This window comes from Lathyrus oleraceus, chromosome 1 (genome assembly GCF_024323335.1).
Source record: "Lathyrus oleraceus cultivar Zhongwan6 chromosome 1, CAAS_Psat_ZW6_1.0, whole genome shotgun sequence".
In the NCBI taxonomy this organism is placed as follows: Eukaryota; Viridiplantae; Streptophyta; class Magnoliopsida; order Fabales; family Fabaceae; genus Lathyrus; species Lathyrus oleraceus.
The window spans coordinates 211,097,012-212,250,444 of record NC_066579.1 but is presented as its reverse complement, the minus strand read 5'-3'; the positions used below and the strand labels follow the sequence as shown (position 1 = coordinate 212,250,444).

Below are 1,153,433 nucleotides of genomic sequence, written 5' to 3'. Positions count from 1 at the left end.
AGCTCACATAAAAAGTTATTCAAGGTGGAAAGAGAGGTCATTTGGCTTATAACTTAGAAACATTTCTAAGTATGTTTGATACCTCCACCTTCAAGGCAAAATTTCTCCATTTTACAAGCTTCAAATTGAAACTGTCACAACATCAAAGTTGTTTCTAATGATGATAGAATTCCAAAAAGTCCAAGATCACATCATTTGGATGAGAAATGAGGGACTTGTGGATGAGGTCTTTCCATGGCTTATTTTGGCAAGTTTTGTGCTCCAAGCAATGAACAACTTTGCATGGTCTTGTGCGATGATTTCAACAACCTCCTTTCATGATTTAGGGTGGATTATAATCATTAATTGGGACTGTAATATCACCCATGCACTCATGCACCAAGAATTGCTCATTTTTCATTCAAATTTGGAAAGGTGCACATATCAATTGCTTTCCTACAAATCAAACACCATTTACTCAGAAGTAGAGGAGGAGACTGCCCAAGCTCTTCTATCCATTTCCATAACCTCACACCATAGAATTCTTTGAAGATTTCTTGAGAAATCGAGTTTTTGTTCAATTCAAGTTTCTAAGCAAAAACTTCAAAGATTCATTCCCTTTTACACTTCATTGAGTTTCTACAAGCAAGAGGAAGAGAAAGCACAAAGAATTACATCAAGAATAAAGCTCTGAAGGAGCTAAGAGAAGGTGAATTTCACAAAACTTCCTCTCTTCGATTCTCCATCCATACTCCAGATCTAAGCTGAATTTTGTGATGGTTGACGTCCTACCAATGTAGGCAACATGACTGAGTTATTTTGGGCTTGATTCGAAGCAACTCAGATTGAACACCTCTGGTTTAATCTTCACTTTTCAAATTATAGAGTGAGAGATGGAAAAAATAGAGGTCATATTCGTGATCCTTGCAATTTTTCCTTTCAAATGATGTTAGACCCATCAATTTCTGGGGAAGTGTGATCTTGACAGTCCGGTGACCCTCACTGGAGCTAGGGCTCTGGTGGTGGCTCCGGAGAAGACACCCGTATGTTTGGATCATCAAATATGCACCTCAGTTAACGAGCGGTGATATGATGGTCCCTGTTTTTCCATTTTATTTAATTGATTTTTAAATAGCCATTTTTTTTAAAATTCACCATAATTTCATTTTTGATCCAAATATTATGGGACCAACACCAAAAAATCACAAATTTTTTCTTCTTCCCATTTATGATTTAAAATTAATTTTTGGATTAAGTTTGATATTTTTGGTGAATTTTGTGATTAATTGACTTTATGTTGACGTTACTTCTGTTTAACCTTTGTCTTGGTCGGATTGGACCTTGACTTGGTCAATACCATTGGATTTAGGAGGTTGATGAAGTTTAAAACTTCATCCCTCAGATGAATGAATGGTATTGATCAAGTGAGGTTAATTGATCGGTCACCATTTGCACTTAGTTTTCATCATCCATCCAGCATGAATCTTCAAGAATCGGTAACACTTTGTTCTTTCTTTTAGTTGATTTCCTAAGTTTTATCGCATTTCATAATTTCCTTCTTGTTTTATGTTGTATTAGTGGTTCATCTCTTTTTGTCGCATTTTATGCGTTTTCGTGGTAGTTCTATTTGGTTTCCAGGTTCAGCAATAAACCCGAAAGATGCGTAAGGGAAGAACGGGAGTCAAGACAGTGTGCAAAGCGAAATAAGGCAAAAACACGGTGCTGACACGGGTGCCCGTGTCAGCATTTGCAGAAGGGAAATGCAAGAAAAGCATAAACAGGGGGCTGACACGGGTGCCCGTGTCAGCTGACACAACCCGTGTCAGCAAAGGCTGAAGAAGAAGTGTTAACAGAGAGCCAACACAGGCGCCCGTGTCAGCTGACACGCCCGTGTTGGCAAATTCTCCCTTTTTGCTGATTTTTTTTGTTTTGGTCTCTTTTTAAGTCCGAAGGGAAGTCTTGGTATTTCACTATGCTGTTAGATGATTTGGAACTATTTAGTATACGATTGGTAAAGAGAAAGGGGACTTTTGATCGTAAGAAGAATACACAGAAAGGAGAAGAGAGCTTTCAAAGTGTTTGGAGAAGAAGGGATTTTAAAGATGGGAAGAGATTGAAGATCAACCTTCATCACCAAAGAATTGTAATGTCTCTATTTTGTAATTTGCTGTCTTTGAATACTATGAGAAGCTAAACCCCCCAATGCTAGAGGGGTGTCCCTGAATTGCTACTGTATGAACAATATTTCTATGTTTTTATGATCATCAGTGTTGTTCTTAATTCAAATTATTATACAAAGTTCTTAATGGTTTATTTTATCGTACAAAATGGAATTTTGATCTATGGTTAAGGTTTAGGTCGGACAAACCACCTTATCGCTTGTTGTATAATAATACTTCGGTTTAATCGCTTAGGAATAAGGATCAAACCGTAGTAGCCGTTAGTTCTTGATCAATTGCATATTTCTTAACATCATTTTGAATAGCTAAGGAATTAGGATTGAAACTAACTTTTAATGGTTTTCGGCTAAGGAATTAGAGAAAATAATTCTTGAGAATCGGCTTTGAATAATTGCAACGTAGATATTACATAATGTGGAAGTATTGTAGTACAAAAAAATTCACACATCTTTCCCTAGCATGCTTTCTCATATCGATTAACTGATTTTTATATGCTTTGTGTAATTTATTCTTGTTCTTATCATTTCGAAAACAATCAACAAACCCAAATTGGTCTTTTGTTCAATCAAATTATTGTAAATATTTGTACTTAACACGCAGTCCTTGAGATCGATACTCAAGATAACTCCCATTTTATTACTTCATCGGTGCAAATAGTACACTTGCTATTTTACCGATCATGTTTTTGGCGCCGTTGCCGGGGACTGCCAAAGTATAAGTTGAATAATAATTCAATTGAAATTTTGTTGCTCTGCAACCAAAATTTTATTTCTCAGTACTATGGTTTCTTTTTAGAAATTCTAATAATTGTCTAATCTTTGGATGCGAGGTAAGGCCTTAGCTGAATTTCTTTTTGACGCAGAACCAGAAAGATCATTGCGTGTAAGACCCTGAAAAGCTAGACTGGAACTATCAAAAGCAACCCCCATTGTTTCTGAGTCTGAAAAAGAAGAAGTTGTTTCAGTTCATTCGGAAGACTCCGACACCGTATCTGAAACGATGGCTGAAGCTCCACCTCCCGTGGAAAGACTTCTGGGTGACTATGGAGGTGCAAATTCTCCGACTGGAAGGTTAACAATAGTAAACCAACCGGTGAATGTTGATCATTTTTAGCTACACCCTTCAACGATTCGTCAACTCGAAAGGAGACCATTCTCCGGAAAAATCAATGAAGATGCCAACAAGCATTTGCAAAGATTTCTGACCATGACAACATCGTTGAAAATTTAGGGACACTCAGAGGAAGCTATAAAGTTGGTGATGTTTCCGTTTACCTTATCGAAAGATGCCGAAGAGTGGTTTTACTCTTTACCTGCTGGAAGCATTACAACTTGGCAACAAATGGAGACAACATTTTTGAATGAGTACTCCTTGCCTCTGTTTATATCCGTAAGTGATATGACATTGTTAATTTCAAACAGAAGGAAGGAGAGTCACTCGGAGACGCTTACGAGAGGTTCAAGCGATTGTTGGTTCCATGTCCTACTCATAACATGGATGCAACTGAACAAATGAAATTTTTTGTGAATGTCCTTAGAATGAAGACTAAGCAACTCATAAACACGGCTGCCGGTGGCTCAACAAATTTTACAACTGCCACTTGAATAAAGAAAATCATCGAAGCCATTGCAGCAAATGAACATCTGGAGCTCCATGACCGCAGTGTAAGTCAACCTGAAGGTATCATTGATTTGAAGCTAGCAAATCAAGTTATGAAGATGGAAGACCAAATAACAACTGAAGTAGAGCGAAGAATCAAGAACGGTGGCCCAAGTTCAACCGGTTCAACCAATTCAAGCGGTTAGTTGTGAAATTTGTGGGGGGCCTCACTTCGCCATGCATTGTGTGGAAACTGCATAACAGGTAGAAGAGATTAATTTTCTGAAGCAGAACAACCCTTACTCCAATACATATAATGTTGGATGGAAAAATCATCCAAATTTCTCCTGGAAGGACCAACAAGGTAATGTTCATAAGCAAGCGCCCAATTAATATCAAAGCCAACCACAACAACAGTATCGACCACAACAACAACAACCATACCAGTAACAGTTTCACCAACCCCAACAACAATCTCAACAACAGGTACCAAGAAAAGTAGATAGGGAAATTGCCATTGAAAAAATGGCGGCTCAAAGTTCCCAATTTCAAGATGAGACTAGAAGTAATCTAAGAAATACTGGTGCTTCGATAAAGAATCTGGGAGTGCAAATGAGTCAGATTGCTCAACAACTCGTGGGTTCTCAAACACCGGGTGCATTACCGAGTGCTACAGTTACAAATCCACGAGAGCATGATAATATGAGTGTTATAACCACAAGGAGTGGTAAATCGAAAGAAGTCCCCAAGAAAGATGACGACCAAGAAGACCAATTACTTGAAGTTGAGTTGGAAATAAAAGAAAATGAGGTTGTGACTGAAAAGGTGGTAGTGCCTAAACTGGTGGTTAAAGAAAAAGTTAGTGAGTCAAAGTCGGTTGTCAAACTCCCTTTCCTCACAAGAAATAAGAAGAAAGAGCAACATGAGAAGAACTTCGAGAAATTCTTGGAGATGTTCAAAAACCTTGAGATTAACATTCTGTTCTTGGAGGCACTTGAACAAATGCCCTCTTATGCCAAATTTATGAAGGATATTATTTCAAAAAAGAGTAGTACTGACACTGACCCTATTGTACTAATCGAAACTTGTAGTGCAATTTTGCAAGGTATGAAGATTTTGGTGAAGAAGAAAGGTCGAGGCTCGATAACTATCCCTTGCACTATTGGGGATAGATCTTTCAAAAATGCCCTTATAGACTTGGGGGCAAGTGTGAGTCTCATGCCGCTATCCATTTACAAGAGGTTGGGGATCGGAAAAGTGCAAGATACCAGAATGACACTTCAATTTGCTGACCACTCTGTGAAGAGACCCTATGGAGTAATGGAAGATGTTCTTGTGAAGATTGATAAGTTTGTATTTCTGGTGGAATTTGTCATCTTAGAAATGCCGGAAGATGAAGAGATATTGCTCATTCTTGGTAGACCATTTTAGGAGACAGGAAGATGTTTGATAGATATAAAAGAGGGCACCCTGACTCTAAAAGTTTACGATGAAGAGTTGAAAATTGATGTGCGAAACACCATGAGATACAAAGATGATGTGGCCACCAATCAACACATAAAGGTGATTGATCAAGTGGTTCTGCAAGAAAATCCTTTAGGTGAACCATAATTTCCCTTGGAGAGAGTTCTAAGTCTATCAATTTCTGAAGACACTCAAGAAGCTGATGAAAAGGAGAGGGAAGTGTTATCAATGATGGAAACACAACCACCCTTTAAAGGATCCCGATCACTCCGGTGGGAAAACTTGAGGGAACCTTAGTTTGAGGAAAAGAAAGATGAGACCAAGAAAGTAGCTGAGCTGAAACAACTGCCTGAAAATCTCAAGTATGTTTTTCTAGATTCTGAAAGGAGATGTCCGGCTATTATAAGCTCTAATCTAGAAGTTTCCCAAGAAGACAAGCTCGTTAAGGTTCTGAAGAAGCACAAAAGTGCAATAGGATGGGCGATAGAAGACTTGAAGGGGATTAGCCCTACAGTTTGTATGCATAAAATTCTCATGGAGGATGGTCACAAACTGGTGGTGCAACCCCAAAGAAGACTAAATCCCACAATGAAAGAAGTGGTTAGGAAAGAGGTTGTTAAACTATTAGATGCGGGGTTAATTTATCCCATATTCGATAGCTCTTGGGTAAGTCATGTTCATGTGGTTCCAAAGAAAGGAGGAACTACCGTGATAAAGAATGAGAAAAATGAGTTGCTCCCTACAAGGACAGTCACGGGGTGGCGTGTTTGCATCGATTACAGAAGGTTGAATTTGGCGACAAGAAAGGATCACTTTCCTTTACCATTCATCGATTAGATGTTGGAAAGGTTGGCTGGTCATGACTACTATTGTTTCCTTGATGGCTACTCTGGATATAATCAGATAGCGATTGCACCAAAAGATCAAGAGAAGACAACTTTTACATGCCCCTATGGTATTTTTGCTTACAGAAGAATGTCATTTGGGTTATGTAATGTGCCAACCACATTTCAAATATGCATGACTTCCATTTTTGCTGACATGCTTGAAAAGCATATGGAGGTCTTCATGGATGACTTCTTGGTATTTGGTTTTTCTTTTGATAATTGTTTGACTAACCTCTCCCTTGTCTTAGAAAGATGCCAACAGACCAATTTGACTCTCAACTGGGAGAAGTGCCATTTCATGGTGCGAGAAGGCATAGTCTTAGGTCACAAAATTTCCCATAAGGGAATAGAAGTGGACCAAGCCAAGAGCAAGGTAATAGCAAAGTTGCCCCCTCCAATAAACGAAAAAGGTATAAGAAGTTTCTTAGGGCATGCGGGTTTCTACCGCAGGTTCATAAGAGACTTTTCTAAGATAGCTAAACCTTTAACTACCCTTTTGGTTAAAGACAAGGCTTTTATTTTTGATTAAGAGTGTGCCGTCGCATTTGAAAATATAAAAAATAAATTGGTGACGACATCAATTGTCATTGCCCCAGACCGGTCTCTACGTTTTGAGATCATATGTGATGCGAGTGACATTGCAGTGGAAGCAGTTCTTGGGCAACGTAGAGATAAACTGTTGCATGTCATATATTATGCTAGTCATGTTTTGAACCCTGCACAGGTGAACTATGCGACTACCGAGAAGGAGTTGCTAGCGGTGGTCTATGCCTTCGACAAATTCATACAATATTTGTTGGGTTCTAGAGTCATTATTTATACTGACCATGCAGCTTTGAAGTATTTATTTGCTAAGCAGGACTCTAAGCCAAGACTATTGAGATGGATCTTACTCCTCCAGGAGTTTGATGTGGAAATTCGTGACAAAAGAGGGTGTGAAAATACTGTGGCCGATCACCTATCAAGGATCTCCCCTATAGAGGAGAATGAGTAAAAGCATCCAATAAAGGATGAGTTTGTTGACGAACACATCCTTGTTGTTATTGGAATGCCATGGTTAGCAAACTACGTGAACTATCTAGTAGGTGGGGTGATCCCTAGCGAATTTGACTCTAACAAAAAGAAAAAGTTTGTGCATGATTGTAGGTTTTACTTGTGGGATGACCCATTCCTGTACAAGAAAGGAGTAGACGTTGGTTAGAAATGTGTCCCCGAAGAAGAACAGAGAGATGTCCTGAAAGCATGCCATGACTGACTATGGTGGACACTTTAGTGGTGATAGAACCGCATCCAAAGTTCTCCAGTCAGGCTTATACTGGCCTATACTTTTCAAAGATGCTCAGCAATTAATCAAAGAGTGTGATAAGTGTCAAAGGATGGGAAACATCTCGAAAAGAAATCAGATGCCTTAGAACCCCATGTTGGAAGTTGAACTCTTTGATGTTTGGGGTATCGACTTTATGGGACCATTTCCACCTTCATTTGGAAAGAATTACATTTTGGTGGTAGTGGATTATGTATCCAAGTGGGTAGAAGCAGTTGCTCTACCAACGAATGATGCAAAAGTGGTAGTCAAGTTTCTAAAGGAAAACATATTTGTCAGGTTTGGAGTGCCAAGAGCTCTAATAAGTGATGAGGGAACTCATTTCTTAAATCACCTAATGGAGAAGCTACTCTTGAATTATAATGTAAAACATCGTATAGCCACTCCGTACCATCCGTAAACAAGTGGTCAAGTTGATGTGTCGAATAGGCAGCTAAAACCAATTCTGGAGAAGATGGTTAACTCATCTCGCAAAGATTGGGCAAGTAAGCTTGATGGTGCGCTTTGGGCATACCGAACTGCATTCAAAACACCGATTGCTATGTCTCCTTATCAGTTGGTGTATGGTAAGGCTTGTCACTTACCTTTAGAACATGAACACAAAGCTTTGTGGGTTTCAAAATTCCTTAATTTGGATCTTTCGAAAGCGGAAGAGTCCTGAATCCTTCAACTCCATGAGTTAGAAGAATTTAGGAACCGAGCATATGAAAATGCCAAAATTTACAAAGGTCAAACATAAAAATGGCATGATAAAAGGATTCAAAGGAAGGAATTTTGGGAAGGACAAATGGTGTTATTGTTTAATTCGAGGATGAAGTTGTTCTCGGGAAAACTGAGATCAAAATGGTCGGGACCGTATATGGTACACAAGGTATATCCCCATGGAGCAATTGAAATAAAAAATCAATCCAATGGGGACATTTTTAAAGTGAATGGACAAATATTAAAACCTTACAATGTGGAGTAAGAAGTTGGTCAAATTGATGTTGTTCATCTTGTCTGATAAGATGAACAACCGTCGAGCCAGACGACGTTAAACGAAGCGCTACGTGGGAGGCAACCCACACTTTTGTGTCTAATTATTTTCTTTGTTTTACTGTGTGTTATTGACTTGTAGGTTTGGACAATGTTTGCTAGAGGAGCCAAAAGTTTGTGTGCAAAAAGTCTCTGGAAAAATCGGAAGCAGAAGCCCGACACAAGCTTGAAATAACACTCAAAAGAAAAAGTAAATTAGGGGCCTGACACGGCTGCCCATGTCAGGAAGCAAGGGGAGAAGAATATTTTTCAGGGGTTGGACACGGGTGCCCATGTCACCCGCTGCTGAAGCTGGTTGAAAGAAGAAGGACACGACCCGTGTCAAGGAGAACCATAGCGCTCACCCAGTCGCCCGTGTCAGCAAGCGCGTTTGAAAATTTTCATTTTTTTTGTACCGTTTGACATGGGGCCCACCTCCAAATTTCTCCCACTAACTACATTTTATCACTCATTCACTCCTCATAAACCTTTTCTCTTACCTATTCTCTCACCTTCATATCCCTTTCTCTCAAAAACACCTAAAAACCTCCATTTTTCTTCACATAAAGCTTCATCCTTTTACCTCATAACTCTATCAAGTCTCCATCCACCTTCACAAAAGCCTTTCCATTTTCCATCCTTTACCTTCCTACGGTAATCTTTTTCCCTAATCTCTCTTTTCAGTTTCAAGTTTTTTTTCTTTGTGTGCAGGTAAGAACATGTCTCGCCAAGTACACAGAAGCACAAACGTGGCGGAAGCATCCCGACCACGTCAAAGGGCAAGAAGGACTCTGAATGAGCACGATATTGTGTTTGAAGGCTTGGAGCACAAAAAAAGGTATACTGCTCATCTTAAGAGAAAACTGACACCCACTAGATAGATGTGTGATAGCACTTTGCAGGAATTGGGATTGCAGGATGAAATTCACCGAATGTTCCACACCTTAGGTATGTTGGAATTCATGCAGTTAGAAGCGCCAACTTTTGCGCGTAATAATCTTGAATTTTTAAGTACCATTGAATTTAAGTTGAAAAATCGGTGGAATGGAACTGAGAAAGAATACTATGGTACTTTGTGTTTTCGTTTATTTAATACTAATCTAGAATTGTTTGTGGAGGAATTGAGGAGTATCCTAAAACTCCCAATAGTAGGCCCTGGAACGGTGCCCGATACTTTTGTTCTGGCGGAATTCTGGACCGCTATAACAGGTAATGCTAAATATATCTCCAAAGGGGCAAAAGCATCGGGTATCCATAACCCTTGTTTCAGGTACGCTCATAAGGCTTTGGCGTACACCATGTTTGGTCGCGGTGATAGCACCGATGTCGCCACCCAAAGGGAGCTTTTCTTTCTGTACAGTATGGCAGCACAAACACCTATCAATGTAGCAGCATTTGCAGCTGACTACCTAGGCAGAGTTTGTCGCGCTACTTCAGGTGACATTTCGGTTGGCGGAGTGATCACCCAGATTGCCGACCATTTTGGGTTTGGTGTTGCGCTTGCCGAAGCTCCACAGGTGTCGGGTAAAAATAAATTGGACATGGTCGCGTTGATTCAACAAGGCCTGATTGAGGTAAAACAAGATTATTATTCTCTTGTCTTCCAAAAAGCTCATATTCTTGCTTTACCCGCTTATGATTTCATTAGTATCACTAACAAAGGAAACTGGCTTTATGAGTGTCCCGACCAGGATGAGGGGGACGAAGATTTTCTTGATTATTTTCCTTTAGATGAGCATATAGAGGGTGCACCTAGCATTGAAGAGCAGTTTTACCAACAACCACAAGAAACGACCCAAGCTTCAGGGTCCTACTCCATGCCACAAGACCAATGGGGTTGGATTTAAAATGAGATCTGTCACCTTCGCACAGAGCAATCTAAGCAAGGTGAGGAGCTCACCAGGTTCGGAGTCGAACAACGCCGCCAAGGGACGGTTTTGGATGAAATGAATGCGATGATGCAACGCATGACGTTGCATTATCCGTATCCGCCCCCACCTCCTTAGTAAACATTGTGAGTACCCCTCTTATCTTGACAATGAACATTGCGGACAATGTTTGGTTCAAGTGTGGGGTTTTTTTTATTGTTTTGTATTTTATTTAAGTTGTGTTTGTTCGCTTTGTTTCTTTGTTTTGTCTTTGTGTGTCTGTTTTATTTCCATGAGTTACAGATAAAAGTGGATTCTATTGGATAAAAGATGGACTAGTGACTAGTGAGGGAAAGATGCAACCCCGAATTTTCTCCCGAGGCAACCTGGACGCAACTTGGCGACTCTAGACCGAAAGAGGGGATGGTAGACCCAAGCTGAAAAAGAAGTTGTTTGTCATGAAGCGTGGTTTGGAGCCTGCAAGCTTATCCAACATGGTGAGATTTCAACAAAACCAAACACAAAAGAGCACATTCAGGTATGACTTTATCTCTAATTTTGCATAAGTTCTACTAATACAGCACAATACAAAGACACACACTGAGGCACGTTGTTTGTTTTCACCCTTTAGCCTTTCTAGCCATTTGTAATGTTATAATTATCCATTGTTAACCCCGTTGAGTCTGTATCCCCTTGTTTGTGAAAACCATTATGTTAACCATAAGCCAAACACTTCCTACCTTCGCTCGGCATGACTATTGTAGTGCCGAATTCGTTCAAAAAGATAAGTTTGGGGTGGTGATCCTTAGAAAAATTGAAAAAAGGGCAAGTGCAACAAAAAGAAAAAAACAAGTGTGTAGAAACATCTACTTCTACCGAAAGAAAAAGAGAGAAAAGAAATTAAAAATGGAGATGAGGTATAAGCACTTGCCTAAGTCAAAGACTCATGCCATAATGAGATACTCAAAAGAAAAATTGAGTGAAAAAAGAGTCAAGTTGGACAACACCCCATAAAATAATTTGTGCACAAAGAAAAGCAACAACATGAATGCCGAGTTTTGAACCTTTGTCATACATTTTCTTGTCTATCCCCACCGTACCTAAGCCTCGTTAGAACCTGGAAGACCTCTAAAAGTTTGTGAATTTGGTTTGTGTAGTGAACATAGAATCTATTCAAAAATTAAGAGTTGATATTGCATACCTTGATATCATGAGTGCTAAACACTTTAACCCCGAGAGATTTTGTGAGTGGTGTGAAGAAGTTTGCAGGTGAAGGAACACTCTGATATGATAATGCAGTGGATAATTTGAATGGGTGAACTAGAAGCTTAATCGGGAATGAGGAAGATAAGTTGCGAATAGTATCAGTTGTATTGTGGAAAGAAGAAAATCCATGGTTGACCTATGTGTTGTCTCTTACATCACTTGAGGACAAGCAACGAGATAAGTTTGGGGTTGTGATCGGTCACCATTTGCACTTAGTTTCCATCATCCATCCAACATGAATCTTCAAGAATCGGTAACACTTTGTTCTTTCTTTTAGTTGATTTCCTAAGTTTTATCGCAATTCATAATTTCCTTCTTGTTTTATGTTGTATTAGTGGTTCATCTCTTTTTGTTGCATTTTATGTGTTTCCGTGGTAGTTCTATTTGGTTTCAAGGTCCAACAATAAACCCGAAAGATGCGTAAGGGAAGAACGGGAGTCAAGATAGTGTGCAAAGCGAAATAAGGCAAAAACAGGGTGCTAACACGAGTGACCGTGCCAGCATGTGCAGAAGGGAAATGCAAGAAAAGCATAAACAGGGGGCTGACACGGGTTCCCGTGTCAGATGACATGGCCCGTGTCGGCAAAGGCTGAAGAAGAAGGGTTAACAGTGAGCCAACATGGGCGCCCGTGTCAGCTGACACGGCCCGTGTTGGCCAATTCACCCTTTTTGCTGATTTTTATTGTTTTGGTCTCTTTGTAAGTCCGGAGGGCAGCCTTGGTATTTCACTATGTTGTTAGATAATGTGGAACTATTTAGTCTACGATTGGTATAGAGAAAGGGGACTTTTGATCGTAAGAAGAATAGACAGAAAGGAGAAGAGAGCTTTCAAAGTGTTTGGAGAAGAAGAGATTTTCAAGATCGGAAGAGATTGAAGATCAACCTTCATCACCAAAGAATTGTAATGTCTCTATTTTGTAATTTGCTTTCTTTGAATACTATGAGAAGCTAAACACGCCAATGCTATGGGGTGTTCCTGAATTGCTATTGTATGAACAATATTTCTATGTTTTTATGATCATCAACGTTGTTCTTAATTCAAATTATTATACAAAGTTCTTAATGCTTTATTTTATCGGACAAATGGAATTTTGATCTATGGTTAAGGTTTAGGTCGGACAAACTACTTTATCGCTTGTTGTATAATAATACTTCGGTTTAATCGCTTAGGAATAAGGATCAAACCGTAGTAGCCGTTAGTTCTTGATCAATTGCATACTTCTTAACGTCATTTTGAATAGCTAAGGAATTAGGATTGAAATTGACTTTTAATGGTTTTCGGCTAGGGAATTAGAGAAAATAATTCTTGAGAATCGGCTTTGAATAATTGCAACGTAGATATTACATAATGTGGAAGTATTGTAGTACAATGCAATTCACACATCTTGCCCTAGCATGCTTTCTCATATCGATTAACTGTTTTTTATATGCTTTGTGTAATTTATTCTTGTTCTTATCATTTCGAAAATAATGAACAAACCCTGATTGATCTTTTGTTCAATCGAATTATTGTAAAGATTTGTACTTAACACGCAGTCCTCGAGATCGATACTCGGATAACTCCCATTTTATTACTACATCTGTGCAAATAGTACACTTTCTATTTTACCGATCATTAATCCCTTGACCAATTTGGGATCCCTTTCATTTCATCTCTCCCTTTACATCTCATTTCTTCCCCAATCATCTCTTGGTCAATGACTTCTCATGGATCATTAGCTAATTGATTCATCAATGACCTTGTGTCAGATGAATCAACATAGGCTTGTTTGAGATAGGCTCACGCTTTCTTGTTTTTGTGTGTGGTGTGCTTTAGGAGCTTGGTTTTGGATACCTTGTATCTAGCATACATTAACACCAACATTATTATTGACCGACCTCAGATAGGTATAGCTTCTACATCACTTGACAACTAACATTTAATTTTCTTGTCATTTACTTTAATACAATTTAAATTCTTGCACTTTTTTCATTCCTTGTCATTTACATTCATGCAAATTGTTTATGCTTCAGTCATTTTCTCTTTGCTCACTTGGGCTTATGTTTATGCTTCTGTTATTTTCATTTTTGCCCACTTGAGCCATTATATTTTGTGCTTGTGATATATTTGTGCCTGTGATATATTTGTGCTTGTGATCATATTTTGATTATGGTCTTAAGACCTTAAAACACTTAATAAAAACAAAAACACTTAAAAACACATTGGTGGACTGTTGGATTTTGTCTGTGACTTGATTTTGACCTATGGACTTAGCGTAGGCAACATTCCTGAGCTATGGAAGAAAAACTTGGCCAATACCATTAATTTGAGACAAAAAAACATGGCCAATTCCATTCATCTGACACAAGCTTGAGAGACTCCCTTAGGTTTATCTGATACACTATTTCTCTTTGTCTAAATTGTTATTTTGATGTTATTGTTATTATTTGATGTTTTATCTTTGAGTATGTTTCAAGGGATTTTTCATTTGATACACATAAATGACATTGAAGATTTCTTGCTTTGGAGTGCTAGCATGGATGATTAGTTATCTTTATTTGATACCATTGGGTTTCTTATTAATTTCTTGGATGATTATGGCTTTGTTTGTTTGCTTAACAATCCAAAGGAAATTGTTTTCTATCTGACAATATTGTCTTGTGGATCCTTCACATGGGTTAGATCTTTTCAACTCATAACTCTTAATCTTATCTAAGATAGCCTTTTCATATCCACCTCTTTCTTCTTTAATTTCAAAATTTCCTTCTCATTTTCAAAACTTCTCTGCTTGTTGCTTTTCAACTTAGACTTGATTTAAATGAGTAGAAACCTTGGCCTTACGCCATTGATTTTCAAACTATTTTCTTAATCAAACTTGTAAGAAGGCTTAATCATATTGAATTTATTTTCAAAAGGAAAAAAAATAACTAATAACCTCATCTAATCATTTTGGCCACTTGGTGCCTTTTTCCTTGTAAGTTTTTTTCAGAAAGAAAGCATTTAAATTTGAGTTATCCTTGGTTGAGATGTAATTCTCCAATTCCATGATATGTCGAGTGTAAGACTTTCTATTTAATAGGGGTTAGAGGCATACTTGTTGATTTAATCTGAGTTGGAGCCCTACCTCTTAAATGTTGTAAAACCCTTATTATTGGTGGGTGTTTGGTTGAGTATTATCCCATTGATAACAAAAGATATTTAAGCTTTTGTTAAAATCAATCCACCCATCTTAAAAATTTTTACCACGAACTACGAGGTTTTCATCTCTCATTTATGTTGGTACATAGGCATAAGACCAAAAGTCTTATCAAACAAAAAATGTAAATAATGAATTCTTTTCTCATCCCCTCATTCTATTTTTTAAACAAACATCTTTTCAACCAAAACAAGTACACACAAAATGGCTCCCTAGGAGTACCTAGGACACTTTAGGTTTTAATACCTTCCCTATGTGTAACCAACCCCCTTACCTATAATCTCTGACATTTTATTAGTTTTGATTTGAAAACTTCTTAACTTTGGGTTTTGTTTGTACTTTCTCCCTTTTCCTTTGGAAATAAAAAAAGTGCGGTGACGACTCTAGTTTTATTGACGTTGAGTTAACCAATAGCTCAGTGATCATGAATTTAATGCTACAGAAAAAAAGTGGCGACTCTACTGGGAAAGTCCTTAGTGGGTTTAGCCTACTTATTGTGTGTATTATATTTGTTTATTATTGATGTTTGAATGTTTGTATATATTGCATGTATGATATTTTCTATCCATTGTATTTGGTGATCTATGTGTGGTGAGATAAGTCCTCACCCGGACTTGAGAGGACTTATGATTAGGATGGTGGGTATAGTCAATGTTGGCTTTGATGGAGTCATTCCTGAAAAAGTTGACTTCAGATCCCCCGCTCAGTGGAGCCCCATTTGATTTTAGTATTTGTCCAACGAGCCAATCGTGAAGAAATTACTACTTTCAACCTGGGAGGCTAAGAAGTTGAGAAAACAAAATGGTGTCGTTGCTAGGGATTGGTGTTTAGAAATTGAAAGAATAACAATAGTTTCTATATTTTTTAAGATTTGTACATTTGTGTAAAAGATACAGATACTTGTATATAAACTTGTCTATATTATATAGATACTTCCTTTGTATTGTTTTCCATACTTGTTTATATTTTATATATTCTGGTTTTTCATAACGTGTGTTCAAGTGTTTGTATATATATTTTTTCCCTTCACGTTTTCTCAAGTGTTGGTTAAGGGTAGCCGTTGGTGAACAACTAGCCACGTAAAAGAAGCAATAAGAAGGATTGTCTACTTGAAAAAGGCATCGAGCTAATGACATAAAACAAGCGCTTGTTGGTAGGCAACCCAACCTTTTACTGATCTAATAGATTTTAATTTAGTGGTATAGTTATTAAAGAGTGAGAGTGGATATGATGCTTGAAAAATTTGGAAATTATGAAAAACAATGTTTTGCTGATGTCGGTTAGCGCGACCAGAGGGTGCTAAGCACGCTCTGATGTACCTGGAAAAATATCTCAGCCACTTATCCCCTTTCACCCTGGTCTTTTGACCCATTTTGAAGTTATTTTGTTTTATGTTTATTAGTAATTTATTATTAAGTTATTAAGTTGTTAGAGAATTGTTTTGTGTTTGTCCAAGAAGCTTCTCTTTGATTAGCTTGAGGAGACATGGAGTGATTGTTTCAAGTTTGAATGCATCAACAAGAAAATTTTATGGTAATGATAAAAGTTTGAAATAAAAGTACATTATTAAGGTACATGTTTAATGCTTTCTACAACATAGCATGAATATGAAACTTATGCTTTGTACAAATATTATGCCATTCATTCTTTTGCAATAATTGTTCATGTTTGAATCACTTTAGATAATAGCCAAATGTGAGGATCCTTTCCATTGTTAACTACATGCAGAAGATATCAACCATTCTTGTTTTAACTCATTTGAATTATGTTAAATCTTACATTTGTGTTAATTTGTATTAAAGCACTAAAATGATCAAGGAATTTTGTTTGATTTTAAGCACAACAACTAAACCAAAAAGTGGCCTACCTTGTGAGTGATTGAGAATTTGCTTACCGCCTTTAAGCCCTGTGTTGGGATACATTTTGATGATAACTTTTGGATCTTGTACATAAATAATTAATTCATTGTTGATAAATTGTGGTTTGAATTTTTACCCTTGCCTTAGAAAGTTTGGGAGAATTCAGATTACAATGATTGGTTGCATTCAAGTTGGGGAGAAAAGGTTGGTTGCATTAGAGGTCGAGAAAGAAAAATAAAAATTTGGAAAAAGAAAGAGAAAAGTGAAAAATAAAATAAAATAAAAATTAAAAGAAAAGGCATTGAAAAAGAAAAAAAAATAGCACATAAATTTTGATAATAAGTTGTGTGTGATGGTCTAACAATTAAGCAAAGAGAAAAAGGTGAATGAAGTTATGAATGCTTGAAAATTTGAGAAGTGATCACTCTCATTTGTTTAGGAAACTTTAATTTCAATTACCTTTAGATACAACCATTCTTTGTTACCCAAACCACATTACAACCTTTTAAAGTCCTTAGTGATTTGTGCTTTTATACTCTCAATATGAGTTTTTTAGATGAATGCATAATTTGATAAAGATGTTAGCAAGATTGTTGGGTGTGAGTTACGTCCCTCATGTTTATTCTTCATCCATTGATGAAGTTGTGTGTAGGTGTGATTCATATTTGAAAATTTATTTCTTTAGAATTTTTGACATGAGTCTTGTATTTAGAGTTTGTTTCATGATCATGGTATCGTTGTAGTATAATGGTAAGCATTACTTTGATTGTACTCTTGAGAAATTTGAACCATGCATTTGTTTTCGTTTTTAAAAACTTGTAGATCATGATTGCTTGGTGATTACTTTTACTTTCTTTAGGGTGATTGATTCTCATTAGAGGATAAACAAGTTCTAAGTTGGAGAGAGTTTCACAGGTGCTAAATTGTAGTAATTTTGTGTGTGAATAATTGGCACTTATTGACTTGTTTCAATTGATTTTTATGCATAAACCTCAACTTATGTGTATATATTGTATAGTTTGCATTATCATGTAAATATCGCTTAGTTTGATAGTTTTAATCTTTTTTTGTAGGTTTTCTTGCATGGTTGAAGCATTGGACACTTAATGGTAAAAGCAAAAGCTTCATGATACATTTTTGGAAGGAAATAAAGTTCGTACTAGGGCTAAGCGCGGTCCTGGCACGCTTAGAAACAAAAGGCAGGGGGAAATTGCACATTTCATGCTAGGAGTATGCTTTGAGCGCACTTAGCGCACTTGTGCTAGGATTGGGCTAAGCGTGGTCCTAGCACGAGTTATGGCAGTTTGCTATTTTTTATCGTGGCCGCGCTAAGCGAGCACTGCACGGACTTAGCACGATTCCACTTTTCCAGCCCCTTTTATTCATTTGTGCATAAATTTTATCGTATGGTTTTGGTAACTTTTAACCCCAATTCCATCAAAACCATTTTTTCGTTAGGAGAGCTAGAGTAGCTTAGAAACAACAAGTTAGGATGCTTCTTGAAGATCTGGAGTTGAATTTTCCTCTATCGGTGGGAAACTGCGGTGGGTGCTTGTTCCTCTTCATTCTTCTCCTTGTAATCCCTTTCTTGTTGGGTTTGTGTGCAAGTTCACTTTTATATTATGTATTTTTATTATTCATGGTGTTATGTACGATGTACCCATAAACCTATATCGATGTTATCCTTGTTTACTTGTTTATCTATTGATTTTCAACAATTATTGAGAAATACTCTTCGAATCTAGATCTAGGATAATCATATGTTAGGTTATAAACTCTAGACATAAACTCTGTTGTGAGTGATACATGATGATATTCATGAATGTTTAGATTGTGCATAACTAGTTGGTAAATTACTTGTTCGTATGGTGGATGAAATATAATCATGTAATGCTCTCAGATCTCCACTGAAGCTTTATTTATTTATTCATTCATTTTACATAATTTAGCTTTTAAATAAAAAATTTACAACCCCAAGCTTAGAAACATTGAGACTGTTGAACGACATTTGATGTCGCACTAGTCCTTGTGGAGACGATAAAATAAAATACTTACTTTTGCTTGTTGCTTTACTGCAACCAACAAAACGGCGTTGTTGGTGGGGATTGGTGTTTAGATATTGGAAGCATCGCAATAGTTCCTATCTTTTTTAAGCTTTGTACATTTTTGTATGATATACAGATACTTGTATATAAACTAGTCTATATTGTATGGACCCTTTCTCTATATTGTATATAGTCATGTTTTTCAAACATGTGTTCAAGTGTTTGTATATATTTTTGTTTCAATTCACGTTTTCTCATGCGTTGGTTAGGGGTAGCCGTTGGTGAAAAACTAGCCACGCAAAAGAAGCAACAAGAAGGAGTGACAACTTGAAAAAGGAATCTAGCTAACGACTTAAAACAAGCGCTTGTTGGGAGGCAACCCAAACTTATAATTACTTAATATCTTTTCATTTAGTGGTATAGTTATTAAAGAGTGAGAGTGGATAGGAAGCTTGAAAAAATTTGGAATGTTTGAAAAACTTGTGTTGTTGATGTCGCTTAGCTTGACCAAAAGGCGCTTAACGGGACCTGCTGCACATGGAAAAATATGTCAGCCACTTATTCATTTTCACCGAGTTCTTGTGACCCATTTTGAACTTATTTTATTTTATGTTTAGTAGAAATTTAATATTAAGTTATTAAGTTGTTAGAGAATTGTTTTGTGTTTGTTCAAGAAGTTTGTCTTTGTTTGGATTGAGGAGACATTGAGTGATTGTTTCAAGTTTGAATGCATCAACAAGAAAATGTTATGGTAATGATAAAAGTTTGAAAGGAAAGTACAATGTTAAGGTACATGTTTAATGCTTTCTACAACATAACAAGAATATGAAACTTATCCTTTGTGCAAATATTATGCCATTCGTCCTTTTCCAATACCTGTTCGTGTTTGAATCACTTTAGATCATAGCCAAATGTGAGGATCCTTTCCATTATTTACTATATGCACAGGATACCAACAATTCTGGTTTTTACCTCGTTTGAATTATGTTTAATCTTGTATTTTGTTGATTTGTATGGAAGCACTTAAATGATCAAGGATTTATTTTTTGATTTTGAGCACAACCACTTAAATTATCAAGGATTTATTTTCTGATCTTTTTTCTTGAACCCTTAACCATAAATTATGGTTTGAATTGTTACCCTTGCCTTAGAAAGTTTGGGAGCATTCACATTACAATGATTGGTTGCATTCAAGCCGGGGAGAAAAGGTTGGTTGCATAAGAGGCTGAGAAAGAAAGAAAAAAACTTGCAAAAAGAAAGAGAAAAGTGAAAAAGAAAAGAAAAAGCCTTAAAAAAGAAAAAACTAGCAAATAAATTGTGCTAATAAGTTATGCACCATGGTGTAACAATTGAGCAAAGAGAAAAAGGTAATGAAGTTGTAAATGCTTGAGAATTTGACAAGTGATCACCCTCATTTGTTTAGGCAGTTTTTGTTACAATTACCTTGATATAAGACCATTCTTTATTACGTTAGCCAAAATTACATTCCTTTAAAGTTCATAGTGATTTGTGCTTTTATACTCTCAATATGAGTTTTTTTAGATGAATGCATAATTTGATCAAGATGTTAGCAACATTGTTGGGTGTGAGTTAAGTCCCCCATATTTATTCTTCATCCATTGATGAAATTGTGTGTAGGTGTTATTAGTCTTTGAAAATGTATTGCTTTAGAATTTTTGACATGTGTCTTGTAGTAGAGTATTTTTCATGATCGTGGTGTCGTTGTAAAATAGTGGTAAGCATTACTTTGATTGTAGTCTTAAGTATTTGAACCATGTATTTGTTTCCCTTTTTAGAAACTTGTTGATCATGTTTGCTTGGTGATTGCTTTTATTTTCTTTAGGGTGATTGATTCTTGTTTGACGACAAACAAGTTCTAAGTTGGGGAGAGTTTGATAAGTGCTAAATTGTAGTAATTTTGTGTGTGAATAATTGACACTTATTGACTTGTTTAAATTTACTTTGATGCATAAATATCTCTTAGTTTAATAGTTTTCAACTCTTTTTGTAGGTTTCCTTGCATGGTTGAAGCATTGGACACTTAAAGGCAAAAGCAAAAGCTTCATGATGCATTTTGGTAAGGAAATAAACATCCTGCTAGGGCTAAGCGCGGTCCTAGCGCGTTAGAAATAAAAGGAAGGGGGAAATTTCCCTTTTCATGCTAAGAGTATGCTTTGAGTGCGCTTAGCGCACTTGTGCTTGGAGCGGGCTATGCACAGTCCTGACCTGTGTTATTTTTTTAGCGCGATTCCATTTTTCCAGCCCCTATTTATTCATTTGTACATAGATTTTAGGGTATAGTTTTGGGAACTTTTAACCCCAATTCCATCAGAACCATTTTTTAGTTAGGAGAGCTAGAGTAGCTTGGAAACTATAAGTTAGGATGCTTCTTGAAGATTCGGAGTTGGATTTGCCTCTATTGGTGGGAAATCGAGGTGGGTGCTTATTCCTGTTCATTCTTCTCCTGGTAATCCCTTTCTTGTTGGGTTTGTATGTAAGTTCACTTTTATTTTATGTTTTTTTATTAAACATGGCGTTATATATGATCTACTCCCGAACCTATATCGATGTTATCCTAATTTACTTGTTTATCTATTGATTTGAACCGTTATTTGAAATACTTTTTGAATCTAGATCTAGGATAATCATCTGTTAGATTATAAACTTTAGACATAGATTTAGGTTTAATATTCATGTGGGTATCAAATCTTAATGCTCCATATTGTTTGATAGGCTTAGAGACCGCCGATTAAATAATACGGTAGAACTCTTGAAGGAAGTTGCATATATGAACTCTATTGTAAGCGATACGTAATGATATTGATGAATTTTTAGATTGTGGACAACTGGTTGGTAAATTACTTGTTCGCATGGTGGATAAAATACAATCATGTAAAGATCTCAGATTTCTCCGAAGCTTTATTTATTTATTCATTTGTTTTACATAGTTTATCTTTTCAATTCAAATTATACAAACCCATGCTTAGAAACGTAGAGACCGTCGAACGTAATTTGATGTCACACTAATCATTGTGGAGACGATAAAACAAAATACTTACTTTTTCTTGTTGCTTTATCGCAACCAACAAAATGACGTAGTTGTCATGCATTGGTGTTTAGATATTGAAAGCATCACAATGGTTTCTATCTTTTTTAAGCTTTGTACATTTGTGTATAATATACAGATACTTGTATATAACCTTGTCTATATTGTATAGATACTTGCTTTGTACATGTTTGCCATATTTGTTTATATTGTTTATATTATTGTTTTCCATAATGTGTGTTCAAGTGTTTGTATATATATTTGTTTCCATTAATGTTTGCTCAAGTGTTGGTTAGGGGTACCAGTTGGTGAACAAATTGCCACGCAAAAGAAGCAACAAGAAGGAGCGTCTACTTGAAAAAGGCCTCGAGCTACCGACGTAAAACCAACACTTGTTAGGAGGCAACCCAACCTTTTAATTATTTAATATCTTTTTATTTAGTGGTATAGTTATTAAAGAATGATAGTGGATGAGAAGCTTGAAAAAGTTGGAAAATTTGAAAATCCTAGTTTTGCTGAAGCCACTTAGCGTGACCAGAGGGCGCTTAGCGCGATTTGTTGCAAATGGAAAAATATCTCAGTCACTTATCCATTTCACCCAGGTCTTTTGACCCATTTTGAACTTATTTTGTTTTCTATTTAGTAGTAATTTAATATTAAGTTGTTAGAGAATTGTTTTGTGTTTGTCGAAGAAGCTTGTCTTTGATTGGCTTGAGGAGACATGGAGTGATTGTTTCAAGTTTGAATGCATCAAAAATAAAATGTAATGGTAATGATAAAAGTTTGAAAGGAAAGTACATTGTTAAGGTACATATTTAATGTTTATACAACATAGCATGAATATGAAACTTATGCTTTGAACAAATGTTATGCCATTCATTCTTTTGCAATACTTTTTCATGTTTGAATCACTTTAGATCATATCAAAATGTGAGGATCCTTTCCATTGTTTACTATATGCACAGGATACCAACACTTGTTGTTTTAACTCGTTTGAATTATGTTTAATCTTGCATTTGTGTTGATTTGTATGAAATGACTAAAATGATCAAGGCATCTTGTTTGATTTTGAGCACAACCACTTAACCAAAAAGTAGCGTACCTTGGGAGTGAGTGAGAATTTGCTTACCCCATTTGAGCCTTCTGTCAGGATCCATTTTGATGACAACCTTCTGAACCTAAAATAACTAATTAGTTCATTGTTAATTTTAGATTGGATTCTGAACTTTTTTCTTGAACCCTCAACCATAAATTGTGGTTTGAATATTTACCCTTGCCTTAGAAAGTTTGGGAGCATTCACATTACACTGATTGGTTGCATTCAAGTTGGGGATAAAAGGTTGGTTACATCAGAGGTCGAGAAAGAAAAATAAAAACATGGAAAAAGAAAGAGAAAGGTGAAAACGAAAAAACCTTGAAAAAGAAAAAATAGAAAATAAATTGTTCTAATAAGTTGTGTGCGATGGTGTAACAATTGAGCAAAGAGAAAAAGGTGAATGAAGTTGTGAATGCTTGAGAATTGAAGAAGTGATCACTCTCATTTGTTTAGGCATTTCTTGTTTTAATTACCTTGAGATACGAACATTCTTTATTACCCAAGCCATATTACGATCCTTTAAAGTCCTTAGTGATTTGTGCTATTACACTCTCAATATGAATTTTTTTAGATGAATGCATAATTTGATCAAGATGTTAGCAAGATTGTTGGGTGCAAGTTAAGTTCCTCATGTTTATTCTTCATTTATTGATGAAGTTGTGTATAGGTGTGATTTATCTTTTTAAAATATATTGCTTTATAATTTTTGGCATGTGTCTTGTACTTAAAGTATGTTTCATAATCATGGTGTCATTGTAGTATAATGGTAAGCATTACTTTGATTGTACTCTTTAGAATTTGAACCATGCGTTTGTTTCCGTTTTTAAAAACTTGTTGATCATGATTTCTTGGTGATTGCTTTTATTTTCTTTAGGGTGATTGATTCTTGTTTGAAGAAAAACAAGTTCTAAGTTATGGAGAGTTTGATAAGTGCTAAATTGTAGTAATTTTGTGTGTGAATAATTGGAACTTATTGACTTGCTTCAATTGATTTTTCTGCATAAATTTCAACTTATACGTATATATTTTATAGTTTTCATCATCATGTAAATATCGCTTCGTTTGATAGTTTTCATCTCTTTTTATAGGTTTCCTTGCATGGTTGAAGCATTGAACACTTAAAGGCAAAATAAAAAGCTTCATGACTTATTTTGGAAAGGAAATAAATTTCCTTCTAGGGCTAAGCACTGTCCTAGCGCGCTTAGAAACAAAAGGAAGTGGGAAATTGCACTTTTCGTGCTAGGAGTATGTTTTCAACACGCTTAGTGAACTTGTGCTATGAGAGGGCTAAGCACTGTCCTGGCCCGAGTTATGGCAGTTTGCTATTTTTTATCGTGGTCGCGCTAAGCGAGCTCTGCATGGGCTTAGCGTGATTCCACTTTTCTAGCCCCTATTTATTGATTTGTACATAAATTTTAGGATATGGTTTTGGGAACTTTTAATCCCAATTCCAATAGAACCATTTTTTAGTTAGGAGAGCTAGAGTAACTTAGAAATAACAAGTTAGGATGCTTCTTGAAGCTCCGGAGTTGGATTTGCCTCCATCGGTGGGAAATCACGGTGGGTGATTGTTTCTCTTCATTCTTATCCTTGTAGTGCCTTTCTTGTTGGGTTTGATGTAAGTTAACTTTTATAGTATTTATTTTTATTAATCATGGCGTTTTATATGGTCTACTCACGAACTTATATCGATGTTATCCTTGTTTACTTGCTTATCTATTGATTTGGACCGTTATTTAGAAATACTCTTCGAATCTAGATCTAGGATGATCATTTGTTAGATTATATACTCTAGACATAGATTTAGGTTTAACATTCGCATGGGTATCGAATCTTAATGCTCCGTATTGTTTGATAGGATGACATATCATCGATTAAACAATACGGTAGAACTCTCGACGGAAGTTGGAGACATGAACTCCACTGTAAGCGATACATGATGATATTGATGAATGTTTAGATTGTGCATAACTAGTTGGTAAATTACTTGTTCATATGGTGGATTAAATACAATCATGTAAAGCTCTTAGATATCTCTGAAGCTTTATTTATTTATTCATTCATTTTACATAGTTTAACTTTTAAATTCAAATTTTACAAACCCAAGCTTAGAAACGTAGTGAGCTTTGAATGGCATTTGATTTAACACTAATCCATGTGGAGATGATAAAACAAAATACTTATTTTTGCTTGTTGCTTTGCTGCAACCAAAAAAATGGTGTCGTTTCCGTGGATTTGTGTTTAGATATTGAAATCATCATAATATTTTCTATATTTGTTAAGCTTTCTTCATTTGTGTATAATGTATAGATACTTGTAAATAAACTTGTCTATATTGTAGAGATACTTGATTTCTACTTGTTTGTCATACTTGTTTATATTTTATATATTCTTGTTCATAACATATGCTCAAGTGTTTGTATATATTTTTGTTTCCCTTCACGTTTCCTTAAGTGTTCGTTAGGTTTAGCCGTTGGTGAACAACTAGCCATGCAAAAGAAGCAACAAGAATGAGGGCCTACATGAAAAAGGTGTCGAGCTAACGACGTTAATCAAGCGCTTATTGGGCGGCAACCCAAACTTTTAATTATTTAATTGCTTTTCATTTAGTGGTATAGTTATTAAAGAGTGAGAGTGGATGGGAAGCTTGGAAAAAATTGTAAATTCTGAAAAACCTTGTTTTGCTGATGCTGCTTAGCGTGACCAAAGGGCGCTTAACGCGACCTGCTGCACATGGAAAAATATCTCAACCACATATCCACTTTCACCCAAGTCTCCGGACCCATTTTGGACATTTTTTTTATGTTTAGTGGTAATTTAATATTAAGTTATTAAGTTGTTAGAAAATTGTTTTGTGTTTGTCAAAGAAGCTTGTCTTTGATTGGCTTGAGGAGACATGTAGTGATTGTTTCAAGTTTGAATGCATCAACAAGAAAATGTTATGGTAATGATTGTTAAGGTACATATTTAATGTTTTCTTCAACATAGCATGAATATGAAACTTATTCTTTGTACAAATATTATGTCATTCATTCTTTTACAATTCTTGTTCATGTTTGAATCACTTTATATCATAACCAAATTTAAGTATCCTTTCCAATGTTTACTATATGCACAGGATACCAACAATTTTTGTTTTAACTCGTTTGAATTATGTTTAATCTTGCATTTGTGTTGAGTTGTATAAAAGCACTAAAATGATCAAGGAATTTTGTTTGATTATTAGCACAACCACTTAACCAAAAAGTAGCCTACCTTGTGAGTGAGTGAGTATTTGCTTACCCCCTTTGAGTCTTGTGTCAAGATCCATTGTGAAGAAAACTTTTGGAACTTATATATAACAAATTAGTTCATTGTTGATTTTAGATTGAATTATGTACTTTTTTCTTGAACCCTCAATCAGAAATTATGGTTTGAATTTTTACCCTTGCCTTAGAAAGTTTGGGTGCATTCACATTACAATGATTATTTGCATTCGAGTTGGGGAGAAAAGGTTGGTTGCATCAAAGGTCGAGAAAGAAAAAGAAAAATTTGGAAAAAGAAAGAGAAAAGTGAATAAGAAAAAGAAAAAGCCTTGAAAAAAAATAACAAATAAATTGTGCTAATAAGTTTTGTGCGATGGTGTCACAATTCAGCAAAGAGAAAAAGGTGAATGAAATTGTGAATGCTTGAGAATTTAATAAGTGATCACTCTCATTTGTTTAGGCAGTTTTTGTTTCAATATACTTGAGATAAGAACATTCTTTATTACCCAAGTCTTATTACGATCCTTTAAAGTCCTTAGTGATTTGTGTTATTATACTCTCAATATGAGTTTTTTTAGATGAATGCATAATTTGATCAAGATGTTAGCAAGATTGTTGGGTGTGAGTTAAGTCCCTCATGTTTATTCTTCATCCATTGATGAAGTTGTGTGTAGGTGTGATTCATCTTTAAAAATGTATAGCTTTAGAATTTTTGACACGTGTCTTGCCCTTAGAGTATCTTTCATGATCATGGTGTCGTGTAGTATAGTGGTAAGCATTACTTTGATTGTATAGTTGAGCATGTGAACCATGCATTTGTGTCTGTTTTTAAAAATTTGTTGACCATGATTGCTTTGTGATTGCTTTTATTTTATTTAGGGTGATTGATTTTTCTTTGAGGACAAACAAGTTCTAAGTCAGGGAGAGTTTGATAAGTGCTAAATTGTAGTAATTTTGTGTGTGAATAATTGGCACTTATTGACTTGTTTCAATTGATTTTTATGCATAAATTTCGACGTATGCGTATATATTGTATAGTTTGCATTTTCATGTAAATATCGTTTAGTTTGATAGTTTTCATCTCTTTTTGTAGGTTTCCTTGCATGGATGAAGTATTTGAACCATTTGTGAGAAATACTCTTCGAATCTAGATCTGGGATAAGCATCTGTTAGATTATAAACTCTAGACATAGATTTAGGTTTAAGATTCGCGTGGGTATCGAATCTTAATGCTCCATATTGTTTGATAGGCCGAGAGACCGTCGATTTAATAATACGGTAGAACTCTCGACCAAAGTTGCAGATATGAACTCTGTTGTGAGCGGTATGTGATGATATTGATGAATGTTTAGATTATGCATAACTAGTTGGTAAATTACTTGTTCATGTGGTGGATGAAATACAATAATGTAAAGCTCTCATATCTCTCTAAAGCTTTATTTGATCATTTATTTTACATAGTTTATCTTTTAAATTCGAATTTTACAAACTCAAGCTTAGAAACGTAGAGACCGACGAACGACATTTGATGTCGCACTAATCCCTGTGGACACGATAAAACAAAATACTTACTTTTGCTTGCTGCTTTTCCGCAAACAACAAAATGGCACAGTTGTCGAGGATTGGTGTTTAGATATTGAAAGCATCACAATAATTTCTATCTTTTTTAAGCTTTGTACAATTGTGTATAATATACAGATACTTTTATATAAACTTGTCTATATTGTATAGATACTTGCTTTGTACTTGTTTACCATACTTGTTTATATTGTATATATTCTTGTTTTTCATAACGTGTGTTCAAGTGTTTGTATATATTTTTTATTTCCATTCATGTTTTTTCAAGTGTTGGTTAGGGGTAGCCGTTGGTGAAGAACTAGCCACGCAAAAGAAGCAACAAGAAGGAGTGCCTACTTGAAAAAGGCGTCGAGCTAACGACGTAAAACAAGCGCTTGTTGGGAGGCAACCCAACCTTTTAATTATTTTATAGCTTTTCATTTCGTTGTATAGTTATTAAAGAGTGAGATTGGATGTGAAGCTTGAAAAATGTTGGAAATTTTGAAAAATAAAACGTAATGGTAATGATAAAAGTTTGAATGGAAAGTACATTGTTAAGGTACATGTTTAATGCTCTCTAAAACATATCATGAAGATGAAACTTAGGCTACGTAGAAACCTTATTCCATTCATTCTTTTGCAATACTTGTTCATGTTTGAATCACTTTAGATAATAGCCAAATGTGAGGATCTTTTCCATTTTTTACTATATGCATAGGATACCAAATTTTTTTATTTTAACTCGTTTAAATTATTTTTAATCTTGCATTTCTGTTGATTTGTATGAAAGCACTAAAATGGTCAAGGTATTTTGTTTGATTTTAAGCACAACCACTTAACCAAAAAGTAGCCTACCTTGTGAGTGAGTAATAATTGGCTTACCCCCTTTGAGCCTTGTGTTAGGATCCATTTTGATGACAATTTTTGGAACTTGTACATGACTAATTAGTTCATTGTTGATTTTAGATTGGATTCTGAACTTTTTTCTTGAACCCTCAACCATAAATTGTGATTTGAATTTTTACCCTTTCCTTAAAAAGTTTGGCAACACTCACATTACAATGATTGGTTGCATTCAAGTTGGGGAGAAAAGGTTGGTTGCATCAGAGGTCGAGAAAGAAAAAGAATACCTTGGACAAAGAAAGAGAAAAGTGAAAAAGAAAAGAAAAATAAAAAGCCTTGAAAAAGAAAAAAATAAAAAATAATATGTGCTAATAAGTTGTGTGCGATGATGTAACAGTTAAGCAAAGAGAAAAAGGTGAATAAAATTGTGAATGCTTGAGAATTTGAGAAGTGATCACTCTCATTTGTTTAGGCAGTTTTTGTTTAAATTACCTTGAGATAATACCATTCTTTATTACCCAAGCCACATTATAACCCTTTAAAGTCCTTAGTGATTTGTGCTTTTATACTCTAAATATGAGTTTTTTTAGATGAATGCATAATTTGATCAAGATGTTTGCAAGATTGTTAGGTGTGAGTTAAGTCCCTCATGTTTATTCTTCATCCTTTGATGAAGTTGTGTGAAGGTGTGATTCATCCATTGTTGGGTTAAAGTATGTTTCATGATCATGGTGTCGTCGTAGTATAACGGTAAGCATTACTTTGATTGTACTCTGGATAATTTGAACCATGAATTTGTTTCCGTTTTTAAACACTTGTTAATGATCATGATTGCTTTATGATTGCTTTTATTTTCTTTAGGGTGATTGATTCTTGTTTTAAGACAAACAAGTTCTAAGTTGGGGAGACTTTGATAAGTGCTAAATTATAGTAATTTTGTGTGTGAATAATTGGCACTTATTGACTTGTTTCAATTGATTTTTATGCATAAATTTCAACTTATGTGTATATATTATATAGTTTGCATTATCATGTAAATATCTCTTAGTTTGATATTTTTCATATCTTTTTGAAGGTTTCCTTGCAAGGTTGAAGCATTGGACACCTAAAGGGTAAATAAAAAGCTTCATGACTCATTATGGGAAGGAAATAAAGTTCCTGCTAGGGCTAAGTGCGGTCCTAGCACGCTTAGAAACAAAAGGCATAGGGAAATTTCACTTTTTAGGCTAGGAGTATGCTTTCAGCTTGCTTAGTGCACCTGTGCTAGGAGCGGGCTATGCACGGTCCTGGACCGAGTTATGGCGGTTTGATATTTTTTATCATGGTCGCATTAAGCGAGCTCTGCACGGGCTTAGTCTGATTCCATTTTTTCAGCCCCTATTTATTCATTTGTACATAGATTTTAGGGTACGGTTTTGGAAACATTTAACCCTAATTCCACCAGAACCATTTTTTAGATAGGAGAGCTAGAGTAGCTTAGGAACAACAAGTTAGGATGCTTCTTGAATTTTCGGAATTGAATTTGCCACCAAAGGTGGGAAATCACGGTGGGTGCTTGTTCCTCTTCATTCTTATCCTTGTAATGCCTTTCTTGTTGGGTTTATATGTAAGTTCACTTTTATAGTATGTATTTTTATTAACCATGGCGTTATGTATGATCTACTCACGAACCTATATCGATGTTATCCTTATTTACTTGCTTATCTATTGATTTGAACCGTTATTGACAAATACTCTTCGAATTTAGATCTAGGATGATCATCTATTAGATTATACACTCTAGACATAGATTTAGGTTTAACATTCGCGTGGGTATCGAATGTTTATGCTCTGTATTGTTTGATAGGATGAGAGCGTTGATTAAACAATACGATAAAACTCTCGAGGGAAGTTGTAAACATGAATTCTGCTGTAAGCGATGCATGATGATATTGACGAATGTTTAGATTGTGCATAAATGGTTGGTAAATTACTTGTTTATATGGTGGATGAAATATAATCCTGTAAAGCTCTCAGATCTCTCCGAAGCTTTATTTATTTATTCATTCGTTTTACATGGTTTAGATTTTAAATTCAAATTTTACAAACCCTAGCTTAGAAATGTAGAGACCGTTGAACGACATTTGATGTCACACTAATCCTTGTGGGGATGTTAAATACTTACTTTTGCTTGTTGCTTTACCGCAACCAACGAAATGGCGTAGTTGCCAAGGATTGGTGTTTAGATATTGAAAGCACCACAGTAGTTTCTATCTTTTTTAAGCTTTGTACATTTGTGTATATTGTATATATACTTGCTTTGCACTTGTTTGCCTTACTTTTTTATATTGTATATATTCTTGTCTTTCATAACGTGTGTTCAAGTGTTTGTATATATTTTTGTTTCTATTCACGTTTGTTCAATTGTTTGTTAGGGGTAGTCGTTGGTGAACAATTAGCCATGCAAAAGAACAAACAAGAAGGAGCGTCTACTTTAAAAACGTGTCGAGCTAACGACGTAAAACAAGCGCTTCTTGGGAGGCAATCCAACCTTATAATCATTTAATAGCTTTTCATTTAGTGATATAGTTATTAAAGAGTGAGGGTGGATGGGAACCTTGAAAAAAGTTGGAACTTTTGGAAAACCTTGTTTTGCTGATGCCGCTTAGGGCGACCAGAGGGTGCTTAGCACGCTCTGCTGCACATGGAAAACTATCTCAGCCACTTATCCATTTTCACCCAGGTCTTTTGACCCATTTTGAACTTATTTTGTTTTATGTTTATTAGTAATTTAATATTAAGCTATAAAGTTGTTAGAGAATTGTTTTGTGTTTGACTTGTCTTTGATTGGCTTGAGGAGACATGAAATGATTGTTCCAAGTTTGAATGCATCAAAAAGAAAATGTTATGGTAATGATAAGTGTTTGAAAGGAAAGTACATTGTTAAGGTACATGTTAAATGATTTATACAACATAAGATGAATATGAAACTTATGATTTGTACAAATATTATGCCATTCATTCTTTTACAATACTTGTTCATATTTGAATCACTTTAGATCATAACCAAATGTGGGGATCCTTTCCATTGTTTACTATATGCACATGATACCAATAATTCTTGTTTTAACTCGTTTCAATTATGTTTAATCTTGCATTTATGTTGAATCGTATGAAAGCACTAAAATGATCAAGGCATTTTGTTTGATTTTGAGCATAACCACTTGACCAAAAAGTAGTCTACCTTGTGAGTGAGTGAGAATTTGCTTACCCCCTTTGAGCCTTGTGTTAGGGTCCATTTTAATGACAACTTTTGGAACTTATACATAACTAATTAGTTCATTATGTATTTTAGATTGGATTATGAACTTTTTCATTGAACCCTCAACCATAAATTATGGTTTGAATTTTTACCCTTGCCTTATAAAGTTTAGGAGCATTCACATTAGAATGATCGGTTGCATTCATGTTGGGGAGAAAAGGTTGGTTGCAGCAGAGGTCAAGAAAGAAAAACAAGAATTTCGAAAAAGAAAGAGAAAAGTGAAAAAGAAAAGAAAAAGAAAAAGCCTTGAAAATAAAAAAAAACAAATAAATTGTGTGCAATGGTGTAACAATTTAGCAAAGAGAAAAAGGTGAATGAAGTTGTGAATGCTTGGGAATTTGAGAAGTGACCACTCTCATTTGTTTATATAGTTTTTATTTCAATTACCTTGAGATAAGACCATTCTTTGTTACCCAAGCCACATTAAAACCCTTTAACGTCCTTAGTGATCTGTGCTTTTACACTCTCAATATGAGTTATTTTATATGAATGCATAATTTGATCAAGATATTAGCAAGATTGTTGGGTGTGACTTAAGTCCCTCATGTTTATTCTTCATCCATTGATGAAGTTGTGTGTAGGTGTGATTCATGTTTGAAAATGTAATGCTTTAGAAATTTTGACATGTGTCTTCTACTTATAGTTTGTTTCATGATCATGGTGTCATTGTAGTATAGTGGTAAGCATTAATTTTATTGTACTCTTGCGAATTTGAACCATGCATTTGTTTCAGTTTTTAAAAACTTGTTGATCATGACTGCTTGGTGATTGCTTTTATTTTCTTTAGGGTGGTTGATTCTTCTTTGTGGATAAACAAGTTCTAAGTTGAGGAGAGTTTGATAAATCCTAAATCGTAGTAATTTTGTGTGTAAATATTTGGCACTTATTGACTTGTTTCAATTGATTTTTATGCATAAACCTCAACTTATGCATATATATTGTATAGTTTGCATTATCATGTAAATATCGGTCAGTCTGATAGTTTTAATCTCTTTTTGTAGGTTTCCTTGCATGGTTGAAGCATTGGACACTTAAAGGCAAAAGAAAAAGATTCATGATGCATTTTGGGAAGGAAATAAAGTTCCTGCTAGGGCTAAGCACGGTCCTAGCACACTTAGAAACAAAAGGCATGGGGAAATTGCACTTTTCGTGCTAGGGATATGTTTTGAGCATGCTTAGCGCACTTGTGCTAAGAGCAGGCTAAGCACTTGTTATTTTTTATCGTGATCGCACTAAGCGAGCTCTGCACGAGCTTAGCGCAATTCCACTTTTTCAGCCCTTATTTATTCATTTATGCATAGATTTTAGGGTATGGTTTTGGGATTATTTAACCAAAATTCCATAAGAACCATTTTTTAGTTAGGAGAGCTAGAGTAGCTTCGAAACTACAAATTAGGATGCTTCTTGAAGATCCAGATTTGGATTTGCCTCTATCATTGGGAAATCACGGTGGGTGCTTGTTCCTCTTCATTCTTCTCCTTGTAATCCCTTGATAGTTGTGTTTATATGTAAGTTCACTTATATATTATGTATTTTTATTAATCATTGTGTTATGTATGATCTACTCACGAACCTATATCGATGTTATCCTTGTTTACTTATTTATCTATTGATTTGAACCGTTATTGAGAAATACTCTTCGAAACTAGATCCAGAATGATCATCAGTTAGATTATAAACTCTAGACATAGATTTAGGCTTAACATTTGCATGGGCATCAAATCTTAATGCTTTGTATTGTTTGATAGGATGAGAGATCGTCGATTAAACAATACGGTAGAACTCTCGATGGAAGTTGCAGACATGGACTCTGTTGTGAGCGATACATGATGATATTGATGAATGTTTATATTGTGCATAATTGGTTGGTAAATTACTTGTTCGTATGGTGAATGAAATACAATCCTTTAAAGCTCTCAGATATCTCCGAAGCTTTATTTATTTATTCATTTGTTTTACATAGTTTAGCTTTTAAATTAAAAAATTTCAAACCCAAGCTTAAAAACGCAGAGACCGTTGAACGACATTTGATGTCACACTAATCCTTGTGGAGATGATAAAACAAAATACTTACTAATATGATGGCAAGAGACAGAGAGGCTAAGATTAGAAATAATGTTTCCACTTTTGTCCCTCCACCTGTGGACAGTAACCCATATATGGGTTCATCTCCGATATCCAAGGTACTAAAGCTGATACCACCCAATTGAAAACATATGTCCCTCTTCCGGAAGGGTGTGGTCCTATTTTTTTCAAAAATGGGGCACCTCTTCCTACACAGATTCCCGTTCCGCATGAAAATTACATAGACTAAGCCAACAATATGAAGATGAAGGCCCAAGGTATATGGCTCAAGGGAATAAATCAGTTGCTCACCCAGTTACTTCTATTGGGGAACCATGGTTCGAGAACAAGTACAAGATACTAGAAGAAAGGCCGAGGGTCGTAAAAGGCTTCAATATCTTTGGAGTTGATGTTATGGAAATGTGTCTAGTACCTGATGTGGTTATACCTCCAAAGTTCAAGATGCCATAATTCTAGAAGTATAAAGGTGTCAGTTTCTGTAGGAATCATCTATGAATGTTTGTTAGAAAGATGGCCGTCTATGCTACAAATGAGAAGCTGATGATGCACTACTTTCAAGATAGCTTAAGTGGGGCATCCTTAGATTGGTATATGCAGTTAGAAAGAACTCATGTCAAAACTTGGGAAGACCTTGCTAATACCTTCCTAAGGTAGTACAAGTACAATCTGGACATGGTTCCTAACTGCATGCAACTATAACATCTACCTCAGAAAAGTAATGAATCATTCAAAGGATATGCTCAGAGATGGAGAGAACTGGATTATCATGTGCACGCTCCACTCTTGGAAAGTGAGTTGGTCGATATGTTCATGGGCACCGTGTAGAGTCCATATTACAAGACATGATATGGTCACTATCAACATGATTTGTAGACCTGGTAATAATTGAATAAAGAATTGAAAATTGTTTGAAGAGTGGCAAGATTAGAAAACCATCCGCTAGTTAATATAATTCTAAGAGATTATCCAACAATAATAACTCAAAGAAGAATGAAACCAATGTTGTTACAATTGACGGATATTCCCAGATACGTTACTACCCTTATGTGGCGGCGGTAAATCCTCGTCAATATCCATCACATGCATACTCTACGCCTCAAGCTCAACAACCTGGAATCCTGCCTCCACAATATCAGCAATAATAGAATGGGTATCCCCAAAGGGATCAACAGAGGCCAGGGTATAGGAAGGACTTTGATCCCATACCTATGACATATGCTCAGATCTTGCCTTATTTAATTCAAAAAGGATTGGTGGAGCGTAAACCTCTCCCTCCTGTACCAACACCACCTCCTTGCAACTTTGATGCCAATGCTAGATGCGACTACCATGCTAGCTCTCCAGGGCATACAACTAAGAAATGTATAGCTTTCAAATACAAGGTCAAAGACTTACTCAATCGTAAGATTATTTATTTCACTACAGAGAATCCAGACATAAAGAATAATCCAATCCCGGGGCATGCTGGCTCAACTGTCAATGTCGTTGAAGTATCAGAAGATAATATCCTAATAAGGAAGATAAATCAAGTGAAAACTCATATGACTAGGATACATGAAAAACTGATCGGTTATGAGATGTTTGAGAAGCGGCATGCTGATTGCGAAGTTTGTTTGCTCAATCTGCACAAATGTAAGAAAGTGAAAAAGTGTCTTCAGCTGATGATGGACCAATGTTTGGTTCAAATTGGATATTAGAAGAAAGTAGAAGATAGTTTAGCCATATAATCTCAGGGGCACTCGCCCATTGAGATCCCCTATCAAAGAAGAGAGGCTCAAGCACCATTTCAGATGTCTGTTCCTATACCCTTTCAGATTCCAATTCAGAGATCGACTAAAATATCAAAGATGCCGGTAGACCATATTGTCTTCCATGTTCCTCCATCATTCCCATTTGAAAGTACTAAATTAGTACCATGGAACTATAACACTGCATAGTATGTGGGAGAGAAACCACTAGTTCTAGAACCAACACTTACTAATATAGGTGGTATTAGTGGCATGACTCGTAATGGAAGAGTGTATGCCCCTGAACAACAACCAAAGAAGAACATCCTAGATAGTTCAAAAGGAAAAGAAACCATAAGCTCAGGGGAGGGACTCTCCAAGAAGACTATTCCTCAACAAGAAGCCGATGAGTTATTAAGACTTATCAGAAATAGTGACTATAAGGTGGTGGATCAGTTAAATCAAACGCCTTCTAAAATCTATATACTGTCTCTTTTTCTAAGTTTTGAGGCTCATCAAAGAGCTCTATTAAAGATCCTGAACAAGGAACATGTCACCAAAGACGTAACAGTGGATCAATTTGGTGGAGTAGTAGCTAACATTACTACTAGCAAGTGCTTGGGGTTCAGTAGTGAAAAAATACCTCTAAAAGGGCAGGCCCATAATAAGGCCCTACATACATTAGTCAAGTGTCAGGATAGTATCCTCTCAAGGTTATTAGTGGACACTGGCTCATCTCTGAACATCATGCCCAAAAACACTCTTATGAAACTAAATAGTGTGAGGACTTTCATGAAAACTAGCACATTGGTCGTCAAAGCTTTTGACGATTCGAAGAGAATGGTAATTGGGGAATTCGATCTACCAATAATGGTTGGGCCACATACGTTAATGACTACTTTCCAAGTGATGGACATTAACCCATCATATAGTTTTCATCTGGGATGACCTTGGATCCATGCTGCAGGGGTCGTCACTTCCACACTTCACCAAATGTTAAAATTCATAGTAGGTGATAAACTAATAATTGTCAAGGGTGAGGAAGACATGTTAATCAACCACCTCTCATCGTTTAGATATATTGAAGCAGATGGGTAAACTACGGAAATACCTTTCCAGGCTTTGGAAATTGTGGCGGTTAGTAAAAAACAAGGCACTGAAGTCAGTCTCTTCATAGTGGAAAGTTTCAGATCTGATTAAGAGCAAAGATACATCGGGTTGGGGAAAGCTGTTAGAGTTACCTGAGAAGAAGGATTGTTTCGGAATGGGTAAAAAACTAGTCAATAAAGAAGTACAGAAGACCAATTAGAAGAAGGTTCGCACTCTCCAAGAAAATTTCCACTATGCTGGATACAGAACTGAAGATCACGAGGCTGCAGTTGAAGAAGAAAGTCAAGAGATTCTCAACTTGGTATGTCACTGCTTACCAGATGCTACTCTCAATAATTAGAAGTCTGTCGAGATTCTTGATATGATTTCTAGTTCAAAGTAATTTATTATTTTCTAAATAAAATTATAATAAGTCGTTTGCTCTGCCCAAGGAAAATGGATAAGCTTTTTAGGGGCCCCTTTTGTTTCAATGACTTATTTACCAATAAAATTGCATTTTGTTTTCAATTGAGCTCCATTTTCTTTCATTTCAAAATTTCCAAAGATGGCAACATTCTTTCTTACACTCTTATTCCTAACGCTTCATTCAAAGAATAATAATAAATAAAAATCTTCCTCATGCAGGTTAATAAATGAACCTATTGAAAATAACATTGTTATGGTCCCTTACAACTTTGAATTCCCGATCAACCAAGCGAAATAAGGGGATGAAGACAATTATAAGCTTCCTGAAGAGTTAGCTAGACTGTTGAAATAGGAGGAGAAAGTAATTCAACCTCATCAGGAACCAGTCGATGTGATTGATCTGGGAACTGAAGAAAAAAAGAAAGAGGTAAAGGTCAGATCTTCCTTAAATGAGGAAATCAAGAAAAGATTAGTCGAACTCCTATGTGAGTACGCAGACGTGTTTGCTTGGTCATACCAAGATATGCCAGTACTAGATACGAGCATCGTCATACACAAGCTACCTCTCAAACCAGAGTTCCCATTAGTAAAGAACAAACTGAGAAGGACTAGACCCGACATGTCCATCAAGATCAGAGAGGAAGTTAGAAAGTAGTTCGATGTAAGATTATTAACCGTTGCAAAATATCCACTGTGGTTTGCTAACTCGTGTCAGTCCTAAAGAAAGTTGGTAAAGTCAGAATGTGTGTGTACTACCAAGATTAAAATCGAGCCAGTTGCAAAGACGACTTCCCTCTGCCCCATATTGATGTGTTGGTAGATAATACTGCTCAACTTCCGGTCTTCTCATTCATGGATGGATTCTACGGTTATAACCAGATAAAGATGGCTCCAGCGTTTATCATGTTTCTCACTCCATGGGGAACCTTCTGTTACAAGGTAATGCCTTTCAGATTGAAAAATGTCGGGGCAACATACCAAAAGGAAATGGTGACTCTCTTTCACGATACGATTCACAAAGAGATATAGGTCTACGTCGACGATATGATTTCCAAGTCACAAACAGAGGAGAACCACATAATTAACCTACTAAAGTTGTTTGAGAATTTGAGGAAATTCAAGTTACATCTGAACCCCACAAAGTGCACTTTTTGAGTCAGATTAGGGAAAGTGTCGGGGTTCATAATTTGCCAGAGAGGAATTGATGTTTATCCCGACAAAGTAAAGGCCATCAAATATATGCCAATTATGAAAATGGAAAAAGAAGTTCGGGGGTTCCTAGGGAGATTGAACTACATTTCTAGGTGCATCTCGCACATTACGACCACTTGTGAACGAATCTTCAAACTTCTAAGGGGGTCAAGCTATTGAATGGAATTAATGTTGTCAAAAGGCCTTCGATAGAATTAAGGAATACTTGCAAGAGCCACATATCTTAATACATATAGTTCCAGGGTGTAAGACCCCAATTTTGTCCCTAAGATCCCTCATGGCATCATAGCATTGCATTGCATAGCCTTAAGGATCATTGAGCATCTTGGCTCCCTTTCCCTTTGGGTAGGGATTTCTTGTGAGTGGTTTGAGATCACCAGGCATGCTTGAATTGTATATCATTGCTTTTCTTGTTTTATTCACTAACCAAAAGCACAAAAATATGTCATTAACATCTTTTTTCGTAGCTTAAGTAATCACCAGGTCAAGAGCTTCAAGAAGATCCTTTGTGCAAGAGATGAGCAATTCCATCAAATGGTAGAGGCTCAAGCTAATCAAGACATTTCAAGGTCATTTGAGGACCAAAAGTCAATTGTGCAGTCAACTAAGGGCTATGAGGTGGGAAAATGAGTTGAGAAACCTCAATCATGTTCAAATGAGGTCCATACATCATTTTAATCAATCATCTTGAAGATTCAAAAGTCATGGCAAAAGTTACTAAAAATGGAAAATGACCTGTAATTCAAAGTTTCCAAATTTAGCAAGTTTTTTGTCCACATTCAACTTGACTTGTCAATGTCAAAGAAGTTTCAAATTGATTTTTGGTGAACATGAAAGTTGTATATCTTTGTCTCCCCTTTCCAAAAAGTCCTAATTCATGTCCATATGATGAATGGTTGAGAAGTTATGGTCATTTGATCACAAGGTGTGCATGGAAATTCAAAATGACCTAACTTTTGATACAATGCTCCAATTGTATTCATTCTTTCTGCAAAATGTTCCTCATGTTCAAGGAATCTCAAAATGACCTCATTTGGCTCAATTATGCAAAGGAATCATGGCTTGTATTCTCACTATTTCACACATGTGCATTTTAAAGAAAATATTCATTATTCATTTTTGGGTTAAGGTGCAAGCAAATTAATCATCAAATCATGACCATTGGTTGATCTTGAGTGAATTCCAAGCTTAACATGGAGTTGTACACGTGGATTATGGCAAGGAAAGCTCAATTTGCATTTTTGCAAGATGCTTGAAATCTCATTAATCATGATTAGCATTTGGCTTAAGTGATTAGCAGCATCATTAGCATGGGATAAAAAAGCTCAAACCCTAAACATAACTAAAAAACAGAACCAATTCAGATCTGAAAATTCAAAAACTCCCTCCATTTTCTCTCTCTTCGAATTTTGATTTTCTCCACACAAACACCAAAAATTCTTGTAGATTCTTGATCCTCATGCTTCATTGAGCAAGAATCAACCACTGTTTTGAGCAATTCATCAAGATTTCAAGTTGTTCAAGAGCACTCTCATGTTGATGGAATTTGAAAATTGAGGTAGATCCAAGTGGTTTCAAGTGTTCCTTTTTGCACAAAGCTTCAAGGCAAGGTCAAAGGAGTAGATCTATAGCTTCATAGCCTGTGAGATCGTGAATTCAAGAAGCTTCAATTTCAGGTACCTTAGTTGCTTGCTTGCTTTTGCTTTTGCTTAAGCTTTGGATTGTGTATGACACACCACTTAGGTAGTTATCTTCTTACTTCATGTAGTCTGGAAGTCCTGTAACCTTTTTGGCAGGCATTTTGCTGGCAAGTCCTCCTTCAGAGGCTCTGTTTGTGTTTGTTTAAAATTTTGCCAAAGACCTCCAAGTTGAGGCATGTGTTACTTGATAAGACCTCCAAGAGTAGATGCAATTGACGGATAAAAGGGATTAGTATCCAATCCCCCGTTATTCAGTGAGTCATTCTTTATGCCCGCCCTACGTGCTGATGCTTCTGAACATGTACCCAAGATCTTTGTCCAGTGTCTGTCAAGTGGAATAGGATCTCACTTTCTGGATCCCCACGCTTTCTTTGTCATGAGCTCACCCAGGCCATGGTTAAGAGCATGAGGTCTCATCCTCATTACCATTTTGATCAGCTTCACCCTAACGTTCAATGTTAGTGGTTAATAGCTACAGATTACCCATTACAGTTTGGCTTATTTGTCGAGGTTGATATGACCCCTCTTGAATAAAGCCCACCCATTGTTTGAGCCTTTTGTATGTATATAGTGTGTGATGTTTGTTTACTTGTGAACTTTTGATGTGTGTGCTCTTGAACTAGGAGTTTTCGCTTTGAGCTTAATTTGAAGATCATTATCATGTTCATCCATGTGGAAGTTACAAGATACATTGAGGATCTCTTATGAGACTTGTTTGATTGCTTATGCTTTGTGCTTGCTTATTCCAAAGGATGGGAACCACTTGGATCATCTATATGATCTCAAGAGAGGAACTCCTAGTGTGGTTTCATTTCATAACCTTCACTTTTTGTTCTCCTTAGGACTTAGTCCTTCTTCTTCATTTCTCCATCCTAACCAAAGCCAAAACCTTTTTGTGCAAACATTTGACTATTGTTTTCAACATTAGAAACCTAAGCCTTATGCTTTTGATTTTCAAACTTTCTTTTCATAACACTCATTTTGAATTGAATCTTTAAGTCAACTTTGACCATTTTGTATATACTTCTAATTGGTAAATATAACCCATTCAAATTTCTTTTGTGGTTTCAATGTCCACTTTATTAATCAAATTTTTCCATAACCTTTAGCTATTAGGTTTGAGTTATCCTTGTGGTAGATGTAATACTCACCTTTATCCTTAGTGATGGACAATGAGTCTTCCATGCTTATTATAGGGTTAACCCCTCACTAGCATGTTGAAGCTATCCTCACATGGTGGATTTGTGGTTTTAGGTTGAGTTTTCTCCCTTTGATAACAAAAGACCTTAAGGCTTTTGGACCAATCAATCCACTCATTTGTTTTTTTGAGATTTTTACCCCGAACTACGAGGTTTTGATCCTAATCTTTTTATAAGAGGGTACGTAGGCAATGGGTTTATCCATCCAAACACAAAATGTAAATAAACTTGTATATTCTCTTCTCATCTCTTCAATCATGTTTGCACAAATAAAATTTCACAAAAACAATAACCTTGCAACAAGTGTGAAAAGGGCTCACTAGGAGTACCTAGGATGTTTTGGGTACCTAACACCTTCCCATTGGATAACCAACCCCCTTACCCAGATCTCTGTTTCTTTTACTAGTTTTGTTTGTAAAACTTTTAGGTTTTTGTTCGCTTTCTAACCATTCCTTTGGATAAATAGAAGTGCGGTGGCGACTCGACTTTGTATGATTTACCTTGGATTTAGTCAATATCTCCAATGGTAACGAATACCCCGCTACAGAAAAGTGGCGACTCTACTGGGGTGATGCAGTCCCTAGTGGGTTTTTCCTACTTTTCACCTTTGTTGTTGTATTATATTGTTTTATGACATATTTTTGTGCAATTTGGGATTATTGTATTGTATGTAATGATTGAATTGCTTGATATTAATTCCTTGTATGCTTGGTGATCTTTGTGGGATGAGTTCTATACCCGAACTCGAGTGCACTTAGGATAGGAGAATGGCGTAGTCTTGTCGACTTGTGTGGAGTTATTCCTTAGCAAGTTGACTTGGGACTCCATTCACTTGGTGGAGGTCATGTTGGGATCAATAATGTCACACAAGTAAGTTGTGGTTAGACATTACTCTTTCCAATATAGACCTTAGAAGCCAAGGACCTTAGTTTACCAAACCCGTCTTGGCCTATTTTTAGGATGTAGTGCGGAAGTCGTTCAAATGTAAGGTTTGATACGATTGTTACGCGATGCTACACTCATAAGAGTCTCTTTTGAGAATATTTTTTGAATACGAGTAGTCGTTTCTCCGATAATATTCGAAAGATGGGATGATGACTATGGGAACCTCTTGTAGAACATGTTTGGCAGGTTTAAACCCTAGTACATTCCCTTTGGGTGGTTCTTAACCGAGACTCCATGCTCGTGACTTGCAACAAACCTTTGATTCATGGTTGATCCGTTCATGCATCCTTAATATCAATGGAACTTGGGTGTTGATAAGGTGTAAACCATAATCCACCAAAATGGATGATTGATATTAAGGATAATATGATCCGTCCCATGACCTTTGTTTGGTGTGCTTTGCTTGATCCTTGAGTGTGATTGTTGCATTCATGCATTCATGCACCCATTTGCATCCATATCATCGATAATAAAAGAAATTTTCAAGGAACTTAAGGGGTTTATTTGCAAAATTTTCAGACATGGAAAGACAAAGAAGGAATACAAAGAAGTATAGCTTCAGACAGCCAGATTTGAAAGAGTTAAGGAATCTGACATCCTATGTATTAGATCCCTTGGGTTTCAAGGCTCGTTTTGGGAAGCTTCTTCCTTTTCTGACTACTCAGGTGGATGAAGGGTTGATGAGCGTATTGGTGCAGTTTTATGATCCTCTGTATCATTGCTTCACGTTTCCAGACTTCCAGCTTTTGCCTACCCTTGAGGAGTATGCTTATCTTGTGGGTATACCTATTCTGGATCAGTTGCCGTTCAGTGGCTTGGAGAGTATTCCTACTTCTCAAGAGATAGCTGACATGTTGCACATAGATGAATCTCTGGTTGGTGCTCATATGACTACCAAAGGTGGAATTCAAGGTCTCCCTTCAGAGTTCCTCATTGCTCAAGCTACTGTTTATGGGAAGGCCATGAGTGAGGATGCCTTTGAAGCCATATTTGTACTTCTCATCTATGGGTTGGTATTGTTCCCCAACATCGACAAGTTTGTGGATGTGAATGCTATTAGGATCTTCTCTGCTCTTAATCTTGTTCCTACTCTGTTGGGTGATACCTATTTCTCTTTGCATATGAGGAATGCAAAGGGTGGTGGTGCTATTGTGTGTTGTTTGCCTCTGTTGTATAAGTGGTTTATTTCTCACTTACCTCAAACGGTCGCTTTCAAGGAGAACAAAGGATGTCTACGGTGGTCCACGAGACTTATGTCTCTCACTAATGATGATATCTCTTGGTATAACCGTGTATATGATGGTGTGCAGATTATCGACTCTTGTGGTGAATTCTCCAATGTACCTCTTCTTGGTACATGTGGTGGGATTAACTACAACCCTGTTTTAGCACGTCGTCAGCTTGGGTTCCCCCTAAAGGATAAACCTAATAACATTTCGTTAGAGGATGTGTTCTTTCAGGAGGGTAAAGATCCCCAATGCTTGAAGGGCAGAATGGTTCGCGCTTGGCACAAGGTTCATAAGAAAGGAAGGAAGGAGTTAGGTCCTAAGATTGTGTTGCTTTGGAGCCTTACACTGCTTGGGTAAGGAAGAGAGCATCTGAGTATCTCATGCCTTACGAATATCCGAGACCTACACCTTTGGTTGTGGCTGGACCTTCAACCCTCCCTAACCAAGGAGTAGAGGAGTTGAGAGACGAAGACCTATCACGTGCCTGGATCCGTGAAAGGGAAGAGTTGCTTCAGCAGATTAAGGAGAAGGACGCTTTGATTGAGTTCCTCGAACATCAGGTTATTGATGATCCTAATGATGCATGGACTTCTCTACTTCCTCAGTCTTCCAAGTTTTGGAAGAGGAGGTATGACCGACTCGCCAAGGAGAAGGCAAATATGGAGGCAACTTATGAGAGAGAGGTGAAGAGGCTTTGTGCAACTTATCTTCCTTTGTCCCGAGCTTTAGATGATTGTTTCTAGGGATCCATAGGATGATTATTTTCCTTTTCTCTTGTATATAATTGACAATGTTGTACTTCTTTTCCCTGATGTTATTTGAGGAGATATTTCCATATGTGATAAACAGTTAATATTTCCAAAATTTCCAAATAAAACCCTAGAGTTCCTTTGAAATAAAAACAAATCATATGCACAAGCATTGCATGCATCATATGCATAAGCAGATTTTGTTCCCGGCTTCTGGTCCTATGGTCTAACTCTGTGTTCTTCATTTATTTTGAAGACAAGCTGACTCACCGGTACTACACTAGAGCCAACTCTTCAAGATTGATGGATCATCTAGAGCAAGAGAACCGTGAACTCAAAGAAGAAGTCGCCAGACTGAGTGCTTTGATGGAATCTTTCCTGGCTTCCCAGAGCCAGTCTTCTCCAACACCTTCAACTCCTCCCCAGAGGACAGTCATCTTTGAGATTGTTTCCTCAACTGTGCCTGCAGCCAGTGCATATTTTGTTCCGACAGCCATGCCAACCGGGTTTCTGTGGGGGATGCCTCCCAATTTCATGCCTGAGGGCCCTGCTCTGAATTTTGCTTCTATGCCGACATTTAGCCCGGTCCTTGCTGTTCCTCCTCCTGTCGTACATACCGTGCCTAGGGTAGATGACACCATCTATCATTCTAAGTCGTCTGAGGGCCCAGATGTCCATGAGAAGATGGATGCTATGAATGACCAATTTCTTGAGCTTCGCAAGGAATTGAAGACTCTTAGAGGAAAGGATCTCTTTGACAAGTCGGCTGCCAAATTATGCTTAGTTCTCAATGCGAAGATTCTTGTGAAATTCAAGGTCCCTGACTTTGAAAAATACAAAGGGAATACTTGTCCTCTCAGCCACCTGGTCATGTATGCCAGGAAGATGTCAACTCAGACTGATAATGACCAATTGCTCATCCACTATTTTCAGGATAGTCTGTCTGGTGCCGCTCTGCGCTGGTATATGGGGCTTGATAGTGCGAACATCCGATCCTTCAATGACCTTGGCGAGGCCTTCGTCAAGCAGTACAAGTATAATGTGGATATGGCTCTCGATAGGGATCAGTTGAGGGCCATGTCCCAGAAGGATAAAGAAACATTCAAAGAGTAAGCCCAGAGGTGGCGAAAGTTGGCAACACAGATCGTGCCTCCGCTAGAAGAGAAAGAAATGACCAAGATTTTTTTGAAGACCTTGAGTTCATTCTATTATGAGCGGATGATTGCTAGCGCTCCTTTTGACTTCATCGAGATGGTGAACATGGGGATGCGGTTAGAAGAAGGGGTTAGAGAAGGACGACTAACCAAGGAAGAAGGCTCTTCTGCCAAACGTTATGGGGCGTTTGCAAAGAAGAAGGATGGAGAGGAACATGCTGTGACCTCCCATGTGAAACCAAGAACACCCTCTGTGAAGAGGAAGACTTTGCGTCCTGCCAGTAACCAGCACTAGGTGGCTCATATAGCACCTGTTTTTAGAGACAATCAACAGTATCAGCAACATCGCAACCATCAACAACCACCTCAGCAATATCAACAGCAATAGCACCGTCCGCAATAGCAGGCCTATCAGCCTCGAAACAGTAATCAAACCGGCACGAGTTACGAGAGGAAAAAGGTCACTTTTGAACCGATTCCGATGACGTACGTAAAACTATATCCCTCATTGATAGAGAGGAAGTCGATTACTCCGAGAGACCCACCAGCTATACCTGCTAACCCTCAGTGGTGGTATAAGCCTGAATTGCATTGTGTATACCACTCTAGTGCTCCCGGCCACGACGTGGAGAATTGCTATCCTTTGAAGACCAAGGTTCAAGACCTTGTGAGGTGTGGCATCCTGTGTTTTGAGGACGTAGGTCCTAATGTGAAGAAGAACCCATTGCCCGAGCATGGGAAATCTGTCAACATGGTCCAGGGCTGCCCTGGCAAGTACAAAGTCAAATATGTCAGTCATATTCGACAATCGTTGGTCGAGTTGCACCGTTTGCTGTGCGAGTACAGTCATTATGAACACGATCATGATAAATGCCGAATCTGCCCTGTTAACCGATTGGGTTGTCGCCAGGTGCGTAAAGATCTTCAGGAAATGCTGGACGAAGGAGTTATTGAGATTCTAAAGAATAGGAATGTTGACGAAGATGAGCCTGAGGTCAACATGATTTCCCTAGTGTTTCGGATACCTGAACATGTTATTATCAAGTACGATGGTAGCAAGCAAAAGGTTTCCCCTTCCTTGATCATTAAGCCTGCCGGTCTTGAACCGTATTCTTCCGAAAAAGCAATTCCCTTTAGATACAATGCTATTGCTGTAGAAGATGGGAAAGAGGTGACTTTGCCATCCTCCTCTGTTATGAATATTGCTGACGTAAGTGGTTTGACCCGTAGCGGTCGCGAATTTTCTGCACCACCGAAGCCCCAGGCTAAGGCTGATTTTGTTGAACGCCCGATTGGGAATGCTATGAGCACCCCGAATCTGGCACCTGTTGTTAAACCCTCTTCTGTACTAAAAACTACTACTTCTGTTGGCCCTAGCGGCAATGTGAAAGAAGACTGTGATGAGATGATGAAGCTCATCAAGAAGAGTGAGTACAATGTTGTAGACCAACTTCTACAAACGCCATCTAAGATATATGTGTTATCTTTACTTCTGAATTCAGAACCGCATAGAGAGGCTCTGCAGAAAGTTTTGGATGTGGCATATGTAGATCATGATGTCACAATAGAACAGTTTGATATCATTGTTTCAAACATTACTGCTTGTAACAATTTGAGTTTATGTGACTCTGATCTCCCTGAGGAGGGAAGAGACCACAACTTTGCTTTACACATATCCGTGAATTGTAGAAATGACGCCATGTCTAATGTGCTGGTGGACACTGGGTCATCCCTGAATGTATTGCTAAAATCCACTCTTTCCAGACTGTCTTATCAAGGGCCTCCCATGAGGCAGAGTGGGGTAGTTGTGAAAGCTTTCGATGGGTCTCAAAAAACTGTGATTGGGGAAGTTGATCTCCCTATCAAGATTGGACCAAGTGATTTCCAGATTACCTTCCAGGTTATGGACATTCACCCATCGTACAGCTGTCTCCTAGGCAGACCATGGATTCACGAGGCTGGTGCCGTGACATCCACCCTACACCAGAAGCTGAAATTTGTGAAGAATAAGAAACTGGTAGTGGTAGGTGGAGAAAAGGCTCTCCTGGTTAGCCACTTGTCTTCCTTCTCATACATAGATGCTGAGGATGAAGTTGGATCTCCTTTCCAAGCTTTATCTATAGCTGAGCCTGTTGAGAAGAGAACTCCATTTGCTTCCTACAAAGATGCGAAATTGGTCATTGAGTGTGGTGCAATTGTTGATCTAGGAAAAATGATTGAGCTGGAAGACAATAAGTCCTGGGCTGGCATTAGTTTTTCTTCAGGAATCTTCAACGAGAAAAGATTATTCAAGAGTGGAGGTTTCATCCACACTGGTCAGGAGGAGGAAGCTGCTGCTGTCTTGGAAGAGGATACAGAGGACTCTGACAATTTCATCATCCCTGGCGGGATCTGCAACAATTGGGTCGCTGTGGATATTCCTACAGTCGTCCACAAGTCAACGTAATGATCACTTTGTTTAAAAACCCTTCTCCCATGCCAAAAGGAGAAGTGATGACATTGTTGGCATCATAAATACAATGATATTTTCATTCAATAAATTCATGTGAAATGTTTATTTTTCCAATTATTTTCCCTTTTTGCTTTTTGCATGAAAATGGTGATCACTTAAAACCCTAAAAATAGAATAAAATCAATCTTTTCATCTGCATAATGATTTGCCTTGATTGATTTCTAAAAAGCTTTTCATATCCAAAATCATTATGCAGGTTAATCAAACCCCTTAAGCATAATGATCCGACACCATCTCCCAATTTTGAGTTCCCTGTATTTGAGGCAGAGGAAGATGATGTTGAAGAGGTTCCTGATGAGATTACCCGTCTACTTGAGCATGAAGATAAGATCATTCAGCCGCATCTTGAGAATCTGGAAACAGTCAACTTGGGGTCTGAGGATTGTATGCGAGAAGTGAAGATTAGGGCACTCCTGGAAGAATTTGTTAAGAAGGGGTTAATCGAATTGCTACGAGAATATGTCGATATCTTTGCTTGGTCGTATGAAGATATGCCGGGTCTAGATACATATATTGTGCAACATTTCCTACCCTCGAAGCCTAAGTGCGTGCCTATGAAGCAGAAGCTCAGAAGAACTCATCCTGATATGGCAGTGAAGATCAAAGAGGAAGTCAGAAGCAAATTGATGCGGGGTTTCTGGTGACTTCTACATATCCTCAATGGGTGGCCAATATTGTGCTCGTGCCTAAGAAAGACGGAAAAGTCCGGATGTGTGTGGATTATAGAGATTTGAATAAAGCTAGTCCGAAAGATGATTTTCCTCTACCACATATTGATATGTTGGTAGACAATACAGCTAAATTCAATGTCTTCTCGTTTATGGACGGATTTTCCGGATATAATCAGATTAAGATGGCACCCGAGGATATGGAGAAGACAACATTCATCACACCTTGGGGAACATTCTGTTATCGAGTGATGCCCTTCGGTTTGAAGAACGCCGGAGCCACGTATCAACGAGCTATGACCACCTTGTTCCATGATATGATGCACAAGGAGATTGAGGTATATGTTGATGACATGACTGCTAAGCCGAGAACGGAAGTTGAGCATGTAGAGCACCTGTTGAAGCTTTTTCAGCGTTTGAGGAAGTATAAGCTTCGTCTGAATCCTAACAAGTGTACATTTGGAGTCCGTTCTGGCAGTTTTTTGGGCTTTATTGTCAGCGAGAGAGGTATTGAGGTTGATCCTACAAAGGTCAAAGCAATACAAGAGATGCCTGCGCCCAAAACTAAGAAGCAAGTCCGAGGTTTTCTTGGCCGCTTGAATTATATTTCCAGATTCATATCTCACATGACTGCCACATGTGCGCCGATATTCAAGCTCCTCCGAAAAGATCAGTCCCATGATTGGACCGAGGATTGCCAGAAAGCTTTCGATAGTATCAAGGAGTATCTGTCTGAACCTCCGATCCTGTCTCCGCCTGTAGAAGGAACACCTTTGATCATGTATCTGACAGTTCTTGAAGACTCGATGGGTTGTGTCCTTGGTCAGCAAGATAAATCAGGAAAGAAAGAATATTCTATTTACTACCTGAGTAAGAAGTTCACTGATTGTGAGTCTCGATACTCAATGCTTGAAAAGACATGTTATGCTTTGGCTTGGGCCTCTAAGCGTTTACGCCAGTATATGTTAAATCATACAACTTGGTTGATATCCAGAATGGATCCGATCAAGTATATATTTGAGAAGCCTGCTTTAACCGGGAGGATTGCCCGTTTGCAGATGTTGTTATCTGAGTATGACATTGAGTATCGAACTCAAAAAGTTATTAAAGGTAGTATCTTGGCTGACCACTTGGCACATCAGCCTATTGAGGATTATCAGTCAATTCAGTATGACTTCCCAAAGGAGGAGATTCTATATTTGAAGATGAAAGATTGCGATGAGCCTACACTCGATGAAGGGCCAGAGCCTGCTTCCAGATGGAGTATGGTATTTGATGGCGCTGTAAATCAGTATGGGAATGGTATTGGGGAAGTAATCATTACTCCTCAGGGCACACATATTCCTTTTACAGCAAGGCTAACTTTCAAATGCACGAATAATATGACTGAGTATGACGCCTGCATTTTGGGATTGGAAGAATGCATTGATCTAAGGATCAAGCATCTTGATGTTTATGGTGATTCGGCCCTCGTTGTTAATCAGATTAAGGGTGAATGGGAAACGAATCAGCCTGGTCTTATTCCATACAGAGATTATGCGAGGAGGATTTCAACGTTCTTTACTGAGGTTGACTTCCATCATATTCCTCGAGATGATAATCGGATGGCAGATGCTCTTGCTACGCTTGCTTCGATGATTGTGGTTAAATATTGGAATGAAGTTCCCAATATCACTGTGATGCGCTTAGATAGACCAACTCATGTATTTGCAGTTGAAGAAGTGAAGGATGATAAGCCATGGTGTTATGACATTAAGTGTTTCCTCCAGAATCAGGTTTACCCGCCTAGGGCATCTGTGAAAGATAGGAAGACTTTGAGAAGATTGTCAGGCAGTTTCTACCTCAATGGCGAAGTGCTTTATAAGAGAAATTTTGACATGGTTCTGCTCAGATGCGTGGATAGACACGAAGCAGACTTGTTGATGACTGAGGTTCATGAAGGTTCATTTGGTACCCATTCCAATGGACATGCCATGGCTAGAAAGATGTTGAGAGCAGACTACTATTGGCTGACAATGGAGTCTGACTGCTGCAAATATGTGAAGAAATGCCATAAGTGTCAGATTTATGCGGATAAGATTCATATTCCCCCGACACTTCTGAATGTGATTTCATCACCATGGCCTTTCCCCATGTGGGGAATTGACATGATTGGCATGATTGAGCCGAAAGCGTCCAATGGACACAGGTTTATTCTCGTAGCAATTGATTACTTCACTAAGTGGGTTGAAGCTGCATCATATGCAAATGTGACCAGGCAAGTGGTCGTGAAGTTTATCAAGAACCAACTCATATGGCGTTATGGTGTGCCGGATAAGATCATTACTGATAACGGGTCTAACTTGAATAACAAGATGATGAAAGAGCTGTGTATTGCACACCATAATTCTTCTCCTTTTAGACCCAAGATGAATGGGGCTGTTGAAGCTGCTAATAAGAATATCAAGAAAATTATCCAAAAGATGGTTGTTACGTACAAAGATTGGCATGAGATGTTGCTATTTGCTTTGCATGGATATCGTACATGTGTCCGCACTTCAACAGGGGCAACCCCTTTCTCTCTTGTTTATGGCATGGAGGCCGTACTCCCAGTAGAGGTGGAGATCCCATCAATGAGAGTCTTGATGGAGGCCAAGTTGACTGATGCTGAATGGGTTCAGAGTCGTTATGACCAGCTGAATTTGATTGAAGAGAAGAGGTTGACTGCCATGTGTCATGGTCAGTTGTATCAGCAGAGAATGAAGAGAGCTTTTGATAAGAAGGTCAAGCCTCGTGTGTTCCGAGAAGGTGACCTTGTGCTCAAGAAAGTCTTGTCTTTCGCGCCCGATTCCAGGGGCAAGTGGACTCCAAACTATGAAGGTCCATATGTTGTTAAGAGAGCCTTTTCAGGCGGTGCTTTGATACTTACAACTATGGATGGGGAGGATTTCACTCGTCCTGTGAATTCAGATGCAGTCAAGAAATACTTCGCCTAGAAATAAAAACAGAATGGCTCGCTAAGTTGAAAACCCGAAAGGGCGGCTTAGGCAAAAATGAGCGTCTCGGTGGATTGAAAACCCGAAAGGGCGATCCAGGAAAAAGTTAGAGACATAAAAAATGAATATGCATCCCGCTAGATTGAGTACCTCATCCTGGGGCAATCTAGGCAAAAAAATTAGGGATTTGGCAAGTAACTGCATCCTGACAAGACTGTGTTCTACAACTGTCACTCATCAGAGATTCTTGTTCATTCGTCGTCAACCAAAGCTTCGAATACATCGAATTCAGAATTGGTGGAGAAATGGTCATTATGTTCAATGTAGCCCTTTTCCAATATATATCACCAATTTCAAATTTGTAAAGATCTATGGAGACTTACCATTTGCAGGCTACCATTCCATCAAATAAATTTGAGCTTTTATCCAATTATTTGCACTCTTATTTGTTTCTATTCAACAAATGTTTTGCATATTTTAATTGAGAAAATATCATTGTTTTAAACAAATGATTTTTTCACAAATTATTTTTAAACAAAGTGAACATTCACAATGATAAAAGGATACTTAAGGGATCCCCAGTGCTCTCCCAAGGGTGGCATGATTTCCAACAGGGTAAGACATTTGTTCATATTCCTGACATGACTGTATCCTATTTCTCTAGAACCTTTTATAGTTTCTCCCGAGCAGAGTGCTTGTTGAGGTTATTCATCTCCCCTCCTTCAGCAGAGCAGTGGTCTTCCCTCCTCAGCAGATGTGTCCTCTTTGGAAGGTTCGGTATTTGGTGGTTGATCCCCAGTATTCCTTCATTTCCTTGGATAAATCCCTAGTAGAGTTGTTGGTGTGGTGGATTTTATCTGTGATGGTTCATCCCCGAGTGATATGCTTGTTAAGGTGTTCACCACTCTCCCCTTCAGCGGAAGAGCGATTTTTCTCCTTAGCAGGTGTGATTTCCTTGGTGAGTTTGGTACTTGGTGTTGGATCACCAGATTCCTTCATTTCCTCAGATAGATCCCCAGTAAAGTTGTTGGATTTTATATGTGGTGATGTTATCCCCTGCAGAGATTGTTGTTTCCTGGTATCTCTGATCCCCAGTAGAGTTGCTTTTGTCGCAGTTTCGGCCTGTGCATTGAACTCCTTTTCCCAGCTAAGACTGATGATTCATCCCTGCAGGGATTTGTTGTCTCTGATCCCCGATAGATTGGATATTCTCCGATGATCCTGGCTTTCTCTCTTGAGATGTAGTACCGGGTGGTTGATTCCTGGACCTGTGTGTGTTAGATATGTCTGTTTGTCAGCATTCATCAAACATAAATCACACATATACATGCATAATTATAACATTCAGATATTCATGTTGCATTCTTTGCCATATATCTATTGTTTGTTGTCTCCTACTATTTGGTGATATATATATTTCCCCAAGCAGATGTGTGTGTCTGATCTCTCAATATAGAGTCAGCCCCTTAAGCAGAAAGTGTTTATCTTTCCTGCCATTTCCCCACTGAGTTATATCCTCGTGGACGACGGTTGTTTTTGCTTCCTCCCAACACATATATTGGGATGGGTTCCCCTATTGAGTTATATCCTCATTAGCATGAGTCTTGATTCAATTTGCCTTTTTGGTTTGATCCTAAATTGGCCTCTTGTGACTGTCTCTGGTGTTTCCCTGTGGTAAATGAATAATTGCTCAGTAATCAATAATTATTCACCTTATCCTCAGCGGAGTTTGTGGCTTTCTACCCTTATACCGGTAGTTATAAGTCCTATTTCTTTGGTTTTCTACCCTTATACCGGTAGTTGTAAATCCTATGTTCCTCCCCTCGCAGAGTTAACCATTGTTATTCATCCTAGTTGATGACGGTTACTCTTCCGTGGTTTCCTACCTAGTAACCGGTAGGTGTAATCCCCTCCTTGATGGTTATCTTCATCCAGTATCCGATGTTGATATTCCCTCTTTTTCCTGGATAATTGCCTTGCGCTCGCAATTTATCCCCCGCGAGTCATCTTTCGTCTACCCTGTCGTTGTTGGTAACGATTGTTTCTCTCCTGAAGTTGGTCATCATTATATACCTCGTTTTGGTATCCCGATGCCTTTTTCTCTTTTGGTTGATTTATCCTTCATTAACCCGGTAACCGGTTGTGGATAATCTTCCATGCAAGTATATTATCTACGTTCTGTCGGTAATAGATAATATATCTCATGCAATCTTCGGTCGAAGCCTTTTGTTCTTCCCCAGTTGAGTAAGATTCATTCCCCCTTTGCAGAGTTAACCATTGTTGTTCATCCTAGTTGATGACGGTTACTCTTCCGTGGTTTTCTACCCAGTATCTGGTAGATGTAATCCCCTCTTTGACGGTTATCATTATCCAATTTTTGGTATTGATATTCCCTCCTTCTTTTGGATAATTGCTTTGATTAAGCAATTTTGTCCCCAGCGGGTCCTCTTTCATTTACCGTTTGCCGGTGATGTTTGTTGCTCCCCTTGATTGGTCATCATTATATACCTAGTTTTGGTATCCCGATGCCTTTCTCTGTCTGTCGATTTATCCTTTATTAACCCAGTAACCGGTTGTGGATAATCTTCCATGCGAGTATATTATCTATGTTCCGACGGTAATAGATAATATATCTCATGCACTCTTTGGTCGAAGCCTTTTGTGCTCTCCCTAGTTGAGTAAGATTCGTATCTCTGTTTTGGAATCGAATGTCCATCCCATAATCGAGTTTGCGTTATGCCCTCTTTTGGATGATGAATGTTTTGGGAATATTCCCCAATTAATGCTTTGGTTGGTCACCCATTATATGCCCAGTAACCGGTATCCCTGGTGTTCCTTCCTTCTGCTCCCTATTATGACTTTGGTCCCCTGTGGAGTCAGATTTTCCTGAGTTGAGATATACCTTTTAGGTCTTCCTCAGATGATTTGGTTGATTTATATCTCTCACCCTTATACCGGTCTTAGATATCCATTCTTCCCGAGCTTGTTGTTCTCTCACCCTTATATCGGTGATCAGATCACATGTCTTATTGAGCTTGTTACCCAGTAACCGATAACACCTCATCCTGCTGCTCCCCTAGGAGAGTCTTTTTAAGACATCCCCAGCGAAGTCCCTTAGTGGATTGTCTTTGTCCGGATTTTTATCCGAAGTATCCATTGCGGATAGTTTCGCTGTGTTGGCATATTCCCCAATACATGCATTTTCCCCGGCAGGGATATTTTGTTCAAATCTTTCCCCAACCTGAGTCTGGATTTTTATCCGAAGTATCGATTGCAGAGAGTTTTGCTGTGTTGGCATATTCCCCAATACATGCATCATCGAGTCAGTTCGAGTCTTTCCAATGGATTTATTCCCTTTGGAAACTCTTTTCCCCAGCTTTGAGTCGTGACCTTCTCACACAATTTATCTCCTTTTCTATCCCCATGAGAGTCCCCGGTAGAGTCTTTGTTCCCTAGTGAGTGTGTTACTCTTGTGGATTTTCAATTTCTCCCGATGTCTTTTCTTCTTTGTGGACAGATATCCCCATAGAGTTTGCTTGTTTTGCATACATACATTTGCATTATGAGGTCTCTTAGGGACCAAAATTTGTCTCTTTGTTATTATTTAATCCCATTCTACCTCGTCGAGACGAAGATTTTAACCTTCACTTCTCCGGCTAGAATGACCTTAAATAGGGGCATCTGTAAGACCCCAATTTTGTCCCTAAGATCCCTCATGGCATCATAGCATTGCATTGCATAGCCTCAAGGATCTTTGAGCATCTTGGCTCCCTTTCCCTTTGGGTAGGGATCTCTTGTGAGTGGTTTGAGATCACCAGGCATGCTTGAATTATATATCATTGCTTTTCTCATTTTGTTTACTAACCAAAAGCACAAAAATATGTCATTAACATTTTTGTTTGTAGCTCAAGCAATCACCAGGTCAAGAGCTTCAAGAAGATCCTTTGTGTAAGAGATGAGGTATTTTCTTGGGATGAGGACCACATGATTATTACAAGGAGGTTACATAAGCTAGGGTTCCATTTTGAAGCCATTTCATCAAGTGATAAAGGCTCAAGTTCATCAAGATTTTTCAAGGTCATCTGAGGACTAAAAGTCAACTATGCAGTCAACTGAGGGCTATGAGGTGGGGAAATGAGTTGAGACACCTCAATCATGTTCAAATTAGGCATATTCTTCATTCTAAGCTTCCATCTTGAAGATTCAAAGGTCATGGCAAAAGTTACTAAAAATGGAAAATGACGTGTAATTCAAAGTTTCCAAATTTGGCAAGTTTTTGGTCCACATTCAACTTGACTTGTCAATGTCAAAGAAGTTTCAAATGGATTTTTGGTGAACATGAAAGTTGTATATCTTTGTCTCCCCTTTCTAAAAAGTCCTAATTCATGTCCATATGATGAATGATTGCGAAGTTATGGTCATTTGATCACAAGGTGTGCAAAATGACCTAAGTTTTGATATAATGCTCCAATTTGGTCCATTCTTTTTGCAAAATGCTCCTTATGCTCACAATTCCTTTTTGGCTTATGGTACAAGCAAAATAAAAATTCCATGATGATCCTTGGTTGATTTTAAGTGGATTCAAAGCCTTACATGGAGCTGTACACGTGGAATTTGGCCATGCTAGCTCAATTTGCATTGTTGCATTTTGCTCCATATTTCATTAATCTTGATTAACCAATGTAAGAAGTGATTAGCATGGTGATTAGCAAGGCATATATAAACCAAAACGCTAATCATAACTGAAGAAATAAGCATTTTCAGATTTGAAATTTGAAACTACCTCCATTTTTCTCTCACTTCGAATTTCATTTTTCTTCACACAAACACCAAAAATTATTGCATATTCTTGATCATCATACTTCATTGATCAAGAATCATCATCTGTTTGTTGCAATTGAGCCAGAATTTGAGCAGTTCATGTACATGAGCATGGCGATGGAATTTGAAAATTGAAGAAGAATCAAGTGGTTTCAAGTGTTCCTTTGTGCACAAAGCTTCAATGCAAAAGCATAGGATTGGATCTGGAGCACTAGAGCTATTGATATAGCGTGTATAACAACCTTCATTTCCCCACTGAGTTATATCCTCGTGGACGACGGTTGTTTTTGCTTCCTCCCAACACATATATTGGGATGGGTTCCCCTATTGAGTTATATCCTCATTTGCATGAGTCTTGATTCAGTTTGCCTTTTTGGTTTGATCCTAAATTGGCCTCTTGTGACTGTCTCTGGTGTTTCCCTGTGGTAAATGAATAATTGCTCAGTAATCAATAATTATTCACCTTATCCTCAGCGGAGTTTGTGGCTTTCTACCCTTATACCGGTAGTTATAAGTCCTATTTCTTTGGTTTTCTACCCTTATACCGGTAGTTGTAAATCCTATGTTCCTCCCCTCGCAGAGTTAACCATTGTTATTCATCCTAGTTGATGACGGTTACTCTTCCGTGGTTTCCTACCTAGTAACCGGTAGGTGTAATCCCCTCCTTGATGGTTATCTTCATCCAGTATCCGATGTTGATATTCCCTCTTTTTCCTGGATAATTGCCTTGCGCTCGCAATTTATCCCCCGCGAGTCATCTTTTGTCTACCCTGTTGTTGTTGGTAACGATTGTTTCTCTCCTGAAATTGGTCATCATTATATACCTCGTTTTGGTATCCCGATGCCTTTTTCTCTTTCGGTTGATTTATCCTTCATTAACCCGGTAACCGGTTGTGGATAATCTTCCATGCGAGTATATTATCTACGTTCTGTCGGTAATAGATAATATATCTCATGCACTCTTCGGTCGAAGCCTTTTGTTCTTCCCCAGTTGAGTAAGATTCATTCCCCCTTTGCAGAGTTAACCATTGTTGTTCATCCTAGTTTATGACGGTTACTCTTCCGTGGTTTTCTACCCAGTATCCGGTAGATGTAATCCCCTTTTTAACGGTTATCATTATCCAATTTTCGGTATTGATATTCCCTCCTTCTTTTGGATAATTGCTTTGATTAAGCAATTTTATCCCCAGCGGGTCCTCTTTCATTTACCGTTTGTCGGCGATGTTTGTTGCGCCCCTTGATTGGTCATCATTATATACCTAGTTTTGGTATCCCGATGCCTTTCTCTGTCTGTCGATTTATCCTTTATTAACCCAGTAACCGGTTGTGGATAATCTTCCATACGAGTATAGTATCTATGTTCTGACGGTAATAGATAATATATCTCATGCACTCTTTGGTCGAAGCCTTTTGTGCTCTCCCTAGTTGAGTAAGATTCGTATCCCTGTTTTGGAATCGAATGTCCATCCCATAATCGAGTTTGCGTTGTGCCCTCTTTTGGATGATGAATGTTTTGGGAATATTCCCCAATTAATGCTTTGGTTGGTCACCTATTATATGCCTAGTAACCGGTATCCCTGGTGTTCCTTCCTTCTGCTCCCTATTATGACTTTGGTCCCCTGTGGAGTCAGATTTTCCTGAGTTGAGATATACCTTTTAGGTCTTCCTCAGATGATTTGGTTGATTTATATCTCTCACCCTTATACCGGTCTTAGATATCCATTCTTCTCGAGCTTGTTGTTCTCTCACCCTTATACCGGTGATGAGATCACATGTCTCATTGAGCTTGTTACCCAGTAACCGGTAACACCTCATCCCGCTGCTCCCCTAGGAGAGTCTTTTTAAGACATCCCCAGCGAAGTCCCTTAGTGGATTGACTTTGTCCGGATTTTTATCCGAAGTATCCATTGCGGATAGTTTCGCTGTGTTGGCATATTCCCCAATACATGCATTTTCCCCGGCAGGGATATTTTGTTCAAATCTTTCCCCAGCCTGAGTCTGGATTTTTATCCGAAGTATCCATTGCAGATAGTTTTGCTGTGTTGGCATATTCCCCAATACATGCATCATCGAGTCAGTTCGAGTCTTTCCAATGGATTTATTCCCTTTGGAAACTCTTTTCCCCAGCTTTGAGTCGTGACCTTCTCACACAATGTATCTCCTTTTCTATCCCCATGAGAGTCCCCGGTAGAGTCTCTGTTCCCTAGTGAGTGTGTTACTCTTGTGGATTTTCAATTTCTCCCGATGTCTTTTCTTCTTTGTGGACACATATCCCCATAGAGTTTGCTTGTTTTGCATACATACATTTGCATTATGAGGTCCCTTAGGGACCAAAATTTGTCTCTTTGTTATTATTTAAGCCCATTCTACCTCGTCGAGACGAAGATTTTAACCTTCACTTCTCCGGCTAGAATGACCTTAAATAGGGGCATTTGTAAGACCCCAATTTTGTCCCTAAGATCCCTCATGGCATCATAGCATTGCATTGCATAGCCTCAAGGATCATTGAGCATCCTGGCTCCCTTTCCCTTTGGGTAGGGATTTCTTGTGAGTGGTTTGAGATCACCAAGCATGCTTGAATTGTATATCATTGCTTTTCTAGTTTTATTCACTAACAAAAAGCACAAAAATATGTCATTAACATCTTTTTTTGTAGCTTAAGTAATCACCAGGTCAAGAGCTTCAAGAAGATCCTTTGTGCAAGAGATGAGCAATTTCATCAAGTGGTAGAGGCTTAAGTTAATCAAGACATTTCAAGGTCATTTGAGGACCAAAAGTCAACTGTGCAATCAACTGAGGGCTATGAGGTGGGGAAATGAGTTGAGACACCTCAATCATGTTCAAATGAGGTCCATACATCATTCTAATCATCCATCTTGAAGATTCAAAGGTCATGGCAAAAGTTACTAAAAATGGAAAATGACCTGTAATTCAAAGTTTCCAAATTTGGTAAGTTTTTGGTCCATATTCAACTTGACTTGTCAAAGTCAAAGAAGTTTCAAATTGATTTTTGGTGAACATCAAAGTTGTAGATCTTTGTCTCCCCTTTCCAAAAAGTCCTAATTCATGTCCATATGATGAATGGTTGAGAAGTTATGGTCATTTGATTACAAGGTGTGCATGGAAATTCAAAATGACCTAACTTTTGCTACGATGCTCCAATTTGATTCATTCTTTTTGCAAAATGCTCCTCATGTTCAAGGCATCTCAAAATGACCTCATTTGGCTCAATTATGCAAAGGAATCATGGCTTGTATTCTCACTATTTCATACATGTGCATTTTGAAGAAAATATTCATTATTCATTTTTGGCTTAAGGTGCAAGCAAATTAATCATCAAATCATGACCATTGGTTGATCTTGAGTGAATTCCAAGCTTAACATGAAGCTGTACACATGGATTATGGCAAGGAAAGCTCAATTTGCATTTTTGCAAGATGCTTGAAATCTCATTAATCATGATTAGCATTTGGCTTTAGTGATTAGCAGCATCATTAGCATGGGATATAAAAGCTCAAACCCTAATCATAACTGAAAAAGAGAACCAATTCAGATATGAAAACTCAAAAACTCCCTCCATTTTCTCTCTCTTCGAATTTTGATTTTCTCCACACAAACACCAAAAATTCCTGTAGATTCTTGATCCTCATGCTTCATTGAGCAAGAATCAACCACTGTTTTGAGCAATTCATCATGATTTCAAGTTGTTCAAGAGCACTCTCTTGTTGATGGAATTTGAAAATTGAGGTAGATCCAAGTGGTTTCAAGTGTTCCTGTTTCCACAAAGCTTCAAGGCAAGGTCAAAGGAGTAGATCTTGAGCTTCATAGCCTGGTAGATCCAAGTGGTTTCAAGTGTTCCTGTTTGCTTAAGCTTTGGATTGTGGTTTACACACCACTTAGGTAGTTATCTTCTTACTTCATGTAGTCTGGAAGTCCTGCCACCTTTTTGGCAGACATTTTGCTGGCAAGTCCTCCTTCAGAGGCTCTGTTTGTGTTTGTTTAAAATTGTGCCAAAGATCTCCAAGATGAGGCATGTGTTACTTGATAAGACCTCCAAGAGTAGAGGCAATTGACGGATAAAAGGGATTAGTAGCCAATCCCCCGTTATTCAGTGAGTCGTTCTTTATGCTCGCACTACATGCTGATGCTTCTGAACATGTACCCAAGATCTTTGTCCAGTGTCTGTCAAGTGGAATAGGATCTCACTTTCTGGATCCCCACGCTTTCTTTGTCATGAGCTCACCCAGGCCAGGGTTAAGAGCTTGAGCTCTCATCCTCATTACCATTTTGATCAGCTTCACCCTAACGTTCAATCTTAGTGGTTAAGGGCTACATATTACCCATTACAGTTTGGCTTGTTTGTCGAGGTTGATATGACCCCTCTTGACTAAAGCCCACCCATTGTTTGACCCTTTTGTATGTATATAGTGTGTGATGTTTGTTTACTTGTGAACTTTTGATGTGTGTGCTCTTGAACTAGGAGTTTTCCCTTTGAGCTTAATTTGAAGATCATTATCATGTTCATCCATGTGGAAGTTACAAGATACATTGAGGATCTCTTATGAGACTTGTTTGATTGCTTATGCTTTGTGCTTGCTTATTCCAAATGGTGGGAACCACTTGGATCATCTATATGATCTCAAGAGAGGAACTCCTAGTGTAGTTTCATTTCATAACCCTTACTTTTTGTTCTCCTTAGGACTTAGTCATTCTTCTTCATTTCTCCACCCTAACCCAAGCCAAAACCTTTTTGTGCAAACATTTTACTATTGTTTTCAACATTAGAAACCTAAGCCTTATGCTTTTGATTTTCAAACTTTCTTTTCATAACACTCATTTTGAATTGAATCTTTAAGTCAACTTTGACCATTTTGTATATACTTCTAATTGGTAAATATAACCCATTCAAATTTCTTTTGTGGTTTCAATGTCCACTTTCTTAATCAAATTTTTCCATAACCTTTAGCTATTAGGTTTGAGTTATCCTTGCGGTAGATGTAATACTCACCTTTATCCTTAGTGATGGACAATGAGTCTTCCATGCTTATTATAGGGTTAACCCCTCACTAGCATGTTGAAGCTATCCTCACATGGTGGATTTGTGGTTTTAGGTTGAGTTTTCTCCCTTTGATAACAAAAGACCTTAAGGCTTTTGGACCAATCAATCCACTAATTTGGTTTTTTGAGATTTTTACCCCGAACTACGAGGTTTTGATCCTAATCTTTTTATAAGAGGGTACGTAGGCAATGGGTTTATCCATCCAAACACAAAATGTAAATAAACTTGTATATTCTCTTCTCATCTCTTCAATCATGTTTGCACAAATAAAACAATAACCTTGCAACAAGTGTGAAAAGGGCTCCCTAGGAGTACCTAGGATGTTTTGGGTGCCTAACACCTTCCCATTGCATAACCAACCCCCTTACCCAGATCCTTGTTTCTTTTACTAGTTTTGTTTGTAAAACTTTTAGGTTTTTGTTCGCTTTCTAACCATTCCTTTGGATAAATAGAAGTGCGGTGGCAACTCGACTTTGTATGATTTACCTTGGATTTATTCAATATCTCCAATGGTAATGAATACCCCGCTACACAAGGAAACCACTTATTATGTGTATATATGTACTTGATAGTTCGATGGGTTGTGTCTTGGGGCAATAGGAAGAAACCAGAAGAAAGGAACATGCTATATACTACTTAAGTAAGAAATTCACGGATTATGAATCCAAATATTCCTTACATGAGAGAACATGTTATGCACTAGAATGGGATGCCCGACGCCTAAGACAATACATGTTAACCCATACCACATGGTTGATATCAAAGATGGATCTCATCAAATACATCTTCAAGAAACAGGATCTCACCGGAAGGATCGCCTGCTGGCAAATATTGTTATCTGAATACGACATTTAGTATGTTACCCAAAAGGCAATAAAAGGAAATGTATTTCCAGGATTTCTTGCCCACCAACCAGTAGAGGATTATTAGTTGATACAGTTTAATTTTCTAGATGAAGATATTATGGTTCTACATAAGGAGGATGTCACAACTGACGATGAAGAAACCAAACCGAAAGATTGATGGGAGATTGTGTTTGATGGTGCATCAAATGCCATGGGGCATGGAATTGGGGATGTCTTGATCTCTCCAGAGAATGGTTACACCCCTTTCATGAAAATGTTATGCTTCAACTACAAAAACAATATGGCAGAATACAAGGCGTGTAACATGGGTATTAAAGCCATTATAGATCTAAGGATCAAGATCGTAGAGGTGTATGGAGACTCGACACTAGTCATTTGTCAAGTGAAAAGAGAATAAGGAACTCGTGACCATAAGCTGATTCCATATCATGATCGAGTTTTGGAATTGATGGAGAATTTCTATGAGATTACCTTTCACCATATTCCTAGAGAAGAAAATCAGATGGCAGATGCTTTAGCTACATTATCATCAATGTACGAGGTGAATTCCCACGATGAAATACCGATCATAAAAATGAGTCAAACAAATGAACCAATATGATACGTAAAAATTGAAGAGGGAGTTGACCACAATCCTTGGTTCCACGACATTAAGTGTTACCTTCCGAAACAAGAGTACCATGCAGGTGCTTCAAGTGGGGATAAGAAAACCCTTTGAAGATTGCACTCCAATTTATTTCTCAATGATGATATACTCTACAAAAGAAATCACGACATGGTTCTACTAAGATGCATGGATAAACATGTAGCAGACATGCTCATCAAAGAGATCCATGAGAGATCCTTTGGAACCCATGCCAATGGACACACCATGTCCAAGAAGATTCTCAAAGCAGGTTACTACTGGTTGACTACGGAAAATGATTGTTTCAAATACATCTAGAATTGTCACAAATGTCAAATCTATGCGGATACAATTCATGTGTCGCCCAGTCCTCTGAATATTTTTTAGTCCCCATGGCCTTTCTCTATGTGGGGCATAGACGTGATTTGGATGATTGGACCAAAAGCTGCAAAAGGACACTGGTTCATACTGGTTGCCATTGATTACTTCTCCAAGTGGGTAGAATTTGCTTCCTATGTCAACATAACAAAACAAGTGATCACCCGGTTCATCAAGAAAGAGGTAATTTGTCGCCATGACATACCTAACAAGATTATCACTGATAATGGGATGGATCTGAATAAAAAGATGATGAAGAAGTTATACGAGAGTTTTAAAATTAAACACCATAACCCGTCACCTTATAGACCAAAGATGAATGACACCGTAGAAACAACCACCAAGATATCAAGAAGATTATCCAGAAGATGGTGAAAACCTACAAAGACTGACACGAGATGCTCCCTTTCGCACTACATAGCTATAGAACTTCTGTTCGTACTTTGACAAGGGCAACCCCTTTCTCCCTGGTATACGGCACAAAGGCAGTACTCCCTATTAAAGTTGAGATCCCCTCATTGGGAACCCTGATGGAGACTAAATTAGAAGAGGCAAAATGAGTACAAAAAAGATTCTACCAACTAAACCTCATAGAAGAGAAGAGTGTGACTTCATTGTGTCATGGGCAATTATATCATCAGAGGCTTAAGAAAGCGTTCGACAAGAAGGTTCGTCCTTGTCGGTTCGAAGAAGCTGACTTTATGCTGGAAAAAATATTACCCATCCACAAGGATTCCCGCGACAAATGGACCCCAAATTATGAAGGGCCATATGTCGTAAAGAACATGTTCTCTGGTGGAGCCTTAATCATCACAACCATGGACGGATAGGAGTTACCACTACTGGTGAACTCCGACGCAATCAAAAATACTATGCCTAGAAAAAGAGGATAAAAAGCTCGCTAAGTCAAAAACCCAAAAGGGTGACTTAGGAAAAAAATAGGGTGTCCCATTGGATCGAAAACTCGAAAGAGCATTCCAAGAAAAAATTAGGGAGTTATAAAAAATAAAAGCCGATAAGTCAAAAACTCAAAAGGTCTGCTTAGGCAAAAAAAGGTATATCATCCCGGTGGACTAAGACTAAAAAAGAGCGGTCCAGGAAAAAATTAGGGATATCTAAAAGGAATACGACTGCGGCTCTTAAGCCTATACTATAACAGGAACTCTGACAGAAGAAATTGATCCAACCATCGTCTTCATAAGCAAAGTATTTTATCCTCGAAGCCCTAGGGATAATATATTGTTTTAGGTTAGTAGGAACATGAATAATGTATTTATTGCCATTTTTCAACTTTTTGGTAATCTCCTCTTACTTGAATTGCTTCCTCATGTAATATGACACATTTACGGGTCAAATTCTGAATAAATAAAGTTTCTTTTTTTAGGCCTTATTCTTTGTCTTTCATTTTTCAGCTTGATTACAAAGTGTTAATTATTTTTGAATAATGCATTGAAACAACAGGTATAATAAAAAGCTTTTGAAAATGTATTTTACTCTGAAACATGAAAGCAACCGTAGTCTTCTGGCACTGCATCCCATGCAGGTCACGAGGTCTATAATCAACAACTACAACTTGATCAACATGAAGGTCTCTTCCCTTCAAGTCACAAGGCGCATTCCCAGACATAAAGAGCATCAAGACTTGTTCCATGGTCATATCAGGGTCTCAAAAATCGTAGTGTCAGATTGTTCTAAAACACCAGTTCTCGCAATTTCATGCATTCATTGTACATATCATAAAAAGAGGCGTCAACCTAAAGAACGCATCAAGTATAAACACATACATTAATTTAAAACATGTATCTACACAAACATGCATACATAACATAAATAAAGGATTTGTTACCGCATTTAAAATCCAATCCCCAGCTATACTACTAGAATTCCCCAAGTATGAATGCTTATTGGCCTTCCCCAACTAGTAGCACCTCACAAAACCTTTTCGAAAAAGGTTTTCCCCCAACAAGCTCACTTTACGAGAGTCTTTAAGAGAACCTCCCCAATAAAAAGTCATCCCAAATGATCACTGCCAACTAGTGAGTATGTTTTCACCTCTCGTAGCCCCAACTTATCCCTCACACATGATGAGTCCCATCATAATAATATAGGAGTCCCATCAAGACTCATACCAGATTAGTATAGATTCCTAGGAGATTGATATGAGTGCTACCTGTGAACGATACATGAGCCCCATCAAGAAATATTTGAGTCCAATTGGATAAATGAGTTCCATCATGAGTTTCATTAAAGCACCACTAGAGTCCTACTCGAGTTTCATCTAGAGTCTTATCAAGAGTTTCACCAGGAGTTTCATCAAGAATCATGCCTGAGTATCATCAAGAATGTTTGGAGTACCACTAGATTCCTTTCCCGAGTTTCATCAAGGAGTTTCACTAGAGTCCTACCTGAGTTCCATCGAGGGTGATCAGAGAATCATAAGAACCGTACACGGGTTTCGCCAAGAGCTATTGAAACCCATCAAAGGATCGGGTTCCATCAAAGTATTACATGGATTCCCCAGAGGAAGTGGTGCAAATATTTGAGTTTCATCGAGAGTAGTACACGAGTCCTATTAGAGCTTGAGTCCCATTGGAGTTCCATTAAGAGTGTTTGAGTATTACCAAAGTACCACATATGAGAGTCGTCAAGGGTTTTTGGGTTAAGATGATGAAGGTTTGAAGTTTCTTCCCGTCATGTGTCGTGAGCATCCTGAGTACATGTACCATGACTGGTGTTTCAACTCTACTGCATAGGATATCTGCAACATACACTATTTTATCTTTTGGTACCCATAATCATTTGTGTCCTTTAGGATTAGTTCTCCCAGAGTTTCTGAAAAGTTTGGATTTTCTAACATTGTAGAACTTCTGTGTCTGTGCAGGTGCATAATGATAATAAAAATGAGATTTTGATTTGTTTTCTATATAAGGTTTCAGATCATCTTCATCATATTCATAACCAATTCCTCTTTTTCCATTATGACTTACACCATAGAAAATAGAAGCCATTTTGCTTCTATATAGGTTGTTGTTCAGAGATTTTTGAAAAGCTTTTTCATATTTGTATATCATAGTGTCAGAAGTAGGTGGAGCTTTAGAAAGAGTTTCTTCAAGTTTTGAATATTTCTTAGTTTAAAATTCTTTTTCTCTTTCAAAAATAAAATTATTTTCTTTAAGTTCAGAAACTTCTTTCTAAAGCTTATCACACTCTTCGACAGTTTCTTCATGAACCTTTTTCAAGTTCTTGAATTTATGTCAAAGCTTCTGATACAGGCTCAGAGATTTTGACAAACAGGCTTCCAAATCAGAATAAGAAAAGTAAGAGAATACTTATTCATGTCAGACTCTGTTTCAGATGAACTTCTAGAGGTAGTTGCCATGAATACTACATTTTCCTACTCCTCTTCGGAATCAGAAATGGAAGCTTCAAATTCAGAATGATCCCATGTTGCCATGAGTCCTTTCTTCTTTGCTTTGAAAAAAATCTTCTTGAAGCTTTCTTTTCTAGAGCTATCCTTCTTTAACTTTGGGCATTCATTTATATAGTGTTCAGGCTCTTTGCATTCATATCACATAACTTCCTTATTGGGTCTTCCTTTGGAAGTTGAATTTGGACGGTCTCCCTTTGGTTTGGGCCTTCTAAAGTTGTTTTGTCTTTTTCTCTAGAGTTTTTTGATTCTTCTAGAAAGAAGAGATAATTCTTCTTCATCATCAGAATATTTATTCTCAGAGTCATCATCTTCCTCTCCTTCAGCTTGAAAGGCTTTGTTCCTTTCTGGATTTCTTCTTTCTGATCTAGACTTTAGAGCCACAAATTTGATTTTCTTCTGAGGTTCATCTTCTTCAAGCTCAATTTCATGACTTTTGAGAGAGTTGATGAGTTCTTCAAAACTTCAGAGCAGTAACCATAAGTCTCCACTTCTTAGGAAGACTTCTGATTATCTTCTTGACATGATCTGATGTAGTGTATCCTTTGTCCAGAACCTTGGGTCCTACAACTAAGGTTTGGAACCTTGAGAATATCACTTCAACAACTTAATCATCTTCCATTCTTAAGGCTTCATCTTTATAGATTAAGGCCAGAGCCTTATCTCTTTAACTTGATTATTGCCTTCGTGCGTCATTTTCAGGAAGTCAAAGATCTCTTTGGTTGTTTCCCTGTTGGTTATATTCTTGTACTCGTTGTATGAGATGGCGTTAAACAAAATGGTTATGGCTTTAGGATGATTCTTGAAATCACGCTTCCGATCGTCATTCACTTTGCTTCTTGGAATGGGAATACCAAATTCATAGTTAGGTATCTCATAGCCATTAGTAATCATATCCTAAATATCAGCGTCGTAGCCTAGAAAGAAACTTTCAATTCTGTTCTTCCAATAGTCAAATTTTTCTCCATCAAAAACTGGAGGTTTTTCATTTAGCTATCTTTTTCATTTGTGTTAGCCATGAGATTTTTCTCACTCTGGGTCTCTCTACACTGTTAAGTGTTTGATTCAAAAATTAATAGTAGAGCCTATGCTATGATACCAATTGAAGGTAGAGAAAAACAAGAAAGGGGCGTTTGATATGTTTTCATAGTAATCAAAAACTTATTTCAACACTACAGACACAAAAATAAATGCTAACAACACAAGGAGTTTATCCTGGTTCGCTTGAAAATCAAAGCTACTCCAGTCCACCCGGCCAAGGTGATTTCGCCTTCAATAAGAACTTAATCCAATAATCTCAACAAATTACAAAAATGTCTAAGAGTTTACTTAGCCCTCTCAAGTATACAAACCTAAACAAGTCACTTGAGGAATTACAAAGATTTTTGGGAATACAAGTGTTTGAATAAATGCTTCTAGGTAAGCAGCATAAACACACGCTTCAGAACAATGAGACAATGACCACACAATATGAGAAACAACTCTTATGTGAACACTTAATATTATAGTCAAAGATATGAATATATGTTGTGTATGAGAGTTATATATCGAAGTGTTGTGCATTCATAGTTTTCAGCATGTTTGATGAGGCCTTTATATAGTACTTTGCGATGATACCATTGGAGGTAAATCATTGGAGATTTCTGGCCAACAATGGGAATTAAAGGTATTAACTTTCTTGTCCTTTCCATAGAAGTCTTGGAACATAATCCATAATTTCCTTAAATAGAATTGTACTATATTTGGAATGCTTCTTGATTAAGTTTCTGATATGGTGATGTCAGATAGAGTGTTGAACGTGTATTAGAGTGAGCAGAGTCAATGTCTTTGATCAGAGTCTTGCAGTCTTCAGATATTCTCTTGAATAGTCTTCAGAAGTTAATCTTGAATAATCTTAAGAAGTATAGGAAGACAATTTTCAGATGTTATCTAGAGTGACCTTCAGATGTAGATTCTTCAGATATTGGAGTTGTACTGCAGCATCAGATTCTGTATGTGATTGCTTCTTAGAAGTGTTCATGTTCATAGTCAGATCTATTTTCTTCGTGTTGGTTCAACTTTTATGAACTATGTCAGATGCCATACATTTGTTTCCTCATTTCCTAAGATTCAATGCCCTTGAGAGAGTCAACATTTTGTCTCTCTCTATGGACTTGCTGACTAAGCGCCTAGGCTCAAAGTCTTAATGGGCTTCGTCTCTTTTCCTTTCCACACCCCCTTTTTAGCAGATGTTATCTGTAATTTCAACGCTCAAAAAATATATAAAAAGTCAAGTATAAAACTTAAGGAAACCTTTGAAAGAAATCCAAGCTGACTTCGACGTGAGTTAGGCAAAGCCTTTTCGACTGAAATTTGGCAAGGAAATTGCTATATTGTGGAAATAACGTTATAGGATTTAAAATTTTATGAAATGGTTTGAAGATGAGTTCGACGAAGATAATTCAAAATGATGTTAGCAACCATTTTTTTCCTTATCAGTTGTTTTAAAAGACGTGTGGAGGCTTATGAAAGGAGAAACACATGCAAGCAAGAACGTGTCATTTTCTAGGGAAAAGACCGTTTGTCACCGTTACTGTCGAAGTAGTATAAATATGAGTCTGAGCATTAGGATTTAGTGTGTTCAATATTGTATCAAACTCAAAACCACTCAAAGTATCTAAGTGTTATTGAGAAAAAAGTTTTTCGAGAATATGTACGTATTAAACACCATATTTTCTTTCAAGGTCAATCTATTTACATTAAAGTCATTTTTATGCCATTTACATTCCTTTCGAAATTATGTTCTTTCTTCATACTTTCTATAATTTTTCCTTGCATTACTTTTAATTGCAACATTATCGTCGAAGAACTTACTAGTAAAAAAACCTTGAACAAAAAACTATACACATATGTACCAAAGTATCAATTTTTGAAGACTAGCGCTTTTTTACCAAAATCCAAGGTAAACAATTTGGCATGCCTAGTGGGACCCTTGTGTCTAGTTTTTTTATTGTATTTGAAGAAAATTCCGCATTAGTGCTTCATACAAATTTTTCTTAAACTTTGTAATATGAGATTGAGAAATGGGACAATAGACAGAAGTAATGCATCAAGACCAAAAAGGAAATACGTTAGAAAGATGGTTAATCTGCCAAACAACAATGTAGAACAACCTCCTCATTCGATATGAGAGAATAGAACCACAACAAACATGACCGAAGCAATGCGTTATACAGCGAGCACGATGACAATACCATCGAGCATGCAAATTGGACCAGTATTATCATCCCCCGTGCGAATGCAGGGGAAACCAGTAACCCCAAGACTAGTAGGGCCCAGTAGTTTTAGGCCTTACGTGATTGGGTTTACAATGCCAGTGAATGGTCACGAACAACCATATGGCATGCAACTTCTACGATGGTAAATTTGCATAATAGTACGTCAACATTTATTGATCCAATGGCGACTATAATTTCTTTATTATAGGGGTCGGATCGGTCGTTAACAATTTGGGTTGAAATACCCAACCCTCAGGGGTGGGATTTTCTTCCTAATTACCCACTTTCACAACCAATTCTGCGACGGTATTAAGGCAGCAAATGGATAAAAGCAACCATGAGATGATTCATATGGTTGCCCAACATATGGGGACGATATTCAATCCTCTAATCCAAAATACTATCCAAACTAATAAGTAAAATGCTCAGACTAATCAGCAATTGGCAGCGTATATAACGCGAATTGGAGATTTCTTTGTCGCCCCTGAAGCGCCAGTTCGGCAACCTCGTCGAGAATGGATGGTAGATGTTGCAGTTGGAAAAATGACAGAGTCACCACCATCCTTTATTCATTCCTAAAGAATAGGGAAATAATAATAAAACCTAATAGTTAAAGGTGATAGACTAGGTTCGAGAGTCAGTTAAGTAAAGGGAAGGTACTAGGCATCCCATACCTCCATTGTATTCAATGGAATCCTCCTTCAGCTCTAGGGTTAGGTTGCATTCCTAATGTATTTTCTTGATTATTGGTTGATTATTCAATTTTTTATAGAAGATATTTTCCTTAAATGAATGAGAGTCCTAAAAAGTTTTTCCAGAACTGTACTCGCTAGAGTTTACAACTCAATGCCTACGTACCTTCGCATTAGGAGAAGGATCAGAGTACCGTAGTTGTTCTTGAAAATGTATGTTGGTTTTTTTTTTTTTATCCCTTGAAAATATCCCATGTATCGGGGACGGAGAAATACTCAATTTTAGAAAATTTCTCAATATAATAGGGTAGAGGTCTTACAATTTGAAGTGAGTTTGAATTGATTTTATTCCTTTATCCCTTGCAAAAATAGTATTTTAACTTATTTAAGAAAAAAATTAAGAGTCATATTTAGGTATTAGACATAACCCCTTTATCCCGGTTTTAATCCCGATTTAACCTTTGAAAACCTCCTTTTAACCTAAATCGTATCCCATGTGTTTATCCCATTTTATTTGAAAATATATTTAATTTAACTAGGAAAAATAAATTAAATAAGATGTACGAAGATATAACCCTTATCCCGATTTTATCCCATTTTATCCCTTAAAACCCTAAAAATTATCCCTGATTTTATCTCATGTTTCTTGATTTAATTAGCGCTAATATAAATCCCTAAATAATTAAATATAAATAGTATAATTAAATAGAATTAACCCTAATTTATTTAATAAAATTAAACTCTAAACCCTAAATGAAATAGTTACATAATTATTAATTAAATTCTAAAATTTATAAATTAATTATTAAGATTGATTAAAATTATAGTTATTAATTTAATTGAATTAATCATGAAGTTTTTAAGCTAATAATTAAAATTAATAAATAAATTAGCTAATTAAAAGTAGGGGGTACGTTTTGAATAGGATTAGCAATTGGGCTATTGGGGGGGGGGTGTTATCAACAATAGAGAGAGAGGCACATTAGGCTTGAGGCCCGTGTTGAGGGCAGTATAGGGAAGGGGAGAGTCAACTATTGACTCTCCCTGGATATTTTTATCAAGATCCAAAGGATCTTGTAGTGTGTGATCTCATCCGTTGATTAGCTTGACCAGTCACAGTACGTAAGATATGGGGTTCAGATTCATGGTCAACAGGGGATCATGATACACGGGCACGCACGTGATCCTTAGTTGGCCAGGGTGGTCAACTGATCTGAGTTCCTCCGGGGTGCCACTTGGCACATATTCAGGAAACGATGGTGGGGGTATGTAAACCAACCCCCTTCACAAACCTTCATTTTTCTCTTTTCTTTCTCTCTTTATTTCTCTCTGTCTCTCCTTACCTCTCTTTGCCCTCTCTTTTGTCTCTAAAATATCCCATATGAGCCACCCTTCTCCCACCGTGAACCACCTCCTTCAACCGAGGTCTTCATGTTCATCATGAACATGAAGAATACCCAACCCAGAATCGACCTTCCACCGTCCCGTTCCCTGAAATCGCCGGGAACCCCAGATCTCCGGTTGAAGCTCAACTGAAATCTTCAACGGATGTTCATCTGGGTGATGAACATCAACCTAGAAACACATAACCCTAATGAATCACAAACCCTAACCCCTTTTCTAGATGAACCCTAGACCAACCCAAATGAACCCTAGGGTTCATCACATGAACCATAACCCTACTTTTCCTATAAAGACCAAAATTTACCTAATTCAAACCTTAAACCTTGATTGATCCATATATCGGACTTAGACAAACCCTAATCAAACCCTCAATCATCGAAATAGAACCATAACCCCTTCTTAACTAACCTATTCCAATTACACAACAAGAAAACAAAATTTAAAACCCACAACAAATCAACGCAGGCAATAACTCAAAGCAAAATATGAAAATATAAAGGACAACCTACAAAATGGAGATTTATTTCGGTTAATAGGTAAATTCCATGTCCTTGCTTTTCCTTTGTTCGATCTAGTTACCTCCTCTTCTCCTTTAACTTCCTCTTTTTTTTTCTCTTTGATGCGAGGTATTGATGGATTTGAATGGTGGATAGCTCAAAAGAATTAGGGTTTCAATGTGAAACCCTAATCTCTGTTTGAATTCGAGCTTTTGTGAAGGTTATGGAGGCTGCAACAGTGGATTCGGGTCCCCTCTTCATATTTTAGATTAGAGTTTTTATAAATTAATTTTTAGGTTAGGATTTTTAATTAGATTGATTAGTTTAGGAAATTATTCAATTTGATTGATTCAACTTAACTGTAATTTTGATTAGATTTTGATTTAGTCTGAAAATAGAATTATAGTTTTTGGATTTTGTAATTTTAACAACTTTTATTTATGTATTTAGAATGATTCTGAATGTACTTTGCGATATTGATTCAAAAGGAAAGTTTGGATTGAAATTGAATTTTGCAGGTTTTTGATTTGTTTTGATTTCCATTTCTACGCGCCTTAGGATTTTGGGGTTGAAGATGATGTACTCAGATGAACACGGGTCGTTATTGACCCGGTTCCAGTAATGGATTCTAGGTCTGACGCAGTTGGGACTTGGGTGTTACATTTGACCCGGTTGAATGGGGATCATACTGGGCTAGGCCTAATTCCAAATTAAATCAACAATCCAAATACCGAAAAATAAAACTAAATAGTAAGCTAGTCTTAAAACAAGCTAATTACTCACTTGAACACCTAGTTAATCAACTTAATTTAACTAATGTCCAATTATCTTAATAATATAAGCTAATTACTCCAATAATCTAAGTAATTTTACCAAACATAAACTAATCGATTAGTTAATCAACATCAAATTAATCTAATAATTAAGATAAAAAATAATCATCCTACTAACCCTTAGGTTTTATTGATAAAATTCAAATAACTTTAGTCTTAATTTAATTAGCCATATTACCAAATCTTAAACAAAAATTAAGTTACTAATTAACCTTATTACTAGCCATAAACCATAAATTAAATAATCAACTAACCTTAGTACAGACCTGAAAATGACAATATTGACCAATTAGTATTAGTTGACTAAAAAAAATGGGATCAAGGATTTAGAAAAGTAAAAATGTTCTCCTTTGACTTTTCAGGTTACTGGGATTGACTAGTAAAAGCTTTTGGGCATGTTAACATCTGTTAAAAGAAAGAAATAAAAGGTGTCCAAAATTTAGGGTACGACAGTTGCCCCTATTTAATCAGCTCTAGACTGAGATGATGATGACGAAGAGCCTTCATCTTCTCCAGGAGGAGATGGTTTAATATAAAGAAGAAACCCTAATTTTGACCACGAAGTCAGTAGACACTGGGAATGAGTGAGGATTGGATAATCCATGACACTCTATTGACCTCCAAGCCAACTTATGATGGAAGCCTTGATGATAAAACCCTGATGAAATCCCATGGTAAACCCCCTACAAAACTATGATGAAATCCCTTGATAAGAATTTGGTTTAGCCCCTTGATAAAATTCTGGTAGAACCCCTTGATCAATTTGTGGTAGAACTTTTTTGATAGAATTATTGGATAAAAGTGATATAATCCTTTGATATAATCCCTTTTACTGGTGATGGAAACCTTGATATAATCCCGATCAAATTCTTTTGAGGAAACCCCTGGTGAAACCCCTTTCTAAAAATACTTTATAGAACCCCGTGATAACCTTGATAGAACCCTACGATGATTTCCCTTGATAAAAAAACCTTGAAAAAAATCCCTTGATATAATCCATGGTGTATTTGATGGAACGTATTCCACGCGTGGGATAAATTAGTGAGTTGGGGATGTGAGAGGTGAAACCTGTTCACTGGTTGATAACTGTAACACCCCGATAAAACAAGATAATTATTTAATTTAAGTTAATAATATATTTATTAATTTAATTAAATAATTGGAAATTTTATTATTATTGGATTATTTTATTATTATTATTATTGGAATAATAATTATTGGAATAAAAGTTGGAATTAGAAAAGGTCCCATTTGGTAAAAGGGTTATTTTCACGTGAAAACGAAAAAGGGGCAGAAAAGTGGAAAAAGGGCAAAGAGAACCAGAGAACAAGGGTTGGAGAGAGGAAGAGCTGAAAGCTTAAAGATTCGCCGGATTAACTCAGGTAAGGGGGGTTTATCGTCGATTAATGGGTATTATGGGATAACATGTACTGGGTAGTGATAAACCGTTGATTTTTCCCTGATTAGAATGATGCATGCTGAAAATTGTGAAAATATTGGATGAACGAAATATGGGTTTAATTGGAGAAATTCGTAGGAATTAGATGTAATAATGTTAGCAATTGTGAAATCGAATAAGGTATGATTCGTGTTAGATGATATGAACGATTAATGTGAAAAATTGGATTGTGGGAGGTTGGAATTGGGAGATCTCGTAGCAGAGAAAACCATAGCAGATCTGGAAATCTGGTTTCTGGTCATACGCGTATGGCACTAGGCAATACGCGTATGAGATGGTCTGGTACGCGTATGGCACTAGGCAATACGCGTATGGATGAGGAAGATGATGTTTTGAACGTGGTTTGGTCTCTGTTGGTACGCGTATGGGGAAGTGGTACGCGTAGCATACGCGTATGAGATAGGTGGTACGCGTATGGGATTGGCTGAGAATTGGGCCGTACGCGTATGGGACTAGGCAATACGCGTATGGGCAGGATTGTGATTTTTCTGTGCTGTTGTTGTGCAGTTTTTGGTTGTTCAGCTGAATAATGTAATTTAGCTGAGGCATGATAGAGTAGGGATCATTTCCCGTTGTTTTGAGTAGTATAGGTATTAGTAGAGTGTGCTAATACTATGATTGATTATGATGGTATGCATAATGTTGTGAATGTATCTATTGTGTATGAAATTATGAATGGACTGTTTATGGCTTAGAGTGTGAGCATATGTCCATTGTGGATGATTATTGATGTTTGCATGACTAAGTGATTTAGCTTGCATATTGTGGCCTTTATGGTGGTAGCTAATTCCCATGGTGAGGAATTAGTGAGTTAGTATTGTGGATTGTTGTTGATGTTTGCATGCTAGGTGATTAGCGTGCATATCATAACCCTTGGGGTGGTAGCTAATTCCCATGGTGAGGAATTAGTGAGTGAGTCACTAGGTCTCAAATGAGTGGGACTAGTGAGCTTGGTAGCCGTACCTGGATTTGGTCGGTGAGGTTGAACTATATGTTCCCGAATAGTCGGTACCGCATGCATGGAGTCTCATTGCATTATGTATGTATGTATGGCGTATAATATGAATGGATGTATTCCAATATTATACGTGTGTTTTATGGTTGTGTTGAGTTTGAGTATGATGATGATGATGATTATGAGTTGATATTGCCGTTGCTGAATATGTGTGATCTGATTAGGGTGATGATATGTGTTAAATTACTTAGCATTACATGATATTTTATAATGCTTATTATATCGATTGAGGAACTCACCCTTACAACTATGTTTCAGGTAACGAGCAATGATTGAGTAGGAGCTAGTGCTTGGAGTCTAGTGTAGTTCCTTAGTGGGTCATGCTCTGATAGATGTAACATCGGGATGGGATGTTTTTAATTGTCTTATTGTTGGTTGTTGAACCATTTTACATGTAATGTGTTACATGTTTTACAATGATTGATGAGATTTCTATCCGCTGCGTATTATGCAAATGCTTATGTTTTGAATTAATAAAAGAGCATGACAGTTATTTTGGCGAATGATGTGAAGTGATTGTGTGACACCCTTAATTGCATATCTACTCTGATATATATTTGTTGTTTTAATTAAATATTTGGGGTATTTTAGAAGGGTGTTACAATAACGATCATTTAGGATGACCGATTACTGGAAAAATTTTGGGAAACTCATGGTGAATGAGCTCGTTGGAGAATTCCTTTGTTGAAAAGGTGCTTACGGGAGTGTTACTTACTGGGGAAGGCCAATAAGTATTCCCGCTTGGGGAATTTTTTGGTATAACTAGGGATTGAACTCTTATGTCATGTATTATGTATGCATGTTTACGGGTATGTGTATTTTGAATTGATGTATGTTTTATGCTTGATGCGGTTTTTGGGTTGATGCCTCTTTTATGATATGTGTATGTGAGGCATGACTTTGTGGGAACCAGTGTTTTTGTGAAATTTTGACTCTCTGACCCCTTGAGACTTTGATATGTTCATGGAACAGGTCGTGATGCTCTTGGTATCCGAGAATATGCAATGTGCTTTTTTGTAAAGGAAGAAACTTTTGTACTTGTTACATCGTGATTGTTGATTTATGGACCCTGTGTTTTGCTTGAGAAGCAATGTTGGAAGAATATGATCCCTTTGACATTTTCAAAGTCGAAGTAAAATATGTTTTCTCTTGCAAACTTTTTTTATTATGCTCAACGTTTCAATGCTTTATTCACAAAAAAATGATACTTTGTAATCAAGCGGGAAAAAATTGAAAAGCAAAGGAAGAGATTCAAAAAACAAATAAAAATTGAAAAGCAAAGGAAGAGATTCAAAAAACAAATTTCATTAATTGAGATTGGTCTGTAAATGGGCAATATTACATAAAGAAGTAATTCTCATGAGGAGAGATTACCAAAAATCTAAGAAGATGTAAAAATGGAAATGGAAAACAGATTTACTCATGTCCCTGTTGAACCCAACACGTGTTATTATCCCTATGTCTTCGGGGTCACAATACTTCGCTTCCAACGGCGATGATTGAATTGATTACGCACATCTGAATTCTTGTCATAGGATGAAATAAATGATGTGGTCACATGCCTTTTGGATATCCCTAATTTTTGCCTGGACCGCTCTTTTCGAGTCTTAGTCCACCGGGATGATATACCCTATTTTGCCTAAGTCGCCCTTATGGGTTTTCACTTATCTTGTTCTATTTTTTATACCAGTCCCTATTTTTTGCCTGGATTTCTTTTTCAAGTTTTCAATCCACCGAAACACCCTCATTTTTGCCTAAGTCTCCCTTTAGGGTTTTCGACTTAGCGGGCTTTTTATCCTCTTTTTCTAGGCATAGTATTTCTTGACTGCATCAGAGTTTATAAATCGTGGTAACTCCGCCCCATCCATGGTTGTGAGAATCAAGGCTCCGCCAGAGAAGGCCTTTTTCATGACGTATGATCTTTTGTAGTTCAGGGTCCATTTGCCTCGGGGATCCTTATGGATGGGTAGAATTTTTCTGAGCACTAGATCACCTTCTTCGAAATGTCGAGGACGCAACCATGTGCATCTCTTTTATGACATTTAGTTGATCGGACCCGATTTGTTTCCATTCTGCTTCGTCTAATTTGGTCTCCATCAGGACTCTTAAGGAGGGAATTTCAACTTTGATAGAGAGTACGACTTCAGTACCATATACCAGAGAAAAAGGAGTTGCTCTTGTTGAGGTGCCGACAGACGTTCTATAGCCGTGTAGTGCAAAAGGGAGTATCTCATGCTAGTCTTTATAGGTTTTCACCATTTTTTGGATAATCTTTTTGATATTCTTATTGGCCGCTTCTACTGTGTCGTTCATCTTTGGTCGATAGGGTGATGAGGTATGGTGTTCAATTTTAAAACTCTCACATAACTCATCCATCACTTTGTTATTTAGATTCAACCCATTATCCGTGATAATCTTGTTAGGAACCCCGTAACAACAAATGATCTCTTTCTTGATGAATCGCGCGATCACTTATCTTATCACATGGGTGTAAGAAGCAACTTCTACCCACTTGGTGAAGTAATCAATAGCAGCCAGAATGAATCAGTGTATGTTTGCAGCTTTGGGCTTAACCATCCCGATTATGTCTCTACCCCACATGGAGAACGGCCATAGAGAAGTTAAAATGTTTAAGGGAGTGGGCGACACATGTACCTTATCCACATAGGTCTGACACTTGTGTCATTTCTTGATGTATTAGAAACAATTAGTTTCCATAGTCAACCAGTAATATCCTGCTCGGAGAATTTTCTTAGCGACGGAATGCCCACTGGCGCAAGTTCCAAAGGAACCCTCGTGAATTTCTTTGATAAGCATGTCTTTCTCATACCTGTCTAAGCATCCGAGGAAGAATTGGGAAGCCAATCTTCTGAGTATCTTCTTATCCCCACTCGAGGCATTTGCAGGATATTTTTGTTTCCGAAGAAGTTGTTTGATATCATGAAACCATGGTTTATTATCCACTTCTACCTCTATGGCTACGCAATAGGCAGGCTCATCCAAACGGTGAATTCTTATAGATGGCGCTTCGTTGTACCACTTGACCTTGAATATGGATGATAGAGTGGCCAGGCATCTGCTAGTTGATTATCCTCCTGAGGAATATAGTGGAAGGTAACCTTGTCAAAGTAAGTGGTCATCTTCTGGACGTGGTATCGATTCCATATTAACTTAGCATTATGGTGAAGGAGAATTTCCATCCAAGGCGCAGCGGAATTTAAAAATTTCTCCTTTAATGATCCTTACGAATCGGCATGATCAGTGATAGAATCGTTACCTCTTGTGGCGATCACGAACGTTGAACGATGACAATGTCTCTACTCAGTCCACACGAACGGATTCGTTCAATCTTAGTGCTAGCTGCTATGAATAAAGGCTTTGAGTGAGAGAGAGAGGGAAACAAAATTCCAATTAGAGTTCACTTGAGTTTAGTCTGAGTGACAATGCTTCTACCCAAGGGTTCTATTTATAGAACCACTTGTGTGGGCTTCAAGCTAAAAAGCCCACTTAAGTGTATTTTGGCCCATATCTTATAATATGCCTAAAATCACTTAGGCGTGTGGTACCTTACCATATTTCATATTCCACTTAAGTGCACCGTACCTTACGATGTTCCTTAGTTACTCTATCTCTCATCAATCCGTCCTTTGTGTGTGACCCTATAGGTTTTCGCGGCGTTGGCAATTATATTAAATCACGTATTTAACATATTAAACAGTGAGCGGTATCTAGCAACACATCACTGCTACCCAAGACACGAAAATGTCATGTGATCTGACAAGTCCTTCTGTGATAATAATTATGTGTATAATTACCCTTTTGCCCTTATGTCTATATTGAACACAAGGTATAGACCGTGTCATCCTTGTCCAGTTCAATATTGGGCCCATAGACATTTATCCTATTACGCAGGATGGGAAAATTCCATCTAGGTCACTAATGTCCCTCAGCATGCTTCGTGGAGTACCCATCAACTGTCTTTATGGTTATCCAGTTACGGACAACGTTGGATCAACAATAAAGCACTCGACTCTACATCTAGGATCCATAGTGGTTTCGGGTCGAAGAGTGGTATACATAGTGGTTTGCATAACTTTCTATATAGTATTCTCATAGCGGGTCAATCCGGTATAAATATTACTCTTAATATTCATACTTATGTTTAAGACTTGATAACTCTTTATCCATGACCCATGAGATATGATCATCAGTTTACAAACATAATAGTCTTAATGCTTTAATGTTATCCCGTTCACAATAAAGCTCGACTACGGATACTTTAAGAATATTGTCCTTATGTTTAATGTGATCTCATGATTAAGTCATACTTGACACATTAAACTGACTATCTATTCTAGGGACTTTATTAAACAAACATAATAAAGAAAAAGCCTTTTATAATTAATAAATAATTCGATACAAGTACCAAAAGTATTGGCCTCTAGGGCTTACACCAACATATGGGTTCCCCACTCTCCTTTGATTTGATTGATGACGATAGCTGAGTCTCCATATACCCCTAGGATCTTGATTCTTAGGTCAATGGCTTCGTCAATCCCTAGGATACACACCTCATATTCCTCAATGTTATTTATACAAGTAAATCATAACCTAACCATGAAGGGAATATGGTACCCTGTTGGGGAGGTTATGACGGCTCCAATTCCATGTTCGGTTGCGTTCGAGGCCCTATCAAATACCAATTTCCATCGTGATCCTGGTTTGGATCCTTCATCGGGACCTGGGGTCTCGCAATACCTTATTACCATAATATCTTTGTCAGGGAACTCAAACTGTATAGGGTGATAATCTTCTGTTGGCTGATGTGCGAGATAATTTGATAACACACTCCCTTATATAGCTTCTTATGTGGCATTCGGGATGTCGTATTATGTTAGCAACATTTTCCATTGGCCTATTCTGCCAGTTAATGCAGGGTTCTCAAAGATAGACTTGATAGGATCCATTCGTGATATCAATAGAGTAGTATGACACACCATATATTGTCTGAGTCTCCGAGCAGCCCAAACTAGGGCACATCAGTCTTCTCCAAGAGTTAATATCGAGATTCACAATCGGTAAACTTCTTTCTTAGGTAATAGATTGTGTGCTCCTTTCTTCCAGTCTCATCCTGTTTCCCCAGTACACATCCCATAGAGTTATCAAGTACCGTTAGGTACATTATAAATGGTCTCCCAGGGACTATTGGTACCAAGATAGGTGGCTCTTACAGATATTCTTTGAGTTTGTCGAAGGCCTTTTGACAACCTTCATTCCATTAAATGGCTTGATTTTTCCTGAGTAACTTGACAATTGGTTCACACGTAGTCGTAAGATGTGAGATGAACCTATAAATGTAATTAAATCTCCCCAAAAATCCTCGAACCTCTTTTTCCGTCCTTGGAGCTGGAATTTCTTGGATAGCCTTCACTTTATCGGGATCAACTTCAATTCCCCTCTGGGATGACTATGAACCCCAATAGCTTTCATGATCTGACCTCAAAACTACACTTTGCTGGATTCAGACGTAATTGTAACTTTCTTGGACGATCAAATAGTTTTTGTAGGTTTACTATGTGATCCTCTTCGATCTGTGATTTGGAAATCATACCGTCAACGTATACCTCTATTTCTTTATGGATCATCATATCATGGAACAGAATCACCATTGCCCTTTCATATGTTGCCCCAACATTTTTTAACCCGAAAGGCATTACCTTATAACAAAAGGTTCCCCAAGGAATGATAAACATGGTTTTCTCCATGTCTGCATGATCCATTTTTATCTGGTTATAACCGGAGAATCTATCCATGAAGGAGAAAATTGTGAACTGAGTGGTGTTATCTACCAGTACATCGATGTGCGGTAGTGGAAAGTCATCCTTAGGACTTGCTTTATTAAAATCTCGATAATCTAAACATATTTTGACCTTGCCGTTAGTATTTGGGACGGGAACAATGTTATCCATCCACTCTGGTATTTTAACTTCAAGTCCTCATTGTTCTCTATGTCGCCAACCTCGGTCTGGTACCTGGCTACGTGCTCGATGGTGGATTCTTCAGTATCCCCAGCGAACTTGGTAAATTTCGAGACTTTCCATCCCCTTGGCAATTCTGTCTGTAAGAAAAAATCTGGTAGAGGCGAAGACTAAGTCGGCCATTGTAGGCAACGACTTACTCCGTTTTGCACTATGATCCGTTCGAAGATAGCTTATAGGTTTTGTTCCCCCATGGCTGCATCGTGTCGAACTTGTCGGACCACCTGGTCAGGATCCTGATTACGGTTAACCAGTATCACGGGGGGCCTTTGTGCCACCCTTGGATTCTGTTTGAATTCCTAATATTCCTGTTCGACAGTATCATCTCTCATCTCCTCTTGTCGAACCGGTGTTTTCAGTCGAGGAGCAGGCGTAGGATTCCGACGGACCTGAGACCTTGGGGCTCCCAAAAAATATCATATCCTTGTAATTTGGGTTTCCAACTATTGGTAACTCTATGTCAAATCCTGGATCAATGGCCTCAATATGGTACCCATTTGCTGAGTTAGCATGTGTTCCATTTTATGGTTACTTTTGTCCATTTGTTGTCTCATAACGACGACAAAACTTGAAGTAAAAGTTGGGACTGACTAAGACGTCAATCCGAATCCCGGGGGTCGACCAAATGGGGTTGCCAAAGGTCCAAACCCCTGCTAGCAAGGGAATGGAGATGATGAGGTATTGCTGTAAGTCGAACCGAGATTCTGCATATTCGCCATAAACTCAGTCGGCATTCCCAACATTCTGTGGATGGGGACTGTGAAACTGGGTATATGTTGCCCAATAGTTACCATGATTGTTGGCGTCCACGTCTGTGGCTGACACGACATCAGAATTGGCCCTACAAACATTGTTGAAACCGTCGACGCCACGCTAGAGCCGATATCGGCAGCCTGGGGCGTCGGTGTATCTCCAACCGAAGACGCTTCTTTGTGGGGTCTAGGAGACGTCATTTTTCCACTACGCAATCGCATACACTTAACATTATCGAGGTCCCACCGGGTGTGCCAATTTGTTGTTTGTCAATAATCTCTAGCCTTCTATAAGAGGGTTACTTGCAGGACCGACTATAAAGTCCTGGACTTAGTGTTTGAGCGTATGGTTTTTTGGTAATCAATGTCTTTGAAAGGTTTAAAATGTGTAAACGTAAATCTTGATGAGTTAGGAACTTGGTAAAAGTAAGGCGAAAAAGGGAACGTATAAATGACACAGCAAGAAAACAAAGGTAAATTTGGTAAGATTAAATGACTTGTAAATGTAAAATGGAGGCAAAGTACATTTTTGTGAGGACATTGACTCTTTTGTCCTAAACGCTTTGATACTTCAAGTTTTACTCCTACTACAAATGTTCAAAATGCCACCTCTAGCATCTCACGTAACACTGGCGTAAATTCTAATTGAAAATAACCATCTGGAGGTTACAAAACCATCTCATGATGCCACGCGTCGGTCCACTTCCCCTATTTTGACAAATAACTACCCACGTTCTTTAAGTGCCCACGATTTCCTTCACCACTCAAACCCTTCAACTTCGACCAAAGCTTGCAGTTGTTGACTTATGGACGCACCCACCACCGAAATTGGTCAGCTAACACTATGACACATGGCAGTTAATCTCTTCTCTTCAATCAAATTCAACTGATCATATCTGGTCTGACACGATTCAGCTTCTGTCAACTTGGCTTCCATCAAGACACACAATGATGGAATCTCAAGGTGTAATGAATATGGTCTTCTCCATATCTTCAAGTTCCGTCTTGATTTGATTATAATTGGAAAATCCATCCATAAACGAAAAGACTTTGAATTTAGCTGTGTTTTATACCAACATAACAATGTATGGCAGAGGAAAATCATCTTTCGGAATGGCTTTATTCAAATCTCTATAATAAACAAACATGCGGACTTTTCCATCTTTCTTAGGAATAGGCACAATATTGGCCACCACTGCAGATATTCAGAGGTAACAAGAAAACCAACATCGATTTGCTTCTGCACTTCCTCTTTAATCTTCACTACCATATCAGGATGAGTTCTTCTCAACTTCTGCTTGACCGACGGGCATTCTGGCTTCAACGGCAATCTATGCTCCACAATCTTAAAATCCAAACCAGGCATATCTTGATAGGACCAAGCAAACACATCAGAATAATCTTGAAGAAGATCAATCAACCCCTTCTTAGCTTCTAGACACAATTGAGATCCAATCTTAACTTCCTTCACATCATCATCGGATCCCAAGTTGGCTAATTCAAGCTGCTCTTCAAACATCTGAATGGATTTCTCCTCGAGCTCAAGCAAAGGGGATAACTCATCAGATACCTCTTCATCATCATTCTCTTCCTCAACTTCAAACACAGGGAAATCAAAGTGTAGAAAGGGAGTATGATCATTATATTCAATGGGTCTAAGAACCAACCTGCATAATGATTTGATATTTTGATTTTAGAGAAGTGGAGCGCAAACAAATATTATGCAGATGGAAAGATTATTATTTATTTATCTTTTTTGTGGTTACCATTTTCAGAAGAAAAAAAAAGTAAAAATAAAACATCATAGATGTGGATGAATACAATTTTATTTCATTGATCATAATAAGGAAAATGCCCAACAATTTTCACTTCTCCTTTAGGTATAGGAGAAGGATTTTTCTCTAAAAATAATAAAACAAATTACTTAGAACGGTAAATAATAGTATGAACATCAACGACAACCCAGTTGTTGCAAGTCTGGCCATGCATCACAAAGTTGGCGCAAGCTTCGTCTTCGTCACCGTTGTCCTCAATAATGGCAACAGAGTGTTGATCATTCTCGTGAATGAACCCTCCACTGCAGAATACTGGCTGCATAACCTTGACATTGGCGTTAAATGGCCCTGGTTAAAATCCTATGCCTGCCCTGTTCTTTTTCTCAATGATTTCCATAACACGACCCCATTTATCAATACAACCAACTTGAATAGCCTTTTGTGCATATTTTAAAGAAGACATTGGTGCCCCATTTTTATTTAATTCCTCAGCAATGGACAAAACTTGGAACGGCGTTCCAACTTCCTCCTTAGCATCACATAAGTGAAAGATGACAAGTGGCTTACGAGCAATGCCTTCTCTCCACCAACAACAACAAGCTTGCCATTCTTCACAAAATGAAATTCATTGAAATATGTAATTCCAAATTGTGATTTCTGCCTTCCTCCGGAAGTGCCTCATCACAAAAGCTCAAGTTGTTACAAGAAGTGATGTTGGCAACAATGTGATCAAATTGATCCATAGTAACGTCGTGTTCAACATAAGCCTGTTCTAACATTTTCTGCAATGCTTCTCTCTGTGCCTAAGAATTCATCAACAATGACGACACAAAGATATTTGACGTCATTTAGAGCGGCTGCTCCACAATGTTAAATTCACTCCTTTTTATCAAGCGCAATACTTCATCATCATCGTTAGCCTTCAATTTGCTGGATTAACCAGACTGAAACATTTGAGCACTAACTGGATTCATTTCAGGAATATCTTCCTTCTTCCTTACGGAAACATCTTCTGCAACCTTCGGAAACACCATACTGAACACACGACCATTACGGGTCCCCTTGGCAATGTTTGCGATATTTACCACAGAGTCTGCAATTGGAAGAGGAACCTCTTGACCTTTTTCAATCATTGTGGCATTATACTGATATGGTACAACTTTATTGCATACATAGGGGACAGGGCCCGCTAACCGTATAACCAACGGCGATACCGATCTGTTGACATTATTGGTGTTGCTGCTATCAAATTGAATGACTACCATCTCAGGGGTCTTGAACACCGGAACAATGACATTCACATCATTTCCCATATCCTTTGACTGTTGAATCTAGATTACATTCTCATCCATCAACTTCTGAATATCCCTTTTGACAATCATACACCCACGAGGGTTCACACTACAAATGACACAACCATCATGGTCATGTTCACAGTCACTAATTAAACACAGAGTTCTATGCATTTCCACTAGAGATCTTCGGATACACCTGACATCAAAAACTCTAAAATTCCCTGGACAACTATCCACGATGTTGAAAAAAGCGTTACCATGAGCAGGCAACGAATTGGCTTCCACATTTCGCGCTCTGTCCTCAAAGGACATCATATTACTCTTTACAAGTTTTTTAACTTCATATTTCAGTGAACAAAAATTCTCTATAGCATGACCAGGGGCTCCCTGATGAAAAGAAAAATGTAAATCTGGTTTGAACCACCATGGTAGTGGCTCGGGAATTTGTAGAGGGTTTCTTGGTTGAATAAGATTCTTAAGTACCAAAGACGTAGGGTCAAAAGAGACCTTCTTCCTCTCAAAATTTTGCTGATGATGGTTGTTATTGTAGTTGGTTCTTTGTTGCAGTTGTTGCTGATGTTACTGTTGAATTGGAACTGATTAATTGTTGGAATTGTTGGAAAAAATCGGAATCACTGAAGAAACTTGGTGTTGATGCTGACGAGGTTGAGAACTTTTCCTCATAATAGGCCTTCTCTGCCTACCTGCTGACATTACATTAGCCTCTCCTTCCTTCTTCTTAGAAAAACTCCCTCCATACTTCTTGTTGGATGACGCCTCACAAATGTCCCTCACAGATTCCTTTCTATAATCTCATCCCCATGTTTACCATCTCGGTAAAATCATTGGGGGCACTTGCAATCATGCGTTCGTAGTAAAATGAACTCAGCATCTTCATGAAAATTTTGGTCATCTCTTTTTATTCCAAAGGTGGACTGATCTGAGCAGCCAACTCCCTCCATCTCTGGGCATATTCTTTGAACGTCTCTTTATCCTTCTGAGACATAGACCTCAATTGATCTCTATCTGGAGTCATATCGATGTTATACTTATACTGCTTGGCAAAGGTCTCGCCTAAGTCGTTGAAAGTACGAATGCTAACTCTATCCAGGCCCATATACCATCTGAGGGCAGCTCTAGTTAAACTTTCTTGGAAGTAGTGAATCAACAGTTGATCATTATCAGTTTGAGTATACATTTCCCTAGTATACATACCAAGTTGGCTCAACGAACAGGTATACCATTCGAATTTTTCAAAGTCAATGACCTTAAATTTCACCGGAATTTTGACATTGGGAACCAAACAGAGTTCAACAGCACTCTTTCTAAATCTTTCCCTCTCAGAGTGTTTAATTCTTTGGGTAGCTCAAAGAATTGATCTTTCATTTCATCCTTCTTATCGTATACATCCGGACCTTCAGACGACTCAGAGTGGTAGATAATCTCTTCAACATGAGGAAGATTATGATTGACGGGAGGAGGTACTAGCATGACCGGGCTAGTTGTCGATAGAGAAACAAACATGGGTGCATACCCCTCTGGCACGAAATTTGGTGGCATTCCCTAATGGAATTCAGCAGGCATAAAAGGAATGGGTTGGTTGGAAGCAGTCATAGTTACAGACGACGAAACAATCTCAAAAATGGAAGTCCTCTGAGGATGTTGGGTTGTAGGATACGGTGACGGCTGGTTCTGAGCAGCAATCACGAATTCCATCAGCGTCGTAAGTATGGTAATCTCATCCTTCAGATATCTATTCTCTTGCTCTAGATGCTCCATTCTCTTCAGCCGATTAGCACGAGTCTTGTAGTGGTGAGTCAGCTTGGTTGACACATAGAAGAAGAACTATTTAGTGGTAAATTCATGACCATCAAGCTATGGATAAGCTAGACGTCAATAAAACCAGAGTCGCCACTACGCTTTTATTGTTTCCAAGGGAAAAGGGAAAAGTACGAATAAAACCCCAAAATAAGAAGTTTTCAAATCAAAACTAATAAAATTCCAGAGATTACAGGTAAGGGGGTTGGTTACACAGAGGGAAGGTGTTAGCAAAATTCAAAGTGAATGAGTTGCTTTTAACAAAATTTTAAGTTTAACACAGGGACAAGAAGCCTTAAGAGGTTTGAATGAGTGTTAGTTCTTTTTTTCTTTTGAAATTTTAAGTCAAGTATAGTTAAATTCATTTACAAGTTTGATTAAGAAAAGAGTTTGAAAATGCAATGGCATAAGGCCAAGGTTTCTAATTTGCAATATGGTCAAAGTTTAGAAATCACAAACAAAGAAGATTTTAAAAGGAGGGAGAGATTTGAAATTAAAGAAATGGGGAGGAGATGAACAGACTAATCCTAAGCACAAATTTAAAAGTTGAGAGTTGAAAAGATCTGACCAATGGGCTGCAATCCAATAGAAAGAATGTCATATAGAAACCCAAATTTCTCTTGGATTTTAGAATCAAGCAATATCAATACACAAATAGCAATATGAAGAGCAAGGCATCAAATAAAGATAGCCATATCCAAGCTTAGCAACTCATGATCTTCTTCATAATTCCCCATGTATCAGATGACTTCAAAGATAAGCATTAGACACAGGTTCAAGATAACAACTTCAATATGTTGTAGATGAACTCAAATGGATCTTCAATACTTGTATCAGATGAAAGTTCACTTCACAAGCACTTGGTTTCATGAAAGTTGGCATTGGCCAAGTCCTTTTGCATAGGGAGTGTTGCTTAATTCTAAGTCCAATGTTTCAGAGCAAACCAACAGTCCACACAAAATGTCTTTTAGGGTTTTTTGTTGTTATTATGTACATTAAGGTCAAAAGACCACAACACAAACAAGTATATACAAACACAATATATTCACAAGATACGGCTCAAATGAGCAAAATGAAAATGGCATTAAAAGTAAACAAATTGAATGGTATGAATAATGGCAAATGAAATAAGACTTAAAATTAAAGTGCATAAAAGTAAATGGCTTGAAATTAAATGTTAGTTGTTAGTTGATTAGAAGTTAGTATTGCTTTTGTTTTTGTTTTGTTTAAGTCATTCTTTGGAGAACACTCAACCCACTTATCACAAACATGAATCCTTGAACCAAGACATCTTCCAAAGGAAGGAAAAAATGACATGTTTCCACAAAATACTTTGAAAAATGGGAGACTTACAATCTCACTTACTAGAATGTTATGCCTTTTGTGTCAACAATTTAGCGTTATGTTAAGCAATCTTAATTGGACTTATGTAGAAGTCACAACTATTTGAGGCCGGACAATAGAAATTTTAGTGTTAATGCATGTTAGAGACGTGGTATTATGAACCATGCTCCTAAAACATACCACACTTAAAAGAGAATATGCAAAAGGGGGATCTAATCTCATCCACACTCATGTTGATTTTTCAATTAACTAACCTTGGGATATGGAGATATCATAGGTCCATGATATGAATGAATAGATAAGGGGAATAAGAAGAAGAGGGAGAGGAAATGGGATCAACACAAATTAGTCAAAGGAGGACTTTTATCAAATTAAAATCATTCATTCATTTTGGGAGATGAAATGTACATTTCATCAATCCCCTAAATCCAATGATTTTAATTCAACAAAGTCAAATCCACCTTGACCAAGGCCCAACAACACAAGTCAAACTCAACAAGTCAATATCAAATGCTCAACACAATTTATTTTGCAATTAAAAAATTAAAATCAATTAAATAATGCATTAAATTAAATTATGGTTTATCAAATTCATAAAATCTCATCAAAACACCAAAGAAATGGCCATGAGATTTATCATAGGTCAAACAAGGTCAAAAGGCCTTGGAGAAAAAATTTCATAATTTTTGGAAACTTAAAACTATTTTTAAACAATAAAAAACATTCACAAACTCTATTAAATCATGAAAAATATAAATAATGATCCAAAAATTAATTTTAATTCAGAAAATGAAAGAGGAATTTATTTAAAAAAATTTGGTGAAATTCTCATATTTTTTGAATCAATATTAAAATTAATATGAATTAATGAAAATAAACCAAATAAAATGACAATCAGAAAATAAGAAAAAACGTGGACCACTTGATCTCCCTCATTAATTGTGGTGGCAGATCAAGTGGCTCTCATCATGCTTTCCACCATGGTCTGAGTCAGCGCGCCACACAAACGGTAATCCAAACCAACGCGCGAGGTTAGATTAAATCAAATGGATCCTGTGGTTCCGATGACTGCCAACTCACCACTGGAGCCAAAGCTCTGGTATCCTTCTCCGATGAGCCTCACTGGGCTGGTTCAGTCCCAACCATCGCCAAAATTAAAAAGAAGGATATAATTTAAAAGTAAAAATGGCATTGAGCTCGAATATGGCCTCAATTTATCTTGACTCCAAGTATATTGAGAGATACAAGGAGTTGAAATTTGAGGTGCACGATCTGAGTTGCTTCGATTTGACCTCAAAGCGACTCAATCTTGTTGTCTACATTGGTAGGACTTCAGACGAGCAAAGCTCCAAGAGAATTATGGAGAATTGAGTGAGAATCGAAGAGATGAAAATTTCTTGAAAATACCTTCAATGTAGGTTTGAATTCGATTGCTCTTGCTCTTGCTTGTGCTTGATCTGGCTCAGGATGCTTGAAGGAGTAGAATAGAATGATTAAAAGACTTTGGATACTTGGAGATTTAAATCTCAAAACAGTGAGATTCAAACTCAATTTCCAAATGGAAATTATCAAGATTATCCTTTGGAATGGGAGGGTTTGAATGTTTGGGATCAAAGCTGGCGCGCATGGTGCTTAATTCTGAGCCTAGAGGTCTCTATTTATAGCCAATTGATTTGATATTTGCACTTTTGAACATGAAATCCAAAAATAGCAATGAGTGATGCATGGGTGCATGGGCGTGTACAAGCCCATGAAATCATGTCATTTGGTCCATAATTGAATACAAACAAGTCTGAGATCATGTTGGAATGTCATGCATTGGTGTGTGCGAGTTTGAAGTTCAATCTTGCAAAATGATGATGCAATGTTCAAGCCATGCGCATCCCATTCAAATCTTGTCCAAAATGGATGAAATTTGACTTTTTATAAAGTTTAGATCAAGAGAAACAACTATCATGTTGTACACTTTTTCATTTGAAGCTTGGATCATGATGAATTTTGAGGTGGAAGTTGGGAAAACCAAACATGTAAAAAACATTTCTAAGTGTCAAGCCATATGTTCACTTATTCCACCATGTCTAACTTTTTATGTGAGATTCAAATGAGAAAGGTTCCTTCATTAAAGTTGTAGCTCTCTCAAACGCCTTCAAAATTGTGACAAAGATGACCTTATTTGGATTTAATATGAACGAGTTGTGCATTTTTTAACTTGAGGAAAATCACTTGTTCAATGGCATTGGTCCAAAATGACCTATAATGTATACTCATATCACATGCAAATAAAAGTTGAATTATCTCTTCCTCCAAACATAAAAGTTGAAGTAGACATCTTGAATTTGATTTTTCAACTTGTAAATCTTTCATATCATAAAAATGGAGCAAGTTATGGCCTTGAGAAGTTGACCTCCAAATTAGGGTTTAGACAAAATGACCTATAATCTTTGATTATAAAAAATGACTTTCCAAGAAAAACTAGCTCTATACCTCAACATGAAATTATTTTGGACTGTCATTTAGAGTAACTTTGCTCTTGGAATCATTTTCATATGACAAATATTGTAGGAGATAGGGTCTAGGGAACCCCAGTTTTGATCAGATGAATTCCTATGGTCAACCACCATTAACCAACTTGCTAGCTTGACATTCTCTTGACTTTTGGGACTCAGGGAGGATCATATATGCATAAGATGATGAAATTTGAAGTATCCCTTGAAACATTTGAACAATTGGTGAAGAAGATTGTTGAAGAAGTTATACAAGATACCCAGATGAGTTAAGGTTTCCAAGGCAAACCAACTCCAAACTCTTGATGAATTCTTGATCAAAATAAATGTGGCTATCATGGGGATCCATATATGATGCTTACAGCCATAGTAAACCATTTCTTTATTGAGCTCCTTGCATTGAGGGTCTTAAACCCTAGATGTGAGCGTGATAAATCAAAGGTGAGCAAATGCTCTACCTACAAAAGACAATACAGCTAAATTCAATGTCTTCTCATTTATGGACGGATCTTTCGGATATAATCAGATCAAGATGGCACCCGAGGATATGGAGAAGAAAACATTCATCACTCCTTGGGGAACATTCTGTTATCAAGTGATGCCCTTCGGTTTGAAGAACGCCGGAGCCACGTATCAACGAGCTATGACCACCTTGTTTCATGATATGATGCACAAGAAGATCGAGGTATATGTTGACAATATGATTGCAAAGTCAAGAACAGAAGATGAACATGTAGAGCACTTGTTGAAGCTTTTTCAATGTTTAAGGAAGTATAAGCTTCGTCTGAATCCCAACAAGTGTACATTTGGAGTCCGTCCCGGCAAGTTATTGGGCTTTATTGTTAGTGAATGAGGTATTGAGGTTGATCCTGCAAAGGTCAAAGCAATATAAGAGATGCCTGCGCCCAAAACTGAGAAGCAAGTCCGAGGTTTTCTTGGCCGCTTGAATTATATTTCCAGATTCATATCCCATATGACTGCCAGATGTGCGCCGATATTCAAGCTCCTCCGGGAAGATCAGTCTCATGATTGGACCGAGGATTGCCAGAAAGCTTTCGATAGTATTAAAGAGTATTTGTCTGAACCTCCGATTATGTCTCCGCCCGTGGAAGGAAGACCATTGATTATGTATCTGACTGTTCTTGAAGACTCAATGGGTTGTGTCCTTGGTCAGCAAGACGAATCAGGAAAGAAAGAATATGCTATTTACTACTTGAGCAAGAAGTTCACCGATTGTGAGTCTCAATACTCAATGCTTGAGAAAACATGTTGTGCTTTGGCTTGGGCGGCTAAGCACCTACGCCAGTATATGTTGAATCATACGACATGGTTGATATCCAGAATGGATCCAATCAAGTATATCTTCGAGAAACCTGCTTTAACAGGGAGGATTGCCCATTGGCAGATGTTGTTATCTGAGTATGATATTGAGTATCGAGCTCATAAGGCTATTAAAGGTACTATCTTGGCTGACCATTTGGCACATCATCCGATTGAGGATTATCAGTTAGTTCAGTATGACTTCCCAGATGAGGAGAACATGTATTTGAAAATGAAAGATTGCGATGAGCCTACACTCGATGAAGGGCCAGAGCCTGGTTCTAGATGGAGTATGGTGTTTGATGGCGGTGTAACTCAGTATGGAAATGGTATTGGGGCAGTGATTATTACTCCTCAGGGCACACATATTCCTTTTACAGCAAGGCTAACTTTCAAATGCACTAATAATATGGCTGAGTATGAGGCCTGTATCATGGGATTGGAAGAGTGCATTGATCTAAGGATCAAGCATCTTGATGTTTATCGTGATTCGGCCCTCGTTGTTAATCAGATTAAGGGTGAATGGGAGACGAATCAGCCCGGCCTCATCCCCTATAGGGATTATGCGAGGAGGATTTCAACATTCTTTACTGAGGTTGACTTCCATCATATTCCTCGAGATGAGAATCGGATGGCAGATGCTCTTGCTACACTTGCTTCGATGATTATGGTTAATCTTTGGAATGAAGTCCCCAATATCACTGTGATGCGCTTGGACAGACCAACTCATGTATTTGCAATAGAAGAGGTGAAAGATGAAAAGCCGTGGTATTATGATATCAAATATTTCCTTCAGAACCAGTCTTACCTGCCTGGGGCATCTGTGAAAGACAGGAAGACTCTGAGGAGATTATCAGGAAGTTTCTACCTAAATGGTGATGTGCTTTATAAGAGAAATTTTGACATGGTTCTGCTCAGATGCGTGGATAGACACGAAGCAGACCTGTTGATGACAGAGGTCCATGAAGGTTCATTTGGTACTCATTCCAATGGACATGCCATGGCTAGAAAGATATTGAGAGCAGGTTACTATTGGCTGACAATGGAGTCTGACTGCTGCAAATATGTGAAAAAATGCCATAAGTGTCAAATTTATGCAGATAAGGTTCATATTCCCCCGACACTTCTGAACGTGATTTCATCACCATGGCCTTTCTCCATGTGGGGAATTGACATGATTGGCATGATAGAGCCAAAAGCGTCTAATGGACACAAATTTATTCTCGTAGCAATTGATTACTTCACCAAGTGGGTCGAGGCGGCATCATATGCAAATGTGACCAGGCAGGTGGTCGTGAAGTTTATCAAGAATCAACTCATATGCCGATATGGTGTGCCAGATAAGATCATTACTGATAATGGGTCTAACCTGAACAACAAGATGATGAAAGAGTTGTGTAGTGAGTTCAAGATTGCACATCATAATTCTTCTCCCTATAGACCCAAGATGAATGGGGCTGTTGAAGCTGCTAATAAGAATATCAAGAAAATTATCCAAAAGATGGTTGTCACGTACAAAGATTGGCATGAGATGCTTCCATTGGCTTTGCATGGTTATCGTACATCTGTCCGCACTTCAACAGGGGCAACCCCTTTCTCTCTTGTGTATGGCATGGAGGTTGTGCTCCCCGTAGAGGTTGAGATCCCATCAATGAGAATCTTGATGGAAGCCAAGTTGACTGAGGCTGAATGGGTTCAAAGTCGTTATGACCAGCTGAATTTGATAGAAGAAAAGAGATTGACTGCCATGTGTCATGGTCAATTATATCAGCAAAGAATGAAGAAAGCTTTTGACAAGAAGGTCAAGCCTCGTGTTTTCCGAGAGGGTGACCTTGTGCTCAAGAAAGTCTTGTCTTTCGCGCCCGATTCCACGATAAAATGGACTCCAAACTATGAAGGTCCATATGTTGTTAAGAGATCCTTTTCAGGCGGTGCATTGATACTCACAACTATGGATGGGGAGGATTTCACTCGTCCTGTGAACTCAGATGCAGTCAAGAAATACTTCGTCTAAAAATAAAAACAGAATAGCTCGCTAAGTTGAAAACCCGAAAGGGCGACTTAGGCAAAAATGAGCCTCTCGGTGGATTGAAAACCCGAAAGGGCGATCCAGGCAAAAGTTAGAGACATATAAAAATGAATATATGTATCCCGCTAGATTGAGTACCTCATCCTGGGGCAATCTAGGCAAAAATTAGGGATTTGGCAAGTAACTACATCCTGACAAGGCTTTGTTCTACAACTGTCAATCCGTCAGGGATTCTTGCTCATTCGTCATCAACCAAAGCTACAAATACATCGGATTCAGAATTGGTGGAGAAATGGTCATTATCTTCAATATAGCCTTTTCCAATATATATCACCAATTTCAAATTTGTAAAGATCTATGGAGTCTTGCCATTTGCAGACTACCATTCCATCAAATAAATTTGAGCCTTTTATCCAATTATTTGCACTCTTATTTGTTTCTATTCAACAAAGGTTTTGCATGTTTTCATTGAAAAAAATATCATTGTTTTAAATAATCAAATTGTTCATAATTTGTTTTTAAACAAAGCAAACATTCACAATGATGAAGGGATACTTAGGAGATCTTCAGTGCTCTCCCAAGGATGGTATGATCCCCAACAGGGTAAGACATTTGTTCATATTCCTGGCATGTTTGTATCCTCTTCCTGCCGGAGCCTTTTGTGGTTTTTTCTACTAAGCGGAGTGTTTCGTAAGATATTCACCACTTTTCCATTCAGTAGAGTAGCGACCTTTCCTTCTCAGCAGGTGTGATCTTTGGTAGTACGGTATTTGGTGATGACCTTGGAAGCTTCCTGTTTAGTGGTTGATCACCACAGATCCCCCGTCTTCTCGGATAGATTCCCCAGTAGAGTTGCTCATGTGGCGAATTTTATCGGTGTAGTAACTCCTGCCCCCAGCTAGAATGACTGATGTTTGTTCCCCTGCAGAGATCTTTGCTTCCTGGTATCTCTTGCCTCATCAGATTGGATACTCTCCGGTGAACCTGGCTTTCTCTCTTGAGATGTAGTACCGGATGTTTGTGTACTTAGCCTTTGGAACTGTTTGTGTTAGAAATGTCTGTTTGTCAGCATTCATCATACATAAACCATGCATGCGTGCACATAGGTTTCAAACATTCAGATATTCATGATTGTATTCTTTTCCATATATCTTTGTTTGTTGTCCCTGCTAGTGGATAATATGCTTCCCAAGCAGATGACGGTGGCTGACCATTTGGCACATCAGCCGATTGAGGATTATCAGTTAGTTCAGTATGACTTCCCAGATGAGGAGAACCTGTATTTGAAAATGAAAGATTGCGATGAGCCTACACTCGATGAAGGGCCAGAGCCTGGTTCTAGATGGAGTATGGTGTTTGATGGCGGTGTAACTCAGTATGGAAATGGTATTGGGGCAGTGATTATTACTCCTCAGGGCACACATATTCCTTTTACAGCAAGGCTAACTTTCAAATGCACTAATAATATGGTTGAGTATGAGGCCTGTATCATGGGATTGGAAGAGTGCATTGATCTAAGGATCAAGCATCTTGATGTTTATCGTGATTCGGCCCTCGTTGTTAATCAGATTAAGGGTGAATGGGAGATGAATCATCCCGGCCTCATCCCATATAGGGATTATGCGAGGAGGATTTCAACATTCTTTACTGAGGTTGACTTCCATCATATTCCTCGAGATGAGAATCGGATGGCAGATGCTCTTGCTACACTTGCTTCGATGATTGTGGTTAAACTTTGGAATGAAGTCCCCAATATCACTGTGATGCGCTTGGACAGACCAACTCATGTATTTGCAATAGAAGAGGTGAAAGATGAAAATCCGTGGTATTATGATATCAAATGTTTCCTTCAGAACCAGTCTTACCCGCCTGGGGTATCTGTGAAAGACAGGAAGACTCTGAGGAGATTATCAGGAAGTTTCTACCTCAATGGTGATGTGCTTTATAAGAGAAATTTTGACATGGTTCTGCTCAGATGCGTGGATAGACACGAAGCAGACCTGTTGATGATCGAGGTCCATGAAGGTTCATTTGGTACTCGTTCCAATGGACATGCCATGGCTAGAAAGATATTGAGAGCACGTTACTATTGGCTGACATTGGAGTCTGACTGCTGCAAATATGTGAAGAAATGCCATAAGTGTCAAATTTATGCAGATAAGGTTCATATTCCCCTGACACTTCTGAACGTGATTTCATCACCATGGCCTTTCTCCATGTAGGGAATTGACATGATTGGCATGATAGAGCCAAAAGCATCTAATGGACACATATTTATTCTCGTAGCAATTGATTACTTCACCAAGTGGGTCGAGGCGGCATCATATGCAAATGTGACCAGGCAGGTGGTCGTGAAGTTTATCAAGAATCAACTCATATGCCGATATGGTGTGCCAGATAAGATCATTACTGATAATGGGTCTAACCTGAACAACAAGATGATGAAAGAGCTGTGTAGTGAGTTCAAGATTGCACATCATAATTCTTCTCCCTATAGACCCAAGATGAATGGGGCTGTTGAAGCTGCTAATAAGAATATCAAGAAAATTATCCAAAAGATGGTTGTCACGTACAAAGATTGGCATGAGATGCTTCCATTGGCTTTGCATGGTTATCGTACATCTGTCCGCACTTCAACAGGGGCAACCCCTTTTTCTCTTGTGTATGGCATGGAGGTTGTGCTCCCTGTAGAGGTTGAGATCCCATCAATGAGAGTCTTGATGGAAGCCAAGTTGACTGAGGCTGAATGGGTTCTAAGTCGTTATGACCAGCTGAATTTGATAGAAGAAAAGAGATTGACTGCCATGTGCCATGGTCAATTATATCAGCAAAGAATGAAGAAAGCTTTTGACAAGAAGGTCAAGCCTCGTGTTTTCCGAGAGGGTGACCTTGTGCTCAAGAAAGTCTTGTCTTTCGCGCCCGATTCCACGGGCAAGTGGACTCCAAACTATGAAGGTCCATATGTTGTTAAGAGATCCTTTTCAGGCGGTGCATTGATACTCACAACTATGGATGGGGAGGATTTCACTCGTCCTGTGAACTCAAATGCAGTCAAGAAATACTTCACCTAAAAATAAAAACAGAATAGCTCGCTAAGTTGAAAACCCGAAAGGGCGACTTAGGCAAAAATGAGCCTCTCGATGGATTGAAAACCCGAAAGGGCGATTCAGGCAAAAGTTAGAGACATATAAAAATGAATATATGTATCCCGCTAGATTGAGTACCTCATCCTGGGGCAATCTAGGCAAAATATAGGGATTTGGCAAGTAACTGCATCCTGACAAGGCTTTGTTCTACAACTGTCAATCCGTCAGGGATTCATGCTCATTCGTCATCAACCAAAGCTACAAACACATCGGATTCAGAATTGGTGGAGAAATGGTCATTATCTTCAATGTAGCCTTTTCCAATATATATCACCAATTTCAAATTTGTAAAGATCTATGGAGTCTTGCCATTTGCAGACTACCATTCCATCAAATAAATTTGAGCCTTTTATCCAATTATTTGCACTCTTATTTGTTTCTATTCAACAAAGGTTTTGCATGTTTTCATTGAAAAAAATATCATTGTTTTAAATAATCAAATTGTTCATAATTTGGTTTTAAACAAAGCATACATTCACAATGATGAAGGGATACTTAGGAGATCTTCAGTGCTCTCCCAAGGATGGTATGATCCCCAACAGGGTAAGACATTTGTTCATATTCCTGGCATGTTTGTATCCTCTTCCTGCCGGAGCCTTTTGTGGTTTTTTCTACTAAGCGGAGTGTTTCGTAAGATATTCGCCACTCTTCCCTTCAGTAGAGTAGCGACCTTTCCTTCTCAGCAGGTGTGATCTTTGGTAGTACGGTATTTGGTGATGACCTTGGAAGCTTCCTGTTTAGTGGTTGATCACCACAGATCCCCCATCTTCTCGGATAGATTCCCCAGTAGAGTTGCTCATGTGGCGAATTTTATCTGTGTAATAACTCCTGCCCCCAGCTAGAATGACTGATGTTTGTTCCCCTGCAGAGATCTTTGCTTCCTGGTATCTCTTGCCTCATCAGATTGGATACTCTTCGGTGAACCTGGCTTTCTCTCTTGAGATGTAGTACCGGATGTTTGTGTACTTACCCTTTGGAACTGTTTGTGTTAGAAATATCTGTTTGTCAGCATTCATCATACATAAACCATGCATGCGTGCACATAGTTTTCAAACATTCAGATATTCATGATTGCATTCTTTGCCATATATCTTTGTTTGTTGTCCCTGCTAGTGGGTAATATGCTTCCCAAGCAGATGACGGTGTCTGATCCCTCATTATAGAGTTAGCCTTTTAAGCAAAAAGTGTTTATCTTTCCGTCCATATTCCCCACCGAGTTATATCCTCGTGGATGATGGTTGTTTATGTTTCCTCCCAAAACATATATTGGGATGGGTTTCCCTATTGAGTTATATCCTCATTAGGACGAGTTTCGATTCAGCTTGCCTCTTTAGTTTGATCCTAGATTGGCTTCTTGCGACTGTTTCCTGCGCTTCACTGTGGTATAAATGAATAATTGCTCAGTAATTAGTAATCATTCATCTTATCCCCGACGGAGTCTGTGGTTTTCTACCCTTATACCGATAGTTGTAAACCTTATTTCATCCCCTTGCAGAGTTAATCTTTTACGGTTACTCTTCCGTGGTTTTCTACCCGATATCCGGTAGATGTAATCCCCTCATTGACGGTTATCATTATCCAATATTCGGTGTTGATATTCCCTCTTTCTTTTGGATAATTGCTCTGATTAAGCAGTTTATCCCCAGTAAGTCATCTTTCATATACCGTTTGCCGGTAATGTTATTGCTCCGCTTGAATGGTCATCATTATTTACCTAGTTTCGGTATCCAGATGCCTTTTTCTCTCGGTCGATTTATGCTTTTGTTCTTCCCAAGTTGACTAAGATTCGTATCCCTTTTTGGAATCGAATGTCCATCCCATAGTCGAGTTTGCTTTTAGCCCTATTTTGAATGATGAGTGTTCTGGGAATATTCCCCAATTCACGTTTTGGTTGGTCACCTATTATATGCCCAGTAACCGGCATCCCTGGTGTTCCCTCCTTCTGCTCCCTATTATGACTTTTTGTCCCCTGTGGAGTCATATTTTCCTGAGTTGAAATATACCTTTTAGGTCTTCCTTAGATGACTTGGTTGAATGATATCTCTCACCCTTATACCGGTCTTAGATATTCATTCTCCCGGAGCATGTTTTTCCCTCAGCCTTATACCGGTGGGATCACATGATCTCTTTTGAGCTTATTACCCAGTAGCCGGTAATACCTCATTTCTTTTTTCCTCAGCTGAGTCCTTAGTGGACATCTCCACCTGAGCCCGGATTTTTATCCGAAGTATCAGTTGCGGATAATTTTGCTGTATTGGCATATTCCCCAATACGTGCATCTTTGAGTCAGCTTGAGTCCTTCCATGGATTCATTTCATGGATTCTCTCCGTGTCTCTCAGCAAGTTTTATGTCGTGACCGACTCACACGTTTTCATCCCTTTACTCCCCGGTAGAAACTCTGCCGCATAGAATGAATTATTCATAGGGATTGTCGATTTCCTCCTGATCTTTGCCTTTGTGGACCTATCCCCACAGAGTATTACCGTTTGCATACATACATTCACATCATGAGGTCTCTTAGGGACCAAAATTCGTCTCTTTGTTATTATTTAAGCCCATTCTACCGTGTCGAGACGAAGATTTTAACCTTCACTTCTCCGGCTAGAATGACCTTAAATAGGGGAATCTGTAAGACCCAAATTTTGTCCCTAAGATCCCTCATAGCATCATAACATTGCATTTGCTTTGCCTCAAGGATCATAAGCATCTTGGTTCCCCTTACCTTTGGGTGGGATCCCTTGTGAGTGGTTTGAGATCACCCAGCATGCTTGAATTGTATATCATTTGCTTTTCTCATTTTGTCTATTAACCAAAAGCACAAAAATATGTCACTAACATCTTTTGTTTGTAGCTTGAGCAATCACAAGGTCAAAAGCTTCAAGGAGATCCTTTGGGCAGAGATATGACCAAGAGAAGATGATAGCAAGCATGGTAATGGTTCCCAAGGCTCTCTTCCATCAAATATGCCTAGCATCTCAATTCATCATTTTGATCAAAGCAAGTCAAAAGGTTTGAGGTTTGTTCCCCAAAGAAACCCTAATTCATCTGTGCACCACAATGCCTTACTCTTGAAGCAACCTCAGCCCATGGTCAAATACAATCAAGGGAAGTTCTTTAATTCATCATTTCATGCATTTTTGAACTTATTTGAGTGTCCTCAATCATCCATTCATCAAGATATGAGTTGTGGACTTGAGAAGTTGATCAGTCAATTCATCTGACTATTTTGAAATGCACTGAGACCTAACTTTTTATGTGTTGGTCAAATGGAGATGATCCCAAAAGAAACTATGTTCTTAAGGACAATATGAACAACTTTCATGTTCATAAAAAAATTATTTGAAGCTTGGAAGGTCATCTACCCATTCCAATACATTATAGGTCATTTTGACTGAAACCCTAATTCTGGGTCAACTTCCCAAGGACATAACGCATTCATTTTTTATGATTTTGAGGTGGGATAAAATGCATTGGAAATATTAAGATGTCTACTTAAAATGTTATGTTGAACAAAATTTCAAAATCTCAAAGGAAATACATGTGATAATGCAAGACATTATAGGTCCTTTTGGACCAAATGCATTAAAAGGCAAAAAAAGTCCAACTTCAAGTGCCCATAACTCTTTCATTGAAAATGCAAATGATGCAAAATATTAGTCCATTTTGATTGTCTTGAAGAGATATACAACTTTTTTGTTGGAGGTTTTTTCATTTGAGGCTTGCATCATCAAAACAGAAGGGCTTGAACATTGGCCAAATTTAGAAACTTTGCCTTTACATGTTTTGCACCTTGCACTTTAAACTCCAATTTCACCAATTTCCACACTTCAAATGGATTTTTGCCCAAAATAACAATTGTTCCTTACATCAAAACCTTTCCAACCATTACTCACATGCTCATGTTTGGATTTGACAAATGGCATTTTCGAAGAGGGGAAGTTTTTGGTTCAATTATGCATAACACATCAAAACTCCATGCACAAGCCAATTCACTCCAAGATACGCATCCAAATCATCTCACATTCATTTCAAATTGCATTTGGCATTGAATTTGGGTCTTTTGCATGATCATGCAAGCCCATGCAATGAATATCCAATTCCATGCACACGGATTGAATCACACTTACCTTGCCATTTCATCTATAAATAAGAGCTCCATTCCATTCAAATTTCATCCATGAATCAACCTGAAATGCTGCTGAACTGAAAACCTAACCTCTCACCAAAGGAGCTATTTCACTTTTCTTCATTTTTTTTAGATCTAAAATTCAACTACATCTAGTTGAATCTTTGGATCTAAAGCTCCTAGACCTTCATCCTTTAGTCCATTGATCTTCTGTTTGGCCAAAGGAAGCAAGGAAGCAAGCTCAAATCTCCAGAATCCAAGGTTGCTCTTCAACTGGTTTTTTCTTCGAAACTCACTAATTATTGATCTATTTGCTTGGATTTTGTGTTGGCTGAAGTCCTCTTCATAGAGGCAATTGTTTTGTATGCTCAATTATTGAAATCCATGATGTTCACTTGAACATCACAGAATTTCCATCTCTGATTTCTCTCAATATAGAGATCTAGAATGGAATTGAGTGATACAGGGATGATGTACATCATCCCAGCTTTCCAATGATGTATAGATCGTGTATTTTGATTAAAGTTTGGTTGTCTGCAATTTTGGCCGGAAAACACAAGCTCACTGGAGAAGACGGTGGCGCTGGCCACCGTCTCCTTTCCAGTTTGAATCTGGACCGTTGGATTGAGTTTCCCAGATCTAATCTTGGCCTTCGCTTGTTATGACTTATTTTAAGTCCTTGTGTTACGCGTGGACTTTGGCCTATGGTGGAAGGGCGCTTCTGGAGCGTATGATCTGCCAGCTCAATTAATGAGCTCAGATCTAACGCTCCTTGTTTTTTTGAATTTCTTATTTTCTGATTTTTATTTCTTTTATTTCCATTATTTTCAAAAATTCATATCTTCTTCATTTTAAATCCAAAAATTATGGGACCATTTGCATTCTTCTCCAAATAAATTCTAGTTTCTAATTTTGATTTTTAATATTTTTTATTTTGTCATTTGGTATTTTTTGTGAATTTTCTCTTTTCTCGTTATTTTTAATTCATTTTAAATAGTTTTTGATATTCAAAAAATACAAAAATATTTTCCTAACTTATTTGAATAATGATGAATCCATGTAAAATATTCTCATCAATTTTTAATTGATTTGAGATTTATTTGAGATTTTAGTTCAATTAGGTTATTTTTATTCATTTTAATTGATTAAAAATAGTTTCTAACTTTTAAAAATGCTGAAATTTTTTGTCAAACTTTGTTTGACCTTGTTGAACTTGGGATAAATCACTTGGACCTTTCAAGGTTGATTTGAAGTGATTTTGAAGTTTGACCTTTCTTTTATTTTTAATTCAAGTTTATTTAATATTAAAAATGCCAAAAATATTTTGCTTATTGTTTGATCTCCAATCTTCATCTCATTTCTGATTTCTCATTGTTTGACTTTGACTTTCAATGTCATTTGGTCAACACATATTGATTGGTACATTTGATTTCACCTTATGCACTTTATTCTTTCCATTTCCTTTTCCATTATTCATCTCTTTCTTCTTCTTTTTCTTTTTCTTTTTTGATCAATGAGTTGAAGGTTGATAAGTTCGCATTGATTAGGGAGGCTTAATCTTCCTTGATTCAAATCTAATTCATCTTGATCAATTGATCAAATGAATGGCTTTGCATTAAGGATAGGTTGTTTCCTAAATTATGCAAAGGACTTAAACCAATACAAGATCAATTATCTTCTTCTTTTTGGAATGGCAAGTTATTGGAACTTGGTTCACTAGTCAAGACTTCTAACTTGTGTTGTTGCCTACATTATTATTGACCGGCCTCAGATAGTTGTGACTTCTACGTAAGTCCAATTACGATTGCTTAACATAGCGCTAAATTTGCCTTATGGCACACTGACTACTAACACTAACCATTAACAATTAACATTTACTTTTTGCACTTTACTTTTATGCAATTTACTATTCTTGTAGATATCATTCATTTGCTTTTTCCTTTGCTCACTTGAGCACATGTTTATGTTAATGCCATTTGCCTTTTGCTCACTTGAGCACATAATCGTGTATATACTATTGTGCTTGTGCCTTGTTTTGATTGTTGTGAACCAAATGCAAAGAATTGGACAAAATGGACTTAGACTTTAGGATCTTCCCTATGCAAATTTGGAGTCAAAGAGCAACTAGGCATTGGGCCTTTAGAGTGCTATAAAAAGTCAAAGAGCAACTAGGCATTGAGCCTTTAGAATGCTTAAGCTTGAAGATGAACATTGAAAGGACCATATTCTAAACTCCCTCTTGTCCATTCTTTGATTGTGTTATAGAACTTTTTGATGTGTGTTTTCTTTGTGCTAGGAGTTCCAACTTGAGCTTAATTCAGGAACCATTACCATGAGCTTCTAAGAGATAGAGATCTAAGATACATTGAGGAGTCTTTCCAAGAGTTCATTTGATTGTTGATTGCTTGAGTTTATGCTTACTTGCTTGCTTATTCCAAAGGATGGGAGCTACTTGGATCATCCCTATGATCTCAAGAGAGGAACTCCATTGTGGTTTTGTTTCTTTTCCCTCACCTTTTTGCATTGCTTAAGACTATAGCCCTTCTTCTTCTTCTCTCCACTCTAACCCAAGCCAAAACTTTTGTGCAAAAATCTAACACTTGTTTTCAACATTAGAAACCTAAGCGTTATGCTTTTGATTTTCAAACTTTCTTTTCATAATACTTATTCTGAATTGAACCTTTAAGTCGACTATAACCACCTTGTATATACCTCTAATTGGTGAATATAACCCATTCAAATGTGTTCTTGTGGTTTCAATGGCCACTTTTTCTAATCAAAACTTTTTCATAACCTTTAGCTATTAGGTTTGAGTTATCTTTGTGGTAGATGTAATACTCACCTATATCCTTAGCGATGGACGATGAGTCTTCCATGCTTATTATAGGGTTAACCCCTCACTAGCATGTTGAAGTTATCCTCACATGGTGTATTTGTGGTTTTAGGTTGAGTTTTCTCCCTTGGATAACAAAAGCCCTTAAGGCTTTTGGACCAATCAATTCACCCACTTGTTTTGAGATTTTTACCCCGAACTACGAGGTTTTGATCCTAATCTTTTTAAGATGGTACGTAGGCAATGGGTTCATCCATCCAAACACAAAAATGTAAATAACTCGTATATTCTCTTCTCATCTCTTCAATCATGTTTGCACACACAAATTTTCACAAAATACCAACCTTACAAAAAATATGAAAAGGGCTCCCTAGAAGTACCTAGGATGTTTTGGGTGCCTAACACCTTCCATTGCATAACCAACCCCCTTACCCAGATCTCTGACTCTCTTTTACTAGTTTTTGATTCGATAAAACTTTTAGGTTTTTGTTCGCTTTCTAACCATTCCTTTGGATAAATAGAAGTGTGGTGGCGACTCGACTTGTATGATTTACCTTGGATTTAGTCAATATCTCTAATGGTAACGAATACCCCGCTACAAGCTCCATATCAACGTTGTACTTGTACTGTTTTACAAATGCTTCACCCAAATCTTTGAACGTGCGAATACTCGCACTATCCAAACCCATGTACCACCTCAGAACGACACCAATCAGACTGTCTTGGAAATAATGAATCAGTAACTGATCATTATCAGTTTGCATCGACATCTTTCTAGCATACATGACGAGATGACTGAGCGGGCAAGTATTCCCTTTATACTTTTCAAAGTCAGGGACTTCGAACTTCATCGAGATTTTCACATTAGGAACCAAGAAAAGTCCCGTAACACTCATACCAAAAAGATCCTTTCCCCTCAAGGTCTTCAACTCCTTTCGCAGCTTAAGGAATTGGTCTTTCATTTCATCCATCTTCTCATAAACATCCAGACCCTCAGACGGCTCGGAATGATAGATGGTGTCTTCAACACGGGGTAAACTATGAACAATTAGTGGTGGCACAGACATGACCGGGCTATCCGGCATGGAAGCAAAGGTAGGTGCGAAACCCTTAGGCATGAAATTGGGCGACATTCCCCACGAGAATCCAGCAGGCATGGCAAGTGCAAAGTGAGCAGCAGCAGCTGGAATGGTAGAGGTAGCAACCTCTGAAATGATAGTCCTCTAAGGAGTAGGAGTTGCAGGCGTTGGGGAAGATTGGCTCTGAGCAGCTAACACTGACTCCATCATGGAAGTCAGACGGGCAATCTCATCCTTCAAATCTCTATTCTCTTGCTCTAGATGTTCCATGATTCTTGAGTGATTGGCGCAAGTATTGTACCGATGAGTCAGCTTGGCTGAAGCACAGAAGAAATACCAATAAGACATATGGCGAAAGAGAAACATGATATGCAAATGATGCATGAAATGCAATGCTTGATTGTTTTTATTTTCAAGGAACGTACTATCTTATTTGCAAATATATATAATAATAACAATTATAACAATTTGATATGACCATAAAGAATCTTTTATTTATATAATTGGAAGGATTACACTGAGTACAATTTTAGAAACCAAAATACAGAATACAAGAGGAAAGGAGACTAGTCATCTGAAGGATCCCTAACAACAATATCAGAAGATCTGGCTGCAACCGCGAACTTCCTTCGGATGCGTCGACTCTTAGACTCAAAAGAAGTCTTCATTTGAGTCTTCTCAAGGACAAGATGATCAACAATCTTCTTCCAAGAAATCAAAGGCTGAATAAGTGCATCTTTGTCTTTAGACTCAAGCTGCAACTCCTCATGCTTTCTCCTCAAAGCATGGAAACGCTCTTCCCACATATCCTTCTCTTGTTTCAACTTGGCGAGTGCGCCTTCCAACTTCTCTACATATTGGTTAGGGAGAGTTAATGGCTCAGCCACAACCATAGACATAGGTCTCTCACAAGCATAAGGCATCTTCAATTCCAAAGCTCTCTCCTTCACCCAAAGAGTGTAAGCTCCCAAAGCTACACAATTGCACGGACCAAGCTCAGATCTTCCTTTCCTATGCATATTATGCCAAGCATGGACAATCGTCTGCTTCAAACGTTGGGGATCTTTACCCTCTTGATAGAAAAGACCTTCAAACAAAGTGTTATTAGGTTTTTCTCTCAAGGGGAACCCAAGTTGACGTCGAGCCAAAGCAGGGTTGTAGTTGATTCTTCCTTGTGTACCAATGAGAGGCACATTAGAGAATTCACCATAACAATCGATAATCTCCAAGTTACTCAATGAAGAATCATACCAAACTATATCATCATTAGTGAGACACATAAGTCTCTGAGACCACCTTAGACATTGTTTGTTCTCCACAAAAGCAGGCGCCTGAGGCAAGTACGAAATAAACCACTTGTATAGAAGAGGAACACAATAGACGATAGTTCCACCACCTTTATAGTTCCTTAGATGAAAAGAGAAATATATATCACCTAACAAAGTAGGCACGAGATTCCAAATCAAGAAAATTCTAATGGCGCTAACATCAACAAAACCGTCAATGTTAGGGAACAAGGCTAAACCATAGATGAGCAACACAAAGATAGCTTCAAAAGCATCCACACTACCAGCTTGAGCAAAGACAGTAGCTTCCTTGATGAGGAACTCAGAAGTCAATCCAAACAATCCTCCTTTCTTCATCCAATGAGCCTCTATCTCAGACTTCTTCAAGTGAAGGGCTTCAGCTATAATATGAGATCTGGGAATCCCTTCCAACCCACTAAAAGGAATTTTGTTAGAAACAGGTATTCCCAAGAGATGGGCATACTCCTCTAACGTAGGCACAAGCTGATAATCAGGAAAAGTGAAGCAATGGTAGAGAGGATCATAAAACTGAACCAACACACTCAAAAGTCCTTTAACCACATCAGCAGACAAGACATACAGAAGCTTCCCATGACGTTGCTTGAAGTCCAAGGGATCTAATACAAAAGATGATATCTTCCTTAATTCTTTTAAATCAGGACATCTGAAACTGTACTTCTTAGTGTTCCTTCGTCCATAATCCATGGTATAAAAATATTTGCAAATAAGACCTCAGTTCCTTGAAGTTTTCATGTGATGAATGTTATGATACGCATGAATGCATGAATGCAACAATCACAAATAAGGGATCACACACAAGGCAAACAAACAAAGGTCAAGGGATGAATCAAGTCATTTTCAAGATCAATCATCCATTTTGGTGGATTATGGTTTTCACCTTATCAACACCCAAGTTCCATTGATATTGACAAGACTTGATTGGATCAACCAAGAATCAAGGGTTTTTTGTGAGTCACGAGCATGGAGTCTAGGTAAGAACCATCCCAAAGGAGTGAACTAAGGATAAAAAACCTGTAGATCATGTTCTAAAAGTTCTGAGAGTCTTATTTCTATTTATCGGATATTACAGGTTAGGATGACTGACTCATCAACCCATAATATTCCCAAGAGAAACTCGTCTGAGTGTAGTATCGCGTAACAACTATTATCATGTCTACACTTGAACAACCTCCGCGCTTCCTCCTAAATAGGCCAAGAGGGGTTAAATGCTCTACGGTCCTCAGCTTCTTGGACTCCAAATCAGTGATAGTAATGCCTAACCACAAATGACTTGTGTGACATTCCTAAGTCCAAAAGGGTCTCCACTGAGTAGATGGGTCTCAAGCCAACTTGTTAAGGACTACTCCATACAAGTCGATCATGATTATGCCATCCTCCTATCTTAATTGCACTCAAGTTCGGGTTAGAACTTATCTCACCACTCAGAGATCACCAAACACAAAAAGTAGATTATATCACACAAACAAATATACATACATCAAATATACAAATATGTACACACAAAAAAGTAGGTTAAACCCACTAAAGACTACTCCCCAGCAGAGTCGCCACTTAATTTCTGTAGCGGTAAATTCGTGACCATCAAGCTATGGGTAAGCTAGACATCAATAAAACCAGAGTCGCCACCGCGCTTTTATTGTTTCCAAGGGAAAAGGGAAAAGTACGAACAAAACCCCAAAATAAGAAGTTTTCAAATCAAAACTAATAAAATGCTAGAGATTACAGGTAAGGGGGTTGGTTACATAGAGGGAAGGTGTTAGCATCCAAAGTGTCCTAGGTACTCATAGGGAGCCCTTTTTTGTGTGCATATGTGTTTTTTTACATAATGATGTTTGCAATAAATAGAATGGAGGGATGAGAAAATAATTTATTAATTATATTTTTATGTTTGACAAGACTTTCGGACTTGTGCCTACGTACCAACATAAAATGAGGGATCAAAACCTCTAATTCGTGGTATAACTTTCAAAGTGAATGAGTTGCTTTTTAAAAAAAAAAAGTTTAACAAAGGCACAAGAGGCCTAAAAACGTTTGAATGAGTGTTAGTTCTTTTTGTCTTTTGAAATTTTATGTTAAGTATAGTTAAATTCATTTACAAGTTTGATTAAGAAAAGAGTTTGAAAATACAATGGCATAAGGCCAAAGTTTCTAATTTGCAATATGGTCAAAGTTTAGAAATAACAAACAAATAAGATTTTAAAAGGAGGGAGAGATTTGAAATTAAAGAAATGGGGAGGAGATGAAGAGACTAATCCTAAGCACAAATTTAAAAGTTGAGAGTTGAAAAGATCTGACCAATGGGTTGCAATCCAATGGACAAGAATGTCATATAGAAACCCAAATTTCCCTTGGACTTTAGAATCAAGAAATATCAATACACAAATAGAAAGATGAAGAGAAATGCATCAAATAAAGAGAGCCACATCCAATCTTAAAAATTCTATGATTTCTTCATAATTCCCCATGTATCAGATGACTTCAAAGATAGGCATTAGACACAGGTTCAAGATAACAGCTTCAATATGTTGCAGATGAACTCAAGTGGATCTTCAATACTTGTATCGGATGAAAGTTCACTTCACAAGCACTTTGTTTCATGAAAGTTGGCATTGGCCAAGTCCTTTTGCATAGGAGTGTTGCCTAATTTTAAGTCCAATGTTTTAGAGCAGACCAACAATCCACACAAAATGTCTTTTAGGGTTTTTGTTTGTTATTAATGACATTAAGGTTAAAAGACCACCAACAAAAACAAGTATATACAAACACAAGATATTCACAAGATATGGCTCAAATGAGCAAAGTGAAAATGGCATTAAAAGTAAACAAATTGCATGGTATGAATAATGGCAAATGAAATAAGACTTAAAATTAAAGTTCATAAAAGTAAATGGCTTGAAATTAAATGTTAGTTGTTAGTTGATTAGAAGTTAGTATTGCTTTCGTTTTTGTTTTGTTTAAGTCATTCTTTGGAGAACACTCAACCCACTTATCACAAGCATGAATCCTTGAACCAAGACATCTTCCAAAGGAAGGAAAAAAGGCCAAGTTTCCACACAATCCCATGAAAGAGGGGAGACTTACAATCTCACTTACTAGAATGCTATGCCTTTTGTGTCAACAATTTAGCGCTATGTTAAGCAATTGTAATTGGACTTATGTAGAAGTCACAACTATTTGAGGCGGGGCAATAGAAATTTTAGTGTTAATGCATGTTAGAGACATGGTATTATGAACCATGCTCCTAAAACATACCACACTTAAAAAAGAATATGCAAAAGGGGGGATCTAATCTCATCCACACTCATGTTGATTTTTCAATCAACTAGCCTTAGGATATGGAGATATCATAGTTTCTTGACATGAATGAATAGAGAAGGGGAGTGAGATGAAGAGGGAGGGGAGATGGAATCAACACAAATTGGTCAAAGGAGGACTTTTATCAAACTAAAATCATTCATTCATTTTGGGAGATGAAATGTACATTTCATCAATCCCCTAAATTCAATGATTTTAATTCAACAAAGTCAAATCCACCTTGACCAAGGCCCAACAACACAAGTCAAACTCAATAAGTCAATATCAAATGCTAAACACAATTTATTTTGCAATTAAACAATTAAAATCAATTAAATAATGCATTAAATTAAATTATGGTTTGTCAAATTCATAAAATCGCATTAAAACACCAAAGAAATGGGCATGAGATTTATCATAGGTCAAACAAGGTCAAAGGACCTTTGAGAAAAAAATTCATAATTCTTGGAAACTTAAAACTATTTTTAAACAATTAAAAATATTCACAAAATTAATTAAATCATGAAAAGTATTAATAATGATCCGAAAAAATCATTTTAATTCAGAAAATGGAAGAGGAATTTATTTACAATTTTTTAGTGAAACTCTCATATTTTTTGGATCAATATTAAAATTAATACGAATTAATAAAAATAAACCAAATAAAATGAAAATCATAAAATCAGAAAAACGTGGACCACTTGATCTCCCTCATTAATAGAGGTGGCAGATCAAGTGGCTTTCAGCGCACTTTCCATCATGGTCTTAAGTCAGTGCGCCACACAAACGATAATCCAAACCAACACACGAGATTAGATTAAATCAAATGGATCATGTGGTTCTGATGACTGCCAACTCACCACCGGAGCCAAAGCTCCGGTCTCCTTCTCCGGTGAGGCTCACCAGACTGGTTCAGTCCCAACCATCACCAAAAATTAACAAGAAGGACAAGATTTTAAACGGCACTGAGCTCGAATCTAGCCTCAACTTATCCTAACTCCAAGTATATTGAGAGATACAAGGAGTTGAAACTTGAGGTGCACGATCTGAGTTGCTTCGATTTGACCTCAAAGTAACTCAATCTTGTTGCCTATATTGGTAGGACTTGAGACAACCAAAGATCCAAGAGAGTTATGGAGAATTGAGTGAGAATCGAAGAGCTGAAAAATTCTGGAAAATACCTTCAATGTAGGTCTGTATTCGATTGCTCTTGCTCTTGCTGGTGCTTGATCTTGCTCATGATGCTTGAAGGAGTACAATAGAATAATCAAAAGGCTTTGGATCCTTGGAGATTTGAATCTCTAAACAGTGAGATTCAAACTCAATTTCCAAATGGAAATTATCAAGATTATCCTTTGGAATGGGAGGGTTTGAATGCTTGAGATCAAAGTTGGCGTGCAGGGTGCTCAATTCTGAGCCTAGAGGTCTCTATTTATAGCCAATTGATTTGATATTTGCACACTTGAACATGGAATCCAAAAATAGCAATGAGTGATGCATGGGGGCATGGGCGTGTACAGGCCCATGAAATCATGTCATTTGGTCCATAATTGAGTACAAACAAGTCTGAGATCATGTTGGAATGTCATGCATTGGTGTGTGGGAATTTGAAGTTCAATCTTGCCAAATGATGATGCAATGTTCAAGCCATGCACAACCCATTCAAATCTAGTCCAAAATGGATGAAATTGGAATTTTTGGAAAGTTTAGATCAGGAGGAACAACTTTAATGTTAGACACTTTTTCATTTGAAGCTTGGATCATGGTGAATTTTAAGGTGGAAGTTGGGAAAATCAAATATGTCAAAAAAAATGTTGTGTCAAGCCATATGTTCACTTATTCCACCTTGGCTAAGTTTTTATGTGAGCTTCAAATGCAAAAAGTTCCTTCATCAAAGTTGTATCTCTCTTAAAATACTTCAAAACAGTAATACATATGACCTCATTTGGATTTAATATGAAGGAGTTATGCATTTTTAAACATGAGAAAAATCACTTGTTCAATGGCATTGGTCCAAAATGACCTATAATGTATCCTCATATCACATGCTCATAAAAGCTGAATTAGCTCTTCATCTTAACATCAAAGTTGAAGTAGACATCTTGAATTTAATTTTGCACTTTGGAAATATTTCATATCATAAAAATTGAGCAAGTTATGGCCTTGGGAAGTTAAACTCCAAATTAGGGTTTAAGCAAAATGACGTATAATCTTTCATTATAAAAAATGACTTTCCAAGAAAAACTGGCTCTAGACCTAAACATCAAAGTTGTTTGGACTATCATTTAGAGTAACTTTAATATTGGAATAATTTTCATATGACAAAAATTGTAGGAGATACGGTCTAGGGAACCTCAGTTTTGATCAGATAAATTCCTCTGGTCAACCAACATTAACCAACTTGCTAGCTTGACATTCTCTTGACTTTTGGGACTCATGGGGGATCATATAAGCATAAGATGATGAAATTTGAAGTATCCCTTGAAATATTTGATCAATTTGGGAAGAAGCTTGTTGAAGAAGTTACACAAGATACCCAGATGAATTAGGGTTTCCAAGGCAAACCAACTCCAAACTCTTGATGAATTCTTGATCAAAATAACATGTGGAGATCATGGGGATCCATATATGATACTTAGAGCCATAGTAAACCATTTCTTGATTGATCTCCTTGCATTAAGGGTCCTAAACCCTAGATGTGAGCTTGATTAATCGAAGGTGAGCACATGCTCTACCAACAAAAGAGTTAGTTTATACAAAGACATATTTTTGGTATTTTGGTTAGAAAAGTGATAAAAATACAAAGTATGATAGAATCACATGATGCTTGGTGATCTCTCCCAATGCAAACCCAATGGATGAGGGGTAAGGAGGATGCCAAGGTGTGATCCCAATGCTAATGCATATGATGAGATAGCATGAGGGATCTTAGGGTCAAAATTGGTGTCTTACAAACTGATAAGGCACCTGGCGGAAGAACCCTGTTATGAAAATGATTCATGAAATGCAATGCCTTTGATTTCAAGGAATATATGAAGCCTTATTTGCAAATATAATAATAATCAATAACAATAATTCAATTGACCATAAAATCTCTTTTTATTCATCAAATTTGGAAGGATTACACTGAGTACAAATTTCAGAAACCAAAGTAAACCATTTCTTGATTGATCTCCTTGCATTAAGGGTCCTAAACCCTAGATGTGAGCTTGATTAATCGAAGGTGAGCACATGCTCTACCAACAAAAGAGTTAGTTTATACAAAGACATATTTTTGGTATTTTGGTTAGAAAAGTGATAAAAATACAAAGTATGATAGAATCACATGATGCTTGGTGATCTCTCCCAATGCAAACCCAATGGATGAGGGGTAAGGAGGATGCCAAGGTGTGATCCCAATGCTAATGCATATGATGAGATAGCATGAGGGATCTTAGGGTCAAAATTGGTGTCTTACAAACTGATAAGGCACCTGGCGGAAGAACCCTGTTATGAAAATGATTCATGAAATGCAATGCCTTTGATTTCAAGGAATATATGAAGCCTTATTTGCAAATATAATAATAATCAATAACAATAATTCAATTGACCATAAAATCTCTTTTTATTCATCAAATTTGGAAGGATTACACTGAGTACAAATTTCAGAAACCAAAGTAAACATACAAGAGAAAAGGAAACTATCATCCTAAGGATACCTAACAACTAAATCAGATGATCTAGCTATGGGTGCATACTTCCTTCGGATGCATTGAATCTCAGACTCAAAGGATGTCTTCGTCTGAGCCTTTTTGAGGACATGCTGATCAACAATCTTCTTCCAAGCACCGGAAGCTGGAGGCATACAAGAGGAAAATAAATCCTTTGGCTCTCTCTGTCTCTTCACTGCACAGTCTTCAAGAATCTCAATAAGTGCATCCTTGTCTTTCGACTAAAGTTGAAACTCTTCATGCTTTTGGCTCAAAGCATGGAAGCACTCTTCCCACATATCTCTCTCTTACTTCATCTTGGTGAGTGCGTCTTCCAACTCCTCAATATCTTGGTTAGGGAGAGTTGATGGCTCAACCATAACCAAAAACATAGGTCTTTCACAAGCGTATGGCATCTTCAGCTTCAAAGCTCTCTTCTTCACCCAAATAGTGTAGGCTTCCAAAGCTACACAGTTGCATGGACCAAGCTCAGATCTTCCTTTCCTATGCACATTATGTCAAGCATGTATCATCCTTTTCTTTAAATGTTGGGGATCATTACCCTCTTGATAAAATAGTTATTCTAACTAAGTGTTATTAGGTTTATGTCTCAAGGGGAACCCAAGTTGACGATGGGCCAATGCTGGGTTGTAGTTGGTTCCTCCTTGCGTACCAATGAGAGGCACATTAGAGAACTCACCACAACTATCAATAATATACAAGCTACCCAATGCAGAATCATACCAAACAATATCATCATTAGTGAGAGACATAAGTCTCTAGGGCCACCGTAGACATTGTTAGTTCTCCATGAAAACAGGCGTCTAAGGCAAGTGCGAAATAAACCATTTGTACAGAAGAGGAACACAACACACAATGGTCCCACCACCTTTAGAATTCCTTAAATGCAAAGAGAAATATACATAACCCAACAGAGTAGGAGCAAGATTTCTAATTAAGAAGATCCTAATGGCGTTAACATCAACAAAAGCGTCAATGTTAGGGAACAAGGCTAAACCATAGATGAGAAAAACAAATATAGCTTCAAAAGCACCCATGCTACCGGCCTGAGCAAAACCAGTATCTCTACCAATGAGGAACTCATAAGTCAACCCAAGAATACCTTCTTTATTCACCAAATGAGCATCAATCTAAGATTTCTTCAGTTGAAGAGCTTCGGCTATGACGTGAGATCTTGGGATCTCCTCTAATCCACTGAAAGGTACCTTGTTAGACACGGGCATACCCAGGAGATGAGCATACTCCTCCAACATGGGCACAAGCTGATAGTCGGGAAAAGTGAAGCACCGGTAGAGAGGGTCATAAAACTGAACCAAAACACTCAAAAGTCCTTCAACCACATCAGTAGATAACACAGACAAGAGCTTCCCATGACGTTGCTTGAAGTTCAAAGGATCTAATAAAAAGGATGACAACTTCCTAAGCTCTTTCAAATCAGGACATCTGAAATTATACTTCTTAGTGTTCCTTCGTCCACAATCTGTGGTCTGAAAATATTTGCAAATAAGAACTTAGTTTCCTTGAAATTTATTTTTTGTGATGAATGTCATGATGCGCATGTATGCATGGATGCAACAATCACACACAAGGAATCACCCACAAGACAAACACAAACAAAGGTCAAGGGATGGATCAAGTCATCATCAAGATCAATCATCTATTTTGGTGGATTATGGTTTTCACCTTATCAACACCCAAGTTCCATTTATATTGACAAGACTTAATCGAATCAACCAAGAATCAAAGGGTTTGTTGTGAGTCACGAGCATGGAGTCGGGTTAAGAACCATCCCAAAGGTGTGTACTGAGGATAAAACCTATATATTATGTTCTAAAAAGTTTCCTGAGTCTTAACCCCTTCTATCGGATATTACAGGTTAGGATGACTGACTCATTAACGCGTAATATTCTCAAGAGAAACTCGTCTGAGTGTAGTATCGCATAACAACTGTTATCAAGTCTACACTTGAAGAGTCTCCGCACTACGTCCTAAAAAAGGCCAAGTTGGGTTAAATGTTCTACAATCCTCAGCTTCTCGGACCCTAAATCAGAGAAAGTAATGTCTATCCACAAAAAACTTGTGTGCCATCAGTAACTCTAAAGAGATCTCCACTGAGTAGTTGGGTCTCACGCCAACTTGTTAAGGACTACAACACATAAGTTGAGCATGACTATATTGTCCTCTTATCTTAATTTCACTCAAGTTCGGGTTAGAACTTATCTCACTACACAAAGATCACCAAGCACAACAGACATATTATATCACATAAACAATATATAAACATCAAATATACAAATATATACACATAAAAAGTAGGCTAAACCCACTGAGGACTACTCCCCAACAGAGTCGCCACTTAATTTCTATAACGGTAAATTCATGACCATCGAGCTATTAGTTAACTCGACTCAATAAGATCAGAGTCGCCACCGCGCTTTTATTGTTTCCAAAGGAAAAGGGAAAAGTACAAACAAAGTCCAAAGATAATAAGTTTTCAAATAAAAAATAATAAAATTTCAGAGATTACAGGTAAGGGGGTTAGTTACACAGAAGGAAGGTGTTAGCATCCAAAGTGACATAGGTACTCCTATGGAGCCCTTTTTATGTGTGCATATTTTTTTGGTATAAAATGTGTTTGTTAAATTATAAAGTGTGGGGATAAGAAAAGAATTCACTAATTATGTTTTTGTGTTTGACAAGACCTTCGGTCTTATGCCTATGTACCACCATAAAAATGAGGGATCAAAACCCTGTAGTTCGTGGTAAAAATTTCAAAGAAGTTAGTGAATTGATTTTGACAAAAAGTTTAACAAGAAAACGGCACAAAAAGGCCAAACATTTGAATGAGGTTGTTAGTTCTTTTTGTCTTTTGAAATTTAAGTCAATATGGTTAAATTCATTTACAAGTTTGATTTAAGAATTTTTTTAAATATTCAATGGCATAAGGCCAAAGTTTCTAATCATTAAAACATGTCTAAGTTTGAAATTACATGAAAAGAAATATTTTGAAAAGAGGGAGAGATTTTTGAAATTAAAGAAGTGAGAGCAGATGAAGATACTATCCTAAGCAAAAATTTAAAAATTAAGAGTTGAAAAGATCTAACCAATGAGATGCAATCCAACGGACAAGAATATCATATAGAAACCCATTTTCCTTTGGACTTTGATAAGCAATAGACAATAAGCAATGAGCAATATCCAGACATCATGAAGATCAAGGCATCAAATAAATATATCCATATCCAAGCAAGCACTCCAATAACTAGCAGTCTTTAGTGTCTTCCAATGTATCAGATAAAATTTTCCTTGATCAACTCAAAACAAAATATCAGACATGGACAATAACAAAATAACAATTAAGCACAAAGACAAAGTAGTAGATGAATCATAGAGATCCAGGGTCTTGCATCAGATGAAAGTCACTGTCAAAGATAGCTCAGCCTCAGATGTTGGCATTGACCAAGTCCTTTAGCATAGGGAGGATTGCCTAATTCTAAGTCCAAAAGTTCATATCAAATCCAATAGTCCTCCAACATATTTTTCAGGTTTTTTTTTGTTATTAGGTGTTTTAGGGTCCTAAGATCACAAACAAAACAAAAGGCAAGCACACAATATATACAATCACAATATATGGCTCAAGTGAGCAAGGTGAAAAGGACTTGAAATATGAACAAGTTTCATGAAATGTAAATGGAAATGAATTATAAAGGTACTTGAAATTTAAAGTCCATAAAGTAAATGAATTGAAAGTAAAGCAATAATGAATAAGAGTTAGTCAATGGTTAGTCAAATGTTAGTGGTGAATTTAAATTGATTAGGTCATTCTTTGGGGGAACACTCAACCATTCATTCACAAGTATGAATCCTTAAACCAAGACATCTTCCATGAGAAGGGCTCCAACATGGATAATTCAACAAGTATGCCACTAGCTCTCATGAAAGGAAAAAAGGTCAAGTTTACACACAACCCCATGAAGAATGGGAGACTTACAATCTCACTTACTAGAATGTTATGCTTTCAGGGTCAAATTTATCTCTAAATTAAGCAATCGTAATTGGACTTATGAAGAAGTCACATATATCCGAGGTCGGGAAATAAAAACATATGTGTTAATGCATGTTTGATATTTGGTACAAAGAACCAAAATCCTAAGACATACCACACACTAACAGAAATGGGAGGGACATGTAACGGTAAATTCGTGACCATCAAGTTATGGATAAACTTGACATCAGTAAAACCTGAGTCACCACCACACTTTTATTGTTTCCAAAGGAAAATGGCAAAAGTACGAACAAAACCCAAAGATAAGAAGTTTTCAAATCAAAACTAATAAAAGGCCAGAGATTAGAGATAAGTGGGTTGGTTACACTGAGGGAAGCTATTAGCACCCAAAGTTTCCTAGGTACTCGTAGGGAGCCCTTTTTTATGTATGCATGTGTTTTTGGTATAAATGATATTTGATAAAATAGAGTGTGGGGATGAGAAAATAATTTATTAATTATATTTTGGTGTTTTACAAGATCTTCGGTCTTGTGCCTACGTACCAACATAAAAATGAGGGATCAAAACCTCGTAGTTCGTGGTAAAATTTCAAATGATTTAGTGAGTTGGTTTTAATAAAAATTTAAGAAGAGGGAACAAAAAGGCCAATGTTTTGAATTGGGTTGTTAATTCTTTTTGTCTTTTGAAGTTAACTCAATATGGTTAAGTTCATTCACAAGTTTGATTAAGAAAATATTTTTAAAATTCATTGGCATAAGGCCAAAGTTTCTAATTATTAAATCATGTCTAAGTTTAAAATCACAAGCAAAAAAATTTTTTGAAAGGAGGGAGAGATTTTGAAATTTAAGAAATGGGATGAGATGAAGAGAGTACACTAAGCAAAAATATAAAAGTTAAGACTTGAAAAGATCTGACCAATGGGATGCAATCCAACAGACAAGAATGTCATATAGAAACCATTTTCCTTTGGACTTTGATCAAGCAATAAGCAATAAGCAATGAGCAATATCCAGACATCATAAAGATTAGGGCATCAAATAAAGATAGCCACATCCAAGCAAGAATTCCAATAGCTAGCAGTCTTTATTGTCTTCCAATGTATCAGATGAAATACTCCTTGATCAACTCATAACAAAACATCATACATAGGCAATAACTAAATAACAACTAAGCAGAAAGAGAAAGTAGTAGATGAATCAAAAAGATCCAAAGTCTTGCATCAGATGAAATTCACTTGTCAAGAATAACTCAGTCTCAGATATTGGCATTGGCCAAGTCCTTTAGCACAAGGAATGTTGCCTAATTCTAAGTCCAAAGCTCATATCAAGTCCCAACAGTTCATCAAATGTTTTTTTAGAGTTTTTGTTGTTATTATGTTTTTTAAGGTCCCAATACCGTAAATAAAATCAAAACACACAAGCCAATATATACAATCACCAGATATGGCTCAAATGAGAAAATTGAAAATGACTTAGAACATAAACAAGTTATATGAAATGCAAATGGAAATGAATGATAAATGACTAAAATTTCAATTGCGGAAAGTAAATGGCTTGAAAGTAAAAGCATAATGAATAAAAGTTAGTCAATGGTTAGTCAAATGTTAGTAGTGAATTTAAATGATTAAGTCATTCTTTGGAGAACACTCAACCATTCATTCATAAGTATGGATCCTTAATACCAAGACATCTTCCATGAGAAGGGCTCCAACTTGGATAATTCAACAAGTATGCCACTAGCTCTCATAAAAGGAAAAAAGGTCAAGTTTCCATATAATGCCATGAATAATGGGAGACTTACAATCTCACTTACTAGAATGATATGCCTTCTTGATCAAATTTAGATCTATTTTAAGCAATCATAATTGGACTTATGTAGAAGTCACAACTATCTAAGGTCGGGCAATAAGATATAGGTGTTAATGCATGTTAGAGATTTGATACAAAGAATCAAATTCCAGAAAACATACCACACACTTAAAGAAAATGGGAGGGACCTATCTCAGTCATGTAAGAACAAGTTTAGTTTTTACAAAGTATCTCTAAGATTTTGATGATAACAAAGGATGAAACAAAAATTGTACCCTAACGAAATTTTTCTAAGTATGCAGGACTCTAATCTAAATAGTCAGATAGACATTCATTAGATACGGAAACAAGTTCTGAGATATCACTTAGAACATACGCAAGCAAAAGCTCTAATTCTGATCAACGTAAGCGAAAATTAAACAAGAGATATCAGACACTCTGAAGTTAAAGAACGCCTCTAGGATCTGAAGCCTCACACTCTGATGAAATCAAGTGAAAGAAGCTCTGAAGACAATCAGCAACAAAGTATCTATCTGAAGATACTCTTGCTGAATAGAGACTATAATGTTCTAACCTTCTGACTCAAAAAGCTTAGTTATGAAGGAACTTACTTATGGAAAGAATCTATTTCAGGAAGAAGTTTATGGCGCCCCAAAATTGTTTTAGAAAGAACACATAGATTAATGACATTAATCATCCATCATTTCCAAAGATTCTGACTTTAAAACCATCAACGGTCTTCTCTTCACTCTTATATATAAGATGGAACGCCTCTCTAAGAAGATATAGAAAACACACGGAGATACAACACTCCTATCATTATTCATTCTCTCACACGAGCTGCTGTTCTAAACCGTGAATAACTCTTTTCTTTTACCTTGTGTAATCTCTGATTACCTAGATGCACTAAGCATTACTCTAATTCCATTTATTTGCTGAAAAAACTCCTCAAGTGACTTGTGAAGTCTGTAAACTTGAGAGGGCTAAGAGAACTTTATTCTCTTAGATGATTGTTTGTGTAATCTTTCAAGATTAGTGGATTAAGTCCTTTTAGAAGGCGAAATCACCTTGGCCAGGTGGACTGGAGTAGCTTTGAAAGCAAACCAGTATAAATTTCAGTGTTGAATTTATTTGTTTCTACGTGTGTCTCATTTTCAAAAAGTTTGTATTCTCTCTAAAACAATTCAAACCCCCCTTTCTTGTTTTTCTCTACCTTCAATTGGTATAAGATCTTTGGCTCTGTTATTGAGTTTCTAATCAAACACTTAACAGTGTAGAGAGATCCAGCGTGAGAAAAAAACTATAGCCAACACCAATGAAAGATATAGTTACAACGCTAAACCTCCAATCTTTGATGGAGAAAGAATTGATTACTGGAAAGACAGAATCAAAAGTTTCTTTCTAGGTTATGACGCTGATTTATGGGACATATTTACTATTGGCTACATACCTCCTATATCTGATGTTTGCGTTGCCATTGCCAGAAACAAGATGACGGATGATCAGAAGCGCAACTTCAAGAACCATCACAAAGCCAGAACAATACTGCTAAATGACATTTCCTACAATGAATATGAAAAGATCACCAACAGGGAAACTTCTAAAGAAATACTTGATTCCTTGAGGATGACTCACGAAGGAAACTCACAAGTCAAAGAAACAAAGGCTCTGGCTCTAATTCAACAGTACCAAGCCTTCAATATGGAGGACAATGAAGCTATAAACGTAATGTTTTCTAGATTTCAACCTTTAATTGCAGGTCTCAAGGTTCTGGACAAAGGCTACAGAATTGCAGATCATGTCAAAAAGATTGTCAGAAGCTTACCAAAGAAGTGGAGACCTATGGTCATCGCGTTAAAATTTTCAAAGGATCTGAACAACATCAGCCTTGAAGAACTCGTTAGTTTCCTCAGAAGTCACAAGATAGAACTTGAGGAAGATGCGCCTCAAAATAAGAACAAATCTGTAGCACTAAAATCTAGACCTGAAAGACGTAAACCAGAAAGGAACAAAGCCTTCCAAGCTGAAGAAGAAGACAATGACGACTCTGAAAAGGAAGACTCTGACGATGAAGAGGAGTTATCCCTTTTGACCGGAAGAGTAAAACAACTCTGGAGAAAAAGGAATAATAACTTCAGAAGACTAAGACCCAAGGGAGATCGCTCAAAATCAACTTCTAGAAGCAAATCAAACAAAAAGGTAACATGCTATGAATGTAAGGAACAGGTCATTACATAAACGAATTCCCAAAGCCAAGAAGGGACTCATGGCCACCTGGGACGACACTAAATCCGATTCCTATGAATCAGACTCTAAAGATCAGGCAAATGTTGCATTCATGGCTACCACTTCTGGAAACTCATCAGACGGAGAATCTGATCCTAAAGAGGTATTTTCTGATCTTTCCCGCTCTGACCTTGAATCATGCCTTTCTGAATCCTTGAACTCATATCAGAAACTTAAACAAAAATTTAAAGCACTAAAAAGAGTTCTCAAAGGAACCATCGAAGAATGTGATAAGCTTGAGATAACAATTTCAGAATTAAAAAATGAAAATCAAACTCTGACAAAAGAAAGAGACTCCATAATTAAACAATGTTTAAAACTTGAAGAATCTTTATCTCAATCCCCACAAAATTCCAACACAATGATATATGAATATGAAAAATCTTTTCAAAAGTTTCTGAAAAATGGGATAGAAAGAAGCAGAATGGCATCCATGATTGATGGAGTCAGTCAGAATAACAAAAGAGGAATATGGTATGATCCTAGCGAAGATAAATCTTCTACATATGAAAAACCCAAATCTACTTTTTCTTATCACTACACACATGCACAAGCACAACGTTTTACTAATGCTAGAAAACCGAAAGTTTTAAGAACTCTAGGAAAACTAATCACAAAGGACCTAAAAGATTCTGGTAACCAAAGGATAAGATTGTTTATGTTACAGATATCTTATGCATCAGAGTTAAGACACCAATCATGGTACTTGGACTCTGGATGCTCGCGACACATGACGAGAAGAAAGAATATGTTCCAAAGCCTGGAACTTAAAGATGCTGGCTATGTAGGTTTCGGAGGAAATCAGAAAGGAAGAATCAAAGGCTCCAGAACTATTGGTAATGGATCTCTTCCCTCCACATCTGATGTTCTCTATGTAGAAGGGTTAATGCATAACTTGTTATCAATAAGCCAATTAAGTTATAAGGGTTCTGATATAATCTTCAATCAAAAATCATGTAAAGCAATTAATCAGAACAATGGAACAGTTCTATTCACTGGCAAGAGGAAAAATAACATTTACAAAATAAACCTTTCATATCTAAAAGATCAAAATGTTTAATGTTTAATGTCTATACACGAAGAGCAATGGGTATGGCACAGACGCTTGGGCCACATTAGCCTGAGAAAACTCTCTCAGCTAAATAAACTCGAGTTAGTAAGAGGTCTACCTAAGCTGAAGTTTTCTTCCGATGCTCTGTGTGAGGCATGTCAGAAAGGAAAATTTTCTAAAACATCTTTTAAAAAGAAAAATGTTGTTTCCACCTCTAAGCCTATGGAACTTCTTCACATTGACCTTTTTGGGCCTGTTAAGACAACATCAATCAATGGCAAGAAGTATGGACTGGTCATTGTTAATGATTTTAGTCGCTGAACATGGGTAAAATTTCTAAAGCACAAGAGTGACTCTCACTCTGTATTCAATAGCTTCTGTTCTAAAGTGTAAAACGAATTTGACTCTAAAATCATCAGAGTCAGAAGTGATCATGGTGGTGAATTCGAAAATAAGTTCTTTGAAGAACTGTTTGATTCTAATGGGATATCCCATGATTTCTCCTGCCCTAGAACTCCACAACAAAATGCAGTTGTAGAGAGGAAGAATATGACACTCCAAGAAATGGCCAGAACCATGATCAATGAAACAAATATGGCTAAGCACTTTTGGGCTGAAGCAGTAAATACAACATGTTATATTTAGAATAGAATCTCTGAAGACCAATTCTGGAGAAGACCCCCTGTGAACTGTGCAAGGGAAGAAAACCCAACATTTCTTATTTCCATCCTTTTGGATGCCCATGTTTTATTCTTAATACTAAAGAACATCTGAACAAGTTTGATTAAAAAGCACACAAAGGCATTATGTTAGGATACTCAGAACGCTCTAAAGGCTACCGAGTATACAACACAAAAACCAAAATTGTGGAAGAATCAATACATGTTAGATTTGATGATAAGCTTGACCCAGAAAAGTCAAAGCTAGTTGAGAAACTTGCAGATTTGGAGATAACTCTTGCAGGTTCTAACAAAAAGACTAAAGAAATAAAAGAAGCTGAGAAACTCAATCCAGAAACAACTAAAATCTCAACTACCCAGAAAAGATCAAAAAATCTCCCAAACATCTTTGAAGATTTGATTATGGGAAACAAGGATGAACCTATCAGAACTAGGTCAACATTCAAAGTATCTGAAGAAACTCCTCTGGGATTAGTATCTCTGATTGCGTCTACTTCCTGTGATGAGGCACTTCAAGACAATGATTGGGTTCTGGCAATGAAAGAAGAACTGGATCAATTCTCAAAGAATGACGTCTAGGATCTTGTCCCAATGCCTAAAGGAACTCATATTTTTGGAACAAGATGGGTATTCAGAAACAAACTGAACGAAAAGGGAGAAGTAGTCAGAAACAAAGCATGACTGGTGGCACAAGGTTACAGTCAACAAGAAGGCTTTGGCTACAATGAAACCTTTGCTCCAGTCGCCAGGTTAGAATCCATTCGTTTACTTGTTTCATTCGCTGTAAATTATTCCATCAAATTATATTAGATGGATGTCAAGAGCATATTTCTTAATGGTTTTATATCATAAGAAGTGTATGTTCATCAACCCCTAGGTTTTGAAAACTCTAGATGTCCAGAACATGTTTTTAAAACTGAAAAAATCATTGTATGGTCTAAAACAAGCTCCTAAAGCTTGGTATGAAAGACTAAGCAACTTTCTTCTGGAACATGACTTTATTAGAGGAAAGGTTGACTCTACACTCTTATGTAAAAACATTAGAAATGATCTCATGATATGCCAGATATATGTTGATGATATGATTTTTGGTTCAGCTAACCCCTCCGTTTGTCAAGAAATCTCTAAGCTAATGCAGGCAGAATTTGAAATGAGCCTGATAAAAGACCTAAAGTTCTTTCTAGGAATTGAAATCAATTAAGCTTCAAAAGCTAATTATGTATATCAAAGTAAATACATACAAGACATTCTGAAGAAATTCAAAATGGCAGAATGCAAACCAGCCAAGACACCCATGTATCCAACCTGCATTCTGGAGAAAGACGAAGTTAGTCAAAAGGTTTGTTAGAAGCTCTATCTTGGTATGATAGGCTCTCTTTTCTATCTGACGACCACACGTCCTGACATTATTTTCAGTGTATGTCTTTGTGCCAGATTCCAATCAGATCCAAGGGAATCCCATTTAACAGTTGTTAAAAGAATCCTAAGGTATCTGAAAGGAACTCCTAACCTTGGCCTGATGTATGAGAAAACATCAGAGTATAGGCTCTCTGGTTTTTGTGATGCAGATTAGGCAGGGGACAGAATGGAATGTAAAAGTACATCTGGGAACTGTCAGATCTTAGGAAACAATCTCATATCGTGGGCCAGCAAAAGACAGTCAACCATCGCCCTGTCTACTGCAGAAGCAGAATATATATCAGCTTCACTATGCACTACTCCAATGCTCTAGATGAAAAATGAACTAGAAGACCTTCAGATTTTTTAGAGTAATGTTCCTATCTTCTGTGATAATACTGATGCCATTTGTCTAAGTAAGAACCCTATATTGCATCCCATAGCTAAGCACATAGAAATAAAACATCATTTTATCAGAGACTATGTTTAGAAAGGGGTAATATCCTTAAAAAAATTGTTACAGACCATCAATGAGTTGATATTTTTACTAAACCCCTCGTTGAAGATAGATTCTCATTTATTCTGAAACATTTAAAAATTGAAAATTTCCGAGAATAAACCAAATGTGCTTCTCTGGAATTGCGAAATAAGGCTCTGAAATAAACATCTGGTATCTGGATCTGACTCTAATACTTCTACCAGTTATGAGTCATATGAATCAGAAATCTTCAGGATCCAATACCTTGGTATTCCTGAAGATCAGATAGATCAACACGTGGGGCATCTTGTGTCTGACCTTGGATCTTCTAGACAGTTGTCTAGCAGAAATCAAGAGGCATACCTTTGAGATCTCCTTGAGCAGTGTGATGTTTTGGGGATTAGACTTCCATCATGGGTTGTAATCATGTCTCCCCTAAGTGTGTCAACTTGGTTAATGTGCATCATTAAATTTCTAACTTCTCAACTGCCTCTAACATTGTCGATTAGCATGCCCTCTTTTGCGTATTTATAATTTTCACAACTCACAATTTCACACTTTTTACACTCACTGCCTACACAAACCCCTTTTCCCTCTCAAGTTCATCATCATCTTCATCAATTCATCATCATCTTCAATAAAGTTCATCACCTAGTTCATCAAGTTCTTTATGGACGCTCAACAACAATATGTCTACAACTATTCTCAGCAAATGGAATCAACGGAACAAACTCCCATTTCTTCTCAACAAACAACTTCTAAAACTGGTGTTGTCTCTACCCCAATCTACAAAGAACCACATATTCTGGACCGTGAACCTCATATTCATCTTGCCACACCATTTGACAAACTTGAAGTCCTATGTGAATCGCTGGTAGATTTTGACAACATGAAGTGAAATGGAATAGACCTCATTGAGGAACTGAGAATGCAAGGGTGGGAAACCTATTTCCAAAGACTTTATGGTCCCGTCTACACCTATCTGGTAAAGGAGTTATGGCATTTCATAGACGCAAATGACAACTACATAGTCTCATATGTTCTGGGGGTCAAGATGGTAACCACTGAGAAATTTATCGCCTCCCTTCTGAATATGGAGAATACAAAAGGAAAAAGGATCTACAACATCAATCCTAGGGAAAAGTACATATCCCAGGAAATTGCCCCAACCATCTTTCAACAGAACGCTGAAGGAAATGTTGGTGTAAGCCCTAAAGGCCAATACTTTTGGTACTTGTATCGAATTATTTATTAATAATAAAAGGCTTTTTCTTTATTATGTTTGTTTAATAAAGTCCCTAGAATAGCTAGTCCGTTTAATGTATCAACTATGACTTAATCATGAGATCACATTAAACATAAGGAAACTATTCTTAAAGTATCTGTAGTCAAGCTTTATTGTGAAGTGGGATAACATTAAAGCATGAAGACTATTATGTTTATAGACTAATGATCACATCTCATGGATCATGGATAAAGAGTTATCAAGTCTTAAACATAGGTATGAATATTAAGAGTAATATTTATACTGGATTGACCCGCTATGAGAATACTATATAGAATGTTATGCAAAGTATCATAAGTTACTCTCATCGTGATAATGGTGTATACTACCCTTCGACCTGAAACCACTATGGACCCTAGATGTAGAGTCGAGTGCCTTATTGCTGATCAAACATTGTCCGTAATTGGATGACCATAAAGACAGTTGATGGGTACTCCATAAAGCACGCTAAGGGACATGAGGACCTAAATGGAATTTGCCCATCCTGCGTAACAGGATAAATGCCTATAGGCCCAATATTGAACTGAACAAGGATGAAACGGTCTAGTCCTTGTGTTCAATATAGACATAAGGGAAAAAGGATAATTATACACATAATTATTATCACAGAAGGATTTGTCAGATCACATGACATTTTCGTGTCTTGGGTAGCAGTGATGTGTTGCTAGATACCGCTCACTTCTTAATATGTTAAATACGTGATTTAATATAATTTCCAATGCCGTGAAAACCTATAGGGTCACACACAAAGGACGGATTGATGAAAGATAGAGTAATTGAGGAATACCATAATATACGGTGCCCTTAAGTGAATTATAGAACATCGTAAGGTACGGTGTACTTAAGTAGAATATGAAATATGCTAAGGTACCACGCGCTTAAGTGATTTTGGCATATTATAAGATATGGGCGATATACACTTGAGTGGGTTTTTTAGCTTGCATCCCACACAAGTGGTTCTCTAAATAGAACCCTTGTGTAGAAGCATTGTTGCAGTTGCAATTTCATTTCTCTCTCTCTCTCTCTCTCACTCTCACTCTCACTCACTCACTCAAAGCCTTCATTCATAGCAGCTAACACTGAGATTGAAGGAATCCGTTCGTGTGGACTGAGTAGAGGCGTTGTCATTGTTCAACGTTCGTGATCACTCTGTAGATATGCATCAAAGGCTATAATCGCCACAAGAGGTAATGATTCTATCACTGATCATGCCCATTCGTAAGGATCAATAAAGGAGAAACTTTAAATTCTGCTGCGTTTTGGATCGCCCTTCTCCTTCAGTGGTATCAGAGAAACTTACAAAACCATGCATCTAATAGTTGTTTATTTTCTGTATTTTATGTATTAATACGATTAAAAGACAGAATGAATTAAAGAATAAATGAGTAATTAAATTGAGATCGATCAAGTTATATATATGATGTAAGTAATCCTGATGCAAAATATGGTATATATGATATACTGTTTCTGTTTCATTCATTCGAACACTTAATAGTTGTTTTCCTTTGAGCGATCAATGGTCATTTGCTTCTTGATCCGACATTAGTATGGTGAAGCAATGACGTGTTGATCAATCATACTGAATCAATAATCGAGATGTGTTTGACGGTATGAAATTGGTGCATTAGGGTTAATGACGGCACAAGAGTTGTGTTGTCAGAGAGTTATGCATTAGGGTTAATGATGGCACAAGAGTTGTGTTGTCAAAGAGTTATGCATTAGGGTTAATGACGGTACAAGGGTTGTGTTGTCAAAGAGTTATGCAGTAGGGTTAATGACGGAACATAGGTTGTGTTGTCAAAGAGTTATGCATTAGGGTTAATGACGGCACAAGGGTTGTGTTGTCAAAGAGTTATGCGATTAGGGTTGTGACTGCGCAAGAGTTGTGCTTCAAAGTATCAAGTGTTGATGTGAAAAACAACGTCGATTTCAAATGAATTGTTCATTAAAATTTTCGGCCAGGGGCGCTTCCCCCTTGACCCCCGTCCGCTGAACGGTCAGCAAAACCACCGTCCGCTGACCGGGCAGCAGAACTCCCGTTCCCGCTGACCGGGCAGCGGACCCCCCGCTACCTCTGCGTAGTGTGATCGGTCGCCGAAATTTAATTTGGCTTTAATTAATTAAAAGAATTAAAATTAATAATAATAATAATGTGTTTATTATTATAGTCTTGTGGTGATCAGTTATGCCCTTAGTTTTCCTTTATTTTGTTTTGGGTTATAAAATACGACCTGCGTGTCGTGCCTCTCTTTTAATCTCTTAATGTAACTTTTTTTCTCATCTCACTCCCTCGTATGTAAAACGAGTTTCTTTTATGTAATGTAATGTTATGAAGAAAGAGAAGAATTCAATATTAAAGGAGGACAACCTTGAAGATCTTGCTTGGAGAAGCTTAGATCGTTATTAGGTTAACTTAGGTTCTCTCATTGGCTTGGGAGAACAATTGCGCTAGGGGCCATAACTGTTTCATTATGTATGTATGTTGATGCATGTGAATGTATGTTGATGCATGTGAGAGACGATTTATATGATAAATAAGCCGGTGAGATCAGAATAATTGCAAATTCCCTCAAATTAAATATTAAGTTTATGCTTTCCATGTTTTAGCACTCATCAAGACTAGTATCGGATAATGTAGGTTTCGCCTACGCGAGGTGCATGTTCTGTATTAGTAAGATGCGATGGGATAATTGTAATATCCAATTGTTAAAACAATGGGTCAAACTTAACTAAACAAATTATACTAAGATTATATATGTTTAGAAGCAAGAGTTGGAAATGATCCATGTGATGAATTGGAATAAGGAGTTATTCACCCAACTAAAATATTCGAGAGTTGTATTAGATACAATTGGAAGGAGTTCCTACCTAAATAACCTAGTTTTGTGTAATTCGCCTACGCGGACTTAAAACAAAGTGAAATATGGATCTCGACCCACAAGAAAATCTTCCAACGGGATTTTCCGAATCAAATGGTGAGGGTCATTTATTTTGTGTAAAATAGTGGGAGCATATTTAATTAAAGGCCTAATTAAATATGTTATTGATACTTATATTTCATGTAGATTACCATGACAACAAACACCTCTAACAACATTTTGCGATCAATCCTTGACAAGGAAAAATTGTTTGGAACAAATTTTCTGGATTGGCACCGAAATCTGAGGATTGTCCTCAAACATGATAGAAAGCTGTACGTCTTGGAGAAACCTGTTCCTGAAGAGGAACCTCCTAGTTCTGCACCTAAGGTAGAAAGAGATGCTTATAAGAAGCATGTCGATGATGCCAATGAAACTGCTTGTCTCATGCTAGCTACCATGAACTCAGAGTTGCAAAAGCAACATGAGAACATGGCAGCGTTCGATATGATCGAACACCTGAAGATGCTCTATGAAGAACAAGCAAGGCATGAAAGGTTTGAAGTTTCAAAAGCCCTTTTTCAAGGCAAGTTAGCTGAGGGAGTCCCTGTAGGTCCCTATATGCTCAAGATGATTGGGTATGTGGAAAACCTTGAGAGCTTGGGTTTTCCCCTCGGAAAGGAACTTACGACTGATTTGATCTTGCAATCGTTGCTAGATAGATTCAGTTAATTTGTCCTAAATTTCAATATGAATGATATGGACAAATCTCTTCCTTAACTGCTAGCCATATTAAGAACTGCTGAGCAAAATCTGAAGTCAAAAGGGAAGTCCATTCTGATGATCGGAAATGGAAAGAGACAGAACAAAAGGCCCACCAAGCAGGATGATAAAGGGAAAGGCAAGGAAGTTGCCAAACCCAAACCCACTATTGCTGCTTTGAAGCCTAATGGAGGCATAGCAAAAGAAGGTACCTGCTTCCATTGCGGTAAGACCGGACACTGGAAGAGAAACTGCCCAAAGTACCTGGAAGATAAGAAGAATGGAGTAGAGACTTCAACTTCAGGTATTTTTGTTATTGAAATTAATTTATCTACTTCTGCATCATGGGTATTAGATACTGGATGCGGTTCTCACATTTGTACCAATGTGCAGGGACTAAAAAGGAGTAGAGATTTGGCAAAAGGTGAAGTCGACCTACGAGTTGGGAATGAAGCAAAGGTTGCTGCTTTAGCCATATGAACTTATGTATTTACTTTACCTAGTGGTTTAATAATTCAGTTAGAGAACTGTTATTATGTACCTACAATTAGCAGGAATATTATTTTTGTTTCTTGTTTGGACAAGTTTAGTTTTTCATTTATAATAAAGAACAATTGTTGCTCAATTTATTTGAATGATATATACTATGCTACTGCATAAATGAATAATGGATTATATGTCCTTGACCTTGAAATGCCTATTTATAACATTAATACTAAAAGGATGAAACCTAATGAGTTAAACCCAACTTACCTTTGGCATTGTCGATTAGGCCACATAAATGAGAAACACATTTCCAAACTCCATAATGGACTCTTGGAATCTTTTGATTATGAATCATATGAGACATGCAGATCTTGTTTAATTGGAAATATGACAAAGTCTCCATTCACAGGAAAAGGTGAAAGATCTAATGATCTTTTGGCCCTCATACATACTGATGTATGTGGACCACTGAACATACCAGCCAGAGGAGGTTTTCAGTACTTCATCACATTTACTGATGATTTCAGTAGATATGGTTATGTGTATTTAATGAAACACAAATCAGAGTCCTATGAAAAGTTCAAGGAATTCAAGAATGAAGTACAAAACCAACTAGGTAAGAATATTAAAACTCTTCGATCAGATCGAGATGGTGAGTATTTAAGCCTAGAGTTTGATGACCATCTGAAAGAGTATGGGATCCTATCCCAACTTACTCCTCCTGGAACACCCCGATGGAATGGTGTATCTGAGAGAAGAAATCGAACCCTGTTAGACATGGTCCGATCCATGATGAGTCACGCCGATCTTCCAAACTCCTTTTGGGGACATGCACTATTGACAGCAGCTTACACACTTAACTGTGTTCCATCCAAAAAGGTTGAGAAGACACCATATGAGATATGGAGTGGTAAGAAACCACATATGTCTTACATGAAGATTTGGGGGTGCGAAGTTTATGTGAAACGACAAATTTCAACTAAGCTTGAGCCCAAATCTGACAAATGCTTATTTGTGGGGTATCCTAAAGAAACAAGAGGGTATTACTTCTACAATCCTTCTGAGGGCAAAGTGTTTGTCGCTCGAACTGGAGTTTTCCTAGAAAAGGATTTTATTTCCAAAGGAATCAGTGGGAGGAAAGTAGAGCTTGAAGAAATTCAAGAATCACAAAGCATCGATACACCTATGGAGGAATTAGAGCAGGAAACACAAGTAGTTGTGGAAGAGCAACCTGCTCAAGTAGAACAAGACCAGCGTAGGTCAAGCAGGATATGTCACCAACTTGAGAGATATGGATATCTCATAACTGATCAAGGTGATGTATTACTCATGGATCAAGATGAGCCTGTGACCTACCAAGAGGCCATAACTGGTCCCGAGTCTGAGAAGTGGCTAGAAGCCATGAAGTCTGAAATGGATTCCATGTACACAAACCAAGTTTGGACCTTGGTAGAGCCTCCTGTAGGAGTTAATCCTATAGGATTCAAGTGGGTCTTCAAAAAAAGACTAACATGGATGGTAAGGTACATACCTATAAGGCAAGACTGGTTGCAAAAGGATATAAACAAATTCATGGGGTTGACTATGATGAAACCTTTTCACCAGTTGCAATGCTTAAATCTGTTCGGATTTTACTTGCTATCGCTGCATATCATGAATATGAAATATGGCAGATGGATGTCAAAACTGCTTTCCTTAATGGGAATCTTCTTGAGGATGTGAACATGACATAGCCTGAAGGATTTGACATACCAGAAGAAGCCCAAAAGATATGTAAGTTACAAAGATCAATCTATGGATTGAAGCAAGCTTCCAGAAGCTGGAATCTTCATTTTGATGAAACGGCAAAATAATATGGATTCATCAAGAACGAAGATGAGCCTTGTGTCTACAAGAAGGTTAGTGGGAGCATGATCGTTTTCCTAGTATTATATGTAGATGACATATTACTCATTGGAAACGATGTCCCTACCCTGCAACAAGTAAAGTCTTGGTTGGGGAAATGCTTTTCTATGAAGGACCTAGGTGAAGCAGCCTATATATTAGGAATCAGAATCTATAGATATAGATCACAAAAACTACTTGGCCTAAGTCAGAGTACGTACATAGACAAAGTGCTGAGATGCTTTAATATGCATGATTCCAAGAAAGGATTCATACCTATGCAACATGGCCTGTGTCTATCAAAAACACAATCCCCTTCAACTAAGGAAAAAAGGGATCGCATGAATAAGATTCCATATGCATCGGCAATAGGATCTATCATGTATGCCATGTTATGTACTCGACCCGATGTCTCATATGCTTTAAGTGCAATGAGTAGGTACCAATTTGATCCTGGTGATGCCCATTGGGTAGCTGTCAAGAATATCCTTAAGTATTTGAGAAGGACTAAGGACTCATTCTTGATATATGGAGGTCCGGAAGAGTTGGCTATAACTGGATACACCGATGCTAGCTTCCAGACAGATAAGGATGACTTTAGATCGCAATCTGGTTATGTGTTTCGCTTAAACGGTGGCACAGTGAGCTGGAAAAGTTCAAAGAAAGATACAGTTGCTGATTCTACAACCGAGGCCGAGTATATTGCTGCCTCAAGTGCATCAAAGGAAGCTGTTTGGATCAAAAAGTTCATTAGTGAACTTGGCATAGTTCCTAGCATTGTGGATCCCATTGGTCTCTATTGTGATAACAATGGTGCTATCACACAAGCTAAGGAGCCTAGATCTCACCAACGATCCAAACACATACTTAGGCGTTATCACATCATTCGAGAGATAATAGATAGAGGAGATGTGAAAATATGCAGAGTACCTACACTTGACAATATTGCTGACCCACTGACAAACCTCTTGCGCAGCAGAAGCATGATGGCCATACTAGATCTATGGGCATTAGGGGTATGCCTGATTGGCTCTAGTGCTAGTGGGAGATTGTTGGTGTAAGCCCTGGAGGCCAATACTTTTGGTACTTGTATCAAGTTATTTATTAATAATAAAAGGCTTTTTCTTTATTATGTTTGTTTAATAAAGTCCCTAGAATAGCTAGTCCGTTTAATGTATCAAGTATTACTTAATCATGAGATCACATTAAACATAAGGACACTATTCTAAAAGTATCCGTAGTCAAGCTTTATTGTGAAGTAGGATAACATTAAAGCATGAAGACTATTATGTTTATAGACTGATGATCACATCTCATGGATCATGGATAAAGATTTATCATGTCTTAAACATAGGTATGAATATTAAGAGTAATATTTATACTAGATTGAACCTCTATGAGAATCTTATATAGAATGTTATGCAAAGTGTCATAAGTTATTCTCATGGTGATAATGGTGTATACCACCCTTCGACCTGAAACCACTATGGACCCTAGATGTAGAGTCGAGTGCCTTATTACTGATCAAACATTGTCTTTAATTGGATGACCATAAAGACAGTTGATGGGTACTCTACGAAGCATGCTAAGGGACATAAGTGACCTAGATGGAATTTTCCCATCATGCGTAACAGGATAAATGTCTATGGGCCCAATATTGAACTGGACAAGGATGACACGGTTTATGCCTTGTGTTCAATATAAACATAAGGGCAAAAGGGTAATTATACACATAATTATTATCACAAAAAGATTTGTCAGATCACATGACATTTTCGTGTCTTGGGTAGCAGTGATGTGTTGCTAGATACTGCTCACTATTTATTATGTTAAATACGTGATTTAATATAATTGCCAATGCCGCGAAAACCTATAGGGTCACACACAAAGGACGGATTGATGAGAGATAGAGTAATTAAGGAATACCGTAACGTACGGTGCCCTTAAGTGAATTATAGAACGTCGTAAGGTACGGTGTACTTAAGTAGAATACGAAATATGGTAAGGTACCATGCGCTTAAGTGATTTTGGCATATTATAAGATATGGGCCATATACACTTGAGTGAGCTTTTTAGCTTGCAGCCCACACAAGTGGTTCTATAAACAGAACCCTTATGTAGAAGCATTGTTGCAGTTGCAATTTCATTTCTCTCTCTCTCTCTCTCTCTCTCTCTCTCTCTCTCACTCAAAGCCTTCATTCATAGCAGCTAGCACTGAGATTGAAGGAATCCGTTCGTGTGGACTGAGTAGAGGCGTTGTCATTGTTCAACGTTCGTGATGGCTCCGTAGATCTGCATCAAAGGTTATAATCACCACAAGAGGTAACGATCCTATCACTGATCATGCTCATTCATAAGGATCATTAAAGGAGAAATTTTAAATTCTGTTGCATTTTGGATCGCCCTTCTCCTTCAGGAAACTCCTCCAAAAACAAGGAACTTCACCAGAACCTCCGAGTCTTGATGAAGATCATTCTGAGCACCATCCATCACCTCCCAGCCTCTAACTCTTTTGACAACATAAATACAAATCATAAGTGAATTCTCTACTACCTTCACAAAGGGCTAAGAATGAACTTTCCAGCGCTGCTATTCAAATACCTTAGAGACTCTGTCAAGGATACCAGAAACAACATGAAGCCCAGGACCTATATCCCTCTGGGAAGACTCATCTTCGACGTTCTGATAGAGAGTGGGTTGGTGGATCACCTGATCCATCACAAACTGATGGAGGATGTCACAGTTGACATTGGAAGATCTCTGAACACTCGCAATCTGAAGAGCATGGGGGTGATTGAGAAACCCAGGGTGAAACCCACTTTAGATACCTCTTGGGAAGCACTCAAGGATCAGAAGAAGATTCCCAATGGCCTTTACCTCTTCTCCAAGAATGATCCTCTAGAAGTGGTTGAACATTATCTGAAGGATATCACAAGCCAAGGAGTTGACATCTCAAAGTTCTCGGTGGATTGGCTGCCTGAGCATCCACCAAACTTCATGAAGAGGATGTGAGAGCCTTCTGAGAAGTCAAAGAAGGCCAAGAAGGCAAAATTGGGAGAAACGTCTGGGTCATGACCTCCTGTCCCTCTGACTAATTCACCAAGTAAGTCTCTGCCTCTTTCTTGCTCTACCAATTTAAAGAAAATTGCTTCTTCTCTTCCCCAAACCACTCCTATCTACACCCAATCTGAAACCCCACCCTCTACCACTAAACCCTCTAACACTCCAACCTCAAATCCCTCATCTTCCCCACTTCAAAAATTCAATCTCTCCACCACTACCTTACCCGTTTCTATGGCAGAAATGCTGAATAAAACCACCTCACCCTCATCCTCTACACCTTCCTCTCCACCCTAATACGTTCTATCATCAGACTCAGAATCGTCTGACCGTCAATCCCCCACACTAGTTCAGCTTGAGGCACGTGCTCTTGCCTCTCAACCACAACCTGAACCATAAACTAGCATTCCTCCACCTGAACCACAAATTCCACCATCATTTGAACAACCCCAAACACCATCATCTGAACAACCACAAACACCACCATCTGAGCAACCACAAAATCTACCACCTGAACAACCAACACCACCAACCTCTGCTACTCCCACCATACCACCCTCTGAAGACATCACCTTCCCTAACACCACCCAAACACCACCCTCATCCCCAAACTCTGACATAGATCATACCTTCCCCACCTTAGAAGAAGCAATTGCTTTATTTGTTGAGTCTTCAGTGGAGAAGATCAAGCCTCTGTCTATAAACTCGAGTATCAGTGATGATCCCTCTGAAGTAAGGATTCACTAGAACAGAGTGATCATATGGATGACCTCTGAAGCCTTCAAACTGAAAGGCCTCTCTGAACAAGTCTGTAACGACTTCGTCAGAGATGCTGGAGAAAGGTTACATGCACGTTTGGTCAGAGAGGCTGAGGAAAAGGCCAGAAGAGAAAGCTCTCCTGGAAGAGGAGCAACGACTTAGAGAAGCTGCAGAAAAGGCTGCTGCTGAAGTTGAGGCAAAAGTAAAAGCCGATGCTGAAGAAACAGCACGCATAGTTGCAGAAGAAGCTGCCAAGGCTAGCGTTGGTGCTCTGAGTCAGGGGGGGCAATTAAACTCTGACTTCGCCCCTCTGGTCTTGAAAACTCTAGAAGAACTGCATAAGGAGCAACAATTTGTGCGTGCAAGATTGGATCACCAGGACTCCGTCAACAACAACATTCAGAACCTGCTGACTCAAATGCTCCAAAGGATGCCTCCGCCTCCAAACCCTTAGGAACCTAGGCCTCTTTTGTTGTTTTCTTCTTATGTTTTCATTATGTCTTCTACTATGTGCTCTCTTTCTGAATTGCTGCCTATCTGTACCTGTTTTTCTCATATATATATATATATATATATATATATATATATATATATATATATATATATATATATATGTATATATATATATATGTTTCTTGCTTTATTTTCTATGTCTTTTTTAGTCTGATGAAAAGGGGGAGAACTAATACAACTCTGATGAAAATATATCTAAAACCTCTTGATCCACTGCGAACATTAATAACTTAATGCTTTATGAGAACTAAAGTTATGCATGACAACAAACCAGCTGCCACACAAGGAAGGTCTGGTAAGAACTTCTGAGAAATATGATGATCCAACTCAGGGGGAGTCCTTTGTTTTTATCTGACTCTGAGACATTATTTTGATCACATCATTGTTTCAACATCACTCTGATTTTATTTGTCATCATCAAAAAGGGGGAGATTGTAAGAACAATTTTAGTTTCTACAATGTATCTCTAAGATTTTGATGATTATAAAGGATGAAACAAAAATGGTACCCTAACGAAGTTTTTCTAAGTATGCATGACTCTGATCTAAATAGTCAGATAGACACTCATAAGATACATAAAAAAGTTCTGAGATATCACTTAGAAAATACGCAAGCAGAAGCTCTGATTCTGATCAACGTAAGCGAAAATTAACCAAGAGATATCAGACACTCTGAAGTCGAAGAACACCTCTACGATGTGCAGCCTCGTGCTCTGATGAAATCAAGTGAAAGAAGCTCTAAAGACAATCAACAACAAAGCATTTATCTGAAGATACTCTTGCTGAATAGAGACTCTGATGTTCTAACCTTCTGACTCATAAAGCTTAGCTATGAAGGAACTTACTTATGGAAATAATCTATTTCAGGAAGAAGTTTATGGCGCCCCAAAATTGGTTTGGAAAGAACACAGAGATTAATGACATTAATCATCCATCATTGCCAAAGATTCTGACTTTCAAACCATCAACGGTCTTCTCATCACTCCTATATATAGGATGGAACGCCTCTCTAAGAAGATACAGAAAACACACGAATATACAACACTCCTATCATTATTCATTCTCTCACACGAGTTACTGTTCTAAAGTGTGAACAACTATTTGCTTTTACCTTGTGTAATCTCTGATTACTTAGAAGCACTATGCATTATTAAAATACTATTTGTTTTCTAAAAAATCTCCTCAAGTGACTTGTGAAGTCTGTAAACTTGAGAGGGTTAAGATAACTTTATTCTCTTAGACGATTGTTTGTGTAATCGTTCAAGATTAGTGGATTAAGTCCTTTTTGAAAGCGAAATCACCTTGGCCGAGTGGACTGGAGTAGCTTTGAATTTCAAGCAAACTAGTATAAATTTTAGTGATGAATTTACTTGTTTCTATGTGTGTCTCATTTCCAAAAAGTTTTTATTCTCTCTAAAACAATTCAAACCCCCCTTTCTTGTTTTTCTCTACCTTCAAGTCATACATGTATTGATTCATCTGTCACAAGGTCATTGATGAATCAATTAGCCTTTAACAATTAGAGATTTCATTGGTCAAATGAGGGAATGGAAAAGAATAGGGATGAAGATGAATAGGGAAGGGGAAGTAGAAACACAAATTGATCATGAGAGAAATTTCATCAAATCAAAACCATTCATTCATTTTGGGAGATGGAATGTACATTTCATCAATCCCTTAAATCCAATGGTTTTTATCCAACAAAATTCAAATCAACCATGACCAAGGCCCAAACCGAAATTCAAACATCAGAAGACCATAAAAATGGCTCAAAAATATTTTTAAAGATTTAATCAATTAAAAGTCAATTTAAAAATGAATTAAAATACATTTTAATTTAGACAAAACCTCAAATCCATTCAAAACACAAAATAAATGGCCAAGGGATTTATCCTAGGTCAAACAACGTCAAACAACCTTAGACAAAAAATTTCATGATTTTTAAAAAGTCGGAAGTACTTTTAAACAATTAAACTAAATACACAAAAAATACCAAAATCAATCCAAAAAATAATTTTAATCTAGAATATGGAAGAGAATTTTTTTTTAATTTTTTGGTGAAAGTCCCATATTTTTTGGATTAAAAATGGATTTATTATAAATTAAACAAAATAAAACAATTAAGTGAAAAATTAGAAAAGATGGAAAAAATCAGGGGCCATCAGTTCTGATGGCCACGCGTGTGCGGTTTACCAAAGACCAAGTCAAACGCGCTGTAGGAGTGGTAATCAAAACCAAATGACGAGATTAAAACATAGAGAAATGATCTAATGGATATGACCTTGCCACCATACACCGGAGCTAGGGCTCCGGTCATCTTCTCCGGTGGACCTCACCGGGCTGGTCCACCACTAACTTTCACCAAAATGAAAACACAAGGACATGATTTCAAAGAAAAAATGATCAGAAGCTCGAATTTGGCCTCAATATTCTCCAATTCTAAGTATATTGAAAGATACATGGATTTGAATTTTGAGGATCATGAACTGAGTTGCCTATATTGGTAGGACTTCAGCAAACCAATAATCAATCAAAATGGATGACAAATGAGGGAGAATCGAAGAAGAGAAGTTTCTGAAATCTCAACTTCGGGGAGCTTCAAATCAACATGATCTTGCTTCCAATTTGGCTAGGTTTGACTCTAGAAGCTAGCAAGAGATGATATTGATGATTAAAAAGCTTGGACTCTTGGGGTTTCAATTCCAAATCAGAATGAGAATTGAAACTCGATTTCTCAAGAAATATTCAAGATTATCCTTTCAATGGCATTTGAGGAAGAAGGAGGTCGAAGCTTGGGCAAGAGGATCTCTCTTTTGAGCTCAAGGGAGCTGCATTTATAGCCTTGTTCATTGCTTTTCACACACTTCAAAACTTTTGCCAAAAATGGAAATATGAAGTGCATTCTTGCATGGGCGTGTGATAGGCCCATGAGATGATGTAATCAGGTCCAAAAGTGATCATGAATGAATCTCAAAGTCTAACATGAGGCCATGCATTTGTAATTGAGAAATGATCATGTGATTCATCAAAATGGAACCATGAAGAGTAACCATGCACAAGTCATTCAAATCTTATCCAAATGAGGTGATTTTGGAACTTTTCTATTTGAAGCTTGTATCATGATTCATTTTGAGGTGGAAGTCTGAGAAATCAAACATATTTGAAATTTATCTGAGTACCAAGTCAAATATCCACTTCTTCCACCTTGAATAACTCTTGATATGAGCTTCAGATGGAAAACGTTTCTTCATAAAAATTGTATCTATTTCAATTCTATTCAATTTGGTCACAAATCTGTCCTCATTTGGCCTTAGCATGAAGGAGTTATGCATTTTAGAAGTTGAGGAAAATTGCTTGTTCAATGGTAATGGCCCAAAATGACCTATAATGTTTCCTCTTGGCACATGCACTTGAAAGTTGAATTTTGCATTTCTCGAAGAGTCAAAGTTGGATAAGAAATCTTGAATTTAATCATGAAACTTGGATGGCCTTTATCTCATACAAATTGAGCAAGCTATGGTCCTTCGAAGTTGACCTCCTAACTAGGGTACAAACAAAATGACCTATAATCGTTCACCATAAAAAATGACTTTCCAATAACAATTAGACTTTAATGTTAACATGAAATATGTTTTTAATGTCATAAAGAGTAAATTTTATCTTGGAATTATTTTCATATGACAAAAAGTGTAGGAGATAGGGTCTAGGGAACCCTAGTTTACACTAGTCGACTTCCTCTGATCAACCACCTTGAACCAACCTGCAAACTTGAAGTTCTCTTGATATTTGAGACTAATGGAGGATAAATGTGTATAAGATGATATAATATAAAATATACCTTGAAATATTTGATAAAATGTTGAAGAAACTTACTGAGGAAGTCACACAAGATACCCAAATGAATTAGGGCTTCCAAGGCAAACAAGCTTCAAACTCTTGATAAATTCTTTATCAAAATGAGAATTTTAGAGAATGGAGATTCATATATGATGTCTATAACAAATGTGAACCATCTCTTGATTGATTACCTTGCATTTTGGGTTTCAAATCCTAGATGTGAGTTTGATGAGGCATAGGTGGATGCATACACTACCAACAAAAGAAATAAAGCTATTCATAGACATATTTTTGGTATTTTGGCTATTAACAATGAAAAAAAAGTATGATATAATTAAATATGCTTGGTGATCTCTCCCAATGTAAACCCAATGAATGAGGGGTAAGGAGGATGCCAAGGTTTGATCCCAAAGCCAATGCAAATGATGAGATACCATGAGGGATCTTAGGGGCAAAATTGGGGTCTTACAAGGTGTTTTTAGGTCCTAAGACCTAAAAAAACATCAAAAAACACAAATAATATATACAATCACCAGAGATGGCTCAAGTGAACAAAGTGAAAAAAAGACTTGAACATAAATAAGTTATATGAAATGTAAATGGCAATAAATGATAAATTACTGAAATTTAAATTGCATAAAGTAAATGACTTGAAAGATAAAAAATAATGAATAAGAGTTAGTCAATGGTTATTTAAATGTTATTGTTGAGTTTTAATTGATTAAGTCATTCTTTGGAGAACACTCAACCATTCATTCACAAGTATGGGTCCTTAAACCAAGACATCATCCTTGAGAATGGCTCCAACTTACATAATTCAACAAGTATGCCACTAGCTCTCATGAAAGGAAAAAAGGTCAAGTCTCCATACAATGCCATAGAATGTTATGCATTGAGGGTCAAATTTAGCTCTATGTTAAGCAATCGTAATTGGACTTATGTAGAAGTCACAACTATCTGAGGTCGGGCAATAAAAATATAGGTGTTAATGCATGTTAGATATTTGGTACAAAGAACCGAAATCCTAAAACATACCACACACTAAAAGAAAATGGGAGGGACCTATCTTAGTCATACTTGTATTGTTTCATCTAACACAAGGTCATTGATGAATCAATTAGCATTTAGACATTAGAGATTTCATTAGTCAAATGAGGGAATGGGAAAGGGGAAGTAGAAACACAAATTGATAATGAGAGGAATTTCATCTGATCAAAACCATACGTTCATTTTGGGAGATAAAATGTACATTTTATCAATCTCCTAAATCCAATGGTTTTGATCCAACAAAAGTCAAATCAACCATGACCAAGACCCAAACAGAAAGTCAAACATCACAAGACCATAAAAATGGCTCAACATAATTTTCAAACATTTAATCAATTAAAAATCATATTAAAAATGAATTAAAATACATTTTTATTTGGACAAAACCTAAAATTCATTCAAAACTCTAAATCCTAGGTCAAACAAGGTCAAAGGACCTTAGCCAAAAAAATTCACAATTTTTAGAAAGTTAGAAGTATTTTTAAACAATTAAAAATATACACAAAAACACTTAATTCATAAAAAATACCAAAATCAATCCATAAATTAATTTTAATTCAAAATATGGAAGAGAAAAATATTTTTTTTTGGTGAAAGTCCCATATTTTTTGGATTAAAAATGGATTTATTATGAATTAAACAAAAAAAAGCAATTAAATGAAAAATCAGAAAATATGAAAAATCAGGGGCCATCAGATCTCCCTCATTAATTGAGGTGGAAGATCTGATGGCCAAGCGCGTGCTTCCATCATGTTTTGCAGCAACACGTCTACACACGTGGTAATCAGGAAGGAGGGTCAGGATAAAAACATTTTGAATGGATCAAAGGGTTGGGAACACGCCAAACATATCACCGGAGCTAGGGCTCCGGTCATCTTCGGTGACCCCTCACCGAACTGGATGACCACCAACCATCACCAAAATGAAAAACAAGGACATGATTTTAAGGGGAAAATGCTCAGGAGCTCGAATCTGGCCTCAATTTCCTCCAATTCCAAGTATATTGAAAGATACATGGATTTGAATTTGAGGATCATGAACTGAGTTGCTTTGATTTGACCTCAAAGCAACTCAATCTTGTTACCTACATTGGTAGGACATCAGCAAACTAACAATCAATCAAAATAGATGAGAAATAAGGGAGAATCGAAGAAGAGAAGTTTCTAAAATCTCACATTCGGGGAGCTTCAAATCAGGTTGATCTTGCTTCCAATTTGGCGTGGCTTGACTGTAGAAGGTTGCAGGAAGTGAAATTGATCAAAGAGAGGCTTGGATTCTTGGAGTTTCAATCTCAAAACAGAAGGAAATTTGAAAATAGATTTCAAGTGAAATCTTCAAGTTTATTCTTTAATGGAGGTTAGGGAAGCAGTGGTTCAAAGCTTGTGCAAGCAGGGGTCCTTATTCTGATCACCAATGTCATGTATTTATAGGGTTTTGCATTTTTTTTCACACACTTAAGAATTTGGCCAAAATCAGAAAGGTTAGTGTATGCTTGCATGGGCGTGTGATAAGCCCATCAGATGATTGGAATAGGTGCATAAAATGATCATGAATGATGCTGAAATCTTAACATGAGGCCATGCAATTGTACTTGAGAAGTGATCATGTGATTCATCCAAACGGTACCATGAATAGTAACCATGCACAACTCATTCAAATCATTCCCAAATGAGGTGATCTTGGACTTTTTGGAAATTTTAAATCAAGGGGAACAACTTTGATGTTGAACACTTTTCCATTTGAAGCTTGGATCATGATGAATTTTGAGGTGGAAGTTTGAGAAATCAAACATGATTGAAATTTTTCTAAGTACCAAGTCAAATATCCACTTCTTCCACCTTGAATAACTTTTGCTATGAGTTTCAAATGGAAATTGTAGGTATTTCGATCCTCTTCAATTTGGTCATAAATTCGGCCTCATTTGGATTTGGCATGAAGGAGTTATGCACTTTAGAAATTGAGGAAAATTGCTTGTTCAATGCTAATGGCCCAAGATGACCTATAATGTTTCCTCTTGGCACATGCCTTTTCAAGTTGAATTTGACATTTATAAAAGAATAAAAGTTGGATAGGACATCTTGAAATTTATCATGAAACTGGGATGGCGTTCATATCGTACAAATTGAGCAAGTTATGGTCCTTGGAACTTGACCTGCTAATTAGGGCACATATAAAATAACCTATAATGTTTCACCAAAAATAAATGATGTTACATGCAAAACTAGCTATTTATGAAAACATTATAGCTGTTTGGAATGTCATAAGGAGTAACTTTTCTCTTGGAATAATTTTCATATGACAAATACTGTAGGATATAGGGTCTAGGGAACCCAAATTTTGACCAATTGACTTTCTCTGGTCAACCGCTTTGAACCAACTTGAAAACTTGAATTTACATTGATATTTTGGGCTCATGGAGGATCATATATGTATAAAATGATGTAATATGAATTATCCCTTGAAATAATTCATCAAATTTTAAAGAAACTTGCTGATGAAGTCACATAAGATACCCAGATGAATTAGAGTTTTCAAGGCAAACTAGCTTCCAACTCTTGATGAATTATTGATCAAAATGATAAAAGAATATCATGGGGATCCATATATGATGTTTAGAACCAATGTTAACCATTTCTTGACTGATCTCCTTGTACTGAGGGTCTCAAACCCTATATATGAGCTTTATGAGGCATAGGTGGAAGCACACATTACCTACAGAAGAAACAAGATTATACATAGACATATTTTTGGTATTTTGGTTAGTAAATAATGAAAAACAAAGTATGATACAACAAAATATGCTTGGTGATCTCTCTCAATGCAAACCCAATGAATAAGGGGTAATGAGGATGCAAAGGTGTGATCCCAAAGCCAATGAAAATGATGAGATATCATGAGGGATCTTAGGGTCAAAATTGGGGTCTTACAGTTGGCCCTATTTAAGGACATTCTAATTGAGGATGTGAAGGTTAAATCTTTGTATCAACTCAGTAGAATGGATTTAAATAACAACATCTAAAAATAAATTTTGGTCCCTAAGAAACCTAATGATGCTTATGATATAAATGTTAAAAATAATCTTTGTGGGGAACATATTGTCATAAAGGAAAAGAACCCGGGGAGACTGAAAGTCCACAGGAGCATAATGCATTCCATAAGGAAAACTCACTGGGAAGACATAGACTCTAGAGGATAAGAAGTTATGTGTAGGCCAGGCTACGACTTAAAAAACTGCTGGAGACATGAGGGATTTCCATGAAAAATAAATCAATGGAAAGACTCGGTTGGAGAACCAGGGAAATCTGCAGGGGAACTGGGTAGATTAGGACAAGGCTAAAATACCCAAACCAAACAGGCAATGGCAATTTTAATGAGGAAATACGCACTCAAACTCAACTAGGGAAGAATGAACTTCAACACAGGATTAAAAGAGATATATTATCTATAACCGGTTAGGGTAGGAAGATGATACACTCTGGCGAAGGGACATTTGTTACCGGTTAGGGTAAACATATCAAGGATGACTCGCTGAGGAAAAAGAGGTGTATCCATTACCGGTTACTGGGTAAGAATAACCTACTGGGGAGAAAATATTAAATAGGATTTACAACTACCGGTTACTGGGTAGAAGACCAAAGAGAGAGTATCTGTCACAGGTTAAAGTGAACATATCAAGGACAAACTCCAAGGAGGGATATCCGTCACTAGTTAGAATGAACATATCCAGGATAAACTCCAAGGAGGGATATCTGTCACTAGTTAGGATGAACATATCAAGGATAAACCACCTGGGGAAAGAGGAAGAATATCCTTTACCTGTTAGGGTAAACATATCAAAGATAAACTTCCAGGGAGAGATAGGAATTACGATAATCGGTTACTGGGTAGAAGACCAAAGATAGAGAATACCCATCATCGGTTAGGATGAACATATCAAGGATAGACTCAACAGAGGAAATGGGATTTACAACTACCGGTTACTAGGTAGAAGACCACAAAAATAGAGAGAATCCGTCACTGGTTAGAGTGAACATATCAAGGATTAACTCTGAGGGGAAAAGTAGGATTTATATCTACCCTTTACTGGGTAGAAGACCGCGAAGAGGAGAAAATTCGTCACCGGTTAAAGTGAACATATCAAGGATAGACTCTGTGAGGAATATAAGTAGGGATTACAACTACCTTTTTACTGGGTAGAAAACCAAAAAGGAAGAATATATGTCACCGGTTAGGATGAACATATCAAGGATTAATTTACCAAGGAAACATGAAAATGAATCCGCTGGGGGGAAAACAAAGGAAGTAGATTAAACTTTACCGAGTATTGGACAAAAGTAATGTACTCAACATCAAGAAGAAAATTACCAGTTACTAGGTAATAGACTCTCGGGGGACTAAAATATATATCTAGGCAATAACTAGAAAGAAATGGTCAAGCAAAGACTCAATCTAGTGAGGATATAACTCTAGGGGAGTGGTTCCATCCAGATAATTAACTGGGGAGGAAACTGAAATAACAATCATCCACGAGGAAATAACTCAATGGGGAATGAGAAAGGTTAAACTCTTTCTGCCTAAGGGGATGACACTCTACAATTGAGGAGGAAAGACACACCAAATCCGCATGAGAAAATAATATCACCAAAGCAGGGGATCAGAAGAAAAACCAATGCCATAAAATGCATAATGAAATATCTGATGATGTGTTTTATGCATGAGTATGTATGTGTATGATTATGATCATTCTGAAAAAACTACACAAAGGATACCAATAATAAAGATTTGAATCATCACTAGAACACTCGGCTAATCTCAACAAGATGGAAACACCAATTAGAGAAAATGTTGGGGATGAAAATAAATCATCTAGCTCTGAATAAATCAACTCTGGTTGGGGAGGGTCATGGGGAACATGATTTCAATCAATCACGACAAACTCTAAGGGGGGGGAGCACTGCTGAAGGATGATCACCTAAACATGTCGAGGATAGAGAAGGATCTGCTGAGGATCCAAACAAATCAACGCTTCAGAGGATTTTAAGTCAACGCCATATCAAATGGGAGACTATCTTTTCCGGGATAAAACTAAATCCTGCTCAGAATTAAATATTGTCGGGAACGGGGGATCTTTTATCATAAGATGAACTCCGCTAGGGAATACAAGAGATAAAACTCTGAGTGAGGAATCGAGCAAATTGCTGGGGATGCTGTGACAAAGACCATCACACTCCTTAATGATCAAATTCTTCTTGGAAATTGTAAAATAAACCAATTCCAAGACAAAGATAACTGGACCTGATTCACACAAAGGAGAAACTGCCGAAGTTATGCAATACAATCAAATACAAATGGGGATCTAGAAACCAAATAAAGGTTCTGGAGTACCCAGGGTACAATCATTAAATCACAAACTGGGGAATACACAGCATGAACACCTCAGCTAGGTAAGATGAATTTGCAAAGGGGAACAGTCATCAGGTCAACTAGGGATGAGACCCAGCAACTCTACTGAGAATGATGAATTACTTGGGGAGAAAGTCATCAACCATGTTGGGAACAAACGATGAATTGTTGGGGAGGAAAAAGTTACTGAACCAACTACTTAGGGAAGACTAACAATGCTTTGCACTTCGAGACTTACCCATTCTTAGATTGCTGTTGACATTCCTTGTAGAAATTGATTATTCCTAAAGTGAATGTTTTTATTATTTAAAAAATAATAAATATTCACTAATTTATTTCAAAATTATCATCATAAAAATTCAATTTTATTTAACAAAATTAAATAAAAGTAGAAATAATTGGATAAAAGCTCAACTTTATTTAATAGAATGGTAGTCCGCGAATGGCGGGCCTTAATGGATCTTCAAAAAATTTAAAATGGTAATTTACATGGAAAAGGGATACATTGAATACAATGATCACTACTCTCCCTATTAACTTTGAAATTAGTTGTTCTCTTGTCTTTGGTTGAGAATGACGAATTAGAACCAAATGACTATTCCAAACTACTTCAAAGATCGGGACCGACCAGATGTAGTTACTTGCCATAATCCCTAATTTTTGCCTAGATTTCCCCAAGGTGGGGTACTCAATCTATCTCCCTTTCGGGTTTTCAATCCACCGAGATGCTAATTTTTGCCTAATCCGCCCTTTCGGGTTTTCAACTTAGCGAGTTGTTCTTTTCTTTTTAGGAGAAGTATTTCTTGACTGCATCGACATTCACAGGACAAGTGAACTCTTCACCATCCATAGTTTTAAGAATCAAAGTGTCGCCTGAAAAGGCTCTCTTCACAACATATGTGCCTTCATAATTAGGAGTCCATTTTCCCCTAGCGTCATGTTTGAAAGATATAATCTTCTTGAGCACGAGGTCACCTTCTTTGAACATACAAGGCTTGACCTTCTTATCAAAATCTTTCTTAAATCTCTGTTGATATAACTGACTATGACACATGGCAGTCAATCTCTTCTCTTCAATCAAATTGGGTTGATCAAACCTGGTATGACACCATTTAGCTTATGTAAACTTGGCTTCTATCAAGACACGTAATGATGGGATCTCAACCTCCACGGGGAGCACAACTTCCATGCCATAAACAAGGAAGAAAGGGCTTGCCCCTGTTAAAGTGCAAAAGGATGTACGGTAGCCATGCAAAGCAAATGGGAGCATCTCATGCCAATCTTTGTACGTCACAACCATCTTCTGAATGATCTTCTTAATGTTCTTATTCATAGCTTCAACAACCTCATTCATCTTGGGTCTGTAGGGAGAAGAATTATGATGTGTAATCTTGAAGTCTTTGCGAAGAGCTTCCACCATGTTATTGTTCAAGTTAGATCCATTATCACAAATGATCTTACTTGGCACACCATAATAACATATAATATGGTTCTTGATAAACCTTACAATGACTTGCTTGGTTGTATTTGCATACGATGCCGCTTCAACCCACTTTGTGAAGTAGACAATAGCCACCAGAATGAGACGATGTTCGTTCGAAGCTTTTGGATCAATCATCCCAATCATATCAATTCCACATATGGATAAGGGTCATGGAGAGGAAATGAAATTTAATAGTGTTAGAGGAACATGAATCTTATCCGCATAAATTTGACACTTGTGGCATTTCTTCACAAACTTGCAACAGTCAGATTCCATTGTCAGCCAATGTAACCTGCTCTCAACATCTTCTTTGCCATGGCATGTCCATTGGAATGAGTACCCAAGGAACCTTCATGGACTTCTGCAATCAATAAGTCTGCTTCGTGTCTATCCACATATCTGAGCAAAACCATATCGAAGTTTCTCTTGTAAAGCACGTCACCATTCAGGTAGAAATTGTCGACTAATCTTCTCAAAGTCTTTTTATCTTTCAAAGATGCCCTAGGTGGGTAAGTCTGACTTTGGACGAAAATTTGATATCATAATAGCATGGCTTTTCATATTTGACTTCTTCAATAGCAAACACATGAGATATGGCCTTTCAACACGCATCATAATCAAATTAGCAACTTCATTCCAAAAATTCATCACAATCATTGAAGCCAAAGTTGCAAAAGCTTCTGCCATCCGGTTTTCATCTCGAGGGATATGATGAAACTCAACTTTTGTAAAGAATTTTGAAATTCTCCTTGCATAATCTCTATATGGTATCAAACCGGGTTGATTCATCTCCCATTCACCTTTGATCTGATTCACAACCAAAGTTGAATTTCCATAGACGTCAAGATATTTAATTTTGAGATCAATGGCCTCTTCAAGCCCCACAATGCAAGCTTCATACTCAGCCATATTGTTTGTACACTTGAAAGTTAATCTAGTTGTAAACGGAAAGTATGTTCCTTGAGGAGTAATAATCGCTGCCCCAATGCCATTACCATATGAATTAACAGTTCCATCAAATATCATGCCCCAACGAGAACCAGACTATGACCCTTCTTCAAGCAATGGTTCATAACAATCATTCATCTTCAAGTACAAAATCTCTTCATCAGGGAAATCAAACTACACTGACTGATAATCATCAATAGGTTGGTGAGCCAAATGGTCAGCTAAGACACTACCTTTAATAGCTTTCTGAGATCGGTATTCAATGTCATACTCAGATAACGACATCTGCCAACGGCCAGTTCTCCCAGTTAAGGAAGGCTTCTCAAAAATATACTTGATTGGATCCATTTTGGATATCAACCAAGTAGTATGATTCAACATATACTTGCGCAGACGCTTAGCAGCCCAAGCCAATGCACATCATGTCTTTTCAAGCATAGGACATCGAGTCTCACAATCAATTAACATCTTACTGAGGTAGTAAATTGCATATTCTTTCTTTCCAGATTCATCTCAATGATCAAGAACACATCCCATACTCTCATCAAGCACAGTCAAATACATGACCAACGATCTTCCTTCAACAGGCAGAGACAAAATCAGAGGATCAAGCAGATATTCCTTTATACTATCAAAAGCTTTTTTGGAAATCCTCGGTCCAAGCACTAGACTGATCTTTCTGGAGAAGCTTGAATATAGGTTCACATGTGGCATTTTTATGCGATATAAATATTGAGATATAGTTCATGCGGCCGAGAAAACCTTTGACTTGCTTCTCAGTTTTAGGTGCAGGCATCTTTTTTATTGCTTTGACCTTGGTAGGATCAACTTAAATACCCTTCTTGCTAATAATAAAGCCCAACAACTTACCAGAACGAACACCAAAATTACATTTGTTGGGATTCAAGCGGAGCTTATATTTCCTCAATCGCTGGAATAACTTCAACAAATGCTCAACATGCTCTTCTTCATCACTTGATTTAGCAATCATATCATCGACATAAAATTCAATCTCTTTATGCATCATATCATGAAAAAGAGTTGTCATAACTCTCTGGTACGTTTCACCAGCATTCTTTAAACCGAAAGGCATCACTCTATAACAGAATGTTCCCCAGGGTGTAATGAATATGGTCTTCTCCATATCTTTAGGTGCCATCTTGATTTGATTATAATCAAAGAATCCGTCCATAAATGAAAAGACTTTGAATTTAGATGTATTGTCTACCAAAATATTAATGTATGAAAAAGGAAAATTATCCTTCGGATTGACTTTATTCAAATCTCTGTAGTCAACACACATGCGGACTTTTCCATCTTTTTTTGGAACATGCACAATATTGGCCACCCATTGCAGATACTCCGAGGTAACAAAAAAACCAACATCAATATATTTCTGCATATCCTCTTTGATCTTTACTACCATATCAGGATGAGTTCTTCTCAACTTCTGCTTGACCGGTGGGCATTCTGGCTTCAACAACAATCTATGCTCCACAATCTCAGAATCTAAACCAGACATGTCTTGATAGGACCAAGAAACCACATCTGAATAATCTGGAAGAAGATCAATAAAACCCTTCTTAGCTTCTGGACACAGTTGAGACTCAATCTTGACTTCCTTCACATCATCATCGGAACCCATGTTGACTAATTCAATATGCTCTTCAAACGGATGAATGGCTTTTTCCTCATGCTCAAGTAGACGGGATAACTCATCAGATACTTCTTCATCATCAATCTCTTCTCCGCTTCAAACACAAGGAAATCAAAGTTTGGAGAGGGAGTAGGATCATTGTATTCAATGGGTTTGAGAACCAACCTGCATAATGATTTGATATTTTGATTTTAGAGAAGTGGAATGCAAATAAATCTTATGCAGATGGAAGATTATTATTTATTTATGTTTTTTGTTACCATTTTTAGAAAAAGTAAAAAGTAAAAATAAAACCTCATAGATATGGACGAATAAAATTGTATTTCATTGATGATAACAAGGAAAATGCCCAACAATGTTCACTTCTCCCTTAGGCATAGGAGAAGGATTTTTCTTAAAATAAATGAAAACAAATTACTTAGGACGATGAATAACAGTAGGAACATCAACAACAACCCAATTGTTGCACATCTGGCCATGCGTCATAAAGTTGGCACATGCTTCGTCTTTGTCACCATTGTCTTCAATAATGGCAGTTGAGTGTTGATCATTCTCATGAATGAACCCTCCACTGTGGAATACTGGTTGCATAACTTTGCCATTGGCGTTGAATGGCCCTGGTTAAAATCCTAGCCCTACTTTGTCCTTGTTTTTAACAACCTCCACAACACGACCCCAGTTATCAATACTGCCAGACTGATTAACCTCTTGTGCATCTTTCAAAGAAGATATGGGTGCACCAGTTTTCTTCAACTCATTAGCAATGAACAAAGCTTGGAACGACGTTCCAACTTCCTTCTCAACATTAACATACGTGAAAGATGACAAATGGCTCACCAATAATGTCTTCTCTCCACCGACAACAACAACCTTGTTGTTCTTCACAAATTTCAGCTTTTAGTGAAGAGCAGATGTCACAGCACTAGCTTCATGAATCCATTGTCTTCCTAACAAGCATCTATAGGCCAGGTGGATATTCATTAACTGGAAAGTAATTTGGAAATCACTCAGACGTATCTTCACTAGAAGGTCCACTTCTCCAATGACAATTTTACGAGAACTGTCGAACGCTTTGACAAATACACCGCTATACCTCATCAGGGCACCTTGATAAGAGAGTCTTGACAAAGTTGATTTTGGAAATACATTCAATGATGATCCTGTATCAACCAACACATTGGACAAAGCGTCCTCCTTGCAATTCATTGAAATATGCAATGCCAAATTGTGATTTCTGCCTTCCTTAGGAAGCTCTTCATCACAGAAGCTCAAGTTGTTACAAGAAGTGATGTTAGAAACAATGTGGTGAAACTGATCCACAGTAACATCATGCTCAACATAGGCTTGTTCCAACACTCTCTTCCATGCTTCTCTGTGTGCCTCTGAATTCCTCAATAATGACATCACATAAATTTTTTACGGCATCTCGAGTAGCTGCTCCACAACATTGAATTCACATCTTTTTATTAATCTCAACACCTCATCATCATTGTTAGTCTTCAATTTGATGGATTCACCCAACTGACACATTAGAGCACTGACTGGATTCACTACAGGAATCTCTACCTTCTTACCTACTGACATATCTTCTAGAACCTTTGGAAACACCAGACTGAACACACAACTACTACGGGTCACCTTCACAATATCTACAATATTTACCATTGAGTCTACAACTGGTAGAGGAACCTCTTGATCATTTTCAATCATTGTGGCATTATACTAGTATGGCACAACTTTATCGGATACATATGGGACAGGGCCCGCTAACCGTATAACCAACGACGATACCGATCTATTGACATTATTATTGTTGCTACTATCAAACTAAAAAAATACACGCTCAGGGGTCTTGAACACTGGCATAATGATGCTTACATCATTCCCCGTAGCCCTTGACTGTTGAATCTGAATGGCATTCTCATCCATCAATTTCTGAATATATCTCTTGAAAATCAGACACCCACGGGCGTTCACACTACAAATGACACAACCATCATGCTCATGTTCACAGTCACTAATTAAACAAAGAGTCCTATTCATTTCTACCAGAGATCTCTGGATACGCCTCACATCAAAAACTCTGAAATTCCATAGACATCCGTCCACCATGTTGACAGAAGCGTTATCATGAGTAGGCAACGAATTGGCTTTCACATTAGGCGCTCAGACCTCAAAGGATACCATACCACTTTTCACAAGCTTTTGAACTTCGTACTTCAGTGGATAGCAGTTTTCTATATCCTGACCAGGGGATCCAGAGTGAAAAGCACAACGAAGGTCAGGCTTGAACCACCATGATAGTGGCTTAGGAATTTGCGAAGGGTTTCTTGGCTGAATCAGATTTTTGAGTACCAAGGACGGGTATAATTCTACATAAGTCATAGGAGTAGGGTCAAAGGAGACCTTCTTCCTCTCAAAGTTTCATTGGTGATGATTGTTGTTGTTGTAGTTGGTTCTTTTTTGCGATTGTTGTAGATGTTATTCTTGCTGAATTGGAACTGATTGATTATTAGAATTATTGGAAAAAACTAGAATTATTGAAGAAACTTGGTGCTGATGTTGATGGGATTGAGAACCTTTCCTGACATGAGGCCTCCTCTGCCTCCCCGCTGATACTGAATTAGTTTCTCCCTTCTTTCTCTTAGAGAAACTTCCACCGTACTTCTTGCTAGCTGACGCCTCTTCTTTAGACAAACGTCCTTCATGAACTTCTTCCTCTAATCTCATCCCCATATTTACAATTTCAATAAAATCATTGGGGGAACTTGCAATCATACGTTCGTAATAAAACGAACTCAATATTTTCAAGAAGATCTTAGTCATCTCCTTCTCTTCAAGAGGTGGACTTATCTGAGCATCCAATTCTCTCCATCTCTGGGCATATTCTTTAAATGTCTCCTTATCCTTCTGAGACATTAACCTCAATTGATCTCTATCGGGCGTCATATCCATATTATACTTGTACTGCTTGACAAAGGCCTTGCCCAAGTCATTGAAAGTACGGAATCTTGCACTGTCCAGGCCTATATACCATCTAAGGGCGACTCCAATTAAATTATCTTGGAAATAGTGGATAAAGAGCTGATCATTATCAATTTGAGTAGACATTTTTGAGGAATACATAACAAGATGGCTTAGCGGGCAAGTATTCCCTTTGTACTTTTCAAAGTATAGAACCTTGAATTTCACTGGAATTTTAATGTTGGGTACCAAACAGATTTTAGCATCCCTCTTCCCAAACAAATATTTTCCTCTTAGAGTCTTCAACTCTTTGTGCAGCTCAAGGAATTGATGTTTCATTTCATCCATTTTCTCGTAGACGTCCAGACCTTTAGACGGCTCAGAGTGGTAGATGGTGTCCTCAACACGAGGAAGAGTGTGAACAACAAGAGGTGGCATAGACATGACTGGTCTAGATGCCTGTAGAGAAACAAACATGGGCGCATACCCTTATGGCATAAAATTTGGTGGCTAGCAGCAACAACAGGAACAGTTGAAGAAATGACAGTCCTTTGAGGAGGAGAAGTTGTAAGAGATAGTGACGACTGATTCTGAGCAATAATTACGGATTCCATTAGCGTCATCAGTTTGGCGATCTCATCCTTCAACTCTATGTTTTATTGCTATAGATGTTCCATTATCTTTGGTTGATTAACACGAGTATTATAGCGGTGAGTCAGCTTGGCTGATGCACAAAAGAAGAATTGATAAGACATGTGGTAGAAGAAACCTGTTATACAAATGATGCATGTAATGCAATGTTTTTTATTGTTTTTAATTTCAAGGAACATATGAAGTCCTATTTGCAAATATATATTGAAATAATAACAATAATAACAATTTGGTTGACCATAAAATCGCTTTTTATTCATAAAATTGGAAGGATTATACTGAGTTCAATTTCAGAGGCCAAAGCACAAATACAACAGAAAAGGAAAACATCATCCTAAGGATCCCTATCAACTACATCAAATGATCTGGCTATGGGTGCATACTTCCTTCAGATGCATCGAATCTCGAAATCAAAGGATGTCTTCATCCGAGCCTTCTCGAGGACAAGCTGATCAACAATCTTCTTCCAAGCACCGGAAGGTTGAGGCATGCTAGAGGAAGATAAATCCTCTGGCCATCTCTGTCTCTTCACTGCACGGTCTTCAAGAATCTCAATAAGTGCATCCTTGTGTTTCGACTCAAGCTGCAACTCTTCATGCTTTTGGCTCAAAGCATGGAACCGTTATTCCCACATATCTCTCTCTTGCTTCGTCTTGGTGTCGCAACCTGAAAAATGGAATGCAAAAAAAAAAACCGGTGATGAAAGATAGGAGAGTCGCCACCGTGCGTTATTTATCCCAAAGGAGGGAAAGGAAACGCTCGAAGTAAACCTGGAAAAAGGAAAGGACAAGACAGGGTCTCGCAACCAAATCTTGGGTTCGGGAGTCGATTATGCGAAGGGAAGGTATTAGCACCCCTACGCATTCGTAGTACTCTACGGGATCCACTTTTGTAGTTCTTGTCTAAAGGGTGTGGGTTTATCTAATGTGTTATTTACTAAAAAAAAGGGGGTCAAAAGATAATGACTCGCACGGATGTCGCATCCACTGCATACGTATCTCATCTGAATATGAGAATCAGAGTCTTCGTAGCTCGGATACCTAGGGGTTAAGGGTAATTGTGCTCGCTAAGACATCGCGTCTTATGCCTACGTATATCATCTGGAATGGGAATCAGAGCAAGCCGTAGTTCGGCTAACTACGGGGTTATGGATTGAGTTTTGGACGAACGACGTTACTCTGCAATCTACCGGATGCTCGACCTTTGGAGACTTACTCGCCTGTAGTAGAAGGAGTTAACGTGTTCTTAGGAGAAGAAAAATCAATGAGTTGGTAGGGTTAGGGATGCTCATGCAAAAAGGCAGTCCTTGACGAAGGAACCGCGCTACCTGTGGGGATACGAACACATACAAAACAAACATGTATAAAGTAAACGTGCCAACAAGGACATTAGAATAAATCTCCCAAATTGTATCCCACAAGAAAAGTGGAATATCCAGCGAGCTATCCCTGTAAAAGTCATGTGAGCCTTCACAAAAACTCAACAAAAGGGTTAGTGAAACAGATAAGCATTTTTTTCATGGATAACAGTATGGTTTCAGAAACCTCAAACCCTGTGGCATACACTTCAGAAATTAAACGATTAAGCATTCAAGGCATTATTTATACATTCATACATAATTATGAACCCGTGGGCAAAAACCTAATGAAATTCATCCATCATACCTCAAACATTCAGAGTATTCAACTTCAAAGCACAAAGGTAATGGGAATAAGGGCAAAACCTGATTGGAGAGATCGGTTGAAATCAAATGGCACAGCTGGATTTGCAAACCAATGATAGGGTTTGCTTGAGCTGGAAGTGTGTGAGTCAGAATGAACCTTTCAGAGTTGCCTGGAGGTTGCTGCAGATTATTTCTCACTCTCTCTGTCTAGGTTTCTCTCCAGGTTTTGTCCAGGGTTTTGTTCCAAGGAAACCTCAGAGTGTTTTTGCTTCTCTTCCTTTTTCTGTCTGTTCTCCCTCTTTTATAACCTGATTTTCATGGCTTTGTGGGCTTTTGAGAGAGGTCCAAGTCTAAGATATTTTCTTTTATTTATTTATTTATTTATTTATTTAATTTATTTTTGTTTGCATAACACGTGGGCTTCGCCTAGCGAGCATGACAGCTCATGAACAAACCTTTGCTCCTTCAAGATTAACGTATGGACTGACGAATAGACCCCTGTTGGAAGTAACTCAAGTCTTTCCCTTATGTTGACTGATTATCTAAATAGAACCCACAAAGTATCCTGGATGATGTTCAAGCTTCTTGGAGCTAATCCCGATTGACATGATGAAATGCAATGTATCTAATGTTAAATGACCTAAAAATGAATGCGTGAATAAGGAGGGCAAATTTTGGGGTGTTACAGCTGCCCCTATTCAGTCATCAGCTAACCCGAGCAGGATGAAAGCGAACAGCTTATCAGACAAACAGGGTGAGCTGTGATTGAATACCAAAGACATACCGAAAATTTACGCTCCGAGAACACCACAAAAATGTTGAAATACACCGCGCTGTTTATTTTTCTTTTGATCCTCCGGCTGAATCTGAATTAGTCTTCTGACTTAATCTGGAGTTTCGATCCTCTGGCTGAATCTATACTCAATTTAGTCCTCTGGTTGGATGTTAATTTTGATCCTCGGGTTGGATACGGTTTCAATCTTCTGGCTAGATCTGCTTCGATCTTCTGGATAGATCTTCTTCGATCTTCTGGCTAGATCTCCTTTGTTTCGATTCTCTGGCTGAATCTATTTTCTTTAATTCTCTGGCTAAATCTACTTCGATCTTCTGGCTAGAAATGAATTGTTTTGATTCTCTGGCTGAATCTATTTCCGGTCTTCGGGCTAGACCTGACTTTGATCTTCTGGCTAGATCTGGATTGTTTTGATGATAAATTCCCATCATCATGATCTCGCATCTGGGGCATGCGCTGGTTGACCCTCTTTCGAAATCTACAGTCTTCATGTTAGATATGCAGCTTCGAGAATATCCCACTTTTGGGCTTCGTACATATTCTTCAGGCTAGAACATGTTATAACGACTCTTCGATTAGACTTTGTTATTTAAATGGGATCCGCGGGCTGGGTCCTCTTGTAGGTTGATTTTCTATTGAGCTGTCAATCTATTCCTCCAGCTGGCTTGCTTGGGAAATAACGCTCGTAGTCGACTCTCTGGCTGAATCTTCAAAATGACCCTCAGGCTGGATCTCTGGAAAACGATTCTCAGGCTGAATCTTCGAAATGGCCCTCATGCTGGGTCACACACACACTTGATCCTCTGGCCGAATCTCATGACTTTGGTTGTAAAGTAATTTTTCAGTCTGCTTTGAAGAACCTGTATATCAGCTTATGTGTATGTTTGATATGCATGCAAATGCAAATGCAAATGTTATGCATCGTGCAAAAGAAAAAAGAAATCTGCTTGGGGAAGCAACTCTGGTAGGGAGCGGATCGATGTATCAATCCTTGAATTCTCTATGGAGCCACCGAAAATAAATCGGCCTTTTTTGAAAAGTTGACCTTGCTGGGGAAGTATCAACTATGGAAACTTTTCTTGGCGAGGCTCTGCGAGGAGAGTTTGTGAGGAAAACACTTCCTGGGGAAATGTCGTAGGAATCGACCTTTGCTGGGGATATGAACTTTCTAATCGTCCTCAGGTTGGGGATTAAAACAAATCTGTTAAAAAAATAATCTGTTGGGGACGAGATGAACACTGGGAACACCACCCTCTTGTCTGTTGGGAAGATACAGTCTGGCACTATCGACTCCGCAGGGGATATACAGTCTGGATACTGTCAACTCTACTGGGGATATACAGTCTGGATACTGTCAACTCTACTGGGGAACCTGCTCTGCAGAGGAGAGGCTTTGTCAACCGCTTGGGGGTGAGGATTCATGACTTGGCATCCGGTTCCTGTGACCTGTAACCAAAAAATACACGTATGCCCCGGGGAATTACTCGGTTTGAATTAACCGTCCGGGATTAAGCACATTCAAAGCAATTTTGACTGTTTTCCTGCGCAAGCCATCTGCAAAAGCCACCATTACATTCAGATGCAATATGTTTCCTCAAGAATTCAGACATCTTTTGCAAACAAACTGATAAATGAAAAGTAAAGAGGCTTTTTAACTGAATTATTCGACTTTTGTTGGTTGAAAAATTTGTGCCACGAATAGGCGAGTACATCAGGAAGCTGATCCCTGGAAAGAGGCGATCGCTATAAATTGAACAAGAGAAACTATCCTAATGGCAATGTGGAAACGGGGTCCCACCGAGTTTCGACTCTGCTATGGCTCGTATGTCCTCAAGACGCTATGCTCATCTTGCTTTCTGAAGTGGATGATTAGTTGATCTTTTACCTTCGAAGATTTCCGGATTGAATGAAACGGTGATATAACATGGATGAACTCAGATCGCAGTTATTCGCTTATTCCCTAAATTTTGCATGGACCGCCCTTTTGGGTTTTCAATCCATCGGGATACCCTTTTTTGCCTGAGCCGCCCTTTCGGGTTTTCGACTCACCGGGTGTGCATTTTGTTTTGATTTTTATATCCCTAATTTTTGCCCGAACCTCTTCATTCTTTTTTTTGGTTTGTCGGGATGCCCCCTTTTTGCCTGGACTATTCTTTTTACTGTCCAGCGGGTCTATTTTATGCGAAGTATTTTTTAACTGCGTCTGAGTTGACATGGGACGGGAAGTCTTCGCCATCCATGGTTGTTAGCATCAGAGCTCCGCCAGAGAAAAATCTTTTAACCACGTATGGACCCTCGTTGTTCGGTGTCCATTTGCCCCTGTGATCTGTGTTGGGAGGAAGAATTCTTTTGAGTACCAATTCACCGACTCGATACTCCCGAGGGCGCACTTTCTGATCAAACGCTCTCTTCGTCTGTCTCTGATATAGTTGGCCATGGCATATAGCTGCTAGTCTCTTTTCCTCAACTAGGCTTAGCTGATTGTATCGAGAACGGACCCATTCTGCTTCGTCCGACTTCATTGTTGGTGCAGGGAAAAGTTATTCTGGGACAAAATGGCATATGAACCCCCTCCGGTGTGATCAACACTGCATCAACTCCGCGACCATTGACGTTGACCGCCCCATCAAACATCATAATCCATTTGGATTCAGGGTCAGGCCCCTCCTCCGGGAGTGGTTCCTCGCAATCTTTCGATTTGAGAAACATGATGTCCTCATCAGGAAAGTCGAACCTCATAGGTTGGTAATCATCAATCGGTTGCGCGGCAAGATAGTCTGACAAGACACTTCCTTTGATGGCTTTTTGTGAAGTGTATTGGATGTCATACTCTGTCAGCATCATTTGCCACCTAGCAACCCTGCTGGCTTTTCAGAAATATACTTGACTTGATCCATCTTTGATATCAATAGAGTCGTGTGAGTCAACATATACTGTCTTAGTCGGCGAGCAGCCCATGCCAAAGCGCGGCAAGTTTTCTCGAGCAGTGAGTATCTTTGTTCACAGTCGGTAAACTTTTTGCTAAGGTAGTATATTGAATGCTCTTTTCGACCTGACTCGTCATGCTGACCGAGCACACAACCCATTGACCTTTCTAACACAGTCAAGTACATGATCAACGATCTTTTCCTCTCGGCTTGTAGACTGGTCCCGATCTTGATCTCTTTCTTGTCGTCTTTGGTACCAATGTTGATGGTCTCAACCACCTCCTGATAAGGTGTGATAGCTCGGTCCTCCTGTTTCAACAACCTGGCTAACTCCTCAGGCAATTCACAATCTTCCTCAACCCCTTCTTCGGCTTGATAGATAGGATTGTCGAAGTCATACTTGGCCATAGCAGTGTCGTTAGCAGTGAGATCCGGGTGATCAGTTTTACGAGGTGTTTTTTGGAAAGAAAAACGAAAAAGAAACATGAAAAAGAAACATTGTCGTTTTTGTAAAAGTAAAAATAATTGAAAGAAAGAGAACACAAAATTGTTTGCAAAAGCTGTCCTTTATTGATGATGAAAATAATTGCGAAATGTAACTAAATGGATGGCCCTACAGATGAGTCATTACACCTTGGTCAAAGTGTAAGACTTTGTTATGCATGTGATAAAAGGAAAACAATAAAAATTACTCCTTCAGTAGAGTAAACCGAAAGACTTTTTCAGACGACCAATTGTCGAGCTTTTCTCCTGGGACACACGGGCGAATCCAGCTATCTAAGTCACAGTCGTTGTCAGCCTTGTCTTCATCTGCAACATTGACGGTGTGGGGAGAAACCAAACCCTCGCTGGAGAAAGTACCGGCTTCATTCTTCTAAGACCCCGGAGTATACCCCAATCCAAACTTGTCTTCTTTTATGATTGGCTCCACAAATTTTCCCCAGCCTTGGGCATTACCAACCTTAACCACTTCAACAACTTGCTTGTATGAGGAGATAGAAGTCCTGACCTTCTCAGACTCAGGTGAAAAGACAGTTTCGGGCGCGACCTCACTGATGTTTATGGCTTCGAAGCCCTGACACAGCATCTCATGCATCTCGCCATCCATCTCCACATACTTAAATGTAGACAAGTGGCTAACAAAAATATCCTCTTCACCACAGACGGTGACGATCTGACCTTCTAGTCCATATTTGAGCTTCTGGTGGAGAGTAGAAGTAACAGCACCGGCAGCATGAATCCAGGGTCGACCTAGCAGGCAGCTATAGGCAGGCTGGATATCCATCACATAAAAGGTACTCTTGAATACCTGCGGTCCAATCTTAACTGGCAACTCAACTTCGCCACAAACAACTCGCTTAGAGCCATCAAAAGCCCTTACAACTAAATTACTCGGCCTCAGGATGGCGTCATCGCAATCCAACTTCGTTAAGGCTTTCTTTGGGAGAACATTCAGAGAAGAACCTGTATCAACCAAAACATGGGAAAACACCGTCCCTTTGCATTCCATTGTGATATGCAAGGCTTTGTTGTGATACCTGCCCTCAGATGTTAGGTCATAATCAGTGAAACCTAGCGCATGGCTAGTGTGTACATTCGAAACTACCGACTCCAGCTGGTCAACAGTTATCTCTAGGGGAACATAAGCCATATTCAGTATTTTCAACAAGGCTGCTCTGTGTGCCTCAGAGCACATCAATAGTGAGAGAATGGAGATCTTTGAGGGTGTCTAATTTAGCTGGTCGACTACCTTGTAGTCACTTTTCTTGATAATCCTCATAAACTCATCCACTTCCTTCTCGAATGCGGTCTTAGGAGGATCTTTCTCGATAGTAACCTCTTCAGTGGATACCTGTTTTCCATTCGTGCGCAATGTTGATGGTGCAAATAGGCGTCCACTGCGAGTGAAGCCACCAATTCCTCCAACATTATCTACAGCGGAGCTACCAATGTCAATGTCTTCTTCGTTAACTTTTTGCCCCTGGCAGTAGATATCAGCCCCATAGTGCCACGGGATAGCACTGTCTTTCTCATACAGAACAGGTCCTGGTACCGTGATGGTGACCGGACCAATCAAAGCCGGTTGAGGGTTGTCAGAGTAAATTGGTGCTGGACTTTCTGGGAAATATATTATTGTCGGAGCGGGTCTCTCGGGAACATATATTTCTTCAGGAGTGAAATAAAACGTTACTGTCGACACATCATTCTTCACTGGACGAGTCTGATCGAACTGAAGATAACCTTCATCTATCAGTTGCTGAATACCCCTTCTCAAACTATCACATCCGTTCTCGGCGTCTTGACAATTTCTGCACTCTTCCCCACAGCCCGGGAAAATCTGTCCTTTCAAGAGTCGGTCTTTGACCACCGATAGCGAAGTCTTCACTTTAATCACATCAGAAACTGTAGCGGTGTCTTCGTTACCATTGGAGATATTAACTAAATCCAAGGTAAATCATACAAAGTCGAGTCGCCACCGCACTTCTTATTTATCCAAAGGAATGGTTAGAAAGCGAACAAAAACCTAAAAAGTTTTACAAACAGAACTAGTAAAAGACAGAGATCTCGGTAAGGGGGTTAGTTATGTCATGGGAAGGTGTTAGGCACCCACAACATCCTAGGTACTCCTAGGGAGCCCTTTTCACGCTTGTTGCAAAAGGTTATTGTTTATGAAAATATTTTGTGCAAACATGATTGAAGAGATGCGAAAAGAATATACAAGTTTATTTACATTTTGTGTTTGGATGGATGAACCCATTGCCTACGTACCTTCTCATGAAAGATAAGGATCAAAACCCCGTAGTTCGGGTAAAAGATTTCAAAACAGTGAGTGGATTGATTGGTCCAAAAGCCTTAAGGTGTTTTGTTATCAAAGGGAGAAAACACGACCTGAAAAACCACAAGTCCGCCATGTGAGGATAGCTTCGACATGCTAGTGAGGGATTATGCCCTATAATAAGCATGGAAGACTTATTGTCCAATCACTAAGGACATAGGTGAGTATTATATCTACCACAAAGATAACTCAAACCTAATAGCTAAAGGTTATGAAAAAATTGATTAAGAAGTGGACATGGAGCCACAAAAGAGACACATTTGAGTGGGTCGCATTAACCAATTAGAAGTATGTACAAAAATGGTCAAAGTTGACTTAAAGATTCAATTCAAAATGAGTATTATGAAAAGAAAGTTTGAAAATCAAAAGCCTAAGGCTTAGGTTTCAAATGTTGAAAACAAGTCAAATGTTTGCACAAATTTTTTTTGGTTTGGGTTAAGGGTGAAAAAAGGATCAAGGTTAAGCATGCAAGAGGTGGGGGATAAAGGAATGCAATCACAAGTAGGGTTGCTCTCTTGAGATCATATGGATGATCCAAGTAAGTCCCATCCTTTGGAATAAGGTAACACTAGGTATAAACAATAAGCAAATCTCATAAGAGAACCACGGAAAGAGGAAACAGAATGCCAATCAATGGACTTACATCCAACTCCTAACAACAAAACTGGAAACAGAATGCCAATAGATGGAATTATATCTAACTCCTCAAAACAAACAGGAAAAAGAATGCCAATAGATGGACTTATATCTAACTCCTCAAAACAAATAGGAAACACAATGCCAATAGATGGACTTACTCCCAACTCCTCAAAACAAGCAAATGAGCAAAAGCAAACACATGCAAAGCAATCAAGCAAACAATGCATCACACTCTATATACAAACAAGAGGCTCAATCAAATAGGTGGGCATTAGTAAAGAGGGGTCATATCAACCTCGACAAACAAGCCAAACTGTACAAGTGTAGTTTGTAGCTCTTAACCACTAACATTGAGAGTTAGGGTGAAGCTGATGAAAATGGAAATGAGGATGAGACCTCATGCTCTTAACCCTGGCCTGGGTGAGCTCAATGATAATGAAAACATGGGGATCCAGAATGTGGGATCCTGTTCCACTTGACCGACACTAGACAAGATCTTGGGTGTTTATTCAAAAGCATCAGCACGTAGTGCGAGCATAATGAAAGACTCACTGAATAACAGGGGATTTATTGCTAATCCCTTCTATCTGTCGATTCCCTCTTCACTTAGGAGGACTTATCAAGTAACATGCCTCATTTAGAGGTGTTTAGCACAAATGTAAACAATCACAAACAGAGCCTCATAAGGAGGACTTCAGCCAAAATGCCTGCCAAAAAGGTGACAGGACTTCCAGATAACATTGAGTAAGAGAGTAGCTACCTAAGTGGTGTATCAACCATAATCCAAAGCTCAAGCAAGAGCTAAAAGCAAGCAACTAATGTACCTGTACAAAAGCTAAACAGTTAATATCTCAATCAGAAAACCAACAGACAAACAGTGCAACTGTTACACAATTCAATGAGCAATGGTCAAGCAATCAAATGAAGCAGTGAGCTCAAGCCTATCACTTAGAATCCTAAAAAATAGCAATGTGTTAGAATTCAAATCATTTGTATCTCACAAAGTGAGACCAAACCAATCATCAATGCTAAATGTCCAAACCTGAAACACAAAGCACAATTAGTTTATGTACAAAACACTAGTACAAAGACTAGGTTCAAAACCAAATCAAATGATGAAAACATAACTCAATCTTTTGCACAAAGCAATTTCAAACATGACATAAGATGTCCGCAAAAGGACCAGCATCCATTCACAAGGCAAAGGCATCAAATGATCAATGCAATGCAAAGGCAAGCAAAGGTGCACAAAATGGACAATCAAATTAGAAAATCCAAATCAAAACAGAAATGTATCCAATGATCATGAATTTTTTTTATACAAGCTACTCATGTTATGATCATACATCATGCAAAAAATTAGATCCAGAAGAGCTCAAATGATAGGTAAACAAAAATGCAAAAATGCAATGCACAAAATGTGACACAAATTATCAAAACATATCATCATGTGTCCAAAACAGTGATAGCATATGATAAATGCTATAAAAAACTAGAGATCAAAACAAGAATGTGAAAAAAAAATGGGATTAATTTGGATTATTCTACTATATTTAATGATTTTTGAAAGATGAACAAAATAATGTGAAATAATATGAAAATAATGGAGGGAAAAATGAGAATTCAAATAAACTCAGCCATATGCACCAGCAGGGATCGAACACACGCACGCCCAGTCCAGAATGAGAATTCAAAAATTAAATTTAGAAACATGCATACGCCAGGTATCGAGCACATGCATCCAAGGTTAACGAGCGCCTGATATGAAACACAACGTTTCATTAAGTTGCGTGGCAGCACACTCAGCGAGTCAAAGACACGCAGGCACGGTCAAGTGAATCGTAGCCAATGGAATAGCTACACCAGCGCACACGTAGCAGATGACAGGGCAAAAACCCTAGGCAGAACCAGACGGCGGAGCAACCGTCTTCTCCGGCCATCCAGGCGGCGGAGATCCAAAAAATTTCCCAGAATTTCATGAAATTGGTACCGTTCGAAAGATCTTTCCACCAGGATTCCAAATATCACATTCAAACAACCGAAAACCTCATGGATTCTACGGATCGAGCAAAAAAAATTTGGATCTCAAAACTTTAAATCAACATAACAAGCTCAATTTTCATCCATTTTCAAAACAGAACATATCAGCATGCTCAGTGTAACAGGCTCTACACAATCATGGCAAGAAATTGGCAAAATAAGAGGATCGAATTTCACCTACCTGAAATTGTAGTGATCCAAACTCGTGTCCTCAGATGCTATAGAGCTCCAACTTTACTCCAATAATCCTCCTATGAAGCTTTAAACCAAAATGCACGGTTGAAATCTCTCAGATCTTGTTCAATTTCAAGCTTCCATCAATATATGAATGTTCATGTATCTGCTCGAATCTTGCTCAATTCTTCAAACCAGGGGTGGATTTTTACTCAATGATGCACCACGATCATGATTATGCAAAGAAATTGAAGGTTTATGTGAAGAAAATTGAAAATCAAAGTGAGAGAATTTTGGAGGGAAATGTGAAATTTGATCTGAATTTGTTATCCTCCCCTTGCAAAACAGATATGATTTAGCTTATATACTCCTTGTTAATGATGCTGCTAATCACAATTTGCATTGGCTAATCAAGATTAAGGAGATGTCAGGTGTTTTGCAAAAATGGCAAGTGTGCTTAGCATGACCAATCCACACGTGAACAGTACCATGCAAGCTGGGATTTCACTTAAAATCATCCAATAATCATCATGGAATTGGTATTTGGCTTGTATGATCATCCAATTTTGAATTATCAAAATTCCCTCCAAAATGCACATGTGTGAACAAGTGATCATATGAGTTTCTTTCATGCAAGGCCATGATTCATTTGGAAAGTATTGGTCACAAGGAGCATTTTGCAAAAAGAGTGGACCAATTTGGAGTTTTGAATCAAAAGTTATGCTATGTTGAACTTCCATGCATGCTTTATGATTATTTGGTCATAACTTCCCAACCAGTTATAAGATGATCATGATATAGGACTTTTTGAAAAGAGGAGAGAAAAATCTTCAACTTTCATGTTCATCAAAAATTCATTTGAAGCTTCTATGATGTTGGAAAGTTAAGTTGAATATGAACCAAAAACTTGCCATTTTTGGAAACTTGAAATTACATGTCACTTTCCATTTTTGGAAACTTTTGCAATGAGTTCAAAATCCTCAAGATAGATGTTTGACATGATGAATAGGCCTTGTTTGAACATGAATGGGATGTTTCAAATCATTTCCCCCACCTCAAAGCCCTCTGTTGACTACACAGTTGATTCTATTGGCCCTCAGATGACCTTGACATGCTTTGATGAACTTGAGCCTTTACCACTTGAGGAAATTGCTTCAAAGTGAAACCCTAGCTCATATAAACTCCATATAATGATCATGTGGTCCTTATACCAAGAAATATACCGTCATCTCTTGCACAAAGGAATTCCTTGAAAACCTTGACCTGATGATTGCTTCAGCTACAAAACAAATGTTAGTGACATATTTTTGTGCTTTTGGTTAGTGATTAAAACAAGAAAAGCAATGATATATAATGCAAGCATGCCTAGTGATCTCAAATCACTCTCAAGGAGATCCCACCCAAAGGGAAAGGAAACCAAGATGCTCAAATGATCCTTGAGGCAATGCAATGCAATGATGTGATGCCATGAGGGATCTTAGGGACAAAATTGGGGTCTTACAGAAACCAAATTCAAAGTTTCCCCACTATCAACAACATTAATCCTCTGCCCGCCGTGAGCTGGCATCGGGTTTGTCTGATAGGTAAGGGACAGGGCCCGCTGGCTTAATTACCAAAGCTGGAGATACTTTCTTCTTGCTGCCATCATACTTGATAATAACAGGCTCAGGAATTTTAAATATGGGGGTGATAACATCAACTTTGTCCTCATTACGATTCTGAAGTATCTCAATCCTCCCTTCATCCATCATTTCTTGGATGTCTCTTCTTACCTGACGGCATCCTCTCTCATTGATAGTGCACACCTGACACCTATCATGGTCATGCTCGTAGTGGTTGTGTTCACACAACAGCTTATGCATCTCGACTAAGGATTGCCTTATGTCATAGGACTTTGTACTTGCCAGGGCATCCCTGGACCATGTTAACAGCTGCTTTTCCATGCTCGGGCAATGGGTTCTTCTTTACATTTAGACCTACGTCCTCAAAAAACAACATCCCACTTCTCACAAGGTCTTGCACCTTGGTCTTCAATGGATAACAGTTCTACACGTCATGTCCGGGAGCCCCAGAATGATACACACAATGAAGCTCAAGCTTATACCACCATTGAGGATTGGTTGGTACAGTAGGAGGATCTCGTGGAGTTATCAGCTTCCTATCGATCAAGGAAGGATAAAGCTCAACATCTCTGAAATCTTGTACCTTTAGCTGGAGAGCCTTGCAATTATATGTAGTATGGCCAGGTGCGTTGGAGTGAAAAGCACATCTGGCGTTGACATCATAACCTCTAGGCAGATTGTTGGGATCGACCGGTGGAGCCAGAGTTCTCAATGTAACCAGATTCATGTCAATCAGCTTGGGAAGTAATACAAAATAAGGCATTGGGATTGGCTCAATGACCCGGTCCACCTGCCTTGGACGTTGTTGATAGGGTCTCTACTGACCCGGATTACCTCCTTGTTGTTGATTGTTGTCACTGGGTTGCTGTTGCGGATGATACTGCGGTTGAGGAACAGGTGTTGGAATAGTGACTGCGGCCACTTGATCTTGATAATAATTAGGGCGTCCTCTGCCCCTGCCTCTGCCGGCATATACAACGCTCGTCTCACCTCTCTTCTTCGCTGACCGTTACCAGCAAATGGTTTCTTGGGAACGGATGAGTTGGAAGCATTGTTGTCTTGAATTCGGCCCATCTTCAACAGACTCTCGATCCTTTCTCCAGCAATCACTATCTCTGCAAAGCTGGTTGATGGGCAAGCAGCCAATCTCTCGATATAATTGCCTTGAAGAGTGTTCATGAACATGTCCGCCATCTCCCTTTCAAACATAGGGGTTGGACGGATGCAGCAATCTGTCTCCAACGCTGAGCATATTCTCTAAAGGTTTCCTTGGCAGTATGAGACATTCCTTGCAACAAGGTCCGATTTGGAGCCATGTCCAAGTTGTATTGATATTGCTTGACAAAAGCCTCTGCCAAGTCTTTCCAACTCTTGATGGTAGTACGAGACAAATGAGAATACCATTCACGAGAAGCTCCAGTTAAACTGTCTTCAAAATAGTACATCCACAGCTTTTCATCTTCAGTGTAAGCTCCAAACCTTCCCAGATAAGATTAGAGATGAGTGCGTGGGCAAGAAGCCCCGTTGTATTTCTCAAAAGTAGGGGGTTTGAACTTGTGAGGGATCCTTACTCCCTGAACCAGACCAAGATTGGTGACATCAAAACCTAAGGAATTTTGAGACTCCAAAGATTTGAGCTTCTCAGCAAGCTCATCCATACGCCGAGTGGTCTCGTGGGCCTCGTCGTGCAAAGAAAATTGATCATATTGACAATCTTCAGTAACGGGGAGCCCGTTAATCCGAATCCCTTAACTCACATTGTGCCTTCCGCAAATACCATTCCCAACATTTCCCGTGTTGCCAACATTACCCGGGTTTCCATCAACATTTGCGTTACCCGCGTTTCCAGTGTTCACAGGGTTATCAGCATTCCCAGGGTTACCAGGTTTACCAGGGTTACCAGGGTTAGCAGGGTTCCCAGGGTTACGAGGGTTCCCCTCAACACATGGTATTTCCACCTCTGGATCGGGCCTCGGTTGCTCAACCAATTCCTTTAGCTTCGCCTGGCCTTCTGCCATACCAGTCATCAATGTCATGAACTGATCCATCCTTTCACGCATATCAGCCAGTTCTTTCTGTATCTGGTCCATTGCTAGTCGTGGACGGTTTTCCTTTGTCGGGTACCTGTGAACTCGCTTGGGACCAATAACTGCCTGCAACAGGGCACAAACATTAGACACTGCGGTGACACCTGCAAAACAAACAAGGGTTAGTATGTATGGTATGCGATGCACTACTTATTCGATTTTAAGGCCCCCCCTTAAAAAGGGAATACCCTGCAAATGAATAAGCATGAGATATTGGATGCAAATATGCAGATGATGTTATACAATGCAATGGCATGTCAATCAGAATTGCTGGATCCGCTTGAACATTTGTCAGGTTGCACTGCCTGGAGAGAAATTAAGAGGATCAAGCAAAGCACACCAAACAAAGGTCATGGGATGGATCATGTTATCCTTAATATCAACCATCCATTTTTGGTGGATTATGGTTTACACCTTATCAACACCCAAGTTTCATTGATATTAAGGATACCTGAACGAATCAACCATGAATCAAGGGTTTGTTGCAAGTCACGAGCATGGAGTTTAGGTTAAGAACCACCCAAAGGGAGTGTACTAAGGTTTGAACCTGCCAAACATGTTCTACAAAAGTTTCCCATAGTCATAATCCCATCTTTCGGATATTATCGGAGGAACGACTACTCGTATTCCAAAAATATTCTCAAGAGAGACTCTTATGAGTGTAGTATTGCGTAACAATCGTATCAAATCTTACACTTGAACGACTTTCGCACTACGTCCTACGAATAGGCCAAGATGGGTTTGGTAAACTAAGGTCCTTGGCTTCTAAGGTCTATATTGGAAAAAGTAATGTCTAACCACAACTTACTTGTGTGACATTATTGATCCCAACATGACCTCCACCAAGTGAATGAGCTTGCAAGTCAACTTGCTAAGGAATAACTCCACACAAGTCAACAAGACTATGCCATTCTCCTATCCTAAGTGCACTCGAGTTCGGGTATAGAACTCATCTCACAAACAGAACCAGCAGATACGGCAGTCATATGTACACAATGCAATAAAGCAGGTAAATGCTGAAAGATAAATAATTGTACAAAAGAATAAACACCCAATAAACAAACAACCTATAAAAGCTAGGAGGGACTCTCTTAGGGAAATCGGGTCCCCAGCAGAGTCGCCAGCTGTCGCAACCTGAAAAATGGAATGCGAAAAAAAAACAACCGGCGATGAAAGACAGGAGAGTCGCCACCGTGCATTATTTATCCCAAAGGAGGGAAAGGAAATGCTCGAAGTAAACCTAGAAAAAGGAAAAGACAAGACATGGTCTCGCAACCAAATCTTGGGTTCGGGAGTCGATTATGCGAAGGGAAGGTATTAGCACCCATACGCATCCGTAGTACTCTACGGGATCCACTTTTGTAGTTCTTGTCTAAACGGTGTGGGTTTATCTAATGTGTTATTTACTAAAAAAAGGGGGTCAAAAGATAATGACTCGCACGGATGTCGCATCCACTGCATACGTATCTCATCTGAATATGAGAATCAGAGTCTTCGTAGCCTGGCTACCTAGGGGTTAAGGGTAATTGTGCTCGCTAAGACATCGCGTCTTATGCCTACGTATCTCATCTGGAATGAGAATCAGAGCAAGTCGTAGTTCGGCTAACTACGGGGTTATGGATTGGGTTTTGGACGAACGACGTTACTACGCAATCTACCGGATGCTCGACCTTTGGAGACTTACTCGCCTGTAGTAGAAGGAGTTAACGTGTTCTTAGGAGAAGAAAAATCAATGAGTTGGTAGGGTTAGGGATGCTCATGCAAAAAGGCAGTCCTTGACGAAGGAACCGCGCTACCTGTGGGGATACGAACACATACAAAACAAACATGTATAAAGTAAATGTGCCAACAAGGCAATCAGAATAAATCCTCCAAATGGTATCCCACAAGCAAAGTGGAATATCCAGCGAGCTATCCCTACAAAAGTCATGTGAGCCTTCACAAAAACTCAACAAAAGGGTTAGTGAAACAGATAAGCATTTTTTTCATGGATAACAGTATGGTTTCAGAAACCTCAAACCCTGTGGCATACACTTCAGAAATTAAACGATTAAGCATTAAAGGCATTATTTATACATTCATACATAATTATGAACCCGTGGGCAAAAACCTAATGAAATTCATCCATCATACCTCAAACATTCAGAGTATTCAACTTCAAAGCACAAAGGTAATGGGAATAAGGGCAAAACCTGATTGGAGAGATCGGTTGAAATCAAATGGCACGACTGGATTTGCAAACCAATGTTAGGGTTTGCTTGAGCTGGAAGTGTGTGAGTCAGAATGAACCTTTCAGAGTTGCCTGGAGGTTGCTGCAGATTAATTCTCACTCTCTCTGTCTAGGTTTCTCTCCAGGTTTTGTCCAGGGTTTTGTTCCAAGGAAACCTCAGAGTATTTTTGCTTCTCTTCCTTTTTCTGTCTGTTCTCCCTCTTTTATAACCTGATTTTCACGGCTTTGTGGGCTTTTGAGAGAGGTCCAAGTGTGAGATATTTTCTTTTATTTATTTATTTATTTTATTTATTTATTTTTTTCGTTTTTCGTTTTTTTTTCCGTTTTTTTTTGTTTGCATAACACGTGGGCTTCGCCTAGCGAGCATGACAGCTCATGAACAAACCTTTGCTCCTTCAAGATTAACGTTTTGACTGACGAATAGACCCCTGTTGGAAGTAACTCAAGTCTTTCCCTTGTGTTGACTGATCATCTATATAGAACCCACAAAGTGTCCTGGATGATGTTCAAGGTTCTTGGAGCTAATCCCGATTGACATGATGAAATGCAATGTATCTAATGTTAAATGACCTAAAAATGAACACGTGAATAAGGAGGGCAAATTTGGGGGTGTTACACTTGGTGAGTGCGTTTTCCAACTCCTCTACATCTTGGTTAAGGAGAGGTGATGGCTCACCATAACCAAAGACATAGGTATTTCATAAGCGTACAACATCTTCAGTTCTAAAGCTCTCTTCTTCACCCAAATAGTGTAAGCTTCCAAAGCTACACAGTTGCGTGGACCAAACTCAGATCTTCCTTCCTATGCACATTATGCCAAGCATGTAACTTCCTTTTCTTCAAATGTTAAGGATCTTTAGCCTCCTGATAGAATAGACCTTCTAACTGAATGTTATTAGGCTTATCTCCCAAAGGTAACCCAAGTTGTCGACGGGCCAATGATGGGTTGTAGTTGATTCCTCCTTGTGTACCAATGAGAGACACATTAGAGAATTCACCACAACTATCAATAATGTCCAAGTTACTCAGGGTAGAATCATACTAAACAATATCATCATTAGTAAGAGACACAAGTCTCTGAGACCACCGTAGACATTGTCAGTTCTCCATGAAAGCAGGCGTCTGAGGCAAGTGAGAAATAAACCACTTATTCAGAAGAGGAACATATCACACAATAGTCTCACCCCCTTTAGAAATTATCAAATGCAGAGAGAAATACATGTCACCCAATAGAGTGGGAACAAGATTCCCAATCAAGAAGATTCTAATGGCGTTAACATCAACAAAATCGTCAATGTTAGAGAACAAAGTTAAACCATAGATGAGTAGAACAAAAATAGCTTCAGAAACATCAATGTTACCCGCCTGAGAAAAAACAGTAACTTTTCCAATGAGGAACTCACAGGTCAACCGAAGAATACCTCATTTCTTCACCAAATGAGCATCAATTTCAGATTTCTTCAGATTAAGAGCTTCAGCTATGACATGAGATCTGGGAATCTCCTTCAATCCACTGAAAGGTACTTTGTCAGATACAGGCATACCCAAGAGATGGGCATACTCCTCCAATGTAGGTGTAGGACCCCAATTTTGTCCCTAAGATCCCTCATGGCATCATAACATTGCATTGCATAGCCTCAAGGATCATTGAGCATTCTGGTTCCTTTTCCCTTTGGGTGGGACTTCTTGAGAGTGGTTTGAGATCACCAAGCATGCTTGAATTGTATATCATTTCTTTTCTTATTTTGCTTACTAACCAAAAGCACAAAAATATGTCACTAACATCTTTTGTTTGTAGCTTGAGCAATTATAAGGTCCAAAGCTTCTAGGAGATCCTATGTACAAAGACATGGTCAAGAAGAGATGATAGCAAGCATGGTAATGGTTCCCAAAGCTCTCATCCATCAAATGTGCCTCCCTAGTACTTCAATGCATCATTTTTGATCAAGGCAAGTCAAAGGATTTGAGGTTTGTTCCGCTGAGAAACCCTAATTCATTTGTGCACCACAATGCCTTGCTCATGAAGCAACCTCAACCCATGGTCAAATATAATCAAGGGAAGTTCTTTAACTCATAATTTCATGCATATTTGAACTTATTTGAGTGTCCTCAATCATCAATTCATCAAGATATGGGTTGTAGACTTGAGAAGTTGATCAGTCAATTCATCTGACTATTTTGAAATACACTGAGACTTAACTTTTTATGTGTTGGTCAAATGGAGATGGTCCCAAAAGAAAAAATGTTTCTAAGCACAATATGAACAACTTTCATGTTCATCAAAATTTTATTTGAATCTTGGAAGACCATCTGCCATTCCAATACATTATAGGTCATTTTGACTGAAACCCTAATTATGAGTCAACTTCCCAAGGACATAACTCATTCATTTTTTAGGATTTTGAGGTGGGATCAAATGCATTGGAAAGCTTAAGATATCTAATTTAAATGTTATGTTGAACAAAATCTCAAAATCTCAAAGGAAACACATGTGATAATGCAAGACATTATAGGTCCTTTTTGGCCAAAGGCATTAAAAGTTAAAAAAGTCCAACTTCAAGTGCCCATAACTCTTTCATAAAAATTCCAAATGATGCAAAATTTAAGTCCATTTTGATTGTCTCGAAAATATCTACAACTTTGATGTTGGAGGTTATTTCATTTGAAGCTTTCATCATCAAAACAAAAGGGCTTGAAAGTTGGCCAATTTTAGAAACCTTGCCTTGACATGTTTTGCACATCACACTTTAAACTCAAATTTCCTAAATTTTCACATTCCAAATGGATGTTTGACCAACATAACAATTGTTCCTTACACCAAGACCTTTCCAACCATTACTCACATGGCTACTTTTGGATTTGGCAAATATCATTTTCGAAGAGGAGAACTTTAAGTGCATTTTTGGGAAACTTGATTCAATTATCATGCATGAGCTGATTGCATCAAAATTGCACGTCCATTTCATTCATTCATGATCTCAGCTTGCCAATCCATGTGGAATTGGGCCCTTCATGCGCCTGTACAGGCCCATGCATGGAGGGCCCCTTCATTCATCAAGTTTGATATCACACTTTCAGCATGGCATTGGCTATAAATACATGGCATGTGAGCTTCCATTGGACATCCTAATTCAACCTGAAATGATGCAGAATTCTTTCCCTAACCATCACTAAAGAAGCAAGCTCACTTTTCTCACTTTTTTTCAGATCTGAAATTCAACTTCATCTGGTTGAATTCTCAGATCTAGTGCTTCTAAACCTTCATCATTTAACTCATAGAACTTCTGTTTAAGCAAAGCAAGCAAGGCATAGTGCTCAAATTACCAGAACTCAAGCTTACATTCTAACTGGTATTTTCTTCGATTCTCCTAATCCATTGACCTTTTGGCTTAGATTTTGTGTTGGCTGAAGTCCTCTCAATAGAGGCATCATGTTTATGCATTCAATTTTTGAAATCCATTAAGTTCATGATGAACACCAGATTTTTCCATCTCTGATTTCTCACACTATGGAGATCTAGAGGGAAAATGGATGGCAGCTTTCTAAAGATGTATAGATCGCATGATTTGGTTAAGCTTTTAGTTTCTGCATTTTTGGCCGGAAAATCCAAGCTCACTGGAGAAGACGGTGGCTCCGGTGGCTTCATCATCTGCAGTTTGAATCTGGACCGTGTGATGGTGTTTCCAGATTCGATCCTGTGCGTCCAATGTTATGACCTTTTTAAATACTTCCTGCGCTTCAATTGACCAGGGTACACGGTAGGCGCGCATCTTTGGAGCGCGTGATCTGCCAGCTCAATTAATGAGCTCAGATCTAACGCTCCACGTTTTTTTTGCATTTTAATTTTCTGATTTTTATTTTCTTTAATTCCTTTTATTTCAAAAAATCATATCTCTTTCATTTTTAATCCAAAAATTATGGGACCGATTGCATTATTTCCCAAATAATTTCTAGTTTCTATTTCTGATTTTTAGTAATTTTTATTTTGTCATTTGATATTTTTTATGAATTTTCTCTTTTCTGGTTATTTTTAATTCATTTTAAATAGTTCTTGATATTCAAAAAATGCAAAAATATTTTCCTAACCTGTTTGAATGATGATGGATCTATGAAAAATATTCTCATCAATTTTTGAATTGATTTGAGATTTATTTGAGATTTTAGTTCAATTAGGTTATTTCTATTCATTTTTAATTGATTAAAAATAGTTTCTGACTTTTAAAAATGCTGAATTTTTTTGTCAGACTTTGTTTGCCCTTGTTGAACTTAGGATAAATTACTTGGACCTTTCAAGGTTGATTGGAAGTAATTTTGAAGTTTGACCTTTTATTTTATTTTAATTCAAGTTTATTTTAAATATTAAAAAATGCCAAAAATAGTTTATTCATTTCTTGACTTCCAATCTTCATCTCACTTCTGTTTTTGATTGTTTGACCTTGACTTTCAATGTTATTTGACAACATATGAGGATTGGTACATTGTATTTCATTTAATGCCTTTTAATTTTTGCCATTTTCATTTCTCTTATCCATCTTCTCCTTCTTCTTCTTCTACTTCTTTTCTTTTTGATCAATGAGTTGGAGGTTGATAAGTTAGCATTGATTAGGGAGATTTAACCTTCCTTGATTCAAATCTAATTCATCTTGATCAATTGATCAAGTGAATGGCTTTGCATTAGGGATAGGTTGTCTTCTAAATCATGCAAAAGGCTTAAACCAATACAAGATCATTTCTCTTCTTCTTTTTGGCATGGCAAGTTGTTGGGACTTGGTTCACTAATCAAGACTTCTAACTTGTGTTTGTTGCCTACATTATTATTGACTGGCCTCAGATAGTTGTGACTTCTACATAAGTCCAATTACGATTGCTTAACATAGCGCTAAATTTGCCTTATGGCACACTAACTACTAACACTAACCATTAACAATTAACATTTATTTTATACAATTTACTTTTATGCAATTTACTTTTCTTGCACATATTATCCATTTGCTTTTCTCTTTGCTCATTTGAGCACATGTTTATGTTAATGCCATTTGCCTTTTGCTCACTTGAGCACATAATTGTGTATATATTATTATGCTTGTGTATTTGTTTTGATTGTTGTGGACCAAATGCAAAGAAATGGACTTAGTTTCTAGGATTTCCCCTATGCAAAGAAATGGAGAATTGGACATAGATTCTAGGATCCTTCCTTATGCAAAATTGGAGTGAAAGGATCTTAATGATGAAGATGGATTAGAAGGACCAAATCTCTAAACTCACTCTTGTCCATTCTTGTTTTATTTCATGAAACTTTTGATGTGTGTGCTTTTGTGACTAGGGATTCTATGAGCTTAATTGGAGAACCATTACCATGTTCACCCAAGTGGAAGATGCAAGACACATTGAGGATCTCTTATGAGACTTGTTGGATTGCTTATACTTTGTGGTTGCTTATTCCAAAGGATGAGAGCTACATGGATCATCAATATGATCTCAAGAGAGGGACTCCATTGTGGTTTTGCTTCTTCATCCCTTCTCTTTTTGTTTTCCTTAGGACTTAGCCCCTTCTTCTTCATCTCTCCACTCTAACCCAAGCCAAAACCTTTGTGCAAACATTTAACTATTGTTTTCAAGCATTAGAAACCTAAGCCTTATGCTTTTGATTTTTCAAACTTTCTTTTCATAACACTTATTTTGAATTGAATCTTTAAGTCAACTTTGACCATTTTTTTTGCATATACTTCTAATTGGTAAATATAACCCATTCAAATGTCTTTTGTGGTTCCAATGGCCACTTCTTAATCAAAATCTTTCATAACCTTTAGCTATTAGGTTTGAGTTATCTCAGTGGTAGATGTAATACTCACCTATATCCTTAGTGATGGACAATGAGTCTTCCATGCTTATTATAGGGTTAACCCCTCACTAGCATGTTGAAGTTATCCTCACATGGTGGATTTGTGGTTTGGTTGAGTTTTCTCCCTTGGATAACAAAAGACCTTAAGGGTTTTGGATCCCTCAATTCACCAACTCATTTGAAATTTTTACCCCGAACTACGGGGTTTTGATCCTAATCTTTATATAAGATGGTACGTAGGCAATGGGTTTATCCATCCAAACAAATTGTAATTAACTTGTACATTCTCTTCTCATCTCTTCAATCATGTTTGCACAAACAAAATTTCACAAAACAAAAACCTTTGTAACAAGTGTGAAAAGGGCTCCCTAGGAGTACCTAGGATGTTTTGGGTGCCTAACACCTTCCCATTGTATAACCAACCCCCTTACCCAGATCTCTGTTCCTTTTACTAGTTTTTGTTAAAACTAATAGGTTTTTGTTCGCTTTCTAACCATTCCTTTGGATAAATAGAAGTGCGGTGGCGACTCGACTTGTATGGTTTACCTTGGATTTAGTCCATATCTCTAATGGTAACGAATACCCCGCTATAGTAGGCACAAGCTAATAGTCAGGAAAAGTGAAGCACCGATAGAGCGGGTCATAAAACTGAACCAAAACACTCAGAAGTCCTTCAACCACATCGGTAGATAATATAGACAAAATATCCACATGACGTTGCTTGAAATCCAAAGGATCTAATATAAAGGGCGACAACTTCCTTATCTCTTTCAAATTAGGACATCTGAAACTATACTTGTTAGTGTTCCTTCGTCCATAATCTATGGTCTGAAAGTATTTCCAAATAAGACCTTAGTTTCCTTGAAATTTATTCTCTATGATGAATGTTATGATGCACATGTATACATGAATACAACAATCACACACAAGGGATCACACACAAGGCAATCACAAACAAAGGTCAACGGATGGATCAAGTCATCATCAAGATCAATCATCCATTTTGGTGGATTATGGTTTTCACCATATCAACACCCAAGTTCCATTAATATTGACAAGACATGATCCGATCAACCGAGAATCAAAGGATTTGTTGTGAGTCTCAAGCATAGAGTCGGGTTAAGAACCATCACAAAGGAATATACTAAGGGTAAAAACTTGTAGATCATATTCTACAAAAGTTCCCAAAGTCTTAATCCCATCTATTGGATATTATAGGTTAGGATGACTGACTCATCAACCCATAATATTCTTAAGAGAAACTCGTCAGAGTGTAGTATCACGTAATAACTGTTTTCAAGTCTACACTTGAACGGTCTCGGCACTACGTCCTAAATAGGCCAAGTTGGGTTAAATGTTGTACGGTCCTCAGCTTCTCGGACCCCAAATTAGAGAAAGTAATGCCTATCCACAAATAACTTGTATGACATCGACAACTCCAAAGAGGTCTCCTTTGAGTAGATAGGTCTCAAGCCAACTTTCTCTGGACTACTCCACACAAGTTGAACATGACTATACGATCCTCTTATCTTAATTGCACTCAAGTTCGGGTTAGAACTTATCTCACCACTCAGAGATCACAAAGCACAGCAGACAAATTATATTACACAAACAAAATGTACAAACATCAAATATACAAATATACACATGAAAAATTAGGCTAAACCCACTGAGGACTACTCCCCAGCAGAGTCACCATTTAATTTCTGTTGCAGTAAATTCGTGACCATCAAGTTATGGATAAACTTGACATCAGTAAAACCAGAGTCGCCACCGCATAAGGCCAAAGTTTCTAATTATTAAAACATGTCTCAGTTGAAATTACAAACAAATAATTTTTTTGAAAAAAGGTAGAGATTTTTGAAATTAAAGAAGTGGGGGGGGATATGAAGAGACTACCCTAAGTAAAAACTTAAAAGTTAAGACTTGAAAAGATCTGACCAATGAGAGGCAATCCAACAGAAAAGAATGTCATGTAGAAACCTGTTTTCCTTTCGACTTTGATCAAGAAATAATAAAAAAGAAATGAGCAATATCCAGACATCATGAAGATCAAGGCATCAAATAAAGATAGCCACATCCAAGCAAGCACTCCAATAGGTAGCAATCTTCATTATCTTCCAATGTATCAGGAAATATTTTTTGATCAACGCAGAATAAAACATCAAACAAAGATCATAAAAAAATAACAATTAAGCACAGAGACAGGATTGTAGATGAACCCATGAGATCCAAAGTTTTGCATCAGATGAAAGTCACTGTCAAGGATAGCTCAGTCCCAAATGTTGGCATTGGCCAAGTCCTTTAGCCCATGGGAAGTTACCTAATTCTATGTCCAAAAGTTCATATCAACTTCCAACAGTCCACCAAATGTTTTTTAGGGATTTTGTTGTTATTAGGTGTTTTTAGATCATTAGACCACAAACAATATCAAAACACTCAAACAATATATACAATCACTAGATATGACTCAAGTGCGCAAAGTGAAAAAAAGACTTGAACAAAAACAAGTTATATGAAATGTAAATGACAATGAATGATAAATGACTGAAATTTAAATTGCATAAAGTAAATGACTTGAAAGATAAAAACATAATGAATAAGAGTTAGTCAATGGTTAGTGTTGAGTTTTAATTGATTAAGTCATTTTTTGGAGAACACTCAACCATTCGTTCACAAGTATGGATCCTTAAACCAATACATCATCCATGAGAAGGGCTCCAACTTGGATAATTCAACAAGTATGCCACTAGCTCTCATGAAAGGAAAAAAGGTCAAGTCTCCACACAATGCCATGAAGAATGGGAGACTTACAATCTCACTTACTAGAATGTTATGCCTTAAGGGTCAAATTTAGCTCTATGTAAAGCAATCATAATTGGATTGAGCAATGTTAAGCAATGAGCAATTTCACTTATGTAGAAGTCACAACTATCTGAGGTCGGGTAATAAAAATATAGGTGTTAATGCATGTTAGAGATTTGGTACAAAGAACCAAACTCCTAAAACATACACACACTAAAAGAAAATGGGAGGGACCTATCTTAATCATACTTGTATTGGCTCATCTGACACAAGGTCATTGATGAATCAATTATCATTTAGACATTAGAGATTTCATTTGTCAAATGAGGGAATGAGAAAGAGTATGGATGAAGATGAAGAGAGAAGGGGAAGTAGAAACACAAATTGATCATGAGAGGAATTTCATCTGATTAAAACCAGCCATTCATTTTGGGAGATGAAATGTACATTTCATCAATCCCCTAAATCCAATGGTTTTGATCCAACAAAAGTCAAATAAACCATGACCAAGGCCCAAACAGAAAGTCAAACATCACAAGACCATAAAAATGGCTCAACATAATTTTCAAACATTTAATCAATTAAAAATCATATTAAAAATGAATTAACATACATTTTAATTTGGACAAAACCTAAAATCTCTTCAAAACACCAAATAAATGGCCAAGGGATTTATCCTAGGTCAAACAAGGTCAACGGAATTTAGCCAAAAAAATTCACAGTTTTTAGAAAGTCAGAAGTACTTTTAAACAATTAAAAATATGCACAAAAACACTTAATTCATAAAAAATACAAAATCAATCCAAAAAATAATTTTAATTTTTTTTCGTGAAAGTCCCATATTTTTGGATTAAAAATGGATTTATTATGAATTAAACAAAATAAAGCAATTAAATGAAAAATTAGAAAATATGAAAAATCAGGGCCCATCAGATCTCCCTCATTAATTGAGGTGGCAAATCTGATGCACAAACTCGCACTTCCATCATGTTCTGCAGTCAACGTGTGTACACGTGTTGTAATCAGGAAGGAGGGTCAGGATTAAAACATTTTGAATGGATCAAAGGGTTGGGAACACGCCAACATATCACCGGAGCTAGGGCTCCGGTCATCTTCTCTGGTGGACCTCACCGGACTAGATGACCACCAACCATCACCAAAATGAAAAACAAGGACATGACTTTAAAGGAAAAATGCTCAGGAGCTCGAATCTGGCTTAAATTTCCTCCAATTCCAAGTATATTGAAAGATACATGGATTTGAATTTTGAGGATAATGAACTGAGTTACTTCAATTTGACCTAAAAGCGACTCAATCTTGTTTCCTACATTGGTAGGACTTCTGTAAACCAACAATCAACCAAAAAAGATGAGAAATGAGGGAGAATCAAAGAAGAGAAGTTTATTAAATCTCACCTTCGGGGAGCGTCAAATCACCTTGATCTTGCTTCCAATTTGGCTTGGCTTGACTCTAGAAGCTTGCAGAAAGTGATTTTGATCAAAGAGAGGCTTGGATTCTTGGAGTTCAATCTCAAAATGGAAGGATATTTGAAACTCGATTTCAAGTGAAATCTTCAAGTTTATCCTTTAATGGAGGTTAAGGAAGAAATGGTTTAAAGCATGCCCAAGAAGGGATCCTTATTCTGATCACCAATGTAATGTATTTATAGGGTTTTAAATTGCTTTTCACACACTTGAAAATTTGGCCAAAATTGGAGAGGTTAGTGCATGCTTTCATGGGTGTGTGATAGGCCCATGAGATGATTGGAATAGGTCCACAAATGAGGTGATCCTGCAATTTTTGGAAAGGTGACATCAAGGGGAACAACTTTTATGTTGAACACTTTTCCATTTGAAGCTTGGGTCATGATGAATTTTGAGGTGGAAGTTTGAGAAATCAAACATAATTGAAAATTTTCTAAGTACCAAGTAAAATATCCACTTCTTCCACCTTGAATAACCTTTGCTATGAGTTTTAAATGTAAATGGTTTCTTCATAAAAATTGTATCTATTTCAATCCTTTTCAATTTGGTCATAAATTTGACCTTATTTGTATTTTTCATGAAGGAGTTATGAATTTTAGAAATTGAGGAAAATTGCTTGTTCAATGGTAATGGCCCAAAATTACCTATAATGTTTCCTCTTGGCACATGCCCTTTAAAGTTGAATTTGACATTTCACAAAGAACAAAAGTTGGAGAGGACATCCTGAAATTGATCACGAAACTTGTATGGCCTTCATCTCATAAATATTGTGCCAGTTATAGTCCTTAGAAGTGGACCTCATAACTAGGGCACAAAGAAAATGACCTATAATATTTCACCATATAAAATGACTTTAGAAGAAAAAAATATATCTTTATGCCAACATTAAAGTTCTTTGGAATGTCACAAGGAGTAACTTTTCTCTTGGAATCATTTTCATATGACAAAAATTGTAGGAGATGGGGTCTAGGGAACCCCAGTTTTAACCAGTTGACTTTCTCTGGTCAACCTCTTTGAACCAGCTTGCAAACTTGAATTTATCTTTATATTTTGGGCTCATGGAGGATCATATATGCATAAGATGATGTAATATGAAGTATCCCTTGAAATATTCGATCAAATTTTGAAGAAACTTGTTGAGGAAGTCACACAAGATACTCAGATGAATTGGCGTTTCTAAGGGAAACTAGCTTCAAAATCTTGATGAAATCTTGATAAAAATGATAAATGAAGATTATGGGGATCCATATATGATATTTAGAACCAATTTGAACTATTTCTTGATTGATTTCCTTGTACTGAGGGTCTCAAACCCTAGATATGAGCTTGATGAGGCATAGGTGGAATCACACACTACCTACAAAAGAAACAAGGCTATACATAGACATATTTTTGGCATTTTGGTTAGTAAATAATGAAAAACAAAGTATGATACAAGCAAATGTGCTTAGTGATCTCTCCCAATGCAAACCCAATGAATAAGGGGTAAGAAGGATGTCAAGGTGTGATCCCAAAGCCAATGTAAATGATGAGATATAATAAGGGATCTTAGGGTCAAAATTGCGGTCTTATAGGACCTACCTCAGTCAGAATTGTATTGATTCATCTGACACAAGGTCATTGATGAATCAATTAGCATTTATATATTAGAGATTTCATTGGTCAAATGAGGGAATGGGGAAGAATAGGGATAAAGATGAAGAGGGAAGAGGAGATAGAAACACAAATTGATCATGAGAGAAATTTCATCTGGTCAATACCATCCATTCAGTTTGGGAGATGAAATTTATATTTCATCAATCCCAATGGTTTTTATCAAACAAAAGTCAAATCAACCATGACCAAGGCCCAAATAGAAAGTCAAACATCATAAGACAATAAAATTGGCTCAACAATATTTTTAAACATTTAATCAATTAAGAATCAATTTAAAAATGAATTAAAGTGCATTTTAATTTGGACAAAACCTCAAATCCCTTGAAAACACCAAATAAATGGCTAAGGGATTTATCCTAGGTCAAACAAGGTCAAAGGACCTTAGACAAAAAATTTCACAATTTTTAGAAAGTCAGAAGTATTTTTAAGCAATTAAAAATATGCACAAAAACATTTAATTCATGAAAAATACTAAAATTAATCCAAAAAATAATTATAAGTCAGAATATTAAAGAGAAAAATATTTAAAGATTTTTGGTGAAAGTCCCATTTTTTTGGATTAAAAATGAAATTTCTATAAATTAAATAAAAAAATGGATTAAATAGAAATACAAAAAATACAAAAAAAAAAGCCATTAGATCTCCCTCATTAACTGAGGCGGTAGATCTGATGGGCAAGCGCGCGTTCCACTAAAGATCTGAGTCAATGCGCAACACCAATGGTAATCAGAACCAAGGGCTAAGATTAAAACATTTTAAAAGGATTAGATGGTTTGTAAGGTGCCAACGCACCACCGGAGCTAGGGCTCTGGTCATCTTCTCCATAAAAAGGAAAACTAAGGACATGGTTTTAAAGAAAAATGCTTAGGAGCACGAATCTGACCTCCATTTCATCCAATTCCAAGTATATTGAAAGATACATGGATTTGAAATTTGAGAATCTCTATGAGTTCCTTCGAATCTCTATGAGTTGCTTTAATTTGACCTCAAAGAAACTCAATCTTGTTGTCTTCATTGGTAGGACTTCAGCCAACCAAGAATCAAAGAGAATGGTGAAGAATTGAGAGAGAATCGAAGGCTCAAAGTTTCTAAAAAATCACCTCCGGGTAGCTTGAATCTGGCCTGATCTTGCTTCCAATTTGGCTTGGCTCAACTCTAGAAGCTTGCAGAATGTGAAATGGATCAAAGAGAGACTTGGATTCTTGGAGTTTCAATCTCAAAACAGATGGAGAATTGAAACTCGAATTCAAGTGAAATCTTCAAGTTTATCCTTTAATGGAGGTTAGGGAGGCAATGGTTTAAAGCTTCGGCAAGTAGGGATCCTCATTCTGATCACAATGGTCATGTATATATAGCATAGCAAATTGCTTTTCACACACTTTGGAGTTTTGCCAATTTTAGCAACTTTGGTGCATGGGTGCATGGATGCATGGGCAATGATTTAGGCCCAATTCATGATGTGATCTCACTCCAATTCGCGCACAATGGATCCTAAAACAATAACATGTAAGTATACAAATGGAAATGGTCATTTGAACTCAAATCTTGCCAAAATAAACCCATGAAAGGAATCATTCGCAAGTAACTCAAACCTTGTCCAAATGAAGTGACTTGGACTTTTTGGAAAGGTGACATTAAGGGGAGCAACTTTGATGTTGAACATTTTTCCATTTGAAGCTTGGATCAAATGACCACTTATTTCACCTTGAATAACTTTTGCAATGAGCTTTAAATGGAGATGGTTCCTTCACCATAATTGTAGATATTTAAATCCTATTCAATTTGGTCACAAATTTGACCTTATTTATATTTGGAATGAGGGGGTTATGCATTTTAGAAGTTGAGGAAAATTGCTTGTTCAATAGTAATGGCCCAAAATGACCAATAATGTTTCCTCTTGGAACATGCCCTTGGAAATTTTATTTGACATTTATCAAAGAAACAAAGTTGGAGAGGACATATGTAAATTGATCATGAAACTTTTATGGCATTCATCTCATAAAAATGGAGAAAGTTATGGTCCTTGGAAGTTGAACTCCTAACTAGGGCACATACAAAATGACCTATAATATTTCACCATGAAAAATGACTTTCCAAGCACAACTAGATCTTGATGTAAACATGAAAGTTGTTTGGAATGTCATAAAGAGTAACTTTGATCTTGGAATCATTTTCATATGAGAAAAACTGTAGGAGATAGAGTCTGGGGAATCCCAGTCTTGACTAGTTGGCTTTCTCTGGTCAACCTCTTTGAACCGACTTGCAAACTTGAAGTTCTTAAAGGTAGAGAAACACAAGAAAGGGAGGTTTGAATTGTTTTAGGAGAATAAAAACTTTTTCGAATTGAGACACACGCAGAAACAAAAGAATTCAACACTAAATTTTATACTGGTTCGCTTGAAATTCGAAGCTACTCCAGTCCACCTGGACAAGGTGATTTCTCCTTCAAAAAGGAATTAATCCACTAATCTTGAAAGATTACACAAACAACCGTCTAAGAGAAAAATGATCCCTTAGCCCTCTCAAGTTTTCAGACTTCACAAGTCACTTGAGGAAATATCTTAGCAATATAGTATGATTACAGTAATGAATAGTGCTTCTAAAATAAGAAGAATTTATACAAGATAAGAACAAGAAATATTCTCACGTTAAGAGCAGCAGCTCGTGAGAGAATGAATAATGAATGGTGGAAGTATTGTATTCTCGTGTGTTTTAGGTCCTTCTTTGGGTGGCGTTCCATCCTTTATATAGGAGAGTTAGAGGACCATTGGGTGATGTTGATGTCAAAATCTTGGGCATTGTTGGATGATTAATGTCATTAATCTTCGTGTTCTTTCCAATTAAATATTTGGAGCGCCATAACATCCTTCTAAAAATAGCTTCTTTCCATAAGCGAGTTTCTTCAAGGTTAAGCTTTACTGAATCAGAGTATCCTAAATTCAGAGTCTTCATTAATCGATTGTAACTTCAGAAGATACTTGTTGCTGACTATCTTCATAGTTTCTCTTTACTTGACTTTATCAAAGCGCACGTCTTCAGATCCTAGAGTCATTCATCCACTTCAGAGTGTATGACTTCTTTAGTTTAGCTTGTGCTTGCGTTTGATCAGAGTCAGAGCTTCTGGTTGCGTATCTTCTGAGTGGTATCTTAGCGCTTGATTCTGTATCTGATGATATTCTATCTGACTGTTTTTTTTAGAGTCCTTCACACTAAGAAATATTTCGTTAGGGTACCATTTTTTGTTTCATCCTTTGTTATCATCAAAATCTTAGAGATACATTATAGAACTAAATTTGTTCTTACAGTTCTCTTGATCTTTGGGACTCATGGAGGATCATATATGCATAAAGATATGTTAAATTAAGTATCCCTTGATATATGTTGAAGAAACTTGTTGAGGAAGTCACACAAGATACCTAGATGAATTAGGGCTTCCAAGGCAAACAAACTTCAAACTCTTGATGATTTCTTGATCCAAATGATAAACTAAGAACATGGGGATCCATATATGATGTTTAGAACCATTGTGAACCATCTCTTGACTTATCTCCTTTCACTGAGGGTCTAAGCCATTAGTTGTGAGCTTGATGAGGCATTGGTGGATGCACACACTACCTACAAAAGAAACAAAGTTATACATAAACATATTTTTTGTATTTCGGTTAGTAAACAAAATAAAAGTAAAATATGATACAATCAAATGTGCTTAGTGATCTCTCCCAATGCAAACCCAATGAATGAGGGGTAAGGAGGATACCAATGTGTGATCCCAAAGCCAATGTAAATGATGAGATAACATGAGGGATCTTGGGGTCAAAATTAGGGTCTTACATGTATCATACTTTATTGTCTTTGTTTACTAACCAAAATTCAAAAATATGTCTAGTGTGGCTTTGTTTCTTTTGTAGGTAGTGTGTGTACCCACATGTACCTCATGAAGCTCACAACTATGGTTTGAGACCGTCAATGCAAGGGTTTGTGCCAATGTTATTATTTTTCAAGAGAAGGTACACATTGGTTCTAAGAATCATTAATAAATTAAGAGTTTGTGCCAATGCTATTTATTTTTCATTTTGATCAAGAATACATCAAGAGTTTGAAGCTTGTTTGTCAAGGAAGCCCTAATTCACCTGGGTATCTTGGATGCCTTTCTCAGCAAGTTTCTTTAACAATTGGTCAAAGATATCATGGGATACTTCACTGAACTTCATAATAAGAATATATGATCCTTCATGAGCCCTAAAGAGAAAAATAACTTCAAGTTTTCAAGTTGGTTCAAGGAGGTTGACCAGAAGAGTGAACTGGTCAAATCTAGGATCCCCTAGACCCTATCTCCTACAATTTTTGTCATGTGAAATGATTCCAAGAGAAAGGTTACTCTTTATGACATTCCAAACATATTTAATGTTGTCATCAAGAGATAATTTTGCTTGTAAAGTCATTTTTAATGTGAACGATTGTAGGTCATTTTATTTGTGCCCTAGATAGAATGTAAACTTCCAAGAACCATAACTTCCTCAATTTTCATGATATGAAGATGATCCAAGTTTCATGATCAATTTCAAGATGTATTATTAAACTTTTATTATTTAAGAAAGGTCAAATTCCACTTTCAAGGGCACGTGCCATGAGGAAACATTATAGGTCCATTTTGGTCCTCGTCATTGAACAAACATTTTTCCTCAACTTCTAAAATCTATGACTCCATCATGCATGATCCAAATGGTGTCAAATTTGTGACCAAATTGAAGATAATTGAAATACATACAACTCTGAAGAAGGAACCAAAGTCATTTGAAGCACATGGAAAAAGTTATTCTTCAAGTATGTTTGATTTTTAACTTAGAAAATTTTGCAACTTCCAACTTCAAGGCAAAAATTCATCATGTTCCAAGCTTCAAATGGAAAAAGTCCCAACATCAAAGTTGTTCCTCATATTGGTAGATTTCCAAAGAGCTCAGTATCACTTCATTTGGACAAGATTTGAAGGACTTGCCTATGGATTATTTTCATGGCTCAATTTGGCAACTCTTGAAATCAATTATTAAACAACTTTGCATGGCTCCATGTTATGACATCAGTGGCATTTGTACACTAATTTGGATGGGTTGCAATGATCATTTGGGTATGAACACATGCACATGCATCCATGCACATGAAATTACTATTTTTGGCTCAAATTTGAAATGGTGTCGAAATGAGTTCCATAACCTACAAATACTTGTGCATTGCCTATGATTGAAGGAGAACCCTTGCCCAAGCTCTGCCCAGCAATCCCATAGCCACACTTGAGAGAGTACCTTAAGGATTTCATTGATATCGAGCTTCTGGTTTAACTCCTGTTTGTGAACTAGAACTCCAAGTGAATTGCATCAAGGTCGAGCTTCAAAGTTGCTACCCGAAGGTGAATTTTCTCAAATTTCAACTCTTTGATTCTCTCTCATTTCTTAATATCTTGTCTTGTTTTGTGTATGACTGAAGCCCTACCAATGTAGGCATTGAAACTGACTTGCTTTGAGGTTGAATAGAAGCAATTCAGTTTTGGAACCTCAATTTCAACTCCACATTTCTCATTATAGAGTGATAGTTGGAAAATTTGGAGGTGATATTTGTAATCCTCGTGATTTTCTCTTCAAAATGATGTATGATCCATTTAATTTCATGACCTTATGATCTGAACCAAAGATGATCGGAGCTAGGGCTCCGGTGGTGTGCTGGTGCAGTCTAGAATATCTGATCCCATGACCATGCTCTAATCCGATCCCTTAATTCTGATTACCACTTGTACGCGCGCATTGACTAAGGCCCGTGATGGATGACATGCGTGTGGACATCAGATATGCCACCTTAATTAATGAGGAAGATCTGATGGCCCTTGTTTTTCTAATTTATCCTATTTTTCCAAAAAAAAATTTAAATAGCATTTTCTTATAAGACTCAATATAATTTCAATTTTAATCCAAAAATTAGGGGACTATAACCAAAATTATAAAAATAATTTCCTCTTCCTATTTTTGAATTAAAATTAATTTTTGGATTGAGTTTGATATTTTTAGTGAATTTTGTAGTTTTTGACTTGTTTTAATTGATTTTTAAATACTTATGACTTTTCAAAAATGCCAAAAAAATTAGTCAATGGTCCTTTGACCTTGTTTTACCTATGATTTAAAGGGATTTTAGGTTTTTGGTGATTTGAAGGGATTTTAGGTTTTTCCCCTTTAAAAAAATCATTTTCTTCATTTTAAAAATTGATTTAAATTGTTTTAATTGCTTTAATATTTTATTGAGCTATTTTATTGACTTTGTTTTGACTCAACTTCTGTTTGTCCTTGATCTTGGTTGAATTGGACCTTGACTTGGTCAATACCATTTGATTTAGGTGGTTAATGAAGTTTGAACTTCATCCCTCAAGATGAATGAATGGTATGGATCAAGTGAGATTCATCCCTTGATCAATTTGGGATCGTCTTTCTCTTCATATTCAACTCATTTCTTCCATAATCCTTCCATGGCCAATGATTTCTCATGAATCAATTGCTAGTTGATTCATCAATGACCTTGTGTCAGATGAATCAACATGAGCTTGATTTAGATAGGTTCATCACCTCTTTTTTTTGTGTGTGATATGCTTTAGGAGCTAGGTCTTGATACCTTGTCTTTAGCACCAAGATTATTATTTCCCGGCCTCAGATAGTTGTGACTTCTACATAAGTCCAATTACAATTTCTTAACATAGCGCGAAATTCTTCCCAAAGGCATTAGCATTTTTGTAAGTGAGATTGTAAGTCTGCCATTCCTCATGGTATTGTGTGAAGATATTTCCTCTTTTCCATTTGTAAGAGCTAGTGGCATACTTGTTGATTTATCTAAGTTTGAGTCCTTCTCATGAATGATGGCTAGGTTTATATCTTCATGCTTGTGAGTGTATGGTTGAGTGTTTTACAAAAAATGACTTAAACATTCTCTTTTCTTCTTCCACTAACATTCACTAACATCTCTTTACATTGACTTTATTTTAATGTCATTTACTTTAATGAAATTTAAAGTCTTTCACTTTATGATTCATTTTCATTTACATTCATGCGAATTATTTATGTTTCAGTCATTTTCACTTTGCTCACTTGAGCCATATTTTGTGCTTATATTATACTTTATGCTTGCGAATTTGTTTTGTTTGTGGTCTTAGGATCTTAAAACACTTACTAAAAAGAAAAACCTTAAAAAAATACATTGGTGGACTGTTGGACTTATGTCTGTGACTTTATTCGAACCTATGGACTTAAAGTAGGCAACATCCCTGAACTACGGAAGAACTTGGCCAATGCCATTATTTGAGACGTATCTTGGCCAATGCCATTCATCTGATACAAGCCTTGAGAAATTACCTTTGGTTTATCTGAGACACTCTTTCTTTGTGTCTATGTTGTTATTTTGATCTTATTGATACTATCTTATGCTTTCTCTTTGAGTATGTTTCAAGGTATATTTCATTAAATACATCTAAAGGACATTGAAAATTGCTTGCTTTGGAGTGTTTGCTTGGATGTTTGGTTATCTTTATTGGATACCATTGGTATTCTTATTAATTGCTTGGATGATTAAGGCTTTGTTGCTTACTTGACAATCCAAAGGAAATGGGTTTCTATCTGACACTATTGTCTTGTGAATTCTTCCCATTGTTTAGATCTTTTCAGCTCTAACCTTTTAAATCTTATCTGGGATAGTCCCTTCATCTCCTCCTCCTTCTTTAATTTCAAATTCTCTCCCTCATTTTCGAAACTTTATTTTTTGTTTTTTCAACTTATACTTGTTTTAATGAGTAGAAACCTTGGCCTTATGCCATTGATTTTCAAAATATTTTCTTAATCAAACATGTAAATGAACTTAATCATATTGGCCTTACTTTTAAATTGACAAAAAAAGAACTAACAACCTCATATAATCCTTTTGGACATTTTGTGCCTTTTCCTTTTAACTTTTTCAAAAGAGAGCATTTAGATTTGAGTTATCTTTGGTTGAGATATAATTCTCCCATTCCATAATATGTTGATTGTAAGTCTTTCCATTTATTAGGGGTTAGTGACATACTTGTTGATTAAATCCAAGTTGGAGCCCTCCCTCTTAAATGTTGTAAAGCCCTCATTATCGGTGGATGTTTGGTTGAGTATTCTCCCTTTGATAACAAAAGATCTTTAAGCTTTTTTAAAATCAATTCACCCATCTTTGAAATTTTTACCACGAACTACGAGGTTTTGATCCCTCATTTTTATGTTGGTACGTAGGCATGAGATCGAAGGTCTTGTCAAACACAAAATGTAAATAATGAATTCTTTTCTCATTCCCTCATTCAATTTTTTAGCAAACATCTTTTTCAACTAAAACACTTACATAGAAAAAGGGCTCCCTAGGAGTACCTAGGACACTTTGGTTGCTAATACCTTCCCTCTGTGTAACCAACCCCCTTACCTGTAATCTCTGACATGTTATTAGTTTTAATTTAACAACTTCTTATCTTTGGGTTTTGTTCGTACTTTTTCCCTTTTCCTTTGGAAACAATATAAGTGTGGTGACGACTCTTGTTTTATTGCCGTTAGGCTAACCAATAGCTCAGTGGTCATGAATTTACAGCTACAAAAAGAAGGTGGCGAATCTGCTGGGGAGCAGTCCTTAGTGGGTTTAGCCTACCTTTTTGTGTATTATATTTGTTGATTATTGATGTTTGTATGTTAATATATATTATGCATGTGATATTTTTTATCTGTTGTGCTTGGTAATCTCTGTATAGTGAGATGATTTCTAACCCAAACTTGAGTGAGATCTACGATAGGAGGGTGGTATAGTCATGTTGGCTTTGAAGGAGTTATTCATGAAAGAGTTTACTTGAGATCCCCCACTCAGTGGAGACCCCTTTGGAGTTACTGATGCCACACGAGTAAGTTGTGGATAGGCATTACTTTTTCTGATTTGCGAGTCCGAGAAGTTGAGGACCGTAGAACATTTAACCCAACTTGGCCTATTTTAGGACATAGTGTGGAGACTGTTCAAGTGTAGACTTGATAATAGTTGTTACGCGGTACTACACTCAAACGAGTTTCTCTTGAGAATACTATGGGTTGATGAGTCAGTCATCAAAACCTATAGTATGCGATAGATGGGTTCATGACTCTAGAAACTTTTTAGAACACAGTTTACATGTTTTTATCCATTAGTACACTCCTTTGGGATGGTTATTAACCCGACTCCATGCTCGTGATTCGCAATAAAACCTTTAATTCTTGGTTGATCGGACCAGTCTCTTCAATATCAATGGAACTTGGGTGTTGATAGAGTGAAAACTCTAATCCACCAAAATGGATGATTGATCTTGATGATGACTTGATCCATCACTTGACCTTTGTTTGTGTTTGCCTTGTGTGTAATCCCTTGTGTGTGATTGTCGCATTCATGCATGCATGCACTTCATAGCATTCATCATAGAAAATAACATTTCAAGGAAATAAGGTCGTATTTGAAAATATTTTCATACCATGGATTGTGGACGAAGGAACACTAAAAAGTATAATATCAGATATCCGGATTTGAAAGAGTTAAGGAAGCTAGCATCCTTTATAGTTGATCCCTTAGATTTCAAGGAACATCATGGAAAGCTTTTGTCTGTGCTATCAACTGAGGTTGTTGAAGGACAAGGATGCACTCATCGAGATTCTTGAAGAGCATGCAGTGAAGAGAGAGAGAGAGAGAGAGAGAGAGAGAAGAGAGAGAGAGATAGAGAATTTATTTTCCTCTAGTATTCCTCAGCCTTCTGGTGCTTGGAAGAAGATCGTCGATCAACTCATCATTGAGAAAGATCATATGAAGACCACTTATGAGTAAGAGATCATACTCATTCGAAGGAACTACACGCCCTTGGCCAGTTCATCTGACGCAATTGTTAGGGATCCTTAGGATGATATTTTACTTTTCTCTTGTATTTGTATTTTGGTTTTTGAAATTGTACTCAGTGTAATCCTTCCAAATTTTTATGAATAAAAAGAGATTTTTATGGTCAATTATGTCATAACCTAAATGCGAAACGAAACAACCGGCGAAAAAAGAAATGACAGAAGAGTCGCCACCGTGCGTTATTTATCCCAAAGGAGGGAAAGGAAACGCTCGAAGTAAACCTGGAAAAAGGAAAGGAAAAGACAAGGTCTCGCAACCAAATTTCGGGTTCAGGGACCGATTATGCGAAGGGAAGGTATTAGCACCCCTACGCATCCGTAGTACTCTACGGGATCCACTCTTGTTGTTCTCGTCTAAAGGGTGTGGGTTTATCTAATGTACTATTTACTAAAAGAGGGGTCAAAAGAAAATGACTCGCACGGATGTCGCATCCACTACATACGTATCTCATCCGAATATGAGAATCAGAGTCTTCGTAGCTCAGCTACCTATGGGTTAAAGAGGAGTGTGCTCGCTAAGACATCGCGTCTTATGCCTACATATCTCATCTGGAATGAGAATCAGAGCAAAACGTAGTTCGGCTAACTAGGGGTTTGTTTTGGGCGAACGACGTTACTACGCAATCTACCGGATGCTCGACCTTTGGAGACTTACTCGCCTGTAGTAGAAGGAGTAAACGTGTTCTTAGGAGAAGAGAAATCAATGAGTTTGTTCGTGTTTTAGGAATGCTCATGCAAAAATGAAGTCCTAGACGAAGGAACCGTGCTACCTTAATTGACATGCAAACGAGGGACTATACGAAACCTAGCAACCCTATGGAGAGACGATCACACCATACAAAACAAACATGCATAAAGTAAACAACCAACAAGGGGGCTCAAACATACATGGGTAGGGCTTTAGTCAAGAGGGGTCATATCAACCTCGACAAACAAGCAATGGAAAGGTAATCAAATGGGCTCTTAACCACTGACATTGAACATCGCGGTGAGCAGATCAAAAGGGTAATGAGGATAAGACCTCATAGCTCTTAACCCTGGACAGGGTAAGCTCATGACAAAAAGTGGGGATTCAGAAAGGTGGAACCCTCTCCACTGACCGACCGGACAAAATATCTTGGGCTTTGGTTCTAAAGCATCGACACGTAGTGCGAGCATAAAGAACGACACACTAATAACGGGGGATTGACTACTAATCCCTTTTATCCGTCAATTGCCTCTTCGTGGAGGTCTTTAGCACGGGTGCCCCTTCTCGGAGGTCTTTGGGCACAAAAGTAAACAAACAAAAGAAAACATTGCCTCGTATTGAGGTCTTCCAGCTAAGAAATCGGTAAAATGCGGGAAATATAAAGGGATCAAGAGATCTACCACACGGATAAAAATCCGAAGTAACAACAACTAAAGAAACAAGAAACCCAGAGGTCTTTCAAGCTAGCATCATCAAAGAAAGCAAGTCAGCAAAGCAATCAGAATAAATCTCCAAATGGTATACCACAAATAAAGTGGAATACCAAGCAAGCTATCTCTTCAAGAGTCATGTGAGCCCTCACAAAAACTCAACAAACAGGTTAGAGAAACAAGATAGGATGCAATCAAGAGTTGCACCAAACAGAAGAATCATAGCAACAACAGTGTCAGGTGAATAGTGCACGGATGCAATAGAAAGCATGTCATAACGAACACAACACAGATTGGAGAGCAAACAAAAAAAAGCTACTGTCGTGATCGCTACTGCTTCGCCTAGCAAAGGCTTAGCGAAGCGTCGCTGCAGGCTCGCCTAGCGATGGGCTAGCGAACGCCTGCGGGTTTTGGATTCTTCTCGGATAATAGTACGGTTTCCGAAATTAAGTGATCAAACATTCAAGGCATTATTCTATATATTCGTGCATATCTAAACCCCCAGGAAAGACCTAACTATACCCACTCTCCCGGATTCAACCATAATTCCTCATACATTCGAAAATTTCAAATTGAAAGCATAAAGTAATGGAAATAGGGCAAACCTGACTGGAGAGATCGAAAGAAATTGAATCACATTATTGGTTTGCAGAATAATCTTAGGGTTTATATGAGAGGGAATTGGTTCTTTACAGATGAGTTCCCTTCAGTCTCTAGAGGCTGCTCTGAATTCTCTAGGTTTTATTCCACTGAAACTTTAGAATTTATAACCTGATTTTCGTGGCTTGGTGGGCTCAAATGAGAGGTCCAAGTCCAAGATTCTACTGTTATATTTTTTCAAAAACGTGTGCGCTTTGCCTAGCGAAGAATTTGCTCTCCTAGCGAGCATGATAGTTCAGATTCGTTAAGCGAACCACGCTGCTCGCCTAGCGAGCATGACAGCTCAGGCACAGACTTTTGCTCCTTCGAGATTAGCGTTTTGAATGATGAATAGACCCCATTTGAACATGTTGGAAGTAACTCAAGTCATTCCCTTGTGTTGACTGACCACCCAGATAGAACCCACAGAGTGTCTTGGATGACGTTCAAGCTTCTTGGATCTGATTCTGATTGATATGATGCAATGCAATATGAAGTGTTAAATGACCTAAAAATGAATGCATGAATGAGGGGGGGAAAATTTGAGGTGCTACAGCTGCCCCTATTCAATCAACTGGAGACCCGAAAAGAAGAAAGCAACGGCTTTCGCACTTTCGAGGTATCAAGGGATTGAATACAATAAAAGCCTGAAAATTTTCACTGAAGTGAGGTGAAGTAACAATGCCTGTCAGAATCGGCAAAGAGGTTGTCTTGAAAGAAGAATCCGTCTGGTATGGTGAGAGTCGGTGTGAATACCGAAAAAGAATGTTAACCAGGATACCAAAATAAATGGTAACACAAAAATAACCATGGCCTGAATGCCGCTCATCAGTCTGAATACTGGAAATGACTTCGATCTGAGCATCGGAAGATACGAGCTTATCAAACATTGATCTGAACACCGGGAAACTGGCCTGAGCGCCATTTCGGTCTGAATACCGGAAACTGGCCTGAATGCCACTTCGGTCTGAATACCGGAAAAATTGGCCTGAATGCCACTTCGGTCTGAATACCGGAAAAATTGGTCTGAATGCCACTTCGGTCTGAATACCGAAAAACCTGGCCTGAATGCCACAAGTTGCGTCGACCTGAACGTCGGAAACTTCTTCGATCTGAACATCGGAAAATCGACCTGAATTCCACTTCGGTATGAATACCGGAAAATCTGGCCTGAATGCCACAAGTTGCATCGACCTGAACGTTGGAAACTTCTTCGATCTGAACATCGGAAAATCGGCCTGAATGCCACTTCGGTCTGAATACCGGAAAATTGGCCTGAATGCCACTTCGGTCTGAATACCAGAAACTTTCATGCCTGTCAGTATCGGCAAAAATAGGGAAAGATAATTGAGGCGGCACGTGGGGCAACGACCTATGCTGGGGGTAGTAGGTCATGAACAACCTTCAGTCTGAGCACTGGAAACAACTTGTGGTTTATCACTTGGGATACCGAGAATGTCTTACCCGTACATGCGTATGTTTGAATTTTCCAATGGCGTAATGCTCCATGAAAATGGAAATGCTACACGATTTGGGAGGATGCAATGCAATATGATTCTATGTGCAGGGATGCAAAATGCTAGGTTAGAGAGAAAGCCAAGCTGAGGCAAGGAATTCTACTGGGGAAATGATCACCATCTTCTGGACCCTAGCAAGGCTGTTGGAGATGCACAACACAAAGAACTCTGTGAAGAAATGACCCGCCACACGGTGTTCTAGCAATGACTAAATACCGAGACTCTGATTGGAGAGAGAATGGCATTGAGAACTTGCTGTTGAGGAAAGCGACAGTGGTTCTGGCAACCATAATTTGTGAGAGACGACTCGGCAGGGGAAACAAAAACCGATACGGTACCTAGATTCTGCTTCAAGGAAAGAGACCATGGGTCTGGCATTGGGATTATCAATCTGGCATCGAACTCTAAGGAGCAGCTGCTTCTGCTGGGAAGATACAGTCTGGCATTATCAACTCCGCTAGGGATATACAGTCTGGCACTGTCAACTCTACTGGGGAGCGTATAATCTGAAGCACCTGCTTGGGGAAGTACAGTAGTGATAACCTGCTGGGGATTGAAGAATCCAACGCTTGGACCAGCTCTGCAGGGATAAGATACCAAATTCTAACTGTTGAGGAAAACCATCCGCGATCATCTGCTGGGAACCTCAAGGAAATGCCCCGAGTATACCTGTTCAGAATAGACGATCCAAAGCACTTAAAATTTATAGCAATTTTAAATGTTTATTGAGCATGTACCTGTAAAGCTCTTATGTTTCATGATGCAATGTTTATTAAAAATTCGGACGTTATTTTTGCAAACAAAACAGTAAAATGAAAAATGGACACAGTGATGTACTGAATAACATGATTTTATTGATTGAGTGGCCTCTGAATAGGCATTTACATCAGGAAGCAATCCCTGGAAAGAGGTAATCACACAAAAGATAAAAAACAGAAATTAATCTAACGGCAATGTGAAATGGATTTCTATCGGGTTCCAATTCTGCTATGACTCGCTCGTCTTCAAGATCCTCCAGATGATCAGCTTTCTGACAAAGGTGATCGGAATGTTTCCTACCCCTCGAAAATTTCCAGTTATCGACACGAGATGAAATTCAGAACACAGTCATTCGCTTAATCCCTAACTTTTGCCTGGATCGCCCTTTTCGGGTTTTCAATCCACCGGGATACCCATTTTTGCCTAAGTTGCCCTTTCAGGTTTTCAACTTACCGGGTGTACAATCTTTTCATTTTTAATCCCTAATTTTTTCCCAAACCTTTTCATTTTCTTGGTTCGTCGGGATGCCCATATTTTGCCTGGACCATTCTTTTTATTGTCTAGCGAGTCTATTTTATGCGAAGTATTTTTTAACTGCGTCTGAGTTCACAGGGGAAGTGGAGTTTTCCCCATCCATAGTTGCAAGCATTAAGGCCCCACCATCGAAAATCTTGGTGATAATGTATGGTCCATCATAGTTAGGAGTCCACTTGCCCCTGTGATCTGTTTGAGGAGGAAGGATCCTTTTCAACACCAAATCTCCAACTTGGAAACATCGAGGACGCACTCTCCGATCAAAGGCTCTCTTCATCCGACTCTGATACAACTGCCCATTACAAATGGATGCCATTCGCTTCTCTTCGATAAGACTCAACTCATTGAACCTTGTCCTAATCCATTCAGCTTCGTCTAACTTGACATCCAACAGGACTCTTAGAGAAGGAATCTCCACTTCAACAGGTAGGACTGCTTCCATGCCATACACCAGGGAGTAAGGGGTTGCCCCGGTCGATGTACGTACTGAAGTACGGTACCCATGCAAGGCGAAGGGTAACATCTCATGCCAATCTCTGTACGTGACGACCATCTTCTGCACAATCTTCTTTATGTTCTTATTTGCTGCCTCAACAGCACCGTTCATCTTAGGGCGATAAGGGGAAGAATTGTGATGCTGAATGTTGAAGTTCTGGCACAACTCCTTCATCATTTTGTTATTGAGATTAGAACCATTATCAGTAATGATTCTTTCGGGAATCCCGTAACGACAAATGATTTCTTTCTTAATGAATCGGGCAACCACATGTCTGGTGACATTCGCGCATAACGCTGCTTCGACCCATTTGGTGAAATAGTCGATGGCAACAAGGATGAAGCGATGCCCATTGGAGGCGGTCAGCTCAATCCTTCCAATCATATCGATGCCCCACATAGCAAAAGGCCACGGCGAAGACATCACATTCAAAGGATTTGGCGGCACATGCACCTTATCCGCATAAATCTGACATTTATGATACTTCTGAGCATATTTGAAAAAATCAGATTCCATGGTCATCCAGTAATAACCCGCTCTCAACAATTTCTTAGCCATTGCATGTCCGCCGGCATGAGTACCCAAGGAGCCTTCATGAACTTCTTGTATTAACATGTCCGCTTCGTGTCTATCCACGCATCTAAGAAAAACCATGTCGAAGTTCCTCTTATACAACACACCATCTTTGTTTAAGAAGAAACTGGCTGCCAATCTTCTCAAAGTCTTCCTATCATTGTTGGATGCCCCTGCAGGGTACTCTTGATTCTTCAGAAAGCACTTGATGTCGTGATACCAGGGCTTGTCATCAACTACCAGTTCAACAGCGAACACATAATATAAATAAACTTGTATATTCTTTTCTCATCTCTTCAATCATGTTTGCACAAAACAATTTCATATACAATAACCTTTTGCAACAAGCGTGAAAAGGGCTCCCTAGGAGTACCTAGGATGTTGTCGGTGCCTAACACCTTCCCATGACATAACCAACCCCCTTACCCAGATCTCTGACATTTTTACTAGTTTTTGATTCGATAAAACTTTTAGGTTTTTGTTCGCTTTCTAACCATTCCTTTGGATAAATAGAAGTGCGGTGGCGACTCGACTTTGTATGATTTACCTTGGATTTAGTTAATATCTCCAATGGTAACGAATACACCGCTACAAAAGGCATGTGGGCCCCTTTCAGAGTACTAATGACAACACCAATTCCACTTCCTCTGGCATTGACAGCCCCATCAAACAACAAAGTCCACTTTTCATCTGGATCAGGTCCCTCCTTAATAACTGGCTCTTCAAAGTCTTTCATCTTGAGGAACATGATGTCTTCATTTGGAAAATCAAACTTCATCGGCTCATAATCATCAATCGGCTGTTGAGCAAGATAGTCTGACAGAATACTCCCTTTGATGGCTTTCTGGGATGTATACTGGATGTCGTACTCTGTCTGTACCATTTGCCAACGAGCAACCCTTCCGGTGAGAGCTGGCTTCTCGAATATGTATTTGACTGGATCCATCTTGGAGATCAATAAGGTTGTGTGAGTCAGCATGTATTGTCTCAATCGCTTAGCGGCCCATGCAAGTGCACAACATGTGTTTTCAAGCATCGAGTATCTCGACTCGCAGTCTGTGAATTTTTTACTCAGGTAGTAGATAGCATGGTCTTTCCTACCTGTCTAGTCGTGTTGACCGAGAACACAACCCATGGAATTGTCAAGTACTGTTAAATACATAATCAGCGGTCTCCCTGGGACCGGAGGCATGAGGATAGGAGGATTCTGCAAATACTCTTTTATCTTTTCAAAAGCCCTTTGGAAATCATCGTTCCACCTGATAGCCTGATCTTTTCTCAGCAACTTGAAAATTTGCTCGCACGTGGCTGTTAGGTGAGAGATGAACCTTGCAATGTAGTTCAACCTCCCTAAGAAACCACGAACTTGTTTCTCTGATCTTGGCTCAAGCATTTCTTGTATCGCTTTCACTTTGGCCGAATCCACCTCAATCCCTTTTTCACTAACAATAAAACCCAACAATTTTCCAGATCTCACCCCGAAAGTGCACTTGTTCGGATTCAGCCTCAGCTTGAATTTTCTCAGACGCTCAAACAGTTTCTGTAGATTCACCAAATGTTCTTCTTCTGTCTGAGATTTGGCAATCATATCGTCAACATAAACCTCGATTTCATGATGAATCATATCATGGAACAGAGTCACCATAGCTCGTTGATATGTTGCCCCAGCATTTTTCAAACCAAACGGCATCACCTTGTAGTAGAAGGTGCCCCATGGGGTTATGAATGTTGTCTTCTCCATGTCTTCTGGTGCCATCTTAATTTGATTATAGCCAGAAAAGCCATCCATGAAGGAGAATACCGAGAACTGAGCCGTGTTATCCACCAAAACGTCAATGTGAGGTAATGGGAAATCATCCTTAGGGCTAGCTCTGTTCAGATCCCGGTAGTCGACACACATCCGTACCTTTCCATCCTTCTTAGGTACTGGAACGATATTTGCAACCCATGGCGGATAATTCGTAACCGCTAGAAACCCTGCATCCAACTGTTTTTGCACTTCTTCCTTTATCTTGACAGCCATCTCTGGTCTTGTTCTTCTGAGCTTCTGCTTGACCGGAGGACAATCCTCTTTGAGAGGCAAACGGTGTACCACAATGTCTGTGTCAAGCCCTGGCATGTCCTGATAAGACCAAGCGAAGATGTCAACATACTCTTGCAGCAATTCAATCAACCCCTTCTTCACATTATCTTCCAAAGCAGCCCCTATCTTGATTTCTTTCTTGACGTCCTCGGTGCCAAGATTAATCACTTCAGTAGACTCTTGATGCGGTTGAATGACCCTTTCCTCTTGTTTTAATAGCCTGGAAAACTCTTCAGGGAGTTCACAGTCTTCATCACCCTCTTCTTCAGCTTGAAATATTGGATTTTCAAAGTCGAAGTGAGCCATAGCAGAACCGTTATCAATACGATCCGGGGATGTGCATCTGCATGAGTGATGGTATGTGCTTATGAGTGTGAACAAAGAGAAAAAACTAAACAAAACATTGCCAAAATGTACTTTTTTTATTTTTTTAAAAACTGCAAAAATAGAAAGATAGTGAACAAAATATTTGAATGCAAAAAGACGTCCTTTATTTATGATAAAAAATGCAAGTATCCACATAGATGAGCCCTACAATGAGTCATTACGCCATGGGCGGAACGTAAGACTTGGACATGCATGAATAAACAAGAAAAATTACTCCTCCATAAAAGTGACTTGGACAATCTCCTCGGAGGACCAATTGTTGATGACTTCACCCGGGATCCTCGGACGCACCCAGTTATCGATGTCGCAATCACTATCCCCATCTTCATCGTTGACCGCAGAGACCTGGCCATACTGAATGATGCCAGCACTGGAGAAAGTAATCGGCCCCTAACGAGTCTGAAGTGTTGAAGTTGTAGAAGTCGGGGTTGGCTGATACCCAATCCCGAATTTGTCGTCTTTCGTTGGTAACACCAACAGATTCCCCAACTGGGGGAAACACCCGAATCCACCAAGGCCTGTGCCTGCTTGAAGGATGAGATAGAGGCACCTGCTTTAACCTCTTCCACCGGAGCTGCATCCTTGATCTGAACTGCCTCAAAGGCCTGACATAGGGTCTCATGAAATTCACCTTCTACCTCTACATACTTGAATGTAGACAGGTTGCTGACCAGAATATCCTCCTCACCACAGACGGTGATAATCCTTCCATTGACTGGGAATTTAACCTTCTGATGTAAAGTTGAAGAGACTGCCCCAGCATTGTGGATCCAAGGACGACCCAGCAGGCAACTATAGGAAGGACTGATATCCATCACATAGAAGACGGTGTTGAAGGTTTGTGATCCAATCAGAATTGGCAATTCTACCTCTCCGAACACCGACCTCTTAGAACCATCGAAGGCTCTCACAATGAGGTCTGAGGGCTTCAGGACCACACCCTCTACTTCTCACCTTGACAGGGCTCTCTTGGGTAGCACATTGAGAGAGGAACCTGTATCCACCAAGACATGAGATAACACGGTGTCTATGCATTCCATCGAGACGTGCAAAGCCTTGTTATGATTGCGTCCAACTGGTGTTAAGTCAGAATCAGTAAAACCTAACCCGTTGCTTGCATGAAAATTTGCAAAGATCCCTTCTAGTTGGTTCACTGAGATCTCATGAGCCACATATGCGGCATTTAGGACTTTCAGCAGTGCCTCCCTTTGCGCCTCCGAACACAGCAGGGGTGAAAGGATAGATATCTTAGACGGCGTCTGAATCAATTGATCGACTACCTTGTAGTCACTTCTCTTTATAATTCTCAAAAGCTCGTCCACATCCTTCGCAAAAGTGGGCTCAAAACCAGCCAAGGGTGCAGAGGCACCCTCATTCACGACTTATTTGCCTTTGGCTTTCGCCGCGGCATCAGCATTATCAGTTTGGGTAACGGGTGGTGAGAACAGTCTACCACTCCTGGTGAATCGCCCGATTCCACCAACATTGTCCACTGCGGGCCCTTCAACTTCAAGTTCAGACTTCTGACCCTCTTCTACCTTTAGTGGCCGTTCTATCCCATGATCGTGCGTGTACACACTCCCTTTATAATGCCAAGGAATGGCCCTTTCGCTGGTGAAAGGTAAAGGACCAGGGTCGTGATGGTCATAGCGGACGGTCGCACTGGTGGCACCGGCTGCGCTTCTGGTACATTGATTTGATTAGTTGGGTAGAAAATGGTGATAGTAGCAACATCATAGTCATACTTTGAAATCTCATTCATTGAAACATAAACATCCGAAACATCGGAATCAAGTTCAATTACATCAGAATCAACCACATTGCTTGGGATATCAGCAACAACATTGGAAAAAATAAATACATCATCATGGATTACAGAATCAGTAGGATCAACATCTGCGAATTCATCAGTAGCATCTTCAAACACCCCTTCCTCAACCCCTTCCACAGACTCTTGGATAGACAAATCTTCAACCTAGAGGATACCTTCGTCGAGCAAGGCCTAGATACCCTGTTGTAGCTTCAAACAACCTCCACTCTAAGTAGCACAATCCAAACAACCCTTCCCACAACCGGGGAAAACATCGGCCTTCAACAAGTAGCCCTTGATATCCGACAACGGAGTCTTCAGCTTCAACACATCTTTGACGGGTTTGGCTTCCCCTTCCATTATATTAACATTCGCACTACCATGCTGGGGCATGGGATTGTTGACGACATTCGGAGCCGGTGCTAGGTCGATGGCCTTTGAATCTATGAGGTCCCGAACTACGTGCTTAAAAGTTTTGCAGTTCTCAATATTGTGGCCAGGTGCCCCAGAGTGGAAGCTACACCTAGCGTTGGCATCATATCCCACTGGAAGCCTACCAACAGGAGGAGCCAGAGTGCGTAACTGCACAAGTTGTAGTTGTTGAAGACTAGAAAGCAACTGAGCGTACGACATTGGAAGAGTGTCGAAACGCCGGTCCATCATCCTTTGCCTCTATTGATATGCGGGTCTGTTACCCGGTTGTTGTTGCTGGTACTGAGTTTGCTGATGTTGCTGTTTCTATTTTGGGAAAGTTTTGTCCTGACTCTATTTTCTTCAATGTTGATGTTTGAAATGTCAAATGAGACTTGTTTGAACATGAATAAAGTATTTCTAACCACTTCCCACCTCCAAATCCAACAGTTGACTTTTGGTTGACTTTTTCAGTTGATAGATGACTTGGTCATGCACAGATGAACTTGAGCCTCAATCTCCTGATGAAATGGCTCCAAAATGAAACCCTAGCTTATACAAGCTCCATAAAACCATATGATGATCCCCATCTCAATGAAGACCTCATCTCCTTGAAAAACCCTGATTGGTATAATTCAACTGATTAGGGTTGACCAAAGGTCAAAACCCTAATCCCAAGGAACTGATCAGGCACAATGAACCTCCTGGTGATGATAAAACCATGATGATGGTGATGTATCACTTCAACCAAGATAACACCCAATCTCCTTAAGGAACCAAAAACCCTAATTGAAGCACAAACCCTCAGATGGCTAGTGATCAATTCAATAAGACCCTCAGGCTTGCATCTCTCAACCTCTTTATCTTCTGAAAAAGACCTAGGAGGATGACTTTCTTATGGTTTCCACATGATATGCAAAGATGCAATGCCTAATGTCCTAAAAGATGAAATTCAACATGCTAAGCTAGTCCCAAGAGAGGAGGGCAAATTTTGAGGTGTTACACATAACTCATAATGATGTTGGGCACATTAATCCTATAAGCTTGCCACTTGATATCATAAGATGTGAGCGACATGATCCTCTGAGTCCATTTGTGAGTATTCTGAGTATCCACAAACGGTCCATTGGTTGGTAGAAAAGACAAGAACCACTTGAGTAGCAACGGGAGACAACACCTGATAGCTCCACACTTACCATGCCTGCTATGTAACGCGTAATAGGTGTCGGCTAACAAGGTAGGCACCGGGTTTCCTCCAATGAAAATAGTGATTGCTCCCAGGTCCACGAAACTATGCATACTAGGGAACATAACAACTCCATAAATCATGACAGCCAACTGAGCGTTGAAAGCTACCCAATTTCCTTCCTTTGCTTCTTCCTTAGCCATCCTTACCAAGAACTTCAAGGATAAGCCCTCAAAATCACCGCTTGGTTTCCAATTATCGCTCACTTCCTTGATGCTCAAGTAAAGAGCCTTAGCGACAACTTTGAAATCCACCTCCTTTGGCACATCCAGGAAAGGTACTCGATTTTTGATTCAGACGTTCATAAGGATGGAATACTCTTCATGAGTGAGCGCTAACTGGTAATCCTGAAAAGTAAAGCGACGAAGCTCCAGATCATAGAACTGTAAGAGAGTCTGCAGAGGTACCGGATCAACCACCATCTTCAACAATGCCAAGATATCCCCATACGGATCATTAAAAAAATTTTGATTACCGTCGGTCACGAATTACCCAATTCTTCTAAAGATGTCAACGGCTCACGGTAAAAGCTATAGGTGCAAGTCTTCCTCTTCAACTCTGGAATGGCAGCCATCTCTCGGTGTGAACAGACTTCTGAATAAACCTGAAAAAATGATATGCATATGCGGGTTAACCCCTTTTTTTTTCTTTTTTTTTTTTAAATAAACATGCTATGATGCAAAATGATGAAATAATGGCTGGTTGTATATTGCGAGACACAGGATCAGAACTTCAGCATGAATTCGGAACCGGGAACCAAAGAACAAGGTCATCGACTTAGAACCCATACTTCAGAACCAACGGTCACCAACAAGAACCAAACAAAAGTCACCAACAGGGCACGGTCACCAACAGAACAAGTCACCATCAGTACCTGTAAATGATTCATTCCCGCCCCGCTCACGGGCATAATCTAGGCCAGGGTAAGGTCAAGAGAAACGCAGGATAAACAATCCTTTCAAGAATATCATCATATGCATACCAGGTGTATGTAACGATAATACCCCCTCAGAATCTGAACTGCTCGTGATACCATGTTCCGCTAAGTGGCGCCATACCACCCACTTCCCATGAATCACTCTATTCCTAGGTGTCCTAAAGTTCACTCATAGCCTGTATATTGGGCCTTTTACCTCTTGTGACTCCCACCCAACAGTGAAACAGATGCACAACCAGCACAGTATGCATGAGACAGTAAAGCGCACATAGGATGCAATGCAAGCAGATGAGTATGCAAAGCAATAAATAAATAACACACAATAGACAATAAACAAACAAACGCTAGGAAAGGCCCACTTGGGAAAATATGTCCCCAGCAGAGTCACCAGCTGTCGCAACCTAAATGCGAAACGAAACAACCGGCGAAAAAAGAAATGACTGAAGAGTCGCCACCGTGTGTTATTTATCCCAAAGGAGGGAAAGGAAACGCTCGAAGTAAACCTGGAAAAAGGAAAGGAAAAGACAAGGTCTCGCAACCAAATTTCGGGTTCGGGAACCGATTATGCGAAGGGAAGGTAGTAGCACCCCTACGCATCCGTAGTACTCTACGGGATCCACTCTTGTTGTTCTCGTCTAAAGGGTGTGGGTTTATCTAATGTACTATTTACTAAAAGAGGGGTCAAATGAATATGACTTGCATAGATGTCGCATCCATTGCATACGTATCTCATCCGAATATGAGAATCAGAGTCTTCGTAGCTCGGCTACCTATGGGTTAAAGAGGAGTGTGCTCGCTAACACATCGCGTCTTATGCCTAGGTATCTCATCTAGAATGAGAATCAGAGCAAAACGTAGTTCGGCTAACTAGGGGTTTGTTTTGGGCGAACGACGTTACTACACAATCTACGGGATGCTCGACCTTTGGAGACTTACTCGCCTGTAGTAGAAGGAGTAAACGTGTTCTTAGGAGAAGAGAAATCAATGAGTTTGTTCGTGTTTTAGGAATGCTCATGCAAAAAGGAAGTCCTAGACGAAGGAACCGTGCTACCTTAATTGACATGCGAACGAGGGACTATACGAAACCTAGCAACCCTATGGAGAGACGATCACACCATACAAAACAAACATGCATAAAGTAAACAGCCAACAAGGGGGCTCAAACATACATGGGTAGGGCTTTAGTCAAGAGGGGACATATCAACCTCGACAAACAAGCCATGGAAAGGTAATCAAATAGGCTCTTAACCACTGACATTGAACGTCAGGGTGAGCAGATCAAAAGGGTAATGAGGATAAGACCTCATAGCTCTTAACCTTGGACAGGGTGAGCTCATGACAAAAAGTGGGGATTCAGAAAGGTGGAACCCTCTCCACTGACCGACCGGACAAAAGATCTTGGGCATTGGTTCTGAAGCATCGACACGTAGTGCGAGCATAAAGAACGACACACTGAATAATGAGGGATTGACTACTAATCCCTTTTATCCGTCAATTGCCTCTTCGTGGAGGTCTTTAGCATGGGTGCCCCTTCTCGGAGGTCTTTGGGCGCAAAAGTAAACAAACAAAAGAAAACATTGCCTCCTATTGAGGTCTTCCAGCTAAGAAAGCGGTAAAATGCGGGAAAGATAAAGGGATCAAGAGATCTACCACACGGATAAAAATCCGAAGTAACAGCGACTAAAGAAACAAGAAACCCAGAGGTCTTTCAAGCTAGCATCATCAAAGAAAGCAAGTCAGCAAAGCAATCAAAATAAATCTCCAAATGGTATCCCACAAATAAAGTGGAATACCAAGCAAGCTATCTCTTCAAGAGTCATGTGAGTTGTAACACCCCGTTGAAATAAGGATAATTATTTAATTTAAATTAATATAATATTTATTAATTTAATTAAATAATTGGAATATTATTGGAATATTATTATTATTATTGGAATAAAAGTTGGAATTAGAAAAGGTCCCATTTGGTAAAAGAGAGTTTTCACGTGAATACAGAAAAGCGACTGAAAAGTGGAAAAGGGCAAAGAGCAAGAGAACAAGGGTTGAAGGAAGGAAAAGCTTGAAGCTTAGAGATTTGCCGGATTAACTCAGGTAAGGGGGGTTTATCGTCGTTTAATGGGTATTATGGGTAAACATGTAATGGGTAGTGATAAACCATTGATTTGACCCTGATTAGAATGATGAATGTTGAAATTTATGAATTTACGGATGAATGTGATATGAGTTATAATTGAAGAAAATTCGTAGGGATTAGATGGAATAATGTTAGAATTTGTGAGATTGAACGTGTATGATCTGTGTTAGACAATATGAATGAATGTTGTGTAAAAATTGGAATGTGGAAGGTTGGATCTGAGAATCTCGTAGCAGAGAAAACCATAGCATATCTGGAATTCTGGTTTCTGGTCATACGCGTATGGCACTAGGCAATACGCGTATGAGATGGTCTGGTACGCGTATGGCACTAGGGAATACGCGTATGGATGAAGAAGATGATGATTTTAACGTAGTTTTGTCTCTGTTGGTACGCGTATGAGGATGTGGTACGCGTAGCATACGCGTATGAGGCAGGCAATACGCGTATGGGATTGGCTGAGAAATGGGCCATACGCGTATGGGACTAGGCAATACGCGTATGGGCAGAATTGTGATTTTTCTGTGTTGTTGTTGTGTAGTTTTTGGTTGTTCAGCTGAGTAATGTAATTTTAGCTGATGTATGATATAGTAGGGATCGTTTCCCGTTGTTTTGAGCAGTGTAGGTATTAGTAGAGTGTGCTAATACTGTGATTATTAATTGGCATGACATGATATGATTTTTGTGATAACATGCTGATGATGTATGATGGTATGCATAATACTGTGAATGTATCTGCTCTGTATGCAATTGTGAATGGACTGTTTATGGCTTAGAGTGTGAGCATATGTCTATTTTGAATTGTTGTTGATGTTTGCATGCTAGGTGATTTAGCATGTATATTATGGCCTTTATGGTGGTAGCTAATTCCCATGGTGAGGAATTAGTGAGTGAGTTGTTGTGGATTGTTGTTGATGTTTGCATGCTAGGTGATTAGCGTGCATATCATAGCCCTTGGGGTGGTAGCTAATTCCCATGGTGAGGAATTAGTGAGTGAGTCACTAGGTCTCAAATGAGTGGGACTAGTGAGCTTGGTAGCCGTATCTGGATTTGATCGGTGAGGTTGAACTATATCTTCACGAATAGTCGGTACCGCATGCATGGAGTCTCATTGCATAATGTATGTATGGCGTATAATATGAATGGATGTATTCCAATATTATACGTGTGTTTTGTGTTGAGTTGAGTATGATGATGATTATGAGTTGATGTTACCGTTGTTGAATGTGTGATATGATTAGGGTGATGAAATGTGTTAATTTACTTAGCATTACATGATATTTTATAATGCTTATTATATCGATTGAGGAACTCACCCTTACAACTATGTTTCAGGTAACGAGCAGTGATTGAGTAGAAGCTAGTCCTTGGAGTCTAGTGTAGTTCCTTAGTGGGTCATGCTCTGGTAGATGTAACATCGGGGCGGGATGTTTTACCTTGTTTTCATTTTTGGTTATTGAACAACTTTACATGTGATGTGTTACATGTTTGAATGTTGTTAGATTTTTATCCGCTGCGAGTTATGCAATGGTTTGTTTGATTAAATAAATGAGCATGACAGGATATTTTGATGATTGGTGTGAAGTGTCAAGTGTGACACCCTTAATTGCATATCTACTCTGATTTATGTTTTGTTGATTTAATTAAATATTGGGGTATTTTAGAAGGGTGTTACATGAGCCCTCACAAAAACTCAACAAACAGGTTAGAGAAACAAAAGATAGGGTGCAATCAAGAGTTGCACCAAACAGAAGAATCATAGCAACGACAGTGTCAGGTGAACAGTGCGCGAATGCAATAGAAAGCATGTCATAACGAACACAACACAGATTGGAGAGCAAACAGAAAAAAGCTACTGTCGCGATCGCTACTGCTTCGCCTAGCGAAGGCTTAGCGAAGCGTCACTGCAGGCTCGCCTAGCGATGGGCTAGGGAACGCCTGCGGGTTTTGGATTCTTCTCGGATAACAGTACGGTTTCAGAAATTAAGTGATCAAACATTCAAGGCATTGTTCTATATATTCGTGCATATCTAAACCCCCAGGAAAAACCTAACTATACCCACTCTCCCGGATTCAACCACAATTCCTCATACATTCGAAAATTTCAAATTGAAAGCATAAAGTAATGGAAATAGGGCAAACCGGACTGGAGAGATTGAAAGAAATTGAATCGCACTGTTGGTTTGCAGAACAATCTTAGGGTTTATATGAGAAGGAATTGGTTCTTTGCAGATGAGTTCCCTTCAGTCTCTAGAGGCTGCTCTGAATTCTGTTAGCTCTTCTCTCTTTGTTCTCTAGGTTTTGTTCCACTAAAACTTTAGAATTTATTACCTGATTTTCGTGGCTTGGTGGGCTCAAATGAGAGGTCCAAGTCCAAGATTCTGCTGTTATATTTTTTCAAAAACGCATGCGCTTCGCCTAGCGAAGAATTTGCTCGCCTAGCGAGCATGATAGTTCAGATTCGCTAAGCGAACCACGCTGCTTGCCTAGCGAGCATGACAACTCAGGCATAGACTTTTGCTCCTTCGAGATTAGCATTTTGAATGATGAATAGACCCCATTTGAACATGTTAGAAGTAACTCAAGTCATTCCCTTGTGTTGACTGACCACCCAGATAGAACCCATAGAGTGTCTTGGATGACGTTCAAACTTCTTTCCCACGTGTTGAAGAAACCATTTATCATTCTGAGCCGTCTGAGAGTCCTGATATGTATGAGAAAATGGATGAAATGAAATACCAATCTCAAGAGCTAAAAAAGGAATTGAAGACCCTGAGGGGTAAGGATTTGTTTGGGAAGAGTGGTACTGAACTTTTCTTAGTGCCCAACGTGAAAATCCCTGTTAAATTCAAGTTCCCTAACTTTGAGAAGTACAAGGGGAATACTTGAACTTTGAGCCATCTTGTGATGTACGCCCCCAATATGTCCACCCAGGCAGATAATGATCAATTTCTCATCCACTTTAATCAGTGTCTCACTTCGTTGGTACGTGGGTCTAGACAGTGGAAGCATTCATACTTTCAATGACTTAGGCGAGGCCTTCGTCGAGTAGTATAAGTACAACATAGATATGGCTCTCGATCGTGACCAGTTGTGGTCCATGTCACAGAAGGATAAGGAGACATTTAAAGAGTATGCACAGAGGTTGAGAGAGTTTGTTACTCAAATTAGTCCTCCTTTGGAGAAAAAGGATATGACGAAGATATTTATTAAGACTCTGAGTTTATTCTATTACGAGCATATCAATGCTAAAGCTTCCAATGACTTCACTGAGATGGTGAACATGGGGATGCATTTATAAGAAGGTGTCTGAGAGGGTCGTTTGTCTAAAGAAGAAGGATCTACTAGTAAGAAGTATCGAGGTAGTTTCTCTAAGAAGAAGGAGGGAGAAACCAATTTAGTATCTGTGGGAAGACAAAGGAGGCCCCATGTAAGGAAGAATTACAGATCTCAGCATCATCATAAAGTATCTTCTGTTATTCTAGTGTTTACCAAGAATTCCATAATTCAATCAGCACCAGTTCAACAACAACATACTCATAACAATCATAATTACAACAACAATCAGGATAACAATTATGAAAGTAATAAGGTCATACTTGACCATATTCCCATGTCTTATGCAGAACTGCATCCTTCTCTTTTCGTCAAGAATTTGAGTCAACAGAAGAATCCTCCGCATACACCTGAACCTCTGCCAAGGTGTTATAAGACCGGTCAGGATTATGCTTATCATCAAGGGGAACCCGGCTATGACATCGAGAATTATTATCCATTGAAGTATGAAGTCCAAAAGTTGGTGAAAAGTGGGATGGTGTCCTTTGAGGACCGTGCACCGAATGTCAAAGCTAATCTATTTCCTACTCATGATAATTCTTCTGTGAATATGGTAGATGGTTGTTCTGGTAAATATAGGGTTTTTGATGTCCATCATATCCAAAGGTCTATGGTGGAGATACATAGAACTTTGTGCTTGATTAGTGACTGCGAACATGATCATGATGGTTGTGTCGTTTGTAGTTTTAATCCACAAGGATGTATGATTGTTAAGAGGGACATTCCGAAGTTGATGGATGAAGGTGTGATTCAAATCAACCAAGCCAGAGATTTAGGTGATGATGTGAATGTAATTGTTCAGGCTGGTGGCATAGGCAAGTGGGGCCGTGTCGTAGAAATCGTCGAGAATAAGAACATGGATGGTCTAGGATTTCATCAAGGGTCGTTCAAAGGAGATATCAAGACCATGAAACCAATTTTCTGTAGTGGAGGGTATATTCACAAAGAAGAACAACACTTAGCTGTTATCATTCATGAAGATAAAGATGAAGAAGACAATGTCAACTTTGTTACGCATGGATAGATTTGCAACAATTGGGTTGCTATTGATGTTCCTGTCATAATGCGTCGCTCAAAGTAATATGTCTTATCTTTTATAGAAAAGTCCTTCTCCTATGCCTAAGGGAGAAGTGAAACATTGTCAGGCATTTTCAAATTATCATCAATAAAATGCCATTTAATTATCCATATTTTATGTTGTTTTACTTTTTACTTTTTCTGAAAATGGTAATGACAAAAAAACACAGATAAACAATAATTTTCCCATATCGGCATAATATTTGTTTGCACTTTATATTTCTAAAATCAAAATATCAAATCATTATGCAGGTTGCTTCTCAAACCTATTGAATATAATGACCCTACTCCTTCTCCGAACTTTGATTTCCTTGTGTTCAAAGCCGAGGAATAAAATGATAATGAAGATATTTCTGATGAGCTATCCCGTTTGCTTGAGCACGAGGAAAGAACCATTCAGTCGTTTGAAGAAAAGATTGAGTTGGTCAACTTGGGTTCTGAAGATGATATTTAAGGAGGTCACGATTGGGTCGCAGCTTCATCCTGAGGTTAAGAAGGGGTTAGTTGAGCTGTTTCGAGAGTACTCTAATGTGTTTTCTTGGTCTTGTCAAGATATGCCAGGTCTTGATACCGATATTATGGAGCATGGATTGCCATTGAAGGCATAATGTCGGCCAGTCAAGCAGAAGTTGAGAAGAACTCATCCTGACATGGCATTGAAGATCAAGGAAGAAGTGAAAAAGAATATTCATGTTGGTTTCCTTGTTACCTCCTAATATCCTTAGTGGGTGACCAATAGTGAGTGACCAATACTGACCAAATGTGTGTTGATTATAGAGATTTGAATAAAGCTAGTCTGAAAGATCATTTTCCTCTGCCACAGATTGATATGTTGGTAGATAATACAACTAAGTTCAATACCTTCTCTTTTATGGACGGATTTTCTGGTTATGATCGGATTAAGATGTCACCCAAAAATATGGAGAAGACAACATTCATTACGCCCTAGGGAACATTCTGTTATTGAGTGATGCCTTTCAGTTTAAAGAATGCTGGTGGAACATACCAAAGAAGCATGACCACTCTTTTCCATGATATGATGCATAAAGAGATTGAGGTCTATGATGATATGATTGCTAAATAAAGGATTGAAGATGAGCATGTTGATCATTTATAGAAGCTATTCCAGCATTTGAGGAAGTATAAACTCTGCTTAAATCCCAATAACTGTACATTTGGTGTCCGTTCTAGTAAGCCGTTGGGATTTATTGTTAGTGAGAAAGGTATTGAAGTTGATCATGCCAAGGTCAAAGCAATACAAGAGATGCTTGCGCCCCAAACTGAGAAGCAAGTTAGAGGACTTGCTTGAACCTCCGATTCTGTCTCGGCCTGTTGAAGGAATACATTTGATCATGTATTCGACTGTGCTTGAAGAGAGTATGGACTGTGTTCTTGGTCAACAAGATGATTCTGGTAAGAAAGAATATGATATTTACTACCTCAGTAAGAAGTTCATCGATTGTTAGTCTCAGTATTCTATGTTTAAGAAGACATGTTGTGCTTTATCTTGGGTTGTTAAGCTTATGCGCCAGTATATGTTGAATCATACTAGGTTGATATCCAAGATGGCTCCGATCAAGTACAATTTTGAAAGTCCTACTTTAAATGGGAGGTTTATCCGTTGACAAGTGTTGTTATCTGATTATGATATTGAATATCGAGCTCATAAAGTGATTCAAGGCAGTGTCTTGGTTGACCATTTGGCTCACCTGCCTATTGATGATTATCAGTTTGTGCAGTTTGATTTCCCTGACAAAGAGATATTGTATTTGAAGATGAAAGATTGTGATGAACCATTGCTTGAAAAAGGGCTAGAGCCTGGTTCCTGTTGGGCCATGGTATTTGATGGAGACGTTAATTCATATGGTAATGGCATTGGGGCAGTGATTATTAATCATCAATGCATTCATTTTTCGTTTACAACTAGATTGAACTTCAAATGTATGAATAATATGGTTGAGTATGAAGCTTGCATTATGGGGCTCAAAGAAGCCATGGATTTCATAATAAAATATCTTGATGTCTATGTAGATTCAAATTCGGTGGTTAATCATATCAAAGGTGAATGGGAGACGAATCAACCCGGTTTGATACCATATATAGATTATGTGAGGAGGATATCAACTTTCTTTACAAAGGTTGAGTCCTATCATATCGCTCGAGTGAGAACCGGATGGCAGATGCTCTTGCAAAGTTGGCTTCCATAATTATTGTGAAGTATTGGAATGAAGTTCCTAATCTGACTATGATGCGCCTTGATAGGCCAGCTCGTGTGTTTGGTGTGGAAGAGATCAAAGATGATAAGCCTTAGTACCATGATATTAAATATTTCCTCCAAAGTAAGATTTATCGGCTTGGGGCATCTTTGAAATATGAGAAGACTTTGAGAAGACTCGCTGGCAACTTCTACTTGAATTATGATGTGCTTTCCAAGAGAAATTTCGATATGGTTTTGCCCAGATGCCTGGATAGACACGAAGCAGACCTATTGATGACAAAAGCCTATGAAGGTTCCTTTGGTAATCATTCCAATGGACATGCTATGGCAAAGAAGATGTTGAGAGCAGGTTACTATTGGCTGACAATGGAATTTGACTATTGCAAGTTTGTGAAGAAATGCCACAATTGTCAAATCTATGCGGATAAGATTCATGTTACTCTGAAACATTTAAATGTCATTTCCTCTCCATGGAGTTTCTCCGAATGGGGAATTGATATGACTGGAATGACTGAGCCTAAAGCTTCGAACGGATATCGTTTTATTCTAGTGGCTATTGACTATTTCATAAAGTGTGTTGCAGCGGCATCGTATACAAATATGACCAAGCAAGTTGTTGTAAGGGTTTATCAAGAATCAGATTATATGCCGATATGGGGTGCCAAGTAAGATCATTACTGATAATGGATCGAACTTGAATAACAATATGGTAGAAGATCTTTGCAAAGAATTCAAGATAGTGTAGCGGGAAATTCAGGATCATCAAGCTATTGACAAGCTAGAGATCAATTAACAAGAGTCGCCACCGCGCTTTTATTGTTTCCAAGGGAAAAGGGAAAAAGTACGAACAAAACCCAAATAGTAAGAAGTTTTCAAATAAAAACTAATAAAAGTCAAAGATCACAGGTAGGGGGGTTGGTTACACAGAGGGAAGGTGTTAGCACCCAACGTGTCCTAGGTACTCCTAGGGAGCCCTTTTTGTGTGCATATGTATTTTGTACAAAGTGATGTTTACAAACAAATAGAATGGGGGGATGAGAAAAGTATTCATTAATTATATTTCTGTGTTTCACAAGTCCTTCGGACTTCTGCCTACGTACCAACATAAAAATGAGGGATCAAAACCTCATAGTTCGTGCTATAAATTTCAAAATGGGTGTGTTGGTTTTAACAAAATTTAAGTTTGAAAGGCACAAAGGCCTAAAATGATTTGAATGAGTTAGTTCTTTTTTGGCTTTTTGAAAGTTTAAGTCAAGTATAGTTAAGTTTATTTACAAGTTTGATTTAAGAAAAGAAGTTTGAAAATGCAATGACATAAGGCCAAAGTTTCTATCTTTCTTGTAAAAGTGGTAAAAGTTTAGAACAAAAGTAGTCCACCCAAAGAAGGTTTTGAAAATGGAGGGAGAGATTTTGAAATTAAATAAATGGGGAGAAGATGAAGAGACTATCCTATGTATAAAAATTAAAAGTTTAGAATTGAAAAGATTTGACCAAATGGGTAGCAATCCAATAGACAAGTATGTCAATAGAAACCCATAATTCCCTTGGAATTTTTAGAATCAAACAACACACAAATGCACAATTATATCAATCTTGAAGAGCAAAGGCATCAAATAAAGATGGTCTTATCCAAGCTTATCCACTTCATGATCGTCTTCAAAATAGCCCATGCAACAGATGAATTCCACAAGTCACAGGTTCAACATAACAGCTTCACAATAACCATGTTGCAAATGAACTTAGAGAGATCTTGAATGATATATCAGATGAATTTCAAATTGCAAACACTTGGTTCTTCAACAAGTTGGCATTGGCCAAGTCCATTAGCAAAGGAGTTTTGCCTAAGTTCTAAGTCCATTTGGTCCACAGATCAAGCCAACAGTCCACTTAAAAGTTTTTTAAGGTTTTTGTTGTTATTATGTGCATTAATGGTCAAAGACCACACAAACAACTAAAGTAACACCAAACAAAATATATCACACAATATGGTCCAAATGGACAAAGTGAAAATTACATTAACATAAACAATTAGAATGATATGTATAATGACAAATGATAATAGAGTGCTAAAAGTAAATTGCATTCAAGTAAAAGCTTGAAATTAAAAGTTAATAGTTAGTAAATTAGAAGTTAGTTTTGTTTTGCTTTTTCATTTCAAGACATTCTTTGGATCACACTGAACCCACTTGCCACAAGCATGGATCCTTGAACCAAAACATCTTCCAAAGGAAGGAAAGAAGGCCAAGTTTCCACACAATACCATGGAAGAGGGGAGACTTACTATCTCACTAACTAGAATGCTTATATCTTTTGTGTCACAAATTTAGCGCTATGTTAAGCAATTATAATTGGACTTATGTAGAAGTCACAACTATTTGAGGTCGGGCAATAGACTTTTGGTGTTAATGCATGTTGGAGACATAGTATTATGAACCATGCTCATTAAACATACCACACACAAAAAATATGCAAAATGTGTGGCCTAATCTCATCCATACTCATGTTAATCTTTCAATCAACTAGCATTAGGACTTTGAGATGTCATTGGCCAAATGGAAATGAATGAATGAAGAAGGGGAATGAGATGAATGGGAAGGGGATGAATGAGATCACAAATTGGTCAAAGGAAGACTTTTATCAAATTAATAACGTTCATTCATTTTGGAGATGGAATGTACATTCCATCAATCCCCTAAATCCAATGATATTAACTTGACAAAGTCAAATCAACCTTGAGCAAGGCCCAACAACAAACAATCAAACTCAATTAAGTCAATACAAATGGTCAACAAAATTAAAATGATATTTATTCAATTAAAAATAGTAAAATAATGCATTAAATTCAAATATGTTTTGTCGAATTCCTAAAATCTCATCAAAACACGAAAGAAATTGCCATGAGATTTATCATAGGTCAAACAAGGTCAAAGGACCTTGGAGAAAAAATTTCATAATTTTTGGACATTTAGAAATATTTTTAAACAATTAAAAACAAATGAAAAATAAAATAATTCATGAAAAATATTAATAATGATCCAAAAATTCCCATATTTTTTGGATCAATATTAAATTTAATATGAATTATTGAAGAAAATGCAATTAAAACAAAATATCAGTAATTCAAAAATACGTGGACCATCAGATCTCCCTCATTAATTAAGGTGGCAGATCTGATGATTCAAAATGCCCGTTCCACATGTGTCTTAGTCAACCGCGTGGCACAGATGGTAATCACAAGAGAAGATCAAGATTAAAACGTGAGAGAAGGATCCTATGTGTCAGAGGTAAGACACCTCATCGCCGGAGCCACAGGTCTTGTAATCTTCCCCGGTGAGCTTCACCGGATTGATCAAGATGAACCATCACCAAAATAAAAAACAGGGACATGATCTTGAAAAAAAATGGCATTGAGCTCGAATTTGACCTCCATTCATTCCAATTCCAAATATATTGAGAGATATGTGGAATTTAAAATTGAGGTTCATGATCTGATTTGCTTCAATTTGACCTCAAAGCAACTCAATCTTCTTGCCTACATTGGTAGGACTCCAGACAACCAAATAATCAATGGAATTGAGCAAGAATTTGAGAGAATCGAAGAGTTTAAATTTTTTGCAAATTACCTTCAATGGAGGTCTGAACTTGATGGATCTTGAGCTTGCTTGCACTTTGACTCACTTCAATTGCTTGTAGGAAGGGAATGGAAAAGGTTTAGAAGTAATGGATTCATGGAGAATTGAATTCCAAAACAGTGGAGATTCAAGCTCAAATTCAAATGAATTTATCAGGTTTATCCTATGAGAGTGAAGGGTTTGAAGAGGGGATTCAAAGCTGGCGCAGTGGTGTGTGTAATTCTGAGCAAATTAAGCTCTATATATAGCCAAATCCATGTGATATTTGCACACTCCTTCCACTTTCCAAAATTGGTAAATGATGATGCACAGCTGCATGGGTGCGCATAGTCCCATGAAATGATAACTGAAGGTCCAAATTTAAAGTTCAGATGCTTTGAATCTAGCTTAGATTGGAAGGAACTTGTACATTGTTGCTTGAAGTTGGATCCATGCCAAATGATATCAGCCTATTTAAGCCATGTGCAGCCTATGCATTTCTCATCCAAAATGAATGAACTTGAGATCTTTGGAAAAGTGATATCAAGAAGAACAAGTTTAATGTTGAACACTTTTTCATTTGGAGCTTGGAACTTGGAGAAATTTGAGGTGGAAGTTTGGAAAAATTTGAGATATCAAAAATTTTCTAAGTGTCAAGCCATATGTCTCAATATTCCACCTTGCTTAACTTTTTATAGGAGCTTCAAATGAGAAAAGTGTCTTCATAAAAGTTGTAACTCTCTCAAATACCTTCAAAATGGTCACCAATTTCATGTCATTTGGATTTTAAATGACAGAGTTATGCTTTTTTGAAGTTTGGAAAAATCACTTGATCAATGGTATAGGTCAAAAGTGACCTATAATGTAACCTCATATCACATGCTAAAAATAGTTGAATTAGATCCCACTCAAACATAAAAGTTGAAGTAGACACATTGAATTTGATTGTGAAACTTGGAAATCTTTAATCTCATAAAAATTGAGCAAGTTATGGTCTTGGGAAGTTGACTTTCAAATTAGGGTTTAGACAAAATGACCTATAATGTTTCAACATAGAAAATGATTTTCCATGCAAAACTAGCTCTAGGTCTCAACCTGAAAGTTGTTTGGAATGTGATTTAGAGTACGTTTTCTCTTGGAATCAGTTTCATATGGTGAAAATTGTAGGAGATAGGGTCTAGGGAGACCCAGTTTTGATCAAATGAATTCATCTGGCCAACAACCATCAACCAACTTGCTAAACTCCAATTCTCTTGACTTTCTTGGCTCATGTTAGATCATATATGAATAAGATGATGAATTTTTAAGTGTCCCTTGAAAAATTTGATCAATTGGTGAGATAGCTTGTTGGAGAAGTTACTCAAGATACCCAGTCAAACTAGGGCTTCCAAGGTAAATCACCCTCAAACTCTTGAAGAAAAATTGATCAATATAACATGTAGAGATCATTGGGACTCATATATGATGCTCATAACCATTCTTGAATCAATTCTTTGTTGTGCTCTTTCTTCATGAGGGTCTCAAACCCTAGATGTGGACTTGATGAATCAATGAGATCATGCACTTCCTACAAAAGAGTTAGGCAAATGCAAATACATATTTTTGGTATTTTAGTTAGTGAAATGATAAAATACAAGTATGATATAATCATAAAGTGCTTGGTGATCTCTCCCAAAACAAACCCAATGAAAAAGGGGTAAGGAGGATGCCAAGGTATGATCCCAATGCTAATGCTTATGATGGAAATGCATGAGGGATCTTAGGGTCAAAATTGTGGTCTTACAGCTGCCCCTATTTAAGGACATTCTAACTGAGGAACAAAATTGGGGTCTTCAGTAGAATGGGCTAAAATAAAATCATAGAGAAACAAATTTTGGTCCCTAAGAGAACTCATGATGCAAATGATATGAATGCAAAAGTTAATGCTTTGTGGGGAAATATTGCCACAAAGGAAAAAGAAATCAGAGAGACCGAAAGTCCACAGGAGCATAATGCATTCCATAAGGAAAACTCACTAGGGAGACAAAGACTCTGAGGGGATAAAAGGGACTTATGCGTAGGCCAGGCTACGACTTAAAACTACTGGGGGACTTGGGGGAATCCATATAAAATGGAAAGACTCAGTCGAGGAAACAAACATCTGCAAGGGATACGAATAAATCAGGATAACACTGGAATACTCGACTCATGCAGGGGGACAACAATTTCACTAAGGAAATACGCACTCGACTCGACTGGGGAAGAAATAAATTTCAACACAGGAGGAACATAAATCTATTATCTACTACCTGTTACTGGGTAAGGAGATAATAAAAATCTGACAGAGAGAACATCTGTCATCGGTTAAGATGAACATATCAAGGATGACTCACTGAGGAAAACCCAGGAGGGAATATTCATTACCGGTTAATGGGTAAGAATAACCTTGTTGGGAGAAAATTGTAGAAAGTAGGATTTACAACTACCAGTTACTGGGCAAAAGACCAAGGGTGAGAGTATCTGTCATCGGTTAGGATGAACATATCAAGGATAAACTCAACAGGGAAGAAAATTTGTCACCAGTTAAGATGAACATATCAAGGATAGACTTGCCTGGGAATGCCAAGGAGGATACCCGTCATCGGTTAAGATGAACATATCAAGGATATACCAACTGAACAAAAAGGAGGAATTACATCTATCGAAAACTGGATAAAAAACCGTCGAAGAGAAAATCCGTCACCGGTTAGGATGAACATATCAAGGATTAACTTTGCGAGGGGACAAAGTAGGATTTACAACTACCGGTTACTGGGCAAAAGATCAATCAAAGAGAAAATCCGTCACCGGTTAAAGTGAACATATCAAGGATAGACTCTGAAAAGGGGAGTAAAAATAGGGATTACATCTATCAGTTATTGGATAGAATACCAAAGGAGAGAAAATTCGTCACCGGTTAAAGTGAACGTATCAAGGATAGACTCTGCACAGAAAAAAGTAGGATTTACAACTACCAGTTACTAGGTAGAAAACCACAAGGAGAAGAAAACCTGTCATCGATTAAGATGAACATATCAAGGATTAACTCTCTGAGGAACAAAATATGGATTACAACTACCTTTTTATTGGGTAGAATACAAAAAGTGAGAATATCCGTCACTAGTTAAAGTGAACATATCAAGGATAGACTCCACGGGGGATTCTACTGAGGAGAAAAAGGGGTACTTTTGCCGGGTATTTGGAAAGAAGTAACAAATTGCAAACTAAGAAGAATATTACCAGTTACTGGGTAATAGACTCTTAGGGAACCAAAACATCTATCTAGGTAAGAGCTAGAAAGAAAACAGTCAATCAAGACTCAACCGAATGAGGACATAACTCAAATGGAGTAATTCCATCCAGAAAATCTACTAGAGAGGAAACTGAAATAACAATCGTCCACGAGAAAACAAACTTAGTGGGGAAACGGAGAAAGGTTAAAATCTTTCTACTTAAGGGGCTGACACTCTACAATTGAAGGAGGACAGACACCAGATTTGGTATGGGGATAAAGCATTGCCATAACAGAGAACGAGAATCTCAAACAAATCAAATATGAAGATGCAGGATATGCAAAAACATGAAATTATATGAATATATGTATATGTAGATATATATATGATGATTATGCTGACAAAACTATCACAAAGGATACAGAGGCGTCGCAAAGAAATTGAACCACCGGTACAATCCTCGATCAATCCACAAAACATTGAGACAAATTGCCAGAGAACAGAGAAATCAACATCCCAAGGGCACAATCCTGGCTGAGGATGAAGGAGATCTGCTGAGGATAAAACATCCAATCTATGGGGAATTTTAGGTTAACACCATAAAAATGGGACACAACCCTACAGAGAAAATAATCAACAACTGCTGCTCAGGAACCAAGAGGAAACATTGACTGGGAGCAAAGATCAATGGCAATTGGTGGGGACACCAAAGCGATCTACTGGGGAAGATCAAACATCTCTGATGATGATCCATTTGCTGAGGAAAGAGGAACTCCGCTGGGGGTGGCAGACTTTCTATTGGGGACAACACACCATAACCAACTCAGTTGGGGATAAAGAAAGAAGCTCCACCGGGGATCAAACACTCCGCCGAGGAACCGAATCAACACAAACTTCTAGGGATACCCGAAGAGTTAACTGCTTGGGGAACCTCAGATGCTTCGCACTTAGGGACTTGCTTTTCATGGAAATGTTGTTGATATTACTTTTACTTGCTTTGGAAAAATTCTTGCTTTTATATATTAAAGAAAACTTGATTTTGATTTAAAATTTTAATTCCAAAATGATCATAATAAAATTTAAAACTATAGGATGAAGTAAATAAGAGTAGAAACAATTGGATAAAAGTTCAACTTTATTTAATAGAATGGTAGTCTATAAATGACAAGACTCCATAGATTTTACAAAGTTGAAAATGTTAATTTACACGGAAAAGGGTTACATTGATTACGAATGATCCTTAATCCTTCTACCAAATCTTGATATTCACTGTGCTTTTGACCGCTACTGGAGATGAACTAATGGCAACCCTTGTGCTCAAACAAATCTTTAAAACACTGAAGATCAACAGAATGCAGTTACTTGACATAACCCCTAATTTTTGCGTAAGTTGCCCCAAGGTGGGGTACTCAACTTATCGGGAAATTTTCTGTTTTATGTCTCTAATTTTTGCCTAGATCGCCCTTTCGGGTTTTTAATCCACCAAGACGCTCATTTTTGCCTAATCCGCTCTTTCGGGTTTTCAATATAGCGAGCTCTTCTTTTATATTTTAGGCGAAGTATTTCTTGACTGCATCTGCGTTCACAAGACGAGTGAACTCTTCACCATCCATAGTTGTAAGAATCAATGCACCACCTGAAAAGGCTCTCTTAACAACATATGGTCCTTCATAATTGGGAGTCCATTTTCCTCTGGAATCTGGTTTGAACGCTAAGATCTTCTTGAGCACAAGGTCACCTTCTCTGAACACTCGAGGTTTGACCTTCTTATCAAAAGCTTTCTTCATTCTCTGCTGATACAACTGACCATGACTCATGGCAGTCAATCTCTTCTCTTCAATAAAATTCAACTGGTCAAACCTTGTCTGACACCATTTGACTTTAGTCAACTTGGCTTCCATAAGCACACGCAATGAAGGAATCTCAACCTCTACGGGGAGCACTGCTTCCATACCATACACGAGAGAGAAAGGGGTTGCCCCTGTTGAAGTGCGGACGGATGTACGATACCCATGTAAAGCAAATGGGAGCATCTTATGCCAATCCTTATATGTGACAACCATCTTCTGGATAATCTTCTTGATGTTCTTATTCACAGCTTCAACAGCCCCATTCATCTTGGGTCTATAGGGAGAAGAATTATGATGTGCAATCTTGAAGTCTTTGCAAAGAGCTTCCACCATATCGTTATTCAGGTTCGATCCATTGTCAGTAATGATCTTACTTGGCACACCATAACGGCATATAATCTGATTCTTGATAAACCTCACAATAACTTGCTTGGTCACATTTGCATACGATGCCGCTTCAAACCATTTTGTGAAGTAGTCAATTGCCACTAAAATGAAACGATGTCCATTTGAAGCTTTGGGCTCAGTCATCCCAATAATATCAATTCCCCACATGGAGAAGGGCCATGGGAAAGAGATAACATTCAATAGTGTCGGAGGAACATGGATCTTATCAGCATAAATTTGACACTTGTGGAACTTCTTCACAAATTTGCAACAGTCAGATTCCATTGTCAGCCAATAGTAACCTGCTTGCAACATCTTCTTCGCCATTGTATATCCATTGGAATGAGTACCAAAGGACCCTTCATGCACTTCGGTGATCAATAAGTCTGCTTCGTGTCACTGCACGCATTTGAGCAAAACCATGTCGAAGTTTCTCTTGTATAGTACATCACCATTTAAGTAGAAGTTACCGGATAATCTTCTCAAAGTCTTATTATCTTTCAAAGATGCCCCAGGCGGGTAAATCTGAATTTGACGGAAACATTTGATGTCATAATACCATGGCTTCTCGTCTTTGATCTCTTCAACAACAAACACATGAGTTGGCCTATCAAGACCCATTACAGATAAATTGGGAACTTCATTCTAATATTTCACTACAATCATTGATGCCAACGTTACAAGAGCATCTGCCATCCGATTTTCATCTCGAGGAATATGATGAAATTCAACCTTTGTAAAGAAAGTTTAAATCCTTCTCGCATAATCTCTATATGGTATTAACCTGGGTTGATTCGTCTCCCATTCTCCTTTGATTTGATTCACAACCAAAACCGATTCACCGAAGACATCCAAATACTTGATTCTGGGATTCATGGCCTCTTCAAGCCCCATAATGCAAGCTTCATGTTCTGCCATGTTGTTTGTACACTTGAAAGTCAATCTAGTTGTAAATGGTAGATGTGTGCCTTGAGGAGTAATAATCACTGCCCCAATGCCATTTCCATATTGATTAACAGCTTCATCAAATACCATGCCCCAACGGGAACCAGGTTCTAGCCCTTCTTCTAGCAATGGTTCATCACAATCTTTCATTTTCAAGTACAAAATCTCTTCATCAGGAAAATCATATTGCATTAACTGGTAATCCTCAATTGGTTGGTGAGCCAAATGGTCAGCAAAGATACTACCTTTGATCGCTTTTTGAGATTGGTATTCGATATCATACTCTGATAATAACATCTACCAACGGGCGATTCTCCCAGTTAAAGCAAGCTTCTCAAATATATACTTGATTAGATCCATTTTGGATGTCAACCAAGTCGTATGATTCAACATATGTTGATGCGGACGCTTAGCAGCCCAAGCCAATGCGCAGCAACTTTTCTCAAGCATTGAATACCGAGTCTCATAGTCGGTGAACTTCTTACTGAGGTAGTAAATTACAAATTTTTTCTTTCCAGTCTCATCTTATTGACCAAGAACACAACCCATACTATCTTCGAGCACAGTCAAATACATGATCAACGGTCTTCCTTCAACAAGTGAAGACAAAATCGGAGGCTCGAGCAAATATTCCTTGATACTATCAAAAGCTTTCTGGCAGTCTTTGGTCCAATCACAAGACTGATCTTTCCGAAGAAGCTTGAATATATGCGCACATGTGGCAGTCATGTGGGAAGTGAATCTGGAAATATAATTCAAGCGGCCGAGAAAACCTCTGACTCGCTTCTTAGTTTTGGGTGCAGGCATCTCTTGTATTGCTTTGACCTTGGCAGGATCAACTTCAATACCCTTCTCGCTGACAATAAAGCCCAACAACTTACCTGAACGAACACCAAAAGTACACTTATTGGGATTCAAGCGGAGTTTATACTTCCTCAAACGCTGGAATAGCTTTAACAAATGCTCAACATGTTCATCTTCATCAATAGAGTTAGCAATCATGTCATTGACATATACTTCAATCTCTTTATGCATCATATCATGAAAAAGAGTAGTCATTGCTCTTTGGTAAGTTGCACCAGCATTCTTTACACCGAAAGGCATCACTCTATAACAGAATGTTCCCTATGGTGTAATGAATATGGTCTTCTCCATATCTTCGGGTGCCATCTTAATCTGATTATATCCGGAAAATCCATCCATAAACGAAAAGACTTTGAATTTAGCAGTATTGTCTACCAACATATCAATGTGTGGCAGAGGGAAATCATCTTTCGGACTAGCTTTATTCAAATCTCTATAATCAACACACATGCGGACTTTTCTATCTTTCTTCGACACAAGCACGATATTGGCCACCCATTGCAGATACTCAGTAGTTACAAGGAAACCAACATCAATCTGCTTCTGAACATCCTCTTGATCTTCACAGCCATATCAGGATGCGTTCTTCTCAACTTCTGCTTGACTGGCGGGCATTTTGGCTTCAACGACAATTTATGCTCCACAATATCAGAATCCAACCCAGGCATGTCTTGATAGGACCAAGCAGAGACATATGAATACTCTCGAAGAAGATCAATCAACCCCTTCTTAGCATCTGGACACAATCGAGACCCAATCTTGACTTCCTTCACATCATCTTCGGAACCCAAGTTGACTAGCTCAATCTGCTCTTCAAACAGCTGAATAATCTTTTCATCTTGCTCAAGAAGACGAGACAATTCATCACTCACTTCTACATCACTTTCCTCCTCGGCTTCAAACACAGGGAATTCAAAACTTCGAGAAGGAGAAGGATCATTGTATTCAATGGGGTTAGGAACCGACCTGCATAATTATTTGATATTTTGATTGTAGAAAAGTGATTTTGTGACCAAATATTATGAAGATGGACAATTATATTGTTTATTTATGTTTTTTGTGATTACCATTTTCAAAAATAAGCAAAAAGTAAACATAAACATCAAAGATGTGGATGAATAGAATTAATTTTATTGATGATCAATTTAAAAATGCCCAAACAATGTTCACTTCTCCCTTAGGCATAGGAGAAGGATTTTAAAATATAAAAGCAATTACTTAGATCGATGCAAAATAACAGGAATATCAACAGCAGTCCAATTGTTGCATGTCTTTCCATGTTTCACAAAGTTGGTGCAGTCTTCCTCTTCGTCATCCTTCAGCACATCAACTAAGTGTTGTTCATTCCCATGAATGAACCCTCCGCTACGGAAGCTAAGTTTCATCTCTTCAGATCTAACAGCTGATGAGCCCTTTTGGAACCCCAAACCAGTTCTTCCTCTGTTGTCGGAGACCTCTACCATGCGCCCTATGAATCAACAGTACCTTCTTCAACAATCTTTTGAGCATCTTTCAGCGAGGATATAGGTCACCAACTCTCTTCTTAGTAGAAATAGATAAGGCTTAGAACGGAGTTCCAACCTCATCCTCAGCTTCTACATACGAGAAAGATGACAGATGGCTAACCAACAGCTCTTTCTCTCCTCTTACAATCACGAGCTTGCCATTCTTGACAAATTTGAGCTTCTGATGCAGAGTGGAAGTAACAGCTCCTGCCTCATGAATCCATGGCCTTACCAATAAACAACTGTAGGCCGGGTGAATATCCATTACATGGATTGTAATATGAAAATCACTCAGACCTATCTTGACTGGAAGGTCCACTTCACTAATCACCGTTTTGCGCGAGCCATCAAAGGCTTTGACAATTACTCCACTGTACCTCATGGGAGCTCCTTTATAAGATAACTTTGACAATGTTGACTTCGGAAGCACATTGAGTGACGACTCGGTGTCAACTAGCAAATTTGACAAAGCATCTTCTTTGCAATTCATCGAAATATGCAAAGCCAGATTATGATTTCTTCCCTCCTCAGGGAGTTCTTCGTCGCAAAAGCTCAAATTATTGCATGAAGTGATGTTATGCCACAATATGATCAAATTGATCCACAGTAACATCTTGCTCCACATATGCCTGTTCAAGAACTCTCTGGAGTGCTTCTCTGTGCGCTTCGAAATTCAAAAGCAGAGACAACACTGAGATTTTTGAGGGGGTCTGAAGCAGCTGCTCAACCATATTAAATTCACTCCTTTTAATCAGTCGGAGTACCTCATCATCATCATTGGCTTTCAAATTGCTGGATTCACCAGACTTATCCTTTGAACAACCCACCGGATCTACATTAGGCACCTCCGCCTTCTTACCAACAATTATTTCTTCTTTATTCTCCGTGAACACCGGTCCAAAAACTCGACCACTACGGGTCACCTTTGTAACATTTGCAGTGCTCACCACTGAACTGGTCGTAGGTAACGGGACCTCTTGACCATTCTCTATCATCATAGCATTGTACAGGTACGGTACAACCTTATTAGATGCATACGGGACAGGGGCCGCTAACCGTATTACCAACCGCGAAACTGATCTATTGTTGACGTTCTTACTGCTACTACTATCATATTGAATTACCAACCGCTTTTGTTTCTTGAAAACAGGCACTATGACATTGACATCGTCATCTACATGACGAGATTGACAAATCTGGATCATGCCTTCATCCATCAGACGTTGGATGTCCCTTTTCACCACAACACACACTCTTGGGTTCACGCTACAGACAAAACAACCATCATGGTCATGTTCACAGTCATTCACCATACAAATGTCCTTGTGTATCTGCACCAAGGATCCACGGATAAAACGCACATCAAAAACATTGTATTCACCAGGACAACCGTCCACCATATTAACTGAAGAGTTCCCATGAGCGGACAAAGGGTTAGCTTTCACATTAGGCGTGCGGTCCTCGAAGGACACCATACCACTATTCATAAGCTTTTGCACCTCATATTTCAATGGATAACAGTTTTCAATGTCGTGGCCAGGTGCACCCTGATGAAAAGCACAACGAAGCTCAGGTTTATACCACCAAGGAAGTGGTTCTGGGATCTGCGGTGGGTTCCTTGGTTGAATCAAGTTTTTGAGGACTAATGATGGGTACAGTTCTGTATATGACATAGGAATCATGTCGAAAGAGACCTTCTTCCTCTCGAAATTTTGCTGATGATGATTGTTGTTGGTATTGTTCTTGTTGTAGGTGTTCGTTCTTTGTTGCGGTTGTTGTTGTTGACGTTGATGTTGATATTGATGTTGTTGTTGTTGTTGAATTGGTGTTGCTTGCTGATTGGAGAATACTGGAATCACTGAAAATACTTGATGATGATGATGTTGACGGAGTGGTGGATTTCTTCGGATCTTAGGCTTCCTCTGCCTCCCACTAGAAATTGCGTTGGTCTCATTATCTTTCCTCTTGCTGAAACTACTGTCATACTTCTTACTCGTTGACGCCTCATCTTTTGACAAACGTCCTTCACGGACCCCTTCTTCAAGTCTCATCCCCATATTTACCATTTCGGTAAAATCACTGGGGGCACTGGCGATCATGCGTTCATAATAAAATGAACTCAGGGTGTTCAGAAAGATTTTTGTCATCTCTTTCTCCTCCAAAGGAGGAGTGATCTGGGCGGCCAACTCCCTCCACCTCCACGCATACTCCTTAATGTCTCATTGTCTTTCTGAGACATGGACCTCAGTTGATCCCTATCCGGCGCCATATCCACGTTGTACTTGTACTTTTTCACAAAAGCTTCTCCTAGGTCATTGAAAGTCCGGATGCTTGAACTATCCAATCTCATATACCAACGGAGTGCAGCACCTGTCAAGCTATCCTGGAAGTAGTGAATCAACGATTGGTCATTATCTGTCTGGGTTGACATCTTACGGGCATATATCACAAGATGACTGAGTGGACAAGAGTTCCCCTTGTATTTCTCAAAGTCAGGCACTTTGAATTTCATCGGGATTTTCACATTGGGTACCAAGCACAATTCAGTAGCACTCTTCCCAAACAGATCTTTACCTCTTAGCGTTTTCAATTCCTTGCGCAACTCAAGAAATTGATCTTTCATTTCTTCCATATTTTCATACACATCCGGACCCTCAGACGGCTCGGAATGATAGATGGTGTCCTCTACGCGAGGCAAAGTGTGCACAACAGGAGGTGGCACAGACATGACCGGGCTAGATTCCGGCATAGAAGCAAAGGTAGGCGTGAAGCCTTCTGGCACAAAATTGGGAGGCATTCCCCACGGGAATCCGGAAGGAAGTTTCGGTGCGAAGTGGGCAGTGGCAGCAGGCACAGTAGAGGTAACCACTTCTGAGACAGATGTCCTCGCGGGAGGAGTTGCAGGCGTTGGAGAAGCTTGGCTTTGAGCAGCAAGAATTGACTCCATCATGGCAGTTAGCCGGGCGATCTCGTCCTTCAGATTTTTATTCTCTTGCTCAAGGTGTTCCATGATTCTTTGATGTTTGGCTCGAGTGTTGTACCGGTGAGTCAGCTTGGCTAAATCACAGAAGAACACCAATTAGACACCTGGCAAAAACCTACTGATGCAAATGATGCATGAGATGCAATGCTTGATTATCTTTATTTTTAAGGAACTTACTATATCATTTGCAAATATATAATATTGAAATGGCAATTGCAACAATTTGATATGACCAAAAAATCTCTTTTTATTTATATAAATTGGAAGGATTACATTGAGTACAATTTCAGAACCCAAAATAAAAAGATACAAGATAAAAGGAGACTAGTCATCCTAAGGATCCCTAACAACAATGTCAGAAGATATGGCTGAAGGCGCGTACTTCCTTGGAATGCGACGGATCTCGGTCTCAAAAGAAGCCTTCATCTGAGTCTTCTTGAGGACAAGCTGGTCAATAATCTTCTTCGAAGCAACGAAAGGCTGAGGCATACTAGAAGATGAAACCTCTGGCTCTCTCTGTCTCTTTGTCACTCGGTATTCAAGTAGCTCAATTAGTGCATCTTTGTCCTTATACTCCAATTGCAACTCTTCATGCTTCTTGCTCAAAGCATGGAAACGCTCTTCCCTCATATCCTTCTCTTGCTTCATCTTGACGAGTGCATCTTCCAACTCCTCTACATCTTGGTTAGGGAGAGTTAATGGCTCAACCACAACCATAGACATAGGTCTTTCACAAGGATAAGGCATATTCAACTCCAAAGCTCTCTTCTTCACCCAAAGAGTGTATGCTTCCAAAGCTACACAATTGCACGGACCAAGCTCAGATCTTCCTTTCCTATGCACATTAAGCCAAGCATGCACAATCTTCTGCTTCAAATGTTGGGGATCTTTACCCTCTTGATAGAAAATACCTTCTAACAAAGTGTTATTAGGTTTGTCTCTCAAGGGGAACCCAAGTTGACGACGAGCCAAAGTAGGGTTGTAGTTAATTCCTCCTTGTGTACCAATGAGGGGCACATTAGAGAATTCACCACAACTATCAATAATCTCCAAACTGCTTAAAGACGGATCATACCAAACTATATCATCATTAGTGAGACACATAAGTCTCTGAGACCACCGTAGACATTGTTTGTTCTCCACAAAAGCAGGCGCCTGAGGCAAGTGCGAAATAAACCACTTGTACAGAAGAGGAATGCAACAGACAATAGTTCCACCACCTTTAGAATTCCTTAGATGCAAAGAGAAATATATATCACCCAACAAAGTAGGCACAGGATTTCCAATCAAGAAAAGTCTAATGGCGTTAACATCAACAAAACCATCAATGTTAGGGAACAAAGTTAATCCATAGATGAGCAACACAAAGATAGCTTCAAAAGCATCCATACTACCAGCTTGAGCAAAAGCGGTAGCTTCCTTGATGAGGAAAACATATGGCAACACAAATAACCCTCCTTTATTGACCCAATGAGCCTCTATCTCAAACTTCTTCAAGTGAAGAGCTTCAGCAATAATACTAGATCGGGGAATCTACTCAAATCCACTAAAAGGCACTCTACTAGAAACAGGTATCCCCAAAAGATGAGAATACTCCTCCAAGGTAGGCACAAGCTGAAAATATGGGAAAGTGAAACAATGATAGAGAGGATCATAAAACTGCACCAATACACTCAAGAGTCCTTCAACCACATCAGCAGATAAAATGGACAGAAGCTTCCCATGACGTTGTTTGAAGTCCAAGGGATCTAATACAAAAGATGATAGCTTCCTTAAGTCTTTCAAGTCGGGACATCTGAAACTATACTTCTTAGTGTTCCTTCGTCCACAATCCATGGTCTGAAAATATTTGCAAATGACACCTTAGTTCCTTGAAATTTTTGTGTGATGAATGTTATGATGCGCATGAATGCATGAATGCAACAATCACAAATAAGGGATCACACACAAGGCAAACAAAAGGTCAAGGAATGCATCAAGTCATTGTCAAGATCAATCATCCATTTTGGTGGATTATGGTTTTCACCTTATCAACACCCAAGTTCCATTGATATTGACAAGACTTGATTGGATCAACCAAGAATCAAGGGTTTGTTGCAAGTCACGAGCATGGAGTCTGTGTAAGAACCATCCCAAAGGAGTGAACTAAGGATAAAAACCCGTAGATCATATTCTAAAAAGTTCCCAGAGTCTCAATTCCATCTATCGGATATTACAGGTTAAGATGACTGACTCATCGACCCACAATATTCTCAAGAGAAACTCGTTTGAGTGTAGTATCGTGTAATAACTGTTATCAAGTCTACACTTGAACAGACTCCGCACTACGTCCTAAATAGGCCAAGATGGGTTAAATGTTTTAAGGTCCCCAGTTTCTCAGACCCACTTAGAAATAGTAATGCCTAACCACAAATACTTGTGTGACATTTCCAAATCCAAAGGAGTCTCCACTGAGCAGATGGATCTCAAGCCAACTTGTTAAGGACTACTCCACACAAGTCGAACATGACTATACCATCCTCCTATGTTAATTGCACTCAAGTTCGGGTTAGAACTTATCTCACCACTCAGAGATCACCAAGAACAACAAACAAATTATATCACACTTACATATATACAAACATCACATATATACAAATATATTCACATAAAAAGTAGGCTAAACCCACTGGAGACTACTCCCCAGCAGAGTCGCCACTTAATTTCTGTAACGGGAAATTCATGATCATCAAGCTATTGACAAGCTAGAGATCAATTAACTAGAGTCGCCACCGCACTTTTATTGTTTCCAAGGGAAAAGGGAAAAACTACGAACAAAACCCAAATAGTAAGAAGTTTTCAAATAAAAACTAATAAAAGTCAGAGATCACAGGTAAGGGGGTTGGTTACACAGAGGGAAGGTGTTAGCACCCAAAGTGTCATAGGTACTCCTAGAGAGCCCTTTTTGTGTGCATATGTATTTTATACAAAGTGATCTTTACAAACAAATAGAATGGGGGGATGAGAAAAGAATTCATTAATTATATTTTTGTGTTTGACAAGTCCTTCGGACTTGTGCCTACGTACCAACATAAAAACGAGGGATCAAAACCTCGTAGTTCGTGCTCTAAATTTCAAAATGGGTGTGTTGGTTTTAACAAAATTTAAGTTTGAAAGGCACAAAGGCCTAAAATGATTTGAATGAGTTAGTTCTTTCAAATGCACAATTATATCAATCTTGAAGAGCAAAGGCATCAAATAAAGATGGTCTTATCCAAGCTTATCCACTTCATGATCTTCTTCAAAATAGCCCATGCAACAGATGAATTCCACAAGTCACAGGTTCAAAATAACAGCTTCACAATAACCATGTTGCAGATGAACTTAGAGAGATCTTGAATGATGTATCAGATGAATTTCAAATTGCAAACACTTGGTTCTTCAACAAGTTGGCATTGGCCAAGTCCATTAGCAAAGGAGTGTTGCCTAAGTTCTAAGTCCATTTGGTCCACAGATCAAGCCAACAGTCCACTCAAATTTTTTTTAGGGTTTTTATTGTTATTATGTGCATTAATGGTCAAAGACCACAAAAATAAATAAACAACACACAAATGGGTAGCAATCCAATAGACAAGTATGTCAATAGAAACCCATAATTCCCTTGGAATTTTTAGAATCAAACAACACACAAATGCACAATTATATCAATCTTGAAGAGCAAAGGCATCAAATAAAGATGGTCTTATCCAAGCTTATCCACTTCATGATCGTCTTCAAAATAGCCCATGCAACAGATGAATTCCACAAGTCACAGGTTCAACATAACAGCTTCACAATAACCATGTTGCAAATGAACTTAGAGAGATCTTGAATGATATATCAGATGAATTTCAAATTGCAAACACTTGGTTCTTCAACAAGTTGGCATTGGCCAAGTCCATTAGCAAAGGAGTTTTGCCTAAGTTCTAAGTCCATTTGGTCCACAGATCAAGCCAACAGTCCACTTAAAAGTTTTTTAAGGTTTTTGTTGTTATTATGTGCATTAATGGTCAAAGACCACACAAACAACTAAAGTAACACCAAACAAAATATATCACAGAATACGGTCCAAATGGACAAAGTGAAAATTACATTAACATAAACAATTAGAATGATATGTATAATGGAAAATGATAATAGAGTGCTAAAAGTAAATTGCATTAAATTAAAAGCTTGAAATTAAAAGTTAATAGTTAGTAAATTAGAAGTTAGTTTTGTTTTGCATTTTCATTTCAAGACATTCTTTGGAGAACACTCAACCCACTTACCACAAGCATGGATCCTTGAACCAAAACATCTTCCAAAGGAAGGAAAGAAGACCAAGTTTCCACACAATACCATGGAAGAGGGGAGACTTACAATCTCACTAACTAGAATGCTTATGCCTTTTATGTCACAAATTTAGCGCTATGTTAAGCAATCGTAATTGGACTTATGTAGAAGTCACAACTATTTGACGTCGGGCAATAGACTTTTGGTGTTAATGCATGTTGGAGATATAGTACTATGAACCATGCTCATTAAACATACCACACACACAAAATATGCAAAAGGTGTGTGTAGCACCTCAAATTTGCACCTCCCATTTTGTACATACATTTTCATGTTAGGTCATTAACATTACATTGTCCACTGCATAGCATTGCATTGTCCATTTGCCTAGTGCAAGTCATGAGTCAAGACTGGTCAGGAGATCCAGTTGTGCAAGCAAGCAAGTGCATTTCCTATTGAAGCAAAGCCCTAGGGTTGGTTCAACAAGTTCATATGACCTAGGGATCATTTTGAAGGGGTTTGGCCAAAGATTCGATGTTCAGAGGTCATCAGTCAAGCTGAGATTCATCTGAAACCCTAGAAAGTCAACAGTCAATGCAATCATGGATTTGAAGGTGGGAGATGGTTAGAGAGGCCTCATTCATGTCCATACAAGTCTCATTTGACATTTCAAACATCAACAATGGAGAATTTGAGGTCAGATGAAAAGTTTCCAAAAATAGTAAGTGACCTGTAATTTCAAATTGCCAAAAATGGAAAGGTCTTCTCCTCAAGATTACATGTCCAAGGAAGCTTCAAATGAAATTTTGCCCAACATGAAAGTTGAAGATCTTGCTCTCACCTTTCCAAAAAGTCCAAGAACATCCATTTCTCATGTGTGGTTGAAGAATTATGATCAAACCATTGTCAATGGAATTTGAACTTCAAGCTAGCATAACTTTTGAACCAAAAGGCCAATTGGAGTGGCTCTTTTTGGAGCATTTCTCTCTTGATCTCTACTATCATAATCATGCATCACATTTCATCAATTCGCATCACAAAAATATTGGATTTTTCACTTGAATTCCATTTGAATTTGGAGGGAAAATTGCAATTTGAAAAATAAACATTGTAATGCATTCCAACCTTGGCATTTTGGCTCCAAATTGATTTTTGAGGTGGATTAACACTAAACTCGTGTACTGTAGCACTCATATCATGCATGAGGGTGCATGGGACAATTTTGCACAAACACTTGCATCTCACTAATTACTTTGGCATTTGGCTAATTGTGATTAGTATCTTCATTAATCCATCATATATAAAGATAATCCTAACAGAAAATGCCATTAACATTCCATTTGGTTCAGATCTAGATCAAAATTGCAAATCTCACAAACTTTTTCTCTCCACTTTTCTGCAAATTTCTTCATAGACCTTGCATTGTTCTTCATTGATCCAGCATCCACAAGCATTTTTGAAGAAGATTGAAGCTAGAATTCATCATTCTCGAGCACATTTTGGAACTGTCAAAGCAAGCTTCATCCATGGCAGTTGCTGATTGGAGCTATATCAAGAACAATTGAGCCTCGATTCTTCATTCATTCACTCACATAAGTATTGAAGAACTTCTGTTTCAACATGACAAAGCTTGAATTGCACGATTTCACATCTGCACTTGATTGAAGGTCAGTTTTCGAATGTAACAATTCATGAAATTATGATTTGCTTTTGGTAGATCTTTCAATGTAGAGTGTACTGAGCTTCGAATCGTTGCATTTCATCAAGAAACAAGAAAGTTATTGTGAATTTAAGTTTGATACATGAAACTTATTCTGCTCGATCCAAGCTTGTTAGTGAGAATTAGGGCAAAGTGATTATAGCATGTTAATGTACGTTAGAAGACGAGTGTAATGGTATGCTATTTGTTGATTTCTGGAACAAATGTTCTTGAGCCATGAATGTTGATGAACGCGTGAAGAACATTAGGGTTTCTTTCCCATAATACGTGTTTGATCTATTTTAGCCTGGCCTGCATGCGTTTTGATGTTAGAAGCCGTGTATTGGTTGCATGGATCTGGCGTGGCTGATTCATTGGTCCAGATTTATCCTCAGCGCCACATGTACTTAAGTGAAACACAACGTTTCACTTAAGTAGCGCTTCATTTAAAAACCTGGCCAGTTCGATTCCCCGCTCTGAGCATTTCATATTTTGGCCTTGGCATTTTATTTCATTATGCATACATGATCACACCATGCCATTTCACATGTTTTTAATTTTTTCTCCATTTCAAAAATTCATAACTTCATGATGGATTGTCCAAATAATGTGAGGTTTTCTCCATGATGTTCCTCATGATCTCTAGAATTTTATGGTGATTTTTCCAGAATTTGTGCACGCGTCTGATTTTATTTTGCCTAGGGAATGTTCATACATGTGTTTTCTTGCTATGCCTTGCCATTTTGATTGTGAAATGATGATGGTTGATCCAATGATTGTGAAAATTTACATGCTTAATTTAGACACTTTGATTGATCTTTTGGCTTAGAGTTTGTATTTTTAGCCTTTCTGGATGTTGAGATATGATGTGATTAAGGTAGGTGTGACAATGTGTGTCACACCATTGCTTGCTTGACTTTCTGATTTTATTTGCCATGCCATTTCAATGCCAATTAATCTGATTTTTTGCATGTTGATTCTTCTGGATGTTAAGTTTGAGTATGAATTTTTGTAGAATTTATGAGTTCATTTCCCATTTGTTTGAGAATTTCTTTGCTGTTTGACCATTTGTGGACTTTTGGAGAGTGATGAATTTAGTTGATTTGTGAAATGCTGGTTGTGTATCATATGAACCTGAAATTTTGCACATGTATTCTAGACACTTTGAAGTTTATTGTGGCTTTGGTTTGATACATTTATCATGTTTGGATTCTTTTTTATGCTTGTGTGAAGTTGATGTATGAAATTGTGCTTCCTTGGTGGTTGTTTTGCCTTGCCTTAACTTAGGGAATTTATTTGACATGCTTCCACATATCCAAATGACTTGATTTTTGGTATGATGCCCATGTGATGTATGCTGTTTAGCCATGATTTTTCTTGGGATTTATTGAATTGTTTTTGAGTTAATGAGGATTGATTCATTCAGTTTGCTTCAATGAGCTTTGAACTTGCATGCTTTGCACTAAATGCCTTATGAAATGAAATTGGTTGATGCTATGGATATGAGACTACTTGGATATTGTTCTTAATTGATTGAGCTTGATTCTTGTTAATTTTCATGTTCTGTTTTGATATGTTTCTCCCTCTTTGACCCTAGGCCATGTCCTAGTGGTTAGTGCTTATGTTTGAGTTGTGTTTTCAGGACAAGAAGCATATGGCATTGAGGAGTTTGATTCAATTGCTCATTTGGATTGATATTTGATTGATGTTGATTAACACTAAGTTGTTTTGTAGGTGGATTAGCTCCTTTGAGTTGAGCTTGTGCTTTGCTTGATGCATTGCTTGTTGTCTGTTTGTACAGTTAACTGTTGACTTTTGGATTGTCTGTTTGACTTTTTGAGTTGTGTACTGATTATGTTGGATTGCTTTCAGGTACCTTAGTTGCTATAGTTCATTGTGAACTTGCTTTTGCGTTGCTTGATAGCTTGAGCATTGAGGTATAATGTCTCCAACTCCATGTAGTCTGGAAGACCTGGCCTGTTATTTGGTCAGGCACCTGTCTGAAGTCCTCCTTGAGAGGCAATGCTTGTGTTTGTTTACTTTTGTGCTAAGCAGGAAAAGACCTTTGATAAGGCAATTGGCAGATAAAAGAGATGTGCAATCCATCTCCTGCTAGTCAGTGTGTCTTCCCTTTGCTCACATTACATGTTGATGCATTGTGGATACTAACCCAAGATCCATGTTGAGTCAGTCATATGTGTAGAAGGGTTCCAACTTTCTGAACCCACACATCCTTTTGTCTGAAGCTCTCCCAGGCCAGGGATAAGAGCTGTGAGACACACCCCTCACTTCCTATTTCATCTGCTTCACCCTAACTATCAATGTTAGGGTTAAGAGCTAACATCACCCTGTTACAGTGGCTTGTTTGTCGAGGTTGACATGACCCCTTGACTAAAGCCTAGCCTTGTTTGAGCCCCTCTGTTTGTATATAGTGTGTGTGCTTGTTATGTGCTTTTATATGACTGTTTGTGCTGTTTAGGATAGCTTGCTCCCTGTGCAAGTTAGATAGCAACCTTAACTTAGGGATGATATGCATGATAACATCTAGGCTCGAGTCGTAGTCTCCCTAGTTGTGTCTCCCTTTGTATCTGGTTAGGTTAGTCCTTTTTCCCTGCGTAGGGGAACTACTTCGCCCTGATCCTCATACCAGATGAGGTACGTAGGCAGGAGATGAGCTGGTCTCTCCGGGCGCCCTTTTTGTTTTGTTTGTGTGAGTTGTTTCTCCTTTTCTGGTTGGAGTCCGATGTAAGTCCAGCGATTGGCATTCGGTTTCCCGTTTCTCTGTTGGAGTCTGACGTAAGTCCAGCGATTGGCAGTTGGTTTCCAGTTTGTGTTTGTTGGTTCGGAGTCTGATGTAAGTCCAGTGATTGGCATCCGGTTTCCATGTTTGCCTGTTTGTGTGGAGTCTGACGTATGCATAGGATGCGACATCCTAGCGAGCACGTTTCCCCTGTTCTGAACTACGTCGACTCTGATGTTTGTGCTTGACAGACTACGTAGGCCCAGGATGCGATATCCTGCCGGGTTAGTTCTGTTTGTTTTCTTGTGTCTCTTTCAGCCAGTGTGTTTGTTTGTGAGCAGCGTTTTAGCAACCATTTTCCTTCCTTTTGTGCGTGGATCCCGTCGAGTACGACGGATGCGTAGGGGTGCTAATACCTTCCCTTCGCATAACCCACTCCCGATCCCATTCTCTTTGGTCGCGAGACCATGTCTTTTCCAGGTTTACTTCGAGCGTTTCCTTTCCCTCTTTTGGGATAAATAACGCACGGTGGCGGCTCTGTTGTTTTCGTTTCCCGCCGGTTTTTCGCGTAATGCGACAGCTGGCGACTCCACTGGGGACAAGAGAGAAGTTGACCTCTTGCTGGTCCATCTTCCCTAAGCGAGTCTCTCCTAGCGCTCTCTAGGTTAGGGTTTTGGTTGCTGTTTGCTGTTATTTATTGCATTCATTTATTTATTGTTTGCATTTATGTGCATTAATGTTTGCATTCATTCATATTCATCTGTGTTGGCTGTGCTGTGTTTCTCTGTTTGGGGTGGGAGTTACTCGAGGTAAAAGGCCCAGTACCCAAGCTATGAGTGAAATCTAGGAAACCTAGGAATAGAGTGATTCATGGGAAGCGGGTGGTATGCGCCACTTAGAGGAACATTGATATCACGAGCAGTTCAGACCCTGATGGGATATTATCGTTACATACTTCGGGTATGTATATGATGATATTCTGTGAAAGGTTATTTATGTTGCGTTTCTCTCGACCTTACCCTGGCCTAGATGACACCCGTGAGTGGGGAGGGAATGATCATCATTACAGGTACTGTTGCTGACTTGTTGGTGACTTGTTGGTGACTCTGAGTACTGATGGTGAGTTTGGTTCAGATGAACTTGTGGGTACTTACTTCTGTCACACCGGAATTCTGTCTGTGATATCTATCAGCGGGTTCCGTTTATTTCGGATCCCCGGGTTGAATTTGAGAGTACTCATTCAGAGGATCTGGTTGTCGTCCGTTCAGTGGATGTTCCTGTGATGATAGTGATATAATATCTGGTTCCGTTTATTTCGGAACCTCCCAAGTCGGATTTATGATGACCTAGTCCCTCAGATGAATGTGACTGGTTCAGAGACTTGATGGGTCTTCAGATGACTTGGTGGCACAGTGACCTGCATTCATGCATTTGCATCATTATCATTTCTCATTCATCTGCATTCAACTCATGTCTACCCGTACTCGGGGTCCAGCTTTGATTAAGATTCTGGTTGAGAGACAGCCATATGTCAGAATGTTGTTGATGAAAAATTATTTGTCTCAATGACGCTAGAATCAAAGGACAGAATATTCTTGGTACGGATAGACATTGCATGCGTGAGTCATACTAACCCATTTGCTATTTTATAGGTGTCAACCGGTGCGCCTAGCTCGTCTGTTCAGATATCCTGCTAGGGTCAACAAATTTGAACTGATGGATCCACCCAGCGCCGACATTCTTGAGATGAAAGAGATGATGAGGGAGTTGTTCAGTGTGGTGCAAGGGCTTGCCCTGGGGCAGAAAGCAATGGCTGAGAGATTGGAAAGAATTGAAGGTTGGATGATCAAGGAGAAAGTTCAGGGAAAGGCTCTGTCAGCCGAAGCAAACAACCCCTCTGGCACAGTAGCAAAGAAACCATTTGGCAGTGGTCCAATCAAAAAGGAGGTTGAATCAGGAGGTGTGGAGACAAAGAAAGAACGCGGTAAGGATCGTTACCACCCTTATGCTGCCGCTGTAACCACTCCTGTTGGTAATCCACCTGTACCACAGCAACAACCACCACCTCAACAGAGAGCACTGAAAGCTAAGAGCCTAGTGAAGAAGGGGAAGGTTGATCGTCAGTTTGATGAGCCACATGTGACTTATACCCTTCTGTTCAAAAGGTTGAGGGATCTGGGGTTGGTCCGGCTAAGGATATTGATTCCCGTAGAACGGCAGCGGAGGCCTCCAAACTACGACGAAAATGCTAAATGCGATTTCCATTCTGGGGCACCAAGACACAACATTGAGGGTTGTAGAGCTTTCAAGCATGTCGTCCAAGATATGGTGGACTCCAAGACCATCAGCTTGGCACAGATAATGAATGGGGATGTCAACCCCGTACCCAGGAAGGGTCCTATAAAAGTGAAGATGGTGAAAAAGGACAAGAGAGGAAGGGAGATGACTGAGGAGGATCAGTTAAAATTTCCAATGTCTGTGGTCCCAAAACCTTTGATGAAGGATGGAGCTTTCCCTAGTATTGATAACGGTTGCGCGGCTGTCGCCACAAGCGGGGGAGTAGTGTTGGGGGAAACAACTCAGAAGATGTTGGAAGTAGAAATGGACGGTGGAAAATTTGAAACACCAAGTCAGGCAGTGGAAACAGTCCAGGTAGAAAACGCCCTTGTTGCTGAGAAAGAGAAGAAGCTGTCCATTTCTTCTTATAAACAAGCCCTAGAAGTGGTGAACAGCGGAGAAGCCCTAGGCTGGGGGAGGATCATTGATATTGTGGTAAAAGCAGATATGTTCGGGGTTGGCTATCAACCAGGCCAAGACTCGTCTAGACAAAACAGAGGACGTCGTCCACCGTTCACATTCGTCAGTGCCGAAATGCTGGATCCTGATCATGCTCGTTCAGTGAGTGAAGAAAGCAACAGTGACCGTGAGCTTGAGTTGTGGATAAAATCGTGCGTCCCAGAGAATTGGAAGGCCTCAAAGATCGCCACTATCACTCATCCGGAAGTGTAGTATTTCTGTGTTTCAATTCTGTCTGCATGAAAGCCATACGTTTTGCCCGAAATGTAATGGTCCATTGTAAGGGCCATCTCATGTGTTTCATTTTGCAACATTTTGCATCAGTAATAAATGGATGTTTTTGCGATAAAAAGCGGTGTTCCCTGTTTTTCACTTATTTTTGTAGTTTTTAAAAAATAAAAATGGCAATGTTTTTCATTCTCTTTCCTTTTGATTTATTTGGTTTCGACCTCAAAAGTGATTATCCTCCTGATCTCATTGATAACAATTCGGTTACACCTCTGTATGACTTCGACAATCCGATCTATCATGCCGAAGAAGAAGGAAAAGAAGATTGTGATCTGCTGCAATTAGCCAGGTTGTTAAGACAAGAGGAGAAGGTGATTCAACCGCACGAGGAAAGATTCAAGATTGTTACTCCAAGCACCGCAGAGGTAAGAAAGGAAGTGAAAGTTGGGGCCGCTTCAGAGGCGAGTCGAGAGCAGAATGGTAGCCCTGTTGAAAGAGCATGTGGATACCTTCGCCTGGTAATATCAGGATGTGCCAGGGTCGGATACTGACGCCGCGGTACGCAAGCTACCATGGAGAGAAGACTGTCCTCTAGAGAAGCGGAACGCTGGTGCCACGTATCAGAGTGACTTTGTTTCATGATATGACTCATCGTGGAATCAAATGCTATGTTGATGACATGAAGACAAAGTCCCGAGCAAGAGAGGGGCATCCGGTGGACTTGATCAAGTCGTTTGACCAGGTTGAGACAACTCAGACTGAGGTTGAGTCCGAATCAGTGCACTTGTGGAGTGTTGTCCTGTAAACTGCTGAGGTTTACTGTGAACAAAAGAGGAATCGAGGTCGATCCTGCTAAAAAAAATGAAATGAAAAATGAAAAAAACAAAGAAAAAATGAAAAATGAAAAGAAAGAAAAAAAATGAAAAATGAAAAAAAGAAAAGAAAAAGAAAAAGCAATACAAAAAGGCCTGAACCGAAAAAAAAACAAAAAGAGATCAAACGGTCAGGTGGATAATGATTGCCAAGGGATATTGAAAAAAGAATAAGTTGCAGGAACCTCTGATTCTGATGCCTCTCGTGGAAGGAACAACTGTTAATCTGGTACTTGACAGCCCTCGAGGGGTTTATGAGGTGTGTATTGGGTCAGCATGACGAGTCTTGTCGAAAAGAGCATGCAATTTACCTTAGCAAAAAGTTTATCGACTATGAAACAATACACTCACTGTTCGAGAAAACTTGTTGTACTTTGGCATAGGCTGCTCGCCGACTGAGACAGTATATGCTGGTTCATACCACTTTGTTGATTTCTAAGATGGATCTGATCAAGTATGTGTTTGAGAAGCTAGCATCGACTGGACGGGTTGCGAGATGGAAAATAATTCTGATTGATTCGTGATATATAGCAACCCATTGAGGGTCATCAACTGAGGAAGTTTGAGGTCCCTGATGAGGACATCTAGAGGTGCTCAAATCGAAAGATTGTGAGGAACCGATCCCGGAGGAGGGGCCCGACACTGAATCCGAACGGATTCTGATGTCTGATGGGGAATGTGGAGGAGTTAGTGCCGTGTTGGTTACGCCAAAAAGGTCCCGTATCCTTTTTGTTGCCCGGATAACATTTGAATGTACCAACGACGGTGGCTAAGTACAAAGTTTGTATCCCGGGTACCGAACCTAGATGCGCGTTTATTGGGGCAACGCCTTTCTCACTCAGGTATGGGATAAAAGTTGTACTACCATTTGAGACCCAGGTTTCATTGTGGAGAGTCCTGATGGATGATGAATTAGAGAAGGCTGAGTGGATGAGGACTCAGTATGGCACGTTGAGCCTGACTAAGGAAAAGAGGCTGGCAATTACTTGTCATGGGGCAGTTGTACCCAGTGAATGAAGCGTGTTGTTGACCGAAAAGTGCGACCTCGTGCGTATCATGTGGGAGACGTGCTGTTGAAAAGGATCCTTCCTCCTCAACGATCGTAGGGGCAAATGGACGCCCAATCATGAATCCCCTGCATGGTCAAGAAGGTTTTCTCCGACAGAGCCTTGTTACTGACGACCATGAGTGGCGAGGATTTTCCATCCCCTGTAGATGCGGACGCAGTTAAAAGATACTTCGTAAAAGAGACCCGCTGGACAAAAAGAATAAAAGAGTCCAGGCAAAAATGGGCATCCCGGCAAACAAAAAAAAAGAAGAGAAAAGGTTCAGGCAAAAGTTAGGGATAAGAAAAGAAAAGAACTGTACACCCGGCAAGTCGAAAACCCCACAAGGGCGACTTGGGTAAAAAAAGGGTATCCCGGTGGAATGAAAACCCGAAAGGGCGGTTCAGGCAAAAGAGGGAGTGAAACGAACAACTGCGTCCAGCATGATCGTTGGTGCTTGAGATATGACTTGGATAATCTCCGACAGAGATTGATCAGAGGCGTCTTGTTCAGAAAACAGAAAGTGCGGAAAGTCTTGAGGACATATGAGGTGTAACCGAGTTGGAACCCGATGAGATCACGGTTTCACGTTGCCATTAGGATAGGTTTTTTCCTTTTGTGCACAATCACCTCTTTTCAGGTATTGCTTCCTGTGTTGCTCGGTTCTGAGTCACTTTCTTTCAGTCAATAAAATGCGTGTTCAGTCAAATAACTTTGTTTTTGTCTTCATTACCGCTTTGATTACGAAAACATCCGTTTATTTTGATAAGAATATTTGCATTTTGAAACATGGAGATCCCTTCCGATGCATGCTTATAAAATTGAAATCTGGAAATCTTATTCGGAAGTTTGAGTGGCCTAGGTGTTGAAATGTTGGCACGCCTGGGGCACGCTTTTGTCTAACGATCTCTTGTGTAGGTGCTGTTAGATATCTTCATTCACTGGCAGGTCGTGATGTAAATCGGTTGACCAAGGAGATCCCTACAGAGCCCGACCAGGGGCAAGGGATAGACGAACAGTGAAAGGACGGTGAAGGATTATGACGGCGATCCTGGAAGAATAATCAAGAAGACTCTTCAAAGTCTGAGGACTGGAAAGTTTGTATGAGTCCCTGGAGTTCGATCTCCGTGGAATACGGAGAAGTCGTGAATACAAAGTGATGAATCAGAAAGTCCAGATGAGTTTGGGAATTCTCAAAAGTGGAAAGTCGACATTGTAGGTGGATGATGAATACCGCTGTGCGACGAATCAACAGGCGTTCCATGTCAAATAGACCGTATCTCCCCAGTGGAAGCGTCGATGGATAGATTGTTTTTTAGGATTAAGGATGTATCCCTAGCATGGTCGTGAACGCTTGTCCCCTGCCGGGTTGTGGATGTCAATCTCCAGTGTGGCCTAGTATATTATTTCCGCAACAGAGTGGTGTAGGCCTTTCTCCAACAGAGTTATGCATTTCCCCATCAGGGTGTGGAGTGTTTTCCCTCTAGTGGATCTCCCGAGCAGGGTTTGGGTTGATGGTTTTCCCCTAGCAGGGTCCCCGAGCGGATCGAGTCCGGTGAAATCATCCCCAGTAGAGATAAGCATTGGTGTTCTCCCCTAGCAGGGTAATCCCCAAGTAGTTCGGGCTCGATGGAGTTCATCCCCAGCAAGGGTTGTCTTTCCCCAGCAGGGTGGAAATTGACGTGGTATTGAAATCCTCAGCATAGTTCCTGGAGCTCCCCGGTGTTGTCTCTGGAGGAGATGTGTTTTTATGCATTCATCATTTAGATAAGGATAGCATATTGCATCATTAGTGCGTAGCATTTCCATGATCATGGGGCATTGCGCTAAAAAAAACTCATGCATCAGCGTTGCAAACATATCCATTAGCCCAAGGCCGTGGTGACCATCCGAGATTGGGTTGATGGAAAGAAGTTTAACATCGCGCCATTGGATTGATTTCAGAATTGGGTTCCCCAACATGGTTGAGAGGTTGGTGTTTTCCCAACAAGTGACTCGTTAGTGGAGCGGGTATCCCCAACAGTGCTACTCTCCAGAATTGGTAGCATCTTGCAAGCTTGGATCGATTCCCCAAGCAGGTGTGGGTGTGTCTGATCTCTCCATATAGAGTCGACCCCTTAAGCAGAAAGTGTCTATCATTTCCTTCTGTGCTCCCCACTGAGTTATATCCTCATGGATGACGGTTGGTTCCGTTCCCTCCCTACACACATATAATGGCATGGGTTTTCCCTATTGAGTTCTTTCCTCATTAGGATGAGTCTTGATTCAGTATGCCTGTTTGGATCGATCCTAAATTGGCTTCCTTGTGGCTGTCTCTTGTGCTTTCCTGTGGTATAAATGAATAGTTGCTCACGAATCGGCACTCATTCATCTTATCCTCAGCGGATGTTGGCCTCTACCTACGAACCGGTAGTTGTAAGTCCTATCTTTGTGGTCTTCTACCTAATAACCGGTAGATGTGAATCCTTTTTTTCTCCCCGTTGTGGAGTCAACCCGTGTGCTCATCCTAGTCGATGACGGTTACTTTTCCGTGGTTTTCTACCTACGAACCGGTAGATGTAATCCCCTCTTTGTGGTTATCATTATCCAGTTTTGGTATTGATATTCTTTTCCCCTTTCGGATATTTGCTTTGATTAAGCAATCTTATCCCTAGCGGGTCTTCCCCTTCCTTGTGGGTATTTGCTCCGAGTAAGCCACTTTTATCCTCGGTGGGTCCTCTTTCATTCACCGTCTGCCGGTAATGTTTGTTGTTTACCCTTGTGATCGGTCATCCTTACCTACCTAGTCCTGGTATCCCGATGCCTTTCTTTATCGGTTGATTTATCCATTTCACAACCTACAACCCGGTTAGGATAATCTTCCATGCGAGTGTATTATCTTTCATGCGCTCTTTGGTCAATCTTTTTATTGTTTTCACCATCAGAGTAAGATTCGTATTCCTTGTGGAATCGAATGTCCATCCTTTAACCAGTTTGCTTTCGCTCTCTTCAGGATGATGAGTGTTTTGGAACACAAACCAATTCACGTTTTGGTCGGACACCTTTTTCATGCCTACAACCCGGCATCCTTGGTGTTCCTTCCTGTCTGCTCCCTGTCGTGACCTTGATCCCCAGTGAGCTACCTCTCCGTTGGTTTCGATAAACGTCGAGTTTTTCCTAGTTGCCCATTGACACCTAGTTGTATTTTTCCTAGTTGTCCGTTGACATCTAGATGTATTTTCCCACAGATCATTTGTTAATGACTGTTGATTCCCCTCAGAATTACCTCTCCGTTGGTTTCGATAAACGATGAGTTTTTCCTATTCGTCCGATGACGTCTAGTTGTACCCTTCCCCATGTGGATTTACCTCTCCGTTGGTTTCGATAAACGTTGAGTTTTTCTCATTCGTCCGTTGACGTCTGATTGTATATCCTATTCCCCAGTCATTCATTAATGTCTGGTCGATTCCCAGCCAGGATCCCCAGTAGAGTCATCGGTGGACGTCCTATTCGGTTTCCGGTTGTTGTATCCCTTCCTTAGTGAAGTGTTCTCCTTCTCCGTTGGTGTCGATAAACGTCGAGCTTCTCCCGTTCGTCCGTTGACGTCTGGTCGAGTGTTCTCCTTCTACGTTGGTGTCGATAAACGTAGAGCTTCTCCCGTTCTTCTGTTGACGTCTGGTCGAGTCTTTCCCATTCATCCGTTGATGTCTGGTCTCCTTCTCCGTTGGTGTCGATAAACGTCGAGCTTCTCCTTCTCCGTTGGTGTCGATAAACGTCGAGCTTCTCCCGTTCGTCCGTTGACGTCTGGTCGAGTCTTCCCATTCATCCGTTGATGTCTGGTCACCTCTCCGTTGGTTTTGGTAAACGTCGAGTTTTTCCTGGTCGTCCCCAGTAGAGTTACCTCTCCGTTGGTTTTGGTAAACGTCGAGTTTTTCCTAGTTGTCCGTTGACATCTAGAGGTATTTTCCCCGCAGTCATCCGTTGATGTCTGTTACCTCTCCGTTGGTTTCGATAAACGCCGAGTTTTTCCTAGTCGCCCGTTGACGTCTAGTTGTGATGCCTATTCCCATTCATCGTCCTTCGATGTCTGGATGTGGTTGTACCTTTGAGAAGAAAATCAAAATCCCCAGTAATAAACATCAGATCCCAGTTGAACTTACTGTTGGATCCCCACAGAGTGCAAATTTCTATGGTTCTTTGGTATTCAATCCCTGTTTACCCTGAAGTTTGACAGCCGTTGCTCTCATCCATTCGGGTTCCCAGTTGATTGAATAGGGGCAGCTGTAGCACCTCAAATTTGCACCTCCCATTTTGTACATACATTTTCATGTTAGGTCATTAACATTACATTGTCCACTGCATAGCATTGCATTGTCCATTTGCCTAGTGCAAGTCATCAGTCAAGACTGGTCAGGCGATCCAGTTGTGCAAGCAAGCAAGTGCATTTCCTATTGAAGCAAAGACCTAGGGTTGGTTCAACAAGTTCATATGACCTAGGGATCATTTTGAAGGGGTTTGGCCAAAGATTGGATGTTCAGAGGTCATCAGTCAAGCTGAGATTCATCTGAAACCCTAGAAAGTCAACAGTCAATGCAATCATGGATTTGAAGGTGGGAGATGGTTAGAGAGGCCTCATTCATGTCCATACAAGTCTCATTTGACATTTCAAACATCAACAATGGAGAATTTGAGGTCAGATGAAAAGTTTCCAAAAATAGTAAGTGACCTGTAATTTCAAATTGCCAAAAATGGAAGGGTCTTCTCCTCAAGATTACATGTCTAAGGAAGCTTCAAATGAAATTTTTCCCAACATGAAAGTTGAAGATATTGCTCGCACCTTTCCAAAAAGTCCAAGAACATCCATTTCTCATGTGTGGTTGAAGAATTATGATCAAACCATTGTCAATGGAATTTGAACTTCCAACTAGCATAACTTTTGAACCAAAAGGCCAATTAGAGTGGCTCTTTTTGGAGCATTTCTCTCTTGATCTCTACTATCATAATCATGCATCACATTTCATCAATTCTCATCACAAAAATATTGGATTTTTCACTTGAATTCCATTTGAATTTGGAGGGAAAATTGCAATTTGAAAAATAAACATTGTAATGCATTCCAACCTTGGCATTTTGGCTCCAAATTGATTTTTGAGGTGGATTAACACTAAACTCGTGTACTGTAGCACTCATATCATGCATGAGGGTGCATGGGACAATTTTGCACAAACACTTGCATCTCACTAATTACTTTGGCATTTGGCTAATTGTGATTAGTATCTTCATTAATCCATCATATATAAAGATAATCCTAACAGAAAATGCCATTAATATTCCATTTGGTTCAGATCTAGATCAAAATTGCAAATCTCACAAACTTTTTCTCTCCACTTTTCTGCAAATTTCTTTATAGACCTTGCATTTTTCTTCATTGATCCAACATCCACAAGCATTTTTGAAGAAGATTGAAGCTAGAATTCATCATTCTCGAGCACATTTTGGAACTGTCAAAGCAAGCTTCATCCATGGCAGTTGCTGATTGGAGCTATATCAAGAACAATTGAGCCTCGATTCTTCATTCATTCACTCACATAAGCATTGAAGAACTTCTGTTTCAACATTACAAAGCTTGAATTGCACGATTTCACATCTGCACTTGATTGAAGGTCAGTTTTCGAATGTAACAATTCATGAAATTATGATATGCTTTTGGTAGATCTTTCAATGTAGAGTGTACTGAGCTTCGAATCGTTGCATTTCATCAAGAAACAAGAAAGTTATTGTGAATTTAAGTTTGATACATGAAACTTATTCTGCTCGATCCAAGCTTGTTAGTGAGAATTAGGGCAAAGTGATTATAGCATGTTAATGTACGTTAGAAGACGAGTGTAATGGTATGCTATTTGTTGATTTCTGGAACAAATGTTCTTGAGCCATGAATGTTGATGAACGCGTGAAGAACATTAGGGTTTCTTTCCCATAATACGTGTTTGATCTATTTTAGCCTGGCCTGCATGCGTTTTGATGTTAGAAGCCGTGTATTGGTTGCATGGATCTGGCGTGGCTGATTCATTGGTCCAGATTTATCCTCAGCGCCACATGTACTTAAGTGAAACACAGCGTTTCACTTAAGTAGCGCTTCATTTAAAAACCTGGCCAGTTCGATTCCCCGCTCTGAGCATTTCATATTTTGGCCTTGGCATTTTATTTCATTATGCATACATGATCACACCATGCCATTTCACATGTTTTTAATTTTTTCTCCATTTCAAAAATTCATAACTTCATGATGGATTGTCCAAATAATGTGAGGTTTTTTCCATGATGTTCCTCATGATCTCTAGAATTTTATGGTGATTTTTCCGGAATTTGTGCACGCTTCTGATTTTATTTTGCCTAGGGAATGTTCATACATGTGTTTTCTTGCTATGCCTTGCCATTTTGATTGTGAAATGATGATGGTTTATCCAATGATTGTGAAAATTTACATGCTTAATCTAGACACTTTGGTTGATCTTTTGGCTTAGAGTTTGTATTTTTAGCCTTTCTGGATGTTGAGATATGATGTGATTAAGGTAGGTGTGACAATGTGTGTCACAGCATTGCTTGCTTGACTTTCTGATTTGATTTGCCATGCCATTTCAATGCCAATTAATCTGATTTTTTGCATGTTTATTCTTCTGTATGTGAAGTTTGAGTATGAATTTTTGTAGAATTTTTGAGTTCACTTCCAATTTGTTTGAGAATTTATTTGCTGTTTGACCATTTGTGGACTTTTGGAGAGTGATGAATTTAGTTGATTTGTGAAATGCTGGTTGTGTATCATATGAACCTGAAATTTTGCACATGTATTCTGGACACTTTGAAGTTTATTGTGGCTTTGGTTTGATACATTTATCATGTTTGGATTCTGTTTTATGCTTGTGTGAAGTTGATGTATGAAATTGTGCTTTCGTGGTGGTTGTGTTGCCTTGCCTTGCCTTAGGGAATTTATTTGACATGCTTCCACTTATCCAAATGACTTGATTTTTAGTATGATGACCATGTGATGAATGCTGTTTAGCCATGATTTTTCTTGGGATTTATTGAATTGTTTTTGAGTTAATGAGGATTGATTCATTCTGTTTGCTTCAATGAGCTTTGAACTTGCATGCTTTGCACTAAATGCCTTATGAAATGAAATTGGTAGATGCTATGGATATGAGACTACTTGGATATTGTTCTTAATTGATTGAGCTTGATTCTTGTTAATTTTCATGTTCTGTTTTGATTTGTTTCTCCCTCTTTGACCCTAGGCCATGTCCTAGTGGTTAGTGCTTATGTTTGAGTTGTGTTTTCAAGACAAGAAGCATATGGCATTGAGGAGTTTGATTCAATTGCTCATTTGGATTGATATTTGATTGATGTTGATTAACACTAAGTTGTTTTGTAGGTGGATTAGCTCCTTTGAGTTGAGCTTGTGCTTTGCTTGATGCATTGCTTGTTGTCTGTTTGTACAGTTAACTGTTGACTTTTGGATTGTCTGTTTGACTTTTTGAGTTGTGTACTGATTATGTTGGATTGTTTTCAGGTACCTTAGTTGCTATAGTTCATTGTGAACTTGCTTTTGCTTTTCTTGATAGCTTGAGCATTGAGGTATAATGTCTCCAACTCCATGTAGTCTGGAAGACCTGGCCTGTTATTTGGTCAGACACCTGTCTGAAGTCCTCCTTAAGAGGCAATGCTTGTGTTTGTTTACTTTTGTGCTAAGCAGGAAAAGACCTTTGATAAGGCAATTGGCAGATAAAAGAGATGTGCAATCCATCTCCTGCTAGTCAGTGTGTCTTCCCTTTGCTCACATTACATGTTGATGCATTGTGGATACTAACCCAAGATCCATGTTGAGTCAGTCATATGTGTAGAAGGGTTCCAACTTTCTGAACCCACACATCCTTTTGTCTGAAGCTCTCCCAGGCCAGGGATAAGAGTTGTGAGGCATACCCCTCACTTCCTATTTCATCTGCTTCACCCTAACTCTCAATGTTAGGGTTAAGAGCTAACATCACCCTGTTACAGTGGCTTGTTTGTCGAGGTTGACATGACCCCTTGACTAAAGCCTAGCCTTGTTTGAGCCCCTCTGTTTGTATATAGTGTGTGTGCTTGTTGTGTGCTTTTGTATGACTGTTTGTGCTGTTTAGGATAGCTTGCTCCCTGTGCAAGTTAGATAGCAACCTTAACTTAGGGATGATATGCATGATAACATCTAGGCTCGAGTCGTAGTCTCCCTAGTTGTGTCTCCTTTTGTATCTGGTTAGGTTAGTCCTTTTTCCCTGCGTAGGGGAACTACGTCGCCCTGATCCTCATACAAGATGAGGTACGTAGGCAGGAGATGAGTTGGTCTCTCCGGGCGCCCTTTTTGTTTTATTTGTGTGAGTTGTTTCTCCTTTTCTGGTTGGAGTCCGATGTAAGTCCAGCGATTGGAATTCGGTTTCCAGTTTCTTTGTTGGAGTCTGACGTAAGTCCAGCGATTGGCAGTTGGTTTCCAGTGTGTGTTTGTTGGTTCGGAGTCTGATGTAAGTCCAGCGATTGGCATTCGGTTTCCATGTTTGCCTGTTTATGTGGAGTCTGGCGTAAGTCCAGCGATTGGCAGTCGGTTTCCCGTGTGGCTCTGTTTGGCATGCGTTAGCCGAGCTACGAGTGCTCTGATTCTTCTCCGGTCAGAGAAGATACGTATGCATAGGATGCGACATCCTAGCGAGCACGTTTCCCCTGTTCCGAACTACGTCGACTCTGATGTCTGTGCTTGACAGACTACGTAGGCCCAGGATGCGATATCCTGCCGAGTTAGTTCTGTTTGTTTTCTTGTGTCTCTTTCAGCCAGTGTGTTTGTTTGTGAGCAGCGTTTTAGCAACCATTTTCCTTCCTTTTGTGCGTGGATCCCGTCGAGTACGACGGATGCGTAGGGGTGCTAATACCTTCCCTTTGCATAACCGACTCCCGATCCCATTCTCTTTGGTCGCGAGACCATGTCTTTTCCAGGTTTACTTCGAGCGTTTCCTTTCCCTCTTTTGGGATAAATAACGCACGATGGCGGCTCTGTTGTTTTCGTTTCCCGCCGGTTTTTCGCGTAATGCGACAGTGTGGCCTAATCTCATACACACTCATGTTAATCTTTCAATCAACTAGCATTAGGACTTTGAGATGTCATTGGCCAAATGGAAATGAATGAATGAAGAAGGGGAATGAGATGAAGGGGAAGGGGATGAATGAGTTCACAAATTGGTAAAAGTAGGACTTTTATCAAATTAATATCATTCATTCATTTTGGGAGATGGAATGTACATTCCATCAATCCCCTAAATCCAATGATATTAACTTGACCAAGTCAAATCAACCTTGTGCAAGGCCCAACAACAAACAATCAAACTCAATTAAGTCAATACAAATGGTCAACAAAATTAAAATGGCATTTATTCAATTAAAAATAGTAAAATAATGCACTAAAGTCAAATATGTTTTTTCTAATTCCTAAAATCTCATCAAAACACCAAAGAAATGGCCATGAGATTTATCGTAGGTCAAACAAGGTCAAATGACCTTGGAGAAAAAATTTCATAATTTTTGCACATTTAAAAATATTTTTAAACAATTAAAAACAAATGAAAAATCAATTAATTCATGAAAAATATTAATAATGATCCAAAAAATAATTTTAATTCAGAATATCAAAGAGAAAAATATTTGAGAAAATTTTGGGTGAAAGTCCCATATATTTTGGATCAATATTAAATTTAATATGAATTATTGAAGAAAATGCAATTAAAACAAAATATCAGTAATTCAAAAATACGTGGGCCATCAGATCTCCCTCATTAATTGATGTGGCAGATCTGATGATCCAAAACACGCGTTCCACATGTGTCTTAGTCAACCGCGTGGCATAGATGGTAATCACAAGGGACGATCAAGATTAAAACGTGAGAGGAAGATCATATGGTTCAGAGGTAAGACACCTAATCGCCGGAGCCAAAGCTCCGGTCATCTTCCTCGGTGAGCTTCACCGGACTGATCAAGATGAACCATGACCAAAATAAAAAAAAGGGACATGATCTTGAAGAAAAAATGGCACTGAGCTCGAATCTGACCTCCATTCATTCCAATTCCAAATATATTGAGAGATATGTGGAATTGAAAATTGAGGTTCATGATCGGAGTTGCTTTGATTTGACCTCAAAGCAACTCAATCTTCTTGCCTACATTGGTAGGACTTCAGAAAACCAAAGAATCAATGGAATTGAGCAAGAATTTGAGAGAATCGAAGAGTTTAAAATTTCTGCAAATTACCTTTAATGGAGGTCTGAACATGATGGATCTTGAGCTTGCTTGCACTTGGACTCACCTCAATTGCTTGCAGGAAAGGAATGTAAGGGTTTAGAAGCAATGGATTCCTGGAGAATGGAATTCCAAAACAGTGGAGATTCAAGCTCAAATTCAAATGAATTTATCAGGTTTATCCTATGTGAGTGAAGGGTTTGAAGAGGGGATTCAAAGCTGGCGCAATGGTGTGTGTAATTTTGAGCAAATGAAGCTTTATATATAGCCAAATCCATGTGATATTTGCACACTCCTTCCACTTTCCAAAATTGGCAAATGATGATGCACAGCTGCATAGGCCCATGAAATGATAGCTGACGGTCCAAATTTGAAGTTCAGATGCTTTGAAGCTAGCTTAGATTGCAAGGCACTTGTACACTGTTGCTTGAAGTTGGATCCATGCCAAATGATATCAGCCTGTTTAAGCCATGCGCAACCTATGCATTTCTCATCCAAAACGAATGAACTTGAGCTCTTTGGAATGGTGATATCAAGAAGAACAAGTTTGATGTTGAACACTTTTTCATTTGTGAAATTATGGTATCAGATATAAGATGTCGAAGGTAATGTCACGACACTAATATATGTTAACACAAATAGGATAAAGATACAAAATGGTAAAGCAAAAGACACAAGCAATTGTTAACCCAGTTCGATGCAACTCACCTACGTTTGGGGGCTACCAAGCCAGGAAAGAAATTCACTAAAATAGAATCAGTTCAAAGACTCTTCGTACACTTCAATAAGTTACAGTCTTTCTCACCTAATCTCTACCCGTGCAATTTATACCTAAGCACTCTTAGATATGAGTACCACTCACTTCCCTACAATCACACCTGTGATCTTAAACAACAATCCCTTGAGAAAAGAAAATACTTTTCAATAACACACTCTTGATTTTACTTCACAGTTTCAATCAAGAAGACACACACTTGATCTTGCTTCACAGCTTTGATCAAGTAGAGACACACTTGATCTTGCTTCACAACTTTAATCAAGTAGACACGCACTCTTGCTTAACAAATTTAAAGTGACAAATTACAACCACAAATAGTCCAATTCAATCATCAAAAGATGACTTGAATGGCTTACAAGTCTCACGACTAAACAGAACACGAAACCTAGCTCTCTCTCTATATTTCGCTCAGTATTGGTTGTGTTGTAAAATAGGTTTTCTAAGTCCCTTTTTATAGAAGCTTTCAGCTGGGCTTGGACATCTTGAAAACCCTAAATATATTTTCTAATTAAATCTTTTCATAACAGCTGGTTAGATCTTATTGGAAAATAAGTAAATCAGGTTGTAATCCATGATTGAATGCACCAGCTAATCAGATCTTCAATTATACATAAATTGCCATTAATGGTGCAATCACAAAACACGAAACATTCACACTGAATGTTCTGTGTACAGGATGTCATGACATCGGGTCTGACATCCTGGAAAAATCCTGCATAATTCCATAATTCCTTTTATAGCTTCCAGCAGGTACATGAAGACATCAGGTGTCATGACATCGTGTATGACATCCTGATACAGTCCTGCATAATTATGTTTTTCATTTCAACTCCAGCAGGAACACAATATCAGAAGCCATGGCATTGCATATGGCATTCTGAAACAATCCTACATGATTATGTTCTTGAACTCCAGCAAGTACATAGGATATCTTAAGTTTAAGACATGATACATAACATCTTGTGAACTCTCTTTATGTTACCAAAATTGTTGCCAACACTTAGAACCAACAAACTCCCTCTTTGGCAAATTTTGGCTAAAACATATATTTGTCCTTTTTGTTCACAAGAAAACTATGAGCAGTTAAACAACAGTTTAAACAGCAGCAGAAGCAAACACAATTACTAGATATTGCTACTAGTAATACATACATGTACAAGGGTACTTCTCCTCCCCCTAAATTTGTGCAACAAAAACAGAATTACTAGTTATGGATGCAACTAGTAAGACACACAAATGCACAAGGGTACTCCTTCTCCCCCTAAATCTGTGCATATAGCAAACAACCTCCATGAACACAACAGCTACTGTAATCACAGCACCTGTACCAGCCAGAATGTCATTCTGACATCTGCTTCAACATCAACACCTGTCCACCATATCAGACATCCCCTTTGACATCTGTAAACAGAATAACATACTGTTTTAACACATGTGCACTTCCTTCCATAATAGCTGTCCTTCAGCTATATACATCTCACAACTCCACAACAGCTTCCACATTAGCACTTCTCCCCCTTTTTAGTCAAAATTGACCAAAGGTGACTAATTAGACAAAATAAATGTCTATTAGCCTAGCAGAGAATGTTAGATCAAATGTTATAACATTAAGAATGTTAAAACATAATAGTCAGGAAGTACAAACCATCATTATACACAGCTGTGATAGTTGAGATAATGAACAAATCCAAGGAACTCATCAAGAGCCCAAAATATTACAAAACAGGCATCAATGAGGACTGCCACAAATTACACATTTTTCAAAAAAACAATAAAACTTCAGGATCCAAACAGCAACAGCAGAACAACTTCCAAAAACATCCACACCAGTCTTCACAGCACACCACACACAATCTTTAGTCTTCAACACACAAGGGGGGAACCATCAATCAGAGGAAGAAGTATTACCTTCACCTTCAGAGCTTTCAGAGTTGCCATTGGATTGAGCTTTTGACCTCTCTCTCGAGGTATTGGCATCTGAATCTTCACCAGCCTTCTTCATTTCTTCCTGTTCTAGGCTCCTGATAAGAACTTCCAAAGCTTCTTTTCTTGCCTTGGCTACTCTTATTCCATTATCCAGCTCCTTGCAGGTATCTTTCAGTTGATCAATTAAGCTTCCTTGAGATGCAGGCTCTCTTCTGGCAGATGTCATGACAACATCATTTACATGACTTCCCTCAAACAACCTATAATGAATGAATAGAGGGGGTTTTCTTCTGCTTGGCATGTCATTTGTATTGAGTATGCCTGGTTGTTGACTCAAGATAATACCACAAATAATGGATGGGAAGGCAATGGGCAACTTCACAGCATTTGTGGAGGCATGTCTGATGGTTTGGTCAAACATAAACTTTCCAAAATCATAGTTAATCCTGGTTCCAATTGCATGGATGATTCTTCCAAGACCAGTGGAGATGGTAGAGATATGATTAGTAGGCACATAATTAGCTGAACCAATCTTGTTCAAGATGGCATATTTGATAGTTAGTTTACTAGCTGACAAGTGATTCCTACTAGGCCATTCCTTAACTTGGCCAACTGTAATAATCCTACAGACCTCATTGTCTGTAGTCTCTAGATCTACTCCTCCATCAGTTCCTCTCCCTAGAAACTTGTTGATGATGGTTGTTAAGAATCTCACACACTTACCCCTTACAAAAACTTTGCATAACTCCCTGCTGCTCCTTTCATAAATCTCCTCAGGGATGTTCACAATGAATTCTTTTACTAACCTCTCATAGCACTGGGGCAGAGCAGTCACAGTTTTCATAAGACCAGCAGCCTTAATTAACTCCATGACTTCCTTTACTTCAACAGCCTCTTTTCCCAATTCTCTTTCAACCGCTACCCTCCTCTGAATGACAAACTTCCATTTGGCAACACCATCTTCTAAGTGAAAAGAGATATTGTCTAGGTGCACAACAGCCACTTTGTTTGGAGACTTCTTCACAGCCTGCCTTTTAGCAGGGGAGATGTTTGAGACATCGTCTTCGACATCCTCATCAAATTCAGAACTCTCACTTTCTTTCCTCTTCCTGACCTCTACTTTACTCCAAGACTTGGAGGGACCTACACCAGCAATCTTTTTCTCTCTTCTACCTGTCCTTATTTCAGCCACACTTTTCCTTTTTCTAAGTTTCTTAGCTACACTTGTTTTCACAAGATTGACCAAAGTGTCATCTTCTTCCTCAGAACTTTCTTCCTCTAGATCAATGATATCCTTAATAGTTTCTTGAAACACACTTGCTGGTTTCTTGCTGGGTAAGTTTTTGCCTAGAGAACATAATCCTTCTGCAGCCACTTCCTTTTCTGATCGAGATGAATCATCATCTTTTTCAGCTTGGGGTTCTACCTTAGGAGAGGGATCCCTTATGGACAAAGGGGTAGAAGCCCCTTTGGCTGCATGTTCTTCATTCATAATCCTAGTGACTAGGTTTCTTATTGTACGATCAGTGAAGTGCATGTCCTCTTTATTAGGAGAGTTTTCAGAAATGTTACCTTGCCTAGTTCCAGTCATGGAAGAGGAGCCTGGTGCGTCTCCTGATATCACATAAAGAGGAGTAACGTCCAACACGTCTTCATCTAGAAACTCCATTGAGGGAGTTCTTGTATGATGATAGGGTTTTGAACCAGATGAAGAAGGATGTTGAGACATGTTGTTGAACTTTTGACAAAAATTTCTTTTCCCTAGCAAAGTTTCCTTGAGGAATTGGATGGAGATGAAGATGGTTGTGTTTAGGTACCGTGTGCTAGTGACATAGATACTATTTCCAATGCTAGGGAATGATTTATCATTAATGTGGCTCTTCATTTTAAGTGGGCAGACACTTTTTTTATTTTCCTTTTCTTTCCACTTTAATTACCATAATTTCACAAGAGTCCAAATCCCTAATTTCCTTTTTTCATATTTAGATTGAGTACCATCCAAATTCTTTGCACTCTTGTCAGCTAGCTGCATTTCAAGCTTTGGAACTATGATTTTGTCTTCCACAATTTTTCTAATAGAGAGTTGACAACAGATAAGGAACTTGGTCCAACTGTGCTGAATATGATTTTTGGACATTGCTACAATATTCAGGTTGTCATAATACAATATCATGACATCGTGTGTGACATTGTATGCAATTATCAGTAGCTTCATCCAACCTAGTTGAGAATAGCTTCTTCCATATGATATATTTTCATCATAAACATCATTTTCATTTTTCAAATGTGTAGGAGCAGGTGTCCTTTCACTTTCCATCTCAATCTTCTTCACATTGTTCTTTGCACAAATAGTCCCTTGTGGCCCAGTTCCAGCAAAGCTCTCACTAATTTCAGACTGCATATAACCAATCACATGTTCCCCCTTTTCAGATGTTTGGGCCATCATGACCTTCTCTTCCTTGAGGTTAGATCTTAGCTTCTGGTGTAACATCCTTGTCTGACATTTCCCACAGACTTGTCTTTCCTCACTCTTGAAGGTTCTTCTAGCAATTGTACTCATCTTCACCCCTTCCTTTTTGTCATAGGTATATTTAGAGGAATAATCCATTTGAGAGCTCCACATGTAACAGTTGTCTTTGGTCCTGATTCCTTCCATAATTACTTCACTGTCTTTGTTAATAATCAGACATTCAGTTTTAGTGAAGATGATATTCAGACCTTGATCACCTAGCTGACTGATGCTTATTAGATTTGAAGTCAAGCCCTTAACCAGTAGGATATTGTCATGTTTAGGAGCTTCAGGACACTCAAGCTTGCCTATCCCCTTTATTTCACCCTTTGCTCCATCACCAAAGGTTACATAGCTTATGTCATGAGGGTGAAGATCAGTTATCAAGTCTGAGTTTCCAGTCATGTGTCTAGAACATCCATTATCAAAATACCACTCTTCTTTGAGGGGAATGTGAGATATTAGACTTGTAACATTAGTCTTAGGAACCCATTGCTTCTTGTTGATAGGCCTGTGTTGTTTGGGTCTGGGTTGATAATGAGTCAGTTGATGAACATGGGTAGGGTAACCATACAACTTACAGCATAAGGGCTTTAAGTGACCAAATTTCCCACAGTAATGGCATCTCCATCTTTGGTGTTTCCCTTTCTGCTGTTTTCTCTTCTGATGATGTGACATATGATGTGACATCTCAGGAATGCTCTTACTATTGCTGCATTTAGGTTTAGCTTGAGGTTTGCAACTAGTGTAACTACTCTCAGCCTTAGATTTATGGTACCCTATTCCAGATTTGTCTCCTGTGATTAGTCCAGTTTGGAGAATCTTGTCTAAGGAGTCAGATCCATTGTTTAACATCCTTACATACTTGGTTTTCTCTTCTAGTTTTGAGTTTAAGAGCATATCTTCAGTTTTTAGCTTGGGGATGGTTTCCACATGTTCTGCCTTTTCATTCCTCAGTTGTGTTATCTTCTGGCTTTCAACTTGTTGACTTTCATCTAGCTTGACCTTCAGATCCACAACTTCTGTTCTCAATTTGGAGATGGTTTCCAATTGTTCTACCTTCTCATTCTCAAGTTGAGTTATCCCCTTCTTCTGGCTTTCAACCTGTTTACACAGCTCTACACTTTTGTGACGCAACTTTCTGTAGGTAGAGGCCAATTCTTCAAAGCTCACTTCTTCATCACTTAAGTCTTCATCAGAACCCCATTTTCCTGTTAATGCAGTCACCAGATTTGCAGCCTCTTCTATATCACTCCCATCAGACCAGGTGGCAGCAAGACTTATCTTCTGCTTCTTGAGGTAGGTTCCACATTCAGTTCTAATGTGTCCATACCCATCACATTCATAGCACTTTACTTCTTTTCCTTCTTTGAGCTTCTCATCTGACCTTGCTCTTCTTCCATTGCTGATGTCAGATGAGATGTTCTTGACATTTGCCTTGGATCTTACATCCATTTTTTTAACAATCTGTTGAACTGTCTCCCCAGCATTGCAACTTCATTGGCCCATTCTTCATCTACATCTTGACTATTTTCCTCTTCTGTGTTTGATATGAAGGCAATGCTTTTGGTTTTCTTTTCAGTTCCATCATTCAATCCCATCTCAAAGGTTTGAAGAGAACCAACCAGCTCATCAACTCTCATGTTGGAGATGTCTTGATATTTTTCTATGGCAGTCACCTTTATAGCAAATCTCTTAGGAAGTGACCTGCGTATTTTTCTCACCAATTTTTCATCTGTCATCTTTTCTCCCAGGGCTCCTGAGGCATTAGCTAGTTCAAGGATACTCATATGAAATTCATGAATATTCTCATCATCTTTCATCCTTAAATTTTCAAATTTGGAGGTGAGCAGTTGAAGTCTAGACATCTTTACCCTAGAGGTGCCTTCATGAGTGGTCTTGAGAATGTCCCAAGCATCTTTGGCCACTTCACAGTTGTTTACCAACCTTAAAATATTCTTGTCTACCCCATTGAATATTGCATTCAAAGCTTTAGAATTTCCAAGGGCTAGATCATCCTCCTCCTTGGACCATTGTTCTTCAGGCTTCTTCTCAGTAGTGGCTTCTCCTTCTTTAGTGATTACAGGATGCACCCAGCCTGTTAACACAACTTTCCAAGCCTTGTTATCAAGAGATTTTAGAAAAGCTACCATTCGAGGTTTCCAATAGTCATAGTTAGAACCATCCAAAATTGGTGGCCTGTGAACAGATCCTCCATCTCTCTCCATTGTACCAGAAAGTATTGTCCCTTGATCTCACCCAGAAACAGAGCAGCATGCCTGCTCTGAAACCAATTGAAATTCTGGTATCAGATATAAGATGTCGAAGGTAATGTCACGACACTAATATCTGTTAACACAAATAGGATAAAGATACAAAATGGTGAAGCAAAAGACACAAGCAATTGTTAATCCAGTTCGGTGTAACTCACCTATGTTTGGGGGCTACCAAGCCAGGAAGGAAATTCACTAAAATAGAATCAGTTCAAAGACTCTTCGTACACTTCAACAAGTTACAGTCTTTCTCACCTAATCTCTACCCATGCAATTTCTACCTAAGCACTCCTAGATATGAGAACCCACTCACTTCCCTACAATCACACCTGTGATCTTAAACAACAATCCCTTGAGAAAAGAAAATACTTTTCAATAACACACTCTTGATTTTACTTCATAGTTTCAATCAAGAAGACACACACTTGATCTTGCTTCACAGCTTTGATCAAGTAGACACACACTTGATCTTGCTTCACAGCTTTGATCAAGTAGACGCACACTCTTGCTTAACAGCTTTAGAGTGACAAATTACAACCATAAATCAGTCCAATTCAATCATCAAAAGATGACTTGAATGGCTTACAAGTCTCACGACTAAACAGAACACAACCCCTAGCTCTCTCTCTATATTTCGCTCAGTATTGGTTGTGTTGTAAAACAGGTTTTCTAAGTCCCTTTTTATAGAAGCTTTCAGTTGGGCTTGGACATCTTGAAAACCCTAAATCTATTTTCCAATTAAATATTTTCATAACACCTGGCTAGATCTTCTTGGAAAATAAGTAAATCAGGTTGTAATCCATGATTGAATGCGCCAGCTAATCAGATCTTCAATCATACATAGATTGCCATTAATTGTGCAATCACAAAACACCAGACATTCACACTGAATGTTCTGTGTACAGGATGTCATGACATCGGGTCTGACATCCTGGAAAAATCCTGCATAATTCCATAATTCCTTTTATAGCTTCCAGCAGGTACATGAAGACATCAAGTGTCATGACATCGTGTATGACATCCTGATAGAGTCCTACATAATTATGTTTTTCATTTAAACTCCAGCAGGAACACAATATCAGAAGCCAGGGCATTGCATATGGCATTCTGAAACAATCATGCATAATTATGTTCTTGAACTCCAGCAGTTACATAGGATATCTTATGTTTAAGACTTCAAACATAACATCTTGTGAACTCTCTTTGTTTTACCAAAATTGCTGCCAACACTTAGAACCAGCAATTTGGAGCTTGGAACTTGGAGAAATTTGAGGTGGAAGTTTGGAAAATTTTGACATATCAAAAATTTTCTAAGTGTCAAGCCATATGTCTCAATATTTCACCTTGCTTAACTTTTTATAGGAGCTTCAAATGAGAAAAGTGTCTTCATAAAAGTTGTACCTCTATCAAATACCTTCAAAATGGTCACCAATTTCATGTAATTTGGATTTGAAATGATAGAGTTATTCATTTTTGAAGTTTGGAAAAATCACTTGATCAATGGTATAGGTCAAAAGTGACCTATAATGTAACCTCATATCACATGCTCAAAAAAGTTGAATTAGCTCCCACTCCAAAAATCAAAGTTGAATTATACACATTGAATTTGATTTTGCAACTTGGAATTATTTCATCTCATAAAAATTGAGCAAGTTATGGTCTTGGGAAGTTGACTTTCAAATTAGGGGTTAGACAAAATGACCTATAATGTTTCAACATAAAAAATGATTTTCCAAGCAAAACAAGCTCTAGGTATCAACATGAAAGTTGTTTGGAATGTCATTTAGAGTACGTTTGCTCTTGGAATCATTTTCATATGGTGAAAATTGTAGGAGATAGGGTCTAGGGAGACCCAGTTTTGATCAGATGAATTCATCTGGCCTACCACCATCAACCAACTTGCTAAACTCAAATTCTCTTGACTTTCTTCGCTCATGTTAGATCATATATGCATAATATGATGAATTTTGAAGTGTCCCTTGAGAAATTTGATCAATTGGTGATATAGCTTGTTGGAGAAGTTACTCAAGATACCTAGTCAAACAAGGGTTTCCAAGGTAATTCACCCTTAAACTCTGAAAGAAAACTTGATCAACATAACATCTAGAGATCATTGGGACTCATATATGATGCTCATAACCATTCTTGAATCAATTCTTGGTTGTGCTCTTTGTTCATGAGGGTCTCAAGCCCTAGATGTGAACTTGATGAATAAATGAGATCATGCCCTTCCTACAAAAGAGTTAGGCAAATGAAAATACATATTTTTGGTATTTTAGTTAGTGAAATGATAAAATACAAGTATGATATAATCACAAAGTGCTTGGTGATCTCTCCCAAAACAAACCCAATGAAAAACGGGTAAGGAGGATGCCAAGGTATGATCCCAATGCTAATGCTTATGATGGAAATGCATGAGGGATCTTAGGGTCAAAATTGGGGTCTTACAGATAGAATATCATAATTCTTCTCCTTAAAGACCTAAGATGAATGGGGATGTTGTGTCTACGAATAAGAATATCAAGACGATTATCAGAAGATGGTTATGACGTACAGACATTGGCATGAGATGCTCTCATTTTCTTTACATGGGTACCGTACATCCGTCCGCACATCGACAGGGGCAACCATTTTATCTCTCATTTATGGCATGGAAATTGTGCTCCCCGTAGAGGTTGAGATCCCTTTATTGCGCACATCGACAGTTGAATTTGATTGAAGAGAAGAGATTGACTGCCATGTGTCATGGTCAGTTATATCAGCAAAAATTGAAGAAAGCTTTCGATAAGAAGGTCACGCCTCGTGTGTTCCGAGAAGGTGACCTTGTGCTCAAGAAGATCTTATCTTTTAAACTTGATTCTAGGGGAAAATTGACTCTTAATTATGAAGGGACATATGTTGTTAAGAGAGCCTTCTCAGGCGGTGCATTGATTCTTACAACTATGGATGGTGAAGAGTTCACTCGTCCGGTGAACGCCAATGCAGTCAAGAAATACTTCGCTTAAAAAAGAAAAGAACAGCTCGCTAAGTTAAAAACCCGAAAGGACATTTTAGGCAAAAATGAGCATCTCGGTGGATTGAAGACCCGAAAGGGCGATCCAGGCAAAAGTTAGAGACATAAAATAGAAAAATTATCTCAGTCGATTGAGTACCCCACCTTGGGGAAATCTAGGCAAAAGTTAGAGATTATGGCAAGTAACTGCATCCGGCTATATCTGATCGTTGAAGCAACATTGTCAGTCATTTGGTTTTGATTCAGAATTCTCAACCGAAGACAAAAGCACAGTGGATTTCATAATTGGTAGGGAGAGTAGTGGTCATTCTATTCAAGGCCAGAATTTTGAAAGCACAAGTTACATGGAAAAGGGGTCATTGAATTCAAAAGCAAAAGTTATTCAAGGTGGAAAAATGGGTCATTTAACTTTTAACTTAGAAAATTTTCAAGTATGTTTGATTATTCCAATTTCAAGGCCAGAATTCATCATGTTCCAAGCTTCAGATGGAAAAAGTCCCAACATCAAAGTTGTTTCTCGGTTGGGCTGGAACACATGGCCATAGCCTTGCACATGAAATTACTATTTTTGGATCAAATTTGAAATGGTGTAGATATGAATTCCAAAGCCTATAAATACATGTGCATTGCCTCAGATTTAAGGAGAACCCTTTCCCAAGCTCTACCCAACAATCCCATAGCCACACTTGAGAGAATACCTTGAGGATTTCATTATCGAGCTTCTAGTTCAACTTCTGTTTGAGGATCCCAATCAACTCCTACAAGCAAGAGGTAAAAGAGCCAAGTGAATTACATCAAGGTCGAGCTTCAAAGTTGCTACCCGAAGGTGAAATTTCTCAAATTTCAACTCTTCAATTCTCTCTCATTTCTTTAGATTTTGGCTTGCTTTGTGTATGACTGAAGCCCTACGAATGTAGGCATTGATACTGAGTTGCTTTGAGGTTGAACCGAAGCAATTCAGCTTTGGAACCTGAATCTTAAACTCCACATTTCTCATTATAGAGTGTGAGTTGGAAAATTTGGAGGTCATATTTGGAAACCTCGGGATTTTCTCTTCAAATTGATGTATGATCCATTTATTTTCATGAGCTTTTGATCTAGACCAGTCCGGTGAAGTGGCCGGAGAAGATTACCGTAGCTAGGGTTCTGGTGGTGTGTTGGCGCAGTCCAGACCATCTGATCCCGTGGCCATGTTCTAATTTGGTCCGTTGATTATGATTACCACTTTTACCCGTGTGTTGACTAAGGCCCATGGTGGATGACATGCGCGTGGCCATCAGATCTGCCACCTCAATTAATGAGCGAGATCTGATGACTCTTGTTTTTCTGATTTATCCTATTTTTCCAAATTATTTTTTAAATAGAATTTTCTTATAAAATCTATTATAATTTCAATTTTAATTAAAAAATTATGGGACTACCACCAAAATTTCATAAATAATTTCCTCTTCCCATTTCTGAATTAAAATTAATTTTTGGATTGAGTTTGATATTTTTTGTGAATTTTGTAGTTTTTAACTTGTTTTAATTGATTTTTAAATACTTATAACTTTCAAAAAATGCCAAAAAAATTAGTCAATGGTCCTTTGACCTTGTTTGACCTATCATAAATCCCTTGGCCATTTCTTTGGTGATTTGAAGGGATTTTAGGTTTTTCCCCTGTTAAAAAATCATTTTCTTAATTTTAAAAATTGATTAAAATTATTTTAATTGCTTTAATATTTTCTTGAGCTATTTTATTGAGTTTGTGTTGACTGAACTTCTGTTTTGCCTTGATATTGGTTGAATTGGACCTTGACTTAGCCAATACCATTGGATTTAGGGGGTTGATAAAGTTTGAACTTCATCCCTCAAGATGAATGAATGGTATTAATCAAGTGAGGTTCATCCCTTGATCAATTTGGTATCCTCTTTCTCTTCATCTTCATCTCATTTCTTCCCCAATCCTTCCATGGAAATTGATTTCTCATGGATCAAATGCTAGTTGATTCATCAATGGCCTTGTGTCAGATGAATCAACAAGAGGTTCATCCCCTCTTATTTTTATGTATGGTATGATTTAGGAACTTGGTATTGATACCTTGTCTCTAGCATACATTAACACCAATATTATTATTGTCTAACCTCAGATAGTTGTGACTTCTACATAAGTCCAATTACGATTACTTAACATAGCACTAAATTTGTCCCAAAGGCATTAGCATTTTTGTAAGTGAGATAATAAGTCTCCTATTCCTCATGGTATTGTGTGAAGATTTTTCCACTTTTTCATTTGTGAGAGCTAGTGGCATACTTATTAATTTATCCAAGTTAAAGCCCTTCTCATGAATGATGTCTAGGTTCATATCTCCAAAAAATGACTTAAACATTCTCTTTTCTTCTTTCACTAACATTCACTAACATTCACTAACATCTCTTTACATTGAATTTATTTTAATGTCATTTACTTTAATGCAATTTAACTTCTTCACTTTATCATTCATTGTTATTTACATTCATGCAAATTGTTTATGTTTCAATCATTTTCACTTTTCTCACTTGATCCATATTTTGTGCTTGTATTATACTTTGTGTTTGTGATGTTGTTTTGTTTATGGTCTTAGGACCTTAAAATACTTAATAAAAATAAAAACCTTAAAAAATGCATTGGTGGACTGTTGGACCTCTGTTTGTGAATTGATTTGAACCTATGGACTTAGAGTAGGCAACATCCCTGAACTATGGAAGAATTTGGACAATGCCATTATTTGAGACCTATCTTGGCCAATGTCATTCATCTGATACAATCCTTGAGAAACTCTCATTGGTTTATCTGATACACTCCTTCTCTCTGTCTAAGATGTTATTTTGATCTTATTGGTACTATCTGATGCTTTCTCTTTTAGTATATTTCAAGGGATATTTCATCTGATACATCTAAAGGACATTGAAGACTGATTGCTTTGGAGAGCTTGCTTGGATATTTGATTATCTTTATTTGATACCATTGGTATTCTTATTAATTCCTTTGATGATTATGGCTTTGTTGCTTGCTTGACAATCCAAAGGAAATGGGTTTCTATTTGACACTATCGTCTTGTGGATTCTTCCCATCGGTTAGATCTTTTTAACTCTAAAATTTTAAGTCTTGTCTAGGATAAGCCCTTCATCTCCTCCTCTTTCTTTAATTTCAAAATATCTCCCTCATTTTCAAAACTTCTTTGTTTGTTTTTTCAACTTATACTTGTTTTAATGAGTAGAAACCTTGTCCTTATACCATTTATTTTCAAAATACTTTTTTAATCAAACTTGTAAATGAACTTTATCATATTGGCTTTCCTTTCAAAAAGACAAAAACGAACTAACAACCTCATTTAATCCTTTTGGCCATTTTGTACGTTTTCCTTTTAACTTTTTCAAAAGAGAGCATTAAGGTTTGAGTTATCTTTGGTTGAGATATAATTCTCCAATTCCATGATATGTTGATTGTAAGTCTTTCCATTTATTAGGGGTTAGTAGCATACTTGTTGATTAAATCCAACTTAGAGCCCTCCCTCTTAAATTTTGTAACGCCCTCATTATCGGTGGATGTTTGGTTGAGTATTCTCCCTTTGATAACAAAATATCTTTAAGATTTTGTTAAAATAAATCCACCCATCTTTGAAACTTTTACCACGAACTATAAGGTTTTAATCCATCATTTTTATGTTGTTACATAGGCATAAGACTGAAGGTCTTGTCAAACACAAAATGTAAACAATGAATTCTTTTCTCATCCCCTCATTCTATTTTTAAGCAAACACCTTTTTCAACTAAAACACTTACACACAAAAAAGGCTCCTGAGGAGTACCTAGGACACTTGGGTGCTAATACCTTCCTTCTGTGTAACCAACCCCCTTACCTGTAATCTATGACATTTTATTAGTTTTGATTTGAAAACTTATTATCTTTGGGTTTAGTTCGTACTCTTTCCCTTTTCCTTTGGAAACAATAAAAGCGCGGTGGTAACTCTTGTTTTATTGATGTTGATCTAACCAATAGCTCAGTGGTCATGAATTTACCGCTACACACATCATATTCGTTCAAGATTGTAAAATTCTAGGCCCTGACAAAGGACCCGAACCAGGATCACGATGCACGCTCGTGTTTGACGGTACCTCTAATGCAAAAGGTTATGCGATATGGGCAATTATCACATCTCCAACTAGTTTCCACATCCCGTTCACCTCTAGATTATTCTTTGACTGCACCAACAACATGGCAGAATATGAGGCATGTACATACTATATCGAATCTATATTCTTGAGGTGTATGGGGACTCTGATTTAGTGATCAGTCAAGTTCGAGGAGATTTTGGAAACTCGGGTTAAGAAGTTGATTCCCTATTTTGAGGAAAACACTTTTCATTAGCATCCATGTTTAAAGTCAAGTGGAAGAATGAAGCACTTGTCATCTGTATTAACCACGTGGGTAGGGAACTGTCTATCAATAGAGGTTGAACTGACGATAAGCCTTTGTTCTATGACATCAAGAGATATCTGGAAAAACCAGAGTATCCCGAGAAAACATCCATCACTAGTAAGAAGGATTTGAGAATATTTTTTGCTAAGTTATTTTTGAATGGAGATGTGTTGTACAGGAGGAATTATGATGTTGTGTTGCTTAGATGCATGGATATACACGAAGCAAGCATGATCAAAAGGTCCATCCATGAGGGTTGTGAAGGTGAACATGCTAAAAGGCCCTCCATGGCTAAAAATATCCTTCGGGCTGGTTATTATTAGACAACCATAGAGGTCGATTATTAGAACATCGTCAAGAGATGTCACAAATGCCAGATATTTGGTGACAAGATCCATATTCCTCTTACTTCGTTGAATTTTTTGACTTCTCCTTGGCCTTACTCCATGTGGGGTATTGACATGATTGGTATGATCCAACCAAATGCTTCTAATGGATATCGTTTCATCCTAGTTTCCATTGACTACTTCACAAAGTAGGTTGAATTTGCTTCCTATGCTAATGTTACAAGAAAAGTGGTTACACGATTCATAAAGAAATAAATAATATGTCGTTATAGTGTTTCTAGCAAGATTATTACTGACAATGCCAATAACCTCAACAACAAAATGATGAGTGAGTTGTGCCAATAATTCAAGATCGAGCATCACAACTCTTCATCATACCGACCCAGGATGAATGGTGTCGTTGAAGCAACTAACAAGAACATCAAGAAGATTGTCCAGAAAATGGTCAAGACATATAAAGATTGGCATGAGATGCTTCCTTTTTCTTTGCATGGCTATAGAACTTCAATGTGCACCTCTACTGGGGCAACCCCTTCTTCGCTTGTATATGGAACGGGGGTTGTTTTGCCTATTGAAGTTGAAATTCCCTCTCTTAGAGTTATCATGGAAGCAAACCTTGAAAGTTCCCTAGTGGATAATCGGTAGTCTATAGTAATTACTTTCCGCATGAACACATAACTGCTCAGTTAGATCATGCATCATTCTTCCCCAACAGATCCAGATGGAAGTCCTCAGCCAGCTGGAATTTCCCAATAGCAGTAGTAATAAGAATCTCTTCATTGCAGGTTCTCTGGTGTGGATACCGACGAGCTGAAGTCTACCTTTCACTAGAAAAGCATCACCTTAATACCCAATAATCCGCATTGCATATGCATCATGAATAAATCATCATACATTGCATACATTATGCATATCAAGGATTTCTTTTGTAGTTGATCTATCTCCCCGGCGGAATATTTCAGTCCATCCCTAGAAGATCAGGCCATCAAGTTTACCTATTACTCCTTACACTTACCTTTTATCACAACTCCTTTTCAACAGACAGATTTTCGAATATTTATGTATTTAATCCTCTTCTACCTTGAACACTCGAAAAGCTAACTCAATTTGCACCTTCAGGTTTAATATGATTAAATAGGGGCAACTGTCATACCCCAAAATTTACCCTCCCTTTTCCTACCTTTTGTTTAGTTTTATTTGCATACATGCAATCATATCATGCATCATCATAACTTTAGCAAGACCTTTTTCATTTGGTCATTAGGTCACAAGCATCTCCATATTCTTTGTTTGAACTTAACATTAGGGTTTTAGACTTTGATTTATTTATCAACTAACAAATGCATCAATAAGAGATTGTACTTGTTTGTTCACTTGTCCTTATAGGTGATGATGCCTCAAATCAAGAGAAAACAAAGGTCATTTTGGTCAATAATGACGCAAGTGTGGTTCATAGATTCAAGGGTGGTTCATGTGTTTATTTCCATGCCATTTCATTCAATCTTCAAGCCATCCTCATGATCATTCAAACCTTAATCAAGTTCTCTTCAATTGATGCTCATTCCATCGTCATTTTAACTGGGGATGCAAGAGAACTTCATGTTTGCACAAGTTTACATAAGTTTGGTTTACCTAATTTGCAAGTATGGTTTACTTTTGGTCCAAACCCCATAACTTCTTCAATTTTCAACCAATTGACGAGTTTCTTTAAGGAAAATGCTCATCATGAGTTCCTCTATAAATTTGATTCAAGGATAAAGCATCAATACAACCCCTAAGGACCTCAATTTTTGAAAGGGGCTAAGTTCCTAAATTGGGCTAAAACCTTGTCATGACCCCCATTTGGCAGCCATGCCATTTTCTGCTCAAGCATCCTTTTGATCTCATACATGTTTCCTTTTGTTAAGCTTATTTCAAAGTTCATTTGGAGCAATTATGGATCAAAATGAATGAGGGAATGAAAATATATTCAGGCATGAACAAGAGATCTCAAATTGCCCAAACATGCCAAGACTGTTTGACCAAATGCCTGACCTAGAGGGCATGTCATGACCCTAACTTTCAACACTTTCCATTTTCACCTTAGGCCTCCTTTTGATGTGGTTATTTTTGCATTGGATTCATTGCAATGAGATTAACAAAAAGCATAAATAATATCACAAAAAGCACGAGTGGATTTCATTTGGCCTAGCTTCAATCATGGTGCCATGGACTCTGTTTTGCACGAAACTTATATTCTGCAATTACATGTCATTTTTCATTTTGGGACCACTTTCACATGTGCAAATTGTTTATGATGCTAAAACGCGTGCAACCCAACATAAAAAGACCAAGTTTCAACATCAATTCATGCTTTTCAATCCTTATCTCACACGAGTTTCATTTTTCAAATGTCAACCCTAGCTCACACGAATTCCAGATCTGTTTGGCATGTGTGAGCTTCCCATTTCATTTCCTATAAATAGGGGAGTGCTTTGCCTTCATTTTAAAGCTTTAGAATGCCAAAAAAACCTTGCCACACTTGAGCTCCAAACCATCCAAAACCAGTTAACTCTTCCATCAAATATTTTCCCATAACTCATCATCGACACCATCTGAAGCTAACTGAAGCATTGTCGTGCTCTGAAACTCCTTGGAACCAGACTTTCAATTTCACCATTGTTGACCTACTAAATTTCAATTGGAGAGGTAGCTACGACTTAAATCCTTGAGCAAACAAGTTACCACTCTCTTCACCTTAGTTTACTAATCAAAAGCCCTCAACTACCATTCATTTATCTTTTGAATTAGTCATTTAAGTTTACTTTCAACACTTAGGGTTATTCGTGTTTTTGAGCAAAATATTCCCTGCTCACAGCCATCCAATAGCTCTTATGCAGGGATATATGAACAATGATGTGTTACAAAGCTAACACCATGCTTCGGTGTCGCTAAAAACATGAGTTTATGTAACCTGTTCGCGAAATTATGAGTCTGTCGGATTAACTAACTTCAAGTGTACAGTTTATCGCATAGTTTTAAAAGATATCAATCCCATAGAGACCAATAGTCAAATATATCGTTTCTAATTGTTAGGGTGTTTATCTAAGGCAATTAAATTAAGAATGGAAAAAGATGAAATAATAAACTTTAATAAATTTGGACAAGGAATACTAGATTGTGGTTCACATAAATTGATAGAACTCTTGATTATTTCTAAATAGGATTACTATACGGGGAAATATTTTCTACCTTGAAAAGAATTCAATTAGACAGGAATTGTCGCTTTCACGTATTCAGAGCCAGATTTTAGTCCTTAATTTATACTGTCCACTATCACATATGACCGATGCTTATTGTGTTAAAGTAGTAAAACCTATTTTAAGGAATTAGACTCTTTACTTAGTTAAATAATGATTTTGATTGGTAAGTTCAAATAAAAGGGTCCCCATCTTTCGCTCAAGTGACCGGGTTCTAATCCTATAGGCGCGCGCGTTTGCAAATAGTTTTAAAACCACATTCTAGAAATATTAAACCTCCTAGATAATTAATAAAGTGCTTTCGTGGATTTTACAAAAAAAAAAAAACCAATTTTAATCTTTAGGGTCAGAAGACTTTCGATCTTACCCGACGTTATCACTATCCTACGTTTGTAGTATTAGATTAGATTAAGTTCAGAAAAACTGCATTAAAACTAAAACAGCCCACAATTGTAATCCTAACGAAATAACGGACAGAGTACCGTCAAATGACGGTCTTCACATTCTAGTACAGACAAATTAGCTAGACATAATTACGGTAAACAAAAATGCATTTGCCTTTGATTTAGAATTAAACATGACGGCCGATTTAAATAAAACGGTTTTTGAAAGCAAAAGCGATGAAGTTAAATTAGGGAAAATAAAATGCGGGAAATAAAATGAAAGGAGAGTTAAGCAAGGAAAATAAATACACAAGGCAATTAAAACGTAAATAAAGATGAATAAAATAAGAACCTCCTCCAATTGGAGAATTGAATCGGGTACAATGCAAGTAGATGGAAATAAACTTCGAAGGATGTAAGTGCGGGAAGATTAATAACTTCTAAATAAAGATGCTCCAAACTTGATACACGAACAAAATGCGATAACCCTTTGATGTAATGAGTTAAAGCTCTAATGATACTATACTTTTTGGGTTACGTTTGTGCTAAGCATGGATGGATCAAAAAGTAAAATTAAATGACTTTTTATAATGTTCCAAAACCCTAAAATGTCATGTAAAACTTTCTTAATTCATGGGAGGAAATATAGGAAAACATGGGTTGAGTGGAAGACCAAACAAGGCCCATTTTCAACTGCAGTGCAAAACAAAGGATTGTGAAAGTCACCCCCTGCATGGCGAACACCATCTTTATAATGTGATTGTGACCGAGTCTTTTGATCATTGAAGTGTGAGACACGTTATCCTCCTGGTGGATACCTCCATGGCGGATGCCATGCAGGTCGCCTTGAATGAAAATTTCCATTTTTTCTTCATTTTGCATCCGAATTGCTTCATTTCTTCGCACATGGCTCCTATATGGTCAAATACTCGAAATACAGACAAAGTACCCACATAACACTGGAAATAAAGGTAAAACAATAATAGAATATGTATTAAACGAGTCAAAATAATGGTATAATTTGGTGTTATCAAACTCTCCCACACTTGAACCTTTGCTTGTCCTCAAGCAAACCTTTATGAGCATATGAAGAAGAACAGTCATGCTCTTTTAACTATTCTAGGCTAAAGACTATAATTCGCTGAAGGCCATATTGATAGGTACTAGCTCGTAAACTAAGGGTATCGTAACAACACATTCCGCGTTTACGGTCATAACTCTCCTTCCTATACAAACCAATTTGTGTCATGTCATTATGCCCATGCCTAACTTACTCATCTCATTTTTCGCCCTCTTTCATTCAGGTGCAATCACATTAAGCTCGTTATCTGGTGCATATGCAAAATTCTTAGAGGTTTCACAGCCGTTAAGCTAAATGCCCAGGTGAGGGTCACCTAACTTAGAAGGCGAATTCCTTTTCTATTTCTTACTTTTCCATATTCATTTTCTTTTTATTTTTCTTTAATATGGGATTATTCAGCTATTTGCATCGGTCCGCTTACTCGATGGTAAATCAAATGGTGCCGACTACTAGGATAAACTACTCAAAACTTATTTAGGGGCGAGATTTCAAGGCCATGGCATAACAAGTATCCAAATAGATCTCTATAATTAGGAGACTTATGGTGTTAAGACGATACTGATCTTTTGGGGGCTTTCCCAAGTCTCTATAACCTATCCGTAACTTTGTCTAATAGCCTAAAATTTCAAATTAAGCACATGTTTTCTTTCTAAAAAAATTTATGGCTCATGAAATCGAAGAATTAATAAACAACAGAAAAACGATGCACAAAGACTCGACAACACATGAATTAACATAACAGACAAACTAAACTAGTGAATAACCTTAGCAATAAAACTAAAACAGTAACTCTAGCTAAAAATTAAAGTAAATAAGAAAAATGAAAATAATAAGGTTCCTCTACCACACTTAAACAAAATATTATCCTCAATATTTTGATAAAAGGTAAAAGAAAGGAACGGAAAAACCCAGAGGAGATGCTACTGATGACCCCCACTGCCCTCTCCTGGTTAGGCTGGATGTTGGGGATGGAAACATCGGCTTTGGTGGCATGAACTCTAGGATATCTGGAGCTGTAGGACTAGTGCTGAGAGCAAGGCGTTGGACGCCTGTAGACTCTGAAGGTTCCCTATTATGGACACCTGGTTAGCATGTACAAGGGCTAAGTCGCGTGCTTGTGAAGCTTGCATACGTATCTATTGGTTCGTCATGGTGGCTTGGGCTTCCGCCACTGATCTTAGGGAGAAATCTGTTTGGCTTTGTGATTCCCGCATGAACTCTATCATATCCTGTTGTTGTTCATACATGGTGTAGCGGTGTATTCGTCACTTTATGATTTATTGACTAAATCAAAAGCAAAGCATACAAAGATAGCGTCGCCACCGCACTTTTATTTATCCAAAGGAATGGCTAAAAAGCGAACAAAAGCCTAAGAAGTTTTACACAGAGAAAACTAATAAAAGGTCAGAGATCTGGGAAAGGGGGTAATTATGCAAAGGGAAGGTGTTAGGCACCCAATGCATCCTAGGTACTCATAGGGAACCTCTTTTCACAAATTGTTGCAAAAGATATTGTTTATGAAATATTTTTATGCAAACATTGATTGTAGAGATGAGAAAAGAATATACAATTTTATTATTTTTGTGTTTGGATGGAAAGATCCATTGCCTACGTACCTTTACAGGATCAAAAACTCGTAGTTCGGCTAAAAGATTTCCAAAAAGGGTGAATTGATTTTAGAACAAAAGCCCTAAGGTCTTTCATTATCCACGGGAGAAAACTCAATCTATACAACCACAAGTCCACCATGTGAGAACAACTTCAACTTGCTAGTGAGGGACCATGCCCTATAATAAGCGAGGAAGTCTTACAATTCAATCACTAAGGACAAAAGGTGAGATTTACATCAACCACTAAGATAATTGAGATCTATGGCTAATGTATGAAAACTTATCAAGATTGGACAAAGCCATAAAATAATTGAATGAGTGGAATTAACCAATGAGAATTATTCACAAAAATGAAGTCAAAGTTGACATTAGATTCAATTCAGAAGAAGTATTGTGGAAATGAAGTTTGAAAATCAGAGGCTTAAGGCCTAGGTTTCTAATTTGAAAACAGATGAAAATGTTTGCACAAAGTTTTCTGGTTTGGGTTAACATGCAAATGGAGGTTTAAAGAACAAAAAAAAAAAGGTGGGATTTTAAGGGATGTAAAACTTCTTAGGTGTTCACCTCTTGAGATCATATGTAGATGATCCAAGTGATTCCTTTGGAAAAGGCAACAAGCAAATAACAGATAAACAACATAAATGGAAACCAGATGCCAATCAATGGACTTATACCAGACTCACAAAAAAACAAAATGGATACCAGATGCCAATCAATGGACTTATACTAGTCTCACAAAACAAAGATGGATACTAGATGCCAATCAATGGACTTACACTAATCTCACAAAACAAAGATGGATACCAGATGCTAATCAATGGACTTACACTAATCTCACAAACAAAGAAAACATGGATACCAGATGCCAATCTATGGACTTATACTAGTCTCACAAAGCAAAGAAAATATGGATACCAGATGCTAATCTATGGACTTATACTAGTCTCACAAAGCAAAGAAAATAAATGCAATAAGCAAGAGGAAACAAGTTGCCAATAAATGGTCTTACACTCGACTCCAAGGAAATGGAATGCCAATCAATGGTCTTAGTCCCAACTCCTACCAGATCACAGGAAACAACTGCCAATAAATGGACTTACAATTGACTCCTCAATGGACAAAACAAAATGTCACAAAGTACGAACAATGATCATGAAATGATGTACAATTAATGCTCAAAGATGAAAGCAATGCACAAGGCTCACACAATCAATTATGCACAAATGGGCAAATAAGCAAACAAGAGGTCAATTATCACACACTATATACAATCAATAGGCTCAAGCAAGGTTAGGCTTTAGTCAAGGGGTCACATCAACCTTGACAAACAAGCCAACTAGAAATGGGTGTTTTGAGCTCTTAACCCTAACATTGAGAGTTAGGGTGAAGCAGATGAAATGGGAATGAGGGGTGTGCCTCATAGCTCTTATCCCTGGTCTGGGAGAGCTTTAATCAATAGAAAGTGTGGGAGTTCAGAATGAAGGAACTCTTCTCCACATGAATGACTCTATATACAAGATTTTTGGTTTTTTACTCAAAATGCATCAACACATGGTGTGAGCAAGATGAGAGACACAATGGAATAGCAGGGGATGGATTACACATCCCTTTTATCTGCCAATTGCCTTTTAAGAGGACTTAACCTGCTTGGTACAAATATAAACAAACAAGAACATGGCCTCTTAAGGAGGGCTTCAGACAGGTGCCTGCCAAAATAACATGACAGGTCTTCCAGACTACATGAAGAATGGGGATTATACCTAAGTGGTATGCCAACCGCAAGCAAAGCAAATTTCAAATGAACTTAAAGCAACTTAGGTACCTGTGTAAACAACTAAACAAATCAGTATAGTGATCAGATAAACAGACAACAGTCTACAACAAACAGACAATCCCAATGTACAACATATAAGCCATAAGGCAAACTCAAGTTAATTATCATCAACCTACAAAACAACCAAATGTTAGCAATCAATAGCAAATATCAACATTCAAATGATGAAGCAACATCAACCATGGAAATTGAGTGCTTGGTCCTGAAATTCAAAGCTCACATGTAAGTAGAAACCACTACGTCAAAGCCTAGGGTCAAAGGTGAAGAAAATATTCAAAACAGGAGCTAATATTCAACATAATGCAACTTCAAACACATATTAACATGTCCTAAAAAGGACCAAAACAAAATCATCAAGCAAAGGCATTTCATGTGCAAGAGAAGTCAAAGACAATTTCAAAGCATACATTTGGACATTGAGAATGAAAATTCCAAATCAAAACAGAAATGATTCAAATAATTCTGGAAAAAGTTCATGAGCATTCAGAACATCCAATACAAACATCATACAAAAAATCAGAATCAACAAAAGTCATTTGATATGGAAATTAAATTGCACAAGTTGATCAACCAAATGTGTGACACAAATTGTCACACCATGCAAACATGTGTGTAAAACAGAAATGGTAAATGAGAAAAATACCAAACCAAGCCTAAATCATCCATTAATGTGTCAAGAATCATCATGCAAAATTTCATAGCATTTGGATTAAAATCAAGCATTTCATGATAAGACGAATGAGGCAAGGTCACAAATGTACACATGATCAAAGAGTCTAACACCATTCAAAATCCAGCCATGCACAACTTCAGCAATTATCATCATAAAAAACTAGACAAACAGAGGATCATGCTACAAAATATTTGGAATTATTTGAGTCATTTTTCAATTTGTTATGCATTTTTGAAGTTGGAAGAAAAATGTGAAATGCAAATGAAGCATAGCATGGAAGTTTGGAGGGAAATGACTAAATGATGAAAACATTTGAAAAACTGTTGCGCGCCAGGATCGAACCATGTCCATATTTGAAATGAGCGCGCGCCAATGACTGAAACACAGTCGTTTTGGGCAAAAACCCTAGCGAACCAGGGTGGACGCTAGGTGGACGCAAGGCTGACGCTAATCTGGAAAACAGCCATGGACGGAGGAAAACACCGTCTTCCTCGCGAAGACGGTGATGAACAGTTATGAAGCTCAAACAATTTTTTGCAGAATTCAATAAAACCTATATCAAACGAACCGTTATTCCATGGAGATTACAGATCAAGCATTAAAACATCTTAATTCAACATGATTCATGCAAATCGAAGCAAAAACAAATGGACATCCAAGATTTCAATCACACATATCTCTCTCAATAATGCACCATTTCACATGAAATTTCCATCAGATTAATCAACATCATGAGATCTACATTATCATGGTAATGAATTTGAGAATTGAAAGCTTCGAAAAACCTACCTCTTGAAGAGCAGGTTCTGGATTTCGCACGATTCAAGGCTTGTAATGGTCCAAATCAACTCCATGACACTTGTTATGATGATTGATGAAGAAAAGGAAGCTTGAAACCGTGTAGATCTAGCTCAAATCTCAGCTGCCATGGCAATGTTCTTGAGCTTGCTATGCACAATTCTTGCTCGAATTCAACAATCTAACACTTGATCTGCACTCAATTCACACCAGAGAACAGGAATATAGAAGAATATTGCAAGGTTCTTTGAAGATTTTTCAAGTTTTGGTTGAGAGAAAAAATGGAGGGAAAAATTTCTAGATCTCAAAAATGGTGAAAAGTGATTAACCTCCTGAAATTCTGTTAGGGTTTTGTATTTATACTCTGTCCTAATCCAATCCTAATTAAAATTAAACATGATTAACTTGTGATTAGTGAAAATGAGGTGTTTTGGCAAAATTTGAAAATTGGTAGTGCATGGAGTAATGCATACGTGAACAGTAACATGATCATGATAAATTTCACTTAAAATCATTTTTTTAAACACATTGGCAATTGTAGAAAGTTCTCATGATGCACCATTTTTGAATTTATGATTTTCCCTCCAAAATTGACTTGAAATAGCAAATGATCATGTGATGCAAATTCATGCAATGTAATGAATGTTTTGGAAACTTCATGCCATGACAAGCAAAATGCAAAAAGAACCACCAAATTTGGAGTTATGAATCAAAAGATATGGCCATTTGAAGTTCCATGTACACTTGGCAATGATTGAACCATATCTCCTCAACCATTCATCAGATGCTCATGATCTTGGACTTTTTGGAAATGGGAGAGAGGGATATTCAACTTACATGTTGGACAAAAGTTCATTTGAAGCTTATTTGATGTTGGAAAGTTGAGTTGAAGTTGAACCAGAAACTTTCCATTTTTGGAAAGTTGAAATTATAGGTCACTTTCCATTTTTGGAAACTTTTGACTTGACCTCAAATTCTTCAACCTTGATCTTTGGTATGATGAATAAGCATGATTTGGACATGAATGGGATGAAGAAACTCAATTTCTCAATTCAAACCCCACAGTTGACTTCTCAGTTGACTGCATTGGCCCTTGGATGACCTGAAAATGTTCTGATGAATTTGGGGCCTCAATCACTTGGGAATTTGCTCCAAAATGAACCTATAGCTTAAATAAGCTCCATGAAATGATCACATGATCCATATACCAAGAAAATACCATATGCTCTTTGTACCATGAATTCACCTGATGCCTTGACCTGTTGACTGCTTAAGCTGCAAGTAACAAAGGTTAATGACATATTTTTGTACATTTTTGGTTAGTGATTAAAATAAAAGCAATGATATACAAATGCAAGCAATGCTTGGTGATCAAGAACCACTCTCAAGAAAGATCCCACCCACATGGAAGGGAGCAAGGTGTCCAATGATCCTTGAGGCAATGCAATGTTATGATATGATGCCATAAGGGATCTTAGGGACAAAATTGGGGTCTTACACATGGCGTAACACAAGCCATCACACTCTTATTCACGTGTCATTTGATCCCGATACATATCCTTAGTGTAAACCAAAACCAAAAGAGGTACCTGCAAAAAGGGTTAAAATAACCAGGTGTGGTATGTGCAGGAGAGTCGTGCTCTAAATGGTCATACTCATTATCGATATCTACAGCGGCATTAAAATTCTGAGGAATGTCCAGCAGCATCGGGCCAATGTAAGGCAGGGCCTGCAAATCACAGGTCTAATTGGCCCTTTGACGTACATCTGTATGGGGGGCCATGGCAAAACAATACTTCTAATTTCACTATTTCGGACCATTAGGTTCCTTCTCTCCTTACCTTGCAAACCCACATATGCCTTATAAGATTGAGGTTCAAAGTACGGGGTGGTAAGGGTTCTAGCGTAGCTAGCTCAGTATCAAGACATATTGCCCGAGTCGTGGAGGTATTCAATCCTCCAAAAGAGATGGTTCCCTTATTTTTCACAATAGCACACATGTGGGCTATCATGAAAGGGACTGAATCCAGCCTTCGCTGTGTCAGAGTTGTCTGGAAGTAAATAAATTCTTTGGCATTTAATTTATTAGAATTTCCCTGACCGAATATATTATCTGCCAATAGTTGGCAGAAGACACGTAGGGTCGGGTTATGGATATCAGAAAGCAGGCTTCCTTCAAAGGAATCGGTGGTGACACCTGTCAGATCTCTCCACAACTGGTATACTTCAACTTCCGAGTTAATATCTAATGGTGTCTCACATAAAACGCCTTCCCCATGGGGAAATCCCAACAAACCTGCAACTTGGTCAGTAGTATATGCATACTCCATATTGAAATTGTGGAACTTAACCGTGCCTACGGTGCTTGCAGTGTTTGGTCCAACAATAAACATGAGGGAAATAAAAAATTCCCTAGTCAGGTTCTCATAAGTATTGTCTTTATGGTTAAATAGGTGTTGGAGACATAAGTTTTCTAACAAATTGTAGATGTTTGATTGGCTGCATTTTATGTTAAAACACTAACTGGAGTCTAATGTCTTGACTGATGTCATGACATGCTTTGTAGATGTTTGATTGGCTGCATGTTGTGCTAAAACACTAACTGTACTCTGATGTCTTGACTGATGTCATGACATACTTGAGTAGTATGCTGCAGGTTTAGCTAATACAGGATTTACTGAATGTCAACCTGGATAGTATGACATTCATCCCTAACAGCAGATACTGAGGTATAGAATAGCTGGTTGGCTGTTATAACTCAGTATGTAGTTCAGTCTGTTTATCAAGGGAATAACAGACCTGGCATAATACCTACTGTTTGAATGTCAAACTGGATGTTGTGACATTCATCAGTGATAGCATATACTGAATAATAGGCAGGTTGGTTTTTCTGCTTTAGTTCTGTATTTAATTCAGTCTGTTCTTCAGGAGGATAACAGACCTGGCATAAGGCCCATTGTGAAAATGTCAAACTGGATGTCTTGACATTTATTACTGTAAGTTGATACTGAAGTATAGACTGGTTGGTCTTTTACAGTACAACATTTAGCACAGTCTGTTTTCAGGAAAATAATAGACTTAGCATATGGTCTATGTTCTGGACGTCAAACTGAATGTTCTGACATTCATTCCTAACAGCATATGCTAAATTGTAGGATGGTTAGTTTTTCTGGTTCAGGATTTTTCTCAGGCTATTCTTCAGGAATCCAACAGCTGATCTAAAATCCAGGAAACTAACAACTGAGCTACAATTAATGAACCTAACAAATAGCCTATTTGTTAGCACCCTAATATGTGGAAATTAGTTAGAATCCTATGTGGCGTTATTTGTGGAGGTCTTGAAGACTCAATCAGAATAAACAGTTTCTAAATATGGAGATATTTTAGGAACTAAATATGGAGATATTTTAGGAACTAAATATGGAGATATTTTAGGAACTAAAAGAATGAAGACCTTATTTGTAGCAGAAAGTTTCTGTTGGCTTTGTAACAGCAAAGGAGAAGTTTGCTGCGATTTCTGAAGGCCCAAATCCAGTTGGGTGCTTAGGTTATAAATAACATAGTGTAACCTAGGTTTTGTAAGCCTCTTAGAATGTAAAATTAGGGGTGTGTGTGAGGTAAACCTCCCAACTTGTGGGAAGGTTACCATGTGTTTCTCAGTGCTCAAAGCTGAGATTATTTGTAACTCAAAGCCTGTAGGTAAGAGTTTGTTATGGTCTTGAACGAAGCTATGAAGCAAGTTCAAGTTGTTTAGCATTACATTGTATTTGTAGTGATAGGAATGGAAACTAGAGGTTTCTATCTAGGAGTTCCTAGGTATAGATTGCATTGGGTAGGGATTAAGTGAAGAGTTGTAAACGGGGGAGTTTAACTCTGAATTAATACTGCTGATAATGGATCTTCTTCCTGGCTTGGTATGCCCCCAGAGTAGGTGATGTTGCACCGAACTGGGTTAACAATTACTTGTGTTTTTACCTTCTGCATGTTATAACTCTGTTTGTTATAAAATAAGGTAAACCTGTAATGCTATAACAGGTGATGTTCAAATAAATGGTGAGACATCATGCTGTTAACTGTGCAGGCTCAACAGAAGTAAGTGCTATGTTTGATCTCTGTTGTGTCGTTGTACCAGATGGACAGAATTGGGTGTTCTTCCACTCTATGGTAATATAGTAGCAGATGTCGTGACATCTGTGAATGTGTGTTTATCAGTATTGGGTTTTAATTTATAACAATGTTGGATTGGATGTCATTACTTGGAGTAGAACATCTAAATTCTGACTACACCAGAACTTCAAATGGTATCAGAGCAAGGTTCCTGTTCTGCTTTTGGATGAGATCCATGGGTGATACTTTCGGGTATCTTGCAAGGAGTTATGTTAGTAGTGATGTTGGAACATGTGGAAGGTTCTGTGATGTACCTGAATGGTCCCTTGAAGTAGGTGGATGGACTATTCATGACAGGAACTGTGTGTACCTGTCTCTGGAGATTGGCAATTGGCCTTTGTGTGGGACAGAAGTGCTAGTATTGAATCATATTCAAACTTGGTATGTTCTTGGAGGCTGATCTAGTGAAGTGTGTGTTCATAGGTTGAGTTATATTATGATTTCCGCTGCATAATACTTGGCAAAACTCAAACTCTGATGTAGTTTCCCCTCATGTGGATGAAAGGCTGCTGTATTCAAGATTTCATCATAATCTACTGAAGATGTCAAAGATACTTGAGTCTCCTCAAGTCCATTCATCATGGTAAGAATCACCTGATCACTGATTCTTTTACTCTCTTGGGTAGTGCATATGAAGACCTTGAAGACTTTCAAGGAGGGTTTGTTCCAAGCAGGTGGAACTAATGTTCTATGTGATGTTAGAACATGCTGTTCAACAAGTATGCACTTACTGGTTGAAGAGCAGATGTTTGGAAGAGGAGACATCTGTGTGTGCTAAGTTGACAAGGGTAGGGTCAACTGTGTGTATGCTCAAGAAGGTCACTTTTAGAAGTCTGATCTCTAAAAGTGGAGCTGGTTGAGATGTGACATTATGCAATCCCTGTTGTGTGACTTATTCCTGTAGATTGATCAGGGTTGGATAGTTGTTCCCTGAAGTACTATGCTGTGTTGGAAGACAAGTCCCCTGGATGTTAGAAGTTAATAATGGGGTAACCTGACTGCTATTACATTTAAGAGGATTGGGACCATGAATCTTGTTATTCAAACACCACGCTCAGAAGTGGAAGTTCTTTCAAGGAGTGAGAATATGAAGATTCAGTGGTTGGTTGAGGTAGTATGCTCTGGCAATGAATATCTACTATTAACTGGTGTTGTTTTATTGTCACTAGTACTTATGGTCAGCTGGAGTCTGATTGGTGTGATTGAAGTATGTATAGGTATAACTCATAGAGTTAGTTGCCACTAGTAGGGATGGTGTATGTCATGTTGAGACATTTGTGTACATTGCATGGCTATTGGTGTGGAGTTTCCATGATTGTTAATTTGAGGGGGAGTTTTGGTTAACCTCCTCACGTTTGGTCAGCCTAGAGCCTGGTTGGCTGTTGACCTGTGTCACATGGGTTCTGGTTGTTGTGTCACACATTTGCAAGGAAGGATTCATCTCTCTCATTCCTAAGGGTGAATCTAATCTGGAAAGATTCTCAACACTATTGAGGTGCTTGCAAGCAGAAGATGTTGACACAAACAGAGTATTTTCAAAGTATTCTTATGGTGTAAGTATCTGAAAGGATAATTGGGAAAGGATTTAAGATCAATGTCTACTTGTGCCAAGTACAAGTATTTAATTGATTATCCTTGGAGCTCCAGATAACTGATGTTCTTAAAGATGTTGGAACATCTCATCTTTAAGATCCTGTGCAGAATCACAGGAAGGATAGTACATTGGTTTATGTCTATCTCTTTGGTGGCAACAAGAGCATATGATCTCTGAAAAGGTTTCCTGGCAAGAAACATGTTCAGCCTTGGTGTGTACAAGAAGAAAAAGACATCATAGTCTTGATGGTGGTTACTTGGATCAATTTATTTCTGATTTAGGTAAGGAAGTGCATTGGCTAATGCACACCGTGGAGTTAAGAACAAGTGGCAACATTCTTGACATCATGGAAACAACCTTGCTTTAGGAAGTGGAATCCTTGGTATAGCTGAAGGGCTAGTCTCTAACTGGTCCTTCTGAAGACTCATGCATCAGAGTGTCTGATGTCTTTGGAGAAGAAGCAGGAATTCATCAAGGTGTGAGCTTGGATGACTTAACTGCAAACCTGCAGGATGGAGGTTGTTTACTCAAACTTGGTTCCACAATCAAGTCTATGAGAGTGTTGAACTCTTGTTCTGTGTAGGGAGGTAGTTCTTTCAAGTGGCAGAAGAAGGAGCTGAATTCAACAACTAGATGTTAAAACACAATGTTGTGACATTTGGTTCAACATCAGAATCTTAGTTGGTGAAGTGGCACATCAACTTAAGATAGAAGGGTCTACAGAGTTGTAGATTGGGTACTTCAAAAAGATCGTTCTCATTGTAGTTCTTTGGAGTTGCTGGATGGAGAAGATGTTACATGTTCATGTCTTAGAGAATCTAAGTTTTGTTTAACATGTAGCTTGAAGTTCAAGTCTCACTTGGAAGGTCAGAATATCTTTGGGAGAAGTCTGATAAACTTGGAGAGGTCAAAAAGTGGCATTTGACTTTTCCATATGAGGATTCATGAAGGAGGTAATCAACCAGTGGCATTTGGTCTATCTCAGAAGTGAGTTCGAAGAATCAAGATAATCAACATATGGCAGCTGATTATTCTTGAGGAAAGTCTGAGACAAATTACTTTTGAGCAGAAAAGTAGTAAGTTGAAGACAAAAGGAGGTGTTTTCTATTCATCTCTTGGAGCTTATGGTAGGAGTTCTGAGCTATCTATGGAAGATTATCTCTTGTAATGGGATGAGAATGTATATGTCCCAATTTGTGTCTGGGTTCTTTTGGATCAAGCTGGTGACTCAGTGATATCTGAAGATTATCAGATGGTGTTCTTTGTTATGTTGTGAAGGATGTCCTAACTTATGTTAGAACATTTTGTGAAGTGGTTTTCTGTTCTGGTTAGAAGAGAGATTGACACAGAGTGTGGATGTGTTCAGCCAAGAGGGTTGAGCAGAGGGTGTGCTCTTAAAGACATGAAGATGCGTCTTATCTTTTCCATTCATCAAGTGGTCTGGGTTCTCTTTGAATCAGGAAGTATGTGAAGGTCCAACTTTGGGGTGTTGGATATGTTCATGTGTGATCTCCAAGTTTCAAGAGGAGAGTTGGTTGTTCATGACAGGGGGAGTTCTGTCTTTGTGCTGCAAGTAATCATCAAGCTTGTGGTCTATGTGTTCTCAGATAACAAGGTATGGTACCTTGTTAGTTATTGGGATGATGTGGTGTGTGTCAAGGCTGAGTGAGCAGAAGAATGTCTGACCGGATGTCATGACATTGCCTAAGACAATATTGTTATTTCCTTCTGAAACTTACAGTCATAAGGAAATATGGATGTGGTGTATCTCATTATGATGAGCCTGTATATTACTTGCTGCAAGTGTGGTAACAAGATGTTAAGGGGATATCCTAACATGATACAGCCTATGTGCCTGCTGGAGTTCAAGAAAGAGTTCATGCAGGAGTGGCTCAAGATGTCAGACTCAAAGTCATGGAATCTGATATGGGTGTACCTGCTGTGAAGCAAGAGTGTGTGTCTACTTGATCAAAGCTGTGAAGCAAGATCAAGTGGGTGTAGTCTTGATCAAAGTTGTAAAGCAAGATCAAGAGTGTGTATTCTTGATTGAAACTGTGAAGTAAAATCAAGTGTGTGGTTCTGTCATTTGTGTGTATATCTGTTTATTTTGGTCTGTAATTTAAAGTGTTGCTTTGGCAACATTTTTGACAAAAAGGGGGAGTAACACCTGTGATGCCCCAGGACAACAGATTATTTGCTATGTGCTTGAACAGATATTGAAGATCCTCTAATCCAGAGGTTGTGCTGTTGGTAGAAGTTTTTATTTAACTTCTGTATGTGTGTTGTTGTTCTAAGTGTATGTATTAGCTATGGTATTACTCTGCTAGGATGTGTGTTTTCCGCTGCTGTGATGTCAAGGTGTTTTAGCCAAAAATTTGCCAAAGGGGGAGTTTGTAGATGTTTGATTGGCTGCATTTTATGTTAAAACACTAACTGGAGTCTAATGTCTTGACTGATGTCATGACATGCTTTGTAGATGTTTGATTGGATGCATGTTGTGCTAAAACACTAACTGTACTCTGATATCTTGACTGATGTCATGACATACTTGAGTAGTATGCTGCAGGTTTAGCTAATACAGGATTTACTGAATGTCAACCTGGATGGTATGACATTCATCCCTGACAGCAGATACTGAGGAATAGAATAACTGGTTGGCTGTTATAACTCAGTATGTAGTTCAGTCTATTTATCAAGGGAATAATAGACCTGGCATAAGGCCTACTGTCTGAATGTCAAACTGGATGTTGTGACATTCATCAGTGACAACATATATTGATTAATAGACAGGTTGGTTTTTCTGCTTCAGTTCAGTATTTAATTAAGTCTATTCTTCAAGAGGATAACAGACCTGGCATAAGGCCCATTGTGAAAATGTCAAACTGGATGTCTTGACATTTATTACTGTAAGCTGATACTAAAGTATAGACTGGTTGGTCTTTTACAGTACAGCATTTAGCACAGTCTGTTTTCAGGAAAATAACAGACTTAGCATATGGTCTATGTTCTGGACGTCAAACTGAATGTTGTGACATTCATTCCTTACAGCATATGCTAAATTGTAGGATGGTTAGTTTTTTTGGTTCAGGATTTTTCTCAGGCTATTCTTCCGGAATCCAACAGCTGATCTAAAATCCAGGAAACTAACAACTAAGCTACAATTAATGAACCTAACAAATAGCCTATTTGTTAGCACCCTAATATGTGGAAATTAGTTAGAATCCTATGTGGCGTTATTTGTGGAGGCCTTGAAGACTCAATCAGAATAAACAGTTTCTAAATATGGAGATATTTTAGGAACTAAATATGGAGATATTTTAGGAACTAAATATGGAGATATTTTAGGAACTAAATATGGAGATATTTTAGGAACTAAATATGGATATATTTTAGGAACTAAAAGATTGAAGACCTTATTTGTAGCAGAAATTTTCTGTTGGCTTTGTAACAGCAAAGGAGAAGTTTGCTGTGATTTCTGAAGGCCCAAATCCAGTTGGGTGCTTAGGTTATAAATAACATAGTGTAACCTAGGTTTTGTAAGCCTCTTAGAATGTAAAATTAGGGGTGTGTGTGAGGTAAACCTCCCAACTTGTGGGAAGGTTACCATGTGTTTCTCAGTGCTCAAAGCTGAGATTATTTGTAACTCAAAGCCTGTAGGTAAGAGTTTGTTATGGTCTTGAACGAAGCTGTGAAGCAAGTTCAAGTTGTTTAGCATTACATTGTATTTGTAGTGATAGGAATGGAAACTGGAGGTTTCTATCTAGGAGTTCCTAGGTATAGATTGCATTGGGTAGGGATTAAGTGAAGAGTTGTAAACGGGGGAGTTTAACTCTGAATTAATACTGCTGATAGTGGATCTTCTTCCTGGCTTGGTATGCCCCCAGAGTAGGTGATGTTGCACCGAACTGGGTTAACAATTACTTGTGTTTTTACCTTCTGCACGTTATAATTCTGTCTGTTATAAAATAAGATAAACCTGTAATGCTGTAACAGGTGATGTTAAAATCAATGGTGAGACATCATGTTGTTAACTGTGCAGGCTCAACAGAAGTAAGCGTTATGTTTGATCTCTGCTGTATCGTTGTACCAGATGGACAGAACTGGGTGTTCTTCCATTCTATGGTAATATAGTAGCATATGTCGTGACATCTGTGAATGTGTGCTTATCAGTACTAGTTTTTAATTTGTATAAATGTGTTGCTGTATTAGTAACAATGTTGGATTAGATGTCATTACTTGGAGTAGAACATCTGAACTCTGACTACACTAGAATTTCACAAATAGTAAACACAATGGTAAATGCCTAAACTATATAAGCAGTTGTCATCGATATACCTTGTGGAGAAAAATTCTCGGGTAAGCAATTCCTGATATTTCTTCCTCTGCCTATTGCCATCCCTTCCCTCGTGGAAGATAATTCATCTGTCTCCCATGGTTGCCATCCTTGTGAAGAATTTTGGGTATTTTGATGAAAATGGAAGAATGGGTTTTTTGAGGGTTTGGAGTGAAAAAATGGGGTATTTAAGAATGAATAGTGGGGAAGGTATTAGGTATTAGAGTTTTGGTGAGTGAATGTGGGTAAGTGGGATTTTATGTGGGTTAAAGATGAGAGAAATGAGTTGATGAGGTTAAATATGAGTTGAATTTGGGGAAAATGGGGTCTTTTTGGTTATGTCCCATGTTTTCACCTTCAGACCACATGGCGGACGCCACATGGGGATGACGAACTCCATCTTCACAATTTGGGCTTTTGGGTTTTTTCCCGCGAATTTGGCTTTTGAGGGGTGTTTTTCCATTTTGTTCTAGACGGTAGATTGCATAGTATAGATTGACCTTGAATTATAAATATTAAAAATAACATGAAACATAATATAATGATAAAAAAATAAGTGAAGAAAATTTTTAAAAAAATAGATTTCCTGAGTTATAGTACTGGCTTTGAAGGTTATGTAGCTCCATGCATAGGAAATCTGTCTCCGCGATGTGAGTGGAGTTAGCCACTTCCATTTGTCAAGTGAGGTCATGAACTTCTTCGTGAAGGGAAACAATCTCCTTGGGCATGACATTGAGGTCATAGTCAGTGTTGCGCCTCTGCGTTGTTCGTGTTGAGGAAAACATAATGGGTCTGTCTGAGAGGGATGGTGGGTGGTATTCTGGAGTGGGATGGGTGGTGGGTCTAGCTGATGTTTCTCCTTGTCCTTCTAGATCATATTTCTAATTCTCTATATTATAAGTGATGGTTCTCTCTAGGTTAGGCAAGGTAAAGTGGTGAACCACCTCGTTATTAATGAGTAATTTGTACTCATTAATCCTGAAGTACACTCGTCGTACGAGAACATGGTCTAAGAAATATCCTATATCAAGGAGGGTGAATCCGTAATACGGGACTAGGTGGGAGAGTTGGTTTTGGAGTTTCAAGGCATAGGCTATTTGCGTAACAGTTCCTCCAACATGGATTGGGCCCTCTGTAGACCTAGACACACCTTCAAGGTTGGCTATTAGGAAAGTTCCAGATTCAATTGGTTCTGACTTGGTGATGCGATAGAGAAACATTAATTTTTCTACACTAATAGGCTCGCTACCCTCACTCCTACCAAAGAAGATTTGGGATAAATCATATGGAAATACCTAAGTGTTGGGTTATGGATATATATGGAGAACTGAGGGGATGGGTCGGGATTAACTTTTGTGGTAACAGCTCCCCAGAAAGAATCTATCTTTTCTTGTGTATCCCTATCATAAGATACTTCAGCTACAGCGGCTGGGCCATACTGGAATCCTAACAGTTTTGCAAATTCCCTATGGTTATAGGTATACTCATGTCTAAATAGTCTTAATGTGATGTTGCCTCTATTAAATCCACGACCACTATAAGGCTCGTAGGTGACTGAACTCAGGAACTCAAGAGTAAGGTTCCGATAAGTAACATTTTTGCTCTCTGAATACTCATCCCAATGTAACTGGCTACACATGGATCTGATGTTAGACTCGATCACTAGGGTCTCTAAGCAATGAGAGTCAGGGTATTTGGTAGGTAACATGGGTCTCAAAGATAATGCATCATAGCATTTCTTTTGGACTTCGTCTCTGAAATGAACGTGCATATCATCCAAGTTCTGCATCCTGAAAGTATGGTTAGAAGGAATAAAGAACGCTGAGACCTGGAGCGAAATCAACCAACAATTAGTCTCGTTGGTAGGAGGAAAATAAATCACCGTTATATATAAATAAAGAAAATATGCATAATAAAGAAAATGAAATCGTGGGTTGCCTCCCAAGCAGCGCTTTGTTTAATGTTGGTAGCTCGACAAAGCGGAGAGATGTAAATGCTCATGGGGGTTCTTTAGAGGATAATTACTTGATTGAACTATCAATAGTCTTTGGTTTCAATGGCCACGTATCGAGCCATCTCTCATATCCTTCACCTTTACTTTTTCCTTTTCTGCAAGGCGGTTCAGGTATTGTTATATGTATTAGCTGTTTGGGTTCAACTTTCTCTTTCCTTGCCTTAAAAGCTAATAATTCTCTATTTTCATGCGTTTCATGGTCCTCTAACTTTATATTCTTGTTCACGACCTTGTATAGAGGTAGATTAGTGCAGATAGTTTTTAAAGTCTTTATTCTTTTCTCATCTAAATATTTTTTAACCTCATTATCGCTCTCCTTAGGACTTTCGATCAGTTCTTCACTACTAGTTGCTACTATCTCAAGGGAAGGGCCTAATAATGTCTGTGCAAGTAGGGAGATTTTAGTCTCCAATGCTTTGCTTCCTGTGACTAGGGAGTCGACTAGTGTGTCCAGTTTCTTAAGGTTTTCTTTAGTATTAAAAATTTGGTTTATAAACTCTTTATTTTGCATAGTTTGTGTTGCCATAAACTTTCGCATGGTGCATTCTAGGTTGGAGAGAGTTAACGTCTCAATGTAATCATCCCATATGATATTAAGATTGGATTTATGAGACTCATGTTGTACTTTATAATATTGAGAGCGGTAATTGTAAGAAATTTTTTGACGATGCATAGAGATAAAGATTGGGTGCCTTAATCTAGATGATGTAACATCATGTTATAAAATTTTGACGTAATTGGTCCCCGACAATAGCGCCAAACACTTGTTTGTGAGATTATGAGTCTATCGGATTAACTAACTAAAAATGTATAGTCTATCGTGTAGTTTTAAAAGATATCGATCACACAGAGACCAATAGTCAAATCTATCGTTTCTAATTGTTACAGTATATATCTAAGGAAATTAAATTAAGAATGGAAAAAGATGAAATAATAAACTTTAATAAACTCAGGCAGGTAAAACTAGAACATGGTTCACATCAATTAACAGTACTCTTGATTGTTTCTATATAGGATTACTGTATGGGGAAATATTTTCTACCTTGAAAAGAAATCAATTAAACAAGAATTGTCATTTTCGCGTATTCAGAACCAGATTTTACTGCTAAATTTATATCATCCACTGTCAGATATGATTGACGCTTATTGTGTTAAAGTAGTAAAAGCTATTTTAAGGAATTAGACCCTTTACTTAGTTGAAAAGTGATTTTGATTGGTATGTTCAAATAAAAAGGGTCCCCAACTTCCGCTCAGGTCACCGGGTTCTAATACTATAGGCGAGCGCGTTCGCAAATACTTTTAAAACTACCTTCTAGAAATATTAAACCTCATAGATAATTAATAAAGTGCTTTCGCGATATTTACTAATAAAAAATAAACCAATTTTAATCTTTAGTGTTAGACGGCTTTCGATCTTACCTGACATTACCAATATTCTACGTTCGTAATAATATATTAGATTAAGTTCGGAAAAATTGCGTTAAAACCAAAATAACCCGCAATTGTGATCCTAAACAATAACGAACAGAGTACCGTCAAATGACGGTCTTCGCATTCTAGTATTGACAAAATAGCTAGACATAATTATGGTAAACAAAAAGGCATTTGGCTTGGATTTAGAATTAAACATAACGACATATTTAAATAAAATGGTTTTTAAAAGCAAAAGTGAGGAAATTAGATTAGGCAAAATAAAATGCGGGAAATAAAATGCGGGATATAAAATGCGAAGAAAGTAAAGAGAGGAAACTAAATAGACACAACAATTAAAACGTAAATAAAGCTGAATAAAATATGAATCTGCTTTAATCGCAGACTTAAATCTAGTATAATACAAGTAGATGAAAATAAACTTCGACAGAATGTAAATGCGGGAAGATAAATAACATCTAAATAAAGGTGCTCCAAACTTGATACACGAACAAAATGCGATAACCCTTTTTTGTAAGGAGTTAAAGCTCTAATGGTACTAAACTTTATGGCTTATGTTTGTGCTTAGCTTGGATGGATCAAAAAGTAAAATAAAATCGCTATTTAGAATATTCCAAAACTCTAAAATGGCAAGTGAAACTTTCTTAATTTGTGGGAGGAAATATAGGAAAATATGGGTTGAGTGGAAGACCAAGTAAGGCCCATTTTCAACTGCAGCGCAAAATAAAGGACGACGAACGCCACCCCCTACATGGAGAACACCATCTTTACAATGTGGGTGTGACTGAGTCCTTCGATTGTTGAAGCGTGGGACACGTCATCCTCTTGGTGGCTACCTCCATGGCGAACGCCATGAAGGTAGAGACAAACAAGAAATGGGGGTTTGAATTGTTTTGAGAAAATAAAACTTTTTGGAATTTAGACACGCATAGAAACAAATAAATTAAACACAAAATTTTATACTGGTTCGCTTGAAATTCAAATCTACTCTAGTCCACCCGGCCAAGGTGATTTCGCCTTCAAAAGTGACTCAATCCACTAATCTTGAAATATTACATAAACAATCGTCTAAGAGAATAAAGATCTCTTAGCCCTCTCAAGTTTATAGACTTCACAAGTCACTTGAGGAAATTTATTAGCAATATAATATGACTACAGTAATGATTGGTGCTTCTAAAATAAGCAGAAATTACAGAATGTAAGAGTAAAGAATTATTTCACAAGTTAGAGCAGCAGCTCGTGTGAGAGAATGAATAATGAATATAGTGGAAGTATTGTATTCTCGTGTGTTCCAGGTTAGTTCTTTGAGAAGCGTTCTATCCTTTATATAGGAGTGATGAGATGACCTTTGAAGGATGTTAATGTTTGAATCTTGGGCAATGATGGATTATTAATGTCATTAATTTATGTGTTCTTTCCTAAACAATTTTGGGGCGCCATAAACTTCTTCATGAATTAGATTCTTTCCATAAGTGGGTTCCTTCATAGCTAAGTATTCGAAATTAGATAGAACTAACTTTAGAGTCTCTATTCAAAAAGGGTATCATCAGATAGATGCTTGTTGCTGATTGTCTTTAGAGCTTCCTTTCACTTGATTTCATCAGAGCGTAAGTCTTCAGATTCTAGAGTCATTCCTCCACTTCAGAGTGTCTGATGTCTTTTGTTTAGTTTGTGCTTGCGTTGATCAGAGTCAGGGCTTCTGCTTGCGTATCTTCTAATTGGTATCTTAGACTTTGATTTTGTATCTGATGAGTGTCTATCTGACTATTTTGGTTAAAGTCCTGCATACTTAGAAAAATTTCGTTAGGGTACCATTTTTGTTTTATCCTTTATTATCATCAATATCTTAGAGATACATTGTAGAACTAAATTTGTTCTTACACGCCATGTTGGTCGCCTTGAGTGCAAATTTCCAATTTTTCTTTGTTTTACATCTGAATTGCTTCATTTCTTCGCACGTGGCTCCTATATGGTCAAATAACTAAAATACAGACAAAGTACCCACGTAACACTAGAAATAGAGGTAATAAGATGATAAATGATGTACGAAACAAGTTAAAATAATGGTGTAATTTGGTGTTATCATGACCTAAAAAGTTGGACAGAGGTTGAAGATAAAGATTCCTTCAGGTGCCATGGTACCAAATATTTGAATCTGTCCAATCATAAACTTCCACGCGCTTTTTTTTTAATTATGTAGTCGTTGGAGCCCTTTTTCTTTTTTTTAATTATGTAGTCGTTGGAGCCCTTTTTCTTTTTTTTTCTTTTTCTTTTATTTCATTTTTTTCCAATTAATTTCTCACTCATTTTTAATTCAATTTGACCCAATTTTTTTTACACAAAGTCTCTTAAAATATTTTACATCTTGATGTCAACAAAAATATACCCGAATGTATCGTATGCTCAAACATATAACAAAGTCACCATCCAATTTTATTTATTCCCGAAGGAAAGGGAAAACATCGATAAAACCCTGGGGGAAAGAGATATGTTGGGTAAGGAAGTAGGTTATATAATGGGAAGGTATTAGCACCCCTTACATCTATGGTACTCCATGGGAACCGTTTTGATTGTTCTTGCTCAAATAAGTGTGATATCTAGGGATTACCCACAAAAGAATGAGGGAAAAGAAAAGAAATAGATAAAGTGCTCGTTGAGGATTGGAGCCCTCATGTAGTTTGAATAACTAATGATAGGAGATGAAAAGAAGTTGTGATCAAAGTGAACAAAAGAATAATGTTGTTTGAACTCCAACAAGGGGTAAACATATGAACCCCAGAGTAAAACTAGTATGAACCAACAAGTGAGGGGCCTATAACATGCTATCATTGTATTGAGACAACTGAAAATAAAGAATTAAGTGTTTGGTTTCATAGAACAAACAGCTATTGGTTCATAAAGGGATACAAGATGGATCACAAAGGGATATTGTATTTGGCTCAAAGAATAGGGTATATCACATAAAGTGAATGAAGGTTGAATACGAATGAATCATGGAGATGAATGGAACGAATGACCAAAGTCCCAGAACTGGAGGGTTTGATAATAATGACTGACTGTGTAATTTGAAACCAAGGGTCATATATACACCAAAATCCGTAAGAGAAATGGAATTTGTACCATAGAGGGAAGGTGACACAAACCAGAAGTGATGGGCCTAAGGCATGGTATCACTGTATGGTTGAGCCGAAAAAGAAGAATTAAATGTTTGGGTACAAGCCAAACAACTCTAGGTAAAAATGCGGATTCGTCAATATATGGTCCTAAAATGGTATATATGAAATTCCAAAGAAAATTGTATTTCAATTTCAAAGAAATGATATGTCACTGGGTAAACGGTTTATGATCGAAGGTAGATAATGGATCATGAAAGATATGAATGGTGCCCTAAGGAGGAAAGAATAATAATAAATAAGTATGCTCACGGAGGATTCGAACCCTCGTGCCTATGTATTCTCATTGTGCAATGTGAAAATCAGAGGAATTGTAGTTTAACCTACTACGGCTGAAACAAAAGGGAACGATGTTGATTTTCCAGGGTACATTACCCTTCAAGGCTGAGAAAGGAGTGCCAAGGTTCACAACCTTCTAGGAAAGGTATCACTACCAAAGTTTAAAATCGATGATGTCAAGGAATTGAACTGCCAAGGTTTATCACCATACAGGGCGAAGAGAGACAAATGCCAAAATCTATGACTCTCAGAGCAAAGAACTGAATTGAATAGCCAAGTTTTATCACCTCACATGGAAAAGGGAAACATATGCCAGAGTTTATGACTCTTAAGGCAAAGAACTAAATTGAATAGCCAAGGTTTATCACCTCACAAGGCAAGTGCCAATGTTTATCACCTTACAAGGTAAAAAGAGACAGATGCCAGAGTCTATGACTGTCAGGGCCAGGAACTGAATTGAGTAGCCAAGGTTTATCACCTTATAAGGCGAGGAATGAGTTGCCAATAGAAAAAGATACTCCAATATTGAAGTGTTGCCTGATTGATGCTTGCTTGGAGACTTGTCAATTGCATGATTCAAATTTCACTTAATTTCTATGAACAAGAGCGAGTACTTTGAATAGCTAGGGCCTACGCCCCGTACGTAAAGCCACTCTAGACAAGGGTCGGAGAAACTCCGTCTCATCATTCCTCATTACTTAAGGCTCATAGCGTATAACTCTTATCATGATTTACAAGTGTTGTTAGAGGCTTTTGATTATTGATCTTAGTGATGCCATGTTGCTTGTTGTATTGAGAAGACATGGCAATTGTTCGATACGAATTGTGCAAAAGTGTATGAATGAGGGTGAATGTTTTGAATAGCTAGAGCCTATGCCCCGTACGTAAAGTCACTCTAAACAAGGGTAGGATAAACTCTCTCTCATTATTCCTCATTTCTTAAGGCTTATAGCTTACAATTTGAATCTCACTTGTCAAGTGTTGACCTTTGATTTATCTTGTGTAATTTGCTGCTTGATGTGACTGGGATTTCTTGCATGAAATTATGGTCTTGAAGCTTCGAGATACACAACATTAGGATTAATCTTATAAAGTGATCAAGTGGGGTTTGAGTTGATTTGAAACTTATGACTAATCCTAATCTAAGAGTTAGAATTATATTCACAAGATACTCCTAAGGGGAACATGCATTAATTAAAAATTTCTAATTCAAAATTCTAAAGGGAGCATGCATTTGTTATATGGCTAAAATAGAAAAATAAGCCCTTAAGAGGCAAAATAGTCATTTCACATGTATTTATTCAATTAGGAACGAAAATTAAATTCTAATTGAAACTAATTAGTACCTAAAACTTGATTAATCCTCAAATCTATTTTAACCTAATATTTAGAAATTAACTAAATCCAAAAATCAATTAAATCCTAAATTTGATCTACTTAAACTAAACCAATTCCTAAATTCTAATTAGAACCTAATAAACTAATTAACTAAAATCCATCATTTAATTAAGTAAAACAATTAAGAAGAATAAGATAAAACTAAAAACAATCCAAAAACGAGATTGGGCCTGAATGGAAAGGGGGGTGTAGGAAGCGAATCTTGGGCCACAAGCCTAAGCGCTAAAGTAGCATGGCTGGAGGGTGCAAGAAGAAACCCTTTTTGGGCCTAGCTGTAAAGCCCATAGAAATACAATCCATCCGTCCAGACCTCAACAATGTGCTAGGTCAATTTTCAGTCACAAACTCCATTCAAATGTTCACGAACGAACGAAGCTATCACGAGCCAACAACCAAAATCGGAGTTTCGTCGCTAATCCTGGCTGAAAATCTAAATTGTCGTTCTCCTTACCAAATCGAATATGAATTCTCCAATCAACTCGCACTTGTAAGTAGAATAGCGGATGAATGAAGTCGAAGCCAAGTAGTGATCGACTCGAGCTTACGCGCAGGATCGAAGAGAAATAAAAAATCAAAATTACGATTAAGAGAGCTCGCTAAACCGGTGTGAATGAGTGTTCTATCCTGATGGTAACTCTTGCAACAGTGATGGGTCTTTTTTTTAAGCAAGTCTTAGTCTCTTCCTCTCCGTTGTTCAAACAACTGCGAGTCCGACGTTGACCGCTCAAGATCAACTTCAACATTCTTGTTCCAAGCAAAATTAGAGGAAAACGCATGTTTCTAAATTAGATCAAAAGCGTAGAATATGGCTCACCATATTTGAGCTCCGGCACGGAGAATCCCCGGAGAATCAACAGGTATGCTGCTCGAATCTTCCCTCTTCACACTCTTGTTTCAGTTCTTCTTCTTTGATACCTCTTTCTTTGTTTTTCGACTTAATCCTCTCTTCTTATTCTTCTTCTTTACCATTGTGATGTTGTTGCTGCGTTGTATGTGTGAGGTTGTTGTGCGATTGATTTGCACCACAGAAGATGATGGTGGGTGTAGAGGTAAATTCATGACTACTGAGGTATTGGTTAGCTCAACGTCAATAAAACTTGAGTCGCTACCGCGCTTTTAGTTTTTCCAAAGGAAAAGGGAAAAGTACGAACAAAACCCAAAGATAAGAAGTTTTCAAATCAAAACTAATAAAATTTCATAGATTACAGGTAAGGGGTTGGTTATAGAGAGGGAAGGTATTAGCACCTAAAGTCTCCTAGGTACTCCTAGGGAGCCTTTCTATTAACATTCCTTTTTTAATTCTATTTTCTTAAAGTTAATGCCTTATTATTTCCGAAAAATGTTTTATTTATTTCAAAATTATCATCATAAAAATGCAGTTTTTTAAAACATAAACAAATATGAATTACAAATAATTGGATAAAGGCTCAACTTTATTTAATAGAATGGTAGTCTGCAAAAAGGCAGGACTCCAAGGATCTTTACAAAGTTTGAAAAATGGTAATTTACATGGAAAAGGGCTACATTAAATACAATGACTACTACTATCCCTACCAACTTTGAAATCCACTGTGCTCTTATCTTCGATTGAGAATGAAGAATCAGATCCAAATGACTGACTAGCAACACTACTTCAACGATCAAAGCTAGTCGGATGCAGTTACTTGCCATAATCCCTAGTTTTTTCATAGATTTCCTCAAGGTGGGGTACTCAATCTACCGGGATAATTCTTTTATGTTTTATGTCTCTAACTTTTTCCTGAATCTCCCTTTCGAGTTTTCAATCCACCTAGACGCATATTTTTGCCTAAGCCTCCCTTTCGGGTTTTCAACTTAGCGAGTTGTTTTTTTTTGTTTTTTTAGGCGAAGTATTTCTTGACGGCATCGGCATTCACAAGATGAGTGAACTCTTCACCATCCATAGTTGTAAAAATCAATGCACCACCTGAGAATGCTCTCTTAACAACTTGTGTTTCTCTCTTCCCCTCCCCCTTCATCTTCATCCATATTCTTTCCCATCCCTTTCATTGACCAATGAAATCTCAAATATCCTAAGACCAATTAGTTCATCAATGACCTTGTGTCAGATGAACCAATACAAGTATGGATGAGATAGGTCCATCCCTCTTGATCTTTTCTTTTAGTGTGTGGTATGTCTTAGGAGTTTGGTTCATTATACCAAATCTATAACATGCATTAACACCTAAATTTTCATTGCCCGACCTCAAATAGTTGTGACTTCTACATAAGTCTAATTACGATTGCTTAACATAGAGCTAAATTTTCCCCTAAAGGCATAACATTCTAGTAAGTGAGATTGTAAGTCTCCCATCTTTCATGGTATTGTGCGGAAACTTGACCTTTTTTCCTTCTTATGGAAGATGTCTTGGTTTAATGATCCATGCTTGTGAATGGATGGTTAAGTGTTCTCTAAAGAATGACTTAATCAATTAAAAATCAAAATACCACTAACACTTCACCAACATTTGACTAACTATTGTTAATATTACTTTACTTTCAAGTCATTTACTTTATGCAATTTAATTTTCAGTCACTTATCATTCATTTCCATTTACATTTCATTTAACTTGTTTATGTTTATATCATTTTCACTTTGCTCATTTAAGCCATATCTTGTGATTGTATATATTTGTTTGTGCATTTTGAATTTGTTTGTGGTCTTAAGACCTTAAAACACCTAATAAATAACAAAACCCCTAAAAAATATTTAGTGGACTGTTGATCTTGATATGAACTTTTGGACTTAGTATTAGGCAACATTCCCCGTGCAAAGAGGACTTGGCCAATGCCAACAATTTGAGACCATGTTATTATGAACTAAGCTTTCATCTGATGCAAGTCTTGGGATTTATTTGAATTCATCTGCTACTTTGTCTTGGCGCTAATTGTTGTTTTGATATTGTTTCAGATGCTTTATTCTGAGTTGATCAAGGAATATTTCATCCGATACATGAGAAGACAAAGAAGACTACTAGCTATGGAGTTGCTTGGATATGACTATCTTTATTTGATGCCTTGATCTTCATGATGTCTGATATTGCTAATTGCTTGTTGATTATTGCTTGATTCAAAGTCCAAGGGAAAATGGGTTTCTATATGACATTCTTGTCTGTTGGATGGCATCCCATTGGTCAGATCTTTTCAAATCTTAACTTTTAATTTTGTGCTTAGGATAGTCTCTTCATCTCTTCCCACTTATTAAATTTCAAAATCTCTCCCCCTTTTCAAAAACTTTCTTTGCTTGTAATTTCAAACTTAGACCTCATTTCCAGTAGAAACTTTGGCCTTATGCGCTTGAATTTTTGAACTCCTTTTTCTTAAATCAAACTTGTAAATAGATCTAATCATATTTACTTAAAATTTCAAAAAGAAAAAAAACTAACAACCTCATTCAAACCTTTGGCCCCTTTGTGCCCTTCTCAATTAATTTTTTGTTAAAAGCAATTCACCAACTTTAAAATTGTTACCACGAACTACGAGGTTTTGATCCCTCATTTTTATGTTGGTACATAGGCACAAGTCCGAAGGTCTTGTCAAATACAAAAATATAATCAATGAATTCTATTCTCATCCCCACACTCTATTTTTCTCAAACGTCTTTTAGACCAAAAATTACATGCACACATAAAAAAGGGCTCCCTAGGAGTACGTAGGACACTTTGGGTGCTAACACCTTCCCTTTGTGTAACCAACCCCCTTAAATGTAATCTCTGGCATTTTATTAGTTTTTATTTGAAAACTTCTTATTCTTGGATTTTGTTTGTACTTTTTCCTTTTCCTTTGGAAACAATAAAAGCGCGGCGGCGACTTTCGTTTTATTCACATTGAACTTATCCATAGTTTGATAGTCAAGAATTTACCGCTACAGAAATTAAGTGGCGACTCTGATGGGGAGTAGTCCTCAGTGGGTTTAGCCTACTTTTTATGTGTATATATTTGTTTATTTGATGTTTGTATATTGTTTGTGTGATATAATCTGTTTGTGGTGCTTGGTGATCTCTGTGTGGTGAGATAAGTTCTAACCCGAACTTGAGTGGAATTAAGATAAGAGGATGGTATAGTAATGTTAAACCTGTGTGGAGTAGTCTTTAACAAGTTGGCTTGAGACACATCTACTCAGTGGAGACCTCTTTGGAGTTATTGATGTCACACAAGTTATTTGTGGATAGGCATTACTTTCTCTGATTTGAGGTCCGAGAAGCTAAGGACCGTAGAACATTTAACCCAACTTGGCCTATTTAGGACGTAGTGAAAAGACTATTCAGGTGTAGACCTGATAACAATTGTTATGCGATACTACACTCAGACGAGTTTCTCTTGAGAATATTATGGGTTGATGAGTCATTCATCCTAACCTGTAATATCCGTTAGACGGGATTAAGACTCTGGGAACTTTTTAGAACATGATGTAGAGGTTTTTATCCTTAGTGCGTTCCTTTGGGATGATTCTTAACCTCACTCCATGCTCGTGACTCACAACAAACCCTTTGATTCTTGGATGATTTGATCAAGTCTTATCAATATCAATGAAACTTGGGTGTTGATAAGGTGAAAACCATAATCCACCAAAACGGATGATTGATCTTGACAATAACTTGATCCATCCCTTAACCTTTGTTTGTCTTTGCCTTGTGTGTGATCCGCTGTTTGTGATTGTTGCATTCATGCATACACGCGCATCATAACATTCATCAAAGAAAAATAAATTTCAAGGAACTGAGGTCTTATTTGCAAATGTTTTCAGACTATAGATTATGGATGTAGGAACACTAATAAGTACAGTTTTTCAAATGTCCTGATTTGAAAGAGCTAAGGAAGTTGTTGTCCTTTGTACTAGATCCCTTGGACTTCAAGCAACGTCATGGGAAGCTTTTTTTTTGTGCTATCTAATGATGTGGTTGAAGGACTTCTCAGTGTTTTGGTTCAGTTTTATGACCCACATTACCGATGCTTCACTTTTCCTGATTATCAGCTTGTAACTACGTTAGAGGAGTAGGCATATCTCTTGGGAATACCCGTCTCTGACAAGGTACCCTTTAGTGGATTAGAAGAGACTCCCATATCTCATATCATATTTGAAGCTCTTTATTTGAAGAAATAAAAAATTGAAGCTCATTTGGTGAAGAAAGGGGGTATTATGGGGTTGACTTCTGAGTTCCTCATTGGTAAAGCTATTTTCTTTGCTCATTGACGATTTTGTGGATGTTAACGCCATTAGAATTTTCTTAATTGGGAATCTTGTTCCTACTCTGTTGGGTGACATGTATTTCTCTTTGCATTTAAGAAATTCTAAAGGTGGTGGGACTATTGTGTGTTGCGTTCCTCTTCTGTACAAGTGGTTTATTTCACACTTGCCTCAGACGCCTGCTTTCTTAGAGAATAAATAATGTCTATGGTGGTCCCAGAGACTTATGTATCTCACTAATGATGATATTGTTTGGTATGATTATGCATTGAGTAGCTTGGATATTATTGACAATTGTGGTGAATTCTCTAATGTACCACACATTGGTACACAAGGAGGAATCAACTACAACCCCGCTTTGCCTCATCGTCAACTTGGGTTCCCCTTGAGAGATAAACCTAATAACACTCAGTTAGAAGTTCTATTTTATCAAGAGGGTAAATATCCCCAACATTTGGAGCATAGGGTGATACATGTTTGGCATAATATGCATAGGAAAAGAAGATTCGAGCTTCGTCCATGCAACTGTGTAGCTATGAAAGCTTACACTATTTGGGTGAACATGAGAGCTTTGGAACTGAAGATGATGTACGCCTATGAAAGACCTATGTCTTCGGGTAAGGCTGAGCCATTAACTCTCCCTAATCAAGACGTAGAGGAGTTGGAAGACACACTCACTAAGATGAAGCAAGAGAAGGATATGTGGGAATAGCGGTTCCATGCTTTGAGCCGAAAGCATGAGGAGTTGCAACTTGAGTCAAAATACAAGGATGCACTTCTTGAACTTCTCGAAGAACGAGCAGTGAAGAGACAGAGAGAGCCAGAGGGTCCACCTTCCTCTAGTATGCCTCAGCTTTCCGGTGCTTGGAAGAAGATTGATGATCGGCTAGTCCTTGAGAAAGCTCAGATGAAGGCATCCTTTGAGTCCGAGATTCGACACATCCGAAGAAAGTACATGCCCAAAGCCATATCATCTGATACTGTTGCTAAGGGATCCTTAGGATGATTAGTTTCCTTTTCTCTTGTATTTGTACTTCGGTTTCTAAAATTGTACTCAGTGTAATCCTTCCAAATTTTTATGAATAAAAAGAGATTTTATGGTTAATCAAATTGTTATTATTGGTTTTATTTAATATTTGCGAATAAAACTTCATATATTCTTTGAAATTAAACAAACAAAAACATTGCATTTCATGCATCATTTGCATAGAAGGTTTTCTTCAGCCAGATGTCTTATCAGTTATTCTTTTGTGCTTCAGTCAAGCTGACTCATCGATACAACAGTCACGCTAATCAACCAAGGATAATGGAGCATTTAGAGCAGAGACAGAGAGCTGAAGGATGAGATTTCTAGGTTAACAACATTGATGGAATCCGTCATGCGCAGAACCAGACTTCACCAACTCCTGCAACTCCTCCCCAGAGGACTGTCATTTCGGAGGTTGCTACCTCAACTGTTCCTGTTGCTGCTAGCCAATCCGGACCCTCTATGCCTGCTGGATTCCCTTGGGGAATTCCATTAAACATTATGCCTGAAGGGTATGCACCCACTTTTGTCTCTCTACCGACATCTAGGTCGACCATGTCAGTGCCACCTTCAGTTGTTCATACTCTGCCTCGTGTTAAGGATACCATTTACCATTCTGAGCCATCTGAGGGCCCAGACGTGTATGAGAAGATAAACAGAATGAAGGATCAGTTCCTCGAGCTGCATTAAGAGTTGAAGACTCAGAGAGGAAAAGACTTATTTGGGAAGAGTGTTGTTGAGCTCTGCCTAGTGCCTAATGTGAAAATCCCGATGAAGTTCAAGGTCCATGACTTTGAAAAGTATAAGGGAAACACTTGTTTGATAAGTCACCTTGTGATGTACGCTAGAAAGATGTCAACTCAAACTGATAATGATCAGTTGTTGATTCACTATTTCCAAGAAAGTTTAACGGTGCTGCTTTGAGATGGTATATGGGGTTAGACAGTACGAGTGCCCGTACTTTCAATGACTTGGGTGAAGCCTTTGTTAAGTAGTACAAATACAACATTGATATGGCGCCTGATAGAGACCAGCTGAGGTCTATGTCTCAAAAGGATAAGAAGACATTCAATGAGTATGCTCAGAGGTGGAGGGAACTTGCTGCCCAGATAAGTCCACCATTGGAAGAGAAAGAGATGACGAAGATCTTCTTGAAAACACTGAGTTTGTTTTACTACAAACGAAAGATTGCTAGTGCCCCCAATGACTTTACCGAAATGGTAAGTATGGTGGTAGTTTCTCCAAGAAGAAGGAGGGGGAAACTAATTCAGTGACTATAGGGAGGAAGATGAGGCCTCATGTTAGAAAGAGTTCTCAACCTCATCAACATCAACATCAAGTTTCTTCAGTGATTCCAGTTTTTTCCAACAATTCAAACAATCAATCTGTTCCGATTCAGCAACAACAACGTCAACAACAACCGCAACAAAGAACCAACTACAACAACAACAATAATCAACAACAAAGTTTTAAGAGAAAGAATGTCTCCTTTGACCCTATTCTTATGTCATACGCCGAATTATATTCATCCTTGGTTCTCAAGAACCTCATTCAACCCAGAAATCCTCCACAGATTCCTGAGCCACTTCCATGGTGGTTCAAACCTAAACTTCATTGTACCTTTCACCAGGGAGCCCCTGGCCACGACATCGAGAACTACTATCCATTGAAGTATGAAGTATAAAAGCTTGTGAAGAGTGGGATGGTGTCCTTTGAGGACCGAGCGCCTAATGTGAAAGCTAGTCCATTACCTGCTCACAGTAATGCTTCAATCAACATGGTAGATGGTTGTCCTAGTGAGTACAAGGTTTATGATGTTCGCCATATCATACAATCTTTGGTGGCAATTCATAAAGATATTTGTTTGGTCAGTGACTATGAGCATGACCATGATGGTTGTGTGATATGCAGTGTGAACCCTCGTGGATGTGTTATTGTCAAGAGGGATATTTAGAGGTTGATGGATGAAGGACTTATTCAGATTTGTCAGTCAAGAGATATAAATGATACGAATGTAATCGTGCATGTGTTCAAGACCCCTGAGCGAGTAATTATCCAACTTGATAGTAGTAACAACAACAATGTCAATAGATCGGTATCGTCGTTAGTTATACGGTCAGCGGGCCCTGTTCCGTATGCATCTGATAAAGCTGTGCCATATCAATACAATGCCAAGATGATAGAAAATGGTCAAGAGGTTCCTTTACCAGTTGCAGACTCTATGGTGAATATTGCTGATATTGCGAAGGTGACCCGTAGTGGTCGTGTATTTGGTCTGGTTTTTCCAAAAGAAGTAGAAGATGTTCCCGCCAGTAAGAAGGTAGAGATTCCAGTGGTGAATCCGGTTAGTGCTCCAGTGTTTCAGTCTGGTGAATCCAGTAAACTGAAGGCTAGTGATGATGATGAAGTGTTAAAATTGATAAAGAGAAGTGAGTTTAATGTGGTGGAGCAGCTGCTCCAAACCCCGTCAAAGATCTTTGTATTGTCATTATTGATGAATTCTAAGGCACATAGGGAGGAATTGCAGAAAGTGCTCGAACATGCTTATGTTGAACATCATGTGACTATGGATCAGTTTTTGTGATGAAGAGCTTCCCGAGGAAGGTAGAAATCACAATCTGGCACTCCATATTTTGATGAATTGTAAGGAGGACGATATGTCCAATGTGTTGGTTGACACTGGGTCATCACTAAACATGCTTCCAAAGTCAACTTTGTCCAGACTTTCCTACCAAGGCGCCCTAATGAGGTACATCGGCATGATTGTTAAAGCTTTTGATTGTTCCCGTAAAACCGTCATTGGTGAAGTGGACCTTCCAATTAAGATAGGTCCAAGTGATTTCTAAATTAATTTTCAAGTAATGGATATCCACCTGGCCTATATTTGTTTATTGGGAAGGCCATGGATTCATGAAGCTGGAGCGGTAACGTCTACTCTACACTAAAAGTTTAAATTTGTGAAGAATGGCAAGCTTGTCGTTGTTGGTGGAGAGAAGGCACTACTGGTGAGCCATTTGTCATCCTTTTCTTATGTCAAAGTTGAGGAGGAGGTTGGAACGTCGTTCTAAGCCTTGTCTATTGCTGATGAAGTAAAGAAAACTGGGGCGCCCATGTCTTCTTTAAAGGATGCACAAAGGGCTATTGAGCCTGGCAGCATTGACTAGTGGGGCCAAATGATAGAGATTACTGAGACCAAGAATAGGGATGGATTGGGATTTCAATCAGGGTCGTTCAACGTCAAAAGTGAAAATGTGCAACCAAGTTTCCGCAGTGGAGGGTTCATTCATGGGGATGATCAACCTTCAGCTGTTGCGATTGAGGATGCTGACAATGAAGACGAAGCTTGCGCCAACTTTGTGACACATGACCAAACTTGTAACAATTGGGTTGTTGTCGATGTTCCTACTGTTATCCATCGCTCTAAGTAATTTTGTTTTTCATTTTAAAGAAAAATCCTTCTCATATGCCTAAGGGAGAAGTGAACATTGTTAGACATTTCTATTATCATCAATAAAATATAATTCTATTCATCCACATCTATGATGTTTTATTTTTGCTTTTTGCTTTTCTGAAAATGGTAATCACAAAAAACATAAATAAATAATAATCTTCCATCTGCATAATATTTGTCACAATTCACTTCTCTAAAATCAAAATATCAAATCATTATGCAGGTTGGTTCTCAAACCCATTGAATACAATGATCCTACTCCCTCTCAAAACTTGGATTCCCCTGTGTTTGAAGCTGAGGAAGAGACTGATGATGATGAAGTATCTGAGGAATTATCTCGTCTACTTGAGCACAAGGAAAAAGCCATTCATCCATTTGAAGAGCAGATTGAACTAGTCAACTTGGGTTCCGAAGATGATGTGAAGGAGGTCAAGATTGGGAAGAACTTATCCTGATATGGCAGTTAAGATCAAGGAGGAAATGCAGAAGTAGATTGATGTTGGTTTTCTTGTTACTTCCGAGTATCCATAGTGGGTGGCCAATATTGTGCCTATTCCGAAGAAAGATGGAAAAGTACACATGTGTATTGATTATAGAGATTTGAACAAAGCTAGTCCAAAAGATGATTTTCCTCTGCCACACATTGACATGTTGGTTGACAATACAACTAAATTCAAAGTCTTTTCATTTATGGACGGATTTTCCAGTTATAATCAAATCAAGATTTCACTTGAAGATATGGATAAGACCATGTTCATTACACCCTGGGGAACATTCTGTTATAGAGTGATACCTTTCAGTTTAAAGAATGTTGGTACAACATACCAGAGGCCTATGACTAGTCTTTTTTATAATATGATGCATAAAGAGATTGAAGTTTATGTTGATGACATGATTGCCAAATCAATTGATGAAGAAGATCATGTTGAGCATTTGTTGAAGCTATTCCAGCGTTTGAGGAAGTACAAACTCCGCTTGAATCCCAATAAGTGTACTTTTGGTGTCTGTTCTGGTAAGTTGTTGGGCTTTATTGTCAATGAGAAGGGTATTGAAGTTAATCCTGCCAAGGTCAAAGCAATACAAGAAATGAATGTGCCAACAACTGAGAAACAAGTCAGACGTTTTCTCGGCCGCTTGAACTATATCTAAAGATTTATATTGCATATAACTGCCACATGTGCACCTATATTCAAGCTTCTTCGGAAATATCAATCTTGTGATTGGACCGAAGATTTCCAGAAAGCATTTGATAGTATCAAAGAGTATCTGCTTGAGCCTTTGATTATGTCTCCGCCTATTGAAGGAATATCTTTGATCATGTATTTGACTGTGCTCGACGAGAGTTTGGGTTATGTTCTTGGTCAGCAAGATGAATCTGGTAAGAAAGAATAAGCAATTTACTACCTACGTAAGAAGTTCACCGACTGTAAGACTCGATATTCTATGCTTGAAAAGACTTGTTGCGCATTGGGTTGGGTTGCTAAGCAGCTGCGCCAGTGCATGTTGAATCATATTACATGGTTGATATCCAAAATGGATCCAATCAAGTATATTTTTTAGAAGCCTGCTTTAACTGGAAGGATTGCCCGTTGCCAGATGTTGTTATTAGAGTATGATATTAAATACCGATATGAAAAAGCTATTAAAGGTAGTGCCGTGGCTGACGATTTAGCTCACCAACCAATTGAAGACTATCAGTCAGTGCGTTATGATTTTCCTGATGAAGATATTTTGTACTTGAAAATGAAAGATTATGATGAACCATTGCTTGAAGAAGGGCCAGAACCAAGTTCCCAATGGGGCATGGTATTCGATGAAGATATTAATTCGTATGGTAATGGTATTGGGGCAGTGATTATTTCTCCTCAAAGCACTCATTTTCCATTTACTGCTAGATTGACCTTCAAGTGTACAAACAATATGGCTGAGTATGAAGCATGCATTATGGGGCTTGAAGAGGCGATTGATCTCAGAATAAAGTATCTCGACGTCTATGGAGATTCAACTTTGGTTGTGAATCAAATCAAAGGTGAATGGGAGACCAACCAACCCGGTTTGATACCATTTAGAGACTATGCGAGGAGGATTTCAACTTTCTTTACAAATGTTGAGTTTCTTCATATCCCTCGAGATGTAAATCGGATGGCAGATGCTCTTGCAACGTTGGCTTCTATGATTGTGGTGAAATTTTGGAATGAAGTCCCCAATTTGACTGTGATACGTCTTGATAGGCCAACTCATGTGTTCTCATTGAAGAAGTTAAAGATGAAAAGTCGTGGTATTTTGATATTAAATGTTTCCTTCAAAGTCAAATTTACCCACCTGGGGCATCTTTGAAAGATAAGAAGACTTTGAGGAGATTAGTTGGCAACTTCTACCTGAATGGTGATGTGTTTTAAAAGAGAAACTTCAATATGGTTTTGCTCAGATGCGTGGATAGACATGAAGCAGACATGTTGATGACTGAAGTCCATGAAGGTTCCTTTGGTACTCATTCCAATAGACATGTTATGGCAAAGAAGATGTTGAGAGCAGGTTACTATTGGCTGAGAATGGAATCTGACTGTTGAAAGTTTGTGAAGAAATGCCACAAGTGTCAAATCTATGCGCATAATATTCATGTTCCTCCAACACTTATGAACATCATTTCCTCCCCATGGCCCTTCTCCATGTGGGGAATTGATATGATCGGCATGATTGATCCCAAAGCTTCGAATGAACATCGTTTCATTCGGGTGGCTATTGACTACTTCAACAAGAGGGTTGAAGCGGCATCATATGAGAATGTAACTAAGCAAGTTATTGTGAGGTTTATCAAGAATTAGATTATATGTCGTTATGATGTGCTGAGTAAGACCATTACTGACAATGGATCTAACTTGAACAATAATATGGTGGAAGCTCTTTGTAAAGACTTCAAGATTGCACATCATAATTCTTCTCCCTACAGACCTAAGATGAATAGGGTTGTTGAAGCTGCAAATAAGAATGTCAAGAATATCATTCAAAAAATGGTTGTGACGTACAAAGATTGGCATAAAATGCTCCCATTTGCTTTGCATGGGTACCGTACATCCGTACGCACTTTAACAGGGGCAATCCCTTTCTCTCTTGTTTATGGTATGGAAGTTGTGCTCCCAGTAGAGGTTGAGATCCCATCATTGCGTGTCCTGATGGAAGCCAAGTTGACTGAAGCTGAATGGTTCCATACCAGATATGATCAATTGAATTTAATTGAAGAGAAGAGATTGTCTTCCATGTGTCATGGTCATTTATATCAGCAAAGAATGAAGAAGGCATTTGATAAGAAGGTTAGGCCTTGTGTGTTCAGATAAGGTGACCTTGTGCTCAAGAATATTCTATCTTTCAAACTTGATGCTAGAGGGAAATGGATTCGTAATTATGAAGGCCCATATGTTGTGAAGAGAGCCTTTTCAGGCAGTGCTTTGATTCTTACAACTATGGATGGTGAATAGTTCACTCGTCCTGTGAATGTTGATGCAGTCAAGAAATACTTCGCCCAAAATAGAAAAGAACAACTCGCTAAGTTGAAAAACCGAAAGGGCAGCTTAGGCAAAAATGAGCGTCTCGGTGGATTGAAAACCCGAAAGGGCGATCCAGGCAAAAATTAGAGACATAAAATAGAAAATTTATCCCGCTAGATTGAGTACCCCACCTTGGGGCAATCTAGGCAAAAATTAGGGATTATGGCAAGTAACTGCATTATGTTGGTCCTGATCATTGGAGCAGTTTCGAGCAAGTCATTCGGTCCTAATTCATCATTCTCAACCGAAACCGAGAGCATAACGAATATCGAAGTTGGTACGGAGAGTAGTGATCATTGTATTCAATGTATCCCTTTTCCATGTAAATTACCATTTTCAACTTTTGTAAAGATCCATGGAGTCTTGTCATTTACAGACTACCATCCTATTAAATAAAGTGGAGCTTTTTATTCAATTGTTTCCACTCTTATTTATTTCAGCTAAATAAAATTGAATTTTATGATGATAATTTTGAAAGGAATTACTGATTTAAAACCATTTTTTTTATAAGAATATAAAAGCAATCACTTTAAAAGCAATCGATTTTAGTAAGGAATATCAACAGTTGTCTGAGAGCAGGTAAGTCTTGAAATGCGAAGTCTTGTTGGTCTTCCCCAAGCAGTTGGTTTGGTAATTTTTCCCAAACAACACATCACTTATCCCCAGTAAAGTTGATCTGGTGATCGGTCCTTTTTGCAAACTTTTACCCCAGCTTAGTTGTAAGCCCACACCCTCAGCAGTTTGCCTAGATCATCTATGCAGGGTTTTATCTCTTGTACTCCCCGGTGGAGTTCATCTTCAAACACGACAATATTAATTTTGAGCAGTATTTGACTTGGTCCCCTGCGAGGTTTGTAAGATCCCAATTTTATCCCTAAGATCCCTCATGGCATCATATCATAACATTGCATTGCCTCAAGGATCATTGGACACCTTGCTTCCTTCCCTGTGGGTGGGATCCCTTTGAGAGTGGTTCTTGATCACCAAGCATTGCTTGCATTTGTATATCATTGCTTTTCTTTTAATCACTAATCAAAAATGTACAAAAATATGTCATTTACCTTTGTTACTTGCAGCTTAAGCAGTCAACAGGTCAAGGCATCAGGTGAATTCATGGTACAAAGAGCAGATGGTATTTTCTTGGTATATGGATCATGTGATCATTACATGGAGCTTATTTGAGCTATAGGTTCATTTTGGAGCAAATTCCCAAGTGGTTGAGGCCCCAAATTCATCAGAACATTTTCAGGTCATCTAAGGGCCAATGCAGTCAACTGAGAAGTCAACTATGGGTTTTGAATTGAGAAATTGAGTTTCTTCATCCCATTCATGTCCAAATCATGCTTATTCGTCGTACCAAAGGTCAAGGTTGAAGAATTTGAGGTCAAATTTCAAGTTTCCAAATATGGAAAGTGATCTATAATTTCAACTTTCCAAAAATGGAAAGTTTTTTGGGTTCAAGTTCAACTCAACTTTCCAACATCAAAGAAGCTTCAAATGAATTTTTGTCCAACATGAAAGTTGAGGATCTCTCTCTCCCATTTCCAAAAAGTCCAAGATCATGAGCATATGATGAATGGTTGAGGAGATATGGTCCAATCATTGTCAAGTGTACATGGAACTTCAAATGGCCATAACTTTTGATTCATAACTCCAAATTTGGTGGTTCTTTTTGCATTTTGCTTGTGATGACATGAAGTTTCCAAAACATTCATTACATTGCATGAATTTGCATCACATGATCATTTGCTATTTCAAGTCAATTTTGGAGGGAAAATCATAAATTCAAAAATGGTGCATCATGAGAACTTTCTACCATTGCCAATGTGTTTAAAAAATGATTTTGAGTGACTTTGATGAAGCACACGACACTGTTCACGTGGGTTTACTACATGCACCATGCAATTTTCAAAATTTTGCCAAACACCATATTTTGCCTAATTTCAATTAACCAAATTAAGTGTGGATTAGCAATATGATTAGTACAGCATATAAATACCATAATCATAACAGAATTGAGGAGCTTAATCATTTTTCACCATTTCAATATCCAAATTCTCTCTCCCTCCAAAAATTTCTCTCAAGCATAATTCAAATTTTCTTCAAATAACGTTGTAATTTTAGTCCATATTCTTGCTCTCTGGTATTGATATAGTGCAGATCAAGCTTCGGATTGTGGAATTCGTGCAAGGATCAAGTGTAGCAAGTTCATGAAGGTGAAGATGGAGATTCTGATTTAAGCTAGATCTACACTGTTTCAAGCTTCAATTTCTTCATCAAACATCATTACAAGTATTCTGGATTGGATTTGGATCATTTGGAGCTTTGGATCGTGCATTGCAAGGAACTGCTCTTCAAGAGGTTCAGTTTTCGAATCTCTTAATTCTCAAATCCATGCATATGTTCATGTAGATCTATTCTTGCTGATGATTCTGGTGAAAATTTCATGAAAAATAGTGCATTATTGAGTGAGTTATGTGTGATGGAAGTTTGATGCATCATTTTTATTTTGTTCGATTCTCTTTGATCTTGATGAGTTAGGACTAGATTTTTGTTGATCCATAATCTCCATTGCAAGAGCTTCATGATGATGTTTGATTTTATGAATTCTGGAAAAATTCTGGAAAACTAGTATGAACGTGCACTGTTCATCATCGTCTTCGTGGAGAAGACGATGTAGCGTCCGTTTTGTGACGGTTTAGCGTCCACTCTGTATTGGCTAGGGTTTGCGTGTGAAACGGCGTCGTTTTGTGTTGGTGCGCGCTTCATTTCGAATATGGACATGGTTCGATCCTAGCGCGCAACAGTTTTTCAAATTTTTTCATCATTTAGTCATTTCCCTCCAAACTTTCATGCTGTGCTTCATTTGCATTTCACATTTTTCTTCCAACTTCAAATATGCATAACAAATTGAAAAATGACTCAAATAATTCCAAATTTTTTGTAGCATGATCCTCTGTTTGCCTAGTTTTTGATGATGATAATTGCTGAAGTTGTGCATGGCTGGATTTTGAATGGTGTTAGACTCTTTGATCATGTGTACATTTGTGACCTTGCTCCATTCATCTTATCATGAAATGCTTGATTTTAATACAAATTCTTAGAAATTTTGTATGATGATTCTTGACATGTTAATGGATGTTTTAGGCTTGGTTTGGTATTTTTCTCATTTACCATTTCTGTTTTACACACATGTTTGCATGGTGTGACAATTTGTGTCACACATTTGGTTGATCAACTTGTGCAATTTAATTTCCATATCAAATGACCTCTGTTGATTCTGATTTTTTGTATGATGATTGTATTGGATGTGTTGAATGCTCATGAATTTTTCCAGAATTATTTGAATCATTTCTGTTTTGATTTGGAATTTTCATTCTCAATGTCCAAATCTGAGCTTTGAAATTGTCTTTGACTTCTATTGCTTAATACATGGACTTGCTTGATGATTTTGATTTGGTCCTTTTTAGGACATGTTAATATGTGTTTGAAGTTGCATTGTGTTGAATATTAGCTCCTGTTTTGAATTTTTTCTTCACCTTTGACCCTAGGCTTTGACCTAGTGGTTTGGACTTACATGTGAGCTTTGAATTTCAGGACCAAGCACTCAATTTCCATGGTTGATGTTGCTTCATCATTTGAATGTTGATGTTTGCTATTGATTGCTAACATTTGGTTGTTTTGTAGGATTTGATGATAGATCACTTGAGCCTTATGGCTTATATGTTGTACATTGGGATTGTCTGTTTGTTGTTGACTGTTGTCTGTTTGTCTGAACACTATACTGATTTGTTTAGTTGTTTACACAGGTACCTAAGTTGCTTTAAGTTCATTTGAACTTTGCTTTGCTTTGCTTGTGGTTGGCATACCACTTAGGTATAATCCCTATTCTTCATGTAGTCCGGAAGTGCGGTGGCGACTCTATCTTTGTATGCTTTGCTTTTGATTTAGTCAATAAATCATAAAGTGACGAATACACCGCTACAAGGTTGTCTCCCATTTGATATGGTGTTAACCTAAAATTCCCCGCAGAGTTGACAGCTTGGATCCTCAGCAGATCTTTTCTCTTTCCCTGATCAGGATTGAGATATTCGAAGCTAGATGATTTGTGTTCATCCCCATCATTTTTCTCCAGTTGGTGTTTCCATCTTGTTTACATTAGCCGAGTGTTGCAGTGGTGATTCAGATCTGTAATATTTGTATCCTTCGTGTTGTTTTGTCAACATAATCATAATCATATGCATACATATTCATGCATAAAGCACCGCATCAGATATTTCATTATACATTTGTTATTGCATTTGATTTCCTTATTCTGATCCCCTGCTATAGTTATATTATTTCACCATGCAAATTTGGTGCGTCTGTCCTCTTTCAATTATAGAGTGTCAGCCCCTTAAGCAGAAAGAACTTAATCTTTCTCATTCTCCACTGAGTTATTTCCTCGTGGATGATTATTATTTCAATTTCCTCCCTTGTTAATTATCTGGATAGAACCACTCCCCTTGAATTATATCCTCATTTAGGTTGAGTTCTTGTTTGACCGTTTCTTTCTAGCTCTTACCTAGATAGATATTTGTTTGGTCCCTTGAGAGTCTATTACCCAGTAACTAGTAATATTCTTCTCGATTTTTGAAGACTTTATGTTTGCCCAATACCCGGCAAAAGTAATCTACTTCCTTTACTTTCTCCAGCGGATTCATTTTCACGTTTCCCAAGGCTGTCTATCCTTGATATGTTCATCCTAACCGATGATGGATATTCTCCCTTTGTGGTTTTCTACCCAGTAAAAAAAGTAGTTATAATTCCTATTTCATTCCCCATAGAGTTAATCCTTGATATGTTCATCTTAACCGATAACGAATTTTCTCCTCTTTGCGGTCTTCTGCCCAATAACCGGTAGTTGTAAATTCTGCTCCCCCTACTGAGTCTATCCTTGATATGTTCATCTTAACTGGTAACAAATATTCTCTTTTTGGTATTCTAACCAGTAACTGATAAATATAATTCCTTTTTTTCCCAACTGTTTATCCTTGATATGTTCATCCTAACCGATGACGGATACTCTTCTTTGAGTCTATCCTTGATATGTTCAATTTAACCGGTGACATATATTCTCTCTTTTGTCTTCTGCCCAATAACCGGTAGTTGTAAATCCTATTTGATATTTTCCCCAGCAGGTTGTTCTTACCCAATAACCGGTAACGAATACACCTCCTTTTTCTCAGCGAGTCATGCTTGATATATTTACCATAATCGGTAACGGATGTCCCTCTGTCAGAGTACATTATCTTCATACCCAGTAACTGGTAATAGATAATATACTTTTGGTACTCCTGTGTTGAAGATGATTCTTCCCTAGTTGAGTTTGAGTGTATATTTCCTCAATGAAGTTACCAATCCCATGTTTGGCTCAGGTATTTCAGTTTTGTTCTTATTTACCCATTTCCCCTGCAGATGTCCCTTATCCCCAATTGAGTCCTTCCATTGATTTATTTTCATGGAAGTCTCCCTCGTGTCCCCAATGGATCTTAAGTCGTAGTCTGGCCTACACATAACTGTTTATCCCCAGAGTCTCTGTCTCCCTAGTGAGTGTTCCATATGGAATGCATTATGCTCATGTGGACTTTCAGTCTCTCAGAATTATTTTCCTTTGTGGAAATATGTTCCCCACATAGAATATTTTAACATTCATACCATATGCATCATGAGGTCTCTTAGGGACTAATATTTGTTTCTATTGTTGTTATTTAAGTCCATTCTACTGAGTTGATACGAAGATTTTAACCTTCACATCCTCAGTTAGAATGTCCTTAAATAGGGGCAGCTGTAAGACCCCAAATTTGACCCTAAGATCCCTCATGATATCTCATCATTTGCATTGGCTTTGGGATCACACCTTAGCATCCTCCTTACCCTTCACTCATTGGGTTTCATTGAGAGAGATCACCAAGCACATTTGATTGTATCATACTTTGTTTTTTTTCATTATTTTACTAACCAAAATACCAAAACATGTCAATGTATAATTTTTTTCTTTTGTAGGTAGTGTGTTTGTGCACCCATACTCTATCAAGCTCATATCTAGGGTTTGAGACCCTAAATGCAAAAAGACTAATCAAGATATGGTTCACATTGACTCTAGACATCATATATGGATCCCCATGATCTTCACATATCATTTTGATCAAGAAATCATCAAGAGTTTGAAGCTTGTTTGTCTTAGAAGCCCTAATTCATCTAGGTATCTTGTGTGACTTCCTCAGAAAGTTTCTTCATCATTTGATCAAATATTTCAAGGTATACTTCATATTACATCATATTACACATATATTATCCTCAATGAGTCCCAAATATCAAGAGAATGTCAAGTTTGCTAGTTGGTTCATGGTGGTTGACTAGAGAAAGTCAACTAGTCAAAACTGGGGTTCCCTAGACCCTATCTCTTGCAATTTTTGTCATATGAAAATGATTCCAAGAGAAACGTTACTTCTTATGACATTCCAAACAACTTTTATGTTGAAGTCAAGAGCTCTTTTTTCTTGGAAAGTCATTTGTTATGGTGAAAGATTATAGGTCATTTTGTTTGAACCCTAGTTAAGAGGTCAACTTCCAAGGACCATAACTTGCTCAATTTTTATGAGATGAAAGCCATTCAAGTTTCATGATCAAATTAAATATGTCCTATTAAACTTTTATGTTTGTTATAAGTTAAAAATCAAATTTCAAATGCACGTGCCAAGAGGAAACATTATAGGTCATTTTCGACCATTACCTTTGAGCAAGTGATTTTCCTCAACTTCTAAAATGCATAACTCCTTCATGACAAATCCAAATGAGATCAAATTTGTGCCCAAATTTAAGAGGTTTTAAATATATACAACTTTGATGAAGGAATATATTCCATTTGAAGTCCATAGCAAAAGTTATTCAAGGTGGAAGAAGTGAACATTTGACTTGGTACTTAGAAAATTTTCAAATATGTTTGATTTTCCAAACTTCCACCTTGAAAGTTGGCCAAGGTTTCAAATGGAAAAGTGTTCAACATGAAAGTTGTTCCCCTTGATCTCACCTTTCCAAAAAGTCAAAAATCACTTGATTTGGCCAAGGTTTCAATCAAAGTTAATTGGGTGCAACTAGACTGGTCTTTCCGAAGAAGTTTGAATATAGGCGCACATGTGGCAATCATATGTGATATAAATCTTGAGATATAGTTCAAGCGGCCGAGAAAAACTCTGAATTGTTTCTCAGTTTTAGGTGCAGGCATCTCTTGTATTGCTTTGACCTTGGCAAGATCAACCTTGATACCCTTCTCACTTACAATAAAGCCTAACAACTTACCAGAGCAAACACCAAAAGTAAACTTATTGGGATTCAAGCGGAGTTTATACTTCCTCAAATGCTGGAATAACTTCAACAAATGCGCAACATGCTCTTCTTTGTCACTTGATTTAGCAATCATCTTATCAACATAGACTTCAATCTGTTTATGCATCATATCATGAAAAAGAGTGGTCATAGCTCTCTGGTACATTGCACCAGCATTCTTTAAACCGAAAGGCATCACTCTATTATAGAATGTTCCCTAGGGTGTAATGAATGTGGTCTTCTCCATATCTCTGGATACCATCTTGATCTGATTATAACCGGAAAATCCGCCCATAAATGAAAAGACTTTAAATTTAGTTGTATTGTCTACCAACATATCAATGTGTGGCAGAGGGAAATCATCTTTTGGACTGGCTTTATTTAAATCTCTATAATCAACACACATAAGGACTTTTCCATCTTTCTTAGGAACATGCATAATATTAGCCATCCATTATGGATACTCGGAGGTAACAAGGAAACCAACATCAATCTTCTTCTACACTTCCTCCGTAATCTTCACTACCATATCAGGACGAGTTCTTCTCAACATCTGCTTGACTGACGGGCATTCTAGCTTCAAAGGCAATATATGCTCCACAATCTCAGAATCCAAATCGGGCATATCTTAATAGGACCAATAAAACACATCATAATATTCACGAAGAAGATCAATCAACCCCTTCTTAGCTTATAGACATAGTTGATACCAAATCTTGACTTCCTTCACATCATCTTCGGAACCCAAGTAGACTAATTCAATCTGCTCTTCAAATGGTTGAATGGATTTTCCTCATGCTCAAGAAAATGAGATAACTCATCAGATACCTCTTCGTCATCATTCTCTTCCTCAGCCTTAAACACAGGGAAATCAAAGTTTGGAGAGGGAGTAAGATCATTACATTCAATGGATTTGAGAGGCAAACTGCATAATGATTTGATATTTTAATTTTAGAGAAATGGAGTGGAAACAAATATTATGCAGATGGAAATATTATTATTTATTTATGTTTTTTGTGATTACCATTTTCAGAAGAAGCAAAAAGTAAAAATAAACATCATAAATATGGATGAATAAAATTGTACTTTATTGATGATAATAAGGAAAATGTCCAACAATGTTTCAATTCTCCCTTAGGCATAGGAGAAGGATTTTTCTTAAAATAATAAAAATAAATTACTTCGAGCGGTGCATAACAACAGGAACATCAACAACAACCCAGTTGTTGTAAGTCTGACTGTGTGTCACAAAGTTGGCACATGCTTCGTCTTCATCATTGTCTTAAATAATGACAGCTGAGTGTTGATCATCCTCATGAATGAACCCTCCACTGTGGAAAACTGGTTTCATAACCTAGATATTAGCGTTGAATGCCCCTTGCTGAAATCCTAGCCCTGCTCTATTCTTATTCTCAACAACTTCTACCATATGACCCCATTTGTCGGTGCTCTAGCCTGAACAACCTCTTTGGCATCCTTCAGAGAAGACATGAGTGCCCCAACCTTCTTTAATTCATCAACGATAGACAAAGCTTGGAACAGTGTTCCAACTTCTTCTTCAGCATCTACATAAGTAAAGTAAGACAAATGTCTTACCAATAGTGCTTTCTCTCCCCCAATAATGACAAGCTTGTCGTTCTTCATAAATTTTAGCTTCTGGTGCAGAGTAGACGTTACAGCTCCAGCTTCATGAATCACTGACTTTCTTAATAAACAGCTATAGGCCGGGTGAATATCCATTACTTGAAAAGTAATTTGAAAATCACTTGGACCTATCTTAACTGGAAGGTCCTGAAGCTAGCGGAAATATACCTGAATGTATCGCATGCTCGAACATACAACAAAGTCGCCATCGAACTTTACTTTTTCCAGAAGGAAAGGGAAAACATCGATAAAACCCGGGGGAAAGAGATATGATGGGTAAGGAAGTCGGTTATGCAAGGGGAAGGTATTAGTACCCCAAACATCCATGGTACTTCATGGGAACCGTTTTGATTGTTCTTGCTCGAATAGGTGTTATCTAAAGATTACTCATAAAAGAATTGGAAAGGAAGAGAAATATATAGAGCGCTCAGTGAGGATTGGGGCCCTCATGCCTACGTATCCTCATAGTGCAATGAGGAATTCAGAGCTTCGTAGTTCAAGGAACTAGAAACAGGAGATGAAAAGAAGTGTGATCAAAGTATGGTATGAACCAAAGAATATTGCTTTGAAATCCAACGGGGGTGAAAATATGAACCCAAGAGTAAGATGGCTATTACCAATACATGGGCTAGTAGGACCGCCACTATAGGGTAAAGCCGAAAAGACAAACAAATAGGTGTTTGGGCACAGTCCCAAACATCTCTTGGATCACAAGGTGACGCAAGAAGGAGCACAAAAAGGTAGTGTATTTGACTCAAATATAACTGGTATATCACGTGGAGTGAAGGAAGGTAGATTATGAATGTATTATGGAAGTGAATGGAATGAAGTGATCGAGGTCACAAAATTGAATACTTGGTGACAAGTGACTGGAGATGTATTGTTTGAAACCAAAAGGTGAAAGTGTTTTGGAATCCCTAAGAGAAATGAGAATCATACCATAGATGGAAATAACTTTAACCGATACATGGACTAGTAAGACCGCCACTATAGGGTGATTAGCCAAAAAAGAAGGAATTAAGTGTTTGAGGGTGTACCCCAAAAAACTCTAGGTAGAAATGCGGATTATTCGCTATACGTCCTAAAAAGGTATGTATGAAATTCCAAAGAAAGTGTATTTCGATGTCAAAGGAATAATGTGTCACTGGGTGAACGATTTATGATCGAAGGTAGATAATGGATCGTGAAAGATATGGATGATGCCCTAAGACAGAAGGAGGAATAGTTAGAAGTATGCTCGCCAAGGATTCGTATCCTCGTGCCTACATATTCTCATCGTGCAATGAGAAAGTCATAGCAATCGTAGTTCGGAACCATGAGAAATAGAGAGAGAGAGAGAGACATATAGTAACGAAGAGTATAATATGTACCAACATAATGGTGCCAAAAGGTATTTGTCCAAGCAACGGGGACTCACAAGACAAACCCAATTTCAGAGGTTAACTGCCAAGAAACAAGGAGAGAGAGATATTTGTCTAAGCGAAAGGGGACTCAAAGACAAACACCAATTCAAGGAATGATTGTAGTACTGTGTAGTACAAGGAATAGTGTATCACTGGATGGAGAACCGACAATTCAAGATCAAGAAGAATACGGTATCTTGGATCCAAGAAGGAGATAGACTCTGAATCAAAGAGCAAGGTAGGCATTTACCAGTATATGGGCTAGTAAGACCGCCACTATAGGGTAAAGGCAAAAAGAAAGACTGAATTAAGTGTTTGGGCATAATCCCAAACAACTCTCGATTGATGAGGTGGACCGTCGCTAGATCGTCCCAAAAGGATAGATAAGGAGTCCAAGGAGAAATATGATTGAATGAATGGAGAACTATTGATTGATAAATAGGGTAGCAATAGATAAGGTAGCTCGCGAAGAATTTGGATTCTCCTGCCTATGTATCCTTATAGTGCAATAAGGAAATCAGAGCTTTCGTAATTCTGCCCACTAGGGCTGAAAACAAGGTGATTAAAGGCAAACGAATGTGATAGAATGATTGAATGAAAGAATGGAATAGACTTGATAGTTACTTTATAAGAATCAAACTAAAGTCTATGAGTAAAGGTGAATACAATAAGCAACAAGCCAAATGTCTCGCACCCAAAAATATACAGAATGAGTGTAGGAAAGCTCTAGTCTCATTCCTTCTTTACCACTTAAGGCTCGTGGCATATAATTCTCAGCCTAACTTTCAAGTAGAGAGAGAAGGATCTTTGTCGTTATTTCTTGTACTGATGAAGACCTTATCAACCGTTTGATTCTAATTGCACTAAAGTCTATGAATAGAGGTGAATACGATGAGCGTTGGGTCATTCATCCCATACCCAAAGATACTCAAAATGGGGGTAGGAATTCTCCAGTCCCACTCCTTCTCTATTGCTTAAGGCTCATGTCGTACAACTTGATTCATGATTGATAAGTTGTTGATGTAGTCCTTGCTTTTCTTTGTGAAGAGGGAGAGACTTGTCAATCGTATGATTAGAATTATGCTAAAGTCTATGAATAGAGGTGAATATGATAAGCGTTGGGTCATTCGTGCCATATCCAAAGATATCCAAAATGGGGGTAGGTATTCTCTAGTCCCACTCCTTCTCTATTTCTTAAGTCTAGTGCCATACAATTCTGACTTTGACTTGACGAATTTTTGAAGACACTACCTTTGATATTCTTGTATTATCTACTACTTAGTATGACTGAGGATGCCTTAATTGAAGATCTTGACTTGAGGCTTCAAGCTCCACAACTTAGAGGAAAATTCTTATTAAGTGACCAAGGGTTTTTTGGTCACTCAATTTAATCGGAGGGTTTGAAATGAATTGGAAGAAGAGAATTGGATGCAACAACCATAAGGCCAAGTCTGAACCTGAAGCATCTTAGTAGCACACCATCATCGCGGCAGTGGAACACAACATCAAAACAACACCCTATTCCAAGCCTGTATCAAAATAATTCCATTGTCAGTTATAACTAAACCAAGTTTGAGAAGGATTTGCCACAAGATGATGAGAGCAAGCAGAAATCAATGTAAAGCAAGGTCAAACATGCTGTAAGCTAAACCATGACCATTAGAATTTCCTGTTATGCTTTTCTCCACTCATTCCTACAACCTGCAATAGACAACATGAGCCAAATATGCAGCAAAACTAGTAAGATTATATGAAGGGCAAAAAGAAATCAGAGTGCACCATGTTCAAGTTTGTAGAACAATGATAAAACCACTCACCATAATGCAAGTCATTAACCATTGGCTTTAACCTGTGTAGCAGGTCATGACTGAAGGTACAAGGCCAAATCCATTTAAGTTGTAACCTACAGTGGCCAGCCAAAATTGGATTAGACTTGAACTCATTTCCACTCAACTAACTAACTAACTGAGTTTCTAATTCCCTAACCAACTGAGTTATCAGTTAACTCAGTGAGTCAACATTAACTAACTCCAAGCCGTCCCTAACAGAATCCCATCCTAATCCCAAGCCTAACCAAACTCCAAACCTAACTTCTATTTAAACATTTCCTCATTCACATTCAATCACTTTTGGATTGACTGAATATTCATTTTCACTTCTGTAACCATCTCTCCCTCGCCTTACTTAGAGCTCTCACTTTCATAAGCCATTGAAGCTTCACATTGAAGCTTCAATTTGCTTGAGCTGAACCTCATCAATTTCATCGCTACTGATTTCAAGAAGTTCCAAAAGAAGAAGAAGAAGAAGAACAAGAAGAGAGGAAGAAGAGAAGAGGACGAGTCATGCTACAGTAATCAAGAGCTCACTTGTTCAACTTTCTGGTCTCCTTCTCCGGTAAGTCATTATTCTTTCGTGACCTTTTCTTGCTTTATGATTACCATAACATAGAATCTAGGGACGAGAGGGCAAGCCCCATGGTGATAGAGACCAATTCTTGCCAAATTCCATTTTATTTGAAGTTAAAGATTTAGGGTTCTTCCCAAACTTCCCTCGATTCGACCAATTTAATAACCAATTCCCGAAACTAGTCGCATATTCATCCCCAACACGTCCTTGTGCATCCAATTATGGTGGAAATCTATATCTAGGTCACCACCATCGCCAGTGATGGCCGCTGACACGGCGGTCTGTGGCGGTTGGTCGGTAAGCTGTAAGTGAATGAGAAGAGATGTTGGCGCGCATGCTTGCACTTTCAAATTTGTTGACTTACACAAGTTAATATGGCCATAGCTGATTTATATTGGGCTTAAAGTTCCATAAGCCCATTAAAACTCGTTTACACCCCATTTCTAGTCTACATCCCCCTGTAACCAGTGAATGAGTTGGATTGGGCTTGCCAAAGCCCACATTCAGTCTTTGTTATCTCACATGTTGATTCGAACGCACCCCCCCTTTCCGGGAACTGAATAGGTGAATTGGGCTTAGCGCCAGCCCAGACTGCGTTTGGCCTTTTCCACACGGTTCTTGGACACACTCCCGAAAATTTTACCCTATACCCCTACAATTGTACCCATACCCCTACATTAAATTTTTTTTGACCAAAATACCCTCATATAAATAGGGTATATTTTCCATTTCTGTAAAAAAAAAAAAATAAAAAAAAAAAAATAAAAAAAAAACGTACCGAAGACTTTAGGAAAGACTTCCGGAACACACATAATGCATACCAGAACTCTTTGGAGAAGAGATCCGGTATGCAAATTTTTTTGAATTTTTTTTTTATATGAACCGGAACTCTTTCCTTAAGTGTTCCGGTTTGCTTTTTTTGTGTTCCGGAAGTCTTTCCTAAAGTCTTTCGGTTTGGAAAAATACATACCGGAAGTCTTTTTGCAGGAGTTCTGGTGCGAGGGGTGTGAAAGTGTAATTTTTGTAATTTTCAATCGAATGATAAAAATGAAATGGTAAATTCGTTAAAACCAATTAAGGGTAAAATGAGAATTTTTAAATTTTTGTAGGGGTATGGGGTTAATTGTAGGGGTACAAGGTAAAATTTTCCACACTCCCACTATGACAAAAAAACATAATTTGGGCTTGTCTGCAGCCCATTTAGCCAATTCAGCTTCATACCTCCGTTTGCAATTTACACCTCCTAACCACATTCATTTATTTTTAATTGTTTTTATATTTTGTAATTTGTAATTAGGTTAATTAGGTTGATATTAGCTTAATTAGGTTAATAGTAGACTAATTGGGTTAATTTTGATAATTAGGAGATTAAATCCCGACTTTAGAATATTAGGACAATATAATTTTTGATTAGGATTTTAATTAGGTTTCAATTAGAGATAATTAGAATTTTGATTAGATTGAGGATAATGCCATATTCAACATTAGGACTTTATCATTTTTAGGTCTAATTAGGTTTTGATTAGAATTAAATTTTGGACCTATTTTAAATGACAATTTTTCCCTTTGGAGGTAATTTTAGGCCTTTTATCCATTTTATGACATGATCCCATTAGGACTAGAATTGGACGATAAGACCTAACAATTGTAGGTTCCCTTAGGAATTAGACATATGATTTTTAATCAATATTTTGACCAATATGTACATGCTCCCATAGGGCTTCTAACTTAGGATTTTTAATCAATTTTAATCAATCAATGCATGATCCTTTAGGATAGTTTCTAACAATTACTAACTTCTAGAATAGAATTAACCTAATTCCCTAAATCCTTTAAACTTGTATAATCCTACAATCTAAATTGAGTGACCAAAAACCCTTGGTCACTTAATAAGACTTTTCTTCTAAGCTGTGGAGCTCAAGGCCTCAAGTCAAGATCTTCAATCAAGGCAGCCTCAGACATACCAAGCAACGGATTATACAAGCATATCAAAGGTAGAATTTTTAAAAACGTGTCAGGTTAAGGTTAGAAGTGTGTGCCACGAGCCTTAAGCAATAGAGAAGGAGTGGGACTGGAGTATTCCTACCCCCATTCTGAGTATCTTTGGGTATGTGACGTGTGACCCAACGCTCATCATATTCACCTCTATTCATAGACTTTAGCACAATTCTAACCATGCGATTGACAAGTCTCTCTCTTCATAAAGCAATACAACAAGCAAGGACTACATCAATAACTTATTAATCATGAATCAAGTTGTACGATACGAGCCTTAAGTAATGGAGAAGGAGTGGGACTAGAGTATTCTTACCACCATTCTGAGTATCTTTGGGTATGGAACGGATGACCCAGCGCTCATCGTATTCCCCTCTATTCATAGACTTTAGTGCAATTCAAATTAAATGATTGATAAGGTCTTCATCATCGATGCAAGAAACAACTACAAATATTCTCCCCTCTCCGCTTGAAAGTTAAGACGAGAATTACATGTCATGAGCCTTAAGTGGTAAAGAAGGAATGAGATTGGAGCTTTCCTACACTCATTCTTGATATATTTGGGTGCGAGACGTTTGACTCGTTGCTTATTGTATCCACCTTTACTCATAGAATTTAGTGTGATTCTCATTCAATAGCTATTAAGTCTATTCATCCTCCGTTCAAGTCATTTCAATTTAAATCATTCATTATTTTGCCTCATCAATCATCTTGTTTTCAGCCCTAGTGGGCTGAACTACGAAAGCTATGATATCCTTATTTCACTATAAGGATACGTAGGTAGGAGAACCCAGTTTCTTCATGAGCTATATCTTATTTATCCTCCTACCTCCTACATACAATCAATCATTCTTCATTCATTCAATCTATACCATCTTTTTGAGATCAATCATATTTCTCCTTAGACTCCTTGTCTATCCTTTTGGGATGTCTTGACAATAGTCCATCTCCTCAATCGAGAGTTGTTTGGGCTACAACCCCAAACATGTAATTCAGCCTTTCCTTTTTGGCTTTACCTTATAGTGGCGGCCCGCTGGTCCACGTATTGGTAAATGCCCACTTTGCTCTTCGATGAAGAGTCTATCTCCTTCTTGGATCCAAGATACTATTCTCCTTTGATCTCAAACTGTTTGTTCCCCATCAAGTGATATATTATTCCTTGCACCATCCAGTACTGCCATCCTTCCTTGACTTGGTGTTTGTCTTGTGAGCCCCCGTTGCTTAGATAAATGTCCTCATTCTCTCTATTCTCGTGGTTCCGAACTACGATTGCTTTGACTTTCTCATTGCACAATGAGAATACGTATGCACGAGGATGCGAATCCTTGGCAAGCATACTTCTAATTATTCCTCCTTCGCCTTAGGGCATCATTCATATCTTTCATTATCCATTATCTACCTTCGATCATAAATCATTCACCCAGTAACACATTGTCTCTTTGACATCGAAATACACTTTCTTTGGGATTCCATATTCATCCTTTTAGGACACCTAATGTAGTTCGCATTCTTACCTAGAGTTGTTTGGTCTACAACCTCAAACATTTAATTCCTTCTTTTTTGGCTAAACACCCTATTGTGGCGGCCCACTGGTCCACGTAGTGGTTAGAGCTATTTCCCTCTATGGTATAAATCTCACTTCTCCTATGGATTCCAATACAGTTTCACTTTACGATTTCAAACAATACTTCTTCAGTCACTTGTCACCAGATATTCAACTCTGTGACTTTGGTCACCTCATTCCATTCATCTCCATGATGCATTCATATTCTACCTTCCTTTACTCCATATGATATACCAGTTACTTTTGAGCCAAATGCACTACTTATTTGTGCTCCTTCTTGCATCACCTTGTGAACCAAGAGATGTTTGGGCTACAACCTCAAACACTTAATTCCTTCCTTTTCGATTTTACCTTATAGTGGCGGCCTCCTAGTCCACGTATTGGTAATATCCACCTTACTCTTGGGTTCATCTTTTCACCCCTTGTTGGAGTTTAAAACACTATCCTTTGGTTTAGACCATATTCCTATCACACTTCTTTTCATCTTCTGCCTCTAGTTCCTTGAACTACGAAGATCTGAATTCCTCATTGCACTATGAGGATACGAAGGCATGAGGGCCCCAATCCTCACTGAGGACTCTATCTATTTCTATTCCTTTCCCCTCATTCTTTTGTGAGTAATCTTTAGTTATAACACCTATTCGAGCGAGAACAATCAAAATGGTTCCCAGGAGTACCATCGATGATTGGGTGCTAACACCTTCCCCTTGCATAACCGACTTCCTTACCCAGCATATCTCTTTCCCCCTAGGTTTTATCGATGTTTTCCCTTCCCTTTGGGGATAAATAAAGTTTGGTGGCGACTTTGTTGTATGTTCGAGCATGCGATACGTTCGGGTATATTTCCGCTAGCTTCAGTTGGCGACTCTGCTGGGGATACTTCGTTGCTTGGAGTACTTCCTAGTCGCTAAAAGGAGTCGAGCCTAGTTTAGGTTGTTCCCTCGCTAGTTTTAGGTGCTTACCTTTATAGGTTTACTCGCTTTATTTATCGCATTCCTTATTTTTTCTATATTATGGATATTATCTGTTATGCTATTTTTAGGATGGGATACACTGCAAGAGAGGAAAGCTTTGTAACCGAGCTTAGTATACGCATAGGTTAGACTCATGGATAGTCGTGTACGCATGCGTTTCACGCGTTGGGTTGTCACGAGAGCCACACCTAGAGTAGATTCACTTGGAAGTACTTTTGTCCTGTGAGTATTCACTACGGCATGGTATTTCCATTTCGAGTCGATGACTCTGGGAGACCTTCTAGGGACCACCTTGGAGCATAGTCCACAGCTGTGAGTGGGATATGGGTTGTTATTGCAGGAAACCATAGACTCTACCTACCTTGATACTCATGTTACGTCGAACCTTTGTACTTGCGACAAATGGCATATACATATTGTTCAGAACATATCAAAGTTTTGAATCTATGTGACTTATATCATCCCATCATTACATTATCATTCATAGTGACAAAATTTTTGCATACGCATTTCTTTTCAAGAATCCAAGAGTCCAGTTTGTCGACTAAGCCTTCGAAGCGAAGCCTGAATCCCGAGAGGAAGAACATTCATAATTACAAGTTCGTGGAACCTCAGTTGGGTGTCTTAAGAGAACTATGGGCACGTCTATATCTGGGACACAAAAATGATTTCAAGACGTCCTATGGAACCTTTTAGGCATCCTAAACACTGAAGTCAACATCATTGATGTGCACACTCTGGTGCAATTCTAAGATCCTCCGCTGAGATGCTTTACGTTCCAAGATTACCAGTTGGCACCTACATTGGAAGAGTATTCACACATTCTGGGTATTAGGATCAAGAACCAAGTGCCTTATGTCCACACCAAGGAACTTCCCAAATATCAAGACCTTGCTGAAGCTCTACACATAAGGAAGAAGGAAGTGGAACTGAACTTGAAGCCTAAGGGTGGAATTCATGGATTCACCTCAAAGTTTCTAGTGGATAAAGCTATTGCCTTCGCCGAAGCTGGGAGTTGGACGACCTTCAACGTCAATCTAGCTCTACTAATCTATGGGATCGTATTGTTTCTGAATATGGAAGAATTCGTAGATCTGGATGCTATTCATATCTTCCTAACTCAGAATCCTATTCCCACTCTTCTTGCTGATACTTACTACTCCATCCATGTGAGGACCCAGAAGAAGAAGGGAACCATCGTTTGCTGCCCCCTTTGCTGTATAGATGGTTTATTTCGCATCTACCCAGCAAAGGCCCTTTTATTTAGAACAAAGACAACTTGAAGTGGTCCCAGAGGATCATGTCCTTGAACGCTAAAGACATCTCCCTGTATTCTCGAATCTACGACAGTGTCAAGCTTATCCTCAACTGTGGTGATTTTCCTAATGTACCTCTTCTTGGTATAAAAGGGGGAATCAATTACAATCCGAGGTTAGCACTACGACAATTGGGATACCCTATGGTGGACAAGCCTGGTATCAAGAGTGTAGAAGGTTTCGTCTTATATGAAGGGGTCGAAGAGCTAGAACTAGTCAAGAAGATTGTCAAGGCTTGGGGAGCAATTTGTCCTCAAGGAAGAGCATAAATGGGTAAGAACAATTGCATTGCCAAGGAAGCTTACACAAGATGGGTCAAAGACAGGGTTAGTGAGTTTTTGCTGTAGTTTCCACCTGAGCCGTCCATGAACGTCATGCCTCTTGAACTAGTGATCCATCAAAATTCTAAAGTCGATGAATTGAAAAGAGTTATCAAGTCCCTAGAGAAAGAGAATGCTGATCTCAAATCTAGACTTGGTAAGATCTCCTTGGAGAAAGAAACGTTGAAGTTCAATATGAATCAGAAGAGAGATAGAGTTCGTCAAGCGGATGATGAGGTGCAAACAGATGTATTCAAAAGAATCAAAGTAGGGGACACACTTTAAGGGACTGTTGGTTCTATGTGTTGCCAGCAATTTTGGTAAAACAAAGAGAGTTCACAAGATGTTATGTGTGATGTCTTAACATAAGATATCCTATGTACCTGCTGGAGTTCAAGAACATAATCATGTAGGATTGTTTCAGAATGTCATATGCAATGCCATGGATTCTGATATTGTGTTCCTGTTGGAGTTGAAATGAAAAACATAATTATGCAGGACAATATCAGGATGTCATACACGATGTCATGACACCTGATGTCTCTTTGTACCTACTGGAGTTTTAAAAGGAATTATGGAATTATGCAGGATTTTTCCAGGATGTCAGACCTGATGTCATGACATCCTGTACACAAAACATTTAGTTGAATGTCTGGTGTTTTCAGATTGCACAATTAATGGCAATCTATGTATGATTGAAGATCTGATTAGCTGGCGCATTCAATCATGGATTACAACCTGATTTACTTATTTTCCAAGAATATCTAACCAGCTGTTATGAAAAGATTTAATTGGAAAATAGAGTTAGGGTTGTCAAGATGTCCAAGCCCAGCTGAAAGCTTCTATAAAAAGGGACTTAGAAAACCTGTTTGATAACACAACCAATACTGAGCAAAATATAGAAAGAGAACTAGGGTTTGTGTTTTGTTTAGTCGTGAGACTTGTAAGCTATTCAAGTTATCTTTTAATGATTGAATTGGACTGATTTGTGGTTGTAATTTGTCACTCTAAAGCTGTTAAGCAAGAGTGTGTGTCTACTTGATCAAAGTTGTGAAGCAAGATCAAGTGTGTGTCTTCATGATCAAAGCTGTTAAGCAAGATCAAGAGTGTGCCTTCTTGATTGAAACTGTGAAGTAAAATCAAGAGTGTGTTATTGAAAAGTACTTTCTTTTCTCAAGAGATTGTTGTTTAAGATCACAGGTGTGATTGTAGGGAAGTGAGTGGGTTCTCATATCTAAGAGTGCTTAGGTAGAAATTGCACGGGTAGAGATTAGGTGAGAAAGACTGTAACTTGTTGAAGTGTACGGAGAGTCTTTGAACTGATTCTATTTTAGTGAATTTCCTTCCTAGCTTGGTAGCCCCCAGACGTAGGTGAGTTGCACCGAACTGGGTTAACAATTGCTTGTGTCATTTACTTTACCATTCTGTATCTTTATCCTATTTGTGTTAACAAATATTAGTGTCGCGACATTACCTTCGACATCTTATATCTGATACCAGAATTTCATTTGGTATTAGAGCAGGCATCCTGCTCTGGTTCTGGGTGACATCTAGGGACAATACTTTCTGGTACAATGGAGAGAGAAGGAGGATCTGTCCACAGGCCACCAATTTTGGATGGTTCTAACTATGACTATTGGAAACCTCGAATGGTAGCATTTCTAAAATCTCGTGATAACAAGGCTTGGAAAGATGTGTTAACAGGTTTGGTGCATCCTGAAATTACTAAAGAAGGGGAAGCCACTACTGAGAAGAAGTCTGAAGAACAATGGTCCAAAAAGGAGGATGATCTAGCGCTTGCAAATTCTAAAGCATTGAATGCCATATTTAATGGAGTAGACAAAAATATTTTCAGGTTGGTAAACAACTGTAAAGTGGCCAAAGATGCTTGGGACTTTCTCAAGACCACTCATGAAGGCACCTCTAGGGTTAAGATGTCTAGGCTTCAACTGCTCACCTCCAAGTTTGAAAACTTAAGGATGAAAGAGGATGAAAACATTCATGAATTTCACATGAGTATCCTTGAAATTGCTAATGCCTCAGGAGCCCTGGGAGAGAAGATGACAGATGAAAAACTGGTAAGGAAAATACTCAGGTCATTCCCTAAGAGATTTGGTAATGAAGGTGACTGCCCTAGAAGAGTCTCAAGACATTTCAACAGGAGGGTAGATAAGCTAATTGGTTCCCTCAAAACCTTTGAGATGGGATTGAATGATGGTTTTGAAAAGAAAACAAAGAGCATGGCCTTTATGTCAAACACAGAAGAGGAAAAGAGTCGGGAGGTTGATGAAGATTTGGTCAATGAAGTAGCAATGTTGGGAAGACAATTCAATAAACTGTTGAAAAAGATGGATGTAAGATCTAAGACAAATGTCAAGAACATCTCATTTGACATCAGTAAATCCAACGATGCTGGAAGAAGAGCAAGATCAGATGAGAAGCTCAAAGAAGGAAAAGAGGTACAATGCTATGAATGTGATGGGTATGGACACATCAGGACTGAATGTGGAACCTACCTCAAGAAACAGAAGATGAGTCTTGCTGCCACTTGGTCTGATGGGAGTGAAATAGAGGAGGCTGCAAATCTTGTGACTACTTTGACAGGAAGATGGGGTTCTGATGAAGACTCAAGTGATGATGAAGTAACCTTTGAAGAAATGGCCTCTACCTACAGAAAGCTGTGTCACAAAAGTGTAGAGCTGTGCAAACAGGTTGAAAACCAGAAGAAGGAAATAACTCAACTTGAGAATGAGAAGGTAGAATACTTGGAAACCATCTCCAATTTACAAACAGAAGCAATGGTTCTGAATGCCAAGCTAGTTGAAAATCCACAAGCTAAAAGTCAGAAGATAGCACAGCTGGAAAGTGAGAAGGCAGACCATGTGAAAACCATCTCTAAGTTGAACACTGAAGTCATGTTTCTAAATTCTAAACTAGAAGAGATGACCAAGTATGTAAGGATGTTAAGCAATGGATTTGACTCCTTAGACAAGATTCTCCAAACTGGACAAATAACAGGAGACAAATCTGGCATTGGGTATAATGACTCAAAGCCTGAGAGCAGTTACACTGGTGTCAATCTCAAGCCAAACCTAAGTGCATCCATAATTAAAGTAAACTTGTGATGTCACATCATATGTCACAACAACAGAGGAGAAAACAGCAGAAAGGGAAACACCAAAGATGGAGATGCCATTACTGTGGAAAATTTGGTCATCTGAAGCCGTTTTGCTATAAACTGTATGGTTATCCTAGGCCTGCTCATCATCAGAATCACTATCAATCCAGACCCAAACAGCACAGGCCTATCATAAGAAGCAATGGATTCCTAAGACTAATGTTACAAGTCTGATAGCTCACATTCCCCTTAGAATCTCAGCCAAAGAAGAGTGATACCTTGATAGTGGATGTTCCAGACACATGATTGGAAATCAAGACCTGCTAACTGATCTGCATCATCATACCATAAGCCATGTAACCTTTGGAGATGGAGCAAAAGGTGAAATCAAGGGAACAGGTAAGCTTGATTGTCTTGTAGTTCCTAAACTTGACAAGGTTCTATTAGTTAAGGGCTTGACTTCAAATCTAATAAGCATCAGTCAACTATGTGATCAAGGTCTGAATGTTAACTTCACCAAAACTGAATGTCTAACTTTTAACAAAGATAGTGAAGTGATTATGAAAGGAATCAGAACCAAAGACAACTGCTACATGTGGAGCTCTCAAATGGATTATTCCTTAAAGTATTCCTATGTCAAAGAGGAAGTGATAAAGATGAGTATTGATGCTAAAAGAACCCTTAAGAGTGATGAAAAACAAGTCTGTGAGAAATTTCAGATAAGGATGTCACACCAGAAGCTCAGACCTAACCTCACTTTCATAAGAGAAAAGGTTATGATGGCTCAAACAACTGAGAGGTTAGAACAAATAAGTGGACATGTGACCAGTCAAAGGCAGTCTGAAACTGGAGAGAGCATTGTTGGAACTAGGCCACAAGGGACTATGTGTTTACCTCAAAGCAAAAATGCCAAGAACAATATGGAGAAGATTGGGATGACACCTGCTCCTACACATGTGAAAGGTGAAAATGGTGTTCACAATGAAAGCAGTTGGTCTCAACTGGGTTGGATGAAACTATTGATGATTGTATACAATGTCACACCCGATGTCATGACATTGAATTGTGACAACCTGAATACTGCAACTAGTTCCAAAAATCATATTCAGCATAAGTGGACCAAGTACAGTTTTTGTTATCATCACTCCATTAGAAAATTCGTGGAAGACAAATTCATGGGTCTAAAGCATGATATGGAAATAACTGACAAGACTGCAAGAAATTTGGGTGATATTCAATTTGAATATGAAAGAGGGACATTAGGGATTTGGACTCTTGTGAAATTATGGCAATTAAAGTGGAAAAGAAAAGGAAATAAAAATAGTGTCTGCCCACTTAAAAGAAAGAGCCACATTAATGAAAAATCATTCCCTAACATTGAAAATAGTATTTATGCCATTAGCACACGCTACCTAAACTCAGCAATTTCCATCTCCATTCAACTTCTCAGAAAAACTCAGCTAGGGCAAAGAAACTTCTCTCAAAAGTTCTACAACATGTCTCAACATCCATCTTCATCTGGTTCAAAATCCTCTCACCATACAAAGACTCCCTCCATGGAGTTTCTAGATGAAGACGTGTTGGACGTTACTCCACTTTGCATGATACCATGTGACACCCCAGGTCCCTCCTCCATGGCTAGAGATAAGCAAGGTAATACCCCTGGTAAATCTTCTCTTCCAAAAGACATGCATTATGCTGATCGTGCCATTAGGAACCTAGTTACTAGGATTCTTAGTGAAGGGCATGAAGTCAAAGAGGTTTCTACCCCTCTGTCCAGAAGGGACCCCTCACATGAGGAGGAACCTCATGCTGATAAAGATGATGACTCATCTAGATCAGAAAACGAAGTTGCTGTTGAAGGGCTATGCTCTATAGGTAAAACCCTACCTAGCAAGAAACCAGCAAATGTGTCTCAGGAGAATGTTATCGACCTAGAGGAAGAAAGCTCTAAAGAAGAAGATGATTCCTTGGTCCATCTTGTAAAACCTAGTGTAACTGAGAAACTGAGAACTAGGAAAGGGAAAAGTGTGGCTAAAATGAGAACAGCAAGAGTGAAAAAGGCTGCTGGTGTAGGACCCTCAAAATCCTGGAGCAAAGTTGAGGTTAGGAAAAGGAAAGAAAGAGACATTTCTGACTCTGATGAAGATGTCAAAGACGATGTCCCAAACATCTCCCCTACAAAAAGGCAGGCTGTTAAGAAGTCTCCTGGAAAAGTTATTGTTGTGCACCTAGACAATATCTCCTTTCATTTAGAAGATGGTGCTGCAAAATGGAAATTTGTCATTCAGAGGAGGGTAGCTGTTGAAAGAGAGCTTGGAAAAGAGGCTGTTGAGGTAAAGGAAGTAATTGATTTGATCAAAAATGATGGACTAATGAAGACTGTGGTTGCTCTACCCCAATGTTATGAGGGGTTAGTAAAAGATTTTATTGTGAATATCCCTGATGATATTTATGAAAAGAGCAGCAGGGAGTTCTGCAATGTGCTTGTAAGGGGAAGATGTGTGAAATTCTCACCAAGCATTATCAACAAGTTCCTAGGAAGAGGAACTGATGGAGGAGTGGATCTAGAGACTATAAACAATGAGGTATGTAGGATTATTACAGCTGGCCAAGTTAAGGAATGGCCTAGTAGGAATCACCTTTCAGCTGGCAAGCTCACTATCAAATATGCCATCTTACACAAGATTGTTTCAGCCAACTGGGTGCCTACTAATCATATCTCTACCATCTCCATTGGTCTTGGAAGAATCATTCATGCAATTAGAACCAAGATAAACTATGACTTTGGAAAGTTTATATTTGATCAAACCATCAGACATGCCTCCACAAATGTTGTGAAGTTGCCCATTGCCTTCCCATCCATTATTTGTGGCATTATCCTGAGCCAACAACCAGGCATCCTGAGTACAAGTGACATTCCAAGCAGGAGAAAGTCCCCTCTATCATTCACTATAAGCTTTTTGAGGGAAGTCATGTCAATGATGTTGTCATGACATCTGCCAGAAGGGAGCCTGCATCTCAAGGGAGCTTGATTGATCAATTAAAAGAAACCTGCAAGGAATTGGATAATGGTATAAGGGTGGCCAAGGAAAGAAAAGAAGCTTTGGAGGTTCTTATTTGTAGCCTGGAAAAGGAAGAAATAGAGAAGGCTGGTAAGGATTCAAATGCAAAGTCAAAAGCCCAATCCAGTGGCAGCTCTGAAAGCTCTGAAGGCTCTGAAGGTGAAGGTGATACTTCTTCCTCTGATTGATTGTTCCTCCCTCTGTGTTAAAGACTAAAGTTGAAGGTTGTGTGAGGTTTGCTATGTTCTTGGTGTGGTTGTTGTGACTATTTTTTTTGAAGTTGTTCTGCTGTTGATGTTTGGATGCTGAAGTTTTTTGTTTTTTTGAAAAATGTGTAATATGTGGCAATCCTCATTGATGCATGTTTATAATATTTTGGGCTCTTAATGAGTTCCTTGGATTTGTTCATTATCTCAACTATCACAGTTGTGTATGATGATGGTTTGTACTGCTTAACTATTATGTTTTAACATGTTTAATGTTATAACATTTGTCCTGACATTCTCTGATAGACTAATTGACATTTATTTTGTCTATTGGTCACCTTTAGTCAATTTTGACTAAAAAGGGGAGAAGTGTTGATATGGAAGCAGTTGTGTAGCTGGACTGAAGGACAACTATTATTGAAAGAAGTGCATAGGTGTTAAAACAAAATGTTATTCTGTTTACAGATGTCAAAGGGGATGTCTGATATGGTGCACATGTGTTGATGTTAAAGCAGATGTCAGCATGACATTCTGGCTGGTACAGGTGATGTGATTATAGTAGCTGTTGTGTTCATGGAGGTTGTTTGCTGTATGCACAAATTTAGGGGGAGAAGGAGTACCCTTGTGCATTTGTGTGTCTTACTAGTTGCATCCATAACTAGTAATTCTGTTTTTGTTGCACAAATTTAGGGAGAGAAGAAGTACCCTTGTGCATGTGTGTATTACTAGTAGCTATAGCTAGTAATTGTTTTGCTTCTGCTACTGTTTAAACTGTTGTTTAACTGCTGATAGTTTTCTTGTGAATAAAAAGGATAGATATATGTTTTTGCCAAAATTTGCCAAAGGGGGAGTTTGTTGGTTCTATGTGTTGGCAACAATTTTGGTCAAACAAAGAGAGTTCACAAGATGTTATGTGTGACATCTTAACATAAGATATCCTATGTACTTGCTGGAGTTCAAGAACATAATCATACAGGATTGTTTCAGAATGTCATATGCAATGCCATGGATTCTGATATTGTGTTCCTTTTGGAGTTGAAATGAAAAACATGATTATGCAGGACTGTATCAGGATGTCATACACGATGTCATGACACCTGATGTCTCTTTGTACCTGCTGGAGTTTTACAAGGAATTATGGAATTATGCAGGATTTTTCCAGGATGTCAGACACGATGTCATGACATCTTGTACACAGAACATTCAGTTGAATGTCTGGTGTTTTGTGATTGCACAATTAATGGCAATCTATGTATGATTGGAGATCTGATTAGCTGGTGCATTCAATCATGGATTACAACCTGATTTACTTATTTTCCAAGAAGATCTAACAAGCTGTTATGAAAAGATTTATGTTGGAAAATAGATTTAGGGTTTTCAAGATGTCCAAGCCCAACTGAAAGCTTCTATAAAAAGGGACTCAGAAAACCTGTTGGATAACACAACCAATACTGAGCTAAATATAGAGAGAGAACTAATGTTTGTGTTCTGTTTAGTCGTGAGACTTGTAAGCCATTCAAGTCATCTTTTGATGATTGAATTGGCCTGACTTGTGGTTGTAATTTGTCACTCTAAAGCTGTTAAGCAAAAGTGTGTGTCTACTTGATCAAAGTTGTGAAGCAAGATCAAGTGTGTGTCTTCTTGATCAAAGTTGTTAAGCAAGATCAAGAGTGTGTCTTCTTGATTGAAACTGTGAAGTAAAATCAAGAGTGTGTTATTGAAAAATATTTTATTTTCTCAAGGGATTGTTGTTTAAGATCACAGGTGTGATTGTAGGGAAGTGAGTGGGTTCTCATATCTAAGAGTGCTTAGGTAGAAATTGCACGGGTAGAGATTAGGTGAGAAAGACTGTAACTTGTTGAAGTGTACGGAGAGTCTTTGAACTGATTCTATTTTAGTGAATTTTCTTCCTGGCTTGGTAGCCCCCAGACGTAGGTGAGTTGCACCGAACTGGGTTAATAATTGCTTGTGTCATTTGCTTTACCATTCTGTATCTTTATCCTATTTGTGTTAACAGATATTAGTGTCGTGACATTACCTTCGACATCTTATATCTGATACCAGAATTTCAGGGACTTATGCCAGTTTGACATCCAAGAAGAAACAATTAGCCAAAGCTCAATATCGGGCTAGAAAAGCGGAGCTCAATTACAGAGAACAAACCAAGAAACTCCAAAGTCGACTAGAAGTCTGCAAGAAAGAGCTTAAGGATGAGCAAAGCCGCACCAAGAAGCTAGAAGTCACTCTTCACTAGAAGTAGTACAAGCTAAACCAGAGACTAAAGGAGACTCGTAAGCTAAAAGAGCAATCACATAAAAACCTGGAAGACACCAACCTACTCCCACAAGTGAACGAACATCCTGAAGAATTCCACAACCAAGAGAAAACAGTTGTGAGCAGCAAACTTGATCATGACCTGCCACCTGAAGGGAGTGCGATGTTGGGAAAATGGGGTGCATGCTTGTCTCGGAAGTCTCAAACTTATTACGAAGAGATGTTGTCAAGATGTTTCTAATTACTGCTCTTTAAGTTTGATTTGTAATTCATTCTTGTTCACTAGGTTGATGTCTGATAAGATCAATGTTGAGACTCTTGTAGCTGTAGCGGGGTATTCGTTACCATTAGAGATATTGACTAAATCCAAGGTAAATCATACAAGTCGAGTCGCCACCGCACTTCTATTTATCCAAAGGAATGGTTAGAAAGCGAACAAAAACCTAAAAGTTTTATCGAATCAAAAACTAGTAAAAATGATAGAGATCTGGGTAAGGAGGTTGGTTATGCAATGGGAAGGTGTTAGGCACCCAAAACATCCTAGGTACTCCTAGGGAGCCCTTTTCATATTTGTTGCAAAGGTTGTTTTTTTTTTTTTTGAAAATTTATTTATGCAAACATGATTGAAGGGATGAGAAAAGCGTGTATGTTTATCTAATGTACTACTTACTAAAAGAAGGGTCAAAAGAAAATGACTCGCACGGACGTCGCATCCACTGCATACGTATCTCATATGAATCTGAGAATCAGAGTCTTCGTAGCTCGGCTACCTATGGGTTAAAGAGGAGTGTGCTTGCTAAGACATCGCGTCTTATGCCTACGTATCTCATCTGGGATGAAAATCAGAGCAAATCGTAGTTCGACTAACTACGGGGTAAGGGTTGTGTTTTGGGGTGAACGGCGTTACTACGCAATCTACCGGATGCTCGACCTTTGGAGACTTACTCGCCTGTAGTAAAAGGAGATAATGTGTTCTTAGGAGAAGAAAAATCAATGAGTTTGGGGTGTTTAGGGATGCTCATGCAAAAAGGCAGTCCTAGATGAAGGAACCGCGCTACCTTAAATGACATGCCACGAGAGGCTATACGAAACCTAAGAAATCCGTAACATGCGGGAAAAGTAAAGGGATCGAGAGATCTACCGTACGGATAAAGATCCGAAGTAACAACAATTAGATAAATAAGAAACCCAAAGACTCTTCCAAGCTAAACACCATCAAAGAAAGTGAGTCAGTACAGGCAATCGGAATAAACCTCCAGGTGGTACCCCACAAATAAAGTGGAACACCAGGCAAGCCATCTCTGCAAGAGTCATATGAGCCCTCACAAAACAAAACTCAACAAACAGGTTAGAGAAACAAGATAGGGTAATCAAGAGTTGCCCCCGAATCAAAATGTAACCACATGAATCATGCCATTAAAATTCACAAAAAGCTCACAAAAAGCAACCAAGGGTAGGAGGCCTAAACCTCTTGTCAAACACATGCATCAAAAGGGTATCAAATTCACCCATAATACCTCATACATTCAGAGCATTCAAATTAAAAGCATAAAGTAATGGGAATAAGGCAAACCTGACTGGAGAGATCGAATGAAATTGAATTGCCCGGTTGGGTTTGCAAAGCACTCTTAGGGTTTATATGAGAGGGAATTGGTTCTTTGCAGATGAGTTCCCTTCAGTCTTTAGAGGTTGCTCTGAACTCTGTTAGCTCTTCTCTCACTATCTTTTTCATGCCAGGGTAATAGGAATAGAAATGGCCTTTTGTTTCACTGAAACTCTGAATATATAACCTGATTTTTGTGGACCTGTGGGCTAAAATGAGAGAGGCCCAAGTCCAAAAATTTTCTGTTATATTTTATTTATTTATTTATTTATTTATTTAATTTTTTTCATTTTTATTTTTTATTTTTATTTTTTTTTCGTTCTTTTTTTTATTATTATTTTTTTTAAACACGTGGGCTTCGCCTAGCGAGCATGACAGTTCAAGAAATTCCTCTGAGCGTAGGTGATTCTGGTAGCTTTTCTTGGGACTCGCTAGGCAACCCATTCTGCTCGCCTAGCGAGCATGACAGCTCATGAACAAACTTTTGCTCCTTCAAGATTAACGTTTTGACTGACGAATAGACCCCATTTGAACCTGTTGGAAGTATTTCAAGCCATTCCCTTGTGTTGACTGATCATCTAAATTGAACCCACAAAGTGTCTTGGATGATACTCAAGCTTCAAACAAAAGATGTTAGTGACACATTTTTGTGCTTTTGGTTAGTAAACAAAAGTAAGAGAAACAATGATGTATAATTCAAGCATGCTTGGTGATCTCAAACCAATCACAAGGAGTCCCACCCAAAGGCAAAGGGAACCAAGATGCTAAAGATCCTTGAGGCAATGCAAATGCAATGTTATGATGCCATGAGGGATCTTAGGGTCAAAATTGGGGTCTTACAGAAGCCCAGTGGGTAGTTCCTTGATATGTACTTGAATTTTGTTTCTCGATATGAATAAAAGAGTTTTTTGGCTATTGGCTTCATAAACATGTCTCTCTTACGTTTTGTATTCGCTTATGTTGATAAACAAATTCACGGATTCCTTGGAAATGTTTTCCTTTACAAAAATGAACATAACATAAAAAATAAATGTACACATCAATCTTTTTGCATACATACATCCACTCACGCATTTATTTGTCATAAGCCTCTAGAAAACAAAATGCTTACTCTCGTCATTTTTTCGTAGCAACAACGACGACTCATCATCAATACTCCACCCGCTCAAATAAATCAAGGATCATGGATGACTTCGAAGCTGATAACGCTGTTGTCCGTGAATCACTTGGCCAAGTCCAGGGCCGAATGGACCTGTTCCAGGGAAACGTGGAGGCCATATTGGAGCTCCTCCAAACTCAGAGGGCTCCTGCCTCTAACTCAGCTGATGACAACGCCACCCGTGCTGCTGGGGTGGCCAATACTGTTGTTACCAATGGTACTGCTATGGAAACTCTGGTGGAGACTGCGATACCTAGTTCTGAGAACCGCCAGCTGGTTCCTATTGACACAAATAGGTATGCTGCTTCCTATCCTTGGGGAATGCCCCAAAACATAGCTGCTCACTTGACCAATGGGGGTGCCTTCTTCCCTCATCCAACTCTCACCGCCGCTACTGTTGTTGGAAACCCTGCCTTCCCGTGGGGTATCCTGAATGTTCAAACTTCCCCGATTGATGCTGCCAATCCAGAGGACACCCAAGGTCAGGTTCCTCATGAAACTCCTGACGTTGAAGGTGAGTACCTAGGCCCGTGCCTCCACTTTCATGTTCCTACTCAAGCTGCTCAACCTGCGAGCGCCCATCCTGCTGTTCCCTTCGGCTACACTAGGGAAAGCTCCATCCCCGCCAATCCTGCGCTCCAGTGTGTGTAGACAGGGGAACCTCAGGCCCCTAATGCTCAACCTAGAGGACAATATACTCAGATGGTTCACGCTTCCTAAACCGTGCCTCCAGGTTTCTCCTACCCGCCTCAAATGTGGTTTGCTCCGAACATGCTTGCGCAGATAGCTCCAAAAACCTCTTGACCAGCCAGTCAGGTCGCTCCTCCCGCTGCTGATCCGACCAGACCTACGGATTATCATCTCTTGGACGATAGAATAAGGGTCATCGAGGGTTTCTCCGCCTTTGGCATCGACGCTCGAGACCCTTGTTTGGTCTTGAACATGGTACTCCCGTAGAAATTAAAGGTCCCGGACCTCCCGAAGTACAAAGGCCTCAACTTTCCCCGTAGTCACATCACCATGTACTGCAGGAAAATGGCCTCGTATATCGATAATGACAACCTCTTGATCCATTGCTTCCAAGATAGCCTGTCTGGGGCTTCCCTGGATTGGTGCATAGGTTTGGAACACACGAAGATCCAATCATGGAGGGACTTGTCCGAGGCATTCTTGAAACAATACAAGTACAACCTTGACATGGCTCCGATAAGACTTCAATTACAGAATCAGTCACAGAGATCTAATGAAACCTTCGAAGAGTATGCTCAACGTTGGCGCTTAATGGCGTCTATGGTCCGACCAGCATTATCTGACAAGGAATAGATAAATATCTTCATGGGTACACTGCAAGGGTTATATCATGAGAAGATGATCGACAATTCATTGACAAATTTTGCTGATATGGTAACCATTGGGGAGCGTGTAGAGAATGGGCTGAAATCGGGAAAGATCACAGACACGACTGCTCCACAGACAACGAGCAAGAGGCCGCATGGGGTCTTCGCAAAGAAGAAGAAGGGGGAAGCAAACGCTGTGACGGCGAGTGCCCGCCCCCAATATCAATTTTCGATGGCCCCTATTCCATATTATCCGTATCCATATGTCGCCATAACTCAATATCAACAACCGCCATTCTAGTATCGACCGCAAAAAGGCAACCAACAATCAGCACCCGCTAAGAGAAATCCGAACCAGCAATACAACCGTGACAACAAAGGACAAAGTTGAGGTCAGAATAATAGAAACAATTTTGGTAATCCAACCTAAATTGACAAGATTCCGGTGTCATATTCCGAATTGGTGCCCTATCTGATTCATGTGGGGGCTATAATACTAAAAGAAATACCTCTGGCCACTCCTCTGTTCTGCCCTAAGCATGATCCTAATGCTTCATGTGCTTACCAGCTGGATTCATAGGGAATTCTACAGAAGATTGTTGGGCACTCAAGTACAAAATCCAAGATTTGATCAATCAAGACATCCTGACCTTCTCTGAAGAAAAACCTAATGTGAAGACGAATCCTTTGCCGAAGCACAATGGCGCAGTAGTCAACGTTGTGGTCGAAGAGGAGACTACTGAATCCATACTAAGGGCTGAAGAGGTGAAGACTCTTATGTCAGTTGTGTTACAGAGACTTGAGCAGTTTGGGTTTCTAGAAGGTATACATGATGATTGCACAGTATGCGAGTTTGATCCAGACAATTGCGATAAGCTGAGGGGTTGTGTACAATAACTGATGGATCAAGGTTTAATACAGTTATCCAAGTCTAAAGCAGCAGAAGAGGTGGTAGTAATTGTAAGACCCTAATTTTGACCCTAAGATCCCTCATGGCATCATAACATTGCATTTACATTGCCTCAAGGATCATAAGCATCTTGGGTCCTTACCTTTGGGTTGGGACTTTTGAGAGTTGGTTTGAGATCACCAAGCATGCTTGAATTGTATATCATTGCTTTTATCATTTTTTTACTAACCAAAATCATAAAAATATGTCACTAACATCTCTTGTTTGTAGCTTGAGCAGTCACAATGTCTAAAGCTTCTAGGAGATCCTATGTGCATTGATATGGCCAAGAGGATATGAAAGTAAGCATGGCAATGGTTCCCAAAGCTCGCATCCATAAAATATGCCTCCCAAGTATCTCAATTCATCATTTTGATAAAGGCAAATCAAGGGGCTTGAGGCTTGTTTCCCAAAGAAACCCTAATTCATCTAATCATCAACTTTGCCTTGCTCATGAAGCAACCTCAACCCATGGTCAAATACAATCAAGGGAATTTCTTTATTTACTAATTTCTTGCATATTTGTACTTATTTGAGTGTCCTCAATCATCAATTCATCAAGATATGAGTTTTGGACTTGAGAAGTTGATCAGTCAATTCATCTGACTATTTTAAAATACACTGAGACCTAACTTTTTATGTGTTTGTAAAATGGAGATGACCCCAAGATTAAAAATGTTATTAAGGAAAACATGAACAACTTTCATGTTCATCAAAAATTAATTTGAACCTTGGAAGGTCATCATCCATTCCAAAACATTATAGGTCATTTTGACTAAAACCCTAATTTTGGGTCAACTTCCCAAGGACATAACTCCTTCATTTTTCATGATTTTGAGGTTGGGATCAAGTGCATTGGAAAGCTTAAGATGTCTACTTCAAATTTTATGTTGACAAAAATTGCAAAAGCTTAAAAGAAATACATGTGATAATGCAAAACATTATAGGTCACTTTGGACCAAATGCATTGAAATGTGAAAAAGTCCAACTTCAAGTGCCCATAACTTCTTCATAAAAAATCCAAATGATGCAATATTTAAGTCCAAATTGATTGTCTTGAAAAGATATACAACTTTCATGTTAAAGCGTTTTCCATTTGGAGCTTGCATCATAGAGACAGAAGGGTTTGAACATTGGCCAATTTTGAAAATTTCATATATGCATGTTTTGCAACCTACACTTCAAGTTCTATTTTCATTAATTTCCAAGGCCCAAATGGAGTTTTGATAAACATGACATTTGTTCCTTATGCAATAAGATTTCCAACCATTACTCATAAGGTTGCATTTTGATTTTGGACATGGCATTTTCGAAGGCTTCAATGAAATAGTGCATTTTGTGAAAATCATTTCAATTGCCATGCATGAGCCAAATACACCTCATTTGCACGTCCAAAACATACTTGGTGATGTTTAGCTTGCCATTCCAATCAGAATTGGGCCCTCCATGCACCTGTACAGGCCCATGCATGTAGGCCCTCTTCACTCATGCACACGATTTTGCTCATGCTTGCAGCTCCCTTCATCTATAAATACAATGCCTTGGCCTCTTATTTCTTCAACCTTAAGGCTCCCCAATTGTTGCTGAACTCAAAACTCAACCCTCAACAAAGGAACTATCTCTTTTCTATTCAAATTTTTCAGATCTGAATTTTGATTTCATTGATCAATCTTCAGATCTCAAAGTTCCTAAACCTTCTCCTCTTGATCCATAGTGCTAACTGTTTGCAAAAGAATCCAAAGTTCTTGACTCAAATCCTTGCAATTCAAAGGTTTACTTCAACTGTTATTTGCTTCGAACCAGCTTGTATATTGCTCTATTTGCTTTGTTCTTATGTGATCTGAATTCCTCTGCATAGAGGCAACATCATGGTGCTTTCAATTTTTGAAAATCATTAAGTTCACTTGAACACCACAGAATTTCCACCTCTGATTTCTCTCAATCTAGAGATCTAGAGTGGAATTGAGTGGCATAGGGGTGATGTACATCACCCCAGCGTTCGAATGGTACCTGGATCGTGCATTTTGGTTGATTTTTAATTTCTGCAAATTCTGGTTTGGCCGGAAGTTGGCCGGAGAAGACGGTGGCACTGGTCACCGTCTGGTCTCCAGATTGAATCACAGTCGTGCGTTTCTATTGAAGGTGAGAAAAACAAGAAAGGGGGGTCTGAATTATTTTGGAAAATAAGCGTTTTTGCAGAATAAGAACACACAGGATTTTATACTGGTTCGCTTATAACACAATGTTATTCCAGTCCACCCGGCCAAGGTGATTTCACCTTCAAAAAGGACTTAATCCACTAATCTTGAAAGATTATTACAACCAACGTCTAAGAGAAAGATCTCTTAGTCCTCCCAAGTATACAGACTACGCAGAGTCACTTGAGGAACAAAATCAATTTAGCAATAGAAAATTGTAATTTAAAGTGCTTCTAAGATAAAGCAAGTATTACAGCAAACATAGCAAGTAAGTGATTTCACGTATGAGCAACAGCTCGTGAAAGACTAAGAGAGAGAATAGAGTTTTTTCTGTGTGTTCAGGTGTGTCTCTCAATGAATTTAGCCGTCCTTTATATAGTGGTGAAAGGACCGTTGTAGTGATGGCAGAATATTTGACTTTGATGAGAGTTGAATGCCATTACTTCTGTTTTTCTTGCCATAACATATTTGTCTCCCTGAATAACTTCTTTCCAAATATACTTTTTTTCTATTTGAAGTTGTAGTTTCCGTTACTCTTTCTGGATTAGGAGATCCTTCGTCAGAATCTGCGTTAACTCTGTTAATCTGAGATTGTGTTGGAGTTACATCAGAGCTTCTGATAGTCCTGGTCTTTTAGATCATCAGTGTTGATTCCAGAGGAAGTCTAGATCTTCTGGTATTCTGCTATGCTGTTTTGTTCAGAGTCAGAGCTTCTAGAGCGCGCTTCTTCTTCAGATGCTTCTGATCTTCTAGTATTTTGTATCTGATTCGATTCTGTATCTGATAAAGCGATCAGATTCCTTTGTTCTTGTTCAGAGTCCTGCACACTTAGAGAGATTTTGTTAGAGTGCCACTTTTGGTTTCATCCTTTGTTATCATCAAAATCCTGGAATCTGTTGTAGAACAATTTTTTTTCTTACAATCTCCCCCTTTTTGATGATGACAAAACAACCCTAAATAATAGATGAAACATTCAGATATAAGAATTTATCAGATCAGATAGAAGTGAGCTCCCCCTGAGATAAGCCTGGGAGTTCAGAAGTTCTTACCAAAGCTTCCATGCAATGATGTCTCTAGATACTCTTCTGCAAATATCTTAGTCAGAGAGGGTTAGATTGATTTTTATTGAATAGTATGTTTGTAGAGTACTGAAGGAATTAGATATGTTTTCATCAGAGCTGTTTGGATTTCTCCCCCTTTTTGTCATAATCAAAAAGACTTGGTAAAAAAATAATAAGCAGGAAGAAATTATATATATATATATATATATATATATATATATATATATATATATATATATATATATATATATATATATATATATATATATATATATCTCCAGATAAGAGCATAAACATCAGAGACAAAACACAAAGCAACAAGAAAAACAAATCCTAGGTACCTAGGGGTTAGGAGGAGAAGGCATCCTCAGAAGCAGTTGGGTCAGCAGATTCTGGATGTTGGTGTTGACTGTGTCCTGTTGATCCAATCTGGCTCGGACTTCCTTCTGCTCTTTCTGAAGCTCCTCAAGGGTCTTGAGAACCATAGGGGGAAAAGTAGAGGACTCCCCCTAAGTCAGAGCATTCTGTTCTTCAACACGGAGAGCTTCAGCGTCAGCAGCGGCTTTAGCTTTAGCTTCAGCAGCAGCTTTTGCTTCAGCTTCAGCAGCAACAGCGTCAGCTAGAGCTTTGGCTTCAGCTTCCCTAACCCTTTGAATTTCTTCTTGTCTTGCTCTTTCTTTTGCTTCCCTTCTGGCCTGTTCCTCGGCTTCTCTGGCTAAGCGCTCCTGTAGTCTTGCCTCAGCGTCTCTGATAAAGTCGTTTCTGACTTGCTCAGAGAGGTTCTTCAGCTTGAAGGCCTCAGAGGTCATCCAGCCAATAACTCTGTTCTAGTGTGTCCTAACAGAAGAAGGATCATTACTGATGCCAGAGTTGATGGTCAGAGACTTGACCTTTTCAATTGATGCTCCTGGAAACAGCATAATTGCTTCCTCTAGGGTTGGCAGAGAGTTTTTTGGTTCAGATGGTAGAGGTGAAGAAGTGGGAGGGCTTAGGTTGCGAATTTGAGGTTCAGCAGAAGTGTTTGTAGGGGTAATGTCAGAGGTGTTGGGGTCAAAGGGTTGAACATCAGATGGAGTGATGTTTGGTTGTTCTGTGGGTGATGAGGTTACTTCAGATTCATGTGGAGGTTGTTGTGGTTGTTGTGAGGCAAGGTTCTGAGTCTGAAGTTGGGCTAGAGTGGGAGAAGAGGGGTCAGAGTGTTCTGTGTCAGATGAGATGACAAAGTAAGGAGGTGATTCTGGGGAAGAGGATGAAGAGGTTGTTTCATTTAGCCTTTCAGCTTCAGATAGGGGTAAGGAGGTAGAGGTAAGGTTGAATTTTGGGAGTGGTTGAGATGTTCTGGTGGTTGAAGGAGGGGTTTCAGATGGAGTGTATAGGGGTGTTGGTAGAGGAATAGAGGAAGCAAGTTGATGTGTTTGTGCAGAGGGAGCAGGAGAGACAAACTTACCAAAAGACTCATGCAGAGGTGCTGGAGGTCTTGATCCAGAGGATTCTCCTAACTTTGCTTTCTTCGCCTGTGATGTCTTCTCAGAGGGACCTCTTTTATGTCTCGTGAAGTTTGGAGCTGTATCTAGGAGGTCCTTCAAGTGGAAATCAGAGATATTTATTCCTTCATCCTTCAGCCCTTGTAGATAATGGATAATTACCTCTCGGGGCTCTTCCTTTGAGAATAGATATAGACCATTGGGAATTTTCCTCTGATCTTTTAAAGCATCCCACGAAGTGTCCAGAGTAGGTCTAACACTCACCTTCTCCAGAATCCCCATGCTCTTCAGATTCTTGGCGTTTATGGGTTTTCCAACGTCGATTGCCACATCCTCCATGAGTCTGTGCTTTAACAGATGATCCACCATCTGACTTTCAATCAGAAAGTCGGAGATTAACCTTCCCAGAGGGATGTAGGTTCTGGGCTTCATGTGGTTTCTGGTATCCCGCACAGAGTCTCTGAGGTACTTGAACAAAAGTGTTGGAAGGCATAGCTTCAGACCCTTGTGAATGCAGTACAGAATGCATTTCGGGTATGTGTTGATGTAATTTGAGGAGTTTGACACTGGGCGATGATGGATTGTACCCAGAATGATCTTCAGCCAAACCCGGAGGTTCTAAAGTAGTTCCTTGTTCTTTGAGGGGTTGCCTTCTGCGTTTTGTTTGAAGATTGTTGGGTTGATTTCTTGAGATATGTATTTTGCCCTGGAGTTGATGTTGTAGATTCTTCTGACGCCATCTTTTTCCATACCCAGAAGTGCAGCAATAGCCTTCTCAGTTATCACGATCTTTACTCCCAGAACATAGGAGACAATGAAGTGATCGTCAGCGTTTGCAAATCTCCAGAATTCCTTCACAAGATTTGGGTAAACTAGACCATAGAGACGTTTAAAGTAGTTTCCCCAACCTTGTTTGTGAAGTTCTTAAGTGAGGTCTACGCCATTTTTTTCATATTATCAAAATCCACCAAGGATTCACATAAAACATCTAGTTTGTCAAAAGGCGTTGCAAGATGAATATGGGGCTCACGATCGAGAATGTGAGGCTCCTTGTAGATTGGTGTTGTAACTACGCCTGTGACCGTTGGAGTAGGGTTGCTGGTGCTTTGAACTTGATCGCTTGAACCCATTTGCTGAGAGTAGTTGAACACAGCTTGTTGTTGAGCATTCATGATGTTGATGAAGAACTGAGATGAAGATGAGGAACTGTTTGCAGAAATGCCTTGAGAGAACTGAGGTTTAAAGAGTGAGTGAGAGTGAAATGTGTGCAAAGTGAGAAATGAGTGTTTAAATACCCAAATTAGGGCGCATGCAAAACGACACACAAATCAGAGTTTTAGCATAAAAACCAAGTTAGCACGTTTAGAGGGAGAAATGATTATAGCTCATAAATGATGTCTAATCCCAACAGTCAGCACACTGCTCGAGGAGATCTCAAGAGATTGTTCCTTGATTACTGCTGGACAGCTGTCTAGAAGTTCCAAGGTCAGACGCAAGACACTCCACGTGTTGATTTATCTGATCTTCATGAATACCAAAGGATTGGTTCCTGGAGATTTCTAACTCAGATGACTTCTAACTAGGTAGAAGTATCAGAGTCAGAGGCAGTATCCATTTGTTTATGTCAGAGTCTCATTTAACAACCTCAGAGGCACATTTTAATCAGGGCAGTTTTGAATGTTCAGATTTTCTAAGATAAAGAGGAATCTATCTTCAGCTAAGGGTTTAGTAAAGATATCTGCCCATTGATGATCTGTATCAATGAACTTCAATGTTACTATCCCTTTCTGAACATAGTCTCTGATAAAATGATGTTTTATTTCAATGTGCTTAGCTCTAGAGTGCAAAATGGGATTCTTACTTAAACAAATGGTAGCAGTATTATCACAAAAGATAGGAATGTTACTCTCGAAGATTTGCGGATCTTCTAACTGATTCTTCATCCAGAGCATCTGAGTAGTGCACAGAGATGCTGAGATGTATTCTGCTTCTGCCGTGGACAGAGCGATAGTTGATTGTCTTTTGCTGGCCCATGATATCAGATTGTTTCCCAAGAGTTGACAATTTCCAGATGTGCTTTTTCGTTCCACTCTATCTCCTGCGTAATCTGCATCACAATAACCAGAAAGTCTATACTCTGATGTTTTCTCATACATCAGGCCTAGGTTAGAAGTTCCTTTCAGATATTTGAAAATTCTCTTAACTGCAGTTAAGTGAGTTTCTCTGGGATCTGATTGGAATATAGCACAGAGACAGACACTAAAGAGAATATCAGGTCGAGTAGCAGTCAGATAGAGAAGGGAGCCTATCATATCACGATAGAGCTTTTGACAAACCTTTTTACTGACTTCTTCCTTTTCAAGAATGCATGTTGGATGCATGGGAGTCTTTGCAGAGTTGCATTCAGCCATGTCAAATTTCTTCAGAACGTCTTTTATGTATTTGCTTTGATGAATGTACGTGACTTCTGAAGTTTGGTTAATTTGAATTCCTAGAAAGAACTTTAGTTCTTGCATTAAGCTCATTTCAAATTTTGCCTGCATTAACTCAGAGAATTCTTGACAAACAGAGGCGTTAACTGAACCAAAGATGATATCATCAACGTATATCTGGCATATCATGAGATCATTGTTAAGGTTTTTACAGAAGAGTGTGGAGTCAACTTTCCCTCTGATAAAATTATGTTCCAGAAGAAAATTACTTAATCGTTCATACCAAGCTCTGGGAGCTTGTTTAAGTCCATATAAGGATTTTTTAAGTTTAAAAACATGTTCTGGATAATTTAGATTTTCAAAACCTGGAGGTTGGTTGACATACACTTCTTCTGATATATAACCATTAAGGAATGCGCTCTTAAAATCCATTTGATACAATTTCATAGAATGATTTATAGCAAATGATACAAGAAGAAGAATAGATTCTAACCTGGCGATTGGAGCAAAGGTTTCATTGTAGTCAATACCTTCTTGTTGACTGTAACCTTGAGCCACCAGTCGAGCTTTGTTTCTAACGACTTCTCCTTTCTCATTCAGCTTGTTTCTGAATACCCATCTGGTTCCGATAACGTGAGTGCCTCTGGGTTTAGGAACAAGATCCCAGACATCGTTCTTTGTGAATTGATCTAGTTCTTCTTGCATGGCTAGAACCCAGTCGTTATCTTGAAGTGCCTCATCCCAGGACGTAGGCTCAATCAGAGATACTAGTCCCAGAGGAGTTTCTTCAGAGGTCTTAAAGGTAGACCTGGTTCTGACAAGTTCGTCCTTGTTACCCAGAATCAACTCTTCAGATATGTTGAGGCGGCTTTTAGCTTTCTTCGGGATTAATGGGGAGTTAATTTCTTCAGGAGTTTGAATGGCAGTTGCTTCTGGAGCTTTGTCAGATCCTGCAAGAGTGATTTCCAAATCTGCAAAATTTTCAACTAGCTTTGACTTTTCAGGGTCAAGCTTATCGTCAAATCTGACATGAATTGATTCTTCCACAATTTTGGTTTCTGTATTGAATACTCTGTAGCCTTTAGAGCGTTCTAAGTATCCTAACATAATACCTTTCTGTGCTTTGGAATCAAACTTGTTCAGATGTTCTTTAGTGTTTAAAATAAAGCAGGAACATCCAAAAGGATGAAAATATGAAATGTTTGGTTTTCTTCCTTTACACAGTTCACAGGGAGTCTTTTCCAGAATAGGTCTTATGGAGATTCTATTCTGAATATAGCACGCTGTATTTACAGCTTTGACCCAAAAGTGCTTAGCCACATTAGTTTCATTGATCATAGTTCTGGCCATCTCTTGGTGTGTCTTATTCTTCCTCTTTACAACTCCATTTTGTTGTGGAGTTCTAGGGAAGGAGAAATCATGGGATATTCCATTAGAGTCAAATAATTCCTCAAAAGATTTGTTTTCAAATTCCCCACCATGATCACTTTTGACTCTTACAATTTTAGAGTCAAATTCTTTTTGCACCTTGGAACAGAAGCTAGTGAATACAGAGTGAGACTCACTCTTGTGCTTTAGGAATTTCACCCATATCCAACGACTGAAATCATCAACAATGACTAGTCCGTACTTCTTTCCATTGACTGATGTTGTTTTCACAGGACCAAATAAGTCAATGTGAAGAAGTTCCAGAGGCTTAGAGGTAGTAACAATAGTTTTCTTTTTGAAAGATGTTTTTGGAAATTTTCCTTTCTGACATGCTTCACATAGAGCATCTGAAGAGAACTTCAGTTTGGCTAGGCGTCTGACTACCTCGAGTTTATTTAGCTGGGATAATTTCCTCATGCTAATGTGGCCCAAGCGTCTATGCCATACCCATTGCTCTTCGTGAACGGACATCAGACACTTCACATTTTGTTCTTTTAAATCAGAACGATTTATTTTATAAATATTGTTTTTCCTCTTGCCTGTGAATAGGAGAGAACCATGTTTTTTTATTAAAGATTACATCATAACCGTTATCACTTAATTGACTTATGGATAACAGGTTATGCATTAATCCTTCTACGTAAAGGGCATCAGATATAGAGGGAAGAGTACCATTACCAATAGTTCCGGAGCCTCTGATCCTTCCTTTCTGATCACCTCCGAAGCCTACGAATCCTGCGTCTTTAAGTTCCAGGCTTTGGAACATAGACATTCTTCCTGTCATGTGTAATGAGCATCCAGAGTCCAGGTACCATGACTGGTGTTTGAACTTTGCTGCATAAGATATCTGCAACATAAAAAATCTTATATTTTGGTACCCAGAGTCTCTTGGGTCCTTTATGATTAGTTTTCCCAGAGTTTCTTATCACTTTGGGTTTTCTAGCATTATCAAATTTTTGCTCTTTTGTGTGTGTATAGTGATATGAAAATGGGGATTTAGGTTGGTCACTAGTAGAAGGTTTATCTTCCTTAGGATCATACCCAATTCCTTTTCTATTGTTCTGACTGACTCCATAAATCATGGATGCCATTACACTCCTTCCTATCCCATTTTCAGAAACTTTTGAAAGGCTTTTTCGTATTTATAAATTATCGTGTTTGAAGTTTGTGGAGCTTAAGATAACGTTGCTTCCAGTTTTAAACAATTTTTCTTTGCTGCATCTCTTAGTGATGTTAAAACTTTGTTTTCATCTTTTAGTTCTAGAATTGTTATCTCAAGTTTGCCACATTCCTCAAGTTTTTCTTCAAGACAGCATTTTATTGCTTTAAATTTTTGTTTTAGTTTCTGATATGAGCTAAGAGTTTCAGACAAGCATGATTTTAGGTCAGATCGAGAGAGTTCAGAAAATACCTCTTCTGATTCAAATTCTTCATCTGAAGTGTTCCTGGATGTGGTAGCCATGAACGCCACATTGGCCTGTTCATCAGAGTCAGATTCTGATGAGTCAGATTCACTATCATCCCAGGTAGCCATCAACCCCTTCTTGGTTCTGAGGGAATTTTTCTTGAAGCTCTCTTTTCTGGAACTGTCTTTCTTTAATTTGGGACATTCATTCCTGTAGTGACCTGTTTCTTTACATTCATAACAAGTAACATCTTTGTTAGTTTTACCTTTTGAGGTTGATTCTGATCGATCCCCTCTGGGTCTTGGTCTCCTGAAGTTATTGTTCCTCTTTTTCCAGAGTTGTTTAACTCTTCTGGTTAGGAGGGACAATTCTTCTTCATCATCAGAATCTTCCTGTTCAGAGTCATCAGCATCTTCTGTTTCGGCCTGGAAGGCTTTGTTCCTGTCAGACTTGCGCTTTTTAGATCTGGACTTTAATGGTACAAACTTGTTCTTCTTCTGAGGCTCATCTTCCTCCAGCTCTATCTCATGACTTCTGAGTGAACTGACAAGCTCTTCAAGACTGATGTTATTCAGATCCTTTGAAAGCTTTAAGGCAGTGACCATGGGTCTCCACTTCTTTGGCAAGCTTCTGACTATCTTTTTAACATGGTCTGCAGTTGTATATCCTTTGTCTAGCACTTTAAGACCTGCAATAAGAGTTTGGAATATAGAGAACATTACCTTTATAGCTTCGTCATCCTCCATTTTGAAGGCTTCATATTTCTGGATTAGAGCCAGAGCCTTTGTTTCTTTGACCTGAGAGTTTCCTTCATGAGTCATCCTCAGGGAGTCGAGTATGTCTTTAGCTGTTTCCCTGTTGGTGATTTTTTCATACTCGTTGTAAGATATGGCATTGAGAAGTATCGTTTTGGCTTTGTGATGATTCTTGAATTCTCGCTTCTGATCGTCTGACATCTTACTTCTGGGAACTTCAACTCCAACATCTGTTACAGGAGGTTTGTATCCATCTGTGACAATGTCCCAGAGATCAGCGTCATAGCCTAGAAAAAAACTTTCAATTCTATCTTTCCAGTAACTGTCTCTTTCATTTGTGTGGGCCATAGTTTTTCTCGTTCTAGATATCTCTACACGGTTAAGTGTTTGATTAGAAAATCAATAACAGAGCCGAAGCTCTGATACCAATTGAAGGTGAGAAAAACAAGAAAGGGGGGTTTGAATTGTTTTGGAAAATAAGCACTTTTGCAGAATAAGAACACACAGGATTTTATACTAGTTCGCTTATAACACAAAGCTACTCCAGTCCACCCGGCCAAGGTGATTTCGCCTTCAAAAAGGACTTAATCCACTAATCTTGAAAGATTATTACAACCAATGTCTAAGAGAAAGATCTCTTAGTCCTCCCAAGTATACAGACTACGCAGAGTCACTTGAGGAACAAAATCAATTTAGCAATAGAAAATTGTAATTTAAAGTGCTTCTAAGATAAAACAAGTATTACAACAAACAGAGCAAGTAAGTGATTTCACGTATGAGCAACAGCTCGTGAAAGACTAAGAGAGAGAGTAGGGTTTTTTGTGCGTTCAGGTGTGTCTCTCAATGAAGTTAGCCGTCCTTTATATAATGGTGAAAGGACCAATGTAGTGATGGCAGAATATTTGACTTTGATGAGAGTTTAATGCCATTACTTCTGTGTTTCTTGCCATAACAGATTTGTCTCCCTGAATAACTTCTTTCCAAATATACTTTCTTTCCATTTGAAGTTGTAGTTTTCGTTACTCTTTCTCGATTAGGAGATCCTTCGTCAGAATCTGCGTTAACTCTGTTAATCTGAGATTGTGTTGGAGTTACATCAGAGCTTCTGATAGTACTGGTCTTTTAGATCATCAGCGTTGATTCCAGAGGAAGTTTAGATCTTCTGGTATTCTGCTATGCTGTTTTGTTCAGAGTCAGAGCTTCTAGAGCGCGCTTCTTCTTCAGATGCTTCTGATCTTCTGGTACTTTGTATCTGATTCGATTCTGTATCTGATAAAGCGATCAGATTCCTTTGTTCTTGTTCAGAGTCCTGCACACTTAGAGAGATTCTATTAGAGTGCCACTTTTGGTTTCATCCTTTGTTATCATCAAAATCTTGGAATCTGTTGTAGAACAATTTTTGTTCTTACATCTATTTCCATATTTGATCATGGCCATTCAATACTATGACTCAATTAAAGGCTGTGTGTGATGCATTGACTCACGTGTTTGGTGGGCGCGCGCTCAGGGGCCATGTGATGTGCCAACTCAATTAATGAGCTATCATCCAACGCTCTCTATTTTTCCACATTTTCTAATTTCTGATTTTATTTTCTTTTATTTCTTTTAATTCCATCTGATTTCTAAAATTCATATCTGTCTCATTATTGGTCCAAAAATTATGGGACCAATTGCATTATTTCTCTTTTAATTTCTACATTCTAAAAATGGTTTTTAATATTTTTTATTTTATTATTTGATATTTTTTTAGTGATTTTCTCTTTTCTGGTCTTTTTTTAATTCATTTTAAATAGTTTTTGATATTCAAAAAATACAAAAATATTTTCCCAACCTCTTTGAATGATGATAGATCTATGAAAAATATTCTCATCAATTTATTAATTGATTTGAGATTTATTTGAGATTTTAGTTCAATTAGGTTATTTTTATGCATTTTTAATTGATTTAAAATAGTTTCTGACTTTTAAAAATGCTGAAATTTTTTATCAAACTTTGTTTGACCTTGTTGAACTTGGGATGATTCACTTGGACTTTTCAAAGTTGATTTGAAGTGAGTTTGAAGTTTGACCTTTCTTTATTATTTTAATTCAAGTTTTATTTTAAATATTAAAAATGCCAAAAATATTTTATTTGTTTCTTGACTTCTAATTTTCATTTTGCTTATGTTTTCTATTATTTGACCTTGATATTCTCTATCTTTGGTCATGGCTTGATGATTATCTCATTCCATTTCATTTAATGCACTTTAATTCTTCATCTTCTTCTTCTTCTTCTTCTTTTTGTTTTTTGATCAATGAGTTAAAGATTGGTGGTTAGCATTGATTAGGGAGGTTTAATCTTCCTTGATTCAAATCTAATTAAACTTGATCATGGATCAAGTGAATGACTTTGCATTAAGGATAAATTGCTTCTTAAATCATGCAAAGGACCTAAATCAATACAAGATCATTTCTCATCTTCTTTTTGGCATGGCAAGTTGTTGGAGTTTGATTCACTAATCAAGACCTCTAACTTGTGTTGTTGCCTACATTATTATTGACCGGCCTCAGATAGTTGTGACTTCTACATAAGTCCAATTACGATTGCTTAACATAGAACTAAATTTACCTTATGGCACACTAACTACTAACATTAACCATTAACTATTAACATTTACTTCTTGCACTTTATATTTATGCAATTTACTATTCTTGTACATATTATTCATTTTCCTTTCCCCTTTGCTCATTTGAGCACATGTTTATGTTAATACAATTTGCCTTTTGCTCACTTGAGCACATAATTGTGTATATATTATTGTGCTTGTGTTTTGTTTTGATTGTTGTGGACCAAATGCAAAGAAATGGACAAATGGACTTAGTTTCTAGGACATTCCCTATGCAAATTGGAGTAAAAGGACCTTAATGTTGAAGATGGATTAGAAGGATCAAACCTCTAAACTCACTCTTGTCCATTCTTAATTTGCTTAACAAAACTCTTTGATGTGTGTGCTTTTGTGCTAGGGAATCCTATGAGAGCTCAAATGGAAGAATCATTGCCATGTTCATCCAAAGTGAAAGATACAAGAGACATTTGAGGATCTTCTAAGAGCTTGTTTGATTGTGTTGATTGCTTGAGCTTATAATTATTTTGCTTGCATATTCCAAAGGATGGGAGCTACTTGGATCATCAATGTGATCTCAAGAGAGGAACTCCATTTGTGGTCTTGTTTCTTATCCCTCATCTCTTGTATGATTAGGACTTTAGCCATTTTTCTTCTTCCCTCCACTCTAACCCAAGCCAAAACTTTTGTGCAAATATTTAACATTTGTTTTCAACATTAGAAACCTAAGCCTTATGCTTTAGATTTTCCAACTTCTTTTCATAACACTTATTTTGAATTGAATCTTTAAGTCAACTTTGACCATACTTTGTAAATACTTTTCATTGGTAAATATAACTCATCCAAATACTTTTGTGGTTTCAATGGTCACTCTCTTAATCAAACTTTTCATAACCTTTAGCTATTAGGTTTGAGTTATCCGTGAGGTAGATGTAATACTCACCTATATCCTTAGGGATGGACAATGAGTCTTCCATGCTTATTATAGGGTTAACCCCTCACTAGCATGTTGAAGCTATCCTCACATGGTGGATTTGTGGTTTTAGGTTGAGTTTTCTCCCTTGGATAACAAAAGACCTTAAGGCTTTTAGAGCAATCAATTCACCAACTTATTTTTGAGATTTTTACCCCGAACTACGAGGTTTTGATCCTAATCTTTTTTAAGATGGTACGTAGGAAATGGGTTTATCCATCCAAACACAAAATGTAAATAACTTGTATATTCTCTTCACATCTCTTCAATCATGTTTGCACAAACAAATTTTCACAAAATACCAACCTTACAACAAATATGAAAAGGGCTCCCTAGGAGTACCTAGGATGTTTTGGGTGCTTAAAACCTTCCCATTGCATAACCAACCCCCTTACCCCGATCTCTGACATTTTTACTAGTTTTTGATTCGATAAAACTTTTAGGTTTTTGTTTGCTTTCTAACCATTCCTTTGGATAAATAGAAGTGCGGTGGCGACTTGACTTATATGGTTTACCTTAGATTTAGTCAATGTCTCTAATGGTAACGAATACCCCGCTACAGAAAAGTGGCGACTCTGCTGGGGACTATTTGCCTAGTGGGTTTTTCCTACTTTTCATATTTGTTGTATTGTTGTGTATATTGTTTTGTGACATATTTTTTGTGCAATTTGGGATTATTGTATTTGTATGTAATGATTAAATTGTTTGAATATTAATTCCTTGTATGCTTGGTGATCTTTGTGAGATGAGTTCCATACCCGAACTCGAGTGCATTTAGGATAGGAGAATGGCATAGTCTGTATAACTTGTGTGGAGTTATTCCTTAGCAAGTTGACTTGCAAGCCCATTCACTTGGTGGAGGTCATGTTGGGATCAATAATGTCACACAAGTAGTTGTGATTAGAGATTACTCTTTCCAATATAGACCTTAGAAGCCAAGGAACTTAGTTTACCAAGCCCATCTTGGCCTATTCTTAGGATGTAGTGCGAAAGTCGTTCAAGTGTACAATTTGATACGATTATTACGCGATACTACACTCATAAGAGTCTCTCTTGAGAATATTTTTGGAATACGAGTAGTCGTTTATCCGATAATATCCGAAAGATGGGATAATGACTATAGGAACCTCTTGTAGAACATGTTTGGCAGGTTTAAACCCTAGTACACTCCCTTTGGGTGGTTCTTAACTGAGACTCCATGCTCGTGACTTGCAACAAACCCTTGATTCATGGTTGATCCGCTCTTGTATCCTTAATATCAATGGAACTTGGTTGTTAATAAGGTGTAAACCATAATCCACCAAAATGGATGATTGATATTAAGGATGACATGATCCATCCCATGACCTTTGTTTGGTGTGCTTTGCTTGATCCTTGAGTGTGATTGTTGCATCCATGCATTCATGCACCCATTTGCATTCATATCATCAATATTGAGAAAATTTTCAAGGAACTTAAGAGGTCTATTTGCAAATTTTTAGATATGGAAAGACAAAGAAGGAATACAAAGAAGTACAATTTCAGACAACCCGACTTGAAAGAGCTAAGGAATTTGACATCCTATGTATTAGATCCCTTGGGTTTCAAGGCTCGTTTTGGGAAGCTTCTATCTGTTCTGACTACTCAGGTGGATGAAGGATTGATGAGTGTATTGGTGCAGTTCTATGATCCCTTGTATTGTTGCTTCACATTCCCGGATTTTCAGCTTTTGCCCACGCTTGAGGAGTATGCCTACCTTGTGGGTATACCTATTCTAGACCAGTTGTCGTTCAGTGGCTTAGAGAGTGTTCCTACTTCTCAAGAGATAACTGATATGTTGCATATAAATGAATCTCTGGTGGGTGCTCATATGACTACCAAAGGTGGAATTCAAGGTCTCCCTTCTGAGTTCCTCATTGATCAAGCTACTATGTATGGGAAGGCCATGAATGAGGACGCCTTTGAGGCCATATTTGTACTTCTCATCTATGGCCTAGTGTTATTCCACAACATCGACAAGTTTGTGGATGTGAACGCCATTAGGATCTTCTCTATTCTTAATCTCGTTCCTACTCTGTTGGGTGACACTTACTTTTCTTTGCATATGAGGAATGCAAAGGGTGGTGGTACCATTGTATGCTGTTTGCCTCTATTGTACAAGTGGTTTATTTCGCACTTGCCACAGACGGTCGCCTTCAAGGAGAACAAAGGATGTCTACGGTGGTCCATGAGACTTATGTCTCTCACTAATGATGATATCTTTTGGTACAACCGTGTATATGATGGTGTGCAAATTATTGACTCTTGTGGTGAATTACCCAATGTGCCTCTTCTTGGTACATGTGGTGGGATTAACTACAACCCTATTTTGGCACGTCGTCAGCTTGGGTTCCCCCTAAAGGATAAACCCAATAACATTCTGTTAGAGGGTGTGTTCTTTCAGGAGGGTAAAGATCCCCAAGGCTTGAAGGGAAGGATGGTCCGCGCTTGGCGCAAGATTCATAGGAAAGGAATGAAGGAGCTAGGTCCGAAGAACTGTATCGCTTTGGAACCCTATACTTCTTGGGTTAGGAGGAGAGCTTCCGAGTACCTCATGCCTTACGAGTATCCGAGACCTACACCTTTGGTTGTGGCTGGGACTTCAACCCTCCCTAGCCAAGGAGTAGAGGAGTTGAGAGACGAAGACCGTTCGTGTGCTTGGATCCGTGAACGAGAGGAGTTGCTTCAGCAGATCAGGGAGAAGGATGCTTTGATAGATTTCCTTGAGCACCAGGTTATTTATGATCCTGATGATGCTTGGACTTCTCTACTTCCTCAGTCTTCCAAGTTTTAGAAAAGGAAGTACGATCGATTCGCCAAAGAGAAGGCAGATATGGAGGCAGCCTACGAGAGGGAGGTGAAGCAGTTTCGTGCATCTTACCTTCCTGTGTCCAGAGCTTTAGATGATTGCTTCTAGGGTTCCATAGGATGTCCATTTTCCTTCTCTCTTGTATTGTATTTGGTTACCAAGACTGTACTTCTTTGGTGTAAAAAAATTTCCAAATATTATTGACCTGATATTTCCATATGTGATAAATGTTTAATAGTTCCAATATTGGCAAATAGGACTCTAAAGTTCCTCTGATAAAAAATTAAATCATATGCATTGCATGCATCATGTGCTTAAGCAGGTTTTGCTCCAGGCTTTTTGTTCTATGGTCTAACTCTGTGTTCTTCATTTATTTTGAAGACAAGCTGACTCACCTGTACTACACCCGAGCCAACGCATCAAGACTAATGGATCATTTGGAACAAGAGAACCGTGAGCTTAAGGAGGAAGTAGCCAGATTGAATGCCCTGATGGAGTCAATCATGGCTGCCCAGAGCCAGTCGTCTCCGACACCTTCAACTCCTCCCCAGAGGACAGTCATCTCCGAGATTGCCTCATCAACTGTGCCTGCGGCCAGCACACACTTCGCGCCAACAGCCATGCCAGTCAGGTTTCCGTGGGGGATGCCCCCAACTTCATGCCTGAGGGTCCCGCACCCACTTTTGCTTCTCTGCCGGCATCTAGCCCGGTCCTAGATGTTCCTCCTCTTGTCGTGCATACTATGCCCAGAGTAGACAACACAATCTATCATTTTGAGCCGTCTGAGGGCCCAGATGTCTATGAAAAGATGGATGCTATGAATGACCAATTTCTTGAGCTTCGCAAGGAATTGAAAACACTCTGAGGAAAGGAACTCTTAGGCAAGTTTGCTGCTGAACTCTGTTTGGTCCCTAATGTCAAGATCCCGGTAAAGTTCAAGGTCCCTGACTTTGAAAAGTACAAGGGGAATACTTGCCCTCTCAGCCACCTGGTCATTTATGCCAGGAAAATGTCGACTCAGACCGACAATGACCAACATCTCATTCATTACTTCCAGGACAGTTTGTTCGGTGCTGCCCTAAGATGGTACATAGGCTTGGATAGTGCGAACATCTGATCCTTCTACGACCATGGCGAGGCCTTCGTCAAGCAATACAAATAAAACGTGGATATGACTCTCAATAGGGATCAATTGAGAGCCATGTCCCAGAAGGACAAGGAAACTTTCAAAGAATACGCCCAGAGGTGGCGAGAGGTAGCAACACAGATTGTCCCCTGCTGGAGGAGAAAGAGATGACCAAGATCTTTCTAAAGACCTTGAGTTCTTTTTATTACGAGAGGATGATTGTCAGTGCTCCTTCTGATTTCACCGAGATGGTGAACATGGGGATGCGCCTGGAAGAGGGAGTCAGGGAAGGGCACCTGACCAGAGAAGAAGGCTCTTCTACCAAACATTATGGGGCGTTTGCAAAGAAGAAAGATTGCGAGGCACATGCTGTGACCTCCCATGTAAAAACCAGAAGACCCTCGGTGAGGAGGAAGACAGTGCGTCTTGCCGATAACCACCACTAGGTGGCTCATATAGCACCTGTTTTCAGAGACAATCAACAGTATCAGCATCACAACAATAATCAACAACAACAACATCCGCAATATCAACAACAATAGCACCATCCTCAACAGCAGGCCTATCAGCCTCGAAACAGTAATCAAGCCAGTACAAGCTATGAGAGGAAGAGGGTCACCTACGATCCTATTCCCATGACCTACACCGAATTGTATCCCTCTTTGATAGAGAGGAAGTTGATTACTCCACGAGACCCATCGGCTATACCTACCAACCCTCAGTGGTGGTATAAGCCCGAATTACATTGTGTTTATCATTCCGGTGCTCCCGGACACGACGTGGAAAACTGCTACCCACTGAAGACCAAGGTTTAAGACCTTGTGAGATGTGGTATTCTGTGTTTCGAGGTTGTAGGTCCTAATGTGAAGAAGAACCCATTTCCCGAGCATGGGAAATCTGTCAACATGGTCCAGGGTTGCCCTGGTAAATACAAAGTCAAATATGTCAGCCATATTGGACAATCTCTGGTCGAGATGCATAGATTGATGTGTGAGTACAGTCATTACGAGAACGACCACGACAGATGCCGAGTTTGTTCTGTCAATCAAAGAGGATGTCTCCAAGTGCGCAAAGATGTTCAAGAAATGCTGGATGAAGGAGTCATTGAGATACTTCTGAACAGAAATATTGACGAAGATGCTGATGAAGTCAATGTAATTTCTCCGGTATTTCGGATCCTTGAGCTTGTTGTCATCAAGTACGATGGTAGCAAGCAAAAGGCTTCTCCTTCTTTGACCATTAAACCAGCTAGCCCTGTGCCAGATTCTTCTGAGAAGCCGGTCCCCTATCGCTACAATGTTGTAGCATTAGAGAATGGGAAAGAGGTGCCCCTGCCCTCTACATCTGTTGTTAACATTGCCGACGTCAGTGGCCTGACCCGTAGCGGTCGTGTCTTCTCGGCTCCTCCAAAACCTCAAGTTGATGTTCGAAAAGCTGATGTGACTGATTAAGCTGAACGCCCGGTTGGGAATGCTGCGAACGCTCTGAATCCGACACTTGTTGCCTAACCTGCCTATACGTTCAAAACTTCTGTCTCTGTTGGCCAGAGTGGCAATGCGAAGGAAGACTGTGATGAGATGTTGAGGCTCATCAAAAGAAGTTAGTACAACGTGGTAGATCAGCTTCTACAGACGCCATCCAAGATCTTTGTACTATCCTTACTGATGAATTCAGAACCACACCGAGAAGCTCTGCAGAAGGTGTTGGATGTGGCGTACGTGGATCACGATGTCACAATAGAACAATTCGACAGTATTGTTGTAAACATCACCACTTATAACAATGTAAGTTTTTGTGATGCTGATCTCCCTGAGGAGGGAAGAGACCACAACTTGGCATTAAACATATCTATGAGCTGCAAAGATGATGCCATGTCCAATGTGTTGGTGGACATTGGGTCGTCATTGAATGTGTTGCCTAAGTCCACTCTTGTAAAGTTGTCATATCAGGGGCCTCCCATGAGGCAGAGTGGAGTGGTGGTGAAAGCTTTCGGTGGGTCTCATAAAATTGTGATTGGAGAGGTTGAGCTCCCAGTCAAGATAGGACCAAGTGATTTTCTGATCACCTTCCAGGTCATGGACATTCACCCATCGTATAGCTGTCTTCTGGGCAGACCGTGGATTCACGAGGCAGGCGCCGTGACATCCACCCTACACCAGAAATTGATGTTTGTCAAAAATAAGAAGCTAGTGGTGGTAGGGGGAGAAAAGGCTCTCCTGGTTAGCCATTTGTCTTCCTTCTCTTATATAGATGTAAAGGATGAAGTTGGAACACCGTTCCAAGCTTTATCTATTGTTGAGCCTATTAAGAAAGGAACTTCTTCATTTGCGTCCTATAAAGATGCTAAGTTGGCCATTGAGCATGGTGCAACTGCTGGATTGGGGCAAATGATTAAGCTAGAAGACAACAAATCCCGGGATAGCATAGGGTATTCTTCTGGTGTCTTCAATGAGCATGGGCTATTCAGGAGTGATTCATCCACACCGGTCAAGACGAGGAGGCTGCTGCCATTGTGGAAGAGGATGTAGAGGATTCGGGCGACTTCGTCATCCCTGGAGGGGTCTGCAATAATTGGGTCGTTGTTGATATTCCAACAGTTATCCATAAGTCAAAGTAATTTTCATTGTGTTTAAAAACCCTCCTCCCATGCCAAAAGGAGGAGTGATGACATTGTTAGCTCATAAATACAATGATATTTTCATTCAATAAATTCATGTTAAATGTTAGTTTTTCCAATTATTTTCCCTTTTCGCTTTTGCATGAAATTGGTGATAATATAAAACCCTAAAAAATAAGAATAAAATCAATCTTTTCAACTGCATAATGATTTGCCTTGTTTGAATTCTAAAATCTTTTGTATCCAAAATCATTATGCAGGTTGATCAAACCCATTGAACATAATGATCCAACACCATCTCCCAACTTTGAATTCCCTGTATTTGAGGCAAAAGAAGATGATGTTGAAGAGATTACCCGTCTACTTGAGCATGAAGAGAAGATCATTCAGCCGCATCTTGAGAATCTGGAAACAATCAACTTGGGGTCTGAAGATTGTGTTTGCGAAGTGAAGATCGGGGCACTCCTTGGAGAGTCTGTGAAGAAGGGGTTGATTGAGTTGCTACGAGAATACGTCGACGTCTTTTCCTGGTCGTATGAAGACATGCCTGGTCTAGATACAAATATCGTGCAACATTTCCTGCCTTTGAAGCCTGAGTGTGTGCCTGTGAAGCAAAAGCTCAGAAGAACTCATCCCGACATGGAAGTGATGATTAAAGAGGAAGTTCATAAGCAAATTGATGCAGGGTTTCTGGTGACTTCTACATATCCTCAATGGGTGGCCAATATTGTGCCCGTGCCTAAAAAAGATGGAAAAGTCCGAATGTGTGTGGACTATAGAGACTTGAATAAAGCTAGTCCGAAAGATGATTTCCCTCTACCACATATTGATATGTTGGTAGACAATACAACTAAATTCAATGTCTTCTCGTTTATGGACGGATTTTCCGGTTATAATCAAATCAAAATGGCACCCAAGGACATGGAGAAGACAACATTCATCACACCTTGGGGAACATTCTATTATCGAGTGATGCCCTTCGGTTTGAAGAATGCCGGAGCCACGTATCAACGAGCTATGACTACCTTGTTTCATGATACGATGCACAAGGAGATCGAGGTATATGTTGATGATATGATTGCAAAGTCAAGAACGGAAATTGAACATGTAGAGCACTTGTTGAAGCTTTTTCAATGTTTGAGAAAGTATAAGCTTCGTCTGAATCCTAACAAGTGTACATTTGGAGTCCGTTCCGGCAAGTTATTGGGCTTTATTGTCAGCGAGAGAGGTATTGAGGTTGATCCTGCGAAGGTCAAAGCAATACAAGAGATGCCGGCGCCCAAAATTGAGAAACAAGTCTTAGGGAAGAAAGAATATTTTATATACTACCTGAGTAAGAAGTTCACTGAGTGTGAGTCTCGATACTCGATGCTTGAGAAAACATGTTGCGCTTTGGCTTGGGCTACTAAGCGCTTACGCTAGTAAATGTTGAATCATACGACTTGGTTGATATCCAAAATGGATCCAATCAAGTATATCTTTGAGAGGCCTGCTTTAACTGAGAGGATTGCCCGTTGGCAGATGTTGTTGTCTGAGTATGATATTGAGTATCGAGCTAAGAAGGCTATAAAAGGTAGTATCTTGGCGGGCCACTTGACACATCAACCAATTGAAGATTATCAGTCTGTTCAGTATGACTTCCCAGATGAGGAAATTCTGTATTTGAAAATGAAAGATTGTGATGAGCCTACGCTCGATGAAGGGCCAGAACCTGGTTCCCGATGGAGCATGGTGTTTGATGGCGCTGTGAATCAATATGGAAATGGTATTGGGGCAATGATTATTACTCCTCAGGGCACACATTTTCCTTTTACAGCAAGGTTAACTTTCAAATGCACGAATAATATGGCTGAGTATGAGGCTTGTATTATGGGATTGGAAGAATGTATTAATCTTAGGATCAAACATCTTGATGTTTATGGTGATTCGACCCTTGTTGTTAATTAGATTAAGGGTGAATGGGAGACGAATCAGCCTGGCCTCATCCCATATAGAGATTATGCGAGGAGGATTTCAACATTCTTTACTGAAGTTGACTTCCATCATATTCCTCGAGATGAGAATCGGATGGCAGATGCTCTTGCTACACTTGCTTCGATGATTATGGTTAGACTTTGGAATGAAATTCCCAATATCACTGTGATGCGCTTGGACAGACCAACTCATGTATTTGCAGTAAAGGAGGTGCAAGATGATAAGCCATGGTATTATGATATCAAGTGCTTTCTTCAGAGCCAGATTTACCCGCCTGGGGCATCTGTGAGAGATAGAAAGACTTTGAGGAGAAATTTCGACATGGTTCTGCTCAGATGCATGGATAGACACGAAGCTGCCCTGTTAATGACTGAGGTCGATGAGGGTTCATTTGGTACTCATTCCAATGGACATTACATGGCTAGAAAGATATTGAGAGTAGGCTATTATTGGCTGACAATGGAGTCTGATTGCTGCAAATATGTGAAGAAATGCCATAAGTGTCAGATCTATGCGGATAAGATTCATATTCCCCCGACACTTTTGAATGTGATTTCATCACCATGGCCTTTCTCCATGTGGGGAATTGATATGATTGGCATGATCGAGTCGAAAGCGTCCAATGGTCACAGATTCATTCTCGTAGCAATTGATTACTTCACCAAGTGGGTTTAAGTGGCATCATATGCAAATGTGACCAGGCAGGTGGTTGTGATGTTTATCAGGAATCAACTCATATGCCGTTATGGTGTGCCATACAAGATCATTATTGATAATGGATCTAACTTGAACAACAAGATGATGAAAGAACTGTGTAGTGAGTTCAAGATATCACATCATAATTCTTCCCCTTACATACCCAAGATGAATGGGGCTGTTGAAGCTGCTAATTAGAATATCAAGAGGATTATCCAGAAGATGGTTGTCACGTACAAGGATTAGCATGAGATGTTTCCATTTGCTTTACATGGATATCGCACATCTGTCCGCACTTCAACAGGGGCAACCCCTTTCTCTCTTGTTTATGGCATGGAGGTTGTGCTCCCAGTAGAGGTGGAGATCCCATCAATGAGAGTCTTGATGGAAGCCAAGTTGACTGACGCTGAATGGGTTCAAAGTCGTTATGACCAACTGAGTTTGATAGAAGAGAAGAGACTGACTGCCATGTGCCATGGTCAGTTATATCAACAAAGGATGAAGAAAGCCTTTGATAAGAAGGTCAAGCCTCGTGTGTTCCGAGAAGGTGACCTCGTGCTCAATAAAGTATTTTCTTTCGCGCCCGATTCCAAGGGCAAGTGGACTCCAAACTATGAAGGTCCATATGTTGTTAAGAGAGGCTTTTCAGGTGGTGGTTTGATACTTTCAACTATGGATGGAGAGGATTTCACTCGTCCTGTGAATTCAGATGCAGTTAAGAAATACTTCGCCTAAAAAATAAAAATAGAATAGCTCGCTAAGTTGAAAACCCGAAAGGGCAGCTTAGGAAAAAATGAGCGTCTCGGTGGATTGAGAATCCGAAAGGGCGATCCAGGGAAAAGTTAGAGGCATAAAAATGAATATGTATCCCGCTATATTGAGTACCTCACCCTGGAGCAATCTAGGCAAAAATTAGGGATTTGGAAAGTAACTGCATCCTAACAAAACTTTGTTCTACAAACTGTCATCTGTCAAAGATTCTCGCTAAGTCATTATCAACTGAAGCTTCAAATACATCGAATTCAGAGTTGGTGGAGAAATGGTCATTATGTTCAATGTAGCCCGTTTCCAATATATATCACCAATTTCAAATTTGTAAAGATTTATGGAGTCTTGCCATTTGCAGGCTACCATCCCATCAAATAAATTTGAGCCTTTATCCAATTATTTGCACTCTTATTTGTTTATGTTCAACAAATGTTTTGCATGTTTTAATTGAGAAATGTCATTGTTTTAAAATAAATAAATTTTTCATAATTTGTTTTTAAACAAAGTGAACATTCACAATGACAAAAGGATACTTGGGATATCTTCAGTGCTCTCCCAAAGATGGTATGATTCCCAACAGGGTAAGACATTTGTTCGTATTCTCGGCATGATTGTATCCCTTCCCTTCAAGGCCTGTTTGTGTTTTCCTCCCAGGCAGAGTGGTTGATGAAGAGGTTTATCTTTCCTTCAGCGGAATTGATTGGTTCCTCCTCAGCAGATGTGATTTCGTCAGTAGTACGATATATGGTGGTGACCCTTGAAACTGGTTGTTTGGTTGTTGTTCCCCACAAGGGTTCCATTATCTTCTCTGATGATTTCCCCAGTAGAGTTGCTTCCGTGGCAGATTTTATCCATGGGTGGCCCCTGTCCCCAGCCAGAATGACTGATGCTCATTCCCTTGCAGAGATCTTTGTTTCCTGGTATCTCTGGTCCCCATCAGATTGGATGTTCTCCAGTGGGATTGGCTTTCTCTATCGAGATGTAGTACCAGATGTTTGTTCACCAATCATTTGGACCTGTTTGTGTTAGATATGACTGTTTTGTCAGCATTCATCATGCATAAACCAGGCATATATGCATATAATTTTGACATTTAAAATATTCATGTTGCATTCTTTGCCACATATCTTTGTTTGTTATCTCCTTCTAGTTGGTGATATATTTCCCCAAGCAGATGTTTGTGTCTGATCTCCCCATGAAAAGTCGGCCCCATAAGGAGAAAGTGTTTATCCTTTCTTCCATATTTTCCCACTGAGTTATGTCCACGTGGATGATTGTTATTTCAGTTTCCTCCCAGAATATATATTGGGATGGAATTACTCCCCTGAGTTATATCCTCATAGGGATGAGTCTTGCTTCATCACGCCTCTCTAGTTTGATCCTAGATTGGCTTCTAGAGTTTTCCCTGCGCTTCCCCGAGGTTTAAATGAATGATTGCTCAGTAACCAGTAATTATCCATCTTCTCCCCGGCGGAGTTTGTGGTTTTCTACCCTTATACCCGTAGTTGTAAACCCTATTTTATTCCCCTTGCAGAGTTAACCTTGTTTTTGTTCATCCTAACCGATGACGGTTACTTTTCCGTGGTTTTCTACCCAGTATCCAGTAGATGTAATCCCCTCTTTGATGGTTATCTTTATCCAACATTCGGTATTGATATTCCTTCACCTTTTTGAGTATATCTCCTATTAACCGGTAATATATCTCCCGAATCATTGCCTTTGTCAATGCATCCCCAGCGGGTCATCTGTCATTTACCTTTTGTTGGTAATGATAGTCTCTCTCTTTGATTGGTCATCATCTTTATACCTAGTATTTGGTATCCCGATGCCTTTTCTTTCGATCGATTTATCCTTTATTAACCCAATAACCGGTTGTGGATAATCTTCCATGCGAGTGTGTTATCTATGTTCTGACGGTAATAGATAATATATCTCATGCACTCTTTGGTCGAAGTCTTTTGCTCTTCCCTAGTTAAGTAAGATTCGTATCCCCTTTGCGGAATCGAATGTCCATCCTGTAATCGAGTTTGCTTTTCAGCCCTCCTTTTGGATGATGAGTGTCTTGGAAATATTCCCCAATTCACGCTTCGGTAAGTCACCTATTATATGCCCAGTAACCGGTATCCCTGGTGTTCCTTCCTCTCTGCTCCCTATTATGACTTTTGTTCCCTATGGAGTCAGATTTCCTGAGTTGAAATATACCTTTTTAGGTTTTCCTCGGATTATTTTGGATGTTTGATATCTCTCACCCTTATACCGGTCTTAGATATTCATTCTCCCTGAGCGTGTTGTTCTCTCACCCGTATACCGGTGTTTTGATCACATGTCTCCTTGAGCTTATTATCCAGTAACCGGTAATACCTCATCCTGTTGTTTCCTCAGATGAGTCCCGTTTGGACATTCCTCAGCAAAGTCCCTTAGTGGATTTTTCCCCATCTGAGTCCGGATTTTCATCCGAGGTATCCTTTATGGATAGTTATGCTGTATTGGCATATTCCCCAATACATGCATCTTTGAGTCAGCTCAAGTCTTTCCATTGATTTATTTTCATGGAGTTCCTCTCGTGTCTCAGCAACCTTAAGTCGTGACCTGCTCACGCATTTTATTCCTTTTCTTATCCCCGTTAGAGTCCCCCAGAGTCTCTGTCCCATGGAGTTTATTACTCATATGGATTTCCAATTTTCCCTGATTTCTTTTTCTCTTTGTGGAAACATATCCTCACAGAGAATTTCCTTTTTGCATACATACATTTGCATCATGAGATCTCTTAGGGACCAAAATTCGTCTCTTTCTTATTATTTAAGCCCATTCTACCTCGTTGAGACAAAGATTTTAACCTTCACTTCTCCCGCTAGAATGACCTTAATCTATAAGACCCTAATTTTGACCCTAAGATCCCTCATGGCATCATAACATTGCATTTACATTGCCTCAAGGATCATAAGCATCTTGGCTCCTCACCTTTGGGTTGGGACTTTTGAGAGTTGGTTTGAGATCACCAAGCATGCTTGAATTGTATATCATTGCTTTTATCATTTTTTTACTAACCAAAAGCACAAATATATGTCACTAACATCTCTTGTTTCTAGCTTGAGCAGTCACAAGGTCTAAAGCTTCTAGGAGATCCTATGTGCATTGATATGGCCAAGAGGAGATGCAAGTAAGCATGGCAATGCTTACCAAAGCTCACATCCATCAAATATGCCTCCCAAGTATCTCAATTAATCATTTTGATCAAAGAAAATCAAGAGGCTTGAGGTTTGTTTCCCAAAGAAACCCTAATTCATCTAATCATCAACTGTGCCTTGCTCATGAAGCAACCTCAACCCATGGTAAAATACAATCAAGGGAAGTTCTTTAAATCATTATTTTATGCATATTTTAACTTATTTGAGTGTCCTCAATCATCAATTCATCAAGATATGAGTTTTGGACTTGGGAAGTTGATCAGTCAATTCATCTAACTATTTTGAAATGCACTAAGACCTAACGTTTTATGTGTTGGTCAAATGGAGATGATCCCAAGAGTAAAAATGTTCTTAAGGACTACATGAACAACTCTCATGTTCATCAAAAATTAATTTGAACCTTGGAAGGTCATCATCCATTCAAAAACATTACAGGTCATTTTGACTGAAACCCTAATTTTGGGTCAACTTCCCAAGGACATAACTCCTTCATTTTTCATGATTTTGAGGTGGGATCAAGTGAATTGGAAATATTAAGATGTCTACTTCAACCTTTATGTTTCAAAAAATTTCAAAATCTTAAAATAAATACATGTGATAATGCAAAACATTATAGGTCACTTTGAACCAATTGCATTGAAATGTGAAAAAGTCCAACTTTAAGTCTAAATTGATTTTTGTGAAAATATCTACAACTTTCATGTTGATGATTTTGCCATTTGGAGCTTGTATTATTGAGACAGAAGGGCTTGAACATTGGCCAATTTTGAAATTTTCATATATGCATGTTTTGCACCCTACACTTCAAGTCAATTTTCATTAATTTCCAAGGCCCAAATGGAGTTTTAATCAACATGACATTTGTTCCTTATGCAATAAGCTTTCCAACCATTACTCATAAGGTTGCATTTTGATTTTGGACATGGCATTTTCGAAGGCTTCAATGAAATAGTGCATTTTGTGAAAATCATTTCAATTGCCATGCATGAGCCAAATACACCTCATCTACACGTCCAAAACATACTTGGTGATGTTTAGCTTGCCATTCCAATCAGAATTGGGCCCTCCATGCGCCTGTACAGGCCCATGCATTGAGGCCCTCTTCACTCATGCACATGATTTTGCTCATGCTTGCAGCTCCCTTCATCTATAAATACAATGCCTCGGCCTCTCTTTTTTTCAACCTTAAGGCGCCCCAATTGCTGCTGAACTCAAAACTCAACCCTCACCAAAGGAACTATCTCTTTTCTATTCAAATTTTTCAGATCTGAATTTTGATTTCATTGATCAATCTTCAGATCTCAAAGTTCCTAAACCTTCTCCTCTTGATCCATAGTGCTAACTGTTTGCAAAAGAATCCAAAGATCATGACTCAAATCCTTGCAATTCAAAGGTTTACTTCAACTGTTATTTGCTTCGAACCAGCTTGTATATTGCTCTATTTTCTTTGTTCTTATGTGATCTGAAGTCCTCTGCATAGAGGCAACATCATGGTGCTTTCAATTTTTGAAAATCATTAAGTTCACTTAAACACCACAGAATTTCCACCTCTGATTTCTCTCAATCTAGAGATCTAGAGTGGAATTGTGTGGCATAAGGGTGATGTACATCACCCCAGCTTTCAAATGGTACCTGGATCATGCATTTTGGTTGATGTTTTAATTTTTGCAAATTCTGGTTTGGCCAGAGAAGACGGTGGCGCTGGTCACCGTCTGGTCTCCAGATTGAATCACAGCCGTGCGTTTCTATTTCCAGATTTGATCATGGCCAATTAATGTTATGGCTCAATTAAAGGTTGTGTGTGATGCATTGACTCACGTGTTTGGTGGGCGCGCGCTCAGGGTCCATGTGATGTGCCAGCTCAATTAATGAGCTATCATCCAACGCTCCGTGTTTTTCCATATTTTCTAATTTCTGATTTTATTTTCTTTTATTTCTTTTAATTCCATTTTATTTCTAAAATTCATATCTCTCTCATTATTGGTCAAAAAAATATGGGACCAATTGCATTATTTCTCTTTTAATTTCTACTTTCTAAAAATGATTTTTAATATTTTTTATTTTATCATTTGATATCTTTTTAGTAATTTTCTCTTTTCTGGTCTTTTTTAATTCATTTTAAATAGTTTTTGATATTCAAAAAATACAAAAATATTTTTCCAACCTCTTTGAATGATGATATATCTATGAAAAATATTCTCATCAATTTATTAATTGATTTGAGATTTATTTGAGATTTTAGTTCAATTCGGTTATTTTTATGCATTTTTAATTGATTTAAAATAGTTTCTGACTTTTAAAAATGCTGAAATTTTTTATCAAACTTTGTTTGACCTTGTTAAACTTGGGATAATTCACTTGGACTTTTCAAAGTTGATTTGAAGTCAGTTTGAAGTTTGACATTTCTTTATTATTTTAATTCAAGTTTTATTTTAAATATTAAAAATGCCAAAAATATTTTATTTGTTTCTTGACTTCTAATTTTTATTTTGCTTCTGTTTTCTATAATTTGACATTGATCTTCTCTATCTTTGGTCATGATTTGATGATTATCTCATTCCATTTATTTAATGCACTTTAATTCTTCATCTGTTGGTGTAAGCCTTAGAGGCCAATACTTTTGGTACTTATATCGAATTATTTAAAGGCATTTTCTTTATTATGGTTGATTAATAAAGTCCCTGGAATAGATAGTCCGTTTAATGTATTAGGTGTGACTTAATCATGAGAACACATTAAACATAAGGACATTATTCTTAAAGTATCTGTAGTCGAGCTTTAGTGTGAAGTGGGATAACATTAAAGCATTAAGGCTATTATGTTTGTAGACTGATGATCACATCTCATGGATCATGGATAAAGAGTTATCAAGTCTTAAACATAGGTATGAATATTAGGAGTAATATTTATACCGGATTGACCCGCTATGAGAATACTATATAGAAAGTTATGCAAAGTGTCATAAGTTATTCTCATGGTGATAATAGTGTATACCACTCTTCGACCTGAAACCACTATGGATCCTAGATGTAGAGTCGAGTGCTTTATTGCTGATCCAATGTTGTCCGTAACTGGATAACCATAAAGACAGTTTATGGGTACTCCACAAAGCATGTTGAGGGACATGAGTGTCCTAGATGGAATTTGCCCATCCTGCGTAACAGGATAAATATCTATGGGCCCAATATTGAACTGGACAAGGGTGACACGGTCTATACCTTGTGTTCAATATAGACATAAGGGAAAAGGGGTAATTATACACATAATTATTATCACAGGAGGTTTTGTCAGATCACATGACATTTTCATGACTTGGGTAGCAGTGATGTGTTGCTAGATACCGCTCACTGTTTATTATGTTAAATGCGTGATTTAATATAATTGCCAACACCGCGAAAACCTATAGGGTCACACACAAAGGACGGATTGATGAGAGATAGAGTAACTAAGGAACACCGTAAGTTACGGTGCACTTAAGTGGGAGATGAAATATGGTAAGGTACCAAATACTTAAGTGATTTTGGGCATATTATAAGATATGGGCCAAAATACACTTAAGTGGGCTTTTTAGCTTGAAGCCCACACAAGTGGTTCTATAAATAGAACCCCTTGGGTAGAAGCATTGTCACTCCAATCCACTCAGACAGAAATTCAAGTAGAGACTTGGAATTTTGTTTCCCTCTTTCTCTCACTCAAAGCCTTCATTCATAACAGCTAGCACTGCGATTGAAGGAATCTGTTCGTGTGGACTGAGTAGAGACGTTGTCATCGTTCAACGTTCGTGATCGCCCCGTGGATCTGTATCAAAGGTTTTGATCATTATCAGAGATCCGCACCAAAGGTTTGAATTGCCACAAGAGGTAACAATTCTATCACTGATCATGCCCATTCGTAAGGATCACTAAATGGAGAAATTTTAAATTCCGCTGCGCCTTGGATGGCAATTCTCCTACAGTGGTATCAGAGCCATTTACGAAACCATGAATCTGATAACTGTTTTTGTTCTGTAATAATATGATTAAAGACAGAATGAATCAAAGGTTAAATTGAGATCGATCAAGTTACATATATGTGATATATGTAATCCTGATGCAAAATACATTATATATGATATAGTGTTCTCGTTTCGTTCATTCAAACCCTCGATGATTGTTTTCCTTTGAGCTATCAATGGTCGTTTGCTTCTTGATCCGACATTAGTATGGTGAAGCAATGACGTGTTGATCAATCATACTGAATTAACAATCGAGATGTGTTTGACGGTCTGAAATTGGTGCATCAGGGTTAGTGACGGCACAAGGGTTGTGTTGTCAGAGAGTTATGCGATTGGGGTTTCACTGCACAAGAGTTGTGCGTTCTAAACACTTTTCCGAACAGTGTTAACCGGTTAACGCGTATGGTTAACCGGTTAACGAGAAACTGAATACAGCCTTCTAAACATTTTTTTTGGAACAGTGTTAACCGGTTAACGCATATGGTTAACCGGTTAACGGAATGCGAAATAAATTTTTTTGAGATTTTCAAACAGTGTTAACCGGTTAACGCATTCGGTTAACCGGTTAACACAAGGCGGAAAACAGTTTTCCAAGAAATTTTTCAACAGTGTTAACCGGTTAACGCATATGGTTAACCGGTTAACGCAAGGCAGAAAAGAATTTTCTAAAAGTTTTCAAACAGTGTTAACCGGTTAACGCATATGGTTAACCGGTTAACGCAAGGAAAAATTCACCCGTTCGGCTAGAAAAAGTGCTTTTAAGTATCAAGTGTTGATACGAAAAACGACGTCAATTTTAAATGAATTGTTCATTGAAATTTTCGAGCAGGGGCGCTGCCCCCTTGACCCCTGTCCCGCTGTCCGGGCAGCGGACCCCCGGTTAACTCTCCGTAGTGTGATCGGTCGTCGAAATTTAATTTGATTTTAATTAATTAAAGGAATTAATAATAATAATAAAGTGTTTATTATTGTCTTGTGGTGATCGGTTATGGCCTTAGTTTTCCTTTATTCTGCTTTGGATTTTAAAATTCGACCTGCGTGTCGTGCCTCTCTCTTAATCTCCCAAATGTAACTTCTTTTCTCATCTCACTCCCTCGTATGTAAAATGAGTTTCTTTTACGTAATGTAATGATATGAAGAAAGCAAAGAAGTCAGTGCCAAAGGAGGACAACCTTGAAGATCTTGCTTGGAGAAGCTTAGATCGTTGTTAGGTTAGCTTAGGTTCTCTCATTGGCTTGGGAGAACAATTGCGCTAGGGGCCATAACTGTTTCATTATGTATGTATGTATGTTGATGCATGTGAGGGACGATTTATATGATAAACAAGCCGGTGAGATCAGAAAAATTGCAATTCCCTCAAATTAAATATTAAGTTTATGCTTTCCAAGTTTTAACACTCATCAAGACTAGTAATGGATAATGTAGGTTTCGCCTACGCGAGGTGCATGATCTATATATTAATAAGGTGCGATGGGATAATTGTAATATCCAACTGTTAAAACAATGGGTCAAACTTAACTAAACAAATTATGAGAATATTATATATGTTTGCTTTCCAAGTTTTAACACTCATCAAGACTGGTATCGAATAATGTAGGTTTCGCCTACGCGAGGTGCATGTTTTGTATTAGTTAAGGTGCGATGGGATAATTGTAATATCCAACTGCTAAAACGATGAGTCAAACTTGATTCTAATTTTCTTATATATGTTTAGAAGCAAGAGTTGGGAATAATCCATATGATGGATTGGAATAAGGAGTTATTCACCCAACTGAAATTTTCGAGAGTTGTATGAGATACAATTGGAAGGAGTTCCTACCTAAATAACCTAGTTTTGTGTAATCCGCCTACGCGGACTTAAAACGAAGTGAAATATGGATCTCGACCCACTAGATAATCTTCCAACGGGATTTTCCGAATCAAATGATGAGTGTCATTTGTTTTGAGTAAAATAGTGGGAGCATATTTAATTAAAGGCCTAATTGAATATGTTAATGATAGTTATATTTTCATTAATCCTTATGTAGATTACCATGACAGCAAACACCTCTAACAACATCCTGCGATCAATCCTTGATAAGGAAAATTTGTCTGGGACAAATTTTCTGGATTGGCACCGAAACCTGAGGATTGTCCTCAAACATGATAAAAAGTTGTATGTCTTGGAGACACATGTTCCTGAAGAGGAACCTCCTAGCTCTGCACCTAAGGCAGAAAGAGATGCTTATAAGAATCATGTTGATGATGCCAATGAAACTGCTTGTCTCATGCTGGCTACCATGAACTCAGAATTGCAAAAGCAACATGAGAACATGTCAGTGTTCGATATGATCGAACACCTGAAGTTGCTCTATCAAGAGCAAGCAAGGCATGAGAGGTTTAAAGTTTCAAAAGCCCTTTTTCAAAGCAAGTTAGCTGAGGGAGCCCCTGTAGGTCCCCATGTACTCAAGATGATTGGGTATGTGGAAAACCTTGAGAGATTGGGTTTTCCCCTCGAAAAGGAACTTGCAACTGATTTGATCTTGCAATCGTTGCCTGATAGTTTCAGTCAATTTGTCCTAAATTTCAATATGATTGATATGGACAAATCTCTTCCTGAACTGCTCGCCATGTTAAGAACTGCCGAGCAGAATCTGAAGTCAAAAGGGAAGTCCATTCTGATGATCGGAAATGGAAAGAGACAAAACAAAAGGCCCACTAAGCAGAGTGATAAGGGGAAGGGCAAGGAAGTTGTCAATCCCAGACCCACTGCTGCTTTGAAGCCTTGTGGAGGCATAGCAAAAGAAGGCACCTGCTTCCATTGCGGTAAGACCGGACACTGGAAGAGGAACTGCCCAATGTACCTGGAAGATAAAAAGAATGGAGTAGAGACTTCAACTTCAGGTATTTTTGTTATTAATTTATCTACTTCTGATCATGGGTATTAGATACTGGATGCAGTTCTCACATTTGTACAAATGTGCAGGAACTAAAAAGGAGTAGAGATTTGGCAAAAGGTAAAGACGACATACGAGTTGGCTATGGAGCAAAGGTTGCTGCTTTAGCCGTAGGAACTTTTTTATTGACTTTACCTAGTGGTTTAATAATTCAATTAGAGAACTGTTATTATGTACCTGCAATTAGCAGGAATATTATTTCCATTGCTTGTTTGGACAAGTTTGGTTTTTCATTTATAATAAAGAACATTGTTGCTCAATTTATTTGAATGATATATTCTATGCTACTGCACAAATGAACAATGGACTATATGTCCTTGATCTTGAAATGCCTATTAATAACATTAATACAAAAGGGTGAAACCTAACGAGTTAAAACCAACTAGGTAAGAATATTAAAACTCTTCGATCAGATCGAAGTGGTGAATATTTAAGCCTAGAGTTTGACGACCATCTGAAAGAGTGTGGGATCCTATCCCAACTTACTCCTCCTAGAACATCCCAATGGAAGGGTGTATCTGAGAGAAGAAATCGAACCCTGTTGGACATGGTTTGATCCATGATGAGTCACACCAATCTTCCAAACTCCTTTTGAGGACAAACACCATTGACACCAGCTTACACACTTAACCGTGTTCCATCCAAAAGGTTGAAAAGACACCATATGAGATATGGAGTGGTAAGAGACCACATATGTCTTATATGAAGATTTGGGGTTGCGAAGTTTATGTGAAACGACAAATTTCAACTAAGCTTGAGCCCAAATCTGACAAATGCTTATTTGTGGGGTATCCTAAAGAAACAAGAGGATATTATTTCTACAATCCTTCTGAGGGCAAAGTGTTTGTCGCTCGAACTTGAGTTTTCCTAGAAAGGGATTTTATTTCCAAAGGAATCAGTGGGAGGAAAGTAGAACTTGAAGAAATTCAAGAATCACAAAGCATCGATACACCTATGAAGGAATTAGAGCAGGAAACACAAGTAGTTGTGTAAGAGCAACCTGCTCAAGTAGAACAAGACCAGCGTAGGTCAGGCAGGATATGTCATCTACCTGAGATATATGGATATCTGATCAAGGTGATGTATTACTCATGGATCAAGATGAGCCTGTGACCTACTCATGGAATCTTCGCCTTGATGAAACAATAAAACTGTATGGATTCATCAAGAACGAAGATGAGCCTTGTGTCTACAAGAAGGTTAGTGGGAGCATGATCGTATTCCTGGTGTTATATGTAGATGACATATTACTCATTTGAATCGATATCCCTACCCTGAACAAGTAAAGTCTTGGTTGGGGAAATGCGTTTCTATGAAGGACCTGGGTGAAGCAGCCTATCAGAATCTATATAGATAAATCATGAAATGCTTGGCCTAAGTCAGAGTACATAGACAAAGTGCTGAGACGCTTTAATATGAATGATTCCAATCTGGTTATGTGTTTTGCTTAAATGGTGGCACTGTGAGCTTGAAAAGTTCAACGCAGGATGCAATTGCTGATTCTACAATTGAGGCCGAGTATATTGCTGCCTTAAGTGCAACAAAGGAAGCCGTTTGGATCAATAAACTTGGCATAGTCCCTAGCATTATGGATCCCATTGGTCTCTATTATGATAACAATGGTGTTATCGCACAAGCTAAGGAGCCCAGATCTCACCAACGATCCAAACACATACTTAGACGTTGTGTGAAAATATGTAAAGTACCTACACTTGACAATGTTGCTAACCCACTAACAAAGCCTCTTGCGCAGCAAAGCATGATGGCCATACTAGATCAATGGGCATACGGGGTATGCCTGATTGGCTATAGTGCTTGTGGGAGACGGTTGGTGTAAGCCCTAGAGACCAATACTTTTGGTACTTGTATCGAATTATTTAAAGGCATTTTCTTTATTATGGTTGATTAATAAAGTCCCTGGAATAGACAGTCCGTTTAATGTATTAAGTGTGACTTAATCATGAGAACACATTAAACATAAGGACACTATTCTTAAAGTATCCGTAGTCGAGATTTAGTGTGAAGTGGGATAACATTAAAGCATTAAGTCTATTATGTTTGTAGACTGATGATCACATCTCATGGATCATGGATAAAGAGTTATCAAGTCTTAAACATATGTATGAATATTAGGAGTAATATTTATACCGGATTGACCCGCTATGAGAATACTATATAGAAAGTTATGCAAAGTGTCATAAGTTATTCTCATGGTGATAATAGTGTATACCACTCTTCGACCTGAAACCACTATGGATCCTAGATGTAGAGTCGAGTGCTTTATTGCTGATCCAACATTGTCCGTAACTGGATAACCATAAAGACAGCTGATGGGTCCTCCACAAAGCATGCTGGGGGACATGAGTGTCCTAGATGGAATTTGCCCATCCTGCGTAACAGGATAAATGTCTATGGGCCCAATATTGAACTGGACAAGGGTGACACAGTCTATACCTTGTGTTCAATATAGACATAAGGGCAAAGGGGTAATTATACACATAATTATTATCACAGGAGGTTTTGTCAGATCACATGACATTTTCGTGACTTGGGTAGCAGTGATGTGTTGCTAGATACCGCTCACTGTTTATTATGTTAAATGCGTGATTTAATATAATTGCCAACGCCGCGAAAACCTATAGGGTCACACACAAAGGACGGATTGATGAGAGATAGAGTAACTAAGGAACACCGTAAGGTACGGTGCACTTATGTGGGAGACGAAATATGGTAAGGTACCAAATACTTAAGTGATTTTGGGCATATTATAAGATATGGGCCAAAATACACTTAAGTGGGCTTTTTAGCTTGAAGCCCACACAAGTGGTTCTATAAATAGAACCCCTTGGGTAGAAGCATTGTCACTCCAATCCACTCAGACAGAAATTCAAGTAGAGACTTGGAATTTTGTTTCCCTCTTTCTCTCACTCAAAGCCTTCATTCATAACAGCTAGCACTGCGATTGAAGGAATCCGTTCGTGTGGACTGAGTAGAGACGTTGTCATCGTTCGACGTTCGTGATCGCCCCGTGGATTTGTATCAAAGGTTTTGATCATTATCAGAGATCTGCACCAAAGGTTTGAATCGCCACAAGAGGTAACGATTCTATCACTGATCATGCCCATTCGTAAGGATCACTAAATGGAGAAATTTTAAATTCCGTTGCGCCTTGGATTGCAATTCTCCTACATCATCATCTTCTTCTTCTTTCTTTTCTTTTTTGATCAATGAGTTAAAGATTGGTGGTTAGCATTGATTAGGGAGGTTTAATCTTCCTTGATTCAAATCTAATTCATCTTGATCATCGATCAAGTCAATGGCTTTGCATTAAGGATAGATTTCTTCTTAAATCTTGCAAAGGACCTAAATCAATACAAGATCATTTCTCATCTTCTTTTTGGCATGGGAAGTTGTTGGAGTTTGATTCACTAATCAAGACCTCTAACTTGTGTTGTTGCCTACATTATTATTGACCGGCCACAGATAGTTGTGACTTCTACATAAATCTAATTACGATTGCTTAACATAGCGCTAAATTTGCCTTATGGCACATTAACTACTAACATTAACCATTAACTATTAACATTTACTTCTTGCACTTTACATTTATGCAATTTACTATTCTTGTACATATTATTCATTTGCCTTTCCCCTTTGGTCATTTAATCACATGTTTGTGTTAATGCAATTTGCCTTTTGCTCACTTGAGCACATAATGGTGTATATATTATTGTGCTTGTGTTTTGTTTTGATTGTTGTGGACCAAATGCAAAGAAATGGACAAATGGACTTAGTTTCTAGGACATTCCCCATGCAAATTGGAGTAAAAGGACCTTAATGTTGAAGATGGATTAGAAGGACTGAACCTCTAAACTCACTCTTGTCCATTCTTAATTTGCTTCATCAAACTCTTTGATGTGTATGCTTTTGTGCTAGGGAATCCTAAGAGAGCTCAAATTGAAGAATCATTGCCATGTTCATCCATAGTGAAAGATACAAGAGACATTTGAGGATCTTCTAAGAGCTTGTTTGATTGTGTTGATTGCTTGAGCTTAGAATTATTTTGCTTGCATTTTCCAAAGGATGGGAGCTACTTGGATCATCAAAATGATCTCAAGAGAGGAACTTCATTTGTGGTCTTGTTTCTTATCCCTCATCTCTTGTATGATTAGGACTTTAGCGATTCTTCTTCTTCCCTCCACTCTAACCAAAGCCAAAACTTTTGTGCAAACATTTAACATTTGTTTTCAACATTAGAAACCTAAGCCTTATGCTTTTGATTTTCCAACTTCTTTTCATAACACATATTTTGAATTGAATCTTTAAGTCAACTTTGACCATACTTTGTAAATACTTTTCATTGGTAAATATAACTCATCCAAATACTTTTGTGGTTTCAATGGCCACTCTCTTAATCAAACTTTTCATAACCTTTATCTATTAGGTTTGAGTTATCCTTGAGGTAGATGTAATACTCACCTATATCCTTAGTGATGGACAATGAGTCTTCCATGCTTATTATAGGGTTAACCCCTCACTAGCATGTTGAAGCTATCCTCACATGGTGGATTTGTGGTTTTAGGTTGAGTTTTCTCCCTTGGATAACAAAAGACCTTAAGGCTTTTGGACCAATCAATTCACCAACTTACTTTTGAGATTTTTACCCCGAACTACGAGGTTTTGATCCTAAGCTTTTTTAAGATGGTACGTAGGCAATGGGTTTATCCATCCAAACAAAAAATGTAAATAACTTGTATATTCTCTTCTCATCTCTTCAATCATGTTTGCACAAACAAATTTTCACAAAATACCAACCTTACAACAAATATGAACAGGGCTCCCTAGGAGTACATAGGATGTTTTGAGTGCTTAAAACCTTCCCATTGCATAACCAACCCCCTTACTCCGATCTCTGACATTTTAACTAGTTTTTGATTCGATAAAACTTTTAGGTTTTTGTTTGCTTTCTAACCATTCCTTTGGATAAATAGAAGTGCGGTGGCGACTCGACTTGTATGGTTTACCTTAGATTTAGTCAATATCTATAATGGTAACGAATACCCCGCTACAGTAATTGAACCAATAACGATTGTGTACAGAAAAAAGAAGGTTGAAGCTCCTCCCAAGAGGATTCAACCAATTCACTTCCGTATACCCACTCCGTTCCCATATCAGAATACCAAGGTAGTGCTCTGGAATTATGAGGCTACAACGTATTGGGGAGGAAAAGAAATACGCACTCCTGACACAGAAATTATCAACATTGCAGGAGCGGGAGGCATGACTCGAAGTGGCCGTGTATTCGCTCCAAAATACACTCCTAGGGTGTCTCCAGCACCCATAGTTATCCCGCCTAAGGATAAGTTCATTCCTACTCCGAATCCGCGGGGAGGGGCGATTGTACGTGCCACTCCGAGCGTGACATCTGCTCCGGTGCAGAGGAAGGTTATTGACAATAAAGCCGCAGAATCTGAAACATCTAAGGGTAAAGGGCCGATGGTTGAGAAAGAACAAGTTGAAGATCAAAAGAAGAGCATCACTTTTGAGGAAAGACAAGAATTCCTCAAATTGATCAAGAAAAGTGATTTCAAGATTGTCGATAAGTTGAATCAGACTCCCTCCAAAATATCTTTTTTGTATTTGCTACTGAGTTCTGAGGATCATCGCAAAGCATTGCTGAAAGTTCTGAATGTCGCTCATGTGATTCAAGATATCACGCTTAATCAATTTGACGACGTGGTTGCTAATATCACCGCCAACACGTATCTGGGATTTAATGAAGCAGAGCTACCTCCTGAGGGAAATGCCCACAACAAAGCACTACACATTTTGGTCACGTTCACGGACTCTCTCCTATCTCGAGTCCTCGTCAACACTGGTTCTTCGCTTAATGTGTTGCCAAAATCTACATTAAGCCAATTGCAGTTTTAGGGGCCCGAGATGAGGACCAACACACTGATTGTTCAAGCTTTCGATGGTTCCCAAAGGCAGGTTATTTGGGAAGTCGATTTGCTCATCTGTGTTGGACCACACCGGTTCAATATCACATTCCAAGTCATGGATATCAATCCAGCTTATAGTTGTCTGTTGGGTAGACCGTGGATTCAAGTTGTTGGGGCAGTCGCCTCTATATTGCACCAAAGGCTGAAGTACTCGATCAATGATAAACTGGTAATTATGTATGGTGAAGAAGATATGTTGGTTAGCGAGCTCTCCCCATTCAGATACGTTGAAACGTATGAAGGAGTTGTTGAGGTTCCGCTCCACTATTTAGAGTTTGAAGAAGTTAGTTCCGCTACCTCCAATCATAACCAATCTTCCGCTACCACCCTATCCTCAGCGAAAAGTGTGAAGCAGACATTGGAAAGAGGCCCGCTTCCCGGTTGGGTTAAGGTTGTCATTATGGCAGAGAAATGTGACAGGTTTGGTATCGGTTATCACCCAGCAGCACGCAAGGCAAGCCCATAGAAAAAGAAGTTCAACCCGGTCAAATTCAGGAGCACCGACTATCAAAACGAGTATACTATGGAAATTATTAGAGACTCGAGCGACAGAAAACCAGGGGCATCCAGCCTCATTCCCAGATGTCCTCCAGGGTTCAAGCTTCCTAATTGGACGGCTACCGTTATTCCCATAGTGTACTCGGAAAAAACGTAATACATTCTGTTTTCTTAGTCCGTCGTCCTCGTGCGAGAGGAGAGGATAACTTGTAAGGGCCTCCATGTTTAAAAGCACTATGCGAATAAATAAAAAGTATTTTTGCATGCAAAACTTGTGTTCCCTTTCCTTTTAGTTATTTTCCTTTTTCGTTAAAAACAACGAATTTGCAAAAGAGTTCTTTTTCTTTTCCACTTTTCTCAAAAAAAGCATACTAAAATAAGCTCATCATATGCAGAACAGACAAAACTATTGATTACAACATGGCTAAAATCAATTGTAAATCTGGATTTCCAATCAACCAAGCTGAAGACGACAATGAGGAAGATTGTGAATTACCAGTTGAACTAGCACGACTCCTTGAGCACGAAGAAAAAGAGATTCAGCCATACAAAGAGAAAGTGGATGTCATTGACTTGGGTTCTGAAACTGACAAAAGAGAAGTAAAAGTTGGGGCATCTCTTGCCAAGCATGTACGCTCCGAATTGGTAGAGTTGTTGCATGAATATGTTGAAGTCTTCGCTTAGTCGTATCAAGATATGCCAGGGTTAGACACCAGCGTTGTTGAACATCACTTGCCACTCAAGCCTGAATGTCCTCCAATCAAGCAAAAGCTCAGAAGGATAGACCCGATGTCGCATCACGCGAAAAACCGGCGGGAAAAGAAGAAACAACAGAGCCGCCACCGTGCGTTATTTATCCCAAAAGAGGGAAAGGAAACGCTCGAAGTAAACCTAGGAAAGAACATGGTCTCGCGACCAAAGAGTATGGGTTCGGGAGTCGGTTATGCGAAGGGAAGGTATTAGCACCCCTACGCATCCGTAGTACTCTACGGGATCCACGCACAAAAGGAAGGAATATGGTTGCTAAACGCTGCTCAAAAACACACACACTGGCTGAAAGAGACACAAGAAACTGACTGAAACCGACTCGGCAGGATACCGCATCCTGGGCCTACTTAGTCTATCAGGCATAGACATCAGAGTCGAAGTAGTTCGGACCGGGGAGACGACACATGCTCGCTAGGATATCGCATCCTATGCATACGTATCTCCTTGGACGAAGGAGAATCAGAGCATTCGTAGCTCGGCTGACACGCACACAAACAAAAGCAAACACACACAGGCAAACGTGGAGCCTGAATGCCAATCACTGGACTTATATCAGCATCCGAACCAACAAACACACACAGGAAACCAACTGCCAATCGCTGGACTTATGTCGGACCCCAAGCACACGACAACACGATAAGTTAATAGGGAGTCGGGGACTCAAGCCTATAACTGTCAAGCACACACTCAAAGAAAAGAAAAAGGCGCCCGGAGAGATCAGCTCAATCTCCTGCCTACATACTTCATCTGGTATGAAGATCAGGGCGATGTAGTTCCCCTACGCAGGGACAAAAGGATCTAGCCTAACCAGATAACGGAGGGAGACACAACTCTAGGGAGACTACGACTCGAGCCTAGATGTTGTCATGCAAAATCGTCCCTAAGTTAAGGTTTCTAGCTAAATGGCACAAGGGCCAACCTATCCTAAACATGACTTGCACAGGAAGCAAGCCACACACACACCAAACTTGCACAGGAAGCAAGGGGGGTCTCGATTGCAACTAGGGCAAGAGAAAGGGGAGGTCTCAATCGCAACGAGGGCGAGAGAAAGGAATTAGTGTTAGTTGTTAGTCAAACTCGACAAGACATCGCATCTCGTGCCTACGTATCTCATCTGGACATGAGAATCAGAGTTGCCGTAGTTCGGCTACGGAGGGACAAAGGTCTCGATTGCAACTAGGGCAAGAGAAAGGGAAAGTCTCGATCGCAACGAGGGCGAGAGAAAGGAAAAGGCTCGATCGCAACGAGGGCGAGAGAAAGGAAAAGGCTCGATCGCAACGAGGGCGAGAGAAAGGAAAAGGCTCGATCGCAACGAGGGAGAGAGAAAGGAAAAGGCTCGATCGCAACGAGGGCGAGAGAAAGGATCGCAACGAGGGCGAAAGCAAACAAGGATTAGTCTAAACTAAACCTAACTTGCACAGGAAGCAAGTCAAACAAGCATACAAGCACAGGTAGCACACACTATATACACACAAGGGGCTCACACAAGGGTTAGGTTTTAGTCGAGGGGTCACATCAACCTCAACAAACAAACCTCTGGAATGGGGTGAAGAGTGCTCTTAACCTTGCCATTGAGGGGCTAAGGTGAAGCAGATGAAAGGAGATGAGGGGTGTGCCTCATTGCTCTTATCCCTGGCCAGGGAGAGCATTTGACAAGAATGTGTGGGTTCAGAAAGTGGGAACCCTTCTACACATTTGATACTGACTCAACTGTACAATTGTACAAGATCTTGGGTTTTTATCTGTAATGCATCAACACAGTGGTGTGAGCAAAACAGAAGACACACTGAATAGCAGGGGATAGGTTGCTTATCCCTTGGTTCTGCCAATTGCCTCTTCACTTAGGAGGTCTTTGACTCTGTACAAGGACAAATTAAACATACACAAACATTGCCTCTTAAGGAGGACTTCAGACAGTTGCCTGGCCAAGTAACAGGCCAGGTCTTCCAGACTACATGAAGAAAAAGGAATTATACCTCAAGCAAGTTGCTAAATAGCAAAGCAAAGCAAGTTCAAAGAACTTAAGCAACTAATGGTACCTGAAATGGTCAAACAGATCAGTACACAGTTCAACAGTCAAAGCAAAAGGAATTGGGAAACAACAGTCAACATAGAGGGACAAATGTGCAAAGCACAAGACTCAAGTCATATGAGTCATATCACCTACAAAACAAAGAGGTTAACACATGATATATAATCAAGCTCAATCAATCTTGTATGATCTCTTTGAGGCATTTGGTGTTCAACCTGAAAACATAAGCTCAACAGTAAGTAACTGGACCACTAGGACAAGCCTAGGGTCAAAAAGGAATGAGAAAGTCAAAACAGCAAATGAAAGTCAACCAAAATCAAGTTCAAACATTTAAGAAGCAAGCTCAATTGGTCTCAAGTTTATATCATGCATCATCATCGATTCACAAGCAAAAGAAGTCAAAGCATGGCAAGGGAGGGCTCAAAGAAATCAACAGAATGACTTGCATCAAAAGTCAACTCAAACATTTCCAAAAATTATCAAATAATTCAAGACCAATCCTAACACATAGCATGGTAAGCATATAAAATTTCATCACATTTGGACAAGCGGAAGGCAGTCAATGAAAATCATAAAGTCAAAGCAAATTTGAACATGCTCAATGAAGTCAACAGCAAGACTTAGCTCAAAACCAAACATAATCAATTCCAAAAATCACCAAATAATTCATGCTCAATCAAAATCCATAACATGACATGCATATAAAATTTCAGCTCAATTGGATCATGGGAAGATGGTCAATTAAAATCAGAAAGTCAAAAACAATCCAAGCATGCACAAAGAGGTCAATCAAACATGTATCAACTTCAAAAAATCATAACTCAATGACAACAGATGAGAAATGAATGGGATCAACACCAATGCAAATCTTAAGATGTCTAGTATGCACATGTAAAATTTCATGATCATCCAATAAGGTATGAGGATTTCCCAAATGGAATGGCAACATGTATCACACAGTCAACATTTTGGTCAAACAGGGGATAAAATCTCAAACAAATTGGAAATGCCATAATTAAATCCAGGAAAAATCACAAGTCAACTAGACATATAAGAGAAGGTGCATGCAAAATTTCACATTAATTGGAGGTCAGGAAGCATGTCAACAAAAATCATGAAATTGCATAACATTGGTGTGACACAAATTGTCACACCCTACTTCCAAAATTCATATCTCACAAACCACATATGATAAATTCAAGAACTCTACATCAAAACAAACATGAATGAGTGTAGATTAACCACAAAAAATTTCAGGGGCATTGGATACATCATCACAATTTCACAAAAGAAATGGCAAAAGGCACAAAATGTGCATACATGTCAAGAAACCTAATACCATTTAAAATCCAGCCAACCAAAAATTCAGAAAAAATCATGATAAAATAGTAGACATTCATGTGAATATGATGCAAAAAATTCCATGATTTTTGGAGTTGAAATGAGTGAGAAATGAATTTTGTAAGTTGAGGTAACAAATTGGAAAGAATGAACAACATGAGATGATTTAGCAAGTCAACCAATTGACCGAGTGGCATTTTTGCAATTCCTGCAGTCACTAATCAAAACGCATCGTTTCAGCAAGTGGAACCAAATATTCTGATTGGTCGGTTCTCAATGGAACAGTACATACACACATGCAATACGTGAAACCCAGAAAACTGGAAAATAATTAGGGTTTAGCACAGTGTTTAGGGTTCAAGCTACAGTATTCGTCTTCATCAACCAACAGAAATCGTGAAATTCAAACATGCCCATAAACATCAATCGATCACACCATTATGATCAGCAAGCAACACATAACACGAATATGGCATCCATTTTCGCTAATTCATCTTGAACGGAGCAAATCGAGCAAAAACTTATTTGAGCATAAAAAATGAAATCCAGATTTCTCACAGCATAGTTAACCAATTCGATTGATACAAGGTTCACAATACTCAGCAAGGCAAGAACTACACAAAACATGGCAACATTTAGAGAAATGAGAGATTCGAAACTTTACTTGATTTTGAAGAAAAAGTGAAACAGTGGTTCTTTGGATGCTTCAAGCTCAAACAGGTGGAGATTATAGTTGGAAATGATGAATACTCGAGGAAGCTTAGCTCAGTGATGCTTGGAAACCCTCAAATTGAAATTCACCATTATTGGTCCATGGAGAAAACAGAACAAGATGCTGCAACACAGTTGGGGTTTGATGCTCCAAAATGCTTCTAAATGATGTCCAGGTGATGGAACAATGAAGGTGACTCGTGGTTCTTTGGAGTTTTTTGCAGAAAATTTCAAAGTGAGAAAAATGGTGATTTTGAGAGAATGAGTTTTTTTGTCTGATAGATGGCTGCTACTAGGTTTAGAATGACAGAAAATGTGACTTATATTTGCTGTTTAACATTGGTAATGGAAGTGCTAAACAAGATTAGCTTAAATGAAGAGGTTTTGCCAAATTGCTAATTTTGAACATGTGCACATGGAGGTGTGAAGTCTGGCCGAGTTTGGGCCTCAAACAAGTCTCAAATAACCTTCCAAACAATTCCCAAATGGCCAAATGTGCTGAAAATAGCTAAATCAAAAAGTCAACTTTTGCACCACTTGAATTTAATGAAGTCAAGTCAAAAAATGCCATTTTGATTGGCAATGTTTTAGCACATGAAATTTACATTTTTGGAAAGAGGAGATGAAATGTGGTTTGTAGGAAAAAACCCCACCAAAATTGGCCAAATGGTTTGAGAGATATGGCCTTTTGAAGTTCAAGATTTTGTGAAAATGATTTGATCATATCTTGACAACCATGCATGGGAATTGATAGTTCTTGGACTTTTTGGAAATGGGAGAACAAGATCTTCAACTTTCATGTTGGGCAAAAATTCATTTGAAGCTTGTATCAAGATGTAAGTTTGGGATCAAGAAGTTTCCATTTTTGGCAGTTAAAATTACAGGTCCAGTTTCTATTTTTGGAAATTTTCTGATTGGCTTCAAATTCTTCAATGATGTTGATTGCCATGATATATGAGGCCTATTGGGACATGAATAAGCTCTCTCAAACCAAATCCATCCATCAAAACCATAAAATCAACCACAGTTGACCAAGTTTGACTTTTCAGGGTTTCTGACTGACTGTGCATTGAATGATGACCTCTGAACATCCAACCCTTGACCAAAACACTTCAAATGGATCCCCAAGTCATGTGAACATGTTGGACCAACCCTAGGGCCTTGGCTCCTTGAGAAACACCCTTGCTTGCTTGGTTGACTGATCTCCTGATCAGTTTGACCTAATTTCTTGATTTGCTTGCACTTGAGGCAAAAGAGGCAATGCAATGCTATGCAATGGACCATGTTATGCTATGACCTAATATGAGAATGTATGTACAATGATAGGTGCAAATTTGAGGTGCTACAGCTGCCCCTATTCAATCAGCTGGGAACCCGAATGGATGATAGCAGCGGCTGTCAGACTTTCAGGGTAAACAGGGATTGAATACCAAGAACCGTAAAATTTGCACAATGCAGGGATCCAATAATGGAAACGTCCACTGGGATCTGATACTTATTACTGGGTATTTTGTTTTTTTTTGTTTTGTTTTCAAAGGGTACGGCCACATCCAGACATCACAAAGACGATGAACGGGAAAAGAAATCACAACTAGATGCCAACGGACAACTAGGAAAAACTCAGCGTTTACCAAGACCAACGGAGAGGTAACCAGACATTAATGAATGACTGGAAGAGATACAACCATACGTCAGCGGACGTAATGGGAAAAACTCAACGTTTACCAAGACCAACGGAGAGGTAAATCCACATGGGGACAGGTACAACTAGACGTCGTAGGACGAATAGGAAAAACTCGACGTTTATCGAAACCAACGGAGAGGTAACTCTGCATGGAGAGGGGTACAACCAGACATCATCGGATGACTAGGAAAAACTCGACGTTTATCGACACCAACGGAGAGGAGGAAACTCTACTGGGGAGAGTGAACACAACCAAATCATCAACGGATGATTGGGAAAAACTCGACGTTTATCGACACCAACGGAGAGGAGGAATACTTCTTCGATTCGAAAATCGGAAATTGGCCTGAACGCCACTTCGGTCTGAATACCGGAAAATTGGCCTGAGTGCCATGAGTACATCGACCTGATCGTCGGAAACTCCTTCGGTCTGAACACCGGAAAATTGGCCTGAGTGCCATGAGTACGTCGACCTGATCGTCGGAAACTCCTTCGGTCTGAATACCGGAAAATTGGCCTGAGTGCCATGAGTACATCGACCTGATCGTCGGAAACTCCTTCGTTCTGAATACCGGAAAATTGGCCTGAGTGCCATGAGTACGTCGACTTGATCGTCGGAAACTCCTTCGGTCTGAATACCGGAAAAACATGAGACATATCATCTATAGCCGTCAAAACGTAGATAATACACTCGCATGGAAGATTATCCATAACCGGGTTGTAGGTTGTTAAGTGAATAATCGACCGAAAAGAAAGGCATCAGGGTACCAGGACTAGGTATGCAAAAGATGACCAATCAAGAGAGGATAAAGTTGCTAACTCGGAGCAAATACCCAAAGGCAGGGGAAGACCCAATGGGGACAATACTGCTTGATCAAGGCAAGTATCCAAAGGGGAAAGAATATCAATACTGCAAGGCGGATACTGATAACTGCAAAGAGGGGATTACATCTACCGGTTTGTAGGCAGAAAACCACGGAAAAGTAACCAGTCATCATCGGGATGAGCACAAAGGGTTAATTCCAACAAGGGGATGAAAGTGGGATTTTACAACTACCAGCTTGTGGGTAGAAAACCATAAAGATAGGACTTACAACTACCGGTTTGTAGGTAGAGGCCACCAAACCATATCCGCCAGGGGATGAAAGTGGGATTTTACAACTACCAGCTCATAGGTAGAAAACCACGACAATAGGACTTACAACTACCGGTTTGTAGGTAGAGGCCCACAAACGGTCTGCTGAGAGACAGAGTGAGAAAAAAGGATTTACAACTACCGGGTAGTGGATAGAAGACCGTAAAGAAAGGACTTACAGCTACCGATTTGTAGGTAGAGGCCACCAAATTCTGCTGAGGATAAGATGAATGAGCGCCGGTTAGTGAGCGACTATTCATTTATGCCCCAGGGAAGCACAAGAAACAGTCGACGGGGAGCCAGTTTAGGATCGATCCAAAAAGGCAGACTTGAACAAGACTCATCCTAATGAGGAAAGAACTCAATAGGGAAAACCCATCCCGTGTAGGGAGGGAACGGAAGCAACCGTCATCCACGAGGATGTATCTCAGTGGGGAAATGGCAGGAAAGGATAGACACTTTCTGCTTAAGGGTTGGCTCTACATGGAGAGATCAGACACACCCATATCTGCTTAAGGAAAATCTACTGGAGAGATCTGTATCACCAGGTAGCAGGAAACAACCATCAACAGATACACGGCAACAGCTGCAGCATGAGTATCCGAATGCTATGATTATGCATGTATGCATTATGCATGATGAATGTATGAGGAATGCTGACAAACAGACATGCTCAACACGCAGGTCCGGGAATCAACCGTCCAGAGAGAAAACCAAAGCCACCAGAGAGCAAAGAAAATCCACTGGGGACTGGGATATCAGGGAACATTTATCCTGCAGGGGAGGAAGGCCACCGGAGGCTTCCGGAGGGATCGTCAGTCACAACCGGAGAACAGAGTTCAACATACAGGCGTATGCGCCACAACAACTCGTGATGAAAATCTGAGATACCGAGAAGCAACCAGATCTCTGATGTGAAATACAAAAGCATTGATAAAGCTCCTTACGCGAACAACTCCACTGGGGGATCTATCTGAGGGAATGCCGGATTACGGGGATGTCGATCCTCCAAATACTGAATCTTCCAAGAAAAGCACCCATGCTGGGGGGAGATGAAGACTGCTCTGCTGGAGAGGCGAAAGTTGAAGTCTTCAGTAAACACTCTGCTAGGGGAGCTGCCCCACAATAATGTCCGAAACAGCAAACTTGCTGGGGATGCCCCACGATAGGGCTCAAACAGCACTCTACTGGGGATGCCCCATAATAGAGCTAACAGGGATTTGGAGGAAGAATCTGTACTGCCGGGAACATGAAGATGAATAACTTCAAACGACACTGCATCGGGAAACTTCACTGAGGAGAGACCATACGAGGTTTTGCAGGACAAAGATACAGTCATGCTCGAGATACGAACAATTGTCTTACCTGTTGGTAATCATACCACCCCCGGGAGAGCACTGTGGGTCTCCTAAGTATTCTTCCATCATTGTGAATGTTCACTTTGTTTAAGAACAATTTTGTGAAAAATTTGTTTATTTTGAAAACAATGATACTTTATCAATTAAAACATGCAAAACGTTTGTTGAGTTGAAACAAATAAGAGTGCAAATAATTGGGTAAAAGCTCAAATAGATGTAATGGAATGGTAGTCTGCAAAGGGCGAGACTCCATGGATCTGTACAAGTTTGAAATCGATGATATATATTGGAGAGGGCTACATTGAACATAATGACCTTTCCTCTACCATTCTGAATTTTCGATGTATTCAAAGCTTCAGTCGACGACGAATCGAGAATCCCTGACGGATGACAGATATAGAGCACATTCTTGTCAAGATGCAGTTACTTGCCAAATCCCTAATTTTTGCCTAGATTGCCCCAGTGTGAGGTGCTCAATCTAGCGGGATGCAAATTCTTTTTTCAATGTCTCTAACTTTTGCCTGGATCGCCCTTTCGGGTTTTCAATCCACCGAGACGCTCCTTTTTGCCTAAGTCGCCCTTTGGGGTGTTCGACTTAGCGAGCTGTTTTGCTTTTTTTTTTTTTTTTTTTTTTTTTTTTTTTAGGCGAAGTATTTCTTGACTGCATCAGAATTCACAGGACGAGTGAACTTCTCCACCCATTGTTGTAAGTGTCAAAACATTGCCTGAAAAGGCTCTCTTGACAACAAATGGACGTTCATAGCTTGGAGTCCACTTGCCCCTGGACTCGGGCACGAAAGACAAGACTTTCTTGAGCACAAGGTTCCTCGGAACACACGAGGCTTGACCTTCTTATCGCGTGCTTTCTTCACTCCCTGCTGATATAACCGACCATGACACATGGCAGTTGATCTTTTCTTTTTGATTGAATTCAGCATCAGCCAACTTGGGACTTTGAGGGTGCTATCTTTCTTTTGTTTTTTTTTTCTTTTGATTTTGCTTTTGATTTTGCTTTCTTTTGATTTCTTTTGATTTTGCACCCTCCTCTTTCTTTTTCTTTTTCTCTTTTTTTGATAAATGCCCCAGTTGGCTGTTCTGCTGATTCTCGAGATGCAGCTGAGTGTGATCTTCTTTTCTTGCTCAAGAAATCGGGAAATACCGTCAGGAATCCCTTCAAAATCATCTTCTTCCGCTTCGAATACAGGGAATTCAAAATTGGGAGATGACGTCCGATCATTATGTTCAATGGGTTTGAGAAACAACCTGCATAAAGATTTTGAGTATAAAAAGCACTTTGAAAATCAAGCAAGACAATCGTTATGCAGATGAAAAGATTGCTTTTATTCTTGTTTTTTAAGGTTTTTTGTGATCACCAATTTCATGCAAAAAGCGAAAAGGGAAAACAAATGGAAAACAAATGTTTTAACATGAATTATTTGAATGAAAATATCATTGCACAAAATGTTGCCAACAATGTCATCACTTCTCCTTTTGGCATGGGAGAAGGGTTTTTAAACAAAGTGATTATTACAAAGACTTATGAACAACTGTAGGAACGCCCACAGTGACCCAATTGTGACAGACACCACCAGGAATGATGAAATTGTTCAAGTCCTCTGCGTCCTCTTCCAAGATAGCAGCATCCTCTTCTTCAGGTTGATCGTCATGGATGAATCCTCCACTTTCAAACAAACCTTGCTCCTTAAGTGCCCCAGAACAGTAGCCAATGCCAGCCCGGGATTGGTTAACCAGGAATAAATCCATCAACAACACTAAGTCTGGCAAAATCTCCCTCGAGTTCACAATTCTCTTGCTCAGGATGATCCATCAATCTGGCAGAGTCGGCTCTGGTATAATACCGGCAAAGTGCGTCTTCAAAATAAATGAAGATCGCAGGGTCAGACCACAGGACGGGAGACCGGAACAAAACACCCGCTGATGCAAATGATGCATGAAGTGTTTATGCATATGCTTGTTTTTATTTCAAAGGAACTCGAGGGTTTTATTTGCAAACTTTGAAATATTTAGCATTTTGATCCTATATGAGAATATCTCATCAGATATATCAGGTGAAAAAAATTTCGCGGTTTTTTCATGTTTTGAAATTTTTTGCAGGTAAACTCCTTTGAGTTCCTTGAAAATTTTCTTTTTTCTGATGATATGGATGCAGATGAATGCATGAATGCATGAATGCAACAAACACACTCAAGGATCAAGCAAAGCACGCCAAACAAAGGTCGTGGGAAAGCTCATTGTATCCCTAATATCAATCATCCATTTTGGTGGATTTAGGTTTTCACCTTATCGACACCCAAGTTCCATTGATATTAACGGTACATGAACCAGCTCAAACATCCTTAATATCAACCAGCCGCTTTGGTGGATTTTAGGTTTTACCCCTGATCCGGGATCCATTGATATTAACAATGTTTGAACGACTCAACCACGAATCATGGGTTTGTTGAGAGTCACGAGCATGGAGTCTCGGTTAAGAACCACCCAAAGGGAGTTTACTAGGGTTTAAACCTGCCAGACATGTTCTATCAGAGGTTCCCATAATCATCGTTCCATCTCTCGAATATTATCGGAGGAACGAATACTCGTATTCCAAGAATATTCTCAAGAGAAACTCTTATGAGTGTGGTATCGCGTAACAATCGTATCAGAACTGACATCTGAACGACCTCCGCACTACGGTCCTAAAAAATAGGCCAAGATGGGTTTGGTAAACTAAGGTCCTTGGCTTCTGCGGCACATGATTGAAAGAATAATGCCTAACCACAAATAACTTGTGTGACATTATTAGTTCAACATGACCTCCACCAAGTGAATGGTCTCGCAAGTCAACTGGCTAAGGAATACTCCACACCAGTCAACAAGACTATGCCATTCTCCTATCCTAGAGGGCACTCGAGTTCGGGTATTGGACCTTTTACCTCAACTGACTCCCACCCCACAAAGAAAAACAGATAACCAGCCAGGCAGAATGAATAATGAATATAAATGCAAACATTAATGCACACAATCAAGGCAATCAATAAATGAAATGAACAAATAATGAATGCAATAAATAAACACAGCACAAAGCAACCAAAACCCTAACCTAGAGAGCGCTAGGAGAGACTCGCTCAGGGAAGATGGACCAGCATAGGTCAACTTCTCTTTATCCCCAGCAGAGTCGCCAGCTGTCGCATCACGCGAAAAACCGGCGGGAAAAGAAGAAACAACAGAGCCGCCACCGTGCGTTATTTATCCCAAAAGAGGGAAAGGAAACGCTCGAAGTAAACCTAGGAAAGAACATGGTCTCGCGACCAAAGAGTATGGGTTCGGGAGTCGGTTATGCGAAGGGAAGGTATTAGCACCCCTACGCATCCGTAGTACTCTACGGGATCCACGCACAAAAGGAAGGAATATGGTTGCTAAACGCTGCTCAAAAACACACACACTGGCTGAAAGAGACACAAGAAACTGACTGAAACCGACTCGGCAGGATACCGCATCCTGGGCCTACTTAGTCTATCAGGCATAGACATCAGAGTCGAAGTAGTTCGGACCGGGGAGACGACACATGCTCGCTAGGATATCGCATCCTATGCATACGTATCTCCTTGGACGAAGGAGAATCAGAGCATTCGTAGCTCGGCTGACACGCACACAAACGAAAGCAAACACACACAAGCAAACGTGGAGCCTGAATGCCAATCACTGGACTTATATCAGCATCCGAACCAACAAACACACACACAGGAAACCAACTGCCAATCGCTGGACTTATGTCGGACCCCAAGCACACGACAACACGATAAGTTAATAGGGAGTCGGGGACTCGAGCCTATAACTGTCAAGCACACACTCAAAGAAAAGAAAAAGGTGCCCGGAGAGATCAGCTCAATCTCCTGCCTACATACTTCATCTGGTATGAAGATCAGGGCGATGTAGTTCCCCTACGCAGGGACAAAAGGATCTAGCCTAACCAGATAACGGAGGGAGACACAACTCTAGGGAGACTACGACTCGAGCCTAGATGTTGTCATGCAAAATCGTCCCTAAGTTAAGGTTTCTAGCTAAATGGCACAAGGGCCAACCTATCCTAAACATGACTTGCACAGGAAGCAAGCCACACACACACCAAACTTGCACAGGAAGCAAGGGGGGTCTCGATTGCAACTAGGGCAAGAGAAAGGGGAGGTCTCAATCGCAACGAGGGCGAGAGAAAGGAATTAGTGTTAGTTGTTAGTCAAACTCGACAAGACATCGCATCTCGTGCCTACGTATCTCATCTGGACATGAGAATCAGAGTTGCCGTAGTTCTGCTACGGAGGGACAAAGGTCTCGATTGCAACTAGGGCAAGAGAAAGGGAAAGTCTCGATCGCAACGAGGGCGAGAGAAAGGAAAAGGCTCGATCGCAACGAGGGCGAGAGAAAGGAAAAGGCTCGATCGCAACGAGGGCGAGAGAAAGGAAAAGGCTCGATCGCAACGAGGGCGAGAGAAAGGAAAAGGCTCGATCGCAACGAGGGCGAGAGAAAGGAAAAGGCTCGATCGCAACGAGGGCGAGAGAAAGGATCGCAACGAGGGCGAAAGCAAACAAGGATTAGTCTAAACTAAACCTAACTTGCACAGGAAGCAAGTCAAACAAACATACAAGCACAGGTAGCACACACTATATACACACAAGGGGCTCACACAAGGGTTAGGTTTTAGTCGAGGGGTCACATCAACCTCAACAAACAAACCTCTGGAATGGGGTGAAGAGTGCTCTTAACCTTGCCATTGAGGGGCTAAGGTGAAGCAGATGAAAGGAGATGAGGGGTGTGCCTCATTGCTCTTATCCCTGGCCAGGGAGAGCATTTGACAAGAATGTGTGGGTTCAGAAAGTGGGAACCCTTCTACACATTTGATACTGACTCAACTGTACAATTGTACAAGATCTTGGGTTTTTATCTGTAATGCATCAACACAGTGGTGTGAGCAAAACAGAAGACACACTGAATAGCAGGGGATAGGTTGCTTATCCCTTGGTTCTGCCAATTGCCTCTTCACTTAGGAGGTCTTTGACTCTGTACAAGGACAAATTAAACATACACAAACATTGCCTCTTAAGGAGGACTTCAGACAGTTGCCTGGCCAAGTAACAGGCCAGGTCTTCCAGACTACATGAAGAAAAAGGAATTATACCTCAAGCAAGTTGCTAAATAGCAAAGCAAAGCAAGTTCAAAGAACTTAAGCAACTAATGGTACCTGAAATGGTCAAACAGATCAGTACACAGTTCAACAGTCAAAGCAAAAGGAATTGGGAAACAACAGTCAACATAGAGGGACAAATGTGCAAAGCACAAGACTCAAGTCATATGAGTCATATCACCTACAAAACAAAGAGGTTAACACATGATATATAATCAAGCTCAATCAATCTTGTATGATCTCTTTGAGGCATTTGGTGTTCAACCTGAAAACATAAGCTCAACAGTAAGTAACTGGACCACTAGGACAAGCCTAGGGTCAAAAAGGAATGAGAAAGTCAAAACAGCAAATGAAAGTCAACCAAAATCAAGTTCAAACATTTAAGAAGCAAGCTCAATTGGTCTCAAGTTTATATCATGCATCATCATCGATTCACAAGCAAAAGAAGTCAAAGCATGGCAAGGGAGGGCTCAAAGAAATCAACAGAATGACTTGCATCAAAAGTCAACTCAAACATTTCCAAAAATTATCAAATAATTCAAGACCAATCCTAACACATAGCATGGTAAGCATATAAAATTTCATCACATTTGGACAAGCGGAAGGCAGTCAATGAAAATCATAAAGTCAAAGCAAATTTGAACATGCTCAATGAAGTCAACAGCAAGACTTAGCTCAAAACCAAACATAATCAATTCCAAAAATCACCAAATAATTCATGCTCAATCAAAATCCATAACATGACATGCATATAAAATTTCAGCTCAATTGGACCATGGGAAGATGGTCAATTAAAATCAGAAAGTCAAAAACAATCCAAGCATGCACAAAGAGGTCAATCAAACATGTATCAACTTCAAAAAATCATAACTCAATGACAACAGATGAGAAATGAATGGGATCAACACCAATGCAAATCTTAAGATGTCTAGTATGCACATGTAAAATTTCATGATCATCCAATAAGGTATGAGGATTTCCCAAATGGAATGGCAACATGTATCACACAGTCAACATTTTGGTCAAACAGGGGATAAAATCTCAAACAAATTGGAAATGCCATAATTAAATCCAGGAAAAATCACAAGTCAACTAGACATATAAGAGAAGGTGCATGCAAAATTTCACATTAATTGGAGGTCAGGAAGCATGTCAACAAAAATCATGAAATTGCATAACATTGGTGTGACACAAATTGTCACACCCTACTTCCAAAATTCATATCTCACAAACCACATATGATAAATTCAAGAACTCTACATCAAAACAAACATGAATGAGTGTAGATTAACCACAAAAAATTTCAGGGGCATTGGATACATCATCACAATTTCACAAAAGAAATGGCAAAAGGCACAAAATGTGCATACATGTCAAGAAACCTAATACCATTTAAAATCCAGCCAACCAAAAATTCAGAAAAAATCATGATAAAATAGTAGACATTCATGTGAATATGATGCAAAAAATTCCATGATTTTTGGAGTTGAAATGAGTGAGAAATGAATTTTGTAAGTTGAGGTAACAAATTGGAAAGAATGAACAACATGACATGATTTAGCAAGTCAACCAATTGACCGAGTGGCATTTTTGCAATTCCTGCAGTCACTAATCAAAACGCATCGTTTCAGCAAGTGGAACCAAATATTCTGATTGGTCGGTTCTCAATGGAACAGTACATACACACATGCAATACGTGAAACCCAGAAAACTGGAAAATAATTAGGGTTTAGCACAGTGTTTAGGGTTCAAGCTACAGTATTCGTCTTCATCAACCAACAGAAATCGTGAAATTCAAACATGCCCATAAACATCAATCGATCACACCATTATGATCAGCAAGCAACACATAACACGAATATGGCATCCATTTTCGCTAATTCATCTTGAACGGAGCAAATCGAGCAAAAACTTATTTGAGCATAAAAAATGAAATCCAGATTTCTCACAGCATAGTTAACCAATTCGATTGATACAAGGTTCACAATACTCAGCAAGGCAAGAACTACACAAAACATGGCAACATTTAGAGAAATGAGAGATTCGAAACTTTACTTGATTTTGAAGAAAAAGTGAAACAGTGGTTCTTTGGATGCTTCAAGCTCAAACAGGTGGAGATTATAGTTGGAAATGATGAATACTCGAGGAAGCTTAGCTCAGTGATGCTTGGAAACCCTCAAATTGAAATTCACCATTATTGGTCCATGGAGAAAACAGAACAAGATGCTGCAACACAGTTGGGGTTTGATGCTCCAAAATGCTTCTAAATGATGTCCAGGTGATGGAACAATGAAGGTGACTCGTGGTTCTTTGGAGTTTTTTGCAGAAAATTTCAAAGTGAGAAAAATGGTGATTTTGAGAGAATGAGTTTTTTTGTCTGATAGATGGCTGCTACTAGGTTTAGAATGACAGAAAATGTGACTTATATTTGCTGTTTAACATTGGTAATGGAAGTGCTAAACAAGATTAGCTTAAATGAAGAGGTTTTGCCAAATTGCTAATTTTGAACATGTGCACATGGAGGTGTGAAGTCTGGCCGAGTTTGGGCCTCAAACAAGTCTCAAATAACCTTCCAAACAATTCCCAAATGGCCAAATGTGCTGAAAATAGCTAAATCAAAAAGTCAACTTTTGCACCACTTGAATTTAATGAAGTCAAGTCAAAAAATGCCATTTTGATTGGCAATGTTTTAGCACATGAAATTTACATTTTTGGAAAGAGGAGATGAAATGTGGTTTGTAGGAAAAAACCCCACCAAAATTGGCCAAATGGTTTGAGAGATATGGCCTTTTGAAGTTCAAGATTTTGTGAAAATGATTTGATCATATCTTGACAACCATGCATGGGAATTGATAGTTCTTGGACTTTTTGGAAATGGGAGAACAAGATCTTCAACTTTCATGTTGGGCAAAAATTCATTTGAAGCTTGTATCAAGATGTAAGTTTGGGATCAAGAAGTTTCCATTTTTGGCAGTTAAAATTACAGGTCCAGTTTCTATTTTTGGAAATTTTCTGATTGGCTTCAAATTCTTCAATGATGTTGATTGCCATGATATATGAGGCCTATTGGGACATGAATAAGCTCTCTCAAACCAAATCCATCCATCAAAACCATAAAATCAACCACAGTTGACCAAGTTTGACTTTTCAGGGTTTCTGACTGACTGTGCATTGAATGATGACCTCTGAACATCCAACCCTTGACCAAAACACTTCAAATGGATCCCCAAGTCATGTGAACATGTTGGACCAACCCTAGGGCCTTGGCTCCTTGAGAAACACCCTTGCTTGCTTGGTTGACTGATCTCTTGATCAGTTTGACCTAATTTCTTGATTTGCTTGCACTTGAGGCAAAAGAGGCAATGCAATGCTATGCAATGGACCATGTTATGCTATGACCTAATATGAGAATGTATGTACAATGATAGGTGCAAATTTGAGGTGCTACAGCTGCCCCTATTCAATCAGCTGGGAACCCGAATGGATGATAGCAGCGGCTGTCAGACTTTCAGGGTAAACAGGGATTGAATACCAAGAACCGTAAAATTTGCACAATGCAGGGATCCAATAATGGAAACGTCCACTGGGATCTGATACTTATTACTGGGTATTTTGTTTTTTTTTGTTTTGTTTTCAAAGGGTACGACCACATCCAGACATCACAAAGACGATGAACGGGAAAAGAAATCACAACTAGATGCCAACGGACAACTAGGAAAAACTCAGCGTTTACCAAGACCAACGGAGAGGTAACCAGACATTAATGAATGACTGGAAGAGATACAACCATACGTCAGCGGACGTAATGGGAAAAACTCAACGTTTACCAAGACCAACGGAGAGGTAAATCCACATGGGGACAGGTACAACTAGACGTCGTAGGACGAATAGGAAAAACTCGACGTTTATCGAAACCAACGGAGAGGTAACTCTGCATGGAGAGGGGTACAACCAGACATCATCGGATGACTAGGAAAAACTCGACGTTTATCGACACCAACGGAGAGGAGGAAACTCTACTGGGGAGAGTGAACACAACCAAATCATCAACGGATGATTGGGAAAAACTCGACGTTTATCGACACCAACGGAGAGGAGGAATACTTCTTCGATTCGAAAATCGGAAATTGGCCTGAACGCCACTTCGGTCTGAATACCGGAAAATTGGCCTGAGTGCCATGAGTACATCGACCTGATCGTCGGAAACTCCTTCGGTCTGAACACCGGAAAATTGGCCTGAGTGCCATGAGTACGTCGACCTGATCGTCGGAAACTCCTTCGGTCTGAATACCGGAAAATTGGCCTGAGTGCCATGAGTACATCGACCTGATCGTCGGAAACTCCTTCGTTCTGAATACCGGAAAATTGGCCTGAGTGCCATGAGTACGTCGACTTGATCGTCGGAAACTCCTTCGGTCTGAATACCGGAAAAACATGAGACATATCATCTATAGCCGTCAAAACGTAGATAATACACTCGCATGGAAGATTATCCATAACCGGGTTGTAGGTTGTTAAGTGAATAATCGACCGAAAAGAAAGGCATCAGGGTACCAGGACTAGGTATGCAAAAGATGACCAATCAAGAGAGGATAAAGTTGCTAACTCGGAGCAAATACCCAAAGGCAGGGGAAGACCCAATGGGGACAATACTGCTTGATCAAGGCAAGTATCCAAAGGGGAAAGAATATCAATACTGCAAGGCGGATACTGATAACTGCAAAGAGGGGATTACATCTACCGGTTTGTAGGCAGAAAACCACGGAAAAGTAACCAGTCATCATCGGGATGAGCACAAAGGGTTAATTCCAACAAGGGGATGAAAGTGGGATTTTACAACTACCAGCTTGTGGGTAGAAAACCATAAAGATAGGACTTACAACTACCGGTTTGTAGGTAGAGGCCACCAAACCATATCCGCCAGGGGATGAAAGTGGGATTTTACAACTACCAGCTCATAGGTAGAAAACCACGACAATAGGACTTACAACTACCGGTTTGTAGGTAGAGGCCCACAAACGGTCTGCTGAGAGACAGAGTGAGAAAAAAGGATTTACAACTACCGGGTAGTGGATAGAAGACCGTAAAGAAAGGACTTACAGCTACCGATTTGTAGGTAGAGGCCACCAAATTCTGCTGAGGATAAGATGAATGAGCGCCGGTTAGTGAGCGACTATTCATTTATGCCCCAGGGAAGCACAAGAAACAGTCGACGGGGAGCCAGTTTAGGATCGATCCAAAAAGGCAGACTTGAACAAGACTCATCCTAATGAGGAAAGAACTCAATAGGGAAAACCCATCCCGTGTAGGGAGGGAACGGAAGCAACCGTCATCCACGAGGATGTATCTCAGTGGGGAAATGGCAGGAAAGGATAGACACTTTCTGCTTAAGGGTTGGCTCTACATGGAGAGATCAGACACACCCATATCTGCTTAAGGAAAATCTACTGGAGAGATCTGTATCACCAGGTAGCAGGAAACAACCATCAACAGATACACGGCAACAGCTGCAGCATGAGTATCCGAATGCTATGATTATGCATGTATGCATTATGCATGATGAATGTATGAGGAATGCTGACAAACAGACATGCTCAACACGCAGGTCCGGGAATCAACCGTCCAGAGAGAAAACCAAAGCCACCAGAGAGCAAAGAAAATCCACTGGGGACTGGGATATCAGGGAACATTTATCCTGCAGGGGAGGAAGGCCACCGGAGGCTTCCGGAGGGATCGTCAGTCACAACCGGAGAACAGAGTTCAACATACAGGCGTATGCGCCACAACAACTCGTGATGAAAATCTGAGATACCGAGAAGCAACCAGATCTCTGATGTGAAATACAAAAGCATTGATAAAGCTCCTTACGCGAACAACTCCACTGGGGGATCTATCTGAGGGAATGCCGGATTACGGGGATGTCGATCCTCCAAATACTGAATCTTCCAAGAAAAGCACCCATGCTGGGGGGAGATGAAGACTGCTCTGCTGGAGAGGCGAAAGTTGAAGTCTTCAGTAAACACTCTGCTAGGGGAGCTGCCCCACAATAATGTCTGAAACAGCAAACTTGCTGGGGATGCCCCACGATAGGGCTCAAACAGCACTCTACTGGGGATGCCCCATAATAGAGCTAACAGGGATTTGGAGGAAGAATCTGTACTGCCGGGAACATGAAGATGAATAACTTCAAACGACACTGCATCGGGAAACTTCACTGAGGAGAGACCATACGAGGTTTTGCAGGACAAAGATACAGTCATGCTCGAGATACGAACAATTGTCTTACCTGTTGGTAATCATACCACCCCCGGGAGAGCACTGTGGGTCTCCTAAGTATTCTTCCATCATTGTGAATGTTCACTTTGTTTAAGAACAATTTTGTGAAAAATTTGTTTATTTTGAAAACAATGATACTTTATCAATTAAAACATGCAAAACGTTTGTTGAGTTGAAACAAATAAGAGTGCAAATAATTGGGTAAAAGCTCAAATAGATGTAATGGAATGGTAGTCTGCAAAGGGCGAGACTCCATGGATCTGTACAAGTTTGAAATCGATGATATATATTGGAGAGGGCTACATTGAACATAATGACCTTTCCTCTACCATTCTGAATTTTCGATGTATTCAAAGCTTCAGTCGACGACGAATCGAGAATCCCTGACGGATGACAGATATAGAGCACATTCTTGTCAAGATGCAGTTACTTGCCAAATCCCTAATTTTTGCCTAGATTGCCCCAGTGTGAGGTGCTCAATCTAGCGGGATGCAAATTCTTTTTTCAATGTCTCTAACTTTTGCCTGGATCGCCCTTTCGGGTTTTCAATCCACCGAGACGCTCCTTTTTGCCTAAGTCGCCCTTTGGGGTGTTCGACTTAGCGAGCTGTTTTGCTTTTTTTTTTTTTTTTTTTTTTTTTTTTTTTTTAGGCGAAGTATTTCTTGACTGCATCAGAATTCACAGGACGAGTGAACTTCTCCACCCATTGTTGTAAGTGTCAAAACATTGCCTGAAAAGGCTCTCTTGACAACAAATGGACGTTCATAGCTTGGAGTCCACTTGCCCCTGGACTCGGGCACGAAAGACAAGACTTTCTTGAGCACAAGGTTCCTCGGAACACACGAGGCTTGACCTTCTTATCGCGTGCTTTCTTCACTCCCTGCTGATATAACCGACCATGACACATGGCAGTTGATCTTTTCTTTTTGATTGAATTCAGCATCAGCCAACTTGGGACTTTGAGGGTGCTATCTTTCTTTTGTTTTTTTTTTCTTTTGATTTTGCTTTTGATTTTGCTTTCTTTTGATTTCTTTTGATTTTGCACCCTCCTCTTTCTTTTTCTTTTTCTCTTTTTTTGATAAATGCCCCAGTTGGCTGTTCTGCTGATTCTCGAGATGCAGCTGAGTGTGATCTTCTTTTCTTGCTCAAGAAATCGGGAAATACCGTCAGGAATCCCTTCAAAATCATCTTCTTCCGCTTCGAATACAGGGAATTCAAAATTGGGAGATGACGTCCGATCATTATGTTCAATGGGTTTGAGAAACAACCTGCATAAAGATTTTGAGTATAAAAAGCACTTTGAAAATCAAGCAAGACAATCGTTATGCAGATGAAAAGATTGCTTTTATTCTTGTTTTTTAAGGTTTTTTGTGATCACCAATTTCATGCAAAAAGCGAAAAGGGAAAACAAATGGAAAACAAATGTTTTAACATGAATTATTTGAATGAAAATATCATTGCACAAAATGTTGCCAACAATGTCATCACTTCTCCTTTTGGCATGGGAGAAGGGTTTTTAAACAAAGTGATTATTACAAAGACTTATGAACAACTGTAGGAACGCCCACAGTGACCCAATTGTGACAGACACCACCAGGAATGATGAAATTGTTCAAGTCCTCTGCGTCCTCTTCCAAGATAGCAGCATCCTCTTCTTCAGGTTGATCGTCATGGATGAATCCTCCACTTTCAAACAAACCTTGCTCCTTAAGTGCCCCAGAACAGTAGCCAATGCCAGCCCGGGATTGGTTAACCAGGAATAAATCCATCAACAACACTAAGTCTGGCAAAATCTCCCTCGAGTTCACAATTCTCTTGCTCAGGATGATCCATCAATCTGGCAGAGTCGGCTCTGGTATAATACCGGCAAAGTGCGTCTTCAAAATAAATGAAGATCGCAGGGTCAGACCACAGGACGGGAGACCGGAACAAAACACCCGCTGATGCAAATGATGCATGAAGTGTTTATGCATATGCTTGTTTTTATTTCAAAGGAACTCGAGGGTTTTATTTGCAAACTTTGAAATATTTAGCATTTTGATCCTATATGAGAATATCTCATCAGATATATCAGGTGAAAAAAATTTCGCGGTTTTTTCATGTTTTGAAATTTTTTGCAGGTAAACTCCTTTGAGTTCCTTGAAAATTTTCTTTTTTCTGATGATATGGATGCAGATGAATGCATGAATGCATGAATGCAACAAACACACTCAAGGATCAAGCAAAGCACGCCAAACAAAGGTCGTGGGAAAGCTCATTGTATCCCTAATATCAATCATCCATTTTGGTGGATTTAGGTTTTCACCTTATCGACACCCAAGTTCCATTGATATTAACGGTACATGAACCAGCTCAAACATCCTTAATATCAACCAGCCGCTTTGGTGGATTTTAGGTTTTACCCCTGATCCGGGATCCATTGATATTAACAATGTTTGAACGACTCAACCACGAATCATGGGTTTGTTGAGAGTCACGAGCATGGAGTCTCGGTTAAGAACCACCCAAAGGGAGTTTACTAGGGTTTAAACCTGCCAGACATGTTCTATCAGAGGTTCCCATAATCATCGTTCCATCTCTCGAATATTATCGGAGGAACGAATACTCGTATTCCAAGAATATTCTCAAGAGAAACTCTTATGAGTGTGGTATCGCGTAACAATCGTATCAGAACTGACATCTGAACGACCTCCGCACTACGGTCCTAAAAAATAGGCCAAGATGGGTTTGGTAAACTAAGGTCCTTGGCTTCTGCGGCACATGATTGAAAGAATAATGCCTAACCACAAATAACTTGTGTGACATTATTAGTTCAACATGACCTCCACCAAGTGAATGGTCTCGCAAGTCAACTGGCTAAGGAATACTCCACACCAGTCAACAAGACTATGCCATTCTCCTATCCTAGAGGGCACTCGAGTTCGGGTATTGGACCTTTTACCTCAACTGACTCCCACCCCACAAAGAAAAACAGATAACCAGCCAGGCAGAATGAATAATGAATATAAATGCAAACATTAATGCACACAATCAAGGCAATCAATAAATGAAATGAACAAATAATGAATGCAATAAATAAACACAGCACAAAGCAACCAAAACCCTAACCTAGAGAGCGCTAGGAGAGACTCGCTCAGGGAAGATGGACCAGCATAGGTCAACTTCTCTTTATCCCCAGCAGAGTCGCCAGCTGTCGCATCACGCGAAAAACCGGCGGGAAAAGAAGAAACAACAGAGCCGCCACCGTGCGTTATTTATCCCAAAAGAGGGAAAGGAAACGCTCGAAGTAAACCTAGGAAAGAACATGGTCTCGCGACCAAAGAGTATGGGTTCGGGAGTCGGTTATGCGAAGGGAAGGTATTAGCACCCCTACGCATCCGTAGTACTCTACGGGATCCACGCACAAAAGGAAGGAATATGGTTGCTAAACGCTGCTCAAAAACACACACACTGGCTGAAAGAGACACAAGAAACTGACTGAAACCGACTCGGCAGGATACCGCATCCTGGGCCTACTTAGTCTATCAGGCATAAACATCAGAGTCGAAGTAGTTCGGACCGGGGAGACGACACATGCTCGCTAGGATATCGCATCCTATGCATACGTATCTCCTTGGACGAAGGAGAATCAGAGCATTCGTAGCTCGGCTGACACGCACACAAACGAAAGCAAACACACACAAGCAAACGTGGAGCCTGAATGCCAATCACTGGACTTATATCAGCATCCGAACCAACAAACACACACAGGAAACCAACTGCCAATCGCTGGACTTATGTCGGACCCCAAGCACACGACAACACGATAAGTTAATAGGGAGTCGGGGACTCGAGCCTATAACTGTCAAGCACACACTCAAAGAAAAGAAAAAGGTGCCCGGAGAGATCAGCTCAATCTCCTGCCTACATACTTCATCTGGTATGAAGATCAGGGCGATGTAGTTCCCCTACGCAGGGACAAAAGGATCTAGCCTAACCAGATAACGGAGGGAGACACAACTCTAGGGAGACTACGACTCGAGCCTAGATGTTGTCATGCAAAATCGTCCCTAAGTTAAGGTTTCTAGCTAAATGGCACAAGGGCCAACCTATCCTAAACATGACTTGCACAGGAAGCAAGCCACACACACACCAAACTTGCACAGGAAGCAAGGGGGGTCTCGATTGCAACTAGGGCAAGAGAAAGGGGAGGTCTCAATCGCAACGAGGGCGAGAGAAAGGAATTAGTGTTAGTTGTTAGTCAAACTCGACAAGACATCGCATCTCGTGCCTACGTATCTCATCTGGACATGAGAATCAGAGTTGCCGTAGTTCTGCTACGGAGGGACAAAGGTCTCGATTGCAACTAGGGCAAGAGAAAGGGAAAGTCTCGATCGCAACGAGGGCGAGAGAAAGGAAAAGGCTCGATCGCAACGAGGGCGAGAGAAAGGAAAAGGCTCGATCGCAACGAGGGCGAGAGAAAGGAAAAGGCTCGATCGCAACGAGGGCGAGAGAAAGGAAAAGGCTCGATCGCAACGAGGGCGAGAGAAAGGAAAAGGCTCGATCGCAACGAGGGCGAGAGAAAGGATCGCAACGAGGGCGAAAGCAAACAAGGATTAGTCTAAACTAAACCTAACTTGCACAGGAAGCAAGTCAAACAAACATACAAGCACAGGTAGCACACACTATATACACACAAGGGGCTCACACAAGGGTTAGGTTTTAGTCGAGGGGTCACATCAACCTCAACAAACAAACCTCTGGAATGGGGTGAAGAGTGCTCTTAACCTTGCCATTGAGGGGCTAAGGTGAAGCAGATGAAAGGAGATGAGGGGTGTGCCTCATTGCTCTTATCCCTGGCCAGGGAGAGCATTTGACAAGAATGTGTGGGTTCAGAAAGTGGGAACCCTTTTACACATTTGATACTGACTCAACTGTACAATTGTACAAGATCTTGGGTTTTTATCTGTAATGCATCAACACAGTGGTGTGAGCAAAACAGAAGACACACTGAATAGCAGGGGATAGGTTGCTTATCCCTTGGTTCTGCCAATTGCCTCTTCACTTAGGAGGTCTTTGACTCTGTACAAGGACAAATTAAACATACACAAACATTGCCTCTTAAGGAGGACTTCAGACAGTTGCCTGGCCAAGTAACAGGCCAGGTCTTCCAGACTACATGAAGAAAAAGGAATTATACCTCAAGCAAGTTGCTAAATAGCAAAGCAAAGCAAGTTCAAAGAACTTAAGCAACTAATGGTACCTGAAATGGTCAAACAGATCAGTACACAGTTCAACAGTCAAAGCAAAAGGAATTGGGAAACAACAGTCAACATAGAGGGACAAATGTGCAAAGCACAAGACTCAAGTCATATGAGTCATATCACCTACAAAACAAAGAGGTTAACACATGATATATAATCAAGCTCAATCAATCTTGTATGATCTCTTTGAGGCATTTGGTGTTCAACCTGAAAACATAAGCTCAACAGTAAGTAACTGGACCACTAGGACAAGCCTAGGGTCAAAAAGGAATGAGAAAGTCAAAACAGCAAATGAAAGTCAACCAAAATCAAGTTCAAACATTTAAGAAGCAAGCTCAATTGGTCTCAAGTTTATATCATGCATCATCATCGATTCACAAGCAAAAGAAGTCAAAGCATGGCAAGGGAGGGCTCAAAGAAATCAACAGAATGACTTGCATCAAAAGTCAACTCAAACATTTCCAAAAATTATCAAATAATTCAAGACCAATCCTAACACATAGCATGGTAAGCATATAAAATTTCATCACATTTGGACAAGCGGAAGGCAGTCAATGAAAATCATAAAGTCAAAGCAAATTTGAACATGCTCAATGAAGTCAACAGCAAGACTTAGCTCAAAACCAAACATAATCAATTCCAAAAATCACCAAATAATTCATGCTCAATCAAAATCCATAACATGACATGCATATAAAATTTCAGCTCAATTGGATCATGGGAAGATGGTCAATTAAAATCAGAAAGTCAAAAACAATCCAAGCATGCACAAAGAGGTCAATCAAACATGTATCAACTTCAAAAAATCATAACTCAATGACAACAGATGAGAAATGAATGGGATCAACACCAATGCAAATCTTAAGATGTCTAGTATGCACATGTAAAATTTCATGATCATCCAATAAGGTATGAGGATTTCCCAAATGGAATGGCAACATGTATCACACAGTCAACATTTTGGTCAAACAGGGGATAAAATCTCAAACAAATTGGAAATGCCATAATTAAATCCAGGAAAAATCACAAGTCAACTAGACATATAAGAGAAGGTGCATGCAAAATTTCACATTAATTGGAGGTCAGGAAGCATGTCAACAAAAATCATGAAATTGCATAACATTGGTGTGACACAAATTGTCACACCCTACTTCCAAAATTCATATCTCACAAACCACATATGATAAATTCAAGAACTCTACATCAAAACAAACATGAATGAGTGTAGATTAACCACAAAAAATTTCAGGGGCATTGGATACATCATCACAATTTCACAAAAGAAATGGCAAAAGGCACAAAATGTGCATACATGTCAAGAAACCTAATACCATTTAAAATCCAGCCAACCAAAAATTCAGAAAAAATCATGATAAAATAGTAGACATTCATGTGAATATGATGCAAAAAATTCCATGATTTTTGGAGTTGAAATGAGTGAGAAATGAATTTTGTAAGTTGAGGTAACAAATTGGAAAGAATGAACAACATGACATGATTTAGCAAGTCAACCAATTGACCGAGTGGCATTTTTGCAATTCCTGCAGTCACTAATCAAAACGCATCGTTTCAGCAAGTGGAACCAAATATTCTGATTGGTTGGTTCTCAATGGAACAGTACATACACACATGCAATACGTGAAACCCAGAAAACTGGAAAATAATTAGGGTTTAGCACAGTGTTTAGGGTTCAAGCTACAGTATTCGTCTTCATCAACCAACAGAAATCGTGAAATTCAAACATGCCCATAAACATCAATCGATCACACCATTATGATCAGCAAGCAACACATAACACGAATATGGCATCCATTTTCACTAATTCATCTTGAACGAAGCAAATCGAGCAAAAACTTATTTGAGCATAAAAAATGAAATCCAGATTTCTCACAGCATAGTTAACCAATTCGATTGATACAAGGTTCACAATACTCAGCAAGGCAAGAACTACATAAAACATGGCAACATTTAGAGAAATGAGAGATTCGAAACTTTACTTGATTTTGAAGAAAAAGTGAAACAGTGGTTCTTTGGATGCTTCAAGCTCAAACAGGTGGAGATTATAGTTGGAAATGATGAATACTCGAGGAAGCTTAGCTCAGTGATGCTTGGAAACCCTCAAATTGAAATTCACCATTATTGGTCCATGGAGAAAACAGAACAAGATGCTGCAGCACAGTTGGGGTTTGATGCTCCAAAATGCTTCTAAATGATGTCCAGGTGATGGAACAATGAAGGTGACTCGTGGTTCTTTGGAGTTTTTTACAGAAAATTTCAAAGTGAGAAAAATGGTGATTTTGAGAGAATGAGTTTTTTTGTCTGATAGATGGCTGCTACTAGGTTTAGAATGACAGAAAATGTGACTTATATTTGCTGTTTAACATTGGTAATGGAAGTGCTAAACAAGATTAGCTTAAATGAAGAGGTTTTGCCAAATTGCTAATTTTGAACATGTGCACATGGAGGTGTGAAGTCTGGCCGAGTTTGGGCCTCAAACAAGTCTCAAATAACCTTCCAAACAATTCCCAAATGGCCAAATGTGCTGAAAATAGCTAAATCAAAAAGTCAACTTTTGCACCACTTGAATTTAATGAAGTCAAGTCAAAAAATGCCATTTTGATTGGCAATGTTTTAGCACATGAAATTTACATTTTTGGAAAGAGGAGATGAAATGTGGTTTGTAGGAAAAAACCCCACCAAAATTGGCCAAATGGTTTGAGAGATATGGCCTTTTGAAGTTCAAGATTTTGTGAAAATGATTTGATCATATCTTGACAACCATGCATGGGAATTGATAGTTCTTGGACTTTTTGGAAATGGGAGAACAAGATCTTCAACTTTCATGTTGGGCAAAAATTCATTTGAAGCTTGTATCAAGATGTAAGTTTGGGATCAAGAAGTTTCCATTTTTGGCAGTTAAAATTACAGGTCCAGTTTCTATTTTTGGAAATTTTCTGATTGGCTTCAAATTCTTCAATGATGTTGATTGCCATGATATATGAGGCCTATTGGGACATGAATAAGCTCTCTCAAACCAAATCCATCCATCAAAACCATAAAATCAACCACAGTTGACCAAGTTTGACTTTTCAGGGTTTCTGACTGACTGTGCATTGAATGATGACCTCTGAACATCCAACCCTTGACCAAAACACTTCAAATGGATCCCCAAGTCATGTGAACATGTTGGACCAACCCTGGGGCCTTGGCTCCTTGAGAAACACCCTTGCTTGCTTGGTTGACTGATCTCCTGATCAGTTTGACCTAATTTCTTGATTTGCTTGCACTTGAGGCAAAAGAGGCAATGCAATGCTATGCAATGGACCATGTTATGCTATGACCTAATATGAGAATGTATGTACAATGATAGGTGAAAATTTGAGGTGCTACACCCGACATGGCACTCAAGATCAAGGAAGAGGTTAAGAAGCAACTTGACGATGGCTTCTTAGCCATTTCTGAATATCCGCAGTGGGTTGCTAATATCGTTCCAGTTCCAAAGAAAGATGGTAAAGTCAGAATACGTGTAGACTATCGAGACCTCAATAGAGAGAGTCCAAAGGATGACTTCCCTTTGCCTCATATTGATGTTTTGGTTGATAATACAACTCAGTTTTCCATTTTTTCTTTCATGGATGGGTTCTCCGGGTACAATAAGATAAAGATGTCTCCAGAAGATATGGAGAAGACAACTTTCATCACACCTTGGGGAACTTACTGCTACAAAGTAATGTCGTTCGGCCTGAAAAATGCAGGGGCAACATATCAGCGCGCCATGGTAACCCTCTTCCACAACATGATTCATGAAGAGATTGAGGTTTACGTGGATGACATGATTGCCAAATCCAGAAATGGAGAAGATCACTTGGTGAACCTGAGGAAAATGTTTGTCAGGCTCCGAAAGTTTAAACTACACTTGAATCCAACTAAATGTAATTTTGGGGTCCGATCTGGTAAACTCCTGGGTTTAATAATCATTCAGAAAGGTATTGAGGTTGATCCCGACAAAGTTCGAGCCATCCAAGAAATGCCAGCTCCCCGAATAGAAAAAGAAGTTTGAGGTTTCCTTGGGCGACTTAGTTACATCTCCAGATTCATATCACATCTAACGGATACATGCGAACCAATATTCAAATTGTTGAGAAAGAATCAATCGACTGTGGAACGACGATTTCCAAGTGTCATTCGATAAAATAAAAATGTACTTGCAAGAACCACCAATCCCGATACCACCGGTTCCTAGTAGGCCCCTCATTATATACCTCACAGTGCTCGATGAATCTATGGGTTGCGTTTTAGGTCAACATGACGACACAGGCAAGAAAGAACATGCTATTGATCGCTCTATTCGCAAGTGCACGAATTGCGTCAGAGTAATATAAAAGAATATCGATCCCACGGAGACCAAGTTGTCAATCTATCGATTACTATCGTTACGATGTTTATCTAAAGTGGTATAAAAGAGATATTGATGTTGCAAAATAACAGTAAATAAAGGAAATAATAAATACAGTGCAGATAAAGACAGGTTTGAATGTATTTCACGTCAGTTAAACGATGTTTCGATTGTCTAAATAGAACTACTCAATGGGCAATATTTTCTACTTTTGAAGAGAATCCAGTTAATAGGAACTGTCGCTTTCGCGTATTCAGAACCGAGTTTACCCTTAAATTAAGGCCTTTTATTTTCACTTATAAAAGGTGCGCAGAACGCCAAAGTAGTAAACTTATTTTTAGGAAATAAGACTCGTAAACTTAGTTGAAAAGTGATTTTGATTTGGAAAGTTTACCCAAGAATTTTCCTTAAAGTGATAAAAATTCCTAGTTAACTAAGCCAGGGTGCTTTCGCACTCCTTGAGTAGTTAAATCTAACCAAGTTTGTTTCAAAAAACTCGAATTAAAAATCAAAACAGCCTTTAAAGCATTTCTACAGATTCAATATTTGAAACATCTCTTTAACCACGATCCTTACATTCTAACCTTTGAAAGATTTAGCCAGACATGGTAATACAAACAAACACAACGATATTGATCATGATGAAAAGTTGTTTTAGAATGTAAGGCGTAAAGAACAAGTAAAGGGTGTAAAAAAATTAAAACGAGCAATAAAGATAATGGCGAGAAATTTAAATAAAGTAAAGACAATGACAAGAATTAAATAAAGTAAAGCATAGCAAGAAATTAAATACAGTAAAGCATGACAAGAAATTAAATAAAGTAAAGCGTGGCAAGAAATTAAATAAAGTAAAGAGTGGCAAGAAATTAAATAAAAGCGATTAAATTAGAACCTGCTCCAAACGGAGGCTTTAAATTTGGTACAAGGAAAATAAACCTTTGACTCTGAAGATAAAGACGACAACAAAATCAAAGTGCTCCAACTCAATCTCACTAAGGTGCGATAACCCCTCGATGTGACGGATTACCGCTTTTACAGATGATAATATAGTCTTAGTGTTGTAAACTAAGTTGGATGATTTGGAAATGAACTAGAACGACCTATTTATAGAGGAATTCTGCAGCTTGCAAAGATCATGATGCCCTTCAACTTCTCCTTAGTGGGAACGTGAAATGCAAAGGTGGAGCCCGCCATGTGTGTGAGTGGGAAAGTTCATGGGAACGTGGTGGTTTCCTCCTGGTCGAGGGCTGATGTGTCATGGCTTCTCCTATAGCGGTCGCCATGCATAACGCCATGTGTACAATATTTGCCACAAAACCCTAATTTTTGGTCTTTTTGCTTCCTTTCTTCTAAAAAGGTCCCGAAAGAGCTAAATACCTAAAAAGAACATAAAAGAGAGGGTAAGACCCCAATTTTGACCCTAAGATCCCTCATGGCATCATAACATTGCATTTGCATCTTGCCTCAAGGATCATAGCATCTTGGCTCCTTAACCTTTGGGTGGGAACTTTTGTGAGTTGGTGTGAGATCATCAAGCATGCTTGAATTGTATATTATTGATTTTCTTATTTTATTTACTAACCAAAAGCACAAAAATATGTCACTAACATCTTTTGTTTGTAGCTTGAGCAGTCACAAGATCCAAAGCTTCTAGGAGATCCTATGTGCATTGATATAGCCAGGTGAAGATAAAATCAAGCTTGACAATGGTTCCCAAATCTCTCATCCATTAAATGTTCCTCCCAAGTATCTCAATCATCATTTTGATCAAAGCAAATCAGGGGTTTGAGGCTTGTTTCCCAAGGAAACCCTAATTCATCTGTTCATCAACTATGCCTTGCTTATGAAGCAACCTCAACCCATGATCAAATATAATCAAGGTAAGTTCTTAAATTCATCATTTCATGCATATTTGAGCTTATTTGAGTGTCCTAAATCATTAATTCATCAATATATGAGGTTTGGACTTGAGAAGTTGATCAGTCAATTCATCTGACTATTTTGAAGTACATTGAGACCTAAGTTTTGATGTGTTTGTCAAATAGAGATGATCCCAAGAGAAAAAATGTTATTAAGAACCATATGAACAACTTTCATGTTCATAAAAAATTTATTTGAATCTTGAAAGGTCATCATCCATTTCGAAACATTATAGGTCATTTTGACTGAAACCCTTATTTTGGGTCAACTTCATAAGGACATAACTCATTCATTTTTTTATGATTTTGAGGTGGGATTAAATGCATTAGAAATTTTAAGATGTCTAATTCATTTCTTATGTTGAGAAAAATTTCATAATCCTAAAAGAAATACATGTAATAATGCAAAACATTATAGGTCACTTTGGACCAAAGGCATTAAAATGTGAAAAAGTCCAACTTCAAGTGCCCATAACTTCTTCATCAAAAATCTAAATGATTCAAAGTTTAAGTCCAAATTGATTGTATTGAAAATATCTACAACTTTTATGTTGAAGACTTTGTCATTTGGAGCTTGCAGCATTGAAACAGAAGGGCTTGAAGTTTGACTATTTTTGAAATTTTCACATGTACATGATTTGCACCCCACACTTCATGATCATTTTTCACCAATTTCGAAATGTCAAATGAAGTTTTGGTCAACATAACAAATGATCCTCATGCAAAAATATTTCCAACGATTACCCATAAGGTTATGCTTCAGTTTTGGAAATGCCATTTTCGAAAGCATGAACAATTTGGTACAATTTTGGAAACTCATTAAAAATGCATTGCATGAGCTAAGCATACACAATCTTCACGTCCATTCTGATTTCATTAGGCATAATCTTGCAAATCCAAGTGGAATTGGGCCCTCCATGCGCCTGTACAGGCCCATGCATGGAGGCCCTTTCCATCCATGCACATGAAATGATCATGAACTCAGCCATGCTTTTTCTATAAATAAGTGCCTTATGCCTCTCATTTCAATAACCTCAAGGCGCCTTACATGCTGCACGATTAATCCCTCAACCATACTCAAAGGAACTCACCATTTTCTCTCAATTTTTTCAGATCTAAACTTCAATTTCATTGATTGATTGTTAGATCTACAGTTCCTAAGCCTTGCTCACCTTGATCCATAGAACACACTACAAGCTTAAACATCAAGAGATCGTGCTCTCAAGCTCTTCAATTCAGAGGTTCACTTCTGATTTTATTTTCTTCGAATCTACTTGCATACTACTTATTTCTTGTTGTTGCTGGGTTGTCTGAAGTCCTCTTCATAGAGGCAATCATTTCATGCTTTGAATTTTCAAAATCTAACAAGTTTCAGTTGAACACCACAAAATTCAAGCTCTGATTCCTCTTTCTATGGAAGCCTAGAGCTGAATTGGTTGGTACAAGGGTGATGTACATCACCCCAACTTTCATTTGGTACCTGGATCGTAGCATTTGGTGAAATTTTTATTCTCTGCAATTTTTGCTGTCGTCGGAAGCTGGCCGGAGAAGATGGTGGTATACACCACCGTCTGGTCTCCAGATTAGATCATGGTCGTGGTTTGTTTTCCAGATTCAATCTGATCCACTCAATTTTATGACTTGTTTAAAGGCAAGGTATGATGCATTGACTAAAGCGCATGGTAGGCGCGCATGTGTGGACCAAGCGATTTGCCAACTCAATTAATGAGCTCCTCATCCAATTCTCCACGTTTTTTTCGCTATTTTAATTTCTAATTTTAATTTTCTATTTATTTCTTTAATTCTCTTTTATTTCCAAAAATCATATCTCCTTCATTATTGGTCCAAAAAATGTGAGACCAATTGCATTCTTCTCCTTTTAATTTCTAGTTTATACAAATGATTTTTAATATTTTGTATTTTATCATTTGATATTTTTTAGGAATTTTCTCTTTTCTGGTTATTTTTAATTCATTTTAAATAGTTTTTGATATTCAAAAAATACAAAAATATTTTTCCAACCTCTTTGAATGATGATAGGTCTATGAAAGACATTATCATCAATTTATTAATTGATTTGATATTTATTTGAGATTTTAATTCAATTAGGTTATATTTATGCATTTTTAATTGATTAAAAATAGTTTTTGACTTCTAAAAATGCTGAAATTTTTTGTCAAACTTTGTTTGACCTTGTTGAACTTAGGATAATTCCCTTGGACATTTTAGAGTTGATTTGAAGTCAGTTTGAAGTTTGACATTTCTTTATTATTTTAATTCAAGTTTTATTTTAAATATTAAAAATGCCAAAAATATTTTATTTGTTTCTTGACTTTTAATCTTCATCTTGCTTCTGTTTGCCATTCTTTGACCATGATTTCATATATCTTGGGTCAATGCTTGTTGATTATCTCATTCCATTTCCATTAATGCACTTTAATATTCATCTTCTTCTTCTTCTTCTTTTTCTTTTCTGATCAATGAGTTAAAGGTTGGTGGTTAGCCTTGATACATGGGAGGTTTAACCTTCCTTGATTCAAATCTAATTCATCTTGATCATGTATCAAGTGAATGGCTTTGCATTAAGGATAGGTTGCTTCCTAATCAAGCAAAGAACCTAAATCAATACAAGATCATTTCTAGTCTTCTTTTTGGCATGGCAAGTTGTAGGAGCTTGATTCACTAATCAAGATCTCTAACTTGTGTTGTTGCCCACATTATTATTGACCGGCCTCAGATAGTTGTGACTTCTACATAAGTCCAATTACGATTGCTTAACATAACGCTAAATTGCCTTATGGCACACTAATACTAACACTACTCATTAACCATTAACATTTATTTCTTGCACTTTACATTTATGCAATTTACTATTCTTGTACATCTTATTCATTTGCTTTTGCCCTTTGCTCATTTGAGTACATGTTTATGTTAATGCAACTTTCCTTTTGCTCACTTGAGCACATAATTGTGTACATATTATTGTGCTTGGGCTTTTGTTTTGATTGTTGTGGACAAAATGCAAAAATGGACAAAAAGGACTTAGATTCTAGGACATTCCCTATGCAAAATGGAGTAAAAAGGCCTTAATGTTGAAGATGGATTAGAAGGACCAAATATCTAAACTCACTCTTGTCCATTCTTGATTTACTTCATGGAACTTTTGATGTGTGTTCTTTTGTGCTAGGGGATTCCTATTTGAGCCAAATTGAAGAACCATTGTCATGTTCATTTAAAGTGAGAGATCCAAGAGCTATTGCATGATTCCTAAGAGCTTTGCTTGATTGAATTATTGCTTGAATATACACTTATTTGCTTGCTTATTCCAAAGGATGGGAGCTACTTGGATCATCAATATGATCTCAAGAGAGGAACTCCACTTGTGGTTCTACTTCTTCTCCTTCATCTCTTGTATGATTAGGACTTTAGCCATTCTTTTTCTTCCCTCCACTGTAACCCAAGCCAAAAATTTTGTGCAAACATTAACATTTGTTTTCAAACATTAGAATCCTAAGCATTATGCTTTTGATTTTCAAACCTTTTTTTCATAAATATAACTCATTCAAATGTTTTGTGGTTTCAATGGCCACTTTCTTATCGAAAACTTTTCATAACCTTTAGCTATTAGGTTTGAGTTATCCTTGAGGTAGATATAATACTCACCTATATTCTTAGTGATGGACAATGAGTCTTCCATGCTTATTATAAGGTTAACCCCTCACTAGCATGTTGAAGTTATCCTCACATGGTGGATTTGTGGTTTTTAGGTTAAGTTTTCTCCTTTGGATAACAAAAGACCTTAAGGCTTTTGGATCAATCAATTCACCAACTTATTTTGAGATTTTTACCCCGATTTACGAGGTTTTGATCCTAATCTTTCTTAAGATGGTACGTAGGCAATGGGTTTATCCATTCAAACACAAAATTGTAAATAACTTGTATATTCTCTTCACATCTCTCCAATCATGTTTGCACAAATAATTTTCACAAAATACCAACCTTACAACATGTGTGAAAAGGGCTCCCTAGGAGTACCTATGATGATTTGGGTGCTTAAAACCTTCCCATTGCATAACCAACCTCCTTACCCCGATCTTTGACATTTTTATTAGTTTTTGATTCGATAAAACTTCTCGGTTTTTGTTCGCTTTCTAACCTTTCCTTTGGATAAATAGAAGTGCAGTGACGACTCGACTTGTATGGTTTACTTTTGATTTAGTCAATAAATCTAATGGAAACGAATACCCCTCTACAAAGAGCATAACACAAGCAAAATGATAATAAAGACATAATAAACATGTGAAATCCGAGTCAAAAACACGGTGTGATTCAGTGTGATCGGCTATCTACTATCTCAGCAAGAAAGTCACTAAATGTGAGACCCGATACTCACTTTTAGAGAAAACTTATTGTGCTTTGACTTGGGCTGCTCGATGCCTGAGACAATTTATGATTTGCGATACAACTTTTTTGATATCCAAAATGGATCCGATAAAGTATATCTTCGAAAAGCCTTCTGTCACTGGTAGAATTTCCCGGTGGCAAATGTTGTTGACCAAGTATGATATTTAGTATGTGACCCAGAAAGCAATAAAAGGGAGTGTTTTGTCTGACTACCTTGCTCACCTACCTGTCGAAGGTTATCAACCATTGAGGTTTGACTTTCTAGACGAAGACATTATGTTTATCAGAGACTTCACTATACCAGGCTTTGATGTCGGTCCTGAACCAGGATCACAATGGATGCTCGTGTTCAACGGTGCTTCCAATGATCAAGGCCATGGCATATGTGTTGTTATCACCTCTTCAACCGGTTTCCACCTTCCATTTACCGCTAGATTGTGTTTTGACTGCACCAATAATATGGCAGAATATGAAGCATGTATCTACGGTTTAGAAGCGGTAATCAACTTAAGGATCAAGATTCTTGAAGTATACGGTGATTCAACTCTGGTAATCAGTCAGGTAAAAGGTGATTGGGAGACTCGGGGTAGCAAGTTGATACCTTACAAGGAGCACATCAGAAAATTGGTACCCTACTTTGATGAAATCTCTTTTCACCATATTTCTAGGGAAGAAAATCAGTTGGCAGATGCTCTAGCCACGTTAGCATCCATGTTCAAAGTCAAAAGGAAGAATGAAGCACCACCCATCCATATTGAACACTTAGATGACCCAACACATTGTCTAGAAATTGAGGTTGATCCTGATGATAAGCCTTGGTTCTATGACATAAAGACATTTATGGAGAAATGACAATATCCTGAGGGTATATCCATTATCGATAAGAAGGCTCTGAGAAGACTCTCTTCCAAGTTCTTCGTAAACGATGATGTGTTATACAAGCGGAATTATGATTTTGTACTGCTCAGATGAGTGGATAGACACAAAGTTTGTACAATCATAAAATCCATACATGAAGGTTGCGAGGGTGTGCATGCAAAGGGTCTTGCTATGGCCAACAAGATCCTTCGGGCTGGGTATTACTAGACGACAATGGAGGTTGATTGTTACAACTTTGTTAAAAGATGTCACAAATGTCAGATATACGGTGATAATATCTTCGTACCACCAACTCCGTTGAATGTGTTGACTTCTCCATGGCCCTTTTCTATGTGGGGCATCGATATGATTGGGATGATAGAGCCCAAAGCTTCCAATGGACATCGATTCATTCTAGTCGCAATTAACTACTTCACAAAACGGTTTGAAGTTGCTTCATATGCTAATGTCACTCGACAAGTGGTTACCCGGTTCATCAAGAAATACATAATTTGCCACTATGGGATACATAGCAAGATCATCACTAACAATGCCAGTAACCTCAACAACAATATGATGAAAGAGTTGTGCGAATAATAAGAATATCAAGAGAATTGTCCAGAAAATGGTCAAGACATACAAGGACTGGCATGAGATGTTGCCCTTTACTCTGCACGGTAACAGAACCTCAGTCCGCACATCCACTGGGGCAACCCCATACTCGGTAGTATATGGGATGGAGGTTGTCCTATCGATTGAAGTCGAGATTCCTTAACTCAGAGTCATCATAGAGGTGATCGAAGAATCACAGTGTGACGGTCGTCTGTCATGGTCAGCTATTCCAAAGACGTCTCTAACGAGCTTTTGACAAGAAGGTTCTTCCTCGTGAGTACTGCGCAGGAGAACTCCTACTCAAAAGGTATTATGCTATTCACTCGGACCCACGAGGCAAATGGACTCCCAACTACGTGGGACCTTTCATCATCAAGAAGGCCTTCTTAGGTCAGTCTTTAATCCTCACAACAATGGATGGGGAAGACTTGACATCGCAAGTGAATGCAGACATAGTCAAAAAATATTATGCTAAATGATAAAAGCCCGCTAGATTAATCTTCACAAGATTGATCTAGGAAGAAATGGCTATCCCGATGGACCTAAAAAATGAATTGTCCATGCAAAAGTTAGGGATCAAGTGAAATATAAATCCCGCTATGTCAAAAACCCGAAAGGGCGAATTAGGCAAAAGGAGCATCCCGGTGGACGAAAAGAATCAAAATGTCCAGGCAAAAGTTAGGGATAAAGGCATTCAATATGATCCTTGAGCCCATTATGCTACAAGCTAGATATAAGATGGTAGAGGACCGATCCAAACATCATCAGCCGAAGCAAGGTCTCGGAATTCAGATTCTACAGTAGACTAAGGCTAATGTTGCAATCAATGGAAGAAAATATATACAAAATATTTCCCATTGTGAGTTCATTTACTTTTCAATTTTTGTGACATCCTCATCAAGGGTGTTTGCATCCTTGTACCCACCATAAGTACAGTTTCATATCAATAAAGTTCATATCATTCCATCAAATATTCTCCTCCTGTCTTTTGTATGCAAAATAATTGATTTATCTTACTCACATAAGGGCTTATTTGGAACAAAAATTAGGGCCACATCATATGGGGTATCGGGATCGACTCTTTTAATCATGAAGCCTACGGTGTTAAGACAATATCGAGTTTTAGAAAAAGTTTTCCCAAGTCTTTTACATCTCGTGATAAACCTGTCTTATAGCCTGAATATTCAAGATACACTGTTTTTTTTGCTCACAATTTTTTTGGGTAAGCTTAAAGAAATGGGAGAAGTACGGATACACTACATAGATGACTCGTCAAACACATGTTATTTATTGAAAGAAAAAGCAAATAACTAAAACACACAAAACATACTAAAAATAAAGGAAAGCAATAAAAAGCGATAAAAATCTCCTCCCACACTTAAACCGAACATTGTCCTCAATGTTTCGATATGAGATAGGGTAGGAGTAACCTAGAAGAGAGAGAGAGAGAGAGAGAGAGAGAGAGAGAGAGAGAGAGAGAGAGAGGGTAACTATGGGTGATCACCGGTACCGTCACCGTCACCGTCCTGGTCAGGATGCCTGGGTCGACGATCTACGATCTGGTGTCGTAGGTCGGTGTAGCACCTCAAATTTGCACCCCCCATTCATGCATTCATTTCATTTTTAGGTCATTAACATTACATTAACATTACATATTGCATTGCATCTTGGCAACTAGAAATGGCATCAAGAGGATTCATCAGTGCAAGATAACAAGTATTTCTTTGAGATGGAGGCCATATGACTGTTCTGAAAAGCTTATATGAGCCAAGGTTCATTTTGAAGCAACTTTGCCAAGTGGTAGAGGCTCAAAGTCCACAGTGCATTCTCAAGTCATTTAAGGCCCATAAAAGTCAACTGAAAGTCAACTGAGGGCTATGAGGTGGGGAAATGGTTTGAGACACTTCATTCATGTCCAAAAGAGGTTCATTCATCATTGTAAACATCTACATTGAAGATTTTGAAGCCAGATCAAAAGTTTCCCAAAATGGAAAGTGACCTGTAATTTCAAGTTTCCAAAAATGGCAAGTTTTTGGTCCACATTCAACTTGACTTTCCAACATCAAAGAAGCATCAAATGAAATTTTGTCCAACATGAAAGTTGAAGATATTTCTCTCCCCTTTCCAAAAAGTCGAAGATCATGAGCATCTGATGGATGGTTGAGGAGTTATGAGCAAATAATCACCAAGGGTGCATGAAACGTCAAAGTGCCATAACTTTTGATCCAAAACTCCAATTTGGTCTACTCTTTTTGCAAATTGCTTCTTTTGACCTATAATTTCCAAATCTATCATTTCATTGCATGGAAAAATCTCATATGATCATTGATGCATACATGTGATTTTTGGAGGGAAAATGAAGAATTTAAAATTGGTGCATCACATGAGCCTTTTGATCATTCCATTGTGTTCATAAATTGATTTTAAGTGTAATTGAATGATAATGTGGTACTGTTCACGTGGGTTTGCCATGCATAAGGTGAATTTGCAATTTGTGCATGACACCTCATATTTGATTAATTTTCCATTAACCATTGCTAATTACATTTTTCAGCATGATTAACACATAGTATAAAGCCTTAATCATAATAGAATTTCTCACTCTAACAAGTTCTAGATCCAAAATTTCTCTTCCTTCCAAATTTTTCTCTCCATTGAAACTTGAAATTTTTCCACATAGCACTGGAATTTTATTGCATATTCGTGTTCTCTGATCATCATTGAGTGCAGATCAAGCTCTTGATTGAAGAATTTGAGCCAGAATCAAGCTGTGCAAGCTCAAGAACATGAAGATGGAACTTGAAATCTGAGCTAGATCTAAGCCATCTCAAGCTTCAATTCACGCATAAAGCTTCATAACATCATCTCAGGACTGGATCTACACACTTGCAAGGCCTTGAACACGCTGATTTCAGTGACTGCTCTTCAAGAGGTGTGAAATTCGAACCTCTTAATTCTCCTTTTTATGCACATAATGTTGTAGATCTTTGCATGCTGATCACGCTGATATAAAATTCATGAAAAATGGTTGAGAATTGACTGAGTTATGATGAGTTGAAAGTTTGTATGCATAAATGTTTTCGTTCGATTTGCACGATCCATGATGATTTAGACCAAAATAATGTTAGATTTGGAATGTGTGTGTGATAAGCTTTCCATTGGTATAAGTTTCATGTGATTCTGGAAAAAAATTGAACGAGTTACTGTAGCACCACCGTCTTCATGAAGAAGACGGTGGAAACCACCGTTCCTGGCCGTGCATGTACAGGGCTAGGGCTTCCCTGGTTCAGCGCTAGGGCTTCCCTGGTTCAGCGCCTTCATGTGTACTGTAGAGAAGCCTTTCACCATGGTCTCATGTGTTCGATCCTGCCTGAGCGCTTCTTCTTTTTTTTCATTTTATTCCTCACATAGCCAAAATGCTGGCATTTTGATAAGGCGCCTCCAACCTCACTTCGATCCCTGGCTGCTGCGTTTCCAATTCTTCTCCAAATTCCATTTCCAACATTTTTTTTCATGTTTACTTCAAATATTTCATCCAACCTCCAAAATTCATAACAAATGGAAAATTAATCCAAATAATTCCCAATTTTTTCTACATGATCATGTGAATGTCTATTATTTTGTGGTGCTGATTTTCTGATTTTATCATTTCTGGAATTTTAATTGTGTTGGCTTCTTTGAACATGTATGCAAATGTGACATGCTTCATTAATTCCTTTGAGAAATACTCATACATTGGCCAATTGATTTGAAATTTGGTATGCTGATTCCTAACATGTTGCATGATTTTTTAGGCTTGGTAGTGTATTTTTATCATTTTTCATCTCTGTTTTAGACACATGAATGTAGGGTGTGACAATGTGTGTCACACCATTAGATGTCATACTTGTTCATTTTCATTGACATGTCAATTGATCTTTTCTGATTCCAATCTTTTGCATGATGCTTGTATTTGACATGTTGTGTGCACATAAAATTTTTCATGATTGTTTGATTCATTTCTGTTTTAATATGGAATTGTTATTCTTGATGTCCAATTGCGTGCTTTATAATTGCCTTTGCCATATCTTGACCATTAGATGGATTTGCCTTAGGATTTGAATTTGGTCCTTTTTAGGACATGTTCTTACTTGAATAAATGTGCTTCATGTTGAATATTGGTTGCTGTTTTGACTTTTTACTTTGCCTTTGACCCTAGCCTTGGTGCTAGTGGTTTGTACTCATCTTTTGAGCTTTGTATTTCAGGTTCAAGCTCCTAGTCCCAATGGTTTATGTTGATCTCATGACTTGAGATGCAAATTCTTTGTCCACTAACCTTTCTTGTGTTGTAGGTTCCTTGGTGATGAACTCACTTGAGTTGTTGACTTGCATTGTGTATATTGGTTGTCTCACTGTTGACTGTCTGTTTGGTTTGTCTGAATGTGAATATTGACTTGTTTGATTTTCTTACAGGTACTTTAGTAGCTTTAACTTATTGCTTGAGTTGCTTTGCTTTGCTTGTGGTTGGCATACTACCTAGGTAAGCACTCTTGTACTCCATGTAGTCTGGAAGCGCTGTCGTTTCTGTTTGGCAGGCATTTGGCTGAAGTCCTCCTTAGGAGGCAATGACTGTGTTTATTTATATTTGTGCCATGTACTTTAAGACCTCCTAAGTGAAGAGGCAATTGGCAGATAGAAGGGATTTGCAATCAATTCCTGCTATTCAGTTGAGTCTTTCATCATGCTCGCACTACGTGCTGATGCATTTGAATAAACACCCAAGATCCTTGTATATAGAGTCAGTCAAGTGGAGTAGAGTCCCACATTCTGGACTCCCACGTTTTCATTGATTCCAGCTCATCCAGGCCCGGGGTAAGAGCTATGAGGTCTTACCCTCATTACCTTTCATCTGCTCACCCTGACGGTCAATGTCAGTGGTTAAGAGCCCTCATATACCCTTCCAGTTGGCTTGTTTGTCGAGGTTGATATGACCCCTTGACTAAAGCTCGGCTTGTTTGTCGAGGTTGATATGACCCCTTGACTAAAGCCTTACCCTTGATGTTTGAGCCCCTTGTTGGTGTGTTTACTTCCTGTTATATGTTTTGTGTGGTGTGATTGTATCCCCATAGGATTGCTAGACTTCACATAGTGTCTCGTTTGCATGTCAATTAAGGTAGCACGGTTCCTTCGTCTAGGACTTCCTTTCTTGCGTGAGCTTTCCTAAAACACAAACCAACTTTATCCCCTCTTAAGGACACGTTGACTCCTTCTACTACAGGTGAGTATGTCTCCCAAGGTCGAGCATCCGGTAGATTGTGTAGTGACGTTGTTCACTTAAAAAACACAAAACAAATAGAAATGGTTTAGCCGAACTACGACAACTCTGATTCTCATGTTCAGATGAGATACGTAGGCACGAGATGCAATGTCTTGTCGAGTTTGACTGACAACTAACTTTGATCCTTTTCTCTCGCCCTCGTCGCGATTGAGACCTTCCCTTTCTCTTGCCCTAGTTGCAATCGAGACCCTTTCTCTTTTCGTGTGCGTTTGTCTGGAGTCCGATGTAAGTCCAGCGATTGGCTTTCGGTTTCCTGTTGGTATTTGTTTGTTCGAAGTCTGATGTAAGTCCAGCGATTGGTATTCGGTTTCCTGTTTGCGTTTGGTTGTTCGGATTCTGATGTCAGACCATTGATTGGCATTCGGTTTCCCGTTTGTTTGTTGTTTGTTCGGAGTCTGATGTAAGACCATTGATTGGCATTCGGTTTCCCGTTTGCGTTTGTTTGTTCGAAGTTGGATGTAAGCCCAGCGATTGGCATTTCATTTCCTGTCGTGTGTTTGCTTTGACGTCTCAGCGTCTTCTTTTAGCGTTTTATTTCGGCGTGCGTTAGCCGAGCTACGAGTGCTCTGATTCTTCCTCTGGTTAGAGAAGATACATATGCATAGGATGCGAGGTCCTAGCGAGCACATTCCCCATTTCCCCGAACTACGTCGACTCTGATGTTTGTGTCTGACAAACTACGTAGGCCCAGGATGCGACATCCTGCCGAGTCACCTTTCTCCGTCTTCTTTCATCCTGTTTATTATTCTAGTGTGTGTGCATTCTTTGAGCAGTTATTTAGCAACCTTTTTCTATTCTTTCTGAGCGTGGATCCCGTCGAGTACGACGGACGTGAGGGGGTGCTAATACCTTCCCCTTGCGTAACCGACTCCCGATCCTTGCAATCTCTGGTCGTAAGACCATTTCCTTTCCATGTTTACTTCGAGCGTTTCCTTTCCCTCCTTTGGGATAAATAATGCACGGTGGTGGCTCTGTGTTTTTCCCGCCGGTTGTTTTTCGCGTATGCGACAGTCTGCGATCTCATTGTTCAGTATATCGACTTTAGTGGCATGTGTGGCATCTGACACTTCGACCTGCAAAGCAATGTCAGCGAGCTATTGGCGGAGCTGGGCTATCTCCATACGGAGCTTAACCATCTCAGAATGCATGCTTGTACTCTGAAGATTTGGATTGTTGGTGAGGACTTTGATTCTGGTAGGTGCGATTCTCTGCTCATCTACTTTCTCGCCTTGGCCTTCTATGGCATAGGCCCAGTTGGCCTGATCATAAACACAGGTTACCTGAGGGTCCGGTAAAGTAAAGTAGTGAATAGTCTCACCCTCGATCAAGAGCCTGTATTGATCCGGTTGGAAGGAAGATCTCCTCGTGAGGCCACGGTCCAGACAGAAGTCAATATCCATCAAAGTATAGTTGCAGTAAGATGTCGGGTGAAATAGTTTTCTATTAAATCCTAGGGCGGAGGCTATATGAGTCACCGTGCTTCTAACATGTATAGGGCTCACACCGGAGCGAGCATTAAGATAGAGACTATCGATCAGAAAAGCTCCGCAATCTACTGGGCGTGATTGAGTGGTACAGTACATGAAGAAAATCTCTTCAGCACTTACATGTGTATCAGTGTCACTCTTCCCTAGGAAGGTGTGGGCAATAATCATCTGAAATGATCTGAAAGCAAGATTATGGATCTTGTTAGAGATTTGGGTGGAAGGGTCAGGGCTACCTCCACATGTAATGTCAGTCCAGAACTTCTAAATGTCTCTACTCAAGAAATAGCTCATGGGGAGCTCAGATGAGGCATCATAAGTAGTCTGAAATCCAAGCAAGTCACCAAAACGCTTGTGGTTGAAAGTGTATTATGTTCCAAACAACTTGAAATTAATGTAGCCACCATCACTAGCGTGACCAAGATAGGGCTCGTAGTTCAGTGAGCTCAAGAACTCCAAAGTGAGGTTCCTGTAAGTCACATGCATCGCATCAATATACTCATCCCATTGCAACTGATTGCACAAATGCCTGACACTAGGCTCAATGCCTAATGCCTCCATGCATCTTGAATCAGGATATCTGGTGGGCAACATTGGACATTGAGAAAGCATGGCGTAGCGCTGCTCCTGAACTGGGTCACGAATGATCATTGGCATAGTGTCGAAATTCTCCATCCTGAAAAGTTAGGTTAAAAACAGAGGACACCTGAAATCCCAAATATTGTAAATGTTAGTCTAAACATATATATATATATATATATATATATATATATATATATATATATATATATATATATATATATATATATATATATATATATATATAAAACAAATGAAAATGTAAATTGAAATAGTAAAAGTAAAGCAAAGGAAAAGAAATCATGGGTTGTCTCCCATGCAACGTTTGTTTAACGTTGTTAGCTTGACGATTCGAACTTTATATATCAGAGGTAGGAACCGGAGGGTCGATCAGAGTATGGCTAGGGCATTCTGTGGGGATGTCACCTCCTTGATATTGCTTCAGTCTTTGTCCATTTACCACAAACGGATTACATGAATTATTCCGGATTTCAACTGCTCTATATTTTAGGATATTGGAAACCTTAAAGGGGCTTGTCCATCTCGAATGCAGCTTACCTGGAAAAAGTCGTAATCTCAAATTGAAAAGGAGAATAGAGTCGTATATATTAAAGTCCTTTTTCACAATCCTTTTTTCATGCCATGCTTTGGTTCTTTCTTTGTATATAATGGCATTCTCGTAAGTGTTCTGGCAAAGTTCCTCCAATTTGTGGATATTGAGGATTCGCTTCTCGCCAGTTGCTAGGTAATCAAAATTCAGGGTCTTGATGGCCCAATATGCCTTGTGCTTGAGTTCAAAAGGTAAGTGGCATGACTTCCCGTAGACTAACTGGTATGGTGTAGTTCCAATAGGGGTTTTGTAAGCAGTTCCGTAAGCCCACAATGCTTCTGTTAGCTTTTCAGAACAATCTTTTCTGGATATTAAAACAGTTTTTTCCAAGATTTGCTTAATCTCTCTGTTAGATACTTCCACTTCACCATTAGTCTGGGGATGATATGGTATTTCTACTCTGTGTTTTACTCCATACTTTCTTAAGAGTTTATCAAATATCCTGGATATAAAATGTGATCCACCATCACTTATGACAAGTCGTGGTACTCCAAATCACGGAAAAATACTATTTTTAAATATCTTGATGACTACTCTTGTGTTCTTAGTGGGTGAGGCTATAGCTTCTATCCATTTGGACACATAGTCCACGATTACCAAAATATAATTGTTTCCCATCGAAGATGGAAAAGGTCCCATGAAATCAATACCCCAAACATCAAATAATTCCACTTCTTAGATGTTCTTCAAAGGCATTTCGTCGCGTCTTGAAATGTTTCCAGCGCGCTGGCACCGGTCACATTGGACAATATAAGTAAGGACATCACGCCATAGTGTTGGCCAATAAAGACCAGCTTGAAGGATCTTAGTGTATGTCTTGGATGTGCTTGAATGTCCACCATAGGGTGAAGAGTGACGATGCTCTATGATATTTATAACTTCTTCTTCCGGGTCGCAACATCGAAAGATGTTATTTGTTCCTCTTTTAAAAAGGAGTGGTTCGTCCCAATAGAAATGTCTTATATCTTTAAAGAACTTCTTCTTTTGTTGATAATTAAGGTCAGGTGGTATGATATCAATGACTAGATAATTCACAAAATCAGCGTACCATGGTACTCTGCTAATTTCTGAAACTGTCTCAAAGTTGTCTCTATTAGGTTCAAGGGCAACGATATCTAACTTAGTTATCAATCTGTCATAGGTGAAATCATCATTTATATGTAAATGGTCTGGCTTCAAATGCTCTAGTCTGGAAACATGGTCAGCAACTACGTTTTCTATTCTTTTTTTGTCTCGAATATCTAAGTCAAACTCTTGTAGCAAAAGGATCCATCTGAGTAATTTAGGTTTCACATCCTTTTTGCTTAGAAGGTAACATATAGTTGCATGGTCTGTATAGACTATAATCTCAGATACGACAAGATTAGACCTAAATTTATCAATTGCAAAAACTACAGCTAGGAGTTCCTTCTATGTTGTTGTATAATTTAGTTGAGCGGCATCTAGGGTTCTACTAGCATAATATATTACATGCAATTTCTTATCTTTTCTTTGCCCTAAAACAAATCTATAGAGAAATCCCTAGCATCACACATTATTTCAAAGCGTTGAGTCCAATCCGGAGTTTGTAAAATGGGTGCTAAAATTAGCGCGTGTTTTAAATGATTAAAGGGTTCGATAGATTTTTCATTAAAAATGAATTCAACGTCTTTCATCAGAAGGCCGGTCAGGGGTTTTGTTATTTTAGAGAAATCTTTGATAAAGCATCGGTAAAAACCGGCGTGTCCAAGAAAACTACGGACTTCTCTAACTGTCTTAGGAGGGTTAAGGTTTTTGTATAACTTCTATCTTTGCTTTGTCAACCTCAATGCATCTTTCAATTATTATATGTCCTAACATTATGCGTTCTTTAACCATAAAGTGGCACTTCTCCCAGTTTAACACAAGGTTAACTTCTACGCATCTCTCTAGGATTTTCTCAAGATTAATGAGGCAATTCTCAAAGTCGAACCCATATACCGAGAAATCATCCATAAATACTTCCATAATTCCATCGAGATAATCTGCGAAGTTTGACATCATACAATGTTGGAAAGTAGCTGGCGCATTACAGAGTCCAAACGACATTCGTCTGTAAGCAAATGTTCCGTAAGGACAGGTGAAGGTTGTTTTCTCGTGATCCTTGGGGTGTATGGGTATTTGGAAAAATCCAGAATATCCATCCAGATGACAAAAGTAAGAATGCGTGGCAAGACGCTCAAGCATTTGATCTATGAATGGAAGGGGGAAATGGTCTTTCCTAGTTGCCTTATTGCGCTTCCTATAATCTATTCACATACGTCATACGCCTTCTATACGTTTATCTACATACTCCCCCTTCTTGTTCTACACGACTGTGATGCCTCCCTTTTTGGGTACCACATGTACAAGACTTACCCATTTACTATCGGAGATCTGATAGACTATACCAGCTTCTAGCAGTTTAAGGACTTCCTTCTTTACCACCTCACTCATTACAGGGTTGATTATTCTCTGATGTTCTCTGGAAGGTTTTGAATCTTCCCCTAGCGAGATCCTGTGCATACACATGGATGGGCTTATACCTTTTAAATCAGAGATGTTGTATCCTAAGGCAGAGGGGTATCTTCGTAAAACATTTAAGAGTTGGTTTGTCTCGTCTTTGTTTAAGGTCGCACTAACTATTATTGGGCGGTTCATTTCTTTATCCAAAAACTCGTATCTTAGGTTCTTGGGCAATTCCTTAAGTTCTTGAGCTGGTTTTTGAGAATTTGGTGAAAGGTCCGGAGTAAGGACCAAATATTCGTTAGTGTGAGGTTCTGTTTCCTTTAACTCTTCATCCTTTTCATTCGGGTTTCGAAATGGTTCGATCACAGGTTCTTCTTGATTAAATTTCCTTATGCATTCATCTATGATATCGATCGCGTAACATGTGTCTCCTATGATGGGTGCCATCAGGAAATTTGAAAGAATAAACTCTATCTTTTCATCCCCTACTTCGAAAGTTAATTTTGCTATTTTAACATCTATTATAGCTCCGGCTTTTGATAAAAATGGTCTACCTATAAGGACAGGGATATCGTCGTCTTCCTTGATATCCATGACCACAAAGTCTGTTGGGATATAAAGTTGACCGATCCTAACTGGGATGTCATCTAAAATGCATACAGGATACTTAACAGACCTATCGGATAATTGGAGGGACATCTTAGTTGGTTGTAATTCTCCCAAGTTTAACCTTTTACACACAGCTAAAGGCATTAAGCTCACACTAGCGCCTAAGTCTATGAAAGCTTTGTCGATCACATGACTCCCTAAAATGCAAGTTATAGAAAAACTCCAAAGGTCTTTCTACTTCTTAGAAAGTTTATTCTTGGAAATAAAATTGCATTCCAAGGGTTTGGGATCGTCAAGCCTACGCTTGTTGGTTAAGATGTCTTTGAGAAATTTGGCGTAAGATGGAATTTGGGTGATGGCTTCGGTGAAAGGAATCTCTACATGAAACTTCTCTATTACTTTTATAAACTTTTGGTATTGGTTTTTAATTTTGGTTTGTTTAAGTCTTTGCGGATATGGGATCGGTGGTTTGTACAGGGGTGGTGGTTTGTAAGTTTTATCCTTGGCTTCTCCTTCTTGGTCGGTTTGTTTTTCGGGTTCCACTGGTTCTTCTCATTGGTTTGTAGGTATATTTTCTTTAGAAGCTTTGGACTCACTCATTGCTGGGCTATGAGGCCCTTCGTAAGCGGTCCCACTTCGTAATGAGATAGCGTTAGCTTTCCCTCGAGGGTTGAGTTGAGGTTGTCCAGGGAATTGTCCTCCAGATGTAGTTTGTGGTGCTTGGTTTTGTGCTACCTGTGAGATCTGGGTTTCAAGCATCTTGTTGTGAGTGATTATCTGATCAACCTTGGTCCCTAATTGCGTTATCAGTTTGTTTACGTGAATGTTCTGGTTTAGGAATTCTTTATTTTGCTGAGTCTGCCCTGATATAAAGCTCTCCATGATCTTCTCAAGGTTAGGCTTCTCGGGCACATCTTGCATAGGTTGATTTGGTTTTTGGGCTTGATAACCTTGTGGTATTTGAGGTGCATAATTTTGGATAGGGTTATGGTTTTTATAGGAAAAGTTCGGGTGATTCTTCCATCCAGGGTTGTAGGTGTTTGAAAATGGGTTACCTTGGGCGTAATTCACTTGGTAGGTGTTCAGGTCGTTCAAAAGGTTACATTCCGCTGATTTGTGTCCTTTAGATCCACAAAGTTCACACTCTGTGTGGACTACAACTGTGGTGTTAGTGTTTGTAGAAATATGTTCGACCTTAAGGGCTAAAGCGTCCATTTTCGCCTGCATCATGTCCATAGAGCTTATCTCATGTATTCCACCTTGGGTCTCCTTTTTCTCTATTGATGATCGTTCAGTTCCCCATGGGTAATTATTTTGGGTCATATCCTCAATTAGGTCATAAGCTTCAAGGTAAGGTTTGTTCATCAGCGCGCCACCAGTGGCAGCATCGATGCTCATCTTTGTGTTATAATGGAGTCCATTGTAGAAGGTATGAACGATTAACCATTGTTCTAGGCCATGGTGTGGACAAACTCTTAACAGCTCTTTATATCTCTCCCAAGCTTCAAAAAGTGATTCTCCTTAGTTTTGAGTAAATATAGTTATTTGATTTCGAAGAACAACATTCTTACTGGGGGAAAATATCTAGCAAGGAATACTCTTCTAAGGTCTTCCAAGGTAGTTATTGAGTTAGCTGAAAGTGAATCCAACCATGAACGTGCTCTATCCCTGAGGGAGAAAGGAAATAATCTTAAACGAATCGTATCTGGTGAAGCACCGTTGGATTTAAAAGTGTCGGCCAGTTGGATAAAGACTTTTAAATGTTGATTTGGGTTCTTAGTAGCGAGAATTGCGAATTGGTTTTGTTGCACTAATTGCAGTAAAGTTGGTTTTAGTTCAAAATTGTTGGCAGGAATTAGGGGGTTTACTATACTAGAACTAGGTTCCTCGTCAGAGGGTTGTGAAAATTCCTTAAGAGGTCTCCGATCATGATTCTCGCCTATAGCTTTCTTTATTCGGATGAGTAAGATCCGTGTACGAGTGTAACGTTTGGGTTCCGCTAAAGGATCTACTAAATTTCCGGTGCTACGGGTTCTTCGCATTTACCGGCTAATAATTCCTTAGTCTAGACAGTGTAACAACCGGGTACGAAATTTGACGAAGTTGTTCCCCGGCATCGGCGCCACAAGTGCATCAATTGCGTCAGAGTAATATAAAAGAATATCGATCCCACAGAGACCAAATCGTCAATCTATCGATTACTATCGTTATGATGTTTATCTAAGGCGGTATAAAAGAGATATTGATGTTGCAAAATAACAGTAAATAAAGGAAATAATAAATATGGTGCAGATAAAGACAGGTTTGAATGTATTTCACGTCAGTTAAACGATGTTTTGATTGTCTAAATAGAACTACTTATGGGGAAATATTTTCTACTCTTGAAAAGAATCCATTTAACAGAAATTGTTGCTTTCGCGTATTCAGAACCGTGTTTACCCTTAAATTAAGGCCTTTTATTGTCACTTATAAACGGTGGGCAAAACACCAAAGTAGTAAACTTATTTTTAAGAAATAAGACTCGTAAACTTAGTTGAAAAGTGATTTTGATTTGGAAAGTTTACCCAAGGAGTTTCCTGATTTTAAATCTATCAACGCGTCCGAAAACAGTTTCAAAAATCGTTTTTCCTTAAAGTGATAAAAGTTCCTAGTTAACTAAGCCAGGGTGCTTTCGCACTCCTTGAGTACTTAATACTAACCAAGTTTGTTTCAGAAAACTCGAATTAAAAATCAAAACAGCCTTTAAAGCATTTCTACAGATTCAATATGTGAAACATCTCTTTAACCGCGATCCTTACATTCTTACTTTTGAAAGATTTAGCCAGACATGGTAATACAAACAAACACAACGATATTGATCATGATGAAAAGTTGTTTTAGAATGTAAGGTGTAAAGAACAAGTAAAGTGTGTAAAATAATTAAAACGAGTAATAAAGATAATGGTGAGAAATTTAAATAAAGTAAAGATAATGACATGAATTAAATAAAGTAAAGCATAGCAAGAAATTAAATAATGTAAAGCATGACAAGAAATTAAATAAAGTAAAGCGAGACAAGAAATTAAATAAAGTAAAGCATGACAAGTAAAATAAATAAAAGCGATTAAATTAGAACCTGCTCCAAACAGAGGCTTTAAATCTGGTACAAGGAAAATAAACCTTTGACTCTGAAGATAAAGACGACAACAAAATCAAAGTGCTCCAACTCAATCTCACTAAGGTGCGATAACCCCTCGATGTGACGGATTACCGCTTTTACAGATGATAATATAGTCTTAGTGTTGTAAACTAAGTTGGATGATTTGGAAATGAACTAGAACGACCTAGTTATAGAGGAATTCAGCAGCTTGCAAAGACCATGATGCCCTTCAACTTCTCCTTAGTGGGAACGTGAAATGGAAAGGTGGCGCCCGCCATGTGTGTGAGTGGGAAAGTTCATGGGAACGTGGCGGTTTCCTTCTGGTTAAGGGCTGATGTGTCATGGCTTCTTCTATAGCGGTCGCCATGCATAACGCCATGTGTACAATATTTGCCGAAAAACCCTAATTTTTGGTCTTTTTGCTTCGTTTCTTCTAAAAAGGTCCCGAAAGAGCTAAATACCTGAAAACAACATAAAAGAGAGCATAACACAAGCAAAATGATAATAAAGACCTAATAAACATGTGAAATCCGAGTCAAAAACGCGGTGTGATTCAGTGTGATCAGCTATCTACTATCTCAGCAAGAAAGTCACTGAATGTGAGACCCGATACTCACTTTTAGAGAAAACGTGTTGTGCTTTAACTTGGCCTGCTCGATGCCTGAGACTATATATGATTTGCGATACCACTTTATTGATATCCAAAATGGATCCGATAAAGTATATCTTCGGAAAGCCTGTTGTCACTGGTAGAATTGCCCGGTGGCAAATGTTGTTGACCAAGTATGATATTCAGTATGTGACCTAGAAAGCAATAAAAGGGAGTGTTTTGTCTGACTACCTTGCTCACCTACCTGTCGAAGGTTATCAACCGTTGAACGTCTTTCCAGAAGAAGACATTATGTTTATCAGAGACTTCACTATGCCAGGCCATGACATAGGTATTATTATCACGTCTTCTACCGGTTTCCACCTTCTATTTACTGCTAGATTGTGTTTTGACTGCACCAATAATATGGCAGAATATGAAGCATGTATCTACAGTTTAGAGGCAGCAATCAACTTAAGGATCAAGATTCTTGAAGTATGCGGTGATTCAATTTTGGTAATCAGTCAGGTAAAAGGTGATTGGGAAACTCGGGATAGCAAGTTGATACCTTACAAGGAGCACATAAGAAAATTGATACCCTACTTTGATGAGATCTCTTTTCACCATATTTCTAGGGAAGAAAATCAGTTGGCAGATGCTCTAGCCACGTTGGCATCCATGTTCAAAGTCAAATGGAAGATTGAAGAACCATCCATCCATATTGAACACTTAGATGAACCAATACATTGTCTAGCAATTGAGGTTAATCCTGATGATAAGCCTTGGTTCTACGACATAAAGACATTTATGGAGAAACGACAATATCCTGAGGGTATATCCATTACCAATAAGAAGGCTCTGAGAAGACTCTCTTCCAAGTTCTTCCTAAATGGGGATGTGTTATACAAGCGGAATTTTAGTTTTGTACTGCTCTCAGATGAATGGATAGACACGAAGTTAGTACAATCATAAAATCCATACATGAAGGTTGTGAGGGTGTGCATGCAAAGGGTCCTACTATGGCCAATAAGATCCTTCGGGCTAGGTATTACTGGACGACAATGGAGTTTGATTGTTACAACTTTGTTAAAAGATGTCACAAATGTCAGATATACGGTAACAAGATCTTCGTACCACAAACTCCGTTGAATGTGTTGACTTCTCCATTGCCCTTTTCTATGTGGGGCATCCATATGATTGGGATGATAGAGCCCAAAGCTTCCAATGGACATCGATTCATCCTAGTCACCATCGACAACTTCACAAAATGGTTCGAAGCTGCTTCATATGCTAATGTCACTCGACAAGTGGTTACCCGGTTCATCAAGAAAGAGATCATTTTCCACTATGGGATACCTAGCAAGATCATCACTGACAATGCATGTAACCTCAACAACAATATGATGAAAGAGTTATGCGAATAATTTAAGATCGAGCACCACAACTCTTCACCATACCGGCCCAAGATGAATCGCGCCGTAGAAGCAGCTAATAAGAATATCAAGAGAATCGTCAAGAAAATGGTCAAGACATACAAGGACTGGCATGAGATGTTGCCATTTGCTCTGCACGGTTATAGAAGCTCAATCCGCACATCCACTGGGGAAACCCCATACTCGTTGGTATATGGGATGGAGGTTGTCCTATCGATTGAAGTCGAGATTCCTTCACTCAGAGTCATCATAGAGGTGATCGAAGAATCATGGTATGACGGTCGTCTGTCATGGTCAACTATACCAAAGACCTCTCAAACGAGCTTTTGACATGAAGGTTCTCCCTCGTGAGTACCGCGCAGGAGAACTTGTGCTCAAAAGGTATTCTGCTATTCACTCAGACCCGCGAGGAAAATGGACTCCCAATTACGAGGGACCTTTCATCATCAAGAAGGCCTTCTTAGGTCGGTCTTTAATCCTCACAACAATGGATGGGGAAGACTTGCCATCGCCAGTGAATGTAGACATAGTCAAAAAGTATTATGCCTAAATGATAAAAGCCCGCTAGATTAATCTTCGCAAGATTGATCTAGGAAGAAATGGCTTTCCCGATGGACCTAAAAAATGAATTTTCCATGCAAAAGTTAGGGATCAAGTGAGATATAAATCTCGCTAAGTCGAAAACCCGAAAGGGCAACTTAGGAAAAAGGAGCATCCCGGTGGACGAAAAGAATCAAAATGTCCAGGCAAAAGTTAGGGATAAAGGCATTGAATATGATCCTTGAGCCCATTACACTACAACCTAGATATCAGATGGTCGAGGACCGATCCAAACATCATCAGCCGAAGCAAGGTCTCGGGTATTCAGATTCTAAAGTAGACTAAGGCCAATGTTAGAATCAATGGAAGAAAATATATACAAAATATTTCCCATTGCCAGTTCATTTACTTTTCAATTTTTGCGACATCCTCATCACGGGTGTTTGCATCCTTGTACCCACCATATGTACAGTTTCATATCAATAAAGTTCAGTTCATTCCATAAAATATTCTCCTCCTGTCTTTTGTATGCAAAATAATTGATTTATCTTACTCACATAATGCTTTAAAATTTCGGGGAATAATAAAATCTACACTAAAGAGAAACATTATGCATTACTGTGAAGGCCCGATAAACTTGAAAGATGACTGGTGACTCAAAAATGGTTTTGTTTGAACACCTGTGACATCCAATTGGCTTGGCTGCCAATTTGGTTTCATTGTCTCTGTGTTCTTCAGCGGATAGATGATTCTTTGACAACAATGTTGATAGCACCTGGATTGCACAGCGATCATCTTCCAATCTTCGATGACGATTCGGAGTTCCCATCTTCCAATTCTTCTATTCATGTCCAAGAAGATTAAATAGGTCCAACTGTTGTACCCCAAAATTTTCCCTCCCTTTTTTCTAATTCTTCATCCTACCATATGACTTGGGGATCATTTGCACACATTTATAACTCATTCATATGCATCATTCCTTCACTATTCGGAGTCAGGCGTGCACTCCCTCCCCCCAATACCATGCTTCCTTCGGGGAAGTCATGTGGTAAATCGTGATCAAATCCATCTAAAATTCTTCTCACAAAGGCTTCCTTTGGGTTGAGGAGTTGTTCAAGATGTCCATTGTGTTTCTTCAGACGATCATTCTCTTGTTCGAGTAGGTTGGTGTCTTCCAGGTTCTTGCATGATTGCTCTCTTAGCTCACGGATCTCCTCAAGTCTCTGGTCTAGCTCATACTGATTCTGGCGAAGAGTGACCTCTAACTGCTTGGTGTAACTTTGCTCATCCTTCAGCCCTTTCTTGCAAGCTTCAAGCTGGTCTCGGAGTTTCCTGATTTGTTCTTTTTGATTAAGCTCCGCTTTACAAGCCTGCTATTGAGTCTCGGCTAATTGTTTTTTCTTTGCTGTCAAACTAGCATAGGTTCCCTTGAGTGCATCACCCATTTTTATTATTTTGAATACCTCAGTTTTCACTTCGTCATCTACTCGACGCACCCTGTCTCTTTTCTGGCTCAAGTTGAACTTTAGAGTTTCTTTCTCCAAGGAGATCTTACCAAGTCTAGACTTGAGATCGGTGTTCTCTTTCTATAGGGCCTTGATAACTCTTTTCAGCTCATCGACCTTATAGGTGTGATGGATCACTGGTTCAGGAGGCTTGATGCTCATGGACGCTTCATATGGAAATGACAGCAAAATTTTATTGACCCTGTCTTTTACCCATTTGGTGTAAGCTTCCTTGGCAAAGCAATTCTTCTTACCCATTTCTGCTCTCCCTTGAGGACAAATTTCTCCCCAAGCCTTGACGATTTTCTTGACGAATTCCGGACCTTCAACCCCTTCATACAAGACGAACCCTTCTACACCTTTGAGATCAGGCTTATCTACCACGGGGTATCCCAACTATCGTAATGCCAACCTTGGATTGTAATTGATTCCCCCTTTCGTACCAATAAGAGGTACATTAGGAAAATAACCACAGTTGAGGATGAGTTTGACGTTGTCGTAGATTCGAGAATATCGGGAGATGTCTTAGGCGTTCAATGACATGATCCGTTGAGACCACTTCAATTTATCTTTGTTTTCAATGAAAGGACCTTTGTTGGGTAGATGCGAAATAAACCATCTATACAGCAAAGGGGTGCAGCAAACGATGGTTCCCTTCTTCTTCTGGGTCCTCACATGGATGGAGTAGTAAGTATCAGCAAGAAGAGTGGGAACAGGGTTCTGAGTTAAAAAGATGTGGGTAGCAGCCAAATCCACGAATTCTTCAATGTTTGGAAACAATACTAGCCCATAGATTAGTAGAGCTAGAATGGCGTTGAAGGTCGTCCAACTCCTAGCTTCGGCGAAGGCAATGGCTTTATCTACTAGAAACTTTGAGGTGAAGCCATGACTTCCACCTTTAGGTTTCAAGTTCAGCTCCATTTCCTTCTTCCCTGTTTGGAGGGCTTCAGCAAGGACTTTAGTATTTGGGGAGTTCCTTAGTGCGAACATAAGGCACTTGGTTTTTGATCCCAATACCTAGAATGTGTGAATACTCTTCCAATATGGGTGCCAACAATCCTGGAATGTAAAGCATCTCAACGGAGGATCGTAGAATTGCACCAGAGTGTGCACATCAGTGGTATTGACTTCAATGTTCAGGATTCCCAAAAGGTTTCCATAAGATGTCTTGAAATCATCTCTGTTTCCAAGAACTAGACGTGCCCCCAATCCTCTCAAAACAGTCAGCTGAGGCTCCACGAACTTGTCATTGTGAATGCTTCTCCTTTCGGAATTCATGCTTTGCCTCAGATGCTTAGTCAACAAATTGGGCTCTTGGATTCCTGGAAAAGAGATGCATATGATTTTTTTTTGTCATTGATGCGTGTGTTTTTCGCAAGTATACGAACGCGTCAGTGTAATATAAAAGATTCTCGAATCCACAGACACCAAGTGTCAATCTATCGTTATCTATTGTTATGGTGTTTATCAAAGGCAATCAAAATAGGTGTTTTTAGAGTGTGCAATGAAAAGTAAAGTATTTAATAAAGTTTAATTAATAAAGACAGGGTCAAATGTAATTCACATAATCAAGTAATAATCCAAGTACTTGCTAATATAACTACTTATGGCCAATGTTTCCTACTTTGAAAAGAACTAATTTGACAGGAACTGTCGCTTTCGCGTATTCAGAACCGAGTTGTACTCCCTAATCAAACCCTCTTATTGTCACTTATAAAAAGGCGCGCATTGCGTTAGAGTAGTAAACCTATTTTTAAGAAATATAGTATCTTGACTAAGTTGAAAAGTATTATAAATTGGATTTCTTAAAAAAAAGAGGTTCTTAAGAACCAGACTCTAAACTTATAAACGCGTCCGAAAATAGTTTTAAAATCTCTTTTCTTCTTAAGTTAAAAACTCCTAATGAACTAAACAAAGCGCTTTCGCTGTTTTTGAAATAGTTAAAAACAATTAAGTTTAAATAGACGTTGGACGGCTTTCGATCTTACCCAACAGAATTGAAGTGCGGGAAAACTTAAGTTGAAAGTTAAAATAGCCCTTAAGTGCTTCTACGAACAATTGTACGGAGTATCGGTTCAATTATTATCCTTACATTCTAAGCTTATAAATTTAGTTAGACATGGTAAAGTAAAAGTGCATTAATTTAAATAAAAGTAGTGCGAGTGCGGAAAGTAAATAAAAGTAGTGCGAGTGCGGGAAAATAAATAATTTAAAGCGAGTGCGAGAAAATAAATAATTTAAAGCGAGTGCGAGGAAATAAATAAAAGTAAAGCGAGTGTGAGGAAATAAATAAAAGTAAAGCGAGTGCGAGGAAATAAATAAAAGTAAAGCGAGTGCGAGGAAATAAATAAAAGTAAAGCGAGTGCGAGGAAATAAATAAAAGTAAAGCGAGTGCGAGGAAATAAATAAAGTAAAGCGAGTGCGGGAAAATAAATAAAGTAAAGCGAGTGCGGGAAAATAAATAAGATAAAGACAAGTAATAAAAACCTGCTCCAATCGGAGGGTTGAATAAATTGCAAAGCGGAAATGAAAATGGCGGCAGGATTAACTTGCTTCCAAAGTGCTCCAAACTCGATTACAGACTCGATTACACAATTGTGGTAACACTCCAATGCGAAGCGATTACCACTTTAAAATACTGAATATATGCCTAAGTGAAACAAAGTTGCTCTGAGTTTGCCTCTGCTCTAAGTTTGGATGATTGAGAAAGTGATTTCGAGTTTCTATTTATAAGCAAGTAAAAAGATGGAAATGACAAGGAAGCCTTTCAACTTGAAAATGGGAGGGAAAGGTTTTCCTCTTCTGGCGCCCGCCACAAGGCCATGGCGCCCGCCACAAGGCCAATCTGAGGCGCCTTAGTGGAAGTAGTGGGAATGTGGCAGTTGAGGGAGGTTGAGCTTGGAAGCCACAAGTACAAAATGCTAAATTTTAGGGTTTTTAGCTCTTTTTCGCTCCTTTTCTCGACCGGGGCTCCGATTAAAGTAAAAACCTGAAAACAAAGAAAAACATAGTAATAACACAACAAAATAACAATAAAACAACTAGAATGCATGTGAAATCGGAGTCGAAAATACGGTAAATTTCAGTGTTATCAAACTCTCCCACACTTAAACCTTTGCTTGTCCTCAAGAAAAACATTAAAAAGCTCATAAAAGAAAAACTGGTGTAAACGAGTGTTTCAGGTAAAAATTCTAAGTTCAAGTCGGGATGTAGTGATAGGTACTAACTCAGTGAACTAAGGGTATCATGATGACACTAATCCGCAAATACGGACATAAAATTCATTCCTATATTAACCAACCCATATTATCCCACAATACCTAGGCCTGCCTCTTCATCTCTTTTTGTGTCCTTTTCATTCAGGCGCAATCACATTAAGCCCGTTATTCGTACATGCTTCATAGTAGAGTGGCTGTTACTTATTATGATCTGAGCATTGGGTTTCTGGAACATAAATATGTGTAAACCCTTTTATTGGACCCAAATGTAGTTGTGGGGGATCGGATCGTAATCCGCCCTACCGAGTTCAGTGCCAGATACCTCTGAACCAACTAACAGTGGGTAAGTTTTTCTTTTTCTTTTTCTTTTTGTAGCAAATTTTTAGAGTTCTTTGGTTTAAATGACTTTGTGAGGGTCACCTATACCGGAGTTGCCTTTTTGCTTTTTTATTTTATTTGTTTTGCTGGATCATTCGCTTATTTGCATTTGTCCCCTACGTAGAGGATGCGTAGGCCGGAGCTGACTGCTGTGATAAACTACTGAGGACTTATACGTAAATGATGATTAAGGCCATGGTATATGGGGTTTCGGGAGTGGTTCCTATATTTACGAAGTCTATGGTGCTAAAATAATACTGATTTTTCGCAAAGTTCTCCCAAGTCACCACATCCTTACTCAAAACATGTCTTTAAAACCTGAAAACTTTCGGAATAACACTGTTTTCTTTTGCAAAAAAATTTCGATGGGGCTAAAGGTATGGGAAATTAGATTGTACTAAAGATATACTATATTTGGTGACACGTCAGACTCATGCATTATACTAAAAAGCAAAATAAACAACTAAAAGGAAATAAAAATAAACAAGCTATCTAAAAACAGCAAAGAAAAGCGATAAAGAAAAAACAAGAAAGGTAATAAAGAAAAGACGATAGAGTCTCCTCCCACATTTAAATCGAACATTGTCCCCAATGTTTCGAAATAAGATAAGGGAAGAGTTACCTGACAACCTATTGCTGACCACTGGTGCCTTCGCCACCCTAAGGTGGACGACGGGATCGGGTACGACGACGATCTCTCTGATCCATCCTCGCCTGCAGGGTATCCTGAGCGGTCCTCACCTCTCGAAGGTTACCCAAAATGGAACCTTGCGTGGCTTCGATGAATGCCATGTGTCGCTGGTGGTAGTGTTGCTGGCGGGCTTGTGTATCTGTGATCGTTTGCAGAGACTGTAGAACAGTGTCATAGGACCTGTCTGTCCTCCGCTGCGATTCTTGCATGAAGCTCATGTTATTCGCCAGTTGTTGTTGGATGGTAGAGAGTAGGTCGTCACGCCTTTGCACTCTAGCCATGTGGTCACGCCACATCTCCTGTATAATATAAAAGCGAGGAGTGGTACCTGCAGAAGAAGAAGAAGATGGTGCGGTGTGTGGTGGTGAAGGATGATGGGGGGACACATGGGGTACGAGAGATCTCTCTCTCTGATCATATTCATCATTGGTGTCATGTCCCGCCTCATCAGGAATGTTAAGAGGAAGAGGACCCAAAACAGGTGGAGCATCTAAAGCGTAGGTCCAATTCCTCTCATCTCGTACATCTGTACGTCTAGTGCAAGGTAGAACAACAGATGGGATGGCTACACCATGAACCATAAGTATATAGCCTCCTTCTCTCCTCAAACGACACAATTTCATGTCTCTCATAAATTTTAGGTTAATTGTGCGAGGAGGTAAGGGGTATAGGGTAGCCATCTCATTGTCCAGATTAAGCGCCCGAGCAATAGACGTAATCAATCCACCAAAAGAAATCGGTCCCGCTTTATTCAAAGTTAAGGTCATATGAGCAAGCATGAACGGGACCGAATTAATTCATCTATTTGTGAGGCTTCCTTGCAAAAATAGAAGCTCTCTAGCATTAACCTTCTTTGGATTCTCCTGGCCAAAAATAGTACATGCCAACAGGTATCTAAAAACTCTGATGGTCGGGTTATGGATAGTCGAGGCAAGAACTCCTTCAAAAGAGTTTATGGAAGTGCTTGATAGTCTCTGCCAGAAGGAGAACACCTCAACTGACCAATCTGAATCTAAAGGTGCCTCACAAATAGCACCGTCCCCATGAGGGATTCCTAACAAGCCTGCCAGTTCATCGGTACTAAATTCATATTCAACAGCAAACATTCTAAATCTGACAGTACCGACTGTGCTAGCAGTGTTAGGATTGACAATATAGATTAAGAAACTCAAAAATTCAATTGTCAATCGCTCATAGGTAGGTTCTTTGTTGGAAAAGAAATTATGCAAACCTATGTTATCTAATAAATGAAATATGCTATGATAGATACCTAAAGTTTAGAGACAGTTTACGTCAACATACCTTGTCGGGAGGATCTCCCGATTTTGCAACCGTTCGATGATTTTTCTTTGTCTATCCCCCGGTTTCCTTCCTCGAAGAATGAATCCATTAAACTCCATTTGTGTAGCTCTTGAAAAGTGACGAAGAAGATGAAGTGGAATGTGAAAAGGTTGGATTTTTACGAAATCCGCCGGATGAAAATGAAAATGGAAATCGGAAAAATGATTTGTACGGTGTGGTGATTAGAAAGGTATGAGCTTTTTGTGGGTTCAAGGATGTTTTTGCAAGGTGGAAAAATGGGTTTGGAAGGTTGTAAGGTGTGAAAATGGTGAAGAAAGGGGTTCTTCCCCGATCTTTTACAGACGCTGTGGCGGGCGCCACAAAGCAAAATCTGGCTGGGCCGAATTTTGGTCCTTTGGCTTGGGCTTCTCTTGTCTTTTGGCTTTGAGGGGTCCGAATAGCATTTGTCTTGTGATTTTCCTAGTATCATTGACTTGCATAATTTTTATAGAAGTAAAAATAAAATAAAACAAAAATTAAATATTAGACTAATAAATAAATAAACAAATAAAATAAAAAATGCAAATAAAACGAACATAAGACATATATAGATAAAAGTAGAAATATCAATGTATAGACATAGTTTATATAATATTCCAAATGCGATAATATAAAATGAGTTATGTAAATACGAGAAATATAAAAAAGAGATGAAATAAGATGAAATGGTGAGATCATATAGTAGGGATGTCGTCTTCCTGAGTGGATCCACGGAGCATGGCTACCTCTTGCCTGAGCTCTGCGATCTCCTGATATAAATAGTCACCTTCGGTAGCGTGGGTGAGATCAGACACTCCCGTCTGTAAAGTAAGGTCAACTACCTTCTGTCTAAGCTCTGCGATCTCTCTGCGACACTCAGCAATCTGGGTGCGGATGTCGGGGGTCTGCAATGAAAGATTATTAGAGAAAACAATGATCATAGGAGAAGGCGGTGTAGGCGTGTACTCATTAATGGGTGGTGATCTCGACTCCTCGACGGTCTCTCCCTGGCCCTCTAGAGCATAACTCTAATTCGCTGGATCATGCACACTGGTCCTCATAGGATCTGGCAGTGTGAAATAATGGATAGCCTCGCTGTCGACCAGCAATCGGAACTGACATGGGTGAAAAGAGGCTTTCCTCATCAACCCTCTGGTCAAACAGAAGTCGATGTCCATGGTAGTGTACCCACAGTAGATCTGGAGATATGACAGCTTGCGAGACAGACCTAAAGCGACAGCAATCTGCGTGATGATCTCGCCCACATGGATGAATCCTTCGGTAGATCTGGAGACACCACTGAGACTATATAACAAAAAGTTCCCACATGCTACTAGGCGAGACTGGGATGCACAAAGTAGTAGGAAGATCTCCTCTTCACTCAGTAATGTCTTTGCATCCGGCCTTCCCATGAAGGAATGTGCCAATATCATTTGAAAGTATCTAAAGGCGGGGTTATGTATAACATGAGATAGTTGCGTAGATGGATCCTGGCTTCCGCCACCTGATATATCACTCCAAAACTTCTCCACCTCCTTACCCAAAAAATATCCCATAGGTGTCTCCGGGATAGCATCAGGAGTGGTCTGGAAGCCTAATAGGTCGCTGAACTCTTTCTGGCTGAAAGAGTACTCAACTCCAAAGAGCCTGAAAGCAGCATACCCATCTGGTCCAAAGTATGGGTCATAGTCGAATGAACTCAGGAACTCCAATGTCAGGTTCCTGTAGGTGTTACTCAAGTCGTCAGCAAACTCGTCCCAGTTAAGCTGGTGGCAAAGGAATCGGATACTCGGCTCAATGCCCAGTGCCTCCATACAGTGTTGATCAGGGTAACGTGTGGGTGCCATAGGGCGCTGATACAGAGCGATGTAGCGCTCTCTCTGAGCATTATCTCTATAGGCCAAGTGCATATCATCGAAATCCTGCATCCTATAAAAGTTAAGAAAGTGATCCTGAAAATGTAAACCATTCAAATTTTTAGTCTCGATGCAAAATATGATAAAATAAAATAAAAATAAAATTAAATAAATGCGAAAAAGTAAAATGAAAGAGAAACCATGGGTTGCCTCCCACGCAGCGCATGTTTCACGTCATTAGCTTGATGATTAGAATTTATACACCTGTAGTAGTAGGGATTAATGGATCAATCAGGGTGTGGCTTGAGTAGTATGCTGGAATGTCTCCTCCTTCGTAGAGCTTCAGTCTTTGTCCATTTACAATGAATGGACTACAGGTTTCGTTCTTGATTTCTACGGCTCCGGATCTCAGAATCTTTGATACTCGAAGGGACCAGTCCATCTTGAACGTAGCTTTCCCGGGAAGAGTCGTAACCTAGAGTTGAAAAGGAGAACAGGATCGCCTACATTGAAGTTTTTCTTTACTATTCTTTTATCGTGATAGGCTTTTGTCCTCTCTTTATATATTTTTGCATTCTCGTAGGCCGATTGCCTAAGTTCTTCTAGTTTATGAATGTCTAGGGTACGCTTTTCTCCAGCGGCTAGGTAGTCTAAATTCAAAGTTTTAATGGCCCAATAGGACTTATGCTCTAATTCGAACGGTAAGTGATAGGATTTTCCATAGACTATTTGGTAAGGAGTAGTTCCTATAGGGGTTTTGAAAGCGGTTCTATAGGCCCATAATGCTTCTTGAAGCTTCTGAGACCAGTCTCTCCTAGAAATAGAAACATTTTTCTCTAGGATTTGTTTTATCTCCCTATTAGATACTTTTACTTGGCCAATAGTTTGTGGATGGTATGGTGTTGCTACTCTATGCCTAACTCCATATTTTCTTAAAAGTTTGTCAAATATTCTCGATATAAAGTGTGATCCTCCATCGCTTATGACTAAACGTGGTGTTCCAAATCTAGGGAATATATAATTTTTAAATAGTTTGATTACTACCCTAGTGTCGTTTGTGGGTGCAGCTATAGCTTCAATCCACTTAGACACATAGTCTACAGCTACTAAGATGTACGTATTTCCTAAGGATGGTGGGAAAGGTCCCATGAAATCTATACCCCAAACGTCAAAGAGTTCTACTTCCTGAATGTTTCTTAGAGGCATTTCATCACGCCTTGAAATGTTTCCAGTGCGTTGGCATCTATCACATTTGACAATGCAAGCATAGACATCACGCCACATGGTAGGCCAGAATAGGCTAGCTTGAAGAATCTTGGCGTATGTCTTAGAGGTGCTCGCATGTCCACCATAAGGTGCAGAATGACAATGCTTGATAATATTATTTACCTCTTCTCCCGGAACGCAACGACGACAAATGCCATCGTTACCCCTTTTGAAAAGGAGCGGTTCGTCCCAATAGAAGTTTCTCACATCGTGGAAGAATTTCTTCTTGCGGTGGTAGTCAAGATCAGGGGGTACTATATCAGCAACTAGGTAATTTACGAAGTCTGCATACCAGGGTACGTTACTTATTGCTAAGGAGTTTTGGGGATGCTCATGAGGGCTTAGGTTATCATCTTCAATGGTTTCTACTCTAGCTATCTGTCTATCATAGGCGAAATCATCATTTATGGGTACTAGTTCTGGTTTTAGATGTTCTAGCCTAGAAAGGTGATCGGCTACTACATTTTCTGTGCCTTTTTTATCTCTTATGTCTAAATCAAACTCTTGTAGTAATAGAATCCATCGGAGTAACCTGGGCTTGGCATCTTTTTTACTTAATAGGTAACGAATGGCAGCCTGATCGGTGTAAACTATAATTTTTGCTCCTACTAGATAAGATCTAAATTTGTCTATAGCAAAGACTACAGTGAGTAATTCTTTTTCAGTTGTTGCATAGTTAAGTTGGGCAGCATCTAGGGTTCTACTGGCATAATAAATGGCATGCAATTTTTTTATCTTTCCTTTGTCCTAGAACGGCTCCAACTGCATAATCACTAGCATCGCACATTATCTCAAAAGGTTCTGAACAATCAGGTGGTTTCATAATGGGTGTTGAGATTAACGCTTGCTTTAAAAGATTGAATGCGTCATTACATTTTTCATCGAAAATGAATTCAGCATCTTTCATTAAAAGTCCAGTTAAAGGTTTGGTTATTTTGGAGAAGTCTTTAATAAAACGCCGATAGAATCCAGCGTGTCCAAGAAAGCTTCGGACTTCTCTGATAGTTTTAGGGGGTTTTAGGTTTTCTATAACTTCTATTTTAGCTCTATCTACCTCTATACCTTTTTCGGAAACTATATGTCCTAAAACTATTCCTTCGGTCACCATGAATGACACTTTTCACAGTTTAGCACGAGGTTCACCTCCACGCATCTCTCCAGGATTTTCTCCAGGTTAGCAAGGCAATTGTGGAAATCAAATCCGCAAACCGAGAAATCATCCATGAACACTTCCATGATACCATCTAGGTAATCTGCAAAGATTGACATCATGCAGCGTTGGAAAGTAGCTAGTGCATTACAGAGGCCGAATGGCATTCGTCTGTAGGCAAAAGTTCCATAAGGGCATGTAAAGGTAGTTTTTTCTTGATCTTCGGGGTGGATATGTATTTGGAAGAATCCAGAGTATCCATCTAGATAGCAGAAGTAAGAGTGTCTGGCTAGACGCTCCAACATTTGGTCTATAAATGGTAAAGGGAAATGATCCTTCCTGGTTGCTTTATTTAATTTTCTATAATCTATACACATTCGTCATCCTCCTTCTAAATGTTTTGCTACATGTTCACCTTTATCGTTTTGCACGACTGTGATGCCTCCCTTTTTAGGTACTACATGCACAAGGCTTACCCACTTACTATCCGAGATTTGATAGATTATACCTCCCTCAAGTAACTTAAGAACTTCCTTTTTAACAACATCACTCATTATAGGGTTTATTCTTCTCTGATGTTCCCTGGAGGGTTTTGAATCTTCTTCTAGTGAAACCCGATGCATGCATACGGATGGGCTTATACCTTTCAGGTCAGAGATATTATATCCTAAGGCTGAGGGATGTCTTCGTAAGACGTTTAAAAGTTGGTTCGTTTCCTCTTGGCTCAAGGTAGAACTGACTATAACTGGACGGTTCATCTTTTCATCGAGGAACTCATATCTCAGGTTCTTAGGCAGATCCTTCAGTTCTAAGGTTGGTTTCTTAGGACATGGCATAGGATCTGGGGTAAGGGATAAACATTCATAAAGGTTATCATCGATGTAGGGTTTCTTAAAGTCATCATCTTCCCTTATGAGAGTTGATGGTAACTTAATTGTTTTTATAATTTCTTCTTGTTCTAATTCTCTAACACATTCATCAATGATATCTAAGGCATAACACGCGTCTCCCATCACAGGAGCCATAAGAAATTTCGAAAGTATAAATTCTATTTTCTCGTCACCTACCTCAAATGTCAACTATCCTTTCTTGACATCTATTATGGCTCCTGCAGTCGATAAGAATGGTCTACCTAGAAGGATTGCTATATCATTGTCCTCTTTGATGTCCATGATAACAAACTCGGTAGGGATAAATAACTGACCTATCCTAACAAGGACATCTTCTAAAATGCCTATTGGATACTTAACAGATCTATCTGTTAACTGAAGTGACATCTTAGTGGGCTGTAATTCTCCTAAGTTTAACCTCTCACAAACCGCTAAAGGCATTAAGCTCACACTAGCTCTTAGGTCTAGAAAAGCTTTTTCGATGACATGATTACCCAAAAGACAAGGAATGGATAAATTTCCAGGATCTTTATCTTTCTTTTCTAATTTGTCCTCGGAAATAGCATTACATTCCAAAGGCTTCGGATCGTCAAGTCTACGTTTGTTGGTAAGGATGTCTTTGAGAAACTTTGCATAAGAAGGTATTTGGGTGATGGCTTCTGTGAAAGCGATTTCTACATGAAGTTTTTCTATAACTTTAATAAACTTTTGATAGTGATTATTAATCTGGGTTTGTTTGAGTCTTTACGGATATGGTATAGGTGGTTCATATGGCGGGGGTGGTACGTAAGTTTTATCTTTAGGTTCTTCTCGTTTTTCTCGACCTTCCTGGTTTTTAGGTTCCTCTGGTTCCTTTACTTCGTCCGTGGGTTTGGTACATTCCTTAGAAGTTTCGGGTTCACTCAATCTAGGGTTTGGTGGCTCATCATAAGCATTCCCACTTCGTAGGATAATGGAATTGGCTTGTCCTCTCGGGTTTTGTTGAGGTTGTCCAGGGAATTGTCCTCTAGGTGTAGTCTGAGGGGCTTGGTTTAAAGTTACCTGAGAGATCTGGGTTTCAAGCATCTTAGTATGAGTAACTATTTGGTCAACCTTGGTTCCTAATTGAGTAATCAATTCGTTAACATGAATGTTTTGGTTCATGAACTCCTTGTTTTGTTGGGTTTGAGTAGTGATAAAATTTTCCATAATTTTTTGAAGGCGCGGCTTTGGTGGCACAGGTTGCATAGGTTGATTTGATCTTGGGGCTTGATAACTAGGTCTCGGAGGTGCATTATTTTGGATTGGGTTATTATTTTTATAGGAGAAGTTCAGGTGATTCCTCCATCTAGGGTCATAGGTATTTGAGTATGGGTTGCCTTGGGTGTAGTTTACTTGCTCAGAGTGGGTTTCGTTTAATAGACTGCATTCTGCAGATTAGTGTCCTTTGGTTCCACATATCTCACAATCCGACAAAACTGCGACTATAGTATTCGGGTTTATGCATATATGCTCGACCTCAAGGGCTAATGCATCCATTTTAGCTTGCATCATGTCTATAAAGCTTAGTTCATGCACTCCTCCTTGGGCTTCCTTCTTCTCAACTGTCACTCGTTCGACTCCCCATGATTGATGGTTTTGAGCCATATCTTCGATGAGGGCACTAGCTTCAGGATAAGGTTTGTTCATCAGAGCACCGCCTGCGGCAGCGTCGATGGTCATCTTCGTGTTATAGTGAAGTCCATTATAGAAGGTTTGAATGATTAACCAATTTTCTAAACCATGACGTGGGCATGCTCGTAACAACTCTTTATATCTCTCCCATGCTTCGAACAGCGATTCTCCTTGGTTTTGGGTAAATCTAGTTATATGGTTTCGAAGAACGGCGGTCTTACTCGGGGGAAAGTATCTAGTAATAAAAACTCTTCTAAGGTTATCCCAAGTCGTAATGGAATTGGGTGGAAGGGAATCTACCCATGATAGGGCTTTATCTTTGAGGGAAAAAGGGAATAATCTTAAACGTATTGCCTCAGGAGAAGCTCCATTGGTTTTAAAAGTGTCTGCTAATTGAAGAAATATTTTTAAATGTTGGTTTGGGTTCTCAGTAGCGAGACCTGCGAATTGTCTTTGTTGCACTAGTTGCAACAGGGATGGTTTAAGTTCAAAATTATTAGCTGGGATGGTTGGGTTTACTATACTAGAACTAGGTTCTTCATTTGATGGTTGAGCGAAATCTTTAAGAGGTCTTTGGTTTTGTTCTTAGGCCATAGCTCTCTTAATTCTATGAAAAAATAAACGTGCGCGAGCGTAATGTTCAGGTTCCGCCAGAGGGTATACTAAGCCTAAACTTTCGGTGCTGCGAGTTCTTCGCATTGACCGGCGGGAAAAAGCCTAAGTCTAAACGATATAACTATGGAAAAATGGAATTTGACTAAATTGGTCCCCGACAACGGCGCCAAAAACTTGATGCGTGTGCTTTTCACAAGTATACGAACGCGTCAGAGTAATATAAAAGATTGTCGAATCCACAGACACCAAGTGTCAATCTATCGTTATCTATTGTTATGGTGTTTATCAAAGGTAATCAAAATAGGTGTTTTTAGAGTGTGCAATGAAAAGTAAAGTATTGAATAAAGTTTAATTAATAAAGAAAAGGTCGAATGTAATTCACATAATCAATTAATAATCAAAGTACTTGCTAATAGAACTACTTATGGGAAATGTTTCCTACTTTGAAAAGAACTAATTTAACAGGAACTGTCGCTTTCGCGTATTCAGAACCGAGTTGTACTCCCTAATCAAACCCTCTTATTATCACTTATAAAAAGGCGCGCATTGCGTTAGAGTAGTAAACCTATTTTTAAGAAATATAGTATCTTGACTAAGTTGAAAAGTATTATAACCTGGATTTCTTAACAAAAAGAGGTTCTTATGAACTAGACTCTAAACCTATAAACGCATCGGAAAATAGTTTTAAAATCTCTTTTCTTCTTAAGTTAAAAACTCCTAATGAACTAAACAAAGCGCTTTCGCTGTTTTTGAAATAGTTAAAAACAATTAAGTTTAAATAGACGTTGGACGGCTTTCGATCTTACCCAACGGAATTTAAGTGCGGGAGAACATAAGTTGAAAGTTAAAATAGCCCTTAAGTGCTTCTACGAACAATTGTACGGATTATCGGTTCAATTATGATCCTTACATTCTAACCTTATAAATTTAGTTAGACATGGTAAAGTAAAAGTGCATTAATTTAAATAAAAGTAGTGCGAGTGCGGAAAGTAAATAAAAGTAGTGCGAGTGCGGGAAAATAAATAATTTAAAGTGAGTGCGAGAAAATAAATAATTTAAAGCAAGTGCGAGGAAATAATTAAAAGTAAAGCGAGTGCGAGGAAATAAATAAAACTAAAGCGAGTGCGAGGAAATAAATAAAAGTAAAGCGAGTGCGAGGAAATAAATAAAGTAAAGCGAGTGCGGGAAAATAAATAAAGTAAAGCGAGTGCGGGAAAATAAATAGAGTAAAGCGGGTGCGGGAAAATAAATAAGATAAAGACAAGTAATAAAAACCTGCTCCAATCGGAGGGTTGAATAAATTGCAAAGCGGAAATGAAAATGGCGGCAGGATTAACTTCCTTCCAAAGTGCTCCAAACTCGATTACAGACTCGATCACAGACTCGATTACACAATTGTGATAATACTCCAATGCGGAGCGATTACCACTTTAAAATACTGAATATATGCCTAAGTCAAACAAAGTTGCTCTAAGTTTTCCTCTGCTCTAAGTTTGGATGATTGAGAAAGTGATTTCGAGTTTCTATTTATAAGCAAGTAAAAAGATGGAAATGACAAGGATGCCCTTCAACTTTAAAATGGGAGGGAAAATTTTTCCTCTTGTGGCGCCCGCCACAAGGCCAATCTGAGGCGCCTTAGTGGAAGTAGTGGGGAACGTGGCAGTTGAGGGAGGTTGAGCTTGGACACGTCATGGCAGGGTCTATGGCGCCAACTATGGTGGAAGCCACAAGTACAAAATGCTGAATTTTAGGGTTTTTAGGTCTTTTTCGCTCTTTTTCTCGATCGGGGTTCCGATTAAAGTAAGAACCTGAACACAAAGAAAAACATAGTAATAACACAACAAAATAACAATAAAACAACTAGAATGCATGTGAAATCAGAGTCGAAAATACGGTAAATTTCAGTCTTATCAGTCATGATGAATAATAATGTATGATAGAATGTTATAGGTCACGCAGATTCAAAACTCTGATACATTCTGAATAATCTGTATATGCCATTCGCTATAAGTTCAAAAGTTCAACACAATATGAGTATCAAGGTAGGTAGAATCTATGGCTTCCTGCAATAAAAACCCATATCCCCCTCATAGGTTGGACTATGCTTCAAGGTGGTACCTAGAAGGCCTCCTAGAGTCATCGACTCGAAATGGAAATACCCTGATGTAGTGATTACTCACGGGAAAAAAGTACTTCCAAGTGAATCTAGTATGGGTGTGGTTCTCGTTATAACCCAACGCGTGAAACGCAGGCGTACACAACTATCCACGAGTCTATCCTATGTGTATACTAAGCTCGGTTATAGAGTTTTCCTCTCATGTAGTCTATCCCAACCCAACAACAGCATGACAAATAATATTTAGAATAATAAATTAAATGGGGTAAATAAAGAGAGTAAATCTATAGAGGCAAGCAACTAAGCTAATGGAGAAGCGATCAAAACTAGGCTCGACTCCTTTTAGAGACTAGGAAATGCTCCAAGAAGCAAAGTCTCCAGCAGAGTCGCCAGCTGAAGCTAGCGGAAATATACCCAAATGTATCGCACGCTCGAACATACAACAAAGTCGCCATCGAACTTTATTTATTCCAGAAGGAAAAGGAAAACATCGATAAAACCCGGGGGAAAGAGATATGTTGGGTAAGGAATTCGGTTATGCAAGGGGAAGGTATTAGCACCCCAAATATCCATAGTACTCCATGGGAACCGTTTTGATTGTTCTCTCTCGAATAGGTGTTATCTAAAGATTACTCGTAAAAGAATGGGAAAGAAAGAGAAATAGATAGAGCGCTCGGTGAGGACTGGGGCCCTCATGCCTATGTATCCTCATAGTGCAATGAGGAATTCAAAGCTTCGTAGTTAAAGAAACTAGAGGTGGGAGATGAAAAGAAGTGTGATCAAAGTATGGTCTAAACCAGAGAATAATGTTTTGAACTCTAACGAGGGTGAAAAGATAAACCCAAGAGTAAGATGGCTATTACCAATACGTGGGCTAGTAGGACCACCACTATAGTGTAAAGTCGAAAAGACGAAGAAATAGGTGTTTGGGCACAGCCCCAAACATCTCTTGGTTCACAAGGTGACGCAAGAAGGAGCATAAAAAGGTAGTGTATTTAGCTCAAATATAATTGGTATATCATGTGGAGTGAAGGAAGGTAGATTATGAATGTATCATGGAAGTGAATGGAATGAAGTGATCAAGGTCACAGAATTGAATACTTGGTGACAAGTGACTGGAGAAGTATTGTTTGAAACCGAAAGGTGAAAGTGTATTGGAATCCCTAAGAGAAATGAGATTTATACCATAGAGCGAAATAGCTTTAACTGATACGTGAACTAGTAGGACCTCCACTATAGGGTGATTAGCCAAAAAATTAGGAATTAAGTGTTTGAGGGTGTAGCCCAAACAATTCTAGGTAAAAATACAGACTATTCGCTATACGTCCTAAAAGGGTATGTATGGAATTCCAAAGAAAGTGTATTTCGATGTCAAAGGAATAATGTGTCACTGGGTGAAAGATTTATGATCAAAGGTAGATAATGGATCGTGAAAGATATGGATGGTTCCCTAAGGCGGAGGGAGGAATAATTAGAAGTATGCTCTCCAAGGATTCACATCCTCGTGCCTACGTATTCCCATCGTGCAATGAGAAAGTCAGAGAAATCATAGTTCGGGACCACGAGAAATTGAGAGAGAGAAATACAGTGACGAAGAGTATAATCTATACCAATGATACGTCTCGTGATTGTATATAAAATATAGTCTATCGGGTACTTGATTGCAAGTGCACAATCCATTCGTTTTAGTTTTAAAAGATATCGAACCCACAGGGACCGATGGTCAAACTTATGCTATCGGCGTTACTATGTTTAGCTAAGGAAATGATTTTTAGAGGTTTGGTTAAACAAAATTTAAAAATCTAAAGAAACTTCAGTTTTAAGAAAATATTAATAGAGGGATATCAGTATGCAACGCATTAATCGTCAGGGATTCGATAAGTCACCGGTGTATATTTTAATTACCAAATATATTTCAGTAGAAAATACTTATTTAAAAGGCTTTATCTCACACTCTCGTGATTGTTGACTCGGACTATACTTTTAAGTCAGAATGCAGGCTCTCGTTGTCCCATTTGAAGTTAAAAATACTTTTTGAAAATAAATAAGTTCTAATTTCTTTTAAAGTGCTTTCGCTGTTTTTAAAATCAATGCCTAGTTTTTACTATCCAGTTCGACCCTCACGCTCTCGCGATTGTCGGTTCTCACCTTAGTTAATTTACCACTCTTGTGGAAAAACAGTATTAAATAGCTTCTCACTCTCGTGACAAAGTTAATTAAATTTAAATTAAAAACCACGGCCAAAAAGATTGTTTAAGAACAGAAGTTTTACACCGATTATTATTAAATCCCGTCTAATTAAATTGCTTACATACCGATACCGGTAGTTTAGCCGGACATGTTAAATACCGCAAACACAGACGAGCATAAACAGATTAATAATACAACAAACATAATTATAATAATAATAAAGCAATAACATTAATAATTGAATAAAAACCTGGAAATTGGATTAATCGAATATGCCGAATCTTAAAGTACTTGAGCAGTCCTCCACAGGTCGGTAGGATTCTGCTTCTTCGAAATAATTGCTTAAACTAAATTAAATAAATTGCAGTAGTTCCCCAGTGTAGGAAACTAATACTTTGGCTAAATTAAAAACGGAAAGGGAAAGGGAAAATCAAAGCTCTAAACAGAATGGTAAACAAATTGCGGTAAAAGAAAACAATGTTGTTGAAGAAAAAAAAATAGAAAACAGAATTGTTATGGAAAATAAATGCAGAGAAAAATCTTGAAAGCTGGCTTCAGGGAGAAAAATCAAGCTTTCGTAGGTTTCCAACTTCCATCCTTTTATATTCTCCATTTGGTCTTGGCAGTTGAGAGAAATAAGGGTGACTTGGTTGAGTGAAAAATTCACGGGAAAGTGGGCTGAGAAACGAGAAAAATGGGCGTGTGGATCACTTCTGTTGACAAATTCAATACGCTGCTTTTGGCCTTGTGACGGTCGTGGTGGGCCTGTGACGGTTGTGACACCCAGGGCGTGACGGTCTTGACAGGGTTTGTGACGGTCGTCACATGCACATAATTTGTATTTTCTGCTTTACTGTTGTTTTCTCTTATGTTTCTTCTTCTTTTCCTTCCTTTTCTATACTTTGCTCATTTAAACATGGGAATTGAAATACCTGTAAAAATAACTCGAACACTTACGGAATAATCGGAATATAAATAAAAGTGGTTTGATTTATGAGTGTAAATCAAGGCAAATATGTGATGTATTTTCGCGTTATCAAACTCCCCTAAACTTGAATCTTTGCTTGTCCTCAAGCAAATAATCAGTATAAAATTTGAAACACTAGTTAAACGTGAATATATAACACATTTCCAATTCGTACGTGGTTGTTAGGTACTTCGTTAACATGACAGATACTCAAGCAAAACACTAAAGATACAATGATGACACAAGCAATAAGCATTAACGTAGATCTCTCTTTTGTACAAACCAGTTCGAATCATGCTATTATAGCTCAAACTAATGCTTCTCGTTCTTATTTAACCCGGTTTCATTCTAGCGCAATCACATTAAGCCCTTAGCCTTTACACACACTTAGTGAAGTAGTCGGTTAGTGGCTTTGATCTCTTTTTAGCACGGGGTGTGGTACACTAGTGTGGTAACCCTTTATATATCCCATTTTAAGGTTGTGGGGGATCGAACCGTTGTTCGCCCTACCAAGTCCAGTACCAGGTACCTCTGAACTAACCGGTAACGGGTTTTTCTGTTCCTTCCTTTTTTACATCTTGCTGTATGGTGCATTTTCAATTTCTCGATAGCAAAAGTATGAAGGATCTTATTAATTCATAGGCATCAATCACTTATATTCATTGGCTCTTCACATGGTTTGTGTATAAGATGGTGATGACTGCTACTATAAACTACTAGGGGTTAATCTAGAACGGAGACTTAAGGTATTAGTATAATAGGTATTCAAACTGATCTCGCAAAAGTGAGAGATCTAAGGTGTCAGGACGATATCAATCTTGTTAGATTTTTCTCAACTTCCTAACAGAACCTATGTAAGACAACCTATATACTCGTGGTATGCATTTAACTTTAAAACAAAAATTTTTTTTATGGAAAAATAGAAATAAATGAACGATTAGATACGAACAAATAAACGAAAGACAAATTTTTTCTTATGGCTAAAAATAGACACAAATAAAGGAAAGACAAGGATTTCCTCCCACACTTAAACAAAGCATTATCCTCAATGAGACAATATAAAGATTGAAAAGGGAAGAAACAGGAGGATCACTACTCCTCGCCACGATGTTGGGCTATGCGTTCTCTAACTCTTGCTCATGCACGTTCACTTCTACCACGTTGTGTAGGATCCAACCCCACATGCTAAGTGTACTCCTGGATGGCATCAACGCGATGTGTCAAGGAACTCATCTCTTTGAAAAGTTACGCCATCCCATGGTCGTGCCAGTTCGCATAGTCATGCTGATCTCTATGTATCTGTTGGATTGTTTGCATCATTTCTATCTGGCGGTCTTCCATCCTCTGGTTATGTCGCAACATCTCAGCATAGATGTCTTCCATCGTGTCAGGTCGGTGTTCGTTTCTTCGTTGGCCTCGGGACGATGTCTCTGCAGCATACTCAGGAGGTGGCTTTGGCATTTGTCGGTCAAGTTCCTCTTCAATTTCATCAGCTCCATTATTAGGATCTTCTACAATGGGCTCACGAGTGTTCAGATCAAAAATCCAATTCGCCATATTTTGCGGATCTGTACAGTTCCTGTTGGGCATAATGGTACATCGAACTATCTTGTTCCGAACCATAGGGGGGTATTTCCCGTCGTCTCTGACCTTGATGAGGTGCGAATAATGGCAATAGTCGATGTTGAGGAACTCGGCTGGCAAAGCAGGTAAGTTGTCGAGCCTATCCCCCATATTCATGCCTAATGCTATGAAGGAGATGATTCCTCCGAAGCCGAACGCCGTGTTGCCTCTCATGCATGCAGCCTGGATGTTGGCCAACAAGAATGGGGTGGCATTGAACACCACTGGAGTGAACACATAGTGAAGAAAGAAGAGCTCCTTAGAGTTTACCTTATGATTGTTGACTCTTTCGAAAACCGTGTGCCCTAAGACTCGGTGGAAATATCATATAGTCGGGTTATGGATGTATGTTGCATTGAGCGCATCCCAGCTTGTGACGTTCACGTTGGTGAGGCTGCGCCACACTCCAAATGCTATTTCCGACCTTCCCTCTGAGATACAGCAGTGAACTCCATCTCCATGTCGGAAACCAAGTATTCACGCTATTTGCTGTTACGGTCGTCACACGTAACGGTCTTGCGTAACGCCTCTGTGACGGGTGTAACACTGCATGTGACGGTCGTCACATGCAACGGTCACAATTTTTGCAAAAAGGCCAAAAATATATAAATAATTTAACAGCAGTAACACAATAGTAACGATAATAGAAACACCGTACAACAGCAGTATAAAAATAAAATAGGAGGAGTATGGAATTAACAGCAGTAAAAAAAATAAACTGATGGAGGTAGATTAAATTTATTATAGAAGAAAAACGAAATAACAATGTTATTTAAATTAAATTAAAAGACTAAAGTTAAATGTAACATTAATCATTAAAAGAAATAATAGCAATAAAAGTTCTCCCTCCCCACACTAAAATATAGCAGTGTCCTCATTGCTTTGATGTCAGTAGGAGAATTCAGCGGTCGATGTAACCAGCCATTGTTCTGTCCCAAAGCAACTACAGCCTGGTTCAAGTGATCAAACTGTTCGAAGACGACATCCAGTAAGCCTAAGATATCAAGGCGCATGCTCTTTATTTCATCTTTCACATTAGTAATGTCAGTGTGGAAACCATCCAAATGGGTAAGGATTATGGTCAGATTTTCGGCATAGAATGGAATTTCCGGTTCATCTAGGTTATAGTAGTTTGGAGGGGTTTCAAGGTCAAATTCATCAATAGAGATAGGGTCATCTAAATACTCATAAATAGGCGGTGTCTCAGGAGGTGATGGTGGAACAATGTGGTGTTCATCTAAATCATATAGCCAGTTCTTTCGGTTATGAACACTTGTTCTCTCATGGTTTGGTAAGATAAATAGCTGGACAACTTCATTATTAATTAGGTAGTCAAAAGTATCCGGCCCAAGGTTTCCTATAATTCTTCGGCCGAAGAAAAAGTCAATATCCATGGGTCGGATGTGTCCAAAAGGTGTATGCTCGTAAAGTGGGCGTCTAAGTCCAATGGCATCAACTATCATGGTTATTAGGCAGCCTATTATGATTGGGGGGCGATTGTTCTTTGCAAGGTGAACGAATCTTTCCATCATAAATGTCACAACATTGACATGTCGACCTTGGTCGACATAGAGTAAGATGAAAAGTTCATCCCGTGACACTAAGGTGTTGTTCGCTTCTTTTCCAAATAGGGTGTGGGCTAGTATTTTGTGGAAGTAGCGGATAGCAGGGTTGTGTATCATTTGGAAGTGCATCTCGTGTGGGTCAGGGTGGTAGTCTCCAGTTAAACTACCCCAAAAGTAATCTAGGTGGATGTCATCGATTAATTCCTCCTGGCGGGTAGTGAAAACAAATGGGCCACTAGGAAATCCTAGGAGGTCAGAAAGGCATCTACGGTTATAAGTGAAATCCATACTAAACAACCTAAAGGAAATCAACCCTTTGTTGAGTCAGTAACCATGCTCGGGGTTGTAAACTAGGGAGCTAAGGAATTCTAGGGTAAGCTCACGGTATGTGACAAACCTTCTCTTAATAGCATCATTCTCCTAACCTAGCTGGTTAAACATAAACAAGATACTATCTCGGATACCTAACCTATCCATGGTAGGTCCATCATAATATATGGATAAAGCCATATCCTTCTGAGCTAAATAATCATAACGCCTTCTCTGAACTCTGCCTCTAAAAACTGTATCTACTGGTTGCATGATGAAAGTTAGTTACTAACTAGTTATAAATTCGCTTGTTAATCAGTATCCAATATTTCTAAGTTAGTAACGAGAAGCAACAAGTACATTACTGCATAGAATCAAGGAAAGGGAGCAAAATAAAAGTAATAGTCAAAGAAGGGAAACACTTAAAAACAAAAATAACAAATTAAAAAGAGGCAGGTTGTCTCCCACTAAGCACTTTGTTTAATGTCATAAGTTCGACAGTAACATTGCGATATACTAGTTTTGGGGTTGAGCGGGAAGCTCTATAAATCTTAGACTATTTGAATAGTCTCTATTATCGATATTATGATAATGTTTTAATCGCTGCCCGTTTACCATAAACGGTTCATTATTTGTACCTTTGATTTCTATCGCACCGCTGTTAAAAACTTTTGTAATTTCGAAAGGGCCTGACCACCTAGATTTAAGTTTTCCCAGAAAAAGCTTCAGTCTTGAATTAAATAGTAGCACTATGTCGCCGACATTAAAATCTTTCCTAGATATACGTTTATCGTGCCATTTTTTGGTTCGTTCCCTATATATCTTGGCATTCTCATAGGCGTCTAATCGAAGTTCTTCCAATTCGTGAATGTCCAAAATTCGCTTCTCACCTGCGGAAGTATAATTTAGATTTAGGGTCTTAATTGCCCAATAAGCTTTGTGTTCTAATTCCACAGGGAGATGACATGATTTACCATAAACTAATTTAAAGGGTGTGGTCCCTATTGGGGTCTTGTAGGCTGCCCTATAGCCCTACAGGGCTTCATTTAGTTTAGATGACCAGTCTTTTCTAGATATTCTGACAGTCTTTTCTAGAATTTGTTTAATCTCTCTATTCAAAACTTTGACCTGCCCATTGGTTTGTGGGTGATAAGGTGTTGCTACACGGTGTCGGACTCCATAATTCAGAAGAAGTTTTCCAAAGATATTTGATATGAAATGGGAGCCACCGTCAATAACAATTAGTTTTGGCACACCGAATCTAGGAAAGATTATGTTCTTAAACAACTTAATGACTACTCGTGTGTCATTTGTCGGAGAAGCTACAGCCTCGATCCATTTTGAAACATAGTCGACAACTACGAGTATGTACTTATTACCAAAAGAAGATGGGAATGGTCCCATGAAGTCAATCCCCCACACATCAAAGACTTCCACTTCTAAGATGCCTGTTTATGGCATTTCGTCGCATCTTGAAATGTTACCAGTGTGTTGGCACCGGTCGCAATTTATAACCGCATTATGGACATCTTTCCATAGAGTAGGCCAAAAGAGGCCTGATTGTAAGATCTTAGCACAAGTTATTGAAGTGCTTGCGTGCCCACCATAGGGAGCAGAATGGCAATGAGAGATTATATCGTCTATTTCATCCTCAGGAACACATCGACGGAATATATCGTCGGTACCCCTTTTAAAAAGCAGAGGTTCATCCCAGTAGTATTTTTTTAGATCATGAAAGAAACTCTTCTTTTGTTGGTATGATAGGTCCGGTGGAAGTACTCCAACAGCTAGGTAGTTGACAAAATTAACATACCATGGCAGAGTTGCATTCGCATGAATTTCTTCCACGGATTCTTCTATTTCGGTATCATTTAAGCTTAGTTCAGACATGTCGCTTTCCATTTGGGTTATAAGTCGTTCGTAAGGGAAATCGTCATTGATTGGAATTTGTTCAGGCTTATTCCCTTCGATTCGTGATAAGGGGTCTGCTACTATGTTTTCAGTACCCTTCTTATCTTTTATCTCTAAGTAAAATTCTTGAAGGACTAAGATCCATCTTAAGAGTCTTGGTTTGGCATCCTTCTTACTTAGCAAATATCTAATAACAGCGTGATCAGTATAGATGATGATTTTCACTCCTACTAAGTAGGAACGGAATTTGTCTAAAGCGAACACAACTACTAGAAGTTCATTTTTAGTGGTGGCATAGTTCATTTGGGCATGATCTAATATTCTACTTGCGTAGTAGATAGCATTAAGTTATTTATCCTTTCTTTGTCCTAGCACTGCGCCTACGGCATAGTCACTTGCATCACACATGATTTCGAATGGTAATCTCCAGTCAGGTGGTTGCATGATAGGTGTGGTGATTAAAGATGTTTTTAATTGTTCAAACGCTGTTAAACATTTCTCATCAAAGATAAAGTCAGCGCCTTTCATTAATAAACCAGTAAGTGGTTTGGTAATTTTCGAGAAATCTTTGATAAAGCGTCGGTAGAAACCGGCGTGTCCTAAAAAGCTTTGTATTTCTCGTACGATTTTCGGAGGTTGAAGATTCTCTATAATTTTGATCTTAGCTTTTTCTACTTCAATTCCTTTATCAGATACTATGTGTCCTAACACGATTCCTTGTTGGACCATGAAATGTCATTTCTCCCAGTTCAAGACAAGATTCACCTTTACGCATCTTTCAAGTACCATTTCAAGGTTTGATAGACATCCTTCGAAGCTCTGCCCACAAACAGAAAAATCGTCCATAAAGACTTCCATAATGTCGTCTATAAAGTCAACGAAGATTGACATCATGCATCTTTGGAATGTTGCGGGAGCGTTGCATAGTCCAAGTGGCATTCATCGATGAGCAAATGTACCATAAGGGCATGTGAAGGTTGTTTTTTCTTGGTCGTCAGGATGGATAGGATTTTGAAAGAATCCTGAAAAACCGTCTAGATAGCAGAAGTGGGAATGCTTAGCCAATCGTTCAATCATTTGATCAATGAAAGGTAGAGGAAAATGATCCTTTCGAGTGGCTTTATTTATTTTCCTATAATCGATGAACATTCTACTTCTGGTCAAAACTCTTTGTGCTATAGATTCACCCTTCTCATTCTTAACAACTGTAACACCCCCTTTCTTGGGTACTACATGAATGGGGCTAACCCATTGACTATCAGAGATCGGGTATATGATTCCTGCATCTAATAACATATTTACTTCATCCTTGACTATAGTACTTATGATTGGGTTGATCCTTCTCTGGTGCTCTCTAGAGGTTTCACAATCTTCCTCTAGCATAATGCGATGCATACATATAGAAGGACTTATTCCTTTTAGGTCAGCGATGCTGTAGCCTAACGCAGTTGGATATTTTCTTAAGACATCTAGTAACTTTTCAGTTTCATTCTGTCCTAAGTCAGTGTTGACTATTACTGGTCTTTTGAGTTCAGTGTCTAGGAATTCGTATCTTAGGTTCTTTGGTAGTGTTTTCAATTTTAAGTCTGGTTTCTTCGGGCATGGCATGTGGTTAGGTGTAAGTTCAAAGCATTCTCTTAGACTGTCATTTTGGTATGGTTCACGCCAATTATCATCTTCAAAGATTGGAGGGATTTGGATTTTCATTATATCAGAATATGTGGTTTCTTGCATCTCCATCTCTCTTACGCACTCGTGTATGACATCAAGTAAATAACAGGTATCGTCTATAGCTGGCGCTTGTAAGAATTGTGTCAAGATGAATTCAACCTTTTCTTCTCCAACTTCGAATGTTAGCTTACCTCTTTTCACGTCTATTATGGCTTCGGCGGTAGCTAAGACTGGCCTTCCTAATATAATAGGTGTACTAGCATCTTCTTTGATGTCCATGATTATGAAGTTTGTAGGAATGTAGAATTGTCCTACATGTACTGGGACATTCTCTAGTATACCAACATGATATTTGATTGAGCGGTCAGCTAGTTGAACAGACATCTTGGTTGGTCTTAGTCCTCCCATGTTGAGCCTTTTACAGATGGTTAAGGGCATTACACTAATGTTGGCTCCTAAGTCGCATAGAGCTTTGTCTATGACGAACTTTCCAATGACATAACCTATAGAGAAACTACCTGGGTCTTTTAGTTTGGGAGGCATGTTATTTTGGATTATTGCGCTACACTCAGCAGTAAGTGTAACTGTTTTGTTATCCTCGATCTTTTTCTTATTGGATAGGATCTCTTTAAGAAATTTGGCATATGAGGGCATTTGTGTGATGACTTCTGTAAAGGGAATTGTAATATTCAGTTGCTTCAGAAGTTCAACAAATTTCCTAAATTGCCCTGCAGTTTTAGAATTTATGAGTCTTTAAGGATACGGAATGGGTGGTTTATAAGGTGATGGAGGCACATAAGGTTTTTCTTTCTCTTCGGCCTCTTAGGTATCATCTTCCTTCTCCTTCGGTTCACATACCTTCTCAATTGTTGTTTTGTCTGGTTTTTGGCACATGGCAGGATTTTGGAGTCTTGGATCTACGGGTCCGTCTAGTTCTTTTACACTCCTCAATATAACGGCATTTGCATGTCCTTTTGGATTAGGTTGTGGATGTCCAGGAAATGTGCCAGTGTGAGCAGTAGTAGATGCTTATTGTTGAGCCACTTGTGAAATTTGTGTTTCAAGCATTTTGTTGTGGGTGGCTAAGGCGTCTACTTTGCTCGCTAACTGTTTAAGTTGCTCACTATTATGTATGTTTTGGTTAAAAAATTCTTTGATTGTTTGAGCTTAGGTAGCTATGAAACTTTCCATCATTAGCTCAAGTTTGGAATTTCTAGGCACGTTAGGAGCATTATTAGTTGGATTTTGATATCCATGCGAAATAGCGGGTGCTTGGCCAGGTGCATACAGGGGGTTGTTATTCTTATACGAAAAGTTAGGATGATTTTTCCAACCTGGGTTGTAGGTATTTGAATAAGGATTTCCTTATGCATAATTTACTTGATCAGTGGGGACTCCTGCCAATATCTGACATTCTGGTGCAGTGTGTCCATGAGGTCCACATAACTCATAGTTTGGAGTCACGACAGCCACGGTGGCTACGGGTGGTATGGTCAAGTTGTCTAACTTTTAAACAAGGGCATCTACCTTTGCATGGACGTGGTCAAGGCTACTGATTTTGTACATTACACTCTTTGTTTGGGACTTTTCTACTGGAGTTCTTTCACCTCCCCATTGGCAATGGTTTTGGGCCATGTTTTCAATGAGTTGATAGGCTTCGTTGTATGGCTTGTCCATAAGTGCACCGCCTGCGGCAGCATCTACTGTCAGTCTTGTGTTATACAGAAGCCCATTGTAAAATGTGTGAATGATCACCCAGTCTTCGAGACCGTGATGTGGACATATCCTCATCATGTCTTTGTGTCTCGCCCACGCGTCGTAGAGAGATTCTACATCTTTTTATCGAAATTCGTTGATTTGAGCTCTCAGCATAGCCGTTTTGCTTGGCAGAAAATATCGGGATAAGAAAACGTTCTTCAGTTCTTCCCATGTAGTAACTGACTTGGATGGAAAGGATTGCAACCAAGCCCAAGCTCTGTCTCTTAGAGAAAAAGGAAAAAGGTGCAGTCTTATCGCATCTTGAGATACACCATTCGCCTTCACAGTGTCTACGTACTGCACAAACTTGGTCAAATATTCATTAGGGTCGTCCATAGGGTTTCCATTAAATTGATGTTGTTGGACAACTGATAATAATGAGGGTTTTAACTCGAAATTGTTTTGATTGATAGCAGGGGAAGCAATGCTGATGTGAGGTTCTTGTTGGGACGGGGTAGCGTAGAACTTAAGAGGACGATTTTGTGGCTCCATTGTAGCCATGGTTGGTTTTTCAACTGGTTCAATAGTAGTAAAGAAGATATCGGGAATGTCGTACCTTCGTTGGTACTCTAGTATTCGACGTCTTAAATATAAGAAACGCTCTAATTCTACAATTGGTGGTGCTAAGTTTTCACCTTGTGAGCAAGTACTTGGCATACAATCGGGGAAATAAGGGAAAGGAAATTAGTTTTTACCTTAGTCTATACTGCACAACGAAAGAAACACATTATTTGACTAAATCAGGTCCCCGGCAACGGCACCAAAAACTTGATACGTCTCGTGACTGTATATAAAATATAGTCTATCGGATACTTGACTGCAAGTGCACAGTCCAGTCGTATTAGTTTTAAAAGATATCGAACCCACAGGGACCAATGGTCAAACTAATGCTATCGACGTTACTATGTTTAGCTAAGGAGATGATTTCTAGAGGTTTGGTTGAACAAAAATTAAATCTAAAGGAAGTTAAGTTTTAAGAAAATATTAATAGAGGGATATCAGTATGCAACACATTAATCGTCAGAGATTCGACAAGTCACCGGTGTATATCTTAAGTACCAAATATCTTTCACTAGAAAATACTTATTTAAAAGGCTTTATCTCACACTCTCGTGATTGTTGACTCAGACTATACTTTTAAGTCAGAATGCAGGCTCTCGCTGTCCCATTTGAAGTTAAAAATACTTTTTGAAAATAAATAAGTTCTAATTTCTTTTAAAGTGCTCTCGCTGTTTTTAAAATCAATGCCTAGTTTTTACTATCCAGTTCAACCCTCACGCTCTAGCGATTGTTGGTTCTCACCTTAGTTAATTTCCCACTCTCGTGGCAAAACCATATTAAATAGCTTCTCACTCTCGTGACAAAGTTAATTAAATTTAAATTAAAAACCACAGCCAGAATGATTGTTTGAGAAAAGAAGTTTTACACCGATTATTATTAAATCCCGTCTAATTAAATTGTTTACATACCGATACCGGTAGTTTAGCCAGACATGTTAAATAACGCAAACACAGACGAGCATAAACAGATTAACAATACAGCAAACATAATTATAGAAATAATAAAGCAATAACAATAATAATTGAATAAAAACCTGGAAATTGGATTAATCGAATATGCCGAATATTGAAGTACTTGAGCAGTCCTCCATAGGTCGGTAGGATTCTGCTTCTTCGAAATAATTGCTTAAACTAAATTAAATAAATTGTAGTAGTTCCCCAGTGTAGGAAACTACTACTTTGGCTAAATGAAAAACGGAAAGGGAAAGGGAAAATCTAAGCTTTGAATAGAACGATAAACAAATTGCGGTAAAAGAAAACAATGTTGCTAAAGAAAAAAAAATAGAAAACAGAATTGTTGTGGAAAATAAATGCAGAGAAAAATCATGAAAGCTGGCTTCAGGGAGAAAAATCAAGCGTCCGTAGGTTTTCAACTTCCATCCTTTTATATTCTCCATTTGGTCTTGGCAGTTGAGAGAAATAAGGGTGACTTGGTTGAGTGAGAAATTCACGGGAAAGTGGGTTGAGGAACGAGAAAAATGGGCGTGTGGATCACTTCTGTTGACAAATTCAATATGCTGCTTTTGGCATTGTGACGGTCGTGGTGGGCCTGTGACGGTCGTGACACCCAGGGCATAACGGTCGTGACAGGGTTTGTGACGGTCTTCACATGCACATGATTTGTATTTTCTGCTTTTCTGCTATTTTCTCTTCTGTTTCTTCTTCTTTTCCTTCCTTTTCAGTACTTTTCTCATTTAAACATGGGAATTGAAATACCTACAAAAGTAACTCGAACACTTGCAGAATAATCGGAATATAAATGAAAGTGGTACGGTTTTTGAGTGTAAATGAAGGAAAATATACGATGTATTTTCGCGTTATCAACCAATAGAATGGTGTCAAAAGGTATTTGTCCAAGCAACAGGGACTCACTAGACAAACCTAATTTCAGAGGTTAACTGCCATGAAACAAGGAGAGAGAGATATTTGTCTAAGTGACAGGGGACTCACAAGATAAACACCACTTCAAGGAATAATTGTAGTATTTTATAGTACAAGGAGTAGTGTATCACTGGATATGGAACCAATAGTTCGAGATCAAGAAGAATACGGTATCTTGGATCCAAGAAGGAGATAGACTCTGAATCAAAGATCAACGTAGGAATTTACCAGTACGTGGGCTAGTAAGACCGCCACTATAGGGTAAATCCAAAAAGAAAGACTGAATTAAGTGTTTGGGCATAGTCCCAAACAACTATCGCTTGATGAGGTGAACCGTCGTTAGATCGTCCCAAAAGGATATATAAGGAGTCCAAGGAGAAGTATGATTGAATGAATGGAGAATGATTGATTGATAAATAGGGTAGCAATAGATAAGGTAGCTCCCGAAGAATCTGGATTCTTCTACCTACGTATCCTTATAGTGCAATAAGGAAAACAAAGATTTCGTAGTTCAGCCCACTAGGGCTGAAAACAAGGTGATTAAATGCAAAAGAAAGTGATAGAATGATTGAATGAAAGAATGGAATACACTTGATAGTTACTTGATAAGAATCACACTAAATTCTATGAGTAAAGGTGAATACGATAAGCAACGGGCCAAACGTCTCGCACCCAAAGATATCCAGAATGAGTTAGAATTGTGTTGTCTCTATTTCTTAAGGCTCGTGCCACACAATTCTAACTTTGACTCGACAAATTTTTGAAGACAACACCTTTGATATGTTTGTATTATCCACTCCTTAATATGACTGAGGATGCCTTGATTGAAGATCTTGACTTGAGGCTTCGAGCTCTACAACTTAGAGGAAAAATATTATTAAGTGACTGTAAGACCCCAATTTTGACCCTAAGATCCCTCATGATATCTCACCATATGCATTGGCTTTGGGATCACACCATGGCATCCTCCTTACCCCTTATTCATTGGGTTTGCATTGGGAGAGGTCACCAAGCACATTTTGATTGTATCGTACTTTGTATTTCATTATACACTAACCAAAATACCAAAAATATGTCAATGTATAGTTTGTTGCTTTTGTAGGTAGTGTGTATGCTCAAAATGGCCATATACATTATATACGGATCCCCTTGGTCTTCACATATCATTTTGATCAAGAATTCTTCAAGAGTTTGAAGCTTGTTTGCCTTGGAAACCCTAATTCATTTGGGTATCTTGTGTAACTTCCTCAACAAGTTTCTTCAACAATTGGTAAAATATTTCAAGGGATACTGTATATTACATCCTATTACACATATATGGTCCTCCATGAGTCCCAAAAATCAAGATTATGTCAAGCTAGCAAGATGGTCCATGGTGGTTGACTAGAGAAAGTCAACTTGTCAAAACTGGGGTTCCCTAGACCCTATCTCTACAATTTTTGTCATATGAAAATTATTTCAAGAGAAATGTTACTCAAAATGACATTACAAACAACTTTAATGTTGAAGTAAAGAGCTAATTTTTCTTGGAAGATCATTTTTATGATGAATGATTATAGGTCATTTTGTCTAAACCCTAGTTAGGAGGTCAACTTCCCAAGACCATAACTTGCTCAATTTTTATGCAATGAAATCCATTCAAATTCCATGATCAAATTAAAGATGTCTAATTTAACTTTGATGTTTGTAGGAAGTTCAAATTCAACTTGAAAATGCATGTGCCAAGAGGAAACATTATAGGTTGTTTTGGGCCATTAGCATTGAACAAATGATTTTCCTAAACTTCTAAAATGCATAACTCCTTCATGCCAAATCCAAATTAGTTCAAGTTTGTGACCAAATGTAATAGGTTTGAAAGAGATACAACTTTTATGAAGGAACTTTTTCCATTTGAAGTGAATAGAAAAAGTTATTCTAGGTGGAAGAAATGAACATTTGACTTGGTACTTAGAAAATTTTCAAATATGTTAGATTTTCCAAACTTCTACCTCAAAGTTCATCATGATCCAAGCTTCAAATGTAAACGTGTTCAGCATGAAAGTTGTCCCCCTTGATCTCACCTTTCCAAAAAGTCCAAGATAATCTCATTTGGATCAAAATTGAAGGACTTGCAGATGGGTGCAATGTGTGCTACCATTTGGAAGAATTTCATGATCAAACTCATTCCAACTTTGCATGGCTTAATGCAACACTTTCAGCATGACATATGCACGATTTTGGACCTTTGCAAATGATTTTTTGGGCTTTGTGAACGCCCATGCTAGCTCATGAAGAAACTTGATATTTTTGAACATTTGAAAGAAAGTGTGTGGAAATCAATTGCCAAGGCTATAAATAGGAGTGCATTGTGATCAGAACTTAATCAATACCTTATCCAAGCTTTTCCAGACCAATCCAAACGCTCCATTCCATAGAATTTCTGAAGATTTCTTTTGAAATCGAGTTTGAACTTCATCTTATGTTTGGAAGTTCAAACTCCAGAAATTCACTTCCCTTTTCATCTCAATTGGCTTCTGCAAGCAAGAGGAAGAGAAAGCAAGCAAATCAAGATCAAGATCAAGTGAATTTGAAGCAACTCAAAGGTGATTTTTCAGAAACTTCATCTCTGCGATTCTCTATCAATTCTTCACCATTCTTGGTTGAAATTCTGGTGTAGTCAGAATTCAGATGTTCTACTCCAAGTCATGACATCTGATCTAACCTTGTAATTAGTACAGCAAGACAGTTATTAACCCCTGTACTAATATGCACACGTTCCCAGATGTCACGACATCTCATTCTATTTCACCCTAGAATGGATGAACACCTGGTTCTGTGCATCAGGAAGAAGGACTCAACAAAGATCTATCCTAGTTCTCACTTCTGTTGTTTTCTTGCACAGTTATCAGCATGATGTCTTACTGTTGATTTTGGATATCATCCATTACATTGTTCCAGTGTGTTTGTCTTTTACTTGCATTTCCTGAATTAAAGGTTGAACACGTTAATCTAATTTACACTCATTAGATTGCTAACAACTAGGTTATTTGTTAGGTTCATTAATTGTAGGTTAGTAGTTGGTTTCCTGGATTTTAGCTCAGCTGTTGAATCCCTGAAGAATAGCCTGAGAAAAATACCTAAACAGAAAAACCAATCATCCTACACTTTAGCACATGCTGTTGAGAATGAATGTCACAACATTCAGTTCGACAGTCAGAACATATGTTGATTCTGTTATGTTCCTGGAACCATGCTGTGCTAAGGTTGCAGTATTGTAAAAGACCAACTAGTCTCTACTTCAGTATCAACCTTCAGTATCAACTGTCAAAACATCCAGTTTAACAGTTTCACAATGATCCTTCGGCCAGGTCTGTTATCCTGGAAGAGAACAGACTTAAATAAATACTGAACTGAACCTAACCTGCTTATTGTTCAGTATACACTGTCACTGATGAATGTTACAACATTCTGATTGACATTCAAACAGAAGGCTATATACCAGGTCTGTTATCATCTTGATAAGCTGACTGGAACACCAGCTGAGTTATGACAGTAACAAAAACACATGCAGAAGGAAAACAAACACAGGAAATTGTTAACCCAGTTCAGTCCAACATGACCTACATCTGGGGGCTACCAAGCCAGGAAGAAGATCCACTATTAGCAGTATTAATTCAGAGTTAAACTCCCCCGTTTACAACTCTTCACTTAATCCCTACCTAATGCAATCTAGACCTAGGAACTCCTAGATAGAAACCTCCAGTTTCCATTCCTATCACTACAAATACAATGTAATGTTAACACACCTTGAACTTGCTTCACAGCTTCATTCAAGAACAAAATCACTCTTGCCTACAGGCTTTGAGTTACAAATACTCTCAGCTTTGACCACTGAGAAACACATGGTAACCTTCCCACAGATTGGGAGGTTTACCTCACACACACCCCTAAAAATTCATTCTAAGAGGCTTCCAACAACTAGGTTACAATGTGCTATTTATAACCTAATCACCCAACTGGATTTGGGCCTTCAGAATTCGCAGCAAACTTGTTCTTTGCTGTTACAAATTCAGCAGAAAAGTTCTGCTACAAACAAGGTCTTCAATCCTAAAATCTCTCCATATATATCTCCTTACTTTGAGCCTATATATCTTCTGATTGAGTCTTCAAGACCTCCACATGGGAGTTAGGATATTCACCAGATATCCTTGCTGATCCCATAATATATACTGAATTAATTAATTCAGTTTTCTACACAAGTGCGATGTCACAGACCTGATGTCGTGACATCATACATGACATGTTGGTCCAGATGTTGAATTTCTTCAACCCAACATATTAAAACAACATAGGTGATTACATTATTTTTTTTGCTAAAATTAATGCCAATCCTAAGGTATTAACAATCTCCCCCTTTGGCAAATTTTAGCTAAAACAAATAAGCCTCTGTGATTCTCTCCACCACCACAAACACCTATGTTGGTGTACATGAGGAAGTAGAGGAACAAGACTCAGTTGTACCAGAACCCTTCCCCTCAACAGGAGAGCTTCCTGAAGAGTATGTAATGCTGAGTACATAGACAATGTAACTCAGATCATAGGGCACAACTGTCTTCTTAACTCAGATCACAAGACACAAGTGGTAAACCCAGTTGGTGGATTTTGTGTCTGACACCAACTTCTGTTTGCTATCACACCCACACTTGGCTTGCTTCTGGTACATTCTCAACCTAAGTTGGTGGATTTTGTGCCTGACACCAACTTCTGTTTGCTACCACACCCATAATTGGCTTGCTTCTGGTACATTCTCAACCTCAGGACTATATTTCTCTCCCCCTTTTTAGCTAAACATTTGTAAAGGAACCCCTCAAAAAACCAGATCCAGGCGCAGCTTGCCCAAACCTTAACATACCCCATGATTCTGAGGGAATGGAGTGTTTCTCTTGTGATAAGGAGAGGGCTATTACATCCTTTAAATAGTCCAGCCCGTGCTTAGGAATTAACGGTAGGAATTAATGCTTGGTCAAGATTCATTAATTTTTTGCTGAGAAACAGTCAGAGAATCACCAACAAAATCTCAGACTATCTTTGAATACCTTTTATAGCTCTTGACTGTTTCTTTTCCAAAACAGCAGTTCCAGTGCATGGAGACTATTCCATATATGCAGTCAGACACGTTGCACGCGATGTCTTAACATTCCACGCGGCTTTTTCTTGCATTCTGCCAGTATTCAACATTTCCCAAGGTTCATGTCATACCTCCAGTAGAAACTTGACATCTGGCACTGTTACAGTCAAATTCCCACACTTCAGCAGATGGTTACTCCCCCTGTACCACACAGCTGTAGCCATCAGGCTTATTCTGATTTACCAGAATTTGACACAACACCCTTATAATTCCTAATGACTTTAAGACTCAGAAGGAGGTTATAGCATTGTCCAGGGCAATGTCATGACATCCGGTCAGACATTCTTCTGATCACTCAGCCTTGACATACATCACAGCATCCTGATAACTGACAAGGTGCCATACCTAGTTATCTGAGTACACATAGACCACAAGCTTGATGATTACTTGCAGCTTCTAGGACAAAACTCCCCCTGTCATGGACACCCTACTCTCCTCTTGAAACTTGGAGGTCACACATGAGCATATCCAACACCCCAAAGTTGGACCTTCACATACTGCCTGATTCAAAGAGAATCCAGACCACTTGATGAATGGAAAACATAAGACGCATCTTCATGTCTTCAAGAGTAGCCCCTCTGTTCAACCCTCTTGGCTGACCACATCCACACTCTGTGTCAATCTCTCTTCTAACTAGAACAGAAGACCACTTCACAAGGAACACCATCTGATAGTCTTCAGATATCACTGAGTCACCAGCTTGATCAAGAAGAGCCCAGACATACATTGGGACATATACATTTTCATCCCATTACAAGAGATAATCTTCCATAGATGGCTCAGAACTCCTACCACAAGTTCCAAGGAATGAATAGAAAACACCTCCTTTTGTCTTCAACTTAATACTTTTCTGCTCAAAAGTAATTTGTCTCAGAATTTCCTCAAGACTAATCAGCTGCCATATGTTGATAATCTTGATTCTTCGAACTCACTTCTGAGGTAGACCAACTGCCACTGGTTGATTACCTCCTTCATGAATCCTCATATGAAAAGGTCAAATGCTGCTTTTTGACCTCCCCAAGTTTATCAGACTTCTCCCAAAGATATTCTGACCTTCCAAGTGAGACTTGAACTTCAAGCTACATGTTGAACAAAACTTAGATCTTCTAAGACATGAACATGTACCATCCTTTCTATCCAGCAACTCCAAAGAACTGCAACGAGGACGACCTTTTTGAAGTATCCAATCTACAACCCTGTAGACCCTTCTATCTCAAGTTGATGTGCCACTTCACCAACTGAGAATCTGATGTTGAACCAAATGTCACAACATTGTGTTTTGACATCTAGCTGTTGAATTCAGCTCCTTCTTCTGCCACTTGAAAGAACTTCCTCCCTTCACAGAACAAGAGTTCAATGTTCTCATAGACTTGATTATGGAACCAAGTTTGAGTAAACAACCTCCATCCTGCAGGATTGCAGTTAAGTCATCTGAGCTCACACCTTGATGAATTCCTGCTTCTTCTCCAAAGACATCAGACACTCTGATGCATGAGTCTTCAGAAGGATCAGTTAGAAACTAACCCTTCAGCTATACCAAGGATTCCACTTCCTAAGGCAAGGCTGTTTCCATGATGTCAAGACTGCTGCCACTTGTTCTTGACTCCACAGTGTGCATAAGCTAATGCACTTCCTTACCTAGATCAGAAATAAACTGATCCAAGTAACCACCATCAAGACTCTGATGTCTTCTTCTTGTACATACCAAGGCTGAATCATGTTTCTTGCCAGGAAACCTTTTCAGAGATCATATGCTTTTGCTGCCACCAAAGATATAGATCATAACCCCATGTACTACCCTTCCTGTGAGTCTGCACAGGGTCTTGAAGGAGATTTGTTCCAACATCTTTAAGAGCATCAGTTATCTTGAGCTCCAAGGATAATCAATTACATACTTGTACTTGGCACAAGTTGGCATTGATCTTAAATCCTTTCCCAATATTCCTTTCAGATACTTCCACCACAAGACTATTTTGAAAATATTCTTCTAGTGTCAACATCTTCTGTTTGCAAGCACCTTGACAGTCTTGAAAGTCTTCCCAGATTAAATTCACCCTTAGGAATGAGAGAGATGAATTCTTCCTTGCAAATGTGTCACACAGCCACCAAAACCCATGTGACACAGGTCAATAGCCAACCAGACCCTAGGCTGAGCAAATGTGAGGAGGTTAACCAAAACTCCCCCTCAAATTAACAATCATGGAAACTTCACACCAATATCCATGCATTGTACAGATATGTCTCAACATGACATACACCATCCCTACCAGTGGCACCTAACTCTATGAGTTATACCTAGACTTACTCCAATCACGCCAATCAGACTTCAGCTGACCATGAGTACTAGTGAAAGACAACAACACTAGTTCATAGTAGATATGCATTGCCAGAGCATACTACCTCAACCAACCTCTGAATCTTCATATTCTCACTCCTTGAAAGAACTGTCACTTCTGATCGTGGTGTTTGAATAACAAGATTCATGGTCCCAATCCTCTTGAATGGAATAGCAGTCAGGTTGCCCTATTATTGACTTCTATCATCCAGGGGACTTGTCTTCTGGTACACTATAGTACTTCAGAAACCAACTGCCCAACCCTGATCAATCTACAGGGATAAGGGACACATCGGGGATTGCACAGTGTCACTTTTCAACCAGCTCCGCTTCTAGAGATCCAACTTCTAAAAGTGACCTTCTTGAGCATACACACAGTTGACCCTATCCTAGTCAACTTAGCTCACACAGATGTCCCCTCTTCCAGGTCAGGAGTAGGTTTCAAACCAAGGTATTCCTTTGTTTGACTCCTAAAAACATCTGCTATTCAACCAGTAGCTACATACTTGTTGAACGACATGTTCTAACATCACATAGAACATTAGTTCCACCTCCTTGGAACACTTTCCTTGAAATTCTTCAAGGTCTTCCTATACATTACCCAAAGGAGTAAAAGAATCAGTGATCAGTTGATTCTTACCATCCTGAAGTGAGAGCGTCATGATGAGTGGATTTGAGGAGACTCGAGTATCTTTGACATCTTCAATAGATTATGATGAAATCTTGAATACATCAGTCTTTCATCCACATGAGGGGAAACTACATCAGAGTTTGAGTTTTACCAGGTATTATGCAGCGGAAATCATAATACAACTCAACCTATGAACGCACACTTCACCAGATCAGCCTCCAAGACCATACCAAGTTTGATTGTGATTCAACACTGGCACAGCTGTCCCACCCAAAGGCCAATTGCCAACCTCCAGATACAGGTACACATCATTCCTGTCATGAACAGTCCATCCACCTACTTCAAGGGACCATTCAGGGAAATTACAGAACCTTCCACAGGCTCCAACATAACTTCTTGCAAGATACCAGAAAGTATCACCCATGGATCTCATCCAGAAGTAGAACAGGATGCCTGCTCTGATACCAATTGAAATTCTGGTGTAGTCAGAATTCAGATGTTCTACTCTAAGTCATGACATCTGATCTAACCTTGTAATTAATACAGCAAGACAGTTATTAACCCCTGTACTAATATGCACACGTTCACAGATGTCACGACATCTCATTCTATTTCACCCTAGAATGGATGAACACCTGGTTCTGTGCATCAGGAAGAAGGACTCAACAGAGATCTATCCTAGTTCTCACTTCTGTTGTTTTCTTACACAGTTATCAGCATGATGTCTTACTGTTGATTTTAGACATCATCTATTACATTGTTCCAGTGTCTTTGTCTTTTACTTGCATTTCCTGAATTAAAGGTTGAACACGTTAATCTAATTTCCACTTATTAGATTGCTAACAACTAGGTTATTTGTTAGGTTCATTAATTGTAGGTTAGTAGTTGGTTTCCTGGATTTTAGCTCAGCTGTTGAATCCCTGAAGAATAGCCTGAGAAAAATACCTAAACAGAAAAACCAATCATCCTACACTTTAGCACATGCTGTTGAGAATGAATGTCACAACATTCAGTTCGACAGTCAGAACATATGTTGATTCTGTTATGTTCCTGGAACCATGCTGTGCTAAGGTTGCAGTATTGTAAAAGACCAACTAGTCTCTACTTCAGTATCAGCCTTCAGTATCAACTGTCAAAACATCCAGTTTAACAGTTTCACAATGATCCTTCGGCCAGGTCTGTTATCCTGGAAGAGAACAGACTTAAATAAATACTGAACTGAACCTAACCTGCTTATTGTTCAGTATACACTGTCACTGATGAATGTTACAACATTCTGATTGAAATTCAAACAGAAGGCTATACACCAGGTCTGTTATCATCTTAATAAGCTGACTGGAATACCAGCTGAGTTATGACAGTAACAAAAACACATGCAGAAGGAAAACAAATACAGGAAATTGTTAACCCAGTTCAGTCCAACATGACCTACATCTGGGGGCTACCAAGCCAGGAAGAAGATCCACTATTAGCAGTATTAATTCAGAGTTAAACTCCCCCGTTTACAAATCTTCACTTAATCCCTACCCAATGCAATCTATACCTAGGAACTCCTAGATAGGAACCTCCAGTTTCCATTCCTATCACTACAAATACAATGTAATGTTAACACACCTTGAACTTGCTTCACAGCTTCATTCAAGAACAAAATCACTCTTGCCTACAGGCTTTGAGTTACAAATACTCTCAGCTTTGACCACTGAGAAACACATGGTAACCTTCCCACAGATTGGGAGGTTTACCTCACACACACCCCTAAAAATTCATTCTAAGAGGCTTCCAACAACTAGGTTACAATGTGCTATTTATAACCTAATCACCCAACTGGATTTGGGCCTTCAGAATTCGCAGCAAACTTGTTCTCTGCTGTTACAAATTCAGCAGAAAAGTTCTGCTACAAACAAGGTCTTCAATCCTAAAATCTCTCCATATATATCTCCTTACTTTGAGCCTATATATCTTCTGATTGAGTCTTCAAGACCTCCACATGGGAGTTAGGATATTCACCAGATATCCTTGCTGATCCCAGAATATATACTGAATTAATTAATTCAGTTTTCTACACAAGTGCGATGTCACAGACCTGATGTCGTGACATCGTACATGACATGTTGGTCCAGATGTTGAATTTCTTCAACCCAATAAAACGACAGAGGTGATTACATTATTTGTTTTGCTAAAATTAATGCCAATCCTAAGGTATTAACAATGGTGATTTTTGGTTGTCTGAAGTCCTACCAATGTAGGCAACAAGATTGAGTTTCTTTGAGATCAAATCGAAGCAACTCAGTTCATGATCCTTAAAATTCAAATCACTGTATCTTTCTATATACTTGGAACTAGAGAAAATTGAGGTCATATTCGAGCTCCTGAGCATTTTTTCTTTGAATCCATGTCCTTGTTTTTTATTTTGGGGATGGTTGATGATGGACCAGTCCAGTGAGGTCCACCGGAGAAGAAGACCGGATCCCTAGCTCCGATGGTGTGTTGTCACGCCTCTCAACCATCAGATCTGTTTAAATTGTTTTAATCATGGTCTTTGGTTTTAACTACCAATGTTGCAACGCGTTGACTAGGGTGTACCATGGATGACAAGCGCGTGGCCATTAGATCTGCCACCTCAATTCATGAGGGAGATCTGATGGCCATTGTTTTTTTGTATTTTCTGATTTTCCATTTAATCCATTTATTTTGATAAATTTATAATAATTTCATTTTTAATCCAAAAAATGTAGGACTTTCACCAAAAATCTTTAAATATTTTCCTCTTTCATTTTCTTAATTTAAATTATTTTTTGGATTAATTTTGATATATTTCATGAATCAAATGTTTTTGTGCGTATTTTTAATTGTTTAAAAATACTTTTGACTTTATAAAGAACATGAAATTTTTTGTCTAAGGTCCTTTGACCTTGTTTGACATAGGATAAATCTCTTGGCCATTTATTTGGTGTTTTGAAGAGATTTTAGGTTTTGACCAAATTAAATTGAATTTAAATGCATTTTTAATTTAATTTTTAATTGATTAATTTTGTAAAAATTATATTGAGCCATCTTTATTGACTTGTGATGTTTTACTATGTGTTTGGGCCTTGGTCAAGGTTGATTTGACTTTTGTTGAGTTAAAATCATTGGATTTAGGGGATTCATGAAATGTACATTTCATCTCCCAAAATGAGTGAATGATTTTAATTTGATAAAATTTCTCCCATGACCAATTTGTTTTTCTCTCATCTCCCTTCCCTCGTCATCTTTAATCCCATTCTTTCCCATCCCTTTCATTGACCAATGAAATCTCAAGATCCTAAGGCTAATTGGTTCATCAATAACCTTGTGTTAGACGAACCAATACAAGTATGGATGAGATTGGTCCATCCCTTTGATCTTTTTTTAGTTTGTGGTGTGTTTTAGGAGTTTGGTTCATTATACCAAATCTCTAACATACATTAGCATCTAAATTTTTATTGCCCGACCTCAGATAGTTGTGACTTCTACATAAGTCCAATTACGATTGCTTAACATAGAGCTAAATTTGACCCTAAAGGCATAACATTCTAGTAAGTGAGATTGTAAGTCTCCCATCTTTCATGGTATTGTATAGAAACTTGGACTTTTTTACTTCCTTTGGAAGATGTCTTGGTTCAAGGATCCATGCTTGTGAATAGATGGTTGAGGGTTCTCTAAAGAATGACTTAATCAATTGAAAAGCAAAACTCCATTAACATCTAATTAACTTTGACTAACACTAACTACTATTAACTTTAATTTTCATTCAAGTCATTTACTTTATGCAATTTAATTTCAAGTCATTTACCATTCATTTCCATTTTCATATCATTTAACTTGTTTATATTTATGCCATTTTCACTTTGCTCATTTGAGCCATATATTGTGATTGTATATATTTGCTTGTATTATTTTGTTTGTGTTTGTGGTCTTAGGAGCTTAAGATACCTAATAAACAACAAAAACCCTAAAAAAATGTTTGTGTGGACTGTTGGGTTTGATATGAACTTTTGGACTTAGGATTAGGCAACATTCCATTTGACCCAGTCATTTTAAGTTGAGCTTTCATCTTGATACAACTGTTATTTTAATCTTGTGTCTAATGTTTTATTCTGAGTTAATCAAGGAGTATTTTATCTGATACATCAGAAGACAAAGAAGACTGCTAGCTATGGAATTTCTTGCTTGGATGTGGCTATCTATATTTGATGCCTTGATCTTCATATTACTAATTGCTTTTGGATATTTTTCTTGATTCAAAGTCCAAAGGGAAAGTGGGTTTTCTATATGGCATTCTTGTCTGTTGGATTGCATCCCATTCATCTGATCTTTTCAACTCTTCACTTTTAATTTTATGCTTAGGTTAGCCTCTTCATCTTCTCCCACTTCTTAAATTTCAAATCTCTCCCCCTTTTCAAAAACCTTCTTTGCTTGTGATTTCAAAAATTATACTTTACTTCAAATTAGAAACTTTGGCCTTATGCCATTGCATTTTTTAAACTCTTTTCTTAGATCAAATTTGTAAATGAACTTAACCATATTGACTTAAAATTTCAAAAGACAAAAAGAACTAACACTCATTCAAATTTTTGGCCCCTTGGTGCCTTTTTTTAACTTAAATTTTGATTAAAAGCAATCCACTCATTTTGAAATTGTTACCACGAACTACAAGGTTTTGATCCCTCATTTTTATGTTGGTACGCAGGCACAAGTCCGAAGGTCTTGTCAAACACAAAAATATAATCAATCAATTCTTTTCTAATCCCCACACTCTATGTTTCTCAAACATCTTTTATACCAAAAACACATACACACATAAAAAGGGCTCCCTAGGAGTACCTAGGACACTTTGGGTGTTAACACCTTCCCTCTATGTAACCAACCCCCTTACCTGTAATCTCTGGCATTTTATTAGTTTTGATTTGAAAACTTCTTATCTTTGGGTTTTATTCGTATTTTTCCCTTTTATTTTGGAAACAATAAAAGCGCGGTGGCGACTCTGGTTTTATTGACATTAAAATTATCTATAGTTTGATGGTCATGAATTTATCGCTACAGAAATTAAGTGGCGACTCTGCTGGGGAGTAGTCCTCAGTAGGTTTATCCTATTTTTTATGTGTATATATTTGTATATTTGATGTTTCTATACTTGCTCGTGTGATATAATATGTATGTTGTGCTTGGTGATCTTTGAGTGGTGAGATAAGTTCTAACCTGAACTTGAGTGCAATTAAGATAGGAGGATGGTATAGTCATGTTTAACTTGTGTGTAGTAGTCCTTAACAAGTTGGCTTGAGACCCATCAACTCAGTGGAGACCCTTTTGGAGTTACTAATGTCACACAAGTTATTTGTGGTGAGGAATTACTTTCTTTGATTTGGGGTCCGAGAAGATGAGGACTGTAGAACATTTAACCCAACTTGGCCTATTTAGGACATAGTGCAGAGACTATTCAGGTGTAGACCTGATAACAGTTATTACGCGATACTACGCTCAGACGAGTTTCTCTTGAGAATGTTATGGGTTGATGAGTCAGTCATCCTAACCTATAATATCCAATAGATGGAATTAAGACTCTGGGAACTTTTTAGAACATGATCTACAGGTTTTTATCCTTAGTACACTCTTTTGGGATGACTCTTAACCTGACTCCATGCTCGTGACTCATAACAAGCCCTTTGATTCTTAGTTGATCTAATCAAGTCTTATCAATATCAATGGAAATTGGGTGTTGATAAGGTGAAAATCATAATCCTCCAAAATGGATGAGTGATCTTGACAATGACTGGGTTCATCCCTTGACCTTTATTTGTGTTTGCCTTCTGTGTAATCCCTTGTTTGTGATTGTTACGTTCATGCATTCATGCACATCATAACATTCATCGCACGAAAATAATTTCAAGGAACTGAGGTCTTGTTTGCAAATATTTTTAGACCATGGATTATGGATGAAGGAACACTAAGAAGTACAGTTTCAGATGTCCTAATTTGAAAGAGCTAAGAAAGCTATCATCTTTTGTATTAGATACCACGAACTTCAAGCAATGTCGTAGAAAGCTTTTATCTGTGTTATCTGCTGATGTGGTTCAAGGACTCTTGAGTGTTTTGGTTCAGTTCTATGACCCTCTCTACCGTTGCTTCACTTTTCCCAATTATCAGCTTATGCCTATGTTAGAGGAGTATGCCCATCTTTTGGGAATACCTGTTTCTAACAAGGTGCCTTTTAGTGGATTGGAGGAGATTCCCATATCTCATATCATAGTTGAAGCTCTTCATCTGAAGAAGTCTGAGATTGAGGCTCATTGGGTGAAGAAAGGAGGAATTTTTGGGTTGACTTCTGAGTTCCTCATTGGTAAAGCTACTCTCTTTGCTCAAACCGGTAGTATGGATGCTTTTGAAGCCATCTTTGTGTTGCTCATTTATGGTTTGGCTTTGTTCCCAAACATTGACGGTTTTGTTGATGTTAATGCTATTAGAATCTTCTTGATTAGAAATCATGTCCCTACTTTGTTGGGTGACATGTATTTCTCTTTGCATTTGAGGAATTCTAAAGGTGGTGGGACTATTGTGTGTTTTGTTCCTCTTCTGTACAAGTGGTTTATTTCGCACTTGCCTCAGACGCCCGCTTTCTTGGAAAACAAACAATGTCTATGATGGTCTCAGAGACTTATGTATCTCACTAATGATGATATTGCTTGGTATGACTCTGCATTTGGTAGCTTGGATATTATTGATAGTTGTGGTGAATTCTCTTATGTGCCTCTCATTGGTACACAAGGAGGAATCAACTACAACCCTACTCTGGCTCGTCGTCAACTTGGGTTCTTCTTGAGAGACAAACCTAATAACACTAAGTTAGAAGGTCTTTTCTATCAAGAAGGTAAAGATCCCCAACATTTGAAGCAGAAGATGATACACGCTTGGCATAATGTGCATAGGAAAGGAAGATATGAGCTTGGTCCGTGCAATTGTGTAGCTTTAGAAGCTTACACTACTTGGGTGAATAAGAGAGCTTTGGAGTTGAAGATGACGTATGCTTGTGAAAGAACTATGTCTTTGGTTGTGGTTGAGCCATTAACTCTCCCTAACCAAGATGTAGAGGAGTTGGAAGACGCACTCGCCAAGATGAAGCAAGAGAAAGACATGTGGGAAGAACGGTTCCATGCTTTGAGCAGAAAGCACGAGGAGTTGCAGCTTGAGTCAAAAGACAAAGATGCGCTTATTGAACTTCTTAAAGACCGAGAAGTGAAGAGACAGAGAGAGCCAGAAGGTCCATCTTCCTCTAGTATGCCTCATCCTTCGGGTTCTTGGAAGAAGATTATTGATCAGCTTCTCCTTGACAAGGCTTAGATGAAGATATCTTTTGAGAATGAGATTCGACGCATCTGAAGAAAGTACGTGCCTACAGCCAGATCATTTGACATTGTTTCTAAGGGATCCTTAGGATGATTAGTTTCCTTTTCTCTTGTATTTATAAATTGGTTTTTGAAGTTGTACTCAGTGTAATCCTTCCAAATTTTATGAATAAAAGATATTTTTATGATCAATCAAATTGTTATTATTATTATTATATACTTGAAAATAAAATAGTATGTTCCTTGAAATTAAATAAACAAAACCATTGCATTTCATGCATCATTTGCATAGCAGGCTTTCTTCCTCCAGATTGTCTTATCGGTTATTCTTCTGTGCTTCAGCCAAGCTGACTCACTGATATAACACTCGCGCCAATCAACTTAGAATCATGGAACATTTGGAACAAGAGAACAAAGAGTTGAAGGATGAGATTATATGGTTGACCGCCATGATGGAGTCTGTTCTTGCTGTGCAGAATCAGTCTTCACCAACTCCCGCAAATCCTCCCTAGAGGATTGTCATTTCTGAGGTTGTTACCTCGACTGTGCCCGTTGCTGCCAGCCAATTCGATCTGACTATGGTTGCGGGGTTCCCGTAGGGAATGCCACCAAACTTCACGCCTGAAGGGTTTGCGCCTACCTTTGCTTCTATGCTGGCATCTAGCCCGGTCATGTTTGTGCCACCTCCAATTGTTCATACCTTGCCAGGTGTCGAGGATACCATCTACAATTCTGAGCCATCTGAGGGCCCAGGCGTATATGAAAAGATAGATGAAATGAAGGATCAATTCCTTGAGCTTTGAAAGGAGTTGAAAACGTTAAGGGGAAAGGACCTGTTTGGTAAGAGTGTTGTTGAACTCTGCTTGGTACCAAATGTGAAGATCCCGATGAAGTTCAAAGTCCCTGACTTTGAAAAGTATAAGGGAAATACTTATCCACTTAGCCACCTTGTTATGTAAGCTAGGAAGATGTCAACTCAAACTGATAATGATCAGTTGTTGATTCACTACTTCCAAGACAATTTGACTGGTGCTTCTCTGAGATGGTATATGGTGTTAGACAGTGCAAGTGTTCGTACTTCCAATGATTTGGGTGAAGCTTTTGTTAAACAATACAAGTATAATATGGATATGGCGCCTGATAGGGACTAGTTGAGGTCTATGTCTTAGAAGGATAAGGAGACGTTTAAAGAGTATGCTCAAAGGTGGAGGGAACTTCCTGCTCAGATTAATCCTCCATTAGAAGAGAAAGAGATGGCGAAGATTTTCCTAAAGACCGTGAGTTCTCTTTATTACGAACGTATGATTGCCAGTGCCTCCAGTGACTTTACCGAAATTGTAAACATGGGGATGAGGTTAGAAGAAGGAGTCCATGAAGGACGTCTGTCTAAGGAAGAAGCATCGTCTAGTAAGAAGTACCGTGGTGGTTTTTCCAAGAGGAAGGAGGGGGAAACCAATTCAGTATCTATAGGGAGGCAGAAGAGGCCTCATGTCAGAAGGAGTTCTCAACCTCGTAAACACCAACATCAAGTTTCTTCAGTGATTCCCGTGTTTTCCAATAATTCCAATAGTCAACCAGTTTCGGTTCAACAACAACAATGTCAACAACAACCGCAACAAAGAACCAACTACAACAATAACAACAATAATCAATAACAAAGCTTTGAGAGGAAGAAGGTCTCCTTTGACCCTATTCCTATGTCATACGCCGAACTATATCCATCTTTGGTTCTTAAGAACCTCATCAAACCAAGAAATCCACCTCAAATTCCTGAGCCACTTCCATGGTGGTACAAACCCAAACTCCATTGTGCCTTTTACCAGGGAGCCCCTGAACATGATATCAAGAATTGCTACCCGTTGAAGTACGAAGTACAAAAGATCGTGAAGAGTGGAATGGTGTCCTTTGAGGACCGTGCACCTAATGTGAAAGCCAATCCATTGCCTGCTCATGGTAATTCTACTGTCAACATGGTGGATGGTTGTCTGGGAAATTTCCGAGTCTTTGATATACGACGTATCTGTAGGTCTCTAGTGGAGATGCATAGAAAATTGTGTTTGATTAGTGATCGTGAGCACGACCACGATGGTTGTGCAATTTGTAGTGTGAACCCCCATGGGTGTATGATCATCAAGAGGCATATCCAGAAGTTGATGGATGATAATATAATCCAGATTCAACAATCAAGGGATACATACAATGTGAATGTGATTGTTCCTGTATTCAAGACCCCTGAGCGGGTATTGACTCAATTTGATAACAGCAGCAACAACAACAACGTTAGTAGATCGGTATCGTCGTTGGTTATACGGTTAGCGGGTCTCATCCCATATGCATCCGATATTGTTGTGCCTTATCAGTATAATGCTACGATGGTAGAAAATGGTCGAGAGGTTCCTTTGCCTATAACGAATTATATGGTGAATATAGATGATATTGCAAAGGTGACCTGTAGTGGTCGTGTCTTCGGTTCGGTCTTTCTGAGGGAAGTAGAGGATGTTTCAGCTAGTAAGGTGAATGTGCCTGTGGTGAATCCAGTTAATGCTCCAGTATCTCAGTCTAGTGAATCCATCAAGCTGAAGCCTAATGATGATGATGAGGTATTACGATTGATTAAGAGGAGTGAGTTTAATATGGTCGAGCAGCTGCTCCAAACACCGTCAAATATTTTAGTGTTGTCTCAGTTAATGAATTCTGAAGCATATAGAGAAGCATTGCAGAAGGTACTATAGCAAGCCTATGTTGAGCACGATGTTACTGTGGGTCAGTTTGACCACATTGTGGCTAATATCACTTCTTGCAATAATCTGAGCTTTTGGGATGAAGAGCTTTCCGAGGAAGGAAGGAATCACAACCTAGCACTCCATATTTCAATGAATTGTAAGGAGGATCCACTGTTCAATGTGTTGGTTGATACTAGTTCTTCTTTGAACGTGCTTCTGAAATCAACCTCGTCCAGACTTTCTTCTCAAGGCTCCCTTATAACGTACAGTGGTATTCGTGAAAGCATTTAATGGTTCTCGCCAAACCATCATTGGTGAAGTGGACCTGTCAGTTAAGATAGGTCCGAGTGATTTTCATATTACTTTTCAATTAATGGATATCCACCCAGCCTATAGCTTTTTATTGGGAAGGCCATGGATTCACGAAGCAGGAGTTGTGACATCTACTCTGCACCAGAAGCTTAAATTTGTGAAAAACGGCAAGCTCGTCATTGTTGGTGGAGAGAAGGCGCTCTTAGTGAGTCATATGCTATCCTTTTCCTATGTTGACGCTGAGGAGGTGGTTGGAAATCCGTTCCAAACCTTGTCTATTACTGGAGTAAAGAAAACCGGGGTACCCATGTCGTCTTTCAAGGATGCTCAAAAAGCTATTGAGACTGGCAACACTGATCAGTGGGGTCGCATGGTAGAAATCGCTGAAAACAAGAACATGGACGGATTGGGATTTCTACAAGGGTCGTTCAACGTCAAAGATGAAGATGTGAAACCAAGTTTCCGCAGTGGAGGGTTCGTTCATGGTAATGATCAACACTCAGCTACTATGATCGAGGATGATGAAGACGAAGCTTGCACCAACTTTGTGACGCATAGGTGAACTTGCAATGATTGGGTTGTTGTTGATATTCCTGTTATTTTTCACCAATCTAAGTAATATGTTCATTTTTTTAAGAAAAATCCTTCTCTTATGCCTAAGGGAGAAGTGAACATTGTTAGGGCATTTCAATTATCATCAATAAAATGCAATTTTATTCATCCACATCTATGATGTTTTTTTTTTACTTTTTGCTTTTCTGAAAATGGAAATCACAAAAAACATAAAAATAAATAATAATTGTCCATTTGCATAATATTTGGTCACAATTCACTACTATAAAAACAAAATATCAAATCATTATGTAGGTTGGTTCTCAAACCCATTGAATACAATGATCCTACTCCCTCTCCAAACTTTGATTTTCCTGTGTTTGAGGCTGAGGAAGAAGCTGATGATGAAGAAGCTGATGATGAAGAAGTATCTGATTAATTATCTTGTTTACTTGAGAATGAGGAAAAAGCCATTCATCCGTTTGAAGAGCATATTGAACTAGTCAACTTCGGTTACGAAGACGATGTGAAGGAAGTCAAGATTGGTCTCAACTGGGTCCAGAGGCTAAGAAGGGGTTGATTGATCTTCTTCGAGAATATTCAGATGTGTTTGCTTGGTCCTATCAAGACATGCCTGGTTTGGATTCAAAAATTTTGGACCATAGATTGTCGTTGAAGCCAAAAAAGCCCGTCGGTCAAGTAGAAGTTAAGGAGAACTCATCATGATATGGAAGTGAAGATCAAGGAAGAAGTCCAGAAGAAGATTGATGTTGGTTTTCTTGTTACCGTCGAGTATCCACAGTGGGTGGCCAATATTGTGCTTGTTCCTAAGAAGGATGGAAAAGTACGCATGTGTGTTGATTACTGAGCTTTGAACAAAGCTAGTCCTAAAGATGATTTCCATCTGCCACACATTGATATGTTGGTAGACAATATAGCTAAATTCAAAGTCTTTTCATTAATGGACGGATTTTCCGGTTATAATCAAATCAAGATGGCACCCGAAGATATGGAGAAGACCACATTCATTACACCCGGGGGAACATTCTGTTATAGAGTGATACCTTTCGGTTTAAAGAATGTTGGTGCAACATACCAGAAAGCTATGACCACTCTTTTTCATGATATGATGTATAAAGAGATCGAAGTCTATGTTGATGATATGATTGCCAAATCAAGTGACGAAGAAGAACATGTTGAGCATTTGTTGAAGCTATTCCAACGTTTGAGGAAGTACAAGCTCCACTTGAATCCCAGGTCGTTCTGGTAAGTTGTTGGGCTTTATTGTCAGTGAGAGGGGTATTGAAGTTGATCCTGCCAAGGTCAAAGCAATACAAGAAATGTCTGCGCCCAAAATAGAGAAGCAAGTTAGAGGTTTTCTCGGCCGCTTGAATTATATCTCGAGATTTATATCGCATATTGTAGTAGGGTATTCGTTACCATTAGAGATATTGACTAAATCCAAGGTAAACCATACAAGTCGAGTCGCCACCGCACTTCTATTTATCCAAAGGAATGGTTAGAAAGCAAACAAAAACCTAAAAGTTTTATCGAATCAAAATCTAGTAAAAATGTCAGAGATCTGGGTAAGGGGGTTGGTTATGCAATGGGAAGGTTTTAAGCACCCAAAACATCCTAGGTACTCCTAGGGAGCCCTTTTCATAAGTGTTGTTCTAGTCTAAAGGGTGTAGGTATATCTAAAGTACTATTTACTAAAAGGAAGGTTAAAAGGAAATGACTCGCAAGGATGTCGCATCCACTGCCTACGTATCTCATCTGAGTATGAGAATCAGAGTCTTCGTAGCTCGGCTACCTATGGGTTAAAGAGAAGTGTGCTCGGTAAGACGTCGCGTCTTATGCCTACGTATCTCATCTGGAATGAGAATCAGAGCAAAACGAAGTTCGACTAACTAGAGGTTAAGGATTGCCATCTGAACATGGACTTACAAAAGAGGACACCAGCTGTGTCAAAGGAGGGTGGGCAGTGTGTTCAACATCCTAGCAGTAGGTGTCGCAGCTCGCTGAATCGAGTCTTAGGCAGTTACTTCTTTGCAATAGAACAGACTGACATGCCACAAGATCGGAGACGCACGGAAGGTCTAAAAGTGGGGAAGCTCTGCTCTAGAGTTGTCATGCAATATGGACCTATGTGTTAGGATTTACAAAGGGGAACATCTACCTAATGTTAGCATGCAAAGAATAAGGGAATTCTACCTATGTTATCATACAAAGGGTTCTACCTAATGGGTGCTACCTAAACGGAACAAGAGTCGACGGATGGAGCGCGGAGAGGAGTTACGGATAAGGGTAGATGGCGATGCTTGTTGGTTCTTTTATGTTTTGAAAATGATTACTCGACGTTGGATCGAGCTTTTGATCTTATTTTGAAATGGTTATCGGTTGTTCATTTTAATTCTTGTATTAACAGGTGACTAAAGAAATAAAGAAATAAATATTATACACTTTATGGGAGAGGGGTACATTTGTTATGAATGGGGATTGTTCATGGAAAACAAACAATAAGAATATATGCCTCATACATCATACAAGTAGGCAATAGTTATCAATCAGATCGGATAAATAAACAATATATAATCAAACCAAAGAATCAAATAATGGAGAATTTAAACAATGCATGGGAGTATGACCATGTTAAATAATCAAGCAATAGAAAGCATGAATGAGAGAAACAAGTATAAAAGATAACAGATGAATCAAACAGATGAAAATATGCACACGAAGGGTCCACTGAATAATTTAATCAGGAAATGAGGTAAGGACCAAATAAAATCAAGGTAAAAGAACTCTAATACATGGCATATGAGATGAACGAGGGAGGATCGAAAGATCTCTTTAATTGCCATAAGCAATCCCTAAGTCAAACATCGATCATAAAGAAGTCAACTGAAAATTCAAGTCAACTTAAAAAATAACAAATAAATACCAAATTAATCAAGAAAATTATGAAAAAAAAACTAAATAAGGTGGGGTCAGGACATCATCATCCCACAAAAAGATTTTAAACATAATGAAAATTGGTACGTGAAATAATTAAAATAAAACAGAAGTCAAATTAAAAGTAAACCAACCAAACTAGGTAAAAAATAAATCCAAAATAAATTGAAAATGTGAAATAAAATTCCAAGAAAAGGTCAGCTTGACCATGAGACAGTGGTCAACCTTCATCCCAAAAATCAAATGCTAACAATAAATTTAAGTCATAAAAATAAAATCAATAAAAAAAATTGTGTTAAAATGGACCATTTAGAATAAATAATTAAAATAAAATATTAATATTAAAAAATATGAAAATAAAAATTATATAAAATTAAATAAAATGTTAAGAAAAGTGAAAAATATTTTTGGATAATTTTATGGACGAAGAAAATATTTTAAATAAGAAAAAGAAATATGAAAATGGAAGGATTAATGGTGATGAACATGGTAAGCAAGCGTAGATATATCAAAACATAGCCATGGAAGAGATGATTACCTAATGGAAAATAGAAGTGGAATGGAAACTGATATGTGATGAATCTTTGCCTCCTTGCCGCGAAATTCCAATGCCCCTACAGGGTTAGGGTTTCAGCTTCTTAAATAGGGTGGATTAGGTGTTCTCATGGGCTTTTTAATAAGTGATTTATCCATAAGAATAAAAGTGTGAAGTGAGGTGTAAAATGTTGTTATTTGGGGCCAAACTTAAGTGAATGGATGTCCAATGCATGACCAAAAGAGGTAAAAAAAAACGTGACTGGTTTGTGCAGCATGCTTAGAAAATCTGATTGGGCCAGCCAGGCCCAAAATCTTCCTAGAAAATCAAGTCATGGTGCCCACTTTAAATGAATGTATCTCTCAAACCACGGATCCAAATGATATGATTACATAAGGATGTGAAAGAGGACATGGCAAGGTACAATTGTTGTGAAGAAAGTATTTTCAAATAATGCCTTGAAGTGCAAGAAAAATGGCCAAGAAGTCTTGACAAATTTTGAAGATTTTGGACTTAGAAATTTTTCTAAGTGTCCTAAAAAAATGTCTCACTTTGACTAAGCATAACATTCTCAACTCTAATCCAAATGGAGAAAACTTTATATGTCTAGAAATCTTGGAAAAAGAGGAATAACTTTCATGTTGGAGAAATTTGCAAATGGAGCATTTATCTTGATGAGAATGGGCTTAAAGTGAGTGCAACGATCATGAAAACTTGCCCTAAATGGAAAGTCAACCATTTCCAAATTAAGTAACTTTTCCAATTCCTGATTAAATAATGAATCCATGATCCAACCTTGATCAAAATTCACATGTAGGATCCCCTAGGCATGGATTTTGAGATTCCACTCTTAAAATGTCAGGAGCTGACTTTTCTGGCCCCATAGTTGACTTTTCCCAAACTGTCTGATTCTCGATTCCATTGATCAATTGAAGCACTTCTAGCTCAAATAAAGAGCTAATTTTTTGTATGTAGACCCTTGTGGACATATGGAGGGCCATGGAAAAGAGTTTCACCCAAAGAATTAGAAATAAACTGATTTTATACCAAACCCTAGTTTTAGGGCAAAATGATGAGGTACTGATTGCACTGATTGCCAATGGATCTTTCTGAGATAATTGTGAATCTTCCTAGGCCAAGATGCCTTTCTAATCATGACATGGATGAGCTCCTCTACTTCTAACCAAACATTGCCTGTTACATGTAGCCATGAAACCCTAATTTCTGATTAAATCCAAATGAACACTCTGATAGCTTTGAATCCTTCATTGATGAACTGAGGACCATAATAAGATACTTGGACCCCCCTGAGACCCTTGAGACTTGTATACTTAGAAAATGAAGTCCAATTCTCAATCTTGCTTTGTGTGGGCTCCTTCTGTTAAGGAGTGATCGATCAAAACCTGATCTCCATGTCATTAATGCAGTATGCAATGAGTATGACCTAATATGATGCTAATGAAGTGTAAAACATAATCCCATGCTTCCAGAAAAAATGAAGGGTAAATTTTGGGGTATTACAGCTGCCCTTATTCAATCAACTAGAAACCCGAAAGGAAAATAGCAACGACTTTCGCACTTTCGAGGTATCAAGTGATTGAATACGATAAAAGCTCGAGAATAAACATTGAAGTGAAAAAATGAAGTAACAATGCCTGTCAGAATCAGCCAAGAGGTGGTCTTGAAAAAGAATTCGTCTGGTACGGTGAGAGTCGGTCTGAACACCGAAATAAGGAATGACAGCCTGAATACCAAAATAAATGGTAACACAAAAATAACCATGGCCTGAATGCCGCTCATCAATTTGAATACTGGAAATGACTTCGATCTGGGCATCGGACGATACTTGATTATCAAACATCGGTCTGAACACCGGGAAACTGGCCTTAATGCCACTTCGGCCTGAATACCGGAAAACTGGCCTGAATGCCACAAGTTGCATCAACCTGAATGTCAGAAAATTCTTCGATATGAACATCGAAAAACTGACCTGAATGCCACTTCGGTCTGAATACCAGAAAACTGGCCTGAATGCCACAAGTTGCATGGACCTGAATGTCGGAAACTTCTTCGATCTAAACATCGGAAAACTAGCCTGAATTCCACTTCAGTCTGAATACGGGAAAGTTGGCCTGAATGCCACAAGTTGCATCGACCTGAACGTCGAAAACTTCTTCGATCTGAACATCGAAAAACTGGCCTGAATGCCACTTCGGTTTGAATACCGGAAACTTTCATGCCTGTCAGCATCGGCAGAAATATGGAAAATGATAATTGAGGCGGCGCGTGGGCCAACGAGCCCTGCTGGGAATAGTAAAGATAAGTCATGAACAATCTTTAGTCTGAGTACTGGAAACAACTTCTGGCTTATCACTTGGGATACCGAGAATGCCTTATGCTTTACATGCGTATGTTTGAATTTTTCAATGGCGTAATGCTCCATGAAAATGAAAATGCTACGCAATTTGGGAGGATGCAATGCAATATGATTCTACATGCAGGGATACGAAATGCTTGATTAGAGAGAACGCCAAGCTGAGGCAAGGAATTCTGCTAGGGAAATGATCACCATCTTCTGGACCCTGGCAAGGCTGTTGGAGATGCACAACACAAAGAACTTTGTGGGGAAATGACCTGCCACACGGTGTTCTGGAAAATAAAAAAATACCGAGCCTCTGATTGGGGAGAGAATGGCACTGAAAACTTGCTGCTGAGGAAAGCGACAGTGGTTCTGGAAACCATAATCTGCGAGAGAGACGACTCAGCAGGGGAAGCAAACACCGATACGGTACCGAGATTTTGCTTCAAGGAAAGAGACCATGGGTCTAGCGTCGAGATCATCGATTTGGCATCGAACTCTGAGGAGCAGCAACTTCTGCTGGGAAGATACAGTCTGGCACTGTCAACTCCGTTGGGGATATACAGTCTGACACTGTCAACTCCGCTGGGGATATACAGTTTGACACTGTCGACTCCGTTGGGGATATACAGTCTGACACTATCGACTCTACTGGTGAATGTATAATCTGAAACAAATGCTTGGGGAAGTACAACAGGGAGAGCCTGCTGGGGATTGAAGAATCCAACGCTTGGAACAGATCTGCAGGGATAAGATACCAAATTCCAACTGTTGAGGAAAAACATTCGCGATCATTTGATGGGAACCTTAAGGAAATGCCCTGAGTGTTCATGTTCTGAATAGACGATCCAAAGCACTTAAAATTTACAACAATTTTAAATGTTTATTGAGCATGTACCTGTAAATCTATTATGTTTCATGATGCAATGTTTATCAAAAATTCGGACGTCATTTTTGCAAACAAAACAGTAAAATGAAAATGAAAACAGAGACATACTGAATATCATGATTTTATTGATTGAATGGCCTCTGAATAGGTATTTACATCAGGAAGCAATCCCTGGAAAGAGGTAATCGCACAAAAGATAAAAAAAGAAATTAATCTAATGGCAATTGTAGCGGGGTATTCGTTACCATTAGAGATATTGACTAAATCCAAGGTAAATCATACAAGTCGAGTCGCCACCGCACTTCTATTTATCCAAAGGAATGGTTAGAAAGCGAACAAAAACCTAATAGTTTTAACAAAAACTAGTAAAAGAAACAGAGATCTGGGTAAGCGGGTTGGTTATGTAATGGGAAGGTGTTAGGCACCCAAAACATCCTAGGTACTCCTAGGGAGCCCTTTTCATACTTGTTGTGAAGGTTGTTGTTTTTGTGAAAGATGGTTTGTGCAAACATGATTGAAGAGATGAGAGGAGAATGTACAAGTTATTTATATTTTGTGTTTGGATGGATAAACCCATTGCCTACGTACCATCTTATAAAAAGATTATGATCAAAACCTCGTAGTTCGGGGTAAAAATCTCAAAAAATGAGTTGGTGAATTGATTGGTCCAAAAGCCTTAAGGCCTTTTGTTATCAAAGGGAGAAAACTCAACCAAACCACAAATCCACCATGTGAGGATAATTTCAACATGCTAGTGAGGGGTTAACCCTATAATAAGCATGGAAGACTCATTGTCCATCACTAAGGATATAGGTGAGTATTACATCTACCACAAGGATAACTCAAACCTAATAGCTAAAGCTTATGAAAGATTTGATTAAGAAAGTTGTCATTGGAACCACAAAAAGACATTTGAATGGGTTATATTTACCAATTAGAAGTATATACAAAAGTGGTCAAAGTTGACTTAAAGATTCAACTCAAAATAAGTGTTATGAAAAGAAAGTTTGGAAATCAAAAGCATAAGGCTTAGGTTTCTAATGTTTGAAAACAATAATTAAATGTTTGCACAAAAGTTTGGCTTGGGTTAGAGTGGAGAGAAGAAGAAGAAGGGCTAAGGTCCTAAGTAATGCAAAAAGGTGAGGGATAAGAAACAAAACCACAAAAGGAGTTCCTCTCTTGAGATCATATAGATGATCCAAGTAGCTTCCATCCTTTGGAATAAGCAATCACAATAAAGCATAAGCAATCATCAAACAAGCCTCTTAAGAGATTTTCAATGTGTCTTGTATCTTTCACTTTGGATGAACATAGCAATGGTCCTTCAATTTGAGCTCATAGAATCCCCTAGCACAAAAGCACACATATCAAAATTTTCATGAAGTAAACCAAGAATGGACAAGAGTGAGTTTAGAGATTTGGTCCCTTTAATCCATCTTCATCATTAAGGTCCATTTACTCCAATTTTGCATAAGGAAAGTCCTAGAATCTAAGTCCAATTCTCCATTCTTTGCATAGGGGGAGTCCTATAAACTAAGTCCATTTCTTTGCATTTGGTTCACAACAATCAAAACAAAACACAAGCATAATAATATATACACAATTATGTGCTCAAGTGAGCAAAAGGCAAATGGCATTAACATAAACATGTGCTCAAATGAGCAAAGAGAAAAGCAAATGGATAATATGTGCCAGAATAGTAAATTGCATAAAATTAAAGAGCAAAAAGTAAATGTTAGTAGTCAATAATTAGTGTTAGTAGTTAGTGTGCCATAAGGCAAATTTAGCGCTATGTTAAGCAATCGTAATTGGACTTATGTAGAAGTCACAACTATCTGAGGCCGGTTAATAATAATGTAGGCAACAACACAAGTTAGAAGTCTTGATTAGTGAACCAACTTCCAACAACTTGCCATGCCAAAAAAGAAGAAGAGAATTGATCTTGTATTGGTTTAAGCCTTTTGCATGATTTAGGAAACAACCTATCCTTAATGCAAAGCCATTCACTTGATCAATTGATCAAGATGAATTAGGTTTGGATCAAGGAAGATTAAGTCTCCCTAATCAATGGTAACTTATCAACCTTCAACTCATTGATCAAAAAGAAGAAGAAGAAGAAGAAGAAGAAGAAGGAGATGAAGAAAGGATAAGGAAATGGAATGATCAAAACGCATAAGATGGAATAAGATGTACCAATCCATATTTATTGACCAAATGACATTGAAAGTCAAAGTCAAACAATCAAAAACAGAAGTGAGATGAAGATTGGAAGTCAAGAATTGAACAAAATATTTTTGGCATTTTTTAATATTAAAAATAAACTTGAATTAAAAAATAAAAGAAAGGTCAAACTTCAAAATTACTTCAAATCAACCTTGAAAGGTCCAAGTGATTTATCCCAAGTTCAACAAGGTCAAACAAAGTTTGACAAAAAATTTCAGCATTTTTAAAAGTCAGAAACTATTTTTAATCAATTAAAAATGAATAAAAATAACCTAATTGAACTAAAATCTCAAATAAATCTCAAATGAATCTCAAATCAATTAAAAAATTGATGAAAATATTTTTCATAGACCCATCATCATTCAAATAGGTTAGGAAAATATTTTTGTATATTTTGAATATAAAAAACTATGTAAAATGAATTAAAAACAACCAGAAAAGAGAAAATTCACAAAAAATATCAAATGATGAAATAAAAAAAAAACAAAAATCAGAAATAGAAACTAGAATTTATTTGGAGACTAATGCAATTGGTCCCATAATTTTTGGAATTAAAATGAAAGAGTTATGATTTTTTGAAATAAAATGAAATAAACAAAATAAAATGAAATAAATCAGAAAATGCAAAAAGCCTGGCGCGTTGGATCAAGTTTCATTAAATGATGTGGCACATCAGATGGCTCACAGGCGCGCGCGTATCATAGGCTTGAGTCAAAGGCGAAGCACAATGTATTAAAAAAGGTCATAACAATGAATGGCATGGATTAGATCTGGAAATGCAATCACACGGTCCAGATTGGATCTGGCAATGAAGCAGCCATCGGAGCCACCTTTTTCTCCGGTGAGCTTGCATTTTCCGGCCACCATAGCAGACAATCAAAGCTTAACCAAAACACGCGATCTATATATCATTGGAAAGCTGGGATGGTGTACATCATCCCTGTACCATCCATTTTCACTCTAGATTTCCTTGGTGTGAGAAATCAGAGGTTGAAAAATCTGATGTTCATCATGAACTCAATGGATTTCAAAAATTAAATGCATAATCATGATGCCTCTATTGAGAGGACTTCAGCCAACACAAGATCCAAGCAAATAGGTCAATGGATGATGAGATTCAAAGAAAATACCAGTTGAAGAGTAAGCTTGATTTCTGGAAACTTGAGCTCGAATCCTTGATTTCTTTGCCAAAACAGAAGTTCAATGAACTAAATGATGAAGGTTTAGAAGCTTTGGATCCAAAGATTCAACCAGATGTAGTTGAATTTTGAATCTGAAAAATTTGAAGAAAAATGGAAATAGCTTCTTTGGTGGGGTTGGGGAATCACTTCAGCAGGGTTTCAGGTGCCTTTAGGTTGAGTTTGAATGAAGCTGAGCACTTCTATTTATAGCAAAACAAACTGCAAGCAAGGCGAATTCTCATGTGCATGGAACTTGGACTTCTCATGCATGGGCCTATATAGGCACGTGCAAAGCCTCAAAATGGATGGAAATGCAAGTTGAACTCAGATGCCAATGATTTGGACGTGTAATTAGAGTTGCATTGGCTTGTGCATGAGGTTATGATGTGAATTCCATAATTGTGCCTAAATGTTCACCTCTTCGAAAATACCAATTCCCAAATCCAAACATGATCATGTGAGTAAAGGTTGGAAAGGTTTTGATGTAAGGAACAATTGTTATGTTGGGAAAAAATCTATTTGAAGTGTGGAAATTTATGAAATTTGAGTTTAAAGTGCAAGGTGCAAAACAGGTCAAGGCAAAGTTTCTAAATTTGGCTAATGTTCAAGCCCTTCTGTTTTAATGATGCATGCTTCAAATGAAACAACTTCCAACATCAAAGTCGTATATCTTTTCAAGAAAATAAAAATGGACCTAAATTTTGTATCATTTGGATTTTTGATGAAGAAGCTATGGGCACTTAAAGTTGGACTTTTTTGCCTTTTAATGCATTTGGCCCAAAATGACCTATAATGTCTAGCGATATCAAATGTATTTCCTTTGCGATTTTGAATTTTTTTTTCAACATAACATTTTAAGTAGACATCTTAAGATTTCCAATGAATTTGATCCCACCTCAAAATCATAAAAAATGAATGAGTTATGTCCTTGGGAAGTTGACCTAAAATTAGGGTTTCAGTCAAAATGACCTATAATGTATTGGAATGGGAGATGGCCTTCCAAGCTTCAAATCAATTTTTAATGAACATGAAAGTTGTTCATATTGTCCTTAAGAACATTTTGGCTTTTGGAGCCATCTCCATTTGATCAACACATAGAAAGTTAGGTCTCAGTGCATTTCAAAATAGTTAGATGAATTGACTGATCAACTTCTCAAGTCCATGACTCATATCTTGATGAATTGATGATTGAGGACACTCAAATAATTTAAAATATGCATGAAATGATGAATTAAAGAACTTCCCTTGATTGTATTTGATCATGGGCTAAGGTTGCTTCAAGAGCAAGGCATTGTGGTGCACAGATGAATTAGGGTTTCCTTGGGGCACAAACCTCAAACCCTTTGACTTGCTTTGATCAAAAATGATGAATTGAGATACTAGGGAGGCATACTTGATGGATGAGAGCTTTGGGAACCATTACCATGTTTGCTATCATCTTCTCTTGGCCATGTCTCTACACAAATGATCTCCTTGAAGCTTTGGACCTTGTGATTGCTCAAGCTACAAACAAAAGATGTTAGTGACATATTTTTGTGCTTTTGGTTAGTAAATACAATAAGAAAAGCAATGATATACAATTCAAGTATGCTTGGTAATCTCAAACCACTCTCAAGAAGTCAAATGCAATGTTATGATGCCATGAGGGATCTTAGGGACAAAATTAGGGTCTTACAGATGCCCCTATTTAAGGTCATTCTAGCCGGAGAAGTGAAGGTTAAAATCTTCGTCTCGACGGGGTAGAATGGGCCTAAATAATAACAAAGAGACGAATTTTGGTCCCTAAGAGACCTCATGATGCAGATGTATGTATGCAATTGGTAAAACTCTGTGGGGATAGGCGTCCACAAAAGAAAAGAAATCCGGGGAAACTAAAAAATCCCAAAGGAGTAATACACTCACTAGGGAGACAGAGACTCTACCGGGGAGTAAAGGGCTGAAAATGCATGAGCAGGACACGACTTGAGACTTTCTGAGAGACACAAAGAGGATCCATGAAATAAATCAATGGAAGAACTCGAGCTGACTCGAAGATGCATGTATTGGGGAATATGCCAATACATCCCAAAGTATCCATAATGGATACTTCGGATAAAAATCCGGACTCAGGTGGATATGTCCACTAAGGACTCAACTGAGGAAGATCCCAACAGAAAACTCCTGGGGAAGCAACGAGATGAGGTATTATCGATTACTGGGTAATAAGCTCAAAGAGACGTGTGATATGAACACCGGTATAAGGGTGAGAGAATAACATGCTCGGGGACAAAAAGTCATAATAGGGAGCAAAAGGGGAGGAACACCGGGATGCCGGTTACTGGGCATATAATAGGTGACCAACCAAAGCGTGAATTGGGGAATATTCCCAAAACACTCATCATCTGAAAAGAGGGCAAAAAGCAAACTCGATTATGGGATGGACATTCGATTCCAAAACGGGGATACGAATCTTACTCAACTGGGGAAGGACTAAAGGCTTCGACCAATGAGTGCATGAGACATATTATCTATTACCGTCAGAACATAGATAATATACTCGCATGGAAGATTATCCACAACGGTGAAATTCTAGTTATCAGACTTTGGATGTCACACTGGTTGTTATGACATCCAATTCTGCACAGACAGGGATTATGCAGAACTTAACAGTAAGTGCAGTAAATAACACAAGTAATTGTTCACCCAGTTCAGTCCAACATGACCTACATCTGGGGGCTACCAAGCCAGGGAGGAAATCCACTATTAGTAGTATCAATACAAAGCTAAACTCACCCGTTTACAACTTATCACTTAATCCCTACCCAATGCAATTTCAATCTTAACCTAAGATCAGAGTTCCTACTCACTCCCCCTCAATCACCTCATGATATTAAAGACACTTTGAAGTCACACTTCAAAAACAACTCTTGATTATGCTTCACAGCTTAAATCAAGATACACAACACTCACGCTTAAAAGCTTTGAGTGACACAACACTTACAACTCAATGAACACCCTATGCCAAAGCAATCATCTACTTGATAATGGCTTGGCTTACAAGATACGTCTAATACAAGCCTCACAAAATACAGCAGTGAAGTATGATGGACACACTAAATCTTCACGCCTCAAAATCCCCGAAACTGAATGAAGGAATGCCTTCCTTTTTATATTGCAGCACCTGGGCTTTTGCACCTGTATTTTCCTGAATTTTAGGTCACACAAGTTCCCTCAAATTCAACATTTAGGTTGCTAACAAATAGGCTATTTGTTAGGTTCATTGAATGTAGCTTGGTTGTTGATTTCCTGGATTTTCTCTCAGCTGTTGAATCCCTAAAGAATAGCCTGAGAAAAAGCTGAAACAGAAAACTGAACAACCTATAATTTAGCATATGCTGTCAGGCACGAATGTCACGACATTCAGCTTGACATCAAGGTCCATATGCTGAGTCTGTTTTTCCAGAAAACAGACTGTACAATTTTGCTGACCTGTACATGATCAAAATGACCGTACTACAGTAACAGCTTACATTAATAAATGTCAAAGTGTCCAACTTAAGATTTATACATTTGGCCTTAAGTTAGTTCTGTTATTCTCTTGAAGAACAAACTAAGTTTTATGCTGAAGTATAGCAGAACACCACTCTGCCTAATCTTCAGTAGCTGCTGTCAATGATGAATGTCACAACATCCAGTTTGACATTCAGTCAGTAGGCCTTATGCCAGGTCTGGTTCTTCCTTGATAACCAGACTGCAAATGAATACTAAGTTCTAACAGAACTTCTGTTCCTTAGTATCTGTTGACAGGTATGAATGTCACAGCATTCAATAATCCTGTGTTAGCTAGTCCTGTAGTAACTACAATGTAGTCACATATACATGTCATGACATCAGTCAAGACATTAGTGTTTTACCATATAATGCAGCCAATCAAACACCTACAAACTCCCCCTTTGGCAAATTTTTGGCTAAAACACTTTGATCCCCATAACAGAGTTCATAGCAGCGGAATAATACTAGCTAATACACTCAGAGTGGCAGCACACTCACACATATGGAAGTTAAATAAAAACTTCACATAGCAGCACACACATATTAGAAGTTGCACCTAAACTTCAACATCAGCTGCAGGGGGGAATCTTCAGATCTGTCATGAGAGTCTGTTGTAGAGACCCACTCTGTTTGTCAGGGGTATTGGTGGTTATTACTCCCCCTTTTTGTCAAAAATGTTGCCAAAGCCAGCAACATAGCCAGAGCACACTGACAGAGTTCCAGACTTGGTTTTACTTCACAGTTTCAACCAAGTTCACATCCACTTGATCTTGCTGCACAGCTTCGATCAAGTAATCACCCACTTTTGCTTTACAGTAGGTACCACCATATCAGATGCCATGATTTTGTTTCTGACATCCAGAACCACTCCTGCATGAACAGCATCCTTGAACTCCTGCAGGTACAGTGGCCTTCTCTCTGTAGGGTGTCTCCTTACCCTCTTGTATCCACACTTGTTGTAAGCAGCATAGCTATGATCTGTTGACCCATCATAGCCTAGTACAAATTGTTTAATAGGCAGAGATATTAAACAATTTATCCTAAACATCAGTGGTTGCTATAAGGTCTCAGAGAGACATATTCCCAGTTTGCTCCTTAAGTTTTCAAACTGAGTAGCATCCAGAGCCTTTGTAAATATGTCAGCCAGTTGAAGATCCGTGGCTACATGTTCCAAAGTGATCACCTTGTCTTCCACCAGATCTCTGATGAAGTGGTGCCTAATGTCAATATGTTTGGTCCTGCTGTGTTGGATGGGATTCTTGAAGATATTGATGGCACTGAGATTATCACAGAACAATGTCATGACATTTTGAGAGACATTATACTCAGTGAGCATCTGTTTCATCCAGACCAGTTGGGAGCAACTGCTTCCTGCAGCTATGTATTCAGCCTCTGCAGTGGACAGAGAGACACAATTCTGCTTCTTGCTGAACCACGATATGAGGTTTTCTCCTAAGAAGAAACATCCACCTGATGTGCTTTTTCTGTCATCAGCACTTCCAGCCCAATCAGCATCACAGTACCCAGATAGGACAGGCTCAGACCCATGTGAATACAACATCCCATAGTCACACGTCCCATTGATGTACTTGAGAATCCTTTTGACTTGATTCAAGTGGCTCACCTTGGGCTCTGCTTGGTATCTGGCACACACTCCAACTGCATAAGAAATGTCAGGTCTACTTGCAGTTAGATACAGCAGACTACCTATCATGCTTCTGTACAGGCATTGATCGACACTAGGTCCTCCATCATCTTTGGTTAACTTCAGATGAGTAGGAGCAGGAGTCCTCTTGTGCCTGGCATTATCCATACCAAACTTCTTAACTATGTTCTTGGCATACTTGCTTTGGGAGAGAAACATAGAGTCCTCCATTTGGTTTACTTGCATTCCAAGGAAATAGGTCAGTTCTCCCACTAGACTCATTTCAAACTCAGACTGCATCTTGTGAACAAATTTGTTAACCATTTGTTCTGACATTCCACCAAAGACTATATCATCAACATAGATTTGAGCTATCATGATTTTGCCTTCTTCATCCTTCACAAACAAGGTTTTGTCTATGCCACCCTTTCTGTATCCATTTGTGGTCAGAAATTCGGTTAACCTTTCATACCAAGCTCTGGGTGCTTGCTTCAACCCGTACATGGCTTTCTTCAACTTGTATACATGCTCAGGTTGGTTAGGATCACAGAACCCTTTGGGTTGTTCCACATAGACTTCTTCATTCAGGTAGCCATTCAAGAATGCACTCTTCACATCCATTTGGAATAGCTTAAACTTCAGGATGCATGCTACTCCCAACAGCAATCTGATGGACTCAAGTCTAGCCACAGGAGCAAATGTCTCATCAAAGTCTACTCCTTCAACTTGAGTGTATCCTTGAGCTACTAGTCTTGCTTTATTTCTAGTAATTACTCCTTTCTCATCAGATTTGTTTTTGTAGATCCACTTGGTACCAATGATGTTGGACCCTTCACGTCTTGGAACCAGCTCCCATACTTCATGCCTTGTGAACTGCTCGAGTTCCTCTTGCATGGCAACGATCCAGTATTCATCAGTCAGGGCTTCTTTCACATTCTTTGGTTCAACCTTGGAAACAAAGCAGGAATTTGAGTTTATTCCTCTTGACCTGGTAGTTACACCACTGGTGGGATCCCCTATGATAAGATCCTTAGGGTGGTCTTTCTGAATTCTGATAGATGGCACTTTGGTGGGTGCCTCTACTTCACATTCAGGAGAAGGTTCCTGTACTTCTTCAAACTTGACTGGACTGTCAGTTGGACTGTCAAGGAATGTTTTAACATCCTCCATGACATCGGTTCCTTCCTCTTTATCATCCACAATGACATTTATGGACTCCATCAGGACATTGGTCCTGTAGTTAAACACTCTGTAGGCTCTGCTGTTAGTGGAGTATCCCAGAAATACGCCTTCATCACTTTTGGGATCTAGCTTCCTTCTCTGTTCACGATCTGTGAGAATGTAGCATTTACTTCCAAAAATATGAAAGTACTTCACAGTGGGTTTTCTGCCCTTCCATATTTCATACAGAGTGGAGGAGGTTCCTTTTCTCAAGGTGACTCTGTTGTGAACATAGCGCGCGGTATTCATTGCTTCAGCCCAAAAGTGCATAGGGAGCTTCTTTGCATGAATCATTGCTCTGGCAGATTCTTGAATAGTTCTATTTTTTCTTTCAACTATTCCATTCTGCTGAGGAGTTATAGGGGAGGAGAACTCATGGCTTATTCCTTCAGATGAGCAAAACTCATCAAACTTGGAATTCTTGAATTCAGTACCATGATCACTTCTAATCCGGACCACACAACTGTCCTTTTCCCTTTGAAGTCTTATGCACAGATCTTTGAAGACATCAAATGTATCTGACTTCTCTCTGATGAAGCTTATCCACGTGTATCTGGAATGGTCATCAACCACCACGTAAGCATACTTCTTCCCACCAAGACTTTCAACCTGCATAGGTCCCATTAGGTCCATGTGCAACAGTTCCAGAACTCTGGAGGTTGTGGAATGTCCCAGCTTCGGGTGTGACATCTTGGTTTGCTTGCCCACTTGGCATTCTCCACAGACTCTTCCTTCATCAATCAGAAGCTTTGGTATTCCTCTGACTGCTTCCTTGGAAATGATCTTCTTCATTCCCCGTAAGTGGAGATGTCCAAGTCTTCTATGCCACAGCTTCACCTCCTGTTCTTCCTTGGCTGAGGAGCATGTTGTGGAAAAGTTAGAGAGATCAGGTTCCCACAGGTAGCAGTTGTCTTTGGACCTGGTTCCTCTCATAACTTCCTGATTGTCACCATTTGTTACAATGCACAGCTCCTTAGTAAACTGAACATGAAAACCTTGATCACACAGCTGACTTATGCTGATGAGGTTTGCAGTTAGTCCTCTTACTAACAGCACATTGTTCAGTTTTGGCACTCCAGAACAGTCCAGTTTGCCCACACCTCTTATTTTTCCTTTGGCACCATCACCAGAAGTCACATAGCTGGTAGTGTGAGGTTGAATATCTACCAGTAGATTTTCCATACCAGTCATATGTCTTGAGCATCCACTATCAAAGTACCAATCTTCTCTGGAAGAAGCCCTTAGGGCAGTGTGTGCTATCCTAGCATACCATTGTTGCTTCTTAATGGGAACACATCGCTTACGTGTTTTATGCTTAGGTCTGACATGTGAGGCTCTGTTAGGGAAACCATGAATCCAGTAGCAGAAGGCTTTTATATGTCCAAGCCTGCCACAGTGGTGACACCTCCAGTTCTGGTATTTCCTCTTCTGATGATCATTCATCCTAGCTCCTCGATGTTGAGACATTGGCTTTGACATCTGCTTGAACTTCTGAACTCTAGCCTTTGGGCGTTTGTGTTCAGCTCTTTTTCCAAATCCTAGCCCAGATTTGGTTCCAGACTGCTGTCCCACTTTTAGAATTTCTTCCAAGGTGTCAGTTCCCTTATTCATCATTCTGATGGATTTGGTCATCTGGTTCAGCTTGGAGGTCAGCAGGGCTATCTCATCATTTAGCCCCTCTATGGCAGACAGCTGCTTCTGTCTCTCATCTTCCAGTTCCTTGATGAGTTTCTTCTGCTTTTCTCCTTGTGCACGCACTTCTGCACTGGTGGTACACAGCTTCTTATATGCTGCAGCAAGTTCATCAAATGTCAGCTCATCTGCACTTGTGTCATCTTCAGAGACACACACACTGGTTAGTGCAGTAACATGTTTGGCAGACTCTCCTTCAGATTCACTTTAAGAATCTCCTTCAGACCATGTGATAGCTAGCCCCTTGTTTTGCAATTTGAGGTAAGTAGGACATTCAGCTCTGACGTGTCCATACCCTTCACAACCATGACATTGTATTCCCTTCCCATGGTTGAACTTCTCCTCAGAAGTTGATCTTTTCTTAATGTCAGACGGGATGTTCTTGACATTAGGTCTACCTCTTTGATCAATCTTCTTCATGAACTTGTTGAATTGCCTCCCAAGCATGGCTAAGGCTTCTGATATACTTTCATCACCTCCAGTATATCCTTCTTCTGACTCCTCTTCAGCATTAGATATAAAGGCTATGCTTTTCTTCTTCTCAGCATACTCACCTAAGCCCATTTCAAAGGTTTGGAGAGAACCAATGAGCTCATCTACCTTCATATTGCTGATGTCCTGAGCCTCCTCTATGGCAGTGACCTTCATAGCAAACCTCTTAGGCAAGGACCTGAGAATCTTTCTTACAAGTTTCTCTTCAGTCATTTTCTCACCTAGTCCACCAGAGGTGTTTACAATTTCAAGAATATTCATGTGAAAGTCATGAATAGTCTCATCCTCTTTCATCCTTCGATTTTCAAACTTGGTTGTCAACATCTGAAGTTTGGACATCTTCACCTTGGAAGTACCTTCATGAGTTACCTTGAGGGTATCCCAAACTTCCTTAGCTAGTTCACAATGGTGCACCAGCCTGAAGATGTTCTTAGTGATTCCATTGAACAGTGCATTCAAGGCTTTGGAATTTCCAAGAGCTAATGCCTCTTGTTCCTTGTCCCAATCTTCTTCAGGAATCTGCACACTGACTCCATCTTCATCAGTCCTCGTTGGATGTTCCCATCCCTTGTTGACAGCTCTCCAGAATTTGCTGTCTAGAGACCTTAAGAAGGCTATCATGCGAGGCTTCCAGTCATCATAATTAGATCCATCCAACATGGGTGGTCTGTTTGAGTGTCCTAAATCCTTGTCCATGGTACTAGAAAGTAACTTCCCTAGATCTCACCCAGAACTTCACAGGCAGGGTGCCTGCTCTGATGCCAATTGAAATTCTAGTTATCAGACTTTGGATGTCACACTGGTTGTTATGACATCCAATTCTGCACAGACAGGGATTATGCAGAACTTAACAGTAAGTGCAGTAAATAACACAAGTAATTGTTCACCCAGTTCAGTCCAACATGACCTACATTTGGGGGCTACCAAGCCAGGGAGGAAATCCACTATTAGTAGTATCAATTCAAAGCTAAACTCACCCGTTTACAACTTATCACTTAATCCCTACCCAATGCAATTTCAATCTTAACCTAAGATCAGAGTTCCTACTCACTCCCCCTCAATCACCTCAGTGATATTAAAGACACTTTGAAGTCACACTTCAAAAACAACTCTTGATTATGCTTCACAGCTTAAATCAAGATACACAGCACTCACGCTTAAAAGCTTTGAGTGACACAACACTTACAACTCAATGAACACCCTATGCCAAAGCAATCATCTACTTGATAATGGCTTGGCTTACAAGATACGTCTAATACAAGACTCACAAAATACAGCAGTGAAGTATGATGGACACACTAAATCTTCACGCCTCAAAATCCCCGAAACTGAATGAAGGAATGCCTTCCTTTTTATATTGCAGCACCAGGGCTTTTGCACCTGTATTTTCCTGAATTTTAGGTCACACAAGTTCCCTCAAATTCAACATTTAGGTTGCTAACAAATAGGCTATTTGTTAGGTTCATTGAATGTAGCTTGGTTGTTGATTTCCTGGATTTTCTCTCAGCTGTTGAATCCCTAAAGAATAGCCTGAGAAAAAGCTGAAACAGAAAACTGAACAACCTACAATTTAGCATATGCTGTCAGGCACGAATGTCACGACATTCAGCTTGACATCAAGGTCCATATGCTGAGTCTGTTTTTCCAGAAAACAGACTGTACAATTTTGCTGACCTGTACATGATCAAAATGACCGTACTACAGTAACAGCTTACATTAATAAATGTCAAAGTGTCCAACTTAACATTTATACATTTGGCCTTAAGTTAGTTCTGTTATTCTCTTGAAGAACAAACTAAGTTTTATGCTGAAGTATAGCAGAACACCACTCTGCCTAATCTTCAGTAGCTGTTGTCAATGATGAATGTCACAACATCCAGTTTGACATTCAGTCAGTAGGCCTTATGCCAGGTCTGGTTCTTCCTTGATAACCAGACTGCAAATGAATACTAAGTTCTAATAGAACTTCTGTTCCTTAGTATCTGTTGACAGGTATGAATGTCACAGCATTCAATAATCCTGTGTTAGCTAGTCCTGCAGTAACTACAATGTAGTCACATATACATGTCATGACATCAGTCAAGACATTAGTGTTTTACCATATAATGCAGCCAATCAAACACCTACAAACGGGTTACTGGGTTAATAAAGGATAGATCGACCGACAGAGACAGGCCTCGGGATACCGAAACTAGGTATATAATGATGACCAATAAAGGGGAGCAACAAACATTACCGACAACCGGTAAATGAAAGATGACTCACTGGGGATAAAATTTCCTAATCGGAGCAATTATCCAAAAGAATGAGGGAATATCACCACCGAATATTGGATCATGATAACCGTCAAGGAGGGGATTACATCTACCGGATACTGGGTAGCAAAACCACGGAAGAGTAACTGTCATCGATTAGGATGAACAAGAAGGTTAACTCTGCAAAGGGGAGAAAATAGGGTTTACAACTACCGGTATAAGGGTAGAAAACCACAGACTCCGCCGAGGATAAGATGAATAATTACCGATTACTGAGCAATTATTCATTTATACCACGGGGAAACACAGGAAACAGTCATAAGGAGCCAATTTAGGATCAAACCAAAGAGGCAAACTGAATCAAGACTCGTCCTAGTGAGGATATAACTAAATAGGGGAACCCATCCCAATATATGTGTTGGGAGGAAGCAAAAACAACCATCGTCCACAAGGATATAACTCAGTGGGGAATGTGGCAGGAAAGATAAACACTTTCTGCCTAATGGGTTGACTCTATATTGAGGGATCAGACACCGACATCTGCTTGGGAATGTACTACCAACTAGCAGGGAATAACAAACAAAGATATATGGCAAAGAATGCAATATGAATATCCAAATGTTTGGAAATTATATGCACACATGCATGATTTATTTATGATGAATGCTGACAGACAGACATTTCTAACACAAACAGTTTCAAAGGATAAGCACAAACGGCCGGTACTACATCTCAAGAGAGAAAGCCAGGTTCACCGGAGAGTAACCAATCTACCGGGGATCAGAGATACCAGGAATCATCGGCCATTCCGACTGGGGAAAGGAGTTTATTGCACAGATAAAATCTGCCGCATAAGCCAACTCTACTGGAGAATCCATCTGTGGAGGTAAAGGGATTCTGGGGATCAACCATCAAGCACTGTACCCACCAAGGAGATCACATCTACTGAGGAGGAAAGATTGCTACTCCGCTAAAGGGGAGAGTGGTGAATATCTCAACAAGCATTCCACTCAGTAGAATAAACCACAAAAGGCTCCGGAGGAAGAAGATACAATCATGCCAGGAATATGAACAACTATCTTACCCTATTGGAGATCATACCATTCTTGGGAGAGCACTGAGGATCTCCTAAGTATCTTTTTGTCGTTGTGAATGTTCACTTTGTTTAAAAACAAGTTATGAAAAATTCGTTTATTCAAAACAATGATATTTTCTCAATTTAAAACATGCGAAACATTTGTCGAATAGAAACAAATAAGAGTGCAAACAAATGGATAAAAGGCTCAAATTTATTTGAGGGAATGGTAGTGTGCAAATGGCAGGACTCCATAGATCTATACAAGTTTGAAATTGGTGATATATATTGGAAAAGGGCTACATTGAACATAATGACCATTTCTCCACCAATTCTGAATTCGATGTATTTGAAGCGTCGGTTGATGACGGATGAGGAAGAATCTCTGACGGGTGACAAATGTAGAACAAAGTCTTGTCAGGATGCAGTTACTTGCCAAATCCCTAATTTTTGCCTAGATTGCCCCAGGATGAGGTACTCAATCTAGCGGGATACATATATTCAATTTTTATGTCTCTAACTTTTTCCTGGATCGCCCTTTCGGGTTTTCAATCCACCGAGACGCTCATTTTTACCCAAGCCGCCCTTTCGGGTTTTCAACTTAGCGAGCTATTCAGTTTTTAATTTAGGCGAAGTATTTCTTGACTGCATCTGAATTCACAGGACGAGTGAAATCCTCCCCATCCATAGTTGTAAGTATCAAAACACCGCCTGAAAAGGCTCTCTTAACAACTAATGGACCTTCATAGTTTGGGGTCCATTTTCCCCTGGAATCGGGCGCGAAAGACAAGACTTTCTTGAGCATAAGGTCACCTTCTCGGAACACACGAGGCATGACCTTATTATCAAAATCTTTCTTCATTCTTTGTTGATATAACTGACCATGGCACATGGAAGTCAATCTCTTCTCTTCAATCAAATTCAGCTAGTCATAACGACTCTGAACCCATTCAGCATCAGTCAACTTGGCTTCCACCAAGACTCTCATTGATGGGATCTCCACCTCTACTGGGAGTACAACCTCCATGCCATAAACAAGAGAGAAAGGGGTTGCCCCTGTTGAAGTGCGGACAGATGTACGATATCCATGCAAAGCAAATGGCAGCATCTCGTGCCAATCCTTATACGTGACAACCATCTTTTGGATAATTTTCTTGATATTATTATTAGCAGCTTCAACAGCCCCATTCATCTTGGGTCTATAAGGAGAAGAATTATGATGTGCAATCTTGAACTCACTACACAACTCTTTCATCATTTTGTTGTTCAAGTTAGATCCGTTATCAGTAATGATCTTTTCTGGCACACCATAACGGCATATAAGCTGATTCTTGATAAACTTCACGACCACCTGCCTGGTCACATTTGCATATGAGGCCGCTTCAACCCACTTGGTGAAGTAATCAATTGCTACGAGAATAAATCTGTGTCCGTTGGACGCTTTCGGATCTATCATGACAATCATGTCAATTCCCCACATGGAGAAAGGCCAAGGTGATGAGATCACATTCAAAAGTGTCGGGGGAATATGAATCTTATCCGCATAAATCTGACACTTATGGCATTTCTTCACATATTTGCAGCAGTCAAACTCCCTTGTCAGCCAATAGTAGCCTGCTCTTAACATCTTTCTAGCCATGGCATGTCCATTGGAATGAGTTCCAAATGAACCCTCATGGACCTCAGTCATCAACAAGTCTTCTTCGTGTCTATCCACGCATCTGAGTAGCACCATGTCAAAATTTCTTTTGTAGAGTACCTCACCATTGAGGTAAAAACTTCCTGATAATCTCCTCAGAGTCTTCTTATCTTTCACAGATGCCCCAGGCGGATGAATCTGGTCCTGAAGGAAGCACTTGATGTCATAATACCATGGCTTATCATCTTTTGCTTCTTCTACTGCAAACACATGAGCTAGTCTGTCCAAGCGCATCACGGTGATATTGGGAACTTCATTCCAAAGTCTTATCACCATCATCGAAGCCAGCGTAGCAAGAGCATCCTCCATCCGATTCTCATCTCGAGGAATATGATGGAAGTCAACCTCAGTAAAGAACGTTGAAATCCTCCTCGTATAATCCCTATATGGAATGAGACCAGGATGATTCGTTTTCCATTCGCCCTTAATCTGATTGACAACGAGGGCCGAATCACCATAAACATCAAGATGCTTGTCCTAAGATCAATGCATTCCTCCAATCCCATAATGCAGGCCTCATACTCAGCCATATTATTCGTGCATTTGAAAGTTAGCCTTGCTGTAAAAGGAATATGTGTGCCTTGAGGAGTAATAATCACTGCCCCAATACCATTTCCATACTGATTTACAGCGCCATCAAACACCATACTCCATCTGGAACTAGGCTCTGTCCCTTCATCGAGTGTAGGCTCATCACAATCTTTCATTTTCAAATACAGAATCTCCTCATCCGGAAAATCATACTGAACTGACTGATAATCCTCGATCGGCTGATGTGCCAAGTGGTCAGCCAAGATACTACCTTTAATAGCCTTCTGAGCTCGATACTCAATATCATACTCAGATAACATCATTTGCCAGCGGGAAATTCTCCCTCTTAAAGCAGGCCTCTCGAAGATATACTTGATTGGATCCATTCTGGATATCAACCAAGTCGTATGATTTATCATATACTTGCATAAGCGCTTAGCGGCACAAGCCAAAGGACAGCATGTCTTCTCAAGCATCGAGTATCGAGACTCACAATCAGTGAACTTCTTGCTCAGGTAGTAAATAGCATATTCTTTCTTTCCTGATTCATCTTGCTGCCCAAGGACACAACCCATCGAGTCTTCTAGAACAGTTAGGTACATGATCAATGGTCTTCCTTCTACAGGTGGAGACAAGATCGGAGGTTCAGACAGATACTCTTTAATACTGTCAAAAGCTTTCTGGCAATCCTCGGTCCAATCATGGGACTGATCTTTCCGGAGGAGGTTGAATATCGGCGCACATGTGGCAGTCATGTGGGATTTAAATTTGGAAATATAATTCAAGCGGCCAAGAAAACCTCGGACTTGCTTCTCAGTTTTGGGCGCATGCATCTCTTGTATTGCTTTGACCTTTGCAGGATCAACCTCAATACCTCTTTCACTGACAATAAAACCCAATAACTTGCCGGAACGGACTCCAAATGTACACTTGTTGGGATTCAGACGAAGTTTGTACTTCCTCAAACGGTGAAAAAGCTTCAACAAGTGCTCTACATGTTCAACTTCCGTTCTTGACTTGGCAATCATATCATCAACATATACCTCGATCTCCTTGTGCATCATATCATGAAACAAGGTGGTCATAGCTCTTTGATACGTGGCTCCGGCGTTCTTCAAACCGAAGGGCATCACTCGATAACAGAATGTTCCCCAAGGTGTGATGAATGTTGTCTTCTCCATATCCTCGGGTGCCATTTTGATCTGATTATATCCAGAAAATCCGTCCATAAATGAGAAGACATTGAATTTAGCTGTATTATCTACCAACATATCAATATGTGGTAGCGGGAAATCATCTTTCGGACTAGCTTTATTCAAGTCTCTATAGTCCACACACATTCGGACTTTTCCATCTTTCTTAGGCACGGGCACAATATTGGCCACCCATTGAGGATATGTAGAAGTCACCAGAAACCCCGCATCAATTTGCTTATGTATTTCCTCTTTGATCTTCACTACCATATCAGGATGAGTTCTTCTGAGCTTCTGCTTCACAGGTACGCACTCAGGCTTCAAAGGTAAGTAATGTTGCACAATATCAGTATCTAGACCTGGCATGTCCTCATATGACCATGCAAAGACGTCAACATATTCTCGTAGCAACTCAATCAACCTCCTCTTAACAGATTCTTCAAGGAGCGCCCCAATCTTTACTTCTCGCACACATTCCTCGGACCCCAAGTTGATTATTTCCAGATTCTCGAGATGCGGATGAATGATCTTCTCTTCATGCTCCAGTAGACGGGTAATCTCGTCAGGAATCTTTTCAACATCATCTTCTTCCGCCTTAAATACAGGGAACTCAAAATTGGGAGATGGTGTTGGATCATTATGTTCAATGGGTTTGATCAACCTGCATAATGATTTTGGATATGAAAAGCTTTAGAATTCAAACAAGGCAATCATTATGCAGATGAAAAGATTGATTTTATTCTATTTTTAAGGTTTTATGTGATCACCAATTTCATGCAAAAAGCAAAAAGGGAAAATAATTGGAAAAACAAACATTTAACATGAATTTATTGAATGAAAATATCATTGCATTAATGCGCCAACAATGTCATCACTCCTCCTTTTGGCATGGGAGGAGGGTTTTCTAAACACAATGAACATTACTTTGACTTATGGGTAACTGTTGGAATATCCACAGCGACGCAATTATTGCAGATTCCCCCAGGGATGACGAAGTTGCCAGAATCCTCTTCGTCCTCTTCCAGAATGGCAGCAGCTTCCTCGCCTTGACTGGTGTGGATGAATCCTCCACTCTTGAACAACCCTTGCATGTTGAAAACCCCAGACGAATAACCTATGCCAGCCCGAGACTTGTTGTCTTCTAGCTCAATCATCTTTCCTAAACCAGCAGTTGCACCACACTCAATGGCCAACTTTGCATCTTTATAGGAAGCAAATGAAGGAGTTCTCTTCTCAATAGGCTCAACAATGGATAAAGCTTGGAAAGGGGTTCCAACTTCATCCTCAGCATCTATGTATGAGAAAGAAGACAAATGGCTAACCAGGAGAGCCTTTTCTCCCCCTACCACCACCAGTTTCTTGTTCTTCACGAATTTCAGTTTCTGGTGTAGGGTGGATGTCACGGCGCCTGCCTCGTGAATCCATGGTCTACCTAAGAGAAAACTATATGATGGGTGAATGTCCATAACCTGGAAGGTAATATGGAAATCACTTGGTCCGATCTTGACCGGGAGATCAACTTCCCCCATCACAGTTTTGCGAGACCCATCGAAAGCCTTCACAACTATTACACTCTGCCTCATGGGAGGCCCTTGATATGATAGTTTCGAAAGAGTGGTTTTTGGCAATATGTTCAGTGATGACCCAGTGTCCACCAACACATTGGACATGGCGTCGTCTCTGCAACCCATAGAAATATGTAGAGCCAAGTTGTGGTCTCTTCCCTCCTCGGGGAGATCAGAGTCACAGAAACTCAGGTTGTTACAAGCGGTAATGTTTGCAACAATGCTATCGAATTGTTCTATCGTGACATCATGATCTACATATGCCACATCCAAAACCTTCTGCAGAGCCTCTCAGTGTGGTTCTGAATTCAAAAGCAAGGATAACACCGATATTTTGGATGGCGTTTTTAGAAGCTGGTCTACAACATTGTACTCGCTCCTCTTGATGAGCTTCAGCATCTCATCACAGTCTTCTTTCATATTTCCGCTCGGGCCAACTGAAGTAGGAGTTCCCAATGTAGAGGAGGGCTTAACAACAGGTGCCGGATTCGGAGCGCTCATAGCATTTCTAATCGGGCGTTCAACAGAATCAGTACTAGCTTGGGGCTTTGAAGGTGCTGAAAACACACGACCGCTACGTGTCAGACCGCTAACATCCGCAATGTTAACAACAGAGGAAGAGGGTAGGGATACTTCTTTCCCATTTTCTACAGCGACAGTGTTGTAGCGAAAGGGAATTACTTTTTCGGAAGAGTATGGTACTGGTCCGGCCGGCTTGATGGTCAAGGCAGGAGAAACCTTCTGCTTGCTACCATCATATTTGAAGATAACAGGCTCGGGGATCCGAAACACTGGAGAAATCACATTGACTTCGGGCTCATCCTCGTCAATATTTCTGTTTTGAAGGATCTCAATAACTCCTTCATCCAGCATTTCCTGAACATCTTTGCGCACCTGGCGACAACCTCTTTGATTGACAGAACAAACTCGGCATCTATCGTGGTCATGCTCATAATGACTATAATCACATAGCAAACGATACATCTCGACCAGCGATTGTCGAATATGGCTGACATATTTGACCTTGTATTTTCCAGGGCAGCCCTGGACCATGTTGACAAATTTCCCATGCTCGGGAAATGGGTTCTTCTTTACGTTAGGACCTACGTCCTCGAAACACAGAATGCCACACCTCACAAGGTCTTGAACCTTGGTCTTCAAAGGGTAACAATTCTCCACGTCGTGGCCGGGAGCACCAGAATGGTAGACACAGTGTAATTCAGGCTTATACCACCACTAGGGGTTAACAGGTATAGCCGGTGGGTCTCTCGGAGTAATCAACTTCCTCTCTATCAAAGAGGGATATAATTCTGCATATGTGTCCGCTCCCCGGATTTCCCGAATCCAAGTACAAACGCGAAAAAGAGTGGCGAGGAAAAAGACTAAAGTCGCCAGCTATGTACTTTTATCCCAAAAGGAGGGAAAGGTAGTACTGCATAACCAAGAGGGAACGGATAAAACAACGTCTCGAACCAAAGAAAACTGAGTAAGGGGGTCGGTTACGTGAAGGGAAGGTTATCGCACCCCTTCACGTCTGTGGTACTCCACAGGATCCACGCTTGCTATTTATGTCTAAAGTGTGTGTATAAAAAGTCCTATATGCGATGCGAAAGAGAGAAAATCGAAGTAGGGAAAAGAAAGAGTTATTGCTCGCACAGGTCCTACCCTGCTGCATACGTATCTCAAGAAGGATTGAGAATCAGAGCACCGTAGCTCGGCTAACCTATTTTTGTTTGTTTTGTGTTTTTTAGACGAACGACGTTTCTACGCAATCTACCGGATGCTCGACCTTTGGAGACTTACTTGCCTGTAGTAGAAGGAGTTAACGTGTTCTTAGGAGAAGAAAAATCAATGAGTTTGTTTGTGTTTTAGGAATGCTCATGCAAACAGGAAGTCCTAGACGAAGGAACCGTGCTACCTTAATTGACATGCAAACGAGCGACTATACGAAGCCTAGCAATGCTATGGTGAGACGATCACACCACACAAACACATATAGCATAAAGTAAACACACCAACAAGGGGGTTCAAACATACATGGGTAGGGCTTTAGTCAAGAGGGGTCATATCAACCTCGACAAACAAGCCATGGAAAGGTAATCAAAAGGGCTCTTAACCACTGACATTGAACGTCAGGGTGAGCAGATCAAAAGGGTAATGAGGATAAGACCTCATAGCTCTTAACCCTGGACAGGGTGAGCTCATGACAAAAAGTGGGGATTCAGGAAGATGGAACCCTCTCCACTGACGACTGGAGAAAAGATCTTGGGCTTTGGTTCTGAAGCATCGACACGTAGTGCGAGCATAAAGAACGACACACTGAATAACGGGGGATTGACTACTAATCCCTTTTATTCGTCAATTGCCTATTCATGGAGGCCTTTAGCATTGGTGCCTCTTCTTGGAGGTCTTTAGCATTGGTGCCTCTTCTTGGAGGTCTTTGGGAACAAAAGTAAACACACAAGAACATTGCCTCCTATCGAGGTCTTCCAGCTAAGAAAGCGGTAAAATGCGGGAAATATGTAAAAGGGGTCAAGAGATCTACCACACGGATAAAGATCCGAAGTAACAGCAACTAAAGAAATAAGAAACCCGGAGATCTCTCAGGCTAGCACCATCAAAGAAAACAAGTCAGCAAAGCAATCAGAATAAAATCTCCAAATGGTATCCCACAAATAAAGTGGAACACCAAGCAAGCTATCTCTTCAAGAGTCATGTGAGCCCTCACAAAAAACTCAACAAACACGTTAGAATAACAAGATGGGGTGTAATCAAGAGTTGCACCAAACAGAAGAATCATAGCAACAATAGTGTCAGGTAAACAGTGCACGAAACAGATTAGAGAGCGAACAGAAAAATCACCTACTGTCATGATTGCTACTGCTTCGCTTAGCGAAGGCTTAGTGAAGCTTCGCTGCAGGCTCGCCTAGTGATGGGCTAGCGAATGCCTACGGGTTCTGGGTTCTTCATTGATAACAGTATGATTTCAGAAACCCCAAATCCTAGGGTACCCATTTCAGAAACTGGGTGATCAAACATTCAAGGTATTGTTCTACACATTCATGCACATCTAAACCCACATGCAAAACCTAACGATATCCACTCTTCCAAATTCACCCATAATACATCATACATTCAGAAATTTCAAAGTGAAAGCATAAAGTAGTGGAAATAGGGCAAACCTGATTGGAGAGATCGATTGAAATTAAATTGCACGGTTGGGTTTGCAAAGCAATGTTAGGGTTTATGTGAGATGGAATTGAAAAGTGTGTGAGTCAGAGTGAAAGTGTTTTTCAGTATGTATGGAGGCTGCCTCAATTTTTCTAGTTAGGGTTTTGTTCCAATGAAATTTTAGAGTTTATACTCTGATTTTCGTCGCTTGGTGGGCTCAGAATGAAGGCAATTCAAGCCCATGATCTTTTCTGTTATATTTTTATTTTCAAAACGCGTGGGCTTCGCCTAGCAAAGAATTTGCTCGCCTAGCGAGCAAGACAGCTCAAGAAGTTCTTCTGGGCGCAGGTGACTCTGGTGGCCATTCTGTTCGCCTAGCGAGCATGACAACTCATAAACAAACTTTTACTTCTTCAAGATTAACGTTTTGAATGATGAATAGACCCTATTTGAACATGTTGGAAGTATCTCAAGTCATTCCCTAGCCATTTGACCCTCAGTTGACCAACAATTGACTTTTGACTTCACAGTTGAATTTTGGACTGTACTGAGCCCATTAAGCTTGCTCCTTTAAAGAAAACCTCTAGTTGATGCACAATCCCCCTTGTGTTGACTGATCATTCAGATATAACACACAAAGTGACTTGGATGATATCCAAGCTTCTTGGAAGATAAACTCTTGGAGGTAATTCTGATTGACACGCTAAAATGCAATATGAAATGTTAAATCACCTAAAATGAATGCATGAATGAGGATGGAAAATTTGAGGTGCTACAGCTGCCCCTATTCAATCAACTGTGAACCTGAACAGATGAAAGCAGTGGCTATCAGACTTTCAAGGTAAAAAGGGATTGAATACCAAAAGAACCGGAGAATTTGCACTCTGTAGGTGATGGATCAATGAAAGCGGGGCCATTTACCGATGGCGGCTTCAAAACAGATTTGATATTTACCGATATCAAGGAAAGCGGGTCCATTTACCGATGGCGGCTTCAAAACAAAATTTATATTTACCGATATCAAAGAAAGCGAGGCCATTTACCGATGGCGGCTTCAAAACAAATTTGATATTTACCGATATCAAAGAAAGCGAGGCCATTTACCGATGGCGGCTTCACTGGGGAGGAAAAAGATGTTTACAAGTGAAACAAGACCAGACATTTACCGATGACTGGGAAAGAACTCGATGTTTACCGACATCGAACAATGATGTTTAAAAGTGAAACAAGAGCAGACATTTACCGATGACTGGGAAGGAACTCGATGTTTACCGACATTGAACAAAGATGTTTACCGACACCAAAGAAAGAATACACTTATGAAACGAAACCATTTACTGACGGCGAAAATGAAATACTCGATATTTCCGGATAGCGAATCTGCTGGGGAATCTTAAACGACAAAACCATTTACCTATGGTTAACAAGCGGCTGATGTTTACCGACATCGAACGATGATGTTTACCGACACCAAACAATGATGTTTACCGACACCAAAAAAGGAAAGGACACGAGAGGACACCAAACAATGATGTTTACCGACACCAAACAATGATGTTTACCGACATCATGAGAGGCATGCCATTTACCGATGGCCAACGATTTAAATTCGACGTTTATCGACATCGAAATATGATGTTCGCCAACATCAAAGAAAAGCACAGACATTTACGGGGATCAACACGACACTTACCGGTATCGCAAGGATGATATTTACATATGTCAAAATAAGGCAGACACTTACTGGTGACTAAATCGGAAGAGAATCAAGCTTTCCTTTCACGGACTGGTGGGAAAATAAATCTCACGGGGATTATCGATTCTGAATGTTGCCAAGAGCAACTACTGCAAATGTGCTAACTGATGTTGAAAAATGAATCGTCTCTTCCGGAGATAGGATCCAATCTGGTTTAATACATGTATGCATATGTTTGAGTTTTCTATGGCGTAATGCTCCATACTGAATGGAAATGCTACGCGATTTGAGAATGCGAATGCAAATGATGATTACTACATGCAAGATGCAAAGGGAGGAAAACCCCTGCTGGGAAAGCAAATGATCACTTTAATGAGCACACAATTTCTGATTCGATCTTCCAAATCTGTGGGGACATATGACAATTCTGCTGAGGATACTTACTGATCTGACCTTCTCGGAACGGTAGAGAAACCAACTCAACTGGGGAGTCACTTGTTGGGAAAACACTAACCTCTCGACCATGCTGGGGAAACAAATTCTAAACTCGACTTAGAGGACCCAACTTCTTACACGACTAGACAGTGTTGAAACAACAGGGTCTTCCTTCGAACAAACTTTGGCTCATCTGCTTTAGCCATCAATCAAAGATAGTAACCTGCAAAACGGAAAGACATACATGCCCCAGGGGATCGTATGGACGAAATATACTCAAGTGTATTCAACATTCAAAATGATTTTCAGATGTTTTATCGTTCCGCACGTCATTGTCTAGCCTTCATGTTTTTAGATGCAATGTTTATCAAAAATTCGGACGTTTTTTGCAAACAAAATAGTAGAATAAAAAAAGAGAGCAATTTGATTGAATAACGACTTTTATTGATTGAAAATGGCCTATAAAGGCAAATACATCAGGAAGCAATTCCTAGGAAGAGGTAATTGTGCCAAAAGAGAAAATAAACTATCCTATCGGCAATGTGAACACGGTATTCCACTATTTTCCAATTCTGTTATGACTCATAGATCTTTACTTTCCCCCAAATTCTTTGCTTTCTGAGAATAGTGATTGGACCGATCATATCCTTCAAGATGGTAGACACTGAAACGCGATGAAGTACCGATAACTCAGACTGTAGTCTTCGCTTTAATCGCTCTTTTGCCTGGACCGCCCTTTCAGGTTTTCAATCCACCGGGATACCCATTTTTGCCTAAGCCGCCTTTGCAGGTTTTCGACTTACCGGGTGTACATATTATTTTTTATTCTTTATCCCTAAATTTTGCCCGAACCTTTTTCTTTTCTTTTTCTCTTGGTTCGCCGGGATGCCCTTTTTTTCCTGGACTTTCTTTCTTTGTCCAGCGGGTCAGTTTATGCGAAGTATTTTTTGATTACATCTGAATTCACAGGAGACAGAAAGTCTTCACCATCCATACTTGTAAGCATCAAGGCTCCACCAGAAAAGACCTTTTTAACAACATATGGACCTTCATAATTCGGAGTCCACTTTCCCTCTGTTATCTGTAACGGGAGGAAGGATCCTCTTCAAAACTAAGTCACCTATCTGATAGCTTCGAGGACGCACTTTCTGATCAAAGGCCTTCTTCATCCTATCCTGATATAGTTGTCCATGGCACACAAATGCTAATCGTTTTTCCTCAATTAAATTTAATTCATCAAACCTGGCTTGAACCCACTCAGCCTCGTCAAGTTTTACATCCATCATCACCCTCAAAGAAGGGATTTCAACTTCCACTGGCAAGACTGCCTCCATGCCATACACAAGTGAAAACGGAGTTGCCCCAGTTGACGTACATACTGAGCTACGATACCCATGCAAAGTAAAAGGCAACATCTCATGCCAATCCTTGTACGTCACAACCATCTTTTGCACAATCTTCTTAATGTTCTTGTTTGTTGCCTCTACAGCACCATTCATCTTTGGTCTGTAAGGAGAAGAATTGTGGTGTTCGATCTTAAAGTCTTTGCAAAACTCTTTCATCATCTTGTTATTGAGATTCGAACCATTATCAATGATGATTCTCTCAGGAACCCCATAACGACAAATAATTTCTTTCTTAATGAATCAAGCAACCACTTGTCTGGTAACATTGGCATAGGAAGCTGCTTCCACCCACTTGGTAAAGTAATCAATCGCGACTAGGATGAAGCAATGTCCATTAGAAGCAGTAGGTTCAATCTTTCCAATCATATCGATGCCCCACATCGCGAATGGCCAAGGAGAATTCATAATATTCAAAGGGTTTGGTGGTACATGCACTTTATCTGCATAGATCTGACATTTGTGGCACTTCCGAGCGTATTTGAAACAATCAGATTCCATGGTTACCCAGTAATAACCGGCTCTTAACAATTTCTTGGCCATTGCATTACCACCAGCATGGGTACCGAAAGATCCCTCGTGTACTTCCTGTATTAACATATCTGCTTCGTGTCTAACCACGCATCTGAGCAGAACCATGTCAAAGTTCCTCTTGTACAACACATCATCCTTGTTCAAGTAAAAGCTTCCAGCTAGCCTTCTCAGTGTCTTCTTGTCATTCTTTGACGCTCCTTCAGGATACTCTTGGCTTTTGAGGAAATTCTTAATATCATAAAACCACGGCTTCTCATCAATAACAGACTCGGATGCAAACACATACGCAGGCCTCTCAAGTCGATTCACAGCAACGTGTGGCACATGATTCTGCCAATGAACTTTAATCATGGAAGACAATGTGGCTAAGGCATCAGCCATTTGATTTTCATCTCGGGATACGTGATACAACTTTACTGTCTTGAAGAAAGTCAGGATCCTTCTGGTGTAATCTCTATAAGGAATCAAATGCGGCTGATGAGTATTCCAGTCTCCATTGACTTGGTTAATCACTAGAGCAGAATCTCCATAAATGTCCATAGTTTTGATCCTTAGATCGATGGCTTCCTCAATCCCCATGATACAAGCCTCGTACTCAGCTTCGTTGTTGGTTACTTCAAAAGTCAATCTGGCAGAAAAAGGTATGTGCGCACCTTTAGGATTAATGAGTACTGCCCAACACCATTTCCATCCACATTTACCGCCCCATCAAACATCAGTGTCCACTTGTCATCGGGATCCGGTCCTTCCTTGACAAGGGGCTCTTCACAATCTTTCATCTTTAAGTACATGATATCTTCATCGGGGAATTCAAACATCATCGGTTGATAGTCATCAATTGGTTGCTCGACAAGGTAATCAGACAGAATACTACCCTTGATGGCCTTTTGCGACGTGTACTGGATATCATACTCTGTCAAAATCATCTGCCAACGAGCCACTCGTCCGGTAAGAGTCGGCTTTTCAAAGATATACTTTACTAGGTCCATCTTAGAAATCAACAAGGTAGTATGGTTCAACATATACTGTCTTAGTCGGCGAGCAGCCCATGCCAAAGCGCAACAAGTTTTCTCGAGCAGCGAATATCTTGTTTCACAGTCGGTAAACTTTTTGCTAAGGTAGTATATTGCATGCTCTTTTCGACCAGACTCGTCATGTTGTCCCAATACACACCCCATCGAATTCTTTATTACTTAAAGGTACATTATCAGAGGCCTCCCAGGAACCGGAGGTATAAGAGTTGGAGGTTTCTGCAAAAAATCTTTTATCTTATCAAAAGCTTTTTGACAATCATTGTTCCACCTGATTTCTTGATCTTTTCTTAGCAATTTAAATATCAGTTCGCACGTAGCTGTTAGGTGAGATATGAACCGTGCAATGTAGTTCAGCCTCCCTAAAAACCCACGAACCTGCTTCTCCGTTCTTGGTTCAGTCATTTCTTGAATAGCTTACTTTCGCTGGATCATCCTCAATCCCTTTCTCACTGAAAATGAAACCTAACAGCTTTCCAGATCTCACTCCAAATGTACACTTGTATGGATTCAGCCTCAGTTTGAACTTTCTCAGTCTTTCAAACAACTTTTGCAAGTTTACCAAGTGCTCCTCTTCTGTCTGAGACTTCGCAATCATATCATCCATGTACACTTCAATTTCTTTGTGCATCATGTCATGAAAGAGAGTCGTCATAGCTCTCTGGTAGGTAGCATCGGTGTTCTTCAACCCAAATGGCATTACCTTATAACAGAACATGCCCCAAGGTGTAATGAATGTCGTCTTCTCCATGTCTTCTGGCGCCATCTTGATCTGATTATAGCCAGAAAATCCATCCATGAAAGAGAAAACCGAGGACTGAGCAGTGTTATCGACCAATACATCAATGTGAGGTAATGGGAAGTCATTTTTCGGACTGGCTCTGTTTAAATCTCGGTAATCGACACACATTCTGACTTTACCATCCTTCTTCGGCACGGGTACGATGTTGGCCACCCAAGGGGGATAATTGGTAACTGCTAGAAAACCTGCATCCAACTGTTTCTGAACCTCCTCTTTGATCTTGACAGCCATGTCAGGACTAGTTCTGCGAAGCTTCTGCTTTACCGAAGGACAATCTTCTCTGAGAGGTAGCCTGTGCACCACAATATCTGTATCCAAACCAGGCATATCTTGATAAGACCATGCGAATACGTCCACATATTCTTGCAGCATTTCAATCAGCCCTCTCTTGACCTTTTCCTCTAAAGCAGCCCCTATCTTGATCTCTTTCTTTGCATCCTCAGTACCAAGGTTAATGACTTCCAACTCTTCCTGATAAGGTTGAATGACCCTTTCCTCCTGTTTCAATAGTCTGGCCAATTCTTTGGGGAGGTCACAATCTTCTTCACTCTCCTCTTCGGCTTGGTAAATGGGATTATCAAAGTCATATTGAGCCATAACAGAACTGTTTTTAATGGAATCCACAAGATCAATTCTGCATGAACGGTGTTTCATGCTTTATTTTAGAAAAGAGTTCAAGGAAGTCACAAAAAGAAAAAAACATTGCCATTTTTATTGTTTTGAAAATGAAAGAAATAAAAACAGAAAGGCGGTGAACACAAATTTGATTGCGAAACATCCTTTATTGATGATAATCATTGAAAATTCAAAACATGACGTGGCCCTACAATGAACCACTACGCCCTGGGAAGAGCGTAGGGCTTTCATGCAAAATGAAAAACAAAAGAAAATTACTCTGTCTAAAGAGTAACTTGGACTATTTCTTCAGCAGTCCAGTTGTTGATCTTCTGCCCTAGAGCTCACGGGCGCACCCAATTATCCATATCACAATCACTGTCACCATCTTCATTGTCTGTTGCAAAGACATCACCGTGATTCATCAATCCAGCACTAGTGAAAGTACACGGCCTTTCCTGATTCTGGACACCCTGCTCTGATGATTGAAAAGACTGATAACCAATGCCAAACATGTCTTCTTTTACGGGCACATCAATCACCTTGCCCCAGCCTTCCGCGTTACCGGAATGAACGCAAGAATGATATGTGTATGATGCGTATGATGCGTATGCTATGTTTTTATCATTTCTTAGGTATGCATATGCGGGTTAACTTTTTTTTTATGCATTATTTTTTTGAAAATAAACATGCTATGATGCAAAATGATGAAACAATGGCTGGTTGGCTGCGTATCACAAGGCACATGATCAGAACTTCAGCATGAATTCGGAACCGGGAACCATAGAACACAATCATCAACTTAGAACCCATACTTCAGAACCAACGGTCACCAACAAGAACCAAATAAAAGTCACCAACAGGACACGGTCACCAACAGAACAAGTCACCATCAGTACCTGTAAATGATTCATTCCCGCCCCACTCACGGGTGTAATCTAGGCCAGGGTAAGGTTAAGATAAACGCAGGATAAACAATCCTTTCAAGAATATCATCATATGCACACCAGGTGTATGCAACGATAATACCCCATCAGAATCTGAACTGCTCGTGATACCATGTTCCGCTAAGTGGCGCCATACCACCCGCTTCCCATGAATCACTCTATTCCTAGGTGTCCTAAAGTTCCCTCATAGCCTGTGTATTCGGCCTTTTACTTCTTGTGACTCCCACCCAACAGCGAAACAGATACACAGCCAGCACAGTATGCATGAAACAGTAAAGCGGACATATGATGCAATGCAAGCAGATAAGTATGCAAAGCAATAAATAAATAACACACAATAGACAATAAACAAACCAACGCTAGGAAAGGCCTACTAGGGAAAATAAGTCCCCAGCAGAGTCGCCAGCTGTCCGCTCCCCGAATTTCCCGAATCCAAGTACAAACGCGAAAAAGAGTGGCGAGGAAAAAGAGTAAAGTCGCCAGCTATGTACTTTTATCCCAAAATGAGGGAAAGGTAGTACTGCATAACTAAGAGGGAACGGATAAAACAACGTCTCGAACCAAAGAAAACTGAGTAAGGGGGCCGGTTACATGAAGGGAAGGTTATCGCACCCCTTCACGTCTGTGGTACTCCACAGGATCCACACATGCTATTTATGTCTAAAGTATGTGTATAAAAAGTCCTATATGGGATGCGAAAGAGAGAAAATAAAAGTAGGGAAAAGAAAGAGTTATTGCTCGCACAGGCCCTACCCTGCTGCATACGTATCTCAAGAAGGATTGAGAATCAGAGCACCGTAGCTCGGCTAACCTATTTTTGTTTGTTTTGTGTTTTTTAGACGAACGACGTTACTACGCAATCTACCGGATGCTCGACCTTTGGAGACTTACTCGCCTGTAGTAGAAGAAGTTAACGTGTTCTTAGGAGAAGAAAAATTAATGAGTTTGTTTGTGTTTTAGGAATGCTGATGCAAAAAGGAAGTCCTAGACGAAGGAACTGTGCAACCTTAATTGACATGCAAACGAGAGACTACACGAAGCCTAGCAACCCTATGGGGAGACAATCACACCACACAAACACATATAGCATAAAGTAAACACACCAACAAGGGGGTTCAAACATACATGGGTAGGGCTTTAGTCAAGAGGGGTCATATCAACCTGGACAAACAAGCCATGGAAAGGTAATCAAATAGGCTCTTAACCACTGACATTGAACGTCAGGGTGAGCAGATCAAAAGGGTAATGAGGATAAGACCTCATAGCTCTTAACCCTGGACAGGGTGAGCTCATGACAAAAAGTGGGGATTCAGAAAGATGGAACCCTCTCCACTGACGACCGGACAAAAGATCTTGGGCTTTGGTTCTGAAGCATCGACACGTAGTGCGAGCATAAAGAATGACACACTAAATAACGGGGGATTAACTACTAATCCCTTTTATCCGTCAATTGCCTCTTCATGGAGGTCTTTAGCATTGGTGCCTCTTCTTGGAGGTCTTTGGGAACAAAAGTAAACACACAAGAACATTGCCTCCTATCGAGGTCTTCCAGCTAAGAAAGCGGTAAAATGCAGGAAAGATGTAAAAGGGGTCAAGAGATCTACCACACGGATAAAGATCTGAAGTAACAGCAACTAAAGAAATAAGAAACCCGGAGATCTCTTAGGCTAGCACCATCAAAGAAAACAAGTCAGCAAAGCAATCAGAATAAAATCTCCAAATGGTATCCCACAAATAAAGTGGAACACCAAGCAAACTACCTCTTCAATAGTCATGTGAGCCCTCACAAAAAACTCAACAAACACGTTAGAATAACAAGATGGGGTGTAATCAAGAGTTGCACCAAACTGAAGAATCATAGCAACAACAGTGTCAGGTAAACAGTGCACGGATGCAATAGAAAACATGTCATAACAAACACGAAACAAATTAGAGAGCGAACAGAAAAATCACCTACTGTCATGATCGCTACTGCTTCGCTTAGCGAACGCTTAGCGAAGCTTCACTGCAGGCTCGCCTAGCGATAGGCTAGCGAATGCCTACGGGTTCTGGGTTCTTCATTGATAACAGTACGTTTTCAGAAACCCCAAAACCTATGGTACCCATTTCAGAAACTGAGTGATCAAACATTCAAGGTATTGTTCTACACATTCATTGACATCTAAACCCACATGCAAAACCTAACGATATCCACTCTTCCAAATTCACCCATAATACCTCATACATTCAGAAATATCAAATTGAAAGCATAAAGTAGTGGAAATAGGGCAAACCTGATTGGAGAGATTGATTGAAATTGAATTGCACAGTTGGGTTTGCAAAGCAATGTTATGGTTTATGTGAGATGGAATTGAAAAGTGTGTGAGTCAGAGTGAAAGTGTTTTTCAGTGTGTATGGAGGTTGCCTCAATTTTTCTAGTTAGGGTTTTGTTCCAATGAAATTTTAGAGTTTATACTCTGATTTTTGTGGCTTGGTGGGCTCAGAATGAAGGCAATTCAAGCCCATGATCTTTTCTGTTATATTTTTATTTTCAAAACGCGTGGGCTTCGCCTAGCGAAGAATTTGCTCGCCTAGCGAGCAAGACACAAAGTGACTTGGATGATATCCAAGCTTCTTGGAAGATAAACTCTTGGAGCTAATTCTGATTGACACGCTAAAATGCAATATGAAATGTTAAATGACCTAAAATGAATGCATGAATGAGGAGGGAAAATTTGAGGTGCTACAATATGTCATCGGAATAGGATCGAAGGTGACCCTTTTCCTCTCGTAACTCGTGCTAGTTTGATTACTATTTCGAGGCTGGTAGGCCTGCTGCTGCGGTCGGTGCTGCTGATGTTGATATTGCGGAGGTGGTTGCTGATTTCTGTTATGCTGCTGGTAATGTTGATTGTCTCTGAAAACAGGTGCTATATGAGCCACCCGGTGTTGGTTACCGGCGGGACGCACGGTCTTCCTCCTTACAGAGGGTCTTCTTGGTTTCACATGGGAGGTCACAACATATGCCTCTCCATATTTCTTCTTCGCAAACGCCCCATATCGTTTGGCAAAAGATCCTTCTTCTCTGGTTAGACGTCCTTCTCTAACCCCTTCTTCTAGACGCATCCCCATATTCACCATCTCGGTGAAGTCAGAAGGAGCGCTAGCAATCATCCGCTCATAATAAAAAGAACTTAAGGTCTTCAAAAAGATCTTAGTCATCTCTTTCTCTTCTAGCGGAGGCACGATCTGTGCTGCTAACTCTCGCCACCTCTGGGCGTACTCTTTACACCTTTCCTTGTCCTTTTGGGACATGGCCCTCAATTGATCCCTATCGGGAGCCATATCCATATTGTACTTGTATTGCTTGACGAAGGCCTCACCAAGATCGTTGAAGGATCGGATCTTCGCACTGTCTAAACCCATGTACCAACACAGAGCAGCACCGGACAGACTGTCCTGAAAGTAGTGGATGAGCAATTGGTCGTTGTCGGTCTGAGTCGACATCTTCCTGGCATACATGACCAGGTGGCTGAGAGGACAAGTATTTCCCTTGTATTTTTCAAAGTCATGGACCTTGAACTTCACATTGGGAACCAAGCAGAGTTCGGTAGCAGACTTGCCGAAAAGATCCTTTCCTCTAAGAGTTTTCAATTCCTTGCGGAGCTCAAGAAATTGATCGTTCATAGCGTCCATCTTCTCATAGTCATCTGGGCCCTCAGATGGCTCAGAATGATAGATGGTGTCGTCTACCCTGCGCAAAGTATGTACGACAGGAGGAGGAACAGCAAGGACCGGGCTAGATGTCGGCATAGAAGCAAAGGTAGGAACAGGACCCTCGGGCATGAAATTAGGAGGCATTCCCCACGGGAATCCGGCTGGCATGGCCGTTGGAACAAAGTGTGCACTGGCTGCAGGCACAGTCGAGGAGACAATCTCAGAGATGACTGTCCTCTGGGGAGGAGTTGAAGGTGTCGGAGAAGACTGGCTCTAGGCGGCCAAGAATGATTCCATCAAGGCACTTAATCTGGCCACTTCCTCTTTTAGCTCGCGGTTCTCTTGTTCCAGATCATCCATCGGCCTTGAAATGTTGGCTCTGGTGTAGTACCGGTGAGTCAGCTTGTCTTCAAAATAAATGAAGAACACAGAGTTAGACCATAGGACAAGAAGCCGGGAACAAAACCTGCTTATGCACATGATGCATGCAATGCTCGTGCATATGATTTATTTTTTTATTTTCAAAGGAACTTTAGGGTTCTATTTGCAAATTTTTGGAAATATTAAACATTTATCACATATGGAAATATCTCATCAAATAATATCAGGAAAAGAAGTACATCATCGTCAATCATATACAAGAGAAAAGGAAAATAATCATCCTATGGATCCCTAGAAACAATCATCTAAACCTCGGAACACAGGAAGATAGGATGCACGAAGCCTCTTCACCTCTCTCTCGTAGGCTGCCTCCATATTTGCCTTCTCCTTGGCGAGTTGGTCGTACTTCTTCTTCCAAAACTTGGAAGACTGAGGAAGTAGAGAAGTCCATGCGTCGTCAGGATCATCAATAACCTGATGTTCAAGGAACTCTATCAAAGTGTCCTTCTCTTTGATCTGCTGAGGCAACTCCTCCCTTTCACAGATCCAAGCACGTGATTGGTCTTCGTCTCTCAACTCCTCTACTCCTTGATCAGGGAGGGTTGAAGGCCCAGCCATAACCAAAGGGGTAGGTCTCAGATACTCGTAAGGCATGAGATACTCGGACGCTCTCTTCCTAACCCAAGCAGTGTACGGCTCCATAGCAACACAGTTCTTAGGACCCAACTCTTTCCTTCCTTTCCTATGAATCTTGCGCCAAGCGTGAACCATTCTGCCCTTCAAGTTTTGGGGATCTTTACCCTCCTGAAAGAACACACCCTCTAACAGAATGTTATTAGGTTTATCCTTTAGGGGGAACCCAAGCTGACGACGCGCCAAAACAGGGTTGTAGCTAATCCCACCACATGTACCAAGAAGAGGAACATTGGAGAATTCACCACAAGAGTCGATAGTCTGCACACCATCATACACACGGTTATACCAAGAGATATCATCATTAGTTAGAGACATCAGTCTCGTGGACCACCGTAGACATCCCTTATTCTCCTTGAAGGCGACCGTCTGCGGTAAGTGAGAAATAAACCACTTATACAACAGAGGCAAACAGCACACAATGGCACCACCACCCTTTGCATTCCTCATATGCAAAGAGAAATATGTATCACCCAACAGAGTCGGAACGGGATTAAGAGCCGAGAAGATCCTAATAGCGTTCACATCCACAAACTTGTCGATGTTGGGGAACAATACCAATCCATAAATGAGAAGTACAAATATGGCCTCAAAGGCATCCTCACTCATGGCCTTCCCATATACAGTAGCTTGAGCAATGAGGAACTCAAAAGGGAGACCTTGAATTCCACCTTTGGTAGTCATATGAGCACCAACCAGAGATTCATCTATGTGCAACATGTCTGCTATCTCTTGAGAAGTAGGAATACCCTCCAAGCCATGGAACGGTAACTGAACCAGAATAGGTATACCCATAAGGTAGGCATATTCCTCAAGCGTAGGCAAAAGCTGGAAATCCGGAAACGTGAAACAACGGTACAAAGGATCATAAAACTACACTAGTACACTCATCAACCCTTCATCCACTTGAGTAGTCAGAAGAGGAAGAAGCTTCCCAAAACGAGCCTTGAAACCCAAGGGATCTAGTACATAAGATGTCAAATTCCTTAATTCTTTCAAATCTGGTTGTCTGAAACTGTACTTCTTTGTATTCCTTCTTTGTCTTTCCATGTCTGAAAATTTGCAAATAAACCCCTTAAGTTCCTTAATAATTTTCTTCATTATTGATGATATGGATGCAAATGAATGCATGAATGCATGAATGCAACAATCAGACTCAAGGATCAAGCAAAGCACACCAAACAAAGGTCATGGGATGGATCATATCATCCTTAATATCAATCATCCATTTTGGTGGATTATGGTTTACACCTTATCAACACCCAAGTTCCATTGATATTAAGGATACATGAACGGATCAACCATGAATCAAGGGTTCGTTGTAAGTCACGAGCATGAGGTCTCGGTTAAGAACCACCCAAAGGGAGTGTATTAGGGTTTAAACCTGCCAAACATGTTCTACAAGAGGTTCCCATAGTCATCATCCCATCTTTCGGATATTATCGGAGAAACGACTACTCGTTTTCCAAAAATATTCTCAAGAGAGACTCTTATGAGTGTAGTATCGCGTAACAATCGTGTCAAATCTTACACTTGAACGACTTTCGCAATACATCCAAAGAATAGGCCAAGATGGGCTTGGTAAACTAAGGTCCTTGGCTTCTAAGGTCTATATTGGAAAAAGTAATGTCTAACCACAACTTACTTGTGTGACATTATTGATCTCAACATGACCTCCACCAAGTGAATGGACTTGCAAGTCAACCTGCTAAGGAATAACTCCACACAAGTCAACAAGACTATGCCATTCTCCTATCCTAAGTGCACTCGAGTCCGGGTATAGAACTCATCTCACAAAGATCACTAAGCATACAAGGAATTAATATCAAAGCAATTCAATCATTACATACAATACAATAATCCCAAATTGCACAAAAATATGTCACAAGACAATACAATACAACAAGCATGAAAAGTTGGCAAAACCCACTAGGCAAATGCCTCCCCAGCAGAGTCGCCACTTTTGTGTAGCGGGGTATTCGTTACCATTAGAGATATTGACTAAATCCAAGGTAAATCATACAAGTCGAGCCGCCACCGCACTTCTATTTATCCAAAGGAATGGTTAGAAAGCGAACAAAAACCTAAAAGTTTTAACAAAAACTAGTAAAAGAAACAGAGATCTGGGTACGGGGGTTGGTTATGTAATGGGAAGGTGTTAGGCACCCAAAACATCCTAGGTACTCCTAGGGATCCCTTTTCATACTTGTTGTGAAGGTTGTTGTTTTTGTGAAAAATGGTTTGTGCAAACATGATTGAAGAGATGAGAGGAGAATGTACAAGTTATTTACATTTTGTGTTTGGATGGATAAACCCATTGCGTACGTACCATCTTATAAAAAGATTAGGATCAAAACCTCGTAGTTCGGGGTAAAAATCTCAAAAAATGAGTTGGTGAATTGATTGGTCAAAAAGCCTTAAGGTCTTTTGTTATCAAAGGGAGAAAACTCAACCAAACCACAAATCCACCATGTGAGGATAACTTCAACATGCTAGTGAGGGGTTAACCCTATAATAAGCATGGAAGACTCATTGTCCATCACTAAGGATATAGGTGAGTATTACATCTACCACAAGGATAACTCAAACCTAATAGCTAAAGGTTATGAAAGATTTGATTAAGAAAGTGGTCATTGGAACCACAAAAAGACATTTGAATGGGTTATATTTACCAATTAGAAGTATATACAAAAGTGGTCAAAGTTTACTTAAAGATTCAATTCAAAATAAGTGTTATGAAAAGAAAGTTTGGAAATCAAAAGCATAAGGCTTAGGTTTCTAATGTTTGAAAACAATAGTTAAATGTTTGCATAAAAGTTTGGCTTGGGTTAGAGTAGAGAGAAGAAGAAGAAGGGCTAAGGTCCTAAGTAATGCAAAAAGGTGAGGGATAAGAAACAAAACCACAAAAGGAGTTCCTCTCTTGAGATCATATAGATGATCCAAGTAGCTTTCATCCTTTGGAATAAGCAATCACAATAAAGCATAAGCAATCATCAAACAAGCCTCTTAAGAGATTTTCAATGTGTCTTGTGTCTTTCACTTTAGATGAACATAGCAATGGTCCTTCTATTTGAGCTTACAGAATCCCCTAGCACAAAAGCACACATATCAAAAGTTTCATGAAGTAAACCAAGAATGGACAAGAGTGAGTTTAGAGATTTGGTCCCTTTAATCCATCTTCATCATTAAGGTCCATTTACTCCAATTTTGCATAAGGAAAGTCCTAGAATCTAAGTCCAATTCTCCATTCTTTGCATAGGGGGAGTCCTAGAAACTAAGTCCATTTCTTTGCATTTGGTTCACAACAATCAAAACAAAACACAAGCATAATAATATATACACAATTATATGCTCATGTGAGCAAAAGGCAAATGGCATTAACCTAAACATGTGCTCAAATGAGCAAAGAGAAAAGCAAATGGATAATATGTGCCAGAATAGTAAATTGCATAAAATTAAAGAGCAAAAAGTAAATGTTAGTAGTCAATAATTAGTGTTAGTAGTTAGTGTGCCATAAGGAAAATTTAGCGCTATGTTAAGCAATCGTAATTAGACTTATGTAGAAGTCACAACTATCTGAGGCCGGTCAATAATAATGTAGGCAACAATACAAGTTAGAAGCCTTTATTAGTGAACCAAGTTCCAACAACATGCCATGCCAAAAAAGAAGAAGAGAATTGATCTTGTATTGGTTTAAGCCTTTTGCATGATTTAGGAAACAACCTATCCTTAATGCAAAGTCATTCACTTGATCAATTGATCAAGATGAATTAGGTTTGGATCAAGGAAGATTAAGTCTCCCTAATCAATGCTAACTTATCAACCTTCAACTCATTGATCAAAAAGAAAAAGAAGAAGAAGAAGAAGAAGGAGATGAAGAAAGGATAAGGAAATGGAAAGATCAAAATGCATAAGATGGAATAAGATGTACCAATCCATATTTATTGACCAAATGACATTGAAAGTCAAAGTCAAACAATCAAAAACAGAAGTGAGATGAAGATTGAAAGTCAAGAAATGAACAAAATATTTTTGGCATTTTTTAATATTAAAAATAAACTTGAATTAAAAAATAAAAGAAAGGTCAAACTTCAAAATTACTTCAAATCAACCTTGAAAGGTCCAAGTGATTTATCCCAAGTTCAACAAGGTCAAACAAAGTTTGACAAAAAATTTCAGCATTTTTAAAAGTCAGAAACTATTTTTAATCAATTAAAAATGAATAAAAATAACCTAATTGAACTAAAATCTTAAATAAATCTCAAATCAATTAAAAAATTGATGAGAATATTTTTCATAGATCCATCATCATTCAAATAGGTTAGGAAAATATTTTTGTATTTTTTGAATATCAAAAACTATTTAAAATGAATTAAAAACAACCAGAAGAGAGAAAATTCACAAAAAATATCAAACGATGAAATAAAAAAAAAAATCAGAAATAGAAACTAGAATTTATTTGGAGACTAATGAAATTGGTCCCATAATTTTTGGTATTAAAATGAAAGAGTTATGATTTTTTGAAATAAAATGAAATAAACAAAATAAAATGAAATAAATCAGAAAATGCAAAAAGCCTGGCGCGTTGGATCAAGTTTCATTAAATGATGTGGCACATCAGATTGCTCACAGGCACGCGCGTATCATAGGCTTGAGTCAAAGGCGAAGCACAATGTATTAAAAAAGGTCATAACAATGAATGGCATGGATTAGATCTGGAAATGCAATCACACGGTCCAGATTGGATCTGGCAATGAAGCAGCCACCGGAGCCACCTTATTCTCCGGTGAGCTTGCATTTTTCGGCCACCATAGCAGACATCCAAAGCTTAACCAAATCACACGATATATACATCATTGGAATGCTGGGATGATGTACATCATCCCTGTACCATCCATTTTCACTCTAGATTTCCATGGTGTGAGAAATCAGAGGTTGAAAAATCTGGTGTTCATCATGAGCTCAAAGGATTTCAAAAATTAAATGCATAATCATGATGCCTCTATTGAGAGGACTTCAGCCAACACAAGATCCAAGCAAATAGGTCAATGGATGATGAGATTCAAAGAAAATACCAGTTGAAGAGTAAGCTTGATTTCTAGAAACTTGAGCTCGAATCCTTGCTTTCTTTGCCAAAACAGAAGATCAATGAACTAAATGATGAAGGTTTAGAAGCTTTGGATCCAAAGATTCAACCAGATGTAGTTGAATTTTGGATCTGAAAAATTTGAAGAAAAATGGAAATAGCTTCTTTGGTGAGGTTGGGGAATCACTTCAGCAAGGTTTCAGGCGCCTTTAGGTTGAGTTTGAATGAAGCTGAGCACTTCTATTTATAGCAAAACAAACTGCAAGCAAGGTGAATTCTCATGTGCATGGAATATGGACTTCTCATGCATGGGCCTGTACAGGCGCGTGCAAAGCCCAAAAATGGATGGAAATGCAAGCTGAACTCAGATGCCAATGATTTGGACGTGTAATTAGAGTTGCATTGGCTTGTGCATGAGGTTATGATGTGAATTCCATAATTGTGCCTAAATGTTCATCTCTTCGAAAATACCAATTGCCAAATCCAAACATGATCATGTGAGTAATGGTTGGAAAGGTTTTGATGTAAGGAACAATTGTTATGTTGGGAAAAAATCCAATTGAAGTGTATAAATTTATGAAATTTGAGTTTAAAGTGCAAGGTGCAAAACATGTCAAGGCAAAGTTTCTAAATTTGGCCAATGTTCAAGCCCTTCTGTTTTGATGATTCAAGCTTCAAATGAAAACACTTCCAACATCAAAGTTGTATATTGTTTCAAGACAATCAAAATGGACTTAAATTTTGCATAATTTAGATTTTTGATGAAGAAGTTATGGGCACTTGAACTTGGACTTTTTTGCCTTTTAATGCATTTGGCCCAAAATGACCTATAATGTCTTGCATTATCACATGTATTTCCTTTGAGGTTTTCAAATTTTGTTCAACATACCATTTGAATTAGATATCTTAAGATTTCTAATGCATTTGATCCCACCTCAAAATCATAAAAAATGAATGAGTTATGTCCTTGGGAAGTTGACCCAAAATTAGGGTTTCAGTCAAAATGACCTATAATGTATTGGAATGGAAGATGACCTTCCAAGCTTTAAATCAATTTTTCATGAACATGAAAGTTATTCATATTATCCTTAAGAACATTGTTTCCTTTGGAGCCATCTTCATTTGATCAACACATAGAAAGTTAGGTCTCAGTGCATTTCAAAATAGTCAGATGAATTGACTGATCAACTTCTCAAGTCCATGACTCATATATTGATGAATTGATGATTGAGGACACTCAAATAAGTTCAAATATGCATGAAATGATGAATTAAATAACTTCCCTTGATTGTATTTGATCATGGTCTGAGGTTGCTTCAAGAGCAAGGCATTATGGTGCACATATGAATTAGGGTTTCCTTGGGGCACAAACCTCAAACCCTTTGACTTGCTTTGATCAAAAATGATGAATTGAGATACTAGGGAGGCATACTTGATGTATAAGAGCTTTGGGAACCATTACCATGCTTGCTATCATCTTCTCTTGGCCATGTCTTTGCACAGATCATCTCCTTGAAGATTTGGACCTTGTGATTGCTCAAGCTACAAAAAAAAAGATGTTAGTGACATATTTTTGTGCTTTTGGTTAGTTAATACAATAAGAAAATCAATGATATACAATTCAAGTATGCTTGGTAATCTCAAACCACTCTCAAGAAGTCTCACCCAAAGGCAAAGGGAACCAAGATGCTAAGGATCCTTGAGGCAATGCAAATGATATGTTGTGATGCCATGAGGGGTCTTAGGGACAAAATTAGGGTCTTACAGCAATGTGAAATGGATTTCTATCGGGTTCCAATTCTGCTATGATTCGTTCGTCTTTAAGATCCTCCAGATGATCAGCTTTCCGAAAAAGGTGATTGGACTGTTTCCTATCCTTCGGAAGTTTCCGGTTATCGACACGAGATGATAATCAGAACTACTCAGAACGCAGTCATTCGCTTAATCCCTAACTTTTGCCTGGATCACCCTTTCGGGTTTTCAATCCACCGGGATACCCATTTTTGCCTAAGTTGCCCTTTCAGGTTTTCAACTTACCGGGTGTACAATCTTTTCATTTTTTAATCCCTAACTTTTGCCCGAACCTTTTCCATTTTCTTGGTTCACTAGGATGCCAATTTTTTTGCCTGGACTATTCTTTTTATCATCCAGCGGGTCTATTTTATGCGAAGTATTTTTTAACTACGTCTGAGTTCACAGGGAAAGTGAAGTTTTCACCATCCATAGTTGCAAGCATTAAGGCTCCACCATCAAAAACCTTGGTGACAATATAAGGTCCATCATAGTTAGGAGTCGACTTGCCCCTGTGATCTGTCTGAGGAGGAAGGATCCTTTTCAACACCAAATCTCCGACTTGGAAGCGTCGAGGATGCACTTTCTGATCAAAGGCTCTCTTCATCCGACTTTGATACAACTGCCCATGACAAATGGCTGCCATTCGCTTCTCTTCGATAAGACTCAACTCATTGACCCTTGTTCGAACCCATTCTGCTTCGTCTAACTTGACATCCAACTGGACTCTTAGAGAAGGAATCTCCACTTCAACAGGTAGGACTGCTTCCATACCATACACAAGGGTGTAAGGGGTTGCCCCGGTCGATGTACGTACTGAAGTACGGTACCCATGCAAGGCGAAGGGTAGCATCTCATGCCAATCTCTGTATGTAACGACCATCTTCTGCACAATCTTCTTTATGTTCTTATTTGCTGCCTCAACATCACCGTTCATCTTAGGACGATAAGGGGAAGAGTTGTGATGTTGAATGTTGAAGTTCTTGCACAACTCCTTCATCATTTTGTTATTGAGGTTAGAAACATTATCAGTAATGATTCTTTCGGGAATCCTATAACGACAAATGATTTCTTTCTTAATAAATCGGGTAACCACATGTCTGGTGACCTTCGCAAATGACGCTGCTTCGACCCACTTGGTGAAATAGTCGATGGCAACAAGGATGAAATGATGCCCATTGGAAGCAGTCGGCTCAATCTTTCCAACCATATCAATGCCCCACATAGCAAATGTCCATGGCGAAGACATCACATTCAGAGGATTTAGCGGCACATGCACCTTATCAGCATAAATCTGGCATTTATGACACTTCCGAGCATATTTGAAATAATCAGATTCCATGGTCATCCAGTAATAACCCGCTCTCAACAATCTCTCAGCCATTGCATGTCCGCCGGCATGAGTACCGAAGGAGCCTTCATGAACTTCATGTCCGCTTCGTGTCTATCCACGCATCTGAGAAAAACCATGTTGAAGTTCCTCGTATACAGCACATCGTCTTTGTTCAAGAAGAAACGGCCTGCCAATCTTCTCAAAGTCTTTCTATCATTGTTGGATGCTCCTACAGGGTACTCTTGATTCTTCAGAAAGCACTTGATGTCGTGGTACCAGGGCTTGTCATCAACTACCAGTTCAGCAGCAAACACATACGCGGCCCTATCAAGGCGCATAACATCGATCCTGGGAGCATAGTTCCATCGAATCACCTTGATCATGGAGGATAGAGTAGCAAGAGCATCTGCCATCTAGTTCTCATCACGAGGTATATGATACAGCCTTACTGTTGTGAAGAAAGTCAACAGTCTTCTCGTGTAGTCTCTGTAGGGGACCAGATTAGGCTGGAGAGTATTCCAATCACCATTCACTTAATTGATCACTAGAGCTGAATCTCCGAAGATGTCCAGAGTCTTGATTCTCAAATCAATGGCTTGCTCGATACCCAAGATACAGGCTTCATACTCAGCTTCATTATTGGTGCACTCAAAAGTCAGACGAGCGGTGAAAGGCATGTGGGCACCTTTCGGAGTAGTAATGACAACACCAATTCCACTTCCTTTGGCATTGACGGCCCCATCAAACATTCAAGTCCACTTTTCATCTGGATCAGGTCCCTCCTCAACAATTGGCTCTTCACAGTCTTTCATCTTAAGGAACATGATGTCTTCATCCGGAAAATCAAACTTCATCAGCTCATAATCATCAATCGGCTGCTGAGCAAGATAGTCTGACAGAATACTCCCTTTGATGGCTTTCTGGGATGTATACTGGATGTCGTACTCTGTCAGTACCATTTGCCAACGAGCAACCCTTCCGGTGAGAGCTGGCTTCTCAAATATATACTTGACTGGATCCATTTTGGAGATCAGTAAGGTCGTGTGAGTCAGCATGTATTGTCTCAATCGCTTAGCAGCCCATGCAAGTGCATAACATGTCTTTTCAGGAATTGAGTATCTCGACTCGCAATCTGTGAATTTTTACTCAGGTAGTAGATGGCATGCTCTTTCCTACCTGTCTCGTCGTGTTGACCGAGAACACAACCCATGGAATTATCAAGTATTGTCAAATACATAATCAGCGGTCTCCCTGGGACTAGAGGCATAAGGATTGGAGGATTCTGCAAATACTCTTTTATCTTCTTGAAAGCCCTTTGGCAATCATCATTCCACCTGATGGCCTGATATTTTCTCAACAATTTGAATATTGGCTCACACGTGGCTGTTAGGTGAGAGATGAACCTTGCAATGTAGTTCAACCTTCCTAAGAAACCACAGACTTGTTTTTTTGTTCTTGGCTCAGGCATTTCTTGTATCGCTTTAACTTTGGCCGGATCCACCTCAATCCCTTTTTCACTAACAATAAAACCCAACAGTTTTCCAGATCTCACCCCGAAAGTACACTTGTTCAGATTGAGCCTCAGCTTGAATTTCCTCATATCATCAACATAAACCTCGATTTCATGATGACTCATATCATGGAAAAGAGTTACCATAGCTCGTCGATATGTTGCCCTAGCATTTTTCAGACCAAACGACATCACCTTGTAGTATAAGGTGCCCCATGGGATTATGAAAGTTGTCTTCTCCATGTCTTCTGGTGCCATCTTAATTTGATTATAGCCAGAAAAGCCATCCATAAAGGAGAATATCGAGAACTGAGCCGTGTTATCCACCAAAACATCGATGCGAGGTAATGGGAAATCATCTTTTGGACTAGATCTGTTCAGATCCCGGTAGTCGACACACATTTGTACCTTTCCATCCTTCTTAGGTACTGGAACGATATTTGCAACCCATGGCGGATAATTTGTAACAGCTAGAAACCCTGCATCCAACTATTTTTGCACTTCTTCCTTTATCTTGACAGCCATCTCTGGTCTTGTTCTTCTGAGCTTCTACTTGACCGGAGGACAATCCTCTTTGAGAGGCAAACGGTGTACCACAATGTCTGTGTCAAGCCCTGGCATGTCTTGATAAGACCAAGCGAAGATGTCAACATACTTTTGCAGCAATTCAATCAGCCCCTTCTTCACATTATCTGCCAAAGCAACCCCTATCTTGATTTCTCTCTTGACGTCCTCGGTGCCGAGATTAATCACTTCAATAGACTCTTGAGGCGGTTGAATGACCCTTTCCTCCTGTTTTAATAACCTGGCAAGTTCTTCAGGGAGTTCACAGTATTCATCACCCTCTTCTTCAGCTTGAAAGATTGGATTTTCAAAGTCGAAGCGAGCCATAGCAGAATTGTTATCAATAGGATCTGGTGACATGCATCTGCATGAGTGATGGTATGTGCTTATGAGTGTGAACAAGAAGTGGAAACTAAACAAAACATTGCCAAATATTTTATTTTTATTTTTGAAAACTGCAAAAATAGAAAGACAGTGAACAAAATATTTGAATGCAAAAAGACGTCCTTTATTTATGATAAAAAAAGCAGGTATTCGCATAGATGAGCCCTACAATGAGTCATTACGCCCTGGGTTGACCGTAAGACTTGGATATGCATGAATAAACAAAGAAAATTACTCTTCAAGAAGAGTGACTTGGATAATCTCTTCAGAAGACCAGTTGCGGAGAACTTCACCCGGGACCCTTGGACGCACCCAGTTGTCAATGTCGCAATCACTATCCCCATCTTCTTTATTGATTACAGAAACTTGGCCGTACTGAATGATACCAGCACTAGAGAAAGTAATCGGCCCCTGACGAGTCTGAGGCGTTGAAGTTGTAGAAGTCAATGCCGACTGATACCGAATCCCAAACTTGTCTTCCTTTACAGGTAAATCCAACAGACGTCCCCAACCGGGAGCAACACATGAATTTACCAAGGCTTGTGCCTGCTTGAAGGACGACAAAGAGGCACCTGCTTCAACCTCTTCCACTGGAGCTGCATCCTTGACTTGAACTGCCTCAAAGGCCTGACACAGGGTCTCATGAATCTCACCTTCTACCTCTACATACTTGAATGTAGACAGGTTACTGACCAGAATATCCTCCTCACCACAGACAGTGATAATTCTTCCGTTGACCGGGAACTTGATCTTCTGATGTAAGGTCGAGGAGACTACCCCAGCATTGTGGATCCAAGGACGACCCAGCAAGTAGCTATACGAAGGACTGATATCCATCACATAGAATACGGTGTTAAAGGTTTGTGATCCAATCTGAATTGGCAATTCTACCTCTCCGAACATCGACCTCTTAGATCCATCGAAGGCTCTTACCACAAGATCGGAAGGCTTCAATATAAAAACTTCTACATCTAACCTTGACAGGGCTCTCTTGGGTAGCACATTGAGAGAGGAACTTGTATCCACCAGAACATGGGATAGCACAGTGTCTTTACACTCCATCGAGATGTGCAAAGCCTTGTTATGATCGCGTCCAACTGGCGTCATGTCAGAATCAGTAAAACCCAACCCGTTGCTTGTATGAACATTTGCAACGATCCTTTCTAGTTGGTTCACTGAGATCTCCTGAGGCACATATGCAGTATTAAGGACCTTCAGGAGTGCCTCCCTGTGTGCCTCCAAACATAGTAGGAGTGAGAGAATAGATATCTTGGATGGCGTCTGAATCAACTGATCGACTACCTTGTAAACTCTTTTCTTTATAATTCTCAAAAGTTCGTCCACATCCTTCGCAAAAGCAGGCTCAGAGTCAGCCTGTGGTGCAGAGGTACCTGTCGCATTACGCGAAAAACCGGCGGGAAACGAAAACAACAGAGCCGCCACCGTGCGTTATTTATCCCAAAAGAGGGAAAGGAAACGCTCAAAGTAAACCTGGAAAAGACATGGTCTCGCGACCAAAGAGAATGGGATCGGGAGTCGGTTACGCGAAGGGAAGGTATTAGCACCCCTACGCATCCGTCGTACTCGACGGGATCCACGCACAAAAGGAAGGAATATGGTTGCTAAAACACTGCTCACAAACAAACACACTGGCTGAAAGAGACACAAGAAAACAAAAGAAACTAACTCGGCAGGATATCGCATCCTGGGCCTACGTAGTCTGTCAGGCACAGACATCAGAGTCGACGTAGTTCGGACTAGGGGGAAACGTGCTCGCTAGGATATCGCATCCTATGCATACGTATCTTCTCGGACAAAAGAAGAATCAGAGCACTCGTAGCTCGGCTAACGCACGCCAAACAAAACCACACAGGAAATCGACTGCCAATCGTTGGACTTACGTCAAACTCCACACAAAAACAGGCAAACCTGGAAACCGAATGCCAATCGCTGGACTTACATCAGACTCCGAACCAAATACACGCACACTGGAAACCAAATGCCAATCGCTGGACTTACATCGGACTCCAAGTACACAACAAGAGGATACGGAATGCCAATCGCTGGGCTTACATCCATCTCCTAACACACACAAAACAAAACAAAAAGGGCGCCCGGAGAGATCAGCTCATCTCCTGCCTACGTACCTCATCTGGTATGAGGATCAGGGCAACGTAGTTCCCCTACGCAGGGACAAAGGACTAGCTTAACCAGAGACTGGGAAATGACATACTAGAAGGGAGACTAACTCCAGCCTAATAGTTATCATGCACATTCACCATGGTCCTAGGTCAAGGTTTCTAGCTAACTTGCACAGGGAGCAAGCTAAACCAAAGCAGCACGAGCAAAGTGATCAATCACACAAATAGCACACATTATATACAAACAAAGTGGGCTCACACAAAGGTTAGACTGTGAAACACAAGCCAACTGGAATCGGGTGATGTTAGCTCTTAACCCTAACATTGAGAGTTAGGGTGAAGCAGATGAAATGGGAAGTGAGGGGTGTGCCTCACAGCTCTTATCCCTGGCCTGGGAGAGCTTCAGACAAATGAAAGTGTGGGTTCAGAAAGTTGGAACCCTTCTACACATAGGACTGACTCAACATAGATCTTGGGTTAATATCCACAATGCATCAACACCAGTTGTGTGAGCAAAGGGATGACTCAACTGAATAGCAGGAGATGGACTACACATCTCTTTTATCTGCCAATTGCCTTATCAAAGGACTTTTCCTGCTTGGCACAAAAATAAACAAACACAAGCATTGCCTCTTAAGGAGGACTTCAGACAGGTGCCTGACCACATAACAGGCCAGGTCTTCCAGACTACATGAAGTCAATGAAATTATACCTCAGTGCTCAAGCTATCAAGCAAAGCAAAAGCAAGTTCAAAAGAACTATAGCAACTAAGGTACCTGAAAACAATCTAACACAATCAGTATACAACTCAAAAAAGTCAAACAGACAATCCAAAAGTCAACAAACATAGTATACAAGCAAACAAGCAAGGCAACATTGCAAAATGCACAAGCTCAACTCAAATGAGCTAAAAGCCACCTACAAAACAAACCAACATTAGTCAAGATAAACCAAATAGTCAACTCAATCAATGTGAATCAATTCCCTCATAGCCATATGCTTCTTAACCTGCAAACCAAGCTCAAACATGAGAAGCAAACCACTAGGACAAGGCCTAGGGTCAAAGAAGGAAAAATAATCCAAAACAGAACATGAAAATTGACATGAATCAAGCTTAATCACATAGGAACACAATCCAAAAGGTCTTATGTCATTATCATCAACCAATTTCATTTCACAAAACCACTAAGGCAAAGCATGCAAGTTGGAACCACATTGATGCAACAGCAAGAACAAATCCACATTAATTCAAAAATGGTTCAATAAATCCCAAGAAAAATCATGGCTAAACAGCACACATCACATGATCATCACACCAAAATTCAAGGCATTTGGACAAGTAGAAGCATGGCAATTAAATTCATCAAGTCATGGTAAGCACAAACAAGCTCAAAGAAGGCACAAATTGATACATCAAGTTCACACAAGCCTAAAATAGAATCCACACATGATAAATGTCTCAAACCAAAGCCACAATAAACTTCAAAGTGCCTAGAATCAATGTACAAAATTTCAAGTTCATATGTTAAACATCAAGCATTTCACAAATCATCTAAGTTCATGACTATCCAAAAGTGCACAAATGATCAACCAGCAAAGAAAATCTCAAACAAATCATAAATACATCCAAAAAATCTACAAACATTCATGATCAATCCTAACATCCAGAAGAAGCATCATGCAAAGAATCTCATCAATTGGCATTTAGTTGGCATGGCAAATAAAATCAACAAGTTGAGCAAGCAATGGTGTGACACACATTGTCACACCTACATTAAACAGATCATAACTCAACAACCAGAAATGAGAAAAATGCAAACTCTATACCAAAATGACCAGCAAGATACCTATTTTAAGCATGCAAAATTTCACAATCATTGGATTAAAATCCATCATTTCATGAAGCAAATGGCAAACAAGGTCAAGAAAGCACACATGTGAACAATCCCTAAGCCAAAATAAATTCCAACCGTGCACAAATTCTGGAAAAAAACTCATAAAATACTAGACATGATAAGGATCATAGTGCAAAAAATCCCAGGTCAATTGGACAATTATTCATTGAGATATGAATTTTTGAATGAATGGAAAAAAATAAAAAATCATGAGCAAGGCATAGCATGAATGGCATGGGAAATGGAATGAAAATGCAAAGGCATTATTTGGAAATGCACACGGCTGGAATCGAAGTGTCTATACATTCAAACCAAGGCGCGTTAACAATGAAACTATGCGTTTCATTAAGTCTACGTGGCCATGACAAGCGCTATCAACCAATCAGTACGCCACGTCAAGCTGAGTTGGACCACTGCATGAGGACTAACATAAAAACACATGCAATCACGCGCTCATTGGATCAAACAGAGTCTGGGAAACGAAACCCTAAGGAGTTCATCAATGTTCATCATGATTTTTCCAGATCAAGAACATTTGTCAAAGAAATTCAAAACTCACACATCATTAGATTCATCTTTCCACGTACATCACAGATCAAGGCTTGGTTTATCCTAATTCGACCTAGGTTCAAAGATTCGAGCAAAATAATTTCCATATATCCAACTTAGATCTAACATAATTATGTCATTTCTTAATGAAATTCGAAACTACAAAGCTCAGTGTGATCATCAATGAAGAATCTACCAAAAGCATACAACAATTTCATGAATAATGAGAATCGATTTCTGACCTTAATTGAAGTGCAGAACTGAAATTGATGCTTTCAAGCCTTGTAAGGTAGAAACAGATGATCTTCAATGTTGGTATGATGATTTGGATGAATGCTTGATGCTGAATCGTGCTTGATGTTGCTCAGATCTTCAATTGCCATTAATGATGCTAGCTTCAACAGTTCCAAAATCAGCTCGAAAATCCTTGAAACCTTGCTAAAATCTTGTTCAATTATGCTTGTGGATGATGATTCAATCAAGAATGAAGCATTGTTTATGAAGAAATTCGAAGAAAAAGTTTGAGAGCACAAGGTGTGAAAATCTCAGATCTGGAAATTATGAACTGTCCAGCATGAATTCTGTTAGGCTTATGCTTTTATACCATGCCCTAAACATGTTTGCTAATCAAGATTAAGCAATGCAATTGGAATTAGTGAAAACCAAGTTTTATGAAAATTGTCCAATTCACCCTTATGTGCATGCATGGAATGGAACAGTACACGATTCCTCTTTGAATTTCCCTTGAAATGTTATTTTTAGCCAAATGCAAGTGATACCATGTGTGGACAATGCTTAGTTTTTGAATTAGACTTTTCCCTCCAAAATTCAAGTGGAAAATCCAAAACATTTGTGATGGAAATGCATGATATGTGATGCATGTTTTGGATAGCTCATGTCAAGAGAGAAATGTTACAAAAAGAACCACTTCAATTGGCCTTGTGGTTCAAAAGTTATGCACTTGTGAAGTTCAAATTCCATTGACCATGATTGATCCATGTCTTGCCAACCACACATGGGAAATTCATGTTCTTGGACTTTTTGGAAAGGTGAGAGCAAGATCTTCAACTTTCATGTTGGACAAAATCTCATTTGAAGCTTTCTTGATGATGTAAAGTTGAGGAGAAAACCATTCCATTTTTGGCAATTCCAAATTACAGGTCACTTACTATTTTTGGAAACTTTTCATCTGACCTCAAATCCTTCAATGTTGATGTTTGAAATGTCAAATGAGACTTGTATGGACATGAATGAGGCCTCTCTAACCATCTCCCACCTTCAAATCCATGATTGAATTGACTGTTGACTTTGGTTGACTTTCTAGGGTTTCAGATGCATTTCAGCCTGACTGATGATTTCTGAGCATCCAATCTTTGGCCAAACCACTTCAAAATGATCCCTAGGTCATATGAACTCAAAGAACCAACCCTAGGGCTTTGCTTCAATTGGAATTGCACTTGTTTGCTTGCACAACTGGATCTCCTGACCAGTCTTGACTGATGACTTGCATTAGGCAATGGACAATGCAATGCTATGCAGTGGACAATACAATGCTAATGACCTAATCATGAAAATGAATGTACAAAATGGGAGGTGCAAATTTGAGGTGCTACAGCTGCCCCTATTCAATCAACTGGGAACCCGAACGGATGAGAGCAACGGCTGTCAAACTTTCAGGGTAAACAGGGATTGAATACCAAGAACCGTAGAAATTTGCACAATGCGGGGATCCAACAGTAACTTCAACTAGAATCTGATGTTTATCATTGGATTTTGGTTTTTTTCTTTCAAAGGTACAGCCACATCCAGACATCGAAAGACGATGAATGGGGATAGGAATCACAACTAGGCATCAACGGACGACCAGGAAAAACTCGACGTTTATCGAAACCAACGGAGAGGTAACCAGGCATCAACGGATGACTGGAAGAGGTACAACCATACGTCAGCGGACGTAGTGGGAAAAACTCATCGTTTATCAAAACCAACGGAGAGGTAACCAGACATCAACGGATGAATGGGAAGACTCGACCAGACGTCAACGAACGAACGGGAGAAGCTCGACGTTTATCGACACCAACGGAGAAGGTGACCAGACATCAACGGATGAATGGGAAAGACTCGACCAGATGTCAACGGACGAACGGGAGAAGCTCGACGTTTATCGACACCAACGGAGAAGGAGAAGCTCGACGTTTATCGACACCAACGGAGAAGGAGAAGCTCGGCGTTTATCGACACCAACGGAGAAGGAGACCAGACAGGACGTTTACCGACGACTCTACTAGGGATTGACCAGACATTAATGAATGACCGGGGAATAGGATACAATCATACGTCAACGAACGAATGAGAAAAACTCAATGTTTATCGAAACCAACGGAGAGGTAACTCTGAGGGGAAGGGTACAACTATACGTCAACGGACGAATAGGAAAAACTCAACGATTATCGACACCAACGGAGAGGAGCACTCTTCTGGGGAGAGGAAATATAACTCAACCAAACATCAATGGACGACTGGGAAAAACTCAACGTTTATCGAAACCAACAGAGAGGTGACTCTTTGGGGAAAAATGAACACAACCAATCATCAACGAACGATTGGGAAAAACTCATCGTTTATCGAAACCAACGGAGAAGTGACCCTGTGGGGATCAACAGCTATTAACAAATGATCTGTGGGGAACAAGCAAATATACGTCAACGGACGCATAGGAAAAACTCGACGTTTATCGACACCAATGGAGAGGTAACTCTGAGGGGAAGGGTACAACTATACGTCAACGGACGAATAGGAAAAACTCAACGTTTATCGACACCAACGGAGAGGAGCACTCTTCTGGGGAGAGGAAATATAACTCAACCAAACGTCGACGGACGACTGGGAAAAACTCAACGTTTATCGAAACCAATGGAGAGGTGAATCTTTGGGGAAAAGTGAACACAACCAATCATGAACGAACGATTGGGAAAAACTCATCGTTTATCGAAACCAACGGAGAAGTGACCCTGTGGGGATCAACAGCCATTAACAAATGATCTGTGGAGAACAAGCAAATATACGTCAACGGACGCATAGGAAAAACTCGACGTTTATCGACACCAACGGAGAGGTGACTCTTATTGGGGATAATCCGACTAGACGTCCACGGACGAATAGAAAAAACTCCACGTTTATCGACACCAATGGAGAGGTGACCTCTGGGGAGCGTATTGTGAACATCGAAAGATGATGTTTACCGACATCAAAAGAAGACCAGACATTAACGAATGACTGGGGTAGGACTCGATGTTTACCGACACCGAAAGATGGTGTTTACCGACACCAAAGAAAGACGACCAGGCATTAACGAATGACTAGGAAAGGACTCGATGTTTACCGACACCGAAAGATGGTGTTTACCGACACCAAAGAAATAACACACGCGGGTGCTGACATGACACCGACCGTTATCACAAGATGACATCTACATATGTCAGGGCAAGGCTAAACACTTGCTGGGATCTAGCTGGGGAGAAACGGACTTTCCTTTCACACACGGATGAGGAAATAAACCTCTCTGGGGGGTACCAATCTCGAACGCCGTCAGGAGCAACTGTAGCAAACATGCTGTACAGATGTTGAACAAAGATCCGCCTCTGCCGGGGATATGGTCTGATAGTTTAACACATGAATGCATATGTTTGAATTTTTCCATGGCGTAATGCTCCATATTGAATGGAAATGCTACGCATTTTTGAGGATGCAATGGTTACTATATGCCAAATGCAAAATGATAAACTCCGCTGGGAGCCAAAAGATCAGATACTCCAACTCTGCGGGGAGACTCTGCTTGAGGAATACTCTGCGGGGAGAGCACCGACTTCTCACTCGTGCTGGAGAAATAGCACTGCTGCTAGGGAAAGGATAGACTCCGCTGGGGACATCCGTCAAAGGACCCAATCCACTCGGGGACTCTGCTTGGGGAACAAACCAACGACTCGCTGGGGACAAACCAAGACGACTTCGCTGAGGAATTAAACAAGGCGACTTCACTGGGGAAGAACTGCCAATCCACCAATAGGATAAACTCTGCTTGGGGAAGCAAATGATACTCTACTGGGGAAAACCCATCCAATCCACAGGTAGGATAAACTCTGCTAGAGATAATCTTCACCACAAACCCCTGCTCGGGAAATCTGCTGGGGAAAGCAACTCTGTTGGGGATAGGCATCCACCACTCTGCTGAGGAAAAGCATAACACTGGTGGGGACAGTAATATACCAGACTACGCTGGAAATAGACATCCACAACCCTGCTGGGGATGAGCGCTCACGACCACACTAGGGATAACAGTACTTCAAACCCGACTGCTGGGGAATAACAATCCACTGACACCTCCGCTGGGGATACAACGTCCTTCCAACTCAGTGGGGATCTCAACTGGGGAAATATTCGCTGGGGAATAAACCCACTTCCAGGCCTGCTGGAGATAGGCAATTCTCAAATCTGCTGGGGATAGAAGGCACTATCCACAGGCGTCTCTGCAGGGGAAAATAGCTCTGAAAGCTCTCATACTTGCTTGGGAAATATCTGCTGTGGAATCGTCCTCACAGATGACAACCTGCAAAACAGCACAACAACATGCCCCAGGTGTCCTCAACATTCAAAATGATTTTCAAATGTTTTATCTTTCTGCACGTTATTGTTTAGCCTTCATGTTTTTATATGCAATGCTTATCAAAAATTCGGACGTTTTTGCAAACAAAATAGTAAAATAAAAACAAGAGAGCTATTTATCTGAATAACGACTTTTATTGATTGAAAATGGGCCTGACAAGGCGAATACATCGGGAAGCAATTCCTAGGAAGAGGTAATTGCGCACAAAAGGAAAAAATCTATCCTAATGGCAATGTGAACACGACATCCACTATTTCCCAATTCTGTTATAACTCACAGATCATCATTTTTCCTCCCAACTCCCTTGCTTCCTGAGAAGAATGACTGGACCGATCACATCTTTCGAGATGGCAGACGACGAAGCACAATGAAGTACAGATAACTCAGACTGTAGTCTTCGCTCTGATCCCTCTTTTGCCTGGATCGCCCTTTCGGGTTTTCAATCCACCGGGATACCCATTTTTGCCTAAGCCGCCCTTGCGGGTTTTCGACTTATCGGGTGTACAAATTCTTTTTATTTTTATCCCTAATTTTTGCCCGAACCTTTTCTTTCTATTTTTTGGTTCGCTGGGATGCCCTTTTTTGCCTGGACTATTTTATTCTTTTTGTCCAGCGGGTCAATTTACGCGAAGTATTTTTTGACTACATCTGAGTTAACAGGGGATGGGAAATCTTCACCATCCATAGTTGTAAGCATCAAGGCTCCACCGGAGAAGACCTTCTTCATAACATATGGACCTTCATAATTAGGAGTCCACTTGCCCCTGTTCTCTGTACCAGGAGGAAGGATCCTCTTCAACACCAAATCACCTAGCTGATAGCTTCGAGGACGCACTTTCTGATCAAAGGCTCTCTTCATCCTTCTCTGATACAACTGCCCATGGCATACAGCTGCTAGCCGTCTCTCTTCGATAAGGCTCAACTCGTTAAACCTTGTTCGAATCCACTCGGCTTCGTCAAGCTTGACATCTAACAAAACTCTCAGAGAAGGGATCTCCACTTCAACATGTAGGACAACTTCCATACCATACAGAAGGGAGTACGGGGTTGCCCCAGTCGATGTACGTACTGAGGTACGGTACCCATGCAAAGTGAAAGGCATCATCTCATGCCAATCCTTGTACGTCACGACCATCTTCTGCACAATCTTCTTAATATTCTTGTTTGCTGCCTCTACAACACCATTCATCTTCGGTCTGTAGGGAGAAGAATTGTGATGTTCAATCTTGAAATCTTTACACAGCTCTTTCATCATCTTGTTATTGAGATTCGAACCATTGTCAGTGATGATTCTCTCAGGAACTCCATAACGACAGATGATCTCCTTCTTGATGAACCGGGCAACCACTTGTTTGGTAACGTTAGCATAGGAAGCTGCTTCCACCCACTTGGTGAAGTAATCAATCGCAACCAGGATGAAGCGATGTCCATTCGAAGTAGTAGGCTCAATCTTCCCTATGATATCAATGCCCCACATGGCAAACGGCCAAGGCGAATTCATGACATTCAGAGGGCTTGGTGGTACATGCACCTTATTAGCATAGATTTGACACTTATGGCACTTCCGAGCGTACTTGAAACAATCAGATTCCATAGTCATCCAATAATAACCGGCTCTCAACAATTTCTTCGAAATTGCATGACCACCAGCATGGGTACCAAACGAACCTTCATGCACTTCCTGCATCAACATGTCTGCTTCGTGTCTATCCACGCATCTGAGCAAGACCATGTCAAAGTTCCTCTTGTACAGCACATCATCCTGATTCAAATAAAAGCTTCTAGCTAGCCTTCTCAGGGTTTTCTTGTCATTCTTTGACGCACCTTCAGGATACTCCTGGCTCTTGAGGAAGTTCTTGATATCATAGTACCACGGCTTCTCATCAATAACAGACTCGGCTGCAAACACATACGCAGGCCTCTCGAGTCGATTCACCGCAACATGTGGGACATGATTCCACCAATGAACTTTGATCATAGAAGACAAAGTAGCCAAGGCATCAGCCATCTGATTCTCATCCAGGGGGACATGATACAACTTCACCTTCTTGAAGAACATCAGTATTCTTCTGGTGTAATCTCTATACGGAATCAAATGCGGCTGGTTAGTATTCCAATCTCCATTGACCTGGTTGATCACTAGAGCGGAATCTCCATATATGTCAAGCGTTTTGATTCTCAAATCAATGGCTTCTTCTATCCCCATGATACAAGCCTCATACTCAGCTTCGTTGTTGGTGACATCAAAAGTCAATATGGGAGAGAAAGGTATATGAGCACCTTTTGGATTGATAAGCACTGCACCAACACCGTTACCATTCACATTCACAGCCCCATCAAACATCAGTGTCCACTTGTCATCAGGATCCGGTCCTTCCTCGACAAGAGGCTCTTCACAATCTTTCATCTTAAGATACATGATGTCTTCGTCAGGGAATTCAAACATCATCGGCTGATAATCATTGATCGGCTGTTCGGCAAGATAGTCTGACAAAATACTACCTTTGATGGCCTTTTGAGACGTGTACTGGATATCATATTCTGTTAAAATCATCTGCCAACGGGCAACACGTCCGGTGAGAGCCGGCTTCTCAAAGATGTATTTCACTGGATCCATCTTAGAAATCAATAAGGTAGTATGGTTCAACATATACTGCCTCAGTCGGCGAGCAGCCCAGGCCAAAGCACAACAAGTTTTCTCAAGCTGTGAATATTTGATTTCGCAGTCGGTAAACTTTTTGCTAAGGTAGTATATGGCATGCTCTTTTCGACCAGACTCGTCATGCTGTCCCAATACACACCCCATCGAATTCTCGGTTACTGATAGGTACATTATCAGAGGTCTCCCAGGAACTAGAGGGATCAGGATTGGAGGTTTCTGTAAATACTCTTTTATCTTGTCAAAAGCTTTCTGACAGTCATCATTCCACCTGATTGCTTGATTCTTTCTTAGCAATTTGAATATCGGTTCACACGTGGCAGTTAGGTGAGATACGAACCGTGCAATGTAGTTCAATCTCCCTAAAAACCCACGAACCTGCTTTTCTGTTTTCGGTTCAGGCATCTCTTAAATAGCTTTGACTTTTGCTGGATCAACCTCAATCCCTTTCTCACTGACAATGAAGCCTAGCAGCTTCCCAGATCTCACACCAAACGTACACTTGTTCGGATTCAGCCTCAGTTTGAACTTTCTCAATCTGTCGAACAACTTCTGCAAATTAACCAGGTGCTCCTTTTCTGTCTGCGACTTCGCAATCATATCATCCACGTACACTTCAATCTCTTTGTGCATCATGTCATGAAAGAGAGTCGTCATAGCCCTCTGATAGGTAGCACCGGCATTCTTCAGCCTGAATGGCATCACCTTATAGCAGAACGTGCCCCAAGGTGTAATGAATGTCGTCTTTTCCATGTCCTCTGGCGCCATGTTGATCTGATTATAACCAGAAAAACCGTCCATGAAAGAGAAAACCGAGGATCGAGCCGTATTATCAACCAATACATCAATGTGAGGTAATGGGAAATCATCTTTCGGACTCGCTCTGTTCAAATCCCGGTAATCGACACACATTCTGACTTGCCATCCTTCTTCGGCACGGGAACGATGTTGGCCACCCACGGGGGATACGTCGTTACTCACAAGAAACCAGCATCGAACTGCTTCTGAACCTCTTCCTTGATCTTAACAGCCATATCAGGACTCGTTCTGCGAAGCTTCTGCTTGACCGAAGGACAATCTTCTCTGAGAGGTAGTCTATGCACCACAATATCAGTATTCAGCCCAGGCATATCTTGATAAGACCAGGCGAATATCTCCACATACTCTCTCAGCATCTCAATCAACCTGCTCTTGACCTCTGTCTTTAAAGCAGCCCCGATCTTGATATCTCTTCTGACGTCCTCAGTACCAAGGTTGACAATCTCCAACTCCTCCTGATGAGGTTGGATGACCCTCTCCTCTTGCTTCAACATTCTAACCAATTCTTTAGGGAGTTCACAATCTTCCTCACTCTCCTCTTCAGCTTGGTAGATGGGACTGCCGAAATCATACTGAGCCATAACAGAACTGTTCATAGTGGATGCCATAAGATCACTTCTGCATGTTTAATGCTTTGTTTTAGAAAAAAGAGTTCAATAAAGTCACAAAAAACAAAAACATTGCCATTTTTTATGGTTTTTGAAAAATGAAAAACAAAAATAGAAAGACAGGGATCACAAAATTGTTTGCAAAACGTCCTTTATTAATGATAATCATTGAAAACATGCTGAGGCCCTACAATGAACCATTACGCCTTGGGCAGAACGTATGGTTTTGTGCAGAATGAAAAAACAAAAGAAAATTACTCTGTTTGAAGAGTAACTTGGACCACATCTTCTGCCGTCCAATTGTTGATCATCTCCCCTAGTACACACGGGCGAACCCAATTGTCGAGATCACAATCACTGTCACCATCTTCACTGCCGACCGCAAAGACGTCACCGTGATTCATCAGCCCAACGCTGGTAAAGGTACTTCGACCTGCTTGTACACCCTGCTCCGCCTGCAAGGGTTGATAGCCAATACCGAACTTATCCTCTTTGATAGGCAAATCCACCATTTTTCCCCAGCCTTCAGCTTTGCCAGAGTCAACAACCTCCTTGGCCTGCTTGTAAGACGCAATCGAAGCACCCGGCTTTCTCTGATCAACAAAAGCCACCCTTACGAGAGCAACAATCTCAATTGCCTGGCATAAGGTTTCGTGGATCTCGCCATCCACCTCTACATATTTGAACGAGGATAGGTGACTCACCAGAATATCTTCTTCTCCGCACACGGTCACAATCTGACCGTTCTAGACATACTTGAGCTTTTGGTGGAGAGTTGACGAAACTGCCCCAGCTGCGTGAATCCACGGACACCCCAACAAACAACTGTAAGCGGGTTGAATGTCCATAACATAGAAGATGATGTCAAAAACCTCCGGACCTATCTTCACCGGCAAGGTAACTTCACCAAACACAGAACGTTTGGATCCGTCGAATGCACGAACTATCAGGTCACTCGGAGTAAGCACAACCCCTTCAACAGATATCTTCTTCAGAATTTGCTTGGGCAACACATTCAGCGACGAGCCGGTGTCTACCAACACGTGAGATAAAACAGCACCCTTGCACTCCATGGTGATATGCAAGGCCTTATTATGATTACGACTCTCAGGCATCAGGTCTAGGTCAGTGAACCCCAAACCATGCCTGGTGCTCACGTTGGCAATAACCCCCTCCAGCTGGTTGACAGAAATCTCTTGAGGTACGTAAGCCATGTTCAGCATCTTCAGCAAGGCATTACGATGTGCCTCAGAGCACAGAAGCAAAGAAAGAATAGAGATCTTGGACGGAGTCTAATTAAGTTGATCTACAATCTTGTAATCACTCTTCTTGATTATCCTCATGAACTCCTCCACGTCCTTCTCAAATGAACCCTCAGGCACCTTCTTCTGAGCAGGTTCCTCATCAACCACTGCCTGTTTGCCTTTAGCCTTGGCGAGAGTCTCGGCATTGTTGTCTCTTAAAGGTTGTGGAGCAAACAGACGTCCACTGCGAGTAAATCCTCCTGGTCCACCGACATTGTCCACAACTGGACTCACAACCACAGGAGTTTTTGCTAGGCACACTGATAGTCACAGGCGACTGATTTACCGGCCTCGTCTGATTTTCAGCCCTCCGATTACTGCGATACGCGTTATCATATTTCCACGGCACAACCCGAGTATCAACAGCCCTCCTGACTGGCGCAACAATTGTAGTTGGATTGCTGGCGGTTACAGGTGCAGAGATGGTAACAGGAGTACCACTTGTTGCAGGCGCACTAACCCTCTAACCACGTCCTTCAGACGGTTTGAAGTAGATAGTGACAGTTGACACTGACCCACGATCTCTAACAGCCCGACTGAATTGCAAACAGCCCTCATCCATCAAACCCTGGATACCGGCCCTTAACTGATCACAACCATCTTCAGACTCGGCACAATCAACACAGCTTTGATCACAGCCCGGGTAGACACCCCCATTCAGCAAACGGCCCTTGACAACTAGCAACAAAGTCTGAATCTCATCAACACTAACCACCAAGTCTTTAGCTTCTGCCCCTTCAATGCTATTTACTCTGTGTGCACCATGCGGCGGCATAGGGTTATTTACAACATTCGGCACAGGTGCGAAATTGATAGTTTTGGCATCAATCAAGTCCTGGACTTTATGATGAAAAGCCCTGCAGTTCTCTATGTGGTGTCCCGGCGCACCAGAGTGAAAGTCACAACGCACATTGGCATCATACCCAGGTGGTATTTTTGTCAACGGCGCCATGGTCCTCAACTCCACAAACCCTAGTCTGAGCAACTCAGGTAACAACTCAGCATAGGTCATGGGCAGCGGATCAAAACGTCTATCAGGCATCCTCTGCCTCGGCTGATACGGACGTTGTTGTTGTTGTTGTTGTTGCGGTTGTTGTTGAACTCTCTGTTGTTGCTGTTGACGAGGTTGAGGTGCTGGAATGGTCACAGCAGCAACCTGATGGTACTGATTTCTGTTCGGATTTCGGCGGTGTTGAACAGCATTAGTTTCACCCTCTCTCCGACGAGGTGCCCCAGCAAACGGTTTCTTGGACAATGAGGACCCAACATCTTGAATTTTTCCAGCCTTGATCAAGCTCTCTGTCCTCTCACCACAGATAACCACATCCGAAAAACTACCGAATGGGCAGCTTCCCATCCTGTCCATGAACACACCCTGAAGAGTACCAATGAACATGTCAGTCAACTCCCTCTCCAGCATAGGGGGTTGTACTCTAGAAGCTAGTTCACACCACCTCTGGGCGTACTCCTTGAAGCTTTCTCCTGACTTCTGACATAGACTCTGCAGCTGAGTCCGGCTAGGCGCCATGTCCATATTGTGCTTGTATTGCCTCAAGAAGGCCTCACCTAGATGCCTCCAGCATCGGATAGAATCTCTTTTCAGTTCCATGTACCAATCCAAGGAAGCTCCAGATAAGCTATCCTGGAAAAAATACATCCACATCTTTTCATCATCGCTATAAGCAGAGATCTTCCGATAATACGCCTGCACGTGGGAGCGAGGGCAAGAATTACCGTTATATTTGTCAAATGAGGGTGCTTTGAATTTGTAAGGGATCCTCAACCCTTCCACTAGACCCATGTTGGTCACATCGAAACCCAGGGAATTCTGACATTCCATGGCTCTTATTTTCTCAGCGAGGGCGTCAACTTTACGGTCCCTATCCTCAACTCTTCCAGCAACTTCATCATCCTCACTCAGCAGTGTGAACATGTCCTCTTGTCTATCAACAATCGGAGCAGGATGACGAACAGGAGCCCGGGTAGCTCTGGCATTGACAGTCTCTGCAGCAAGAGGATGTCCGTTGATTCTGATCCCCCTTAACTCTTCACCCATGGCATAGTCATTGGCGGGATCAGCAGCATTAACGTTCTCATGAACAGGCACACCCACCGGCGACGCTCGGTTGGACTGCGGAATCACGGTCTCTTGTCTCTGAACCAGGGCTCTAAGCTCCTCCTGACCTTGCGCAACCCCTTGCATCATCGTCATAAACTGGGCCATGTTTGCCCTCATCTCAGCCAACTCCGTCTGAACTTGATCCATACTTCTCTGTTGATTGAGTCTGGTTGAATAACGATGCGGTCTTTGATCAGCTATCCTGCCTGACACAGGAACCAGAGTGAGAAGTCGCAAACAAGAGCACCTGTTATGCAATATGATATGAGTATGATGCTAATGCATATGATGCACATGATATGTTCATTTCTCAGGCATTCAAAGAGCCTGATTCATCTTCGAAAGATGGCAACCTGCAGCAAGAACAACACAGGAAGCACAGAAACAACATACACAAGAGCAATGAGTACAGAGTGAAACCAACAACCTCATCTATAAATGAGCAACATGGATCATACAACAATGTCAACAAAGATCCAGAGTAAACCAAAGTACAACAATGAATCCCACCCAACAAGCCTGGGGGTGATTCTCAACATAAACATCAGGAATACAAGCTAAGACAAACGACTTCCAGGAATGAGCGTCTTCAAGTAGTGACACTGGTCTATCAACAGGTCACACTCTGAACATTCTGGCAAGGGAGTAATCTTCTCCTTCAACTGTCTTCTGAGCTCTACAACTTCTCCTCCAAGTTGGTTCTCTGATGCAAGTCTCAAGTCAACTTCCTTCTTCAACTGGATATCTTTGTCTCTGAGTTGCTTCTCCAAGTCTCTGATCTTCTTCTGATAACTGGCTTCAGCTCTCTGCAATCTCAAACACTCTCTGTGCTCTGCATTCAGCAAGTTCTCCATCTCTTCATAAGATCTCTTCTTGCTCCTCGCTCCACCAACATCTACACTCTGGATATCTCTGAGTTGATGAGTCAGGTTCAACCTATCAGCTTTGGCTTGGTACAACTCCATCTGGGCATCTTGCTCTTTCTCCTTCAGACGACGATTCTCCATCAGGGCTTGCTTGTACTGCTCAGTAGGTACACTCTCAGCAAGGATCAAAGGTGGTTGCACTTACAACGGATTCATCCTATCATAGGACAACAACAAAGTTTCCACTCTCTCCTTGACCCACTCAGTGTAGTCAGGCATAGCAATGGCAAACTTCTTCCCTAAGACAGCTCCATCCTGGACACCAATAGACTTCCAAGCTCTTCCCACTCGCTCCAAGCTAACAGGGTCACTTCGCTTCTCAAAATATACACTTTCAGCTATCTCAGCATCAAGTGGTCTTCCATTCATCACGAACCCCAACTGGCGAAGAGAAAGAACCGGGTTGTAATTGATGCAACCCCTAGTCCCTACAAGTGGCACATTCCGGAATTCTCCACAACTCATAATAACATCACGCACATCCATCCGGTAAGACTGCCATCTGATATCATATGAAGTAAGAGACATAACCCTCTGAGTCCACCTATGAGTGCTCTGAGCATCCACAAAAGGTTCACTGACTGGCAGGAGAGACAAGAACCATCTGAGCAAAAGTGGCCGGCAACATCTGATAGCTCCACCCTTACCATGCCTACTGTGGATAGCATAGTAAGTGTCAGCTAACAGAGTAGGAACTGGATTTCCTTCGAGGAAAATAATGACTGCAGCATAGTCCACAAAGTTGGGCATACTTGGGAACAAAACAATCTCGTAGATCATAACAGCTAACTGAGCATGAAAAGCTTCCCAATTCCCCTTCTCTGCTTCTTCTCTGGCAATCCTCAACAGAAACTTCAAAGGCAGACCCACGACATCCCCACTGGACCTCCAATTATCACTGACTTCTTTGATACCCAAATGGAGAGCTCTGACAACAATTCTGAAATCTACCTCCTTCGGAACATCTAAGAAAGGAACCTGATACTGGATCAGAACATTCAACAGAATGGAGTACTCCTCAAGAGTAGGCGCCAATTGATAATCCTAAAAGGTGAAGCAACGAAGCTCTGGGTCGTAGAACTGAAGAAGAGTCTGCAACGGCACTGGATCAACTACCATCTTCAACAGTGTCAGAATATCCCCATACTGATCGACAAACCCCTTCTGATTACCACTGGTCATAAGGTTACCCAACTCTATCAGAGACGTCAAAGGCTCACGGTGAAAGCTATAGGAACAAGTCTTCCGCTTCGGCTCTGGGACTGTTGCCATCTCTATCAGTGAATAGACTCTGGAATGTACCTGAGAAATGATATGCATGCAGAGATTAGCTTTTTTCTTTCCTTCTTTTTTTTTTCAATTCTTTTTTTTATTGCGTTTCTTTTGAAAATAAATATGGTATGATGCACATGATGCAGACAAGACTGGCAGGCTGTGCATCTCGGAACACAGGATCGAAGCTTTGGCTTGAACTCTGAACCACAATTCATCTGAAACCCAAAGTCATCTGATAAACTGTCGTCTGAACCCAATCTGAGGAACCAAGTCACCAACAGGACCACAAGTCACCAACAGGTCACCAACTGTACCTGTAATAATGATCATTCCCTCCCCACTCACGGGTGTCATCTAGGCCAGGGTAAGGTCGAGAGAAACGCATCATAAATAACCTTTCACAGAATATCATCATATACACACCCGAAGTATGTAACGATAATATCCCATCAGGGTCTGAACTGCTCGTGATATCAATGTTCCGCTAAGTGGCGCATACCACCCACTTCCCATGAATCACTCTATTCCTAGGTTTCCTAGATTTCACTCATAGCCTGGGTATTTGGGCCTTTTACCTCGAGTAACTCCCACCCCAACAGAGAGAACACAGCACAGCCAGCACAGATGAATATGAATGAATGCAAACATTAATGCAAACATAAATGCAAACAATAAATGAATGAATGCAATAAATAACAGCAAAAGCAACCAAACCCTAACCTAGAGAGCGCTAGGAGAGACTCGCTTAGGGAAGATGGACCAGCAAGAGGTCAACTTCTTAGTCCCCAGCAGAGTCGCCAGCTGTCGCATTACGCGAAAAACCGGCGGGAAACGAAAACAACAGAGCCGCCACCGTGCGTTATTTATCCCAAAAGAGGGAAAGGAAACGCTCGAAGTAAACCTGGAAAAGACATGGTCTCGCGACCAAAGAGAATGGGATCGGGAGTCGGTTACGCGAAGGGAAGGTATTAGCACCCCTACGCATCCGTCGTACTCGACGGGATCCACGCACAAAAGGAAGGAATATTGTTGCTAAAACACTGCTCACAAACAAACACACTGGCTGAAAGAGACACAAGAAAACAAAAGAAACTAACTCGGCAGGATATCGCATCCTGGGCCTACGTAGTCTATCAGGCACAAACATCAGAGTCGACGTAGTTCGGACTAGGGGGAAACGTGCTCGCTAGGATATCGCATCCTATGCATACGTATCTTCTCGGACTAAAGAAAAATCAGAGCACTCGTAGCTCGGCTAACGCACGCCAAACAAAACCACACAGGAAATCGACTGCCAATCGCTGGTCTTACGTCAAACTCCACACAAAAACAGGCAAACCTGGAAACCGAATGCCAATCGTTGGACTTACATCAGACTCCGAACCAAACACACGCACACTGGAAACCAAATGCCAATCGCTGGACTTACATCGGACTCCAAGTACACAACAAGAGGATACGGAATGCCAATCGCTGGGCTTACATCCATCTCCTAACACACACAAGACAAAACAAAAAGGGCGCCCGGAGAGATCAACTCATCTCCTGCCTACGTACCTCATCTGGTATGAGGATCAGGGCGACATAGTTCCCCTACGCAGGGACAAAGGACTAGCTTAACCAGAGACTGGGAAATGACATACTAGAAGGGAGACTAACTCTAGCCTAATAGTTATCATGCACATTCACCATGGTCCTAGGTCAAGGTTTCTAGCTAACTTGCACAGGGAGCAAGCTAAACCTAAGCAGCACGAGCGAAGCGATCAATCACACAAATAGCACACACTATATACAAACAAAGTGGGCTCACACAAAGGTTAGGCTGTGAAACACAAGCCAACTAGAATCGGGTGATGTTAGCTCTTAACCCTAACATTGAGAGTTAGGGTGAAGCAGATGAAATGGGAAGTGAGGGGTGTGCCTCACAGCTCTTATCCCTGGCCTGGGAGAGCTTCAGACAAATGAAAGTGTGGGTTCAGAAAGTTGGAACCCTTCTACACATAGGACTGACTCAACATAGATCTTGGGTTAATATCCACAATGCATCAACACCAGTTGTGTGAGCAAAGGGATGACTCAACTGAATAGCAGGAGATGGACTACACATCTCTTTTATCTACCAATTGCCTTATCAAAGGACTTTTCCTGCTTGGCACAAAAATAAACAAACATAACCATTGCCTCTTAAGGAGGACTTCAGACAGGTGCCTGACCACATAAGTGGCCAAGTCTTCCAGACTACATGAAGTCAGTGAAATTATACCTCAGTGCTCAAGCTATCAAGCAAAGCAAAAGCAAGTTCAAAAGAACTATAGCAACTAAGGTACCTGAAAACAATCTAACACAATCAGTATACAACTCAAAAAAGTCAAACAGACAATCCAAAAGTCAACAGACATAGTATACAAGCAAACAAGCAAGGCAACATTGCACAATGCACAAGCTCAACTCAAATGAGCTAAAAGCCACCTACAAAACAAACCAACATTAGTCAAGATAAACCAAATAGTCAACTCAATCAATGTGAATCAATTCCCTCATAGCCATATGCTTCTTAACCTGCAAACCAAGCTCAAACATGAGAAGCAAACCACTAGGACAAGGCCTAGGGTCAAAGAAGGAAAAATAATCCAAAACAGAACATGAAAATTGACATGAATCAAGCTTAATCACATAGGAACACAATCCAAAAGGTCTCATGTCATTATCATCAACCAATTTCATTTCACAAAGCCACTAAGGCAAAGCATGCAAGCTGGAACCACATTGATGCAACAGCAAGAACAAATCCACATTAATTCAAAAATGGTTCAATAAATCCCAAGAAATATCATGGCTAAACAACACACATCACATGATCATCACACCAAAATTCAAGGCATTTGGACAAGTAGAAGCATGGCAATTAAATTCATCAAGTCATGGTAAGCACAAACAAGCTCAAAGAAGGCACAAATTGATACATCAAGTTCACACAAGCCTAAAACAGAATCCACACATGATAAATGTCTCAAACCAAAGCCACAATAAACTTCAAAGTGTCTAGAATCAATGTACAAAATTTCAAGTTCATATGATAAACATCAAGCATTTCACAAATCATCTAAGTTCATGACTATCCAAAAGTGCACAAATTATCAACCAGCAAAGCAAATCTCAAACAAATCATAAATGCATGCAAAAAATATAAAAAACATCATGATCAATCCTAACATCCAGAAGAAGCATCATGAAAGAAATCTCATCAATTGGCATTTAATTGGCATGGCAAATAAAATCAACAAGTTGAGAAAGCAATGGTGTGACACACATTGTCACACCTACATTAAACAGATCATAACTCAACAACCAGAAATGAGAAAAATGCAAAATCTATACCAAAATGACCAGCAAGATGTCTATTTTAAGCATGCAAAATTTCACAATCATTGGATTAAAATCCATCATTTCATGAAGCAAAAGGCAAACAAGGTCAAGAAAGCACACATGTGAACAATCCCTAAGCCAAAATAAATTCCAACCGTGCATAAATTCTGGAAAAAACTCATAAAATACTAGACATGATAAGGATCATAGTGCAAAAAATCCCAGGTCAATTGGACAATTATTCATTGAGATATGAATTTTTGAATGAATGGAAAAAAATAAAAAATCATGAGCAAGGCATAGCATAAATGGCATGGGAAATGGAATGAAAATGCAAAGGCATTATTTGGAAATGCACACGGCTGGAATCGAAGTGTGTATACATTCAAACCAAGGCGCGCTAACAATGAAACTATGCGTTTCATTAAGTCTACGTGGCCATGACAAGCGCTATCAACCAATCAGTACGCAACGTCAAGCTGAGTTGGACCACTGCATGAGGACTAACATAAAAACACATGCAATCACGCGCTCATTGGATCAAACAGAGTATGGGAAACGAAACCCTAAGGAGTTCATCAATGTTCATCATGATTTTTCCAGATCAAGAACATTTGTCACAGAAATTCAAAACTCACACATCATTAGATTCATCTTTCCACGTACATCACAGATCAAGGCTTGGTTTATCCTAATTCGACCTAGGTTCAAAGATTCGAGCAAAATAATTTCCATATATCCAACTTAGATCTAACATAATTATGTCATTTCTTAATGAAATTTGATACTACAAAGCTCAGTGTGATCATCAATGAAGGATCTACCAAAAGCATACAACAATTTCATGAATAATGAGAATCGATTTCTGACCTTAATTGAAGTGCAGAACTGAAATTGATGCTTCCAAGCCTTGTAAGGTAGAAACAGATGATCTTCAATGTTGGTATGATGATTTGGATGAATGCTTGATGCTCAATCGTGCTTGATGTTGCTCAGATCTTCAATTGCCATTGATGATGCTAGCTTCAACAGTTCCAAAATCAGCTCGAAAATCCTTGAAACCTTGCTTAAATCTTGTTCAATTATGCTTGTGGATGATGATTCAATCAAGAATGAAGCATTGTTTATGAAGAAATTCGAAGAAAAAGTTTGAGAGCACAAGGTGTGAAAATCTCAGATCTGGAAATTATGAACTGTCCAGCATGAATTCTGTTAGGCTTATGCTTTTATACCATGCCCTAAACATGTTTGCTAATCAAGATTAAGCAATGCAATTGGAATTAGTGAAAACCAAGTTTTATGCAAATTGTCCAATTCACCCTTATGTGCATGCATGCAATGGAACAGTACACGATTCCTCTTTGAATTTCCCTTGAAATGTTATTTTTAGCCAAATGCAAGTGATACCATGTGTGGACAATGCTTAGTTTTTGAATTAGACTTTTCCCTCCAAAATTCAAGTGGAAAATCCAAAAAATTTGTGATGGAAATGCATGATATGTGATGCATGTTTTGGATAGCTCATGTCAAGAGAGAAATGTTACAAAAAGAACCACTTCAATTGGCCTTGTGGTTCAAAAGTTATGCACTTGTGAAGTTCAAATTCCATTGACCATGATTGATCCATATCTTGCCAACCACACATGGGAAATTCATGTTCTTTGACTTTTTGGAAAGGTGAGAGCAAGATCTTCAACTTTCATGTTGGACAAAATCTCATTTGAAGCTTGCTTGATGATGTAAACTTGAGGAGAAAACCTTTCCATTTTTGGCAATTCCAAATTACAGGTCACTTACTATTTTTGGAAACTTTTCATCTGACCTCAAATTCTTCAATGTTGATGTTTGAAATGTCAAATGAGACTTGTATGGACATGAATGAGGTCTCTCTAACCATCTCCCACCTTCAAATCCATGATTGAATTGACTGTTGACTTTGGTTGACTTTCTAGGGTTTCAGATGCATTTCAGCCTGACTGATGATTTCTGAGCATCCAATCTTTGGCCAAACCACTTCAAAATGATCCCTAGGTCATATGAACTCAAAGAACCAACCCTAGGGCTTTGCTTCAATTGGAATTGCACTTGTTTGCTTGCACAACTGGATCTCCTGACCAGTCTTGACTGATGACTTGCATTAGGCAATGGACAATGCAATGCTATGCAGTGGACAATACAATGCTAATGACCTAATCATGAAAATGAATGTACAAAATGGGAGGTGCAAATTTGAGGTGCTACAGTACCCTCATTCACAACTTGCTTGCCTTTGGCCTTCGCCGCGACATCAGCACTATCAGGTTGGGTAACCGGTGGTGAGAACAGTCTACCACTTCTGGTGAATCGCCCGATTCCACCAACATTGTCCACTGCGGGATCTTTTATCTCAATTCCAGGTTCAGACTTCTGATCCTGCACCTCTTCTACTTTCAGTGGCTGCTTCACTCCATGATCATGTGTGTACACACTCCCCCCGTAATTCCAAGGAATGGCCCTTTCGCTGGTGAAAGGTAAAGGACCAGGGGTCGTGATGGTCATAGTGGATTGATGTGGTCGCACTGGTGGTACCAGTTGCGCTACTGGCGCACTGATCTGAGCGGTCGGGTAGAAAATTGTGATAGTGGTAACGTCACAGTCATACTCAGAAATCTTATTTATTGAAATACAAACATCCGAAACATCGGAATCAAGTTTAGCAAGTACATCAGAATCAAATACCATGTTTGGAATATCAACAACATCATCAGAAAAATTAATTACATCATTCGGAATTACAAAATCAGCAGGAACAACATTTGTAAATTCTTCAGCATCTTCAGGAAAGATAGGATAAACATTTGCATTCTCAACAACCCCGTCAACAGACCTTTGGGCAGATAAGTCTTCAGCTTGGAGGATACCATCGTCAAGCAAGGCCTGGATACCCTGTTGCAGCTTCACACAACCCCCACTCTGTGCAACACAACCCAAACAATCGCTCCCACAGCCGGGGAAAACATCTGTCTTTAGCAAGTATTCTTTGATTTCTAACAGCGGAGTCTTCAGCTTCAACACCTCCTTGACTAATTTGACTTCTCCTTCAACCATGTTAACATTTGCTCTACCATGCTGCAACATAGGATTGTTGACAACATTAGGAGTCGGCGCAAAGTTAATGGCCTTTGAATCAATAAAGTCCTGAACTACGTGCTTAAAAGCTTTGCAATTCTCAATAGTGTGGCCAGGTGCCCCAGGGTGGAAATTACACCTAGCATTGGCGTCATAACCCACTGGAAGCCTGCCAACGGGAGGAGCCAAAGTGCGTAAAGTTGCAAATGTTGAAGGTTGGGAAGCAACTGGGCATACGACATCGGAAGAGTGTCGAAACGCCTATCCATCATCCTCTGTCTCTGTTGATAAGAAGGTCTGTTAACCTGTTGTTATTGGTATTGATTTTGTTGATGTTGAGGTTGTTATTGTTGAACTGGTGCTGCAGCCGGAATGGTCACTGCTGCAACATAAGGTTGTTGATGGTAATTCTGAAAGTTATTCCTGTGGTTACCCCTGCTCTGATGAGAAGACACAACATTTGCATCCCCTTCTCTCCTCTTCTGTCCTCCTAAGAACGACTTCTTTGACCCCGAAGCTGATCCAACCCCGTTTTGGATCTTACACGTCTTCAAGTAGTTCTCCACCCTCTCACCGGTAGAGACCATATCAGCAAAATTCGAGGCGTTGCAACCCGCCAGACGCTCCAAATAAGATCCAGGCAGTGTGTTCATAAACATGTTGGCCATCTCTTTTTCCAACATCGGAGGCTGAACACGGGAAGCCAACTCTCTCCAGCGTTGAGCATACTCTTTGAAGCACTCGTTGCTCTTGAGAGACAGATTATGGAGTTGAGTCCTGTCAAGTGTCATATCCGCATTGTATTGATATTGCTTCACAAAGGCCTCAGCCAAGTCTCTCCAGCAACGAATATGGGCTCTGTTCAGCCTCATATACCACTCCAAGGATGCCCCAGCTAGGCTGTCCTGGAAGAAGTACATGAGCAGCTTCTCATCATCAGAATACGCGATCATATTGCGGAAGTAAGCTTGTACATGAGTCTTCGGGAAAGAGTTGCCATTGTACTTATCAAACACGGGACTTCGAATTTCAGCGGAACTCTCACGCCTGGGACCAGCCCCAAGTCAGCAACATCCACACCAAGAGCATTCTGCCCTTCCACAACTTTTAACCTCTCTTCCAGTCTCCAAAACATAGGCTCCATACCATGGCCCATGCCAAAGTCCTCCTGAAGCAGGGGGAATTGATCCTCCTGATCATCATGGATGGGTTGTTGACCAAGGTTGCCATGTGGGGTTGGGATAGGCCCCGGTCCATTGGGTCCATCAGCCTCTCCAGCGGGAGGATCAGCCACAACCTCTGGTTGACTAGTAGGGGGATTCCCCTGTACCAACAATCTAATCTCCTGATGTCCCTGACCACTTCCATGAACTGATTAATGTGAATCCTCATCTCAGCGAGCTCTGCTTGTAAACCTTCTATTGCTCTCTGTTGATTCCTTCGGGTACCGTATCGGTGAATGCCTGAGTCAGCTATCCTAATAATGGAATACCAAACAAGATAAGAACACTGCGGCGGTACCTGTTATGCAAGACATGCTAATGAATATGCAAATTCAATGACATGTTTATCAATTTCAAAGGGTATTCTACCCCTTGATTCCAGTCTCACATTAGATAAACCGTGTAAGAAAACCCCGACTAGAATCAAGAAGAAGATATAAACCCATAGGAATAGATAAACATGATGCATGCAATGCTTATGATTTAATTTTTATATCAGAGGAACTTTAGAGTCTTATTTGCAAATTTTGCAAATATTAAACGTTTATCACATACGGAAATATCACGTCAATTAATATTTGGAAATGTTTTTACGCCAAAGAAGTATCGTCTTGGTAACCAAATACAATACAAGAGAGAAGGAAAATGAACATCCTATGGATCCCTAGAAGCAATCGTCCAAAGCCCTCGAGACCGGAAGATAAGTTGCACGAAGCCTCTTCACCTCCCTCTCATAGGCTGCCTCCATATTTGCCTTCTCTTTGGCGAGTCGATCATACTTCCTTTTCCAAAACTTCGAAGACTGAGGAAGTAGAGAAGTCAATGCGTCATCAGGATCATCAATAACCTGGTGCTAAAGGAACTCTATCAAAGCATCCTTCTCTCTGATCTGTTGAAGCAACTCCTCTCGTTCACGGATCCAAGCACGCGACCTGTCTTCGTCTCACAACTCCTCTACTCCTTAGCTAGGGAGGGTTGAAGGCCCAGCCACAACCAAAGGTGTGGGTCTTGGATACTCATATGGCATGAGGTACTCGGAAGCTCTCCTCCTAACCCAAGAGGTATAGGGTTCCAAAGCGATACAGTTCTTCGAACCTAGCTCCTTCCTTCCTTTCTTATGGATCTTGCGCCAAGCGCGAACCATCCTTCCCTTCAAGCCTTGGGGATCTTTACCCTCCTGAAAGAACACCCCCTCTAACAGAATGTTATTAGGTTTATCCTTTAGGGGGAACCCAAGCTGACGACGTGCCAAAATAGGGTTGTAGTTAATTCCACCGCATGTACCAAGAAGAGGTACATTGGAGCATTCACCATAAGAGTCGATAATAAGCACACCATCATATACACGGTTTTACCAAAAGATATCATCATTAGTGAAGGACATAAGTCTCGTGGACCACCGTAGACATCCTTTGTTCTCCTTGAAGGCGAGCGTCTGAGGCAAGTGCGAAATAAAACACTTGTACAACAGAGGCAAACAACACACAATGGTACCACCGCCCTTTGCATTCCTCATATTCAAAGAGAAATAAGTGTCACCCAACAGAGTAGGAACGAGATTAAGAGTAGAGAAAATCCTAATTGCGTTCACATCAACAAACTTGTCGATGTTGGGGAATAACACTAGCCCATAGATGAGAAGTACAAATATGGCCTCAAAGGCGTCCTCACTCATGGCCTTCCCAAACATAGTAGCTTGATCAATGAGGAAATCAGATGGGAGACCTTGAATTCCACCTTTGGTAGTCATATGAGCACCAATAATAGATTCATCTATACCCAACAGATCAGCAATCTCTTGAGAAGAAGGAACTCTCTCCAAGCCACTGAACGACAACTGGTCTAGGATAGGTATGCCCACAAGATAGGCATACTCCTCAAGCGTGGGCAAAAGCTGGAAATCCGGAAAAGTGAAGCAACGGTACAAGGGATCATAGAACTGCACCAACACACTCATTAGACCTTCATCCACTTGAGTAGCCAGAATAGACAGAAGCTTCCCATGACGAGCCTTAAATTCCAAGGGATCTAATACATAGGATGTCAAACTCCTTAACTCTTTCAAGTCGGGTTGTCTGAAACTGTACTTCTTCGTATTGCTTCTTTGCTTATCCATGTCTGAAAATTTGCAAATAGACCTCTTAAGTTCCTTGAAACTTTTCTCATTGTTGATGATATGGATGTGTATGAATGCATGAATGCATGGATGCAACAATTACACTCAAGGATCAAGCAAATCACACCACACAAAGGTCATGGGATTGATTAAGTCATCCTTAATGTCAATCATCCATTTTGGTGGATTATGGTTTACACCTTATCAACACCCAAGTTCCATTGATATTAAGGATACACAAGAACGGATCAACCACGAATCAAGGGTTTGTTGCGAGTCGCGAGCATGGAGTCTTGGTTAAGAACCACCCAAAGGGAGTGTACTATGGTTAAACCTGACAATAATGTTCTACAAGAGGTTCCCATAGTCATCATCCCATCTTTCGGATATTATCGGATAAACGACTACTCGTATTCGAAAAAGATTCTCAAGAGAGACTCTTATGACTGTAGTATCGCGTAACAATCGTTTCAAATCTTACACTTGAACGATCTTCGCACTACGTCCTAAAAATAGGCCAAGATGGGCGTGGTAAACTAAGGTCCTTGGCTTCTAAGGCATATATTGGAAAGACTAATGCCTAACCACGACTACTCGTGTGACATTATTGATCCCAACATAACCTCCACCAAGTGAATGGGCTGTTAGACGGTGTGGCTAGTGATCGAGAGGGGGGGGGGGAATAGATCACCTCTTTAAAATAAACGGATTGAAAATTCTTATCAGAGTTATTGAAACTTAGCGGAAAATTGCAGTCCCGAATCGACTTCCGTCTATTCTGAACCGCTACTAGAAAACCGGACATGCGAATTTATTGCTGGATTTGAATTAGAACGATAGAGATTATTAACACCAGAATCTTATCAAATCGAATGCACTTATCACTAGATCCTAATTCCAATGAATAAAACTCAGCAGACAGTTTTGTTAAACAATTGGTGTGTATGTGATCAATGATGAAGAATGGTGGACTTTAGTTAAAGAAGTTTTCTTGCCACTATTGTATCGTGAAAAATACAGCCACAATACACTAACTGAAATTGCAAAACTGTTGAAAACGTAAAGAGAGATAAGGAAAGAATACGATACGCAGAGATTTGGTAAGGAAGTTCCCTACTGTCGTCCTCGCGTGTGGGTACGTCTCCCTCTCAATTTCAACTGAAATTGAGAACTGTAATTATCAATAATGCCGAATTCGTTGATACAAGGTTACAATACACAGACAGAATTCTAAATGCCAAGAACTTCTTCTTGTATAAAACCTCCACTTGATCTGAGCTCGATCAAAAATTTTCTGCAAGAAATTGCAAACAATTCACCGGTTCCACGACCTGTTTGCGAAATCACCCGATTTCCAAACCCTACGCTACGACTGAATCTATTCTGCAAACGTGACTAACAAACCCGCAAGAACACTCCAGTTCTTGAAGGACAAACCGACTGGTTTTTCCTCGAAACCCCCTTCAACCTTCAACTCAGCTAGATCCTCGATCGTTCCACTGAACACCTCAGCTAGATCCTTGATCGTTCCACTGAAAGTTATCTCGTTGATCCTTTAATCCAAATAACAAGAATGATTATGTGTTGATGTTCTTGAAGAAAAGTGATTGAGAAGATGAAGAAGATGAAGTCTCTTTCAGGTTTTTAACTGCTCAAAAATAATTGCTGCTACACACTCCTTTGATCTTGTGTTCAACTATTTTTCTCTTCTGAATTCGTACTTTTTCACTGCTGTCACAATATTTCTTATATATGAAGGACAAAAGTTGTTAGAAGAATAAAACAGACTTATGCATTGATACAAAAGGTTATGCATCGATGCATACTAACTTTGATTAATTTTAGAGAATTAATGTAAGCATGTATCGATGCAAAGCTTGTATGTATCGATACATAGAGCATTTTAACTAGGCATGTATCGATACAAGACTCGTATGGATCGATACATAGAGCATTCTAATTGACCATGTATCGATACAAGATTCGAATGGATCGATACATACTGAAGCAAAAACGTTTTGTGATTTACAACAAATTTATGGATCGATGCATGTGAACATGTATTGATACATACTGACACAAAATGGTTTTTATGAGTTCTTTTAAGAGATGTATCAATGTGGATCTTTATGTATAGACATGAAACAATAGTATAGTCTAAAAACACAAATGAATCATGTCAAATAATGCACAACCAACAATTTGACAATGATCACACAATTTGTTATCATTCAAAACTTATTCAAAGTAAAGAATTTGCTCACAAACTCCCCCTTTTTTATGATGGCAAATTTTTAGCAAGATGTGTGATTCTCCCCCTGAGTTTGTGCATATCTGTCAACATCTGCATTTCTCCCCCTTTGTCAACATCAAAAAGAAAAAAAACAGTTTTATCAAGGCAACATGTTGTAACAGGGCACAGCAAAAATGATAAAGAAGCTAACAATCACAAAGAAGGAAGCTTAAAAAGTAAAGAATCACTCACAAAGAATGAAAAATGTGGGCAATAACATCAGAAGTAAACAAAAAGTAATAAGCATTTAAGTAGTAGGAAGTGTTTGAAAATTACATAAGCCAGGACATATATTGTACAACTAATCCAAAAAAACCTTAAGCAATATGCAATGAAATGCAGTGAGATGAAATGATGATGGTTTAATGTGGATTATAGCCACCACAGGACTCTTCGTCATCTCTATCAGGATCTCTGAAGCTTGGCGGAGGCGGAGGAGGAAGCATTGCATCCGGATTGTGGCCCATGAAGGTGTAGTGCCGGAACCGGTCCTGAACTTCAACACTTCTGAATTTGTCCATAATACCAGGATTGGCACGGCAGTCGTCCATAAAACCAAACATTTAATTGTAGAAGACTTGGTGCCACTTAACCAAGTCCGTGTGCCAAGAGTGTTGGTTATGGTACATCCGTGTATGATCGTCATGCCACTCACGATGCTCTTTATGCCACTCACTTTGTTGTACGTGCCAGGACTGTGCCTCTTCATGAAGTTCTTGGTTGGAAAGCTCCATCTGTTGAAGCATTTGAGTGAGATGCGTAGTGGATGTTGAAGATGAAGTACCGCCGGAGAATGGAGGAACCGTAGGTTCAGGTACATAGTTGGTTGGAGACCACCTTTGTGGCACCCAATCACCCCAACCAGCATTATTATCAGCTGCAGGCTCATCTGCTTCGTTCACATCATGCATTTCTTCATCAGGTTGGTCTTCAACTACATGAATCCGTTCAGAAGGCACATCAAAGTTATAGATCCTTGTTTTGGATTTCCTTTCAAAGAAATAGAAACATTGACGATCCTTGTCCCACTGATATCCCATATGAGATAAAGTGGAAGAGTCAAACTCTTGAGCAGCAAATGGTGATATGAGAGGAACAAGAGGGATTGCAACATTCCAGAACTTAAGAATCTTCATGATTTGAGACGCATAACCAAGAGCAACATTCTAGGCACTGTTACGCACGAAAAATAGGCGCTTCACAAAGTAATTTGCCCAATTCAATGGAACCTTATTTTGAAGAATATACAAGAGATGAATGCTTGCCCTGTCTAGCCTAGAATGTCCACTGGTTGCTGGACGTAGAATGTGCGAGATAATCCAATGAAGTATACATGAATTTTCTTAATCATACCAGACGTAACCTATTCATCCTCACCTAGCGGTCTGTCCAATTTCAAGATAGACAGAGCAAACTCCTTCAGGTTAAAGTCAGTGTCAAACTTCAAGTCATGCCAATTTTTGAAATTATGCGACGGAAGCAGAATTTGAAACACTGTTTCCCAGTCACCAGCTTCAAAGGTATAGGTTCTGACACCAATAAAACATTTAAACATGTATCCTTTACCAGATTGTAAGCCAGCATAAAATGCACGGATAAAATCCTCATGGTAATCATCCTTTGTAGTAAAAAATGAACCGAGTTTTTGTGCATTAAGCAGTTCAAGCTCATCATTGAGATGCAGACGAAAAGCATCATGTTTATCGAAGACATGGGGTTTCATAACTAACCTTGTCTTGAAAGAATCCTCAAACTCAGTAGCAATTGCAGGATGAAGCAAATCTAAGGCATTTGGAGGAATTTCTGGTAACTGCTGAGAGGTGCCAACTGGTTCCTTTCCTTTTCCTTTTCCCTTTGCTCTAGCTGGAATGGTTCTTGGAGGCATGATGATGAAAAGGTTTAAGCAAAGTGGGATGAATTTAGGGTTTTGGAGAGAGTGATGATGATGGAAATTAGGGTTAGCCGCAGGTTTTGGGAGGTATGGAAACTGCTGATACCAAGTTTGTGAAAGGATATGATAAGAGTTACTGATGTGTCGATCCATGAGTGAAATAAAATGCATTTAATCCAAAAACAATCAGTATGTGTCGATGCATATGGGCATGGATCGATCCATGTCACGCATTTTGGTTTTTAAAGGGTCTATGTATCGATACAAACGACGGATGGATCGATACATACTGAACCAATTTTGACAAATGTGAAATGCAGAAGACATGAATCGATACATACATCTTTGAATCGATACATACTGATGTCAAACCAAATTTTAATTAATTTTTATGCAGTATGGTTATGCAGTATGAAGTATGTCATGATAATGATGCCCAATTATAATGCACAAATCAGATATTAATGTTCAAATAATATATGCAAAGAAATTCATATAAACGAAAATAAGAAATTTTGTTCTAACATACACAATCACATAGTTCTAAAAGAGATATAGAAAGGAGTGATATTACCTCTGTTGGTGTAACCTTGTGAGGAATAAGTGAAATCTAAAGCAAATCTCATCATCCAAGGTGAGGCATGATATAAATAAGAACAAACATGCTTAAGACAACAATGGAGAGAGATCTAAGATCCCTAATTCGCGACGAATGTTGAAGAACGGTTCCGTTGCCAAAGATTTAGTGAAAATATCAGCAAGCTGATTTTTAGAATCAACATGCTCAAATACAACGTCTTCTTTTTCAACATGATCGCGAAGAAAGTGGTGTCTAATCTCTATGTGTTTAGTGCGTGAGTGTAGAACAGGATTTTTAGTAAGGTTTATGGCACTAGTGTTGTCACATTTGATTGGAATATGTTTGAGTTGAATGTTAAAGTCTTGTAGTTGTTGCTTTAGCCACAAAATCTGAGCGCAACAACTACCGGCTGCAATGTACTCAGCCTCTGCAGTTGACAAAGCCACAGATACCTGCTTTTTGCTATGCCAACTTACCAAGGAGTTTGAAAATACGTGACATGTACCACTCGTGCTTTTCCTATCTAATTTGCATCCAACAAAATCAGAATTGGAGTAACCTACTAAGCTACAATCACTTCCTTTGGAATACCAAAGCCCATATTTAGATGTTCCGTGAAGATATCTAAATATACGCTTAACAGCTTTCAGGTGTGATTCCTTAGGATTTGATTGATACCGCGCACACATACAAACACTAAACATGATGTCAGGTCTAGAAGCAGAAAGATACAGAAGAGACCCGATCATACCTCTAAACTTTTTGACATCTACACTCTTACCATGCTCATCTTTATCTAGATTTCCGTTGGTAGGCATAGGGGTGTCAATTGATTTTGAGTCGTTCATTCCAAAGCGCTTGAGTAGTTCACTGCAGTACTTTGTTTGACATACTGCTGTACCCTCATCAAGTTGCTTTATCTGAAGACCTAGGAAGTAATTCAGCTCCCCCATAAGACTCATCTCAAATTCACCCTGCATAACCTTAGAAAATTCTTCGACCAAGTGTATGTTAATTGAACCAAAAATTATATCGTCTACATAAACTTGAACTAAAAGAATGTGCTTTCCCTTGTGTTTAATAAAGAGAGTATTATCCACTTTACCTCTTGAATATCCATGATCAATTAGAAATTTGCTAAGCCTTTCATACCAAACCCGATGGGCTTGTTTAAGACCATACAAAGCTCGTTTTAATTTGTAAACATAATCTGGATTTTCAGCATTCTCAAAACCAGGAGGTTGTGAGACATATACCTCTTCATTTATGACACCATTTAGAAACACACTCTTTACGTCCATTTGGTAAAGCTTAAAATCATTAGAACACGCATAGGCAAGCAAGAGACGTATAACTTCAAGGCGAGCAACTGGAGCATAAGTTTCCTCATAGTCTATGCCCTCCTCTTGGTTATACCCTTGTGCTACCAAACGTGCCTTGTTCCTAGTTATCACTCTGTTTTCATCAAGCTTATTTCTAAAAACCCATTTAGTACCTATGATATGATGATCTCGCAGACGAGGGACAAGTTCCCAAACGTCATTTCTTTTAAATTGATTAAGCTCTTCTTGCATGGCCATTAGCCAAAATTCATCAATCAAGGCCTCTTTGGCATTTTTAGGTTCTACTTGTGAAACAAATGCGAAGTGAGAACAAAAATTACTTATCTTAGAACGAGTCATTACTCCCTTTGAAATATCTCCCAATATGTTTTCAATAGGATGGTCTTTTGAAGATTTCCAAGCTGGTGGAAGGTCATTCACTTCAGCTGTCCTTTCTTCCTCATCTTCTACATGACTAGTATCTTCCTCCTTCTCATGGGCAGCTGTTATGGATTGATCAGTTTCCGTAACAGCTTCCTTGAGTATGTCTTCTGTAGATACACATGCGTCATCAAAAGAAATACCTTTTCCGACATTTTTCGGATAAGACTCATCAAAAGAAACATGGACAAATTCTTCAACAGTAAGTAAACGCTTATTATACACTATATATGCTTTACTTGATTGTGAGTATCCAAGAAAGATACCTTCATCCGCTTTTGCATCAAACTTCCCAATATTTTCCTTACCATTATTCAAAACAAAACACTTACAACCGAATACGTGAAGATGTGACAAGTTTGGCTTTCTTCCTTTTAAAAGCTCATAAGGAGTTTTATTTAAAATAGGACGAATTAAGATCCTGTTTAAAACATAACAAGCTGTGCTAACTGCATCAGCCCAAAAGTATTTTGGTAATCCACCCTCATTTAGCATTGTTCTTGCCAACTCCTCTAAAACACGATTTTTACGCTCCACAACGCCATTTTGTTGTGGAGTTCGAGGAGCTGAAAAGTTATGCTCAATACCATACTTGTCACAGTACTTATCAAAGTGATAGTTTTGAAATTCACCACCATGATCGCTACGAATTGTAACTATTTTGGAATTCATTTTGTTTTGGGACAGATTTGCAAAATTCTTAAAAGCAGAAAAAGTTTCATCTTTGCTATGAAGGAATATAGTCCAAGTAAATCTAGAATAGTCGTCAACAATTACAAAACCATAATAAGTTCCACCTAAGCTCTTTGTCCTAGAAGGTCCAAAGAGATCCATATGGAGAAGCTCAAGGGGTCGTGAAGTTGAAATTACACTTTTAGATTTAAAAGAGACCCTCGTTTGCTTTCCCATTTGGCACGCGTCACATAGGTGGTCTTTTGAAAATTTTATTTTTGGAAGACCGACTACTAGATCCTTAGATACAACCTTATTAAGCAAATCGAAATTAACATGCGCTAAACGTCTATGCCAAAGCCAAGAATCATCATTCAAGGTAACTAGACATTTAGTACTTGTTAAAGATACATCAAAAAGGTCAAGCATATAGATATTGTTTACTCTTACTCCCTTAAACACAACATTCTGTTCAGCATGTTCAATTATGCAGCAAGTTTTTGTGAAAGAAACTTTATAGCCCTTGTCACACAAATGACTTATGCTTAACAAATTGTGTTTAAGCCCCTCTACCAAATGGACATCAGAAATAGTAGTCGTAGAGGGATTACCTACACTACCTTTGCCAAGTATAGCTCATTTGTTATTGTCTCCATAAGTAACATATCCCTTCTTCTTTGCTTTGAATTTTATAAAAAGCGATATGTCACCGCTCATGTGCCTTGAGCAACCGCTGTCAAGAAACCATCTCCTATCTACGGAAGCAAGGCACTCATCCTTTCTATCATTGATTTTCTTCTTGTGGTAGGACAAATTTTTGGTGTGCGCCATAAGGCACAGATTTGCGGTTTCATCACTATCACTTGAACTTTGTGTGCTTGATGAATCACTATCACTTTCCCATGCAATGTAAGCTCTTCTTTGTTTGTTGTACCCTTTTGTTTGAGATTTTCCTTGATCCTTATACTTCATAGGACAATCTGTTTTATAATGTCCAAATTTACCACAATTAAAGCAAGATCCTCTTCCTCTACTCTTCTTATTCTCTTCCTGTTTTGAATCTGTAGATTGTCTTCGAAACTTCATGAGGTTTTTGTCGGAATGCTTGACTCCATTCTTTCGAATGAATCTATTATATCTCCTTACAAACAGTCTCATTTCCTCATCATCCGAATCTTTGTCACTACTAGAATCATTGTCACTTTGCTCTTTTCGTGAGGACTTAGAGCTAGAGGCCACAAGAGCTATTGGCTTCTTCTCTCCCTCTTTGTCTCTCTTCTTCTCCTTTTCCTTCTTACTTTTGTTCTCAAACTTTTCAAGACTTTCTAATGCTTGTTGATGTTCTTCCAGCTTTCCAAACAGAGTTGTAATCGTAAGTCTCGTTAGATTGTTGGCTTCCTTAATAGCTGTTACTTTAGGTTGCCATTCCCTGCCAAGACACCTCAGAATTTTATTAGTAGCTATTTCATTGGAAACAGGTTTTCCAAGTGCATTCAACCTATTAGTGAGATGAGTGAATCTCTTTTGCATGTTGGAGATAGATTCTCCTTGTTTCATGCGAAATAGCTCAAACTCTTGATTGAGTGTGTTAATGCGGGACTGTTTTACTTCAATTGTACCCTCATGGGCAACTTCTAAAGCATCCCACATTTCTTTAGCTGTCATGCAGTGGGATACCCGATAATACTCATCAACACCAAGTGCTGAAATTAGCATATTTCGAGCTCTCGAATCACACGACCACTTTTTCTCATCTTTCTCATTCCAATCAGCTTCTGGTTTAGGAACTATGGCGCTAACCGCATTTGCCATAGTAATTTGAAAAGGACCATTTTCAATGGCAGCCCATACTAGCCTATCCACAGAATTTATATGAACTCGCATGCAGTCTTTCCAGTAGCCGTAATTTTCACCGTTGAAAATCGGCGCTCTATTATACGCCCCCTTTGGTTCAGAATCCATATCGTTACAGGCAGCCATAGAGCACCAGCGAACCGGCGCTCTGATACCACTTGTTAGATGGTGTGGCTAGTGATCGAGAGGAGGGGGGGGGGTGAATAGATCACCTCTTTAAAATAAACGGATTTAAAATTCTTATCAGAGTTATTGAAACTTGGCGGAAAATTACAGTCTCGAATCAACTTCCGTCTATTCTGAACCGCTACTAGAAAACCGAACATGCGAATTTATTGCTGAATTTGAATTAGAACGATAGAGGTTATTAACACCAAAATCTTATCAAATTGAATTCACTTATCACTAGATCCTAATTCCAATGAATAAAACTCAGCAGACAGTTTTGTTAAACAATTGGTGTGTATGTGATCAATGATGAACAATGGTGGACTTTAGTTAAAGAAGTTTTCTTGCCACTATTGTATCGTGAAAAATACAGCCACAACACACTAATTGAAATTGCAAAACTGTTGAAAACGTAAAGAGAGATAAGGAAAGAATACGATACGTAGAGATTTGGTAGGGAAGTTCCCCACTGTCGTCCTCGCGTGTGGGTACGTCTCCCTCTCAATTTCAACTGAAATTGAGAACTGTAATTATCAATAATGCCGAATTCGTTGATACAAGGTTACAATACACAGACAGAATTCTAAATCCCAAGAACTTCTTCTTGTATAAAACCTCCACTTGATCTGAGCTCGATCAAGAATTTCCTGCAAGAAATTGCAAACAATTCACCGGTTCCACGACCTATTTGCGAAATCACCCGATTTCCAAACCCTACGCTACGGCTGAATCTGTTCTGCAAACATGACTAACAAACCCGCAAGAACACTCCAGTTCTTGAAGGACAAACCGACTGGTTTTTCCTCGAAACCCCCTTCAACCTTCAACTCAGCTAGATCCTCGATCGTTCCACTGAACACCTCAGCTAGATCCTGGATCGTTCCACTGAATGTTATCTCGTTGATCTTTTAATCCAAAGAACAAGAATGATTATGTGTTGATGTTCTTGAAGAAAAGTGATTGAGAAGATGAAGAAGATGAAGTCTCTTTCAGGTTTCTAACTGCTCAAAAACAATTGCTGTTACACACTCCTTTGATCTTGTGTTAAACTATTTTTCTCTTCTGAATTCATACTTTTTCACTGCTGTCACAATATTTCTTATATATGAAGGACAGAAGCTATTAGAAGAACAAAACAGACTTATGCATTGATACAAAAGGTTATGCATCGATGCATACTGTAACTTTGATTAATTTTAGAGAATTAATGTAAGCATGTATCGATGCAAAGCTTGTATGTATCGATACATAGAGCATTTTAATTAGGCATGTATCGATACAAGACTCGTATGGATCGATACATAGAGCATTCTAATTGACCATGTATCGATACAAGATTCGAATGGATCGATACATACTGAAGCAAAAACGTTTTGTGATTTACAACAAATTTATGGATCGATGCATGTGAACATGTATTGATACATACTGACACAAAATGGTTTTTATGAGTTCTTTTAAGAGATGTATCAATGTGGATCTTTATGTATAGACATGAAACAATAGTATAGGCTAAAAACACAAATGAATCATGTCAAATAATGCACAACCAACAATTTGACAATGATCACACAATTTGCTATCCATTCAAAACTTATTCAAAGTAAAGAATTTGCTCACATGGGCTTGCAAGTCAACTTACTAAGGAATAACTCCACACAAGTTAACAAGACTATGCCATTCTCCTATCCTAAGTGCACTCGAGTTCGGGTATAAAACTCATCTCACAAAGATCACCAAGCATACAAGGAATTAATATTCAAACAATTCAATCATTACATATAATACAGTAATCCCAAAATGCACAAAAATATGTCACAAAGCAATATACCATACAATACAACAAATATGAAAAGTAGGCAAAACCCACTAGGCAAATGATAGTCCCCAGCAGAGTCGCCACTTTTCTATAGCGGGGTATTCGTTACCATTAGAGATATTGACTAAATCCAAGGTAAACCATACAAGTCGAGTCGCCACCGCACTTCTATTTATCCAAAGGAAGGTTAGAAAGCGAACAAAAACCTAAAAGTTTTATCGAATCAAAAACTAGTAAAAATGTCAGAGACCTGGGTAAGGGGGTTGGTTATGCAATGGGAAGGTTTTAAGCACCCAAAACATCCTAGGTACTCCTAGGGAGCCCTTTTCATAAGTGTTGTTCTAGTCTAAAGGGTGTAGGTATATCAAAAGTACTATTTACTAAAAGGAAGGTTAAAAGAAAATGACTCGCAAGGATGTCGAATCCACTGCCTACGTATCTCATCTGAGTATGAGAATCAGAGTCTTCGTAGCTCGGCTACCTATGGGTTAAAGAGAAGTGTGCTCGGTAAGACGTCGCGTCTTATGCCTACGTATCTCATCTGGAATGAGAATCAGAGCAAAACGTAGTTCGGCTAACTAGGGGTTAAGGATTGCCATCTGAACATGGACTTACAAAAGAGGACACCACCTGTGTCAAAGGAGGGTGGGCAATGTGTTCAACGTCCTAGCAATAGGTGTCGCAGCTCGCTGAATCGAGTCTTAGGCAGTTACCTCTTTGCAATAGAACGGACTGACATGCCACAAGATCGGAGACGCACGGAAGGTCTAAAAGTGGGGAAGCTCTGCTCTAGAGTTGTCATGCAATATGGACCTATGTGTTAGGATTTACAAAGGGGAACATCTACCTAATGTTAGCATGCAAAGAATAAGGGAATTCTACCTATGTTATCATACAAAGGGTTCTACCTAATGGGTGCTACCTAAACGGAACAAGAGTCGACGGACGGAGCACGGAGAGGAGTTACGGATAAGGGTAGATGGCGATGCCGGAGGCAATCGAATTACAGGTAGATGGCGATGCGTGCTGGTTCTGTTATGTTTTGAAAATGATTACTCGACGTTGGATCGAGCTTTTGATCTTATTTTGAAATGGTTATCGGATGTTCGTTTTAATTCTTGTATTAATAGGTGACTAAAGAAATAAAGAAATAAATATTATTTATGGGAGAGGGGTACATTTGTTATGAATGGGGATTGTTCATGGCAAACAAACAATAAGAATATATGCCTCATACATCATACAAGTAGGCAACAGTTATCAATCAGATCGGATAAATAAACAATATATAATCAAACCAAATAATCAAATAATGGAGCATTTAAACAATGCATGGGTGTATGAACATGTTAAATAATCAAGCAATAGAAAGCATGAATGAGAGAAACAAGTATAAAAGATAACAAATGAATCAAATAGATGAAAATATGCACACGAAGGGTCCACTGAATAATTTAATCAGGAAATGAGGTCAGGACCAAATAAAATCATGGTAAAATGCCTCTAATACATGGCATATGAGATGAACGAGGGAGGATCAAAATATCTCTTCAATTGCCATAAGCAATCCCTAAGTCAAACATCAATCATAAAGAAGTCAACTAAAAATTCAAGTCAACTTAAAAAATAACAAATAAATACCAAATTAATCAAGAAAATTATGAAAAAATAAACTAAATAAAGTGGGGTCATGATATCATTATCCCCCAAAAATATTTTAAAAATAATGAAAATTTGTATATGAATTAATTAAAATAAAACAAAAGTCAAATTAAAAGTCAACCAACCAAACTAGGTCAAAAATAAATCCAAAATAAATTGAAAATATGAAATAAAATTCCAAGAAAAGGTCAGGTTGACCATGAGACAGTGGTCAACCTTCATCCCAAAAATCAAATGCTAACAATAATTTTAAGTCATAAAAATAAAATCAATAAATAAAGTGAGTTAAAATGGACCATTTAGAATAAATAATTAAAATAAAATATTAATATTAAAAAATACGAAAATAAAAATTATATAAAATTAAATAAAACGTTAAGAAAAGTGAAAAATATTTTTGGGTAATTTTATGGACGAAGAAAATATTTTAAATAAGAAAGATAAATATGAAAATGGAAGGATTAATGGTGATGAACATGGTAAGCAAGCGTAGATATATCAAAACATGGCCATGGAAGAGATGATTACCTAATGGAAAATAGAAGTGGAATGGAATCTGATATGTGATGAAGCTTTTCCTCCTTTCCACGAAATTCCAATGCCCCTTCAGGGTTAGGGTTTCAGCTTCTTAAATAGGGTGGATTAGGTGTTCTCATGGGCTTTTTAATAAGTGATTTATCCATAAGAATAAAAGTGTGAAGTGAGGTGTAAAATGTTGTTATTTTGGGCCAATCTTAAGTGAATGGATGTCCAATGCATGGCCAAAAGAGGTAAAAAAAACGTGACTGGTTTGTGCAGCATGCTTAGAAAATCTGATTGGGCCAGCCAGGCCCAAAATCTGCCTAGAAAATCAAGTCATGGTACCCACTTTAAATGACTGTATCTCTGAAACCATGGATCCAAATGAGATGATTCCAAAAGTATGTGAAAGAGGACATGGAAAGGTACAATTGTTGTGAAGAAAGTATTTTCAAATAATGCCTTGAAGTGCAAGAAAACTGGCCAAGAAGTCTTGACAAATTTTGAAGATTTTGGACTTAGAAATTTTTCTAAGTGTCCTAAAAAAATGTCTCACTTTGAATAAGCATAACTTTCTCAATTCTAATCCAAATGGAGCAAACTCTATATCTCTAGAAAGCTTGGAACAATAGGAACAACTTTCATCTTGGAGAAATGTTCAAATGGAGCTTTTATCTTGATGACAATGGGCTTAAACTGAGTGCAACGATCATGAAAACTTGCCCTAAATGGAAAGCCAACCATTTCCAAATTAAGTAACTTTTCCAATTCCTGATTAAATGATGAATCCATGATCCAACCTTAATCAAATTTTACATGTAGGATCCCCTAGGCATTAATTTTGAGATTCCACTCTTAAAATGTCAGGAGTTGACTTTTCTGGCCCTATAGTTGACTTTTCCCAAACTATCTGATTCCCGATTCCATTGATCAATTGAAGCACTTCTAGCTCAAATAAAGAGCTAATTTTTTGTATGTAGACCCTTGTGGACATATGGAGGGCCATGGAAAAGAGTTTCACCCAAGGAATCAGAAATAAACTGATTTTATACCAAACCCTAGTTTTAGGGCAAAATGATCAGGAACTGATTGCACTGATTGCCAATGGATCTTTCTGAGATAATTGTGAATCTTCCTAGGCCAAGATGCCTCTCTAATCATGACATGGATGAGCTCCTCTACTTCCAACCAAAAATTTCCTGTTGCAGGTAGCCATGAAACCCTAATTTCTGATTAAATCCAGATGAACACTCTGATAGCTTTGAATCCTTCACTAATGAACTGAGGACCATAATAAGATACTTGGACCCCCCTGAGACCCTTGAGACTTGTATACTTAAATTATGTCTAATTCTCAATCTTGATTTGTGTGGGCTCCTTCTGTTAAGGAGTGATCGATCAAAACCTGATCTCCATGTCACTAATGCAGTATGCAATGAGTATGACCTAATATGATGTTAATGAAGTGTAAAACATAATCCCATGCTTCCAGGAAAAATGAAGGGTAAATTTTTAGGTATTACACATATGACTGCCACGTGTGCGCCCATATTCCATCTTCTTCAAAAAGATCAGTCTTGTGATTGGACCGAAGATTGACAGAAAGCCTTTGACAATATCAAAGAGTATCTGGTTGAGCCTCTGATTCTGTCTCCACCTGTTGAAGGAAGACCGTTGATCATGTATTTGACTGTGCTTTAGTATGGATTGTGTTTTAGGTCAACAATATGAATTTGGAAAGAAGGAATATGTTATTTACTACCTCAGTAAGAAATTCACCGACTGTGAGACTCGGTATTCTATGCTTGAAAAGACATGTTGCGCATTGGCTTGGGCTGCTAAGCGTCTGCGCCAGTATATGTTGAATCATACGACTTGGTTGATATCTAAAACGGATCCAATCAAGTACATTTTTGAGAAGCCTACTTTAACTGGGAGGATTTCCCATTGGCAGATGTTGTTATCTGAGTATGATATTGAATACCGATCTCAAAAAGCTATTAAGGGTAGTGTCTTGGCTAACCATTTGGCTCACCAACCGATTGAAGATTATCAATCAATGCAGTATGATTTCCTTGATGAAGAGATCTTGTACCTGAAAATGAAAGATTGTGATGAACCATTGCTTGAATAAGGGACAAAACCTGGTTCCCGTTGGGGCATGGTATTTGATGGAGCTGTTAATCAGTATGGTAATGGCATTGGGGCAGTGATTATTACTCATCAAGGCACTCATTTTCCATTTATAGCTAGATTGACTTTCAAGTGTACAAACAACATGGCTGAGTATGAAGCTTGCATTAAGGGGCTTGAAGAGACCATTGATCTCAGAATTAAATATCTTGACGTCTATGGAGATTCAACTTTGGTTGTAAATCATATCAAAGGTGAATGGGAGACGAATCAACCCGGTTTGATACCATATAGAGATTATGCGAGGAGGATTTCAACTTTCTTTACAAAGGTTGAGTTTCATCACATCCCTCGAGATGAAAACCGGATGGTAGATGCTCTTATAACACTGGCTTCAATGATTATGGTGAAATTTTGGAATGAAGTTCCCAATTTGACTGTAATGCATCTTGATATGCCAGCTGATGTGTTTGCTGTTGAAGAAGTTAAAGATGAAAAGCCATGGTATTTTGATATTAAGTGTTTCCTCCAAAGTCAGATTTACCCACCCGGGGCATCTTTGAAACATAAGAAGACTTTGAGAAGATTAGCTGACAACTTCTACCTAAATGGTGATGTGCTTTATAAGAGAAACTTCGATATGGTTCTGCTCAAATGCGTGGATAGACACGAAGCAGACTTATTGATGACTGAAGTCCATAAAGGTTACTTTGGTACTCATTCCAATGGAAATGCTATGGCTAAGAAGATGTTAAGGGCGGGTTACTATTGGCTAACAATGGAATCTGACTATTGCAAGTTTGTGAAGAAATGACACAAGTGTCAAATTTATGCAGATAAGATTCATGTTCCTCCGTCACTATTGAATGTCATTTCCTCTCCATGGCCCTTAACCATGTGGGGAATTGATATGATTGGTATAATTGAGCCCAAAGCTTCGAACGAACATCGTTTCATTCTGGTGGCTATTGACTACTTCACTAAGTGGGTTGAAGCGGCATCATACGCAAATTTAACCAAGCAAGTTGTTGTAAGGTTTATCAAGAATCAGATTATATGTCGGTATGGTGTGCGAAGTAAGATCATTACTAATAATGGATCTAACCTGAACAATAACATGGTGAAAGCTCTTTGTAAAGACTTCAAGATTACACATCATAATTCTTCTCCCTACAGACCCAAAATGAATGAGTTTGTTGAAGCTGCAAACAAGAACATCAAGAAGATCATTCAGAAAATGGTTGTGATGTATACAAATTGGCATGAGATGCTCCCATTTGCTTTACATGGGTACCGTACCTCCATCCGCACTTCAACAGGGGCAACCCCTTTCTCACTTTTATATGGTATGGAAGTTGTACTCCCAATAGAGGTTGAAATCCCATTATTGTGTGTCTTGATGGAATCCAAGTTGACGGAAGTTAAACGGTGCTAAACCAGATATGATCAGTTGAATTTAGTTGAATAAAAGAGATTGACTGCCATGTTTCACGGTTAGTTGTACCAGCAGAGAATGAAGAAGGCATTTGATAAGAAGGTCAGGTCCCGCGTGTTCAGAGAAGGTGACCTTGTGCTCAAAAAGATTCTATCTTTTAAACCTGATGCTAGGGACAAATGGACTCCTTATTATGAAGGCCCATATGTTGTTAAGAGGGCCTTTTCAGGCGGTGCTTTGATTCTTACAACTATGGATGGTGAAGAGTTCACTCGTTCTGTGAACACCGATGCAGTCGAGAAATACTTCGCCTAAAAAGAAATAAACAGCTCGTTAAGTTAAAAACCCGAAAGGGCGACTTAGGAAATAATGAGCGTCCCGGTGGATTGAAAACCCGAAAGGGCGATCCAGGAAAAAATTAGAGACATAAAACAGGAAAATCATCCCGATGGATTGAGTACCCCACCTTGGGGCAATCTAGGCAAAAATTAAGGATTATGGAAACTAACTGCATTCGTTTAGGCCGGATCATTAAACACAGTTTTGAGCAAGTCATTCGTTTCTGATTCGTCATTCTCGACCAAAGCCAAGGACACAGTGGATATTGATGTTGGTAGGGAGAGTAGTGATCATTGTATTCAATGTAGCCCTTTTCCATGTAAATTACCATTTTTTAAGATTTCTAAAGATATACGGAGTCTTGTCATTTACAGACTACCATTCTATTAAATAAAGTTGAGCTTTTTATCCAATTATTTCTACTCTTATTTATTTTTCAGCTAAATAGAATTGAATTTTATGATGATAATTTTGAAATTGAATTAATAAGTAAAAATCATTATTCTTAAATAATAATGAAAGCAATTACTTTAAAAAAGAAATCAATTACAGTAAGGAATATCAAAACCAATCTGAGAACAGGTAAGTCCTAAAGTGTGAAGTATTGTTGGTTTCCCCCAAGCGGTTGGTTTGATAGCATTTTCCTCCCTAACACCAAGTCAGTTTCCCAGCTGAGTTTGTAATCACCTCTCCAACTGAGTTGTAGACTCACATCCTCTACAGTTCGCATGGACCCAACACAGAGTTTTATATCCTATAAGTCCCCAACGGAGTTTATTTCTGATCCCCGACAGTATCGATTCTTGAGCAGTACTTGATTTGGTCCCCTGCGAGGTTGTCTCATTTGATATGATGTTGACCTAAAATTCCCCAAAGAGTTGACAGTTCAGGTCCTTGGCAGATCTTCTCTCTCTATCCCCAACCAGGTTTGAGATGTTCAGAGCTAGTTGATTTGCATCCATTCCCCAGTGTGTTTCTCCAGTTGGTGTTTCCGTCTTGTCGAGATTAAGTGAGTGTTGTAAACGATGATTCAAATCAGTGACATTTGTATCCTCTGTGTTTGTTTTTGTCAGCATTATCATCAATCATATACATACACATTCATACATCAGATATTTCATTATGCATTTGTTATTGCATCTGATCCCCTGATATGGTGACATTATTTCTCCGTGCAGATTCGACGTGTCTGTCCTCTTTCAATTGTAGAGTGTCAATCCCTTTAGGTAGAAAGAGTTTAACCTTTCTCATTCCCTAATGAGTTATTTCCTCGTGGATGATTATTATTTCAATTTCCTCCCCAGTTAATTATCTGGATCGAACCACTCCCCTTGGGTTATATCCTCAATGGGTTGAGTCTTTGTTTGACCGTTTCTTTCTATCTCTTACCTAGATAGATATTTTTGGTCCCCCGAGGGTCTATTGCCCAGTAACTGGTAATATTCTTTTCGATTTGCAAGTATTTTATTTTTACCCAATACCCGGTAGGAGTAACTTTTCTTTATTTTCTTCAGCGGATTCGTTTTCACGTTTCCCCAGGTGGTCTATCCTGGATATGTTCATCCTAATCAGTGACAGATATTCTCCTTTATGGTTTTCTACCCAGTAAAAAGGTAGTTGTAATCCCTATTTCATTCCTCAAAGAGTTAACCCTTGATATGCTCATCCTAATCGATGACGGGTTTTTTCCTCTTTGTGGTCTTCTGCCCAATAACCGGAAGATGTAAATCCCACTTTCCCCTCTGGGTCTATCCTTGATATGTTCATCCAAACCGATGATGAATATTCTCTTTTCGATGTTCTATCCAGTAACTGATAGATATAATTCCTATTTTTACCCAGGTGGTCTATCCTTGATATGTTTATCTTAATAGATGACGAATATTCTTCCCCTTAGTCTATCCTTGATATGTTCATTTTAACGGTGATAGATATTCTCTCTTTTGTCTTTTTCCTAGTGACCGGCAGTTGTAAATCCTACTTTTTGTTTTCCCCGACAAGTTATTCTTACCCAGTAGCCGGTAATGAATACACCTCATTTTTCCTCAGCGAGTCATCCTTGATATGTTTACCCTAACCGGTAATGGATGCCTCCCCATCAGATTATGTTATCTTCCTACCTAGTAACAGGTATTAGATAATGTACTTCTAGTACTCCTGTGTTGAAGTTCATTCTTCCCCAGTTGAGTTTGAGTGCGTATTTCCTCAGTGAAAGTCGCCCATTTCCCTGCTCGGTTCGAGTATTTCACTTTTGTTCTGATATGCCCATTTCCCCTGTAGATTTCCTTTATCCCCGTCTAATTCCTTCCATTGATTTATTTTCATGGAATTCCCTCGTGTCTCCAGCAGTTTTCAAGTTGTAGCCTGGCCTATGCATAAATCTTATCCCCCTAGAGTCTCTGTCTCCCTAGTGAGTTCTTCCTTATGGAATGCATTATACTCCTGTGGACTTTCAGTTTCTCCGAATTCTTTTCCTCTGTGGCAATATTTCCCTACAAAGATTATTTTTAACATTCATATCATATGCATCATGAGGTCTTTTAGGGACCGAAATTTGTTTCTATATGTTATTATTTAAGTCCATTCTACTGAGTTGATACAAAGATTTTAACCTTCACGTCCTCAGTTAGAATGTCCTTAAATAGGGGTAGTTGTAAGACCCTAATTTTGATCCTAAGATCCCTCATGATATCTCATCGTATGCATTGGCTTTGGGATCACTCATTGGCATCCTCCTTACCCCTCATTCACTGGGTTTGCATTTGGAGAGGTCACCAAGAACATTTTGATTGTATCATACTTTGTCTTTCATTATTCACTAACCAAAATACCAAAAATATGTCAATGTATAGTTTGTTGCTTTTGTAGGTAGTGTGTATGCTCATTTATGCTCCATCAAGCTCATATATAGGGTCTAAGACCCTCAATGCAACATGACCAATCAATAAATGGTTCACAATGGCTCTAGACATCATATATAGATCCCATTGGTCTTCACATGTCATTTTTATCAAGAATTCTTCAAGAGTTTGAAGCTTGTTTGCCTTGGAAACCCTAATTCATTTGGGTATCTTGTGTAACTTCCTCAACAAGTTTCTTCAACAATTGATCAAATATTTCAAGGGATACTTCATATTACATCATCTTACACATATATGATACTTCATGAGTCCTAAAAATCAAAATAATGCCAAGCTACCAAGATGGTTTATGGTGGTTGACCAGAGAAAGTTAACTGGTCAAAACTGGGGTTCCCTAGACCTTATCTCCTACAATTTTTGTCATATGAAAATGATTTCAAGATAATAGTTACTAAATATGACATTCCAAATAACTTTCATTTTAAAGTCAAGAACTAATTTTGCTTGGAAGGTTATTTTTTTATGGTGAATGATTATAGGTCATGTTGTCTGAACCCTAGTTAGGAGGTCAACTTTGCAAGACAATAACTTGCTCAATTTGTATGATATGAAAGCCATTCAAATTCCATGATATAATTCAAGATGTCTACTTCAACTTTGATTTTTAGATGAAGTTCAAATTCAACTTGGAAATGGATGTTCCAAGAGGAAACATTATAAGTCATTTTGGGCCATTACCATTGAACAAGTGATTTTCCTCAACTTCTAAAATGCATAACTCCTTCACGCCAAACCCAAATGAGATCAATTTTATGACCAAATTGAATAGGTTTTAAAGAGCTACAACTTTTATGAAGGAATGTTTTCCATTTGAAGTCCATAGCAAAAGCTATTCAAGGTGGCAGAAGTGAGCATTTGACTAGGTACTTAGAAAATTTTCAAATATGTTTGATTTTCCAAACTTCCACCTCAAAATTCATCGTGATCCAGGCTTCAAATGGAAAAGTGTTTAACATAAAAGTTGTTACCCTTGATCTCCTATTTCCAAAAAGTTCAAGATCATCTCATTTGGATCAAAATTGAAGGACTTACACATGGGTGCAATGTGTGGTACCATTTGGAAGAATTTCATGATCAAACTCATTCCAACTTTGCATGGTTTAATGCAACACTTTCAGCACGACCTATGCACGATTTTAGACCTTTGCAAATGATTGTTTGGGCTTTTTGCATGCCCATGCTATCTCATGAAGTGTGTGGAAATTAGGGTTTGAACATTTGAAAGAAAGTGTGTGGAAATTGTAAGACCCCAATTGTGACCCTAAGATCCCTCATGCAATTTCATCATATGCATTAGCATTGGAATCATACCCCGGCATCCTCCTTACCCCTCTCTCATTGGGTTTGTTTTGGGAGAGATCACCAAGTACCATGTGATTGTATCATACTTGTATATTATCATTTTACTAACCAAAATACCAAAAAAATGTCTTTTCATTTGCCTAACTTTTTGTAGGTAGGGCATGACCCTCATTGATCTATCAATTCCATATCAAGGGTTTAAGACCCTCATGACTAAAAGCGCAACCATGGATTGACCCACAAATTTTTAAAATCATCATATATGAGTCCCAATGATCTCTACATGTTATATTGATCAATTTTTCTTCAAGAGTTTGGAGGTGATTTGCCTTGGAAACCCTAGTTTGACTGGGTATCTTGAGTGACTTCTCCAATAAGCTATCTCACCAATTGATCAAATTTCTCAAGGGATGCTTCGAAATTCATCATTTTCTGCATATATGATCTACCATGAGCCTAGAAAGCCAAGAGAATTGAAGGTTAGCAAGATGGTTGGTGGTGGTTGGCCAGATGAATTCATCTGATCAAAACTGGGTCTCCCTAGACCCTATCTCCTATAATTTTCACCATATGAAAATGATTCCAAGAGAAACGTTACTCTAAATAACATTACAACAACTTTCATGTTGAGACCTAGATCTAGTTTTGCGTTTAAAATCACTTTCTATGTCGAAACATTATAAGTCATTTTGTCTAAACCCTAATTTGAGAGTCAACTTCCCAAGGTCATAACTTGCTCAATTTTTATGATATAAAAAATTTCCAAGTTGCACAAACAAATTCAATATGTATACTTCAATCTTTATGTTTGGAGTAAGAGCTAATTCAACTTTTATGAGCATGTGATATGAGGATACATTATAGGTCATTTTTGACCTATACCATTGAACAAATGATTTTCCTCAACTTTAAAAATTAATAACTCTATCATTCTAAATCCAAATGACATGAAATGGGTAACCAGTTTGAAGGTCGTTGAAATAGCTACAACTTTGATGAAGACACTTTTCTCATTTGAATCTCACATAAGAGGTTAAGCAAGATGAAATATTAAGATATATGGCTTGACATTAGAAAAAATTTCAACATGTTGAAATTTCCAAACATCCACCTCAAAATTCACCATGGTCCATGTTCCAAATGAAAAAGTGTACAACATAAAAGTTGTTCCCCTTGATCTAAGTTTTCCAAAGAACCTAAGTTCATGCATTTTGGATAAATTTTGTTAGGGCTGCGCATGGCTTTAACAGGTCTGTATGATTGGAAGAAATCAAATGCCAAAAATCCCATTTCACATTGCCTTGACATCCAAGCCTCATTTGAACTGCAGAACAATTGCAAGTGGATCAAATTGGATTGCTTCATGGGCCTGTACACGCCCATTCAAGCTTGTGCATGAAATGTCTAAATTTATCAATTTTTCAAGTGTGCCAATATCAGTCCCAATTGTTATAAATACAGGCCCTTGGAGCTCAATTCAAACACACCTTGCGCGCCAGCTTTACCCCCCAATTGAAACTCTCACCATTCAAAGGAAAACTTGAGAATTTTCAACTTGAAAATTGAGTTTGAATCTCACTGTTTGGAGATTCAGAAACTCCAGGATCCAAAGCTTTGTCTCATTACCAAACCTCTCCTACAAGCTTCTCAAGTGTGATCAGATCAAGGTTGAAGCAAGCAAGATCCATTTTTGCACAGCATTGAAGGTAAATTTCATAAAACTCCATCTCTTCGATTCTCACTCAATTCTCTTGGATCTTTGGTTGTCTTAAGTCCTACCAATGTAGGGAAGAAGATTGAGTTGCTTTGAGGTCAAATCGAAGAAACTCAGTTGTCACACTTCAAAATTCAACTCCTCATATCTTTTTATATATTTGGAGTTAGTTGAAATTGAGGTCAGGTTCGTGCTCTACGCCATTTTTTCTTTCAAATCATGTCCTCATTTTTTATTTTGGTGATGGTTGAGGATGGACCAGTCCGATGAGGTCCACCGGAGAAGAAGACCGGAGCTCTTGCTCCGACGGTGTGTTGGCACGTCTCTAGATCACGGGATCCATTTGAAATGTTTTAATCTTAGGCGTTGGTTTTGTTTACCATGCGTGTGGCGTGTTGACTAAGTTCCATCATGGAACGGGTGTTTCCATCCACTTGATTAGCCACCTCAATAAATCAGGGAGATCAAGTGGCTCTCGTTTTTTTGATTTTTTGATTTTTATTTTAATTCATTTGATTTTCATTAATTCATATTAATTTTAATATTGATCCAAAAAATATGACAGTTTCACCAAAAAAATTTAAATAAATTCCTCTTTCATATTCTGAATTAAAATTATTTTTTGGGTCATTATTAATATTTTTCATGATTTAATTGATTTTTTATTAATTTTTAATTATTTAAAAATACTTTTAAGTCTTTAAAAATTCTGAAATTTTTTCTTCAACGTCTTTTGACCTTGTTTGACCTATGATAAATCTCATGGCCATTTCTTTGGTGTTTTGACGAGGTTTTAGGAATTTGACAAACCATATTTAATTTAAATGCATTATTTTAGTATTTTTAAATTGAATAAATGCCAAATAATTGTGTTGACCTCTTGTGATGGTTTGTGTAAGTTTGACTTGTGTTGTTGGGCCTTGGTCAAGGTTGATTTGACTTTGCTAGGTTAATATCATTGGATTTAGGGGATTGATGGAATGTACATTCCATCTCCCAAAATGAATGAGTGATATTAACTTGGTAAAAGTCCCCCTTTGACCAATTTGAGTTATGATCCATTCCCCTCCCTATTCATCTAATTCCCATTCTTTATGCATTCATTTCATTTGGCCTATGACATCTTAAAATCCTAAGGCTAGTTGATTGCAAAATCAACATAAGTATGGATGAGATTAGGCCACCTCTTCTGCAGATTCTTTTTGTGTGTGGTATGTTTCATGAGCATAGTCCATTATACTATGTCTCTAACATGCATTACCACAAAATTCTATGGCCCGACCTCAAATAGTTGTGACTTCTACATAAGTCCAATTACGATTGCTTAACATAGCGCTAAGTTTTTGACACAAAAGGCATAGCATTCTAGTTAGTGAGATTGTAAGTCTCCCCTCTTTCATGATATTATGTGGAAACTTGGCTTTTTTTTCCTCCCTTTGGAAGATGTCTTGGTTCAAGGATCCATGCTTGTGATAAGTGGGTTGATTATTCTCCAAAGAATGACTTAAAACAAAAAAAAGAAAAAGCAAAACAATACTAACTTCTAACTCATTAACAACTAACATTTAATTTCAAGCCATTTAGTTTAATGCCATTTAATTTCAAGTCTATATTCATTGGCCATTATTCATACCATTCTAATTGTTTAAGTTAATTCCATTTTCACTTTGTCCATTTGGACCATATTGTGTGATATATCTTGCTTGTGTATATTTTGTTTGTTTATGTGGTCTTTGACCATTAATGTACATAATAACAACAAAAACCCTAAAAAACTTTTGTGTGGACTGTTGACTTGGTCTTGGACAATTGGACTTAGAATTTAGGCAACATTCATATGCTACAGGACTTGGTCAATGCCATCTTTTGTGAAACCAAGTGCTTGCAATTTGAAACTTCATCTGATACATCTTTGGAGATCCCTTTGAGTTCATCTGCGACATGATCATTATTAAGATATTATTTTGAACCTGTGACTTGTGGAATTCATCTGCTACATGGGATAATTTGAAGAAGATCATGGAGTGGCTAAGCTTAGATGTGGCTATCTTTATTTGATGCCTTGCTCTTCAAGATTGATATAATATGCCTTGTGTGTTGCTTGATTCTAAATTTCCAAGGGAATTTGGGTTTCTATATGACATTTTGTCTATTGGATTGCTACCTATTGGTCAGATCTTTTCAACTCTTAACTTTTAATTTTGTGCATAGGATTAGTCTCTTCATCTCCTTCCCACTTCTTTAATTTCAAAATCTCTCCCTCCTTTTAAAAATTCTTCTTTGCTTGAACTAGTTTTATTCTAAACTTTGACCACTTTGCAAACTAGAAAGTTTGACCTTATGCCATTGCATTTTCAAACTTCTTTTCTTAATCAAACTTGTAAATAGAATTAATTATACTTGACCTAAACTTTCAAAAAGCCAAAAGGAACTAACTCATTCAAACAATTTTTAGGCCTTTGTGTCTTTCAAACTTAATTTTTGTTAAAAACAATGCATCCACTTTGAAATTTATACCACGAACTACAAGGTTTTAATCCCTCATTTTTATGTTGGTACGTAGGCACAAGTCTGAAGGTCTTGTCAAACACACAAAAATATAATTAATAAATTCTTTTCTCATCCCCCCAATCTATTTGTTTGTAAACATCACTTTATACAAAATACATATGCACACAAAAAGGGCTCCCTAGGAGTACCTATGACACTTTGGGTTCTAACACCTTCCCTATGTGTAACCAACCCCTTACCTGTAATCTCTGACATTTTATTAGTTTTGATTTGAAAACTTCTTACTTTTGGGTTTTCTTCGTACTTTTCCCTTTTCCCTTGGAAACAATAAAAGAGCGGTGGCGATTCTAGTTTTATTCATGTCTAGCTTATCCATAGCTTGATGATCATGAATTTACCGCTACAGAAATTAAGTGGCGACTCTGCTGGGGAGTAGTCTCCAGTGGGTTTAGCCTACTTTTTGTGTGTATAAATTTGTATATATGTGATGTATGTTTGTTTGTATGATATAATCTGCTTGTTGTGCTTGGTGATGTCTGAGTGGTGAGATAAGTTCTACCCGGAACTTGAGTGCACTAAAGATAGGAGGATGGTATAGTCATGTTCGACTTGTGTGGAGTAGTCCTTAACAAGTTGGCTTGAGATTCATCTGCTTAGTGAAGACCCTTTTGGATTTGGAGATGTCACACAAGTATTTGTGGTTAGGCATTACTATCTCTAATTTGGGTCCGAGAAGCTGAGGACCGTAGAACACTTACCCCTCTTGGCCTATTTAGGACGTAGTGCGGAGACTGTTCAAGTGTAGACTTGATAACAGTTGTTACGCGATACTACACTCATACGAGTTTCTCTTGAGAATATTATGGGTCGATGAGTCAGTCATCTTAACCTGTAATATCCGATAGATGGAATTAAGACTCTGGGAACTTTTTAGAACATGATCTACAGGTTTTTATCCTTAGTTCACTCCTTCGGGATGGTTCTTACCCAGACTCCATGCTCATGACTTACAACAAACCCTTGATTCTTGGTTGATCCAATCAAGTCTTGTCAATATCAATGGATCTTGGGTGTTGATAAGGTGAAAACCGTAATCCACCAAAATGGATGATTGATCATGACAATGACTTGATTCATCCCTTGACCTTTTTTTGTTTGCCTTGTGTGTGATCCCTTATCTATGATTGTTGCATCCATGCATTCATGCGCACCATAACATTCATCACGCGAAAATTTCAAGGAACTGAGGTATTATTTGCAAATATTTTCAGACCATGGATTATGGACGAAGGAACACTAAGAAGTACAGTTTCAGATGTCCCGACTTAAAAGAGTTAAGGAAGCTAGCATCTTTTGTATTAGATCCCTTGGACTTCAAACAACGTCATGGGAAAATAGTGTCTATCTGGTCTGCTGATGTGGTTGAAGGACTTCTAAGTGTACTGGTACAATTCTAAGATCCTCTTTACCGTTGCTTCACTTTCCCAGATTATCAGCTTGTGCCTACATTGGAGGAGTATGCCCATCTCTTGGGGATACCTGTTTCTAGTAGGGTGCCTTTTAGTGTATTGGATGAGATTCCCCGATCTAATTTTATTGCTGAAGCTCTTCACTTGAAGAAGTCTGAGATAAAGGCTCATTGGGTGAAGAAAGGAGGTTTATTTGGGTTGCCATCTGATTTCCTCATCAAGGAAGCTACTGCCTTTGCTCAAGCCGGTAGTATGGACGTTTTTGAATCTATATTTGTGTTGCTCATCTATGGATTAGATTTGTTCCCTAACATTGACGGTTTTGTTGATGTTAACGCCATTAGAATCTTCTTGATTGGGAATCCTGTGCCTACTTTGTTGGGTGATATGTATTTCTCTTTGCATTTAAGGAAATCTAAGGGTGGTGGAACCATTGTCTGTTGCATCCCTCTTCTGGACAAGTGGTTTATTTCGCACTTGCCTCAGACACCTGCTTTTGTGGAGAACAAACAATATCTACGGTGGTCTCAGAGACTTATGTCTCTCACTAATGATGTTATAGTTTGGTATGATCCGTCTTTGAGCAGTTTGGAGATTATTGATTGTTGTGTTAAATTCTCTAATGTGCCTCTCATTGGTACACAAGGAGGAATTAACTACAATCCTGCTTTGGCTCGTCGTCAACTTGGGTTCCCCTTGAGAGACAAACCTAATAACACTTTGTTATAAGGCCTTTTCTATCAAGAGGGTAAAGATCCCAAACATTTGAAGCAGAAGATTGTGCATGCTTGGCATAATGTGCATAGGAAAGGAAGATCTGAGCTTGGTCCTTGCAATTATGTAGCTTTGAAGGATTACGCTCTTTCGGTGAGGAAGAGAGCTATGGAGTTGAAGATTACCTATCCTTGTGAGATACCTATGTCTATGGTTGTGGTTGAGACATTAACTCTCCTTAACTAAGATGTAGAGGAGTTGGAAGACGCACTCGCCAAGATGAAGCAAGAAAAGGACATGTGGGAAGAGTGTTTCCATGCTCTGAGCAAGAAGCATGAAGAGTTGCAGATGGAGCCTAAGGATAAAGATGCACTTATTAAGCTACTTGAAGACCGAGTGACAAAGAGACAGAGAGAGCCGGAGGTTTCATCTTCTAGCATGCCTCAGCCTTTCGTCGCTTGGAAGAAGACTGTTGATTGGATGGTCCTCGAGAAGACTCGGATGAAGGCTTCTTTTGAGACCGAGATTTGACGCATTCGAAGGAAGTACGCACCTTCAGCCATATCTTCTGACATTGTTGTTAGGGATCCTTAGGATGACTAGTCTCCTTTTCTCTTGTATTTTTTATTTTTGATTTCTGAAGTTGTACTCAGTGTAATCCTTCCAATTATATAAATGAAAAGAGATTTTTATGGTCATATCAAATTGTTGCAACTGTTGTTAAGTGTATATATATTTGTAAATGATATAGTAAGTTCCTTGAAAATAAAAATAAACAAACAAGCATTGCATTTCATGCATCATTTGCATAAGCAGGTTTCTCTTTCGCCAGATGTCTCATTGATGTTTCTTTTGTGCTTCAGTCTAGCTGACTCATTGGTACAACACTCGCGCCAATCATCTGAGAATCATGGAACATCTTGAGTAAGATAGCAGAGAGTTGAAGGACGAGATTGCTCGACTGACTGCCATGATGGATCAGTGTTGGCTGCTCAGAGTCAAACTTCTCCAACACCCGCAACTCCTCCTCCTCAGAGGACTGTAATTTCAGAGGTGGCTACCTCTACCATGCCCGCTGCTACCGCCCACTTTGCACCTGCTATGCCTGTCGGATTCCCATGGGGAATACCGCCGAACTTCATGCCTAAAGGCCTTGTGCCTACTTTTGCTTCTATGCCGGCATCTAGCCTGGTCATGTTTGTGCCACCTCCCGTTATGCACACCTTACCTCGTGTAGAGGACACCATTTATCATTCTGAGTCGTCCGAGGGTCCGGATGTTTATGAGAAAATGGATGAAATGAAGGATCAGTTTCTTGAGCTGCGCAAGGAATTGAAGACTTTGAGAGGTAAGGACTTGTTTGGGAAGAGTGTTGCCGAGTTATGTCTGGTGCCGAATGTGAAGATTCCAGTGAAGTTCAAAGTGCTTGATTTTGAAAAATACAAAGGGAACACATGTTCGCTCATCCATCTAGTGATGTATGCCCGCAAGATGTCTACCCAAACTGACAACGATCAACTGTTGATACACTACTTCTAAGACAGTTTGACCGGTGCTGCGCTTCGTTGGTATATGGGGTTGGACAGTGCAAGCATTCTCACTTTCAACGACTTGGGAGAAGCTTTTATCAAACAATATAAGTACAACGTGGATATGGCGCCTGATAGAGACCAGCTGAGATCTATGTCTCAGAAGGATAAAGAGACATTGAAAGAGTATGCGCTGAGGTGAAGATAATTGGCTGCTCAGATCACTCCTCCTTTAGAGGAGAAGGAAATGACAAATCTTTTTGAAGACCCTGAGTTCATTTTATTATGAACGTATGATTGCCAGTACCCCTAGTGACTTTACTGAAATGGTAAATATGGGGATGAGGCTTGAGGAAGGTATCCGAGAAGGATGTTTGTCAAAGGAGGAAGCATCATCAAGTAAGAGATATGGCAGCAGTTTTGGGAAGAAGAAAGATAGCGAAGCTAATGCAATGTCTAATGGGAGGCAAAGGAGGCCTCAGATAAGAAAGAATTAACCATCCCGCCAACACCATCATCAAGTATCTTCAGTAATTCCAGTATTTTCGAATAATCAATCAGTACCAGATCAACAACAACAATGTCAATAGCAACAACCGCAACAACGAACAAACACCTACAACAACAATGCCAACAATCACCATCAATAAAACTTTGAGAGGAAGAAAGTCTCTTTTAACCTGATTCCTATGACATACGCTAAACTATACCCATCTTTCGTTCTCAAGAACCTACTCCAACCAAGAAACCCTCCACAAATTCCAAAACCACTTCCCTAGTGGTACAAGCCTGAACTCCGTTGTGCTTTTCATCAAGGATCACCCGGACATGACATTGAGAACTGCTATCCGCTCAACTATGAGGTTCAGAAGTTGATAAAGAGTGGAATGGTGTCTTTCGAGGACCGTGCACCCAACATGAAAGCAAATCCATTTCCCGCTCATGGGAATTCTTCTGTTAATATGGTGGACGGTTGTCCTGGGGAGTTTAAAGTGTTTGATGTTCGTTTTATTCGGAGGTCCTTAGTGGCAATGCATAAGGACATTTGTATGGTGAGTGATTGTGAGCACGACCATGATGGTTGTGCTATCCGCAGTGTCAACCCGAGAGGTTGTGAGGTTGTGAAAAGGGACATCCAGCGGTTGATGGATGAATGCATGATTCAAATTGTTCAATCTCGTCATTTAGATGATGATGTGAATTTCATAGTGCCTGTTTTCAAGAATCCCGAGAGAGTGGTGATTCAATACGACAGTAGTAATAGTAACAGTGTCAGCAACAGATCAATATTGTCGTTGGTCATACGGTTAGCGGGTCCAGTCCCGTATTCATCCGATAAAGTTGTTCTGTATCAGTACAATGAAACAATGATAAAGGATGGTCAATAGGTGTCGTTGCCTACGACTAGCTATGTAATGAGCATTGTTGATGTTACCAAGGTGACCCGAAGTGGTCGTGTGTTTGGGCCGGTGTTCCCAAAAGATAAAGAAGAATCAACTGTCAGTAAGAAAGTGGTAGTGACTGTTGTAGATCTGGTCAGTGCTTCAAAAGGTTAGTCTGGTGAACCCAACAATTTGAAGGTTAATGATGATGATGAGGTACTTAGTCTGATCAAAAAGAGAGAGTTCAATGTGGTGGAGCAGCTGCTTCAAACCCCCTCAAAAATTTCAGTATTGTCCCTGCTTATGAATTCAGGAGCGCATAGAGAAGCACTGCAAAAAGTTCTTGAGCAAGCATTTGTGGAACATGATGTTATGGTGGATCAATTCGATCATATTGTGGCTAACATCACTTCCTGCAACAATATCAGTTTCTATGATGAAGAACTGTTAATTCCTTAGGATTGGCATTAATTTTAGAAAACAAATAATGTAATCATCTCTGTTGTTTTAATATGTTGGGTTGAAGAAATTCAACAACTGGACCAACATGTCATGTACGATGTCACGACATCAGGTCTGTGACATCGCACATGTGTAGAAAACTGAATTAATTAATTCAGTATATATTCTGGGATCAGCAAGGATATCTCGTGAATATCCTAACTCCCATGTGGAGGTCTTGAAGACTCAATCAGAAGATATATAGGCTCAAAATATGGAGATATATATGGAGAGATTCTAGGATTGAAGACCTTGTTTGTAGCAGAATTTTTCTGCTGAAGTTGTAACAGCAAAGAACAAGTCTGCTGCGATTTCTGAAGGCCCAAATCCAGTTGGGTGATTAGGTTATAAATAGCTGATTGTAACCTAGTTTTTGTAAGCCTCTTAGAATGAATTTTTAGGGGTGTGTGTAAGGTAAACCTCCCAATCTGTGGGAAGGTTACCATGTGTTTCTCAGTGTTCAAAGCTGAGAGTGTTTGTAACTCAAAGCCTGTAGGCAAGAGTGATTTTGTTCTTGAATGAAGCTGTGAAGCAAGTTCAAGGTGTGTTAACATTACATTGTATTTGTAGTGATAGGAATGGAAACTGGAGGTTTCTATCTAGGAGTTCCTAGGTATAGATTGCATTGGGTAGGGATTAAGTGAAGAGTTGTAAACGGGTGAGTTTAACTCTGAATTAATACTGCTAATAGTGGATCTTCTTCCTGGCTTGGTAGCCCCCAGATGTAGGTCATGTTGGACTGAACTGGGTTAACAATTTCCTGTGTTTGTTTTCCTTCTGCATGTGTTTATTACTGTCATAACTCAGCAGGTATTCCAGTCAGCTTATCAAGATGATAACTGACCTGGCATATAGCCTTCTGTTTGAATGTCAATCAGAATGTTGTAACATTCATCAGGGACAGTGCATACTGAATGATAAGCAGGTTAACTTTAGTTCAGTATTTATTTAAGTCCGTTCTTTTCAAGGATAACAGACCTGGCTGAAGGATCATTGTAAAACTGTCAAACTGGATGTTTTGACAGTTGATACTGAAGGCTGATACTGAAGTAGAGACTAGTTGGTCCTTTACAGTACTGCAAACTTAGCACAGTACGTTTCCAGAAACATAACAGAATCAGCATATGTTCTGGATGTCGAACTGAATGTTGTGACATTCATTCCCAACAGCAGGTGCTAAAGTGTAGGATGATTGGTTTTTCTGGTTTAGTGTTTTTCTCAGGGATTCAACAGCTTAGAGAAAAACCAGGAAACCAACTACTAACCTACAATTAATGAACCTAACAAATAGCCCAGTTGTTAGCAATCTAATAAGTGGAAATTAGATTAACGTGTTCAACCTTTAATTCAGGAAATACAAGCAAAAGAAAAACACACTAGAACAATGTAACAGATGATGTCCAAAATCAACAGTAAGACATCATGCTGATAACTGTGGAAGAAAACAACAGAAGTGAGTGTTAGGATTGATTTCTGTTGAGTCCTTCTTCCTGATGCACAGAACCAGGCGTTCATACATTCTAGAATGACATAGAATGAGATGTCGTGACATCTGTGAACGTATGCATATTAGTACAGTGGTTAATAACTATCTTGCTGTATTAGTTACAATGTTAGATCAGATGTCATGACTTGGAGTAGAACATCTGACTTCTGACTTCACCAGAATTTCAAATGGTATCAGAGCAGACATCCTGTTCTGCTTCTGGATGAGATCCATGGGTGATACTTTCTGGTATCATGCAAGAAGTTATGTTGGAACCAGTGGAAGGCTCTGTAATTTCCCTGAATGGTCCCTTGAAGTAGGTGGATGGACTGTTCATGACAGGAATAATGTGTACCTGTATCTGGAGGTTGGCAATTGGCCTTTGGATGGGACATCTATGCCAGTATTGAGTCACGTTCAAACTTGGTATGGACTTTGAGGCTGATCTGGTGAAAAGTGTGTTCTTAGGTTGAGTTGTATTATGATTTCCGCTGCATAATACCTGGCTAAACTCAAACTCTGATGTAGTTTCCCCTCATGTGGATGAAAGGCTGCTGTGTTCAAGATTTCATCATAACCTCTGAAGATGTCAAAGCTACTTGAGTCCCCTCAAGTCCACTCATCATGATGTTCTCACGTCAAGATGGTAAGAATCACCTGATCACTGATTCTTTTACACTCTTGGGTAGTGTATATGAAGACCTTGAAGTCTTTCAAGGAGGGTGGGTTCCAAGGAGGTGGAACCAATGTTCTATGTGATGTTAGAACATGTTGTTCAACAAGTATGCAGCTGCTGGTTGAAGAACAGATGTTTTTAGGTGTCAAACAAAGGGATACTCTTGTTTGGACCCTACTCCTGACCTGGAAGAGGAGACATCTGTGTGGGCTAAGTTGACAAGGGTAGGGTCAACTGTGTGTATGCTCAAGAAGGTCACATGTAGAGGTCTGGTCTCTAGAAGTGGAGCTAGGTGAGATGTGACATTGAGCAATTTCCTGCTGCTTGTCCTACTCCTGTAGATTGATCAGGGATGGATGGTTGTTCTCTGGAGTACTATGGAGTGTTGGAAGACAAGTCCTCTGGATGTTAGCAGTCAACAATGGGGTAACCTGACTGCTACTTCATTTCAGAGGATTGGGACCATGAATCTTGCTATTCAAGCACCACGATCAGAAGTGGCAGTTCTTTCAAGGAGTGAGAATATGAAGATTCATAGGTTGGTTGATGTAGTATGCTCTGGCAATGCATATCTGCTATTGACTGGAGTTCCACTAGTACTTATGGTCAGCTAAAGTCTGATTGGTGTGGTAGGAGTATGTGTAGGTATAACTCATAGAGTTAGTTACCACTGGTAGGGATGGAGTATGTCATGTTGAGACATGTCTGTACAATGCATGGATATTGGTGTGAAGTTTCCATGATTGTTAATTTGAGGGGGAGTTTTGGTTAACCTCCTCACATTTGGTCAGCCTAGGGTCTGGTTGGCTGTTGACCTGTGTCACATGGGCTCTGGTGGTTGTGTGACACATTTGCAAGGAAGAATTCATCTCTCTCATTCCTAAGGGTGAATTTAATCTGGGAAGACTTTCAAAATTGTCTAGGTGCTTGCAAGCAGAAGATGTTGACACAAGAAGAGTACTTTCAAAGTATTCTTATGGTGGAAGTATCTAAAAGGATAATCGGGAAAGGATTTAAGATCAATGTCTACTTGTGCCAAGTACAAGTGTTTAATTGATTATCGTTGGAGTTCAAGATAACTGATGTTCTTAAAGATGTTGGAACATCACTTCTTCAAGACCCTGTGCAGAATCACAAGAAGGATAGTACATTGGCTTATGATCTATCTCTTTGGTGGCAGCAAAAGCATATGATCTCTGAAATGGTTTCCTGGCAAGAAACATGTTCAGCCTTGGTATGTACAAGAAGAAGAAGACATCATAGTCTTGATGGTGGTTACTTGGATCAGGTTATTTCTGATCTAGGTAAGGAAGTGCATTAGCTTATGCATACTGTGGAGTCAAGAACAAGTGGCAGCAGTCTTGACATCATGGAAACAGCCTTGCCTTAGGATGTGGAATCCTTGGTAGAGCTGAAGGGTTAGTTTCTAACTGGTCCTTCTGAAGACTCATACATCAGAGTGTCTGATGTCTTTGGAGAAGAAGCAGGGATTCATCAAGGTGTGAGCTTGGATGACTTAACTGCAAACCTGCAGGATGGAGGTTGTTTACTCAAACTTGGTTCCACAATCAAGTCTATGAGAACATTGAACTCTTGTTCTGTGAAGGGTGGAAGTTCTTTCAAGTGGCAGAAGAAGGAGCTGAATTCAACAGCTAGATGTCAAAACACAATGTTGTGACATTTGGTTCAACATCAGATTCTTAGTTGGTGAAGTGGCACATCAACTTGAGATAGAAGGGTCTACAGGGTTGTAGATTGGATACTTCAAAAAGCTTGAAGTTCAAGTCTCACTTGGAAGGTCAGAATATCTTTGGGAGAAGTCTGATAAACTTGGGGAGGTCAAAAAAAAAAAAGGCAGCATTTGACCTTTTCATATGAGGATTCATGGAGGTAATCAACCAGTGGCAATTGGTCCACCTCAGAAGTGAGTTCGAAGAATCAAGTTAATCAACATATGGCAGCTGATTATTCTTGAGGAAAGTCTGAGACAAATTACTTTTGAGCAGAAAAGTATTAAGTTGAAGACAAAAGGAGGTGTTCTCTATTCATCTCTTGGAGCTTGTGGTAGGAGTTCTGAGCTATCTATGGAAGATTATCTCTTGTAATGGGATGAAAATGTATATGTCCCAATGTATGTCTGGGTTCTTCTTGATCAACCCGGTGACTCAGTGATATCTGAAGACTATCAGATGGTGTGCCCTGTCTTGTTGTGAAGGATGTCCCAGCTGATGGTAGAACATCTTGTGAAGTGGTCTTCTGTTCTGGTTAGAAGAGAGATTTACACAGAGTGTGAATGTGTTCAGCTAAGAGGGTTGAACAGAGGGTGTGCTCTTGAAGACATGAAGATGCGTCTTATGTTTTCCATTCATTAAGTGGTCTGGATTCTCTTTGAATCAGGAAGTATGTGAAGGTCCAACTTTGGGATGTTGGATATGCCCATGCGTAATCTCTAAGCTTCAAGAGGAGAATGGGTTGTTCATGACAGGGGGAGTTCTGTCTGTGTGCTGCAAGAAATCATCAAGCTTGTGGTCTACTAGATATGGCACCTTGTCAGTTATCAGGATGCTGTGATGTATGTCAAGGCTGAGTGAGCAGAAGAATGTCTAACCGGATGTCATGACATTGCCCTGGACAATGCTATAAATTCCTTCTGAGTCTTAAAGTTATTAGGAATCATAAGGGTGTTGTGTCAAATTCTGATAAATCAGAATAATCCCGATGGCTACAGCTGTGTGGTACAGGGGGAGTAACCATCTGCTGAAGTGTGGGAATTTGACTGTATCAGTGCCAGATGTCAAGTCTCTACTGGAGGTATGACAGGAACCTTGGGAAATGTTGAATACTGGCAGAATGCAGGAAAAAGCCGCGTGAAATGTTAAGACATCGCGTGCAACGTGTCTGACTGCATATATGGAATAGTCTCCATGCACTGGAACGGCTGTTTTGGAAAAGAAACAGTCAAGAGCTATAAAAGGTATTAAAAGATAATCTGAGATTTTGTTGGTGATTTTCTGACTGTTTCTCAGCAAAAATAAATGCATCTTGACCAAGCATTTATTTCTACCGGAAATTCCTAAGCACGGGCTGGACTATTTAAAGGATGCAATAGCCCTCTTCCTCTCACAATAAAAACACTCCATTCTCATAATCATGGGGTATGTTAAGGTTTGGGCAAGCTGCGCCTGGATCTGGTTTTGTGAAGGGTGCCTTTACAAATGTTTAGCTAAAAAGGGGGAGAGAAATATAGTCCTGGGGTTGAGAATGTACCAGAAGCAAGCCAACTGTGGATGTGGCAGCAAATAGAAGTTGGCATCAGGCACAAAATCCACCTACTGGGTTTACCACTTGTGTCTTGTGATCTGAGTTAAGAAGACAGTTGTGCCTTGTGATCTGAGTTACATTGTCTATGTACTCATCATTACATATTCTTCAGGAAGCTCTCCGGTTGAGGGGAGGGGTTCTGGTACAACTGAGTCGTGTCCCTCTTCTTCCCCATGTACACCAACTTTGGTGTTTGTGGTGGTGGAGCCAATGACAGAGATGAAGAGCATTCCCAAATTGGGATGTTTTGTCTAGTGTATTGTTTATTTGTTTTAGCTAAAATTTGCCAAAGGGGGAGATTGTTAATTCCTTAGGATTGGCATTAATTTTAGAAAACAAATAATGTAATCATCTCTGTTGTTTTAATATGTTGGGTTGAAGAAATTCAACATCTGGACCAACATGTCATGTACGATGTCACGACATCAGGTCTGTGACATCGCACATGTGTAGAAAACTGAATTAATTAATTCAGTATATATTCTGGGATCAGCAAGGATATCTCGTGAATATCCTAACTCCCATGTGGAGGTCTTGAAGACTCAATCAGAAGATATATAGGCTCAAAATATGGAGATATATATGGAGAGATTCTAGGATTGAAGACCTTGTTTGTAGCAGAATTTTTCTGCTGAAGTTGTAACAGCAAAGAACAAGTCTGCTGCGATTTCTGAAGGCCCAAATCCAGTTGGGTGATTAGGTTATAAATAGCTGATTGTAACCTAGTTTTTGTAAGCCTCTTAGAATGAATTTTTAGGGGTGTGTGTAAGGTAAACCTCCCAATCTGTGGGAAGGTTACCATGTGTTTCTCAGTGTTCAAAGCTGAGAGTGTTTGTAACTCAAAGCCTGTAGGCAAGAGTGATTTTGTTCTTGAATGAAGCTGTGAAGCAAGTTCAAGGTGTGTTAACATTACATTGTATTTGTAGTGATAGGAATGGAAACTGGAGGTTTCTATCTAGGAGTTCCTAGGTATAGATTGCATTGGGTAGGGATTAAGTGAAGAGTTGTAAACGGGTGAGTTTAACTCTGAATTAATACTGCTAATAGTGGATCTTCTTCCTGGCTTGGTAGCCCCCAGATGTAGGTCATGTTGGACTGAACTGGGTTAACAATTTCCTGTGTTTGTTTTCCTTCTGCATGTGTTTATTACTGTCATAACTCAGCAGGTATTCCAGTCAGCTTATCAAGATGATAACTGACCTGGCATATAGCCTTCTGTTTGAATGTCAATCAGAATGTTGTAACATTCATCAGGGACAGTGCATACTGAATGATAAGCAGGTTAACTTTAGTTCAGTATTTATTTAAGTCTGTTCTTTTCAAGGATAACAGACCTGGCTGAAGGATCATTGTAAAACTGTCAAACTGGATGTTTTGACAGTTGATACTGAAGGCTGATACTGAAGTAGAGACTAGTTGGGCCTTTACAGTACTGCAAACTTAGCACAGTACGTTTCCAGAAACATAACAGAATCAGCATATGTTCTGGATGTCGAACTGAATGTTGTGACATTCATTCCCAACAGCAGGTGCTAAAGTGTAGGATGATTGGTTTTTCTGGTTCAGTGTTTTTCTCAGGCTATTCTTCAGGGATTCAACAGCTTAGAGAAAAACCAGGAAACCAACTACTAACCTACAATTAATGAACCTAACAAATAGCCCAGTTGTTAGCAATCTAATAAGTGGAAATTAGATTAACGTGTTCAACCTTTAATTCAGGAAATACAAGCAAAAGAAAAACACACTAGAACAATGTAACAGATGATGTCCAAAATCAACAGTAAGACATCATGCTGATAACTGTGGAAGAAAACAACAGAAGTGAGTGCTAGGATTGATTTCTGTTGAGTCCTTCTTCCTGATGCACAAAACCAGGCGTTCATACATTCTAGGGTGACATAGAATGAGATGTCGTGACATCTGTGAACGTATGCATATTAGTACAGTGGTTAATAACTATCTTGCTGTATTAGTTACAATGTTAGATCAGATGTCATGACTTGGAGTAGAACATCTGAATTCTGACTTCACCAGAATTTCAAGAACTCCCTGAGGAGGGTAGAAATCATAACTTGGCTTTGCATATCTCTATGAATTGCAAAGATGATGCGTTGTCTAATGTGCTTGTTGACACTGGATCGTCACTGAATGTGCTGCCAAATTCAACTCTGTCAAAACTGTCATATCAAGGAGCGCCCATGAGGTATAGCAGTGTAATCGTCAAAGCTTTTGACGGTTCATGCATGTTTTGTTGGTGAAGTGGACCTTCCAGTAAAGATAGGTCCGAGTGATTTTCATATTACTTTTCAAGTAATGGATATCCACCCGACCTAGAGTTGCCTGTTGGGAATGCCATGGATCCATGAGGCGGGAGTTGTTACCTCCATATTGCATCAGAAGCTCAAATTTCTAAAGAATGGAAAACTTGTTATTGTTGGCGGAGAAAAGGCGTTGTTGGTTAGCCACCTGTCATCTTTCTCTTATGTTGAAGCTGAGGATGAGTTTGGAACTCCGTTCCAAGCCTTATCTATTGCTGCTGAAAAGAGAGTTGGGGCACCTATGTCCTCATTGAAAGATGCAAAGAAGATTGTTGAAGAAGGCAATGTTGATCAGTGGGGGCGTATGGTAGAGGTCTCCGACAACAAAGGTAGAACCGGTCTGGGCTTTCAACGAGGTTCATCAACTACAAGGTCTGAGGTTATGCAACTTAGCTTCCGTAGCGGAGGGTTCATTCATTGCAATGAACAACACTTACCTGTTGTGCTAGAGGATGACTAAGAGGAAGACTGCACCAATTTTGTGACGCATGGAAAGGCTTGCAACAATTGGACTGCTGTTGATATTCCTGTTATCTTGCAGCGATCTAAGTAATTGCTTTTATATGTTTTAAAAAAATCCTTCTTCTATGCCTAACGGAGAAGTGAACATTGTTTGGGCATTTTGAAATTGATCATTAATAAAATTAATTCTATTCATCCACATCTATGATGTTTTATTTTTTGCTTTATTCTGAAAATGGTAGTCATAAAAAACATAAATAAACAATATAATTGTCCATCTGCATAATATTTGGTCACAAATTCACTTCTCTAAAATCAAAATATCAAATCATTATACAGGTTGGTTTCTAACCCCATTGAATACAATGATCCTTCTCCTTCTCCAAATTTGGAGTTCCCTGTGTTTGAGCCCGATGAGGAAAGTGATGAAGAAGTGAGTGATGAATTATCTCATCTTCTTAAGCATGATGAAAAGACCATTCAGTCGTTTGAAGAGCAGATTGAGTTAGTCAACTTGGGTTCCGAGGATGATGTGAAAGAAGTTAAGGTTGGGTCTCGATTGTGTCCAGATGTTAAGAAGGGGTTGATTGATCTTCTTCGAGAGTATTCATATGTGTTTTCTTGGTCCTATCAAGACATGCATGGTTTGGATTCTGAGATCGTCGAGCATAGATTGTCGTTGAAGCCAGAATGCTCGCCAGTCAAGCAGAAGATGAGGAGAACGCATCCTGATATGCCAATGAAGATCAAAGACTAAGTGCAGAAGCAGATTGATGTCGGTTTCCTAGTGACCGCCGAGTATCTGCAATGGGTGGCCAATATTGTGCCTGTGCCGAAGAAAGATGGAAAAGTCCGCATGTGTGTTGACTATAGAGATTTGAATAAAGCCAGACCGAAAGATGATTTCCCTCTGCCACACATTGATATGATGGTAGATAACACTGCTAAATTGAAAGTCTTTTCATTTATGGATGGATTTTCCAGATATAATCAGATCAAGATAGAACCCGAAGATATGGAGAAGACCATATTCATTACACCTTGGGGAACATTCTGTTATAGAGTGATGCCTTTCGGTTTAAAGAATGCTGGTGCAACTTACCAAAGAGCAATGACTACTCTTTTTCACGATATGATGCCCAAATAGATTGAAGTTTATGTCGATGACATGATTGCTAAATCAATTGATGAAGAGGAACATGTTAAGCATTTGTTGAAGTTATTCCAGCGTTTGAGGAAGTATAAACTCCGCTTGAATCCCAATAAGTGTACTTTTGGTGTTCGTTCTGGTAAGTTGTTGGGCTTTATTGTCAGCGAGAAGGGTATTGAAGTTGATCCTGCCAAGGTCAAAGCAATACAAGAGATGCATGCGCCCAAAACTGAGAAGCAAGTCAGAGGTTTTCTCGGCCGCTTGAATTATATCTCAAGATTCATTTTACACATGACTGCCACATGTGCGCCTATATTCAAGCTTCTTTGGAAAGATCAATTTTGTGATTGGACCAAAGACTTCCAAAAAAGATTTTGACAGTATCAAGGAATATCTGCTTAAGCCTCCGATTTTTTCTCCGCCTGTGGAAGGAAGACCAATGATCATGTATTTAACTGTACTTGAAGATAGTATGGGTTGTGTTCTAGGTCAGCAAGATGAGACTGGAAAGAAAGAATTCGCGATTTACTACCTCAGTAAGAAGTTCACCGATTGTGAGACTCGGTATTCTATGCTAGAGAAGACTTATTATGCATTGGCTTGGGCTGCTAAACATCTGCGTCAGTATATGTTGAATCATACCACTTGGTTGATATCCAAAATGGATCCAATCAAGTATATATTTGAGAAGCCTGTTTTAACTGGGAGAATTGTCCGTTGGCAGATGTTGTTATCAGAGTATGATATTGAATACCGATCTCAGAAAGCAATCAAAGGTAGTATCTTGGCTAACCATTTGGCTCACCAACCAATTGAAGATTATCAATCAGTGCAGTATGACTTTCCTGATGAAGAGATCTTGTACTTGAAAATGAAATATTGTGATGAACCATGGCTTGAAGAAGGGCCAGAACCTGGTTCCCGTTTGGGCATGGTATTTGATGGAGCTGTTAATCAATATGGAAATTAACATTGGGGCAGTGATCATTACTCCTCAAGGCACGCATCTACCATTTATTGCTAGATTGACTTTCAAGTGTACAAAGAATATGGCAGAATATGAAGCCTGTATTATGGGGCTCGAAGAGGCCATTGATCTCAGAATCAAGTATTTAGATGTCTTCGGAGATTCCACTTTGGTTGTAAATCAGATCAAAGGTGAATGGGAGACGAATCAACCTGGTTTAATACTGTATAGAGATTATGTGAGGAGGATTTCAACTTTTTTTACAAAGGTTGAGTTTCATCATATCCTTCGAGATGAGAATCGGATAGCAGATGCTCTTGCAACATTGACGTCAATGATTGTAGTGAAGTATTGGAATGAAGTTCCCAATTTGACTGTGATGCATCTTGATAGACCAGCTCATGTGTTTGCTGTTGAAGAGGTCAAAGACGAGAAGCCGTGGTATTATGACATTAAGTGTTTCCTTCAAAGTCAGATTTACCAGTCTGGGGAATCTTTGAAAGATAAGAAGACCTTGAGAAAATTAGCTGGCAATTTCTACTTGAATGGTTATATACTGTACAAGAGAAACTTCGACATGGTTCTGCTCAGATGCGTGGATAGACACGAAGCAGACTTGTTGATGACTGAAGTGCATGAAGGTTCCTTTGGTACTGTCGCATCACGCGAAAAACCGGCGGGAAAAGAAGAAACAACAGAGCCGCCACCGTGCGTTATTTATCCCAAAAGAGGGAAAGGAAACGCTCAGAGTAAACCTAGGAAAAGACATGGTCTCGCGACCAAAGAGAATGGGTTCGGGAGTCGGTTATGCGAAGGGAAGGTATTAGCACCCCTACGCATCCGTCGTACTCGACGGGATCCACGCACAAAAGGAAGGAAAATGGTTGCTAAAACGCTGCTCAAACACACACACACTGGCTGAAGGAGACAAAAGAAACTGACTGAAACTGACTCGGCAGGATATCGTATCCTGGGCCTACTTAGTCTATCAGGCATAGACATCAGAGTCGAAGTAGTTCGGACTGGGGAAACGACACATGCTCGCTAGGATGTCGCATCCTATGCATACGTATCTTCTTGGACGAGAGAAGAATCAGAGCATTCGTAGCTCGGCTAACACGCACACAAACAAACAAAGGCAAAGGCAAACGTGGAGCCCGAATGCCAATCACTGGACTTACATCAGCATCCGAACCAAACAAAACCACACTGGAAACCAACTGCCAATCGCTGGACTTATGTCGGACTCCAACCAGAACACACACAAGGGTGGAAGACAAAAGGTGGAAAAAGAAAAAAGGGCGCCCGGAGAGATCAGCTCAATCTCCTGCCTACATACTTCATCTGGTATGAAGATCAGGGCGATGTAGTTCCCCTACGCAGGGAAAAAGGACTTAGCCTAACCAGATAACAGAGGGAGACACAACTCTAGGGAGACTACGACTCGAGCCTAGATGTTGTCATGCAAAGTCAACCCTAAGTTAAGGTTTCTAGCTAACTGGCACAAGGGCCAACCTATCCTAGACATGACTTGCACAGGAAGCAAGCCACACACACACCTAACTTGCACAGGAAGCAAGGAGGGTCTCGATTGCAACTAGGGCAAGAGAAAGGGGAGGTCTCAATCGCAACGAGGGCGAGAGAAAAGAATTAGTGTTAGTTGTTAGTCAAACTCGACAAGACATCGCATCTCGTGCCTACGTATCTCATCTGGACATGAGAATCAGAGTTGCCGTAGTTCGGCTAAACTATTACTGTTGGTTTGTGTTTTTTAAGTGGACAACGCCACTACACAATCTACCTGATGCTCGACCTTTGGAGACTTACTCACCTGTAGTAGAAGGAGTTAACGTATCCTTAAGAGGGGATGATGTTTGTTTGTGTTTTAAAAAGGCTCAAGCAAGAAAGGAAGTCCTATACGAAGGAACCGTGCTACCTTAATTGACATGCAAACGAGACTACGTGGAGTCTAACAAACCTAGGGGATATGATCACACCACATAAGCACACACAAACACATACAGCATAAAATAAACACACCAACAAGGGGGCTCAAACATGGGTTAGGTTTTAGTCGATGGGTCATATCAACCTCAACAAACAAACCTCTGGAATGGGGTGAGTGGTGCTCTTAACCTTGCCATTGAGGGGCTAAGGTAAAGCAGATGAAAGGTGAGTGAAGATAAGACTTCACAGCTCTTATCCCTGGCCTAGGAGAGCTTAAGACAAGAATGTGTGGGTTCAGAAGGTGGGAACCCTTCTACACATTTGAAACTGACTCAACTGTGCAATTGCACAAGATCTTGGGTTTTTATCTGTAATGCATCAACACAGTGGTGTGAGCAAAACAGAAGACACACTGAATGGCAGGGGATAGGTTGCTTATCCCTTGGTTCTGCCAATTGCCTCTTCACTTAGGAGGACTTTGACTCTGTACAAGGACAATTTAAACATACACAAACATTGCCTCTTAAGGAGGACTTCAGACAGTTGCCTGGCCAAGTAACAGGCCAGGTCTTCCAGACTACATGAAGAAAAAGGAATTATACCTCAAGCAAGTTGCTAAATAGCAAAGCAAAGCAAGTTCAAAGAACTTAAGCAACTAAGGGTACCTGAAATAGTCAAACTAATCAGTACACAGTTCAACAGTTAAAGCAAAAGGAATTGAATCAATAGTCAACACAGAGAGACAAGTGTGCAAAGCACAAGACTCAAATCATATGAGTCAAGCCACCTGCAAAACCAAGAGGTTAGACAATGATATTCAAGCAAGCTCAATCAAAAGAAATTGATCTCAATGGTCATTTGGTGTTCAACCTGAAAACATAAGCTCAACTGTGAGTAACAGGACCACTAGGACAAGCCTAGGGTCAAAAGAGAATGAAAAAGTCAAAACAGCAAAGGAAAGTCAACCAAAGTCAAGTTCAAACATTCAAGAAGCAAACACAATTGGATTCATATTCATATCATGCATCATCATCATTTCACAAACCAAAGAAGGCAAGGCATAGCAAATGAAAGCACAAAGAAGTCAACAGAATGACTTGCATCAAAAGTCAACTCAAACATTTCCAAAAATCATCAAATAATTCATGATCAATGCTAACACATAGCATGGTAAGCATGTCAAATTTCATTGCATTTGGACAAGTGGAAGGCAGTCAATGAAAATCATAAAGTCAAAGCAATTTCAAGCATGCACAAAGAAGTCAAACAAACATGGGTCAACTTCAAAAAATCATAACTAAATGAAAACAGATGAGAAAATGAATGGGATCAACATCAATGCAAAGCTCAAGATGTCTAGTATGCATATGTAAAGTTTCATGATCATACAATAAGGTATGAGAATTTCCCAAAGCAAATGGCCAGATGTGTCACACAAAGTCAACATTTGACTAGACAGGGAGGAAAAATCTCAAACAAATGGAAAATAGCACAATTAATTCCAAGAAAAATCACAAGTCAACTAGACATATAAGAGAGGGATCATGCAAAATTTGGGGTCAACTGGAGGCCAGGAAGCATGTCAACAAAATTCATGAATTTACACATACATGGTGTGACACAAGTTGTCACACCCTACTTCAAAAATTCATATCACACAAACCACATATGATAAAATCATGATATTTACACCAAAATAAGCATGAGTGAGTGTAGAATAACCACAAAAATTTTCAGATCAAATGGATGCAACGTGATTATTTCACAAAAGGATTGGCAAAAGGTATCAAATAAGCACACATGACAAGAACCCCTATGACATAAAAAATCCAGCCACACAAAAAATAATTAAAAAACATGATAAAATAATAGACATTCAACAGGACATGATGCAAAAAATTTCATGATTTTTGGATGTGAAATGAGTGAATTAGGAATTTTGTAAGATGATGAATGAATTGAGACAAAATGAACAAAATAAGATGGAATGGCAAGTCAACCATGTTGACTGAGTGGCACGGTTGTAATTATATGCATCATTTAAGCAAACGCAGCGTTTAGGCCAATGAAACCAAATGTTTTGATTGGTCAGTATGGAATGGCACAGTAAACAGACCTCATGCACATGCGAACCTGGGATTTCTGGAAAACGTATTAGGGTTTCAACACAACAGTGAACTTCATCATCCTCATGCAATCGAATTTTTCAACATGCCCAGAAACAAAAATCAAGCACACCATTCGAACAAGTGAAGCAAGTACAAGCATAATCCAAGCATGGTTTTCAGTGAATCAACATCATCAAAGCAAATCGATTAAAAACAAGTTGGAGCACAAAAATGTAAATCCAGATTTCTCACAGCATAGTTAACCATTTCAAGTGGGACAAGTTGCAATGGATTCAGCATTAAAAAACCTATCTAAAGCACCTCATAATTTGGTAAATGGAGAAGGTCGAGCACTTACTTGATTTTGAAGAAAAGTGTGGAGCAGTGGTTTTTTGAATGCTTCAAGCTCAAACAGAAGTTCACAATGCTTTGGAATGAAGGAATCTTGAAGGAACTTAGCTCAATGGTGCTTGGAATCTTTCAGATCTCGATTTGCCATTGTTATGCCTTGGAGAAAACAGAACATGAAATGATCCTCCAGCTGGGATTTGATGGTTCAAAAGACTCTCAAATGATGGCTAGGTGAAGAAGGAAGCAAGATTGGCTCGAGTGTTTTGGGAATTTTGCTCAGAAATTCCAAATCGTGAAAATGGTGATTTGAGGAGATGAGAGAATTCTGTGTGTTTGCAGCTGCTTCTAGGGTTGAGAATGACAGAAAAATCACTTTATATTTGCTGTTTATCCTTGCTTAATGAAGTGGTAAACTTGTTTAACTCAAATCAACTAAAAATGCCATATTGCTAATTTTGCACCAAGGGCAAATGGAGGTATGGTTCTGGTCGAGTTGGGCCTTAAACATGTTGCAAATAACATCTAAAACAAGTCCCAAATGGCCAAATGTGATGAAAATACTTAATTCAAAATGTCAACCTTTGGTCCACACTTGAATTTAAATGAGACAAGTCAAAAAATGCCATTTTGATTGGCAAGGTTTTGGTGTATGAAATTTATATTTTTGGAAAGAGGAGATGAAATGTGGTTTGTAGGAAAAAACCCCACCAAAATTGGCCAAATGGTTTGAGAGATATGGCCTTTTGAAGTTCAAGATTTTGTGAAAATGATTTGATCATATCTTGACAACCATGCATGGGAATTGAGAGTTCTTGGACTTTTTGAAAATGGGAGAACAAGATCTTCAACTTTCATGTTGGGCAAAAATTCATTTGAAGCTTGTATCATGATGTAAGTTTGGGATCAAGAAGTTTCCATTTTTGGCAGTTAAAATTACAGGTCCAGTTTCTATTTTGGGAAATTTTCTGATTGGCTTCAAATTCTTCAATGATGTTGATTTCCATGATATATGAGGCCTATTGGGACATGAATAAGCTCTCTCAAACCAAATCCATCCATCAAAACCACAAAATCAACCACAGTTGACCAACTTTGACTTTCTAGGGTTTCTGACTGACTGTGCATGAACTGATGGCTTCTGAACATCCAACCCTTGGCTTAAACACTTCAAATGGACCTCCAAGTCATGTGAACATGTTGGACAAACCCTAGGGCCTTGGCTCCTTGAGAAACAACCTTGCTTGCTTGGTTGACTGATCTCCTGATCAGTTTGACCTAATTCTTGACTTGCTTGCTCCTGAGGCAACTGGGTACAATGCAATGCTATGCAATGGACCATGATATGCTATGACCTAATATGAGAATGTATGTACAATGATAGGTGCAAATTTGAGGTGCTACAGCTGCCCCTATTCAATCAGCTGGGAACCCGAACGGATGATAGCAATGGCTGTCAGACTTTCAGGGTAAACAGGGATTGAATACAAAAGAACCGTAGAAATTTGCACCGACTGGATATAATACAAGAAGAACCACGTCATTTACCGATGACAACTGCACGACAACTTCAGAAAGGCAAAACCATTTACCGATGGTTAAAAAACTGGAAACTTGATATTTACCGATATCAACTTCAGCAAGACCATTTACCGATGGCTGCTGGGAAAACAACTTGAGAAAAAACAGAACCATTTACCGATGGTTAAAAACTTGATATTTACCGATATCAACTTCAGCAAGACCATTTACCGATGGTTGCTGGGAAAACAACTTGAGAAAAACAGAACCATTTACCGATGGTTAAAAACTTGATATTTACCGATATCAACTTCAGCCAGACCATTTACCGATGGCCGCTGGGAAAACAGATTGATGTAGAGAGGAAGCAAGGTCATTTACCGATGGTGGCTTCAAAGCAAACCTGATATTTACCGATATCAAGGCCATTTACCGATGGCTGCTGCAACTGGGAATTCGATATTTACCGATATCGAAGAAAACTGGGCCATTTACCGATGGCATCTCCGCTTGGGGAGGAACAAAATCTTTGTGGTGATACCAGACAAACCGTTTACCGACGACTTCTGGGGATTTTGATTTTATTAACAAGAGAACAAAGAATGACCAGACATTTACCGATGACTGGGATGAGACTCGATGTTTACCGACATCGAAAGATGATGTTTACCGACATCAAAAAGAATGACCAGACATTTACCGATGACTGGGGTGGGAAATTTATTGGGGGTAGACAAACCAATATTCGCAACTGAAAACCAGGTAGGACATTTACAGATGACTCTACTGGGGATTTCTACCTGGGGAATTATCAGACATTTACCGATGACTGAAGGAAAGACTCGATGTTTACCGACACCGAAAGATGGTGTTTACCGACACCAAAAATGACCAGACATTTACCGATGACTGGGTGAGACTCGATGTTTACAGACACCGACGGAGAGGAGGAAAATTCAGCCAGACGTCATAGGACGAAAGGGAGACTCACGTTTATCGACACCAACGGAGAGGAGGAAAATTCAGCCAGACGTCATAGGACGAAAGGGAGACTCACGTTTATCGACACCAACGGAGAGGAGGAAAATTCAGCCAGACGTCATAGGACGAAAGGGAGACTCACGTTTATCGACACCAACGGAGAGGAGGAAAATTCAGCCAGACGCCATAGGACGAAAGGGAGACTCACGTTTATCGACACCAACAGAGAGGAGGAAAATTCAGCCAGACGTCATAGGACGAAAGGGAGACTCACGTTTATCGACACCAACGGAGAGGAGGAAAATTCAGCCAGACGTCATAGGACGAAAGGGAGACTCACGTTTATCGACACCAACGGAGAGGAGGAAAATTCAGCCAGACGTCATAGGACGAAAGGGAGACTCACGTTTATCGACACCAACGGAGAGGAGGAAAATTCAGCCAGACGTCATAGGACGAAAGGGAGACTCACGTTTATCGACACCAACGGAGAGGAGGAAAATTCAGCCAGACGTCATAGGACGAAAGGGAGACTCACGTTTATCGACACCAACGGAGAGGAGGAATACTTCTTCGATTTGAAAATCGGAAATTGGCCTGAACGCCACTTCGGTCTGAATACCGGAAAATTGGCCTGAGTGCCATGAGTACATCGACCTGATCGTCGGAAACTCCTTCGGTCTGAATACCGGAAAATACATAAGTACATCGACCTGATCGTCGGAAACTTCTTCGGTCTGAATACCGGAAAAACATAAGTACATCGACCTGATCGTCGGAAACTTCTTCGGTCTGAAAACCGGAAAAAACATAAGTACATCGACCTGATCGTCGGAAACTTCTTCGGTCTGAATACCGGAAAAAACATAAGTACATCGACCTGATCGTCGGAAACTTCTTCGGTCTGAATACCGGAAAAACATGAGACATATTATCTATAGCCGCCAAAACGTAGATAATACACTCGCATGGAAGATTATCCATAACCGGGTTGTAGGTTGTTAAATGGATAAACGACCGAAAAGAAAGGCATCAGGGTACCAGGACTAGGTATGCAAAAGATGACCAATCAAAAGAGGATAAAGTTGCTAACTCGGAGCAAGTATCCAAAAGGAAGGGGAAGACCCAATGGGGACAATACTGCTTGATCAAGGCAAGTATCCAGAGGGGAAAGAATATCAATATCCCAAACCGGATACTGATAACTGCAAAGAGGGGATTACATCTACCGGTTAGTAGGCAGAAAACCACGGAAAAGTAACCAGTCATCCATAGGATGAGCACAAAGGGTTAACTCCGACGAGGGGATGAAAGTGGGATTTTACAACTACCAGCTAGTGGGTAGAAAACCACAAAGATAGGACTTACAACTACCGGTTTGTAGGTAGAGGCCAAAGAAAAGTAACCAGTCATCATCGGGATGAGCACAAAGGGTTAACTCCAACAAGGGGATGAAAGTGGGATTTTACAACTACCAGCTAGTGGGTAGAAAACCACAAAGATAGGACTTACAGCTACCGGTTTGTAGGCAGAGGCCAACAAATTCCGCTGAGGATAAGATGAATGAGTGCCGATTAGTGAGTGACTATTCATTTATGCCCCAGGGAAGCACAGGAGACAGCCAACAGGAAGCCAATTTAGGATCGATCCAAAAATGCAGACTGAAACAAGACTCATCCTAATGAGGAAAGAACTCAATAGGGACAACCCATCCCGTGTAGGGAGGGAACGGAAGCAACCGTCATCCACGAGGATGTATCTCAGTGGGGAAATGGCAGGAAAGGATAGACACTTTCTGCTTAAGGGTTGGCTCTACATGGAGAGATCAGACACACCCATATCTGCTAGGGGAAAATCTACTGGAGAGATCTGTAACAACAAATAGCAGGAGGTAACCATCAACAGATACACGGCAACAGCTGCATCATGAGTATCCGAATGCTATGATTATGCATGTATGCATTATGCATGATGAATGTATGATGAATGCTGACAAACAGACATGCTCAACACGCAGGTCCGGAAATCGACCGTCCGGAGAGCAAAACCAAAGTCACCAGAGAGCCAAGAAAAATCCACTGGAGACTGGGACAATAGGGAACAATCATCATCCTGCAGGGGAGGAAGGCCACCAGAGGCTTCCGGAGGGATCGTCGGTCACAGCCGGAGAACAGAGTTCAACATACTGGCGGACGCGCCACAACAACTCGTGCTGGAAATCAGAGATGCCAAGGAGCAACCAGATCTCTGATGAGGATAGATAGGCATTGAGAAAGCTCATTATGCCAACAACTCCGCTCGGGGATCTATCTGAGGACATGATGGAGCACTGGGATGTCAATCCATAAAATACCGAATCTTCCAAAGAAAAGCACCCATGCTGGTGGAGAGGAGAAGAATGCTCTGCTGGAGAGAGGAAAGTTGAAGTCTTCAGTAAACACTCTGCTTGGGGAACTGCCCCACAAAAGTATTTCGACAGCAACCTTGCTGGGGATGCCCCACGATAGGGCTCAAACAGCACTCTACTAGGGATGCCCCACAATAGGTGCTAACGGGGATTTGGAGGAAGAATCTGTACTGCCGGGAACATGAAGATGAACAACTTCAAACGACACTGCATCGGGCAACTTCACTGAGGAGAGACCATACGAGATTCTGCAGGACAAAGATACAGTCATGCTCGAGATACGAACAATTGTCTTACCTGTTGGTAATCATACCACCCCCGGAAGAGCACTGTGGGTCTCCTAAGTATTCTTCCATCATTGTGAATGTTCACTTTGTTTAAGAACAATTTTGTGAAAAATTTGTTTATTTTGAAAACAATGATACTTTATCAATTAAAACATGCAAAACGTTTGTTGAGTTGAAACAAATAAGAGTGCAAACAATTGGCTAAAAGCTCAAATTGATGTGATGGAATGGTAGTCTGCAAAGGGCGAGACTCCATAGATCTGTACAAGTTTGAAATCGGTGATATATATTGGAGAGGGCTACATTGAACATAATGACCTTTCCTCTACCATTCTGAATTTTCGATGTATTCAAAGCTTCAGTCGACGACGAATCGAGAATCCCTGACGGATGACAGATGTACAGCACAGTCTTGTCAAGATGCAGTTACTTGCCAAATCCCTAATTTTTGCCTAGATTGCCCCAGTGTGAGGTGATCAATCTAGCGGGATGCAAATTCTCTTTTTTTTCAATGTCTCTAACTTTTGCCTGGATCGCCCTTTCGGGTTTTCAATCCACCGAGACGCTCCTTTTTGCCTAAGTCGCCCTTTGGGGTGTTCGACTTATCGAGCTTTTGTTTTTTTGTTTTTTTTTTGTTTTTAGGCGAAGTATTTCTTGACTGCATCTGGAATTCACAGGACGAGTGAACTTCTCCATCCATTGTTGTAAGTGTTAGAACACTGCCTGAAAAGGCTCTCTTGACAATGTACGGACGTTCGTAGCTTGTAGAGTTCACTTGCCCCTGGAATCGGGCATGAAAGGCAAGACTTTCTTGAGCACAAGGTCCCTCGGAACACACGAGGCTTGACCTTCTTGTTGAATGCTTTCGTCACTCTCTGCTGATATGACTGTCCATGACACATGGCAGTTGATCTCTTCTTTTCGATCGAATTCAGCATCAGCCAACTTGGGACTTTGAGGGTGCTATTTTCTTTTATTTCTTTCTTTCTTTTTCTTTCTTTTGATTTCTTTTGATTTTGCACCCTCCTCTTTCTTTCTTTTTTTTCATTCATTTTTTGATGCCCCAGTTGGCTGTTCTGTTGATTCTCGAGATGCAGCTGAGTGATCTTCTTTTCTTGCTCAAGAAGTCGGGAAATCTCGTCAGGAATCCCTTCAACATCATCTTCGTCCGCTTCGAATACAGGGAATTCAAAATTGGGAGATGACGTCCGATCACTATGTTCAATGGGTTTGAGAAACAACCTGCATAAAGATTTTGAGTATAAAAAGCACTTTAAAAATCAAGCAAGACAATCGTTATGCAGATGAAAAGATTGCTTTTATTCTTGTTTTTTAAGGTTTTTTGTGATCACCAATTTCATGCAAAAAGCGAAAAGGGAAAACAAATGGAAAAACAAATGTTTAACATGAATTTATTTGAATGAAAATATCATTGCACAAAATAATGCCAACAATGTCATCACTTCTCCTTTTGGCATGGGAGAAGGGTTTTTAAACAAAGTGATTATTACAATGACTCATGAACAACTGTAGGAACGCCCACAGTGACCCAATTGTGATAGATCCCGCCGGGGATGACAACCGTCAGTATCTCTTGCATCAGCAGCTTCTGTTTTCTGAACAACCCTTCTGAAGAAAAAGTCGGCGCCAGCCCAGGACTTGTTATCTTCAGGCTTGATTAACACAGGGACCTAAATCCTCCAAGATTAGAATACCTGACCTCACAAGGTCTTGAACCTTCATCTTCAGTTGAAAGCAGCTATCCACATCATGACCAGGAGCACCCGAGTGATACACACAATGTTGTTCAGGCCTATACCACCACCGAGGGTTGACGGGTATGGGCGGCGGGTCTCTGGGAGTAATCAAGTTCCGCTCTATCAGAGTGGGATACAGCTCGGCGTAGGACATGGGGATTGGATCAAAAGTGATCTTCTTCCTCTCATTACTTGTACTGGCTTGCTGGGAAGCCTGCTGCTGAGGACGATGTTGTTGATGCTGATATTGCTGAGTGGGTCTTCTCTGTTGTTGGGGTTGAGTTGCTGGAATAGTCACAGCAGCAGCCTGACGGTTCTGTCCTCTGTTTGCACTCCTCCGATGGTGCACAGCATTTGTTTCACTTTCTCCCCTTTCGGGTGCCCCAGAGGATGGCTTCTTAGAACCGGAAGAACTTGAAGAGCCAGGATGGCAAACCGGAGCGCAGGTTGCTCTGACATTAACAGCCTCTGCAGCAAGAGGCTGTTCACTGATTCTGATCCCCTTCAATTCGTCACTCACGGCACAATCATCAACGAGAATAGTGACCGCAGCATTCTCATGAACGGGTACATCCACTGGTGGAGCACGGTGGACTGGTGGAATCATGGCTTCCAGTCTCAGGGCTAAGGCACGCAGCTCCTCTTGCCCCTGAATAACTCCTTGCATCATTGTCATGAACTGGGCCATGTTTGCCCTCATTTCAACCAACCCTGTCTGAACCTGGTCCATAATCCTCTGATGATTGAGTCTGGTTGAGTACCGATGCGGTCTTCGATCAGCTATCCTGTCTCAAAGGAACCGGAGTGAGAGGTCTTGTCCCCAAACATGTCTGCAATGCAATGATGATATGTACATGATATGCATGATGCGGATGCTATTTTGTCATGAATGATCCTGATAAAGGATATGTGCATGCAAGTTAACTTTTTTCATGCATTATTATTTTTTGAAAATAAATATGCTATGATGCAAATGATGTGAACATGACTGGTCAGGTTGTGCGTCTCAAGGCACAGGGTCAAAGCTTCGGCTTGAATTCTGATCACAAACATCTGAAACCCAAAGTCAACCTGATCAACTGGCATCTGAACCCAAGTCTGGATAACTGAGTCACCATCTGAGCGAGTACCCTCAAATTCAGCCCAGGGATCCGAAATAAACGGAACCCTCCGATCAATACCAGGGTCAAACCTCCGGCGTCCAGAAATATAAATCGTAGTCACGATCAGTACCAGGAGTCACCAACGGTACCTGTAATAATGATCAAACCCTTCCCCACTCACGGGTGTCGTCTAGGCCAGGGTAAGGTCGAGAGAAACGCAGCGTAAATAACCTTTCGCAGAATATCATCCTGTGCACACCCGATGTATGCACCGATAATATCCCACCAGGGTCTGAACTGCTCGTGATATCAATGTTCCGCTAAGTGGCGCCATACCACCCGCTTCCCATGAATCACTCTATTCCTAGGTTTCCTAGATTTCACTCATAGCCTGGGTATTGGGCCTTTTACCTCAAGTGACTCCCACCCCCAAACAGAGAAACACAGACAGCACAGCAGATGATAAAGAATGAATGCAAACATTGATGCACACAATAAATGCAAATAATAAATGCACATATATACAATGAATGCAATAAACAAAGCAGCACAAAGCAACCAAAACCCTAACCTAGAGAGCGCTAGGAGAGACTCGCTCAGGGAAGATGGACCAGCATAGGTCAACTTCTTTACAATCCCCAGCAGAGTCGCCAGCTGTCGCATCACGCGAAAAACCGGCGGGAAAAGAAGAAACAACAGAGCCGCCACCGTGCGTTATTTATCCCAAAAGAGGGAAAGGAAACGCTCAGAGTAAACCTAGGAAAAGACATGGTCTCGCGACCAAAGAGAATGGGTTCGGGAGTCGGTTATGCGAAGGGAAGGTATTAGCACCCCTACGCATCCGTCGTACTCGACGGGATCCACGCACAAAAGGAAGGAAAATGGTTGCTAAAACGCTGCTCAAACACACACACACTGGCTGAAGGAGACAAAAGAAACTGACTGAAACTGACTCGGCAGGATATCGTATCCTGGGCCTACTTAGTCTATCAGGCATAGACATCAGAGTCGAAGTAGTTCGGACTGGGGAAACGACACATGCTCGCTAGGATGTCGCATCCTATGCATACGTATCTTCTCGGACGAGAGAAGAATCAGAGCATTCGTAGCTCGGCTAACACGCACACAAACAAACAAAGGCAAAGGCAAACGTGGAGCCCGAATGCCAATCACTGGACTTACATCAGCATCCGAACCAAACAAAACCACACTGGAAACCAACTGCCAATCGCTGGACTTATGTCGGACTCCAACCAGAACACACACAAGGGTGGAAGACAAAAGGTGGAAAAAGAAAAAAGGGCGCCCGGAGAGATCAGCTCAATCTCCTGCCTACATACTTCATCTGGTATGAAGATCAGGGCGATGTAGTTCCCCTACGCAGGGAAAAAGGACTTAGCCTAACCAGATAACAGAGGGAGACACAACTCTAGGGAGACTACGACTCGAGCCTAGATGTTGTCATGCAAAGTCAACCCTAAGTTAAGGTTTCTAGCTAACTGGCACAAGGGCCAACCTATCCTAGACATGACTTGCACAGGAAGCAAGCCACACACACACCTAACTTGCACAGGAAGCAAGGAGGGTCTCGATTGCAACTAGGGCAAGAGAAAGGGGAGGTCTCAATCGCAACGAGGGCGAGAGAAAATAATTAGTGTTAGTTGTTAGTCAAACTCGACAAGACATCGCATCTCGTGCCTACGTATCTCATCTGGACATGAGAATCAGAGTTGTCGTAGTTCGGCTAAACTATTACTGTTGGTTTGTGTTTTTTAAGTGGACAACGCCACTACACAATCTACCTGATGCTCGACCTTTGGAGACTTACTCACCTGTAGTAGAAGGAGTTAACGTATCCTTAAGAGGGGATGATGTTTGTTTGTGTTTTAAAAAGGCTCAAGCAAGAAAGGAAGTCCTATACGAAGGAACCGTGCTACCTTAATTGACATGCAAACGAGACTACGTGGAGTCTAACAAACCTAGGGGATATGATCACACCACATAAGCACACACAAACACATACAGCATAAAATAAACACACCAACAAGGGGGCTCAAACATGGGTTAGGTTTTAGTCGAGGGGTCATATCAACCTCAACAAACAAACCTCTGGAATGGGGTGAGTGGTGCTCTTAACCTTGCCATTGAGGGGCTAAGGTAAAGCAGATGAAAGGTGAGTGAAGATAAGACTTCACAGCTCTTATCCCTGGCCTGGGAGAGCTTAAGACAAGAATGTGTGGGTTCAGAAGGTGGGAACCCTTCTACACATTTGAAACTGACTCAACTGTGCAATTGCACAAGATCTTGGGTTTTTATCTGTAATGCATCAACACAGTGGTGTGAGCAAAACAGAAGACACACTGAATGGCAGGGGATAGGTTGCTTATCCCTTGGTTCTGCCAATTGCCTCTTCACTTAGGAGGACTTTGACTCTGTACAAGGACAATTTAAACATACACAAACATTGCCTCTTAAGGAGGACTTCAGACAGTTGCCTGGCCAAGTAACAGGCCAGGTCTTCCAGACTACATGAAGAAAAAGGAATTATACCTCAAGCAAGTTGCTAAATAGCAAAGCAAAGCAAGTTCAAAGAACTTAAGCAACTAAGGGTACCTGAAATAGTCAAACTAATCAGTACACAGTTCAACAGTTAAAGCAAAAGGAATTGAATCAACAGTCAACACAGAGAGACAAGTGTGCAAAGCACAAGACTCAAATCATATGAGTCAAGCCACCTGCAAAACCAAGAGGTTAGACAATGATATTCAAGCAAGCTCAATCAAAAGAAATTGATCTCAATGGTCATTTGGTGTTCAACCTGAAAACATAAGCTCAACTGTGAGTAACAGGACCACTAGGACAAGCCTAGGGTCAAAAGAGAATGAAAAAGTCAAAACAGCAAAGGAAAGTCAACCAAAGTCAAGTTCAAACATTCAAGAAGCAAACACAATTGGATTCATATTCATATCATGCATCATCATCATTTCACAAACCAAAGAAGGCAAGGCATAGCAAATGAAAGCACAAAGAAGTCAACAGAATGACTTGCATCAAAAGTCAACTCAAACATTTCCAAAAATCATCAAATAATTCATGATCAATCCTAACACATAGCATGGTAAGCATGTCAAATTTCATTGCATTTGGACAAGTGGAAGGCAGTCAATGAAAATCATAAAGTCAAAGCAATTTCAAGCATGCACAAAGAAGTCAAACAAACATGGGTCAACTTCAAAAAATCATAACTAAATGAAAACAGATGAGAAAATGAATGGGATCAACATCAATGCAAAGCTCAAGATGTCTAGTATGCATATGTAAAGTTTCATGATCATACAATAAGGTATGAGAATTTCCCAAAGCAAATGGCCAGATGTGTCACACAAAGTCAACATTTGACTAGACAGGGAGGAAAAATCTCAAACAAATGGAAAATAGCACAATTAATTCCAAAAAAAAATCACAAGTCAACTAGACATATAAGAGAGGGATCATGCAAAATTTGGGGTCAACTGGAGGCCAGGAAGCATGTCAACAAAAATCATGAATTTACACATACATGGTGTGACACAAGTTGTCACACCCTACTTCAAAAATTCATATCACACAAACCACATATGATAAAATCATGATATTTACACCAAAATAAGCATGAGTGAGTGTAGAATAACCACAAAAATTTTCAGATCAAATGGATGCAACATGATTATTTCATAAAAGGATTGGCAAAAGGTATCAAATAAGCACACATGACAAGAACCCCTATGACATAAAAAATCCAGCCACACAAAAAATAATTAAAAAACATGATAAAATAATAGACATTCAACAGGACATGATGCAAAAAATTTCATGATTTTTGGATGTGAAATGAGTGAATTAGGAATTTTGTAAGATGATGAATGAATTGAGACAAAATGAACAAAATAAGATGGAATGGCAAGTCAACCATGTTGACTGAGTGGCACGGTTGTAATTATATGCATCATTTAAGCAAACGCAGCGTTTAGGCCAATGAAACCAAATGTTTTGATTGGTCAGTATGGAATGGCACAGTAAACAGACCTCATGCACATGCGAACCTGGGATTTCTGGAAAACGTATTAGGGTTTCAACACAACAGTGAACTTCATCATCCTCATGCAATCGAATTTTTCAACATGCCCAGAAACAAAAATCAAGCACACCATTCGAACAAGTGAAGCAAGTACAAGCATAATCCAAGCATGGTTTTCAGTGAATCAACATCATCAAAGCAAATCGATTAAAAACAAGTTGGAGCACAAAAATGTAAATCCAGATTTCTCACAGCATAGTTAACCATTTCAAGTGGGACAAGTTGCAATGGATTCAGCATTAAAAAACCTATCTAAAGCACCTCATAATTTGGTAAATGGAGAAGGTCGAGCACTTACTTGATTTTGAAGAAAAGTGTGGAGCAGTGGTTTTTTGAATGCTTCAAGCTCAAACAGAAGTTCACAATGCTTTGGAATGAAGGAATCTTGAAGGAACTTAGCTCAATGGTGCTTGGAATCTTTCAGATCTCGATTTGCCATTGTTATGCCTTGGAGAAAACAGAACATGAAATGATCCTCCAGCTGGGATTTGATGGTTCAAAAGACTCTCAAATGATGGCTAGGTGAAGAAGGAAGCAAGATTGGCTCGAGTGTTTTGGGAATTTTGCTCAGAAATTCCAAATCGTGAAAATGGTGATTTGAGGAGATGAGAGAATTCTGTGTGTTTGCAGCTGCTTCTAGGGTTGAGAATGACAGAAAAATCACTTTATATTTGCTGTTTATCCTTGCTTAATGAAGTGGTAAACTTGTTTAACTCAAATCAACTAAAAATGCCATATTGCTAATTTTGCACCAAGGGCAAATGGAGGTATGGTTCTGGTCGAGTTGGGCCTTAAAAATGTTGCAAATAACATCTAAAACAAGTCCCAAATGGCCAAATGTGATGAAAATACTTAATTCAAAAAGTCAACCTTTGGTCCACACTTGAATTTAAATGAGACAAGTCAAAAAATGCCATTTTGATTGGCAAGGTTTTGGTGTATGAAATTTATATTTTTGGAAAGAGGAGATGAAATGTGGTTTGTAGGAAAAAGCCCCACCAAAATTGGCCAAATGGTTTGAGAGATATGGCCTTTTGAAGTTCAAGATTTTGTGAAAATGATTTGATCATATCTTGACAACCATGCATGGGAATTGAGAGTTCTTGGACTTTTTGAAAATGGGAGAATAAGATCTTCAACTTTCATGTTGGGCAAAAATTCATTTGAAGCTTGTATCATGATGTAAGTTTGGGATCAAGAAGTTTCCATTTTTGGCAGTTAAAATTACAGGTCCAGTTTCTATTTTGGGAAATTTTCTGATTGGCTTCAAATTCTTCAATGATGTTGATTGCCATGATATATGAGGCCTATTGGGACATGAATAAGCTCTCTCAAACCAAATCCATCCATCAAAACCACAAAATCAACCACAGTTGACCAACTTTGACTTTCTAGGGTTTCTGACTGACTGTGCATGAACTGATGGCTTCTGAACATCCAACCCTTGGCTTAAACACTTCAAATGGACCTCCAAGTCATGTGAACATGTTGGACAAACCCTAGGGCCTTGGCTCCTTGAGAAACAACCTTGCTTGCTTGGTTGACTGATCTCCTGATCAGTTTGACCTAATTCTTGACTTGCTTGCTCCTGAGGCAACTGGGTACAATGCAATGCTATGCAATGGACCATGATATGCTATGACCTAATATGAGAATGTATGTACAATGATAGGTGCAAATTTGAGGTGCTACAGGTACTCATTCCAATGGACATGCAATGGCAAAGAAGATGCTGAGAGCAGGTTACTATTGGCTGACAATGGAATCTGACTATTGCAAGTTTGTGAAGAAATGCCATAAGTGTCAAATATATATAGATAAGATTCATGTTCCTCCTACGTTGTTGAATGTTATCTCTTCCCCGTGGCCTTTCTCCATGTGGGAATTGACATGATTGGGATGATTGAGCTCAAAGCTTCGAATGGACATCGTTTCATTTTAGTGGCAATTGACTACTTCACAAAATGGGTTGAAGCGGCATCATATGCGAATGTAACCAAGCAAGTTGTTGTAAGGTTTATCAAGAATCAAATCATATGTCGTTATGGTGTGCCAAGTAAGATCATCACTGATAATGGATCTAACTTGAATTATAATATGGTGGAAGCTCTTTGCAAAGACTTCAAGATTGCACACCATAATTCTTCTCCCTACAGACCCAAGATGAATGGGGTTGTTGAATCCGCGAACAAGAACATCAAGAAGATTATTCAGAAGATGGTTGTCACGTATAAAGATTAGCATGAGATGCTCCCATTTACTTTGCACGGTTATCGTACATCCGTCCACACTTTAACAGGGACAACCCCTTTCTCTCTTGTTTATGGTATGGATGCAGTGCTCCCCGTAGAGGTTGAGATTCCTTCATTGCGTGTGCTCATGGAAGCCAAGTTAACTGAGGCTGAATGGTTTCAGACCAGGTATGATCAATTGAATTTAATTGAAGAGAAGAGATTAACTGCCATGTGTCATGGCCAGTTATATCAGCAGAGGATAAAGAAAGCTTTTGATAAGAAGGTCAACCTTGTGTATTCAGAGAAGGTGACCTTGTGCTCAAGAAGATTTTATCTTTCAAACCAGATTCTAGTGGCAAATGGACTCCTAATTATGAAGGCCCATATGTTGTTAAGAGAGCCTTTTCAGACGGTGCTTTGATTCTTGCAACTATGGATGGTGAAGAGTTCACTCATCCTGTGAATGCAGATGTAGTCAAGAAATACTTTGCCTAAAAAAGAAAAGAACAACTCGCTAAGTTGAAAACCCGAAAGGGTGGCTTAGGCAAAAGAGGAGCGTCTCGGTGGATTGAAAATCTGAAAGGGAGATCCAAGAAAAAATTAGAGACAAAAAATATATAATTTATCCCGATAAATTGAGTACCCCACCTTGGGGAAATTTATGCAAAAATTATGGATTATGGCAAGTAACTGCATGCTACTAATCGTCCAGTATTGGAGAAATTTTGTTGAGCACAAGGGTTGACGTTGATTCATGATCCAGTTCCCCTACGGAGTGTTTGATCCCCATCGGAGTTTCTGTACTTTTCCCAGCTGAGTTGGTTGATTCAGTCCCTGGCAGAGTTTGTGTGTTCCTCAGCAGGGTTGATTTTCTGTTTTGATCTTCAGCAGAGTAAGATCGATTTCCCCAGTAGATCGTGTTTGTTTCTCTGCCAATAGCCATCCGACTCACTCCCAGTCAGAGTTTCCTCTTGATTTCTGAGCAGCTATTTGTGTTTATCCTCTGTATGGTTGTCTCCCATTTGATATGGTGTTGACCTAAAATTCCCTGTAGATTCAATAATATTTCCTTTCCTCGGCAGATCTCCTCCTTCACTAGATAATTTTGAGCCTTTGGGATGTTGATCTCCTTGTTCTTCAGCAGTTGTATCCCTTTGTTGTGGATTTATCGAAGACCTTTGTATCCTTTCCGATCATTTTGTCAGCATAATCATCATACATATACATATGCATATACATATACATATACATATACATATACGTATACATATACATATACATATACATATACATATACATATACATATACATATACACTCATATAATTTCGTGATTACATATTTTTTTCATAATCATATTTGTTGATTCATTGTCTGAGATTCTTATTCTTTATTATGGCGGTACATCATCCTCATACAAGTTTGGTGTCTGTCCTCTCAATGATAGAAGTGTCGACCCCTTTAGTAGAAAGATTTTAACCTTTCTCCCTTCCTCATTAAGTTATTTCCTCGTGGATGATCATTATTTTAGTTACCTCCCCAGTTGATTACCTAGATGGAATTACTCCACTTGAGCTATATCCTCATTGGGTTGAGTCTTGATTGACCTTTTCTTTCTAGATCTTACCTAGATAGATGCTTTTGGTCCCCTGAGAGCCTATTACCCAGCAACTGGTAATATTCTTCTCATGTTTTTCACTTTTGCCCAATACCCGGCTAGAGCAACTTTTTCTCCCCAGCGGATTCATTTTCACGTTTCCCCAGGAAGTATATCCTTGATATGTTCATCCTAATCGATGACGGATATTTTCTTCCCTTACTTGGGTCTATCCTTGATATGTTCATCCTAACCGATGACGGATATTCTCATCCTTGGTATTCTACCCAGTAAAAAGGTAGTTGTAATCCCTATTTTGTTCCCAAGAGGGTTAATCCTTGATATGTTCATCCTAACCGATGACGGATTTCCTCCTCTTTGCGGTCTTCTACCCAGTAATTGGTAGTTGTAAATCCTGCTCTTCCCCTCAACAGAGTCTATCCTTGATATGTTAATCCTAACCGGTGACGGATTTTCTCTTTGATGGTCGTCTATCCAGTATTTGATAGATGTAATTCCTACTTTTTGTTCAGTTGGTTTATCCTTGATATGTTCATCTTAACCGATGACGGGTATCCTCCTTAACAATTCCCAGGCAAGACTATCCTTAATATGTTCATCTTACCCGATGGCGGGTTTTCTTTCCTTTGAGTCTATCCTTGATATGTTCACCTTAACTGGTGATGGATATTCTCATCTTCGATCTTCTTCCCGGTAACTGGTAGTTGTAAATCCTATTTTTGCAGTTTTCCCCAGCAAGGCTATTTTTACCTAGTAACCGGTAATGAGTATTCCCTCCTGGTGGTTCCCAGCGAGTCATCCTTGATATGTTCATCCTAACCGATGACGGGTGTCCTCTCTGTCAGACTTTTATTATCTCTTTACCCAGTAGTAGGTAGTGGATAATGAATTTATGCTCCTCCTGTGTTGAAGTTTATTTCTTCCCCAATTGAGTTGAGTGCTCTTTTCCTTAGTGAAATTGCTTTTCCCTGCATCGATTCAAGAATATTAGTTTTATCCTGATCTACTTGTAATCCCTTGCAGATGTTTTGTTTCCCTGACTGAGTCTTTCCATTTTATGGAATTCCTCTAGTCCGTCCATCAGTTTTAAGTCGTAGCCTGGCCTACCCATAACATTTTATCCCCCTAGAGTCTCTGTCTCCCTAGTGAGTTTTCCTCACGGAAAGCGTTATACTCCTGCGGATCTTTGATTTCTCTGATTTCTTTTCCTTTGTGGAAATATTTCCACACAGAGAATTTGCTTTTTACATACATATCATATGCATCATGAGGCCTCTTAGGGACCAAAATTTGATTTTATATGTTGTTATTTAAGCCCATTCTACTTAGTCGACACGAAGATTTTAACTTTCACCTCCTCAGTTAGAATGTCCTTAAATAGGGGCAGCTGTAAGACACCAATTTTGACCCTAAGATCCCTCATGAAATTTCATCATATGCATTAGCATTGGGATCATACCTTGCCATCCACCTTACCCCTCTCTCATTGGTTTTGTTTTGGGAGAGATCACCAAGCACCGTGTGATTATATCATGCTTGTATATTATCATTTTAATAACCAAAATACCAAAAAAAATACTTTTCATTTGCCTAACTTTTTGTAGGTAAGGCATGACCCTCATTGATCTATCAAGTCCATATCAAGGGTTTGAGACCGTCATGACTAAAATCACAACCATGGATTGACCCAAAATGTTTCAAAGCATCATATATGAGTCCCAGTGATCTCTACATGTTATATTGATCAAGTTTTCTTCAAGAGTTTGGAGGTGATTTGCCTTGGAAACCCTAGTTTGATTGAGTATCTTGAGTGACTTCTCCAACAAGCTATCTCACCAATTGATCAAATTTATTAAGGGATACTTCAAAATTCATCATCTTATTCATATATGATCTACCATGAGCCTAGAAAGCCAAGAGAATTGAAGGTTACCGAGATGGTTGGTGGTGGTTGGCCGGATGAATTCATCTAACCAAAATTGGGTCTCCCTAGACCCTATCTCCTACAATTTTCACCATATGAAAATTATTCCAAGATCAAATCTACTCTAAATGAGATTCCAAACAACTTTCATGTTTAGACCTAGATCTAGTTTTGCTTTGAAAATCATTTTCTATGTTGAAACATTATAGATCATTTTGTCTAAACCCTAATTTGAAAGTCAACTTCCCAAGGCTATAACTTGCTCAATTTTTATGAGATTAAATATTTCCAAGTTGCACAATTGAATTCGAGATGTCTAATTCAACTTTGATGTTTGGAGTAAGAGATAATTCAAGTTTTACGAGCATGTGATATGAGGATATATTATAGGTCATTTTTGACCTATACCATTGAACAAGTGATTTTCCTTAACTTCAAAAATGCATAACTCTATAATTCTAAATCCAAATGACATTATATTTGTGACCATTTTTAAGGTCTTGGAAATATCTACAACTTTGATGAAGACACTTTTCTCATTTAAAGCTCACATAAAAAGTTAAGCAAGGTGGAATATTGAGATATATGGCTTGACACTTAGAAAAAATTTCAACATGATGAAATTTCCAAACTTCCACCTCAAAATTCACCATGATCCAAGTTCCAAATGAAAATATGTCCAACATCAAAGTTGTTCCCGTTGATCTAAGATTTCGAAAGAACCTAAGTTCATGCATTTTTCATCATTGGAAGAAATCAAATGCCAAAAATCCCATTTCACATTGCCTTGACATCCAAGCCTCATTTGAACTTTAGAACAGTTGCAAGTGGATCAAATTGGATTGCTTCATTGGTCCTGTACACACCCATGCAAGCTTGTGCATGAAATGTCCAAATTTAGCATTTTTTCAAGTGTGTCAATATCAATCCCAGTTGCTATAAATACAGACCCTTGGAGCTCAATTCAAACACACCATGTGCGCCAGCTTTGCCCCCCAATTGAAACCCTCACCATTCAAGGAAAACCGAAGAATTTTCAACTTGAAAATTGATTTTGAATCTCACTATTTAGAGATTCAGAAACTCCAGGATCCAAAGCTTTGTACCATTGCCAAACCTCTCCTGCAAGCTTCTCAAGTGTGATCAGATCAAGGTTCAAGCAAGCAAGATCCATTTCTGCACAACATTGAAGGTAAAATTTAGAAAACTTCATCTCTTCAATTCTCACTCAATTGTCATCAATTCTCTTGGATCTTTGGTTATCTGAAGTCCTACCAATGTAGGCAAGAAGATTGAGTTGCTTTGAGGTCAAATCGAAGCAACTCAGTTGTCACACCTCAAAATTCAACTCCTTATATCTTTTTAAATATTTGGAGTTAGTTGAAATTAAGGTCAGATTCGTGCTCTATGCCATTTTTTCTTTCAGATCATGTCCTCCTTTTTAATTTTGGTGATGGTTGAGGGTTGACCTGCTCGATGAGGCCCACCGGAGAAGAAGACCGGGGCTCTAGCTCCGGTGGTGTGTTGACACGTCTCCAGACCACAGGATCCATTTGAAATGTTTTAATCTTAGACGTTGGTTTTGACTACGACGTGTGTGGCGCGCTGAATAAGTTCCAGTATGGAACGCGTGTTTCCATCCACTTGATTTGCCACCTCAATTAATGAGGGAGATCAAGTGGCTCTCATTTTTTTTAATTCATTTGGTTTTCATTAATTCATATTAATTTTAATATTGATCCAAAAAATATGAGAGTTTCACCAAAAAATAAAAATAAATTCCTCTTTCATATTCTGAATTAAAATTACTTTTTTGGGTCATTATTAATATTTTTCATGATTTAATTGATTTTGTGTTTATTTTTAATTATTTTAAAATTCTGAAATTTTTCTCCAATGTCCTTTGACCTTGTTTGACCTATGATAAATCTCATGGCCATTTATTTAGTGTTTTGATAAGGTTTTAGGAATCTGACAAACCATATTTAATTTAAATGCATTATTTTAGTATTTTTAAATTGAATAAATGCCAAATAATTGTGTTGACCTCTTGTGATGGTTTGTGTAAGTTTGACTTGTGTTGTTGGGCCTTGGTCAAGGTTGATTTGACTTCGCTAGGTTAATATCATTGGATTTAGGGGATTGATGGAATGTACATTCCATCTCCCAAAATGAAGAATGATATTAACTTGGTAAAAGTCCTCCTTTGACCAATTTCAGTTATGATTCATTCCCCTCCCTCTTTATCTAATTCCCCTTCTTTATTCATTTATTTCATTTGGCCTATGACATCTCAAAATCCAAAGGCTAGTTGATTGCAAAATCAACATAAGTATGGATGAGATTAGGCCAGCTCTCTTGCATATTCTTTTGTGTGTGGTATGTTTCATGAGCATAGTCCATTATAATATGTCTCTAATATGCATTAACACTAAAATTCTATGGCCCGATCTCAAATAGTTGTAACTTTTACATAAGTCCAATTACAATTGCTTAACATAGCGCTAAATTTTTGACACAAAAGACATAACATTCTAGTTAGTGAGACTGTAAGTCTTCCCTCTTTCATGGTATTAAGTGGAAACTTGGCTTTTTTTCCTTCCTTTCGAAGATGTCTTGACTCAAGGATCCATGCTTGTGATAAGTGGGTTGAGTGTTCTCCAAAGAATGACTTAAAACAAAAGAAAAGAAAAAGCAAAACAATACTAACTTCTAACTCATTAACAACTAACATTTAATTTCAAGCCATTTACTTTAATGCCATTTTATTTCAAGTCTATATTCATTTGTCATTATTCATACCATTCTAATTGTTTATGTTAATGCCATTTTCATTTTGTCCATTTGGACCATATTGTGTGATATATCTTGTTTGTGTATATTTTGTTTGTTTGTGTGGTCTTTGACCATTAATGTACATAATAAGAAGAAAAACCCTAAAAAACTTTTGTGTGGACTGTTGACTTGATCTTAGACAATTGGACTTAGAATTTAGGAAACATTCATATGCTAAAGGACTTGGCCAATGCCAATTTTTTGAAACCAAGTGCTTGCAATTTGAAACTTCATCCGATACATCTTTGAAGATCCCTTTGAGTTCATCTGCAATATGATCATTATGAAGTTGTTATTTTGAACCTGTGACTTGTGGAATTCATCTGCTACATGGGCTAATTAGAAGAAGATCATGGAATGGCTAAGCTTGGATATGGCTATCTTTATTTGATGCCTTTCTCTTCAAGATTGATATAATATGCATTGTGTGTTGCTTGATTCTAAATGTCTAAGGGAATTTGGGTTTCTATATCACATTCTTGTCTATTGGTTTGCTACCCATTGGTCAGATCTTTTCAACTCTTAACTTTTAATTTTGTGAATAGGATTAGTCTCTTCATCTCCTCCCCACTTCTTTAATTTCAAAATATCTCCCTCCTTTTAAAAATTCTTCTTTGCTTGAACTAGTTTTATTCTAAACTTTGACCACTTTGCAAACTAGAAATTTGGCCTTATGCCATTGCATTTTCAAACTTCTTTTCTTAATCAAACTTGTAAATAGACTTAATTATACTTGACCTAAACTTTCAAAAAGCCAAAAAGAACTAACTCATTCAAACCATTTTTAGGCCTTTGTGCCTTTCAAACTTAATTTTTGTTAAAAATAGTGCATCCACTTTGAAATTTATATCACGAACTACGAGGTTTTAATCCCTCATTTTTATGTTGGTACGTAGGCACAAGTCTGAAGGTCTTGTCAAACACAAAAAATATAATTATTGAATTCTTTTCTCATCCCCCCATTCTATTTGTTTGTAAACATCACTTTGTGGAAAATACATATGCACACAAAAAGGGCTCCCTAGGAGTACCTAGGACACTTTGGGTGCTAACACCTGCCCTATGTGTAACCAACCCCCTTACCTGTAATCTCTGACATTTTATTAGTTATGATTTGAAAACTTCTTACTTTTGGGTTTTGTTCGTACTTTTCCCTTTTCCCTTGGAAACAATAAAAGTGCGGTGGCGACTCTGCTTTTATTGATGTCTAGCTTATCCATAGCTTGATGATCATGAATTTACCGCTACAAAAATCAATTGCCAAGGCTATAAGTAGGAGTGCATTGTGATCCAAACTTAATCAATACCTTGCTCAAGCTTTTCCAGACCAATCCAAACCCTCCATTCCATAGAATTTCTGAAGATTTCTTGTGAAATCGAGCTTGAACTTCATCTTCTGTTTGGAAGTTCAAACTCCAGAAATTTACTTCCCTTTTCATCTCAATTGGCTTCTGCAAGAAAGAGGAAGAGAAAGCAAGCAAATCCAGATCAAGATCAAGTGACTTTGAAGCAACTCGAATGTGATTTTTCAGAAACATCATCTCTTTGATTCTCTCTCAAATCTTCACCATTCTTTGTGATTTTTGGTTGTCTGAGGTCCTACCAATGTAGACAACAAGATTGAGTTGCTTTGAGGTCAAATCGAAGCAACTCAGTTCATGATACTCAAAATTCTAATCCATGTATCTTTCTATATACTTGAAATTGGAGAAACTAAGGCCACATTCGAGCTCCTGAGCATTTTTTCTTTAAATCCATGTCCTTGTTTTTTATTTTGGTTATGGTTGATGGTGGACCAGTTTGGTGAGGTCCACCGGAGAAGAAGACCGGAGCCCTAACTCCGGTGGTGTGTTGTCACGCCTCTCAACCATCAGATCTGTTTAAATTGTGTTAATCATGGCTTTGGTTTTAATTACCAATGTTGCAACGCGTTGACAAGGGTGTACCATAAATGACGCACGCGTGGCTATCAGGTATGCCACCTCAATTAATGAGGGAGATCTGATGGTCCTTATTTTTTTGTATTTTCTGATTTTCAATTTAATCCATTTATTTTGATTAATTCATAATAATTTCATTTTTACTCCAGAAAATATGGGACTTTCACCACATATCTTTAAATATTTTACTCTTTCATTTTCGGAATTAAAATTATTTTTTGGATTAATTTTGATATTTTTCATGAATTAAATGTTTTTGTGCATATTTTTAATTATTTAAAAATACTTCTGACTTTTCAAAAATCATGAATTTTTTTGTCTAAGGTCCTTTGACCTTGTTTGACCTAGGATAAATCTCTTGGCCATTTATTTGGTGTTTTGAAGAGATTTTAGGTTTTGACCAAAATTAAATTGAATTTAAATGCATTTTTAATTGATTAATTGTGTACAAATTATGTTGAGCCATCTTTATTGACTTGTGATGTTTGACTATATGTTTGGGCCTTGGTCAAGGTTGATTTGACTTTTGTTGAGTTAAAATCATTGGATTTAGGGGATTGATGAAATGTACATTTTATCTCTTAAAATGAATGAATGATTTTAATTTGATAAAATTCCTCCCATGACCAATTTGTGTTTCTCTCATCTCCCTTCCTTCTTCATCTTCAATCACATTCCTTCCCATCCATTTCATTGACCAATGAAATCTTAAGATCCTAAGGCTAATTGGTTCATCAATGTTGGTTCTATGTGTTGGCATCAATTTTGGTAAAACCTAGAGTTTTCACAAGTTGTCACAAGTGTTGTCTTGACATGAGATAACAGGTTCCTGCAGGGTGTTTAAAATATGGATGTGCAGGATTTTGCTGAGATGTCAGACCCGATGTCAAGACATCTGTATACAGAACATTCAATCTGAAAGTTATGTATTTTGTGATTGTGCTTTTTATGCTAATCTATGTGTGATTGATGTGATGATTGAGCGCGCCATTCAATCAGTAATTAAAACCAGAGTGATTTATTTTCCAACAAGATATGATCAGCTGTCATAAGAAGATATGAATGGAAAATAGTTTTAGGGTTTTATGATGTCCAAGCCCAGACAAACACTTCTATATAAAGGGCATGAAAAACCTAGTTTTAACATACAAGAAATAAAGAACGAAATAGTGAGAGAGAATAAGGTTTTTAGTCTTGTGTGGTCGTGTGTATTGTGAGCCATTCATTCATCCATTGATGATTGAATTGGATTGAATTTTGAGTTGTAATTTGTCCATTCTAAGCTTTGAAGCATGAGTGTATGTTTACTTGGTTGAAGCTTTTAAGCAAGATCAAGTATGTGTTCTTGAAGAGTGTCTTCTTTCATTGTAATATTTGTTTTTACATCACTGCTGTGATTGAGAGGGGGTGAGTAGGATCTCTTATCTAAGAGTTCTTAGATAGAAGTCACACGGGTAGAGATTAGGTGAAAAGACTGTAACTTGAAGTTGTTTACTGAGAGTCTTTGAACTAATTTATTTTAGTGGATTTCCTTCTTGGCTTGGTAGCCCCTAGACGTCGGTTAGTTTACACCGAACTGGGTTAACAATTGCTTGTGTAACTTGTACTATTGTTCTTTATCTTTTATCCTGTTTATATTGTTCAGATATTAGTGTCGTGACATTACCTTCAACATCTCATATCTGATACCAGAATTTCAATCAATAACCTTGTGTTAGATGAATCAATACAAGTATGGATGATATAGGTCCATCCCTTTGATCTTTTTTTAGTGTGTGCTCTATTTTAGGAGTTTGGTTCATTACACCAAATCACTAACATACATTAGCACCTAAATTTTTATTGTCTGACCTCAAATAGTTGTAACTTGTACATAAGTCCAATTTCGATTGCTTAACATAGAGCTAAATTTGATCCTAAAGGCATAGCATTCTAGTAAGTGAGATTGTAAGTCTCCCATCTTTAATGGTATTGTATGGAAACTTGGCCTCTTTCCTTCCTTTGGAAGATGTTTTGGTTCAAGGATTCGTGCTTGTGAATAGATTGTTGAGTGTTCTCCAAAGAATGACTTAATCAATTAAAAAGCAAAACTCCATTAACATCTAATTAACTTTGACTAACACTAACTACTATTAACTTTAATTTAACTTCAAGTCATTTACTTTATGCAATTTAATTTCAAGTCATTTACCATTCATTTCCATTTTCATATCATTTAACTTGTTTATGTTTATGCCATTTTCACTTTGCTCATTTGAGCCATATATTGTGATTGTATCTATTTGCTTGTATTATTTTGTTTGTGTTTGTGGTCTTAGGAGCTTAAGATACCTAATAAAAAACAAAAAACCCTAAAAAAAATGTTTGTGTGGACTATTGGGTTTGATATGAACTTTTGGACTTAGGATTAGGCAACATTCCATATGCAGAAGGACTTGGCCAATGCCAAATTTTCTGAGACCCAGTTATTGTAATTTGAGCTTTCATTTGATGCAAGTATTGGGATCCACTTGAATTCATATGCTACATGGTCTTGATATAACTGTTATTTTGATGTTGTATCTAATGCTTTATTCTGAGTTAATCAAGGAGTATTTCATCTGATACATAAGAAGACAAAGAAGACTGCTAGCTATGGAATTGCTTGCTTGGATGTGGCTATCTTTATTTGATGCCTTGATCTTCATATTACCAATTGCTTGTGGATATTTTTCTTGATTAATAGTCCAAAGGGAAAGTGGGTTTTCTATATGACATTCTTGTCTGTTGGATTGCATCCCATTGGTCAGATCTTTTCAACTCTTAACTTTTAATTTTATGCTTAGGTTATCCTCTTCATCTTCTCCCACTTCTTAAATTTCAAATCTCTCTCATTTTTCAAAATCCTTCTTCGCATGTGATTTCAAAACATAGACTATTTCAAATTAGAAAGTTTGCCCTTATGCCATTGCATTTTTTAAACTCTTTTCTTAGATCAAATTTGTAAGTGAACTTAACCATATTGACTTAAAATTTCAAAAGAAAAAAAGAACTAACACTCATTCAAATTTTTGACCCCTTGGTTCCTCTTTTAAACTTCAATTTTTATTAAAATCAATCCACTCATTTTGAAATTATTACCACAAACTACGAGGTTTTGATCCCTCATTTTTATGTTGGTACGTAAACACAAGTCTGAAGGTCTTGTCAAACACAAAAATATAATCAACGAATTCTTTTCTCTTCCCCACACTCTATGTTTCTCAAACATCTTTTATACCAAAAACACGTACACACATAAAAAGGGTTCCCTAGGAGTACCTAGGACACTTTGGGTGCTAAAACTTTCCCTCTGTGTAACCAACCCCCTTACCTGTAATCTCTGGCATTTTATTAGTTTTGATTTGAAAACTTCTTATCTTTGGGTTTTATTCGTACTTTTCCCTTTTCCTTTGGAAACAATAAAAGCGCGGTGGCGACTCTGGTTTTGTTGATGTTAAACTTATCTATAGTTTGATGGTCATGAATTTACCGCTATAGTGACCAAGGGTCTTTTGGTCACTCAATTTAGACTATGGGATTATACAAGTTCAAAGGATTTAATTGATCAAGATTTCTTTTTATCAGTTTAATCAGAGGGTTTGAAATGAATTGGAATTTTAGGTTTGAACCTAATCTAATGGTTAGAGTTAGACAAACTATCCTAAGGGATTATGTTATGATTGATTAGAAAATCTATGTTACAATCCTAGGGGGGCATGTTAAACTGGGTCAAAAATCTTGGCTAAAATTCTATGTTAAGAGTCCTAAGGGGGCATGTCATTGTGGATTAAAATTTCTATGTAAAATTTCTAAAGGAATATGTGATTATATGGCGAAAATAACCACAGTGACCTCTAAAGGGGTAACATGGTCATCTTACAAAATATTTGATTAAATTTCTACTCAAGCCAAAACCAACTACAAATTAAATCTAAACTCTGAAACCAAATCTATTAAATCTAAATTGAAAGGGATCAAACCTAATTAAAACTAGAGATTAATATTTCTAATTCTACCTATTTCTATCAATCCTAATTAAGTTATAACACTAAGTTCCAATTAACCCTAACAAAGATTTAATACTAATAAAGAACCTAATTAGCCACAACTAAAATGATTAGATCCTAAAACATCTAATCAATCCTAATTAAAGTTTCTAAAATCCAGGGTAATCCTAAAAAGTGAATTAATCCCAACTAAACTCACTTAAGCTAAAATTCAAATTAACCCTAATTATATTTAATATCCAAAATTAAAATCCTAAATCTAATTCTAATCCCCTTAATTAAACTCTTAATTGCTTAAATACCAAGATTAGTAACAAAAAGATTAGAATGGTGGTGCATGCCCTGTTTGGGGTGTAACAGTAAGCCCATCGTATGGGCTTAGATGTAGCCAGGGCCCATGATCCAAAGTGGGGAGGTACAGGGGGTGAGAATCTCAGGTGTGGTATTATGATGGCTAAGGGAAAATGGACTTAAGCCCAACAGCAACAAACGAATTCTAGCCAGAAGCCCAACTCTTATGTGCGCCCCCATCAGGTTGAATTTGAAATAGATTCAACGCGCACTCCTTTCCTTCACCGTCTTAGATTAATGGCCGCCGTGAGCCACCATGGGTCATCGCGCCGGCCATCACTCCCGGCGGCGGTGGCCACCAGAAATACAAATCAAGTACTCCAATAGACATTTCGTTACCTCCTCGTTTTGAATACAACTTCAATTCTAAGTGAAACTGGGTCCATCATCAAGAACATGGCGAACTAGATTAAGAACCCTAGAAGTATATACGCTAATTACAAGGTGAGGTCTAAGATTCGGGGCTCTAATTGTTAGGGCTTTGAGTCACCGATAAGTAAACTACAAGATGATAACAGCAACACAACAAAATGGCAAGGATGTACCTACCTCCGAAGCCAAGGATTGCTCCGGCGAAGCGTTAAGATCGGAGAAGACGGAGAAAAGGAAAATCACTTGGTTAACAGGTACGATCTTGGCTCCTTCTATTCGTATATCTTCTTTTGTTTCCACTTCTTCTTCTAAAACCTTCTATGACGCGATTGGATTGAGAAGGATGGAGTGTTTTAGCTTGCTCTTCTTGAAGCTTCAAGGTGAAGCTTCAATGGAGTCTTAGGTAGAGCTTTGAGTGAGAGGGGAGAGAATTGGGATTGAATGAAAGCAGAGTGATAGCGAAATTGCAATTCTGATCGAGAGCCCCAATGATTGGAAATGATGAGGCTCTTATATAATTCAGGGCTTGTAACAAAATAGGGCAGGTGGTTAGGTCAGCTTTAGGGAAGCTTAGGAGTTAGTTGTGATGAACTCAGTGAGTTAAATCTGTTAACTCATTGAGTGCAGTTAGTTGGTTGGATTGGTTTGTTAGTTAGCTTTCATGACTGGAAATCACAGGTGATGCTAAATGAATTATGTGGAACTGTTACACGAAATGACCTATTGAAGTGGTACTGTCTTGTTTCAATTGCAGCTTGGTAATTTCCTGTTGATGGAAGTTAAATGATTATTTGTGTTTAGTTCTATTAGATTTATGATTTTGTTAAAAACCACCTCTGTTAAATTGAAGTTATGTTATGAGGGTTTTGTTAATAATGTTAGCTGGTATATAAATATTTAAAGGTATGTAAGTGATTCATTGCCTCCTTGATTTTTTTGTTAGGTCTGCTAGTTATTTCATGAAGTGTAACTTGAACTTCCTATCTTGGTGACATTCTCTTCGATAGAACCAGGTTGAATCCAATGCAATAACTTTCAAATGCCCTGTTGTACCATAAGTTACAGTTAAATGGATTATTGCTTATGATGACTCTTGTTGATATGCATGGCCACTAATGAATTTTGCTTGTGAAAGTTGCAGGTTGTGTGCAGTTGTAGGTGATGCAAGAGTAGGTCAGATTTATTGAACATTGGCTTAATGGTTCAGATGAATTGGTTTTCCTATTTTGATGTTATGGTTATGAATGTTGCTTTACAAGAAAGTCAATGCCTTATTGCTGCTACTGATGGTGATGACCTAGTATGCGAATAAACTCTATGTTGGCTCATGCTTCTTGTTCTGACCATGAGTATGTCCTTTTGGTTGACACACCCTTGTAGACAGGTTTGTTCTCTTTCATTTTCTTTGGTCTTGAGAAAAGGGAACTTGATGGTTATGTTTTGTCCATTATCTTGCAGTTTTCCTCATGTTGGTTCCATGATAATTCAGGACGGTGGTATGGAGTTTCAAACTCTGGTTCACACACTGCAGGATCTTGTTTATAGAAGTTTGTTTGCTCCTATGTTCCACTATCTTGCTGCTGATAATGACTAAACTATTTACATAATGATTGCCTTGCCCATGATTTTGTGTGGAACTTTTGTCTGTTGCAGGTCTGAGTTTGTGTTATAGTGGCTTGTACTGAGAACTGTTGTGACCTGGATGTGTTTGTGTAAGTCAGGGTCTGCTGCATAACTGCCATACTTCTTCTTTTGATTAAACTGGTTACATTACTTGTATTGTCATGATGATTTGCTGTTGTAAGATGCCCATTTGGCTTGCTATGTGTTAAGGTGGTTTGGTGCATCTCATGGAAGATCTATCTTTGATTTAATAATGTTTTCGCTTGTAACTTGTAGCATTGCAATCATGGCCTTATGGTTCTGATTTGATCTTGTCTTGGTTGATGGCTTTTTCTAGCAGGTTCATGATTATCTACCATTCTGATTTTGATTCATGTCTTGCATTTTGATATTCAATTTGGAAGGAAAGGCTTTTGTGTATTCTGTTTTGGCTTTTGGGAGTGGTGATATCACTGACTTGCAACTGGCTTCACTGCATAATGGTCCTAGGTCTGGTATGAGCAAGATATAGGGTTCCAGTTCATGGTGTGGTGTGTTGCAGACCTCATGTTGTAGGTGTTTGATGCAGAATTTGTAGCAGGTGTAGTTCTGCTTCGATTGATGGTGTGTTAATGTGTGTTGCTGAAAACTGAATGGAATTGCAAGATGTATGTTTGATGCTGCCTATTATTGGTTTGCTGCCTGTTGTAGCTGTGTTGTTCTTGTGCAGAATAGTTCAATTGGTATGCAACCTGCTCAATTCCATTTCTGGTTTTGGTTTTGATGCAACATGGCTTGATGTTCAAGTTGCTGAAATGTTTGGATGCATAAACCATGTTTGCATAAACCATGTTTGCATAAACCATGTTTACATACATGATTGTCATGATGATGTTGTCTCACAAAATGCCTTTTGGTTATGTTACATGGCTAATGATTTGTATGCTTGATAGTTTGCAGGCACATTCCATGACAAGATCATGGCTACTGCAGGATCATGATGGCAGGATGTTTTTCATAGTGAATCCAAGACCAAACCCATGTGTGCTCTCTTGTCCAAATGGCCAATGCAAGTGTAGTATTTGACCATGGGACTATGATGCTTGGTTGTGTTAGATGAAGGACCTATTTAGCAAGGTGAGAAATGGTTGGCAAGGCAAAAAGTTCAAGTAATGGCATGATGAGCATGAAGTTGCAAATAAGCCAAGTTACTTAAAAATGAAGAAACAAAGCAAAAGCATATCAAATATGACTTTTGGATGACGAATCAAGGCCAAGTGGGTTAGACTAGGTCTTAGGTGCCCAAAAATGGATGAGTTGACTTTGGTCAAAGTTGACCAAAAAGTCAATTGTTTACCAAAGCCAACACTTGGTCAAAGTTATCAAAATTTGTATTCTTCCATGTAATGATTAAAGTAGTGGATTGTAATGGTTTAAATGGATTGAAAATGGTTAGGAAATGGTCTTGAATGAATGTGATTTAATCTTGAATGGATATGATTGAAATAAACCATGAATATGACTTAGGATGCACATGAATGACTTGAATAAACCAATAACATGAATCACCTTGACTTGCATAGACATAATAAACATGAACCAAAGATCCATAAACCAAACACTAAGCATTGAAAATGTCATGAAATGGACTTGGATGGACTCAACCAGATGAAACCAAACAAATCAAGGGTTAGGCACTTGAAATGTACAAATGAAGTGTCATAGGATATAAGTAGAGGATGGAAGTTCATAGGACCCAAAGACTTGGGCTAGGACCAATGGCCTTAAGCACATATGGATAGAAACAACCCAAAATCAACATGAATGAACTAAATACAAGGGGTTATGGGGGACAATGACCAAACAAGGGTGTCAAACTCACAATGGGTGATGAATTGGGCGGAACTAGGGTTTGAAGACCATCTAGATGAAGAATCAATTATAATATACCTTTAAACCAAATTCTTCTTGATAGGGGTTACCTGAGGCATGCCAGGATCTTTGAATCAATCAAGATAAACAAATCCAAAGCTTCATGACCATTTCTTCAAGCCTTAAGGTTAGAAAGCCATGAGGATTGCCTGGATATTCCCCTGTTGAACCCATACCTCCATCACCAAGCAATTAGGGTTTTGAAATCCCCTGAGCATTGGTGCAAGTCCAAGCCACACCTTTCAAGCTAACACACAAGAAAACCCTAGCTTCACAAGCCAAGAATTTGGAATGAATGATGCTTATGCATGAGTTATTCATGTATGCAACTGATCCCCAAGTCAAGTGGTTGGATGGAGATATGAAAAAAAATAGAGGGAAAATTTTGGGGTACAACAGGTCCACTTCTCCAATGACAATTTTCTGAGAATTATCAAACGCTTTAACAACTACGCCACTGTACGTCATCGGGGCGCCTTGATAAGAAAGTCTTGCTAGTGTTGATTTGGGCAACACATTCAATGATTATCCAGTATCAAACAACATGTTTGTTGGTTCTAAGTGTTGGCAGCAATTTTGGTAAAACAAAGAGAGTTCACTAGATGTTATGTGTGATGTCTTAACATAAGATATCCTATGTACCTGCTAGAGTTCAAGAAACATAATCATGCAGGATTGTTTCAGAATGTCATACTCAAAGGCATGGCATCTGATATGTGTGTTCCTGCTGGAGTTGAAATGAAAAACATAATTATGCAGGACTGTATCAGGATGTCATACACGATGTCATGACACCTGATGTCTTTGTGTACCTGCTGGAAGCTATAAAAGGAATTATGGAATTATGCAGGATTTTTCCAGGATGTCAGACCCGATGTCATGACATCTTGTACACAGAACATTCAGTATGAATGTCTAGTATTTTGTGATTGCACAATTAATGGCAATCTATGTATGATTGAAGATCTGATTAGCTGGCGCATTCAATCATGGATTACAACCTGATTTACTAATTTTCCAAGGAGATCTAACCAACTGTTATGAAAAGATTTAATTGGAAAATAGATTTAGGGTTTTTAAGATTTCCAAGCCCAGCTGAAAGCTTCTATAAAAAGGGACTTAGAAAACCTGTTTTACAACACAACCAATACTGAGCGAAATATAGAGAGAGAGCTAGGGTTTGTGTCTGTTTAGTCGTGAGACTTGTAAGCCATTCAAGTCATCTTTTGATGGTTGAATTGGACTGATTTGTGGTTGTAATTTCTCACTCTAAAGTTGTTAAGCAAGAGTGTGTGTCTACTTGATCAAAGTTGTGAAGCAAGATCAAGTGTGTGTCTTCTTGATCAAAGCTGTTAAGCAAGACCAATAGTGTGTCTTCATGATCAAAGTTGTTAAGCAAGATCAAAAGTGTGTCTTCTTGATTGAAATTGTGAAGTAAAATCAAGAGTGTGTTATTGAAAAGTGTTTTCTTTTCTCAAGGGATTGTTGTTTAAGATCACAGGTGTGATTGTAGGGAAGTGAGTGGGTTCTCATATCTAAGAGTGCTTAGGTAGAAATTGCACGGGTAGAGATTAGGTGAGAAAGACTGTAACTTGTTGAAGTGTACGGAGAGTCTTTGAACTGATTCTATTTTAGTGGATTTCCTTCCTGGCTTGGTAGCCCCCAGACGTAGGTGAGTTGCACCGAACTGGGTTAACAATTGCTTGTGTCTTTTGCTTTACAATTTTGTATCTTTATCCTATTTGTGTTAACAGATATTAGTGTCGTGACATTACCTTCGACATCTTATATCTGATACCAGAATTTCAATTCGTATCAGAGCAGGCATCCTGCGTTGTTTCTGGGTGAGATCTAGGGACAATACTTTCTGGTACAATGGAGAGAGATGGAGGATCCGTTCACAGACCACCAATTTTGGATGGTTCTAACTATGACTATTGGAAACCTCGAATGGTAGCCTTTCTAAAATCTCTAAACAACAAAGCTTGGAAGGCTGTGTTAACAGGCTGGATGCATCCTGTAATTACTAAAGAAGGAGAAGCCGCTACTGAGAAGAAGCCTGAAGAACAATGGTCCAAGGAGGATGATGACATAGCTCTTGGGAATTCTAAAGCATTGAATGTCATCTTCAATGGTGTTGACAAGAATATTTTCAAGTTGGTAAACAACTGTGAAGTGGCTAAAGATGCTTGGAACATCCTCAAGACCACTCATGAAGGAACATCCAGAGTAAGGATGTCTAGACTACAGTTGCTCACCTCCAAGTTTGAAAATTTGAAGATGAAAGAAGATGAGAATATCCATGAATTTCACATGAGTATCCTTGAAATTGCTAATGCCTCAGGAGCCCTGGGAGAGAAGATGACAGATGAAAAACTGGTAAGAAAAATACTCAGGTCACTCCCTAAGAGATTTGCAATGAAGGTGACTACCATAGAAGAGTCTCAAGACATTTCCAACATGAGGGTAGATGAGCTAATTGGTTCCCTCCAAACCTTTGAGATGGGATTGAATGATGGTTTTGAAAAGAAAACAAAGAGCACGACCTTTATGTCAAACACAGAAGAGGAAAAGAGTCAGGAGGTTGATGAAGATTTGGTCAATGAAGTAGCAATGCTGGGAAGACAGTTCAATAAACTGTTGAAAAAGATGGATGTAAGATTTAAGGCAAATGTCAAGAACATCTCATCTGACATCAGTAAATCCAACAATGCTGGAAGAAGAGCAAGATCAAATGAGAAGCTCAAAGAAGGAAAAGAGGTACAGTGCTATGAATGTGATGGGTATGGACACATCAGGACTGAATGTGGAACCTACCTCAAGAAACAGAAGATGAGTCTTGCTACCACTAGGTCTGATGAGAGTGAAACAGAGGAGGCTGCAAATCTTGTGACTGCTTTGACAGGAAGATGGCTATCTGATGAAGACTCAAGTGATGATCAAGTAACCTTTGAAGAATTGGCCTCTACCTACAGAAAGTTGTGTTACAAAAGTGTAGAGCTGTGCAAACAGGTTGAAAACCAGAAGAAGGAAATAACTCAACTTGAGAATGAGAAGGTAGAATACTTGGAAACCATCTCCAATTTACAAACAGAAGCAATGGTTATGAATGCCAAGCTAGTTGAAAATCCATAAGCTGAAAGTCAGAAGATAGCACAGCTGGAAAGTGAGAAGGCAGACCATGTGAAAACCATCTCTAAGTTGAAAACTGAAATCATGTTTCTAAATTCTAAACTAGAAGAGATGACCAAGTATGTAAGGATGTTAAGCAATGGATCTGACTCCTTAGACAAGATTCTCCAAACTGGACAAATAACAGGACACAAATCTGGCATTGGGTATAATGACTCAAAGCCTGAGAGCAGTTACACTGGTGCCCAACCTCAAGCCAAACCTAAGTGCATCCATAATAAAAGTAAACCTGTGATGTCACATCATATGTCACAACACCAGAGGAGAAAACAGCAGAAAGGGAAACACCAAAGATGGAGATGCCATTATTGTGGGAAATTTGGTCATCTGAAGCCTTTCTGCTATAAACTGTATGGTTATCCTAGGCCTACTCATCATCAGAATCACTGTCAATCCATACCCAAACAGCACATGCCTATCATCAAGAAGCAATGGGTTCCTAAGACTAATGTTACAAGCCTGATAGCTCAAATTCCTCTCAGAATCTCAGCCAAAGAAGAGTGGTACTTTGATAGTGGATGTTCCAGACACATAAATGGAAACCAAGACCTGCTAACTGATCTGCATCATCATACCATAAGCCATGTAACCTTTGGAGATGGAGCAAAAGGTGAAATCAAGGGAACAGGTAAGCTTGATTGTCTTGAAGTTCCTAAACTTGACAAGGTTCTACTAGTTAAGGGCTTGACTGCAAATCTAATAAGCATCAGTCAACTATGTGATCAAGGTCTGAATGTTAACTTCACCAAAACTGAATGTCTAATTTTTAACAAAGATAGTGAAGTGATTATGAAAGGAATCAAGGCCAAAGACAACTGCTACATGTGGAGCTCTCAAATGGATTATTCCTTATTGTATTCCTATGTCAAAGAGGAATGGATAAAGATGAGTATAAATGCTAGAAGAACCCTCAAGAGTGATGAAAAACAAGTATGTGAGAAATGTCAGATAAGGATGTCACACCAAAAGCTCAGACCTAACCTCACTTTCATAAGAGAAAAGGTTATGATGGCTCAAACAACTGAGAGGTTAGAACAAATAAAGTGACATGTGACCAGTCAAAGGCAGTCTAGAACAAGAGAGAGCATAGTTGGAACTATGCCACAAGGGACTATGTGTTTATCTCAAAGCAAAAATGCCAAGAACAATGTGGAAAAGATTGGGATGACACCTGCTCCTACACATGTGAAAGGTGAAAATGGTGTTCACAATGGAAGCAGTTGGTCTCAACTGGGTTGGATGAAACTACTGATGATTGTATACAATGTCACACACGATGTCATGACATTGTATTGTGACAACCTGAATGTTGCAACTAGGTCCAAAAATCATATTCAGCACAAGTGGACCAAGTACAGTTTTTGCTATCATCACTCCATTAGAAAATCCGTGGAAGACAAATTCATGGGTCTAAAGCATGATATGGAAATAGATGACAAGGCTGCAAGAAATTTGGGTGATATTCAATTTGAATATGAAAGAGGGAAATTAGGGATTTGGACTCTTGTGAAATTATGGCAATTAAAGTGGAAAGAAAAAGGAAATAAAAATAGTGTTTGCCCACTTAAAATAAAGAGCCACATTAATGATAAATCATTCCCTAGCATTGGAAATAGTATCTATGTCACTTGCACACGCTACCTAAACACAACCATATTCATCTCCATCCAACTCCTCAAGGAAACTCTGTTAGGGCAAAGAAATTTTTGTCAAAAGTTCAACAACATGTCTCAACATCCTTCCTCATCTGGTTCAAAACCCTATCATCATACAAGAACTCCCTCCATGGAGTTTCTAGATGAAGACGTGCTGGACGTTACTCCTCTTTATGTGATACCAGGTGATGCCCCAGGCTCATCTTCCATGACTGGAACTAGGCAAGGTAACATTTCTAAAAACTCTCCAAATAAAGAGGACATGCACTTCACTGATCGTACCATAAGAAACCTAGTCATGAGGATTCTGAATGAAGAACATGCAGCCAAAGGGGCTTCTATCCCTCTGTCCAGAAGGGATCCCTCTCCTGAGGTAGAACCCCAAGCTGAGAAAGATGATGACTCATCTCGATCAGAAAAGGAAGTGGCTGCAGAAGGATTATGTTCTCTAGGCAAAAACTTACCCAGCAAGAAACCAGCAAGTGTGTTTCATGAAACTACTGAGGATATCATTGATCTGGAGGAAGAAAGTCCTGAGGAAGAAGATGACACTTTGGTCAATCTTGTGAAAACAAGTGTAGCTAAGAAACTGAGAAAAAGGAAGAGTGTGGCTGAAATAAGGACAACTAGAAGAGAGAGAAAAGGTTGCTGGTATAGGTCCCTCCAAGTCTTGGAGTAAAGTAGAGGTTAGGAAGAGGAAAGAAAGTAAGAGCTCTAAACCTGATGAGGATGTCAAAGACGATGTCCCAGACCTCTCCCCTGTAAAAAGGCAGGCTGTTAAGAAGTCTCCTGGAAAAGTTGCTGCTGTGCACCTAGACAATATCTCCTTTCTTTAGAAGATGGTGCTACAAAATGGAAATTTGTCATTCAGAGGAGGGTAGCTGTTGAAAGAGAGCTTGGAAAAGAGGTTGTAGAGGTAAAGGAAGTAATTGATTTGATCAAAAATGCTGGACTAATGAGGACTGTGGTTGCTCTACCCCAATGTTATGAGGGGTTAGTAAAAGAGTTTATTGTGAATATCCCTGAGGATATTTATGAAAATAGCAGCAGGGAGTCCTGCAATGTGTTTGTAAGGGGAAAATGTGTGAAATTCTAACCAAGCATTATCAACAAGTTCCTAGGAAGAGGAACTGATGGAGGAGTGGATCTAGAGACTATAGACAATGAGGTCTGTAGGATTATTACAGCTGGCCAAGTTAAGGAATGGCCTAGTAGGAATCACCTTTCAGCTGGCAAGCTCACTGTCAAATATGTCATCTTACACAAGATTGGTTCAGCCAACTGGGTGCCTACTAATCATATCTCTACCATCTCCATTGGTCTTGGAAGAATCATTCATGCAATTGGAACCAAGATAAACTATAACTTTGGAAAGTTTATATTTGATCAAACCATCAGACATGCCTCCACAAATGCTGTGAAGCTGCCCATTGCCTTCCCATCCATTATTTGTGGCATTATCCTGAGCCAACAACCAGGCATCCTGAGTACAAGTGACATTCCAAGCAGGAGAAAGTCCCCTTTATCAATTCACTATAAGCTTTTTGAGGGAAGTCATGTCAATGATGTTGTCATGACATCTGCCAGAAGGGAGCCTGCATCTCAAGAGAGCTTGATTGATCAATTAAAAGAAACCTGCAACGAATTGGAAAATGGTATAAGGGTGGCCAAGGCAAGAAAAGAAGCTTTGGAGGTTCTTATTTGTAGCTGGAAAAGGAAGAAATGGAGAAGGCTGGTAAGGATTCAGATGCAAGGTCAAAAGCCCAATCCAGTGGCAGCTCTGAAAGCTCTAAAGGTGAAGGTGATACTTCTTCCTCTGATTGATGGTTCCCCCCCCCCCTTGTATGTTGAAGACTGAAGATTGTGTGAGGTGTGCTGTGAAGACTATTGTGGATGATATTTTGGAAGTTGTTCTGTTGTTGCTGTTTGGATGCTGAAGTTTTTTGTTTTTTTTAAAATGTGTAATGTGAGGCAGTCCTCATTGATGCCTGTTTTGTAATATTTTGGGCTCTTGATGAGTTCCTTGGATTTTTTCATTATCTCAACTATCACAGCTGTGTATGATGATGGTTTGTACTTCCTGACTATTATGTTTTAACATTCTTAATGTTATAACATCTTATCTAACATTCTCTGCTAGGCTAATTGACATTTATTTTGTCTAATTGGTCACCTTTGGTCAATTTTGACTAAAAAGGGGGAGAAGTGTTGATGTGGAAGCTGTTGTGAGATGTATATAGCTGAAGGACAGCTATTATGGAAGGAAGTGCATAGGTGTTAAAACAGAATGTTGTTCTGTTTACAGATGTCAAAGGGGATGTCTGATATGGTGCACAGGTGTTGATGTTGAAGCAGATGTCAGACTGACATTCTGGCTGGTACAGGTGATGTGATTGCAATAGCTGTTTGTTCATGGAGGTTATTTGCTGTATGCACAGAGTTAGGGGGAGGAGGAGTACCCTTGTGCATTTGTGTGTCTTACTAGTTGCATCCATAACCAGTAATTTTGTTTCTGTTGCACAAATTTAGGGGGACGAGAAGTACCCTTGTGCATGTGTGTATTAATAGTAGCTATAGCTAGTAATTATTTTTCTTCTGCTGCTGTTTAAACTGTTGTTTAACTGCTGATAGTTTTCTTGTGAACAAAAAGGACAGATATATGTTTTAGCCAAAATTTGCCAAAGGGGGAGTTTGTTGGTTCTAAGTGTTGGCAGCAATTTTGGTAAAACAAAGAGAGTTCACAAGATGTTATGTGTGATGTCTTAACATAAGATATCCTATGTACCTGCTGGAGTTCAAGAAACATAATCATGCAGGATTGTTTCAGAATGTCATACTCAAAGACATGGCATCTGATATGTGTGTTCCTGCTGGAGTTGAAATGAAAACATAATTATGCAGGACTGTATCAGGATGTCATACACGATATCATGACACCTGATGTCCTTGTGTACCTGCTGGAAGCTATAAAAGGAATTATGGAATTATGCAGGATTTTTCCAGGATGTCAGACCCGATGTCATGACATCCTGTACACAGAACATTCAGTATGAATGTCTGGTGTTTTATGATTGCACAATTAATGGCAATCTATGTATGATTGAAGATCTAATTAGCTGGCGCATTCAATCATGGATTACAACCTGATTTACTTATTTTCCAAGGAGATCTAACCAACTGTTATGAAAAGATTTAATTGGAAATAGATTTAGGGTTTTCAAGATGTCCAAGGCCAGCTGAATACTTCTATAAATAGGGACTTAGAAAACCTGTTTTACAACACAACCAATACTGAGCGAAATATATAGAGAGAGCTAGGGTTTGTGTCTGTTTAATCGTGAGACTTGTAAGCCATTCAAGTCATCTTTTGATGGTTGAATTGGACTGATTTGTGGTTGTAATTTGTCACTCTAAAGTTGTTAAGCAAGAGTGTGTGTCTACTTGATCAAAGTTGTGAAGCAAGATCAAGTGTGTGTCTTCTTGATCAAAGCTGTTAAGCAAGATCAAGAGTGTGTCTTCTTGATCAAAGTTGTTAAACAAGATCAAGAGTGTGTCTTCTTGATTGAAATTGTGAAGTAAAATCAAAAGTGTGTTATTGAAAAGTGTTTTCTTTTCTCAAGGGATTGTTGTTTAAGATCACAGGTGTGATTGTAGGGAAGTGAGTGGGTTCTCATATCTAAGAGTGCTTAGGTAGAAATTGCACGGGTAGAGATTAGGTGAGAAAGACTGTAACTTGTTGAAGTGTACGGAGAGTCTTTGAACTGATTCTATTTTAGTGGATTTCCTTCCTGGCTTGGTAGCCCCCAGACGTAGGTGAGTTGCACCGAACCAGGTTAACAATTTCTTGTGTCTTTTGCTTTACCATTCTGTATCTTTATCCTATTTGTGTTAACAGATATTAGTGTCGCGACATTACCTTCGACATCTTATATCTGATACCAGAATTTCAATGTTGGACAAAGCCTCCTCTTTGCAATTCATTGAAATGTGAAGCGCTAAGTTATGATTCCTACCCTCCTCTGGAAGTTCCTCATCACAAAAGCTCATGTTGTTACAAGAAGTGATGTTGGCAACAATATGGTTAAACTAATCCACAGTAACATCGTGTTCCACATAAGCTTGTTCCAACACTCTCTGCAAAGCCTCCCTGTGTGCCTCATAATTCATCAATAATGATAGCACCTAAAATTTTGACGGCATTTAAAGAAACTGCTCCACAACATTAAATTCACTTCTCTTAATCAAATGCAATACCTCACCATCATCGTTAGTCTTCAGCTTGCTGGATTCAGCAGACTGATAGTATGGAGCACTAACTCGATCAACTGCAGGAATTTATGCCTTCTTACTCACGGAGACATCTTCTACAACCTTATGAAATTCCGGACTTAACACACGACCACTACGGGTCACCTTCACTACATCTGCGATATTTATCACTGAGTTTGCAACTGAAAGAGGAACCTTTTGACCATTCTCTATCATGGTGGCATTATACTTGTACGACACAAATTTATCTGATGAATAGGGGATGGGTCCCGCTAACCGTATAACCAACGACGATATCGATATGTTAACATTATTGTCGTTAATGTTATCAAATTAAATAACTACCCGCTCAGGGGTTTTGAACACAGGTACTATCACATTCAGCCTTTGAATATCTATCTTGATAACTATGCACCCTCGAGGATTCACGCTTCAAATTACACAACCGTCATGGTCATGTTCACAATCACTAACCAAGCATATATCCTTATGAATCTCCACCAAATATCTTCGGATACGGCGCACGTCAAATACCCTGAAATTCCCAAGACAGCCGTCTACCATGTCCATAGAAGCATTGCCATGAGCAGGCAATGGGTTAGCTTTAACATTCGGCGCTCTGTCCTCAAAGGATACCATACCACTCTTTGTAAGACACTAATTTTGACCCTAAGATCCCTCATGATATCTCATCATTTGCATTGGCTTTAGGATCACACCTTGGCATCCTCCTTACCCCTCATTCATTGGGTTTACAATGGGAGAGATCACCAAGCATATTTTATTGTATCATACTTTGTTTTTTTCATTATTTTACTAACCAAAATACCAAAACATGTCAATGTATAGTTTGTTTCTTTTGTAGGTAGTATGTTTGTGCACCCATGCTCCATCAAGCTCATATATAGGGTTTGAGACCCTCAATGCAAAAAGACTAATCAAGAGATGGTTCACATTGACTCTATACATCATATATGGATCCCCATGATATTCACATATCATTTTGATCAAGAAATCATCAAGAGTTTGAAGCTGGTTTGTCTTGGAAACCCTAATTCATATGGGTATCTTGTGTGACTTCCTCAGCAAGTTTCTTCATCATTTGATCAAATATTTCAAGGGATACTTCATATTACATCATATTGAACATATATGATCCTCCATGAGTCCCAAATATCAAGAGAATGTCAAGTTTGCAAGTTGGTTCATGGTGGTTGACTAGAGAAAGTCAACTTGTCAAAACTGGGGTTCCCTAGACCTTATCTCCTACAATTTTTGTCATATGAAAATAATTCCAAGATCAACGTTACTACTTATGAAATTAAAAACAACATTCATGTTTAAGTCAAGAGTTATTTTTGCTTGGAAAGTCATTTTTTATGGTGAAAGATTATAGGTCATTTTGTCTGAGCCCTAGTTAGGAGGTCAACTTACAAGGACCATAACTTTCTAAATTTTTATGATATGATTTCCATTCAAGTTTCATGATAAACTTAAAGATTCCCTCTTCAACTTTTATGTTTTTAAGAAGTTCAAAATCAACTTGAAAATGCATGTGTAAATAGGAAACATTATAGGTCATTTTGGGACATTACCATTGAGCAAGTGATTTTCCTCAACTTCTAAAATGCATAACCCCTTCATGCCAAATCCAAATGAGGTCAAATTTATGACAAACTTTAATAGGTTTGAAAGAGATACAACTTTGATGAAGGAATTATTTCCATTTGAAGTCCATAGTAAAAGTCATTCAAGGTGGAAGAAGTGAACATTTGACTTGGTACTTAGAAAATTTTCGAATATGTTTGATTTTCCAAACTTCCACTTTAAAATTTATCATGATATAAGCTTCAAATGTAAAAGTGTTAAACATGAAAGTTGTTCCCCTTTATCTCACCTTTCCAAAAAGTCCATAATCACTTTATTTGGCCAAGGTTTCAATCACTTGCGCATGAGTGTAATGCATGGCCCCATTTGAAAAGATTTGTGATCAATTTTCATTTCAACATTGCATGGTCCCTTGATTTCATTTCAGAATCATTTGGAATTAAGTTTGGACCCTTTGACATCATTGATTGGGCTTCGTACACGCCCATGCAAGCATGCATGAGGTCATTTCTATTTTTGGATTTTGAATTGAAGTGTGCAAAAAGCATTGAGAAAGCCTATTCTCTCACAAATGGATCCATCTTGCCCAAGCTTCGTCCCCATTCTCTCACAAACCCAATTGAAAGGATAAACTTGAAGATTTCTTGATAAATTGAGTTTCAATTCTCATTCTGTTTTTGAATTGAAACTCCAAGAGTCCAAGCTTTTTAACAATCTAAATCATCTTCTGCAAGCTTCTGAAGCCAAGCCAAGGACAACTGGAAGCAAGATCAAGCAACTTTGAAGCTCATTCTAAGGTGATTTTCTAGAATTTTCATCTCTTTGATTATCTCTCAATTCTTAACTATTCTTTGTGATTTTTGGTTGGCTAAAGTCCTACCAATGTAGGCAACAAGATTGAGTTGCTTTGAGGTCAAATCGAAGTAACTCAGTTCACGATCCTCAAAATTCAAATCCTTGTATCTCTTGATATACTTGGAATTGGAGAAAATTAAGGCCAAATTCGAGCTCCTGAGCATTTTTTCTTTGAATGCATGTCCTTGTTTTTCATTTCCATGGTGGTTGGTGGCAGACCAGTCCGGTGAGGTCCACCGAAGAAGAAGACCGGAGCCCTAGCTCCAGTGATGTGTTGGCAATATCTTTAACCATCAGATCTTCTCCCCATGTTCTAATCCTGGCATTTGCTTCTGATTACCACGCGTGTACACGCGTTGACTGTGGTACATGATGGAGCACGCGTTTGGGCCATTATATCTGCCACCTCAACTAATGAGGGAGATCTGATGGCCCTTGTTTTTTTTATTATCTTTTTAATTTTTGAATTTATGTTTAATTGCTTTATTTTTTTTAATTTATATTAATTTCATTTTTAATCCAAAAAATATGGGACTTTCACCAAAAATATTTAAATATGTTTCTCTTTCATTCCCTGAATTAAAATTATTTTTTGGATTGATTTTGATATTTTTAATGAATTAAATGTTTTTGTTCATATTTTTAATTGTTTAAAAATACTTCTGACTTTTCAAAAATGATGAAAATTTTTGTCTAAGGTCCTTTGACCTTGTTTGACCTAGGATAAATTTCTTGGCCATTTATTGTGTTTTGAAAAGATTTTAGGTTTTGACCAAATTAAATTGAATTTTAATGCATTTTTAAATTGATTTTTAATTGATTAATTGTGTAAAAATTATGTTGAGCCATATTTATGGTCTTTTGATGTTTGACTATTTGTTTGGGCCTTGATCAAGGTTGATTTGACTTTTGTTGGATTAAAATCATTGGATTTAGGGGATTGATAAAATGTACATTTCATCTCCAAAAATGAATGAATGATTTTAATTTGATAAAATTCCTCCCATGACTGATTTGTTTTTCTCTCTTCCCCTCCCCCTTCATCTTCATTGACCAATCAAATCTCAAATATCCTAAGGTTAATTGGTTCATCAATGACGTTGTGTCAGATGAACCAATACAAGTATGGATGAGATAGGTTCATTATACCAAATCTCTAACATGCATTAACACCTAAATTTTCATTGCCTGGCCTCAGATAGTTGTTACTTCTACATAAGTCCAATTACGATTGCTTAACATAAAGCTAAATTTGACCCTAAAGGCATAGCATTCTAGTAAGTGAGATTGTAAGTCTCTCATCCTTCATGGTATTGTATGGAAAATTGACCTTTTTTCCTTCCTATGGAAGATGTCTTGGTTTAAGGATCCATGCTTGTGAATGGATGGTTAAGTGTTCTCCAAAGAATGACTTAATCAATTAAAAAGCAAAACACCACTAACACTTAACTAACATTTGACTAACTATTGTTAATATTGCTTTACTTTCAAGTCATTTACTTTATGCAATTTAATTTTTAGTCATTTATCATTCATTGTCATTTACATTTCATTTAACTTGTTTATGTTTATGTCATTTTCACTTTGCTCATTTGAGCCATATCTTGTGATTGTATATATTTGTTTGTGCATTTTGATTTTGTTTGTGGTCTTAAGACCTTAAAACACCTAATAATCAACAAAACCCCTAAAAAAATATTTTATGGATTGTTGATATTAATCTGAACTTTTGGAATTAGTATTAAGCAACATTCCCTGTGCAAAGAGAACTTGGCCAATGCCAACATTTCGAGACCAAGTTGTTATGAATTGAGCTTTCATCTGATGCAAGTCTTGGGATTTGTTTGAATTCATCTATTACTTTGTCTTGGTGCTAATTGTTGTTTTGATCTTGTGTCTGATGCTTTGTTCTGAGTTAATCGAGGACTATTTCATCTGATACATGAGAAGACAAAGAAGACTGCTAGCTATGGAATTGCTTGCTTGGATATGGCTATCTTTATTTTATGCCTTGATCTTCATGATGTCTGATATTGCTAATTGCTTGTTGATTATTGCTTGATTCAAATTCCAAGAGAAAATGGGTTTCTATATGACATTCTTGTCTGTTGGATGGCATCCCATTGGTCAGATCTTTTCAACTCTTAACTTTTAATTTTATGCTTAGGATAATCTCTTATTCTCCTCCCACTTCTTAAATTTCAAAATCTCTCCCCCTTTTCAAAAAAAATCTTCACTTGTAATTTCAAACTTATACCTTATTTCCAGTAGAAACTTTGGCCTTATGCCATTGAATTTTTGAACTCTTTTTTCTTAAATCAAACTTGTAAATACATCTAATCATATTGACTTAAAATTTCAAAAAGACAAAAAACTAACAACCCCATTCAAGCCTTTGGCCCGTTTGTGCCCTTCTCAATTAAATTTTTGTTAAAAGCAATACACCAACTTTGAAATTGTTACCACGAACTACGAGGTTTTTATCCCTCATTTTTATGTTGGTACGTAGGCACAAGTCCGAAGGTCTTGTCAAACAAAAAAATATAATCAATGAATTCTTTTCTCATCCCCACACTCTATTTTTCTCAAACATCTTTTAGACCAAAAAACACATACACACATAAAAAAGGGCTCCCTAGGAGTACCTATGACACTTTGGGTGCTAACACCTTCCCTCTGTGTAACCAACCCCCTTACCTGTAATCTCTGGCATTTTATTAATTTTGATTTGAAAACTTCTTATTCTTGGGTTTTGTTCGTACTTTTCCCTTTTCCTTTGGAAACAATAAAAGCGCGGTGGCGACTCTGGTTTTATTGACGTTGAACTTATCCATAGTTTAATAGTTATGAATTTATCGCTACACTCTTAACTAGCTTCTGAACTCCGTACTTCAGGGGATAACAATTTTCAATGTCATGACCAGGAGCTCCCTGGTGAAAAGCACAATGAACATCAGGTTTGAACCACCATGGCATTGGCTCAGGAATTTGTGGAGGATTCATCGGTTGGAAGATTCTTGACTACCAAGGATGGATACAACTCTGGATATGTCATAGGAATAGGGTCAAAAGAGACCTTCTTCCTCTCAAAATTTTACTAATGATTGTTGATGTTATAGTTGGTACGTTTTTGCGGTTGATGTTAATGTTGAAGTTGAATTGGAACTGATTGATTTATTGAGTTATTGGAAAAGATTGGAATTACTGATGACACTTGATGCTGATGTTGACGGGACTGAGAAATCTTCCTCACATGAGGCCTCCTCTGCCTCCTTGCTGATATTACATTAGTTTCTCCTTCCTTCTTTTTGGAGAAGCTCCCACCATACTTCTTACTCGCTGGCGCTTCATCTTTGGATAAACGTCCTTCACAAACTCCCTATTCCAATCTCATCCCCATGTTTACCATCTCGGTAAAATCATTCAGGGCACTTGCGGTCATACATTCATAGTAAAATAAACTCAGCATCTTCAAGAAAATCTTGGTCGTCTCCTTTTCTTCCAAAGGTGGACTAATCTGAGCAGCTAACTCCCTCCATCTTTGAGCATATTCTTTGAATGTCTCTTTGTCCTTCTAAGACATCGACTTCAATTGATCTCTATCTGGCGCCATATCAACATTGTACTTATATTGTTTGACAAAGGCCTCGCCCAAGTCATTAAAAGTACGGACACTAACATTGTCCAAGCCCATATACCATCTGAGGGCAGCTCCGATCAGACTATCTCGGAAGTAGTATATAAGCAATTGATCATTGTCGGTCTGAGTAGACATCTTTCTAGCATACATGACAAGATGACTCAACGGACAAGTATTCCCCTTGTATTTTTCAAAGTTTGGGACCTTGAACTTCACCAGAATTTTGACATTTAGCACTAGACACAACTCGGCATCACTCTTACCAAATAAATTATTTCCTCTCAGGATCTCTAATTCCTTGCGCAACTCAAGAAACGGATCTTTCATTTCATCCATCTTCTCATAAACATCAGGGCCTTTAGACGGCTCAGAGTGGTAAATGGTTTCCTCGACACGTGGAAGAGTATGAATAATAGAAGGAGGAATAGACAGTACCAGACTAGATGCTGGCACGAAACCAAATGTTGGAGTGTATCCTTCAGGTACAAAGTTTGGTGGCATTCCCCACGGGAACCCCGCAAGCATAGTAGGTGCGGATTGGCTGGCAGCAGCAACAGGTACAGATGGTGAAGCGATCTCTAAAATGTCGGTCCTCTGAGGAGGAGGAGTTGCAGGAGACGGAGATGGTTGGTTATGAGTAGCTATCACAGACACCATCAGAGCAGTGAGTTTTTCAATTTCATCCTTCATCTCTCTGCTCTCTTATTCAAGGTGCTCCATTCTTTTCAGTCGTTTAGCTCGGGTGTTATAGTGATGAATCAACTTGGCTGATACACAGAAGAAGAACTGATAAGACATCTGGTAGAGGAAACCTGTTATGCAAATGATGCATGAAATGCAATGTTTTTTATTATTTTTTATTTCAAGGAACATATGAAGTCTTATTTGCAAATATAATAATAATCAATAATAATAGTTCAATTGACCATAGAGTCTCTTTTTATTCATAATATTTTGAAGGATTACACTGAGTACAATTTCAGAAACCAAAATACAAATACAAGAGAAAAGGAAACTATCATCCTAAGGATCCCTAGCAACTGCATGAGATGATCTGGCCAAGGGAGTGTATTTCCTTCAGATGCGTCGAATCTCTGACTCAAGTGATGTCTTCATCTGAGCCTTCTCGAGGACAAGCTGATCAACAATCTTCTTCCAAGTAATAGAATACTGAGGCATATTAGAGGAAAAGAAATCCTCTGGCTCTCTCTTTGTCTCTTCATTGCACGATCCTCAAGAATATCGAGTTGCAACTCTTCATGCTTTTGGTTCAAAGCATGGAATTGCTCTTTCCACGAGTCTTTCTCTTACTTCATCTTGGCAAGTGCGTCTTCCGACTCCTCCATATCTTGGTTAGGGAGAGTTGTTGGCTCAGCCACAACCATAGACATAGGTCTTTCGCAAGTGTACGACATCTTGAGCTCCAAAGCTCTCTTCTTCACCCAAATAGTATAAGCTTCCAAAGCTACATAGTTGCATGGACCAATTTCGAATCTTCCTTTCCAATGCACATTGTTCCAAGCAGACACCATTCTATTCTTCAAAAGTTAGGGATCTTTACCCTCCTGATATAATAGACCTTCTAACTGAATTCTATTAGGTTTATCTCTCAAGGGGAACCCAAGTTGACGATGGGACAAAGTTGGGTTGTAGTTGATTCCTCCTTGTGTACCAATGAGAGACACATTAAAGAGCTCACCACAACTATCAATAATATTCATGCTACCCAATGCAGAATCATACCAAACAATATCATCATTAGTGAGACACATGAGTCCCTGAGGCAACCGTAGACATTGTCGATTCTCCAAGAAAGCAGACGTCTGAGGCAAGTGCAAAATAAACCACTTGTACAGAAGAGGAACACAACATACAATAGTTCCACCACCTTTATAATTTATTAAATGCAAAGAGAAGTACATGTCACCCAACAGAGTCGGAATAGGATTCCCAATCAAGAAGATTCTAATGGCGTTGTAGCGGGGTATTCGTTACCTTTAGATTTATTGACTAAATCAAAAGTAAATCATACAATTCGAGTCGCCACCGCACTTCTATTTATCCAAAGGAAAGGTTAGAAAACGAACAAAAACCGAGAAGTTTTATCAAGTCAAAAACTAATAAAAGTATCAGATATCTGGGTAAGGGGATTGGTTATGCAATGGGAAGGTTTTAAGCACCCAAAACATCCTTAGTACTCTAAGGGAGCCCTTTTTACAAATGTTGTAAGGTAGGTTGGTATTTGTGAAAATATTTGTGCAAACATGATTGGGGAGATGAGAAAAGAATGTACAAGTTATTTACAATTTTTGTGTTTGAATCGATAAACCCATTGCCTATGTACCATCACAAAAGGTAGGCTCAAAACCTCGTAGTTCGGCGTAAAAATCTCAAAATAAGTTGGTGAATTGATTGGTAAAAAGCCTTAAGGTCTTTTGTTATCAAAGGGAGAAGACTCAACCTAAACCAAAAATCCACCATGTGAGGAGAGCTTCAACATACTAGTGAAGGATCCACCCTATAATAAGTATGGAAGGCTTATAGTCCAATCACTAAGGATACAGGTGAGGTTTATATCAACCACTATGATAACTCAAACCTAATAGCTAATGCTTATGAAAAGATTTGGCAAAGGTGGCCATTGAAACAACAAAAACATTTGAGTGAGTTGGATTTACAAATTAGAAGTATTCACAAAACAAAGTCAAAGTTGACTTAAGGTTCAATTCAAAATAAGTAGTATGAAAAGAGTTTGAAGAATCAAAGGCATAAGGCCTAGGTTTCTAGTTTTGAAAACAATGTCAATGTTTGCACAAAATGAGTTTGGCTTGGGTTAGAGTGGAGAGAAGAAGAGAAGGGCTAGGTCCTAAACATGCAAAGATGAGGGAAGAGAATAAAACCCTTGGAGTTCCTTTCTTGAGATCATAAAGATGATTCAAAAGCTCCTTTCCTTTGGACTTAGCAAGTAACAAGCAATTAACTCAAGCAATCAATCAAATAAACAAGCTCCTAGGATCTTCCAATTTGGATTTATCTTTCTCCTATCTTGGATGCTCATGACAATGGTCTTTCTAATTGGCTCAAGTTTGGAATCCCTATCACAAGAACAAACAATCAAAAAGTTCCACAATGCAATAGAAAGAATGGACAAGAGTGAGTTTATTCTAAAGGCATGAGGCCTAGTTGCTCTTGAAACTCCATTAAGCATAGGTAAGGTCCTAATTCTAAGTCCTTTCTCCTTTTGCATTGGTTCACACAAACAAAACAAAACAAGCACAAGGCAATAGTATATTTACACAATAATATGCTCAAGTGAGCAAAAGGCAAATGGCATAAACATAAACATGAACTCAAGTGAGCAAAGGGCAAAGACAATATGAATAAATAAGCAAGAAATTAGATTACATTAAAGTAAATTGCAAGAATTAAATGCTTGAATTGAATGTTAGTAATTAGTAGTTAGTGTTAGTGTGCCATAAGGCAATTTAGCGCTATGTTAAGCAATCGTAAGTGGACTAATGTAGTAGTCACACCTATCTGAGGCCGGTCAATAAAACTATAGGCAATAAACACAAGTTAGAGACCATGACTAGTAAGCCAAGCTCCTACAACTTGCCATGCCAAAAGAAAAGAAGAATGATCTTGTATGGATTTAGGTTTTTTGCTTGACCAAGAAGCAAACTATCTCTAATGCAAAGTAATTCACTTGATCTTTGATCAAGATGAATATTATTTGGATCAAAGAAGGTTAAGCCCCTCATATGTCAAGGCTAACCACCAATCGTTAACTCATTGATTAAAAAAAGAAGAAGAAGAAGAAGAAGAAGAAGAAGAAGAAGAAGAAATGGAATGTACATGATTGAAATTCAAATAACATAACCAAAACACATTGACCAAATATGAATGGAATCAATATCAATCAATGGTAAACAGAACTGAGATGAAGCTTAGAAGTCAAGAAACAATAAAAATGTTTTTGGTATTTTTTGGAATTAAAATAATACTTCAATTCAAATAAACGAATAAAGGTCAAACTTCAAATCCAATTCAAATCAACTTGGAAAAGTCCAACTGGATCATCACAAGTTCAACATGGTCAAACAAGGTTTGACAAAAAAATCATCATTTTTTGAAAACAGAAACTAATTTTACACAATTTAAAATGAAGGAAAATAACATAATTGAACTAAAATCTCAAATCAATTAAGAAATTGATGAGAATATTTTTCATGGATTCATCATCAGTCAAAGATGTTAAGAAAATATTTTTGGCATTTTTGAATATTGGAAAGTATTTTAAATGAATTAAAAATAACCAGAAAAGAGAAAATTCACAAAAAATATTAAATGGAATCACAAAAATAAATAAATAAACATTTTTAGAAGCTAGAATTTAAGAGAAAGTTTTTGCAATTGGTCCCATATTTTTGTGATTCCAAATAAAGAAGTTACGAATTTTTAAAATAAAATGGAATTAAAGAAATAAAAATGAAAATTCAGAAATTAGAAAAATCATGAAGCGTCTGATCAAGGCTCATTAAATGACATGGCTGATCAGAAGGCTGTATAGTGCGCGCTCATGGTAGGCTCCAGTCAACAGCATCACACAAAGCATTAAAATAAGTCAAAACAAAACACGGCTAAGATTAGATCCCAAGGGCCAGATCCAAGGGCCAGGAACTCAGCCACGTGGGGACGGTGGTGGAAACCACCGTCTTCTCTGGTGAGACTCACCGTTCCGACCAACAATTGCAGGTTTTCAAACCTTCATCATTTTGCACGATCCATACATCATTATAAAGCTGGGGTGATGTACATCACCCTTGTACCCTTGGTTTTCACTCAAGATCTCTATAGAGAGAGAAATCTGAGAAGGAAAATTATGGTGTTCAAACTGCACTTACTCAATTCACAAAATTAAATGCACAAATCAATTGCCTCTCACATGAGGACTTCAGAGGTACTAAGCACTGCAAGAAATGATCAATATCCAAGGAGTTTCAAATGAAAACAGTTTGAACAACAACCTTTGAAGTGCAACTTTCAATGGCACGATCTGGTCCAGCTCTTTGATGCAGCTTGTTCTTGAGGTAGCAAGGAAGCAAGGCTAAGGAATTGAAGTTCAAAGATCAACCAATGAAGTTGAAAATTGAACTTGAAAATTGAAAGAGAAAACTCAGAATTCCTTTTAATGGAGGTTGGGATTTCACTTGTGCAGAACTTCAGGCGCCTTTAGGTTCAAGTTTGAAGAGAATGGAGCCTTCTATTTATAGGCAAGGATGATGCAAGCAAGGAAATACTCGTGTGCATGAGAAGTTGGGTCCTCCATGCATGGGCCTGTACAGACGCATGGGAGGCCCAAAAGCAATGGAAAATGCAAGCTGAGATGCAAGTGAGATGGTTTGGACGTGCAGATTTGATTGAATTAGCTTGTGCACAAAGATTCAACATGGTTTTCATAAATGATCACAAAACTTCTCCTCTTCGAAAATGCCTTTTACAAAATTGAAACATAGGCATGTGGGTAATGGTTGGAAAGGTTTTGGCATAAGGAACAAATGTTATGTTGAACAAAAATCCATTTAGAGTTGGGAAAATATTGAAAATTGGCCATGAAGTTCAAGGTACAAAACATGTATATGGAAATTTTGCCAAAATGGACCAACTTCAAGCCCTAATGTTTCAATGATGCAAGCCTCAAATGACAAAACCTCCAACATCAAAGTTGTAGATCCTTTCAATCGAATCAATTTGGACTTAAATTTTGCATCATTTGGATTTTTTATGAGTAAATTATGGGCACTTGAAGTTAATACTCTGTGGGGATATATGTCCACAAAGGAAAAAGAAATCAGGAGAAACTGAAAATCCATATGAGTAATACACTCATAAATGGGACAGAGACTCTGGGGATTTTACTGGGGAATAAAGGGGAATAAAATGCGTGAGCAGGTCACGACTTGAAACTTGCTGGGAGACACGAAGGAGTTCCATGAAAATAAATCAATGGAAAGACTCGAGCTGACGGAAAGATGCATGTATTGGGGAATACCCCAATACAGCAAACTATCCACAAAGGATACTTCGGATAAAAATCCGGATTCAAATGGGGAAAATCCGCTAAGGGACTCAGGCGAGGATATCCGTAAAGGACTCAGCTGAGGGAGAAACAAATGAGGTATTACCGGTTACTGGGTAATAAGCTCAAAAAGACATGTGATCGAATCACCGGAATGAGGGTGAGAGGACAACACGCTTAGGAAGAGAGAGTATCTGAGACCAGTATAAAGGTCAGAGATATTAATCATCAAAAACATCTAAAGAAAACCTAAAAGGTATATTTCAACTCAGGAAACTCTGACTCCATAGGGGACAAAAAGTCATAAATAGGGAGCAGAAAGGAAGGAACACCAGGGATACTGGTTACTGGGCATATAATAGGTGACCAACCAGGCGTGAATTTGGAACATATCCAAAACACTCATCATCCGAAAGGAAGGCTAAAAAAGCAATCTCCATTATAAATGGACATTCGATTCCATAAGGAAATACGAATCTTACTCAACTGGGGAAGAAAAAGACTTCGACCGAAGAGCGCATGAGATATATTATCTATTACCGTCAGAACGTAGATAACATACTCGCATGGAAGATTATCCACAACCGGTTACTAGGTTAATAAAGGATAAATCGACCGAAAAGAAAGGACATCGAGATACCGACTACTAGGTATAAAATGATGACCACTCAAAGGGAGAAACGATCATTACCAAATAAAGGTAAATGAAAGATAACTCGCTGGGGATACATTGACAAAAGCAATGATCCAGGAGATATATCATCAGTTACTGGGAGATATACTCAAATCTGAAGGAATGTCAATACCGAATATTGGATAAAGATAACCAACAAGGAGGGGATTACATCTATCGGATATCGGGTAGAAAAACCAAAGAAGAGAGTAACCGTCATCGGTTAGGATGAATAAAAATCAAGGGTTAACTCTGCAAGGGGACAAAATGGGGTTTACAACTACCGGTTACTGGGTAGAAAACCAAAGAAGTAGGACTTACAACTACCGGTTACTGGGTAGAAGGCCAGAACATTCGCTGGGGAGAGAATGAACAATTACTGTTTACTGAGCAATTGGTCACCCGAACCACATGCAACTGCAGGGGAAATAACAAGAGTAGTCAATCTAGGAACAAACTAGAGAGACACAATGAAACAAGACTCAACCCAATGAGGATATAACTCAGGGGAGTAATTTTGTCCCAATACATGTTTTTGGGTGGAAACTGAAATAATAATCATCCACGAGGACATAACTCAGTGGGGAATATGGAAGAAAGGGTAGACGCTTTCTGCCTATAGGGCTAACTCTATATGGAGAGATCAGACACAATGATCTACTTGGGGAAATATATATCACCAAGTAGCAGGAGATAACAAACAAAGATATATGGAAAAGAATGCAACATGAATATCTGAATGTTATAACTATGCATGTATATGCGTGGTTGATGTATAATTAATGCTGACAAACAAACATATCTAACACAAACAGGTCCAAGAATCAATGGACACACAATCCGATACTACATCTCAAAAGAGAAAGCCAGGTCCATTGGAGAAAATCCAATCTGGTGGGGGCAACAAATACCAGGAAACCGACCATCACTAAGGATCAAGCGAAGTCGCTGCCAAGGACAAAGATCGCTGCCAGGGAAACAAGAAAGATCATCGGGGATCAGAGACCATTGTTGGGAATAAGAAAAGGTCACAAATACCAAATCTAGGGATCTTCCAACTGTACGCAGAGACAAAGATCAGACATAGAAGAAATCTACTTGGGATCTTATCAGGGGGTGATGTGGAATTCTGTGGGGAACAACCACCAAACAGAAGAAACATCAAACAACATTCACTTCTAGCCACGGAAGGAAAGTCTCTGCTGCGGAGAAGGAGAACCAAACAATCCGCTGGGGAAGGAATCAACACATCTTCCTCGAAGTTCCAAAGCCAAACTGGGATCAGATAGAGCCCTAGTTGGGGGAAGCTAAACACGAATAAGATCCACCGTAGGAGTAACTCTACTGGGGAAAAACCAAGGAAAAATAAGAAACTTTGTGGGGAATATCCACCGAACAAAAGTTCTAAAAACCATCACAATTCCTCATACTGCTGGAGAAACAAACTCTGCCGAGGAGAAGAGAAACACCACTCCGCTAGGGATAGAAAATAAACATTTTCATCACCTGCCCTGCTAGGAGGAAAACTATCCGAGAAGTAACGACAATCAGGCTCTGATCAGGCAGCTCCACTGGGGAAAAAACGTTGATGACTGAACCGGGGATAACCTGTAGGCGATCAGTTGGAAATAATTTGCTGGTGACAAAATTGAGGGAGTCTAAATGTGAGAAACCCTGTTGAGGATGAACAGGAGGCAAACCTGCTGGACATCAATGTATGCGAATCCCCTGGGGATAAGCTACAAACCAACTTGTTGAAAATTCCTCTCATGCTGGGATTTCCTGCTCACCGTGCGGGGTTTCCAATCTGAATGAGGGAATACCAACTTCCTCGAAAAAGATAGCATGTAAACTTATCAATCTATAAGGGATTTTAGGTCAATCCACACAAGGGATGACAACCATATATTTGACAAAACACAGATGCTAGATCCGGACCCATCGGGGAGTTAGAAGACCGAGACCAAACTCCAGACTCTCAGGGGATTTTGGTGGAGTATCACCTTTCTGCGCTCACTGAGGAGTTAAACCTGAAAGATGATGAAAAGGATAACATATATGCTAGGAATATGAACAAATGTCTTACCCTTTTGGAGATCATACTATCCTTGGGAGAGCACTGAGGACATCCCATTTATCCTTTCAGTCATTGTGAATGTTCACTTTGTTTAAAAACAGTTTATAAAAACTTTATTTATTTAAAATAATGATATCCATTGATTAAAACATGCAAATATTTGTTGAACAGAAACAAATAAGAGTGCAAAGAATTGGATAAAGGCTCAAATTTATTTGATGGAATGGTAGTCTGCAAATGGCAAGACTCCATGGATCTCTACAAATTTGAAATTGGTGACATATATTGGAAAAAGGGCTACATTGAACATAATGACCATTTCTCCACCAACTCTTAATCCAATGTATTTGAAGCTTCAGTTGACGATGACTGAGTGAGAATCTTTGATAGATGGCGGTTTGTAGAACAAAGTCTTGTCAGGATGCAATTACTTGTCAAATCCCTATTTTTTTCCTAGATTTCCCCAGGGTGAGGTACTCAATCTAGCGGGATATATATATTCATTTTTTTATGTCTCTAACTTTTTCCTGGATCGCCCTTTCGGGTTTTCAATCCACCGAGACACTCATTTTTGCCTAAGCCGCCCTTTCGGGTTTTCAACTTAGCGAGCTATTCTGTTTTTATTTTAGGCGAAGTATTTCTTGACTGCATCTGAATTCACAGGACGAGTGAAATCCTCCCCATCCATAGTTGTAAGCAATAAAGCACCGCCTGAAAAGGCTCTCTTAACAACATATGGACCTTCATAGTTTGGAGTCCACTTGCCCCTGGAATCGGGTGCGAAAGACAAAACTTTCTTGAGCACAAGGTCACCTTCTCGGAACACACGAGGCTTGACCTTCTTATCAAAGGCTTTCTTCATCCTTTACTGATATAACTAACCATGGCACATGGCAGTCAATCTCTTCTCTTCTATTAAATTCAGTTGGTCATAACGACTCTGCACCCATTCAGCCTCAGTCAACTTGGCTTCGATCAAGACTCTCATTGATGGGATCTCAACTTCTACTGGGAGCACAACCTCCATGCCATAAACAAGAGAGAAAGGGGTTTCCCCTATTGAAGTGCGGACAGATGTACGATAACCATGCAAGGCAAATGACAACATCTCATATCAATCCTTGTACGTAACAATCATCTTCTGGATAATCTTCTTGATGTTCTTATTAGCAGCTTCAACAGCCCCATTCATCTTAGGTCTATAAGGAGAAGAATTATGATGCGCAATCTTGAACTCACTACACAGCTCTTTCATCATCTTGTTGTTCAAGTTAGATCCATTATTAGTAATGATCTTGTCTGGCACACCATAACGGCATATGAGTTGATTCTTGATAAACCTCACAACCACCTGCCTGGTCACGTTTGCATATGATGCCGCTTTAACCCACTTGGTGAAGTAATCAATTGCTACGAGAATAAACCTGTGACCATTCGACGCTTTTGGCTCTATCATGCCAATCATGTCAATTCCCCACATGGAGAAAGGCCATGGTGATGAAATCACATTCAGAAGTGTCGAGGGAATATGAATCTTATCCACATAAATCTGACACTTATGGCATTTCTTCACATATTTGCAGCAGTCAGACTCTGTTGTCAGCCAATAGTAGCATGCTCTCAACATCTTCTTTGCCATGGCATGTCCATTGGAATGAGTACCAAATGAACCCTCATGGACTTCAGTCATCAACAAGTATGCTTCGTGTTTATCCACACATCTGAGCAGAACCATGTCAAAATTTCTCTTATAAAGCACATCGCCATTGAGGTAGAAACTGCTTGATAATCTCCTCAAAGTCTTCTTATCTTTAACAGATGCCCCAGGCGGGTAAATCTGACTCTGAAGAAAACATTTGATATCATAATACCATGGCTTATCATCTTTTACTTCTTCTACTGCAAACACATGAGCTGGTTTATCCAAGCGCATCACAGTAATATTGGGGACTTCATTCCAGAATTTCACCACAATCATCGAAGCAAGCGTAGCAAGAGCATCTGCCATCCGATTCTCATCTTGAGGAATATGATGGAAGTCAACCTCAATAAAGAAATTTGAAATCCTCCTCGCATAATCTCTGTAGGAATATGATGGAATTCAACCTCAATAAATAAATTTGAAATCCTCCTCGCATAATCTCTGTATGGGATGAGGCCAGGCAGATTCGTTTCTCATTCACCCATAATCTGATTAACAACAAGGGCCGAATCACCATAAACATCAAGATGCTTGATCCTAAGTTCAATACACTCTTCTAAACCCATAATACATGCCTCATATTCCGCCATATTATTCGTGCATTTAAAAGTTAGCCTTGCTGTAAAAGGAAAATGTGTGCCCTGAGAAGTAATAATCACTGCCCCAATACCATTTCCATATTGATTTACAGCACCATCAAACACCATGCTCCATCGGGAACCAGGCTCTGGCCCTTCATCGAGCGTAGGCTCATCGCAATCTTTCATTTTCAAATACAGAATCTCCTCATCAGGGAAGTCGTACTGAACAGACTGATAAGCCTCAATTGGTTGATGTGCCAAGTGGTCAGCCAAGATACTACCTTTAATAGCTTTCTAAGCTCGATACTCAATATCATACTCAGATAACAGCATCTTCCAACGGGAAATCCTCCCAGTTATAGCAGGTTTCTCAAAGATATACTTAATTGGATCCATTTTGGATATCAACCAAGTTGTATGATTTGACATATACTGGCGTAAGTGCTTAGCAGCCCAAGCCAAAGCACAACGTGTTTTCTCAAGCATTGAGTATCGAGACTCACAATCGGTGAACTTCTTACTCAGATAGTATATAGCATACTCCTTCTTCCCTAATTCATCTTGGTGACCCAATACACAACCCATAGAGTCTTCAAGAACTGTCAAGTACATAATCAAGGGTCTCTCTTCCACAGACGGAGACAGAATCGGAGGCTCAGACAAATACTCTTTGATATTGTCAAAGGCCTTCTGGAAATCCTCGGTCCAATCATGACGACAAATACTCTTTGATACTGTCAAAGGCCTTCTGACAATCCTCGGTCCAATCATGACGCTGATCTTTCCAGAGGAGCTTGAATATTGGCGCACATGTGGCAGTCATGTGGGATATAAATTTGGAAATATAATTCAAGCGGCCAAGAAAACCTCGGACTTGCTTCTCAGTTTTGGGCGCAGGCATCTCTTGTATTGCTTTGACCTTGGCAGGATCAACTTCAATACGTCTTTCACTGACAATAAAGCCCAATAACTTGCCGGAACGGACTCCAAATGTACACTTGTTCGGATTCAAGCGGAGTTTGTACTTCCTCAAACGCTGAAAAAGCTTCAAAAAGTGATCTACATGTTCAACTTCCGTTCTCGACTTTGCAATCATATCATCAACATATACCTTAATCTCCTTGTGCATCATATCGTGAAACAAGGTAGTCATAGCTCGTTGATACGTGGCTCCGGCGTTCTTCAAACCGAAGAGCATCACTCGATAACAGAATGTTCCCCAAGGTGTGATGAATGTTGTCTTCTCCATATCCTCGGGTGCCATTTTGATCTGGTTATTGTAGCAGCTCAAATTTTCACCTCCCATTTGGACATACATTTTCATTTTAGGTCATTAACATTGCATTATAATTTGCATAGTCAACAATCATCAGGCAAGATCAGTCAAGACTGGTTAGGAGATTCAGTTGTGCAAGCAAGCAAGTGCATTTTTCATGAGATCAAAGCCCTAGGGTTGGTTCAATGAGTTCATGTGACGTAGGGATCATTTTGAAGTGGTTTGGCCAAGAATTGGATGCTCAGAGGTCATCAGTCAATGATCAATTCATCTGAAACCCTAGAAAGTCAACCAAAGTCAACTGTCAATTCAATCATGGATTTGAAGGTGGGAGATGGTTAGAGAGGCCTTATTCATGTCCATACAAGTCTCATTTGACATTGCAAACATCAACAATGAAGAATTTGAGGTCAGATGAAAACTTTCCAAAAATAGTAAGTGACCTGTAATTTGAAATTGCCAAAAATGGAAATGTTTTCTCCTCAAGATTACATCATCAAGAAAGCTTCAAATGAAATTTTGTCCAACATGAAAGTTAAAGAGCTTGCTCTCCCATTTCCAAAAAGTCCAAGATCATGAATTTCTCATTTGTGGTTGAAAAGATATGGATCAATCATGGCCTAGTGAACATGGAACTTCAAAAGTGCATAACTTTCAAACCAAATGGCCAAATGAAGTGGTTCTTTTTGCAACATTCATATTTTGACCTCTACTATCCAAATTATATATCACATGCCATGCATTCTCATTACATGAACATTTGCATTTTTATTTGAATTTTGGAGGGAATTTTCAAATTTAAAAATGAAGCATTGTTTGATCATTTTACCACTTGCATTGGCTTCGAAATAACATTTCAAGTGAATTCAAGATGAAAAACGTGCACTGTTCACCCATGATTTTCATGCACAAGGGTGAAATGCCAATTTGCATCCACACTCCATTTTGGCTAATTATAATTGCATTGGCTTAAGTATGATTAAGGATTGGATTAACAGGACATATATAAACCTAATCATAACTGAATTCTGCTATAACATCACAATTTCCAGATCTAGATTTTTCTTCACCAATTTTCTCTCAAACTTTCATCAATTTTCTTCAAATACATTGCATATTTCTTGATTCATTCATCACCTATAAGCATTATGGAGCATTATTGAAGCAAGATTCAGTGGAAATCGTGCAATTGGAAGCTGTTTGGAACTTGAAGCTCATCCATGGCAGTTGAGAATTCTGGAAGGATCGTGTACATCTAAGCCTCAAGCATTCATCAATTCATCCATACAAACACTTTGGAGCATCTGTTTGTGCATTTCCTGGCCTGAAAATCAAGTTGTTCCACTTCTGCATCTTCATCAAGGTTAAGAAGTGCATGGCCATAATGGGATTGATTCACTTGCTTGAGTTGAATAATTGGTTGATGTTGACTAATCTTGAGTTGTTTTGTAGGTGGATTTTAGCTCATTTGAGTTGAGCTTGTGGCTTGCACCTTGTTGCATTGCTTGCTTGTCTGTTTGACTGTTAGTGTTGAATGTTGTTTGTCTGTTTGACTTGTATACTGATTGAGTTAGATTTTTTCAGGTACATTAGTTGCTTAAGTTCTTTTGAACTTGCTTTTGCTAGCTTGTGGTTGCTTAACCATTTGAGGTATAATTCACTGACTTCATGTAGTCTGGAAGACCTGTCCTGTTACTTGGGCAGGCACCTATCTGAAGCCCTCCTTAAGAGGCAATGCTTGTGTTTGTTTATCTTTGTGCCAAGCAGGTAAAGACCTCTATGAGGCAATTGGCAGATAAAAGAGATGTGTAATCCATCTCCTGCTATTCAGTGTGTCATCTACTTTGCTCACATTACATGTTGATGCATTGTGGATATTAACCCAAGATCTTTGTTGTGTCAGTCATATGTGGATAGAAGAGTTCCTACTTTCTGAACTCCCACTTTCATTTGTCTAAAGCTCTCCCAGGCCAGGGATAAGAGCTGTGAGGTCTTACCCTCACTTCCCATTTCATCTGCTTCACCCTAACTCTCAATGTTAGGGTTAAGAGCTAACTACACCCGATTCCAGTTGGCTTGTGTTTCACAGTCGAACCTTGTGTGAGCCCACTTTGTTTGTATATAGTGTGTGCTATTTGTGTGTATGTTTGCTTTGCTTGTGCTGTTTAGGATAGCTTGCTCCCTGTGCAAGTTAGCTAGAAACCTTGACCTAGGACCATGGTGAATTTACATGATAACTATTAGGCTCGAGTTAGTCTCCCTTCTAGTATGTCATTTCCCAGTCTCTGGTTAGGCTAGTCCTTTTTCCCTGTGTAGGGGAACTACTTCGCCCTGATCCTCATACCAGATGAGGTACGTAGGCAGGAGATCGTACGAGATCTCTCCGGGCACCCTTTTCCTTTTTTGCGTGTGTTTTGCTTGACAGCTATTAGGTCCGAGTTCCCGACTCCCTTCTAGTCTGTGTGTTCACCCTTTTCCTTTTTTGTGTGCGTTTGCTTGACAGCTAGTAGGCTCGAGTACCAGACTCCCTGTTAGCTTGTTTATTCAACTTTGTTGTTGCTTCTGACGATTCAGCGTCCGGTCAAACCCTTTGTGTGCGTAGGAGTCTGACATAAGTCCAGCGATTGGCAGTTGGTTTCCTGTGTGTGTTTGTTGGTTCGGAGTCTGATGTAAGTCCAGCGATTGGCATTCGGTTTCCATGTTTGCCTTTTGTGTGGTGTCTGACGTAAGTCCAGCGATTGGCAGTCGGTTTCCTGTGTGGGTTTTGTTTGGCGTCCGTGAGCCGAACTACGGTAGCTCTGATCCTCATACCAGATGAGGTACGTAGGCAGGAGATGAGCAGATCTCTCCGGGCGCCCTTTTTCTTTTTCAACCCTTTGTGTGTGTTAGGAGTCTGACATAAGTCCAGCGATTGGCAGTTGGTTTCCAGTGTGTGTTTGTTGTTGGAGTCTGACGTAACTCCAGCGATTGGCAGTCGGTTTCCTGTGTTTGTGTTTGTTGGTTCGGAGTCTGATGTAAGTCCAGCGATTGGCATTAGGTTTCCATGTTTGCCCGTTTGTGTGGAGTTTGACGTAAGTCCAGCGATTGGCAGTCGATTTCCTGTGTGGTTTTGTTTTGCGTGCGTGAGCCGAGCTACGAGTGCTCTGATTCTTCTTTAGTCCGAGAAGATACGTATGCATAGGATGCGACATCCTAGCGAGCACGTTTTCCCCTAGTCCCGAACTACATCGACTCTGATGTCTGTGCCTGACAGCCTACGTAGGCCCAGGATGCGATATCCTGCCGAGTTAGTTTCTTTTGTCTTTCCTGTGACTCTTTCAGCCAGTGTTTGATGTTTGAGCAGTGTTTAGCAACCTTTATCCTTCCTTTTGTGCGTGGATCCCATCGAGTACGACGGATGCGTAGGGGTGCTAATACCTTCCCTTCGCATAACCGACTCCCGATCCCATCTTTCTCTGGTCGCAAGACCATGTCTTTTCCAGGTTTACTTCAAGTGTTTCCTTTCCCTCTTTTGGGATAAATAACGCACAGTGGCGGCTTTGTTGTTTCGTTTTCCCGCCGGTTTTTCGCGTAATGCGACAGCTGGCGACTCTGCTGGGGACTAGAGAAGTTGACCTCTTTCTGGTCCATCTTCCCTAAGCGAGTCAGTCCTAGCGCTCTCTAGGATAGGGTTTGGTTGCTTTTTGCTATTTCATTCATTGCATTTATGATTATTATGTTGTGTATATATTTGCATAAATGTTTGCATGCATCATACTATCATTGTGATGTCTTCTGTACAGGTGGTTCCTCTGATTTGGGGTGGGTGTTCTGAGTGGGGCTAAAACCCAGGCCCGAGTATACACCTAGGATTAGTGTGGTCTCACGACTCCTCACATGTTAGGTCAACATGGTGTTTGCGACGTGACATACCACAAGCCGGACGAGGTTCTTTTGAGGGAGCTTTTCCTTTGTGGAGTATCCACTTTGGTTGAGTCACCTCATCTGAGCTATTGACTTCGGTGACCGTTCTTTCCCGGATCTTTGGTTTAGACGATCTTAAGGGAGCTGCAACGGCACACCCGAAAGGGCAAACCCGTTGAGTATCTTTGCCCGATTGTCGAGACCATTGTCCGCCTTAGGATGACCTTGTTAGAATTCACCTGTGAGGGGAGGGTTTGATTCTTGCAAGTACAGGTTTCTGCCAGTGATGCTGTGTTGGTGACCTTAAGCCGGATTTATGGATCTTTATTTCTGGACGCCGGAGGTTTGACCCTGGTATTGATCAGAGGGTTCCGTTTATTTCGGATCCCTGGGCTGAATTTGAGGGTACTTGCTCAGATGGTGACGTGGTTCAGAAGTATGGGTTCAGATGACTTTGGGTTTCAGATGATTTGTGGTTTCGAATTCAGGCCGAAGTTTTGATCTCGTTCCGCGAGATACTCAGCCGACCAGTCATGGCTCCATCATTTGCATCATAGCATGTTTATTTTCAAAAAAAATAATAATGCATAGAAAAAGAAAAGTTAACCTGCATACGCATCACACGCATCATACACATATGATTTTGCATAACAGGTGTTCTTGATCGAGACTTCTCACTTTGGTTCCTGTGTCAGGCAGGATAGCTGATCAACGACCACATCGCTACTCAACCCGACTCAATCATCAGAGGAATATGGACCAGGTTCAAGCAGAATTGGCTGAGATGAGGGCAAACATGGCCCAGTTTATGACGATGATGCAAGGGGTTGTTCAAGGGCAAGAGGAGCTACGTGCCTTAGCCCAGAGACAGGAAGCCGTGATTCCGTCATCCAACCGTGCTTCACCCGTGGGTGTACCCGTTCATGAGAATGCTACTACTACTGCTCCCGCCAATGACTATGCTATGGGTGATGAATTAAGGGGGATCAGAATCAATGGACAGCCTCTTGCTGCAGAGACTGTCAATGCTAGAGCTACCCGGGCTCTCGTTCGTCATCCTGCTCCGATTGTTGATAGACAAGAGGACATGTTCACTTTGCTTAGTGAAGATGATGAAGTTGTTGGAAGATTCGAGGATAGGGATCGTAAAGTGGATGCCCTTGCTGAGAAAATAAGAGCTATGGAATGTCAGAATTCCCTGGGTTTTGATGTGACCAACATGGGTCTGGTGGAAGGGTTGAGGATTCCCTACAAATTCAAAGCACCCTCGTTCGATAAATATAATGGTACTTCTTGCCCTCGCACCCACGTGCAGGCCTATTATCGGAAAATCTCTGCTTACACCGATGATGAGAAGATGTGGATGTACTTCTTCCAGGATAGCTTATCTGGGGCTTCCTTGGATTGGTACATGGAGCTTAAGAGAGATTATATCCGCTGTTGGAGAGATCTGGGAGAGGCCTTCTTGAGGCAGTATAAACATAACATGGACATGGCGCCGAGCCGGACTCAGTTGCAAAGTCTTTGTCAAAAATCTGGAGAGAGCTTCAAGGAGTACGCCCAGAGGTGGCGTGAATTGGCTGCGAGAGTACAACCCCCTATGCTAGAGAGGGAACTTACTGATATGTTCATTGGGACACTGCAGGGTGTTTTCATGGACCGGATGGGAAGTTGCCCATTCGGTAGTTTTTCAGACGTCGTGATCTGTGGTGAAAGGACAGAGAGTTTGATCAAGGCTGGTAAAATTCAAGATGTGGGTTCTTCATCGTCCAAGAAATCGTTTGCTGGGGCACCTCGCCGGAGAGAGGGGGAAACCAATGTTGTGCAACATCGAAGGAGTACAAACAGAAATCAGTATCGCCAGGTTGCTGCTGTAACCATTCCGACACCTCAACCTCGTCAACAACAGCAACAACAAAGAGTTCAACAACCGCCACAACAACAACAACAGCAACGTCCGTATCAGCCAAGACAGAGGATGCCTGATCGACGTTTTGATCCTTTACCGATGACCTATGCTGAGTTGCTACCTGAGTTGCTCAGACTAGGGTTCGTTGAGTTGAGGACCATGGCACCGTTGACAAAGATACCACCTGGGTATGATGCCAACGTGCGTTGTGACTTCCATTCTGGTGCACCGGGGCACCACATTGAGAACTGCAGGGCTTTTCATCATAAAGTCCAGGACCTAATTGACGCTAAAACTATCAATTTTGCTCCTGTGCCGAATGTTGTAAATAACCCAATGCCTCCGCATGGTGCACACCGAGTGAACAGTGTTGAAGGAGGGGAAGCTGAAGATCTGGTGGTCAGTATTGAAGATGTTCAGACTCCGCTGTCAGTTATAAAGGCTCAGTTGTTGAATGGAGGTATAGACCCGGGCTGTTGTGAGGGTTGTGCTGATTGTGCTGAATCTGAGAATGGTTGTAATCGGTTAAGGGCTGGTATCCAGGGTTTGATGGATGAGGGTTGTTTGCAATTCAGTCGGGTTGTTAAGGATCGTGGGATGGTGTCAACCGTCACTATCTACTTTAAACCGTCTGAGGGACGTGGCCAGAGAGTTGTTAATGCGCCTCCAGCTAGTGGTACTCCTGTTACCATTTCCGCTCCTGCAACCGTCAGTGCTCCAACTACCGTCGTTGCTTCGGGCAGAAGGGCTGTTAACAGTAGGGTTGTGCCATGGAGATATGACAACGCTTATCGCAGCAATCGAAGGGCTGAAAATCAGGTTAGGCCGGTGAATCAAGCGCCTGTGACTATTGGTGTGCCAGGTAGAACTCTTGTGGTTGTGAGTCCAGTTGTGGACAATGTCGGTGGACCAGGAGGTTTTACCAGAAGTGGACGTCTGTTTGCTCCACAACCATTAAGAGACAATAATGTCGAGGCTCTCGCCAAGGCTAAAGGCAAACAGGCTGTGGTTGATGAAGAGCCAGCTCAGAGAGAAGTGCCTGAGGGTTCGTTTGAGAAGGACGTGGAGGAGTTCATGAAAATAATCAAGAAGAGTGACTACAAGATTGTAGATCAACTGAATCAGACTCCGTCCAAAATTTCTATACTCTCTTTGCTTCTGTGCTCTGAGGCACATCGTAATGCCTTATTGAAGATGCTGAATATGGCTTACGTGCCTCAAGAGATATCCGTCAACCAGCTGGAGGGAGTGATTGCTAACGTGAGCACCAGGCATGGTTTGGGGTTCACTGACCTAGACTTGACGCCTGAAGGACGTAATCATAACAAGGCCTTGCATATCACCATGGAGTGCAAGGGTGATGTGTTGTCTCACGTGTTGGTAGACACTGGCTCTTCGTTGAACGTGCTGCCTAAACAGATTTTGAAGAAGATAGCTGTGGAAGGGGTTGTGCTCACTCCGAGTGACCTGATTGTGCGTGCATTTGACGGATCCAAATGGTCTGTTTTTGGTGAAGTCACCTTGCCAGTGAAGATAGGTCCGGAGGTTTTCGACATTGTCTTCTATGTAATGGACATCCAGCCCGCATATAGTTGTTTGTTGGGGCGTCCTTGGATTCATGCAGCTGGGGCAGTTTCGTCAACTCTCCACCAGAAGTTGAAGTATGTCTGGAACGGTCAGATTGTGACCGTGTGCGGTGAAGAAGATATTCTGGTGAGTCACCTATCCTCTTTCAAATATGTAGAGGTGGATGGTGAGATCCATGAAACTTTATGCCAGGCGTTCGAGACTGTTGCTCTTGAGAGGGTGGCTTTTGCTGAGCAGAGGAAGCCAGGGGCCTCAATTGCATCGTATAAGCAGGCCAAGGAGGTTGTTGACTCCGGTAAAGCTGAAGGCTGGGGCAAGATGGTGGATTTTCCTATCAAAGAAGACAAGTTCGGAATTGGTTATCAACCCTTGCAGGCGGAGCAGGGTATGCAGACAGGTCCGAGTACCTTTACCAGCGCTGGGCTGATGAATCACGGTGACGTCTTTGCGGTCGGTAGTGAAGATGGTGACAGTGATTGTGATCTCGACAACTGGGTTCGCCCGTGTGCACCAGGGGAGTCAGTCAACAACTGGACAGCAGATGATGTGGTCCAAGTTACTCTTCAAACAGAGTAATTTTCTTTTGTTTTTCATTTTGCACAAAACCCTACGTTCTGCCCAAGGCGTAGTGGTTCATTGTAGGGCCTCAGCATGTTTTCAATGATTATCATTAATAAAGGACGTTTTGCAAACAATTTTGTGATCCCTGTCTTTCTATTTTTGTTTTCATTTTTCAAAAATAAAAATGGCAATGTTTTTGTTTTTGTGACTTTCTTGAACTCTTTTTCTAAAACAAAGCATTAAACATGCAGAAGTGATCTCACGGAATCCACTATGAACAATTCTGTTATGGCTCAGTATGATTTCAATAATCCCATCTACCAAGCTGAAGAGGAGAGTGAGGAAGACTGTGAACTCCCTAAAGAATTGGTCAGATTGTTGAAGCAAGAGGAAAGGGTCATCCAACCTCATCAGGAGGAGTTGGAGATTATTAATCTTGGTACTGAGGACGCCATAAGAGATATTAAGATCGGGGCTGCTTTGAAGACCGATGTCAAGAGCAGGTTGATTGAGATGTTGAGAGAGTATGTGGAGATATTCGCCTGGTCGTATCAGGATATGCCGGGGTTGGATACTGATATTGTGGTGCATAGACTACCTCTCAGAGAAGAGTGTCCTTCAGTCAAGCAGAAGCTTCGCAGAACGAGTCCTGATATGGCTGTTAAGATCAAGGAAGAGGTTCAGAAGCAGTTTGATGCGGGTTTCTTGTCAGTAACGACGTACCCCCCGTGGGTGGCCAACATCGTTCCCGTGATGAAGAAGGACGGTAAGGTCAGAATGTGTGTCGATTACCGGGATTTGAATAGAGCGAGTCCGAAAGATGATTCCCCATTACCTCACATTGATGTATTGGTTGATAATACGGCTCAATCCTCGGTTTTCTCTTTCATGGATGGTTTTTCTGGTTATAATCAGATTAAGATGGCACCAGAAGACATGGAAAAGACGAAATTCATTACACCTTGGGGCACGTTCTGCTATAAGGTGATGCCATTTGGGCTGAAGAATGCCGGTGCTACCTATCAGACGGCTATGACGACTCTCTTTCATGACATGATGCACAAAGAGATTGAAGTGTACGTGGATGATATGATTGCGAAGTCGCAGACAGAAGAGGAGCACCTGGTTAATTTGCAGAAGTTGTTTGATCGACTGAGAAAGTTCAAACTGAGGCTGAATCCGAACAAGTGTACGTTTGGTGTGCGATCCGGGAAGCTGTTAGGTTTCATTGTCAGTGAGAAAGGGATTGAGGTTGATCCAGCGAAAGTCAAAGCTATTCAAGAAATGCCTGAACCGAAAACAGAGAAGCAGGTTCGTGGGTTTTTAGGGAGATTGAACTACATTGCAAGGTTTGTATCTCACCTAACTGCCACGTGTGAACCGATTTTCAAGTTGCTAAGAAAGAATCAAGCAATCAGGTGGAATGACGACTGTCAGAAAGCTTTTGACAAGATAAAAGAGTATTTACAGAAACCTCCAATCCTTATACCTCCAGTTCCTGGGAGACCACTGATAATGTACCTGTCAGTGACTGAGAACTCGATGGGGTGTGTATTGGGACAGCATGACGAGTCTGGTCGAAAAGAGCATGCCATATACTACCTTAGCAAAAAGTTTACCGACTGTGAAATCAAATATTCACAGCTCGAGAAAACTTGTTGTGCTTTGGCCTGGGCTGCTCGCCGACTGAGGCAGTATATGTTGAACCATACTACCTTGTTGATTTCTAAGATGGATCCAGTGAAATACATCTTTGAGAAGCCGGCTCTCACCGGACGTGTTGCCCGTTGGCAGATGATTTTAACAGAATATGATATCCAGTACACGTCGCAGAAGGCCATCAAAGGTAGTATTCTGTCAGACTACCTTGCCGAGCAACCAATTGATGACTATCAGCCGATGATGTTTGAATTCCCTGATGAAGACATCATGTATCTTAAGATGAAAGACTGTGAAGAGCCTCTTGTCGAGGAAGGACCGGATCCTGACGACAAGTGGATACTGATGTTTAATGGGGCGGTGAATGTGAATGGCAACGGTGTTGGTGCAGTGCTTATCAATCCTAAAGGTGCTCATATACCTTTTTCTGCCAGATTGACTTTTGATGTCACCAACAATGAGGCTGAGTATGAGGCTTGTATCATGGGGATAGAAGAAGCCATTGATTTAAGGATCAAAACTCTTGACATCTATGGAGATTCCGCTCTAGTGATTAACCAGGTCAATGGAGATTGGAATACCAACTAGCCACATTTGATTCCGTATAGAGATTACACCAGAAGAATACTGACGTTCTTCAAGAAAGTGAAGTTGTATCATGTCCCCCGTGATGAGAATCGGATGGCTGATGCCTTGGCTACTTTATCTTCTATGATCAAAGTTCATTGGTGGAATCATGTGCCACATGTTGCGGTGAATCGACTCGAGAGGCCTGCGTATGTGTTTGCAGCTGAGTCTGTTGTGGATGAGAAACCGTGGTACTATGATATCAAGAACTTCCTCAAGAGCCAGGAGTATCCTGAAGGTGCGTCAAAGAATGACAAGAAAACCCTGAGAAGGCTAGCTGGAAGCTTTTATTTGAATCAGGATGACATGCTGTACAAGAGAAACTTTGACATGGTTCTGCTCAGATGCGTGGATAGACACGAAGCAGACATGTTGATGCAGGAAGTGCACGAGGGTTCGTTTGGTACCCATGTTGGTGGTCATGCAATGTCTAAGAAATTGTTGAGAGCCGGTTATTATTGGATGACTATGGAATCCGATTGTTTCAAGTACGCTCGGAAATGCCATAAATGCCAAATTTATGCTGATAAGGTGCATGTACCACCAAGCCCTCTGAATGTCATGAATTCGCCTTGGCCGTTTGCCATGTGGGGCATTGATATGATTGGGAAGATCGAGCCTACTGCTTCTAATGGACATCGCTTCATCTTGGTTGCGATTGATTACTTCACCAAGTGGGTGGAAGCAGCTTCCTATGCTAATGTTACCAAACAAGTGGTTGCCCGGTTCATCAAGAAAGAAATCATCTGTCGTTATGGGGTTCCTGAGAGAATCATCACTGACAATGGTTCGAATCTCAATAACAAGATGATGAAAGAGCTTTGTAGAGATTTCAAGATTGAACATCACAATTCTTCTCCTTACAGACCGAAGATGAACGGTGTTGTAGAGGCGGCAAACAAGAATATCAAGAAGATTGTGCAGAAGATGGTCGTGACGTACAAGGATTGGCATCAGATGCTGCCTTTCGCTTTGCATGGGTACCGTACCTTAGTACGTACGTCGACCGGGGCAACCCCTTACTCCCTGGTGTATGGTATGGAAGCAGTCCTACCTGTTGAAGTGGAGATTCCTTCTCTGAGAGTTTTGTTGGATGTCAAGCTTGACGAAGCCAAGTGGATTCAAACAAGGTTTAACGAGTTAAGTCTTATCGAAGAGAGCCGGCTAGCAGCTATGTGCCATGGACAGTTGTATCAGAGAAGGATGAAGAGAGCCTTTGATCAGAAAGTGCGTCCGCGAAGCTATCAAATTGGTGAGCTAGTTTTGAAGAGGATCCTTCCTCCCGGTACAGATAACAGGGGCAAGTGGACTCCTAATTACGAAGGTTCATACGTTGTGAAGAAGGTTTTCTCCGGTAGAGCCTTGATGCTTACAACTATGGATGGTGAAGATTTTCCGTCCCCTGTTAACTCAGATGTAGTCAAAAAATACTTCGCATAAATTGACCCGCTGGACAAAAAGAATAAAAGAGTCCAAGCAAAAAAGGGCATCCCGGCGAACCAAAAAACAGAAAGAAAAGGTTTGGGCAAAAGTTAGGGATAAAAAAATGAAAAGAATTTGTACACCCGGTAAGTCGAAAACCCGCAAGGGCGGCTTAGGCAAAAAAGGGTATCCCGGTGGATTAAAAACCCGAAAGGGCAATCCGGGCAAAAGAGGGATTAAAGCGAAGACTACAGTCTGAGTTTATCTGTACTTCATCACGCTTCGTCATCCACCATCTCGAAAGATGTGATCGGTCCAGTCATTCTTCTCAGAAAGCAAGGAACTTGGGAGGAAATTGATGATCTGTGAGTTATAACAGAATTGGGAAATAGTGGATGTCGTGTTCACATTGCCATTAGGATAGATTTTTTTCCTTTTGTGCGCAATTACCTCTTTCTAGGAATTGCTTCCCGATGTATTCGCCTTTTCAGGCCCATTTTCAATCAATAAAAGTCGTTATTCAGACAAATTGCTCTCTTGTTTTTATTTTTACTGTTTTGTTTGCAAAAAACGTCTGAATTTTTGATAAACATTGCATATAAAAACATGAAGGCTAAACAATAACGTGCAATAAGATGAAACATTTGAAAATCATTTTGAATGTTGAGGACACTTGAGCGTATCTTGTCCACGCAACCCCTGGGGCATGTATGTCGTGCTGTTTTGCAGGTTGTTACCTTTTGATTTCTTGGCTAAAGCAGATAAGCCACGGTTGATTCCTCAGCAGTATGAGAGGATGGGGGTTTTCCCCAACAGATGAAGCAAGTTCGAGACTTGTCTTCCCCAGCATATGTCAAGATCATGATCGGAATTTCCCCAGTTGAGTTCCCAACTGAGTTTGAAGATGGATTATCCCCACTGAGATGGAGGGATGTTGTATCCCCAGCGGAGGTATCAGTGGAGTAGTTCCATTCCCCAGCAATCTGGTTTGAAGTACTGTTATCCTCAGCAAAGTTGTTGTGGTCTGTCCCCCAGTATGGTCTGATATATTACTTTCCCCACCAGAATTATGCTTTTCCTCAGCAGGGTGGTTCCCCGAGTGGATCAGGTCCGGTGAAAATTATCTCCAGCAGAGTTAATCCTACCTGTGGATTAGTAGCTCTCCCCAGCGAAGTTACTTTGGTTGTTCCCCAAGCAGAGTCCCCGAGTGGATTGGGATCCTTTCGCCAGCAGTGGTGCTATTCTCCAGCATGAGTGAGAAGTCGGTGCTCTCCCCGCAGAGTATTTCTCAGACAGAGTATCCCCACATAGTAGCTTATCAGTTGGCTCCCTAGCAGGAGTTCATCATTTTGTATTTTTGCATGTAGTGATCATTGCATCCTCAAATTGCGTAGCATTTTCCATTCGATATGGAGCATTACGCCATAGAAAAATTCAAACATATGCATTCATGTGTTGAAACCCACTCAAACCATATCCCCGACAGAGGCAGATCGTTGTTCAATATCTGAACAGCACATTTGCTACAGTTGCTCCTGACAGCATTCAGGATATTCCCCAGAGAGGTTAATTTCCTCACCCATCCGCAAACGGAAAGTTTGACTCCCCAGTGAGATCCCCAGCAAGTGGTCAGCCTTGCCTCAACATATGTAGATGTCATCCTTGCGATACCCGTGAGTGTCGTGGTTGTCCCCACGTGGGTCCTTCCTTTTGGTGTCCGTAGACATCATCTTTCGATGTTCGTAACATCCTCGTTCCCTCCTCCCAGTTCATCCGTTGATGTCTGGTCACCTCGCCTTTGGTGTCGATAAACGATGAGTTTTTCCCGATCGTCCGTTGACGGTTGGTTGTGTTAACTTTTTCCCCAGTAGAGTTCACCTCTCCGTTGGTGTCGATAAACGTTGAATTTTTTCTATTCGTCCATTGACGTCTAGTTGAATCCTCCCCACAGGTCATCCGTTGATGTTTGTTCACCTCTCCGTTGGTTTCGATAAACGTCGAGTTTTTCCTAGTTGTCCGTTGACATCTAGTTGTATTTCCCCAGGTCATCCGTTGATGTCTGTTCACCTCTCCGTTGGTTTCGATAAACGTCGAGTTTTTCCTAGTTGTCCGTTGACATCTAGTTGTATTTCCTCAGGTCATCCGTTGATGTCTGTTCACCTCTTCGTTGGTTTCGATAAACGTTGAGTTTTTCCCAATCGTCTGTTGACGTTTGGTTGTGATTAGCTTTTCCCCAGTAGGTTCACCTTTCTCCGTTGGTGTCGATAAATGTCGAGCTTCTCCCTTTCGTCCGTTGACGTCTGGTCGAGTCCTTCCCAGTCATTCATTAATGTCTGGTCACCTTTCTCCGTTGGTGTCGATAAACGCCGAGCTTCTCCCTTGCGTCCGTTGACGTCTGGTCGAGTCTTCCCATTCATCCGTTGATGTTTGGTCACCTTTCTCCGTTGGTGTCGATAAACGTCGAGCTTCTCCCGTTCGTCCGTTGACGTCTGGTCGAGTCTTCCCATTCATCCGTTGATGTCTGGTCACCTTTCTCCGTTGGTGTCGATAAACGTCGAGCTTCTCCCTTTCGTCCGTTAACGTCTGGTCGAGTCCTTCCCAGTCATTCATTAATGTCTGGTCACCTTTCTCCGTTGGTGTCGATAAACGTCGAGCTTCTCCCGTTCGTCCGTTGACGTCTGGTCGAGTCTTCCCATTCATCCGTTGATGTCTGGTCACCTTTCTCCTTTGGTGTCGATAAACGTCGAGCTTCTCCCTTGCGTCCGTTGACGTCTGGTTGAGTCTTTCCCATTCATTCGTTGATGTCAGGTCACCTCTTCGTTGGTTTCGATAAACGTTGAGTTTTTCCCATTCGTCCGATGACGTCTGGTTGTATCCCTTTCTTCCCATTCATCCGTTGATGTCTGTTCACCTCTCCGTTGGTTTCGGTAAACGTCGAGTTTTTCCTAGTCGTTCGTTGGCATCTAGTTGTGATTTATATTCCCATTCATAATCTTTCGATGTCTGGATGTGACTGTACCTTTGAGAAAAAATCAAAATCCCCAGTGGAGTCGTTGGTAGACATCTTGTTTGGTTCAGTGACAAATATCAGATCCAGTTGAAGTTGTCGTTGGTGAACTTTCTTTTCTTGGATCCCCGCAGAGTGCAAATTTCTACGGTTCTTGGTATTCAATCCCTGTTTACCCTGAAAGTCTGACAGTCGTTGCTCTCATCCGTTCGGGTTCCCAGTTGATTGAATAGGGGCAGCTGTAGCACCTCAAATTTGCACCTCCCATTTGTACATACATTTTCATTTTAGGTCATTAACATTGCATTATCATTTGCATAGTCAACAATCATCAGGCAAGATCAGTCAAGACTGGTTAGGAGATTCAGTTGTGCAAGCAAGCAAGTGCATTTTTCATGAGATCAAAGCCCTAGGGTTGGTTCAATGAGTTCATGTGACCTAGGGATCATTTTGAAGTGGTTTGGCCAAGAATTGGATGCTCAGAGGTCATCAATCAATGATCAATTCATCTGAAACCCTAGAAAGTCAACCAAAGTCAACTGTCAATTCAATCATGGATTTGAAGGTGGGAGATGGTTAGAGAGGCCTCATTCATGTCCATACAAGTCTCATTTGACATTGAAAACATCATTAATGAAGAATTTGAGGTCAGATGAAAACTTTCCAAAAATAGTAAGTGACCTGTAATTTGAAATTGCCAAAAATGGAAATGTTTTCTCCTCAAGATTACATCATCAATAAAGCTTCAAATGAAATTTTGTCCAACATGAAAGTTGAAGATCTTGCTCTCCCATTTCCAAAAAGTCCAAGATCATGAATTTCCCATGTGTGGTTGAAAAGATATGGATCAATCATGGCCAAGTGAACATGGAACTTCAAAAGTGCAAAACTTTCAAACCAAATGGCCAAATGAAGTGGTTCTTTTTGCAACATTCATATTTTGACCTCTGCTATCCAAATTATACATCACATGCCATGCATTCTCATTACATGAACATTTGCATTTTTATTTGAATTTTGGAGGGAATTTTCAAATTTAAAAATGAAGCATTGTTTGATCATTTTACCACTTGCATTGGCTTCCAAATAACATTTCAAGTGAATTCAAGCTGAAAAACATGCACTGTTCACCCATGATTTTCATGCACAAGGGTGAAATGCCAATTTGCATCCACACTCCATTTTGTCTAATTACAATTGCATTGGCTTAAGTATGATTAAGGATTGGATTAACAGGACATATATAAACCTAATCATAACTGAATTCTGCTAACAACATCACAATTTCCAGATCTAGATTTTTCTTCACCAATTTTCTCTCAAACTTTCATCAATTTTCTTCAAATGCATTGCATATTTCTTGATTCATTCATCACCTATAAGCATTATGGAGCATTATTGAAGCAAGATTCAGTGGAAATCGTGCAATTGGAAGCTGTTTGGAACTTGAAGCTCATCCATGGCAGTTGAGAATTCTGGAAGGATCGTGTACATCTAAGCCTCAAGCATTCATCAATTCATCCATACAAACACTTTGGAGCATCTTATTGTGCATTTCCTGGCCCGAATCAAGCTGTTCCACTTCTGCATCTTCATCAAGGTTAAGAAGTACATGGCCATAATGGGATTGATTCACTTGCTTGAGTTGAATAATTGGTTGATGTTGACTAATCTTGAGTTGTTTTGTAGGTGGATTTTATCTCATTTGAGTTGAGCTTGTGGCTTGCACCTTGTTGCATTGCTTGCTTGTCTGTTTGACTGTTAGTGTTGAATGTTGTTTGTCTGTTTGACTTGTATACTGATTGAGTTAGATTTTTTTCAGGTACATTAGTTGCTTAAGTTCTTTTGAACTTGCTTTTGCTAGCTTGTGGTTACTTAACCATTTGAGGTATAATTCACTGACTTCATGTAGTCTGGAAGACCTGTCCTGTTACTTGGGTAGGCACCAATCTGAAGCCCTCCTTAAGAGGCAATGCTTGTGTTTGTTTATCTTTGTGCCAAGCAGGTAAAGACCTCTATGAGGCAATTGGCAGATAAAAGAGATGTGTAATCCATATCCTGCTATTCAGTGTGTCATCTACTTTGCTCACATTACATGTTGATGCATTGTGGATATTAACCCAAGATCTTTGTTGTGTCAGTCATATGTGGATAGAAGAGTTCCCACTTTCTGAACTCCCACTTTCATTTGTCTGAAGCTCTCCCAGGCCAGGGATAAGAGTTATGAGGTCTTACCCTCACTTCCCATTTCATCTGCTTCATCCTAACTCTCAATGTTAGGGTTAAGAGCTAACTACACCCGATTCCAGTTGGCTTGTGTTTCACAGCCGAACCTTGTGTGAGCCCACTTTGTTTGTATATAGTGTGTGCTATTTGTGTGTATGTTTGCTTTGCTTGTGCTGTTTAGGATAGCTTGCTCCCTATGCAAGTTAGCTAGAAACCTTGACCTAGGACCATGGTGAATTTACATGATAACTATTAGGCTCGAGTTAGTCTCCCTTCTAGTATGTCATTTCCCAGTCTCTGGTTAGGCTAGTCTTTTTCCCTGTGTAGGGGAACTACGTCGCCCTGATCCTCATACCAGATGAGGTACGTAGGCAGGAGATCGTACGAGATCTCTCCGGGCACCCTTTTCCTTTTTTGCGTGTGTTTTACTTGACAGTTATTAGGTCCGAGTTCCCGACTCCCTTCTAGTCTGTGTGTTCACCCTTTTCCTTTTTTGTGTGCGTTTGCTTGACAGCTAGCAGGCTCGAGTACCAGACTCCCTGTTAGCTTGTTTGTTCAACTTTGTTGTTGCTTCTGACGATTCAGCGTCCGGTCAAACCCTTTGTGTGCGTAGGAGTCTGACATAAGTCCAGCGATTGGCAGTTGGTTTCCTGTGTGTGTTTGTTGGTTCGGAGTCTGATGTAAGTCCAGCGATTGGCATTCGGTTTCCATGTTTGCCTTTTGTGTGGAGTCTGACGTAAGTCCAGCGATTGGCAGTCGGTTTCCTGTGTGGGTTTTGTTTGGCGTGCGTGAGCCGAACTACGGTAGCTCTGATCCTCATACCAGATGAGGTACGTAGGCAGGAGATGAGCAGATCTCTCCGGGCGCCCTTTTTCTTTTTCAACCCTTTGTGTGTGTTAGGAGTCGGACATAAGTCCAGCGATTGGCAGTTGGTTTCCAGTGTGTGTTTTTTGTTGGAGTCTGACGTAAGTCCAGCGATTGGCAGTCAGTTTCCTGTGTTTGTGTTTGTTGGTTCGGAGTCTGATGTAAGTCCAGCGATTGGCATTCGGTTTCCATGTTTGCCCGTTTGTGTGGAGTTTGACGTAAGTCCAACGATTGGCAGTTGATTTCCTGTGTGGTTTTGTTTTGCGTGAGTGAGCCAAGCTACGAGTGCTCTGATTCTTCTTTAGTCTGAGAAGATACGTATGCATAGGATGCGACATCCTAGCGAGCACGTTTTCCCCTAGTCCCGAACTACGTCGACTCTGATGTCTGTGCCTGACAGACTACGTAGGCCCAGGATGCGATATCCTGCCGAGTTAGTTTCTTTTGTCTTTCCTGTGACTCTTTCAGCCAGTGTTTGATGTTTGAGCAGTGTTTAGCAACCTTTATCCTTCCTTTTGTGCGTGGATCCCGTCGAGTACGACGGATGCGTAGGGGTGCTAATACCTTCCCTTCGCATAACCGAGTCCCGATCCCATCTTTCTCTGGTCGCGAGACCATGTCTTTTCCAAGTTTACTTCGAGCATTTCCTTTCCCTCTTTTGGGATAAATAATGCACGGTGGCGGCTCTGTTGTTTCGTTTTCCCGCCGGTTTTTCCCGTAATGCGACAGTTATATCCAGAAAATCCGTCCATGACTGAGAAGACATTGAATTTAGATGTATTATCTACCAACATATCAATATGTGGTAGAGGAAAATCATCTTTCGAACTAGCTTTATTCAAGTCTCGATAGTCCATACACATTCGGACTTTTCCATCTTTCTTAGGCACGGGCACATTATTGGCCACCCATTGAGGATATGTAGAAGTCACCAGAAACCCCGCATCAATTTGCTTCTGAACTTCTTCTTTAATCTTCACTGCCATATCAGGATGAGTTCTTTTGAGCTTTTGCTTCACAGGCACACACTCAGGCTTCAAAGGCAGGAAATGTTGCACGATATCAGTATCCATACCAGGCATGTCTTCATATGACCAGGCAAAGACGTCGACATATTCTCGTAGCAACTCAATCAACCCCTTCTTGACAAACTCTTCCAGGAGTGCCCCAATCTTCACTTCACGAACACAATCTTCAGAGCCCAAGTTGACTGTTTCCATATTCTCAAGATGTGATTGAATGATCTTCTTTTCATGCTCAAGCAGACGGGTGATCTCATCAGGAATCTCTTCAACATCATCTTCTTCGGCCTCAAATACAGGGAACTCAAAGTTGGGAGATGGTGTTGGATCATTATGTTCAATGGGTTCGATCAACCTGCATAATGATTTTGGATATAAAAGAAATTTTAGAATTCAAACAAAGCAAATCATTATGCAGATGAAAAGATTGATTTTATTCTCTTTTTTAGGGTTTTTTGTGATCACCAACTTCATGCAAAAAGCAAAAAGTGAAAATAATTTGGAAAAACAAACATTTAACATTAATTTACTGAATGAATATCATTGTATTTATGTGCCAACAATGTCATCACTTCTCCTTTTGGCATGGGAGAAGGGTTTTTAAACAAAAATGAACATTATATGGACTTATGGACAACTGTTGGAACATCAACAGCGACCCAATTATTGCAGACTCCTCCAGGGATGACAAAGTTGCCAGAATCTTCCTCTGTATCATCCTCCACTACAGCAGCAGCCTCTTGGTCTTTGACCGTGTGGATAAAACCATCACTCTGAAACAAACCGTGCTTGTTGAAAGTGCCTGAAGAGTACCCTATGCCAGCCCGGGATTTATTGTCTTCCAGATTGATCATTTGTCCAAAACTAGTAGTTGTGCCATGCTCAATGGCCAACTTCGCATCATTGTAGGACGCAAATGAAGAAGTTCCTTTCTTAGAAGGCTCAGCAATAGATAAGGCTTGGAACGGTGTCCCAACCACATCCTCAACATAAATATAAGAAAATGAAGACAAATGGCTTACCAAAAGAGCCTTCTCTCCCCCTACCACCACCAACTTCTTGTTCTTCATGAACTTCAACTTTTGGTGTAGGGTGGATGTCATGGCGCCTGCCTCGTGAATCCATGGTCTTCCCAACAAATAGCTATATGATGGGTGGATATCCATAACCTGAAAAGTGATCTGGAAATCACTAGGTCCTATCTTGATTGGGAGCTCAACCTCGCCAATCACAGTCTTCCTGGATCCATCAAAAGCTTTGACGACCACTCCACTCTGCCTCATGGGAGGCCCCTGGTATGACAGTAAGGCCAGAGTGGATTTTGGCAACACATTTAGTGATGATCATGTGTCTACCAGCACATTAGACAAGGCATCATCCTTGCAGTTCATTGAGATGTGTAGTGCAAAATTATGGTCTTTCCCCTCCTCGGGAAGATCAGCATCGCAAAAGCTCAGGTTGTTACAAGCATTGACATTTGCAACAATGCTATCAAACTGTTCTATGGTGACGTCGTGATCCACGTACTCCACGTCCAACATCTTCTACAAAGCTTCTCGGTGTGGCTCGGAGTTCATCAACAAAGACAGCACAAATATCTTTGAAGGCGTTTGTAGCAGCTTATCTACAATATTATAATCGCTCCTCTTGATGAGCCTCAGCATCTCATCACAGTCCTCTTTCATCATGTCATTCTGGCCAGCAGGGACAGGAGCTCTAGCAGTTACGGAAGGTCTATCAACAGCAAGTGTCGGATTCGGGGAAGAAGAAGAATTCCCCACAGGACGGGTAACACTATCAGCAGCATCAGCTCTTCTGGTGTCAGCCTGGGGTTTCGACGGTGCCGAAAAAACATGACCACTGCGGGTCAAACCATTGACATCAGCAATATTTGTCACAGAAGTGGAGGGCAACGACACCTCCTTCCCATCTTCTAATGCAACTGCATTATATCGATAGGGAACAGCCTTGTCAGAAGAATAAGGAACACGGCCAGCTGGCTTAATAATGAGAGAGGGAGAAGCCTTCTGCTTGCTGCCATCATATCTGATGACAACAGGCTCAGGAAATCTGAACACAGGGGATATAACATTAACTTCATCCTCATCACGATTCTGAAGTATCTCAATCACACCCTGATCCAGCATTTCTTGGATGTCTTTCCTGACTTGACGACATCCCCTCTCATTGATAGTGCATACACGGAAGTTGTCGTGGTCATGCTCGTAGTGACTGTATCCACATAACTGTCTGTGCATCTCGACCAGAGATTGTCTGATATGGCTGACATATTTGACCTTGTATTTTCCAAGGCAACCCTGAACCATATTAAAAGCAGATTTCTCATGCTCGGGAAATGGGTTCTTCTTAACATTAGGACATACGTCCTCGAAAAACAGAATACCACTTCTAACAAGGTCTCGAACCTTGATCTTGAGAGGGTAACATTTATCCACATCATATCCGGGAGCACTGGAATGATAAACACAATGAAGCTTGGGCTTATACCACCACTGAGGGTTGGTTGGTATAGCAGGTGGGTCACGTGGAGTGATCAACTTCCTTTCAATCAGTGAAGGATATAATTCAGTGTAGGTCATCGGAATAGGATCAAAAGTGACCCTTTTCCTATCATAGCTAGTGCTAGTTTGATTGTTGTTTCGAGGTTGGTAAGCCTGCTGTTGAGGACGATGTTGTTGTTGTTGATACTGTTGATGTTGTTGTTGCTGGTTTTGATGCTGATAATGTTGGTTTTCTCTGAAAGCAGATGTTATATGAGCCACCTGGTGTTGGTTACTGGCCGGACGCACAGTCTTCCTCTTCACATAGGGTCTTTTTGATTTGACATGGGAGGACACAACATGTGCCTCTCCATCTTTCTTCTTGGCAAACGCCCCATAACATTTGGCAGAAGAGCCTTCTTCTCTGGCCAGGCGCCCTTCCCTGACTCCCTCTTCTAAACCCATCCCCATGTTCACCATCTCGGTGAAATCAGAAGGAGCACTAGCAATCATCTGCTCGTAGTAGAAGGAGCTTAAAATCTTGAGAAAGATCTTCGTCATTTCCTTCTCTTTGAGCGGGGGCACAATCTGCGTAGCCAATTCACGCCACCTCTGGGCGTACTCCTTAAATGTTTCTTTCTCCTTCTGGGACATGACCCTCAGTTGGTCCCTATCGGGAGCCATATCAACGTTGTAATTGTACTGCTTGACGAAGGCTTCGCCAAGGTCGTTGAAGGAGCGGATGTTCGCACTATCCAGACCATTGTACCATCTTAAAGCGGCACCGGACAGGCTATCCTGGAAGTAGTGGATCAGGAGTTGATCTTTGTCGGTCTGAGTCGACATCTTGCGTGCGTACATCACAAGATGGCTGAGCGGGCAAGTGTTTCCTTTGTACTTTTCAAAGTCAGGTACTTTGAATTTGATAGGAATATTGACATTAGGCACGAGGCATAGCTCAGTAGCAGATTTTCCGAAGAGGTCCTTCCCTCTAAGAGTTTTAAGTTCCTCGCGCAGCTCAAGGAATTGATCTTTCTTAGCGTCCATTTTATCGTACACATCTAGGCCTTCATATGGCTCAGAGTGATAAATGGTGTCATCAACTCTCGGCAAAGTATGCACGACTGGAGGTGGCACAGCAAGGACCAGGCTAGATGCCGGCAGAGAAGCAAATGTAGGGGCGAGACCCTCTGGAACAAAGTTAGCGGGCATCCCCCAGGGAAACCCGGCTGGCATAGCGGATGGGGCAAAATGAGCACTTGCAGCAGGCACGGTAGAGGAAGCAACCTCTGAAATGACCGTCCTCTAGGGAGGAGTTGAAGGCGTTAGAGAAGAATGGCTTTGGGCGGCCAAGAATGACTCAATCAGGGCATTCAATCTTGCCACTTCCTCATTGAGTTCACTGTTCTCTTGCTCGAGGTGATCCATTAGCTTTGATGAGTTGGCTCTGGTATAGTACCGGTGCGTCAGCTTGTCTTCAAAATAAATGAAGAACACAGAGTTAGACCACTGAAAAAGAAGCCCTGAAACAAAACTTGCTTATGCACATGATGCATGCAATGCTTGTGCATATGATTTACTTTTTAATCAGAGGAACTTTAGAGCTCTATTTGCAAATATTGGAAAGTATTAATCATTTAGTCACATATGGAATAATCATATCAATAATATCTGGAAAATTTTACACCAAAGAAGTACAGTCTTGGTAACCAAAATACACTACAAGAGAGAAGGAAAATGGACATCCTATGGACCCCTAGAGACAATCGTCCAAAGCTCTCGAGACTGGAAGATAGGCTGCACGAAGCCTCTTCACCTCTCTCTCATAGGCTGCCTCCATATCTGCCTTCTCCTTGGCGAGTCGATCTTACTTTCTCTTCCAAAGCTTTAAAGACTGAGGAAGAAGAGAAGTCACCACATCATCAGGCTCGTCGATAACCTGATGCTCCAGAAACTCTATGAAGGCATCCTTATCTCTAAGTTGCTGAAGTAGCTCCTCTCGCTCACGGACCCAAGCACGCGAACGATCTTCATCTCTCAACTCCTCTACTCCTTGGTTAGGGAGGGTTGAAGGTCCAACCATAACCATAGGTGTATGTCTCGGGTAGTCATAGGGCATGCGGTACTCAGAAGCTCTCCTCCTCACCCATGAGGTATAGGGTTCCAAAGCAATACAATTCTTTGGACCAAGCTCTTTCCTTCCCTTCCTATGAATCTTGCGCCAAGCGCGGACCATCCTGCCCTTCAAGTTTTAGGGATCTTTACCCTCTTGAAAGAACACACCTTCTAACAAAATGTTATTAGGTTTATCCTTTAAGGGGAACCCAAGCTGACGACGTGCCAAAATAGGGTTGTAGTTAATCCCACCACATGTACCAAGAAGAGGCACATTGGAGAATTCACCACAAGAGTTAATAATCTGCACACCATCATATACACGGTTATACCAAAAGATATCATCATTAGTGAGAGACATAAGTCTCGTGGACCACCATAGACATCCTTTGTTCTCCTTGAAGGCGAGCGTCTGTGGCAAGTGCGACATAAACCACTTGTACAACAGAGGCAAACAGCACACAATGGTACCACCACCCTTTGCATTCCTCATATGCAAAGAGAGATAAGTGTCACCCAACAGAGTAGGAACGGGATTAAGAGTGGAGAAAATCCTAATAGCGTTCACATCCACAAAATTGTCGATGTTGGGGAATAACACTAGCCCATAGATGACAAGTACAAAGATGGCCTCAAAGGCGTCCTCACTCATGGCCTTCCCAAACATAGTAGCTTGAGCAATGAGGAAACCAGATGGAAGACCTTGAATTCCACCTTTGGTAGTCATATGAGCACCAATAATAGATTCTTCTATATGCAACAGATCAGCAATCTCTTGAGAAGAAAGAACCCCCTCCAAGCCACTGAGCGGCAACTGATCTATAATAGGTATACCCACAAGATAGGCATACTCCTCAAGCGTAGGCAAAAGCTGGAAATCCAGAAAAGTGAAGCAAAGGTACAAGGGATCATAGAACTGCACCAACACACTCATCAAACCTTCATCCACCTGAGTAGCAAGAATAGACAAAAGTTTCCCACGACGAGCTTTGCACTCCAAGGGATCTAATACATAGGATGTCAAACTCCTTAACTCTTTCAAGTTGGGTTGTCTGAAGTTGTACTTCTTTGTATTCCTTCTTTGCTTATCCATGTCTGAAAAGTTCCTTGAAAATTTTCTCATTGTTGATGATATGGATGTGTATGAATGCATGAATGCATGGATGCAACAATCACACTCAAGGATCAAGCAGATCACACCATATAAAGGTCGTAGGATGGATCAAGTCATCCTTAATATCAATCATCCATTTTGGTGGATTATGGTTTACACCTTATCAACACCCAAGTTCCATTGATATTAAGGATATACGAGAACGGATCAACCGCGAATCAAGGGTTTGTTGCAAGTCACGAGCATGGAGTCTCGGTTAAGAACCACCCAAAGGGAGTGTACTATGGTTAAACCTAACAATCATGTTCTACAAGAGGTTCCCATAGTCATCATCCCATCTTTCGGATATTATCGGATAAATGACTACTCGTATTCCAAAAATATTCTCAAGAGAGACTCTTATGAGTGTAGTATCGCGTAACAATCGTATCAAATCTTACACTTGAACGACCTTCGCACTACGTCCTAAAAATGGGCTAAGGTCAAAAGCCTTAAGGTCTTTTGTTATCAAAGGGAGAAGACTCAACCTAAACCACAAATCCACCATGTGAGGAGAGCTTCAACATACTAGTGAGGGATCCACCCTATAATAAGTATGGAAGGCTTATAGTCCAATCACTAAGGATGCAGGTGAGGTTTATATCAACCACTATGATAACTCAAACCTAATAGCTAATGCTTATGAAAAGATTTGGAAAAGGTGGCCATTGAAACCACAAAAACATTTGAGTGAGTTGGATTTACAAATTAGAAGTATTCACAAAACAAAGTCAATGTTGACTTAAGGTTCAATTCAAAATAAGTAGTATGGAAAGAGTTTGAAAAATCAAAGGCATAAGGCCTAGGTTTCTAGTTTTGAAAACAATGTCAATGTTTGCACAAAATGAGTTTGGCTTGGGTTAGAATGGAGAGAAGAAGAGAAGGGCTAGGTCCTAAACATGCAAAGATGAGGGAAGAGAATAAAACCCTTGGAGTTCCTTTCTTGAGATCATAAAGATGATTCAAAAGCTCCTTTCCTTTGGACTTAGCAAGTAACAAGCAATTAACTCAAGCAATCAATCAAATAAGCAAGCTCCTAGGATCTTCCAATTTGGATTTGTTTTTGTCCTATCTTGGATGCTCATGACAATGGTCCTTCTAATTGGCTCAAGTTTGGAATCCCTATCACAAGAACAAATAATCAAAAAGTTCCACAATGCAATAGAAAGAATGGACAAGAGGGAGTTTAGAATAGGGGTCCTTTCAATTCAACTTCAAGATTAAGCATTCTAAAGGCATGAGGCCTAGTTGCTCTTCAACAATTTTAGCATTCTAAAGGCATGAGGCCTAGTTGCTCTTGAAACTCCATTAAGCATAGGTAAGGTCCTAATTCTATGTCATTTCTCCTTTTGCATTGGTTCACACAAACAAAACAAAACAAGCACAAGGCAATAGTATATTTACACAATAATGTGCTCAAGTGAGCAAAAGGCAAATGGCATAAACATAAACATGAGCTCTAGTGAGCAAAGGGCAAAGACAATATGAATAAATGAGCAAGAAATTAGATTGCATTAAAGTAAATTGCAAGAATTAAATGCTTGAATTAAATGTTAGTAATTAGTAGTTAGTGTTAGTGTGCCATAAGGAAATTTAGGCTATGTTAAGCAATTGTAAGTGGACTAATATAGTAGTCACACCTATCTGAGGTCGGTCAACAAAACTATAGGAAACAAACACAAGTTAGAGACCATGACTAGTAAGCCAAGCTCCTACAAATTGCCATGCCAAAAGAAAAGAAGAATGATCTTGTATGGATTTAGGTTTTTTTCCTGACCAAGAAGCAACCTATCTCTAATGCAAAGCAATTCACTTGATCTTTGATCAAGATGAATTTGATTTGGATCAAAGAAGGTTAAGCCCCTCATATGTCAAGGCTAACCACCAATCATTAACTCATTGATCAAAAAAAAAAAGAAGAAGAAATGGAATGTACATGATTGAAATTCAAATAACATAAGCAAAACACATTGACCAAATATGAATGGAATCAACATCAATCAATGGTAAACAGAAGTGAGATGAAGCTTAGAAGTCAAGAAACAATAAAAATATTTTTGGTATTTTTTGGAATTAAAATAATACTTGAATTCAAATAAACAAATAAAGGTCAAACTTCAAATCCAATTCAAATCAACTTGGAAAAGTCCAATTGGATCATCACAAGTTCAACATGGTCAAACAAGGTTTGACACAAAAAAATCATCATTTTTTGAAAACAAAAACTAATTTTAAACAATTTAAAATGAAGAAAAATAACATAATTGAACTAAAATCTCACCTTTAAAACGAAAAAATGTTCAATATCAAAGTTGTTCCTCTTGATCTCACCTTTCCAAAGAGCTCAAATTCATTCATTTTGGATGAGAAATGCATAGGATGCGCATGGCTTAAACAGGTTGATATCATTTGGCTTGGATCAATCTTCAAACATCAATGTACATGTGCCTTGCAATCCAAGCCTACTTCAACACATCTGATCTTCAATTATGGACTTTAAACCATCATTTCATGGGCCTATGCACGCCCATGCAGCATTACATCACATTTGCCAAATTTGGAAAGTGGAAGTGAGTGTGCAAATATCACATTGATTCAGCTACAAATAGAGCTTCAATTGCTCAGAAATTCACACACCATTGCGCCAGCTTTGATCCCCCACTTCAAACCCTTCATTCTCATAGGATAAGCCTGATAAATTCATTTGAATTTGAGCTTGAATCTCCATTGTTTTGGAATTCAATTCTCCAAGAATCCATTGCTTCTAAACCTCTCCATTCTCTTCCTGCAAGCAAGTAGAGTGCGTCTAAGCACAAGCAAGATCAAGATTCATCGTGTTCAGACCTCCATTGAAGGTAATTTCCAGAAATTTTAAACTCTTCGATTCTCCTAAATTCTTGCTCAATTCCATTGATTCTTTGGTTGTCTGAAGTCCTACCAATGTAGGAAAGAAGATTGAGTTGCTTTGAGGTCAAATCGAAGCAACTCAGTTAATGTACCTCAAATTTAAAATCCACATATCTCTTGATATATTTGAAATTGGAATGAATGGAGGTCAGATTCGAGCTCAGTGCCATTTTTTCTTCAAGATCATGTCCTTGTTTTTCTTTTTGGTGATGGTTCATCTTGACCAGTTCGGTGAGGTTCCCCGGAGAAGATGATCGGAGCTCTGGCTCTGGCGATGACTTGGCCAACCTCTGAACCACATGATCCTCCTCTTGTAACACCCCGAATTAAATAAGAGGATTATTTAATTAAGTTAATAATATATTTAATAATTTAATTAAATAAATTGAATTATTGGATTATTATTATTATTATTATTATTATTATTTGGAATAATAATTAGTGGAAAATATATAAGTTGGAATAAGAGAAAAAGGGTCATTCATTTTTGGTAAAGAGTTTTCACGTGAAACAGAGAAGCGGCTGAAAGGTGAAAAGTGGAGAAAGAGCAAAGGTTGAAGAACGGAAACGCTTGAAGCTTAGAGACTTCCGGATTATCTCAGGTAAGGGGGGTTTATCGTCGCTTAATGGGTATTATAGATTAACATGTCATGGGTAGTGAGAAACCGTTGAATTGACCCTAATTGGGATTGTTGAATGCTGAAAGATTGTGATGAATAAACTGAGTTTAAGCTGTAATTGAGTCCGTAATTGTGTGAGTCGTGTTTCCCCGAACGTGTAGCTTTTTACGGAAATTGAGTCGGAGGTCCGGAAGTCCTCCAACGGCGGAAAATGCGGAGAACTCTGCATTCTGCCTTGTGTTAGCGCAGGAACTGCTGTTTTGTCTGCGTTAACCGGTTAACCCAGGGCGTTAACCGGTTAACACTGTTATAATTTGTGAAAATGTGCTGTTTTGCCTGCGTTAACCGGTTAACCCAGGGCGTTAACCGGTTAACACTGTTGCGTTTTGCCAGAAAATGTATTTTTGTCCTGCGTTAACCGGTTAACCCAGGGCGTTAACCGGTTAACACTGTTGGAAATTAGAAAAATTGTTATTTTAATGTTGTGAACGTAATTGGTGATTGGCCTATTTTAGTTGATTGTGAGGAATGATTTTGTTGGGTTTATGTTATGAAATGTTGATCCAAATATGTTGATCAGTTGTGTTAAAGTTGTTGAAAATACTGAGTTGGAGGCTTGATGAGCCAAAGTTGATTATAAGTTGATTTTTGTTGAAAACGTTGTTGTGTTGATATTATTATTATGTTGTTGACAGTTTAAAGTCGTGTATGCCATGTACATTCATATGCATTAAGTCGGAGCTTTGCTCACACCACGTTGGCCTGGATTGGCAAAATTTTAAGTTGAAAGTTGAAGGCTTATGCCTTGATGCCCACTAAAATGGCAATGATTTTAAGTTGGGAGTTTTACTCCGAATGGTACCACATGCATGACGAGTCGAGTCTCATTAGAGTTGCATTCTGTTGGTTTGTTGTATGTGTATCAGTGGTATTGATCTTGAGTATGTATATGAGTTGTGTTGATATTGGGTGATTAATGAGTTAAATTACTTAACATAACATGATAATTTATAATGTTTGTTACATCGATTGAGGAACTCACCCTTACAATTATTTTTCAGGTAACGAGCAATGAGTTGAGTAGAAGCTAGTGCTTGGAGTCTAGTGTAGTCACCGTAGTGGGTCATGCTCTGATAGATGTAACATCGGGACGGGATGTTTTAATCGTTTATTGTCGGTTGTCGAACCATTTTTCATGTAATACGTTATATGTTTGTGGAATGGTTGAGTTGATTTATATCCGCTGCGAATTGTGCAAAAATGTTATTTTGATTAAATAATGAGCATGACAGTTATTATGTTGTTAAATGTTGTGTGACACCCTTGGTGCATAATTACTCTGATATTTGTTGTTGTTATTTTAATTACATATTTGGGGTATTTTAGAAGGGTGTTACATTAGTGGTATCAGAGCAGGTCGGTCTGTCCGGCCAGTTGTCGTGTCATTACTGTCTAACAATTAGGTATTGTTACCAATCTAACTTTAAGTTGTGTTGTATTGATAAGTTGAAATGGCTGGAAGGAATGACGCTGCAATGGCTGCCGCAATGCAAGCAATGGCACAAGCGGTGCAGAACTTGCCAAATGCTGGTGGGGATGCTGGATCACGTAGCTTGGCGACTTTTCAAAGAGAGAATCCGCCGGTGTTTAAAGGGAAGCATGATCCAGATGCAGCCTTGGGATGGTTGAAAGAGATTGAGAGAATCTTCCGTGTTATGGATTGCACTCCAGCTCAGAAGGTTCGGTATGGTACTCACATGCTAGCAGTCGAAGCTGATGACTGGTGGCTAGAGACTCACGAGAGGTTGACCGTGGCAGGTGAAGACATTACTTGGGATGTATTCCGTAGGGAATTTCTGAGAAAGTATTATCCGGAAGATGTCCGTGGTAAGAAGGAAATCGAGTTCCTTGAGCTGAAGCAAGGAAACATGTCTGTCACTGATTATGCTGCGAAATTTGTGGAGCTGTCCAAATTTTATCCTCATTACACTGGTGCTGGTGCTGAATTTTCAAAGTGCATCAAGTTCGAGAACGGATTGCGCTCTGAAATTAAGAAGGCTGTTGGGTATCAGAAGATACGCATTTTTACTGAACTGGTTGATAGCTGCAGGATATTTGAAGAGGACAATAATGCTCATTACAAGATTGTCAGTGACCGCAAGGGAAAGCAGCATCAAAACCGTGGCAAGCCGTATGATGCTCCAGTGGGAAAAGGGAAACAAGGAGCTGCTCCGGCTCAGAGGACTAGTAGGGGAGGTGCTCCTGCTGGTATAGTTTGCTTCAAATGTGGTCAGGCTGGTCATAAGAGTAATGTATGCACTGCTGAAGTAAAGAGGTGTTTTCGCTGTGGTAAGACTGGTCATGCAATGGCTGATTGCAAGCACAAGGAAATGATTTGTTTTAATTGTGGCGAAGAAGGGCATATTGGAAGTCAGTGTCAGAAGCCAAAGAAATCTCAGACTGGGAAGGTGTTCGCATTGACCGGAACTCAAACCTCCTGTGAGGACAGACTTATCCGAGGTACATGTTTCATATATGGTACTCCTTTAATTACTATTATTGATTTCGGTGCTACCCACTATTTTATTTCTGCTAACTGTGCTCGAAGACTGGGTTTAAAATTGTCCGCTTTGGATGGTGAATTGATTGTTGAGACCCCAGCTAAGGGATCAGTAACTACTTCTTTGGTATGTTTAAAATGTCCTTTGTCGATCTTCGATAAAGATTTCTATGTTGATTTAGTATGTTTGCAGTTGGATGGGATGGATGTAATTCTTGGTATGAACTGGTTAGAGTATAATTATGTTCATATAAATTGTCATCATAAGTCGGTGAGGTTTTCCACTCCTGAAGAGGAAGGAGTTGACTTATTACCTTTCAGAGAATTGCGAAAATTGATGAAAGAGGGAGCTCAGATGTTTTCTTTGATGGCGACGTTGTCGGTTGAAAGTAAAGCTAAGATAGAGGAACTGTTAGTGGTGAAAGAATTCCCTGAAGTTTTTCCTGATGAAATTCCTAGTGTGCCGCCAGAGAGGGAAGTTGAATTTACTATTGATCTGGTACCTGGTACTAGGCCTGTTTCGATGGCACCGTATAGAATGTCGGCATCTGAATTGTATGAATTAAAGAAGCAATTGGAAGACTTACTTGAGAAGAAGTTTATAAGACCAAGTGTGTCGCCGTGGGGAGCTCCAGTGTTGCTAGTAAAGAAGAAAGAGGGTAGTATGAGGCTTTGTATTGATTATAGACAATTGAATAAAGTAACGATCAAGAATAAGTATCCACTACCGAGGATAGATGATTTGATGGACCAATTAGTGGGTGCTTGTGTGTTCAGTAAAATTGATTTGAGATCGGGCTATCATCAGGTCAGAGTGAAAGATGAAGACATCCAGAAGACAGCGTTCAGAACTCGGTATGGACATTACGAGTATTCTGTGATGCCTTTCGGTGTGACTAATGCGCCGGGAGTATTTATGGAATACATGAATCGTATTTTCCATACTTATCTGGATCATTTTATGGTAGTATTTATTGATGATATTTTGATTTACTCTAAGTCCGAAGGAGAGCACCAGGAACATTTGAGATTAGTATTGGAGGTTTTGAAAGATAAGAAATTGTATGCGAAGTTGTCCAAGTGTGAGTTTTGGTTAAGAGAAGTCAGTTTTCTCGGCCATGTAATTTCAGGAAAAGGTATTGCTGTAGATCCTTCCAAGGTAGAAGCTGTATTGCAATGGGAAACTCCTAAGTCGGTTACCGAGATTAGAAGCTTTTTGGGATTAGCTGGATATTATAGAAGATTTATTGAAGGATTTTCTAAGTTAGCACTTCCGTTGACTAAATTAACTTGCAAAGGTAAAGCTTTCGTGTGGGATGTTCAGTGCGAAGAGAGTTTTAATGAATTCAAGAGGAGGTTGACGTCGGCGCCGGTTTTGACTTTGCCAAATCCGGGGGAACCGTTTATAATTTACTGTGATGCTTCGTTGATGGGTTTGGGAGGTGTGCTCATGCAAAATAATAAAGTAATTGCTTATGCGTCGCGACAGTTGAGAATTCATGAAAAGAACTATCCTACGCATGATCTTGAACTTGCTGCTGTAGTGTTTGCGCTAAAACTTTGGAGGCATTACCTTTATGGTTCCAGATTCGAAGTTTTCAGCGATCATAAAAGTTTAAAGTATCTATTTGATCAGAAAGAGCTGAACATGAGACAACGTAGGTGGTTCGAATTGCTTAAGGATTATGATTTCGGTTTGAATTATCATCCAGGAAAAGCAAATGTTGTGGCCGATGCTTTAAGTAGAAAGACCTTGCATGTGTCAGCAATGATGATTAAGGAGTTGGAATTAATTGAGCAATTTTGGGATATGAGTTTGGTTTGCGAAGTAACACCGCAGAGTGTGATGCTAGGAATGCTAAAGATTAATAATGATTTTATGGATAGTATCTGAGAGGCACAGAAATTGGATGTGAAATTAGTAGATATCCTTAATCGTTGTGGTCAATCAGAGAAAAGTGACTTTACGGTTGATGCGAGAGGTGTGTTGAAATTAGGGGAAAGAATTTGTATTCCTAACGACGCAATTTTGAAGAGAAGTATTCTAGAGGAGGGTCATAGAAGCAGCTTGAGTATTCATCCAGGAGCTACTAAAATGTATCAGGATTTAAAGAAATTATTTTGGTGGCCTGGAATGAAAGAAGATGTGGCTCGTTTTGTGTATGCGTGCTTAACTTGTCAGAAGTCGAAGATTGAGCATCAGAAGCCTGCTGGGTTGATGCAACCGTTGGAAGTTCCAGAATGGAAATGGGATAGCATTTCTATGGACTTTGTAACGGGGCTGCCTGCTACCTTACGAGGGCATGATTCGATTTGGGTGATCGTTGATAGGCTCACGAAGTCGGCTCACTTCATACCTATTAACATCACTTACCCAATTGCGAAGTTGGCAGAGATTTACATCCGAGTAGTTGTAAAGTTGCATGGTGTTCCTCTGTGTATTGTGTCGGACAGAGATCCGAGGTTTACATCGGGATTTTGGAAAAGTCTGCAAGATTCGTTGGGCTCTAAGTTGAGGTTGAGTTCGGCATATCATCCTCAAACTGATGGCCAAACAGAGAGAACTATTCAGTCATTGGAGGATTTACTGAGAGCTTGTGTTCTTGAACAAGGAGGTTCGTGGGACACTTATCTTCCATTGATCGAGTTCACATACAATAATAGTTACCATTCTAGTATCGGAATGGCGCCTTTTGAAGCATTGTATGGTCGTAGATGTAGAACTCCGTTGTGTTGGCACGAATCTGGTGAGGGTGTAGTACTTGGACCAAAGTTAGTTCGAGAAACTACCGAGAAAGTGAAGTTTATCCGGGAGAAGATGAAAGCTTCTCAGAGTAGGCAGAAGAGTTACCATGACAAGCAGAAGAAGGATTTAGAATTTCAAGCTGGTGACCATGTGTTTTTGAGAGTCACGCCTGTGACCGGAGTTGGGAGGGCTTTGAAGTCTAAAAAGCTCACTCCTCGCTTCATTGGTCCGTATCAAATCTTAGAACGGGTTGGAAGAGTTGCTTATCGGATGGCATTACCACCTAATCTTTCGAATTTGCATGATGTATTCCATGTGTCGCAGCTTCGGAAGTATATCTCAGATCCGTCTCATGTGGTTAGTATGGATGATGTGCAAGTGCGAGATAATTTAACAGTAGAGACAAAGCCTGTGCGAGTTGAAGATCGTGAAACAAAGACTCTTCGAGGAAAAGAGATTGGGTTGGTTAAAGTCGTTTGGTTGGGAGCTGCGGGCGAAAGCATGACATGGGAACTTGAGAGTCGGATGAAGGAGTCTTATCCAGAGTTATTTGCTTGAGGTATGTTTTCGAGGACGAAAACTCTTTTAGTAGGGGAGAGTTGTAACACCCCGAATTAAATAAGAGGATTATTTAATTAAGTTAATAATATATTTAATAATTTAATTAAATAAATTGAATTATTGGATTATTATTATTATTATTATTATTATTATTATTTGGAATAATAATTAGTGGAAAATATATAAGTTGGAATAAGAGAAAAAGGGTCATTCATTTTTGGTAAAGAGTTTTCACGTGAAACAGAGAAGCGGCTGAAAGGTGAAAAGTGGAGAAAGAGCAAAGGTTGAAGAACGGAAACGCTTGAAGCTTAGAGACTGCCGGATTATCTCAGGTAAGGGGGGTTTATCGTCGCTTAATGGGTATTATAGATTAACATGTCATGGGTAGTGAGAAACCGTTGAATTGACCCTAATTGGGATTGTTGAATGCTGAAAGATTGTGATGAATAAACTGAGTTTAAGCTGTAATTGAGTCCGTAATTGTGTGAGTCGTGTTTCCCCGAACGTGTAGCTTTTTACGGAAATTGAATCGGAGGTCCGGAAGTCCTCCAACAGCGGAAAATGCGGAGAACTCTGCATTCTGCCTTGTGTAAGCGCAGGAACTGCTGTTTTGTCTGCGTTAACCGGTTAACCCAGGGCGTTAACCGGTTAACACTGTTATAATTTGTGAAAATGTGCTGTTTTGCCTGCGTTAACCGGTTAACCCAGGGCGTTAACCGGTTAACACTGTTGCGTTTTGCCAGAAAATGTATTTTTGTCCTGCGTTAACCGGTTAACCCAGGGCGTTAACCGGTTAACACTGTTGGAAATTAGAAAAATTGTTATTTTAATGTTGTGAACGTAATTGGTGATTGGCCTATTTTAGTTGATTGTGAGGAATGATTTTGTTGGGTTTATGTTATGAAATGTTGATCCAAATATGTTGATCAGTTGTGTTAAAGTTGTTGAAAATACTGAGTTGGAGGCTTGATGAGCCAAAGTTGATTATAAGTTGATTTTTGTTGAAAACGTTGTTGTGTTGATATTATTATTATGTTGTTGACAGTTTAAAGTCGTGTATGCCATGTACATTCATATGCATTAAGTCGGAGCTTTGCTCACACCACGTTGGCCTGGATTGGCAAAATTTTAAGTTGAAAGTTGAAGGCTTATACCTTGATGCCCACTAAAATGGAAATGATTTTAAGTTGGGAGTTTTACTCCGAATGGTACCACATGCATGACGAGTCGAGTCTCATTAGAGTTGCATTCTGTTGGTTTGTTGTATGTGTATCAGTGGTATTGATCTTGAGTATGTATATGAGTTGTGTTGATATTGGGTGATTAATGAGTTAAATTACTTAATATAACATGATAATTTATAATGTTTGTTACATCGATTGAGGAACTCACCCTTACAATTATTTTTCAGGTAACGAGCAATGAGTTGAGTAGAAGCTAGTGCTTGGAGTCTAGTGTAGTCACCGTAGTGGGTCATGCTCTGATAGATGTAACATCGGGACGGGATGTTTTAATCGTTTATTGTCGGTTGTCGAACCATTTTTCATGTAATACGTTATATGTTTGTGGAATGGTTGAGTTGATTTATATCCGCTGCGAATTGTGCAAAAATGTTATTTTGATTAAATAATGAGCATGACAGTTATTATGTTGTTAAATGTTGTGTGACACCCTTGGTGCATAATTACTCTGATATTTGTTGTTGTTATTTTAATTACATATTTGGGGTATTTTAGAAGGGTGTTACACCTCTCACGTTTTAATCCTGAGCGTTGGTGTTGATTACCATATTTGCCACGCAGTTGACTCACGTACATGTGGAACGCGCGCTTTGGATCATCAGATTTGTCACCTCAATTAATGAGGGCGATCTGATGGTCCACGTAATTTAGAATTTCTGAATTTTTATTTTAATTGCATTTTCGTCAATAATTCATATTAAATTCAATATTGATCCAAAAAATATAGGACTTTCACCAAAAAAATTCAAATATTTTTCTCTTTCATATTCTGAATTAAAATTATTTTTTTGGATCATTATTAATACTTTTCATGAATTAATTGATTTTGCATTTGTTTTTAATTGTTTAAAAATATTTTTAACTGTCCAAAAATTATGAAATTTTTTCTCCAGGGTCCTTTGACCTTGTTTGACCTATGATAAATCTCATGGCCATTTCTTTGGTGTTTTGATGAGATTTTAGGAATTGGACAAAACATATTTAAATTAAATGCATTATTTTATTATTTTTAATTGAATAAGTGTCATTTAAATTTTGTTAACCATTTGTATTGACTTAATTGAGTTTTCTTGTTTGTTGTTGGGCCTTGGTCAAGGTTGACTTGACTTTGTTAAGTTAATATCATTGGATTTAGGGGATTGATGGAATGTAAATTCCATCTCCTAAAATGAATGAATGATATTAATTTGATAAAGGTCCTCCTTTGACCAATTTGTGATTTCATTCATTCCCTTCCCACTTCATCTCATTCCTCTTCTTCATTCATTCATTTCCATTTGGCCTATGACATCTCAAAGTCCTAATGCTAGTTGATTGAAAGATTAACATGAGTATGCATGAGATTAGGCCACACCTTTTGCATTTTTTTTGTGAGTGGTATGTTTTATGAGCATAGTTCATAATACTATCTCTCCAACATGCATTAACACCAAAAGTCTATTGCCCGGCCTCAAATAGTTGTGACTTCTACATAAGTCCAATTATGATTGCTTAATATAGCGCTAATTTTGTGACTTAAAAGGCATAAGCATTCTAGTTAGTGAGATTGTAAGTCTCCCCTCTTTCATGGTATTGTATGGAAACTTGGCCTTCTTTCCATCCTTTGGAAGATGTTTTGGTTCAAGCATCCATGCTTGTGATAAGTGGGTTGAGTGTTCTCCAAAGAATGTCTTGAAATGAAAAGCAAAACAAAACTAACTTCTAACTTACTAACTATTAACTTTTAATTGCAAGCTTTTACTTTAATGCAATTTACTTTGAGCACTCTATTTCATTTTGTCATTATTAATATCATTCTAATTGTTTATGTTAATGCAATTTTCACTTTGTCCATTTGGACCATATTGTGTGATATATTTTGTTTGTGTATACTTTGTTTGCTTGTTTGGTCTTTGACCATTAATGTACATAATAATAACAAAAGCCCTAAAAAAACTTTTGAGTGGACTGTTTGCTTGATCTTGGACAAATGGACTTAGAATTTAGGCAACCTTCATATGCTAATGGACTTGGCCAATGCCAACTTGTTGAAGAACCAAGTGCTTGCAATTTGAACTTCATCTGATACATCCTTGAAGATTTCTCTAAGATTCATCTGCAACTATGATCATTGTGAAGCTGTTATTTTGAACCTGTGACTTGTGGAATTCATTTGTTGCATGGGCTATTTTGAAGAAAATCATGAAGTGGATAAGCTTGGATGAGGCCATCTTTATTTGATGCCTTTCTCTTCAAGAATATAATTGTGCATTTATGTGTTTCTTAATTCTAAAAGTCCAAGCGAATTCTGGGTTTCTATTGACATACTTGTCTATTGGATTGCTACCCATTTGGTCAGATCTTTTCATCTCTAAACTTTTAATTTTATGCATAGGATAGTCTCTTCATCTTCTCCCCATTTCTTTAATTTTAAAATCCCTCCCTCCATTTTTCAGAACCTTCTTTGTGTGAACTACTTTTGTTCTAAACTTTGACCACTTTTGCAAAAAAAGATAGAAACTTTGGCTGTATGCCATGGCATTTTCAAACTTATTTTTCTTAAATCAAACTTGTAAATAAATTTAACTATCCTTGACTTAAACTTTCAAAAAGCCAAAAAGAACTAACTCATTCAAACCATTTTTAGGCCTTTGTGCCTTTCAAACTTTAATTTTGTTAAAATCAACACACTCATTTTGAAATTTGTAGCACGAACTACGAGGTTTTGATCCCTCATTCTTATGTTGGTACGTAGGCACAAGATCGAAGGTCTTGTCAAACACAAAAATATAATTAATGAATTCTTTTCTCATCCCCCCATTCTATGTGTTTGTAAACATCAGTTTGTACAAAATACATATGCACGGCTCCCTAGGAGTACCTAGGACACTTTGGGTGCTAACACCTTCCCTCTGTGTAACCAATCCCCTTACCTGTGATCTCTGACTTTTATTAGTTTTTATCTGAAAACTTCTTACTATTTGGGTTTTGTTCGTACTTTTTCCCATTTCCCTTGGAAACAATAAAAGCGCGGTGGCGACTCTTATATGAAAACTTCTTACTATTTGGGTTTTGTTCTTACTATTTGGGTTTTGTTCGTACTTTTTCCCATTTCCCTTGATGATCAAGAACTTCCCGCTACAGGAATGTTTTGAAGTACAAAGATGATGTTGGAATAAGTAATACAGTTGAAGTGTTGGACACATTGGTAGCTCAGTCTATTCACACTCAAATCCCCAAATTTCCTTTGGAAAGAGTTTTCAGCTTGTCAGCTCAAGAAATAGAGGAAAATGAGGATGAAAAAGAGAAATAAATGCTAGCCATGATGGAAGCACAACCTCAATGGCTAGGATCCAAACCACATCGGTGGGACTACTTAAGAGTTCCAGTAGAAGTTAAAAGCAAAAAGGAGCATGAAGCAGGTACATAATTGAAGCAGCTATCTGAGAGCTTAGCCAGTAAACCTTCTCCCAAGGGAGTCTTTTTTGTATTATTTTCTCCAACAGATGAACATTTGAGGTTTCTCCGTTGATTTTCAGGGGATCTTAAGTCTTATAAATTGAAAGTTTGTTCCATTATTGGAAAATTTCAATTATATCACAAAAAGATATTGCTCTGCCAATTATCAGAGAATCTTGTCTATTTCATTTAATGCTAATTTTTAGGGAATCTTAAGTCTTATAACTTGAAAGTTTGTTCCATTATTGGAAAATTTCAATTATATCGCGAAAGATACCGCTCTGACGATTATCAGACAGTCTTGTCTGTTTCATTTGAGGTTTGTTCCATTATTGTGAAATTTCAATTATATCATGAAAGATAACGCTCTGGAAATCATATGGGAGTCTTGTTTGTTTCATTTTATTTTTCTCTCTTAATCTTTAGGGGATATTAAGTCTTATAACTTGAAAGTTTGTTTCATTATTGGGAAATTTCAATTATATCACGAAAGATACTGCTCTGACAATTATCAGAGAGTCTTGTTTGTTTCATTTGAGGTTTCTCTGCTAATTTTTAGGGGATCTTAAGTCATATAACTTGAAAGTTTTTTCCATTATTGGAAATTTTCAATTATATCACGAAAGATATTGCTCTGCAATTATGAGAGAGTCTTGTTTGTACTGCTCTACCATTTTTCATCAAGTCTCATTTTTTTAAAAGACTAAATCTTGGGGTCTTTTCGTATCTAATTGACTTCTAACATGAAAGTATGAACACTATGGCAGTTCATCTTCCTAGGTTTAAGGCAATTAGATAGAGGCATTTATCATACCATAATTTTGTCCTATCTAAATTGTATTGTATGGTTCATTTGCATACATCCCATAAAGCAAAAGGCCAAGGGTTTGACCTTGTAACCTTGATCAAAACCTTCACCTTTTTTCAATATGATTCCATTTTCATCATCCATTAGTTTGTTTCTAAGGAAGGTCAAAGTCAAAGTTTGACTTTGACCAATTACTTTCTTTGGTAACTACTTCCATCTTTTTTGAATTTGTTTTAGTTTGTTCATTTGTCATACATCAAAAATCAAGTTTTAGGCTAGAAACTTTAAAAATAAGATAAGAGTGCATGTTGTCTTTGAATAAATTGGGTCATTATCTTTTTCTTTTGTTGTCATTGAATAGTTTAGGTAATTATTTTTCATTTTGTCTTCACATTCACATCATAGGTTGTTTTCAACTAAACATCCTGGTTTTATTTTATATACTTTATAGTATTATAAATAACTAAATATGAACTAGGAGGAAATTATTTTATTTACATAAGCTTACAAAAAGAAGAGTTTTATAAAATAGTTTTTCATCTTATTTCACATAAGATAAATACAATAATAAAAGAGGATAATTTCATTTTGCATTTCATTATTACAATATTACAAAAAAAGAAAATTGAATAAGCTAAAACTCCATGTTGTTGGACCACATCTCCTTCCTCGTGCATACTGAAGCTAGCGGAAATATACTCGAACGCATCACACGCTCGAACATACAACAGAATTGCCATCGAACTTTATTTATTTCTAAAGGAAAGGGAAAACATCGATAAAACCCGGGGGAAAGAGATATGTTGGGTAAGAAGGTCGGTTATGCAAGGGGAAGGTATTAGCACCCCTAACATCCATGGTACTCCATGGGAACCGTTTTGATTGTTCTTGCTCGAATAGGTGTGATATCTAAAGATTACTCGTAAAAAGAGAGGGAAAAAGGAAGAGAATAGATAAAGTGCTCGGTGAGGATTGGGGCCCTCATGCCTACGTATCCTCATAGTGTAATGAGGAATTCAAAGCTCTGTAGTTCAAAGAACTAATGATGGGATATGAAAGGATGTGTGATCAAGGTATGGTCTGAACCAAAGGATTGTATAAATTGAACTCCAACAAGGGGTGAAAACATGAACCCAAGAGTAAAATTGGCGTTGACAAATATGTGGACTAGCTGGGCTGCGACTATATGGTATAGCCGAAAATAATAAGTATTAAGTGTTTGGGTACGATCCAATTAGCTCTTGGTTCACAAGGTGGCATAAGATAGGGCTCAAAGAGATAGTGTATTTGGCTCAAAGAATAGGTATATCACATGGAGTGAATGAAGGTAGTATATGAATGCATCATAGAGATATATAGAATGAATGATCAAAGTCACAAAATTGAGTATTTGGTAACAAGTGAATGGAAAGGCATGATTTGAAACCAAAGGTCAAGGTGTATTGGAATCCATAGGAGAAACGGGATTTGTACCATAGAGGGAACGACGTCTTAGCCAAAAAAGAAGTAATTAAATGTTTGGGGACGATCCAAACAACTCTAGGTACAAATGCAGACGGCCGCTATATCGTCCTAAAAGTGTATATGTGGAATTCCAAAGAAAATTGTATTTCGGTGTCAAAGGAATAATATATCACTAGGGGAACGGTTCAATGATTGAAGATAGATAATGGATCGTGAAAGATATGGATAGTGCTCTGAGGCGGAAGGAGGAATAATTAGGAGTATGCTTGCCAAGGATTTGCATCCTCGTGCCTACGTATTCTCACTGTGCAATGAGAAAGTCAGAGCATTCTTAGTTCATGGAACCACGAGAATAAAGAGAGATATTGAAAGTGATGAAAAGTATAATTTACACCAATAGAATGGTATCAAGGGAACCCACAAATGGAAAGAACTTGGAACCAACGAGTAAAACTCGTGTTAACCGATATGTGGACTAGTCGGGCTTTCATTATATGGTATAGCCGAAAACAAGGTGAATTAAATGTCTGGCTATGATCCAAATAACACTTGATTCACAAGATGGACTACCACTATATCATCCTAAAAGGGTATACGCGGAGCCCGAGAGAAAGTAGTGTTGTGTAAAAGGAACAATATATCACTGGCTAGGAAACAAATAATTCAAGATCAAAGAAGAATAGTATCTTGGATCCATGAAGGAGATAGACTCTGAAACGAAGAGAAAACCGGCATTTTAGCCAAAAAGAATTAATTAAATGTTTGGGGACGATCCAAACAACTCTTGATTCATGAGGTGGACTATTGCTATATCGTCATAAAATGATGTACATGGAGTCCAAGGAGAAGTATATTTGATCTCAAAAAGATGGTTTTGATTGATCAGGGAAGAATGAAGTGTTAATAAATAGGGTAGCTCACTAAGAATCTGGGTTCTCCTTCCTACATATCCTTATAGTGCAATAAGGAAGTCAGAGCTTTCATAGTTCAGCCCACTAGAGCTGAAAGCAAGATAATTGAGGCAAAATAAATGATTGATTGATTATGGAAGAGACTTAATAGTTACTTGGTAAGAACCACACTAAAGTCTCTGAGTAAAGGTGGATACAATGAGAAACTGGGTCAAGCGTCCTGCATCCAAAGATATCCAGAATGAGGGCAAGAATTCTCCATTCTTATCCCTTCTTTAACCCTTAAGGCTCGTGACATATATTTCTCATCCTAAATTTCAAGTTGTTGGACAAGAGTATTTGTTGCTTCTTGTAATGATGAAGACCTTATTAATCATTCAATTCGAATTGCACTAAAGTCTATGAATAAAGGTGAATATAATGAGCAACTAGGTCAAGCGTCACATACCCAAAGATATTCAGAACGAGGGTAGGAATGCTCCATTCTCATTCCTTCTCTATTTCTTAAGGCTCGTGTCGTACAACTTGAGTTATGATTGATAAATTGTTGGTGAAGTCCTTTGCTTGTTGCACTACTGCTTTGTGAAGGGAGAGACTTGTCAATCATATGATTTGAATTGTGCTAAAGTCTATGAATAGAGGTGAATACAATGAGCAACTGGGTCAAGCGTCCCGTACCCAAGATATTCAGAATGAGTTAATGGAATTCTCCACTCTCATTTATTCTGTAGCGGAGTTTTCATTACCTTTAGGTTTACTGACTAAACCAAAAGTAAATATACAATTCAAGTCACCACCGCACTTTTATTTGTCCAAAGGAAAGGCCAAAAAGCGAACAAAAGCCAAGTAAGAAGTTTTATCAAATCAAAAACTAATAAAAATATCAGAGATCTGGGTAAGGGGGTTGGTTATTAAATGGGAAGGTTTTACGCACCCAAAACATCCTTAGTACTCTAAGGGAACCCTTTTTGCAAATATGTGTTATAGGTTGGTATTTGTGAAAAGATTTGAGCAAAATATTGGAGGGATGAGAAGAGAATAGATTATATTTACAAATTTTGTTGTTTGAATGGATGAACCCATTACCTATGTACCATCACAAGGGAGGATCAAAACCTCGTAGTTCAGGGTAAAAATCTCAAAGATTGGTGAATTGATTTGATCAAAAGCCTTAAGGTCTTTTGTTATCAAAGGGAGAAAACTCAACCTAAACCAACAATTTACCATGTGAGGAAGGCTTCAACATGCTAGTGAGGGGTTAACCCTATAATAAGCATGGAAGACTTATAATCCAACCACTAAGGATGAGGTGAGATTTACATCAACCACTATGATAACTTAAACCTATGACTAATGTTTATGAAAAGGTTTTAATAAGGTGGCCATTGGAACCACAAAGACAACTTGAAGTGAGTTATATTTACAAGTTAAATTTATTTACAAAATGAAGTCAAAGTTGGATTATGATTTATTCACAATGAGTATTCATGAAAAGATTTTGAAAAGTCAAAGGCATAAGGCCTAGGTTTCTAATTTGAAACAATGTCAAAGTTTGGAAGAAAAGATTTGGGCTTGGGTTAGAGTGAGGAGAAGAAGAGAAGGGCTAGTCCTAAAGCATACAAGGATAAGAGAGAAAAGATAAAACCCTTGGAGTTCCTTTTCTTGAAATCATAGAGATGATTCAAGATGCTCCTTTCTTTTGGACTTAGCACACAATCAAGCAATCAAACAAATTAGATTCAAGCTCCTAGGATCTCCATTTGGCTTGTCTCTCTTAACTTGGCTACTCATGACAAAGGTCCTCTTTACTATCTCAAGATGGAATCCCTATCACACAAGAGCAAACATCAAAAAGTTCACAACACAATAAGAGGAATCGACTAAGAATGAGTTTTGGAAGAGAAGATCCTTTAAAGTCAACTTTGACATTTAGCATTCTAAAAGCATGAGGCCTAGTTTCTCTTCAACCATTTTAGCATTCTAAAGGCATGAGGCCTAGTTGCTCTTGGACTCCTTTAAGCATAGGTATGTCCTAATTCTAAGTCCTTTCTCCTTTTGCATTTGGTTCACACAAACAAACACAAAACAAAACACAAGATAGCAATATATTTATATACAATAATGAGCTCAAATGAGCAAAAGAAAAATGACATAAACATAAAATATGGGCTCAAATGAGCAAAGGGAAAAGCAATATGAATAAATGAGCAAGAAATAAATGGCATTAAAAGTAAATTGCAAGAAACTAAATGCTCAAATTAAAGTTAGTAATTAGTGAAGTTATGTTAGTTTGTCATAAGACAAAGTAGCGCTATGTTAAGCAATCGTAAGTGGACTAATGTAGTAGTCACACCTATCTGAGGTCGGTCAATAAAACTATAGGCAAATAAACACAAGTTAGAGATCATGACTAGTGAGCCAAGCTCCTAAAACTTGCCATGCGAAACAAAAGGGGAAGGGCCTTGTATGGACTTTAGGTTTTTTGCTTGACCAAGAAGTAACCTATCTTGGACACAAAACAACTCACTTGATCTTGGATCAAGTTGAGTTTGGTTTGAATCAAAGAAGGTTAAGCCTCTCATTTGTCAAGACTAACCATAAGACATTAACTCATTGGCCAAATTATGAAAAGAATGGGATGAAGATGAAAGGGAGAAAAAGAGAATTCAAGTATCAAACTTAATTGGTCAAATGTAAACCAAATCATCATCAATCAATGTCAAACAGAAAAGAAATGAAGATTACAAGTCAACAAGTCAACCATAACTTTTTGGTATTTTTTGAATTAAAAATTAATGCAAAATAAAATAAACAAAATATGGTCAAGCCTCAAATTTAATTCAAATCAACTTCAACAAGTCCAATTAAATTTTCATAGGTCTAACATGGTCAAACAAACTTTGACAAAAAATTTCAACAATTTTTGAAATCAGAAACTATTTAAAAACAATGAAAAACAATGAAAAATAACACAATATGAATTAAAATCTCAAATAAATCTCAAATCAAATAAGAAATTGATGAGACTATTTTTCATTGACTTATCATGATCCAAAGGTGTTATGAAAATATTTTTGGATTTTTCAAATATCAGAAAGTAACTAAAATTGAATTAAAACTATTAAAAATCAAATAATTCACAAAAAAATATTAAATGAAGTCACAAAAATAATTAAAAATCAAAATATGAAACTAGATTTTGTTAGACGGTGTGGCTAGTGATCGAGAGGGGGGGTGAATAGATCACCTCTTTGAAATTTAACGGATTTGAAATTTTATCAGAGTTTTCAAAGTTGGCGGAAAAATCAGTCCCGAATCGACTTCCGTCTATTCTGAACCGCTACTAGAAAGCCGGACACACAAGTTTAATTACTGGATTTTAATGAGAATGACCGAAACAATTCACACCAGAATTTTAACTAATTGAATGCACTTATCATTAAAGTCTATTTCCAATGAATAAAATCTAGCTAACCGTTTTGTCAAACAGTTGGTGTGTATGTGATCGATGATAAACAGCAATGGAGTTTGATTAAAAGTTTTCTTGCCACTGCTGTCTTGCAACAGGAACAATCACCACACACTAACTGAAATTATGAAAACAGTTTTAAAACGTAAAGAGGAGTAAGGTAAGAAAACGATACGCAGAGATTTGGTAAGGAAGTTCCCCACGTCGTCCTCGCGTGTGGGTACGTCTCCCTCTCAATTTCGAATGAAATTGAGAACTTTGATTATCAATTTTTGCCGAATCCGTTGATACAAGGTTTTGATACAAAGACAGAATTCTAAACTCTAAGAACTTCTTCTTGTATGAACCTTCACTTGATCTGAGCACGATCAAGATTTTCCTGCACGAAATTGCAACCAATTCACCGGTTCCACGACCTGCTTGCGAAATCCTCCGATCTCCAAACGCAACGCTGCGGCTGAATATGTTCTGCAAACGTGACTCCCAAACCCTCAAGAACACTCCAGTTCTTGAAGGACAAACCAGTAGGTTTTTCCTAGAAACCCCCTTCAATCTTCAACTCAGCTAGATCCTCGATCGTTCCACTGCAAACCACAGCTAGATCCTTGATCGTACCACTGAACGTTATCTCGATGCTTCTTTAATCCAAAGAACAAGAATGGTTATGTGTAAATGTTCTTGAAGAAAAGTGATTGAGAAGATGAAGAAGATGAAGTCTCTTTCAGGTTTCTAATTGCTCTCAAACAATTGCTCCAACACTGCTTTTGATCTTGTGTTCAATTGTTTTCCCTCAATGAATTCTCTTTGTGCACTGCTTTCATAACCTGTCTTATATATGCTGCAAAAACAGTTGCTGTTATAACACAAAACAGCTTTATGTATTGATACATAAGAGTGTGCATCGATGCATACTGTAGGATATGTGAATTTTTGGTGAAATTGATTATTCATGTATCGATGCAAAAGTCGTGTGTATCGATGCATGTGCTTATTACACTAGTATGTATCGATGCCTGATGCGTATGTGTTGATACACAGGCTGTTTCAATTTGTCATGTATCGATGCAGGGATCGTGTGGATCGATGCATGGAGTCTTTTGCCTTTCATGTATTGATGCATGACTGTATGCATCGATGCATACTGAACAAAAATGTTTTGTGATTTATCACATACTGTGTGTATCGATGCAGAGGTTTATGTATTGATGCATACTGACACCAAATGCAATTTAATTGTTATTTTGAGGGAAGTATCAATGTAGGTCTATATGTACAGTTATGCAACAATAGAGTGGGATGAAAAATATAATAAAACACACATGTATCATGTAATGCAATGCACTCTGCATTTTCTCCCCCTTTGTCAACATCAAAAAGAGGAAGAAACAGAGTTATCAAGGCAGCATAGTGTAGCAAGACATGGCAAAAAATTGATAACAGGCTATCAATCACAAAGAATGAAGCGTCAAAGTAAAGAATCATTCACAAAGAATGAAGAATAAGGGCAATAACAATAGAGATAAACAGAATTAGAAAAGCATTTTAAAGATACGAACGAGTTTAAGAGTTACATAAGCTAAACCATATATTGTGCAACAAAATAAAACTTGAGCAATATGAAATGAAATGCAGTGAGATGAAAAGATGGTTGGTTAATTTGGATTGTTGCCACCACAGGACTCCTCATCATGTCTGTCAGGATCTCTGTAGCTTGGCGGAGGCGGAGGAGGAGGCATTGTGTCTGGATTTTGGCCCATGAAGGAGTATTGCCTAAATCGGTTCTGAACTTCAATGCTTCTAAAGCTGTCCATAATACCAGGATTTTCACGGCAGTCATCCATAAAGCCGGACATTTCGTTGTAGAAAACCTGATGCCATTTAACCAAGTCTTGGTGCCAAGCGTGTTGATTCTGATACATCCGTGTATGCTCATCATGCCAGTCCCGATGCTCGTTGTGCCATTCAGATTGTTGAACATGCCAGTACCGTGCTTCTTCATGGCGTTCTTTGTTGACAATTTCCATCTGTTGAAGCATATGAGTGATGTTCGCATTTGGTGTTGAGGCTGAAGTACCACCGGAGAACGGATGGGCTGTAGGTTCAGGTACATAGTTGGTAGGAGACCACCTTCGTGGCACCCAATCACCCCAACCAGTATTGGCCTCAGCTTGTGGTGCATCTGTTTCAGCCGCATCCTGCATTTCTTCATCAGGCTGATCTTCAGCAACATGAATGCGTTCCGAGGGCACGTCAAAGTTGTAAATTCTGGTTTTGGATTTTCTTTCGAAGAAATAGAAGCATTTGCGGTCCTTGTCCCACCGATATCCCATATGCGATAGAGTGGCAGAGTCAAACTCTTGGGCAGCAGATGGAGATAGGAGAGGAACAATAGGTATTGCAACTTTCCAAAACTTAAGAATTTTCATTATTTGAGAGGAATAACCTAGAGCCACATTCTTGGAGCTGTCTCGCACAAAAAATAGACGTTTTACAAAGTAGTTCGCCCAATTTAGGAGAACCTTATTTTGCAGAATGTAGAGAAGATGTATGCTAGGCCTATCCAACCGAGAGTGTCCGCTGTTTGTTGGACGCAGAATATGTGTGATAATCCAGTGAAGAATACGCGGAGTTTGCTTGATCATACCTGACGTGACGTGTTCATCCTCACTCAACGGTCTATCAATCTTTAGGATAGAAGTTGTAAAGTCCTTCATGTCAAATTCAGGATCAAAATGCAGGTCATGCCAGCACTTGAAAACCATCGACGGAGGCGGCATTTGAAATACCGTTTCCCAATCAGAGGCTTCAAAGGTATATGTTCTGACTCCGATAGAACACCGGAACATATAGCCTCTACCAGTTTGTAACCCAGCATAAAAGATCCGAATGAAATCCTCATGATAATCATCCTTTGTGGACAGAAACGACCCAAGTCTTTGTGCTTGTAAGAGTTCAACCACTTCATTTAGGTGTAGGTGAATAGCATCTGTTTTATCAAGGACGTGAGGTTTCATGACTAACCTTGTCTTGAAGGACTCTTCAAATTCAGTAGCAACAGCAGGATGAAGTAGCTCTAAGGCATTTGAAGGAACTTCTGGTGGTTGCTGAGATGTACCGGCTGTTTCCTTTCCCTTTCCTTTTCCTTTGGCTCTGGCTGGAATAGTGCGTGGAGGCATGGTGATGTGAGATTTAGGGTTTTAGAGAGAGAGTGAAGATGAGGAGGATTAGGGTTAGCCACTGGTTTTGGGGTTTTTGAGGGCAGATGATATGAAGTCTTGAGATAGGAAGTGATATGATTGGCTGATGTGTCGATGCATGAGAGAGAAAGAAATGCATTTAATTCAGATAGCATCAGTATGTATCGATGCAGGAGGTCATGCGTCGATGCCAAATATTCACAATGGGCATGTGTATCGATACATGTGATGGATGCATCGATGCATCCTGAAGCAGTTTTTAAAAAATTGAATTTCAGAATGTATGGATCGATGCTTGCTTCGTTTGTGTCGATGCATACTGATGCTGAACTGGCTTTTAGTGAATTTTAATGCAGTATGAATATGCATTATGCACTATGTCATGATGATTATGCTCAAGAGAGATTCAGAAGTCAGATTGTTAATATGCACACAATATAGACAAGGAATATATGCAATCAAATTTTATGTCAATTAGAGTGAGAACATTTGTTTTAACATACACAATCACTTAGCAATAAGGAAATTGTAGAAAGGATTGATATTACCTCTGTTGGAGAACTCTTGTGATGGATAATTGACATCTAAAACAGCTTTTATCAACCATAGTGAGGCATAATATAATTAAGAGGTAACATGCTTATGACATCAATTGAGAAAGATCTAAGATTCCCAATTCGCGACGAATGTTGAAGAAAGGTTCCGTTGCCAACGGTTTAGTGAAAATATCAGCAAGCTGATTTTTGGAATCAACGTGCTCAAAGACAACGTCTTCTTTTTCAACATGATCACGAAGGAAATGATGTCTAATCTCTATGTGTTTAGTGCGTGAGTGTAAAACAGGGTTTTTAGTAAGGTTTATGGCACTAGTGTTGTCACATTTGATAGGAATACATTTTAGTTGAATGTTGAAGTCTTGTAGTTGCTGCTTCAGCCATAAAATCTGAGCGCAACAACTACCGGCTGCAACGTATTCTGCCTCTGCAGTTGACAAGGCCACGGAAACTTGCTTTTTGCTATGCCAACTGACCAAGGAATTTGAAAACAGGTGACATGTACCACTTGTGCTTTTCCTATCTGATTTGCAGCCAGCAAAATCAGAATCGGAGTACCCTACTAAGCTACAATCACTTCCTTTGGAATACCAAAGCCCATATTTAGGTGTTCCGTGAAGATATCTAAATATGCGCTTCACCGCTTTTAGGTGCGATTCCTTAGGATTTGATTGATAGCGTGCACACATACAAACACTAAACATGATGTCAGGTCTAGAAGCAGAAAGATACAAGAGAGATCCAATCATACCTCTGAACCTTTTGACATCTACACACTTACCGTGCTCATCCTTATCTAGATTTCCGTTGGTAGGCATTGGGGTGTCAATCGATTTTGAGTCATTCATTCCAAAGCGCTTGAGTAGTTCTCTGCAGTATTTTGTTTGACATACTGCTGTACCCTCATCAAGTTGCTTTATTTGCAGTCCTAGGAAGTAGTTCAGCTCCCCCATTAGACTCATCTCAAATTCACCCTGCATAACCTTAGAAAATTCTTCGACCAAGTGTATGTTAGTTGAACCAAATATGATATCGTCGACATAAACTTGAACTAAAAGAATGTGCTTCCCTTTGTGTTTAATAAAGAGAGTATTGTCCACTTTACCTCTAGAATATCCATGATCAATTAGGAATTTGCTAAGTCTTTCATACCAAACCCGAGGGGCTTGTTTAAGACCATACAAACTCGTTTTAATTTGTAAACATGATCTGGATTTTCAGCATTTTCAAAACCGGGAGGTTGTGAAACATATACTTCTTCATTTATGACACCATTAAGAAAGGCACTCTTTACGTCCATTTGGTAAAGCTTAAAGTCCTTAGAGCACGCATAGGCAAGCAAAAGACGTATAGCTTCAAGGCGAGCAACTGGAGCATAAGTTTCCTCATAGTCTATGCCCTCCTCTTGGTTATACCCTTGTGCTACTAAACGTGCCTTGTTCCTAGTAATCACTCCGTTTTCATCAAGCTTGTTCCTAAAAACCCACTTAGTGCCTATGATATGATGATCTCGCGGACGAGGGACAAGTTCCCAAACGTCATTTCTTTTAAATTGATTAAGCTCTTCTTGCATGGCCATTAGCCAAAATTCATCAATCAAGGCCTCTTTGGCATTCTTAGGTTCTACTTGTGAAACAAACGCGAAGTGAGAACAAAAATTACTTATCTTAGAACGAGTCATTACTCCCTTTGAAATGTCTCCCAAGATGTTGTCAATGGGATGGTCTTTTGAGGATCTCCAAGCTGTTGGCAGATCATTCACTTCAGCTGTCTTTTCTTCCTCAATTTCTTCATGACTAGTATCTTCCTCCTTCTCATGGGCAGCTGTTTTGGACTTATCAGTTTCCTCAACAGCTTCCTTGAGTATGTCTTCTGTAGATACACCTGCGTCATCAAAAGAAATACCTTTTCCGACATTTTTCGGATAAGACTCATCAAAAGAAACATGAACAGATTCTTCTACAGTAAGTAAACGCTTATTATACACTCTATATGCTTTACTTGACAGTGAGTAACCAAGAAAGATACCTTCATCCGCTTTTGCATCAAACTTCCCAATGTTTTCCTTACCGTTATTCAAAACAAAACATTTACAACCGAATACGTGAAGATGTGACAAGTTTGGTTTTCTTCCTTTCAAAAGTTCATAAGGAGTTTTATTTAAGATAGGGCGAATTAAGATTCTGTTTAAAACATAACAGGTTGTGCTACCAGCATCAGCCCAAAAGTATTTTGGCAATCCGCCCTCATTAAGCATTGTTCTTGCCAACTCCTCTAAAACACGATTTTTACGCTCCACAACGCCATTTTGTTGTGGAGTGCGAGGGGCTGAAAAGTTATGCTCAATACCATACTTGTCACAAAACTTCTCAAAGTGATAATTTTGAAACTCACCACCATGATCGCTACGAATTGTAACTATTTTGGAATTCATTTTGTTTTGGGACAGATTTGCAAAAATTTTAAAAGCAGAAAATGTTTCATCTTTGCTATGAAGGAATATAGTCCAAGTGAATCTAGAGTAGTCATCAACTATTACAAAGCCATAGTAATTTCCACCTAGGCTCTTTGTCCTAGAAGGTCCAAAGAGGTCCATATGGAGAAGCTCAAGGGGTCGTGAAGTTGAAATTACATTTTTAGATTTAAAAGACACCCTTGTTTGCTTTCCCATTTGGCACGCGTCGCATAGGTGGTCTTTTGAAAATTTTATTTTTGGTAGACCGACTACTAGATCCTTAGATACAACCTTATTTAGCAAATCGAAGTTAACATGCGCTAAACGTCTATGCCAAAGCCAAGAATCATCATTCAAGGTGACTAGACATTTAGTATTTGTTAAAGGTACATCAAACAAGTCAAGCATATAGATATTGTTTACTCTTACACCCTTAAACACAATGTTTTGTTCAACATGTTCAATTATGCAGCAAGTTTTCGTAAACGACACTTTATAGCCCATGTCGCATAGTTGACTTATGCTTAACAAATTGTGTTTAAGTCCCTCAACTAAATGGACATTTGAAATAGTAGTGGTGGAGGGATTACCTACACTACCTTTGCCGAGTATAGCTCCTTTGTTGTTGTCTCCATAAGTGACATATCCCTTCTTCTTTGCCTTGAAGTCTATAAAGAGCGATATGTCACCGGTCATGTGCCTCGAGCAGCCGCTGTCAAGAAACCACCTTCTATCTGCGGAGGCAAGGCACTCATCCTACAACATCAAAAGAGAGAAGTTGGTACCCAATTTTCATTGGGTCCAAGTGGGTAAGTGCTAACATGGTTGCCTTTTGGCTTCCATTGATAAATGCCTTTAGGGACAAGAAATCTCCTAAATTTGCATTTCTCAATGGTATGGCCAGCATGGCAACAATAATGACATAAACCATGATGATGTGTTTGTTGTTTCTTGTTCATTGAATCCTTTAGAATAAAAGAGTATTTTGCATATGGAGGATTCAATGACTTCTTAAACAACTTGGGGTCAACGGCATAAGTAACTTTAGGTTGTAGCGCTTTCTCTAATTTGACCTTAAGAGTGTTTACCTCTTTTTGCCAAATATAACAAGCGTCACAATACCTAACTCTACTACATCCGTCAATGTCAATAGTTTTTGAATTTTCTGCAATACTAGTTTTCAATGCTTCTAAATCAATTTCAGCTTTGTTTACTTTACCTTCCAAAAAAGAGAAGATATGTTTGTCGGAAGATAGTCTTTTAAAAGCATCTACAGCTTCGTTATGCAGTTTTTCAAAAGCTATTTTTAGTTCCGAAAAAGACATAGAGGAGAAATTATTGTAATAGGCTTGTTTTACCTTTTTGTCATTGTTTTTCTTCTTGTGGTAGGGCAGATTTTTTGTGTGAGCCATAAGGCACAGATTTGCAGCTTCATCACCATCACTTGAGCTTTGTGTGCTTGATGAATCACTATCACTTTCCCATGCAATATACGCTCTTCTTTGTTTGTTGTACCCTTTTGGCGAATCTTTTCTTTGGTCCTTATACTTCATAGGGCAGTCCGTTTTATAGTGTCCAGATTTACCACAATTAAAACATGATCCTCTTCCTCTACTCTTCTTGTTCTCTTCTTGTTTCGAATTTATAGATTGTCTTCGAAATTTCATGAGATTTTTGTCGGAATGCTTGACTCCATTCTTTCGAATGAATCTATTATATCTCCTTACAAACAGTCCCATTTCCTCATCATCTGAGTCTTTGTCACTACTTGAATCATTGTCGCTTTGCTCTTTTCGTGAGGACTTAGAGCTAGAGGCCACAAGAGCTATTGGCTTCTTCTCTCCCTCTTTGTCTCTTTTCTTCTCCTTTTCCTTCTTACTTTTGTTCTCATATTTTTCAAGACTTTCCAATGCTTGCTGATGTTCTTCCAGCTTTCCAAACAAGGTTGTAATCGTAAGTCTTGTTAGATCGTTGGCTTCCTTGATTGCTGTTACTTTAGGTTGCCACTCCCTGCTAAGACACCTGAGAATTTTATTAGTAGCAATTTCATTGGAAATAGGTTTTCCAAGAGCATTCAATCGGTTAGTTAGATGAGTGAATCTCTTTTGCATGTCGGAGATGGATTCTCCTTGTTTCATGCGAAAGAACTCAAACTCTTGATTGAGTGTGTTAATGCGGGACTGTTTTACTTCAGTAGTACCCTCATGGGCAACTTCTAAAGCGTCCCACATTTCTTTAGCTGTCGTGCAATGGGATACTCGATAATACTCATCAACACCAAGTGCTGAAATTAACATGTTTCGAGCTCTCCAATCACACGACCACTTTTTCTCATCTTTCTCATTCCAGTCATCTTCTGGTTTAGGTACTATGGCGCCAGCTGCATTAGTCATAGTAATTTGAAACGGACCGTTTTCAATGGCAGCCCATACTAACCTATCCACAGAATTTATATGAACTCGCATGCAGTCTTTCCAGTAGCCATAATTTTCACCGTTGAAAATAGGCGCTCTATTATACGCCCCCTTTGGTTCAGAATCCATACTGTTACAGGCAGCCACAGAGCACCAGCGAACCGGCGCTCTGATACCACTTGTTAGACGGGGTGGCTAGTGATCGAGAGGGGGGGTGAATAGATCACCTCTTTGAAATTTAACGGATTTGAAATTTTATCAGAGTTTTCAAAGTTGGCGGAAAAATCAGTCCCGAATCGACTTCCGTCTATTCTGAACCGCTACTAGAAAGCCGGACACACAAGTTTAATTGCTGGATTTTAATGAGAATGACCGAAACAATTCACACCAGAATTTTAACTAATTGAATGCACTTATCATTAAAGTCTATTTCCAATGAATAAAATCTAGCTAACCGTTTTGTCAAACAGTTGGTGTGTATGTGATCGATGATAAACAGCAATGGAGTTTGATTAAAAGTTTTCTTGCCACTGCTGTCTTGCAACAGGAACAATCACCACACACTAACTGAAATTATGAAAACAGTTTTAAAACGTAAAGAGGAGTAAGGTAAGAAAACGATACGCAGAGATTTGGTAAGGAAGTTCCCCACGTCGTCCTCGCGTGTGGGTACGTCTCCCTCTCAATTTCGAATGAAATTGAGAACTTTGATTATCAATTTTTGCCGAATCCGTTGATACAAGGTTTTGATACAAAGACAGAATTCTAAACTCTAAGAACTTCTTCTTGTATGAACCTTCACTTGATCTGAGCACGATCAAGATTTTCCTGCACGAAATTGCAACCAATTCACCGGTTCCACGACCTGCTTGCGAAATCCTCCGATCTCCAAACGCAACGCTGCGGCTGAATATGTTCTGCAAACGTGACTCCCAAACCCTCAAGAACACTCCAGTTCTTGAAGGACAAACCAGTAGGTTTTTCCTAGAAACCCCCTTCAATCTTCAACTCAGCTAGATCCTCGATCGTTCCACTGCAAACCACAGCTAGATCCTTGATCGTACCACTGAACGTTATCTCGATGCTTCTTTAATCCAAAGAACAAGAATGGTTATGTGTAAATGTTCTTGAAGAAAAGTGATTGAGAAGATGAAGAAGATGAAGTCTCTTTCAGGTTTCTAATTGCTCTCAAACAATTGCTCCAACACTGCTTTTGATCTTGTGTTCAATTGTTTTCCCTCAATGAATTCTCTTTGTGCACTGCTTTCATAACCTGTCTTATATATGCTGCAAAAACAGTTGTTGTTATAACACAAAACAGCTTTATGTATTGATACATAAGAGTGTGCATCGATGCATACTGTAGGATATGTGAATTTTTGGTGAAATTGATTATTCATGTATCGATGCAAAAGTCGTGTGTATCGATGCATGTGCTTATTACACTAGTATGTATCGATGCCTGATGCGTATGTGTTGATACACAGGCTGTTTCAATTTGTCATGTATCGATGCAGGGATCGTGTGGATCGATGCATGGAGTCTTTTGCCTTTCATGTATTGATGCATGACTCGTATGCATCGATGCATACTGAACAAAAATGTTTTGTGATTTATCACATACTGTGTGTATCGATGCAGAGGTTTATGTATTGATGCATACTGACACCAAATGCAATTTAATTGTTATTTTGAGGGAAGTATCAATGTAGGTCTATATGTACAGTTATGCAACAATAGAGTGGGATGAAAAATATAATAAAACACACATGTATCATGTAATGCAATGCACAACCAACATTTGGATGATGATCACACAATTTGCTATCATTAAAAATTAATTCAAGGTAAAGAATTCACTCACAGATTTTTCAAGAAAAATTTTGGCATTGGTCTCATATTTTTGTGACTTCAAATAAAATATTTATGAATTTTTGAAAATAAAAGGAATTAACTGAAATTAAAAGAAAATAAGAAAAATAGAAAAATCCAGCGCCATCAGATCATTTCATTAATTGGCAAAGCATCAAGGGCTCAGGGGCGCGGATACATGGTGTGCCCTAGTCAAACACGTAACACAATGATTTAAAAGAGGTAAACACATGGAACGGCCAGGATTATAACATTTGTACACGATCCAAGGGCTCTGAAGATGCACACGTGGTACAGGCGGTGGAAAACACCTTTTTCTCGGGTGAAGTACCAGAATCCGGCCACCACGCGCAAGAAAATAAATTATAATAAAAATGAAATGTAAGGACATCAAAATGAAGCCTAGGTGATGTACACCACCACTGTAACCATGGATCATCCTCAACATTCCTATTTAGAGAGAAATATGAGCTTGAAAATCATGGTGTCTCAACTGGAATGGCACAATTTGCACAATTAAGACCACCTCTGGCCTGCCTCAAGTGAGAGGACTTTAGAAAGCCACACAAACCAAAGAAATTCACATTGTATATCAAGATCTAGATCAAAAAAGTTTGAGGTTCTACCTCTGAAATGAAGCTTCAAATGCCACGAATTCTCCAAGATCTTGATCTGCTTTTGCTCTGGAAGTGTGATGGTGATGATAGGTTAAGGAATTGAGCTTTGAAGATCAACTAATGATGTTGAAATTCAAGCTTGAAAGAGAAAGAGAAAAACTAAAAATTCCTTTATTGAGGGTTGGGATTTCAATTCAGTAGCAATTCAGATCTCCACTTGGTTCCCCATTGAAGCTCAAGACACCATTATTTATAGCTGGATGTGGCTGATTCCCACGCTTCTTTCATGTGCATGGCCATTTGAATTTTGGTGCATGGGCCTGTACAGGCGCGTGCAAAGCCCAAAGGTGGATGCAAAAGTTTGTTGATATCATGATAACACCATTTGGTCGTGTGCATTGGACTGAAACAACTTGCATTTCAAGTTTTCACCATAAAATATCAAAATGAACATGACGAAAGAGCTCTTCGAAACTCACACATGGAAAGTCCAAAAAATTAATGTGAGTAATGGTTAGAAAGCTCTTAAAATAAGGAACAAAAGTCATGTTGGGAAAAATTCATTTGGAGTTTGGAAATTAATGAAAACTAGCTGTGAAAGTTTGGGTACAAAACATGTTTAAGTCACCGTTGAAATTTTTTACCAAAAGAAAGCCTCTTCAAGCCCTTCTGTCTCAATGATGCAAGCTTAAAATGGAAACACCTCCAACATTAAAGTTGTATATATTTTCAAGATGATCAATTTAGACTTAAATTTTGCATCATTTGAATTTTTCATGAGAACGTTATGGGCACTTGAAGTTGGTCATTTTTCAAATTCAATGACTTAGGTCCAAAGTGACCTATAATGTTTTGTATTATCACATGTGTTTATTTTAGAATTATGAAATTTTGTCCAACATAACATTTGAAGTAGACACCTTAAGCTTTCCAATGAATTTGGTATCACCTCAAAATCATAACAATTGAGGAAGTTAGGTCCTTGGGAAGTTGACCCAAAATTAGGGTTTCAGTCAAAATGACCTATAATGTTTTGAAATGAATGATGACCTTACAATTTTCAAATGGATTTTTGCTGAACATGAAAGTTTTGCATATGGTTCTTAAGAACAGTTTGTCTCTTGGGGTCATGTTTATTTGACAAACACATCAAAGGTTGTACCTCAATGGACTTCAGTTTAGTCAGATGACTTGACTGGTCAACTTTTCAAGGCCAAACTTCCAATCTTGATGAATGAATGATTGAGAGGCCTCACATAGGCTCATATATGCATAAAATAATGAATGAAATAACTTCCCTTTATTAAATTTGATCATAGGTTGAGGTTGCTTCATGAGCAAGGCACAGTCAAAGCATAGTTGAATTAGGATTTCCTTGGGAAACAATCCTGAAGCCCTTTGGGTTATCTTGATCAAATTGGCAAATTGAGATACTTGGGAGACATATATTATGATTAGGAGATTTGTGGACCATTTTCATGCTTGTTCTCATCTTCATCTAGCCACTTCATTGAGCTTAGGAGCCTCATAGGAGCAGGGGAGCACATGATCACTTGAGCTTCAAAACAAAAAGAGTTAGTGACATACTTTTGTGCTTTTGGTTAGTAATCAAAATAAGAAAAGCAATAATATAAAATACAAGCATGCTTGGTGGTCTCAAACCACTCACACAAGTCCCAACCCTAGGGTTAAGGATCCAAACATACTATGATCCTTGAGGCAATGCATTGAGCAATGATATGATGCCATGAGGTATCTTAGGGTCAAAATTAGGGTCTTACAGATGCCCCTATTTAAGGTCATTCTAGCCGGAGATATGAAGGTTAAAATCTTCATCTCGACGAGGTAGAATGGGCTTAAATAATAACAAAGAGACGAATTTTGGTCCCTAAGAGACCTCATGATGCAAATGTATGCATGCAAAATAAATCTTCATGGTGAATAATTGCCACAAAGAAAAAGAAATCGGGAGAATACTGAAAATCCATAGGAGTAACACACTCGCTAGGGAAACAAAGACTCTAGGGTGAACAAGATAAAATGCATGAGCAGGTCACGACTTGAAAACTTGCTGGGAAACACGAAGGGATTCCACAAAAATAAATCAATGGAAAGACTCGAGCCGACGCAAAGATGCATGTATTGGGGAATATGCCAATACAGCAAAACTATCCACAAAGGACACATCAGATAAAAATCCGAACTCAGACGGGGATGTCCATAAAGGACTCAGCAGAGGAGGAAACAACGAGTTATTGTCGGCTACCGGGTGATAAACTCAAAGAGAGACATGCTATGAAACATCGGTTACTAGGTGAGAAAACAACACGCTCAGGGAGAAAAAATATCTAACACCGGTATAAGGGTGAGAGATATCAATCATCCGAAACATCTGACGAGGACCCAAAAGGCACATCTCAACTCAGGAAAATCTAACTCCACAGGGGACAAAAGTCATAAAAGGGGGCAGAAGGAAAGAACACCAGGGATACCAGTTACTGGGTATATAATAGGTGAACAACCAGGCATGAATTGGGAACATATCCAAAACACTCATCATCCGAAAGGAGGGCTGAAAAAGGAAACTCGTCTTACAGGATGGACATTCGATCCCACAAGGAAAATACAAATCTTACTCGACTGGGGAAGAAAAAGACTTCGACTGAAGAGCGCATGAGATATATTATCTATTACCGTCATAACATAGATAACATACTCGCATGGAAGATTATCCACAACCGGTTACTGGGTTAATGAAGGATAAATCGACCGAAAAGAAAGGACCTCAGGATACCAATCACTGGGTATAAAAAGATGACCAATCAGAAGGAAAAACAATCATCACCTAACAAGGGTAAATGAAATATGACTCACAAGGGATAAATTGCCTGACAAAAGCAATTATCCAAGAGATATATCACCGGTTACTGGGTAGTATACTCAAAAACGACGGAATATCAATATCGGCTACTGGGTAAAGATAACCAACAAAGAGGGGATTACATCTATCGGTTACTGGGTAGAAAACCACAGAAATAGGACTTACAACTACCGGTTACTGGGTAGAAGGCCGAAAAGTCCGCTGGGGAAAGGATGAACAATTATTGGTTACTGAGCAATTGAACAACTAAACCACAGGGAGTTGCAGGGGAATAACAAGAAAGGATTCAATCTAGGAACAAACTAGAAAGACACAATTAAACAAGACTCGACCCGATGAGGATATATCTCAGGGGAGTAATTCCATCCCAATACACAACTAGGGAGGAAACTGAAACAATAATCATCCACGAGGTCATAACTCAGTGGGGAATAAAGAAGGAAAGATAGACACTTTCTGCCTATGGGGGCTGACTCTATATGGAGAGATCAGACGCAAACATCTGTTTGGGGAAGAACGTTTCACCAATAGCAGGAGATAACAAGCAAAGATATATGGCAAAGAATGCATCATGAATATCTGAATGATATGATTATGCATGTATATGCATGATTTGTGTATATTTAATGCTGACAGACAGACATATCTAACACGAACAGGTTTAAGAGCCACGAACGGACATCCGATGCAACACCTCAAAAGGAGGGCAAGGCTCACATGAGAACTTATCTCTGGTGAGGATGCATCAAATGCTGGAAGACACCGATCACAACTGGGGACATGCAAAGTCACAACTTCCGACTGCCGGGGATCTTTCAACAATTCTCGGGGACAAGTTGTTGAAATCAAATAAGATCCTCGTAGAAGAAACTCTACTGGGGAACTTATCAAGGAATGAGGTGAAACTCCGTAGGGAAAAACTGCCAAACAGATACTCATCAATCAAAACACTCCCTTCTAGCCGCTGAAGAGACATCTCTGCTAAGGGGAGAAAGAACCATTTGCTCCGCTGGGGAAGGAAACAACACATCTTCCTCATCATCTCTCAATACTAAGAAGAAATCTTCGCACACGGAGGGGATACAAATTATCAAACTCGGGTCAGGCAAACCTGCATGGGATAAACCGTAGGTAACCCAAAGGAATTGTCTCTGCTGAGGGAACCGAAAACAAATCCTTCATCCACACATGACATGTTAGGGATGAAAAGGGAAACAAGCCCTTAACCCATTTCTCTAGAAAACATCTTGCTGAGGAAACAACTGAAAGTTGATGAAGAGGACATAAACATGCCAGAATATGAACAAATGTGTTACCTTTTGGAAATCGTACTATCCTTGGGAAAGCACTGAGGACATTCCATCTATCCTTTTAGTCATTGTGAATATTCACTTTGTTTAAAAACAATTTATCAAAACTTTATTCGTTTAACACAATGATATTCATCAGTTAAAAACATGCAAGGATAAGAGAGATAAGATAAAACCATTGGAGTTCCTTTTCTTGAAATCATAGAGATAATTCAAGATACTCCTTTCCTTTGGACTTAGCACACAATCAAGCAATCAAACAAATTAGATTCAAGCTCCTAGGATCTCCATTTGGCTTGTCTCTCTTAACTTGGCAACTCATGACAATGGTCCTCTTTACTATCTCAAGATGGAATCCCTATCACACAAGAGCAAACATCAAAAAGTTCGCAACACAATAAGAGGAATGGACTAAGAATGAGTTTTGGAAGAGAAATTCCTTTAAAGTCAACTTTGACATTTAGCATTCTAAAGGCATGAGGCCTAGTTGCTCTTCAACCATTTTAGCATTCTAAAGGCATGAGGCCTAGTTGCTCTTGAACTCCTTTAAGCATAGGTATGTCCTAATTCTAAGTCCTCTCTCCTTTTGCATTTGATTCACACAAACAAACACAAAACAAAACACAAGATAACAATAATGAGCTCAAATGAGCAAAAGAAAAATGACATAAACATAAAATATGGGCTCAAATGAGTAAAGGGAAAAGCAATATGAATAAATGAGCAAGAAATAAATGGCATTTAAAAGTAAATTGCAAGATATTAAATGCTCAAATTAAAGTTAGTAATTAGTGAAGTTATGTTAGTTTGTCATAAGACAATGTAGCGCTATGTTAAGCAATCGTAAGTGGACTAATGTAGTAGTCACACCTATCTGAGGCCGGTCAATAAAACTATAGGCAAATAAACACAAGTTAGAGATCATGACTAGTAAGCCAAGCTACTAAAATTTGTCATGCCAAAACAAAAGGGGAAGGACCTTGTATGGACTTTAGGTTTTTTGCTTGACCAAGAAGCAACCTATGTTGGACACAAAACAACTCACTTGATCTTGGATCAAGTTGAGTTTGGTTTGAATCAAAGAAGATTAAGCCTCTCGTCAAGACTAACCATAAGACATTAACTCATTGGCCAAATTATGAAAAGAATGGGATGAAGATGAAAGGGAGAAAAAGAGAATTCAAGTATCAAACTTAATTGGTCAAATGTAAACCAAATCATCATCAATCAATGTCAAACAGAAAAGAAATGAAGATTACAAGTCAACAAGTCAACCATAATTTTTTGGTATTTTTTGAATTAAAAATTAATGCAAAATAAAATAAACAAAATATGGTCAAGCCTCAAATTTAATTCAAATCAACTTCAACAAGTCCAATTAAATTTTCATAGGTCTAACATGGTCAAACAAACTTTGACAAAAAATTTCAACAATTTTTGAAATCAGAAACTATTTAAAAACAATTAAAAACAATGAAAAATAACACAATATGAATTAAAATCTCAAATAAATCTCAAATCAAATAAGAAATTGATGAGACTATTTTTCATTGACTTATCATGATCCAAAGGTGTTATGAAAATATTTTTGGATTTTTCAAATATCAGAAAGTAATTAAAATTGAATTAAAACTATTAAAAATCAAATAATTCACAAAAAAAATATTAAATGAAGTCATAAAAATAATTAAAAATCAAAATATGAAACTAGATTTTTCAAGAAAAAATTTGGCATTGGTCTCATATTTTTGTGACTTCAAATAAAATATTTATGAATTTTTGAAAATAAAAGGAATTAACTGAAATTAAAAGAAAATAAGAAAAATAGAAAAATCCAGCGCCATCAGATCATTTCATTAATTGGCAAAGCATCAAGGGCTCAGGGGCGCGGATACATGGTGTGCCCTAGTCAAACGCGTAACACAATGATTTAAGTGAGGTAAACACATGGAACGGCCAGGATTATAACATGTGTACACGATCCAAGGGCTCTGAAGATGCACACGTGGTACAGGCGGTGGAAAACACCTTCTCGGGTGAAGTACCAGAATCCAGCCACCACGCGCAAGAAAAAAAATTATAATAAAAATGAAATGTAAGGACATCAAAATGAAGCCTAGGTGATGTACACCACCACTATAACCATGGATCATCCTCAACATTCCTATTTAGAGAGAAATGTGAGCTTGAAAATCATGGTGTCTCAACTGGAATGGCATGATTTGCACAACTAAGAGCACCACTGGCCTGCCTCAAGTGAGACGACTTCAGAAAACCACACAAACCAAAGAAATTCACATTGTATAGCAAGATCTAGATCAAAAAAGTTTGAGGTTCTACCTCTGAAATGAAGCTTCAAATGCCACGAATTCTCCAAGATCTTTATCTACTTTTGCTCTGGAAGTGTGATGGTGATGATAGGTTAAGGAATTGAGCTTTGAAGATCAACTAATGATGTTGGAATTCAAGCTTTAAAGAGAAAGAAAAAAACTGAAAATTACTTTAGTGAGGGTTGGGATTTCAATTCAGCGGCAATTCAGATCTCCACTTGGTTCCCCGTTGAAGCTCAAGGCACCTCTATTTATAGCTGGATGTGGCTGATTCCCACGCTTCTTTCATGTGCATGGCCATTTGAATTTTGGTGCATGGGCCTGAACAGGCACGTGCAAAGCCCAAAGGTGGATGCAAAAGTTTGCTGAGATCATGAGAACACTATTTAGTCGTGTGCATTGGACTGAAACAACTTGTATTTCAAGTTTTCACCATAAAATATCAAAATGAACATGAAGAAAGAGCTCTTTGAAACTCACACATGGAAAGTCCAAAAAATTAATGTGAGTAATGGTTAGAAAGCCTTTGAAATAAGTAACAAAAGTCATGTTGGACAAAAATTCATTTGGAGTTTTGAACTTAATGAAAACTAGCTGTGAAAGTTTGGGTACAAAACATGTTTAAGTAACCTTTGAAAATTTTTACCAAAAGCAAGCCTCTTAAAGCCCTTCTGTTTCAATGATCCAAGCTTCAAATGGAAACACCTCCAACATAAAACTTGTATATATTTTCAAGATGATCAATTTAGACTTAAATTTTGCATCATTTGGATTTTTCATGAGAAAGTTATGGGCACTTGAAGTTGGGCATTTTTCAAATTCAATGACTTTGGTCCAAAGTGACCTATAATGTTTTGTATTATCACATGTGTTTATTTTAGGATTATGAAATTTTGTCCAACATAACATTTTAAGTAGACATCTTAAGATTTCCAATTCATTTTTCCTCACCTCAAAATCATAAAAATTGAGGAAGTTAGGTCCTTGGGAAGTTGACCCAAAATTAGGGTTTTAGTCAAAATCACCTATAATGTTTTGAAGTGAATGATGACCTTCCATGTTTTAAATGGATTTTTTATGAACATTAAAGTTTTTCATATGGTTCTTAATAACATTGTTTCTCTTGGGGTAAGCTTCATTTGAGAAACACATCAAAAGTTGTACCTCAGTGGACTTCAGTTTAGTCAGATGACTTGATTGGTCAACTTTTCAAGGCTAAACTTCCAATCTTGATGAATGAATGATTGAGGGGCCTCACATAGGCTCATATATGCATAAAGTAATGAATGAAAGAACTTACCTTGACTAAATTTGATCATAGGTTGAGGTTGCTTCATGAGCAAGGCACAGTTAAAGCATAGTTGAATTAGGATTTCCTTGGGAAACAATCCTCAAGCCCTTTGGGTTATCTTGATCAAATTGGAAAATTGAGATACTTAGGAGACATATATGATTATTAGGAGCTTTGTGGACCATTTTCATGCTTGTTCCCATCTTCATCTAGCCACTTCATTGAGCTTAGGAGCCTCCTAGGAGCAGGGGAGCACATGATCACTTGAGCTTCAAAACAAAAAGAGTTAGTGACATATTTTTGTGCTTTTGGTTAGTAATCAAAATAATAAAATAAATAATATACAATACAAGCATTCTTGGTGGTATCAAACCACTCACACAAGTCCCAACCCTAGGGGTAAGGAGCCAAACATGCTATGATCCTTGAGGCAATGCATTGAGCAATGATATGATGCCAAGAGGGATCTTAGGGTCAAAATTAGGTTCTTACACATTCTCTATTTCTTGAGGCTCATGCCATATAATTCAAACTTTGATTACCAAGCCTTGAAGAACTACCTTTGATGTTCCTTGTATGATCCACTATTTGATATTACTGAGGATGCCTTGATCGAGAGTCTGACTTGAGGCTTTGAGCTCCACAACTTATAGAAAAAGTATTATTAAGTAACCAAGGGTCTTTTGGTCACTCCAATTAGATGGTGGGATTATACAAGGTCAAAGGATTTAGTTGATCAAAATTGATTTTGATCAACTTGAGTCGAGGGTTTGAGTTAATTTTGAGAACTGGGTTAATCCTAATCTAATGGTTAGAACTAGATTCAAAGGTTACACCTAAGGGGGCATGCAATTGTTAATCAAAACTTGGTTTAAAGCTGATTAAATCTCTAAGTAAGATTATTCCTAGGGGATCATGCATTCATATGGTTAAAATTACAAAATAAAACCATAAGGGTAAAATGGTCATTTAATAATAATATTGGATTACAAGCACAAATTAAATTTTAATCGAAATCTAACCATAGCCTAAAATAGTGATCAAATCCTAAAACTATTTTACCCTAATATTGAAAATTATCATAAGTTCTAAAAATCAAATAATTTCTAACCAAACCTAATTAATTTATAATTAACCCTTACTAATTAATCAACCAAAATGAATTAATTCCTAACATCTAAAATCATGAAATTCTAATTCTAACATTGATTAATCCTAATCAGCATCAAGATTAATCAACGGAATTAAATTAAGTTAAAAGTAAACTAACAAGATTAAGGGATGATTTAGTCTTGAACATGGGCCTGGTGTAATGGGTGTAGACCTGAACACAAAGGTGTCAAAACAAGAAACGTGTTTGCGCCTTGGGTCAGTCCAAGGCTTCAGGCCTACATATTCAATAGGGGATGTGACGCCTTAAGGGAGGTGTATGAAAGAAAAAAGGACATTTGGGCCATAGGCCCAAACCCAAACGCGTCAGACCCGGCCTCACGCTAAGCACCAAACTGCTGAAGGCGGAAATGAAAACTCAAAATATGCATTTGAATCAAGATGAAGAACCGCGACGTTGAATCTTCGGCGTTTCCACTGCGGCGCTCTGCCATCGCCTTCACCTTCCTCCGTATCTTCGTCACGTTTCATTCTAATTACGTTTCATCATCCTTAACTCGTTCTTGAACTTCATCCGAAGCATCGCATCATCATCGCTGCATCCCGCTCGCGTTTGCAAAATGAATTACGTTCACACATCTTTGCTCATGGATTCACGCCTTTATCGCTTGCGTTAAAGAAGCATGTTGCGTGTTTCATCAATATGTCATAGATTCTTCATGTATGTGGCATTGTGTTCGTGTATCAGTTCACAGATGAATACAAGTTGTTGCGAGTGAGAAGAACTTCCCGGTGACGGAAGCAAGTATTGAACTCCTTCCCCTTCTACGACTCACTCCTTCTTCTTCTCTCTGATTTCCTCATCTTCACAACTCTGTGAAGTTTATGTTGTGTGTAATGGATGTGGGATCCTTGTTGTATGTGTTTGATGCAGAGGATGAAGATTGATGCATAAAGATGGAGATTGATGCAGAGCGATGGAGATTGATGCATAGTGATGGAGATTGATGCACAGCATTGTTGAGAGCTTGAATGTTATGCAGAACTATCCTTCTGACTTTGGTGAAAATGGAAAATTTTCCCTCATTATCATCTCTCATTGTCGATTTTATAGAGTGGAGATTCTAACTGAATCGGTCAATGACTGGGTCAGGTTTGTTAAGCATTGGGCATGGTTAGTTATCGAAGAAGTCTCTCTTTAGGATGTTTCAGTTACACTGCCTTTTTTTCAATAGGTTTGTCCAGTTTTGTTTAAAGGTTCCATTTTTTCCAGGTGGTTATGATTGAAGCAGGGTGGTTATTTTCTTTCTTTAAGGGTTGAAGGTTAAAAGAGTCTCGGTCTTTTTATGTTTGTTAGTTCTGTTGAGTCGATTTGAGGGATTTTGGAAGGTATGTAGGATGCAGATTTGAAGACCCAAGGTCCAAAATTTGTTATGGAGTGATGATGATTTTATTAGAAATCGGGATTTCGGTTAGAAGGTTGTTAAGAGTTGTCGTTCTGTTATGAAAGTTGTTAGAATTTGTTGAATCAGTTGGGAAATTCTGTTATAGTTCTATTGTGTGGTTTGTTAGGAGTTCTTTTCAATTCTCTTACATACTGTTAGTAATTGTTTTGACTTGTACTTATGCAAGTATATTTGGTGGGAATGGGAAGATATCAGGAATTGGATTAGAACCTATAATTGATTCAATTGGAACGACATAAAGTACTACCCTGCTGATGTGAATGAAAAAAGTCTGCTCGAGTTTGTCTGTGGTATGACTTGCTATTGTTGGACTGGGTTGTTGTAGAATGTTTACTTGTTGTTGATTTGTGGCAGGTTGTGTTTAGAATAGTTCTGTTGGAGGTTAAGGGTTATGTTGAGTTTTGATTATGAAGATGAGGTGTGGAACCAAATCTCCCCCTGGATGAATGAAGAAGGTAAACATTTGCAGTCTTGATTCTGTTATCCTCTCTCCCTTCTATTCTGTTTCTGTTTGTTTGTTACAAAACAATTGGGTTAGTTTGATTCAGTTGGAAAGACGGTTAGGCAGTTAGAAAGTTAGGTTTTGTTTCTTGGTTAGGGAAGTTATGAGAGAGTTGGAAGTTTTGTTCTCGTCCTTTTTAGGTTAGTCAGAATTCGGTTAACATTCTTGGAAGTTAGAAGGGGGTTTTAGTTAGGTTATGTTTGAGAAAATGAAGTTAGAAAAATCATGTTTTGGATATTGAACTGAGTTTTAAATTGCAGGTTAATGATTTGAAGTTCTTCCTATTGGTTACTTGGCTTGGACATGGCTAGGAGTTGCAATTGGTTCAACATTGTCCTGGCATTAGATGCAACGAGTTACTTGGATGCTTTGCTCGGAGTTTCTCAATTTTTAGAGTGTAGGATTGTTGTAATTTTTGTAACCTTGTAGTTTGAACTTAGGGATTTATGAGTATAATTTGTGTATTGAAAAATGAATTTAATTGTAATTGGTATCATGGAAATGTGAATGTATTTGGAAATTTGGAAATTAAATGGAAAATTTATATGTTGTGTAATGGTTTGATCAGAAATTGAATGGTTAATGACATAAGTTGAAATTGAATTAGTTTATTTGAAATGGAATAAAAATGTGGTTTGAAATTGGTTTGAATGGAATTGGAAAATAAATTGAATCAATGGTCTTTTGAATGGTGTAATGAATGTTATTTGTGGAAGATTAATGGAGTGTTAATTACACTTGGCTTTTCATGGAATTGGAAATGAGTTATGTATGGATTAATGTATGGACATGATTATAATTTTATTGTAATTTTGAAGTTGCATTGAAAAATAGGAATGATGCATTATGGTTTTTGTTTGAAAAGAATGTATGTTGATGTATTCAAGAAATAGTTGAATGAAATTGGAATTTGTCTCATGAACGGTTTAAGTTTGGGATTGAAATTAAAAATGTAATTGAAATGTGGTTTGAAATTTCTAGATGCATGGCTTAGAATGGAAAATGGTTTTTAAAAGTTTAGAATGAAAATGATTTGAAAAGTTTTAAAATGAATCATGGCATATGGTTTGAAAATGAATCATGGTGTTGGTTCCAAAATGAATCATGGCATGTGGTTTGAAAATGAATCATGGTGTTGGTTCCAAAATGAATCATGGTGAATGGAGAAATGGAAATAGAGATTAGGGTTTTGGATGAGAAAATGATTAGCTAACTTTGGTCAACTGGTTGACCAAAAAGTCAACAGTTAACCAAAAGTAAACTTAGGCAAAAAGTGTATTTTCATATGGAAAAATGAATGTAGACCACCGTGCATTTGAAATATGACATGCTAACGACTGATGTTGGACCAAAGAACACCAACCAAACAACATATCATGAACATGTGAAGCTTGAATGAATCCTAATCAATGACTCAGGACCATGAATATTTATCAGGCAAATGAATTGTCCATAATGGACCAGATGACCCAGATGAATCCTCAATCTTGAATGCACATCCCATAGATGATAAGGCCATAATCAGAAACTAGGGTTTCCACTCCCTCAAAGTAAACCACATGATTCATGACCTTCCAAGACCAATGACTAGGGTTTGGGTGACTACCCAGTCCAAAAGTCAACCAACAGGTTTTCAAACCAAGCATAGAGCTCCACAAGCAACATCTCAAACCATGGGCCCATAAATTAGGTGTTTCGAGGACAAGTCCATGCATAGGAGGTCAAGCAACAAAATCCAATAGGAGCAAAGTTAAGAATTAGAGTTGGGAGGTACAGATGAGTGTCGCAATGTAGGCCTCAGGAGTTAAGGTCCCAAAGAATCAAGCAATTAGGGTTTCAACCCACATGATGAGTAATACCAAAATCCTCAAACCAAAACCCTGATTTTTATTAGCCATAAACCTTGAATCTATGATGCTTGTTAGCAAATGTTAATCCCAAATTAATGATGCACATTCATAAGACATGGATGAGTATAGATGGATCTCAAGTTATAGGTTCGATGAAAAGTAAAAGGGAGGGAAAATTTTGGGGTACAATAACTGCCCTTATTTAGTCTTCTTGAACTTGAATGGTCGAATTGCGATAGATTTTCGGGTATTCAAGGTAGAAGAGGATTAAATACTAACGTATCCAAAAATTTGCCCGTTGAAAATGGATGAGTGTTTTATGGTTTGCCTAGCAAAGGTTAGGCTTTGGGCGAGTCAATCAAACAAGAATTTTGGCTTTTCTCGTTCGAACGGTTCCAAGTTATGCTATATGTGTGTTATGCGTGAGTGAAACGACATGACTTATGCATGAAGATGATTCATGCAATGGTTAAGCCAGATGCTTATGTTGCGGGCGGTGGGAATTTTGGGATAGGATAAGGGTCATATGTACACGATTCTCTGACACCTACTTTAGTGGTTGTCGCATCTATGGACTTGATTGGAAACATGGATAGAGCTTGTACCTTCGTGGTTCACCTATGCCCTAGTCTATTGGGTATCTGCATAAATTGGCCCAATTACCAGCGACAGAGTAATCTCATCATCTAAAGATCTCAAACTGTCTTGCCCCAGCGTCTTAAAACTGTATTCCCTTGATTAACCATTTCTGGGAATGATTGACTTCTCATGCTCCTGGGGTGTCCTACTCCAATATGAGCCTTGAAGTAACTTTGCATGTGTTTGGATGACTCAAATAGACTTGTAGAATCTCGACGTCGTTTCCCCAAGATTGATTGACTCTTAAAGAGATATGAGCTATGGGATATCGGAAATTTGTTCAATGTTCCCAATATGTAAGCTTCCTTGATGTCAAATGACTGTTCGTATGTCAGATGCATATTTTGAAAATGATAATTTTAATGTCATGCTCATGCATGTTTTGAAACTCAAATGTGTTTACTAAGATTATGACATATAGTGACCGAATCACTGATTAGAATGTCATATCAGTATCAATACAACTGACAAGCAAATCTTTAGGAGTCAGCTTAACGTGATCTTACCATAGTATGCTTTCGAAATAAACCCTGCTTCAATTAGGTATTTTGAGGGTTGTAATGTGGTCTAGTTCACAGTTTCAGAAAGAAAGGATGTAAGGCTCAAAACCTATTATAACCCACCCGTTCTCTGTGATGTTCTCCAGTATTACATTCAGTTAGCTTAAAACAAGCGTTCATTTTTCAAAAAAGGATTTTGAATAGTATCAATGATGGTTAAGGAACCCCTGAGAGTTTGGAGCGACAGTTGCTCACCTTTTGCTCTTGTTTGCAGTCAGAGATTTTCTTTTGTTGAGGATTTTGGTGTTGATCCTCTTGCTTCTTTTGTTTCCCCTTATTTTTGCTTGGGCTGATCCTTTGGGTCTGCAACCCACCGAGATATCCTAAGTTTTTCCTAAGTCAATCTTGTTTTTCAAGCTTTGACTTAGCAGAATTTTAATTTTTCATTTTATTTCATCTTTTCTTTTGGAGCAAATCTTGTGACACTGCTTTCTCGATTTGTTGCATGGGTCGTGACTATCTCGCTTCTTTTATGGGTAAGGGATAACCATTTTGAATTTGTAATTCCATTCTCTTGAGAGGGATATGATACAAATGACCACTCGATGGGATACTCTCTTTTTGAAATTTGAACGCAAGTCCAAACTAACTGAAGACTACCCTGCCCCTGGTTTAACATGAGGGATTTATGTGTATAAAGAAAGGGACTCCTACTTCAAGGTCTGAAGGTGTTGGCTAGGGATTAACTTTCTTATACCTTCGGTGTTTAGGGATTGAATAATGCCTTACGCACGATCTTATTCAAAAGCATACAGGCAACGATCTTGCGATTTTTAATTGCATCATTCTCTTTTGATTTTATTTTGACAAACAATTTGATATTGATAAGTAAAATATGAGTGAACACGAATGGATTTAAGAAAAACATGCACGTTTATTTCATTATTATTATCATCTGAAAACCAGACAAGTTTTACAAATGAACAACATCTAACAAACAAGAAGAGATTACAAATGAGACATGATTGAATCAATATGATATTTCTATCCTTGATACTCCTCTGAAGAGGCAACTGAATCTGAGCAATCTTCACCACTAACTGCATTCACAACTTCTCCACAGTGGTCTGGTGACAGGTTGGTTATGACATTGGGTCCTGCCTCAGAGAATGACAAAACCTTCTGATCAATAAGCTCTTGTACTCTTGACTAGAGAGACCAATAATCCTCGATAGAGTGTCCTATATACCCGACATGGTAGGCGCACGAAACATTAGGATTGTGCTTTGCATGATATGGGAAAGTGGCAGGCGAGATTTCCTTTATCTCAATGAGTCCTTGTTGGACAAGGTAAGGTAGCAGCTGAGCATATGTCATAGGGATCTGATCATGTTGAGGACGCTTCATGTCATAGCGTTTGATTTTCCTCTGCCCTTGATGGTTACATGGCGTAGTTTGTTGTCTTTGCATAGCTTGAGCCTGAGGAGGCTGCTGATACTGTGATGCAATGCCACATAAGGATGAGTAATATGGCATAGGCACCAAAGTTACTTGCAAATGAGGATGAATTTGAGGAGTAGCCACTGGTGGAAACATTTGAACAGAGTGCACCAAGCCAGGATTAACTACTTGATTAGAAGTATGACCATAATAAACCCCAAACGGGACATAGGGTGCCCTTGTATAGGCGTACTAAGGTGCGATAGCAGTAGAAGACGATGCCCTAGGATAGGCGAACAACATTCCAGAGTGATATCCTTGATTCGGATACTGCATAACACATTGGACCATAGATGGAAGAACTTCACATGAATTGGAGGACCCTTGTATTCAAACCTCTTCTCAATAGGCGCCTTCGTAGTTACAGGTGTAAAGCTCAACAACTTCTTATTAATGAGCTCTTGAACTCTAGCCTTAAGAACATGATAAGTTTTGTCGCAACATGCGAAAAAACAACCGGCGAGGAAAAGAAACAGAAGAGTCGCCACCGTTCGTTATTTATCCCAAAGGAGGGAAAGGAAACGATCGAAGAAAACCTGAAGATAGGAAAAAACAAGGTCTCGCAACCAAATCTTGGGTTCGGGAGTGGGTTATGCGGAGGGAAGGTATTAGCACCCCTACGCATCCGTAGTACTCTACGGGATCCACTCTTGTTGTTCTAGTCTAAAGGGTATAGGTATATCTAAAGTACTATCTGCTAAAAGAAGGGTTAAAAGAAAATGACTCGCAAGGATGTCGCATCCACTGCCTACGGATCTCACCTGAGTATGAGAATCAGAGTCTTCGTAGCTCGGCTACCTATGGGTTAAAGAGAAGTGTGCTCGGTAAGACATCGCGTCTTATGCCTACGTATCTCATCTGGAATGAGAATTAGAGAAAAACGTAGTTTGGCTAACTACGGGAACAAAGGTCTCGATTGCAACTAGGGCAAGAGAAAGGGAAGGTCACGATCGCAACGAGGGCGAAAGCAAGCAAGGATTAGTTGTTAGTCGTCAGTCAAAACTCGGTAAGACATCGCATCTCGTGCCTACGTATCTCATCTGAACATGAGAATCAGAGTTGTCGTAGTTCGGCTAACTAGGGGTTAAGGATTGCCATCTGAACATGGACTTACAAAAGAGGACACCAGATGTGTCAAAGGAAAGTGGGCAATGTATTCAACGTCCTAGCAGTAGGTGTCACAGCTCTCTGAACTGAGTCTTAGGCAGTTACCTCTTTGCAATAGAATAGATTGACATGCTACAGGATTGGAGACGCACGGAAAGTCTAAAAGTGGGGAAGCTCTGCCCTAGAGTTGTCATGCAATATGGACCTATGTGGTTAGGATTTACAGAGGGGAACATCTACCTAATGTTAGCATGCAAAGAAAAAGGGAATTATACATATGTTATCATACAAAGGGTTCTACCTAATCGGTGTTACCTAAACGGAACAAGAGTCGATGGATAGAGCAAGGAGAGGAGCCACGGATAAGGGTAGATGGCGATGCCTGAGGCAATCGACTTACAGGTAGATGGAGATGCATGAAGCAATCGACTTACAAGAGGATGGATGAATACGTGTTGGTTCTGTTAAGTTTTGAAAATGATTACTCGATGTTGGATCGAGCTTTTGATCTTGTTTTGAAATGATTATCGGATGTTCATTTTAATTCTTGTATTAACAGATGAATAAAGAATGAAAGAATAAATATTATACACTTTATGGGAGAGGGGTACATTTGTTATGAATGGGGATGGTTCATGGCAATCAAACAAAAGAATATATGCCTCAATCATCATACAAGTAGGCAACAGTTAATCAAACAATAAGATGAGTAAACAAGTGTATAATCAAGTCAAAGGATCAAAGAATGAAATAAGGGAGCATTAAACGATGCATGGGTAGTATGAACATGTTAAACAATCAAGCAATAGAAAGCATGGATGAAAGAAACAAGTATAACAGATAACAAATGAATCAGACAGATGAAAAGATGCACAAAAGGTTCACTGAAATAATTTAATCAGGAAATGAGGTAAGGACCAAATAAAATCAAGATGAAAGGCCTCTAATACATGGCATATGAGATAAACAAGGGAGGATCAAAAGATCTCTTCAATTGTCATGAGCAATCCCTAAGTCAAACATCGATCATAAAGAAGTCAACTGAAAAATCGAGTCAATTTAATAAATAGCAAATAAATAGCAAATTAATCAATAAAATTATGAAAAATTAAACTAAGTAAGGTGGGGTTAGGACATCATCATCCCCCAAAAAGATTTTAAAAATAATGAAAATTGGTACATGAATTAATTAAAATAAAACAGAAGTCAAACCAAAAGTCAATCAACAAGACTAGGTTAAAAATAAATCAAGAATAAATAGAAAATTAATCAAGAAAATTATGAAAAATTAAACTAAATAAGGAGGGGTCAGGACATCATCATCCCCCAAAAAGATTTTAAAAATAATGAAAATTGGTACAAGAATTAATTGAAAGAAAACAGAAGTCAAACCAAAAGTCAATCAACAAGGCTAGGTTAAAAATAAATCAAGAATAAATTGAAAATGTGAAATAAAAATTCAAAAAAATGGTCAGGTTGACCATGCGACAGTGGTCAACCTTCACCCCAAAAATCAAAAGCTAAAAATAATTTTAAGCTATGAAAATAAAATCAAAAAAAAATGTATGCTAAAATGAACCACTTGGAATGAATAATTAAAATAAAATATTAATATTAAATCAATGCGAAAATAAAAATTAAATAAAATTAAATCAGGCATCAAGAAACACGGAAAATATTTTTGGGTATTTTTATGAACACAGCAAATATTTTAAAATAATTAAAATTAAAACAGAAATTAAAAAATGGAAATTAAAAAAGGATATGAAAAAGGGGGTGTGTTGGTATTTTAAATGGACTGGAAAATGAATGGTGCTAATGGGCCATGAAACAAGGGGTGTGAAAAGCGACTGGCGAAGAGCCCATGATCCACAACAATAATTTAAGTCAGGTGTGACAACTATTAAATGAACATTTTAATAAAAAAAACTATGTGAACATGTTATCAATAGGTCACGCTCACTTAAGTCACTACAGGACAAAAAACAAATAGATGGCCAGGATTAAAACATACGCGACGCATCCGATGGTTCTCAAGACGACACGTGGTCGTCTTCTTCATTAAACCAAACCCTAGCCATGCCATGCAACAAAAACGCAGAAAATGCAGTGGTTTTCTTCAAACTTCAACACCAAAATGCGACCACCATAGTGCATCAAAACACACGAAATAAAGCCCAGATCTCAAGTATGAAATGCAAGGATTAACATGGTATCTTTGTTTAAGTGAAACAGTAGCTTAATCATGGAGAAAAGTTGTCAATAAGATGTCAATATGGACACAGATATGAGCAAAAAAATAACAACACAAACTCAACCATGAACAATGCCTCGTATTGAGGACTTCAGAAGCAAGCATAGCATATGATTAGCATGGTAATGAGCATGATGATGAGCATGGTAAATAGGCATGAAGAAAGCATAAGAATGAGCATGGATGCATTAACAAAATGGCTATGGAGAAGGGACAAGAGGGTTACCTAGTGGAAGTTAGTCCACTGCTTCTTGGTTGTGGAGAGAATGGAAGAGAATGGTGCTGCCTTGATGCTTCACTTCAAGAACTTGATGAGAAATACCAGCTGACTTCAATGAACTTTTTCCTTGCTCAAAAATTCCAATGGCCTTGCTTTCAAGTTTAGGGTTTTTGCTCTTAAATATGTGGGTCAAATGCCCCTTAATGGGCTTACAAATGATTTGTCCATGAGAATAAAATGTGCATTTGGTGAGGTGCTGTTAGAAAAGGAAAAGGGCACGTGAGAGTTTTTGTTATTTTGGGTAAAACTTAAGTGAGTGGAAATACAATGCATGGCCAAATGAGGAAAGTAAAACATGGGCTGGTTTGTGCAGCATGCATGGCTTGGCTTGTGCAACATGAAATCAGTCCAAGATGGTGACTTTGTGGCTTCATAACTTGATGAGCAAGCCATCAATTGATGAGATCATGCAAACAGTAGAAAGATCTCATGGAGCATAGCATGTTTCATGTTGGGCATGAGTAGAAATAACGAGTGGAAGAAGGTGAAAAATGGGCCTCAAGTTCAGGTCACACCATGAAAAACTGGTTGGGCAAGTTAGGCAAAAAATCTGCCTAGAGATTCAAGTCATGGTGCCCACTTTAGGTGAATGTATCTCTCAAACCATGAATCCAAATGAGATGATTCCAAAATTAGGTGAAAGAGGACATGGCAAGGTATAATTGTTGTGAAGAAAATATTTTCAATTGATGCCTTGAAGTGCAAGAAAATTGGCCAAGAAGTCTTGACAAACTTTGAAGATTTTGAGACTTAGAAATTTTTCTAAGTGTCCTAAAAATATGCCCCACTTTAACTAAGAATAACTTTCTCAATTTTGATCCAAATAGAGCAAACTTTATATTTCTAGAAAGCTTGGAACAAGAGGAACAACTTTCATGTTGGAGAAAGTTTTAAATGGAGCTATTATCTTGATGGAAATGGGCCTAAAGTGAGTGCAAACATCATAAAAACTTGCCCTAAATGGAAAGTTAACCACTTCCAAATTAAGTAACTTTTCCAAATCCTGATTAAATGATGAATCCATGATCCAACCTTGATCAAATTTCACATGTAGGCTCCCCTAGGCGTGAATTTTGAAATTCCACTCTCAAAAAGTCAGGAGTTGACTTTTCTGGCCCCATAGTTGACTTTTCTCAAACTATCTGATTCCCGATTCCAGTGATCAATTGAAGCACTTCTGGCTCAAATAAAAAGCTGGTTTTTTATATGTAGACCCTTGTCACCTATGGAGGGCCATGGAAAAGAGTTTCACCCAAAGAATCAGAAATAGACTGATTTTATACCAAACCCTAATTTTAGGACAAAATTGATCGGGAACTGATTGCACTGCTTGCCAATGGATCTTTCTGAGATAATTGTGAATCTTCCTAGGCCAAGATGCCTCTCCAATCATGACATGGATGAGCTCCTCTACTTCCAACCAAACATTGCATGTTGCAGGTAGCCATGAAACCCTAATTTCCTGATTAAATCCATATGAACACTCTGATGGCTCTGAATCCTTCACTGATGAACTGAGGGCCATAATGAGATACCTGGAGCCCCCTGAGACCTTTGAGACTTGTATATTTAGAGAATGAAGTCCAATTCTCAAACTTTCTTTGTGTGGGCTCCTTCTGTTAAGGAGTGATCAATCAAAACCTGATTTCCATGTCACTAATGCAGTATGCAATGAGTATGACCTAGTATGATGCCAATGAAATGTGAAACATAATCCCATGCTTCCAGGAAAAAGATGAAGAGTAAATTTTGGGGTATTACAAGTTTATGTAGAATTCCCTACATGTCCAACATGGTATCCACACGTGGAATAAGGGTCATGCTTACTGCTGTAGGGAAACTTAGCAGGTTCGATCTATTTAGGTACAACTGCCCTAGCATTAACCAGTATAGGTAGCAAATGTGAATAAGTGTAGGAATAAGATCATAGCGAGAACGTCTCCTTTCTCGATTGTTGTTTCCTTTGCTGGTTTGCTTCTGCTTCTGTTTCTAGTTGCTTTGAGCATGCCTCTGATGTGGTAGTAAACATTGTTTTTGAGGAGGAAGTGGCAGAATGCTTGTAACCACCTTCTTTTTGTTATCTTTCTTCAGACTGTCTTCTACTTGCTTATCAATCACAACTTGATTTGTGCAGTTTGTTGTCATGATATCCAAGAATAACCCCAAAGCCATGTCAGCTCTGTCAATGCTCTTACCTTTTTCCATGATTCTTCGATGATCGGTGGCGGAGAATCGTTGTCTTTATGATGGAGGAATGTATATGGTGAGTTTTCTGGTTAACATGCATGAAATGAAAATGAATTAATGCATATGTTAGGGATGGAATGCAAATGGTTATGTTACATCCATAGATTCAAAGCATTAATGGAATAGCAACCAAGTTCCAAGCTCTAGTATATGTACAACAATACGATAACATAGATTAACAACACCAATAATATGGATAATCTGCGTATACTGTCTGATGCAGGATCAAAGGTTCTAAGTCCATGAGAATAAAGGTATGTAGAGGCTACGGTTTCCTGCAAGAAAAATCCATATCCCCCTCACGTGTATGGACTATGCTCCAAGGTGGTTCCTAGAAGGTCTCTCAGAGTCATCGACTTGAAATAAAATACATTGTCGTAGTGAATGCTTACAGGACAAAAGTACTTCCAAGTGAATCTATTCTGGGATTGGCTCTCGTGACAACCCAACACACAAAACACAGGTGTACACGACTATCCACGAATCTATCATGTGTGTATACTAAGCTCGGGTATAGAGCTTCACTCATATATCATAACCCCAACTCAACAGAGACTATAACAGATAATATTCAGTATACACATAATTTAAAGCAATAAAGAATGTGATAAATAAAGCGAGTAACATAAAGGTAAACACCCATAACAAGTGAAAACAACCTAAACTACGCTCGACTCCTTTTAGCGACTAGGAAATGCTCCAAGAAGAAAAATCCCAAGTAGAGTCGCCAACTGAAGCTAGCTGAAATATACCCGAATGCATCGTACGCTCGAACATACAATAGATTCGCCATCAAACTTTATTTATTCCCAAAGGAAAGGGAAAACATCGATAAAATCTAGGGGGAAGAGATCTACTAGGTAAGGAGTTCGGTTATGAAAGGGGAAGGTATTAGCACCCCTAACATCCATGGTACTCCATGGGAACCGTTTCGATTGTTCTTGCTCGAATAGGTGTGATATCTAAAGATTACTCGCAAAAGGAGAAGGAAAAGGAAGAGAATAGATAAAGTGCTCGGTGAGGATTGAGGCCCTCATGCCTATGTATCTTCATAGTGTAATGAGGAATTCAGAGCTCCGTAGTTCAAAGAACTAATGGTGGGAGATGAAAGGAAGTGTGATCATGGTATGGTCTGAACCAAAGGATTGTATGATTTGAACTCCAACAAGGTGTGAAAACATGAACCCAAGGGTAAAACTAGCATTGACTGATATGTGGACTAGATGGGATACCACTATATGGTATAGCCAAAAATAAGGAGTATTAAGTGTTTGGGTACGATCCAAACAACTCTTGGTTCACAAGGTGACACAAGATAGAGCTCAAAGAGATAATGTATTTGGATCAAATAATAGGTATATCACATGGACTGAATGAAGGTAGTATATGAATGCATCATGGAGATGAATGGAACGAAAGACCAAAGTCACAGAATTGAGTATTTGGTAACAAGTGACTTGAAAGGTATGGTTTGAAACCAAAGGTCAAGGTGTATTGGAATCCATAGGAGAAATGGGATTTGTACCATAGAGGGAAACAACGTCTTAGCCAAAAAAGAAGGAAATAAATGTCTGGGGATGATCCAAACAACTCTAGTTACAAATGCGGACTGCCACTATATCATCCTAAAAGGATATATATGGAATTCCAAAGAAAATCATATTTCGGTGTCAAAGGAATAATTTGTCACTAGGTGAAAGGTTTAATGATTGAAGATAGATAATGGATCATGAAAGATATGGATGGTTCCCTGAGGCGGAAGGAGGAACAATTAGGAGTATGCTCGCCAAGGATTCGCATCCTTGTGCCTAAGTATTCTCACTGTGCAATGAGAAAGTCAGAGCCTTCGTAGTTTGTGGAACCACGAGAACAAAGAGAGATATTGAAAGTGATGAAAAGTATAATTTGCACCAACAGAATGGTATTAAGGGAACCCACAAATGGAAAGAACTTGGAACCAAAGAGTAAAACTGGCGTTAACCGATATATGGACTAGTTGGGCTTCCACTATATGTTATATCCGAAAACAAGGTGAATTAAATGTATGGGTACGATCCAAACAACTCTTTATTCACAAGATGGATTGCCGCTATATCTTCCTAAAAGGGTATATGCGGGACCCAAGAGAAAGTTTTGTTGTGTACAAGGAACAATATATCACTGGCTGGGAACAAACAGTTTGAGATCAAAGAAGAATGGTATCTTGGATCCATGAAGGAGATAGACTCTGAATCAAAGAGAAAACCGACATCTTAGCCAAAAAGAATGAATTAAATGTTTGGGGACGATCCAAACAACTCTTGATTTATGAGGTGGACTGTCGCTATATCGTCCTAAAAGGATGTACAAGGAGTCCAAGGATAAGTATATTTGATCTAAAAAAGATGGTCTTGATTGATAAATGATGAATGAAGTGTTAATAAATAGAGTAGCTCGTGAAGAATCTGGGTTCTCCTTCCTACATATCCTTATAGTGCAATAAGGAAGTCAAAGCTTTCGTAGTTCAGCCCACTAGAGCTGAAAGCAAGATGATTGAGGTAAAAGAAATTATTGATTGCTTGTGGAAGAGACTTGATAGTTACTTGGTAAGAACCACACTAAAGTCTATGAGTAAAGATGGATATGAAGAGAAACTAGGTCAAGCGTCCCGCACCCAAAGATATCCAGAATGAGGGTAGGAATTCTCCATTCTCATCCCTTCTTTACTGCTTAAGGCTCGTGACATATAATTCTCATCCTAACTTTCAAGTTGTTGGAGAAGAGTCTTTATTGCTTCTTTTAATGATGAAGACCTTATCAATCGTTTGATTCGAATTACACAAAAGTCTATGAATAAAGGTGAATACAATGAGCAACTAGGTCAAGCGTCCCATACCCAAAGATATTCAGAATGAGGGTAGGAATGCTCCATTCTCATGCCTTCTCTATTTCTTAAGGCTCGTGTCGTACAACTTGAGTTATGATTGATAAGTCCTTTGCTTGTTGCACTACTCATTTGTGAAGGGAGAGACTTGCCAATCATATGTTTTGAATTGTGCTAAAGTCTATGAATAGAGGTGAATACAATGAGAAATTGGGTCAAGCGTCTTGTACCCAGAGATATTCAGAATGAGTTAATGGAATTATCCATTCTCATTCACTCTCTATTTCTTGAGGCTCATGCCACACAATTCTAACTTTAATTACCAAGCTCTTGAAGAACCACCTTTGATGATCCTTGTATAATCCACTGCTTAATATGACTGAGGATGCCTTGATCGAGAGTGACTTAAGGCTTCGAGCTCCACAGCTTACAGAAAAAAAGTCTTATTAAGTGACCAAGGGTCTTTTGGTCACTCCAATTAGACTGTGGGATTATACAAGGTCAAAGGATTTAGTTGATCAAAATTACTTTTGATCAACTTGAATCGAGGGTTTGAGTTAATTTTGAGAACTAGGTTAATCCTAATCTAATGGTTAGAACTAGATTCAAAGGCTACACCTAAGGGGGCAGGCAATTGTTAATCAAAACTTGGTTTAAAGCTGATTAAATGTCTAAGTCAAGATTATTCGTAGGGGATCATGCATTCATATGGTCAAAATAACAAAATAAACCCCTAAGGGTAAAATGGTCATTTCACAATAATATTGGATTACAAGCACAAATTAAATTTTAATCGAAATCTGACCATAGCCTAAAATAGTGATCAAATCCTAAAACTATTTTACCCTAATATTGAAAATTATCCTAAGTTCTAAAAATTAAATAATTTCTAACCAAACCTTATTAATTTCTAATTAACCCTAACTAATTAATCAACAAAAATGTATTAATTCCTAACATCTAAAATCAAGAAATTCTAATTCTAACATTGATTAATCCTAATCAACATCAAGATTAATCAATGGAATTAAATGAAATTAAAAGTAAACTAACAAGATTAAGGGATGGTTTAGTCTTGAACATGGGCCAGTGTGGTGGGTGTAGACCTGAACACAGAGGTGTCAAAACATGAAACATGTTTGGACCTTGGGGTCAGTCCACGACTACAGGCCCACATATTCAATAGTGGATGTGACGCTTGAAGGGAGGTGTATGAAACAAAAAAAAGGACGTTTGGGCCTTAGGCCCAAACCCAAACGCGTCGGACCCGGCCTCACGCTAAGCACCAAACTACTGAAGACGGAAATGAAAACTCAATATGTGCATTTGAATCGAGTTGAAGAACAACGGCCTTGAATCTCCGACGTCTCCACCGCGGCGCTCCGTCATCGCCTTCACCTGCCTCTGGATCTTCGTCACGTTTCATTCTGATTATGCTTCATCATCCTTATCTCATTCTTGAACTTCATCCGGAATATCGCATCATCATCGTCGCATCCCACACGCGTTTGGAGACTGAATCGCGTTCACACATCTTTGCTCATGGATTCGCTCCTCTATCACTTGCGCTAAAGAAACATGTTTGGACCTTGGGGTCAGTCCACGACTACAGGCCCATATATTCAATAGTGGATGTGACGCTTGAAGGGAGGTGTATGAAACAAAAAAAAGGACGTTTGGGCCTTAGGCCCAAACCCAAACGCGTCGGACCCGGCCTCACGCTAAGCACCAAACTACTGAAGGCGGAAATGAAAACTCAAAATGTGCATTTGAATCGAGTTGAAGAACAGCGGCCTTGAATCTCCGACGTCTTCACTGCGGCGCTCCGTCATCGCCTTCACTTGCCTCTGGATCTTCGTCACGTTTCATTTTGATTACGCTTCGTCATCCTTATCTCATTCTTGAACTTCATCCAGAATATCGCATCATCATTGTCGCATCCCACACACGTTTGGAGACTGAATCGCGTTCACACATCTTTGTTCATGGATTCGCTCCTCTATCGCTTGCGTTAAAGAAACATGTTTGGACCTTGGGGTCAGTCCACGACTACAGGCCCACATATTCAATAGTGGATGTGACGCTTGAAGGAAGGTGTATGAAACAAAAAAAAGGACGTTTGGGCCTTAGGCCCAAACCCAAACGCGTCGGACCCGACCTCACGCTAAGCACCAAACTACTGAAGGCGGAAATGAAAACTCAAAATATGCATTTGAATCGAGTTGAAGAATAGCGGCCTTGAATCTTCGACGTCTCCACCGCGGCGCTCCTTCATCGCCTTCACCTGCCTCTGGATCTTCGTCACGTTTCATTCTGATTACGCTTCGTCATCCTTATCTCATTCTTGAACTTCATCCGGAATATCACAGCATCATCGTCGCATCCCACACGCGTTTGGAGACTGAATCGCGTTCACACATCTTTGCTCATGGATTCGCTCCTCTATCGCTTGCGTTAAAGAAGCGTGTTGCGTGCTTTATCAATGCGTCTCAGATTTTTCACGATGGTGGCATCGCATTCGCGTATCAGTTCACAGATGAATACAAGTTGCAGCGAGTGAGAATAACATATCAGTGACGGAATAAGGTATTGAACTCCTTCTCCTTCTTCGAATCACTCCTTCTTCTTCTCTTTGATTTCCTCTTCTTCGCAACTCTGTGAAGTTATGGTTGTGCGTAATGGATGTGGGATCCTTGTTGTATGTGTTTGATGCAGAGGATGGAGATTGATGCAGAGAGATGGAGATTGATGCAGAGCGATGAAGATTGATGCAGAGCGTTATTGAGAGCTTGAACATTATGCAGAACGATCCTTTTGAGTTTGGTGAAAATAAAAAACTTCCCCTCGTTATCAGCTCTCAATGTCGATTTTATAGAGTGGAGATTCTAACTGATTGGGCAATGGCTTAGTCAGGTTTGTTATGCGTTGGGCATGGTTAGTTATCGAAGAAATCTATTTTTAGGATGATTCAGTTACACTGCATTTTGTTCAGTAGGTTTGTCCAGTTTTGTTTAAAGGTTCAATTTTTTTTCCAGGTGGTTATGATCGAAGCAGGGTGGTTATTCTATTTCTGTTAAGGGTTGAAGGTTAGAAGAGTCTCGGTCCTTTTATGTTGGTTAGTCATGTTGAGTCAATTTGAGGGATTTTGGAAGGTATCCGGGATGCAGTTTTGAAGACCCAAGGTCCAAAATTTGTTATGGAGTGATGATGAGTTTGTTAGAAATTGGGATTTCAGTTAGAAGGTTGTTAAGAGTTGTTATTTTGTTATAAAAGTTGTTAGAATTTGTTGAATCAGTTGGGAAATTCTGTTATGGTTCTATTGTGTAGTTTGTTAGGAGTTCTTTGCAATTCTGTTACATCCAGTTAGTAATTATTTTGACTTGTACTTATGCAGGTATATTTGGTGGGAATAGGCAGATATAAGGAATTGGATTAGCGTCGATAATTGATTCAATTGGAACGACATAAAGTACTGCCCTGCTAATGTGAATGAAAAAAGTCCGCTCGAGTTTGTCTGTGGCCTGACTTGGTGTTGTTGGACTGAGTTATTATAGAATTTTTACTTGTTATTGATTTGTGGCAGGTTGTGTTCAGAATAGTTCTGTTGGAGGTTAAGGGTTATGTTGAGTTTTGATTATGAAGATGATGTGTGGAACCAAATCGCCCCCTGGATGAGTGAAGAAGGTAAACATTTGCAGTCTTGATTTTGCTATCCTCTCTCCCTTCTGTTCTATTTCTGTTTGTTAGTTACAAAACAGTTGGGTTAGTTTGATTCAGTTGGAAAGACGGTTAGGCGGTTAGAAATTTAGGTTGTGTTTCTTGGTTAGGGAAGTTATGAGAGAGTTGAAAGTTTTGTTCTCACCCTTTTTAGGTTGGTCAGAATTCGGTTAACATTCTTAGAAGTTAGAAGGGGGTTTTAGTTAGGTTATGTTTGAGAAAATGAAGTTATAAAAATCTTGTTTTGGATATTGAATTGAGTTTTAAATTGCAGGTTAATAATTTGAAGTTCTTCCTATTGGTTGCTTGGCTTGGACATGGCTTGGAGTTGTAATTGGTTCTACATTGACCTGGCATTGGATGCAAGGAGTTACTTGAATACTTTGCTCGGAGTTGCTCTATTTTTGGAGTGTTGGATTATTGTAATTTTTGTAACCCTTGTAGTTTGAACTTTGGGATTTATGATTATAATTTGTGTATTGAAAAATGAATGTGATTGTAATTGGTATCATGGAAATGTGAATGTATTTGGAAATTGAATGGAAAATTTGTATGTTATGTAATGGTTTGAATAGAAATTGAATGGTTAATGACACAAGTTGAAATTAAATTGGTTTATTTGAAATGGAATAAAAATGTGGTTTGAAATTGGTTTGAATGGAATTGGAAAACGAATTGAATCAATGGTTTTTTGAATGGTGTAATGAATGTTATTTGTGGAAGATTGATGGAGTGTTAATTGCACTTGGCTTTTCATGGAATTGGAAATGAGTTATGTATGGATTCATGTATGGACATGATTATAATTTTGTTGTAATTTTGAAGTTGCATTGAAAAATAGGAATGATGCATTATGGTTTTTGTTTGAAATGAATATATGTTTATGTATTCAAGAAATGGTTGAATGAAATTGTAATTGTCTCATTAATGGTTTAAGTTTGGGATTGAAATTGAAAATGTAATTGAAATGTGGTTTGAAATTTCTAGGTGTATGGCTTAGAATGGAAAATGGTTTTTAAAAGTTTAGAATGAAAATGGTTTGAAAAGTTTTAAAATGAATCATGGCATATGGTTTGAAAATGAGTCATTGTGTTGGTTCCAAAATGAATCATGGTGAATGGAGAAATGGAAATAGATATTAGGGTTTAGGATGAGAAAATGATTAGCTGACTTTGGTCAACTAGTTGACCAAAAAGTCAACAGTTAACCAAAAGTTAACTTAGGTAAAGAGTGTATTTTCACATGGACAAATGAATGTAGACCACCATGCCTTTGAAATATGCCATGCTAACGACTGATCTTGGACCAAAGAACATCAACCAAGAAACATATCATGAACATGTGAAGCTTTAATGAACCCTAATCAATGACTTAGGACCATGAATATTTATCAGGCAAACGAACCGTCTATAATGGACCAGATGACCCAGATGAATCCTCAATCTTGGATGCATATCCCATAGATGATAAGGCCATAATCAGAAACTAGGGTTTCCACTCCCTCAAAGTAAACCACATGATTCATGACCTTCCAAGATCAATGACTAGGGTTTGGGTGACTACCCAGTCCAAAAGTCAACCAACATGTTTTCAAACCAAGCATAGAGCTCCACAAGCAACATCTCAAACCATGGGCCCATAAATTAGGTGTTTTGAGGCCAAGTCCATGCATAGTAGGTCAAGCAACAAAATCCCATAGGAGCAAAGTCAAGAATTAGAGTTGGGAGGTATAGATGAATGTCACGATGTAGGCCTAAGGATTTAAGGTCCCAAAGAATCAAGCAATTAGGGTTTTGACCCACATGATGAGTAATACCAAAATCCTCAAACCAAAACCCTGATTTTTATTAGCCACAAACCTTGAATCTATGATACTTGTTAGCAAATGTTAATGCCTAATGAATGATGCACATGCATAAGACATGGATGAGTATAGATGGATATCAAGTTATAGGTTAGATGAAAAGCAAAAGGGAAGGCAAATTCTGGGGTACAACAGTTGTCCCTATTTAATCTTCTTGAACCTGAATGGTCAAATTGGGACCGCTTTTTGGGTATTCATGGTAGAAAAGGATTAAATACTAATGTATCTAAAAAAATTCCCGTTGAAAATGGATGAGATTTTTGTGGTTTGCCAAGAAAAGGTTAGGCTTTGGGCGAGTCAATGAAACAAGAATTTTGGCTTTCCTCGTTTGAACGGTTCCATGTTATGCTATATGTGTGTTATGCATGAGTGAAACGACATGATTTATGCATGAAGATGATTCATGCAATGGTTAATCCATATGCTTATGTTGCGGCAATGGTAATTTTGGGATAGGATAAGGGTCATATAGACAAGATTTTCTGACACCTACTTCAGTGGTTGTCACATCTATGGACTTAATTGGAAACATGGATAGAGCTTGTACCTTCGTGGTTTACCTATGCCCTAGTCTATTGGGTATCTGCATAAATTTCCCAAGTTACCATCTATAGAGTAATCTCATCATCTAAAGATCTCAAACTGGCTTGCCCCAGCATCTTAAAATTGTATTCCCTTGATTAACCATTTCTGGGAGTGATTAACTTCTCATGCTCCTGGGGTGTCCTATCCTAATATGAGCCTTGAAGTAGCTTTTCCTCTCTCTGGCTGATTCAGAGAGACTTGTAAAATCTCGACATCGTTTCCCCAGATTGATTGACTCTTGAAGAGATCTAAGTTAATGGGATATCAGGAATTTGTTCAATGTTCCCAATATGTAAGCTTCCTTGGTGTCAAATGATTGTTCGCATGTAAGATGCTTATTTTGAAAATGATAATTGTAATGTCATGCTCATGCAAGTTTTGAAACTCAAGTGTGTTCACTAAGATTATGACATATAATGATTGAATCACTAATTAGAATTTCATATCAGTATCAATATAATTGACACACAAATCTTTAGGAGTCAGCTTAACACGATGTTACCATAGTATGCTTTCGAAATAAACTCTGCTTCAATTAGGTCTTTTAAGGGTTGTAATATGGTCTGGTTCACGGTTTCAGAAAGAAAGGATATAAGGCTCAAAACTTATTCTAACCCACCCGTTCTCCGTGATGTTCTCCAGTCCTACGTTCAGTTAGCTTAAAACAAGCATTCATTTTTCAAAATAGGATTTTGAATAGTATCAATGATGGTTAAGGAACCCCTGAGAGTTTGGAGCGACAATCACTCACCTTTTGCTCTTGTTTGCAGTCACAAATTTGCTTTTGTTGAGGATTTTGGTGTTGATCCTCTTGCCTCTTTTATTTTATTTCCCCTTATTTTTTTCCTGGGCTGATCCTTTGGGTTTGCAGCCCACCGAGATACCCTAACTTTTGCCTAATCCAATATTGTTTTCAAGCTTTGACTTAGCGGGATTTTGATTTTTCATTTTATTTCATCTTTTCTTTTGGAGCAAATCTTGTGACATTGTTTTCTCGATTTGTTGCATGGGTCGTGACTATCTTGCTTCTTTTATGGGTAAGGGATAACCATTTTGAATTTGTGATTCCATTCTCTTGAAATGGAAATGATACGATTGACCATTCGATGGGATACTCTCTTTTTGAAATTTGAACGCAAGTCCAAACTAACTGAAGACTACCCTTCCCCTGGTTTAACATAAGGGTTTTATGTGTATAAAGAAAGGGACTCCTACTTCAAGGCCCAAAGGGGTTGACTAAGAATTAACTTCCTTACACCTCCAGTGTTTAGGGATTGAACAATGCCTTACATCACCAACACGATCTTATTCAAAAGCATACAGGCAACGATCTTGGGTATTTTTAATTGCATCATTCTCTTTTGATTTTATTTTGACAAACAGTTTGATATTGATAAGTAAAATATGAGTGAACACGAATGGATTTAAGAAAAACATGCACTTTTATTTAATTATTATTATCATCTAAAAACTAGACAAGTTTTACAAATGAACAACATCTAACAAACAAGAAGGGATTACAAATGAGACATGATTGAATCAATATGATATTGTCATCCTTGATACTCCTCTTAAGAGGCAACTCAACCTGAGAAATCTTCACCACTAACTGCATTCACAACTTGTCCACAATGGTCTGGTGATGGGTTGGTTATGACATTGGGTCATGCCTCAGAGAATGACAAACCTTCTGACCAATAAGCTTTTGTACTCTTGACTGGAGAGGCCAACAATCCTCGATAGAGTGTCCTATATGCCCGACATGGTAGGTGCATAAAGCATTAGGATTATGCTTTGCATGATACGGGAAAGTGGAAGGCGGGATTTCCTTTGTCTCAATGAGTCCTTGCTGGACAAGGTAAGGTAGCAGCTGATCATATGTCATAGGGATCTGATCACATTGAGGATGCTTCCTGTCATAACGTCTGGTCTACCTCTGCCCTTGATGGTTACATGGCGCCGTTTGTTGTCTTTGCAGAGCTTGAGCCTGATGAGGTTGCTGATACTGTGACGCAACGTCACGTGAGGATGAGTAATATGGCATAGGCACCAAAGGTACTTTCAATTGAGGATGAATCTGAGGAGTAGCCACTGGTGGGAACATTTGAACAGAATGCACCAAGCCAGAATTAACTACTTGATTAGAAGTATGACCATAATGAATCCCAAACGGGACATAGGGTGCCCCAGTATAGGCGTACTAAGGTGCGATAACAGTAGAAGACGATGCCCCATGGTAGGTCAATAGCATTCCAGAGTGATATCCTTGATTCATATATTGCATAACAGGTTGGACCACAGATGGAAGAACTTGCACATGAATTTGAGGACCTTTGTATTCAAACCTCTTCTCAATAAGCGCCTCAGCAGTTATAGGTGTAAAGCTCAACAACTTATGATTAATGAGCTCTTTAACTCTAGCCTTGAGAACATGACAAGTTTCTATAGAATGCCCTACGTATCCTGCATGGTATCCACACGTGGCATGAGGGTCATGCTTACGGCTGTATGGAAACTTAGCAGGTTCGATCTGTTTAGGTACAATTTCCCTAGCATTAACTAATATAGGTATAAAATGTTCTTAGGCTTAAGACAGTAGCATCGCTGTAATGTTCTTGGGCACCACCGTCTTGTTCTTCATGCACCGCCAGGTCTGATTGCTTTTTTCTGGGGAATCGTTTTTGTTTGTGTTTGTATATTGAAGGTTTGGAGAGAGTTATAAGGGACAAATGGGAATCATAATATATAGTGAGATAAGTGTGAGGATAAGGCCTCCACTTGGAGGACTCCCTGCTTCTCATTGATGGGTGTTCCCTCCCAACAGGTGACACATGTCCACGTGGGTGGCTTGTTGAAATTCTGGCGTAGTCAGTATTCAGATGTTCTACTCCAAGTCATGACATCTGATCTAACATTGTACCTATTACAGCAAGACAGTTATTACACTCTGTGCTAATGAGCACCTTTTCACAGTGTCACGACCTCTCCTTCTATGTCATCCTAGAAAGGAGGAACACTTAGTTATGTGCACCATAACATTCACTACTGTTGTTTTCCTACACAGTTATCAGCACGATGTCTCAATCCTGTTTTGGACATCATCTGTTACTTTGTTCCAGTTTGTTGGTCTTGTACTTGTATTTCCTAGATTAAGGTTGTAACAAGTTAAACTAATCTCCACTTATTAAGGAGCTAACAAATAGATTATTTGTTAGGTTCATTAATTGTAGCTTAGTTGTTAGTTTCCTAGATTTTAGATCAGCTGGTGGATTCCTGAAGAATAGCCTGAGAAAAATCCTGAAACAGAAAAACTAACCATCCAACAATATAGCATATGCTGTCAGGAATGAATGTCACAACATTCCGTCTGACATCCAAGCCCAGAACCATATGCTCAGTCTGTTTAGTACCTGAACACAGACTGCTAAATTTGCTGTACTGTAAAAGACCAACCAGTCTCTACTTCAGTATCAGCTTACTGGAAGAACTGTCAAGACATCCAGTTTGACAATTTCACATTGCTCTTTTGGCCAGGTCTGATATGCTTTTTAAAACCAGACTTCACTACATACTGAACTGAATTCATCAGCTTATTAAACAGTATGTGCTGTTGTTGATGAATGTCAAAACATTCTGATTGACATTCCAACAGAAGGCTATGTATCAGGTTTGTTATTAACTTGATTGGCAGACTGTAACACAACCTGAATTATGGCAGACATGATTATAACATGCAGTAGGTAAACAAACACAGGAAATTGTTAACCCAGTTCAGTCCAACATGACCTACATCTGGGGGCTACCAAGCCAGGAAGAAGATCCACTATTAGTAGTATCAATTCAGAGTTAAACTCCCCCGTTTACAACTCATCACTTAATCCCTACCCAATGCAATCTATACCTAGGAACTCCTAGATAGAAACCTCCAGTTTCCATTCCTATCACTACAAATACAATGTAATGTGCAAACACCTTGAACTTGCTTCACAGCTTCATTCAAGAACATAATTACTCTTGCCTACAGGCTTTGAGTAACAAACACTCTCAGGTTTACCACTGAGAAACACATGGTAACCTTCCCACAGATTGGGAGGTTTACCTTACACACACCCCTAAAAATTCATTCTAAGAGGCTTACAAAAACTAGGTTACAATCAGCTATTTATAACCTAATCACCCAACTGGATTTTGGGCCTTCAGAAAGTTGCAGCAGACTTGTTCTTTGCTGTTGCAACTTCAGCAGAAAAATTCTGCTATAAACAAGGTCTTCAAGTTCCTAATCTCTCTCCATATATATCTCCATATTTAGAGCTATATATATTCTGAATTAGTCTTCAAGGCCTTCACAAGGGAGTTAGGATATTCACCAGATATCCTTGCTGATCCCATGACATATACTGAATTAATTAATTCAGTTTCCTACACATGTGCGATGTCACAGTCATGATGTCGTGACATCGTACATGACATGTTGGTCCAGATGTTGAATTTCTTCAACCCAACATATTAAAACAACAGAGATGATTACATTATTTGTTTTCTAAAATTACTGCCAATCCTAAGGAATCAACAATCTCCCCCTTTGGCAAATTTTAGCTAAAACAAATAAACAATACACTGGACTAAGCATCCCAATTTTGGGAATGCTCTTCATCTCCGTCATTGGCTCCACCACCACAAACACCAATGTTGGTGTACATGAGGAGGTAGAGAAACAAGACTCAGTTGTTCCAGAACCCTTCCCTTCAACAGGGGAGCTTCCTGAAGAGTATGTAATGCTGAGTACATAGACAATGTAACTCAGATCATAGGGCACAACTGTTCTCTTAACTCAGATCATAAGACACAAGTGGTAATTCAGTTGGTAAATTTTGTGTCTAACCCCAACTTTCTGTTTGTTACCACAGTGATCTGTTTGCTTATCGACCCCAGGACGTTTCTTTCTCTCCCCCTTTTTAGCTAAATATTTGTAAAGGAAGCCCTCACAAAACCAGATCCAGGCGCAGCTTGCCCAAACCTTAACATACCCCATGATTATGAGAATGGAGTGTTTTTCTTGTGAGAGGAAGAGGGCTATTGCACCCTTTAAATAGCCCTGCCTGTGCCTAGGAATTTCCGGTAGAAATAAATGCTTGGTCAAGATGCATTTATTTTTGCTGAGAAACAGTCAGAGAATCACCAACAAAATCTCAGACTATCTTTGAATACCTTTTATAGCTCTTGACTGTTTCTTTTCCAAAACAGCCGTTCCAGTGCATGGAAACCATTCCATATATGCAGTCAGACACGTTGCACGCGATGTCTTAACATTCCTGCATTCAGCCAGTATTCAACTTAGACCTCTGTCATACCTCCAGACACCTAGCACTGCTACAGCCAACTTTCCACACTTCAGTTGATGGTTACTCCCCCTGTACCACACAGCTGTAGCCATCAGTCTTATTCTGGTTTATCAGACTTAGCCACATCACCCTCATAATTCCTAATGACTTGAAAATTCAGAAGGAATTAACAACAATGTCCAGGGCAATGTCATGACATCCGGTCAGACATTCTTCTGCTCACTCAGCCTTGACATACATCACAGCATCCTGATAACTGCCTTGTCATCTGAGAACACACAGGCCACAAGCTTGGTGAGTGCTTGCAGCACAAAGGCACAACTCCCCCTGTCATGGACAACCTACTCTCTTGGAGGTCACACATGATCATATCCAACACCCCAAGGTTGGACCTTCACATACTTCCTGATTCAAAGAGATCCCAGACCACTTGATGAAAGGAAAACATAAGACGCATCTTCATGTCTTCAAGAGCGCCCCCTCTGTCCAACCCTCTTGGCTGAACACATCCACACTCTGTGTCAATTTCTCTTCTAACCAGAACAGAAGATCACTTCACAAGATGTTTGAACCTCAGCTGAGACTTCCTTCACAGCATCACAGGGAGCACTTTCTGATAGACTTCAGATATTACTGAGTCCTCAGCTTGAGCCAGAGGAACCCAGACATACATTGGGAGATATTCACTCTCATCCCATTACCAGAGACAGTCTTCCATAGATAGCTCAGAACTTCTACCACAAGCTCCAAGGGATGAATGGAAGCCCCTCTTTTTGTCCTCAACTTCCTACTTTTCTACTCGAAAGTAATTAGTTTCAGACCTTACTCAAGAATAATCTGCTGCCATATGTTGATTATCTTGATTCTTAGAACTCACTTCTGAGATAGACCAAATGCCACTGATTGATTACCTCCTTCATGAATCCTCATATGAAAAGGTCAAATGCTGCTTTTTGACCTCCCCAAGTTTATCAGACTTCTCCCAAAGATATTCTGACCTTACAAGTGAGACTTGAACTTCAAGCCTTTTGAAGTATCCAATCTACAACCCTGTAGACCTTTCTATCTCAAGTTGATGTGCCACTTCACCAACTAAGAATCTGATGTTGAACCAAATGTCACAACATTGTGTTTTGACATCCAGCTGTTGAATTCAGCTCCTTCTTCTGCCACTTGAAAGAACTTCCTCCCTTCACAGAACAAGAGTTCAATGTTCTCATAGACTTGATTGTGGAACCAAGTTTGAGTAAACAACCTCCATCCTGCAGGTTTGCAGTTAAGTCATCCAAGCTCACACCTTGATGAATCCCTGCTTCTTCTCCAAAGACATCAGACACTCTGATGCATGAGTCTTCAGAAGGACCAGTTAGAAACTAACCCTTCAGCTTTACCAAGGATTCCACATCCTAAGGCAAGGCTGTTTCCATGATGTCAAGACTGCTGCCACTTGTTCTTGACTTCACAGTGTGCATAAGCTAATGCACTTCCTCACCTAGATCAGAAATAAACTGATCCAAGTAACCACCATCAAGACTATGATGCCTTCTTCTTCTTGTACACACCAAGGCTGAACATGTTTCTTGCCAGGAAACCTTTTCAGAGATCATATGCTTTTGCTGCCACCAAAGGGATAGATCATAACTCAATGTACTATCCTTCCTGTGATTTTGCACAGGATCTTGAAGAAGAGATGTTCCAACATCTTTAAGAACATCAGTTATCTTGAGCTCCAAGGATAATCAATTAAATACTTGTACTTGACACAAGTAGACATTGATCTTAAATCCTTTCCCAATTATCCTTTCAGATACCTCCACCATGAGAGTGCTTTGAGGATACTCTTCTAGTGTCAACATCTTCTGCTTGCAAGCACCTTAATAGTCTTGAGACTCTTTCCAGATTAGATTCACCCTTAGGAATGAGAGAGATGAATCCTTCCTTGCAAATGTGTCACACATCAACCAGAACCCATGTGACACAGGTCAACAGCCAACCTGACCCTAGGCTGACCAAATGTGAGGAGGTTAACCAAAACTCCCCCTCAAATTAACAATCATGGAAACTCCACACCAATATCCATGCATTGTACACAAATGTCTCAACATGACATTCACCATCCCTTACCAGTGGCAACTAACTCCTCCAATCATGCCAATCAGACTTCAGCTGACCATAAGTACTAGTGAGACACACAACACCAGTCAATAGTAGATATGCATTGCCAGAGCATATTACCTCAACCAACCACTGAATCTTCATATTCTCACTCCTAGTAAGAACTGCCACTTCTGAACGTGGTGTTTGAATAACAAGATTCATGGTTACAACCCCCTCACAGTCAGGTTACCCCATTATTGACTGCTAACATCCAGGAGACTTGTCTTCCAGCACACCATAGTACTTCAGGGAACAACTATCCATCCCTGATCAAACTGCAGGGAGATGCCTAACAGCAGGAGATTGCACAATGTCACATCTCAACCAGCTCAACTTCTAGGGATGACCTTCTTGAGCACACACCCAGTTGACCCTGCTCTTGTCAACTTAGCACACACAGATGTCTCCTCTTCCAGGTCAGGAGTAGGTTCCAAACAGAATTATCCCCTTTTTGAACCCTAAGAACATCTGCTCTTCAACCAGTAGCTGCATACTTGTTGAACAACATGTTCTAACATCACATAGAACATTGGTTCCACCTCCTTGGAACAAACCTTCCTTGAAGGTCTTCAAGGTCTTCATATACACTACTCAAGAGAGTAAGAGAATCAGTGATTAAGTGACTCTTACCATCCTGAAGTGAGAACGTCATGATGAGTGGACTTGAGTGGACTCAAGTATCTTTGACATCTTCAGTAGCTTATGATGAGATCTTGAACACAGCAGCCTTTCATCCACATGAGGGGAAACTACATCAGAGTTTGAGTTTTGCCAGGTATTATGCAGCGGAAATCATAATACAACTCACCCTATGAACACACACTTCACCAGATTGGCCTCCAAGACCATACCAGGTTTGAATGTGATTTAGTACTGGCACAGCTGTCCCACACACAGGCCAATTGCCAACCTCCAGAGACAGGTACACACCATTCCTGTCATGAACAGTCCATCCACCTACTTCAAGGGACCATTCAGGGAATTTCAGAACCTTACACAGGTTCCAGCATCAGTACTAACATAACTCCTTGCCAGCTACCAGAAAGTATCACCCATGGATCTCATCCAGAGACAGAACAGGATGCCTGCTCTGATACCAATTGAAATTCTGGCGTAGTCAGTATTCAGATGTTCTACTCCAAGTCATGACATCTGATCTAACATTGTACCTATTACAGCAAGACAGTTATTACACTCTGTGCTAATGAGCACCTTTTCACAGTGTCACGACCTCTCCTTCTATGTCATCCTAGAAAGGAGGAACACTTAGTTATGTGCACCATAACATTCACTACTGTTGTTTTCCTACACAGTTATCAGCACGATGTCTCAATCCTGTTTTGGACATCATCTGTTACTTTGTTCCAGTTTGTTGGTCTTGTACTTGTATTTCCTAGATTAAGGTTGTAACAAGTTAAACTAATCTCCACTTATTAAGGAGCTAACAAATAGATTATTTGTTAGGTTCATTAATTGTAGCTTAGTTGTTAGTTTCCTAGATTTTAGATCAGCTGGTGGATTCCTGAAGAATAGCCTGAGAAAAATCCTGAAACAGAAAAACTAACCATCCAACAATATAGCATATGCTGTCAGGAATGAATGTCACAACATTCCGTCTGACATCCAAGCCCAGAACCATATGCTCAGTCTGTTTAGTACCTGAACACAGACTGCTAAATTTGCTGTACTGTAAAAGACCAACCAGTCTCTACTTCAGTATCAGCTTACTGGAAGAACTGTCAAGACATCCAGTTTGACAATTTCACACTGCTCTTTTGGCCAGGTCTGATATGCTTTTTAAAACCAGACTTCACTACATACTGAACTGAATTCATCAGCTTATTAAACAGTATGTGCTGTTGTTGATGAATGTCAAAACATTCTGATTGACATTCCAACAGAAGGCTATGTATCAGGTTTGTTATTAACTTGATTGGCAGACTGTAACACAACCTGAATTATGGCAGACATGATTATAACATGCAGTAGGTAAACAAACACAGGAAATTGTTAACCCAGTTCAGTCCAACATGACCTACATCTGGGGGCTACCAAGCCAGGAAGAAGATCCACTATTAGTAGTATCAATTCAGAGTTAAACTCCCCCGTTTACAACTCATCACTTAATCCCTACCCAATGCAATCTATACCTAGGAACTCCTAGATAGAAACCTCCAGTTTCCATTCCTATCACTACAAATACAATGTAATGTGCAAACACCTTGAACTTGCTTCACAGCTTCATTCAAGAACATAATTACTCTTGCCTACAGGCTTTGAGTAACAAACACTCTCAGGTTTACCACTGAGAAACACATGGTAACCTTCCCACAGATTGGGAGGTTTACCTTACACACACCCCTAAAAATTCATTCTAAGAGGCTTACAAAAACTAGGTTACAATCAGCTATTTATAACCTAATCACCCAACTGGATTTTGGGCCTTCAGAAAGTTGCAGCAGACTTGTTCTTTGCTGTTGCAACTTCAGCAGAAAAATTCTGCTATAAACAAGGTCTTCAAGTTCCTAATCTCTCTCCATATATATCTCCATATTTAGAGCTATATATATTCTGAATTAGTCTTCAAGGCCTTCACAAGGGAGTTAGGATATTCACCAGATATCCTTGCTGATCCCATGACATATACTGAATTAATTAATTCAGTTTCCTACACATGTGCGATGTCACAGTCATGATGTCGTGACATCGTACATGACATGTTGGTCCAGATGTTGAATTTCTTCAACCCAACATATTAAAACAACAGAGATGATTACATTATTTGTTTTCTAAAATTACTGCCAATCCTAAGGAATCAACACTTGTGCTCACCTTTCATTTGTTTTGACTTAGTTGGTGTTGACAAGTGGATCCTTGCGTGCACGCCCAAGCCAATTATCACGCACCCCTATTTTCTGGGCACTTGATGGGATTAAACCTTGATCATGTGACCCAGGGGTGAGTCAACTCATGTTGACTTCCCTTCCTCTTGGTCTGACCTTGGACCAGCGCCCTTTCGGCCTGTCAAGAGCTTTTGGGCTCAATCCTTTTAATTGCATCCCCTTTATTTTGTTTATCTTATTTATTTATTTATTTATTAATTTTAATATTTCTATTATTATATTAATTAATTAATTAAAATTTATTTTAATTAATTAATCAGGTTAATTAGCCTTGATTAATTTAACAATAATTGGATTTTTTTCAATTGATTGATTAAAATAGTTAATTTTAGTTAACTTAGGTAATTAATTCAAATCAAGTTTAGCTAATTAATTTGATCACATTGTGTAATTACCATGTCTCTCATGTCCATACAATCATCTTTGCCATTTTTGCTAATTTAGACTTATATTCTCATTATCATTTGCTTATTTTCTTAAATTGAAAAATTAAATGAATGATTATATTAATGTTAAATATATTTTAGAATTTAAAAATCCTTGGTCCAACGCCAAATGGGCTCTTCAAAACCTTGGTTCAACGCCAAGTGACTTTTTCAAACGCGGTTAATGTTGTATCGACACAAATTCAATTTTTTTTCCGAATAAACGTAATGTTGAAAAAAATATTCTTAACAAACGTGAAAAAAGGGAACATTGGAGTCTCGCATTCCATGAAACCGTCAAATGATCAGTCCCGAGGCATACGTTTTAGGCTAACTGTTTATTCCTTCTTTCATTTCTAAAACACTTAATACCAACTTGGATAAAAAAGGATCATTGGAGTCTCGCATTCCATGAAATTGTTAAATGATCGGTCCCGAGGCATACGTTTTAGGCTAACTGTTTATTCTTTCTTTCATTTCTAAAACACTTAATACCAACTTGGATAAAAAAGGATCATTGGAGTCTAGCATTCCATGAAATCCTTGAAAAATCGGTTCCAAGGCACATGTCTCATTCTTATCGAGCGTTCATTGTACATCACACAAATTTCATAAATACCTTGAATGAAAAAGGAACATTGGAGTTTCACATTCAATGAAAACCCCGAATAATCAATCCTGAGGATCACGTCTCATTCTTACCGAGCATTCGTCATTCGCCTAAAAAATGTTCAACAAATCAAATATGTTTTTCTCGCCCCGTGCAATCAAAAACCTATTCAAAAAGATCATTGTTTAGTCTGTTTTAACGCAAACACAAACTAGCGCTTAAGCCTCCTCCGTAAGCATACAATCCAATGTTTAGCCCTTAGAGTGCGATCTAAACACTTGTTCAATTAAACAAACCAACACATATAACATGGTTTCTCTATGCCCAACTACAAAGCTTTGAGTTCCTCATTGTACCCGAGGATACGTAGGAGCGAGACCCGCAATCTCGTCAAGAACCCTAATTAAAACTTATTTGCGACCCCTTTTATTTTTCTTTTGCATCTTTTATCATTCGAAGAAAACAATCAACATGAGTTAAAATTCAATCGCAAAGTTTAACTAAAAGGTTCATGTTGAGTACAACGAACGTTAAGAGTGCTAATACTTTTCCCTTGCGTAATCGACTCTCTAACCCGAATTTGGTTGCGAGGACCATTTTCTTTTTATTTTAAGGATTTTATCGATATTTTTCCTTTCCTTCTTTGAAATAAAAAAAAGTTCGGTGACGACTCTGTTTGATAACCATTTCGCGAGTGCGCAAACGTCCAGCGAATGATCGTATTTTTCGAGATGTGCCACTTGGGATCGAACCAACGAACATTTCAACTATCCCCTCGGTTATTCTAAAACTGAGGGGTATAATAGAGAGTTTTCATGATACCCTTCGTTACCTCGCATCTGTAACTGAGGTTAAATCAACTTCACGATCGAGGTTAAATGTGTTTTTTGTAGTAGTGTACAGATAATAAAATTCTCATTATAATTAAATGTTGCAATTTATATGAATAAAACCGATAAATATGAGTCTTGTTTCAGTTTATCGTTATTAATATCGATTTAAGTTTGTTATTTTCACTTTTTGCTTAAAATCAACCAGTTAAATCGCCTTAGCTAAACTTATAAACGATAGATAGCGATAGTTGTAATTGGTCTCTATGGATTCGACAACCTCTTATAATATAGTTGATATAACCGTATACTTGTGGCCTTATATATATATATATATATATATATATATATATATATATATATATATATATATATATATATATAATGAAAAATTCTCACCACAAGTGAATAGTATGCTTGTGAAAGATTTAGTTAGGGAGAATTTTTTTTTTTTTAAAGTTTGATTTCGCGGAATTTGTCCATGAGTGTTGGTTGAAAATATGCCCATTTTGTAAAAAAAAATTACAACTAAGAATTGGTTGGTAGTGTGTTTTTGCATGGTCGAACTCCTATTGTTATTGATCTAAAAGACGGTTGATTTTGTTTATACTACATGTTGTCCCAATTCAATATTGTCATCTTCTATATCACAACACTTTTATTTAATTTTGATTTGATATATTCATTGAAAAATATATTATTACTCTGATCATTATTATAAAAGAAAATCTACTTTATATATATATATATATATATATATATATATATATATATATATATATATATATATATATATATATATATATATATATATATATATATATATATATATATATATATATATATATATATATATATATATATATATATATATATATATATATATATATATATATATATATATATATATATTGTTCAATAAATTTAAAACGTAAAATTTCTCAATAAAAATATTATTATTTTCTAAATCAAATGATGACGTGAAAACACTAATTTATTTTAACACAAAGCCACACACAACCGACCGAATCAGAGACACATGTGGTGTTATATTTTACCAAGTGTTAACTACATTCATATAACCATACCTTTGGGACACATAACCATCTATCTTAAACACTTCTAGCATATTTTATTTGATTTTGTAAAATTATTTTTTAGTTTTTACAATTTTAAAATAATAAAATTTGTTTGATAGTCAAATTTTATAAAATTGTTTCTGAAAATTATTCTTTAAAAATAAAGTTTAAAAAAATATAAAACTAAAATAGATTTTAAGATTTTAAGTTTTGATTTTTAGTTTTAAAAGTTAGGAAGAAAAAAAAACAAGAAAAAGTAATATATTTATTGTATAATTTTAATACAATTTTTAACAATAAAATTATCAAAAATATTTTCTTTTATTTTTTTATTCAAAACTATTTTTTAAAATTGATTTAAAAGAATTTTTAAAAACTAAAAATTAAAACTCTTTCAAACAAATTCTTAGAAATTGTTTGAGCTCTATTATATATATTATATCTGTAGATTCACTTAGAATAAAAATTTAGAATAAAAGTGTATATTAAAATAAATGATTAATTTTAATTTTTAATATATATATTTTTTTAATTTTAATTTTTAATTAATACTATTTCTATCATTTTTATTTATTTATTCTATTTTCTTAATCCATGTAAAATAATTAATTGATTCAGATAGCACGAAGGGAATAATATTTAAAGTATTTAAAGGTAACTTTTTTTATTTCATAATCACACCCATTATTCATTTGCTCTCCTGCATAACTCGATCACTATTGATCTTTAGTGGCTAGAATTATAATTGGTTTTGAGAATCTTAAGCCACACTATCAAGAGTTAACTGCGACGAGTATAGTGTAATTTATTGTATAATTAATAATTTTATTGTTAAAGCAAAATAAAATATATAGTATTATTATAAGCAACTTTGAAGAAATTTTATTTAACTAAAACATATTTGACATAATTATATTTAACAAATTGATATCAATGGATAGCCACAAATACATCCAAGCACTTTAAATCTCATTATTTAATTATGGGTAATGCTAACTTGTGTCCTAGGGACATAAGATTAGATACCTATGTGTAGAAAATTTGTATTGATTGAAACAAATATATAATTAATTTTAGATATTTTCTTTAGTTCTTATCTTGTGTCATTAGGACAAAAAAGTTAACATTATTCTTTAATTATTTAATGTTTAACCGATACCAAGAGATACAGATGTCATTGCTATCCATCGAATTGAATGACTGCTATTCAAAACCGGATATTTAAAGTGAATGTTATTTTTATAATTATAATGGTTGTTATTTTTCCAATTCTATATTTTAATGGAGGTTACTTTTAATATTTTAATAAAATTAATTTAATAATAGTATAATATCTTATACTTATAGTAATATTATTTTATTCTTTAATTTATATGCAAAAACTTAAAAAATAAATAGTTTTTTTTTGAAATTAGAGTGTTACTTTATATATTTTAAAATATTTAATATAACATTTTAATATTTTCTTTTAAAAAAAATAGATTTATTCATTAATCAATATATTTTCATCTGTATATTATTTAAATATTTTAGTTCTCATATATATATATATATATATATATATATATATATATATATATATATATATATATATATATATATATATATATATATATATATATATATATATATATATATATATATATATATATATATATATATATATTAAAAATTATAAATAAGATCAAAAATATTTAACAGCATTTAAATAAAATGGTAATAGATTTCTTTTAACTTAATTATAAATTATTATGTGTTTGAACTCAGTTTTTAACATTCAATTGTTAAATTTGTGTGAGAGAATTTTATCGTCCATAGCATCCTTCTTAATTTGAAATATAAATCTATTCGATTGCACATATAAATATCCAATATTTACCTTTAAAATTGTTTTAATAAATAATAAATATTTTATATAATTAAAATAATCTACCAAATTATACACTTACGCTATTTAAATTATATATTTATGCTATTTTTATGACTTATTAAGATTTTAAACAATTCGATTGTGTCTTGGAAGCTTCAAAATCGATGATTTAGTTTTTTTTCTTTATTTTCTTATTAATTTATTTGGACAATTGCTCCTTTATTTAAGAAAAAACACTTACGCTACGAAATGTTTCGAAAGGCGAAATTATATTTTCAAGAAACATTAAGGGTGTCTTGGTCGTATACAAAAACAATTAACTTCAAACTTTGAAGGGTGGTATTGTCATTTCTTAGGTCGGTCCCTTCTTTGATTAGTATTGGGTCACGCTACTACCTACGCATGGATCACAACGCGCACAACTATAGCGAGTCAACTACACGCGCCTGCCATTCACTAGTTGCCTTTCCTTTTTACTTTAAATTCATCATTTTATACGGATTAAAGTAAATAAATAAGCTTATTGAAAATTATAAAAATAATATTTATTAAAAATAAAATTAAAAAAATATCTTAAAAATTGTTGAATTGTAATTCCTTGTGTCGAAACAGGTTACTCGACAGAGCAAGGAATTTTCCAACAACCTAGTGTGTTAACTATTTTGGACTTTTATAATTTTGGACTTTTATAGTTTTGGGTTTTGGCTTGAGGTCTAAGTTAACCTAAATCTATAAATAGAGGGAGTAACCCTTATTTTCATATAGAAGTGAATAGATCATTCATAACATTGTATTCACAGTATTTTGCAGAGAGAAACTCTACATTTTGCAGTTGCAAAGTGAATAACAAGTTTTCCACAGTTTGTGGGCAGAGAGAAACTCTACAGAATTATATTACTCTTCTCCTTCATCGTTCTATACACTCTTTCTTTCTCCATTGTTCTTTCTTTTCGTTGTTATTGTGTGGGTAATAATAATATTGTTCATCAAGATTGATTGAAATTCTCCATAGATTTTGGGGAATTTCCAACATCTGGTATCAAGAGATCCGGTTGAAACGATTCGTGGGAATAAAATCACCATGGCAACGAATCATCCAAACGGGCATTTTCCAGAAAATCTTCCGATTCGCAAGAATAACAATTATGAGAATTGGTGCAAGCAGATAAAGGATGTGTTCTATTATCAAGATCTTTGGGATCTTGTGAAGGAAGGAGTAGCAACGCTTGCAGAAACCGTGACAGATCAAGAAAAGGCTGCACATAAAGAATTGAAGAAGAAAGATTATAAAGCTCTCTTTATAATCCATCAATGTGTTGATGCAGATAACTTTGAAAAGGTAAATGATGCAGAGTCAGCAAAAGAATCATGGGAAATTCTTGAGAAATCGTTTAGAGGCCCAAAGAAGGTGAAAGAGGTGAGGGTACAAACTCACAAAAGAACATATGAATTGCTTCCGATGAAAGACAATGAAAGCATAACTGATTTCTTCACCAAGGTTACGAAACTGGTGAATCAAATCAAGGTATGTGGAGAAGTGTTGACATCAAGATCTGTTGTTGGAAAGATCTTGAGGTCATTGGCTCTAAAGTTCGACCACGTGGTAGTAGCCATAGAAGAGTCGAAAGATTTGTCAAAATTGACAAAGGAAGAGCTTCAAGGGATGCTTGAATCTCATGAACAAAGAATGGCTGAAAGAGCTGCAGGAAAGTCGAAGAGTGATATGGCTTTGCAGGCTCAATCAGCAAAAGAAAGAAAATGCAAAGGAAGCTGGAATGACAACAAAGGAAGAGAAGGTTACAACAATTCAACTGGTCAAAATCAACAAGAAGGAAACTAGTCGAATCAGAGAAAACCCTAGAACCAAGGCAACCAAAGAGGTGGTGTTGCAGGTAGAGGAAGAGGTGGTAGTCAAAAGGCAGACAAGAGTCACATTCAGTGTTACAATTGCCAAAGGTATGGTCACTATTCTAGTGATTGTCCAGAAAAGCAGAAGAATCAAGAAACTTATGCAAAGCTGGTGAAACATGAAGAAGAAGAGACGTTGTTGATGGTTACAACAAGAGAAGAAGAGAGATTCAAGGACCAGTGGTACTTGGACTCAGGATGCTCATCATACATGTCTGGAAGAAAAGATTGGTTTGTCAACATAAAGCCCTCAATGAAGAACATGGTGAAATTTACAAATGACAACACTCTAGCAGCTGAAGGTGTTGGTGATGTTCTGATTATGAGGAAAGATGGCAAGAGGTCAGTAATGTCAAATGTGTTGTACATACCATGCATGAAGAGTAATTTGCTCAGCATTGGTCAATTGGTCGAAAAGAACTACAAGGTGTCGATCGAAGACAAGATGATGAGAGTTATCGACTCAAATGGAAGGTTGATCTTGAAGGCTCCAATGTCTCAGAATAGAACCTTCAAGATTGAACTAAATGTGATGGAGCATAAGTGCCTTGCAACAGCAGTCAGTCGATATGAATGGATATGCATTACAGACTTGGCCATCTCAATTTCAAAGACATCAGAGACTTGAAGAGAAGAAATATGGTTTCAGGATTACCAGAAATTGATATTCCAAACGAAGTGTGTGAAGAATGTGTACAGGCAAAGCAACATAAGAACAACTTCAGTAAGGATACAGGAAGCAGGTCGAAGGCAATTCTTGAAGTCATATACTCTGATGTATGTGGTCCTCTCCAGGCGGATTCTATTGGAGGTAACAAATACTTTGTTACATTCATATATGATTTCAGTAAAAAACGGTGGTCTTACCTGATCCAGAAGAAAAGTGAAGTGATCGAGGTATTTTCCAAGTTTAAATCTATGGTCGAAAGACAGAGCGGTCGAAAGATTAAGATTTTGAGAACTGATGGTGGTGGAGAATATGTGTCGAAAGACTTCGATGCATTATGTGTGAAAGAAGGGATTGTGCCTGAGGTGGTGCCACCCTACACTCCACAGCAGAATGGAGTCGCAAAAAGGAATAATATAACCATTATGAATATGGTTAGAAGTATATTGAAAGGAAAGCATCTACCTAAAGAATTATGGGGAGAAGTTGTGTTGACTGCGACATATATCTTGAACAGATGTCCGATGAAGAAGTTAGAAGGAATCACGCCAGAAGAATGTTGGTCTGGTGTCAAGCCTAGCTTGAGTCATTTGAGGGTGTTTGGATCTATAGCACATAGACATGTGCCAGATCAGAAAGAAGGAATTGACTTCAATGAAGTTTTTGCACCTGTTGCTAGGATCGAAACAATCAGGTTGGTTGTTGGTCTAGAAAATAGGAACAACTGGAAGATGTGCCAGATGGACGTGAAATGTGCATTCCTTAATGGTCCCTTAGAAGAAGAAGTTTATGTTGCACAACCAGCTGAGTTTGTGAAACATGACGAAGAAAGAAAAGTGTATAGGCTGCATAAAACCCTGTACGGACTTAAACAAGCTCCAAGAGCTTGGAACAAAAAGATATATGGCTTTCTAAGGGAGAAAGAATTTGTGAAGTGCAAATATGAACATGGAGTATATGTAAGAAGAAGCAAGAGTGAATTGCTTATACTATGCCTCTATGTCGATGACTTGTTGATAACAGGTAGTTGCAAGAAGGAGATCGGAGACTTCAAAGGTGATCCCAAGAAGGAATTTGAAATGTCAGATCTGGGTGACATTTCATATTTCCTTGGCATCGAATTCTACAAGAGTGGTAGAGATTTGATGATGCATCAAAGAAGATATGTAGGTCGAAGTGTTCAGAAGGCTAAGAGCTATGATGAATGTAGATAGTTTAGACACAATGAATTAGGTGGTGTGTTGAATTGTAATTCTTTGTGTCGAAGCAGGTTGCTCGACAGAGCAAGGAAGCGTCCAACCACCTAGTGTGTTAAGTAGTGTTAACTATTTTTGGCTTTTATAATTTTGGACTTTTATAGTTTTGGGCTTTAGCTTGAGGTCCAAGTTAACCTAAATCTATAAATAGAGTGAGTAACCCTTATTTTCATATAGAAGTGAATAGAGCATTCATAACATTGTATTCACAGTATTTTGCAGTTGTAAAGTGAATAACAAGTTTTCCACAATTTGTGAGCAGAGAGAAACTCTGCAGAATTATATTACTCTTCTCCTTCATCGTTCTATACACTCTTTCTTTCTCCATTGTTCTTTCTTTTCGTTGTTATTGTGTGGGTAATAACAATCTTATTCATCAAAACTGATTGAAATTCTCCATAGATTTTGGGGAATTTTCAAAAAAAATAAAATTGATTATTTATTTTAAAACACATTTTTATTCTAAATAGAATAAATAGTAGCGAGGGTGTACAAGTAAATCATAGTAAGTTAATAAAACTTAATGTGATTCTTTGACTAAGATTAGGACATAGTAATAGTTTGGTCCATTACATACATTTAAATTGTTTTTCTCCTGTCATGTATCGTTGCACATTTCATGTGTATTTACCATGTTACTGTTTTTAAAGAACACTAATATTTGAATTTAGATTTTTTTACATTATAAATAAGTGTTACACTCCCATTTAAATATATATACCTATTAATTTTTTTTTACATTATAAATAAGTGTTACACTCCCATTTAAATATATATACCTATTAAATTTTTTAATCTTATTAAAAAATTGAAAATATAATTTATGTGTTCGTTTTATGCATAAATGATATCAATATAATTAATATTGAATTTTTATATTTCAAGACACTTGACGGTATATTAATTAGAGATTTATTTAGAAAGAAAATGATAAATATATATATTGTAGAAGATTGAAAAATTAGTTGAGATTCATTTAGTAACCGTTAATAATGTTTTTTTTCTTCAAGTAATTATATTGAGTAAAGAACTTTATCCCTATGTTCTGATTCATTAACTACTTCAAAGAGCGTTAGATACATGTTAGATACATACGTGAAACGTTGAACTACTAGATTATGAAATGCATAAAAATAAAAGAAGATAAAATGTGTAAATAGATTGAATAAATACTATTGTTTGAAATTTACCATGTGATCTAGTTACAAAGAAAACAATCTTACTCCGTAATACCATGTAGCATATAAAATATTATGTCTCATTCGAGTATTTACGTGTGTAGTGTGAAATTGTTTCCTCTATTTTAAGTAACGTGTGGTGCCCCACGTTTGGCCATGCCTTATGCTAATTAACATGTTCTGTTAACTTCGTCCAAAGATGCACAACTCTCCTAAATTGTAATTATGTCATTTTAGCCTTTTTAAGTTCCTAGCACTATAAATTTAGAATGTGATCATAAAGTCAAAATATCCAATTCAACAATGTGTTTTACTAGGTATATAGTCTTGACAAGCACGATAGACCTCAATAGGTTTGAGAAAGATTAGATTAGCTCCCATTTGATTGCTTTTATACTCTTCAGATTTTATTTTAATTGGGGAACCATTAGTAACCTTTAAATCATTTGTATGTGATCGTCAACTAACATTTTATTTATTTATAGGTGAAAATGATTTCCCCTACATTGCATTATCAATTGCCTTTTAGACGTGAAATTGTGTAGCATAACCAGTAACATTTGTGCTTGAACTATCTCGACCTATGAAATGATGATGCCTAAAACACTTGATTTTCTTATCTCTCTTAGATTTACTCAAGCGATTAACTTGCCTATTTATCAAAACTCTGATATAAATAACTTTAGTATTGCTTTTTCTTATTTATTCTCAATTATTTACTCTGAGCCTTCCTTGATATTTTTAACAAACAAACCTTCTCTCAATCTCCCTTACTTCCTTTACCAAAAGAGAAATTATTTTCAATAATATCTTTTTCTCATTTCCAAAACTATGATAACTGCTACATGGTAATGGTTTCCTAAATTCAACCTCATCACCGTCGTATACACCTTTAGTCGATACATCTCTCGGTCGAGAAACATTCGTTTTCCATAGAACTCTGATATATATTTAAAGCCATTTGACCCTAGGCCCTTTAAATTCATCAAATTCGTCCACTTCTTATGTTGATACATCTCCCGCTCGAGGAACACTGATTTTCCATAACACTCTTATATAGATTTAAGGCCATTTGACCCCCTGACCTCTTCCATCTTACATGTCAGTGATGGTGCAAATATATTGGGGTCTTGTTTTTCCCTTGTCGAATATTATAACCTATTAATCTTTGAGACCTAATTTTCGATTGAGGGAGGTCGAGTGACTTTGGGACCTTTCTGTTGGAGTAAGCTCAAATAGCCAATCAATATTAACTGAATTTGCTTTTGTATTATGATATATATATATATATATATATATATATATATATATATATATATATATATATATATATATATATATATATATATATATATATATATATATATATATATATATATATATATATATATATATATATATTAGACATTAAATTTATTGTGTTACTTATATATGACATTAGAAAGTTCTTAGAATAATTAGTCTATTTAATGGTATATTAAGTGTGACTTAATCGTGAGACCTCATTAAACATAAATAAGTTATTATTAAAGTATCTATAGTCAAGCCTTAGTGTATGATATGTCAATAATAATTCATAGACAATATTATGTGAGTAGACTGGTGAATGTACCTCACAGATCAAGGATATGAGATGTCAAATTTTCACATAGGTCGTAAAGACCCTAACAAGGGCGGGTGTTTAGCAGTCCTAGGAAAGACGACAACCATGTGTCGCCCTTCAAGAGGTATCACCTCGCCCCCAATTATCCTTCATTCGCCCAGTTGTGGGAAAACATGGGAAAAGACGTCTCTTGGTTAGAGAGAAGTCGGAGTCAACATTTGGACCACGTCTATCTAGGAAATTGGGATTCAACGATCCACCATTAACTGGATGGGAAGTGATCCTTCTCAAGAAACCCTAGGCCTAAGGGCCTCTATAAATACTTCTCCCAGGAAGGATAAATCATAACTTATCACCTCATATGAACAAGACCTCTACAGCCACAGTAACCTTACCATACAAAGTTTCTCGTTGTTACGACCAAGTCCCTACCACCACAAATTGTTATCATCCTACTAAGACCTCTAAGTACCCCTGCCCTTGCAGAGATAACATGTACACTTGTACTTTTTGACCAGTATTGTGGCACCTACCATGGAGCCATGGTAAAACTAACCTGTACCACATCTCTTTCACTTTCATTCCTTCCATCTTCCTCACGAAGATGGTCGATAAAACTCCATGTTTTAGAACAAACACCATAGTTGGCGGCTTTGTTGGTGGAGGAAAGTCCAACTCTTCCTGAAAAAAAGTATGCAAGGCAAGTGCTTGCTGTAAATGTGATATCTCGTGGTTTCTCTAAGGTGGAACAAGGGGAAGTAGGGGTTAATATCACCTTTTCCGAAAATAATGTTATCCGAACCAGCCCTCATGATAATGACCCTATGGTTATTACCATACAACATGACAACTAGAACGTCAAGGGAGTCTTGGTAGATCATAAGAGTGCTTCCAATGTCCTGGTTCGGGACATGTTCCACAAAATGTAGCTCAATCCTAACGAGGTCGAAGTGTTCATAGGATCGTTAATAGGATTGTTGGGAGAACAAGTATAAGTAGTGGTCCACATGACCCTAGAGACAACATGCGGTGCTGAGCAGGCGTCAAGGAGATTGAAGTCGGTTACCTCGTTGTAGACGTTGTGTCACCCTACAATATCATTTTAGGCCTCCCCACCATCAATGCACTAGGGGAAGTTATCTCCACCTTGTACACAGTCCTTAAATAGTTATTGTTTGGGGACCAGTTAGAATGATACGAGGAGATCACTGGATAGCTTAAGAGTCTTTCCAAAATAGCTTGGCGACAAAAAGGGAAGAACTCGCTCTTGTTGGAGTCCCAGGTGCAGACGTCGATTTCTGGGATCCCAGATTGAGCATGGGTAATCAAAGGATCACGCCCAATGAAGACCTCAAGGAAGTCAAAATAAGCCCCTCACTACATCAGGTGACGAAGATAGGCACCTCACTTACCAAGGAAGAAGAACACGAACTAGTCGACGAATTCATCATAAATGTCGATTTGTTCTCTTGGGATATCTGATATGCCTAGAATAGATACAATAATGGTAAGCCACCACCCTGCCATCAACCCTTTTGGAAAGCCATTGGCGCATACAAAGCGGAAAGTTGGATATGAGAAGAGGGTCGCCATTGACGAGGACTAGGCAAGTTATATAACATTGGTTTCATTACAAAAACAAAGTACCCTACATGGCTAGCCAACATAGTGTTGGTAAGGAAAGAAAACAACAGATGGCATATGTGTGTGGACTTCACCGACATGAACTCCTTTTGTCCCAAAGATATGTATCCACTATCAAATATTGATCTCCTTATTAAGAGGTCCTCAGGCTACCACATTTTAAGATTCATGGGCGCTTATTCAGGGTATAAATAAATCCAGACGGATCCCTTAGATGCCCAAAAAACTTCCTTCATGTCGACTCACGTCAACTACTACTACAACGTTATGCTCTCCAGCCTCAAGAACACTAACGCCACCTACCAACGACTCATGGACGGCATGTTTCCCACCAGATTGGGTGAAACATAGATGTTTATGTAGACAATATGATAATAAAGGCTATTGAGGAACACAACTATGCTGAAGACTTAGAAGATGCCTTGTAATCAGTCATGAAGTACAATATGCACTTGAATTCCGCCAAGTGCTCATTCAGAGTTCAAGATGGAAAGTACCTAGGGTTCATGCTGATGAAAAGAGGCATCAAAGCCAACCTGGATAAATATCAGGAAATTATGGCCATGAGAAGATCCACCCATGTCAAGGAAGTGAAATAGCTCACAGGTAACCTCATCGCCCCATCTCACTTTCTCTCATATGTGGGTGATAAGGATTTCCTTTTCTTTTCCGCCTTAAAGAAGAAATAAAGATTTAAGTATATAGTATAGGGTGAAGATGCTTTCCAGAGGGTAAAGGCTTTCCTCGTGTCGCCTCCCATTCTCACTTGCCAGAGAGAAGGATTTTCATCCCTTCTCTACCTCTCTATCAAAATCATACTATGAGCTCAGTACTAATTCATGAGACAAATAAAGCTGAAAGGCTCATGTACTTCTCAAGAAAGGTGTTCAAAGGCGCCAAAGCACGGTACCAAAATATTGAGAAGCTGGAACTGGTTGTCATTGTCATGGCGAGGAAGTTGCGTCCTTATTTTTAGGGGCACAAGATCCTCGTGAAAAATAACTATCTCATTCGACATGTCTTGAAAAATCTATATCTGGAAGGGAAATGGTATCCTGGGTCATGGAAATCTCAGAATACGATATCTTGTACATCCCAAGAGGAAGCATCAAGTCCCATGCTTTGGCTGATTTTGTTGTAGAATTTAGTTCGCCTGTAGACGAGGAGGCAACCCCATAATGGACAATATAAGTTGATGACACCTTAAATGTAAAAGGAATCGATGTAGGAATAGTTTTGTAAGGACCCATCAACTTATTAATTGAGCGGGCACTGGAGTTTAAGTTCAAGGCCAGAAACAACCAAGCAGAATACAAAGCTCTCATCGCCAACATGGTTCTCACCCTAGAAATGGGAGCCTCTCCGATGAAAGCCAAAAGTGATTCCCAATTAGTCGACAACTAAGTTGTAGGATAATATCAGACCAAAGAAACTCAACTAATAAAATATCTACAAAAAGTACGAAGTATATCCTCTCATTTTACTTCTTTTGAAATAAAACATGTTGCACACGAACAAAACTTTATAGCAGACCTTTTATCCAACTTGGCCACCTCGAAGACATCAGAGTTTAACAGAACAATGATCCAGGAGAATTTTGCCTCCTCCAGTATTGAGGCAGGTGATATCTACTCCTTAAATGTTATCTTTGAGTCTAACTAGATACTGCCCCCTACTGTATTACCTGCAGGTGGACGAGCTCCCACTAGACGAGGGGAAAGCAAGGAGAATTCGAAATTAGATTGTTAAGTACACCCTTCTATCGTGAAAAGTTTACAAAATGGGGAGACCAACTCCAATGTTACGGTATTTGGGAGAACATGAAACCTCCCTAATACTCGGAAAAAACCCACAAAGGAGCATGTGGCAACCATATTGGCGGAAAGTCTCTCGCCCACAAGTTTCTTAAGGAGGTATACTATTGGCCTACCCTCATGAAGGATAACATCACTTTTGTCAAGAAATAAGACCGGTGTCAGAGGCACATTGACCTTCATCATGCCTCAGTTGAGCTCCTTCAATCAATCTTTTTACTAGTGGGTATGGATATCTTGGGTTTATGCCCCCTAGCGTCAGGCCAATTAAAAATCTTGATAGTGGGAGTTGATTATTTCACTAAGTGCATAGAAACAGAAGACATTGCTAAAATCACGGCTGAAAGATTTTGTCATTTCTAATCACATAAAATTATGTGCATTATTGGGCTTCTTAGAGTTATCGCCTCCAAAAACAGAACCCAGTTCTCCAGTACAATGGTCATTGACTTTTGCTGAGATTTAGGAGTACAAACAAAGTTCGCATCTATTATATATCTGCAGGCTAATGGACAAGCGAAATAAGCTAACAAGGTAATCCTAAAAGGACTAAAAAGAAGCTAGATGACACCAAATGCTTATGGGTGGAACTGCTCCATGAAGTATTATGGTCATATCACACCACCTCTCACTCTACTACCAAGAAACCCCATTCTCCATGGTGTATGGAGAAGATGCCATGCTTCCCGTAGAAATTGACACTCCCTCATGGCGATGTTCTCAGTTTAACCAAGAGGCAAACAAGGAGGGACTAGAGTGTGCAACATATTTGATAAATGAATTTAGAGAAGTCGCCCATGTCCGAGAATTCGTCGCCAGACACAGATCTGTCAAAAGATATGAGAGAGATGCGAGAAGGAAACCTAGTATTGAAGTAGGTGGTTATGCCCGCCCAACAGGGAAAACTGCAACTGAAATGGGAGGGCCATATAGCATACTCTAAAATCTCCCCCATGGGGCATAAAAGTTGTAGGAATTAGACGAACAACTTCTACTTAGAACTTGGAACGTCCTCCATCTTAAACATTATTATTGTTAGGTTGTTTGTAATTTCCTAAGAGACATCATAATTTTGTATTTGTGAACAGTTTCTTGAACGTTTATGACCAATAGGAAAAGTTTCTCAATATTTTGTATGATGGACTTCATAGCAAATGTATCACATCTAGCAGCGACAAAGAGGATATTAAGGTATATGAAAGGAACTCTCGACTATGGCATTTTGTTTTCTACATCTGATGAAGGAAAAGAATGCAAACTAGTGGGATACACTAACTCAAGTTGGTGTAGTGATGTTGAGGATCGAAAATCCACAGTTGGCTATGTGTTTATGCTAGGTGGTGCACAAGTTACTTGGAGTTCCAGAAAATATCTAGTAGTGGCATTATCGTCGTGCGAAGCAGAATACATAAATGTTTCCCTTTGTGCATGTCAAGTAACGTGAATGGTGAATATGGTCGAAGAGATAACAGCGAAGAGTCATGGAGCAATTACCATGAAGATCGACAGCATGTCAGCTATCAATCTGGCGAAGAATCTGTTAGCACATGGTCGAAGCAAGCACATCGAAATGAGGTTCCATTATCTTAGAGAGCAGGTAGCAGATGGGAAGATGAATGTGAAACACTACAGAACTGAGAATCAGATTGCAGACATCATGGCGAAGGGAGTGCAGGTTGAAGTGTTCAGAAGACTAAGAGCTATGATGAATATAGATAGCTTAGACACAATGAATTAGGTGGTGTGTTGAATTGTAATTCCTTGTGTTGAAGCAGGTTGCTCGACAAAACAAGAAAGTGTCGAATCACCTAGTGCGTTGAGTTGTATTAGTGTGTCGAAGTGTCGAAGCATGTTGCTTCACGCAGGATTTCGACTTAGACCTATTTTTAGTAGTGTTAACTATTTTGGGCTTTTATAGTTTTGGGTTTTGGCTTGGGGTGCAAGCTAACCTAAATCTATAAATAAAGGGAGTAACTCTTATTCTTGTAATGTTGTATTCATAACATTGTATTCACAGAATTTTGCAGTTGCAAAATGAATAAGAAGTTTTTCCACAAGTTGTGGGCAGAGAGAAACTCTGCAGAAAATACTCTTCTTCTCCAATGTTCTTTCTTTTTTTCTTTCTCCATTATTCTTTTTTTTATTGTCATTATGTGGGTGATAACAATCTTATTAATCAAAATTGATTGAAATTCTCCATAAATTATGGTGGATTTCCAACAACGAACAATCAAATATTATCTATAAAATAGAAATACTTTAAATACTATTAGCAAACAATGCATGAAATTAAAATAAGTATAAAAAATTGCTTGAAAAAAGGTATTCTGAGGACCATATCATTAGATGTTTCAACAACTAATAAAATAAATAAAAATTGAATCAAAAGAGAGGATTTTCTTTAAGCTCTATGTTAAGCTCTATATAACATACCTTCACTTTGAAAAACTCCGTCTCTGAATGACTAATTTGAGCGGTAGATATTTGCACATTAAAATTCAAATGATTTAAATCAAAGATATGTCCAACTATCTTTGAAAGAAAGATGTCTAAATGCTTTTGTGTCAAATCACGATTCAAATTGATTCATACCTTTGCAGCTTCTAACTCCTTTAACTTCTATTTGTTTCTAAAAAATTTATTCTTCAAGGAACACTCATGGTTGGAACAGGTTATAACTCCTTGTTTAATGCGATTTTTCAAGTCTTTTTAGTAAATTGTTTAGTTTGTTTATTTTAATTTAATATTAGTTTAATATTTTTTTTAATAGATTTTTCTTGAATATAATAAGAGCTTAATGCATTCATGTTATTAGATTAATAATATATTTATTGTAGACTCATTTTGTTTCTTTAAGGTAACACATCGTTGAATTTTATTAAAAAAAAGCTGCATGACATGCATGTTGTATTTTGATCATATCTATGGAGTTTCATAAATTATAATGAAGAGAAATCAATGAAAAATAAAAAATAAGATTCATATCTACAATTTTTATAATGACACTCAAATCCAATTCAAAATATAAGGATAGGAAAATCACTTTTATAAGATACTTTCAAGAAGCGTATGTAGGCTCAAGAAAATACACATATGCAAGGGATTACCTCCTGTATGTAGGCTCACTTTTATGAAATTTGTTATTCTAAAACCATGGGTAACTAATTTCATTATTGTTAGGGATTACCTCCTGAATTTTAATTACCTTGTACTTTGAATTAAGTTTGTTATCTAAAATATTATTATCATCGTATGATTTAACTTTAATATGTGTAATGCTATTTACTTATTGGTCACATGTGAATTTTTATATGATTTTATTATAACGTAAGTCGATAGATGTATTTTCACCCTTCATCCCCTAGGATTAGGGATGAACCTGTGAAACCTTATATTCTTATTAAAACATAAGGTTTATTCACAACATAATTGTTATATGATTTTTTTATTAGAACGGAAGTTTAAAGTTTAATGCTTGATAGATATATTCTCTCCCTTCATCACCTATAGAACTAGGGATTAACCCGTGAAACTGTTTGCATTCTTGTTAACACCGAAGGTTTATCCACTACATAATTAGGAATAAATACTTTAGGTAATTGCTAATCATATGGGATCATAATTTCATTGGAAAGTTTAGTTTATAGTGCTAAGAGAAAACAAAATCATTTTCATCCCAAATTTTTTAATCATCATATTTTATTAAAATTTATTTAATGTTACTCTATTTTAGAAGTACAAATACTCAAAATGGAACCTTTTGTTTAATTAATTAAGAAAATCAAAATCCCATAATATTAACTATCTTTGAGTTCAACACTTGATAATTTTGTGATTCTCTATAAATTGAAACAATTTATTATATATGATAATGAACTTGAATACAATAGAAATGACATACTTTCCCTTATAAATAAGAGAAAGATAGGTAACTATAAGTGTGGATCACGACAGACGTCAGATTAATTTAGACGGCTAGTAAAGTTTTTGCCTGCAAAATTTTCTACTCAGAGAGAAAAAAGAGACTACTTGTTCAACATTTTATCCTTTTAACTCTACTATTGAGCCTTTTGCCTTTGGGCATTGTGGGTGGTCCAGAACAAATAATTTATTCGAAAATTTTTAAAGTATTTAAAATTATATATTATTTTATTGAATAATTTTAAATAAAATTATATTATGTTAATAAAATTATAGAAGTTATTTGTTTTAGTACTTATGGTGAGTACAATATAGGTGATTATGCTTGCGATTAATCAAGTTAGGGCATTTAGGTTTATGATATGTGAATAAGTAATGGTCTAACCATAGGTATTTATAACTCTGGTTCTTTTCTGACAGAGGTAGATTTCTTTTCCTATAACTTTGACAATGCAGACATGCCTTGACCCAGTAGTGAGAGTATTCGGCGAATCATCCATTTAATATATGAGACATGGTTAGTCAATCGATGAGACTGATATTCTTTCTTATAAGTAGGAAAGTCACGTTAGTTTCTTAGAACATGCTTGATAGTTAACCCTTTAAAGTATGGGGCGTGGAGAGCTCTCCTTCATGTTTGTCACATTACCTTGTCCCACTTATTTTGGTACTCTATATCCTACTTGCAAGTTGGAGAGTTAATGGGTCGAACCCTTTGATAATAATTGGACTTATATTATAACATAAAAATTCACAATCTTTTAAGCACGAGGTTTATAAGAGCAAAGTGCATAAGCGAGAAGATATGTCAATCCATAACCTCTTAAGCACGAGGCTTGTAAGGGCGCAATGATTGAGGGCGAGACAAGAGAGTCAACAATGCCTTAGGCACGAAGCCTATAAGGGAGAAGTGGTTGAGGGTGAGACATGAGATTCAATAATACCTTAGGCATTAGGCATGTAATATAAAAGTTGTTAAGAGCAATGTCATATGCAAAGGTGATGTTACTTATGTGATTAAGGTTGAATTTGATCATGATCATCATAATGGTGTAGATGATTGGTTTTCTGGTCAAAGGGTATAATTAGAAAATTAAGTGTGTCGTTAATGATGAAAATGTTGGGAAAGACCAATTAATCTAGGCCTTCCATTTACTTGCGTGCCTACGAGCAGAGCCCTTTGACTTTCTATTACACTAATAATTGCTATTTAGGATAAATGGGGGGGGGGGGGTTGAATACTTCCTTTTTTGCAACCATATTCTTTTGCTATTTTGTTTGCTCTTGTTAATTAGATTTCCTTCATGTACTTATGGAGCCTTACTGCGTGTATTTCCTTTTTCCTTTTCTATATCTTCTTCATTTTATATTAAGAGGATGACATTGCATGGAATTGTGACTCTAGTGGTAATGTAGTCGATCCCGACACCCATGAGAAGAGTTGGAAGTTATGGCATCATTATGTTGAGGGTGTGAGGCAAGAGGATGGTAAAGTGAATTGGAGATTAGTCAAAATATGTATGTTTGAGGGGTTATGGTAGTAGTTATAATATCTCTGATAGCGACGAGAGTATCAATAATGACATTGTTTTGGTCTCTTTCTTACCCAGGACCGACAAGATTACTAATGGCTACTTAAGATACAAGCTTATCCATTTTTTGAGATAAAGTGGTAGGCATTAACTCTTCATTTAATAATGAAGTGATAGAAGAAGCCTTTCGCGGGTATTTTACATATTAACCATGCGAAATGAAATTATGTTTTTCTAGAGCCTTGCATGGGAAGATGAGAATTCCTGCATGACATGTTCTTAAGGGGTAGAGGGAGATTACATCTACATGTAAACGAGCGTTATAACTGACTTGGGGGTAAAGATCCATTTCACCATTTTTATGGAGATGTTCTAAAGGCAATCGACGTCACCCGCTTGTAACTTTATCCAAAGAGATTGCCTTCGTGAAAGGATTCAAAATCCTCTATGGGCCCTTGACATCATGCATATTATGGCCATTTTATTTTTGTCTTATGGAACTAAGGGGGTTGATAAGGGTAGATGGATTTCTATAAGAGCTCTTCCTAGTTGGGGGCTTCTCACCCTGTACTCGTCTAATTACAAGAACTATAAAGACAAATATGTCAGAGTGTGGGGTGGTATTGATTGCACTCTGGTTATTTTTTAGAGGACACAACACACCAATTTGATCTTTACTAGATGTGAGGCTCCATATCGGTACTATGTTTTGATTATGAGAAACTCAATGAGGTGAAGAAGGATTTCATTGGATTTTTAAAATAATTATGTGTTCTAAATGATAGCTAGTTAATGTAGTATGAGTGAAATAAGTTAGTGCTTGATGATTACTTTTGTAATTGTGTTTTGTTATCAATGTTCATACTTATTTACTTGTATTTAAAAACCTTTTTATGTTATTTTTATACAAAGATAATTACTCTTTTGTCAATTTTATAGAAAAAGGAGTTTTTGGAGAAGGTGAATGCCAAAAGAGGCAAGATAGGGATCACCAATAAAAAAGTGATCCTTTTGGTATGCTCACTCATATTCTCAAGAAAATTAAGACGTTGGACGAGAGCATGGCCATTCAGATCTCACCCATATGTGTCGTGAAACCTCCATTGTTCAATGAAGCTAGATCCTCGCAAAAGGATAAAAATATTAAGGATGTTTTGGGGAAGGCACATTCACCGAGAGGTGAATGCCTCTATAGATCTATGAAATGGAGCTTCCATGAATGAGTGTGTGACGGGCTCCTCTCAAAGCGTCTCTTTGAAAGGAATTTGAAATCAAAAACACATCAGAAAACAAAAATGTCTCTTAAGTCGATCCTTATTGTAGCGGTAAATTCATGACCATCAAACTATGGATAATCTCAACGTCAATAAAACCAGAGTCTCCACCGCGCTTTTATTGTTTCCAAAGGAAAAGGGAAAAGTACGAAAAAAAACCCAAAGATAAGAAGTTTTCAAATCAAAACTAATAAAATTCTAGAGATTACAGGTAAGGGGGTTGGTTACACAAAGGGAATGTGTTAGCACCCAAAGTATCCTAGGTACATACACATGATAACAATATGACTAGGGTCGTGTTTGACCTCCGTGGAGTTATTCCGCAATTATGGTTGATACGAGACGTCACACCTAGAGTAGATCCTTTTGGGAGAATCATTATCCGACGAGTCATTCGTCTAAGGCAATGGTATCTCGAAATGGGTCGTTGACTCTAGGAACCTTCTAGGTTACCTTTGAAGACTAGAACCTACCTGTGAGGGGGATATGGGATTTTCTGCAGGAAACCATAGACTCTACATACCTTATTCTCATGGACATCAGACCTTTGATCTTGCATCGGACAATATGCACAAATTATCCGTATTGTTTTATGTTGTTGACATACTCTATTGCATATCATTATTGCATTGCTGTATATATGCCAGAGTTTTGACCCTGAATTATTATACCACTGATGCTTTGAATCTATGGGTGTTGCATAATTATTTTCATTCCATCCCCAACATCTGCATTCATGCATTTGCATCTCATGACTATCAACCAGAAAAAGCTCACCTTGTCCTTTCTCCAGCTTGAAAGACGATGACTCTTCGACACCAATACTTCATGAGAGATAACAAATCGAGAATTATGGAAGATCTGGAACTAGAGAATGCTACCTATAGGGAAACCTTGGCTCAGTTCCAAGGCAGAATAGACACCTTCCAAGGTAACATGAACACCATATTTGAGTACCTTCAAGCTCAGAAGGCCACTACCCCCGCTTCTGCTGCCAATCCTGCTTCTGCTGTAGTTATCGATGTTATTGCCGTCACCACTTTTGTTGACGCTGCTGTTGATACCATGGTTCAACCTATGGTGAGCGAAACTATCTGTCAGCCAGGCCCTAGTAAGCATGCCATGGCCAATCGCTGGGGGTTGCCTCCGAATTTCATTCCCCAAGTTGCTAATGGGAACGCATTTGTGCCATATCAATCATTTGCTATACATCCCGCAAATGGGAATTCGGTTGCCCATCCTTGGGACATGAACACTCTTTCTCCTCAAATGGTTAATATTGACAACCGTGAGATTAACCCAGAACAGGTCCTTCAGACTCCCGCACCAGTGATTGTGGAGACTCCTAATGACAACGAAGGTGAATACAGAGGCACAACCCTCCACTTCCGTCTTCCTCCTCAAGCTACTCAACCTACTGTTCAAAATTTGAATCAAGGTGTTCAGATACCTCCTCCTCATCCCAGGGCATCTTCTGCTGCTGCACCTCTATTTGTGCATCCTGGGGCACCCTATGCTCCATATCAGAATCAATATGGTCAGAATGTTAGATTGATATATCCTCAAGGGTATCCTCAGTTTGCTTCTCCTCTAGTTATTACTCAGGCAACTTCTCAAGGTGTTCGACTTCCCAATCATCAAGTTAATTCTCAGCCTGCCAATCAAATTATTATTGGTTCAGACTATCAGTTACTAGATGAAAGGATCAGAGCAATTGAAGGCTTCTCCGCTTATGGTATGGCTGCTAAGGAATTATGCCTAGTTCCTAATGTGGTGCTTCCTCCTAAGTTCAAAGCACCAGACCTACCAAAATATAAGGGTTTAAGCTATCCAAGAAGTCATGTCATCATGTACTATAGGAAGATGGCATCCTACATTGACAATGATGATCTTCTTATCCATTGCTTCCAAGATAGCTTAACTAGGGCATCCTTAGACTGGTACATAGGCCTGAAATGCAGTAAAATCAGATCTTGGAAGGACTTGTCTGAAGCCTTTCTCAAGCAATACAAATACAACCTGGCCATGGCTCCCATCGAGTCGATGAATGCGATATTGATGAGTTTGTTGGTTCTAAGTGTTGGCAGCAATTTTGGTAAAACCAAGAGTGTTCACAAGTTGTCACATGTGATGTCTTAACATAAGATATCTTGTACCTGTTGGATGTTTAAATTGTGATTATGCAGGATTTTACTGAGATGTCAGACCCGATGTCATAACATCTGTATACAAAACATTCCGTCTGAATGTATTGTATTATGTGATTGCGTTTTTAATGCCAATTTGTGTATGATTGATGAGATGATTGAACACGCTATCAGTCCGTAATTACAACGAGATTAACTTATTTTCCAAAGAGATCTAATCAACTGTCATGAGAAGATATAAATGGAAAATAGTTTTAGGGTTTTATGATGTCCAAGCCCAGCCAAATGCTTCTATAAAAAGGAAATGGAAAACCTGATTTGATACACAAGAAATAACGAACGAAATATTGAAAGAGAATAAGGGTTTAAGTCTTGTGTGGTCGTGGGAATTGTAAGCCATTCAATTCATCCATAAATGATTGAATTGGTCTGATTTTTTAGTTGTAATTTGTCACTCTAAGATTTGAAGCATGAGTGTGTGTCTACTTGATTGAAGCTTTTAAGTAAGATCAAGTGTGTGTCTTTGAAGAGTGTCTTCTTTTCATTGTAATTCTTGTTTAATATCACTTCTGTGATTGAGGGGGAGTGAGTAGGGTCTCATATCTAAGAGTTCTTAGGTAGAAGTCACACGGGTAGAGATTAGGTGAAAAGACTGTAACTTGAAGTTGTTTACTGAGAGTCTTTGAACTGATTCTATTTAGTGGATTTCCTTCCTAGCTTGGTAGCCCCCAGACGTAGGTGAGTTTGCACCGAACTGGGTTAACAATTGCTTGTGTCTCTTGCATTACTGTTCTTTATCTCTTATTCTGTTTGTATTGTTCAGATATTAGTGTCGTGACATTACCTTCGACATCTCATATCTGATACAAGAATTTCAATTGGTATCAGAGCAGGCATCATGATCTGATTCTGGGTGACATCTAGGGACGTTACTTTCTGGTACTATGGAGAGAGATGGAGGATCTATTCACAGACCACCTATTCTGGATGGATCCAACTATGACTACTGGAAACCTCGAATAGTAGCCTTCCTAAAATCTCTGGATAATAAGGCTTGGAAGGCTGTGTTAATAGGCTGGGAACATCCAGTTATCACTAAGGATGGAGAAGCTACTACTGATAAGAAGGCTGAAGAACAATGGACCAAGGAGGAGGAGGATTTAGCCCTTGGGAACTCTAAAGCATTGAATGCTATATTCAATGGAGTAGATAAGAATATCTTCAGATTGGTAAACAACTGTGAGGTGGCTAAAGATGCTTGGGACATTCTCAAAACCACTCATGAAAGGACCTCTAAAGTGAAGATGTCTAGATTGCAGCTGCTCACTATCAAGTTTGAAAATTTAAGGATGAAAGAAGATGAAAATATTCATGAATTTCATATGAATATCCTTGAAATTGCTAATGCCCCAAGAGCCCTGGGTGAGAAGATGTCAGATGAAAAATTAGTGAGGAAAATACTCAGGTCACTCCCTAAGAGATTTTCCATGAAAGTGACAGCCATAGAAGAGTCTCAAGACATTTCCAATATGAGAGTTGATGAGCTAATTGGATCCCTTCAAACATATGAGATGGGAATGTGTGATGGATCTGAAAAGAAAGTCAAAAGCATAGCCTTCATGTCAAACACTGAGGAAAAAGAGGAGGAAAGTGGTAAAGATATTGATGAAGATCTGGCTAATGATGTAGCAATGCTGGGGAGACAGTTCAACAAACTTCTGAAAAAGATGGATGTAAGATCTAAGGCTAATGTCAAGAACATCTCATCTAACATCAGTAAATCCAACAATGCTGGAAGAAGAAGAAGGTCAGATGAAAATCCCAAAGAAGGAAAAGGAGTTCAGTGCCATGAATGTGATGGGTATGGACACATTAAAACTAAATGTGGAACCTATCTCAAGAAACAGAAGAGGAGTCTTGCTGCCACTTGGTCTGATGAAAGTGAAACAGAAGAGTCTGCAAATCTTGTGACTGCCTTGACTGGAAGATGGGGTTCTGATGAAGACTCAAGTGATGATGAAGTAACTTTTGAAGAGTTGGCCACTACCTACAGAAAGTTGTGTCACAGAAGTGCAGAAGTGTGTCAACAAGTTGAAAGCCAGAAGAAAGGTGATAACAGAGCTGGAGAATGAGAAGGCAGAACATGTGGAAACCATCTCCAAGTTGAAGACTGAATATGTATTCTTGAATTCTAAACTGGATGAGAAGACCAAGTATGTAAGAATACTAAACAATGGATCTGACACCTTAGACAAAATTCTCCAGACTGGACAAATAACAGGAGACAAGTCTGGCATTGGGTTCAATGAATCTAAACCTGAGTGCAGCCACTCTGGTAGCAAACCAAAGTCCACACCTAAGTGCAGTCACACTGGGAGCAAACCAGAGATGTCACATCATATGTCACAACATCATAAAGGAAGACATCAGAAAGGGAAACATCAAAGATGGAGATGTCATTACTATGGAAAATTTGGCCACATAAAACCATTCTGCTATAAGTTGTATGGCTATCCTAGTCCCTCTCATCATCAACCTAAACCCAAACATCACAGACCTGTCAACAAAAACAATGGGTTCCTAGGACTAATGTTACAAGTCTGATAGCTCACACTTCCTTCAGAGTTTTAGCCAAAGAAGATTGGTATTTTGATAGTGGGTGCTCCAGACACATGATTGGAAACAAAAACCTGCTAACTGGCCTTCATCCTCATGCCACAAGCTATGTAACCTTTGGTGATGGAGCAAAGGGTGAAATCAAGGGGATTGGTAAGCTTGATTTCCCTGGAGTTCCTGACCTTGACAATGTCCTACTTGTTAAGGGGTTGACTGCAAATATAACAAGCATCAGTCAACTGTGTGACCAAGGTCTAAATGTAAACTTCACTAAAACTGAATGTCTGATTACTAACAAAGAAAATGAAGTGATCATAAAAGGAGTCAGGTCTAAAGACAACTATTACATGTGGAGCTCTCAAGAAACTGGTTATTCTTCTATGTGCACTTTAGCCAAAGAAGAAGAAGTGAAGATATGGCATCAAATATTATGCCATTTATATCTTAAAGGTATGAAGAGGATTATATCTGTTGAAGCTATTAGAGGAATTCCCAACCTGAAGATTGATGAAGGAAAAAGCTGTGGAGAATGTCAGATTGGAAAACAGAGAAGGATGTCACACCAGAAGCTTAGACATGACACCACTTCCAAAGTTCTGGAACTCCTCCATATGGATTTGATGGGACCCATGCAGGTGGAAAGCCTTGGTGGGAAGAAGTATGCATATGTAGTGGTGGATGACTTCTCCAGATACACTTGGATCAATTTTATAAGAGAAAAATCTGATGTTTTTGAAGTCTTCAAAGATCTTTGTCTAAAACTTCAAAGAGAAAAGGAAAGTCCAGTTATCAAAATTAGAAGTGATTATGGGAAGGAATTTGAGAACAACAAATTTGTTGAATTCTATTCTTCAGAAGGAATTCATCATGAGTTCTCATCTCCCATTACTCCCCAGCAAAATGGTGTTGTGGAAAGGAAAAATAGAACCCTTCAAGAATCAGCCAGAGCTATGATTCATGCTAAGAAATTGCCCTACCACTTTTGGGCTGAAGCCATGAACACAACCTGCTATGTTCACAACAGAGTGACCTTGAAGAAAGGGACTCCTACAACTTTATATGAAGTCTGGAAAGGGAGAAGACCTACAGTCAAATACTTCCATGTGTTTGGTAGTAAATGCTATATCTTGATTGATTGTGACCAAAGAAGGAAGATGGATCCCAAAAGTGATGAAGGAATATTTTTGGGCTACTCAACAAACAGCGGAGCATATAGAGTCTTTAATTCCAGAACTAAAGTAATGATGGAATCTATCAGTGTTGTGGTTGATGACCAACAGACTGATGTCACAGACGATGTTGAGACATCTCTGAATGACCCCCAGCTGATTTCTCAGACAAAAATAAGGAGAGTGAACTTCCTCAAGCTGAACCTGAAGATGACAAAATCAACAAGGGACCCTCCATCAGAATTCAGAAGGATCATCCCAAAGATCTCATTATAGGAGATCCAAATAAAAGGGTCACAACTAGATCAAGGGAAGTGATCTCACATGGCTGCTTTGTGTCCAAGATTGAGCCTAGGAATGTCAAGGAAGCCCTGACTGATGAGTTCTGGATCAATGCCATACAGGAGGAGTTAGGTCAATTCAAGAGGAATGAAGTATGGGAACTGGTTCCTAGACCCGAAGGAATAAATGTCATAGGTACAAAGTGGGTGTATAAGAATAATCTGATGAACAAGGGGTGGTTACCAAAAACAAAGCAAGATTAGTAGCACAAGGATATACTCAAGTTGAAGGAGTGGATTTTGATGAAACATTTGCTCCCATAGCCCGTCTTGAGTCCATTAGACTATTACTTGGAGTGGCATGTATTCTGAAGTTCAAACTGTTCCAAATGGATGTAAAAAGTGCCTTCTTGAATGGCTACTTAAATGAGGAAGTATATGTTGAACAATCTAAAGGATTCACAGATCCAAACCTTCCAAAGCATGTGTACAAATTGAAGAAATCCCTCTATGGTTTGAAACAAGCTTCTAGGGCTTGGTATGAGAGACTCACAATGTTCCTCACTAACAATGGATACAGGAAAGGAGGTTTTGACAAGACCCTATTTGTGAAGAATGAAGGAGGAAAACTCATGGTGGCACAAATATATGTGGATGATATTGTATTTGGTGGGATGTCAGATCAGATGGTCGAACATTTTGTTAGACAAATACAGTCTGAGTTTGAGATGAGCCTTGTTGGAGAGTTGACCTATTTCCTTGGGCTACAAGTCAAGCAAATGGAAGATTCTATCTTTCTATCCCAAAGTAAATATGCAAAGAACATTATTAAGAAGTTTGGCATGGAGAATGCAAGTCATAAAAGGACACCTGCTCCTACACATTTGAAAGTCTCCAAAGATGAAAATGGTGTCAGTGTAGATCAAAGTTTGTACAGAAACATGATAGGAAGTCTGCTATATCTCACAGCAAGTAGAACTGACATTGCCTTTGCTGTAGGTGTTTGTGCTAGATATCAAGCTAAACCAAAAGTCAGTCACATAAACCAAGTGAAGAGGATACTGAAATATGTCAATGGCACCAGTGACTATGTAATGTTATATACTCATGGTTTTGGATCCATGCTGACTGGATACTGTGATGATGACTGGGCTGGAAGTGCTGATGTTAGGAAAAGCACATCAGGAGGATGTTTCTTCTTGGGGAACAACTTGATATCATGGTTTAGCAAGAAACAAAATTGTGTGTCCCTATCCACTGCTGAAGCTGAATACATAGTAGCTGGAAGTAGTTGTTCTCAACTGGTTTGGATGAAACAAATGTTGACTGAATACAATGTCACACAAGATGTCATTACATTGTACTGTGACAACCTGAGTGCTATAAATATTTCTAAGAATCCTATTCAGCACAGCAGGACAAAGCACATTGATATTCGTCATTACTTTATTAAAGAACTAGTGGAAGAGAAAATCATAGCCCTGGAGCATGTTACTATTGAAATGCAATTAGCTGACATATTTACAAAGGCTTTGGATGCTAATAAATTTGAATGTTTAAGAGGGAAATTAGGGATTTGTATCCATGAGAATTTATAGCAATTAATTTGGAGTGGAAGAGGTAATAAAAATAGTGTCTGCCCACTTAAAAGAAAGTGCCCCATTTATGGTAAATCATTACCTAGTATTGGAACTACCATCTATACCATTTTCACACGCTACCTCATCACAACCACTTCCATCTTCATCAAACTGTATCGACCATCTCTGCTAGGGCAACAAAAATTCTTTCACAAGTTCAACAAAATGTCACAACATCCCTCATCTTCTGGTTCTAAACCTACTCACAAAGCAAGAACTCCCTCCATGGATTTTCTGGATGAAGACGTTTTGGAAGTTATTCCTCTTTTAGTCATCCCAGGCGACGCCCCTGGTCCATTTTCCATTACAAGAAATAATCAAGGTAACAGTTCTGATAACCCTCCCTCTAAGGATGACATGCACTATACTGATCGTGTCATTAGGAATCTGGTCACAAGGATCCTAAATGAAGGACACTCAATCAAAGGAGTTTCGACTCCTCTATCTAGAAGGGGCCCCTCACCTGAGGTGGAACCTCAAAATGAGAAAGATGATGATTCATCTAGGTCAGAGAAAGATATTGCTACTGAGGGACTGTGTTCTTTAGGGAAAACCTTGCCCAGTAAGAAACCTGTAGATGCTTCTCAGTCTAAGAAGCACGAATCTGCTGAGAAGGTGATTGATTTGGAAGAAGAAAGCTCCGATGAGGAAGATGACACCTTGCTTCATCACTTGAAGCCAAGTGTTGCAAAGAAAATGAAGACCAGGAAAGGCAGGCCTGTCGCTGAGCTGATGACAACCAAAACTAGTAAGAAGGTTGTTGCTGTAGGTCCTTCAAAGTCATGGAGTAAAGTGGAAGTCAAGAAGAGAAAGGTCAGAGAAAGTTCTGATTCTGAGGATGATGTTGAAGACGATGTCCCAAACATCTCTCCTGTCAAAAAGCAAACTGTTAGAAAATCCCCTGTCAAGGTTACTGCTGTGCATTTGGATAACATTTCCTTCCATCTGGAAGATGGTGCAGCCAAGTGGAAATTTGTGATACAGAGGAGAGTTGCTGTGGAGAGGGAACTAGGGAAGGATGATGTGGAAGTGAAGGAGGTTATGGAGTTGATCAAGTTTGCTGGTTTAATGAAAATAGTGAGTGCATTACCCCAATGTTTTGAAGGTCTAGTGAAGGAGTTTGTGGTGAACATCCCGGAGGATATTGCTGACAAGAACAACAAGGAGTTTTGCAAAGTATTTGTTAGAGGAAGGTGTGTAAGGTTCTCCCCAACTGTAATCAATAAGTTCCTAGGAAGAGGAACATAAGGAGCTGTTGAATTAGAGGCCACAGACAATGAAGTCTGTAGGACAATCACTGCTGGTCAAGTCAAGGAATGGTCAAGCAAAAAGCATCTCTCTGCTGGCAAATTAACTATAAAATATGCTATCTTACATAAGATAGGGTCAGCCAACTGGGTACCAACAAACGACATCTCAACAATCTCTAATGCTCTTGGAAGGATAATATATGCTATTGGAACCAGGCTCAACTTTGATTATGGAAGGTTCATGTTTGAACAAATTGTTAGACATGCTTCCACTAATGCAGTGAAGCTGCCAATTGCCTTTCCCTCAATGATTTGTGGGATAATTCTAAGCCAACAACCTGGTATTTTGAGCACCAGTGATATCCCCAGTAGAAGGAAGCCTCCATTATCAATTCATTACAAGTTATTTGAAGGCAGTCATGTCAATGACATTGTCATGACATCTGCAATGAAGAAGCCAACCTCTCAAGGTGGCCTGATTGCTGAATTGAAAGAAACCTATAAGGAGTTGGAAACTGGGATTAGGGAGGCTAAGGCTAGGAAAGAGGCTTTAGAGGTTCTAATTAGTATCTTGGAGCAAGGAGAGATGGATAATGTTGGTGAAGCCAAGGAAACAGATGCCCACACCTCAAGTGAGAGGTCTAATTCTCAAGATAAATCTAGTGGCAGTTCTGGATCTAAAGGTGATGAAGATGCTACCTCCTTAGACTGAGTTGTGGTGATGTGGTTCCCCCCTGTTATGATGATGTGTGTTTTGGATGCTTGGATGCTTCGATGCTTTGATGTTTTCTGTTTTCTGTTTGTAGTTTTTTTTTGCAGTCTTTTTTGATGCCATGATGTAATTTTTGGGCTCTTAATGAGTTCTCTGGATTTCTTATTATCTCAGCTAATGCAGCTGTGTATAATTATGGATCTGTACCACCTGACATTTTGTTTTAACATTTTATATGTTATAACATCCTTTGTGACATTCTCTGCTGGACTAATTGACATTTATTTTGTCTAATTGGTCACTTTGGTCTATTTTGACAAAAAAAGGGGAGAAGTTCACATGTGAAGAGCTGCAGTTAATGTGTGTAGATGTGGAGAGCTGCAGTTAATATGTGTTGAAGTAGCTAGGCTTAACAGATGACAGCTGATGTTGAACAGAATAATGTTTTGTGTTGTACAGGTGATGTTGAAGGAGATGTCAGAGTGTGATTCTGAATGTTACAGGTGCTGTTGTTGTTGAAGGAGATGTCTGTGTTGAACAGACTTAGGGGGAGAAGAAGCACCTATGTGTTTATTGTGTTTTTTTACTAGTTGCTATTATAGTTGGTAATTGTATGGTTATTGCTTATGCTGCTGTTTAACTACTGATATGTTTTTTCTTGTGAACAAATGGACTGATATATGTTTTAGCCAAAATTTGCCAAAGGGGGAGTTTGTTGGTTCTAAGTGTTGGAAGCAATTTTGGTAAAACCAAGAGTGTTCACAAGTTGTCATATGTGATGTCTTAACATAAGATATCTTGTACCTGCTGGATGTTTAAAATGTGATTATGCAGGATTTTACTGAGATGTCAGACCCGATGTCATGACATCTGTATACAAAACATTCAATCTGAATGTTATGTATTATGTGATTGCGTTTTTAATGCCAATCTGTGTATGATTGATGAGATGATTGAACATGCTATCAATCAGTAATTACAACAAGATTAACTTATTTTCCAAAGAGATCTAATCAACTGTCATGAGAAGATATGAATGGAAAATAGTTTTAGGGTTTTATGATGTCCAAGCCTAGCCAAATGCTTCTATAAAAAGGACATGGAAAACCTGATTTGATACACAAGAAATAACGAACGAAATATTGAGAGAGAATAAGGGTTTAAGTCTTGTGTGGTCGTGTGAATTGTAAGTCATTCAATTCATCCATAGATGATTGAATTGGTCTGATTTTTGAGTTGTAATTTGTCACTCTAAGCTTGGAAGCATGAGTGCGTGTCTACTTGATTGAAGCTTTTAAGTAAGATCAAGTGTGTGTCTTTGAAGAGTGTCTTCTTTTCATTGTAATTCTCGTTTAATATCACTGTTGTGATTAAGGGGGAGTGAGTAAGGTCTCATATCTAAGAGTTCTTAGGTAAAAGTCACACGGGTAGAGATTAGGTGAAAAGACTGTAACTTGAAGTTGTTTACTGAGAGTCTTTGAACTGATTCTATTTTAGTGGATTTCCTTTCTGGATTGGTAGCCCCCAGACGTAAGTGAGTTTGCACCGAACTGGGTTAACAATTGCTTGTGTCTCTTGCATTACTGTTTTTTATCTCTTATTCTATTTGTATTGTTCAGATATTAGTGTCGTGACATTACCTTCGACATCTCATATCTGATATCAGAATTTCAGAGTTGAATCGAGCGCGAATATTTGAATCGTGAGGCAAAGATGATGAACCCTGGAACACGATGTTGCAAATAACAAACGTGATGCTCCAACTTCGGAAACGTAAGTTCACAACCCAAACCTTAAACTCGGAAACATGAATCTAAGCTGTGATTTCGAAGTGAGGCGATGTAGACACCTTGAATTAAAGGTGTGAATCTAGGACACGAAAAGGGGGGAATAAGAAGCTGGAGACGTGTTGGGCTTGTTAATCGGTTCTCCAGATCGTTGAAATTTCGTTCGTATTTTTTTTTGTTTGCTTCTGCCATAAGTGCTTTGGTAGTTTGGAATAACGTCTTTGGTTGATGAGACCTGAGATGGGCGGCGTTTCGTTTGGCCCTAAACTCGGTTTGGGCCTAGGGCCCAAACGAGTTAGACTCATCTTCACACGCCCCTCATTATTGTTCACACCACCCCTGGCCTGCGTACTTGGACAGTGGGCCATGGGTTTGGGATGGCCCCATAACTATTAATGTAAAAATCCCATTTTTGCTTGTTGACCCCCTAGCGAGCTGGCATCCCCTTCCTGGTCCAAGGCCCATTTGATCCAATTCTCCTTGTTTTCTTTTTGCCTTTTGTTTTTTAGATAGTTAGTTCTTAATTGGAAATTAATTAGTTTTTAGGATTTATAGTTTAATTAGTTTTTAGTTAGATATTCGTTAGAATTTAATCAGGTCTTAGCTTTTGAATATTAATTGATTTTTAAATTTTTTTAGTTTAATAAGCTTTTAGTTTAATTAGAATAATAGTTTTTAGAATTTAGTTTGATTTTTAGTAATTAGGTTAAGACCAATTTTAGAACTTAATCAATCTTTAGGATCTAGTTATATTTTAATTAGAACCTATTCTTATATCATAATTCTTGTAATGACCGTTTTGCCCTTTTGGGGGTGATTTTGATGTTTTAGCCATACTATAACATGCTCCCCTAGTTTAAGGTTTTAATCAGAATTGTCTAATATCACTTAGTTAGTTTAATAGTATTATTGTATATAATTCGACTATTATTTTAAGCCCATTGATTAGTGTTGACCAAAGGACACTTTGGTCAACCAAATCCTTTGTAACTGTGTTGTAAGCCCTAAGCCTATTCAAGTGATCAAAAGACCCTGGATAACTTAATATGGCAAGTTCATTTCGCTCAAGATATTATGGATACGCTGAATCTCTGAAGCTCAAGACATCAAGATTCGAATGCAAGATCAAGACTCCAAGTCAACATCAAGTCAAGCATAACTAGCAAAGTGGACTACTCCTCAAGCACAACAAAGGTGTCAACACTTGGTAAATATGATTCGAATTGTATGAAATGAGCCTTAAGCAATAGGGAATGATGATACGGAGTCTCTCCTATCCTCGTCTAGAGCGACTTTGCGTATGGGGCATATGCCCCAAATATTCAAAGTGTTCGCCCTCATTCATGGACTTTAGTAAAATAGGAATCGATTAAACTACCAAGTCTTCTTCATACAAGATCAACATCAACACAAGGATAAAAAATGAAGATTCTTCACCAATAACTTGTTAGTTAAGAGAAGTATCATGCGCTACGAACCTTAAGTAATAGGGAATGATGAGACGGAGTCTCTCCTATCCTCGTCTAGACCGACTTTGCTTATGGGGCATAGGCCCCAAATATTCAAAGTGTTCTCCCTTATTCATGGACTTTAGTGTGATTACTATCAATCAAATATCAAGTCTCTCTTATCACTTCATTCGCCATTCTATTCATTTCTATTCAATCATTCAATCATATTATTTTGCCTCCAATCACCTTGTTTTTAGCCCTAGTTCGCTGAACTACGAAAGCTCTGATTTCCTTATTGCACTATAAGGAAACGTAGGCAGGAGAGTCCAAATTCTTTGCGAGTGTAAGACCCCAATTATGACCCTAAGATCCCTCATGCATTTCATCATAAGCATTGGCATTGGGATCATACCTTGGCATCCTCCTTACCCCTTCTTCATTGGGTGTGTTTTAAGAGAGATCACCAAGCACTTTGTGATTATATCATGCTTGTATTTTTATCATTTTACTAACCAAAATACCAAAAATATGTCTTTGAAGTTATCTAACTCTTTTGTAGGTGAGGGACATGATTTCCTTGATTCATTGATCACATCTAGGGTTTGAGACCCTCATGAACAAAGAGCACAATTAAGAATTGATTCAAGAATGGTTATGAGCATCATGTATGAGTCCCAATTGTTTCTACATGTTATATTGATCAAGTTTGCTTCAAGAGTTTGAGGGTGATTTGCATTGGAAACCCTAGTTTGACTGGGTATCTTAAGTAACTTATCCAACAAGCTATCTCACCAATTGATCAAATTTCTCAAGGGACACATAAAAATTCAACATATTATTCCTATATGATCTACCATGAGTCAAGAAAGTCAAGACAATTGGAAATTAGCAAGTTGGTTGATGGTGGTTGGCCAGATGAATTCATCTGATCAAAACTGGGTCTCCCTAGACCCTATCTCCTACAATTTTCACCATATGAAAATGATTACAAGAGAAAACTTACTCGAAATGATCAAGTAATTTTGCCAAACTTCAAAAATGCATAACTCTATTATTTCAAATCCAAATGGCATGAAATTGGTGACCATTTTAAAGGTATTTGAGATAGATACAACTTTGATGAAGACACCTTTCTCATTTGAAGCTCCCATATAAAGTTAAGCAAGGTGGAATATTGTGACATATGGCTTGACACTTAGAAAATTTTCAATATGTCAAATTTTTCCAAACTTCCACCTCAAAAATCTCCAAGTTCAAAGCTCCAAATGAAAATGTGTTCAACATTAAACTTGTTCCTCTTGATCTCACCTTTCCAAAGAGCTAAAATTCATGAATTTTGGATGAGAAATGCATAGGCTGCGCATGGCTTAAACAGGATGGCATCATGTGTCATGGATCCAACTTCAAATCACAATTCTCAATTGCCTTGCATTCCAAGCTTGCTTCAACATATATGAACTTCAAATTTAGACTTATGGCAATCATTTGATGGGCCTATGCGCGCCCATGCATCAGCTGACCTCACTTTGCCAAATTTAGAAACTTGAATGGAGTGTGCAATTAACACTTGAATCCTCTATAAATTGAAGCTCATTTGCTCACAACTTTGAATCCCCACAGAAAACCCTTCACATTGAGAGGATAAACCTGAAAAATTCTGTTGAATTTGAGCTTGAATCTCCACTGTTTTGGACTTCAATTCTCCAGGAGTCCATTGATTCTAAGCCATTCCATTCCTCTTCTGCAAGCTGTTGGAGTGAAGCAAAGCACAATTCAGATCGAGATCTAACAAGTTCAGACCCCCATTGAAGGTAAATTTCAGAAAATTTGATCTCTTCGATTCTCCTTGTTTCTTGCTCAATTCTCTTGATTATTGTGTTGTCTGAAGTCCTACCAATGTAGGCAAGGTGTTTGAGTTGTTTTGATGATGAATCGAAGCAACTCAGATCATGAACCTCATTTTTCAATTCCACATATCTCTCAATATAGTTGGAATTGGAAGAAATGGAGGTGATATTCTTGCTCAGTGATGTTTTCTCTTTAAAATCATGTCCTTGTTTTGCATTTTGGTGATGGTTCATCTTAACCAGACCGGTGGAGCTCACCGGGAAAGATGACCGGAGCTCTGGCTCCGGCGATGAGGTGTCTCACCTCTGGACCACTTGATCCAAGTCCCACGTTATAATCTGGACCGCTTGATTTGATTACTCATTTTGCCACGCTGTTGACTAGGGAACACATGGAACGCGTGTTTTGGATCATCAGATCTGCCACCTCAATTAATGAGGGAGATCTGATGGTCCACGTTTTTTTGTAATTTCTGATTTTCCATTTAATTCCATTATTTTCAATAATTCATAATAAATTTAATATTGATCCAAAAAATATGGGATTTTCACTGAAAATTTTCAAATATTTTTCTTTCATATTCTGAATTAAAATTATTTTTTGGATCATTATTAATATTTTTCATGAATTAATTGATTTTTCATTTGTTTTTAATTGTTTAAAAATATTTTTAAGTGTCCAAAAATTATGATTTTTTTTATCCAAGGTCCTTTGACCTTGTTTGACCTATGATAAATCACATGGCCATTTATTTGGTGTTTTGATGTGATTTTAGGATTTGGACAAAACATATTTGAATTTAATGCATTATTTTAATATTTTTAATTGAATAACTGCCATTTTAATTGTGTTGACCATTTGGATTGACTTATTTGAGTTTCTCATCTGTTGTTGGGCCTTGGTCAAGGTTGATTTGACTTTGCCAAGTTAACATTATTGGATTTAGGGGATTGATGGAATGCACATTCCATCTCCCAAAATGAATGAATAATATTAATTTGGTAAAAGTCCTCCTTTGACCAATTTGTGATATCATTTATCCTTTTCCCTCTTCATCTAATTCCCCTACTTCATCCATTCATTTTCAATTGGCCAATGACATCTCAAAGTCCTAATGCTAGTTGATTGAAAGATTAACATGAGTATGAATGAGATTAGGCCACACCTTTGCATATTTTTTGTGTGTGGTATGTTTAATGAGCATAGTTCTTAATACTATGTCTCCAACATGCATTAACATCAAAAATTTATTGCCCGACCTCAAATAGTTGTGACTTCTACATAAGTCCAATTACGATTGCTTAACATAACGCTAAATTTGTGACATAAAGGCATAAGTATTCTAGTTAGTGAGATTGTAAGTCTCCCCCCTTCCATAGTATTGTGTGGAAACTTGGCCTTCTTTCCTTCCTTTGGAAGATGTTTTGGTTCAAGGATCCATGCTTATGGCAAGTGGGTTGAGTGTTCTCCAAAGAATGTCTTGAAATCAAAAGCAAAATAAAACTAACTATTGACTTACTAACCATTAACTTTTACTTTCAAGCTTTTACTTTTAATGCAATTTATTTTTATTATCATTTGTCATTGTACATATCATCCTAATTGTTTATGTTTATGCAATTTTCACTTTGTCCACTTGGACCATATTGTGTGATATACTTTGTTGCCTTGTTTGTTTGTTTGGTCTTTAACCATTAATGCACATAATAATAACACAAACCCTAAAAGACAATTTGAGTGGACTGTTGTTTTGATCTCCCCAATTGGACTTAGAATTTAGGCAACATTCCTTTGCTAATGGACTTGGCCAATGCCAATTTGTTGAAGACTAAGAACTTGCAAGTTTGAATTCATCTGACACATCATTCTAGATCTCTCCAGATTCATCTGCAACATTGATCCCTGTTAAGCTGTTATGTTGAACCTGTGACTTGTGGACTTCATCTACTACATGGGCTATTTTGAAGAAGATCATTGAAGTGGATAAGCTTGGATGAGGCCATCTTTATTTGATGCCTTAGCTCTTCAAGATTGATATAATTGTGCATTTGTGTGTTGCTTGATTCTAAAAAGTCCAAGGGAATTCTGGGTTTCTATTGACATACTTGTCTATTGGATTGCTCCCATTTGGTCAGATCTTTTCAACTTTAAACTTTTGAATTTCTTGTATCTAGGGCAGTCTCTTCATCTTCTCCCCACTTCTTTAATTTCAAAATCTCTCCCTCCATTTTCAAAATTTCTTTGTGTGAACTATTTTTGTTATAAACTTTGACCACTTTCAAAAAGGTAGAAACCTTGGCCTTATGCCATTGCATTTTCAAACTTATTTTCTTAAATCAAACTTGTAAATGAACTTAACCATACTTGACTTAAACTTTAAAAAAAGAAGCCAAAAAGAACTAACTCATTCAAACCATTTTTAGGCCTTTGTGCCTTTCCAAACTCAATTTTTGTTAAAACCAACATACTCACTTTGAAATTTCTAGCACGAAATACGAGGTTTTGATCCCTCATTTATATGTTGATACGTAGGCACAAGACCGAAGGTCTTGTCAAACTCAAAAATATAATTAATCAATTCTTTTCTCATCCCCCCATTCTATTTGTCTGTAAATATCACTTTGTACAAAAAATACATATGCACACAAAAGGGCTCCCTAGGAGTACCTAGGACACTTTGGGTGCTAACACCTTCCCTCTGTGTAACTAACCCCCTTACCTGTGATCTCTGACTTTTATTAGTTTTTGTTTGAAAACTTCTTATTATTTGGGTTTTGTTCGCATTTTTCCCTTTTCCCTTGGAAATAATAAAATCGCGGTGGCGACTATTGTTAATTGATCTTTAGCTTGTCAATAGCTTAATGATCATGAATTTCCCGTTACAGCGAGCTACCTTATCTATTCCTACCTTATTTATCAATCTACTCTATCTATCAATCAATCTTTCAACATCCCAATAATGGAGCATCTTTTGCTATCAGCAACTTATGGTTGTACACCCTCTTCTAATCTTCTCTTTACCTTGTGAGGTGTTAAACCTTGGCTCTTCGATTTAGATCTTATCCTTGAGAGTCATAGACTCTGGCATCTAACCATTCTTTGCCTTATGAGGTGTTAAACCTTGGCTCTTCGATTTAGATATTCGCCTTGAGAGTCGTAGACTCTGGCATATAACTATCTTTGCCTTGTAAGGTGTTAAACCTTGCCTATTCGATTTTGATCTTCGCCTTGAGAGTCGTAGACTCAGACACTTAACATTATTTGACTTATAAGGTGTTAAACCTTGGCTATTCAATTTTTATCTTCGCCCTGAGATTCATGGACTCTGGCATATCTAACTTTCCTTACCTTGTGAGGTGTTAAACCTTGGTTATTCAATCCAATTCTCAGACTTGAGAGCCGTGGACTCGGGCACTTTATTCTCTTAGCCCTGTAGGTGTTAAACCTTGGCAACTCAATTCCTTGACACCATTAGTAATAAACTCTGGTAGTAATACCTTACCTTGAAGGTCATGAACCTTGACACTCCTTTTCAGCCTTGAAGGGTATTGAGCAGTGGCAAATCAATCTCGTTCCCTTTTGTTTAAGCCATAATAGGTTGAACTACGATTGCTCTGATTTTCTCATTGCACAATGAGAATACGTAGGCACGAGGGTTCAAATCCTCCACGAGCATACTTATTTATTATTCTTTCTTCCACCTTAGGGCGTGATTCATATCTTTCATGATCCATTACCTACCTTCAATCATCGAACCATTCACCTAGTGACATATTGTTTCTTTGAAACCGAAATACAAATTTCTTTGGGATTCCATATATACCCTTTTAGGAAGATATAGTGATAATATGCATTTGTACCTAGAGTTGTTTGGATTATCCCTAGACATTTAATTCCTCTTTTTTTCGGCTCAACCATACAGTGATATAGTGCCGTAGGCCCTCACTTGTGGTTCGTGCCACCTTCCCTCTATGGTACAAATTTCATTTCTTTTATGGATTCCGATGTATATCCGACCTTCGGTTTCAAATCATACTTCTTCGGTCACTTGTTACCAAACCTTCATTTATGTGACTTTGGTCACTTCACTCCATTCATCTCCATTGATGCATTCATATTCGACCTTCATTCACTTCCTGTGATATACCCTATTCTTTGAGCCAAATCATTATCCCTTTGAGCTCCAACTTGTACCTCTTTGTGAACCAAGAGTTGTTTGTGCTATGAAACCAAACATTTAATTCCTTTCTTCTTTGGTTATTCCGATACAGTGACATTATGTTATAGGCCCTCACTTGTTGGTTCATACCTGTTTACTCTTGGGTTCATATTTCACCCCTTGTTGGAATTCAAACAACATTATTCTTTAGTTCAGACCATAATTTGATCACATTTATTTTCACCTCCCACCTCTAGTTCCTTGAACTACGAAGCTCTGAATTCCTCATTGCACTATGAGGATACGTAGGCATGAGGGCCCTAATCCTCACCGAGCACTCTATCTATTTCCTTTCCTTTCCCATTCTTTTGCGAGTAATATTAGATCTAACACCTATTCGAGCGAGAACAATCAAAACGGTTCTCATGGAGTACCGTGGATGTTTGGGGTGTTAGTACCTTCCCCTTGCATAACTGACTTCCTTACCCAACATATCTCTTTCCCCCGAGTTTTATTGATGTTTTCCCTTTCCTTATGGAATAAATAAAGTTCGATGGCGACTCTGTTGTATGTTCAAGCGTGCGATACGTTCGAGTATATTTCCGTTGGCTTTAGTTAGGATGAACATATCAAGGATAGACTACCTGGGGGAAATGGGAAGAATATGTGTTACCGGTTAGGGTAAACATATCAAGGATAGACTGCCTAGAAGAAGTAGGAATTGTATCTATCGATTACTAGATAGAATACCAAAGAGAGAATATCCATCATCGGTTAGGGTGAACATATAAAGGATAGACTCAGCAGGGGGAAGCAGGATTTACACCTACCGGTTACGGGGCAGAATACCGTAAAGAGAAGAAAACCCGTCATCAGTTAGGATGAACATATCAAGATTAACTCTCTGGGGAACGAATAGTAGGGATTACAACTACCTTTTCACTGGGTAGAAAACCACAAAGGGAGAATATCTGTCATCGGTTAGGATGAACATATCAAGGATAAAATGCCTGGGGAAACGCGAAAACGAATCGGATGGGGAAAATATAGGAAGTAAATTATTTTTACCGGGTATTGGGCAAAAGTGAAGTACTCAAAAATTGAGAAGAATGTTACCAGTTACTTTGCAATAGACTTTCTGGGGACCAAAAGTATCTATCTAGGTAAGAGCTAGAAAGAAACGGTCAAACAAAGACTTAACCCAATGAGGATATAACTCAAGGGGAGTGGTTCCATCCAGATAATTAAATGGGGAGGAAACTGAAATAATAATCATCCACGAGGAAATAACTCAGTGAGGGATGAGAAAGGTTAAATTCTTTCTGCTTAAAGGGGTCGACACTCTATAATTGAAGGAAGACAGACACACCAAACCTGTATGGGGAAATAATGTCACCAAAACAGGGAAACAGAATAATGAAATCAAATGTGATAAAAATGCGTAATGAAATGTTTGATGTATGAATATGTTTGTATATGATTGGTGATTATGCTCACAAAACTATCGCAAAGGATACAAATGTCACAGATTTGAATCATCGCTACAACACTCGGCTAATCCCGACAAGATGGAAACACCAACTGGAGAAACATACTAGGGGATGGATGCAAATCATCTGGCTCTGAATGTATCAACCCTGGATGGGGAAACAGAAAAGACCTGTCGAGGATCAAATTGTCAACTTTGCGGGGATTTTTAGATCAATGCCATATTAAATGGGAGATAACCTCGTAGGGGACCAAATCAAACACTGTTGGGAATCAGAAATGAACTCCGCTGGGGACTATAGGAGATAAGACTCTGTACGGGGTCCAGGAAAACTGTTGAGGATGTGAGCCTACAACTCAACTATGAAGGTGATCCATAAACTCCGTTGGGTATACCTAATTACTGTTGGGGAGGAAAAGGTTACCAAACCCACTGCTTGGGTAAGACCAACAAGTTTCGCACTTTAGGACTTACCTGTTCTCAGATTGTCGTTGATATTCCTTACTGTAATTGTCTGCCTTTTAAAGTAATTGCTTTCATTATATAGAAAAAATGATTTTTATTATTTAATTTATTTCAAAATTATCATCATAAAATTCAATTCTATTTAGCTGAAAAATAAATAAGAGTAGAAACAATTGGACAAAAAGCTCAACTTTATTTAATAGAATGGTAGTCTGTAAATGACAAGACTCCATAGATCTTTACAAATAGTTGAAAATGGTAATTTTCATTGAAAAGGGCTACATTGAATACAATGACCACTACTCTCTTCCTACCAACTTCAATATCCGCTGCGCTCTTGGCTTTGGTTGAGAATGACGAATCAGAACCGATTGACTTACTTAAAACTGCTCTCATGACTAGGGAATCGACCGACTACAATTACTTGCCATAATCCCTATTTTTTGCATAGGTTTCCCCAAGGTGGGGTACTCAATCTATCGAGATGAATTTTCTGTTTTATGTCTCTAACTTTTGCCTGGATCGCCCTTTCGGGTTTTCAATCAACCGAGATGCTCATTTTTGCCTAAGCCTCCCTTTCGGGTATTCAACTTAGCGAGTTGTTCTTTTCTTTTTTTAGGCGAAGTATTTCTTGACTGCATCAACATTTACAGGACGAGTGAACTCTTCACCATCCATAGTTGTAAGAATCAAAGCACCTCCTGAAAAGGCTCTCTTAACAACATACAAGGTTTCATAATTAGGAGACCATTTCCCCTAGCATCCGGTTTGAAAGATAGAATTTTCTTGAGCACAAGGTCACCTTCTCTAAACACACGAGGTATGACCTTCTTATCAAATGCCTTCTTCATTCTTTGCTGGTATAACTGACCATGACACATGGAAGTCAACCTCTTTTCTTCAATCAAATTCAGCTGGTGACATCTGGTTTGACATCATTCAACTTCTGTCAACTTGGCTTCCATCGAGATACGTAATGATGGGATCTCAACTTCTATTGGGAGCACAACTTCCATACCATCAACAAGAGAGAAAGGGGTTTCCCCTATTGAAGTATGGGTGGATGTACGGTACCCATGCAAAGCAAATGGGAGCATCTCATGCCAATCCTTATACGTCACAACCATTTTCTGAATGATCTTATTGATGTTCTTGTTTGCAGCTTCAACAACCCCATTCATCTTAGGTATGTAGGGAGAAGAATTATGATGTGCAATCTTGAAGTCTTTATAAAGAGCTTCCACCATATTATTATTCAAGTTCGGTCCATTATCAGTAATGATCTTACTTGGCACACCATAACGGCATATAATCTGATTCTTGGTAAACCTTACAACAACTTGCTTGGTCACACTTGCATACGATGCCGTTTCAACCCACTTTGTGAAGTAGTCAATGGCCACCAAAATGAAACGATGTTCGTTTGAAGCTTTAGGCTCAATCATGCCAATCATATCAATTCCCCACATGGAGAAGGGCCATGGAGAGGAAATGACATTTAACAGTGTCGGAGGAACATGAATCTTATCTGCATAAATTTGACACTTGTGGAATTTCTTCACAAACTTGCAACAGTCAGATTCCATTGTCAGTTAATAGTAACATGCTCTCAACATCTTCTATGCCATAACATGTCCATTGGAATGAGTACCAAATAAACCTTCATGGACTTCAATCATCAACAGGTCTACTTTGTGTATATCCACACATCTGAGCAAAAACATATCGAAATTTCTCTTGTAAAGCACATCACCATTCAGGTAGAAGTTGCCAGCTAATCTCCTCAAAGTCTTCTTATATTTCAAAGATGCCCCAGACGGGTAAATCTGACTTTGGAGGAAACACTTAACATCAAAATACCACGGCTTTTCATCTTTGACCTCTTCAACATCAAACACATGAGTTGGCCTATAAAGATGCATCATAGTCATATTAGGAACTTCATTCCAAAATTTCACCATAATCATCGAAGCCAACGTTGCAAGAGCATCTGCCAACCGGTTTTCATCTCGAGGGATATGATGAAACTTAACCTTTGTAAAGAAAGTCGAAATCCTCCTCGCGCAATCTCTATATGGTATCAAACCGGGTTGATTCGTCTCCCATTCACCTTTGATCTGATTCACAACCAAAGTTGAATCTCCATAGACGTCCAGATATTTGATTCTGAGATCAATGGCCTCTTCAAGCCCCATAATGCAGGCTTCACACTCAGCCATATTGTTTGTACACTTGAAAGTCAATCTAGCTGCAAATGGAAAATGAGTGCCTTGAAGAGTAATAATCACAGCCCCAATGCCATTGCCATACTGATTAACAGCTCCATCAAATACCATGCCCCAACGGGAACCAGGTTCTAGCACTTCTTCAAGCAGTGGTTCGTCACAATCTTTCATTTTTAAGTATAAGATCTCTTCATCAAGAAAATCATATTGTACTTACTGATAGTCTTTAATAGGTTGGTGAGCCAAATGGTCAGCCAAGACACTACCCTTAACCGCTTTTTGAGATCGGTATTCAATATCATACTGTACTTGATTGGATCCATTTTGGATATCAACCAAGTAATATTATTCAACATGTACTGGCGCAGACAATTAGCAGCCTAAGCCAATGCACAACAAGTCTTTTCAAGCATAGAATACCGGGTTTCACAGTCGATGAATTTCTTACTGGGGTAGTAAATTACATACTATTTCTTTCCAGATTTATCTTGCTGACCAAGAACACAACCTATACTCTCATCAAGTACAATCAAATACATGATCAACGGTCTTCCTTCAACAGGTGGAGACAAAATCGGAGGCTCAAGCAGATACTCTTTGATACTGTCAAAATCTTTATGGAAATCTTCGGTCCAATCACAAGTCTGGTATTTCCGAATAAGCTTGAATATAGGCGCACATGTGGTAGTCATATGCGATATAAATCTTGAGATATAATTCAAACGGACAAGAAAACCTCTGACTTGCTTCTCAGTTTTGGGTGCAGGCATTTCTTGTATTTCTTTGACCTTGGCAGGATCAACTTCAATACCCTTCTCACTGAAAATAAATCCCAACAACTTACCAGAACGAACACCAAAAGTACACTTATTGGGATTCAAGCGGAGTTTATATTTCCTCAACGCTGGAATAACTTCAACAAATGCTCAACATATTCTTCTTCATCACTTGATTTGGCAATCATATCATCAACATAAACTTCAATCTCTTTATGCATCATGTCATGAAAAAGAGTGGTCATAGCTCTCTGGTACGTTGCACCAGCATTCTTTAAACCGAAAGGCATCACTCTATAATAGAATGTTCCCCAGGGTGTAATGGATGTGGTCTTCTCCATATCTTCAGGTGCCATCTTGATTTGATTATAACCGGAAAATCCGTCCATAAATGAAAAAACTTTGAATTTAGATGTATTGTCTACCAACATATCAATGTGTGGCAGGGGGAAATCATCTTTCGGACTAGCCTTGTTCAAATCTCTATAATCAACACACATACGGACTTTTCCATCCTTCTTTGAAACCGACGCAATGTTGGCCATCCACTGCGGATATTCGGAGGTGATAAGAAAACCAACATCAATTTGTTTTTGCACTTCCTATTTGATCTTAACTTCCATATCAGGATTAGTCCTCCTCAATTTCTGCTTGACCGACGAGCATTCTGACTTCAATGGCAATCTATGCTCCACAATCTCAGAATCCAACCCATGCGTGTCTTGATAGGACCAAACAAACACATCTGAATACTCTCGAAGAAGATCAATCAACCCCTTCTTAGCCTCTGGACATAGTTGAGACCCAATCTTGACTTCTTTCACATCATATTCGGAACCCAAGTTGACTAGTTCAATTTGCTCTTCAAATGATTGAATGGCTTTTTTCTCGTGCTCAAGTAAACAAGTTAATTCACCAGATACTTCTTCATCATCAGTTTCTTCATCAGCATTAAACACAGGGAAATCAAATTTTGGAGAGGGAGTAGGATCGTTGTATTCAATAGGTTTGGGAACCAACCTGCATAATGATTTGATATTTTGATTTTTTAGAGAAGTGAATTGCTACCAAATATTATGCAGATGGAAGATTATTATTTATTTATGTTTTTTGTGATTACCATTTTCAAAAAAGCAAAAAGTAATAAAACATCATAGATGTGGATGAATAAAACTGCATTTTATTGATGATAATTGAAATGCCCAACAATGTTCACTTTCCCTTAGGCGTAGGAGAAAGATTTTTCTTAAAATGAAAAACAAATTACTTAGATCGGTGAATAATAGTAGGAACATTAACAACAACCTAATTGTTGCAAATCCGGCCATGCGTCACAAAGTTGACGCAAGCTTCGTCTTCATCGTCACCATCCTCGATCACAACAACTGAGTGTTGATCATTACCATGAATGAACCCTCCACTGCGGAAACACGGTTGGACATCTTCATCCTTGACGTTGAACGACCCTAGTTGAAATCCCAATCCGGCCCTATTCTAGTTTTCAACAATTTCTACCATACGACCCCACTGATCAGTGCTGCCAGTCTCAATAGCTTTCTAAGCATCCTTCAAAAAAGACATGGGTGCCCCAGTTTTCTTCACTTAAGCAATAGACAAGGCTTGGAACGGAGTTCCAACCTCCTCCTCAGCTTCAACATAATAAAAGGATGACAGATGGCTCACCAAAAGCGCCTTCTCTCCACCAACGACGACGAGCTTGCCGTTCTTCACAAATTTAAGCTTCTGTTGTAGAGTAGATGTCACTGCTCCATCTCCATGAATCCATGGCCTTCCCAATAAACAACTATAGGCCGGGTGAATATCCATCACTTGAAAAGTAATTTGGAAATCACTCGGACCTGTCTTAATTGGAATGTCCACTTCACCAATGACGGTTTTACGAGAACCATTAAACGCTTTGACAATCACGTCACTATATCTCATTGGGGCGCCTTGGTAGGAAAGTCTAGACAAAGTTGACTTTGGAAGCACGTTCGGAGATGAACCAGTATCGACCAACACATTGGATAGCACATCCTCCTTACAGTTCATCGAAATATGTAATGGAAGATTGTGATTTCTGCCTTCCTCGGGAAGCTCTTCATCACAAAAACTCAAATTATTGCAAGATTTGATGTTAGCAACAATGTGGTCAAATTGATCCAGAATAACATCGTGTTAAACATAGGCTTGCTCGAGTACCTTCTGCATCGCTTCTCTGTGTACCTCAGAATTCATCAACAAAGACAACACCGAAATCTTGGACGGGGTTTGAAGCAGCTGCTCCTCCATATTGAACTCACTTCTTTTTATCAAACACAATACCTCATCATCATTATTAGTCTTCAGTTTGCTGGATTCACTAGACCGACATACTGGAGCACTAACTGGATTCCCCACTGGCATCTCCACCCTCTTACTGGTTGCGACATCTTCTACCTCCTTTGGAAAGACCGGACCAAATATGCGACCACTACAGGTCACCTTCGTAATATCAGCTATATTTACCACAGAATCAGCTACTGGTAAAGGAACCTCTTGACCATTCTCCACCATGGTGGCATTATATTGATAAGGCACAACTTTATCGGATGCGTACGAAACAGGACTCGCTAACCGTATTACCAACAACGTTACCGGTCTATTAATATTGTTGTTGTTGCTGCTATCAAATTGGATTATTACCCATTCAGGGGTCTTAAACATTGGCACAATTACATTCACATCATCTTCCATATCCCTTGACTGTTGAATCTAGATTACATTCTCATCCATCAACTTCTGGATATCTCTCTTGACAATCTTACACCCACGGGGGTTCACACTATAAATTGCACAACCATCATAGTCGTGCTCACAGTCACTGATCAAACACAAGGTCTTATGCATTTCCACCAATGACCTACGAATACATCGTACATCGAATACTCGGAAATTCCCTGGACAGTCATCTACCATGTTGACAATAGCATTACTATGAGCAGGCAATGGATTAGCTTTCACATTAGGCGCTCGGTCCTTAAAGGACACAATCCCACTCTTCACAAGCTTTTGTACTTCGTACTTCAACGGGCTGCAGTTCTCTATGTCATGGCCAAGAGCTCCTTGGTGAAAGGCATAACGAAGTTCAGGTTTGAACCACCAAGGAAGTGGCTCGGGAATTTGCGGTGGGTTTCTTGGTTGAATGAGGTTCTTGAGAACCAAAGATGGATACAGTTCTGCGTATGACATAGGAATAGGGTCAAAAGAGACCTTTTTCCTCTCAAATCTTTGTTGTTGATTATTGTTGTTGTTGTAATGGGTTCTTTGTTGCAGTTGTTGTTAACGTTGTTGTTGTTGTTGAATCAAAACAAATTGATTGTTGGAATTGTTGGAAAATACAGGAATTACTGATGAAACTTGATGTTGATGCTGACAAGGTTGAGAACTCTTTCTGACATGAGGCCTCCTCTGTCTCCCCACAGACACTGAATTAGTTTCCCCCTCCTTCCTCTTGGAGAAACTACCGCCGTACTTTTTACTGGACGACGCTTCTTCCTTGGACAGACGTCCTTCACGAACTCCCTCTTCTAGCCTCATCCCCATATTTACGATTTCGGTGAAGTCATTGGAGTTCGTAGTAAAATAAACTCAAAGTCTTAAGGAAAATCTTCGTCATTTCTTTCTCTTCCAATGGTGGACTAATCTGGGCAACAAGTTCCCTCTACCTCTGAGCATATTCTTTGAACGTCTCTTTATCCTTCTGAGACATAAACCTCAGCTAGTCTCTATCGGGCTACATATCAACATTGTACTTGTACTGCTTAACAAAAGCTTCACCCAAATCATTGAAAGTACGGACATTTGCACTGTCCAACCCCATATACCATCTCAAAGCAGCACCAATCAAACTATCTTGGAAGTAGTGAATCAGCAATTGATGATTATTGTAGCGGGGTATTCGTTACCATTAGAGATATTGACTAAATCCAAGGTAAATCATACAAGTCGAGTCGCCACCGCACTTCTATTTATCCAGAGGAATGGTTAGAAAGCGAACAAAAGCCTAAAAGTTTTAACAAAAACTAGTAAAAGAGAATCAGAGATCTGGGTAAGGGGGTTGGTTATGCAATGGGAAGGTGTTAGGCACCCAAAACATCCTAGGTACTCCTAGGGAGCCCTTTTCACATTTATTGTAAGGTTGGTATTTTGTGAAAATTTATTTGTGAAAACATGATTGAAGAGATGAGAAGAGAATATACAAGTTTATTTACAATTTTGTGTTTGGATGGATAAACCCATTGCCTACGTACCATCTTAAAATAAGATTAGGATCAAAACCTCGTAGTTCGGGGTAAAAATCTCAAAAATGAGTTGGTGAATTGATTGGTCCAAAAGCCTTAAGGTCTTTTGTTATCCAAGGGAGAAAACTCAACCTAAAACCACAAATCCACCATGTGAGGATAACTTCAACATGCTAGTGAGGGGTTAACCCTATAATAAGCATGGAAGACTCATTGTCCATCACTAAGGATATAGGTGAGCATTATATCTTCCTCAAGGATAAATCAAACCTAATAGCTAAAGGTTGTGAAAAAATTGGTTAAGAAAGTGGCCATTGAAACCACAAAAATACATTTGAATGGGTTATATTTACCAATGAAAAGTATTTGCAAAAATGGTCAAAGTTGACTTAGAAGTTCAATTCAAGATAAGTGTTATGAAAGGAAGAGTTTGAAAATCAAAAGCATAAGGCTTAAGTTTCTATTGTTGAAAACAAGTGTTAAATGTTTGCACAAAAGTTTTGGCTTGGGTTAGAGTGGAGAGAAGAAGAAGAATGGCTAGAATCCTAAACATACAAGAGAGAAGGGATAAGAAACAAAACCACAAATGAAGTTCCTCTCTTGAGATCATATTGATGATCCAAGTAGCTCCCATCCTTTGGAATAAACAAGCAAGTAAGCATAAACTTAAGCAATCAACAATCAAATGAACTCTTGGAAAGACTCCTCAATGTATCTTAGATCTCTCTCTCTTGGAAGCTCATGGTAATGGTTCCTCAATTTGGCTCAAGTGGGAATCCCTAGCACAAAGAAAACACACATCAAAAGGTTCCATAATACAATCAAAGAATGGACAAAAGGGAGTTTAGAATATGGTCCTTTCAATGTTCATCTTCAAGCTTAAGCATTCTAAAGGCCCAATGCCTAGTTGCTCTTTGACTCCAAATTTTCATAGTGAAGATCCTAAAGTCTAAGTCCATTTTGTCCAATTCTTTGCATTTGGTTCACAACAATCAAAACAAAACACAAGCACAAAAGTATATACACAATTATGTGCTCAAGTGAGCAAAAGGCAAATGGCATTAACATAAACATGTGCTCAAGTGAGCAAAGGGAAAAGCAAATGGATAATATGTACAAGAATAGTAAATTGCATAAAAGTAAAGTGCAAAAAGTAAATGTTAATTGTTAATGGTTAGTGTTAGTAGTTAGTGTGCCATAAGGAAAATTTAGCGCTATGTTAAGCAATCGTAATTGGACTTATGTAGAAGTCACAACTATCTGAGGCCGGTCAATAATAATGTAGGCAACAACACAAGTTAGAAGTCTTGATTAGTGAACCAAGTTCCAACAACTTGCCATGCTAAAAAGAAGAAGAGAATTGATCTTGATTTAGGAAACAACCCATCCTTAATGCAAAGCCATTCATTTGATCAATTGATCAAGATGAATTAGATTTGAATCAAGGAAGATTAAGCCTCCCTAATCAATGCTAACTTATCAACCTTTAACTCATTGATCAAAAAGAAAAGAAGAAGAGGAAGAAAGAGATGAATAATGGAAAAGGAAAATGGAAAGAATAAAGTGCATAAGGTGAAATGAAATGTACCAATCCATGTGTGTCGCATCTCGAAAAATACGATTCCTCGCGATGGTCGCGGAAAAATTAGCGTTCGAACAGAGTCGCCACCGAACTTTATTTATCCCAATGAAGGAATAGGAAAATATCGATAAAACCTTTTAAAAATAGAATAATGGTCGTCGCAACCATATTCGGGTTCGGGAGTCGATTACGCAAGGGGAAGGTATTAGCACCCCTCACGTCCGTTGTACTCAACGGGAACCTTTTAGTCTAATTTGCTATTTGAATGTTGGTTAAATGTTATTTGCTTTCTTCAAGTGAATAAAGATTGAAATAGAGATGGATGAAAACCTCAGAATGGGAAAAGGGAGGTTTTTTATTAGTGTGCTCGCCAAGATCTCGCAATCTCGTGCCTACGTATCCTTATGGTGCAATAAGGAATCAGAGCATTCGTAGTTCGGGCAACTACGGTTTTGGTGTGTTTTGTTTGATGAACGACTGTGTAGGTCGGCGTTCTAAAGGCTAAACGCTGGCTTGTCTACTCTCGGCGGAGGCTTAAGCACTGGTTTGTTGTGCGCATTAGAAAGGATTGACAGTGTTCTTTTTGAAAGGGTTTTGGTCACGCGGGGGTGACGAGTTGAATTGATATGTTTGATGTTTGATTGGTTTCGATCGCACGGGGGCGAGAAGTTAGGTTTGATTTGTTTTAGATGTTTTTGAAGAACGACGAAAGATTGAGCAATGTGGTGTTCACCAATCGTCCAAATCTTTCGAGGAATAATAAGGCGTCCGCCTTCTAGTCCCTTTTCGTTCGATTTATTTTGAAAGTTTGTTTTGTGGATGCTGAATACGCACGGTAGTGAGGCGTACGCCCCCTACTTGCTTATTCAAGGAATAATGAGGCGTACGCCACTTATTCCCTTATCCAAGTTTATTTAGCGTGTTTTAGTCGGAAGTCGATAATTTGTGCAATATGGCGTACGCCAATTATTCAAATAATCGAGAGATGATGAGGCGTACGCCTCCCATCTTTTATCATCCGAAGTTTAAATTGTAAAAGATATGTTTAGATGTTTGTATTTGATTTGTGAAAATGGTTTGAATTTTGAATTGGTAGGTTTGGTCGAAAGATGATTTGAGCAATGTGGCGTACGCCAATTATTCAAATAATCAAGGATTGGTGAGACGTACGCCTCCCATTCTCTATTGAAGTTTAAGTTGTAAAGTTTGTTTTTGTGAAATGGTGTTTGATATAAAAGGTGATTTGAGATTATACGATGGTGGTTTTAAATTGATGACGAAGACTCGAGTAATGTGGCGTACGCCAATTATTCGAATGATCGAAAGATAGTGAGGCGTACGCCTCCTATCCTCTTTTCTTCTGAAAATTAGAATTAAATGTTTGTAGGATTTGTAGTTGATTTAGAAAATGTGATTTGAATGTTTATGATTAAGGTTTAAATTGAATGACGAAGATCCGAGCAATATGGCGTACGCCAATTATTCGAATAATCGAGAGATAATGAAGCGGATGCTCACTATTCTCCTTTTCATTCAAAGGTTTGTTATTAAAAGAGAAAAATCCTTTTGAAGTTGAGTGGTTTGGCAAAAGGTTTGAATTCATGTTATTATATTTGATTTTGAAAAGTGATTTGAAATTGTGTGATTTGGGTTTAATCGGGTGACAAGAACTCGCGCAATATGGCGTACGCCAATTATTCGAGTAATTGAGAAATAGTGAAGCGTACGCTTCCTATCTCCTTTTCATCCCAAGTTTATGTTTAAGAGAGAAAATCCTTTTGAAATTGAATGATTTAGAAAAATGATGTGTGTTTATGAAGGAAATGAGTTTCACTTAGTGTATTATTTCATCTACTCGATTAATCAATAACCAAGTAGGTTTCATTGTAAGGAAGCCCAAGAGTAAGCTATGTGAGGTTGATGGCGATGCGAAGAGCAATCGACTTACAAGGGTGTTTTTAAAATGGGCTCGATATTTAAATCAAGAATTGTATGATTGTGCTTTTTGAAATTGGTTTGTGTTGGATGATGAATTGAAATTGAATTTATTTATGAAAAGATGGTTTGGAATTGGATCAAACTAATTAAGTTAATTAATTTTAATTAATCAAATTTAACTAATTAATCAAAATTCAACTTAATTTAATTAGAAGCGATAGAAAATATCTTAGCAATGTTAATTTAATGGATTGAATGAAATTGGTCACAATGTGCTCCAAAAACCGGTTTAGACGAAATGACAATAAAATTGATGTCATTCACGAATTCATAACACGGTGAAATTATACAATTAATGTATTAAAACTTTGGCGGCACAACGGTATTGAGTTACCGAATCCGTGGATAAAACTTAAAATGAAATGAGATGTTAGTATCTCATTTTTTCAATATTTGCAATGCTCACATCATTACGCCGACATCTCCGGCATCAAAATCCAGCACAAGTAATATTTATCAATAATGTAAAAGGAACCGAGCTTATTTAACCATCTAATAACTATTACATGAACATATAATGACTCAATCTTAATAGTTAATAATGAAACAAAACTGAAAACTACTTATTAGAAACCAAATTATATTGCAATGTTTTACCATCAGTAATTAATCGAAACTTAACCAAAATAATCCACAGCATACCCAGTTGATAGCCTATGTACAGAGTTCAATATTTCAAGAACCATACCCAACAGCAACAAAACAACAACAACTCAAAATCCACAAGTTCAACAAAACTTACACTTTAAACACACACTCAGGCAGGCATTCGATCCAGACCCACAAATCAGTACGTGCACGACCGAAATTGAAATAATCATGAATACACAACCATAACCAACAGTCTAGTTTCAACCTACGATTTCATCCAAATTGTATATGAAATAAAAATGAAATTGACAAAACAGCACAAAACAGCAATAGATTGGAAGAAACTTGAAGCTGTTACCGAAAAGTGACCCTTTGCCGCTACAAGTTGCTGATGCGTGATGTCGGAATGAACGCCGCTTCGAGTCTTCGTCGTTTTTGAGTTCGTTGTTGTTGTTTGTTGCTACAAGAAGAGAGCATGGTGCACAACTTCACAATCTGTTATGACGGCTAACATTGACAAGCTTGTTGGAAGCGAAGATGAGTTGGTACGGCATAGTGCTTTCGAATCCACGTTTCATCGAGGTGTGAGCCGTGTTTGAAGGTGCTGATGAAGATTGAGGGTGATAGATCGTGAAAGGGGGTCGATGGATCTGGTTTGAATATGGGTTTCACGGCGGCTTTGAGGGAGGTGAACGGCGGAAGGTTTTATGAGGTGCGGGTCGTGAGGTGATTTGACGGTGGAGAATCTGTCGGTGAGGGTTGTTTTGAGCGGATTAGATGTGGTTTAACAGTGGTTGTCGGCGATTTTGGGTCGCGTTTGGTAATGGTTTGAGAGACGATGAATGTGAGCGGGGGGTTTAGGGGTTGAAGGTTTCTACTGTTGAAGGGTTGCGGCGAAGGCGATTCGAAGGTGGGTGGATCTGTGGTAGATTTGGGTTAGTCGATGGGGATGGAGGTCGCGTTTAGGTGGTAACAGAAAAGCGATGAGGGAAGACGAAGCGGTTACCGGCGGATGCTGGAGGATGAATGGTGTCTGTTATTGAAAGGTTGAAGAGGTTTCGTTGGGTTTTTGGTGAGATTGAAGAGAGAGATTTCTTTTAGATTTTCAGAGAGATAGAGTAAGGTAGGTGTGAGAGAGTGTGTAGGAAAATGAAAGAGATTCAGAGAGATTAAAAAAGGATTTGTGAGTTTTTGTCTTTTTGCTGAGTGTGAGATCGTTTTTTGCTGAGAAGCACGTGGTGAGGGATATGAGAGAGTGGCGTGGGTGATTTTGAATGGATTGTGAGTGGAGTGATATGAGGAATCTATTACAACTGTCCAAACTATCCAACAAATTTGTTCCATACTGATTATTATCATTTTTTTTAAGGAGGATCCAATGTCTAAAAATATATATTTTCATAATTATTAAATAACAAATCATAAAAACAAAGCTAATTAATATTTAATTTAAACACATTCTAATTATTAAATATCTAACCAAAAATATTGACCCATTAAAAATGAAAACCGAGTGCAAATTTGTTCGGAAAATTGAACCGGTCACACTAAAATTGTCAGGACAGAATATACTAATTAAAAAATACAATCTTTCCTCAAATTTTAACGATTCAACCGATTTGTCTGTATTCTCAAATAAATTCATTCTGACTGACATTTTAGGTGTTATTCATGATGCAATTGTATGTCATGCTATACATATGATGCTAAATTAAAAATGAAATCAATTTTGTGAAAATTTAAATATGCCCGGACAAAATTGGGGTATGACAGTTGCCCCTATTTAATTAACTTGAATTAGAAGGTAAGAATGACAACAATCTTCATACATTCGTGGTGGAAGGTAATTAAATACGAAAAGATCCAAATTTTGTCCTTCGAAATGCAATGTAAAAATGCAGAAAGAAATGCAGTGAGAAATACAGTAAGAAACATTTTTAGAAGGTAAAATGAAACAATCAAGACTCTCTGGGAATCGTCAGAACAGTATCTTGGATGTCATAATCGATATATTCCAATAATGGAATGATACCTCAACTGTATCTAAGACTTTCTGATAATTAGCAGAACATTGTCTCGATTTGAACGCACAAGATTCTCTGAGGATCAACGAAGCAGTACCTTATATGATATAATTGAGATATTCCGACAAGGGAATGATACCTCAACCGTATCTAAGATTCTCCGAGGATACCTAGAGCAGTATCTCTAAAAATGAATGAGACTCTTCATATTGATGAAGCAGCATCTCAAACCGCAGAAATGAGATTCTCTATATCGAGTCGAAGCAGTATCTTATCTGATAGAATTAAGATATTCCGAACAAGGGAATGATACCTTAATTAAATCTAAGACTCTTCGAGGATACTAGAGCAGTATCTCTAAAAAAACTGAATGAGACTCTTCATATTGATGAAGCATCATCTCAAACAGACAACTGAGATTTTCCATATAAATGAAGCAGTATCTCAAATGTTTATCTGTTGGGGGAAATATTTTAGACAAGACTCCTTTTAGAGGAGATTTACTATAAATGCTCTGCAGTGGAAAAGCTCATAAGAGACTTTTTAGGGTAACCTCTGCTTGGGGAGCAATGATAGCAAAGATGTTGGGGAATATCATTATCAATCACAAAGTTGAAGAATGACTGGCTGGGAAATAATTCCACGAGCACATGCAGGGAAATAACTTTATTGATTTAAGTGAAAAAAGTCCGGGATACATATGGACGACCCCGGATCTTGATATTTTATGTTTGTATGATGTTCCACTTTGGGTGGCAATGCCATGCATGAGATGATGCATTAGATGCATGAAGGGATGCAATTGCTGGGGATATTTAGGATGTGTATGTATGAATGCGAGTAATTTTGTTCATTTTTTATGAAATTTCCGTTTTGACAGGAGTGCTTATGCATGTGTACGTTGATGATTGATAGGATTGTATTTGATGAATCTTCCTGTTTGGCAGGAAAATTATGCATGAAATGATGCATGTGATGCATGTGGGAATGCAATTGGGTAATTGGATGTTTTTGTAGGTTTTTATTCTAGATTGCCAATGAGGTTGGACTTTAAATGGGAACTTCCAGATGAGAATTGGTGAAGAAGATTGAACTGTCAAATGAGGACAGAACTTGAAAGATATGTTACCAGACGAGTACTGGTGAAAATAATTGAAATGTCAGCCGGGACTGAATTTGTTTTTGTTTGTCAGGCGGTAACTGACTTTTAAAATGGGTTACCAGACGAGAACTGGTTACGAAAAATAGACTACCAAACGAGAACTGGTATCGAAATAGGTAACCTACCAGACGAGAACTGGTATTTAAGAGATAATTTACCAGACGAGAACTGGTATTTGGAAAATGATTTGTCGTACAAGAACTGATTTTTGACATAGTTCGCCAAACGGGAACTGGACTCTGGAATAAGTTGCCAGACGAAAATTGGATTTTGAAATAAATTGCCAGACGAGAACTGGGCTTTTGAAATGAATTTTCCAGACGGGAACTGGGCTTTGAAAATAAATTGCCAGACGGGAACTGGACTTTTGAAAAAGATTTGCCAGACGGGAACTGGGCTTTGAAATAAATTGCCAGACGGGAACTGGACTTTGAAATAAATTGCCAGACGGGAACTGGGCTTTTGAAATGAATTTTCCAGAAGGGAACTGGGCTTTGAAATAAATTGCCAGACGGGAACTGGGCTTTTGAAATGAATTTGCCAGACGGGAACTGGGCTTTGAAATAAATTACCAGACGGGAACTGGACTGTTGAAAAAGGTTTGCCAGACGGGAACTGGGCTTTGAAATAAATTGCCAGACGGGAACTGGACTTTGAAATGGCCAAGCGATGTTGGGCTTTGGTGTTAGATTTTGTGTTTCAAGGCTTTTCAATATCAGGTTTAACGTCATGGGGTTAGACCTGATGAATGCTATGATATGCATGGCTTTATGCTAGAGCAAAACGACATGACTAATGCATGAGGATGATTTATGCAATGATTTGTATGTTTCCAAAATGCCCCTGCGCGGGTATTGGAAGAGAAGGTTCTTTGCAACAAGGCTTCTTATCTATCGAAAGGTTATTTGATAGGATGATAGCATGATTCTCCGACACTCATCCTGAACTCTGCAGTTGATGACGTGCGAAAAAGGTTTTGCTTGAACTGCTTGAAAACATGGAGAGAACTCGCTCATGTATAGCTCATCTTGCCCCAATGTGATGGGTCTATGCAAAATGTTTACCTCGAAAGGATTTTGAAAGCAATTGTACCATAATTTGGAGATGGCTTGCCCCAAAATTTTAAGTCATGAAAGAATTTATCCTTGATTAACTGACTCTCAGAGTGGTTGACTTTTCTGTGCTCTTGAGGTAGATTGCCCCGGTATGAGCGTTGAAGCGACTTAACTCACCCTAACTGAACATTGAAGGGGTTTTCCCCTTTGCCAACAGAACCTCTAGGTGATCTGCCCCAGTTAATAGGGTCCTGAGATGATTTGCTCTGGATCAACTGATTCTTGAAATGACTTTCCCCTGATTAACAGGTGTTTGGAGACTGTTTCGGGCTGACTGATTCCTGGAGTAATCTTCCTCCGATCAACTGCTGTTTTTGGGTGTCATGCCCCTGATTCATGGGTTATCATCAAGCTTTTCTGATTGCTCTTTGTTGAAATTTCCTTGACATCAAGTACTGACTTGTAGTTAAAATTGTTTATTCAGAAATGGTAATTTTAATGCGATACTCATGCAAGTTTTGAAAAATCATTTATTTGAATGATGTGATAGTGTGTGGCGAATGGACCATGAGTCCAAGCGCAATTTTGGTTTAACAATATGAAATATACAACAAGAAGATTATACCAAAGTAGATGGTTAGCAAAACTTTAGGAGTCAGTTTACACAACATCGATGTAGTATGCTTTCAGATAAAACCCTGCTTCAATTAGGTCTTTTATGGGTTGTAACGTGGCCTAGTTCATGGTTATCGAAACAAAGGATATGAGGCTCAAAATTATTTTTGTACCCACCCTTCTTCTTGATAAACTCCAATCCTACGCTCAATTAATTCAACATACACATTCGTCTTTTAAGAGAGTTTTAAAGGTGTAAGGATAAAGATGGTGATTCAAGGTCTCTTGAAATGGAAGCCACCTTATTTCATTTTTTTGGATGTCGGTGACTCTTTAATTTTGGTATGGTGGTCATTGAATCTTGTTTTGGTTTTGCTGAGGATTTTCGTGACCTCTTTTGATTTTTTTTTCTTGATCCCTAACTTTTGCCTGAACTGCTTTTGAAGTTTTTAGTCCATTGGGATTGCCCTAATTTTTGCATAAGTCGCCTCTTGGGTGTTCAACTTAGCGGGCTTTTCTTTGATTTTATTTTTGATAGGTTGTGACTGCCAAGTCAATGGTCATTGAAGAACAACCGTCATAAATTTTTGGATTTTTCAAGGTTCCTTCGACACTTTAGGATGTGTGCGAAGAATGTCATGTAGTTGATCCTCATATGGGATATTTCATCTTGAAATTTGAATGCGTAGTCAGATTAACTGAACACTACCCTTCCCCAGGTTAAACATACGGGTTTGTAGATCCGAAAGAAACTCCTACTTCTAGGCTCGAAGTGGTTGACTAGGGATTAACTCCTTATCTCTCCAGTGTTTGGGAATTTGAAACAATGCTTGTATATCATCAGCAGGATCTTATCTGAAAGCATACAGTCAGCAATTATGGGTATCTTGTTTTTGTCATCCTCCCTCCAATATTGCTAAAACAACAGTTTGATAAAGAAGGTGAGGTAAAGAACATGGATGTATTTTTTTGTTTTTTTTAAATAAGAGAAGAAAAATGAGCGAATGCGAGATAATTTGTTCAAAACATGCGTCATTACTTCATTAATATTACCATTAAAGACAGCAAAATTTAAAAGCAAGTAGCATTTAATCAACAAAGAAATTACAAATGCAAATGGAAACAAATCAGTCCAATGATTGCTAATGTTAAGGATGTCTTCCTGTCTGAACCATTAGCCTTATGAGATACTCCCTTGAAGTCTTCGAATTTATTCAGGCGAGAGGTTGACGTGCACCAACAGGTGTCCGTCTGGAAAGGATATGTACTTTTTGTCAATCAACTGTTGAACCTTGGCTTTGAAAGCGTTACAGTCTTCAGTCGAGTGCCCTATTGACCCGACATGATATCCACTTTGCACATCAGGGTCATATCCAGGTGGGTATGGTTCTGGAAATGGCCTGAGAGACTTGGGATCCACCAACGAGCTTTGAATCAGATATGGCAGAAGTTGACTGTATGACATATGAATTGGATCGAGAGGAGCATTCCTTCTTTCCAAATTGTTTCGAGGCCTAGATTGGTTCAAAGGCTGATTTTGATATCCTCGACCACGAGATCGTTGATTTGCGTAAGGAGCAGACCATGGTTGCTGGTATGGTGCTCTTGGCGTTGCTGGTTGCCTGACATCTGTTATGACTGCATTGGTTTCATCCTCTTCTTCCTTTTGGGAATTGCTGAGGGATTCTGTCTCACTAGCTTGGCTGCTCGAGGCGCCTTGGATTCTTCCGCTTTTAAGGGCACTCTCGATGCGTTCTCCAATTGTCACTAAGTGGGCGAAGTCTGATAACACATTGCCTACCATCCTTTCAAAGTAAGGACTTTGTAAGGTATCCATAAACAAGTCAACCAATTCCTTATCCAAGAGTGGTGGTTGCACTTGGGCTGCCAGTTCTCTCATCGTTGCGCGTATCCTTTGAAAGATTCTTTGCTCTTTTGGGATAAGCTTTGTAACTGCCTTCGGTCTGGAGCCATGTCCAAGTTATAGTTATACTGCTTCAAAAAAGCATTGGCTAAGTCTTCCCATGACTGAATATGGCTTCTTTTCAATTTCATATACCAGCTCAACGATGCTCCAATCAAACTGTCCTGAAAACAGTGAATCATCAGCTTGTCATCGTGGGTATGTGATGCCATTTTTCGAAAGAACATCACTAAATGGTGCCTTGGACAATTATCCCCTTTGTACTTCTCGAAGTTGGGTAATTCGAATTTCGGGGGGATTATTAGGCCTGGTACTAAGCACATATCAAGCCTAAAATTGTCATTTACATCCATTGCTCGGACTCTCTCCTCAAGGGCATGAAGCCTTTCAACATCAGGATTGGTCAATGACATCAACTGGGATTGAGTAGGAATATTCACTTGTGGAGGATTATAGTCAGACAGAGGGTCATACATTGGGTTGGTAATTACAGTAAAGCCTAATGAGGAACCAACATTCTCTGTGACACCATGTTGAAAATTGTTCTTTGATTGGGCTAGCCTAGCCTCCAACATCTGGTCTATATTTCCTTTCATGTTGTTCATATCCATTTTCAACTCAACTTGATTATGTTCTCAGTGCTCCCTTGTCTTTTAGTAGCTCTCAAAGGTTCAGTACAAGTGTCAGGAAATCAGCCTGCTGGTAATTGGCAAAAGGACGGGATGAGTTTTTTTTTTGTATTGGAAAATGATATGCAATCCATGCTGATGAAACGCGAATGCATGAAATTTTATATTTGTATGCAAAGAAAATGTAATGCAGGTATAATTAGGATCCAGGATATCATGAGTATCATATGGTACATCCTATACGGAGGTTCTATGTTCTCTACCCCACACACAAAGGATGGCTCCTAAGGTTGTTCGTTTTCAGGATAAGAACTTAGAGTCATGGACCAAGTTCAGTCTTCCATCGCAATAATGGGCTAGCCACATCGAAATGGAAATTCTGAAGCAGTCTACTCTAAGTGGGATCCTCGCATTGTTCGAACAGGGTGTAGACCCTTCGGTTCAATACTACACGATCGCCAATCATGAAGACGGACTTCAGTTTAAGATGAGGTTCCCAGAGTCATGGACCATGTTCAACGTTTCCTCGCAATAATGGGCTAGCCATATTATGATGGAAATTTTGAACAGATCTACTCTAGGTGGAGTTCTCATATTGTCCCAATGAGGTGTACACCCCTCGGTTCAATACTACACAACTCCGGGTTCTAAGTTCTTCTCAAAGCTCGGGTACGGAGCTTATCTCACAACATGTGTCAAACACCATAGATCACCCAACATAATAGCAGAACAAATTACATAGCATAAATAATACATCAAGATATACAGAAGAAAATAAAAGCGATATTTTAACATTCATAGCAAATTGACTAAGTTAGGCTTGACTCTCTCTTGCTTGGAGCAGGGTCCCCAGCAGAGTCGCCATCTGTCGCATCGCGAAAAATACGATTCCTCGCGATGGTCGCGGAAAAATTAGCGTTCGAACAGAGTCGCCACCGAACTTTATTTATCCCAATGAAGGAATAGGAAAATATCGATAAAACCTTTTAAAAATAGAATAATGGTCGTCGCAACCATATTCGGGTTCGGGAGTCGATTACGCAAGGGGAAGGTATTAGCACCCCTCACGTCCGTTGTACTCAACGGGAACCTTTTAGTCTAATTTGCTATTTGAATGTTGGTTAAATGTTGTTTGCTTTCTTCAAGTGAATAAAGATTGAAATAGAGATGGATGAAAACCTCAGAATGGGAAAAGGGAGGTTTTTTATTAGTGTGCTCGCCAAGATTTCGCAATCTCGTGCCTACGTATCCTTATGGTGCAATAAGGAATCAGAGCATTCGTAGTTCGGGCAACTACGGTTTTGGTGTGTTTTGTTTGATGAACGACTGTGTAGGTCGGCGTTCTAAAGGCTAAACGCTGGCTTGTCTACTCTCGGCGGAGGCTTAAGCACTGGTTTGTTGTGCGCATTAGAAAGGATTGACAGTGTTCTTTTTGAAAGGGTTTTGGTCACGCGGGGGTGACGAGTTGAATTGATGTGTTTGATGTTTGATTGGTTTCGATCTCACGGGGGCGAGAAGTTAGGTTTGATTTGTTTGAGATGTTTTTGAAGAACGACGAAAGATTGAGCAATGTGGTGTTCACCAATCGTCCAAATCTTTCGAGGAATAATAAGGCGTCCGCCTTCTAGTCCCTTTTCGTTCGAATTATTTTGAAAGTTTGTTTTGTGGATGCTGAATACGCACGGTAGTGAGGCGTACGCCCCCTACTTGCTTATTCAAGGAATAATGAGGCGTACGCCACTTATTCCCTTATCCAAGTTTATTTAGCGTGTTTTAGTCGGAAGTCGATAATTTGTGCAATATGGCGTACGCCAATTATTCAAATAATCGAGAGATGATGAGGCGTACGCCTCCCATCTTTTATCATCCGAAGTTTAAATTGTAAAAGATATGTTTAGATGTTTGTATTTGATTTGTGAAAATGGTTTGAATTTTGAATTGGTAGGTTTGGTCGAAAGATGATTTGAGCAATGTGGCGTACGCCAATTATTCAAATAATCAAGGATTGGTGAGACGTACGCCTCCCATTCTCTATTGAAGTTTAAGTTGTAAAGTTTGTTTTTGTGAAATGGTGTTTGATATAAAAGGTGATTTGAGATTATACGATGGTGGTTTTAAATTGATGACGAAGACTCGAGTAATGTGGCGTACGCCAATTATTCGAATGATCGAAAGATAGTGAGGCGTACGCCTCCTATCCTCTTTTCTTCTGAAAATTAGAATTAAATGTTTGTAGGATTTGTAGTTGATTTAGAAAATGTGATTTGAATGTTTATGATTAAGGTTTAAATTGAATGACGAAGATCCGAGCAATATGGCGTACGCCAATTATTCGAATAATCGAGAGATAATGAAGCGGATGCTCACTATTCTCCTTTTCATTCAAAGGTTTGTTATTAAAAGAGAAAAATCCTTTTGAAGTTGAGTGGTTTGGCAAAAGGTTTGAATTCATGTTATTATATTTGATTTTGAAAAGTGATTTGAAATTGTGTGATTTGGGTTTAATCGGGTGACAAGAACTCGCGCAATATGGCGTACGCCAATTATTCGAGTAATTGAGAAATAGTGAAGCGTACGCTTCCTATCTCCTTTTCATCCCAAGTTTATGTTTAAGAGAGAAAATCCTTTTGAAATTGAATGATTTAGAAAAATGATGTGTGTTTATGAAGGAAATGAGTTTCACTTAGTGTATTATTTCATCTACTCGATTAATCAATAACCAAGTAGGTTTCATTGTAAGGAAGCCCAAGAGTAAGCTATGTGAGGTTGATGGCGATGCGAAGAGCAATCGACTTACAAGGGTGTTTTTAAAATGGGCTCGATATTTAAATCAAGAATTGTATGATTGTGCTTTTTGAAATTGGTTTGTGTTGGATGATGAATTGAAATTGAATTTATTTATGAAAAGATGGTTTGGAATTGGATCAAACTAATTAAGTTAATTAATTTTAATTAATCAAATTTAACTAATTAATCAAAATTCAACTTAATTTAATTAGAAGCGATAGAAAATATCTTAGCAATGTTAATTTAATGGATTGAATGAAATTGGTCACAATGTGCTCCAAAAACCGGTTTAGACGAAATGACAATAAAATTGATGTCATTCACGAATTCATAACACGGTGAAATTATACAATTAATGTATTAAAACTTTGGCGGCACAACGGTATTGAGTTACCGAATCCGTGGATAAAACTTAAAATGAAATGAGATGTTAGTATCTCATTTTTTCAATATTTGCAATGCTCACATCATTACGCCGACATCTCCGGCATCAAAATCCAGCACAAGTAATATTTATCAATACTGTAAAAGGAACCGAGCTTATTTAACCATCTAATAACTATTACATGAACATATAATGACTCAATCTTAATAGTTAATAATGGAACAAAACTGAAAACTACTTATTAGAAACCAAATTATATTGCAATGTTTTACCATCAGTAATTAATCGAAACTTAACCAAAATAATCCACAGCATACCCAGTTGATAGCCTATGTACAGAGTTCAATATTTCAAGAACCATACCCAACAGCAACAAAACAACAACAACTCAAAATCCACAAGTTCAACAAAACTTACACTTTAAACACACACTCAGGCAGGCATTCGATCCAGACCCACAAATCAGTACGTGCACGACCGAAATTGAAATAATCATGAATACACAACCATAACCAACAGTCTAGTTTCAACCTACGATTTCATCCAAATTGTATATGAAATAAAAATGAAATTGACAAAACAGCACAAAACAGCAATAGATTGGAAGAAACTTGAAGCTGTTACCGAAAAGTGACCCTTTGCCGCTACAAGTTGCTGATGCGTGATGTCGGAATGAACGCCGCTTCGAGTCTTCGTCGTTTTTGAGTTCGTTGTTGTTGTTTGTTGCTACAAGAAGAGAGCATGGTGCACAACTTCACAATCTGTTATGACGGCTAACATTGACAAGCTTGTTGGAAGCGAAGATGAGTTGGTACGGCATAGTGCTTTCGAATCCACGTTTCATCGAGGTGTGAGCCGTGTTTGAAGGTGCTGATGAAGATTGAGGGTGATAGATCGTGAAAGGGGGTCGATGGATCTGGTTTGAATATGGGTTTCACGGCGGCTTTGAGGGAGGTGAACGGCGGAAGGTTTTATGAGGTGCGGGTCGTGAGGTGATTTGACGGTGGAGAATCTGTCGGTGAGGGTTGTTTTGAGCGGATTAGATGTGGTTTAACAGTGGTTGTCGGCGATTTTGGGTCGCGTTTGGTAATGGTTTGAGAGACGATGAATGTGAGCGGGGGGTTTAGGGGTTGAAGGTTTCTACTGTTGAAGGGTTGCGGCGAAGGCGATTCGAAGGTGGGTGGATCTGTGGTAGATTTGGGTTAGTCGATGGGGATGGAGGTCGCGTTTAGGTGGTAACAGAAAAGCGATGAGGGAAGACGAAGCGGTTACCGGCGGATGCTGGAGGATGAATGGTGTCTGTTATTGAAAGGTTGAAGAGGTTTCGTTGGGTTTTTGGTGAGATTGAAGAGAGAGATTTCTTTTAGATTTTCAGAGAGATAGAGTAAGGTAGGTGTGAGAGAGTGTGTAGGAAAATGAAAGAGATTCAGAGAGATTAAAAAAGGATTTGTGAGTTTTTGTCTTTTTGCTGAGTGTGAGATCGTTTTTTGCTGAGAAGCACGTGGTGAGGGATATGAGAGAGTGGCGTGGGTGATTTTGAATGGATTGTGAGTGGAGTGATATGAGGAATCTATTACAACTGTCCAAACTATCCAACAAATTTGTTCCATACTGATTATTATCATTTTTTTTAAGGAGGATCCAATGTCTAAAAATATATATTTTCATAATTATTAAATAACAAATCATAAAAACAAAGCTAATTAATATTTAATTTAAACACATTCTAATTATTAAATATCTAACCAAAAATATTGACCCATTAAAAATGAAAACCGAGTGCAAATTTGTTCGGAAAATTGAACCGGTCACACTAAAATTGTCAGGACAGAATATACTAATTAAAAAATACAATCTTTCCTCAAATTTTAACGATTCAACCGATTTGTCTGTATTCTCAAATAAATTCATTCTGACTGACATTTTAGGTGTTATTCATGATGCAATTGTATGTCATGCTATACATATGATGCTAAATTAAAAATGAAATCAATTTTGTGAAAATTTAAATATGCCCGGACAAAATTGGGGTATGACAGTTGCCCCTATTTAATTAACTTGAATTAGAAGGTAAGAATGACAACAATCTTCATACATTCGTGGTGGAAGGTAATTAAATACGAAAAGATCCAAATTTTGTCCTTCGAAATGCAATGTAAAAATGCAGAAAGAAATGCAGTGAGAAATACAGTAAGAAACATTTTTAGAAGGTAAAATGAAACAATCAAGACTCTCTGGGAATCGTCAGAACAGTATCTTGGATGTCATAATCGATATATTCCAATAATGGAATGATACCTCAACTGTATCTAAGACTTTCTGATAATTAGCAGAACATTGTCTCGATTTGAACGCACAAGATTCTCTGAGGATCAACGAAGCAGTACCTTATATGATATAATTGAGATATTCCGACAAGGGAATGATACCTCAACCGTATCTAAGATTCTCCGAGGATACCTAGAGCAGTATCTCTAAAAATGAATGAGACTCTTCATATTGATGAAGCAGCATCTCAAACCGCAGAAATGAGATTCTCTATATCGAGTCGAAGCAGTATCTTATCTGATAGAATTAAGATATTCCGAACAAGGGAATGATACCTTAATTAAATCTAAGACTCTTCGAGGATACTAGAGCAGTATCTCTAAAAAAACTGAATGAGACTCTTCATATTGATGAAGCATCATCTCAAACAGACAACTGAGATTTTCCATATAAATGAAGCAGTATCTCAAATGTTTATCTGTTGGGGGAAATATTTTAGACAAGACTCCTTTTAGAGGAGATTTACTATAAATGCTCTGCAGTGGAAAAGCTCATAAGAGACTTTTTAGGGTAACCTCTGCTTGGGGAGCAATGATAGCAAAGATGTTGGGGAATATCATTATCAATCACAAAGTTGAAGAATGACTGGCTGGGAAATAATTCCACGAGCACATGCAGGGAAATAACTTTATTGATTTAAGTGAAAAAAGTCCGGGATACATATGGACGACCCCGGATCTTGATATTTTATGTTTGTATGATGTTCCACTTTGGGTGGCAATGCCATGCATGAGATGATGCATTAGATGCATGAAGGGATGCAATTGCTGGGGATATTTAGGATGTGTATGTATGAATGCGAGTAATTTTGTTCATTTTTTATGAAATTTCCGTTTTGACAGGAGTGCTTATGCATGTGTACGTTGATGATTGATAGGATTGTATTTGATGAATCTTCCTGTTTGGCAGGAAAATTATGCATGAAATGATGCATGTGATGCATGTGGGAATGCAATTGGGTAATTGGATGTTTTTGTAGGTTTTTATTCTAGATTGCCAATGAGGTTGGACTTTAAATGGGAACTTCCAGATGAGAATTGGTGAAGAAGATTGAACTGTCAAATGAGGACAGAACTTGAAAGATATGTTACCAGACGAGTACTGGTGAAAATAATTGAAATGTCAGCCGGGACTGAATTTGTTTTTGTTTGTCAGGCGGTAACTGACTTTTAAAATGGGTTACCAGACGAGAACTGGTTACGAAAAATAGACTACCAAACGAGAACTGGTATCGAAATAGGTAACCTACCAGACGAGAACTGGTATTTAAGAGATAATTTACCAGACGAGAACTGGTATTTGGAAAATGATTTGTCGTACAAGAACTGATTTTTGACATAGTTCGCCAAACGGGAACTGGACTCTGGAATAAGTTGCCAGACGAAAATTGGATTTTGAAATAAATTGCCAGACGAGAACTGGGCTTTTGAAATGAATTTTCCAGACGGGAACTGGGCTTTGAAAATAAATTGCCAGACGGGAACTGGACTTTTGAAAAAGATTTGCCAGACGGGAACTGGGCTTTGAAATAAATTGCCAGACGGGAACTGGACTTTGAAATAAATTGCCAGACGGGAACTGGGCTTTTGAAATGAATTTTCCAGAAGGGAACTGGGCTTTGAAATAAATTGCCAGACGGGAACTGGGCTTTTGAAATGAATTTGCCAGACGGGAACTGGGCTTTGAAATAAATTACCAGACGGGAACTGGACTGTTGAAAAAGGTTTGCCAGACGGGAACTGGGCTTTGAAATAAATTGCCAGACGGGAACTGGACTTTGAAATGGCCAAGCGATGTTGGGCTTTGGTGTTAGATTTTGTGTTTCAAGGCTTTTCAATATCAGGTTTAACGTCATGGGGTTAGACCTGATGAATGCTATGATATGCATGGCTTTATGCTAGAGCAAAACGACATGACTAATGCATGAGGATGATTTATGCAATGATTTGTATGTTTCCAAAATGCCCCTGCGCGGGTATTGGAAGAGAAGGTTCTTTGCAACAAGGCTTCTTATCTATCGAAAGGTTATTTGATAGGATGATAGCATGATTCTCCGACACTCATCCTGAACTCTGCAGTTGATGACGTGCGAAAAAGGTTTTGCTTGAACTGCTTGAAAACATGGAGAGAACTCGCTCATGTATAGCTCATCTTGCCCCAATGTGATGGGTCTATGCAAAATGTTTACCTCGAAAGGATTTTGAAAGCAATTGTACCATAATTTGGAGATGGCTTGCCCCAAAATTTTAAGTCATGAAAGAATTTATCCTTGATTAACTGACTCTCAGAGTGGTTGACTTTTCTGTGCTCTTGAGGTAGATTGCCCCGGTATGAGCGTTGAAGCGACTTAACTCACCCTAACTGAACATTGAAGGGGTTTTCCCCTTTGCCAACAGAACCTCTAGGTGATCTGCCCCAGTTAATAGGGTCCTGAGATGATTTGCTCTGGATCAACTGATTCTTGAAATGACTTTCCCCTGATTAACAGGTGTTTGGAGACTGTTTCGGGCTGACTGATTCCTGGAGTAATCTTCCTCCGATCAACTGCTGTTTTTGGGTGTCATGCCCCTGATTCATGGGTTATCATCAAGCTTTTCTGATTGCTCTTTGTTGAAATTTCCTTGACATCAAGTACTGACTTGTAGTTAAAATTGTTTATTCAGAAATGGTAATTTTAATGCGATACTCATGCAAGTTTTGAAAAATCATTTATTTGAATGATGTGATAGTGTGTGGCGAATGGACCATGAGTCCAAGCGCAATTTTGGTTTAACAATATGAAATATACAACAAGAAGATTATACCAAAGTAGATGGTTAGCAAAACTTTAGGAGTCAGTTTACACAACATCGATGTAGTATGCTTTCAGATAAAACCCTGCTTCAATTAGGTCTTTTATGGGTTGTAACGTGGCCTAGTTCATGGTTATCGAAACAAAGGATATGAGGCTCAAAATTATTTTTGTACCCACCCTTCTTCTTGATAAACTCCAATCCTACGCTCAATTAATTCAACATACACATTCGTCTTTTAAGAGAGTTTTAAAGGTGTAAGGATAAAGATGGTGATTCAAGGTCTCTTGAAATGGAAGCCACCTTATTTCATTTTTTTGGATGTCGGTGACTCTTTAATTTTGGTATGGTGGTCATTGAATCTTGTTTTGGTTTTGCTGAGGATTTTCGTGACCTCTTTTGATTTTTTTTTCTTGATCCCTAACTTTTGCCTGAACTGCTTTTGAAGTTTTTAGTCCATTGGGATTGCCCTAATTTTTGCATAAGTCGCCTCTTGGGTGTTCAACTTAGCGGGCTTTTCTTTGATTTTATTTTTGATAGGTTGTGACTGCCAAGTCAATGGTCATTGAAGAACAACCGTCATAAATTTTTGGATTTTTCAAGGTTCCTTCGACACTTTAGGATGTGTGCGAAGAATGTCATGTAGTTGATCCTCATATGGGATATTTCATCTTGAAATTTGAATGCGTAGTCAGATTAACTGAACACTACCCTTCCCCAGGTTAAACATACGGGTTTGTAGATCCGAAAGAAACTCCTACTTCTAGGCTCGAAGTGGTTGACTAGGGATTAACTCCTTATCTCTCCAGTGTTTGGGAATTTGAAACAATGCTTGTATATCATCAGCAGGATCTTATCTGAAAGCATACAGTCAGCAATTATGGGTATCTTGTTTTTGTCATCCTCCCTCCAATATTGCTAAAACAACAGTTTGATAAAGAAGGTGAGGTAAAGAACATGGATGTATTTTTTTGTTTTTTTTTAAATAAGAGAAGAAAAATGAGCGAATGCGAGATAATTTGTTCAAAACATGCGTCATTACTTCATTAATATTACCATTAAAGACAGCAAAATTTAAAAGCAAGTAGCATTTAATCAACAAAGAAATTACAAATGCAAATGGAAACAAATCAGTCCAATGATTGCTAATGTTAAGGATGTCTTCCTGTCTGAACCATTAGCCTTATGAGATACTCCCTTGAAGTCTTCGAATTTATTCAGGCGAGAGGTTGACGTGCACCAACAGGTGTCCGTCTGGAAAGGATATGTACTTTTTGTCAATCAACTGTTGAACCTTGGCTTTGAAAGCGTTACAGTCTTCAGTCGAGTGCCCTATTGACCCGACATGATATCCACTTTGCACATCAGGGTCATATCCAGGTGGGTATGGTTCTGGCAATGGCCTGAGAGACTTGGGATCCACCAACGAGCTTTGAATCAGATATGGCAGAAGTTGACTGTATGACATATGAATTGGATCGAGAGGAGCATTCCTTCTTTCCAAATTGTTTCGAGGCCTAGATTGGTTCAAAGGCTGATTTTGATATCCTCGACCACGAGATCGTTGATTTGCGTAAGGAGCAGACCATGGTTGCTGGTATGGTGCTCTTGGCGTTGCTGGTTGCCTGACATCTGTTATGACTGCATTGGTTTCATCCTCTTCTTCCTTTTGGGAATTGCTGAGGGATTCTGTCTCACTAGCTTGGCTGCTCGAGGCGCCTTGGATTCTTCCGCTTTTAAGGGCACTCTCGATGCGTTCTCCAATTGTCACTAAGTGGGCGAAGTCTGATAACACATTGCCTACCATCCTTTCAAAGTAAGGACTTTGTAAGGTATCCATAAACAAGTCAACCAATTCCTTATCCAAGAGTGGTGGTTGCACTTGGGCTGCCAGTTCTCTCATCGTTGCGCGTATCCTTTGAAAGATTCTTTGCTCTTTTGGGATAAGCTTTGTAACTGCCTTCGGTCTGGAGCCATGTCCAAGTTATAGTTATACTGCTTCAAAAAAGCATTGGCTAAGTCTTCCCATGACTGAATATGGCTTCTTTTCAATTTCATATACCAGCTCAACGATGCTCCAATCAAACTGTCCTGAAAACAGTGAATCATCAGCTTGTCATCGTGGGTATGTGATGCCATTTTTCGAAAGAACATCACTAAATGGTGCCTTGGACAATTATCCCCTTTGTACTTCTCGAAGTTGGGTAATTCGAATTTCGGGGGGATTATTAGGCCTGGTACTAAGCACATATCAAGCCTAAAATTGTCATTTACATCCATTGCTCGGACTCTCTCCTCAAGGGCATGAAGCCTTTCAACATCAGGATTGGTCAATGACATCAACTGGGATTGAGTAGGAATATTCACTTGTGGAGGATTATAGTCAGACAGAGGGTCATACATTGGGTTGGTAATTACAGTAAAGCCTAATGAGGAACCAACATTCTCTGTGACACCATGTTGAAAATTGTTCTTTGATTGGGCTAGCCTAGCCTCCAACATCTGGTCTATATTTCCTTTCATGTTGTTCATATCCATTTTCAACTCAACTTGATTATGTTCTCAGTGCTCCCTTGTCTTTTAGTAGCTCTCAAAGGTTCAGTACAAGTGTCAGGAAATCAGCCTGCTGGTAATTGGCAAAAGGACGGGATGAGTTTTTTTTTTGTATTGGAAAATGATATGCAATCCATGCTGATGAAACGCGAATGCATGAAATTTTATATTTGTATGCAAAGAAAATGTAATGCAGGTATAATTAGGATCCAGGATATCATGAGTATCATATGGTACATCCTATACGGAGGTTCTATGTTCTCTACCCCACACACAAAGGATGGCTCCTAAGGTTGTTCGTTTTCAGGATAAGAACTTAGAGTCATGGACCAAGTTCAGTCTTCCATCGCAATAATGGGCTAGCCACATCGAAATGGAAATTCTGAAGCAGTCTACTCTAAGTGGGATCCTCGCATTGTTCGAACAGGGTGTAGACCCTTCGGTTCAATACTACACGATCTCCAATCATGAAGACGGACTTCAGTTTAAGATGAGGTTCCCAGAGTCATGGACCATGTTCAACGTTTCCTCGCAATAATGGGCTAGCCATATTATGATGGAAATTTTGAACAGATCTACTCTAGGTGGAGTTCTCATATTGTCCCAATGAGGTGTACACCCCTCGGTTCAATACTACACAACTCCGGGTTCTAAGTTCTTCTCAAAGCTCGGGTACGGAGCTTATCTCACAACATGTGTCAAACACCATAGATCACCCAACATAATAGCAGAACAAATTACATAGCATAAATAATACATCAAGATATACAGAAGAAAATAAAAGCGATATTTTAACATTCATAGCAAATTGACTAAGTTAGGCTTGACTCTCTCTTGCTTGGAGCAGGGTCCCCAGCAGAGTCGCCATCTGTCGCATCGCGAAAAATACGATTCCTCGCGATGGTCGCGGAAAAATTAGCGTTCGAACAGAGTCGCCACCGAACTTTATTTATCCCAATGAAGGAATAGGAAAATATCGATAAAACCTTTTAAAAATAGAATAATGGTCGTCGCAACCATATTCGGGTTCGGGAGTCGATTACGCAAGGGGAAGGTATTAGCACCCCTCACGTCCGTTGTACTCAACGGGAACCTTTTAGTCTAATTTGCTATTTGAATGTTGGTTAAATGTTGTTTGCTTTCTTCAAGTGAATAAAGATTGAAATAGAGATGGATGAAAACCTCAGAATGGGAAAAGGGAGGTTTTTTATTAGTGTGCTCGCCAAGATTTCGCAATCTCGTGCCTACGTATCCTTATGGTGCAATAAGGAATCAGAGCATTCGTAGTTCGGGCAACTACGGTTTTGGTGTGTTTTGTTTGATGAACGACTGTGTAGGTCGGCGTTCTAAAGGCTAAACGCTGGCTTCTCTACTCTCGGCGGAGGCTTAAGCACTGGTTTGTTGTGCGCATTAGAAAGGATTGACAGTGTTCTTTTTGAAAGGGTTTTGGTCACGCGGGGGTGACGAGTTGAATTGATGTGTTTGATGTTTGATTGGTTTCGATCTCACGGGGGCGAGAAGTTAGGTTTGATTTGTTTGAGATGTTTTTGAAGAACGACGAAAGATTGAGCAATGTGGTGTTCACCAATCGTCCAAATCTTTCGAGGAATAATAAGGCGTCCGCCTTCTAGTCCCTTTTCGTTCGAATTATTTTGAAAGTTTGTTTTGTGGATGCTGAATACGCACGGTAGTGAGGCGTACGCCCCCTACTTGCTTATTCAAGGAATAATGAGGCGTACGCCACTTATTCCCTTATCCAAGTTTATTTAGCGTGTTTTAGTCGGAAGTCGATAATTTGTGCAATATGGCGTACGCCAATTATTCAAATAATCGAGAGATGATGAGGCGTACGCCTCCCATCTTTTATCATCCGAAGTTTAAATTGTAAAAGATATGTTTAGATGTTTGTATTTGATTTGTGAAAATGGTTTGAATTTTGAATTGGTAGGTTTGGTCGAAAGATGATTTGAGCAATGTGGCGTACGCCAATTATTCAAATAATCAAGGAATGGTGAGACGTACGCCTCCCATTCTCTATTGAAGTTTAAGTTGTAAAGTTTGTTTTTGTGAAATGGTGTTTGATATAAAAGGTGATTTGAGATTATACGATGGTGGTTTTAAATTGATGACGAAGATTCGAGTAATGTGGCGTACGCCAATTATTCGAATGATCGAAAGATAGTGAGGCGTACGCCTCCTATCCTCTTTTCATCTGAAAATTAGAATTAAATGTTTGTAGGATTTGTAGTTAATTTAGAAAATGTGATTTGAATGTATATGATTAAGGTTTAAATTGAATGACGAAGATCCGAGCAATATGGCGTACGCCAATTATTCGAATAATCGAGAGATAATGAAGCGGATGCTCACTATTCTCCTTTTCATTCAAAGGTTTGTTATTAAAAGAGAAAAATCCTTTTGAAGTTGAGTGGTTTGGCAAAAGGTTTGAATTCATGTTATTATATTTGATTTTGAAAAGTGATTTGAAATTGTGTGATTTGGGTTTAATCGGGTGACAAGAACTCGCGTAATATGGCGTACGCCAATTATTCGAGTAATTGAGAAATAGTGAAGCGTACGCTTCCTATCTCCTTTTCATCCCAAGTTTATGTTTAAGAGAGAAAATCCTTTTGAAATTGAATGATTTAGAAAAATGATTTGTGTTTATGAAGGAAATGAGTTTCACTTAGTGTATTATTTCATCTACTCGATTAATCAATAACCAAGTAGGTTTCATTGTAAGGAAGCCCAAGAGTAAGCTATGTGAGGTTGATGGCGATGCGAAGAGCAATCGACTTACAAGGGTGTTTTTAAAATGGGCTCGATATTTAAATCGAGAATTGTATGATTGTGCTTTTTGAAATTGGTTTGTGTTGGATGATGAATTGAAATTGAATTTATTTATGAAAAGATGGTTTGGAATTGGATCAAACTAATTAAGTTAATTAATTTTAATTAATCGAATTTAACTAATTAATCAAAATTCAACCTAATTTAATTAGAAGCGATAGAAAATATCTTAGCAATGTTAATTTAATGGATTGAATGAAATTGGTCACAATGTGCTCCAAAAACCGGTTTAGACGAAATGATAATAAAATTGATGTCATTAGGGAATTCATAACACAGTGAAATTATACAATTAATGTATTAAAACTTTGGCGGCACAACGGTATTGAGTTACCGAATCCGTGGATAAAACTTAAAATGAAATGAGATGTTAGTATCTCATTTTTTCAATATTTGCAATGCTCACATCATTACGCCGACATCTCCGGCATCAAAATCCAGCACAAGTAATATTTATCAATACTGTAAAAGGAACCGAGCTTATTTAACCATCTAATAACTATTACATGAACATATAATGACTCAATCTTAATAGTTAATAATGGAACAAAACTGAAAACTACTTATTAGAAACCAAATTATATTGCAATGTTTTACCATCAGTAATTAATCGAAACTTAACCAAAATAATCCACAGCATACCCAGTTGATAGCCTATGTACAGAGTTCAATATTTCAAGAACCATACCCAACAGCAACAAAACAACAACAACTCAAAATCCACAAGTTCAACAAAACTTACACTTTAAACACACACTCAGGCAGACATTCGATCCAGACCCACAAATCAGTACGTGCACGACCGAAATTGAAATAATCATGAATACACAACCATAACCAACAGTCTAGTTTCAACCTACGATTTCATCCAAATTGTATATGAAATAAAAATGAAATTGACACAACAGCACAAAACAGCAATAGATTGGAAGAAACTTGAAGCTGTTACCGAAAAGTGACCCTTTGCCGCTACAAGTTGCTGATGCATGATGTCGGAATGAACGCCGCTTCGAGTCTTCGTCGTTTTTGAGTTCGTTGTTGTTGTTTGTTGCTACAAGAAGAGAGCGTGGTGCACAACTTCACAATCTGTTATGACGGCTAACATTGACAAGCTTGTTGGAAGCGAAGATGAGCTGGTACGGCATAGTGCTTTCGAATCCACGTTTCATCGAGGTGTGAGCCGTGTTTGAAGGTGCTGATGAAGATTGAGGGTGATAGATCATGAAAGGGGGTCGATGGATCTGGTTTGAATATGGGTTTCACGGCGGCTTTGAGGGAGGTGAACGGCGGAAGGTTTTATGAGGTGCGGGTCGTGAGGTGATTTGACGGTGGAGAATCCGTCGGTGAGGGTTGTTTTGAGCGGATTAGATGTAGTTTAATAGTGGTTGTCGGCGATTTTGGGTCGCGTTTGGTAATGGTTTGAGAGATGATGAATGTGAGCGGGGGGTTTAGTGGTTGAAGGTTGCTACTGTTGAGAGGTTGCGGCGAAGGCGATTCGAAGGTGGGTGGATCTGTGGTAGATTTGGGTTAGTCGATGGGGATGGAGGTCGCGTTTAGGTGGTAACAGAAAAGCGATGAGGGAAGACGAAGCGGTTACCGGCGGATGCTGGAGGATGAATGGTGTTTGTTATTGAAAGGTTGAAGAGGTTTCGTTGGGTTTTTGGTGAGAGTGAAGAGAGAGATTTCTTTTAGATTTTCAGAGAGATAGAGTAAGGTAGGCGTGAGAGAGTGTGTAGGAAAATGAAAGAGATTCAGAGAGATTAAAAAAGGATTTGTGAGTTTTTGTCTTTTTGCTGAGTGTGAGATCGTTTTTTGCTGAGAAGCACGTGGTGAGGGATATGAGAGAGTGGCGTGGGTGATTTTGAATGGATTGTGAGTGGAGTGATATGAGGAATCTATTACAACTGTCCAAACTATCCAACAAATTTGTTCCATACTGATTATTATCATTTTTTTTAAGGAGGATCCAATGTCTAAAAATATATATTTTCATAATTATTAAATAACAAATCATAAAAACAAAGCTAATTAATATTTAATTTAAACACATTCTAATTATTAAATATCTAACCAAAAATATTGACCCATTAAAAATGAAAACCGAGTGCAAATTTGTTCGGAAAATTGAACCGGTCACACTAAAATTGTCAGGACAGAATATACTAATTAAAAAATACAATCTTTCCTCAAATTTTAACGATTCAACCGATTTGTCTGTATTCTCAAATAAATTCATTCTGACTGACATTTTAGGTGTTATTCATGATGCAATTGTATGTCATGCTATGCATATGATGCTAAATTAAAAATGAAATCAATTCTGTGAAAATTTAAATATGCCCGGACAAAATTGGGGTATGACAATGTGTATTGACCAAATGACATTGAAAGTCAAAGTCAAAGAATGAGAAATCAGATGTGAGATGAAGATTGGAGGCCAAACAATAAGCAAAATATTTTTGGCATTTTTAATATTAAAATAAACTTGAATTAAAAATAAAAGAAAGGTCAAACTTCAAACTCACTTCAAATCAACCTTGAAAGGTCCAAGTGATTTATCCTAAGTTCAACAAGGTCAAACAAAGTTTGACAAAAAATTTCAGCATTTTTAAAAGTCAGAAACTATTTTTAATCAATTTAAAATGAATAAGAATAACCTAATTGAACTAAAATCTCAAATAAATCTCAAATCAATTAAAAAATTGATGAGAATATTTTTCATAGATCCATCATCATTCAAATAGGTTAGGAAAATATTTTTGTATTTTTTGAATATCAAAAACTATTTAAAATGAATTAAAAATAACCAGAAAAGAGAAAATTCACAAAAAATATCAAATGACAAAATAAAAAATCTTAAAAATCAAAATTAGAAACTAGAAATTATTTGGAGAAGAATGCAATTGGTCCCATATTTTTTGGACCAATAATAAAAGAGATATGAATTTTTGAAATAAAAGGAAATAAAGAAAATAAAATAAGAAATTGGAAAATATGAAAAATCCACACGCGTTGGATCTAAGCTCATTAATTGAGCTGGATCATCAAACGGCTATGGCATGCGCGCGTACCAAACACTCCAGTCAAATGAGCCACATGGAAATTAAATAAAAGTTATAACATTGGAGCGCTAGGACCAAATCTGGAAAACGCATCGTGTGGCTCACAATCAATCTGGCAAAGGGACGGCCACCGGAGCCACCTTCTTCTCCGGTGAGCATGAAGATTCTGGTGACGTTTACAGGTTTCAAAAGCTTAACCAAAATACACGATCCATACATCATTGGAAAGCTGGGATGATGTACATCATCCCTGTATCACTCACTTCCACTCTAGATCTCTATATTGAGAGAAATCAGAGATGGAAATTCTGTGATGTTCATGAGAACTTGGTGGATTTCAAAAATTAAATGCACAGTAATGATGCCTCTATTGAGAGGACTTCAGCCAATACAAAATCCAAGCAAATAGATCAATAGATGATGAGTTTCGAAGAAAAAACCAGTTGAAGAACAACCTTGGATTCTGGAGATTTGAGCTTGCTTCCTTGCTTCCTTTGGCAAAACAGAAGTGCAATGGACTAATGGATGAAGGTCTAGAAGCTTTAGATCCAAAGATTCAACCAGATGTAGTTGAATTTTAGATCTGGAAAATTTGAAGTAAAGTGAAATAACTTCTTTGGTGAGAGGTTAGGTTTTCAGTTCAACAACATTTCAGGTTGATTCATGGATGAAATTTGAATGGAGTAAAGCTTCTATTTATAGAGGAAAAGGCAAGGCACGTGTGATTCAATCCGTGTGCATGAAATTGGATATTCATTGCATGGGCTTGCATGATCATGCAAAAGGCCCAAATGCAATCTAAAATGAATGTGAGATGATTTGGACGCGCAACTTGGAGTGAATTGGCTTGTGCATGGAGTTTTGATATGTTATGCATAATTGACCCAAAAACTTCCCCTCTTCGAAAATGCCATTTGCCAAATCCAAACATGAGCATGTGAGTAATGGTTGGAAAGGTTTTGATGTAAGGAATAATTGTTATGTTAGGAAAAAATCCATTTGAAGTGTGGAAATTGGTGAAATTGGAGTTTAAAGTGCAAGGTGCAAAGCATGCAAAGGCAAAGTTTCTAAATTTGGCCAATGTTCAAGCCCTTCTGTTTTGATGATACAAGCCTCAAATTAAAAAACCTCCAACAACAAAGTTGTAGATATTTTCAAGACAATCAAAATTGACTCAAATTTTGCATCATTTGGATTTTTGGTGAAAGAGTTATGGGCACTTGAAGTTGGACTTTTTTTGCCTTTTAATGCATTTGGTCCAAAAGGACCTATAATGTCTTGCATTATCACATGCATTTACTTTGAGATTTTGAAATTTTGTTCAACATAACATTAGAAGTATACATCTTAATCCTTCCAATGCATTTTATCCCACCTCAAAATCATAAAAAATGAATGAGTTATGTCCTTGGGAAGTTGACCCAAAATTAGGGTTTCAGTCAAAATGACCTATAATTTCTTGGAATGGGAGATGACCTTCCAAGCTTCAAATAAATTTTTGATGAACATGAAAGTTGTTCATATTGTTCTTAAGAACATTTTTTATTTTGGGATAATCTCCATTTGACCAACACACAAAAAGTTAGGTCTCAGTGTATTTCAAAATAGTCAGATGAATTGACTGATCAACTTCTTAAGTCCATGACTCATATCTTGATGAATTGATGATTGAGGACACTGAAATAAGTTCAAATATGCATGAAACGATGAATTAAAGAACTTCCCTTAATTGTATTTGATCAGGGGCTGAGGTTGCTTCAAGAGCAAGGCATTGTGGTGCACAGATGAATTAGGGTTTCTTTGGGGAGCAAACCTCAAACCCTTTGACTTGCTTTGATCAAAATGATGAGTTGAGATGCTAGGGAGGCATATTTGATGGATGAGAGCTTTGGGAACCATTACCATGCTTGCTATCATCTTCCCTTGGCCATATCTCTGCACAAAGGATCTCCTTGAAGCTCTTGACCTTGTGATTGCTCAAGCTACAATGCTTTTGGTTAATAAACAAAACGAGAAAAACAATGATATACAATTCAAGCATGCTTGGTGATCTCAAACCACTCACAAGGGATCCCACCCAAAGGTAAAGAGAACCAAGATGCTTATGATCCTTGAGGCAATGCAAATGCAATGTTATGATGCCATGAGGGATCTTAGGGACAAAATTGGGGTCTTACAATTATCAGTTTGAGTTAACATCTTTCTAGCATACATAACAAGGTGGCTTAGTGGACAAGTATTTCCCTTATACTTTTCAAAGTCAGGGACTTTGAACTTCATCGGGATCTTCACATTCGGCACTAGGAAGAGCTCAACAACACTCTTCCCAAATAGGTCTTTTCCTCTCAGAGTCTTCAACCCTATTCACAACTCAAGGAACTGATCCTTCATTTCATCCATCTTCTCATATACGTCTGGACCCTCAGATGGCTCAGAGTGGTAGATGGTGTCCTCAACACGAGGCAGAGTGTGAACAACTGGAGATGGCACTGACATGATCGGACTAGATGCCGACATAAATAAAAAGGTGGGTGCAAACCCTTCAGGCATGAAGTTGGATGGCATTCCCCAAGGGAATCCAGCAGGCATGGAAGGGCTGGACTGGCTGGTAGCAACGGGAACAATCGAGGTAGCAACCTCAGAAATGACAGTCCTCTGGGGAGGAGTTGCAGGAGTCGGTGAAGATTGATTTTGAGCAGCAAGAACAAACTCCACCATAGCAGAAAACCGTGCAATCTCATCCTTCAGCTCTCTATTTTCTTGTTCCAAATGTTCCATGATCTTGGGTTAATTAGCGCAAGTGTTATATCGGGGAGTCAGCTTGGCTGAAGCACATAAGAATAACCGATAAGACATATGGCAGAAGAAAACATGCTATGCATATGATGCATGAAATGCAATGTTTTTGTTTTTTTTAATTTCAAGGAACATATTATTTTATTTATAAATATATAATAACAATAATTACAATTTGATTGACCATAAAATCTCGACACCATTTTCTCTCGAACTTCGATCATATCTTGTAATTTTGACTTAAACATCTTATACCCTAAAGCGATTTGATCCAACTCGTTGGCTTCTTAGTTTTAATCTCTGGGTATATGTCTTATGTCTGTAACTTCAAAATGTTCTAGTAGATGCGTCATGGTCACAAAATACTTTAGGAAACTTCCCTTGATGCACTTGTATTCACGTGTAACTTTCTTGACTACCAACTCCAAGTCTCCTTTTACTTTAATTTGACTGGCTCCCATCCCTTTCAAGAGTCGAAGACCAACTATTAAAGCCTCGTATTCGGCTTCATTATTGGAACACTTTTCACTGATCTTGTACTTAAACTTTATCGGACCATCCTGAGGGGATAATATCAATACCCCGACTCCCGTTCCGTCTTTGTGACTCGACCCGTCGAAATACAGACGCCATGGTTTGGCATCGACCACGTTCAGAGATGATTCGACCATGGCATGATGCACTATAAAATATGCAATGATCTGGCCTTTCATGGCCTTTAAAGGTTTGAATGTTAGAGAGATCCATTAACGCGAATGCCCATTTTCCAATTCTACTATGTAGAATAGGTTTAGACAACATATGTTTAATAAAATCGTAATGAGACGAAACATAAACATCAACTGGTTTTATATATTGCTTTAATTTCATACAGGCAAAGTACAAGCATAGACATAGTTTTTCTATGAGACTATACATAGTTTCAACATCTACCAACACTCTACTGAGGTAATATATAGGTCTTTCGACATCATTATTATCCTCTTGGGCCAACATGCTCCCTATAGTCGTATCTGACGCAACAATATATAAACTCATATTTTTCTTCTTGCTGGGAGGTAACAAAATAGGAGGCTTGGTAGGGTACCCATTGATTGCGTCGAAAGCCTCTTGTTGCTCGGGCCCCTAGTAAAAATCACTTTCCTTCTTAATTTTAAGTAGTGGCTAAAATACCTTCGTTTTACCACTTAGATTCGATATGAATCTCCTTAAGAAGTTTATTTTCCCCAACAAAGACTATAGTTGATTCTTTATCGATGGGATTTTGAGGTCTAAGATTTCCTTTGTCTTGTTCTGAATGATCTCGATACCTCATTTGTGTACCATAAATCCCAAGAAGTCGCCTGCATGCACACCGAAAGCACACTTCAATGGATTCGTTTGCAATCCATATTTCCTCATTCTATCAAACGAGCATCGAAGGTGATCCAGGTGCCCTCCCTGAGATGGTGACTTTATCACGATGTCGTCAATATACACCTGCATGAACTTCTAAATGAAGTCATGAAATATGGCATTCATAGCCCTTTGGTAGGCTGATCCCACGTTTTTCAAACCAAACGACATGATAACCTACTCGTACGTCCCCAAAGCACCAGGGCATCGAAACGCTGTCTTGGGGACATCTTCTTAGGAAATTAGAATTTGATTGTAGCCAGAGTATCCATCAAGCAAGCTCAGGTATTCAAACCATGTGGCCGAATCAACCAGCATTTCTGCCACGGGTATCGAATACTCAACCTTTGGCGTGGCGTTATTTAGATCTCTGAAATCTATACAAATCCTTAGAGTTTCATTTTTCTTGATTACAGGCACTATGTTGGCCAACCATTCGACGTACCTTTTTGTTCTTATAAAACGACTTTTAAGGAGTCTTTCGATCTCTTGCTTGATCTTCAAGGTGACGTCTAGAGCAAATCGTGGAGGGTGTTGCTTCACTGGCTTTTTCCCAGGTTGGATAGGCAGTCTATGCTCCACGACGCCTCGATTTAAACCTGTCATTTCGTCATAATCCCAGGAAAATCACTCCCTGTATTCGGTCAATACCTCAACTAGTTTCGGCCTTATTTCCGACCCCACCTTAGTACTTATGTAGGTTGGTCTTTTTGTGATTCCATCTTTCAGATCGATCTCTTCGAGGGGATCTTACGCTTGCATCTTCTGGGACTCATTTAGTGGGTTCTTTTCGAACCCCAAAGGCTCATTGTCATAGATACAATCAAGCCTCCGACTTTCTGAAGTTGTTGTCTGGTCTGGTCAACAATTTTCTAAACCTTCGGCCTCGCAGGCCAAATCCTAAAGTCTCTCCCTTTCCAGAATTGACTTCCTCTTGTTTTCATCCAAATAGACCAAAATTCGATCTAGGCTTTCTAACTCAGCAGTCATCTTCATTGACTGCAGGCCACCCCGTAGGTGGAATTCTCGTCTCTGATCCCGTGTCTTCCTTGTTATCCCATATGAAACCATGATCAGGGTCCAAGTTTAGAACTCGACCTGTTTTGACGGAAGTGTAGGAGCCTGATTCGTCATCACATGGCACTATATTCGCCAAGTGTTGGTCGAAAGACCTCTTAGAACCCCTATCGTCGACCCGATAATAACTTTGGTCGACCTCAATATTTTCTATGATGCCGTCCTTTCGCAAGATTATAAGTCTCTTGTGGACCGTCGATGGTACAAACCCTATCCCTTTGATCCGTTCTCGACCCAAGAGTAAATTGAAATTGGCTTTTGAGTATGTCACCATGAATAATGTTGAACATGTTGTCGTTCCCACAACAAGGTCGACCTGAACAACCCCCATTATATTGTTGGTTTTCCCTTCGTAGTTTGACAGGACCATGTTGTGTTGTCGCAGATCTTCGTCACCCTTTCCCATTTTCTTAAGCAGAGTATAGGGCATCAGATTGACTACAACACCTCCGTCGACGAAGACCTTGTTCACCGCCATCCCATCGACCTTTGCTTTGATGAACAACTGCTTCAGATGGTACATAATCCCTGGACTTGGCCTTTCAAACATAACTTTATGTTCTTCCACCACACCGCTATTCATGACATAGTAGCACAAAGGTTTTCCTCTATCTGTCTCGTTTGGCACAAAGTCTCCCTCTATTTCAGAGGCTTCGAACAACATGTTGTATTCAGCTGGAAACACCGACACAATGCCACAGTTTACGACAAAATCATCACCATAAATGTCATTGTTGTTTTCGTAATACATGTCTTCGTCGAATTCCTCATTAAACTGAGGGGAGTATTCAGGATCTCCTTCCTCTGGTTGTGGAGGATACTCAGGCTTTCCCTCCTTCGATTGACCCTCGCTTTGTGGCTGCCTCTCGACCTCTGACGAACATTCCACATTCTGAGTGGTTATTACTTCCTTCTTTCCCGCCGAGTCGAAAGTCGTGGCCACTGTCTGATTGGCCACCATATTTCCTGGTCCTACGACCTTTGGCATCTGTTCCTTCTGTCCAGCGGTTTCCGAAAGCTTCAACTGTGGAGTGGTAACGACTTTCCCAGATTTTTTGTTTCGCTGGTGGCGTCTCCACTATGTCCTAGTCATTGGATTATTTCCTTTGTAATTAGGAGGTATTGTGTATCCCATTTTCTTCTCTGGAGATGTTGTCTCTTTCTCCAACACCCTCTATTTTGGCTTTTTGCCCTCTTTCTGATTGACAGACTCTATCCACTTTTCCTGTGGAACATCAGTTGGAGGAATAAAAGTCTTTGGTCGGGAACATTGAATCTGTCTTCTATAATCTTCGTTATGTCGAGGTGCTCCATGCCTGTCGAACACGAATCGTGGGACAATAGGTTTCTCGTCTTTCACAGCCTTGTTGTCGGCTTCCAGTTTTTCGGTGGTTTTCTCGTCGAACACCACATTACACTTTGGGCATAGAAGAGATTTTGACCCATTTTGCTTACACTTCTCTTGGAATTCTGATAAGCTTTCTCCTGGCTAGGGATAGGCCGACTCGGACCTCCTTTCGGCCTTGTTTCCGAAACCTTCAGTAATTCGACCATCATTACTTCAAACAATTCAGCTAACGAGGTTGCTTTGAAAACCTCAATGAAACCATCAGTAGTCTCTACCATCATGAATTCGAGAGGCTTTGCGTACAAAGCTTTCTCCACCTTCAGAGGGTCATAATCCACCTTCATTTTTGGCCTTTCGCCAAACTGGAGTCTTCCTTCTTTCAGAGCTTTCTGCACCAAATTCCAGAAAAGAACACATTGGTGAGTTTTATGACCAATGAAATTATGAAATTTACAGAATCCTCTTTTTTCATTTTGTTCTAGGGGAGGATCTTTTAATGGACATAGATTTACCTTGGTGGCCATAGACTACTTCACCAAATGGGTTGAACCCGCATCTTATGCAAATGATATAGTCGCCCGTTTCTTAAAGAATAATATCATATGTCGGTACGGGGTTCCCAACAAAATCATCACCGATAATGGGTCCAACCTCAACAACAAGACCATGGAAGAATTATGTGCAACGTTCAAAATTGAACACCATAACTCGTCACCATATCGGCCCAAGATAAATGGGGTCGTCGAAGCTGTGAACAAAAAGATCAACAAAATATTCCAGAAGATGGTAGTCACGTATAAGGATTAGCATGAGATGCTACCTTTTGCATTGCACGGTTATCGCACATCAGTACGTACTTTAATAGGGGCAACCCCTTATTCCTTGGTATATGGCTTGGAAGCAGTCCTCCATATAGAAGTGGAGATCCCCTCGATGAGAGTCTTGATGGAGGCTAAGTTAGACGAGGCAAAATGGGTTAAAGCAAGGTTCAATGAGCTCAACCTTATTGAAGAGAAGCGCCTAAAAGCGTTATGTCACAGTCAACTCTATCAAAGGCGTCTTAAGAAGGCATTCGACAAGAAAGTCCGTCCTAGAGTATTTCAAGAGGGAGATTTGGTGTTGAAGAAAATCTAGGGGAAAATGGACACCAAATTATGAAGGTCCATTTGTGGTAGTCAGAGCCTTTTCCGGAGGCGCTCTAATCCTAGCAACTATGGACGGTGATGAATTTCCACTTCTCACAAATACTGATGCAGTCAAAAGTACTTTGCCTAAAAAAGTGGAATAATAAAAGTCGCTAGATCGAAAACCTTAAAAGGCGATTTAGACAAAAATGGCTATCCTGGTGGATCGAAAACCCAAAAGGGTGATCCAGTCAAAAATTAGGGATAAAAATAAAAATTCTGACCCGCTGAGTTGAAAACCCGAAAGGGCGGCTCAGGCAAAAATGGGTATCCTGGTGGATCGAAAACCCGAAATGGTGGTCCAGGAAAAAATTAGGGATTAATTCCAAGGCAAAGAACTGCACTTTCAGGCATTTATCGTACCCCTAGAGACGAAGAATCAATCTACCAGACTTTTTCAAAGGCAAGGTACTCAGACCATCAGAGACATAAGGATCATAGTAGTGTTAAAACTCAATGGGAATTCAACTTTTTTTTCCGCTTTGTATTTATACACAACAATTACCTCATTAAGGAATTGCATCTTTATGTATAATTACCAATTCAAGGGTCAAATCAATAGAAAGAGAAATTTTCTCATCAAAGTTGTGCCCAAACTATTTTGTATTTTATCTGTTTATTTGCAAAATACCTTTATTTTTTATAAACATCATTCTTAAAAATTTTGGAGAAAATAAAGCACGTATTTGAATGAAATGATAAAGTTACTTTTGAGATATTAAAAAGGGGAAACTCATACCCTCCAAGTTTGTTCTTATTACATAAAGGTGTAAGATCAGTCGCAAACACCTATGGTCATTCCAATTGCTAATCAGGTCAATGCCTCTTAGAGATGTGCTCATGTGTACCCGATCACTAGCAAGTCTCTAGTGCAATTCCAGAAAAAACATTAATAAATTGTGGTGTAGTGGAAGTATCGCGTATTGAAAAGTCTGAACCTTTAAATAGCTTGGAGCACCCCAAATATATTTCCAAATTACCCAAGGGGGCATCATAGTTTGTTTTCCTTTGGTCCCCCCAACAATAGGAAGTCCACACTGTTGGCATCATCATCAAAACAAAACCCCCTTCATCTTTAAGGAGAGAAAGCAATTTCAAAAAGGGCACACACAATTACCCGTTTGCCCGTTTGTATTCCCACATACATCATATGCATCATTTCATGCATTACCTTCCTGCCAAAACAGGAAAATTCATCAAGAAACAATCATATCAATCATTAGCATACATATGCATAGCCTTATACAATTCACATTCCTATATGCACATCTAAATATCCCTAGCAATTGCATATTTGCATATATCGCATGCATAATTTCATACACGGTGCTTTCATCCAAAGTGGAACATCATACAAATAGCATAACATAATTCAGGATCCGGGATCAATCATATGTATCCCAGACTTTCCTCACTTAATTCAATCGGATTCCTACCTTGCATCTGCTCACGGAAATATTTCATGGCAATTATTCTTCAAATTTTATGGTTAATAACGATATTCCCCACCAACTTCGCTATCATTGCTCCCCAAGCAGAGGTTACCCTAAAAAGAAATCTCTTATGGGTTTCTCCCCTGCAAACAGTTCTAGTAAATCTCCTCCAAATGGAGTCTTTTCTGAACTTTTTTCCCCAACAGATGATCTGTTTGAGATACTGCTTCATTATTTGAAGAATCTCATTTTATCTGTTCGAGATACTGCTTCATCAATATGAAGAGTCTCATTTGATTTTAGAGATACTGCTCTAGTATCCTTGAAGAGTCTTAGATTTAATTAAGGTATCATTCCTCCTGTTTGGAATATCTTAATTATATCATATAAGATGCTATTTCGTTGATACAGAGAATCTTATTTATCTATTTGAGGTACTGCTTCATTCATTTAAAGAATATCATTTATCCGTCTAAGATGCTATTTCATCAATATGAAGAGTCTCATTCATTTGCTTTTAGAGATACTGCTCTAATATCCTTGAAGAGTCTTGGATTCATTTAAGGTATCATTCCCCATGTTAAGATATCTTTAATTATATCATATAAGATACTGCTTCGTTGATACAGAGAATCTCATTTATCTGTTTGAGATACTGCTTCATTTATTTGAAGAATCTCATTTTATCTATTTGAGATACTGCTTCATCAATATGATGAGTCTCATTTGCTTTTAGGTACTGCTCTAGTATCCTCGAAGAGTCTTAGATTCAATTGAGATATAATGCCTCATGTTAGAATATCTTAATTATATCATATAAGATGCTACTTCGTTGATACAGAGAATCTCATTTATCTGTTTGAGATACTACTTCATTAATTTGAAGAGTCTCATTTGTGTTAGAGATAATGCTTCATTGATCCTTAGAGGATTTTGTGTGACCAGTTCAAGACAAAATTCTGTTAATTTTCAGAAAGTCTTAGATACAGTTGAGGTATCATTCCATTGTTGGAATATCTCGATCATGAAATCCAAGATACTGTTCTGACAATTTCTAGAGAGTCCTGATCGTTTCATTAGCATTATGATAAATTTACTTACTGTATTTCTCACTGCATTTTATTTTCGCATTCATTCTTTACATATCGGAGGACAAAATTTGGGTTTTTTCGTATTTAATTATCTTCCTCCATGAATGTACGAAGACTTTTGTCATTCATACCTTCTAGTTCAAGGTAATTAAATAGGGGCAACTGTCATACCCCAATTTTGTCCAGGAATTTTAAATTTTCCATTTAGCATTCATAACAAGAAAGCATATGGAACAAACTAGGGACTTAGTGATCCACCGGGAGGAAGAAACTATAGTTTTATTATTGTCACAGCATATGCTTAACCGATCATCATGACCCTGATTTCATCTCTTCGCATTGTTAGAGTGGTACCGGCCCATATCTAAGGTTTAAAATCCGTCAATATTCTCTAAATAAAGAGGTCCTTTCCTGATTCCTTAAAGGACTGTATGGGTGAGTACTATACTAGAGTTTGATAGTCATTATAGTGATTAATCGTGGGGTCGGACATTCGTTTAATCATGAAGGCACATCATCTTAGATTTATACCATTATTTGTGTCATTTCCAAACCATTTAAGAATATGCATTGCATAGGCCTGATTTTGTCTCTAAGCATGATTTAGTATACAAGTACAAGGCCAATTTTGTATAATTTCACGCATGGAATGTGATGAGTGGACACCAGTTGAAGGGAATACAAGTTTAAATCGAAACCACGAGCAAGTTTTATTACAGTATCATATCAAGAAATCCGTAAGAACTATCCATAAGCATGGTTTATTGCAAGCAAAAATTAATGATGTACTAAGTAATCCATAATCCTAATAAACATCACATTTGGTTTGGAGCATTTCTTACATTAAATTAGCATCTTTCTCGCCTAAGTTGAATGAAATACCACAAGTTAATGATAAACGACTTAAGGTTAAATTTATATTTTTCCATTTTTTAAACCATCATTTTTATGGGATGTAAGCGAAGGAGTCTCACCAAGATTAAAGATTAAATGTCCAATGTTTGCATATGATATTGTAAGAGAGAAACAAGCAAGTATTTATGGATTTTCTGTATAATGTCATTTGAGCATTACTACAAGCGATTAACCGGGATTTACGTCATTCAACCTCAAGTTTTGGTTTACAGATATGGTTGTTTCAAATTCATTACTACAAGATAAATTACATAACAATCATGTCAAAACTCAAACTTGCTCCCCTTTGCACCCAGTTCTACATCCATTTCAACAGACCATTACGCGCTCATTTCCTAACAGACGAAATACGACGAAACATGACGTGTAAAAAAAAAGAGATATCATAGATGACCCAAGGAAGGTCTAAGTGTAAAGAAGAATGCCTTATTTCAAAACTCTGAAACATGAAAGTCCAAACCGTCCAAAAGGTTTTGGCCGACTGCAACTTGTGACAAATAAACCAGAATAACAGAAACTAGTTGATATTAACATTGCTCTATGAATATAAGACACTAGAAGATAATTGAAGTCATAAAGAGGGACCGTGTATGGTTCTTTTCATCCCTTAATTATTACCATTTAACTTTTTAAATAAGACATAAGGTTTCGTTTAGACATCTAAAGGAAAAGGGAAGGGTAATACAAAATATCAAAATACACCATCGCAAAACCAAAATCATCCATAAGCCTTGGATTACCATCACTTTACTGAGAGTAACTGCAGTGAAAGCCTATTAGTGAGCACCATACCTAGATTAAAAAAACCTGCATCAGTAAAATCATTATGGGACCACACGTTCTAAACACAATTTCAGATTATAGTACAGACAAAATTGATACCCATCACACATTTGGTCCCCACAAAATCGAAAGAAAGATTCGCTCTAACAAATTGGAAATCCTTCCAAATTCTGACAGTAATGCTCACACGTTTCAGAGGATTTTCCTTTGAAGAATTATCCTCAAATTTGTGTGTGAACACTTGATTTCCCTCCTATAAAAGGACACGTCCAATCATTGAATAAACCGAGGAGGATACCCTACCGTTACCCTACTGAAATCTCATACCAACTTGTACCTAAAGCTCAAAATACTAAGGGGGACTCGGAGTTTATCATCAAAACTCTGAGTAAACCGAGCTAAGCCCTAGCAATCAAATCAAGCGCAGAAGTAAGAGGAAGGAGAGACCGAAAACTAAGCAAAAAAGGAGAAGAGCTCACACACAGAATTGAAAAGACACTTACTTGAGGTAAAATTCGTCGGAGTATCGTCGGAGTCGCAAAACTCCGGCGTCATCCTTCACCCCTTTATTCAACCTTTCCAAGGCATTACAGCTCCATGTAGTCGCCGATTGCATGTGTGATTTGATGATTCGTTACTTATTCATGATTGTTTGAGTTAAGTCTGGACTATTGTAGATTTGTAAGAAGCTTTGCTATTTTTGGTTTGAGTTGGTTATGTTTTTTGTTTTGTTGTGGGTTTTGTTTCTTTTTGTTGAAATAGGAAATCGGTTTGCTCGGATCTACTGAGATTTTGATGATGAACACCATGAGGTATTCATCTTTGGTTCTGGAATTTTAGGTGGTTCGTTTTTTTTGTTTAAATTGGGCTTTGGTTTTGTTTTGTTGGAAGAAGATGAATGGATTTCAGTTTGCAGGAGAAAGTTTTGTTCGGTTGAGGTGTGTAGGTAGGGAGAGAGGGAGTGAACGAATGAGGTGAGGTTATCTTTTTTCACTGTGTTTGTTTTTATGCTTTTATTCTAAGTCGTACCAAGTGGTGAGATGGGGATACGTGTAGGAAACTAATGATGCATGTTGTTTTCTTTTATTGCATCGCTTTTCTCGAAATCATTTATGGTAGTGGTTGGAATATGGACCGTTAATGGTGAATTATCCATTTTTGTTTCGTTCCCCCACGCGTCTGGTTGGTTGGTGCAAAGGATTTGTTTGACTCCCTTCTATATTTGGGCCAAATCCGGGTTTGGGTCTTCCTGGAGGGCCAACCCGGTGCATTTTCCCCTTTTGGGTTGTATCCACGGTAGCATTTGGGTTGGATCTAGTTTAGATCCTTTAACTTCTTTTCTTTTCTTTTCTTTAGTCATTTTCTTGTTTTATTTGTTTATAGAATTAAACTAATTAATTAAATTTCTGATAATTATGAAATTCTAATTAGGTTAGTTAAGGAATTAATTTTGTTTTTATTCAATCAACATGATAAAAAAATGTTAAATTTAATTTATTAGTTAAAATAGAGTTAATTATTTTTACCCTAGATAATTGTTCTCATTAGGGTTATTCCTCTACAATATCATGCCCATTTTTCTTATTCATTTAAATAATATGCTTCGGTCATGAGATATGCTCGCTTGTATTCGTCTAAAAAATTCAATGTTGACGTTTGTGAAAACTCTAACCTTAAGGTAAACCTATCAAAATGTTCAAATACGAAATCCTTGGCCCAACACCAAGTGATCTTTCTCAAATCCGATTAAAACCTTGCCAAATTCAAATCCAAATCATTTTTTATTAATGTACTTCTTATAAACTTTTAATTCTAAATTTTAGATGAAAAGGGGTATAGTAAGCGTCCGCTTCACTATCTCTCGAGTCTTCCAATAATTGGCGTTCGCCATATTGCTCGAATTCTCGTCGTCTAATTAAAACCCTAAACTAAAAATTCAAATCACTTTCCCTAAATTAAGTAAAATTTCTAAAGACTTTTTTATAATTTAAATTTTAGATGAAAAGGGGTATTGTAAGCGTCCGATTCACTATCTCTCGAGTCTTCGAATAATTGGCGTTCTCCATATTGCTCGAATTCTCATCGTCTAATTAAGACATTAATCGTACAAAATTCAAATCATTATCTCTAAATCAATATGAACTCCTAAAGACTCTCTTTTATAATTTAAACTTGGAATGAAAAGGAGTATAAGAAGCGTCCGCTTCACTATCTCTCAAATATTCGAACGATTGGCGCTCGCCATATTGCTCAAAATTTCGTCGGCCAATTGAAATACACTAAATGAACTTGGATAAAGGAATGGGGGGTGCACACCTCATCATTCCTTGAATAAGCAAGTGGGAGGCGCACGCCTCAATACCGTGCATATTCGATTTCCGCAAACAAACTTTTAACAATAATTTAAATGAAAAAAGGGAATAAAAGGCATTCGCCTTATTAATCCTCGAAAGATTGAATAATTGGTGTGCACCATATTGCTCAATTTTTTGTCGTTCTTCTGAAACATACCAAACACTAAACTTAATTCCTCGCCCTTGTGCGACCAATAACTTAATTCTTTTCAAAAAGAACATTGTTTAATCCTTTTTGACGCACACAAGAAACTAGTGCTTAAGCCACCGCCGAGAGTAGACAAGCCAACATTTAGCCTTTAGAACGTGATCTAAACAGACGTTCATTAAAAGACACCAATGAACCGTAGTTCCCCGAACTACGAATGCTCTGATTTCCTTATTGCACCATAAGGATACGTAGGCACGAGATTACAAGATCTTGACGAGCACACTAATAAAAAAACCTCTATCTTCCCCCTTCTGAGGTTTCAATCTATCTCTTTTCAATATTTTTATCACTCGAAGAAAACAAACAACATTCAACTAACATTCAAATTGCAAATTAAACTAAAAGTTTTCCGTTGAGTACAACGAACGTGAAGGGTGCTAATACCTTCCCATTGCGTAATCGACTCCTGAACCCGAATATGGTTGCGACGACCATTATTCTATTTTCTAAAGGTTTTATCGATATTTTCCTATTCCTTCATTGGGATAAATAAAGTTTGGTGGCGACTCTATTCGAACTAATTTTTTCCGCGACCATCGCGAGGAATCGTATTTTTCGAGAAGCGACAAATGGCGACTCTGCTGGGGAATTTTAGCTCCAAGCTAGAGAGAGTCAATCCTAACTTAGTTTGATTTCTGATGAATGTTAAATTACTGTTTTTCTTCATTATTTGCTTTTGTATATCTTGATGTATTGTTTATGCTATGTGACTTATTCTGCTATTATATTGGGTGATCTATGGTGTTTGACACACGTTGTGAGATAAGCTCTGTACCTGAGCTTTGAGAAGAACTTAGAACCCGGAGTTGTGTAGTATCAAACCGATGGGTATACACCTTGTTGGGACAATACAAATACTCCACCTAGAGTAGATATGTTCGGAATTTCCATCACAGTATGGCTAGCCCATTATTGCGAGGGAACTTTGAACATGATCCGTGACTCTAGGAACCCCGCCTTAAACTGAAGTCCGTCTTCATGATTAACGATTGTGTAGAATTGAACCGAAGGGTCTACACCCTGTTCAAACAATACGAAGATCCCACTTAGAGTAGATTGATTCAAAACTTCCATCTTGATGTGGCTAGTCCATTATTACGATGGAATACTGAACATAATCCATGACTCTAAGTTTTTGTCTTGACAACGGACGACCTTAGGAGCTATCCTTTGTGTGTGGGGTAAAGGACATAGAACCACCATTTAGGGTGTACCATGTGATATATATGAAACATGGAGCCCTGTCATTGCATAAAACTCATATTGCATTCATTATGAGCATAACAAGATCATTTACACATTTTCTATTTTCAGGGAATTTCAAAATTTTCAGTTGATTAAGCATTCAAGAATAGATGGAGCCAGAAAAGAGAAAAACATTCCAAATCAAAGCCAAAGTACCATGTGTGAAAGAGTTCATTGCATTCAGAGACGGGTTGACTAATATCCGTCGAGACGTGTTCCTGCTCAAATATGGGAAGATTCTACACTTGTTATATGTACCAGTACAAAAGGATGTTATTACCGCACTAGCCCGGTTTTATGATCTACCACTCAGAAGTTTCCTCTTTAGAGATTCCCAGTTGGCTCCAACTTTGGAGGAATTCAGAAAAATATTGGACTCTCCTAAATAGAAGAAAGGACCTTCTAGGGGACTGGGTCAAATCTAAAAACCCAAGGAGCTGGCAGAAGTATTGGATATTCCAATTGAAGATCTAACCCCTAACATCAAAATTTGGGGAAAGGTACAAGGAATTCCTCAAGAATACTTGGATAAGACTGCTCAAATCTTCGGCAAAGCCCAGAAGTGGGAAGCCTATGACACTATTATGGCATTAATCATTTTTGGATTGGTGTTATTTCCTAATGTGGAGAAGTTGGTGGATGTAGCATCTATTAGTGTGTTTTGGGCCGTTAAGGTTAAGAACGAAGATCCGGTGCCCGCACTTCTGGCAGATGTTTATCACACCTTACACTTACGCTTCGAAAAGAATGGGGGATTGATGTTATGTTGCATACCGCTCCTTTACCATTGGTTTGTCTCTCATGTGTTCAAAGATGCTGATACGGTTGAGAGGATGGATTGATATGAGTGGTCTCAAAAGCTGGTAAGACTCACAGAAAATGCCATTATTTGGTACCCTCATGGTTTGAACGTGAGAGATGCAATTACTAGTTGTGGAGACTTTTCGAATGTACCATTAATAGGGTCAAAGGGTTGCATTAACTATAATATTGTCCTAACAGTGAGGCAATTGGGTTATCCTATCACATACAAGCCATATGACTAGTTGTTAGAAGGTTTTGTGTTTCATGATATGGAAGACCCCGTTATGTTGAGAAGGGTTGTCCGAGCCTGGGAAAAGTTCGTTTCAAGGGACAAGACAAAGGAAAGGGCGTTATAGGAGATAGAGAACCCTATTATCAGTAGGTCACAAAGAGAAGTCAAAAGGTCAAGCTTCCATTCATCCTTGATCCTCCTACTAAACCTCCACCACCAGAACCTATCCCTGTCTCCACTAAGGAGGTGGAAGCATTGAAAGCTACTATAGCAAGACTCGGGAGAGAAAATGAAGAGTTGCAGATCAGCCTCCAGCAAGTTTCAAATGAAAGAAATAATATGAAGTGGGAACTAGAATAGAAAAAGGCTCAGCTAGAGGAAACTGAGGAAAAGGTCGATAAAGAAGAGCACAAGAGAAAGAAGGTGAAAGTGGGCACAGAACAAGTTGACCTCTACTTAGAAACTATCAAAGAACAATTGAAACAAGTTGAGAAAGAATGCCAAAAGAATAAGCGATGGTGGTTACGAGAAACAGAAGAAAAGAAAGAAGTTAGAGAGGAATTAGAGGCTAAGATACATGATCTCACTATCTCTCTTCATAACGCTGAAACCCACGCGGAGCACGAGCGTCGACTCAAGGAAAGAGCCCTTGAAGCTTTTCGGGTCGCACCTGGGATTTAGGTTGAGAAATGTCAAGAAGCAAAGGATGCCAGAGAATACGCTCAACATTGGAAAGACAGACTTGAAGCCTTCCATCAAGATAGTGTAATATGGTTAAAAGAGAGAGAGCAGGTTATCGAGGACTACGATACATTCAGAAAAACTATCAACTTCTTGCAAAAGGACAAAAATGGGTACCGTGTAAAGCTCAATGATTTGGTGGAATTCTATAATTGGATGGCCTGGGATATGCCTTGGAGATTGAGGGAGGCAGTGGAAGGACTGGACCAAGATGGCACACATCCCGATGTGGTCGGTTTTGTTATGATGTGTGAGGGAATGGTGAAGAAGTTCAAGTTTGAGTTGGAAGAACTTATAACCCAAAAATCTGTTGTGTGATTTTTCCATTTTTCTTGTACTCAGTTTATGCTTTCGCAAGAGTTTAGTATTTGAGTTGTATTGGTTCGGGCGGTTATGCCTTTGTATTCCGTACTTTGACAAATTGAATGAATGAGGATGATCCTCACTTTTTGTTTCTTCGAATGCTTAATAAAACTACAACCATTATGAATAATTCCCTAGAAATAAAAAGGAAAAACATCTTTCTCATTTGCATGCATCTACCCCCATCACACATTTCATTTCATAAAACTTACACAACCTTTTTACCCTCTATCCAGTAACGCTGACTAATCAACACCGATACGAGACGCGAAATAACTACAGGATGACGTTGGAGCAAGTTGAGGCTAATCAGGCCACTATGAGGACAGACATCACCGTTATCCAAGAGAAGATGGATCAATTACTAGAGACGATGCTAGCAATTGCCCAAAGAGAAAGGGTTATGGAAGCAGAAACTGGAATGAGGAAAAATGACAGTCATATTGGCACATCAGGACTGGTCAATCAGGATGAGAGCTTCACTCACGCGAAGAAGATCTTTGTTCACATACCAGTAGGGAACAAAGGGGATGGAGATCATGTGGAGCCTTCTAATGCATCCGCTCAACATGGGTCTAAAATGGGAGGAGATGATCCATACGACGCTTTTTATGTACCAGATCCACCAAAGCCTAAGGTTCTTCCAGATCCCACTGCAGAAAGGCTTCACGCCTTAGAGAAGAAGATCAAGGCTATAGAGGGGAATAACATATTTGGTTCCGCTGCCATGAATGTGTGATTGGTGTCAAATTTGGTCATCCCGACTAAATTTAAAACTCCTGATTTTGAGAAATACAAAGGCTAGACTTGTCCGAGAAGTCATTTGGTGATGTATTTGAGAAAAATGGTTGCCCATACTGAGAACGACAAGCTGCTCATACACTGTTTTAGGATAGTTTAAGTGGGACATCCTTAAGGCGGTACATGAGTCTGGTGCAAGGGCGAATCCAAAGTTAGGAGGACTTGGCTGATGCTTTCCTTCGTCAATACAAATACAATCTGGATATGGCACCCAATCGTATGCAGCTACAAGGGATGGTCATGAACGAGAAGGAATCATTTAAAGAATACGCCCAATGATAGAGAGAGTTGGTTGCTCAAGTTGAACCTCCATTGTCAGAGAAGGAAATGACCAGAATATTCGTGGATACGCTCAAGGACCCTTTCTTTGATAGATTGGTGAACAATGTAGCGTCAAATTTTGCTCACTTAGTGACGATTGGAGACCGCATAGAAAAAGGTTTAAGGGATGGAAAAATCCAAGGAGCTGCTGTAACCCCCAATGCACCGAAAAAGTATTTTGGAGGTTTCCAAAAGAAAAAAGAAGGTGATACTAACGCTATATCAAGGGGTTATAAGGGTAAGCAACAAACCTCATACGACCATGTCACCGCTGTGGTACCTATACCATACCAGGAACCAACACAACAACAACACGTTTATCAGTAACAACCTCCACAACAACGGCAACAATAGAATGCCGTTCCACAATGACAGTTCAAGCCAAGGCCACCACGAAGGCAACTTGACCCTTGACCTGTGCCTTATTGCCATATATTTCCATACCTGCAAAAGGAGGGACTGTTGACCTTGAGAGAGTTAAAGTCAGCCACTTTCCCATACCCTCTCGGGTATGATGCTAACGCCCACTGTGAGTTTCATGTGGGAGCACTTGGCCATACTCTAGAAAATTGCTATGCTTTCCAGAACCATGTGCAAGATTTGAATGAGGCTAAGGATATCACCTTCACCCCGAGACGCCCAAATGTAAACACCAATCCCATGCCGACACATGGAGGTGCGTCAGTCAGTGCCATTGAAGAGATTGATAAGGGTGAGCTAATCAAGAAAGTGGAAGAAATACAAACTCCTATAGTCGTGATAGGTACACAATTATTGAAGATTGGTCAGATCCCAATAGACCTAGTTGGTAAAGAAAAGGTTGAAGATTTGAAGAGTTTTATCCAGCAAATGTTGGATCAAGGTGAATAGGCACGAAGGAAAAAGAAATAGTCGTGATTGATATTCCGTACGACGCAGTCAACATGGAAATCCCCATCACTTTGTTGGTGATAGAATTTCTGGCACCTTTCAAATACAAAGATGAAAAAGCAGTACCATGGATATATCAGCCCAGAGCTTTTAAGCAGGGGCAGGAAGACCAACCTTTGGTCATCAATGAGCCAAATGTTACATTGATTGTGGGACCAGCCGGGATGACACGTAGTGGCCGCGTATTTGCGCCAAGAACCGTTGATACGTCCGCCAAAGCTAAAGGGAAGGAAGTTGATACTCATGTACAAATCCATATTCCAAATCTTGAATTAAAAGAGATGCACCTATCCCCGAAAGCTGCTGTCACCCGCGAGGAGGCTGAGGAATTTCTGAGGATAATTAAGAAGAGTGACTACAAGGTAGTGGATCAACTGAATCAAACACCTTCGAAGATCTCCATGTTGTCCTTATAACTTAGCTCAGAGGCACACCAAGATTCATTAATGAAAGTGCTAAGTGCTGCCCATATAATGAAGGACATAACAGTGGGACAATTTGATGATGTGATAGCTTGTGTGATCACTGGAAATTTCCTAGGGTTCAATGACGATGAGCTGCCTGTCAAAGGGAAGAATCATAACAAAGCTTTGCATATCTCCTTGAGATGCATAGACACCATATTATCAAGAGTTTTGGTGGATACAGGTTCTTCGTTGAATGTTATGCCAAAGACTACTCTAGTGAAATTACCGTTGGAAGGACTAATTAAGATTGGGGAGGTTGACTTACCAATTAAGATTGGCCCGACTATATTCACTATTACATTCCAAGTTATGGACATACACCCCAGGTATAGTTGTTTGCTTGGAAGACCATGGATTCACTCTGCAGGCGCAATAACTTCTACCTTACACCAAAAGCTAAAATTTATCACGAATGACAAGATGATTGTGATTGGAGGGGAAGAGGATATCCTGGTTAGCCACTTGACTTCTTTCAGATATATCGAAGTGGACGGCGAAATAACTGAGACTCCATTCCAGTCCTTGGAAGTGGTGAACACAATGACCGTCTAACAGACATCTGAGTCACCAAAATTAGAGTCGTCGATGGCCCCATGGCAAGGAGCTAACACTGCTATAGAGAATGGGAATGTCGAAGGTTGGGGCAAGATGATAGAAGTACGCAATAAGTGGGACAAGTTTGGTTTAGGGTATGAACCATCATCAGTTAAAGCCAATAGTCAGCATAACACGAAGTAGATTCCTTCTGTTGAGAAGACATTCACCAGCGTTGGCCATATCTTTGGTGATCAAGTTGCAAAGATCAACGAAGAAGTTGACGATGAGGTGGTATCGAACTGGATACGGAAGGCAGGACCAGATGAAGAACTAAAGAACTAGAAGATTGTGGAAATCCCCCAATTCTTTCAAAAGTAATTTTATTATTTTAATCAAAACCCTGTGCTCTGCCCAAGGCACAGTGGCATGTTATAAGGCCTCCTTATTTTATAGAACATTGATTATCATTAATAAAATGACAATTTGCATTCAAATTTTTGTTCTTTTACTTTCATTTTTTTATCTACAATAAAAATGGCATGAATTCTTATTCAAGCACTTTCTAAATAAACTGCATAAATCATAACATGCAGAGACACCACCGAGACCATTGATAACTACACTGATAGGGTCTGGCGTAATTTTGACTGTATAATTTACCAAGCCAAAGACGAAGTGGGGGAAGATTGTGAACTCCCTAAAGAGTTGGCTAGGTTACTCAAACAAAAGGAGAAGGTCATTCAACCACACCAAGAGGACGTCGAAGTTATCAACCTCGGGACGGAGGAAGACAAGAAAGAAGTAAGGATAGGCGCCACACTTCAAGATGTAGTGAAGGAAAGACTGATAGAGCTCCTCCACGAGTACGCCGATGTGTTTGCTTGGTCGTACCAAGATATGCCCTTAGACATTGACATCGTTACCCATAAGCTTCCGCTCAAAGAAGAATACTCTACTGTCAAACAAAAGCTAAGAAGAACTCGTCCGGATATAGCTCTCAAGATTAGAGAGGAAGTGAGAAAGCAGTTTGACGTCAGTTTCCTAGAAGTCTCTAAGTACCCACAATGGGTTGCCAACATCGTACCGGTACCAAAGAAAGATGGGAAAGTCCGCATGTGCGTTGACTACAGAGACTTAAACAGAGCTATCCCCAAAGACGATTTCCCATAACCTCACATTGATGTACTGGTAGATAACACAGCTCAGTTCTCCGTATTTTCCTTCATCGATGGCTTCTCCGGGTATAACTAAATTAAAATGGATCCAAAGGACATGGAGAAAACTACATTCATCACCCATTGGGGCACCTTCTGTTACAAGGTGATGCCATTCGGTTTGAAAAATGCAGGGACAACATATCAGCGGGCCATGGTGACTCTCTTTCATGACATGATTCATAAAGAGATTGAAGTGTATGTCGACGATATGATTGCCAAGTCCCAAACGGAAGATGAGCACATCACTAACTTGTATAATCTATTTGCTCGGCTAAGGAAGTTTAGGTTGAGACTTAACCCTAACAAATGCACATTTGGGGTTCAATCTGGGACGCTTTTAGGCTTTATTGTAAGCTAGAAAGGAATCAAAGTAGATCTTGACAAGGTCAGAGCCATTCAGAACATGCCTGCACCAAAGATTGAGAAAGAGGTTTGTGGTTTCTTGGGAAGACTGAATTACATCTCCAGATTTATCTCTCATCTCACTGCCACGTGCAAACCAATATTCAAGCTTCTAAGAAAAAATCAAGGGGTGGAATGGAATGATGACTGCTAAACAGCCTTCGACAAAATCAAAGAATACTTACAAGAGCCACCGATTTTGATGCCCCCTGCCCAAGGGAGACCCCTCATCATGTACTTAACAGTACTCGACGAGTCTATGGGTTGTGTGTTTGGACAGCAAGACGAGACTGGTGAACATTTTACTATGTCTTTTACCACTTGATAAACAAATGAATCATCCACTTCATGGCCCCATATCTCCTTATTCCTGCATTTTTTGAGGTTTCATCACCTAGGATAAAGTTGAAGTATGAAGCAAGGTCTTTAATATGCTCATTGGAGCAAAGAAAATGGTGACTTGGGTCACAAGTTATGGCCTTGGAAAGTTGGGTACTTGGACATGATTTTTAGGGACTTGGTAAAAATTTCAAATTCTCCATCTTTGCCCTTTTGCAAGTAACCGTGATTTTCTTGACTAAACTTGATCAAATGAATTTAATGATCATATTTTCATAATCCTTGACTTGAAAAGTCCATAGTTGACCAAAAATCTTAAAAGTCAAACTTTGACTTTAAGCATTTGTTGACTTTTTCATCAGTTGTGTTCAAACTTTCATCTGTTTATGAACCTAACCTCTTGAGCCATATGAATTGTATGAGTGAGTTATGAGGACAAATTTTAATACCTTCGATCATGCCTCAATCCATAGGATCATGCTTTGGTCAAAGAGTCAACATTAAGCTGACTTTGACCAAAACCCTAATTTTGAGTGTCAGATGAATTATGACTTGATGAACTTGAATTGAGGTGAGCACAAACTTTGGTTGTTGATGGAGGGAGACTTTTTATCACCTTGATATATCTATGATCCCACTAAGCCTTGATTGATCCATCCCTTGTACTTCTTGATGCCAAAACCCTAACTTACAAACAAAGCAAAGTAAGACATGTATTTGATGACTTTGATGTTATGAAAATGATACAAATGATAAGGGATCTTAAGGATGAAAATTAGGGTATTACAGCTGCCCCTATTTAAGTTTCCTCCATCTAGAGATATGAAAGTTGAAATCTTCGTCTCGACGAGATTGGAGGGACTTGAATATTAAAATGCATAATTTTTTACCCTAAGATACCACAATGATGCTTATGATATGATATGAATGAAAGACTCTGAATTCCGTGGTTTATGATGCCACAAGAGACACACTACTGCTGGAGAAACCAAGCAGAGAGAAGAGGGACTAACACCGGGGAATAGCACCAAAGGCTAACAAACTGGGGAAAGTGTTTAAATTACTGGGGGTAGAATTAACACTCCACCGGGGAACGGGAATGTAAGTTCTGATAATTGAATGAGAACAACTTCCAATATTGAAAAAAGGATCCAGTTTCTTCTTTAATAGACTTTCATTTGATAAAAAAGGTGATCACTAAATGGGATATGGGAACCAATGACTCCACCAAGGATCATCAAAAAAAAAAATCTCCAGTAAATAGAAAATAGCATCATTTGAAAGGAATCTCGTCAAACTTCTCTAGCGGGAATTTTAGGGAGAGAAAGCCATTTGAATGAGGATGATTTTTTATAACGGTTTTACTGGGTTGCCATTAGTTGTTTTTAACTTCACTTTATGGAAGAAAAAGTGATAATTTTTGACAAACTTCTCTGAATGGATTCTTCCGGAGAGATATCCATTTGACGGAAGAGTAATTGATATGTTGATAAACTTCAATTGGGGAATGGACAAACTTCTCGGAGAAGAGGCTTCCATATAGCGTTGGATAATAAATTTCAACCATGATTCCGATTGTATGCCACAAAAATGGGTTTCCCTTTATTATTTAATCAAGTATTTCACTTGAAAAGGATAAATAAACTTCAACAAACTATTTGGGTTGTATGCCTCGAATGAGTCTCAGTTTCTTTTTTAATCAAGACTTCCTCTTGAAAAGGGTGAAAAAGCTCCAACAAACTTCTCTGACAGGAATTTCCCGGAGAGATAACCATTTGGTGAAAGGACCTCACTGGGGATAGACAAACTTCTCAAAAAATACTTCTATTTATCGTCCAAAACGAAACAAGCTTCTCAAATAAAAAGACCACCACTTGTTGTTGAATAAATTTCCACACGATTCGAGTTGTATGCCACGAATGGGTTTCAATTTCTTATTTAATCAAGTTTTCCATTTGAAAAGGGTAAGTAAACATTAACAAATAATTCGGGTTGTATACCACGAACGGGTCTCGGTTTCTTCTTTAATCAAGCATTCCACTTGAAAAGGGTGAAAGAGATCCAACAAACTTCACTGACAGGAATTTTTTCGCAAAGATAACCATTTGATGGAAGAATAAGGAAGTTGATATGCGTGTTAACTTCACTAGGAAGAGACAAACTTCTCGGAAAAGAGACTGCCATTTGCCATTCGAAACAAAAATTCGGGAACGAAACAAGCTTCTCAAATAAAGAGACTGCCATTGTTGTTAAGTAGGGATTTCAAAGAAAATGTTACAAGAACACTGTTGGCGAATAAAATTCGTCCTTGATGGGAAACCATAAACAAGTTTTCTTCATGGGGGATCGAAGTATTTGAAGGTACAAAATAAATGTACCATCAATCTAGGTTTTTACATCCTAGAGAGATTCAAAATTGGACATGTTAGATTTCAGGTTCAATCCAGGAATAAACTAGAGAGGGATAGTCAAACAAGACTCTTCTCAGTGAGGAATGATCTTAAACCAAGGATTTATCCTATCCAAGTATGGAAAGGAGAGCTAAAGCAAAATCTTCCACGAGGAATAAACTCAGTGGGGATTTAGAAAGGGTATACACTTTCTGCTTAAGGTCGATGACTCTACTGAAGAGAGGAAATATATATCACTTGGGGGATAAACGCAACCAAGTTAAGTAAAGCAACACAGGGGATGAAATATGAATATGAAATATGAATTTAATTACGTATGACGTATATGCATGCGTGAATGTGTGTCATGTTTATGCTGACAAAATAGAAAATAATAGATGAACTAGAGATGAAGTAAACATCTCGGTACAAATGAACACTCGACTAATCTCAACAGGATGGAAGCCTCACTGAAGATAAAACAAGAAGTCGTCAATGAAGTAAAGTTTCCTTCAAGCCCAATCTTCTTTGGAGATACCAACATAATGGTGCCAAATGGAGGGAAGGTCTCATAAAGAAGCAAGAATCATCCACTGCTGCAATTCCATTGAGGATAATGAAGACATTATTTTAAGAAAGCATTGAGCTCCGCACATTAGGATCCGACCTTTTATGGGATTACTGTTAACATTCCTTATTGTATTCATAAATTAAAAGAAACAAATGTACACTTCTTAAAAGTAAGAACAAAATATTTTAAGCTTTTGTTTCAAGAATTTTCTCATAAAAAGTAAAAAAGTCATTTTGCAAGAAGAAAGTAAAATAAGAGTTGCAAACAAATAGATAAAGTCTCGAATTTTATTGAAGGAATAGTAGTCCGCAAATGGAGGGACCCCCTAGATCATTTACAAAGATGAAAAAAAATGGTAAATACAGGAAAAGGCTACATTAAAATGCAATGACCCCTATTCTCCCTATCAACTTTGAAATCCATTGCGTTCGAGTTTCTAGAGAGAGTAATTCGATTGGGAAGACTTTGACAGGTGAGGTCGCTTTCAATTGATCAAGTCTGGCCTGATGCAATTACTTGCTATGATCCCTAACTTTTGCCTAGATTGTCCCTTACGGGTGTCAATCTATTGGGATAATCATTTTTTATTTATGTCTCTAACTTTTGCCTGGACCGCCCTTTCGGGTTTTCAGCCTACTGAGACGCTCTTTCTTACCTAAGTTTCCCTTTCGGGTTTTCAACTTATCGAGATGTTCTTTTATATTTTAGGTGAAGTATTTCTTGATTGCATCAGCATTCACAGGACGAGGGAGCTCCTCACCATCCATAGTTATAAGGATTAAAGCACCACCAGAGAAAGCTCTCTTAACAACATATGGTCCTTCATAATTAGGAGTCCACTTGCCGCTAGAATCAGTAATGAAAGACAAGATCTTCTTGAGCACGATGTCGCATCCGCGAAAAACAACCGACGGGCTGAAACAAAAACAACACAGATCCACCACCGTGCGTTATTTATCCCAAAGAGGGAAAGGAAACGCTCAGAGTAAACCTAGGAAAAGCATGGTCTCGCGACCAAAGAGAAAGGGTACGGGAGTCGGTTACGCAAGGGGAAGGTATTAGCACCCCTCACGTCCGTCGTACTCGACGGGATCCACGCTCTAAAAGAAAGAAAAGGTTGCTAAACAAACATCACACACACACCGAAGACAACACAGGTGGGGGAAAGGAGGAGAGGGCTCGCTAGGATATCGCATCCTATGCCTACGTATCTCGTCTGGAACGAGAATCAGAGCTGCCGTAGTTCGGCTCACGCACGCCGAAACAAGACACACACAAACATAGGCAAACTTGGAACCTGAACGCCAATCGATGGACTTACATCGGCTTCCGAACCAAACAAACACAATCAGGATACGGACAGCCAATCGCTGGGCTTACATCCATATCCTGACACTCAAGAAGAAACAAACAAACACACTCAAAAAGAAAAAAAGTGCCCGGAGAGACCTCGCACGGTCTCCTGCCTACGTACCTCATCTGGTATGAGGATCAGGGCGACGTAGTTCCCCTGAACGGGAAAGAAATTCTAACCAGATACAAAGGGAGACACACTACTAGGGAGTTGGACTCGAGCCTAGGTGTTATCATGCATCATTGCCCTATGTTATGGTTTCTATCTACTTGCACAACAACAAGCTAATCCTAACCAGGAAAAAGCAAGCATACAAGCATAAACAAACAAAGAAAATATTCACATAGCACACACTATATCCAGTCAAGTGAGGCTCAAACAAAGGGGTTAGACTGCCAAGGCAAGTCATCTGTACAGGGTAGTGTTCGCTCTTAACCCTGACATTGAGAGTCAGGGTGAAGCAGATGAAAGGTGAGTGAAGATTAGACTTCACAGCTCTTATCCCTGGCCAGGGAGAGCTTCAGACAAAGGAGCGTGGGTTCAGAATGGAGGAACCCTTCTACACTCAAGACTCTGACTCAACTGTACAACTGTACAAGATCTTGGGTTAATGTCCCAATGCCTCAACACAGTGGTGTGAGCAGAGGGACGACTCAACAGAATAGCGGGGGATGGATTGCACATCCCTTGGGTTCCGCCAATTGCCTCATAGAGGTCTTTACCTGCTTGGGGACAAAGTTAAACAATCACAAACATCGCCTCTTAAGGAGGACTTCAGACAGTTGCCTGGCTAAATAACAAGCCAGGTCTTCCAGACTACATGGAGACAAGAGACTCTACCTCAACTGGTTTATACAACCAAGCAGCAGCACAGCAAGTTCTTAAAGAACTAAAGCGACTATGGTAACTGAAATCAATCTAATACAGTCAGTATTCAAGTCACAAAGTCAACACAGACAAGTTAAGAACCAACAGACAATGTATAATCAGACAATGCAATGTGCAAAGCATAATCAACTCAAGTGAGCCAAGCACAAGCTCAAAGCAAGTGAGCCAAGCATCCTACAAAACACACAAGTTAGTTAACAACAAGCATATAATCCAAACTCAATCAACTTGAATCATTCTCCTTTAAGCCTTTGCATCTCTTCCTGAAACACAATTCAAAAGTGAGAAACAAGACCACTAGGCCAAGCCTAGGGTCCAAAGGGGATGAAAAATCCAAAACATCAAGTGAAAATTAATCAAAATCACAATCAAACAAATTAGAAACAAAACCAATTGGTCCCATGCTCATACCATTCACCATTATCATTTTATGAAAGAAAAGGCATCAAACATGCAATTTGCAACCTCAAAGGACCAAACAGAATGATCATCATCAAAAGCATACCAAAACACTTCAATAAATTCCACAAAAATTCAAGTCTAAACAGAACATATCCAATGAATAGCATATCAAATTTCAGCTCATTAGGATCCAGGGAAGTAGGTCAATGAAATTCATAAAGTTCAGACAAGTTCAAACAAGCCAACACATGGTATCAAAACAAGCACCAACTTCCATCAATCATAAAACAGTGACAATACATGATAAATGAATGGGATCAAATCCAAAATGACCTATAATGTGTCTAGAATGCTCATACCAAATTTCACACTCATCCAATTAATGACCAGAATTTCACAAGCCACATACAAACATGTGTCACAAAATATCAACCAATGACCAAACAGAGGGAAAAATTCCAATCAAATAGGAAATGCCATCAATAAATCCAGGAAAATTCCCATGTGTTCTCAACATACGTATTCTCAATCATGCAAATATTTGGCTCAATCCAATGTTCACAAGCACATCAAATAAAATCATGAAATTCACAAAGCATGGTGTGACACAAATTGTCACACCTCTAATCAAAAATTCATATCTCCTCAACCAGGGATCCAAAAATTGCAAACCACATATCAAAATCACCAGCAAAGAGTCCAGAATAAGCACAAAAAATTTCATCAATTTCTATGGAAGCATCATCATTTTATGAGTGAAATGGTGAAACATACACAAATTGGACACATTCAATCAAACCCTAAGCATTTTATATTTTCACACGTGCACAAAAATCATAAAAATCACCTTTAAAAACTAAACATCATAAGGATAATAATGCAAAAAATCTCACAAAATTTGGACAAGAAATGAATTAGTTATGGATTTTCTAAGTTCATGGATGAAAATGAAATAGAAAATGAAAAAGAAATGAAATGAAATTGAATTAATATGTGATAATGGCAAAACTGTAAATATCATGCGCCAGGGATGAAACGCTGTAGTTTCATTAAATGGCGTGGCTTCACGCTATTGGCTAGGCGCGGCGGGAAACAGAATTCAAACGCGGGCAAAGGAATTTGAAGATCAAACGCGTTCTTATGAGTGTTCTTCATCAAGAACATCAATGGAATTCCAGAAAATGCAAAACGAGCAAATCTCAACCAAAATGACCGGTGAATCACGTACATCACGAATACGCAACTAGTTTAACCTAATTCTAACTATGCTAAACAGATCGAACGAAAATAGAATTGAGCATCGAACTTCAATTCAAGATTTCTTATCCAATTCTCAACCAAATCAAAAACTACAAGCATCATGATGATCTACATCGAGAGATCTACAAAAGCCATATCGTAGTTCATGCAATTAAGAATTTCAAAAAATTACCTTATGATAATGGCAGAAGTTGATTTGCGCGTTTCCAAGTCCAATTCACCAAAACAGAAGTAGTTTAAGGCTATGGAAGTTGATTGGAAAAGGTTCCTCAGCTCAATGATGCTCCAGTTGCAAGAATCATGAAATTGCCATGGAAGAGTGAAGTTGCAACAGTCCAAGTTCTTCAATGTTATGGCCTTGAATTGGTGAAACAGTCGTGTGCCAATGCTTATGGAGTGTAGATCCAAGAAGAACGAACCAAATTGATGAAGAACTCTTGGAGAAATGATGGAAAAGTTGGAAAAAGTTTGAGATAATTTGAGAGGTTTTGGATGAAAAAGTTTGTTAGATCTTGGAGAATGAAATGTGATTAGCAGAAAACAGTTATGATTATGGTATTTATATGTTGTACTAATCATACTGAAAGTGCAATTAGCAATTGGTTTATTGTGATTAAGTGAAAATAAGGTGTGTGAAAAAAATTTGGAAAATAACTAACTTAACAATCAAAAAACAGCTTCACACAGTGGAAAATACTCAAAAAACTGAGTTTTCGCGCGAGCGGTCGACCATAGGTCGGCTCATAGCCTGCTATGCGCTGACCCGTGGTCCATGCGCTGACCCTTATGGTCGACCATAGGTCGGCTCATAGCCTGCAAATTTTTTTTTTTTTTTTTTTTTTTTTTTAAAGAAGAGGAGGGCAAATTTTGAGGTGTTACACACGAGGTTGCCTTCTCTGAACACACGAGGTCGAACCTTCTTATCAAAAGCTTTCTTCATCCTTTGTTAATACGATTGACCATGGCATAAAGCCTTCATCCTCTTTTCTTCAATTAAATTCAACTGATCAAATCTACTTTGACACCATTCAGCCTTAGACAAATATGCTTCCATCAAGACTCTCATTGACGGGATCTCAACTTCCACGTGGAGCACTGCTTCCATGCCATATACAAGAGAGAAAGGGGTTGACCCAATTGAAGTGAGGACGGATGTACGATACCCATGTAGAGAAAAAGGGAACATCTCATACTAGTCCTTCTAAGTTACAACCATTTTCTGGATGATCTTCTTCATACTCTTGTTCGCAGCTTCAACGGCCCCATTCATCTTGGGTTTGTAAGGAGATGAGTTATGGTGTTCAATATTGAATTTTGCACACATTTCCTTCATCATCTTGTTGTTTAGGTTTGATCCATTATCAGTGATGATATTACTTGGAACACCATAACGGCATATTAGTTGATTCTTGATAAATCAGACCACCACTTACTTTGTCACATTGGCCTACGATGCAGCGTCGACCCACTTGGTAAAGTAATCAATGGCCACTAGAATGAAGCGATGTCCGTTCAAAGTTTTAGGTTCTATCATACCAATCATGTCAATTACTCACATAGAAAAACGCCAAGGAAAGGAGATAACATTGAGAAGGGTTGGAGGCACATGAATCTTATCAGCATAAACCTGACATTTATGGCACTTCTTCACATATTTGCAGCAGTTAGATTCCATTGTCAGCCAATAGTAACCTTCCTTTAACATCCTTTTATCCATTGCGTGTCCATTGACATGGGTACCAAAGGATCCTTCATGAATTTCCGTCATTAGCATGTCTACTTCGTGTCTATCTATGCATCTGAGCAAGACCATGTCAAAGTTTCTTTTGTACAACGCGCCTTCATTCAGAAAGAAGGTACCAACCAACCTTCTAAGAGTCTTCTTATATTTGTTTGATGCCTCAGACGGGTACTCTTGTCTTTGAATAAAGAATTTAATATCATGATACCATGGTTTTCCATCAATGACCTCTTCTGCGGAGAACACATGAGCAGGTCTGTCGAGGCGTGTAACATTTATTGTATGCACATCATTCCACCAATTCACAATAATCATGGAGGATAAAGTTTATAGAGCATCTGCTATCTGATTCTCCTCACGAGGTATATGACGAAATTTAATTTGGTTGAAGAAATTTGACAGCCTCCTCGCATAATCTTTGTAAGGAATCAAACCAGGATGACGGGTTTCCCATTCTCCTTTGATCTGATTAATCGCCAAAGCTGAATCTCCATATACGTCCAGAATTTTGATTCTTAGATCGATAGCCTCTTCTAGACCCATAATGCACGCTTCATATTCTGCCACGTTGTTCGTACAAGTGAATGTCAATCTTGTGGTAAATGGAATATGAGAACCTTGAGGAGTGATAATGACTGCCCCAATTCCATTTCCATAAGCATTAACAGCTCCATCAAATATCAAACCCCCACAGGATTCTGGATCTGGCCCTTCACTTGGCAACGGTTCATCATAATCTTTAGCTTTCAAGTACATTACATCCTCATCGAGGAAGTCAAATTGAATGGATTGATAGTTATAAATTGGCTGGTGAGCTAAATGGTCAGCCAAGATACTTCCTTTTATTGCCTTCTGGGTATGGTACTCAATATCGTATTCTGACAATAACATCTGCCAACGAGTAATTCTTCTAGTTAAAGCAGGCTTTTCAAAGATGTATTTGATTTGATCCATTTTAGAGATCAACCAAGTAGTATAATTGAGCATATATTGGCGGAGATGACAGACAGCCCAAGCTAAAGCACAACAAGTTTTTTCGAGCATAGAGTATCGAGACTCACAATCTGTGAATTTCTTTCTCAAATAGTAAATGGCATGCTCCTTTCTTCCAATTTCATCTTGTTGACCAAGCACACAACCCATGGAATCTTCTAATATGGTCAAATACATAATCAAAGGTCTTCCTTCCACTGGAGGAATCAGAATATGAGGCTCCAACAGGTACTCCTTGATACTATCAAAATCTTTCTAGCAATCTTCAATCCACACACAGCCTTGATCTTTGCGAAGAAGCTTGAAAATTAGCCCACAAGTAGTAGTCATGTGATATATAAATCGGGAGATGTAATTCAAACGTCCGAGGAATCCGCTGACTTATTTCTCTGTTGTTGGTGCTGGCATTTCTTGAATGGCTCTGACTTTGTCAGGGTCCACCTCAATACCTTGCTGACTGACGACGAAGCCTGGTAGGTTTCCTGAGCGGACACCGAAAGTACATTTGTTGGGGTTTAGACTGAGTTTGTACTTCCTTAGATGTTGAAACAACTTTAATAAATACTCAACATGCTCTTCTTCGGTCTTGGACTTAGCAATCATGTCGTCCACATAGACCTCTACTTCTTTGAGCATCATGTCATGAAAGAGCATTGTCATGGCTTGCTGATAGGTTGCACCAGCGTTCTTCAAACCAAAAGGTATTACTTTGTAGAAGAATGTTCCCCAAGGTGTAATAAATGATATTTTCTCCCTATCTTCGTGCGCCATTATGATCTGATTGTAACCAGAGAATCCATCCATGAAATAAAAGACCTTGAATTTGGCAGTGTTGTCGAACAACATATCAATATGAGGTAAACGGAAATCATCCTTTGGATTGACTTTGTTCAAATCTCTGTAGTCGACACGCGTTCGAACTTTACCATCTTTCTTTGGAACGGGCATTATGTTGGCTAACCGTTGAGGATACTCATATGTAACAAGAAAACCGACATCAATCTACTTTTGAACCTCTTCTTTGATTTTGAGAGCCATGTCTGGGTGTGTTCTTCTTAATTTCTGTTTGACCGGCGGACATTCTGATTTCAACGGAAAATGATGCTCCATAATATTAGTATCAAGACCTGGCATGTCCTGATAAGACAAAGCAAATACATCTCTACAGTCTCTGAAAAGATCTATCATTCTTTCCTTGACATCCGGGATGAGCGATGCCCAATCTTGACCTCCTTTCTATCTTCTTCGGAACCCAAGTTAATTACTTCTATAGGCTCTTTGTGTGGCTGAATGGCCTTTTCTTCTTGTTCAAGTAGTCGAGGATCTCATATGGAATCTCTTCACCACTTTCTTCTTCGGCCTCAAATACAGGGAAATCAAAGTTGGGAGAGGGCATAGGGTCATTGCTTTCAATGGGTGTGACATTGATTAATCTGCACACATGATTTATGCTTGATTTTTTAGGATAAAAATAATGGAATTTGCACGCAGATATTGAAAGTGATTTTTGTTTGTTTGTTTTAGGTTACCATCTTTCGAAAGGCAAAAATAAATAAAACGAAATGGAAGACAAAATGAACATTTTTATTAATGATAATGGGAACTTGAAACAAAGCCCAACAAAATACTCTTTCGTCTTGGGAAGAACAGAAGGAATTTTTTTTTAAATTGACAATAAAAGATTACTTAGAAACATGAAAAATCATAGGAACGTCACCAACTATCCAATTTTGGCCGACCATCCCATGCGTCACGAAGCTTTGTACATCCTCTTCGGGGTCTTCTTCAATGACAACATTTGTTTCAGGTTGAGTAGGATTGATGAATCCTCCACTTCGGAAAGTTTCTTGAATAGGACAGAGAACTGCGTCTTGTTGAGAAAACTTTGAAGATGTAGTTGAGAAGCCAAGGACTTCAGGAAATTTGTTTTCAGGGAGACTCATAACTTGTCCTCATCCACTCGTTGAGCTATCTTCGACTAACTGTCGTGCATCATTAAAGGAACGAATGGAAGCTACATTATATTATACGTTCTCGTTAGCAACAAATAGAGTTTGAAACTGGGTTCCAATCTCGTCCTCAGCATCGACGAAAGAAAAAGACGATAGGTGACTCACCACTAAAGCTTCTTCTCCACATAATGTAACTAGTTTCCCCTTTCTTACAAACTTGAGCCTCTGGTGAAGAGTTGAAGTGACAGCCATGGCCTCATGGATCCAAGGGCGACCTAACAAACAACTATAAGAAGCATGGATATCCATCACTTGAAATGTGATTTGAAAGGTATGTGGGCCAATGGTCATGGGGAGATCCACCTCGCCGATTAAAGTCTTTCTCAAGCCGTCAAAATCTTTGACAATAACCCCACTAGATCTTACAGGAGCTCATTGAAAAGTAAATCTAGACAAAGTTGATTTTGGCATGACGTTGAGTGAAGAACATGTGTCCACCAATACACCGGATAGAGAATCAGTAAGGCAATTCATGGAAATATGCAAAGCCATGTTGTGATCCTTGCCTTCTACTGGGAGTTCTTCATGACTGAAGATCAAATTGTTGCAGGTAGTTATGTTGGCGACGATGTTGTCAAATTGGTCAATCGTTACATCATGGTCGACATAAGCTTGCTCGAGCACCTTTTGTAGAGCCTCTCTATGAGCCTCAGAACTCATCAACAGGGATAAAACAAATATTTTGGAAGGGGTTTGTAGGAGCTGATCCATAATTTTGTATTCGACCTTCTTGATTAATCTCAAAACTTCATCAAATTCTGAATTGATATTAGCCCCACTGGACTTTTACACAATATTAGGTTTATTGCTCACAGTCGACGCCTCAACTTGCGTTTTCTTCCCAACTGAAGCTTCAACATTTCTTGGTGGTACCGTAGTGAATACACGCCCGCTTCTTGTGACCCCACTTACATCGGCAATGTTGACGACAAAAGGCATAGAGGTTAGAGGAACCTTTTTCCCATCTTTGATCATGGTAGCTTGGTACTTGTAGGGTACGACTTTGTCAGATTGGTACGGAGTTGGGCCCGGTAAGTAGATAACCAAAGGAGACTTTGTAGAGCCGCGACTATCGAATGTGATCTCCAAGGGTTCAGGAACATTGAACTGAGGGATTATAACATTGACATTGTTCTCGAGATTTCTGGGATGGACAACGGTGATAGTTCTTGCATCCAATAATCTTTGGATATCCTGTCGTACAAGGGAACATGCACGTGGGTCTATCGAATAAACTTCACAGGTGGTATAATCATGTGATGGAACAAAAGCAAGCCGAAATAAACTTTTGTGCATCTCAACCAAAGATCCTCTCACAAATCTCACATCGTAGATTTGGTAATTACCCTGACAGCCCTAAACCATATTGACTTGATTGCAGTTCCGGTTTCTATCAACTCGGATAAGCCTGCTGTCTATTTCTTTTTGCAAGTCTTCCCTTACAATGCGACAACCACGAAGAGTTGTACGACAAAGTTCGCAAGCCGCATAGTTGTGTGGCGTCATATAGATGAGCTCACCCAACTTAAGGTGCATTTCAACCAAATCTCCCTCTAGATAGCATACATCATAAACTCTGAAAGTACCAGGACGACCTTCCACCATGTTGATAGAATATCCTCCATGTTGAGGTAGTGGATTGACTTGTACATTTGGATTGACATCTCTGAAAGATAGAATGCCGCTTTTGATCAATCTTTGGACGTCAGACGTCAAGCCATAACAGTCTTCTAGACTGTGTTCGGGTTCCCCTTGGTGGTAAGCGCAAAACTGGTCAGCTTTGTACCAATACGGAAGTTTCTCTGGAACAGGGGGGAGGTCTAGTTTGAATGTGTTTCTTGTCGACCAAAGATGGGAATAGTTCTGTGTAAGTCATAGGTATTTGATCAAATTGTGGCCTTCTTTGAACTTGGTTATTATTGTATTGTGGACGGGCCTGTTACTGAGGTCGTTGTTGCGGTTACAAGGTATTATGTTAAATGTACTAAGGTTGTTGTTGTGTAAATTGTGGTTGTTGTTGTCGTTGTTGAACATGTGGTTGAGGTTGTTGTAAGAACTGTGGTTGGTAAGCTGGAGCTACCTTTGCAATATGTTGTTGTTGATATCTTTGCCTTAGTCTTCTGTGTACCACCTCACTGACGTCTTGCTCTTTCTTCTTAGGGAACCCAACTCCGAACTTTCTGATGCCGCTAGATGAACCACCTTCTTTAACCAATCGTCCCTCACAACCACCTTCTTCGAGACGCATCCCCATATTTACCATATCAGTGAAGTCACTTGGTGAACTTTCTATCATTCGTTCATAGTAGAAAGAACTTAGAGTCTTCAAGTAGATCTTAGTCATTTCACTTGCTTCGAGAGGAGGACAAATCTGGGCGGCAGCCTCGCGCTATCTTTGTGCATATTCTTTGAAAGTTTCCTTGTCTCTTTGGGACATAGCACGGGGTTGATCTCTGTCCGGCGCCATGTCAAAATTGTACTTGTACTTCCTGATAAAAGCTTCACCGATATCATTGAATGTGCGGATATGGGCGCTATCCAAGTTCATGTACCACCTGAGAGCGGCACCAGTCAGACTGTCTTGAAAGTAGTGAATCAACAACTGGTAGTTGTCAGTTTGAATGGATATTTTTCGGGCATACATAGTTAAGTGGCTCCTTGGACAGGAATCCCCCTTGTACTTTTCAAAGTCAGGTACTTTGAATTTGGCAGGTATTTTGACATTTGGCACAAGGCAAAGATCGTGGGCATTCTTCCCAAATAGATATTTTCCCCTAAGGGATTTAATATCTCTTTGCATCTCAACGAATTGATATTTGAAATCGTCCATTTTCTCATATACTCCCATACTCTCACTTGGAGTGGCGTGAAATATGGGCTCTTCGTGGTATGGAGTAGTGTGTATCACAGGAGGTGGCACCAACATGACATCAGACACTACGGGAGCTTCAGGAAATTATGGGTGGTAACCTTTCGATGTACAATTTGGTGGCATGCACCAAGGGAAATTGGGGTGCATCTGATATTGATGAGCACTCACAGGTGCCACATAAATGGGCGTAGATACTACTTCTGAAATTACAGTTCTTTGAATGGTCTCTGGGGATGGTTGATTCTAAGCAGTCACCAGCGTTTCCATCATTGTTGCGAGTCTCTCCAAATTGCTTTTGAGTGAAGTAACCTCTTCCCCGAGATCCTGATTTTCCTGTTCAAGTTGTTCCATCCTTTTCTAACGACTAGCTCGAGTGTTGTATCGGTGAAACAGTTTGTCTATTGGAGTGGAAGACAAGGATAAGTCTTGGGAATGCAAAAAAATGTAATGTTTAGAATGATGCATGATGTGTAATGCAAATGTCTTTTAAGGAACTTTAATAAATAAAATTATTGCAAACATCATGGAGAGAAGCATTACTCTTTTGATGGCTAAAAAAAATCTCATTTCATTAATATTGGAAAGATTACAATTTTTGAAGTACACTTTCATAAGATAAAAGGAAAACAACTAGAATCCTAAGGAAGTTGCTGAGAAGAAGATATGATCCCTCTTTGTAGCTTCCTATTAAGCTCCTTGATTTGGTCCTTCATCTGAGTCTTTTCAACCACTAGCTTGTCGACAATCATCTTCCAAGCGCCTGAGGTTGGAGGATTATCTTTACCAGGAACTGGCATAATACTAGAGGAAGAGCTCTTGCACCTTTCTTTTCTTATTAACAAGATCTTCGTCATTCCTCTGGTTCAAGTGTCTTTGAAGTTCTTCATTCTCTGTGCGAACAATCTGATACTTATTCTTCGAAGCATCCCTTTCTCGTTGCACCCTAGTCAAAGAAATCTTGAGTTTCTCCGCGTCAGCTATGAAAATGAGAGAAGGTTCTTTAAAAGTTAAAGACAAAGTCTCTTGTCGAGGATAAGGCATTTTCAAACTGAAGGCCCTAACCTGCACCCATTGGAGATAACGCTCCAAAGAGATGCAATCTAGCTTTCCTAGAACTTCTCTTCTTTTCTTATGGACGTGGCGCCAGGCATGCACAATATTTTCTTTGAATGCTTAGTTGTCCTCTCCTTCCTTGAAGAAGAAACTCTCTAAGAAGATGGTGTTGGGCTTGTCCTTCATTGGGTATCCAAACTAACGGCGAGCCAAAATCGGGTTGTAGTTAATGCCCCCCTTTGTACCAAGAAGAGGTACATTAGGAAACTTACCATAACTATCAATAATTGTCACCCCCTCATAAGCGCAATCAAACCAATCAATGTCAGATTGAGTGAGAGACATAATCTTTTGTGACCATAGCAAATCATCATTAAGGTCCCAAAATGAAGTAGATCGAGGCAAATGCGAAATAAACCACTTGTAGAGCAGATTTACAAAACATGTGATCATTCCTCCCTTATGAAAATTCCTGAGATGGACTGAATGGTAAACATTGGCAAGTAAGGTAGGTATTGGATTTCCAATTAAGAATATTTTGATAGCGTTAATGTCAACAAAATCGTCAATATTAGGGAAGAGGAATAATCCATAGATGAGAAATTCAAGAATAGCCTCAAAAGCATCCATACTATTCATGCTAGCAAAATAACGAGCTTCCTCTATGAAGAATTTAGCAGGAAAGCCAAGAATTCCTCCTTTTGTACTTAGATTAGCTTTGATCTCAGACATCTTTAAATGAGTAGCTTCTGCAATGTCTTGATGCTTTAGAATTTCTTCTAAACCGAAAAAGGGAACTTGATCTTGGATGAGTAAGCCAATCAAGTGAGAAAACTCCTCCAAGGTAGGCATAGGCTGATAATCTGGAAAGGTAAAGCATCGGTACAATGGATCATTGAATTGAACCAATGTAGCCAAAATCCCCTCCATCATGTTGGTCTTCAAAAGAGGTAGAAGTCTCTCATATCTTCCTTTGAAGTCTTCAGGATTAACCACCAAATATCCTAGTTGTCTTAAATATTCCAATTTTGGACTTTTGAAAGTGTACTTTTGAGTTCTTCTTCTTCCAAATTCCAGAGTGAAAGATTCCTATGATAATTGCAACAAATGCTTTTAAGTTCTTTGAAGACTTTAATTAAGATGATGTTAATGAATGCATGAATTTATGAATGCACAAACACATCAAGATCAACAAACATAATCAAGATATCAAATACATGGGGTTCATAGGTTTGACTTCACGAGCATGAGGACATGGGACTAACCATCCCAACAGGGTAAGTGCTAAGGGTTTATCATCAAGATAGGAACCAAGGTTCTAAGAAAGTTCCCAGAGTCATAATCCCATCTTTCGGATATTACCGGTTTGGACAATTACTTGTCAACCAATAATATTCTCAAGAGAAACTCATATGAGTGTAGTATCATGTATCAACTAATTTAGGTTTACACCTTCATAGTCACCACACTACGTCCTAACAAGGCTTAGTAGGGTAAAGGGATACTACAGTCATCAGCTTCTCAGGCTCCCAGGTTAAAGATAACAAATGTCTTCAAGATTGCTCGTTCAACAAATACCATCCCTAAAGGGGCCTCCACTGATTGGGGGATTCTCAAGTTAGCTTGTTCGGGATTACTCCATCCAAGCCAACTTGACTATACCACCCTCCTATCTCAATATGCACTCAAGTCCAGGTTAGGACTTATCTTAACACAAAGATCACCCAAGCCAATATAAACAAACAAATAATAAAACATAGATGGAAAAAAATAGGTATAACCCTCTTGGGAAGCATTCGTCCCTAGTCAAGTCGCCATTTCTATCGCGGTGAGAATCGGAGACCAAGCTATTGGATTAACTTGACTCACAAAACATTGATATCACCACCAAACTTATATTTTACCAAAGGAAGGGGAAAAGGTTCAAAATAAACATGCATAGCAAATAGTAAAACTAGGAGAAAAGCAAGTAGAGATCGAAGGAACGGAGGTTAGTTATACAAAGGGAAGGTATTAACTCCCTAAACATATATAGTACTCTACAGGAACCTTTTGATTTTATCTATGTTTTTAAGAGTTGTTTGCAATTTTTTAAAGATCCATTGACTAAAAGTAAGTCAAGGGTTATGTTTGAAATGCTTCATGTGTACTAAATCATTTTCAAGTGTAGTTGAAAGATCCATTGACTAAAGGTAAGTCAAGGTTTAAATGGGTGTTTTAGTTTGAAAAGGGGGTAGGGTTAATGCATGAATGGACAAATAAAGTCAACAAACAAACAGACAGTATATGACTAAGAAGTCAACATAATATCCTTTCCCTTGGATTTAGGTACCTAAAGATACATAAATTGGTAAGCCGTGAACAAACTACTTACATAAACAAGACATGACAAAGGTTTACATAAAACCACAAGAGATAACACATGAACAAGTATGAGATACATATTCAATCATCATGGGAGTTTATAAAGGAAATACTTGAATGAAGTGATAAACAATTATAAGATATGGATATAACATCACAAATTGGGATAGAATTACAAGACATGATTTAAACAAGTGTACATTACTCAACACAAGGCTATCAAACCACATGGGACAAGTATCATAATCAAGATATATATGGTTGTCAAGTCAAGTTGTGACAAGAGAATGATATTCAAACATGGATCACATGAACATGGTATTAACAAAGTAAAATCCTAAGTGGATCACTATGCATACAAGTTAAACAAGATGCAAGAGCATGTTAGGGACAAGTTTAGACATAAACCCTAATCATGGCATGAATAAGAAACAAGCAAGTGGAAACCCTAATCATCTCCTAACCGTTCATTCAAACATGTTTTCAAGGTGAATCAATTGATACATTGTATGAAGATAATCAAGTTCAAACATGTTAAGGATAACAATTAACACTTGAAAGAGTGTTCTATGATCATACAAACATTCAACAAGAAAAAACAAGAGATGAACCAAAGGAGTTAATTAGGATCCTAAAAAAACACTTAAAAAGAACATGTTTTCCATCCAATCAAAAATGGTGAAATAAATAATATTTTTTTAGATTTTGTGGTGTCATCATAAAATAGACATTCTCATGAGCACATGGCAAAAAGAATGGGTCAAAAATGTTAGGGGATCATGAAGTTATGAATATTTGAAGTTATGAAGAAAAATGAACATTTAACAAGTGAGAAAAAATAAACATTACACGAGCCAGGTTCGAACCCACATCCTTAGAGTTCCATGTACTGTTTGGAAACAATAAAAATCAAAGTTTGGGAAGAGGGGGCTTTGAACCCTAGACCTTTAGGTTACTAGTGACTTTGGACGCACGCTTCTACCACTGGGATGGATATACATCTGTTAATTAAAACGCATACAATTGTATATATTATATAACACGTTTCCTTTGACTTTTTTCAATGCAAACTCGGCATCATCTTCAACCTCTCTCTCTCATTTTCGTTTTTGTTTCTTCCATTATTTTTCCAAACTTCCATCAATCATATATCTCTCATTTCACAACCATTTTTCATGAAATACAGATAAAAAATGCTTAGAAAAATGTAAGGAACACAATGGTGTAATAGGTTTTAGCTAATACTCAAAGATGAATATGCACGAAGGAAAAAACCAGAACTGAAACTTTAGGTTTCATGCAACTTAAACTCACATAAACAACAATATAAATGACATGTAAGCTAATGATCCTTCTTAACACAATAAATGCTACATGTTTGCTTCATAAATCAAAATGAAATGACATATGTATGATGAGTTTCAAAGTGCAAGAGTATACCTATTGGAGCAAGGTCCAATGCCTCATCAACACTACTTCCAGCTATTGTTTGATGCCTCTCCTGATGCTTATGAGTTTCCAGAAGATGATTGGAACCTTTGGTTTGCAGAATGCACAAGCCAAATGAGAGAATGGAGGTTAAGGTTGAAAATCTTTCTAGAATGGAGTTTTTCTTGGAAAGCTTGGTGTATGGATAAATGAGGCTTTGTCCTCTATTTATAGGAATCCTTGAGGGTTCAAGAAGCCTCGGATATCATAAAATAATCATGGCTTGTACTTCATTGCTTGGTTGGTTGGTCCTTGCACAATTCTCCAAGTTGGAAGCATGGCAAAAGAAAGGAGTTCATGGAGTGTTTTTTGTTGTCCTTGCTGAAGCATAGGGGTTGACATGAGGCTTGGAGTTGGTATGTATCAGATCCAAGTCCATTTGGGAGCTCAATGATACTTCTTGTTAGATTAAAGCTACTTTATGCAAGTGGAATAATTCATTGTGTATTGGTTTAGTTACTTGGATAATAGCTCAAAAGTGGGTGAAATATTCTGATTATGGGGGATTTAGAAGCAAGAAGTACATGTACTTGTGGATTTGTTTGAATTTGTAATGTACTTTGGCTTTGAATTTGACCTATGAACCATTCCATGAGGTTGTCTTCCCAAATTCGATTCTCTTAGCTCAAGCATGGAAATTTCTTGATCTTGGACATTTTGGAAATATGGAATCGTGATCTACAACTTTCATGTTGATCACTTTGCTTGAATAAGTTGGGATCTTGGTGAAAAATTGGCACAAAGTTGGTCACTTTACCACTTGATAAATAAATGAATCGTCCACTTCATGACCTCATATCTCCTTATTCGTGCATGTTTTGAGGTTCCATCACCTAGGTCAAAGTTGAAGTGTGAATAAAGGTCTTTAATATGATCATTGGAGCAAAGAAAACGATATCTTGGATCACAAGTTATGGCCTTGGAAAGTTGGGTACTTGGACATGATTTTTAGGGACTTGGTAAAAATTTCAAATTCTCCATCTTTGCCCTTTTTGCAAGTAACCTTGATTTTCTTAACTAAACTTTATCAAATGACTTTAATGATCATATTTTCATAATCCTTGACTTTAAAAGTCCATATTTGACCAAAAATCTTAAAAGTCAAACTTTGACTTTAAGCATTTGTTGACTTTTTCATCAGTTGTGTTCAAACTTTCATCTGTTTATGAACCTAACCTCTTGAGCCATTTGAATTGTATGAGTGAGTTATGAGGACACATTTGAATACCTTAGATCATGCCTCAATCCATAGGATCGTGCTTTGGTCAAAGAGCCAACATTAAGCTGACTTTGACCAAAACCCTAATTTTGAGTGTCAGATGAATTGTGGCTTGATGAACTTGAATTGCGGTGAGCATAAACTTTGGTTGTTGATGGAGGGAGACTCTTGATCACATTGATATATCTATGATCCTGTAAGACCCCAATTTTGACCCTCAGATCCCTCATGTTATTCACATCATATGCATTAGCATTGGGATCACACCTTGGCATCCTCCTCACCCCTTACTTATTGGGTTTGTTTTGGGAGAGATCACCAAGTACCATGTGATTGTATCATACTTGTTATTTTATCATTTACTAACCAAAAAACCAAAACTTTGTCTTTGCATTTGTTTACTTCTTTTGTAGGTAAGGCACATGATCACCTTTGATCCATCAAGTTCACATCTAGGGTTTAAGACCCTCATTGCTAAGACCTCAACCAAGGAATGCTACACAATGTCTCTAAGCATCATATATGAGTCCCCATGGTCTTATATGTTATTTTGATCAAGATTCTTCAAGAGTTTGGAATTGGTTTGCCTTGGAAACCCTAGTTCATCTGGGTATCTTGTGTAACTTCTTCAACAAGCTTCTTCACCAATTGATCAAATATTTCAAGGGACATCTCAAATTTCATCATCTTATGTATATATGATCTCCCAAGAATCCAAAAAGTGAAGAGAATTACAAGTTAGCAAGGTGGTTGATGGAGGTTGACCAGAGGATTTCATCAAATTAAAACTAGTTTCCCCTAGACCCTATCTCCTACAATTTTAATCATATGAAAATGATTCCAAGAGCAACATTACTCTAAATTACATTCCAAACAACTTTAATGTTGATATCTAGAGCTAGTTTTGCTTGAAAAGTCATTTTTTATGTTGAAAGATTATAGGTCATTTTGTCTAAACCCTAATTGGAAAGTCAACTTCCCAAGGCCATAACTTGCTCCATTTTTATGATATGAAAGATTTCCAAGTTGAACAATAAAATTCAAGGTGTCTACTTCAACTTTTATGTTTGGAGGAAGAGCGAATTCAACTTTTATGAGCATGTGATATGAGGATAAATTATAGGTCATTTTGGACCAATACCATTGAACAAGTGATTTTCCTCAAATTCAAAACTGCATTACTCATTCATCCCAAATCCAAATTAGGTCAAATGTTTGACCATTTTTAAGGTTTTTGAAAGAGATACAACTTTGATGAAGACACGTTTCTCATTTGAAGCTCATATAAAAAGTTAGCCAAGGTGGAATAATTGAACATGTGGTTTAACACTTAGAAAATGTTTTGACATGTTGAAATTTCCAAACTTCCACCTCAAAATTCATCATGATACAAGCTCCAAATGTAAAAGTGTTCAACATAAGAGTTGTTCCTCTTGATCTAACATTTCCAAAGAGTCCAAATTCATTCATTTTGGACAAGGTTTGAGGGGTCTGTGCATGGTCTGAACATGGCTGCATCAATTGGCAAAGATCAATCTTCAAACATCAATACACTTTTGCCTTGCATCATAATCCACATTCAGATTCAATTACACTTGTATATGGAGTGAATTGAGTAGCTTCATGGTCATGTACACGCCCATGCAAGCATGCATTTCACTTTGCCATATTTGGAAATATTTTGAAAGGTGCAAATAACACTTGCTTGAGCTATAAATAAGAGGCCCTTGGCATCAGAAATTGGACCCTTATGCGCCAGCTTTGAATCCCACACTTGAAACCCTCACATTTGAAAGGAAAACCTGAGAAATTTCATTTGAAATTTGAGTTTGAATCTCACTGTTTGAAATTTTGAAGAAGATCATGGAGTTGCTAAGCTTGGATGTGGCTATCTTTATTTGATGCCTTGCTCTTCAACTTGCTATTTGTGTATTATTTGTTGCTTGATTCAAAGGTCCAAGGGAAATTTGGGTTTCTATATGACATTCTTGTTTATTGGATTACAACCCATTGGTCAGATCTTTTCAACTCTTAACTTTTAAATTTATGCTTAGGATTAGTCTCTTCATCTCCTCCCCATTTCTTTAATTTCAAAATCTCCCCCCATTTTTAAAAAATCTTCTTTGCTTATGCTTTTTTTTCTAAACTTAGACCATATTGAAAATTACAAACTTTGGCCTTATGTCATTGCATTTTCAAACTCCTTTTCTTAATCAAACTTGTGAATAAACTTAACTTTACTTGACTTAAAAATTCAAAAGCCAAAAGAGAACTAGCACTCATTCAAACCATTTTTAGGCCCTTATGCCTTTTAAACTTAAAATTTTGTTAAAAGCAATGCACTCACTTTGAAATTGATACCACGAACTACGAGGTTTTGATCCCTCATTTTTATGTTGGTACGTAGGCACAAGTCCGAAGGTCTTGTCAAACACAAAAATATAATTAATGAATTCTTTTCTCATCCTCACACTCTTGTTTATTTGCAAACATCATTTGTACAAAAACACATATGCACACAAAAAAGGGCTCCCTAGGAGTACCTAGGACACTTTGGGTGCTAACACCTTCCCTCTGTGTAACCAACCCCCTTACCTGTAATCTCTGACATTTTATTTGTTTTAATTTGAAAACTTCTTATTTTTGGGTTTTGTTCGTACTTTTCCCTTTTCCCTTGGAAACAATAAAAGTGCGGTGGCGACTCTGGTTTTATTGACGTCTAGCTTATCTATAGCTTGATGATCATGAATTTACCGCTACATAAATTAAGTGGCGACTCTGCTGGGGAGTAGTCTCCAGTGGGTTTAGCCTACTTTTTTGTGTGTGTATATTTGTATATTTGATGTATGTATATTTGTTTGTATGATATAATCTTCTTGTTGTGCTTGGTGATCTCTTAATGGTGAGATAAGTTCTAACCCGAACTTGAGTGCAATTAAGATAGGAGGATGGTATAGTCATGTTCGACTTGTGTGGAGTAGTCCTTAACAAGTTGGCTTGAGACCCATCTACTCAGTGGAGACCTTTTTGGAGTTGGGAATGTCACACAAGTTATTTGTGGTTAGGCATTACTATCTCTGATTTAGGGTCCGAGAAGCTGAGGACCGTAGAACATTTAACCCCTCTTGGCCTATTTAGAATGTAGTGCGGAGACTATTCAAGTGTAGACTTGATAACAGTTGTTACGCGATACTACACTCAGATGAGTTTCTCTTGAGAATATTATGGGTTGATGAGTCTGTCATCCTAACCTTTAATATCCGATAGATGGAATTAAGACTCTGGGAACTTTTTAGAACATGATCTACAAGTTTTTATCCTTAGTTCACTCCTTTGGGATGGTTCTTACCCAGACTCCATGCTCGTGACTCACAATAAACCCTTGATTCTTGGTTGATCCAATCAAGTCTTGTCAATATCAATGGAACTTGGGTGTTGATAAGGTGTAAACCATAATCCACCAAAGTAGATGATTGATCTTGACAATGGCTTGAATCATCCCTTGACCTTTGTTTGTTTGCCTTGTGTGTGATCCCTTATTTGTGATTGTTATATTCATGCATTCATGCGCATCATAACATTCATCACACGAAAGTTTCAAGTAACTGAGGTGTTATTTGCAAAAAAATTCAGACCATGGATTGTGGACGAAGGAACACTAAGAAGTACAGTTTCAGATGTCCCGACTTGAAAGAGTTAAGGAAGCTAGCATATTTTGTATTAGATCCCTTGGACTTCAAATAACACCATGGGAAGCTTCTGTCTATCTTGTCTACTGATGTGGTTGAAGGACTTCTAAGTGTGTTGGTTCAGTTTTATGACCCTCTTTATTGTTGCTTCACTTTTCCTGATTATCAACTTGTGCCTACGTTGGAGGAGTATGCCCATCTCTTGGGAATACCTATTTCTAACAAAGTGACTTTTAGTGGATTGGAAGAGATTCCTAGATCTCATATTATTGTTGAAGCTCTTCACTTGAAGAAGTATGAGATAGAGGCTCATTGGGTGAAGAAAGGAGGATTATTTGGGTTGACTTCTGAGTTCCTCATCAAGGAAGCTATTTTTTTGCTCAAGCCGGTAGTGTGGATGATTTTGAATCTATCTTTGTTTTGCTCATCTATGGCTTAGCCTTGTTCCCTAACATTGATGGTATTGTTGATGTTAACTCCATTAAAATTTTCTTGATTGGGAATCTTGTGCCTACTCTGTTAGGTGATATGTACTTCTCTTTGCATCTAAGGAATTCTAAGGGTGGAGGAACTATTGTCTATTGCATTCTTCTTCTGTACAAGTGGTTTATTTCACACTTGCCTCAGACGCCTACTTTTGTGGAGAACAAACAATGTCTAAGGTGGTATCAGAGACTTGTGTCTCTCACTAATGATGATATAGTTTGGTATGATCCTTCATTAAGAAGTTTGGAGATTATTGATTGTTATGGTGAATTCTCTAATGTGCCTCTCATTGGTACACAAGGAGGAATCAACTACAACCCTTCTTTGGCTCATCGTCAACTTGGGTTCCCCTTGAGAGACAAACCTAATAACACTTTGTTAGAAGGTCTTTTCTATCAAGAGGGTAAAGATCCCCAACATTTGAAGCAGAAGATGGTGCATGCTTGGCATAATGTGCATAGGAAAGGAAGATCCGAGCTTGGTCTGTGCAATTGTCTAGCTTTGGAAGCTTACACTCTTTGGGTGAAGAAGAGAGCTATGGAGTTGAAGATGTTGTATGCTTGTGAAAGACCTATGTCTATGGTTGTGGTTGAGCCATTAACTTTCCCTAACCAAGATGTAGAGGAGTTGGAATACGCACTTGCCAAGATGAAGCAAGAGAAGGATATGTGGGAAGAGCGTTTCCATGCTTTAACCCGAAAGCATGAGGAGTTGCAGCTTGAGTCTAAGGACAAAGATGCACTTATTGAGCTACTTGAAGACCGAGTGACAAAGAGACAGAGAGAGCCGGAGGTTTCATCTTCCTATAGTATTCCTCAGTCTTCCGTCGCTTGAAAGAAGATTGTTGATCAGTCCTCGAGAAGACTCAGATGAAGGCTTCTTTTGAGACTGAGAGTCGACGCATTCGAAGGAAGTATGCACCTACATCCAGATCTTCTGACATTTTTGTTAGGGATCCTTAGGATGACTATTCTCCTTTTCTCTTGTATTTTCATTTGGTTTCTGAAATTGTACTCAGTGTAATCCTTAAAATTGTTACAATTATTGTTAAATATACATGTATTTGCAAATAATATAGTAATTTCCTTGAAAATAAAAATAACAATCAAGCATTGCATTTCATGCATCATTCGCATAAGCAGGTTTCTCTTTCACCAGATGTCTCATTGGTGTTTCTTCTATGCCTCAGCCAAGTTGGCTCATCGATACAATACCTGTGCCAATCACTTAAGGATTATGGAGCATCTTGAACAAGAGAACAGAGACCTGAAGGATGAGATTTCCCGTCTGACTGCCATGATGGAGTCAGTCCTAGGTGCTCAGAGTCAGTCTTCTCCAACGCCCACAACTCCTCCTCCTCAGAAGACTGTCATTTCAGAGGTGACTACCTCTACCGTTCCTGCAATCGTTGCTCACTTTGCAGCCAACATGCCTGCCGAATTCCGTGAGGAATGCCTCCAAATTTTGTGCCTGAGGGTTTTGCGCCTACCTTTGCTTCCATGTCGGCATCAAGCCCGGTCATGTCGGTGCCACCACTAGTTGTGCATACTCTACCCCGTGTTGAAGACACCATCTATTATTCTGAGCCGTCTGGGGGCACTGATGTGTACGAGAAGATGGACGAGATGAAAGACCAATTCCTTGAGCTGCGTAAGGAATTGAAAACTTTGAGGGGTAAGGATCTTTTTGGGAAGAGTGTTGCGGAACTTTGTTTGGTTCCAAATGTGAAGATCCCGATGAAGTTCAAAGTGCCTGACTTTGAAAAATACAAGGGGAATACCTTTCCACTCAGTAATTTGGTGATGTACGCCAGAAATATGTCTACTCAAACCGATAATGATTAATTATTGATCCATTATTTTTAAGACAGCTTGACCGGTGCCGCTATGAGGTGGTACATGTGACTGGATAGTGCGAGCATCCGCACGTTCAATGATTTGGGCGAAGCATTCGTGAAGCAGTACAAGTATAATGTTGATATGGCTCTTGATAGAGACCAGTTGAGATCATTGTCTCATAAGGATAAGGATACATTCAAGGAGTATGCGCAAAGATTGAAAGAGCTTGCCGCTCAGATTACCCCTTTTTTGGAAGAAAATGAGATGACCAAAAAAATTCTCAAGACCCTGAGCTCATTTTACTATGAGCGAATGATCGCCAGTGCCCCCAGTGATTTTACCGAGAATGTGAACATGGGGATGAGGCTCGAAAAAGGTGTCCGAGAGGGACGGTTATCTAGAGAGGAAGTGTCATCCAGCAGGAGGTATGGCAATAATTTCAGTAAGAAGAAGGAGAATGAAGCTAATGCAGTTTTAGTTGGGAGGAAAAGGAGGCCTCAAGCAAGAAGAAATCCACCACCCCGTCAACATCATCATCAAGTATCATCAGTCATTCCAGTATTTTTAGTTAACCAGTCAACACCAATTCAATAATAACGTCAACAACAACAACCACAACAACGAACAAACACCTACAACAACAACAATACCAACAATCATCATCAACCAAATTTTAGGAGGAAGAATGTCTCTTTCGACCCAATTCGGATGACTTATGCAGAGTTATATCCGTCTTTGGTTCTCAAGAACCTGTTGCAACCAATAAATACTCTTCAAATTCCTGAACCACTTCCATTGTGGTACAAACCGGAACTCCGTTGTGCTTTTCATCAAGGAGCTCCCGGTTACGATATTGAGAATTGCTACCCCCTCAAGTATGAGGTCAAGAAGCTGGTTAAGAGTGGAATGGTATCCTTCGAGGATCGTGCACCGAATGTCAAAGCTAACCCATTACCTGCCCATGGGAATTCATCTGTTAATATGGTGGACGGTTGTCCTGGCGAGTTCAAGGTATTTGACGTACGCTTCATAAGAAGGTCCTTGGTGACGATGCACAAGGATATTTGCTTGGTTATCGATTGTGAGCATGATCATGATGGTTGTGCTATTTGCAGTGTCAATCCCAGAGGTTGTGTGGTTGTGAAGAGAGGCATCTAGAGGTTGATGGATGAATGCTTGATTCAGATTGTTCAATCACGTCATATAGATGACGATGTCAATGTTATAGTCCCTGTTTCCAAAACTCTTGAAAGAGTGGTTATTCAGTATGATAGCAGCAGCAGTAACAGCATCAGCAATAGGTCGGTATCGTCGTTGGTTATACGGTTAGTGGGTCCAGTCCCGGATGCATCCGATAAAGCTGTCCCATATCAGTATAATGCTACTATGTTGGAGAATTGTCAAGAGGTTCCTTTGCTTACGACCAGTTCTGTTGTAAGCATAGTTGATGTTACCAAAGTGACCCACAATGGTCGTGTGTTTGGGCCGGTGTTCCCAAAGAAGGTGGAAGATGTATCTGATAGTAAGAAGGTTGATGTACCAACAGTAGAGTCTGTTAGTGCTCCAAGGTGTCAGTATGGTGAATCCAACGGCTCGAAGCCTAATGATGATGATGAGGTACTCGGACTGATCAAGAAGAGCGAATTCAACATGGTGGAGCAGTTGCTCCAAACCCCCTCGAAGATCTCAGTATTGTCTCTGTTAATGAACTCAGAAGCGCACAGAGAAGCACTACAGAAGGTTCTCAAGCAAGCGTATATGGAACATGATGTTATGGTGGATCAGTTAGATCATATTGTGGCTAACATCACTTCCTACAATAACCTCAATTTTTGTGATGAAGAACTCCCCGAGGAGGGCATAAATCATAACTTGGCTTTGGATATCTCAATGAATTGTAAAGATGACGCTCTGTCGAATGTGTTAGTAGACACCGTGTCTTCATTGAATGTACTTCCAAAGTCGACATTGACCAAGTTGTCATACCAAGGAGTGCCTATGAGATATAATGGCGTGATTGTCAAAGCTTTTGACGGTTCGCACAAGATTGTGATTGGCGAAGTGGACCTTCTAGTGAAGATAGGTCTGAGTGACTTCCAAATTACTTTTCAAGTAATGGATATCCACCCGGCCTATAGTTGTTTGTTGGGAAGGCCATGGACTCATTAGGCAGGAGTCGTTACTTCAACGTTGCATCAAAAGCTGAAGTTTGTCAAGAATGGGAAGCTTGTCATCATTGGCAGGGAGAAGGCGTTGTTGGTCAGCCACCTGTCATCTTTCTCTTATGTAGAAGCCGAGGATGAGGTTGGAACCCCGTTCCAAACCTTATCTATTGCTGAGGAAAAAAGAGTTGGGGCACCAATGTCCTCATTCAAAGATGCATTCAAGATTGTTGAAGATGGTCAGTCAGATAAGTGGGGGCGGATGGTAGAGGTCTCTGATAACAAGAGCAGAGCCGGTTTGGGTTCCAACAACATTCACCAGTGGTTAGATCTGAAGATGTGCAACTCAGTTTTCGTAGCGGAAGGTTCATTCATAGTAATGAACAACACTTAGTTGCTGTGCTAGAGGATGATGGAGATGAAGACTGCACCAATTTTGTGACGCATGGAAAAGCTTGCGACAATTGGATTGCTGTTGATATTCATGTTATTATGCATCGATCTAAGTAATTGCTTTTATTTGTTGTTGAAAATCCTTCTCCTATGCCTAAGGGAGAAGTGAACATTGTTTGGACATTTTCAAATTTGATCATGAATAAAGTATAATTCTATTCATCCATATTTATGATGTTTTGTTTTACTTTTTGCTTTATTCTGAAAATGGTAATCACAAAAAACATAAATAAACAATAAATTGTCCATCTGCGTAATATTTGGTCATTTATCACTTCTCTAAAATAAAAAATCAAATCATTATGCAGGTTGGTTTCTAAACCCATTGAATACAATGATCCTTCTCCTTCTCCAAATTTTGAATTCCCTGTGTTTGAGGTTGAGGAAGAAAGTGATGAAGAAGTAAGTGATGAATTGTCTCGTCTTCTTGAGCATGAAGGAAAAGCCATCCAGCCATTCGAAGAGCAGATTGAGTTAGTCAACTTGGGTTCCGAGGATGACGTGAAGGAAGTCAAGATTGGGTCTCGACTGTGTCCAGATGTTAAGAAGGGGTTGGTTGATCTTCTCCGAGAGTATTCAGATGTGTTTGCTTGGTCCTATCAAGACATGCCTGGTTTGGATTCTGAGATTGTGGAGCATAGATTTCCGTTGAAGCCAGAATTCCCGCCAGTCAAGCAAAAGTTGAGGAGAACTCATCCTGATATGGCAGTGAAGATCAAAGAAGAAGTGCAAAAGCAGATTGACGTCGGTTTCCTTGTGACTGCTGAATATCTGCAGTGGGTGGCCAATATTGTACCTGTTCCGAAGAAGGATGGGAAAGTCCGTATGTGCATTGATTATAGAGATTTGAACAAAGCTAGTCCGAAAGATGATCTCCCTCTGCCACACATTGATATGTTGGTAGACAATACAACTAAATTCAAAGTCTTTTCATTTATGGACGGATTTTCCGGATATAGTCAGATCAAGATGGCACCCAAATAAATGGAGAAGACCACATTCATTACACCCTGGGGAACATTCTGTTATAGAGTGATCCCTTTCGGTTTATAGAATGCTGGTGCAATTTACTAGAGAGTAATGACTACTCTTTTCCATGATATGATGCATAAAGAGATTGAAGTCTATGTTGATGATATGATTGCTAAATCTATTGATGAAGAGGAACATATTGAGCATTTGTTGAAGTTATTCCAGCATTTGAGGAAGTATAAACTCCGCTTGAATCCCAATAAGTGTACTTTTGGTGTTCGTTCTGGTAAGTTGTTGGGCTTTATTGTTAGTGAGAAGGGTATTGAAGTTGATCCTGCCAAGGTCAAAGCAATACAAGAGATGCATACGCCCAAAACTGAGAACCAAGTCAGAGGTTTTCTCGGTCGCTTGAATTATATCTCAAGATTCATTTCACACATGACTGCCACATGTGCGCCTATATTCAAGCTTCTTCGGAAAGATCAGTCTTGTGATTGGACCGAAGATTGCCAGAAAGATTTTGATAGTATTAAAGAATATCTGCTTGAACCTCCGATTTTGTCTCCTCCTGTTGAAGGAAGACCGTTGATCATGTATTTGACTGTGCTTGAAGAAAGTATCGGTTTTGTTCTAGGTCAGCAAGATGAAACTAGAGAGAAAGAATATGCTATTTACCACCTCAGTAAGAAGTTCACCGACTGTGAGACTCGGTATTCTATGCTTGAGAAAACTTGTTACGCATTGGTTTGGGCTGCTAAGCGTCTGCGTCAATATATGTTGAATCATACCACTTGGTTGATATCCAAAATGGATCCAATCAAGTATATTTTTGAGAAGCCTGCTTTAACTGGGAGGATTGCCCATTGGCAGATGTTGTTATCAGAGTATGATATCGAATAGCAATCTTAGAAAGCGATCAAAGGTAGTATCTTGGATGACCGTTTGGCTCACCAACTAATTAAAGATTACCAGTTAGTGCAGTATGATTTTCCCGATTAAGAGATATTGTATTTGAAAATGAAAGATTGTGATGAACCATTGCTTGAAGAAGGGCCAGAACCTGGTTCCTGTTGGGGCATGATATTTGATGGAGCTGTTAATCAGTATGGGAATGGCATTGGGGCAGTGAATATTACTCCTCAAGGCAAGCTTTTTCCGTTTACAGCCAGATTGACTTTCAAGTGTACAAATAATATGGCAGAATATGAAGCTTGCATTATGGGGCTTGAAGAGGCCATTGATCTTAGAATCAAGTATTTAGATGTCTATGGAGATTCAGCTTTGCTCGTGAATCAGATCAAAGGCGAATGGGAGACGAATCAACCCGGTTTGATACCATATAGAGATTATGCGAGGAGGATTTCAACTTTCTTTACAAAGGTTGAGTTTCATCACATCCCTCGAGATGAGAACTGGATGGCAGATGCTCTTGCAACATTGGCCTAAATGATCATGGTAAAATATTGGAATGAGGTTCCCAATTTGACTGTGATGCGTCTTGATAGGCTAGCTCATGTGTTTGCTGTTGAAGAGGTCAAAGATGATAAGCCATGGTATTTTTATATCAAATGTTTTCTCCAAAGTTAGATCTACCCGTCTGGGGCATCTCTGAAATATAAGAAGACTTTGAGAAGATTAGCCGGCAATTTCTACCTGAATGGTGATGTGTTATACAAGATAAACTTCGATATGGTTTTGCTCAGATGCATGTATAGACACGAAGCAGACTGGTTGATGACTGAAGTCCATGAAGGTTCATTTGGTACTAATTCCAATGGACATGCAATAGCAAAGAAGATGTTGCGAGCAAGTTACTATTGGCTGACAATGGAATCTGACTGTTGTAAGTTTGTGAAGAAATGCCATAAGTGTCAAATATATGCGGATAAGATTCATGTTCCTCCGACACTGCTGAACATCATTTCCTCCCCATGGCCTTTCTCCATGTGGGGAATTGACATGATTGGTATGATTGAGCCCAAAGCGTCGAATGGACATCGTTTCATTATGGTGGCTATTGATTACTTCACAAAGTGGGTTGAAGTGGCATCGTATGCTAATATAACCAAGCAAGTTATTGTGAGGTTTATCAAGAACCAGATTATATGTCGTTACGGTGTGCCAAGTAAGATCATTACTGATAATGGATCGAACTTGAATAACAATATGGTGGAAGCTCTTTGCAAAGTCTTCAAGATTGCACATCACAATTCTTCTCCCTACAGACCTAAGATGAATGGGGATGTTGAAGCTGCAAATAAGAACATCAAGAAGATTATTCAAAATATGGTTGTAACGTATAAGGATTGGCATGAGATGCTCCCATTTGCTTTGCACGGGTATCGTACATCTATCCGCACTTCAACAAGGCCAACCCCTTTCTCTCTTGTATATGGAATGGAAGTTGTGCTCCCCGTGGAGGTTGAGATCCCATCATTGTGTATGTTGATGGAAGCTAAGTTGATTGAGGCTGAATGGTGTCAGACCAGGTATGATCAACTGAATTTGATTGAAGAGAAGAGATTGACTGCCATGTATGGTCAGTTATATCAGCAGAGAATGAAGAAAGCATTAGATAAGAAGGTAAGACCTCGTGTGTTCAGAGAAGGTGACCTTGTGCTCAAGAAGATTCTATCTTTCAAACTAGATTCTAGGGGAAAATGGACTCCTAATTATGAAGGCCCATACGCTGTTAAGAGAACCTTTTCGGGCGGTGCTTTAATTCTTACAACTCTGGATGGTGAAGAATTCACGCGTCCTGTGAACGCCGATGCAGTCAAGAAATACTTATCCTAAAAAGAAAAGAACAACTCGCTAAGTTGAAAACCCGAAAGGACGGCTTAGGCAAAAAAAAGAGTCTCGGTGGATTGAAAACCCGAAAGCGCGGTCCAGGGAAAAATTAGAGACATAAAACAGAAAGAATTATCCCGATAAATTGAGTACCCCACCTTGGGGCAATTTATGCAAAACTTAGGGATTATGGCAAGTAACTGCATCCTGCTGATCTTCCATTTTGAAGGCGTCCTTGAGCACAACAGTTGGTTTTGATCATTTCGTCCCTAGTAGCGGTCGAGAGCATAGTGGATATCAGGAGTTGGTAGAAGGATTAGTGATCATGGTATTCAATGTAACCCTTTTCCATGTAAATTACCATTTTCAACTTTGTAAAGATCTATGGAGTCTTGTCATTTACAGACTACCATTCTATTAAATAAAGTTGAGCTTTTATCCAATTGTTTCTACTTTTGTTTAATTCAGCCAAATAGTTTTAAATTTTATTATGATCATTTTGAAAATTAAAATTTTAATCAAAATCATATTTTCTTAAACATATAAAAACATTAATTTTAAGCAATCGATTTCATTTAAAAGGAATAACAACAGTGGTACAAAAGCAGTAAGCCCTAAGTGTGGAACATTATTAGTTCTCCCCAAGAAGTAGGCGCGATTTCTCTTTCATCCCCAACAGTGTTGTTCAACACCTGATGTTTATTGATTTCTCCAGGCAGTTAATTCTCCGTTGTCCCCGGCTGAGTTGGTGTTTATTCCCCAGCCGAGTTTATATTTGTTCTCCAGCAGAATGCGGACATTTCGTTACAGCAGTTCACATGGTCCCGACAAGACTTTGGTTTCCCCGCTAGTCACAATCAGATTCGCTCCCAGTCAGAGTTTCCTCCTGGTTTCTGAGCAGCTATTTGTGTTTATCCCCTGCAGGGTTGTCTCCCATTTGATGTGGTGTTGGCCTAAAATTCTCGGCATAATTGATAAAAAAAATTATCATCAGATCTCCTAACTCCCTAGCTAGGGTTGAGCCTTTGGGATGTTGATCCTTCTTTTCTCCAACAGGTGTTTCCCTCTTTTGTGGATTGGCCGAGAATTGTATCGATGATTCAAATCTGCGACATCTTTGTATCCTTTGAGATCGTTTTGTCAGCATAATCATCATATGTACATATACATACACATATATGCATTCATATAACTTCATTTTTTTGAACTTGTTAATTCATTCTTATAATTCTTATTCTCTGTTATGGTGGTACTTTATCCCCGTACAGATTTGGTGTGTCTGTCCTCTTTCAATCGTAGAGTGTCAGCCCCATAAGCAGAAAGATTTTAACCTTTCTCCTTTCCCCACTGAGTTATTTCCTCCTGGATGATTATTGTTTCAGCTTCCTCCCCTAGTTAATTATCTAGATGGAACCACTCCCCTTGAGTTATACCCTCATTGGGTTGAGTCTTGTTTGACCGTTTCTTTTTAGATCTTACCTAGATAGGTACTTTTGGTCCCCTAAGAGTTTATTACCCAGTAACTGGTAGTATTCTTCTTAGTTGGCAATTTGTTACTTCTTGCTCAATACCAGGCAAAAGTAACTCCTTTTTCTCCCCAACGAAGTTGTTTTCACGTTTCCCTAGGAGGTATATCCTTGATATGTTCATCCTAAGTAGTGACAAATATTTTCTTCCCCTGCTTTGAGTCTATCCTTGATATGTTCATCCTAACCGATGACGAATATTCTCATCTTTGGTATTCTACCCAGTAAAAAGGTAGTTGTAATCCCTATTTTGTTTCCCAGAGAGTTAACCCTTGATATGTTCATCCTAACCGATGACGGGTTTTCTCCTCTTTGCGGTCTTCTGCCTAGTAACCAGTAGTTGTAAATCCTGTTTTTCTCCCATCAGAGTCTATCCTTGATATGTTCATCCTAACCAGTGACGGATATTCTCTTTAATGGTATTCTATCAAGCATCTGATAGATGTAATTCCTACTTTTGTTGTTCAGGTGGTCTATCCTTGATATGTTCATCCTAATCGATGACGGATATCCTCCTTAACATCCCCAGGTAAGTATATCCTTGATATGTTCATCTTAATCTATGATGGATTTTCTTTCCTTTGAGTCTATCCTTGATATGTTCACTTTAACCAGTGACGGATATTCTCTCCCTTTGGTCTTCTGCCCAGTAACTGGTAGTTGTAAATCCTATTTTCGGCTTTTCCCCAACAATTCTATTCTTACCCAGTAACTGGTAGTGAATTCACCACCTGGCGATCCTCAGTGATTCATCCTTGATATGTTTACCCTAACCGGTAACGGATGTCCTCTCTATCAGATTTTTATTATCCCCTTACCCAATAACAGGTAGTGGATAATAGATTTTTGCTCCTCCTGTGTTGAAGTTTATTCCTTCCCCAGTTGAGTTGAGTGCGCATTTCCTTAGTGAAATCGTTTTTCCTACATGGTTCGAGTATTTCAGTTTTATTCTGATCTACATGTTCCCCTGCAGACATTCCTTTTGTTTCCCGGCTGAGTCTTTCCATTTTCATGGAATTCCTCTACTCCTCCAACAGTTTTTAAGTTGTAGTCTGGCCTGCGCATAACCCTTTATCCCCCCAGAGTCTCTGTCTCCCAAGTGAGTTTTTCCTTACGGAATGTATTACACTCATGCGGACTTTCGGTCTCTCAGATTTCTTTTCCTTTGTGGCAATATTTCCCCACAGATTTATTTTTACATTCATATCATATGCATCATGAGGTCTCTTAGGGACCAAAATTTGTTTCTATATGTTGTTATTTAAGTCCATTCTACTGAATCGATACGAAGATTTTAACCTTCTCCTCCTCAGTTAGAATGTCCTTAAATAGGGGCAGTTGTAAGACCCTAATTTTGACCCTAAGATCCCTCATGCTATTCACATCATATGCATTAGCATTGGGATCATACCTTGGCATCCTCCTCACCCCTTAATCATTGGGTTTGTTTTGGGAGAGATCACCAAGTACCATATGATTGTATCATACTTATTATTTTATCATTTACTAACCAAAATACCAAAAATATGTCTTTACATTTGTCTACTTCTTTTGTAGGTAAGGCACATGATCACCTTTGATCCATCAAGTTCACATCTAGGGTTTAAGACCCTCATTGCTAAGACTCAACCAAGGAATGCTCCAAAATGGCTCTAGGCATCATATATGAGTCCCCATGGTCTTTACATGTTATTTTGATCAAGATTCTTCAAGAGTTTGGAATTGGTTTGCCTTGGAAACCTTAGTTCATCTAGGTATCTTGTGTAACTTCTTCAATAAGATTCTTCACCAATTGATCAAATATTTCAAGGGGCGTCTCAAATTTCATCATCTTATGCATATATGATCTCCCAAGAATCCAAAAAGTCAAGATAATTGCAAGTTAGCAAGGTGGTTGATGGAGGTTGACCAGAGGATTTCATCTAACTAAAATTGGATTCCCCTAAACCCTATCTCTTACAATTTTCATCATATGAAAATGATTCCAAGAGAAATGTTACTCTAAATGACATTCCAAACAACTTTCATGTTGAGGTCTAGATCTAGTTTTGCTTGGAAAGTCATTTTTTAAGTTGAAAGATTATAGGTCATTTTGTCTAAACCCTAATTGGAAAGTCAACTTCCCAAGGCCATAACTTGCTCGAATTTTTATGATATGAAAGAATTCCAAGTTGAAAAATCAAATTAAAGGTGTCTACTTCAACTTTAATGTTTGGAGGAAGAGCTAATTCAACTTTTATGAGCATGTGATATGAGGATACATTATAGGCCATTTTGGACCAATACCATTGAACAAGTGATTTTCCTCAACTTCAAAAATGCATAACTCATTCATCCCAAATCTAAATGATGTCAAATTTGTGACCATTTTAAATTTTTTTGAAAGTTCTACAACTTTAATGAAGACACTTTTCTCATTTTAAGCTCAATTAAAAAGTTAGCCAAGGTGGAAAAATTGAACATATGGTTTAACACTTAGAAAAACTTTGACATGTTGAAATTTCCAAACTTCCACCTCAAAATTCATCATGATACAAGCTCCAAATGGAAAAGTGTTAAACATAAGAGTTGTTCCTCTTGACCTAACCTTTCCAAAGAGTCCAAATTCATTCATTTTTAACAAAGTTTGAGGGGTCTGCGCATGGTCTAAACATGGCTGCATCAATTGGCAAGGATCAATCTTCAAACATCAATACACTTTTGCCTTGCATCACAATCCACATTTAGACTCAATTACACTTGCATATGGACTGGATTGAGTAGCTTCATGGGCTTGTACACGCCCATGCAAGCTTGCACTTCACTTTGCCAAATTTGGAAATATTTTGAAAGGTGCAAATAACACTTGCTTAAGCTATAAATAAGAGGCCCTTGGCATCAGAAATTGGACCCTTGCGCACCAGTTTTGCCTCCCACACTTGAAACCCTCACATTTGAAAGGAAAACTTAAGAAATTTCATTTGAAATTTGAGTTTGAATCTCACTGTTTGGAGATTCAAAAACTCCAGGATCCAAAGCCTTGTACCAATCCTAAGCTACTTCTGCAAGCTTCTTGAGCAAGATTAAACACGAATTGAAGCAAGAGAGATCAAGTTCTGCATAACATTGAAGGTATTTTTCCAGATTTTTCTTCTCTTCGTTTCTCTCTACATTTAATCAATTCTCTTGGATCCTTGGTTGTCTGGAGTCCTACCAATGTAGGCAAGAAGATTGAGTTGCTTTGAGGTTAAATCGAAGCAACTCATTTCATACACCTCAAAATTCAACTCGTTGTATCTCTCAATATACTTGGAGTTAGTTTAAATTGAGGTCAGATTCGTGATTAGTGCCATTTTCTCTTTAAGATCATGTCCCTTTTTTTCATTTTTGTGATGGTAATGAAAGAACCAGTTCGGTCAGGGTCATCGAAGAAGATGATCGGTGGTTTGCTCCGGCGATGCGCTGGATGTGTTCTGAATCACATGATCAAGCCTTGGCATTTTAATCTTGAGTGTTGCTTTTGAATACCATTGATATAGCACGATGACTCGTGTGTTTGGTGGAACGCGCGTTTCAGACCACTTGATATGCCATCTCAATTAATGAGGGAGATCAAGTGGTCCACGTTTTTCTGATTAATTGAATTTTCATTTTATTTGTCTTGTTTTCATTAATTCATATTAAATTTAATGTTGATCCAAAAAATATGAGAGTTTCACCAAAAAAATTTAAATAAATTCCTGTTTCATTTTCTGAATTAAAGTTACTTTTTGGATCATTATTAATATTTTTCATGATTTAATGGATTTTGTGAATATTTTTAATTATTTAAAAGTACTTTTAAGTTTCCAAAAATTCTAAAAAAAATTCTCCTAGGTCCTTTGACCTTGTTTGACATATGATAAATCTCATAGTCATTTCTTTGGTGTTTTGATGAGGTTTTAGGAAGTTGACCAACCATAATTTAATTTAATGCATATTTTTATTATTTTTAATTGTTTAAATGCCAAATTAATTGTGTATAGCCATTTTAATTGACTTTGTGAGTTTGACTTGTGTTGTTGGGTCTTGGTCAAGGTTGATTTGACTTTGCTAGGTTAAGATCATTGGATTTACGGGATTGATGGAATGTACATTCCATCTCCCAAAATGAATGAATGATCTTAATTTGGTAAAAGTCCTCCTTTGACCAATTTGTGTTTGATCCATTCCCCATCCCTCTTCATCTCATTCCCCTTATTTATCCATTCATGTTATGGACCTATGATATCTCTATATCCTAAGGCTATTTGATTGCAAAATCAACATAAGTATGGATGAGATTAGGTCCCCCACTTTGCATATTATTTTTGTGTGTGGTATGTTTCATGAGCATAGTCCATTATACTATGTCTCTAACATGCATTAACGCCAAAATTCTATTGCCCAACCTCAAATAGTTGTGACTTCTACATAAGTCCAATTACGATTGCTTAACATAGCGCTAAATTTTGACACAAAAGGCATAGCATTCTAGTTAGTGAGATTGTAAGTCTCCCCTCTTCCATGGTATTATGTGAAAACTTGGCCTTTTTTCCTTCCTTTGGAAGATGTCTTGGTTCAAGGATACATGCTTGTGATAAGTGGGTTGAGTGTTCTCTAAAGAATGACTATAAAAGAAAAGCAAAAGCAATACTAACCTCTAATTCACTAACAACTAACATTTAATTTCAAGTCATTTACTTTTAATGCACTTTAATTTTTAAGCCTTATTCATTTGCCATTATTCATACCATTCAAGTTGTTTACTTTTATGTCATTTTCACTTTGTCCACTTGGACCATATTTTTTGATATATTGTGTTTTTATATACTTGTTTGATTGTGTGGTCTTGTGACCTTAATGTACATAATAAGAATAAAAAACCCTAAAAAACATTTTGTGTGGACTGTTGGTATGATCTAAGAATATTGAACTTAGAATTTAGGCAACACTCCCTATGCAAAGGACTTGGCCAATGCCAATTTTCAAGTAACCTAGTGCTTGTGAAAAGAATATTCATCTGATACAACTTTGAAGATCCATTTGAGTTCATCTGCAACATGATCATTGGGAAGCTGTTATTTTGAACATGTGACTTATGCCATCTTTGAAATCATCTAACACATGGGAAATTTTGAAGAAGATCATGGAGTTGCTAAGCTTGGATGTGGCTATCTTTATTTGATGCCTTGCTCTTCAACTTGCTATTTGTGTATTTTTTGTTGCTTGATTCAAAGGTCCAAGGAAAATTTGATTTTCTATATGACATTCTTGTCTATTGGATGCAACCCATTGGTCATATCTTTTCAACTCTTAACTTTTAAATTTATGCTTAGGATTAGTCTCTTCATCTCCTCCCCATTTCTTTAATTTCAAAATCTCTCCCCCTTTTTAAAAAATCTTCTTTGCTTGTGATTTTTTTTCTAAACTTAGACCATATTGCAAATTAGAAACTTTGGCCTTATGCCATTGCATTTTCAATCTCCTTTTCTTAATTAAACTTGTGAACTTAACTGTACTTGACTTAAAATTTCAAAAGCCAAAAAAGAACTAGCACTCATTCAAACCATTTTTAGGCCCTTGTGCCTTTAAAACTTAAAATTTTGTTAAAAGCAATGCACTCACTTTGAAATTGATACCATGAACTACGAGGTTTTGATCCCTCATTTTTATGTTGGTACGTAGGCACAAGTCCGAAGGTCTTGTCAAACACAAAAATATAATTAATGAATTCTTTTCTCATCCCCACACTCTTGTTTATTTGCAAACATCATTTGTACAAAAACACATATGCACACAAAAAAGGGCTCTCTATGAGTACCTAGCACACTTTGGGTGTTAACACCTTCCCTCTGTGTAACCAACCCCCTTACCTGTAATCTCTTACATTTTATTAGTTTTGATTTGAAAACTTCTTATTTTTTGGTTTTGTTCGTACTTTTCCCTTTTCCCTTGGAAACAATAAAAGCGCGGTGGCGACTCTGGTTTTATTGACGTCTAGCTTATCTATAGCTTGATGATCATGAATTTACCGCTACAAAGCCCACTAAGCCTTGATTGATCCATCCCTTGTACTTCTTGATTCCAAAACCCTAACTTGCAAACAAAGAAAAGCAAGACATATATATTTTTTGTATTTTTGTGGGGTTAGCAAAGCATCAGGATATACACAAAAGTATTTGATGACTTTGGTGTTATGCAAATGATACAAATGATAAGGGATCTTAGGGGTGAAAATTAGGGTATTACATCGGTGGATTGAATCTCGAAAGAGCAATCCAGGAAAAAATTAAGGACTTACAAAAAAATAAAACTCGATAAGCTGAAAATCCAAAAAGGGCGGCTTAGGTAGAAAATGGCATATCATCCCGGTGGACTAAGACTCGAAAAGAGCGGTCCAGGAAAATATTAGGGATATCCAAAAGGCAGATGACTGCAGCACTTAAGCTTATACTACAACAGGAACTAAGATGGAAGCAATTGATCCGATCATCGTCTTTAGAAGCGAAGTATTGTGACTTCGAAGCCCTAGGGATAGTAGCATGTGTTGGGTTCAGTAGGAACATGAATGATTTGTTTATTGTAATTTTTTTGACTTTTTTGGTAATCTCCTCTTACAGGATTTGTTTCTTCATGTAATATCACCCATTTACGGGTGAAATTCTCAATAAATAAAGTTTTCTTTTTCGAGCCTTATTATTTGTTTTTCAGTTTTTCTGCTTGATTACAAATTGTTAATTTATTTTGGATAATGAATTGAAACATCGGTCATAATAAAAAGCTTTTGAAAACGTATTTTACTTTGAAATATCAAAGGGACCGTAGGCTTCTAGCACTGCATCCCAAGCAAGACAAGGTCTCTAATCGACAACCACGGCTTGATCAGCACATAAGGTGTCTTCCTCTCGAGTCACATGGTGAATTCCTAGACATCAAGATAATTACAGCATGTTCCATGATCGCATCAAAGTCTCCAAAAACGGAGGGTCAGATTGTTACAAAAATAATGGTTCTCGAAATTCCATGCATCCATTATACATATCATAAAAAGAGGCGGCCCAAAAAACACATCATGCATAAATACATGTATCAATTCAAACACACATCCACAAACATACATACATACATAACATAAACAAAGAATTTGTGACTGCTCTTAGAAGTTTAATCCCTCAGCTATACCGGTACATATTTTAGCGGTAAATTCGTGACCATTAAGCTATGGATAAACTTAACGTCAATAAAACCAGAGTCGCCGCCACGCTTTTATTGTTTTCAAAGGAAAAGGGAAAAGTACGAACAAAACTCAAAGATAAGAAGTTTTCAAATCAAAACTAATAAAATGCCAGAGATTACAAGTAAGGGGGTTGGTTACACAGAGGGAAGGTGTGAGCACCCAAAGTGTCCTAGGTACTCCTAGGAAGCCCTTTTTTATGTGTGTATGTGTTCTGGAATAAAAGATGTTTTCAATAAATAGAGTGGGGATATGAGAAAAGAATTCATTAATTATATTTTTGTGTTTAACAAGACCTTCAGACTTGTGCCTACGTACCAACATAAAAATGAGGGATCAAAACCTCGTAGTTCGTGGTATCAATTTCAAAGTGAGTTGAGTGTTTTTAACAAAAGTTTAAGTTTGAAAGAGGCACAAAAGGCCTAAAAGAGTTTGGATGAGTGTTAGTTATTTTTGTCTTTTGAAATTTTAAGTCAAATATGGTTAAGTTCATTTACAAGTTTGATTAATAAAGAGAAGTTAAAAAACGCAATGGCATAAGGCCAAAGTTTCTAATTTGCAATAAAGAGTCTAGGTTTAAAAATCACAAGCAAAGAAGATTTTGAAAGGGGGAGAGATTTGAAATTTAATAAATGGGAGGAGATGAAGAGACTAATCCTAAGCAAGAATTTAAAAGTTAAGAGTTGAAAAGATCTGACCGGTGGGATGCAATCCAATAGACAAGAATGTCATATAGAAACCCACTTTTCCTTTGGACTTTAAAATCAAGCAACATCAATAAGCAAGTAAGATGAAGAGCAAGGCATCAAATAAAGATAGCCATATCCAAGCTAGCAACTCCATAGTCTTCTTCATAATCTTCCCCATGTATCAGATGACATACTCCTTGAATGGCTCAGAATAAGGCATTAGACACAGGTTTAAAGTAACATTTGCATTAAGACCATGTAGCAGATGAACTCAAAAGGGATCTCAATACTTGCATCAGATGAAAGTTCAATTCACTATGGCTTGGCTTCAGAAAAGTTGGCATTGGCCAAGTCCTTTTGCATAGGGAGTGTTTCCTAATTCTAAGTCCAAGTCTCAGATCAAATTCAACAGTCCACACAAACATTTTTTTAAGGGTTTTTGTTATTATTATGTACATTAAGGTTCTAAGACCATAAACACAAACAAGGTACAAGACAAGTATATACAATCACAATATATTAACAACATATGGCTCAAGTGAGCAAAGTAAAAATAGCATTAAAATAAACAAGTTAAATGATATGTATAATGACAAATGATAAATGGCTTAGATTTAAAATGCATAAGGTAAATGACTTGAAATTAAAAGTTAGTCAAATGTTAGTTGATTAGGTGTTACTATTGTTTTTGCTTTTCAATTGTTTAAGTCATTATTTAGAGAATACTCAACCCTCTATTCACAAGCATGGATCCTTGAACCAAGACATCTTCCAAAGGAAGGAAAAAGGGCAAAGTTTCCACACAATACCATGAAAGGGGGAGACTTACAATCTCACTTACTAGAATGCTATGCTTTTGGGTCAAAATTTAGCACTATGTTAAGCAATTGTAATTGGACTTATGTAGAAGCCACAATTATCTGAGGTTGGGCAATAGAAATTTTAGTGTTAATGCATGTTAGAGATATGGGATAATGAACCGTACTCCTAAAACATACCACACTTAAAATAAAATGGAAAAAGGGTGGATCTAATCTCATCTATACTTGTATTGGTTTATCAACCAATTAGCCTCGGGATATAGAGATATCATAGGTCAAAGGAATGAATGGGATAGAATGGGATTCAAGATGAAGAGGGAGGGGAAATGAGACAAACACAAATTGGACAAGGGAGGGATTTTATCAAATTAAAATCATTCATTCATTTTGGAAGATGGAATGTACATTCCATCAATCCCCTAAATCCAATGATTTTAATCCAACAAAGTCAAGTCAACCTTGACCAATGCCCAAACACATTAGTCAAACTTCACAAGTCAATAAAAATAGCTCAACACAATTTATTCACAATTAAACAATTAAAAATCAATTAAAAAATGCATTAAATTAAATTAGTTTGATCAAAAACCTAAAACCTCTTCAAAACACCAAATAAATAGCCAAGAGATTTATCATAGGTCGAACAAGGTCAAAGGACCTTGGATAAAAAATTAAATTATTTTTGGAAATGTAAAAGTATTTTTAAACAATTAAAAATATGCACAAAAACAATTAAATCATGAAAAATATTAATATTGATCCAAAAAATAATTTTAATTCAAGAAATGAAAGAGAAAAATATTTGAATTTTTTTGGTGAAAGTCCCATATTTTTTGGATCAATATTAAAATTAATATGAATCAATAAAAATAAAGCAATTAAAATAAAAATCAGAAATTACAAAAATATGTGGACCATATGATCTCCCTCATTAATTGAGGTGGCATATCAGATGGTCTCCAGCGCGCGTTCCAAGTGGTCTTGAGTCAACCGCGCTGCACATGTGGTAATCAAAACCAACGCCTAAGATTAAAACAAAATGAATGGATCATGTGGTTCAGAGACACGCCAACACATTGTCGGAGCCAGAGCTCCAGTCTTCTTCTCCGGTGGACCTCACCGAACTGGTTCACCTTCAACCATCACCAAAATGAAAAAGGAGGACATGAATTTAAAGAAAAAAATGCTCAGGAGCCCGAATCTGGCCTCAATTTTGTCTAACTCCAAGTATATAGAAAGATACAAGGAGTTGAATTTTGAGGATCATGATTTGCGTTGCTTCGATTGGACCTCAAAGCAACTCAATCGTGTTGCCTACATTGGTAGGACTTCATACAGCCAAAAATCAACAAGAATAATGGAGAATTGAGTGAGAATCGAAGAGATGAAAAATTCTGAAAATCACCTTCGCTGCAGCTTCAGATTGGCACGATCTTGCTCTCAATTATGCTTGGCCTTGCTTCAGATGCTTGATGGAATGGAAATGGATCAAGGAAATGGATGGACTCTTGGAGTTTCAATCTCAAAAACAGTAGGAGATTCAAACTCTATTTTCGAAGAAAAAAATCTTCAATATTATCCTTTAATGGTGAGGGTTTAGGATTGTTGATTCAAAACTTGCGCACCAAGGTCTCAATTCTGAGCAAGAGAGCTTCTATTTATAGCCAAGGAGATTGATAATTGCACACTTCCATTTTTGGCCAATGTTGAAAATCTCACTTACGTGCTTGCATGGGCGTGTGATAGGCCCATCAAATGATGCACTTAGGTCCAAAATTGTGTGTAAGCAATGCTGAAATCATGTTGACAAGCCATGCACTCGTGTATGAAAAGTGGAACTTCAAATTATCAAAATAGTCCTTCAACTTTAAGCCATGCGCAAGTCATTCATACTTTGTCCAAATGAGATGATTTTGAACTTTTTGGAAAGGTTAGATCAAGAGGAACAACTCTAATGTTGAACACTTTTTCATTTGAAGCTTGCATTATGATGAATTTTGAGGTGGAAGTTTGGAAAATCAAACATATCAAAAAACATTCTAAGTACCAAGCCATATGTTCACTTCTTCCACCTTGAATAACTTTTTCTATGGGTTTCAAATGAGAGACATTCCTTCATAAAAGTCGTATCTCTTTAAAATCTCTTAAATTTAATCACAAATTTGACATCATTTAGATTTGGCATGAAGGAGTTATGCATTTTAGAAGTTGAGGAAATTCACTTGTTCAATGGTATTGGCCCAAAATGACCTATAATGTTTCCTCTTGGAACATGCATTTTCAAGTTGAATTTTCACTTCCTCCAAACATCAAAGTTGAATTAGACATCTTGAATTTGATCATGGAATTTGAATGGCTTTCATCTCATACAAAATGAACAAGTTATGATCTTGGTAAGTTGACCTCCAAATTAGGGTTTAGACAAAATGACCTATAATCTTTCACCATAAAAAATGACTTTCCAAGCAAAACTAACTCTTGACCTTAACATGAAAGTTGTTTGGAATGTCACTTATAGTAACTTTTATCTTGTAATCATTTTCATATGATAAAAAATGTAAGAGATAAGGTCTAGGGAACCCCAGTTTTGACCATTTGAAATCCTCTGGTCAACCACCATGAACCAACTTGCTAGCTTGATATTCTCTTGACTTTTGGGACTCATGGAGGATAATATATGCATAAGATTATGTAATGTGAAATATCCCTTGAAATTTTTGATCAATTGTTGAAGAAACTTGTTGAAGAAGTCACATAAGATACCTAGATGAGTTAGGGTTTCCAAGGAAAACCAACTCCAAACTCTTGATGATTTCTTGATCAAAATAACATGTGAAGATCATGGGGATTCATATAAGACACTTAGAGCCAAAGTAAACCAATTATTGATTGAGCTCCTTGCAATGAGGGTCTCAAACCCTAGATATGAGCCTGATAGAGCATTGGTGAGCATGTACACTACCTACAAAAACAATAAACTATGCATTGACATATTTTTGGTATTTTGGTTAGTAAATAATGAAAAACAAAGTATGATACAATCAAAAGTGCTTGGTGATCTCTCCCAATGAAAACCCAATGAATGAGGGGTAAGGAGAATGCCAAGGTGTGATCTCAATGCCAATGCATATGATGAGATAGCATGAGGGATCTTAGGGTCAAAATTGGGGTCTTACACATATACCCAAGTAGGAACGCTTATTGGCTTTTCCTATTAAGTAACATCTCCACAGAGTCTTTTCAAAGGAAGGTTTTCCCTAACAAGCTCACTCTCAGTAAGTCTTCAGGAGAGCCTTCCCAATAGAAGGTCATCCTGATTGATCACTACCAACCAGTGAGTAGGTTTTCATATCTCATATACATGGCTCATCAACCTATCCCTCATTCGGGACATGGCCTGTCAGGAGTCTTAACCCTCACCTGGGTTGTAACCCATCATAATGATCAAGGAGGCCCGCCAAAGTTTCATCAAGAATGATCGAGGTATAACTGGAGTCCCACTGGAGTTTCGTCAAGAGTGATCGAGGTATCACTAGAGTCCCATCAGAGTTTCATCAAGAGTGATTGAGGTATCACTGGAGTCCCATGAAGAGTGACCTAGGATCACTAGAGTCCTATTGGAGTCCCATGAAGAGTGGTCGGGGTATCACTAGAGTCCTATCAGAATCTCATCGAGGGTGATTAGAGTATCACCATGATCATCCATATGTTTCACTAGAAGCGGTTGAATTCCATTGGGGATTGCACGAGTCGCATCAAAGGTTTGTTGGGGTACCAACAAAGTGCCATATGGCCACCATCAGGTATGAGGGTCGTCGAGTCCTTACGAATCCCCATAGAGTCTTTTGTGTAGTACACTTCCTTACCATGTGGACAAAATTAGGGTTCCTCTCTATATTTAATCATATTTCCCCATGAGAGGATGATGATTCATCGTCATCATCATCTATGTTCAAAGGTGATTAAATAGGGGTAGCTGTCGTACGCCAAATTTTGACCACTCTTTTTACCCATTTGGTTAGGGCATGCCTAAGCACCTTGGGAAAGACACAACGTAGTTGAGTTAGAATATAGGGTATTGGTCTATCAAGAGTCTCTTATACATGTCATTTGGTTAATTTCAATGACTTAAAAAGTCAAATAAGAACTATTTTGACTTTTATTCTCTTTTAAAGGTTTGTTTTCATGCTAGAGGTAGTGTTGTTATTTTTGGGTTTTTTCTTTAGTCTTATTATTAGCAATTTAATATAATTTTTAGATTATTAGTTAGGTAATTATAATATATATTAAATTTTAGTTAAAAATCTATATATTATTAGAATTTTTTATAAAATTTATTTGACTTTCATTATTTAGATTATTATTAGGTTATTGTTATAAAATTGTAGAACATTACTAAGTAGTATTTTTTGAATCATTATTTTTATTATTCTAAGTAATTAGATTAGATTCCTAGTGATCAAATTAGAAATTAATAGTTATTATTATTGTTTTTATTTTTTAGGTTTTAATCTTTCGGTTATATTTTAAGGATGAACCTAGTCAAACATTCAGTCCTGGTCAACTCAACAACCCAATAGTCCAACTTTCAGAAACCATAATACATGTGGGTAATGCTAACATAATGGATCAAAACATAAATTGAAGAAAATATCAAAAAGTTTCATTATCAATTACAGATACATTTGAGAACCAAAATTACATAGCAAATTCGTCTACATACATCAAAACCCGGAAACCCTAAAAACACTCATTGATTTACAACAACAATCAAATAAAACATTATTTTTAACCTAATTTCTAAGCTATAGAAACCTAAGAATAATCAGAAGAAGGGGACGAAAGAAAAAAATTGAACCCTTAGTTGCTGCAATCCCAACCTCCACTAAAGCTCTTAAAATTCTGATACTTAGGGTTTTCACATTGAAACCCTAAGCATTTGAGCTAAGCCTGCATTGGATCTCGCAGGAAAAAGAAAAGAAAGAAGTCATAGAAGGAGAAAGAAATGGATAAGCATAGAAAGAAACGGATAAGCAGAGAAGGAAACAAAAGAAGTTAAATTGAAAATTTACCTTACCAGAAAGATCCTCGTCTCTGTAGGTTAGTGGATGTCGACCTTTACTTTTGTTATTGTTTCTTATATGTGATTGGAATTTATATTGATGTATGTTGTTGATTTATGTTGTTTTAAATGCGGTTAAGGTTCAGTTTATGTCTAACAAAATTTAGGGTTTTGAGGTTTTGGGAATTTTGGTTTGATTTTTTTGTTTTGATGTTTGATTGTGGATTGGGAGGTTACGATCTATGATTTACTGTTGTTTTTATTGTGTTTAGGCTTGATTTGGTGAATTTCTGAAAAAATAGAGTTAGGGTTCAGAGGTTAGGGATGAAGATTCATCATGTTCATGATGAATATTATGAAGATTTGAAGGGATATGGGTTTGGGTTTTAAAGGCTGGAAGTTAGGGTTCTTCAGTTAGGGTTAAGGTTCTTACAGGTATGGGTTTTGGGATGAATGTTAGGGTTATGGTTAATCTAATTTGGGGTTAGGGTTCTTAAATATAGATAGGGTTCTAAAGGGTTCTGGGTAGGTTGATGAAGGTTTGTAGGTTTCAGTTGAAGTTCAATCGAAAACATAGGTTTGAGGGTGGCCAGAAGGGGGGCGGGTTAAGAACAAGGGTGGAGAATTAGAGAGATAGATATGAGAGATGAAATGGTTAGAGAGAGAAAACAAAATGGAAATGAAACCATTTCTGAAGGGAGTTAGCGTATAAACTCCTTTTCTTTGTTGCTTGATGAGAGCCACGTCGGGCTCTCTGAACCTATGAACTTGCATACTTTGACTGGCTTGCATGCACTCACGCCTACCACTTTCACTATGCACCCTCAATAATGAACCTCTGATCAGTTGACCCCTGGATGGTCAATTGATCCAACATCTTGAAACAAATCTTGACTCCTTCTAGTATTTGCATCATATGGCTCTAGTTTTTTCCACGTTTTATTATTTTATTTTATTATTTCATTTTCCTTTTTCTTTCTTTTGTACTAATGGGCTTTTAAACCAATGAGCTTTGTCCCATTACTTTTGGCACCCCTTAGGCCAATCAGCCCTATAGATTTTAACTAATTTTATAACCCCAATCTTATTTAGTTTACTTTTATGTTTTTATTTTAGCTTTTGATTATTTTTTCCCTAGATCATTAGGCTTTAATTTTAGCTTAGTTTAGGATTAGATAAAATAATTTAAGATTAATTCATGTAATTAGGTTAATTAATTTAATTTTATAATTTAATAAATCATTAAACAAACTTTTTTATATCTAGTTCTACAAAATACAAAAAAAAATCTTTTTTATACATTGAGTTTAAGATTAATCCATTTTAGTAGGTCTTAATTGGTCTCCTTAGTCTAATTAAGTTTCTCTTAATTCATTCAAAAATCAAATTTCTTATTTAAAAAAAAATTCAAAAACAATAAAAATAATAATAAATATGTATATATGACCATACATTATTTTTTAAATCAAATAAAATTATATTTTTGCAAATTAAACTGGTTGACTGGTGTCACGCCTTGTCAATCAATAATTCAATTTCAAAGCTTAAAATCATTCTCCACGCATCAAATACAATTTTCTCTGCCCTGATGCATTGAGACCTTTTTCAAATGAAATTTTCTCCGCACTAATGCTTTGAGATGTTTTCACAAATAAAATCAACAAACACACAATATTTTTCTAGACGAACTATGATACTCTGATTCTGCATTAAACGTGAGGATACGTAGGCACAAAATTGTGACACTCTGGCGAGGACAATAATAAAAAATCTATTTTCCCTTTTTGTGATTAAATCCAACTTAACAATTTTTTCTCTTTAAATAAATAGATTAAAGCAATTAAGAAGAAAGTAAGTAATTAAACAAACATCTCTTAGATGAATATAGAAACCCTAGAACTATTAAAGGATACCATTGAGTATAATGGAGGTGAGGGATGGTAGTACCTTTCCCTCACTTAACCAACTCTCGAACACTAATGTGTTATCCTTAACTTTTAGGATTTTCTCATTATTTTCCATGTTCCTTAGGAACGAATAAAGGATGGTGGAAACTCTATAATTTTTCTAGCCGCGACCCTTGGGAAGGTTCATGTACTAGTTGTCGCAACCTGAAAAATACAGTGTGCGAAAAAACAACCGGCGAAAGAGAATGACAGAAGAGTCGCCACCGTGCGTTATTCATCCCAAAGGAGGGAAAGGAAACGCTCGAAGTAAACCTGAAAAAGGAAAGGACAAGACAGGGTCTCGCAACCAAATCTTGGGTTCGGGAGTCGGTTATGCGAAGGGAAGGTATTAGCACCCCTACGCATCCATAGTACTCTACGGGATCCACTTTTGTAGTTTTTGTCTAAAGGGTGCGGGTTTACCTAACGTGTTTATTTACTAAAAAGGTTAAGAGAAATGACTCGCGCGGATGTCGCATCCACTGCATACGTATCTCATCTGAATATGAGAATCAGAGTCTTCGTAGCTCGGTTGACCTATGGGTTGGGGGGATGTGTGCTCGCTAAGACATCGCGTCTTATGCCTACGTATCTCATCTGGAATGAGAATCAGAGCAAGTCGTAGTTCGGCTAACTACGGGGTTATGGATTGGGTTTTGGACGAACAACGTTACTACGCAATCTACCGGATGCTCGACCTTTGGAGACTTACTCGCCTGTAGTAGAAGGAGTAAACGTGTTGCTTTGGGTTTTAGGGTTTGGGATGCTCGAGGGCAAAAGGGCAGTCCTTGACGAAGGAACCGCGCTACCTGCAGGGATATGAATACAAAACACAAAACATGTATCTCAAAGTAAAATGCCACCAAGGGGCTCAAACATTGCCTCCTATCGAGGTCTTCCAGCTAAGAAAGCGATAAAGTATGAGAAAGGGAAAAAATTACCACACGGATAAAGATCCGAAGCTATAGCAGTTAAAGGGGCAAGATGTAACACCCCGATAAAACAAGATAATTATTTAATTTAAGTTAATAATATATTTATTAATTTAATTAAATAATTGGAAATTTTATTATTGGATTATTATTTTATTGGAATAAAAGTTGGAATTTAGAAAAGGTCCCATTTAGTAAAAAGGTTTATTTTTCACGTGAAAAGGAAAAAGGGGCAGAAAAGTGGAAAAAGGGCAAAGAGAACCAGAGAACAAGGGTTGGAGAGAGGAAGAGCTTGAAGCTGCAGGATTTGCCGGGTTAACTCAGGTAAGGGGGGTTTATCGTCGATTAATGGGTATTATGGGATAACATGTAGTGGGTAGTGATAGACCATTGATTTGACTCTATTCGGGATGATGCATGATGAAATTGTGAACTTTTGGATGAACGAAATTGGATTATGATTGAGAGGAATTCGTAGGAATTAGATGTAAAAATGTTAGAATTGGTGAAATTGAATAGGGTATGATTCGTGTTAGATGATATGAACGATTACTGTGAAAAATTGGATTGTAGGAGGTTGGAATTGGTAGATCTCGTAGCAGAGAAGACCATAGCAGATCTGGAAATCTGGTTTCTGGTCATACGCGTATGGCACTAGGCAATACGCGTATGAGATGGTCTGGTACGCGTATGGCACTAGGCAATACGCGTATGGATGAGGAAGATGATGTTTTGAACGTAGTTTTGTCTCTGTTGGTACGCGTATGAGGATGTGGTACGCGTAGCATACGCGTATGAGGCAGGCAATACGCGTATGGGATTGGCTGAGAAATGGGCCATACGCGTATGGGACTAGGCAATACGCGTATGGGCAGAATTGTGATTTTTCTGTGCTGTGGTTGTGCAGTTTTTGGTTGTTCAACTGAGTAATGTAATTTTAGCTGATGTATGATATAGTAGGGATCGCTTCCCGTTGTTTTGAACAGTGTAGGTATTAGTAGAGTGTGCTAATACTGTGATTATTAATTAGCATGATATGATATGATTCTGTGATAAACATGCTGATGATGTATGATGGTATGCATAATAATGTGAATGTATCTGTTATGTATGCAATTGTGAATGGACTGTTTATGGCTTAGAGTGTGAGCATATGTCTATTTTGAATTGTTGTTGATGTTTGCATGCTAGGTGATTTGGCATGTATATTATGGCCTTTATGGTGGTAGCTAATTCCCATGGTGAGGAATTAGTGAGTGAGTATTGTGGATTGTTGTTGATGTTTGCATGCTAGGTGATTAGCGTGCATATCATAGCCCTTGGGGTGGTAGCTAATTCCCATGGTGAGGAATTAGTGAGTGAGTCACTAGGTCTCAAATGAGTGGGACTAGTGAGCTTGGTAGCCGTACCTGGATTTGGTCGGTGAGGTTGAACTATATGTTCACGAATAGTCGGTACCGCATGCATGGAGTCTCATTGCATAATGTATGTATGTATGGCGTATAATATGAATGGATGTATTCCAATATTATACGTGTGTTTTATGGTTGTGTTGAGTTTGAGTATGATGATTATGAGTTGATATTGTCGTTGCTGAATATGTGTGATCTGATTAGGGTGATGATATGTGTTAAATTACTTAGCATTACATGATATTTTATAATGCTTATTATATTGATTGAGGAACTCACCCTTACAACTATGTTTCAGGTAACGAGCAATGATTGAGTAGGAGCTAGTGCTTGGAGTCTAGTGTAGTTCCTTAGTGGGTCATGCTCTGATAGATGTAACATCGGGATGGGATGTTTTTAATTGTCTTATTGTTGGTTGTTGAACCATTTTACATGTAATGTGTTACATGTTTTACAATGATTGATGAGATTTCTATCCGCTGCGTATTATGCAAATGCTTATGTTTTGAATTAATAAAAGAGCATGACAGTTATTTTGGTGAATGGTGTGAAGTGATTGTGTGACACCCTTAATTGCATATCTACTCTGAGATATATAATTGTTGTTTTAATTAAATATTTGGGGTATTTTAGAAGGGTGTTACACAAGAAACCCTGAAATGTCTCCAGCTGGACCGTCAAAGGAAATCAGTCAACACGAATAATCAGAATAAAACTCCAGGGGGTATCCCACAAATAAAGTGGGAAACCACGCGAGTGTCTCTGCGAAAGCCATGTGAGCCCTCACAAAACTCGACAAAGGGTTAGAGTAGTAGGATGAAATCAAGAGAAAACAATGCCATGGAAACACAAGACAGGTTAGAATAAACAAAATAGGGTAACCCAGAGTTGCCCCTAAATCAAAATGTAACCACATGAATAATTCCATCAAAATTCACAAAAGGCTCACAAAAAGGTATCAAATTCACCCATAATACCTCATACCTTTAGAGCATTCAAATAAAAGGCATAAAGATGATGGATATAGGGCAAACCTGATTGGAGAGCTTGATTGAGTTGCGCCCGTGAGGTTTACAAGTTGAGTTCCTTTCAGGGTTTGGAGGTTGCTCTGAACTCTGTTGGCTTTTCTCTAACTATCTTTTCCTCAGGGTTTTGCTTCTCTTCCTTCTTTCTCCAGTGAATCTCCCAGTGTAACTCCAAGTGTAACTCCAAGTGTAACTCCAAGTGTAACTCCAAGTGTAACTCCAAGTCTGTTTTCCTCTACTGAAACTTCAGTATTTATAGACTGATTTTCGTGGGTAATGGGCTCAAATGAGGGAGACCCAAGTCCAAAATAATTTGTTATATTTTATTTATTTATTTTATTTATTTAATTAATTAATTAATTAATTAATTAAAAAAAATTTTTTTCGGGAAAAATGAAGGGTAAATTTTGGGGTATTACAGTTGCCCCTATTCAATCAACTGGAGACCCGGAAAGAAGATGGCAGCTGCTTTCGTACTTTCGAGGTATCAAGGGATTGAATACAATAAAAGCCCAAAATTTTGCACTGAAGTGAAGTGAAGTAACAATGTCTGTCAGAATCAGCAAAGAGGTGGTCTTGAAAGAAGAATTCGTCTGGTACGGTGAGAGTCAGTTTGAATATCGAAAAAGAATGTTAAACTGGATACCAAAATAAATGGTAACACAGAAATAAACATGGCTTGAATGCCGCTCATCAGTCTGAATACTGGAAAGGATTTCGATCTGAACATCGGAAAATGGGCCTGAATGCCACAAGTCGCATCGACCTGAACGTCGGAACCTTCTTCGATCTGAACATCGGAAAATTGGCCTGAATGCCACTTCGATCTGAATATCGGAAAATTGGCCTGAATGCCACTTCGATCTGAATACCGGAAAACTGGCCTGAATGCCACAAGTTGCATCGACCTGAACGTCGGAAACTTCTTCGATCTGAACATCGGAACACTGGCCTGAATGCCACTTCGGTCTGGATACCGGGAAACTGGCCTGAATGCCACTTCGGTCTGGATACCGGAAAACTGGTCTGAATGCCACTTCGGTCTGGATACCGGGAAAACTGGCCTGAATGCCACAAGTTGCATCGACCTGAACATCGGAAACTTCTTCGATCTGAACATCGGAACACTGGCCTGAATGCCACTTCGGTCTGGATACCGGAAAACTGGCCTGAATGCCGCTTCGGTCTGGATACCGGAAAACTTCATGCCTGTCAGCATTGGCAGAAATAGGGAATGATAATAGAGGCGGCGCATGGGCCAATGACACTTGTTGGGGATAACAAAGGTAAGTCATAAACAATCTTCAGTCTGAGTACTGGAAACAACTTCTAGCTTATCACTTGGGATACCGAGAATGTTTTATGCTTACATGCGTATGTTTGAATTTTTCAATGGCGTAATGCTCCATGAAAATGGAAATGCTACGCGATTTGGAAGGATGCAATGCAATATGATTCTACATGCAGGGATGCGAAATGCTGGGTAGAATGCCAAGTTGAGGCAAGGGATCTGCTGGAGAAATGATCACCATCTTCTGGACCCTGGCAAGGCTGTTGGAGATGCACAGCGCAAAGAACTCTGTGGGGAGATGACTAGCCATGCGGTGTTCTGGCCATACCGAGACTCTGATCGGGGAAAGAATGGCATTGGAAGCCTGCTGCTGAGGAAAGCTACAATGGTTCTGGCAACCACGATTTGCGAGAGATGACACAGCAGGGGGAGCAAACACTGATACGGTACTGAGGTTCTGCTTCAAGAAAAGAAACCATGGATCTGACATTGGGATTATCGATCTGACATCGAACTCTAAGGAGCAGCCACTTCTGCTGGGAAGTTAAGGCCTGGCACTGTCAACCTCGTTGGGGATATGTAGTCTGGTACTATCAACTCTACTGGGGAGTGTATGTCCTGAAACAACCGCTTGGGGAAGTACGGTGGTGAGAAACTGCTGGGGATTGAAGAATCCAACGCTCTGATCAGCTCTGCAGGGATAAGACACCGAATTTGTCTGTTGGTGACTTCACTGGGGAAGATATTCACGATCATCTGCAGGGAATTTTAAGGAAATGCCTCGAGGGTATCTGTTCTGGATAGACGATCCAAAGCACTTAAAATTTACAGCAATTTTAAATGTTTATTGAGCATATACCTGTAAAGCCCTTATGTGTCATGATGCAATGTTTATCAAAAATTCGGACGTCATTTTTGCAAACAAAACAGTAAAATGAAGATGAAAACAGAGATATACTGAATAACATGATTTTATTGATTGAATGGCCTCTGAATAGGCATTTACATTAAGAAGCAATCCCTAGAAAGAGGTAATCGCACAATAGATAAAAACAGAAATTAATCTAATGGCAATGTGAAATGGATTTCTATTGGGTTCCAATTCTGCTATGACTTGCCCGTCTTCAAGATCCTCCAGATGATCAGCTTTCTGAAAGAGTGATTGGACTGTTTCCTATCCTTCAAAAATTTCCAGTCATTGGCACGAGATGAGATTCAGAACGCAGTCATTCGCTTAATCCCTAACTTTTGCCTGGATCGCCCTTTTCGGGTTTTCGATCCACCGGGATACCCATTTTTGCCTAAGTTGCCTTTTCAGGTTTTCAACTTACCGGGTGTACAATCTTTTTTTATTTTTGTCCCTAATTTTTGCCCGAACCCTTTCATTTTCTTGGTTCGCCGGGACGCCCATTTTTGCCTGGACTACTCTTTTTTACTGTCCAGCGGGTCTATTTTATGCGAAGTATTTTTTAACTGCGTCTGAGTTCACAGGGGAAGTGAAGTTTTCACCATCCATAGTTGCAAGCATTAAAGCCCCACCATCAAAAACCTTGGTGACAATATACGGTCCATCATAGTTAGGAGTCCACTTGCCCCTGTGATCTGTCTGAGGAGGAAGGATCCTTTTCAACACTAAATCTCCGACTTGGAAACAACGAGGACGCACCTTCTGATCAAAAGCTCTCTTCATCCGCCTCTGATACAACTGCCCATGACAAATGGCTGCCATTCGCTTCTCTTCGATAAGACTCAACTCATTGAACCTTGTCTGAATCCATTCAGCTTCATCTAACTTGACATCCAACATGACTCTTAGAGAAGGAATCTCCACTTCAACAGGTAGGACTGCTTCCATACCATACACCAGGGAGTAAGGGGTTGCCCCGGTCGATGTACGTACTGAAGTACGGTACCCATGCAAGGCGAAGGGTAGCATCTCATGCCAATCTCTATACGTGACGACCATCTTCTGCACAATCTTCTTTATGTTCTTATTTGCCGCCTCAACAGCGTCGTTCATCTTAGGGCGGTAAGGGGAAGAATTGTGATGCTGAATGTTGAAGTTCTGACACAACTCCTTCATCATTTTGTTATTGAGATTAGAACCATTATCAGTAATGATTCTTTCGGGAATCCCATAGCGACAAATGATTTCTTTCTTGATGAAACGGGCAACCACATGTCGGGTGACATTCGCGAACGACGCTGCCTCGACCCACTTGGTGAAATAGTCGATGGCAACAAGGATGAAGCGATGCCCATTGGAAGCAGTCGACTCAATCTTTCCAATCATGTCAATGCCCCACATGGCAAACGGCCACGGCGAAGACATCACATTCAGAGGATTCGGCGGTACATGCACCTTATCAGCATAAATCTGGCATTTATGACACTTCCGAGCATATTTGAAGCAATCTGATTCCATGGTCATCCAATAATAACCCGCTCTCAACAATTTCTTAGCCATTGCATGTCCGCCGGCATGAGTACCGAAGGAACCTTCATGAACTTCCTACATTAACATGTCCGCCTCGTGTCTGTCCACACTGTCGCATCACGCGAAAAACCGGCGGGAAAACAAGAACAACAGAGCCGCCACCGTGCGTTATTTATCCCAAAAGAGGGAAAGGAAACGCTCAGAGTAAACCTGGAAAAGACATGGTCTCGCGACCAAAGAGAATGGGATCGGGAGTCGGTTATGCGAAGGGAAGGTATTAGCACCCCTACGCATCCGTCGTACTCGACGGGATCCACGCACAATAGAAAGGAAAATGGTTGCTAAACACTGCTCACACACACACACACTGGCTGAAAGAGACACAAGAAAACAGACTGAAACTGAACTCGGCAGGATATCGCATCCTGGGCCTACTTAGTCTATCAAGCATAGACATCAGAGTCTAAGTAGTTCGGACTGGGGAAACGACACATGCTCGCTAGGATATCGCATCCTATGCATACGTATCTCCTTTGGACGAAGGAGAATCAGAGCATCCGTAGCTCGGCTCACGCACGCAAACAAAACAGACACAGGCAAACGTGGAGCCTGAATGCCAATCACTGGGCTTACATCAGCATCCGAACCAAAACACACACAAAGAGGCAAACGTGGAGCCTGAATGCTAATCACTGGACTTACATCAGCATCCGAACCAACAAACCCACACTGGAACCCAAATGCCACTCGATGGACTTACATCAGCTTCCAAGCACACAACAAGACAAAACAAAGACACAGGCGCCCGGAGAGATCTGCTCATCTCCTGCCTACGTACCTCATCTGGTATGAGGATCAGGGCGACGTAGTTCCCCTACGCAGGGATACAGGACTAGCCTAACCAGATAACAGAGGGAGACACAACACTAGGGAGACTACGACTCGAGCCTAGATGTTATCATGCAAATTCATCCCTAAGTTAAGGTTTCTAGCTAACTTGCACAGGAAGCAAGCCTATCCTAAACATGACTTGCACAGGAAGCAAGCCACACACACACTTAACTTGCACAGGAAGCAAGCCAAGCAAAACCTAACTTGCACAGGAAGCAAGTCTAAACTAACCCTAACTTGCACAGGAAGCAAGTCTAAACTAACCCTAACTTGCACAGGAAGCAAGTCAAACAAACATACAAGCACAGATAGCACACACTATACACAAGCAAGTGGCTCAAACAAGGGTTAGGTTTTAGTCGAGGGGTCATATCAACCTCAACAAACAAACCTCTAGAACTGGGTGAATGTGCTCTTAACCTTGCCATTGAGGGGCTAAGGTGAAGCAGATGAAAGGTGAGTGAAGATAAGACTTCACAGCTCTTATCCCTGGCCTGGGAGAGCTTAAGACAAGAATGTGTGGGTTCAGAAAGTGGGAACCCTTCTACACATTTGAAACTGACTCAACTGTACAATTGTACAAGATCTTGGGTTTGTATCTGCAATGCATCAACACAGTGGTGTGAGCAAAGCAGATGACACACAGAATAGCAGGGGATAGATTGCGTATCCCTTGGGTTCTGCCAATTGCCTCTTCACTTAGGAGGTCTTTGACTCTATGCAAGCACAAAAGTAAACAGTCACAAACATTGCCTCTTAAGGAGGACTTCAGACAGTTGCCCGGCCAAGTAACAGGCCAGGTCTTCCAGACTACATGAAGAAAAAGGAATATACCTCAAGCAAGTTGCTAAATAGCAAAGCAAAGCAAGTTCAAAGAACTTAAGCAACTAATGGTACCTGAAATGGTCAAACAGATCAGTACACAGTTCAACAGTCAAAGCAAAAGGAATTGGGAAACAACAGTCAACACAAGCAAGTGAATGTGCAAGGCATAAGGCTTAAGGCATGTGAGCCAAGCCACCTACAAAACAAACAAATTAGTCAATGATATTCAAGCAAGCTCAATCAAAAAGAATTGGTCTCATTGGTCATTTGTTGGTCAACCTGAAAACATGAGCTCAAAGGTGAGTAACAGGACCACTAGGGCAAGCCTAGGGTCAAAAGAGAATAAAAAAGTCAAAACAGCAAAGGGCAAGCATCCAAAATCATGTTCAAATAATTAAGAAACACAACCAATTGGGTTCACATTCATATCAATCATCATCATCATTTCATGAACAATTTAGGTCAAAGTGTTGCAAACAGAAGCTCATAGAAGTCAACAGCAAGACTTAACTCAAAAGCAATCTTAAACATTTCCAAAAATCACCAAATAAATCATGACCAATCACAACCCACAGCATGGTAAGCATGTCAAATTTCATCTCATTTGGACAAGTGGAAGGTAGTCAATAAAAATCAGAAAGTCAAAGCAATTTTGAACATGCTTAAGGAAGTCAACCAAACATGCATCAACTTAGAAAAATCATAAATCAGATATGGTGTATGATAAATGAATGGGACTAAAACCATGGAAAAGATGAGGATGTCTAGTTATCTCATGTAAAATTTCATGTCCATCTAATAAAGTATGAGAATTTCACAAATGAAATGGGAACAAGTGTCACAAAAAGTCAACATATGACCAAGCAGGGGAGCAAAATCTCAAACAATTAGGAAAATGGCACAAATAAATCCAAGAAAATTCACATGTAAACTAGACATACAAGAGTTGGTTCATGCAAAAATTCACATCAGTTAGAGGTCAAGAAGCATGGCTATGAAAATCATCAAGTTGGACATCAATGGTGTGACACAAATTGTCACACCCTAATTCAAAAATTCACAACTCACAATCCAGATAAGATAAATTCACAAACTCTACACCAAAATCACCATGAGTGTGTCTAGTTTAAGCACAAAAAATTTGGGAGCCATTGGATAAAGTATCATCATTTCACAAATGTTTTGGCAAAGTGTACAAAATATGCATACATGTCACAAACCCTAATGCCACTTAAAATCTACTCATCCAAAAAATCAGCAAAAATCATGATAAAAAACTAGGGATCCATATGAACACAATGCAACAAGTCCCATGAATTTTGGATTTAAAATGAATGAATTATGATTTTTGCAAGTTTGTGGAACAAAATGAAATAATTATTGAAATGAATTAAAATGGATTAGGAATTAAAAAAAAAGAAAAATGCACAGCCACTCATTAATCCTAGGTGGCGGCTTGCTTCGCTGAAAAACAAAACTCAGCGTTTTGTTAAGTGGCCCAGTCAAAGGGCCCGGTCAACCACCCTACAGCCAATGGCGTGCGAGCAAAAACGCCTTGCTGTACCAATTGAAGCGTTACTTTTAAAAAAACACATGCACATCATGTACTAACCCTACAGACTAAACGGCAAGGCTACAGGAACAATTTCCAAATTTCGCTTGGAATAAAGAAAACCCAGTATTCACGTACAGCAAAAAAAAAAACTTCAGTATCATATGTTCATCACAGCAAATTCCAGTAACACAATTTTTTACCAAAACCAAAAATCCAAAATACCAAAATGCTCATCTAAACATGCTCAAGCATAAATCAAACTCTATTAGTCCCAAATCATGCTAAAATGGACAAATCATGTAAAAATGTAAATGAACATCAAACTTGAATTTCGTATTTCTCTCTCAATTCCTAACCGTTTCCTTCGATTCAAAGCACAGTAAGCTCATGGCAAAAAGATCTACAAGATGTAGTTCATGATTTTAGAAATGGAGAGATTTGATATCTTACTTGATTTTGAAGAAAGAGTTGAAACAGTGGTTGTTTGGTTGCAAAAAGGCGAAACAGATGTACACAAAGTCCTCAAATGATGCATGAATGAAGTTGTTTAGCTCGAGAGTGCTTGAAAGAACCCCAAATCAACTCTGCCATTGATGAATGCTTCATGTAGCAGCATGCTTTTGCTTGGTTACAGTTGGAAAAAGGTACTTGAAATGTGTTCAAAACGGATATTGAATGATGGTGCAACCAAACCAGAACTTTGCTCCTTTGGGTTTTTGGTTGAAAATTAAGAATGAAGGAAAATGGAGATTTTGAGAGAAATGGATTTCTGCTCTGTTAGGAGGCTGCTGCTAGGGTTTCATTTTGGCAGAAAAAATGATATATATCTGCTGTTTTTGTGGTACTGAACCAAGGTCCATGAAAATGTGGGATAGAGTTGGTAAAAAAGTGTACTTTTGGCCAATTTTCAAGCAAGTAGGTGATGGCTATATGTACTGCACAAAAATGACTTTCAAACATGACACAAACCACATTTCTGAACTATTTCAATTGGCCAAATGGTTTAAAAAAGATTATTTTGAAAAGTCAAAATTCAACTCACTTGAAATTAATTAAGGCAAGTTCAAAAAGGCCATTTTGCATGGTGATGTTTTGGTGCATGAGGATGACATATTTGGAAAGATGAGGTCAAATGTGACTTGTAGGAAAAAAACCCCACCCAAATTGGCCAAATGGTTTGAGAGATATGGCCTTTTGAAGTTCAAGAATTTCTGAAAATGATTTGATCATAACTTGCCAACCATACATGGGAATTGAGTGTTCTTGGACTTTTTGGAAATGGGAGAACAAGATCTTCAACTTTCATGTTGGGCAAAAATTCATTTGAAGCTTGTATCATGATGTAAGTTTGAGGATCAAGACTTTCCATTTTTGGTAAATTTCAGTTACAGGTCAAGTTTCCCTTTTTGGAAATTTCTGATCTGGCTTCAAATTCTTCCATGATGGTGTTTGACATGATATATGAAGACTATATGGACATGAATGAGACCTCTCAAACCAAATCCAAACATCAAATCACTGATTAAATGGACAGTTGACCAACAGTTGACTTTTAGGGTTTCTGGCAAACTGTGCATTGACTGATGACTTCTGAACATCCAATCTTTGACCTAAACACTTCAAATGGATCCCCAAGTCATGTGAACATGTTGGACCAACCCTAGGGCCTTGGCTCCTTGAGAATTGTGCTTGCTTGCTTGACTGACTGATCTCCTGATCAGTTTGACCTAATTTCTTGATTGGCTTGCACTTGAGGCAAATGGGACAATGCAATGCTATGCAGTGGACCATGTTATGCTATGACCTAATATGAGAATGTATGTACAATGATAGGTGCAAATTTGAGGTGCTACATCTGCCCCTATTCAATCAGCTGGGAACCCGAATGGATGATAGCAACGGCTGTCAGACTTTCAGGGTAAACAGGGATTGAATACCAAGAACTGTAGAAATTTGCACTCTGCCAGATATGATACAAGAAGAACCACGTCATTTACTGATGACGCCTGCAATTGACAACTTCAGAAAAGCGAAACCATTTACCGATGGTTAGAAACTGGTAACTTGATATTTATCGATATCAACTTCAGCAAGACCATTTACCGATGGCTGCTGGGAAACAACTTCTGATGTAAAAGGAAGCAAAACCATTTACCGATGGTGGCTTCAAAGAAACTTGACATTTACCGATATCAACTTCAACTCGACCATTTACCGATGGCTACTGCAACTGGGGATCTGATATTTACTGATATCGAAGAAAACGGGGCCATTTACCGATGGCGGATAAAACTGGGCATTCAATATTTACCGATATCGAAGCATACGGGGCCATTTACCGATGGCGTCTCCACTTGAGGAGGAACAAAATCTTTGTGGTGTAATCAGACAAGACGTTTACCGACGACTTCTGGAGATCTTGATTTTATCAACAAGGAAACAAAGCATGACCAGACATTTACCGGTGACTGGGATGAGACTCGATGTTTACCGACATCGAAAGATGATGTTTACTGACATCAAAAGAAATGACCAGACATTTACCGATGACCGGGGAACACTTCACTAAGGAAAAAACAAATATTTGCAACTGGAAACCAGATAGGACATTTACCGATGACTCTACTGGGGATCTCTAGCTGGGGGTTATCAGACATTTACCGATGACTGCAGAAAAGACTCGATGTTTACCGACATCGAAAGATGATGTTTACCGACATCAAAAAATGACCAGACATTTACCGATGACTGGGGAAAAGACTCGATGTTTACCGACATCGAAAGATGATGTTTACCGACATCAAAAAAAATGACCAGACATTTGCCGATGACTGGGGAGAAAACCCGATGTTTACAGACACCGAAACAATGGTGTTTACCGATACCAAACATGATGACCAGACATTTACTGATGACTGGGGAGAATACCCGATGTTTACAGACACCGAAACAATGGTGTTTACCGACACCAAACAAAGAAACACACGCGGGTGTTGGCATGACACTTACCGGTATCACAAGAACGACTTTTAGATATGTCAAGGCAAGGTTGACCACCTGCTGGGGGTCTCACTGGGGAGAAACAAACTTTCTGTCGCCAACGGGTGAGGTAATAAACCTTTGTGGGGATATCAATCCTGAATGTTGTCAAGAGCAACTGTAGCAGACTTGCTGTGCTGATGTTGAAGGAAATGATCCGCCTCTGCCGGGGATACGGTCTGGTGAGGTTAACACATGAATGCATATGTTTGAATTTTTCTATGGCGTAATGCTCCATATTGAATGGGAATGCTACGCAGTTTGAGGATGCAATGATCACTAAAATGCAAAAATGCAAAAATGATGAAAAACTCCGGCTGGGGAGCCAAAATTGATCGGGTACTCCAACTCTGCGGGGAGACTCTTGCAGGGAGAGCAACGACTTCTCACTCATGTTGGAGAATAGCACTGCTGCTGGGGGAAGGTAAACTCCGCTGGGGATATCCTTCAGTCCACAGATAGGATAAATGTTGGAGATAAATTTCAATGAACCTGCCTCACTCGGGGAGGAAATCGGCAAATGCAGGCCTGCTGGGGATAGGCAATCCTTAGATCTGCTGGGGAATAGAAGGCACTATCCACAGACGTCTCCGCAGGGGAACATAGCTCTGATAGCTTCCAAACTTGCTCGGGGAAAATATCTGCTGAGGAAACGTCCTCACAGATGCCAATCCTGAAAAACAGCACAACAAAATGCCCCAGGGGATACATGGACAAGATACGCTCAAGTGTCCTCAACATTCAAAATGATTTTCAAATGTTTTATCTTTCTGCACATTATTGTGTAGCCTTCATGTTCTTATATGCAATGCTTATCAAAAATTCGGACATTTTTGCAAACAAAACAGTAAAAAAATAAAAACAAAAGAGCCATTTATCTGAATAACGACTTTTATTGATTGAAAATGCGCCTGAAAAGGCAAATACATGGGGAAGCAATTCCTAGAAAGAGGTAATTGCGCACAAAAGGAAAAATCTATTCTAATGGCAATGTGAACACGGCATCCACTATTTCCCAATTCTGTTATATCTCACAGATCATCAATTTTCCTCCCAATTCCTTGCTTTCTGAGAAGACTGACTGGACCGATCACATCCTTCGAGATGGCAGCTGACAAAGATCGATGAAGTACAGACAACTCAGACTGTAGTCTTCGCTTTAATCCCTCTTTTGCCTGGATCGCCCTTTCGGGTTTTCAATCCACCGGGATACCCATTTTTGCCTAAGCCGCCCTTGCGGGTTTTCGACTTACCGGGTGTACAAATTCTTTTCATTTTATCCCTAATTTTTGCCCGAACCTTTTCTTTCTGTTTTTTGGTTCGCCGGGATGCCCTTTTTTTGCCTGGACTCTCTTTTTTTCTTTTTGTCCAGCGGGTCAATTTATGCGAAGTATTTTTTGACTACATCTGAGTTAACAGGAGACGGAAAGTCTTCACCATCCATAGTTGTAAGCATCAAGGCTCCACCGGAGAATACCTTTTTCACAACATATGGACCTTCATAATTAGGAGTCCACTTGCCCCTGTTATCTGCACCGGGAGGGAGGATCCTCTTCAAAACTAGATCACCGATCTGATAGCTTCGAGGACGCACTTTCTGATCAAAGGCTCGCTTCATCCTTCGCTGATACAACTGTCCATGGCATACAGCTGCTAGCCGTCTCTCTTCGATAAGGCTCAACTCGTTAAACCTTGTTCGAATCCACTCGGCTTCGTCCAGCTTGACATCCAATAAAACTCTCAGAGAAGGAATCTCCACTTCAACAGGTAGGACAGCTTCCATACCATACACAAGGGAGTAAGGGGTTGCCCCGGTCGACGTACGTACTGAGGTACGGTACCCATGCAAAGCGAAAGGCAGCATCTCATGCCAATCCTTGTACGTAACGACCATCTTCTGCACAATCTTCTTGATATTCTTGTTTGCCGCTTCTACAGCACCATTCATCTTCGGTCTGTAAGGAGAAGAATTGTGATGTTCAATCTTGAAATCTTTACAAAGCTCTTTCATCATCTTGTTATTGAGATTCGAACCATTGTCAGTGATGATTCTCTCAGGAACTCCATAACGACAGATGATTTCTTTCTTGATGAACCGGGTAACCACTTGTTTGGTAACGTTAGCATAGGAAGCTGCTTCCACCCATTTGGTGAAATAGTCAATCGCAACCAAGATGAAGCGATGTCCATTCGAAGCAGTAGGCTCAATCTTCCAATCATATCAATGCCCCACATGGCAAACGGCCAAGGCGAATTCATGACATTCAGAGGGCTTGGTGGTACATGCACCTTATCAGCATAAATTTGACACTTATGGCACTTCCGAGCATACTTGAAACAATCGGATTCCATAGTCATCCAGTAATAACCCGCTCTCAACAATTTCTTAGCCATTGCATGTCCGCCGGCATGAGTACCGAAGGAACCTTCATGAACTTCCTGCATTAACATGTCCGCCTCGGGTCTGTCCACGCATCTGAGCAAGACCATGTCAAAGTTTCTCTTATACAGCACATCATCCTGATTCAAATAGAAGCTTCCAGCTAGCCTCCTCAGGGTTTTCTTGTCATTCTTCGACGCACCTTCAGGATACTCCTGAGTCTTGAGGAAGTTCTTGATGTCATAATACCACGGCTTCTCATCAATCACAACAGACTCGGCTGCAAACACATACGCAGGCCTCTCGAGTCGATTCACCGCAACATGTGGCACATGATTCCACCAATGAACTTTGATCATGGAAGACAAAGTTGCCAAAGCATCAGCCATCTGATTCTCATCCCGGGGGACATGGTACAACTTCACCTTCTTGAAGAACGTCAGTATTCTTCTGGTGTAATCTCTATACGGAATCAAATGCGGCTGATTCGTATTCCAATCTCCATTGACTTGATTGATCACTAGAGCGGAATCTCCATAAATGTCAAGCGTTTTGATCCTCAGATCAATGGCTTCTTCTATCCCCATGATACAAGCCTCATACTCAGCTTCGTTGTTGGTGACGTCAAACGTCAATCTGGCAGAAAAAGGTATATGAGCACCTTTGGGATTGATCAATACTGCCCCAACACCGTTACCATTCATATTCACAGCCCCATCAAACATCAGTGTCCATTTGTCATCCGGATCCGGTCCTTCCTCGACAAGAGGCTCTTCGCAATCTTTCATCTTAAGATACATGATGTCTTCATCAGGGAATTCAAACATCATAGGCTGATAATCTTCAATCGGTTGCTCGGCGAGGTAGTCTGACAGAATACTACCTTTGATGGCCTTTTGTGACGTGTACTGAATATCATATTCTGTTAGAATCATCTGCCAACGAGCAACGCGTCCGGTGAGAGCTGGTTTCTCAAAGATGTACTTTACTGGATCCATCTTAGAAATCAATAAGTAGTATGGTTCAACATATACTGCCTCAGTCGGCGAGCAGCCCAGGCCAAAGCACAGCAAGTTTTCTCGAGCAGTGAATATCTTGTTTCACAGTCGGTAAACTTTTTGCTAAGGTAGTATATGGCATGCTCTTTTCGACCAGACTCGTCATGCTGTCCCAATACACACCCCATCGAGTTCTCAGTCACTGACAGGTACATTATCAGAGGTCTCCCTGGAACTGGAGGTATAAGGATTGGAGGTTTCTGTAAATACTCCTTTATCTTGTCAAAAGCTTTCTGACAGTCATCATTCCACTTGATCGCTTGATTCTTTCTGAGCAGTTTGAAAATTGGTTCACACGTGGCAGTTAGGTGAGATATGAACCTTGCAATGTAGTTCAATCTCCCTAAAAACCCACGGACTTGCTTCTCCGTTTTCGGTTCAGGCATCTCTTGAATAGCTTTGACTTTCGCTGGATCAACCTCAATCCCTTTTCACTGACAATGAAGCCTAAAAGCTTCCCTGATCTCACCCCAAACGTACACTTGTTCGGATTCAACCTCAGCTTGAACTTTCTCAACCGGTCAAACAGCTTCTGCAAATTAACCAGGTGCTCCTCTTCTGTCTGCGACTTCGCAATCATATCATCTACGTACACTTCAATTTCTTTGTGCATCATGTCATGAAAAAGAGTCGTCATTGCCCTCTGATAGGTAGCACCAGCATTCTTTAGCCCAAATGGCATCACCTTATAGCAGAACGTGCCCCAAGGTGTAATGAATGTCGTCTTTTCCATGTCCTCTGGCGCCATCTTGATCTGATTATATCCAGAGAAACCATCCATGAAAGAGAATACCGAGGATTGAGCCGTATTATCAACCAATACATCAATGTGAGGTAATGGGAAATCATCTTTCGGACTCGCTCTATTCAAATCCCGGTAATCGACACACATTCTGACTTTGCCATCCTTCTTCGGCACAGGAACGATGTTGGCCACCCATGGGGGATAACTTGTAACAGCCAAAAAACCTGCATCCCACTGCTTCTGAACCTCTTCCTTGATCTTAGTTGCCATATCAGGACTCGTTCTACGAAGCTTCTGCTTGACCGAAGGACATCCTTCTCTAAGAGGTAATCGATGCACCACAATGTCTGTATCTAAACCAGGCATATCTTGATATGACCAGGCGAATATCTCCACATATTCTCTCAGCATCTCAATCAGCCTCCTCTTGACAGAGTCCTCTAAAGCAGCCCCAATCTTGATTTCTCTTTTGGCGTCCTCAGTACCCAAATTAACAACCTCCAACTCCTCCTGATGAGGTTGGATGACCCTTTCCTCTTGCTTCAGCAATCTGACCAATTCTGCAGGAAGTTCACAGTCTTCCTCACTCTCCTCTTCAGCTTGGTAGATGGGATTGTCGAAATCATACTGAGCCATAACAGAACTGTTCATAGTGAATGCCATAAGATCGCTTCTGCATGTTTAATGCTTTGTTTTAGAAAAAGAGTTCAATAAAGTCACAAAAAACAAAAACATTGCCATTTTTATTGTTTTGAAAAAAGATGAAAACAAAAAATAGAAAGACAGGGATCACAAAGTTTGATTGCAAAAAATGTCCTTCATTAATGATAATCATTAAAACATGATGAGGCCCTACAATGAATCACTACGCCTTGGGCAGATCGTAGGATTTTCATGCAAAATGACAAAACAACAGAAAATTACTCTGTCAGAAGAGTAACTTGAACCACTTCTTCAGCCGTCCAGTTGTTGATAGACCCCCCTGGTGCACACGGGCGAACCCAGTTGTCCAGATCACAATCACTGTCACAGTCTTCACTACCGGTTGCAGAGACGTCGCCATGATTCATCAGCCCAGCGCTGGTAAAGGTACTCGGACCCGCTTGACCATTCTGCTCTGCTTGGAGAGGCTCATAACCAACGCCAAATTTGTCTTCTTTGACAGGCAAATCCACCATCTTGCCCCAGCCTTCAGCTTTGCCAGAATCAACAACCTCCTTAGCCTGCTTGTAAGAAGTAATTGAAGCACCTGGCTTCCTCTGCTCAGCGTACGCCACTTTCTCAAGAGCCACAGTCTCAAACGCCTGGCATAAGGTTTCGTGGATCTCGCCATCCACCTCAACATATTTGAACGAGGATAGATGACTCACCAGAATCTCTTCTTCACCGCACACGGTCACAATCTGACCGTTCCAGACATACTTGAGCTTTTGATGGAGAGTCGACGAGACTGCCCCTGCTGCATGAATCCATGGACGCCCCAATAAACAACTATAGGCGGGCTGGATGTCCATAACATAGAAGATGATATCGAATACCTCAGGACCTATCTTCACAGGCAAGGTAACTTCCCCACACACAGAACGTTTGGAGCCGTCGAAAGCACGAACGATCAGGTCACTGGGAGTAAGCACAAACCCTTCCACATCAATCTTCTTCAGAATCTGCTTAGGCAACACATTCAGCGACGACCCGGTGTCTACCAATACGTGAGACAACACTGCCCCCTTGCACTCCATGGTGATGTGCAAGGCTTTGTTATGGTTCCGCCCTTCAGGCGGTAAGTCCAGGTTGGTGAATCCTACACCATGCCTGGTGCTCACATTGGCCATCACACCCTCCAGTTGATTGACAGAAATCTCCTGAGGCACGTAAGCCAGATTCAACATCTTCAGCAAGGCATTACGGTGTGCCTCAGAGCACAACAACAGTGAAAGTATAGAAATCTTGGACGGAGTTTGATTCAACTGATCTACAATCTTGTAGTCACTCTTCTTGATTATCTTCATAAACTCCTCCACGTCCTTCTCAAATGTCCCCTCGGGCGCTTCCTTCTGGACAGGTTCTTCCTCAACCACAGCTTGCTTACCCTTTGCTTTGGCGAGAGCCTCAGCATTATTGTCCCTCAAAGGCTGCGGTGCGAACAGACGACCGCTTCTGGTAAAACCTCCTGGACCCCCTACATTATCCACAGCCGGACCAACAGTTGCAGGAACTCTATTCGGTAAACCAATTGTCACTGGAGCTTGATTCACTGGTCTCGTCTGACTTTCAGCCCTTCTGTTACTGCGGTAAGCATTATCATACTTCCACGGCACGGCTCTACTATTCTCAACAGCCCTTCTTCCAGACGCAACGATAGTAGTTGGAGCACTGATGGTTACAGGCACGGAAATGGTAACTGGGGTACCATTTGTTGCAGGTGCACTAACGACCCTTTGTCCACGTTCTTCAGACGGTTTAAAGTAAATGGTGATAGTTGACACTGTTCCACGATCTTTTACAGCCCTACTGAATTGCAAACAACCCTCATCCATCATACCCTGGATACCGGCCCTTAACTGGTCGCAACCATTCTCAGATTCTGCACAGCCCAAACAATCCTCATCACAGCCCGAGTAGACACCCCCATTCAGCAGACGGCCCTTCACAACTAGCAGAGAAGTCTGAACATCATCAACATTAACAACCAGATCTTCAGCTTCTTTCCCCTCAATATTGTTCACTCTATGCCCACCATGCTGAGGCATAGGGTTGTTTACGACGTTAGGCACTGGAGCGAAGTTGATCGCCTTGGCATCGATCAAATCTTGGACCTTGTGCTGGAGAGCCCGACACTTCTCAGTATGATGCCCTGGTGCCCCAGAGTGAAAGTCACAACGGACGTTGGCGTCGTACCCAGGAGGCAATACTGTAGGCGGAGCCATTGTACGCAACTCAACCATCCCCAACCTGAGTAGTTCGGGCAGCAGTTCGGCGTACGACATGGGTAGCGAATCAAAACGTCGATCAGGCATCCTTTGTCTGGGCTGATACGGACGTTGCTGTTGTTGTTGTTGTTGCGGTTGTTGAACTCTTTGTTGTTGTTGTTGACGAGGTTGAGGTGCCGGAATGGTTACTGCAGCAACTTGACGGTATTCACTTCTGTTCTGATCTCTGCGGTGTTGAACAGCATTAGTTTCACCCTCTCTTCGACGAGGTGCCCCAGCAAATGGCTTCTTAGAAGAAGAGGAACCAGCATCTTGGATCTTCCCAGTTTTAATCAAGCTCTCAGTCCTCTCTCCACAAATGACAACATCAGAAAAACTACCGAATGGGCAGCTCCCCATCCGGTCCATAAACACACCCTGAAGAGTACCGATAAACATATCTGTCAACTCCCTCTCCAGCATAGGGGGTTGAACTCTAGCAGCCAGTTCACGCCACCTCTGGGCGTACTCCTTGAAGCTCTCTCCGGATTTCTGACATAGACTCTGCAGCTGAGTCCGGCTAGGCGCCATGTCCATGTTGTGTTTGTATTGCCTCAAAAAGGCCTCACCCAGATCCCTCCAGCATCGGATAGAATCTCTCTTCAATTCCATGTACCAGTCCAAAGAAGCCCCAGATAGACTATCTTGGAAAAAATACATCCACATCTTTTCATCATCGGTATACGCAGAGATTTTTCGATAATAAGCCTGCACATGGGTGCGAGGGCAAGAAGTACCGTTGTATTTATCGAAGGACGGTGCTTTGAACTTGTAAGGGATTCTCAAACCTTCCACCAACCCCATATTGGTAACATCAAAACCGAGAGAATTCTGACATTCCATAGCTCTAATTTTCTCAGCAAGGGCATCAACTTTACGATCCCTCTCATCAACCCTTCCCAGAACGTCTTCGTCTTCACTGAGCAGAGTGAACATATCCTCTTGTCTGTCAACAATCGGAACAGGATTACGGGCCGGGGCACGGACTGCTCTGGCATTAGCGGCATCTGGAGCAATAGGTTGACCGTTGATTCGAATACCCCCCAACTCATCACCTACAGCATAGTTGTTGATGGGTACAGCAGCAGCAACATTATTATCATTGACCGGGCCTCCCTCTGGCGGAGCATGGTTGACCGGTGGAATTGCAGCCTCTTGTCTCTGAACCATGGCTCGAAGTTCTTCTTGACCTTGTGCAACCCCTTGCATCATATTCATAAACTGGGCCATGTTAGCCTTCATCTCAGCCAACTCTGCTTGAACTTGATCCATACCTCTCTGTTGATTCAGTCTTGTTGAGTAGCGGTGCGGACGTTGATCAGCTATCCTGCCTGAACAGGAACCAAGAGTGAGAAGTCACGACCAAGAACACCTGTTATGCAAAATGATATGAGTATGGTGCTAATGATGCGTATGATGCACATGATATGTTCATTCCTCAGGCATTCAAAGAGCCTGAGTCGTCCTCAAAAGATGGCAACCTGCAGCAAGAACAACATAGAAGCACAGAAACAACATACACAAGAGTGATGAGTACAAGGTGAAACCAACAACCTCATCTATATGAGTAACAGGATCATACAACAAAGTCGACAAAGAAAATCCAAACAATTGGAGTACAATAATGAATCCCTTCCAACAAGCCTGGAGGTGATTCCCAACATACATATCAAAGATACAAGCTAAGACAAACGGCCTCCCGGAATGAGAGTCTTCAAGTACTGACACTGGTCTATCAATAGGTCACATTCTGAACATTCTGGCAAAAAAGTGATCTTCTCCTTCAGTTGTCGTCTAAGCTCTACCACTTCTCCTCCAAGGTGGTTCTCTGATGCCTGTCTCAAGTCTACTTCCTTCTTCAACTGGATGTCTTTATCTCTGAGTTGCTTCTCCAAGTCTCTGATCTTCTTCTGATAGCTGGCCTCAGCTCTCTGCAGCCTCAAGCACTCCCGGTGTTCTGCATCTAACATGCTCTCCACCTCCTCGTAGGATCTCTTCTTGCTTCTCAGTCTGCTAGCATCCTCTTCTCGCACCCCTCTGAGTTGATGAGCCAAATTCAACCTATCAGCTTTGGCCTTGTACAGCTCCATCTGGGTATCTTGCTCCTTCTCTCTCAAACGGCGATTCTCCATCAAGGCTTGCTTGTAGTGCTCCGCAGGCACACTCTCAGCAAGGATCAAAGGTGGTTGCTCCTGCAACGGCTCCATCCTATCGTAGGGTAACAACAAAGTTTCTACTCTCTCCTTGACCCAATCAGTGTAATCGGGCATAGCAACGGCAAACTTCTTCCCTAAGACAGATCCATCCTTCATACCAATAGACTTCCAAGCTCTTCCTATCTGCTCCAATCTAGCCGGGTCACTCTGCTTCTCAAAATACACACTTTCAGCTACCTCAGCCTCAAGTGGTCTTCCCTTCATCACAAACCCCAACTGGCGAAGAGAAAGAACCGGGTTGTAATTGATGCAACCCCTAGTCCCTACGAGTGGCACATTACGGAATCCTCCACAGCTCATAATGACGTTACGCACATCCATCCGGTAAGATTGCCACCTGATATCATAGGAGGTAAGAGACATAACCCTCTGAGTCCACTTATGCGTGCTCTGAGCATCCACAAAAGGTCCACTGACTGGCAGAAGAGACAAGAACCATCTGAGCAAAAGCGGGAGACAACACCTGATAGCCCCACCCTTACCATGCCTACTGTGAATAGCATAGTAAGTGTCTGCTAACAGAGTAGGAACTGGATTTCCTCCAATGAAAATACTGACTGCAGCATAGTCAACAAAATTGGGCATACTCGGAAACAGGACGATCCCATAGATCATGACGGCCAACTGAGCATGAAAGGCTTCCCAACTTCCCTTCTCTGCTTCTTCTCTAGCTACCCTCAACAGAAACTTCAAAGGCAAACCTACAACATCCCCACTGGACTTCCAACTATCGCTGACTTCCTTGATACCCAAATGGAGAGCTCTGGCAACAACTCTGAAATCAACCTCCTTGGGCACATCCAAGAAAGGAACCTGATACCGGACCGGGACACTCAGTAGAATGGAGTACTCCTCAAGAGTAGGCGCCAACTGATAATCTTGAAAGGTGAAACAATGAAGCTCTGGGTCGTAGAACTGTAGAAGAGTCTGCAACGGCACCGGATCGACTACCATCTTCAACAGTGTCAGAATATCTCCATACTGGTCAACAAACCCCTTCTGGTTACCACTGGTCATAAGGTTGCTCAACTCAATCAGAGACGTCAAAGGTTCACGGTGAAAGCTGTAGGAACAAGTCTTCCGCTTCAACTCTGGGACTGTTGCCATCTCTATCAGTGAACAAGCTCTGGAATGTACCTGAGAAATGATATGCATGCAGGGATTAGTTTTTTTTCTTTTCTTTTTCTCCCCTTTTTTTCCTTTTTTTTTTTTTTGTATCTTTTTTTTTATTGCGTTTCTTTTGAAAAATAAATATGCTATGATGCAAATGATGCAGACACGACTGGTTGGCTGTGTCTCTCAGAACACAGGATCAAAGCTTCGGCTTGAACTCGGAACCACAAATTTATCTGAAACCCAAAGTCATCTGAGACCCCAAACTTCTGAACCAATAGTCACCAACAGGATCACAAGTCACCAACAAGTCACCAACAAGTCACCAACTGTACCTGTAATAATGATCATTCCCTCCCCACTCACGGGTGTCATCTAGGCCAGGGTAAGGTCGAGAGAAACGCAGCATAAATAACCTTTCGCAGAACATCATCATATACACACCCGAAGTATGTAACGATAATATCCCACCAGGGTCTGAACTGCTCGTGATATCAATGTTCCGCTAAGTGGCGCAATACCACCCGCTTCCCATGAATCACTCTATTCCTAAGTATCCTAGATTTCACTCATAGCCTGGGTATTGGGCCTTTTACCTCATGTAACTCCCACCCCAACAGAGAGAAACAGACAACCAGCCAGGTGAACAGATGAATATGAATGCAAACATTAATGCAAACATGAATGCAAATAATAAATAAATGAATGCAATAAATAACAGCAAATAACAACCAAAGCCCTAACCTAGAGAGCGCTAGGAGAGACTCGCTCAGGGAAGATGGACCAGCATAGGTCAACTTCTCTATATCCCCAGCAGAGTCGCCAGCTGTCGCATCACGCGAAAAACCGGCGGGAAAACAAGAACAACAGAGCCGCCACCGTGCGTTATTTATCCCAAAAGAGGGAAAGGAAACGCTCAGAGTAAACCTGGAAAAGACATGGTCTCGCGACCAAAGAGAATGGGATCGGGAGTCGGTTATGCGAAGGGAAGGTATTAGCACCCCTACGCATCCGTCGTACTCGACGGGATCCACGCACAATAGAAAGGAAAATGGTTGCTAAACACTGCTCACACACACACACACTGGCTGAAAGAGACACAAGAAAACAGACTGAAACTGAACTCGGCAGGATATCGCATCCTGGGCCTACTTAGTCTATCAAGCATAGACATCAGAGTCTAAGTAGTTCGGACTGGGGAAACGACACATGCTCGCTAGGATATCGCATCCTATGCATACGTATCTCCTTTGGACGAAGGAGAATCAGAGCATCCGTAGCTCGGCTCACGCACGCAAACAAAACAGACACAGGCAAACGTGGAGCCTGAATGCCAATCACTGGGCTTACATCAGCATCCGAACCAAAACACACACAAAGAGGCAAACGTGGAGCCTGAATGCCAATCACTGGACTTACATCAGCATCCGAACCAACAAACCCACACTGGAACCCAAATGCCACTCGATGGACTTACATCAGCTTCCAAGCACACAACAAGACAAAACAAAGACACAGGCGCCCGGAGAGATCTGCTCATCTCCTGCCTACGTACCTCATCTGGTATGAGGATCAGGGCGACGTAGTTCCCCTACGCAGGGATACAGGACTAGCCTAACCAGATAACAGAGGAAGACACAACACTAGGGAGACTACGACTCGAGCCTAGATGTTATCATGCAAATTCATCCCTAAGTTAAGGTTTCTAGCTAACTTGCACAGGAAGCAAGCCTATCCTAAACATGACTTGCACAGGAAGCAAGCCACACACACACTTAACTTGCACAGGAAGCAAGCCAAGCAAAACCTAACTTGCACAGGAAGCAAGTCTAAACTAACCCTAACTTGCACAGGAAGCAAGTCTAAACTAACCCTAACTTGCACAGGAAGCAAGTCAAACAAACATACAAGCACAGATAGCACACACTATACACAAGCAAGTGGCTCAAACAAGGGTTAGGTTTTAGTCGAGGGGTCATATCAACCTCAACAAACAAACCTCTGGAACTGGGTGAATGTGCTCTTAACCTTGCCATTGAGGGGCTAAGGTGAAGCAGATGAAAGGTGAGTGAAGATAAGACTTCACAGCTCTTATCCCTGGCCTGGGAGAGCTTAAGACAAGAATGTGTGGGTTCAGAAAGTGGGAACCCTTCTACACATTTGAAACTGACTCAACTGTACAATTGTACAAGATCTTGGGTTTGTATCTGCAATGCATCAACACAGTGGTGTGAGCAAAGCAGATGACACACAGAATAGCAGGGGATAGATTGCGTATCCCTTGGGTTCTGCCAATTGCCTCTTCACTTAGGAGGTCTTTGACTCTATGCAAGGACAAAAGTAAACAGTCACAAACATTGCCTCTTAAGGAGGACTTCAGACAGTTGCCCGGCCAAGTAACAGGCCAGGTCTTCCAGACTACATGAAGAAAAAGGAATATACCTCAAGCAAGTTGCTAAATAGCAAAGCAAAGCAAGTTCAAAGAACTTAAGCAACTAATGGTACCTGAAATGGTCAAACAGATCAGTACACAGTTCAACAGTCAAAGCAAAAGGAATTGGGAAACAACAGTCAACACAAGCAAGTGAATGTGCAAGGCATAAGGCTTAAGGCATGTGAGCCAAGCCACCTACAAAACAAACAAATTAGTCAATGATATTCAAGCAAGCTCAATCAAAAAGAATTGGTCTCATTGGTCATTTGTTGGTCAACCTGAAAACATGAGCTCAAAGGTGAGTAACAGGACCACTAGGGCAAGCCTAGGGTCAAAAGAGAATAAAAAAGTCAAAACAGCAAAGGGCAAGCATCCAAAATCATGTTCAAACAATTAAGAAACACAACCAATTGGGTTCACATTCATATCAATCATCATCATCATTTCATGAACAATTTAGGTCAAAGTGTTGCAAACAGAAGCTCATAGAAGTCAACAGCAAGACTTAACTCAAAAGCAATCTTAAACATTTCCAAAAATCACCAAATAAATCATGACAAATCACAACCCACAGCATGGTAAGCATGTCAAATTTCATCTCATTTGGACAAGTGGAAGGTAGTCAATAAAAATCAGAAAGTCAAAGCAATTTTGAACATGCTTAAGGAAGTCAACCAAACATGCATCAACTTAGAAAAATCATAAATCAGATATGGTGTATGATAAATGAATGGGACTAAAACCATGGCAAAGATGAGGATGTCTAGTTATCTCATGTAAAATTTCATGTCCATCTAATAAAGTATGAGAATTTCACAAATGAAATGGGAACAAGTGTCACAAAAAGTCAACATATGACCAAGCAGGGGAGCAAAATCTCAAACAATTAGGAAAATGGCACAAATAAATCCAAGAAAATTCACATGTAAACTAGACATACAAGAGTTGGTTCATGCAAAAATTCACATCAGTTAGAGGTCAAGAAGCATGGCTATGAAAATCATCAAGTTGGACATCAATGGTGTGACACAAATTGTCACACCCTAATTCAAAAATTCACAACTCACAATCCAGATAAGATAAATTCACAAACTCTACGCCAAAATCACCATGAGTGTGTCTAGTTTAAGCACAAAAAATTTGGGAGCCATTGGATAAAGTATCATCATTTCACAAATGTTTTGGCAAAGTGTACAAAATATGCATACATGTCACAAACCCTAATGCCACTTAAAATCTACTCATCCAAAAAATCAGCAAAAATCATGATAAAAAACTAGGGATCCATATGAACACAATGCAACAAGTCCCATGAATTTTGGATTTAAAATGAATGAATTATGATTTTTGCAAGTTTGTGGAACAAAATGAAATAATTATTGAAATGAATTAAAATGGATTAGGAATTAAAAAAAAGAAAAATGCACAGCCACTCATTAATCCTAGGTGGCGGCTTGCTTCGCTGAAAAACAAAACTCAGCGTTTTGTTAAGTGGCCCAGTCAAAGGGCCCGGTCAACCACCCTACAGCCAATGGCGTGCGAGCAAAAACGCCTTGCTGTACCAATTGAAACGTTACTTTTAAAAAAACACATGCACATCATGTACTAACCCTACAGACTAAACGGCAAGGCTACAGGAACAATTTCCAAATTTCGCTTGGAATAAAGAAAACCCAGTATTCACGTACAGCAAAAAAAAAACTTCAGTATCATATGTTCATCACAGCAAATTCCAGTAACACAATTTTTTACCAAAACCAAAAATCCAAAATACCAAAATGCTCATCTAAACATGCTCAAGCATAAATCAAACTCTATTAGTCCCAAATCATGCTAAAATGGACAAATCATGTAAAAATGTAAATGAACATCAAACTTGAATTTCGTATTTCTCTCTCAATTCCTAACCGTTTCCTTCGATTCAAAGCACAGTAAGCTCATGGCAAAAAGATCTACAAGATGTAGTTCATGATTTTAGAAATGGAGAGATTTGATATCTTACTTGATTTTGAAGAAAGAGTTGAAACAGTGGTTGTTTGGTTGCAAAAAGGCGAAACAGATGTACACAAAGTCCTCAAATGATGCATGAATGAAGTTGTTTAGCTCGAGAGTGCTTGAAAGAACCCCAAATCAACTCTGCCATTGATGAATGCTTCATGTAGCAGCATGCTTTTGCTTGGTTACAGCTGGAAAAAGGTACTTGAAATGTGTTCAAAACGGATATTGAATGATGGTGCAACCAAACCAGAACTTTGCTCCTTTGGGTTTTTGGTTGAAAATTAAGAATGAAGGAAAATGGAGATTTTGAGAGAAATGGATTTCTGCTCTGTTAGGAGGCTGCTGCTAGGGTTTCATTTTGGCAGAAAAAATGATATATATCTGTTGTTTTTGTGGTACTGAACCAAGGTCCATGAAAATGTGGGATAGAGTTGGTAAAAAAGTGTACTTTTGGCCAATTTTCAAGCAAGTAGGTGATGGCTATATGTACTGCACAAAAATGACTTTCAAACATGACACAAACCACATTTCTGAACTATTTCAATTGGCCAAATGGTTTAAAAAAGATTATTTTGAAAAGTCAAAATTCAACTCACTTGAAATTAATTAAGGCAAGTTCAAAAAGGCCATTTTGCATGGTGATGTTTTGGTGCATGAGGATGACATATTTGGAAAGATGAGGTCAAATGTGACTTGTAGGAAAAAACCCCACCCAAATTGGCCAAATGGTTTGAGAGATATGGCCTTTTGAACTTCAAGAATTTCTGAAAATGATTTGATCATAACTTGCCAACCATACATGGGAATTGAGTGTTCTTGGACTTTTTGGAAATGGGAGAACAAGATCTTCAACTTTCATGTTGGGCAGAAATTCATTTGAAGCTTGTATCATGATGTAAGTTTGAGGATCAAGACTTTCCATTTTTGGTAAATTTCAGTTACAGGTCAAGTTTCCCTTTTTGGAAATTTCTGATCTGGCTTCAAATTCTTCCATGATGGTGTTTGACATGATATATGAAGACTATATGGACATGAATGAGACCTCTCAAACCAAATCCAAACATCAAATCACTGATTAAATGGACAGTTGACCAACAGTTGACTTTTAGGGTTTCTGGCAAACTGTGCATTGACTGATGACTTCTGAACATCCAATCTTTGACCTAAACACTTCAAATGGATCCCCAAGTCATGTGAACATGTTGGACCAAACCTAGGGCCTTGGCTCCTTGAGAATTGTGCTTGCTTGCTTGACTGACTGATCTCCTGATCAGTTTGACCTAATTTCTTGATTGGCTTGCACTTGAGGCAAATGGGACAATGCAATGCTATGCAGTGGACCATGTTATGCTATGACCTAATATGAGAATGTATGTACAATGATAGGTGCAAATTTGAGGTGCTACACACACATCTGAGCAAAACCATGTCGAAGTTCCTCTTATACAACACATCGTCTTTGTTCAAGAAGAAACTGCCTGCCAATCTTCTCAAAGTCTTTCTGTCATTGTTGGATGCCCCTGCAGGGTACTCTTGATTCTTCAGAAAGTACTTGATATTGTGATACCAGGGCTTGTCATCGACTGCCAGTTCAGCAGCAAACACATACGCGGCACTGTCAAGGCGCATCACATCGATCCTGGGAGCATGGTTCCAACGAATTACCTTGATCATGGAGGATAGAGTAGCAGGTGCGTCTGCCATCTGGTTCTCATCACGAGGTATATGATACAATTTTACCGTTGTGAAGAAAGTCAAAAGTCTTCTCGTGTAATCTCTGTAGGGGACCAGAGTGGGCTGGAGAGTATTCCAATCACAATTTACTTGATTGATCACCAGAGCTGAATCTCCGAAGATGTCCAGAGTCTTGATTCTCAGATCAATGGCTTGCTCAATACCCAAGATACAGGCCTCGTACTCAGCTTCATTATTTGTGCACTCAAAAGTCAAACGAGCGGTGAAAGGTATGTGGGAACCTTTCGGAGTAGTAATGACAATGTCAATTCCACTACCTCTAGCATTGACAGCCCCATCAAACAACAAAGTCCACTTTTCGTTTGGATCAGGTCCCTCCTCAACAACTGGCTCTTCGCAGTCTTTCATCTTGAGGAACATGATGTCTTCATCAGGGAATTCAAACTTCATCGGCTCATAATCATCAATCGGCTGCTCGGCAAGGTAGTCTGACAGAATACTACCTTTGATGGCCTTCTGTGACGTATACTGGATATCATACTCTGTTAAAATCATCTGCCAACGGGCAACACGTCCGGTGAGAGCCGGCTTCTCAAAGATTTACTTCACTGGATCCATCTTAGAAATCAACAAGGTAGTATGGTTCAACATATACTGCCTCAGTCGGCGAGCAGCCCAGGCCAAAGCACATCAAGTTTTCTCAAGCTGCGAATATTTGACTTCACAGTCGGTAAAATTTTTGCTAAGGTAGTATATGGCATGCTCTTTTCGACCAGACTCGTCATGCTGTCCCAATACACACCCCATCGAGTTCTCAGTCACTGATAGGTACATTATCAGAGGTCTCCCAGGAACTGGAGGTATAAGGATCGGAGGTTTCTGTAGATACTCTTTTATCTTCTCGAAAGCCCTTTGACAATCTCCATTCCACCTGATAGCCTGATCTTTCCTCAGCAATTTGAAAATTGGCTCACACGTGGTTGTTAGGTGAGAGATGAACCTTGCAATGTAGTTCAACCTCCCTAAGAAACTACGGACTTGCTTCTCTGTTCTTGGCTCAGACATTTCCTGTATTGCTTTTACTTTGTCAGGATCCACCTCAATCCCTTTTCCGCTAACAATAAAACCCAGCAATTTTCCCGATCTCACCCCGAAAGTGCACTTATTCGGATTAAGTCTCAGTTTGAATTTCCTCAAACGCTCAAACAGTTTCTGCAAATTCAACAAATGTTCTTCTTCTGTCTGAGATTTGGCAATCATATCGTCCACATAAACCTCGATTTCATGATGAATCATATCATGGAACAGAGTCACCATTGCTCGCTGATATGTTGCTCCGGCATTTTTCAGACCAAACGGCATCACCTTGTAGAAGAAGGTGCCCCATGGGGTTATGAAAGTTGTCTTTTCCATGTCTTCTGGTGCCATCTTGATTTGGTTATAGCCAGAAAAGCCATCCATGAAGGAGAATACCGAGAACTGAGTTGTATTATCCACCAAAACGTCGATGTGAGGTAATGGGAAATCATCTTTAGGGCTAGCTCTGTTCAGATCCCGGTAGTCGACACACATCCGTACCTTTCCGTCCTTCTTAGGTACTGGGACGATGTTTGCAACCCATGGCGGATAATTGGTGACTGCTAGAAACCCTGCATCCAACTGCTTTTGCACTTCTTCCTTTATCTTGACAGCCATCTCTGGTCTTGTTCTTCTGAGCTTCTGCTTGACCGGAGGACAACCGTCTTTGAGAGGCAAGCGGTGTACCACGATGTCTGTGTCCAGCCCAGGCATGTCCTGATAAGACCAGGCGAAGATGTCAACGTATTCTTGCAGCAATTCAATCAGCCCTTTCTTCACATCATCTTCTAAAGCAGCCCCTATCTTGATTTCTCTCTTGGCGTCCTCGGTGCCGAGATTAATCACTTCAACAGACTCTTGATGCGGTTGAATAACCCTTTCCTCTTGTTTTAATAACCTGGTAAGTTCTTCAGGGAGTTCACAGTCTTCATCACCCTCTTCTTCAGCTTGAAAGATTGGATTTTCAAAGTCGAAACGAGCCATAGCAGAACCGTTATCAATAGGATCCGGTGTTGTGCATCTGCATGAGTGATGGTATGTGCTTATGAGTGTGAACAAGAAGTGAAAACTAAACAAAACATTGCCATTTTTTTTATTTTGAAAAACTGCAAAAATAGAAAGACAGGGAACGAAATATTTGAATGCAAAAATACGTCCTTTATTTATGATAAAAATGCAATTGTCACATAGATGGGCCCTACAATGAGTCATTACGCCCTGGGCGGAACGTAAGACTTGGATATGCATGAATAAACAAAGAAAATTACTCTTCAAGAAGAGTGACTTGGATAATCTCTTCAGAAGACCAATTGTTGATGACTTCACCCGGGATCTTCGGACGCACCCAATTGTCAATGTCACAATCACTATCCCCCTCTTCTTCGTTGACTGCAGAGACTTGACCATACTGAATGATGCCAGCACTGGAGAAAGTGATCGGCCCCTGATGAGTCTGAAGTGTTGAAGTTGTAGAAGTTAGAGCTGGCTGATACCCAATCCCGAACTTATCTTCTTTCACTGGTAATTCCAACAGACGCCTCCAACCGGGAGCAACACCTGAATCCACCACGGCCCGTGCCTGCTTAAAGGATGAGATAGAGGCACCCGCTTTAGCCTCTTTCACAGACTCTTGGACGGACAAATCTTCAACCTGGAGGATACCTTTGTCGAGCAAGGCCTGGATACCATGTTGTAGCTTCAAACAACCTCCGCCCTGAGTAGCACAATCCAAACAACCCTTCCCACAACCGGGGAAGACATCGGCCTTCAGCAAGCATCCTTTGATATCCAACAATGGAGTCTTCAACTTCAACACATCCTTAATGGGCTTGGCTTTTCCCTCTATCATATTAACGTTCGCACCACCATGCTGGGGCATGGGATTGTTGACGACATTCGGAACTGGTGCAAGGTCGATGGCCTTTGAATCTATGAGGTCCTGAACTACGTGCTTAAAAGCTTTGCAGTTCTCAATGTCATGGCCAGGTGTCCCAGAGTGGAAGCTACACCTAGCGTTGGCGTCGTAACCCACCGGAAGTCTACCAACAGGAGGAGCCAGAGTGCGCAGTTGCACAAGCTGTAGTTGTTGAAGACTAGAAAGCATCTGAGCGTACGACATTGGAAGGGTGTCGAAACGCCGGTCCATCATCCTTTGCCTCTGTTGATAAGCGGGTCTGTTACCCGGTTGTTGCTGCTGTTGATACTGAGCTGGTTGACGTTGTGATTGTTGTTGTTGTAGTGGTGCTGTAGCTGGAATGGTCACCCCTGCGGCAGTACCTGTTATGCAAGACATGCTAATGAATATGCAAATGCAATGACATGTTTATCAATTCCAAAGGTATTCTACCCCCTTGATTCCAGTCTCACATTTGATAAACAGTGTAAGAAAAGACTAAGCCGTTGATGAGAACCAAGAAAATTCCAACTAGAATCAAGTGGAAGATATAAACCCCACAGAAATGGATAAACATGTGTGAATGATTATGAATGCAAATGATGTGATGCAAAATGATGTGAATGCAGTGCAGTGGCATGTCAATCAGGATTGCTGTATCTGCTTGAACATCTGTCAGGTTGCACTGTCTGGAGAGAAATTAAGAGCACACCAAACAAAGGTCATGGGATGGATCATGTTATCCTTAATATCAACCACCCATTTTGGCGGATTATGGTTTACACCTTATCAACACCCGAGTTTCATTGATATTAAGGATACCTGATCGGATCAACCATGAATCAAGGGTTTGTCGCAAGTCACGAGCATGGAGTTTAGGTTAAGAACCACCCAAAAGGAGTGTACTAAGGTTTAAACCTGCCAAACATGTTCTACAAAAAGGTTCCCATAGTCATAATCCCATCTTTCGGATATTATTAGAGGAACGACTACTCGTATTCCAACAATATTCTCAAGAGAGACTCTTATGAGTGTAGTATCGCGTAACAATCGTATCAAATCTTACATTTGAACGACTTTCGCACTACGTCCTACGAATAGGCCAAGATGGGTTAGGTAAACTAAGGTCCTTGGCTTCTTAGGTCTATATTGGAACAAGTAATGTCTAACCACAACTTACTTATGTGACATTATTGATCTCAACATGACCTCCACCAAGTGAATGGGCTTGCAAGTCAACTCGCTAAGGAATACTCCACACAAGTTGACAGGACTATGCCATTCTCCTATCTTAAGTGCACTCGAGTTCGGGTATAGAACTCATCTCACAAAGATCACCAAGCAGCCAGCCAACAGAAACAGATACAACAATGATATGTACACAATGTAATAAGGTAAAGCAGGTAAATAAATAACTGTACAAAAGCATGAACACCCAATAAACAAACAAACTACAAAAGCTAGGAGGGACTCGCTTAGGGAAGATGGACCAGCAAGAGGTCAACTTCTTCAAGTCCCCAGCAGAGTCGCCAGCTGTCGCAACCTGAAAAATACAGTGTGCGAAAAAAACAACCGGCGAAAGAGAATGACAGAAGAGTCGCCACCGTGCGTTATTCATCCCAAAGGAGGGAAAGGAAACGCTCGAAGTAAACCTGAAAAAGGAAAAGACAAGACAGGGTCTCGCAACCAAATCTTGGGTTCGGGAGTCGGTTATGCGAAGGGAAGGTATTAGCATCCCTACGCATCCATAGTACTCTACGGGATCCACTTTTGTAGTTTTTGTCTAAAGGGTGCAGGTTTACCTAACGTGTTTATTTACTAAAAAGGTTAAGAGAAATGACTCGCGCGGATGTCGCATCCACTGCATACGTATCTCATCTGAATATGAGAATCAGAGTCTTCGTAGCTCGGTTGACCTATGGGTTGGGGGGATGTGTGCTCGCTAAGACATCGCGTCTTATGCCTACGTATCTCATCTGGAATGAGAATCAGAGCAAGCCGTAGTTCGGCTAACTACGGGGTTATGGATTGGGTTTTGGACGAACAACGTTACTACGCAATCTACCGGATGCTCGACCTTTGGAGACTTACTCGCCTGTAGTAGAAGGAGTAAACGTGTTGCTTTGGGTTTTAGGGTTTGGGATGCTCGAGGGCAAAAGGGCAGTCCTTGACGAAGGAACCGCGCTACCTGCAGGGATATGAATACAAAACACAAAACATGTATCTCAAAGTAAAATGCCACCAAGGGGCTCAAACATTGCCTCCTATCGAGGTCTTCCAGCTAAGAAAGCGATAAAGTATGAGAAAGGGAAAAAATTACCACACGGATAAAGATCCGAAGCTATAGCAGTTAAAGGGGCAAGAAACCCTGAAATGTCTCTAGCTGGACCGTCAAAGGAAATCAGTCAACACGAATAATCAGAATAAAACTCCAGGGGGTATCCCACAAATAAAGTGGGAAACCACGCGAGTGTCTCTGCGAAAGCCATGTGAGCCCTCACAAAACTCGACAAAGGGTTAGAGTAGTAGGATGAAATCAAGAGAAAACAATGCCATGGAAACACAAGACAGGTTAGAATAAACAAAATAGGGTAACCCAGAGTTGCCCCTAAATCAAAATGTAACCACATGAATAATTCCATCAAAATTCACAAAAGGCTCACAAAAAGGTATCAAATTCACCCATAATACCTCATACCTTTAGAGCATTCAAATAAAAGGCATAAAGATGATGGATATAGGGCAAACCTGATTGGAGAGCTTGATTGAGTTGCGCCCGTGAGGTTTACAAGTTGAGTTCCTTTCAGGGTTTGGAGGTTGCTCTGAACTCTGTTGGCTTTTCTCTAACTATCTTTTCCTCAGGATTTTGCTTCTCTTCCTTCTTTCTCCAGTGAATCTCCCAGTGTAACTCCAAGTCTGTTTTCCTCTACTGAAACTTCAGTATTTATAGACTGATTTTCGTGGGTAATGGGCTCAAATGAGGGAGACCCAAGTCCAAAATAATTTGTTATATTTTATTTATTTATTTTATTTATTTAATTAATTAATTAATTAATTAATTAATTAATTAAATTATTTTTATTTATTTATTTATTTATTTTTCGGGAAAAATGAAGGGTAAATTTTGAGGTATTACACTAGTGCAAGGTTTCTTCCTGAGTGGTCAAGAAATGAGCTTGCACTTGAGGGAGTCTATTGCACTAATTTACATATGTGTATTATTGATGGTAACATGCTTTTGTGGTTCACTCTTCCCGTCAAATGTCCCAAATAAAGCGACTTGAAGTTATTTGGAATCACAACATCCTAGATTTTGAAAATGATGGGTTAGGGATCCAACACATCCATGTCTTCCTATTTATCGTCATCGTGTTGTTGTTGGTGGTGGTGTTGTTGTTAGATGTTTTGGATGCTAGCTTGCAGGGCTTTATTATGATGGTCCAGTTCATCCATAGAGGTGTGCATCTTAGAAGGACCTCATCATCTCTAGAACTGGATGTATTTCTCATCCTCACTATTGAGAAATGGTGAATACAATAAAGGTAACCCTTCTTCCATATGAGTGAATACATTATAGGTGACCATGCTTGCATTAATCAAGCTAGAGCCTTCAGGTTTCAGATATATGATAAGTGGGTCTCACGTAACTATTTAATTAGATATTTATAGCTTTGGTCCTTTCGTGAGTCATGTTGATTCCTTTGCATATAACTTAAGTCGTATGTAGTCAAACATTGACCCAATAGTGAAAGTAGTAGATGATTAAGTCTTTTAATATAAGAGACGTGGTTAGTCAATCAGTGAGACCTCTAATTCTTTGATCATGACCAATAAAGTCCTGTTAGTTGTTTAAATCGTCTCGCCCTCGTGTAACCCTCTCCCATTTCCTTTTAGTATTTTATGTACTCTTGCAAGTTGGAGAGATAATGTTTCCTCAAACTTATCCCTTTTACTCATTAATGAAAAGTTAACGTTTCCTCAAATTTATCCCTTTTACTAAATTCTCTATATTTATTCCACATTTATATCACTTTTTAATTTATTATTCTCTGTTGTTTTAGTTATCCTTTATTTAATTAAAAAATATACAATAAAGTAGTTGACGAACAATGACAATTTAATAAAATTGTGCTATGTTTTACATGAAACTTAAGATATTAATGGCAGTCAACTGTATTTCTTAATCTAGTGAGATTGTTAAATAAAAACTCTTATACAAAGTATCTAATAAACTAAATACTTAACTTCATGTCTTATAAAAAGACATTCAAATATAAAAGTATGTATACATGGTATCCAACATTGAACATACGTTACAACAATGAGAGCTATGAGTATTATGCTCGTGAAAGACCTAGGAGGAGGCTCTTTGTTTGAAAGTCTGTATCACGAAATTTGTCCATGAGTGTTGTTTACAACTAAGAATTTGTTGTTAGTGTAGTTCTGCATGCTCCAACTTCTATTTTTATTGGTCTAAAAGACGGTTGATTTGGTTTATACTACCATGGTATCCCTTTCAATATTGTCATCTTCTATATGATTACACTGTTTTATTTGGTTTTGGTTTGATATATTCATTGAAACAGTAAGAGTAGAAAGTGCATTAATTCAAAGTCATTATTTTCTATAAAATAGTAAGTTAAAACACTTCATTTAAATATGATATATAAATATTTCTCTAACACATAATGACGTAAATACAATATTTATTTTAATATACACACCCGATTAATTCGACAGAACATCATATGTGGTGTGTTAAATTTTAGAGTCAATTGAATTTATGATGTTCTTAAATATTTTATATTTTATTTTTAATTTTTCAAAAAAAAAAATCAAAGAATTATCGTTATTTTTAATATTTTCTATTAAAATTTTTATTAAAATTATTGTTAATTAAGAGATTAAAAACGTGAATGAAAATTTTTAAAATAATTATTTTCAAATTAAATATTTTTAAGGAATAAAAGCAAATTTTATATATTTAAAAAGAGTATAAACATATTTAATTTTAACTTTTATTTCTTAAATTCACATAACTTATATACCCTTTGGCTTTTGGGTATACCCCTAAAACTACATCTACTTTATAAACACTTAGTTTATCATTGTGTAAGTTTCGACCACTATTGATTTTTAAGGTGACTATTAAACTAATATTGGTTTTGAGAATTACATCACCAAGAGTTAACTGGAATGCAATGAATATTCGTGTTTTTTTATAATTAATATTTTTTGTTAAAATAAAAGTAAAACATATTAATGCTATTATAAGATAATATTTTTGTATAATGAAATAGAATGAAGAAATTTTATTTGATTAACAAAAAATTATTTTACACAAATATATTTAAAAAATTGATATTAATTGATCCACAAATACATCCAACAAATTGGATGACTATTATACAACACCAGTCACTCAATTTGATATCCAAATTCAATATTGTTTTATATATTTTTTATATGATAACTAGGCGGTGGTGCCAGAGTGACTTTAAGTATTATCAACCTCACCTCCATTTTTATGTATTATTTATGCTGCTCTTCCAAACTCACTCAAGTAACAATTCATCCCCTCTTATTGGAGAACAGGTTTTTCCATCCCTACACTCATTTGTAAAAACTGTATTTTATAGTAAGAAAATATTTAATCATTTTAATAAAAAAAAGTTATTTAGTCATTTTTATTTAATCAAATATTAATTTTAATAAATTTTTATTTTAATCTACATGTTTCGAAAATCGAAATTATATTTTCAAGAAATATTAAGCAGCTGTCAAACTTGTTCCGTTCGTGTGTTGGTCGTGGACCAAAAAGAATCTAACTCCAAACTTTGAAGGGTGTTATCGTCATTTCATAGGTCGGTCCCATCTTTGAAGGGTGTTATCAACATTAGTGCCATGCATTGAATCCAACGCGCACAACTAGAGCGAGTTCAGAACACGCGCCTACCGAAACTCTATTTCTTGTCGCGTTTAATTAAAAAATGGGAAATTGTTGACATGTGATTCTGAGATTCAGATTGCCAAAGTCAGTATAATCAATGGCTCGGGTTTGATGACTAACCAATCATTATCTAGCTTTTTTTAAAATTAAATCATAAGCTAATAAAACTCAATTAGGATATACTTTGGTCCATTACATGCATTTTAATTGTTTTTTGTTCTGTTATGTATTGTTTGTTACGTGTGTACTATTTACCATGTTACTGTTTTGAAAGAGCACTCATGTATGGATATAAATTATTTTACATTATAAAGAACTGTTACTCTCCATTTTTAAATATATATGCTTATTAACTTTTTTAAATCTTATTAAAAAAATTGACAATGTAACTTATGTGTTCATTTTATGTGTAGATGTATTTACAATATATATATATATATATATATATATATATATATATATATATATATATATATATATATATATATATAAAGGTGTGTCCCTAAAAAGGAAAGAAAATTGCAATGGTATTTAAACCAATAGAAAGGGGAAATTTGTCAAAGTCGGAGACTCGCATGATAATAGTTTTACCAAAGCACGGTGACTGACATGATAAAAAGGAAAACAAGAACCTATCAAATCATTGAGTCTCATATGACAGGGACCTTACCAAGACATGAAATGATATGGTAAGGAAGGGGGAATAACCACAAAGGTGTCAATCTAGGGAATAACCATAAAGGTGTCAATCCTAAAATAGATGATTATAATGATGTCAAAACCAAGGAGATAAAGAGCCACATGGACAAATTGAAGACTTGACAGTGAATTGACATGGAATTGCACTAAAGTTTAGGAATAGAAGCGAATACTCTGAGCAGTTAGTCGTTCTTTCAAGGGGCGGAAACAACTGAACTATGGCCTACGCAACGAGTTTTGATCCTAATTTTTGCATCGACATCTCTACCAATAAATGTTGAGTGACTACAAAGTTTGGCCTCATTCAGAAGATTCTCCGGTGTATTTCGAATTTTCGGGGGTCGGGCGTTCAAGAGGAAGTTGATGCAACGAAAACCTTGGCTTACGCGTAACATTTTGAGGTGATTTTTTTGCAAGGCCCTATCTCCCAATAAACAGGGTGCTTATTCCAAGTTTGACCTCATTTCACTTATGGTTTCCTAGTCTGGACCTCCGATGACCAGGTCCGGACCAACCGTAACCGGGTCCGTGTCGTCCGTTCAAGGGGAGAAAACAATTGAACAATGCCCTACGCAACGAGTTTGGATCCTAAATTTTGCATGGACATATCTACCAACAAATGTTGAGTGACTGTAAAGTTTGACCTCATTTGAACGATTTTCTGGTGTATTTTGAATTTTCGGGGGTCGGGCAATCAAGAGGCGACAAATGCAATGAAAACCTTGGCCTACGCGTAACATTTTGAGGTGATTTTTTTGCAAGACCCTATCTCTCAATAAATAGGGCGCTTATTTTAAGTTTGGTCTCATTTCACCTATGGTTTCCCAGTCCGAACCTCCGGTGACCAGGTTTGTGTCGTCCGTTCAAGGGGCGGAAACAACTGAACCATGGTCTCGCGACGAGTTTTGATTCTAATTTTTGCATGGACATCTCTACCAATAAATGTTGAGTGACTACAAAGTTTGGCCTCATTCGAAAGATTCTCCGGTGTATTTTGAAATTTCGGGGGTCGAGCGTTAAAGAGGCGGCGGATGCAACGGAAACCTTGACCTACGCATAACATTTTGAGGTATTCTTTTGCAATGCCCTATCTCCCAATATTCAGGGCACTTATTCCAAGTTTGGCCTTATTTCACTTACGGTTTCCCAGTTCGGACCTCCGGTGACCAGGTTCGGACCACCCGTAACGGGGTCCGTGTCGTTCGTTCAAGGGGCGGAAACAACTGAACCATGGCCTACGCGACGAGTTTTGATCCTAATTTTTGTATGGACATCTATACCAACAAATGTTGAGTGACGGTAAAGTTTGGCCTCATTCAAAAGATTCTCCAGTGTATTTTGAATATTCGGGGGTCGTGCGTTCAAGAGGCGGCGGATGCAACAAAAACCTTGACCTACGCGTAAAATTTTGAGGTGATTTTTTTGCAAGGCCATATCTCCCGATAAACAGGGCGCTTATTCCAAGTTTGGCCTCATTTCACTTATGGTTTCCCAGTCCGGACCTCCGGTGACCAGGTTTGGACCACCAGTAATCGGGTCTGTGTCGTTCGTTCAAAGGGCGGAAACAACTGAACCATGACCTACGCAACGAGTTCTGATCCTAAGTTTTGCACGGACATATCTACCAACAAATATTGAATGACTGCAAAGTTTGACCTCATTCGAACGATTCTCTAGTGTATTTTGAATTTTCGGGGATCAGACGTTCAAGAGGCGGCGAATGCAACGGAAACCTTGACCTACACATAACATTTTGAGGTGATTTTTTTTTGTAAGACCCTATCTCCCAATAAACAATGTGCTTATTCCAAATTTGACCTCATTGTTGGTGAGGGCCATACCATTGAATATTCTAACAATTAGTCAAATAAACATATAAATTAAATAAAAAGGAAGAGTTTTTTTAAGCTTATAATCTACCTTCAATTTGAAAAGTTTAGTTTAAATGACTAATTTGTGTGGTAGATGTTTGCACCTTAATATTCAAATTATTTGAATCGGAGGTATGTCCAACTACCTCTGAAATAAAGATGTCTAAATGTTCTTTGGTTAATTCATGATTCTAACTGATTCATGTCTTTTCAGCTTCTAATTGATTCTAAAAATTGCATTTTTCAAGTAATGCTCTTGGTAGGAATAGGTGATAACTCCATATCTAAATACAATTGTTCAAGTCATTTTACTAAATTATTTAGTTTGTTTCTTTTAATTTAATTTTACTTTTATATTTACTTTGAATACATTTTTCTTGAAGTTAATAAGAGGTTTATCATTTCATTTTATTTATTAACAAAATATTTCTTGTAGTTTTATTTTTGTTTCTTTGAGTTAACACTGAATTTTGTTGAAAAAACTACATGATATGCATTTAATTTTTTGACCTTATATAGAGTTTATGAGTTAAAATAAAGTGAAGCCAATGGATAATGAAATATAAAAGTTATATTTACAATTTTCAAGATGACACTTAGGACTAGGGATGAATTTGTGAAACCATTTGTATTCTTGTTAAAACTAAATATTTTTTCACCAAGGAATTATGGATAAATATTTTAGAAAATTGATACATACAAACTTAATTTATAGTGCTAAGGGAAAACAAATCCAACCTCATCATTGAAATTGTTAATTATCATTTAAAAAGAACAATTTCGTTTTATTCTATATTTTATAAACACTTAAAATGGAATTTTTTGTTCAATTAATTGAGAAAATCAAATTTTGATAATATTAACGGTCTTTGAGTTCAACACTCGTTAGCTTTATTGTTATCTATAACTTGCAACAATTCAATATACTTGTTTAAATAATAATCATCAGGTGGTAAATTTTCCCTTTTGAGACACAATCTTAAGCCTATTCGAAGAAACAACTTTAAGGTTGTTTTCCACAACCTTGTGCCGTTTAGACTTATTTTCTCTTTTTCTTTCAAACTCCAAAGTAACATGGGAAATTTCCTTGAAGCTATTAATAACCTTTCTTATACTTTCAAGTTTTCAATACTCAACAAAGACGTGTGAGCGGGAATCAATGGAAGTTATTAGCCTAACTAATGGAAGGTTTTTTAAAGAAGTGTTGTTTGAGGGGAAATCTAACATAACATATGTGAAAGAAATGTGTTATAAACTAATTTTATCTCTAGGATTTTTGAAGAATAAATATTTTTTTTTAAAGAAATTTCATCTTCTTGACCTCGTGTCTCTTGAACGTTCTTTTAACCCTTCTTAGAAGGAAAAGTAGCATGTGTGGGCATCCTCTAAAAAATACGAGACACTCAAAGATGCAGTTGGAATTTTCCTTGGCGTAAAGGAGCATAAATGATCTCAATTACCCTTTTAAAAATATGAATCTCTTGTTCAACGTTCTCTCGATTGAAATGGTCGATATCATGGGTTGAGTGGTTTCTCCATCAGAAGTTTCTTGGGCCATAGATTTCTACAAATTCAAGGTTAAATTACTCATTGAAAAGATAACTAATGGGTCCATGATCTCGAATAAAATAAATAATTATATAAACATTCTTAGGCGGTTCTTCTTGAATATCAAGTGATTCTTTTTTAGCTTTAACTTGTGGATGGGGTAAACTTTATTTAGGGATAGCGAGAGTGAAGGGACTTGCTTAAGTGGTTGTACTAGTAAGAGGAGCATCAACCTTTTTGATTTTCTTCGAAGTTTTTATAGTAGAGTCCGTTCGTCATTTGTTCTTAAAAGAAATCCGGGAAGTCTCGTCATCATATTAAGACATAAGTCAAGTAAGAAACAAGAATATGCCAGATAAACAATAAATGCTTTAACAGGAGACACAAAAAATACATCTTCGACAAAGACTTTAGAGTTCTTAGGCAAAGTTCCTACCTTCGAACAACCAATTGAGAGTGTAAAATAGCAAATTGAAGAAAATAAAATAAATATAATTTAATATAAAAAATAAATGTACCTGGGAAACAGTTGAATGAGTGGTAAAATAAATTATTTTGGATTTCAATTTCTTTTTCAGAGCAACATCTTTGTCATCAGATGACTCGATAACTTTCAGAAGTGCAAACTTATTTTTTCTTCTTTTTTGTCTTTGAGGACGTAAATATAATTGGCATGGATTCTTCAAAATATACTAAGTAAATCAAGTTTTGAATAAGAGTACTCGCACACAAAAAAAATTGGTTACTTTTGTGATAAAAAAAAATACCCCACTCAAATAAAAACCAATTTCTAACTAGAAAGGAAAGATTAAAAGTGGTAAGAACTAGCTACCACTTATTAGGATAAATTAATTGGTTCTAGTATAGGTTTGGCCACCTCAAAAAGGAACATCTTTCAAAATTTCTTTCATATGATCAATAATTATATAACCTTTGCCAATATCTTAAGTCTAGAGACCATGGTTTAAAATATTAAAAACATAAATTATATGTTTTCATCTTCTTCAATTTCAAATAATTCATATTTCCTAATTAGAACTTTTTGTTCTTTATTTCTTCAATCGCTTATTATATTTAGAGTTTCCATAAAGAGAATCATAAGTATTTTTGACACTACTATTTTTAAATTTTGTAAAATTCTTTGAAGCTAATGAGATTCACGAGATAACTTGAAATTTTGTGATCCATTCTAAAGTTTTTCTTTTTTCTAAGTACTAATGTTTTTCATATAACACTAGTTATATTTAGGGGTGTTCGCGGCGTGCTTTGGACGGTTTAGATGCTAAAAGTCATCTGTAGTGCAGTTTGATTTGATTCGATTGAATTTTAGAAATAAAACCAAATCAAACAAAATCAAATCAATGCAGTTTGAGTTGGTTTGATTGACTTTTAAAAATAAAACAAAACCAAACAAAACATAATAAATGAAATTTGGGTTAGTTCAATTTTTTACAAGACTTTTATTAATTCATACATACACATATAGATGACAACATAACTTTGTGTTTAGTCATTCATACATTACCAAACAACAAATAACAATGTCAATGAGTACAAGTTACAACTCTATTCCAGCATAAAATAACAAAAGAACTTAAATAATAAAATAATAATGTGTATTACAAGAGAAATTGAAAAATTCATGTTCTTCAACTTCAACCCATCATTGACAACAAGATTAAGAATGTGGGTGTAACATCTATTTGACCTGAAAATGTTCTCCTTTTAATCAATAAATCATATTTGGCATTTCATTAAAATCATATTTACTATTAGCATCAATACATCATTACCATTTCATATTTAGAATCAATACATCAATAAAACCCACAATTAATTGATATACTAAATTGACAATCAATACATCAGCAGAATCCACATATTTGGTAAGTAGAACCAACAATATAGCAATAAAATCCTGTTGGGTAGTCTGGAAGAGTCGAGAGCACCAATGAGACTAATGCTTCAGGACCAAATGAGAGGGAGACATCACATCTCAACCAAAAACCTTAAGGTGTTAGATAAATGGATCATCACTCTTATAAATCAAACATTCCACCCATTCATAGGCAATATGGGACTTTAATCAATCACACTTGCATCCAACATTCTCCTCCACAAGTATGAGTCTCCCACATCCTATAACAGGATCCAATATCGGATCCAGCTCCAACTTTACAAAGCTGAATCCCAACTCTGATACCACTGTTGAGTCATCATGAGGAGCATCTAGATTGGGTCAAGAGAAACACACTAGTGAGAGAGACACCACATATTCATCTAACACCTTAAGATTTTAGGTTGAGCTATGGTGTCTCCCTCTCTTGTGGTCCTAGAGCATTAGTCTCATTGGTGCTCCCGACTCTCCCGGACTCCTAAATAGTGATATCAATGTTGATGGTTCAATTAAGAGACTGACTCATTGTATCGAAAGTCTTCCTGATAATGTGATGGTCAAACGGCGTGTTCCACTGTAGGTGCCCATAACAGTGATACAAGTGTATGCGGATGAAATAGATTTCGCTTGAGGAGGAGTATAATGGATGGACTCATACTTGAGGGGGATATTGTTGTGTATAAGTGTGACTTGGAAGTCTCACATTGTTTAAAAAATGGAGGTTGAACACTTTATAAGTGAGAGGACTCATACATCTATCACCTTAAGGTTTTGGGTGAATATGTGGTGTCTCTTTCACTTATGTGTTGCTCTTGATCCAATGTGGATTCTCCTCATGATGACCCAACAAATCCATCATATTTTGACAATAATTTTCCATTTTATATACAAAAGTTTGATTGAATAAAATTGGAATAAAAACATAAACTAATAGCATAAAACAATATCAAAAATGTTATAATAAAACAAAAAAATCAGAGGAAAGAGAGATTAGAGAAGATGAAAAAGAAAGAACACAAGAGATTAGAGATTAGAGATTAGAGAAAAAGAGGTACGATAAAGAAGAAATTGGAAGAGAGAACAATAACATAAAAATGCGAAGATGAAAAAGAAATAACATAAGAGAGTAGAGATCAGAGAAGAAGAGACGAGATGTACCTTGCGAAGAAGATAAGAAGAATGTGCGATACTATTATGATAGATTAGAGAAAGCTGAAATTAAAACCTTAAATGTGAGGAAGAGAAAATTGTTGGAAATCGTAACGTTAAAGCATAGTGGGTTTGTGTTGAATGTGTGCTAAGTGAAATTTGAATTGTAGTATAATACAATTCAATTTACTTTAGTTCGGTTTCTAAAATACAAACTGCAAACCGAATTGAACTACGCGAATCTGTTAAAAAATTATTCAAACACATTTGAACCAAACACAACTTCTTACAATTTTCAATTTGATTTGATTCAATTGATATTTTATTGGATCGTTCGATTTTAAATTCTATACCGATGTACTACTTTTTTACTTTTTAAAATTCTAAGTAATATTTCTTTGATCCATGAGTCTTTAGATTTGCTTGTGTGTCTCTCTCTGGAGCATCCACATAACATAGTTATAATGACCCATTTCTATTAATTTTGAGGTATATAATGTTCAATGATTTGTCAATGTTTCATTAACTCATCGGATATGTTTACAGAATGATATTGATTAACTTATGAAATTTTGTCAAGTTTTTTCAATTAGCTGATAAAGTTTTGTTTAAAAGAAGTTAATTAACTAACAAAGTTTTGTCAAATAAAGTAAAGTCACTAATAAAAGGGGTATTTATGAGAAGATTCTTCCAATAATGTTTCATACATATGTACCAAAAAGCAACAAAAAAATAAAAGCAAACTTCCAACTAAAGAAAATCAATGGAAGGAGAGAAAGCTTTGAAAAGGAGTTGGTTTTCTAAAAGGACTTGTTTATTTTCATTTGAGTTGGGGAAGAAAAGAAAAGTTAGTGGAACTTGAGAAGATTCTTGAATATATTCTTATCTGGCCTTATGCATGGTGCAAGCGCCACACTAAATATTAGTTTATTTCTCTATTTAAAATTTTGTTTATTTCATGATAAATCATCTTAACAATTAACTAAATAATTACACAACTTTTCTATTTTTGTTTTTAGTGTTTCAAAACTCAGTACGATCTGATCGGTCAAATTGAGACTAAATAGTGGGGAAGTGGCAAATTGTTAGAACAAAAGTTTATATAGTATTAAGAAATTGATGCAAATTGTTGAAAGAGATGTTTATATTACGTTAAAAAAAAGTAGAAAATGAAAGAAAATATTTTTGAAGAATAAGAGTGATTATTTTCATAGGAGTATATTATAATATTATTTATACATAAAATTAATTAACTAATTTATTCAACCCGTGTTTTCTATCAAATTCACATATTTATCAAACTTGAAACTTCATTTTAAAAACTCACTCATCTCTATATCAAAACACAACTCGACTTCTTATCGAATATTAAAAAATTAGAAAATTTTAAAAAACAAACAACACAAATGTAAAAAAAAATTAAAATACAATTGATTTGGTAGGGAAAAGTAATTTTGGGAGTGAGGAAAAAATTATGAGATTAATATAACATTCACTATGTCAAATCTTTTTAAATTTTTAAATTTCATTTTTATCCTTCATTCTATACCAAATACTTAAATTCACTTAATCAATCTTTTTAATTTGAGCACTAAGGGACATCTTCCCTATTAATCATAGATATCAGGTTCAAACTCAATCTTAGACACGCAACCACGCGAATTTTTTTAAGAAGAACTTTGTCATCTATTGAGATCATATTCGGCTCGAGGAATTAACCTTTACAATTGTGTGAGGATTCAATTTAAAAAAAAAATTGTAAATAAATAAAAAGAAATGCTAAACGGGTGCTCCCGAACACCTGTTAAAAGATTAACATGATAGGTAAATATTATTTATGAGATTAATACGACATATTTCTTTTACATGTGTATTTAATATATTGAAAATAAATATAATAAACTATTTTAAAAAATATTGTGTATATTCAATTAACTGAATATAATATATATTTTTATTTGAATTTTTTAGCGACATTGGTTAGCACGATTCAATTAAAAAAACTACAACTATAAAAGCTCGTGCAACCCACATAATAATAATTATCATCTATATTTTTAGTCAAAACATTTAAATTTTGGATTATGATGAGTTTTAAATTGAATGAGTTAAGGTTTGACAATTTGCTTCTAAATGATAAGTTAACTTAAGAGAATTATATACGATAGAATTTAATTTCTCAGATAATTATCACTGTTGAGATTGATTCATATGCCTAAATCAATACTGCAAAGTCGCTGACCCATTTATTTGGTTAAAAAGAGTTATTTTTGAATTGAGCCCAATGACACATCATGCACCTCTTTCGATCCAAGCCCATTTCTTTTACTATTCCTATTACTAATGACTACTTAACCTGACACATTGTTGATATACCTTACATCCCTCCAATTTTTCATGTTGAAAAAAATAATATTATTCTTATTACTTACCCTATTTCAAATTAACAGTTAGACTAAAAATATTGAAGTAAAAAACCAAAAATCTGGTAGTTCAGTTAAAAAGTACCGTATATTTTTTTATTGGAATTAAAAATTTGCTTCTTTGTTGAATGTTTAAAAGATAATATGAGTTTTTATTAAATTTTTAAAAATGGGCTATGACTTTTTTTTGAATTTTGTAATCGGTAAAATACAAATAGCCTGAATATTTGTAAAATCTCAATGAATTTCTGAATATTTTGTATATTTGCTATACCTGATTTTTTGCCAATCTCTGGAAAATTTCGGTAGTTCAAATCAATATGTTTTCCTTATTCGCACATGAGGTGGATGTTTCTTCTACATATTTTATCCAGTTCTTTACCATTGACGTTGTATGTTTTAATTGCATGTCGTTTTTATCTTTTCAAAATTTTAATCGATCTATGGTATCTTTGGCATAAATTATTCATTATATATTTTAATTGACAAATGTTTCCCTCTCTGACGGATGTGTTATCATGGGCACAATCTATTGGAAGACAACATGATATTATTGTTGTTATTGTTCGTTCTAATATAGCAAATGGGTTCAAAGGGAGGAAAAATAAATTGATATTATTGTCGCTTTGAAAGATAGAAATCTGAATAACCTGATGAGTACAACACATGTGTATAAGGAAAAATATACATATCAGTCTACCATCAAAGGTCGATTCACAGAAATGCAACATCTGTCGAAACTAATTCATGATGAGAAATACATATGTTGAACTAAAAACATGGAGGAATCATTATTGCTGATATATCCTAGACACATCCTGAGTCTGTGAAGTTGTTGAACATGTTTCATTTGGTGTTGGTTTTTGACTATACATACAAAACAAATAGGTATGAGCTCCCACTACTTGAGATCTTTTTCGGCTAGGTTTTCTTATTTGGAATATGAAAGAGAGAAAAACTTCACATGGACATCAAAGAAGTTAAGGATTTGTTCATGTCTGAGAAATTGCTTTATAGGGTCATGGTGACAAATTAGGAGCTTGCCCTGATGAATGCCATGGAAGTTGTGTTTCCATCCTCATTTCATATGTTGTGTGTGTGCTATATTTCTGAAAAATGTTAGTATGAAGTGCAAGGATTATGTCAAATCTAATAGGCAAAAGCATGTTATGAATCTATGGAACAAAGTCATGTATTCAAATAGTGAGTCTGACTTTGAACAAAACTTGCAGTATTTTGAGGTAGTATGCGTTGGTATCCCTTCATTTGTTGAGTATGTGCACCAAACATGGTTAACACCCTACAAAGAAAAGTTTGTTTCTGCTTGGACTAATCGAGTCACTCATTAGGGAACATGACAACAAACAAGTACATCCTTGTGAGTTTGATTTTATTACGTAAATATTTATCAACTTATTTATTACATCTTTCTTTATTGTTGTTTTATAAGGTTGAGTCAGCTCATTGGAGACTAAAAAAACATGTTGGTTACTAGTCGAGGATATTTGTGCAGATGTTGGGATGCTATAAACATCATATTGAAGTTACAAGTAGGTGCAATGAGAAAATTGTTTCAAAAAAGTGTTGCCAACATTGAGAATCACTATAAAACTCCATTTTACTCAATATTGCACTGCTTCGTATCAAGACGTTGTATATAACATATTACAAAGGAGTTGGAACGGGTAAAATTAGTTGGTTTTGACAAAGTTGCATGTGGTTGCTTCATTAGGATAACAAATGGATTACCTTGTGTGTGTTAACTTACATGCATTAAAATATAAAGTTACCCTATTCTATTAGAACTCATTCATGTGTTTCAAAAGAAATTATACATTTGAAATTCTGGTACGCAGATACTAGATGTCGTATACGATGTCACGACACCAGAATCAAGACACGTCACACAAGAAATAGTTACAATGTTAAAGTAAATAGCAGGAAGTAAATAACACAAGTCAATTGTTAACCCAATTTGGTGCAACATCACATACATCTAGGAGAATCCAAGTTAGGAAGGAAATCCACTAAAATAATATTAGTTTGAAGTTCTAAACAACCTCTAGTTTTACAAACTTCTCATCTAATCACTACCCTTGGAATTTCTATCTCAGAATCTCCTTGATATGAGACCCTTCTCACTTCCCTTAAATCACACAACAGTGATAGAAATTTCTAACAATAAACAGAAGACACACTTCCAATGAAACAAAATCCACTCTTGCTTAAAAGCTTATGAGTGATTCACAATTACAACTCAAAAAACTCAGTTCAATTCAAGTATCTAAGGGATACAAGAATGGCTCACAAAAACAATGAACAAACTAAACCCTAACAAATACTATCTCATGTGCAACTTCAATGTCTTATTAGGTTTTAAGTCGTTCTCTAAATAGCACTAGAAAAGCATGGGCTTCAGGCTAAAATAAACAGCTGATCAAATCAAATCAGATTGCTGCACAATCTTCTGCATAGTCTAATCTAATCTAATCTAATGTTTCCTAAAATGTTTTGATATCCTTTCTTAGAAAACAAGGCACAACTGGAACCGATTTTTGAGCTTCTAAAAAATCACTTTGAACCGCAGAATGCGTGAATTAAATCAACAAATAATCTTTATTAATCTCACGCTTTCCAAGAATGTAACACCACAACACGCCACGATGTCGTACAAGCATGCCAATAGATCTTGTACAACATCTTGCTATTTCACTTGTTTTAACAAAATGCTATCAATCATAAAACACACAACCTAACAATCTTCCCCTTTGGCAAATTTTGGCAAAAACAATTTTTGCAAAGCATAACTTGTTAAAACTAGAAAACACACAAAAGCTTCTTCAAAGAAAACATAATAAAAAATCTTGGAACTTCTTCAATATATATCAGAGTCATACGCAACAGAACAAGATAAAACCAGCCTCATAAAGTACAACAGCAGAGAGAAATAAACTCTCACCAAAAAGAACTTTCTTCAGAGAAAAAAATTCTCACATTCAGGATTTTAAGACATTTGATCTCACTTCACAACAACACACATGAACTGACTAAGAAGCATGTCATCGTTAAGTTAAAAGAGAAAACATATATGCGCCCCCTAAATAGCATATACTCCCCTCCATTAGTATTCCCCCTCAAGGGGAAAAAGGCACAAAAGAGCAAAAAAAAACTACTCTACTACCACTACCATTACTCCCCCCTTTTTAGCCAAAAGTTGACAAAACAGAAAAATCATGCATTAGGAAAGTCATTCATTAGAACATATTACAGATCAATAAAAGGAACACAAGGTGCACAAAATATCCAGGGCACATCCCACATAAAAAAACATTGAAGGAACAATAAAAAAATATCAGATGTCAGAACTGGCATATATTTCTTCATCAGTAGCAGCATCTGAATCAGCATTCTCATCCTCTTTATTTCTTCTTCTTCCACATCACCAACCACATTATCGTCATTACCCTTCTCAGTTACAGCTTTGATCCGACTTTCTAGTCTGATTTTCTTCTCAATGCAAGTTTTGGCAGTTTCCTTACCAGATGTCATAACAATGTTTGGGACATGTTTCCCTATGAATAGCCTATAATGCAAAGAAAGAGGAGATTCTCTCTTGCAAGAAGTGTTTGAACTTATCAAAATACTAGGGTGCTGACTCAGAATCACACCACAAATTAAGGAGGGAAAGGCTATAGGAATCTTCACAACAAAAGAGGTAGCATGCTTCATGGTTTGGTAAAAAACATAGGACCTAAAGTCAAACTTGGTTTCGGTCCCTACAATGTAAATGAACTTACCCAACCCTAGAGCAATGTTGGAAGTATGATTTGTTAGAACCCAATTAGCAATTCCAATTCTATGAAGTACTACATACTTCACACTCAAGCAACCAACTCACAGTTTCCCTTTTCTAGGCCATTCCTTTACCTGTTTTACAGTGATTTCCTTGCAAATGACATTGTCAGATGCCTCCACTTCAGCTTGTTCCTCTTCACTTCTGCCCACGAACATGTTAATGATTTCTGGAGAAAATTTCACATACTTTCCTCTCACATACACATTTTTGAACTCTGTACTCCTCTTGTTGTCACACTCCTTATAAATATTCACAATGAACTCTTTTATAAGCATCTCATAACACTTTCTCAAACCATCCATACTTTTCATCAAACCTGTTTCTTTAATCAGATCCACCACTTCTCTGCACTCAAAGGCATCCTTGCCAAGTTCCCTTTCCAAAGCCAACCTTCTTTGGAACACAAACTTCCATTTTTCAACATTCTCAACAGAGTGAAAAGAGATATTGTCAATGGGAACTTCAAGGAAATTAGCAGGGACCTTTTCCCCACCAGATTTCTTTAGAGGCGTGATGTCTTAAACATTATGTTCAACATCATACTCAGTGTCACTAGAACTAGAGGGGGCTTCCTTCCTATTTAGATATATTTTCTTGGTGACAGGGGTTACAACCTTGCTCCACCTTTTTGCAGAACCAAAACTTATACTTTTCTTGGGAGCCTTGAGAGACTTGCTTGTAGACTCAACAAGCTTCCCTTTTCCACTCTTTAACCTCTTAGCTATCCCTGGAGACAATCTCTTACCAATGGGCTCATCATCAGAGTCCAGATCTTCTACAGTTACAATGTCTATAAATTGATCCTTCTTCATAACAACATTCTCTAGAATCATCTTTCTCTTAAGGTTTTTCAGGGGACTTAACTGAAACAGACTCACTATCATACTTTTCATCAGATTTTTCAAGAGGGGTTTCAATATAATGATCTCTTTGGGCCAAGGATGTCGTGACATCCGACACTACATCATAATTAGATTCAATACCCAAAATTTAAGAGATTAATACATTAATAATTTTATCAACAATATTTTTATCAGCAACATCTATACTAGATTGACCTATGGTCTTATCAGATCTAGCGCTATCTATACTAACAGTACCAGAGTCAGATCCTGGTTTTTCAAAGCCCGATTTTTTAGTAAAATCAACACTACCCACTGCTTTTGGAACAATATAACCTTTAGCCGATGCAATAACATCGGGTTCGACATTCATGGTTTTAATCAGATCAAGATATAAGCTAGTCATAAAGTGAGGTTTCTTGACAGCAACAGAGGGCTCAATATTCCTAATCTCACTAGAAAGAATTTGAACCGACCCAGGGGGTTAGAGAATTTACTTACAGTTGAAAGGCTTAGCCTTTTTCCCAGTAGGTGTTCTAGCCCTCCTTTTAGTAGGAACGTGTCCTGGAACCAGAGAGAGAGGAACGACATCCGTTACAACATCTGAATAATCCATATTAGCACATACAATCCTAGGGGGTGATTGATCTATGGTGCTTTTGCTTGGTGTTGAGCTAGAAGGTTTAGACATATTGATGACAATTTTGGAATTGAGATTGATAGTAGAGAGATGAAGGTAAATGAGAACACTGATGAACAACTTATTGAGATTAGAGAGAATAGAATCTACGGAGTAGGTATGAGAGAGATGATGGCGTGTTGAAGGAAAAATAAGGAAAGTTTATAATGATTTCCCTAGAGTTCCGTGCACCACTAAATTGAGGGAAGAGAAAATATTGATTGCACACATCCATATCAATAATTGTTATAAATCTTCAAATATGTGAATTCCCAATTCGCCCCTTATCTTCTCAAATTGATTTGCATCGAAAGCTTTAGTGAAAATGTTTGCCAGTTGTTTATCAGTAGCTACATGCTCAAGGGTGACAATTTTGTCCTCGAAGAGATCCCTAATAAATTGGTGACGAATATCAATGTGCTTTGTCCTGCTATATTGAATGGGATTCTTAGATATATTGATTGCACTCAGATTGTCACAGTACAATGTCATGGCATCCTGTTTGACATTATATTCCTTTAGCATTTGCTTCATCCAAATTAGTTGAGAACAACTGCTTCTTGCAATAACATACTCAGCCTCAGCTATAGATAAAAATACACAATTTTGTTTCTTACTGAACCAAGAGATGAGAGTGTTTCCCAAGAAGAAGCATCCCTCATATGTATTTTTTCTATCATTAGCATTACCTACCCAATCAACATCACAATACCCAACAAGCATGGAATTTGGACTATAAGTATACAACATTCCATAATCACTAGTACCATTGATGTATTTAAGGATCCTTTTTACTTGAGTAATGTGGCTTATTTTAGGCTCATCTTCGTATCTAGCACAAACTTCTACAACAAAAGTTATGTTTGTCCTGCTAGCTGTTAGATACAACAAACTACCAATCATACTTTTGTACAAACTTTGATTCACATTAACACCTTTTTCATCCTTGGTTAACTTCAAGTGTGTTGTAGTAAGTGTTCTTTTATGGCTAGCATTTTCTATGCCAAACTTATTTACTATATTCTTAGCATACTTGCTTTGAGAAATAAAGATGGTATCATCTATTTGCTTAACTTGAAGACCAAGAAAATAACTTAATTCACCAACAAGACTCATCTCAAATTCAGATTGTATTTGCTTGACAAAATGTTGAACCATCTGGTTTGACATCCCTCCAAACACAATGTCATCAACATATATTTGGGATATCATGAGTTTACCACGCTCTTCTTTAACAAACAAGGTATTGGTTATTCCCCATTTCCTGTAGCCATTATTGACAAGAAACTAAATTGACCTTTCATACCAAGCCCTAGGTGCTTGCTTTAAACCATATAATGCTTTGTTCAGTTTGAAAACATGATCTGGAAAGCTAGGATCTATGAATCCATTGGGTTGTTCAACATATACTTCTTCATTTAAGTACCCGTTCAAGAATTCACTTTTCACATCCATCTGGAATAACTTCAATTTTAGCATACATGCCACTCCTAAGAGCAATCTTATGGATTCAAGACGAGCAACAAGTGCAAAAGTCTCATCAAAATCAACCCATTCAATTTGAGTGTATCCTTGAGCAACAAGCCTAACCTTGTTTCTAGTCACGATTCCATTTTCATCAGATTTATTCTTGTAGATCCATTTTGTGCCAATAACATTAATCTCTTCAGGCCTAGGAGCTAGGTCCCACACTTCATTCCTTTTGAACTGCCCTAGTTCTTCTTGGATATAATAGATCTAAAATTCATCAGTAAAGACTTCCTTTACATTTTTAGGTTCAACCTTTGAGACAAAGCAAGGATTGGATATCACATCTCTGGATCTAGTGGTGATCCCTTCATTAAGATTTCCAATAATAAGTTCCATTGGATGATTTTTCTGGATTCTGATAGAGGGACCTTTGTTGGCTTGAGGGTTATCTGATTCAGTCCTTGCGGGCTCAATGTTGGACTCAATGTCTTCCATATTTTCTAAAGCATCAGTCTGCTGAGATGATGTTCCAACATCTTCATCGACATCAGTCCCTTTTAAAACAATTTAATCATCAACCACAACATTAATTCCATCATGACCTTGGTTCTGGAGTTAACTACCCTATAAGCTCTATTGTTTGTAGAGTATCATAGAAATATCCCTTCATCCCTTTTGGGATCCATCTTTCTCCTCTGATCACGATCAGCAAGGATGTAGCATTTACTCCCAAACACATGAAAATATTTAACAATAGGTTTCCTTCATTTTCAAATTTCATAGAGAGTAGATGAACTACCAGCTCTTAGAGTAATATGATTATGGATATAACAAGCAGTGTTCATTGCTTCAGCCCCAAAATGATAAGGAAGATTTTTTGCATGAAGCATGACTCTAACTGATTCTTGTAATATTATGTTCTTGTGTTCAACAACTCCATTTTGCTGAGGAGTAATGGGAGATGAAAACTCGTGACCAATACCTTCAGAAGAACAAAATTTAGAATTTTTTTCATTTTCAAACTCCTTTCCATGGCCACTTCTGATTCTATTAATCACACTTTCCTTCTCTCTTTGAAGGCGTTGAAAAGATCTTTAAATACCTCAAAAGTGTCTGATTTTTATCTGATAAAATTTACCCAAGTAAACCTTGAAAAATAATAAACAAACACATAGACATACCTCTTTCCACCAAGAATTTCAACATGTATATGCCCCATTAAGTCCCTATGAAGAAGTTCTAACACTTCGGAAGTAGTCTGATGTTGCAACTTCGGGTGTGATATCTTGGTTGGCTTCCCAATTTGACACTTACCATAGACTTTACCCTCATCAATTTTGAGCTTTTGTATACCTCTAATAGCTTATTCAGACATAATCTTCTTCATACCTTTGAGATTCAGATGTCCAAGCTTCTGGTGCCATAACTTGACTTCATCTTCCTTGGACATTAAGCATGTGGAAGAACATGTAGTTTCTTGTGGTATCCATAAATAGCAATTGTCTTTAGACCTAACTCCTCTCATCAGAACATAATTCTTTTCATTTGTAACCGAACATTCTGACTTGGTGAATTGACTTTTAAACCTTGATCACATAACTGACTAATACTGATGAGACTTGTAATCAATCCTTTCACAAGTAGAACGTCATCTAGTCTAGGAAGACCAGTGCAAACTATCTTTCCTATACCCTTGATTTCACCTTTAGCTCCATCATTAAACGTGACAAAACTAGAGGAGTAAAATTTAATGTCCACCAAATACTTTTTGACCACTGTCATGTGTCTTGAACAACCACTGTAAAAGTAGGGGTATTCTCTAGATGAAGCTCTAAGAGAAGTATGGACTATAAGACTAGAGACACTAATCTTAGGTTTCTGCTCCTTTCTAGTTTTAATCATCACATGATTAGTCCTAGGATATGTTGGATGTTTTGGATAACCATACAGTCTGTAGCAGAAGGGCTTTATATGTCCATATTTACCATAATAATGGCATTTCCAAGGTAAAAACTTGTCTTTAGTTTGAGTTTCATGATGTCGGGAAGGATGATGTAACATTTGGTCGGTCTTCATGGACTCATACTTCCTTTCTGGAGGAATACATTTTGTCACATGGTTTTTCCTTTTAGAGATTGGTAACCAAAACCTAAACTTGTTAAGTTTCCAACCCCTTTTCCAACTTGAAGAATTTCATCTAACATATCAGATCCATTATTCAACATTATTACTGATCTGGTCATGTTTTCAAGTTTACAATTCAATAGGGTTACTTCATCTCGAAGACCAGATATAGTATACAAACGATTCTCTTTCTCAGCTTGTAGTTGAGCTATGATTCTCTTATGCTTTTCTCCTATCTTACACACCTCTTCACTTTTGACACATAAATCTCTGTATGAAATAGCCAATTCTTCATAAGAAACATACTCATCATATGAATCTTCATCAGATTCATATCTACCTATGAATGTTGTAACATGCTTAACAGTTTCATCATCAGTTTCACCTTCAGAATCATCATCAGACCAAGTAACAGATAAACCCTTCTTTTGTTTCTTGAGGTACGTGGGACATTCTGATCTAATGTGATCAAAGCCCTCATATCCATGACACTGAATACCTTTTCCTTGATTTGTCTTCTTCTCTGTTCTCGCTTTTCTCTGAAAGCCATTGCTCTTACTGATGTCGAATGACATGTTCTTTGTAACACCCTTCTAAAATACCCCAATTATTTAATTTAAATAACAACATATATCAATCAGAGTAAATATGCAATTAAGGGTGTCACACAAACACTTCACACCATTCAGTAATAATAACTGTCATGCTCTTTTATTAATTCAAAACATAAAGCATTTGCACAATACGCAGCGGATAGAAATCAAATCAATCATGCAAAACATGTAACACATTACATGTAAAATGGTTCACAACCAACAATAAAACATTTAAAACATCCCATCCCGATGTTACATCTACCAGAGCATGACCCACTAAGGAACTACACTAGACTTCAAGCACTAGCTCCTACCCAATCACTGCTCGTTACCTGAAAAATAGTTGTAAGGGTGAGTTCCTCAATCGATATAATAAGCATTATAAAATATCATGCAATGTTAAGTAATTTAACACATTTCATCACCCTAATCATAGCACACATTCAGTAACGGCACATCAACTCAAACATCATACTCAACACCAACATAAAGCACACGTATAATCTCAATTCATGCTCAACACCAACACAAAACACACTTATAATATTGGAATACATCCATTCATATTATACGCCATACATACACTATGCAATGAGACTCCATGCATGCGGTACCGACTATTCGTGAACATATAGTTCAACTTCACCGACCAAATCCAGGTACGGCTACCAAGCTCACTAGTCCCACTCATTTGAGACCTAGTGACTCACATCACTAATTCCTCACCATGGGAATTAGCTACCACCCCAAGGGTCATGCTATGCACGCTAATTACCTAGCATGCAACATCAACAACAGTCCAAAATGACTAACATCACTAATTCCTCACCATGGGAATTAGCTACCACCATAAAGGCCACATTATGCTATGCCAAATCACCTAGCATGCAACATCAACAACAATCCACAATGGACATATGCTCACACTCTAAGCCATAAAACAGTCCATCCACAATTACATACATAATATATACATTCACAACATTATGCATATTTTCACACATCATCAGCATATTTATCACATAATTATATCATGTCATGCCAAATAATTCAGTCACAGTATTAACACACTCTACTAATACCTATCCTACTCAAAACAACGAGAAATAATCCCTACTATATCACACACCGATATAGGCCAATCACCAATTATGTTCACAATATTAAAATATTAATTTTTCACTTTTCCAACAGTGTTAACCGGTTAACGCCCTGGGTTAACCGGTTAACGCAGCACAAAACACGCTTTCTGGCAAAATTCAACAGTGTTAACCGGTTAACGCCCTGGGTTAACCGGTTAACGCAGACAGAACAACAATATTTTCACAACCCACAACAGTGTTAACCGGTTAACGCCCTGGGTTAACCGGTTAACGCAAGCAAAACAGCAATACCTCACAATTCCTAACAGTGTTAACCGGTTAACACCCTGGGTTAACCGGTTAACGCAAGACAGAAAGCTGTTCCTGCGCTAACACGGAGCATAATGCAGAATTCTCCGCATTTTCCGCCGTTGGAGGACTTCCGGACCTCCGATTCCGATTCCGTAAAAAGCTATACGTTCGGGAAATCACAACTCATACAAATACAGATTCAATTACAGTTTTCACATCATCTATTCATCACAATTTTTCAACATTCATAATCCAATTAGGGTCAAATCAACAGCTTATCACTACCCATTACATGTTAACCCATAATACCCATTAAACGACGATAAACCCCCCTTACCTGAGTTAATCCGGCAATCCTTTAGCCTCAAGCTCTTCTCTTCTCCAACCTTCTTCCTCTTGCTCTGCCTCTTTGCCCTTTTCCTCTTTTCAGCCGCTTCTCTGCTTTCACGTGAAAACTCTTTTTACCAAAATGGAACTCTTTTTTCCTTATTTCCAACTTATATATATTTTCCAATAATTATTATTCCAATAATAATAATAATAATATTCCAATAATTCCAATTATTTAATTAAATTAATAAATATAATATTAACTTAAATTAAATAATTATCTTATTTTTATCGGGGTGTTACAACTCTCCCCCACTAAAAGAGTTTTCGTCCTCGAAAACATACCTCAAGCGAATAACTCCGGATAAGACTCCTTCATTTGATTCTCAAGTTCCCAAGTCACATTGCCACCTGCTGGTCCTCCCCAAGCTACCTTTACCAAAGCAATCTCTTTACCCCGCAACTGCTTCAACTCTCGATCCTCAATCCTCATAGGTGATGTTTCAACAGTCAGGTTATCTCTCACCTGTACATCATCTACTTGGACAACATGCGACGGATCAGGAATGTACCTCCTCAACTGAGACACATGAAAAACCTCATGCAAATTCGCAAGTGACGGCGGTAAAGCGATACGATAGGCTACCTCCCATATCCTCTCCAAAATCTGATAAGGACCAATAAATCGAGGTGTCAACTTCTTCGACTTCAAAGCTCGACCAACCCCAGTTATCGGAGTAACACGAAGAAACACATGATCTCCCTCTTGAAACTCAAGTGACTTCCTCCTCTTGTCGTGATAACTCTTCTGACGACTCTGAGCAATCCTCATCTTCTCCTGAATCATCTTAATCTTTTCCGTAGTTTGTTGAACAATCTCCGATCCAACCACAACACTCTCACCGGACTCATACCAACATAAAGGCGTCCGACATCTCCTACCATACAAAGCTTCAAACGGTGCCATACCAATGCTCGAATGAAAACTATTGTTGTAGGTAAACTCAATCAAAGGTAAGTAACAATCCCAAGCACCTCCCTTTTCCAAAACACAAGCCCTCAAAAGATCCTCTAGTGACTGAATCGTCCTCTCAGTCTGACCATCAGTCTGCGGATGATATGCAGAACTCAATCTCAGCTTAGTTCCCAAAGCCTTCTGCAAACCTTCCCAAAACTTCGATGTAAATCTAGGATCTCTGTCCGAAACAATACTCGACGGAATACCATGCAAACTTACAATCTTCTCAATATACAACTCGGCTAATCTCTCTAACGGATAATCCATTCTGATCGGAATGAAATGAGCCGATTTCGTCAATCTATCAACAATCACCCAAATGGCTTCAAAATTCTTAATTGTTCTCGGTAAACCAGAAACAAAATCCATACCGATACTATCCCACTTCCACTCTGGAATAGCCAACGGTTGCATTAGCCCAGACGGCTTCTGATGCTCAATCTTTGACTTCTGACAAGTCAAACAAGAATAAACAAAACTCGCAATTTCTCTTTTCATTCCCGGCCACCAAAATAACTTCTTCAAATCATGATACATCTTCGTAGCCCCAGGATGAATACTCAGGCCACTACGATGTCCTTCCTCAAGAATACTCTTCTTAAGTTTGGTAACATCCGGAATACACACCCGATTACCAAATTTCAAAACACCATTCTCATCCACTCTGAATTCGCCACCTTGACCTTGATTCACTAGAGTCAACTTATCAACCAAAAGCACATCGGATTTCTGACCCTCTCTAATCTCATCCAGAATACCACTCGTTAACTTCAACATTCCCAATTTAACACTATTGTGAGTACTCTCACACACCAAACTCAAGTCTCTAAACTGCTCAATTAAATCCAATTCCTGAACCATTAACATAGACATATGCAATGATTTCCGACTCAATGCATCAGCCACTAAGTTTGCTTTACCCGGATGGTAATTCAAACCAAAGTCATAATCCTTCAGAAACTCTAACCATCTCCTCTGTCTCATATTCAGGTCTTTCTGATCAAACAAATACTTTAAACTTTTATGGTCACTGAAAACCTCAAATCTTGACCCGTACAAGTAATGCCTCCATAACTTCAGAACAAATACCACAGCTGCCAACTCTAAATCGTGTGTCGGATAGTTCCTCTCATGAACCCTCAGTTGTCTCGAAGCATAAGCTATAACCTGCTTGTTCTGCATCAACACACCACCCAAACCCAACAATGAAGCATCACAGTAAACCTCAAATGATTCCGACGAACTCGGTAATATCAGAATAGGAGCAGTAGTCAACCTTCTCTTTAACTCTTGGAAACCTTCTTCACATTTTGAGTCCCAAACAAAAGCTTGCCCCTTTCTAGTCAACATCGTCAACGGTAATGCCAACTTAGAAAATCCCTCAATGAATTTCCTATAATAACCTGCAAGTCCAAGAAAACTCCTTATCTCAGAAACTGACTTCGGAGCTTCCCACTTAGATACAACTTCAATCTTAGAAGGATCAACAGCAACACCATCTCTTGAAATCACATGACCAAGAAAACTAACCTCTTCTAACCAAAATTCACACTTGGACAGTTTAGCAAATAACTTCTTTTCTCGTAGAACTCCTAAAACCACCCTCAAATGCTCAGCATGCTCTTCTTCAGATTTCGAATACACCAAAATATCATCAATAAACACCACAACAAACTGATCTAGGTACGGATGGAAAATCCTATTCATATACTCCATAAATACTCCAGGCGCATTAGTCACACCAAAAGGCATTACAGAATACTCATAATGTCCATACCTTGTTCTAAAAGCAGTCTTCTGAATATCCTCAGTTTTCACACGTATCTGATGATACCCAGATCTCAAATCTATTTTACTGAACACACTCGCACCAACCAACTGATCCATCAAATCATCAATCCTTGGCAAAGGATACCGATTCTTGATCGTCACTTTATTCAGTTGCCTGTAGTCCACACACAACCTCATAGTACCTTCTTTCTTCTTAACCAATAACACTGGTGCACCCCACGGTGACACACTCGGACGAATAAATTTCTTATCCAACAGATCTTCCAGCTGACTCTTCAATTCAGTTAACTCAACAGCAGACATACGGTACGGAGCCATCGATATCGGCCTAGTACCAGGTACCAAATCAATCGAGAACTCAACTTCACGCTCTGGCGGTAATTCATTCACTTCTTCAGGAAACACATCAGGAAAATCACACACCACAGCTAGATCGCAAATCACCAGTTTATCTTTAGCCTCCAAAGTCGCTAACAGCATAAACAACTCTGCCCCATCTGCTACTGCCTCATTCACCTGCCTTGCTGATAGAAACAAACTCTTTCCTTCCTCAATCTCAGGAAAGATCACAGTATTATCAAAACAGTTGATATGAACTCGGTTAAACACCAACCAGTTCATACCCAGGATAACATTAATCTGCACTAGTGGAAGACACACTAGGTCTATTCCAAAGTCTCTACCAAAAATACTCAAAGGACAATTTAAACAAACTGAAGTAGTAGTCACTGAACCCTTCGCAGGAGTATCAATCACCATACTTCCATGCATCTCAGATATCTCTAACTTAAGTTTCACAGCACAATCCAAAGATATAAAGGAATGAGTAGCACCAGTGTCAATAATAGCTACAAGAGGAAAGCCATTAATATAACACGTACCTCGGATCAAACGATCATCTGCAAAAGTCTCAGAACCCGATAAAGCGAAGACCTTGCCTCCCGACTGGTTCTCTTTCTTCGGCTTAGGACACTGTGGGCTAATATGACCCACCTCTCCACAGTTGAAACAAGTCATAGTCTTCAACCGGCACTCTGCAGCCAAGTGACCACCTTTGCCACACTTGAAACACTTCTTCTCAGCATTGGTACACTCATGGAAACGATGTCCAGCCTGACCACATCTGTAACACTTAGCAGGGGCACTGGAGTCTCCCCCACTAGGTCTCCTCATCCCATTCTGTCTCTGGAAACCTTTGCCAACTGCATACGGCTTCCCACGATCATTCTGATTCTTGCCTTTCCTATCAACCCTCTGCTGATAGCTCTCCGCTCTAGTTTTGGTATCCTGTTCAAAAATTCTGCAACAGTCAACCAAATCAGAAAACACTCTAATCCGCTGATACCCAATAGCCTGCTTGATCTCGGGACGTAACCCGTTCTCAAACTTCACACATTTTGAGAATTCCCCAGTAGCCTCATCATAGGGAGTGTAATACTTCGACAGCTCTGTGAACTTAGCAGCATACTCCGTAACAGACCGGTTGCCCTGCTTCAATTCCAAGAACTCTATCTCTTTCTTTCCTCTGACATCCTCTGGAAAGTACTTCCTCAGGAATCTCTCTCTGAACACAGCCCAAGTGATCTCAGTATTCCCAGCAGATTCCAACTCAGTGCGGGTAGCAACCCACCAATCATCTGCTTCTTCTGACAGCATATGCGTACCGAACCTGACCTTCTGGTTCTCGGCACACTCAGTCACTCGGAAGATCCTCTCAATCTCCTTCAACCACTTCTGAGCGCCATCTGGATCGTATGCTCCCTTGAACATTGGAGGATTGTTCTTCTGGAACTCACTCAGTTGACGAGCAGCTCCCATTCCCACAACATTCGGATTTCCTCCAAGTACTCCAGCTAGCATACCCAGAGCCTCAGCAATCGCAGCATCGTCTCTACCTCTTCCAGCCATCTCTATTCTGAAAACCCAACAAGCTAAAACAATAAGTACTGATAGGGTTACACAACACCTATCCCGTACAGGGAAAACAGAATAATTACGACTCGACTCGACCGACTATGCTCTGATACCACTAATGTAACACCCTTCTAAAATACCCCAAATATTTAATTTAAATAACAACATATATCAATCAGAGTAAATATGCAATTAAGGGTGTCACACAAACACTTCACACCATTCAGTAATAATAACTGTCATGCTCTTTTATTAATTCAAAACATAAAGCATTTGCACAATACGCAGCGGATAGAAATCAAATCAATCATGCAAAACATGTAACACATTACATGTAAAATGGTTCACAACCAACAATAAAACATTTAAAACATCCCATCCCGATGTTACATCTACCAGAGCATGACCCACTAAGGAACTACACTAGACTTCAAGCACTAGCTCCTACCCAATCACTGCTCGTTACCTGAAAAATAGTTGTAAGGGTGAGTTCCTCAATCGATATAATAAGCATTATAAAATATCATGCAATGTTAAGTAATTTAACACATTTCATCACCCTAATCATAGCACACATTTAGTAACGGCACATCAACTCAAACATCATACTCAACACCAACATAAAGCACACGTATAATCTCAATTCATGCTCAACACCAACACAAAACACACTTATAATATTGGAATACATCCATTCATATTATACACCATACATACACTATGCAATGAGACTCCATGCATGCGGTACCGACTATTCGTGAACATATAGTTCAACTTCACCGACCAAATCCAGGTACGGCTACCAAGCTCACTAGTCCCACTCATTTGAGACCTAGTGACTCACATCACTAATTCCTCACCATGGGAATTAGCTACCACCCCAAGGGCCATGCTATGCACGCTAATTACCTAGCATGCAACATCAACAACAGTCCAAAATGACTAACATCACTAATTCCTCACCATGGGAATTAGCTACCACCATAAAGGCCACATTATGCTATGCCAAATCACCTAGCATGCAACATCAACAACAATCCACAATGGACATATGCTCACACTCTAAGCCATAAAACAGTCCATCCACAATTACATACATAATATATACATTCACAACATTATGCATATTTTCACACATCATCAGCATATTTATCACATAATTATATCATGTCATGCCAAATAATTCAGTCACAGTATTAGCACACTCTACTAATACCTATCCTACTCAAAACAACGAGAAATAATCCCTACTATATCACACACCGATATAGGCCAATCACCAATTATGTTCACAACATTAAAATATTAATTTTTCACTTTTCCAACAGTGTTAACCGGTTAACGCCCTGGGTTAACCGGTTAACGCAGCACAAAACACGCTTTCTGGCAAAATTCAACAGTGTTAACCGGTTAACGCCCTGGGTTAACCGGTTAACGCAGACAGAACAGCAATATTTTCACAACCCACAACAGTGTTAACCGGTTAACGCCCTGGGTTAACCGGTTAACGCAAGCAAAACAGCAATACCTCACAATTCCTAACAGTGTTAACCGGTTAACACCCTGGGTTAACCGGTTAACGCAAGACAGAAAGCTGTTCCTGCGCTAACACGGAGCAGAATGCAGAATTCTCCGCATTTTCCGCCGTTGGAGGACTTCCGGACCTCCGATTCCGATTCCGTAAAAAGCTATACGTTTGGGAAATCACAACTCATACAAATACAGATTCAATTACAGTTTTCACATCATCTATTCATCACAATTTTTCAACATTCATAATCCAATTAGGGTCAAATCAACAGCTTATCACTACCCATTACATGTTAACCCATAATACCCATTAAACGACGATAAACCCCCCTTACCTGAGTTAATCCGGCAATCCTTTAGCCTCAAGCTCTTCTCTTCTCCAACCTTCTTCCTCTTGCTCTGCCTCTTTGCCCTTTTCCTCTTTTCAGCCGCTTCTCTGCTTTCACGTGAAAACTCTTTTTACCAAAATGGAACTCTTTTTTCCTTATTTCCAACTTATATATATTTTCCAATAATTATTATTCCAATAATAATAATAATAATAATATTCCAATAATTCCAATTATTTAATTAAATTAATAAATATAATATTAACTTAAATTAAATAATTATCTTATTTTTATCGGGGTGTTACATTCTTGACATTAGGTATTGGCTTCCTATGCATTTTATTCAACACCTTATTGAATTGCATATTCCTTCATTAGTCTCCATGTCACATTGAGCTTCTTCATAATTAGTGTTGTAGATAAAAGATATGCTTTTGTTCTTCTTTTCAAATCTATCACTAATAGCCAATTTAAAAGTTTGAAGTGACTCAGTAAGCCCCTCCACTTTCATGTTGCAGATGTCTTGTGCTTCTTCAATAACTGTGACCTTCATGTCAAACTTCTTAGGCAAAGACTTGAGGATTTTTCTAACAAGCTTTTTCTCTGACATCTTCTCTCCCACAGCACTAGATGAATTAGAAATATCAAGGATATTCATGTGGAAATCATGAATACACTCATCATCTTTCATCCTAAGATTCTCAAATTTGGTGGTGAGAAATTAAAGTCTTGACATTTTAACTTTTAATGTGCCTTCATGAGTAGTTTTGAGGATTTCCCATGCATCTTTGGCCACAGTACACGTATTTATTAACATGAATATGTTTTTGTCAACTACATTGAACAAGGCATTCAAGGATTTGAAGTTTCCAAGAGCAAGTTCATATTCTTCCTTAGACCAGTCCTTTTCAGGATTCAAATTAGTTGCATCCTTCCCATCTTTGTCTTGCACCACATGATGTTCCCAACCTTTGATAACCACTTTCCATGTTTTGCTATCCATAGATTTTAGAAAAGACACCATACATGCCTTCTAGTAATCATACTTGGTGCCATCCATAATAGGTGGTCTGTTGACAAATCCTCATTCCTTGTCTATATTACTAGAAAATATCTCCATGGAGCTTACCAAAAATAGAACAGGGTGCCTTCTCTGACGCCAATTGAAATTCCGGTACGCATATACCAGATATCATTTACAATGTCACGACACCACGATCATGACATGTCACACTAGAAACAATTACAGTGTTAAAGTAAATACCAAGAAGTAAACAACACAGGTCAATTGTTAACCCAGTTCGGTGCAACGTCACTTACATATAGGGGCATCCAAGCCATGAAGGAAGTCCACTAAAATAGTATTATTTTGAAGTTCTAAACAACCTCTGCTTTTACAAACTTCTCACCTAATCACTACCCTTGGAATTTCTATCTAAGACTCTCCTAGATATGAGGTCCTTCTCACTTCCCATTAATCACGCAACAATGATAGAAATTTCTAAGAATAAACAAAAGACACACTTCCAATGAAACATAATCCACTCTTGCTTAAAATCTTATGACTGATTCACAATTACAACTCATAAAACTCAATCCAATTCAAGTATCTAAGTGATACAATAATGGATCACAAAAACAATGAACAAACTAAACCCTAACAAAGACTATCTCATGCGCAACTTTGATGTCTTCTTAGGTTTAGAGTTGTTCTTTAAATAACACTAGAAAAGCATGGGCTTTGGGCTAAAATAAACAACAGACCAAGTCAAATCAGATTGCTGCACAATCTTCTGCAGAATCAAATCAAATCAAATCTAATATTTCCTTAAATGTTTTGACATCCTTTCTTAGGAAACAAGGCACAATTGGAACCGATTTTTGAGCTTCTAAAAAATAACCTTGAACCGTAGAATGCATGAATTAAATCAACAAAAAATCTTCATTAATCTCACGCTAAAAAACAAAACTTACAAGAATGTAACACCACAACATGCCATGATGTCGCACAAGCATGTCAAGACATCTTGTCCAACACCTTGCTATTTCACTTGTTTTAACAAAATGTTGCCAATCACAAAACATACAACCTAACAACATTGAAGAGCATGAAGCCACTAAAGAAGAATGTGGGACACAATTGGACTTAGAAGAAGAATGTGAAGAGTTGAAGAGGTATTTCAGTACCTTGGACATCTTTCGCCAAAAGGCAATAAAGAAAAATGTTTAGGAACTAACATATACGTGAAGAACTTCCATGTGTCCACCACTAGTGAAGTACAAGCCAAAAATGAGAGTTAAGAAGAGTAAAAAGAGGCAGGAGAGTGATGTACATCATGATCCTTCGTAATGGGAGTATGTTGAGGCCTCGCGGGAAAGTCAAACAACCTAAATTGGACGTTATCAACACTAATTTTAGATGACATCCAAACAAGGAATGATTATTTGTAGTTGGTTTGTGTATGCATATAATGAGGTTGAAGATGATGAGAATTCTTTGAAATTATGGCTTCCTGTAGGTTTACTCTAGAACCTTACTAGAAAATGATGCTTGTAATTTCCACAATTTTGTATATCTTCTTGTTCTTATAGATTGAACTAACGTTTTATCTGGAATTTTATTTGACTTCATAATTTCGTTAAATAGTTTGGCGAGCCACTCAATACCTTTATCTCTAATAAATATTCAAACTTTAATAGGTATGTTGTCTGGCTCCAACCGTCTTACTATTACTAATCATTTTCAACGCTTATTTTACTTCTTGTTTCTGAACCCAACGGTAATAGTTATAGTTTTGATCCTTTTTCTCTAATGTCGAGCCTATTAGAGTCTGGTGATATATCATATACTTCATTAAAATAATTTATATAAATATGTCTTACACATATCCTTTATATTCTTCTCATGCACAAAGACTTTTCATTCTTCATCTTAACACACTACACTTTATCCAAACCTCTTGTATTTCTTTCTCTTTCCTTAGCAATCCTATATATAGATTTTTCTCTCTCCTTGGTTTCTAAATATTTCTATAAACCATAAAAAACTTGGGTCCTTGCTTGACTCATTTCCTTCTTGGTCTCGTTCTTATATTTCTTATACTTTTCCCAACTTTCGGGATTTTTACACATGGACAATTTTTTAAAATATTCCATTTTTATGCTAACTTTACTCTGAACACTTTCACTCTATCAACACTATTCTTTAACAATAGGTCCAAAACCTCTTATTCTCCCAACATATCTTTATCTAGTTTTCCAATATCTTAGGACATCTTGTTCCATATATCATTTGCACTTCCTTGTGGTTGTTCGAACCCTTCCTCCAAGTCTTGTGTTGGAAACTCCCTTCTTTTTCACTTTTCAAATTCCACCACTTAATCCATGGAGCTCTCATGTGATTTATTCTCTTCAGCTTCCTCTTAACTCTTACATCCATAACTAATACTCTATATTAAATATTCAAGCTCTCCCCCCACATGAAGGAAAATTGCGATCCAAAATGCACCGGAAATTAAATTTTTTCCTTTAGTGATTCTTACGAATGTGCATGATCAGTGATAGAAACCGTTACCTCTTATGGCGATTGAAACCTTTGATGCATATCTAAGGAGTGATCACGAGCGTTGAATGGTGACAACACCTCTACTCAGTCCACACGAACGGATTCCTTTAACCTCAGTGCTAGCTGTTACGAATGAAGGTTTTGCGTGAGAGAGAGAGAGAGAAACGAAACCCCATCAAGTGAAATGCTTCTGCACAAGGGTTCTATTTATAGAACCATTTGTATGGGTTGCAAGCTAAAAAATCCACTTAAGTGTATGTGGCCCATATCTTATGGTATACCGAAAATCACTTAAGCGCGTGGTACCTTACCATATTTCGTATTCTACTTAAGTGCACCGTACCTTACGATGTTCTACAATTCACTTAAGTGCATCATACCTTACTGTGTTCCTTATTTACTTTATCTCTCATCAATTCGTCCTTTTTGTGTGTGACCCTGTAGGTTTTCGCGACATTGACAATTATATTAAATCACGTATTTAACATAATAAACAATGAGCGGTATCTAGCAACACATCACTGCTACCCAAGACACGAAAATGTCATGTGATATGACAAATACATTTTGTGATAATACTTGTATGTACAATGACCCTTTTTGCCCTTATGTCTATATTGAACATAAGGCACATACCGTGTCATCCTTGTCTAGTTCAATATTGGACCCTTAGTGATTTATCCTATTACACAGGATGGACAAATTCCATCTAAGTTACTCATGTCTCTCAGCATGTTTCGTGGAGTATCCATCAATTGTCTTTATGGTCATCCACTTACGGGCAACATTTGATCAACAATAAAGCACTCAACTCTACATCTAGGATCCATAGTGGTTTTAGGTCGAAGGGTGGTATACACCACTATCACCATGAGAATAACTTATGACACTTTGCATAATATTCTACGTAGTATTCTCATAGCGGGCCATCCAGTATAAATATTACTCCTAATATTCATACCTATGTTTAAGACTTGATAACTCCTTATCCATGATCCATGAGATGTGATCATCAATCTATATACATAATAGTCTTAATGCTTTAATATTATCCCACTTCACAACAAAGCTCGACTACGGATACTTTAAGAATAATGTTCTTATGTTTAATGGGATCTCATGATTAAGTCACACTTGATACATTAAACGGACTAGCTATTCTAGGGACTTTATTAAACAGACATAATAAAGAAAAATCCTTTTATTATTAATAAATAATTCGATACAAGTACAAAAAGTATTGACCTCTAGGGCTTACACCAACACCATATAACTTTAAAGTCCAACAAATCTTCCTACCTTCCTTCCTAATAAGAAACAAATCTATTTGAGAACATGTCACCTCCACTCTTATATGAAATAAGACACTCATATATTTTCCTAAATTAGGTATTAGCTATAGGAAGATCAAAAGTTGACGAAAACTCCAGGATGGATTTACCCTATACAATTACCTCCCCGGGACCATACCCTCTCATGCATGCCCTAAAAACCTCTTGTTACACTTCCTACATGTACATTTAGATTCCCTCCTAAAAAAATATTCTTTCATTTGAGGTATAAATAATCTTTCTAAATCCTCCTAAAATTTTAGTTTAAGGTGTTCTGCTAACCCAACCTCAGGTGCGTAAGCACTAATAACATTAAAGATTCCTCGCTCCACTACAAATTTTAAGGCTATGATCTAATTTCCTACTCTTTTCACATCTACAATATTCTTCTTCCACTCCTTGAGTAGTCTAATTATTTCGCCTTTTCACCGTCCACTTATTTTCTTGTAGGCACATAAATTTGATCTTCTTCCTAACCATAGAGTCCACCATTTCTATAGATTTTCCAATAAGTGTGTCTATATTCCATGTTCCAAAACGAATCATACTCTCATAAACTAACTTTTTTTACCAACACCCGTTCACGAAAAATATGGAAACCCTTACTTATTTTTCACTGCATCTAGGCGAAGAAATAACAGTCTTTTCTCTTTTGACATTGTACTCAAGACATACAACACGTTGTTTTCAGACAAAGATCTATCATTCACATTTTTACATATTTGATATATGTTATAGAGATTCGACAAGAGTTTACATCAGTTACTAACTCTCTAACATAACCCTACTCTTTTATCCGAACTTGAGACCCTAACAATGCTATCATACAAAGGACTACAAACATAGGAATCTAACACAAAAAATTAGATACGAGTATTATGTAATAAATACATAAAAAAATTCTACTAAAAAGGTTTTTTTAGTAAGAAAAATATTAATATTTACCTTGTTTTGAGACAACTTGAGATGATTAATCCAAATCACCACTATTTAAGTCGGAATATCTTTTCCAATTATATCACATATAACTCGTGGATCAATTAACTAAGTGAAAAACAATTTGTTCTGATTCATATTGTGTGAGTCCTGTTTATCATATCATGTATGTTTTGCATGCCTTTGAGGTCCGAGACATCGCCATTATATTCGCCTCGCCGTCCGTAGTATAAACTTTTAAAATTTGTTTAAAAGTATTTTTGAATGGAGATCTGACTACTCATTTCATCTTAAATCTGTTGTTGTGGTTACTAATTTATTGTTGTTACTGAATTTGAGTTCATGGTTATGCGTTGGTTTTGTCATGGTGAGGAAGATCGTTGTTAATTTTCATATTGTGTATTCATTTATTAGTTGGTAATTACTTGTATTCACCAACTTCTGGTTCCAATTGCATGTGTATTTACGAAGGAAAGTGATGTTGCTGCTTTCACTATCAGTGTAGTTGATGACCCCTGGACTTTGAATAAAGTGTTGTAGTTGAGACCCCTTGAAAATGTTTATGAACTGGTTGAGTCATGTTATGGGAAACAAAATAATGAGGTAAAATTGAAATCACGATAGTAGTGGTTTTTCTTATTGCTTATTGGATGAGTAATAGTCTTGCTGCTGGAGTTTTTATGCCAGTAGTGAAAGATAGTAAAAGCCTTTGGATAAAAAATGGAAAAGTCTATTTTCGGATCTTTTAAGCCTTTACTGTTGAATTTTGGTGTTGGAGAAGTCTGAAAGTCGGCAACATCATCTAGGTAATGGATTGAATTCCACAAATTTATAGGTAATATGAGACTTTAACCACTCACTTAAATTTAACAAGGTGAACAGAAAAATCTGGCCTCCTTGGTATGTCTTTTGTAGGCAACTTATAAGAACATGATCCTCCAATGGAGCCAAAGGTATTCATGTTCTGATTTTGACCAATTTTGTTTATTCCATTTCATTTTATAATCTCCTCCACGCGATCTCTCCCCCGCACCCATCAGATCGCCTTTTTGAGCTTGTCGGTGACCTCCTTCTTCCTTCTTCACAGTGAGGACCTACGGCCACCACACTATAGGTCCTTCTTCTTCTTTCACATTTTCTCCTACCACGGAAGCAAAGATCCACTCACGATAGGAGAGAAATCCAATGATATTGTCCAACTTATAATCATCTTTGAACTTTTTTGGTATTGCCAACTGGGCATCATAACGAAATTGTGGTTGATAAGGTATACACTTATTTGTATGAGATGCAAGTTATATTAATTTGATTAATTAGCACAGTTTCATAATAAACCACTCTTTAGACGTGGAAATTAGCATGTACATAACTCATGGATATATATCATTATAACATCATGACAGGTTTGAGAGAGGTTGTATAAACTTTTCAAGTCTTAACCTGTGATGATCCATTTCCATTTTATTTTCAATGAGGATCGAGGTATCTGATATAAGCGAAAAATAACCATCAAGCCAATTTAATCTTGCAGAGAGCCATAAAAGAAGAGCGGTACAATGATGCAGCTTTTTAAAGAGATAAAGCTCTTGTGAGTTCTTATATAATTTATTTAATGGTAACTTTTGCTATAAAATAGATTTGATTAAAAAGAGAGAAAAGGAGAGAACATTATGACAAATAAAATAGATTTGATATATCATCTTATTAAAAAAAATGCAAAAATATAATAGATTTGATATAAAATATTTGATATTAAAATATAGATGGGAAGGTTTAAAAAGTAAGTTATTAATATTTAAATTCTATGGAAAATTTTTATAAATGAAATTCACTTTTAATTGGAATCAATTCTGCTAGAATGATCGGAGAGTTCAAGTAGCGTCAGAAGTGTCGATGAACTAAACATTCAGGATCCAAGAGACGTTGACATCTAATATCCAATCACATTTAAATTCCAACAATCTGTCATCCATCAAATTGAACCATGACTTTGATACTATTAGAAAATTAATTTAAATCGAATGGATCGAGGTTAGAATCGTGAACAAAATCACTTTTCTTATAAGGATTACAAGAACTCTCAAATGTGATAGAGTTGGAACACAGGAATACCCATGATAATTCAGCCTATACTCGAGTTTGCACAAGACCAATGAAAACTCGAATGTAAGAAATATGAAATCTGGAATTTTGTGTGCAGATGATAGACTTTATTTGTTGTATTTTTCTGAATCCGGAATGCTCAATTTATAGGTCAAAGTAGTGTTGTTTCACAAAATTGCGACCCTTGATGAAACACACAATTTTAGCAACACTTTTACCAAATATTACATTGTTCGCCTACAACATCACTTTTATCAAATGTTGCATTGTTCACCTACAACATCACTTTTATCAAATGTTGAATTATTTCTCCTACAACAACACTTTTACCAAATCTTCCACTGTTTCGCCTACAATAACAGTTTTCAAATGTTGTACTGTTTGGCATTCTGCAACAACAACACTTCATGAAGTATTGCCTATTTCTGAATTCAAAATACAAACCGCCTACTACAACACTTCACAAGTGTTGCCTATTTATGAATTAAAAAATTAACCTTCACTTGCATAATTTTTTGTCATTTTGGAACACACTCAAGATTATTAATTGTTAATAATCTACATCAATCTCCCACTTGCTCTAATAATGACAAGACCAATTCCAGAAAAAGAGAAACAAAGAATGTCAATACAATTAAGTATCTTTTGATTTGAACTTAACCTTAGTAAGGATAACACAAAGTTTAATTGGAATGTTAGGTAGCTATGCTTTGAACCGTTATCCAATGTGATTATACTGGCGTTACCTTACACACATTGTTTAATGGTTCTTCTCCTACATCTCTCGTCTAACACTATTTATGGCTATGTGTTTTTCCTGTTTTCGTGAATTTTTCATGAGAGAAACTCCAACTCTCACTTTGAGACGACTCCATCTCAAAATTCAGATAGGTGAAGCTCATTTTGTACCTATTTCTTAGGATACATATCCTCGATTTTAAACTTCATTAAGAGTTTGGAAAAAAAACTCAACCATCGATAAAATGTTGCACAAACATCCAAATCATTGACTTGTTGTTACCCATTGAATCTTAGGTTAAGATTTGTTAACTTCATATTGGGTTGCTAACGTTATCGGAACCCTTATTCAAGGAGTTTCAATCTCATACCTCTCGAGATAATCTTTACTAAATCTCTAGCCAGTGGTCCAGTAAATGGATCAAGCAAATCATAACTCGATCGTAAATATGTGAATAAAATGATTACATTCTTAATCAATTTTCTCATGAAAGAATGTCTAAGTCCAATTGTAGCGGTAAAACTTTTGAGATTAAACTATTGATTGACTTAACTCATAAAGCAAGAGCCGACACCGCACTTTTATTATTTCCAAAGAAAAGGGGAAAAAGTACGAACAAAATACAAAGAAGTTTTAAAATAAAACTAATAAAAAGAGATAAGGGTCTGAGGGTTAATTATGCAAAGGGAATGTATTAGCATCCTAAACATCCATGGTGCTCCATGGGAACCTCTTTGAAAATATGTACATTCTGGTTTGAAAAAGGCGTTGTTTGCAAAATATTGGAGGGATGGGAAAAGAAGTATGTTTTCTTAATTTATGTTTGCTAAGACTTTTGAAGCCCCAGACCTACGTACCAACAAAGTGAAATGGAGGATCAAAAGCTCGTAGTTCGTAGTAAAAATATCAAAGATGTTTGTTTTGATTTTTTTTTTTTTATGAAAAAACATTTTTTCATTTTAAGGAGAATACTCAACTAGTCATCCACAAGTATGAGAACTTTGCATCATCATGAGAAGGGCTCTAACTTGGATAAAAATCTACAAGTATGTCACTAGCTCTCTTAGATGGAAAAGAATTATCATTAATATTATGGAGATAGGAGAATTATATCTCAACTATGGAAATGACTCATGTCTAAACTTTGAGAATTTTTTTAAAAAGAAAAGTGCACAAAGGGCACAAAATGATTTGAATGAATTGTGCATATTTTTAAGTCTTTTGAAATTGGTCTGAATATGCTTAAGATGGATTAACATTTAATTGGAAAATGTTTTGAAGATCTCTTGAAAAAATTCAAGGTTTATTGAGAAAGTGGTTCAAGTTAGAAAATAAGAATGTTCTGAAAAAAGAGAGATGAGATTTTGAAAATTAAAGAAGGAGAGGAGAAGAAGAGACTATCATATAACATAAAGTAAAAGATAGGGAGGAAAAATCTAACCAGGAGATAGCAAGCTTATGACATAAGTCAAGCAAGAATTATCTCCTTTGGATTAAGCCTCAAGAAAGTCAAATAAGCAAAGAATAATCATGCATCAGATGAAACCAAAGTAACTCAACCAAGTCTCCAAAATAAGTCCAAAGTTAAAGGTATCAGATGAATCCCAAGATCTCAAAGCACAAGCTCCCAAAGCAAAGGTCAAGATCCTCATTCTAAGTCCATAACTCCATAACACTGCTAGGGATAGTAACCATAAGTCCATGAATCAGGAGAACCAAGTTCTTTTTAGGGATTTTTTCCTTTATTAATGTGTTTAAGATAAAAAGAAATCCAAATGGACAAATAACAAAAACATAAACATAAACAATATGATATGAGATGCTAAAATAAAAGAATAAAGTAAATAATAAGAAATAAAAGCATAAGATAAATGACATTAAAGTAAAATTAATACAATAATATGTTAGTAGGTAATGGTAGTGATCAAGAATAGAGAAAGATGATTTTGGTCGTTTTTTGGAGAACACTCAACTATTCACCCACAAGCATGAAAATATGCTCATATACATCATCATGAGATGGACTCCAACTTGGATAAAATCAACAAGTATGCCACTAGCTCTCACAAATAAAAATGGAGCAATATTTTCACACAATACCATGAGGAATATGAGACTTATAATCTCACTTATGAAAATGCCTTACATTCGGTACAAATTTAGCTTTATGTTAAGCAATCGTAATTGGACTTATATAGAAGTCACAACTATCTGAGGTCGGTCAATAATAATGTTAGTGTTAAGACATACTAGAGAAATGATATATGTAAATCATTCTCCTAATTCCATGCCACACAAAAGGAAAGAAAAGAGAAATGATGAAGCACAAGGGCTAGGAGGATGGTCCATTACTTCAATCCATACTTCATGTCACTTAGGTAAAACTTATGCATTAATCCAAAGTACCTTAAATGATCAATGACCAATTAGGAGGTAGATTTGAAATGATGAAAGTTCATCAAACACCAATCCACACATCATGAACAAGATGGACACAAACCATCCAATTGATCAAAAGGAAAAGAAAGAGGTGAAGGAGAAGGGGACAAGAAAGATCACACCCAAATTGGATCAAAGTTTTGATCAAGTCATCATCAAAATCAATCATCCATTTGGGTGGATTAGGATTTTCATCCCATCAACACCCAACATCCATTGAGTTTTATGGGACTTATGCTCAAAACTATCATGATCCAAGGTCAATAGAAGTTCACAAAGATCACACAAATATAAAATGAAATTAGATGAAATAAAAATGCACCAAAAGTATTTTTAAATGAATTTTAAAATAAAAATAAAATGAAAACTCCATAAGGTCCTTCAAAACACCAAATAAATGACCAAGAAAATTATGAAAGGTTGGAAATAAAATAAGAAGTATATAATAATTTTTTCAGAATTTAAAATTGCAGAAAAGTATTTTTAAAATAATTAAAATAAATGAGAGAAGAGAAATTTCATGAAAAATAAAAAATCAGTGAAATAGAATGTGAAAAAATAAAAGTCAAATGAAGAAAAATGAAAGAGAATTTTAGAAATTGTTTTGGAATTTTTTAGATGTAATATAAATTTTCTATGAATTTTTAAAGAAAAAGAAATTAAAAATAATAAAAGAAAAAGAATTAAAATAAAAAAAAACACAGAGCGTTGGATCATGCCTCATTAATTAACGTGGCAGATCCAACACTCCTCAGATTAAGGTGAACGGTGGAATCCAACACAATCAACACACATGATCTAATTCAAAATGAACCAATGAAAACATTTCATTTTTCCAACGTGTCTGGCCAAATTCTGACGATCTGGAACACTCTGATCATCTTCTCTGGTGGTCTCTTACCAGAATTTCATTGTTTGGTAAATTCAGAACACGAGACCAACACCATTGTGATCCTCTTCTCATCCTGAATTCAACCTTATGCTCCAAATTCATTTATCTAAATTGAGCATAAATAATTTTAGAGAAGTTTCAGAAGCAAGCAAGACACGAAAAATTAAATTAAATGATGAACATGATCAATCAACACCAAATAATTTAGGGGAAAACATCAGAGAGTGACGAACTACATTGTGGTAACTTGTTTGAGTTCAAATGGTGCTCAAAACTACCTTTTCCAAATGGTGATTAAAAGTTGATGAAACTAGGTCTGGTTAGAGCACTTCAGAAGGTCTCAGAGCTTGGGAATTGTAGCAAAATCTTCAGAAGAGGCCGAAGGTGCTAATAAAATCAAGATATGAGGTTGAAATAAGCTGGAATTCAAAACATGATAATTGGATTTTTCTAGAAAGCATCAAGTTATAGTAGGAGTTTCTTGGCTCTCCAAAGCTTGAAAATGAATGCAGTAGCTTACTCTATTTATAGGGAATGTGTTTGGATCCAAATACGTGCGGAATCAAGCTTAATTCATGCAAAACGAATTTCATCAGAATATGAGAAAAGTGTGACTTGCAATCTATCAAAGCTCAGTCAAATGATGCGTTTCAAGGGTCAATTAACTTATGGAGACTTAGTTAAACATGTTTAGGTCCAAAACACATGCTAATTTGGCTTGGAGTTGAGATTAATGAAGTTCAAATTTTGGACAATGGTGATTTCTTCAGTTCCGAGTCACCATGTTCAACTCAATGGGGTAGCTTACTCAGGAAGCTTTTTGATCCCATTCTTTTTGAAATGTGTTGATATCATAACATAGATTATAATGTGCCAAGAAAGGTTTACTTGGATGATTTAGCATAAAATTATGGCATGTTGAAGTTGGCATGAAAAACTGGTCACATAACGTAGAAAAATTTAAGTATCCAAAGGCCGAAAATGACCTGTAATGTCTCAATGAATTCTATGGCCTTCCAAGCATAATTTGACCTTGATCATTGAAGCAAACTTATAGAGGGAATCACAAATGACATTGTTCAAAAAGAATAAACCTCTAATGTTGAAAATTGAAGAAGTTACAATCCTTGAAATTTGAGAAAAAGTCACTTGAAAATAGGTCAAATTTCACTAAGTCCACAAATGACCTATAATATCTCCAAACTTTTGATGATCCTCCAAGAATAATTGGATCTTGTAATGTAAATAAGTTGTATAGGATGTTGAGAAGAGTCATATGAAAAAAGAAGCATTAAAAAATGTTGAGAATTGAAGGAGTTGTGATCCTTGGAACTTTGACTTCAAATATTGACTTTTTGGTCAAACCACTTGGAACAAACTTGTGTAGTTGGATTTTTATTGCATTTCAAGGTACATGGATGATCATAGGAACTAAAAATAAGGTTTCCTTGAATGTATCTTGATTGTATTGCTCAAATCTTGAGGTAACTTGTTGAAGAAGGTATGGAAATAAACACATGAACCTTTGACTTTCTTGAGAAGTAAACAACAAAACTTTGAGATAATCTTGATTAAAATGAGATTGAAAGATTCCTTAGAACCTTTGAGATCATGCATTGAAACATAGCTCCCTTGAGAATCAATGGTTGGCCACACTTTGCTGAGGAATCAAAGAAAACCTAGATGAGGAATCATGCTTGATGCTTTTGATGACAAGCCCTACCTTGCACAATAAACTTAAAGAAAACAAAACATAATTTTCTATTTGATTAGTGGTTAAGGAATGAACATATAAACCCAAAGGTAAAACATTAACAAAGATGTGCTTAATGATCCGTACAAAAGCAAAAACCCAAAGATGAGAGGATGAGGGACCAAGAGGTGACCTTGTTTGTATGCAAAGATGCCAATAATATGTGAGATCTTAGGGTTAGAAATTAGGGTGTGACAGATGCCCCTATTTAAGTTTCTTAACTTTTGAGATATAAAGATTAAAATCTTTGTCTCGATACGATTGAAGATACTTAAATATAAAAGACCCAATTTTTGGCCCTAAGATACCATAAAATGTTTATGATATGATATGAAGGCAGACAAGGATCTTTGTGGGGGGATAGTGATCGGTCTCCAATTCTACTTGTTTTCTGACACTCATTCGACATTAATTCACGAAGTCGGTAACACCTTATTTTACATGCTTGTGTTATTTTGTTAAGTAAATTAGATGTTTGCATTTCCATTCTGTTTTGATTATTATCTTTGGTTTTCGTCAATGTACTCCATTTTATGCTTCCTTTTGGTAGTTTGGTTGGTTTTAGGTGCAAGCAAGAATACCCAAAGACTCTCCAAGGGAATCGGGCGTTCCGGGCTCATCGGAAGAAGAATTTTGAAGTTATAATAGCCCTGACACGACCACCTGTGTTGGCTGACACGACACGTGTCATGGGAAGCAAGAAAGAGGAGCCAAGAAGGTAAAACAGGGAGTTGACACGGGTGCCCGTGATGTAAGAACAAAAATTGTTCTACAACAGATTCCTTGATTTTGATGATAACAAAGGATGAAACCAAAAATGGCACCCTAACGAAAAGTTTCTAAGTGTGCAGGGTTCTAAAGAAAGAAGGAAGAAATCTGATGATGTCATCAGATACAGAACCAGATCAGATACAAATTATCAGAAGATAAGAAGCATCTGAAGTAGAAACACGTTCAAGAAAGTCTAACTCTGAGCAAAACAGCAAAGTATCAGAAGCATCTGAACAAGAAGTAAGCTCTAGAAGTTCTGACTCTGATCAACGCTATCTCTAAAAACTCCAGAACTTATCAGCGCTATCTGAAGAATCCATCAGAATCCAAAAGAGATCAACATCAGAAGCAAGACTCCAAGATTCTCAGATACACGAAGACTCTGATCATGGAATTGCTAATTATGAAAGAGTAACGTTAAAGTCAAGTAAAGGTTTGCAAATGGATTTCCTAATACAAAAAGAGACGTTAATCTTCAATTTCAATAAAGAAGATACTATATGTGGTAAGTAGTCATTTCAAGGAGAGAAAGTTATCCTGCAGAAGCTATTTAAGTGATGGCGTAAATTCATTTTAATATCCACCAATTTCAACTACTACCTCACTGATCTATATAAAGGACTGCAAATCAACATTCAGTACACAACACATACAAGGAAAAATTATACTGAAACATCAACGCTCAAGAAAACACTCTTGCTCTCTAAATCTTCACGAAGCTGTTGCTTATAACGTGAATCACTTTGTTCTTACTATTGTAATACTTGCTTATCTTAGAAGCACTCTAGATTACATAAATCTTTTATCTATTGTTTGTTTATTTCCTCAAGTGACTCTGTGTAGTCTGTATACTTGAGAGGACTAAGAGATCTTTATCTTAGACATTGTTTGTAATCTTTCAAGATTAGTGGATTAAGTCCTTGTTGAAGGCGAAATCACCTCGGCCGGGTGGACTGGAGTAGCTTTGTGTTATAAGCGAACCAGTATAAAATCATTGTGTGGTTTTCATTTTGAAAAAGCGCTTATTTTCCAAACAATTCAAACCCCCCTTTCTTGTTTTTCTCACCTTCAATTGGTATCAGAGCTCCGGCTCTGTTATTGATTTTCTAATCAAACACTTAACAGTGTAGAGAGATCCAGAAATAGAAAAACTATGGCCCACACAAATGAAAAGGATAGTTACAATGCTAAGCCTCCTGTCTTTGATGGAGAGAAATTTGATTACTGGAAAGATAGAATTGAAAGTTTCTTTCTAGGCTATGATGCTGAACTCTGGGACATTGTCACAGATGGATACAAACCTCCTGTCACAGAGGATGGAGCTGAAGTTCCCAGAAGTAAGATGTCAGATGATCAGAAACGAGTTTTCAAGAATCATCACAAGAGCCAAAACCATACTCCTAAATGCTATATCTTACAACGAGTATGAAAAGATCACCAACAGAGAAACAGCCCAAGACATACTTGACTCTCTAAGGATGACTCATGAAGGAAACTCTCAAGTCAAAGAGACAAAGGCTCTGGCGCTTATCCAGAAATATGAAGCCTTCAAAATGGAGGATGATGAAGCCATAGAGGCAATGTTCTCTAGATTCCAAACTCTGATTGCAGGTCTCAAGGTTCTAGACAAAGGATACACAACTGCAGACCATGTCAAAAAGATAGTCAGAAGTCTGCCAAAGAAATGGAGACCTATGGTTACTGCTCTGAAGCTGTCAAAGGATCTGAACAATATTAGCCTTGAAGAACTTGTCAGTTCTCTCAGAAGCCATGAGATAGAACTAGAGGAAGATGAGCCTCAGAAAAGGAACAAGTCTGTAGCATTAAAGTCCAGACCTGAAAGACGCAAACTTGACAGAACCAAAGCTCTCCAGGCAGAAACTGAAGATGCTGACAACTCTGAACCAGAAGACTCTGATGATGAAGAAGAATTGTCCCTACTAACCAGAAGAGTTAAGCAACTCTGGAAAAAGAGGAACAACAACTTCAGAAGATCAAGACCCAGAGGGGATCGATCAGAATCAACTTCAAAAGGTAAATCTAACAAAGATATTACCTGTTATGAATGTAAAGAAACAGGTCATTACAGGAATGAATGCCCCAAGCTAAAGAAAGACAACTCTAGAAAAGAAAGCTTCAAGAAAAATACCTTCAGGACAAAGAAAGGACTGATGGCTACCTGGGATGATAGTGAATCTGGATCATCAGAATCTGACTCTGATGAACAGGCCAACGTGGCACTTATGGCTACCACATCCAGGAGTAGCTCAGATGAAGAATCTGAAGAGGTATTTTCTGAACTTTCTCGATCTGATCTAGAATCTTGTTTGTCAGAAACTCTTAGCTCATATCAGAAATTAAAACAAAAGTTTAAAAACATTAAAGGCTGTCTTAAAGCAAAATTTGAAGAATGTAGTGAACTTGAGATGACAATTCTAGCACGAGAAGATACAATCAGATCTTTAACACTAGAAAGAGATGGAGCAAAAAGAAAAAGCCTAGAATTAGAAGAAGCGTTGTCTCAAGCACCACAAACTTCAAATAAAATTATTTTTGAATACGAAGAAGCCTTTCAAGAATTTCTGAAAAATGGAATAGGTAGGAGTATTATGGCATCCATGATTTATGGAGTCAGTCAGAACAATAAAAAGGGAATTGGGTATGATCCTAAGGAAGTTAAAACTTCTTCTAGTGACCAACTTAAATCTCCATTTTCATATCACTATACACACACACAAGAACAAAAATTTGAAAATGCTAGAAAACCCAAAGTTATGAGAAACTCTGGGAAGACTAATCAAAGAGGACCCAAGAGATTCTGGGTACCAAAAGATAAGATTGTGTATGTTGCAGATATCCTATGCAGCAAAGTTCAGACACCAGTCATGGTACCTGGACTCTGGATGCTCGCGACACATGACGGGAAGAAAGTCTATGTTCCAAAGCCTGGAACTTAAAGATGCTGGATTCGTAGGTTTCGGAGGAGATCAGAAAGGAAGGATCAGAGGCTCCGGAACTATTGGTAATGGTACTCTTCCCTCTATATCTGATGTTCTTTACGTAGAAGGATTAATGCATAACTTGTTATCCATAAGTCAATTAAGTGATAACGGTTATGATGTAATCTTTAATCAAAAAACATGTAAAGCCATTAATCAGAACAATGGCTCTGTCCTTTTCACAGGCAAGAGGAAAAACAACATTTATAAAATTAATCTTTCTGATTTAAAAGAACAAAATGTTAAATGTCTGATGTCTGTTCATAAAGAGCAATGGGTATGGCATAGACGCTTGGGCCACATTAGCATGAGGAAACTTTCTCAGCTAAACAAACTTGAGTTAGTCAGAGGCCTACCTAAACTAAAGTTTTCTTCAGATGCTCTGTGTGAAGCATGTCAGAAAGGAAAATTTTCTAAAACATCTTTTAAAAAGAAAAATGTTGTTTCTACCTCTAAGCCTCTGGAACTTCTCCACATTGACTTATTTGGTCCTGTGAAAACAGCATCAGTCAATGGAAAGAAGTATGGACTAGTCATTGTTGATGATTACAGTCGCTGGACATGGGTGAAATTCCTAAAGCACAAGAGTGAGTCTCACTCTGTATTCACTAGTTTCTGCTCCAAAGTGCAAAAAGAATTTGACTCTAAAATTATTAGAGTTAGAAGTGATCATGGTGGGGAATTTGAAAACAAAGATTTTGAAGAATTATTTGACTCTAATGGAATATCCCATGATTTCTCCTGCCCTAGAACTCCACAACAAAATGGAGTTGTAGAGAGGAAGAATAGGACACTCCAAGAGATGGCCAGAACCATGATCAATGAATCTAATGTGGCAAAGCATTTTTGGGCAGAAGCTGTAAATACAGCATGTTACATTCAGAATAGAATCTCTATTAGACCTATTCTGGAAAAGACTCCCTATGAACTGTGTAAAGGAAGAAAACCAAACATTTCATATATCCTTTTGGATGTTCTTGCTTTATCTTAAACACTAAAGAACATCTGAACAAGTTTGATTCCAAAGCACAGAAAGGTATTATGTTAGGATACTCAGAACGCTCTAAAGGCTACAGAGTATACAACACAGAAACCAAAATTGTGGAAGAATCAATTCATGTCAGATTTGATGATAAGCTTGACCCTAAAAAGTCAAAGCTAGTTGAAAATTTTGCAGATTTAGAAATCACTCTTGCAGGTTCTGATAAAGCTCCAGAAGCAACTGTCACTCAGAACTCTGAAGAAATTAAAACCCCAGAAATCCCAAAGAAAGTTAAAAGTCGTATCAACGTATCTGAAGATTTGATTCTGGGAAACAAGGACGAACCTGTCAGAACCAGATCTACCTTCAGAACCTCTGAAGATACTCCTCTGGGACTAGTGTCTCTGATTGAGCCTACGTCATGTGATGAAGCACTTCAAGATAACGACTGGGTTTCAGCCATGCAAGAAGAATTAAATCAATTCACAAAGAATGATGTCTGGGATCTTGTTCCAAAGCCCAGAGGCACTCACGTTATTGGAACCAGATGGGTATTCAGAAACAAGCTGAATGAGAAAGGAGAAGTTGTCAGAAACAAAGCTCGACTGATAGCTCAAGGTTATAGTCAACAAGAAAGTATTGATTATAATGAAACTTTTGCTCCAGTCGCAAGGTTAGAATCTATTCGTCTTCTTGTATCTTTTGCTATTAACCATTCTATTAAATTATATCAAATGGATGTCAAGAGTGCATTCCTTAATGGTTATATATCAAAAGAAGTGTATGTCAACCAACCTCCAGGTTTTGAAAATCCAAACTTTCCAGAACATGTTTTTAAACTTAAAAAATCTTTATATGGACTTAAACAAGCTCCCAGAGCTTGGTATGAACGTTTAAGCAATTTTCTTCTGGAACACAATTTTATCAGAGGGAAAGTTGACTCCACACTTTTCTGTAAGAACCTTAACAATGATCTCATGATATGCCAGATATACGTTGATGACATTATTTTTGGTTCAGTTAACGCCTCTGTTTGTCAAGAATTCTCTAAGTTAATGCAGGCAGAATTTGAAATGAGTCTAATGCAAGAACTAAAGTTCTTTCTGGGAATTCAAATTAACCAAACTTCAGAAGTTACATATGTTCATCAAAGCAAATATATTAAAGATGTTCTGAAGAAATTTGACATGGCTAACTGCAACTCTGCAAAAACTCCAATGCATCCAACATGCATTCTTGAAAAAGAAGAAGTAAGCTCAAAGGTTTGTCAGAAGCTCTATCGAGGTATGATAGGCTCTCTTCTCTATCTGACTGCTACTCGTCCTGATATTCTCTTTAGTGTCTGTCTCTGTGCCAGATTCCAATCAGATCCTAGAGAATCTCATTTAACAGCAGTTAAGAGAATTCTTAAGTATCTGAAAGGAACTCCTAACCTGGGCCTGATGTATAAGAAAACATCAGAGTATAGACTTTCTGGTTACTGTGATGCAGATTATGCAGGAGATAGACTAGAACGAAAAAGCACATCTGGAAATTGCCAGCTTCTGGGAAACAATCTAATCTCCTGGGCTAGCAAAAGACAGTCAACTATCGCTCTATCAACTGCAGAAGCAGAATATATCTCAGCATCACTGTGCACAACTCAGATGCTCTGGATGAAGCATCAGTTAGAAGATCTGCAAATTTTTGAGAGTAACATTCCTATCTTCTGTGATAATACTGCTGCCATTTGTCTAAGTAAGAATCCCATTCTACATTCCAGAGCTAAACACATTGAAATAAAACATCACTTTATCAGAGACTATGTTCAGAAAGGGATAGTAACATTGAAGTTCATTGATACAGATCATCAATGGGCAGATATCTTTACTAAGCCTCTAGCTGAAGATAGATTTCTTTTTATCTTAGAAAATCTGAACATTCAAAATTGTCCAGAATGAAGTGTGGCTCTGAAAATGTAAAATGAGACTCTGATGTAAACAAATGTATTTCTGCCTCTGACTCTGATACTTCTACCAAGTTAAGAAGATATCTGAGTTAGAAATCTCCAGGAACCAATCCTTTGGTATTCCTGAAGATCAGATACATCAACACGTGGAGCACTTAGCGTCTAACCCTAGAACTTCTAGACAGCTGTCCAGAAGAAGATCAAAGGGAAACGTTTGAGATCTCCTCGAGCAGTGTGCATACTGTTGGGATTAGACATTCATTAATTAGCCTTAATCATTTCTCCCCCAAGCGTGCTTACTTGAGCTTTGTGCTAACGCAATATTGTGTGTTGTTTTGCATGTGTTTTAACTTAGGGTATTTAAACACTTTTCTCACTTTTCACACACTTATCACTCTCACTCACTCTAAAACCCTAAACCCTCTCTGAAGCGTCTCTCAAACTACTCATCTTCATCTCCTTCTTCTTCAACTATGGATGCTCAACAACAAGAAGTTTTTAACTTTTCTCAACAAATGGAATCAAGCTCAACTGCTCAAACTTCAAGCATTCCAACTCCAACTGTTATAGGAGTCTCCATCACCCCAGTTTACAAAGAACCCCATATCCTTGATCGTTTACCTCACATCAACCTAGCAACTCCCTTTGAGGGATTGGATGTGTTATGTGAAACACTGGTGGACTTTGACAACTTGAGAAGAAATGGAGTTGATCTTACTGAAGAACTTCGTCAACAAGGTTGGGGAAACTACTTCCAAAGGCTCTATGGCCCTGTTTACCCACTTCTCATCAAGGAGTTCTGGAGATTTGCAGATGCTGATGACCATTTCATCGTCTCCTATGTTTTGGGGGTAAAGATAGTAATTACTGAAGAGTCAATTGCTTCTTTGTTGAACATGGAGAAAGATGGAGGAAAAAGGATTTACAACATCAACCCAAGATCAAGGCGCGTTGCTGAAGTAATCAATCCAACCATCTTCAAACCCAACACTGAAGGAAATCCTTCAAAGAACAAAGAGCTGCATCAGAACCTCAGAGTGTGGCTCAAGATCATTCTGGGAACTATTCACCACCGCCCAGCCTCAAACTCCTCTGATTACATCAATGCAGATCAGAAGTGCATTCTGTATTGCATTCACAAGGGTGTGAAGATCTGTCTTCCTGCACTACTCTTCAGATACCTAAGAGACTCTGTCAGGGAGACCAGAAACAACATGAAGCCCAGATCCTACATCCCTCTGGGAAGATTGTTATCTGATGTTTTCATCGAGAATGGGCTGGTAGATCATCTGGAGAAGGCCAAGCTGATGCAAGATCTGGCAATAGATACTGGGAAGCCTCTGAACGCCAGAAATCTCAAGAGTATGGGAATAATAAAGAAGATTCAAGTCAGACCCACGCTGGACACATCCTGGGATTCCTTGAAAGATCAGAGGAAGCTGCCTCATGGTCTTGCTAGGTTCTACAAGAATGAACCCAGAGATGCGGTTGCTATCTATCTTAATCGTCTGCTGGATGAAGGCGTTGACATCTTTGACTTCAGCCTCGACGATTGTCTAGATTCAGAAGAAGACTTCATCAGGTACAAGAGAGGTCTCTCTGAGAAGAAGATAACATCACAGGCAAAGAAGGCAAGACTTGGAGAATCTTCTGGAAGCAGATCTCCAGCTCCTCTGCAAATTTCTACTGGTACGTCTGTTCCTTCTATTTCCTCTGAACCTCTGATGGTTTCCTCTACTCCTTCCTCTAATCCTCTCCCAACACCACCCATTTATACAACCTCTGAAATCCCACCTTCTACAACCAGAACCTCACAACCTTCACCAATTTTAAAAATCGCCCATACATTCATACCTCCTTCTGAACCTGAACAAATGAACCAAAGCACTTCCTCTTCATCATCTTCAGAACCAGAATCACCACCATACCTTCAAATCTCCTCTGACCAAGAATACTCTGACCCTGCTTCCTCAACCTTAGCCCAAATTCAGGCTCAAAACCTTGCTTCACAACAACTAACACAAACACAATCTGAAGCAACTTCACCTCCACCAGAACAAACAACCAACATTACTTCTGAAGACCAACCCTCTGAAACTCAACCTTCTGACCTCCACACCTCTGATATCACCCCTCCAAACACCTCTGCTGAACCTGAACCTGAAGCTGAAACTGAACCATTAGACTTAAACCCTCTTTACGCTTCACCCCAAAGATCTGAACCTCAACCTGAATCAGAAACTGAACCAGAACCTCTAACTCTAAATCTCAGACCTCCAACATCTCCACCTCATACCTCTGAACCTGACCTTTCTATACCTACCCTTGAGGAAGCCATCATGCTGGTTGCAGGGGCTTCAGTACAAAAGGTCAAGTCTCCGACCACTAACTCTGAAGTCAGTGATGATCCTGACTCTGTAAGGACACACTAGAACAGAGTCATTGGCTGGATGACCTCTGAGGCTTTTAGACTGAAGCACATCTCTGAACAAGTCAGAAATGGCTACATCAGAGATGCTGAGGCAAGACTCCAGGAAAGACTTGCACGAGAAGCTGAAGCCAGAAGGCTAGAGGAAGAGAGACTAGCAAGAGAAGCTGAAGAGGAAGCTAGAAGACTGGAAGAAGAAAGAGCAAAGGAAGCTGAAATCCTAAGGATAAAGGAAGCTGAAGCTAAGGCTCTGGCGGATGCAGAAGCACAAGCTGCTGCCGAAGCACAGCAGGCTCTGACTCTGGGGGAGTCCTCTTCTGTTATCCCTATGGTTCTCCAGACGCTGAAAGAACTTAAGCAAGATCAGAATGAACTCCGTGCCAGAATGGATAAGCAAGACACTGTCAACGACAACATTCAGAACATGCTGGCTATGTTGCTTCAGAGAATGCCTCCGCCTCCGAACCCCTAGGCACTTAGGACTTATTGCTTGTTGCTCTGATTTCTTTGTTTCTGATGTTTTGTTTCTTTTTGCCTCTGTTGCTTTGCTTCTTTCTATGAATACAATGTTTTTTTCTTATTATTTATTTTTGCTATGTCTTTTTGATTCTGACAAAAAGGGGGAGAAGTCATTAATAGCTCTGATGAAAATATTGTCTAAATACCTTAAGCATTCTGCAACATATTTTTCTTAAAAATAAATTTATCTAACCTGGACTTAAGAAATTGCAGAAGGTATCAAGAAACCTCTTTACTTAGAAGCTCTGGTAAGAACTTCTGAACTCCCTAGCACTATCTCAGGGGGAGCTCTTATCTATCTGATCTGATATTATTCATGTTTCATCTGCTAATTAAGATTGTTTTGTCATCATCAAAAAGGGGGAGATTGTAAGAACAAAAATTGTTCTACAACAGATTCCTTGATTTTGATGATAACAAAGGATGAAACCAAAAATGGCACCCTAACGAAAAGTTTCTAAGTGTGCAGGGTTCTAAAGAAAGAAGGAAGAAATCTGATGATGTCATCAGATACAGAACCAGATCAGATACAAATTATCAGAAGATAAGAAGCATCTGAAGTAGAAACACGTTCAAGAAAGTCTAACTCTGAGCAAAACAGCAAAGTATCAGAAGCATCTGAACAAGAAGTAAGCTCTAGAAGTTCTGACTCTGATCAACGCTATCTCTAAAAACTCCAGAACTTATCAGCGCTATCTGAAGAATCCATCAGAATCCAAAAGAGATCAACATCAGAAGCAAGACTCCAAGATTCTCAGATACACGAAGACTCTGATCATGGAATTGCTAATTATGAAAGAGTAACGTTAAAGTCAAGTAAAGGTTTGCAAATGGATTTCCTAATACAAAAAGAGACGTTAATCTTCAATTTCAATAAATAAGATACTATATGTGGTAAGTAGTCATTTCAAGGAGAGAAAGTTATCCTGCAGAAGCTATTTAAGTGATGGCGTAAATTCATTTTAATATCCACCAGTTTCAACTACTACCTCACTGATCTATATAAAGGACTGCAAATCAACATTCAGTACACAACACATACAAGGAAAAATTATACTGAAACATCAACGCTCAAGAAAACACTCTTGCTCTCTAAATCTTCACGAAGCTGTTGCTTATAACGGAATCACTTTGTTCTTACTATTGTAATACTTGCTTATCTTAGAAGCACTCTAGATTACATAAATCTTTTATCTATTGTTTGTTTATTTCCTCAAGTGACTCTGTGTAGTCTGTATACTTGAGAGGACTAAGAGATCTTTCTCTTAGAAGTTGTTTGTAATCTTTCAAGATTAGTGGATTAAGTCCTTGTTGAAGGCGAAATCACCTCGGCCGGGTGGACTGGAGTAGCTTTGTGTTATAAGCGAACCAGTATAAAATCATTGTGTGGTTTTCATTTTGAAAAAGCGCTTATTTTCCAAACAATTCAAACCCCCCTTTCTTGTTTTTCTCACCTTCACGTGACAGCTGACACGGCCCGTGTCAGCAGTCCTGGAAGGGGCATGTTGGAGAGCTGGCAACAGTAAGCCAACACGGCCGTCCGTGTTGCCTGACATGGCCAGTGTTGGCTTGGACGCCTCATCTTCTAATTTTTCCATTTTTTTTGGAATTGCTGACCCCGAAGGGAATTTTGGGCATTTGCTACATCAAATATTTGATCAGTGACTATTTAGGGGACTTTTGGAGACAGAGAACAAGACTTTTTACACGACAAAGAATTGGTACGATTGAGATTGGAACGATCAAGAGTTGCGGAGAACAAAGGTCCTTTAAGAGCGGATGCGATTGAAGATCAACAGAATCCTCTTATTCTTGTAATGTCTAAATTAAATATTGTAATTTCGTTGAATACTATGAGTGGCTAAACCCCCCAATGCCAGGGGGTGTCCCTGATTTGATCATGTAATGACTGTGAATTTGTAATTCCCTCAATATTATGTTTGTTGTTCAATTTCATTGTGCAATGTTTTTAATGCCTTCGTTATCAGAAAAATAATGATTGATTATATGGTTAAGAAGTTGCAGGATTGCAATTATTAAGGTTTATGCACAATGAAATTATAGTAGATATCACCTAGGACTAGGGATACCCTATGGTTATTGGTTTTATCTTATTATTTAAAAAGGCTTGGTTTCATTATAATCTCCCAAGGACTTAGAGATTAGAATGAATGACCACAGGTTTCCCTCTAAGGCTTTAGGAGGAAATAATGTTAAGGTCTGGTAATTGCATTTTGGAACTGTTTGAGGAGATATACATTCAAGATCATTACAGGAGATAATCATACACCATCCTTGGCATAATTTTATCAATTGTGTAAAAGCTATATTCTGTATTCCTTCTAATTCCATTAGAGAGCAGCTTATTACCAACCTTCAACTATTTTTTGTTTGTTTAATTGAATCATAGTTTAAACTCATATTACTACGCAGTCCTTGAGATCGATATTTGGGAAATGTACCTATTATTACTACATTGGCAAAATAGTACACTTGCTATTTTCCCGATCAAGTTTTTGGCGCCGCTGCCGAGGATTGCCAAATATAAAGTTTAAATTTATTTCAATTGAAACTTTGTTGCTCTACAACTAAAATTTATTCTCTGTTCTTTTCATTATTTATTTCAATCATTATCAACTAATTTGTAAATGATATTGTATGCGAGGTAAGGCCTCAGCTGATTTTCCTTTTGACGCAGAAATCAAAAGAACTTTGCGTGCAAGACTCAGACAAGCTCGATTGGCACGACATGAATCAGAAGAAGAACAACCTTACATTCGCTTAGGTTTAGACTCATGTTTGGAGAGAGAGATCGAAATAATGGGGGAGAACCCACCGCCACTAGAAAGACTGTTGGGTGACTACGGAGGCGCAAATGCGCCAACCGAAAGATTAACAATTGTCAACCAACTAGTGAATGTGGCTAATTTCCAGCTACATCCAAGTACTATTAATCAACTTGAAAGAAAATATTTCACTATAAAGGTAAATGAAGATGCAAACAAGCATTTGCAAAGGTTTCTGACCATGAACAACACTCTAAAACTTGATGGTCACACAGAGGAAGCTAAAAAGTTGAGAATGTTCCCGTTCAGCTTAGCGGAAGAAGCCGAAGAATGGTTCTATTCTCTCCCATCCGGTAGCATTACATCTTGGGGAGAGATGGAAAAAGCTTTCCTGAATGAGTATTTTCCAGTGTCGGTTTTTCTGAGGAAGAGGTATGAAATTCTGAATTTTAAGTAGAAAGACGGGGAATCTTTGGGAGATGCCTACAAGAGATTCAAAAGGGTCCTGGTAGCCTACCCAACTCATTATATAGATCCAACATAATAGATGCAAATGTTTGTAAATGGTCTCAAAATAAATACCAAACAATTGATTGATACCGCAGCCAGTGGCTCAACCAATTTCTCAACAGCCACCAGTATCAAAAAGATCATTGAAGCAATTGCGACTAATGAACACTTGGAGTTGTACGACAGATGTGTAAGTAAACCGGAAGGGGTTATCGATTTAAAGCTGGAAACCAATAAAATTCGTATAGAAGATACTATGGCTGCTGAAGTAGAGAAGAAGTTGAAGGCGATGAATATAGGTACCCAACAGGTAGCACAAGTCCAACCTGCTCCTATTGTCTGTTGTGAGATTTGTAATGGACCGCACCTAACAGTGTATTATTTTTCAACTTTGAGGAAATCTAATTTTTGAAGCAGAATAATCCTTATTCCAACACATACAATCCGAGTTGGAAGAGTCATCCCAATTTCTCATGGAAAGATCAGAAAGGGAACACTCCTCAACAAGGCCAATACCAAACTCAATATCAACAACAACAACAACAATAAGCCCCTAAGAAAGCTGATTGGGAGTTTGCTATTGAAAGAATGGCAGCTCATAATGTTCAATTCCAAGAAGAAACCAGAAACAATTAGAAAAACACTACCACATCCATAAAAAATCTTGAAGTTTAGATGGGTCAAATAGCACAACAATTAGCCTCGAGTTTTCAAGCACAAGGTGATCTACCTAGTGCAACTGTGAAAAATATTAGAGAGCATAATAATGTGAGTGTTGTGACAATAAGAAACGGTAAATCTCATGAAGTCCTTGAGGGGACAACTGAAGATGAAGATCAATTGATCGAAGTGAGATCAAAGAAAATGAAGTTGTGAGGGAAGAATTGATTGCACCAAAACAAGTGGTGAAAGAAAAAGTCATTGAACCTAAGCCGGTCATTAAGCTTCCCTTTCCCACCAGAAACAAGAAAAAGGGGCAACATGAGAAAAACTTTGAGAAGTTCCTAGAGTTGTTCAAGAAGCTAGAAATTAACATTCTGCTTTTGGAAGCACTTGAACAAATGCCTACCTATGCCAAGTTCATGAAGGACATAATTTCCAAGAGGCGTAACGTCGATACTAACCCGATTATTCTAACTGAAACGTGTAGTGCTATTTTACAGGGTATGAAGATCCCAATGAAGAAAAAATATCGAGGTGCTGTCACTATTCCGTGCACCATCGGAGACAGGTCATTCAAAAAGCTCTTATTGATCTAGGAGCCAGTGTGAGTCTCATGCCATTATCCATTTACAAGAAACTGGGTATAGGGGATGAGCGAGATACTAGGATGACACTCCAATTTGCCGATCATTCGGTTAAGAAACCTTATGGTATTGTTGAAGATGTTCTAGTGAAAATTGACAAGTTTGTATTCCCGGTGGATTTCTTGATTCTTGAAATGCCTGAGGATGAAGAGATTCCTCTCATTCTTGGGAGACCCTTTTTAGAGACGGGAAGATGCTTGGTCAACATAGAGGAAGGTACTATGACTTTGAAGGTTTATGATGAGGAATTAAAAATTGATGTTCGAAACACCATGAAATACAAAGATGATATTTGCACCAGTCATACTATAGAGGTTATGGATCAAGTAATTACGTATGATAGTCCGTTGGATGCATTGCAATTACTTTTAGAAAGAGTGTTGAGTTTGTCCATTTTTTACGGTGATAAAGAAGTGGACAACGGGGAATCTGAAGTGTTGGCCATGATGGACGCACAACCTCATTGGAAAGGATCTCGACCACACCGGTGGGAAGATTTATGATTACCTCAATCATGTGAGGATAATAAGGAGTCCAAGAAGGGGACAGAGTTGAAACAACTTCCCGAGAATCTCAAATATGTCTTTCTCGATTCTGAAGGTAAATGCCCGACCATAATAAATTCGAGCCTCAATAGTATCCAAGAAGAAAAGATAATCTAAGTCCTGAAAAAATAAAAAAATGCTATCAGATGGGCAATTGAGGACTTGAAAGGTATTAGCCCTACAGTGTGCATGCATAAAACTCTCATGGAAGACGATCACAAACCAGTGGTCCAACCTCAAAAAAGACTTAACCCGGTAATGAAAGAAGTGGTTCGGAAATAAATGGTGAAATTGTTAGATGCATGTCTTATCTACCCTATATCTGACAGCCCATGGGTGAGTCCGGTGCATGTGGTCCCCAAAAAGGGAGGGACCACCATCATAAGAAACAAGAAGAATGAGTTAATCCATACAAGGAAAATTATAGGTTGGCGCGTGTGTATTGACTACAGGAGGTTAAACATCATGACTTGAAAGGACCACTTCCCGTTACCATTCATTGATCAAATGTTGGAAAGGTTAGTCGGTCATGACTACTACTGTTTTCTAGATGGATACTCTGGGTAAAATCAGATTGCTGTTGCTCCGGAAGACCAAGAGAAGACAACATTCACATGCTCTTATGTTGTATTTGCATACAGAACAATGCCATTCGGGTTGTGTATTGCCCTAACCACTTTCCAACGTTGCATGACTTCCATCTTCACTGACATGCTTGAAAAGCATATAAAAGTGTTCATGGATGACTTTTCGGTCTTTGGATCCTCGTTTGATAATTGTTTGACTAACCTTTCTCTTATTTTAGACAGGTGCCAGAAAATAAATTTAATTCTGAACTGGGAGAAATGTCATTTCATGGTGTGAGAAGGAATAGTCTTGGGTCACAAAATTTCCTACAAGGGAATTGAAGTCGACCAAGCAAAAGTGGAGGTGATATCTAAACTCCCGCCTCCGGTTAATGAGAAAGGTATCAGGAGTTTCTTAGGACACGCGGGTTTTTATCGCAGGTTCATAAGAGATTTCTCTAAAATAGCCAAACTAATGACCACTCTACTGGTCAAGGATAAGGCTTTTGCGTTCGATGAAGAATGCACCACCGCTTTTGAGACATTGAAAAACAAATTAGTTTCAACACCAATTTTTATTGCCCCAGATTGGTCCCTTCTGTTTGAGATCATGTGCGATGCTAGTGATATTGCTGTAGGGGCAGTTCTAGGATAACAGAGAGAGAAGTTGTTACGTGTTATTTACTATGCCAGTCATGTGCTGAACCCTGTACAAATGAACTATGAAACTATTGAGAAGGAGTTATTGGTCGTGGTTTATGCATTTGACAAATTCTGGCAATATTAGGATCAAAGGTTGTTGTTTATACTGACCATGCTGCTTTGAAATATTTATTTGCTAAACAGGATTCTAAGCCAAGGCTTTTGAGGTGGATCTTACTCCTTCAAGAATTTGATGTGGAGATTAGGGACAAAAGGGGATGTGAAAACATCGTAGCCGATCATTTGTCTCGAATTTCTCCAATTGAAGAAACGGAAGACAAGAGACCAATAAAGGATGAGTTTGAAGATGAACACATCCTAGCCGTCATTGGTATCCCGTGGTTTGCAGACTATGCAAATTATTTGGTAGGTGGTGTAATCCCTAATGATTTTGATTCTAACAAGAAGAAAAAGTTTGTTCATGATTGTAGGTTCTACTTGTGGGATGACCCATTTCTATACAAGAGAGGAGTAGATGGGCTAGTTAGAAGATACGTCCCATGGGACCGTTTCCACCCTCATTTGGAAAGAATTACATCTTGGTTGCAGTGGACTATGTGTCAAAGTGGGTGGAAGCAGTGGCATTGCCCACTAATGATTCTAGAGTGGTAGTGACTTTTCTGAAGAATAATATTTTCTTGAGATTTGGAGTGTCGAGAGCACTTATCAGTGATGAAGGTACTTATTTCTTAAACAAACTGATGGAAAATCTGTTGAAGAAATATAATGTTAAACACAAGATCGCCACCCCATATCACCCTCAAACGGGTGGCCAGGTCTAAGTGTCTAATAGGCAGATAAAGCAAATCTTGGAAAAGACTGTCTGCGTATCTCGAAATGACTGGGCAATGAAGCTGGAAGATGCCTATGGGCGTACAGAACAACATTCAAAACACCCATAGGTATGTCCCCATATCATTTAGTTTATGGTAAAGCTTGTCACTTGCCACTCGAGTTGGAGCACAAAGCGTTTTGAGCTTCCAAATTCTTAAATTATGATCTTGCCAAAGCTGGTGAATTCTGAATTCTTCAACTCCATGAGCTAGAAGAGTTTAGGAATCAAGCTTATGAGAATGCCAAACTCTATAAAGAGAAGACAAAAAATGGCATGATCAAAAGATCCAGAGAAAAGAGTTTGTGGAGGGACAGTTGGTACTCTTGTTCAGTTCCAGGTTAAAGCTCTTTTCGGGAAAGTTGAAATCTAGATGGTCCGGTCCATTTTTGGCTCACAGAGTATTTCCCTATGGAGCAATAGAACTTAAAAATCAAAGTAACAGGGACACATTTAAGATGAACGGACAAAGATTGAAACATTACTATAAAGGGCAGGAGAGTGGGTTGATAGACAATGTTCGTCTCAGAGGATAAGAGGGACGACCGTCGAGCCATGCAACGTTAAATGCAGCGCTTCGTGGGAGGTAACCCACACTGCTTAATTCTAACGATTTCGGTTGTTTTGTTGTGGTTCATTTCTTTATTTTTTGTAGGTTCGCACAATAATCACACAGGACGGAAGGAGAGGTTTGAGCCCAACCAATAGAATACTGTTTGCGAGAAGAGCAAGGAGAGACAGATGGAAAAGATGATTTTTTTGGCAAAAAACAGGGTCCAAACACGGGTGCCCGTGTCAGCTGACACGACCCGTGTCAGGAAAGGCCCATCAGGACCATGAATTTTCCAGTAGGCTGACACAGCCGCCTGTGTCATCTGACACGGCCCGTGTCAACCCTACTGTACAAGGAATGGAAAAACAAATTCCTTACACGGTCTCCCGTGTCATGGGACACAACCTGTGTCAGGAAGCGCGGGGCAGAATATTTGAATTTCAAAATTCACTTTCTGTGGTCCCCACTCAGATTTTTCACCAATAAACACCCTTTTAACTCACCATCAATCCTATTAATAATTTTTTTATCACTTCTCTCTCTCATTTTCACTTAACCCTCCTTCTTCCTCCATTACTTTCCATTTTTATCCATAAGTTCCACCATCAAAGCTTATTCCTTTACCACCACAAGCCGTCCAAATCGCCGACTCACTTCACGAAAGTTGCTCCATTCTTCGTCCTCTACAAGTACACGATAATATTTTCTCCTAATTCCTTACTTTAATTTTGCTCATAAATTTTTGTAGGGACCAACTATACCGCCTAGATGAATTGCTAAGGGAAATCAAACTGAGGATGAGTCGTTAAGGCCTTGGAAAAGGACCATTTGTCATCCAAAATCTCACGACATAATTTTCGACAACCCGGAGCACGAGAGGCGTTACTCATCTCACGTCAAGCGTAAGATAACACCAACGAGGTATTTATGCTCTGACACTCTAGCTCAATTGGGTTTGTATGAGGAATTGGATAAAATGTTTCATGTGCTAGGCATGCTTGAATTTGTGCACTGTGAAGCACCGACATTTGAGCGCATCACTTTAGAATTTTTGAACCCTATTGAGTTTAAGCTGAAAAAGGGATGGACAGGTACCACAATGTACTATGGGGGCACTATACATTTCAAGTTATATAACGTTGACCACGAGTTGACGGTTGAGCAGCTAGGTGAGATCCTCCGCTTACCCCTATATGGCCCCGGAGCCGTTCCAGATAGCTTTGATGCTAAAACTTTTTAGTTGTCCATCACGGGTCGAACCGATTATGTGGCAAAGGGGGCTAAAGCACCTGGCATTCAGAACCCCTATTTCCCATACGCTCAGAAGGTATTGGCTTTCACACTCTTCGGTAGGGGTGATAGTACCGGTACGGCTACCCAGAGGGAGCTATTCTTTCTGTTTTCCATGGCAAACAGGGTTGCTGTGAGCGTTGCAACATTTTCAGCTGACTACCTTGGTAGAGTGGGCATAACTGCTCAGGAGGGAATCTCCATTGGGGGAATAATCACACAAATAGCCCACCATTTCAGTTATGACCCTGTTGCACTAAATGAGACACCAGTGTCAGGTAAGAATAAGCTGGACATGAACGCGCTAGTTCAGCAAGGTATGATATCCCAAATCTCTGACTATTATGCTTTGATGAGTTCTAGTCAGTTTATCATGGCCCTTCCTGACCCTTCAATGATAAGCATTACCGACACTGCTAATTGGTTATATGAGAGTGTCGTCCACGACGATATGGACGAGCACAATGCTAACCCTTTTGTTGCAGGTGACCAGCAGGAGGAAGATGCACAGGAGCAGGAGCAGTTTGTCCCTCTGTAAGAGGACACCATGTTTACAGGTGTAGGGTCGTCATCTATGACACCAGACCAATGGTCGTGGATACAGACTGAGATTGAAGATCTCCGAGCGGAGCAAGCACACCAAGGAACAGAGCAAGCTCGTCAAGGGACTATTATGGATAGGATGCATGTGATGATGCAACCGTTGATGTTTCAATTTCCTCCGCCGCGGTGAGGCTGTGTGAGTCCCACATCTATAGTGGATTAAACATTGCAAACAATGTTTGCTTCAAGTGTAAGTGTGTGTGTGTGTGTGGGGGGGGGGGGGGGTATTACTTTTTATTACTTTCAACATTATTTTTATGTCAAACTTTTCTGATTGTTGTTGTACCCTAAAATTTTCCTCCCCATTTTTTTCATATCTACATCCAACCACTTGACTAGGGTTCAGTTGCATACATTAATAACTCATGCATAAGCACCATTCATTCCCTCAAGGGATTACCATGTATTCCAAATGCTTGTCTTGTGGAGCTAGGGTTTGCTTATGTATTAACTTGAAAGGTGTGACTTGGACTTGCACCAAGGCTCAGGGGCCTCCAAAACCCTAATCTCTTGATGATGGAGGTATGGGTTCAATAGAGAAATAACTAGGCAATCCTCAAGGATTTCTAACCCTAATGCTCAAAGATTTGGTCATGAAGCTTGGGTTTTGTTTGTGAAGCATCTTGATTTGGTTTAAAGGTATCTTACAACTTAAAGGTATCTTACAACTTAATTCTTCATCTAGATGGTCTACAAACCCTAGTTCCACCCAATTCACCATCTATTGCGTGCTTGGTCATTGCCCATCATAACTCCTTGTATTTGGTTCATTCATGTTGAGTCCATTTCATGGCATTTCAATACCTAGTGTTGGGTTCATGGATCTTTGGTCATGGGTTTATCCTAGTCATTCATGTTCACCCAAAGTCATATGCTTAGTTCATTTCAATCATGACCATTCAAGATTAAATCACATTCATTCAAGACCATTTCCTAACCAACTTTAATCCATTATATTCCGGATTCAATTCCATACAAAATCCATTTCATTAAAAAAAAAGACTTCAAATTCCATTACAAAGCAATAAGATGTCCATTACATGAAATTTCACAAATTTTGGCAACTTTAACCAAAGTGTTGACTTTGGTCAACAATTGCCTTTTTGTCAACTTTGACCAAAGTCAACTCACATCCCCTAAACCTAATCCGATTCACTTCATCCTAATCTCCCATTTCAATGCCATGATCAATGTGTCCATGAACAAAAGCCATCCTTTGCATCAAGTTTTGGTTGTTTTTCATGATATGCAACATTGCCTTGAAGCCATGACCATATCCTGACCCTACTGCTATGCCAATCCACATGCCTTGGTAAACCTACAATTGGCCCTACATTGGACTAAGATTCAACATAGAACATGAATGGAAGCCATAACATTCTCACACAAAACCTACTGAATGTCATTGTCTTGTTGTGATGCAACCTGCAACAAACAACAACAATGGAAGTTCAGTAAGCATACCATAATCATGTTCATCATGTACAACAAGCAATAACATGCCTTGGCGAATCATCAGCAAGCCATAACCACTGAACTATCAAACCATGCACATAACATCTATTGATCTAACATCTAAACAATTCAGTCCATCATAAATGGTAGCTACATCAACACCAACAAGCAGCAGGTCCATTGCAGCAGGGACATGGCATATGCTAACAAACCAACTTACCAAAACCAGGCTCCAACTAACTGAACCTAACAGACAACCTGCCTGATATTTACCATTGCTAACCTTCCTTTTTTTATATTAACTAAGTGTACATTGCAACATTGCTAACACCGTTTGTCTTTCAAACTAACAGTAGCAGCTCATTACACTAACAAAGCTAACAATCCTAACTGCAACTAACCTCAACCAACTGATTAATTAATCACTCAACCAACATAACAACATAACAACAAGCCAACCTATTGAAGCCAAGAGAAGTCCATGTGAGGACCTCAACTCAACCTCAAAACCTGCATTTGAATAACACAATGTTTCAACAAATCCAATAGTCCATTACAGTTCAGGGTAAAATCATGGAAAGTGTTTGCAATATAATAAGGACATCCACATACAGTAACATGTATGGACCTGCAGGAAAACCTCCCAACAGCCACACCACCATGAGATGCACATCAACCAAATCTGCAATGCATTACAGTAGCAACATCAAAACCATTCACCATCATAGGTCTACCTCACAATATCCATGAATGCTCCAACCTGCACCACCATTTGGACATCCATTCTGCAGCAACACAACAAACCTGCAGTGGAACACATCACAATACAAGCCTATCAACAAGTCAAACAAGGCCAGGGTGAATTAAAACCAAGCATGAAATTGACAAAACTAGAATCATTCACAGCGAAATTGAACCTAATTGCAAAGACTCACAAAACACAACACAAAAGAAGGCTAAGCATCATCCAAACTGAATTACAAACAACAATGCATAACAGCAACACTAACCTACAACACAACATTTCCTAAGCTATCTAGCAAGTTTCAATCGATGTCATTGAGTGAACCTGTTCAGCAGGTCATCACTCAAGCTTCAGGACCATTCCACTTAAAGCCTTAACCTGTGTTGAATTGAATCCACACCCCTACCAAAGGAACAAATATCATTTTTCTCTAAAAATTTCAGATATGAATTTTGATCTCCTCGATTGAAATTTCAGATCCAAAGTTCCCAGACCTTCTTCATTTGATCCATAGAAGCTTCTGTTTGCAAAAGGAATCAAAGAGAGTGACTCAATTCTTCACAATTCAAAGGTTTTGCTCAACTGCATTTTTCTTCGAAATAGCCTATACATTGCTCCATTTGCCTTGATTTTGTGTGATCTGAAGTCCTCTGCACAGAGGCATCATTGTTGTGTTCTTAATTTTTAAAATCAATCAAGTTCAATTGAACACCACCAAAGTTCCATCTCTGATTTCTCTCAATAGGGATCTAGAGTGGAATTGAGTGGCATAGGAGTGATGTACATCACTCCACCTTTCGAATGGTACCTGGATCATGCATTTTAGTTAATTTTTTTTGACCTGCAATTTTTGATCTTCATCGGAGCTAGCCGGAGAAGACGGTGGCGCTGACCACCGTCTGGTCTCCAGATCCAATCGTGGTCGTCCATGTTTATTTCCAGATCTAATCTCAGTTGTCCAAAGTTATGACTTATTTTAATACAGCGTGTGGTTGCATTGACTTTGGAACACGTTGGACGCGCGCTTGTGGATGCTTGGATCTGCCAGCTTAATTAATGAGCTCAGATCCAAGGGCTCACGTTTTTCCATTTATTTTAATTCTGATTTTAATTTCTATTTTATTTTTTAATTCAATTTCATTTTCTAAAATTCATATCTCTTTTATTATTGGTCCGAAAATTATGGGACCAATTACATTATTTCTCTTTTAATTTCTAGTTTCTAAAAATGATTTTTAATATTTCTTTATTTTATCATTTGCTATTTTTTTAGTAATTTTCTATTTTCTGGTTATTTTTAATTCATTTTAAATAGTTTTTGATATTCAAAAAATACAAAAATATTTTCTCAACCTCTTTGAATGATGATGGATCTATGAAAAATATTTTCATCAATTTATTAATTGATTTGAGATTTATTTGAGATTTTAGTTCAATTAGGTTATTTTTATGCATTTTTAATTGATTAAAAATAGTTTCTAACTTTTAAAAATGCTGAATTTTTTTGTCAAACTTTCTTTGACCTCGTTGAACTTGGGATAATTCACTTGGACTTTTCAAAGTTGATTTGAAGTGAGTTTGAAGTTTGACCATTTTTTATTATTTTAATTCAAGTTTTATTTTAAATATTAAAAAATGCCAAACATATTTTTGTTTATTTCTTGACTTTTAATATTCTTTTTGCTCCTGTTTTCTATGGTTTGACCTTGATCTCCCCTATCTTTGGTCAACATTTGTTGATTAATACATTCCATTTCATTTAATGCACTTTAATTCTTCATTTCTTTCTTCTTCTTCTTCTTCTTCTTCTTTTTCTTTTTTGATCAATGAGTTAAAGATTGGTGGTTAGCATTGATTAGGGAGGTTTAATCTTCCTTGATTCAAATCTAATTCATCTTGATCATGGATCAAGTGAATGGCTTTGCATTAAGGATAGATTGCTTTCTAAATCATGCAAATGACCTAAATCAATACAAGATCATTTCTCTTCTTCTTTTTGGCATGACAAGTTGTTGGAGTTTGATTCACTAATCAAGACCTCTAACTTGTGTTGTTGCCTACATTATTATTGACCGACCTCAGATAGTTGTGACTTCTAAATAAGTCCAATTACGATTGCTTAACATAGCGCTAAATTTACCTTATAGCACACTAACTACTAACATTAACCATTAACTATTAACATTTAATTCTTGCTCTTTACATTTATGCAATTTACTATTCTTGTACATATTATTCATTTGCTTTTCCCCCTTTGCTCACTTGAGCACATGTTTATGTTAATGCAATTTGCCTTTTGCTCATTTGAGCACATAATTGTGTATATATCATTGTGCTTGTGTATTGTTTTTATTGTTGTGGACCAAATGCAAAGAAATGGACAAATGGACTTAGTTTATAGGACTTTCCCTATGCAAATTGGAGTAAAAGGACTTTAAATGTTGAAGATGGATTAGAAGGACCAAATCTATAAACTCACTCTTGTCCATTCAAGATTTGCTTCATAAAACTCTTTGATGTGTGTGCTCTTGTGCTAGGGATCCTATGTGAGCCAAATTGAAGAACCATTGCCATGTTCATCCAAAGTGAAAGATACAAGATACATTGGGGATCTTCTAAGAAGCTTGTTTGATTGTGTTGATTGCTTGAGCTTACTATTATTTTGCTTATTCCAAAGGATTGGGAGCTACTTGGATCATCAATATGATCTCAAGAGAGGAACTCCATTTGTGGTCTTGTTTCCTATCCCTTATCTCTTGTATGATTAGGACTTTAGCCCTTCTTCTTCTTCCCTCCACTCTAACCCAAGCCAAAACTCTTGTGCAAACATTTAACATTTCTTTCAAACATTAGAAGCCTAAGCCTTATGCTTTTGATTTTCAAACTTTCTTTTCATAACACTTACTTTGAATTGAACCTTAAATAAACTTTGACCATATTTTGTAAATACTTCTCATTGGTAAATATCACTCATTCAAATTCCTTTTTTGTGGTTTCAATGGCTACTCTCTTAATCAAAAACTTTTTCATAACGTTTAGCTATTAGGTTTGAGTTATCCTTGTTGGTGTAAGCCCTAGAGGCCAATACTTTTGGTACTTGTATCGAATTATTTAAAGGCATTTTCTTTATTATGGTTGATTAATAAAGTCCCTAGAATAGATAGTCCGTTTAATGTATTAAGTGTGACTTAATCATGAGAACACATTAAACATAAGGGCACTATTCTTAAAGTATCCGTAGTCGAGCTTTAATATGAAGTGGGTTAACATTAAAACACTAAGACTATTATGTTTGTAGACTGATGATCACATCTCATGGATCATGGATAAAGAGTTATCAAGTCTTAAACATAGGTATGAATATTAGGAGTAATATTTATACCGGATTGACCCACTATGAGAATACTATATAGAAAGTTATGCAAAGTGTCATAAGTTATTCTCATGGTGATAATAGTGTATACCACTCTTCGACCTGAAACCACTATGGATCCTAGATGTAGAGTTGAGTGCTTTATTACTGATCCAACGTTATCTGTAACTGGATGACCATAAAGACAGTTGATGAGTACTCCACGAAGCATGCTGAGGGACATGAGTGTCCTAGATGGAATTTGCCAATCCTTGTGTTCAATATAGACATAAGGGAAAGGGGTAATTATACACATAATTATTATCACAGGACGTTTTGTCAGATCACATGACATTTTCGTGACTTGGGTAGCAGTGATGTGTTGCTAGATACCGCTCACTGTTTATTATGTTAAATGCGTGATTTAATATAATTGCCAACGCCGCGAAAACCTATAGGGTCACACATAAAGGACGGATTGATGAGAGATAGAATAATTAAGGAACATCGTAAGGTATGGTGTACTTAAGCAGAATACGAAATATGGTAAGGTACCAAATACTTAAGTGATTTTGGCATATTATGAGATATAGGCCAAAATGCACTTAAGTGGGCTTTTTGGCTTGAAGCCAACACAAGTGGTTCTATAAATAGAGCTCTTGTGCAGAAGCTTTGTATGGGAATACAACACAACTGAAGAGTTGGAATTTCGTATCTCTCTCTCACTCAAAGCCTTCATTCATAACAGCTAGCACTGCGATTGAAGGAATCCGTTCGTGTGGACTGAGTAGAGACGTTGTCATCGTTCAACGTTCGTGATCACCCCGTGGATCTGTATCAAAGGTTTTGATCATTATCAGAGATCTGCACCAAAGGTTTGAATCGCCACAAGAGGTAACGATTCTATCACTGATCATGCGCATTCGTAAGGATCACTAAATGGAGAAATTTTTAAATTCCGTTGCGCCTTGGATGGCTATTCTCCAACAGTGGTATCAGAGCCACTTACGAAACCATGAATCTGATATCTGTTTTTGTTATGTAATAATATGATTAAAACAGAATGAATCAAAGGTTAAATTGAGATCGATCAAGTTACATATATGTGATATATGTAATCCTAATGCAAAATACATTATATATGATATAGTGTTCTCGTTTCGTTCATTCAAACCCTCGATGATTGTTTTCCTTTGAGCGATCAATGGTCGTTTGCTTCTTGATCTGACATTAGTATGGTGAAGCAATGACGTGTTGATCAATCATACTGAATTAACAATCGAGACGTGTTTGACGGTCTGAAATTGGTGCATCAGGGTTAGTGACGGCACAAGGGTTGTGTTGTCAGAGAGTTATGCGATTGGGGTTTGAACGCACAAGAGTTGTGCTTCCTAAACACTTTTTGGAACAGTGTTAACCGGTTAACGCGTATGGTTAACCGATTAACGGAATGCGAAATAAATTTTTTTGAGATTTTTAACAGTGTTAACCGGTTAACGCATATGGTTAACCGGTTAACGCAAGGCGGAAAATAGTTTTCCAAGACATTTTCAAACAGTGTTAACCGGTTAACACATTTGGTTAACCGGTTAACGTAAGGCAGAAAACAATTTTTTCAGATTTCAAAACAGTGTTAACCGGTTAACGCATATGGTTAACCGGTTAACGCAAGGAAATTTTCACCCATTCGGCTAACTCAGTGCTTTAAAAGTGTCAAGTGTTGATACGAAAAGCGACATCAATTTTAAATGAATTGTTCATTAAAATGTGATGATCGGTCGTCAAAATTTAATTTGATTTTAATTAATTAAAGGAATTAATAATAATAATAATAAAGTGTTTATTATTGTCTTGTGGTGATTAGTTATGGCCTTAGTTTTCCTTTGTTTTGTTTTGGGTTTTAAAATACGACCTGCGTGTCGTGCCTCTCTCTTTATCTCCCAAATGTAACTTCTTTTCTCATCTCACTCCCTCGTATGTAAAACGAGTTTCTTTTATATAATGTAATGATATGAAGAAAGCAAAGAAGTCAGCGCCAAAGGAGGACAACCTTGAAGATCTTGCTTGGAGAAGCTTAGATCGTTGTAGGTTAGCTTAGGTTCTCTCATTGGCTTGAGAGAACAATTGCGCTAGGGGCCATAACTGTTTCATTTTGTTTGAATGTATGTTGATGCATGTGAATGTATGTTGATGCATGTGAGAGACGGTTTATATGATAAACAAGCCGGTGAGATAAAAAAAATTGCAATTCCCTCAAAACTAAATATTAAGTTTTAAGCTTTCCAAGTTTTAACACTCATCAAGACTAGTATCGAATAATGTAGGTTTCGCCTACGCGAGGTGCATGTTCTATATTAGTAAGGTGCGATGGGAAAATTGTAATATCCAACTGTTAAAACAATGGGTCAAACTTAACTAAACAAATTATAATAAGATTATATATATGTTTAGAAGCAAGAGTTGGGAATGATCCATATGATGGATTGGAATAAGGAGTTATTCACCCAATTGAAATTTTTGAGAGTTGCATGAGATACAATTGGAAGGAGTTCCTACCTAAATAACCTAGTTTTGTGTAATCCGCCTACGCGGACTTAGAACAAAGTGAAATATGGATCTCGACCCACTAGAAAATATTCCAACGGGATTTTCTGAATCAGATGATGAGGGTTATTTGTTTTGAGTAAAATAGTGGGAGCATATTTAATTAAAGGCCTAATTAAATATGTCCATGATACTTATATTTTCATTAATCCTTATGTAGATTACCATGACAGCAAACACCTCTAACAACATCCTGCGATCAATCCGTGATAAGGAAAAATTGTCTGGGACAAATTTTCTGGATTGACACCGAAACCTGAGGATTATCCTCAAACATGATAAAAAGCTGTATGTCTTGGAGACATCTGTTCCTGAAGAGGAACCTCCTAGTTCTGCACCTAAGGCAGAAAGAGATGCTTATAAGAAGCATGTCGATGATGCCAATGAAACTGCTTGTCTCATGCTAGCTACCATGAACTCAGAATTGCAAAAGCAACATGAGAACATGTCAGCGTTCGATATGATCGAACACCTGAAGTTGCTCTATCAAGAGCAAGCAAGGCATGGGAGGTTTGAAGTTTCAAAAGCCCTTTTTCAAAGCAAGTTAGCTGAGGGAGCCCCTGTAGGTCCCCATGTACTCAAGATGATTGGGTATGTGGAAAACCTTGAGAGATTGGGTTTTCCCCTCGAAAAGGAACTTGCAACTGATTTGATCTTGCAATCGTTGCCAGATAGTTTCAGTCAATTTGTCCTAAATTTCAATATGATTGATATGGACAAATCTCTTCCTGAACTGCTCGCCATGTTAAGAACTGTCGAGCAAAATCTGAAGTCAAAAGGGAAGTCCATTCTGATGATCGGAAATGGAAAGAGACAGAACAAAAGGCCCACTAAGCAGAGTGATAAGAGGAAGGACAAGGAAGTTGCCAATCCCAGACCCACTGCTGCTTTGAAGCCTAGTGGAGGCATAGCAAAAGAAGGCACCTGCTTCCATTGCGGTAAGACCGGACACTGGAAGAGGAACTGCCCAAAGTACCTGGAAGATAAGAAGAATGGAGTAGAGACTTCAACTTCAGGTATTTTTGTTATTAATTTATCTACTTCTGCATCATGGGTATTAGATACTGGATGCAGTTCTCACATTTGTACAAATGTGCAGGAACTAAAAAGGAGTAGAGATTTGGCAAAAGGTGAAGTCGACGTACGAGTTGGCTATGGAGCAAAGGTTGCTGCTTTAGCCGTAGGAACGTTTGTATTGACTTTACCTAGTGGTTTAATAATTCAGTTAGAGAACTGTTATTATGTACCTGCAATTAGCAGGAATATCATTTCCATTGCTTGTTTGGACAAGTTTGGTTTTTCATTTATAATAAAGAACAATTGTTGCTCAATTTATTTGAATGATATATTCTATGCTACTGCACAAATGAACAATGGACTGTATGTCCTTGATCTTGAAATGCCTATTAATAACATTAATACAAAAGGGTGAAACCTAACGAGTTAAAACCAACTAGGTAATAATATTAAAACTCTTCGATCAGATCGAACTGGTGAGTATTTAATCCTAGAGTTTGATGACCATCTGAAAGAGTGTGGGATCCTATCCCAACTTACTCCTCCTGGAACATCCCAATGGAAGGGTGTATCTGAGAGAAGAAATTGAACCCTGTTGGACATGGTCCGATCCATGATGAGTCACACCAATCTTCCAAACTCCTTTTGAGGACATACACCATTGACATCAGCTTACACACTTAACCGTGTTCCATCCAAAAGGTTGAAAAGACACCATATGAGATATGGAGTGGTAAGAGACCACATATGTCTTACATGAAGATTTGGGGTTGCGAAGTTTATGTGAAACGACAAATTTCAACTAAGCTTGAGCCCAAATCTGACAAATGCTTATTTGTGGGGTATCCTAAAGAAACAAGAGGATATTATTTCTACAATCCTTCTGAGGGCAAAGTGTTTGTCGCTCGAACTTGAGTTTTCATAGAAAGGGATTTTATTTCCAAAGGAATCAGTGGGAGGAAAGTAGAACTTGAAGAAATTCAAGAATCACAAAGTATCGATACACCTATGGAGGAATTAGAGCAGCAAACACAAGTAGTTGTGTAAGAGCAACCTGCTGAAATAGAACAAGACCAGCGTAGGTCAGGCAGGATACGTCACCTACCTGAGATATATGGATATCTGATCAAGGTGATGTATTACTCAGGGATCAAGATGAGCCTGTGACCTACTCATGGAATCTTCGTTTTGATGAAACAGTAAAACTGTATGGATTCATCAAGAACGAAGATGAGACTTGTGTCTACAAGAAGGTTAGTGGGAGCATGATCGTATTCCTGATATTATATGTAGATGACATATTACTCATTGGAATCGATATCCCTACCCTGCAACAAGTAAAGTCTTGGTTGGGGAAATGCTTTTCTATGAAGGACCTGGGTGAAGCAGCCTATCAGAATCTATAGAGATAGATCATGAAATGCTTGGCCTAAGTCAGAGTACATAGACAAAGTGCTGAGATGCTTTAATATGAATGATTCCAATCTGGTTATGTGTTTTGTTTAAATGGTGGCACTGTGAGCTTGAAAAGTTCAATGCAAGATGCAGTTGCTGATTCTACAACTGAGGCCGAGTATATTGCTTCCTTAAGTGCAGCAAAGGAAGCTGTTTGGATCAATAAACTTGGCATAGTCCATAGCATTGTGGATCCCATTGGTCTCTATTATGATAACAATGGTGTTATCGCACAAGCTAAGGAGCCTAGATCTCACCAACGATCCAAACACATACTTAGGCGTTATGCGAAAATATGTAAAGTACCTACACTTGACAATGTTGCTGACCCACTGACAAAGCCTCTTGCGCAGCAGAAGCATGATGGCCATACTAGATCAATGGGCATACGGGGTATGCCTGATTGGCTCTAGTGCTAGTGGGAGATTGTTGGTGTAAGCCCTAGAGGCCAATAGTTTTGGTACTTGTATCGAATTATTTAAAGGCATTTTCTTTATTATGGTTGATTAATAAAGTCCCTAGAATAGATAGTCCGTTTAATGTATTAAGTGTAACTTAATCATGAGAACACATTAAACATAAGGGCACTATTCTTAAAGTATCCGTAGTCGAGCTTTAATGTGAAGTGGGATATCATTAAAGCACTAAGACTATTATGTTTGTAGACTGATGATCACATCTCATGGATCATGGATAAAGAGTTATCAAGTCTTAAACATAGGTATGAATATTAGGAGTAATATTTATACCGGATTGACCCGCTATGAGAATACTATATAGAAAGTTATGCAAAGTTTCATAAGTTATTCTCATGGTGATAATAGTGTATACCACTCTTCGACCTGAAACCACTATGGATCCTAGATGTAGAGTTGAGTGCTTTATTACTGATCCAACGTTATCCGTAACTGGATGACCATAAAGACAATTGATGAGTACTCCACGAAGCATGCTGAGGGACATGAGTGTCCTAGATGGAATTTGCCAATCCTGCGTAACATGATAAATGTCTATGACCCCAATATTGAACTGGACAAGGGTGACACGGTCTATACCTTGTGTTCAATATAGACATAAGGGCAAAGGGGTAATTATACACATAATTATTATCACAGGAGGTTTTGTCAGATCACATGACATTTTCGTGACTTGGGTAGCAGTGATGTGTTGCTAGATACCGCTCACTGTTTATTATGTTAAATGCGTGATTTAATATAATTGCCAACGCCGCGAAAACCTATAGGGTCACACACAAAGGACGGATTGATGAGAGGTAGAATAATTAAGGAACATCGTAAGGTACGGTGTACTTAAGCAGAATACGAAATATGGTAAGGTACCAAATACTTAAGTGATTTTGGCATATTATGAGATATAGGCCAAAATGCACTTAAGTGGGCTTTTTGGCTTGAAGCCCATACAAGTGGTTCTATAAATAGAGCTCTTGTGCAGAAGCTTTGTATGGGAGTACAACACAACTGAAGAGTTGGAATTTCGTATCTCTCTCTCACTCAAAGCCTTCATTCATAACAGCTAGCACTGCGATTGAAGGAATCCGTTCGTGTGGACTGAGTAGAGACGTTGTCATCGTTCAACGTTCGTGATCGCCCCGTGGATCTGTATCAAAGGTTTTGATCATTATCAGAGATCTGCACCAAAGGTTTGAATTGCCACAAGAGGTAACGATCTATCACTGATCATGCCCATTTGTAAGGATCACTAAATGGAGAAATTTTTAAATTCCGCTGCGCCTTGGATGGCTATTCTCCAACAATCCTTGAGGTAGATGTAATACTCACCTATATCCTTAGTGATGGACAATGAGTCTTCCATGCTTATTATAGGGTTAACCCCTCATTAGCATGTTGAAGCTATCCTCACATGGTGGATTTGTGGTTTTAGGTTGAGTTTTCTCCCTTGGATAACAAAAGACCTTAAGGCTTTTGGACCAATCAATTCACCAACTCATTTTGAGATTTTTACCCCGAACTACGAGGTTTTGATCCTAATCTTTTTTAAGATGGTACGTAGGCAATGGGTTTATCCATCCAAACACAAAATGTAAATGATTTGTATATTCTCTTCTCATCTCTTCAATCATGTTTGCACAAACAATTTTTCACAAAATACCAACCTTACAACAAATGTGAAAAGGGCTCCCTATGAGTACCTAGGATGTTTTGGGTGCTTAAAACCTTCCCATTGCATAACCAACCCCCTTACCCTGATCTCTGACATTTTTACTAGTTTTTGATTCGATAAAACTTTTAGGTTTTTGTTCGCTTTCTAACCATTCCTTTGAATAAATAGAAGTGCGATGGCGACTCGACTTGTATTGTTTACCTTGGATTTAGTCAATATCTATAATGGTAACGAATACCCCGCTCCAGAAAAGTGGCGACTCTGCTGGGGAAAATATACATTTGCCTAGTGGGTTTTGCCTACTTTTCATGTTTGTTGTATTGTATTGAATATTGTTTTGTGACATATTTTTTGTTCAATTTGGGATTACTGTATTGTATGTAATGATTGAATTGCTTGAATATTAATTCTTTGTATGCTTGGTGATCTTTGTGAGATGAGTTATATACCCGAACTCGAATGCACTTAGGATAGGAGAATGGCATAGTCTTGTTGACTTGTGTGGAGTTATTCCTTAGCAAGTTGACTTGCAAGCCCATTCACTTGGTGGAGGTCATGTTGGGATCAATAATGTCACACAAGTAGTTGTGGTTAGACATTACTCTTTCCAATATAGACCTTAGAAGCCAAGGACCTTAGTTTACCATGCCCATCTTGTCCTATTCTTAGGATGTAGTGCGAAAGTCGTTCAAGTGTAAGATATGATACGATTGTTATGCGATACTACACTCATAAGAGTCTCTCTTGAGAATATTTTTGGAATACGAGTAGTCGTTTATCCGATAATATCCGAAAGATGGGATGATGACTATGGGAACCTCTTGTAGAACATGTTTGGCAGGTTTAAAACCCTAGTACACTCTCTTTGGGTGGTTCTTAACCGAGGCTCCATGCTCGTGACTAACAACAAACCCTTGATTCATGGTTGATCCGTTCATGGATCCTTAATATCAATGGAACTTGGGTGTCGATAAGGTGTAAACCATAATCTACCAAAATGGATGATTGATATTAAGGATGACATGATCCATCCCATGACCTTTGTTTGGTGTGCTTTGCTTGATCCTTGAGTCTGTTTGTTGCATTCATGCATTCATGCACCCATTTGCATTCATATCATCAATAATGAGAAATTTTTCAAGGAACTTAAGAGGTTTATTTGCAAATTTTCAGACATGGAAAGACAAAGAAGAAATACAAAGAAGTACAGTTTCAGACAACCCGACTTGAAAGAGCTAAGGAATTTGACATCCTATGTATTAGATCCCTTGGGTTTCAAGGCTCATTTTGGGAAGCTTCTTTCTGTTCTGACTACTCAGGTGGACGAAGGATTGATGAGTGTATTGGTGAAATTTTTTATGATCCCTTGTACCGTTGCTTCACATTTCCGGATTTTCAACTTTTGCCCACGCTTGAGGAGTATGCCCACCTTGTGGGTATACCTATTCTAGACCAGTTGCCGTTCAGTGGCTTAGAGAGTGTTCCTACTTCTCAAGAGATAGCTGATATGTTGCATATAGATGAATCTCTGGTTGGTGCTCATATGACTACCAAAGGAGGAATTCAAGGTCTCCCTTCTGAGTTCCTCATTGATCAAGCTACTATGTATGGGAAGGCCATAAGTGAGGACACCTTTGAATCCATATTTGTACTTCTTATCTATGGGCTAGTGTTATTCCCCAACATCGACAAGTTTGTGGATGTGAACGCTATTAGGATTTTCTCTACTCTTAATCCTGTTCTGACTCTGTTGGGTGACACTTACTTTTCTTTGCATATGAGGAATACAAAGGGTGGTGGTACCATTGTGTGCTGTTTGCCTATGTTGTACAAGTGGTTTATTTCGCACTTGCCGCAGACGGTCGCCTTCAAGGAGAACAAAGGATGTCTACGGTGGTCCACGAGACTTATGTCTCTCACCAATGATGATATCTTTTGGTACAACTGTATGTATGATGGTGTGCAAATTATCGACTCTTGTGGTGAATTCTCCAATGTGCCTCTTCTTGGTACGTGTAGTGGGATTAACTACAACCCTGATTTAGCACGTCGTCAGCTTGGGTTCCCCCTAAAGGATAAACCCAATAGCATTCTGTTGGAGGGTGTGTTCTTTCAGGAGGGTAAAGATCCCCAAGGCTTGAAGGGCAGAATGGTCCGGACTTGGCACAAGATCCATAAGAAAGGAAGGAGCTAGGTCCGAAGAACTGTATCGCTTTGGAGCCTTATACCTCTTGGGTTATGAGGAGAGCTTCCGAATATCTCATGCCTTATGATTATCCAAGACCTACCCCTTTGGTTGTGACTAGGCCTTCAACCCTCCCTGATCAAGGAGTATAAGAGTTGAGAGACGAAGACCGTTCACGTGCTTGGATCCATGAACGAGAGGAGTTGCTTCAACAGATCAAGGAGAAGGATGCTTTGATAGAGTTCCTTGAGCACCAGGTTATTGATGATCCTAATGATGCATGGACTTCTCTACTTCCTCAATCTTCCAAGTTTTGGAAGAGGAAATATGATCGACTCGCCAAGGAGAAGGCAGATATGGAGGTAGCCTATGAGAGTGAGGTGAAGAGGCTTCGTACATCTTATCTTCCTGTGTCCAGAGCTTTAGATGATTGCTTCTAGGGTTCCATAGGATGTTCATTTTCCTTTCCTCTTGTATTTGGTTACCAAGACTGTACTTCTTTGGTGTAAAAATGTTTCCAAATATTATTTGATGAGACATTTCCATATGTGATAAATGTTTAATACTCCCAATATTTGCAAATAGGACTCTAAAGTTCCTCTGATAAAAAATAAATCATATGCATTGCATGCATCATATGCATAAGCAGGTTTTGCTCCAAGCTTCTTGTTCTATGGTCTAACTCTGTGTTCTTCATTTATTTTGAAGACAAGCTGACTCACCGGTACTACACCAGAGCCAACATTTCAAGACTGATGGATCATTTGGAACAAGAGAACCGCGAGCTGAAGGAGGAAGTAGCCAGATTGACTGCCTTGATGGAGTCATTCATGGCTGCCCAAAGCCAGTCTTCTCTAACACCTTCAACTCCTCCCCAGAGGACAGTCATTTCTGAGATTGTCTCATCAACTGTGCCTGCGGCCAGCACACACTTTGCTCCGACTGCCATGCCAGCCGGATTTCCGTGGGGGATGCCTCCTAATTTCATGCCTGAGGGTCCTGCACCCACTTTTGCTTCTCTGCCGGCATCTAGCCCAATCCTTGCTGTTCCTCCTCCTGTCGTGCATACTATGCCCAGAGTAGATGACACCATCTACCATTCTGAGCCGTCTGAGGGCCCGGGTGTCTATGAGAAGATGGATGCTACGAACGATCAATTTCTTGAACTCCGCAAGGAATTGAAAACTCTCCGAGGAAAGGATCTTTTTGGCAAGTCTGCTGCCGAACTCTGCTTGGTCCCGAATGTAAAGATCCCTGTGAAGTTCAAGGTCCCTGACTTTGAAAAGTACAAGGGAAATACTTGCCCTCTCAGCCACCTGGTCATGTATGCCAGGAAAATGTTGACTCAGACCGACAACGACCAACTGCTCATCCACTACTTTCAGGACAATTTGTCCGGTGCTGCCCTACGTTGGTATATGGGCTTGGACATTGCGAACATCCGATCCTTCAACGACCTTGGCGAGGCCTTCGTCAAGCAATACAAATACAATGTGGATATGGCTCCCGATAGGGATCAATTGAGGGCCATGTCCCAGAAGGACAAGGAAACATTCAAAGAGTACGCCCAGAGATGGCAGCACAGATCGTGCCCCCGCTAGAAGAGAAAGAGATGACCAAGATCTTTTTGAAGACCTTGAGTTATTTTTATTATGAGCGGATGATTGCCAGCGCTCCTTCTAACTTCACCGAGATGGTGAATATGGGGATGCGACTGGAAGAAGGAGTCAGGGAAGGGCGCCTGACCAGAGAAGAAGGCTCTTCTACCAAGCGGTATGGGACGTTTGGGAAGAAGAAAGATGGAGAGGCACATGCTGTGACCTCCCATGTGAAATCAAAAAGACCCTCTGTGAGGAGGAAGACGGTGTGTCTGGCCGGTAACCAGCACCAGGTGGCTCATATAGCACCTGTTTTCAGAGATAATCAACAGTTTCATCATCACAATAATAATCAGCAACAACAACATCCACAATATCAACAACAATAGCACCATCCTCAACAGCAGGCCTATCAGCCTCGAAACAGTAATCAAACCAGCACAAGCTACGAGAGGAAGAGGGTCACCTTCGATCCTATTCCGATGACATATGCAGAGTTATATCCCTCCTTGCTAGAGAGGAAGTTGATTACGCCACGAGACCCACCGGCTATACCTACCAACCCCCAGTGATGGTATAAGCCCGAATTACATTGTGTTTATCATTCCGGTGCCCCCGGACATGACGTGCAGAATTGCTACCCTTTGAAGACCAAGGTTCAAGACCTTGTGAGATGTGGCATTCTGTGTTTCGAGGACGTAGGTCCTAATGTAAAGAAGAACCCATTGCCCGAGCATGGGAAATCTGTCAACATGGTCCAGGGCTGCCCTGGCAAGTACAAGGTCAAATATGTCAGTCATATTCGACAATCTCTGGTCGAGATGCATAAATTGCTGTGTGATTATAGTCATTATGAGCATGACCACGATAGATGCCGAGTCTGTTCTGTCAATCAAAGAGGTTGTCGCCAGGTGCGCAAAGATGTTCAAGAAATACTGGATGAAGGAGTCATTGAGATCCTTCAGAACAGAAATGTTGACGAAGATGCTGATGAAGTCAACGTTATTTCTCCAGTATTCCGGATCCCCGAGCCTGTTATCATCAAGTATGATGGTAGCAAGCAAAAAGCTTCTCCTGCTTTGACCATTAAGCCAGTTGGCCCTGTACCGTATTCTTCTGAGAAGGCGGTCCCTTATCGCTACAATGTTGTAGCATTGGTGAATGGGAAAGAGGTTCCCCTGCCCTCTTCATCTATTGTTAATATTTCCGACGTTAGCGACCTGACCCGTAGCGGTCGTGTTTTCTCGGCTCCGCCAAAGCCGCAAGCTGATGTTCGAAGGAATGATACTGCTGATTATGCTGAACGCCCGATTGGGAATGTTGTCAACGCTCCGAATCCGGCACTTGTTGCTAAACCTGCCTCTATGTTGAAAACTTCTGTCTGTGTTGGCCCAAGCGGCAACGCGAAAGAAAACTGTGATGAGATGCTAAGGCTCATCAAGAGAAGTGAATACAACATGGTAGATCAGCTTCTGCAGACGCCATCCAAAATCTCTGTACTATCATTGCTGATGAATTCAGAACCGCACCGGGAGGCTCTCCAGAAGGTGTTGGATGTGGCGTATGTGGATCACGACGTCATAATTGAACAATTCGACAATATTGTTGCAAACATTACCGCTTGTAACAATTTAAGCTTTTGTGATGCTGATCTCCCTGAGGAGGGAAGAGACCACAAACTGGCATTACACATATCTCTGAGCTGCAAAGATGACGCCATGTCCAATGTGCTGGTTGACACTGGGTCATCATTGAATGTATTGCCAAAGTCCACTCTTACAAAGTTATCATATCAAGGGCCTCTCATGAGGCAGAGTGGAGTAGTTGTGAAAGCTTTCGATGGGTCTCGCAAAACTGTGATTTGAGAGGTTGATCTCCCAGTCAAAATTGGACCAAGTGATTTCTAGATTACCTTCCAGGTTATGGACATTCACCCATCGTATAGCTGTCTCTTAGGCAGACCATGGATTCACGAGGCAGGCGCTGTGACATCCACCCTACACCAGAAACTGAAGTTTGTGAAGAATAAGAAGCTGGTGGTGGTAGGGGGAGAAAAGGCTCTCATGGTTAGCCATTTGTCTTCTTTCTCTTATATAGATGCTAAGGATGAAGTTGGAACGCCGTTCCAAGCTTTATCCATTACTGAACCTATTAGGAAGGGAACTCCTTCATTTGCGTCCTATAAAGATGCAAAGTTGGCCATTGAGCATGGTGCGACTGCTAGATTGGGGAAAATGATTGAACTGGAAGACAACAAATCCCGTGCGGGTATAGGCTATTCTTCTGGTGTCTTCAACAAGCAAGGGCTGTTCAAGAGTGGAGGTTTCATCCACACCGGTCAAGGTGAAGAGGCTGCTACCATTCTGGAAGAGGATGAAGAGGATTCTGGAAACTTCATCATCCCTGGAGGGGTCTGCAATAATTGGGTTGCTGTTGATACTCCAACAGTTATCCATAAGTTAAAGTAATGTTCATTGTGTTTGAAAACCCTTCTCCCATGCCAAAAGGAGAAGTGATGACATTGTTGGCGCATAAATACAATGATATTTTCATTCAATAAATTCATGTTAAATGTTTGTTTTTCCAATTATTTTCCCTTTTCGCTTTTGCATGAAATTGGTGATCACATAAAACCCAAAAATAAGAATAAAATCAATCTTTTCATCTGCATAATGATTTTCCTCGTTTGAATTCTAAAATCTCTTTATATCCAAAATCATTATGCAGGTTGATCAAACCCATTGAACATAATGATCCAACACCATCTCCCAACTTTGAGTTCCCTGTATTTGAGGCGGAAGAAGATGATGTTGAAGAGATTCCTGACGAGATTACCCGTCTACTTGAGCATGAAGAGAAGATCATTCAGCCGCATCTTGAGAATCTGGAAACAGTCAACTTGGGGTCTGAAGATTGTGTGCGAGAGGTGAAGATAGGGGCACTCCTGGAAGAATCTATTAAGAAGGGGGTTGATTGAGTTGCTACGAGAATACGTCGACGTCTTTGCCTGGTCATATGAAGACATGCCTGGTCTAGATACTGATATTGTGCAACATTTCCTGCCTTTGAAGCCTGAGTGCGTGCCTGTGAAGCAGAAGCTCAGAAGAACACATCCTGACATGGCAGTGAAGATCAAAGAGGAAGTCCAGAAGCAAATTGATGCGGGGTTTCTAGTGACTTCTACATATCCTCAATGGGTGACCAATATTGTGCACGTGCCTAAAAAAGATGGAAAAGTCCGAATGTGTGTGGACTATAGAGACTTGAATAAAGCTAGTCCGAAAGATGATTTCCCTCTATGACATATTGATATGTTGGTAGATAATACAACTAAATTCAATGTCTTCTCATTTATGGACGGATTTTCCGGATATAATCAGATTAAGATGGCACCCGAGGATATGGAGAAGACAACATTCATCACACCTTGGGGAACATTCTGTTATCGAGTGATGCCCTTCAGTTTGAAGAACGCCGGAGCCACATATCAACGAGCTATGACTAACTTGTTTCATGATATGATGCACAAGGAGATCGAGGTATATGTTGATGATATGATCGCGAAGTCAAGAGCGGAAGTTGAACATGTGGAGCACTTGTTGAAGCTTTTTCAGCGTTTGAGGAAGTATAAGCTTCGTCTGAATCCTAACAAGTGTACATTTGGAGTCCGTTCCGGCAAGTTATTGGGTTTCATTGTCAGCGAAAGAGGTATTGAGGTTGACCCTGCAAAAGTCAAAGCAATACAAGAGATTCCTACGCCCAAAACTGAGAAGCAAGTCCGAGGTTTTCTTGGCTGCTTGAATTATATTTCCAGATTCATATCCCACATGACTGCCACATGCGCGCCAATATTCAAGCTCCTCTGGAAAGATCAGTCTCATGATTGGACCAAGGATTTCCAAAAGGCCTTTGACAGTATTAAAGAGTATTTGTCTGAGCCTCCGATTCTGTCTCCGCCTGTGGAAGGAAGACCATTGAATATATATCTGATAGTTCTTGAGGACTCGATGGGTTGTATTCTTGGTCAGCAAGACGAATTAGGAAAGAAAGAGTATGCTATCTACTATTTGAGTAAGAAGTTCACCGAGTGTGAGTCTCGATACTCGATGCTTGAGAAGATATGTTGTGCTTTGGCTTGGCTTGCTAAGCGCCTACGCCAATATATGTTGAATCATACGACTTGGTTGATATCCAAAATGGATCCAATCAAGTATATCTTTGAGAAGCCCGCTTTAACTAGGAGGATTGCCCGTTGGCAGATGTTGTTATCTGAGTATGATATCGAGTATCGAGCTCAGAAGGCTATTAAGGGTAGTATCTTGGCTGACCACTTGGCATATCAACCAATTGAGGATTATTAGTCAGTTCAATATGACTTCCCAGATGAGGAGATTCTGTATTTGAAAATGAAAGACTGTGATGAGCCTGCGCTCGATGAAGGGCCAAAGCCTGGTTCCCGATGGAGCATGGTGTTTGATGGTGCTGTAAATCAATATGGAAATGGTATTGGGGCAGTGATTATTACTCCTCAGGGCATACATTTTCCTTTTACAGCAAGGCTAACTTTCAAATGCACGAATAATATGGCTGAGGATGAGGCCTGTATTATGGGATTGGAAGAATGCATTGATCTAAGGATCAAGCATCTTGATGTTTATGGTGATTCAGACCTTGTTGTTAATCAGATTAAGGGTGAATGGGAGATGAATCAGCCTGACCTCATCCCATATAGAGATTATGCGAGGAGGATTTCAACGTTCTTTAGTGAGGTTGATTTCCATCATATTCCTCGAGATGAGAATCGGATGGCAGATGCTCTTTCTACACTTGGTTCGATGATTGTGGTAAGACTGTGGAATGAAGTTCCCAATATCACTGTGATGCACTTGGACAGACCAACTCATGTATTTGCAGTAGAGGAGGTGCAAGATGATAAGCCATGGTATTATGATATCAAGTGCTTTCTTCAGAGCCAAATTTACCCGCCTGGGGCATCTGTGAAAGATAGGAAGACTTTGAGGAGATTATCAGGCAGTTTCTACCTCAATGGCAATGTGCTTTATAAAAGAAATTTTGTCATGGTTTTGCTCAGATGCGTGGATAGACACGAAGCAGACCTGTTAATGACTGAGGTCCATGAGGGTTCATTTGGTACTCATTCCAATGGACATGCCATGGCTAGAAAGATGTTATGAGCAGGCTATTATTAGCTGACAATGGAGTCTGACTGCTGCAAATACGTGAAGAAATGCCATAAGTGTCAGATTTATGCGGATAAGATTCATATTCCCCCGACACTTCTGAATGTGATTTCGTCACCATGGCCTTTCTCCATGTGGGGAATTAACATGATTGGCATGATAGAGCCAAAAGCGTCTAACGGTCACAAATTTATTCTCGTAGCAATTGATTACTTCACCAAGTGGGTTGAAGCGGCATCATACGCAAATGTGACCAGGCAGGTGGTTGTGAAGTTTATCAAGAATCAACTCATATGCCGTAATGGTGTGCCAGATAAGATCATTACTGATAATGGATCTAACTTGAACAACAAGATGATGAAAGAGCTGTGTAGCGAGTTCAAGATCGCACATCATAATTCTTCTCCTTACAGACCCAAGATGAATAGGGTTGTTGAAGCTGCTAATAAGAATATCAAGAAGATTATCCAAAAGATGGTTGTTACGTATAAAGATTGGCATGAGATGCTGCCATTTGCTTTGCATGGATACCGTACATCTGTCCGCACTTCAACAGGGGCAACCCCTTTCTCTCTTGTTTACGGCATGGAGGCTGTACTCCCAGTAGAGGTGGAGATCCCATCAATGAGAGTATTGATGGAAGCCAAGTTAACTGATGCTGAATGGGTTCAGAGTCGTTATGACCAATTGAACTTGATAGACGAGAAGAGATTGACTGCCATGTGCTACGGTCAATTATATCAGCAAAGGATGAAGAAAGCCTTTGATAAGAAGGTCAAGCCTCGTGTGTTTTGAGAAGGTGATCTTGTGCTCAAGAAACTCTTGTCTTTCGCGCCCGATTCCAGGGGCAAGTGGACTTCAAACTATGAAGGTCCATATGTTGTTAAGAGAGCCTTTTCAGGCGGTGCTTTGATACTTACAACTATGGATAGGGAGGATTTCGCTCGTCCTGTGAATTCAGATGCAGTCAATAAATACTTCGCCTAAAAATGAAAACAGAATAGCTCGCTAAGTTGAAAACCTGAAAGGGCGGCTTAGGCAAAATGAGCGTCTCGGTGGATTGAAAACCCGAAAGGGCGATCTAGGCAAAAGTTAGAGACATAAAAAAATGAATATATATCCCGCTAGATTGAATACCTCACCCTGGGGCAATCTAGGAAAAAATTAGGGATTTGGCAAGTAACTGCATCCTGACAAGACTTTGTTCTCCAAACTGTCATCTGTCAGAGATTCTCGCTCATTCATCGTCAACTGAAGCTTCAAATACATCGAATTCAGAGTTGGTGGAGAAATGGTCATTATGTTTAATGTAGACCTTTTTCCAATATATATCACCAATTTCAAATTTGTAAAGATCTATGGAGTCTTGCCATTTGCAAACTACCATTCCATCAAATAAATTTGAGCCTTTATCCAATTATTTGCACTCTTATTTGTTTCTATTCAACAAATGTTTTGCATGTTTTAATTGAGAAATATCATTGCTTTAAATAAATGAAATTTCATAACTTGTTTTTTAAACAAAGTGAACATTCACAATGATGAAAAGGATACTGGGAATGTTTTCAGTGCTCTCCCAAAGATGGTATGATTCCAAACAGAGTGAGACATTTGTTCATATTCCTGGCATGCTTGTATCCTCTTTCTCTGGAGCCTCTTGTGGTTTTTCTCTCGAGCAAAGTATTTGGTAAAGATATTCATCCCTCTTTCCTTCAGCAGAGTAGTGATCCTTCCTCCTCAGCGGATGTGATCTCTTTGATAGAGTAGTATTTAGTGGTGACCTTGGAAGCTTCTGATTGGTGGTTGTTCCCCACGGAGATCCATCCTCACCTTTGATAAACTCCCTAGTAGAGTTGCTCCTACAGTGGAGTTTATCTGTGCGATGATCCTGTCCCCAATTGGAATGGCTGATGTATCCCATGCAGAGATTTTTGATTCCTGGTATATCTTGCCCCTCATCAGATTGGATGTTTTCCACTGGGCCTGACTTTCTCTCTTGAGATGTAGTACCGGATGTTTGTTCATCATTTTGTTGGACCTGTTTGTGTTAGACATGTCTATTTTGTCAGCATTCATCATACATAAACCACGCATATGCATATAATTTTAACATTCAGATATTCATGTTGCATTCTTTGCCATAAATGTTTGTTTGTTATCTTTTGCTAGTTGGTAATATATTTCCCCAAGAAAATGTTTGTGTCTGATCTCCCCATGTAGAGTCAGCCCCATAAGCAGAAAGTGTTTATCCTTTCTTCCATATTCCCCACTAAGTTATGTCCTCGTGGATGATGGTTGTTTCTATTTCCTCCCAATGCATATATTGGGATGGAGTTTCCCCTGGGTTATATCCTCACAGGGATGAGTCTTGTTTCATCGTACCTCTATAGTTTGTTCCTAGATTGGCTGCTCTTGTTTTCGTCCTGTGCTTCCTGTAACACCCCGAATAAAATAAGAGAATTATTTAAATTAAGTTAATAATATATTTATTAATTTAATTAAATAAATTGAATTATTGGATTATTATTATTATTATTTGGAATAATAATTAGTGGAAAATATATAAGTTGGAATAAGAGAAAAGGGTTTTCATTTTTTGGTAAAGAGTTTTCACGTGAAACAGAGAAGCGGCTGAAAAGTGGAAAGTGGAGAAAGGGCAAAGAGGAAGAGCTAGAGAGCAAAGGTTGAAGAACGGAAAATCTTGAAGCTTAGAGATTGCCGGATTATCTCAGGTAAGGGGGGGTTTATCGTCGTTTAATGGGTATTATAGATTAACATGTCATGGGTAGTGATAGACCGCTGAAGTGACCCTAATTGGGATGTTGAATGCTGAAATATTGTGATGAATAAGTTGTGTTAAAGCTGTAATTGAATTTGTATTCGAGTGTGTTGTGATTTTCCGAACGTAGAGCTTTTTACGGAAATTGAATCGGAGGTCCGGAAGTCCTCCAACGGCGGAAAATGCGGAGAACTCTGCATTCTGCCTTGTGTTAGCGCAGGAACTGCTGTTTTGTCTGCGTTAACCGGTTAACCCAGGGCGTTAACCGGTTAACACTGTTATATTTTGTGGAAATGTGCTGTTTTGCCTGCGTTAACCGGTTAACCCAGGGCGTTAACCGGTTAACACTGTTGCGTTTTGCCAGAAAATGTGTTTTTGTCCTGCGTTAACCGGTTAACCCAGGGCGTTAACCGGTTAACACTGTTTGAAAAGTGAAAAATTGATATTTTAATGTTGTGAACATAATTGGTGATTTGCCTAGGTTGGTATGTGACATAGTAGGGATTGAGTTATGTTATGAAGTAATATTGTAGTCAATTTTGTTGAGTAAAATTTGTTGGGTTTGTGTTATAAAGTGTCGATGCAAGTATGACTGAGTTGTTAAGTTGTTCCGTGTACGGAAAGTTGTTAAAAATACTGAGTTGTAGGCTTGATGAGCCAAAGTTGATTATAAGTTGATTATGTTGAAAACCTTGTTGTGTTGCTATTATTATTATGTTGTCGGAATTGTAAAGTCGTGTATGCCATGTACATTCATATGCATTAAGTCGGAGCTTTGCTCACACCACGTTGGCCTGGATTGGCAAATTTTAAGTTGAAAGTTGAAGGCTTATGCCTTGATGCCCAATAAAATGGCAATGATTTTAAGTTGGGAGTTTTACTCCGATTGGTACCACATGCATGACGAGTCGAGTCTCATTTGAGTTGCATTTTATGTTGTTATTGAGTTGCATTTTGCGTTGTTATTGAGTATGATATTTGAGTTGATGTGCCGTTACTGAATGCATGATATGATTAGGGTGATTAACGTGTAAATTTACTTAGCATTACATGATGATTTATAATGCTTATTATATCGATTGAGGAACTCACCCTTACAACTATTTTTCAGGTAACGAGCAGTGAGTGAGTAGAAGCTAGTGCTTGGAGTCTAGTGTGGTCTCCTTAGTGGGTCATGCTCTGATAGATGTAACATCGGGACGGGATGTTTTAACTTGTTGAATAATTTTAGGTGTAATGTATTACATATGTTGAATGATCTCTATCCGCTGCGTATTTTGCAAAGAAGTGTTTATGTTGAATTAAATAATGAGCATGACTGATTTTTATGGTGAAAGGTGTGAAGTGTTGTGTGACACCCTTAACTGCAATAATTACTCTGATTTATATATTTGTTGTTGTAAATTAAACATTTGGGGTATTTTAGAAGGGTGTTACATTAGTGGTATCAGAGCAGGTCGGTCTATCCGGCCAGTTGTCGTGTCGTTACTGTCTAACAATTGTGTATTGTTACTAATCTAACTTTTAAGTTGTGTTGTATTGATAAGTTGAAATGGCTGGAAGGAATGACGCTGCAATGGCTGCCGCAATGCAAGCGATGGCACAAGCTGTGCAGAACTTGCCAAATGCTGGTGGTGATGCTGGATCACGTAGCTTGGCGACTTTTCAGAGAGAGAATCCGCCGGTGTTTAAAGGGAAGCATGATCCAGATGCAGCCTTGGGATGGTTGAAAGAGATTGAGAGAATCTTCCGTGTTATGGATTGCACTCCAGCTCAGAAGGTTCGGTATGGTACTCACATGCTAGCAGTCGAAGCTGATGACTGGTGGCTAGAGACTCACGAGAGGTTGACCGTGGCAGGTGAAGTCATTACTTGGGATGTATTCCGTAGGGAATTCATGAGAAAGTATTACCCGGAAGATGTCCGTGGTAAGAAGGAAATTGAGTTCCTTGAGCTGAAGCAAGGAAACATGTCTGTCACTGATTATGCTGCGAAATTTGTGGAGCTGTCCAAATTTTATCCTCATTACACTGGTGCTGGTGCTGAATTTTCAAAGTGCATCAAGTTTGAAAATGGACTGCGCTCTGAAATTAAGAAGGCTGTTGGGTATCAGAAGATACGCATTTTTACTGAATTGGTTGATAGCTGCAGGATATTTGAAGAAGACAATAATGCTCATTACAAGATTGTCAGTGACCGCAGGGGCAAGCAACATCAAAATCGTGGCAAGCCGTATGATGCCCCAGTGGGAAAAGGGAAACAAGGAGCTGCTCCGGCTCAGAGGACTAGTAGGGGAGGTGCTCCTGCTGGTATAGTTTGCTTCAAATGTGGTCAGGCTGGTCATAAGAGTAATGTATGCACTGCTGAAGTAAAGAGATGTTTTCGTTGTGGTAAGAATAGTCATGCAATAGCTGATTGCAAGCACAAGGAAATGATTTGTTTTAATTGTGGCGAAGAAGGGCATATTGGAAGTCAGTGTCAGAAGCCAAAGAAATCTCAAACTGGGAAGGTGTTCGCATTGACCGGAACTCAAACCTCCAGTGAGGACAGACTTATCCGAGGTACGTGTTATATTAATGGCTTTCCTCTTGTAGCTATTATTGACACAGGTGCGACTCATTCCTTTATATCTTTGGATTGTGCTGTGAAACTTAAGTTAGAGATATCTGAGATGTTTGGTAGTATGGTAATTGATACTCCTGCGAAGGGTTCAGTGACTACTACTTCGGTTTGTTTAAATTGTCCTTTGAGTATTTTTGGTAGAGACTTTGGGATGGACCTAGTGTGTCTTCCACTAGTGCAGATTGATGTTATTCTGGGTATGAACTGGTTGGTGTTTAACCGAGTTTCTATCAATTGTTTTGATAAGACTGTGGTCTTTCCTAATATTGAGGAAGGAAAGAGTTTGTTTCTATCGGCAAGGCAAGTGAATGAGGAAGTAGCTGATGGGGCAGAGTTGTTTATGCTGTTAGCGACTTTGGAGGCTAAAGATAAACTGGTGATTGGCGATCTAGCCGTGGTGTGTGATTTTCCTGATGTGTTTCCGGAAGAGATGAATGAATTACCGCCAGAGCGCGAAGTGGAGTTCTCGATTGATTTGGTACCTGGTACTAGGCCGATATCGATGGCTCCGTACCGTATGTTTGCTGTTGAGTTAACTGAATTGAAGAGTCAGTTGGAAGATCTGTTGGATAAGAAATTTATTCGTCCGAGTGTGTCACCATGGGGTGCACCAGTGCTATTGGTTAAGAAGAAAGAAGGTACTATGAGATTGTGTGTGGACTACAGGCAACTGAATAAAGTGACGATCAAGAATCGGTATCCTTTGCCGAGGATTGATGATTTGATGGATCAGTTGGTTGGTGCAAGTGTGTTCAGCAAAATAGATTTGAGATCTGGGTATCATCAGATCCGTGTGAAAACCGAGGATATTCAGAAGACTGCTTTTAGAACAAGGTATGGACATTATGAGTATTCTGTAATGCCTTTTGGTGTGACTAATGCGCCTGGAGTATTTATGGAGTATATGAATAGGATTTTCCATCCGTACCTAGACAAGTTTGTTGTGGTGTTTATTGATGATATTTTGGTGTATTCGAAATCTGAAGAAGAGCATGCTGAACATTTGAGAGTGGTTTTGGGAGTTCTACGAGAAAAGAAGTTATTTGCTAAATTGTCCAAGTGTGAATTTTGGTTAGAAGAGGTGAGTTTTCTTGGTCATGTGATTTCAAGAGGTGGCGTTGCTATTGATCCTTCTAAGATAGAAGCGGTATCTAAGTGGGAAGCTCCGAAGTCTGTTGCTGAGATTCGAAGTTTCCTTGGTTTGGCTGGTTATTATAGGAAGTTCATTGAGGGATTTTCTAAGTTGGCGTTACCATTGACGATGTTGACTAGGAAGGGGCAAGCGTTTGTTTGGGACTCAAAATGTGAAGAAGGTTTCCAAGAGTTAAAGAGAAGGTTAACTACTGCTCCTATTCTGATATTACCGAGTTCGTCGGAATCATTTGAAGTTTACTGTGATGCTTCATTGTTGGGTTTGGGTGGCGTGTTGATGCAGAATAAGCAGGTTATAGCTTATGCTTCACGACAGCTGAGGGTCCATGAGAGGAACTACCCGACGCACGATTTAGAGTTGGCGGCTGTGGTGTTTGTTCTGAAGTTATGGAGGCATTACTTGTACGGGTCAAGATTTGAGGTTTTCAGTGACCATAAAAGTTTAAAGTATTTGCTTGATCAGAAAGAGCTGAATATGAGACAGAGAAGATGGTTAGAGTTTCTGAAGGATTATGACTTTGGTTTGAATTACCATCCGGGTAAAGCAAACGTAGTGGCTGATGCATTGAGTCGGAAATCATTACATATGTCTATGCTAATGGTTAAGGAATTGGATTTAATTGAGCAGTTTAGAGACTTGAGTTTGGTGTGTGAGAGTACTCACAATAGTGTTAAATTGGGAATGTTGAAGTTAACAAGTGGTATTCTGGATGAGATCAGAGAGGGTCAGAAATCCGATGTGCTTTTGGTTGATAAGTTGACTCTAGTGAATCAAGGTCAAGGTGGCGAATTCAGAGTTGATGAGAATGATGTTTTGAAATTTGGTAATCGGGTGTGTATTCCGGATGTTATCGAACTTAAGAAGAGTATTCTTGAAGAAGGACATCGTAGTGGCCTGAGTATTCATCCTGGAGCTACGAAGATGTATCATGATTTGAAAAAGTTATTTTGGTGGCCGGGAATGAAAAGAGAAATTGCGAGTTTTGTTTATTCCTGTTTGACTTGTCAGAAGTCAAAGATTGAGCATCAGAAGCCGTCTGGGCTAATGCAACCGTTGGCTATTCCAGAGTGGAAGTGGGATAGTATCAGTATGGATTTTGTTTCTGGTTTACCGAGGACAATTAAGAATTTTGAAGCTATTTGGGTGATTGTTGACAGATTGACAAAATCGGCTCATTTCATTCCGATCAGAATGGATTATCTGTTAGAGAGATTAGCCGAGTTGTATATTGAGAAGATTGTAAGTTTGCATGGTATTCCGTCGAGTATTGTTTCGGACAGAGATCCCAGATTTACATCGAAGTTCTGGGAAGGTTTGCAGAGGGCTTTGGGAACTAAGGTGAGATTGAGCTCTGCATATCACCCGCAGACTGATGGTCAGACTGAGAGGACGATTCAGTCACTAGAGGATCTGTTGAGGGCTTGTGTTTTGGAAAAGGGAGGTGCTTGGGATTGTTATTTACCTTTGATTGAGTTTACCTACAACAATAGTTTTCATTCGAGTATTGGTATGGCACCGGTTGAAGCTTTATATGGTAGGAGATGTCGGACGCCTTTATGTTGGTATGAGTCCGGTGAGAGTGCTGTGGTTGGACCGGAGATTGTTCAACAAACTACGGAAAAGATTAAGATGATTCAGGAGAAGATGAGAATTGCTCAGAGTCGTCAGAAGAGTTATCATGACAAGAGGAGGAAATCACTTGAGTTCCGAGAGGGAGATCACGTGTTTCTTCGTGTTACTCCGATAACTGGGGTTGGTCGAGCTTTGAAGTCAAAGAAGTTGACACCTCGATTTATTGGTCCTTATCAGATTTTGGAGAGGATAGGAGAGGTAGCCTATCGTATCGCTTTACCGCCGTCACTTGCGAATTTGCATGAGGTTTTTCATGTGTCTCAGTTGAGGAGGTACATTCATGATCCGTCGCATGTGATCCAAGTAGATGATGTACAGGTAAGAGATAACCTGACTGTTGAAATATCGCCTATGAGGATTGAGGATCGAGAGTTGAAGCAGTTGCGGGGTAAAGAGATTGCCTTAGTGAAAGTAGCTTGGGGAGGACCAGCAGGTGGCAATGTGACTTGGGAACTGGAGAGTCAGATGAAAGAGTCTTATCCAGAGTTATTTGCTTGAGGTATGTTTTCGAGGACGAAAACTCTTTTAGTGGGGGAGAGTTGTAACACCCCGAATAAAATAAGAGAATTATTTAAATTAAGTTAATAATATATTTATTAATTTAATTAAATAAATTGAATTATTGGATTATTATTATTATTATTTGGAATAATAATTAGTGGAAAATATATAAGTTGGAATAAGAGAAAAGGGTTTTCATTTTTTGGTAAAGAGTTTTCACGTGAAACAGAGAAGCGGCTGAAAAGTGGAAAGTGGAGAAAGGGCAAAGAGGAAGAGCTAGAGAGCAAAGGTTGAAGAACGGAAAAGCTTGAAGCTTAGAGATTGCCGGATTATCTCAGGTAAGGGGGGGTTATCGTCGTTTAATGGGTATTATAGATTAACATGTCATGGGTAGTGATAGACCGTTGAAGTGACCCTAATTGGGATGTTGAATGCTGAAATATTGTGATGAATAAGTTGTGTTAAAGCTGTAATTGAATTTGTATTCGAGTGTGTTGTGATTTTCCGAACGTAGAGCTTTTTACGGAAATTGAATCGGAGGTCCGGAAGTCCTCCAACGGCGGAAAATGCGGAGAACTCTGCATTCTGCCTTGTGTTAGCGCAGGAACTGCTGTTTTGTCTGCGTTAACCGGTTAACCCAGGGCGTTAACCGGTTAACACTGTTATATTTTGTGGAAATGTGCTGTTTTGCCTGCGTTAACCGGTTAACCCAGGGCGTTAACCGGTTAACACTGTTGCGTTTTGCCAGAAAATGTGTTTTTGTCCTGCGTTAACCGGTTAACCCAGGGCGTTAACCGGTTAACACTGTTTGAAAAGTGAAAAATTGATATTTTAATGTTGTGAACATAATTGGTGATTTGCCTAGGTTGGTATGTGACATAGTAGGGATTGAGTTATGTTATGAAGTAATATTGTAGTCAATTTTGTTGAGTAAAATTTGTTGGGTTTGTGTTATAAAGTGTCGATGCAAGTATGACTGAGTTGTTAAGTTGTTCCGTGTACGGAAAGTTGTTAAAAATACTGAGTTGTAGGCTTGATGAGCCAAAGTTGATTATAAGTTGATTATGTTGAAAACCTTGTTGTGTTGCTATTATTATTATGTTGTCGGAATTGTAAAGTCGTGTATGCCATGTACATTCATATGCATTAAGTCGGAGCTTTGCTCACACCACGTTGGCCTGGATTGGCAAATTTTAAGTTGAAAGTTGAAGGCTTATGCCTTGATGCCCAATAAAATGGCAATGATTTTAAGTTGGGAGTTTTACTCCGATTGGTACCACATGCATGACGAGTCGAGTCTCATTTGAGTTGCATTTTATGTTGTTATTGAGTTGCATTTTGCGTTGTTATTGAGTATGATATTTGAGTTGATGTGCCGTTACTGAATGCATGATATGATTAGGGTGATTAACGTGTAAATTTACTTAGCATTACATGATGATTTATAATGCTTATTATATCGATTGAGGAACTCACCCTTACAACTATTTTTCAGGTAACGAGCAGTGAGTGAGTAGAAGCTAGTGCTTGGAGTCTAGTGTGGTCTCCTTAGTGGGTCATGCTCTGATAGATGTAACATCGGGACGGGATGTTTTAACTTGTTGAATAATTTTAGGTGTAATGTATTACATATGTTGAATGATCTCTATCCGCTGCGTATTTTGCAAAGAAGTGTTTATGTTGAATTAAATAATGAGCATGACTGATTTTTATGGTGAAAGGTGTGAAGTGTTGTGTGACACCCTTAACTGCAATAATTACTCTGATTTATATATTTGTTGTTGTAAATTAAATATTTGGGGTATTTTAGAAGGGTGTTACACTTCCCCGTAGTTTAGATGAATGATTGCTCAGTAACCAGTAATTATCCATCTTTTCCCCGGCGGAGTCTTTGGCCTTCTACCTTCATACAGGTAGGTATAAGTCCTATTTCTGTGGTTTTCTACCCTTATACCGGTAGTTGTAAACCCTATTTTATCCCATTGCAGAGTTAACCTTATTTTCGTTCATCCTAACCGATAACGGTTACTCTTCCGTGGTTTTCTACCCAGTATCTGGTAGATGTAATCCCCTCTTTGTCGGTTATCTTTATCCAATATTCGGTATTGATAGTCCTTCACCCTTTTTGAGTATGTCTCCTGGTAACCGGCGATATATCTCCCGGATCATTGCCTTTGTCAATGTATCCCCAGCGGGTCATCTTTCATTTGCTTTTCGTCGGCAATGATCGTCTCTCCCTTTGATTTGATCATCATTTTATACCTAGTATTCGGTATCCCGATGCCCTTTTTCTCTCGGTCGATTTATCCTTTATTAACCCAGTAACCGGTTGTGGATAATCTTCCATGCGAGTGTGTTATCTACGTTCTGACGGTAATAGATAATATATCTCATACGCTCTTTGGTCGAAGTCTTTTGTTCTTCCCCAGTCGAGTAAGATTCGTATTCCTTTTTATGGAATCGAATACCCATCCTGTAATCGAGTCTGCTTTTCATCCCTCTTTTGGATGATGAGTGTTTTGGAAATATTCCCCAATTCACGCCTTGGTTGGTCACCTATTATATGCCCAGTAACCGGTATCACTGGTGGTCCTTCCTCTCTGCTCCCTATTATGACTTTTTCGTCCCCTGCGGAGTCAGATTTTCCTGAGTTGAAATATACCGTTTTAGGTTTTCCTCAGATGGTTTTGGATGTTTGATATCTCTCACCCTTATACCGGTCTTAGATATTCATTCTCCCCGAGCATGTTGTTCTTCCACCCTCATACCGGTGTTCGGATCACATGTCTCTTTGAGCTTATTACCCAGTAGCCGGTAATACCTCATTTTGTTGTTTCCTCAACTGAGTTTCTCTTTGGACATTGCCCCATCAGGGCCCTTTGTGGTTTTTCCCCAGCGAAGTCCCTTGGTGGATTCTCCCAGCCTGAGTCCAAATTTTTATCCGAGGTATCCTTTATGGATAATTTTGCTGTATTGGCATATTCCCCAATACATGCATTTTTGAGTCAGCTCAGGTCCTTCCATTGATTTATGGAATTTCTCTCGTGTCTCAACAAGTTCTAAGTTGTGACCTGCTCGCGCATTCTATCTCTTTTCTTATCCCCATAATAGTCCAGAGTCTCTGTCCCATGGAGTGAATTACTCATATGGATTGTCAGTTTCCCCGTATTTCTTTTCTTCTTTGTGGACACATATCCCCACAGAGTATTACCTTTTTTCATACATACATTTGCATCATGAGGTCTCTTAGGGACCAAAATTCGTCTCTTTGTTATTATTTAAGCCTATTCTACCTCGTCGAGATGAAGATCTTAACCTTCACTTCTCCGGTTAGAATGACCTTAAATAGGGGCATCTGTAAGACCCCAATTTTGACCCTAAGATCCCTCATGGCATCATAACATTTCATTTGCATAGCCTCAAGGATCATAAGCATCTTGACTCCTTACCTTTGGATGGGATCTCTCTTGTGAGTGGTTTGAGATCACCAAGCATGCCTGAATTGTATATTATTGCTTTTCTCATTTCATTTACTAACCAAAAGCACAGAAATATGTCACTAACATCTTTTATTTGTGTAGCGGTGTATTCGTCGCTATATGATTTATTGATTAAACCATAAGCAAAGTATACAAAGAAATCGAGTCGCCACCGCACTTTTATTTATCCAAAGGACTGGCTAAAAAGCGAACAAAAGCCTAAGAAGTTTTACACATAGAAAACTAATGAAAAGATCAGAGAATCTGGGTAAGGGGTAAATTACGCAATGGGAAGGTGTTAGGCACCCATCATGTCCTAGGTACTCCTAGGGAGCCCTTTTCACACTTGTTGTATAAGAAATGTTTATTTGTTTATGACATATTGTGCAAACATGAATGAGAAGATGAGAAAAGAATGTACAATTTTATTATTTTTATGTTTGAACGGATGAACCCGTTGCCTACGTACCTTTCCATCAAAGGTAAGGATCAAAACGCCGTAGTTCGGCTAAAAGATTTCCAAAAATTAGTGAGTTCATTTTAAAACAAGAGCACTAAGGCTTTTCATTACTAATGGGAGAAAACTCAACCTGAATCAACAATCCACCATGCGAGGACGGCTTCAACATACTAGTGAGGGGTTAACCCTATAATAAGTATGGAAGACTTACAATCAACTCACTAAGGATAAGGTAAGATTTACATCAACCACTATGGTAATTGAAACCTACGGCTAATGTATGAAAACATATCAACAATGGACAAAGCCACAAAACAATTGAATGGGTGAAGTTAATTGATTATGAGTATTCACAAAAGGATGGTCAAAGTATGATTTAGATTCAATTCAAAGAAGTGTTATGAAATGGGGTTTGAAAAGTCAAGGACTTAGGGTCCAGGTTTCTAATTTGAAAAGACATGAAGATGTTTGCACAACATGTATTTACAAGTTTTAAAAGTCAACAAGTGAAAAGGGGTTTGAAACAAAAAGGATATGGATGAAGGAGTGTAAAAATTCCTAGAAGTTCACCTCTTGAGATCATATAGAAGATGATTCAAGTGTGTCCTTTGCAATGAAGCAACAAAACAAGTAAGCAAATAAAAGCAAGGTGATACCAGATGCCATCAATGGACTTATACCAATCTCACAAACAAAAGCGGATACCGGATACCAATAAATGGATTTACACCAATCTCCTAAAGCCAAAACAATGATACCGGATGCCAATAAATGGACTTATACCAATCTCACAAAACAAAACAAAACATGGATATCAGATGCCAATCTATCTGGACTTATACCAACCTCCAAAGGATGATCATAGGAGTACAAAGGCCAATAACATGGTCTTACAATTGCATCCTCACATACAACAAACAAAAAGATGGATGTCAGATGTCAATCTATCTGGGCTTACTCTAATCTCCAACAGATGATCATGGGAGTACAAATGCCAACAACATGGACTTACACTTGCGTCCTCACATACAACAAACAAACAAGCCATGGACATAAGTAGCCAAATGAAATGGTCTTACACTCTATCCCTTCCAAATCATAGGAACAATGGCCAATGAATGGACTTACAGTTGTCCTCAATGGGCAAACTCAAACAAATCACAAAGATATGAAATGATGATCATGCAATAATGAACAATTAATGATGATAAGTGCATAAAGGCAAACAAGCAAACATGTACAGATGAATCAAACAATCAATCAAACAACGTCATTTAGCACACACTATAACCAAGCAATTAGGCTCAAGCAAGGGTTAGACTTTAAAGTCAACTGGAATGGGGTAAATGGTGCTCTTAACCTTAACATTGAGAGTTAAGGTGAAGCAGATGAAAGGATATGAGGGGTGTGCCTCATTACTCTTATCCCTGGTCAGGGAGAGCATTGAATATCAGAAGGTGTGGGAGTTCAGAAAGTTGGAACTCTCTCCACAAGTTATTGACTCTATAGATCTTGGGCTTTTACTCACTATGCATCAACGCATGTGGTGTGAGCAAGGTGAGTGACACACAGAATAGTAGGAGATGGACTACACATCTCTTTTATCTACCAATTGCCTTATCAAAGGACTTTTCCTGCTTGGGGACAAAGATAAACAATCACAAACATTGCCTCTTAAGGAGGACTTCAGACAGGTGCCTGGCCAAGTAACAGGCCAGGTCTTCCAGACTACATGAAGACAAGAGATTCTACCTCAATGCTTATGCTATCAAGCAAAGCAAAAGCAAGTTCGCAATGGAACTATAGCAACTAAGGTACCTGAAATCAATCAAATATAATCAGTATACCAATCACAAAGTCAAAACAGACAAGATAAGAACCAACAGTCAACACAATCAATCACATGTGCAAAGCACAAGCTCAAGTCAAATGAGCTATCATCCTACAAAACAAATCAAGTTAGTCCATAACAATCAAATAAACCAAACTCAATCAACTTGAATTAATCTCCTTAAAGCATTTGCTTCTTAACCTGAAAATCAAACTCAAACATGAGAAGCTAGACCACTAGGACAAGGCCTAGGGTCAAAGGAGAAGAAATAAACCAAAACAGAACATGAAAGTTGACCAAAATCAAGATTTATCAAATAATAACAAAGTCCAATTGGTCTCATATCAAAACTATGCACCAAATCCATTTCATAAACAAAACATGTCAAACTAGGCAAGTTGGGAACTCAATGATGTAATCAGAATGAATCAATTCAAACCTAATCAAGAGTAGCTCAATAAATTCCAAGAAAATTCATGCTTAAACAGAACACATTGAATGAGCAACACACCAAGATTCATTGCATTTGGATAAGTGGAAGTATTGAAATAAAAATCCCTAAGTCAAAGTATGTTCAAACAAGCTCATACAAGGCACCAAATCAAGCATCAACTTCAAGCAAGCATAAAACAGAAACCAAACATGGTAAATGAATGAAACCAAATCCATAGCAAACTTCAAGATGTCTATAATACACATGCCAAATTTTAGGTCCATCCAATAAACACCAAGGATTTCACAAATCATATAAGATCATGACTCACAAAAGGTACACAATTGGTCAAACAGAGGGAAAATTCTCAAACAAATAGAAAATGCATTCAAAAATTCCAGGGAAAAGCACAAGCAAACTTATCATCCATAAGTATCAACATGTAAAAATCCAGATCAATTCAAGTTCAATAGGCATGGAAAAGAAATTCCACAAGTTGGACAAGAAATGGTGTGACATACATTGTCACACCTCCAAAGATCAGGTCATATCTCACAATCCAAAAATGCAAAAATAGAAAACTATATACCAAAATGACCAAGAGTGAGTCTAGATTATGCATGTAAAATCTCAAGAATTTTGGATCAACCATCATGATTTCATAAAAGAAATGGCAAGCTATGTGCAAGAAATGACATGTAAAAATAAACCCTAGGCAATTATTTTTTCCAACCGTGCACAAATCTTGAAAAAATGACCATAAAAAAGTAGACAACATGATGAACATTTCACAAAAAATTTCATGTCAATTGGATTATTATTTGATGAGTTATGGATTTTTTAATGTGATGAAAAATTAAAAAAAGGTGAAAGGAATGCATGTAAACATGTGAAGACTAAGGTAAAAATGCCAAAACCACAAAATGAGATTGTCATGGATCAGAATCGAACACGCGCGGAATTTAAATGGTGGCGCTCACTTAATGAAACGCACCGTTTCATTAAGTGAGGTGTCACACGGTAACTGGCTACATGGCGTACAAACACGAGTTTCATGCAAAAGCAAGGCAAAACGGATCAAACGATTCCTGGAAATCAAAACCCTACGCGTTCATCACACATTCAACCTGTTCATCATCGACAAGAACGAAACCTCACAGAAATGCATGAAAGCTATATCAATCGAACCGGTCTTCATCATACATCACTAATCTAGCATTGATTTCACTTAATTCTAACCACATGCAAAGAATCGATCGAAATAAGTTTTGGCATCAAAAATTCAAATCCACATAACTTGCTCAAATCTTAATGGAATTTCATGATCTAAGTTGCAGTGTCATCTACATGCTAAGATCTACAAGAACCACATGATGATTGTGAGAATTGGAGCAATCGAGTTTTACCTCTATGAAGATGCAGCAACTGATTTTGTTGGATTCAAAGCTTGGAAATATGAAATAGGTGCTCAATGATGCTTGGATGAGTGTATGGAATCAAGACTTCAGCTCCACAGTGCTTGAATTCGAAGAAATCTCCAAATGCCATGAACATGCTCAAGCTCCAACAGTTCCAATTCTTCAAGAATTCTTCACAATTCTTCTTCAACAGATCTTCACAATGCCTGCATATGATGATTAGAGCAAGGAGCAAGCAAGAAAAATGATGAAAATCGATGGAAGAAGTTGAGAAAAATTTGAGAGAATTTGAGAGAATTTGAGATGAAAAGTGTTTGGATCTGAAATTGTGAAGTGTTCCTCCAGAATTCTGTTATGATTAGGGTTATATAGTACCTGTTAATCACACTAGCTAAACATGATTAGGCAAAATGGATTGGATTAGTGAAATGAACATGCTAATGGAAATTGGCCAAAATGCCCTTATGCATATGTGACCAATGGAACAGTAAAAATTCATTTGAAGCAAGTCTAAAATTCTGTTTTAAGGCCATTGCAATTGGTTTGGAGTGAAAATTGTGCATACTTTTCAAAATCACTTTTTCCCACCAAAATTCAAAATGAATTCACTTGAAAAATGCACTTTTTGTATGATAATTTTTGATGAAATGTAATGAATGATTTGAATAGAGGGGATCAAAATAAATTTGCTCAAAAAAGAATCACATGAATTGGCCTTTTGATGCAAAAGTTATGCCTTCTTGAAGTCCAAAATTTCTTGACAATGATTTGATCATAATTTGCCAACCACAAATGAGAAATTGATGTTCTTGGACTTTTTGGAAAGGTGAGAGCAAGATCTTCAACTTTCATGTTGGAAAAAATTTGATTTGAAGCTTGCTTGATGATGTAAATTTGAGGAGAAGACCTTTCCATTTTTGGCAGTTTGAAATTACAGGTCACTTGCTATTTTTGGAAACTTTTTGTCTGACTTCCAATTCTTCAATGTGGATGTTTGACATGTTATATGAGGCTTGTATGGACATGAATAAGGTCTCTCAAACCATCTCCCACCATCAAATCCCTGATTAAATGCACAGTTGATCACAATTGACTTTGCTAGGGTTTTGGTTGACTGAGCCATGCTTTGATGAACTTCAAGCCTCTACCACTTGAGATCTTGATTCAAAATGATGTCACAACTCATATGAACTCTTGATGAATGATCATGGTGCCCAAATTATTCAGAATGGCCACCATCTATTGCTCAATGGCTGCATTGACTGTCCTGACCTAATTGTTTCATCGGCAAGTAACAAGGTTAGATGACAATATTTTTGTACTTTTGGGTTAATAAACAAATGAAAAGAAATGATATACAAATGCTAAACATGCTTGGTGATCAAGAATCATACTCAAAAGGATAACCCACCCACAAGAAAGGAGGCAAAGGTGTACAATGATCCTTGAGGCAATGATATGATATGATATGATGCCATGAGGGATCTTAGGGACAAAATTGGGGTCTTACAGATGCCCCTATTTAAGGTCATTCTAGCCGGAGAAGTGAAGTTTAGAAATCTTCATTTCGACGCGGTAGGATGGGCTTAAATAACAGTAATGAGACAAATTTTGGTCCCTAAGAGACCTCATGATGCAAATGTATGCATGTAAGAGACACAAACTCTGTGGGGATATAGTTCACACAGAAGAAAAGACAATCCATCGGAGTAATACACTCACCAGGAACAGAGACTCTAATAGGACTCTTATTGGGGATAAAAAAGAAAAGAATGCGTGAGCAGGTCACGACTCTGATTTGGGGAAACAGAAAACAGACTGGACACTTTACTGGGGAAGTAAAGGACTCACACTAGGGATCAGACGAATTCCAAAGGAAGACACATTCGTTGGAAAGACACAAGCTGACTCAAACTATCCACGAAGGATACTTCGGATAAAAATCCGGACTCGGACCAAGGAAAAGATTCACAAAGAACCTCCCTGCCGGGGCAAGTGTATGTATTGGGGAAAACGCCAATACAGCAAAGGGTAAGAATCACAACAGGAGACTCCACTGGAGAATGTCTAACAAAGAGACTCTCACGGGGAAAAGCAACAAGATGAGGTGTTACCGGTATAAGGGTAACAAACTCAGGAAGAATGAATATCTAAGACCGGTATAAGGGTGAGAGATATCAATCAACCAACATCTAGAAAGACTTGAAAAAGGTACACCAACTCAAGAAAATATCTGACTCCACAGGGGACCAAGGTCATAATAGGGAGCAGACAGGAAGGAACACTAGGGATACCGAGGTATATAATAGGTGACCGACCGAAACGTGAATTGGTATATATGCCAAGACACTCATCATCCGAAAGGAGGGCTTGAGAAAGCAAATCGACTTAGAGGATGGACATTCGAATCCACAACGGGAAAACGAATCTTACTCAACTGGGGACACAAACCCAAAGAGTGCATGAGATATAATATCCATTACCGTCAGAACGTGGATAGAATACTCGCATGAGATGTATTATCTATTACCGTCAGAACGTAGATAACATACTCGCATGGTAAGAAACACCAAGGATACCGGTTACTGGGTATATAATAGGTGATCTACCGAAAACGTGAATTGGTATATATGCTAAGACACTCATCATCCGAAACACAAACTGGTTAAAGGATGGATATTCGATTCTCCAAAGAATACGAATCTTACTCTACTGGGGAAAATCAACAAGGGTTCCAACCAAAGAGCGCATGAGACATATTATTCATTACCGGCAGACCGTGAATAATATACTCGAAAGGAAAACACACCAGAGATACCGGCTAGGGCATATAATAGGTGACTAACCAGAAAGAGAGACAATCGATACCAAGCATCCGGGTAAACAAAAGACAACTCAAAGGATAAATTGTAAGCATCCGGCAATTATCCGAAACAACGAATATTCGACTCCGCAAAAGGGAAATAACGAATCTTACTCGACTAGGGAAACACAAAAGGTTTCAACTGAAGAGTGCATGAGATATATTATCCATTACCGTCAGAACGTGGATAACATACTCGCATGGAAGATTATCCACAACTGGTTACTGGGTTAACAAAGGATAGATTGACCGAAAAGAAAGGCATCGGGATACCAAACTAGGTATATAATGATGACCAATCAAAAGGAGCAACAATCATTACCAACAAAACGGGTAAATGAAAGAAGACCTGCTAGGGATGAATTGCGAGCATCCGGCAATTACCCATAGGGCTAGCTGGGGATACATTGATAAACAATCAATGATCCGGGGAACAAATCACTAGCAAATGGTGAAAGGACCCACTGGCGACTTCAAAAGGAATAACATTGCGAGCATACGGCAATGATCCAAAAGACAACTTGCTGGGGATACAATTGCTAGCAACCGACAATTATCAACAAGCAAAGAGAGGAAATCAACATCAAATATTGAATGAAGATAACCACAACGAGTAACCATCATCGGTTAGGATGAACAACAAGGTTAACTCTGCAAAGAGGAGAAATTAGGGTTTACAACTACCGAATACAGGGTAGAATACCAAAAATCTGGCTGAGGAAACAAGAGGTTTACTACTACCGACTACTGGGTAGACAACCAAAGACTCAGCTGGGATAAAATTGCAAGCATCCGGCAATTATCCAACTGTACGACGAGGTACAAAACTCCGATGGGGGAGAAAAACCAAAACATGGGATTTACAACTACCGAATACGGGGTAGAAGACCACAGACTCCACTGGGGACAGGGTGAATGAAGGCCAAATACTGAGCACTTATTCAACTTATACCACAGGGAGACACCAACTCTGTTGGGGATAAAACCACAACAGCACAAAATCCACCATCAACCAGAACGAACCGCAAAGGTTACCTCTGCTAGGGGAAAAGAGATAGGACTTACAACTACCGAATACGGGGTAGTAGTCACACTCTGGTGGGGATAAACACGAATTAGGGTTTACATCTACCGAATACTGGGTAGAAAACCAACAACTCCACGTGGGGATGGGAAAAATCACAAATCCGCACGGGAAACAATAATAGGGTTTATAACAAACCACAAACTGCTGGAGAGCAGGCAAACAGGATTTACGACTACCGACTACTGGGTAGAAAACCAACACTCTTGCCGAGGAATAAAAGGTATATAACCACAAATTCCGCCAAAAAGGCAAGAAACATAGGACTTACAACTATCGGTATAAGGGTAGAGGCCCACAAAAGGTTCCGCTGGGGATAAGAGAATTATTGCCGGTTACTGGGCAGTTCATTCATTTATTCCACAGGGAAGCACAAGAACAGTTGACAAATAGCCAATTCGGGATTGATCCGAAAAGACAGACTGAATCAAGACTCGTCCTATTGAGGATATAACTCAAAAGGAACAACTCATCCCAATATATGTGTTGGGAAGAAACGGAAGAAACCGTCATCCACGAGGATAATCTCAGTGGGGAACTGCAAAAGAAAAAGACAGACACTTTCTGCTTATGGGCTGACTCTATATGGAGAGATTAAACACCCGACATCTGCTTAAGGAGATCTATAAAGAGATCTATATCACCCATAGCAGGAGAACAACAATCAAGAGATATATGGCAAACAATGCAACATGAATATCTGAATGTTTATGAATATGCATGAATATGGGTGATTTATGTTTGATGAATGCTGACAAAACAAACATATCTAACACAACCAGGTCCAGGAATCAAATGCCCGGTACTATACTTCCAGGGGAAAACCAACTGGAAAGCCAATCTGCTAGAGATCCCTATGCTAAAAAGCAAAGATCTGCGGGGAGGCGAAACAAAAGGTATCACAGAATCTCTGAGTGATGGATCCATAACCAACCCAACCAGGGTACAGAAAGTCACAACAGGCAAACAGCCACCAAAACCAATCTGTAGGGGAACGAGAGAATCTCGAGATTCTGCAGGGGATCCCAATATCAACTGAGAAACAAAAGTTCATGGCACAAACAAGAACTGCCGCAAAAGCAACTCCAAACAACTCCGGAGAACAACCCACTACAGGAGAATCATCCAAGTAGAATCTAACTGCACAAGCAACTCTACTGGGGAAAGTTGTCAGCTATCCTTCTAGAGAACAAACCACTGAAGGAGAAAGCACTACACAAGTAGATTCTGCAACACGCCACTCTACTCGGGGAGAACATACATCCGACGGATCGCACAAATAGAACCTGCAATAAGCCACTCTACTGGGATCACAAGCAAATCAGGAAATCACTCCAATCTTTGGGATGCTAGAGCCACCAACCGACCCTACTGGGGATTGAGAGAGTTTTCAACAGGCAAAAACTGCCACAACAACCATTCTGCAGACTAAGCTGGGAAAAATGGAAAGCAACCATGCTGAGGAGACAGATAAAGTACGGGGATGTCAACCCACTAACTGAATCTTCCAAAAACAACATCCATGCTGGAGAGAAACTGCTGCTGGAGAAAAACTGGGCCTTCAACAACACTCTGCTTGCGACTATACTGGGGAACAACCCCACCAACAACTCTGCCTGGGGAATACCCCAACAACAAAGCAGGAGAAAGAGGATACAACCAAGCCATGAATATGAAAAAATGTCTTACCTGTTGGAAATCATGCCACCCTCGGGAGAGCACTGAGACATTCTTGAGTATCCTTTCACCATTGTGAATGTCCACTTTGTTCAAAACAAAAATTTTGAAAAATTCTTTGTTTAAAACAATGATATTTTATCAATTAAAACATGCTAAACATTTGTTGAATTGAAACAAATTGGAGTGCAAATAATTGGATAAAAAGCTCAAATTTATTTGATGGAATGGTAGCCTGCAAATGGCAAGACTCCATAGATCTGTACAAATTTGAAATCAGTGATATATATTGGAAGAGGGCTACATTGAACATAATGATCCTTTCTCTACCAATTTGAATCTCGATGTATTTGAAGCTTCGGTTGACGACGAATCGAGAATCCTCTGACGAAAAGACGGCTGCGGAACAGAAAGTCTTGTCAGGACGCAGTTACTTGCCAAATCCCTAATTTTTGCCTAGATTGCCCCAAGGTGAGGTACTCAATCTAGCGGGATGCAAATATTCTCTTTTTTCAAGTCTCTAACTTTTGCCTGGATCACCCTTGCGGGTTCTCCACCGAGACGCTCATTTTTGCCTAAGTCGCCCTTTCGGGTTTTCAACTTAGTGAGCTATTCTGTTTTTCATTTGCATATACTTTTTTTTAGGCAAAGTATTTCTTTACTGCATCTGAATTCACAGGACGAGTGAAATCCTCCCCATCCATTGTTGTAAGCATCAAAGCTCCGCCTGAAAAGGCTCTCTTAACAACATATGGACCCTCGTAGTTTGGAGTCCACTTGCCCCTGGAGTCGGGCACGAAAGACAAGACTTTCTTGAGCACGAGGTCACCTTCTCGAAACACACGAGGCTTGACCTTCTTATCGAATGCTTTCTTCATTCTCTGCTAATATAACTGACCGTGACACATGGCAGTCAATCTCTTCTCTTCAATCAGATTCAGCTGGTCATAACGACTCTGAATCCATTCAGCATCAGTCAACTTGGCTTCCATTAAGACTCTCATTGATGGGATCTCCACCTCTACTGGGAGAACAACCTCCATGCCGTAAACAAGAGAGAAAGGGGTTGCCCCTGTCGAAGTGCGTACAAATGTACGATATCCATGCAAAGCAAATGGCAGCATCTCATGCCAATCTTTGTACGTGACGGTCATCTTCTGGATAATCTTCTTGATATTCTTATTAGCAGCTTCAACAGCCCCATTCATCTTGGGTCCGTAGGGAGAAGAATTATGGTGTGCAATCTTGAATTCAGCGCACAACTCATCCATCATCTTATTATTCAGATTAGATCCATTATCAGTAATGATCTTATCTGGCACACCATAACGGCAAATCAGCTGATTCTTGATGAACTTCACAACCACCTGTCTAGTCACATTCGCATATGAAGCGGCTTCAACCCATTTGGTGAAGTAGTCAATTGCTACAAGAATAAACCTGTGTCCGTTGGACGCCTTCGGTTCAATCATGCCGATCATGTCGATTCCCCACATAGAGAAAGGCCATGGTGATGAAATCACATTCAGAAGTGTCGGAGGAATATGAATCTTATCCGTACAAATCTGACACTTATAACACTTCTTCACATACTTGCAGCAGTCAGACTCCATTGTCATCCAATAGTAGCCTGCTCTCAACATCTTTCTAGCCATGGCATGTCCATTGGAATGAGTACCAAATGAACCCTCATGGACCTCAGTCATCAACAGGTTTGGTTCGTGTCTATCCACGCATCTGAGCAAAACCATGTCAAAATTCCTTTTATACAGCACTTCACCACTGAGGTAGAAACTGCCTGACAACCTTCTCAAAGTTTTCCTATCTTTCACAGATGCCCCAGGCGGGTAGACCTGGTTCTGGAGGAAATTCATGATATCACAATACCAAGGCTTGTCATCTTTCACTTCTTCTACTGAAAATACGTGAGCTGGTCTATCCAAGCGCATCACGGCAATATTGGGAACTTCATTCCAATACTTGACAACAATCATGGAAGCGAGCGTAGCAAGAGCATCTGCCATCCGATTATCCTCTCGAGGAATATGATGAAAATCAACTTCTGTAAAGAACGTTGAAATCCTTCTTGCATAATCTCTGTACGGAATGAGACCAGGCTGATTCGTCTCCCATTCACCCTTGATCTGATTGACAACCAGGGCCGAATCACCATATACATCAAGATGTTTGATTCTCAAATCAATGCATTCTTCAAGTCCCATAATACAGGCCTCATACTCAGCCATATTATTCGTGCATTTGAAAGTTAGCCTTGCTGTAAACGGAATATGAGTACCATGAGGAGTAACAATCACTGCCCCAATTCCATTCCCATACTGATTCACAGCGCCATCAAACACCATCGTTCATCTGGAACCAGGTTCCAGACCTTCATCAAGTGCAGGCTCATCACAATCTTTCATTTTCAAATACAAAATTTCCTCATCCGGGAAGTCGTACTGAATAGACTGATGATCTTCAATCGGCTGATGCGCTAAATGGTCAGCCAAGATACTACCTTTGATAGATTTCTGAGCTCGATACTCAATATCATACTCGGATAACAACATCTGCCAACGGGCAATCCTCCCAGTTAAAGCAGGCTTCTCGAAGATATACTTAATTGGATCCATTCTGGATATCAACCAAGTTGTATGATTTATCATGTACTGGCGTAAACGCTTAGCAGCCCAAGCCAAAGCACAACACGTCTTCTCAAGCATAGAGTATCGAGACTCACAATCAGTAAACTTCTTACTTAGGTAGTAGATGGAAGATTCTCTCTTCCCTGATTCATCTTGCTGACCGAGTACACAACCCATCGAGTCTTCAAGCACAGTCAAATACATAATCAGAGGTCTTCCTTCCACAGGAGGAGACAAGATCGGAGGTTCAGACAGATACTCTTTGATACTGTCGAAAGCTTTCTGGCAATCCTCGGTCCAATCATGAGACTGATCTTTCCGAAGGAGCTTGAATATCGGCGCACATGTGGCAGTCATGTGGGATATAAATCTGGAAATGTAATTCAAGCGGCCAAGAAAACCTCGGACTTGCTTCTCAGTTTTGGGTGCAGGCATCTCTTGTATTGCTTTGACCTTTGCAGGATCAACCTCAATACCTTTTTGGCTGACAACAAAACCCAACAACTTGCCGGAACGGACTCCAAATGTACATTTGTTCGGATTCAGGCGAAGTCTAAACTTCCTCAGACGCTGAAAAAGCTTCAATAAATGCTCAACATGTTCAAATTCCGTTCGGGACTTAGCAATCATATCATCAACATAGACCTCTATCTCCTTGTGCATCATATCATGAAACAAGGTAGTCATAGCTCATTGATACGTGGCTCCGGCGTTCTTCAAACCGAAGGGCATCACTCGATAACAGAATGTTCCCCAAGGTGTGATGAATGTTGTCTTCTCCATATCTTCGGGTGCCATTTTGATCTGGTTATATCCGGAAAATCCGTCCATAAAGGAAAAGACTTTGAATTTAGCTATATTGTCTACCAACATATCAATGTGTAGTAGAGGAAAATCATCTTTCGGACTAGCTTTATTCAAATCTCTGTAATCAACACACATACGGACTTTTCCGTCCTTCTTAGGCACAGGCACAATATTGGCCACCCATTGAGGATATGTAGAAGTCACCAGAAATCCTGCATCAATTTGCTTCTGAACTTCCTCTTTGATCTTCACTGCCATATCTGGATGAGTTCTTCTGAGCTTCTGCTTCACAGGCACGCACTCAGGCTTCAAAGGCAGGAAATGTTGCACAATATCTGTATCTAGACCCGGCATGTCTTCATATGACCAAGCGAAGATATCTGAATATTCTCGTAGCAAGCTGATCAACTCCTTCTTGACAGACTCTTCAAGAAGTGCCCCAATCTTCACCAATCGAACACAATCCTCAGACCCCAAGTTGACTGTTTCCAAATCTTCAAGGTGCGGCTGAATGATCTTCTTCTCGTGCTCGAGGAGACGGGTAATCTCATCAGGAATCCTTTCAACATCATCTTCCTCTGCCTCGAATACAGAGGATTTAAAATTGGGAGATGGCGTCGGATCATTATGTTCAATGGGTTTTATAATCAACCTACATAATGATTTTGGTTAATGAAAAACTTTAGAATTTAAACAAGCAAATCATTATGCAGATGAAAAATGTTTGCTTTTATTCTTGTTTTTATGGGTTTTTTGTGATCACTGATTTCATGCAAAAAGCAAAAAGTGAAAACAAATGGAAAAACAAATGTTGAATAATGCATTAATTGAATGAAAACATCATTGTATTAAATGCTGCCAACAATGTCATCACTTCTCCTTTTGGCATGGGAGAAGGGTTTTAAACAAAGTGAAAAGTTACTCTGATCTATGGATGACTGTAGGAACATCTACAGCGACCCAATTGTGGCAGACACCACCAGGAATGACGAAATTGTTCAGATCTTCTGCATCCTCTTCCAAGATAGCAGCAGCTTCTTCCTCAGGTTGATTAGCATGGATGAATCCTCCACTCTTGAACAAGCCTTGCTCATTGAATGCCCCAGAGGAATAGCCAATGCCAGCCCGGGATCTATTGTCTTCAAGCTCGATTACCTTCCCTAAACCAGCAACTGCACCACATTTAATGGCCAGTTTCGCATCACGATAGGAAGAAAATGAAGGAGACTTCTTCTCAACTGGTTCATCAATAGATAAAGCTTGGAACAACGTTCCAACTTCATCGTCAACGTCAATATATGAGAAAGAAGACAGATGGCTAACCAGGAGAGCCTTTTCTCCCCCTACCACAACCAGTTTCTTGTTCTTGACAAATTTCAGCTTCTGGTGTAGGGTGGATGTCACGGCGCCAGCCTCGTGAATCCATGGTCTACCAAGGAGACAACTATATGATGGGTGGATATCCATTACCTGGAAGGTAACTTGGAAATCACTAGGTCCAATCTTGATTGGGAGATCAACTTCCCCAATCACAGTCTTACGCGACCCATCAAATGCTTTCACAACAACACCACTCTGCCTCATAGGAGGACCTTGATATGACAATCGAGAGAGTGTGGATTTTGGCAATACATTTAAGGACGATCCAGTGTCCACCAACACGTTGGACATGGCATCAGACTTGTAGTTCATAGAGATGTGTAAAGCCATGTTGTGGTCTCTTCCCTCCTCAGGGAGATCAGCGTCACAGAAACTCAACGTGTTGCGAGCAGTAATGTTTGCAACTATACCATCAAATTGTTCTACAGTGACATCATGATCAACATATGCCAGATCCAATACTTTCTGCAGAGCCTCCCTATGGGGTTTTGAATTCAAAAGCAGAGATAGAACGGAGATTTTGGACGGCGTTTGTAGAAGCTGGTCTACAACATTGTACTCACTCTTTTTGATGAGTCTCAGCATCTCATCAGATTCTTCATTCACAATGCCACTAGGGCCAACTGAAGAAGCAGGAGTCTTTTGTACAGAGGAGGGTTTGGCAACAGGTGTCGGATTCTGAATATTAACAGCTGTCCCAACAGGACACTCAACGGTATCAGAAACAACAGGAGCCTTGGGAGGTGCAGAAAATACGCGACCACTACGGGTCAGCCCGCTCACATCAGCAATGTTTGTCACGGACGTTGAAGGCAAAGGCACTTCTACCCCTTCTTCTACAGCAACGGGATTGTATCTGAATGGCACAGCTCTGTCTGAAGAATAAGGCACAAGGCCTGCAGGCTTAATTGTTAGTGAAGGAGAGGCCTTCGGCTTGCTGCTATCATAGCGAATAACAACAGGCTCGGGTAATTTGAACACAGGGGATATAACATTCACCTCCGGTTCATCCTCATCAACATTGCGATTCTGCAGAATCTCAATGGTTCCTTCGTCTAGCAGTTCTTGAAGTTCTCTTCGCACTTGGTTACAACCCAAACGATTAACCGAACAGATGCGGCACTTGTCGTGGTCATGCTCCATGTGGCTGTACTGACACAGCAACCGATATAATTCGACCAGCGACTGTCTAATATGGCTTACATATTTGACCTTGTACTTCCCAGGGCACCCCTGGACCATATTCACAGATTTCCCATGCGCGGGCAATGGGTTCTTGGTAACATTCGGGCCTGAATCTTCAAAGCTCAGAATTCCACATCTCATAAGGTCTTGAACCTTAGTCTTCAGTGGGTAGCAATTCTCTATGTTATGACCCGGAGCACCGGAATGATAAACACAGTGTTGGTCTGGCTTATACCACCATTGAGGATTTACAGGAATAGCAGGAGGGTCCCTGGGTGTAACCAACTTCCTTTCCAACAAGGAAGGATAAAGCTCTGCATATGACATAGGAATTGGATCGAAACTGATCTTCTTCCTATCATAACTCAAGTTAGCTTGGTTGGTGGTACTGCCACGAGGCTGGTAAGCCTGTTGCTGTGGACGCTGCTGTTGCTGATACCGAGGCTGTTGATATTGCTGAGAATTGTCTTTGAAGACAGGTGCTATATGAGCCACCTGGTGCTGATTGTTGTTACGCCGTGCTGGCTTCCTCTGAACAGAGGGTCTTCTAGGCTTAGCATGGGATTGCACATCATGTGCCTCCCCATCCTTCTTTTTAAACGCCCCATATCGTTTAGAAGAAGAGCTCTCATCCTTTGCCAATCGTCCTTCACGGACTCCTTCCTCAAGTCGCATCCCCATGTTCACCATCTCGGTGAAATCAGAGGGAGCACTCGCTACCATCCGCTCGTAATAAAAAGAACTAAGAGTCTTCAAAAGATCTTAGTCATCTCTTTCTCTTCCAGCGGGGGAGTAATCTGAGCAGCCAGCTCTCGCCACCTCTGGGCGTACTCCTTGAATGTCTCCTTATCCTTCTGGGACATGGCCCTGAGCTGATCACGGTCAGGCGCCATATCAACATTGTACTTGTACTGCTTGACGAAGGCTTCGCTAAGATCATTGAAGGATCGGATATTAGCACTGTCCAAACTCATGTACCATCTGAGTGCAGCACCAGACAGACTATCTTGAAAATAATGGATCAGAAGCTGATCATTATCAGTTTGTGTAGACATTTTTCTGGCGTACATGACCAGGTGAGCCAGAGGGCAGGTGTTCCCCTTATATTTTTCAAAGTCAGGCACTTTGAACTTGATCGGAATTTTGACACCGGGAACAAGGCACAACTTGGCAGCAGACTTGCCAAACAAATATTTCCCTCTGAGAGTCTTCAATTCCTTCCTTAGCTCAAGGAATTGGTCATTCATAGCCTCCATCTTTTCATTGATATCTGGGCCCTCAGACGGCTCAGAATGATAGATGGTGTCGTCTACCTTCGGCATGGTATGCACGACAGGAGGAGCAGCAACAGGGACCGGGCTAGATGCCGGCATAGAAGCAAAAGTTGGAGCAGGAATATCCGGCATGAAACCTGGAGGCATACCCCAAGGAAACCCGGCTGGCATGGCATTGGGCACAAAATGGGCACTGGCAGCAGGCACAGTCGGAGCTACAATCTCTGAAATGACCGTCCTCTGGACAGGAGTTGCAGGAGGCGGAGAAGGTTGATTCTGAGCAGCAAGGAGTTGCTCCATCAACGCGCCAAGTCTGGCGACCTCTTCTTTCAGTTCACGGTTCTCTTGTTCCAATTGATCCATTAATCTGGCAGAATTGGCTCTTGTATAGTACCGGTGAGTCAGCTTGTCTTCAAAATAAATGAAGAGCACAGAGTTAGGCCACAAACAAGAAGACCAGAAACAAGGTACCTGCTTATGCAAAATGATGCATGAAATGCTTGTGCATATGCTTTGTTTTTATTTTCAAGGAACCCTTAGGGTATTATTTGCAAATTTTAATTTTTTTAAGCATTTATTATCATATGGAAAATATCTCATTCAATATATATCCAAGACAAAGAAATACATCATTTTTGATCATTACAAAGAGAAAAGGAAAATAACATCCTATGGATCCCTAGAAGCTCGGGATGCTGGAAGACGAGATGCACACAGCTTCTTGATCTCTCTCTCATAGGCTGCTTCCATATCCGCTTTCTCCTTAGCAAGCTGATCATACTTCCTCTTCTAGAATTTGGAAGACTGAGGAAGCAGAGAAGTCCAAGTATCATTCGGATCGTCGATCACCTGATGCTCGAGAAACTCAATCAGAGCGTCCTTCTCCTTAAGCTGATGAAGCAACTCTTCTCTTTCACAGATCCAAGCACGTGAAAGGTCTTCTTCTCTCAACTCCTCTACACGTTGGGTAGGGAGGGTTGAAGGCCCAGCCACATCCAAAGGTGTAGGTGTCGGATGATCATACGGCATCAGATATACATCAGCTCTCTGTCTAACCCAAGAGGTATATGGCTCCAAAGCAATGCAATTCTTTGGACCCAGCTCATTCCTACTCTTTTTGTAGATCTTGCGCCAAACGCGGACAAATCTGGCTTTCAGGCCTTGGGGATCTTTACCCTCCTGAAAGAACACACCTTCTAACAGAATGTTATGAGGTTTGTCCTTTAGGGGGAACCCAAGCTGACGACGTGCTAGAATGGGATTGTAGCTGATCCCACCACATGTACCAAGAAGAGGCACATTAGGGAATTCACCACAATAGTCAATGATCTGAACGGTATCATACATGCGATCATACCAAGAGATATCATCATTAGTGAGAGACATGAGTCTCTGAGACCACCGTAGACATCCCTTGTTCTCCTTGAAAGCAACTGTCTGCGGCAAATGCGAAATAAACCACTTGTACAGCAAAGGTAGACATCATATGATAACTCCTCCACCCTTTGCATTCCTCAGATGCAAAGAGACATAGGTATCACCCAACAAAGTCGGAACGGGATTAAGAACTGAGAAGATCCTAATAGCGTTCATGTCCACAAATTTGTCGACGTTGGGGAACAAGACCGATCCATAGATGAGCAGCGCAAATAAAGCCTCAAAGGCATCCTCACTCATGGACTTCCCATAAAAGGTAGCTTGAGCGATGAGGAACTCGGAAGGAAAACCCTGAATTCTGCCTTTGGTAGTCAGATTAGCTTTAATCAACTCTTCATCTATGTGCAACAAGCTTGCAATCTCTCGAGCAGTCGGAATACTCTCTAAACCACTGAACGACACCTGATCCAGAATAGGAATCCCAATAAGGTGAGAATACTCCTCCAAGGTAGGCAACAACTGGAAGTCCGGGAAAGAGAAGCAGTGATACAGAGGATCGTAAAACTCCGCTAAAGTACTCATCAGTCCCTCATCAACCTGAGTAGTCAGCAGAGGCAGAAGCTTCCCATAGCGAGCTTTGAAACCCAAGGGATCTAATACATAAGATGTCAGGTTCCTTAGCTCTTTCACATCAGACTGTCTAAAGCTATACTTCTTTGTATGCCTTTTTGGTCTTTCCATGTCTGAAAATTTTGCAAATAAACCCTTTTAAGTTCCTTGAAGATTTTCTCATTTTTCTGATGACATGAGATGCAGATGAATGCATGAATGCATGAATGCAACAATCACACTCAAGGATCAAGCAAGTCACACCAGACAAAGGTCATGGGAAAGCTCATTGTATCCCTAATATCAATCATCCATTTTGGTGGATTATGGTTTTCACCTTATCAACACCCAAGTTCCATTGATATTAACGGTACATGAACCGGCTCGAACATCCTTAATATCAATCACCCATTTTGGCGGATTATGGTTTTCACCTTATCAACGCCCAAGTTCCATTGATATTAAGGTTGTCTGAACGACTCAACCATGAATCACGGGTTTGCTGAGAGTCACGAGCATGGAGTCTCGGTTAAGAACCACCCAAAGGGAGTGTACTAGGGTTTAAACCTGCCAGACATGTTCTACCAGAGGTTCCCATAATCATCGTCCCATCTTTCGGATATTATCGGAGGAACGAATACTCGTATTCCAAAAATATTCTCAAGAGAAACTCTTATGAGTGTAGTATCGCGTAACAATCGCATCAGAACTGACATCTGAACGACCTCCGCACTACGTCCTAAAAATAGGCCAAGATGGGCTTGGTAAACTACGGTCCTTGGCTTCTAAGGCACATGATTGAAAGAATAATGCCTAACCACAAATAACTTATGTGACATTATTAATCCAACATGACCTCCACCAAGTGAATGGACTCGCAAGTCAACTTGCTAAGGAATACTCCACACCAGTCAACAAGACTATGCCACTCTCCTATCCTAGAATGCACTCGAGTTTGGGTATAGAACTCATCTCACACAGATCACCAAAGCAAACAGCAATTGTATATCAAGCAATTCAAACATTACAATCAATACAATTATCCCAAATTGTACAAAAATATGTCAAATAACAGATAAACAAATATCATACAACAAAGGTGAAAAGTAGGCAAAACCACCAGGGAAGGTCTAAAATTCATCCCCAGCAGAGTCGCCACTTTTCTGTAGCGGTGTATTCGTCGCTATATGATTTATTGATTAAACCATAAGCAAAGTATACAAAGAAATCGAGTCGCCACCGCACTTTTATTTATCCAAAGGACTGGCTAAAAAGCGAACAAAAGCCTAAGAAGTTTTACACATAGAAAACTAATGAAAAGATCAGAGAATCTGGGTAAGGGGTAAATTACGCAATGGGAAGGTGTTAGGCACCCATCATGTCCTAGGTACTCCTAGGGAGCCCTTTTCACACTTGTTGTATAAGAAATGTTTATTTGTTTATGACATATTGTGCAAACATGAATGGGAAGATGAGAAAAGAATGCACAATTTTATTATTTTTATGTTTGAACGGATGAACCCGTTGCCTACGTACCTTTCCATCAAAGGTAAGGATCAAAACGCCGTAGTTCGGCTAAAAGATTTCCAAAAATTAGTGAGTTCATTTTAAAACAAGAGCACTAAGGCTTTTCATTACTAATGGGAGAAAACTCAACCTGAATCAACAATCCACCATGCGAGGACGGCTTCAACATACTAGTGAGGGGTTAACCCTATAATAAGTATGGAAGACTTACAATCAACTCACTAAGGATAAGGTAAGATTTACATCAACCACTATGGTAATTGAAACCTATGGCTAATGTATGAAAACATATCAACAATGGACAAAGCCACAAAACAATTGAATGGGTGAAGTTAATTGATTATGAGTATTCACAAAAGGATGGTCAAAGTATGATTTAGATTCAATTCAAAGAAGTGTTATGAAATGGGGTTTGAAAGTCAAGGACTTAGGGTCCAGGTTTCTAATTTGAAAAGACATGAAGATGTTTACACAACATGTATTTATATGTTTTAAAAGTCAACAAGTGAAAAGGGGTTTGAAACAAAAAGGATATGGATGAAGGAGTGTAAAAATTCCTAGAAGTTCACCTCTTGAGATCATATAGAAGATGATTCAAGTGTGTCCTTTGGAATGAAGCAACAAAACAAGTAAGCAAATAAAAGCAAGGTGATACCGGATGCCATCAATGGACTTATACCAATCTCACAAACAAAAGCGGATACCGGATACCAATAAATGGATTTACACCAATCTCCTAAAGCCAAAACAATGATACCGGATGCCAATAAATGGACTTATACCAATCTCACAAAACAAAATAAAACATGGATATCAGATGCCAATCTATCTGGACTTATACCAACCTCCAAAGGATGATCATAGGAGTACAAAGGCCAATAACATGGTCTTACAATTGCATCCTCACATACAACAAACAAAAAGATGGATGTCAGATGCCAATCTATCTGGGCTTACTCTAATCTCCAACAGATGATCATGGGAGTACAAATGCCAACAACATGGACTTACACTTGCGTCCTCACATACAACAAACAAACAAGCCATGGACATAAGTAGCCAAATGAAATGGTCTTACACTCTATCCCTTCCAAATCATAGGAACAATGGCCAATGAATGGACTTACAGTTGTCCTCAATGGGCAAACTCAAACAAATCACAAAGATATGAAATGATGATCATGCAATAATGAACAATTAATGATGATAAGTGCATAAAGGCAAACAAGCAAACATGTACAGATGAATCAAACAATCAATCAAACAACGTCATTTAGCACACACTATAACCAAGCAATTAGGCTCAAGTAAGGGTTAGACTTTAAAGTCAACTGGAATGGGGTAAATGGTGCTCTTAACCTTAACATTGAGAGTTAAGGTGAAGCAGATGAAAGGATATGAGGGGTGTGCCTCATTACTCTTATCCCTGGTCAGGGAGAGCATTGAATATCAGAAGGTGTGGGAGTTCAGAAAGTTGGAACTCTCTCCACAAGTTATTGACTCTATAGATCTTGGGCTTTTACTCACTATGCATCAACACATGTGGTGTGAGCAAGGTGAGTGACACACAGAATAGTAGGAGATGGACTACACATCTCTTTTATCTACCAATTGCCTTATCAAAGGACTTTTCCTGCTTGGGGACAAAGATAAACAATCACAAACATTGCCTCTTAAGGAGGACTTCAGACAGGTGCCTGGCCAAGTAACAGGCCAGGTCTTCCAGACTACATGAAGACAAGAGATTCTACCTCAATGCTTAAGCTATCAAGCAAAGCAAAAGCAAGTTCGCAATGGAACTATAGCAACTAAGGTACCTGAAATCAATCAAATATAATCAGTATACCAATCACAAAGTCAAAACAGACAAGATAAGAACCAACAGTCAACACAATCAATCACATGTGCAAAGCACAAGCTCAAGTCAAATGAGCTATCATCCTACAAAACAAATCAAGTTAGTCCATAACAATCAAATAAACCAAACTCAATCAACTTGAATTAATCTCCTTAAAGCATTTGCTTCTTAACCTGAAAATCAAACTCAAACATGAGAAGCTAGACCACTAGGACAAGGCCTAGGGTCAAAGGAGAAGAAATAAACCAAAACAGAACATGAAAGTTGACCAAAATCAAGATTTATCAAATAAGAACAAAGTCCAATTGGTCTCATATCAAAACTATGCACCAAATCCATTTCATAAACAAAACATGTCAAACTAGGCAAGTTGGGAACTCAATGATGTAATCAGAATGAATCATTTCAAACCTAATCAAGAGTAGCTCAATAAATTCTAAGAAAACTCATGCTTAAACAGAACACATTGAATGAGCAACACACCAAAATTCATTGCATTTGGATAAGTGGAAGTATTGAAATAAAAATCCCTAAGTCAAAGCATGTTCAAACAAGCTCATACAAGGCACCAAATCAAGCATCAACTTCAAGCAAGCATAAAACAGAAACCAAACATGGTAAATGAATGAAACCAAAGCCATGGCAAACTTCAAGATGTCTATAATACACTTGCCAAATTTTAGGTTCATCCAATAAACACCAAGGATTTCACAAATCATATAAGATCATGACTCACAAAAGGTTCACAATTGGTCAAACAGAGGGAAAATCCTCAAACAAATAGAAAATGCATTCAAATATTCCAGGAAAAATCACAAGAAAACTTAACATCCATAAGTATCAACATGCAAAAATCCAGATAAATTCAAGTTCAATAGGCATGGAAAAGAAATTCCACAAGTTGGACAAGAAATGGTGTGACATACATTGTCACACCTCTAAAGATCAGGTCATATCTCACAATCCCGAAATTCAAAAATAGCAAACTATATACCAAAATGACCAAGAATGAGTCTAGATTATGCATGTAAAATCTCAAGAATTTTGGATCAACCATCATGATTTCATAAAAGAAATGGCAAGCTATGTGCAAGAAATGACATGTAAACATAAACCCTAGGCAATTATTTTTTCCAACCGTACACAAATCTTGAAAAAATGACCATAAAAAAGTAGACAGCATGATGAACATTTCACAAAAAATTTCATGTCAATTGGATTATTATTTGATGAGTTATGGATTTTTTAATATGATGAAAAATTAAAAAAAGGTGAAAGGAATGCATGTAAACATGTGAAGACTAAGGTAAAAATGCCAAAACCACAAAATGAGATTGTCATGGATCAGAATCGAACACGCGCGGAATTTAAATGGTGGCGCTCACTTAATGAAACGCACCGTTTCATTAAGTGAGGTGTCACACGGTAACTGGCTACATGGCGTACAAACACGAGTTTCATGCAAAAGCAAGGCAAAACGGATCAAACGATTCCTGGAAATCAAAACCCTACGCGTTCATCACACATTCAACCTGTTCATCATCATCAAGAACGAAACCTCACAGAAATGCATGAAAGCTATATCAATCGAACCGGTCTTCATCATACATCACTAATCTAGCATTGATTTCACTTAATTCTAACCACATGCAAAGAATCGATCGAAATAAGTTTTGGCATCAAAAATTCAAATCCACATAACTTGCTCAAATCTTAATGGAATTTCATGATCTAAGTTGCAGTGTCGTCTACATGCTAAGATCTACAAGAACCACATGATGATTGTGAGAATTGGAGCAATCGAGTTTTACCTCTATGAAGATGCAGCAACTGATTTTGTTGGATTCAAAGCTTGGAAATATGAAACAGGTGCTCAATGATGCTTGGATGAGTGTATGGAATCAAGACTTCAGCTCAACAGTGCTTGAATTCGAAGAAATCTCCAAATGCCATGAACATGCTCAAGCTCCAACAGTTCCAATTCTTCAAGAATTCTTCACAATTCTTCTTCAACAGATCTTCACAATGCCTGCATATGATGATTAGAGCAAGGAGCAAGCAAGAAAAATGATGAAAATCGATGGAAGAAGTTGAGAAAAATTTGAGAGAATTTGAGATGAAAAGTGTTTGGATCTGAAATTGTGAAGTGTTCCTCTAGAATTCTGTTATGATTAGGGTTATATAGTACCTGTTAATCACACTAGCTAAACATGATTAGGCAAAATGGATTGGATTAGTGAAATGAACATGCTAATGGAAATTGGCCAAAATGCCCTTATGCATATGTGACCAATGGAACAGTAAAAATTCATTTGAAGCAAGTCTAAAATTCTGTTTTAAGGCCATTGCAATTGGTTTGGAGTGAAAATTGTGCATACTTTTCAAAATCACTTTTTCCCACCAAAATTCAAAATGAATTCACTTGAAAAATGCACTTTTTGTATGATAATTTTTGATGAAATGTAATGAATGATTTGAATAGAGGGGATCAAAATAAATTTTCTAAAAAAAGAATCACATGAATTGGCCTTTTGATGCAAAAGTTATGCCTTCTTGAAGTCCAAAATTTCTTGACAATGATTTGATCATAATTTGCCAACCACAAATGAGAAATTGATGTTCTTGGACTTTTTAGAAAGGTGAGAGCAAGATCTTCAACTTTCATGTTGGAAAAAATTTGATTTGAAGCTTGCTTGATGATGTAAATTTGAGGAGAAGACCTTTCCATTTTTGGCAGTTTGAAATTACAGGTCACTTGCTATTTTTGGAAACTTTTTGTCTGACTTCCAATTCTTTAATATGGATGTTTGACATGTTATATGAGGCTTGTATGGACATGAATAAGGTCTCTCAAACCATCTCCCACCATCAAATCCCTGATTAAATGCACAGTTGATCACAATTGACTTTGCTAGGGTTTTGGTTGACTGAGCCATGCTTTGATGAACTTCAAGCCTCTACCACTTGAGATCTTGATTCAAAATGATGTCACAACTCATATGAACTCTTGATGAATGATCATGGTGCCCAAATTCTTCAGAATGGCCACCATCTATTGCTCAATGGCTGCATTGACTGTCCTGACCTAATTGCTTCATCTGCAAGTAACAAGGTTAGATGACAATATTTTTGTACTTTTGGGTTAATAAACAAATGAAAAGCAATGATATACAAATGCTAAACATGCTTGGTGATCAAGAATCATACTCAAAAGGATAACCCACCCACAAGAAAGGAGGCAAAGGTGTACAATGATCCTTGAGGCAATGATATGATATGATATGATATGATGCCATGAGGGATCTTAGGGACAAAATTGGGGTCTTACAGTTTGTAGCTTGAGCAGTCACAAGGTCCAAAGCTTCTAGGAGATCCTATGTGCATTGATATGGTCAAGAGAAGATGAAAGCAAGCATGGTAATGGTTCTCAAAGCTCTTATCCATCAAATATGACTCCCAAGTATCTTAACTCATCATTTTGATCAAAGCAAGTCAAGGAGTTTGAGGTGTTTCCAAGGAAACCCTAATTCATCTGTTCATCAACTGTGCCTTGCTCATGAAGCAACCTCAGCCCATGGTCAAATACAATCAAGGGAAGTTCTTTAATTCATCGTTTCATGCATTTTTGAACTTATTTGAGTGTCCTCAATCATCCATTCATCAAGATATGAGGTGTGGACTTGAGAATTTGATCAATCAATTCATCTGACTATTTTGAAATATACTAAGACCTACCTTTTTATGTGTTGGTCAAATGCAGATGATCCCAAGAGCAAAATTGTTCTTAAGAACAATATGAACAACTTTCATGTTCATAAAAAATTTATTTTAAGCTTGGAAGGTCATCATCCATTCCAAGACATTATAGGTCATTTTGATTGAAACCCTAATTTTGGGTGAACTACCCAAGAACATAACTCATTCATTTTTCATTATTTTGAGGTTAGACTTAACGCATTGGAAATATTATTGTGTCTACTTCAAATGTTATGTTGAGCAAAATTGCAAAATCTCAAAAGAAATACATGTGATAATGCAAAACATTATAGGTCACTTTGGACCAAATGCATTGAAATGTGAAAAAGTCCAACTTCAAGTGCCCATAACTTCTTCATCAAAAATCTAAATGATGCAAAAGTTGATCCCAAATTGATTATCTTGAAAAGATTTACAACTTTCATGTTGAAGATTTTATCATTTGGAGCTTACATCATTGAGACAGAGGGGTTTGAACATTGGCCAAATTTGGAAATTTCACATGTATATGTTTTGCACTCTACACTCCAAGCTCAAATTTCATCAATTTCCAAGGCCCAAATGAAGTTTTGATCAACATGACATTTGTTCCTTATGCAACAAGCTTTCCAACCATTACCCATAAGCCTATGTTTCAATTTTGGAAATATCATTTTCGAAGAGGAGAACATTATGGTGCATTTTGTGAAATTCATTTCAAACACATTGCATGAGTTGTTAACATCCAATCTGCACGTCCATTTCTCATTTGGTGATGTATAGCAATCAATTCCAATCAGAATTGGACCCTCCATGCGCCTGTACAGGCCCATGCATGGAGGCCCTCTTCTCCCATGCTCACTTTGTTCATGCACTTTCAGATGGCTTTGGCAAAAATACATGGCATGTGAGCTCTCATTCTTCAACCTAAAGGCGCCTAAACCTCTACTGAATTGAATCCACACCCCTACCAAAGGAACAAATCTCATTTTTCTCTAAAAATTTTAGATATGAATTTTGATCTCCTCGATTGAAATTTCAGATCCAAAGTTCCTAGACCTTCTTCATTTGATCCAAAGAAGCTCCTGTTTGCAAAAGGAATCAAAGAAAGTGACTCAATTCTTCACAATTCAAAGGTTTTTCTCAACTGCATTTTGCTTCGAAACAACCTATACATTGCTCCATTTTCCTTGATTTTGTGTGATTTGAAGTCCTCTGCATAGAGGCATCATTGTTGTGTTCTTAATTTTTGAAATCAATCAAGTTCAGTTGAACACCACCAAAGTTCCATCTCTGATTTCTCTCTTAATAGGGATCTAGAGTGGAATTCAGTGGCATAAGAGTGATGTACATCACTCCACCTTTCGAATGGTACCTGGATCGTGCATTTTAGTTAATTTTTTTTGACCTGCAATTTTTGATCTTCATCGGAGCTAGCCGGAGAAGACGGTGGCGCTGGCCACCGTCTGGTCTCCAAATCTAATCGTGGTCGTCCATGTTTATTTCCAGATCTAATCTCAGTTGTCCAAACTTATGACTTATTTTAATATAACGTGTGGTTGCATTGACTTTGGAACACGTTGGACGCGCGCTTGTGGATGCTTGGATCTGCCAGCTCAATTAATGAGCTCAGATCCAAGGGCTCACGCTTTTCCATTTATTTTAATTCTGATTTTAATTTCTATTTTATTTTTTAATTCCATTTCATTTTCTAAAATTCATATCTCTTTTATTATTGGTCCAAAAATTATGGGACCAATTGCATTATTTCTCTTTTAATTTCTAGTTTCTAAAAATGATTTTTAATATTTTTTATTTTATCATTTGCTATTTTTTAGTAATTTTCTCTTTTCTGGTTATTTTTAATTCATTTTAAATAGTTTTTGATATTCAAAAAATACAAAAATATTTTCTCAACCTCTTTGAATGACGATGGATCTATGAAAAATATTCTCATCAATTTATTAATTGATTTGAGATTTATTTGAGATTTTAGTTCAATTAGGTTATTTTAATGCATTTTTAATTGATTAAAAATAGTTTTTGACTTTTAAAAATGCTAAAAAAATTTGTCAAACTTTCTTTGACCTTGTTGAACTTGGGATAATTCACTTGGACTTTTCAAAGTTGATTTGAAGTGAGTTTGAAGTTTGACCATTCTTTATTATTTTAATTCAAGTTTTATTTTAAATATTAAAAAATGCCAAAAATATTTTTGTTTATTTCTTGACTTCTAATAATCATTTTGCTTCTGTTTTCTATGGTTTGACCTTGATCTCCCCTATCTTTGGTCAACATTTGTTGATTAATACATTCCATTTCATTTAATGCACTTTAATTCTTCATTTCTTTCTTCTTCTTCTTCTTCTTTTTTGATCAATGAGTTAAAGATTGGTGGTTAACATTGATTAGGGAGGTTTAATCTTCCTTGATTCAAATCTAATTCATCTTGATCATGGATCAAGTGAATGGCTTTGCATTAAGGATAGATTGCTTTCTATATCATGCAAAGGACCTAAATCAATACAAGATCATTTCTCTTCTTCTTTTTGGCATGGCAAGTTGTGGGAGTTTGATTCACTAATCAAGACCTCTAACTTGTATTGTTGCCTACATTATTATTGACCGACCTCAGATAGTTGTGACTTCTACATAAGTCCAATTACGATTGCTTAACATAGCGCTAAATTTACCTTATATCACACTAACTACTAACATTAACCATTAACTATTAACATTTAATTCTTGCTCTTTACATTTATGCAATTTACTATTCTTATACATATTATTCATTTGCTTTTCCCCCTTTGCTCACTTGAGCACATGTTTATGTTAATGTAATTTGCCTTTTGCTCATTAGAGCACATAATTGTGTATATATCATTGTGATTGTGTTTTGTTTTGATTATTGTGGACCAAATGCAAAGAAATGGACAAATGGACTTAGTTTCTAGGACTTTCCCTATGCAAATTGGAGTAAAAGGACTTTAAATGTTGAAGATGGATTAGAAGGACCAAATCTCTAAACTCACTCTTGTCCATTCTTGATTTTCTTCATAAAACTCTTTGATGCGTGTGCTCTTGTGCTAGGGATCCTATATGAGCCAAATTGAAGAACCATTGCCATGTTCATCCAAAGTGAAAGATACAAGATACATTGGGGATCTTCTAAGAAGCTTGTTTGATTGTGTTGATTGCTTGAGCTTACTATTATTTTGCTTATTCCAAAGGATTGGGAGCTACTTGGATCATCAATATGATCTCAAGAGAGGAACTCCATTTGTGGTCTTGTTTCCTATCCCTTATCTCTTGTATGATTAGGACTTTAACCCTTCTTCTTCTTCCCTCCACTCTAACCCAAGCCAAAACTCTTGTGCAAACATTTAACATTTCTTTCAAACATTAGAAACCTAAGTCTTATGCTTTTGATTTTCAAACTTTCTTTTCATAACACTTACTTTGAATTGAACTTTAAATAAACTTTGACCATATTTTGTAAATACTTCTCATTGGTAAATATCACTCATTCAAATACATTTTTGTGGTTTCAATGGCTATTTTCTTAATCAAAAACTTTTTCATAACCTTTAGCTATTAGGTTTGAGTTATCCTTGAGTTAGATGTAATACTCACCTATATCCTTAGTGATGGACAATGAGTCTTCCATGCTTATTATAGGGTTAACCCCTCATTAGCATGTTGAAGCTATCCTAACATGGTGGATTTGTGGTTTTAGGTTGAGTTTTCTCCCTTGGATAACAAAAGACCTTAAGGCTTTTGGACCAATCAATTCACCAACTCATTTTGAGATTTTTACCCCGAACTACGAGGTTTTGATCCTAATCTTTTTTAAGATGGTACGTAGGCAATGTGTTTATCCATCCAAACACAAAATGTAAATAATTTGTATATTCTCTTCTCATCTCTTCAATCATGTTTGCACAAATAAATTTTCACAAAATACCAACCTTACAACAAATGTGAAAAGGGCTCCCTAGGAGTACCTAGGATGTTTTGGGTGCTTAAAACCTTCCCATTGCATAACCAACCCCCTTACCCCGATCTCTGACATTTTTACTAGTTTTTGATTCGATAAAACTTTTAGGTTTTTGTTCGCTTTCTAACCATTCCTTTGGATAAATAGAAGTGCGGTGACGACTCGACTTATATGGTTTACCTTGGATTTAGTCAATATCTCTAATGGTAACGAATACCCTGCTACGGCCTGCACCCTCATTTTTGTTCCTTAAGCCTCATTTCCAGTAGGATTAGTTTAATTTAGTTAACTTTTTGAGTTAATTAGTTTTTTATGGTTTAATTAGCAAATATGATTAGTTTAATTGTTAGGACTTAATGAGTAATTAGGTTTTTAGTCATTTTTTTAGAAATTAGGATTTAATAATTAGGACTTAATTATATTTTTTTATAAAATATATTTTTGATTAGTTAGTTAATTTTAGAAAATTAGGATTAACTAGGATTAATTAGACCTTAGTTGCCTTTAGAATGTTGTTAATTTCTAATAATCAAGTTTTAAAACCTAATCAAATTTTAGGTTCTAGTTTTGAATTTTTATTAGAATCTAAATTTTGTTCCTAATTGGTATTTCAGGCAAAAAGACCATTTTACCCTTTAGGGGTAATTTTGGGTATTTTTATCCATATAACCACATGTTCCTTTAGCATTCTAACATAGAATTTTTAATCAAGATTTTGACTAACTTTAACATGCTCCCATAGGATTTTTAAGATAGAATTGTAATCAATCATAACATGATCCCTTAGAATGGTTTGTTCATTTCTAACCTTTAGATCAAGAATAACCTAATTTCTCAAATCATTTCAAGCTCTCCGATTCAAATTGATCAAAAGCAATTTTGATTAATTAAATCCTTTGAACTTGTATAATCTCACAGTCTATATTGAGTGACCAAAAGACCCTTGGTCACTTAATAAGACTTTTATTCGAAGCTTTGAAGCTCAAAGCCTCAAGTCAAGATATTCAATCAAGGCATCTTCAGTCACACCAAGCAGCAAATTATAGAAGATAAATCAAAGGTCAACACTTGGTAAACACGATTCAGTTTGTACGAAACGAGCCTTAAGTAATAGGGAATGACGAGACAGAGTCTCTCCTATCCTCGTCTAGAGCGACTTTGCATATGGGGCATAGGCCCCAAATCTTCAAATTGTTCTCCCTTATTCATAGACTTTAGTATAAAACGAATCGATTAAACTACCAAGTCTTCTTCATACAAGATCAACAGCAACACAAGGATCAACAAGGAAGATTCTTCATCAACAACTTGTCAGTTAAGAGAGCTATCATGCGCTACGAGCCTTAAGTAATAGGTGTAGCACCTCAAATTTGCACCTATCATTGTACATACATTTTCATTATTAGGTCATTAACATTAACATAGTCCACTGCATAGCATTGCATTGTCCTTTGCCCAAGTGCAAGTTCATCAGACAAATTAGGTCAAACTGGTCAAGAGATCAGTCCATCAAGCAAGCAAGTGCAATTTTCATTGAGCCAAGGCCCTAGGGTTGGTCCAACATGTTCACATGACCTAGGGGTCCTTTTGAAGTGATTTGGTCAAGGTTTGATTGCTCAGAAATCATCAGTCAGTGTGCAGTCCACCAGAAACCCTAGAAAGTCAACTGTTGGTCAACTGTGCATTTAATCAGTGATTGGATGGTGGGAATTGGTTTGAGAGATCTCATACATGTCCATATAAGCCTCATATAACATGTCAAGCATCCACATTGAAGAATTTGAAGTCAAACAAGAAATTTCCAGAAATAGAAAGTTGACCTGTAATTGGAATTTGCCAAAAATGGAAAGTCTTGCTCCTCAAAATTACATCATGATACAAGCTTCAAATGAATTTTTGCCCAACATGAAAGTTGAAGATCTTGTTCTCCCATTTCCAAAAAGTCCAAGAACACTCAATTCCCATTTATGGTTGGCAAGTTATGATCAAATCATTCTCAAACTTTTTTGAACTTCAAAAGGCCATATCTTCCAAACCATTTGGCCAAATTAGGTGGGGTTTTTTGCTACAAGTCATATTTGATGCCCTCTTTCCAAATATGTCATCATAATTCACAAAAAGTTCACCAATCAAAATGGCATTTTTAAGGTGGTTTGAATTAATTCAAGTGAGGTGAAAAGTTGACTTTCAAAATTAAGCATTTCCAACAATTTTTACCACTTGGAATAGTTCAGAAATCATGTTTAGAAGTTGTCCAAGGCCCAATTTCGTGCACATCCTTGCACCTCCATGCCATTTGGTTGATTTTTAGCAAAAAGTCCAAAACACTTCATTTAAGTTAAATTTCAATCACCACTTCATTAATCTTGATTAACCAACACTAAACAGCAAATATATACTTCATTTTGAGTCTGAAAAGCCCTAGCACCCTCTCACCAAAACAGACCAAAGCTGCATTTTCCTCTCATTCTCATCTTTGGTTCCATTTGATTTTTTCTGAAAAAATCTCAAAGACCTCGAGCTCAGCTTGATTGATTCATCATTCATCATCATATTGGAACCTTTTGCAAGCTTGAAATAACCACTGTAAGCAAGGAATTTTGGCTGCTACATTAAAGCTCTCCCATGGCAGAATTTGTTTGAAGCTAGAAGCAAGGCATTTGAGCACTCCATACTTGTCCATTCATCATCTAAAGTATCAAGAGGCATCTGTTTCGAGCAAACATAGCCAAACAACAGTTGCATCACAACTGAGCTTCAGATTTGGTAAGAAATCAAACTTAACCATTTGCTAAATCATGCTATGCTTTGTATAGGACTTGCCATGCTGATTCTATTGAGCTTTAAATCACTGAAAATGGTTGAGTAATTAGGAAGAAATGTTGATTCGAAATTTGATGTTCAAACATGTTTTTGCATGATTCTTCTTTGATAGCTTGATTTAATGTTAATGGTTGTTGGATTTGTGTTGTTCATGCTTGGATGATTCGAATGATGTATTTGATTTCCATTTCTGGGCAAATAATTTTCACGATTTGTTGAAGAAGATGATGGTGTTACTGTAGCTGCATAAACCCTAGTTCTTCATTTGCCCAGAATTTGTTTTAAACGTGTTTTGCATGAATGTCCTGTACCATTGCCCATGACCAATAGCCAGTTGCCACGCTTCTATTCGATACGCCGCGTTTCATTAACAAGTCCAGATATTTACAATAATGCCACGCCCGGTTTGATTTAATTAATTAATTCATTTTAATTCTCAATAAATTATTTCATTTTGTGACCAGTCTTTGAAAAATCATAAGTCAACCAATTTTAATCCAAAATTCATGGGATTTTTTTTGCTAAATACTCCTCTTGATCTCTAGTTTTTTATCATATATTTTCCAGATTTTTGGCATGAGTGGATTTTTATTTGTGCTAGGGTTTTGTTCATGTGTCCATTTTTTATACACTTTGCCAAATCAATTGTGAAATGATGATGCTTTATCCAATGGCTTCCAAATCTTTTGTGCTTAAACTAGACACATTCATGGGGATTTTGGTGTAGAGTTTGTGAATTTATCATTGCTGGTTTGTGAGTTATGATTTTTTGAATTAGGGTGTGACAATTTGTGTCACACCATTGATGTCCAACTTCATGATTTTAATTACCCTGCCTAATGAACTCAAATTGGCTTGAGTTTTTGCATGAATTCACTTATGGATGTCTAGTTTACATGTGAATTGTCTTGGAATTATTGATGGCATTTCCTAATTGTTTGGGATTTTCTCCCCTGTTTGGTCATATGTTGACTTTTTTGTGACACTTGATGCCATATGCTTTGTGAAATTCTCATACATTATTGGATGGACATGAAATTTGATATGTGATTAGTAGACATCTTTAGCTTTATCATGGTTTTAATCCCATTCATTTCTCAGATGTTGTCACTGATTTATGATTTATTGAAGTTGGTGCATGTTTGGTTGACTTCTTTGAGCATGTTTGAACTTGCCCTGCCTTTCTGATTTTCATTTCCCCCTTTCCCATGATCCAATTGAGCTTAAATTTGGTGTTCTTATCATGTTATGGATTATGTTTGATCATGAATTATTTGATGATTTATTGAATTGTTTATGATTGGTTTTGAGTTGAGTCTTGCTGTTGACTTCTATGAGCTTCCATATGCCATGCCTTGACCTAATTTGCTTATGAAATGATGATGATGATTGATATGAACATGAAACCAATTGAGCTTGTTTCTCGATTGTTTGAACTTGATTTTGGACACTTGTCATTTGCTGTTTTGACTTTTTTATCTCTTTTTGACCCTAGGCTTGTCCTAGTGGTCATGTTGCTCATGTTTGAGTTCATTTTTTCAGGTTAAGAAGCAATTGCTCAAAGAAACTTATACAAGTTGAATGAGTTTTAATTGATTATCATGACTAACTTGTTTGTTTTGTAGGTTGTTTGGCTCACGTGCTTTGAGCCTTGTGCATTGCACATCTAACTGATTGTGTTGACTATTGAGTTCTATCTCATTTTGATTTAACTTTGAATTGAATACTGATGTTGTCTGACTGGTTTCAGGTACCTTTAGTTGCTTATAGTTCTTTAAGAACTTTGCTTTGCTTTGCTTAAGAGCAATTTGCATTGAGGTATAACTTCTTTACTTCATGTAGTCTGGAAGACCTGGCCTGTTACTTGGCCAGGCACCTGTCTGAAGTCCTCCTTAAGAGGCAATGTTTGTGACTGTGTACATTTGTCCTTGTATAGAGTCAAAGACCTCCTAAGTGAAGAGGCAATTGGCAAAACCCAAGGGATATGCAACCTATCCCCTGCTATTCTGTGTGTCATCTGCTTTGCTCACACCACTGTGTTGATGCATTGCAGATACAAACCCAAGATCTTGTACAATTGTACAGTTGAGTCAGTATCAAATGTGTAGAAGGGTTCCCACTTTCTGAACCCACACATTCTTGTCTTAAGCTCTCCCAGGCCAGGGATAAGAGCTGTGAAGTCTTATCTTCACTCACCTTTCATCTGCTTCACCTTAGCCCCTCAATGGCAAGGTTAAGAGCTAACACTATCCAGTTCCAGTGGTTTGTTTGTTGAGGTTGATATGACCCCTCGACTAAAACCTAACCTTGATTGAGCCCATTGTTTGCATATAGTGTGTGCTACTTGTGCTTGTGTGTTTGTTTGACTTGCTTCCTGTGCAAGTTAGGTTTAGTTTAGCTTGCTTCCTGTGCAAGTTAGGTTGGGTGTGGCTTGCTTCCTGTGCAAGTCATGTTTAGGATATGCTTGCTTCCTGTGCAAGTTAGCTAGAAACCTTAACTTAGGGATGATTTTGCATGATAACATCTAGGCTCGAGTCGTAGTCTCCCTAGTTGTGTCTCCCTCTGTTGTCTGGTTAGGCTAGTCCTGTATCCCTCCGTAGGGGAACTACGTCGCCCTGATCCTCATACCAGATGAGGTACGTAGGCAGGAGATGAGCTGATCTCTCCGGGCGCCTTTTTTCTTTTTCAAACCCTTTTGTCTTCAACCCCTCTGTGTGTGTTGTTGTGTGCTTGGAAGCTGATGTAAGTCCATCGAGTGGCATTCGGGTTCCAGTGTGGGTGTGTTTTGGTTCGGATGCTGATGTAAGTCCAATGATTGGCAGTCGGGCTCCATGTTTGCCTTTGCCTGTGTTCGTTTGTGTGTGTGTCAGCCGAGCTACGAATGCTCTGATTCTCCTTCGTCCAAGGAGATACGTATGCATAGGATGCGATATCCTAGCGAGCATGTGTCGTTTCCCCGGTCCGAACTACTTGGACTCTGATGTCTATGCCTGATAGACTAAGTAGGCCCAGGATGCGGTATCCTGCCGAGTCAGTCTTGTCTGTTTTCTTGTGTCTCTTTTAGCCAGTGTGTGTGTGTGTGAGCAGTGTTTAGCAACCATTGTCCTTTCTATTGTGCGTGGATCCCGTCGAGTACGACGGATGCGTAGGGGTGCTAATACCTTCCCTTCGCATAACCGACTCCCGATCCCATTCTCTTTGGTCGCGAGACCATGTCTTTTCCCAGGTTTACTCTGAGCGTTTCCTTTCCCCCTTTTGGGATAAATAACGCACGGTGGCGGCTCTGTTGTTCTTGTTTCCCGCCGGTTTTTCGCGTAATGCGACAGCTGGCGACTCTGCTGGGGAAATAGAGAAGTTGACCTCTTGCTGGTCCATCTTCCCTAAGCGAGTCTCTCCTAGCGCTCTTTAGGTTAGGGCTTTGGTTGCTATTTGCTGTTATTTATTGCATGCATGATTATTATGTTGTATATATGTGCATATCTATTTGCATGCATCATACTATCATGTTGTTGTCCTCTGTACAGGTGGTTCTCTCTGTTGGGGTGGGTGTTCTGAGTGAGGCCCAATACCCAGGCCTGAGTATACACCTAGGATTAGAGTGGTCTCATGTTTCTTCACATGTTGTACGATATGATGAGGAGACATGTCACCACAGCCAGACGAGGTTCATTTGAGAGAGTCCTTCCGGGTGGAGTTATTCCGCTTAGGTCGGATTATCTCTTATGAGCTGTTGACTTCGGTGACCGTTCTTTCCCGGATCTTTGGTTTAGACGATCTTAAGAGAGCTACAACGGCACACCCGAGAGGGCAAACCCGTTGAGTATCTTTGCCCGATCGTTGACACCCTTGTCCGCCTTAGGATGACCTTGTTAGAATTCACCTGTGAGGGGAGGGTTTGATCTCTACAGATACGGTTTCTGCCAGTGATGCTGTGATGGTGACTTTGGTTCAGCCGAATTTATGGACATTTATTTCTGGGACGCCGGAGTTCTGTCCGTGGTTTATCAGCGGGTTCCGTTTATTTCGGATCCCCGGGTTGAATTGAGAGTACCGGTTCAGAGGATCTGACTGTCATCCATTCAGTGGATATTCCTGTGATGATAGTGATGTAATCTCCAGTTCCGTTTATTTCGGAACTCCCCAAGTCGGATTTATGGTGACTCAGTTGACTGTGACTGGTTCAGAGATTGGGTCTTCAGATGACTTGGTGGCACCGTAACCTGCATTCATGCATTTGCATCATATCATTTTGCATTCATCTGCATTCAACTCATGTCTGTCCATACTCAGGGTCCATTATTTTTTAATTGAGACTCAGGTTGAGAGACATCCAGATGTCAGAATGTTGTTGATAAAATTTTATTTGTCTCGATGAAACCGGAATCAAAGGACAAAATTTTCCTGGTATGGATAGACATTGCATGCGTGAGTCATACTAACATTTTTGCTGTTTTGTAGGAGTCAGTGACTAATTGGTGCGCATAGCTCTTCCGTTCAAGTAGCTCAAACTAATGGATCCTCCCAACGCCGATATCGTCGAGTTGAAAGAGATGATAAGGGAGTTGTTCAAAGCCGTGCAGGGGCTCGCCTTGGGGCAGAAGGCGATTGCTGAGAGGTTGGAAAGGATTGAGAGCTGGATGATCAAGGAGAAAGTTCAGGGAAAGGCTCCATCATCCGATGTAACAAATCCCTCTGGCTCGGTAGCAAAGAAACGCTCTGACAGTGGTCCGCTCAAAAAGGAGGTTGAGTCAAGTGGTGTGCCAGCAAAGAAAGAACGCAGTAAGGATCGTTATCATCCTTATGCTGTTGCTGTAACCACTCTTGTCGGTAACTCACCTGTACCCCCTCAACAACCACCACCTCAACAGAAGGCACCGAGAGCTAAGAGCCAGGTGAAGAAGAAGAAGGAGAATCGTCAGTTTGAGGAGCCACCTGTGACCTATACCCTTTTGTTCAGGAGATTGAGAGATTTGGGCTTAGTCCGACCAAGGATTTTGATTCCCATAGCACAACAGAAGAGGCCTGCACACTATGATGAGAATGCCAGGTGCGAGTTCCATTCTGAGGCACCCGGGCACAGTGTTGAGGGTTGTAGGGCTTTCAAGCATGTCGTCCAGGACATGGTGGACTCAAAGATCATTAGCTTGGCACAGATCATGGATGGGGATGTCAACCCTGTACCCAGGAAGGGTCCTGTAAAGATGAAGATGGTGAAAAAGGACAAGAGAGGAATGGGGGTGACTGAGGAAGATCAGCTAAAGGTTCCAATGGCTGTGGTCCCAAAACCTCTGGTGCAGGATGGAGTTTCCCCTGTTATTGATAATTGTTGTGCGGCCGTTGCCACAGAGGGGTGTGTATTGATGGGAGACACGACGCAGAAGATGAAAGAAGTAGAAATGGACATTGGAAAACTTGAAATACCCAGTCAAGCAATCAAAACCGTCCAGGTGGAGAGCGCTCTTGTTGTCAAGAAAGAGAAGAAGCTGTCCATTTCTTCTTATAAACAAGCTCTAGAGGTGGTGAAAAACAAAGAGGCCCGAGGTTGGGGTAGAATCATTGACATAGTGGTAAAGGCAGACATGTTCGGGATTGATTATCCAGATCAAGAGTCGTCTAGACCAAACAGAGGATGTCGTCCACCGTACATCTTTGTCAGCGCAGGAATGTTGGATTCTGATCATGCTTGTTCAGTGAGTGAAGAGATCGACAGTGACCGCGGACTTGAGTCGTGGATAAAGTCGTGCGTACCAGGCAATTGGAAGGCCTCCAAGAGCATCACTGTCACTCATCCGGAAGTGTAGTATTTCTGTTTTAATTTTGTTTGCATGAAAGCCATACGTTTTGCCCGAAACGTAATGGTCCATTGTAAGGGCCATCTCATGTGTTTCATTATGCAACCTTTTGCATCAGTAATAAATGGATGTTTTTGTAATTAACAGCGGTGTTCCCTGTTTTTCATTTTTGCAGTTTTAAAAAAATAAATGGCAATGTTTTTCGTTCTATTTCCTTTTGAATTTGTCTCGGTCTAACCTCAAAAGTGATTACCCTCCTGATCTCATCGATAACAATTTGGTTACACCTTTGTATGACTTCGACAATTCGACCTATCATGCCGAAGGAGAAGGCGAAGAAGATTGTGATCTGTTGGAATTAGCCGGGTCGTTGAAACCAGAGGAGAAGGTGATTCAACCGCATGAGGAGTGCTCAGAATTGTTGCTCCAAGCACCGCCGAGGTCAGAAAGCGAATTTTGAGGCCGCTTCAGAGGCAAGTCAAGAACAAGATGGTATATGTGCGCCTGGTTGTATCTAGATACACCAAGGTAGGATACCAATGTTGTGGAGGCACGAGTTACCATGGAGAGAAGACTGTCCTCCAGGGAAGTGGAAATCGGTGCTGAAAGATGAGAATGTGTGTAGACTGTCCAGACGTGAGCAGAGCTAATCTGAAAGATGAATTCCCGGTACGTCACAACGAGGTATTTGTTGATTATAATGCTCAGTTTATCTTCGTGGATGGCTTCTTGGCCGAGACCAGATTGAATTGTTGCCAGATGATATGAAGTAAACCATGTCCATCACACAAGGGGCACCGTCTGGTTATAAGGTGATGCCGTTCAGTATCGAGAAGGCCGGTGCCAAGTATCAGAAGTCTAGGGTGACTTTGTTTCATGATATGATTCATCGTGAAAGCAAATGCCATGTTGATGACATGATGGCAAAGTCCTAAGCAGAAGAGGGGCATCCGGTGGATCAAGTTGTTTGACAGGTAGAGATAACTCATACTGTTGAGTTCGAATTAGCGCACTTATGGAGTGCTGTCCAGCAAGCTGCCGAGGCATGTTGCGAATGAAAGAGGAATCGAGGTCGATCCTGCCAAAAAAAAAAAAAAAAAAAAAAAAAGAGAAATCAAATGGTCAGGTGGAATGAGGACTGCCAAAGGGCATGGAAAGAAAAAAAAGAGGAGCAGGAACCTCTGATTCTGATACCTTCCGGGGAAGAAACGACTGTTAATCTGGTACTGGACAGCCCTCAAGGGGTCTATGAGGTGTATTGGGTCAGCGTGACTAGTCTTGTCGAAAAGAGCATGCAATTTACCTAAGCAAAAAGTTTATCGACTGTGAAACAATACACTCACTGTTCGAAAAAACTTGATGTACTTTGGCATAGGCTGCTCGCCGATTGAGACAGTGTATGCTGGTTCATACCACCTTGTGAATGTCCAAAATGGATCTGATCAAGTATGTGCTTGAGAAGTCAGCATGGACCGGACGGGTTGCGAGAGAGCAAATGGCGTCAACTGAATACGATATTCAGTATACCTCCCAGAAAGCAACCAAGAGGAGGGTATTGTATGGTTATCTCGCCCAACAGCCCATGGAAGGTTATCGACCAAGGAAGTTTGAGATCCCTGATGAGGACATCTCGAGGTACTCAAATCGAAAGATTGGGAGTGACCGATCCCGGAGGAGGGGCCTGACCCTGAATCCGAACAGATTCTGATGTCTGATGGGGAGAGTTTAAAGTGAATGAGCTAGTGCTTCCTCGGTAACATTTGAACGCACCAACGATGGTGGCTAAGTACGAAGTTAGTATCCTGAGTGTCGTACTTCGGTACGTGCATCTACTGGGGCAACGCCTTCCTCATTCGGTATGGGATGGAAGTGATATTGCTTGCTGGAGGCTAGATCTCATTGTGGAGAGTCCGGATGGATGAGAAGTTAGCAAAGGGCGAGTGGAGAAGGACCCGGTATGACTCGTTGAACCCAATTAAGAAAAAGGGTTGGCAGTTACTTGTCATGGGCCAGTTGTACCCAGTAAATGAAGCGTGTTGTTGACCGAGAAAGGTGACCTCGTGGGTAGCCTGGAAGAAATATGGTGTTGAAAAGGATCCTTACTCCTCAAGACGATCGTGGGGCAAACGGATACATAGTTATGAATGTTCATTCGTGGTCAAAAGGGTCTCCTCTGACAGAGCCTTGTTGCTGACGACCACGGATGATGAGGATTTTCCACCCCCTGTGAATGCGGACGCAGTTAGAAGATACTTCGTGAAAAAAAAAAGAGACCCGCTGGACAAAAAGAATAAAAGAGTCCAGGCAAAAAGGGGCATCCCGACGAACCAAGAAAAAGAGAAAAGGTTCGGGCAAAAGTTAGGGATAATAAAAGAAAGAATCGTACACCCGGCAAGTTGAAAACCCCACAAGGGCGACTTGGGCAAAAAAGGGTATCCCGGTGGACTGAAACCCGAAAAGGCGGTCCAGGCAAAAGAGGGATTGAAACGAACAACTGCGCCTGACATGATCGTTTGTGCTTGAGATACGACTTGGATAATCTCCGACAGAGATCGATCGGAAGCGTCTTGTTCAGAAGACAGAAAGCGCGAGGACATATGGGGCGTAACCAAGTTGGAACCCGATGAAATCATGGGTTCACATTGCCATTAGGATAGATTTTCTCCTTTTGTGCGCAATCACCTCTTTCCAGGGATTGCTTCCTGTGTGTTGCTCGGTTTTGAACTATCTTTTTCAGTCAATAAAATGCGTGTTCAGTCAGATAATTTTGTTTTTGTCTTCTTTACCGCTTTGATTGCAGAAACATCCGTTTGTTTTGATAAGAATAGTTGCATTTTGAAACATAGAGGTCCCTTCCGATGCATGCTTATAAGATTGGAATCTGGAAACCTTATTCGGAAGTTTGAGCGACCAAGATGTTGAAGTGTTGGCACGCCTGGGGCACGCTTTTATCTAACAATCTCTTGTGCCGGTGCTGTTAGATATCTTCATTCGCTGACAGGTGGTGATATGAAGCCTTTTGAAAAAAAAAAAAGAAATCCCCACAGAGTCCAATCAGGGGCAAGGGATAGAAGAACGTAAAAGACGGCGAAAGAAGGATGACGATCCTGGAAGGAGTTAATCAAGAAGACTCTTCAAAGTTTAAGGAGTGGAAAGTTTGTATGCATCCCAGGAATTCGATCTTCGTGGGATGGATCAGAAAAGTCCAGATGAGCCTGGGAGTTCTCAAAAGTGGAAAGTCAACACTGTGGTAGGATGGTGAACACCAGTGTTCGACGAATCGAAGGGCGGCCCGTGTTCGATAGTCTGTGTTTTCTCAATGGGTTTGAGAGTGTCATCTCCCTAGAAGATTCGAGATCGGTGCCTCCTCAGCAAGCCTGAAGGTTACCATATCCCCAACGGAGTTGTGATTGTTTTCCAAGTCTGAAGCTGTCTTCCCAGCAGAGGTTGTGTTGATGGTTTTCCCTCAGCAAGGTCCACAAGCGGATCGGGTTTGGCGAAGACTATCCCCAGTAGGGATAAGCATGGGTTGCCTCCCCTAGCAGGGTAATCTCCAAGTAGTTCGGGTTCGATGGAGTGCATCCCCAGCAAGGTTTGTCTTTCCCCAGCAGGGTGGAAGTTGACGTGGTTATAAGATCCTCAACACAGTTCCTGGAGTTCCCCGGTGTTGTCTCTGGAGGAGACGTGTGTTTATGCATTCATCATTTAGATAAGCATAGCATATTGCATCATTAGTGCATAGCATTTCCATGATCACGGGGCATTGTGTAAAACAAAAAAAAACTCATGCATCAACATTGCAAACATATCCATTAGCCCTAGGCCGTGGTGACCAGCCGAGATTGGGTTGTTGGAAAGAGTTTAGCATCACGCCATTGGATCGGCTTCAGAATTGGGTTCATCAGCATGGTTGAGAGGTTGGTGCTTTCCCAACAAGTGACTCCTTAGTTGAGTGGGTATCCCCAGCAGTGTTGCTCCCCGAAGTTGTTAGCATCTTGCAAGCTTGGGTCCATTCCCTTAGCAGAAGTGGGTGTGTCTGATCTCTCCATGTAGAGTCTACCCCTTAAGCAGAAAGTGTCTACCATTTCCTTTTGCACTCCCCACTGAGTTATATCCTCGTGGATGACGGTTGTTTCCGTTCCCTCCCTAACGGGATGGGTTTTCCCTATTGAGTTCTTTCCTCATTAGGATGAGTCCTGTTTCAGTCTGCCTTGTTGGATCGATCCTAAATTGGCTTCCTGTTGGCTGTCTCCCGTGCTTCCCTGGGGCATAAATGAATAGTCGCTCACTAACCGACACTCATTCATCTCATCCTCAGCGGAATTTGTGGCTTCTACCTACAAACCGGTAGTTGTAAGTTCTATCTTTGTGGTTTTCTACCTACTAGCTGGTAGTTGTAAAATCCCACTTTCATCCCCTTGTTGGAGTTAACCCTTTGTGCTCATCCTATCGATGACTGGTTACTTTTCTGTTGGTTTTCTACCTACAAACCGGTAGATGTAATCCCCTCTTTGTGGTATTGATACTCTTTTCCCCTTTGGATACTTGCCTTGATCAAGCAGTATTGTCCCCATTGGGTCTTCCCCTTCTTTTTGGATACTTGCTCCGAGTAAGCAACTTTATCCTCTTTTGATTGGTCATCTTTGCATACCTAGTCCTGGTACCGATGCTTTTCTTTTCGGTCGATTTATTCATTTAACAACCTACAACCCGATTATGGATAATCTTCCATGCGAGTGTATTATCTACGTTTTGACGGCTATAGATAATATATCTCATGCACTCTTTGGTCAATCTTTCGATTGTTATCCCCAGCATAGGTCTTTGGCATGCGTGTCGGATCACTTATCACTGTTTTATCATCTTCGCCCATGCTGATAGGCATGAAGAATTTTCCGGTGTTCAGACCGAAGTGGCGTTCAGGCCAATTTCCGATTTTCAGATCGAAGAAGTTTCCGACGATCAGGTCGATGTACTTATGGCACTCAGGCCAATTTTCCGGTGTTCAGACCGAAGTGGCGTTCAGGCCAATTTCCGATTTTCATATCGAAGAAGTTTCCGACGATCAGGTCGATGTACTTATGGCACTCAGGCCAATTTTCCGGTGTTCAGACCGAAGTGGCGTTCAGGCCAATTTCCGATTTTCATATCGAAGAAGTTTCCGACGATCAGGTCGATGTACTTATGGCACTCAGGCCAATTTTCCGATGTTCAGACCGAAGTGGCGTTCAGGCCAATTTCCGATTTTTCAGATCGAAGAAGTTTCAGACGATCAGGTCGATGTACTTATGGCACTCAGGCCAATTTTCCGGTGTTCAGACCGAAGTGGCGTTCAGGCCAATTTCCGATTTTCATATCGAAGAAGTTTCCGACGATCAGGTCGATGTACTTATGGCACTCAGGCCAATTTTCCGGTGTTCAGACCGAAGTGGCGTTCAGGCCAATTTCCGATTTTCAGATCGAAGAAGTTTCCGACGATCAGGTCGATGTACTTATGGCACTCAGGCCAATTTTCCGGTGTTCAGACCGAAGTGGCGTTTAGGCCAATTTCCAATTTTCAGATCGAAAAAGTTTCCGACGATCAGGTCGATGTACTTATGGCATTCAGGCCAATTTCCGATTTTCAGATCGAAGAAGTTTCCGACGATCAGGTCGATGTACTTATGGCATTCAGGCCAATTTCCGATTTTTAGATCGAAGAAGTTTCCGACGATCAGGTCGATGTACTTATGGCATTCAGGCCAATTTCTGATTTTCAGACCGACATCAATCTCTCATATACCGATGCTCAGTATTCAGACTGACGAGCGGCGCTCAGGCCATGGTTATCCCTGTGTTACCATTTATTTTGGTATCCAGGTCGACGTTTCTGTTTCGGTATTCAGGCCGATTTCTTTTTTCGTTCCAGACGGATTTTTCTTTCAAGACTGTTCCTTCGCCGATCCTGACAGGTGTTGTTAATTATTTTCCCAGCAGAGTGCAAATTTCTACGGTTCTTTGGTATTCAATCCCTGTTTACCCTGAAAGTCTGACAGCCGTTGCTATCATCCATTTGGGTTCCCAGTTGATTGAATAGGGGCAGCTGTAGCACCTCAAATTTGCACCTATCATTGTACATACATTTTCATTATTAGGTCATTAACATTAACATAGTCCACTGCATAGCATTGCATTGTCCTTTGCCCAAGTGCAAGTTCATCAGACAAATTAGGTCAAACTGGTCAGGAGATCAGTCCATCAAGCAAGCAAGTGCAATTTTCATTGAGCCAAGGCCCTAGGGTTGGTCCAACATGTTCACATGACCTAGGGGTCATTTTGAAGTGATTTGGTCAAGGTTTGATTGCTCAGAAGTCATCAGTCAGTGTGCAGTCCACCAGAAACCCTAGAAAGTCAACTGTTGGTCAACTGTGCATTTAATCAGTGATTGGATGGTGGGAATTGGTTTGAGAGATCTCATACATGTACATATAAGCCTCATATAACATTTCAAGCATCCACATTGAAGAATTTGAAGTCAAACAAGAAATTTCCAGAAATAGAAAGTTGACCTGTAATTGGAATTTGCCAAAAATGGAAAGTCTTGCTCCTCAAAATTACATCATGATAAAAGCTTCAAATGAATTTTTGCCCAACATGAAAGTTGAAGATCTTGTTCTCCCATTTCCAAAAAGTCCAAGAACACTCAATTCCCATTTATGGTTGGCAAGTTATGATCAAATCATTCTCAAAATTTTTTGAACTTCAAAAGGCCATATCTTCCATACCATTTGGCCAAATTAGGTGGGGTTTTTTGCTACAAGTCATATTTGATGCCCTCTTTCCAAATATGTCATCATAATTCACCAAAAGTTCACCAATCAAAATGGCATTTTTAAGGTGGTTTGAATTAATTCAAGTGAGGTGAAAAGTTGACTTTCAAAATTAAGCATTTCCAACAATTTTTACCACTTGGAATAGTTCAGAAATCATGTTTAGAAGTTGTCCAAGGCCCAATTTCGTGCACATCCTTGCACCTCCATGCCATTTGGTTGATTTTTAGCAAAAAGTCCAAAACACTTCATTTAAGTTAAATTTCAATCACCACTTCATTAATCTTGATTAACCAACACTAAACAGCAAATATATACTTCATTTTGAGTCTGAAAAGCCCTAGCACACTCTCACCAAAACAGACCAAAGCTGCATTTTCCTCTCATTCTCATCTTTGGTTCCATTTGATTTTTTCTGAAAAAATCTCAAAGACCTCGAGCTCAGCTTGATTGATTCATCATTCATCATCATATTGGAACCTTTTGCAAGCTTGAAATAACCACTGTAAGCAAGGAATTTTGGCTGCTACATTAAAGCTCTCCCATGGCAGAATTTGTTTGAAGCTAGAAGCAAGGCATTTGAGCACTCCATACTTGTCCATTCATCATCTAAAGTATCAAGAGGCATCTGTTTCGAGCAAACATAGCCAAACAACAGTTGCATCACAACTGAGCTTCAGATTTGGTAAGAAATCAAACTTAACCATTTGCTAAATCATGCTATGCTTTGTATAGGTCTTGCCATGCTGATTCTATTGAGCTTTAAATCACTGAAAATGGTTGAGTAATTAGGAAGAAATGTTGATTCGAAATTTGATGTTCAAACATGTTTTTGCATGATTCTTCTTTGATAGCTTGATTTAATGTTAATGGTTGTTGGATTTGTGTTGTTCATGCTTGGATGATTCGAATGATGTATTTGATTTCCATTTCTGGGCAAATAATTTTCACGATTTGTTGAAGAAGATGATGGTGTTACTGTAGCTGCATAAACCCTAGTTCTTCATTTGCCCAGAATTTGTTTTAAACGTGTTTTGCATGAATGTCCTGTACCATTGCCCATGACCAATAGCCAGTTGCCACGCTTCTATTCGATACGCCGCGTTTCATTAACAAGTCCAGATATTTACAATAATGCCACGCCCGGTTTCATTTAATTAATTAATTCATTTTAATTCTCAATAAATTATTTCATTTTGTGACCAGTCTTTGAAAAATCATAAGTCAACCAATTTTAATCCAAAATTCATGGGATTTTTTTGCTAAATACTCCTCTTGATCTCTAGTTTTTTATCATATATTTTCCAGATTTTTGGCATGAGTGGATTTTTATTTGTGCTAGGGTTTTGTTCATGTGTCCATTTTTTGTACACTTTGCCAAATCAATTGTGAAATGATGATGCTTTATCCAATGGCTTCCAAATTTTTTGTGCTTAAACTAGACACATTCATGGGGATTTTGGTGTAGAGTTTGTGAATTTATCATTGCTGGTTTGTGAGTTATGATTTTTTGAATTAGGGTGTGACAATTTGTGTCACACCATTGATGTCCAACTTCATGATTTTAATTACCCTGCCTAATGAACTCAAATTGGCTTGAATTTTTGCATGAATGCACTTATGGATGTCTAGTTTACATGTGAATTTTCTTGGAATTATTGATGGCATTTCCTAATTGTTTGGGATTTTCTCCTCTGTTTGGTCATATGTTGACTTTTTTGTGACACTTGATGCCATATGCTTTGTGAAATTCTCATACATTATTGGATGGACATGAAATTTGATATTTGATTAGTAGACATCTTAAAGTTTATCATGGTTTTAATCCCATTCATTTCTCATATGTTGTCACTGATTTATGATATATTGAAGTTGGTGCATGTTTGGTTGACTTCTTTGAGCATGTTTGAACTTGCCCTGCCTTTCTGATTTTCATTTCCCTACTTCCCATGATCCAATTGAGCTTAAATTTGGTGTTCTTATCATGTTATGGATTATGTCTGATCATGAATTATTTGATGATTTATTGAATTTTTTTATGATTGGTTTTGAGTTGAGTCTTGCTGTTGACTTCTATGAGCTTCCATATGCCATGCCTTGACCTAATTTGCTTATGAAATGATGATGATGATTGATATGAACATGAAACCAATTGAGCTTGTTTCTTGATTGTTTGAACTTGATTTTGGACACTTGTCATTTGCTGTTTTGACTTTTTTATCTCTTTTTGACCCTAGGCTTGTCCTAGTGGTCATGTTGCTCATGTTTGAGTTCATTTTTTCAGGTTAAGAAGCAATTGCTCAAAGAAACTTATACAAGTTGAATGAGTTTTAATTGATTATCATGACTAACTTGTTTGTTTTGTAGGTTGTTTGGCTCACGTGCTTTGAGCCTTGTGCATTGCACATCTAACTGATTGTGTTGACTATTGAGTTCTATCTCATTTTGATTTAACTTTGAATTGAATACTGATGTTGTCTGACTGGTTTTAGGTACCTTTAGTTGCTTATAGTTCTTTAAGAACTTTGCTTTGCTTTGCTTAAGAGCAATTTGCATTGAGGTATAACTTCTTTACTTCATGTAGTCTGGAAGACCTGGCCTGTTACTTGGCCAGGCACCTGTCTGAAGTCCTCCTTAAGAGGCAATGTTTGTGACTGTTTACATTTGTCCTTGTATAGAGTCAAAGACCTCCTAAGTGAAGAGGCAATTGGCAGAACCCAAGGGATATGCAACCTATCCCCTGCTATTCTGTGTGTCATCTGCTTTGCTCACACCACTGTGTTGATGCATTGCAGATACAAACCCAAGATCTTGTACAATTATACAATTGAGTCAGTATCAAATGTGTAGAAGGGTTCCCACTTTCTGAACCCACACATTCTTGTCTTAAGCTCTCCCAGGCCAGGGATAAGAGCTGTGAAGTCTTATCTTCACTCACCTTTCATCTGCTTCACCTTAGCCCCTCAATGGCAAGGTTAAGAGCTAACACTACCCAGTTCCAGTGGTTTGTTTGTTGAGGTTGATATGACCCCTCGACTAAAACCTAACCTTGATTGAGCCCATTGTTTGCATATAGTGTGTGCTACTTGTGCTTGTGTGTTTGTTTGACTTGCTTCCTTTGCAAGTTAGGTTTAGTTTAGCTTGCTTCCTGTGCAAGTTAGGTTGGGTGTGGCTTGCTTCCTGTGCAAGTCATGTTTAGGATATGCTTGCTTCCTGTGCAAGTTAGCTAGAAACCTTAACTTAGGGATGATTTTGCATGATAACATCTAGGCTCGAGTCGTAGTCTCCCTAGTTGTGTCTCCCTCTGTTGTCTGGTTAGGCTAGTCCTGTATCCCTCCGTAGGGGAACTACGTCGCCCTGATCCTCATACCAGATGAGGTACGTAGGCAGGAGATGAGCTGATCTCTCCGGGCGCCTTTTTTCTTTTTCAAACCCTTTTGTCTTCAACCCCTCTGTGTGTGTTGTTGTGTGCTTGGAAGCTGACGTAAGTCCATCGAGTGGCATTCGGGTTCCAGTGTGGGTGTGTTTTGGTTCGGATGCTGATGTAAGTCCAGTGATTCCCAGTCGGGCTCCATGTTTGCCTTTGCTTGTGTTCGTTTGTGTGTGTGTCAGCCGAGCTACGAATGCTCTGATTCTCCTTCGTCCAAGGAGATACGTATGCATAGGATGCGATATCCTAGCGAGCATGTGTCGTTTCCCCGGTCCGAACTACTTGGACTCTGATGTCTATGCCTGATAGACTAAGTAGGCCCAGGATGCGGTATCCTGCCGAGTCAGTCTTGTCTGTTTTCTTGTGTCTCTTTCAGCCAGTGTGTGTGTGTGTGAGCAGTGTTTAGCAACCATTGTCCTTTCTATTGTGCGTGGATCCCGTCGAGTACGACGGATGCGTAGGGGTGCTAATACCTTCCCTTCGCAAAACCGACTCCCGATCCCATTCTCTTTGGTCGCGAGACCATGTCTTTTCCCAGGTTTACTCTGAGCGTTTCCTTTCCCCCTTTTGGGATAAATAACGCACGGTGGCGGCTCTGTTGTTCTTGTTTCCCGCCGGTTTTTCGCGTAATGCGACAATAGGTAATGATGAAAGATAGTCTCGCCTATCCTCGTCTAGAGCGACTTTGCGTATGGGGCGTAGGCCCCAAATATTCAAAGGGTTCTCCCTTATTCATAGACTTTAGTGTGATTCCTATCAATCGACTGTCAAGTCTCTCAATTCATCTCTCCATCCTATTCATTTTATATCAATCATTCAATCATTTTCTTTTGCCTCCAATCATTCTTGCTTTCAGTCCTAGTGGGCTGAACTACGAAAGCTCTGATTTCCTTATTGCACTATAAGGATACGTAGGTAGGAGAATTCAGATTCTACGCGAGCTACCTTATCTATTTCTACCTTATATATCAATCAATCATTCTCCATTCACTCAATCAATACCATCCTTTTGAGATCAACCATATTTCTCCTTGGACTCCTTGTCTATCCTTTTAGGACATCTTAACAACAGTCTACCTCATTAATCGAGAGATGTTTGGGACTATGCCTAAACACTTAATTTAGTCTTTCTTTTTGTCTTTACCTTATAATGGCGGTTTTACTAGTCCACGTACTGGTAAATGCCTATCTTGCTCTTTGATTCAGAGTCTAGCTCCTTCTTGGACCTAAGGTATTATTCCTCTTTGATCTCGAACTGTTTGTCCCCCATCCAGTGATACACTATTCCTTGTACTATACAGTACTGCAATCAATCCTTAAATTGGTGTTTGTCTTGTGAGTCCTAGTCGCTTAGAAAAATATCTATCTCTCTCTCCTCGTTTCATGATAGTTAACCTTTTGATACCATTTTGTTGGTACAAGTTATACTTTTTATCGCTGTATGTCTCTCTTTCTATTCTCGTGGTCCCGAACTACGATTGCTCTGACTTTCTCATTGCACGATGAGAATACGTAGGCACGAGGGGGCGAATCCTTGGCGAGCATACTTATTATTATTCCTTTTCCGCCTTATGGCACAGTTCATATCTTCCACTGTTCATTATCTTCCTCCGATCCTAAATCGTTCACCCAGTGACATATTATTCCTTTGACATCGAAATATACTTTCTTTGGAATTCCATATATACCCTTTTAGGACGATATAGTGAAAGTCCGCATTTCTACCTAGAGTTGTTTGGGGCTATGCCCAAACACTTAATTCCTTCTTTTTTGGCTAAACACCCTATAATGGCGGTCCTACTAGTCCATGTATCGGTTAAAGTTATTTCCCTCTATGGTGCGAATCTCATTTCTCTTATCGATTCGAATATACTTTCACCTTTCGATTTCAAATAATACTTCTTCAGTCACTTGTCACCAAGTATTCAATTCTATGACTTTGGTCACTTTATTCCATTTATTTCCATGATATACTCATATTATATCTTCATTCACTCCATGTGATATACCGGCTATCTTAGAGCCAAATACACTACTTTTTTGTGCTCCTTCTTGCGTCACCTTGTGAACCAAGAGATGTTTGCGACTGTTCCCAAACACTTATTTCTTCGTCTTTTTGGCTTTACCCTATAGTGGCGATCCTACTAGCCAGCGTATTGGTAATAGCCACCTTACTCTTGGGCTCATCTTTTCACCCTTGTTGGAGTTCAAAACACTATTCTTTGCTTCAGACCATACTTCGATCACACTTCTTTTCATCTCCCGCCTCTAGTTCCTTGAACTACGAAGCTCTGAATTCCTCATTGCACTATGAGGATACGTAGGCATGAGGGCCCCAATCCTCACCAAACACTTTATCTATTTCTTTTCCTTTTCCCATTCTTTTGCGAGTAATCTTCAGATATCACACCTATTTGAGCGGGAACAATCAGAATGGTTCCCATGGAGTACCATGGATGTTTTGGGTGCTAATACCTTGCCCTTGCATAACCGACTTCCTTACCTAGCATATATCTTTTCCCCTGGGTTTTATCAATGTTTCCCCTTCCCTTTGGGGATAAATAAAGTTCGATGGAGACTTTATTGTATGTTCAAGCGTGCGATATATTCATGTATGTTTCCGCTAGCTCTAGCTGGCGACTCTGCTAGGGAATTTGCTTCTTGGAGCATTTCCTAGTCGCTAAAAGGACTCGAGCCTAGTTTAGGTTGTTTTCTCTCTAGTTTTTAGGTGTTTAGATTTACGCCTTACTCCCTTTACATTACTCTCTATTTACTTTATTGTTACATTCTGGCATCTTGGATATTTGTATATGTTGTTGTTTGGGTTGGGTTGATGACACATGAGAGAGAAACTCTATACCCGAGCTTGAGTACACACACAGGATAGTAACGTGACTAGAGTCGTGTTTGACCTCCATAGAGTTATTCCGCGATTATGGTTGACACGAGACGTCACACCTAGAGTAGATCCTTTTGGGAGCATCATTGTCCGACGAGTCATTCGTCCAAGACAATGGTATCTCAAATTGGGTCGTTGACTCTAGGGACCTTTTAGGACCACCCTTTGAGGATAGTACATACCCGTGAGGCGAATATGGGTTTTTCTTGCAAGAAACCAAGACCCTTCCTACCCGTGCTCTTGTGTATACATCGAACCTTTGAACTTGCAGCAAATAGGTTATATAGTTTATCCAGAGCATGCAAGAATTCTGATTATGTGATACCTTGCCATCATTGCATCACATAATATCATTGCATTATTACATTAACTATTGCATGTTACATTTTCATTTTTCAGGGACCTACTGTGCCAGTTGCTATTGTCAGTGCAGTCATGGAAAAGACAGACCAAAGAAAAACATATCAGTACAAATTGAGAGACTCTAAGGTCGATGAATTGAGAAAGCTCAGTGAATTTATGAACAAAGATTATCGAGTAGCCTTCAAGCAAGCCTATGGCAACCTGTTGGGAGTTTTGTCTACTAAGGAAGACTCAGGGCTGATGTTCACATTCGTGCAGTTCTATGATCCCACACTACACTGCTTCACGTTCCAGGACTTCCTTCTAGCCCCCACACTAGAAATTTTTTCTCATTTGCTATAGTTATCGGTTAAATACCAAGCTCCCTACATGATCGAGGATAATTTCCCGGATTCTGCAGATATAGCTCAAGCCTTGTGCATGAAGAAGGATTTAATCAAGTCCACTCTCTGAATCAAGGGTAACACGCAATGACCTTCCCTCTAAGTTCTTATTCGAGAACGCCACTGTGTTTGCCAATAGTGGAAGTTGGGACGCCTTCTATGCTAGTTTCACACTACTCATTTATGGTTTGGTACTATTCCCGAATGTTGAAGGCTTCGTTGATAAGACCGTCATCACCATATTCATCTCCCAGAACCCAGTTCCCACCTTACTAGCTGATGTCTTCTTCTCCTTCCATTGGTGAAACATGAAGAAAGAGGGGGACTATCAATTGCTGTATTCCTTTGCTTCAGAAGTGGATCATGTCCCACCTACCGAAGAAAGGTTTGTTTGTTGATAATGTGGGCGATTTGAAAGGGTCACAAAGATTGATGTCATTGGATGCTGAAGACATCGTTTGGTATAGTCTCGATTACTTCAGGGTAGAGTTGATCTTCCAATGTAGGGAGTTCCCAAATTTTCCTCTCGTCAACATAAAAGGGGGTTTGATCAACTATAACCCCATTCTCTCATTACGTCAGTTAGGCTATCCACTCAAGGAGAAACCCGAAGACCGTCTATTGGAAGAACTGTTGTTAGCTGAAGGGGTTGAGAATCCAGAGCTGATGAAGAAAGTGCGCAGAGCCTGGGGCCAGATACAGCAAGTTAGGAAGAAAGAACTAGGAAAGAAACTGTGTACCGTAACAGCGTCATATGATGATTGGGTGAAGTCAAGGGCCAAAATGATCAAACTGCCAGACCCATGGGAACCATCCATGTGTATCAAGACCATCAAACCACCTGCCGCCGTCGTTTCTAAAGTGGATCACCTTAAAGAAACCATCAAGAAGTTGGAAAAGGAGAACGTCGGACTCCGTTCCATCCTGATAAAGGTCACCTCAGAAAAGAATACTCTGAAAGCCAGTCTCAGTCAGAAGAGAGAAAGGTTCAACAAAGTAGATACCGATATTCAGATTGAGAAAAACGAAAGGAGGAAGGTGGGTTATTCCTTGAAGGGATCTTTTGAAACCATTTCAAACAAGAAAAAGGAATTAATTGAAGCCCAATACCGAGCCTGCAAACTGGAGATTGACTACCAAGGTCAGATCAAGACTCTGCAAGACCAATTGAAGAAATGTCAGACAAAAATGAAGGACGAGCAAACCCGTGCCAAGAAGTCGGAAGTAACTCTCTCACAACTCCAAAGTGACATTGACAAAAGGTTTGAAGAGATACGAGCTTTGAATAGTCAGGCCCATCGGAACTTGGAAGAAAGGAACCAACTGCAAGAGGAAGCTACCCCAATGGGAGATTCAGAGTCGTCACTTGCAAGTTCTCCTAGACCAGAAAGAGGAATTTGTACAAGATATTCTAAGCGGACCTAATCACTCCTTACTAGGTAACCTAATCAAGGATGCTCAGTATTGGACTGATAGACATGCTCGCCTAGCCGAATTTGCTAGTGAGTCACTCAAAGATCTTCCTGGATTGCTAAAGAAAGCTTATGCTGACATGTTCCCTCACAACACTCCATGGGCCGTTTTCCATTTTGTATCTGTATGTAGGGTTGTCATGGAAAGGATCAAGTCTGACCTCCATGCTAGTTCATCAAAATGATCTCGAGTTGTAATAATTTGTACTGTTTGACTTTTAAATGAATAAAAGAGATTTTATACTTCTGTTGTCTTATTCCTGCTCACAGTATGACTATATATGCACACTGGCACCCTAGAAATAATTTTTCTTATTTTTGCTAACATGAATTTATTACATTCATTCATTGCACATAGCTGACCAGAAAATAAAATGCTTACCGTCGCCACTTTTCCACAACAAACACAATGACTCGTCATCACTATTTCACCAGAGCAAACAAATCCAAGATAATGGCTGACTTTGAATCTGACAACACTGTTGTCTGTGAATCCCTCGCCCAAGTCCAAGGTAGAATGAACCTCTTTCAAGGGTACATGTAGGCCATCTTGGAACTCCTCCAGACTCAGAGGACTCCTGCCTCTGCTAACCCCGCTGATGACAACGTCACCCGTGCTGCTGGGGTGACCAATCCTGCTACTGTTGCTGGTGCTACCGTCGAAACTCCGGTGGAGACTATAGTACCAACTAATGGGAATCGCCAATTGATCCCTGCTGATGTGAATAGGCTGGCTGCTACCTACCTGTAGCGGGGTATTCGTTACCATTAGAGATATTGACTAAATCTAAGGTAAACCATACAAGTCGAGTCGCCACCGCACTTCTATTTATCCAAAGGAATGGTTAGAAAACGAACAAAAACCTAAAAGTTTTATCGAATCAAAAACTAGTAAAAATGTCAGAGATCGGGGTAAGGGGGTTGGTTATGCAATGGGAAGGTTTTAAGCACCCAAAACATCCTAGGTACTCCTAGGGAGCCCTTTTCACACTTGTTGTAAGGTTGGTATTTTGTGAAAAATTGTTTGTGCAAACTGTAACACCTCAAAATTTGCCCTCCTCTTCTTGGGGCTAGTTTGACACATTGCATTTCATGCTTAGAGCATTAGGCATTTGCATTTTGCATATCATATGAAAATAAGAAGGTTATCCTCCAAAGTCTTTTCAGAAGATGGAGAAGTTACATGATTCAAGCCTGAGGGTCTCTATGAATTGATGATCAACCATCTGAGGGCATGGGCTTCAGTTTGGGTTTCTTGATTATTCAAAGGTCTTGAGCATTATCTTGTTTGCAAGGATATATTACCATCATCATGGTTCTATCATCATCAAGGGTTTCTTTGTTCATTCTCAAGTTCCTTTGGATTAGGGTTGTGACCTCTGGTCAACCCTAATCAATGCCTTTCTTCCAACTAGGGTTTCTCAAAGAGATGAGGTATTTTATTGGGATGGAGATCACATGGTTATCACAAGGGGCTTACATGTGCTAGGGTTTCATTTTTGAGCAATTTCCCCAAGTGGTAGAGGCTCAAGCTGATCAGGCATTTTAAGGTCATCTGTGGACCAAAAAGCCAACTGTGCAGTCAACTGAGGGCTATGAGGTGGGGAAATGAGTTGAGACACCTCAATCATGTTCAAAAGAGGTCCATTCTTCATTTTAAACATCTATCTTGAAGATTTTGAAGTCATGGCAAAAGTTATCAAAAATGGAAAGTGACCTGTAATTTCAAGTTTCCAAAAATAGCAAGTTTCTGGTCCACATTCAACTTGACTTATCAACATCAAAGAAGTTTCAAATGGATTTTTGGTGAACATTAAAGTTGTAGATCTTTGTATCCCCTTTCTAAAAATCCCTAATTCATGTCCATATGATGAATGGTTAAGGAGTTATGGCCAAATGATCACAAGGTGTGCATGGAAATTCAAAGTGGCATAACTTTTGATACAAAACTCCAATTTGGTCCATTCTTTTTGCAAAATACTCCTCATGACCAATACTTCTCAAAACAAGCCTTGCCATGCATGGAAAAAGTGTGTATGATCATCATTTCTCACATGTGCATTTTGGAGGGAAATTCCATATTTCAAATTTGGCTTAAGCTACAAGCAAAACAACCATTCCATGTTGATTATTGGTTGATTTTAAAGGAATTTCAGCCATTGCATGAGGAAAAACACGTGGGACATGGCCATGCAAGCTCACATTTGAAAATTTGCAATTTTTCCTTACATCTCACTAATCATGATTAGGGAAAGGTTAATTGGGATTTCAGTGTCATTAACACATCATATATAAGCCAAACCCTAACCATAATTGAGGGAATAACAGAATTTCAGATCAAAATTTTCATTTTCCCTCCATTTTTCTCTCTCTTCGAATTCTTCATTTATTCTCACAAACACCAAATCTCTTTGCATAATCTTGTTCATCATGCAATTCTGAGCAAGATTCATCCCTTGGTTTGGACAATTGAGCAAGATTTGGAGCAGTTCATGTACATGAACATGTTGATGGAAGTTGGAAATTGAGCTAGATCCAGGCGTTTTCATCCAATCCTTTGTGCACAAAGCTTCAATAGAGGTTCAAGGAAGTTGATCTGGAGCATATGAGAGCTTGAACACGCGTGAATAGAGAACTGCATTTCAAGTAAGTGAAAAATCGATCATCTCCTTTTGTTGTTTTCTTGTGATAATTGTGTAGATCTCACTTAGCTGAGCATGCTGATATGTTTAGATCTTAATTTGGTTGAATATTGAGCATGTATGTTGAGTTGAAAGTTTTGGTCCTGGTGAGAGAGTGGTTCGAACGGTACCGGTTTCATGCAATTCTGGAAAATTTTTGTTGAATCTCTGCCGGAGACGGTCGGAGAAGACGACCGGAGCTACAACTCCGACGTCTGGTTCATGTGCTAGGATTTAGCTGACCTGGATCCACGTGCCTGCTTGCTTGTCTGTTCCATTGGTCCTAATTCATTTGACTCGTGCCAAGTATGCGTTGAATGATGATTGTGCTGATGATGTGGTTAAGTGAAACGCATCGTTTCATTTAATGATGTGGCGTCCACATGCGCGCCTGCGTGTGAGAACCATTGGCCTGTGTTGCTTTGACCATGCCTTGTGTGCCATTGACTTGCTGACTATGCTTGCCATGTAATTTAATAAAACTATGCGTTTTTCTTGTTCAAACTTGGACCGTTGATTTCTTTTTCGCGCCCGATCTAATGGACATGATATTTTCTGAATAAATTCAAATATTATTTTCCCTCCATTTCTTTTAATATTTCATATTATTTCATTCATCTTTGAAAAATCATTAAAAATAGTAAAATGCTCCAAATTAACTCCAATTTTTTTTCATAATTTGGTTTTAATGTCTAGGATTTTATAGGATTATTTTCATGATTTGTTGATTGCTGGATTTTTATATGTGAATTTCTTGATCCATGCCATGCTATTTTAATATGTTGCATTCATTTCTTTGTGAAATCTTCATCCTTGATCCAATTGATCTTATTTTTGGTGTGCTTGATCTTCACTCATGATATGATTTTTGATAATTGGTTTGGAATTTTTCTCATATGCTATCATTGTGTTTGACACATGAAGATGTGTGTGACAATTTGTGTCACATTTTTGGCATTCAATTTGTGCATTTTTATTCATCTATCATTTGAACTCTTCTGGATTTGATATTTTGCACATTGTTTGTTCATAACATGAGAAACTTACATAAAAAATATCATAGACTTTGCATGCTTTTCTGTTTTGATTTGGATTTTCTAATTTGGATGTCCATTTTGTGCTCATTTGCTTGCCTTTGCTTTACATTGATCATTTGAGCTACTTGCTTTGTGAATTGATGTTGGTCCTTTTGAGGACATTTTGTTGCTTGTTTGAACTTGCTTTATGCAAACGATTGACTTCTGTTTTGATCATTTAGTTTGGTTTTGAACTTGGTTTTTGTGCTAGTGTTTTGTACATGAACTAACCTTGACTTGTGTTTCAGGTTTGGACACTTATCATTAATGGTTGAGTTGCTCACCTTTTGAGATGCAAATTGGATTGTGTTCTGACTTCTTTATGTTTTGTAGGGATTTAAATGGATGAGTTGAGCTCATTGCTTCATTTGATTGCTTGACCATTGTTCATTGAGTTGTGTACAGTTGAATGGTTTCACTGTTTGTTTTCTGATTTTATGTCTGAAGTACTAACTGGTTAGCCTTTGTACAGGTACATTAGTTGCTTGCTTTTAGCTCTTGCTTGGGCTTTGGATTGTGGTTGATACACCACTTAGGTAGCTATTCTCTTACTCCATGTAGTTTGGAAGTCCTGACACCTTTTTGGCAGGCATTTTGCTGGCAAGTCCTCCTTAAGAGGCTCTGTTTGTGTTTGTTTACATTTGTGCCAAAGACCTCCAAGATGAGGCATGTGATACTTGATAAGTCCTCCTAAGTGAAGAGGCAAATGACGGATAAAAGGGATTAGTAGCCAATCCCTCGTTATTCAGTGAGTCGTTCATTATGCTCGCACTACGTGCTGATACTCCTGAACATGAACCAAAGATCTTTGTTCAGAGTCTATCAAGTGAAATAGGGTCCCTCTTTCTGGATCCCCACGCTTTCTTTGTTATGAGCTCACCCTGGCCAGGGTTAAGAGCATGAGGTCTCATCCTCATTTACCATCTTTGATAAGCTTCACCCTAACTCTCAATGTTAGTGGTTAAGAGCTACAGACTACCCCTTATAGTTTGGCTTGTTTGTCGAGGTTGATATGACCCCTCTTGACTAAAGCCCACCCTTGGTTTGAAGCCTCTTGTATGAATATAGTGTGTGATGTTTGTTCGCTTGTGTTGATGTTTATTTGCTGTTTGAGATGATTCGCTTCCAGAGCGAGTTAAGTTCTTGTTAGAAACCTCAACTTATGGATATGATGGCATGACAACTATTAGGCTCGAGTCTTAGTCTCCCTATTAGTTTGTTGTTTCCCTGGTCTCTGGTTAGGAGAGTGTTGTACCCCTGTTAAGGGGAACTACGTCGCCCTGATTCTCATACCAGATGAGATACGTAGGCAGGAGGTTGTGAGCAATCTCTCCGGGCACCCTTTTATTTTTGTGTGTGTGTGGTCACCCTTTTTCTTTTTCGCCCTTTTTCTTTTTGCTGTGTTGTCTTGTGTGTGTTCACCATCTTCTCTGTTTTGGTGTGAGTACTTGTTTGTTCAGCGCGCGTGTGTGGTATGTTTATACCTTATGGGGTTCATCTTTGAGATTCATTTGGGGTTCACATTTGGGGGTTTAACTGTATCACTTGGGGTTCATTTGTGACAATTGTCATTCACTTGGTCATTCATATTGGGGCTCATTTGTGATGATGGTTATCATCTTGGGGTTCGTATTGGGGTTCATTTGTGATTATTATTCATTTGGGGTTCATCTTTGGGATTCATCTTTGGATATTTGATTACTTTGTGGGGGTAATCTGATAACCTTTTCTTTGGTGTTCGCTGGTTAGCGTGTGCTATTGTTTGGAGTTGGATGTAAGTCCATGTATTGGCATTCTGTTTCCTTTTTTTGTGTTGATTGTTTGGAGTCGGATATAAGTCCATGTATTGGCATTCTGTTTCCTTGTTTGTGTTGATTATTTGGAGTCAGATATAAGTCCATGTATTGGCATTCTGTTTCCTTGTTTGTGTTGATTGTTGGGAGTCGGATATAAGTCCATGTATTGGTATTCTGTTTCCTTTTGAGTGTTTCTTTAGACGTCCCAGCGTCTCTCTTTGGTGTTTTGTTTCGGCGTGCGTTAGCCGAGCTACGAGTGCTCTGATTCTTCTCTGGATAGAGAAGATACGTAGGCATAGGACGCGATGTCTTAGCAAGCATGTCTCCCTTTCCCCGAACTACGTTGACTCTGATGTTTGTTTTTGACAAACTACGTAGGCCCAGGATGCGACATCCTGCCCAGTCCACTTCCTCCATCTTCTTTCACCTGTTTTATTATTCCAGTTTGTGCAGATTTCTTTGAGCAGTTTATTAGCAACCTTATTCTATTCTTTTCCTATTCTTTTGAGCGTGGATCCCGTCGAGTACGGCGGACGTGAGGGGTGCTGATACCTTCCCCTTGCGTAACCGACTCCCGTACCTTGTAATCTCTGGTCGTAAGACCGTTCCTTTCCCTTTCTTAGGTTAGTCCTGCGCTCCCTTTCCGTCATATGATGAATAGCGTCGGTGGCGGCTCTGTAAACTGTATTTTCCCGCCGGTGTTGTTTTTCGCGCTGCGACACAAACATGATTGAAGAGATGAGAAGAGAATATACAATTTATTTACATTTTTGTGTTTGGATGGATAAACCCATTGCCTACGTACCATCTTAAAAAAGATTAGGATCAAAACCTCGTAGTTCGGGGTAAAAATCTCAAATCAAGTTGGTGAATTGATTGGTCCAAAAGCCTTAAGGTCTTTTGTTATCCAAGGGAGAAAACTCAACTTAAAACCACAAATCCACCATGTGAGGATAGCTTCAACATGCTAGTGAGGGGTTAACCCTATAATAAGCATGGAAGACTCATTGTCCATCACTAAGGATATAGGTTAGTATTACATCTACCTCAAGGATAACTCAAACCTAATAGCTAAAGGTTATGAAGAAAGTTTAATTAAGAGAGTGGCCATTGAAACCACAAAAAGGTATTTGAATGGGTTATATTTACCAATGAAAAGTATTTACAAAGTATGGTCAAAGTTGACTTAGAAGTTCAATTCAAAATAAGTGTTATGAAAAGAAAGTTTGAAAATCAAAAGCATAAGGCTTAGGTTTCTAATGTTTGAAAAGACATGTTAGATGTTTGCACAAAAAGTTTTGGCTTGGGTTAGAGTGGAGGGAAGAAGAAGAATGGATAAATCCTAAACATACAAGAGATGAGGGATAAGAAACAAGACCACAAATGGAGTTCCTCTCTTGAGATCATATTGATGATCCAAGTAGCTCCCATCCTTTGGAGTATGCAATCAAAATAATAGTAAGCTCAAGCAATCAACATAATCAAACAAGCTCTTAGGAGATCCCAATGTATCTTGTATCTTTCACTTTGAATGAACATGGCAATGGTTCTTCAATTTGAGCTCACATAGGACTCCCTAGCACAAAAGCACACACATCAAAGAGTTTTATGAAGTAAATCAAGAATGGACAAGAGTGAGTTTAGAGTTTTGGTCCTTCTAATCTATCTTCAACATTAAGGTCCTTTTACTCCATTTTGCATAGGGAATGTCCTAGAAACTAAGTCCATTTGTCCATTTCTTTGCATTTGGTCCACAACAATCAAAACAAAACACAAGCACAATAATATATACACAATTATGTGCTCAAGTGAGCAAAAGGCAAATTGCATTAACATAAACATGTGCTTAAGTGAGCAAAGCGAAAAGCAAATGAATAATATGTACAAGAATAGTAAATTGCATAAAAGTAAAGTGCAAGAATTAAATGTTAATAGTTAATGGTTAATGTTAGTAGTTAGTGTGCCATAAGGCAAATTTAGCGCTATGTTAAGCAATCGTAATTGGACTTATGTAGAAGTCACAAGTATCTGAGGCCGGTCAATAATAATGTAGGCAACAACACAAGTTAGAGGTCTTGATTAGTGAATCAAACTCCAACAACTTGCCATGCCAAAAAGAAGATGAGAAATGATCTTGTATTGATTTAGGTCCTTTACATGATTTAGGAAGCAATCTATCCTTAATGCAAAGCCATTCACTTGATCCATGATCAAGATGAATTAGATTTGAATCAAGGAAGATTAAAGCTCCATGTGTCAATGCTAACCACCAATCTTTAACTCATTGATCAAAAAAGAAAAAGAAGAAGGAGATGAAGAAGATGAAGAATTAAAGTGCATTAAATGAAATGGAATGAGATAAACAACAAGCTATGACTAAAGATAGAGAAGGTCAAGGTCAAACAATAGAAAACAGAAGCAAAATGAGAATTAAAAGTCAAGAAACAAATAAAATATTTTTGGCATTTTTTACATTTAAAATAAAACTTGAATTAAAATAATAAAGAAAGGTCAAACTTCAAATTCACTTCAAATCAACTTTGAAAAGTCCAAGTGAATTATCCCAAGTTCAACAAGGTCAAACAAAGTTTGACAAAAAATTTCAGCATTTTTAAAAGTCAGAAACTATTTTAAATCAATTAAAAGTGCATAAAATAACCTAATTGAACTAAAATCTCAAATAAATCTCAAATCAATTAATAAATTGATGAGAATATTTTTCATAGATCTATCATCATTCAAAGAGGTTGGAAAAATATTTTTGTATTTTTTGAATATCAAAAACTATTTAAAATGAATTAAAAATAACCAGAAAAGAGAAAATTCATGAAAAATATCAAATGATAAAATATAAAATATTAAAAATCATTTTTAGAAACTAGAAATTAAAAGAGAAATAATGCAATTGGTCTCACATTTTTTGGACCAATAATGAAAGAAATATGAATTTTAGAAATAAAATGGAATTAAAAGAAATAAAAGAAAATAGAAATCAGAATTAAAAATAGCAAAAAAGGAGAAGCGTTGGATGAAGCTTATTAAATGAGCTGGCAGATCACACAGATCACACATGCGCGCCTACCAAACGCTTTAGTCAATGCAACCACACCTAGCCATTAATTAGGTCATAACATTGAAGGGCCTAGATCAAATCTGGAAATGGAAATACATGGTCATGATTCAATCTAGAGACCAGACGGTGGCCAGCGCCACCGTCTTCTCCGGCCAGCTCCGGCGAAGTCTAAAAATTACAGAGAAATAAATGTGCACGAAAAGCCTCGATCCAGGTACCAAATGAAAGGTGGAGTGATGTACATCACTCCTGTACCAACCAAATTCACTCTAGATTCCTATTGAGAGAGAAATCAGAGGTTGAATTTCATGGAGTTCAAATGAAACTTGTTGGATTTTGAAAATTCAAAGCATGAAATGATTGCCTCTATGAAGAGGACTTCAGACAACACATCAACAACAAGAAACAAGCAACATATGAGTTGATTCGAAGAATTTAAAATCATAAGTAAACCTCTGATTTGCAGAGCTTGGATTCACAATTCCTTGGTGCTAAAGCTTGTAGTTCACTCGATGGATGAGGGAGAAGAGGTCTAGGAACTTTTAGATCCAAGAAAACAATCGAGGAAACTGAATTCTAGATCTGAAAATTGAGAGAAAAGAGAGAGTTCCTTTGGTGTGAGGGTGGGATTTCAGTTGCACAGCATGTAGGGCGCCTTCAGGTTTGTGAAATGAAGCTCATATGCAATGTATTTACAGGCAAGGCAATGCTGAATGCATGATTTCAATTTTGCATGAATGGAAAGGGCCTCCATGCATGTGCCTAAACAGACGCATGGAGGGACCAATTCCACTTGGTTTTGGCAGCTGATCATCATCTTGTACAAATTGGACGTGCAGATTGTGTGTTAATGGATCATGTAATGCAAATTTAAATTATTTTCCAAAATGTGCCATAATGTTCAAGCCTTCAAAAATACCATGTCCAAACTTGAAATGTAACCTTATGAGTAATGGTTGGAAAGCTTATTGCATAAGGAACAAATTTCATGTTGATTAAAACTTCATTTAGGCCTTGGAAATTAATGAAAATTGAGCTTGAAGTGTAGGGTGCAAAACATGCATATGTGAAATTTTCAAAATTTGCCAAAGTTCAAGACCTTCTGTTTCAATTATGCAAGCTCCAAATGACAAAATCTTCAACATGAACGTTGTATATCTTTTCAAGGCAATCAATTTGGAGTTAAATTTTGCATCATTTGGATTTTTTATGAAGAAGTTATGGGCACTTGAAGTTGGACTTTTTCACATTTCAATGCATTTGGTCCAAAGTGACCTATAATGTTTTGCATTATCACATGTATTTATTTTGAGATATTGCAATTTTGATCAACATAACATTTTAATTAGACACATTAAGATTTCCAATGCATTTGATCCTACCTTAAAATCATGAAAAATAAATGAGTTATGTTCTTGGGAAGTTGACCCAAAATTAGGGTTTCAGTCAAAATGACCTATAATGTTTTGGAATGGATGATGACCTTCCAAGCTTCAAATCAATTTTTGATGAACATGAAAGTTGTTCATATGGTCCTTAAGAACAGTTTTTCTCTTGGGGTCATCTCCATTTGACAAACACATAAAAGGTCAGGTCTCATTGTATTTCAAAATAGTCAGATGAATTGACTGATCAACTTCTCAAGTCCAAAACTCATATCTTGATGAATTGATGATTGAGGATACTCAAATAAGTTCAAATATACATGAAATGATGAATTAAAGAACTTCCCTTGATTGTATTTGACCATGGGTTGAGGTTGCTTCATGAGCAAGGCAAAGTTGATGAATAGATGAATTAGGGTTTCCTTGGGAAACAAGCCTCAAACCCTTTGATCTGCTTTGATCAAAATGATGAATTGAGACACTTGGGAGGCATATTTGATGGATGAGAGCTTTGAGAACCATATCCATGCTTGCTTTCATCTTCTCTTGGCCATATCAATGCACATAGGGTCTCCTAGAAGCTTTAGACCTTGTGACTGCTCAAGCTACGAACAAAAGATGTTAGTGACATATTTTTGTGCTTTTGGTTAGTGAACAAAATGACAAAAGCAATGATATACAATTCAAGCATGCTTGGTGATCTCAAACCAACTCACGAGAGGTCCCACCCAAAAGTAAGGAGCCAAGATGCTTATGATCCTTGAGGCAATGCAAATGCAATGTTATGATGCCATGAGGGATCTTAGGGTCAAAATTAGGGTCTTACAGATGCCCCTATTTAAGGTCATTCTATCCGGAGAAGTGAAGGTTAAAATCTTCGTCTCGACGAGATAAAATGGGCTTAAATAATAACAAAGAGACAAATTTTGGTCCCTAAGAGACCTCATGATGCAAATGTATGTATGCAAAAAGGAAATACTCTGTGGGGATATGTGTCCACAAAGGAGAAAAGAAATCTGGAGAAACTGACAATCCATATGAGTAATACACTCTATGGGACAGAGACTCTGGAGACTCTAACGGGGATAAGACAGGGGAAAATGCGTGAGCAGGTCACGACTTAGAACTTTCTAAGAGACACGAGAGGAATCCCGTGAAAATAAATCAACGGAAAGACTCTAGCTGACTCAGGGATACATGTATTAGGGAATATGCCAATACAGCAAAATTATCCATAAAGGATACTTCGGATGAAAATCCGGACTCAGATGTGGGGAAAATCCACTAAGGGACTTCGCTGGGGAATGTCCAAACAGGACTCATATGAGGAAACAACAAGATGAGGTATTACCGGTTACTGGGTAATAAGCTCAAGGAGACATGTGATCAGAACACCGGTATAAGGGTGAGAGAACAACATGCTCAGGGAGAATGAATATCTAAGACCGGTATAAGGGTGAGAGATATCAATTATCCAAAATTATCTGAGGAAAACCTAAAAAAGGTATATTTCAACTCAGGAAATCTGACTCCACAGGGGACAAAAGTCATAATAGAGAGTAGAGAGGAAGGAACACCAGGGATACCAGTTACTGGGCATATAATAGGTGACCGACCAAGCGTGAATTGGGAGAATATTTCCAAGACACTCATCATCCAAAAGAGGGCTAAAAAGCAAACTTGATTACAGGATGAACATTCGATTCCGCAAAAGGGGATACGAATCTTACTCGACTGGGGAAGAGCAAAAGACTTCGACCAAAGAGTGCATGAGATATGTTATCTATTATCGTTAGAATGTAGATAACATACTCGCATGGAAGATTATCCATAACCAGTTACTGGGTTAATAAAAGATAGATCGACCGAAAGAAAAGGCATCGGGATACCAAAAACTGGGTATAAAATGATGCCCAATCAAAAAGGGGAAACAATCATTACCAACAAAAGGTAAATGACAGATGACCGGCTGGGGATGCAGTGACAAAGGCAATGATCCGGGAGATATATCGCCGGTTACTGGGAGATATACTCAAAAAGGTGAAGGAATATCAATACCGAATGTTGGATAAAGATAACAGTCAGAGAGGGGATTACATCTACCGGATACTGGGTAGAAAACCAAGGAAGAGTAACCGTCATCGGTTAGGATGAACAAAAAGGTTAACTCTGCAAGGGGATAAAATAGGGTTTATAACTATCGGTATAATGGTAGAAAACCACAGACTCCGTCGGGGAAAAGATGGACAATTGCTGGTTACTGAGCAATCCTTCATCTAAACTACGGGGAAGTGCAAGGAGAATCACAAAAGGCCAAATCTAGGAACAAACTAGAGAGGCAAGATGAATTAAGACTCATCCCTATGAGGATATAACTCAAAGGGAACTTCATCCCAATATATGTGCTGGGAGGAGACAGAAACAACCATCATCCACGAGGACATAACTCAGTGGGGAATATGGAAGGAAGGATAAACACTTTCTGCTTATGGGGCTGACTCTACATGGGGAGATCAGTCACAAACATCTGCTTGGTGAAATATGTAACACCGAATAGCAGGGGACAATAAACAAAGGTATTTATGGCAAATAATGCAACGTGGATATTTGAATGTCAAAATTATATGCGTATATGCGTGGTTTATGTATGATGAATGCTGACAAAATAGACATATATAACACAAACAAGGTCCCAGATCGATGAACAAACATCCGGTACTACATCTCGAGAGAGAAAGCCAGGCCCACGGGAGAACATCCAATCTGATGGGGGCAAGTGATACCAGGAAGCAAAGATTTCTGCAGGGGAATGATCATTAGCCATTCCAGCTGGGGACAGGAGTCACACAGATAAGATTCACCATAGAAGCAACTCACTGGGGAAATATATCAGAGGGGATAATGGAACTTTTGTGGGGAACAACCACCAAACAACAAGTTCAAGGGTCACCACCATATGTCGTACTACTGACGAAATCACATCTGCTGACGAGGAACCAATCAACTCCGCTGAAGTAAAGATAAACCTCTTCATCAACCACTCTACTCGGGAGGAAACCACACACAAGCTCTGAAGGAAGAGGATACAATCATGTGGGGAATATGAACAAATGTCTTACCCTGTTGGAATCATACCATCTTTGGGAGAGCACTGAAAACCTCCTAAGTATCCTTTTGTCATTGTGAATGTTCACTTTGTTTAAAAATAAATTATGCAAAATTTATTTATTTTAAAACAATGATATTTCTCAATTAAGACATGCAAAACATTTGTTGAGTAGAAACAAATAGGAGTGCAAATAATTAGATAAAGGCTCAAATTTATTTGATGGGATGGTAGTCTGCAAATGGCAAGACTCCATGGATCTTTACAAATTTGAAATTGGTGATATATATTAGAAAAGGACTACATTGAACATAATGACCATTTCTCCACCAACTCTGAATCCGATGTATTTGAAGCATCAGTTGATAATGACTGAGCGAGAATCTCTGACAGATGACAGTCTGTAGAACAAAGTCTTGTCAGGATGCAGTTACTTGCCAGATCCCTAATTTTTGCCTAGATTGCCCCAGGGCGAGGTACTCAATCTAGCGGGATACATATTCATTTTTTATGAAACTAACTTTTGCCTGGATCGCACTTTCGGGTTTTCAATCCACCGAGACGCTCTTTTTTGCCTAACTCGCCCTTTCGGGTTTTCAACTTAGCGAGCTATTCTGTTTTTATTTTAGGCGAAGTATTTCTTGACTGCATCTGAATTCACAAGACGAGTGAAATCCTCCCCATCCATAGTTGTGAGCATCAAAGCACCGCCTGAAAAGGCTCTCTTAACAATATATGAACCTTCATAGTTTGGAGTCCACTTGCCCCTAGAATCGGGCGCGAAAGACAAGACTTTCTTGACCACAAGGTCACCTTCTCGGAACACACGAGGTTTGACCTTCTTATCAAAGGCTTTCTTCATCCTTTGCTGATATAACTGACCATGGCACATGGCAGTCAATCTCTCTCTTCTATCAAATTCATTTGTTCATAACGACTCTGAACCCATTCAGTATCAGTCAACTTGGCTTCCATCAAGACTCTCATTGATGGGATCTCCACCTCTACTGGGAGCACAACCTCCATGCCGTAAACAAGAGAGAAAAGGGTTGCCCCTGTTGAAGTGCAGACGGATGTACAATACCCATGCAAAGCAAATGACAGCATCTCATGCCAATCTTTGTACGTAACAACCATCTTCTGGATAATCTTCTTGATAGTCTTATTAGCAACTTAAACAACCCCATTCATCTTGAGTCTATAAGGAGAAGAATTATGACCTGCGATCCTGAACTCGCTACACAGCTCTTTATCATCTTGTTGTTCAAGTTAGATCCATTGTCAGTAATGATCTTATCCGGCACACCATAATGGCTTCACAACTCTTTATCATCTTGATTTTTGATAAGCTTCACAACAACCTGCCTGGTTACATTTGCATATGATGCCGCTTCAACCCACTTGGTGAAGTAATCAATTGCTACGAGAATAAATCTGTGACGATTGGATGCTTTCAGCTCTATCATGCCAATCATGTCAATTCCCCACATGGAGAAAGGCCATGGTGACGAAATCACATTCATAAGTGTCGGGGGAATATGAATTTTATCCGCATAAATCTGACACTTATGGCATTTCTTAACATATTTGCAGCAGCCAGACTCCATTGTCAGCCAATAGTAGCCTGCTCTCAACATCTTTCTAGCCATGGCATGTCCATTGGAATGAGTACCAAATGAACCCTCATGGACCTCAGTCATTAACAGGTCTGCTTCGTGTCTATCCACGCATCTGAGCAAAACCATGTCAAAATTTCTCTTATAAAGCACATCGCCATTGAGGTAGAAACTGCCTGATATTCTCCTAAAAGTATTTCTATCCTTCACAGATGCCCCAGGCGGGTAAATCTGGCTCTGAAGAAAACACTTGAAATCATAATACTATGGCTTATCATCTTGCACCTCCTCTACTGCAAATACATGAGCTGGTCTGTCCAAGCGCATCACCGTGATATTGGGAACCTCATTCCAAAGTCTTACCACAATCATTGAAGCAAGTGTAGCAAGAGCATCTGCCATCCAATTCTCATCTCGAGGAATATGATGGAAGTCAACTTCAGTAAAGAACGTCGAAATCCTCCTCGCATAATCTCTATATGGGATGAGGCAAGGCTGATTCGTCTCCCATTCACCCTTAATCTGATTAACAACAAGGGCCGAATCATCACAAACATCAAGATGTTTGATCCTAAGATCAATACACTCTTCTAAACCCATAATACAAGCCTCATACTCCGCCATATTATTCGTGCATTTGAAAGTTAGCCTTGCTGTAAAAGGAAAATGTGTTCCCTAGGGAGTAATAATCACTTCCCCAATACCATTTCCATATTGATTCACAACGCCATCAAAAACCATGCTCCATCGGGAACCAGGCTCTGGCCCTTCATCGAGCGTAGGCTCATCGCAATCTTTCATTTTCAAATATAGAATCTCCTCATCTGGGAAGTCATACTGAACTGACTGATAATCCTCAATTGGTTGATGTGCCAAGTGGTCAGCTAAGATACTACCTTTTATGGCCTTCTGAGCTCGATACTCGATATCATACTCAGATAACAAGATCTGCCAACGGGCAATCCTCCCAGTTAAAGCAGGCTTCTCAAAGATATACTTGATTGGATCCATTTTGGATATCAACCAAGTCGTATGATTCAACATATACTGGCGTAAGCGCTTAGCAGCCCAAGCCAAAGCACAACATGTTTTCTCAAGCATCGAGTATCGAGACTCACACTCAGTGAACTTCTTACTCAGGTAGTAAATAGCATATTCCTTCTTTCTCGATTCGTCTTGTTGACCAAGGGCACAGCCCATTGAGTCTTCAAGAACTGTCAGATGCATAATCAACGGTCTCCCTTCCACAGGCGGAGACAGAATCGGAGGCTCAGACAAATACTCTTTGATACTGTCAAAGGCCTTTTGGAAATCCTCGGTCCAGTCATGAGACTGATCTTTCTGGAGGAGATTGAATATCGGTGCACATGTGGCAGTCATGTGGGATATAAATCTGGAAATATAATTCAAGCGACCAAGAAAACCTCGGACTTGCTTCTCAGTTTTGGGCGCAGGCATCTCTTGTATTGCTTTGACCTTTGCATGATCAACCTCAATACCTCTTTCGCTGACAATAAAGCCCAATAACTTGCCGGAACGGACTCCAAATGTACACTTGTTAGGATTCAGACAAAGCTTATACTTCCTCAAACGCTGAAAAAGCTTCAACAAGTGTTCTACGTGTTCAACTTTTGTTTTCGACTTTGCAATCATATCATCAACATATACCTCAATCTCCTTGTGCATCATATCATGAAACAAGGTAGTCATAGCTCGTTGATACGTGGCTCCAACATTCTTCAAACCGAAGGGCATCACTCGATAACAGAATGTTCCCCAAGGTGTGATGAATGTCGTCTTCTCCATATCCTCGGGTACCATTTTAATCTAATTATATCCGGAAAATCCGTCCATAAACGAGAAGACATTGAAGTTAGCTGTATTATCTACCAACATATCAATATGTGGTAGAGGAAAATCATCTTTTGGACTAGCTTTATTCAAGTCTCTATAGTCCACACACATTCGGATTTTTCCATCTTTCTTAGGAACGGGCACAATATTGGCCACCCATTGAGGATATGTAGAAGTCCCCAGAAACCCCGCATCAATTTGCTTCTGAACTTCTTCTTTGATCTTCACTGCCATATCAGGATGAGTTCTTTTGAGCTTTTGCTTCACATGCACGCACTCAGGCTTCAAAGGCAGGAAATGTTGCACAATATCTGTATCCAGATCAGGCATGTCTTCATATGACCAGGCAAAGACGTCGACGTATTCTCGTAGCAACTCAATCAACCCCTTCTTAACAGATTCTTCCAGGAGTGCCCCAATCTTTACTTCTCGCACACAATCTTCAGACCCCAAGTTGTCTGTTTCCAGATTCTCAAGATGCGGCTGAATGATCTTCTCTTCATGCTCAAGTAGACGGGTAATCTCGTCAAGAATCTCTTTAACATCATCTTCTTCTGCCTCAAATACAGGGAACTCAAAGTTGGGAGATGGTGTTGGATCATTATGTTCAATGGGTTTGATCAACCTGCATAATGATTTTGGATATAAAGAGATTTTAGAATTCAAACAAGGCAAATCATTATGCAGATGAAAAGATTGATTTTATTCTTATTTTTTAGGGTTTTATGTGATCACCAATTTCATGCAAAAGCGAAAACGGAAAATAATTTGGAAAAAACAAACATTTAACATGAATTTATTGAATGAAAATATCATTGTATTTATGAGCCAACAATGTCATCACTCCTCCTTTTGGCATGGGAGGAGGGTTTCTAAACACAATGAACATTACTTTGACTTATGGATAACTGTTGGAATATCAACAACGACCCAATTATTGCAGACCCCTCCAGGGAGGAGGGTCTCCAAAGTACACTCCTAGGGTGTCTCCGTCACCCATAGTTGTCCTGCCTAAAGAGAAGGTCATTCCTACTCCTACTCCACAGGCAGAGGCAATTGTATCGGCCACTCCGATCGTGACGACTGTTCCAGTGCCGACGAATGTTATTACTAACAAAACTGCAAAATCTGAAGTGACTAGAGGTAAAGGGCTGATGGTTGGGAATGAGCAAGTTGAAGATCACAAGAAGAGCATCACTTTTGAGGAAAGTCAGGAATTCCTCAAATTCATCAAGAATAATGACTTCAAGATCGTCGACCAGTTGAACCAGACTCCCTCCAAAATATCCATTTTATCTTTGCTATTGAGTTCTGAGGCTCACCACAAAGCGTTGCTGAAAGTTCTGAACATTGCCCATGTGATGCAAGACATCACGGTCGATCAGTTTGACGACATGGTTGCTAATATCACTGCTAGTAGGTATTTTGGGTTTAATGAAGCAGAATTACCTCCTGAGGGAAACAACCATAATAAAGCACTATATATTTCAGTCATGTGCACAGACTCTCTTCTATCTTGAGTCCTCGTTGACACTGGTTCTTCGCTTAATGTATTGCCAAAATCTATATTAAGTCAACTACAGTTTAAAGGGCCCGAGATGAGGACCAGTACTCTGATTGTCCTAGATTTTGATGGTTTCCAAAGACAGGTTGTTAGGGAAGTTGATTTGCCCATCTGTGTTGGGCCTCACCAGTTCAGCATTACCTTCCAAGTCATGGATATCAACCCAACTTATAGTTGTTTGTTAGGCAGGTCGTGGATTCATGCTGCCGGGGCAGTCACCTCTACGTTGCACCAAAGGCTGAAGTTCTTGATTGATGATAAACTGGTAATCATGTGTGCGGAGAAGACTTGTTAGTTAGCGAACTCTCGTCATTCAGATATGTTGAGACAAATGAAGGAATTGTTGAGATTTTGCTCCACTATTTAGAATTTGAAGAAGTCAGTTCTGCTACCACCAATCATGACCAATCATCCGCTACCGTTCTATCTTCAGTCAGAAGCACCAAACAGGCATTGGAGAAAGGCCCACTTCTCGTTGGGGTAAAGTTATTAACGTGGTAGAGAAGCGCAACAGGTTTGGTATCGGTTATCACCCACCAGCATGTAAGGCAAGCCCAAAGAAGAAGCAGTTCAACCCGGTCAAATTCAGCAGCGTCATCTTTCAAGACGATCATACTGTGGAAGTCATTGGAGAATCTAGTGGCAACAAACCAGAGACGCCTAGCCTCATATACAGACTTCCTCCAGGGTTCAAGCTCCCCAACTGGACGACTACCGTGATTCCCATAGTATACTTGGAAAAAATGTAATGCATTTTGTTTTCTCGATCCCTCGTCCTCTCCCGAGACGAGAGGATATCTTGTAAGGGCCTCCATGGTTAAAAGTATTATGTGAATAAATAAAAAGTACTTTTTGCATACAAAACTTGTGTTCCCTTTTCTTTCAGTTATTTTTACTTTTTCACTAAAACAACGAAATGGCAAAAGATTTCTTTTTCTTTTTTCCACTTTCTTAAAAAGCATACTAATATAAGCTCATCATATGCAGAGCAAACAAAACCATTGATTACAATATGGAAAGAATCAATTGTAAATCTGGATTTCCAATCAACCAAGCTGAAGATGATAGTGAGGAAGATTGTGAATTACCAGCTGAACTAGCACGGCTCCTTGAGTACGAAGAAAAAGAGATTCAACCATACAAAGAACCAGTGGATGTCATTAATTTGGGTTCTAAAACTGATAAAAAAGAAGTGAAAGTTGGGGAATCTCTTGCCAAGCATGTACACTCCGAGTTGGTAGAATTATTGCACGAGTATATTGACGTCTTCGCTTGGTCGTATCAAGATATGCCAGGGTTAGACACCAGCATCATTGAACACCACTTTCCAGTCAAACCTGAATGTCCTCCCGTTAAGCAAAAACTCAGAAAGACTAGACATAACATGGCACTCAAGATCAAGGAAGAGGTTAAGAAGTAGATTAATGCTGGCTTTTTGGCTATTTCTGAGTATCCACAGTGGGTTGCTAATATCGTCCCAGTTTCGAAAAAGGATGGAAAAGTTAGAATGTATGTAGATTACCTAGACCTCAATAGAGAAAGTCCGAAGAATGACTTCCCTTTGCCTCATATTGATGTTTTGGTTGATAATACAACTCAGTTTTCCGTATTTTCTTACATGGATGGGTTCTCCGGGTATAATCAGATAAAGATGTCACTAGAAGATATGGAGAAGACAATTTTCATCACACCTTGGGGAACTTAGTGCTAGAAAGTAATGTCGTTCGGCCTGAAGAATGCATGGGCAACATATCAACGTGCCATGGTAACCCTCTTACACAATATGATTCATGAAGAGATTGAGGTTTAAGTGGATGACATGATTGCTAAATCCAGAACTAAGGAAGATCACTTGGTGAACCTGATGAAATTGTTTGTCAGACTCTAAAACGTTAAATTACGCCTGAATCTAGCTAAGTGCACTTTTGGGGTCCGATCCGGTAAACTCTTGGGTTTCATAGTCAGTCATAAGGGTATTGAGGTTGATCTCGACAAAGTTCGAGCCATCCAAGAAATTCCATCTCCCCGAACATAAAAAGAAGTTCAAGGTTTCCTTGGTCGACTCAACTACATCTCCAGGTTCATCTCACATTTAACGGCTACCTGCGAACCGATATTCAAACTATTGAGAAAGAATCAATCGATTGTACGGAACGACTATTGCCAAGCGGAATTCGAAAAAATTAAAAAGTACTTGCAAGAGCCACCAATCCTGATACCACCCGTTCCTGGTAGGCCCCTCATTATGTACCTCACTGTACTCGATGAATATATGGGTTGTGTTCTGGATCAACATGATGATATAGGAAAGAAGGAGCATGCTATTTAGTATCTAAGCAAGAAATTCACTGAATGTGAGACTAGATACTCAGTTTTAGATAAGACTTGTTGTGCTTTGACTTGGGCTGCTCGACGCCTGAGACAATATATGATTTTCCATACCACTTTATTGATATCCAAAATGGATCCGATAAAGTATATCTTTGAAAAGCCTGCTCTTACTGGTAGAATTGACCGATGGCAAATGTTGTTGACCGAGTATGATATTCAGTATGTGACCCAGAAAGCGATAAAGAGGAGTGTTATGTCTGACTACCTTGCTCACCTACCTGTCGAAGGTTATCAGCCGTTGAGGTTTGACTTTCCAGACGAAAACATTATGTTTATCAAAGACTTCACTATGCCAGGCTCCGAGATAAGCCCTGAGGAAGGCCCCGAACCAGGATCGCAATGGACGCTCGTGTTCGACGGTGCTTCCAATGCTCGTGGCCATGGCATAAGTGTTGTTATTACATCCTAACCAGTTTCCACCTTCCATTTACCGCTAGACTATGTTTCGACTGAACCAATAATATGGCAGAATATGAAGCATGTATCTACAGCTTGGAGGCGACCATCGACTTAAGGATCAAGATTCTTGAGGTATACAGTGATTCAGCTCTGGTAATAAGTCAGGTAAAAGGTGATTGGGAGACTCGGGATAGCAAGTTGATACCTTACAAGGAGCATATCAGGAAATTGGTACCCTACTTTGATGAAGTCTCTTTTCATCATATTCCTAGGGAAGAAAATCAGTTAGCAGATGCTCTAGCTATGTTGGCATCTATGTTCAAAGTCAAATGGAAGAATGAAGCACCAACTATCCATATTGACCACTTAGATGAACCAACACATTGTCTAGTAATCGAGGTCGATCCTGATGATAAGCCTTGGTTCTATGACAAAAAGACATTTCTGGAAAAATAGCAGTATCCCGAGGGTATATCCATTACTGATAAGAAGGGTATGAGAAGACTCTCTTCCGAGTTCTTCCTAAACGGTGATGTGTTATACAAGAGAAATTATGATTTCGTACTACTCAGATGTATGGATAGACACGAAGCTAGTACAATCATAAAATCCATACATGAAGGCTGCGAGGGTGTACATGCAAAAGGTCCTGCTATGGCCAAGAAGATACTTCAGGTTGGGTATTACTGGATGACAATGGAGATTGACTGTTACAACTTTGTTAGAAGATGTCACAAATGTCAGATATATGGTGACAAGATCTTTGTGCCACCGACTCCGATGAATGTTTTGACTTCTCCATGGACTTTTTCTATGTGGGTTATTGATATGATTGGGATGATATAGCCTAAAGCTTCCAACAATCATCGATTCATCCTGGTCGCCATTGACTACTTCATGAAATGGGCCGAAGATGCTTCATATGCCAACATCACTCGACAAGTGGTTACCCGGTTTATCAAGAAAGAGATAATCTTTCGCGATGGGATACCTAGCTAGATCATCACTGACAATGCCAATAATCTCAACAACAACATGATAAAAGAGTTGTGCAAAGAATTTAAGATTGAGCACCACAATTCTTCACCATACCGGAGCAAGATGAACAACACCATAGAAGCATCTAATAAGAACATCAAAAGAATCATCCAGAAAATGCTCAATACATACAAGGACTGGCACGCGATTTTTCCTTTTGCTCAGCACGGTTACAGAAGCTCGGTCCGCACATCCATTAGGGAAACTCCATACTTGTTGGTATATGGGATGAAGGTTGTCCAACCAATTAAAGTCGAGATCCCTTCACTCAGAGTCATCATGGAGGTGGACCTCGATGAAGCTGAATGGGTTTAATCACGGTATGACCAGCTGAATCTGATCGAAGAAAAGCGTTTGACGGCGGTTTGTCATGGTTAGTTGTACCAAATACGTTTCAAACGAGCTTTTGATAAGAAAGTTCTTCCTCGTGAGTACCACGCAGGGGAACTCTTGCTCAAAAGGTATTCTGCTATTCACTCAGATCCTCGGGGAAAATGGACTCCCAACTATGAGGGACCTTTCGTCATCAAGAAGGCCTTCTCAAGTGGGGCTCTAATCCTCACAACAATGGATGGGGAAGACTTGCCATCGCCAATGAATGAAGACATAGTAAAAAAATATTATTCCTAAAAAGAAATGACAAAAGCCCGCTAGATTAATCTTCACAAGATTGATCTAGGCAAAAATGGCTATCCCGATGGACCAAAAAATGAATTGTCCATGCAAAACTTAGGGAACAAATGTAAAACTCGCTAAGTCAAAAACCCGAAAGGGCGACTTAGGCAAAAAGGAGCATCCCGGTGGACGAAAAGAATAAAAAATGTCCAGGAAAAAGTTAAGGATAAAGGCATTGACTATGATCCTTGAGCCCATTACACTACAAGTTAGATATCAGATGGTCAAAGATCAATCCAATCATAGTCAGTCGAAGCAAGGTCTCGGGATTCAAATTCTATAGTAGACTAAGGCCAATGTTGTAATCAATGAAAAATGTAAAAGTGTTTCCCATTTTCATTTCATTTATCTTTTTCAATTTTGGAAACACCTTCATCAAGGGTGTTTGCATCTTTGTACACACCATATGTATAGTTTCACATCAATAAAATTCAGTTCATTTCATCAAGTAGTTTTTTCTTCTTCTGTGTTATGTATGCAAATAACTGACTTATCTTATTCACATAATGCCTTAAAATTTTGGAGAATAATAAAAGCTACACAAAAGGAAAACCTTATGCATTACTGTAAAACCCCGACAAACTTGAAAGATGACTGGTAGTTAGAAAATTGTCTTGCTTGAACATCTGTGACATCTAAATGACTTCCCTGTTGGTTGTTAGGCCCCAGGGTTCTCCATCAGATAGGTGAATCCTGGATAGCAGTGTTACCACCTGGATCTCACAATATTGACCTTTCAATCATCAATGACGAGTCGGAGTTCCCACCATAATAAAGAACCATATCCCCCATAAATGACATATGTCTAACCAAACAAACATGTATGCATCATGAAAATAAAGCATACATCATGCACCATGCATATCATACTCTCTACCATGACGCTCTGCATATTTCAAAGACCTGTTCGACAACAGTGTGACCACCCGTTCAAGCAAATTTTAGATACGTTGATATTTAATCCTCTTCCACCTCGAATATCTTAAAAGTTGCCGCAATTCCTGTATTCAGGTTCAAGAAGATTAAATAGGGGCAGTTGTTGTACCCCAAAATATGCCTCCCCGTTTTTTTCCATATCTCCATCCAACCACTTGACTAGGGTTCAGTTGCATACATTAACAACTCATGTATAAGCACCATTCATTCCCTCAAGGGATTACCATGGATTCCAAATGCTTAGCTTGTGGAGCTAGGGTTTGCTTGTGTATTAACTTGAAAGGTGTGACTTGGACTTGCACCAAGGCTCAGGGCCCTCCAAAACCCTAATCTCTTGATGATGGAGGTATGGGTCCAATAGAGAAATAGCCAGGAAATCCTCAAGGCTTTCTAACCCTAATGCTCAAAGATTTGGTCATGAAGCTTGGGTTTTATTTGTGAAGCATCTTGATTGATTCAAAGATCCTGACATGCCTTAAGTAACCCCAACCAAGGAGGATTTTATTTAAAGGTATCTTAAGACTTGATTCTTCATCTAGATGGTTTATACACCCTAGTTCCACCCAATTCACCGTCTATTGTATGCTTGGTCATTGCCCATCATAACTCCTTGTATTTGGTTCATTCATGTTGAGTACATTTCATGGAATTTCAATACCTAGTGTTGGGTTCATGGATCTTTGGTCACGAGTTTATCCTAGTCATTCATGTTCACCCAAAGTCATATGCTTAGTTCATTTCAATCATGACCATTCAAGATTAAATCACATTCATTTAAGACCATTTCCTAACCAATTTTAATCCATTATATTCAAGATTCAATTCCATAAAAAATCCATTTCATTCAAAAAAAAAGACTTCAAATTCCATTACAAAGCAATAGGATGTCCATTACCTGAAATTTCACAAATTTTGGCAACTTTGACCAAAGTGTTGAATTTGGTCAATAGTTGACTTTTTGGTCAACTTTGACCAAAGTCAACTCACATCCCCTAAACCTAATCCTATTTACTTCATCCTAATCTGCCATTTCTATACCATGATCAATGTGTCCGTGAACAAAAGCCATCCTTTGCATCAAGTTTTGGTTGTTTTTCATGATATGCAACATTGCCTTGAAGCCATGACCATATCCTCACCCTGCTTCTATGCCAATCCACATGCCTTGATAAACCTACAATTGGCCCTAAATTGGACTTAGATTCAGCATAGAACATGAATGGAAGCCATACCATTCTCACACAAAACCTACTGAATGTCATTGTCTTGCTATGATGCAACCTGCAGCAAACAACAACACTGGAAGTTCAGTAAACATACCATAATCATGTTCATCATGTACAACAAGCAATAACATGCCTTGGCAAATCATCAGCAATCCATGACCATTGAACTATCAAACCATTCATATAACAAATATTGAGCTAACATCTAAATAATTCAGTCCATCACAAATGGTAGCTACATCAACACCAACAAGCAGCAAGCCCATTGCAGCAGGGGCATGGCATATTCTAACAGACCAACATACCAAAACTAGGCTCCAAGTAACTGAACCTAACAAGAATCCTACCTGACATTTACCATTGCTAACATTCCTTTTTTATTTCATTAAATAAGTGTACATTGCAGCATTGCTAACATCGTTCGTCTTTCAAACTAACAGTAGCAACTCATTACACTAACAAAGCTAACAATCCTAACTGCAGCTAACCTCAACCAACTGATTCATTAATCACTCATCCAACATAACAACATAACAACAAGCCAACCTATTGAAGCCAAGATAAGTCCATGTGAGGACCTCAACTCAACCTTAAAACCTGCATTTGAATAACACATTGTTTCAATAAATCCCAATAGTCCATTACAGTTCAGGGTAAAAACATGGAAAGTGTTTGCAATACAATAAGGACATCCACATACAGTAACATGTATGGACCTGTAGAAAAGCCTCTCAGCAGCCACACCACCATGAGATACACATCAACCAAATATGCAATGTATTACAACAGCAACATCAAAACCATTCACCATCATAGGCCTACCTCACAATATCTATGAATGCTCCAACCTGCACCACCATTTGGACATCCATTCTGCAGCAACACAACAAACCTGCAGTGGAACACATCACAATACAAGCCAATCAACAAGTCGAACTAGGCCAGGGTGCATTAAAACCAAGCATGAAATTGACAAAACTAGAATCATTCACAGCGAAATTGAACCTAATTGCAAAGACTCACAAAACTCACCACAAAATATGGCTAAGCATCATCCAAACTGAATTACAAATAGCAATACTAACCCACAACACAACGTTTCTTAATCTAATTAGCAAGTTTCAATTGGTGTTATAGAGTGAACCTGTTCAGCAGGTCATCACTCAAGCTTCAAGACCATTCCACTTAAAGCCTTAACCTGTATTAGCCTATCACTAATCAATTAACAATAGGTAAGCTAACCAACTAACTGAGTTCATTAACTAAGTCCCTAACTAACTGAGTTTGGAATTGACTCAGTGAGTTCAGTCTAACTAACTCCAGACCTAATCTCAACAAACTCCAATCCAAATCCCAAACCTATTTCAATCCAAACCTAATGTCTATTTAATCACGTTCATCATCATCATTTGAGGACCCTTGGCAATCATCACTCTCAACTCATTGCAGTCATTTCTGAACTCTCTCCCTTACCCTCACTACACGCACTCTCCCAAAACAGTTGAAGCTCACCATTAGAGCTTCAAACCTGTTGTGCTTAAGCCTCCTCAAGATCCCATTCAAACCAGAAGAAGAAGAAAAAGCATTGAGAGAAGAGGAATAAGTGGTAGGTGAACTAGAAGCGAGTACTTAGAGAAGCTTACCTAACTCTGGCGAAATCTCCAGTCACGGTGAGTTCTTGATCCTCTATTTTTCTTTCAATTATCTCGCACAAATGGTAGAACATGAGGAGTGGAACCAAAGCCCCAATCCCAGGGGCTTTGAATCAATACTCTCAGAGTTTAATTTGAGTTTTGGTAGTTAGGGTTCTTGATACAATTTGTGCCGTTTGGATCTTCGGGAAAGCCTTGGGTTAAAATTAAGGTTGGATTTAGAGGGAGCATGGTGAGGAGGTTGTTTTGATGATTTTGGTGGCCATCGCCGCCGGGAGCGATGGCCAGCGCGGTGGCCTACGGAAAATCTCTGTTTTAGGACTTAATAGTGAATGGCACATTTTGCTGAAGATTTCAAAATGTGCATTAGACCTTATTCATTTGGTTGGTGGGCTTTGCCTCATCCTAGCTCAGTGAACTTCCCGTTTTCCATTTGCACCCCTCGCGCATTTGGCAGCAATGAATGGGCCTCCGCCCTGAGGCCCAATCCTGAATCTTCCTTTCACACCCCCGTTATTGTAGTTTCAGACATATTGGGCTTCTGTGCATCAAGACCCTTCCCAGCACTTTCCATTGGGCCTACACCCCCATTTTCGTTTCCTTAAGGCCCATTTCCAGTAGGATTAGTTTAGTTCAGTTAACTTTTTGAGTTAATTAGTTTTTTACGGTTTAATTAGCAAATATGGTTAGTTTAAAATGTTAGGACTTAATGAGTAATTAGCTTTTTAGTCTTATTTCTTTTAGAAATTAGGATTTAATAATTAGGACTTAATTAGAAAATTAGGATTAACTAGAATTAATTAGACCTTAGTTGCCTTTAGAATGATGTTAATTTCTAAAAATCAAGTTTTAAGACTTAATCAAATTTTAGGTTCTAGTTTTGAATTTTTATTAGAATCTAAATTTTGTTCCTAATTGGTGTTTCAAGCAAAAAGATCATTTTACCCTTTAGGGGTAATTTTGGGTATTTTTATCCATATAACCACATGTTCCTTTAGCATTCTAACATAGAATTTTTAATCAAGATTTTGACTAACTTTAACATGCTCCCCTAGGATTTTTAACAGAGAATTGTAATCAATCATAACATGATCCCTTAGAATGGTTTGTTCATTTCTAACCTTTAGATCAAGATTAACCTAATTTCTCAAATTATTTCAAGCTCTGTGATTCAAATTGATCAAAAGCAATTTAGATCAATTAAATCCTTTGAACTTGTATAATCCCACAATCTAAATTGAGTGGCCAAAAGACCCTTGGTCACTTAATAAGATTTTTACTCTAAGCTGTGGAGCTCGAAGCCTCAAGTCAAGATCTTCAATCAAGGCATCCTCAGTCACACCAAGCAACGGATTATACAAGATAAATCAAAGGTCAACACTTGGTAAACACAACTCAGTTTATATGAAACGAGCCTTAAGTAATAGGAAATGACGAGACGAAGTCTCTCCTACCTTGTCTAGAGAGACTTTGCGTATGGGGCGTAGGCCCTAAATATTCAAAGTGTTCGCCCTTATTCATAGACTTTAGTACAAAACGAATCGATTAAACTACCAAGTCTTCTTCACACAAGATTAACATCAACACAAGGATCAACAAGGAAGATTCTTCATCAACAACTTGTCAATTAAGAGAAGTATCATGTGCTACGAACCTTAAGTAATAGGGAATGACGAGACGGAGTCTCTCCTGTCCTCGTCTAGAGCGACTTTGCGTACGGGGCGTAGGCCCCAAATATTCAAAGTGTTCGCCCTTATTCATAGACGTTAGTGTGATTCCTATAAATTGACTGTCAAGTCTCTCAATTCATCTCTCCATCCTATTCATTTCAATTCAATCATTCAATCACTTTCTTTTTCCTCCAACCATTCTTGCTTTCAGCCCTAGTGGGTTGTACTAGGAAAGCTCTGATTTCCTTATTGCACTATAAGGATACGTAGGCAAGAGAATTTAGATTCTTCGCGAGCTACCTTATCTATTGCCACCCTACTTATCAATCAATCGTTCTCCATTCACTCAATCAATACCATTCTTTTGAGATCAATCATACTTCTCCTTGGACTCCTTGTCTATCCTTTTAGGACGTCTTAACGACAGTCTACCTCATTAATGGAGAGATGTTTAGGACTATGCCCAAACACTTAATCCAGTCATTGTTTTTGGCTTTACCCTATAGTGGTGGTCTTACTAGTCCACGTACTGGTAAATGCCTATCTTACTCTTCGATTCAGAGTCTAGGTCCTTCTTGGACCCAAGGTACTATTCCTCTTTCATCTCGAACTGTTTGTTCCCCATCCAGTGATACACTATTCCTTGTACTATACATTACTGGAATCATTCCTTAAATTGGTGTTTGTCTTGTGAGTCCCCGTCGCTTAGACAAATATCTCTCTCTCCTCGTTTCATGGAAGTTAACCTTTTGATACCATTCTGTTGGTACAAGTTATACTTTTCATCACTGTATGTCTCTCTTTCTATTCTCGTGGTTCTAAACTATGATTGCTCTGACTTTCTCATTGCACGATGAGAAAACGTAGGCACGAGGGTGCGAATCCCTGGCGAGCATACTTCTAATTATTCCTCTTCCGCCTTAGGGAACCGTTCATATCTTTCACTATTCATTTTCTACCTTCGATCATAAATCGTTCACCCAGTGACATATTATTCCTTTGACATCGAAATATACTTTCTTTAGAATTCCATATATATCCTTTTAGAACGATATAATGAAAGTCCTCATTTCTACCTATAGTTGTTTGGGACTGTGCCCAAACACTTAATTCCTTCTTTTTTGGCTAAACACCCTATAGTGGCGGTCCTACTAGTCCACATATCGGTTGAAGCTATTTCCCTCTATGGTCCGAATCTCATTTCTCTTATGGATTCCAATACACTTTCACCTTTCGATTTCAAATAATGCTTCTTCAGTCACTTGTCAACAAGTATTCAATTCTGTGACTTTGGTCACTTCATTTTATTCATTTCCACGATATACTCATATTCTCTCTTCATTCACTCCATGTGATATACCAGCTATCTTAGAACCAAATACACTACTTCTTTGTGCTCCTTATTGCGTCACCTTGTGAACCAAGAGATGTTTGGGACTGTGCCCAAACACTCATTTCTTTGTCTTTTTGGCTTTACCCTATAGCGGCGGTCCTACAAGCCTGCGTATTAGTATTAGCCACCTTACTCTTGGGTTCATCTTTTCACCCTTGTTGGAGTTCAAAACACTATTCTTTGGTTCATTTCATACTTCGATCACACTTTTTTTCATCTCCCGCCTCTAGTTCCTTGAACTACAAAGCTCTGAATTCCTCATTGCACTATGAGGATACGTAGGCATGAGGGCCCCAATCCTCACCGAGCACTTTATCTATTTCTTTTGCTTTTCCCATTCTTTTGTGAGTAATCTTCATATATCACACCTATTCGAGCGAGAATAATCAAAATGGTTCCCATGGAGTACTATGGATGTTTGGGGTGCTAATACTTTCCCCTTGCATAACCGACTTCCTTACCCAGCATGTCTCTTTTCTCCCGGGTTTTATCGATGTTTTCCCTTCCCTTTGGGGATAAATAAAGTTCGATGGCGACTCTGTTGTATGTTCGAGCGTGCGATACGTTCAGGTATATTTCCGCTAGCTCCAATTGTGTATTGTTTTTTTAATTAGTTATGTGGTATTTTGTGTGTTACAGATAAAGGATATTTGTGTCGGATGAATGATAAGGCTTGGATGAAAGACACACCCCTTAATTGCTCTCCTAGAAACCCCCGAAAGTTGATGTTACTGGAGTGAATAATCAGACATGATTTTGTGTCACTAGACTACACAGGAATACTCTGTACCTGAAGCAAAGACGAAGCTACATCACACTAAGAGGCATCTTGGAAACCTGTATTCTATACCAAACATAGTGAGAATCACAAAAAGCTAAAACACTTATCATCATGGGAGCTTTTCAGGTATGTCTCTGTCACTCTGAGTTTACGTAAGTAGATATTGGAATTTCATAACATACATGCGCACACTGAGGCACTTCTTTGTTTTAACCCCGAGTCTTTCCATCCAACCAGTCAATATTACCCTTCCTTTACCCAATTCTAGCCATATTCCCTTTTTGTTTGTTATGAACCGTTGTAAATAACCGTAAGCCCAAACACTACCTCACCTGGCTCGAATAAGTGTTGTTGATCATTGATCTGTGGAAAATTTTAAATTTGGGGTTGGGACACTGGTAAGAACTAGATAAGTGCGAATGAAAAAATTGAGATGTAAAATAAAGCACTTATCTAGAAAAAAATTGAGGTTGGCAAAAAAACGTGCTTAAAGGAGCGCATGAAAAAAAAGAGAGAAAAATAAGAGCCAATGAATCCAAACAAGAACAGTGTCTAGAGAAACCTCTTAGTTGAACGATTGAACACAGGGATGAGGATGACAACACAGACTCTTAGCCGAAACCACTAGTTTCCACCTTTTGTTTGTTTTTCCCCACCGTGCACCTAAGCCCCATTACAACCTAAAAAGCCCTTGAATAGTGTGTGTGGTATGTTTTTGAAATGAAGGTATCTGCTTTTTAAACTTATGAATGGAATCTGCATGCTCTGACTTTTGAGTGAAAACACTTTGACCCTGAGAGATTTGGTAAGAGTGTGAAAAGCTACAGGTGAAAAGGTGCTTCGACGTGAAAGTGTAGCGGAATGTCGGAAGTCGGGGAAGAGTAGAATAGTGAACAAAAAGTGAAAAGGGAGTCGTGAAAGATCATAGTAGTATTGTGGGAAGTGAATTGGAAGAATCTAGGGGTGACTGTCAAGTTTGGGGTTATGATCGATCTCCAATTCTACTTGTTTTCTGACACTCACTCGACAGTAATTCACGAAGTCGGTAACACCTTATTTTACCTATTTGTGTTATTTTTTAAGTAAGTTAGATGTTTGCATTTCCATTATATTTTTATCATTATCTTTGGTTTTCATAAATGTACTCCATTTTATGCTTCCTTTTGGTAGTTTGGTTGGTTTCTGGTGCAAGCAAGAATACCCAAAGACTCGCCAAGGGAATCAGACATTCTGGGCTCATTGGAAGAAGAATTTTGAAGTTACAGTAGCCCTGACACGACCACCCGTGTTGCCTGACACGGCCCGTGTCAGGGGAACGAAGAAAGAGGAGACAAGAAGCTAAAACAGGGAGCTGACACAGGTGCCCGTGTCAGCAGTCCTGGCAAGGGCGTGTTGGAGAGCTGGCAGTATTAAGCCAACACGTCCGATCGTGTTGGCTTGGATGCCTCATCTTCTAATTTTTCCAATTTTTTGGAATTGCTGATCCTGGAGGGCATTTTGGGTATTTGCTACATCAAATATTTGATCAGTGACTATTTAGGGTACTTTTGGAGACAGAGAATGGGACTTTTTGCACGATAAAGAATTGGTATGATTGAGATTAGAACGATCAAGAGTTGCGGAGAACGGAGGTCCTTCAAGAGCGGATGCGATTGAAGATCAACGAAATCCTCTTATTCTTGTAATGTCTAAATTAAATTTTATATTTTCTTTGAATACTATGAGTGGCTAAACCCCCCAATGCCAGGGGGTGTCCCTGATTTGATCATGTAATGACTATGAATTTGTAATTCCCTCAATATTGTGTTTGTTATTCAATTTCATTGTGCAATGTTTTTAATGCTTTCGTCATCAGAAAAATAAGGATTGATTATATGGTTAACAAGTTGCAGAATTGCAATTGTTAAGGTTTGTGCATAATGAAACTGTAGTAGATATCACCTAGGACTAGGGATACCCTATGGTTACTGGTTTTATCTTGTTATTTAAAAGGCTTGGTTTCATTATAATCCCCTAAGGACTTAGAGATTAGAATGAATGACCAAAGGTTTCCCTCTAACGCTTTAGATGGAAACAATGTTAAGATCTGGTAATTGCATTTTAGAACTGTTTGAGGAGATATACATTCAAGGTCATTACAGGAGATAATCGTACACCATCCTTGGCATAATTTCCTCAATTATGTAAAAGCTATATTCTGTATTCCTTCTAATTCCATTAGAGAGCGACTTATTACCAACCTTAAACTATTTGTTTTGTTTAATTGAATCATAATTTAAACTCATATTACTGCGGAGTCCTCGAGATCGATATTTTGGAAACGTCCCTATTATTATTATATTGGCAAAATAATACACTTGCTATTTTCCCGATCAGATAGCACCATAAGAAACAAAGAACTACTATAGTAAAGAAGAGACTAGAATGTCGCAGGGGAAATAACAGTTTCCAAAAGGGGGGGGGGACCCAACTGATGATAAACAAAAGTCTATAGAGGAACGTCTCGGCTCGAGATTAACTATTGTATTTGAAAGAAACCAATGTACAGTTAGAAAACAAACGATCCAAAGGTCCAACGGGGGAAGACTTATCATTGTAAGACTCTGGAGGGGGAAAAGAAGATATTACCTAACTATTAGCCAAGTGATAGCTTAACAAAGATAATAAGTTCAAAAGTAGTGATTACTAACTACCAACCGAGTGATAGCTTAACAAAGGTAATAAGCAAGAGGAAAGATTACCAACTACCAGCCAAGTGATAGCTTAACAAAGGTAATCAACCAATAGGTAAAATAAATATTACCTACTACCAGCCAAGTGATAGCTTAACAAAGGTAATAAGCAAGAGGAAAGATTACTAACTACCAGCCAAGTGATAACCTAACAAAGGTAATCAACCAAAGGTAAAATAAATATTACGTACTACCAACCAAGTGATAACTTAATAAAGATAATCAACCAAAGGTAAAAGAAATATTACCTACTACTAGCCAATTGATAGCTTAATAAAAGTAATAAGCAAGAGGAAAGATTACCAACTACCGGGTAAGTGATAGATTACAAAGGTAATCGACCAAAGGTAAAATAATTATTACCTAATACCAATCAAGTGATAGCTTAATAAAGGTAATCAACCAAAGGTAAAAGAAATATTACCTACTACCAGCCAAGTGATAGCTTAACAAAGGTAATAAGCCCAAATAGAATCAATATTCAACCCATGAATGAACTGGATAGAAACGGTCAAAGAAGACTTCATCCAATGAGGAAACAAACTCAATTGGGGCTTAATTCCACTCAGATAATGAACTGGGAAGGGAAACTGAAATGAAACCTTCCACGAGGATTAAACTCAGTGGAAAATTAGAAAGGATAAACTCTTTATGCTTATGGTTTACACTCTATTGGAGAGAGAGGACACACACACTCTACGGGGAGAAAGAAACCAGTGAGTGGGGAATGCACCAAGAAATGTAAGATGCACAAATAAACACCATGATGTTATGCACATGCGTATGAACATGTGTATGAATATGCTGACAAAACACGCATAAAAGGTTTAGATCAATAACACCATACAATCAGATACTTGACTAATCTCAACGAGATGAGGATGATATCGGGGATCTTGCTAGAGATTCTACCAAAGAGAAACTCGTAATGAAAGATCATAAGCACATCAGAGGAGCCAAATCCTGATACAAGAGAAAAATATATTGCTTGGAAGCCAAATACTTGATCTTTTTGAATCATGAACTCTGTTTGAGGGGGGTTTGTCGGGGATAAAAGACATCTGACCGAACTTCGTGCCGAAGACCTGCTGGCGACCTTAATATTGACTATGTTACTCCCATAATCTTGCATTGGGAAAACCAATGTTCTTTGATCCATTTAATAAAGGGAAATCCTGTCTAGGGGATACTGAGCTTCATTTTTCAAGATCTTACCATCCTCGAGATTGTTGTTGACATTTTCTCTTATATTCATAAGTCGAGGAAAAACATATTTTTTTGTACAGTTCAAAACACAATTGTTTATATATCTCTTTTTACAAAGATTATCATCAGAAATAAATGAAATTTCATAAACTGAAACATGTAAGAATAGTAAATGAATAGGCCAAAGGCTCAAATTTTATTGACATAATGGTAATCCGCAAATGGCGTGACTCCATGGATCATTACAAAGTTGAAAAAAATGGTAAATACATGGAAAAGGCTACATTGAGATACAATGACCACTATTCTCCCTAACAACTTTGAATTCTTCTATGTTCTGAACTTTGGTTGAGGATGACCGAATGGGAATCTTTGATAGATAACGTCGCTTTAAATGATCAAGTTTGTCCTAATGTAGTTACTTGCCATAATCCCTAACTTCAACCTAGATTTCTTTATTGGGTTCAATCTACCAGGATGATTACTTTCTGTTTATATCTCTAACTTTTTCTTGGACCGCCCTTTCGGGTTTTTAATCCACCGAGACGCTCATTTTTTCCTAAGCCACCCTTTCGAGTTTTCAACTTAGCGAGCTGTTTTTTCTATTTTTTAGGCAAAGTATTTCTTGACTGCATTGCCGTTCACAGGAAGAGGGAGCTCCTCACCATCCATAATTGTAAGAGTCATTGAACCTCCAGAGAAGGCTCTCTTAACAACATATGGGTCGTCATAATTAGGAGTCCACTTGCCCCTAGAATCAGTGTTGAAAGACAAGATCTTCTCGAGTACAAGGTCACCTTCTTTGAATATACGAGGTCAAACCTTCTTGTCAAACGCTTTCTTCATTCTCTTTTGATATAATTGGCCATTACACAAAGCCTTCATTCTTTTCTCTTCAATTAAATTCAATTGATCATATTTGTTTTGGCACCATTCAGCCTCAAGCAATTTGGCTTCCATCAAAGACTCACATTGATTGTATCTCAACCTCCACGGGGAGCATTGCTTCCATGCCATATACAAGAGAGAAATGGGTTGCCCCTGTTGAAGTGGGGAAAAATGTGTGGTACTCATGCAAAAGAAAAGGGAACATCTCATACGAATCCTTATACGTCACAACCATCTTTTGGATAATGTTCTTAATGTTCTTATTTGCGGCTTCAACAACCCCATTCATCTAGGGTCTGTAAGGAGAAACTTTATGATGTTCAATCTTGAAGTAATCACAAAGATTTTTCATTATCTTATTATTCAAGTTCAACCCATTATCATTAATTAACTTACTTGGAACACCATATCGACAAATAATCTTATTCTTGATAAATCTGACCACATCCTGCTTGGTCATATTAGCAAAAGATGTTGCTTCAACCAATTTGGTGAAGTAATCAATGGATACTAGAATGAAATGATGTCCGTTCGAAGCTTTGGGTTCAATCATACCAATCATGTCAATTCCCCACATAGAGAAAGGCCATGGGGATGAAATAACATTGAGAAGAGTTAGAGGCACATGAATCTTATCAGCATAAATATGACATTTATGGCACTTCTTCACATATTTACAACAATTAGGTTCCATTGTCAGCCAATAGTAACATGCTCTTAACATCTTTTTATCCATTGCATGTCCATTAGCATGAGTACCAAAGGATCCTTCATGAACTTCTTGCATTAACATGTCTGCTTCATGACTATCCACGCATCTGAGCAAAACCATGTCAAAGTCTCTCTTGTATAACACATCTTCATTCAGAAATAATTTTCCAGCCAAACTTCTCAAAGTTTTCTTATCTTTACTGGATGCCCCAAGCGGGTACCCCTGATTCTGGAGGAAACACTTCATAACATGATACCAAGGCTTTTCATCTGTAACTTCTTCTGCTGCAAATACATGAGTCGGCCTATCAAGGCGCATAATTCTGATACTGGGTATGTCATTCCAATTATTCACTTTATACATTGAAGACAAAGTAGCTAAAGTAACCACCATCTAATTTTATTCATGAGGTATATGATGAAATTCAACTTTATTGAAGAAAGTCAGCAACCTCCTTGCATAATCTTTGTAAGGAATCAAACCAGGGTGAAGAATATGCCATTCTCCTTTAATCTGATTAACCACCAAGGTTGAATCTTCATATACATCCATGATCTTAATCCTCAAATCAATGGCTTCTTCAAGACCTATGATACAAGCTTCGTATTCTGCCATGTTGTTCGTACAATTAAACATCAATCTTGCAGTGAAATGGATATGAGAACCCTGAGGAGTGATAATGATTGCCCTAATTCAGTTACCATAAGAAGTAACATATCCATCAAACACTAAACCCCATCAGGATCCCGGCTCTGGTCCTTCTTCAGGCAACTGTTCATCACAATCTTTAGCTTTTAAGTACATATCATCTTGGCCTTTGACAATATTAAAGAATATTTGTCTGAGCCGCCGATTCTGTCTCCGCCTGTGGAAGGGAGACCGTTGATTATGTATCTGACAGTTCTTGAAGACTCGATGGGTTGTGTTCTTGGTCAGTGAGATGAGTCAGGGAAGAAAGAGTATGCTATCTACTACCTGAGTAAGAAGTTCACTGATTGTGAGTCTCGATACTCTATGCTTGAGAAAACATGTTGTGCTTTGGCTTGGGCTCCTTAGCGCTTATGCCAGTATATGTTGAATCATACGACTTGGTTGATATCCAAAATGGATCCAATCAAGTATATCTTTGAGAAGCCTACTTTAACTGGGAGGATTGCCCGTTGGCAGATGTTGTTATCTGAGTATGATATTGAGTATCGAGCTCAGAAGGCGATAAAAGGTAGTATCTTGGCTGACCATTTGGCACATCAACCAATTGAGGATTATCAGTCAGTTCAGTATGACTTCCCAGATGAGGAGATTCTGTATCTAAAAATGAAAGATTGCGATGAGCCTACGCTTGATGAAGGGCCAGAGCTTGGTTCCCGATGGAGCATGGTGTTTGATGGCGCTATGAATCAATATGGAAATGGTATTGGGGCAGTGACTATTACTCCTCAGGGCACACATTTTCCTTTTACAGCAAGGCTAACTTTCAAATGCATGAATAATATGGTAGAGTATGAGGCATGTATTATGGGATTGAAGGAATGTATTGATCTTAGGATCAAGCATCTTGATGTTTATGGTGATTCGGCCCTCGTTATTAATCAAATTAAGTGTGAATGGGAAACGAATCAGCCTGGCCTCATCCCATATAGAGATTATGCGAGGAGGATTTCAACATTCTTTACTGAGGTTGACTTCCATCATATTCCTCGAGATGAGAATCGGATGGTAGATGCTCTTGCTACACTTGCTTCGATGATTGTGGTTAGAATGTGGAATAAAGTTCCCAATATCTCTGTGATGCGCTTGGACAGACCAGCTCATGTATTTGCAGTAGAGGAAGTACAAGATGATAAGCCATGGTATTATGATATCAAGTGCTTTCTTCAGAGCCAGATTTACCCACCTGGGGCATCTGTGAAAGACAGAAAGACTTTGAGGAGATTATCAGGAAGTTTCTACCTCAATGGTGATGTGTTTTATAAGAGAAACTTTGACATGGTTCTGGTCAGATGCGTGGATAGACACGAAGCATACCTGTTAATGACTGAGGTCCATGAGGGTTCATTTGGTACTCATTCCAATGGACATGCCATGGCTAGAAAGATGTTGAGAGCAGGCTACTATTGGTTGACAATGGAGTCTGACAGCTGCAAATATGTGAAGAAATACCACAAATGTCAGATTTATACGGATAAGATTCATATTCCCCCGACACTTCTGAATATGATTTCATCACCATGGCCTTTCTCTATGTGGGGAATCGACATGATTGGCATGATAGAGCCGAAAGCGTCTAACTGTCACAGGTTTATTCTCGTAGCAATTGATTACTTCACCAAGTGGGTTGAAGCAGCATCATATGCAAACTTGACCAGGCAGGTGGTCGTGAAGTTTATCAAGAATCAACTCATATGTCGTTATGGTGTGCCAGACAAGATCATTACTGATAATGGATCTAACTTGAACAACAAGATGATGAAAGAGTTGTGTAGCGAGTTCAAGATAGCACATTATAATTCTTCTCCTTATAGACCCAAGATGAATGGGGCCGTTGAAGATGCTAATAAGAATATCAAGAAGATTATCCAAAAGCTAATAAGAATATCAAGAAGATTATCCAAAAGATGGTTGTTACGTACAAAGATTGGCATGAGATGCTGCCATTTGCTTTGCATGGATATCGTACATCTGTCCGCACTTCAACGGGGGCAACCCCTTTCTCTCTTGTTTACGGCATGGAGGTTGTGCTCCTAGTAGAGGTGGAGATCCCATCAATGAGAGTCTTGATGGAATCCAAGTTGACTGATGCTGAATGGGTTCAGATTCGTTATGACCAATTGAACATGATAGAAGAAAAGAGATTGACTTCCATGTGCCACGGTCAGTTATATCAGCAAAGGATGAAGAAAGCCTTTGATAAGAAGGTCAAGCCTCGTGTGTTCCGAGAGGGTGGCCTTGTGCTCAAGAAAGTTTTGTCTTTCGCGCCCGATTCCAGGGGCAAGTGGACTCCAAACTATGAAGGTCCATATGTTGTTAAGAGAGCCTTTTAAGGCGGTGCTTTGATACTTACAAATATGGATGGGGAGGATTTCACTCGTCCTGTGAATTCAGATGCAGTCAAAAAATACTTAGCCTAAAAATAAAAACAGAATAGCTCGCTAAGTTGAAAACCCGAAAGGGCGGCTTAGGCAAAAATGAGCGTCTCGGTGGATTGAAAACCCGAAAGGGCGATCCAGGAAAAAGTTAGAGACATAAAAAATGAATATGTATCCCGCTAGATTGAGTACCTCACCCTGGGGCAATCTAGGCAAAAATTAGGGATTTGGCAAGTAACTGCATCCTGACAAGACTTTATTCTACAAACTGTCATCTATCAGAGATTCTCGCTCAGTCATCGTCAACTGAAGCTTCAAATACATCAGATTCAGAGTTGGTGGAGAAATGGTCATTATGTTCAATGTAGCCCTTTTCCAATATATATCACCAATTTCAAATTTGTAAAGATCTATGGAGTCTTTATCCAATTGTTTGCACTCTTATTTGTTTCTATTCAACAAATGTTTTGCATGTTTTAATTGAGAAATATCATTGTTTTAAATAAATAAATTTTCATGACTTGTTTTTAAACAAAGTGAACATTCACAGTGATAAAAAGATACTGGGGATATCTTCAGTGCTCTCCCAAAGACGGTATGATTCCCAATAGGGTGAGACATTTGTTCATATTCCTGGCATGCTTGTATCCTCTTCCTCCGGAGCCTTTTGTGGTTTTTTCTCCCGAGCAGAGTGTTTGGTAAAGATATTCATCCCTCTTTCCTTCAACGGAGTAGCGATTCTTCCTCCTCAGCAGATGTGATCTATTTGGTAGTAGAGTATTTGGTGGTTGTCCCCCACAGAGTTCCATTATCCCCTCTGATAATTTCCCCAGTAGAGTTGTTTCTACAACGGATTTTATCTGTGCGATGATCTTGTCCCCAGTTGGAATGGCTGATGTTCATTCCCCTGCAGAGATCTTGGTTTCCTGGTATCTCTTGCCCCCATCAGATTGGATGTTCTCTAGTGGGCCTGGCTTTCTCTCTTGAGATGTAGTACCGGATGTTTGTTCATCGATCGTTGAACCTATTTGTGTTAGATATGTCTGTTTTGTCAGCATTCATCATACATAAACCACGCATATGCATATAATTTTAACATTCAGATATTCATGTTGCATTCTTTGCCATATATCTTTGTTTTTTATCTCCTGCTAGTTGGTAATATATTTCCCTAAGCAGATGTTTGTGTCTGGTCTCCACATATAGAGTCATCCTCATAAGTAGAAAGTGTTTATCCTTCCTTCCATATTCCCCACTAAGTTATGTCCTCGTGGATGATGGTTTTTTCTGTTTCCTCCCAACACATATATTGGGATGAAGTTTCCCCTGAGTTACACCCTCATAGGGATGAGTATTGTTTCATCGTGCCTTTCTAGTTTGTTCCTAGGTTGGCTTTTTGCGTCTTTCCTTGCGCTTCCCCGTGGTTTAGATGATTGATTGCTCAGTAACCAGCTATTGTCCATCTTTTCCCCAGCGGAGTCTTTGGCCTTCTACCTTCATACAGGTAGTTATAAGCCCTATTTCTGTGGTTTTCTACCCTTATACCGGTAGTTGTAAACCCTATATTTTATCCCCTTGCAGAGTTAACCTTATTTTGTTCATCCTAACCGATGACAGTTACTCTTCCATGTTTTTCTACCCAGTATCGGGTAGATGTAATCCCCTCCTTGACGGTTATCTTTGTCCAATATTCGGTATTGATATTCCTTCACCCTTTTTGAGTGTATCGCCCGGTAACCGGTGATATATCTCCCGGATCA

At 38.8% G+C, this 1,153,433-nt stretch overlaps 2 protein-coding genes, 2 long non-coding RNA genes, 2 other non-coding genes and 1 pseudogene across 6 annotated transcripts; 2 read left to right on the top strand and 5 right to left on the bottom strand.

Annotated features, from left to right (window-relative positions):
• Positions 1-435,721: 435,721 nt before the first annotated feature.
• Positions 435,722-435,828, top strand: LOC127117113 (small nucleolar RNA R71). Its single transcript, XR_007801873.1, has one exon. It is a non-coding gene; the product is annotated as a small nucleolar RNA R71 (small nucleolar RNA).
• Positions 435,829-453,999: 18,171 nt separating this feature from the next.
• Positions 454,000-454,106, top strand: LOC127116149 (small nucleolar RNA R71). The gene has a single exon (XR_007801129.1). It is a non-coding gene; the product is annotated as a small nucleolar RNA R71 (small nucleolar RNA).
• A 409,281-nt stretch (positions 454,107-863,387) lies between these two features.
• Positions 863,388-865,062, bottom strand: LOC127128188 (uncharacterized). The gene is made up of 2 exons (XR_007805755.1): positions 864,456-865,062; positions 863,388-863,961 (listed from the first exon to the last, which is right to left on the bottom strand). It is a non-coding gene; the product is annotated as an uncharacterized LOC127128188 (long non-coding RNA).
• A 15,290-nt stretch (positions 865,063-880,352) lies between these two features.
• LOC127100462 (uncharacterized) lies at positions 880,353-884,476 on the bottom strand. Its single transcript, XM_051037668.1, has 2 exons — positions 884,021-884,476; positions 880,353-880,382 (listed from the first exon to the last, which is right to left on the bottom strand). Exons 1-2 carry the CDS (start codon positions 884,474-884,476, stop codon positions 880,353-880,355), a joined length of 486 nt encoding a protein of 161 aa, XP_050893625.1.
• A 5,724-nt stretch (positions 884,477-890,200) lies between these two features.
• LOC127100451 (uncharacterized) lies at positions 890,201-891,385 on the bottom strand. Its single transcript, XM_051037656.1, has 2 exons — positions 890,725-891,385; positions 890,201-890,376 (listed from the first exon to the last, which is right to left on the bottom strand). Exons 1-2 carry the CDS (start codon positions 891,383-891,385, stop codon positions 890,201-890,203), a joined length of 837 nt encoding a protein of 278 aa, XP_050893613.1.
• A 31,439-nt stretch (positions 891,386-922,824) lies between these two features.
• LOC127115621 (uncharacterized) lies at positions 922,825-923,956 on the bottom strand. The gene is made up of 2 exons (XR_007800810.1): positions 923,261-923,956; positions 922,825-923,144 (listed from the first exon to the last, which is right to left on the bottom strand). It is a non-coding gene; the product is annotated as an uncharacterized LOC127115621 (long non-coding RNA).
• A 56,422-nt stretch (positions 923,957-980,378) lies between these two features.
• On the bottom strand, positions 980,379-992,590 carry LOC127100440 (uncharacterized; annotated as a pseudogene).
• Between the last annotated feature and the right edge of the window lie 160,843 nt (positions 992,591-1,153,433).

Bases quoted from the DNA above. Each gene is read 5' to 3' on its own strand.
- LOC127100462 (XM_051037668.1), bottom strand. From the start codon at position 884,476: ATGGATCAAATCAAATACATCTTTGAAAAGCCTGCTTTAACTAGAAGA. The intron at 880,383-884,020 runs GTATATGGAGAT...ATTGTGTTTCAG, and splicing joins TAAGAATCAAAATTCTGGAC to GAAGAGATGCAAAGGCTTAA.
- LOC127100451 (XM_051037656.1), bottom strand. From the start codon at position 891,385: ATGATGGAGGGGATTTTGGCTACATTGGTTCAATTCAATGATCCATTG. The intron at 890,377-890,724 runs GTAAGTTTCCTA...TCATTTTCATAG, and splicing joins GACAATTATTGATAGTTATG to CTGACGCGGAGAAACTCAAG.